The sequence below is a fragment of the Leuresthes tenuis genome, unplaced genomic scaffold, assembly GCF_036924035.1.
Source record: "Leuresthes tenuis unplaced genomic scaffold, fLeuTen1.0.hap1 SCAF_23, whole genome shotgun sequence".
In the NCBI taxonomy this organism is placed as follows: domain Eukaryota; kingdom Metazoa; phylum Chordata; class Actinopteri; order Atheriniformes; family Atherinopsidae; genus Leuresthes; species Leuresthes tenuis.
This window is the reverse complement of record NW_027325377.1, coordinates 20148572-21295475: the sequence shown is the minus strand read 5'-3', so window position 1 is coordinate 21295475 and position 1146904 is coordinate 20148572. Positions and strand designations below refer to the sequence as shown.

Below are 1146904 nucleotides of genomic sequence, written 5' to 3'. Positions count from 1 at the left end.
GTTGAAACTCTTGGGCAGTTGATTTCTACCATTAAATTATTCATGGCAAACAGTTTCTGTTTAATGTTAGAATGTGTTCACTAACCTTACAATTATTAAAAGTTATGATGCATTCCTCAGCAGCATTGATTGTTCAAGTTTTGTGTTGCAGATATTGCACAAAGAGGCCACCCAACCCAGAATCCACATAAACATTTTAGATAAGGCAAGTGGGATGGGTCAAAGATAACACAGCAGGCATAACTGGAACAGAACATGATTCAAAACTTGTTCCTAATAAAAAGATTCAGTTCTCTAACAGTTAAACCCTATAATCAGTTATTATACCTTATGGTATCTGGCTTCTTTTATCATTTAGTTTGGAACAAAACTTGTTCTCATATTTGAGATGTTCTGTGGCACCTTTGCTCTCTCAGCCTCATCAGTAAAGGGAGAAATGTTTGCAAGCTTCAGTGAATTTACTTTTCAAATCTGCACAGGAAGTTCAACACTGCCCTGTGAGGTAATGACTAATAGATATTTACAAGCACCCAAACCCTGTTTCTTTGGCTGTCGCATCATCTGGCAGAAAAATAGAGATAAACCATGGTGGTTATTATCAGGTCATTGTTATGGTTACGCCTTGACCATCACCACCCAGAAATCTCCAGCTTTAGTATGACTCCACTGGCAATTATAGCATGTACTTAAAATAGTACCTGAATGATAACAACAGTTGTACTGTAGCTGCTAACAAACAGAAAAAGAATCATGATTTCTTTTCACAACAGACTGATGTCAGCGGGATTGCAGGCCTGCAGTCCCCCCTCCATCCCTCTCTCCCACCCTCCCTCCCTTAGTCTGTTTGTATTCAGGTCACTGTTTCTTGCATAACGACTCATTCATAAAACAGCACCACACCTCTGGGAAGGAATGTGGAAAAAAGGTGTAGACGTATAGAAAACATCGACACAGGGAGATTTTTTTGCTGCAGTGTGAATATTTGTTATGTCATGCTATGATGTAATGTTCTCACTGTAACTGTCAGATGAACAAAACAAATTTGTATTTCTGGGCAAGTTCAAAGGAGTTTGGCACATCTTTTGGAACGTTTTTGCCCTACAGAGGCTGATGATATGGGATGCAGGAGAAATGTCTGGATTTTACTAGCATGGGTTCTATTAGTGCTACTCTTAAAAATCAACTATTAAAGATAAAGTAGTTGAGCCATTATGAATCATGTTGTGTATCTGTGCTTGGATTAACAATGCGTTGTAAAAGTCAAGAAAATCCTGAGATGACAAGGGCCAATGAATCATCACAGTCATAACAAATACTGAATACTGTATTTTTTTAAAATCATGTTCTATATATGCATGAGTATGTATTTCCACATAAACTCTTGAGAGAAAATATTTTCCTTGCTCATTTTTTAAAGAAAATTATCAAAATTACTCACAGTATCTGTGAGAAGGCAAAAATACGAGAACATGCCAGATTAGCATGTGTCATTGGTGCGGTTATAATTAGGTAGGTGTGCGTGGCCTGTTTTATTTAAAGAGCAGTGATCTATCAAAGTCTGATCCTCACTACAAATGTCTGTGGCAGTGTGTCAGTGATGTAACAACAACATCCAAGGACCTGTCAAAAAGAGTTCATCAGGCTTAAGCAAGTTACAAAGCCATGTTTAAGAGTTTTGACTCCACTAATCCATAGTCTATTGATACCCTCCCAGGAGTGGTCAACCAACTTTTTAAAATGCATTTTGAGTAATAATGTTTGAAGACGTACAGTTGAACTTTATCCCATCTGTGAAACATAGAGGTGATATCACGGTTTGCACTGGGTTGTTGACTGTTTACCAGGACAGCTGGCCACTACAGATGAAACAGTGAATTCTTACCAGTGACTTGTTCTAAAGTAAAACTAAATCTAAAGAGAGTGGGATATATTAAGCAAGACAACAACTCCAAGGACTCAAGTCCTTTACATAATTTTCATGGACCTTTGCAGCATATAAAGTTTTAAAGAAAATACTGTTTCAATAGGCTGCTGTGCATAATTGGTCGACAACTGAGGATGTACTGAGATGAGACGACCAGCCTGAATCAACATCCTGTTTTTTGATAGCACTTAGGTACCCATAACGCATGTTATGACAGACTCATTTGTTTTGCCCACATTAGGGAAGTGCAGGAAATAAAGCAGATGTTAATGTTTGAACTACAGTACAGTTCAGAGGGGGGTGGTCATGTAGTTCATCCAATGTCACCTGTTTTCCTTCCTGCCTTTGCAGTTGTGAGGGCAAAGCAAAACATGGCTTGTCACATGACTTGTTACTGAAAATCAAACTAGCTGGTTATTTGTTGGTCCATTGTGACTTATCAGGGGCTTTTCCTCTCTAATTTTGTGTGTCGCTACAATTCTTTGTGACATTCTTTCTTTACAATAAACACTGTGGCTTCAGTGAATGAAGCCTCAGCTTGACGCTTCAAAACCCAGATCCATCCAAACAAAGTCCACTGGACAACTTGGTAAAGCTCAACTGTTTAGTTCAGCAAAAAGCAACAACAGAAGAAATAAACTTGTCAGTCATCTGAGTCATACATTTTAAATTACTGACACACATATCTTCTTCAACACGCCATTAACAATCTTTTAAACACTTCTGATAATTGCCAAGTCACTGCAACTTTACCAGTGAAGTGTTTGATTAAGTGTTTGATTAAGCTGCATTTAGGCTCTGTCTCTGAAGAGGAATAATCTGAATGACCATGTGATTAGAAGCTGTTTGATTTCTCAACAGGTACCTCTGACTCACAGTGTGTCAGTAGCCTATCCTTAGGTTATGTGAGGAAGTTCAATTTCCTCATCTATTAGAGGCCCCGTCATCGTCAAATACCGATTCTGAGCCACTTATTTGGGTGGACTACCTCTTTTTCAGCCGGTGTCAGTCATCCCTGCGGTGGAGTTTTGTTTCAGACGACTTTCCCACACTCAATCACACTGTCTGGCTTTGTTTATGCTCCTTACAGCCTAATCTTCCCATGATTATAGACTGTCTGTGTTTTGGTTCCACCCCAGGGAGACAGAGGCATCCGTTTATCAGCAATAGCTAACAATAACGTTTTATTGTTTAAACTTCTATTGATATTTTAGAACTCCAAAAATCAACTTGAGATGTATTAATTTATGTTTTATGTATATTGCCATTTCTGTGGTAATCTGCTGTCAAGAACATAAGCCATAAACTTATCCTGTCTTTCTAAGAAAGCCATCCGAAGTGGTGTTTATTCACACTGACTCTACATTATCCACAGCTATCATAATGACAGGCTTTAATATGCATCAACAAGCACCCATTGTGTCCTTCACTCCCTACAAACATGTTTTTGACATGCTTCCATCTCTGACTTTGTGTCCTAAATACAAGAAAATGGCTGGTTTTGTCTTTTTTTCTTTTTGTCCAATCAGTAGCAGCTATATTCAGCTCTAACGTTATAGCTGTTAGAAAAGTTGTGTTAGTTGTTGACACTGCTAGCCTTTCGTGCTGCGATTCATCCTAATATAGAAAGTCAGCTTCATTGCTCTTTGGCAGCTGTCTTCACCAAAACAGTGACCGTACACTTTGTGCCCAGCATCAGGTGTTTGACAGATTAGCTGGTGAACCCAGGGGAATATGTCACTTCTGAGGGGTCAGGGATATCCCTCAGGAGATGCAGACCAAAAATTAGCTAAAAATAAAGAAAAGAAATGAATGAAATGAAATAAGATACGTGTCCAAATAACACTTTGCACTTTGTCCGATGTATCACTATTTTTCAATCTTTAACATGTTTTTACTACGTAGATTTAACACTGGAGGGTTTCTGAGATAAAGATAACACAACTTTGGTGATAAGTAACCATCAGCTATAGCCTTTGTCAGTCCCGATCCTGCCCAGCCATGATCCCTGACATTTATAGAGCAAAGTCTACATCAACATAGCCTAAACTGTGAAGTTTGGCTACAGCTAACATAAGTAAGGGTTCAATTCTCTGGGTTCTCTGTTGCAACCTTGGTGGAAAAGCATCTTTATGGAGGGCATAGATCCATTCGAAGAGGTGACACAGGCTCTATATTCAACTGCTGACAGCGGCTCACATCCATCTTGGCAGCCTTGGCCAGCTGTCAGGATCTCACTTCATCACAGGATGACTTCCATCCCATGAGGACATTCACCTCACCTTCAGAACCTGCAAACAACTCCCTCACCTTTGCTTATAATGATGAATTTATAAGGGATGGTTGAGTTCACTAAATATTGATTTTAAGCTGCAGTTTCTAACAGTGGAGTCCACAGAGGAAAGCAGATGTCCAGATCTAAAATTAACCGGATATTCAATACTTTCTGGTTATCCATGAACTATATTTAGGAGGGAATAAATTATGCCTCATTGTCCTTGTCTTGATATGAGCACTGACATCTTGTATGTTAGAAGTGTTTTTGGAATTACTATTGTGATATATATATATATATATATATATATATATATATATATATATATATATATATATATAAGCATGTAAAAAAAAATATATATATATATATATATATATACACATATATTTGCAGAGTTTTTCAAGGCAAGTAGTGTTTCCCTCACATTGCTCATCTCTAGAAGCTCAGAGCTGAGGTCAAAGAGGAGACTTATGGGCGAGCTAATCAGCTCAGGATTTTATACGCATAATCGCAGTTGGCTGCAAACTTTCAGCGGATCACAGGCAAAAGAACAAGGAGATTAGTCTCTATGAGGGATAGTTTAGAAGACTGTGTCCGTATACAGAAGTGTACATGTTCACACTAGATCTCCGCATTGTTTTAAATGTTAGCACATGTATATAATGTGTGTATTTTGGGTTTGTGCGGGGTATTATGTTTCTTGAGTCTAGTATGTTGTGAGAAAACAGATGTCCTCTGACGGTGGTGATAAAGAGAGGACAGTAACAGACAGACGTTCAGTTCTGGCCCTGTCGTCCCTCCATCTGTCTCAGTGAGAGCCAGAAGAAATCAGAGCCTTCTATTCCCCTCACACCTCAGCTAAAAGGGGACGTCTTAATAGGCTTCTTTGGCAATTTAAGATGATGATGATGATAAGCCACTTTAAGTATATAATGACAAACAGATGTATTTTTCTTTGAGGTGACTGATACTACTGAGATTGTTACATTTGTCAGTATATCTGGGTCTGAGTCCAGGAGTTTAGATACTAATTCTAATCAATTAGAAATCACTTATTGCTAATCATATACAATGTAAACTACATTAACATATAAAAGCACATTAATATTTCAGCTTGTCTCCCTGATAGTTCTGATGCCGGATGTGCTGAAGTTGTATAATTATTCAGTCCTATTTCTATTCTTCAAACAAAGCTTTCTATATAGCAATCCAAATGTGTACTTTCTCAGCTACGACAGGTGTCATATGAAAAAATGATCTATTGAATGTTTTATTTGTCACCTTACATCATATGATAAGTGAGTTGCTGTCATTACAGCAGGAATCACATCCGTGTGCTAAAACAAGTTAGTGATGCTGCTTGACTTTGAGTTTCCAGTTACACAAACTGCAGGATGGTCGTGTTAACATCGGAGTGATGTGATTTGTTTATCTGGATGGTAACTATGTCCATCTTGCAGTGGATCCCCAATACAGCCTAACATGTTTATGAATGTTTGTAGGAAATGCTCCAGTTGTTGGTGAGACATTTCTAATAAAACTTCAGTCTGCCTAAAGTAAACTCGGGGGATCATCAGAATCAAAGAGATTTATTCTGTTTAGATCAAATGCACATGTTTCAGATTTCATAGCTGTGGTTGTAATATTTCAATGTCAACAAAAGGACTTACTGACATGACATACAATGTGTTTCATTTTTACATTTATAATATACTTATATACTAATATACTACTACAGCTGACTAATCTACTAGTCAGCTGTGGCCTTTCTACATTCCCTCTGTGGGTTTTCTCCTGGTATTGTAGCTTCCTCCCTCAGTTCAAAGACATTCATATAAGTTTAATTGGTTTTATTCTATGTATGTTATCACAATTGAGAGTCCAATGGTATTGTTATGCTCCCTGTTTGCCACTATTCTGTTCAGTGAAGCCTGAAAGGCAATCAGAAAAAACAAAGAATCAATTATCTTCACAGACATGTTGACTGTGTCACTCTGTGACACACTTTGATCAACATTACGTCATTGATCTTTGCTTTCTGGAGGTCACCTAGCTTTTGATGTTGTCTTGAGAGTATCAGCGTGTGGGTTCTGCTCAGTCTGCAGGTCAAAGGTGAGCTATGTGGGAAGGAGCCTGCTGCAGAAGCTGTAAACCTGAAAGTGTCATCAACACATACACTCAAACTATAATTGGCTGATTAGTTTTTAATGACATCAGGGTTACAGTGTCTCACCTTTTTTCAGATAAGAAATCACAGCTGCTCATGGTCCACTCGCAGTTTCCAAAACAGTTGATATAGTGAAGGGATGGTGTATTTCATTCACTTGAAATGACACACGGTACCGTAAGACATGATCTGTTGTAGGTTTAACTCATTTTGCAGGCGCATCGGGAGTGATGCTTACTCAGGAATACAACAGAAAACTATATTGCAACACAGATCTCCGACTCTAAACCTTTGCAAATTTTTGAAGAAATACGTAACCCGCCATGTGCTTAAATGATTGTGTGAAGAAGCCATTCTCCCTTTCTGTCCTCCTTTGCGTTTGTCATATGACAACTTAACGCAGTTAAGAGGACAGAAAATGACCCCAGTGATGACCTAAAATCCAATGAAAGTAGGGAGTCTCTTCTTGATTTCCCAACAAATTGAACTGAGCATGCAGAATGTGGCGTCATGCACATTTCTACCAAAACTTCCAGCTAAGTAGTCTAGTAGGTGTGTGTAATAAGCAGCCAAAGCAGCCCCTTTGACCATACAGACAAACCTTAACCTGTTACATGTAAATAATCTTGAGCAAATAAAAGGAGCCAGAATGTAAGTTTATATGTACTTAAACAAAAGGTGGAACTTGAAAAAGGGAACTTCCCAAAGAAAACTCCCATAACAGTGCAATAAAGCATTTGTGGTGACTTGTATCGTGATAAATGAGTGAAGGTGGTTCTTATTTGTTGGCTTTCATTAGCAGTATATGGCCAAGCCTAACCTTAATACTATGAGTAGAGGTGGGGCCCCATGCTCGGTCAGTTATAATTAATGTGATTAACACTTATTTTGGGGATTTGAAAGATCTGATTTAAGAAGTGCTGTGTTTAACATGGAGATGATAGCGATAGTATGGGACTGAACTCAGAACATTGCACTTCCAGAATGCTTAGACCAAGTCTTTTGGCTGCTACTAGTTTGGATCAGAGAAGGGTTGAAGTGGGAGTAGCACTTCCCCTCAGTAGGTGCTTAGGGTTCGTGTGGGTTGGATGGGGTACCTGTGCATGAAACGACCACCAAAAATGGCCCTGACAAACGCTGATATACTGTAAATTACCTTTTGAAAATAAAATAAATCTATTTCCTCTGTTAAAAGAAACAAAAACACCCTTCAACCTCCTCCATGTGTTCTGTTCTTATCCTCCTCTACGCCTTTTGAGATCTGACTCGACCCTATAACGTCTACAGTGACTAACAATGTTTTTCATACAATTCATACATACAACAAACAACATAGCTTACTTTGATTATAAAGCTGTCGTTGACAGCATATATACTGCCACATTTTTTCTTTTACAGGTTATGCACCGTGCCAACATCAAGGCTGGAGGACAACGAGATCATGTGCGGTATTTTGGTGTAAAGGAGTTATCTTTTCAGCATAACAGCTCATTCCATTATTCTTATTTCTAATGACTTTGAGACAAAAAAATAAAAAAGCATTTCTCAATAGGTGTTAAAGCCCTTGTAAGCTGTGAAAACAGCACCGACAGCTACACTGCGGGACAAAACGGCCTTAATGAAAGTTTGGACCTCTTCATTCCCATTAGGTACTGCACACTTTGAACAAGCACAGCTCAACTTGTGAAATCCTCCAGCAGGGCTGCTGGAATATGTCCATCCACTGTTTATGAGCGTAGCCCCGCCCGTTGAGACAAGCTCAACCAATGAGCTCATCCCTGCCTCTGATCTGTACATGTAAAACTCTGATCTGCGTGTTCATTGAGTCAGCGGCCATGCGCAAATGGATCCAGAGGAGGGCTGTGAGATGTCGTCTTCATAAGATCTCTCCCCACGGGACCACGCACACTCGTTGCTGACTATAGATCACAAATAGCGTCTGGAGCCTTTCGTGTGTCTTCTACACGCACTGATTTTTACGAGGAAAGCTGAACCCCGCGATAGTGTGACGGGAACCTCTCCAGTCCGTGCAACCCTCGTCTCTCCGCTGATGACAGACCATCTCGGACCTTGGATGCAGAGACCAGCAACGATGCGGCGGCTCTGCTGTTAACTCTTTGAGGGAACAAAAACCAACAACTTAGTGTTTTGCCTGTTTTATATTGAAGGAGGGAGAATAAATTCGACCCATAATGAAGCTAAAACCGAACCAGACCAGGACGTACGATGGAGAGGGTTTTAAGAAAAGAGCAGCGTGTCTGTGCTTCAAGAATGAACGCGAGGAAGAGGTAGGAGTTCCCGCATAGTAATGTGTTAAACTGGGTTATATGTAGCGGTTCTGTTGTGACTTTGTGGCCTAGTCATGCCCAATCTATCTGTACCCTGTCATTCAGGGAACTCAGGGGTGATCATGAGTAAAACAGACTATACTCATCAATGATACATCTTGACTTTGATTTGTGGTATCGCCTTTTAGCTGTATCTGCATCCTGTTTGAGTTTCTTTAAAGACCACTGTTTTGGTTTCTGTCCGTGCTGTTGCTACTGTTGCTGATGAGCCCTGGGCCATCCAGTTTAGGCTAGTTTGAGGAGCACGTAGAGAATAGAGAAAAAGCGCCGTAGTTAAGGAAGCGTCACTTAGCAACAAATGACTAATGGAGCGGACTTTCAGTATAAAACGCACAGCCAGGAACCCTTCTTGAAATGGCCGTATATGTAAACTAGCGCTCTTATTTTGAAGGTAGATTCGCTACACATCCTGTTAGCTTCTCGCTAGCTTCCGTGGAGTAGCTAACAGAGGGGGCGAGGCGCTTTCCATTGCACGTTTCTTTCAATAGCTGGTTTAACAGCGGGCTATGTTGAGTGAGGAGTTAAGAATATAGTCCGAACATCTATTTCTAAATATGTCTACCAAACGTCGCGTCACTTCACCACATAAAACCTCAACAGTGTCAGCATCCATGACCATTCAAGTTCAGGCTGCTGCATCCCGCCGGCCTTGAGCTGGCGGCTGCGTAGCAATTATGTCGGGGAGTACTTAAAGGGACCTTTCGCATATAAATAATGAAGTGAGGTGGCAGGCACTATTGGCGTCTCTTAAAGACTTTACCCGGTGATATTCTATATTTATTACACACCTGAAAGTGGCTTTTTCTAGCATTAAATTGCAAACCAATAAGTATAACACAAAAATGAACCCAGTGACCCATGACAAAGCAAAGTAATTAAAAGCCAAATAAGATGAACTAGCTAATTAAAAAAGTAAAACTAAGAAAAAGGGTTGGTGTAATCTGACATGTTAACTCTCACCTACACTGAAAATACATAAATCATCCAATAAAGACAAACTTATTTGTATATATATTTAAAGGAAATCCTTGAGGGTTTTTTTGGAAAACCACAACTTTATATTTCACGTGTGAAATATATTATTAGTCCATAAGTCAGGGCTCTCTCCATTTTCTTGCCTGTCTAAATTTAGCCTTCTCTGAGTATGGCATAAACACAGTGTTACACAATATACAGTAAAAACAGCCCCGTCTGCTGTCACTACACAGGCACTGCTTTGACCCTCCAGTGTTTGGCTGCACAACACACTTACCTGGAAAAGGTATGTGCAGGATATCTGCCGTTACTGACGGTCATTGAACAGACATAGCTATTGCTGATTGTTGTAATTTTTGTTAATAGTTAATATTTTTGTCCCCACCTTACCTGGTTTTACCTGACCAGTTTATCATGAAAAAACATTCATTAAATACTGTGGCAAACAGAGGTGTTAGACCACAACCCTCAGGAATTTCAGTTTTTCACAGACATGTCTTCTCACGCAATCACAGAGGTGACTCCACTTAATGTAAGAGAACCGAGGGATACTTTGCTCGTTACAGGGGTTGTAAGCAGTAGCCATTTTAAAGACCTGGTGGGTTATGTGATACCTGCTTTTCTTATAACACATGGCTACACTCGACAAACTAAAATCACCTCTTCTCAGATACGGGACACCCAGCTGTTGTTAAACAGGATCTGTGTGTGTGGCTCACTTGTTTTTGTTTTGGAGAGGAAAAGGAGAAAGCAGAGCCCTCGGGGCATGACACCCCGTGACAGCAACTAAGCAAACCAACTGGAGAACCTGACAATGCAGAAGGGCAGCAATGATAGCTGAGTAGGCCACATGAGTATAGAAGCAAGTGAATTGCATGGATCATGTGTGACAGAGCCTCTTTCCTAGTTTTACACTGTTATTATGTGCGGTGAAGTTATAAAAACACCTTTTATGTTTTCCATAGACTCGCATCAAATTGAAACATTTTTAAAGAATACTCCAACAGGGACTTGTTAAAACAGCTCAGCAGTATTTTTATTGGATGTTGTTGAGCATGCAGCAAAGCCACAAATGAACGGGTGTGCAACTTTCTCATGTCGTTGCTGCTCCACAATATTCCAGTCAAATCATGGTGCCTATAATGGATCACGTGCTGTTGTGTAATGTGAGATAGGTTGTGTAAAGTGATATGTCCTCTGAGAAGTATCACTGCATTTCCTTTAAGATTTTTTGTGATTTACAGCTCTTTTGCCTCTCAGCTGAAGTGGGTATTGAAAATGAACGCCTGAATGTTTTTCTCAGGTGTCGGTGGAGACCAAAACGAAGCTAGCTTGGAGAGGAAAAAAACAAAAACGCTGTTAATACACTTGATTGGCAGCCCTTAAATTCCCCATGTTTTCTTGAGGGGCTGCATGTGTTCACACGAACGTGAGAACACAAATATCTGCTTCAGACTGACTTTTTGCAGAGTTTACGCAGCCGCTTTTGTCATATTAAGTAAAAAAAAACAGCAAATTAGCCCATGTTTCAGTAGGGCAGATCATTCTCTGGAGAATAGCAAGAAGGCAAGCAACATTTTCTGCTCATTCGCCGACGTTGCAGATAATTACACGTGTTCTGGTCGGTTCAATAACAGTCATTCCAAAGAAGTCAGGTGCCCCATCAACCATCCTCGACGGTGACGTGATTATCAGGTTACAGCCAGAGGCTGAACTCTGAAGGTTCTGCTGCAGGTTGTAAACAATGTCACATTGGAAATGGTGGGAGGAGCTTATCAGTGTGAGAGGATGCCTCATCATGATGTCAGAAACACGGGGATTCAGGGTGTTTAACTTAAATCTGCTGTGATTCAGCAACGATATCACTGTCTTAGCACAGCTGATTCTGCTCCTCAACCACTTCCCATCATTCTCTCCTCCCGGCCTGGCCTGGCATTTGGAGCTTTCTTTATTTGACAGCTACAGGCATTCCTCCTTGGGGAGGAGGAGGTGTTTATGTCCTTCAGAATATTCTTGCCCGTCGTCCCTCTTTAAGGCCATAACAGACGACTGTCATAGACTGTGTTTCAGTCCATGTATTTGACGATTTTTGTGCTTTTTAACTCTTTTGTGCTTTTTATTTTGGACGAGCACATGACTCTTACTCTTGTGTGACTTTGGCATTATTAAACTGATTAGTTTGGCATTTGTCCGTCACGTTTTTCGTGACGCGCTGTGGTGTTTGCCAGTGAAATGTCACTGTTAAACACCACAGTGCTTCCTCTGAGGTTTCTCCTTCATCTTGACCTTCTTTTCGTACACAAGTGGTTCAGAGTTTGGCTGTCAGCTGACTGTTGACCCAGCTCTCATGACGGTGTGAGTTATTTTGTTTTGGTTCGTGTACCCGCTTTAAATTGCTGTCTGTAGAGTGTAAGGAAGTGATGTTTGATCTGTATGTCAGTGGATTTGGTTTTGTTGTTGTCTTTTGCCTCTCAGATGCAGAACAATGGTGAAAAGTTAACATGAATTCAGGAAACAAGAGCACATGTGCAACCACTGGCATCAGTTATCATCACCACTCATAGACCTCAATTTTTAAAAAGTATTTATTTCTTTTTTTCCAACAGAGTTGGTGAGTTCATTCTGTATTCCAAAATTCATTCAAGCATGTGATGCTGTGAGTCTCTCTTTGGAAACAACCAAAAAATAAAAGTGGTGCAAGCAGAGCAGTCCTCGCTGCCCCCGGAAGCTGTGCAGCATTTGTTTTGTACACATCCCACCCTGTCAGCTTAGGATGTGTCCACATCAGTGATCTCCCTTAAAGCCCTGCTGGCTGCAGTTCAACTCACAGACACACTCTGCCGGGCAGTGAGGGCTGGAGGTCGGGGCACTCTGAAATCGCTTAACACACCCAGGGACAAAAGAAAAGAAGGAAATTTAATTTCATGCCACAGGAATAAGCCGTTTTACAAGTGAACTTCTCATCAGAGTAATGAAAACGGACTCCTGGTAGCTGACAATCACAGTTAAGAGGAGGAAATATAAGACTATTGTTGGGTTAGGGTTAGTTGAATGAGGCATAAATCTAATGAGGCCCACTGAACCTTCCAAACAAAAGCTTTACCTTTTTTTAGGGGGGATTGAATAGATAGTTAAAAGGCTGTTTGATCTTAAAGCTGTCTTGCCCATAGAAGAGCTCGCTTCAAGAGGTCCCGAGGTTCGACTTTGCACATTTCCTCCAGATTGCACTCTCCTGAGAACACGTCATGTTCTGCGGTTGTGCTGCCAGTGGAAAAGTCATCCTTTAACACGTATGCTTTGCTGCACCTTACAAACTCCTTACACCTGTCGCCTAGAATGAAGACCTGCTGTGCGGGGTTTTTCCTTGAACCTTCACAACTAAGCGGTGCATGCCCACGCTTAATAAACATCGCTATTCTCGACACCTTGCCCTCATTCTAACCAATATAGTCCGGGACTAAAGCAGGTGCCTAAATTCGGTGAGCATGGCACGTGAGGAACGGGGCAGCTGGGTTTGGCCTTCTGCTCTGATTTAACTCCTCAGAGGAGCCTCATCAGAAACCACAATCCCATTAGGGAATGTAAGAGAAGGTATGTGAAAGCTGAGTTTGGATTAAGTGACAGCATGACTCCTGTGACAGATTACAGTTATCAGCTGCATGGTGGAGGTGAATGTCACCATCTGTTGCACAGGCTGCCTGACACATGGCGCTCTCTGTATTATATGTTAACTTCTTGATGGGTGTTAGAGAATAATTCCTGAGTTAACTTGACCTTAAACGCTGCAGCTCCGAGGGACTATTCATGTCTCTTTGCCCTGACCTCCTTCATGCTGCACATTTGTCTTGGTGTTTCATTGCTTTTACTCATACTGGGAGTCGATATGCTACAACCTCTGCCCTGGCACAGGCCATTTGTCCTTATGATGATTAAACTGCTCCATGTTAATGCGATGATGTCCACAGCAGGTGCATTCATGTTTGTTTTGATTGCTAATATGGATGCATCCTTACAAAACGCATACACAGCTGCATCCGATCTGTGTATATCAGTGTACATTGCAACTTTAGTGTAATTCAAACTCTCGTAGGGAGATACCGGTACTGACAGAAGTTTTTTAGCACATGCTGGGTTTACATGCATTTTTTTCCATGGGGAATGTTGCCTTGGAACCTGCAGAATATTTTGTTGCTTTTTTTTAATGGTGACAGAAACACAAATGCCTTAAAAACATAGAGACACTTCATTATTACCCTGCAAATTTCTCCTTATGCAAATTGATTAGGTTTGATTCATATTTTGAATGTAGAATATTTAGTGAATCTGGTGTCAGTGTGCCTTCATCGTCCCTCATCATCACTGCACAGTGACACAAAAAAGATCAGCATTTTCTAAACTTGTTCTTTTTTCGAGCAGGTTCTGCTGGTCAGCAGCAGTCGGCACCCGGACCAGTGGATCGTGCCCGGAGGAGGGATGGAGCCAGAGGAGGAGCCCTGTGGTGCTGCCGTGCGAGAGGTCTTTGAAGAGGTGAAAATATCTGGGGATTTGATTTATTTTGATATCATGTCAACCGAAGGGAAATGCAAAGCAGTGCTCAAAGTGCTTGTTCCTGGCCATATATAGCAGCCTGTCTTGGTGTTATTCCTGGTGTTGTTTAAAGTGCTCTTTTCTTGCAAATATCTGTGTTCAAACTCCAGAAATGTTCATATAAAGCTAGAACTTTTAATGGGCAGTAAACAGGAGGCTACTTTTTTAAACTAGCTATTTTCTTTCAGATTAATATGTGTGCATCACCCTAAAACTCAAAATACTATTATAAAAACTCCAGTTGTACAATTGCTGAGGGCTACAGTGCCAGTAGGTGGGTAACTGAGGGACCCGATGGCATTTCAGAGATGCTACTGGTTGAGAACCACATGTTCCTGGCTGCGTCATTGATCTAAACTTGGCTCTTCCCTGGATTCCTGCACATTCACATACCCAGGAGCCTCTCTCGTTAGACACAGCACTGGACTGACTGACACTTGTGAAATATGCTGAGAAGGGGAAAGGACAAATGTCATATGTCTTGACAGTAATTCAAGTCCTGTGAAGTACATCTAAATCAGTAAAACAACCGTTATGAAAGAGACATAATTACCTTTGTGTAATAATACTCTTCGGGACCCACAAAAGGTTTTCTTCCAGGTGATTGTGATGATAAAGATGGTTGTTATTATATAATATACTGAATGTAAAGTCCATATTAGAGCTCGTAGGACAAACAATGGTTAAAGCTTGATGGGCAGTTTCTAGAAAAAGTAAAAAACTCCAAAAAATATCTCAATCTAGGTGCAGAGGTTTGTTCTGTAGCTCATTTAGATTTTTTTGTGTGTGTTTAGATGATTATAAACTCTCGGGAGGTTAGAGTTCAGCTCAGACTGTGGAGGCAGGCGGGAAGTTGTTGAACACGTTGAACAACAGAATTCCTGTTATTCTGACATATTCAGCTTTGAGCACTGCTTTTCTATTTCTTTTTTCATAAGGCTAAATTTGTTGAGAGGCTATTCAAAACACAAAATCTGTTAATTTGTTTGGTGGTTTCAGTTGAACTGAATCAGTCCCTCTTACTCATTCCCCAGGCCGGCGTGAAGGGGAAGCTCGGACGTTTGCTTGGTGTATTTGAGGTAGGTTTTCACATGTTTGAAAGTGCACCTAACGGATGTTTCAAATGCACAAAAACGTACAATTTGCACATTTTTAGACCTAAAGATTGCTAAAAAATGTCACAAATTTAGTGTTACTGTTTTTTTTATTATTAGTATTTAATTTTTCCTATTTTTTTCTTTTTCTGATCCTTGAAGCAAAACCAAGACCGAAAGCACCGAACGTATGTGTATGTGTTGACTGTAACTGAGACGCTGGAGGCCTGGGAAGACTCAGTGAACATAGGTACAGCTTTCCTCATTCATCTCGTGAATGTTTGCAGCCACTGTGTAACTGCTTGCTCTGCTGAGTGAAATACACTGTATCTGTTCTTATTTATGTGGTAGCTGCTTGGAGACTGTATGGGTATGCAGTGACAACAGGTGACTATAAATCTAGGGCACTGATCTTGGCTGCAGTGATACTTAGCTGCAGTATATTGCAACCTCCAGTACTGTAGATGCTAGTGCTCAGCCTTACTTTGTTATGATGTGCTCAGTGGAGAACATCCTCTGTTTGTATGATACAGAGTCTGATGCACCATTACAGCCTCTACTGCCCTGTTCTTGTATTTGTATCCATAATGCTCACCCTGCTGTAAGTCGGATGCAGATGAAATTTAAATGCACATTTCCTCTTGTGGTAAATTCCTGCAAAATATGCAGCTATTGGAGCACACAGTTATGTGTGTGTTGCACATATATTGTAGTAAAATGGCTTTTATACAATCCAAGCCAGAAAGAGTCCTTTAACTCATGTGTGTCCTCTGTCTCCATCTGCAGGTCGTAAGCGGGAGTGGTTCACGGTGGACGAGGCCATCAAAGTGCTGCAGAGCCACAAACCTGTACACGCAGAGTACCTGCGGAGGCTCCAGCTCAGCTGCTCTCCCACCAATGGAAACTCCATTCTCCCGAGCCCGCCGCCAAACGACAACTACCCACATTACAGTGCAACCAACACCGCACCCTCAACGGGCAGCGTGCTGGGCTCCTCCTGCAGATAGGAGGAGCCTCCTGTCCTGTCGAACTCGGAGAGTTTACTAAAAGTGTACAGTCTCATGCATGAATCTAATGACTTCGTTGAGCTGTGGCTCACTTGTATTTATAATCTCTAACCATAGCTGCAGGACTGACCAAAGCCATTGCCAGAACTGTGTTAAAGACTGAGCTGGAGAAGCTTGCTAAGCTCACATCTGGTTATGGCTGAGTTATGAACACTTTTCTTTTGCTGGCAAACACCAGACTGGAAAGATACAGTTTGGGAAGAGGAAGCTGCAGACTCTGCTGCCGCGAATGACCTACGGGGAAGGAATGCCTTACAGAAACTTTGTACGAATGTTATATTTGGGTTCTCTTTTTTCACCCCACTTTAGTCATTTTTACATTTCAGCAGTGCTGCGCAGCTGTCCCCAAAGCACACGAGAGTGCAGAATGTTTCCAGATGTAATAATGTCCTCAGCCCAAGATGGTGACATAAATATACAGTATAACATATAGACAATATTTAAAAAATATTGTTTGTTCCATTTTAAGGTCAATTTTGATATAATTTACATAAAAAAATTAATTTGCAACAGTTTTAGAAAAATAAACTTCATTGACCAAAATTATAATATTTCCTTTCAAACGTTAAATTACTAAGTTAATGTTATGAAAATATCATCTAGCGTACTGGGCCATTTTAAACATGTAATACTGACAGAAAATGACCCAATGATAACAGTTGTTAATAACTTTCTACCTCAGTGGACTGAAACTGGATATGATCTTGTGCTGAGACCTCCGTCAACACAGCACTGCTGTTTATAGTTAAACTTTCGCCTGTGGAGTAAAATGTCAGCCAACCTTTTTTGACTCACAAATATTTGCACACAACCTTTTATCAGTGCTCACCCTTCTAGACTATTCACTCATGCAAATTACATAAATGCCACAGGTATTATGCTAAAGAGCTCAACCGAGTTTCGGTTTATTATGAAAGGTGATTGTAAAGTTTACCTTGAATGAAAACGATAGTGACTGTCTGCTCTGTCTTTAAACTCCAAGGCAGTGTGTTAAAACTGTCCACCTAAACAAATCAATCTGACAATTATTGTATTTTCTAATCAGCCTGTTAATGTTGAGGTCGCGAGGTGTCGGGGGAGGGTGGGGAGTGAAAACTACTAAATTTAGTTTTATTGGACAAATTGATTCAGCGTTACAGCTCAAGGTTTGAAGAGTAGCTGGTTGGACAATAAAGTTTACACAAAAAAATGCACTATATATGGACATTTTTTTAAACAACCAAATTCCAAAGAAGATTGTCTCACATCAACGTTTAAATGACACACTCATCCTATCCTCACTGAAACCTGCGCCTCCCCTGCTTCGACAGCTGAATGACAACCAGTCGACCACAGAGATTTGTAAATAGCTTTGAGGAGGTTTTTAACCTGAAAGAACATGTACATTTTCTCTTAATATTTTCTATATTTTCTAACGATGTACACACAGCGGAAGAGGACAAACTCCACTGAGTATGTACAATGCTGAATGTTTGTATATAGACAATGTGTCACGGGACAGGATGTGAAGGTTTGCGTCGAGATTACAGAGAGAACACATCTGAAAATCAAGAAATCCATTCTGTTGTTCATGAGTGAAGGAGAGCTGCATTTCAGAGTGAGATGTCCCGTTAAATGTCGTCTTATTAAAATGCCTGACAACACAGAATGGGAAATCAGTTGGTTTGCAACCGGAGACCTTAAAGAAGCGGTTGACTTGTTGGCTGAAAATGTAGAGCTTTTTCTTTCTATCTATCTCTTTTTTTAAACACTATGAATAGCATTTTGCTAACAATGTTGTACCAACTGGACACTCAACATACAGTGGAGATATCAACATGTTTTTTTCTGTATATATACATATATTTATATATGTATACATACATATTTTGAGAATAACCTGCAGCTTTAGAAAGATCAGATTTTTTCTTTCTTTAATCTTTGGAAAATAAACTAGTTTGATTTGATGTCTTATACACTGTCAGGCGAAACAGTTTTGTAGTAGACACCTCCATATAAATTTTGTCTGGTGACTCAGACTTTTCTCTAACCGAAAAACTTTGACCTGTCCCTGTTGTTGCTGCTCTCAATCTCAATCTTAACTCCAGTCTCATTGACTTCTTCTCGCCAGTTCACCTGTCATCCAGTCACAGCCTTGCGTGGCTTCTGTCTGTCTGTGTGTGTAAATGTTTATTACAGGTTGATGAACTTGAAATGTGACGTGCCAATTTTGAAAATGTGGAAAAAATCTTGATCTATATGTGAGGGAAAAGAAGACCTTAAACTTAAGTCTGTTGACGTTATTACAGAAAAGTGTGACTGCATCCTCCATTTTTCAAACTATGACTAAGCCCTTGTTCTTTATCTCACACTGTTTTACAATCCACTTGTCATGTTACTGATCATATAACAGACAACAATCCAAGTTTTCATTTAATCTAAATCCGGTACGCTGATGTTCTGCAGCCTGAAACACATTCTCTCCACTTGCTGAACAGCCGTTGAATGTTTGAGTCTGTTGATTTTTGACTTGTCTTATAATCCTATCGAGAGCATCTTAATCAAAGCAAATGAGAGAGTTTTCACTGTTTATCATGATATTATGCAAAGCAAAGTTAAATGTGAACGTGATTTGGACTGGAAAGATTGTTTGAAAAGATTTCATTAAAGAGGAAAAATCTTACTGTAATCATCACTGAATGCTCATTTATTTGGATGCAACATAAACTCTGTACACTATGAGGCAAAACCGTATGATGACAAATAGGGAAGTTTGCTAAAAGTAGTGAAAGTATAAAACAATTAGCTATTACATTTGCTATTGAAGGTCTACCATATTAATAGATTTGGATTTGTGACCAGGTTAACCTGTTTAAGAGACCAAGGGTAAACAAAGATAATAAAAAGAAGGCCACCACCCATTCTTAGCAGGTTTTATAACATCTGTAATCCAACATGAATGCTCTGGGTATGAGCTTTTTTCACTATATAATGACAGGCCAGATAAAGCCTTTACTTTGGGATAAGAGGCATAGTACGGATCCCTCTGAAGACCCCTATTAGCTTCCTGGAACTCGCCAAACTATAGCTGCATATCATCAGAGTAACAGCAACCTTTCACATCATAATCCACAATAATGATCTTGAGAATCCAGTATTTACTTGGTCATACCTGGGATAAAAAAGACAGGCCAGGCAGACTTTCATCACTGATGTTCAATGGATAATGCATGTGAACAATAAATAAAAGGAGTAACTTTCATCAGACAGTCAAAGGCTCTGTTCTGGGAGACGCACATCTGTTTGGACTTCTGTACAGTATGTGTTTAATCTTACAACTCAAGCCAAAGAAAACAGTGCTGTGGCACAGTGTTGGATATCAAAGGCAACCTCTGCTCACTCCTAAAGTGATGCATTATTGCTGATCATCTCCAGCCATTTCAAACTATTTTGAACCGGGCTGTCTGTGTATTATCTGTTAGTGAGCACTAACTTTGACCTGACTTTAACTCGACTCCCAGTTTAAACCTTCTAAAACCGCAAATTGTTAGTCTTATTGTTAGGCTTTCCAACATCCATTCAGCTCAATCTCACTCAGGACAGGATGTTGTGTAGATGGCAGTGTTGTCCGCATGCTCAGCAACTTGTGCAGCATTCATCTTTGCACAATCCGCTCCAGGGGCTCCAGAGCAGGCGCCAGCACAGAACCAGCTTTTAATTATTCATTCAATTATTTATTATGAATGCATTAACTGAATGTGTTAAGGAAATGAAGTCTAGTTTAACGTAGCATTCTTTACAGATGCGGTTAACTTCCGCATTAAATTAAACTATCTAGCCGATACATTACAATATTTTATTTGATTTTGGGTGACGCTGTTTGATGTGTTTCAGACATCTGGTTAACCGATACCTGGCAGCGCTGACACCTGACACCTCAGGTGCGTCTTTAGCCCCGCCCTCTTCACCGCCTGGGGGCTGGTTGACCCACAAGCGTGCGGGCAACAAAGCGAGACGGACTTTTAATCCAGAAGTGGTGTTTGATACATTCAATGAGGAAAACGACGAACTCTCGGCGTGTGTGTGTTGGCTCACAATGGATGACACGTTTTCAAAGTCGTCTCTAGCCGCGCTGGGCTCCCTCAAGCTGAATGACACCAGTCTGGCTATTCCGACTCCGGGATCCTCAGCGACAACCGAGCAAGGCAGCCGGAGCCTCCGCGTTCAGCAGCAAGTTCATCTCACGCTATCACGGAAGTCAATGAAGAGACTTTCAAATGGTAATGTTTGTTTTTAAGTTTTTCTTCAACACTAATTTTGTTGTAAATGTTAGAATTTGTAACATCGTTGACCAAAACCAGACGCACGTTAGATCCGTCCTAATGTTACCATCTTTAAGGGATCAATTGTCTGAGTTGTCTGTACAGACGGATAATTCTGAGGGTGGTACACTGGAGATCATAGACATACAAACCTCATACCGGTTAGTTTCTGAACAGGTAAATTATCCGATGTTGCACTGGGAATAATAATAATACTATTTGAATATTTTCCATCCTCGTCATTATATTGTGCATTGGTCGGCAAATTGGAGCCACTTCTTCATATTTAGAGACCCTGTGAGTCCAGAGGATGGGTATGCTGGAGGTCTGCAACTGGACTTCTTTCAGTAAATACTGGCACTTTTGGCTTTTTTTTGTGCGTGGAATGTATGCACTACTATATATACATAGTAGTGCATAGTGCCAGCACTTGTCCAACAGGTTTCTGTGGTTTCATCCATTTGTATATAGGCAGATTAAAATGACTGAGGATTTAGGCATGGCAAATCTTCATGTTTAAGAAGCACATATTTGTTGCTTTTTGTTTGATATTGAGGAAAGAAACTGTTATATATAGAGAGATATACTTTATAACATATGTTACTTAAGTTTGATTAGTCTCTTATAAACAAACAAGGTTTAATATCTGTGTGATTTGTCCTTTTTCCCTGTTAGTCTCATACAAATGATTCATGTGACATTTGTTTAACGGTTACAAAGACTCTTGCAGTGCTGTGAGTGTGTGCTGTTCTCTCTCTCTGCGCTGAAGTCGCTGGGATGGGAAACAAACTCATGGCATGAGGAAGTGTTGTCTTGTGGTTGAACGGTGCAATTAAAGCAGGATTCCTTGGACTTTTTCCTTGTAAAGGTGGAGTCCATTTAAAGACATATACAATGAGGAGCTTGGATGATGGGGTTTCACCAGACACAAAGGTAAAGCACCCTTTTACAACTTAGTCTTTATTCATGCCTACACCAACACACACAAGAAATGAAGAGAAATTTGAAACCCCTTAAATATGCTGGCTGTAATTCATATTTTTACTAAAAGTGATCTGAGGTGTACATAGTACCTTTTCATTACAGGTATGAGCTACTTAGATTTGTAGCTTCATATTGTTCTAAACTTTACATGTTGTACTCAACAATTTGAATTTAGCCAAATGGGAGGATCTGAGGATCCTCCAAGTCGATCAGATTAATCACTACGTTTTTCTCTTTAGCTCCACATTAAACAGTCGATCTCTTGTGACTGTTTGAAAAGAGTGAAAGATGCGTGGAGTCTTGAAACTAACAAAATACAATTGACAAAGTCTGAATTTAGATACTATGGGATTATTCTTTTTTCATAACTAATAATCTTAGAGGTTAAAGGAAAAGAATGAAGCTCCACTGTTGTAACTTAATCAACATTACTAATCATCCTTCAGTTACCTTTTGTGTTAATTATATTCACATATACATGCACAGTCCGGTTTCCTGAGAAGTTCCTGGAATGCTGTGAACAAATGAAGGCGTAAAAGAACAAGTACATCATTTGATAAATGCATTTGATGCCAGCAACACATTAAAAAAATGTTTGGACCGAGTAAAACAGTAAAGACTGGAAATGAAAAAGAATCATAAAACAGTGTAGGTGCTTATTTTATCTGCTAAACACTTAATTAATGTGCAACACCTACTTAAAACTGTAATACTGCTTGAATTTGAAGTCCTACCATGAGGAGAAAGCAAAAAGCAGCTCACGGGTGCCGGTTAGCTCAACTGGTTGAGCAGGTGTCCTATATATACCGGCTGAAGCTCTTCAATGCAGCCGTCCCCAGTTCGAGTTCCAGCTCTGTGCCCTTAGCTCAGTGTCCTGCCCCTCTGCCCTCATTTCCTCTTGAGCAACTTTCCAATGAAATGAAACTCGTGCTGAAACAAATCTTTTAAAAAAAGCAGCACTGCTCATCGTGTAGTTTTTGTTTGTTTCTTCTCAGGTAATTGGATCACATTTCTCCAGACGCTCCTTCTCAGGTAGCCTTATGCAGAGACCATCCAGAAGGGACCAAGTGTCGCCACCACCAGTCCCAGAGTTGTCTCACAGTGGTTTTGATTACAGTATGTACCGTGGTATGATGCACGCCGTCCCACAAGCTGGCCATTCACATGCAGTCGGAACGCCGCAGGACTACTCACATGGATCTGACTTCTCAGAGTGGATGAACGCATCTTCATCCACGCCTGTGAACTTCACCCGCAATCCGTCATTCAGACCGATGCCAGGACCGCAGTCTGTGTTTGCAGCTGCAACGCTTCACCAAAACGCTGGTTATGGCTTCACTTCGCATTACAGGCAAAATAGTGTCTACCCGGGGAAACACACTGTACAGGGACACAATAATATGATGTTTAAGTCTACCCAGCCTGATGGAGCCTTGTCCTGGCTGGCTGCGGTAAGGAGGGACGGATACAAGTCCCAGAGACGTCCCCTAAAAAGGCCCCAGCGTTCATCCTCACACTCTATAAACAATGCAGAGGCTAAAATTGGGCAGCAGGCGAAGGCAGAAGTCGCCACGCAGAAGTCGCAGATCGTCAGAAAAGAGTAAGATCTATGTTTACTTTGTATATCTATTCAGAATATCCCGGCAATGTCCTTTTCCAGACCAGGAACTGCATAAGTAATTTGTGTCCTCAGACACAGGCCGTCAGGGAGCAAGATGACGCTGCAGAGGGCAGTGAGCCTTTTGAAGCAGAATGATGAAGAAATTCTGATCACTGCAGCCAAATACATACAAGGTCAATGTCTCCATAAAGCTGAGGACAAAAAGATGGTATGTTATTTGGAATCATTTTACAATGTTTTAAAAGGAGCTTGTTGACAATTAAAAGCTCTAACACTGAATTGTTACAGAGAAAATGAAAACAGTGTCAGTCAGTAATCCACTTTGGTTTTAGGTATACAATCTGCATGGGATTGAAAAACTCCTTGGACTCCTCGAGAATGAGAAAGAGGAGGTGCTGCGTGCGGCTGCTGGGGCCCTGCGTAATGTCGTCTACCAGAATGATGAAAATAAGGTGGAGGTGAAGGACTACGGCGGTTTGGCTCTCATTTCGAGTGCACTGGCATACAGTCGCGATAAGGAGACAAGACGCCAGCTTACAGGTCTGTTGTTTACTCGGATGTTTTAAGTCCCACGTGATTCTGGCTTTATTGGTTTTGTGTTGTTGCGTTTTGGTTTTAAAAGACATCCTTGAACTTTTTTGGGGAATGCATTTTTCTCCTGCATATTTATGGGTTTTCTGTGCAGCTTTTTGGAAGAAGGGTAAGAAATGCGATACCAAAAATTCAATGTGGAATCATATGAGAGTGAAATTTATTGTATTTTCTTTACCTTTACATGAGCTATTTATATAGATGATAACACCAGACCTCTTTCTTGGCTTGTGAACATGCTGCAACACTATATTACTACAATAGCCCAACAAGGACAAATCAAACACTGGCTCCAAAGCGGCATTTCTCATTTTTGGTGATGCACATTTCAAACCTTCATAAATACTGACTTCTTAAAGTTCCTCTAAGTTAGACTCCTCTAAGCACCTGCACAGCACACACTCTAAAAGTTGATATAACTGATAACCACAAGGCAGAAAGCTCCAGGAAGATAGCATTTTCAGACAGCCTTTTCCTCAGTTTGTGATGTAATCGGGAAGTTGGTGTTAATAGGAAATCTAAAGTTTAGGTTGTGAAGGACTGTTAGAAAAGCAAATATTTAGCTCAAACTGGTTCAAGGTGCCTTGCTGTATTGTGCAGCTACACTTGCACAGATATGACCACAGAGTGATCAGAGAAATCTATTTCTTCCTTCATCATCAGGGTCAGAAGTTTATAGATTAATATCTAAACCAGCATGATGCATTTTGGAAACAAGTACTGTGGACTAATGAAGTTAAATATACACCTTTAGCTACGAAGTTAGTTAACAGGAAACTGGGGAAGCAGACTTCATACATACTTACAGTCCCGCAACCTAAACCTCATTGAAAAGCTGAAGTTATCATTTGAAAGAGCAGAGCATCTCAGATAGGACAGGAATCTCACAGAACAATTAGCCTTTAACTGTATTTTCAAGCTGTCAGACATGCCAAGGGGTAAGTTGCTAAGTGAGCAATAATGAGGAGCGCTAAACCAGCGGAAACCAGTTGATCTTCTGATGTACTTGCTGATCTATTCAGAGTAACAGAAATTGAAACCAGGTGTATGCATTCCACTGTAGAGGACCAGGTTAGGCAAGATTGTGATTCATATGAATTATATTTCTACCTCAATCCCAGGTCTTTTGTGGAACCTCTCTTCACATGACGTTTTGAAGGAGCTTTTCTGCGAGACCTTAGGTGTGCTCACCAAGTCGGTGCTGGTGCCCAGCTCTGGCCTCTCAGAGGGCGAGAATCCGAAAGACGAGCTGCTTGCTGATGCTGATTCTTTCTATAATACTACAGGCTGCCTGAGGTAGAGATGTTTTTACTGTATTTTGTGCGCTTTTTGCAGCATATGTTATGCATTAGAGTAAATTTGATTGATGTCAGATAACGAGCTTCTGTTAATCTGAATAAAGATTTCAATAAATTTACATCTATTGTAATCAGGAAGGAAAACGGGATTTGCCTGATTTCTGTCATCTGCATCTGCCTCAAAAATCTCACTTTATGATGATCCCAGATCTGAGTTTTTTTATTGTTTGTAAGCTTGTTTTCTGTAAGGTTGGAAATTACTGCACATGGTATACTGATATAATCCTTCCACTTAAGCCTCCGGGTAAACGAAACAGAAAATACACACCTTACCTCCGTGGAAGGATAATCATTTGTGTGTTAAATTTCTGGAGAAGAATTTTATTGAGTTAGTTGTTTAGACACATCATGTCTGTGTTTAGAAAGCAGGAAATATTAGTTGTACTGCTCCCTTGGCAACTAAAGCCGGATGAGAAGAGTGAAAGACTGAATTATTCAACACGCTCTCTTGGCCCTCCACTCCACTGAGCTGCAGTCGTTATGTTCTCGCTGGCCCAGAGTTATCAAGTTCTCCTTATCATGTTCTGAAGCCTTTTGAGCCCCCTGCGGATGAAAAATTCCGGTTCCTCTTGTGTTTCATCACTGCACAAAGAGCCACTTGTGTGGATGTAGAATGGAGACTGTGTTTATTTTCCTGCAGAAGTCTTTAGAAGTCTGTGAAATAATTTTTCATTAAAAAAAAATTTAACATTTAAAAGTGTGCATTAATTTGTGCTGAAATGACAAATACTGTTAGTAGGCTTTACTGTTGGGTGTTGACCTGGAAAGTTCTAACATGACGATTGCACATGCACATGTCACATTACAATGATTCTTGTGACTGTTTGTTGGCAGGAATTTGAGCTCTGCTGGCTTAAACGTCAGGAGAGCGATGAGGGAGTGTGAGAATCTCATTGACTCTCTGGTTTACTACATACGCGGAACCATAGCCAACCACAAGACTGATGACAAGGTAAAGTGGAAGTGATAAAGTTTTAGAGAAAATGTTTGTCTTCAAGGGCTGTTGCACATCAGTTAAAATCCTCTTTGTGTTGCCACGAGTCACAAGTGGGAATTTCTGGTTCAGCTCCTTTTATTTATTTTCTTAATCAGATATTCTAAGAAAAAGATGCACACTCCATTTCAAAACAGATTACAAATGCTCAAATGTTTGTCTTTATTTCTTTTAAAGTCTACAGAGAACTGTGTCGGCATACTGCGCAACCTGGCTTTTGAGGTTGAGCCAGTATATCTGCAGCAGCACCGCCAGAGTCTCAGCGAATCTCAGCCAAACTTGGCTTCCGAGCCGTCGACTCTCGGCTGTTTTTCTTATCGCAGTGCCAAGATCAAAAAGGTAATCCCTTCGTCAAAGTAATCCACTTTGACAATGCAAAACATTTGGGAGGGATGTTCTTAGATCATCCATAAAAAAGCTTCCTCTTATATTACGTTGATGGAGTGAAAAATTCAAATAAGTGGTTATACTGCTGCTTATTGTGGTGCCTCTGTGTCTGCTGTTAATGTTATCAAGTCAACACAAGGAAGCACAGATACTTTGACAGCTCAAACACGAAACTTGAGTTGACAAAATGAGTTTTTTTTTTTTGTGAGATGTTAATCTCCTGTTGTTAGTGCCACATTTTTTCTGCTAATCACAAGAGTTATTTGTGCTGTGATTTGGTGCCATTTGGTCCCATAAACCCATAAAAATGCTCAGTAAAGCACAATTTGTTCAAAAATATGTCAACCCTATGTAAAGCAGACTGAGCCAGTCCACAGAGCTGCTTGGGTATGTTATGGCAAAAGGAGGTGAAGAATTTTACTCTATCATTATTATTCCATGAACATTTTAAAAAGTAAAAGAAATGCTTTAATCCTATTGAGGACATTCGAGGGTTAAACCCAAGGTCACGAGTGATGGTGTTTGATGAGGCATAGCTCACAGTTCAGATTCCTCAAAATGTTCTACTAAATTGAGGTATTCCCCACAATGTGAGAATGTTACCAGCCCAGTTACATTTACAATATTGTGACCCAGCAAAACACATGCTTGTCCTCCCCTAGTTAAGTGGATTGTAAATGCACTGGCTTTTTCTCAGGATCTGAATCATGAGCCCCACCTGTTGGAGGAGAAGTCTAACCCACGGGGGATAGAGTGGCTGTGGAGCCCCATCTCCATCAGGATGTTCCTGTCAGTGATGGCCCGCAGCGAGTGTCATTTAACCCAGGAGGCTGCCATCGAGGCGCTGCAGAACATCACAGCTGGAAACGGAGAAGTAAGAAATGGCATAGCACAGTTCTTTGGACCGTTTCATGAATTCAGAATGTGAGACATGAAGATGCAACTTAGCAGCACACTGTTGGGATTGTTTGTCAGATTTATCTACGCTTGAACAGACAACGGATATATCTTCGACTGTGCTGGTTACTGTGTGTCAGTGGCTGCTGTGGAAGAGCTTTTTAACTATCAGTTGCTTTGTAGTGAGAATGTTAAATCTGCAGTATGTTAATCAAGGCAAGTAAAGTCTAAGAAAAAATTAAGTACTAAAGAAGCCAGGGCTTTATCTACCATTTTTACAATCATACATTGATACAAAATGAAGAACTGGAAGCAAATACAGGCATTTTAAATAGCAACGAGCAAATATTCGATCATTTTTAACCTAAATTGTAGGCTGTTTATTTGCACTTTGGCATTTCTTTAGAATATTTTCATGCATTCAGTGCAATTTTCAAATGGCAAACAAGCACATTTTTTTTTAATGTGCTCGATCATTTCAGTCCCGTTATGCATCAGCATAACTAGTTGCTGTCATGTGTTTGTGTTTTATAAACGAAAATATGTCATTTTTCTCTGACATCATAGATGAGCAAAGCCGTCGCCCTCACCATTGTTCAGCGGGAAAATGGACTTGTGCATCTTAAGAAGGTTTTAGAGGAGGAAGGTGGTCAGGTGAAGAAAACGGCCATATGTCTGATAAGAAACCTCTCTCGCTACGAGGAACTACACCCTGCCATTGGTAACTTCACATTTAAAATGTTATCTTTTGTCTTCCATCTGACCACAGACTATACGTTTATAACTACACTCAGCCAACAGATCTTTTATGGCATTTCTTTCCTCCTGCAGGGAACCATGTGTTGTCAAATGTGGTGCAGATGCTGCCTGACGACAACACTGGCTCCAACCTGCACAATGAGGTGACATATTTGCTGTATATCCTGATCAACCTGAGTGCGACTGACGTGAATCACGTCAAAGCCATCATCAGTCACAAAGCTCTCCCAAAAATCGTCATGATCAGCGATGCAGACAAACGGTTGGTCAGCGCTCACCTGATCGCTCCTCATGCAAGGCTTTGTGATTTCACAGTATTCTTACTCATATTAGTAATATTCAGTCTGCATTTGTATTGACTCTTCAGTTTGAGGAGGATTCAGTTGAGCAGCATCTCAAACTTTTGATGTTATGTTACCTTTATCTTCTCCAAGTAAAAGTACTTCATTTAAGATCTGACCTGAGTAAAAACAGAACCATTATATGTAATCTTTACTTCAGGTAGTTGAGTTAAAATAAGAAGTCATGCTACGGAAAAAGGCAACAAGTGACCTAATTTCACCTTTTTTTATCTTCTAGTTTTGTACTAAACAGAACCAGTCAGGCAGCAAGTGTTCTGCTGCACACAATGTGGAAGTACAGTGATCTCCATCAGGCCTTCAAGACGGTGAGTCACTTCACACGTCACACTTTACCAAGTTACTTTTCTCTTAAAAGAATAGTGTATGTCTGGGTTTCCCCTGTCAACAAATGTGTGCCTCTGTTTTGCCTGCATACAGACAGCCTAGAAGACCTTTATGAGACTCTCTTCATGTCTTCTTTCACAATATTTGATAGTGAAAAACATTTCTCACTTGTTACAGATGTGATTTTGGGTATAGGGGAATAAAATGAAGCTGTTATATGAAGATGAAGCAATTAACAAACAATTCCCAAAATGTAGGGACACTGTAAAATGTAAATAAAAACAGACTGCAGGTCTCATAAACCAATACATTATTCACAAATAAACATATAGAATGTGAGACATTATTTTATAAAAAAATAAACCAATTATATTTTGTTATTTCAGTTTTATTGCAGATGTTATGTCATTTACGCAGCTGTTGCTATCATATGGTATTAGGTTATGTCATATTCATTTGTTTTGGAGCAGTTCCGTCTGTGAGCAGGACTGGCTCAGCAAGTTTTACATATTCAATTAACTAATGTGTTCATCTTTGACCTGCTTGAAATTTGCTTGCCACTAGGGGGCACTAAAATTTCAAGTCAAATAAAAATAGCCTTTTTGTGCTTCGAATAATAGTCTGTAATCAACACTTTTCTCTCTTCCAACAGTGTTCCTTCAAGAAATCCGATTTTATCAACGAAAGGACAACAATGGCTGTAAATGAGTTTAAGAAATACAGAAACCTTTTGACAGTATAACAGCAAAAAAAAAAAATGTATAAACTGTTTTCACAGCACATTCTTACTCCCAACTTGTTGCGTATTGATGCTTGGTCAAGAGCCCTTCGTGTCAGTTTTCAACACCCCTTTATCATCACTTTCCATTACACAGGGAGCTGATCTCCAGCTGCATATTGCTTGTTGTCCTTCTGCTGTGAAAAGGTGACACATCAGCTGCACCTAGCCTATGATATGAGTTGAGCGGAGACGGATAGCTACCCCACTCTTCAGCATACTTCAGATATTCGAGTTTGAATCAAGCCTTCTCTGTACAACTTTGTTACACATTAATAGCACTTGGTTGGAAGCTGAAATATATTTTGTTGGCATTTTCTACGTTGCCGTGGCAACACGCCCTTTAACTGATGTGTTACCAGCTCAGCAAACCCTGTAAATCTAAAAGTGACATTTTGGGGGCACCCTCTGTGCTTAAAACCACCACAATGAGCTCCTGACAAAGCATTCATGCGTGCCACCGGGTTGGTTTTCCTGTTATGGATCATCTTCATCAGCATAGTGACATATTTTTCTTTTTTCTAATAGTACACACAAAACATTGACAATCGGACTTCTTCTTCATTATGTTTAAGGACAATCGTTTAGTTTCAATTACATGAAATGGGTTGAAGTTTTTATTGAAACAGAAATGAACTGATGAGCCAACAAATATTTATGTTCATGCATTTAGCAGACGCTTTTATCCAAAGTGACTTACACTGGTATGGGGGTCTTGCCTGGGGACCCCTATTGGAGGTAGTACCTTTCATGAAGGGGATCTGAACCCAGGTCATCCATATGAAAGGTGGAAATGTTACCACTACACTATCCATATACATCAAATACCACATTGTCTTACGATCAAAGTAGCAGACAGTTGAACGTAGAAGTTTTAGAAAACTTAAAGTCCCAGTGGTAATTTCCCCACTCTGTAGTGGCAGTTCAGCAGTGGATGACATTGACGTGTTTTTAAGCACTTCAGGTGATGCAGTAATTGCTGCAGAGAACCACAGTGAATCTTAACTGAGAAAAAGTTGGCTTTGTCATCAAAATCGTAAACGGATAAAGTTAAAATGTTTAAAATTTGAAAACTTTTTTTGTATTTATTGGTCAAAACTTGCAGTGTGTACATTTTGATCAAAACCACATTTCTCAATCATTTGTAAATAAAGTGTGGACACAATGTCTGTGCTGATCCAAGATGTTTGGCTTCTATGTTTGTTTGTCAGGCCTCTGAGTGACTTTTAGTCCATGAAGGAGTGTTAACCTTGTTGGTCCTGGCAAGGCGAGCTGCACTGCGGTACAGCTAAAGTGGGGGAGGAGCTGTGAGGATGAGTGCCAATGAGCATCGCACCTCTAGGGCAAGAATTTAAGGTCAGGACAGTGAGGAAACAGCCAGTCACTGACTTTCTTTTTATCTTTACAGATATCAACATCTAATTCTCAATAGTTTTACTACTGAAAGAGAATTAGAAAATTAGAAAAAAGCTGATATGACATGAAATGCAAGCAAGCGATACAGAACTCAGATGAAAGAACCCTGTGCCAAACTCCGGCTCAATGCCCTTGCACAGACAGTTTTTCATTTAAACAGCCAAATTCCCCCAGAGATCTACTTCATCTAATGAAGCTGATCTCAACTGGGAAATTTAGAAAAGCCTCACTTGATTTCAGGCAGTAGTTAAATCTTCTTAATCAAATTAACAGTATCCCAGGAAGTAATTACAGCTTTATGTCAGTGATTCTCCCTGTATCTGCACATGGATCCTCTAAAAGACATGGGGAAAAAGTCTGCCTCTTCAAGCACAGATAAAAAGGATTTAAAAGGCGTTCCGTAATATTCTAGCTGATGTGTGTATGTTCTGAGACAAAACGTGTCACTGAATTACTTTAATCCACTCTTCAGATATAAAAAAGGCTTGCTTTAAAGAGGAACAACCCACTTTTCAGCTCAGTAAAATAAGGCAAATACAGGTTTCCTGTCAATATGTCCGGCAGAGGGCAGTAGTGTAGTGTCGCTACAGCATCACAGAGGCAACAGTTCATTAAAATAATGTGGAGAAAATACCCAGTTGGATGCATGAAACTCTTTTAAAGTGCCCTTTCTCCTCTAAAGATATTTTCAATATTAATAAATCCTTCATTTTACGTGTTCTAACATGCTTTGGCTCTTAGATGAAACTCTAAGCCTCTTTGGTTGAGAAACCTGACTGCCCTCTCCTCTTTGTTGCTAATCTCTAATTCACCCATTTTGTGAACTATTTTGGTGACAAAGGCCACAATTTTCAAGCCCTGGTTTTGGCTGAAGGAGGAGCAAGACTAAGTGCAGCCTTAATCTGTTTAAACAATAGCTTGCTTGTTTTTATGGAGCTTATGCTGCTCTGAATATTAGTCCCAATTTCTTATTTCACAAGACAAGCCTCATCTTGTCCAAACAAATACAGCCACCAACATCATGGGATAAAAAATGAACGGTCAGTCTTTTTTATCTCTGTTCAAAACTGATGAGTAGTTTTCCTTGTCATAGCCCAAAGAATATTTATAGAGCACCCCAGAAATAATATATGCACAAAATACTAAAATAGGCAGTGGTAACAGGTGTGGAGAAACACGAGAATAGGTTTGTTTGCTACTGGACCAGGGCCATGGATTGGGACGTGCTGGAGTTGTCACATTATATGGCTGCACATGTTCATTACAGAGAGAGAAAGGACTCATTCACAGATCTGCAGCAGTGCGAAACAGGCAATATGGAAGATAGTTTTTACTTTACAGTGAGGCCATTGTTGGCAGTGTCACCACTCAGGGCAGATTGCTCTCTGCTGACATGATTGTTCAAGAATATGGGAAATCCGAACTGAAGTTATTAAAGAAATTGCTTCCTGGGAATCCAAATGTCTTTACCCGGCAGACCTTTTAAGAATGTCTGGAATGAAGGTTCACTCTTTAGTGTCACAGAGTAGCACAGACGTTACCAGTGTGACCAGATTACTGAGGGACCCTATCAGACAAAGGCCTAGGGGCCCTGGGAGTTAGTTAGCCTTGATCTTATCCTAGAAATATAACATATGTTCTAGGAAGAGGCAGAGAACCAAAATTATATACAGTAAAGATGGAAATGAGGAGATAGAAAGTGACTGCAAAGAGACAAAGATTTGCAAAAAATATAAGAATTCAAAATAAAGTTTAAAAACTATGAATGGATCCTAAATGAACATTAAGAGGCAAAAGTGACAATATTGTAGCATATTCTGACACGAAGTAAGCAGAGATGTAAAATAATCAAAATTAGGCGTAAAATGACCACAAAGGCAGAAAAAGCTAAATGAGATGCAAAATATCCTCCAATGAGAAAGAGAGTAATGACAGAGAAGAAGACAACAATCACAATATGACCCTAAATGACCAGAATAAAGTAAAATACCACACAGCAATAAAAAAATATATACAAAATAAGATGCAAAACAACCAATGACATGCATATGTGGACAGACCTGTTACAGAAACCTATTCAGCCTCACACAGGAAGAGAGGAAACATTGAGGGATACGACAAAGAGGTACTGATATCATTGACCTGAGCGCTGTCATCATGAGTAGACCAAAGGTATGTTCAACTGTATTTGACATATACTGGATTTTTTTCTGAGTGTGAGCATTGTTAGTCTTGTTTGTCTCTATGACTCATCCAGGGTGTACTGCGTCTTGCATCCAGTGGCAGTTGGGATTGGCTCCAGCCCCCCTGCAACCCTGAATTGGATTAAGTGGGTATGGAAGATGTATTGCTGGATGGATTTTCCCCCATCATTTCTGACCAGACTGTGTCACTTTAACCCTGTCCAGTTAAAGTTTCTCTTCTTATTACTATATATATATATATTTACTATATTTATCCCTGGCGTTGTGTTTGTCACATTCCAAGGCACAAATCTTTTTCGTAGAAAACCCTAATGCTTGTACTGATTTGCTGCCCTTTTATCGTCCATTCTCTTTTATCATTCTGACTTAATTCCTCTTAAACATTTCTGCAGTCCTAGATATTTATTGGCTGCATTTATGTCATGATATATAATCAAAAGTAATGCATCCATTCCACCCTCCTACTCTAATTTCAAGGCTGGGAATTTAACCCAATTGCCATTGGGTGAGAGGCGGGGTACAAGTATTTAAAAATGAGAACTGAAATTTATCTGAAGTTGAATGATCGAGAGTGACTACTTTAAACATTATGGAAAAAGATTTATGGAACAATATTTTTTCTAAATTGGGTATTGGAAGTAGGATTGTGTAAAGCACAGCACACAGCAACTAAGATATTTAATGAAAAGTGTGCCTTTGACGTGGTTGCTAGACCAATCTAATGATTTATTATTTGTTTTCCTTAAATGCATACCAAAAGTGATTCAAATAAAGAGTCAGTTGTTTTCAAATGTTGAGTAATATCTGTCTAATTTACAGTAAGAAAATAAGACAAGATGCTCTATGAGACTTCAACATTGTGGTGCTTTAAACTTAACGGTACAGTAAGAATGTTAATATGCTGCCGCTCCGACACTTGCTAATTAGAGCTTAAAGCCAAGTACAATGGAAGCGTATTGGCAAATTTGTTAATAAATTGATCTACTGGACACTTTTAAAACTATCACTAAAATACTTCATTTCAAGGGAATTATTAGAGCACAAAGTAATTTTCTTCATGTTAAGTGTTGACTGAAAGACAAGAACATGAAGGGCACTGTTTATGAAATCATTCCTGCTTGCTGTGTGACAAATATATCATAGTAGTTTAAAAAGCAGCATTTCAAATTATTAAAAACTTCATGTTCATTTTAACCTTTGTTAACGAGCTCTGTTTCAGGCACTGGCTGCTCATTAGGAAGATTACCTCCAGCTGTGTGTAGGTTTTAAAAGCTCCTCTGCCCTCAGGAGCAAAAAGCCAAGTGATTGTGTGTTTTGTGCAGTCTCTTAGAAAGGGTGGAAAACTGAAAACCAGAAAGATGAAACAGAATAATACTGACCAGGCAGAGAGTAGCTAAATGTCAGCTTTTCCTGTGTTTGTTATGCTCATGGTAGAACTGGAAAGTTTTAAGCAGATCCAACAAAGAACTTCCGTTGAACCAATCACATGAAGTATAGACACCCGTGTGAACGTGGTGACATGCAGGCATTAATCTAATCTGGTCACAAGTAAAAAAAAAAGGCTGGGAACACTATTTTGTCCCTTTAATGTTGAATGACACTCCCAGTTAACGCTTCCTGTGGGAAAAAGGGGGAAAAGAAGTGCTGTTGTTAAGCACATTACAGAAAAGTCTAGACAGTCGAAATAAAACATGAAATCTGATTAGAATCACATTTTAAAAGTGGTGTGAAATGTGACTAAATGTGGCCTCTCTGGCTGTGAAAATCAGATTTTAAAGTGTCTTTTTGCAGCACTCTGGACAAACAAGTCCAGATCAGTGAGGAGATGAATCAATACAATGCTGCTACTCGCGAAGGGCTATGAAGGACAACATGAAGATCAATTCGTGAACACATGCCAAAATAAATTGTCTGTTAGTGCTGCAAAGGGAAAGACTCAATGCAGACACAGCTGGAGGGAATCCATGTTTGGAAAACCAAGTTCCAGTCATCGCTATGCTGTCACTTATACCTAATCTGTTAATTTAGAAATATCTACAGATGTGTTGATGATGTCTGCAAACACTAATCCACAAATCTGATCCAACACAAATACCAGTACAGACTCAACTGTCCTAAAGATTTGATTAGAGAAAGAAATCCTGTGTGAATGCAGACAAAGAGCTAAAGGGATACTCAGACAGCACTGATTTCTCCCAAAGCTAACTGTATGCTCTTGACATGACAAGTTCACATGTGTATGGCTTGGGACTTCCCACAGACCGACTAGACACAAGAATTCAATTAAATTAAATTCAATAATACTTTGATAATCCCTGCAAGGAAATTATATTTCCGTAGTATGAATCATTAGTAAAGATGCGCTATTGTTATAGTTACATAACAAAATGAATAAAATGAGACTCAGCTGACATACAATTAGTAATTTGAAGTGTAGCAGAGAGAGGTGTGGTTGAAATCTTCACAGATCACCATGAAAGGGTTGGGGTGTTGTTTTTGTAGCTTGGCAACAGCTAAACTGATGAGTACACATACAGTGTCGGCAGATAACACAGGTGAATTCTCTTAATAGACAACATGGACAAAAGCTCACAGCCAACAGTTAAACACCTGGGGTGTAGTAATGCTCCTTCTCAGTGACGTCTCCAGGATCAAACCATCTGTTAACAAGCACTGTAATCCCTCCTCCTTCACAGTTACCTCTGTCTGGAGGGTCTGTCTGCCCATATAGTTTTAAAACTGAGTAGAGAGGTGTTTGGGATATTCCTGCAGCCATGTTTCAGAGAAAAAAAGAAATTATACTGCCTTTCTGATCTTCCTGTGGCATCCCGATAAGGGCTCTAAGCTTGTCCCTTTCCAACAGTGATCTCACACTTCCCATGAGGATCACAAAAAGCAGTGGTTTAAACTTCCTCTTCCTTTCTCTCCTTTTAGTCCCTGCTCTGCATAATTGACATTTCCTCTTCAACTCATCTGAATTTAGGGTGTTATTCCCAGCATTACTTTGGCTTTGAGAAGCTAAATCAGATGCTCCCACATGCAAACATCTTGCAAAAGAGTCCTTTAGTCAACACGTTTATATAGGTCATCGGTTCATACCCATGATATAGACCATAATGATGTCCTGTAAAGTATCCATCATAGTCCAAGTCCTTAACCACAATAAGAACGAAAATGAAAGTTTCAGTGTGTAAAACTGTTTTTTTTTAATTGTCTAAAATTATGGGATTTAAAAAAAATCATATTAGCACAAGCAGCCTATATCCAAAGATGTTGCAGTTCCCCTTGCCCACCTCTTAGTCATGTTACAAAAGAATCCTGCAGGGGACAAACCAAACACTGGCCCTATTGTGGGTCTTTCAGGGTTTTTGTGGCCAAGGTTTGAGGAACAGAGAGGTGGGTGCTATTCAGTTGGTATGCAATTTATGTCAGTTGATGTCCCTGCAACTAACACAATGGACCTCTAAGGACTAAATGTTGACTTTATTGGTGTGTTAACAATTCCCATGTGTTTGAAGGGATGAAAAATCTTTTAGTGCTCCTTGAGTGTCTGGCTAGACAACAATCCAGCTAAATCCTCCAAGCTCCTTTCCCCTTTTGTTTCATATATTATCTCAGATATATCCTCAGGGTGACGCATACCAGTATGTTTACATGAGAGGACCAAGATTTGAATTTTGCAAAGGGAAGTCCAGTCTGTCTGTTTCATTATTTTCAGCCTGAGACACAAAGTAAACTTTTCCCAGTACTTTGAAAGCAGGGTCAGGGAGAAGTTGAGGACTGTGTGCTTGGATGACTCCAGCAGGAAGATGCAAAATTTCTTGTCTGCCAAGTGGAAAGAGACCATATTCTTTAAAATGTTCAAATCTTCAAGTCTGTAGTGAGGCATAAAACACTAGAACAGTGTTTCTCAATTCCGGTCCTCATGACCCACTGCCCTGCACGTTTTCAATGCTTCCCTCCTCCACCACACCTGATTCAAATGAATGGCTCCTTATCAGGCCACTGCAGAGCTTGATGATGAGTTGATTGAGAATTGAGAAACACTGCACTAGAACAAGGACAAGCTGGCTACTGGCTATGCTAAACACAGTAGACAAGTCAGCAAAAAGACTGTGAAAAGGGAGGTAGCATGAGAAGTGAGGAGCTTGAGTTTATTCTTCTTGTAGTCTCAAAGGACTAAATGGGGTCAAGGAGAATGTGTTGTGTTGTGACTGGTAAAGATAGAGCTGCTTTGACAAGAACTGCTGAAGAGCTTGGGTAAAGAGACGGATTCAAGGTCTGATTGGAAACACCTGGCAGCCCCACAAACCTAAGAAAGGAGCAGAAGGTCAACAGTAAAGGTCTGAAAGTAGGGGTGTTGACAGTAGGAAAACTATTTGGTCCTCACAGACTCAAACTTTAAGAATTTATCAGGGTGGTGAAGAGACATGAGGAAAGAAGAGCCTGTTTGGCACTTGAGGAAAACATCCAGACAAGCGAGACATGTCAAAGCATCACAAAATCTGAAAAAACATTTGATTGCAAAATAATAAATACTAGATATAAATATTAGGCTTGTTCTGGACTTAATTTTTTTAAGCCAACTCCAAATTCAAATGTGCAAAGTCATATTATATATAGATGCTTTGACACTCTGATTAACAAAGCTATGAGACGTGACACCATCAACAGCAGCATGACTATATCTTGGGCAATGTTGGAGCTTTAAATCCTGAGAGCATCTGTCAAAATCTTGGCACAACTGCCTGAAAGAAAACATCAATCACTTGTGATTTGATTGGCACTCCAGCTGAACCATGTGTTCGGCATTATTTACAGAATTTGGTTCTAAATGGATCCACAGCTCTACAGCGGTTAGATATTTAAACTGCAAGGAGAATAAACAGATAAAAAGAGATTTGTTCTTTTTTTATTTTCAGTTTGTGGCTACGGTAAAACTAACAGTGGCTCTATGAGAAGACCCTTAATCTTGTAAGAAAGAGCATTCTAGATAGACTGCAACTATTCCAGATAATTATTGAACTAGTTGAAAGACTAAGATTAAAACAGTTAGCACAGAGCAGCACTGAAATCACTGTACACTGAAAAACTGAGGGTCATGTCTGATTTTGCCTGATCAGCACAACAGGCAGATGTCATGATTAATGCAGAGAGACTTGAACACAGGAGCACTGACTGGAATTTTAAGGCAGGACAAATGCAGAATCTGAAATAAAAATATATTTCTAAAATTAGTAGCAATGCAATATAGATTAGAAATGTACTTCTCATTGATTTTACTTGACACATTTCTTATTTGATCCTCGTCATGGGCCAAAATGGTGATGCTTAGAGGGCTGGATTATAGTATCTCCACAGCTGCAGCTCTTGTGGGATGTTCCCAGATGTTTATGCATCATAGGCATGGTTGAGTTTGTGCTTGCCACTTAGCTGGGGAAGACATGGCACCAAAGTGTGCTGAGTTGAATGCAAGCAGGTGAGGACAGTGTGATACTTTGAGCAATAGTCTGCTGAAAACTGAAAAAATGACTGTGTTGACCTCCAGATCTCAGTCCAACTGAGCATCTAAGGGATGCACTGGACAAACAAGTCTGATCCATGCAGACTCCACCTTGCAACTTACAGGACTGCTTACAGCTTGGTGCCAGATGCCACAACACACAGCTGGAGCTTCAGAGGCCAGGGTTGTTTTGACAGCAAAACAACTACTGATGGTTATAGCATTATTGGTGAATTTTGTACACTTGGTTTTATTTTATGGACATGACTGAAAACTAATGACTGAGATATCTGAGTTATTTTCAGCTGGTGCGGTCATGATGTTTAACATTTCCTTCAGTTTAGGTAAGCCCATAATAAAAGCACAGAGCTATGAAGCATTTTCATCGTATGATGCATTCAGCTACAACATTAAAAACTCCAAAACCTGAATAATAACTGTCTTACTGAAATGCAATGCTCCCCGTGGATTCTTGCACTCATGTAACGCTCCAAACATTGTTTAGGCAACAGTGTTCCTTAGCAGCAGTGGTGTATTCCCAGCCAAGTTGAGCTTTTTGCAATGTGCTGGAACAAGCCGGAAAGCAGGAGATGCTTTAGGAGCTAGCTACCATGTGAGTGACTGGTTGTGACTGTATGAGTGTCCTCAGGTTCTCAGTCAGATCCACCCGTTGCTAAATATGGTCAGATCACAACGAAAATGTTGAACTTGAGGCTTCAAAACAGTAGTCCATAAACCAGGGTGACATCATGATGGCTATGTCACAATCTTTTATCAATGAAATCACCTTTTTACCCTATAGAATCTAGTTATACATCTACCATAATGAGATACAATAAGCAGGTTATGAGCAATATTTACCATACAGATATGCTGTTTCCCAATCTCATATTCCCGATCGTATCTGGGCTCAAATGTTTACTGATAGACTTGAGAAGATGCCATTTTCAATCATGAACAAAAACATGTTTTACCTTGTAGGTTCAATTCAGTATTTCCACAACACAGCAGAGAATGTAACACACAGAAAAGCAGGGTGCTGAACCTGGCAGGCCAGCTGAACTTAGCCAATTAGTGGGCTTGAAAGGAACTATATGTAAAAAAATTACAGTATTGAATTATTTAACAATTGTAATATTCCACCAGATATTAAAGACATGTTTAAGCTGGTCTATTGGCTTCTCCAGCAACGTTTAAACAAAAAAAAAAAATCTCATTCGAATTCTGACATGAAAGATCTGTTCATGTTTTGGAACGACTTTATCCCAGTTGCATCTACATACCCTGGGTTTCTGGATAAGACTTGGGCAAAGAGTCTTGGGCAAATATACAGCAAATAGGTGGGCAAGAGGTTATTTCTAACCAACCCAGATCAATATTGGAGACACATTAGGAGAGATGGTGATATCTTAGATGCAATTAGAATTCAAATCCTGCTTTAATGTACCACTGGCCTAGAAAAACTTTAATTCCCTCTGCTATGACCACCCTGAACAGTATCAGCTAGACTTACCATTATCTGTCGCTATTTCTGAGACGTGTATTAAATGTGAACTCTTTGAGCCTGTTGAATAAGAATTTCTGTCACCATTTGCGGCAGACAATACAGTTCTATCTATCAATCAAGTCGGAGTCAAAGCCTGGGGCTAAAATGCGCAATGTCATCTTGTCAGAATATTTGCGTGTGAAAATTTAGAATTTGTCAGTAATTCGACCCATTTTTTGTGGAAATAATTTAGGAGGTACTATTTATGGCATATTATATCTCATCTTCATAGGGCTGTTTCTGAAGGGGTTCTGCATTGGTTCTGCAGCAAACGTGTGCACCAATTTTCTGCACAAAATTGTGACGGTAAGCAGATGTGTAAATGTGTGTTTCCTGAGTAAATAAAAACACGTGTATCGCCACATGTCCTCCTGAGTGCGACTGCATTGGAGCTCAGTGGATCTCTGTCCACATGCGTTGTCAGTGCATTGCAGCTTTAACTGGTCCATCATGCCTTGCGGTGTCCCAGTTCTGTTCCGATGTGATTTACATGTGAGGTCCTTGCAACTGATGGGCAGAGCAGGGGGTTAACAGGCAGAGCAGCAGATGTGTACAACCCTTTGTCGGATGTCCGATGACCGGGTGGGCTCCTGTTTACATCCACACTGCTTCTAGAAGGCGGGGACGTGCGCACACCGTTAACTCCGCAGGCAAGAATCGGCACGGATTAACCTGGGTTGTCCAGCTAGAGGACCGTTTTACATGCCGTGGGAAGTTTAATCAAGCCAGACACACTGAGACAGCAAAAACGTCATCGGAGTTATAGATGTTCTGACATACAGGTATGTGTTTGAGATCTATGCCGAGCTGAAGGCTGTGTAACTTCAATGCGTCAAGCATTTGCGTCAAGCATTTAAAAGCAATTTAAACGTGGGTGTATGCTATGGAGATTACCTCAATTACATAATTGGCTATTTACAGTGAACTTAAGCCTTTTATATGTGTAGAGGATCTGATAACTGATCAGCAGTTGATTAACTTTGCTTGGCAGGTTTATTTATAGTAGCCCACAAATATGACAATTCTATAATGTTTCAGTTCTCATTCAGAGTGGGCTACAACCTCAGTTTCTGTTCTGGACAGAACATACCAGATCCATGAGCCAGCAGGAAGTGAGTGTACAATCTCTGTGCATGAGTAAGTGGGCAGTGTGTGAGAGGGTCCGCTGAGCCCCGCAATGATGAATATAAGCGCTCACTCAGCAGTGTCTTTAATCAAGAGTTCCTTCAACCGAGTCATACAGCTACAGCAGCGTAAAAAGTTCATGAAGCACATGTGTGATACGGAGGCAAGGACGAGCACATTCACAGCCAGTGTTTGTAAGAGGAATACAATGCTCTATAAAAGCACAACCAAAGGAATTATTTGAGCACAGGACATCTTTATTCGTGACTAATGAAACTGCTGATATTTTACCCAAATGAGCGCTTAAGTGGTTCATCTGCAGCTCTGTGTTTCTCATGATATGTAGTATTTCTTTCTTTCAGTCTTTAAAACCATATAATCATTTTTTAATTCTTTTTAATAGAGGCCTGATGTCCATTGTCTTTATGGTTCCTATGGATGTGCTTTATGTGGGCAGGTGTTCTGTGAAACTAAGCCAATCAGATTTAGGAATCTGCCAATGTTCCCTCCATTAATGTGATGGTCTTTTGGCCTATAAAATATAAGTGTCAAAACCCCAAAATAATCAGTTTACAGTTTGTTAGAAAAACATGCCATCATAAAGTTGTTTGTGAACCGTCTACTCATTTAGTTTCAGCTGTGATATGACCTTCCTAAACGTCTCATCCAGTTGGGTTCATTCACCCTCCAAATGATTGATCTCACAGATAGATTTTTTATGTAAACTAATTGACACATAATTCCATGTAGATATTTGCCTGTGAGAACAGGTCAGTGCTATCTCAGTGGAAAACACCTAACCGACTTAACAGAGTAAATCCGGTTGAGTTTATCGTTCAGTAGACTCTCCCTCCCACTACCATGTGGTCAGTTAAGCTGCCACTCTTGCAAGCTTATTGTCTCCACCAATCTGATTAGTTTTAACTTTTGAAGCTGCAAGATGGTGACTGTTCGCTGTGGCGGTGGAAAAATAGTAAATATGTATCTAAACTGGGTTTTTAATGAAAATACATTGTACTCTTACATGGTAAAGCAGTGGTGACCAGTACCTGCTTACTACGAAGTAAAATGTTTCCAGCAATCAGAATCTAAGAGCCTACCAAATGCTGCATGTGCATGCTTGTCTGTCCGCAGAGAAATTTTACATTGTGTCTTACAGAATAGGTGACTGACAGTGTCTGAATGCAATGCTTTCCAGTCTAATTACTTCCTGAAGCTTTTAACTCAGGCTTTTTTGTTTTTCCCAAACATGCAGCCACATCATAGTCTTCAAATGATAAAGCAGGTGTGGGAGTAGTGTAGAAAAGTCTATTCAGCAGCACAGAGCTGAAAGTCAGTGTTTTCTCATAAAATTTAGTAGCATGAGTATATTCGTGTTTACGGTATCAGAAGGGAGAAACAGGGCCGATGAATGATGATGAATCTGCTGTATAGAATCAAGGCTGTGAGCCAACTCCAAAGCACAAAGTCAGGAGTATATTACCGTATAAGTGAGGGCAGCTGAGTCTCCTGGACACTCCATCAAGGAAAGTGACATGTTGTCTAAGGACAAGGGTTGAAATCTAATTTAATTTGCTTCTTGTATTTGAAATTCCTGCTGACATCAGCATTTCTTGTTGCTATTTTTGTCATGTAGGAGCATGCCCCAAGAGATGAAAAATGTCAGTCACTTTGTAGTATCTCAACAACAGTGGGACAGGATATCATACTGTTTTGAACAGCCATGGTCCCCAGAGGATTCATCTTTGTAACTTCAGTAATCTTGACAATTTCCCTGTAATTTCACTGTTTGAGATACACTATCTTGACTGAGCGGCATTTCTCTGTTTTTAAAGATTTGTTTTGAATGTTAATCTTTGCAACCCCCATTTCCAAATAATCCTAACCCTGAGAAGAACATCCTACAGAGGCTGAGTTTGCCTGTAGGTGAGTCATATGAGTGTACTTGTACGACTTGCTAAACAAACTACCTTTGCTTTTAGGTCTATATAGCACTGATATTATAAAGGCCTTGTGGTACTTCTTTTGGGTATTTGGCCTTTACTGCTTGTTCAGAGTTAAGTGCACCTTCAGAGTTGGGGAAAAGAATAACCATGTTATATACAGAGTACTTTACTATAGATGCTGGTTTTTAGCTTTCTAGTCTGAGATTGATTTTTCCTTTAGGGATATCAGAACTTTCTCTTAACAGTTCTAGCTGAAACTTTCCAATCTACAGCTTGAGACCAAACCTAAAAAACTTTCCACCAGCACCCCACTTAATCCTAAAGTTGAGAAACCCCACTGCAGCACACCTCCATGTTTTTTCTTAGCCTAAATAGAAAGAAGACAAAGAGGAAGTGACAGGAGAGCACTGGTTGCTTCTTAATTGTAGCCGATTGTTTGGTCCTCTTTCCCAGACCGTGCTCTCCAATCAGTCCAGTCATCTGTGTATAAAGCTTGGACAAAGCCAGAGCTGGGTTGCCATGGTGAGGGATTGTTTGCATCCACTCATGCTGCTAGCCATGTGGGCTCTTGCACACATTACAGCGTGCTCTTTTGTTTGTGCACAACTTGTTTCAGTGGACCCCTCCTGTTGGCAAAACCCTCCTATAAAATTGGTGACATTGTGTTGAGCTGCTCACTTTGGCTACTACTTGGGAAAAATAACACCTACTCATTACAAAATCTGCACAAGTAAAAATATTTTTGGACTACACAACATTTTTAAAGTGTGTTTTGAGGCCGACATCAGTATTCTGTTTGTGGTTGGTGGTCAGACAAAGACGTGACAGAGGTCTGGAGTTCAAAATTAATCAAAGAGTTTGTTCAACATTAAATAAGCAAGGGACTAAGAGACCTGACATAACAGTAATTAACTCTTTTGTTAGTTTATTGCATTTAAAATCAGACTTGAACTTGGTTTGAAATGGAAAGCTTTTTGTTTTCGATTTGTTTGATACAATTACCTTTCTATCATTGCCTCTCTGTAGGATATTAAAGTAGCTTTTAGTGGCATTTTCTTTCTAATATTTCTCACAAGTTGCAGTCTATATTTGAAGACAGTCTAATAAGGAACCCTGACTTGACGCACTGCATCCCCTCCTTCCTTTGGAATCCAGAGAATGAAACTTCAGGGGAGGTGGACTGAAGTCACAACTAAGATTAGCTCAGTGGTTTACAGTCCAGACACCATGATGTTCCTCATGTCTGAAACAAAATGGCTGCAAAAGTAGTCTGACTGCAGGGATTTGAACTGATAGCAGCAACCTTTACCTCCCCACAGCACTTTTCCTTGCTGAATACATTACATCTTTGTATTCCTTTTTTATTTCTTCTGTCCTCCTCAGTTTTTTTCCCCTATTCTGGTGTTTAGCATTATTGATTAATAGGTATCTATATATTTTCAGTCCTTGCAGGAACAGTGCTTAAAAATGTGACTGAATACAATCCTTGATGTTTGAGTGGCACAAAACAATATCAGGTTTAATCTTTGTTATTTAAAATATGAGGGCATTAGCAGGTGTTTGCAAGTTAAGTGCAACTGTTAGTTTTGCTGGTGCTGGTTCATAAATATGACTAGTTGTCAAACACTAGACAAAAACTAAATTAAAAAAGGGAAGGATATTGCCAAAGTGTCACTAAAGTCTTTACAAGCTATCTTTAGTGGGACAAAACTATCTCCATAGAAATTCAAGTACTTTTAGCAAGCCAGCCACTATTGACAGAATTATCCATCCATCCAAGCATTCTGTGGTGCCTGTCTGGGATCTCAGGCAGGAGCCTAACCAGAGATCCCGAGACCTCTCACTTCCCAGTCACTTCCTCCAGCTCTTCAAGGCGTTTCCAAGCCAGCAGAGAGATTTAATCTCTCCTGTGGGTCATGGTTCTGCTCTCAGACCTAATGGTGCGACCTCCCTTGGGAAGTGCCCGGAAGGCATCTTGACCAGATCCCCAGCTGGGATGCACAAAAGCAGCGACTCCACTCTGAGCCTTTCCCAGGTGACAGAGCTCCTCAGCCTATCCCTAAGGGTGTGGGAGTCAAATCTACAAAAATCTCAATTTGGATTCAAACTTGAGATAAAAAAAAATAGCAAACTGAAAGTAATTCCATTTGGGACAGAAATGTTTAATGGTCACAGTTTCCACACATAAGTGTGTGTGTGATTTACAGAGCTGGATTTTCTGGGAATGGATTACTATGTGAAGTTGGAATGTGGAGAACTCAGTCTAGCAGTTTATTAAATGGTGACTAATGAAAAAGGAAATTCCAACAGTCACAGTACCTTTCCCACAGGGTCTGACTAAATGTGTGGACACAGTCACTGAGCTGGCCTAAAAATGGAGGGTATACATTTAAAATGAAGCAGTCCCAAAATAGAAACTCATGTAGCAGCATACTAATTTGTCTACACTCATCTGTATGTTTTATTTATTCCCACGCTGGCAGCAGCAGCATCAAAGTAACTGTAATTAAGACTGGAGAAATAATCAAAGTGAAAGAGGAAATGGAATGATGAAAATTCAGAGCAGAAGTGGTAATGGCTGCACAGAGCGAGGAGTAAAGGTAGCAGTTACAGTCTCCAAAATGATTGGAGCGCTGCAAATTACCATCAGGATAAAGAAAATCGAAGCTCATCTCCACAAGGAAACAGACTTCAGTGGTGTTGTTGTCAGAGTATTTGAACAAAAATTCAGATCATGGCATTAACACCCTGACCATAAGGTTTGCAGGTCAGATCTGTTTAAGCCGTATACTTCAGCTCACAGTTCCAAGAGTCACCCCCTGAGAGCAACTAAGTTGTTCTTAGAGTTCCGCCATTCAGGATCAAAGCTATGAGGCCTGTAGTCCTTCTCATTTAGATAAAATCTCTGAGCATCTGCTGCTGCACAGCTGTCCGCTCTGATGACACTAGGTGCAGCTTCTGATGAAAGCAAACATCTATTAGCATATGTCAGCCTGTGAGTGAAGGTGCACCGGTGAAAGAAATAAACTTTTATGTAAGTAAAAGTACCAATACAGGTAATGGAAAAACACCCCCCATATATTTTATATGTGTAATTAACAGTACTGGTTTAGCTCCTGTGATTCATTGCAGCTTATATTGAATTATAATTACTGAAAGCTGGATGTGGAAACAGCATGTTACTGTGGTTGCTGTGGGAGGTGGAGCTGATTTGAATTCCTTTGTTTTATATTCTGACCCCACATACCAGGAGTGCTATTTATGAGAAGTCACAAAGCAAAAAGATTGGAAACAACTGGTTTAATCTAAAGCAATCTAATGTCTTTAAAAACTTATAGTACAAATTGTTGTGTAAAATCTTCATGTTACCAGACATATCATGTGCAAAATTAGCCATGAATGCTATGGCCTGGGATTTCTGCTTCAAAGCACCACAAACAATCTCAGAAAGGTGTGGTCAGCTAGCCTGCATGTTCAATCTAGAGGATTGAAGGAACAAATCCTGACTACTTGCAGGATGGGGCTTGACAGCTACTTTGAAAAAAAGACACAGAGATCCAATGACACGAGGAGATGAGCAGGCAAGGAGAAGTTTGCTGGGAAGTTGAATTAAGTTATTAAAAGAAGCTAGCCAACTAGCATACGGGTGCAAGCTGCTGCTGGTAGGCAGAAATGTAGGCGGAACCAGAACATCCTATGAATAGATCACCATTCACTGCATGAGTCGAAAGATGTGTATTCCTATCCAAGCCATACTTTTTTCATTGCAAAAACTTATGCACAACAATGAGGAGCACAGATTCATTTTCAGGGGATTAACTAAGCTCCTCGAGAAACTGAATGATCTCACTTTTAACACTATACCGATAAGGACTTAAATTTCCTGTTGCTTATTTTGTTTGTATGGTAGATCGTATCACAGAGGGGTGAATTTCTTCAGGAGACATTCTCACACAGATGCCCTCGTAGATAATGTGCATGTACAAATGAGATTTCTTAACTGTGTGTGTGTGGGACAGAGAGCTAGAGATCACATGCACATGTTTGTGGCAGCTGGCTTGTACACAATTGGATTTGGATATCACTTGTCATAATAATCATTGAGCCGCAACATTTGACCCACAGTTGTGAACATTTCAAGGTGTCCTCCACATCTGTTTGGACACTGTAATAAAAACATTTTTGTGACTGTTTCACTCAGTTAACTCCTTTTCGGTTGCTGCTGTACTGATGAGAAAATACTTCAGCATTCACATGTTTCCTTGCCTGATTTTTATACACAGAGCACCTGCTTTGTTTTATTTGTCCATCTGTCCTTGTAAGCTTTCACCTTGGATGGCTGTGGCTCAGGTGGTGGAGCAGCTTGAGCACTAATTGCAGGGTTGGTGGATGGATCTCCCACCTCCTCCACATGCCAAAGTGTGCTTGGGAAAGCCACTGAACCCAAAGGTCTTTCCAATGGCAGAGCCAGTGTCTTTCATTCCAGTTCCAATACTGTTGGTGGGTGAGTCAGGGAACAATGATTTAAATTGTTCTGTTACCACAAAGGTATTCTCTCTATTCCAGATCCCACTGAGCTCCTTTTGTACAAATAATCTTTTTTGATTTAAATCACCCTGCCTTCCACCAGATGCGGGTCTTACCCCTACCAGATGCCTTCACCGCAGATGTGTGTCCAACTCAATGCAGCCACAGTAGAACCAAGTCTGGAGAGGTACAAGTAATTAAACAGCAGTAGGAATGGGAATCCCATTCCAGCTGTGAATAAGACAGAAGGTGTCATATCAAGCGATATGGAATTGAAAGATCAGAGCTGAGCTGATGGCCCACTCAGGAAAAAGGGAGCACTTCAGCCCTCTAGGGTTGCAAAACTGAGCATTAGGCACCTGCTCCTTCACTGCTCTGTTGCTCTGGCTGCTGTTGAGGCCTTGCCAGGTTCGTAATGACTGCCTCACTGCTGAGGCGCTTGTGTCAGCAGTTTGAAAATGGCTCTCATTCTGCGTGCACGTACGCTTTCCGGCACTGAACACCAGCAAATGAAAAATATATTAGAAGAGTTCTATTACATGGTCACAGTTGCTGCACCACGAGAATGCTCTTGCAGCAATTTGTCAGGAGCATTATATGAAACCGCTTCAAGAGAACAAGTGTTGACATCAAGCTTTAGTTGTTTCCATCCATGCTGTATTGTGCTACCTAGTGATTGTAAAGTCATGTAGGGAAATACCTGAAAGCAGATGAGGTAAGGTGGGATTGTGAGGATATTGTTTTACAATACTCTGCAGCCACCTTAATCAACTAGGGACAAAAATTTGAAGGGTCACATTTATAAAGCTTTTATGCTGATGTTCATTTTAAACAGGCAGGTTTTAATTTTCACTTCAAGTAGACACTGAGCAACACCAGCACTAACTCTGAGGCGTGTTTGCCCCCATCCAATGCAATGAGTGTCAGTCTCCACAAACTCTGACAGGAGCTGTCTGTTTCTTTAGCTGTTAAATTGTCCCCTGTGTGCAGCGGGCAGTGGACTTGTTAAAGCCATTTCACAGAAAACTGATCTGATTGCTTTATCTGAGAACTGGTTGATGAAGAAGGCTGGACCAAATTTAGCTTTTTACATAACACCTGAGAATCACAGGTTCTTCTGCTGCTTCTAGCACAGGAAAAATACATGTGATAGTTCTTGTGTCATTGTTGACGCTGAGGTTTACCACAGCTCTAATAAATGTACAAAATCGTGGCACTCTCAACCTCACTTAATGTTAGCAGTAGTAGCAGGTAAGCAGTGCTACAGCAATGTTGACCTCGTCTTTTGGCGACAGTGCATCGCTTACTGGTGGAGAAATACAGTTTGATTTACAGTTCATATCTCTTTTTACAGGAGGTTAGCACCCCCTGGATCCCACACTCTGAGTTGAATGGATTATACAAACGTTGGTCAGAGATTAATAACAGCCTTAAACCAGGTGATTCCTGTAGCTGTGGGTGCGTTCATATCTCTAATCCATTGTGAACAGAGCCTAATATGTTCTATCCTTCAGAAATACACTTTCAGAGGATTAGGGAATTTGGTGATTTTAGGTGAATGCAGTTTTGTTATATTCTCACCCTTTAATAGCCTTTTTTTAAATGAATAACAACAAGATTAGTAAAAGTCTCAATAACAGTAAAAGCAATGTTGAATTTTATCATCTAATAATATGTTGTTGGATCATTGGACCTTTTAAGATGATTACTTAACATTTAGTAAAAAACATTAAGACTGAACATTGTTTTTTTTTACTTTTGTCTTTAAGGATGGAATACAAAACATTGGTAGCTCCCCCTTCTGGTGTGGAAGAATGAGGGCCTCTGGATGAAGGCCATGGAGCTGAAAGTGTGGGTGGACGGAGTGCAGCGCATTGTGTGCGGAGTCACAGAGTTCACCACATGCCAGGAAGTGGTCATCGCTTTGGCACAAGCCATCGGTAAGTTTAAAAAAATACTGACTACAACATGGGAAAAAAAGTATTTTATTCTCGCTACACAAGTGGTAGATGTCTGTCTGTTTATAATGTTTTGTCTTAGAGAAATCCCCTTAGGGATATTCTGAGATTGTGTTCTGGGTTGTGTTCAGTATTGGCAGGGAGGGGATGTCAGACAGGCTCGAGGTGATAAGAGGTGATAAACTGCATTAAAATGAAAAGTGACTGGAGGGCACAAAGATTTCACCAATAAATGGGCCCCACATAATGAGATGAGTCATACTGCAGTATTTGGTTTATTGACATCTGCTGTGCAGTAGAAGATAAGTTCACACTCTGCCTCTACTGTTAGATATTGTGCGAACTGTGCATTGTGAATTCATTAATATGATTTCTTCAAATTGAGACATGAGTCCCATTAAAAAGGGCTGATTTATCAGTTGAGTTTCTGCTATCGCTGCAGATAGGTTAGAGTTAAAACATGTGTGTCCGTCAGAGTGACAGCGTTCCTTTGTGTCCACTGGGCCTTTTGTTCAGGCCAGGGCACTTTGATGTAAATCGCTGTAGTGATGAATGTGTTGCTTTTTTTTTTTTTTTACAAGAAACCGTACTGTGCAAGACAGGGTGAAATAGGCGGTGTTTTGCTCTTATCTATATGTGCACAGACACACAAAAAACCGAGAACCATTGAACCTTTGGACAACACAATCGCTGCTTGTTGAGTTGAATTTTCCCACCGTATAGCTCTTTCACCCAACATGTTGGGGAAGTTCTTTGAATCTGCCAGTGGTGCACAAGCGTGGGAGAATTGTAAAAGAATTTGCTGAATTTGTTTTATTCTTTTGACAGTGTTAAATCTGCCTCTGTTGTGCAGAATATCAATTTCTTTGTATCTTTTTTTATTTTTCTTGTATGTCACACCTGTTCTTCTCTGGTTCTGGTTTACACACATTAATAATGGACACTGCGTCAGTTTTAGGCTTTGAATGATTCATTTTATTTACACAATTATAAATATATGTATACACCCACTTAGATTATTAACTCAAGTGTTTCTCAAAGCTAAGAAATGCCCTTTGAACTTCCTATTAACATCCTATTAGTGGTCATGACTGACAGCAGCTGGTAGTTTCTCTGTAACAACATCAAAAAGGCCTTTTTGGCAGCACTCAGCGGATCAACTGGGGGATTGTAAATTTACTCAGCTCAGGAATGTGTCTTAGAGCATTTTTGATTCCTAAATCATCAGTTCAGTATACTTTATGTTGTGCAACTTGTTGGAAGTAAAGCCACTTTTCTGAGGTCTGGTTGAAGACACAAACTGTCACCCTCAGCTGAGAGGAAATTGGTTTATGTACTGGAATGCAGGAACCACTAAGGAACAAGTGTACCAGAACTAGAAGCTACTGCAACACTGTTGTGACTGTCTACAGTAACGTGAGCTCAGCTGATGATTGCAGCGGACCACATGGGCAAAGAAAAAGCCATTTGGGGCAAAGTTTTATGATCAGATGAGACAAAGATTTAGGTATGTATAGGTGAGGTATTCAACTTCAGGAACACTGTAATAACTGTTAATCATGGAGGCAGCCTTATGCTCTCGGGCTGCTTTGCTGCCAGTGGAACTGATAGATTGCAGTGGATAGAATGATATAGATGCAGAAGTTCAGAGTTCTTTGCCGTAACTTCATATCTTGACCAGACAGTTGAAACTTGGACACATAATTGGCCTGGTCGTGATGAAGGACTGTCATAAAGTTTTCTTGTGAAATCTAAGTTTTGTTGTGTTCCAGGACAGACTGGCAGATACACTTTGATTGAGAAATGGAGGGAGACGGAGCGTCACCTGGCTCCACATGAAAACCCTGTGGTGTCCCTCAACAAGTGGGGTCAGTATGCCAGCGATGTGCAGCTCATCCTCCAACGAACCGGTCCGTCTGTTAGCGAGCGGCCGATGTCTGAAGGGCTGCCTCGTGTCCCAGAACGGGGGCTCTACCGCCAGAGCCTTCCACCCCTGGCCAAGCTCCGGCCATCAGGGACAGATCGTTCGCTCAAGCGAAAGGAGCCCAAACGCAAATCTCTTACCTTCACTGGGGGGGCCAGAGGTCTGCGGGAAATATTTGGAAAAAGCAGAGAAACTGAAGGTAGTGTTAATTACTTGTACTTGCCTATTAACTCTTACATGGGTGTTTTTAAAAAAATTTTTTTTACCATCTTAACTTTTTTGATTGGGTAAAATTCCATTCTCCATTCTTTGATCTCTCCCCCATCCCTTCATCTCTTCTCTCAGCCAAACAATCCCAGCACCGTGGTGTGAGTCTGAACCTGAGCAGAGTTGGAGGGGGTGGAACAGCATCTGTACCTGGTAGTCCGGCTAGAGAGCTGAGTCGACTGGTGCAGCTGCAGAGAGACAAACTTCAGGCCCTGGAGAGTCGTCTGCTGGGCTGCGAGATGGAGCTGCGAGACTGGGAGGAGGCCAGTGGTGAGGCCAGTGAAGTGAGTGAAACACAGCTGTCAGGACTGCTACTCAGAAAAATCACAGATTAGCTACATTCCAAATGAATTCTTACTACCATACATTATTGTTACATCCAACAATTCCAGTTATTTCTCACTTAACAGAAAGGACATTTGGAGGATGAGCTGCTGCTTTTACAGAAGCAGATGAGGAGGAACGATGCTGAGATGGAGGAGCAAGAATTCTGGCAGAACGAGCTGCAGATCGAGCAGGAAAGTGAGCAGCATCTGCGGCAACAACTGGCAGAGCTGCAGGGCCATGTGCGAGACTGCGAGGCCAAGCTTCTAGAGTACTTAGCTCGCATTCAGGTGAGCTTGGCATCACAGAGATACTACATAATTCAATTGTTTTACTGAGTTTATGAACAGCAGTGATATTTGTTGCGTTGCTTAGAGCATGGAGACAGGCCTGGAGCAGGAGCGACTGCAGCAGGAGGCTGAGCTCAACCAAAAGGTCAAGGAGGAGGAGGTACTTTCCATTTTATCTTCATTTTCTAAACACACAACTGCCTGCAAGCAGAGTGGAATGTGTTAGGTTGAACAGTAGGGAACTGAAAAGTTTATCTAAAACAAGCCCTTACAGTCAAGGACCCTCACTGTAATGTTAAACATCAACCTATAGTCCTTTACCAAACATTTAAAGTGCAAAAACCTCATCTTGTTTTTATACAATAGTTCAATTGCTAGCTGTAAATATCTAGAATAACAGTATAATCAATGACTGCTCCACTCTAACAGGAGAGGATAGCATCTTTAATATGCAGGTGATAAAAATATTTGAATGCGCAATGGAAAAAAACAATCTTCCTAAAGCTCTCCTACAAATCTTTCTTACCTTTAAAATTCAGTCTCTGCACTTCCACTCTGGATTGCAGGTGCAGGCCCAGCTGGAAAAAGTGAGGGCAGAGTTGGAAATGCAAAGCCAACAAACAGCACGGCTGGAGAGCAGCTGCCGGGCATTGGAACGCTCGCTGTGCCAGTCAGGCAAGAGGCTACAGGTCAGCTCTCAGTCTAATATTTACAGTTTTAAGTGTTTAAAGCACCATCCTGACATTTGGCCAGGTGTGTGCAAAAGATCAGTCTTCTGCACACAGGGGTAGTGGATCCTTGCCTCGATGCATCCTTGCATGAACTAAAGTTCTTCGTATGGGCAGGATCCATCACAGTGCAGCAAGCATGAGGTAATGAAAAGGAGAAGGGAGGGTATTAACAACATTTTTGCTTGATTAGAGAGGGGCTTAATAAGTACGCAATCCATTCCCTGTAGTTGCGTAACCATCTTGGTGCTAACTCTTTCCCTTAGCTGCCTCAGCTTGGTTATGACTTCAGGGATCCTGAGCAGAGCATGATCCCTTTTGCATTTTTACTTATTAATTGACCTCAGTTAAAGTTGAGAGACTGAAGAAGTTGGGAATGAGAGTGCAGCAGCAAAAATAATTTATGTGATTGAAGCAGAGGACTTTCAGTGAGGTTGCTGTGCTAAATGTAACTCTGAGACTTTGAGAAGTGGCTGAGTGTATTCTTCAGTTCCCACTCCATATATCAGCCTCGGCACAGGCCTCATTTTGTTGTCACGGTGTATTTTCCGTCACAGGAGAAGGAGCAGGAGCTGGAGCAGCTGACAAAAGAGCTTCGACAGGTCAACCTGCAGCAGTTCATTCAGCAGACTGGTACCAAGGTCACTGTGCTGCCTGCTCAACCCACAGAAGAGAACAGCAACGGTATGCACACAATCAGTGTCAATTAAGAACACGTGCACAACAACAGTCTCTGACTAATACATATCATCAGCGTGTTGCAGAGATCAATTTCATAGCTCATTGCTTTGGCTGATGTATTGTCTATACAGTATTATTATTTGTGTATAGACACACTGCCACCTTGTGGTCATCATAAGAACAGGACATTGTTGTTAAGGCAAGATTGTTGACACTGTCCGTGACCCTATTGAATACATTACGAGCGGCTCTGCAATTCTGCAAGTTTCACTGGAAGACCAAAAAGTATTCCATGTCGTGGAAAAGATGGAACTTTGGGGCAGTTATACTGACCATTTACTGAATTTATAAAAAGCTGATGTTAAAACGTCTTTTTTTTCTCTACAGAGATGGACTGTGGCTCTCTGAAACGACTAGGCTCTTCCCGACTCTTACCCAGCAACCTTCGTGCTCTGCAGAGCTCTGTCTGCTCCAGTCTCAACCCAGATGGCATCTACGTTTGACCCCAAACTGTCCAGACAAACAACCGGGAGGGGGGGGGGCTGGCATTACTGGGCATAACTCTATACTTGGAAAGCCCTATAAATATGTTGAGATGGTTTTTAACTCTGCACTTCAAGTGTGCATCTTTCCTGCACTGTCTCCATCTCACTGGGAATGAAATTAAAACTGATGTCAATATCTGTTTGCAAACGAAAATTTAACATGCTGTCTAAACTCTTTTGAACCTCTGAGAAAAAGGAGCTGCTTCATACAAAGTTTAAAACCTATAAGCCGAGATCTGTTCCTTGGGCATATGGACGCTTGAGGCAACAGCTGCAAACGGACTTATTAATATAATGCATATTTTTGTGCTGTAAATCGTGAAAGTATTTCAGGAGTTATGTACTTGTATACATACACAAAAAATAATGATCGCATGAGCATGCACAAACAGACACCACACCTGTGCTATAACCATAGCCATATCTGATTGCCTTACTCTGGTGTTTTGAAACCAGACGTCAAAATATATAATGTAACAGAACTCAAGGTAGCTTCTGAGTACTATGCGCCATATGTATTTGATTAAATGCTTTGCACCAATTCAGGTGAATCTAAGTAATGATAATTGATGTCATAACTCAACTTTGGGTCAATTTTTTTATTTTATACATGATGAATGAGAAACAAATTAACCTCAGTATGTTTAGACAGCGATGGAAACCCCCTACCTGTCATACCTATGAGATAAGTGATATAAGAGTGTTTAAAGCAGATTTAATAAGCCAACAGAGACACTGAAATGTGAGTGGGTGTATGAACATCTGAACTGTAAATCAAGCATAAAACAAAATGCAGTGTGAACATTTTGACCACTAGGTAGCGACAAAACATATATTATTCAGGCAAGTGTGACAGTCACTCCTGGATCTTAGCTGATGTGACGACTCTATTCATATACATTGGTGGTCATATATGACTGTGTGTATTGTTTTGTAACAAAGCCTCAGCACTTTAGCTTTCAGTCTTTAAAGGTGCCACTAATGTTTTTTCATCTGATTTTTAACATTTTAACAAACTAAAGATGTCTCATATGAACCAAAGCTTGTGTAAAGAAACAAATACTGTAGTTAGATGAATGTACTTTTTTCCTTTTTAAAAAAAAATTATATACGGGCTCCAGCTTGGTTCAAATGGTGATTGTTTTTTTTTTGTGTGGCTTGTTGTCATCAAGTGCCAGATGAGGTGGATCAGAAGACGTACATTGTTTGCAAGGAAAAGAAAATATTTCTCTCTTTCAGGCCAATCTGACAAACCCCAACTGTGCAAAGCTACTGTTTATGTGCTTATGTGCTAAAAAACTGGCACAGAGATCAGTTAAATTTATTCTTTATTTCCCTTAAAGATGAAAGCAAACATTTCCCATTTGTCATAATTTGTCATTTCATATTGATATTCAAGTGATTAAATGACCTGCTTTCAATGACCTGCTTTATAGACCTACTGTGCGGTCACCTATAAACCAGTACCTGGCCCAACAAAGACAACAAGACCACATTGTAGGTATTCTTCATGCTATTTTAGTGTCTGCATTAACAAAGTTTTTAAAAATGCTGATGACTCATCCTACATCCTTGTGGATGTACGCTACTTTTGACTGCACTACTCAGGCCTTTGTAGGTGAGAAATTGAAAAAAACAATAGCCCCTATCACTTGGTTTGCCATTTCATGAGACCTTTAGATGTGCGGGGCTATGTGTAACTCCAGCGTTTTTTAAATTTTTCTGCTTTGAATCAGTATTAACAAGAGGCCACCCTCTAGTTTCAATGCTGTTTTAATTTGTGCAGCTATAAATCTTTTCTACTCAGTCACAAACTTCAATTTTCCTTGCAATTTTTTTCCCCCGGTGTGATAAACAACCACACTCTTTACAATTATTTAATTTGACAAGCTGGAAATGTTTTTAGAGCCCACGTGAAGACACTTGTGTTTGTGCTGTGAATACATAATAACAAAGTGAGCTCCATCCTCATCTTGCTTGGTAGCTTTGCTTAGCGCAGACACACACTGGAGACATTCACATCACAACTTTTGTAAGTCTTTTCTGTCACTGTTCAGTGACAGAGATTTGCAGTGCTATCGCCATGGTAACAATCTCAGCTGTTACACGGAGACTGTAACAAAGGAATCACAGCCCTCTCTGACAGAAAGTTCTGAATAATGGCATGCCTTACTGTGCAGAAAAAAATCAATGTCTACATATCACATCAGTGTATGGACTATTTTTACAGTAGATTGAAGTCTGATATATGCAGAGTGCCAGTTGATAGACACTTAGTGCATGCTAATATGTGCTCTGTCTATTTTGACTCTCAATTAGTAGCTATCGCAGATATGATTTTGTCCCCCTTTTGCCTTTTTGACTTGTAATGATGGATGAGCTTTGCAGAAAAATGGTAAAACCTCCTCATTATTTTCATGCCTTTTATTTCTTATTTTGCAGAAATATCATTTATGAATGCAAAAGACATTTGGGTTGCATTGAAACACGACAAGTTAACCATCACTACTGGTTGTATCATTCCCCTCCAGTTTCAAGTTTAAAGGCATTGCCTATAATTGGCTTCTGTTGAGCCATCAATGGCGCTTTTCAGTGTTGGTGCATAAACAAATGAGATGATGGAGCCATCATGGAAACAGCCATCCAGAGGTTTTAAAAGCTATTTGAAAAACGCTGCGGCTCAGGGACGTTTTAAGACACGGAATTATCCAGACAAAATAGACCGAAAGTAATTATGGATAAATGCTTTTCACAATGTTTCAAGCCATTTGTCAAGTTAAATCAAATGTTTCCTCTCACAGGGACTTAAACAGTTTGACAAGCTGTGGCTCCAAAACATAATGCAACAAAAACAAAAAAAAGTAATTATTCTGCACTAAAGAAAATTATGCTAAAAAGTAAAGTGTTTGTTTGTGAAAACTTATCCTCTTTGTTTCTCATGTATATTGCCCATGAGAGCAAAATCTGGGAATTTGTTGAGGTCATGGGTTTGTAGCGTAGTCCTGTTCTTGAAACAAGTGTTTACATCAACACTTCACTGTAAACGTTGTTCTTATTGGAGAAACTGTTCTCTTAACCCCAATAACTTGCATAAACTCTAAAGGAAAATGTGGTATATCCAAAATCTTATTAGAATTCTGTATTGTCTACCTACAAAGTCACCTACTGTATTTTTTTATCCGTCAAATCGTGTCCAGTTTTTCTCTTTGGGTTCAGGTACCAAATAGTAATGTTATAAAACAAATTGAAGAATAGTGTAAAATGTATGAATAAGTAATCAAAAGCATTAAAAAAAATGCCAGAAATCAATAAACTGCTCTGCAATACTGAATACTGTACTTATTCTTGTGGTATTATTTCTCAGTTTGGAGTTTTCTTTCGTGCCCGCACTTCATTTTGTGTCATCAGTGTAGTGAAACTCGCTGATACTTTCGTAGGTTCATTCCTGATTCATGGACTACCATGAGACAGGATTGGTTTTATAACAATATGCAGGATTAGCAAAGATGCTATCAGGGTAGCCCTTGGGTACAACATATTACTTTTTCGCCCCTTAATGACACACACTGACAACCAAACCTCTCAATATTATTGGTCCAAACAAATCCATTTTCAGTTAGCATATCACATACTATACCACTGGAATTATTCTCCTGCTCTCTCACAAGCTAGTTAGTTAACAAATGACAAAGTTTGATCTATTATTGACATGTTTGTTGTATTCTTAGTTTTGAAGAGGGTAAAACAAATAAACTATTTCATTGTATATTGTACCATACATAAAATCTAAGTATGAGAAAATGAAGATTGTTAGGGCTGCTGTGCTTATGGTACTGAGTGAACAATTGATGTTCAGGCCAGGGGAAGGGATTTAGCTGTCTGTCAATTACAAAACCCAGCTGACACACAGTAAACCTGGGGCTTAAGTGGCCCCTGCAGGTCAGGGGCCCTGAGGCTGTTGGCCACATTGTCTTGGTAGTAATGGATGGTCAAATGAAATGAAACAGATGAGAATCTATGTGGACTGTTCTACACTAGGTACACTGAAGTAAAATGAAGATTTGGTTCCCAGTCTTACAGTAGGAATAAAAGCCAGCGCTACCTCCTGACCCAGCTGGAGAAGTATGGAGGACTTTAGCTGTAAACAATATGAGACAAAAGCACGGATGACCCTCTCTCAATCTGTGAAGGGCAAAAACAATAAAATTTTTAATATGTTTCTGAATTGCAGGATGTGGAGTCACAGAAGCCTGCTTACATGCACTACAAAAGACGAGCAGCAGTCAGAATCTCGTCCCACTCTCTGGCCACGTAGCCAAGACAGACACGGCATTGCTGAGAGTGACTGGAATGAAAGTTTCTCAGAAAAGACCCAATTCTAGATTTATTTCAAGTTTGTATGAACTCTTGATTTTTTACAAAGTTGGAGAACTTTGGCCATCGCACCAGGTGTTCTTAGTAGGAAAAGTCATTTGTCCCTCAGTCTCCCCTGTGCATTCCAGCTTTGATGCTTTAAGTGAAGCTCAGCAGTTGGGTCAGGGAGGCTCTGATTACATCTATGACCCTCTCACATCACATGCTACTCAAAGATTTAAAGTAAAACAAAAAACTTTTGTTATGTATCACCTTTTAATTGTACCATTTATCTAATTTGGGAAAAACATCTATGTCAACTAATATACAATTATTCAAACCCAGTAATTTCTCTCAATGCCCTATTAAATGTCATATTACAAATATTATGTAGTTACAAACATAGAAATCAATAAGTTAAAAATGTATTTGATTTTTTTCTTCTTTTATATGCTAAAACAATGTCAGGCATGGATCTTTACTGGCTGCTTTAATTAGAAAATGTCTGTTGGGAAGCGATCATCCCTGATTCATGTCACAAATGCACTCCCAGCTTCAGCTTTCAGCGTCTGTCTCTATCCTGAGCTCCGCTGATTCAATCACAGAGCTACGCAGGACTTGTAATTACATCAAAGTAGTATGATTTTATCAGAAGAAGAGAAGAAAATCTGTATAATGCCAGAGTGCGATGAGACTTTTGTGAGAAACTGTCTGGGATGGGGATCAGAGATTTTATGTGAGAGTCCTCCAAAGGAACAGTACAATCAGGCTGACTACACACCTACGAAATCCAATTTGTTTACCTCAGTGTGTAAATTATGAAGCAAATATTGCATCATAGATGGATTAAACAATTGTGTTTAGAATGAATTATAGTTCAAGCCAGATGATTGATTAGACTTTGTTGTGTGTGCCTGGTGTATGTGTCCTCTACAGAGTGTGTAAGCCATGGCTGATGCTGTCATTAAATAGCCCCTTGGCCCCTCTCCTGAATTTGTTTATTCTGCACTGGGCATGGGAGTAGGTGGCAAACAGATGGGCATCCATGAATTATGGAAATTATGGGCTTTGATTAACCACCACACACTCTGCTGGATAAAAGTAACTCCAGGGTTGCCAAGTTATGTGGTGCAGTGGGCTGTGCCATCAGTCAGTCACCAGCGTGATGTTCCTGATGCTTGATTGATGTTGTTTACTGTTCAGTCTTTAAAAACATAGAATAAAACTGCTGCAATTTTCTTGCTGAATTTCCAACTAAGTTTGGTCAAGGGAAACGTGCATCTCAAAAAACCGATGGTTCCCATTATTCTGATTTTATTTGCACTTTCTTTCTCACTTTAAGAACTGTGGTGCACTACACTTTCTGAAATAAAGTTGAAGAAGAAGAAGGATTATCTGAATTTTTGGGAAACATAATTGCCACTGAAATAGTAAACATTTCAAGCCAACAACTGATTGATAAGTAACATTTGGGTTAGATAGGCAGAAATGAGCTTTTCATGGCTCTAATCAACCCAATATTATGACAGTCATTGTTTGTAAAATGCATAGTACATGCATTCAAAGTGATAGATATATGTAGAAATGGATGCAGAATTACTTGGGTTGATACTTCCCTCATTGCGTTCGGTAAAAATACTCCAAATCCTCACTCAAACATTAATAATGTTTTGTTTTTCTTAATACGTTTTTAATGAGTCCCTGCTGGTCAGAAATTGGTGAATTAGTCTGATGGAAGCTTCAAAGCCACATTGATGACAGCATTATTCCGATGCTTTTCACTCAAGTGGCTTTGGTTCAAGTCCACTATGAGACAATTTTTGCATGACTTGAGTCCCACATGTGACAGTTATTTATTTTTTTAATTTTTTTTATTTCAACCCTATGTGGGTGGGATACCTGTTACACTAAACAATCTAGTGAAACTGTCGGTGCAACTGTTTGGAAAAGGGCCGTTTTTAGAAATAGACTCGGTATGTGAACTTGAACAAAACATCTAACTATCACAAGCAATTTTCTACCAATCAGAACCCACAAAGTAGAATTGCTGATTATTATCACATCTAATACTGGTCCAAAGCTTCCAGTAATGGACACTGATTGGTCTTTACTTTTGTCTCTATAGTTAAAAACCTACAAACACATAGTTTGGTGTAATGGGCAAGAACATCACACCCACCCCACATAAAACCACATCTTGTCACCGTTACATTGTTAGAGGCTATTTAGTTGCTTCTGTTTTCTTCTGTTTCCAGTGTTTATTGTAACATAAGCTAGCTTCTAATCATACAGACACAAGAATAGTGTTCATTCACTCTTGGTAAGAGATTAAAAAAACAGAAAAAGTGTTATTTTAAATGTAAATACCAGACTCTTCAAAGGAAGTCTGGGGAAGTGTGTGAACGTTAAAAACATGGGCTTGTGACTCATTTTTAAATACACTGACCTTCTTCAAGCACATTCCTAGGTCTGAACCTGCTCTTGAGCACTTTGGGGTGGTGAAAACCCCAGATCACAAATTTGTTGTCCAGCCATTTTGCTTTACAGTACGACGTCATGTTTGTGTTGTGTGAAGCAAAGAGAACCAAGACAACTTTGTTGGAGGAAGTGAGGATGAGATTAAGCATATGACTACAAAACAGGACTAAAATAAACACTGGACTGGCTTTAAATGCTGGAGTGAGCACACAGAAGACAGATGACTTTGCTTAGTTTTTGCCATATGTAAGTATTAATAAACAGCTTGCTGTCTTGTGTTTGCTTTGTATGGCTCTGCCAATAAAGTTACCAGTGTGCAAATGAATCACTATAATTTATCTGCCTAAATTGTGAATAAGAAGGGATTGAAGCTGTGGTTGATTCATATATAAAACTATTGAAATATGTTTATATACTCCAGGCATTTAGTTTTGTGCTCTGGACCACAGCTAGCAGGGAATGCACAATACAACGACAGCAGCGTACTCATCCTTTATCCTCTGCCTCACAGATGAAGCCACAGTTGGACACCTCAGTCCTGTTGTACACTTGCAAGAAAACAGATTCTTCTCTTTCTTTGTAAAACTTTTTGGGTCAGATGGAGCAAATTTCACACCAAAGTCTTGAAATGTTGTAGATTCTCTGCTAACTTTCATACATGTAAATATGTATATATATATCAAATTCATGTGTATGGTTGTACATGTGCAGGGCTCAAACTGAGATTTGTTTTGTAACATCTCACAACTGTAGGGGGACCCAAAGTGTAAAAATACTCTGGCGGAGCTTTAAATGCTCTGGTCCAGTTATATTGATTTATTAATATTATCAGTAGTTCTAGTGACTCAGTTCAGTTCAAGTTTTTGTGGTGTCTTAGCTCTCATTAGTTCCATGATTCACCCTTAAGGATGAGTGTCTGAAATTCTGAACATGTTCATTCAGTAGCATGCTGCCAGATGATTAATCACGCAGTCTATATACTAATAATTTATTTCTTCAGTCATTTTCATCAAATTAAATCAGATTTGTAGTTTTAATCACACTTCTTAAAAAAAGTATTTGGATTTGTTTGAAGCAGCCAACAACTATATCCGCCTTTCTTGCAACACCCCCGCTTTAGTATCCGTTACCCATAACCCCTCATCCACTCACACCCACACACACATCAGCTGTCAGTTCACACACACATTCACTGTCCCCATCTCTCCATTTTCATAAATGAAGAAAGACAGCCTTATCCCGGAACCAACACGGAAAACCAATTAAAAAGGAATTAAGAGTGTGCAGGGAGAAATTGGATATGATACCCGACGCCTATTGTAAATGTCAACGTTATTACTGTGTTGTTGTTTCCCACTCCTTTGGCCGCCTTGCCCGTTTTCAGGAGTGACAGTCCATAGCCTGCTGGGCTTAATGAAGCCGTCTCAGCAGCCAAGGTCTTGGTATGTAAGGTGAAGAGTGCGGCTTATCCTCGTCGACATGCAGCTCTCATTAAGATCAGTTTTTCTGGATGAATACACCATCCCCTCTTCTTCTCTGTTTCTGTCCTCAAGTAAATGTCCGTTAAACTTATTTATCATCGTTGTCCTGCTGCTAGGCGAATGGCTATGGTACTGCAGGTTTATCTAATTGTGTTTACAGCTCAGATGACATCACAGGGGACTAGATATGATTTTAGCACATGGGCTAAACAAACAACCAGAAAACTGCCTTTTCGCACCTGTCTCTGAAAACATTTTGCTCCATTTTTCAAAGAATGCTGGTAGATGTGGGTACATCTCACAGGTTTATAAACGGTTATTAATAGGCTTCAGTATTCATATGCGAAAATAAAAAGAATTGAAAGAGATTAAAGGGGATTTCTTCCAGACAGTCCAGGTTACTGTTAGAGGTCTGCTGCCAAAACGGCTTCTTTTTTGTTCTTGTTTAGTTCATTTGGAAAACAAATAAAGAGAAAATAGCAAGAAGCTAAGACGTCACTCTGAGTTTTTGGCAACAGGTCCCATGTTAAAAGTCAAAGTCGAAGGTGTTCTGTGTGTTGACACTTCAGGATCAGAACCCACAACTACTCTATTTAGTCTATACACCCCCTTTGTCAAAAAAAAAATCTTTTGATACAGTTTTACCTAAATAAATTGCTGCAACCCATATTCTAGAAAACGCTTTTCGGCTGGAATGAAAACACCATTTACTCAATCAAAGAGAATTTTTTTCTGTTGCTCAGAGTGCGAAGACGGTGAAAAGCAGTTTCAGTTTCCAGTTAGTGCCTGCTAACTGCTGCCTACATCACTGAAAACGTGAAAACTATTTCTGATAGCAGAGAATGAAAGGCATTACACTGAGATCTGGTATATCCAAGGTGAATGTGGCTGTCTGTTTAGCTGTGATATACCAATGTCCTGTTTTTATCAAACTTTAATGTCCCCAAAGGACTTCTATTTTACACCTTGTAGCTTTGGATTGAGAGAACTGTCATTCTTTTGGGTTATGCCTGTCTTGAGATTTCTCTGAAAACATCCAAGAAGAGGTTTGTTGCTGTGTTTTCAGCCTTCTGCTTTAAATTCTTGCAGACATTCGCTTAGTGCAGCCACAGTCTGCTGCTGTTGGCCTCTGAGCTCCACTGGAGCGATTCGGGGTTTAAGTGGCTTCCTCAAGGGCACCACAGAGTTGTTTTTTCGAGAGAGCTGAGAATGCATCTTATTCATTTTTACCCCCTAGATATCCCCAGGATTATCTCTCCTGCAATCTCACAAAGGTGATTCATTTAAAAAAGACTAATTCCTTACCATATTTGTAATTATGACACATCTAACCTGACCAAGTAGGAGTGTGTGAGCTCGGGCACACACGTTTCTTAGCCTCCTTTGTTCTCACTCTTCTGTCTCACAGTCTGTCTTGTGTGTTCTACTTCATCCCACTGTATAATGGAAGTGGATGACAGCCTCATCTGAAGTCGAGAGATGAAAGACATAATTTACAAGTTGGTGTCTGCGCTCCCTCTGTGTGCTTTCTTCACAAACTTTTTCCCAGACACACACAAACACACACACACACACATTGCGTACAGCAGTGGACTACAGCGTCAGTCATATTACAAAGAAATTATATATACCTTATAGAATTGTATAAATTATACATATTACATATATAATTTAGTTTATTCCTGTTACATGTAGGATGATGTGTTACTAAGTACGTCTTAAACCAGTTTTCATGTGTCATTTTCAAGTCATTTTGAAATGGCCAAACTAACCAAATATACATGCTCTAGTTGTGCATCACCAGTTAACAGCCAAAGATGGTACATGCTGATTCCCTTTTTAAAGTCCATGCTTTCATAAGTATGCATTTCTAAATTTATAACACTGCTGCGTCCATTTACAGCACATTCACTCAGGGTTTTTTTACAGATGACATTTAGCTTTTTAGCTCACCAAGAAAGGTCTTAATTCTCTAAATAGCAAGGTAGTACATTAAAAAGTTAGATAAATCTATATACCATTACATTGAAATGGTTATATAATGCATAAGGTTTTTATGGGTCAGGAAATTCTATAATCGTCCATTAATTTTCAAGTTTCCTTCCCAGACAAACAGTATATTTGTGTTTAGCACTGACTGTAGGTAAATAGATACAGCGTGCTGTTAACACACAGGTTCTTAACTTTGACTTTTTTTGCGGTTAAATTAAAGCACAACTAGTCTTTGTGTTACAGTAGAGACCTAAAACTGAGATATAAACCTGTCCTGTTAAAAAGGAGAACTCTACTTATTTCGGACATCAAAGTCTGTTTGTAGGTCTTGAGGAGTACTGCTGAAAATAAAGCCTCTAGTTGTTCCAGTTGGAGCTTCCCTGGTTGAGTCAGAAAACTAAGTTTGTTTATCTGATGATCTACTCCTCACCTGCAGAGCCTAGACCTCGAGGCTGCATCAGCCTTCACTACCATAACCTCAATCCCAAACCAAAAAAAAGAAACCTGATGAAAATGCATTGTCGATTATCTAAGCACCATATTCTGAAAAAAATGTAGTTCTTTTTCCCATCTGTTTACATCCTTTCTTCAAAGAGAAAAACGGCTACTGCAGGGTCTAATGTTCTAAATGTGCAAACCTAAACCTAGTTGGGACTCATCAGATTTAAGTTTGTAAACAAAAAAGTGTCTGGCTCTTATCTTAAGTGTGAGATTTGCCAATGAACCAACACTTAATTCAACATCTGCATGTGTAAAGAAATACCAGTTCTCTACTCATCTGGACTTGAATGAATTTGTGAAGCGTTACAAATGTAACAAAATGCTAAACAAATCAGATCTACTTTGCAGCTCTTGTTATTGATACAAAGATAATAATTGGAAGAAGGAAATATTTTCTTTCAGGATTACATGGAGCAAACGTCACCTTTTGCTTTTTCCTTTGTTTCTGCAACTTGATATCGATTCTGTGAGACACTCTTTTTCTTCCAATTACGAGAGACATAACCTGCCAGGCCTCATTGTGTTGCCGTAATTTCTGCTCCTTTCCTCTGCATCCCACTGTACCCTCCGGCATGCACCAACACCATTACAGGTTAGAGTACAACCTGTGCTGGCGTCAACCCTCTGCACCTTGTCTTGATGCCCTTGAGCAGTAATTGGTCGAATCCCCCCAGAATCTGACTTGAGGGCACAGAAATCCTCGGCTCCCCAATCAGCCGACTGTCAATCACTCTGCCAACTAAACTAAAGCCAGGGATAACTAACAGGCTGAGATTGGAATTTAGAGTTAGTGAGACATAAATCTTTCTGGCAAGTTTGTGCTTGGCAAGGTAGCACCTTTACAGGCAGGGCTATCACCAAATTGGATGAGAGGAGTTCTTCCAACATGGTAGTTGGGAAGAGGCTCAACATCTAATCTATCTTTCACAGCAAGAAAGAATGGGAAATGTTCTTGTTTCAAATATGTAAAAGTGACAAAACCAAGAAAGCATTTATAAAAGCACTGAGTGAACACAAGCTCTGATTCACATACAAACATAAAGGATTTAGATGGTAATCCGTGTCTTACTATTGTTTTTGTAACTAAAAAAAAGCTCTTTCTTTTCTCTTGGACATTAAATTGGGGGTTTCCCTTGAGGACATCAATAGAGCCTTGTGGCAAAAAAAAAAGGCATCCTGTAAGCTCACACTGGATCCCTATAACCCTCAGAAGACTGCCTGTGGAAGTGCAATTATAATCATGACTCTAAATCTGCACTGGATCCATGAGCAACTGACCCTACCTCCTGACCTTCCTGTGGGTGGAGGAAGGCTGTAACAAAACAGCTCAAGGATCAATATGGAATTAGATGATTCACAAGTCATATACACTGCTCGTTGATCACACAGGAAGGATGGCAGCTGAAAGTAATCCCTTTCAATGGTGATTAATGCAGCAAAATGATAATCTGCAGCAACACAATCCCTCTTATTCCTCTTGGGGACACTCGCTGCTTATTATATGGTAAACAATTGTATCTTCAGTGTATGTTGGGGATTTGCTGTGTATTTATGTCCAGCAACAAGCATCATCACTGGGCAGACTCTGGACACAGGAAGCTGTACGAAATAATCTAAATTAAAAGATGTGTCTATGTTTTAATAGTATTATAAAATTCAATCAGGAACACAGCCATCACCCAGCATCAGTACTCTGAGCTTTTATCCGTAAGAACACACTTTAAGGCATACAAACAGCTGTTTGACTCTCTTTAATGTTCTTGTTTTTGTCTCTAAAAATAATAACCATAAATTACATAATTCGTATCACTGACTACCCACCTGCTTTGGATGTTATTAGTTCACTTAATGGCTTTTCCCAGTTGTAATCTTCCATAATTATCCATCTATGTAGAACGGAAGGTATCCATCATCCATTCTGATCATTGATCAGCAACCTCTTGCATTCTTGAGCTTGAATGTTTTCGTTTTGTCACATGAAAGCTTCAATTCGAACCCAAACTATGATTTTTCAAAGCTACATTGTTGCCTAAACCAAACAGTGCCTGAATGTGAAAGATCCAAAATAAAAGTGAGAGGTCTGATAATAATGGGCCCTCAGTGGGATAAAATCCTAAGTGAAAGACCGGCAGCTGAATTATACCAACCCTTCCACATGTGAATGTGGACTGCCTGGCTATGTTAATACTTGATAACACTGAACATACGTGGAAGTCCTCTGATTATCCATATCTATGGAAGTGATAGTAACTGATAACAGTCATTTAAAAAGCTTATAACATTTGAAGCAGCAAGTTCAGCCTAATTTAGACAAGTGCCTTTTCTACATTGAATATGTAGATGGATGGAAGACAAAATGTCATGACCACCTTCTGGTTGTGTATAGGTCATAAACCTTACTGTTTCCCCTTTAACGATTTGCATTTAATGTTGATATTTAAGCGTGCATTTGTGAGAGGAGTTAAATTTTAATTAGCTTTTTGTTGCTTCAAAATGTATGTGTGTAATTATGACCAACAGCTGTTTAGGAACACAATCAAGGGGAAAAACGTTGTTTAATAAGACTGGGATAGGTAAAGCTCAAGGGGCCCAAATATATTTGGCAAGAGGAAGGACCTAAATATCAGCTCTCCCCCGGATGATGTCAGTGAATCGTGTTGGTGCAGTACTTTGGCTTCAATTTTGTACAGAAGGAGGAAGTGGTGACTCAATGTGCATCTTTATGAACAGTAGATATTGAGGTATTTGTGCGTGATGTTGGGTAGAAGTTAGTCCTACACATTTAATGTCAATCACTCCAAATGATGCTTCCTTTGACAACCCAAATTGTTGTTACCATTCTAAAAGTTAGTGAATCACCAAAGTTGCTAAGATTAATGAGCCCAGGGACATTATTCTGTAAAGAATTTATTGGATATCCATCAAAAAGAACGATGGGCTTACTACCAGACAGGCCCACAATGCCAACCCAAGCTGGTGGCGTTGCAAAAATAAAAATATTAAAGCAGAACGTTTTTTAATGCCTGTAAAATGTCGTGCATAATGTTATTCCAGCATTCGAGGAGGTTTACACCATCTCTCCTGGCATCGTGCAGCAAACCCATGCTGAGCAACACTTGCATTAAAATTCAGATTGATCAACTCTCTCCCATAATTCATTTCAGCTCTGGTGGGAGCATTGTCACAAAAGACAAGTGGCCATCTAGTTGTTTGATGAGCATGATAATTATTTCAGCCATATGCCGAGGCTTTCCATTGCACCTGATCTGAGCAGAAATGGACTTGAGTCGAAGATGTTGTTTGCGGCTGACAAACCATTTTTATTGACACTTTTTTTGATTATTTGCTTCTTTATCTCTCACTATTTTCTGTCTTATCTTGGCTATTCCTTCAACGGCCCCCCCACTCTCAGTTCCCTTTCTCACCCCCAACCCCCAACCCGGTTCACTTGATTATGTCGAGCCAGAGTCGGGGAAAGTGTCACTATGGAAACAGGGGCAGAGGCAGCGGAGGGCTGTCTACGGAAGCGAGGGGAAAAGAGACGAAGACAGAAAAGCCTGAGAGCCGGCCAGTGCTGAGGAATCCAGGAGTGGTCATTTAAAGCAAATCTTATGATAAAAAGGGAGGCACCTTACTGTGCTTGCTATAAGTGCCTCCTTTTTTCAGTGTTTCTCGGATCACTGTCTGAGCAGTTTTACTTTCTCCTCACAATCAGCAAACTGCATTCTGAATTATTTCTTTTACATCTCCTCTATTTTTTTGGCACCTTTTGAATGGAAATTTATACTTACTTTACCTCAATTACACAGCCAAACTAAAAAAGTTCTAGTTGCTGCCTTTCAGATGTATTTAGGTTTTTACCTTTTCTTTTCTTTTGGTCCTCATAACATTAAATTAAACATCCTTGAGTTTTTGGTTTGTTGATTGCAATGAAAAAAAGCTTTTCGAATATCTCCAGCTGGGAATAGGTGAATTAGAGCTGCCTATAATAAGAACTGCATTTCATATACAGAACAATTAGCCACTTTAGCATGGTGTCTAACAGACTTTATGCTTTCTAAACAGTAAAGTACAAAAAGAAAAATAACCTTTGCTGATTAATTTTCCTTTCGTTCTAGAAGCACAGCCAATACTTAGCTGAAATAATGACAAAAAAGCCCTGATTTCTTTGTCACCCTTGAGTTTGAGGAGTAGGGTGGTGCAGAAGAGAGGAAAGACAGGACAGAGCAGGTTAAAAAGGGGAGGAGTAGAAAAGGAGGGGAAAAGAGGAGGAGGGATGCATGATAGTGAGAGGGGCTGAGACAGCAGAGCGCACCAGAGGCAGGGAGGAGGCAGCGAAGGAGCAGCTCTCCTCCTGAGTCTCCATCCTGAAGAAGACGGAAGACAGAGAGACGACAACAGTCCCGCCTCACCACTCCTGAAGCTGACCGTTGTGAGGTACGTTCCCTCTGCCTGTTGTCTTTTGTTCCTCGCTTTCTTTCATCTTCATCCAAACCGTGGGGCAGTTGCAGTCAAGCGCTGGGGTTCTTAAGTACTGTGTCTTTTTCAGCAGCAGGTTGCCCTGTTTGTGTGTGTGTGGGTAGGACATGTGTGTGAGACTAGACAGAGGAAAATGGGCTCCAATTCATCAAAATGTCAGGAGTAGTTCTGCTGAGGCGCTGTTTCTTTGACATTTGAGGACAGATAACATTCCCTACAATCATAGTCTCAACACTGTGACCTGATGTCAGGGAGCACAGTAACAAGAGTTAGTATGTTCACAAACTTGACATTCTGAAGGTGTAAGTATTTTTTTCCCGTGTTCATCCTCAAGCTGACAAATAAGTGATCGAAAATCACAAAAAGAGCATATTGAATTTATTTCTTCCCTGCATTTGTTCAAACTAAATTGATCTTATTCCAATCTGCTTGCTAATGCATCACCGCTTTGAAACAGCCACATTAATAATTTTCATTCCCAGAAGCAAAAGTGATAAATTAGAATGTGACTATAATTCCAAACCACATTTTATCTAATGAACTCTCTTTGCAGCTAACAGGCTGGTTCTCTGACCCGAGCTTCCCTGAGTATCTGTCAGCCACTCTCTTCATTAGTGCCATTAAGGGCGGTTTAATGTTATCACACACATTGCCGGTATTGATCGGCTAGCCTATTCCCACAGGGGTGATAGCTCAGACAAGCTCCTGGTCTTCATTTTTAACTGTGCTTTATGTGGAGCAGATCCCATTTCAGGGAAGACTCATTGAATGTGATATTGCCGGGACTGTCTTTCTGCAGATGTCATGATGTCATGCTACCCTCTCTTTTCTGGCTGCACTCGAGAAAGTGTTTAAAAATACAGAGTGGAAGTGTCCTGTAATAACAAAGTGGTGTTAATTTGGACCCTTTGTCTTTTAAGGCTTGTGGAGAAAAGAGAGTGTGATATGAGCCAGTGTCTTTGACTCGGTGATGAAGCAGGACATTTTCCAGATGTTTATGTAGTCTGATGTCATTTCATATTGGCTGCCCACAGAATGAGGAGGGACTACTCATTTTAACACATCAGTGTTTACCATTTGTGTTGTTTTAAACTAAATGTTACTGGTTTAGGCTACTAATTCTCTAATTATTAATATTCATACAGCCTTGAAGCAGCAAATAGCAGCTCTTTACCGAGCTTTTTCCAGCTTTATTCCAGCTTGCTGTAGAATGTAGTGGCTTAGAAAGCCTATCTTGTAAGAAAAAGAACCTTAGCATTAATTTTCACCTGGTAACATCATGTTCTCCATGTAATCTATGTTACGCTGGCGTTTATTTACTTACGTCCGGTCTGAAAAATGAAGAGATTAAATATTTTTCTTATAATACCTGTTGAAAAGACTGTAAAGCTTGAGATTATCCCCCAACATAAATTCTGTTTTCATGAGAGATTACCGTCATCATTGATTTATTAATCTGTTCGAATAAAAATGTAAGAAACTATTAAAAAGAAATAGGTGTCTGTTTAAGGTGTTAATCCCTGAAAATTAAAGAGGATCAGTTTATTATATCAACTGAGTGAATAAGTTATCAGAATTAAAGCTCTTTAGTTTTCTGTTGCTCGATTAATCTACACTTACTGTGAAATCTGTATGTATTACATTACATGCCATAAAGTGGTTATGAGAGTGACAGCCCAGGCTGCGCTGAGTGTTGTGTTACAGTAGATGCATGTATTCATGTGCCCGTGGGCTGCATCTGTGTATGTGTGGACATGCGTATGGATGGCATAAAAATATATTAATATATATATGGAGATCAATGCGAGCAGCTGTTCTCTCTACACTTCAAACGCTGCTCTGTTGTTGGCGCAGCAACGCACCGACAGGCCTCGCGCAACGGGATCAAAGGCTAATGAGACAGCCACTGCACAAACGCACCCGGCAGACCCATGAATATTGATACGACTCAGGAGAGAGATGGAGGCGAGAGGGTGTCTTCATTCACTCGACTGCAGATTAAGAAGGGGAGGGGGTGCCGCTGTGTGTCGGAGGGACTTTGGGGTTTAAAACAAGCCAGAATATGTGGTCAAGAGCTGAGCAGGTTCATGGCAGATCTCATTGAGACTAGTAGAAGGTGTTTAAAATGTCAGTGTAACTCTATCTGTATTTTATATTGGAGCTGCTGTCAGTGCTGTCGCTGCCACCTCGACTTATATCGGTGTTACACCACAGTAAAACGATGTGTCCAAACTCCTACAGTTGTTAGTTTCTGCCTTTTTGTCAAGCAATTATGATCTCCAGAAGAAAGTCTCTGAAGCACAGAACACGTTTACAGATGTAAGACAGATCAAACATTTCCTTTCTATCTTTACCTTACAATAGAAAAAAAGCTTCAGTGCTGCAGTGGATGTCCCAGATGTGCTGATTCTTTACCATGAACACGGGATCCTTGCTTTTGCCTCAAGACATACCACAGAGTTGAGTTATGTGCGTTCTCTTCAAGAAGAAATGTTCCCCACAAAATACCGCATTATCTCTCACTGCAGGGTTGTTGTTTTGTCTAGCAGTTAACCTCCTGAGTGTCCTCACTTAGTTTCTTTCAGTGAACTACAGCAACATGACATGTTAGAATTAGCTCCATCTCTTGCATTATCAAACTAAACATTCACAAGCATCCTCTGCCTCAGGCTATGTTTGCAAAAACTAAAAAATGTATACCTATAGCAAGCTAAAGGTGACATTTACGATCCAACCATCCACTGAACTGAAGGGAAAGAAATTTTTTCTCTGGGTGGTATGTCATTTCAGCCCTTCCTGCTGTCAGCAGGCAGGCAAAGAAACACTGGAAGGAGGACAAGTAGCGAAGCAGGCTGGCAGACAGTGTGAGAGAGACTGATGTTGCAGTAGAGCCGTCTGAGGCTCGTGGGCGACTTTGCTTCCATCTTGACTTGGGGTCGTAAATCAAGCCTCTCCTCCGGGGCCTATCTTCCATTCTCAGACCTTCACAACAGCTTGTTCTCCAGCCTGTGACGAGAAGGGCTGTTGTCACAGCAGCCATCGATCGAGTGGGATGAGTTTGTCGGTCCAGGGGATTCCACCCATCTGAGCTTGGTCACTGAAGTGTCCTGTCTTGTCTGTGTCTGTTTGTGGGCTATATGTTCTGTTGCATGCCAAGCCACTACAAGCTTCTGTCAGCTGGTCCTCACATAGCTTCAGTCTGAAAAAAGGATCTCTGCGATTCTCAAACTGTGACCTGTTTAAATCTCAGCACTTTAAAGACAGAATCCTTTAAGTTAATGACGTCACCGGTACACAGGCTATGGTTTCCTTTCATTTAGCGCCGGCTGGGCCAGCAGCCAGGCCAGGCTAGTTGGGAGATTTTGCTCATTTAAAGGCACTGTTGGACATTTTTTAAATGATTATCTTGATAGATTATCAGATTATCTTGTGCTGCGAAGTCAGAGCCACCAGCCAGTTACCTTCCCTCACCATTTCAAATGGGAAAGCCTGGTCTCAAAGAAATATGTGAGTTCTTAACAATGTGGTGGAGGCAGGTAATGTGTTGAAATTATTTGACAGCACCACACAAGGAAGCTTCTCCTCCACTGGTGACAGCACCACAGCTTCTGTAAAATTCTGTAAAGATTTTCTTTTTTCTAAAAATGTTTACTTTTTCAAAATAGGACCCCAATGGAGCATTTATTTTATTGTATGTATTTTAGTGTCTTGCACTGCCACTCAATTGAAGCAAACCAGCATTTCTACTTGAGTTCCTCTAAAACTCAAATTAATCTTATTTCTTAACTTAAAGTTAACCACAGTTTTTACAGTCTGCTTGTGACAGATTAATCATTGGTTTGGAGTATTGGCAACTTGTGAAAGTTTGTCTGTTTGGGGCTGTGCCTTTTCCAATCACAACCAGAACAACATAACTATTATCTAATGCATGATATCAAAGGCTAGTAAATAGACAAGCTCTGTTACCTATAGTTTCTTGTCTGTGAGCATCTTAAGGCTGCAGTTGGTTGTGATACAGCACTGACTGGATTATGTTTCTAAAGCATTTCTCTTCCCCAACAATAAGGATTTACATTTAATTTTCATTTAATTTTTAGTTAAGAATGTGTGTGTGAATTAAATGAATGCTCTAAAGCTCTCAATTGGCCAGCCAACTAGTTTAAACTCCAGGAATTCATTTCAATTCATTTCAACTAAAGGGAGTCAGAGACAACAAACCCATGAACCCAGTTGTGTAAAAGACCTTCTACCTCTGAATCATATTGTAGTTGTTGGGTGTCACTCTGTAATTGAGTCCCTTTGTGTTAATTTAGTCTGTATGGTGTTTTTTGTGTCAGTTTTCGTTCATTATGTATTCCTTCAGAGTATTTTTTTTCAAGTCCTTTTTCATCTCTTTGCAGTTATTTTGTCTCTTTTTGTGAGCACCATTGTTCTTACTTTTGTCTCTGCTTTCTTTTCTATTGCAGTCATGTTGAGTGTTTGACACGATCTTTGTGGTTGTTACTTCACTTTGCAGTTATTTTGTGTCTCTTGTGTTCATTTTCATTCTAAGTTTCATTTTAGCTCGTTTAGTCTTTCTGTGGTTATTTTGTCTCTTTGTTGTCATATCTTGTCTCCATTCAATTCTTTGCATCTCTTGAGGGGCAGTTTGCATCTGTCATTGTAAATCTTTCATAGGTTTCTTTCTCTTTGAGGTTTTAAGTCTTGGCTGTTTGAGTTTTTGAAGCAGTTTCCCTTCCTAACAACAAATGGCAAACATCGTTTGAGTCTGAGCCCAAGCCCAAGTTTCTGTCCAGTTTGGTAAACGCTGGTAGCTCTTTCCAGTTTCACTCCCAGCTTTTCCCATTTGTCAGGACTGCTAATGTAAAATGCAGAATACCCCTTGGTTTCCTTTCTCGGCATGCATGGTTAAAGTAGTCTTGATTTCTAAGCCAAAACAAACAGGGTTATACATGACTTAAGCTCAAATCTCAAAGGAAATTCAAATAATTTATTCATCCACCTCTCCTCAATCTTCATGTGCGCTCTGTTGCATATCAATAAGGCCAACAGTCCTGCATGTAGCCATAGCATTTGTCCTTGGCATCAAATACAGCATCAATACCTTGTGCATATTTGTCAGCACGCTACACGCTACACCAGGTGAATGACAACGCATTGTGTGAGCACTTTCTGTTGCACAAAGTCAAGCTGTCACCAGTGTTTCTGGTTTTTATGCCAAGCTTAGCAAACCCAGCTGTAGATAAATATGAGAGTGGCACTACATATAGACATATGAACATCAGTACTTGCAAACAGAAAAAAAATTCAACCCAATTAACCACTTTATTGAAACTGAGTATTTCTGAAATACAGATAAATGTATAGATGTCAATATAAATGAACAGCAACAATGTAAAATTGTAAAAACAACAATGTTCACACCTACAAATTGTTCGAATGAGCAAATCCATTAGTTTTTCAAAATTATTCACCTAGAGGGCTATTTGTAGTCAGGTCTACTGGTGGACCCAGTGTTTACTGTGCTACATACTGAAATCATCTCAGAGGATATTCAGATACCAGTGAATGAGTTTACACAGTGAACTCAAACAGTGTATCAAAGTAAACCCGATGCAGGGAGGGGAAACTGAATCCTTCTCATTACTTGCGATTATCTGACGTGTTTGTATAGCAAATGTTTAAAAAGCGGATGATTTGAAAGAAAACATATAATACAGTTTTACAGTGATGCCAAACTAAAAGTGTGCTGTTCCTCTGGTGTTGCTACACTAGCAACATCTGTGCGTCATAGTGCACTTTGTTGCTCCTGCTGGGTTTAAACATGAGTACACTGGCAATATATTTTAATGAGAACGGGGCTGAAGAAATGCAAATTCATATTTAATTTCCAGATAGCGCTTCTAAAAGAAGGGGGAAAAAAGTTTAACCCTGCGCAGTAATGGATTTCCTATGGTATTCTCACCAAAGTCAGACTACTTTAAAACCAAGAGTCTGAATTATTCAACTCTTTAAAAGCCAATTAGCTGAAGGCTTCATGGAAATCAGGGACAGGATTCGATCTCCTGATGTCATTTTGAATTCAAGAAGGAATAAATTAAACAAATTTGACAGTTCCAAAATTAAAAATCTCATCCCTCTGACACTTCTGTCAGGTGAATGTGTAACAAGCTGGAATTTGCAATTATGCTGTTTTATTTTTTCTATCCATCCATGCATATTTGACACACAAGTACACGAGCATGTTTCAGAAGATGCAACAGATACTTTGAATTCTTATCTGATGTGTGGCCACAGGTTGTCGTTTAATTATAGAGGGCAGTTCTGAAGAAAAGGTTCAAATGTCAAACTAAACCATAATTAACATGATAGTAAACTATTTTGAGAAGCTCTAAAAAGTCTAACTTTAGAAATGCTTTATTTCCTTAATCTCACTGGTCACAGACCTAGCATGTAAATTAAAATATATTGAAATTGATACGTGTGATATTGCACCACCATGTCACCAGTGCCGCCACAGTCTTTGTCCTCAGGCAGTTTCAAAGCATTTCTTCATCTTTTTTCTTCACCCTGAAAACCACAAGAGCACACCCACTCAACCTCCCAGCCTGCTGAGAGCACTTGAAAGCAATTTTCTTTTAATCAAGTTCGCTATAAAGGCCCCTCTGATGCCAGCCTCAGCAACACTTCCATTTGTTTCTTTTTTTCCAGCTCCATCTCTCTGCATTATATTGATTTCTTTATGAGCCGTATGAAATACTGTTTACTGACAGAGTGAGAATTTGCAGTGTTTATTGCTCTTTGACAACAGACGCAAATACTATAAGGGGAGGCCTCAATTTTCAAATATTTGCACACAGGATTCAACAAATTATTCTCTTTATCATTAAGTAATCCAATGTTGTCAATGAAAAATGAATGAAAACCTCTCACAGACCAAGAGGATTGGTGTAAATTTCTTTATTTTCCTAATTTTTCTATCCATCAGAAACTCAAAGATATTTCATTAACTGTCATATGACAAAAAACACTAAATGTTAAATGTTTGGCAGTGTTACTTGGAAATTACTTTAATGTTTGAACTATTATGAGAACAAGTACTAGTTTTGTCCGGCTTGCTTAGTCAATCAATTACCATTGGATATGTGTTCAGCTTTAGGTTTTAAGATCAATATTGAATATAGGCCTTAAACAGCAGTATAACTCAACCATCTGAGGGATTTTGAGGCAACGGCTCTTTGGTGAATTTGAAAACTACTCAGACACTTGGAAACTTGAAATGAAAAAGCAATGTTTCCTGCTGTATGTAAATTAAAAATACACCAAACTCCACTGGTTGTGAGCTCAGTAAGAACTCACCTCCTGCTCCTTCAGCACTGCCGTCCCCCTCTCAAATCCTCAGGGAAACAGGTTTCTGCTGTATCACATTATTGAGGAGCATGTTTTATAACCACTTAATAGTCACTGACCTTGAGTGAGAAGCACATAACATGAATACGTTGTCCTGCTGCATTGTTAATTTGGGTGAGTATTCATCGAAAAAAGCACTTTGTTTGAAACATTTTGAATGCAGATGTGTGTCTCACTGCTTCAACAAGAATATTAAATTAGGACAAAACAGCCATTGAACAGACATTATTGGAGAATGTTCATGCAGCTCTCAGGACAGTGATTGAGGAGATCTTCATGTTTCATCACAACAGGCCAGGACATTCCACTTTGATTTAAGCCTTCATCTATATTAAAGGTAGTAGTGTCTTTACACTGTCGCACAAATGGGAATTTTATTTCCTCATGGAAAAGAGAACAAAGAGTTTGAATTTCAACTTTAGCACAGTGTGACTCAATTACAGACCAAAATTTGCAATAACCGTTTTGAGTTTGTTTTGGCTGCTGGGGGACAGCAGAAACTAACTACAAGCTTATCACTGACATATGATGACATATGACAAAAATATTAACACATAGTTAGTAACATAATATAAAGCAACATTACTCATTCACCAGTCCAACAGTACATTTGAGCTCTAAACATTATTTTTGTTTTTCTTTTGTGGCATCAACCGACTTCTGGGTATTAGCGAGGTTCACTGCACCTGCTGTAAGTCATCTTGGCGGATTTTCAGCTTTATAATTCACTAAGAGTCACGCCCAGCGCATAAACCACAGTCATTAAATTATATATTGAATTATAAGTATTTATATCAGTCTTTGAAGTTGATTCTTCCTAAAATGTTAAATAGAACATTTACTTTACATGTACTTTACGCATGGCATCCAGCTGTGCTGCACTGGTAGACCTTTTAACATAGTTTTTAAAAATTCTTTTTTTAGTATACTTATTTTTACGATGCATGGTTGGGGTTGTGAAAGGTGCATTTTAGACCAAAACCTTACACTTTGCTGCCAAAATCTAACAGCTACCTGGAGGCAATGACTCTTTAGTTTAAAAGAAGCAAAACTAAATGATAGATTGCATCCGTCAGATGGGAGTTCAACAAAAATGAATCTCTAAAATGCAAATGACTTATTCCACTATCACCCCTCCTACTTTCTAACGTATCTTTTTTGTTGATGAAAATAAAGCATTAGAACCTGGCCTCATAGTGTATCACGACAATTTGTATCCTTACCCTAGAGACATCATTTGTCCCACTTTGCACCAAACTGCAGTTTCAGTTTTGTTTGGATGGTTGAAAGTATTTCATCAAAGCAAGACATGGTCATTGTTTGGGTTTTTTAAGAAAATTCTTGAAAACCTCTGGCTGAATTTTATTAAACTTGGAGAAGAAGTGGAGCACTGACATAGGCGTGCACTTTGTTCCCTCATTAGTTAGGGAGACTATGTATGACCTACCTCAATGTATGGACAGGACTTACTATTCTAAAAAGAAAGCATAACTCATAGTCTGCCAAAACATTTTGTGGCATGCAACAGAAGATTTCCATCTCTTAGCTGAAAACATGTCTAAAAAACAGTTTGATGAGACTGAGATGGGTTTCTCCGTGGTACTGAGTTTTCTTGTCATCTTGTGCTTCTTGCAGATCAGGGGAACATGATGTACTAAGAGTGTGAGCTGAGACTGAAACTGAAAAGACTGGCTGTCCTGAACACACAGGTGAGTGTCACTCCTCTAAGTCTCCTCTCAAAGATTAATAACAAAGGTCCTTAAAGTTATGGAGGGTAGCCAAAAAGATCAGAGATTATGTGCAAGAACTGTTTGACGTGTCAGGAAGACCCGTTAAGTGATCCCTCATTGTATTACACAGACTCAGCACCTGTTATACTATATGTAATGCACTGGCGCAAAAACACAAGGAAATATTCACATTAATGTATAAATGATGCATTTAGTACATAGTAAGCGGGTTGGTATGTCGACCAAGCAAAAAAGAAGAATCTTAAAGATCAGTTCTCCCAAACTGCATTATTCTTCCAGGAGATGGCTGTACTATTCTTTCTATGAATTTTAAAATAGTCTACATGCAACCATCCGAGAAACTGCACATTTTACTTGTGCTTTTCAGTCTCCTGCTGCTGCACTGACTCCCAAGAGAGAAACCTTTTGTGCCCAGACAGTACAGAAGTCATTTAGTCAGACTACAGAGAGCTTTAGAAAAGTTGAAGCAAAGTGACTTTAGCCTCCAGAGACACAAAGAGTGCAGAAACAATGACTATTTCCTGCATTATATCACTCTCACAAACTACATGGAATACATGATAATGGACATTGTTGCCCACAAAGAATCATTCAAATAATGCCTTGGCTTTTATATTGAAAATGAACTGTGATAAAAATGAAAAGTTACTTGTGGAAATGTATTGAAATAAATTGAACCACTTCATGAATACTACTGTGAGAATTGGAAAATATTGCAAAGAAACAACAGAGGCAATTTCCAAACAATATCTAAACTACTAATCAAGAGGAAACGGTATAAGCAGAATTATTGTTCTGTTGACTGAGTATGAAAATTACAACCTACAAAGCTTAATGAAAGTCCCCTTGAAAAAAACCCAGCCACTTTAAAGTTTTCACGGTACTTTAACCAGCAAAATGAAAAATGAGAAAAGCCCCGAAATGTTGGTTATTAAAGTGCATTGCCTGTGTAACAGAATGTTGCAAATGAGTGCAAAGTCGAATAAAAGCTCAAATGTTAATAGCTGCATTCTGTTGACTTTTCGTATTTTCAGCTCCTATCTTCTATTTCACTTTCCTATTTTCTGCAGCCTGGTTTATTTTCAAGGCAAAAGTGCACCTCTGCAAGAAGTCAGAGTATCTGTATCTAGCAGCAATAATGAGGATACCCTGAGCTTACTTCGCCCGGCTATAAAGCAGAGTTCACCTTCCAGTCTGTCTTAATGAGATGACTCCTGTCTACATGTTGCAATTTAAATTACAGAAACTTGCCAGCTGTGTGAAGACTATAAATGCGATAATTTTGTGCAACATGTAGCACGTAGAATATCAACACAGAGCTCAAGTAAATGTCCAGCTGTGTACTGAGCACATCTTCCCTGAGGTAGTTATCCAAGGAGAGGATGATGTGAGTGGAGGGAAATATCAGCATAACAGAGCATGGGCTTAAATCCTGTGTTTTGCCACAGTTTTAATGATGGTACCCTCACTAAGCTCAGGTTGCATCGTATCAGCGCTGACCCTTGCGGGCTGAGCTCTGGTGACACCCTCACATCTGTGTTAATGAGATGACTCCACTTCTTCTACGGGTCACGATGATATTTACCGAAAGCGTTGTAGCGGCAGAGATCCACGACTCCCTATGGCGCACCCTCGTCTCATTTGCATTGCAGTCAGACTTCTCTTCCTTGCTCTCTCTGTTTCATCGCTGTCGCTGAGCTTCTCCATGATCGACAGGCTCCTTCACACTTCTCTCAGTTTGTGTCGCACATGTTAATTAAAGCCTCTAATTAGCTTTCTCCACTAAAAGGCCGCATTAAATCAGAGTTGGAATGGCAAATGATTCCTGGCATTAGCATAATTGTGTTTTTGAAGTGTAAAGATTCAGGCATTAGGGATTTTTTGTTTCAGTGATTTGTTGTGTTTGTGGCTCTGGGCCCAAGGGGATATTGAAGGTTGGCTGGGTAGTTTGCAGGGCCCAGGGACCCTAAAGGGGCCCCACACGCTAATGGGCCCAGCTACTCTCTGATGCAGCTGATACAAGAAACACAAACCCATGATATCGTGCCATGTGGTGGTCCTGAAAGTACATCAAGGTGGAAAACGACACCTGTTGTGTGTGTGTGTCACATCATGACGGCTAGAAAAAGAAGAACAAAACATTTCATACTGTCATTATTAGAGCTAGTAGCTGACATTTTAGCCCCACTTCCTTTGTCATCTCTGACTACGAAGTTTGTTAGCTGAACACATCAAGTTTCATAAGGCCAGATGTTTAGCACTGAATCAAACCTCATTACAGTACAAAAGTAGCCTATAATTGACAATACTCCACAAAATATATAATTTATGAATGAGTCATCAGATTATGGTTGAGTCTTTAGCTTTTATTGTTGCTCTACATGCTTTGAATCATAGCTGAGCCGACAGGAGCCACCAAGGAGCGAATTTGTATTGCTAAAAGTATTTATTATGCAGTTCAGTTTTGTTTAGGCATGCATCGAACTTCTTTTATTTATAATGTAAAGTAATAAAATATCTAGCAGTTTGAAGCACTTTACAGTCAGACTTCCTATTCAGGGTAGTGTTAGACCTTCAAACTAAGTATTATATAGAGGTAATTTTTGCCACTTGAATGCTATCCCATGGAAACACTTCTGTGTAGTTATTTAGGCTAGCAAGACAAGGTCCTTTTCTCAGTGGCCCAACTGTCATCAGCTGGGATAAGCAGCATTACTGACCATTTTCAGTATCTCCTTCGTCATGGGAAACAATAACCTCTGAACAACAACCTACAGACTAAAAATGACAGGAATTGGACCGTGCTATAAGGTCTGCTTGGTTCTTTGTCTGAATGGCTGTGAAGATCTAAAAAGAGTTAGTTGACAACATCTGCAAAGATGCTCTTGTATGTTTGCCTACATGCATAACCTGACATACAAACAGTATGTTACACTGAGTGATGAAAAAGAGAAGCCACTTCAACCAAATAATTAACAGGTTATTGATTTATACATTTTGAGAGCATTACTAATTGTTATCACACTTAAAACCCATCTGTAGTTGCCAATTGGAGACACGGATTTGTCCAATTGTCCTGTTATAGCAACAAACAAATATTTTGAAGCCAAGATTAATTCTCAGAATCTTGATCTTCTAAATTGCTTCACAAGATAAACCAAAACCTGTTTCTACTCAATTTTAGTATTTACAGAAATTTGGCCCACGAAGGAATGCCCATTGTACCATTTTCCACTGAAGACGCTAGAGGACTTACTTGTGTGCACTTGCACAGTGAACTAAAATTCCACCTTAATGTTAGAAGATATGAGCGATTATACAAGCTATTCATCCATAAGCAATTCTGAGACAGTTCAGTCCAGCTAGGAATGATTTGAAAATCTTTCCTTATTAGTGTTGGCAAATACATAGACTATTTCCTCAGGTCATGTCTTCTACTGCATTGTGTCATATCTGGATTCACTGGTGATAACTGCTCTGCTCATCCTCACCTATCAAACATGACTGAAGCTGTCACCATCCCATGAATTGTGCCTCAGGGTAGACATGATGTACTTTTCAGGATCTTCCTTTGGGCGGATTTGGTCTCTGCTGCAGCGATGACATTAGTCACAGTGAACTTGCTTACCGAAAGGCAGAGTGGTGGAACCATGACAGTTTTGGGGGTTGTGTTATAGCCAGGAGTGTTGTCATATAAGTTATTATTGAGCCAGCAGATATACATACCACAATGAAACATTTTCTGGCCAAAGCCTTGAATCTGCCCCAGGCATGAAAACCCATTAAGATTCATTGCAAGAAGCAGAGAAAGAGTTGGAGAAATTATGTAAAAAGGAGGAAGCTACAGACAGAATAATCACCACTTTTTAACAAAGACCCCTTTAATTTAAATAATTCTAATTAAGTAATCTGTGTGTCAGTAGTCAAATTATTTCTGTTTCTTTGAAACACCACAGCTGATTGCATAAGAGCATACTGCCTGGTTCCTGGGGTGACTGACGAAATTATCTGGAATGATTTCTTAATTGTACAAAAATATCCTGTGCAGTAATCTGCATTTATACTTGGAAGAGGACAAAATGTGTACAGAAACGAAACACCAGAAATGGAAGATAATACAGAAAGCTGAGGAAAGAGAAGAGAAAGAAATATGGAGACCGCATATAGAGAGCCAGACGCTGGAAATCTAACATTCATTATGTCTTTTTCACTTGTGCTGGTAGTCAGAGCTCAGTCGGCGATCACAGCCAGGCAGCAGAGAAACCAAGGGCACTGCCAGAGGCTTGATTTACACAACAAAAAGACATTTCACCCTGGGTGAACTGATGGCACTTTATCGCTGTTTCTCAAAGTTTTGCCAAGTTTGTGTTGCTGTGATGGTTAAAAAGGAAATATTCCCTTTGTAAAATGTTTGAATGTTGGCTTCCCTCTATGTTTGTTGAATCTGTATTGGCTGTAGATCCAAACTATATAAATAGGTCTGAAGTTATTATTTTACTTTTTGGCCTGTATTGTTATTAAACTATCGTCAAAGAAGGTTGTATAGGTTTTAAAAAGGACAACAGTATATTGTGACAAACATTTGGATGCCGAATGACAGAGCTGAGATCCACTGCAAAGTTGTGAAATTTACCAACACAAATTAATAGCTAAGGTATTCCCCATGGCCTGTCATGGACTGGTGACCTGTCCAGGGTGTCCTCGCCAAATGACAGCTGGGATAGGCTCCAGCCCCTCGACGGCCCTGAATTAGATTAAGCGGGTATAGAAAATGGTGGATTTATGTGATCATCCATTTTGGATTCACAACAATATAGGATGGGAGCAGATAAATGTAATTAATTAATAATGCTGTAAACCTACAAAAAGCAGGTTTAGGTAAAAGGAAGAAGGTAAACAGCAAATCCTTCTGTATTCTTTTTTTGATACTTGTTTTTATAATATTTTCCACACTTTCATTACCCTTGGGTCCAATAGACCAAAAAGACAATTGATATACAGTATAAATGTGCTTGGGGGGACATAATGAGCATGCAATGAAAATATTTTCTTTTACATGTTATTCACAGAGTATATGTCAAGGCTAATGAGTCTCAGGTGGAAAATATAATTAATTCAATCACTTTTTATTTTTGAAACCGCTCAAAAGCAACTCCCATAGGCCTGAAAACACCATGCAAGGTTTGAGACTATCAAATATGCATTTCTTTCCTCAAAAAACATTAGTAAAGCTGTTTTTAGAGTGTATTGTATACATCTTTGTCTGCTCCTCTCATTCCATATGATTGCTGACAAAAGATTAGCATTAAAACCAGCAGAAGACATGAACGACAAGATTTTTTAATTACATTACCAAATAAATTGCTTGTCCCTTCCAAATAGGGGACATATGAACATCTGAAACAAATATTACTTGCCTTTCTACTTTCAAAGGTATGGGCAGAGTCTATGTAAAGAAGCAGGAAGGCTGATAAATGGATTAAGACCCAGGAGACCTGAATTTTAGACCACTGTGGGACCTTTGTTGCATTTATTTTTTTCACTTGCTACTTGGTGAGGTTTAGGAAATATAAACAATGAGGGGAGTTAAGAAAAGATCATGATTAGGGTTGACTATTTAACAACATTCACTGCCTTTTAAAAACTTTTAATTGAGTTGCCAGGATGATGAGTATACTGGAGGAATTCTATTCACTTTTACCACAAATCATGTAGAAGTCAATTCCTTCAATTGTACGATGCAGCAAGATTAGTAATAATCTGCTTGTTCTAAGAACACATTTTATGGAGAAGATGGTCCAATAACATGGCTGGAAAAAAATCTGAGGACCTGCTAACATCTGACTTTTTAGTGCTATGGGAAAGTGTTGAGTCAGCGTTCAGTCCTGCGTCAAATAACTCTGCAGAAGTCGCGTCTATCTGCTCCAGCTCTGATCAGCATTGATGCATTGATGGCAACACCGAGTTGCACATGCTATTTTCTATGACGACACTGCGCTCAGGGCAGCTTACTTTTTCTTCACAGTAACGCACTATGCCAACTGGGTCTGAAACTGAAAGCAACAACTCGCAAGAAATATAGCCTTTGGTCAGTCTGTTCTGTGGGTTAATATCCCCAGTCAAGTCTGAAATGAATAAACCCTTCTTATTATCTCAAAGTAGCGTTTATTGGAAACTGTGCATCACAGCCGACAGGAAACTAGTCCGTGTCTTCATTTTGTCATAGCCTACAGGCTATAAGGGTATAAGAGAGCCAACATGCTGATATATTAATATATCAACGTGCTGAGATAATTCAGACTGAACCAAAGTAGCAGATTTACTGATGCTGCCATAGAGCAGAGTGCTGTACAGTCACATTGCCTACTAAGTATTGTTTTACCCCTAAAGGAGAATTCACAGGACAGAAAAATAACATTACCCTGAGATGTTTTACTTGTTAAATGCTCTAAGAATCCTCTCATGTTCTGCTCCACATGTCTGACAGATGGGCAGCTGCTAAGCACAAGTGCTTCATGCTTACAGGTCGGTGTTTCAACATTAGATCGTTAGATTTGAAACGAACCGTGATGTGTTTACAGGTGTGTGTTTAATAGCCATTTTACAACAGCGCCAAAATGACTAAGCTGACCAAAATCAAGGACGAAAGCAATCTGTTAGGTCACAACAGGAAACAAAAAGTCTGAAAATGAGTCGAACCGAAAGGAAAACCTTTGCCAAAAACCAAATCAAGGGGCAATTTATTTTGCATTGCTAATTCTGTTTCAGAAAAGAAAGGTATATTTATCAGTTTACTGTGAGTGGAGATCATATACTTGTACCAGATTGGAATTTAATCTTCAAATATTCTAAGCTAAAATGTGTGTGTTGTATGTGTACATGTACACGTTCACCCTTATGGGGCAATGACAAGCAGACCAGCAACATAAAAATAAGCCAATGCCGAGATGACAGGAACAAAGATAAACTGATATTTTCATTATAAAAACTCCCCCGTCCCTCATTTGAGTTGGGCGGGGCTCCCAATATCACAATAGAAATATGGCAGGTAAACACACACACACACTCATACACACACAAAGGCCCTCAGCAGCTCTGATTGAGTGTAAGTGTCTACGTTGGCGGTCAAGGTCAGCTGATAATGGGAGAGATTGAGGACAGGATGAGGCGGCGGGGGGGGGTCGGCAGCAGTCTCAGGTAATGAGATTTACGACCCTGAGCTCTTGCTGCTCCCCTCTACCCCCCACACCCTTCAGCTAACATGATTTATAGATCTAATAGACGTCAGAGCTCCCGCCTAAGATAGAGGCCTCATATTATCACTGAGGGAAAGACATTCGTTTAACGGGGCAAAAATACTGAGACATCTCTACCAAGATGTCCCTGTGCATGTGATATTCTAATGTTTCTGTGCATGCCTGGAAGGCATCAGTATTGCCAAGTGCTGGTATTAAATATACACATGCTGCAGCTGTACTAACTGATACTTTATATTAAGAATCAATCAAATTTCTATGAAAAGGGCCATGTACAGTAATGAATACAGAGATAATTATTGCCAAATCTATCCTCCTCTCAGCTTTAAAGACTGTTTTTGTTTTGGCCTTTTGGCCCACTTAAAAAAAACTAACTCACTATCGCAACCAAGTCTCAGACTAAATTAAATACTAGTTAGGGAACACGTTAGCTCTCATTGCCAGTTGCAGCTAGTGATAGATGTTCCTTTCAGGAGTAAGTAGAGACCAAAAAGGATTCAAACAGAAGAAGGATAGCAAATATTGCTCTTATAATTTTTAACTCACATATAGGTATTTATCAAACCCTTAAAAACTTTTATGAGGATAATCCTTTTAGGGATAGGGAATGAAAATAGAGGGGTGTAACAATTGTTCAAAACTATTACTTTATTACTTTTTTGGAGGGTGGTATAAAAGGGTCAAAAACTTTACCACAGTCACAAGCACTGAATCATTAAAAAAAAAAGTAAACTCCATTTTTCCCATGTCATTCTGTTCTCTAATAATGTTCAAACATCAAAGCCTTCACAAAGACCAGAATGCGTAGAGCTCCATGTGGGTAATTAGCATATGCAACAGAGCACTATTTAACATTCATTTTACACAGTTTCTCAACCTGTGTTAACGTGCATTCAGGTGACATCAACACAAATTTGCTCTTCGTGAAAAATGACTTAAGAAACTCTACAGTTAAACTCTCTATTTTACCACAAAGCTTTGTTTACATGCACGGGGAAATTTTGTTAGCAACAGACAACAAACAATTCCTGCATGTCACTGCCGTGGCTGTCACATACTGTCTCTATGTTTCTGTTTTTAAGATCACACTCTGACACGCTGCACATCACTTGCCCTTTAAAGTTTTTCTAAAATATCCTTTTAGTAACTCTATTTATTTCAGAAGTCAGTTGGCAGTTTGAGTGGGTGGGAGGCCACAATGCAGAAGACTTAACAGCAGTACTATACAATGGATTTTTGTATCATAGACTAATGACAAATGATGGATCCAAATTCCATTGGTCCTACCCCTCCGTTTTGCTGCGGCAAGGTGCCTCTTTACTTTAAAGGATAAAGGAGCTGTGTTAATAAGAGTAACTTCATGGAGTTCCAGAGTGTCATAGCATTTAGTGAAATAATCCCTTTTAGAGTGTTGGATCCCATTTTATAGGCAACAAAGTCTACATTTTTGAAAGTTGGAGGGGTTGGAGGATGGCCCTACACACTTGACTGCAAAGTGGGTGAGTCAAAATTGAATAACTTTACATTGAAATGTCCTTTTTGCATCGAGTTGTTCTTTCACATTACAAACAAGCCTATTTGGTTAGGGTTAGACGTCAAGGACGAGATGGTCAAGGTTAGAAAAACATCACGGCTTCCATTAAAAATGACCCTATTATAACATCAGTATATTATTTTCCTGAATTACTGGCTGCTGAGTCCCGTTCCCTCAACTGAACAAACAAACCTGATGTCCTATTCAAATACATTACTTTTAAAGTTATGCTAAATGGCACAAAAAAATGACAGATTTTGTTTTCCTTTATCTGAGCATTCCATGTTTTTTTCCCATCAGACAGGGCTGCAAATTTAGTAAAATATGAGGTTCTGTAACCTTGTGCTATCCTGTGTTGAGGACTGCAACTGCGATTTTTGTAAAGTTCATAATGTGTGTCTTTATCTACCCACAATAACGCATTAAAAAAAAACTCACTCAATTTGACATTTTATTACTTTGTAGCTTTTAAAAAACATGATATTTGAATAGTATTTTACATTTAATTTAGTATGATCCAAAACAGTCCAATTCAATATGATGTTGTATTATGGATTTCATACTAGAAAGTTAATTGAATTTATTTTTAAAAGTATTAATATTTTATCTTGAAGCACTGCAAGAAGGTTATTTTTAGTGTTTTATTTCAGAAAACTAAAATACTGACATTGTAATCCAATTGTGAAGCGAGGCGCCCTTTATGACACTTTGTTTGCCAGATATAATAACTTAACAATGTTAAAATAACAGTGTAAGAAAATATCTAAAATGACCTTACAAGAATTAGAAAGGGAAGGTGATTACTTGCTTCAAAGAAGTGATGGGATTACACTGACATCGCATCCTTAGCACAGTTCTGCTTATGTGATCAGAATCCTAACAAAGTTATGTTTGACTGAAACATCACACGGCCAACGCCATTGTTCCAGTACGGTGCACAGGCAGCTCAGGCACAACTGCAGTGAGGATGGCAGCCTCTGAACTTAATGTTTATTGCCAATGCGACCTCTCCTGGAGCAGCAAAACAACAGAGGCAACATTCAGCTTCTGCTCAGCTCGGTTTACTGACGCTTGTGCTCAAAAAAAAAAACAATATGGTGACTGCCAGATTGCCTCGCAATAGAAGCCGTGTTAATATTTGCACTAAGCCTGCCGTACGTGTTGGAAAATGTGGTAGATTGGATTTTGAGCACACCCTCATGCACATAAACACCCCCTTTAGTTGTTTGTTCAAATGGAGTCTCCCATCTTGATGTATTTTGAGAATTAAACCAATAAGCCCCCCCACCCCACCCCGCTAGGCCAAGCCGAGCAGTTATTGATGTGCTGCTTTTTTATTGTCTGGAGTTTATTCTGTTCATATTCACTGTGTCTGCCTTTGTGCCAAGAAGCAGTTATTTGAACAGACTGACACCAAGGGGCTTGGAGACACATGAGCAGCTGTGGCGTTTCAGGCAAAAATATGTAGTAGAAACCATATTAATGCTCTGCTGTCTGTTAGGACAAGTGTATTATTAGATCTTTAAATTGTTTATGAAAAGTTGTCATTTTGTGGAACAAAATTGTCAAAAACACAAGCTTAAGGGGCAATCTGAAATTGAATAATTACAAAATTAACATTACAGTCAGTCTCTTGAAGTACTTCTGGTTGGAAGTGACTGAGAACCATGTTAAATGGCATTCATTCTGCATAGCCAGTTCTTTTTTCCTTAATAATGTGTGCAGAGAACTATCTTTGAGTTAATTTGGGTAAGGAGAAATGGCAGATTGCCCTATGAGAATAGACACAGCAGATTGTATGCAAACAATGTAGACATTATCATTTAATTAGGATAAACCTCAAACAGTATTGTATGAATACTAATACTTCAACAGTGCTGCAGCCATATCTCCCAAAAGTACAAAAATTTACGCCACACTGCATTACATTACAACACCAATGCAACTAATATACTTAACTATAAAGCAGCAAACAAGACAATTGTCGGATGTCAGAATAAGAGCAGTTGTATATATTGATATAACATAAGATAATCCATGTGAGGACAAAATCTTTTTTGCACTCACAAAAAGATTGCCTCTGCAATTATCCATTACTCCTCTGGCATATATAATTTATCTTGTCACTTGTGTGGGTGCATGTTAATGTAGATGTAGTTGGGCAAAACACTACACAGACTTTGTTCAAACAGTCATAGCTGAAACTCCAAAGTCCCCATGTCTGCAGAGATTTCATTCAAAGTGTTTCTTTAAAGCAGGCACACTTGAAGGGCTTCGGCGATCTTATTAATTCGACTTGTTTGTTGGCCACTCAGCTCTTTCACCTGAGGAAACATTCTCGGCTGTGAGGACAATAAATAGTGCTGTTTAAGTGCCTCTGCTGTTTTCAGCTCAGTGGAAAAAAAAAATGCACTGTTGATTTCTCAGTGGTGTCTCAGCTCCTTTATTAGTGCAGAACAAAAGGAGCACATTTTCCCTTATTATTATTCCTCTGTTGGTGGAATAAAGAGTCCCCTGAGCTCCAAGTGAGCTGTGGATATCCAGAGGTTGCAGAAGTAATCCACATGCAGTCCAAATAAGAAAACCTAAAGGTGATGCTGGGGATAGCTTTCTATTCTGGTTGATTATTAGACTATAATGCTGTTGTCTGCCTTGTGTGATATGTTCTCTCTCAGCTAAGCCAGTCTCAACATTCATATTTCTGTGAGGGAAATTCTTTGTAAATCAGATGTCAGATGTCAGATGTCAGGCAGTCTAAAAATAGTCACACTAAAAGTCACACAAGCACAAAAAAAATAGTTAAAGTAACAGCCACCCACTTTGTGCACATGCATTCAAACAAGTGCATTAGTAGCAGTTCTGTGCAGAAACATTACAGATTAATCTAAACACCGAAGGGGTTGAGTGTTGACAGAGAGAGCTTAAAATGGCTGCTGAAATTCTGAATAGTGGAGCTGAACCAAGCTCAGCAGACGGTGGACAGGCTTGCGGTTGGATGACTGGGTTCGAAGGCAGCAGCTTGTTAGGATGGAAATGGATTAGCGAGAGGCACAATGGGAGTCTTAGGCGTATCTGTGGTGTTGTGTTAAAACCCTGTCTATGTTGCCCGGGCTGCTAGACTCATTTATGCCCAGCGGTGCATGCAGCAGCCAACTCTCACACACAGAGCTTTTCTAATTGCTATGGTTTCTTCTGTGCTTGCAGCACAGCCTTGATTCAACATCCATCAAAGCCTTGATTTAACCTGCAGCGCAGCGCAATTGTTCTGTTTGTCATATGCAGCTGGAAGTGGAATTATTTCTCGAATACTTTTATGTTACATTGTGAAAAATGATGTAAAGTTTTTACTCAGAAACGGAAAAAGTCTGAACAATTTAGGTTTCCTATACCAAACCCAAGCAAGGCACAGAATAAGTGTTTTTTTTTTTTTGTTTTTTTTTATCTATTTGCAGTGTCTTTCAAACACTTGACAACAAATAAATTAGGTAACTAGGTTGTAAAAGTTATTTCAACCAGCAGCATTCCCATTAATGTATCTATGTAGTTTTATGGACTGCTCTCTCTACCTTCAGTATTAGAATATTGCTAGTAACATGCGAAAGTGCGATGTAGCTTTGAATATTTGCTTTGTGATGTATAAGTATTGCCAACATTTATTATAATATTATTGGTTATATCATATATAATGAAATATTGACATTATGTTGATAGTACGCATAAGGTGATCATAATGTGATTTCAGCGAATGAAATCCAAACATTCTTGAGTGCAGATTGTTTTCTGTATAACCTTTAATGTTCCTTACCTCTTATTTAGAATAATTCAGCTGCCACAAAAAGTAGACAAAAGAAATTCCTTTAGATATAACTTTTATTGTGAATGCTTTTGGTCCCAACAATCATGTTGTAAAAGTCAGATTCTGTGATATGCAAGCATTTAGCTGGCACCACTTTTCTGAACTACAACCCCAAAGAGTCAAAACAATGTTGATTAAACTCACAATCCCTTTGTTATAATGAAATGACACACTGTGCACGTGTCAGTTCCTTAGCAAAATATGTTTCGATCAAAAATAATTGCACTATATTTTCCTTCATTCCTTCAAATCCAATGATTTAGTGGGGAAATACTATGAAATGCTACAGTGAGAGATGAGGGATGAGTGGCAGGAAACAACGGGGGAAGGGGGGTGGAGAATGACATGCAATAAAATAATTTCTCTGAAATGAAAAACTCAGGGTTTGCAAGAGAAAACATGTCATATACACAAATACAGGCCTGACATTTAGATTATTATTACAAAAAGCACCAGTATGTATTGTTCACATCAGCTATTTAGACTTGGCAGAGGAGGAGAAGTACAGATGAGAACAATGAGTGACGGCTCAGTTCTTTTTAGATGCCTCAGTTTCTGTTATCATGTATTTTGAAACTAAAATCAAACTATTATTAATATTATTAGAAAAAACTGATTATCTTGTTTTTCACACTCAAAGCTACGTCCACAGGCTTTGAGTTCAATTAAACCGACCAGCATATCTTTAAGCTGTTAAACCCCACATGGAAGAAGAAGAAAAACCACAAACACAGTTGTGAAGGCGCCGTGTGACAAAAAAAATCACCACACCGTTTGGAACCGAGGATGTTACTACAAAGAAAAAACTCGTTATTGCTAATCCAGTGATCTCAAAGATAGATTACCCTTACTACAAATGTCAACAACTGGCCATATTTCTCTCCTAATAATCTATTGATCAGATTTCCCACCAATAAACTAAACAAACCAATGCAAAATTGATCATACTTGCGGTAAATCTTACCTCTTGGTCACACTAGTGTGCACAAACTAATAAAAGCCCATCAATAAGTCATGCAGGTGTGACACATGGTGATATGTTCCTCTATTATAATGAAAATGCATTACATTCAGTTGATGCAGATGCTGTAAATACTCTGTTGGGCCATAAATTTGTGGCTGAAAATATCCCCAATAAATGTAATCTTTTTCTCTTCAACTTGAGCCACATTTGTATAAGACTGTTTAAAGACATTGAAAATTATTGTCTTTTTTAAAAGACTTTCAGTGGGAAACAATGTGTTTGTCATTATACTGAGAGATGGGCAATTGCAACACATTGGATATTCACATTTTAACATTAGAAAAATATTAAATACCACCAGCTTCTTGGTTTAAATCACAGGCTATCCCTATGAAGAACTAAAATATAGTTTTGGTTGAAGAAGCCACACACGCTGTCACAGTTAAAACGTTGTTTCTAAAAAGAACTCCAAATGTGTTTATGGTCTTGCCTCGTGTCCCGGGCAAGTGCAGCCTGGGTAAATGAGGATTGACAGGCCCCTAATGCCCTCTGCAGTGAATAAATGGATAATCGAGAATCCTGTTGTGACGCCCCCATCACCCCTCCCTCGTCCCGTGTCTGAGATGAGACACATAGCCATCTGAGTACTCCAATGACACAGCCAGAGATTGATTTTGTGTGTGTATGTTTGCGTGCGTGGGTCTACGCATGTGAGTAAGAAAAAGAGAGAATGACAGAAAGATGAATTTACTCACTGAGTTTCACAGTATCGGCTTCAGTATTTACATATATATATCTGTCACATTAAAATGCAGGGACAGTGATGTTATTCTGCCGTGTCAGTTTGGTGTTTTCACATTTACTATGGAAGAAACAGGCATGAACGCACCTCGTGAGATTAAATCCAGCTGAAGTCATTCACATTTTCTTTATCTCTTAACCGCTCAGAAATAAACTGACATCTTGAGAAGGACGGACATGAATAGGCACGAAACCTCTATCAGGATTATCAGCTGGTGTTTTTGTCAGTGTGGTTCTAAGAAAAAAATTAAATTCATCCACATGCAATACATGTCTGATTCAATGTGCTGAAAAAGACATGATATTATCTTGATATTATCAAGAGCCAACCCAGTCACAGTGTATGAAATAGTGTCATGAAAATTAATCTATTATAGACACAAAAATGTACTTTATTTCTTCCTTTTATGGGAACACATAAAATGTAAACCAGCCCAAAACCCGACTTTTCAGGATGCCAGCATGTACTTCTTTCATGTCATATAGTTCCCAAAACACGAGCTGGCTCTTGTGGATAGGAAAGAAAATCGCTCATCTTACAGCTACGGGGTTGGCAACTAGAACCCCAGTTTTGGTCTCTGTACATGGAGGCACTTCTGCATAAAAATTATTTAGCAATTAAGCTTTTACTGGGTTTTTTTACATCAGCTTGCTGGTGCAAAACATGATGAAAGCCCAAAAGATCAACTTCCAGCTAAAAGTTCCAAGTTGCACTATGAGATGTGCAAAGCTGAAACAATGATGTCCAAACAAACTTGTTAATGAACTCCAATGTGAACGGGCTGTCAGAACTGCTACTGAACAGCCCTCAGGTGCGTTCAGACCAAACAGCTGTATGGGCTCTCTGAGGGTCATGGCAACTGGAAAGCTTCTTGAAATTACAACATACCTTTAAGGGCTTTTTCTCATGTTGCACTAGCACTACTGACAGAAAAGCTGTGAAATGAAAGCCAGCCAGTGGGTGGTAGACAAGCTAAGATCACATTGGAATTCCTTTGCTCTATATCAGCTCAGTAAATCATGTTAGCCTATTCCCATATGTTTGATTTATAGAGGCTAGATTCATAATTAGTGTTTTTTTAAGGCCCTGTGATGGACTGGGGACCTGTCCAGAGTGTACCGACCCTCTCGCCCAACGTTACCTAGGATAGGTCCCCCCCACCGCATATTGGAAAAAGCTGATACTCTGAGTGGGAAGTCGGGAAAAAAAGATGTTATTAAAGGAATTCTGTATGATCTGTCTCAGTTCCTGTGGTGTGAGCAAAAGAAATGGGAATTCCTTCAATAGTCATAAGAACTAAAAAAAATGTTCTTGCAGCTTGAAAGCACTATCTATGCTGAGATATATATAAATGCTAAAAAAGAAAAACGCAGGAGATGACATCTTCAAATTCTTTATATTTTCACATTTTGGCTCAGAAAATGATTGGTTCCATGATCAAAAATGTTAATCTCTGAGAAATGACATACATGATTACATTATTTTCAGTGGATAAATGAAAAAATGTTCAGTTTTAAACTTGCAAATGAAAATAAATGTTGCCCTAAATCCCATAAGTTTAATCTGTTTGAATGTCTTTGATATGAATTAATTTTATTTTATATTTAAGTATTTTGGGCATTTTAGATGTGTGAGGAAGTTAAAAGGATGAATAAGTAAATTACTACAGAAGAATGAAAAAAGACAGGCAGTCCTGCTAGATACAGAATCAAATAAAAGATGGAAGTGAGCCTGTCCTCAAAAATAAAAAAAAATTGTCCTCTGATGTTGATAAAAGCAGAAACCAGATGTACTGCTTTCCACAGATCCGACCTGTATCCCTTATTCCTATCAAGAAATCTGTCTTTAGACCCTTTCAGAATCCATGTAGTGCCCAAGATTTGTTAAAGTAAGGAAAGTTTGTCCTTTGGAGCTGAAGTGAAATCTTCAAATGAAAACTACTTGATATTCTAGAGAACACATGGACTAAAAGCAGGCTCTTTCTCTGTGAATCTGAGATTTTCAAGTATAATGCAACTGAATTTGCAACGAGGAGACACAACAGATTCCACTATTTGCACTTACTGTATGAACAACTGCTATTTTCAACAAAAAAAAATTGTCTTTTCACAATTGAAAAAGCGATGCTTTCTATCTCTGTAGCCTGTGATCAAGAACAATAGAGAAGAATGATAAAAAGAAAAAAAGAAGCGGGGCAGACGAGATAGACTAGTGGACAAGTCACGTCCATCTGCAATGCACTTATCAGGTGGGGATTTTCTGGAAGTGTCAGTAGGTATTGGAAGCCTTGAAGGCTCTCAGGGAAAGGGTATGCCGCAGTAGTGACAGGGCTATCTGCTTCTGACAGCCCAAAGACCTAAAACCGGATGGCTGGGTGAGATAACACTGTCGGCAGTGGACACACACAAATAGACAGAACACACACACACACACAGGACACAGGCCTGCACTCACACAAACACACAAGCACACAAAAACACATCCAAAGAGCTGGCATTCACTTTGCATGAACAAATTCCCCATTGCCTGACCACTCGCTCATTCATTCACTCATGTGCATTGACACACACAAATACACGCAAACACACACACAGTCTCCCTGTCTGCCAGCCAGCAAGGCTTCCCATTAGCTGTGGTGCAGTGTGCTGGGTGAGGAGCGCTGGGGCGAGAGACATCAATTTGCTTCCTCTAATGCGCTCGCTGCCCCCACAAGACATATTGATTATTTCTTCCCCGCAAAGCGACAAATAGCAATTTCGGGGGCATAATGGAGATAGATGGTTGGTTTATAAGAAGCCCCCAAAGAAAAGTTGTAAGGGGGTGGAGGGCCGAGGGGGGCCGGGGGAGGATGCTCGTCCTCCTCCCTCTTGTCATTCGCCTGTCTGTCTCTCTGTATCTCGGCTTTCAACTTGCCTCCACCTTTTCCATGTTTGTATGGCTGTCTACCAGAAAAAAAAGCAGTTACGAGCAAACAGAATGAAAACGCAACAAATCCAGAGGCAGGTTGTGTTTTTTTTTTTTTTTGTTTAAAAAAAAAGGAATTGTACTTAAAGGTGAGAAGGTGAGGGTATGTTGAGATTTCAGGGTGCGCAGATGTTGTGGCACGCCACCAGTGCACATTCATTACACGCCACCTCCTAGGAGCATCGCCTCTTCCCGCCTTAATGGCTGTACTGCAGAGAGCAGCTGCTGCCGCAGTGTTTGCTCTGCCTCGCCCTCCGTCTGTTCCATCCACTTCATATCCCCCTTGTTATCATCAGTGTAACTGATCCATAGGTTGCTCTTATGGTGAGATACTGAATATTTGATTCTCTATGCTGCAGTTTGACTCTACAAAGGTTTAAAATTCATCTTAAATTCTTTTTAATTTTCAAAGACTTATACGTGGGTTGTTCTTCACATCTGAAGGGGTTGATGCTTTATCATTGCTACTCTGAAGGCTGCTTTTCTCAAATCATTGGATTTTTTAAAAAGTCGCTCTGTTTTTCATTCTTAAATTCTAAAGTTCGCTTAAATAATTTGTTTCCTTATCTGCCTCAATTTATCAACAATAATGTTCTTAAATGTAATGCGACTGCGATTTTTACATGCTTACTGTAACCTCAAATATTTCTGCTCCTACAGGCACCTAATAGTGTTCATTTTTAACATGCTTCCAGATTTGAGGTAGCTGATAACTGCCAGCAGTGGAAATCTCAGTGCTGCAGACTCCAGGCAGTAAATGAGATGATAAATGTGTGCTGCTCATCACATGGTGTGCTGATGGGAAATGTCACTTGATAGTTCGGCTACAGAAAACTTTTTCCTCTCCAAAAAGATTTTGTCTGCTTGTGATAAGTATTGCTACTTCCTACAATCTTCATTGTAGGAATTTGTACAATTTTTAGACCATATTGGTGGTCTGACACGTGCACAGCGCTTGCTTTCTGACTAAATTTGGCCACAACACACGAAGAGCCAGCAAATGTGATGTCCTGAGCAGCTTGCAATGTGAGCAGATGGTTGAAGTTCAGGCATACACACTCAGAGGGAGTCAGTAAGTAAATATTTGACTTAGATAAAATGAGTTTAGATTAAAATGTCCACCCATTTTGTTGTTTTTTTTAACATGAGCATAATAAATCAGTCAGTTACAGACAGGTCCAGTCTGTAAAGAAAACAGGTCTAAACTATGTGATGGCAGCTGAATCAGGCTGTATGGTGATATAGTTCTGATAGCTACAGTATCTCCCAGCTGATGAAAACCTACTGAGGTGTCAGCAAACTTGTAACGAAATGGCCTCAAAACCACAGTAACGATTGCAGTTCTTTCTGAATAAACTGAAGTTGAACACATTCATGAAAATGTGGAAGAAGCCTTTTGATGTTATAAAACACTCTTTTCATCTACAGCACAAACTTTTCAGCTGAGTTAGTTGTAAAAACAAGCAAGCAAGCTTTACCTACTTCTCAGCAAACCTCAGACTCAGTTAGATATTGGCAGGTAGAGACCAAAAACAGGTAAAACCTCAACTTCTTCCATGAGCTGTGAAAAACCAAAATTAAAAAAAATGTAGATACTTTATTCCAGCTTTCTCTCCATCTAAGCAACTTTTTGCCAACAATCAGTCATTTCCAAATTCGAAAATTCCGAAAGGACATCAAATCCTTATAACCTTTTAGATGATTTGTTCATATCCTTAAATAAAACCCATAGAGTCTTAAAGACTAATTAAATTAATTAATGTTATCTGTAGTACCTTTGCATTTTTCTCATCTCCAAGGTGTTTTCCTTACACGGTAACTGATCACTTTAAAAGCCATTGTACAACAATTGCATATTTGTTATCTGACATTGTCACAATTTCTAAAAACAACAACATTTTTCAGTCCTATTGACACATATTTTTCTGCATCAGTCAAATGCCTTTTGAGAGTTTTTTAACTGCTCAAAGCCACCCTGCAAACAAAACATCAATATTCAAAATTCCATCTGACAAATTGATTAATTTTGTCTCCCCTTAGCAAAAACTTCATTACAAACAATGACAAGAATGAAGAGTTAGTTGAACTGCAGAAAATTTCTTTTTTTTCTTTTTTGTGTCTCAGCTTTTTCTACTGGTTCATCAAAGTGAGCTACTAATGAGCTAAAACACACTTTGATAACTCTGCAGCTCCTTCATCAGCATGTGAAACTCTCCTTGCTCTTGAAGCCATTTCAGTTGGACCCATTATGTATTTGCTTTTTCTTAAAATTACAGACGTTGAATGATCCCCACTCAATATTTTCTATACCTGCTTAATCCAACTCAGAGTCGCATCAATTTCAGAGTCATCAATTAACCTAACATGCATGCGGTGGAAGGAAGCCGGAGTAGATTCACGGGTGAACTTACACGGGAAGAACATGCAAACTCCCCACAGAAAGCCCCAGCTGGGATTCAAACCACAAACCCTCTTGTGAGGCGACGGTACTAACCAATCTGATCACCTTGTTTAAAACCTAAGTATAAGAAAAGATTAGAAACTCGAGTACACATATTTTCACTCAGTGGTTCAATGATGACATAATTATTTCTGAGCAAAAGTAAATAATAATGTAATGTGACATTTACTTAGTTTCCCAGACATTTGTCACTTTTTTCATTTAGCTGATCCGTCTGTTCTCTATTGTGTGGTGCACAGTGCACCAACACCAACTTCTGCAAATTCGGTACAGAGCGATTTTGATCCAGGCCACTGGAATGTTTTGCACTCTGAATGTGTAAAATATTGCAGGGGTGTTTCAGAGTCTTTGATCTCTGATTTTTCTCAGTGTGCTGTCTTCCTGCTATTGCTCCTGCCTCACTTTATCACAGTTCCCTTGAATTATTCATGCATTTTTTTTTCCTTTTCCTTCAAACCCCACTCATTGTTTAGTCACTGGAATATCTTGCAAATCACAACTTATGTCCTTGGTTCAAGTTTAATTATAAATTATTCAATATTTTTTGAGGATGCGGGATGACAAAAAAAAAGAAGTTGTTGCTTTCTCGCTCTGTCTGATGTAGGCATGAAGTGAGCACTTTTGTATTTGCTTATTAGTTTTTAATGCCTATATATAACACTGTTGTCAACTTAAAAACACACCTTGTTTTGCTTTAATACTTAATAATATGCTTTAATATAACATTTTTTAGTTAAAGTGCCATTCACTTAAACATAATTGCGCTGAAACCCTTGAAACTAAGTTAAAAAAATGTTTCCCAACTTCATGAATGTCATTAAAGTGGGTATGATAGGCTATTATTTCAGTTGTAACTGATCACATTTTTAATTGCATGCAGCAAGCCTACAGTGGGTCATTAACCACAATAAATCATTTCCAAAGCAAGTTTGAAAACTTGCAAAAACTTTGACCATTTCTGCAGCTATTATTCCTTTTTTTCCTGCAGCTCTTACAATTTGGTTTGTTAAATGAAGGTAATATAGCCATTACAAAGTGTAAAGGCAGCGACTTCTCTGCTTACATGTAAACTGACACCCTTAATGAAATGGAACTTTTAAACAACCCAGACAATCCTCAGCAGACTAATAACGTCGCCTTCCCCAGAGATGCAGCAGACCCAAATTATAGGAAGCAGGCGAGACAGATAGAAGTAACACAGGATCGCATGCAAAATGAGCTTATTATCCTTGTTACTGTCAACGCTGCGCGGCCAAGCTGTCAGTGATCACAACAGACATGTAATATACGACAGCGGCATTACAGACCGGGTGCCTGATAAGAGGAATGATCCACGGTAGCGATGAAAACAGACAGGTTAGATGGAGAGGAAAGAGGGGCTGGATAGATGGAGGGAAAAGAGGGGCAGAGCAATTGTTAGTGAGAGGATGGTGCGGCAACGATGGGTGGTGATGATCTGAGGGTATTAGGTTGGAGAGGGCAAGGGAGGAGAATGGGAAAGCAGCTAGATGAATGGATGGATGGTTATAGGGGAGGAAGGATGGAGGGACAGTTGGGTGAAGGAGGGGGGGATGGAGCAATGGAGGGGGTGATGGTGCCGGCTATTATTCTGCATCGATTTACTGCAGTCAGGGATGGAAGGACGCGTAATGAAGTGTGGGATCTAGGGGTTGCCGCATGCGCTTGTCTGCGCCTTATGGCTTTTTGGAGATATTGTGGGCTGACATCTCACCTGTGTGTGTGTGTGTGTGCGTGTGTGTGTGTGTGTGTGTGGGAGTGTGTGTGTGTTACACACAGACTGTAAGGCCTGATCTACTGTCATTAAAAAGAAAATTATATCCATGAAACTTGAAAGCTGACATAAAATGAATCAATGGATATTTCTGATAACTAACTATCTACTAATAACTAAAAATATTCATTCTTTGTTTATTTTGCCCAAAATAAGAAATCATCTATTGTTTTTTGCACACAGCAGAACAGAAAGAAACATATCTAGTTCACACAGGGTTAATGAAACAAACTAATGCAATAATTTTAGAATACTGTCAGAACACAGGCGATTTTGTTCATTCAGAGCAGGAGTTACATCAGCAAATAAAGAGGAAAGGTTGCAGGGGGAGAAACTGGCATCATAGCTCTGGAAAAAATAGCTGCACCTTTTGCCTGTTTACATTCTTTCTCTTCATTCCTTTGTTTAGTTTTACATCCCTCAAGTTTGTTCTCTTCCTGCATCCTGTTACCCCTGATTCCAACCCCCCAAAGTCCCACACTTCTCTAGCCTCTCTAATCCACTGCTCGGCATGCTTTTTCTTTGTTCCTCGACCCTGACAAGTTGTCTTGTTCCCCTTGCTCCGAGGACAGGCCCAGTGTGCTTGGGATAATGAAATGAAATGCCGGAGTGATAAACCCTCAAGGATGCAGGGAGAAAACACAGGAGTATGTCACCCAGGGTGATAACATTCCATAGCCCTGTGTGTCTGTCGGAGGAACGAGGATTATGGTTTTACGGGGAAGGCTTTGCCGATTTGCAGCCCCTTGCTGCAGGCTGGGATGTTTGCACAGTATCAAGGGTGTCACTGGGCACCAGAGGAACAGTCTCACATCTGTCTCTCACAAAAGTCTTCATTAGTTCTGAGCTTCGCTACACATTGTTCAATCATGGACAGGTAATTTAAAGTCACCTTATCAAAGTGTACTGCACTGCCAGAATATCATAATCCCTTGGAGACATTCCACCATACTCAAGGATATCGTTTGGTTGTCCAATTGTTCAGCGTCACACAGCTGCATTGTGGACAAAGTTAGACTCACTCTACTCGATAAATGTCAAACCTCTGCTGGAATTAGCCTCTGTAATCCTGGTGCTGTGACATTTAAAGTTTGGTGACATTCTTATTTTTTGTTTGGCAAGACCAAAATGACCAACAATGAACTGATCCAGCTAATCACAATTAGCTTGAAATTGCTTCATCATTCACGTCACGGCATGGGGTTGCATAAGAAAACTGGAACTAGATAGATGAAACAGTTACCTAAGTCAGAGGAAAACTGTTACAAACAGACTTTGAGGTGTGCATCAGTTGGTGCTGTAATCCACCACCTCAGCCGCTGCAGTACCAACTGATGCATACCGCCACCTACTGTACTGAAGGGCTCCGATTGTTAAAGGAGGAAACTCGCATTGGCCTTGATGTCATAAGCCAAAAACTCCAGTTCCTCTTAAAATCAGAAATAGAGATTTTGAAATCCAGCTTTACAAAAGGTCCATTCTTAGTGACATAACACTGTGTTTGCATGAAGATAAAAGCCATTTCTGTGTGAACAAGGCCAGGAACTTTGCTACGTTAAATATATCATTCAAATAGTCTTTTTTTGGGATCGTTTATGAAAATGACTGTGGACTTATAATAAAAAGGGTGACCCTAAAACTATACTGCACTAGTCAAACCTGGAACTCGTAGAAACGTAGAAACACAAAGTTAGTTGGGCTATCAGTTGGATTGTCAGTTTTGTCCGGACATCTTTTCAGTTGCAGGCTCACACGTTACAGTAACCAATTTCATACCTGAAATGTGTCCGTTGAAGCCTCTCTTAGCCTCTGAGCAGCTCGTCTGAACAGCCTTTCTGCTGATTGTTCGCAAAGAAAATGTAAGTGAGGAGCAATGCAATTTAAATACTCACTCTCCAAGCTCATCGTGATTGCGATAAAGAATATCTTATCTTTCAGACCCCAGTCACGCCTCTCAGAGAATATTGAAACTCTTAGCTGAAGCTGACAGTGGGGTCCAGTCGACCTATCTGTTGTAGACGTTAAATACGATTCTGAGGATTGACAAGATGTTGAGATGGTGACATGAGGAATCAATAAAAAGTGATTGGTAAAGCAGATTACTTGCTGCAGAACAGTTTCCAGAGTTCAAGGCTTTTGGTCAAGAGATGAAACTTAGCCATTTCTAGCATGTCTTGATCTTGTGCTATTACACTGCCATCCACCTATTGTTGACCCCAATCTCCCACATATCCACACAGGCAAGGGAGGCAGTTTCAGTCTAACCACCAAATAACACTCTGACGTAACTGACGTGTCTGACCTTGACCACACAAGAAAAGGGAGAAAAAAGTGTAGGTGGAGGCCTCATGAGAAAACCTCCCACCCTAAAAATAGAAAAGGTGGCAATTAAGTGCCAATCTAATCATCCCTCTGGTAAACGAGCCCTGCAGATTCCGCTCTCATATCCCCCAAGGCCTTTCTTTTTCACACCACTTCCTCATCATCGCTGGCTATCGGCTTAATTACGCCCCCACCTTCCCCAGATAAGAGAGTGATAGCCTTATCACCACGGCTCATTTCCAAATCCACGAAATTAATAAAGTCTACCTCCCATCTCATTGGGGCCAAACTTTTATTAGCTGTCACGAATGAGAACTCATGTAGTACTTTGCCTCTTCACACAATCGGCAAGTAACAGCTCCAGGAAATCATCCTCAACAGGAGGTTAAAGACAGCGAGGGAGAGGAGTTTTGGGGTTTTGGGCAAATGATCCCTCAGCTGTAGTTTTTCACTCTGATGAGGCTTATGTCTGTGTGTTAGTTTTATGATTCCTGTGGCTTCATTCATCGTTTGCACAGTGGTTGAATTGTCCATTTACTTTGGTTAATTTTCCTTAATCTCCATCTTGGGGAAACCACTTAATTGCACATTTTTGCTGTGGGCTTTGCAGCCATTACTTGTGCAAAATATCAATTAGAATGAATGCATTGAAATAAAAGGATAGACAGCCCGTAATACTCCCATCTTGTTATAACCGATAGTTTCTCTCTTTGTAGATCATCAATAAATATCTAATCAAATAAAGTGGAGCTTCAGAGGCTTTCCAGTCAGATCCACCTCAAGTATGAGCTCTCCAGTGCTCGATGTTGGCTGCTGTAATCAGTGGGGAGACAGCTGGCTTCACCATGCTGTTCCACCTGCCCGCTCCCCTGAGTAAAGGGCTGTGCTTCACCGACCAAATCCACTCTCTCTGAGTCAAACTCCAGCGTGACTGGCAGGGGTCCCACACATTGATTTCAGGGAGAAGGGAAGGTTGGGCGGACCCGTCACCGTTGCAGCTAGTCTGGCAGCGGAATGAGACGGGCTCCCACTAGGTTTGGGCCTGTCATTTATTTCTAAACGACGGCAGATGGCGGGTTTGGCACTCGCACCATCGTCTCAGTCTCCCAAGGTGCACTTCTGTGATGGATGTAGCGAATGGGAGCGCCGCAGAGAAGGCTGAGGCACATCTGCGCGGGCCGATAACAGGGGCAAAGCATGTCTGGGCTTTCTAGCCTGCGATTCACTTTCACATATTACTCATTCCCACAGATCTCTTGAGAACTCTCACCTTTTTGTGGGTTTAGTTGACTCACTTTCAAAGCTTTGCTTTTTATCCCGCTTATCAGCAGGACACCTTTCTGTTTGTGGTGGAGGTGCATTCTTAGGTTTGACATTGCTACCTGGCTGGAAAAATCTAAACAAACTGGTCTATCCTTTTATTAAGAGAGGAAGATAGTGAATCAACACAGAACTATTACAATCTCCCAAAGCCCAGAGTGATTCATTTTGTCCAAAGCCCACAAATAGTCAGTCGAGCTAAATTTAAAATAATGGGACCACTTTTTAGATAGAAATGTGTGGCTCTTGCAGCTAAATTTCATCATTTTCAGCAATGATTAAAGTGAAATTTGTGGTGAAGCTGTTATATCATATTGTGTTATATTTTAGAGGAGATCCTATAAAGGTGGTAGATGTTCAATTCTCCCACTGAGATAGAAATTATTTAACACTACATAGTATATATATGAAGCCAATAGTTAAGATGTAAATTATACTCAGGGTTTCTTCAAATTTTATCTCTATCAATTGAATGTGATATTCTTACAGTATGCTTACAAATACTCCCAAAAACTTAGCGCTTAAACCAAAGCTTTATGAAAATGTTTTCATATCTGATGAATAGTTTATTTATTTCCTATACGTCCAATAAAATATCTTAAACAAATGTTGTGACCAATTTTGACCTCTGTTTTTTTTTTTAAAGATCCACTGAATCGCCCCTTCATTGAAGCAGTTCACAGCACACACCCTTTGTCTACACACTACAGCTCCAAAGACACATTAAAGTGAGCAATCGCTGCCTAACAACACCCTTGCAAAGGTCACGTCAGCTTCATCATCCTAATCACTGAAAGCCATCACGCTCCATGATTTAAGATTGCAGTAAAAGCACCATAACCCGCCCAAACCCATCCCTGCCTGTAAACGTATCCACGGCAACAGAAGCATTGCGCTGGACCTACGACGATGCATCTTTGGGATTCTCTGTGCGTCGCTGCAGGGTGACAACTCAGGCGTAAAGAGTCGATTTAGCTACGGCACTAGGGAGGCTTGCACATTAGCAGGAAGGAAATAGGAGCCAGCAAATACTTAGTGGGTGATTGGCCCCGCAATAACAGAACACCCCCTTTGGCAGCTCGTCAAGCGCTGCTATACGGATGCCATTACAAACAGGGGGCCATTAGCAGGCACCAAGGCTTTGTGAGGCATGTTGCTGCTTTGCGCCTTTAACCCCCACGGGCTATTTTAAGATGTGTATGATTAGCTGTGTAATGCTGTGTGTTTGTTTTTCTTATCAGATAGATAGATGGATTGACAGACAGACTGATAGATTGATTTCATGTGATAACAAGATCTAGAATAACGTGTACATCCCACTGAAAGCCTTGTTCCATCGGTACCCTTGCAAAATGCAGCAATTTGGGTCAAAACATTGCACACTATTCTAGCAACACCTCGGAGGATCAGACCTAGATTTGAAGATAAACTTTGCTTTTGTAAAAGAAGAACATCAACTCACTCTTTCAGGCTCATACAGTTTAACAAAAATGTTCACACAACAGTTTAACATCACTTCACTGTTGCCATTTTGTACATATTTTTAGCCTCCCCTTGCTGTCAGCTACACTGGCATGTAGAGCTGTACAATAACAGCTTCCTCATAGTGGGAAAATGTTCTGTGTTTTGCATGGGTCATGCAGAGTTCAGGAACAGTACATGCTGTTTGTGAGTAGCTACATTAACACAGAGGTTCTATTAATATACTGTAAAAAGCTAACTTAACCTGTGGTAAGGCAAGTACTTCAGCATTGATGTTTGTTATAGAAATATTGTATTATACTTTGTATGGTGGAGTAGTGTGAAATATCACTTAGGTGTTACAATTTTAAAGCTTACAGTTCAAAGCTTAGAGGCTATAGATGTTTTACAAAGTGACCAAAGAAACTTATTCATACAGAGATTTCAACAAACTTTGATATTGTTTATTTTCACTTATCAGCTCAACTGCTTGCACTAAATTCTAATAAATTTTGTTTTGCCTTGATAAGTGAAGTAATTAGTTTTAATTAATGGTAGATAGCATAATTGTGAGTGAAACTGCTAATTAACCGATTTGTAGGCTACTAGAGTGGAAGCATATATATATGCTCATATTGTTCTTGTAAAGATTTAAAGACACCTACAGAATGATAAGAGATGAAGAATAAGTTCCCAATCAACTAATGTTCTTTGTGGCTAAAGCTCTTATAAAGCAAGGGAAATAAAAGTATTTGTTGCATATATCCTGAAAGCACATGTATTGGAATGGAAGCATACCACCAAATAGTGTGTGTCATGTAGAATTAGCTGCCTGAACTGCCCAGGCTGGCTGTGTATCACTTCAATCAGCTCCTCTGCCACCCATGAGATGGTGCAAATTCACCCCAAGAGGTCTTTTTCTTATTTTTTTTTACTTTCACAGCCCCACGGGCCTCCTCGCTGACTGGCATCTCATTAGGAGAGCAGAGCGCTGGCGTTCGTGTGTTCGCCTCCAGACAGGCCACGCCACAGGCTGCATGCTAATTGCGAAGGCGTAGCCAGCTTGAGACGACCTTGTGTGGTTAAAGAGGAAGTGCTTTTGTTTAGCGTCTGGTGGGCAGGGGGCTCTCTTCTCGTCCTGACCTTGGGTAGCAGAGTCAGCCAAGTCTGACCACTCACTAGAGGAAGAACATAAAGTGAAAGCCTCATTTAAATAATATGAAACAATGTGTTATACTTATCAGACACAAACCATGTAATGAGACGAAAGTATCTTAGTGAGTGACATTATTCTGACACTAATTTGCTGCTTATCATAACGTTGCAAAATCAAAGCTCTCACTTGTATTTCAGTTTGACAACTCATTATGTTCAAGGCTTCAAGTGAACTCCAAAATTAGAAACAGACAGTAATTTAACACTTTTTGGGACTAATATGTCTACTTTAATTCACAACATATCAGTTTTCATGTCCAGGTGATCTTCACAAAGGGCTTTAATGTCGATTTAACATGAAAAACAGCTTTATAATCCTTGAATATTAATGCATGTGGGAGGTTAATTCATCAAGTCAAAGTCCTCATCACTTGTGTTTTATTAACGATGAACGCTTTCTGGATCTGTCCATAGTTTCATCATTACCTCTCCAGTCCAATAACACGACCTTTCGTCGGCGCTATCAATCTCAGTGCTCACATCTGGCAGGTTCTCTTAGGCCGCTAAACTGTTAAGTCCTCAGATTAAATTCCAATCATTGACATAACACATATAAGCACTGGGATGAAAAAGTGAGATGGTGAGAGGACAGAGAATCTGGGGTGTGAGGGCAGCGTAGTGCAGACATCGTAACACAACATTTCTGCTACTGTTAAGTGACTGGTTAAGTGAGTAGAAGAATAAGGTAATATAGAATACTAACTATACAATATGAGAGGGCCAGAAAAACATTTTACTGCCATGTTTGATAGGATTGTTCATGGTCCTCACTGAAAGGTCATATGATGCAAATTTCAAAGCTTTGATTTTTGACTCCTCAAACCTCGTCCCTAAATCAACAGCCTTCTAAGAGGCTTTCTTGATCTCTGAAAATGTAAATAGACTATGGCCACAAATCAGGAAAAGACTATAAAATGTTCAAGATATCTTTACTCAGTTTATGGGGACATTGAGAAACTATATTTAGCTGAGATGAAAAAGACTTTCTGGAAGATTTAGCAGAATCTGGAGTGGTGGTGCACTGTGGTGCAGAATTTCATAAGAACCCGCTCTCATACTGTTTATACCTCTCCGAAGTGGTGGATGGTCTAAACGTCTGTTGCATAAACACTTTTAAGAAAGAAGGAGTGGATGGCAGGATGTGTTAAAGTGGATGAACGCACGCTGTCTGTGAAGGTGCTGAACATGGAAAGAGGATGGCCTCTACAACAACTTTAACAATTCTCACCACAAACTGATGAAAAGTCCTCGGAACTCAGCATAACTAAAAATCTGTGGATGAACTTGAACTAACGCAGCAGAACATACAAGAATTCACAAGAATCTCAAGATTAAGTTACCTTTTACAATAAAAGAAAGTTTAAGAAGGGGTATCCAAACTTTTCCAAACCACTGTAACAAGCAAAATAGTCAAATGCGGTCACATTTGACAATCTCTCACTGAAGGAACAATAGTCTTTTTTTATCACTCTAATATTTGAATCTTGGCTAAATTTGATTTATCCTCTACAAATAAAAAATATAATGTGTGCTGTGTTTTTGTGTGCGTGTTGTGTTGTGTGTATAGGAGATACATGAAGGCACGCAGAAAGAGGGAGAAAGAGACTGGGCGGTTTTAGAGCCATTATTAGTTCTTTCCTGCCACTCATTGATAAAGAGGTGCTGCCATCAGCCAAACCAGCCATCTCCTTCAGTCCTCATTAAAATGTCGTCATATTAAAAAATCATTTCAGGCCTTTGCTGATGAGCGTTTTATTGCCTTCATGAAAATGTTCTCACTTTGGAGTCAACGGGAGAGAGAAAACCTTCAGAGAGTAATGAAAACACAGAAAGGGACTGAGCACGACAGAGGAGATAAGGGTGATTTGTTGCACGCTACAAAGGGCGCTTTCAGTTTTTAGACTATTAATAATTTCTTAATTTAGCTGCCTTACATCAATATACTGTATGTTATTGTGTACAATCCTGAAAAAAAGAAGTGATTAGTAGCTGTAAAAGTGACCTGAGGAAGAGTTCGACCTGGTGTTGCAGAACTAATTAGATGTAAATTTAACTGGTTAAATCTCATGCTTTCACTTAAAGAAAATCTCAAAAGTTTCCTTTGCTGTCATTTCAGACAAATCATTCTGTGCACATTTTGCAGACAGGCTCGTGGTGAGGCTGTCATCACGGAGGCCTTGACATTTTGGATGTATCTGCTCGAATAAAGCAGCTGGTGTCATTTTTAATCCCCTGACAAGCATCTGCTGCTAGAATAAATGGCCGAGCATTAAGTGTGAGGGCTACCAGGTGAATCCTCACTTAGCTTTGACGAACTACGCTGCAGATTAAGTCCATGTAGAATACTTTATGCAACATCTTATGCTTATTTTGAAACTAAAATCTGAATTTATAAAAACAAGGACATTGCATGACTAAAGCTTCAGGTTTGGGCCATCATACATGCATGTGATGATAAGAAGAAATTATTATAGTTAACATGCACCCATTCAGTCTCATGTTCGCTAACCATTTCGACATCACTTCGTAACTTAAGCACCAACATTCAGAGCTAACATTTTATATCCTTGATATAATTTCGTTGTTACTTTCACATCATTTTTTTACCTTCTTTCTTTTGATCTTGTGGGAATTTATCCTCTTGAATCTCACAAAAGGATCTCTTACAAAGCGGTGAGACAAAAATCAGGGGGAAAAAAAATGGTATTACCACCTTTCAACTTCTCAGGTCAGTCCAGTACCAGGGAGTCTGGGACTAATCTTCTAACTCGTTTACAAAACGCTTTCACAAGCACTTTTTATTGTAGACACATGTGAAATAGAAAAAGCAATCTTCTGATACCCATGCAGTGGGAAAACAGCAGCAGCAGAGACTTAGAACTATTAGCTCAAGTATAAAGGTCACTAACGAGGGAATTTCACACATGCACACCTTTACAATAGCCTAATGAAAGTCCCGCTCTATTTATGACTTGGAGACCTGTCGTTGCTATATGTTGTGTGCAAAGCTCAATGAAGGTTGCCTGTTGCAGGGCCCGGTTCTCAAATGGAAGTCATTGTGACTGAACCTTCAAAGTCACAATAAGGGACTGGGTTTTAATGGCCACTATCTCGCAGCTATTCAACTTCATGAGTCTATTATCTGAGGTAGAACTTCTGCTACTATTGTTTTGGACTTATTTTACGGATTTTTTGTAATTGCCATTTTGCAGCTTTGTAGTCAGATAATGAAAAGCCGTGCAACAGCAGTCAGAGTACATACTGATATCTGTAAAGGCTCCATAGAAAACTGATGGGTTTGGGTATAGACAGTGCTGCTGCACACCACTCCAAGATTCAAATTTAATCCCACCATATGTTGATTAAATGAACTGCTTTCATATGATGAAGAAGTGGAAGATTTTGCACCATTTGCTATGCAGCAGCAGGCAATCTGTCTTTTCCTGATAATCAAATTTCCATTCAAAAGGGGAGCAAAAATAACAGTGCACAGCCGCAGACACTCTTTTCCTTAAGCTGTGTGTTTTGTTTATTAGGTACTTTAATTGTAAATAGAAACAACATTGCAGCACAATTTATTAATGCAGGAAACCATGAATTATGAGAGGAAATTAAACTAAATTCATGCAGAGAGAAACAACAAAGATGCCCACACACCAAGCACACAAGCACTCAGTTCATAGCACATTAGTGTACCAGCAGACTATGCACTTGATTGGCCTCGAGGGATGTAATATCTATGCTTTAATTTCAGATAGCATGTAAGCATATCCTATTACAAGCCATTACAAGGGTTTAATGCCAGGCACTGTGTTGGGGGGCATGTTTTTATTTTATATTCTTACTTCTCAGGATTTAAATGTGATGGAATGATTTCTGCTGATGAAGTTACAGCCAGAGTTTGTCTTGCTAGATTTACTCACAAATCTAGAATATTGACTTGAACATAACTTACTTTTCCTCTGTAAGGGCTGACTCAGAATAAGAGCTAAAATGTTACTGAGACATTAAAGCAGGGACAAAGCTCTGGCTGTTGAGTGCAATTTGCTATTTTTGACGATAATCTTTTTAGAATGCACCCTCTACTGTGGCTGCTGGACAGACATGTTAATTTTTTTCTGCTGGGTCTGGGATCATGTTTAAACTCTCCGAGCCAGATAGATGTTTGTGACTTCAGTTTTTTTGGTTGTAATACAAACGGATGGTGCCAAAGCAACATTAGGTCATTAATCAACCCACACCATACTGAGTTCTGGACAGAAATAGAAAGCGAGCTTAAATGTGCCAAATGACAGAAATAATTCAGTCGAGTGAAAATTTAAGTTCTAGTCAGAGTTATTGGTAGCCCTGAACTGTGATCTTACAATTAGAAGATCTTTAGGAAAAGAATTAAAGCTGTAATATTTTGAACAACAAACTTTCAAATGATAGAATAATAATAGGAAAGACATAGATATCGGATGCTTTCACTAATATGTGCTCAGAGCGTCAGCAGCAGGTGTCTTTAAAAAAACATGTCAAGCAATTTTGAAGCAAATTTTCAAATCAAGCTTGTGCTTTAGGCTACGTTTCAGCTAGATTTATCTGAACGTTTGAGTAAAATATGTCCATGTCTTTCTTTTCATCCAACCCCCTGTGGTGTTGCCTCAGGTCGCTGTCCTGCTGAAACCTTCTTTTCCAGCGCTGGCTGACACATTTTGCCCTAAAATGGTTTTCTAACCATCTGATTGTATGAATACTTTGATACATTTTCTGCCTCCAGTACCAGAGACAGTAAAGCAGTGCCACAGCACGATAGAGCCTCCACCATGTTTTACTGTAGGGAGCATGTTATTTTCCTTGTCAGCCTTATTTCATCGCTGAAATGTTAACCAATACACAACATTTTAATGAGCTCTACTTTGGTTGTCTTTGGTGCATAGAACAAAAGTGAATTTATGCAGGGATTTTCTAAGAAACAGCTCCTGCATTTAAGATGCTGGACACGTTTATCGTAATGTAATAATCTTGATCTCAAATTATATTGCCTTCTTAAGCATATATTAAGTGCTCCCCAGCCATTTTAAAGACATTTTGTTGACAAAGCATAGTTTTCCACTGCTAAAGCTGCCATTGTAAGAGTTACAACATTTCTCAGAGACCGCCAGTCCAACGGCAATACTCTGGAATGTTCTTCATGGCCTCTGCTTTAAGACCCTATTAACTCAGAGAGACTGCAGCTTATCTATAGAAGTTTTTGCAAACATTAGTCTTTTTCTCAATAGTGATGTCATCCCTGGTCTTCACTCATTCAGCCCCTCTGGGTTCAGTGTTCAATGGGTTGAAACCACCACTTCAGATTGCTCCAGGTCAGTCTGAAGCTCTTTAGATGGCTTATGTGATGATTTTATATGCACACACATATATATATATATATTATATATATATATGTATGTATATACAGTCAGACAACTTACATAGACTTCTCTGCTTTTATCCATTTTTTTTCCCCTCAGCACCATGTCCTTGAACTATCTTCACAATTTTTATAACTATTTAAATAGTCCCCTCCAGAATGGAAAAGGCTTTAGCTATAATGACACTGAGATACTGAATGTATCTTAAAACTGTACCACCACACAGTGCTGTTTATTGAGTTACAGTAAATGTCACTCAAGGTAGGCACAGAGTAGGAAAATTATCTATAAAAGCAGGTACAACGGGCAGTCACTTGCTGCAGTTAAACCATGTTTCTGGTTGCAAAATAAGCCGATAAATACAGTGATTGGGTGAAGGAGTGATGCCCATTTGCGCCATCCTCATTTCATATTCTCGCCAGTTGGGCCTTCCTGAGTTTTTGAGGTGTAATATACGCCTGCCAAATCAGCAGTAGCCCCATTACTCATCCCCCTCTGTGCTGTCTCCTGGCTTGTGCTCCAGCGCTAATGCAGATTACAGGGATATATGAGGGCTATTTTGTTCGCTGCAGGGTGGAAACGATCACAGGCAACCCCATCCCTCTCTGATGCACGACTCTACATCTGTTCCCCCCGCGAAAGCCTATCTGGATATCCATCAGAGCCAAGCCCTTATCAGATCTGAGGCTGCTACATTTATTGCACATCAATTATAGATGCTGTGTGTAAAGAATTGGGTCACTCTATGAACACTTGCTTTCAATCCTCAGAGACATTGTTTAGTTAAGTGATTAGTGGCTTGACTTTAGACATGGTGCAGTTTCTAAGTGTTAAATGGTCCATTTATGATGTATTATTATACATCCATAAGGGACTCCCGTGAAGGGAAGTCATGTTTAACTAAAACTGACTTTGCTGTGATGATAATGTGGCTCAAACTTTATTTTTGCACAAAGACATAAAAGTTAAAAGTAGAAGAAAAGAATCCCAATTATCCAAACTTTTCTGTGACCTTTTTAGCATCCTAAGTGGCCTTTCTTAGTGGGATTTGTGCTGATAGAAATCCACACAGGTGTGAAGTGCATGCGTCATAATCAATAAACCCATTTTCCCCTCCTCCTGCTCTCAGACAATCTGAGGTGATAAATGGGCCAAGCTGCACTTTTTGTAAAATCACTTGCAATTCAAATTCATTTCCAACTTGCTCCCTGACAGAGAACACAGACATATTATTCAAATTTCTATCTATTCTGTGAGGAGGACACATCCAAAACCTACACATTTAATCTCTATGCAAGTCTCTCCTCATCTGTTGGGTAAATAGACCATTCATCATATTATTTGGCTTTTACAGCTCGACTGTTTGAGTGATCTGTCTCTCAACAGGCCCTCTCCCTGGCAGCCCAATCAATCATTTTTCAATGAAGATGTCACAGCTCATTGTGTGGAGTATTATCCCAAACAATTCCAAGGGTCTTTTTGAAGATGAATTAAAAGCAAAACTTCCTCTTCTCTTTTTGCGCATAAGGATGGTCAGTCTGTCAAACTGTAAAATATACTTAAGAGTGAACTATATGGAAATTTTACTCTTACACTTCAAAGTTTTCATGTTGTGTCGTCAACAGTGAGGTGGAAGCAAGTGCTGCAATGTTTGAATGTCCTCACTATTAACTTTTCATTAGGCACAATAAGCTGTGCAAGTCATCAACAAGTAGTTACTGCTTGACATAACTGGTTTGTGGTTAATGTCTATTTTGAAGCTGTAAGTGTCAGTGTGCTGGTAAAATCACAGTGTGAGCTCTTTAAGACCTCAGACTTTCTTAGGGAGAAGCACTTTTTAAAGGCCAGAAGCTTTTTAAGACTGGAAAATTTCTTCCAGGGTGTGCATTGTTATTAAAGCTACTTATAATGATCCTTAATTCAATAATGAAGCCGTAAGATTGTCTCATTAAATAGCCAGCTGCAGTGCAGTAATGAAGATTTCTCTCTTCAAGCTAAATCTTTGTGTAAGCACATCTTACATATCCTCTTTTCTTCTCTCTATTTTTTTCTGTTTCCTTACAGGAGTTCAAGTGGACCTGCGACATCCGGAGCTGTGACAGTGACGTTCCTCAGACACGAGTGTTTCACCAAACACAGATAACTGATACAAGGAAACAACACACTAGCTTGAGCCCTCATTTATCATACTTTCCTCTATCTATTAGGCCCACGAATACCTTTTTTCACCACTGTCATCTGTGATAAAACTGCAATTAGTTCATATCTTAAGGAGAATTCTCTCCTACTCATATGCGGGTCAGATTAATAAAAAATTAACCATCTTGATGCCACTTTAGAATAAGGGGTGTAACATTTTTGATTAGTCGCCACAGAAAAAAAAGAGAAACAAATCAAGTAAATTCTTAGGGTTTGATTAAAAATAATTAATCAAGGAACAATTGAGAAATCAATCAGGAAAGACTTGATAATTGATTCATTCTAAATAAGTTCTTCAGTGCAGAAAACTGATTAACTGGCTACTGCTTACAATAGATCATCATGAATTACTAGTGCATAGAATGAATGTTTATCTATCAATTGATTATACTGATGGCTTTCTTCTTGGCTAATTCTTGCCTATTACCTACTTTGCGTTTGGACAGGAGAAATTGATTTACTAATAGTTAACAAGGAATTATTTCCTCGTTCATTCTTCTTTTGCACCCCAATCGCAACATAGAAACCTTGTGTCCATTGCTGTAAAGTGTTACCAAAATATCGTTGGTAAAGTAACTTAAAGCACCAGTGTCACAGTTATGCAACAAGTAGGGTTTTTCTTTTTTGATTGAGGTCAGGAGAAATGTATTAATTTTTTTCTTTTTTCATGTTAGATGCACTATATTTTATACACATTCATTTATTACTGAAAGGCAACCAATTGAAAAACAAAGTAGCATGCAATGGAAGAATTATCTGCAAGCATCTTAAAGACACAGACACCGCCCAAATACGACTTATTAGACCCCTGCCACATGTAGGGATGGTACTTTACAGGATGCCATTGGGAGGCATATATAAGGGCATGAAAAAACACTAGTTTGAAAATCCATCAGACTTGTGTTAGAGTTCAGAAAAATCCCTTCATGACACAGAATATCTAACACCTAATTTATGTCTAATCACATACATTATGGCCTTTATCACCAACTGCTGCCTTTGTTGTTTCCATGGAAAGCCCCTCTCTTTCTGCAGTCTGATTAATTAGATTAAATGTGTTATTTCATTGCCAGTGCTTCATCTCATGAGGTCGTTCATCGGTGTGTCAGCCCTCCTGCACCATCCCACCACCACCACCACCTCAGCGCACCTACATTGCATTATTAAACTTGAATGAGATCATTAGCATACAAAGCAGGAAACCTACTGCGGTGGAGTCATACATATTTATCTGGACGTGCCTGACTTGTGCATGCACACACTTGTACTGTAACCCCTTTGGCATGCAAGCGTGACTGGCTTTCTAGTACAGGAGAGCTGTGAACACAGACTACGTAGTGGATGTTAATATGGGCATGTCTGGCTTTAAGAAGTAGATATTTATCTGTGAACCATCTGAAGAAACACTAGCTTTCATTTAAATGACACATTAAAACATGAGCGGGCGCTTTTAGAAAATATGTGTATTTGGAAACAGAGCAGATGGAGTTTGGTTAGATTCATCGGAGCAGGTTGCTTCCAGCATATCAAATATAGCTTACACACAGAGGAATTTTCTGAATCTGGTAATGCCTGCAGTACAAATTCATCTGCTGCATAGAAACACACATCATCAAACACAGAGATAAAAAAAGACAGATTGTGGCCTTATGAACTTGTGGGTGGCATCTGTAGCATGAATGACTCTTTTTTTTTTTTTTACTTTTCTTTCCTTATATCCTTCCTCCTAAAAATCTACTTTTTCCTTCATCGTACTTTCTGCTTCCTGGGGATCATGTTCTACTCAACTTTTCCTTCCAGCTGAGAGAACTACCCCCTCCCTTTATGCCTACATGAAGTCCTCTTTTAGTACTACTCTTTCATCCTTCCCACTTTTTCCTTCCTCCTGTGAGATTGCTGTTGTGTCTTATGGCTTTTTATTCCTACGTGATGATAGATGGGTTCATGTAGGAGTAGAAGCCACTAAACACGCAGTGAGAGCTCAACACGCTGGCCAACACATGCAGAGAGCTTCCTGTGGATATGACAGCTGCCATGTTCACATCAATGTCCTGCCAATTATCCAGAATGTACACACTGTGCAAATATAGTACAGGGTGATCACTGAAGAAAGGGGTTATTTTATAGACCAGAATACATATGAAAAATGTAAACTTATGCTATTAATTTGGTAATATTCCTGACTAAATAACTGGTTTCAATACAGTAGGGCAGAGTACACATTAAGTTTGGGCTGACAAATCAATCTCACCAAACCTTCAGATGTGAACAGACCTACTTTTCCCACCTGCATGCTGGCTGTATGTGTCCTGAATTTCAAACTCATTCCTTCATTCCTCTACCCTTGGGTCACTGTACAAAACTGGAGCTGGAGAGTTCTCAAAATAGAGATAGAGAGGAAACAGAGGATACCACTATAAAAGATGAAACAACTTGCACAGGTAGGTCATCAGTGTTTGATAATGTAAAAAATCTGCTCTCTGTTGCCATCACCATAAGTCTACGCAGGATCTTGTTACAGTCTACTGTACAACACTTGTATTTATCAATGTAAAAGTAGACATAATATGCCCTTTCTTCACAAGTTCACCCAATTTATTGAGGTTTTAATGAAATATGTGTGACATGCTTTACTCCAAACTTTACACCTTCATTCACATCCGCCTGTTTTAGGGCATGGAGTGACCCACTTGACTCTCTCCACTCTCCACTTATGCAAGGCCTAACTCTTTTGAGATTGGTAGTACTCAATAACCCTCGAAGAACATTATTGCTGTATGACAGAGCACACAGTATACAGCCTGCAATCTCACACACAGCACACCCAGCTCAGGCTATCACACACCTAAATGGTAAAGAAAATACTTGACTGCCAATTTTATTCTCACTTATGTTTTCCTTGTCTGCAGTTGAGTCGCACAAAACTGGTTCTGATTTCTCAGTTCAGTGAACAGTCTTGTCTGGAGTCAAGCACTGAATTGGCCCTGGTTATTAAACCACCTAATATAACGGCCTCTTGGATAGTTGATAGACCACCCAGAAATCACGTCATTATTCCTCTGTTACACACAGGTTCAATAAACCCTGGGTTTAACTGTTGGCCCATTCCCTTGTGTTTTAAGTTTTTAAAAGGTAATGTTAAGAACTGTTCCTCATATGGACACGTTCTGTATTGACAGGTGCTAATGTAGTGCTGCGTTCATTGACAAATGGAAAATAGATTAATTGGGAAAAACTTTTATGAGGAAACAAGAAATTCAACACCAAAAAAATGTCCGATTTCCTAGTTAGGAGATTTTTAACTCATTCTCATTCAGAAATCTTCATCAATACCCTGAGTGACCACAGGGGTGTAATCAATAAAAGAAGAAAACAAATCCATGATCTAAAGATGAATTCATGCTCTCCGTGTCCATGTGTTAACAAGTGGATGTGTGGGACCATGAGATATATACATTTTGTTATCTGCCAAAGTCCTGGAGGGATGGTGCTGACATCCACATCAAGCTAAGAATTACAATTTCTACTGTCTGTACTTGAGATACATATATTTTAGTTGCTGAATTTGCTACCTTACTGAATTGTGATTTACTGCCATTAATTACTGTTTTTAGAGCCCAATATCTGCTTCACTGTGTTGGTTAGACCCTGCAGATGATAAAGACAAAGTTTAAGAAAGTTTAAAGACACAAATCCTAAAATTACAGTGTGACTAGTAGAATAGTAGTTCTTGTCAAGTACTTGAAGTGTCTTATTTCTGTCGATCAACTTCAGTTTCTACAGTCTCTACTGTAAAAAGAGATTTTTTTTCTGCATCAGCAAACTAATTTGAATGGTTAGTGTTGCTTCAGAACAAAATGGAAGCCAGAGGGTTCCATTTTGGTTCTTTGAAAATAACCCTGCCTCCAAAAATATGGGATATTTTTGGATGAAACGTGACTAAACCCTGGAGTCATCACACTCTAATGTGGAAACCTTGATTTGGACTATAGTTTTAGTTTGCACAAACAAAATAAAAGATAACCAAAGTATTGGAAGATTTAAAGTTTGGCTAACCAACAATTCAAAATAAATATCAGGGGATTATCAAAGTAATAAAAGCCTGGTTCTTGATGTAATCTGAAGGAGAGCCAGAAGACCATATCAAGAAATTTATTGAGTAGTTAAAACATTTCACTTAAAGCGACAAAAGTTGCCTTGCTTTTATAGGAAAATGGTCATGGGCTTTCCAAAGCAGCAGGAATCTTTGTCTGAGAACCCAAAAGAACCCCAAAAAACATTAAACTAATTTACTATCAGAATCTTTTTAGTGTTCATTCTGTATTTAGATAGCAATGCAAATTTTAATCAGTTATTCCTGTTACGTTAGCCAACAGCTGTAAATCTTCAAGCCTGGAAACTGTAACTCTACTGAGTGCAAAACCATTTCATTTTACTCCTAAATTATGTCCACACTTTGGCCAGCTAATAATGGTATTTATATGAGCAGTAACTTTCTGCCTGAGTTGAACTGAGTGTCAACTAATTAAGCAAGATATTCAAATTATGCTGCTGGTAGGTTCATTTGGGTGCTGTGGGGTTTGAGTTTAAATGTCAACTCTCTGTTTGTATTTGCTGTGAAATAAGCTGCTGGCCCTCTCATTTGAGCAGAATCTGAATGAAGCTTAAACAGGCTCAAATCAAAAACTGAATTATTAATCCCTAGATATTACAAGACTCTGACATGTGTGAGGGACATTGCTTCTGCTATGATAAGAGGGGGATAACGATTCAAGATGAAACAGAAATAGATTAGGTGTGTGTAGAGTGTAATGGTCTTATATTCAGTGGGAGGGTTGGGAAGTTTCTTTCGCTTGCAATTAACGTGCAGCTTGCAGTTATTAGTAATTTATTTTTCAGGTTCACACTCCTACGCAAGCTTTTTTTCCCTTTTCTATCAAGTCATGAGGGGGTCTGACAGAATAGTTGCACAGGTGAGACACATTAAAGGAGGCTGAGGCAGGACTCGATTTTAAACCAGTGGGGGTCCATGGGAATCCAAAGGTGGGAATCAACCTCCATAGCATCTATGGGAAAGAGCTTGCATTATTCAAAACATCACAGACATGTGATGGGGAAGTTGTGTTTGAATAGACTGCTCACATCCTCTATCTTGCTCAAGGGTGTGTTGCTTGGTTATGATCCGACTGTGCTGTAAACCTCACATTTCGAAAATGTCAAAATGATGAGTGAAATAAGACAGCACAGCCTCATTTTCATTTTGACAACAGTGCATTTTTTCAAATTATGGCTTTCATGACTCGCCGAGTTATGATCAAACTATACAAGGTCACACAATCTTCAAGTCCAGGTAAAAACATGAAAATCATCAACACTGGTGTAATAGGATTTTCCTCTGACAGCTGCAATATTGTAGCGTGTTAGTGTACAGTAGGTTTAATGTATGAGTGTTGTTCTACTTTATCTACACCCCCCTCAGGCTACACTTTGATTTTCTTGCAATAAATAATGCTCTTTTGTCTTCTGTGCTTCATTTGTTCCCTGTTGTAATCTCACTGCTGCTCAATAAATAATGAATCTCGCTAGTTCTACCTGCTGCATATCTCTTGTTTCATTTGTCTATCAAACAATTTTATCTTTTGTTTCAAAATAGCACACATGCACACCTGAAATCTACACTCAAAACACATCAGACTGAACGGGACTTTTCTTGCGATATGAGCAGTTTAACTCAGATCTCAATGGATTTGACAAAAAAGGCAAGGCAAAGTTGCCACCAGAGACAGAGTATGTGAACAGCATGGAAACAGCAAAGACAGAATACAGCAGTAAAGACCAAAAGTATTATTAATAATAGCACATTTAGCTGTATGTATGCTTTAGTAAGTGGTTTGGGGGTAAGCAAACAGACACGAGATGTTCAAACGCCTAAAAGCTATTTAATCTGCCTTTTGCTGTACAAATTCAAAAAGTTTTTTATTGTGTCAAGCCACAAATTTGCAATAAAAAAATAACACAAATACATTAAAAGATAAAGACAAAGACTCGATTCACATCAGGCAAACTGAAAGATTATTGAGGTTTAACTCTAATGCAGAGGATAACTTGCAGAGCCACTGTGAGATTCTTTAACTTTATTTTCTCAGTGATTTGGGGCAGCGAAGCTCGCCTACACACCTCAGCTGCCTGTTGTCTTGGGGAATCACGTCAGCCATCTTTTTCTGATGAAATCAGAGGAAATTCACAAGCTGCCTAAGGCAGACCACACACCCTTTCTTTCCTTCAGCTTCTCTGTTCACAAACTGTCAATGATAGGCCTCTCCTTTGAGCACTGGCACCACTCTTCATTCCAATTAGTGAAAGCTCCCCTTGTTTGTCGATGTGCAGGCGGTAATTAGATAATCCCTGAAATTTGGGAGAGTGCACAAAAGGGAATCTGCAATTAAAACACAAAGTCTGTCAAATATTGACACAGATGAGTCCTGCAGAGTACAGATATGGAACATGAGCCAACATTGTTGGGCAGGTTTTTAGAATTGCTTATATTTATGCACTAGGATAAAATATGACATTGCTGTCTTAAAGTTTAGCCTCAGGACTAAAATGAATGAAAAATCTAAATCTTCCTAATTTTAGCCTTTTGAGCCTTGGAGTTTACAACGAGTGCTGCTATAAGGCTGTACTACAATCTGCTAAATATGTCATTTTTCATCATTACACACACACAATCTACAGTCGTAGTCCCTCTGTCAAACACTCATGCACTTAAAAAACCAAAACCACTAAAACAAATACTACATCCTTTCTTTATTGGTTAGTAGTTGGTGGGAGAAGCACGGCTGATAGACCAAAATGTACAAGTGAGAGTTGCCTGGAATGTCCAGAGGACGTTAATCCTAGTGACTTAGGTAAAACCGATTCTAATTGCTTAAAATTACCAGCTACACTAAGTGTATCAAAGTTGGGCATGTCATCAGCTTTGAAGGTATTTAGACATTATCAAAAGTGTGGGAGAAATTTAATGTTGACTTTACCAGTTATCAACAGTACTATTCATCCTGAGGAGAGAATACCTATGTGCCCCAGGTTTTAATCTGTCTGATGCACCAAATGATGTCTTCCACAGTACCGTCAGAGAAGTTGTTATTGTGAACATAATGAAAGGACCAGAAACTTTCCAAAACTACTTGGCAGGCTATTGGCTGTACCATCTGCCTATTACCATCCTCAGAGGCAAGAGATCAAAGTGGGAAACTACTCACCGATTACCATTAACATGGTACTGCGCAGTGCCTTGTTGTTTCCGCCTGCTGGGGAGAAAAAGGCTTCAAAGCTACAGTGGGAAGAAACCAGAGCTAACTTATGATCAGAGCTGCTGAACTTAAAAACTGAGCCTTCATGGAGACATGAGAACAGACAGAGAATAAGATGTCAGGCACCGACAAGAGGACTGGCTTACCTGTGAGATCTTTACACAGGTAGAGTAAGCATTTTTGTCATTTTTCAAACTGTTAAAAATTGTCGGGTTCGATAATAATCATGATAGCACAATATGCAAGTATTTTTCTTCAGGGGATTCAGTTGGTACCTTTGGGAGATGGGCCAGAGAGATAACGGAAAGCACCCTTAATTGCATTGTGTAGCACTTGTTCTCCTCTCCAGTGGGCGGGTACATGAGAGTCTGACACACTTCAATCTGTCTCTATCACAGCAACACTTTAGCAGGTACATCAAACTCTTTCTAAAGCTTCAAGTAGAGGAAAAAGCTTTCCCATCCAGGAAAGCCTTCAGTGTGGATCTGCTCTTCTTTAAGTAAAGAAAATCTTGAAGGTTTGTGATTGTAATTTTGTAATATTCCAGCTGTTACGCAAGGCAACAATATTTCAACAATTTATCTAATTCTCTTGGAACTATTTCCACTCACATCTCCAAAGTTCGCCTCATGTTGACACTGCAGGAACAGACTGGAGAGGAAATGAAAATGAGTCGAGCAGCCACAATATTATGACCACTGTCAGGTAAAGTAAGTAACATTGCTCATCTTGTTACTACGCAATGTTCTGCTGGGAAAACTTGCTTCCTAGTATTCACATAGTTGATACTTTGCCACCTACCTGGTGGTGTTGCCTCCCGTTATGACAACAAAGCTCTCCTACAGTAGCAGCAGCAAGCACTGGGCCCCACAAAAACAGCTTAAAAAATACAATAAGGTGCAGGCCTACAAACTCAATAGATGCTAATTTGATAGAATCAGTGGGAAGCAAGCCCACTTCATCCCTCAACTCACAGGGTCCAAATTAACATTGCTATCATGCTGGTACCAGACAATCCATGACACCCTCAGAAGTTCCTCTTTGTCCACATCCTTACTGGTCACAGCTCTTATGGCGACATGAGAAGGAACTTCTCGCAGGTGGCTCTAATGACATGGATAATCAGTGTATGTCCAAAGTCCAGCTGTTCAGATAAATTCTTTAGTAACTTGAAACATCTGTTTCAATAAATGAAGAAGACAAATGTGGTCAGCTTACCAGTGAACAGCATGTTGTAAACCTTGTTTTGAAGCCCATAAATATAAAAAATATGTCAGTTTTCACAGGTGCACATGATCTTCCCACAATGTGACCTGTGGACATCTCATTGTGATAGCAGCATGCTCACTTCCAGTTAGTTCCAGTTTTTCTTTTAACATCTCAGTGAAACCCATCACATTGAGACGGCTCCTGTTAGGGTCCACTTAATGAGAATGTAGCGTCAGCGTGCTGCCTGCAATTACAGTGTTTAGGACTTTTTAATGGTATGTTAATGGCTTGGCTGTATTACCTCTCAGATGCCCAAACAACATCAAATACCATGTGGATGATTAATCCTGTATCCACGAAAAACAGCCAATTAGAAGCAAAATGTTTGAATCGAGATATTACAACAAATTTTGTGCAAAATGCACATGAGAAAATGTTCTGTAATCAATTTATCTGCATTTTATCTGATTATCTATTATATTTCAGATATAAGGACTGTACTGTAATTCAGTATAACTTCAAAACAGTTTTGTCACCCTACTCAAGGGTAAAATGCTACAACACACAGCTGTTCAGTCAGTGTGATGCCGGTCAAACATGTACCCTTTCAGTTACATGAAGCTCCTTCTAACCAGCAAGCCGCCCTGCCGACTCATTGCAGCTGCTGTTTGAATCTAACATCTCATGCAACTACCACTAATTATGTCTTCTCTGTTGCTGCTTTTCTACACATAACCACAAGAAAGATCTCAACATAATAAGTTATAGTCAAATTAAGATGGAGTATCGTTAAACCAACAACATCCTCTTCAGTTTCTGAATCGTAGTACTCTAAATCATATTTCTAAATATTCTTTCATAACCAAAACAGCTTTCAGTCCTGCACATTACCGGGGTGTCATTCACAATCTGTGATTCATTTCCAACAACTCCCAACACAACGTCGCTCTTGTCAGCACATGATTGCTGTTGATGCATAAGATCACAGGGTGATGGTTATTTTTAATGTGCAACATCTGAAATCCAATTCTGGAGGGGGGAATTTATTTTAAAGACAAAGTACCATCAAGTCCGTAGAGGAGGGTAGAAACTATTTACAAAAACACACACAGCACGCACACACAAGTTGTGTATGAGGAGAAACAACAGACAGGAGGTACATTTTCTCTTGCACTGTACTTAATCAGAGTTCTGAGTTGTTGACACGGGCATAGTTCTTGGTTAGTTTCTATTCCAGCAGAGGATGAAGTTAATTAAAAAATCTAAATGAAGTGCCTCCACTACAGTTCCAGTTCTCTTTGGTATGAAGTTTCTTAAACTTTACTGGAAGAAAACAATATGAATCTTCTAAAAGAATTTCCCAAGTCTGTGGCTTCGATGGAGGTGATAGAGGCTGTTGGTCCAAAATGTCTCAAATTCTGAGGCTGAGAATCAGTGGTTACAGAAGCCATGTGTCATACTGGGCCACGCGGGACTTTATAGTGCCTGTTGATGAGGATGGGTTTTTTTGTCTTTAGCCCATTTTACACGTCAGAAAACAAGTGTTTGTGTCTGTCTTCTGAGTGCAATGGAAAAGTGTAAAACATATTCAGTCCTGCAGTAGTTGCATGTATTCATCAACTCCCACTAATTTTAAAGGTACTGGGTTGCAGTGTGAGTGTGCAGAGCTAGCTTTTTCTTTACAGAAGCACATTTAACAATAGAAATGTCTCAGATGAAAGCTCTGAAAGTAATCTCGTGGACAGAGATGACATTAACTGACAGCTCACTCTCAGTCCTGCTTTGTGAGCAGATTTTCACAATCCAGTCAAAAATAATAAGCCACCTAAATTATCTCAGAAGGTTGGTATTATCAGAAATTGAGATCCATCGTAGCCTAAAGGATATAGTCCAATTCCATCCCTTCATGTTGTTGTAGCTTGCAAGCTTGTCTCGTGGGAGATTTTTGTGGACATAACTCCAGTTTAAGTATGCTGTAGCACTCGTGTACTTGCGTTTAAACACAGAAACAGTGTGATGGTCTGACTGTTTGTTTCCTGCTGCAACCAGCAAAAATCACCAACCAATAGTTGTGTTAAAAGCCATCTCTCCACCTACAGTAGACAGAAATTTCACAACCCTGTTTTAAAGCACACATTTCTGAATTACATGATTTTTCCAAATTCAGACAAAGTGTCTTCTGAGCCTCCAAACATTCCAAGGTCCTGGGAAAAGTTGCTGATGTGGTAATTTGGTTATATTATAGGAGGTGAAAACCTTGGAAAATTATTTGCATCGTACATTTATATAAATCCCTGATCTGTTTACATTGTGACCTCAGTTTTAAAAGAGGCACATTAAACCTACTTTAATTAGATGTTGTAAAACGATAAAAGTTTAACCTTTCCCCAGTTTTCATTCAAATACAGATATGTTATAGCTCCTGCACAATACTTTTAGACCCATATCTCCCACAATAGGTTTTCTATATATTGGTTAACTTAGCCTTTCTATATTAAACTGTAAACACCGTATATTTTAACATGTGTCATATTAATGAGCGCTGTGCAGTGAGGGCAGACTACTTATACAGCTTAATGTGTTATTAAACTCCTTGGAGATATATTATTATAGTCAAACTACCAACAATTTTAGAGTTGGTAAAGCAGTCTTTCCTACATGTCCATTCAGTGGCTGTTCTGGAGCTTGTTTTATTTTAGATAATCATCATAAGCCAAAAAATGCTCAGTTGCAGAAGAAGTTAACATTTTAAGAAAATGTTCCGATAAAAATATCCAATACAAGCTCATCCATGAGGAAAACATTTTATTTGTGTATCAATTGTGTGCAATATGTATGACATATAATTACAAAGATTTTTCCTTGGTCTAACAGCAACATCTTTTATGCATGAATTGCAAATATAATAGTGTTTCTGGTAAGTGTTGGAAATTAGTGGTAATCACAGCAGCTATTTGAATGCAGTCATGTGTTTGACTGTTATATTACAATGTGTATGACCACTAATACTTGTAGCTGCAATAATAATCATCATTCTGTCCACCATGAATGCCTTTCTGAGTGTCAGGCAAGTTTGTGTTTTAAGCTTTATTCCCGTCTGTCTTTTGTCAGCCCTCATCAGCAGGCGAGGAAAAAGGTGGGGGGTGGGCTAAGGAGGGCTCATCCAAGGCAAAGAGGGGAGCCAAAAGAAAGCAGCATCCTTATCAAAGGCCTGGGTGCTGAACCTCAGTTAAAAATAGAAACTGAGGGAGATTGGCATCGATTTCTGCAGGCGTTGCCTGCCCGATTGACAGCAGCACCGCAACATCAGGCTGTTGAGCCATCGAGGGAATCCGCCAGACTGCCTATGATGAGATGAGATGAGAAGATAACTTCTGACAAGCCCTCCACCCGCCACCCATCTCTAATCACCATCTCCACACACACACAAACATGCACACAAGGAGAGAAAAAGTAATTACACACACGCACACACACACGAGGAAATACACATTTGCTACCCCGTGAGCAAGTAATGGGACTTTGGCTGGCTGAGCATCCACCTGTCCGGTCTCTCCTGCCAAGTCAAAGCTCACGTGCTCACGTGCTCACGCACATACAAAATACCTCTGGAAGTCCCTCCACAACCGCCAGCCACCGTCCTTGAGGGTTATCTCACTAAATTATCTTCCACCAGTAAATACTGCCTAATATCCATGAGGCATCCCGAGTGGGGATGTCAGTGACCTTTGTTTTACTGCTGTAACTGAACCACACAAAGTGATTATTGTCATTACACTGTCTGGTTTAGTGCACCTAATTGTTATTCATTTCCTTGTGGTATTAACATTAATTCAGTCAAGCAAATGCACTCAGCAACCTTTTAGCAATAGTATAGAGATGATGAAAATCTTCTTCCAGACGTTATCTTCAAAGGACTAGTTTGTCATTTTAGGATTTCACCCTCATGATTGTTCATCGTGTGGCTGCAGCCAGCAGCCATTTAGTTTAGAGCACAGACCTGTGTCTATGTTGCATCTAATTTCCAAACAAAAACCTAATGAAAAGCTTAAAGCCATCAGTGTTCTATTTTCATACAATACTTAAAACTGTGCTAAACTATATTCACAGTCTGTATAAGCTAAGCTAAGCTAATTGACCTCAGGCAAAAGCTTTCTACTACTCCCTTCATGTATATGTTTCACAAAATCACAACCTTTTCCTTTGACATGTAGTCCATTCTTCAACATTCAAATGTTTCACAAAGGTTTGTTTGATTGTCTTCGCAGATTTTAATAGATTTTTTTCCCTTTTATTCTAAATTCCCCTAATTTAGTTTAGTAAATAATACAGTTTCTACCTCCCTTTACAATCAAATAACAATGTTCTTTGACAAGAATTGTCATGTCTTAACAAAAAAGGGTTGAAATTTACTAGATCCTTTTGGTTTAGGTGGTATAACAGTGATCACATTTCTATAAAATTAAACTAAAATCTGTTGACAAATCAATTAAATGAAAGTGGCAGCAGCTGAGGGTAACAGAGGGAACTATTTATGAACACTGAACCTACTTTGGATGGACTGTGCTCCAGGGGGCTAATTCCTAAACTACAAGAGCTAAAAATGGTTTGTATATTGACAAGAGGAACACAGAAATAAAGATTTGTCACCAGAAAACCAAACGTTTTCTTAAACTGAAAGACATATCAATGAACATATCTGAATGGAATTAAATTAAATTAGATTAATTAGCATAACCGTCACCTTAGAGAGGTAGAGTCTCTCAAACACAGGATTTCAGAGACTTTAAATTCCATACATACTTTCATTAAAGCATTTAAAGAATCTGGAGACATCTCTGTGCAAAAAGTGCATGGTCAACAATTTTGGAGGGCCATGATCTTCAAGACCTCAGGCAGCACTGCATGAAAAACAGACATGAAATCACTGCATGGGCTCAGGAATACTGGTTGTGAGCACAGTTCACTCTTCCATTTATTAATGCTGGGTAAAGCTCTTTCATGCGAAGAAGAAGCTATTTATGAGCATGATCCTCAACGGGCACCATCTTCTCTGGACTAAAGCTTGCGTAAAACGAGCTAAAGCAAAGTGGAAAAAGGTTCAGTGATCAGATCAATCCAAATTTAGAATTTTTTAAAATCAAAAATGCTGCTTCCTTCAGACTAAATAGGAGACGGACCATCCAGCTATTTATCAGGGCACAGTAAAAAAAAAGTCTGCATCTCTGATGGTATAGGACTGCATTAGTGTCTATGAAATTGGAAAAGCTTCATCAATACTGAAAGGCAAATAGGCCTTGTATACTTCATCAAGTCACTGGACTTCTTCCCATGATTAGGTGATTTTCAGTAATGTGTCAACCTGTCACCGCCCGCATGTTCAGTGCCAGTTAAAAATGCCTGAGAGACAAAAACTCTGGGCTCCTCCTAATTAGAAACTCATTGAAATTTATGAGAGCCATCAGGGATGTTTTTAACTGACTGAATTTCCTTCAAGGCCCTTTGTAAAATGAGTTTGCCCTTGTTTATAAGTAAAATAGCTCGGTGCATGTCTCCCTCTGGTGGTAAAAATTGTACATTTGAAAAAGGAATCAAAACGAGCAACTCTCCATCTGTGTGATTGGAAAATAGAAGGACAAAAACTTCTAAATATTATTTGTGAGTGTTAGGGGATGGTGAAGTCATTCTAATCTCAGATAATTCAATAAAATCCTATTCAGTCTGAGAAATGATACCAGATATTTTTTCTTTCTAAGGTCTAAAGGGAGACTTTCTAAAATGAATCTACAAAAAACTGACAGATGACTCAATAAGGTCAACGTCAATTGTGACTTATTTTGATGTAGCTTCATAGTGTAAGTGAAGAGGATCAGTGTGTCGCAATTTATTAAATGATTACCAGTTTCCCTGGTAAAATAGTTATTACATTAACATACAAATCGTAATTATGACTAAAAATACATACAGGCATGCATTTGTCACCTCACTAATTATTCTATTAACCATCTAGTTAATGGGAATGAAATACTTATGCAACACACACAGAGTAAAAGTCTGCCCCTCATGTGTTGTATAGGGTGTAAAGTGTCACATGGTGTCTACTGACACGGTTACAGTATGTTCTTACTTGTGTTTTGTAAATGTTCCATGTTCTAAAAAAGTTCAAATGAATAAAAATTGATAGTTCTAAAAAACCTTGCTTCATTTGTACATTTGTTGAATGTTTTCCACTTTTTCTTTTTTTTTATCACATTTTATTGAAAAAAAGAATAGCACTTTGTTACATAAATGTTATCTAACAAAGGTAATATTAATCATGTATGCTGTTTATATTGCTTATATTTATATTACAGCAAACATCTATAGAGTATTTTAACATAAAATTGTTTGATTGTGTTGAATTAAAAACCCCAAAATGCAGTGGGTCCACCAGACCCATAAACATTGCCAGAGTAACAAAAACATGAACAGAACACAAGCGTTATAAATGTTTTATTAAAACATATGCATCTGGTCCAGTCAAGCAGACTTCATTGATTTGCAAGTCCTTCACGAAGTGAAATGATTAATCCAACTTGGCTACAACTTTCTAAGCAGCTTTATTATTTTCATGAAATCATACCAACCATAACTGATTCGATTGTTTCGTGAAAACGTTTGTGGACGGTGTTGATATCATTAAGAACTGAGTCTGTGAATTTCTAAAGACAAATTCAAACATGTTTTTTAAAAAGGAAAAGGGTGTTCCCTTAATAATGACAGTGAGTTTTATTTTTACATTTTTAATGCAAAAGTGTGAATTTTCAGTGGTCAAATTGTTCAGATTTGTTATAGACTTTTTATACATGTGAAATAAATTGAGTCTGTGTGAACTGTGCATGATCTCTGTTGGGTGGTAAATGCATTTAGTTTTCTCAGACCTCTGGTCCACCTGTTTTTTATCAGAGCAAACCATTTGCAGGTCTTGCTGGGACTGGGGGATCCGCACTGAGAGACGCATGTGGCTTGAAATGGGTCTGTCTGATGGGTAGTAAACATGCATGCTGGATTGTCTTCCCAGGCCTCTGTGCTGCTGTGCTGCACTTGTTACTGAGCCAATTGATTCTGTTGGTTGTGGGGTCAGCGGTGTACGTGGTTTGAATCAGGTCTCTGTGAACTGTACCTTCTTTAGGATTGGCAGAAAGGGTACAGGCTCATTTGTTTTTTTGTTGAGTCTTACTGTGGATTGGTGGCAACCATATGTTTTCTGACAATTGCTTTGAACACCAGATGGCAGGCAGAGGTTGTGGTGGACACACTTTATGGATGATCCCTGCTATGGTCTGTGACAAGTGTTGGGCCTCACTGCAAGGGGTCTGGAGTCACTCTTCTCCATGCTTTTTCGCTTTATTGTCCTTTAGTTGTACAGTGCAGTTTTATATTCCTTTAAACATCAGACTTTGTATAAATTTACCTTCGGCCTCATATTTACTAATCTCTTGAACAATTTCATTCACTCTCCTAATTCCAGGCACATCATTATATGGGAGGGGCTCCATGGGTACAGTTGGTATTGTGTCTATGTAATGTTTTAAGCAAGGTAGTCTGAACAGACACCAATGAATAAGGAATATCAGTAGATGGTATTGGAAAGGTTTCGACTGAACTAGGACTTGAACCCAAATGCACGACTCAGAGGACAAAGTACAAGTAAACAATCTTTAATGATAAAGTATAAATGGAAAATCACTCTTTCTAGGAAAACAAAATAACATTAGGCAAGACTAGGGAAAGACTAGGCAAAGAATACAAAACCTGATTCGAGATTAAACGTGGCATGGACTGGCGTATTTTCTCTGACTAAATAAGTCAAGACAGACTGGCACAGGATATATACCCACACACAAGGACGTGGGAAACAGGTGGAAACCATCAGGGCGGGGCAGACAATCAGACCAAAGGGAAACACAAGGGGAAGGGGCAAGTTAGCTGAAACAAGAGTTAAATGCCAAAATAAAACAGGACGCCACGAAACAACAAAAACACAAGACAAAAACTAAACATAATTTAATGCGACTTCTTCGCAACACTGACCAACTCACAGTGGCAAGCCTGCCAAGACGCCATCAGAGGAGGTGACTGCAGTGACACGGCATGTTTTTACAGTTTCAAATGGCCCATTATCTGCTTCTGTTTTGAATCCAAAATCTTGAATATCCCACAAATAAATCCTTCCAGTACTGTCACCAGCCACTAGTGTCTGATTCATCAGTTATCATGTAGGTAATAACTGCATTACTTTCCACCGCCTTAAACTTTCCTTTTAGCCCTCCTTTAGCTTTAACTGACCAGGCACTGGTGTAACCATCTGCTGAGATTAGCAGTGTGGCCGTTTCAATAGCAACCTACCTGGTCTTCAAAGATATAACAAAGGGGCGTACATTCTCTTCATTCTTCTCCTCTGTAGGATTAGACCGATCCAGTCCTTTGACTTCCTTTTTAGTAGGGATCACACCTGAGTGACCTTGCTCCATCAACAATGCCAGGTGTGTTCGGGGTCTCTCTCTGATTTTTAGATAATAAAGACCATGAGAAGAAAGCGCATCCCAGATGACAACATTTCCCTCATTAGATGCAGTAATCAAAGTTTGTTTGTGGATGTCCATGGAGCCTATTCTTTCTCGATGTTTTCTTCTCCTTCAATGTCCAGCCTAAAGATGATGTTGCATTTCTTTTCTGAAACAAATATTCTGTTGTCTCTACAGAGACTCGAAGGCTAAGCTAAATTTGCTGACTTTCTTTCATGAAGCTGTGCCTAACGAGTGCTGTGCTTGACCATGAGCTGACCAGTGAGTTTCCATATTGTTATTCAGGCAATAAAAGTCCAGTTCTGAAGCTGGAAGAGTGTCAGTCCTTAAAAAGACAACACAATGGTTACACAAAGAGCCTTTACACTAGAATTCGTATTCACACATTCACTCTTACAGCATTGCTTTTTATTTATACAATGTTACAGGCAACTCAGGGCTTTTTTTCTGTCACACATTCACACACCGATGGACGCGTCAGAAGGGACTGACCCCAGTAAGAGACATCAGAGGAACTTGTCCTGACATTGAAATAAACACTTAAGATTAAGTGTTCACGCTCACCTCCCTATAAAGTCTCTATAAACTCACGCAATCGTGTGCCTGATGTTCTTATGGACTTTGACATGTATTTTCAGGTTGGCCTTTTGGGAAAACATCTTGTTACAAGTTATACACTTAAAAGGTTTTTCTCCTGTGTGCGTTCTTATGTGTTTCTTCAGTCCTGTACTACAGAAAAATGATTTGTCACAATATGTGCAGCGATACAGCTTCTCCCCTGTATGGTACCTACGATGTTGGACCAGCTGTGAAGACTGGACAAAACGTTTTTTGCATATATCGCACTGGTAAGGCCGCTCCCCTGTGTGTTTACGTGTATGAACCAACAAAGCCCCAGAGCTATGAAAAGCCATACCACATGTGCTGCACAGGTATGGCTTATCGTTCAAATGCATCCTTATGTGCACAGTGCGAAGGGATGCCTGTCTGAACTTCTTGTTACATACAGGACACTCATATGGACGCTCATCGGTGTGAATGCGGATGTGGGACTTCAGGACTGGCTTTGTTAGGAACCTCTTGTCACAGTACGTACAGGCATATGGCCTCTCTCCACTGTGATGTAGAAGATGAACTTTAAGCAAGTACTTACTGTTAAATGACTTATTGCAATGACTGCAGACAAGGGGTGGGACGAAGTGCATGCGGAAATGTCGTGTCAAGTCTCTGCGGTATTTGTATGTCAAGTGGCACTCGGTGCACCTGAACAGCCGTACTGACGAATCAACGCCGCGGCGAGTTGTCAAAGCCAAGCGAGATTTAGATGACTTGCCGAAGTCCTGGCAGGGTTTTTCACTGGCTCGTTCAGCATTTTCAATTATTGAATCTGAGACATTGGCTGTGCCTCCTGACGAGGGTTGAACTGCGCTCTCTTCTTCAGTCTGATCCAGTTTAACAGTCACCCTGGTCGGGAGGAAGGCCGCTTCACCTGCCGTCCCTGGCAACAGAAAACAAGGGATTTTGTGATTTTACCCACACAGAATCAAAACATCAAGAGAAGATTTAGTCCTGATATTAGTGAGAGTAAACGCTTCAACAACAGTGGGAATCCAAACAATGCTCACCACCATCACTGGACGCACCAACATCTTCAGAACACGGAGAACAAGGGAGTGGTGACAGTCCATCGTCCTGCTCCCGAGAGTTTGGACTAACTGAACTGCTGTCAGCATCGTCATCACAAGAGACTGCTTTACTGCAGCCGTTTTCTGGATCCTTCTCTCGATCAGTATGATCTCCAGACCACACTAAAGTTTGTTTAGATGCAAGCGTGGAGAGAATAGTGTCCGATGTGAAGGTGAATTCACCTGAGAAACAAAAACGTTTGTTAGTGAAATGGTGAAAATCATTTAAACGCTACCACAGGACAAAGAATGATTAATAATCAGCAAAACCATCAAATTTGAGTTTTTGTTGCCACTCGTTCCCATCTTATACAAATCCTTTTGTTGTAGTCAAGTCCCTCTCTGCTAGAAATCAACCTTTTCACTTTGCTAACATGCCAATATGATGTTCTTTTTTGCTTTACAAGACATAAGAAGCAAAATAAGCCATCTGGACTGAGCTCTAGAAAGTTATAGAAGAAGCCATCACAAGCGAGACAGAGAATTAATTTAGTGTGTTTTGTAATTCCTGTAGTATCTCAGGAGCATCACCTACTGTTCAGGAAGAAAACTGCAGTTAAAACTGGAGCGTGCCTGGTGTCCTGGTATAAACAGTTATCGACCTGTGTTGATTGACATCACAATTTTCTCGCCCAATGAATGCAACAAGCATAATCACAGCTTAAGCAATTCCAGGCTGTGTCCGCCATTTCTCTGGGGAAGCACATTGTGTCTGTAACGTGTGTCTGCACCCAAAACGGTGCCCGAGAGCAGCTCCTGAGTCGCTGGCCAGTCATCTGACTGTCTCTCTATTCAGGGCAGAGAGTTGATGAGACAAGTGTAGTGAGCCTGTGATTCTACCTCTCAGTAAGTGAGAGTTATCAGCCCTGATGTTTGTTCTTAACTATATGAGTGCAGCAGAGTGAGTGTTGCTTATATAGAGCAGACTTTGATTAGATGCTAAGAGATGGAGATGTGGGTCGAGAAAATTCACATATCCATAGATCCCCAGTATTCATGGCAAAAACTTCCAATTATACAATTTTTTTTTAGAAAAACAGATCAGCTGTTTGGGGTTTAGGAATCGCTGCAGCAGCTGTAAAAATGAATCTGTATGAACATATTTTTACTTTTGGGCAACTTCTGCTGGTGCTGCTGCTGATACTGCGAAATTCTCTTCAGGTGTTCTTGATGTGGAAGAAACTGCTCCAACTCGTAGTCGCAGGAGGCAAAATCAAACATTGTGAAAACCTGCAAAAGATTTTTAAACACAGCAACACTCTTTACACCTCCAAACATCTGTATTTTTCATCCCAGACCGTTCTTTGATTCCTCAATCTATATTGATATATTTTTACCATAAACAGCTAAATATACACTAAGTTGCTCAAATTCAAAAGCTTAGAGATGATTTAGAAGATACCTGTGAAAAACTTGGTACAGGGACAAACTCCTCCAGTTGGTAGAGGATCTCCCACACTAAGATCTGCAGTGCAGTATCAAAACAAGCTCCATACTGAGCTGGGAAGACCTCCTTTTGACAAAGAAAATGCATCATATTCATCAAACATTAGCATACTGCACACGAGAATGTTCATTTCACAAATGAACATCTCTGGGTGCGTGTTCTGGTGACTTCAACTTATGAAAACAATGAAAGTAACCTTGAAGAAAGTTTCCTTTTCTGCCTGGTCTCTCAGTAATGTTTGAACCAGCTCCACAAAAGAAGACTTGGAGATCTCCACCTCTTCATTTTGATCCTGTGATGAGGCCAAGGAGAAGTGTTTTGGTTTGTTGCATTTTCTTGCTTTTAGGGTTAATTATAGCTGGGGCACCGGTGCTTGTTAAAGCCACCTCTGCTGAGGTCAACACTGCTTACCTCCTCATGCGCACGGTTTGTGCCGGTCTCCTTGAAACTTTTGAGATGATCCTGAAAAGCTTTACTGTCCTCTCTGTCCCACTTTAAAAATTCAAGAATTAACTGAAAAACACAAATTTACACCTTTACACTAGAGTTTGACAATAGCATTGGACGTACAGAAAAATGATGCATTACTCATGGTTACCCTTGCTCTCAGTCCAAGGATGAGCTGAGTCCTCTGTTTGTAGTCGAGAAGCTCAGGAGCCGTCTCTGTCACGAATGTGATGAAATCTACCAGCTTCCCATACTGGTCGACCTTTCTGTTCTGTGCAATCTGCCACATACATGCTGACATCAGCCGTAGTGGAGGAACCAGGAGGCGCAGGCATGATGGAGGCAGATGAGAATCTGACGACCGATGAAAGCGACACCACAAACGAGCACCATATTATTAACATATGCTTTTTCAATTGAAATGACACTGACAAAGTTATTTTTTTGCTCTTGGGCTCCCTGTAAAAACAAATCTGTTTGCACATGTGCAGACATGCACTTATAGATAAAATATGAAGAGTATACTCATATGTATAAGCAAATGTTTGTGTAAAAAAGAGGAAAAACTTCCCCACATAAATTCTTAGAGTCTTCATTTGATAATAAATGTAAATTGCCTACATTAAAAATAGCTGATTTTTATTCAAGGTATAGACTAAATGCTGACACCACCTGTATTTCTTATACCTCGTTCTGGTCTGCTTGCAGTCCTTTCAGATGAAGTGTCTCCAAGGTGCGCAGAAAGAAAGTTGGGTTCTGTCTCCCGGTGCTTTACAAAGTCTGAGAGCCAGCTCAAGAGGGAATGTATGTGGGGAAGAGAAGTATTCCCATCTACTTGAGCATCTTTATCCTGCAGCTTCTTCCTTGCCCTCACAAATCTGTCTCTTAAGGCTTTCCACCTGTTTCGACAAAACCATTCCTCTTTTCCCAGAGTCTGGGCAATTTCCCTCCACGAACTTTTGCACTTCTCTTGGTCTTTATAAAAACAAGCTGAAGGGTTGTACAGATGTGGGTAGCCTCTGACCTCCTTACAGAGTCTTTCATCAAATTTCCTGTCCATGTTCGAGACCACCTGGATAAATGAGTAAAAAACACTTTCAGGAAGCAGCAGTGGCCCCTCCACCCGATGTGCTGACCCCTTCAACAGCTGTACAACACACAAATGCACAGGCATAGTAAAGATAAGAACAATTTGTATTGTATAAATAAGCCATAAAAAATAAACATTTAATTCAGAAAAATTACCACACAACAGTGTGAAAACATGAAAACTGTTGATTCTTGTGGAGATAAACCTTACACTTAGGCTCCATAACGGAGGCGGTAGGCCTATTTTGAACGTGAACTTAACCACTGCATTTGCAGAAATATTTTCTCAAAATATATTCTTTTAATTTGTCAAATAAAAATTAAATTCTAATTCTTTCCCGATATCAGTTCAACAGAAAACATGAAATATCACAATATGCTGCCAAGATGTTTATTTTCGCTTTTTTTTCATCGTTAATCGGGTAGACTATAGGTCAGACTATGAAAACAGCGTATTTTTTTGTTGTGGTCCAGTAAAATATGACGATATGCTGCTCTGGATTCTTTTAATTTTTTCTCCATTTGATTTAAGCTTTTGATTTAAGCTTTTCTTTTGGCGCGATTGACGCGGACAGGAAGCTGGACTTCTGAAACGCAAAAATATCCGGTTGGTTTTCAAAACAAAACTGCTTTCTGCGACGCCTCTGACTCGCTCTCGGTAGATCAAAATCACAGCAAAATCAAAATGAACACGGGCCCTTTGTATTTTGGTTATTAATAATTACGATGTAATGGTGAAAATATTCTAGGTGAGGGGGATAAATTTTGTCCCCACCGAGGAAGAAAATAATTCCGCAGAGAGTAGGACATCCCCACCATCAAATCGCACCCTGTATATATTTAATATAATATAATATGATATAATATGATATAATGTAATATAATGTAATTTTGTCTAAATATATGTGAATGTTACAGTAGAGTTTTGTATTGATATTAAGTTTGACTATTATACTTAACTCACTTAGTTATCCTTTCTATATGTTACATCCAATGCTAAAAAGCTTCATCCTGAGTATTAAAGTGAATAAAACTGATAGGGATTACTTACATTTGCAGCTTTCAGCGGCGTGCAGGAACAACTTGGTCCGCTAATTTTTTTTATTTTTTTTTAGGGGGGGGGGGGTTAGAGACCGCACCGGCGCAATGCGTTATGGGAGAAAGTGTGTTTTTCCAAATCGGAACACCATCTGGCTATTTTCTGTATACTGCAAACTTTGCAAAAGTTCGTAGACTGCATACTACAATTTGGCAAAATGAGGACGGTCTAATGGTTCAGTATGCGGTTTCGAAAAGAGGATCTATCATCAAATTCCACCGCCATGTTGGTTTTCTAGCGCATGCGCACTTGGTTCCATTGCAGCGTGTCGAGGCAACGCGGACCTGCGTAGAGGTTTACGTACACTGTGCGTAACCTGTACACAAAAGCTCGTTCTAGGTATATCACAGATAATTAAAGTGAACACTGGCATCAGTGTTGGCGCTGTTAACTGTTACAGACAGTATCGTTGAAAGCTTGTAAATTTGGATTATAGGGTAATATTTATTGTTTAAGGATGGCTCTTCAACTCAATGAGCTCAAACAGTAATAATTTGGTTGCCCTGAAGGAAGTTAAGTTAAGTTAAATTTAATGTATAACATAAAATATTCTACATAACTAATTCTACATTCTATATATTTTTAAAGCCTCATTACTTAGGCCTAACAAAACACCACTACAACTACATTGTCTTCAGTTAAAAAGAAGAATGATAAAATAGTAACTTCAGCTATAAAATACTGCAAGATAACATAAAGCTGTATGTATTTAAGCCTCCTGGAATTATCCCTGACCTCATAACATGGTGATGTCTAATGTCAAGGCTGTTTTCAATCAATCAATATTTCAGTATGTTTAGGAAATTTAACTTCTATTGCTCACATAAGACATTCATGAATTATATGTATGAAGAGTTGAGAATTCCTTGAAATAAAGGCACATCAGAACGACTGGATGGATTGTGCTCCCTTCTTTCTTGTTACTGCTCTGATCCAGTTTTTCAGTCATGGCTTCCTTTGAACTTTCTGTACACCTGGGCAGGTGGAAAGCTGCTTCACTAGCAGTCCCTAACAAATGAAAAACAATGGATTTAGTTATGAATTCACGCCACAGAAACAAACGACCACAAGAATATTGAAACATGATATGATTCAGAGTAAACCTTGTGGTGGGACTCTTTAAAGAAGAAAAACGAATGATCCAAGCAATGCTCGCTGCCATCATTGGACACAGCAACATATTCAGAACATGGAGAACAAGTGATTGGCGACAGTCCATACTGCTGCTCCTGAGAGTTTGGATTAACTTCAACAGGACTGCTTTCAGCCTCTCTATCATCGTCAAAGAAGACTTCTGCAGCCATTTAATTAATCCTTTCTTTTGATTAACATAATCCGCAAACCACACTAAAATTTGTTTAAATGCAAGCATGGAGAGGATGGTAAGTGGAGTGAAAGTGAATTCACCTGAAAAGTAGAACATTTTTATGTTAATGACATGCTAAAATTCCATTTAAAGATAAGATAAGGTGACAGCTTCCCTTTACAACATGTCGATATGTCTTTCAGCTAGACACTGAACCCTTACATGCTTCTGATGCACCCATTGGTGTGTGAATTAAATTAAATCAAATCAGCTCCGAAATGCTCCAGTAAGCATAATCATACTTAAAGCTGTGGTATGACATGATGAGGATCTGACAACAAATGAAAGCAACACAAGTAACATTGTTACAACACAAGCCGTCGCTGACTAAATCATATAGATAAAGTCAATATCACTGCTCGAGTGGCACCTTTCACAGCATCCTTAGACACATATATTCAACCTCACATTAAATGATTATGGCTACGTAGCAAACATAAATGATGTCTGCACAAATAGTACCCTAAATAGTAAGGTGTTGTAAAATAGTGAATTATTCCTTTTGCAGTTACTTGAAGCTGACATTTTATTTGTTCAATCACAGACATTTAAATGATTGTTTTGTGATCTTGAGAAGCAATATAACCTTAAATCCGAGACCCTAAAGCTACAATGTATGACAATGTTGTTGATCATCCTGGAAATCTCTACTGTAAAAAATTCACAAGCAGAAGGTGGCGCTGGTTTAACATAAAATATTCTACATGATAATATATTTTTAAAGCCTCATTACTTAGGCCTAACGAAACACCACTAGTTGGATTTAGATATATTAGTGATTTTCACTAACTATACTTTATTTCGAAAGACTATCTATTTATTACTGTCCAACGTATTTTAAGTTTGTGGATGTAAAATGACCTTTTTGTGTATCTCGGGTAAAGACGATGGACCGTTAACGCTTCCGGTTCCGTTTGATGGTTTTCAAAATAAGAAGCTAACTCGATTAGCATATCCAACAGCTCACATTTTGCAGCCTTGATAAGGACAAGTATGAGATTGCCTGTAAAGTTTACAGTCTCACACATAATAGCTTTTGTGTACACACATGAGCTCATTGGTGTGTGACAAGACAACTTTTTAAAAAATGTATTACCATATATCAAAGCGAACTCTGGCAAAGTTACCAAAATCAAAGCTTATAAACCGAATTAAACTTCTATTATTTCAGCAGAATTTATAGTTTATTTTCAGTCTAAATCAATCAAAAAGATGGCCAATTTAATTACAGAGACTATTAGCATGGTGCATTTGTATACTAATACACTGATACTGGTGTATTTAAAATATTCTGAATGCAAGACTTAATTCGTTTTTTTCTCTTTCATTATCAACAGCAGCAGCCATTATTTCCTACACAAAGGTCCATATAAAAAATAAGGGTAACAATAAACTACAAACACTCAAACCCAAAGAAAAACACAGTACTACATTCCATAAAATCTACGGTCATATAGTTCATACAAGCACTTGTTCATGTGCAGCCAGAATGAAGAAAAAGATCAGTTAAGGCCATTATAATTACATTTTTAGAATCAAGTAATTGACCCATAAATTGGTACATAAAGTTCCTCAGTACGGCATGAAAAGGAGGAACATTATTTGTAAGAAATATGTGACTTGCACTTGTCCATCTTGGAAGCCTAAGTAAGACATGTTGAAAGCCAATTTAGTATAACTGCTCCACAAATGGGAAGCATGCAAAAAAGCACAATGACATTCAAAAATGGCTATTTCAATATTGTCTGTGCACACATGAAATTTGTGTTCCATTATATTAGCTTTTGCATACAGTTTACAACACTGGCGGAGGGTATCATCGTGTCACATGAATAATTTCTGATTATATGATCTGGATATCTTACCTTGTTCACCCCTTTTTACACTTTGTCTGCTAAGTAAAACGTGGTAAATGTAAGTGTCTGGTCCCCTTGAGTTCTAGACTTCATCACAAGGCTTCTTCTCTTTTAACAACATAGGATGTCATACTGCTCACCATAACGGGAGATTGGACTGAAGACAAGTTTCGGTGCAATCTGTTGGTTTCCTTAGCAAGGATATTATTTTTTGAATTGGCCCTATATGAATTAATTGGATTATGATTACAATTAATTTAATTCCAGTTGGCTTGAATTGGACTATATTATTTAAGTGCCTTGAGATGACAATTGTTGTAATTTGGCGCTATATAAATAAAACTGAATTGAATTGAATTGAACTTGCACAGACTGTGAGGAATTGTTGTAAACCATCATTATAAGGAGACAGATGACCGAGTCACCAAATCAGATGATTAATAATCAAAAGTCTCCCATCATAGATCCAGTCCAACATTCATTCAGATTCTTGGAAAGATCATCCACGTACAAAATGGAAAGAGCAGGAGACAATATTCCACCTTCTTTCACCACACACAGTCTTGAGTGGAAAACAAATGATCGGACCTGACAGCCATACGGCGCCCTCCACTGTTGGGGCTTCCGAATTGCCTGGTCGATCCGGTCTTCGTCAACCAACCAGGAAAGAGGGCTTGCCATGATCTGGACTGAGGCGGATGAGACCAGAAACCTTTGTTCTATGTCTCCTCTCGATGCGAGAAGAAAAACCGAGACCCTCTCCATGCGTTCAGCAAAACCGCACTCCTATTTTGTGGGTTGGCAATCGCAGATGCTTGTTTTACTAATCAGAAATAAGGAGTTATAAATAAGGCTTTATATAGGTCTGGGTTTTTTTTTCTCTCTCTCTTCCTGGTAGCTTCCAGCCAAGGGCGACATCTGGTCGTGTATTTTTTTTTTCTGTCAGCTGCTAAATGGAAATAAAACGCGGAACTGAAAGTGGAAGCAACCGAGGTGCGTGTATCCTCATAAAAGCAATCACGATATATCAGTGTTTTATCAATCTTGATCTTTGTGACGGCAGCCGCGAACCACGGCGTTGATAACGGAAAATAACCGCTTTTGTTCTCTGTTAATGGTCCTGCAGAGGCTCTACTACTTGATTCTCAATGACCCAATCAGAAAGTGAAGGTTGTTTTCTATCACTCCTGCGGTCATTCAGCGGTTTGGTTAAATATATGCGCCTTATTCTTCCATAGCCGATCGGAGCCTTATTCAGTTATTTGTGCCTGTTACATCTGGCAGAAATCCCTGATCTTGTGCAGCGTATAGTATAAAGGTCAGCTATAACTCATGTTGTGAGTTTGATGGATGTTGCTGTCAGTACACCTGAGAGCTGCGCTGCCATGTCATTATTTTACGCAGCACTTCACCACTGCAAGTTCACTTATGCATACTGTGCTCATGGCCATCATTTGAGGTGTCAGGTGGATGTCGTTGACTCGGGATGCTTGTAGAAATGCAGTTAAATTCTATGTGCCTCAGTTTGACCATTGTGCCACTGTTGGTTTGTACGGGATGAGGTTTGTTTTGGATGTATTCATCTGTCTTTACAACCAAGTTAATGAACTCTTGTAAAAAGAAAAAAAAATTACACCAGCATGTGTCTAGTTTTGTGATGTGTGATTAGTAATTCCAGCTTTACCACACGCACACAGTCATAAAGACAACATTATCTGCCCACAAAAACAATAAACGAGACGCACTTTAAATCATTAGGGAGTGCAAGTAAGTGAAGCTGCATTGTGCAGCCATAACCTTCTATGCAAGGGCCAATCAAATTAATCATAGAGGCAGGGTTGCATAAAGTTGACACCGTATTTGAAACTTCATGTTGTAACTTTTGCTTGTAATGCAGGGAATTGCCAAAAAAATCAGCCTTCTATATAGCTGTTGCACGGGATGATCTGATTGAACAGGCATTTATGTTAGATTAGTAGCCAGATTATTTCTCTGCTCATATCCTTTGTGTTGTTAAAACAGCTCTGACCTGTCAGGGTTGAACATGGAATTTCTTGGAACGTCCTGAATGTGGACTTTGGTTGCAGATCCCTTGGGTTTTGTGGGTTGGCGTTGGTGCTTAAACTGACACATCACTGGATGTCTGTGTTGGTTGGAATTTGATGGCCAAGCAAGCCCAAAGAAGCTTTTTTGTTGTTTTTATTGTTTTAAGATGGTTATTTTGAGTTGCAATAAGCCAATATCCTAATTTATTCTTGCTTACTGTTGATTTGAAATCATAGTATTTTAAAATGCTTACACAAAACATTATCTTTTCTTCTTCTCCCCTGCTTCAGGTAATGATCTTCCAATCCGTTATCTGCGCCTCCTGGCCCCACCCTTACAGCTTCTGTCGGCTGCAGTGTGGCAAATTGTGCAGCAGGGACTTGTGGATCACTATGGGATGCTGGAAGAGTTTGTTACCATGGTGACAGAGCTTGTTCCTGAGCTGATGAGCTACAGTCAGAGGGCTCAGCTCATCCTGGGACTCAGGGCCAGGGTCAGTTGTATTTCGTCTGATAATTCTGAGGAGACAAGAGTCACAGTTTTCACAGGCGAATTTAAATACTTTCCAATGAATTAATATTGTTATTGTGAGGTGGAAATTCAGCATAAGTTGCCTCAGTAGTGTTTTAGGTTCATCAAATCATTTAATCACTTTTACATCTGTATTTATTTCCTTTCTTCCCCTGTAAGCATTTGGTCACAACAGTTAAACATTATTGATGGCCTGCCATTTCTAACATAAAATACAGGGAAAACATAAACCAAAGCCTCTGTACAGTGTAATCCAGAGTGTTTACAGACGTTACATGTGAAGTAGTTGATTTTTATGTGTAACTAGTTGGTTCTGGAGCTGTGTCGAGGGGAGCATCCAGTGGATATACAGACTATTCAGCCACATCTGGACAGAATAAAAGCTCCTGTCAGCACTGCCAAAGATCACCACGTGAGTAAACTGTAGCTGGAAAACACATTACTGTTTGTCTCTGCTTCGCTCAATAATTTGTGTGTTGAGTTGGGTTGGTGTGACCTGTTAAAGTCAGAATTCCTTACATATTTAACCTAGTTTTCTTTTTTTTATATCAGGTAACTATCAACCAGGTGGAGGAGTCTGAAGTGAACTTTGTGGAGTTGGTGCATTCATTACTGGAGGATCCCTCTGAGAGAAAATATTTTTTCCAGGTAAGACCACTTTGAGCTGACAGAAAGTCTGCAATTCACAATTCTCAACGCAGTTAACGTCGCCGTGCACTGGCTACGACAGCAGATGACCACTTTTGGTTCCTCTGCTGTCAGTAAAAAAAAGAAGCTGCAGTGGGCGTAGACTCAACAAACTGGACAGACTAGAGACTGGAAAAACACAGCTTGGTCTGAGGGGTCTCTGAGTTTCTGCTGAGGCATGCAGATGGCATGCTCAGAATTCGAATTGGACAACACATTAACTGTCAAGACTGCTGGTGTGGAGAATGCTCTCTTAACACATCAACTCATTAACAATTGAATTCCAAAGCCTATCTGAGTGTTGTTCCTGACCCTTTGAATCACTTTACGGCCCTAACTGACCTTTCATTTGGGTCAAAAAAAGTTGTAATTTGTTCCCTCATGAAGCAATACAAGTGTTGCAGCAGTTTTTTTTATGTTCACAGCAATCAGACTGATTGCTTCAGATGTGGAAATTGGCCTTGATAATTAGTGGTATACTCCACTATAAATCTGTCCTGCAAATTTTCTTTATTCTTTAGAATTTGTTTTGTTTTTTGGGGGTGTGTCACATAGGATTTCTTCAACCAGTTGTGTGGATAAAAGAAAACAGATTTTTTTGTTTTCCACAAATATTTCCTGTTACTTACTTACTTACTTACTTTATCTGAGGTCACACAGACCCAGAACTCTGGGTTACCATAAACCAGACCAAACAGAGTATGGTGTGAGCCAAAACAGGATATGACTTCGCTCACACCCTGTCAGCCAAGCTTTTGTGGTTGTAGAGCAAGGGACTAGATTGACATGATGTATTAGGGAAAGGCAAGTCTTTCCTGAATCCAGCACCAGTTAAACAACAGCTCCAGATTTGATCCCAGGCGTCAGTGGCTTCAGTCCGGTTGGTGCTGGAAAACCTTATGGCAAGTCAACTGGGTGAATTTAATTTAAGATCTTAAATACTTTATACTATTTAAAGATGAGTAAAATATGTTCATGTCTTTTTTGCCAATTTCCCTTTTCTCCAAAGTGTTTGTATGTAGGGGTTTTACCATTTACTTGGGCAATCTCCTTAATTCTGCTTAGAAACCTTTCAGTTGTCTACTAGGGAAGTAAACCAACCCTCAGCAGGAGCATGGTGCAGCAATGTAGTCATAATAGTCATGTAATTTCACACAGCCCTTCAGTGATGCAGTTCTCTGCTAACCCGCCTGTTTCTCCTTCTGTCTTGCAGGAAATCTTCCCTGCATATTTTGGCCCTAAGTATGATGCAGCACTCGAGATGCTGGTGTGGGAGTTCATATCAAGAATGGAGGAGCTTCTGCCCGTTCCAGACTTCACACAGGTGCCCTGTTGTTTGAACTCGAGCTTGGAATGGACTATCAACCAGCTGCATGCTAATATTGTGTTACACTGTGCTTAAACTAATATAGGCAAGTCAAAAAGAAAATTACCTCTATTTCAACGCTTAAGATTTTGCAGATCAGGACATGATGGAAAAAAATCATCTGGTCCTGAGGCAAACTGTCAGACAGCCAAAGCTTGGCTGAAATTGGGTCATGCAACAGGACAATGATTCCAAACACAGCAGCAAATCTACAGCAGAATGTCTGACAAAGAAAAGAATAAAGTTGGTGCAATGGTCCAATCAAAGTCCAGACCTCAAACTGATTGAAATGCAGTGGTGGCACCTCAAGCCAGCTGTGCAAAAACAGACGTCAATAAACCTCAATGAACTGAAGCAATGTTGTAAAAAATGGGCCAAAATTCCAACACAGTAATGTTAGAGATCGCTAACATCATCCAGGAAACTATTACTTCAAGTTACTGCAGCTGAATGTGGCTCTACAAGCTACTGAATCATGGGTTGTACTTAGTTTTTTGCCTTACTTTTTGTTGAAGAAGAACCTTTTGTTGTAGTAAGGTTTAGTTGCCTTATTGTAAGACCCAATAAAGACCAGATGATTTTTTTTAATTTGCTTTCTTTTTTAAATGACTATATTTTCTTCAGTACGTTAAATGTTCTATAACTTTATTTTAGGTAAACACACTTAATTTAGCACTACCTCCAAGCACTTCAGTTAAGCACATGACATTCAGACATACCCATTTCATAATACTTTGAATATTTCTCATGTGGATGATATGAACATTTAACAGAATTTATATTCATCTATTAGAATTGTATAATCTATTATAATTATTTCGTATAAAAGATAGATTAGCACAGTAAATGACTTATTAAAGACGGTAACTTGATCTCTCTTCTCAGCTGGCTGGTTTGATCAGAGACGCTCCGTCGTTCCTCGATGACTGTTTACAATCCTTTTTCCCACCAGAGGACATGAAAGTTATTCTTGAGCACCACAGAGACGTCGGCCATTTTGAAGAGAAAGGTACTTGAGGCTCGTCGTGTTGTCAGAAATGCTCAAAGAAATATAAAAAATGTTTTTTCTCCGATATGCAGCAAAAGTGCGTTTGCCATCTTTTAATGTTTTTAGCTTCTTTATATCCAAGATCTCTGAAATTATAGGTCTAATTCAGATGTTAAGGGCTGCTTTTTTTCTCAAAGATTAATGTTTTAACCAAGCCATTTTTATTCTCAACGATAGATCCGAGATTATTACCTATGGATGACTGCATCCTCTCCTCCCTCTCGTTGCCCCCTGGGACCAAATCCATCATGGACACAGCCTCCTGCTCACCTGCTCTCAAAGACACAACCCCTCCAGAACACAAAGTACCTCTCAGTACTCCAGTCAACATGAGCAGCCTGCAGCCAAACAAGAGGAGTTCTGATTCGATCAGGCAAAGACCGAGGGAGATGAGGGACTCTTGCAACTGGCAGATGCGTGTTATTGATGGAAACATTTCTCAGGAGCGGAAAAACTCATCACGGCCATGTGATGAAACCATAGACCTCACGATATCTAATGAGACTGCAGACACGGATTCAGAAGCCAGCGAGAGCAACCAAAGCTTGAGGGCAGCTTTGAGTCAAAGGAAGAGGAAACTGAGCGGAGGTGCTGACATTCCCTCAAAGCAGCCCGTGGAGGCCTCAGCTTTCTTGTAAGATGAACATGAATTATTTGTTTGACACAGAAACATCCCTTTTGTCTTCATGGTTTATTCATTTATCTCACTCATAGTTTAGTTTTGCAAGGGATTGCCATGAAACTGGGTGCAGACAGGTCCACACCTCACAAGAACCAGTTCAATGTTCAGTTCACGCAGATTAAAACCGAACAAGTTCATATTCATAGCTCTCAATTTGTAATTCTGAACTCTGGTGCCTGGTGTTATGGAGAGCTATAAAGCACTGGAATGTAGGCACCACAGCTGTCTGAGCAGAGATATTGAAGTATTACTAAAAAATAAATGTATTTTTAGTGCATACTGTACTTTATATTATATAAATACACACTAATGAAAGCATATTAGCCAACAGAACACCAGTGACAAATGCTTCAGTCTCACAATTAGCAGCAAACTATAGACTAATTCACTTCAGCAGCCAGTAAAACAAATGCAACTTCAATAACAATAACTAAAGGTTTGTAAAAGACGGACATGATATACATTTTTGTTTTCTTTAACTTTGCAGGGATTCCTCAGTGGATGGTGAGAATTCAGGTGAATCTCCTCTAATATCCATATGGGGAGAATATACAGGTTTGTTCAGTTTATGTACGATGCAGTCGATACTTAGTTCTGTTTCTCTAGTCACAGCATTAAATGAGTCAATTTCTAATTTCAGACTCTCAGGAACACTCTTTTCCAGTTGTGATAGACTCAAAGGTTCCCTGGTCCGATGAGGAGACCCTCCATCTCCTTGACATTTGGGGGAAGGACTCTGTACAGCGCGCTTTGAAGGGCTGCTTAAAAAACCGTCACATATTCAGTCAGATTGCACAGAAGATGGCGGAGAGGGGCTACATGAGAACAGCTGAGCAGTGCCAGACGAGGATCAAACGACTGAAGAAATGCTTCCGCCAGAGCAATAAGTAAAGTCCAGCAGTTCCCAAACCCCTAAAAACACCTTTGTTTTCCTGAAAATTATATAAATCCAAGTTTTGTTAGGAAAAGCTTCTGATGGCCTGATTGGGGCATGATTCTCCAACTTTGTCCTCACTCAGTGAGTGGGGATCTATAAATATGCTAATTACCTCCACCCACAGCTCAGCCTCTCAGCACTTTCCTCAACTTACTCTGCTACGCTGGTATTGTACAGTACAGTACTTAATTGATCAACAACAATAAAATAATGATCAGGGCTAATAACTCTCAGTGAGCACCAGAATTAGGGGCTTTTCACATAAGATGCAGCAACCGTTTGCACTTTTCAGAATTTTCAGAGGCACATCAGTACAGCTGCTCGGATCTGGATGACTTTCTGCCCTGGGAAGTGGGAAAGTCTGCCCAGGACTCATTTTGCTTGAGAGGCGGCTGCATCCCCAGAAAAAGCTGGCTGCCCCGTAGGCTTTTTCAGTGATATGCCACAGACACAGAATGTTTCCCCAGGGAAACAGCTGATTTAGCCTGGAAACGCAGCCTGTTTGTAAGTGGGCAGTTGGTAGTGCTGCTCGTGCTTGCTACCTGGCGGCATGAATTGTAAACAGCAGTGGGACACACAGAAAACACATTAGAAAAACTAAACTTACCAACGTGTCCTCGCATATTCATGATATCTATGATAAATGACTGGAACAGTCTACATTTGGGTCAAATTCAAGTGTGTGGGTGAGAGGTTCTATGTTAGGCTCTGGCTCTGAAAAATCCCCTGTGTTAAACATTCAGGCTGCCTGACCTCGCCTGTCTGAGGCTGAGGGTGGTGCTCTCCAGATTCAAAGCAGGAATCCTCAGCCGTAGATTCCTTATTAAAAGGCCTGCTTGTGATATGCACCTTAAAAAACATATAAACAAGCTGGAAAAGATTTTTTATTGGAGGGGGACTTGTCCAGTCATATATATAAATGCCACCTAACTTGCAAACGCAAGCTTTCATTTCTGAAATAGTAGACCAAAATGAAAATAAGTCGTCTTAAAATGCCTTTTTTTTTCTTCTCCCTGATCTTTCACAGAGGGAACTCAAAGCTAGAGCATAAATTTTATTCAAAGCTGGAGCAGATTCTCAACTCCTCAGCTCCCTCAGCTGTTACCGAGGTCACCTACGATGTTGAGGAAATCATCGATGAAGATGAGTCCCAAGACGGCGATGAGGACTTGCAGTTTCTGGGGCAAACTAGCCAAATGGAAATTGGTACACCATAACATTTTTCTTACGTTTTTACGTTAGTAAATAGGATTAGAAACTCAAAGTTTGCATCAGTTTAATACGATTCACACTGTGTATGAATCTGTGTATGTAAGTGGAAGAATACATTTATGAAATGACAGATCTGAATTAAAAATCTAACATAATGCATGTCTGCAGAGTTGTAATGAAAAGTGTCTTTCTTTCTGTTCAGTTGATCATACCATTGGGTTTCATGTTCTTATTATAAGGAACTAGAAGTGTGCCATGGACAGACTTGGAGACTTTGGCTCTCATCAACATATGGGGTGCCGACAAGATGCAACAGGAGCTGAGAGGAATGCACAGAACCGGACACATTTTTTCCGTCATATCCAACAAGTTGGCCGCTCAGGGCTTCTCCCGAACACCTGAGCAGTGCCAAACAAGGCTGAAAAGACTCAAATCAAACTTCAGGCAGTGCTACCAAAACAAGTGTGTAGATTTACATTTGAAAGGATTCAAACAAAATGTTGGATTTGCAAGATTATTTACAGGTCTGCTCTTCTTTATCCCTACATTGTAGCCTGAAGGGACACGAGCAAGTTAAGTGCAAGTTCTACAACGAGCTGGGAAGAATTTTAGTGAAGGACTTCGCATCAGTGCTGCAGCTGGATGAAGTATCGGAAGAGGCAGAAGACAGGGCCTTTTCCTCCTACAGTCACCGGGACACCGGTAAGGTCTCATTCTTTCTGAGATATTCTGTTCAAAACAAAATACGTGGGACTATAAACAGGGTTCTTACGCAGCCTTGGAAAGTATGGGAAGCATTTTCCCACTCCGTACAAGTGTGGGAAAAAATGAGAGACCATGAAAAAAAACCTGCTTTTTTTTCCAGAATAACTTTGGTATTTTATTTTCTAAAGGATTCAAATCTGAAATTCTTCACAGATTCTTCACAGGTCACACATAGATAAGAATACATCGATTATATAAAAGAAAAAAATATGTATGACTAATAAAATTATTTTATCTCTTGTTTAATATTCCTCAAATTCAACATTTCAGCCATTTTGGTTTATGAGACCCCACATTTTGATTTACAACTAAGAACCCACGGACACATACACGCCCATACAGCTGCATAAGTGCCATTGGTGAGCATGGCTCTGGTGGAGACCCTCACTAATTTCAAGGTTTACACTCTTTGTCCTGTCCACATGTTGAGGTGTCTTTGGAGAAGACACTGCCACCAAAAAGTGGTCAAATAGCTTGCATGGCAGATGTGTGGAAACTGGTAAATGTGGAACACTTTATGAAACACTCTGAGAACCCCACTGAGGTTTAAAGATGTTATATATTTATAGAACATTAACCATATGTTAGCCAATAGTCAGTCATAAAGCATCAAATCAAAATTTATTTATATGACACTTTTCACACTTTAAAAGCAACACAAAGTGCCTCACAGAGGCTAAAAACAACAACGATATACAACATAACAACCCTCCCACCCCCATAAATACCCAGAGAGACACGGAGACAAACAGACACACACGCACACACAAACACACAAGCTCAGACCCACTGCACCTATCAGACAGAGACATGGCCGGGCACCCAGACCTAAGGCAAGGAAAGAGCCACCTTGGGGGGGCCGACCACACTGAGACGGCTTCTGGCTCACGACCACAGGGAGCGCCGCCACAGAGACAGCCCCGACCCAGGCAGACAAGACGCCCCACACCAAGGTGCAGAGTCCTCCAGCCACCCAGGCCAGAGCAATCCACAGAACAGCACCCCCATCAGTGGACCAAAAGCAGCTCCCAGTGTGGTAGCCCCCCATGAGAAAACACTGGAGCTAAAACCTGAAAGACTGAAACATGCCATACTTCCTTCTCTATTTTACTTAAGATTATGATGTGTTGTATAACTATTTATTTAGACCATAAAACCCATTTGGAGAACAGGTAAAAAATAACATTCAAAGTACATTCGGCATAGTTTTTACAGCTAGAGGTGTTTAAAGATCAAAGTGCTAAAAGGTTGACATGGTGCTGCTTTTCGTCTGTCTAAGACACCTTGGTCATGAGGAGAGAGGGTTAGATAAATGTTATTGTACTCATCATATGTTAGTATTTATATATGACAATAAATCATATTGTGTTTGAACATGTAAACCACATGAGGAGTCACTTGTAGAATGTAGTGAAATGGAAGAACAATTCTTCAGTTACAGACCATGCAACATACAACATAGTGGTGCTTTTTGTCCCTTTGAAGAGGTGCTTCAAACATGTAAAGGCTGCAGCTCTAAAAATATGCACTGTTTGTTTACACTTCTTCTCAGAGTCTTCATCGGGAGTTCAGGAGGACCGGAAGAAAGTGCCATGGTCTGACAAAGAGACCATCATCCTACTGGAGATCTGGGGAGACCAACAGGTAGAGCACAATATCGTCTTGCTAATCCAGGCTTTCTTGTTTTTCTCATTTAGATGTGATTGAAAGCTATGGTTGTGATAAAGCCATTTTAAATAGTGCCTCTACATTCAGGTCCAGCAGTGCCTGAGACGCTACCCCCACAACGGTCACATCTTCACAGAAATTTCAGACAAACTCAGTGCAAACGGCTACTCTCGCAGCCCAGAGCAGTGCCACACCAGGATCAAACGACTGAAAGCTAACTATCGCCAGTGTAAAGAAAACATGAGGTACAAAAAAAACAAGAAATGCTCATATTATTGTGCACCTTTAACCTGTTGAACGCCTTCATACATATGGCTTTGATACCTGTAGCTCATCCGGGACGGATCGAGTGGACTTTAAATTCTATGATCTGCTGGAGCAAATCCTGGAAAAGCAGCCGTCAACATCGTCTACTGTGGTAACAGACTCCATCGAAATATCAGAAGACTCCAACAGTGAATCAGTTACAGAAAGAGGTAGATATCTCCTCTTCCTCCTCTCATATCAACTCAGCAACTCTTTCCAATTAATGGCACAATGTGTTTTAGTTGGAGTAAACTTTGCGATGGCGTCACTTTTAGCTGTGAGACTATTTTTGATTTACCAACTAAACAGTCAGTTAATTAACTAAGAAACAAATCAGATGAATTCCTAATGAAATACAAACAGAAGCCAAAGTCAGGTAAGAAATGCATAAAACAGTAACATACTGTTTTCATATTAATATATGAGTGATAGTAATATAATGAGAGCCACTTTTCCTGCACTTTTACTACACTTTGTAGTGCTGTAGGTTAAGTTTGTTAAGTACAATGAAATATACATTTGAGTATTTTACATTGTTTTATCAGTACTTTGACTGAGCAAAGCCCCTGCATTCAGTAAATTTGTGTAAATGTAATCAGGTGAAAGCTAAGTATTTGAAAGAATTTTCTGTACATTTTGCCAAAATGGACTGATTGATAGTCTATCAAGTGCGGTATTCACCAAGAAAATGATTTTTAATCACCTTTTAGCACTCTGTTCATGTGTAACATTTGTTCTCACAGCTTACACATGCTGATAATAAAATAGATGATCATTTATGGGTGTATAATGAGTATCAGACAACCTCCGATCCAAAAAAGCTGGGACGCTGTGTAACATGTAACTCAAAAAGAGTGATTTGCAAATGTCACAAACCAATATTCTATTAACTATGGAACAGAGAAAACCTATCAAATGAAGAAAGTGAGACATTTTGATACTTCATGAAAAATATAAGCTCAAAGTTGTCGGCTCAAAAAAATTGGGATGGGGGAAACAAAAAGCTGGGAAAGTAAAAGAAAAAGCTGAAGAAGCAAAAAAAGTCAGTGATACGATACGATTGAGTATAAAAGGAGCACATTAGAGGGGCAGAGTCTCTCAGAAGTGAAGATGATCAGAGGTTTGGCAATCTGCTAAAAAAAAACTACATCTACAAATTATGGAACACTTTTGGAATAATTCTCTTCAATGTGAGACTTTGAACACTCTATCATCAACAATACATGAAATGACAAGATTCTGAGAATTTGGAGACATTTCTATGTGCAAAGGAATCAATATTAGATGCTGTGATCTTTGGTTCCTCTACACACAGACATGATTCTGTCATTAAATCACTGCATGGGCTCAGGAACGATTCCAGAAATCATTGTCTGTGAACACAGTTCACCTTTCCATCCACAGATGCAGGTTAATGTGGAACACTTTATGAAACACTCTGAGAACAGGAAGCCATATGTGAACAGGTTCCAGAAACCTGCCATCTTTTCTGAGCCAAAGCTCATTTAACATGGACTGAGGCAAAGTGAAAAACTGTTCTGTGGTCAGATTAATCGAAATTTTAATTCTTTTTGGAAATCATGGACACCGCACCCTCTGGACTTAAGAGGAGAGGGACCATGCAGCTTGTTATCAGAGCTACGTTCAAAACCCTGCATCTCTGATGGTTTGGGGATCCTGAAGTGCTTATGAAATAATCTGTTTGAAAAACAGTGCTGACACTGAAGTGCTCTGTCTTTAATGTAAGATGGAGAAACCAGTGAGTCGACTGAAAAACCAGCAACCAGCTCGTGGTCAGACGAGGAGACCCTGGCACTCATCAACATCTGGGGAGAGGAAGAAGTTCAGAAGGCACTGAGGGGTTTCGTCCACAACGGACACGTTTATGCTGAGATCTCAGACAGAATGCACGACCTTGGCTTCTCAAAAACCTCCGAACAGTGCCGCTGGAAAGTCAAGTCACTGAGGATCAACTTTCGTCAGTGCTACGAAAAAAAGAAGTGAGATCAGTCTTTCTATTCCCTGTTGGTCTCTCTTTTTAATCCAATATGAACTTAAAGCAACACCCCATGCTGCATCTTTTCACTCTTTTCCAGAAGTGGAAGAAAAGTAGATTATAAGTTCTTCCACCAACTTGAGCAAATACTGGGACAGGAGGCAGCTTCTATTGATGTGTATGATGAGCAAGATGACCAAGAAGACCAGGATCCAGGTACAGCCAAAAGGTTTTCACACAGTCACAGCTATAGAAGACGCAGAAGGTTGAACTTTTGGTTTGTCTACCTGCAGGACTTGCAGATGGCGTGAACACACCCTGGACAGAGGAGGAGACAGTCGGCCTCATTGAGGTGTGGGCTGCTGATGACATTCAGCACAGCCTAAAGACCTGCGTTCGTAATGGGCACGTATTTGCAGAGATATCGGAGAAGATGGCCATTCTGGGCTACCTGAGGACAGCGGAGCAGTGCCAGACACGGATCAAAAGGTTGAAGAAGACGTACCGACGTCACTGCAACAACAGGAGGTAGAATAAAAGAGACGCGTTATTATAAGTTGAGTGATTTAAGTGTGATGTTTCCCAGCTGACTGTGGCTTAATGTTTTCCAGAAATGGAGGTCGGCCAGCGGTGTTCCGATATTTTAACCTTCTGGCCCCGGTGCTAGGTGATCGTTCAGTTGTTCAATCATTTGCCAATGTGGACAGTACCATGGCTGATGCCAACTTAGAACCTCTTATGGACAATGATCCTGTCTTGTGTAGGTTTAACTATAATGTAATCCATTTGAGCAGTAGGCAGCATTCTTGTACAAGTATTATGTAAAATTCATCAAATTAGATCCAGTAATTAAGCCCCTTGTTTCCTGTTTTAGACGAGCAGCCCTCGACCAGCCACCTCCTGGCCGACTTGAGCAGAAAAACGCCCTGGTCGGAACTGGAGACCCGCACCCTGCTGGAGATCTGGGGTGAAGACAACGTCCAGCTCACGCTAAGGGGCTGCCTGAAGAACCGACATGTGTTCGAGTACATCTCAGAGAAGATGAGTGGCCATGGATTTATAAGGACCACAGAGCAGTGCTACACCCGCATTAAGCGCCTTAAATATGGCTTCGTCCATGAAAAGTTAGTGCTGAATCAAATTTGATTCTTGTTTATTCTCAACAAGTTGATATTATTAGTTTTGCTGTTGGTGCCATCGAGAAATCATTTTGGTAGGTACACAATATTCTACTAACTGTTTCTGCTCTTTACTGAGCAACAAAACTCACTTTTTACTGCAACAAATGTTGACTATAAGTTTCTTTTGAATTCAATTTAGAGAGGAATTTAAATTCTTCGATGAGATGGACAAAATCTTCAGGAAGGAGCTGAAAGTGGACCACCCAGTCGAAGACACATCAGTCACAGAAGAAATCGATGACTGCACTCCTGACTTGGACCAAATGAAAGGTGGAACTGATAGAAAATGAGCAGTAAAATCCCAACAGACTGGAAGCCATTTTAAAGCTTTCTAATTTTTAAAGGGAGGCTCTTACTTTCAGCAAGATCTCTAAAGTCTGAATTGCATTTGTCATTCTTGCTTTACTTTGTTTGGAGGGTTTTAACCTGCAGACTTCTGTCTAAGTCGCCTCAGGTAACCAGTGGATTGGTGACAGCGCTAAATTGGCTTGGGGTGACGAAGAGACCGAGGCCCTCCTGGATATTTGGGGGAGCAATGACATCCAGGAGAACCTGAAGGGTGGCACTAAGAACAAACACCTCTACATCCAGATCTCTCAGGTCATGGGCAGCCAGGGCTACCTGCGCTCTCCTGAACAATGTCAGTCCAGGATAAAGAGGCTGAGGGCAAACTTCAGACACTTCCTCGAAGGCAGACAGTAAGTACACATGGGCACTGTTTGGTGGGTCATTATGTGTTATCCTGGTTTAACATGTTTAAACATCATTCTCAGAAATTCTCTTCTATTTTCAGGGGAGAGAAGCAGGAGTGCAAGTTTTTCGATCAGTTGATGCAGATTTTTGGCACGAAGTACATCATGAACTCTGATCCGCTGACTGATGACACGCCTGAGGTCATAGGTAAGACCGATGTCCGTCATGTTAGTGATTTTTCTGCGTTTTAACACCACAGAGCAGCTCTCACAGAGCCAGAATGGTTGTCGACGCCCTGTGTCCGCTGAAGTAAGATTGCTGTTTTGGGTGCAATTCACAAGTTTGACATCAAAAATGTTTATTTTTGATTCAGAGTCATGAAATCACCAGCTGTCAAGACATCACAGCAGCCGCAGATGAAAGAGGAACATCCAGAAGAACAAGGACATTAATGCCGTGATATTCACTGCTGAGGTGTTTGTTTACCTTTGACAGAGGGCCTGTCCGAACTCCATGTATATACGTTAAATACTTTTACATTCTCCAGACACAAAGACTTACTTCAGGCTGAACTCTAGTGTGTTTGTGTGTGTGTGTCTGTGTGTGTGTGTGAGCGTCCCTCAACAAGAGTGTCTTGTGATTCTTAGTAACAGAGCCATGATGCCGGATGCTCAGGGTTCGAGGGACAAAAATGAGTGAAGGTCACAAAATGCTGTGCTCCTCCACATCATGTTTTTTCTAGTGATTATTTTATACTTGAACTTAAAGTGGGTTTAATCAAAGCACACGCAAGTAGAAAAACAGGCAAAACCTCCTTTACTATGACCACAGCCTCGCTTTTTTTTGTTTCGATTCATGGCTCACTTGTTAAATCTTTTGTCTTTGCACTTGTCTGCAAAGTTGGAAATCTGCGTGTTGAAAGGTGAATTATTTAAGTTTATTCTCATCCTGTACCTAGTGTGAGTTAACCGTGTCTAGAAGTTTATTTATTTAAATTATCTGTGTCTGTATTCCAAAGTTTGGCTGTTTACTTTATACATATTGCACTTCAAATCTTATCGAAGTACATTTGTGCCACAAAAGTGTTTTTTTTTTAATATCTATTAAAATAAATCAGAAATGGATGACTGCAGATATACGTGTGATTTAGTGTGTGAAAAGTTCTCCCACAAATGCATTTAGTATTATATCATATTATAGTTAGTGCAGAGCAAGAAATATACAAAAAAAGTCGGAAATCTTGTTAACACATTGAATTTATAACCAGGAAAATGTGGGTTGAAATTACAAAGTAACACCAGATGTTCAGTCAGTGTTATTAATTCATCCTTTACAAAGCTGCACACTGCTTTAGTTTGAATTAAGATTAAAAAAAAGTGAAATCATCATGATGAAAACCAGATGATGTGTCCTACAGGAAGCCTGTAAAAGGAAAATAAAACCGGACCCTGAGGAACACTGCGTGTTACAGATGAAAAGCTTGACCTGTGGTTATTGTTCATTACACAGTAAGAAGAGAACCACCATAACACTGTGACAGATATCCTTACCCCAGAACTTCAGTCCCTCTGGGATGTTTTGATCGACTGTGGCAAAATTCACAAAGGTCCAACCAGGACTGAGCACAGTCCATCAGTCGCAGTAATTAAATGGTCATAAAACACTCGACACTCAAGAAAAAGGGAGACGTTTGACCATTCAAATGTTCATATTTTCTTCTTTATTAGTGCTTTGTCTGCTCAGCTCTCAGCTTGCTGTGTTCTTCCAGCAGCACCTGGCACACTTAACTGGGGCATTCTTGAGCTCAGGCAGTTTGCAGAAGCCTTTCAGTTCTGTTGCGGGCCATACGTTTTCACATGTGCGCCGCTGACCAGGTGTCGGATTGGGTTGTGTGTTGAAGAGGGAGCAGGCATACAGAAAGTCTAACGTGTCAGTCGACTCGTCTCTTCTTAATGCAGTCTTGCTGGTCTTGATACTGGTTATCAGCTGGTAATTTTCAGTCTTGTTGACAGCTCAGATGACAAGACACCAGGCGTTTCAGACTGATTAAACGGCTCCTCTAAACAGAACTCACCTGCAGGTAACATAGGCAGGTTCTTTAAGTCCTGCCAGTGCTGCTGTAGATACTGTGAGTACAACCTTGGGCTGTAGGTTGAGGACCATTTGACCAAAAATCTGGCATGCAGCTGGGCATCTGCCATCTGCTAGTAATGGTGGAAAATAAGTGGAGACCACCTCACCACCAACGTTCTGCTGATATTTTCATTGGTACAGAAGATTAACAGAAGAAGAGGCAGACAATTTGGGGAAAACTTGCAACTTTTGTACTATTATAAGTTATAACATGAGTCTTTAAAACTTAGATGCAGTGCAAACTACGGAGCAGTTTGTTAAGCAGACTTACTATTGTGTTGCCATTAATTTCTGGCAGGGTGCATTTACGAACAGCAGGGTTTGTCAAATGAGAAGCCAGGTGATCGTGAACCTGGGGTGAGTCACAAAGCGGAAACAATTCAGTGTGAGAGTTGAAGACACTCAAAATGATTAAATCAACAGCTTGTGTAAGCTGCTATATTGCTTTTTCCATCACACTTGTCCCCATTTAAACCAAACAAAGTCACAAAACTGGTGAGCAAAGAGAGCGGCTAAATAAAGTCGAGAAGGTAATCGGCCTCACGACATTTCCTCTGCTCTTCTCCCATTTGTCTTTAATCTCAGACCTGGTGGGAAAAAGTTCACAAAGATGAGCTGGTTTCACTGTAATACCAAAGAATTATCAATCATAGTAACATATAAAAAAGTTTCTTACCTTTGTGTCTTTTCAGTCATGTTACACTGAACTAAAGAGTTACAAATCTGTAAATACAGACTGTGAATCAGTCTAATACGTTTGCTGATGCAATGAGCTCAAATATGAAGCAATAGCCACTAAATATGAATAGTTCCACCTGTTCCACCTTTGATTCCACTTTGAAATCCCAAACATGTGAAAACAATAGTGACTGTAAATGCAAATCTTTTCTAATTTAGGTTTTTTCAGTTAATTTCTCAACAGAACTCTAAGTTTATCTATTTGTCTACTGGAGAAGATGTTGTGTTGCATCTCCTTTGTGTCTCAGAGACAATTTGCAATCATCTGCAAATGCAGCAAAAACTTATTTCAAGACAACACAACCAGACAGGAAGCCTTGAAAAAATGTATGAAACACCCAAATCAAATACAGGACTGACTCACAGCAACAAGGTTTCCCGCTTTAAATCTTGGTAGCTGTCTTTCCTGTGCATAAAACAAATTAAAATGCTCCGATTACTGTTGTCACGATGATCAGTTGCAGTCGTGGATTAAACCAGGCACAAACACTTGAAGCTGGAATTTCATCAGGTAAACATTTTTTTTAACAACTCAACAAAACTAAAATCAATCAGCGTCTCAGCGAATAAACACATGCCGGACATTGTTATAGGAAACTGGGTGAAGCTTTGACTATTTTCCATGTAGCAGTGGTAGGTAATGGTTCTTTTTTTATGATTCAGTCACATTGCCTTAATTTAACATTACAAGAAATAAATTTCCTTTTCTAAAAAATATCCTTTTTTGTTAACTTAGTCAGTGTTGATTTAAGCAAGTTTACAAGTCATAAGTTTGTCATAAGTTGTTTTTTGTGATAGGCATTTCTCCACCAAAGGCAAATGATTTAAGATGATTTATGATGATTTGATTTATACTATACTGCCTTATATATACTGTACTGCTGACTGATAAGTTGCCATAATTTGTGACATCACGGTTCTGTCACTAAAGAGCTGCAGAATGTATCTTTCAAATGTGTAAAAAGTTTAAATTTACTACACAGAATGTACCCTTTCTGTAAATTCAAAGTTTCGCATAAGTCAGAACATAAACTATCTGTTCCTGCTTGTAGAGGCCCAGCAACCTATACTTTGACCCATAAAAAGATGATTTCAGATTCAGCTCCATCCTATATGGCATCCGGGCGCAACGGGAGCTTTTTTAAAAACTGGAACAAGACTCTGGTGAATTTGACTGAGTGAAATAAAAATTAGACTCATCAGATGGAATAGAGCTAATCAATGGCCTGGAAGGAAAAAAAATCCATCACTATGCTACAATGAAACGGTTTGAAAAATCTGTACACGATCATTTTGGATAATTTTTTTCTGACCTCACAGAGAGATTGTAGAGTGATTGAAGTAAATTACCTCTCACTGGAGTGCTCTTTGGTTTGATCCCAATGTGCTTCCACAAAATTATTCCCCATTTTTTGATGCTCTACATAGAATTTATAAAACTAACTCATCCAGTGCACAATAAAAGACAGATTAACAAAGGGACAGTGATACATTTTGGTCACTAGGTGGTGCCAGTGGGCAGTTAAAGTTACCTCCCAGTACTAAGAGTTTTGTTCAGACGTTGTGTGCAATTGTCTGCATCAAATTATTGATTGACAGCATTTTGAATTGTATCTGGATATTAACTGTGCAGTTACTACTTATCTGCAGACTAATGGTCTCATAGAGAGTTGTCTGTTGCCTCTTTGGACTAAGTGTCTGTCTGTGGCCTTAAACCCACTCCGTGTTGTAACACAGGCAGTATATTTAGACAAGTTCACAAAGACACACACAAATACACAACTCCCAAAAGTTACGACAGTAATTACATGTCTAAATCTGACTGAGAGTCCAGCCACCAGTACCTGGCCGCCTGCCAGAGTATGTGCATGTTTGTGCGTATTCATGTTGTGAAGATCTCTTTTTTTCCCCTTTAAACTAAAAGCAACTCTCCATGAATGAAAAAGTCAATCTTAACATGAATGCTTGCCGTGAGATAATGATTACCGTGGTTGTGATTATCAAGGTAGTCAAATGCAAATCTTCTGAGGAAATGGAGACATTCCAGTGTGTTTATGTGTATGTGTCACTGGAGAGGGACGGGCTGGCTGGAATCTGTTGAGGGAAGCACCACACCGAGACTGTCGCTGCATTCGGGAGCACATTTACATACACAGACTGGAGTGCTGAGCAGGGCCACATCACCCACCACACCACTGTGTCCACTTTGCAGACACACACACATCTTAATAATAGTTTCACGTTAATTAATCTTGTGTGGTTCTTAATGAATAACCAGTGTTGACTACTGTTTTTCATTTTTGATCATTTTGATTTGACTAAAGGTGTCGATCAAGCACTTTGGTCCAGACTGATGTATCAATATTTGGTTCAGATACTTACAGTATGTTTTTCTCAATCTGAAGTAAAATACTTTTGATCCTATAAAATGTAATCTATTGTCCCTATCCTTAATATTTTGATTGATTCCATTCTTATGAGGAAGAATTTACATAAATAATATAATTAGTTGTGCATTTATTGCTAATTAGCTAATGCTTTCAAAGTCAGTCGCAAAAGTGCACCTGGATGTAGTTTTGTTCATACCATAATCACTACAGATCGTTAGTGCATTGTTTTTGGGGTTGTGGCTACACAAAGCTCAGCGGTCATCAATCACTAAGCCAAGTTAAAATGCTTCAAATACCTGATTTCTGAGGTTCATGTAGACAGTACCTGAGAGAATAGCTAGCATGTTTAATGTTATAAGGAATCAGTTGGTACGGAGTATATCATGAACAGTGCAATAATCAGACAACACTGAAAATCTTGTCGTGTGAGTATGACTTCAGATAGAATGCAGGTTTAAGGCACCTCTACTTACTTGCTGATATTGCCTTCATTTTTCGTACCATTTCTGATGACCCACCTTTTAAATACAGACAATGGGTGCATCCCTCCTCCATCGGTTGTCCTTGAGTTGCTTCTACAACCCGACTGAAGTGCGCTTGTGCCTTATTTCAGCTGACTGGGCACAATAAAGAAGGCATGCACCTGTCTACATATGGTCACATATATGGATTAATTGTGTCTCAAAGTGAAATTCAAGCCAAAAGACTGGATGCTGCTGGCCTTCCTCAGACTGGTCTGTAGGTACTCTTACTAACTTTGGGAAGATAACACTGACAATGAGCAGGCTTTAACTTAGTTTGAAGGTAAACAGATTCTTATTTTTTTCTGGAACAAGGTGAAAGAACTCAATGTTTTCCTACAGTATGTGTCATTAAGTGTTGTAGTCTAGCTGGACCAATGGCCTAAGTGGTCTCAATACTCAAGCACAGATTCATTCACACTGTGGAGTCCTAACACCATTATACTAAAAGAAATGTCCTTCTCAGGGTTTTTGATGATGGCGCTGGGGTGCTTCTTCTGATATTTTGATTTAAAGATGTTGAATTAGGTCTGGCAAAATAGCATGAATGTCTTAAGACATATGCTTGGAATTGTTTTCATGTCTTTTAATGAGCCCTCATAGCCTGAGGCTGTGACTCCTCATCTTGTACAGATCTCGCCACAGATAGTGATAATGATCACAATGCATCTTCATTGAAAATGTTTTTACTCAGGCTTTTCATTGAATTGATAACCACAGAATATGGAAGATTTTTTTAGGCTCCTACTGGAGGGGGGGCATGGTGTGATTGTGTAACCTGCCACTGAGTCATTCCTGTGCCCTGAGGGCAGACATTTTCACCCAACAACATTGCTGCAACAGGCAGGCTCACGTTCTATGTAGTGTGTGGGTACAGATCTGAAATTCTCATTCTGCCTTGCTCTCAAACATGCATCTTCATGCTCTCCCTCTGCTGCAAGAGTGAAAGACAGAACAAGAGGGAGTGGAAATAGGGAGTTTATCAGTGAGGAAAAGAGTCAACTACACGAAGAGATAGATTGGGTGTGCAGGGAACCTCCCTACTTACGGGTTATGTACAGGCTTGTTACAGCAACATTCCTGCACTCAGCTGCTTCTGAGCGGCACATTCCAGCTAGAAAGGAGGAGAAAGAAAAAAGAATCGTTAAAAGGTGGAGGAATGGAGGGAGACAGGACTGATAAAAGGAGTGCAAGTTTAAAATGAGGATAAAACAGTGGAAGACAGAGCAGAGGTGGACAGGCAGAGGATATTGTTTAAGGAGGGAGAGGGGAATGATAATATGATATGTAACTGAACCCTGTTGTGAAATTTTGAACCCCTGGCCCTCATCCCCCCATATGGAGGTCAGAGGTCAGGGTCAGATACAGTACAGAGTAACCAGAGCCAGGGCCTAGAAAAGGAAGTGACAGAGAGACAGACACAAGTTCTTTCCTAAAATGTTAATTTTCATACAGCCATTAGACTTGGACATACATTGCAGAAGACCACAGCAACATCGATGTCCTATAGCTGCCTCAAAAATACAATTAGAAATGAGATTTTTTCTATGCAAAAACACCTGGAAAAGAAGTTGCCAGTTCATCTAAAAGATGTTGCACAACCCTCATTAAGGTGTGTTAAAGGTTGGGATTTTCTGAGAGGCTGTGTATTCTGCACAGATGCTGTTTCCTGTTTTGTTTCTGTCATTTCTAAAAAAAAAATTGTCAAGAAATAAAACCAGAAATTATGACTTGCAGCACTAACGGTTTCACTAATGTGCCTTTCTATTCACAGAAGAGGAAAGTTCCCACCTTTGTTTTACGCTCCCATCATAAAGTTTCCCTTATTAATTCAATTCGATGGTGTCTCATTGGAGTGTGGTATTATTTGTGTGTAGTTTCATGTTTTCGGAACGTTCCGATAGCTTTCCTGACGCTTTTTCCCACAGTAGGCTGGAAAATTCAGCCATTTATCTTGATCAAAGTCTATTGTCAGGTCTCAGTGCCATAACAGTTTAGCAGTAGAGGAATAGTTTGTCAGTATATAAAACTGTGATGCTGTGAGTCATTCCTGTGACTTTAACACATATTTAAAAGTATTATTTTCCCTAGTCTCCATAAATGCAGATGTGATTTTTTTTTATTTTCACGATTAAGATTAAACTCTTTAAGACTAATTAGTTTATTAATTTTGTGTGATGAAATGTTGTGTTTTCTGTTAGTTGCTGTGTTTTGTGAAATGTTGCACCTCTCAGCTGTCATATTTAAAGGGAAAAACAACATTAATTGAGCAGTTAATTGACAGATAATGAAAATAATCAGTAGTTTTGAGGCATATAAATTAAATCCAATCAAATCAAATTTATTTACATAGCCCTTTACAATAGCCCAAAGGTACCCAAAGTGCTTTACAATAAAGCCAGAAAAAAACAATACATAAAAACACAATTTAAACAAGTGCTGAAGTGCCGCAACGCTGCAGGGTATTAAATTATAAATGCAAAAAAACATACAGATTATATTCAATACCTATCTGAGGCCACTTAAATTTGACTCGGATAAGAAAGGAGAACTTAAGTAAAACTCTCAACACCAGCAGGGCTGCAGATTCTGTCCCTCTTAATGCTGAAAGGAGGAAGAAAGGGAAAACCAGGCAAAGAAAACATTGATTATGCACTGGGATAACAAGCAAATAAGTTAGAAGACAAGAGCAACAACAAGCAGCTTGTGTGAGTAAAAAGCTTTTTGGCCCAGAGACAGCATCCCCTCTCCTTCTCGCTCTTACTCACCCTGAATAGATGGGTTTGTTTTCTGTCTCTGGTAGAACTAAAGGAAAACAAAGTAACTCGATTCTCTTTTTTCAAGTGTTTATTGGAGGACAGTTAATCATGAATAAGAGTCCACTGAGTTCTTGTCCCTCAACAGCTTCAACCCAAAAAGAAAAAGCAAAAAAACAAATATGCTTTTTCTGTTCTCCTTATTTTTGTCAGCTTTATCACACAAAATTTTCTTTTGCTACTGGTTTGCTATGCTGCTATTAATCAAACGTATGCCACTATAGCCTTTGCTATTACTTTTTTTTTTTACCACAATAGAAACAACAGGAATTTTACTCCATATTTATCTATATATAACGGTATTACCTGTGCAACAGCATGCTCTTGAAAAAGCATATTATTCAGATAGAAAAAAGAATTATATACCTGTCACTATATACTGTATGAAGGGACATTACATGATTGTTTTTGTCTATTTCTGGCTATATCTTAATCCAGATTATATAGGGAATCCATAATCTATCTATAACATGCTGTTAAAGTAATTAACTTCTTTACAACAATTAAAAGACAATTAGATTCTTCTTATTCTTATTTATCAATAAATTTACTGTTAACATTTTTATTATTGTCATGATTATTATTATCATTATTACACTGAGATTTTACGATTCCAATGACCGTGAGCGTCAAAACAACAGACACACCTTCTATCCAATCAGATCTGCCTTTTTTGGTAGAGCCACATCCATTTCAGCCAATAGTATTCTAGTATTGTCTGTCAGTTGACCAATCAGTGATAGGGATAAGATGTGGTGGGCGGGCCTACCTCTCGTTGGCTTTGCCCAGTCCGGATGTTCTCCAGTTAGCGAATAACGAGCAGCAGTGTGTGAATGTGGCAATCGAGGTAGACAGGGAGGGGTACATAGACTGTCCGGACCGGGCTTTTTTGGTCTTTTTTCTGTATTTTTCTGCTCACGCAGAACCAAGCATTTACAGTTTTTATTATGCTACGGTTGTAAACTTGTTTGGAGGGTAAGAAAGCCGGCCGCTGCTTCTCTTCTTTAGGACTAACCGCTGTCGTTGTGAAAACAGTCCAGAAGAAAGAAGGAAAGGGAGAAACAACATGGGGCTATAATAAAAAAATGTGTTGTGTTGTGGACCGACGATGACTCCCTGGGAGGACCCGTGAAGCCTATTTATTTTTATTTATTCCCCTTACCCCTTTCCCTCGTGTCCTCCTTTGTTTTATTTTTTTTCCATTTGTCCTCCCATTGCTTGTTTGGGAGATTTTTTTTAAGGAAAAGGCAACGTTACAAGAGGACTGAAGGATGGACCAAGCCGGCATCCTAAGAAAGTTTATCCAGGGGGTGAAGGCCATGAGCGAGGGGGACGAGGAGAGGGGAGAGGACAACTTCGGCAGCGACTTTATGGTGGGTCAAAATTAACATGAGCCCTCTTTATCTTATTTCTATCTCACTCGGACCCCTCTCTCCTTCACAATCTCCACCTTTTCCTTCATACTGACCCTCCATATCCTACCCCCCCTCCCCGTCTCCTGGTTCCCTGTATCCCCCAGGAGGTGAGGCAGGGGCGGCCACACTGCCCTCTTCCTTTTCCTCTAATTTCCAGGCTTTATATGGCGGCCTAGCATTGTCTCCCAGACCACAGAAACAGCACCGACTTATGTTTCTTTAAAGGAAAATAGGCAAACAACAACACAGGGACACATTCACGCCACTCTCCGGCCCTGGGCTAATTTTTAGGTGGCGTTGCTGTAGCAGCTTAGCTAAGGCTAAAGAGGAGTGTTATTGTGGCTTTCGCTTACTGTCTGATTGTTGGGATACAGTGCAGTGCTTCATTGTCCTCTCCTATACTTAATCTGCAGTCAATATCCACAAAAATTAGCTTAATTGCATGTATTATCCCTTATGGTTTCCTTGTGTTCTTTTAGATTTTTTTTAATTGAATATTGCTGGAAAGCTCAATTAAATATTTATAGACTAACTAAATTGGGCACTTGTGTACTCTAGGTAAGTAATACCTCAATTTGCATGTACAGTTAGTTAAATAGACATACAATTTAAGGTCTAAAATCTGAAATTACCAGTATGTTGAATTGAAACTGATATTTGCACTTAGTGAGTGTAAGTGTAAATCTTACTGAGTGTAAATCCAAAAAGATAAAAGTGCATTCCTCTTTTCTAGAAGCCATTTCATAAAGATCAGCTGCAGCATGTGTCCTGTTTGTGATTACAATCCAATCTTTCAGCGAGTGTCGGATGCATACAGCAGATTTAATTCTACAGTAGCTAATCTGTGTTAGATTAGGAAGAGTTATTGGTTGTTAGTTGCATTTTGTTTTCCCTTGTGATGACCGCACACTGGCAGTCATAAGTTTGTCCTCACCACATCTTTGGATGTTGCAATTCTCGACTCCACACAGGACCTCTCCCACTCCCAGGCTTTTGAAATAGCTGGAATAGCCACAGCAGGAATTGGCACTTCTATCATAATATTTGTGCTGTGGGGTGGCTATGATTTGATATGTTTTGAAATTTTGTTGTAAGAGCGGCGGTCATTTGAATGAAACTATTTAAATGACTGTTAAGGATTCAGGTAAACTGAGCATTAGTCATAAATTAGTTATTTTTCGTGCACTTTTTTTGTTCTTATGTATTAGGGTGTGATTGTATAGGAAAAGGGCTGATCGGTGTTGGTTAACTTTTCCTCCTTTTGCCTACATTTGCAAACAAACTCACACTCCTTACTTCCCCACTTCATGCAAGCTGCTTGCCGGAGCTTGCAACATTCTTTCTTGGCCTATTTCATAACATTTTGTCCTGGCTTTAAACTTGGTACTTTGTCAACTCTTTAGCACACTTTGGATCAATGCTTTAAGCACGTCTTTGGAAAAACAAGCGTTTTGTGCCCAATGATATATTATTCTGATCTGTGCTGTGAGTGTTTTGGTTTAGAAAACCAAAATGAAGAGAAGCTACGCAAAGCCAGACTTCTCATTGAGCTGTGTGAGAGGAATTCAGGGATGGACAAAAGCAGATGAACTGATGCTTGTTTGATGATTTGCTTATTTACATATCCATTTCACAGTACGTACCATCATCAGATACTGAACATTTTTCTGTGACCAGTGAAACTTCATGATTTAAAAATATCACTCTGTCTGTATTTTTCATGACTGCCGGTTCGGCTGGACTTTCAATTCATCATGTAAACTATTCAACCGCATAAATGTAGCTTCTCTTTTTAGAACAGACATACTTCACATTCACATCGTTACACACATCCACGCCTCGTCAAATTGCCTTTTGCAACCACAGTCCTCTAATAGCGCGCAAATGGAAGAATAATAGGAAGTGGTGGTGTGATCTTATTGCTTTCTGTTTAGGCAGTCATGAGTTCTTCCAGTAAAATATGCCTCTAGCCTTCGCTGCTATAGAACGTTGTATTATATCAATCCAAAGTCCCCCTTTTTTTGTAAACAAACAGTTTATTATATGTTTTCTTTCAGTTCGGTTCCATTGGCGTGATGTACAGTCGTTTGTTTCTACAGTAAAACATATCCCCTGCTAGCTTTTTAGGCTATCGTGCATCTCTTCAGGCGGTAGCTTGACAGTTTAATATTTCTTATAAAGGTGTGTCTTCAGGGCATGCAAATGATTTAGTATGAACTGTATCCTTTCCGTTAATTTTTCACAAATGAATTAAATCGCGGCTTTACGTTGTCAGTGTCAGTGCAGCCTCAAGCTCTTTTCTTGTTCCTGCTGACAGCATCAGCTTGGTGCGATCATTAAGGAAACACACCAGCCAGGAACCAAGAAAACCTGTCCCGGTAGCATGCAGGTGGGCTGTGTCAGCATACCGAGCACAGTTAAGATTCCCCAGCTGCGACCTATATGTTAGACAGCGCTTTAGCTCGCTGCTGCCAGACAGTTTGACCAGTGTCAAGCCTCATGTGAAGCTCTCAATTGCTGGAGTCAAACTCACAATACCACAGGGGCATGGGGTGTGCTCCTCTGTGCTGTGAGTCACCAGAACACCCTGACATAACTCCCACTGCAACTGCCTATTGTTGTTTATATATAGAATGTGTTTTATAGGCATAATTACAGGCTCTGGCGGGGCGAGGAGTCAAGAGATTATATGCTTTGTTCAGTAGTTTTCTTTTTTTTTTTTTTTTTTTCTGCATTTTGATGGAGCAGGATAACGGCGGATTTTTTCCACCTGGCACTTAAATCTCGGAAGTTTGTACTGTATTGTGTTCAGTTATTATTTTATCATGTCTGACCCCTATGAGAAACATCTGCGTAAGACATGCTAAATGTTCAGACTGTCTTTGTTTACTCGGAGAGTTCATTCCTGCTGCACTTGTGCAGAGGTAGATTACACCGGGCATATTACACTGTGCATATTTTCTGAAGGCCTCCGATGAAGCTCGAGACGAAAAGCACAGCATCATGAGGTGAAAGTTGAAAGTGGGGCACACTTTTGGGTCAAAATACTAAATCTAGTTCTTAATTGGCTGCTGTGATTTTACTGATCAGTAAGAAAATGAAAAGATTTAGATTTCGTGGGAAAGTTTTGTACTTTAATCAGAGTGGTGTGGTGATTATGAACTTATTTGAAAGGCAAACATGTGCACTGTTGAGTCCTGGGGTCTCCATCTTGACACATCTTCTCGAAAATTTGATCCATCCATGTTGTTGGTGGTTCCACAAAACCTAACGATGGCAAAGGGTGGTCACCAACTGGCTCAGTCAACCCACCACCTTCCAAAGCAGAGTCAACAACTAGCATGCTAGATAAGCAGGAGCAGGGGGCATATGCAAAGGAGGGGATTTAGAGTAAGTTACGATTTTCTTTACACGGGTAAAAGGTGAAACGATATGTAATAAGTCATATATTTCAGTTGGTAACAGCAGAACAAGTTTAAACCGACTGGTTATAAAAAGTGAAATAAAAAAGGCAGCAAAAGTAGAACGAAATTAAAATCTAAGGTTGTGTCAACAAAGTCCGTTATGTTGATAGATGTAAACTGTTGAAAGCATTTTATTTGTTGTTGGGATTCTGGAGATAATAAGATGCAAGATGCAGTTGGACTGACTATTACCCAGCTCTAAATATCACATGACTTCAGCAGGCGAGTCAGCTTTCGACCACCCGGTTACATGTCATGTTGGACCATAATCAGTTTTTTGCACCCTTTGTTTCATACGTACCGTACATTATTGGTCACTGAAGTGAAACTTGATGTGAAAACTCAGCATGAGCTCACTTCGCTTTGGTTACCTTTGATTTGGTGGCTAAATTCAGATGCATTTATGTGTGCTGCATTGCTGATGTACAAACCCGGTTTTGTGAAACAAGTTTCTCTCTGTGTCTGGAGTCTGAAAACACCCAAAACTAGAGAAAATCTATGCTTTTCCTAGCTTTGCAAAGCATTTTTTTTAATGACACACATTCACACATGCTGTCAGTGCAGTAAGAGGTGGTCGGAGTATAGAATGAAGCTCAAGGCCAGGCTGATTGAACTCACAGCTGTTTATAGTAGACATGCAATCTGCAGGGATTGAGCCGATGACCTCTGTGTTATGGGAAGCGCTCTGTAAGAGATGGACCCACCACGCTGCTTTAGAGAATTATTCAACTCTAAAAAGGTTTTGTGTGCATGGATTTTTTTGCAGGCTTTGTTGTGTCCCTGAATGCTTGCAGGCTGAAAATCTTAAATACAGAAAACGTTAAACCTGCTACATAAAACCACTGCTTACACTGCTGGAATATAATAGAAAATCTAACTGGCAGTTAAACTAAGGTTTTTATTTTTGCTAAACCGGAAAAAACAAAAGCATTTGGCAGTATTCTGCTTTTAAACCTAACCCAAGCTGAGGACACGATTCCACAAACACAATGTCCTCATGTCATACACGAACAGGAGCCTGAATATGAACAGTGTCTGTGTAGAGGCATTCAGATCCTCAGCGGGTGATTCTGTGAATCGTTTGAGGTGAGAAAAAGTAAAAGGAACTTTATGCAAAGAGAGGAAACAAGTTGCACAACGGAATTAAATTGAAACGCTAATCTGAGCCAGCTGTTATGTTTGTGATGTGTCCTCGCACCAAGTTTGATATTATCTCACCAGCGTCGGCACATGTTGATGCTTTTTGGTTCAGTATTGTACTCTAGACAGGTTTTAGAAGTTTAGCCTCTCTGTGCGTTGGTTGGTGTGTGTGTGTGTGTGTGTGTGTGTGTGTGTGTGTGCGCCGCAGCTTTGCATGTAGGTGACGACCAAGCAGCACATCAAAGAAAGCGAAAAGTGCAAGCACGCACACTTCTGTGAAGTGCCACGCTGGGCAGATGTTAAATGCTCAGAGGGGGACAAAAAAAAGAGAAATGTGACAAAGATGAGCGTCTGTGTGTGTGTTTGTATGTTCTTGTGGTTTTGTGTTTGTGTTAACAGGGGAATCTCCCCTCGTGTTCTTTTGAGTTGTATGTGTGAGTGCATCCATGTTCAGGTTGCACAAGTGCTACCTCTTGGTCAGGGTCCCCTTTTGTATGTAACAGCATAGCAGTGAAGTGCCCTTTCTCAGGGGAAGGATGACGTCATGTGATCTTAGAAAAACTTGTCAGCCACTGTTACCAAACTGTTGGGAAGCTTTGAGCAGGTTGTTGACATGAATATCTGCTCAATATGGCCGTATTTTTAAGATGAAAACAGATTTCTTTGGCATAATCCTTTACCACCTGGAGGATGCTCTGCATGTTGTACTCTTATTTCAGACTCGTCTTTGAGGCATGTTGAAAGTGAGCTCGAGGGGCTGCAGGAGTAGAGCCAGGCCGATTATTTGCATTCTTTTTTTAAAAAAAAAAGCTAAATGTTTATGTACTAACAAGTTTTCAGGCGACGCTAAGCTACACAAACTGTATAGCTGCTAAAGTCCACCATCTTCCATGAAAAAAGGGGATCCAACTGTGTTTGTCTGTGCTTTTATGAGCTTGTTGTGCGTGGGTGCAGCATGGGACTCATGGGATCTGCTGCTGTTTCTGTGAGCATGTGTGTGTGTGGCAACCCGTTTCATGTTACTACAACAAGAAACAAGACTTCCCAATTTCTTCTGGTGTCACAAGCCTCCGTCGTTCTCACTCACCGCTTCCCACAGCTTAACCCAGAAAGCAGCCTCTTTGCCCCCGAGCCCACCGTTTCTCAGAAGAGACGTAACACAATATTTCCACTCTGCAGTTATTGTGTGTGTTAGGCTTTATAGAATGAAAGCGAGCTGATCCACCAACATGGCAGAAGAACTTAATTGATCAAGATAAGGAGACCAAACACGCCAACACAGGAAATTTTTACTGCGAGCCCATGTGTGGGTAATGTGTTACGAGAAAGGAAGTAGATACATAAAGGGGTCGTCTGGCATCTTGCTGATGTTGACTTACGTACGCCTACACCTAACGTAAGTATTTAATGTGCCAAGCTGTTCCTGAGATGGACGGAGGCTCACACAGCAGCTAAGCACCCATTTAACACTAATATCAGTGAACAAAACACAAAAATGTCCAGACTGAAGGTTATTACATCACATGCAAACAGAACTTACAGAATCAGGCTTGTAAGCACAAAGTCATCAGTTTGACTCTTGATACAGACAGTAAATGTCTGAGCAGGAAAGCAATAAATACACACACACACACACACACACACACAGAGCACGCACAGTGACCCCATGTCCCAGATGACTGGGATTTTATGAGGTTTGTCCACATCTGCTTCCTGCTGCAGGCCTGGATCCAGAGTGGGAAATTACTACCATGCTAATACTAGTTAACCCCTTTTTGCTTTCGTATCACGGCAGAGATGGCACTGCAACGCCAGTCAAAATATGTCACAGTTAATGGTGAGTGCGTTTCCAAAAAGGTCCACTCGTGCTCAATTATTCAGACTTTCCCTGCTCATGATGACCACGTCTTTGGAATTATGCATGACATGTCGGGGCTATGTTTCAGTCATATTTTAGAGAAAGAAAAGGGAGTGAAGACAGAGGTGACGCCACGCTGTGATGTAATCCAGATCTCCGTGCAACACGTCACATGGTAGTCAGCTGCTGAAGCTGGTGGGAGTTTAAGGACTCTGTGAATGAATGAAAGTTCTGATTTACCACATTGTCCCTGATATGCTCATTAGCATGTGATTGTAGGGAAAGTCCAATAAAAAAGCTCTTTATATTTCTCAAAGTTTTATATCAATTGTTGAGCATACTTTTTTGATTCAGGGCATAGATAAATAATCTAAATGATAATGATAGAAGGTACGTGGGTATTTTTGACATCTTTAGACGTATTGATATTTTAGTTATGTGCTCATTTAGAAGGTGGATGGAAACAAAACGTGGCTGCCACAGCTGCCCTTTTACATCCTACCCTTTGCTTTATTTTTTATTTTTTGCTGACTTTGTTTTGTCTTTTGACAATATGAAAGAACAAACAGGGACTCGTTCGTCAGAGGAAGCGGTAGGAGTAGTTTTTCTGTTTGGCTGTCTGAGTTTACAGTATACTGCAGACTGTACATGCATGCTTCATGGGTCTCAAAGGAAGTAGGCACCAGAGGTGATGATGGTTTGTAATGGCTGGCTGAAGCGTGTGTGCTCAGTTTAGCACAGGTGCTTCCCGCGGTCAGTGTGAGTGTGTCACAGAGTGTGTGTGTGTGTGTGTAGCTATGGAGTAACCACTTATTGTATGTGGTTAATCTAAACTTGGCATGCCTGCGTGTTGCTGTGTCATGGCGGGTGTAACAGTGTGCGGGCAGCGATTCTGGCAGATGGGTTAGATTTGAAAATGAAAGAGCGACAAACGGAAAGAAAGGGTAGCCTGGTGGCTACTGAATTGCTGTGGATATCCTTATATGTTCCAGCCCACTCACACTGCCAGCGCTCCACTGACCTATATTGGCCAGTAGCCATTAAATTGAATCGACTGCACCGTGTAAAGTGTGTATAACTGTTTGGTAACTGATGCAGGCTGTTTGACACTAGCGTTGGAAACATCTTTAGCTTGGAAAGAGTCACACGAAGTCCAGGCCCCTGACTCACGGCAGCGGTAAGGGCGGGGTCTGGTGTTGCTTTCAGGTATTTTCCTCGTATATCAAGCCTCTGAGGAGCTTGATTTGTAAGCTCTGTCTGATATGTCACTGGACACAATGACATTTTCCCCTTATTTATTTATTTACTTTGCCAAATTAATTCAAAACTAGGAATTCCAGAAATTACTTAAAAAATGCAATCGAAGCATCTCTGTTTATTACCTAATAATCTTTTGCTTAATGTCTCCTTAATGTCGCCATTTCTTGGCGTCTGATGTGTCTCACAACCAAAGGTCGATGTCCAAAAGGAACTCCCACTGCGCACAGGTAGATTTTTCTGTCTGGCGAGTAAATCTCCAAAGGTTATCTGCCACATTAAAAACATGTTTGTAACAAATAATCATGTTAAAAACTATGATAATACTTTGTAAATATAACCAGTGGCGGTAAGTAGCTTTGGAATTAGTTCGTTTTGGCTTTTTTTTTTCCTGAGAAAATCTCACATTCCCTTTGGTTCAGCTTTATGTTTTGTAACTCCCATCAAACGTATTTCTCAAGAAGTCATGCAATCCATTTAAGGCTTCAAATCATTACGCTTGATTCATTCTGAGAGAATTAAACATTTATCACGGTCACATCTTGCTGCGTAACTAATTATGACTCTGCTCTTTGTGGCTTTTGTGCTATCAGAGACTTTGATACGGCGCAGACACAAAAGGCAGACGGAGCACCAATCATGATTATTGAGTTGTTGGAGGGAGGGAAGCAGAGCAGCATGAGAGCTATACAGACCCTTTTAATCTCTGTGCTGTTGCACTGCATCTTTTCCCCGCATGCTCGCAGCATGAGAGATGGATTTTTTCTGAGAGCATTGTAAAGGGTGACCTATTTTGGCTTGTGTGTGTGTGTTCGTCTGCATGGAAGGTGACCGTCAGTTAAGGCTCTCTGCCACTAACGCTCAGCAACCCCACTTCCTGGCCACACACTCTCACAAATCCTTACCCGACCGCCTCTGCAGGAAGAGCACATTTTCTGCCAATCGGTGCTTACTGTGGAGCCCAAGAAACCAAATGTGTTTCTGTCTGTGTCTGTGTGTGAATAATTTAGTGTGCGAGGGAAGCACAGAGATGCTGGCTTACTCAGCCAGGAGACAGAAAGTGGGTTAGATCCACTAACCAATCTTTAGGCGCTACAAGATTTTCTGCTCTGCCATTTTTAATCTCACGCCTCTGTTTTAACTCGTAATTTTCCCCGTTAACTGCCCTGGCATCCTCAAGTCATTTTAGGCCAAGTGAAGTCATTGTGAAGAAATGCGTCTATGAACAAGCATGACTCAGTCACACCCGGATGGGGGTCTGTGAAGTTGGCAATGGCCTATTGGGGGCTCCACCCTGAATGTGTGTGTGTGTGTGGCAGTGGAAGCCGAGCGTTCACAGGAAACTGGCCAACTCAGTCATGCTGGCTGCTAACTTCTCTGACTGATAGGAAGTGAGAAGTAGGAACAGCACTGTGAGACATAAGGACAGAGTACAGGCGAGGGAAGATATTTCTGCAGTGAGAGCCATCGGTGTTTGAAATCCTGATGATCAACTTCAAACATTTTGTAGGTGTAGCCACATCTGGGCAGTGTGGGAGGTTTGGGTGCATTCTGCTCTGAATTGTGTGAAAACCATAAAACGGATTAAAGAGTTTTCTATGTTTTATACATGATTTCCTGTGAGGATGAGTATCTGTTGTGTTGTTCTGAATCAGTGTTTTTACACCTATCTGCTCACAAGCAACAGGCTTAAAATATTGATATCCTGTTTCACGAGAAGCCTCTTTTCGGTTAAGTCTGCCGATCAGAGGAAAAAAGACGTTTTAATGGAAATTTATTTCGCTGTTTTACATCACTGATGTGACCAGGAGTGAGTTTTACCTCTCAAATCTGCATCAACATTTCCAACACTAAAACTTCTTGTTTTGTTTTTTTAAAATATAGACAAACATGGCAGTAAAGTCAGCGATTTGCAGTTAAGCCAGAAGGTTTAAGTTGTTAAGTGGTTTATATTCGGTGTTTGTAGTCTCGTCAGAGGTTTTCGTGGAACATTTTTAGTTTTCCAGAAAGCCTTCAGGCTTTTAAACAAATGGATTAAAAAAATAAACAAACTAATTGCCAACGACAAAGATTTTTTGAAAGTTATCAAAGTTATTTTTATTAGCTTCCAAAGAAACACTCGCAGAGAGGAAAAAAGGCTGTAATCACAGTCCACACAGGCTCTCTTCTTCTGCTTGTTGTCATTTTGCAGTAACTGATCCACTGCTGACTGTTGGATAACAAACACCAACTGAGTCGAGGAGAGCACTTGAGTCCCGATTGCAACAAGGATCTTTACTTTTCTTTGCCCGTTCTCTGCACTCACCTCCAGATGCCAGTGTGAAGCGACAGAGTGTGTAAAGAGAGCGTGTGAATGGAGGAAAGAGGCTCTGAATAAAAGAGACCATTGGCTCAGTTAACAAGAGCCCCTTAAAAGCCTTGACTCTCCCCATCTTTTCTCACAAACCCTCGTGTGCTTTTTCTGTCCCCCCCCCCCCCCAAAAATCATTCTTTACCTCCTTCCCTCTTTCTCCTAAATTTCTTTCCTCTTTTCTCTCGCCTCACTTGTTAGTTTTATTTGAAATGAAAGTACAGAAGAGGTCACCCCTCTGATATTGTGTGTGTGTGTGTGTGTGTGTGTGTGTGTGTGTGTGTGTGTGTGTGTGTGTGTGTGTGTGTGTGTGTGTGTGTGTGTGTGTGTGTGTGTGTGTGTGTGTGCGCGCGCGCGTGCGTGCGTGCGTGCGTGCGTGCGTGCGTGCGTGTGTGTGTGTATGGGTCGTTTTATGTAACAGAGGAAGTAAGTGTAATTAGAAAGAGGCTTTTCTGTCGGACAATGGCAGCAGAAAGGAAAGGAGCTCTTATAGATGTATTAAATGACACTGAGACAAGTTGATGATTATAAATTGAAAGACACAGATTTGATGTAGTCTGTTATCTGTTCACCAGAACCTTTCACCGTTGAGCTGTAAGTTAGCCATTTTTTTCTTAATGTATTTGGTGAAAATGAAGCAGCCAAATATGGGGACAGACTGATTTTTTTCAAGGACAACTGGCAGCAGACACAACCAACGCAGTGTAAGTTATTTAAACCATAAAGCGACTGATCCATTTGAGCTGTTTACACTGTGGCTGGCAGCTGCTTCTCAGTTCTGATGTGAACGGCTGTCCAGCCAAAACCCAACAGTTTTTCTTGAAAGTCATTCTTACCAGAAACTGTGGGAAGGTGGTCAGTTGTCTTGTTATAGTAAGTGTTTCTAAGCGTTAGTTTGGCCCAAGAATGCCAAATCTCTGTCAAAACGAGTGTGGAGGGAACCACAGTTGCAATTTAAATGGTCGATGGGACCAAGAAAGTTAGTGGGTTTTAAAAAGCTCAATGAGTTGTGCTCCCAGCGAGCATAAAAGCACCTTTATCACTGATCCGCTCAGAGTGCCGTGCTGTGACCCAACAACTAAATGCATCGTCTTCCATGGGAGAGCAGCGCATTCGCGAGAGAAATTCTCCTTTTTTTAGATGCATACTTAGAGCTATCTTGAGGGTCAATCTGTGCCACCAAAAAGCAGAAACTGAGAAAACTGAACTGTGCTTGAGTTACTGTAACGACAGAAAATAGCAAGACATTTTTCATGATTTAGTGGTTATTAAGCAACGGCTGGCTTTTCAAAGGAGGGGCAGAACATTTCCTACAACCACAATCTTTCGGTAGTCTTTCCATCTTTCCTAAATGGCTCATCTCTCTTTTAAAATGTTTGCAGCTCGACCACCGTAAATCGAATCATATTTTCTGTGACGATAACGATGTCATTTCCAACGACGTTTCTTTGGCTTGTCGTTTGCTACATATTCTAACCGTGACAAATCAATGACTTGCCACTGATATTGTCTGTCACGTCAGTTTAAAAACTTGTAATTCGGCGCCAAAGCAGACCCCTGATTGGTTGCTGCAGAATCTCACCAGTCCAAAGTTTTAATGGGAAAGACGATTTATTTTCCCCAGTTTGCCGTATATGAAATGAATTGTGCTACAAAGGGAAGCTACTCATCGTCATTAAAGCCCGACATTTCTGCTGTATTTGTGTTTCTGTGTGTTTCCCGGGCTGTGGCCCAGCACAGAAGCAGACCTCTGTTGCAAATGTAATTCACATGAGGCCAGAGGAGCTCTAATGCTATTACCACACACACACACACACACACTGACATAGATGATCACACACACACTCACACAGCTGTGAGGCCGCCCACGTTCTTTGTGTGTACGTCTCTTTCTAACTCCTTTCGTTCCCCGGCTTCCTCTCCCTCAGTGACTGATAGTCTCTTGTTGTGGTTTACGAAGATCATCGTGTTTTTAGGTCACCTCTGCGCTACTCGTGTAAACTCCAGTGTGTGATAGCAACGTAATGGGAGCACAGCAGCATCTGAGAGTTCAGAAATGTTCCGATCACAACTTTCAGATAGGAAGTTGGTGTTTTAAGGTTTTCTTCAGTTACCTGTGACATATCATCAAAAAGAAAATGACACACAAAAGGAGTCTGATGATGAGTTTGTGCATGTTCATCATATCTTTTATAAAAACCTAAATGAATAGTTTTAACACGATTTGTATTTGTTTTATTCTGCAGTGGCTCAGAATTATGTTAGAAAGGTGAAACAAGGACACGAAGAAGGTCTTTTGTGTCAGAAACTCAGGAAATCACGATGCGCAGTGCGTGTCCATGTTACATTAACAGGAGGAAAGCCTGCAGTCGGGCCAAAGAGAAGAGGGAGGGGGGCATTTTTTACAAGAGGCTCCAGAAGCCTGAACGCCCACGCTGACTTTCTCAGACTCTGAGAGCAAGAGAGGGGAGGAGTGAAAGAGGCAGAAAAAGTGAAGAGATGCCGAATAGCTCATCTCTGTCTCAGCAAGAAAGAGGAAAGTACTTAGAGAAACAAAAATGGACTCTTGAGAGTGATACCATGTCAATGCCATCAGAGTTTAGCAGCAGGAACCTTTCACGACTTCAAAAGTTTTACTGTCAAAGGTCTCAGTGAAACTGTTACTAAAGGAAAAGACATGCTGTAAAATTGTTGTGCAAGTTCAGAAAATGCTTGACATAGTTTCAAGGACTTTAGTAAACACAAAGTTCGTCTACAGAGGAGGTGGAGACTGAGCATCACACGAGCAGAGGGCAGGTTTGACCCAGTTTCTACCTGCGTTGGCTGACTCAACAAAACGTGATTACTTCCAGTCAGAGATAGAGGGTTATCAACCGTCTTTGTTTGCCTCACCATGTTCTGTGTTGTTCTGCTCTAACATGGGTTGTCTGACATGTCGTTTGTCTTCTCTGTTCCAAATAAACGCACCGAGTTCTTGTCACTTGTTTTTCAGGTGGAACAGATCATGTCTGAGAAACCTGTGAGGAGTTTAGACTGTTATGTTGCCAAATGCAATCCTGTCACGGCACATAATGTGAGAAATGAATGCTTGCGATAAACTGATAGTGTAGATCCTTAAGTTGGTATATTTTATTAGGCCTGTGTTTATGTCTAATGTCACAGCTGAGCAAAAGGGCCTCTGTGTCCCGGAATGATGCCTTCAAGAACAGTGCTGGGTGTAGGTCACTTGCATTTTTACAGCTCATAAATACAGTATCAATGTGTGTCAACGTCAGATCGTGTCCTGTGTAGATGGCTGGATGAATTGAAAGATAAGAGGGTTTTTTTCTGTCAAATGTGTGTGAATGGGACATGCAAAAGTCTCATCCTTGCCGTCTCCAAAAGTCTTCTATTCTTGGCCACTGCTAAGCTCTGGCCTGCTGTCAGAAGAGAGACAATTTAATTGTAAATTCCCATTAACCGAATGCGTCTTCATCAGTGTCAGCCACTATTGGATTTGGCTGCTCTAAACTTTATTGTGCGTTTCACGGAGAGGAAAAGTAATGTGTGTGTTTGTGTGAAATAAACTGTGATGCAGTGGTATTAATAGTAAAGTCTGTGCTCCAGAATGGGTTCTGTGTCTCTGTGTGTGGGTAGATTGTTACCACACTAATGTCTGTATGTAAACCAAAGCTTAAAACTCAGTCACAGTTATCCTAACCTATGTTCAAATGCTATTTGAGGTTTAACTCGTACTGAGTAGTTGACCCTGTTCTTCAATCAGGTTTTTCAGGTTTAGTCAGTATACCAATCATAGATGTATCTGAGTGTTTTTCCTCTGTTTGTTGACTAATTTGTACTTGCTAACTAACCATGTGTAATATCTGCCTTTTGAGTGAATTTGTTATCATCGATTAATATTCTTTTCTTTTTTTGTCTTTATAGCGGTTACGGCGGTTATCAACAAAGTACCGAACGGAGAAAATCTACCCCACCAATGTAGGAGAGAGGGAGGAGAACGTCAAGAAGAACAGATATAAAGATATACTGCCATGTAAGTTTTGGTTCACCCACAAATGGACAGTTGCATTGAACAGATGCATAAACTTTGACCACTTATGTGGCATAGTAGGTAGGGCTAAAATCATTGGGGAAAGTGAAAATGCTAACGGCTACAGGCCTGTTTTTGCTGCTAATAAAATGGAGGAATAGTCGAGGATGGCATGTCAATACTGAAGCTGTTCAATTTTTGCGGCTTTGGTCAGAATAATCTGCAAATATTTCAAATTTCACTGGGGGGATTAAGAGACTACAGATGGAAATATAACATAACAGAAATTTCCCCCTATGTGTAAAGAGCGATCTGGTCCTTACTAGGTCTTAAGTAAACGCAAGCTCACATTACCAACAGCACACCGCATATTACACTGTCATTATTAATGTAAGAATGTAAAAATTAGACAAAATCCTTTGTTCTTAGACGCTTGGGGCGTCAGCTGTAAACTCCATATTAACAGATGTCAGATCAGCTCAAATGAACCACATTAACAAGGCAAACGGAGCGGAGTTTCATTTCAACCAAAGCAGACGGCTTTGATGTGAAATCACAAACTGACACTGCAGATATTAAACATTTCTGTCACATTCCAGCTGCACACCAATTCAGCCGCATTCTGAGCACAGTATATCCTGGCTGCTGACATACACCGTGTCTGTTTATCCCATCTGTCTACGGTGAAAGTTTAGAAAAGTCAGGTGAATAATGAGGTGGGTTTTAATGGCGACTCTGAGCTCTCTGTCGCCACAGAACAGTTAACTAACTAGTTGCTGCTCTGAGGCTAATCCACCGTACTAGGCCTATATATAATGTTTGAGCATCAGGGGTGGGTTCAGCCTTTGCTCTCCTTGTACGCTCAATCCCTTTGTTTCATGCTGCTGTGATTTTTAAACATCCCGAGCAGAGCAAACTGTTCGATAATCCAACGTCACAGTTAAACAGCACGCAGATTTGTGCCTCTTAACATCTTTTAAGCGTCTGTTGTTGAACACATAGAGCACGTTACCATGCAAAGCTCTGAACTATGCTGTACTCTGACTTTAACATTTAGCGAGCTTAGAGAGCCCTGCAGAATCTGAGATGTGGCTCTTTGGTTTTGGCAGTTTCTCTGGACATTGTACGGTCTGATTTTGGAGTGAATTTCCTGGGCCGTCCACCCCTGGGAAGATTCACAGCTGACTTGAATGTTTCCCAGTTGTGAGTTATCTTCCTCACTGTGGACTAATGGACTTCAAATATTTTAGAGATGACCTTATAACTCATCCCAGATTGATGGACAGCAACAGTTGCTTCTATAAAAGTATTGCTGGTGCCTTTCCTTCTTGGCATTAACACACACATTTTTCAGATATTCCAAGCCATAGATTGTATCCACGGTCAGAGTGTAAGACTTGTCAGATGAGAGCTGTGGCACATGCACGCTGAATGTCCATATCTAAAGTTGTCCAGTTGCAACTGAACATCAGTCATGTTATCGCTGAAATGAAAAAAGAAAATCGGAACAGTTGGGCTGTGTTAATGTCCCCAATTCCCTGCTGACTGAAAGGTGAAAGGCGTATTCTTGCTGATATAAGATCGATATGATGGCCGACAAATGATTTGGCTTTCTATTTTCTGAGAACCGTTTCTCCAGTTCTTACCTCAGTTGTGAAAAATGGGCGCCATGCTGGAGCTGTCGATGACACGTGGCCGCAGCAGCGGAGATGTGCAACATGCAGCTGGTGTGCACGCTCTCATCTATGGACATGGGCCGCGAAATGAAAACTGTTGTGTGGAGCCCGGCCTTTAGCTGACGTACTTCACGCTGTAGGTTCCAAATAAAACTGGGCTTTTAGTATGTGCAGTTTATTTACACATGGTCACATGAAGACTGGTTCATAATCTACCCATTTAGCATGTGAGGGGTGCTCATTAAAACTCACAATATTACACTACAATACTGCTATAAACAAGATATGTTCCTCGACCTTAATGGAGCTTGATGCTCGATTGGTTGCGTTTGATAAATCTACAGTTGAGATCATCATGGCACTGCATTGTGGGGCATTGAAGACAAGTGTTTTCAGCTGTAGCTCTTTACGTCCTCCTCTGATGCTCTTCATAATTAAGCTTAGCTCCTATCATGGGTTTATAATGTTTATTTTCTACTGATTTCCCAAAAACGAGCGACTCCTGGACAAGTGACACACATTAGGATTGAGGCCAGATGTTATCACCCAGTAGTGGTTTTCTGCTAGTTCACACCGTGTGTATGCCACATGTGTGCAATAATAACCAACACGGTTGCCTTTAATGGCTACACGTTAATGTTGTGTATACAGTTTTTTTTTCTTTCCAAAGCATTGCCTCACAGTATTAATCTCTAAGCAACCTTGTGTCGTGCATCTCTGGCAGCTTAAAAATTGTGTGCGTTTATCTGCTCAGCTTTAAAGGTCAGCGCCTCTGCAGACTAATGCACATTTAATCTAAGGTGATATCAGCACCGTTAAAATGTTGCATCAGCTATCTCTGTGCAACAGAAAAAGAAAGTGAGGTGGAGGGAAGAATAAGGGGAAGTTACTGTAGGGGATCAGTAAAAGATTTACTTTAATGTATAATCATTTGATACATCTTGAACATATAATGGTATGTTGGAACAGGTCATGTTATCTGTCCTACTTTTTTTGTTTCATATCTGTTTATCCTCTTTTTCTCCCCTTCCCATCCATCCATTCATTTATTAAGGCTTTTTGTGAATGAGCTGAATGAGGAAGTAGGATGATGCAGCTCCTTTATAAACTCACCTTTGTCCTTTTTATCCACTTCTTGTTTTCCTTTCCTCTTCCTCTAAACCCATCATTATCTATTTTTTTTATTTTGGGGTTCTTTTCTCTCTCCCTTTGCCTCATTGTTGATCATTTTGTGAACAAAGTGTTTGAAGGTATTAAAGCATATTTCTATCTGTCTTTCACACCAGTTGACCACAGTAGAGTGAAGCTGACATTTAAAACAACAAATCAGGACACAGATTACGTCAATGCGAACTTCATCAAGGTAAAAAATCAAGTGACTTTCTCTGTTCTCTGACTTGTTGTAAAGTATGTGGTTGTATAAAGTGGTGTGTGAACATACTACATGATAGGATCTGATTTTTGATCATTGTCTCCTTGCTGTCCACCTTTCTGTTCAGGGTATAGATGGCCCAAAGGCCTACATTGCAACTCAGGGTCCACTGCCAAACACTGTCATTGACTTCTGGAGGATGAACTGGGAGTACAAAGTAGCTGTGAGTATTGCTGAATGGATGGCAGAAAAGTAGGAGGGAAGTACTGTAGGTCTGCAGCTTCTGGAGAGGTCTCAGAACTACGAAAACCTTTTTTTTTTTTTTTATATGAATATATATGAATATAAGCCTAAAGATACTCAGACTCTTAAACACTAAAAGAAGGTAATAACGCTGTTTCACTGTGAAGCAACTGAATTCATTAGTTTGAATTCCTATTCTTGTTTCCCTGTAAACTACTTTAAATGTTTTCTCAGTGTTAAAAGAACCATCTGTGTTGATGAAAGATTATATTTTCTATCTTTTTGTTGCCGTATTAAGCCTGCTGTTTTATAAAATGAAAGACTTGTTTTTAATGCCATTGTGGGCAACATAAAGTGATAATTATCAAAGTTTTTTTTAAATATTTGATATTGCTGTTAGTAGCAGATAGGAAGTGTTTTTGCTGGAAGCAGATGGACAAATAAGATAGAAGGGAGGAGGTTGTGATTGGGTTTAAACGGCACACTGAGAAGCTGTAGGACTAATGAGAATGAGCTGGTGCTGGTGTAAGGAAGGGTATGATTAAAAAATGCAGGGTCTGCTGTGTTGCTACGTGGTAAAACATATTAAAGGCCTTCATATTCTGAACCTCTAAGAACATGTAGAAGTGAACGGTCCAGGATTTTAGGAAATGCAGGATTCAGCTTTGAGCGAGCAACTGTTGATGGTGCTTCTTCCTGTTTGTGTCTCTGCAGGTTATTGTAATGGCTTGCCGGGAATTTGAGATGGGAAGGGTAAGTCAGTCCATGCACGTATCTCCGTTTTCTTATCTCATCCAAGGCTTCAGTACTCTTTCTTTGCCACTCCTTAGAATATCAAAAATGATTGTTTTCAAGGATTTACAGTTCCTCGTTTAAGTTGAGAGAGGTTTATCCTTGATTAAAGCCTTTCTGGTATTTTGTGCAGTGCGCTTCCATGTGTTGTGTTTGATAATGGAGAGGCAAAGCCATCACCATTTAACAAAGCCTATAGTCACTTTCCATTGATCCGCGCTTGGTAGTAGTTTAGTTCAATGTAATAAAAGTAAAGTGTGACGAATAGCTTTCACAGCTTGTACATTCCTGTGTAAATGGGACATTTTTGCTCCTCTCCGGTTAGAAAAAGTGCGAACGATACTTCCCGCCGCTCGAGGAGGAGCCCATGACTTTTGGCCCTTTCAGAATCTCCTGTGTAAGTTAAACAAATGAATAATATTACAGCTGTGTGTAGAGAGTGTTTTATTTTTGGACTCTTGCTTTTCTCCCATTTTGTTCTAATGGCTATTTCAGTCAGGTTTTGTTTAAATGTTCTCCTCCTGGTCTTTGTTTTCTAGGAATCAGAGCAGCGCAGAACAGACTATTTTGTCAGGACTTTGATGGTTCAGTATGAAAAGGTAAGTTCTGACTCTTCTCCTCATCAGTACATTGTTTCTTTTCTCCCAAACATGACCAGTCTTTAGCCCTTGAGTGTAAAGTAACTATTGTAATATGATTTATCACTGTGAGCTGTGATCAATTTCAGGTGTATAAAAAAGATTTGTTTCATTGTTTTTACATTTCATGATGCACAAAAATAGCTTATCTGGCAGTCTGCCTTGTTTTGTGTGTAAAACGTTTTCTCTAAAGCATTAATTCTGCAAAACAACACAATGGGTTTGTAAGATACCACTGAAAGGCATGAAATATGGAAATGTTCCACAGTCACTTTTAGTTTAACTGTGTCAGCATTGGTCATCTTCCAACGTTTATGTTGCACGGCAGGAAACTCGGAGGATAACTCAGTTCCATTATATGAACTGGCCCGATCATGACGTCCCCTCATCATTCGACTCCATACTGGATATGATCGGACTAATGAGAGAATACCAGGAGAATGACGACGTCCCCATATGCGTGCATTGCAGGTAGATACAAACTGTGCTGAAACTCCACCATTAAAAAGAGAAATTAAACGGACTGTGCACATACTATCACACTCTCAATGGAACGAATGATTCACGCTTGCATTCTTGTATTAAATTGACTGATTCATGAGATTGTCATTCTCAAAAATGTTGGATTATCAGCAAAAACAAATGAGCAACTACTTTTTGAATGTTTTAGATTTAAAGCACTCTGCTGCACGCACGCTCGTCTCCATGTGTGTGCAATAAGCAGTAATGAGCAGCCTGAGGACATTTCCGGGTTCCTCTGTTACACAGCTGGACTCAAAGCTGTGTCTCTGCGTCTGTGAAGATGCTTTGTGTGGGCTGATGTGGCGAAACCGTGTTCTTTAAAGAGAGCGGTGTGGCAGCATGAGATCAAGTTTTATGATTTTCATCCGTCAGGCCGGATCAGCCTCTCTGTAGCTCCCGTCTCCTTCCTGTCTGGACAAGGTGTTGTCACATGGAGCTTTTTTGTGGCTCACAGTGCATCACAGTAACAGAAATCCAGGGTTGATATTTGGGGAGTTGTCTTTGCAGTTGTATTATGAAAGTGTAACTGTAAATGTGAAACTGTGACTGTACAGTGCAGGCTGTGGGAGGACGGGTGCAATCTGTGCTATTGACTACACATGGAACCTCCTCAAAGCTGGGGTATGTAGTACTCGCATTCCTGCACTAACACACACCTTTCATATACTTTTTAATGCTTTGAAGTACTCTCAGCTCTAAATCCTTTAGTTGCTTTTTTAATTGAACTTGCAGTCCTGATTGCTAACCATTATATTTTGCTGCGCCATTTTTTTCTAGAAAATTCCAGAGGAATTTAACGTTTTCCGGTTGATCCAAGAGATGAGGATGCAGCGACACTCTGCTGTTCAAACAAAGGTTTGCTCTTCTAGCTTAACTTCATCTTTAGCTTGACTCTGCAGACGTGGAAAGCAGTTAATATTGATTAGTGTAGCTAAAGGAATGTTGGTGTGGTGAAACAGATTTTTCTGCAAACAGAGGTTGAAAACATTCTGTTTCAAGTGTTAACCCCTCAGTGATTGGAAAAGCACTTATTGTTGTTTATTAGAATCATTGCTTGATATCATTCAAAAGGTTTCAAAGTGTCAGTGATTGTCATTTTCCTGCCACACGTCTCCTCCCTCTTTCCTGTGTTAACACAGCTATTTGGAAATGGAAAATGAAAATGGATCTGTCCGCCTCACATATTTACATTGTTGATGTCTTGCTTTTTTTCTGTTTCTTACTGGTTAAGGCTGTTTTACCACAATTTTGACACGGGTGTGTTTTCAGGTTTACTTGTGGAGTTAGGCTTCACTTAATAGTGAATGTTTCTACTTGACAAAGCAGTCACCGTCCTTTTTATTATGGGGTTTACTCTTGGTCTTCTTCGAATACTATTTCAGAAATTGTGGTGAAGTATCTTCGCCATATTCCGTCTTCTTCATCGAGCCCCTCCTTTCCCTCTACCTCCCTTGCCTCATGATGTCTTTGTCTTTTTCTCCCCAGGAACAGTATGAGTTGGTTCATAAAGCAATCGCTCAGCTCTTTGAGAAACAACTGCTGCTACTGGAGAGCTCGGCCAACACGCAGATACATGATGGCATGGTATGACACACTCACATTGTGCTTTCTGTCTGGTGCTAAAGAAAGGCAGGATGTCGCTGAGTAACACACTAGAAGTAGGAAGAAAACAAATAATTAGTCACAAGGGGATAAAGGGTGGAGAAATAGAGGAGAGTCAGTCTTCAGAAAACTCAGAAGAAGAGTTGCAGCGGTTGTGCCTTAAAGCAACATATCTCCACAGGCGAGTCTCAGAGGACTGCTCAGTAGAACCTGTTTGAAGGAGCAAGAGTAAAAACTTTGCTCTGTCAGTCACAGAGCCTCATTCTGATTCTCTTTACACTGTCCTGTATTGCCCCAAAACACTCACACAAACCCCCAAAAATACATAAAAACCATGCCATGCAGTAGAAGTCCAGGTCATAAACAATAGGATCAGTAAATGATTCATCGTAGTTCATTAAGATTTAAGGTGCAATTTAAAGAAGCATTGTCAAATCTAAACATGAAACCATTTCTGAAATTTTGAGTACCTTCTTGTCTTTGAAATCACAGTGGTTCTCAGAATATACATGTACCTTGAAACAGTGAGCATCTCTACTATGACTTCATGTCTTCATGTTGTGTCTGATCTTAATGGGCTAAATGCACAAGCTTTGATTTATTATTTCTCAAAAAACTGACTTGTGACTTCTGATCCATCGGTCCAAGACACGCCCTCTCAGAGAAACGTCAGGCTGCTCTTCATCTGTGAAACACTTGTCTGTAAACTACTGGGCAAAGTAGCTTAGCACACCAAGGCTCTTACACGTTTCTGCTCCTTTTTAGAAACCAATTGACTGCTTGTGATGTCAGACCTGTCAAGTAAAATCGGATGATTCAGGCTTTATCTGCACAAGTGGTCTCTCATCTGAGCTTTGTACTTCTAAAGAAATTTACATTATTTAAAAAAATACAACTCTACCTCACTGCCAGTTCTCCCAACTCCTGGAAGGAAATGTGTGTAGATGTTAAAGACACAGAAAGAAGAAGACAGATGGATTAACAGAGTGTGGAAGATCAGCTTGTTTAAAGACGAGGATACAGACGAGATGAGATCGTGTCCTGGCAGTAGTCCAGCTGACTTCCTGCTTAGGAAGCTCTGATGACATCACCCCTCTCCCATAATGCACTTTGACTCTGAAAATAGATATGCATCCTTTGGGAAAGGGAGACTCTTGATAGACACAGTCAAACAAGCCTTTTACCACGAGAAAACACTCAGCTGACACACTCTCTAAACTGCGTGTCTGTATCTGTAAAACAGGCCCAAAAACAACTAACTTGTATAAAAGATTGTACCATTAATCATTTATTCACTTTGAGTTTGTTTCAGCTGATTTTTTTCCTTATCTAACAAATTTGCAAGTCCAAAAAGAACAGTGTACTCGCACTCAGCAAGTCATTATCTGTGAGCTGTACTGACTCAATCCATACACGCATTGACTCATGTCCAGTCAGCCATTGTAAGTCACTACAACACCCACATAGGTGCTCAATGGCAGTATGAACAATAAACCTACACATAGACACATCCTACACTTGTTTCTTTCTCGGTTGTAGTCGCCATTGTTCAGAGACACATTCCTACAAAACTGATTCTCACAACAGACACATACATGCATGTACAGCCCAACAAGTTTACTGTTTTAATGTCATTTACCCTGGCTGTTCTAAACTTGGTGCCTTTGCAGACTGTGCCGTCATTCTGGCCTCATTTGCCCCACTTTGAGGAGATTCTGATGACTGAGGGCAAGAGAGTCAACTTAACGAGTCACAGTGGAAGAGATGAGGGGAGGAGCAAGGAGAGAGCTGAGTGGAGGAGAGGGAACAGTAGTCGGAGGGAGGAGGGCGGCTTTCAGGACCATTTTTTACTCTGTCGTGAAGCAAATTTGCAGCAACTTGCAGACACAGCTAGAGTTGAGAATTAGATGTACGAGAGAATGCATCATTAAACTGTAGAACTGAAATATATATCTCGAGTAATGCACTTAACTAAACAAATCAAGTAGAGTAGAAGTTTTCACCACTGCCTGAAAGAAAGTCATGTTAGCACGATTCTTTCATTGGAAGCCCAAGAACAAGCCGGAGAAATCTTAAATCAAACAAAGTTTTTTTTATTATTGGTCACAGGTAAAGTATGGCAGCGCTGGACTCGTAGTGACAGAGCACTCGCAGGAAATCCGCCAGCCCGAGCCCCGATATCTGGAAATATTTCATATTTATCTTCTTCACGCGACCGAGTATAATTGGCCAGTTATTAGTGACATGAGCAGGCCAACCACTGTCCACGTCATGTTCTTTGGATGTGATAAACAACGTGTGTGTGTGTGTGAGTGTTGTTTTAGGTGTGTATCTAATGTAACAGACCTATCTCACAAGATGGAGAAGCTTCATCTGACCTGGTTATTTAGTCCAGTTATGCCATGTTAAAGTCTTGGACCATTCAATGACATTCATTACATTGTATGAGCAGAGTGGACAAGTCCAACATAGGAACATAGATTGTTTAGAAAAATACAGAATATGAATGTCTAAGAAACAAGCCAATTACGACAGTTACAGACATTTTTTTGACTACATGCAGAAAAACAATGTGTTTGGAAAAAGATTTGCATCTTGCTTGGAAGATTTTGGCTACTAACTTGGCTTTTAATACAGACAGTGATTGAGGAAAAAAAAGAAAACCTTGTTTTTTTGTTTTTCTTTAATGCGTCTGTCCAGGATGAAAGCAGTCCTGACAAAGCAAGCCATCATTCAGACGATGAGAGATGGGACACGCCACCTCCAAAACCTCCCCGCATACGAAGGTAGGACACACTCTGTTGATGTTTTCCAAGCCCTTTCTTTTTCTTCTCTTTTAAATTTGATCACGAAACACTCAAGGAATGTTGCCAAAGAATGAAGCGAGGCACGCTCATCCTCCACAAAGATGAATTACCAGGTTCACACAAGGTTGAGGAGGAGGTGTGAGGTGGCCTGTCACCGAGCACAGCGGGTGTTGTGTTGTGTTGGAAGAACAGACGCACGCACACACACAAAAAATTATCAAAGCACTGCAGTTTGTGTAAGAGCACACAATGAAAACACATTAAGTTAACCAAACAAAAGCAGCAGGAGCTGTTTTCGGAGTTTTTGCCACCTTAGCTCCCTGTCAGCCCACAGATGCAGCCGGCCTCCGCTTTAGGCTAACTTCTGTTTGGCTGTTAACGACGTTTTTAGTTAATTTTGCAATGCTTCGCAATACTCTGCAACACAACATAGTGTTGAATGCACCACAACCCATGACCAGTTAAAGTAGAACTGTTTTTCATCCTCTTCTCTTTGAGAAGAAATGGACTTTTAAGCACATGCAGGCACATCAGTTCCTCTCCCATCCTCCCTTTCCTTCTCTTCATTTTTTTAAAACTTGCTGTGCAGTATGTGCCAAGCAGGCAGCAAAGTCGTGCTCCACTTCTTACAGTATAGCCGCAGAAGGAGAAAACTACCCTGAGTAATGAAGCAATATGTACACTTGAGAACTTTTTAACGAAGTTGACGAATGCCTCAGAGTTGCCTCGACACTTGTTGCCAGGCGACACCGTCTAAGTTAATAAGCTGTTGTTGGAAGCATTGTCAAGATGCTGTGGCCATATGATGATCCATGTCATTAAAATGAATACAACCTTTCGGGCTGTAAAATGTATGTGAATCCCTACGTTGATATATCAGTGTTTCATCGAGCTCGTTGCTAAGTCAGTGAAATGTGGAGGTGTGTTCGAGCTACTTTGACTTTTTTAGAAACAGTATTCAGAGTTTGCTTTGCTTTGTATTTGGAAATGAAGGATGAAGTCAAAGTGCTGAAAATAAAGCTGAAATGCTTTATTAATGAGTAAACTCCACTGGATAATCAAAACATGGTGACTAAAACCATCAATACTGCCGGGGATGGCAGTGCCAGATGGCTTCAGGGACCTTTGTTGTGGTAATACATTTGTCTGAGACGCTGCACGCCCACCTGAGCTCCACATCTTCAGGATCAAACACTTTAATCAACTGCTCTACTTTATTTGGTGATGCAACTCTTTGCATTGCACGCAGGTGTAATCATTGACAGCCTGGCATCTGTCCATTAGCAGCTATTATAGCTTGCAGGAATGCAGCCACGTCTTCCAAATGTTGGCATTTTTTCCTCAAAGTATAAATACTTGATGCCACCTTCTGTTTATGTGCTGAAGCTGAGTGTCACCACTTCACAAGGCATTTTGTAGACTGATCATAGCTCTTTGAATATCAGTGATTTGACTTTTTGGCTTTGATATTTGAACTGTATACCAACTTTCTTGTTATTTTGTCTTTATTTTTTAATAGATTTTAAAACTCATTCCCAAAATCTTGTCTTTATTCGTGTCATTTTGATGGATTTTAGATTAACAGATGAATATTTCATCTTATTTTTTTCATCGTGTTCCCTGATAATGTTTACACACATTCAGTCCGCCCCAGAGTGAGAGCCAGAGCCAAAGAAGTTGTTATAGCTTTCTAACATCTAGGCATGGTGGAGGCAGCGTGGGCACAGCAGGACACAGTACCAGTTAAAAAGTTTGGGCACATCTCTGTTCATTTTAAAAAGCAGATCTTGTAAAAATCACCCTGAGCATGTGTAAGCAGTAAAATTGTTTGATGTTGCAGTATTTAACCGGCCAACATGTCCACTACTAAAAAAAAAGCATGCTCCTGGTTTCCTTAAGATGTCTTTTGTACCAGCTGGTTTGATGGGAAACATTTTCCAGGGGTCCTAATTTTAGGATGGAGCTGCAAGTGATCTGTTTACCGAATAGTTTCCCTCCTGTTCTTAGTAAAACATACAAATCTGAACTCTGAGATCCTGCCAAGATAGCAAACTTCCCTGGAAGTGGGACCGAGCAGACCGTCCAAAATGTCTGGTTTTCTCTTAATCCATTTTTCTTCCTCTCTTGGTGTCTCAGTATGGATCCTCCTTTCTCTGCGTCATCGTTCTGTCTCAAATGAAATAATGTGAGGGCCTAGTTTAAACCTGGGAGGATTCTATTTATGGTATGAGCTATTTTTGATAAAGTAAACCACTCTCTGCCGGCCACACTCCCTTTGGGTCACTTCACTGGTGTAATTGTGTGTGGGGAGGGAGTAAGTTCTGGCTGTTGGTGTGTAAGGGAGAGATGGAGGGAGATATAGGAAGTCCAGAGAGGCTGCATACTGAGTCATGGCTTTATCACATGCGTAGATACACCCTACCATCAAACATAAATACTTGTTGGGTTGTGACTGAAAACATGTTTGTAGCCTCTTGATTCTGAGTTTTTTTGTTCCGTTTGTCATCGGTGCCCCAGATGTGAGGCCGACACTCCTGTCATCCGTAGCCCCACAGACAGACACCTGTTTGCTCAAGCAGTGCTCTAAATCTGTGTGGTTTACACCAGAAGTTTGATACTTTCCTCGGGTGACTGTGTGAATTTATCCTCATGACAACCTGAAACCAGAAAGTGTCTCTTTAATCTTCCCCTCTGGAGCGTCCCGGCTTTCATGAAATCATGCGAATCCAACTGCGATGCCAGCTAAAAATGCAGCAGCTTCCCCAAGGAGTAGCACAGGCAGAGTGGGTGATCTTCTGACAAAATGCTTGTCATTGTGAGGAATATCCTCATTGTCTGAGACACGAGCTGTTGACAGCTTTTATTAATGACTTTCTTTGGACACCTGGGGAAGACGTACAGCCGATATGAAGCAAATAAGAAAGAGAAGTCATTATTTGGTGTGCTGGCTGTGTTGCAGGATAGGTTTTCCGCAAGAGCTGGAGAGCTAAATTTGTTTCTCATGCATGAAAATGGAACATTTTCTACCAGTAACCAGAATGGCTTGAACTTTTGGTTTAATAATGGCCTCGTAGCTTTGGCTGTTTGTGTGTTCCTCTCTCTTTCCTCCTACTGATGCCGCTTGTTTCTTGTGCGTTGACTTATTAGTGTTTGCTCAGCCACCGCAAGAATCTTTCATGTTTCTCAGTTGCACCTGAATATTCAAATCCCAGTGAAAGCAAATAGTTAATAAATGCATCTTTTGCTTGCTCAGGCAACAAAGATGAAGAGGAAATGCTCGAGGGTAATAAACATCTTCATTAAAGAAAACAAAGGGATAATGTTCAGCTTGGAGGCCTGAAATTGCCAATAAGTGACTTCTGGGAGGCAGCTGGATGTTTAGGAAAACACTGCTGCAGCTGGATTCAAGCCTAAGTTACACAGCAGTGCTCTTCTGCAGGAAGCCATGACCTGTAACCCCCACACTGGGAGCTAAAACAAAAGATACTTATATTCTAGTGTTTCTGTGCATGTCAGTTGAGGCAAACTACTACTCTGTGTTTTTGTCTTCAGCGTGCATTTTTGGCACATTTAATTAAAATCAGTTATTATCAAGAAAAACAAAAGTGCACACACACACACACACACACAGAGCGGATAACGGCTTCTGTCACACATGAGGAAGCCAGCGGTATCTGCAGTGAAAACAAAGTTTAATGACAGAGGAGGCCTTTACATTTTCACTGCATCTCCAAAGCAGAAGATAAGGAAATCCCCTGTGCTTCTGGCATGCCAGCTCCCTGAGTCGGACTTTCTGTGCGTCTGCCTTTGATCCACACAGCATCATGTGCAGTCCCTCCCATGTCAGCTCTTGCCTCAGTAATGTACTCTTGAATTAGCACACCACCACATCCTTTCTCTATTTTGCTGCATATCTGTCTTTGCATGCATGCATACGGCATGTAAAGGTATGTTTTGTGGGTGAGAAAATGTCTCAATGTATGGTTTTCCATCTTTTTGTGGCTCAGTGGTCATAACCTCAGTATCCTGTATGTAGTTCACACCCACACTACCTGCATCTATAGGTTTATTTAGTGCACATTTAACTGTTTGAATGCCACTTTGTATTACACTAAAAGCATTTCACCTGGCTAACTTTCTGTACATTTTAGCAGCTATAAAGAGAATAAAATTGTATGCTACTTTGCTGGATAAAAAGTTTAAAAATGAACTTTACTACTGTAATACCTCTTTGGAAAATGGACAATAACTTGAGGAGAAATTAAAGCTTGTAGAACTGATCCTGAGTCTGGTCTCAGTTTGAGTCACATCAACAGATTATGTCAACCTTAAATCCACAAACTGTGGGCTGAAGCTGTCTGACAGCAGAAACCTAAAATCTTGGAGCATGTAATTTGTCTCAGTGCGTCGCTTCTGTGAGTTTGCTGCAAGACTTTTTAAAGTTCTGCCATCTAGTGGTGAAAAAAGGTCACAGATGCCAGCTCTTGGTGTAGTTATTTAAAGAGAATCATTTATATGGGGGGATTTCTTCATTTCTTCACGGCAGCTGTCATGTATGATGAAATGTTTGCCTTTTTATCTGAATCCCCGGTTTTCTTTTAAAAGCTCAGTTTAAAACAGAGCCTCTATTCTCTCTATCTAAAGCTAATACTCTTTGTTTGCACTTAGCCTCTGAACAAAGTAAATACGAAGGTATATGACTTTATGTGGGACGTTTCATTGAGTGACATCAAAACCCTGTCACAGTTTGTTGTGTCATTCTTCTAAAAATTCTCATTTTAGTTTTGTTTGTGCGGTAATCTGAGCCGTCTGTCTTTCTCTTTCTCTGTCTAGTTCCCAGACGGAAGGTGACGTTAAGGAGGAGATTCTTCAGCCTCCCGAGGCTCACCCAGTTCCCCCCATTCTCACCCCATCTCCCCCCTCAGCCTTCCCCACTGTCACCAACGTACGGCAGGACAATGACCGCTACCACCCCAAACCCGTCATACATGTCCTGGCTACGTCGCAGCAAAACGTGACACAGGTGTGCTGGAGATCAGTTAAATCTAGATTTGATAAATATTCTGTTCTATTTAAAGAATATATTGTTGATGTACAGTTTTAAGGGAAAAGGTGTGATATGATTACATATGATCTGAGAGATAGATTAGTACAGTCGTCAATCAGTCAAACTTGATATGTCAGGCAGCACATTTTATTCAAACAGAAACGAGCACAAAGTGCTTTCCATGATAGAAAAAACAACTATATCCCTCAAGCGCCATCCGCTCAGCCATACATACACAAAGCAATAAATTACTTTGTTCGAAGACTCAATAAAGAAACAGGAAATGAGGGGAAAAATGCAATAAATAGATCTCATAAATCTCATATATTGAAAAAGTAAACACCAGAGGCAGGATAACAGAAAAGCAAAGATGAGACATTAATAGAAGACGTCCTGTGTGGAGGTCATGCTGTTCAGCTCTATAGTAACCAAGCATTTTTGCCCTTTTAAGGCTGTTAACAGTTGACCTCGGTCCTCTTGGAGTATTGCACGCTGTTTGCACAGTTGCCTCACTTTGGAGCCAGTGATTAGATATTTGATGTAATCATGGCTGCAGCTAATGATGATAATCATTACTGGGTGATCTGATACAGGAGCTTTGTTTGTTAAAGATTGCAATAAATGTGATTTATTTTAGTGTGTCACTTTCTTACCAATAGTTAGATCAGTTTACTTATTGGGGACTAGTTATGGAATTAAATGCACCAAACAGAGTTTACTATTTAAAAAGAAATGTGTTGATGCATGTAAGGCTGTAAATGTCAAAGAAATTCTATTAAACTATGACTGTCTCTTGAACTTGGCGATTTGATTTCAGAATAAAGATGTGGACGGGCAGCAGAACCAGTCTGAACCCAGTTCAATTAAAGAGACCAGTCCTTCCGAGCAGAAAGATCAGGACCAACTCAGCCGAAACCAGCAGACGCAGGTCTCAAATCTAGATCTCAACGACAACTACAACAACAAATTATCCTCAACGACGACAAAGTCGGAATCGGGCAAAAGCCAGACTCAGACGCCCTCCTCGCCCCTCTCCCCAGCCGTTGAATGTTTTGGTGCCTCTCGGATTGAGAGGAAGCTCAGCATTGAGATTAAAAAGGTGCCGCTGCAGGAAGGACCTCGTAGCTTCGACACTTCTTCCTCTATGGGAGTAGCGGGCGGACTAGGTGCCAGTCCGAGTAACAGCACCGGCATGCTGCAAAGAGGCCACGCCTTCAAAGCTCGTTCTGGTCAGTCCCTGCTGACGTCTAGCTCCTCGCTGTCGGAAGACTCGGGCACAGAGGGAGGAGCAGGTGGGTGTGGGGAGAGTCATGCAGATGGGGGTTCCCTAACCAGACCGAACCACCTTCCTGTGAAGAGCGGAGAGAAGGGGGGCTCACAGGAAGAGGACAGAGTGGACCTGAAAGCTGGCCACGCAGCGTGGACGCAGTCCTGCAACAGCCCGGAAAAACTATTCCCCAAGACCTCCTCCTCTTCTTCCTCCTCAGACAGAGTCGCTCCATCTTCATCCTCCTCCTCCCACCTGTCTTCTTCCTCCTCCTCGTCCTCCTCCTCCACGCCTGTTAGGACTGCCCTGAGTTTCACCAACCCCCTGCATTCTGATAACTCAGATGAGGAGGGGAATGGAGAGCTGTCTGGAGGAAAGGAGTGTTCTTTCACAAATGTGTCCACGGCATCAGCCATGGTAACTACATCCCCTCATCATGAAACCCAGCAGCCGGTCAGAAAGGTGTTGCCCATGTCTATTGCAGGCCAGACAACTACATCACCCTCTCCAACCACAGCAAGTATGTCAATCAGCTGCTTTAAGTGGATCTAAACTATTCTATTAATTACTGCTTTTCCTGATGCCATCTAAAGTAAACACTGAAGTTTAGCTCAACTTATTTCTCCACTGTGGCACATGTAAAGACATGCCTTTATTTTGTTGGAGTCAGTAAAATCATTACTGAGTCAGTAAGTCAGCTTCAGACATGCTAATGACAGGTTAAATCCGTCAACACACACTCGTTGTTAGCAAACGCAAAGGCAGGGAGAAACAAAATGTGTACATGTGTAGGAAAGGAAGAAGAAGAAGGAGCAAAAGAAACATAAAGCATGACTGTTGGAACTAATTGGTTGGTTTGTCAGGAATGCTGTGTGCAGAAAATCGTCTTTCAGCTCGAGTGTGTGTCGCTGTGAATGAGAGAAGTTCTGTTTTTGTTTCTGTGTGTGAACTGCGTGTGCATGTTGGATGGTGATGGATCGGCACTGCATGACACTTATAAATGCACTCATGCCTCTTTTGTGCACGTTGGGTTGAACAGAGCGCTGTGCCACGGTATGGCCTTGCTGTCATGAATGCAAAAATGAGATGAGGGTTAAATTGTCAGAGGTGTGAAGACTGACCTCCGCCCAACCCCCATCCCCTGGAATCAGTAGATTCTGAAATGGGATTCTTAATTTGATCGGAGCGGATGAAATGGAGTGATTTGAACTGGACTTTGCTCTGTGAAGTTTTAGGAATGAAGAAGTTCTTAGCTTGTCCACATTTGAACTAACAGCATTTGTAAACATTGGATTAATCTGAGGGGGTGCATGTTTTAAGTTATTTTTCTTTACTTCCAATGGGAAAAAAAACAGTGCTTATATACATAGAGAACCAATTGAATACCACGGTAAAAATGTTGGCTTATGTCAGTATTTTTATTATGCCAAACTAAAATCTTTACATGTACGTTAAGCACTGAGAACGTAGCCTGTTTTAGGTGTTTAATCAAAGAGAGACTCATCCCGCAATAACCTTTACTTAGTATTGTGTTTAAGGTTGGCACTTAGACAGTCCAGTCTGGCTGTTTCTCGTTTTCACAAGCAGCCACAATTTTTCAAGCTTCGTTGGACGGTTTGGATTCAGCATATTTTGGTCTGCTTTGCTTTTTGGCACCCTCCTTTGTTTTGGCTGCGGCAGCTTTATTTACGAAAGGCTGATGGCTGCTGGTTGATTGCAAGAATCTGATGGCTGCTTGTTGATGAGTTGCACCAAGCAAATTGCTGCTGTGTGGTTGGTCAAAAGAAAGCTGGTGGTGGCTGCTTGTTTTGCTGGTTGCATTGCTAAGAACCACTGAAATCCCATCACGCTGCTGCAGTCATCTTCAAAGATCAACAAAAATGGATCAAACTTGGCGATTATGTCCACAAACACCATTGAAAATTGTGACGCAATCACTGGAACAATGTACTAATAATGACAATAACAATTTTGATTAGCTATGTGCAATATTTTGTGAAATTAAGTTTATAAAGAGGAGATAACCAAGACAGAAAAACACTGCCATAAATAATTAAAAGGAAGGTTACAACATGGTGGTAAATACTGTTCTAATTCAGATGGATAATTCTACACCTCAGCAATAATCTCACAGCATGTTTGGGCTCACTTTTGGTTTAATTTAAGACGATAAAAGAATCGAAAGCTCAACGAAATGCACCCTTACTCAGTGGTGCTAGATGGAAAGTCCCATGACTGTTTGGCACAGTTTTCTTATTTTCGCTCATATAAATGATGACAAGAATATTAAAACCTAAATCTCGTACATCATTCATTTTCTGATTGTCATTTCTGACATTTTGTGAGCCTTGTCTTACATCCACATTGTGGACAGGGGTTCACTTTTAAATATCATATACTGTAGTTTTTATTTTTTCAATCATCATGTGGTTAAACAGCCTGCAGCTGAATCTAAAAGCTCATTCTTGCTCTTATCGTGCAACCCCGTGCCTTGCAGCAGACACTAATCCTATCGGTAATGGTCTAAGAGTAATTTTCCACAGTGACTTAGACAGTATTTCTCAAAGAGAGTTAAACATTGTGCAAGACTACATCATTAATTTCAGCTTCAACGCAACCGCTGCTATGCCAGAGCAGTTATTAACTAGTGAGATAAAAGACGAGAGAAATGCTCGAGATTTTTATTTATGACATTAGAGGAGGGAGATAAACCTGAGTTAACGTGACCCTCAAATCTCCTCAGACAGACACCACGTCAGCCATGACACTAGCCGAGGAAAACCGTTGATTTAGCCACTGAAACAGTCGTCGGCTCCAGACAGAAAATATCTCTGAGGTCTGCAGATTCTTAACTCTATAAAAAAGATCAAAGTGCAGAATGCAAGTGGTCGTTATACTGTTTTAAAGCCCTGCATGTATACTGACATTCACTCGAAACTAAAGCATGTAGGCGACATGTAACAACTTAATTAAATGAACATAATGGAGCATATTTTTGTGTGTCCAAACACTACTCCAGCAACAACTTCACGAATGATCTGAATCCGTATTTGCTGTTTTTAGCTAATCAAGCTAATTTAGCTAAACTTCCTCTGATTCTGCAAAAGCCAAAGAAATGAAGTAAATCTCACTGGATACACTCTGATATGAAGTAATTGTAAATAAAAGAAAACTAGTCAATAACCTTGCTTCTCATTTGACCTCTGACCTCTTAACCCAGACTGCTGGGACAGCGATGACTCCCCTCCCCCCCTCCCTGAGAGAACCCCTGAGTCCTTCATACTGGCCACAGGTGCGTTTGCATTGGTCACCATCCTCAGGTGTGTCTCCAGTGGATTCAGTGTGGGTCCGTGTCACGGATGGATCAGTGTTGATGAACTCACTGGAAGAGTTTAAGAAAAAACAAATATCCATGCAGTCTGATGTTGTTTTGTGTGTGTACAGTTGGTGGTAACTTGTTTTTTTGCTTTCAGAGCAGTAGCAACAAACCTAATTGTGTTTTTAAAACCATGCAGCAGAGTGTGTTTCATATCGTCGGTTTGGGCTGAAACGGGAGAAATATGGCTTCCCGTTTTCATTTTATTTCCTTCAGCAGTCTGTGCATCTACTTCAAACAGACTGGTTGACAGGTCGGATGCCTGCGGCCTCGAGTTCTACAGGATGGACTCTTTATTAACGCGACCACCCTGTAACCTCCTGCTGTTTCCTCGTTTCGTTTCGATCTATTTGAGGAAAATGTTAAATTATTCAACCACACTGGAGTAGATTAGATACAAGGGCGATGGTGGTGGAAAAAAGGACCGTTCTGCTTTTTCTTAGAGGCTTCATCAGTTTTACAACACTAGAGGTCAGCATTTCCCATCTCAGTTGTGTAAAACAAGTGTTTCTGTGAGGATCCTGTCTGAAATCAGGTTCAGTTGGTCATATTTATTGCTTACGGGGTGGTTTAGAACTCATCTTCTTAAGCTTTAGAATTATTCTCATGAGATTTGGTACGTTGGTCTGTATATCTCGACCAAGTGATCAATCTTTGAGTCCAAAAGTGGATGTTTTTCTCTTGTTTGGAGGATGACGTGTGATTTTTAGGCAACATGAAGTGTCTGAATGTGTGGGAATGTTTGTCTTTTTGTGTGTAATGTGTGCAAGTCTCAGTGTTGACTTAATTTGTCTTTGAGTGTTTTATTTTCTGTGTGAAATTGACTCTCTCTCAGACCCTCTGGAAGTGAGAACATCAGCCTCGGCTGAATGGAGCAGTTCACAGAAACGTAAGAACACACAAATAACTAGTCTAGTAAAACTGAGCCCTGTGCTGTGAGCATCATATAATGATTTTACTGCCAATTTATTGCTTCTGTGGTTTTGGTGTGGGTGTGGCAGCTGAATCAAAAGGGAATAAATATTTAACTTTTACTCTGTGGTGGCTCATTTTTGTTCTTTTTTTACTTGTAATGAACAGAATTCACATAACTCACAAATTCCTGCTGTAAGCCAAACTTTAAATGTATGAAAATGCTATTTTTGTTCAACCTTTGTGTAAAACTAATGCAGTTTAAACAGTTGTTGAACTGTGAGCCCTCCCTCTAATTTCATTCACATGCTCTCCATAAATTTGTGTGTTGCTGTTTAGATGAGTCAGATTGCGTAAAGACATCTCCAGCTGACCCTGCATCTGCTGGCAGCACAGCAACAGACAACCAGGCAGACCTTGGTGGGTAAGTCTACCATATTCCCTCTTTTGGGTGCTTATGTCTCTGTGCAGCAAACGCTGCTGACGGAGATGGTTTGACATGTTTTCTAATAGTCATCATATTTTGATGTGTGGTGCTGCTTTTGCAGATTGGAAAGCTAGCTTTGGAAAGCTGAATGTGCAGGAAATATTTGGCTCGATCCCAGGCAAAATGGAGGCGGAATTTGCAGATAAGATTTATGCTGTCAAGTAAAGCAAATCCCGCTAAGAGCTTCTCTCCTTTCAGGATTCGGTAATCGCTGCATTCAGCCCAAAGGCCCCCGAGAACCCCCTCTGGAGTGGACGTGATGGACCGATCTGTCTGCCCGTCCACCAACATGCTCCTCCCTTATCAGGAGCGAGACTGTACGGATCTGACCTGGCTGGTCCAAAAAAACAAGTTGCTAGATGACACACAGCACATTTTTACATAGAAGCTGCTTCTGTGTGACTCTGTTCCAGCATCCTCCTCCTCCTCTGTCCTACCTTCAAAGTGCCACCGTGCAACGCAAAAGAACAACTGCAGGTCGAGAGACTTGTCCATTTCACAACAAAGCTTTTCCTCCTCAGCTTGCTGTCTCTAGATGCTGACCTGGGATCAGTCTTTCCCTGCCACTTGTTTAAGGATTTTTTTTTTTTTGCAGTAGACAAAGAGAGGGCCTCGTTTTTATCTCCTTCACACGATTGTCCCTCTTTACACTAAATAAAAGAGGGATCTAAGAGTGACTCTTAAACTTTGTTTCAAGCCAAATGAGAAGAAAGTAATCAAAAAAAAAAAGCTACTGTGGGATCTCTGAGGTTTAGCAAAACTCCGAGAGGTTGTTTGCTGCCTCCCACTGAATGAACAACAATCTTCAAAGCGAACTTAGATAATCTGCTACTCATGATGCAGCCTTTTCAGTTGGGTATGTAGAGGTTGCCAGGGTGCTCTCTGTGTCTCCTTGTATTTCTGTCTCCGTTTGTCCCTCTTTCTATGTGCTGGTGCTACATTACAACAGATCAGCATAGAAATGGAAACACTAGAGCTGTCCGTTGCCAACAGTCACCTGTTTCTCACCTCCGTTAGGTTTTCCCTCCCATAGGATTTTAATCATGTGTTTGCACAAATAATACCAGCTCTAGTATTTTGTGTTTCTGTGCTCTTCTGTCAGAGTCATAAGCTAACAGGGTTTGGTCATTGCAGTGTTCAATAGATATAATAATTTCCTTTGTTGCTGAGAGTTAGATTTTGTTCTAATTACGCAGCTGAAACCAGCAGCTAGTTAGTTTACTTTGATTGAAGCAAAGTTAACTTGTTGCCGGTAGCAGCTTTGGGATTTGTGTGCAGACACGAGCATAAGCAGCCTTCTCATTTGAGTCTCTGAAAGAAAAGCCAACGAGTGCTTTAAAAAAAAAAAAAAAAAAAAAGAATCCTGGATGTTTGCTTTAAATATATCTGCTGATTCTGTGACATTTATAGTCCCACCGTGCTGTTTAGATGTGAAGCTGAAAGCAGAGATCTGGGTTAAAAGCACCTTATAGTATAGAGTTCCATTGTGTATTAAAATATGGCTGCTCATACTACTTCTTGTTAGGGAGGGCCGGGAGCTTCAAAGCTGAAGAATTTTGATATTTCTACTCCCTAGCCTAATCATGTCAAATGTAAAATGGCATTAAGTGCACCGGTAATGGCCAAACGGATCAGCTCTATGACTCTGGTTCTCACTGCTGGGACCATGAGCCTGCCTTAGTCCACCTCTCAGAGAAGACAGTCAGTTAAAGTCTTTAATTTGTCTGCTCCATTTTGCTTCTCTTGGTCTTCACGTCCCACCTAAGTTTGCTGATTATTCCTCCTTTTTCCAGTTACCCTCTCATCAGTCTGTTCTCACTCCCCCCTTCCTGTTATCGAGGCCCTCAGATGAACGACTATGAAAGTTTTCATTAGAGCTTCTCACGACAAACCTCAGTGTTTCGGAGTATGAATGTTACACCTGAAACACTTGAAATCTGGGACTTGACAGATAGATACTGAACCTCCGGCCCACCTCTTACAAATCAAACTAGTTTTGTTTCTTGTCTATCGGCTTCTTGTTCTTTACCTGCTTCTGTGTGTGTGAGGCATTGACTCAAAAAGACAACAGCAGCTAGGAACCCCAGGACTACTGTTTTCTACTTATTGTTAACATCTCCTGCATTAGCTAGCATAACTACACAGTATATGCATTGTTTTATAAAGATAAAGAACTGTACAGGGCAGTTTAGGCATATAATATTTAAAATTTCTTTTTGCTATCTCTTAAATATTCCTATTAACAGAAGATGTAAGAAAGTCAGTGCATGATGATGATGACGATGATGATTCCTCCCCTACACAATGTTTTCCTTCAAAGTGTAAATTATTCTGCTACCCTTTTGTTTTTTTGCTTCTGGCAAATATATTTCAGGGTTGTTTTTATTTTTATGTTAGAATTATATGCTTAACAGATTGATAAAGTGTTGTTTTAATCGGCTGTCAGTGGAAGAGCATTAAACTGTCAGCTGGCACCCTTCTGATGGGCTCAGAATAAGATTGTAATAATAATATTAATGATGATAATAATAATGGTCTTTTTCTCTCTTTTTTTTTGTAAATGGTATTTTAAAAGTTATTTTTGTATACACTGTTGTTTGTTGCGTCACAAGCCCACCGCCCCTCCCCACCCAAACCTCGACGTATCTCTTATCTCACATGCTCTTTCAACATCTTCATCTTTTGAAATCTCTCACACATTTTCTGTCTCACCTCTGCACTTTCAGTTGAAAACCTGCAACCGAGGTGGAGCAAATGCTCCATACAAGGAGGAGCGTTTATTTTTCTTTTCTTTTTTCCCCTGTTGTTTACACCTTTCATCTCTGCACTCTCCTTCTGTCTTTTTTCATTTTCAACATCTTAGACTCGTGGGCTGTTCAGAGCAACAGGTTGCACCCACGAAAGGAGAGACGGCCTTTAACTTTATAATCTCTCATCGGTTTTGTTTAACTCTTCCTCCACACGTCCACACACACACACACACACTCAAGCAAGCCTCGATCTCAGAAAAGAGCCCACCTGTGCCTTTAAGAGAGCCCGCCCTGCTCCCCTCACCTTTCCACTGTCCTCCAGTCACTATCGACATCAAGAGCGTAAGAGACGTGATTTGCTGCTGCTTGCTCCATCACCTCGTGTGGGACTCTCATTCAGCCGTGCCCCTGCCCTCGTCGTACTGTCACATAAACACACAAACACACACAAAAAAATGTTTGTATGTTGCAGAAATCAATCAGTAAAAATGAACATTAAGTAAAGATGTGGCTGCTTTTTTCTTTATTTGTGAAACAACAAAAAAGTATGTGTAGGCATGCGAGTTTAGCCGTGCGTGTCCAGAAGGCATTCATGTTGTAATACAGACCAGTTGTGCGATGAATAAATCCCTTTATTTCACAAGGGAAATAAAGTGGTAGCACTGCAACTCCTTCTGAATTACAATCTGATGATGGGCTCAGAAATGAACTGATGAACTTCTTGTCAGCGTGTGTTTTTATAAATAGGTGTGTGTGGGTGCTGGGACTGTCACAGCAGGAAGTCCTCTCTCACATGTGGGTGATCTGCCAAGACCGCTGCACGCGCACTAATACGACGATCGCAGCAGGTGGTATAAACACACACTGGCTCGCTGTCTTACATTCAGACCTTGAAGGCTGCACTTTTGAATTCACTTCACACATCGAGAGGCACAGCAGGAGGATGATCATGCTGTAATTAATTGCTGGTACTCACATGTAGTCAGTACTCCTGTCAGCTTAATTATACAAGCTTGAATATAAGTTTTGAGGTGTTACTATCACAGCAGTCTTTTTTTCTTTCTGCAGTTCCCTTAGATTACCTTTATCTACAACTATTTAAGCTAATCTGACTTTGCTAATAATCGTAAACACACTATTTGGTGGATTATCAGTTGTCTCAAGGAGAAAATCATCCCCAAAAGTTAGCGATATATGACCTAAAAGTTATACATAACTTTGCTGTAAAGAGAAGGTGGACACACAAAATAATAGAAACTGAACTTGCATTAATTAGGAGCCGCTAATATGAATATTTAGGAGACTGTAAGCGGTTCAGGGGTCAGGTTTGTTTAAAGCCATAATGTTGGATAAAATGCTTCTGTGATCTAAGATGATTTTTACAGCTAAGTGTAAGTTTAATACCTGCGTAAAAGGTCGAGCATGTATCAGATGTATGACACATTAAAAATGGCCTGTGAAGCTAATGGTCTTGTTACAGCAGCACAACCCAAATGTGAACCTTTCAAATGCTTTAAATGTTAAATTGGACCAAATATTGATTAAACGATGCCCATACCATAATGAAGCACTGAAACCTCTTGCCACCCCATCTGTTACTCTGTCATATTATTTTACCCACATGTAGTAATATATGCAGAGTTCTCTCAGCTGCACAGCCTGTCCCTTTCTCTCCATCTTTGAGTAGTGTAAATGAAGCCAGGTTGCTGTCTAAACTGGGTCGCCTCAGTTTTCCCAATGAGCACTTTTAACATGTTATGTAATGGCTTATAAATATAGCCAGTTAGTGTTGAGTGTGTGAACAGCAGCAGCAGTCTGGAGAAACTGAAAACTATGTCAGCTCCATTTGAAAACCTGTAGTATAAAACTGGCACATGTAGTAGATGCTGGATTTGCTCAATGCACGTTCTTACACACACACACACACACACAGAGGCATCAGTTTCCACTTCTGGCTTGCATCAGGTATTAATCCACTCACAGTGTTTATGGCCAGTTGTAGGTTTACAATCTGCACCTCTGGCTGCTGGGAATCAGGTTTAGTATTCATGATAGCTTGTCACACGCCGACAGGGCTTGTGCTAAAAGCTTTGCCAGTCTGAAGAAAATTGTTCTTATACCAATATGTCAAAGTATAAATGGCACTGTGTAACAATGACCCAGAGTGATGAGCTCATTGAGTTATAGAAATTAAACAGGACATGTTTGTCTTCTGTTCTTTCAACAGTCACACTGCAGCCCACCACTATGCTTACCTACATATTTAGATGAATGAATAGATAGATATTAAAATATGTTGTTCCTATTGACTGAAGTCTTCAGCTAAATTCCAATCAGAGAAAATGTGTTCAATATCTGATGAGGTGTCTGCATGTGTATAGAAATGTATGAGTTGAGTGCCACACCAAATTTTCAAAATAACCGAAAAACAGTGATTTGATGTTCTATGTTATTCACAAACAGGACAAAAATGTAAAGTATCTTACTTGGATAAATATATTTGCTAATAATTGCCATTCAAACATATACTATATACATATACTGAATTGTACTGAAATAATCACACACGTTCAGAAAATCTTTCAGAAAAATCCAAAAAAAACTCAAAGTTTTCTTGTGCGTATTTTGTCAAATGTTTTGTTTGTTTCATAAGCCCCGCCTTTAGTCTACTCTATGTGTCAATCACGGATTAACCCCGCCCCCCCGACTGCACCTGTCAATCAAATCACAGTCCCGCCCCTTCAGTGCCTGTTTGCACGTCGCGGAAAAAAAAATACAGCAGCAGCGGCGGCCGTTGGGGAAGAGAGTAAATAGAGACAGAAGCCTCAAGATGGCTGACTCACAGGGCTCTGCTCACCTCTCAGGAGCGACTACTGCTGCTGTTGCTGCTCCTCCTGCAGTAGCCTCCGTAAAAAGCGCGCTCAGCAAACCAGTCGAGGCGAAGGGAGATCCCGATAACCGCTCCCAGCCTTCCCGAGATTTCAACCAACCGCCGCCCAAGAAGGTGAGAGTAGAGGAGAGGAGCGTCAAACCGAAGAAACTCAGCAAGGACGGAGGTGTGGGCAGCAACGGTAGCGGGAAAGAGAAACTCCAGCAGCCCACGCAGCAGAGTTATGGCAGCAGCTCGGGTTCGTGGAGCTTTAGTCCGGTTAAGATGAGCAGCAGCGGCAACCCTGCGGTGCCTGCTACCGGTGGATCCCAGCCACCGATAAGCACACACAAAGTCTTCAAACAGAGCGATTTCTTCCTCCACAAGGCGCCTTCTTCTTCAAAACCCAAGTGCAAAGATAAACAAAAAGAGAAGGAGAGAGAGAAGGGGAAGGGAGGCGTGGAAGAGAAAAAGAAACATAAACTGTCGGTGACCTCCGGACCCGGGAGTAACGTTAGTAACAACAACGATGTCAGTAGGTTTAACAACATTTCTGCAGTGAAGAGAGAAAATGGAGAGATCACGTTACTACCTAAAGGTAGGCCATCATAATGTTTTTCCTTTCTTGTAATGCTAGTTTAATTCATAAACTTTGCGTTGTGTTTAGCTAAAGTAGGCTAGAGTTATGCCCTTTTATAGTTACTTGTCTCGTGGTAGATTCAGGCACTGGGGATACGAACATGTGGCCCGGAGAGTGCCTTCAAATTCGTCTGGACAGTCCCGACTAGCTACTGTTCAAAATTCTCTCCTTAACCTTGTGTAATATCTTGTAATAGACGCCGGTGTTATTGTTGTCGATGTTAGGTCACCAGGGAAAATGTTTACATCGTGTTTAGTGACTGTAAAGCTCATTTTAATCGATGAATCCGTGGACCATGGCTGGCAGCTTTCGTCGCTTGTTCACCAGCTTGTGAACCCTCGAGCTGTACAAGACCAACGTTCCAGGGCAGTAGTCGCGCGACCTGGCAGTTGTATTGTAACCAGCTGCTCTCGTGCTGCGGCGAACTTGTTACGTAACTACAATGTATTGACTGAATATAACTAGTTATATCGAAAAAGAAGCGTTGAACTCTAAGCCAGTATAGTCGAAATAGAAAAATTCCAATTGGCAAAATTGATGTGATATTTTATATAGGTCTAACAGTTAAGGTAAATTATTTTGTGACATGGCGTGTAATTGTTTTATTTCAATCTGTGCGTGTATCAGAGCCTCACGCTGCTGTCATAACAATATGACAGTCGCCCGCCATTATACGTTAGTGTTGTTATGGTGGAGCACCACGCCCCCCTCTGTAACCTCAGGCTGAAAGGACCGAAAACAGCGTCGTTGCTCGTTTTACACAGTGAAACACACTCAGAAAAATGTCGTCTTCGCTCAAACACTCCATCTTTTCATTTGTTTGACTGTCCCATATCGTATTTTTGTGACAACCTTTCGTCTCCATTGAGATTTTGTAGTTGTGCGTGTGTGTTGAACCAAAACGGATAAAAGTGAAAAGTATGGATGAATTTGTCCAAAAAAACGCTTTAGTTTTCCACAATACATCGTTCAATGACAGAAAAGACATTTAAACCTTTGACCGAGTGACTTTTTATATGAGGCCTAACTGTGTGTTTTAAAAAGTCACATTATTGATCAGTTTAATTATTTCCTTGGCAGGACTTTCCATATTTTATCGATTGAATGGATACCAAGACAAAAGCCTTTCATTTCCATTTGATTGACTCCTCCTCATTAGTGTACCATGTTCCTTTTCTTCTTTATTTTTTTCTTATTTCATCATTATCACACCAAGTCAGAGTCTCTAAATTTGATGCACACTTCTGTTATTTTATGTGTCAGTATTTAGACACTAAGCTGGGGGATCGGATGGGCACATGTAAGTGTACGCCAGTGCATGATGTCACCCTTTTCCAGTTGGATAGTTTAAAAGGTTATGACACACTCTGAACAGCTACTGCAGTCAAGCAGGATACTGGAATGGGAAGCGTTTGTTGGCTTGTTGCCCTGCAACATTATCTGGAACAGTCTTGGAAACAGATTGTGTCGAAAGTCGCATTAATTTCGTTCTAGTAAAAGGTGGCAGGCTTATAGGGATTTCAGAACAAATGTTTGCTGGTGTTACTTATTACACAACACTGTAGTTTGCTGTAAAAGTGTTATAAAAGTCTCCTTTATAAATTCAGTAATGCATGCATTTTCAGTCTTTAAACTCCCCTTTAGTGCTCTTGTTTAAGTTGCGACATGTTCATCTGTGGTAAATTGAAATGCAGCCCTGAATAATGCACTTAATGAAGCGCTGAAACCAACTGTTTCAATGAGCTGCTCTCAATGGCCAGCAGGTCTGCAAATGGACATAAGTTTGAGACTGAGAGAAGGCGTCCTTGAGCCTGGGGCTGACCGTTGGCTTCGGGAACACTTCTCTGAAGCCCAATTTTGCTCTGATCGTCTTGCAAGGAAAGAATTCTCATGTACAAGGATCCAAAGAGTATCGAATCCTCGCTGTAATATTATTAGTGGCAGCGTTGCTTGTTGGAGGGAGGCTGAGGGCAAGTGCAAGGGAGCAACTGGACACATTAGGTACTGAAACAGGAGACACAGATCTAACATGGTCGAATGAACAAGTGGAGCAATGGTATGGAAAACTTTCAGAAGAAAATTGAACTAAAAATATTACAAAAATAATGCTGACATAGAAAGTTACCAGTGGTCAAGATGTTATTTAATGACTTGTGAGACCCGCTGTTTACATGCAGCTTATTTATACGCGATGTGATCACCTAATTCAGGTTCCCGGTTCAGTTCAGTTTTATTTACTGTGTCAAATAACCGTCAAACCCCTCTCAGGGCACTTCATGTTGGAACGTCAAGTCAAGTTTTAAGTAACATAGCAGCAGTTCTTGTAAATGGCTTTTTTTTTTTATTTTAAAAGCATTAGCCTACAACTCGGGGTGTTTTATTTGGGACGTCTGGTGCGTAAATTACATATTAAAGATGATGCAACCAACTGTTTGGTCTTTCCTTCACTGATTGTAATCTCTAAGATGCTGTTGGCAATTGGTCAGTCTGTCAGGATTAGAATTTGCCCACTTTATCATTTTATTACAGTTCTTTCATACGTTTTTGTATCCCAGTGTGCTTTTGGCAAGAGGCAGGGAGCACCCTCCAGAGGTTGTCAGTGTCAAGTTGCAGACTCATTTGCAAAGCTGTGTGCCAATTTCACAGGTTTAAACTGACAAAACAAAGTAATTCCAAGCTCAGCAAGTGAGTGAGAGAAGCTGGTTGTCATTAGGAATTTACATTTACAAACAAACACTCGAGTGTGCTAAATTTATTCTCAGAGTTTTGGATTCTTCACCACCAGCTCTCAAAATTAAGATGCCAGCGAGCAGGGGTGTAGTTGAAGTTTACAAACCGACAGCCTCTGACATCTCTCCTGAGATCCTCCAAATGGTGAAAACCTCCTGCTGTGTTCCCACTAAAAACACTGCTGCAACAAAGTTGGATATGAGAAAAATCACAGATATGATACATTTTTTTGACTATTCAAGTTACTTTCCAGTCGTAACTTGTGACCCCTAAGCCTTAGGGTGGTCTCTCAGACTGCATAATCCTTGTGCAGCCATGTTTTAACCCTTTAAGAAACCTTCTCTCCACTTAAAGTGGAATACTTCTCTGTCAGGCTATTTTCCAGTGTCTTAAAGCCAGGTCAGCCACCTGTTCTAAGATCACCCACTGGCTGTAAATGTAATTCTTTATGAATGCTACAGATCTGGCATGCTCTGATGTTTTTAAAAATCTGGCAGTAGATCTAAGCCTGTCTTTGTAGGCTGCTTCCTGTGGAGCTAAATTGATGTTTTGAAGCGGGCCTTTTTCCGCTAGGCAGCTTACAGCATCGTGTAATTTTACAGCATTTATTTTGCATGGTTCTGGAAATAGTTTGCTAATGTTCACAGTGTTTCTCACATTAACCACAGGATATGAGAGCCATGGCTACCATATGTTAAGTAGCAAAGGGAAGCTACCTACTAAAGTTTATTTATTAAATTGTTATCCTTGCAAGAGTATATTGGTGGACCTCTAATTCTTCTGCTGCCCCTGTTAGGCTTTCTACTTTCAAAGGCTTTTCTCCTTTGATCTGGCAAACAGTGAGTCCACCACGCTGTGTTCGCTTTTCCCACTCTCTATGTCCACAGGAGAGTGAACAGTCTGAAAACACGGCTTCCTTTTACAGATAGATCTGACCGAGTTCAAAGAAAAAAAGTTCTCTGGAAAGAAAGGATCAGCAAGAAAGTACCGCGGAAGAAATGAAGAAGTTTCTTTAAAGGAAATTAAAGAAAATGAGGACTAAACAGAAGCAAGTATGAAAAGAATAGGGGGACAAATGAGTTATTTTAAGAAAGCTGAGGGGTTTGTAGCTCAAGGGTCAGGGTGTTTGTCAGTGTGCCACCATGTCTTGTAGAAAGCTCTCCAATAACTGGAGAGGTTTTTGGTGGTGTGATATTTACATTTTAAACCGATTCTCTCATCCAAAGTGATTTGCTGTGAGTGTTGCATTAGAAAGCACTCCAATTTCTGAATCTGTAATACTCCTTCACCACTCAGATGATTCTGGCAGGCAGAAAGTTGCAAGAAGTAGTATGTGTTGAAAAGCAAGAGGCTTCTCGGACATCTAAGAGGGAAGGAGTAAAGGAGGATATTGAGACTAGTAAATTTAATGGAAAAACATGAGTGAGTCTTGATGAGAGGACACTGAAGGTTATGAGTGAAACTGCAGTGACTGTTGCAGTCATAAAGGGATTTGTGAGCTGTTTTCTTTTCCAGCAACCGGCAAATAAAAATCCAAATATTTTGTAAAAGAAATATCGCTGAGATTAAAATTTTAGCCAAGGTGAGGAGCTCTGTTTAGAGAAGCAAATCAAAGCGAATGAGGTGCTGTCACACATTTAAGTGCATGTTTGTTGGGTCATCTGTCATGACAATGTAATTCTGCCGTGGAGAGCTGAGTCCTACCTCCATGTTTCCACAGAGCACTCCAGCAAGGACAAGGCAAAGGAGAGGGAGAAGAAGAAGGTTAAGGAACGAGAGAAAGAAAAGGAGAAGAAGAAGCACAAAGCGATGAACGAGATCAAGAGGGAAAACGGAGAAGTCAAGCAGCCGATTAAAGGTTGGTGGAAACACTCGAGGCTTGTGGGGGATGAAACAAATCTGGAAAAAGTTACATTACACAGTTTCAACAGGGTGTTGAAATGTCTTATAACATGGATAAGTCATAATGTAATAATTTGTTATATTAACAATCAGAAAGTGTAAAAAAAAAAAAATGAGAGTCATACCTGATGTTTTATTAGAAATAAGCTCCCGGTGGTGACACTACAAATCTGCTGCTAAGGTAACAAAACATGACCCACTTCCACAGGCTGCTGGCTGCACAGTTTATCATTATTACGTAACATTTGCAGCATACACAAAATGGCTAATCGTGTGCCATAAAAGGCCCGATGTAGCACAGTCAGTACACAGTGGCAGGAGACGGTGTGACAGTAGCATGACAGTAGCATGACAGCGTTTTCTCATTGTTTATTTTTTTCTCTAACAGCTTGATCCTTGACTTTTGTGCTATGCTTCTCGTCACATGTACAAGCGGTGTTTATGGTTTGCTTAGTCAGACCTTGTGACTTGTTTTGTGTTTGTGTGCACGCCGATTTTGAAGTCCATGGTGGCAATTGTAACAGGAGAAGTTGAGAGACAAGCCAGGGTACCAAAATATGTAGTACAAGCTTTTCTCTGTCACCGTCTTCCCACTCTTGGCCCCGTCTTGTTCACACTCAGTTTTGCTATGTTTCTGTCTCTACCAGCCACTCTCTGCTTTTCTCCACATGTATCTCTCCAACCTTTTGGTCTGCTGACTCTCTAAATTCACATCAGCATATGTAACATGATTATTAACATATAAGGATTTGGAAAATTTCATATCAGTTCATTTATATTTCACCAATTTGCAAGAGGAATCATCTCAGGGCACCTTGCAGAGAAATAAAACAAGAGCAGTAGAGGTCAAGGGAAAAGTAAGATGAAAGTAAAGAATAGTTAATACTAGTAGTTATTCTATTTGTTATTTTTACAGTACATGTTTTTCCTTCTCCTGCTGTCCTGTCTTGTAGCCAGATGTATGTAACTATGTAATTACCAACAAAAAAAAAAAAAACATATACCAGCAGCTGATCCTACAAAATCCTTTACCATGTAGAGTTTTCACAGAATTTTCTTCTTTGAGGTAATGTCAGATCGTGCATAACTACCAGCATTCACCATACTGAACACGAATAGATATATGAGAAGCTACTGCAAGCCCTGTTGCATATTAGTCAGGCTCTTTTGTGTTTGTAAATGCACGGGCGACTCTCATTGTGAACCATTTGACAGTAGTGAATGATTTGCAGAGAACTGTGACCGTAATATCCGCCACCATCTGTGTGGGTAATCTGAGTTCAGCCATGTGCTGGCAGTGTTTGTTTGTTTTTTTCTTAAGACTTTAAGGCTTTTTTTTCTTCTTGGACATGTGAACAATCATTGCATTGTCATATATCTATGTGAGTGCCAGTGTTATTTCCATTGATTTGATTTGTTCTGAGGCTCCTGTCAGACTGGCAGTCTTCCATGCAGGAATATCAAGACCACACTGTGACATTTCAAGGACTTAGTGGTACTTTAGCCACATACCATGACCAATAGCTGCAGATGAAAATTACAGAGAGATTATCTGTGATATGTCGCTCTTCCTGCTCTCTGTAGAAGCGACACGCACCCTCGTAATGTTGATTCATCTTCTCATTATATGTGGGGAGTGAGTTAGGAGACGACCGGTCTTACGGGAGACCGCGAGTAAGAGTGAGTGCGTGTTAATCCTGCAGTCATCCTGCGAGAGAGTCTGGTATTTAATCATGTGTGTTTACGATAATAGAGACGCAGTGAATTCCACAGTGAGATTTTGAGTCAGCTGAGAGGGCAGCGAGGAGGCCGCCCTCCCCACCAGAAGGAAGGTTTTCTGTAATGATCAGTGTGGCATTTAATCAGTATTAAATTCGCAAATGGAGAAGAGGGGTGACAGTGAGGGAAAAGTTAGGAATTTAATCAGTAGAAGAGTGTTAAGTTTACTGATGAAAAAGAACTGCACTGAGAGAGAAGCACGCAGTGGAGACATGTATTGGAAATCAATAAGCAGCAAACGACCATTGTGAACATACGGCTGCTTTAGTACCACTGAGATTGTCTGTGTGTGTGTTGATTTCACTGGGAGTTATCCAGCCTTAAACTGATTATGACTGTTTAGCAAAGTGGCCCACACAGAATTTTAGTTTTTCAGAACCAGGTGCCATTGGGAAAGAAAAAAAAAAAAGAAGTGGGTATTCACTATTTGGGATGCTTCCACGAAGGATTATGTTGGCTGACTCCAAAGAGGCTGTCGCAGACTTGTATGTAAAGGTTGGTGTGGATTAGGGCCGAAAATATTACGTTGTCATTGATAGCTTAGACCTCTTTTTGAGAAAATCTAACAATAAATTGGATATTTCTGTTAAATCCGAAACATAAATAAAGTTGAACTGAATTACAGTGAATAAATAAACAGTTAAGTGATTTATGATGAGCGATAAAGTGTTTAATTGGGGCAGTTAGCTGAATACTGTTAATATAATAACGTTAAATGAACGTATTGATTTACATCTTTAGCTTTAATTTCAGTGTCTGTAATTGGACACATACGACTTTAAACGTGCATGTTTCGCATCACTTGGTAGCGTTTCACATCACAACTGCGACATCCAGCTGTTTGATCATGCGCCACTTGTTTTGTCTATATCCTGCTGCTCTGCGGGTTGACGAAGGGTGAGATTGTGTGTGTACGTTCAGAGAGAATTTGGGGGGAGGGGTGACATAAGGGTAAAAGAGCTTTTGGATTAGCAGCTCCTGTATTGTACTGCAAATACCCTCCCTCTGCGTTGCTCTCTTTAATGCTCTCTGTCTCTCTGCTGTTTGTCATTCTGTGTCCCATTCCTCCCTCATCTGGCATCGGACATTTGTGGAGTGAAAGTGTGCGTGTGTGTGTGTAAAGTGATAGCTGATGTTTGAATTATGCTGACAGAGCAGCACCTCTGTCGGCCTGACTCACGGGTGTGTACGCACACACTCATAAACATAAATAAAACTGAGCAATATTGAATCAGTTTGCCAGCTGATCTAAGTTTCCATGTCCCATTTTGTTTAGCCTTTTAAGATGCACACTGTCGTGTACAGTATTGGCTATCTTCAGATAATGTTTCCTGGCTTAGTCATATCTGCTTCCATTTAAGGGCCCTCTTGTGTAAACACTGCAGGAGATTCCCATCATCTGAGAAAAGCTACGAGTTATCCGTCCACATTTGCCGAAGACCAGTTTGTGCTGATTACTTTCAGTTTTCTTAAATGAGGAAATGATCAGGTATCGGGTTGTTTTGAGTGTCACATGGGTGAGTTTCTTGTTAGTTCGGCCTGTTATGCCATACACATGCGACATGTGGGCCTTGGAAAATTATACCATCCTGGAAAAAGTGCATTTGGAATCCTTCAAGGATGTTTTAGAAGTCCAAATATTAACTTAAGGATAAGTTGTGAGATGTATGATGTTATATGCTGCCTATATGTTCACAGTTTAAGATGACTGTGGGTTTTCTTACGTCTGGCTCGAACAGAAACATGACGGTATTAACTGCTTAAAAGGGTTGTTGAGCAGAGAATTAAATACCTGTTAATAATAAAATGGAGCTGATGTCTTCTTGTGTCCTTTATGTTGAGCAAAGAAGAGCAATCTGTGATTTCAGGTTAGCTATCTATGTTGTTACAAACATTATTGGAGGTTAATGTGCACCAAGGTATTGTTTTAATTCTCCATCTGTGTTTAAGTTGGTTGTTTTATAGCAGTCTGAGAACACTAAAGTCACTGGAAAATTGTTTAAATTAATTGAATTTGATATCAAAGTGCCCAACTTATGTAATGTGGTTTATTTCTTACTATAAGGTAATGTGGAGAAGTATTTTGCACATAACAAATCAGAATAGATGCATTCTTTAAATGTATTTTACTCCAATGTTTATTCTGATGCGTTCAGAATTTCTCCTCCTGTAACCGAGTCCTTTCACTCTTTCTCTCTGTCCAGAAGAAAAAGAGAAAGCAAAGATCAACTCAGAGGAGCTTCAAATAAAAAAAGTGAAGAAGAAAAAGAAGAAGAAACACAAAGAAGGAGACAAGCACAAGCGAGTGAAGATGTTCCACCGCTCCTGCCAAACCATTTGTGCTGGCCTGCTCATCCTCCCTCCTTCGACAATCTCACCTTCGACAAACTCATCTTCCTCCACCGAGTTAACAAACAACTCCCCCCTGTCTCCGTTCAAATCCCCTCTACCTGTTTACCCTCCGCCCAACAACAAAAGCTCCCAGCTCACACCCTCGTCTCCTTCTTCTGCATCAAAGTCCCCCTGTAACTCCACTCTCCACAACTCTCCATCATCCTCCCCTAAGATCCATTTCCCAATCAAACTCCAGCCGGAGTGCTCATATCCTGGTCTGGTTGGTCTGGAGTTCGCCCCATACATTCACATAGAGAGCCAGCCTAATGGAGGAGCCCTGGTGGCTCATGCCTATACATCCCAACTCTCGTCTCTCTCGACAGATCAGAGGCAGAGATTTGCCCAGGAGTTCATCACTTTGACGTTCAGTGAGAACAAATCCCAGGTGCAGTATATATATCTATATATAGAGAGATTAAAATTGACTAATTCATGTTAAGTTTATTGTAATATTGTCCTACTGTGGTATGTTATTGACTGAGAAATGCTATGTTTCCCCACCCTGTTTTGTATGATGATTAGTTTGAAAGATACTGCTCACATTGAACCTGTAAAGTTGAGTTTTTTTTTCCATACTACTCATAAAAAACATTTGAAACATAGTCTGTCTTCTGCTGAGTTTTTCTTTCTTCTTTTTATGCAGGCAGCTCATTATGTCATGGGGATTGTTCACGGAGAAGCCAGCTACTCACCAGACTTCTTGGAATACTTCTCAGCAAAGTTCCCATCAGCTCCAGTCAAAATGGAAATACTGGGAAAGAAAGACATAGAAACCACCACAATGGCTAATTTCTACTCTCAGGTCAGTCAGACACAATCGGACAAAGTGGAGTGTACATTTGATAGAGACTGTACTATATGAGAGGTGGGTGGGACATAAGTGGAACAGTGAACACAGTTCTGCCTATTCAGTTCTTGAGCTGAAGACCCAGAGAGCTCGAAACAGATGGTGAGCTATCAGACCATCTGAAGTCCAAAATAGCATCAGCCACTTGCTTCCAAGTTACTTTCTGTCCTGGGTTTCATGCTGAGCATCAGAACTGTCTGTGATAAGCAAGAGGAGTTTGTCTGTATGGATCGAATTGAGGCCATGTAACGTTACAGGTGTTTTTTTTTTGTGTTTTTTGAAACTATAAGATGATGGGCATTTGCAGCAGTAAAATATGAGAGAGATATGCATGTAGCAATGTCTACACAACAGCTGCTTGTTTTTAAACCTTCTCACACATGCAGGCATGCAGACAGAGGAAGAGGTCATTAAAACTAGTCTTTTTTTCCTTTTTTCTTTTGTACACGTATACAGCTAATTCACACATCTTTTTTCTGCCTTGTGCTCAGAAACCCATCACATGACTGGGGTTTGGCTGGAAGATACCACAGGGGTGTGTCTGCTTAAGTCCTGTGTGTTTTCACAAAGATTTTTTGAAGACACACGAGGTGTATGTCTGAATGCGAAGACTACTGCTCAGTATTTTGGGCGTGGGAGCACAGGTCGAGATAGAAAGGAGTATGTTTGCAGCTTTAGTTCATGAAATACAGCAGAGTGCACTGGTTTATGTACCCAAAGTAACTTGACTTTGCTTTATTTTTTTATTACCCTAGTCTGATAAATTGAAAAATGAAATCATCAGGAACAGTTCTGCACAGTTTTGATGATTCGGTCTCTCTCATGTGGTGGCACACTGATGTCATTATCTGGATATTACGACTACGTAGGGGACACACTTTCTGCTGTAATGGTCCTTGTTCTTGAGGACTGGTGGCAGTTTGCGAATGCAGCAGATTGACTTTGAGACCAATTGTTGCTCTGGTGTTGCTTTGCGGATGTAGACTTTTTATGTAATGAAGAAAAGAAGTGAATGAATGAGTAAGTAAGTTAGATCTAATTATAGGAAAAGAGGATATAATGATACCAGAAATCTGGTAGTCTGAGCAAATACCACAGAACACATTCATTTTAGACTCCTATTTGAATCACATACACGCACATACATGATGTAAATACTTTGAAAGACTGAATATTATTAACAGCAGCTTCCTAACATTGCGAGGTAGTTCCAGATTAACCTACTTAGATAGTGTTAGCCTTCCTAAGCACTACTACAACAAATCCCAGTTGTGAGACCTGAAATCTGTGTACACCATTGTGCTGTTGCCGCTCCACGTGTTGCCGCTCACCAGCACATACAGCATCTACAATACCCCGGACAGAATTTTGATGTTGCCTTTTCTACCAAAATATTGCTTCTATGGCATTTCAGATTGTAATTCTAAGAAGAAATGAAGAAGATGAGTCAAGAATAGGGAATGTTTTTGATTGAAAACACTCTCTAACCTCTGTGTTGTTGTTTTAGTCATCTGGTTTAAGCATCTGCCCGCGTCTGTTCAGCATTAAAACAGCTTTTTGGCATTTATACTGATGTCTGACGTCTTAAGCTAAATGAAAACATTGTTAACAACAGCAGAGTCATGTGCCGGGCACGTTTTGGTGATTTCTCTCACTTCAGTAGCAGCAATCATTGGGTAGATTTCAGATGAGAGCAAGAAGGGAAATGGGGAAACAAGTGGATAATGTGAAAAGAAGACGCAAAACAAAAAAAGATAAAGAAATAAGATTGATAGAAGAAAGTCTCAGTGATGGAAGAGGGAGCGAGATAAAGAGAAAGCGGGGAGATGAGTTAACAGACTGAGAGATGGGAGCTGTCAGGCAGGGAGCAGGCTCAAAGTAAGTCAAGTTGAAGAGTCAAAATCACATAAAAAAAAAGGTGTTTTTTGTTGCAGCTGTAATCTGAAACCTTTCAGCCGCCCCTGAACTAAACTACACAACCTTTTGATGACAACTGGAAAAACAAGAAAGGAGCGTGTGTGTGTGTTTGTGTGTTGTTTGTCCCGGTGTTGGCTGTCCTGGATTGTCTCCTGAGTAGTGTCACAGCTAGACCTCCTCACATAAAGTCATCCTGTGTCTATAGTTCAATATTGAAAAGCCTTTTGTTGCCTCAAACCTCCTCAGTGGCTTTGTATTGAGAAACTGCCGGCTCTTTTTCACTTTAAACTACGTGTGAACTACAGGGGGTAGATCAGTTTGTGCCATCTATCCCTCTTCTCTTGCTTTTTATTGCCTCACAGAAATCCTACTGCTTCTTTTTGCCAGGTTTGCCTGCACAATGCATCCTTGAGTTGTGCATCTTTTTTTTAATAGATTGAATAAATCTCTAAATTGTCCATTGTCTGCATTTGATCTAATCTCCCTGCAAACCGTCTCTTGCGCAGTCCCTTGTAAGAGTAATGTTCCTTGCAGGGCTAACGTCATTGTCCACTGGCCTTGTTAATTTTTTCCTCCCTCGTAGCTCTCAGCAGTGACCTTGGGATGTAGATATACAGTCTACACATACGCACAGATGTGAGCATGCATACTGATAACGTTTACACAGGGACAGGTATACACGCAGAGATTAATGGCTTATCATCCACATTTTTTTCCACCTTTCTTTCTCTTTTGTGCTCCATGTTTTTTTTGTGTCCCTCTCTCTCTCTGTTGGTCTTTCACTGACTCTTTTTATCTCCACCCTGTGGTTCTGCTCTGCTGTGTAGTAGCTTTGTGTTCCAGCAATGAATGACTGCACTGCTGCCTTTTCTATAAGAGTGCAGAAAGGAGAAAGAAAAGCGAAGGAAAAGTACCGCAGCTTGTGTTTTTTTTTTTTTGCTTTGTTGTTATTGTTGTTGGAGTCTGAACCTCCAGCAGCCCACGGCGTATTTGTGATGTTCAGAAAGTGACTGCAGCCACCAAAGTCGGTGTGTTTTTTAAGGACCTGATTGAGACTATTTCCTGTGCTTGTAAGGATTATGTAAGATTACAGTGCTCCATTATCTCAGAGCATGGCCCAGCAGTCAATACATGCTGAGCTTGGACTGAGGTAATTTGCTCGTTCTTGTTTAGTGAACGAAGATTTGTTGTTACAACACCAAGAGATTAATACAAAGCCAACTAAAGTGCTAGCTTCTAAAGTTCTCATGCACATGTATTCACAGCTGTAAACAGTTTGTATCTAAACAAGCTAACAGCTGGCATTTTGACTGAATAAAATAACTTATTGCTTGAGCCTCCTCTTTGAATAGAACGGTATGTTAGACCAAATGCGATGAAGACGATTCAGCATAGTGTTGAGCCCAAACGATTCCTTTGTCAGGTGATTTATTTATTTTTTTTTTTAAGCGCCCGTTATCGGTCTAGCTCCAGTGTTTTATTTGGACTCTCACCACTGTAGCATCTAATTAAGGTGCGCTTGTGCATTCACGTGCTCACGAGCTTATCAAGCAAAAGTGTGTCCAGTTGTGTCATACGCACAAGTTAGCAGTCAGAAGCTTTGTTGTGACGCAGGACAGGCTAATGGACTAATAGACCTAATTGTCTGGAGTCTGACTGGGCATAATGGCTGAGAAAGAGAGACAGATTGTTTTGAAGGAGGGTGTTGCAGGCAGGCAGATAACACCAAGAAAGGTCGGATAGAGTAGCAAGATAATGGCATCACATGATCCTCGGCTAAGATGAACTGATGAAAGACACTGCAGGTTGTTACGGAATTAACAAGTTGGTAAACCAGGGACGGAAAGGAAGGCAGGAAAGGAGAAGAGTGATCTAATAGACTTTCCACTAGGGACCAGAGTACAATGAGGGAAATGGGCAGCGGAGGAGATGGTGTGGCTGGCATTGACAGTAGCAAAATAGATGATGTGAGTAAAACAGTTAGCAGAGAGCGTGTTAACGCTCACGTACACAGACGCGAGCATCTGGAGGAAAGCTGCTCTGAGGAAGTTTGTTACATTTCCCATTTCCTTCTGTCTGCCTTCACCTAATATAGACGAGCTGTGAGTGTGTATTCATCAGTGTGAGTGAACCACTAACTGTAAAACCTGTTTATCTGTTTAATGGAGACGTGGGTCATGTTTCCTAATACCCCTTCTGTGATAGTGAGACTGTTCTCTTTGCAAACAATGTGTGTGTGTGTGTGTGTGTGTGTGGAGGGGTGTTTATTCATCTGTTAAATTATGCACATGTAAACAGAAACAGACACTCGGAAGCACAGCTAATTAAAATCATGCGGACAGATTAGTGCGTGCACTCACAAATAAACACCTGCACTGTGGCTGTGACACTCAGTTAGTTGTAAGTTTGAGGTTGAATTTATGCGAACACACATTTTTCTCTCAGTACCTAGGTCATTGACTCAGTAAGACTATTTAAAGCTGCGTGATTATACGTGTGACCCGACTCTTCATCATCAGTATTAGGGCGGAGATGTACAGAAATAAGATGAAACTACACAGCAAACAGCCACGTGGGCCTGTCCTTTCATAAATCAACCGCATGTGTGATAAATTAGATATGTAGCTGTTTGATTTATGTATTTAGACCAGTTCAGGGATAAACACTCGAAGGCTAAGTGGTCTATTTAAAGAATAAAAGAAAAAATACTCCTGCGGCACAGAGTTCTTCTGGGTTGGGCTTTAAAGCAGTAAACCAGCACTTTGAGATGCACCTGGGATCTCTCATGCTTCTTCTCCCTCAGTCCAACTTATAGTTTACATCCTTATTACTTAGCCTCCACCCATCTGTCACAGTCTTTCACTCCATCGACTTTACTCTAAAATTTCTGCCATCTACTTATTTTATCTGATGTTTTATCCTTCTGTCAACCTCTCCCTCATCCCTGTTTCTTATGCTGTCTTCCTGGTTCCCCAGCCTCTCAGTTTTTTTCCTCTGTCCCGTCTCCCCTGTTTGAAATATATTTCTTTCACAGCTTGTCTTCCTAAACTGTCTCTCCTGTTTCTCACCACCTCTCTCCATCTGTTTCGCTTCCACACATTCTTCCTCTCCTGGGTGTCCTGAGTCTTCTTCCTCTGCTATGTCTCTCTTCCCTTCTCCCTCCCTTTATCTCTGCGTTGTCAAGTGGTGACTCACTCAAGGCGTGCGGCCAAAGATTTGGCGAGCGCACACGAATACACACTTCCCGATCAGCCAAGAGTACAGCATGCAGGCCACATGCTGCACGTACTGCATACACAGCAACGCTGTTGAGGGCCAAGGGTACGAAAGACGGGTAGACACACCGTCTCACAGACACACGACGCTCTGTCCGCCAAGTAAAAAGCAGCAACCACAAACAGAAACAGAACAGAACCACAAAAAAAACCAACGCACACAAACATTCATTTGCACTCTCTACCTGCATCTCTTTCTACTAAAGAAAAAGAACAAAAGCTAATGTGGTGATGTTGTGTATTCTTCCTCATTAGGTGAAGAGGACTTACAGTCACGGTACTTACCGAGCCGGAGCAATGAGACAGATCAGCCTGGTGGGAGCTGTGGACGAAGAGGTCGGGGACTATTTCCCAGAATTCCTCGGCATGCTGGAGGAGTCTCCCTTCCTGAAGGTGAGTCTGAAGTGTGTGGATATATTTTACAGTGATACATGAACATTGTTTGGTCCAACTCAGTCAGGATGCTGTCTCAATGTGAGGCTGAAAGTCATCAGGGAATGTATGAGGGGCTTGATTGTCACTTTGATGCACAGTTAAAGGTTTTCAGTGCAAAACAGGACTTAAAAAAATGGTCCAGATGCTTTCCTCTGAAATCTTAAGTTGGCTAACTACAGACAACGTTTCCTCGCTCACACCTCACAAATATCCTATTTCTTACACGTGTTGATTGCTGGAGCTATCCAAAATATTTAGATGCATTTACATTACCGATGGAGAATACTGCTAGACACAAACCTCATCAATGCACCTGATATTCTCAGTGGTGGATGGGAAACGAGGCGTTAAGTGGTGTGTGAATCGATTTGATGCAACTCCCAGTTTCTACTCTTTTTTTAAATTACTTTGCGGCAACAGACCTTAAAATTATTGTGTTTGCTGCTGTTCCCAAAAGGCAGGAGTGAGTAGCATGTCCTCTGTTTGCTGTTCTCTGTTGATGCTTTAAATCTCCTGCACGCAATGTGGAGGAGAGTCATGAAAAGACCAACCCCCATCCCGTCCTCTGACACTTCCAAAGCAGTGGCTTTGGATCTGATTCGACAGCCTCCGAGGCATCTTGAGTACCAGTGACACGCTTTGGGAGGCCAGCATTTTCTGCACGTGATTTCCTTTGTGCAGGACTGGATGAAAACGCAGGTTGCCTCCAGTTTCCCTCCTCATTATTGTCTTCTTGTCTGTCTGACTGCAGCGGACTCTTCCATGGGGAACACTCTCCAGTCTGAGGAGCATGAGTCCCACAGAGAGCGACGACGGTCCAATAATGTGGGTCAGACCAGGAGAACAGATGATACCTGTAGCTGATATACCAAAGTCTCCTTTTAAAAGAAAACGGTGAGTCTTGTGGTAAACTGTTGACATTACATGAATACTCTCAGAAGTAAATGCAATGAGATGAATGTTTTGGTTCTTCTGCTCACTCTTTATTCCCACTACGAGTGTCATGGTGTGCGTGTGCTTGTTTATTCCTGATTGAGCCAGCTTTCCTCTGTACTCTCCAGGGCTGCCCCTTTAGGACTGATTATTAAAGAGGAGTAACGCTCCTTGCCAATTTCAAGCAGCATCCGTTGTAACAGCGTGACGCTTTGTTGTAGTCAAGCGGCGCCGGATGAGGCAATTACCCATCTCTGTTTACCGGTGTCACAGTGTCAGCGTTGCTCGTACGAAGGCGCTGTCTCAAGCGCCCTTTTTCTGAGAGTGAGACAGTGAGTGAGAGCTGCCTTACGTTTGTGTGTGATATTAGCGGTGTGTGGCTCACCGCTCAGATGAGATCATCCTTACATCAGACACTGCTTCACATGGCTGTGAGCCAAACACAGGACAGTGCACACCACACACATTCTTCCTCTCCTTCATCTAGTTCTGCTCTTTAGCGTTCACATCAGCTATAATGTTTCTTTTGGAACGATTGATTTCTTTATTTCCTGAGCTGAGAATAAAAATGTTTCCTAAATAATAAAGATTTGCTTCTTTTCAGCCTGTAAGACTGCAAGTCTGACATCTTTGGTTTGTTGTTTGCACATGTTTAGATATTTTGGTAAGAAGACTTTTATTGTGATAGATCAACACTAAGGCTTTTTTAAACCTCTTCTTTCTTTTTGTTCTTCCCATCAGTTAAGTAATATCTATTATTAAAATTAATTATAAAAAGATCTTCTCCCAACTGGTCTTTGTCCTTTTCCTCGCGGTGCCTCTCTTCTCGTTTGATCTACAGTAGAGTTCATTCGCAGTTATTTTCAGGAACTATGAAAGTGAGTTTTGTCATAACTGCGCAAATGTAGAGACAGGAACGTACAAATCATGTGTCGGGGATTGAGAAAGAGATAAGGACGTGATCTTGGTTGCTGTGAGTCATCGGCTGCTGTTTGACAAAAAGTGAAGACAAAAAAATGAAAGGTTGCTTGAGGATAGGCAGCATCTCTTAATGACATTTCTTCTTTTTTTGACAGTGGTTTGAGTGAAAAGGTCAGGGCTAAGTCTCTGAGAGTCTGAGAATTCAACTTGATTATAGTGGTCAAGATAAACAACTGTATTTCAGCTTTTAGTTGAAGGATGTTTGGCTTCTTCAAGAGACCAAAGGCTCGATGAGCTGCCGTAATGTTCTTGGTCAGATTAAAGGTGAGCTGATTGAGTCTCGTAGTGGGGAAAAGGTGATAAATATAAATCATCAACAGTTTAAACAGTCAAATCATCTGTTAACACTCGTTCACACCCTTTGTGATATATTCTGCTATTAATGATGTTTGTTACATATCAATGTTTTCGAACTGGGTCTAATTACATCAGAATACTTAAATAATTTAGATGAAGAAAACTGAGTAAAGAAAGAAATCGCTGCATAACTCTTGAGAAAAAGTCATTCCACCCCCCCCCCCCCCCCCCCCGGTGCACTTGCTTTACTGCCTTATCTCACTGCGCCCCACCTCTCTCCTTCTTTTCCTTCATCTTTGCCAAGTATTTATTCTCCCCCCTTTATCTGGCCATTAATACACAGGATTTGATCCTGAGTCGAACACGCACCAAACAGGACCTCACTTATAGAGGATGTTTAAAGATCCATAGACGACGCCAGACTTCAAATAGTGTGAGCCGTTCAGCACTCCTCCCTTTATACTATCTTTCCTGGTTTTACATTTATTACTGTCAGCCTGCAGTCAGCCCAGTCCCAGCTGTGTGTGTGTGTGTGTGTGTGTGTGTGGTTTCATCCCTCCTCCACTCTGCACTGCTTTCCTCCATTTCTTTTTCCTCCTCCAGCAGCTCATACCTCGCTCTTCTTATCTGTGAATGAATGAGCGCACAGTTTGCCAGTGTTCAGCACGGGTAGTCTCGTTGCTATTCTGATGCATTTGTGCGTGTCTGGGTTACGCTCTCGAAGGAATCTCGCGGATTCTGTGTGTGTGTGTTTATGCTGGTGTTTGAATCTGACTGCAGCTCCAGTGTGAGTCACTGATCCAGCAGAGAGCTGACTGCAGTACTTCTATTGTTTGGCAGAACGGCTCATTTTTATGCTTTAACTCCTCGGCTCGTCGCTCCGTATGCACGAAGCCGAGTGTGAACTCACTGGATGTGTATGTGTTCTGGCGTGGCTGTGTGTCTGCTTCATTTTGAATTTTATTATTTAAAGTGCAGCTCTGACAAAAAGCTCAGAAGAGGATGTTACTGATTCCGTGTTCTTTATTCTAAATTTTGACGAGGTGAGGATGGTCCATGCATGGAAAATAATTTACATCTGACTATGAAGCTCAGATATGACACATGCATATACTTCATATTGTTTGACAGTATGCTGTAAAACATTGTGGGATGGAAGATGCTTCCACATACAGCAGTAGTCAACACGTGTGTGTTATTTCAACAACCAAGCCGTTGTTAATGACTAACAAGTCTGTAAATGATCTTCTTCGAAGAACTGGTAAAGAAAAGACCTGTTGTATTTTTCTGTTGAACCTACAGTTAACAACACAGCGGTTCATTTGTGCTTATCGTATATTTGCATCAAAAACAAATGTACAATGAACTAACTTCCCAAATAGATTTTCTGGCGTTCAGCTCGCTCATAACCTTTCAGCGTACTGCACCGTGATTCACATGGAGGCTCACTTTAGAAGCTGGATTTTATTGAGAGAAAAGACAGCCAAGATCATAACAGTAGCAGCAGGTAAAGTCTGCCTGGTGCTTTTAAATAGCAGACAGCAAACAAAAAGACTGGGAGAGTGAGCATCCCACTCACCTTTAGTCATTTTTTGTCTTGATTTAGACAGCAGGAAAGCAGACATGAACTGTGTGGGCACTTTTTTCTCTTAGCTCCACCAATGAGGTGAAGAACCTACTGCAGTCGCTGCCCAGGACAAGCGAGCCACGAGAGATGCTGTTTGAGGACCGGACTCGAGCCCACGCCGATCACATCGGACAGGGCTTCGAGCGTCAGACCACGGCGGCTGTTGGAGTGCTGAAGGCCGTCTGCGCCGTGGAAAAGTAGGCAATGAACACAAAAACAGCCGTGCAGACCCGCATACTTCTGATGTCGGTTTGATCAACAGCTGTTTGTCTAAAGGCGACACACATGTAGTATTTACACAGCTTACTCGAGAATAGATAGCATGTAATCCCTCTTTCCTCCTCCCCGCCTTGTTTTTTCAGCTCGGAGCCTCCTCGTGTAACCAAAGATGTTGTGTGTTTCCACGCTGGTGATTTCCCTTACGTTGTTGAGAGGCTGCAGTTGGACTTACATGAACCCCCGTTGTCTCAGGTGTTGCATTACACACACACACACACACACACACACACACACACACACACACACACACACACACACACACACACACACACGCAAAGCATGGCAGTAAGCACTGCTCCCATCTCAGGTTAGATACAGAAATAGCAGTGTCTAACTGATGGTGGGTGCTGCCACCTGCTGGAGAGAAAATGTTAGTTAGTGATTTGAGGGACTTTTCTGGAGGGGAGTGAGTTTAGTATTTGCAGTTTAATTAACTAATCAATTATATGTAAAATGTCTCTTCCTCTTGTAATAGTGTGTGCAGTGGGTGGATGATGCCAAACTAAACCAACTGCGACGGGAGGGCATTCGTTACGCTCGCATCCGCCTGTGCCACAATGACGTCTACTTCATCCCGCGCAACGTGGTCCACCAGTTCAAGACCGTGTCTGCTGTCTGCAGCCTTGCGTGGCACGTTCGCCTACAGCAGTACTACAGAGCCGAGGGAGAGCAGGAGGACGAGGAGGTGAAGAAAGAGGAGGAGGAGCGGCCCGAGTTGAAGCAGACAGAAACCGTGGATCTCGAGAAGAATGGTGACGAGGAGGGGAAGGGAGAAAAGAGGGATGAGAGTGGACTGAAAAAGAGAATAAAGGAAGAGAACGAGGAGGTAGATGTGGCAGAAAATAGGACGTTTCTCAGCGGTAAAAAGGAGGAACATGACGATCGACCGCAGCATCCATCTCTGTTGTCTCAGCCTGCTGTCGCCGTTATTTCAAACGTTAGCAGTGCGAGAGTCAAAGAGGAGGTGAGGGAGAACCCAAAAGAGAGAGTTCAAAAGTCTGAACAGCTGGATTCTCCTCCGGCCAAGGTGAAGGAAGAACCTCCAACTTCTCCCTGCAAAAATAAATCACCCTCACCTCTCACTCCGCCTCCTTCTGCTTCTTTTCCTCTTCATAAGGACACAAAACCCAGAGCCTCATCTAAGCCTCATCATCACCACCACCATCACCACTTGGACAGCAGGAAAATGTCTTCCAGTAGAAGTTCCTCCTCTTCAGCTCCCACATCATCCCTTTCTACAACTTTTTCGAAGTCTTCCACCTCTGCAACGTTGTCGCCTTTAACTGGATCTGCTGTCACTTCTTTGCACTCGTCTTTTTCATCTTCTACCTCTCCTTCTGCTACTGTCCTGTCCACACCTTCTTCCCTGTCTGCCGCCTTTTCACCCCTGACAAATCCCAAGCCTCCAGCGGAGTCTCGTGTCACGTTTCATGATTCCACTGTTTCTTCTTCTTCTTGTCAGCTGCCTCCCTCCTCTCAGTCAGAACACCCAAAGGACTCACTCCACCTGATGCCAGATGTCTTTTCAGACACACGGACACAGCCGGAGCTTAAGACATCACAGGGCTCACCTGCTGTGGATGTACAAACGCACGCCTCCCAAGCCGACGCATGGACACACACAGCAGCCGACATGCAAGACCGAACACTGGCAGACACCCGGGTGCAAACACTCCCAGAGGCATGGACTCAAAGTTCAGACTCGGATTCCAGGACACCTGCAGGTTTGCAGATGCTTCCACCGCAGGACGCCACCAGGCGAGGAATTTACATGCAGCACCTGCCGACTCCTCTACTCCCTCAGATGCTTCCTCCGTCTTTCCCCCCTCTCCTCCCACACTCCCATCTTCCTAACAGACCTCCAGTTTTCCCCCCAAATCCTCTCTCTAATCCTTCCCTCCCAGCTCAGCCGCAAACTCTAAACTCTTTCCTCGGTCAGACTGGGCCTCCACATTCAGTTCATATGAGCCACCTCCATCCTCCACACCAACCGAATCTCACCACACAGTCTCAGCCGTACTTCCAGCCTCCTTTAATGTCTCAGCCAAACACTCCCCTCACCTGCTCCCAGTCTCTCCCACCTCATCTATCTTATCAGCACCAGTTTGCCAAAACCTTCTTCCCCCCTCAGCACCCCACATTCCCCTCTCACCCCTTCCTCCCCCCGCGGTCTTTCCTCTCACAGCCACCCGGTTCTTACCCCCTACAACCACAGTACCAAACCTCAGCCCAGGTGCAGGTTCAGTACCCTCTGTCACAGTCGTTTCCTCATCCCCCGCCTCCTCCTTCCGCCTCGCCGCCTCTCCCTCCTCCCCCTCTTCCACCTCCTCCTCCCCCCCAACCTCCCTCCTCCATCTTTTCCCCTCCCCCACGGCATGAAGAGGAGCAGAAGCAGATTTTCTAGGAGTTTTTGTACATAGTGATGTTGCTTTAAATGACTGTATATGTACCAGCTTTTATTTGGGTTGTGTTTGTAAAACGGTGTAAAAAAAGGTGAGTGTACCTGTATGGGCACGATGTGTTGGACTAATAATATCCCTGACCGCTGGATTGAACTAGCTTAGACTCTACTGATACCATGAAGTACCAAACTATGAGTGTTGAAGGCTTTTAAATCAAGCTTGAGGTTCATGGTTCGAAGGAGCTCTCTGGTCTGCTGAACTGCTGTCTGGTTCTGGTTTGTTGAAGTGAGGAAACAGGAACATTTCTGCAGACGTTTGTCAGCTAAGGTCACGAGGATGACCTTTTTTTAAAACTTACAGCGAATGCTTCCATTTTTAAGGCTTCTTGTGTTGTTTTCTTTAACTGTTTCTGGAACAAAGACGGTCCAGGCCGTGATGTTGCGCAATACAGCCGCGTACTGATCCAATATTACATTTCCTCTACTGTATTTCGTCTACACACCTTGATCGATACAGAATATGTCAGGACTCTCCCTCATGATGTATTTAGAGCAATAATGCTCGGCAGTAATCTGCTGAATGTAAAACTTTGTTGCGTTTCAGTGTTTTTATTCAGATTTTAAAGCTATCAGTGGAGAACTGTAACAAGGAACGTTAATGAGGTAACTTTTCTGATCAGTTCCAGTTCAGTTACTAAACAAAAGGAGACCCCCACGTCAAATTGAATCACTAAAATAAGCTCCAGCGTAGAAAAATACAGTGTTCAGTCAGGCAGTTGAATGAATCAAAGCTCAGATTATTGAGGCTGCTGCCCCTCAGCCTCCAGAGTCTCAGGAAAACGCCTTCAGGACACATCCACAAATGTATTTGTCTCCTTAAAAAACCCTCAATCTGTTCATTTACTGGACAGCCTAAAGTTTCAGGTGGCTGTAAATTATCAACCCGTCTGCAGCTACTTTGGAGAGTCAACGGAATATTTGGAGAGAAGTAACGGAAATCGAAGAGCAATATAGATATGCTTTAGGTCAACACTTGCAAAATGTGACTCTTTATGGCACTTTTTAGCGTCTATATCAACATCTGTGTACATACTGTTGATGTTATTTAGAAACCTTGGATCATGGATTGTGTCAGATCATCAACAGGGTTATTTCAGGTTCTTCCAAGACTACAAATGAAGTCAGGCCTCTATAGTTCTGTGCTTTGTGTTTTAAATTCTGTTTCCACACTTTGAAAACAGATGGTACACTGTTGAGAGCTCATTTCCAAAGCACTATTTATCTATTTACCTGAAGTCCGGTTTCTCTTCGGTGTTCGGCATTCTGTCTATGAAATATTTATTTATCAGCCAGGGACTGAAGTGACCTCCTGTGTTTGAAAGTACAATAAATTATTAAAGGTCCATTGTAATTATGACAAGTATCTGATGTTAAGAGTCAGCCTGCATGTCCCACAGTTGTGGAACTTTTCGTCGTCAGTGTCTTGATTTTTTTTTTTTTTTACTTTCAATATTAGAGTACAGCCCACTTGCTAATGTAGCCCACGACATTTCCCCAGTGCCTGTCCTTAACTGTGAACTACTCGATGGTCCAGAGACACGCGGTGCACGAGTTCTGTCCTTTTAGGAGTCGCATGTTTGAGCTCTCTCTGGAAAAATGAGAGCAAAGCCTTAAATTGGTCTCTAAAACTGCTGAAAAGCCTCCAAATATCTGCGGTTTACACTAAGATGGCTTAGAGCAGGGTTGTATTTTCCTTGATTCGTCACACCACAAGCTTCCAAAACCCTGGAAAATGAAAGATAACGCCTTAGCTTTCTCTGCCTCAAAGGACTCCATTTCTGAGACAGAACCGTTCTCCACGTGGCTCTGGGGAGATGGAGGTGATAACTGAGCACTTAATACCGGTTGTTAGGGGCTCCGCAGCTCTTTTTATGCTTTTGGGTTTTCGATGTTACACAAACATGACAGAAACTTATCTATTTTTTGTACAAATGTGACAGAAGTTATGGTTGAAAAAAAGGACGTCCTCAGAGTTTATTTATCTCGAGTAGAAATTTGTTTCTCATTTGAGTTGTTACTTCTAACTGTCGGCACTGTAGTGTACATAAGAAGTTTTGTAAAGAGGAAAAAAACTTGTAGTGTGGTTTCTACTTTAAATATGAGCCTAGCTAATAAAAGGTTCAGAGTATAAAACGTCGGGCTCAGAGCTGATTGTTTCGGTGTCTTTTCTTGACGTCTGGTGAATTGCAAAGCATGACGAGTGTGATAAAACATCGGTTTCCCACTAATGGTGATCAGCTGTTGGTGGCTGTGATATACAAAGAAGCAGCAAAGCACCAGCAGGAAAACCATTTAAAATCATTTAGCTGTGATGTCAGGACCTGAAAACCTAAACACTGAAGAAGGTCCATTAATTATTCCCACATACGAGCAATCATACGGCCCTCTGTGATGATGTCGTAGCTGGTCCCACATCATGTCACTTACAAGCACTTTAATTAAAATGACGCACACAAGATCAGCAGTTTAAAAAGGCCTGATCTGAGCAGACACGTACACATTGATTCAGGGCAGGTGCTGGTCAGGTCCAATACACCTCAAAACAGCCTTTTCCCCCTCTTTCGTTTCGTTCTTTCATGCCAGAGGAGCTCGGCTGACCTTTATAGCATATTCTTTTCTTATTTTGGGCAGGAATGACTTCATAGAGAGTGTATGAGTGTTGACTGCACGCACAGATCAACCGCTCATCTGTGGCTCTACAAACTGGACACGTCACCGCGGCCCCTGAAAAACCAGGAGCAGCTGAAGAAGAAGAAGTATTCGGCTCCTATCCTGAGTTAAAAGTGGACGAATCCCCGTTAAAACGTCTACCAGTGTTGTGTAATCATGAGATAAACTTGTGTGTCTGCATGTCAGTGGAGCTGGTGTGTCCTTAAAAGGGCACACACACACACACACACACACACACAGTTTCTGGCTCTTTGGTGGCTCAGTTATTTTCAGGCCAGAACCCAGTGGGATTTTTTTCCCTGACCACCTCATTTTCCAACCAACTCATCACTGCGACTTAAACTGTTATTTTGAAGACATATTCCACACAGAGTGACTTACGCCAGTCTTTATTAGAACAACACATGCATACAGTTCCAGGACGTGTTGGTTTTGTTTCAATAAAGTGCAAAAAGAAAAGAGGATTCGCATCAACGATTGGCACAAAATATATTTATAGAGTCAGCCGTACCATAAAGTTTGAATATGACAATCAGTTTAACAAAACACGATCAAGACTGCAGGTACAAAGTATCCCGCTTGGCTCTGCATGGTTACTAGTACAACATGTTATGTATTTGTTTTTTGCTCTGAATGTTAAGTTATTTGTCTGACTGGCTCGTGCTCCGCGTGCAGAGACCAAATGAAAGTTCAAAATGGGTCACATGATGATTTACACAGTACAAAGGGGACCTTGTACAGGGCAGAGGGGGGCAGCCCGTGGAAATGAGAGTATGAAATGCTTCCTAATGCTGGGCTTACACCAAACGATTTTCACAGTCTGACTAAAAACCGACAGTCTTTAGGAGTCTAACTGGAGTCTCGGCGCACTCCCGTCATCTCGATCGTTATGTTTAAGGTGATAATCTGCAGTCTGCGACCGCGTTTCATACCAGTCTTTCCCTAGTCTTGGGCTTGGGATCATATCAAACGTGTTTAATATTATCGCAGGTCGCAGTGATGTAACACAATCAACAACCAATAGATGAGCGCTGACAAAATCGGAAACAGGAAAGCAGACAGTCAATAACAAACATGTCGGTGGACGTTGAAGAACGAGCGACAAGCAGGCGAAAATGGACTGTCCAAAATTCTGTCTCATATTCTGTGGCATTTTCGCTTCTTTTTGGGGGGTTTTTCACTACAAACCACTGCACAGACAAGAGCAGCTGTAGCTAAAAGCTGCTTCTCCTCCATATTTGTAAAACTTCTGCTGAGCATGATGTGAAAAAAAAATCTAGTTGTAACCTTAAAGTAAATAGTGACCCTACAAGATTCAGTCTTTTCAAAATCTTTAGTCTGAGGCTAGTCTGGGACTAAAAACCCTAAACACTAGTCTTTAGATGTGAGCTGATAGTCTTTCAGAGTCTTTTCTAAGTCTTCTGGTGTGTGGGTAGCATTAATGAGTAACTGATTTCTCTGCATGCTAGCAACTAAACTTGTTGTCGTCTAAAGTTAACTTGGAACCGGTGAACCAAAAACTCAATCAGCTCAGGAATGAAAGGAAAAAGTGTGCGAGACTGCAGCCACTCACGCTATAGTGCATTTTATAACAATACTTACACTCTGCATTAGAGTCTATTTTTTTAAGAAAAGCAGCTGTGGTTACTTATATCAATCACTAAAAAAAAAAAAACAATACTGCGCATCAAGTGTTCAAATCAAAACATACAAGACGCTTTCTCCCTGTGGAGGATTCAGAGTCATCTCACAGGTACAGTTACTCTTGTTTAAAGAAGGAAGAAAACAAAAAAGAGGTCCTCAGCAGAGTCCCAGCTCTGTTGAACGCCGTGAGTTGTCTCTTCTGGAAATATAAGGCTAAGCTCCAAAGTCACATGAACACAAATCTACTCCAGAAACACTCTCTCATACTTGTACGTGATTATAGCTCAAGCTGAGGTTTCATTACACTCTCAAGCCTCTCTCCTTTCAGGAAAAATATTCAGCCCCAGCTCCACCAGAGCCCCCAGCAACATGGTCCACAGCGGTATGCACACAAACGTCAGCTTGACGTCTGCCAGCTTTTCCAGCTTGGCGCACAGTGTCAGGCAGAAGCCCAGCTTGAGCAGCATGGCTGTCAGGTACCAGGTGCGCAGACGCAGGTCCGGTGAGCCGTTTCGTGGGTCGTACCCGGGCTTGCAGCGGCCAGCCATCTTGATGGCCAACATGAGGATGAGGATGCCATCAAAGACCCAGACTGGGAGGAAGATGAGGAACCAGTTCCACTGCACCTTGAGAGGAGAAATGGTGAAGAAGATCATAAAGGCAAGGCTTTTATCCACCACTTCTTTTACTGTTGTGAGTTAGTTAATTGCTAATTATTTGTTAAACATATTAAGAATCATGTGAGAGAATTGGGTCATTATGGCAGAGAGCCACTGCATGGAGATAACCAAAAAGAGAAAAAAAATAACAAGAGGAAGACAAAATACAGACAGCAGAATTGAATAAATTACATGGTGAACAGCAGGGTAACAATACCATACCTTCCCATCCAGTTTGAGCACCAGCATGATGAGGAAAACCAGGGTAAAGACCCAGGTCAACAAAACCCTCTGAGCCAGAGACATCTCACTGTCTGTAGGCACACATCATCAGAGGAGACTAACAGGCCATACACCCAGAAGACACACACAGAAAGACAAGAGAGAACAGAAAGAGGGTAAAAATAACGATGAATCCTGGGTATATCCTCATTTAAAAGAAAAAAACTGCACGTGAGGCCAATCACCAACGTTGGAATAGCTACCAACAACCATAATTTACGTGTCAGACATGGTAATAAAAGCTGTAACTGTTAAAAATGCTTTATTTTTCATTCATTGCTACTAAACGTCACACTGTCAGCTAACGCTTATAGCATTTTTGCTAATCAGTCAATTGACAGCCTCTGACTTACTTCAGTGTGTTTCCATCTCGGTGGCCAGCATTTCTGTCTCCCCGTGTGCCGCGCATTAATGTTTACACAATGTTTCTGACAATAATTAACATTTTTTATCTACAGACGCGCCCGTTAACAACAAGGCAGGGGGATTTCAGGTCCGTTATCTGTTCTGGCCCCGCCTCTCTAAGAAGCCGATTGGCTCCAGTGTTATCACGTCACGTTACATTTTTTTCATTTTACGTTCATCACGCCGGAGTCTTACCGTACAGTTGTTGTAAACGCGCAAAACAAGCCTGCTTCTCTTGTAATGAGTTTTAACGTCCATTAGAGGTGAGTAAAGTTCTTTAACCGTCGTCAAGGGGTTGAGTCTATATGCGATGTAACGTTCAACTACATAAGATTTTCTATTTCAAGTTTGTTTTTAATTGGACTTTTGTTGCTTTAAACATGAACATTAATGCGATATACGTTACGAGTCTGTTGTTTCCCCATTTTCGAGCCTTTGGTAATTGGCTTAAAATATAGCGGCACGTTTTTATAGCGTTTTACGGTAATGAGACGAAGTAGTATTTTAACCGTGAGCGACAGAAAGGAAAAAGCTAATGCTTCAAAAATCTCAGAGCTTACACGCAGCATCTCCTTCAGGCGATGGAAAAGGCTGGCAGGGTCTTTGCACTTTAAGTCACGTTTCGATAGCGCATTGTTGTACCGTGTGGAGTTGTCGTCGCAGTCAAAGAGGTAAGACCGAGCGGCTGTATGTTAATTCAATATTCAGGACAGCTGTGTGGGCTCTTTGTGGCTGCCGCCGGTGGCTTAGTTAGCTAACAGTGTAGCACCACTTGAGCTAGCAGCAGCAGAAGTAGGGGGGAAAGTGTGTATTTGTGTTTGTTAATCGTCTGAACCATGGAGACTGTCTGAAAACCCCACGACTGCATCCATTTACATGTCAGCTGGCTTCACAAAAACCTGTCTTCATGGCGATTTAGAGCTCTGCGAAGGACATGTTCCCACATCCCGTCCAACAATGCCACAATATTCAAAGCCTGTATTGCTGCGTTTGCACCTATTATTGTACTTTTCTGTTATTTTCCAATGCGTTTAAATCCCATTTAAATTTCGTTTAAGCTACAACTCGTAGCTTGTATTTTAGGGTATTTGTAAGGTGCAACTGGTTTAAAATTAAAACCATTTTTTTTGTAGAATATTTTTTAAAACAAAACATTCTTCACAGTATTCAAACTGCCATTTGACACAAAATTCTGCCTGTATTTTTTTACAGGATAAGATGGCAGTTTGTGGGTTAAAGCTGTCTATAAACGAGATGCTTTTTGCCTGAGCAGATAAAGTGATGTCCTACAGCAAACCTGGCTCATCTTCTTCGCAGTTTGACTTTTCCTCGATTAAAACCAACATTACTATTAATCTTTTTGCTGCTTATGTATTTGATTACATAAGGACAAGTAAAATGTTAGGTTATAAAGACAACTGATATTAAAATTCTTATTTTTGGTTGACCTCTGTTAATCAATCATTGCTGGTTGCCTCTACCGGCCACTTCAGCAGGAGGTCAGGTTCACAGATTGGCAGGCTTTATGATTATCCAACATGTTTTTTTCAGCGTGTGTGTTTAATGTCATCCTCTCTGGCTCACATTTACCTAATTCAAACCTCTTCACCACACCAGCAGTGCTGATTCAGAGCGAAACATTTGTTAAAGTTTGCTCGTCACTCTGCTGTGAGAGTAAATTTGAAGAGATTTTGTCTATTAACCCGCTTACAAAGAAGCAGCTCAGATCAGGTTGAAGTCCTGAATCCAGTTAGAAAACATTGAAGGTGGCAGAGTCGATCAGCTGCTGGATGAGCAACTATTTCAGCTGTTGCACTTGACTGTTTGAACTCCGGCCAAAAGCTGAACTTGTGTACTGTCAGGTATGCATTGAACTTGTTTGGCAGCACCGTGCTGTGAGGACATTTTCCTACAAATAAAACTCTTTAATAAATAAAAGTTCTGTCTTCATATGACAGCTGTAGGTCAATGCCCGAGGCAGAAAGGTGATGCTTTTATTTAAAGAAACTTGGAACATAACAGGGGATAACATCTTTGAACAACTTACCGGGTGACACGTGGCACCGTTGAACAGTTATGTCAGCCCCTCATTAACCAGAGGGTGCACTTCTTTTAGCACTTAACAAGTTTGCGGAGCAGTTGTTCGTTTATCACTTGTTGACAGAAGAGAGATGAGCAATGATATCACCTTGGTGGTGTGGTGCCGTTACACCCAGCTACACCCAGATGTGGGATTCCTGGCTCTCTCTTCGAAGCCTCACGAATGTACACAAAGTGGCTGGGACTACACAAAGCGCGAGCCTTTTGCGGACAGTAATCGATCACCTGCTAAGCTAGTACTACTTGTCAGTCAGCGTAGTTGCTCGGCAGAGTCCACCGAATGCATGTCAGTCTGTCCATTGTGGTGTTTTATGTTGAACAAAGACTGCCTGATTGAGTGACCTTGTGTGTATAAACGTGACATTACACATGTTGTTTTTATCCCGTCCTCCTTCTTCCTCTCTGCTTTTCCTCTTTCTGTCTCTTGGATGATGACAATGCATCACATATCTTTTTTGTCCACCTTTTTTTGGCCTGCAGAGCTTCTTACACCATCGGCTGCATTATAGTTACAGCTGCAGAGCAGTGGCCTGGAGAAAGCGACATGATTATTAGAAAATTTACAGCAAGTACCACGACATGTTCTGCATTAGCAGCACAGCCGTGCGCAGTAGAACTGCTGAGGTTCTGGTAGATTGTGTTGATGTGCAGCCTGGGAATCGGACAAAGCTGAGAACTCATGTTTCATTTGTTCTGGCACAGTTCATCAGGCCCTGCCCAGATCAGGCCATTTTTCTTTAAATGAGGGGAGGTTTGTGATGTAAGACTTACTGTGTTCGCAGCGTTCAGACACGTCGCTTGCGTCATCATTTAGTTGATTACTCAGATTGCTTAAACTCTAATTGGGTTGAGAGTTAGTCCAGGTCTGAACTTGTGACGATCCCGGACTGATTCACGTTTGTGCCTTTTGTGTAGTGAAGCAAACCTCTGAGTAGTTTATGTGGGTCAAACTTTCCTTTTTAGTCGACTTAAGCAAAACACAGAAGAGAGGTGACCAAACAGCTGGCAAAATGACCCGTTTGCAATAATCTTTACAGGAAGATACTTGCATCCTATTAGATCTGAACCTTCCCTAAGAAAATAAGAACAGGACAGGAAAGAACTTAAGTGATCCTGATGGGAGTGCTTGTAAGATAAACAGCCTCGGGGTAAGATTAATGAGAATTGCAGTGATAATACTAGTACAACGTGCACATAACTGTTTTAACTTGCAAATAGCAGATACAGCTATTTTCAGACAGCACGGTGTTTGTTTCCTGCTTGGTCACTGTTGTTTGTTTCATGCTGGTCTGACTGTGTGGAAATATAACCTCATAACCCAACTGCATCTGTGGCTCCATGTTGATGAATTTAGCTGTAAAGGTAAATGGGCTATAAGCTCGCATGTGACACAGCCACTGCATTGGTTTGCTAGTGCGTGTAAAACCGGTTGCCCAGACTTGAATTCCGGGCTTGTTTCCATGTCATCGAGGATTTCAGTTGATGGTGGAAAACGCACAATGAGGGAAGATCTCTGCATTCATAATTCATTAAGCTTTTAGATGCGTTGACTTTTCAAGGCTTAGAATCAGATATTGCTCTTTAGGTTTGATCAGCTTGTATTCAGATCTCTCACGGTCTTTAAGGAGTATTTGTTATGCTGGCAGAATTTATTTATTTAGTGGTTTCAGTGGAATTTCAAGCTTTTTATTCAGCATCTGAAACCAGTTAGCTCTTTGGTCTGAGATTCATGTTTTCATATCTTTTGGGACAATGCTGCTTTTCAGATAGATTCTTTGAGATCCACCTTAAAAGTCAAGATATGAGAATTAAGAATAGCACTAATGTGCTTACTAATAGTCTGTATTATACTACTGCTGGCAGCCACATGGGTGTTATTGATCATTCTTCACGATTAAAACTCTGCTCATGTTATATTGGCGTGTTGCTGCTTCAGAAACTATGAACATCATGTGCTTATATAACAATGATAATGTTATTTATTCTGCTCCAGCCACTGCAAATGAACAAAAGCATGACAGATGTGAAACAAAAGACGGTCTGTATGTACTGGGTCTTGGGAAGATTCATGCAAAACTCTGAAATGACCTGTGCAAAGCAGATGTACTTTGGTGAGTGTAGGGCCAGATTTAGTCCATCTGTCCATCAAATTTAACCTATAAACTGTTTGAGCAACCAGTTTAATGCCTTTATTTTCAGTTTGTCTTAAAGCGTTCTGTCGCAGGTTACCTGCAGCGTTGAGTGTCATTATCAAGAAAGCTGCACAGAGGGATAAATGATGGTAATAAAGATGGCATGCGGGAGATTTATGATGATGACAGAGGGAGACGATGATGGTCCGTCGTCTGCGTAGCTACACGGGATGCACGTTTATTTCAGGAGTCTTTGCTGCCTGTTGTTAATCATTATTGTTTCTAAGAATACATACTGTGAGTAAATGCTTCTTATCTGTATGTGTGTGATAGACACTCAGCAAATGACACGTGCTGCTCTTTCAGCTTATGTGAGATGGATGAAATTGAAGGGAGTTAAAATAAACGAAAACCTTTGCTGCCTTATTAACAAGCTCGGCATGTTCGCGCGTCACACACAAACACACACATGCTGTGTGTTGTGTTTCTGGTTTGAAATCTCAAATGTGATCATCCCTGACCAAACTGCATCTGAGCTGTGTCTCCTCTTTGTCTCCCGAACCCAGTTCCTGCCGTCATTTCGCTGTGAGGACGCAACACCAGTCGGCTACACGGCCGGACCAGAGGTGAGTTTTGTGCCTGTGTGTGTGTGTGTGTGAGAGAGAGAGCAGCTGACACCCTCGCAGCAGCAGAACGAGTGGTATTGAAGCATGCAACAAACAAAAACTGTCTGTGTGCAGTTTGGGTTATGGGGGCTGCAAACTAGTAAACGCACACACACAAAGCCTCTCTGCTCATGCAGAACCAGCAGTTCATGAGGACTTGTCACTATGAAAGAGAGACAGATGGAAAAATGAGACTGTATAAAAGCCATACTTCCCCTGAGAGGAGTGCACATAAGATGCAGACACGGTGCTTTTTGTGCATGTGTGTGCAGACGAGACTGTAAAATATAGATGGCAGCTATGTGTTTCTAAGTTTCGGTTCATCTGTGGTTACTGGTTTCCCGTCCAACAAATGGCCACAAGCATAGTTTCTGTGTCACGTCGCCTCACACAGATCAGTGTTCTTTTTTAAACTTGCGTTTGTTGCCTTTGTGAACAAATTTGACAAAATATTTAAGCGTCAAACTTTCATGAAAATCCCTGAGTGCTCAAACGGCTACATTATGTGTGACAAAGTGACTTTAATCACCTTTTCTGCCTATTCTGTGTCTGCTTTGAGCTCCTTTTAACCACAAGTAATACTAAGAATCCAGCTTGAGAGAATTTCCTCTGAACGCTCATATTTGAGTTACCTTTGATCAGGATGGGCTCATCTTGTTTGACTTGTTTTATTCCCAGTGGACAAAATCAATAGGTTATTCTTATACTCTGCCGGGCTTCAAATTCAGGGCAGGATTGCAGGTATCTCACATGGTTTCACATTCCCCTGCATATTTACAGGGATATTTAATGATAGTTGGCCAGTGCAGGCAGTAAGAAAGTAACAGATCCAACTGTAAGCGCTAACTGCTGAAAACAAGGACATCGTGTTGTTTTTGTTGCGAATGTTGTCTTAAATCCACCATTTCTTCCTTTTTTCCTTTACTTTTATGTCATATAGTGCAAAGTGTTTAAATTGAGTCTCCTCTACTTATTTTGTACGAGTGAAACGACAGTGTGATATATTTGTAGAAAATGCTGATCTATCTACCGCTGTGCTGTCTAAAAATACATTAATAGTTTAACCACATTACCCCGACCAGTTATATCGTCATAGTTTGGAAAATTCTTGTTGTACGTATGAACAGAAATGTAAACCATTAACCAGGTCAACTAAAAATAAGTTACGTGTGCAAAACCAGAGAAATAAGAGAACAATGAGCCACCAATTGAAACCCTCAAGTTGGAGCGCAGCAACAAAATGCAATCTGAGGTAAGAAGAAGACCTGCTTTTGGGGTAATTTGGAGTATCCTTTGTGAATAAATCCTCCTTATGGCCAACGAGTAAGGCAGGAATTACCCTGTGGGTCGGGCAGAAAGGGCTGATTGAAGCGAGCAGTGTGAGTTAACTCAAAGTTAAATGATGCCCGTTCTGCTTCAGAGACAGGGGCCGGTAAGGGTAGAGTAAGTCCCGTATGTGATGAAAAACATGATCCCAAACACCTTGTTTCTCACACAAACTCTTTCTCTGAGTCCCCGCCCTTTGACCTTTCATCGTCTGTTGAGCAGAATCATGTTTCCTGAGGGCTTGCTAACACGCTCAAACACTTAATGTAACGCACACGTGCCTCCTCGCCCAGAACACAGTAACCTGCTCCCATCATGAAATATAGATCACCCTGATAGAGGGAGGGCAGCTAGTGTTGCACATCACGAGTTACCAGGCTCGTGAAGGAGGTCTCCTCCTGCCCGCATGTTTTCACGAGACACTCCAAAGACGCGTGACATTGTTTTATGTCCAACAAAGTGGATGGAAAACCAAGCTTGGTTTCTCATGGTTAACTGAACAACTGCTCCTGTTTAGTTAATGTATAAAAACTGCTTCTTTTTTCTTTTTTTTTTCCTTTGCTCTCAGAGGTCGGCGCCTAACTATTACCAATATCATTGACCCACAAGAAAACAACCTTGGAACAATTAAAAGCTGACCACAGATCGTGAGACATCACAACCATCCACGTTTTCTTGGCTCCTATGAAGATATAGATGTCACTCAACCTCTCGTAAATAAATTTAGACTCTAATGCGACTCGTTTTAAAATCTAATCAGCTCGTAAAACCAAAGATGTTGGATGAGGGAATGTATACAGTTACACATCACAAGGTTTAGGAAACCTACACTACATCAGCTGACCTTAATTTGTTTTTCCTATGCTCTGCCCAGCTCAAGACGCTGTCTGAGAAACTCCTTTTGTACAGAGAAGACTGAGCTCTTGTGTTTGAATGCATTTAAAAGTGCCGTGAAGTCATAAAAAGTTCAGTTTTATGTAAATCCTTTTCAATCCCTTAATTTCAGCACAAATCAGATCTGCACTGAAGGCTAAAGAATGTATTTGCATTTATCAACTTTACCTCTGCTGCGTGATGTAGAATTATCACTTATTTTGGCTTAAGATTATAGATTTTAGAGTTTCTTTTGATTTTTGTGGCCTCGACTATACGTCACGGTAAAAGACACAAAAGTAAAAGTTTCGGTTGCACATTTAGCTCTGCAGCTGCCCAAATATCAGATTAGATATAGTAGATTTGGCTTTTATGATGAAGAAAAGGGAGGAGTGAGCCTGAGCTTCACAAACTAGAGGCTTTAACAACCTGGAGCTGAGTGAAAAAATGGAAGTGGTTGTCAGAAATCAACGGCCACATTTACACGCTCGACACTATTCTGATATTAACTTGGTTAAGACCTACTTGCGGTGAATTAGACACTGTTTAAACAGCACTTTTGGATCGCCTTCACCAGGCTAAGGTCATACAGGAGCTTTCCCAGCATTTTGCGGCACTCACTGCTGCTTTACTGCGTTGCCTTGGCTCCAGTGTTGCCAAGTCCACTTATTATGATCAACTTTTTTAATAGAACGCGGTCACTTGCTTCCAAAGCCAGCTGTAATGGGGGCCGGAGTCATCACTTATACACTGCTCTGTTACACATAAACGGGAATACGAATGGACTCTTCCATCTGGAAACATCATAATCGGAATAATGTCTTATTTAGATTGAGGCCAGCAGTCAGAATATTGCTGTCCATGTCAGCCAGGCCACTGCTAATTAGAATCAGAAGGTTAGCGGGTTGTATCACCAGTTATGTAATGTTTAAAGAACCATTCAAAACAATTCTCTGCATCACCGTCGCACAGCTTACACAAATGCACACCCTCTTTCTTGGCACCCATTTAGCTCTGGTTATATTTGGGTTCAGCAGCTGGAAAATGCCCCAGAAGTGAGAGTGCAGTAGTTTAGTTTTTAATTAGTTTACATGGTAGCAAACAGATGGGTGAGCAACCGTTTTAGAATGATGATGTCTGCACTGGATTCATCATTGGTGTGTGTTTTATGTCTTAAATCTGTCCTGGACTGTGGGGTGACCACTGCTTTTGTCCACAGTGGAAAAAGACTGATTACTCTTTGGGCACAAAGAGTAATATATGAGCACATCTGACATCCTCTGCAACAACATTCTGAATGAACAGGTTGGATTGATATTCATTTCTCAAGTTATGTTGATTTTCAGTCACTGCTTTGCCAAAAAGAGTCTACATCCATTAGTCTAACGGGATATTTCCTATAAAGATTTATCATGGGACACGGCACCAGTCAAAGCTTCAAAATAAAATCCCAGATTCCCAGATTTATGTTGGGTAGAAATGTGAATCTGTGTTGAGATGCACAAGAGAAAATCTAGTTGTTAGATTCTCCAGAAGCGTTTAAATGTTTTACAACCCTCAGTTTGGTGTCTGTCACTTAACCCAGCAACTGCTGCATGAGCACACACACACACACACACACACACACACGCACACACACGCACACACACACACACACACGCACACGGTCGGGCCATGAGCACTGTGGCCTACATAATGCACACTGTCTAACTTGACTGCTTTCTCTGTAAATGGGTCAGCTCAGTCAGACAACTGGTCAGACAGAAATGACAGGCAGACGGGGTCTGCTGGGGTGAATTAAACCTGTTGTCAGACGTAACGCTACAGTTTAATGAGGAAAGATGGAAACATCTTTCGCTCTTTTCTCTTCTTGTGACCATTCAAGTGTAATAACAGTTTACAAAAGGACCCTCCCAGAAACCACCGTGTATTTCAGGATCACGGCGAGTGTGTGATTTGCAAAAAAGCATGTTGGGAAATAACTATTTCTTGTGTTTTCCTGCATAAATGATAGCTTGTGGAGCACAGTAAAGCCTGCGGTTGAGGCTGGATAAGGCAGTAATGGGCATCTCTGATTGTTTTTCTCAGCTAATGTGTGTGCGAATCAGTGTTGGCATCGCACTGAGGTATGATGATGGGATTTCGAGGCTTTGAACAAAGAAGCTCAGCCTGCTTTTTCTGTTTATTGTGTAAGACTCCAGTAATGATGGGGTCTCTACATGGATTTACTTGATTACCATTTCAGTTCAAAATCTCTCAAACTTCTTTGTTGCATCACAAAATGTAGCAAAAAGTGACGATATTAAATGTGAAAAGCACCACAAAGATGTCTCCTGTCAGCCATCTGTCGATTAAACTCTAGTATGAACAATTAAGTTTGACTCTCTTTGTAATCTCTGGTTATTACTGTTGGATAGGTTGAGTTTTGGTCTGTTTGTTGGGTTTTAGTTGTTTACACCACTGAGAAGTATGTCCTCAACTACCCAGCCAAGTACATAAAAGGCTTTAAAGAGTGCTGTGCTGGCTCAAAGTCGGTCTCTTTTCACTCAAATTTAACCACAATACAGTATGTTGGTTTCAGTATTGAATCTATTGGATGTTTGATTCACTGTAGATGTTAATCTCAACTTTAAATCTTTTGACCAGAAGTCGTTATTAAAGGAACAAATCACCATGTAGATTCACAGCTGAGGGAATGATTAGAAAAGTCATTATTCCAGGTCTACATATGAGAGAATTTGCTTCGATTTAGTCACGAAAGTACTATTCTGCCATGCTTTTTACATAAGTTCAGAAATGCATCTGGTTCTCTGATACTTGAATCCTGTATTTTTCTCACCCCAGTTTGGGTTTATTTGTTTTATTTTCCCATACATCAGCCCTCCTGTCCATAAAAAAAATTAAGTGTAATTTAATATTTCTCATGCATTTTCATTGCATGAGTGTGTGACGGCAACACCCCTTTCCACACAAAAAACCAACACATTATGCCCATAAATGTGAGGGCTAAGAGATGGAGGGAGGAGTGAGCGAGAACAAGACTTACTTCCTGTTGCTAAAAATGTATTGTGCCGACTGAGGCAAAAGTACACACACACACACACACGCACACATAAACAATAAACCATGCAAAAACACCTTTGCAGCTTTATGAGCAGCATGCATGCAGCATTTAAGCTGTGTGTGTGTGTGTGTGTGTGTGCAGGGCTCAACACTGAAAACCGTTCACACTTGACTTGAGTGGAACATTTTCTCTCCCTCCTGCTTTTGAACTTGACATTCTCGATGCACTGAGCTTGGACGCGTTCTTCCTCAGCTTTGAATATTAGAGCTTTGATGCACAGTAACACTCCTCTGTTTGAAGTGCTGACTTTATCACTCAGTATAAACACTCTGTTGTGGTCTGGCAGTTGGTTAATAAACGGTGGAGCTATCGGACGATCATTTACTGTGATCTGACACATCTGCAGCCAGATGGTCACAGAGCTCACTTTTCAGATAATCCCAGGGATGTTTTTTTTTGTATAGCATATCTCAAAAGAGGGGAGCATGGCCAGAAGTAACCATACCAGGAGCGATGACAGAAACCTGCTCTGACATCAGGGGTTGACGGCTCCAACTGAGCTTTTACATGCAAAGCAGGATGTTTTCACTCGGCTACTGGAAAATGAAAAGTTCAGCGTTGGGCGGGGAGCTAAGAGCTGTTTCAGCACACATTTGCCGAATTAAGAAATATTTTCCCTGGACCTAAACGTGCTGCTGCCCTCAACGCCTCCGACTCGCTCAGCAGGACAACACCGCGCTTATGTAACAGAGAAATGGAAAAGACTTAAAGACCGATGAGGAAGGAAGAGGGCTTGAGACAGAGAGAGAGAAAAGGGAAGGAGAGCGGCTAACCGCAAAGCTTCCATGTTTTCCACCGAACTGCTTCTCATTAACCACATCTTCTACTTCTTCCACCTCCACTGACTTACAGCGGCATCTCTCTCCTCATTAACCTCACTCATGTGCCTGAAATGTCTTTTCGGCTTCAGAAGAAAAGCCGGAAATGTCAAGCTGATCTAAAAAAGAATAATCTTTGTGAACCTGGTAATGTTGTGCAACGGTTCAACAGCTCTCATGCTGCTGTCTTTTTACTTTCAGTGACAAATGGAGTTAAGATCAATCACTGGGTTGCTGACCGGCAGCTCCAAACAGTTCCAGAGACGACATACTGGAATAGCACACTGATACACTCATGATGCTGGTTCCCTTCAGTTATTGATCAGTATCTGGCTTCATTGTGGGGGTGGTCGACTGAGGATTATAGTGGAAGATCTTTGGTTTCCGTTGGGTGAAAAAAGCACATTTGAAGATGAGATATTTAATTTTGTTTTGGTAGTTCAGCATGAGAGGAAAGCACATACATCTTTTTAACTGATCTAATTGGCTTTTTTATCACTTTTCTTGAACAGGTTACATCTGTATTACATCAGCATCTGTTTCCATGCATTTAAAACATTCAGTTTGGCCTTTTGTGTGTGTGTGTGTAAAGAAAAGAAACATGACGTGAACTTCTGTTACTGTTGAACACGACCGGGCTAAATGTTCTCCTCCTCTTTCCAGCCTTTAAAATTGTGATGGGGGGGGCTCAGTATGTAAATGAAGTGTTCAGGAATGTTTGGCTAACTCAGAACACTGTGTTTAATCATTAAACCTTAAGAAAGACTGTTTGTTTACAACATGTAAAAGTGACAACACTTATTCTTAATAAAGTGAGGGAATTAGTCTGAGCTTGTTTTGGTGGTTTGAAATGACTTCAAACAAAGCTAATCGTGTGTTGAGACTTGGTTTTAGGTTTGAGTTCTGAGGAATCTTTTACCTAAATACTTGTGTGTGCGTTCTCCTCCCTCTCTCCTTCAACAGATGTGAAGACACACCTTTCCAACCAGGTGTAGGCTTCAGTCGTCCTGTTTCCTCGTCACTCACGGTGCTCTTCTTCTGTGTCTCGCTGTGTGTTTCAGTCTAAGATGCCCTAGGCGGGAGAAGGGAAATGTAAATGGCTTCCAAAGTAAAAGATGCTGTGGTGTGGTACCAGAAAAAGGTAAGACACTGAATATCTCTTGCATGTCTTTTTTTTTTTCCCTCTTTCCTTTCCCTTCACAATAAGTGAAGGTGAGTAATGGCCTTGCGTTTGTGTCGTGTGTTTTGCAGCATGCTGATTATAATTTTAGGGGGCTTAATGGAGCTTACGCTTGTGTTTAAACTGCTGCTGAGGGGAATAAATGAGCTGTGCCTCTTCATGAACAAGACACTTTAATTGTTTGATAAAGATATAAGATATTTTGTGATTGTGGACAATTGTCTTCTAAAGTGTTATGACCTTAATAATCATGTAGTAAATGTATAATATGCCAGCCTAAACTGTTTGTATGAGTGTTAAAGTGTAACTAGTTCAACACACGACACCAGAATGGTCAGATTTTGCTGGATTGTGTCTCTTGACCCTCTGCAGATAAGCAAAAGTGATTCTATTGTTACGTCTCTTTATCAGTCTGGGTAAAGAATAGCAGAAACATTGATTCATTTCTTTCCACGAACGGAACCTAAAGATGGTTTCAAAGCTCTTTCATATTGAGCGAGCGGAACTGTTTGATAGCTCAGCGCTTTGGCCTCCTCGCTGCTGTCAGCAGCGGCCGTTCGGCACAGGCTACACCGGGCCGGTGTTGTGTGTCCTCTTGTTCCATAGTCTCAGATATCAGATCCCCTGCTGGACTCCAGAGCTGCTCCACCTGCAGCGCTCGGCTTACAGTCTCATCCACCTTCACAAACCTGACCATGTCTGTCGTTACAGCCTCATCTGTCTCAGCCCTGCCTGGTACGACTCCCCCTGCAACCTCTGTCTGTCTCTCTGTCCTGTTTGCACCCGGTAGATGTAGATGTCGGTACAAGCTTCCTCTGGAGTCTGATCTCACTGAACAGGACTCATACGCAACAGAATAAATGAAGGTTACGTTTGATGACTTTCGCACCAGTATTGGGGTTTGCACGTGTTCTAACCAAGCCTGTCAGGACAGAAGCACAGCCACTGACGACAATTCCTGAGTCATCATGCATAAACCGTTTTCAGCAGTAGTTACACCTGTCCTTCGGGGGCAGCTTTATCCAGGATGTGTCACAAGTTAATAAAAATGTTTTCCACCCTGATCATCTGAATGTTGGCTAGATAAACCTGGCTGTCCTTGCTTGCACTTCATAACTCTGCATTGTTCCTGTGATCTATAAAAGTAGGATTAAGAACCCTACTCATGTCACGTTTTAGCAGGTTTGCATCAGTTGATTGGCCAGTGATGGACTGCTTTGCTCTTATAAAGTCCTGATCTTATAACAGCTGAACTGACACGTACGATGACCTCACGCAGAGAAAGCTAGAAGCAGCAGACTGTCGTGGTTGTTTTTCACACAGTGTCAGGTATATACTCTTCTGCTCCCACGCAGGTGCACTGAGAGAAGGAGGATGATGGTAAAATGAAAAGGTCAACTCAAGCTGGGTTTGTTGGCAACAACCTTAACATACCATGTTTTATTCCTCCGATTATCTGGTAAAAATCACAAATGCAACACCTCTCTGGTGGAGGTTTTGGACCTATAATCTGTTGTTAAATGATAATATGATCTGCGTTTTGTCACAGTTGAATGTTCGATGTAAAACAAATTCAGCGGGTCAAACTGTAAACCTCTATTTTTAATCTATATTGTTGATAGTATGACATTTCCAGTATCATTTCCATTGTAACAAGTGGTGCTGAATAGTTTTCATAGGGATGAATTCCATCTGAAGAAGAGCCCCACAGACCAGAGTAGCCTGCAGACAGTTTCTGTAGAGACATGTTGCTGCTGAATTATTTAAATGCGTTCCCTTTAAATGCCTTAAAGTCAAACTGCACTCACCCAAGTATTGAATTGAAGCCAGAAAAGTGTTTTCCACTACTTTCTTAAACTGCTACAGCTGCATGAGATGAACAGGAACGCTCCAGCTTGCAGTGTCCTGTCACTGTTAGCGTTAGCCTAACAAACCTGAGCCCTGCAGAAGATTGAATACATGAGTGGCAGATCTCAGTTCAAACTGATTCTGACATGTGCAGCTCTCCGTGCTCCCTCCACCCTTCAGGCAATGAGTCACAGTATATTTCTGACTGTGCCGTCTGGACTCGGGCTGCAAATAGACTCTGTGCAGTGTTTGTGTAAAGGCTGAGTTTTTCCTCACCACATAGCCATGCCAAGCCCATATTGCAGTCACTGCACACGCAGCCCAGTAGTCTATATCTGCCCGGCGCCAGACTGACTTACTTTTTATGTCTGACACAGCATTTGATGCTGCCAAAAACAAAGCTGTTGTCAGTTTCTTGTGGAGATGGTTCAGCTATTTGTGAGCATTTTGTTGTTAATTGTAGCCTAGATGAGTGACATGCTTACGGTCTATTTGTGTGGCGGCTGTAAGGGTATTTTAAGATGTGGCACTGTCCGTGTTGTTGGTATTTCGATGAGATCAGAAGGTCAGTCTTAATGTGAAGATTCCCTGTGGAGGCAGTGGGACAGTGGAGGATGTTTTCGTCTTTGGAGTCGAGGGGAACATTTACAGATCACAGTATTTATTTCCTTATATGCTGCTTCCAGATGTAATATTTTAAAGCGGTCTTGAGCAATAGTTCTCCAGGCTTTGTGAAGATCTTTGGAAGTTTTTCTTTGGACATTGGCTGCTTTTTCACTCATCCTCGGTCCAGTCCTTGTATTTTTGTGGGGTTTCTGTTTTCTTCTTTTAAGCCACTTACTCTGACTTATGAATCATTCAAGCATTTCAAAAGATGCTGAACTCAAGGGATGAACTTGGTCAAATCTGTGTTATTAAAAGCCTGTTTGTTCCCATTTCTTTGGCTGCATTTACAAATTAGCTGAAATTTGACATGTCTCAGCATGGTGTTTAAGGAAAGTGGAGGACAAAAGAAGAAGTAGCAGGCCTGAAAAACTATCTGCCATCAGCAAAGCCCTGAGAGATGCATCTGGACCTTCAGCTGATCCATCTGTTGACCCAAGCCTCATCAGAAATGGTCTCCATGGAAGGGTGGCTGTCAAGAAGCCGTTCTTAAGGAAGGGAAACAGGGAGAAAAGGCTGAGCTATGCCAAATGACACAAGAAGTGGACTGAAAATCAGTGGCAACAGGTCTTATGGAGGGATGAATCCTCCCCTCAACATTATTGAAGCAGTGTGGGATCATCTTGACAGAGAATAGAACAAAAGGCAGCTGACATCCAAAGAAGAGCTTTGGGATGTCCTTCAAGAAGCCTGGAGAACTATTCCTGAAGACTCCTTAAAGAAATGACAGAAAGCTGGTCTCAGAGGGTTCAGGCTGTGTTGGAGGATAAAGGAGCTCAGACCAAATGTTGACTTTCAGGCTTGTTAGAAGTGTACAAACTCTGTTTCTTGCCTTTTTTACCCATTTAATTTTAGGTTTGCATATGTCTTAATAAATCGCTGCACTCATTTCTCGTTTTATTAGCAATATATAATTGCACAGCACCGCATCTAACAGCTTATGTATAGTTGAGGGTTCAGACATGGGACACGCATACTTTATGGTGCTCTTTGTTTAGTTTCCTTCCATCCAATCTACATAAATATAATCTAAATCACCAGCAGCTGCCAGGCAAAAACAAACCTGGTGCTGTTTATAATTCTGCATCTTTTCTGTGTGACTTTGTACCGGTAAAACCTTACTGAATTCTTCTTTGGTTGGTATGAAGTAAAACATATTTTGTACTTGGTGAATGTCCTCAATGTGTCTGCCTGCTTAAAGGAGGTTTTCCCACCTGACACACACAGACACACACACACACACACACACACACACACACACACACACACCACACCACACACCACACACACCTGTCACAGATAAAAATGGCCCTCACACACTGTGCCACGGTGCCATGTCACCATGACAGTTGCAAACGCACCAGAGGGGTTAATGCTCTCGCCACAAGCAGCTTTTTGCTTCCGTTTTTTCTAACGTCTTCACACATTTTCAGACTTTCCTAACAGACTTACTTCTGATTAATGGCGACGAGAGAAATTAGGTCAGTAGAGATTGATATGGGACGGGATAATTAAATGGAAAAGCCTTTTTAAAAAGTCACTTTGATAATTATCTAAATGGAGAGTTTTTGACTTTTAGCCCAACAAAGTGTTAAATTTCAAGAAATGATTGATCAGTCTTGTAAAGCAGTGAATGTCGAGCTGTTTCAAGGTTTGTTCATCTTTTACATATGTGAGGTGTTCCACCTGTTGGCCGCACCACACTGAGCTGAAAGTATCTTGTGTATCTGTCAAAGCTCGCCACACCTTAACACACATGTGCAAATATGCGATTCCTGCCAACAGCTGAGGGATTTTCCATCCCAGCCCGGCTCACTGTTAGGAGCTTTCAGACCTGGAGGGCGTAGCAGGAAAAGTGAAGACTGGATTTAAAGTTGGTGCTTGTTTGGCATTTATTTGGCTGTAAAATGACAAGATGGATGCGAGGAAGTTGACTTTTATACTGACGGTAGCTTCACACAGTTTATATGAAGTTGAGTAATGTTTAAAGACTGTAGATGTAGGAGTTTATTTTTAGTCTTAGTTATTTTCCTCCCTATAATATGGGGGTCCCTGGCTGCTTAACATCGTAACACTGTTGCTATGCGAGTCGTTGGGGTCCAACAAAACATGAATGAAGCGCTGGAAGGTGTGCTGAGACGCATTTAGCTGTAAAACTGGAGATTTTTCTGTCTGTGCAGAGTGACGCCTCCTTAATTTGGGATTTCTTTAAGAGCCTTGATCAGAGCGGGAGGATGATGATGATGATGATGATGCTCTGATCCCCTTCAGCTTCCCTCCCTGATGATCCGTAGCAAGCTGTTAACCCACATCCTTGGTTGTCGACACACAAACGTCTCAAATTCTCTGTAAATTGTGTGTGTTGCAGTTATGTAACCTCCCCCCACCTCCTTCTGGATCTGCCCTCCATCTGTTGTCATGGTGACGCCAGCATTACTGCAGAGGCAGACTTGGCCTCGTCGTCGTCTCTGCTGGTTCATTCTCGGTACTTGATTTGCTTATCAAATCACCGAAGACGAGTTTTCTGAGCGAGAGCGACGCAGTTTCTAACGTCCTTTGAACAGGTCTGATAAAATGTCATCTCAGGCCTCTATGGAAGCTGACTTTGTGAAATTTAAGGCTGAATAACGGAGGCAAAACTCAGGGTTAAGCCATCTGAGAGTCAGTAATTACACTCTTTTGTTATCAAAGATCTTTTGAGAGGAGCAAATGACAAACAGAAAGTGATGTGTGTGTGTGAGGATAAGAGGATTTACAGCGCTGTTAATCCCACTCTGTCAGATCTCAGCTACTTTCTGACTCTGTGATGTAACGACAGGTCTCTTCTCCACACAGCCTAAAACCTCACCTCTCATACTCCTGCTCTGTAGTCTGGTCATGTTTGCCCTCCAGTTGTCCTCCTCGTTTCCCGGCAGTATTCTCTAATCTTTGTGTTTGTTCATTTTTTTTTTTTTTGATAGGAGGGTTGCTATGGAAATTGGCTCTCGGACCAAATGTCACATTGGATCTGTCAGTCGAAGGTTAGATTTAACGCTGTCCAGTGTGTGTCATTTATCCACGTTCGCACACCTGTCTCCAGTAAATAAGTTGCTTTTAAAATGATTCTTCTGTCATAGTGACGTTTCATCCACCAACTGGACACATTTAGCTTCTAGAGAGAAATCTGTGTTCTGAACTGGCTGACTCCAAACCCAGCACAAGATTAAGTGGCAGATGTTATATCACTCTGGATTTAGCGGCTTACGCTGCAGCTGTCGACTGAATTGTTCTTTTTTTCCCACTCGTACAAATCTGAAATATCACAAATATAATTGTGACTGTTTACTTGGATAGCACTGCTTAATTAAACTGGTTACAGTGGCTTGGCTCTAATAAGAGAAGAGTGGCAGATCTTCTGGATCTTTTAATTTAGCTGGACTTGCTTGCTTGTTTGGTGCCCTGCATGTAATCTGAGGTTTGATAGGTTCAACTAAGTTAAATAGATATTATTATCAGGCATGTTGTGACAGCATTGAAACAAAGGCTAAAGAATAGAGGGTGTAGGTCTTCTTATACTTTGAGTGTGAATTACGTCGCTGAGCTATAAAGCAATCCAACCGGTAGAAGCGTCCAGAATGTGGGCATGAAATGTTGCCTGGAGCAATGCATTAATGTTCCTTTAGCAGCTCTGATGAATCACTCGTGTTGTGCTGCAGAAAATGAACCGAACCACCTTTGTAACACAGCATTTTCCGTGTATATCCGGAGAGGTTTGGTGTGACCTGGGAGTGGAGCAGGTTACGTGACTGAGCGCATTAACCAGCACTGATTTAACGGAGCCCAGCTGCTGCACTGACATGTCATTCAAAAGTTTTCTGGTTGCTGCTGAGGATCTACAAATCAGAAAGCTGTTGACTGAAAGCTGCGGGAAAAGGGCCTGTGGTCTTTTATTAATAATGAAGCGTCTGTTTTTAACGTGTGCTGCTGTTGCTCTCAGGCAGGACGATTTGAACACTTTCAGATCACATGAGCAGCCTCACTGCACTCAGCTGCTTGCAGACAAAGAAAACCCATTCTGAATTTGAGCACGATGATGAAATCTTGTGAGAGCTCGAGACGCTTCAGTTGAATGAGATTTAATTCGATTTAACGTGAAGACAAACACAGTTAAACTATCATGGATACTTTCTGTTTTATATTAGGCCTTCTCTGCTCTCTGTTGCTGTCTTTTCATGCTCTCCTTTCCTTGTCTCCTCTTTCCATCCATCTTTAATGAAGTCTTATTAAAGATGCAGACTTTCCACTGGCGAGCTCGCTGGGTGACCCAGACTCAGTCGCTCACATGAATACTCAGATCTGCTGATGTCAGAATCGTCTGTGTACAACACACACACACACACACACACACACACTCACGTACTAAACTGTTTCTGCTGCCAGGGTTTAGTGTAGCAAGTGTGGATTAAAAGTCTGACTTGCTCTAACAGGAACAGCACTCTGTGTCTGTTATTACGCTTGTCTGGTATCTCGTGTTAAGCTCACACGGATATCATTTGTGCATATCATCCCCTTTCAACACACACGCACACACACAAAAGATCTTTGATGTATTGATCAATGTGACAGTTCCAGGCGGTGCTGCATTTCCTGCTGGTCTGCGTGGGACTGATAAACACTTGCTTCTGGACTGATTCATGTTGTCTGAGAGCTTTCTTGTACTCTTTACTCTTTAGATGAAGTTGACCTTTTGGGTTAGTGTCTCATGTTCTTAACTCTACTTTAGACTAAATAAAGCCAACAAACAGGAGCTGAGGGAGACATTTTCAGGCCCATGAACGAGTACTGTGCAACCAGACTGTAGAACTGTGTAGAAACTGGGTTTAATTACGAGGAGTGAACGTTTTTCGATCATTAAACCAAACTGTAACCATTCATGATGTGTCTCTGCTGTCATTACGTAATCAGGGTCATGCTGCTGGTTTTCATGGATGGAAAGTGGTGAAATGCTGTAATATGTGTGTGTTACTGTAGCTGCTGAGCAGCTCGCACCTGGTCTGTGTGCTGCAGCTCTCCTTTCCTCGTGTCATAATGACTACGTTATTTGTCTTTCCAGATTGGCGCCTATGACCAGCAGATATGGGAGAAATCAGTGGAGCAGAGAGAAATAAAGGTCTGTTGGTCCACAGTTTGTTTGCTTTACATCTCCATGTTTTTCATTGAGTTTGTCTGTTCTTTCATTAAGTTCCCTGCATTTTCCAAATGTCTCCTCATTCTCTCTACTTTTGCTTCCCTCTTGCAATTAACTATCTTTTTGTCCTTTCTGACTTCAACTCCTTGGTCTTCCTTTGACTCTTTTTGTTTTGGTGCCACCAGTATTTTCTTTTAACTCTTTCCTCTCTGCCCTCTGGGCTGGCTGTCACCTGCCCATCTCTCCTCTCTTCACCTCCATTTTCCTCCTCCTCTCTACAGTTTATTTCTCTGGTGAGTATGCAGCAGGGAGGATGATCCTCTTGTATCCCACAGTGCACGTCTGCTCACCCACGCTGTAGACTTCTAGACCGTGATTGGTTGGTTTGAGTTCAGCTGCCGTGTTGAATCCTGGTGTGTTTATTAACCCCAGCCTACAATGCTGCCTTGTTGAAAGTTAAACTGCAGTTAAAGTTAGAAATGAGATGGCTGAGTCGTGCGATTAGGCCGGTTGTGGCTGTGATGTTTTTTTTGTTTTTTTTTTTCCGTAAAAGATACAGATAACAAAAGCAGTCGGGGTCATTTTATCTTCAGTGCTGCGTCTTCCTCTAACATGCACAGAAATGTGCACGCACTCCTGAATTCAGCTCAAAATCCTGTTTTATTAGGATCAAACGAGAAACCAGGCAGAGTGATGTCAGTTGTCAGGTTCTTCTTCCTAAATGATGTGACACTACAGCAGATATCAATGATACATTTGACAAATGGAAGTAAAGGATGAGCATAAAAGGGCTGAAATGTTTCAATGTTTGTGACTAAAATGCCAAGCTTTAAGTTATTAGCTGATTATTTTGATGCTAATAGGCTCTAGTTTGGTTGTATTTCGGTGTAATAAATAAATTAGAAGCCGTCAAGAAAAACTTGACCCTTTTTATCTTATCGTATGAATCAGAATTGTATTTTCTCTACAGATGAAGACCAGCAGGACGACATAATCGGGAGTCAACAGTTGGCAGATGCCTAAATAATTAATTGAGCATTTCCTAACAAATTAAATGAGTAAAGATTGTGTTTTTAACACGAATGCCGCACCAATCTGAGGCGGCATGTACCTCACGAAGAGGCTACTAATAGCACAGAGATAACAGGCGATATCCTTGTGAAGGACTTTACTGCTGCAGTAAATCTGCTGCCAAGAGGAAGCTATTGATCTGCTGCTTTTAGCTTCTCACACACACACTTTCACCCTTTTACGCATACACTCTCACACATAGTGTATAAGATAAAGACCTCCGTATCACACTGCTGAATGATAACAGGACTTGATTGGCTCGTGTAAATATTAGCATGAACCAAGCAGATTCAGGTGCACAGCTTTGAGTGGCATTTCAGAGGACTTGAATGGTTATATTCTGTTTAAACTGTTTGCACATTGCTTTTAATATCTCCAGCTCTAGTGTGAATACAAAAACCTAATAATAATGATGCCAGTCATCGATATGACTCATTAATAGTCTCACCACTGGAAAACAGGGTTAAAAACAGGTTTATGCACAAAATCCACTCAAATTACATCGTTTACTGTAAGTCAAAGTTGCATTGCAGCTGATATCACACACACACACACACACACACACACACACACACACACACACCAAGTGTACGCATCATACGAGGAAGTGACAAGCAGGTAAAGGAAGTGTGCCACAGGGGGGACGTATTCTCAGGGTCGGAAACTGAACAAAGCCGCAGGCTCAGCCACAGCTGCCGGGATAGTGACACAGCTTGTTTCAGGATCTGAGAGACCTTTAGGGTTCATTAAAAAACAAACTGCTGAGTAGCTAAGGAATAGAAGCTGGATGTAGCAAAAAAACAAAAGCACAACAAGGGAGTAGATGAATATGCTTTTAAACCATGTAGAGCCTGTAGCTGAGTGAACGCATGGCGTGCCCCCCTCACACCATGACTGCACGTGTTTATGAAGGTGCAAAGTGCACCAGAGGGCTGCAGGCATGCGTGTGCTTGTTACTAAAGTCTTTGTGTGGCGTTGACTCTGTGACTCTGTCTCCCCCTGCAGGGCTTAAGGAACAAGCCAAAGAAGACGGGGCATGTCAAACCAGATCTTATAGATGTGGACTTGGTTAGAGGTGAGAAACGATTCTGTGTGTGTAGCTTTCTCTTTATTCCAACATGCGATGAGCTGCTCTGCTCACTTCAGAGTTTATCCTTCCAGGTTCGGCATTTGCCAAAGCCAAACCGGAGAGTCCGTGGACGTCACTGACCAGGAAGGGTATCGTCCGAGTCGTTTTCTTCCCATTCTTTTATCGATGGTGGATCCAGGTCACCTCCAGAGCCATTTTCCTCCTCCTGCTGGCTCTTTATCTGCTGCAAGGTACGCGTGTCTACAGTTCTGACCCCGGAGATATTGAACAGATGAGGCGTCTCATTGGAATATCAGTGTCAAAAACGAGAGATACACTTTACAGTTGCTAAATCAGGCTTAATTTCTTCCATATAGTTCATATTTAAAGTTGTGAAACCTTTTAAAATAGACCAGGTTCACAAGACAGTTCCATCTAATCTGTTTTCTTTACCATCCACATATGGTGCCAGCATAGAGCAAAGCGGGGCCACACACACACACACACACACACACACTCTGCAGTGTTTTCCACCACCTACATCATGTGGCCCTGTTTCATCTCTCCCTCCACCCTTCCTGTTCACTCACTTCCCCACGTACTGTCGCACACTAAACACACCATGTTGTTACTCTACAGTAAAAGCAGTTTCTTTTAACACTAGAGTCTACGTAGAAACTCTCCACTAACCTCTGAATCTCTCACAGTGGCAGCTGCAGTCCTGTACGTGATCATCCCTCAGCCTCATGGGATCCCGACCACAGAAGTGTTTGGAGCCATCTGGCTCATGTTGCTGCTGGGCACCGTCCACTGTCAGATCGTCTCCACCAGGACCCCGAAACCCGCCTCCAGCAGCGGGGGGAAGAGACGCAGGTAAGGACAAGTACACGCACAGTGAGGGGTGGTAACCAGATATGTGATGTAACCAGAAAATGAAACGCATGTGGACAAGGACACGTACAAACACTGAGGAAGAGGAGGCAGTTACAAAGATAGGGTGAAGGAATTGAAGCTAAAGAGTCCCAAGAAATGAAGTGCCTCTGCAAAAAGGGAGGAGATGGGAGGAAAGTCTGAGGCGACAAAGGGAGTATTCAGTGGAAATAGAAACCATGAGACAAAATGAATGAAATTATTAATGAATCATCTTCTGTTCTCGGTCAAAAACACCTCGTTTATCATGGAGAGTTCACCACAAGTTATTTAATCAATCATGACCAAACTCAAGAAATTCAAACAAAAGATGCAACTGAAATAAAATCTCTCCCTGATAAATTGTGTAACTGGTTGTAGATGACAGACTTCAGTGTGTGTGAGTTTTATTTGCTGTGTGTAGATATGGAGTTTGTCTTTCTTAGTTCAAAGCTTGTATCTGCTGTGTCTGCCTCACAAATATGTGAAGACAATTTTCAGACTCTGGAAGAAAATTGGATCATGCCCCAGTTTTGGAAGACTTTTAGGAGATCAAATAACTCTCATTCTTTAGCTGAATCAACAGTTGATCTCTTCCTCCTGAGAGATTAGAGAGAAAAATACAACTATTATTGAAGCTGATTTTTGATTCTGGGAAAGTCTTTAGTTTCCTAATCTGACCCTCAGACATTTCGTTTCACAGAAATGAAGTAAAATCAGCTCCGACTGCAGGATTTAATGCATCACTAGCACATTAAATGTGAGACCTTAAAGTATGAAAGCAAGTCACTAAACGGCTCTTGGTGTATTCATCTGAGCACAGACATCGCAGTAAATGCAAGGTCAAGTCAGCAATAATGAAGCTTTAAGATTTTGTGCCGCGGCTTTTCTGCCGCTTGATCGTTCTTCTCGAGCGATTAACCTTCGAGACCAAAAAAAGTCGCAGGAACAATTTTAATCACGGTGCAGTAGTACTTCAGCTGCAGACGGGAGGATAAACGCAGGTACTTTGTTGCCATGACAACATTCCCAATATCACGTCACGGTGAGTGTTGCGTCCACTGTGACACGTTGGCTGGCGTCACGGTGAGTCAACAAACCAGTTTCCTTCTTGTGAATTAATGCGCAGCTGCTTTGTTTGCACAAAATCTTAAGTAAAATTAGTCGGATGGAAATCGTATTTTGTCACGTTCCTCGTAGAAAATAAAACGCAGTGCAGCCCATGTGACTGAGGAGAACAGCTGGATAGACGGTGCTCAGTTTCTTACACTTTCCCTGTGTGCCTTTTGTTTTTTGTGAGCAGTTCTGCAGAAGTAGACCATATAAAATGTGTTTACACTCACATTTGTTTGAATCCTGTCACTGCATTTGCAACACAAACCAATACCGTCTAATAACGTCTTTAAATCAGCCACTCTGCCTTTTCAAATGCATGTTTTTGCAGAATTTATGAATTTGTCAACTTTTGCAGAATAACAACCAAAAAGTAAATCTGCTGTATCAGCCATTGTGTCCAGCGGGTGCCGGTTTTCATACTGCTCAACTTTTGAAGCTCCAAACCTGTGAATCATGACACTGAAGCTGCTGTCTAAGTTTGTAGTGCTAAACCTCACAATGGAACAGAGAAAACACAGCCAGGTTCCCAGTGGACACACTGCTGTAGTTAAGACTTCTTAGTCACCAGGTCCGCTATAAGTCTCTCTCCACCCTCCATTCTTTCCAAACTGAAGGAAGTTGAGGAAGGCCTCTCAGATGGAGGTGCATAGGGAAGGCGACGGGTCTAGCACTACCGATAACACACAGGAGGGGGCGCCACATTCCCATTCAGCCAGCACCACATACAGCCTGGGCGCTTTCTTCCAAGATTTCTGGCATGATATCTGTAAAGCTGGGTGTGTATTTTCATTTCCCCTCTTCCTACAATGAGATGATGTACAAAGACAAGGCTGCGCTTCAGGAAAACTGCCACACTAATCAAATTAATCATTTTATTCACACAAAAATCGGTCAATTTTAAAAGAAACGTGAATCTTTGAATCTGTATCTTAAACTGAAAGAGGGCCAGCCTTGCCTTCGACTTAAGCTGTGCTTCTTTAGCTGCAACATCCTCTCCTCTCTTATCCCAACACCTCCATGTTTATTATGTTTAAATCCCAAAAAGAAGAAATTCAGAGCAAAACTTTTCAGTCTGTGCAAATGCTGACCTGCAGCACTAAAACTGTCATTTACTTATGAGCTATGGAGGGATTTTGCAGCTGTTTTAATCTAAATATCCTGCTGAATAAGCTACATTCAAGAGAAGCATGGGGGGGAGGGGGCTCGGCTCTAGGCTGAAAACAAAAAAAAACTTCTGTTAAGTTTAATTTAAAAATGATAAAACGGGTTAATGTCTCGAGCCGCTGCCTCCGCCCGTGCTTCTCCTTCAATCGGCTTTCAGCAGACTGCAGCAGTGTTGAACATCTCTGATTAGTTACTTCAGCCATTGATTTTCCTGTCACACTCGTACCCCTGTCACTTAATGTTTTTAAGGAGATCTAATAATTATCTCTGATTTTAATAACAGATTTGATTATTTAGAATTCCTGACGTGACCCACATTGACTATAGGGTCTATCTGACTGCAGATGGTGCTGTGGTTGCACTCATTCAGTGTTCATGTCACATAAACATCTCATTTCTGTTATGGATGTTCCACAGTGTTGTGTTAAATGCATCTTGGTTTATTTTGTTGCTGCATGCTTGCTTTAGAGACTGAATTTGATAAGTGTAATAATTATACTCACTGCCCTGCTACCTGTCACTGTCTTTTTTTTTTTTCTATCCATCACTCGCCTTGCTTCCTCCTGCAGATCTAAGAAGTCCAAGCTTTCCATTGATAAATCCACAGAGACGGATAACGGCTATGTGTCGTTGGACGGCCGAGTGACCAATCGCAGCAGCGAGGAGGGGCTTCAGCTCCACGAACAGCGATGTGACGTATTAAACAGGGCCGACGAGGTGTGCTGGACCTCACAGGTCCAGCCAACACATGCTCACACAGCCCGCAGCTCAGGCCTGCTGATGGCCACTGGGAATAAGGTAATTATTGAACTTTTTATTCATTTACAGTTTCAGCATTAGACAACCAGAGAACAACTGTCTGGATTTCATGGATGTTTGCCTTATTTTATTTTTTTTTAAGGACCCAGCGTCAGATGAGGCGTCCAGTGAGGAGGACCCTGAGGCATCCTACAGCGCCCTCCGCAGGGGAGTAGAGAGAATGAATAGTGACTGTACGCTCCGAAACCGCAAGAATACACACCACTACAAGAAACACTATGCTGTGGAGGTAAAATGCACATTTTAATTCACATCAATTATACAGGAATGAGTCACAGCTATTTAAAACTGATAAACGTCTGTTGGTCAGGACGTCCCCAAATCTGGAACCAGCTGTAGCTCCAGATGTTCCAGTCTGAGGACACAGGACTCAGAGAGCACTCGACATGAGTCGGAAACTGAGGACCTGATGTGGGAGGACTTCCTGCACTGTGCAGAGTGCAGATCATCATGTACCTCAGAGACAGGTGCTGCTGAAGTGACTCCAATGGCCTGTCCTGGTTCACGTTAGCTCATGGAAACTAACCCTTTTTTCTTTTCTCCAGAGGGAGAAGGAGGAGGAACACCTGTATGTCCTCCTGCTAAGAAGGAATACAGAGACGACCCCTTCCATCAGGTCTGTAAGCGTACTTTTCAAAGAATGCAGATTGCAAAAAAAACGTGTGAGCCGTCTTCATATCAATTCATGAATATTGTTGCTGTGTGTTTTTCCTGCAGGGCCACGTTCCCTGGCTGCACAGCCCCAACCCCGGCCTGGAGAGAGTGAGCGCCATCGTGTGGGAGGGAAATGAGTGCAAGAAGGCCGACATGTCTGTCCTGGAGATCAGCGGCATGATCATGAACAGAGTGAGTGACACTTTCTGCCATCAGAGGAGGACTCCAGCACTAATGAGAAAATCAGAATGACGGTTTTGTCTCCATGTTCAGGTGAATCTTTACACTCCTGGTATTGGTTACCAGGTCTTTGGCAACCTGGTTTCAGTGACACTTGGACTCACGCCCTTTGCTTACAGGTACTACAGTTTGAATTACAGGAGAAAACGATCAAACCATCTAAAATGTAGCATCAACATGACGTTTCCTTTTTTAACCTTCTGCAGGCTGGCTCAGTACCGTGACCTGGATCAGCTGACGACTCTCTCGGCCAATGAGCTGCTGTCTGTAGCGTTGGGAGGCGGGTCTGGATCAGACGCCTTGGTGATCATCATGGTAACGCTGAGCTTCCTGGTGCGCGTTTGCCTTATATGGCTCTTCTTCTTCCTGCTCAGTGTAGCAGAGAGGACCTACAAACAGGTGCGAAAATTAAATCCTGATCAATTACTCTTAGTAGTCTGTTAGTGTATATTTACGGTTTGTCAAATTTGTGTTTCAGAGGCTGCTGTTTGCCAAGCTATTCGGTCACCTGACTTCAGCCCGCAGAGCCAGGAAGTCTGAAGTTCCACATTTTAGATTAAAGAAAGTTCAGAACATCAAAATGTGGCTGTTGCTACGCTCCTACCTCAAGGTACCGACCGTGTTCCATTTGTTACCTTAGTTTCCATCTTTACTGCAGTGGGTACTAATCTCCAATAATTTGCAGAGACGGGGTCCGCAGCGCTCGGTGGATGTCATTGTGTCGTCTGCTTTCCTACTCACTCTGTCGGTGGTCTTCATCTGCTGTGCCCAGGTAATTTCTGAGGGTGTCAAATCAGAGTGAGGCTTTTAGGATGGTGAGGTTACTTCTATGGGCTGATCTCATGCAGCATCTGTCAGTAGTTAAAGTGAGGTGTGTGTGTATCCATACATAGTCAAGAACTATAATGAATGAATAGTTCACTAACAAACATAAAAATCCATGAATTGAGAACATGTATTGCAACAATAAGACAGTCGTACGGTAATAATTCACTAAAATCATCTAAATAAACAATGTTTACGTGGGTAAAACTGACACCAGAGCACTTAAAGAACAAACACTGGCTGATCTAGATCAGTGTGTCCCAATCCTGGTCCTCAAGGCACGCCGCTCTGCATGTTTTCCATGTTTCCCTGCTCCAGCACACCTGATTCAAACGAATGGGTTGTCCTCAGCCTTCTGCAGAGCTTAAAAAACTGACCCATTCGTTTGAATCAGGTGTGCTGGAGCAGGGAAACATGCAGGGCGGTGTGCCATGAGGACCAGGGTTGGGAAACACTAAGAGTTACTTCTCAGTACAGTTTGAGAGATTAATTTAACCTATTTTGGAGTTAACCGGCTATAGTTATTACTGCAGTTCTATGCACATCTGTATTTGATCTAAACCCACGGATGCACAAACCTCTTTCCTCCAGCTGCTCCACGTCCACGAAACGTTCCTCGAGTGTCACTATAACTGGGAGCTGGTGATCTGGTGCTCCAGCCTGTCTCTGTTCCTGCTCAGGTTCGTCACTCTGGGCTCAGAAACCAGCAAGAAGTACAGCAACACCTCGATTCTGCTCACTGAACAGGTACACAGAAACCAACATGCATTACATCAAACATGCCTTCAGACTGTCACACTGATCCACTGTGTTTCACAGATCAACCTGTATCTGAAAATGGAGAAAAAGCCAAATAAAAAAGAGGAGCTGACTCTGGTCAACAATGTGTTAAAACTGGCTACCAAACTTCTCAAGGTACCTACTATTATTCTCATTACACACATCTTCATTGTAACTGTTAAGATTTCCTAAAACCCTGTTTTCCTCTCTGCAGGACTTGGATACTCCTTTCAGGCTGTATGGTTTGACGATGAACCCTCTGCTCTACAACATCACCCAGGTGGTCATCCTGTCTGCTGTGTCAGGAGTCATATCTGACTTATTAGGCTTTAATCTGAAGGTAAAACGATTATAATATTTAAATATCAGAACTGCTACTGCCTTTATCGTATCTAATGTATATATTTATCTTGTTCACAGCTCTGGAAGATCAAATCATGACAGTAACTTGAGAAACTGCACGTCTGTCTCAACATATCCGAGTGCTCTGACTTTCAATGTTACCACTTTGTGCAATTCAAAATCTATTTATTTACCCATTCAGTGTTTGTACATAAGGTTTATTTGAGTTCTAGTTTGTTCACATTTGTGCTCTGTGACACAGGACAGTTATATTTCACCTGAATAAGAAAAGTATTAGTAATAACTTATCAGTCTGTGACGGTTTGGGTTCTCAGATGCATTTTAGATTTTTTTTTTTTTTTTTACTCATTTACAAATTTAAAGCGTTGAGATGCTGATGGGCCAGCAATCATTTTATTGTAAATTGTTTTTATTTTTGCTTAAACAGAAAGCTATTTATGTTGAGTAATTTTTCTTTAAGTTTTAAACTCTTTAAGATGCGTGTCCATCTGTTTTCTTCCAACCTAAAAAAATTACTCTAAATATATGCAGTAAAGCGTAGTTAAAGTGTCATTATGTGCAGAAAACCCATCTAAATACATTTATATTTGGTAGATAAGAATTTAAAGACAATTCTTTAAGCAATTTACAGCTAATCTTCTATTTATATCAGCTCCCGTGTGTATACCTGCAATCATCCTGAAGTCAGCTGATTTACAGAAACATGGCCCCAGTAAAATGAGACGTGAATGCATACATGGTATGTAGAAACAAACACCCCCCAAATAGTGTATTCAGCAGTATTTCCAGCAATACATGTGTAGATGTAATAACTTTTCCTCAGATTACATCGTTTAAGAGGACAATTTCATAGCATGCTTATGACTATGTGCAGGTAAAACAAACTCCGAAGGTATCATAGAGCTTTTTGTTCAGTAAATCTCACCTTAAATTGCAGTTTTTCTTTAAACTGCTGTTTTTGACTCAGTTTGCCTCTGCGTAAAATATACAGGGTTTATTTTTCTGTGTATGTATGAGAGTGTCATTTTTAACCCATTAAGACGGAAAAGGCACATTCTTCTCCTTCTCAAACCTGTTACAAATTAGAGTGATATATTGTCAAGTTTCTCCAAAAACCTTCAGGACGTTGTATTCAAACACTCTTTAGGTCTTAATGGGTTAAATCTCTCATAGCAATAGCAATTAGATTAACAACCTGGTGTTTTCCTCCGTCTGTACGAGACTGTTCGATCAATTCAGCCTCACGTGTCACACTGCAGTTTAAACAAGTCTGTACGTGAATGAAAATATGCACTTTAAAGCAGACATGCGGTAGAAAAAGTTACACCTTATTTCAATGTCTGAGTTCTTTCTTTTTGTACCTCACTTGCGTGACAGTTTGTGTGTTTGGAATTGAAGTGGCTGTTAGCTCGGACTTCTATTGTATTGACAATTCACATCACTCGCTGAAGTTAAGTCCAACACGGTACATGAAGTTATGACGCCCTCAGAAAACGTGATTAAAATGCTGACATAAATGACGAGTTAGCATTCTGCTGACCAGCCTCATTTATATAAATGATAATCATCTTCAGAGTGTTTGGGGACGAAGACCAAAGTGCTTATTTAATTGTTTGTCTCTGCTGGGAAAAGAATGTACTTGTGGCATCGTGCTTTAAGAATATATTTGTTTCCCTTTGGAAATAGTTGTTTTTTTGGTCTTTTCATAAGTCATTTGTAAAAGCTGTTTGTTCCTCACGCTCACAAAAAAATAAGAGGCACGTTTTACTGTTTTTAAAGGAACAAAATAGTATAAAAGTAAATCTAGATAAAGGACTCTATGTTGTGATGCTGTTTTCAAAGGGTCTGAATATTTAGATTTAGTTGTTTTGTTTTTTGTGAACCGTCTGTCCACAACATCTACATTTCATAAGAAAAATAAAAAGTTAAATGACTGACTTATCTGTATTTCTTTTATGTGGAATAAAATAAAAAGACCAACCTTGATCCGTGCTAGGAGACGTGTGCTTCTCTGCCGCCAACCTGAGGGCAAATGTAACAGGACCTCAATTAGTTGTGTTGATAGAATTGAATGATTGCAGTCACATAACAAGAAATATCTGATTAGATACAACAAGAGACCAATGAGGGGAAAACTTTTGTATCGTGTGCACCGATCCTCCAAAAAGTTGTCATTAATTAAAAAAAGCTGTGTTTTGTTACTCAACCACTACTTTTATTAGGAATATTTAGAGATGCTGCTTTCTGCATATAACCATTTCAACGTCATCATAAACTTGAGTATTATTTACTCTGTAAAATCCTCCTTTACCTCACGGGAGACTGTGGCCGAGTAAAAGCTGCTGCACAGATACCGCTTTAAAATTAACATCAGTAACACTTATTTGAGATTGCAAAAACAGAACCAGCATGTGCAACAGATCCATCATGACGCCCGTCTTTCCCTTGTTCTCAAACAAGTACACAACAACCCTGATATGAGAAGTAAAATAACTGATGTGATTGAGTAAAGATACGCCAACTGAATCGGTCTATTAATAAAGCCTTAAAAACCTTCTCTGCTCACAATAAACAGCAACTTTCCCCCCTGTGAGACATCCACCTTATAGTGGATAACAACATATTTCCACCTCGCTCCACATCCAGTTCTGAGGAACAAATAATGCACAGGTCACGTAAACTGAATAATTGTAGGTGTCGTTTGATGCTTTCAGCACAAAACACACAGATCATGTGTCTCTTCGTAAGAGAAGTGTCACCTGCTGTTTGAATGCAAAACTTTAAAATCACGACAGCAAAAAGCTGCTACTTATGACAACTGATCAAATGAAAAGATCTTACAATCAAATCAGCATGAAGTCAGTTCTCTGATTTTGCTGTTTTGAGATATCAGGAAATAATCAGTGGGGCTGTACCTCTCAGTTTTAAAGGCAGGAAACATGCATGGCTTGGTATGAAACACTCGGGGCCTATTAAAGGGCAGCTCACAGAGGTGACAGAACAGATCCGGAGTTTTGGCACTTCATTAACAGCTGCTTCGTTCACTGTCACTGCAGAAATTAGAAATAACAAGCAGGAGGTTCTCTGTGATTCTAGATGCTGCTCTTACAGGATGTCGTTTTTTTTTCTGAAAGGAGGAGAAATAAAACTCTACAGCTTGCACAAAGTCACATTCGGGGTGTAGGAAGTCTTTGAATGTGTACCACATGATGAGTTTAAAGTCAGACTGTTGAACAGGTTTCTGTGCAAGCAACTGGGGCAAAAAGCAGCACTCTACCCAGTTCGTTTGGCCGAATCGAGCTCCTAAACAGAGATGACGAGCTGGTGAACTGTACCGATCACAGCCAGTTGCCTTAAACGGAGGAAGATTGTGATTCAGCCCAGTAAAGTAGCGGGCCGAGCTTGTGCTCATATTCGTGCTCGCTGTAGTTTTAAGACATAAGGATCCGCCTGCACACCAACTTCTTTTTGGCTGTAATGAATTATGTCGTTAGCTTGGCCTGTGGCGTTTTAAATCATTAAATCTGTCGCCATGGACTGCTTTGAAATGACACTATACATTGTAAAGCAACAATAAGGGGCTTGTGAATCAAATAGGCTGAGAAAGTGAGACCCAGACACCGTTCCTGGTGATCAGTGGTTAGTAAGTAATTTTGTTAAATGTGGCAAATTTTAAAGATTAACTCGTCATGAACATTATTACTGAGCCCAGTGAAACTTACATCACCACCAGAAATATTGTCTATATTAAATCTGCCTGTAAGAGTGTGGCCAACAGACTTCCAGACCTGAATGTGGCCCAAATGAACAGATACGAATGTGAGGATGTACAGTAGTCCAACCCATAATACAGCACTCCCAACTGACCTAACGGAAAGCCTACAAGCTCAGAAACATTTGAGAGAGGTTTAAAATATCAGAGCAAGCAAATACAGAAGTAGAAAAGCCTCTAACTAAGCCAGTTTGGTCAGGCAGTATCAGATCCAGCAAACTGAGTCTAGCAACAGTTAGCCATTTAATCAGACCACAGTCCCAGTATACATGCAAAGTATGTCTGATGCTGTGTGACTGTGTACTATGGTACATGCGAGTACAACTGAATTCACTGCACAGACGTCGCCTTTAAGGTTCTTAAATGGTGGTTTTGTCAGATGACGCAGTTACAAAAATTTATTAGAGCAGATCGACAGTATGGGTTAGGATTACCCATCATTTCATTAAGATTTTAAGCCATTTCAATAAAGAAACAGAAAAATATGTGAATGATTCTGAGATGAAATTGGTTATTCGAGTCATTCTATTCCCAGGATTGGAGAATTGAAAAATTAGATTAACTGGCATCACAATTACAAATACAAACCGATCTAGGGTGCCTTTTTCCTCTAATTTAAGAAAACATAAAGTAATAAGCTAACTAATAAAGTAATTTGGTTCATTTTAATTAAATGAAATGAAAGGCTTCAGTGTAAAAACTGATTGTGTTGCATTCTTAAAGTAATTATATATATATATATATATATATATAGATGCACTCTATAAAGAATTCAAGTCTAACAAGTTTCTATTACAATATTTCGTTTTTGTCCTGACTGTTTTGCCTAATTATTTTTACCTTGATGCAAAAAGCAGAGACATCAGTATACTTTAAGCTCAAATACCTCAAAAAGCTATGAAGATATGGTTTAACAAAAGTTTGTCTACTCCATGTTTGTTCGCAACCTGCAGCAAAGTCACTGACAAATAGCTACATCACATGTAGCCTGACACAGACTTAATAGCTTTTAAGCTGAATTTATTCGGAACACCCATCCAGTTGCACCGAATCAATTGTGATGAACCAGATACAGATTGTTGGGTAATAAAGCCCATTTTTATACATTATTAAAACACTTTATCGTAACACTTATGTTCATAGACATCATTTTAACAGCAATAGGTTTGTACGCAGCAATATGTTACAAGTTGCTAACATTTAGGAAACTCACCTGGACCATCAAGCCCGCCGCCATGTTGCCGAGTCACAAAATCAGCCGTTACACCACCTCTTTCGCTGTAGTATCCAATTATTTGAAATTTCCACCACATAAAAGTTTTTTTTTTCATCTCCTCTTCGCATGAATGTTTTACAAAATCATTCACTGGAGGAAAATCCGGCAAAATTCAGAAGTTTCGCCTGTTAAACGCCAGGCAGTTTGCGACGGTTAACTCGCAGCCGTTTTTTTCCTATTTCACTCAGCTGCACTAACATGCTAATTAGCCGATAACCTCTGACCTATCAAACCTAAACGCGCAAAAAGAAAATTTTCCATGCTTTCCATGTCTGGAGAAATACTGAAATGAAAACACTATCGAAGAAATAAAACGGGATTAAAGTTCAAAACAGCACATTCAAGCTTTAGCTGTTTATATCTTTTCTTGCCTATAAAATTACAAATACATGGATAAAGCCGTCACTTTCCAGAATATAGAATAAGGTGACCAGACGTCCCCGATTTCCGGGGACAGTCGCCGTTTAGAGTGACCTGTCCCCGAAAACGTCCCCAATTTTGACACTGAATGGGGGAAAATGCGTGCAGGCTCAAAGTAACACCAATTATTACGGTAACCATTTAAGGCATAGCCAGAGAAGACGTCATATGACGTACAGACGCAGCAGCGTCAATAACAACAATCCAGAGGTGGCAAAAAGGAGACCAGCGGCCAGGAGACCAGTTAGAGGTGCCTCTGCAGCTGTTCCAAACAGCAGCTCACTGTTTTATCAGTCTGAGCTATCTGCCCATACCTTTAGCACTTTGTTTTAAAGGGATTGTTGGTCTCTATCCCTGAAAGAAACGATGATTAGATTCCTTAAAGAATGAAAGCTGGAAGTCCACAGACCATCTGAGGGAATTGAACCCATAAGCAGTCCAACCCCAGGTAGCATCCCATCATCCTGAGCTACTCTTTCTGATCATCTTTGCTGAACTTTAAAAGACCGTGATCATAGTTTCCACGTTCTCAGAGGCACAAAGCTTTCACCCAACAGCCTGAGCTGTTCAACTGCATCCTGAAAGGTTGAATCCTAAAGTTTCTCTTGTTATTTTGGCTTCAAAAAGCCAAGCCGACTCTGAGCTGAACAACCTGCCCTTCCTTTTATAAAAGCCATCAGCATCCTCAGGAGTTGAACCCCCTCCCTCTGCTACCACAAGCTGCTCTGTATCTGCCTGAGCCACCGACTCACAGCTTCAGCCTCCTTTCTGAGCTGCTTCCATTCTTCTGTTGGGATGCTGAACTGCAGAGTTTATTCCTTTAAGAGCTTTGATCCCTCATCTTCATAAACTAAAAGCTGCTCAGTAACAGTTTCAGCCATTAAATCAAGAGACTCAAGCTTTCAACTTAAAGCACACTGTGGGATCAAATGAGGGTCAGAAAGATGTTGAAGTTGTAAAAATATTTTGTGCATGTGTAAAACTTAAACCTGACAGACACACAAATGTCCCACCTTCACGTGCGACCATGAAGTTACAAGTTTACAAAACTAAAGTTACAAGTACGAATTCTGACCCATTTTGACTCCTGAATAAGGTGACCTGTCCCCGAAAACGTCATCGATTTAGACACTGAATGGGGGGCAATGTGAGCAGACTCAAAGTAACACCAGTTACTATGGTAGCCATTTAACGCATCGCCAGAGAAGACGTTGTATGACGTATAAATGCAGCAGAGTCAACATCAACAATCAGAGGTGGCAAAAAGGAAATAAAAGGAAACCAGCGGCCGCCATAAATGCTATGTTGTGTATTAACTTATTTATTTTTGGCAGATTTTTCACCTCCGCATTGAAAATGTTCCGATTTTCCGATTCTCATTTGAGATACTTTTACATTCTTTAGATTTCTTTTTCTGTCCTGTTTTCATTGCTTCTCATTTCAAGACACTTGTCAAATACAAGCTAGACTTCCATTAAAACAGTAAGTCTGTATGCATTCGGCTACAAAAACACAATTTTGCCTTTAATAACATATCTTAAATAACCCAGAAGAAGAAGAAGCTCTGTTGGCGCGCTCACTAACCACATTAAGACTTGAGATGGCTTCAAAAAAAACATTTTATTAGAACAATACAGCAGATATAAAGGTCTATTGCAATCAAAAACACTCCCAACAGAATGAACCATGTGCTTCAAGACACTATGTACTCTGAAAGAGAAATAAATTAAAAGAAACTAGATAAAACAGAAACCAAAAGAGATAAAGAGAAGAAAAATCAAAGAAAATAATATATATTTATTTTTCTAAGAAATACATGATGCAAAGAAAAGATGCAGATCGATTGACTCGCCATTTAGGAAATTGCGAACCAAAACTCAAAACAATTGTAGAGAAAGGCGAATCATGATAAGCTCAGATTATGACATATTTAAGTGTTTTCACTGTGCAGGTGTAAGATTTTGGTATTGCCAGAAAAAGTCAATTAAAAAAGGTTCAGCTTGTATCGATCACCAAGTGACGTCTCAATTTCTGAGACAATTCACGAGCCCTTGAGGAAGAAGTTTGTAACTTTATAAAAAGGACATTGTCGGATATTTTGAAGAAATGTCATGTACTTTTTCTGTATGCGTTACAAGAGAGAAACCCTCTGCCTTCACCCCATCTCACCTGATGAAATCTTTGTAATAAGACCCAATAAAAAAAAAAAAAAAAATAGGGGAAAGAAGTGAAATTAAAGCTTGCAATACAATGATAATAGCAGTTGATAAATAATAACAAAAATCAATCAAAAAGAACAAAAAACATTTCATAGACTGATGATCCTTGTCCTGTGTGGAGGTGAATCTTATTCAGAGTCATACAGGAGGAGGCCTGAAATCAGCTGCATCTGTATTAAAGTATCGCTGCAGTTTTACCTAAATTATAGATAAATAATAGATATGACCGGGGCCTTGTTTATAAAAAAATATCTTAGCTATGCTAGATGTTTTAATAAATCATTTGAGGATGTGTCATAGAAAAAATAAACTTATACTGGTGGAATAGAAATAAGCTTTATCTAGATATAGACAATTTACAATAAGAGGACAAGGAAAACCGCTACATACCAAGATGACTCTTTTCAATCTCATATTTCCAATTCAGTTTTTTTTTTTTTTTGGTTCAGTAATTATCTGTGAAGTTCCAGGTTTTATTTAAGATCTGCGCAGACTGCGAAAGAGAAGGCAGGACAGTCTTTGTGTTGCCTCCGACTATATTTGATGGGGTTTTCTTTAAGACCAGAGAGGTGACCTTAATCTCCACTGAGGCTTCCCACCAACATGTGTTGTAAAATATCAGCAGGTTTTTAAAGTGGCTGCTGGATAAGATTCACGTGTTGTGCCCTATATTTCCACCTAAGATCAACCTTTTTCCTCCACTTTATCGCTGCTAGGATAATTATAGATATAACATCTCTCATCCTCTTCGAATGATTTATCATCAGTTTATTTATTCTTCTCATTATTTATCTTTTTTTGCATTTTTTTTTTAAAAGCCATTTAATACAAATCTATAACCCAAAATTTAGAAATCTTATTTACATGAAAAAGATTTTTTTTTTTCTTGGAACTTTTAAAAGTGACTATTACACCCCTCCCCGTTTCCCAGCATTTCCCATTGCAAACCATCACAATTGAGGAAGAACTCCAAAGACATTTTCCGCACATCTGAAAACAGCATTCTGAAAAAAAACCCAAAACGTTATTTTTTTTTCCTTTTTAAAAATCACAATTATGCTTCCGTTTGAAAGCAGATAGTTAATCCTAAAGAGTAGAGCGTAGATTTACCGAAGTTGAAAGTCACGTCCCCTCTCGGACAAAAGTAGAGTCTCAAAAACTGGTTTAGAAAACACGTTGCCTCGGAAATTCTTTTACAGCCCAAAGCAACGAAGCCAAAAAAGGTGACAGAGAGACACTCGGTTTTAATAGTAACCCCTGGAGGTCGTCCTGTGTGTGCACACACAAACACACAGCAGTACAAGCCACTTCGGTCTTCAGTTGTGAGGGTGTGAGCATGTGTGCATTTCTGTCTGAGGAGCGTGTGATTCTGTGCATATTCTCCAGCCAGGGCCTCCCTGTAAAGTGTGTCAGTAAATGGGTGAGTCGGTGTGTGCGTTAAAGAGTGCCGTCTTCAGCGCAGCCGGCTCCCGCCGTGTACCGAAACTCCTGCAGGTTGGAAACACCGTGAAAATGAACAAAAGCCCCGGCGACTACCAAGATGTGGAACAACTGGTGGGAGTGGAACTGAGGTACAAACAGAGAGGCAGAATATAAGCATTTCAGCTGTGTGTTGCAAAGAAAACACGCAACATGTGGATAAAAAGACAGCCATCTAATCCATGCACAGGCACTCACCCAGATGTCACACTTTCCAGGGAAGAACCTCTCGGGGATGCGAGCGGCGTACAGACAGGCGCCGGTGATGTAGAGTGTCGCCATGAGGAGCAGCCAGCCCATCTGTCCCATGGTGGTTGCTTTGATCAGACCCTCGCTGATGACAAAGTGCAAGGTGGGAACAACGCCGCTCAGACCCAGACCCACAAAAACACCTGAGCACAGAGAGAATATATACATCAATACAACTGCTTTATGGAGCCCAAATTATGCTCTTTTTCAAGTTCATAGGTGTATTTTGGAGGTCTTCGGGAATGTTTCAATGCCCAAAAAACACAATATTTCTCACCAAGTACCTTTCTACAGCACCTCTTCTCGCTTTCGGTCTCAAACATTTAGCTTTAGCTCCTTCCCCATTAAAACCCTGCTCACGTAAATGCCTTGTCGGCTCTGACTGGTCGGCTCGCTGTTAAAAAGTTGCAGTGGAACACATCTGATTATCCCTTGAGGCCTGTCAAGCTAGCCACCAGGCAGGCATTATGCAAATATGTTTCATGGAGCTCTTGACAAGTAATGGAGGAAAAGAGGCTGGACTGCCAACAAGGCCTTTCAGCCAGTAGAGCAGCAGTTTATTCAGTGGGAGAGAAAAACTCTCTTCCCACGTGATTAAAAGAGGAGAGGCTTCTCAGTAAACTAATTTATCACAGCATGATGTGTACAGCGTAAACATCTGCCTGTTGTGTTGGGAAATGATGCTGATGAGCAGTGAATGAGAGTAATCAGACTCCTTCACAGATTCAAATACCAATTACTACATGTAATTCAAAAAAGAAAGAAAAAAAGGTCACTTTTTCCCACTTTACCTGCTCTGACTCCTCTATACTGCGGAGTGGCAAAGAAGTCGCACTGGGAGACAGTGATGGCAGCCAGTCCCAGAACACACACCACTATAAGGTAGATGAAGCAGGGCTGAGGGGAGCAGTAGAAGGAGTAGTACAACCAGGGGACGAAGGAGCCCATGATCAGAAAGGCAATCCCGCTGTAGTCCAACCTGAACAGAACAGAACACAACACTGTTAACTTCTGACTTAAGACTCTCAGCGGGAATGACATTTCGTAATTCTTTTTCTACTTTAGAACCTTTAAAGCATGTGCCTCTTACTTGGAAAAGACTCTTGACACGCCCTCCGAGTGGCAGTAGACTGTGTGGAAGAGCCAGGAGAAAGAGAGGCAGAGGATGGCTCCGAGGAAAAACATCCCAATTACCACCTTCTCCTGGACAGGAGCCACGAAAGACATGTTGGGCCTGAACATGTACATGAGACCCAGACAGAGGAAAAACAAACAGCCTGTAGAGAGACGAAGAAGAGCGACAGAGGGAGAGACAAGACAGCAGAATGAGAGTGATGTGGGCGATATAAACACGTGCAGACATGTTGTCTATATGTTTTTCCCAAAGACTTGTGAGTTTGCCTCCACCTGTTGCTGTAGCACTCTAGTTTAAAAGAAAATCTAAAGTTATGTGGTACTGTAGTAGGATCCGTAAAGTTCTATGTTTTATAAATGTGGTATTCCAAATACCTCACACAAACCACAGTACATTCAAGTGCACCATCTGTGCCACACCACTAGGTGGGAGAAAGAGCTCATTTGGCTTCCAGAAGGTGTGCAAAACAAGAACTGATTTCTTTTTTAATGAGATGCAAGTCAAAGTTTGCAGAATCAACTTAAATTTCAGTCCTAACTAGTGTGTGACTGAGCGCTTGTACAATGCCATTTATTTCATGTGTTGTCCCCTCTTGCAGAGACTGGTTGTTTAAATGAGAGGTATGGACGTGTCGGTGACCGTGTTGGTGTCCTACCTAGCAGGTGTGTCCAAATGTTTCCTGTCTCTGTGTGGATTCTAAAGATGCTCTTGAAGCAGGCGCGAAACGAAGGCATTGGTGGCCTGTGGCCGTGAAGCAGGAAGTCGTTATCCTTCAGCCAATCCGGGAGCACGTCGTGAGGTATGACACGCCACCGACCTTCCCACATCTGATTGGTTAACGAAGGATATAGAACATCAATTAAGTTTGGCATAAGGACCCAAAGGCCAATGCAACGATGAAAACGTTCACGGGAAAATGACTTCTATGAAATTTAACGTTCTTTTATGAGAAGCCACTGGCTGTTTATTGAATGACCTAAATATAGTGTTTGTGTAGAGTACACTGCATGATCATGAGTGTGTGTAGGCGTCAGATGAACAGTATCGAGGTCAAGCGATGTAAATAAATTAAGTGAAGCTCGATATGGCAAACATGGATGACACAGAGGGGAGAGAAAACCCTCTGAGTTTCCATCCAGTGATTAATTCCACTAATTTACTACCTGCTGCTTGCAGCTTCAGAAGACTCTCGGTATGTGTATGTGTGTGTGTGTGTGTGTGTGTGTGTGTGTGTGAGAGCAGACACACCGACTCTTAATGTCTGCCAACTTGCTTGTTTTCATTCAAAATAACATCAAACCTTCCACAGTATATCAACTGTTGTGAGATTTATCTAAACCCTAACGATATGCAGTAGTAATCTGCAACCTTTATTCACCTTGCACTCTGGAGCTAGTTACACAGTAAACACATTGACTGGTTGAATTCTGCAACCCACCCTTCTCTTTTGGACATCTTCCAGTTTGCTCTTGTCCAGATTTATGTTAAAGCAATCAAGTACAACTTGAGTAATTGTGCACTGAAGATCATATTTGTTTCAGTGTTTTTATTGCTTTCTTTTACTACGTGGCTTTATTGAAAGTTATTATAAAAACACCTCTGTCCAAACTAATTCAGTGAGCTGTAAAGGTTAAGGAGATAAAGCCACCATAAACATTTACACAGATAGGAAGGACTGAGGGGAAACTTTGCTGTGTACCTTGTGTACAAACTCCTCCATTCTCTCCATGGCATGATGGGCTTGCAGCAGTGGAGTCATTCCCATGAAACCTTCATCGCTGCTTCTTTCATCCTGTTCATGCTCTTTCTCATCTCCTTCGCTTCCCCTGTTGTCCTCTTCATTTGTCCTTCTCTCCTTATCGCACTCTGGGACACTCTGAAAGGAGAAACAAGCACATTCAAATCTAATAGATGCCACAGCTGGTGACATAATCAAGACGGTTTACGCTTTACTCCAATCCCGACACCTCTCATCACCCCTAAAGGGACAGAGGTTCACCATCCAGCAGGACCGTGTCCATAAGCGTTCTGCCAAAAACAACGCTCAAGTGGTTTAAGGGGAAACATTTAAAGTGTTGGAATGACCCAGTCCAGAGAAGCCCAGACTTCAATCTTATTCAGAATCTGTGGCATGACTTAAGCCTTGTTGTACACCAGAGGAACCAATCCAACTTGAAGGAGCTAGGGCAGGTTTGCTTTGAAGAAAGGGCAAAAATCCCAGTGACTGGATGGGTCATAGTGACATATCCTAAGAGACTTTCAGCTTTAAGTGCAGCAAAAGGCAGCTAAACCAGATACTGACTTTGGGAGGGAAGAACAAGGAGGAATCATTCCTTGTTTGCTTGAAAATAACAAATATTTTGCATATTTTTTTGCTGGAACATTGTGCCTCCCTAATATCGATTTAATTTTAGATTGTACGGCAACAAAAGAGGAAAAAAGGTGGTGGTGGGGTACTTTTGCAATCCTGTATATATATATATACACACACACACACACACAGATATGCATGACTAACCCATTTGACAAAAGCAAAAAAAAAAAAAAAAAAAGGGCAAAAGCACGGTTCCCGTTTGTGTGAACCATGATGGGGAAATTCATCTTTCGGCTCTTCTGGTCTACGCTTGTTTTGCCCACTAAACCCAACTAATATCAGAGAGCTACGGTGTACGAAAGGGGACAAACACACACACACAGCTGAAGGCGAGTGACTGTAAAACCTCAGGTATTCCACATGAGAGACGTCTCCCTGGACTTTGGGAAGCAGAAAAACAAATGGAAACATAATGAAAATAATCTTAATCAGGGATGAAAAGAGCAGTTTAAAGGGGATATACAGCCACGTAGAAGCATGAAGTGTCCACAGAAGGGGACATCCAAATGTCAAATCCAGTTTGTGGAAAGTTTTGGAGAGTAACGTCTTTCAGGTGATATTAGACATGATAAAAACTGTTGGTTCACTTTGTCATAGTGCGATTTTCCTCTGTAATCTCTTACTCAATGATTGTGTTGCATTTTTGGTTCCGTTTATGCCAAAAGTGGCAACAAGGGTGGACTGAAAAGAGGAAGCCTGCGGAAAAATTGACATACTGAAAACAAAACGCTTGAGAAAAGAAACCCTGTCTCCTGTGAAACATCAGTTCAGTGGCACGAAACTAAATCCAGACTGTGAAAGCCACTGTGCTGATGTTTAGCAGCAGGTGATTCAGAGGATCTGTATGTTTTCTGCCCTGGTGAAGCTGCTGTAATCAGATCAAATTACTTGTAAAGAATATTTAGACAGGAGAAGAACTATTTGGGCTCTCCCTCAAACATTGTTGAGCTCACATATAGGCAGACAAACAGCGGTATGCCTGAAACACATGACTCAACCTCAGCCGTCCAGTCTCCAACAAGTCATTAGGGCAAAGGTAGTGGAGTCATATTTCGCCCTTTATGGAAGTGTGTCTGTGTGTGTGCAGCCAAAGATATGATCCCATCCCTCTTGGAAATGTCCATCCCTGGCTGAAAGGGCTCACTATATCATCATGTATGATTAAACCAGCCTGGGTCTCAGTGCAGGCAGGGTGGCTGCTCATCTGACACATCCAAAGAAAAATAGGAACAGTCTTATCTGGAAAATGATCAAAAACGTTGATGACTCATCCCGCTCTCCGGGGAAGTGTACTAACTTTGCATCCTGGAGTTTTTTTAATTATAAGGGGGGGAAGGAGGCGCCTGATCAGGCCAGCGAAGCTGACCAATGAGAGCAAGGAATTGCCAGCTGCCCTGACTTCAGGTTCGACAGGAAATATGTGAACACGCCGAGGCAAACGACATCAACCTCAAAAGACAAGTGATTCACAAACACGTTGTGCCTGTTAAAAGAGGGGGCACTTTAGAAAACATTTGGCTTCAGGGAACATTTGGAGGAATCTGATCACCGTAAAGGTCTTTATCGAAGACTAACGTCACTGATGAAGGTCAGAATAATAATTTTCTGTATCAGCTGAAAGGTTAGGCAATCATTGCAGCTCTGCTCTCCATAAGCGGTGTTTTTTGTGTATCTGTTGTTATGGCTGTGTGTGCGTACATGTGGCTCCAGTCTGATAAAGCAGCAGACACACCCAAACATTCAACAACATAGTTAGGCAACTCAGTAATTTGGCATTTTTAATCATCAGCCTCATCTTTTGGAGGCTGATAAAGCATCCATTTAAGGCAAATTTACAAAACTCTTAAGGTCGGATGTTTAATTTACTTAAATCTTGGCAAGAGTGCAAGAATGTCAAGTTTCACTCCTTTTGTTTAGTAGCTGACACGAAGGTTTGATTGTGCAAATTATTCTGGATTCAACAGTAGCTGGAATACGGTGCAGGATATTTGGATGATAAGTATGGCAGCTCGAGGCTTTCATGACTTTTCACAAAGGCATGAGTGAAGAAGCAAGTCCCGGATGATATACAGACATGTGCACGAGAGGAGATCTCTGGAGACCCCTCTCTACTCAAGATTAAATGAGGCAGTTTTTCTTAAAACTCCCTGAGGACAAGACTCCTCCTTGACCACAAAAAAAAAGAAAAAAACAAAAACATACATCTAGCTCCCTTCAGACTCATTAACTATTCTGAATGTAGTTTTAGCCGAGTACTTTTAAATGACTAATGGCTGGCCACATGCACACATACCGTCTCACATGTGTTCTATGAGGTTTCTACTCCCTTTTAAACCCGGGAAGGAAGCGAATGAGCGGGAATATTTCAGAATAAGCCTCAGAGAAGTTTCATTTCACGGTAAACAAAGTCAGCTGTGGGCGGGATCCAGGAAACAGTTGCCAGCCAACAGGAAGACAGCTCTGTGGACCTATGACAGGGGAATCTGAACGTGTAACGGGCCAAGAGAGGAAAGAGCTCACCCTTGTACACCATAACCTCTGCACATCATGTGATTCACACAAGTAGGATGCTTGTGAAACACAATCGAAATTTGGAAAATCAGAATTAACACGGGAACAAAGTGACTTTCATCATCTGATCACAGCTGGCGGGCTTAAATCAAAGGGTTTTATTTCTTAAAGGCACTTAAAAGTTGTTTTTTTTGTCTTGCCTCATCAGATGCAGAATGGATGTCAGACTGGGTACACTTTGTCACCTACAAAGCTGGGTGAAATATTTCTAAAAATAAAATGCATGACGTGATCTTAGTCACTTGTAAAGAGGTTTTTATCTTCCAGTGTCTTTCGTTTGTCTGGAGATTTGACTTTTTTCTACACACCTTGGAAATAAAGTTGGTAAAGTTGAGCCAAGAACTACCTTGCTGGCATCAATGAGGTATGAAGAAGTCAGCATGCTAAGGATTTAAACCCCTCAATGCTCAAGGATTTAATGCATAATGATTCAAAAGACTGTCGATGTCACATTGAATCAAGATGCATGAGAGAAATAAAAACCTTTATCTCAAAAACAGATAATGCAAAGGATGATTAGAACCAAATCCTGTGCACTGGTTATTGCTTCCTGTTTACTGCTGAAGCTGGTGTTGGAATCTACCTTGTTCGTGTGTGTGTCTGCATATGTTTTCGGTTGCGTTTACACTACTCGCAAAACTCTCCACAGAAGAAAGTTTTAACAGAACTTCACTCACCCTGGAGCTGACGACACCAAATCTCTGTTTAACCAGAATTTAATTAAATTACCTGTGAAAAAACTCTTTGATTATTGTTAAGATATTGGCCGTTTGGCTCTGTTGGATACAGCTTTTAGAATATTAATTGTCTTTGTGAAAAACCTACAATAAATACTTAATACTAAAAGGTAATGGGCTAATGCAACATACAATCATTCTCTGAAACTAATGAGGAAAGACCAGGAGGATGCATTCATAACAAATCTATACCTAAACAGACAAACTGGCAAAGTAAAAGATAGAAATAGAAATAGAAAAATACTTTATTCATCCCCCAGTGGGGGGAATTCAAAGTAGTAAAGAAGTAACCAATCAAATTTGATGGTAAACAGGACGTGTGATACCAACTCTATACCGCAAGCACACAAACGCCTACACAAATATTGAAGAAATTCAGACCACAAAATGTTGTAAGATTCAAACGGCAGCCTGTGGGGTGTTAACACAGCCTGCCCTTGCCGGCTGGGGCATTAGGCCTCGAACGCCTGCTCAGGTATCCGTGTTGTGTTACATCAGGTAAAAAATGCTGAAAGCAAACATACACACGTCACGTACACACACAAGCAGACAAAGAACCACTATTGTGTTTCAGCTCAACGGTTCTCTGCAGACTGCCTCTCACACCGAACAATAGGACGGCAGCTTTGACCGTATGCACACGTCTGAAAAAGAACACAAGCGATGCCTCGGAGGGAGAGTGTCTGGCACATTTGTTTGATCAATTCGACAGGCTGCGTTCATGAGACGCTATCAGAGATTTCTGGTAAAGTGTTTACTTTCCTTCCAGGAAAATGTCCCGTTTATCGACGTTACGTGCCTTTCTCTGGAATTGTGAACCTTAAATACATTTCAAAGCTACATAATTTTAGACTTGGAGTGGAACTACAACTGAGCCACATGCAGAAGAGGAGACAACTCCATCAAAATGCAGCGCTAATTACTATCGCACAGAGTGAGTCATCCTGAAGATGGTGAGGTTGTCAATAAGAGGAGGTGGACGAGGCTGAAATCCTTGGGAAACAGACTCGTGACCAAAGCTTGAGATAAAGCACCATGTATTAGGAACTCTACTGAAAGTTTTCATTTCAAATTGCTAAAGGATGAAACCATCTGAGAAATAACCATGCTGTACCAAAACTGACCATAAATCTGAAAGTTAAGTCATTAAGAGTTCCATATACAGCTCTTTAAAGGATGTCTGCATGAGGCAAGCCAATCCTTTGTGATGAAGTGATTAACAGGAAAAAGTAACGAGTGCTTTTAATGTATGCGTTTGTTTGTAAGTAGATGATCACTCACATCTACTTAGCTTATCTACACAAGAGCATAAGTGTGTCTGTGTGTGATGTTCAGCATAAGCAGCTCACTCACAGCTTTGATGAAAAATTTAAAAATGTACTGATACAGATTTCAGTTTTGGGTAAAGAAGTCCAGTCATCAAAGCCACCAGACTGGTCAGCATCAGTTACACCCCCGCGAGCAACACCTTTTACATTATTAACGTGAGAACGTGTGTTTTGGAGGGATACTTTTACTGTGTGGCCTACTAAGCCCACACTGCGCCACTTGGCTCTGAAGCAACCACACGACAGCGTGTGCGCGTCACTGTCAGGTACTCACCCCATTGTGTGAGGGGCACTCTGCGGTGCTGAGGTGACTGGTTGAGGAACCTGAGGTGGGTGTGTCTCCTTTATCCCGTGGACTCATGGGATCAGCAGGTGTGCAATTTGTGGCGTTTTCTATGAGATTCGACGTTCTGTGTCGCAGCACAAAGGCCGGGCCATCGGCCCCACTCGTCTCTCCTCCGTCCAGCTTGAAATGCTGGACTGTCCTCCACTGAAAACCGAAAGGAACTCCGCTGGGACCGGACAGAAGACTTGTGGCTGCAGACACCAACTATGACCACACCTGATCAGACAAAAATAACAGACATGGTTGGCAATTTAGCATTTTAAAAGGTATAATTGAATTATATAGCTGTGGAAGAAGGAAAATATAAAATGGAGGCCGAACCTGGATTCCAGTTGATGTGATTTACAGGACAGACAGTTTGACTCGGGATATTATGGGACCACGCTGGAGAGGGACTGCAATCCGGGGGGGAGATAACTGAGAAAGACAAGGAAAAGAAAGAAAGTTAGTCTCAGTTGTTTAATCATGAAGCTAAAATTGCTCAGTTGCTGTTTCCCAATGAATGAAAGATAAAACCAAAGATATCCACAATAAATGTTAATAAGCCTCGATAAGAGATAGATCCCAGCCTCATGGTGATTGACTTTAACCACCAAGACATGGAATATAGTCGATAGAAACACAGATCTCTCAGATACATCCCTGATGTCCATTCATTTGAAGTCGCTCTGCTTTGAATGCTAGAAACAAAAGACTCACTCCAAAAAGTCGCTGATGGTATCAAGGTCTTAAAATACTGCATCTAATACCAGTCGCAGCCAATTAGAAACTACCAACTTGCTGTCATGGTGAGTTGCTTAGCGACAGTATGTGTCAAGGACAGGAACAAGATATTCACACACAGGAAGTGAATTTCGCTGTTGAGAAATTGTTTTGACGCACAGTTTCAGTACAGTTTGGGCTGAAAGGTGGTGGTTTGAGACCAAAGTGCAAGAAGCTACCATCATTCCAAAATGTAATATCACCTTGTTAAAATCCAGAAATAAATACATCATACCTCAAAGCTAAATGTTGAAATATGACCACCACAAATAGGTCTACTAAAACAGAATGCCTGAGCAAACATTCAGCCTTTACACGTGCATGTTTGGTCCATGTTTCCAAAGCTAGGACAACACGGCACTCTTTATGTTCGCCTCTCCTCCTTCTCTTTTAAAAACAGACATACAAATGTGCTCCAGAGGGGGCGAGTCAATGTCATCCTGTCCCCAAGGCGAGCACTGAACTTTATTTAAACCTCTGTGTTCCACTACATATAACACAGAGGGGTTATAGACTCGAGGGGGAAAAGCAAACACAACAGTATATGTGAGCATAATCTCTAATTAAAATAAAATAAAATAAAATCTGCTCGTGTGCTCAGTCTTTCCCCCTTCTCCGCTCTTTCAGGCTTCTGACTACCTATGGAATAAACAACTTTTGATGGGTATTTTTGCAGCCACAGTGACTTCCCAAGATAATAGTCTCTTGTGACCTGATTGCTTCACGAGAACAAACAGCTCATCTGACAATTTAACAAAAGCTGAGGGGGGGGGGTTTCTGCATGCCTCTGCAAAAAGGGAGGCAGAGGGAACTTAAACACTAAAGTTGTACTTGTGAGAGCGGAACATCATTAGGGAGCTGAGAGCTGTAAACATTAAGAGAGTTCCAGACTATAGAGAGAAAACTCAACAGGATCATAAAAGCTACATATCTCTCTCTCTCCATATATATATATATATATATATATATATATATATATATATATATATATATATACATATACACACATACACACACACGTGAATTACAGAGCTGCATACAAGCCAAGTGGTAACATTAAAAAATAATTAACATCGATATGTGAAAGATACAGCAAAAGAGCCGTTTGGGCTAATAAAGGTTAATGTACTAGGAAAATCACTTTTATCGATTTATTTCGATTTATTCCCGTCTATTCCCATGGTTCAAACTGACTTGTTTCACTTGTGGGATAACAGCTGACGCATACCGTCCACAACAGGATGCACGATGACTCATTACGTTGTTTCATGCAGCGTAACCATGATCACAACAGCTCATAAACGAACTACATACATGCTGTCGTTTTTCCCCGTCGGGAGTCCCAGAGCGACTTCTGTTAAACAAACACGGTCGAGTTTATCATCCTGTCTGCTTTCATGGAACTTAAAGAAGCTCAGAAAACACCAAACTAAGAACGATGAGTGATTTGACCCACAGGTCAATATCTACTATATTCTAAGTGCACATTAGTGTGCAGGGCTGAAACTGAACCTTAATAATCCTCAATAAACTTTGATCCAAATGAACTTATTTGCTCAGATTAAAAGGATATAGATGGCTTTTTAAGAGTGATCGGTTTAAAATTACAAGGAAAGCTACCGGAGTTACATATATTGATCGGCCACGTCTGTATTTGTCTCAAAATTGCTGTAGAAGTGAAAATGGGGAAAAAGTCTCCAGCTTGGACTTTGAACTAACCGTGTTTATTTTCAGTGTATTGTCAATAAGCATATCTTCTCTGGGCTGCATGTCGCTGCTCATTTTCTGTCAGGAATACAAATAAAGCTGTTACCAAGAGGTGTTTATTAGTAGGTTAAGAGATAGAGGCTCTGCTCTTTGGAAGGAGGATCATGAACACCACTGATCACATTTGAAAGGCATCAAATCTGCGACTAACCACTCAAAAAAAATAAATAAAATCAATCTTTCTCATCACCAGATCACTGCCCTCTATGTTGCTCTCATATCTGCAGTCTCTTGTTGCTTTCTGTCATTCAATTTCTTTCTAAAGTGAATCCAAAGACCTGACTATGTGTGCAAATCCAACTAGATAAGAGAAAGGTGAAATCCTGTCAAAACAGTGTTGAGTAGAGAAGAACTGACTCCACAAATCAATCCTGGAAACCAACAGACAAACTCGGGCGAGTTCAGATGAAAGGAAGGGGGGGAGAAAGACACGGACAGAAAGAAAACAAGAACCACTGAAAGCTGAACAGAAGCATCAATGGGAATTGATTTGTTCTTACAGCTTTTTCTCCTCGAGGAAAAGAGCAAGTGGCGCACAGGCGGCAGCTGTGGAACATGGAAGTGGAATAAAAGAGGAAGTGGAAGTACCTATTTCTTGCTCTTAAGAACATGTAAGGAAGGCCCATTTTTTATCAAAGGTTTATGTACAAATCATGTGGAAAAGAGGCTGTTTGGTGCATTGGATAGATGAAGAGGCTTTGTATTTTAAGAGGAAGCTAAACGCTGATAAAGGCAATGGACAGAAAGTAGGTGAAAGCATAACTTCCGCAAAAAAAGGAGAAAAAGTACATTAAAGGAGGGCAGAAAACATGACTCATGGTTGTCGGATTGTGAACAATGTCAGAGAAGTGCAAGAATTTGTAGGTGTTGCGTAACAGGACTAATATGTAGGTCAGAAAGTGTTTGAAGGTAAGCAGCTTCTTCTTTGCTTTTATTTACGAGGAAGCAAATGTAGGTCAAAGGTCACACTCCACAACAAAAGCACCGCACGGTTGCTCTATCTACCCCAAATATGAAAGCTGTCCTCAAACACGCAGACGGAGCGGTTACTGTGTCAAACTACAGACACTTTTCCTCCAACTCAGGTCGAGAAAGATCTCAGAAGGCTTGAAAATGTTATACCACGTGGACTAGAATTACGAGTTAACCGTATTATTGTTGCATTGTCTTTTTAACAACACAAAAAAAAAAAAGGGGGCAAAATAACTTGAACTGAAGAAAGCTTTGACACATGTAGGAAGTCTATCCAGCACCCCAGCTCCATCTTTGTCAGCGTTTGCCACTGGCTTTTCAGTGGTGGCTGTCGAGCATGTGCGCTCGCTGTGTGAGTCACTTTGTCAGATATGGCCCGCAGCCTGTCAGCCTGCTATGTCGTTACTCTCTCCCTCTGATACAGAGTCACCAAAACAAACTGTTGCATCAGGAAGCAGCACATACATTTCACTGAATGTCCCTCTCGCACGGCGACTGCACTACACGTTTCTTCCCCCCCATTATATGGAAAGACAGGGCATACATCTCAGGTAGTTTCTGAAACAAAGTAATGGATCAAACGATGCATCCATGTTCGCTGTGTCAGCATGAAGCTCGGTTTTCAGGTGACATTCAACACAGTTGCAATCAAGGGCGTAAAAACAGGTTGCACAGGCCTTGCTTGTCAGAATTCACCTAAAAGTTTGGCTGTGCAGTACATATATATATATATATATATATATATATATATGTTAAGACATATGTATGCTGAGTACTACTTTTTACATGAGATTTATCTTTTCAAATTGGTGTGACATCAGTTTTCTGAGATCAATGTCCAACAGAAACGCAAACAGCACAGATACTTCAACCTTTGACAAAGAGTTAAATTTCCTGCTATCAGCCCAAACACCATAAACCCAGTGAGATAAAAACTTAAAGTGACAACACATTTTGAACGATCCCCTTTGAATAAAACGGTGAAACCCAGCCACTGTGCCATCTTGGTCTCTTTGCATGCTCTGCTTATACCAGACTGATCAAAAAATAAAGATGTATGCCTTGAAAGTCAAGGTCAAGAGTCAAGAGTCTTGCCTCATAAAATTTGTTCCATATTTAGCTCCTGACCTAACTTATGAAGGTGAACTTGTATTAACGTGACAAAGTGATTAAGCCTGTAAATTTGTCAGCCTCTACATTGAAGAGGAAGAGGGGAAAAGGAGGAAAATTGAAATCACTTTTCTAATTCTACTTACTACTATGCTTAGGTGCTCCACTGTATCTAAATGGACCTTTGCTCTGTCCCTTCAGACATTTTCCGTGTCTCTCTTCAGGTAGGGGGTTGGTGAAAGGCCTCCCTTTAAATGCGGGGGCAGCTGTACAGTAATTTAAACCTGCTGCTGGAGACCACATGATTGCTTTGACTGTTCATTAGGACTATGAGGCTGCACTAAGACCAGCACTTAAATACGTCTGACATATACACACACCCATCAAAGCAAAATGTCCCCCTGATCCCGTCTCTACAACGCAACAGCTAAGGACTAGTCAGCGCAAAGAGAGGCTAGTTTTTGCATTAACTCCCTTAGCTTCCTGCATACATTGACGTTTGACATTTAAGACAAGGTGCCGGCTGGTTTGGCTTCTACATCTAAACTAACATGTGATATCTAAAGTGTATGAGCAAAGTGGGTGTCTCTTGGTGTCCTGATACAACAGCGAGTTCCTGAGTCTTATGATTGAGAGCTGAACAAAGAGAGCCAGTGTGACGTGAGCCACATGCACACACTCACACTTGTTCTCTGCCTGGCAGTTTGTACACAACGCACTTGCTACCAAAAATACACACTTGACAGACATGGTGGATGGTGAAAAAAAGAAACTGGGTCATTCGCTAGGTGAGCGAACACCCAGAGAGTTGGGAAAGTTTGTCTTTGGCTTAATATGAAACAAACATTAGCTAACAACACTTTTTTTCCTTACACATGTTCTCTAAGATGCAACTCCGCAAATACAGCAAGTTTCTGAAAATAAATTGTAGTTTTGTGTAGGATAGCGTCAACCAACCAACAATGAAATGATCCGATTTAGAAAAACACAACTAGACACGACATAAAAAAATAAAGCATCGTTTAATCAATCAGGACAGCAAATTGTCCTGGAAATTTCAATAATCCTATCGGGCTCCAAGCACAAAAAACTGACACATAAGAGGACCGCAACAAGGTAAGCGCACCGTTGGCTCCACCGGTGAACACGGTGCAACCAAGTGAAGTGGCTCTCAAGCATTAGGTGGTGATTCAAAAGTAGGTCATATGAAAATGAAAATAAGTGGTTTCAGGAGATGAAAGACAAACCTAAAGTTATTGAAAATACATTTTGTTTTGAGTGTGCAATGTGAAACAGATGGATTAAAGCGAAGATGTGTCCTTAAAAGTGATCATTTTCAAAATCGCCAAATTGTACGTTTTAGTTACAAATCATTTAATAAGGTTAGCTTAGGTTGTTGTTAAGTGCTGCATGTTATTATATAAAGGTTACACTATGATGGGAAGACAAAAGTAGATGCTTTAAACTAAGATCTTTACATAATGAATCTATTAATGCTAATATATCAGAAAGAGAGGGCAGCTACTCTCCTTATGATCAATCAACCCAACTATGACAGATGTACTATTCTTATGAGCTAAGATTAGCTGCTCTCCTGTCTGGCACAAAGACTGACTTCATTATGCATTAAATTCTCCACAGAGCTGAACTTCCTGACATAATGCTCAATTACTATGTCTTGTTTGGTGATAGTTGGTGTACACATCAACTCAAGCAAGGGTTGCATTTTTTTTGGATGATTACAATATCTTTTAATGGCAATTTACATATTTCCTGTTAAGATTAACCTGAAATATATGTTCAATAAAACACATCTCAGATGACTAACGGAGATAAAACCTGAGACAGCTGCTTAAAGAAAAAAATAAAATAAAGAAAAATCAGGCACATATCTGTTATACAAGTACAAAGACATACACAGATGCCAGAAAAGGAGGTTTCTTTCAAGCGCTGTTAAAGAGCAAATAAGCATAAGTTGCACTTAGAACAAATAACTGGCAAAGTCCCAAAAGGCCAAACTGCACAGAAATATGATGATGATTAGAAATGGAAAACACAAATCTCCATTATACTAACTATCCACAGGCTTATCTCCTGTGAGATAATTGCTGGGCGTGTACAGTTAAAGTTTGGGTTCAAGACAAACAGGCTGTCAGCTACCAAGCCCATAAAATATTTATGAGATGACCTCATGCTTCTGCTGCAAACTAGAAAGTCACATGAACACTGACATAGGATAGACATACAGTACACACCTCAAAGTGAAAATTAGCTCACAGGTGACATTTCCCCTCAAAAGTCCGTACAAATACTTACCAGTTTATCGACTACTGCCTCTTTATTGTTATACAAGAAATAAACACTCACTTGTGACCAGTTATTTGCTGGTAAATGTGTAACTACAGCTGCCAGGTTTGTTAATGTTGCCTGCCGATGAGAACTTATGACTAACAAACCACTTTTGGCAGTTCTACCTTCAATATATGTCATCATTTTTGGCAAAGTAGTGAATCTTGCCTGATGCCTGGAAGCAACAGTTCAATGTATTAATAAGCCATTAGTCTTTACTGTGTGAAAATAGTACATTTAGCAAAGTCTTCCTTCAATCAAAGAAACAGAATCAGAAAATACTTCATTAATCCAATGAAGGGGAAATTATTTTTGCAACAATAGTCAACAAATGCTTACATGCTGTATTAAGTCTTGACAATATATACATAACCCTGCAAGTTTTTTTAACCTTTCAAATAATTCAAACAAGTAAATAAAATAGGAAGCACTGATCTGAGCTGAGCCCAAAGAGGACTATAAAATGGTTAAACTAGTAGGCTTCATAGCTGCTACTTACTTCTGTTTGATACACTATCCATCGGTTCACTTATCACATTTGAAAAGAACTTTTCTAACAAATGCTAATAATAACAATAAAACTAACAACTATACTAAAGGGAACATAAATAGCAGCAGAACAAACTGAGGCAAACAAATCAATGGTCTCAACAGAGTCCCCACGAGTCTACACTGGCGAGCAAGCCAGACAAAGAAAAGCAAAACTCCAGCCAGACTACGGTACCTTTATGTAATTGACAGCGGCAACTCGTGCACTTTTCACGCAGCACACCTGTAAAAGAGAGCCCTCCTTTGCGTAACATTCAACGATAGAAAAAATATCCTGAAATAATATCTGCCATGAGCTGTGACAGAGGATAGGAGCCCATCTGCAGCCCATCGACAGGCTGTGATGATGGTTTGTTTACACCGAGCTAGCGAACTGGCTAGTCCGCTAACAAGAGCTGCCACGTCCGAGAGAAACTAGAAAACTCTTCAAAGCAGTTTGTGTTCATTTTGACAGCTCCCCTCATCAACCTACCTGTCTTTAATTATGCCCAATATTGCCCTGAGGTGCGTAACAATGCCTCGGAAAGAGAAAACAAAGCAGTGCTCTGTCGCTGCTAGCAGATTATGCTCCTCTGTTGTTTTGACAGCTAGAATTAGCTGGATAGCAAAGCTGCTAGCTGGCAGGTTACATTCAGGAAGGCGCTAACATTACGCTGGGAAAGTACTTGGTGATATTCAACAGTCTGACAAAAGACAGGACAACAACAATAACAATTACAGGTGATAAAAGTGAGTTGTATTGCTCACCTGGTCCGGATGTCTGAGGGGGAATTGGTGTTCTGGGTAATGTGTTACAGTTGACACAGAGTTGTAGTGTCGACCCAGCTCCTCTCCTCGCCGAACGGTTACTGACTGTCTAGTTGCTGGACTGGACTGGTGGACCTAGGAAAGCATTCAGCGGGTGACGCTGGTCGCATGAGCGCCAGATATCCAATCAGATGGCTCAACGAAAAAATATGACCAATCACTGACTAGCAGGAACAGGAAGGGACACGCCGTCTATCGACTAATGTTTTTTTGTAGTTCTTATTCTTACAGTAGCGAAATGTATTCGGTTAAAAATCTTCATTTTGCTCAAGAACTGTTCTGAAAATAGTATATTTAGAATTTTTATGTGACATATGCTTACATATTTAAAAATGGACGTTTTAATAATATAGATGGCTTTTTTTCAACGTAAAAAACAGTATGTCAAGGAGCTGTTACGTGAATATTGAGCAACTTTATTCTGTGATTACTCAACCAGGATCTTCCATAGTTCAAACCTTAAATATACATAGATAAACAGAAATGCAGTGTAATCAATAAAATTTTATTTTTCGACTTTATTAACCCAATTATTACACATAGTTATTTTTGATTGTGTGTGCATGAGATGAGCAACTTTACTAAACTGGTCCTGTGTGTCTGTTTGTAGGTCCAAGTGGCGTGATAGTTGAGCTACACCTCGATTTGTGACAAGGGAGTGTGTGTTGTGATAGCCTGACTCTGAACAGTGAATTGAAAAACCAATCCATCATCTGCTCTCTGCTCCCTCTGCTCTCTCTGCTCCGCTGGTTTAACCCGTGTATACATACCCACAAAGTGTTTCATGGTAGAACACACATAAGGACGCACTCCCTGAAGCATACGCCCAAATGCACTACAATTACGGTTGGCTCTGATTGCATGATTGTGCAAATGAGACTGATTTATTGTGATGCAAAAGCTCTGGCAACTGGGTGTGATGGGAAACTCAGCCCAGCACAAGTCTGGTTAATCAGGCCCACAGTATCACCATCAAACACATTCATCAACATTTTCAACAAGTACTTTGTTATTTTCAGTGATTTGATTTATATTATTGTGTCTCTGGTTGGCAGCGTATTACATTACCAAATAATTTTGCGACATTATTGCCATGTGGGAATGTGTTAAACTGTGTCTCATCATTACATTTTTGTATTTTATCTAAATCTGTACATCTCACACTACTCTATATAACTGTGTAACTGTATAAACAAGTTATGTAAACACAGTTAAGTTAAGAACAGCATTCAGCTAACAAACAAAGAGGCATACAATAGTTTCTCTTTTTGAAAAACTATGCCATGTAACTTCAAAAATGATTTTTGCATTTGTTAGGTTTTGAGATTAGGTTTTAAGAAAGCTAATAAATTCAACTGAGTGACTGACGTGGAGTTCACCCCGTTCTTTTCTCTCTAACAAAGTCCATGTTCTTGGTTAAATAATTGATTTTTTTCTGAAAAATAAACTATAACCTTGGAGTGTTGATAGACTCAGATCTGACTTTCAGCAGCCACATCAAAACTGTCACCACGGCAGCTTTTTACCAACTCAGAAACATTTTCTCTCCCAAAAGACCAGGAGCAAACTGCCAGTGGAGATTAAACTGTCACCAAATGTAGACATTTTTAAATCCAGGTTAAAAACATTTCTTTTCTCATGTGTCTATGCATGCAATCTGCACGATATCTTTTAATTTATCTACACTGTTGCTTGTTTTTGATAATTTCATTTCTTTCTCTTCATATTCTTTTATGTATTTTTAATGTTTCTTCTACTCCCTGCTGTAATGCTTTTATTTTATATAAAGCACTTTGAATTGTTTTGTACATGAAATGTGCTGTACAAATAAACTTGACTTGACTTGACTACAGCGACTGTGTCTTCAGCACACCAGGCCAAGGCCAAGGAACAGCATGTCCTGTGTATGGACACATTAAGTGCCTGTAACTTTGTCAAGGTTTAGCCGAATGTTTTTCTGTAAGTGATAACGATATCTTTTGAAAAACAGGGTAGGTGTCCAAATGCTGGAGAAGTAATACAGACAAATGAATGTTTGACCAGATGCCGGAATATAATGTAATTTGTCTGTATTTTTCTAAATACATTCTGTCAAACTGAATCATCCATTTGTAAATTTTTCTTATGAAATTAGTTTTCTGTACTTGAGTTATTTAACTGTAAAAGTGTAACAATAGTTTCATTCACTGGTGCAAATACTCACATATGCCCTTTTTTTCAATGATGTGATTTAATCTGCTTTGAAACACAAGGAGATGAAAACTTAAAGGAAACCTTCAGAGCTCCACATCTCTACAGTGAACTTGTAGTGGTAGTATAACCAGCTCATTTGCATAATCTTCATTTCTTAATGCACCATGTCCACATTGGTAATCCAGCATTTAAATGTTTCCTTGCTGCTCTACTTGTGTGCATGTGGACACACTCTTGTGAGCCCCACCATTGGGTAATGTGGCAGTTTACTTGCTGCTGTATCAAATGGAGAAACACAGCAGACTTGGCTGGCTTTTGGTCATGGAAATCATTTAACTTGTACTTAATAGTATGTCAGAGATTTAATCAGAATTCCATGTGTCTAGAAACCATCTGTGAGTGTTTGCTTGGCATCTTCCAAAGAAATGATCCAAATGAGTAAAGATATGAAATGCTGGAATATCTGGATGTTGAAAACCTGCTTGTATCATTCAGAATTAGTGATTATCCATGCCATGTACAGGAATACACCCCTGTAGCATTAGTGATGCTTGTTTTTGATGATAACCTGGATGATGATTTCCATAATGAATTTCATACTTTGATCAGTCAAGCCAAAGGACATTTCCACTTCACCTCAGTCTAACTTTAAATAAGCTTGGATCGAGAGAAGGTTGCAGTGTTCCTGGACCGTGTTAATTAATGTTTTCCACATTACTGCTATTAACCAAATGAGTTCTGACATGTTCCATGAGTTGTTCAGGGTTAAGTTTTTTACGCCCTCTGCCTTTGCTTGAAATGAATATCTGCCATCAACTTAAAAACTTAGAGATGTTTAATAAAATAGTAATTTTTGTACCTATTAATCAGATGTAATGTTTAAATGTTTGCTAAATGGTTGTTTACTTCATAGTGTCCTAGGCTGAAAATAGGGCCATACAAGTCAACTGTCAGTCACGTGTGTAAGGAGTGTGTGCTGCAGAAACTGGGTTGCCAAGATTTGCTCTGTATCAACAGGTCACAGACAGGCAAACAACATGCCCCTCAACTTTAGTTTATCTATTTATCTATTGGCTGTTACATTAAGATGATACTATCAACTACTAATATACTGTTGTTATTCAATACATTACATTACAAATGATTCGACTGTTAATGGTAAATATGTCAATGTGGTCAAAAACCTTAAGATTGTCTTTAGGTTCACACAAGGCCTTGTAGAAACAGGGTGGGAACTACGGAGTAACATGCAAACTCCATGGTAAAACTGGCCTTACATGACCAAACATAAGGTCAGTGCCATGATCTAATATCACTCATACTCAAGACAGTCAAGCTACACACAAGATATTAACTGTACGACCTGCACAACATCTCAGTCATCAGACAGAGTGGTAAATTGAAGATTATTAAGATAAGATTATCAATCTCATGACATCTATGAAGCATCACTTGAAGGGTCCTGGATATGTCAAATACATCATTGTTTCTGTTGACAGACCTGCTGTGTGTAATTCTGGAGAAATATTCTCTTTATTTAAGAGAAGAAGCTTTAGTCAAGTTTTGCGCTCGAACAGAAACAAGTTTGAGTAGCAGGCCAATGCTATCAAGCAAACATTCAGTGGTCTTTTGTCTGTAGCTCTCTGGGATAAGTAAGAACTATATTCGGCCTATTGAAGCTATAGCTGAAAGAGGGAAGGGATCAATAAACTGAATAGGTTTGAAAGACATCAATTAAGATAAAAAGCAGCATTGACATTGCAACTGACCTTCCAGCTCGCAGTGCATTTACTACATCTGCAGTACCATCCCAAGAAAATTAGACAGTCAGGTTCCTCAGCGATCCATTCTGCAACAAATGAAGCTTGTAGGAAGCATATGGACGGATGAGCTTATAGATCAGAGGTTAAGCCTTAGTGTTTAACTTGGTCTTTGAGCTCTGTGTGTGTCAGATACCTTTAAAAGACAGAGAAGCCGAATCAAAGACTCTGAATGTGCCTTATGTTTGTATACTTTTTGCACGTGTGACAAAGAAAAATAGGTTCCTCTATTCAGCTAATCCAGATCAGAGACAACAGCTGTTTGCTAATCTATAAACACCACGTGCAAGATCCCACTGTACAGTTTTCCTCTGGCAATATGTGCTGAAATCCCGTAATAAATAGGGACCAACGGGTTGTGGATAAGTAAATGTATTTAGTTAAATTTGTGCTATTTAATATATATAATGTTACTTTATCCATAATGGTTCCTGGCCTCAGCAGTTTATCCCTGCTGGTCACAGAGAAGCAAAAACAAGATCTTCTGCTTCAGTATATTAAAAAAAAAGTCTTTCATCACTCTCTTTCAAAGACAGTTCAAAGAAAAGAAAGGAAATAGGAAAAAAATACGTGGTATGAGCCATTTTTACTAGCCTAACTACAAAAGGAGTAAAAAGAATGCAACTAAACTTGTAAGGCAACAGACCAAAAGAGTCTATCTGGAGCTGGGGTACTTCAATGCTTTCCTTAAACACTGAGATGGTGGTTTGGGACAGTTTGGAAAGCAGAGAAGTAAGAGACTGGTGTCCAGATGTTTTGTAGTGTTCCTGGCATAGATGTCAAAATCCAAGGTGCTAAAAGCGACTGAATAAAATAAAATCAAGAGCCATGGCTTAAAACTGGCTTTAACCACAAAGATAAAAACACAACAACTATTAACTTCTATAAAACTTCTATGATTTTTGTTTTTGATTAAACGATGCAAAATGTTATGGACTAAGATAAACTGAATAAAACAGCCTTAAGTCAGAAAATCCATGCTCTTCCTACAGCAAAGTCTATTGTAAAGATGAGAAGAAACTATAATCACTTACATGTCATGTAAAAGATGTTAAAAAGATGTCATTATTGATCGTTTATCTGTTTGCGAGGAGTCCAGCTGGCAGGATCACAACAGCACATGGCCGTCAGGTGAGAAAGATTAGGCGGACCATCAGGTTACACTTTCACTAGTCTAATCCTCATTAAACACTCACAAACACCACAACATGACATACAACAATTTTGGGGATAAACATTCAGATTGAATACATTGAGAGTTGTCTTTCTAGCTGTGATCAGCAGCAAAAGTTTGTCTACAACGAAAAACAAAACCAAACCCATGCAGTCTTCTATCAGGTGAGAAGGATTACACAGACAGGTCGGTCATGCTGCTCCGGTCAGTTGTCTAATCCCATTACTTGTGAGCAGCTAAAAGTAATGGGATTGTTCATTAGGTCAGGGTGCTGACCTGATTAGCCATCCCTGTTTGCTTGACATTCAGTGCAATAAGTAAAAGGCTGCTGCACACAGCTGCTGGATCATTTTATGACTTCTTGATATCAACCTGTTGGCACTGTAATGTAGCCCCAGGAAAATCCAGCTTCACAGATTTCAGATGTGTAAATATAGACTATAAGAGTGGTGTGAGACACAAATGCAGAGCAGAGGAGGAGTCCAGGGATGCACAAGCTGTTTCCCCATCTGTCAGGATCAGAGGTCTCCAGAGGGTGCAAGGATGGGCAGCAGAAATCAAAGGGACTATTAAGCAAAAGCAGGAATAAGTCCTGCATACAAAGTACGGTAAATAGCAGATAATTGCACATTAGCCATTTTTCTGAACATCTGAACATGTTGTTCTGACACTTGGTTGCACATTATGCTACAAATAACCCCACAGCATTATAGAACTTATCTCGTAAGGAACCTAATGGTGTGCTATGGTTTCAACAAATGCCAATTCATGTTGGATACTATCAGCTATTTATCAAGCACCATGCAAGATAATCTATACGATATATCATATTCAGAAGAGCTTGTTCATAATATTTGAAGTTTAGCCCTTCATATGAGTGCCCAGAACTTAAGGGTTAGGGTTGTTTTCTTGTTTGATCAATGGCAGCAGTGTCTTTGTGTATTTCATCAATTCCCGTCCCTATTACGCGACTGCAGCATCATTTTCCAAAACAGTCACTTGAAAACAAAGACCTATCTGTAGTTGTCATGTTGATGGAGGGCAGAGTGAACATGCTGTCCTAGATTAGACTTTTCCAAAAAACACAGCAGCAGACAGAGAGCGTCATTTTCAAAGACTAGTTTATCCAAAGAATACACAATAATACGCTTGTATAAAACATATAAAACAGGGAATTAAAAACGGTAATAAAATATACTTTCTTTTTTTGATCTACTATTTCTTAAAAGTAGCACGTAATAAATTGCAGTCCTTTCTGATTCTTCACGTGTTGGCTTTTCCACAGCATGATCAGTCCTCTTTCTGCCCACTTTGTCCTCTCCATGTTTGTCATTAACTGCAGCTATAATTTGTATCATAGCCAACACAAATTAGAAATCATGGCATGACAGAATAACAACATGCTAAAGTGGCAGAAGACCTGCCAAGTCGCCACAACGGGGCTCTTTCCTGACTTAACAAGTTGCATATCAACATGAGATGATGAGGTCCACTTGCACTGAGCGTGCCTCTTTGCACGGCTTCATTAAGGCAGATCCAGCACATTAATCAGACTAATGGACATTTTGTTCGCCACGCTGTCAGCTGAAGGTTACAGAGCTGGACTGCCAGCCTGAGCTGCTAGTTTAAACAGTTGCGGTGTCACAATGGCTGCAACCAGCAGGGCTCATTAACCCGCACACATGTACACTTGTCAGGTCACAGGCGCAGTAGTGTTTTGTGTTCATTTTGAATTGAGGATTATATCATTACATGCGCTACTGTATTTTCAAAAAAGACATTTACAGCTGGGTATTCCTGTCAGCCATTTGCCTTTCTGTAACTGTCTGCTGAAGGTTGATGCAAAATAACCACCCAAATTCCTCCTTTTACTTTTCTAATCATTTTCCTTCTTCATTACCACCTCGACTGACACCTAAAATGATTTCCTTCTCTTTTCTTTTCTCTTTAGCTTCTCACAGTGTCCTAAAAATTTGTGGTGTTGGGATGAGGGTGCATGTGGGGATGTCAGCACAGCTCCTGCATGCATGGTGACACCACAGAGGACTCAAATTGCTTCAAACTCCAAAGAACTGTAATGACTTCATCAGACTTGCATTTTTACTTATCATTTAATTATATATTTAATTTGCTTCTTCATCTAACATGAGTCCCATGTGTCTGCCTTTTAAAGGGTCCAGTTGGTCTGTCTGCCTCTGCTGGGTCCATTCATCCTTGATGTTTTTTTGTCCATCATATGCATTCTTTCTTCTGTCCCTCCTTCCTTCAGGATTGTGATCAGGATGTTAGACATGATTAAAGACGTCTTTTCAGCCGTATTTTCTTTTGCCTGGTGTATCCATCCACAATTGGCCACAGAGTGGTCACAAAGCTTTTTTGTTCATGTCAAAAGATAGGAAATTTATGGAGAAATTACTGTTGTGCATCACATCCTGAACAAAACCCTGAATAAGCATCTTCACATCCTCCTTTTCTGCTGTTTTCATCCCCTTCTGTCTGCCCAGCGTGCGCCACCGTGCTATTTACACACAAACTGGTCCACTAGTGTCGTGCAGCGCTTGCACTTGACATAGCAGCACCAGTGGAACTTGCAGTGGCAGCGCTCGTGCTTGTAGGTCTTAAACTGGTCGTAACCTCGGCCGCAGCACATCAACTCGCAGCCGTCCATGCCCTCCGAGGTTTTGTTGCAGAGGCGACCTTGTGTGCCCAGTGAGCCGGTGGTCTCATTGCGGAGGCAGTAATCCGGGCTGGTGTCAATGTAAACGACGTCCTCAGGGGTTGGCTTATTGAAGCGCTTGTCTACAAGCTCCAGCTTTCCCTGGTGGCACAAACAGAAAACGAGTTGGAGAAACATGTAAAATTGTTTTTCAGTATGTTTCTAGTCGGTGTCAAAAAATCAGTACCTTGCGTCCAATCCGCATGGCAGCAGCACTGTCGTATTTCTCTTTGAGGAACTCCCCTACACGTCTGAAGTCGGCTAGCTGAAGCCAGCAGGTTTTCAGGCTGCAGGATCCTGAAACGCCATGACACTTACAGGCCACACTAGCAAGGTTGTAGACCGCCTGGTGGAGTGACAAAAAAACAAAGAGATGTTTGCTACTACACTTGGTTTCTTTACTTCTCATTAGGATTTTTTTCATCTCATTCATATAGATACTAGAGAAAAAAAGTTTAAACATGTACTGCTCAAGATGAACAACTTATTTTCTCCATATCACCTGTCTAAAGATTATGCTCTGCATGTTTAGAAATGTTTGAATATTTTCTTTGAAAAACAAATTCTATGCAGGTCTGGTGTCAGCAACAGCTCTAAAAATAAAAGTGCAAGTCTAGAATAACAATATAAAAGATAACATTTCCTAACAGACTGGATTTAACCTTCAGAGCAGCAGTATATATATATATATATATATATATGTATATATATATATATGTATATATATATATATGTATATAGTTACAATGCTACCATCTAGTGGCCAAAATATGTAACTATTACTTTCTGAAATGTGAGAAAGAAAAGAGTGAAAAACTGTAATTTAGCTATTACCACTTGATATATATAGTAATGAATAGACAGAAAGGACTTAGGTCATTTAAGACCATCAACTCATTTCCCTGAGTCTGATGAGACAACAAATTCACATCACCAGCTGTGCCGATATCCACTTGCTATGGACGTGAAGGCGGAACATCTCCTCAAAAATTAACTTCATATGGCAACATATCTGTCCCAAGTTTTCCGTCACCATTGTGTTATTTATATGAAGTAAGCAAAAGAAATAATGAAAAACAAACAAGACTTTTTCTAAAAGTGAACTGGTCTTCCTCACTGATACTCCACCAAAGTAAAACAAACAACGGCCTCAGAATAGAAAGGCTACTGCTAATCAGAGAGAATGGTGCTCTACTGTAAACAAACATCCGCACCCAGCTTCAAACTGAGAAAACAGACTCTTTCAGGAAACTCAAATTTGACGGATTATTGTTTACAGTGACTCAACGATAAGATTTTGCTGAGAAAATGTCAACAATGACACTTTGACCTGGTAGAACATTTCACATTTAAATAGGTTAACTGGCAGAAGGTCAGTTACACAACTGAGTATAAAAACAGCATCATGGAGACGTTGAGTCTTTCTGATGCTGTTAAGGGGAAGATGTCACCATCTGATGAAAAATAGCTAATTGCGTGTTTCATCATCTACTTTACGTAATATCATCGAAAGATACAGATGGTCCAGTTATAATAATGCTGAACGTTACAGACAGGTTTCAGAGCAAAAAAGAGCTGCCATCCAAATGATTTATTTCTTCATGCAACGTCTTGCTTGTTTCAGTAAGACAATGCCAAATCTCATTCTGCACATATTAGAACAGCATGATTCTACAGTAAAAGGGTCCAGGTGGCCTGCCTTCTGCCAGGGCTTAGAAACACATGTGACTTTTCTAAATAAATAATAGAAAAGAGAAGTTAAAAATCCTTTTCTGAACCACAGCAGTGAGTCTCCTCTGATTCCAAACACTGAAACTTATAACACAACCCAACTTTTTTGACACATCAATCACATTTAAAATGAACAGATGAGATGCTTCTCAATAAATTTTCTCAGTTACAACATTTGATTTGGCCTGAGTGTTATTTTGGCAAATGATGTGTCAAATACTCACACCATTATGAAGCATTTAGAACATATGGCTTTGTTAAAAAAAAAAAAAACAGAACAGGAAATAGAAGATTTATGGTCTGTGGAGCAGTAAACCCCGCTGCTTAAACAGGTCACTTAAACAGCATTTAATAAACAAGTCACATAAAACACCCCCATCCCAAACACCAATGAATTATGTGCTGTCACTAATCAGATATCGTGTTGTTTGTTGTACAGCAATGATGCCAGTGACACATATTCCCACACATTCACTTGCCAAATCAATTATCCCTGATTCCTAATTTCTTCTGACTCCCCCTCACACAAATGAAACCCATCACTCTGTCTCCTTGCATTGCCTGATCTCAATTACCTTCTCACCTCGGTTAACCCCTGCGACCCGTACACCCCGACCCCCACCTTCCACCCCCTGCTCCCACTGCTCTTACTTTACTACCCAGCAGGCATAGCACTCGGCACCCTCCAATCCTGCGATCCGACCCCAGTGACCCCTTCAGACAGAAAACGAGGACTAGGAGACAATGACATTTTGTGGAAGAGTAAAAGTCTGTTTTTTAAGGGGTTTGTGGTCGTGTTTTTGACATTACACAACGGTTTCTGAGACAGTCATTCCTCTTTTGAACAGTCCTACAGAAACACTTTCATTTCAAGCTGGCAGCTGCTACAAACCTCATGCTGTCAAATTAAAGCATGCATGTGTGTGTCCAGCATCGTACTGAGCTATTTGGTCGGATATGCCTGCTGGGCACAGTGACACTGGACCTGATGAACACACTCAACCAGCCGCAGACACACACACGCTCAGTCATCCGTGGTGGACTCTCTGTGTCAGGAACAATAGGTTTTGCTCAAAAAGAGTTAGGAGTAAAGAGCCAAGTTTGTTGGGGTGTGTGTATGTGCGTGCACATGCTCATTTGTATGTGAAAGCAAAATAGGAGAGAAATAAAGCTCATAGGCTGCCCTATGTGGCGGGGTAAGCAGTGATTGAGAATGAACACTACTGAGGAAAAGGTGATGCATTTCCCTGCAATAACATTGTTGTTATTGTACTATATTTACTTACTGTATTTAGTTCATTTTGGCCTATAGTATATCGTTTGCTTTGCAGGTTTGGTTTTTAAATCTTTGCCAACACTACTGCCCCATAAAGTTACTTCAAATTCAGCTTAGATGTTTTTAACAAACAAAGAAAACAACCTAAAACACGTAACAAAGCTATACTCTAACTAGGTCTTACTTTGATGGATAAATATGAGCATAACCTAAAAAACAAACTGATAATTTGACACCTCTGTTAAAGGAACAGTTTGTTGTTTTTAGGGACATCACGTGGTGAAGTTGTAGATTGTAACCAAATGGATACCTTTCACATTATCCGTCCACCGAGATCTAAAAAAAATGTTTGAAATGAGCATGACTTCTACAAAACTGCAGTATATGGTGGAGACATATGATGTCTTAAAATTATGTGTTTGTTATCCATGAACACAGGGTGAGGAGTCCTGCCATAATCAGTAAAAACATTAAAGATTTTAAATGCACTATAATCAGCAGGGAATTACTCAAAACTCAACTCAACTCAAAACCAATACGTCTACAAGTTTACATCATATTAAGAGAGAAAAAAAGCATTATTATTGTGTGCTCTGTGCACGCTCTGAAGTTTCATCCTAAGCTTTGAAGTGGAAGTAATGGAAGAAGTTGGTGCACAGAAGACGCCAGGGACAACAAAATCCCAAGGATAGTGTGCATCTCATTTATAGATAAAGTGTTCAGCACATGTGTGATCTAGAGAGCTGTAAAGCTGTCCAGCTCACTATTCGACGTGGTGCAAATTTGCTCCCGCCTGAATTGCTTTTTAACTTGCTTGGGTCTGTTAAACAATAGGCCGACTTGAAGAAGCTCAAAATCAACAAGCTGAAAGGGGGCATGTCGCCACCTATTGTAGTAAGTCAGACAAACTGCGTTGAATAAATCATTTCCCCTCCCACGCTTGTATACTGGGACAACGGAAGTCGTCCAATTAAATGGCTTCATCAACCTACAACTGCAGCTGGACATTCATGGAAGTATCCATCTCTGTTGCTCTCAGCTGCCACAGACAGCCTTTTTTTTTCTATAGAGACAGACAGATGTGCAGTAATCTAACAACCCATGAGCTCTGAAGATGATGCTGCGTGTTTATCGAACGCTGATTGATCAAAATGCAGCTCAAGCCAGCAAGAACCGAGAGGGGCCAACAACACACGATTTCACAGCAAACAGGACAAAGCACCAAAAGCCACAAATGGCAAAGAAGCACAGGTGAAAAACAGAGGCAACAGCTGCAATGGACATTCTTCATTATCTCAACTCCTTGTTTCACTCAATCACAAAGCAGATCTTTGATCTCCATTTTGACTTCTCTCTTTTGTACAGCAGAGCAAAACTAAAGGACCAACAACATTGCCAACACAACTAAGAACAGCCTACAGCTCACCTTGCTCCACACATTTCACGAAACTGCCCTCAAAGGGCAGCAAAACGTTACAGCATGTAGACATACCTTTGCTCACCCCTTCAACTATGCATATAATAATGTATAATCTCTTGATAAACCATCATTTTAGTTCCTGACAAAAAAATGTGATGCACTTGCGGGGAAAAAGATCTCAAACTCTTCTCACACCAAAAGCAGCTTTTACATGGTCTTTACACTACTTTGACTAAAAGAGGAATTCATGTGTTCACAACAACCTGGGAAATGATGCATCCACCGCTACGAAGCTGCTTTTTCGTGGTGCTAGCATCACATGCCATCACCATGTAATGCTGGTTTAGAGGTTGAGCTCATTTCATGTATATGTGTGCGATCAAGCTGCCTCACCTTAAGTATGGAGGACAAACAACAGTAAAAACAAAAACCCTGCATCTGAAACAAGCGTCTGATTTATCCACACTACTCTAAAGGTAGCAAAAATAATCATTTTTAAAGCACAAATATAACCTTTGCGTCACTGGTTCAACTCCTCATACACATTATATATTTAGGTTTTATTTAACAACTTATACTGGAGAAAGCCTAAAATGTCATAAATGAGAAAAAATTAGACTGTGTTTTTCACTTTTTTGCATATTCTGCAGGTGTTAAGCATATCATCGAACACACATCAAGTGTTGTTTGTTGTTGTTGGGTCACTGTTGCAAAGAACCACAAAGTGGCTACAGGTTAAAAATTTTCTTCAGTGCAGAGGTGGCTTGAAAGCAGCGTACATACAGCCATTTTGGTGTTTGTGTGACGGATACTACCTCATTTATGTTGTTAAAGAGAGACGGTGGACCTAAGAGGGTGTATGTGTATAATTGTGTGCATATTTGTGAGTAAGCCTTTGTGAGTTGGGTGAGCGTAATGGAGGTCCATCCCTCACCCTGTGTCCAGACGCTTGTACACACAGTCCACCACGTTATCCATCGTTCACACAAATCAATGAAGGTGCGCACACACATAAACACAGCGGCACGCCCCTGTCACCTCAACAAAAGCCCGGCAGTTTGCCTTGTTCAGGCAAGCGAGACAAATCCTGCTTAGGACAAACCAGCGTGTCCTCGGAAGAAAGACGGAAAGGGGGGATAGAGAGGAGAGAAACTGTCTTCCTCTCTTGCTTTTCATCTCCCTCTTCTCCTCTCTTCCGTTTCAATGGTCAGACGACAATGGAAGCGAAGGATCAAACAAGGAGACAGGAGGAAAAGTCATTCCACAACCATGTGTATGTTACAGAAGTGTGTGTGTGAGTGTGTTCATACAAAGGTGCGGCAGTAGATCTTTCCTTCATACACTCATACAGCCCCAACGGGACCCTCAGCAGAAACACAACCTCCCCAGACCCTAACCTTTGACCTTTGACACACACATGCAAGCACAAACCTGGGTTCACTGTCTCTCACACAAATCAAACGGAGCGCACGCACACACACAGAGCGTCTCTGTCTTGTAAACAGCTTAAACAAAGCTGCTCTAGCTGAAGATAAGCACAGCCTCATGATCCAGTGTGTGCCAGAACAGGCAAATGGGCCTTTTATGAGAAAGGCACAGATTTCTTCAAGTGCTTCTATAACTGACAGCATCTTCAGATCATTGTAGGGAGACCAGGGTTGAAAGGAAATCTTAACAAAAAGCATCGTAACAATTGGACAAATCAAACTCGTCGTACAGTTAAGTGTTATCGTGTCCACTGTGCTACAGGATCTATATGCGTCTCTTTATGAGCATGTGTGTTTGTGAGTTACTACGATGGAATGTGCCTTGACCTACTGACCCAGCCAGGCTCCAAGGGCGTTAGCAGTTATACCATTTGTATCCTCCCAATAAATAACCGACACACACACACTAGCACAAATACAACCAGGTCAGTCAATCTGGGGCCACCTCGACTTTCACACACATTCCTAACAGACATATAGATATAGTATGGGGTTAAGATGAGGAAACACACACATTTCTCTCCTTCAAGTTTCACTTCCAGAGCAGAACTTGAGCTTCAGATGAATTTTCCTTTTTTTTTTTTAAAAACAAAAGAGAAAGAGGAAAAAAGTGTGTTTTGGTCTGCCGTACCTGTCTCCCGGCTTCATTATTGTGCAGGTTCATCAGTGTTCGGGCGTGCTCACGCGACCCACGTGGGTAATTCTTCTCCCTTTCCCTGGCGTCCACGAACTCCCGGGCGAATCTGTAGCCGTAATTCACGTTGTCGCCACAGCCGCCCCACAGCCAATCGCGCGGCAGATCACGGGGCCGATCGTGACGACTGCATCCACAGGTGGAGAGTTCGCCTTCGCGGCATGCCCGGCTGATGGCGTTAACCACGCCGGCAGCACTGATGGCGTAAGTAAACGCTGTTTCCCTGGAGCCTGATGGAGAGAGGAAACATAGGATGGACTTTTATAACCTCGTATAACATGGACCTCGTCTAACATCATATATTCTCCTCGTCACTTTCATATTAATTCAGACTTTTGGTAAAGGTGTGCATGTCTGTGCGTTCACTGACAGGAAACATGGGCTACAGCTGACAGCCCAACACCCCACTTCACCTAACAATGGACAATAGACCTGATTTGAGTCTAACCACATACCCGGCTTTAATGATGTAAACATATCAGTGATTATGGCATATCAGTTTTCCCTTGCAGGACTCCTCAGGGCATACCTGTCCAAGTCCAAGCTGGTCAATCTTCATCTTAAAGGGTCACTTCACCCACATTACAAAAGATAACTCACTCATCCCAAATCATCTCATTAGGGGTGGAGTAAAAGCAGATATCCTTTATCCTGACTAATTAAGCACGACTGTACAAAAGAGGGGATCAGTAAGAAAATGTCTTTATCTGTAATTTGGTGAATTTAAATATTTCACATACAGCAGTAAGAGGAGCAGAGCTGGAAGGGTGTGGGAAAACTGCCTGTCCCCCACTACTTCCATGCAGAGGGGGGAGTATTCAGATCTCTTACTAAAAAGTATTCTCTTACAAGTGGTTGGATTTGAAATATTTCTTAATTAAAAAGATGCAAATATAAAGAGGAATATGTATCAAAAGTAAAACTATTCGAAGCAAATGTAGTATAATAATTAAACTACTGTTAGTCATCCCTTTAGCTACTATTGTAGTTTACTAAGGTGAAGCGAAGGTGAACTTCTTTGTACAGAATATCAGTTAATAACTATATTGATTAAGAATGAATCTTCAATAAAGCAATTACAATTACTTGGAGCCTAAACTGACACCTTTACAACAAACGTGTTCATCCAACAGTCTGTTCAGCAAAACTATCAAAGACTTTGGAAATTAAAAAATATTCAAATAATAGGAAACTTATTTTCTGTCAACTAGCTGGGTAGCTTCATTAATGTATGCAGAAGTATTCATTTTTAAATTTCCAATAACCAGATAAATGTGGAGTAAAAAGGTTCAACATTTCCTCTGAGACGTACAGCCAGACAGGCAGAAACTGTCATGAAAAAAGACTGAAGACCTGAGAGCCACAGCGCAGGCGATAATTTAACCACACCGATTACCTGCCATTGGCTCACAGTGTCTCTTATAAGAATCTGACTACATGTGGTCACTTTCTAATAAACAACCACAGAAAGTAACCCAACTATTTTAATGATCTATCTGTTGTTACTCTTTGTAGGTGCCTGCTCACTAACCATTCAACAGACTCTGCCCATATTCATGGTTTTCATACATTTATAAGACTAACACCATTTTGCAATGAGGAATACACAACACAGCCTGCATGTCCCATTCTCTGTGTTGATACAGGAACCATTTCAAAGCACAAACAGAACAAAGACAGCAGCCTGACAGGTAAGATGTTAAGTGCTCTGAAACTCTGTCATTTGCACATGAACCAACAGCTATATGTTCTTTTCCTGGTTGAAGCTTTTAACGTCTGTGTTTCAGTAGATCAATGAACTGCCATATGACCATGGTTGGATTTACTGTGACAAGAGCTGTAGATATGAACAGGAACCTTAGCTATTTTAATCTTCAAATCAAACAGAAACAATATTACTGAGATCGGGTTTGTTATGGGTGCAACACACATAAAGAGAGCATCTGTATTATGCAACTCCAAATAATAATCTACCCACCCCTGACACGTTTTTTATGGTCTCTTTATGCACTTCTGTGGTGCAATATCCCAACAACATTCCCTTAACTGCTGAATTCGAACAGCTTCTGTTTCTGTTCAGACCCATTTATATTTTATTATCACACCCTGGCAATACTTATTATAATTGCTTCCATAGCAGATCAGAAACAATCCTATTTGAATGTTCTACGCTAGTCCTAAAAGTGTTTTTTCCTTCCCATGTTAAAGCCCTATAGTGTGGCTAAATAACAAAATGTAGGTTTACTATGGGCTGGAATCAACAACACTCAGACAGCCAGGCAGGAATTCATGCAAACCCGAGGCGCATGAGCCATTCATTGAGCTTTTAGAGACGGTTTCCCCCGGTCAGTTTTACGAGAGTGCGCAGTCTCGACTTCAAATAGCAGGTCCGGATCTGCCGGCTCGCTGCCAGCTCATCAGCGCATTTCAAAAGAAGAGCCGCGGGACAATGGACCGACTAACACCTCCATATAAACCTGCAGAAGGAGCCGACTGTCAATAGAGAGGATAGGCAGAAAGGACGGAGACAGAGAGGGGACAGCAAACACCTCGTCTGACTGCCTGCAGCGGATTTGACACTTACTTGTTGATGAGACGTTTCCCACGTCGCCTGCTGGGAATTATCCGCGGATGATACTGATCATGGATCTGTCCTCCCGGATGATTTTTATTAAAATACTGGACTTACATAATACGCGTTTTGTACCCTTTTTAGCTATTTGCCTAATGCGTTTTTACGCGTGCCATTCTTAAATAAAATATTCGTTTTAGTGCGCTTGCGCAAAGTGGGAAAACGAGCCTCTTAAATCTTCTGAACCTGTTCCTGAATCAACCCAACTTTTCTTGATAATATTCCACTAATATCTTATTTAGCATAGCTTTTTAAAAGAAAATTTCCCTGTCATCATGAAAGTGTGGGTCATTACAGGCTTTGAGATGTTATTCTGAGGCCCACGTCAAAAGGTCAAGAGAAATCCATTCAAAAATGTGTCACCCCCACCCACCCTCCACATTGTGACAGACACCCAGGTAACCGGCTCAATCGAGACAGCTGAGGATCAGCATTGACAGTGGGTAGCATTTCAGCTACCTGGGTTGGTACATCATGAGAAAATATACATAAATTATATAATCTGGATCAACATTTTCCTTATAGCTGTGCAGGCTGTTCATCTATTCTTAAGTGTCCTCAACTATATTAATTTTCAAGCCAGAGAATGGAGAATTCATGCAATCTGATTTACACAACCTGCCTAAAGCAGACACTGCGTATTTTATTGCGCTGATAAGCAACAGCCAATATAAACAATCGGTGCAGCTGCTGCCACCCTCTAATAAATGCTGCAGCTGATTTGGGAGACTTTAGGAAAAACCCCCATTCTGTTATTGCTTATTTTGTTTTATAAAATAAGCAATCTCATAATAAAACTCATAATAAATATATGTATATTCAGTTTGACCGACAACAACAATGTTCTCATGCTTTTTTAAAACAATTTAGCTGTAATCCAGCAATAAACTCACCAATCTGCATGACCCGTCCAAACACGGATGTGTTGTCCACAGTGCTGCAGTTCCACCTCCTCTGTCTGAACTGGTACTGGCACTCCTTGATGCCTGTCTTGGCTCCGTCACCAATGTAGGTCATGTGATCCTGGTACAGCTGGCACAACTTCCTCTGACCCTGCAGGTTGCACAGCAGCAGCGGAAAGGAAAGATTAGCAGAGATTAGTTGGTTAATAGTTTGGGACTTTGGTGGTCCCGCCAGGGAGATTCTCACTTTATATAACCAGGTCCGTCAGTCAGGGAAGATGAGGGTACAATGCAAGAACTCTTAACCAGTGGCGATGTTTTAGAGCCATAGCATGCAAAAGTTCTCCCTCGAGCAGATTTCAACTCTCATTTGAAACAGTATTTCAAAAGCAGCCTGTGTGATTCCGGCAGTAACGTACCTGAGAGAGTCCAGATAGTTGGCTGCAGAGAGGTTGAGCTCCGATAATGTACATCTCTGGGCGCTGGATTGGGGTCAGACCTAAAGACCTGAAAGACAGAGGTCATATTCAGCCCTCAAAGACAATGAACCATGCAGAGACAATGACTATCTGTGATCTAAGGTCAGCTCAGCACAGGGCAAAACTCAGACACAGGTTTTATTGGGACAAGTGGCCTATAAAATGCAGATAAATAGACTCCTGTGGTGCACATCACTGCAGCCACTATCTTTATGGCTTCTTTACTATCCTTCTTTAGATCACCCCCAAAACATACCCAACCCTCTGGAAATATGTCAGTTTGATATAAATTCATTTGGCAGATCCTGGCAGACAGATGAACTACTTGCAGCAGCATCATTCCACAGACCATTATGCACCCTCCACTGTGCCTCAACTGAGCTGCACACGGTCCTTTTTATAAGTCAAGAACAAGTGTGGCTAATTAAAGGCCCTACAGGCACAGCAGCAACCAGCCATGCAATGCCATTTGGGGCTCAGCCAGAATAAATATTGTGACAGGGGCTTCACATTTGTTTCATTCATTGCTAGTGCCCCACACACCCAAAACATCACCACGCAAAAGTAACCCCCAAAACACACACACACACACACTGAAGAAAGAAGCAACACAGACTGAAGGCACTTTTCAATTATTTCCCATTTGTCTTCTTGTCAGAGGAAAGAAAAAAGTTATGGGTTAGATGGATGAATTTAACATGCAAAATGTGCGCAAAGCAGCAACATTCGAACAAACGGTTCCTATTTACTGTCTTTGAAATCACCAAATTGGGGTTGTAATTCACCACATCTCTGAGCATATCTTTCAAATCTTGTGCACCTCAAGCGATCAGTCAGGCACTTACCACCATGAGTTTGCATCCACCTCCAGAAGCTGGGAGCTGCAAGCGAGGAAGGCGGCCGCCAGCAGCAGATGTCGGACGGCACCGGTTCGTCTTCTCGGGACGGGCCTGTTGTCCATGACTGTCCGCCGCGTCACCGCCACTCAGCCAGTGCTGGAGAAAGAGCTCTGCTGTTAAGATTTGGGGAAAAAAAAAAATCAGGAGGCGTCCTGACCCGTCTTTTTTTATTTTTTTTTTAGGGCCCGACTGTAAACCCTGAAAGTCCAGCAACTCGAGCCTTTAAAAAAAAAAAACTTCTTCTTATTAATTTAACACTACACTCTTCTCCTACTGAGCCCTCTTGTTTCTCCACGTTAAAAGTGATTTAAAAGTAAAATCACAAGATAAGAAAGAGAGTGTGTCCTTTTAGACGTTATCCATCTCCAATCTCACCAACATGCCCAGAAAAAGATGAGAAAATCCAGTTTATGCGCCAAAATTCCACCAAAAACTTGTGCGTAAAATGGTTTGGTTTAATTAGGATTTTACGCAAAAGCTACTTCTCCAACTTTTCCTGTCTCGTACACAAAATGTAAGGAAGCAACCATGTGAAAAGTACAGTCCAGCTACTGTGTTGAGGAGAGATTTATAAAGAGATGAAAACACTAATTAAGCAGCAGAGCGACTGTTCCATGCCCTTCCTGTCCCCTCACGGCAGCTCTAACACCACTATCTCTCCTCTCTGCCTTAAGTTTACACTCCTCCTCTTCTTCGCACCCCCACTTCACCTCGGAACCGCCCCTCAGTCTGTCCTTCTATAGGTTGTGCAAGCGTGTCTGCGCGCGAGCAGAACCAGACCGCAAGCACCTGTGATGCTCGCACCAGTTCACTCTCATGGCACTTTTAGGCGCTGCTTCTTAAAACCAAAAGTTAGTGTTCACAATCATTATAATAATAATTCCGATAGAGGAATAAAACACTCCTAATGACTGGATAAGGTGTTAAATGAATGAGTGATGGGGGTGGAACATTTCCAAAACCTCAATCAACCTTTAAAAAAAGTTCACGTAGGTCAGATTCCTTTTATTAGCTGAAGTGAATGATTTGTTTGGATAAAAGGAGAGTGCTTCGAAATCGCCTAATCCTCCCTTCTTTGGTGCGCGAAAATAAAAGGCAACCCACCACACACATATTTAGACACACATCCACACATAGTCCTAGACGTTCAGGAGTCCTGAAAAGTCCTGCGGTAAAGAAAAGGCGTGTTGAAGCGAGCTCTCCTCAATTCATAACCCGGTCTGAAAGACAAACTGCGGCCGGGTCTGTGGGCGGTGAACCTGCAGAGGAGCTCTTTGATCTGATTCAGTGCCTTTCTAAAGACTGCGTCCACAACCAAAGGTGGGCAACAGGAGGACTTGAGTGGGCCCCCCTAAATCTAGAGAATATTGTTAAAACACTTATAAAGCACCAGCAAAAGTGATGGGTTTCCGTGGGGAGTTTTCGCTCAATAACGAGGCAAGAAAAGAAAAGAAAAGAACCAAGGAAGTAGTTCAAGTCTGGATGCAGTAAGTGCGCGCTGGATGACACATAAGACGTTTACAGCTGATAAAACCCCCATCATTTAGCTTTTACTTATCCACCTCATTCATGCGTAAAAATTCAAAGTGGAATGAAGAGCGCCAGTTTTAACATGTTCAGTTACGGTTTTAATCTTTTCTCGAAGATTCGTGTATTCATCTCATATGATTTATATGGGTGTTCAACAGAGGGGCAGCAGCAGAAAGTCTGACGTCACTCGTGTCTGCATGATAATGGACCGGCACCTCTCACCTCTCTGGGGGCCCCCACCACAGACGCGTGTTTTGGTATTCTGCTGAGTTTTGTATTCGTAGGTCAAAGTCAGGCTGAGCCAGTGAACAAACAACGACATGTTAATACACATTTGTTTGGGGGGCGAGGGACGTGATTAGCTCCCAAACGTGTTCATGCGTTAAACTAATAACCATTTTCTTGCTGCTTGAGGTGGCCGGTTCTTTTTTTTTTCCACTTGACAAAGCAGTTTCGAGGAGAGAAGTTAGTTCAATGTATGTGGACACTGACGTGATCACTGGGACAACAGCGCCCCCTTCTGCATAAATACACACACATTGATCGAGTGCCTCACATCTCTCCCACACATTTTTAAAGAAAACATTAGGTTCCTGCAGGGATTGCTCTGATGTGACAGTTAGTTTAACATTAGGCCTCCATAGCTTTTTAAATACATGCTCATGGTTGTGACATAAAAGCAAAGCTGCCTAGACTGATTTAGAAAGCCCCTTTTTTAATTTTGTCATAATTTTAAAATAGATACAAAGATCCCAGTGTTGTGTTGACATTAGTTTTAATTTGATCCAATTTTATGGCTTAATTTGTTGTCTCTTTCAGCTAAATTGCAGGGAGCAACAGCGGGGTATGAGGGTTTTGGGATAGAGAGTATCTAAGAACACAAATGCAATTAATTAGTATATCTGACATCACATTGATAATAATATTGTACGCTGTCTTGAGAAAAACTCTTGTTAAGCTTTGAGTACCCTACAAATGTGCAGCTTCGTTTTTTTGATGAGCTCAGGCAATGTCACAAAAATGATTTTCCAAGCATTCATTTTTCACCAAGATCACGAAGAATCTCAGTGTGGTTAAGGTTGTGGCCAAACCATGTGTGAAAATTATGTCTCATGCTGCCTGAACCACTCTTTCACATTTAGAGCATGACGAAGTCTGCTGTTGTCATTATGGGAGATGCTTGTGCCATCAGGAATGTAAAACTCTTGGGCAAGAGGGCTGCAGCATGGGATCTTTAATGGCATCTACCCTGATGACTTTGTAACAGGGTAAATCTGGACTCATCAGGCCACATGACCTTTTTCCACAGCTCCAGAGACTGATCTTTGTGCTCCCTAAGAAACTGAAACAGGATTTTCTTAAGGCTACATGACTGCTTAGTCTCAATAGCTTGATTTCTCTTTTTTGTGTGTGTCTGAAAATGTTCATTGACATTGACATTGAGTTTTACTGTTGATTTTCTCCTATCTGGTTTCACTGATAATCTAATTCAACTCACTTCCAATCATTCAAGATCTACATTTAATCTAATTCATTCCTAAAATATGATCATTCATTGTTATCCTTCCAGGCTTTGATAAAGCCAATTTTAATATTTTCACTAGTTTAGTTGAACCTTCGTGAATTTGTTGTCACAATGCAACTATGCATCACAATGAGAGGCTGGTGAGCAGGACTGACTCAGGATGACAAACCAGTCAGCAGCAGCCCTGTTGTTCAATTCACAGTCTACAACTGACACTGCAGCTCCACCTACTGCCACTTGCTGCACGGCATTTGCTTCAAGAGATTCTACAGACTCCTAAAAGACAATTAAACCATGAGAAAACACCTGCATGTGTTCTGTTGATATCTGAAGTCTTGCTTATACTGTTAATGTTTGAACCTTTATCTAAAGAAAATTGTGTGAAATATATTAATTAGATTACTCTGGAACTTAAGAAAACAGGCCTACAACCTAATCTAGAGTTTCTAAAATACAAGAGATGCAAACTCCACACAGAGAGGCTCACAGCCGGGATTCGAACCAGGAACTATCTTCCTGTGAGATGACAGTGCTAACCTCCACACCCCCATGCGGCCCACTTTACTTAAAAACTATTTCATCAAATTCATGGAAAGAATAGAAAAATATCAAAATGAAAGAAAAAAAAAAAAATCATATATTAGAAAATACTTATGTCAAATTGTGATATCCCTATTGAGACACAAGGAGGAGCAGTTTAGCCACAGTACTCAGAGCAGCCAAAGGAAAGAGGGTAAAAAGAAGCAGGGTGGGGTGAGGGTAAAGAGGCACAAGTTGGACAGAGTGAGAGAGTGAGATGAAGAAATAAGTGGGAGGGGAAAAAAGGAGGGTGAAAGAGGAAGGGAGTGTCCAAGTAAAGGATACAGGGAGAGGCAGAGAGGGTTGGAGGGGAGGCACGTCCCTGGAGGATATGAGCAATAGCCATGCAACAGGGAGCAATGCCTGAGAAAGTCGGGAGCTCTTCTCTGGATTAACACCAGTCTCACTTTTATTGCCTCCAGTGCCAGACTTGAGCAAGTGAACCAGCCAGCTTCCTCCTGCAGAGAAACCAGCCGTGGTTGGCTGATGCAGTCTGAGCTGATCCCCTGGAAGCTGCTTGTGCTGTAATGTAAAAAATTAATTTTGGAAAATCACTGTCACCTGTGAATTGCTTTCTATCTAGTTAAAACGATGAAGGTTGAGCAGAATAAAACCCATATCACCCATATAAAATATTTGATTAGCTTATCTTAGTAAGAATGTTAGCTGTGGCACAATCAACAAAGGATGTGGTGTCTAAGTCCTTCGTCTAGAGCTGAAGGAGGGTGAATCTCAGCCACCTAAAGATGAGACAGCGTATCCTGTCGAGATAAGTAAAAACATCATCAATCTGACTCCTTCAGTACGTGAGAAAGTATTCAGATCTTTTTCTGAAACAAAAGTCTAAATGTTTTAAGATTTAATGCTCTGTCACACGCAAAAGTGATTACAAAGTCATTTAAATGTCACTGATGCGAAAGTATACTGACAAAACTAAAAAGTTAACTAGCCTATCTTGTTTCATGACTTTGTTTCCAAAAAGTTGGGCTGCTGTACTTCATAATATATTAAACTTTAGATTTGATTTTAAAAAATTGCCCCAAAAACAAATTTCAAGTGTTGATTAATTGGCTCACAGGACAGTCCACCACTTTCACATCAGAGGTATATCGGTTTTTAATGCAATCTTGCCTGAGGGCCATTAAATATAACTTTTCAACCAAGTATATTTAAAAGATTCCTCCATTTTTTTCTGAAATTTTTAACAGTATAAAGAAATCCAAAATTCTTTGCAATTTTACACCAAGAAATATTATTCTAAGATCGCAGAGTTGTTTTCTATCTTTTCCTCCTTCACTTCTGAAAAACTCAGCCTTTCTTTGATGCTCTTTTTATCCCAACCATGTTACTGAACTGTTGACAATTAATCTAATAAGCTGTGAGATGTTCCAATCAAGTGTTGTTTCAGCATGACACAACCTTTCCAGTCTTGCTTCTATCCCAACTTTTTTGGATTATTGTTCAATTATCATACAATTATGTTTCATAAGTGTTCTACTGATCCAATTCATCATGTGAACTGCAGAGCTGTCAAAACCTATATCATATCCTTTTGAGGATTTTAAAATATGACAGTATGCCACCCATCAAAGAGCTCATCAAGCACTTTTCATGAACCTGGACTAGCAAAAATTATACTGACATCAGCTTTCAGGAAAATATTTTACAATATTTGCTTTTGTAATGGTAAGCTGTAGAGGTACCATATATATAATTAAATATACCCACTCAAGTGCAAATATCTCAAATTTGATAATAATGAAAGAGCTTGAATAAGTAAACTTAGTTATACCCCAGCATAGATTATCTCTTTACCTCAGATCATGGCATTTAGGTGGATGTTTTCATTAATTAAATCTACTCTTTCATCTACCAAAACATAGCTAAAGACTGGGAACATGCCCCCCAGGCCAGTGATATTCCCCTTTGACTCAAGGAACATGATCAAGAGCCAGAGGCTTTGACCCCCAGATCCCAGTTCGAGGGGATGCAGAACAAGAAATCCCCAGAAACCAGCATCCTGGTGTCAGATAATGTAGGACACCCTCTGAGGTATTTATGTCACACTGGTTCACTGCTGGTGGAACAAGTGGAACTAACACAACATGGATACATTTGTAAATCTAAAGAAGTAAAAGCCTAAATTTAACCACAGATGTATGACATTTGGAGCCACCCACTTCACTTACAATCATCACACCACCATGTCTCTCTCTTTCTCCCTTTAACTCTGTATTCAATTCAATTCATTTTCAAAAACACGCACACATGCGCATCAACTAACTGCCAAATGCAGCTGGCTGCGGGGAAACTCGCTTCTTACATCGTCCTCTTTCCCTCACACACCCTAAGGGACGTGCAGTGGGAGTTGGAAGCAGTATTGGAGAGGCCTTGGGCTTTAAATCTGTCTCTTTGTTTTTTTTTCTGTATACATGTGTGGCTGCACGCACGATAGCTCATGGAAAACCATGCTCCATTATTCTGCTTTTCACCCTCCATCACTCCTTTCCACCCTCCGTCTCCCCTGTCCCCCTTCCTCACTTTCTGTCTCTTGACTTTGCCATGCCTGCCCTCCCTTCTCCTCCTTCTCCCTCTGCCTGACTCTGTCCATCTCCCCCTCCTTGTCTCCATCCATCCTTCTGTCAGCTGGCAGAAGATGAGTCATACCTCTAGCTGGAAGGCTAAAACTCTCTCCCTCTTTCCATCTAAATATATCTCTGCTATACTTCAGCTTTCTATGTCTCTTTTTCACTTGTTCTCACACTTCTCCCTGCTTTGTGTCACCATCTGTTTCTCTGCATCCTTCTGCTTTGTTCTGTCACTCCACTACAGAGCTATTTTTTTATTTCCTCTTTCAGTTTATCTTTTCCATATCTCTGTCAGTCTGATACTCATCATCTTTGCTCATATCTATATTGGTTATATATTTGCACCTATCTAATGCAGTCTTTTTCATCCTTTCTCCAACTCTTTATCCAGAACCCCATACAAAGTTGTTCTCATATTACCTTTATCAACCCACTTAGAACCATTTTCATTCTCTGCTTTTATTGCTTATACAAAAAATTTTTTTTTGGTATTGTCTGGTGTCCATTTGCAGCAACAAACCCAGTTTCAGGGCAAAAGATAAAACACTCCATAGATTTATGTCCACTGAACACAAAAATAACTCCATAGAGTAACACAGTGTTACAGCATTGTAGGATAGTCATGGACTGACCGTTGCTTCACATTTTGCAGGCGAAAAAGTCCATATTTGGTGGTTGGGAGGATTGGAGAATAGTACTATAAAACTTGACGGGCAAGTGGCAGAGCCAAGCTCAAGTTCTCTCTTTACCACGTCGCTGTTTGTGCTACAAAGTCTGTGAAAGGAGATTTGCCTTTTCTGACACCTTTAGTATAACTCAGAGTAGGTCTATAAGGACACATAGAAGATTACTTTAGTTTTGCTGTTGCTCTGCCTGCTTTTGAGCTCCACTTCTTGCTGAAGTTGCCATTTTTCATTTTACATGAAGTAAAATTCAAGAGAGAGAGCCCAAATACAGAGTGCCAGGCAGACACAAAGTATGAACAAGTTAAAACATATTGGGAAGGTGGTAAAAGAGGAACGAAAACGATAACTGAAAGTGGTTGGAGAACACAGTTAATAAAAGTCCAAGAAAATCGAACAAGTTCGACAGAAGACAAGGACTAGTCCAAAAAGGGGAACTGAAAATAATGCAGGGGAAACAAAGGAAAAGACAGGGCACAACAGGACCCACTTCTAGTGAACACAGCAAACAAACTGAGAAAACAGAGAGGTGAGAACTAATAGACCTTGTCACAGCAGACAGCAGTATACTGTAAGCACAGGTGGAACTAATAACATTAACGATGGCTCAATTCCCTTTAGTGTACCAGGAAAAAAGAGTAGCATGCCAGCATGAACAACAGCCGGGCCATCATTAATACGCTAGTGCATTTTCAGCAGTGAGTATCTCCCCTGAAAAAAGCGTGTTGGGGACCAATAGATGAGTAAAATTCAAGAGGGCAGAAGTGAAACCAACAGACACTCACAAGAGAAGTGTTTAACAAAATAAAACAGGAAGTAACTATAACACAAAGCGAACATGCAAAAATCAACAGCTCAGTCCAATGTGAGGAGTGACCTGTAAACACCTCAGCTCTGTTGAAGTATGCAGTTTATGACCCTTTGCTATGGGCCATATGGTCTCAGTACAACCAGGGCGAGAGCTTGGTTCACATTGGCGGCAGTAGGTTAGACTTGTTTCTTGTGCATGTTGGGGCCATGACTTTCATTTGTCACTGATTCTGTTCATAAGCTTTACGGACAGAATTTTTAGGTGCAGCCAAAAGAGAGTTTCCAGTTTAGTCAGTTTAGGATTGCATCTTTGCAGATTATGTGATTCTGGGTTCACTGAGCGGAGACCTCCAGCAGGCACTGAGACATTTTGCAGAAGAGCGTGAAGAGGCTAGGATGAGCACTAGCACTTCCAAGTCTGAGGCCATGGCCCTCAATTGGAAAAGGGTGGATGCCAACTCTGAGTGTAAGAGAGTCGCTGCCTCATGTGGAGTTTAAGCACCTCTTTTCTTTTATTACTGTGCCTCATTTCATCATAGATATACACGTAAACCTTGAAAATGTATCAAATGCAACCTTTGAGTCCCTTTTGAGTTTTTTGTTTTGTTAGCTGATATTTATCGAGTTTAACAACAAAGTTTTAATCTCAACTTTTGAAGCAACATGTTCAAAAAGCTGCTTTCATCTAATTGCAGTGAGCCATACCACAAGTTGTAAACTCATTTCTGTCGAAACAAAATGCATCAATTTTAAGATCCTGAAATAAACACTAATAAATCAATCCAGACTAGCAGTGTTTGATATCTCAGAGGAAGCAGCACAACTGAGAAAGTACTTGTTGGCCTTGTTTGGCATTGTACTGGAATCCTGTGAGATGCTAAATTCCTGATTGGGAAGCCCAGGGAGAAGCAACTGTGGCTAGGTCACATCCTCTGATTTCCCCATACCCTGAAATTCCAAACTACATTGGTCTCCTGGTCCCTTCCCGGGAGAAATGAGCACACACACCCACACAAACGTGTCTAAACAGCGTGCTCGCACATAAAAAAAGACATGTGTGTGGTCATGCAAAGACATACTTTTGCTCCCTGCCCCACTAACCACTCATCCTCTTACACATTCCTTCAGGATGCAAATAAATGTCAGAATCAACTCCTCCATCCTCTGGGGAAGTAGAAATGGCAAATAATCTAATATCAAAGCAGTCAAAAATCTGCACACACAAATTTATGAAAATAGACACACATGTTCATCTGGGGATGAAATGGTGCGAGTCTCGGCTGGTTTGGCCTGATTTATGGCTTATCACTGAACGGATTCGTGTGGCCTACAAATCTCTTTGAAGCTTTGCACAGTGTCATGTTGGAAAAGACACATACAGTCATGTGTCCAACCCTTTATAGGACACGGCATAAGCTAACATTCACCCTGAATCTGAACCTCATGGAGACTTGCTTGGTTTGTGCTGCAGAATACTTTCCAACATTGATGATTTTCAGTTCTGTTTTTCATCTGTATCAATATCACTTTGATATCTAACTTAACAGACTAACAATATGCTATATTCAACTATACTTCAACTATAAATTGTTGTGGATTGGTTATAAATAAACACACAATCTGGATGTTGTGGAAGAGATGGGACTTTTTTTTTTTTTTAAATCTCTGACGTTTAGTGTTGCTGGTGAGTGAAAAAATATGTTTGGCAACACATTCAGCCTCTGTTAGTGATTGACTTTTGTGCTTAATGTTTATATTTATGTTTTATTGGTTGAAAGCTCAGCCTGAAAGCTCAGAATGTATTTAGACTCAGATTTGTTTTGGTCTTAGCAACTTAGTTGTAGGTTTTTGGCTGAATCCAGTTAGGCCTTTTAGAGCATCAACTGCCTCTGTGGTATTTGCCAAAAGCACACAAAGCAGTACAGCCTTAAGACAATGTGTCTATCTATGTCATCTCCTGTGTAAGTCCTGGGGGTTTATGACACGAGCGAGCCTCAAAAGAGTGAAAATACACTGAACAGATGCCGGTAAATCCATGGATTACGATTTGTCTTGGAAGAAGTCTCAGTTGTTGTGTCACACCCACAAAAAACTCACTTACAAAGAGCTTCCCTACCACTCTGCTACTGACATGTTTAAGTCCGTATCATAGACCTGCCAAGCATGATTTCCTAAACTAAAAATTAGCTGTTTACCACCTTTCTGTCTCCACACACAAACAGGGAAATAGAGTAAATCCCAGCCAGACTAGCAAACACACAAATACACACAAACACACGCACACAACAATATGCAGCCTTTTCATGCCAACAGATGACAGAGTGCATTGAGAAAATGCCAAAATGCTGAGTACTGAGGGAGAGAGAGCACGGGGCTGAAAAATCTACTATGTCAGACTGCAGAGCTGGCAGAAATGGGAAGCATTGTTGAGGACACACACAAACACACACCTAAGCAGCTTGTGTGGTGCAAAAAATGGGAGGATGGCTGCAGCGCCTGACACACACATAGATGTACGCACAAACGCAGCCTTTGAGGCACTGTGGCGAGACGGGAGCACAGACGAGCTGTCAGAAAGAGAAAAGAAAAAGTGAACAAAAAAGAGCAAAAAGATAGATGAGGAGGGATGAAAGAGAGAGACGTGGATCTCCTGGCTGTGACCTCCTAGTGTCTCCTCTGTATTCAAGATCATCTCCTTTTCCCTCTCACTACTTTATTTTAATGACCAACTTTTTTCACGTGTCTACAACCTTTTGAGTCTTTTGTCCGATCAAATACTTTTGTTTGCCAACATCATGGTATTCCTACATATCCACGCTTGTCATTCCCATCAAAATAACTATATTGTTTTATTTCCGAATGCAACAGTATTTGTACGCTCCTGGTCTCCGCAGAAAGCAAACACTTGAAGGCTGGTGCTTGAAGCATTTTGTGTGCTAGTGGAGCTGTTTGGAACAAGCCAGGGAAACAAAAGCACAACATTAGCTAATCACAATATCCTGCTCAACTAGCTGGCTTGCTAACTACCAGCTGTTGTACCAACAATTTCTGTCCGATAACTTTTTACCGTAACCATCTCACAACAAAGAGATATGCATAAGGTGTTTTTCACCGTAACCCTGTGACACATTGGCCATTGCATGAGCTTGGATGTGTACTACATTGGCATAAATGCCCTCAGGCAGAGGACCCTTGGTTAGATTTCAGGCCAAGCTTGGACCTTTACCATCTGTCAAGTCTCTGCTCTCTTACCCCATATATCCTGTATTTTTCTAAGACCACACAATTTAAAAATTTAAATAAAAAAAGGCAACCCGGAGTGTTTCAGTCTGATGCTAATGGATACTGAGAAAGCAGAGCAGTGTTATGTGACATGGTGGACGCAGGCCTGGGATTCCAAATGTGTGATGGCTACATTGGTCAAAAACACAATATGCACAACATTGTTTTTATACTGTATGTTAATAATGCATTTTAATCTGCTGTTCTCTATTGGCCACATGACACTCAAGTTAAGAAGATAGGGCGTCGGGGTGGAAGATTAATGAAGGGACTTTCACCCTGGAGACAGAAGTTCATGTCCTTTCTGATATGATAATGTTTTAGAGAATTAGTTTTGCTTTCAATTTGCTTTTAATCTCCATTATCAGTTATCTGTATAAGCAAAAGGTGTAAAGATAGGAAGATGTTTTTTTTTTTTTTTAGCTTTTTTGGTTCCTTTTTGTAATCTGTTTAAAGTGAAACTATCATCAACTGATCACAGTGACTAGACTCTGTGATCACTAGAGTGTGATTGATGAAAAATAACGTCTAGATTTTGAAAACTTAGCTCTTAAGTACAGTAGCTTTTTTATATTTTTGCCTGTCTTCAAACAGTGACACACAGGATCTTGGCCTGAATCTCTCCTATTCAGTATCTTGACATCAGCTGGCTGCACTGGAAGCCAAGGAATTTTGGCCAATACTCATAGCAGCTTAAGACCAATTTATTGTTTCCATCTATGCATCCACAACCAAAGGATCGGTTTGTGCATGCAAACAAGAATGTGGTTCAATTTATAGTATCATTTAGATAATATTCTGTCCTCAAGACAGGAATGCAAATAGTATTAGAAAAAGAGTCACTACTTTCTGCTAAAACTATTGCTTTCAAACTTTCTCAAAGTCAATGTATCAAATTTTGGTGTTTTATCAAGGTCTCTGCCATCTCTAAGATGTCAAGATATCCTTTAACATACACCAGTCTCAGCAATATTGACAGCATAATGCATAAGAAAGGTGATTCCTTACAGTTTACTGATGGATGAATGACAAAGTGCTCATAAGGTGGCCAGATAAGAGGAGGGGAAAGTCAGGGTACTCACAAAAGTAAGGCTGGAGTTTAGATTGCCAGTGTAGAGCTATTTCTCACTACGCTGTTTCAGTCGCTGTTTAGTTACGTTATAGAACTGAAGTTACTTGATCAGGTATACAAAAATATTGCGGCTTGGTTTGAAATATGTCAGATACTGACACAAAAATGCACAATTTCAATATGTCTACCTGTCACATTACAGTCTGACTTTCAAATTTCCCTTCTTCACTGATTTGTGATATCAAGGGTTCTGATAAAATGACAAAATCAGCTGTCAGAGCTAGAAGATGCAGGCTGCTTTGTGTGCAAACTAGTACAATTCTCGTCATCTGTACAAACCAGAAATGCACATGCAGAAACCATGAGTTTGCTTTAAGTTAGCAGAGGAGGCCATAGCCAACTAATAAAGATTAATCATGAATATGTTTTCAATTAAATCAAATTAAATTGGAGAGAAGTTGAATTTCCAAATTATATTATGCTTCCTTCTCCCACAAAGCGTGCTTCTTGAATTTAATTTATCAGAAATTAATATTCTTATAAAGATTTTCAGACTTAAGTATGAGAAAAAGATCATGGTTTGGATTAAATGTACAATCTGACAATGTCCATAAGGTGTTATAAAGCTCCAATTTCAATTCATTAGCGTTGCCAGGGTAACTAGTTGAACCTCCAATAAACCCTTAAAAATGCAGCTGCAATTTACAGCCTTTATTGTAGAATTATTGCTTCCTGTGGACCGACATCACGCTGTTCCAGATACTGGGCTGTTTTTTTTACTACAGCAGAGCAGGATTACATAAAATGTGATATGGTGAAAGAGTTAATAATGAGAGAGGCTGATAAGCTTTGAGGGTAGGCTCATAGTATATGTCAACACACACACACATACAGACCCAAACACACACACAAAGACCATGTTTCAATTTGGTATAGGTGAAGCCCTGGTGAAGCAAGGAAACACCTGAGGGAGCATTAAAGATTCATTGTGTACAGTGAGCAGGCATGTGTGGTTGCAAACTCGGGGCACTCAGGTCACTGTTTCTGTCTGCTTTCTCTTTTACATGCTGTTGTCGGCATGCATACTTTATGTTTTGTGTGTTTGCAGTAGAGATAAAAAAGAATCTACAGAGTCCCGGTAATATCCATTCAGTAAGGTGTCGACCTTCGGGGGACGTGTTGACACATGCCCACGTAACCTTGGCAACCAGCAGTCGCTGCGGGTGCAGATGAAGCTCGCTGTCGAAGCGAGCAATTATCCAGTTAGAGCCCTCCAATGAATCATCAAATGCAGACACGTAAAGTTACATAAGCACATGCACAAAAAGACAACTGCACACACGTGTGGTCACATGACGAGTTGAAACTTAAGAGGTGGTGCACAAGACTTTAGAGAAATCTTATATACACACACCTGCCAAATTCTGGCATCATGCTCTCACCTTTACTCCAACATTCCTCTTCTTTTTTAACCCTACTAATTTCTTAAACCTTTGTTCAACACGGATGCTTTTTTTCACCTTCTCTGTTTTCTTCTGCCCACTCCCTCGCTTTTCCTCTCTCCTCCCTCATCCACCCATCCTTTTCCGTATCCTCTCTCTCACTCAGTGTGAGTGCTAGCTAGGGCCCAGCGGGTTTTCTGAGAGGGGCATGACACACCACAGCAGTGCACACACACACACACATCCACACACAGCTGTGATATGAGGCAGACATAGGGAGACAGAAAAACAGAAAGAAATGCATGCTGCGCAACCACACACACACACACACACACACACACACACAAACTGGTCATGCAGAGGGACTTAGCTACTGCTGCCGTGGCACAAACAGACACGCCTCGCTGTTCTTATTCTTTCTCCCAAATTTGTTATTTCAATTTGTGTTACCACATTCCTTCTTTTCTCCGTCTTGTTTGTAATAGTTGTAACAGCAAATGTTAAAGTTAGCTAACAGAAAGAGCAGACAAAGGCATTTTTAGAATTAAAAAGTTTGCTAATAGGTTTGAACACAAAACCCAGTGTGGCAGGTATATTTAAGGCCACACAGCGGTTGGGTTTTAATTTGCATTTTGAACCCAGCAAACATACATTTGAGAAGGCAACAGCTCGCAGAGTCAAGGAAGTACAGTTTGCTTTTACAGAACACGAACACCAAAACGCATTATAGTTTATGATCAAGTTAGTTTTTATCTGCACCTTTGTTAAATCTCATGAGACTTGTCCAGCAGACTAACCCTGACCACAATGTAGCCACATTTTACTGAGAGCAGGTATTAATCTCTCCCCTGTTATTACTCAAGATGTTTGCAGTATCATTATAAAGCTTGGTATTCATGTCAGGACTGCTATTTTGAAAATGCATGACACACTGCGCCTGAATACCAAGGACGTAGGTGTTGGCAGCCACAGGGGACAGTGCAGTTAACTGCTTTGTTTTTGCCCTTGATGAAGGTACAGGATATATGTATAAAGAAGACTGAGACATTATATTGTGGACACTTTATAAATAATCATACATATATTTGTCTCAAATCACTTATTCTTATCTGAACCAATATTGAAGAGCCTATTAATAGGCTAACTTCAAAATAACTTAAAAATAGGCTGCATGAGCTAAGCAACATATTGCAGCAATATTTCAGCCTTGTTTTTAAGCAAAAAAGCAGAGATCGACTGTGGTAAAATTGACTTGGAGAGCTGATGCAGAAATATGGAACAAAAATGGGCAATAACAAAAAGGGAATTTTGTGGTTGTAAAATATTGGTTTGAATTATCATTATTATTATTATTATTATTTCTAGTAGACTTAAACTGTCAGAGCCTTATACTAGTATTAGCTAAGCTTTGGGATAATTCCTAAATGAAAGATTGTTTTTTTGTCTTTTTTATTTCTCTGGAATTTAATTAAAATGGATACCTTAATTCAGAGTCTGGTCGCATGAACACATCACCAAAAGACAATGTCTCCTTCTGTCTGAGTGTTTTCAGTGTTTGACAGGTCAGGGCTGCGGGCTGACCAGTTTAGCGCTCTTTTATTACAGATCCGTGCTGTTTTAACACTTGTAAAAAAAAAGTTTGGCGTTGTCATGCTGAGATAATGAAGAGGCAATGGTTTCCACTTAACTAACAATTAAGTTAGAGAGCTGTCTGAATGCCCAAAGATTGCAGTCTTGTCCATTGCATTAGGAAGAAATGATGGATTATCTGAACCACAGATGATGAAATACCCAAATTCCTTAATATTACTCAGAAATATTACTTAAAGAAGTTTTATTCTAAAACTGTTTCACTACTTAATGATGCAGTTTTTCAGAATACTGAACTCCATCACACCATTATTTCTGATAAACAAGGCCTCTCCTTTTCTTATCATGTTGCTGACCTGTTGCCAGGTAGCCTAATTATTCAAGTTGTTTTGTGAAGCATTTCACAGCTTCTCCACTCTTGTTGCTGCTCTACCAATTTTTTTTCCAAAGATATTCATTTAAATGACTGAACTAATTTATTGTCATTTGACGATTTGCAAAACACTGAATTTTATTCCAGTTTATGTATGTTTATAGCTGCCTAGCATTTTTGGAAAATAGATTGCATTAAGACAATTAAGAAACCTTTTTAGCAAAGACACTGGCTTTGTAATAAGAGAACAGAGAGGATGGAAAAGCCGAAAAGAGGGGAGTCGCTGTCAGATGTGCTCGGCTGCCCTTTTCCACGTAAAGACGGCTGTTTCTGTAGCTCCTCTCACTCTCCTTTATCCTCACCTGATCGCTGTTGCCTCTCTCATATTTCTCATCAGCTCTTTTTCTCTCTTTCCCTGCTCTGAGCCACTCTGTTGCACTAAACAAGCCTCAGCAAAAGGCACTCCTGTCATGTCAAGTCTCTCCCACACACGCTAAGAAGAAATACATGAAAAATACATTGTTTACATGGGAAGACGTGCACAGACATACTTTCTTATGTACACCCATAGAAAGATGCACACATACAAATAAATGTTGATACTCGACACACTCATTTTCACATGCAGACAAACCAAAGAGGGGTAAGAGAGGCTTGCAGGGGATGGAAGTTAAAGACAAATATGGAGAAATTAAAAGCAAAAGAAAAAGCACCATTCTTTTTCTACCCGTTCTAGTATTTCTTGAGGTCTGATACATTGAATAAGATACTTAGTCTTAGTAATAATAAGTGTGTATGTATATATATATATTTATATTCTCACTAGCTGAGACCAAAGCCCGCTCGCCATATAATCTGAATCTGCCCCTCGCAATCTAACCTCTTTTTGTTTTCACAATGTCTGGAAGTTAAGCTATTATGAAAATGAGTATGAGTGTTTGTGTGGAAGGAAGAACACAGGCACTGACACAAACTGTGATCTGGTCTTGGCAACACTGTGCCAAATACCACACCAAAAAAGCACGTTGAAGTTAATTAAAGGAGTTAAGGCTACTCATTTGTTGTCATGTAACCCGTGTTTCTGTTCTATTCCAGAAATAAGGTCACGGCTATTCTTCAGTATTTGATGAAATGACAATTGATGGTCTCTGAAACAGTAAATATAATTTCTGGTTTTGAAATAAAGTGAAGAAATGGGACATCGAGCAGTGTAAGACTTAGACAAAGGCCACTCGTATCTGTTTCAGGGCCGTTTTGAGAGCGCTCTGTGTGCATTTCAAGCACAACAACAACAACAGCAATTTCACGGTAAAAAATTCTTCATGTTCACGTCAAGTATGCGGACCGAAGAAGGCTTCCCAACTTAGCTCCTCCGTGTTTCCTGTGTGGTCCGCTCAAAGGGTTAAAGCCCAAAGTGAACTGAATTGTAAGAAGTTGGTTTCCAAGGGAAACTGTTCGCACCGTTCCAGCTGAGGCGGGACAAACCAATTGCGTGACACAGAAGGGGTAGGGGTGGGCTGATAAAATTAGTAGTTCATATCTCGCTACGTCGCTTATTACATGTATTAGTTATTGTGTCAATGTAGTAATACATGAGTAAAACCCTCACGCTAAACTTATGTTTTATGCTTTACGTTTTGAACCTCACGAGTTTAATACTATTACTATTATCCACCCCTTCCGTGCTGCCAGAGTGCTGGAGCTCCTGCCAAGTCGGTTTGAAAAGAGCAGACAAAGGCTTTGAGCCCAGGACGCCCCTCTCTGCCTCTCACTCTGCTCACAAAGCCAGTCTAACTCTGTCTTTTCTGCTCTTCTGTCATGGAGCCGTTTTTAAATAGGCGGCGGTAAGAGTGTTGGTTTTGTTTTTACTTTGTCATCTGAAATGTACGACCGTCTGGATCCCCGCTCGGCCGCGAGAGGAAGGCTTTTTCTGGGTATAATACAAGGAAGCGTCGTCTGAGAGAGGGAGAGAGGGGGAAGGATTGACGCTTTTTCCTCCTCTCCTCCTCCTTCTTGCTTTTGCCCCCTCTCCTCCTCTTTTTGGCGGATAGAGGGGTTGAGGTAGGAATAAACGCTTTTTTGGTTTCTTTTTTAAAATACATCTGAATCCTGCGCAACCAGACCGGATCACGTGGCACTGGAGAGAGTTGGGTCGATTTTGCACAGTGTGAAAGAACAGAAAGAGAAACACACAACTCCTATTTCTTCTTTACTTCTGTGGATAACTGGGACAGTTGGTACTTTTGCGTAATTGGAAGAGTAGAGGGTGTTGGAGTGGACTCAGTTTTTTTTAGCCTTGGAGGTGAGGAGTATTGGTTCTTATATGCCTGGGTTTTGAAAAACAATGGAGACGCACATTTCGTGCCTCTTCCCGGAAATTTTGGCCATGATTTTCAGTTATCTGGACGTGAGGGACAAAGGCAGGGTGGCCCAAGTGTGTATAGCTTGGAGGGATGCATCCTACCACAAGTCAGTGTGGAGGGGGGTTGAGGCCAAGCTGCACCTCCGCCGGGCAAATCCCTCCTTGTTTCCCAGCCTCCAGGCCAGGGGCATCCGAAGGGTCCAGATTCTGTCTCTACGTCGCAGCCTCAGCTATGTCATCCAAGGAATGCCTAACATCGAGTCCCTCAATCTGTCCGGCTGCTACAACCTCACAGATAACGGGCTGGGCCATGCGTTTGTCCAGGAGATCCCGTCACTAAGGGTTTTGAACCTAAGTCTGTGCAAGCAGATCACAGACTCCAGCCTAGGCAGGATCGCCCAGTATCTGAAGAACCTGGAGGTGCTGGAGCTCGGTGGCTGCAGCAACATCACCAACACTGGTCTGCTTTTGATAGCGTGGGGCCTCCACAGACTCAAGAGCCTCAATCTGAGGTCCTGCAGGCATGTCTCAGATGTGGGGATTGGACATTTGGCAGGCATGACCCGAAGTGCGGCAGAGGGCTGCCTGAACCTGGAGTACCTGACTCTCCAAGACTGTCAGAAACTGACAGACCTGTCACTCAAACACATCTCCAAGGGGCTGACCAAGCTGCGGGTGCTGAACCTGAGCTTCTGTGGGGGGATCTCAGACGCCGGGATGATCCACCTCTCCCACATGGCCTCCCTGTGGAGTCTCAACCTGCGCTCCTGTGACAACATCAGCGACACGGGCACCATGCACCTTGCCATGGGCACCCTCAGGCTCTCTGGACTTGACGTTTCCTTCTGTGACAAGATCGGGGACCAGACTCTGGCATACATCGCTCAGGGGTTGTACCAGCTCAAGTCCCTGTCACTGTGCTCGTGTCACATCTCTGACGACGGGATAAACCGGATGGTGAGGCAGATGCACGAGCTGAGGACACTGAACATTGGACAGTGTGTGCGCATCACGGACAAAGGGCTGGAGCTCATAGCGGACCACCTGACCCAACTGGTGGGCATTGACCTGTATGGATGTACCAAGATCACCAAAAGGGGACTGGAGAGGATCACACAGCTCCCCTGCCTTAAAGTGTTGAACCTGGGACTCTGGCAGATGACAGAGAGTGAGAAAGTGAGGTGATTGGAAATGTTTGTTTTGTGTGTATGTGTGTGTGTTCATTTTCTTTTTTTGGATGGAGAGGGGAACATGAGGAGCAGGAGGAGTGGGGGTGAATGGGTGGGGAGTTTTCTTTTCTTATTTAAAAAGAGAAATCCTCGCTGCTCCCTCCTGTGTAAGGTGAGCCTCTTCCATGTGACCAGATTTTTCTGTTGAGATGTTTTATTTTAATTTTTTTTCTCTGTTGGCCTTGCAGGATTTAAATTAGTGTTAGGTATGACTTAATATTCGGCCTGCTAGAAATCACTTAAAACATACTTTTGTTATGAGCTCATAAAAATTCCTGTTAACAACTGTTTTCATCTCATTTTTGAGTTTTAATATTTCATGAAATTCGGCTCTGAACTGGAGTAACTTTAGAGAAAATCAGCTTGTTATTTTCTTTTAATCAAGAGTTGTTTTCTTAATCGTATACTTCATTCTAGACACTTCTCAAGTCAAACTTGCATCCATCCAAACTCCTTTTTTAAAATTTTATTGAAAGCAAAGAGAGGTTGTAAAACTTAAGTATGAGACTTTTATTTTTGCAATGAGTCTAGCTCTGACGACCGATCCGTTACAGCCATCACGCCTAAAAACATTTGGCTACCTCGTATGTGGTTATTTTCAAAGGGTGTATACTGTTAAAAAGAGAAGGAAAGCAGAGAATGAGAAACTGGGAGAAAATGTGCCTAAAGGGACTGTGTCTGCCCCCTCCCCCATCCCTCCATCACCTCCCTCCCTCCCTCTTCCATGAGCAGAGCAGGAGAAAGGAGACCAGTGCACAATCTAACTACCTTTGTTAATTTACCCCCATAAACAGCAACAATTTCTAAGAGAAAGCCGTGAAAGAGGACATCGCTTTATGCAAAATTCACAAGACCCGCCAGCGTGCAAGAGCCTTTTAATTATTTTTTTCCTTCATTCTTAAAGAGGTGAAGTCCAACTTTAAACGCTCTTTTGACCAATTAAAAGGAGACAAGCTTATGAGCTCAACCCTGGCAGAAATACCTATAGGGATTCTATAAAGACAGAGATATAGAGGAATGTTATAGCACACTAAAAAGGCATGAAGGCTCTGTTATTTAACACATAGTATGTCCTTATAGGATTATCAGGCTGTAGGTATTTTTGTAAGGGATGCTAATGGAGATAAATGTCAGTGAACGTTGTTCAGAGTACTTCAAATTGAAGTGATTTCTATGTCTTACCCTTTATTGATCGAAACGAATCAGGGTTTGTCTCATGGTTTTATTTTCCCACGTTAATACCAACACATTCATATTCATGTTTCTCTCACCGGTGCAGAGTGAGGAGGGCAGGGATATCTTTTTTCCTCCCCATCCTTCACCCCCTTCTTCTTCTCTGAATAAAATCCCCCCCGAATCCATTTTGAGACATGCTTAGAATAAGGAGCAATCGATTATTTGTCTTTCTCTCCTCCGTCTCGGGTTACAACAAGCGGAATGCGTCTCTTTTTTCGCTCTCTCCTCATCTCTCTGTCCTTTCACACACACACATTTAGGCTGTACACACATGCACACGCGCACACTGACGCCAGTGTGTGCGCATTTTAATGTAATGCAATGACCTGCTAGAAAATGAATATACGGATGTGCGTCCTGCTGAAAAAGCTGTGTGTGTTTGACAATAAAAAGATGTACTGTATATTATGTGTTTGTAAAGAAAAAAATGCAGAATCCCAAATTAAATTGTTTTATATTCTTACGGTCGAAACAATTAAAGATATTTATATAATGAATGAAAGAGAGCAGTGTGGATTACTTGTGTGTAGGTGTTGCACTTAATTCTGTCACTATGCGGTTTTTTTCTGAAACAGGATTGTAAGAAATATCAATCTCTACAAGACTGAACTGTCCCATAATGATCTAATACATATTGAAACTTATTTATTGCAGTATAGTCTATTATTTGAATGTATTACCCCTAATAGCCACCCACACATTTCTGACTATTGTCCCTGATCAGTCCAGACTTGCTTCTCAAAAGGGCTGGGAGAAAAAAAAATCCCTTTTGTTGTTTTATTATTTATGAGGAGACTCAAAATGGATGCTAGCTGTCTTGATTTGGCTGCAGTGCCTGTGTAATTAATTATCACCATGGCGTTTATTGTAGCAAACTGTTCTACCATGCTGATTATTTTAATTGTCAACGTCTCCTCTCTTTCCTCAAACAAAACCAAAAGGTGTTCAGCTCAAATAGAGACGCACGTTGGGTTTCACATTAAAGTCCTTGGGTTTTAAATGGAAAAACAGGTTCAGGTTGACCTCCGTAGATCTCGTAAAGGTTTGGGGTTTCAGATGTGGCAGTTTTTGTCACGCTTTACTTCACACGAGACAGGGCTGTGTATGTGCAGCTATGTGCAGAGTAATGAGATCTAAAAGTTAGTTAGGGTGCATTTCACTCTTTCTGCTTTCCATCAGGACGTGTCCTGTGTGTGAAGTGACACACACACACACACACACACACACACTGAAGGCTTGCCAGGCCAGTCAGTAGCCATTGTCAGTCTTAAGAAGTTAGGAAGGCAGGTTTTGGTGTTTTTTTTCTTCTCTACCCCTTTTTCTCCTCCTCTTGTTCAGTCACGCATACCAGATCCCAAGACCAGGCAGGAGACCCCCCCTCCTCCTCCTCTCCTTGCTGCCCCCCTACTGCAACACACACACATACACACACTCTTCCTTTTAGCATTCCACACCATCATCCAAAGCATTTAAGCATTCTGTCCCTCCTGACTCTCTGTCCATGGGGATTTGGGGATAAAGGCCAGCAAGAGGGATTGTTGACCACAGGGACAGAAGAAAAGACACACACACACACACACACGCACGCACACACATACTGAATGCAGTGTTTGCTGTTTCTTAAGTTTGCTTTAGTTGGCCTTTGGTCTTGTGCAACAGCACTGCAACGAGTGCACACAGAGGCGTAAAAGACTTATCACTGTGTTGTTCAAGAAACATCTAAAATCGGTTTTCAGCACTGGAGAAAAAAAACATTTAACATCATTACAGTTTGGAGATGAATGAACCACTTTTGAGTATGTATTTTGCCTTTAGAGTTGCAACAGTTCCCATTTTGTGCCTAACAATTACCAGAAAATTCCTCAATGCTTGAGTCTGGTGGCAGCCTGCTCGCTGTGACCAGCAACATGAGAAAAAGGACGAATTGGAGCTGCTTCAATACCGCTTGGATTAATCCATTAAATGAATAGCGAGGTGGGAGGCACACAACATAACTGATTGTTTCTTTATCATTTGACATTTGGTGTGCAGACCTTTTCCCAGAAAATACAGGAGGCAAGGTCATGTCGCGCATTGCTCCAGAACGTTCTGCGAGCTGAAATGTAGACTGACGAAGATACAATCAGCTGCATTCAAATGATAATGTGATACTTTATTCATCCCCACAGGGAGAATCTCTTTTTGTCTGCTACCCTCCTCAAAGAGGTCATAGGTCAGGCTCTTCTCCAGAGCACCACTGCTGGAGCAGTTGGGGAGTTTGTGTCTTGCTCAAGGACACATCAGCAGGGTGGAAGGTTGTCATGTTAGGTCACCTCGCCTCCCTTGCAGTTTGTTTGGGAGGTCTTAGGATGTGGTGCCGGCCTCCTGTGAAGCACTGTCTTGTCTCATTTCAAAATATTAGAAGTCTTTGTTTTGCTATGAAACAATTCTCTGAATAGTCTGTGTGGAGAATACAAACTCGTCCATTATTATATACGTTGCAGACTCAATTTGAAATTGAAACTGTAAGACAGAGAGTGAATTCAGCCTTGAAGTTTCGCTGCAGAGAGCTCAGCATGTTGTGGTCAGGTTTATTATTTTATTGCATGCAACATAAGTGCACTTTGCATTGTATGAAAAGAACATGGGTGCCACCAATCTTTTCATAGACAATGAGGTAACACCCAAGAAAAATATCACTGCAGGTCACCGAAAGCTAAGCTGTAGCTTAAAAAAATCCTGAACAATGTTGATAAGCTTGCTACTGCAGAACATTTCAAATTGAACACTTCCATATTTGCTTCCTTAGCTTCCCTTTTTTTCTTCAACATATTAACACATTAACAAAAATCACAAACACCCACTAACATCTGGCTTTTGTCTGCAGTGGGGAAGAGTACAATAAGTCTGCAGTAACACCTCAAACGACTCTTAAGTATTTATGGGCTTTTATCAGCTCCAGCACCGATCGGCAGTGATACTGCGCTCTGGGCAAGAAACGCGAGCACAGCTTGTTTTTTCTTTAATTCACAGAGGAGCACCAGCCTACAGATAAAAAGAGACAGGATGGTCTGCATGGCAGCTGGCTGTAAGTCCAGCTGTGTGGGGCTGACTCATGCGGTCATGTTAAAAATAATACACTTGGCTATTTTTCTCACAAAGTCATGTTTATCATAGCCGGTGGTCCACCACACTCTGTAGGGTATAACATAATGCTGTCCCACCCTGTTGTAGTCACTTACAGGGCTCTTCTGTATGTGTGGGGCCCTCAGATCTACGACGGTAAACACTCAGACACTTTCATTAGAAAAGAGGTTGACTGTCCTGTATTAGCAGTTGTATCCACATTTAAACAACATGATATTAAGCTGATTATATCTGTTTAAAATATATTGTAGGAAAATCTGCAAACCACCCCAATTAAGAACAATATCTTTGTAATTTAATCCAACTATTGTAGTGTGCTCATCTTGTCTAATGACATCACTGTCGAATGTAACAAATGGGGTCTGCCTGACAGATCTGCTCTGGATCTTGTATTTAAAAATGATGTGCCCTTTAACAGGCTTCACTATTGGTTATCTACAGATAAGAGGACCGTTAAAGAGCGCTGCATATACTCATAGAAATTAAGTTAGGTCTTGCAAAGACGACAGTTCATGTTAGCCAGTAAATAAAGCTTGTTGACATTACATAACCTCAATTGACACAACAAAATGATCCAACAGGGGTGTTTCCTGTTCATTCGATCTTAGAAGGTGACAGCTCTCACCAGAATAACAAGCTCCTGGAACGACACGGCTATTCAGGTATTCTGTTAAAGTTCCCATGAAATAGATAGTGAACTGCTGTTTGCCATATTTACAGACTTCCAGTAAAAACAGAAGCCAGACAGGCTGCCCCATCCCTAAAAGTTTGGTCTGCTCTGATTAGTCAGCTCTACTGGCCTGATGAGCCACTAACCACACTCCACATCTGCTAAGATGAAATTTAAAATTCAAGACAGTCTTTCAGTGGTGGCAGTTCACCCTAGAGGACTGCATTGGGATCAGGATCCTGTTGCTGTGGCAGGTCCCAGTGTGATACTGGCTCCAGTACTTAGGTGGCTTAAACCACAACAATGGAGTTGATGAATTAAGTTGAAAGGAAGATTAAATCGACTTTTCAGAAAAAATGTGAAACAGGATGAGGCTCACATTTTGTTTCTGTTGCAGACATGTTAAATACAATCAAACTGAGGAGAGGAGAAAATAAACTCAACTAAAGAGTGAAAAGTCTGAATGTGCAGGAGTGGGATTAAAAAAGCAGTCCCATGCAAGAGGAAATGACAGACTCTTAAAAACTGTGAGGAATTCTTAGAATCATTCCTTGTTTTATAATCATCACTTACACATTAACTTTGATTTCATGAGGACTTTCAGAGATGATATGAGATCTGAGGGCTGTAGACACATCCAAGTACAAACTACAGACTTATTACAGTTTTGTATTATTTTTGACTCAAGGAACTTCATTTGTGGGTTGTTAGTTGTCACACTTTTTTTCACAACCAGATAACAGAGAATCCTTTGTTCCAGATTGCAACAGAACATTTATGTCCAGCACAGCATTTAATACACAATAACTTAAAAACATATAAGTCTGTCTTGGCTCAAATGTACAGCAGAAATAGCTGGTTTAAATGACAATCTGTGCTCAGCCATTTAAATGTTATTTTCCATGCGGCTTATAACAGGAGACTGTCCATATGAGGTGCATTGTCATCAGAGGAAAAGTAGCGTTTTGTTGAAGTTGTGTAGTCAGTTTGTAAATGGAGAACTGAGTCCTTCCTTTTCTTTGAATTTGTCAAATAATTTCGGCATCAGCTGTTACTGGCAGGAGTTCTCGAATCGTATCTCTCCAGCTAGACATATCAATTTGTGCCTACATTGGGTGTTGGATGTTTGTATTTTTCACAGTGACACGATAGATATATCATGTGACTTTGTGCCCAGGATATGGCAGAGTGAAGCTCACACAATGTCCAGTCTGACGGATTTGCATTCCCACATATAGACGCCATCGGTAATTCCCAGAAACTTTCAGTGCTGCAGTGAATGTGTGAAAAGAGTTTTAATGAGCAGCTTTTCTACATTTAAACAGAGCCAAGCCTTATTAGCTGTTCCCTCTGCTTTGATTCTTTATGCTAAGCTAACAGCCTTTAGCTCCATACTGTGCAGAAACATCCACTTAAATCAGCTGCAGATAAACAAATCTGATAGAATCTTCTTGAATTATTTGTCAATATGGATCATTAAGAGAAAATTACAGCTTGACACTGAGCTGCTTCTTCTTCATAGCTCTTCTTTGCTGTGTTGCTGAAGCCTACAGCTAGTTGAGCAAAGCACCTTCATTGTTAAGTTTAGGAGCTCAATTGTGAACTTTTGTATCTCAGATATTCAAGAAATTTTCAAAAGTGTCACTGCACCATTCACAGCACAGATCAAAGTATGCATTGCAGTATGTGAAAATACATCTTTGTCTTGGTGCGATTCTCTATTCAGACCTGCAGATCCTGATGTTTGGATGGCTGACAGCACCAAGACAAGATAATTAAAAAACTTGAATCTTGCAGCCACCGAAATCCCACAGAGACCCACATCTCTCCTGCATATAGGTCGCTGACGAAGCCTTTTCAAATATAAGAGCCACATTTGTGTTTGAACTTTGGTTTGTGTGTGTATTCAGTTGTAAAGTTGTAAAAGTTGAACTGTGACTCGTCACGTTGTGCTCTAAACCACATTTCCTGTCAGGCAGAGAGGAACAGCGTTATATATGTGTGCGAGTGTGTTTTACTGCTATCATTAAAGGAATAGTTCACCATTAAAAGGGGAACTGGGTTCTTCACAACAAAGCAGCACTGGTATTAGCAGCAGAGTGTTACTGCCCTCCCCCACATGCCTCTGCCAACATCTCCCTGTCTGTTTCTCTTGTCTGCCGCTTTGTCTGTCTGTCTGGCCTGTTTCTCTCTTCCTCTGTCCGCCGGTCTGTTGGTCTTTTTTCTTCTCATCCAACACTGAAACATTTTTTATCTTATCCTTCCTGTCTTCGTCGCCACTTGTGTACTTCCTGCTTTGTTCTCTCTCTTTCAACTTCCCTTTTCTCCCATTTCTTTCCCCTTTCTCCACTATTAACTTTGTTTTTCTCCACTTTTTGAAAACTCTCTCTGTTCCTACGTATATATCTCCCCCTTCTCCCTCTCCCCCTTACTACTTTCCATTTCTCTATCACCAGCCCTCCAGCCTCTCCTGTTCTTTTCCCCATCTCTGCGGCACCTGGTGTTGAGATGTCGCTGAGGTACAGTAGACGGCTCTTTGAAGTCCCAGGGGCCCTCGGGGGCTGTGTGTCCATGTGCGTCAGGAAACTTTTTTTCTTTTCTTTTTTTCTTAAAATCAGCAGCTCCAGTCAAGAATATTTGGCACTGCTTTTGATTTGAGCTTCTCTAATGGAGAAACAACATTCCTTGCGTAGGTGTGTGTCTGCGTTTGTATAAAGCTTATTACCTTCGATGTTTTTCTCCTAATCTGCGCTGGTCAACAATGAGAGGTTTCTTAAATTAGATAACAGTAAGTGTGCTTTCATTTTATATTTATATTAAGAAAATTTAACTGAGAGCTTTGGGGTCTAAACCCTCATAAACACATATTTGTGAACTTGTCAACTTTTAAATTCAAATTCAAAATTCAATTATAAATGTATAATTTTTGCGATAAGCATCACTGATCGCATACTTTTCACTTGCTTTAAGGTCCCACTCCAGCAGTTATTAATCCCCTAAAAGCTAATATATATTCCTCAGAATTGTACATGTAGGACATTTTGATGTAAGAAAACCTCTGTGGGCTTTAATATCGCTTGGAGGGATGAGTCAACATTTTTCCCTCCTTTAGTGAATAGGGATCTATTGAAATGATGACTGGGCCCACCCACATCTCTGTCCTCCAGCAGACTCTGTCTTGTCTACTGCAACTCTGCTTATGCTACGCTCTGATTAGCGTATCTAATACTGGATCAGTCAGCCATTAATAGCATCTTCTCAAGAAAAGGTAGTTTAAATATATGAAAAGTATGATATATCCACTTGTCAGTCAGTGGGTCTATATGATGAGATTAACTCGATTATAGCTATAGTTGGGTTATGCTCCTTATCTGAGGGTAATTATCCTTTGTTACATGGCGGTGAATGTATCGAATCACTGGCACAAAGCATGCAATACCACAGTAGATCAGTGGCGCTGTACCCATTTCAACTATCGCTAATAGAGCCACTTCCAGTTGACGACTTCACCACCACCAACAAAACTAAGGCATTCGAGAAAGATGGCGAACGAAGAGAAAGATGAAGCTACATTTGTGATTAGCATGGGTATGGCACAAACACGATGTACAACGGCGCATTGTTCGTTTCTTTGTGATGGCGGCGACAACAACAGTAATATCATATCCTTCGACTTCCAGGTTACGATCGCAGGAAAAAATCTCAAGCATGCGGAGAACGCTTGATCCTATCCACTGTCGTCTCCAGGCACGTTAAGTGGGCAATCGGATCGAATTATCCCAGGGTCTTAATTCGATCGCAAGTAATTCGATAATCCGATCCGATTCGATTTCTTGTCGGATTAAGCTTGTTATATGAGCTGAATAACTAAATTTTATTGTAATTTAGCCATTAATCTAAGCCATTATTTTCTTCAAATTATCTTCTTGGGCTGGGTCTGCCCCGTAAAGAGATTGGATTTACATGCGGCCGAGTATAATTGGCCAGTTACCAGCGAGGTGGACAGGCCAACCACTGTACATGTCTTTGTTCTTGGAATGTGTGTGAGTGTTGTTTTGGGCGTGTATCTAATGCAACAGACCTAATCTGACAAGATAGAGAAGTTTCATCTGTTCCTGTCATACAAACCAGTTCTAATCGGTTATGTAATCTTACAGTTCTAAACCATAATGTCCTGTTCAGGGGAAAACTATGAATACATGATGTCTTAAAACATGAATTAAAAATGTGATAATTCAACTAAATGTTTATTGGTGAGGTTATAACCTGTACTGTTATTGTACCAGACTTTGTTATATTTAAAAGTGCTCCTGATACAGAATCCGACTTTTGTATGTCAATAAAATGGAGCACAATTTAACAGCACAAAAGCAGCATAATGGTGAAATATGAGGTTACTTACAGGGTTTAGAGCTAACACAGGCCAAGTCAAGGGGGGTAGGGTAAGATGAAAAGAATCACCTCTGTGCTGAAGTCTGCTATAGTCAGCACTCAACCTGCAGAGAGGAAAAGGGAGAGGGTGGTGTGCCAGAGAAAGAAGGACAGAAAACCAGGGAATGTGGTACAAAAAAGAGAGAAAAAAGAGAAAAGGAACAGTTGCTGAAAAAAAAGTGAAGTTGGTGAGAAAGAAGTAGAGGGAGAGAGGAATTTCTGAGTCACTGTTTAACTGTGGGCTGCAAGAAGTCAGCTAGCCATGTTCAAATACTGTCTGGGTACACACACCCACACACCAAACTGTTCCAAAATACAAAAAATTACCCAAAGTTCAACAATAGCTGTAACGACACACACATCCACACATTCTCAGGCACACAATCACATGCACACCACATTCCTCTGAGGGCAAGAACTCCAAAATGTCTAACTTTTAGAGCAAGAAAAGGAAAAATGGCATCATCAAACCCATAAATAACCACTTGTGATCTTTCTTTAAGTGGGAGCTAAAATTAGTTATCTATCTACAAGAACAATCCTGGACACATCTAACAGTAGAACAATAGTTCTCCAGACTACCTGAAGATATTTCAAAGTATTGCTACTTTTTTTGCTATTTTTTTGTTGTTGAGCCGTTTAACATGGATCTATGACTCATTCAAGCATGAAAAAAGCACCTGATTCAAAGGATGAACCACTTGTGTCAACACATATCAGGATTTGAGCAAAGAACCTATTCTTAATGGTATCTTTAGGCACTTTGTTACTAGCAGCCTGTCACATAGACACATCATTTCATCCCATTTCTTTAGTTTTATGTATGCGAAAAATGCCAAAGATAACACAGTTTGACAATCACAAAATAACCTTTTTAGCTCCAACAAGGTGATTTCCAAAGAGCAATTAGCTGAAAACTTATCTCAGCATGGTGTGTAGTCTGCTTTTAAAAAATTTGATAAACCTAAACATGCGGAGGACAAAATAAGAAGTGGCAGGCCCAAAGACACTATCTACAGGAGATGAACAGAATCTCAAAATGATGTCCTTTAGAAATGGGAATCAATCCAGCAAAGACCTGACACAGGACCTGATTGATGCATCTGGAACTTCAGCTGATCCATCTACCAAAGAGTTTCCAAGGAAGGGTGGCCGTCAAGAGGCCATTCTGAACCCCTTAAAATTCCTGCAATTTTAGCCTAAAACACCTAAAAAAGGCATGCCCAATGTAAATTTAAAGCTGTTGAACCATTTGGAGAAGAGGCATGATCTGATGGAAATGGTCTTTATGGATGTAAGACTTATTGTGCGCTAACCATTTTACTTAACAGAACAGAGTTATGTCTGTTCTTGGAATACTGTGAGGCTTCATGGGTGAGTTGCACAGTTTTTTGTATTAGCGACTGTGTGTACAGTTACGATTGTATCCTAATGATGTATATCATTGTGATCTCTGGAAGTTTATCTTTTAAAATGACACAAGAAGTGGACTTAAAATCAGAGGCAACAGATCTTATGGAGGGAATTCTCCCAAGAGCCCAAACCTCAACAATATTGAAGCAGTGTGGGATAATCTTGAATGGAACAAAAGGCAGCGCAAAGAAGAGCTTTGGAAAGTTTGGAACATTTTTGCCTCATGTACTGTGATCCCATTAACATCTGCACATTTTTCAATAAATTGCTGCATCTATTTTCCATTTACCCAGCAATAAAGAAATGCGGTATGTCAGCACACTGAGCATTTTTTTCACAGAAAAGCTAGATCTAACAGACTAAATGAGACATCAACACACTAAATCTTTCATTTGCAACCATAAGACATTACTTCATTTACAATCAAAACGTGGATGTCGTTCCTGAATCTTTTATACTAACTTGGGCAATCACAATGGGAGACTGAGAATTTTGTAGCAGGTGATGCTGACATCTGCTCCCGATTTCTGCTTCCTACAGTACCCAGCAGAGAACGGCAGAAGAGAGAAGACGGACAGAAAAGAGAGAAAGAGGAGAATGACACAAGCTTTCTTTGTCTCGATGTGAAATCACGTGCAGCCCTGACAGAAATGTGACAGATACCTGCGATGTCAAAAACCAACAGGCACGCACACACTCTAATTTGTCAGGTGAGACGATGTTTTGGTAGCGTGGGAGGTGCTGTGTGCTTGTGTGTGCTTGTCTTCCAGTGTACATGTGAGTGAAGGTGTATGTGCATAATGCATGTGCATGCCACCTGGTGTATGTGCCTGTGCCGGCTCTCTCTGCCTCACTGTCAGCTGAACTTGTCATTCAAGCATCAATAAACAGAAACTTTTCTCGCTTTATTTTGTTCAAAATTTGTCACACTCTTCTCAAACAAGGAAAAATGGGCAGAAAGGGAAGCATAAAAACTGCTGCAGCGGTCGGATGGGATTTAACATGTCTGACAGAAAACACAGAGCAACTGAGAAGATTTCACCTTGTTAACAAGAATGATATTTAGAGGGCTTCTTTTAGGTAGTCTGCAGATTGCATCAAAGAGGTGGAAAGAGAAAACAGGTGGAATGTTGAATCTACGTTGGACTAGTTTCACCCAAATAAAGAAAGAAACCTGTATTATGTTATTTCAAGCTTTTGAGGAGACAAACAAATTATGTTCTCATTATGTGTCATTTTGGGAGGACAGCCTGGTTCCCTCAGCCAATCATGAAATAGACGATAAAAGAGGATCTGTTGATGCAGACATGATTTTCAGTCTTTTCTCGTGCCACCCAGCACGTCTGTAATATAGTAATATATTCAGCAGGTTCTGGTTTGTGTGACCAGCACATTTTGTGTGTGCAGTTAAGGGGGTGGTATTTCTCAGCCAGTAATTTAGGAAGAGGATATTTTCGATTAACTAGTATCTAATCATTAACCTCAACCAAGAAGTCTTTAATGTGTTAATTAACAGTGGTTAATCAGTGGCGGGCTTAAAAACATAATATACTGGGACAGGAGTGGCGCACGGTTCTTCATTATGATTGGTGTGTGTGTAGCTCCATCAGCAAACTCTTTGACTTTCAAATGCTGACCTTGTCAGCTGAAAAAAATTAATTGTATCTTAAGACAAGTTGTGGACTACAGACACAAATAGTTAATCTAAACTGTAAATTTAAGCAATGCTTAGCACTAGGGGTGTAAAGATTAACTGATTGCTTTTAATATTAAAGATGTATTACATAAATACACTGACCCCTGGCCCAATAAACTGGTGAATGGCCCAATTTTTCTTTTTAAACCCAGCTGACTAAGGTTTTGCTGCGTATGCTATAAAGAGTCAATGCAAGATTTCTTCATTAACATCAGAACAAAATAGAGAGGAGTCGACACACTATTTAAACTGTATATCAGGAGGCCCGCCTGTCCCACTCTGATCTGTAGCTGTGAAAGCCTGTTGCTTGTGAGGCAAACACAAACACAACATGTCCGAAAACCAACCCCTTGCTGAACAAAGAATAGATGATCTCAGTTGGCAAAAGTCCTTGTTCGAGGTAAGACAATCTAGTAGTTTCAGCTGCACACCTGCACTAAAGCAGCTCCACCCTGACTGTGGAGAAGTAGTACCCCATTCTTCAGAGACATCTGTGCATCCCTCTGGAGACGGATTCATACCGCATCAGGATGTTCAGCCCAAACACACCTCAAAGCTTTGTGGAACTACTTGAAGGCCTCAGAAGATCAAGAAGTGCTGGCTGTCATGGAACATCATCCATAGTCACCTGACCTGAGCCTCATAGAACATTTATGGAAGCACGAGAATACAAAGAAAAACACTGACGGGCAATCCTGAAATCACAAGCAGCTTTTTAACACATTGTCAAATGTGTAGGATAACACGTGTTATTACATTTTACATAAATTAGTAGACTCCATACAGTTAAAAAGCTGCTTTTATTAAAGCCAAATGGGGGCATATAAAATATGCTGTAAGACATTAAGGTAATCTATAACTAAATGAAGAATAAGTGATCCAAACACAAGCAGCTTCTTAAAAACCATCCCGATCAGGTCTGAACTGCATTTAACTGAACAAAGAGAAAGGATCGCTTCCTGTTCAATCCCATTAACCCAGGAAGTGGACATTCAAACCACAAGAAAATCTACATCAAACAGTTATTCAATATTCAGAGTATAAAGGCATTATTGAGACAGAGTGGCACTCTTATCACCCAGTAAGTGAATTACAGTTAATTTGCATGTTGAGTGAATTTAACTCAAAGTGCCTCAGACCCAGAGCGTGGGGTGCCCGCTGATAACCAGTCTGTCTTTTCTGAATTTGGCAAAAGCCTTATTCACAAATTATTTTTTTAATGGTTCATATGTGTGCAGATCTGTTTATATCAGTACACCATTTCATTTAGGGATTGTTAGTATTGTTTTGTGTATGAAAGCATCAGAAGGCTGTTAGGTTTTCAAACTTTAAGAATCCAAGGACCCAACTGTGTATTTGATGTCATGTTATTAAACATGTTGGAATTCAAATTATGTATAGAATTAGAATATTTTACTTTGAAGATGCGTTATCTGAACTTTGAATGCCCATCTAATAAATCTCAATGATTTTGCATGTTGTGTAAGTTCCTAACTATTCTTTAATTTAATTTTCCAGCAGTTCTCATATACAAATAAAGAAATAAGTCAAAGGCAAGACAAAGTCAAGACAAATAAGTCAAATATATAACTACATAGCCTCAAAAATGCTTTGCTAAAGAGTAACCATATTTAAAACATTTGAAAGATGCATTTTCAAAAATTGAACTTACAAAGAAGTATTCAACAACATCTCTGCTTCGATACATAAAGGAATCCAAGAAAAGCATATGTATCAGTGATACATTTTGACTATAATATAGTGCACATTAAATGCTACACACTGCTGTAAAGACTGGACTCAGATGTGTCCACCATGGATTGGAGCAGATCTCAGCCCTCCACTGCTGCTTTGGCCGATGTGATCAGACTTAAAAAGACCTGCAGTGCCACATTTGTCAGCCACTGGAACAAAGCTCATACAGTCAAATGTGATTCCCTTTTGTCTCTCATTTCACAGAAATGGACTTGTTCTCATATGAAACCACCACTCACGTGTCTATATTCTTTGTGTCAATAAAGAAAATGAATTTCGTGTGCCAGGAAAGGAACTGTGACATATACTATACCAGCTTTAACAGTGCAAAAAAGAAAAGGATGGGATAATTACTGTGTTTGTGAAAGAAAAGAGGTTTAGAACAGACAAATAGAGAAACAGAGTAAGAAAAAGACACAGGAGCAGGAGACAGAGAAGATAAAGAGAGAAACTGAGTGTGGAATACAAAGAGGGGCTGTGAGTGTGTATGTGTGTATACCAGGTGTGTATCTGCCATCCCCAAGGTCCTTCTAGCTGTCTTCTCCCATTGATTAGTTCATATTGATCTGGCCTGGCACATACACTCTGACACACATACACACCCACACACACATCCACAGTGGTTCACTTGATTTAGCCAGGCTTTGACACATGGGACATGAGGGTACATTGTTAACACACGTGCAAGGATGCACACACACACACACACCCACACACCAATCCTATCATTTTGCCTCTTAAAAGGCCAACCATCTTCTCTCTGACACACACACATGCACATGCATGCTTGTCAAACAGCGAACAGTCACGCCGCCTGTTTGCTTGTGTGCACTGGCTGTCTGGCAGGAGAAACAGTGAGCGAGTATGAGACAGACTGTCAGTAAAACTCAAGTCTTGTGCAAACCTGATAAATCTTGTTTTCCTGGAAATTGTTTACTTCCTTAAAATGCCATATGGAGCATAAGATGTTTCAGATATTTCAGAGATTAGAAAGAAGTCTGTATGACGCAGCAGTCACATCTTAACTTACAGCTGATATAACCACTGTTTTTATATCAACAATGAGGGCACTGGGCACAGTGGCAGACAGACTGGCACAGAGATATCACAAGATTCAGTCCCCTTCTGCTCTGTGTAGCTTTATCATAAACTGTCACACAATGTTTATGTTCATATGGCTTCTGAACGAAAATTTACATTCAATTATTTAGCAGATGCTTTTACCAAAGTGACTTACAAAGGAGGAACAAAATTCAAGGTTTACTGTCGTAGGAAGTCCTGGTCTAAACTTTAGGATCTAAATCTACATGAACGACATTGCAAAAGTAAAACAGGTAAATAAGTGCGAGTTTGGGTGTAAGAGGTGTTGGGAGAGAAGATGTTCTCAGAAGAGATGAGTCTTCCTGAAATTCCTAAAGCTAGAAAGAGCCAGCCCTCCTTTTATTGCATTTGGCTACTTGTTCCATCATTTTGAAACCACAAGAGATACCCTTTGCAAAGGGGTGACAATACTAGATGATGTTCTTTACAGAAATTAAGTGGTTCAGTTGGAGAATAAGCCTGTATGATGGGTTGAAATAGCTGAATGCTTAGCTATTGCTTGCTTTTGTATGCAAGCATTATAATTGGTGATGAGCGGTCTCTTGCAGGCAGAGAAATTCATCAAGTTGGCTGGTCAAATACTAGAAAAACCACTGCATTCTATCTGTAAGGCTTTCAGTGGCTTTCTCAGAGGAGAGAGATACCATGGCATGTACAAAGACTTTTTTCTAAGTCAGATACAGACAAAAAAGAAGACAAACACGATGACAAAGAAGAAGAAAACACCGCCGGCTCTTCCCGGTCCTCTCAATTTCCAGCCAGTCCAGGCAGATGGCTGCCCTCCCGAGTCTGTTTCTGCCAGAGGTTTCTTCCTATTAAAAGGGACTTTTTTCTTTCCATCGTCGTCTCGTGCTTACTCAGGAGTGGATCAAATCGAAGTTTCAGTGCAGTATACTGGCTTCCTTAGCTAGGCAACTTTTCTTAAATGGGCTCTGCATGAATTGGACCAATCTGGAATCCAATGAAATTGATTTGATTGGATTATGATTTGTTACAATAAATTGGATTCTTATTGACTTGAATTAGACTATCTTTGAAGTGCCTTCAGAAGACATTTATTGTGATTTGGCGCTATATAAATAAAACTGAATTGACTAATTTAACACTAAATGAGCGCAGCTACTTAGCTACTTGTCTCACATCGTTGTAAGCTAAACTGATATAATATATCTGATTAGCATTAGTAATTAGTAAAGGAATTATGGCTTGGGACATAATAAGATTACTTTTAAAAAGTCTAATCCTGCAATAAGAGGAGGTACAGAGGATAACAGAAGACTGACAGACTTATAAATTATAGGAAAAGATAGGTCAAACATATGTCAAACATAATATGTATTTTACAACAAGGGTGTTGTGTTCCAGTGTCAATTGTTTGCTAACAAGCAAGCCATATTTATGACTGTGCTATGTCTGCAGTTTGTTTGTCCTTGTGTCAAATGGCCAAAAAATAATGTAGTTATGTAGTTATTCTCCATATTCATGAGGAGTTGTTTGTCACATGATATGCTGGAGGATTCGAGTCCCAGAATGAAGTTTCATCATGAGACAAACAGGCTATCGCTGTCAAACGCAGTCAACAGCTGCAGCAGTAGCCCAAAGGCAGCAGCTGATAGTAGCAGGTTTGGGACTGGGGGGGTCAACAGTGCTGCTCCTCAGGCTTACTGGGCAAGTGCAGGTGAGGTGAATTAGTAATGCTCTTCCATCTCTCAGATATAAGGAGAAGAAAATACAGTCAGGTCAAGGTGCCCTTGAGTAAAACATCTCACCTCCAACTGCTCCTGGGCAGCTGCAGAAGAGTGTTTGTTCACTGGGCCGCTCCCAGTGTGACTGTGAGGGAGTGTGTGAAGGTGAAGCAGGTCGAGGCTGCTTTTATAATGATGGCAGGTAGAGGAGAAAGGTGAAAATCTGATTTAAAAAACAAAAACAAAAACAAAAAACACCAGGACACCTCTTTACGCAGCTCTTTAATGAAAGGTTATTGACATGACATGAGAGGTGCATGCTGGGACTTAGAGCAGACACCCTTAATATAACAAAATGCAAATTCACATTCATATAAAACACAACAAAGATCTTTTATATTTGTCTTTCATACAAGGGTCCAAGCTATTTTTTAAATGAATCCTTAGGTCTGTTAATCAGAGGAAATACAGTCGTATGTGCACATGCAGACACACAAAAATACTCAAAATACAATACGTGTGCTGCTACACAAACACCTGCACCCACAGAGACAGACACACACACTGCCTTCTGCTGCTGTGATGGCTCCGAGCTGTCAAAACATCCTTGCTTTCTCTCCCTCTCTCTCACAAAAAGCTTGACTGAGCTTGTCTATGCAGGTTCACAGAGACTGCTGTCTGTCCAACCTCATTCTTCTCCTTTCTGCTCCCTCACTCTCAGTCTCAGACTCTGCTTTCACAAAACTGGCTTAAGCCCCTGACATGCAGCCGGGTGGATGGCAGATGTGCACTGACCTCTGTTGTTTTTAGGCAAGTATGATACAAGTATCAGAATTCTGTTTAGATGGAAAAGATTAAAATTCTCTGATTTGAAGCTCATGCTTCACCATGATTATTTGTTTCTTTGCTACATATTTTATGAGTTCAAGGATGAAATATTTAGGAGATTAGAATTTACATGTTCAACCATTTGTTAAAATTCTGCTTTGAGTCCATTCAAATAAGCACACTTTCCAGCAGATAAATTTACTCAAAAACAAAAGCATGAAGATAGGTTAATATAAACAGCTATGTCTTCCAGTCGGGCATGCTGCAGTTGGTTCAATTACCCAAAAAAACTACAACAAAGTGGGACAATATGGTCCCTGCCTCAGTGGCATCATTACAACACTTTTCACAGCGTCAAAACTTCTGGTTGCCAGAAAAAAAAAAGCTTGCATTTAACATTTAATTCAAACCACGGAGAAATGTGACCTCAAAATTTATGAACCAAAAACGTCTGTTCTTGCTCCCAACACATCACAAGCTGTCTGTCAGGAATGTGCAGGTTGTAAAAGGCTGTATTTCAACCCTAACTACTATGCTTTTGTAATCCCGTCTTTTTTTGGTGCCTAAATCCAACCAGTTTTAGTGGCTAAATCACGTGAAAATCCCATTTTGAGCCACTTTTGAACATTTGCAGTATAGAGAATAGGTCTGACACAGACGATCTCCTGCTGTTTAGTACACTTGTGAAGAGGCAAGTGCAGACAACTGGGTCCTCATTTTGCAGACCATCTCATCAGGTCACATGTAAAAACAGCTAAAATGAAGAAAACATTTATCTTAACCTGAAAACAAAACAGGGCATCTGGGACAAACATCCCACGATTTCTTCTACCATTATCCCTTCAACCTCTTGATGCAAACTTTGTTGCTGGGTATTAAGACACTCAGGCATTTGCAGAAATGTAAAATTTTAACCTTTTATAATACATGGAGCCAGAGTGTCTCATTTTTATTAAACCTGACTGTGTTATCTAAAATACAAAACAGGGTTAGTAACCCACAACTCCTTATGAATTTACCCAACAAGGACACATAACATTACATAATACACACAACACATCAAATATAAAAGTTCAAGAGAGAACACCCTGTAATATTTTCTCTATAACATGATTTGCCTGTTTCATTTTCACAGTCTCTTCTGCTTACAGGCACAATCAGACACACACACATACACAAGTGTTGCGTGTTTGGCCTGCAGGTTTTTAACAGCAGGGAGGAATCAACCGTATGGCAGACATGTGGATGGGGCCAAATCTGGCTTGTACACATGGTCTGTGGCCGTGTTGCCCTGTGTGCTTTGTGTGTGCATGTGTGTTTAGCTGAAGGCAACCTGCACTTAAATATACATCAGGGGCAGTGGTTGCCTAAAGGTGAAAGCTGTGTGTTTTTTACTGGAAGGTTGCTGAACAACTGAATGAAAAACCACTCTCCACTCTATTGCCTGCTGCTATAACTATAAGCAAGGCACATAAGCTGTTACTGCAACACAAGAGCACCACAGAGAATAGAGCGATAATAATAAATAATGACACCAGCAATGTCTTTCATATATAGTACTACTTAGATATGTATCTTTACATATCTAATACTTTAGCTGGCTTGTACTGCTAATCACTTTTCAATTACAGAAGTGAATACGTAGCTGTACATGGCTAAAATGAAGTCAAATAGAGCAAAAAGCAGAAGTATTCATGTAATCAGTGATTTCTCTCAGAGCAGCCATCAATGTACACAAAAATCAAATGTAGGAAGGTTAAAGGGTTACTCAGAACTGGCTCTGTGAACCGTCAAACCGTTGAAACTTCAACCACAGTCACTCCTCTAATTCTAAGCTCATAAAATACTTTTAAGTTATTTTTGCCATTGTTCGACATTCCCAAATATGCAGAGCCATATAAAAAATTTCCTTTCTCATCATTTGTAGAACCGCATGAGAAAACCCTGAAATTGATTACGTGAATAAAAGTAAAGAATAAGTTGCATTAGTGTTTGCGTTTAGAAGATTTTAAAAACCTCTAAATCTTTTATACTTCTGCTTTAATGTGAACAATATTAACAAGTATAAAAAGAGAGAGATGAGAGAAGTATTTGAACTCAGAGTGTTGTGATTATCTTGTGCTGCAATGACTGAAAATGTTTTTTTCCAGTAACTATTGATCAGTCCTGCACTTCTGATTGAAGGAATTTTAGCTTCTTTCTTCAACCCCAATACTAAAAAAGTTGAGACATTGAGTAAATATTTTTCCACAATAGGTCATAGTGAAGATATTTCAAATGTTGAAAGTGAGACATTTTACTATTTCATGAAAATATAAGCACATCTCAAATGTGAAGGCACTAACACATCTCAAATAGTTGAGACAGGGGCAACAAAAAAGACTGGAAAAGCAAGTAAAATAAAAGAGGAACAGGTGTAGGAACATTGTTCTACTAATTAGGTTAACTGTCAAGAGATCTGCAACACGATAGACCATAAAAAGAGCACCTTAGAGAGGCAGAGTCGCAGAACTCCGCAGTTTGCTGAACTACATCTACATATTGTAGTAGTAATTTTAGAAAACTGTAAAACTGCCAACACTTTCAAAATTCTATCAGCTACCGTACATAACACCACCAAAAGATTCAGAGAATCTGGAGATATCTCTGTGCGTAAAAGATACAGCCGAAAACCAACTGGAGTTCAGGGAAAGCAGAGTCCTCTGAACTAAAGACCAGAGGGACCATCCAGCTTGTTATTTGCGCTCATCTCAGACGGTACATTAGTGGCTTTGGAAATATCAACCTGCAGCTCTGGAAAGGCACCATCAATGCTGAGATGTAGATACAGTTTTTAGAGAGAACTTCCTTTTTAGAACAGTCTTACATATTTCAGCAAGACAATGCTAAATCACATCCTGCATCTATTACAACAGCATGGATTCATAGAAGAAGTGTTAAACATCTGGCACATAATGAAATGTGTTATACAACAATGAAGTCCCAGGAACATTAAAGAGCTAGAATCTTAAAGCAAACAAGAACGGGACATTTTTCTCCCAAATTTTTCACTTTCAACATTTGATTTGTTTTCAGGTTGTGAACTGAGATTCAGTTCAAAGAAAGATGACAAGACATTTTCAATTAGAGTTTTCTGGAATAATTCAGAACTCAGATGGTTGGTGTTTTACATATAGGATAAGGTTGTTATAATAGCATGCAATTTTTCTAATTTCTCTTGTTCATTTATGAAGGTGATGGGTTTCTCCTTGAAGCCCTGACATGCACAGTGCGTTCTTCTGATGATGGAGTGTCAAACATTAAATAAACTAAACTGAGTGAGACTTTTAGTTGCTTAGTGACCTGTTAGACACCCTTCTCTTGAAGTCATCTTTGGTCGACCACTCCTGGGGAGGGTAAGAATGCCTGGTTATTTCTTGTATTTCTGTGCAATCTGACTGTGGATTGGTGGAGTCATTTCTTTAGAAATGTTTTTGTAACCTTTTCCAGTCAGATGTGCATCACCAATTCTTCAGAAAACTCTTGTTAGTGCAGTGACACACTTACCCATAAAAGTGTTGTGGCTATCAGGCTTTGATAGATCCTTGTTCCTTAAATGAAACAGGACACCTGCTCAAAGCTTAAATGAAAACCCCTAGATGTTTATTTTTTTTATTTATTTATTAAATCACAGGCATGTAGTGTTTTAGTGTTTAGATAATTTTTCGCATTTTTTCTCTCTGTTTTACAGGATTTTTTAAAAACCTATTTGTAGGACTTAAAATCTGATGTTTTTGGTCGGTTTATTCAGAAATGTAGAAAATCCTGCCTTCACAAACTTTGACCACCACTACATTGTGTACACTGGCTAAAATGTGCAGTTTCATGTATTGTGGACGTGTGAAGAGTCAACACAATATACACATATTTGCATTGTATGTGGATGTGAGTGTGATGTATATGCGTGGGCTGCTAGCATGCATTGAGTGCATGTGTGTGGGAGCATCTTGGCTTGAGGTAGTTTTGTCAATGCATGCAAATCATTTATTCATATTTCACTTACTGTGTACGCATGTGTTTGCATACACAAATCATTTATGTCTTGCATGCATGCTCTGTTAGATACTCTCTGTTAACATGCACAGCTGAGGGTTAGGCTATACCAAATTCTCTGTTTATACCCTCCTTTCTTATCTCTTTCAAACTTTTTCCTTTTTACCTCTCCAGCCTCCTTTTTCACGCTCAGTTCTTTCGTCTCTGCTCGATCGCTTCTCTGACCTTCCTAAAAAGCTTTGAAAATCTTGTGTGCATGTGTGTGTGTGTGTGTGTGTAGAATGGCTTTAAAAATGCATATATTCTATAAGAGGGAGGAGGAAACAGAGCGTGGTGAAAAGAAAAATACAGTCTCTGTGTGTGTTGTGTCAGTTCACTTGACATCTGATCTTGCTGAGTATGGTAAAGAAGAAAGTGCTGAAAGTACGCTGTGTGTGTTAGTGTGTGTGTGTGGGGGGGGTCCTGTGTGTGTGAATAAAAGCGTGTGTGTGTATGTTTTGTGGCCTGTATGTGTCCTCGTTTCTATGTGGGTGGTGAGAGGAGGGAGTAGGGGAATAGGGTGTGTGAGTGCAGTTAGTCTAAGTGTCAGCATGCCAGCGAGTATATGTGTGTGGCGAGCAGGAAGAAAAGAGGGGGAGGCAGTCGGTGAAGAGATGCTGAGAGATGGATGGTAGGGAGGGTGATGAGGGGAAAAAAAGCAAGGCAGAGCAAAGGACGATGGAGAAATGTTTGAAAAGAAAGTGATAGCAAAGAAAAAGATTAAATGGAAGAATGTTTAAAGAGACACTTCCAAGCCAATGCTTGCTTTCTTCTCTTTCTTTGTTATTCCAGTTTATGTCCCAAAGCTCTTCTCTATGGCATAAATGTTATATGAACTGTGTAAGTTATGAATGAATGTCACATCAAAATCCTTTTCTTTCTTTCTGTCTTCATCACAAAAGCTATCTCTCCAGAGTCTTTCTGACAAAGAGGCCAGTTTGATCACCCTTAAGTATGCACATACACTCATATTACTGTATATTTGACAGAGAGGTTCTATAGATTTCATCTTCTACCACCAAAAGTCCTTTTACCTCTTTCTTCAGTCACTATGCCCTTGTGTATACGTGTATAAGTATGCATGTTACATTTCTCCTTGTTTGGGTAAATCAACAGGGAAGTGTCTCGCTGACGAAAATCTATCAATATTTCATTCCATAACTTCTGAAAACTAAAGATTGACAAGCAAGACAGATGGGAGAAGAACTTGGTGCTAACAACCAAGTTGTGACAGCAGAATACAGATCTGGTGCCTAAAAGCAATATTTGGAAACAATGGTAACAAGCCTTGCTTTGCTTTATCCAAAGGCAGGTTTATGGAGGGGTAAGGCACACAGTAGCCCTAACTGTAATTTTGGTTCCTGGGTTGGATGCGTCTGCATCCTAAGAAGCAACTTCTCTTTTTCTGTTTCTTGCAAAGAGTGGAGTTTGGAAATCACATATAAGACAACTCCACTCATTGAAGCTACATTTGTGCGAGTACGGTTCCATTTGAACTGAATCAAATGTAAGTGTTTAATCTAAAAACAATCACGTTTATCAGATGAATTTTAATCCTGCCAAGCATGCTGCCAAAGATAAGTTGCTCAGGACACCAAGAGCAGAGCTTGGCAGGTTACAACTAAGAACACAAGGCCTGCAGCAGTGGAGGGAGGTAACAAGGAGAGAGCAAATAGATGAAATCATCCATTTCTGCAGAAATTCTACTGGCTTGTACAACATTTTATAAACTGTGCTGAAATAGCAGCTTTATGTAGAAATAACATAGTATTTGAAGATAACGTGAAGCGTGAGCAGAGTCTACTCACTTATTTCTTATAAGAAAGAAACATTGGACGAAAGCGTTGAGCATTGATTACATCTGAACACTTACCCGGCGAGATGTCATGGTGAATCCCTGGATGCTAAAAAAGCTAAAGGTAATCACATTATCTTTTACCCAAATCATTTCAACGGATTTACAAAGTGTGTGACTGAGCAAAAGAGCTTTGTTGACAAGATACCGTACATAAGATTTGTGAAAGTAAAGAATGAAGTGAAACCTGTCCAATGAGTTAACAAAAATACTTTGATCGTCTGAACTTCTATTGAATAACTCAAGTTATCTAATAATTAATATTTGCCACATATATTGAAGATGATTTGTTCTCATTTATTAAAGAAAAATAGATATTTTTGTTAAAGAAATATTAAGAACTGCATCGGATGGTAACCAATCGAAGGACGTAGAATGAAACAAAATTTTTCTGTTTAAAAATGAACTGTCCCTTATTTTTCCCCATTTGGATATGGATTGAATAGTTTTTCAAGGGTGAGATACACACCCAGTTGGGGCAGATTATCCCTTCCTTCTGCTTTAATAAGAAACCCATATGTGTGTGGTAGCTACGACACTTCAAAGTCAGAAAGGCATCATCAGCTCAGTTTCTTTTAAAGAACATTTGAAAAAAAAAGGAGATTGCATTGAAGGGGCGGGACAGTGTGGCGTTAGTTGTTGACAGTTTGAGGTGAATAAGAACAAAATACTTACTTTATATGTATTGGGTGCTTTGGGTATTCTTTCGTCATTCACTCGTCTTCTCTCCTTCTCCTGAAAGAATTTATATAAAAAAAAGAAGTATGTAAGAAACAGGGCAAAGATCTCCGATGTATTAGACAGATGTTGGTATGTTAACACACTGAGCATCCTGTCGACCGTGTTATTGTGGCGCTGACACAGGACTTCAATTAAAGCCAAGACTCAATGGGCACACATACACACACGCAGACAGGCCTATTGATTTTTGTGGTAACACTGTCCTGTCACCACATACAGCGCCTCCTCTATCTCAGTGACCTCCCCCACCTCCTCTCTTCTCATGCATGTGTATATGTGACACTTGTCATCCCCCCTCCTTTCTTTCCTACTATCTCTCATTACTATCCTCCCTCCACTCCGTAATCCTGCTGCCTCCATCCCCTTCTTTTTTTTTCTGTCATCCATTCTGCTCCTTCTTCCCCTGTTGTCTTTCTCCTGCCTATTCCCTCCTCCTCTTCGAAGCTTCCCCCTTCCTCTTTTCTCCTTAAAAGAATTCTGGTGGGGATGAGCTGCGAGGAAACGTGAAGGTGGGAAATGCGGGCACCTGTTTTGACTTTTTACTGCACATGTAATGCACAGACGCATGCCAAAGCGGCTACAAATACAGATAAAACAGGACAAATAAGAGAGTGTCGCACCAATCCCCCAGAGAGCAAAAAAGGAAAAGAACATGTGATGTCCTGCTGTGATCAGAAGCTTTGGCAATACTGCTCATCAGTGGTGCCAATACATGAGCAGAAATAAACAAGAGATGCAGAAAATGAGAAAACACCGATAAGAAGTGGTACAAAGAGTAAAAGAAATGGTCAGAAAAACGTCCACATACTCAAATTCATTATAACTATAGGTTAAGCCTACTGCATTATGGCTCCTTACAGACAGTCTGATGTATTTATTTTAATACTCAAGCTGTTACCTTGATTAGAAAAAAACTAGACAGTGGTGATCACATGTTCAAATATTAACTGCTGTTGAACTGGAAAACAGAGAGGTGGGCCACATACACACGCGCACATATGTGTGTTTCCAATTTCCTGGCTATTCAACCCCTATCCAAACCTAACTAACTTTAACCTTAACCTAGACCTAACCTCAGCCTAACCTTTAACCACATATTCACCTCAAAACTGAATGGTTTATGTCACAGGGACTTGCTTTTTATCCCAAAAGGGAGCCAAATCTCACAGCGGGACTTTTTAAACAGATTCATGTCAGCTCAACATGAGATATAAGTAGTAAACATACAGACATATATTTATGCTGTTCATGCTTTTCATATTTAAAGAGCAAGTCTTCCAAGAGAACATAGTATGGAACAAAGGACACACAATGCACATACAAACACAGAGGAAGTCTGTGCAGGTAGATATCCACCCAAAAAAGCTTAACCTCATTCACGTCACGGCTTAATTATGAGGAACCAATTTGCTTTCTTCACTAAAAAAAGTATCCATGAAAATAACAACACTGGCTCTTTTCTGCTCTTGATCAGTGCTGCTAAATTGAGTCAAACCAGAAAGGCTGATAGATTTAGCATGAATCACTGGTTACATGATTAAAATGAACTGTGTGAGTGCAAAAACAAGCAGGCATAAAACAGCATTAATCCACGGTCTTCAGTAGTGACAGAATGAAGAAATAGACCTTATTTTCCTCATTGGGTTTAAATGTGACACAAAGAGAAGAAGAAACGGATCAGTCGGGTTAGAATGTGTAAAAGACTGAGTGGCTGGTTGAAAGTCACCAAACACATCTGGATCTAAAGAGTTTCTGCAAAGCAGGAGTGAAAGTGAAGTAAGAAGGGGATAAATTAGAGGAGTGTTTTGCAGAGTCTCGTGTCTCCAGGATCCCTCACCCTCCCACCTTTTCTGTCTCCAGCCAGAGGAGAACTCCTCCATTCCCTGCATTCCTCTCACATTCCAGCTCTGGGTTTACCTTCTCCACCTTTCTCTCTACATCAACATCACATATCCTCCTCCTCTGCAGCTCATGGCTGTTTGTCTGCTTCTACCTCTTTCCCTCCATCCTTTCTTTTCTCCCTGGGTCTCTTTCTCTTTTTCTCCACTTCACCCCCTCCCTCTCTGTTTCCCAGCATGCTCCAGTAGGCCGGTGGAGGCAGGGGGCTCGCCTGAACCCTCCACCCCCAGCAGGGCCCCTCCAGCTCAGCCTGGCGAGCTGGCAGGCATCATGGCACACCTCCAGCACACACACAAACACCTCCAACGCACACACACACAGAGCTTTTCTTTTCCATGCTGTCTTGTTTTAGCAGCTTATTTTGGTCTAAGCCTTCTTTTTTCCATCACTCCCCTTTTTACTATCTCGTTTACATCTTGTCCAAGCTGTTATTATTGCTGACATTATGCTGATTTATGCTTTATGCTTTATGTTTCTATATACACACACTAGATCATTATTCACAAATAATATTCTCTAATTATCACCTAGTCAACAACCAAAAAGAGTTGCACAGTTAAAACACTTTGGTGTTAAACTGATGCATTGCAGCAGATTTCCTGGGCAGTGATGAGATAACAACAGTTAGTTTTCCTTCTACTTGTAAGGTCAAAAAGCTTTGGAAGCCTCTCCCCTCCAACATTTCTATTCACTTTACACAACGATTGAGCAAAAGTGTGGATGTGACAGCCACACAACTAAGGATAGCATTTCTGAAAATGTCCACATATCTAACCTTCACATCTCCCTTCTACAAACCTGCCATGTGCTTAAAATGGTGTAGCATGGTAGAAAAGGTATAGAATTTTTACACATTCAACTCACTTTTGCAGCAAAGCTATCACCACTTTAGTCAGATTTATACCCTAGTTGTTCATATATGTCTGTTCACTGTCATTTCCACTTCACGACTGTCATTTCCTATTATGTATGAGCATTGTCACAAACTAAAACTGAAAACGTTAGCGCCCAACGTGGGGCTCGAACCCACGACCCTGAGATTAAGAGTCTCATGCTCTACCGACTGAGCTAGCCGGGCGGCGTGCAGCTCGGCCGTCAGGACTCAAAGAGTATTTTCAAAGGAGGCTTGAACATTTAATGTTTCAAAAAAGAGGAGAAGGAGGCCCAAGAGTCATGTGAAAGGAGGACACGTTGATCAAGAAAACTTTGGGATTTAGAGATCAAAGCTGACATGTGCTCTTGAATAATGAAAAGGCATGACATCAGAGAAAAACAACCAGGCAGCTTCAGTTTTAATCTGCTAAAAAACACAAAATAAAAATGTTTTTTAAACTATAAAAGACTAACTGACAGCATCAAGCGCAATAAAAAAAATTAAAAATAAGGAAAGAAAGAAGTCATCTTAATTTTTCTACAAAACTTGCAACAAAGAAAAGAATGAAACAATGATGAGAGAAAAAGAAAGAGGCCCTCAGTAATTTGGTATTTCCTTTTCAGACAGAGGAGGAAGGGCCAATGCCCTCGATTTCACTATGCGGTGCACACACACGCACATACATACACACAGCTTCTTTTTTAATGACCCTTACATCCGGCCTATGGTACTGGAGCCTGAGAGAGAAGAGAGACTATGATAGATAGCTAGATAGCTAGATAGCTATATATATATATATATATATATATATATATACATATATATATATATATATATATACATATATATGGTATGCATTGAAGGTAAGAGGTGAAAGTTCACAGCCCTAGGACACGCACACACATATACATAAACACAGCTATGGGAGTTCAGTTGGGGGTTAGACCTTCGGGCTCCACACCTCACAGACAGAAAGACATAGAGAGGGAATTCATAAGCAGCTGGTTCAGCATGGTACTGACTGGTGTGATTACTGCAGACACAGGGGAAAAACACCACAAGAGGAAATTTTCAGGTCCATGAATAATTTGTAGAATAACAAGAACAAAATGAAAATTCAAGCAAGATGAGGGCGTAATATTTTGGTGGTTTCACGAAGAAGGGTTTCTGACATGGTCGACAAAAAGAAAAAAATAGGGCAAAGACAGGGAGACAGGAAGAACTAAGTGGGTGATAACAACTCTTCTACAGTCTAAGCAACAGCTGAAGATGTCACTGTGTCTCCAGGTTGTCTCTCTTTCTCCCACTCAGGGCCCAGACCTCGAAGATCGCAGCTGTAGATGTCACTCTGAGCCCATAATCACATTTTCCTTCTCTCATATGCACACTCACATAAACACTCACACGTGTGACAAGTCCATTAATTTGTCCACGTCCCCCCCCCCAATGTGTAATGAAGCTGATATACATACTTTAAAAGGAGGCTTCAAAATGTAAAAAGAAAACACTAAAATAAATACTCTCAGGGAAACAAATTTGGGGAGAAAATGCAGAGAGGAAATATTACAGATATAAATGCATGAATTGACAAAAAAATGTAGAATGATAGATATCGAGATATGCCACCCAGATTCTCTTAATGTCAGTGAGCAGTCCTACTTATAACACAGGCAGCAGAGAACAAAATACTTCTTATATAGGAAACCTAAGAAACTTGCAGCCTTTTGATCAAAATTATTAGGTTGGTAGGTTTTAGAAGGTAAGATTAGTCTGTGAATGCAACTGGATATTGCCCTTTGCCACCTTTACCACCAGATGAAATAAGGTCCCAGCTCTGTATCACAGTTTCATCAAAGAACTGGAAGGAAATCTTATGATAAAACACTTGTCAGGAGTGGGATTTGAACCCACGCCTCCATAGGGAGACCAGAAGTCCCTTTGCTCAGGAAGGAGCTTATCCTTGAGTCTGGCGCCTTAGACCGCTCGGCCATCCTGACAACTGAGAGTGTGATTGATCTCAAATAAAAACATCTAATCACATTAACATGTTGTGCAGCCAAGCAGACCTGGTTACTGTAAGAAGAGTCAAGTGCTGTTCTTTGACAGAGCTGGTCGTATCTTTTCATTTGATAACAGGATGGATGGTCTGACAGATGGACTTGGGAACAGACAGATAGCTGAAGGATGGATGGATGGATGGCTGGAGGAGGTTGGGGCATCAGTGTCTTTGATCCTCCCAGCAGAAATAATCAACAAAGCCTTGGAGCCCTAACTTTGAGTGTGTGTGTGTGTCTGCTTGGCTCGTGTATGTGTGTGCGCTGTGGGGTTTTCTGGCTTCATGCCATGATCAGCTCTCACCAAGAGATAGATCAAAGACTGTTCTCTCTCTTCCTTTCCTTCTGTCTCTATCTACCTCTGTTGCTCATATTTCTCACACTCTTGCCTCCCTCGTTCTTGCTCTCTATCCTTAAAACAGTCATTGTTGCTCCACGTGGTTTCTTCAATGTTGTACCAAAGAGTGCAGAACAGGGTGAAGACTGCTTTCTGCATGTTGAAATGGAAAAATCTGCACAGATACAGACACAGAATGGGCTCCCAAACAAGAGTGCTTTCATGTGCCTCCATTACAGTATACTGTGGGGATATAAATCTACATGGAACCCCCCCCCCCAAAAAAAATACTTCAATAGGATGCCTTTTTACTGATGGTTTTGAAGTGAATATTCATGTTGCCATATGGTGGCAGTTTAAGCAACATTACTAAGCTCTAATTCAGTAGAAGAAGAAAATAAGTAGCTGTCCTAACCGGATGTTAGGGCTTGTGCTCCGTGGAAACTAAATAAATGGATAAATAAAAAATACTACGGTGAGCATCCATTATAGGATACTGGAGAGACCTCTTCAGAAAAGTATTTAATCTGTAGGAATAGCTTGGATATTAGATATTAGACTGATGTTTTTTATCTTTGATAGGTCAGATGTGATTGAAAAAGCTGTTTAAAAACATTTGAAACAGGCAAAATTACCTCAAGTAAGTAAAAACTTTTTCTACCAATTTCTACCATTTTCAATTATATTTTCTTAGTCGCATCTTCTACATACAAATAAAAAATGGAAACTCAGCTAATGTCCTTTTGCAGTCAGTATAATCAAACTGAAAAAGTATCTAAGAAACAAGTGTAAGTCAATGCAATGTGTTCTGGAAGTGATTAAAACTGTTCTCAGTACTTCACAGAAAGGGGGACTCATACTACTTGTGGCTTCAACTGCAGGTTTGATGCAATCAGTTCATATCAATCAAGTCTGTCTGTTACAGACAGATGCTGCAACAGTAGTGGGAGCTTGTAGGCTTGTACAGAGGGAGAGAACAAGAGTATGAAGTACACTCTCCGGGATGGAGGTCGATCCATCTTGCAAAGTGGATTTCTTCGTTCTGCCTAGCTTCCTTTGTTGGCTGAACATTTCAATAAATCATATATATCTGTAAAAATGTGTGAGACTTTCTTGCTTCAAAATAGAAAAATTGAAAGCATTAAGTGAAATGATCTGCGATACCTACAACCCTGCGCTGAAATTTAAAGCCTTGTTGCTGCGTGTGCAAGTTTGAAAAAGGTTTTTTATCGTTTTTAACAAGACAAATCTTCAGTTCAAATGGTTGAACCCCCTTGGCTTCACTGAACAAACAACGCACACAGACTGTTCTGTTCTGTGCAGATGCTTCCAGCGTAAATGATAAGAGTGGCAACACCAGGCGTAGGAGCGACTCATAGGTGGTGTTTTGTGCCTCAAAAATCCACTCTGCAAACGTCCAAACTGGCCACTCTTGTATTGATAGTTATTTTTTACATGAGGTAGTCATGAGACTTTTTTTCTATACATGGAATACAAAGTCTCTGTTTTTTTAAATTGCTTAAACCACTGGTATGCAGGAAGTGATTCCAGCTTGAGCATTGACTGTGCCTCCACCAGCTGGTAGTTGTTTATTAACGAACCAGTTATTCCACTTACTCTAGTCTGGGGATTCTAATTTATATCACATCATCCAAGTAAAAAAAAAAACCTCTTTAACCTTCACAGCATTGTTCTTTGTCTGAAAAACTGAAATCCACACAACCTCAATACAAAATCTCTCCAATTGCTTCTACCTATGACTCTCACGTCACTGCAGCAGAAAAGCAGCAATCATCCATGTGAGTTTATACGTTGCTACATTAGAACATGTTCAGATAAGGTTCTTCCATCTTTCATGATGCATGTTATAGTTTCAGTGCGCACCATAACAAATTGTTACGTTAGGAGCCCACCTTTCCTGTTTTCCTGTTCATTTCTCCCCCGTATAGTTTTGTCAGATATAATAATAATAATTAGCTAGTTGGATGGCAATGTTTAGCTGGATGGCATGATCAACCAATGTGATAGCCAATTTTATAACATTATGCTTTGCTCAGGCTCTGCTGTGTCACTTAGTAGAGACATTTGATCCATTCCTGAACACAAAAAGTAAGATAATTATCATGCTTTTAATTCTCTCTTTGGGGGTTTATGATGGCTTGTGTGCATCCTAGGAAGCGGACATTGCATATGCAAGTTGGAGGTGACAAATGTGACAAGACACTTAAGCTTTTTGTCTGCATCGATCCTAACTTCAACCACATACAAACCTAATTTATTGTTTCTATGTTAAATTTTTCCATCCTTTAAAGCTTTACAAATAAAAGCTAAAAGTTATTTCAAGGAGTTGAACAGGCACTGGAATGAGAACAGTCGCTGTGATTGTCTATATAGCATTATTCAGACAAAGCACCAAAGGGAAACATCAGATCTCCTGATTCAAAGCTCAGAGACGCTACCATCTTTTTAAGGTTGTCAGAGTTTACAGAGTTTAAGTTTTGTGAGTTATCACCACAATGTCCCTGATGGCCAAAGTCTCAGCTGCTGTATTAGTGGTGATGATTATGTGAGGCTTTGGTTGTGTTAGAGGTTACTTGGAACTCTGTCTAATGAGAGAAAAATGGGACGCAAATATGTGAATGATAACAGCCACAATTCTGCTTTAATATAGATATATGTCTAATAAAGGTGGCAGCAGACCTGTTGGGGTGAGGGACAGGTCACCGTGTGCAGGGCCACAAACAGCAGAGGACTGTTGGACCACACGACAAAGGGACTTCGCAACAAACTTGTCGACTTGTTTTAGACTGTAAAGTCTCTTATAGCATATGTTGTAATTAGCAGACAGGTCTATTTTCTTACAAATACATACAGACTTTATATACGTTGGGGCAGACTGCAAAGTGTATGACCTCTGAATTACAACTGTGTATAAAGACAGAAAACATGTATGATTTAGAGACAGTGTGGATTAGACGACTTTATACACTGTAGAATGAAAGAAAGTATACGTTTAAATAAAATTTTCTGTATAATGATTTCTACAGGATTATAATCAAGGCCTAAATGATATGAAGTGACAAATGGAGGCCAAGATAAAAGAAATCGAAGGAAAGTTGAGGACACAACCAAAACCTTGATCCTCAAAGAAATGACTTATTGGAAGAATGAAACACTCCAACTCATCGAGAAAAATAGAGGCCTGAAAAAGAAGCTGTCAGTCACTGAGCAGGAAAATAGAAACCTGAAGGCCAATCTTGACAAAGCCAGAAAAAAGCTCAATGTCAGAGACGAGAAGATCAGCTCTTTCAACCAACGTCTGTCTGCTCTGGAGGAAATCAGAGCCGAGGGGGTTGGATCTCCTCAGGAGAACATCCTCACCCAAAGTCAGCAGAGGGTGAAAACCAAAGTTACTAAACCTTAAGAGCTCCTTAGTGAAAAAAGAGCAACAGCTAAGCAGAGCTATCACAAAGAGAAGAAAACGAGTGCTCATCTTGACACCTTGGTCCAGTTCAACAAGGCAGAGGCAGCCGTGAAAGAGAATCAACGGGTCTGCAAAGCTCCGGAGGAAAGTTTCAACAAGAGACTGGCAGAGAGAAAGGAGCAGTATTGGACAGAGCTCAGGCAGAAAGAGGAGACCATCCAGATGGAGCTTTCGGCTGCCGTCCATAAAGTCAGGGAGGAGCTTTCCACAGTCTCAGATAGTTGGGAGTAGAGGGCCCAGCAGCTGGAGAAAGAAAAAGAAGAAGCAGAAGAAATGATGCTGGAGAAGGAGAAGCTCTGGCTGGACCTGGAAGCTGAGTAAAATGAGGAGATGCAGCATCTCATTAACCAAAACCTCCACCTACAGGTACCTTAGAAATCCATGCTACAAATTCAGTTTATTTCAGATTCCTTTAAATCTCAGGACGTGAAATTAAAACATGTTGTCTTTCTCTTTTTAGAAGCTAAAAAAAGAGAACCCAGAGAGGAACTTCTGGATCTGGAATTCATAAAACCGCAATGGCAGCTTAGGATGAACAACATGCCTTCTCTCTCCTCTCCTCTCCCACTACTTTAACCCTCTCTCACCTTTTACCTGGACCCCAACTACTTCCTGAAACTCTTACAGCCTACCCTACCTATATTATCCCAACCTCTCACACCTTTTCAAACCCTACCTTTACCCTCTTCATATCTCAGACTCTTATCCCTCCAAATACCTGCTACCTGAAACCCCTTTCACAGCCTACCATAACTCTTTCATCCTTCCCTTTTACCCCCCCAACCCTCTTTTTTTTCTCTCCACTGTCGCCTTGTGCATGCTCAGAATGGGGGATTGCATTAAAGAGAAGTTTCGACGAAATCTGTTGGTTTCCTTAAGCCAGGCAACATGTTTTGAAAGAAATCAGAAAATTCCACTTGAGTTGCACTTGATGTTCATGTGAAGAATAAAAACTCCCTTTGCAAAGGAAGACACCTTCAGCAGAACTACATTCAAGACGGGCAGCTATGTTCCTCGACCAGGGCAAGTGAACAGGAGGTGAGAACGGGACAGAATGAAAGACAGACAACAATACCAGTGAAGCAGTACATTTTGGGTAGGTTGGTCGGATCAGTAACTACAAACAAAAAGCAGGCAGTTCTGACACAAGACAGAGAGTGGAGGGGAGGTGTCAAGTGCATCACAGGAGGTTTCTCTGCAGAGTGGATCAAAAGCCGCAAGATAGTCCATGTCAAGCCAGCACAGTTAGTTTATTTTGAGAAGAAGAATTCAACCTCTTTTGTTAGTTCCAGTCAGAATTATCACTGCAGTATTTTGGATCAGCTGGAGGCCTTTTCAGAAAGTTATTGGGGGTGTCCTGATAAGGGTGCACAAGGTTGCTTTGCGAACAGAAGCTAAACTTTGAATGTTCCTGTTCACCCTTCTAAACATCATTTCATGCCAGTAGCAGCTTACATGTCAATCAATATGCAAATAAGAAGCTTGGTCTTCCTCCCGTAATCCTAATCAGTCCCCTTTCTGACCCCATGGCTTTCTTGTAAGTTCTCCTCCCTCTCACTCATGCTGTCCCCATCACTTCTATCCCGTCTTGTTCCATTTTGGCATTTTAGCTGTTGCTCAGCTTATCTCCTCTTTGCATCCGGTTTCCTCTTGTCGCCCCCATCTCTCCCTCACTCCCTGCACCATCATTCCTTTCCGACCTCCCTTTTTCCTCCACTCTCCGTCATGTTTTCCTCCAACACACACACGCACAAAAAACGTGTGCACGCTCATGCACATATACAACCCCCCCCCACACACACACACTCTGTAGCAGCAGTCATTCTACTTATAGCCTTGCCATAAATCAAGCTGTCATTCTCCGTCATGCTTGCCGGATCTCACTGGGGCTCATGGTTCACACACACACACGCACACACACGCACACACGCACACATGCACACAGCAAGCGATAGCAATTTGAGCCCACACATACACGAACTCACACACAGGCACAAACACACACAAGTATAAAGCAGATAACACGTGCACAGATGTATAAAACACTTTAATACGTATGTACAGTACAAGTGTTTAAAATGTATTGACGAAACACTTTCCACTGTCCTACGGTCGTGCAGTAGATGGTGTAAACTTAATGTTTAGAATAATGCAGGGAGGTTGACTCGTGAAGAGAAACACACACGACAGCTGAAACAATGTCCCCTGGCCCTCAAAGGGCCAGCTTGATCTATCAACCTCCTCTTGTTGTCGACATTTTCCCTCTCTTACTGTTCATCTGTCACCCTGGTTTAGCCCTTGCAGTTAAATGTATATACAAATGTTTTTATTGGCAATTTCCTTCTTCAACACAGTCACTAGAGTAAAATATTACTCAGCATGTTTCTCTTGTTTTCTTTAAATATTTGTTGCAAGCAATTCACCTGCATGCATAACCATGAGCTCGGTCAGCGTGTGGCTAAGATATGAAGCATTGATTCTTCATCTGGAAGTGCCTATTGTGTTTTCACTGTGTTTTACCTAGGACCAGTTTTGGTATATATCTGTTGCCAGCTATTTTTCAAACCCACAAACCAATTATTATTTTCCTCAGATAAGCAAGTAGTGACAAATCCAGCAGCCTTTAGGACAAACCAGAGCTATTTCATAGAAAACAAAGTTGCCAATATTGGTCTGCGACTACATATAGTTGTCTACTATGTGTGAGTCATGTGGTCTAGTGAGAGAAAAGCAGCAATGCTGGCTACAACAGAGCTGAGGAAGTGGAGCTGTCACATAGAGAAAATTACTTTAGGTCTTATTATCTGTTTGGCTGGGTTTAAGCAACAAAACGGTTTAGGTTATGACACCAAATATTTCCTTTGGTCAGAGGATTCCCTGAATGGTATTGGAATCCAATTCCAAAGGTCAGAAATTGGCGGATATATGACACAGTGTCAATATGTCAGCCTTTTGGAACAACCAGTGCTGAGTGTGGTTCTTTTATTTTTGATGCCTAGGTAGGGGGGTTGTGGGGTGTGCAGACAAAAAGATGGGAAACATTTTAGTTTTGATATTAAAATAACAACTGTGACATTTGGGTATACATGTATCCTAATATGGCATATTTCGTGGTTTCTAGAAACTTGAAATGGCAGCATTACAATACAACAATACAACAGAACCCTATTTACTGGTGTCACTCAAGGGTTCTTTCTAAATCATAAACCCAGAGCAATAATAGTATAAAGGTGTCACTCCTCCTGCACTGGGAAAAAATCCTTTTGTATTCAATGTAATTCAAGCAAATGCTTGATCTAATTCCACTAATTCTAATCCACCTACATGTTCTATAAAGAGTGTTGTAAGATTGATTTCTCTAAATTTGCCTTCTTACAAATTTTTCTTTCCTTCTTTTTCAAGCACTATTTATTCCCCTTCTTTTTCTACACTGACCAACATCTCCTCTGGTCTTTCTCCTCTCTTCTCCAAGTCGACCATGACCAATGCCAGAGCCTTAAAAAAGCCCCCCAGGATTTCATGGGGCTTTGTGTTTGATAGTGACTGTGTTTGTGAGAGAATGACAGCACATCTAGCATGCAAGGTCATGTAATCCTGTGGCCTCCAGATACTGTTATTGACACACACATCGCGTTGAATGACCCGCTCTGCCCTTGCATTCACAAGATGTGAATAAACTCGCACACACGGATGTCACAGTATAACCTACAATGCCTTCGGTGTTGTCAACAATGCAAGCAGTAAAACAGGTGCATGTTGGAGCATTTTGATGCTATAACAGAATTTTGCTAGATTTAAGTGTCCAAGATGTTTTAGCATTTAAGGATCCCTAAAACATAGAGCTTGTTTTAGTCCAATAACAGTCCATTAGCATTTTAGTCTAAATAAGCATAGATATTTGTAAAGCACCATATCATATGACCCTTTTATAAAAAAGACATCAATCCTGAATACTAGACAGGGATTTAAAATGGCAAATAAATCCAAAAAAACAGGTAACATTAATCTTGGAATTTCTGAGGCAGAAGACACATGATGCGTGAATTTGATGGAGAAAAAAATTGGGGAAACTGCACAGGTCCATTTAGCCACTGGATTTTCTGGTCAGGGAAAGTAGCCACATCTAATCAATTATGTATGACTTTAAGCCAAAACCGAATTTAAAAGGATTAGATATTTATTTTATTATCAACGGACTACAGTGAGTTTGACACTTTTTTGAAATATGCAAGCCCTTTCCTGAAAAAAATACATAGTATAGATGGGAGTATATGTTGCTCTAAAACCTGTGTACACCTTTAAAGATTGATGAGGTCTTTCCAGAAGTGAAAGCTGCCATGGTTTCTTCTTTGCATGATAAAGTTTTAACCTCCGTTTGTGGAGGTGATTTGTAAACTGTGGACACATGTTTTTAATGCAGTGCTGCCTGAGGGCCCAAAGAACCACGGACAACCAAATCCTCCAATTCTTTCATTCTCGGCCGTGTCTTCAGATTCTCTCAATCTTTTTACGATATCTTGTACCGTGGGCGATCAAATACTCAAAGTCCTCACAACTGTACGCTAAGTGACATTATTCTGAGATTGTCCCACAAATTTGTAGACAGTGCTTTTCAGATTACTGAGCCTCTGCTCGCATTTACTTCTGAGAGACTCTGCATCTCTGAGGTGCCCCCTTTTTTTTTTTTGAACATCCAATCAGGTTAGTGATCTGTTGCCAGTTCAGTTAAATAGTCACAACATGTTCCTTCAGCTATTCTTTTTAATATCACTTACTTTTCCAATATTTTCTTTCCCCTGTTCTCAATTTTAATGGAGAAGTGTTGCAGCCATCAAATTTAAGATGAGTTGATATTTGTCACAAAATAGTAAAATGTTTCACTTTCAACATTTAATATTTTCCATGTTCTATTGTGAATAAAGTGTTAATACACGAGATTGACAAATCATTGTATTTCGTTCTTATTTAAATTTAATAAAATTACTTTTTTGGAGTTGGGGTTGTTGCACAATTTGTACAACTTTTCCCCTCCTATTCTGATTGAGATTTAACTACTAAAACAAGTTTCCTATTTACATCACAATAATATAATTATTGTGAATGGTTTTGATCATGATGCTTGTGTTGTGAAGATCTAATATTGTGACAGGTCCAGCTGGCATTATACTGTAGGCAACTCAACTGTCTCACAGACTGTGTAAATGATGGATGAAGCCATCCTCTGTTGGACGTGAAGCAGATTTCTATGGACTGTCCACCGCATTGCCTGTTAAAATAGAAATCCTAAGTGCTTGAAAAGAAAGCAACCGGATTCTTTCAAGAAGGAAGACAAATCAATTCGAGCACTTAAGGCAACCATGACTGAAAATCCTCATGTTTGCAATGTGAAAAAACCAAAAGACAACAACAAAATGAACAATTTGGACAAAGAAATGACAAACAAAACTCTTGGTGTCCATATAGACAGAAAAATTGAGAGGTCTTCAGGAATTTGTTTCAGTTAACTTCATTGTGAGTATTCATCCATTTCACTGAGTTATGGACACGTAAACATTCATGTGAATAACAACTTAACATATTTGCAAAGACATTTCCATCCACCCAAAGGCCCTAAAAAGGTTTTTGTGTCTTCCATTTGACAAAATTTTCTGTTACTCTTGGATTTGTGTTTTTCATGGAATTCAAATTCTAAAAGAAAAATACTGACTAACACCAGCCTAATCCTTTAAATGTGTTGCATACTAAATGTACACACAGGCACAAATGCATGCATATAGATTTCCAAGGTCACATTTCAGTATGTATCTTACACAAATCCTCCACTTCTTCCTCTCTGCGCTCCACTGCTCTCCTCTTCCTCCTTCTTTGCATTCTTTTCTCCTCCCCTCTCCATCTCTTGCCACTGTCTTTCACACAGACCACACTCACAACAAACACACACACACACATACTGTCACGCTCTCCAGAGACATGTCCGTTGCTCTGACCTCTCTCTCGGGGGAGAGCTGGCTGTCTGCCCGGCTCTGTCTTTTTCTTTCTGCTTCACACAGTCTCCTTTTGCTCTGTATCCTTCTTCCTCTTATTCTATCTGTATCTCTCCATCTATTGATCTATCCATTTTTCTAATCTCCTTTTGCACCCCCTCTTTTATCCCCTTTTCTATTGCATGTCTCCCCTGATCTTGCATCTTCTTATCTCTTCATCCTCTTTCAACACAATTCCCCCCCACTTCTCTTCCTTTTTTAAAAGAAAATCTTTTTTAGTGCTTCTTTCTCAGCTTCCAGGTTGCTGGTGTGGCTGCAGGGTGCTGCCTGGGGCTTTTTGCCCAGCTCATGCTGCTTCTCTCTGGGCACAGTGCCCACAGAGGGTTGGGCAGGGCTGAAGATGAGCTGGAGGGGTGTTTGTGTGTGAGTGTGTTTGTCTCTATCCAGTGATGGGGAAAGGCGATGGGTGGGGGTGAAGAAAGAGGTGAAGGAAGGGAAGAGACTGAAAGAAAAGTAGGAGATTTGTTGACAGACATGGAAAAAAAAAAAAAAAAGAAGCAACGGCAGAGAGGGAGGCATGGATTTTTGATGAGTCATACTTTGCTGGCTAGACTGTTACTGTGGCTACAACAGCCTTTTTTGTTCTTTTTATAGAAAATTACAGCAAACTTCTAATATGTTCATTTCAGGATCAGTAGAGTTTATTACATCTCAAATTTTAGATATGAACATATGAATGGAAGCTCAGATACCTGGTCCACTATCATAGAAGACTAAAAAAAAATATGTAGATGAAGCAAAACAAATCTAGACTTATATGATAAAACTAACCTGCTCTTTAAACTTGTGAAACTGCAGTAAGAAGGATGAATCATGGGATGGATTATGGACTTATTCACATAGATTTTACAACACTATACACCACTGTAAATCCTTGAATGATTTATGTATTGCTTAAAGTGGCAATTTCTCTCCTTGCATTTCCAGGTAGTTATAGTTCTGCCTCAAAAACCCCATTTCATATCCATTTTCCACAGAGCCAAAGCACTTTCAACAAAACAGGACACGGAACAGTCAAAACTAGAACATTTGCACAAACAAGTAGTAAGTGGTACTGTGGCTGAAGGTGGAGCTGAGGAACAGTTAAAGAGAATTAGTCCATTTATTAAGCTAATCCTGAACTTCATCAGCTCCATCACCACAGCTGATAACATTCACCACAGTGCATCCACCACAGAGCCCTCGGACCCGTACAGTTCAGTACTTTAGCAGCCCGGAGTAAAGGGAAGGACCCTACGGGAGACGAGGCGAGGTGTCCAGAGCCAGAAGAGCCAGCTGATGGTGCAGAGGTGCTGACGAGGAGCGAGCAGCAGAGGAGCCGAGGCCAGGCGGAGGAGTCGAAGCCAGGAGAACAGACAGTCGCTGAGGCAGAGCACGTGGTTGGATACAGAATGCAGGTAGGCTCACTGGGAGGCAGGCAGGGTCGGTAATGAATGCTGGAAAGTCTTGCATTGATGCAGTAGAACAATCTGGCAAGGGTGAAAGTGCTGGAGGGGCTTATATGCAAGGCTGATTGGGAATGAGCTGCAGCTGAGCTTGCAGGTGAGTGTAGTTGGGCTGATTAGGGAGGAGTGGCTGACAGGTAGAGTGAAGCAGAGGCAAGGAGAGTGGAAAATTACTGAGGCAGAGGGATAGGAAGGGAGACAGGGAGGATGAAACTGTGACAAAAGTGGCTTTAGCAAATTCTCTTGAGCAAAAACAAAGAATAACCCTCCCCAAAGCATCCTCTTCTGCAAGAAAGAGTAGATGGTGGTGGACTGTTTTTTTGTTTTTTCATTCTCTCGCCTTATTCTTCAGTGTTTTTAGGTTATTGTCACATTTACTTTCAGTCTGTGTTTGGATAGATTTAGGCCCCACACCTGCTTTGTTAGGATTAGGAAAAATGTGTGATTTTTGCAGCATGAAGTTACCAGACAGACAGTAAAACAAAGTGTTTCTTCTGCACTGAATTAGGTTTATGTAAACTCTGTAAAATGTCCACAGAAGCAGTGGCAGTAATCGCCTTATGGTGTGGATGTAGTAGAAAATTAAAAACTTCATCCTTTTGTTTATGTGTGATAACAATAATCTTCTAAACTGTGAGATTATGTGTACTATGTACAGTAAGGAGGGATGTGGAGTAACTTAGGTAAACTATGATAAATCTCCAGTTGTGCTGCTCAGACCTGTCTGCTCCTGTTTCTTGCTCTGTCTGACTTGCGCATGTGTGACTCCACTGAAACTGACGCTAATAGCAGGCACATGTACACACAGATAAGCTGAATGGCAAGGAGAGCGCCAGCTCACCTGTCCCCAGCTGCAAGCAGAGAATTACAATTCCCCTGCCGGTGACTAATGGTAGCACCCTGTTGGAGAGGAAGCAAATGGCCTGAACCCAACCATGCATGATGGGAGGGGGAGAAGGGGGATGGGGGGGTGTCACATGTTGGACAGGATGAGAGAGACAGAGAGGCGGTGTCGTTTAATTTAATTTAATGAAAGTAACCAAAACAGAGGTCTACAAAGGAGAAGGGAAGAGCGAGTGGAGGAGAATTCACACCACTGTTTAAAATGTCTCCTTCAGCTGCTACTTCTTGATTAATCTCCTCACTCTCCTCTCCAGACATTCCTCCCTCCTCCTTACTCCTTTTCCTCTTTGCCCATTCATCTCCCCTCTAACCTCTCGGTCCCGACCTACCTTATGTTTTTCTGTCCTCCCCTTACATGTCCACTATTACACTCATGAGCTCCAGTGATGTAGCGCCCTCTGTCTGTTGCTATGGTGACTGCAGCATGTTGTTCTCCCTGACCCCAACAAAGTAGTTTGAAGACAAACATTTAGGGTGACACATGGAAAAAAATACTCAGCTTAAAAGGAGCGAGAGTGTAGAAACATTAGCTTCTTTCTTCCATAAATGTGCACATTTGGAAATAAACTGGAAAAAAAAGTATGATTTGTGACAAATAAAAATGTCCACACTTATTACAAAGATATAAATAACAAGTAACACACACACAAAATACGTGCTGAAATTGGTGATATAGGACATAAAAGAAAGACTAATCTGGACAATTTAATATGTCCTAAACACATCTTTCATGCAGCAAAACACTGCTAAGAGCTCAGATGACTTTGTAGAAAGATGTCCCTGCATATCTTTAGACGATGCTCTGCTGTCACTGTCACAAGCTTCAGTGTTTACAGGACGTCCTTGCACCTCTCCGAGCAAGACAGATCCCGGCACATTTATCGAATGTAATGAAAGACATTTCGCATCACAATTCAGGCACATATGACAGATGGCGCAGTGGCACGGCAACAGCAGATACTGGTGCTGCTGCATGTGCGAAAATATGCAGGATGAGATTCAGAAGCTGTGGTGCTGCAGTGCTAAGTCTTTGAACTCTTTTGCATTTTGTGAAAGCCACAGCCCAACCACAGTACAATGACAGTGGCAGAGGCCTTATCGATTCATGCACAGCTTGCTGAAATATCAGTGTAAGATAGATGGACTTTTAGTTTGCAATGTAGTATTGCACTCAGAAGCAGGAAGCATATTGTTTTAATCAACAATCTGATAAAGCAGAGATCATTTCTTACTAAGACAGTTCATCAATATTAGTGCACAATTTCTTTAATTAACTGCAGTCCAGGCTCACTATCAATGTTCAGTGCTCACTGCAACCCAGAGTCATAAAGCCATAAAGAAACTGGACAAACAGAGGTGAAACAGGCTCCTCGTTATCTAAAAAGCTCATTTGGCAATGAGTCAGTGTCTCAGGGTCCTCCTTGAAAGTGATGCAGAGGCCCACTCCTTTCTGTTGCCTCTCCAGGCATCCTCAGCTACCCTTCCCCATTAAATCACTTCGGCCAATCACTGATGGATACGTTTTGAAAAACAAACAAACAAAAAAGGGTATGTGTGCGCATGCATGTTTGTGTGTAAATCAATGTTGTCTGCTACCGCTGTGATTTTTCTGCCAGAAAAAGAGTAATGTTTTGTTGATCCGCACACACTGCTGACAACAAGGGAGGGCGATCAGAGGAGAGAAATTTGGGAGATGAAAACAGAAAAGAAAGGTCAAAATGCGAAAAAAATAAAAATAAAAAATTCACCCCAAAAGGTGGAAACAACAAGGTCTGACAAAGGCATGATTGAAAAAAAAAATCCAAGAATGAGAGTCTGAGAGTGTTTTTTAATTTTTTTTTTATTGCCATCAGTAACAAGATAGGGGGAATAAATTTTAATTTGATCCCTGTCCCTCTTTCCCTCACTGTGTGAGAGAAAGAGAGAGTGTGTGTGTGTTGACAGATTTGGTATTGCCTCAGCTCCAAGATTGGCTGCAGAAAAACACACTCAGTAATTATCTAGAAAGAGCACCTGGGTGCTGGGAATCTCATTATATTACCCCACCACCACCACCACCACCACCTTCCCCTCTGACTCACAAACACACGAGGCAGGAGAAAAGAAAAGATGAGAGTGAACTTAAATACAAAAGTAAGACTTCTGCAGGAAGAAGAGAAGCAAAGGACTAGAAAAAACCCCGTCACAATAATTTAAAAACACCAGAGCCTCTGAGACAAATTGGGAAGCCTTTCTAGGTGCTACCGTGTTTGCTTCAAACTTGCTGTTGTTAGGCTTTGTAGATCACAGGAAGACATTATATTCTGTGGTTTGACACAAAAACAGGGATGGCGAACACATGGTTTTCAATTCATCCTCTGCTCTCATGGTTTTTCCTTTCATGCACTTTGTTCTTAAGAGCTAAATCTTTAAATTTCTGCAAAGTACAAACACAGCCGCAGTGAATGCAAAGGACCATGAGAGGTTAAAGAGAATAAAGTGATATAAGAGTCACACTTAATTCACTCGTTCTTTCTTTGTCCATCTTGCTTTGATCTGTTGTAGTAGCAGACACTGACCAGTAAGAGGCAGCGTTTCCTCTCATCTGACTGACCCTATGTCTGGTATTATCCTCACTCTCCCTTTCTCTTCATCATGATTTTGACTTTTTTCTCTTCTCTCTGTCAGCAGAGCTCACCATAATATGTTTTTTACCAAATTGTTTGTCTCTGCATTGTTCACATTGAGCAAATATGAGTCACATAGATTTCTGTGCGTTTGTCTGCAAAGGCACACCCTTCTGATTTGAACAGATCCCTTCATCGCTGTGTTTTGACTGGCTGACAGTGACAGGGTGAGGTGATTTGTGATGGGTCAACAAAGCGGGTGGGTAAACGACAATGCCCAAAGTCTGTAAGGTCAACTAAGATCACTTGGCAAGTTGCAGATTACTGCCACATAACACAGGAGATGTCACATTCCTGATTCATCTTCATAGGTAAGTTTTCGACCCGGTTATAGACAGAGCAGATATTCATCAGATTATTCTGTAGGCATGGCAGCAGTCTAATGGTTGTGTTTGATTCTGAGTGTTGTAATCATATCCTCATCAACAATTGTACAAACACATATGTATGTGTAGTGCCTGAAGTGTGTATGGTTGTTTGTTAATGACAGATGTGATGGAAGGGATGTCGATAACACAAATTGTAGTGATTGTGCTGCAGATAGAAATAAGCACATGATGTCATCTGTAAGGTTAGCAGCCCGGATAAATCAGTCAGTAGAGCGTGAGCCTCTAAATCTCATGGTCATATGTGCAAGCTCACAAATCAATGAATAATCTGCTTGTCCTTGTGCAATGACAAAAGCTCAACTTGATCAGTGAAATAGATCACACAATATCAGAGCATTACTACCGTCTCTGTACAAGTAGCTGTGGTTGAAGGAGATGATTCCACTCTGGAAATATACAACTGTTACTGCTGAGCTCATGGGTGCATTTGAGAAGAGGGTAAGTATTTTTGAACTTTTAATGTGTTTGGGTTTAAATATGTAAAATAGTTCACCGACCAGAAAAAAAAATAGGTTCTGTGTTGGGGAAAAGGTTCCTATGTAGCCCTTTCATGTTGTTTTTTTTTTTGCAGGGTGTGGTGCAAATGTCGAACTGGACGTTGCCACAGATTGAAGCTAGAGAAGAGGATGGAACCTGGATGGAAGGAGAAGGTGTTATAGATGATCACATGATATATAAGCCAGCTCAAGCAGCCTGGTTAAGTCAGTAAGTAGCATATGAAACTGAACAGTCAGAAAATCTACAGCCTTTCCCCGTCACTATTCTGCATGAGCCTCAGCCAGATCATCACAAAGAGTGGCTATGTAGAGGATGTGGCTGGTCCCAAAGGGGAGCAATCATCAGCCACATCCTCTACATGGATGACATCAAGCTGTGTAACAGAACTGAGAGAGGCATGAGTTCACTAACTGCAAGCACATCAGAATGACACGTAAACTAGATGAAAGTAGCTGAATGGTATCAAAGAGACACAAGATTATCACGACTGAACAACAAGAAGCCAAAGTTGTTTAGGACAGCTACAAATGCCTTGGGATCCTACTGGCAAATGGCAATCATAAAGAAGCCACAAGGAAGTCGATCACAACCAAGTCCCCGTACAAAGAGGACCTGAAAAGTCAGCTGAATGGAAAGAACAAAGTCTAGGCCATCAACACATATGCCCTGCCAGTCATCAGATACCCTTCTGGTATAATAACCGGGCCGGGGGGGGGGGGTTAGAAGTCACTGATATCAAGACAAGGAAGGGCCTCACATTGCAAGTCCAGCACTCTGAGGCTATGCACTTAGCAGAAGGAGGGAGCCCGGGGGCTAGTGAGCATCAGTCACCATCCAGGATGAAAAAACAAAAACCCAGGAATACATCAGGAGGAGTGCCCCTGATGAGGAACAGCTAAGTGAGTGCCTGAGGCAGCTGAAACCTAGTGAAGAAGAAGATGAGGAGAAACCATCATGGAAGGATAAGCCCCTGTACGGCATCAACCAGGCTGAAGAGGTGGCTGATAGTGAGAAGTTCTATCAGCAAGGCTACTCTGAAAGACAGTATGGAGGCACCAAGCATAGCAGCTCAAGAACAGGCCCTGAGCACCAGAGCAAGAGAGGTCTACCACACCCGCAGGGTCACAGGTGCAGGCTGTGCAAAGAGCCCTTCAATGGAGGCAGAGTAGCAGGGTGTTAAGATGAGGCAGGTACTGCATACATGGAACTCCAAAAACAAGTAGCAGAAATGGTACACAACAACATCTGTACTTTGTTTTCTATGCTACAGATGATAATAAAGAGAGCACTGAAGCACCTTTCCTTTGCATTTAGAGACCAAAAGCAAAAAAGACTGAGCTTTTAGATCTGCCCATGTTTTATCACAGCAGCTAATACACGACATTAAAAAAATCATATTTGACTTATTAAAAACATGCATGTATTATACAAAATTGTGTTTTCTCACAAAGAGAAGCAGCAGCAACAAATGGGACCTTATATCTCCAAACCTGAATAAAAATGAAAGGAGACAACTACATTTGCAACATGTAAACCAGGAACTCTTCTGATCTCTTGCTTCAACACAGTGCCAACAAACTTAGTATTAACAAACCCACATATTCCACCAAATAATGAGTTGCTTTGTTTCAAAGTCCTCTGCATTACTGTTAGGTCTTTTACCAAAGTGTTTGTTTTTCTCTTTTGAGTCACGGCTATTCTTAACTTAATTCTGAAAGAATTCTATAATGGGAAATCAAATTTTGTAGAACCGCAAATACTGCATGCAAGCAAGACAGAGTTAAAAAATTCAGATTTGGGTTTTTGAAACAGATGGAGATTGTTCTGTTTTGTTGAAAAAACATTTTTAGAGCCGTTTCATGTTATCTTTGTAGGTCATGGAGCAAATGAAACAGCAGCAACAACTGTGACCATCTCTTACTGTAATCAGAGTGGAATATTTTGCTTTAACTGAGTGTTAACTGAAGTCAGTCATTCACAACAAATATTTACCATGAATCCAGTACAGACTTCCTCAAGTTTCCTTATGATAGAATTTAACCAAATTGATTGTCAAAAATTGTGGACAAAAGAAAAATGACTGAAATCCCCTTTTTTAACAAACTGAATCCAAAGTACACTTGGAGGCGGTTTGAAATGTGATTAACTTCTTATCTCTCTCATCCCAGGCACCCTGGCCACTCAATTCAAAGTCGCTTTTTCATGACACACAACAACATCATATGTGGACTGAAGGCTGTGCACAAGCTTTCTGTACAAGCAAAGCTGAGAAAGCTAATTCATAGACAGTTACCACACCAACAAATGTAGATAGTTGCACAATTTACTCTGACAAGCCTTTGATTTAGACAAACTATGGGGTGGCTTCATTCTGCTTTATCCAAAAACATTCACAATTATACTTTAGGACAACCTAACAATAACAATATGGTGTCACACTGATATTTATTTATGTACCCTCATAATGTAAAAAAAAAAAAAAAAAAAAAAAAAAAAAGGTAAAAATGAGTGGTGAAAACAGATAGACAGAGCTAAAAGCTGTTGAAAATGGACTTACTGTAGCAAGCATGTGCTAAATAAGGTTCTTGTTCCCATCTGTTTGGGTTTGTGTTCATCGATAGTCTGTACTCTATTCACGTGTGTGTGTGTGTGTTTGTGTTTGAGACTGGCTTCCAAGCCCAGTGCAGGTGTGCTGTTGATAGTTTTATCAGCGGTGGATCGGGGCAATGGGGAGGACAAGTGAGAGCGAAGGAAAGGGTTGAGGAGAGGGGAAGTAGGAACCTGTTGGAGGAGAGAAAAGCTGCCTCTGTCATGTGCTGTTTATAAGGTAGATTTACTGTAACTGGCCGAGTATGTGCTGTCAAACTGTTAGAATTCCACAAAGTTTCTCAGCCATGCAGATGCATCCCCATGTGGCACTTCATGTAAATGAATCAGCAGTCAGAGGAGGTATTTTTCCTCTTCCTTTCATTTGGGACACAACAGCGCTCAGTTCTTGCAGCTCCTCTGGTCTCATGCTGTGTGTCTTGTGGCTGTTTGGTCTGTGACCGTCCCCCTTGTACCAGCCACAGGATTTATAAAATGGTTTCAGGCGCCATAAAGTGTCCAATAAACCGCTTTTACTATTAACGTAGGACACTGCTAGCACACAACAGTTAACCGCTGCCATCATTGGACAAATGTGTGTGTGTGTACCCATTGACATGCGGGCTGACACACAAGTACAAACACGCTGTCAAGCAATCAAGTGACACATGGTCACGTTTTAAACACGCAGATACCAGCCAGACATACACACAGCACTTGACCATAATGATGACCGCATTGCCACAGAGCATTTTCAAGCACACACATTTAAAGCAGTTTAACTACAAACTGCTGCATCTGAATCAACTTCTATTAAATAATGAGTTCAAGCAGCTGAGGAGCAATGAAAAAAAAAAAATCATTATTACATTTTTTTTTTAAACAATTGATCAATAAGTATGCAAGTTGCCTCCAATGGACTCTGCTTTTTTTATTTTAAATCTAGTGCCAAGATCCTTAATTTGGATGTCTGGGGTTCCCGAGGAGAATTCGACCACAACTTCGACGTCACTGCTCTGGATCACACATGGACACAACATTGTGCCCTTCTGCTGCCTGTGTCAACATCCTGATACTGCTGCTGTTTTACCAACCAGGGAACAAGCTCGACTAGCTCAGCTTGCAGAGTACAAGACTCTTAATATCAGGGTTGTGGATTTGAGCCCCATGTTGGATGCTTGAGTAGGATGACTGGAAGGTTTACAGACTGAAGGTTGGACCGTGTGTGAAATTTGTCATTTGTCTATAAATATCTGGAGCTAAAAAGCTTCTTCATGCATCCACTACTGATGATCTTCCAGAGTATTTTACACGACATGATCAGCATTGTAAAGGTATAAATAGCACTCGCTTCCTACTGCGCTATTTTGACAACTTACATCTAAACCACACTAATTATGCTGTTTGTCAAGTATAAGATTATTTATTTAGAACTGCTTTGGTATTAGGGTTTGTTTTGCATCAGGCTTCTATTTCAGAAAGCTAACAAGAAAAGATGGTTCAAGTAAATTATGCACCAGCTATTCCAAGGGAGCTCACACTGCGCCAGACAAGAGTATACTCCAAATAAGCAGCACAAGCCCCCATTGAAGCTTTGCTACAGCAGTGTGGAAGCAGTACATTTAGAGATTCTGATAAGAAATGTACTGGTTTTTTTTCCAGCTGCATTTATAATGCCTTTAAATCTGAGAAATGAAAATCAGACAATGAGTAAAATGCCAAAGCTGTTAAATCAAAGCAGAGCAACACCAAAACCACAAAGTTCACACGGTTCTTCTCTGCAAAGTCAGCACCATCATCATCATCCTCGGTGGATAAGCTGGCTGCTGTCACACACTGCACTGGGAGGAATTCCCAGGATTCAGCTCAGCCAATCAGAGATCAGCGTTTTAAATACTGGCTCTTCAGCTGGAGAGCTGAAGAGGCCATCCTCTTCAAACGGACCACCGTCTGTGCATCCAACCTAGTCATTAGTGTCCCGAGTGAGCTAAAATACACACACTCACATCACACTTTCAGTCTTGAGGAGATCTATACGGTTTGCCCTTGAACCTGCTTTCATATAAATTCCTCATGTAAAAAAACAAAACAAAACAAAAAAACCTCAACAACTTCAAATCTCTAAATGCACTTTACTACAGGCTCTTGAGTGCCCTTGAGGACCCACTTGGGCTTTCAGACAACCCATCTTCTCAAATGTCTGGAGTAGACACACAAACAGCCTGACTTACTCACATTCCCTAATTACCGAGTCCCGAGGGACGAGGCGCTCAAGCAGTGCTTCAGTTAAGTAAAAGATCTCACCAGTTAATAGTCAGACAGCCAGACATAGACACATATTTCATGGCCTCTGCTGAACTTACTCTTACTGAGCTGGAGTTTTGTGAAAATCTGGTAAAGAAAGAGTAAATCTAAAATGGTGCAAAGGGGGGAAAAAGTGAGAGAAGGAACAGAAGTTGGCTTGGAGGGAGGTGGAGGAGAGATTATCTCTCTCTAATGGGTAACTTGTTGACAGATACACATTTCACCACCCCTATCTACACATCTAATGTTACTATCTACCCTGAGACACACACACACACACATACACAAACACACACTTCCTCTCCTCTTCCAGGGTTTATCAGCCCTGCTGTCAGTTCAGTCCACAATTTATGAGAGTATCAGACTTTAAAAGCATGAAAAACACAAAGTGAACCGGAGACGTCACTGCCAGAGACGACCTCAACTTCCTCGCAGTTCCTCTGCTGCCACTGAGCATTGAAAATGAATCTGATGATCTGCTTTTACATGTGGGGACAGATGGAAAAACTCAGCTTTTTTTATACATAGCCTCTAAAAATAGAAACTGTTCCAGTCATTTAGAGTGAACACTTATTTCATAAGTGTTGTTGGTGATCTGAACAAACATCTGAGCCGTTTCTACTGTGCTTCCAGCTAAACTGGGTAATTTTTTTGTTTTTGCCGAGCATGCCATTCTCTCCGATAATGTGGAAATAAACTACCATTGTTGAGCAGATTTAGGCTAAAAACGTGTAACAGTGAAGCAATCCGAGTGCCCCCAAACTTTAACAACAGCTTATATCTGACTCAATTCCTCAAGGTTACAAAGTTCCTGAAATCACGTGGCTCTTAGTGAGTAGCACTGGGGTCAAAGGTCACCATAAAACCTGAGCACACAGGTCAGTGAACGTCTCATCACCAAGAAAACAGATTTAAAATCAAACCAAGGGCACAGATGTGAAAAAGACTACACTAGTGTTCACAAAATGAAGGAGATAGAAAATAACCACAAACCTCACAGGTGAGATTTGAGCTTTTTGTGCCCAGCCGTCTCTCTTGAGGACGCACTCCTTCGTGTTCACTTTTGACCCCTTCATGGTTATCTGTCCTGATAATTTTCTTCCTCAGTTTGGTCATTTTACACCTATTCTGATGCATTTTGATCATTAAGTGTCAGTTCTGTTGATCTTAATGAGTTTACATATTTTTACATCTGCACGAATCTTAGGGTTGGCAATTTTGCATCAGTTTATTTTCTCATACGCTTTTGCGTCTTTCTCTCTCTGTAGTAAATTCACATCTTTTAACCAACGTCCCTTCAGCGCTTAATTTTGGTTGTCCTGTGTGCTCGTTCTGTTTTTTCATTATATACCTTTATAAGATCAGGCCATCACTAAGTTTTTCGGCTCCCAGGATGTCCCAAATAGGCCACTTTGGTCATCTGTCCATGATCAGTACAGGGATCTCATTAAAGCTATAAGTGTTAAGAGATTACAATCGATTTTCAGGGTTTTACTAAGCAAAAAGTCACACTACAAACACTAAAGATTAGTTTGTGTGCTTCCTTGAGAATGTTTGAAGTGACTGTAACTTGCATTCCTTTATATGTGTGTTTAATTAGAGACATCAAAACACTTCACTGTAGTTTCATGACAAATGTCGTTTTGCTGCTCAGTGCCTTTGTGGACCAACAGCAGTCACAGTGCATTCACATATTGCACTTCTGCTTTTATGATCGCTGTCAAAACAGTGAACTTCGTCCAGAATTTCATCGCAGCTTCAGTCAGAGTTGGATTTCAAAAAGCCTGTTGCCCATATGAAGGCAGAGCAATTTCTCTAGACTGAGAGAAACATTTGTGCAACATTTCGACCAAAAATAGTCCTGGTCTCCACCGCAAAACGAGAGAGCTGCCTTCATTTAGGCCGATGAGGTTGGCAGACACACACACGCACACACAGAGACAGATAGACTGCATTTCGCTGCTGACATGTGGAATCCAAAGTCATGGAGTGAACCCTTTCTGTAAGCAGACTGTGACAATGGAAACAATACGGGGACAGAACTTATTTACGTTCAAATAGAACGAAGTCCAAAACGTTTTTAACTTGAAGTTTACTTCAACTTCAGACGTGCGCGCGTGTGTGCGTGCCGCTCAGAAGGGCCCAAAGTAACACACAACAGTTAGTGTTCAAGTTCAAGCACATCATTTGCGTCCAATAACTATTGCAGAGTTAATTTTTTGAAGATACGACTTTCAGCCCAAAGACTGAGCAAATAAATTCAAACTCACAAAACAAACCGCCGTAAAGTTGAATAATAATAATAATAAAAAAATATTGTACATTTTGGTTAGATGGTTAATAAGACTTCTTCTATCAGCATTACAGACATCTGAGACATTTAAGTTCCTTTTGTAGGTGTGCTCACAAACTCACTGTGCTCTTAAACTGTAATTACCTTCTTGTACTCTGTTATATCACTTCAAAAAGTTTTCTTTGAAGATGACTTATCAGATTAATGTAGTTCCTACCTGGTCTGCTGTGCTTGAGTCAAATCGTTGCTCGGCTCTCCATGAAAACTTTCTCTTTCCACCATCAGAGTCGCTCAGTAAAAGTGTTACTCTCCGTCCGTCTGGAAAACTGCAGACTGAACGGTGTGTTTTTAATGGAGGGAGAACCCCCTTTAGACTGATCCTACACCAGAGCGCTCACTTTACGAGACACGTACAGATTCCTTCAAGTGTCACTTTATAGAAACGGGGAATGCTCTTCCTTCCTTCCGTCCCTTCGCTTCTCGATGCCGCACGGCAAGTTCTTGACTCGGTGACAAAAACGGACTTAAGGGTACGCACGGAGGTATCACGCAGCCCCCAGCGATCCGTGGACCTGTCACAGCCCCAAAGTCCCCAACTTGTAATGAAGGAATAGAGTCCGAAAAGAGCGGCGCACGCCCTCTGTTGTGTACGGCTGTATGGGCCGAGCTCTCAGCAACAGGTGTCAGAAATAAAGTGAGATTTCTTCACGGGCATCACAAGGGCATCCAAGCGCTTCCAACTATTTACGCCCGCACATAAAGGGAAGAGAAGGAGCTGAAGGGGGAGGGTGTTGTTCAAAGCTCTCCAAAGTTTTTACGCGTTCCCAATCTGAGCGAGAACTTTGAGGCACACACGCACAAAAAGAGGGAGTGGGGTGAAACAAAAGAGCTCGGCTTGTTCTCCTCGGCTGTCCTCCGCTCTGATCTGGCCCTGCCTGCCCATCATTCCTAAGGGACAGGGGCAAGGTCGTTTGAGCAGAAAGAAGCGTAGGAAAAGGTGTGCGTTTGGCAGAACCAGACAACGAAGATGAACCGCTGGGGGTTTAAAAAAGTTGTCAGGAACGGGATTTGAACTCACGCCTCCATTTGGAGAACAGGAGATTTCTTAACCGTGGAGGGAGCCTTTGAGTCTGACGTATTGAACAGCTCGACATACATCTTCATCAGTCATATCAAACAAAAGTCAAAGCAGATTAATGTCTTTGTTGACTGCAGGCCTCCATCTCTGCAAATGATTCAAATAGGTGGATTTAAACTCTAACAGAATATCTGACATTCCAGATACGGTCTACTAATTGACAATTAGCTCAATAATACCCACCTGTGCTACTGAGAAGTTTATCCAGTTCAAGCGAATGTTAGTAAGTTAACCCTTTCTTGTTGGGTTCTGCATATAGGCTTATGCACAGTAGTGGAGAATCTTGCCAAACAAGTCAGTCTGTATACATTCAAGGGACACTGACAAATAGATGTTAATGGTCGAAATGAGACAAAAATCAAGACACAAAAACAATTATGAGAGATATAGATACTACAAATTGGTTCAAAATTGTGGAAAACATCAGTGAGTTACACAGTTGGAGACGCAAAATGTACTAGAGAGGTTTGTTGTTTTGTGTATCTCTCAAGCTGTATGAGCTGAGTCCCTTGGACTTTTAGAGAGGGGGGTGCTCCGGGGCCACTGTTTCATAATTCGGCCATGTCCAAAGAGGGTAGCAGACCTGCTCATGACCATCCTCACAACCAAGGGTTTAAAGGTGGACTTTCAAAAGAGCATCTGGAATTCCTGCCAACCTTAGAGAGTCTGAATCCATCTGCCTCTGTCGGTTCATATTAAAGTAAGAGGGGAGGAAAAAAAGCCAATGTTGGAGGATGTGTGGACTGTCAGCGGCTAACAGCTTATTCTAGCAACTCGGCTATACTGACATTGTTTTTATTTCCTCTCAAAAGTGTTTCCGACTGCTCACTGTCTTCTCCCATCTTACCACTTCTCTCCATCTGCTCCAGCCTTCCTCAATCATTTCATTCATCCCACCAACAGTTCGTTCATTTACTTTATTGGAGGCATTTCAGTCCAAATCTGTAAGCAGAATAGACAAGAAACAAAGGTATGCCTTCAAACCACAATTGCATTCATTATTTATTTAGCATGAAACCAGTGAATAAGGTCTGAATGTGTACTTTAAGTCAAACTGATGTTTGCTTTGGTCTCAGTCGTCCCTCTCTGCTCCTCTCTCTGTTTTTCTTTCTCTCCATCACCCTCTCTTTCTTTTTCTTTTCAGTCATGTGTGATGATTGAAACCACACAATCTTAAAGCCAACATAAGCCCTCCCTACTTCCTCAACAGTCACTCAAGGGTTTATTCCTCCTTCATAAACATCTGATTACATATGGAAAGACAGGCCTTGAATGCGGGTTGTCTCAGGGACTTTTGTGATGTGAAGGATCGATATATAGCAAATCTAAATCACAACACCATTACAGTGTTTCATTGTTACTGCATGAAGACAATTAAGGGCCATTTTTCAGCTGCTTCAAAGTTTCCAACATGCTGTAACAGCGGGGTTGTGAGTCTCCTTCCCTTGGGTGCCCAGCAGAGTAAAGCAAACACAACATATTAGACATCCAACTATCAGTATCGTTGTTTTAAAATTTCAGTCACTTCTTTAATCTTTTAGATTATACATTCTCAGAGGAGTGTTTTTTGATTTTGTCTGGCCAGTTCTCCAAAAATTGGATTATATTAACTGACAAAATTGTTTTTTCTTTAACTGAGGCCTTTTCCTCCTCCTTTTCAAATTTATTTGACTTTCTTGAAGGCAGTGACAGATTCCTTCCTGGATTGCAGCACGGGACAACAGAGAATACCTCCAGGTTTATATTTGTTGCGTTAGGATAAATGTTGCATTTCTGGATTTGAAGACCTTTTCCTGTGTAATTTGTGCTTTTTAGGGCATGTGTGCTGAGGGACAAACATAGCTCTTCAGTCTGAATGCATGATCAAAACCTGAATAACATTACCACTCTTTGGTGCCATGTTGACCAATTTCCCATCTCAATATCTTTGATTTTGTTATTTTTCTCCGGTGGAAGTCAAATGGTTAATCTGTGTCATAAAAAAGGTAAAAATATAGAGATGAAAATACTGAGCAAGTTTAAGGCTAAACAGGCTTAACAGAGGTGCTTCATTCCTGTCATTTTACTTACAAGATATGTATTTGGCTGCAATGGCCTGATCAGTCTGACTTATTTCATGGGGGTTTGAGTCAAAACAGGCACAAAAACCAGCAAAAAAGAAAATCGACACGCTGTTGAAAGGCTTTTTTATTTCTGTTTTCTTCAAACATTAAAATGCAATCCAACCTGTGATGGACAGGTAACCTCTCCAGGGTGTACCCTGTGTTGCCTTGCAACAACTGGGATTTTCTTTACAACATACTGAAATACGCAGAAATACTCAAATACACAACTTTCATCTAAAAAGTGACACTTTTAATGTTTGGAACACTGAAAAACAGATAAAAATAGGAGACATTTCAGAGACTCTGGCGATATAACACAGAAACTTACCCAGCTGATCACTTATTCATTTGACTCCAACATTGTGGCTGAAAGGTGATCATTTAAGACTTTCGTATTTGGAATTTTTCTATCATAAAGATTCACCTTTCACCCTCCTCTTGGGAACTCTCGGCTGAGTTCACATGGAATATTCCATTAGTACGTGGTGCAGGACCGGAACACAAGTTTGGTCTAAATTTCATGCAAAGTTGCAGGTGAAATTTCATGCAAACTTGCAGGTGAAAGTTGCTGTAAATCTTCACTCAAGCTGCTGGTAAAGCAGGAGAAATGTCACGTAAAGGCCATTTTCAAATGATCTAAAAACCAAGAGCTTAAAAGTGAAAGATAAGAAGACTTGAGCACCTCCGACCTTTTTTTTTTAATGTAAATAAATGGTGCATAATTTTGATGTCTAAACATATAATTTTATGCACACTGCCATACAAAGTTAAAACAGATTCTGCTCTACTTCAGCAGAGATGAGATGATGAAATGATATTCGGTACTCAGTGGGCTGTGTCTCCACTCTTTTTTTTATCTACCTCTCCATCGCATAAATCAGGGACTCATGCGGGCGTATCTCTTCCTCCTGCTCCTCTTTCTTGTTCTGTCCATCTCTTCTGCTTCCCTCCACTGGCTTTTATTAGGACAGTAGATGTAGAAAACAGAAGCGATCCTCTACATAAACATGCACAGCACAAAGCGTTGCCATATGGGAAGGTAAACACCGGCACACATGTTACAGAGTGTCAGGAGCTGGTTCTCAGAGTGTTGTGTGAAAAATAGAATGACCACATTAACCTGATGATCCCTGCGTGGAAATTCTTAACAGGGGAGGTCAAGTGTCAGGTGAGGGTCAAAGTCAGTCAAGCTGGGTGGGTTTGTCGAGGCAGATTTTCTGGCTGAATGAGTCTAAAAACACTTTACTCTAAGCTTCTGCTGAATGGATACAATAAGAGAGTGTGTTCGTCCAAGTCTATTCTGTATCATTAATCTTCTGCACGTGTAAAAATCTGATACAGTCACCCTTATAACATGCAAAAATACACAAACTCCCACAGTTTCCATGCTGCTAGGGACAAAACTGCATCAGGATGAGGTCTTTCTGAAGGATAGAGGTCTAGATAGAGAGGAGTGGAGTATGGAGTAATGTCATTATTGTGGGCGGATAGGAAAATAAACCTCTTGCGACAAGATAACAGGCACCGTTTAGTCTGCACGGGAAAGAAGATACAGAGTTAGAAGGAGGCAAAGGGAAAAGAGAGGTCAGAAAAATGTGAGAAAAATGTTAAATTTTTGTCTTTTACTGTTAGTTGCTTTTTAGAAAATATCAACCGTGGGCTATCAAGCATTTTATAAAACACTTGGGTTCAGCAGATTATTAAAGTGATGAGAGAGAATATTTATTTTACTTAAAATTATGTTTTCTTTTTTTTTCTCTCTCTCTCTCTTCGCAAAATATGGCAAACTTTCATCCTTTAGCAAAAGTCATACTTTGGATGAAAACTGGTGATGAATCACATCCAAAAAGAGACACTGCATCATTGAACTGTTGGTGTAGACATGAAGCAAAATAAAAGACTAAACTAAATAAAGATAAATCCATACTTTATTCCATTCTCTCATTCCGATTTTTTTATTCACAAGTTCAAAGTGAGTGCCAGTCACCACCGTTCCCAGTGACATCAGTATAAGACAAACGACAGAAAGCTGAATTTACACACAGGCTGAAATCTGACGGAGCTTCTCCTTAAAATAAAACACCCACCATTTTTTAAACCTTCCATAAACTCTGTGGGATCATTAAATCTTCCATTTGAGGGCTCTGCACACAAAATCAGACTCCTCATTTAAACCCACGTGGCTTTGATCTGTTAAAAAAACTGCTCAAGGGCCAAAAGTCGATGCTTTTACAGCCGTATGAACGGGTCTAAGCATCCAATCAGATTTAAGAATGAAGTGTAAACTCGAGTCTTTAGGCTTTGTGTCCACCAGGTGACGTTTACGGGGATCAGTGTTAAGCAGTGCCTCTGGGCAACACCAGTCACAGCCTCAGCACTCACACAGAAAGGCTACAAAGGAGAGAAAAACAAAAAGAGAGAGGGAGAAAGTTTTGGTTTACGTTGAAACAATCTGAGCCTGAAGTGCTCGGCGTTCAAATCATGCAAAGGCTGTCAGTGCTGTGGGAAACACGCAGTGTCATTTCCACTGAAAGCAACAAGAGCGAGAACAGAAAAACTGATTCTAAGGGAGAGTTCCCAGTGGACACAAAGCCTTGTGTTGCTGCAACAGTGTCCTGCTCCCAGAACAAATCTGCTATCGTTCAAAAACCAGAAAAGAAAGATTTTGACGTGTCACGTAGCATACCAATCAAGAGATGACAACATTTTCAATTAAACAAGATTAGTGTTTTATATATACATATATTACCGAAGCAAAAAAAATATATGACATTTATTATATACCCTCACGTTCCCCCAAGAAAGTAAGAAAACAAAAGATGTTTTAACAAGGGGAAGTTCAGATCTAATCTAATTCTAACTGTGAAGAGACAGTCATTTAAGGGATTTTCTTTTAATCTGAACTCAACCTTATTTCAGCATGGACACCAAACCAAACCAAACATGTTTTCCCCAAAGTAAAAAAGAAACACAAACCATCTACAGTACACTGGTGTGTTTTAATAAAGGGTCTTTTGCAAGATTTATTAGAGTTTGTGCCTTTCATCGTCAATTATGGAAAAATGATTAATTAAAGTGTCATGTTCCTCCTTTACAATTTACACAACTATCTGGAGATAAAATATGAAAGAAACTACAAGTCGGGACGTTTCATCAGACACTTACAGAGAACGGAAGAAAAAAAGACTAAAAGTTAAAAAGATAGCAGCAAATAATGTAAAGAGCCAAAGGCAGCTGAAATAAACATACTTCAGTATCTGAACTAATCAAATAACAATGTGGCAACAACGTGCAAATCTGGCATCAGAAACAACCTGGCAAGCATAGCTCACTTTCACCCTTCTGCCAGGGTTTGGAAATATTTTCTCCAAGTGCGACTGCTGACTGCCAGGACACAAGATGGCCGATGTAAAGTGTCACAGACGGTGAGTGCAGCAGAGGCGCCTTCTTTTTCAGAGCGGTTAGGAAAATACAACTAGTCCTGTTGAAACTACATGCCAGTAAAGCACTTTGAACTGACAGATGAACACAGTTTGTTAAAAATTATAAACACTGTAGAGGAATTTGTCAGTAATTATATATATTTTTTCCCTTACACTCACTTTCCTGTTAAATTAAGATGACTGAGGAGCAGGTAACAGAATGGCAGGTGACATGTCCCACTCTGACTCCATTTGTGTAACAGGGGGATTGTGGCGACTCGCTGTTGACCTCTGATGGTTGTGAATGTGTGTGTGTGTGTGAGTGACTGAGAGTTAAATGTTTGATGCATATGTCTGACTTTGTATGTTTCTAAATGTGAGCTCATCAGTCAGAGTGTGTGCATTGGTCTGTCAGCAGCTGTCCTCCAAGGCATTGACAACTTGTTCCAAAATGTCGGGGCATCGGTCGGCGATCTGCTGCAGGACCTGATTGGCGTACTCCTGGAGCTCCGCCCCCTCCCTCTCACACAGCGCTAACTCCGCCTCCAACTAAAAGAAAAACAGAGAACAGGGGGAAGGAAGACAGGAGGGAGATTTTAGATATTTTGCTAACCAACCAACATCTAGTTATGTAACAAAGTAGCTAATTTAAAGGAAGGGACTGATACAATATTGTTATTCGCTTTCTTGCACATTCTTGTTTTTATACCTTTTTGACACTTCTACAGATATAATAAATGCAACAAGCTGGTAAATTGGTGAATCTTTGAGGCTGTAGTAGAACTTGTAACCTTTGGCCAGAACCAGGCCACCTGCTTCACCATATTAGCAGGTATGCTATGCTAACTGTATAAAGCTAACTGGAGCTTTCTCCTCCAAGTTGATTAAAAGAGTGTATGTGAAAGAAATGAAAAAAAGCTTATTCTCTTATATTAAACACAAACAAACTAGAACACAGGTTATTAGCACATGTATAAGACGGCATAACGGAAGCCCTTTTGTCAATCGCTGTGGCTATATTTTGATGCCATTGATAACACAAACAGAGCTATTCCTCGGATGTGGCAACACAGCAGCATGTTCTACTGAAACAAGACAAGTATGCAATGAATGTCACAGTAGAACAAATGTTGTTTAGTATCGTGTGCTTATTTCAAGGGTTATTTTTGTTTTTTTCATTTTGCTTTACCACTTGACCTACATAACTAACCCGAACCCTTTAATTTTTAAAGCCGCCATCTAAGTCCTCATCTTACTTTTATTCTTATTTATATTTCATAAAGTGTGCCTTATTTCACACCTTCTTTAGCTCTAAGCTGATCCCAATAACTAAGAACAGACTGGTTTTTAAAGACTGGTATGATACACATGTTGCTTCGTGATAAATTGGCTGCTGTCAAATAATGATGCCTCATTGTCCCTTAATTTCATACTCATCAAATCATGGTATCTAAAATTACATGATCTAATGCTAGTAAGTAATGTTTTATTATTCATCAAAATCTTCAAATAGATAATGTGATGTGGTGATTGATATCAGCTGTTCCTGCTCCCAGCATCCCAAAAATCCTGATCTGAGGATCCATGAGCAACTGATACAATAGTACAATAACAACCACTGTGATTAAAGTAATCCTCAGAGCTTATAGTCTGATGGCCCTTTCTGACATGAGTTGTCTGCGCTCTCTTCATAGTCACATGACTTCTTTTACATCACATATTACAGTTTCATCAGGATCCCTTAGAGACAATGCAAAGGGAAGATATTAGCATTAGTTTTCAACATGTTAAACTGCGTATTTGAAACCAAGCCACGACCCCTTCCTAAACTAACCACAAAATCTTAGTGCCTAAAGCAGAAGTGAAAAGGAAAAAAAAGGAAATAATAGCCCTGACCTTTTTTTAAACTTAGGAATCATGTGTGTCCAGTAACTTATCACCATCCTCATGGCAATCAGTCTCTGAGGAACGCCTTATCTTAGAGAAGCCAAGAGGTCCTGAAAAAACAGCAATATTTGCTAAGATAATTGCAATTTGAAATAAAAAAAATAACACAAATAAACTAACCAAGGCTGTGGGAGACTGGGAGCCTCCATGTTCTGTGAAGTAAAGTGATGTTTTCATCAAAGGCGTCTGGTGGATTTGAAAGTGATATAAAGACAGTGGTGTGAACCATTTAGAAGCATCTGCTGGTAATCAATTTTAACAAATGTCTACCACGTATACCTGCCACCATGTTGTACTGCCTTTTTACAACAGTAGAACAATAGAGACAAAGCTAATGCTGGCTATATTCCTGATTTCAAGTCCAGAGTAGCTTTTCCTTTATTCTAGGACAGTGAGGTAAGGAGAATTCAGTTGTCTGTCATCTGCAACTATACGTCAGCAACTGGACTGCTTGTCTCTCAACTTAACTTTGTTAAGAAAAAAAACAGAAACTGCTGTGGTCCAATAAGCTCAACTCCTCTCCTCCATGCTCAGAACCAGGGGCTCGGGGAGAGAGGTCTGGACCCTTCTCAGCATGTTTAAGGTGCATACTCATGTGCACACACATGCATATCAGACTGTAATCTGAAAACACCACAGTGTAGTTCTTTCTGTTCAAACAGAGTGGAACATTTCTGCAAGGGAGCGCTGATGCTATTTTCTTTGGCTGTGGCCGAGCTGAGACGTCAAATCTAACTGGCTTAATGACCAATACATCTGTATCAATAAGAGTGCCGCTAAAACAGTCATGTAACACAAGCCCACATTTATGTTGGTGTGTGTATGCAAGGATTGGGTCAGATATTGGCAAATATTCCCTCGTTAAATCTTAACCTCTTCCCTCTACTCTCATCTCTTTGCCAGCAAATCTCAGTGGTATTTTATATTACAGAGGCGTTATTCATGTGTAAAACTGCTCTAAAGTAATAACATTGTTAATGATTAATGAAACCTTCCCAATAAATCACAGGCATATAGAGCTGATTATGCATATATTAGATTGTTACATTATTTATTAAAGATGCAGTATGCACATTTTGGGTGGAGAATTTGAAAAACAAGGATATTAACCAGGCAGACTGGCTTTAATGCAAGACTGTCAAGATGTTTTTTGGGAAATGTTGTGTGTATTTTGGATCTTGGCCCATACCAGGGTGTAAAAGTCAGGATATCTCAAACCTGCTGGTTCAGTTTTAGACATCTCTATCAAATTCTGCTTCATGCAAGTACCTCAACTTCAGTAAGCGCAATTCTAAATAGCTTAAATGCTCCTTGCAGTTCAAATAAAAATGTACTATGGACATCCAGAAAGCCCTTTGAATACAAGGGTCATTTTGTGGGGATTATCATAGTAAAGCGAAAAGAGATGATGGCACACGCAACATTGTGCATATAAGAGGAATTATCTCTTGCTTATTAAATAGATACATTTTATTTATTAATTGACTTCCCCTAAATCACATTAGTTATGATTAAATTTGTTATTGGTAAGAATATCTAAGAATTGTGGGCCTCAAAACAATCACAACTACTAAGAGAAACCTAAGGTCAGTGGCTGTAGTATGTGGTAATGAGAAGGGAGCAGTTTGCGGAGCTGCAACGTTGCAGCATGCAGATGGTACAGATAGTGTGTTGTTTGGGGTTTTTAAGTGATTACGATCCATATGACCTAGAAGAAGAAGCTCCTTCTTGTCCTCTCAGTTGTAGCCAAAAAGGAGCGGATTTACTTACTGGAGGGCAGTGAAATAATTTGTGATTGGGGTGGTAAACGCCCATAACAGACCAGTTCACCCCAGAGCCAGAGCAGCGCTGTTGTGGTGATCTGTGCAGTGCACCAGATCACTGTTTAGAAAGACATGGTGAAAAAGAAGCAGATGTAGATGAGAGTGACGACAAAGAAATCTATGTAGAAGAGAATTGGGAAACATTTAGAGAGTGGGTTAGACAGGGAGAAGGTGAAGGCGAGTTTGATGCCATGTTTGGAAGCAAAGATGCTCGACTGCCACTACAATAACCTCAGTGTTTGTATGAGCAAAGGTTTGGCCCACTTTGGCCCATTCTGAAAGCTCTACTGACATCAGACAGCAGGGAACAATCCCCACAACATACACAGACTGACTCATTCACTCTTTCCAGGTGATGTAAATAGGAAACATATGCTTCACGTGTTGCTGTGTACCAACCAAACAAATCACTCTTCTATCGTAACACTATCAAGACTTCAAGACAAAATCAGATTTCAGGCAGGGAGTGAAGAGCTCTGAGCACGTAGGCCAACTTTTATCTCCTGGAGTTTTATCTGCCCTGATTGTCTTCACCTTGATTTTTATCATTCTGCTGCTCTGCTTTGCCCCATCCATAATGGCCAAACACTCTCAGGCCACAAAGACCTGTGTAAGTGTGTGTGTGCAAAAGAGTTAGAGGGCACTATTTTACTGTGAAGCTCAGAGATATCTCCAACATGTTAGCTTGATCGTGATTGCAGGTAATTCAACTTAATGGCTTTGCATTTTAGTTGCGATCTCTCAGAAAAACACGGCCGTAAAGATAAGGTTATAAGACGATTGGGAAAAGATAAACAGTTTGGTAGGAGGGTACTGCTGTCCTCTACAGCCTTGACCTACACTTGGAAAAAAAACAGTTAAAAAGATGTTTAAGAATCAAGATTAAATGGGTCAAGTGCAGTTCAAAGACCAGAGAAGGTTATGAAAAAGACCAACGCTGAACTTATATGATGTTGCAGCATCCACAGCTCATCTACCTCAAAGCTTTAAATTGTTGATCAGAAATTTCTTGAGGAAATCATTAAGGCATGATGGATATTACCTCAATCAACTAACCTAATGAAAGCTGAAGGGGCCCCTGATAATTTTCACATTTACAACTAAACTGAGAGCTGCTTGTCTCCACATAGGGCTTAATAAAGACATATAACATTGCGATACCCTGCTGATTCTGTGGCCACAGACTCCTTTTATGTAAAGCTACTGGCTTTTAGGTCTTAGGGAAACATTTCAGGTATTTATAACCCGGGCTTTGCTTTATGCATTTCAGCTATGCTGGTTATAATAAATCTTCATTCTGTGATTCCAGTTCTGACTACTCCTGACATTACATCGCTGGGCCAAGTCTTGGACAAAACTTTCCCTACTTTTATTGGTTAGTGGCTGCTTGAAATGAGCCTGCATTACTTGTGACCCCTAATCTGAGGCTGTGTATGTCTATGGGCCCTTCCCCTCATTTGGTTTTGTATTTTTCAGCTCGTTCCAAGAAAGAGTTACAGGTAAAATTGCCTGGACCAAACATCTTGTTTCTTGTTTAAAAAAGCCCTTTTTTGGAAGGTACAGACTTTTGTTTTGGCAGCGTATCGTATGAAGCCCAAAGGGAAATAAATTAAATGCATGGGGAGAAGAGGAGACCAAGTCTTTAAGTGAAATGTGGTCAGCTGACACCAACTTAAAAAAGCTCAAAATGCTGAAACTTTCCAGGCATTTTCGGAAAGAATAGGAAAGGACATTAGGGATGAGAGAGCAAGTCAGTACTATGCTTGAAACTGCTGCTACTGGTGGTAATCCCATTATCACGTTTGCAACGAGAAGAATCTGTTCATTCATTTTTCACTGTGACAATTGAACCCTGATTAAAAAACAAGATGACATTAGATACATGTGCATCTACGTATCGACCAGTGTAAAGTAAAATAAGGCACAACCTCTGTAGGCAATAAGGACCAAATTTAGATCAAGTTTATTAAAAACCAGTTCCATCATAACCACAGTTTATTTTGTTTGTAGTTTTCATTTTGTTTTCATATTGCAAGTCACTAAATGCTAATGCAAACAGCAGACAGTGCTTTTTAAATGCCATTTGCAATGCTGATTGACTGTTATCCATAAATGTAGATGCAAATGGGGCCCTTAAACTCCAGATGGCACCGGTGAGGAAACATATATGTGTGGGATTTATCATCAAATGTCAGCTGAAATTTCTGAACAAGATAAAGCAGGTGTAGGAATTAAATGAATAATTAACCATTGGTTCTCTATTTCATTTCTATTCTAAAGTTTTGGTCTAAAATTGGTCCTCATAGAGCAGAAAGGTTAGAAGTTACACTGAATAGGATTTTTGGTTATTAAAGTCAGACTCTTCTGGTTGGTCCAGCTTGTCGGCATAATTTCGAAAGTTGTTTTGGTCCTAAACCAGCAGAATGTGGATGCTACACCAGCACTAGATGACTGATTCTGAGCACAGGTGTAAATTAAACCAGAGCTTTTTCCACTACTCCTAATTAGTGCATCATTAATGGACTTGCCACCTTCAAGTTGTCTTTCTTCTTTTTCTTATAATTTAATATCTGACTGTTTGATTACTGATTAATATTGTATTTCCAGTATCAATGTATTAACTACATTTCCAACAGTATGTATTATAGTATTAATAATATGGTAAGGGAATCACTTACTTGGTCATGAAAACAGAGGATTCAAAGATCGAAATATGAGTCTGATTCTCTTTTGGTTCTTACTTTTTTTTCACATGACATAGTTAAACTGCAAACCTGTAACTGCATCATTAAAAAACTGAGTTCATCATCACATCATCACAGCTAATCTAGGGAGAAAAATATTCTCATATCTGTTATGATCATGGCCAAATCTGGTAAAATATGGCCCGGCTTTTCAACAAAAGTAGTCATAATTTAATCCTAAAAGTAAAAAAGTCCCCTTGTTTCTCAGCACTAAACCACTTCTTCTCTTGCTACATTCAATCAAAAGCTTAATTAAGGCCTGAGAAATGCTGAAACATAAACAGGCTCCAGTAATGCAGTTTAAGTTTGGATGCTGTACTTCTAAGCTCCCACGAGTCAAGTCTCATGCAATCACAGTGTGTGGTCAAGGAGATATGTGGACAAATTAATGTAAGTGGGCAGAGAGGTGGCGCTGCCAGATTCATGGTTCCTGTCTGTGTGTGTGCGCGCATTTAAAAGGTAGTGAGTGTGTGTAAATGATACAATGATTTGTTTTTTTTACATGACAGGTGTGCGTGAGTGCACAGCATGAGGCTAAAGCTCGAGTTCTGATTTATTGAGTGGCAGAAGGGACTGTGGGAAGAAGAGGGGAAGGAGAAGGTGAAGGGTAAGATGTGTGTTTGTGTCTCCAAGAGAGAGGGTTTGTTGAAGATAGTTTTTACTGCAGCCATTAAAGCTCCATTATCGTGATGGATCGTTATCTGCCTTACTGGGGGCCTGGAGACACACACATGAACACTGTCGAAACCGTTGAAACTTGTACATTCACACACAGGTTATCAGCTTTAGAATGAGGATGAGGGTGTGAGGTGTGTGTGCACTGACCTCCTGACACATGTTGCAGGGCTTGAACCTCTTTACAGAGGAATGCTAATGTTTTCTAAAGAAACCATAACTCAGAAGAGCGAGATCAAGACATTAACACACGCGCACACACACACACACACATGCACACACACACACACGCACAAACCAACACAAAGAGAAGAAATGACAAAGAGGTAGATGTAGAGATGAAGACCACATGTATTATTTAACCACAGAGCATTTGTAAATGTTTGCACAGGTCAACTGCCTGCTTCAGACATTTTACAACATTTCATGCCTAGAGATTTTAATTTACAATAATTTAAAATTCTGAGGCCAGAGGTCTGTTTTCACTTAGAAAACTGCCTCTGTCCACTTCATGGCTGTGCATTTTAAACACTTAAACTTCCCCCGGCTTTGACTGATTTAGGGGAAATTATGTTCTCTGAACTGTGAGCTCAAATCTCATGCCTCCACAGATCAGGGATGCTTACAGTGAGGCCCACTGACCCACTTTTACAAAAATGTTATAAAGTGCTGCACAAATAGTGTAGTAACTGCTAGGGCTGTTTTTTGAGAGAAACCTGACAAGGAGTTTGAGGAGTATAAAGAAAAATGGAAACTGGGGTGCACTTAAGTTACTGCATCACAATGCAAAGAAGCCAATTTTACTTCAATTCCACATAAAATCAATTACTGTTGCACTGTCATGCAAGAATTGAGTTATCTATCTAACTTCTAAGTCCCGGATTGTCTTATCCTATACAGTGAGCCCATTTTTTTTTAACCAAAATGTTAACCAAGTCTTTTCAGAGGGGTGCTCATTGTTGAAAGTGAAAAAGAGCAGCACTGTAAGATAAAACCTGTGCAAGGTGAGAGGTTACAGTAAGTACTAGAGCAAAATGTGTTTTAAAGGAGAAAGCACAGTCTAATGTAAAGAAGCAGAAAGGCACTGAGAGAACAAAGATCAGGACCCAGAAAAAAGCTGGAGAGCACCCCCCCCCCCCAACTCTACCCCACAACTGCAGCTGTAAAGACACAATCAAAGAGGCTCCAGACTTCAACAGCAGCCCCAAGTGACGCTATAGAAACACCATCATGAGACAGTGCAAAAGGATAAAGTATAATATAGACTCCGATATAGACCTCTATAATCCCCGTTTCTCTGCCTGTCTTTATTTAGTCCATTACTCTCTAACAGACTTACACTGTGTAAAACAGTTTTATAAGTTGGCTCCTTGTGCTGCGCCCAGCCCAAAAGCGCCCGAGTCGCGTCCAGTCAAAGGCAGCTCAACTAATAATGCAAGCTAACGAGCTGCAGTGGGAATTGGGCTTGAGGAGTTGTAGCTAAAACTTCTCCAGAAGGACTAAAACACTGTACTCTTAAAGATCTCTGAGGAAAAATTCAAGAGAAGTGTTTTGTGGGTAATTCAGCACCATTTTGTAATTTTATGTCAATGTATTATTTAATCTGTCAAATCTGATAATAGAAACATATACATATTTACAGGCAAATACTCTGAAGATCTCCACTATCCAACTGTTGTGCTTTTTTAATGTTCAGTATGTGTTGTAACCACATGGAGAGAACAGAACTTTCGAAGCTTATAAATAAGACTTGATCTTTAAACTCGGCCCTCCAGGAGTGATTACACAAGACTGGACTAACAACGCTGATGGCTGCAGAAATAAACAGCAGAAACATACTGCAGGTGTAACCTCCCCGTGGGCCAATCTGAAAAGATGGAAGCAATTTAGTTTGAACTGATTCACAGTTGTTGGGAATTCTTTGGGTTTTGTCCTCCAAATGAGAACAATGGCGTAAATACTGCAGGAAAACACAAGCTGCAGGTGCAACAAAAGTAACCATGGTTAGCTTTTAAAAAATGCCACACTTCTAAAAAAAATTAAGAAACTAACCAACAAATGAGGATCCAAATGTTTAACTAAAGTGAGGCAATTTATCTTAAGATACTTTGACATAGAATGTGAGGTTACCTCTGAAAAAGAGGCCCCTAAAGCCCAAACATGAATGAGAGAAAATAGAAATAGCAACATTTATTTGGTTAATTTTGCTTGCTCATCCCAATTATTGTCTTGATATTCGAGCACACTCTTATGGTAGAACCTGAAAGAGAGAGTATAAAACAGTATGCTATACAAGGGTTTTGATAAAATTTTTGAATAAGAAAGAAATGTGACTGAGGGCAGATAAACCTAATTTTAGACAATTTTAAAATCTTAACCTTTCGAACAACTTTGAAAACAATGAATGTACAATTGTGAGGGTCTGGTTGTATTATGCAGTGCCCACATGACATCTGAACCACTTACATCATCTCCACTTGTTCCTTTGAATTTTGTAAGGTGTTTTGCAGAGGTCACGCTAGTTTTACTGCTGTTCTGAAGAAAATTCTTCCAGCATGGCCATTAGGAGGCACTTGAAGGAAACGTCAGCAGCAACAAGCACGGGAGAAATGTGTGAAGCTGGGGCTCCTGTGATGGCTGCCATTGTGAAGACTTCAGTGCCTCAGATGGTGGAAAGTGGAAAAAGGGTGTGGAAAAGAGTGGAAAGCAGTTTGCTGTACGTTTCTTTATGTGAGTAAAATTAAGTCTTTGGCCTTCACCTGTCGCCATCACCAGCTTGTATTCGCATTACTGACGACAGAGGATAGAGAGGAAAAGATAGAGGTGGAAAAGGAAGGTAGCAGCTGAAGTTGGACCTGAAGCGAGATGGAGAGAATAGGGGGAGCAGAATGATCAAGGATGAGTGACAGTAAGAAGAAAGAAGAAAATGGAGAAATATGAATAAAAAGATTTACAAGCACAGAGAAAAGGAAAAGAGACTGAAGAGGAGGGGGAGGAGAGAGTCATAATCAGAGACAGGAAAGTTCAAGGGTGAAAGGAGAGAACGACATAAAAAAAGACATAGGCATGTAAAAAGAGGTTGCCTGGTGAAGCCATTAAGCCTGGATTCAATAAATCTGCATAAAAACCAGCAGACTCTCTGTAATGACCAGTGAAGGCCAAAGTGTGTATGTGTGTGTGTGTGTGTGTGTTTGTGTGTGTGTGTGTTTGAGGGACTATGACTGGGTACTGAGAGTTGTACTTGTGTGGGTGCATCTGACTGTCTCTTCTTCTTCTGAGTGTGTAGCTGTACTGTAGACATTATAAGGACAAAAATCCCCTTTTATAGACAAAATGTCACATTACGTGTGTGTCTATGTGTGTGTGGTGCTTGTTAAAGACGTCTGTGTCGTATTTAGAGAGAAAACAATCATCCTTGGAGCAGGAAGCAGAGCTGTAAAATGAAAGCACGGGGAGACCCCAGACCACAACGGAGGACAAATGGATGGGTCTGAATCTCTGCTCAACTCTCAATGCCACCTCCTCCTTTTCCCCTTCCTCTGCCTACTCCATTCCTGTCTTACCATTTCATCTGCGAACAGACAAAAGTAATTTTACTTTTAAAGACATTGAGGTAAAAGTGTTCTCTTTTCAGGCATCTTAGAAATCAACTGTTCTCACAAGCGAATTGCAGGTTGTCACTGACTGTTACAATGATGCAGCATTTGAGCTACAGACAAGAGGAAAAAGATGAACGTAGCTACATGAAGTCACTCGAGAATTCTTAAGTTTGGCATTGTGACAGTTGCCATCTGGATTTTTTTTATGTGGATGTCACAAGCAAGAACTTGTCAATCAAAACAAAGCGACAGTACACAGTAAGACTATTCTGCTTCAATGCTTATGTTACAAATAATGTCAGGTTAATTAGGCATGTGGCTTGTGTATTGTGTCCTTCTATGTATGTATGCTGCATATTGTGTGAAATGATTACTGTCAACTTTTTTCATAGGCTGTGTCAAAGTTAATTTGCCAAATATGTATATAACATTGTGACTGTCTTAATGGACCCATTCAATTAAGTGGATGAGGTCCTGACAGACTATGAGTAACTGTATAGTTCACCAACTGAAATTGTGGAACTCATTTCATTTTAATTTAGTTCAACTTTTTTGGACACATATAAAACACAACAGAATAATCCTTTATTAGTCCCTCAACAGGGGAGTTTGCATTACTGCAGCAGCAGAGTAATGGAGCATGGACACAAATAATAAAAAGAAATTAGGAAAATTAAAAGGTAGAGGTATTATACAATAAAACTAACAAAAACTAGAGAGAAAGGTATAGTATTTTCCAGTAACTACAACACTAAAAATACTATAAACATAACAGTGCTTTTCTGTAATGTTGGAGACTTACGTTATGGGGGTGATAATCAGTGCACATGTTTTCTGGTGAAGTTTTGGTTGCCACTCCCTTCTTACGTTGGCCTCTATTTGTCAAAAGCTTTTAATCTGATGAAGGTCTGTGGCATCACTTTTAAGACCCCTGACACGACATCCTGCTTTTATTTACAATATATAAGTCAAACACCATCTTTGCACAGCTGTCCTTTCACTGCCTGATAATTCAATTTTAAAGCTGTGTGACCATACAAGCCCTTTTCAAGGATATTATCAGGTCCAAAATGGAGACCCCTGAAATCTCACTTCAAGTCATATGAGTGACGGCTCATTTAACACAAATCTCAGTGTCACCTCTCAAATAGAAACAGGATAGAAACGACCCCTATAAAATGTTCTTCATAAAGAAACAAGTGTAATGAAAAATAATAGCGAGCAGCTTCACATTAAGCTGTTATGAAAAGAAAAGCCAGCAGAATAAAGCAACATCTAAACTAGGAAAATGTCCCTCAAGTCTAAACACACATAGGCCAAGTAATAAGTATGCTTATTTTAATCACAACGGATGCTTAAGCTCCACACTTCCACTCCCATTGTTACCTTGTATTTACAGTCCACATTATCAGTTGTGATGTTTAAGTTCCAGCTCTGCCCTGTCCGGTTTTTGTACATCCTGTCAGTCAAAATTCACCCAATCAGTGACCTTGAAACCTTAAGGGGTTCGCACACACGCACACACACACACACACATGCACACACACACACACATCAACGGACATGCATTTTTCCTGCCAGTTGTTGAAGAGGGCATTGTTTTGCCACAGGGCATCAGGGCGTAGAACTGGAAAAACAACGATAGTGTGAATTTGAAAGTAAACTATTGTTGTTTTATATCTAAGCCAAAGCTAAATTAATTTTTATTTTTGTGTGCAGACATCAGTGTTCGTCCTTTGCAGGCCAGAAGCCTAAAGTGTAGAGAATTGCATATTTGTGGGTGTATTTTGCAGCTTTTATTGTTCATCTTAGTTGCACATTTAAACATATTTTGATTCATTTTTAACAACAAATGAGGAGGGACACAAACAACTACCCAACTTGAAACTTCATTACGATTAATTCAAGTAGCCCCACTTTGTCTTTGACAAAATCTTTTTTGTGAAGATAAACCTGTAACAAAGACATTAAAGGTCTGTAATTGTATCCCTTTTTCTTTCATTACAAGGGCTTGTAGAGCTGTACAAACTGAATGTGTGTGGACTTTCTGAGGTTTCTGCAGTTTGAGTTGGCTCAGAAACAATCGCAGTCACTCGCTGGGAGCTGATAGAGAATCATGGGCTGACAATTCATCATGGATTCATAAGCCCCGCGATACAATGTCTAACTCAGCCAATAACACTTCATACAATTTTTACTGCACCAAACACACACAAATGTGTGCAGTATAGACTCAAACGGACTCAAAGTAACACACATTCTTGTAGGTTTATGCAGAGAAACTGACATTCTTGATAGCTCTTCCAAACTGTTCGTGAGATAGATACACACAGATATTCCCTTTTATCTTTCATACTTCAGACAGGAAAAAGGACAAAATGAGTGAGAAAGTGCGGGATTGTGTGTCGAAGAACACGATGCCAGTTCTCTTCAGTGCTCATTAGAGACGTCATTGAGCCATAAAGCTTGTTATTATGACCGTGGCACAGAGAAAAGCTCTCTGAGTAAAACCTCTCTATAGGAGACAGTGTTACTTTTTGTAGTTCAGCTGAGGTTAAACTAAGACATGAAAATAAACACACAGGAACCAAAGATGTAAGGAAAAAAACAAAAAAAAAACAAAGAAAAAAGCTAAACGTTAGAAGCCAGCTTAGCTTAGCTGAGAAACAGCAATTAAAGACTGACCTGGATAACATGTTATACCCTCAGTCTGACATTTTCATTGAGGTCCGTCCAGGAAAATGTCAACACAACAGATACAAGAAAGAGCAGTCATTCGAATATCAAAAAAATAAAAGAAGAAAAAAAACAAAAACCCTTATTTGCAATAAGAGTTCAGAACAATCTAACTTATGTAAAAAGATCTGCCTTGTTCTATTGTTCAGCAGCTGCGGTTTAACAAAATCCACAGCAAAAGCTTTTCTAGATGTATTTCTGACATCCATCATTCACATGTTCTTATAGAACAAATATGCTTCTGCTTTATCAGATGAATCAATCCACACTGACTCGCTGACACATGTGTGAGAAATGCATCACCCATGGTCTAATGCTACAAGTTTCCTACTGTTTATGTTTTCTGAGTTTATTACTGGTATCTGCATTGACTGATTATGGCTACAGTCACTCGGGGCTTCCAACATAAAATCAGTGACTCGATATATAAAAACAATGCTGATTTATTCCTGCTGAGAAAACATAAAAGGCGTTTCTGTCCAATGAGTTTTATGGTTAACTTAACTGATAGTAAATAGCTTTCCCATTGGTGTATTGAGTCATTTATTTGTAGTCGTTTCATGCATAAAATCATAAAACATAAAAGTTTTTTTTATTGTGTTAGTGTTTGTTCGAAACTTTGGATACTACATTTGTTTCCTGTGGAAACATAAATAAAAAGAGTTATTTTGGATTCACATTCAAACAATGTTGCTTTGTTGACAGGGAAAGAAATCTTTGTACATATGCTAATCATTTTACAAAAGGTAAATACGGAACATCGAATTTAAAACAGTCACAAGCGATAAAGGCAGTTATTCTCTTTTATTGGCCTAAGCATTTGAAACCAAAGTCAATGGATAATTTGTTAAACTGTTGGATAGCTGAACTAGGCCACGGGATTCATACCCTGCAGCTTTGCACCCCAGAGACAGTAGCACTTTTTCAGGTGGGACTGTTGCACTTCGCCATTCTGTTTGTAGGACACAGCGGTAGAATGAGGGGTAGATGCTGATCACTGAGGAAGGCACGCCATGCCACACATCTGTTCACAAGCTGAGACAATCGTGATGTGGAACATTTGATAAATAGAAAATTCTGCGCATGCAACATTCATTACAGTTACACAATGAATTCCTTGTGGAATACAAGTGCATTACTGGTGCATAAGATGAGAAAACACCCCAAACATGTGCTTGGGTTTCCTTTCTACATTTCAATGAGTGCATTAGCTGCTGAAAATATCAAAAATGTTAAAATGAATATTTCTAAAAACTGATTTGTGTTTAAACTGCAGAAGGACTGATACAATGCAACTCCTTGTCAGAGTAACATCAGTTAAGATGATGTCCTGATGCGTGTATGTAGAAAAATAAAGTAGAAGGCTGATTAAGAAAAGATGCAGATTTGCTTGGTGTCTCACTACTACAACAATGAACAGAAAAAAATTAAAACTGAGACAGTGTTTTGGATTGTTATACAACTCGAAAAAGTCTATTGATTCAGTCCAGATCTTTAAAACAACTAAGCATAAAACCTGACCAAATTCTGCTGATTAATTTGGTTTTCCCATAATTGAGTTAAGATTATTTTCTCTGCTTTGGCCACAAAGACTTGACTGTAGGTTACTGCTTGTGCTGTGTACTGCTTTGCACTGTGAAGCCATTATTTGGTTCTTTTACATCTGCGGAGGACAAAAAAACCCATAGCATGTCACAAAAAACTCCAAATTGAATTTAAAAATGAGAGGGATCCAGGCTCCTTTGTTGGCTTTCATTGCAGTGGCACGACACAGAGGAAGCTTACATCAGATGCCGTGTTAGTAATAAGCTTGTGACACATTACAGAAGCACACAGTCAGGTACGCAACCCTCCGGTGCTCTTTCACGATTGCTGTGCGTTCATGTCGAGACATATGTGAGTGTGCAATACATAGATTTCTGTATGAGTTTGTGCCTGCGTCCTTGTGTGTTTTACATGCTATTTTAGTGTGATCCTAATGGCTTTACAGAGTGCCAGGCATTTTAACAGAGCCAAGGAGAGGCTTGTAAAACACACACACACTCGCCACAAGACAGAGCAGCGAGGCTGGCACACTGGAACATGGTGGTCTGGAGGGAGGCTGTGTGTGTGTGTATTAAGAGGGTCAACCAAGGTGATGGTGACACATGATGAAGGAAAACGAGAAACACGGGTCTGAATGAAAGACTGGCAGTGTGTCTCTGTGATTGTGTGTAGGCAGGGTCGAGGCTTTAAAAAAACACATGGCGCCAAGTGGCACTGCCTGGCTCTGGGTGGGTTTGGACACAGAATGAGGGAGAAGCAGAAAGATGCAAATTGTGATGTTGTTAAGGGAAACATCCAACAAAAAAAAACATAGCCGGTGAGTATTTTAAAACCTCAGTAGCTCCTACACAAGTGCTGACATGGAGCAAGTGAGATGGTATGAGTGAAAGGTAAAGCTGATGAAGCCACTTTCTCAGAGGAAGGTAAAAATAAAGGCCCAGAGAAAGCGCTCAATTGAGAGAGAGAGGCTAAAATATAATCTGAGGAAGACTACAAAAGCAGAGTTTTCATTCAAAAGCCAAAGACTGTTAGTAAAAGATATATCCTCGTACTCTGGGAGGAATGGAAGTTAAGCGTTTTTCCAGCCAACACTGACCAAAACGAGCATTCTTTCAAATTACACCTTTTTTGGCCTTTTTCTCTAATTTTGAAACGGCTCTCAAATGTAAAAAGTAAGCAGGATAATTACTGAAACTAGATTTTTCTCTTAAAATAAAGCCAACTAAACTCGCCACTCAGGGAGCATACAGTGCTTTAAACCACTTACATGCTATCCTCAGCACTTTTGTTACTATTTGAAATTTGAAAATCATAAAATTGTGGTCTAGTTTTTATATTTTCCAGTCTTTTTATACTTTCACTGCTTATTCATCTCTATCTGAGCCCGGTCTCCCCATAAAACAGAAAATAGGTCCGTTTGTCCACTTCTCCAAAACACAATCCAAGGTTAGAAATTGTGAAATAGCAACCATCCATCGCCAGGTCTTTTTTGTACAGGGGTGTTATCCATATGATATGATGGAAGTTGCCACCAATGTAAGCCTAAACCATGTATTTTTAACTCCTTACTTGAACTATTTGAGAGTTAAAGAGGAAAAGTAAAAGGACAGTGGAAAACATTGCTTGGGATGGGTCCTGTACCCAGCTTATCAGCATGCCAGTGGTGTGACATCACTGATATTCCCTCATTGTTAAGCGGTTTGTAGCCAAACCAAAAGAGCAAAAAATGCACATTGTCATGTAGTTAGATGAATATGGCTGTTGCAAGGCACTGAGCATCAAGGTCATCGTGTAGCAAGATGTAAGCTGTGTCTCTGTAGAGTAATGAGTAATGAAAACCTAATAATTATACAACTTTTTATAGTTTAGCAATGTGGACAAATGTAGCTTTTACATATTTTGCTTTGATTTCGATTGGGATGTTTATAAAATTAAAAAATCAGTTGCACAAAGTCACAATAACAACTATTCTAGAAACTGAGCTGATCTAAAGTTTAAATGGCGAATTAGTAGCCCTCACATCTGCCACCACCTCTTCACATTGCACATACTGGGCTCTTTTTGAACAGATTGCGAAATGAAAATGATATGATGTTCATCACAATAAACTAAACTAAATCATGCGGTTAATAAGAAGACATAATTGTATGTCAAACTGAGCACCTCATCTGAACAAATACTTCAGTCCAATCCAAAAATGTCAATTTCAATTCAACTCAATCTTATTTATATAGCGCCAAATTACAACAATTGTCATCTCAAGGCACTTAAATAATTTCCTGTTGACACTGCAAAAAAGGGACAAAGAAAAGCTGACTCTAGCCAATAACAGAAGTAGACGTCCGCTCAACAGCACATTTCATCCCACCATACAGACGTATTCGATTCATGCAAACCCCAACTCTGGTGTTTGTTTGAGAGCTCAGAGAACCATGTGGAAAAACAGAGGTTCTTTCCTCAGTTTCTTTTATAAGTAATAGCAACTGAGCATCAATCATCCCAAAAAGGCTGGAAGGAGATGTTATTGTTATCCCAACAATAAGCCTCACATGACCAAAGATGTAAAGTCTCTATAAATAAAAAATAAACAGCATTTTTATGGGATAAAGACTGTTTGGGTATGCACTAAAATAGCTAAACCTTTAGGGAGAGCAGATAAACACGGAACCTCAAACTGAACAGCGTTGTAGCCCAGTGGACTTCTATGGCTGCAGAACTGCATGAAATTTAAAACAAACATGAACTTTTAACAGGAAACAGTTCACCAGTTGGAACGAACAAGGGAGAGCTCAAAACTTCAATCATTTTTCTCTGTAATATTTTCTCATATAGGACTGTTCTCTGGAGACAATAGATGCCTTGGATTCTATTCCATAAACTGAGGCTTCAAGCAGACTGGGAATGCTGTCCATCTTCAATAGCTGGAACAATGATAGGTTCACACGTTCTGCCAACCTTCCTTGTTGAAACATGCTCAGAGAAACTCAGCTGCTGTCAAAGAAGAGGTGTTCTCTTTTTAACATTCCCTGGATTGTCACACAGTCCAAGTTCTCTGGAAAAAAAGACATTTCTGTGCCTAAAATTGTATGTCCATCTGAAAACACTGATCTGAGACCTGCAGCTCTGATACAATATATAAGACACATAGAAAACATGTTTAAGACAGCTGCTGACGCACGCCAGTGTGCAGAGGACACTACTTTAATCACCGGTAATATCCTAAAGAGATTAACTTAGAGGATCCTAAACGTGCAGATACTGCAAGGACATTAACTGAGTAATATTCGTTTTGATGCCAAATAGAGCTAATGGTCAGCTGTCCCTGCTCTTATCATTAACTGATGCCATGGTATTAGCCCTACTGATTTCATAAGGAAATGATGACCCCATGACTCCACTTTACCACTAATCCTTGTTATGACACTGATTGCGATCCAGTGTTTGTGGAAAGTTCACCCCTGCTGAAGTTGGGACGAACAACTTTTATAGAGAAAAAAATATTTATTTTTCCTCTAGAAGCTATTTCGCCATTTGATTTTGATGAAGTGCAATCACTGCCACTTTACCATAAGTGTGTTTTAAGCTAATTCTGTGGAGTCAGGGAAGTTGGCAGGGCTTTTACATAACAAGGTTGTGAATTAAATTTTTTTGTTTGTAAATTATTGTCAATTTAACACTAACAACAGTAAAAACAGACATTTGTGTCGATTTTAACTCCGCAGTGAATTTTAAGTGCAGAAGAAAACAAGAAAAAGCAAGTCATGAAAGAATAATCACAGCGTAAGTAATTTGTGGTAAACTTGTTAGAAAGGTATTTAATTTTTTTTTTGTCCTAAATTCGACTTGTATGAGGCAATGGACACGGTTTGTTTCAAATAATTTTAAAAAATGTATTTCAGAAATATAAGGTAGGAATAAAATACTGCAGGCTACATTCAGCCTTGTTAGATGAGCTTTTAAAGCTGCCCACATAATCAGTTTTAATAGGGAATGTTTTTCTTTTGAAAACATAGAACTCTGGCCTCCAGACCACAGAATAAGGTCTACATTTTTTTTTAATGAAAACAGGCTGATGATGAAAAATATGTATCATAATTGTCTGTCCGTGAAAGTCACCCAGACCATTTTATGTGCACGGTGATTAGATGACAACTTAATTTTCTATTTTAAAGGTTTATTCAAAGTGACGGCGAACCATGCAGTGCCATATCTGAAGAGCTCATGCTAAACAGAGACATTTCCCAGCATTAAGACATACAATAGGGCTTTCATGAAGACTGTAGGAAACTAGTACCCTAACCGCACACTCTGTCACAGAGCACCGCGTGTGTATGTGTGTCTACGGTTACAATTTTCAATGCATACCACATGTAGCGACCATGTATTGCTTGATATGTTTTCAATATGGAGAAAGAGACAGAGGAAGCCATAGACAGCCACAATTTTTAAAAGTGAATAATGTTCTGTTTATATTGAATGTCTGAAAACACAAGTGGTTACTAAGATAATGCAGCTACATGTCGGCCTTCCCTAAGCCTACCTTGTCCTTCTCTGTCTTAATTTCCCTTCTCTTTTCTCTCTTCCAAAATGTCAAAAAATTATGCTTTTTATAGAAAAATAAAGACACTTCTTCTTGTTCTGAGCAGCATATGAACCAACTCTTCTTTTGCTGCCAAAAGCTTGAAGCAGAGTTTACTCGCTGTACGATAAAATAAAATATCTGAACAAGTATTTGTTCCGCAGCCAGGCCCCTGTCGTCAGGTGACCTGCTGGAGTAAATCTTTTCAGTAAAGTGAAAGGCAGTGCCAAAAACCTGCCAGGCCAGCCAGTGGATGCCCCACGCTCCTACACACATCCACACGGACACACAAACTCACACACGCCATCATATACAGCATGTAAAACAAGCACAGAAACACTCAATCAGGATAGTTTCAGAACCCAATGCACAAGGGATGACAAAATGCCCTCACTTCTTTCCACTTTTTCTTTTTTTTCTCCCTTCTTTTCTCTCACACACATTTGAAACAGAAGACATTTGATTTTATTTGTCGGACACACAAACGCACACCGGCTTCTCACCTGTTCATGCGTCATGCTGTGCAGCTGCGTATGCCAAGCGGCAGAGTCGGAGCGGTGATAAGCAGGGGGCGGGGCAAAGTCCTGCAATATGATTGGGTCTCGCTCTTGACACAGTGAAGTCAGGTGACTGATGTACAGCTTCAGTTTATTGCGATTTTGATTGAGATCCAGGAGAGGAGAGAGAATCTGAGGGATGGAAACAGAAACAGTTTAATAGAGCAAACAAAGAAAATAATTCTACACATGACTGTTTAAAGGTTTTTGATAGAATAGAAGAAGAAAAGCAAATGGACAAGAAGAGGTGAGTGGTATTAGGAAGGAGGCAGACTTTTGAAAGTTATTGATTTTGAAAAAGTGCTTCCACAAGGTACGATATAAACACACATTTTTTTTTTTTACCATTTTGTGTCATTATTGACAGATATGACCTCACACAACAGTATTCATAAACATCTGCAACATTTGACTCATTCTGGGCTGATTTTATGAAGGTGGTTTGCACATCAAAGCCATTCATTTAGTTTTATTAAAGACATTTCAGAATTTCAGACACTGAAGCCCAGCACCTGACAATGCTTCGTAGCCAGGCCAGAACACACATTTTGTCTCGATGCATAAACTGCATGCAAAGCACTATGAGTTAATAGAGACTTCGTAAAAAGATGATTGTAAAGGTATAAAGAAAAGTAACTAATTTCATTCTTTACGTGTGGTAGAAACCAGAGTACAGGGAGAACTTTGGATAATATAATTATACTGAACCCTTTCTAAGAGTATCTAATTCATTTTACCAATAAATATATTTTCCTTCAATACTTTTAGCACATTTTATTCAAGATTTTATTCAAGAAAGCACTATCAGCATATGATTAGGCTTCTATTTAGCCTGTCTAAAGACACTATATTCTCTATATTTTCTGACATAATAACGATTTTCAATATTCAAATTAGGAAGACAGAAGTACTCAAATTTCAGTGTTTGTTCAGCTAGCATCACAATAAAGATGTGTTTCGGCACAAAGACGTCATCAGAGTGTGTTAACATATACAAGATGCAATAAATATAAAGACCACAATTGCCTGCTATACAGGTGTCAGGTGCAATCATCCTCCAAACAATGTGTAATGTTATATATATTCCAGAGAGCTGCACACATGTGCAACACAACAAAGACTTACCAAAAGCCACACATAGGTTACTGAAAATGCCAATACAACAGAGGTGACTAAATGCTCAACATACACCACAAAATCCCAGACTGTCACCGAATTAGCTCACTGACAACATCCACTAACCCGAAAGAAAAACCTCAAGATCAGTCTCACCCACACGTTAAAAAAGTATCCCAGACAACTCCCTAATTATGGCCCTGCTCATCGGGCTGCAACATAAAACAGAGAATGACCACAAGGGCTTCGAAAATGATTTGGCTTATTAAAGAAAAAGAAAAAAAACAGCCAAAGTTAAAACTCTGAGCAACAAGCAGCAGGACTGGTGACCTGTCTGTAAGCTATGCCACAGCACACTTGATGCACAACTTCACAGCTACAGCCAGTGAAGCCAATTAGAACAATTACGCCCATGCACGACCCAAACATGCTTACGCTGACACTGAAGGTCAGTGAGAGTGCAGAGGCGTGTAACAGATAGCTTTTTTTCTACAGACACAATATACTGTACATAAAGACATGACATTCTCTCTGAACCTGTAAAAATGTTGCACTGTACACCACATCCATCAAAGCGACACAACTAACCCACAATGTACTAATAGAACTGAGAGGTATACATCCATCCATCTATTTTGAGTGGCGTCCCGATGAAAGACAAATAAAACTTCACTCTACATTGCTGCCATGCATCATGTCACTAAAATCAAATGGAACCCGCCAACTTTTTTTTACAGATTTTCATTGAATTTAGCTTGTTATAAACATGAGAAATTGGACATATTGCTGGAATTATTTTCAGTTACTGTTGATGCTACAGCTTCATATGGGCTGTTCAATTATGCTTCTATCACCTTTTGTTCCACCTGGTTGCTTGAAAATGTAACAATAAGCCAATTAAACTTTTGTAAGGAGAAAGTCACTCAATTACTCATTCATTGGTGTTCAACCACAAGAAACATAATAAGCCCACTTCTGCACACTGGAAATATTTTACAAACAATTTTGCCACTTCAAATGTTTTTTTAACAGCCTCAGTAACCAAATACATAACCAGGAACTAGGTTTTATGGATCTATGTCACACCACAGTGCTTGACCATGCATGTTTCATCAGGGAGCGACAGCCCCCGGACTTGTTTGTTTGAGGTGAGACAGTCTGTACAAAAACTTAATTTTTCTAACAAATACATCAAGCACGCTGCATTTTGTTTAGCACACATTTCTACAAATCAGTTTGCATTTCTTTAGATGCTGAACAGTTTGCCTATCTACATATAAGAAAAGGAAAACTATCTTCATCTAAGAAATTGAATAAAAATGCTTAATTAAAGGGAAACATGAAAAATAGTTGAGTAATTGTCTGGAATAGTTTTATGATTATATTGTTCAGTTAAAATGGGCCTCCGTTTCCAAAGAAAAAATATATATACACATATACGTATATCATAAAAATATATCAAAATCAACATTTTTAAAGGCCACTTTCACGAAAGCAGTTTTTTTTCCCTTCCATTCAGATTGATTCCCATCTATATTTAGTTTTTTTTAATGTATTTTTGAACATTTTAGTCCTAAAACATGGCAAAAAATGGTTCCTCTGACTGTTAACACTCCTTCTGGCTTTTGATGTCTGATATGAAGATTGGGACAAATATGAATCACATCTTCAAATACAGTTGTAATGTATAAAATAATATGTGTAAATGTAATTAACAAGGGATGTTTAATTGTGATGGAGTTAACATTAATAACATGGCATGGGTCTGTGTGCTTCTTTCTTTTTTTGGGTGTCTGAATAAGCGTGGGAACGAGGAGCAAAAAAAATGCAAAAAAAATACATGCATTTAGGGCTAAGAGACAGGACCTCCCCAAGAGATGTGCACACTTTCACAGATAAGACATATAGACAACACTATTCTTAATCCTTGGGGAAAACCAGGATTTAAGTGCAGAGGAAGCATGTTAAGAGGGCTGTTAGTGTGAGTCTGTGAGTGTGCGTTAGTGAGGTATACTTAGTCCCAGCAGCATCTGTCCACACCCCGCGTTCTGTGTTCATCGTCACTCAGCGCGCACATGCAGTTTAGATGTGTATGTGCTGTGTTTAGATTCTTTCACTCAGCACAGTAACATCATTCTGTCTCTCTGAACTCCACCTCTGCTCAATAACTTGTGGCTCAATTCCGTATTTACATATAAGAATTGCAACATTGTAATGCTGTCTATGATTGAGGTTTATAGCCGATGCATTTAAAGTTTACAGAATGTCGAGTCAGATGTCCATTCTTATTTTTACACTAACCTTAAACATGAAGTGTGACTATTGTAGGTCAATCCTGCACTTTTATAGAAAGCATTTGTTCCTTTTTTAGAGCAGCTGCTCTTTGAAACAATATCTAAGAAAAACTGAAGTGCTGAACTGTAGTGCTCTAAAGTATGGAGTAATGAAATAGGTTAAGCTGAGAGTAGACCTAACTAAAGCTAATGTTTTATTCCATTTTTACTAACTGATGGAACAAATGGAGATCTTTTTTTTCCTAAAACATAGCCGCAGTCATGAAATACAGTAAAATATTTAAGAAATTTAGAGATTTATTTAAAACATTTGTCTGAAGAAAGTCATGCAACACACAAATGAAAGGCCCACCTGTGCCAACATGGTTGGTGTTTAGAAGTTCTGTCACTTTTCCTCTTCACTGTCATTAACACTTTGTTAAGTTTAGAAAACATATGATTGGGTTTAGAAATTAAAAACCACATGGTTAAGGTTAAGCATAAAAAACACACAACGACGTTAATAAATTAAAAAACCCTGAGGACACGTTACACATTCTGAAGTGGGATTGGGCGGTAATATGGAAACACTAGTGTTGCTGGCTATTTTGCATGCTGCATTTTTGCTATTAGCAAAGCGACTGTGATGCTCTCTCCTTGGATGCTTGTTATATTTCTAACAAAAAACATATGAAGTATGCCTAAGTGGGGTGCACAGCTTTACGTATTTTCCAACAATTAAAACCAACCTCAGTTGGCACTTGAACAGATAATGATTGAGTTAAAATTAAGCCTGACGAGACTCTGCCTATACATATAAATATATACATATATATAACATTATTAGTTCAATAACTGCATGTGAATACTGACAAACTACTGAAAATAGGTGGATGTTGGTGGTGTTTGTGGAATACATTCTGTGCACACTTTTATTTTGCAGCACTGCTAAAGATGACAGCAAATCAAAGTAATTTGTGATTACTTTTGTGGTTCTGAGTTCTCACCTTATTTACTGCCAACACATTCGTATTCACAGACATTTGCACATACACGTGTACAAGGTGTAATTTTGTGTTGTTCCACACAATCTTGTGGGCTTCCTGGATCACAACTGCTTGTTCCTTATCCTCGTGTATGTGTGAACACAGTCTGTGTTTCAAAACCTCCCTGTTGTTGTAAGCTAGCAGCAGTGCAATGAGGACTGATGTGTAAACTCAGAATATATGAAGACTTTTCTCAAGATTTGGCTTTGCTGCCCTAAAAATAAACTCAACATATGCGCAACAGCTGTTCTTTCACACTTTCTAATTCATACTATTCTGTCAAACAGATAAAAAAAAATCCCTGTCCGCACTTTCCAGACCTGTGGCAAAGCTCTGAGGATCAAATATAAGACAAATGAGAAACAGGCAGAAAGAATGGAGGGAATGATTGGTGATATAAGGAAGACATCTGGACAGAGATAACGACAGCAGTGCTCTCTTTTCTTTTCCGAGATCTGTCTGTCTGAAAAATGAGATGGAGAAATAATAGCATGAAATATGAACTAAAACCTCTGAAAGTTTTTTCAACACTATGATTTTAGACATTTTTCTTCAGTATACACAGTATACATCTACAGGCTGCAATGGTCAACAAATGCAGTGTGTGTGGTTAATGAGCCTGCAGTGCTTTTCAGTTTCTTACTGTACTATGAAACAACCCCTGAGGAGACATCATTTTACACAGCACTGTGAGTCAGTGTGTGTTCATATGGGTTTATTAGTCTCTCATGTGTCTCTACCAGATTCTTGCTGTACTATGAAAGAACTCGCTGACTCAAATCCAGGTTAAAAAAAACTTCAACAGCACACTATATGGTCAAATCTGGACATTTCTTCCCACATAGAACCCTGTGAGACTCATGCAATAAGACAGAAATAAAGATATTTGTCCAGGAACAGAGCGGTAACAAGTCCAGTTACACCTACAGGCTTGATCCTCCTGCAGAATATGCTGAAACCACTAATGGAGGAATCAATGTGTCCTTCAACAGAAAAATAATTAACAGCCATTTTAGTAGTAGAACATTTCAAATATTAACTCTAACCCTCAGACCACTGAAAATTGACTTGTCCTCTCACTGCATTCTGACAACTAATGACCAATCTGTTACTTGGTTATGAAAACTAACTCTGATTACAGAAAAACACATTAAGACACTTTATTGTTTTAATCAAATGCTGTTTTTACACCAAAAGTAGTGGGTACACTTAATAAAACAAGCCAGTGAAACTGGTCTCATTGCCAGTAGTAGCATGTTTATCCTGATTGCACTGGGGGCTACAGTGTATTCAGAACCAGCCCAAAAACTACCCCCAACTCCCAGCGGACAAGTCTGTAAGTTCCACAACATGAAAGAAAAAGTGAAGTGTACCCAGCCTTGTTGCCCTGATTAGAGCTTCCTCCTTGGAAATGATGTGTGTATCAGGTTTATAAAGCTTCTCATCTATGCAGATTTGAGTCAGAGCTGATTAATACCTGCGACTACTGCAGAGTTTTTTGAATACCGATCAAACACTCAAAAGCCAGATGTTACCAGATATTAGATGGTTTACTGACCAGTGTAGAAAAGGGTAGAGCCACGATCGGATCTTTAAAGCATACACAGGAAAACTTGCAGAGCTTATAGCTTTGACCCCAAACCAGGTCACTGAACTACAGTGTTTTATAAAAATGCAAAATACCATAAAATGCTCTTAACAATGGTTGGTGTGTGTTAAAACGGCTCTCCTGTGTTTCTGTGCAGCAGTTGTCTCTGAAGCATTTCATTCTCCAACTGCAGTACAGAATCCCCTCATAGAAAGACACACAATCGCTCACTGTTTGGATGAAATGTACTATGGCAAATTACCCACCTTGCACACCAAGAGGAAGGTGTGTGCGCACATGTGACTACTTGTGGACACAGAATGGAAAAGAAATTACATATATGGATTATGTGCGTGCTGGCCGGTCTGCTTCTCTCAGCAAGGAGGTGCTAACTTTAATTAATAAGAAGGGTCAAACTTAGATCCGATGGTGAACCTTTGGGCTTTTAGCATCCCGATGGGAAATCCCTCCGGAGGAACTGAGCAGCACTAAAAGCAGCATGTGCAACTCATATGTGGTGCTGCCTGTGGACAACCCTCTCAGTAAACCAAAAGGTTCTGTTATAATATCAGCCTTGTAGCTTAGACACTGTGTTTCCCATTTGGGGGTATTGTTATTGAAATGCAGGTTCTGTGGAAAAACTTTCCCTCAATACCTTCAATGCAGAGCACACATTAAGTGGACTAAAATACATTCAGAATAGATATAAAGATGTTGTGATTGAGATGACAATTCAAAACATCAGACAAAGACAAGAAAGACTGACGGAGTCACAATTATTAATGAAGGATAGAACTATCAACACACCAAAAAAGAGTGAGAATGCGGACCAGAAGACATAACAATTATGAGAAAATGAAGAGACATTGAAATAATGAACAAATAAAGCACGTGATTCATAACTTGAAATTATAGCTACTCCAGAAATGATGAGGGGAAGAGGTAAACCAGAAAAAAGCATGGTTAAATAACAGAAACCATTAACAACGGGAAAAGACAGAAACCAGAGCGAGATCAGAAACTGATGGATGAAGCAAAAGTCAGAAAAGACAAATGACTTGACGAGGACATCCAAACATGACCGGGTCTAGATAAAGAATACGCTCACCCTTCTGTACAAAATGGCGGACTGAGGGTGAGAAAGAAGGCATGTGTTTGGCTAGGCCCAAATGCCCTCCTCATCATCCTAGCGGTTAGTTCAGTCCAGTTGCAGCGTGAGTTCAGAGAAAGCAGGAAGTTAGATTGAGACAGATATCGTGAGTAAAGTGCAAGCTGGAGTTGGTTAAAATACTGACTGATAATATAAATAAAGAAGAAAGAAATTATTAAAGAAATGAGCAAACACTATATTTTCACATGTAACTCAACATTGTTGACCACTGTCCGGGGCAGATACCTCACCTGATCTGGGGAGGGCTTGTGATTGTTGGGCTGCTCTGAGTTTGGCGACGCCACCTTCAGATGGTCGTCCTCGTAGTTGTCTGCCATCAGCTTCATCCTGTTCTGTGTCTACAGAGGTAAAAACAAACAATCAAACCGCTGATTTATTTTCTGATAGGGAAAAAAAATCCCTTCATATGTAACTCATCATCAACGTCATTTTGGCAGTATTTGAGAAAGCAACAGAAAGCGAGAACTGTGTGTGTGGTATGAGGAGGAGTTGAGTCTTGAACTGCTTCAGAAGTTATTTGCACAGAAGAGCGATTTGGATGGGTGCCCTGGGCTTTGTCTCCACAAACATACATTATGTGCAAACAGTGGACAGCAAGAAAAAAGACAAAGGCCTCTGAAGTATCCATCTGCTTTTGAGTTTAAAATACTAGATATTTGGATGTTGCACTTTTCGAACATCATAAACGTGTTTGTGCACAAACACACAAAACTGAAAATTACACATACACTCCGTAACTTGCCACCTGTTGTGTGGCTTGTTAACTTGTCACCTGGGGAGAGGTCCACAATGACTAATATTAGACTGTAGACACACTGTAAATCACCTCAAACACAGACACACTCACAATTACCGAAGCAGTTAAAAATGAATATATAAACTTTTTGCCCCTTTTTCTTCTCGTCTCTTCTCTTTCAACCTATCTTTTCATTGCCTTCATCGCTCATCTCTTATGATTACTTTCCTATTCTTGCCACTTTCTGTCTTCCATCCTTGTCTTGCCGCCCCATGTGTTTCACGCGTTTTAGCTGTTCTCCAGGCTTTACAGTAGGCCTATAAAGAGTGGGGGAGTTAGAGATAAAAAGGAAGGCGGAGCATGAATCTTAATCTGTGGGTCTTGTACAATCTAAATCCCCTTAGCCTCTTACTGAGCCCTGCAAGGAGCCTGGGCTTAAGAAGACCAGACCAGAGGTTTAGTGTGTATGTTCAACGCAAACTGAAAAAAAGGGAAATTGTACGAAAAGCTGTGGTTCTAAAAAAACATCTAAAAGCCAATGTGTTTGCGAGCCTGTGTGCATAAAACAAAAAAAAAGAGATTCTCCCCTGGCATGACCAAAACATACAAGGGCAGAGGGATGTTTAGTTGTCCTTGCCTGACACTTCCACACCTCCCTTCAACATCCCTCACCATTTAAACCACACCCAAAAGCAAGGTTGTCCACTGAACTCTATTACAATTTCAATTTCTAGATTTGATTTACTTTCACATTTATTCTTTTTATCAAGCTGTTGGTTGTTGGAACAAAGGGGGAAAAATCATTAGTAGAACAGACTTTAATAAATAATTCAAATGGTGGCTTTCAAAGTTCATATCTGAAACTCTGTTGGAGATTTTTGGGGGGGAATTGTTTTAGATAATGATTCATCATAAATGTTGAATATTGGATGATATATGGACTGAAAAAACTGAGGAAATATTTGTGGAAAACATTAATTAAATCAAATCAGCCTTGACTTCTTTTTATTGACTTGAATGTACCTGAAGTGAGTAGTCCCCACCAACGCCGGTCTGTTTAGTTGTTTTAATGCATGGCTGCTTTAGTTTAAATGTAAACTAAGGCTAAGGACAGGCAGAGCTGGGCTTTCTGGATCTTACTCTGCTCCCCCCATCCCATCCAGGCTTTAAATAAAATCTAATAAATAAAGACTGTTGGACATAAGACTGAACAACATGAGCACAAATAGTAAATCCTATTCATGCTATCCTAAAAAAGAAAGCATGTTCTGTGTAAAGGAAAAAAAGAACAACTGCAGATGACTTTGGATTTGAGTATAGTCCTGTCGTCCCTTTTTAAAAAAGCAAAGACTTAGTCTAATTATAAACTAATCACCATGATAATCCTAAGAGGAAAAAACTATTAATTCAACCAAAAGCTGGATCAGAACAAGATGTATATCAAATGACTGGACTACACTGTATGACAAAGTCAAAGGTAATAAAAAAAAGGAACAAACCCAACACTCCTCATGAGCACAAGCCCATGACCTTGAGATCACGAGCCTCATGCTTTACTGACCGAGTTTGATGGGCCACCTGGGAAACATGTGCAACACTGACTTGTTTCAATTCCATTTAGACTCTTCTCTGTCTTCTCTTTATTTCCTAAATGTTTTCTGAATCAGCAGTGTCTGCCTATTGTTGGAAATATATTACATGGTGGAAGAACAGAACAAATTTTCCTGCTCCAAAATTTCAAAGGGAAATGTCTCATGGAATTAGAAAGAAAGAAACCATAAAAGAGGAGAAGATAAGGAGAGGATTCTCTCTAAATCTTCTTATCTCTTTGCAAAAACCCTTCATCTGTCTTAGTCCCTATTCTCTTTTTCTCCTCATCTAAATAATCCCAAGTTCCTCCCTTTTCCCTCTTCTTGTCTTTAACCCACATCACTCTCATGTACAACACTTTCTATGACTAAGCCTCTACCTGCAGTAAGAACCAAACACCGCTCATTTGTCTCTGTTACTCCGTCTTTATTCAAACGTATTTTGCACTGGTTTTAAGTCTCTTTCTCTCTTCTGTGGGCTCAGTTTTACATTTTTCTTCAGTTCTACTGTCTCACGTGGCCTCTGGGCTACTTAACGTGCCCTTGTATCTGTAACAAATTCTCTCTGCTTAATCTACATTATACAACACATCCTAATTCATATACAGTCTTCCCTTTCCACCTCTCTTTACCTTCTTTTCTTGTCTGTCAAATTTAATGGTTTCTTTCGTCCACTGACTTTGCTTTGTCCAAAGCTTTGACCATGGTTTTCTGTCTTGATTGATCCTTCAGTTCTTCTTGCACACTCTATCAGATTAGAATCTCTACTAGGCAACATGTAAGAAAACTCTACATGAAAGCTGTGATGGGTGCCTATTATTTTCCATTAATGAGTGGGCTAATAATGTATAGGGTTAGTTGTAGCTTAGGGGGTTGGGTGGTCGTCTTTCAAGAGGAAGTCTGGTGGTTACTACCCTGTCTCCCTGTTGATGAATCCATGAGCAACATACTGAACACCACGCTACCTCCATTGCCTTACTTACGTACTCACTTACTAGTAAGTTGCTTAGCATTAAAGGGTGGGCTAAATTAATATTTTGTAATCGTATCAATAGATAAAAAGAAGCAATTGTTGTTTTTTTTACTTCATCATCATAAATTAAAGCCAAATGCCAGTCAGTCATTGGCAGAAAACTAAATTTTGCATTTCCTCTGCACAGAAAAGTGGTGAAAAATTGTCCCGTTTCCGTTTTTTCCATCACAGTCATGTGAAGCACGGCTGCACTTTATCACACAACGTTGTACCAGGGGAAATCAGCTGTGTGCCCATGACTTCTACAAAAGATGAAGAATTGGCTAAACAAAACAGTGAATTTCAACATGGCTTCAAACATGGTGCATTTCACAGAATACACTGAGGTATGACCCTTCTCTATACCAACATTTTGGACTTCTCGCATCAAAGACTCAGAGATCATAACAGAAGAATGGTTGAAATAAAGGAAAGGAATTAACTAAACAAAACGCACACACACACACACACAAAAGGTTCCTGTGGTCTGTAACACAGGTACTGTTATCATTTGTTACATGTGTGTCCCCTCCAATATCTCCTAGTTGGATAAACTGCTCCATAAAAAGGACACACATGTAACAGTTAATTAGAAGGAGTCAGTGCAACAAAGTAGTAATACGAGTACAGAACCTACTTTAAATAAACCAGACAACCTTATTGTTCTGTCACCAAACAAGCTAAAAAGCCTTATTTGGTGACTGTAAGGGAGCATTTAGCTCGCTTATTAGCTTGAGTAATTGTCCCCCCCTCTTCAGCAAAACTCTTTGTTAGATAAAATGATGGGCAATCCTGAGAACAAAATGCCAGAAAAACGCATAATAACTAATTTGAGACAAAAAGGAGGAGGTTGGGGAAAACAATAGGAAACAAAGAAAATGAAAGAGAGAAGAAGAGGCCTTTCTTTACATCTTCACTCTAATTATCAGGAATGCTGACCTCAGCTCCCTTGTTTCGGTGCCAACTCTCTTTCTCACTTAATCTAATCATCACACCATTATTTCACTCCACCTCCCTCATTGCCTCCCTTCTTCATTCCCCCCACTCCCTCCCAACCCCCAGCTTTGCTGTAACCTGCTGACAATGGACAGAATGAGAAACAAAAGAAGAGAGGGGAGTGGGTTGGATATGCTGAGTCATGCTGAGAAGAAAATTATTTCTTTGTGATAAGGCTCTAGGGAATATTAGATTAGATTATTACTTCATATTGTTGTGCAGCGATGAAAGAAGAACCTTTGTAGATATCAGTGCAATTATCAATAGTAGAACGTTGCTGAGTCATGATTGGGCAAGAATGATCCAGTCATGATAATGAATTTAATTATTTTCCTCATTTCTATATCAAGAAAAGACAACTGTCGATAAGTGAAAAATTACAAATGATAATGATGCGAGTCCAAGTTGAGTGCTGTGGGGAATTATTTAATCGAGACAAGTCTCTGTCATGCAATAAATTAGATTAGATCAATATTTTTCACTATCCAGAAACAAGAGAGGTAATTATATAAAAAAAGATGGACAGTTTTAGTGCAAAAAAGAAGATAAAAATGAATCTCAGTTTACAGTTCAGAGACTCTTGAAATCTTGTAGTTTTGTGTCTTCACACAGTAAAACTGTCTTCAAAAGTACGTATATTTCACACCTCGCAGGTGTGAAGCAAGACTACGGCCGCAGTACTTAGATGTTGAACATGTGCTTCTTGCTGGGACAGATGGTGGTATATTTCTCACGATCTCCTTACTCTTGTTCCGTTTAAAACTATATTACCATCACTCCTTTTTCCTTAAACTTGATCACACTTTTCACCACAACTTCACTCCCTTCCTTCTCCTTCTTTTTGTCTCTGTCTCTCCACAACACTGCTGAGGGAAATAAAACTTGGACTGGAGAGGAAGGAGACTGTGAGAATGACAGAGGAGAGGAGGGTGAAGAGAGCTGAGGTCAGCTTGATCTACAGCCTCCTGCAGTAGGGGGTTAAAGGCCAACACGCAGGCAATGTTCTCAGGGCCACAGATATTCTTCAATGCACACAGGTGTGTTTTTATGTGTGTGGTGCCACAAATACAAAACATTCTTTAGCTCGTATTCATAGAGTTGTTTTGTCTGTTCAGAAAAAATGTGTCTATCTTTGCACTGACAGTAACTCCTTCTTCATTGAATGCTTGCTTGAAATGTTTGTCGTATCTGAAAATTACATTTCCTTGGGTAAAATATCCCAGCATGGCTGTTCATACATCACCCTAAAAAACAATTTGTTGGATAAATTTGCAGCTGTTACTTCACTACATTTTGTTACCATGTTAAATTGTTTCTATTTCACCAGAGCCAATTTAATCATTTAGTTTTTGTTCTAAGTTTGATTTTTTCTGCACGCTGCTTAACAACTCAACAACTAATGAAGCGGAGTTGTCAATTATAAAGAACATGTGGACAGATTTCAGGACTAACGTTTAGCTATGCTGAAAAAAGAACCACAATGGATGAATCTACAAAATTCCACTGCCATTACCTAACCAGAAAACTAAACGAGATCCACATGAAAAGGTACTTTATATCAACCACAGCTCAAAACCTTTTACAGAGAATTCACATTAAGAACAACCTCAAATCCATCAGATGAGAAAAATATCAAAGCAAGATTAGATGGACGACATGAGTGGCCATTTCGGTATGAACAGACACTATCGGCAGCACTAACAGTATTTTTAGGTTTATGGATGGTGATCAGACCATAAAAATAACACATAAAGAGGCCAATATAGGAATTCATTATGCAGAGGACTGATATTATATCTAGGGATGATTTTTAATTAATCTTATCAGAATACAGATTTTGCTTATTTTTTTGTGAATGAGTTAACTTCTAAATCACATGGGTTTCCTTGGTACTACTATCCAGTTTGAATATGGTTTTAGAAGTGGTTTTAAAATGACTGTTATGTATAAAAGCTGTGCAATGCAATATTAGTAATCATGGAGTCTGATCCAAAATGTAGACCAGACGTGCAGCAGCATTTGAGCACCTCTTAAAAAAAAAAACACTGCGTCTGACCTCTGATCGACTGACAAATGGAGGTTGTCAAAAATACTCTAGAGAAACGTAAGAAAACCATCACGGAAACTGTAACCCATGCACAAAAGACCCACATCTGTGACGCTGCAAATAATGATCCAAAGCTGGCTTCCTAAATACTTCTTCTATTAAAACCTCTCATCACTGTAACTACAGTGACCTCTACTCAAACTGTGCATCTGTCAGGTGCATGAGCAGCTTATACGTAACTTTGAAGTAAAAACACATGCCTCAGCTCACTTGATGACAACACTGCAAACAAACACACACACACAAAGGAATAGTGAGGGGGTCTCAAATGTGTTTCGTCACTGAGGGACTGAAAATTACAACACTGCATGGGTGCATGGGTGTGAGCTAAGCTGCTAAACTGCTCACACCCTTGCACTAACCACCTTCGAGACCCTGAGGTGTCATAAATGACTTCAAACAGAAGAGAGATGAAACGGAGGGATGAGGAAGGAAGTGAGAGAGGAGTGGAGGATGTTATAGCAATTTTTGCTGGACACAGCTACCCTTTAATGCCCCCTCCTTCTCACTTTAATTCCACTTCAAACACCCTTTGCAACTGAATTCTTCAAGCCTCATCTGAAATGTCTTCTATTGACTGCCAATATTCAATAAGTGAAACTCTTTCTAAAAATCTATGATACATTGTGCCAACTGTAGTGATGTGATGATGAAAAAAATACACGATTATCACCAAACAGTGGTTTAGTTTGAATCAAGGGAAAATAATGCAAAAATAAAGATAAAAAGTTTAATAGATTGTCCCATTAGTTAAGGTGAAATATTCTATATGTGTTAGAAATAATGAAGTCAAGTCAGAATGAGAAAGAAAACAAAGATGAGTAAGGTAGAGGGGAACAGAAAGGGTTTGCCCTGTACAGATAACTCTCCCTTCTTTCTTATTTCCATGTTCTGTTTAGTATTTTAACAGTAACAGCCATCCACATCAAAGAAGGTGAAGCAGGGCACTGCACCAAATTAACACCTCTGTGAGGAAACGAGTAAATAAGCGCATTACCACACATGGACAGATGATGAAAAGGAGTACAGCAGGGACAGTAGTGAGGAAGAAATCAACCAAACTCCCAGCAGTCTCATTGAGTAAGCAGTTGGTTATTTCACTAGACCCATGAGAACCTTAACTGTGTGAGTGAGTGTGTTTCTCCGTGTGAGGGTGTGTGTGAATAGACCTCTGTGTGGAACCACAGAGGCATTTGGTCATGTTTATATCCTTGTTTTTGGCCGCGGTGAGTGTGTGCATAACAGTGTGTGTGCATGAACTATGTTTACACCTATCCACCCCCAGGGGAGCAACGTGGAAGGTCTTGTGTGTGTGTTAGTGTATATATCAGCTGAGAGAATATTCTCAGAACTACAAATTCATAGGAAAGTGTTGCCTGCAGAGATTTGTAAAATATCAGAGCTCTCTCTCTCCCTCCCTCTCCCTGTGTGTGTGTGTAGGAATGGAAGGTTAATCCTAAATTTACTCTTTGTGGTTGGAGGCCTGTGGTAACATCTGGACTTGGTCTCCCTTGTTTTCTTTGCTCCCCTCATCACTGCCACCTCACCTGTGCACCCCCTCCATTTTATTTACCCTTCTCCAATTTGGGCTCCTTCATTCCTCACCTCACCTCTGTCTTTATTCTGTGTGTACATCACTTTACCACCTCTTCTGTCACTCGTCATCTCCACTCCCCTTCGCTTATCTAAACACCAGATCAAAAACTTCTCCTGGTCTTCCAGTTGATTTCAGGTTTAGGTCATACCTGCTGTTTGAGCTGCTGAACCAAACTGTCCTTCTCCCGCTTCAGAGCTGCCACCTCATCCTGGGTTTTCTTCTTTTTGGACGAGGAGAGCTCCAGTAGGGCGATGTTGGCGTCTTTCTCGCTAATGGCAGCCAGTAGAGCCTCTTGCCTGTACAGAAAACAATGGCACATGTTATAGGTCTGATTGAGTGAGTTCTGTCTCCAGATCTACATGATGGAAGAGAACAGAATTATATAAATAAAAATACATACAAGATATTTGTGAATTATACAGAGTAAAGGGGGGACAAGGTGTTCTTGTAAATCTTTTAAACATCATCTTATAAATGGCTGCATGGTGGTGAGGTGGTTAGCACCGACGCCTCACAGCAAGCAGCCTTGCCCAGATTTCAAAGCCGCAGGTGATTTAATATTGCACAAACTCCAGAAACTAGCTCCAGAAACTCCAGAAACTTAAAATATCAAAATCTATGTATTTTTTCAAAGATGAAGAAAGTGAAATATGGGACAAATGGCAAAAACAAGCGTATAAACTCACACACAAATTCATTGATGCATGAATTTAATAATAAAAAAAAAAAATGAAATTAATTTGTTGATTTACTGAAGTTACTTAATGAAATCTTCTCTCCACATATATACAATCTAAAAGTGACCTTTCACCTTAATGAATAATTAATGGTAATATGGAGAGTAAATATTTATTACAGGGGTACCGCTACAGCTGAATACAGCAGTTTCATACATTAGGAGATAGAGACAGTTCACATCCTCATTATATGAATACATGGACATCGTAAACACCTAAACTTTGTTTCCATACTGCTCTCCAGTCTCTATTTCCAGCACTCTTGTCTCTATCTCTAGCGCTTACTGTCTCAATGGAGAATCTGAGTGAGGGCTGACATTCCTCGCGGTCAGGAAGCAACAAGCCACATCCAGTTCATACCATCATCCAAAGATTGAACTGAGCTGACACCCATGGATGGTAATTCTCTGAATCATGTCCACTTTTACTGGGAATCTAAATCACTACACATTTTCACAATCCTACAAGGGTAAAAGATTGGCCACACACACTCACATATGCATATAAACACAGGGAGAGTTGCAAAGCTGCATGAAAAACACCCAAATTCATATAAAAATAGCTTCTTTATGTGTTTTTGCAATTGGTGTGACTGAGACAAAACAAGCTGCCTTTTCTAGATTCTATCATCTAGACTACAGTCATTAAACTGAATAATTACTAAACTAAAAATGTTTGAGATGAGAACAATTTTTTTCCAGCTGTACCCACAGATTAGAATGCATGAAGATACAATGATGAACCCAAACGACAACTTATATGAAGGCAATAACATTGATTATTGTGTAACAACTACACGTGTCAAGTTCTGAAATACATATATGAGAGCATGAGTGAAGTTGATTCATATAGTCAACATGTCTGAGGGAGAAATAGAACAGGTGTAAAGACTGAGCAGCTTCGACAAGGGACAGATTGTTGTGGCAAGATTAGCAGTGTGCCTCCGGGCAGCAGTGGTGAGTGCCTACCAACTGAGGCCCCAGATGATACAAACCATAAACTGATGACTGAGTGTTGGAGGATATGCCAGCTCCAACTTGAGCTGGATATCACAGGGCACCTTCAGAGTCCATCCCTTGGAGGATGAGAGCTTTTTTTGGCTTCATGTGAAGGACCAACAGCATATTTGGCAGAAGTGGTCATAATGCTCTCACACATAAGTCCACACACATGCACACATCAATATACAATCCAGATGGACCCAGAAATCCACAATGACGGAGACAAACATACATTTTGAATTAAACTTTTTTCTTTCTGTTTTTGTTCCCTTTTCTTTCATTCCTCAACAGATAGTTAGATTCTTCTCTCTCTTCCTGGTACACAAACAACATACAGATACAGATGTCCTGCAAGGAATGCAGTGATGGAAACGTCTAAATGAAGACAGATTATGTGTTTGGACTTTGTGAAGACCCGCAGATTTTTTGGTGAACCTCACTGACCATACTGTCAGAGTGCAAATGTCCCTGTATGCATCTGAACTGCAGTAATCGTTCCAGGAGGAGGGCCTGAACGATCACCAGATCAATTTCAACATCCACTGTTAGACTCCTCAATGCTTGTTAGTGAAAGACATCACCATTTGGACATATAAGGGAACATTTTAAGACATAAACAATATCTTTCTGTAACAGAATATTAACTTTACAGAAAAAAATACATTTATAAATGAACAAAAAAGTAGAAATTGGTATAATTTAACAAGTATGTTGGAAGTATGATAATTTTGTTGCAATTCAAAATTAAAGCAATAAATATGAGTGGTAATTGCTGAATTCATAATCCTAAAAGATTTTTTCTTAACACAGAGCTGCTTAAGAAAGAACAATAAACAACTATTTAAATCAAGAAATACCCAAACAAAGACCTAAAACCCCAAGAATATGAAAGAAATGCTTTTTAAAAAAATATTTTTAGCCTGCAATACTCTGATTGAAATCGATTAAAGGTGGTACTTAAAGAGCAATCATTTGAAGAAAACTTAAGCTCTGTTATAAAATCAGAAGAATAAATGTTTCTTTTATACTTCATATGCAGATTTAAGGTTTGTGATTATCAACAAAAGAATCCTAAACACATAGACTTTTTATTTCATCCCTTTCCTCCAGACTGTAAGACATTGGAACAGTGTCGCAGTCTTTCCCTTCTCTTTCTGATACAAACACCAGTACACACACTCTGACTCACTTGCATGCTGAGAGGCTAATGGAACATTACTCTTGTTAAAGCTAACAGTGCGTCTAGTTTTATACCATATCTGAGAGTTACCTGCCAGCACACGCCGCTTATAAACTGCTGGTGATAAAATGATATTTATTCCAGATGCACTTGTCTCATTCTGGGCCTCTCTGTGACTCTGCCCTCATCACTGTCAGACACACACCAAAACACACACTTGAAACACTCTGCCCAACCTTCTCAGCTCGCAAAGCTAAACATATGCTTATGACAAGTGTTGGCTGTGGCTACTGCTGTTGCTATGTAATCAGCAAGAAACTGTTTCAAGTGCTGTTGCTCTTTTGCAAAATCTTTACATAATTCCACTGTCAGATAACACTTAAAACACAGTATGCTTCTCAGCACTGCTGGCAATCGGTCGTCATCATAGAAAATAACAAAGACAACGGAGCCAGCAATGCAAGGAAAAAAGGTCCCAGTGGGTATGCCGCCTTAGATCTGTAACTCTCCTTTTAAGTCTTTCTACAGTGAAATGTTGAACAAAGTGGAAAATAGGGAGGTCTACTAAAAGTAACTGAATAATAATGATTTGTTAAAAGAAGGTTAGCTTTCACATACTCTTTCTTCCCTTTTTGGCACTTATCTGTGTGTGTTTTGGCATATTTTACATGTTAGTCTCACTGTTATGTCTTCACACTGATTTTAGATGACACTGAGAGTTCAGGCTTGTCTTTTCCTATTAATTACACTTCATTTAACCAGGTAATTCACGTAGCCAGTGTGACAGAAACAGCTTATTAAATAGCAACATATACAACAAAACAACATAGAGATATGCAGGAATCCACAATCAAACATTCTCATTAAAACAACTACATGGCTCCCATACCACTTTCTACATGATGCCGTTAAATTATTCAGTGGATATCAAATTGTCAAATTTGTCTAGAATTTTCTGCATATTGTTCCATGTTCAAAGTAAGATATGCACTTTAGTTTAAGCTTAAGTAATAACTACAAGTGATGGTGATGCAGTCCACAGCATCTTTGACTGCTTCACTTGTTATGCCATGAAAACATAACTTACTGCTTTGCTCAGAGATAATGTAACTCTAACTGCATATGGCATGCTCATAAGGCTAACTCAACATTCAGTATTCTGCCTGTGTGGCTGCATTCCATTTTCATAGTTTGACCTGTTTTAATTACCTGCTATATTTTGCATTTGTGTTGTGTATATTTGAGCAAAGCAGTTTGCTGTGTAAATGCACACCAAGTTAAAGATGTGGTTATATTTCTGGGGGGTTTGACAACAGACTATAGGGAAGCTGTATGTTAGTCTGCCGCTGAAGCATAAATCCTGATTCTATTTCTTCAGCCGCCATACATCTTCCTATTTTTCCACGTTCGAGTTGTTCAGTATCTCTTAGCTCCAAATTGGGCCACCAACGTACTCATAACACTGGAGTTACTGCCAGTAACCTCTAATTTCAGTTGTCAATCTTTGCAGTACGAGAGGAAACTCAACATCACATTGTAGAAATCACAGCGTCTAATTGTAGAGTGATGTAAACACACCCAGCATAGGTTTAAATGCTCACAATGGCATACGTCACACTTTTGGTGCAAGTTTTGGGTTAGGCTACTTATTTATCTAAAGCTTCAGCTTATTTAATCAAGCTTCAGTAGTAGTCTGCTATCAGTTTATTTTCAGCTGCTGCTAAAAATCACTGAAAAATCCCTCTCTGTGCAGTATGAAACACTGACTTTTCTGAGTCTTAGAAAAAAAACAACAAGATTGTTGATAAAGAATTGGCAACAGGCATAAAAATGTGTCCAACAGGAAGTAACGGTAGTGCATGGTAAAGCTGATGTGTTCATACGAAACTTTCACAGGTTATTAACAGCTTTTTATTTACATTTTTATTCTCATCTGACTTCGCCCTCACTTTCAGCTTCTTTCCCACCTTTCTTCCAGAAGTATCGCTCCCCTACTCAGACTTTCTTCCCTTTTCTCTCGTCCTCTGTCACTCCTACTATCTCTCCACCTCTTCTTCCTCTCCTTTTCTGTAAAGAGGATGGGAGGAATTTTTTCCATTGTTCGGCAGTCGTGTGCCATGATGTCATCGCCGTGGCGACAAGCCAGACAGTAAGCAGATATACACAAAATCGCCAGGCACCTGACCCCAACCCCAACACACACGTATAAACACACACAAACACACATGTGGGAGCTCCATCCTTCCTTCAACCACTTTAGGCCCCTCACTTTATCAGAAACACTAATGCCTGGTTTTAGATCACTCACATATTTCTACACACACACTCACACACACACAGCAAAGCAACTACCCATGTATGCTGTGTTATCTCTGTTATGCTGTCGCTATTTACTGAAATCTGCTGCATGTGTGTGTATGTCTGTTTAAACTTTAAACTGCGTTTGCACTCATATGAATGCACTTATATGTGTATTGCATGTGTGTGCGTGTTCACAGGTTGTTTTCAAGGCTTTTTTCATTGAAGCATAGAAGTGAGTGTGTGTAAAGTAGATTCAGTCCAGTGTGACATTGGCCAGTCTCTGTCTAAGACAAACACAGAGCTATTTTAGAAATAATCCCCTTTCTCTGCTCTCTGTTTCCGACTGAACAAAACAGCTCTCCAATTGTTTTCTTTGACACTGTCTGCTCTGGTTATGAAGCAGGACGCCAGAGTTTACTCTTTAACCCCTGCAGTATGTGCGTGCCATGCTCAGCCCCATTTCTGCAAAGGGAGGTTTTCCTCTTCATGTTACACTTCAGAAAACAAAACTCAATCGTTTTTAAAGATAGATTTTTCTCCACCCTTCATGAACAGTTTCGACAACTGATTGAGTTTTCAGGTAAATAAAATGGCGACAGGGGGTTAAGAAAAATGTGATAATTATACGCTATAATCACTGCAACCAACAGTGCTATGTGCTTTGTTTTTTTTAAAACAAAAGCAGACAGAAAGGGTTTTAAAACTCTAAAACAATGTCAATCAAGCTCATTAAAACACCAACAAACTAAAACGATCCTCCTTAAAGTTTGTCTAAATTATCATCAGTGCAGAACAACTCTTGTGCTGATTGACCAAAAAAGCTAAACATTTCTGAGCAAAATGTCACATTAGATAGTTTAATTTTCCAGACGGAGAGCTGATTTTGTTGACTTGATCTGCTGAATTACACTAAAGCAAAATGGCCGTCTCTTCAACAACATACAAACATAATTTAGGAACTTTTTTCGGGGGGGGGGGGCATCTTAAACTATCCAACAAAAAAGCCCTTCTACAATAAAAGTACAAAGAAATCTAATCTTAACCTTGCCAATATGTTCATTTGAACCATCAACTGATGTTCTCAAAAAACCCAATTTCAGCCAGCTAATGTTTAATGGTATGACAGAAATTTATAATTCATAATGTTTTATTTTTCATTAATATAGATTAATATAAGGGGTTAAATAAATGCCAAGATGGAGAGTCTAAATGTGACTAGTCACAGAAAAACCCATAAATTATTGAATGGCCTCTGCTAAAGAGATTAAACATAGAGATCGATGTGGCAAAATAACATAATAATAGGGAATCACACAGATGTGGCTGAGTCCCTTAAAGGAAAATGACAATTTAATGAGCTAGAACACCTCTCGAGGAAAGATGTGCAATTTGAAAAAGCGCCTATCCATGGCATACCCAAAGTAAACGCAGAGCTATTCCAGAACCACATGGTATAAATGCTTGATTTAGCATGTTGTGACAGCTAACACTCCTTTTTTTCTGTCCAAGCAGTCAGAATCACTCTAGGTGAGTGAAAGATGTTTTAAGAAACAAAAGAACAAAAAGTCTGAATGCAAGAAAATTATTGTTGTGAGATACATCTGACTGGTTTAGTTTTGTGTTCGGTTTTGCCATATTCTAACTTCAGAAGCTCAAAAAAATGAAAACAAAACAGTGCCAAAGAAATCAGATACTTATGCAATGTTTTAATGTTTCAAAAGTAGGCATATGTCTCCATCTATCCAGGAGGCAGTTCATGCTTCTTAGCCATGAGAGCACATGCACATGCAAATGATAAATCCTCATTTTCAGAATTTCAGTGGCTATCTTATACGTCAGCTCTCAACAAGCTCATTTACAGCTGTCTCACTGTGCAGACAACATGGCAGACGAGGGCCATCCACTCTCGTCCTATGTTTTAGAGTGTGGACAGGACATGGAAGCTGTGGTTATAAGTGAGATATCAATCAAAATGTAAAGGGCCTGGCTATATTCTGGAATCACTGTATCACAGAGAATACATAGTAGTTCAGGCACAGCTGCTGGCTCATTGGAAATGGTGCATGAGTAATCTTTAGGGATGTGTTGAAATAAAAAAAAGTTTTGGGAGGGGGGCTTAAACTTCAATATGAGGAAATCTGCCATTAAATAAAATAAAAAAAGTCAATAAAACATTGTTCATATTGTCAGCAGGCTTTATAGATGAGTTCCCTCAATGCTGTAATCTAATTTTTGGTATTTTCAGGTGTTAAAAGTTCAAACTGAATAGAAAATAAAACAAAGAGGGAGAAATATTTTGGAATTCATGTGTATGTCTATCTCAATATAATGAATTGTGTCCACTGCTGTTGCTGCACCTTGAGTCAGAAAGAAAAAGAGGAGAGAACAGAAAAGATTAGTTAAAGTTAAATTGAGAGAAACGTGATATGAAAGGGAGGAGAGAGCAAAGGCGCGATGAGGTGAATACAGGAGCTTGCAGCTGATTCTCAAAAGAGGCTAAGAGAAGATCAGAAGATGCACTGAAACATGAAAATAAAATCTGAATCGAGAAAGAAGGAAATTAATTTTTTTCTCTTTATTTCCTTTCATTTATCCTTTTTTTCCATGCTTTTCTCTCCCTTTTTTTTGATTGGGACTTAACACACACTCATGACCGCTCATGCCTGTGCATAATGTATCTGCACAACGATACAACTCTAAATCCATTTCTGATTCCTCCTTCTATCTTTAAAATATTTCACTTATCAGTTGTGCCGTATAGTTCCCCGCATCGCTGGGTCTGTACACACATCAAGATGGCATTGCGGAGTCAGCTGAGTGACGATAGCACCGTTGGTTAATGTGGAAAATTCCACGATTCCGGCTTGATGTGTGTAAGGACAAGGGAGGCAGAACTGTTTTCCTTCTGTTACCACTGCCGGCTCAGCAGCAGATCAACTTTGACCCCCCTGTTCCATCTCTGCACTTTCGCACATGACACGATGTGCAACAAAAGCGCAGCAGTCCTGGCTTTAAAAAGGCATACGTGAAAGAGGCCACTGCCTCTCTTTATGCCATCTCCTGGCCTTCTTTGTCTCTCTCTGGCACGCACACACAAAGAGCTACTAGTTTCTGGGTCTCCAGAGTGGGATCCTGCAGTGAAGTATTTCTCACCTAGCTGACAGCTTCTGTCCTGCAGTAGACCCCCCCCCCATTCTTCTCTGCTCTGAGCCGACTCCCTCTGTCTCACACAGACACACACCCTCACACGCTGTACATCTAATTCATTCAACAAAATGTACATCTGACATGGAGTCAATAGTTCCTTTAAGGTCAGGCTTTGCATCACTTTGCCTCCTGTTCGTAGAGTCTGCTCCCTCTTACAGTGCCCCCCCCACACGTTCCTGTTTTATAACTCGATAAGAGAAAACACAGTGTAATGAATACACACATCAGAGCAGGTTTTATGGAACATTTGTTATTACTGGCCTGCCATGTGAGCAGCATCAAAGTGAAGACAGCCAATAAAGCTTTGGTTTATAGTAAACTATTTGCTGTGGCTCCCTCCTGCATCAGTGCCAATGGTAGGTTTCACTGCTCAAGATCATGACAGAGCTTATTAGAGAAAATGATTGACACCCACCACAAAAAAGTTACAATCGGAACTTTGAAACTCTTCCACATCAAACACATAAAAGGGATAATGGTAAACAGAAAATCAGAGTAATGACATGATTATTTTTTGAAATTATAGTTAAGAATTACTTTTATTTCAATGCCAAATTCACAATGTGTTTACTGATCTGCATCTACATATTGTCAGCACACAAGTTAGGTCTTGGTTTGGCAGAAACTTAGATTAAAGCAATCCAATTATGTAAAACATAACAGAAAAGAACAGCAGGACTTTCTGGTGAGATCTTTTCGAGAACCGTGTCTAACCCATCTGTGTGTTAAACTATAATGGAAGTGGATCAGAGACAGTGGAAATGAATGATTTAGTATGGAGCCAGAGGATGGGACCATCAGAGGGAAGTGTTAGGGAAATAGGTTAAAGCTGGTGCATAGGATATCTGTGTGTGTGTGTGTGTGTTTGTGTGACTGAGAGGAAGAGAAAAGCTCCCCTCAAGGAGCTGTTGTACATCAGAGAGGTTTAAAAAAAAGATGGCAAAAAGGCTTAGACACACACACACACACACATACATAGAAACAGCACTGACAGGGAAGGGAATAAAATAACTGGAGGATTTGGAGGGAAAACAAATCAAAGAGACATGAAGGGGGGGAGAGGGAGGGTAAGGAGAGACAGGAGAGGGAGGTGGAGAGACGAAGTTTGTAAGGAGGGAAGTGAAAGCGAGAAGGAGAAAAGGGCAGGTGGGACTACTGCATGACAGAATAAGGATCTGTTCTTGACACATTTCCCCCTTTTCTCACTCTCTTTCTTCTCCTAAAAAAAGCTCCTATGCTCCCTCACCTCTTTCTTTCGCCCGACTCACACATACATATATAAAACCCCACACTGTGACTAATAAGAAAAGTGTAAAAATGCTTTATGCATGGTCTGCGGGAGATTGCTCCCTACATGGGACCACACACAAACACACAAACTAAGAAGTGTGACTAAAGATGCAGCTTTGGCTTCACTGTGGTTCAACATAGTAAATCCATTTCTATGCTTTGCTACTGAGACCAAGACATCTGCTAACAATCTGTCAGCACTCATATAACACCAAACAGTGATGGAGGTGAACACCTGTGACTCTCAAATGTTCAGCAAAGCCTACAGCACATTTTAGAGGGCACCTGCTTCAACTCCTTGATTTCATTGTTAACTTTAAAGTGACAGTTTAAAAAGGATCAGTTTCAATGATATCCCGCTCATGCACACAGGATTTGGATCTAGGGAGTTTGGAGGTTGTTTCAATGCCTTGAGCTCTTTGAGTGGCACGGTACAATGTCCATCTGGGGGAGTGTCATGGTGTGTGGGAGCAGTGCTTTGTCTGCAAGTGCAACAATGTTTATGTTGGTGGTACATGAGAAAAGAACAAGAATTCCAGGACCCAAAGTCCTGGAACTCCCTTCAGAACATTTGCAAAATCTGAACCACTTCAGGTATATGATATAGATTCAACATTTTCTCAAACCAGGCTTCCAAAACGTCTTACACGTACGCGTACTTAAACGTCTTACAAACATTTTCCAAATGTGAGTCAGTCTGCAGACCCTCTGCAGTAACCTTGTCTGTTGATAATGAATTTATGTGGCTGTATTTATTGTGTTAAAGACAAAACATAACACTCATTAGAGAGAAAATGCTGTGCAAGATTTTCAGCATGCTTTAAGTAACGCAGACACAAACTTAAGCCTGGAAGTATTTGGTAAATTATAACATTTTTGTATTTTAGCCATTTAGCAAAACATATGGAAAACATTTGGGGAAGGCTGTGGTTCAGGAGCTGTCGGCGGTTGGATCTCTGGCGACTGTAAAAGACACTGAACCCCAAACTGTCCCCAATGCGCTCATCAATGTGTAAGTGTGTGTGTGCTAATCAAAGGCACTGCATTGGCTAGAAGACAGAACAGGCTAAGAAGTGCTATATGAATGTGTTTGTGAATGGGAATCTGTTTAAACAAAACTTTACATTCCTCTATGAATGAACCATCAGAATCAGAGGCAAAAACTGCTTTGCTAAATAATTCTTTTAGTAGAAATTAAATTAAGTAACAGCAGATTTTGGTTAGTTCTTACTTAGTTCTTACTCAGTTCTTAAAAAGGACTGAGTATCCATTAAACTAACTTTCCCTTAAACAGGAAAAAAAAATCCCATCTTTAAATTATGCATTAATTTACAACTGCGATTATATCTTTAATGCAAGAATAATCAGGTTAGTGGATATTCTTTACTGCTCAACATCTCTTTTTAATTTCAGAGCATGTTTAACTATTGATCGCTGGTCTGTGCTGCCTGCCTTAAGATGTAATCTTATTTCCAGAATGGAAATCTACTCCTGCGGTACTTCCAACATACAATCAGAGGCTTTGAAAAAAAGCATGTTTTGTTATCTGCTTTTTGTTATGTTTTCCTTTTTCATTGCTCTTTCTCCTTCTTTAATTGCAGTTTAATGATCTGTTTGATGGCCTGGCTTCTACAACCTGTAATCAACTGTGGAAAACAGGCAAGTTTTTGGTTTTGCTGCACCCTATTTTCCTTTATCTGTTTTTTCTCTCCACTTGTTACTTTTGGTTCTGATCTCTCTTCTCACTTTTGTTCTTGCCTCGAGCCCCATTTTTATGTTCCTAATTCCGCTCAGTTGAGAGGTGCCACGAATCTGCACTAAATGCAAAAACTACACATAAAATAATGCATTAACAATGCACACAGTCAAGAACCATATAAGGACACTTTCCCCATTTCTTTGCTGCATACTCAGCTGAAGATCAGTGGTTTGCATCGCTTCAGAGAGTTCCAGAAAACACAGTTTTTTAAATATAACTTCTAAATGCAGCAAATCTTTTATTGCTTCTGTTTTACTGATTCTGCTCTCTCTCTTTCTCTAAGTCTTGCATATGGAAGCAGAAAAAAAATCCAAAAGGAAAATGCAAGAGAACCAGAGCACAAGACAAAAGGGTAAGAGAGGAGAGCATGGAGTGCAGAGTAAAAAAGAGACAGAAAGCAAGGCGCCCTGATTTGAGCTTGTAAGGCTAAGTGTCAAAACGGCGTGCTATTTTTTTTGTCATACTAAGCTCTCAAAACGTCTGACATACACACATATAGACTGGCTTTGGCACACTGTGGATGTGGATTAAACTCATTGCTGTCTGAAGGGATCAAAGCGTGTGCCTCTTTGGTGTACTGCCATAAGCATGTGTACATGCATTTGTGTGGGAGGATGTATTTCTTTTTGCAAAAGTGCGGGTGTATATCTTCAAGCATTCCTACGGGAGTGAAAGCTTCTGAGCAACCATGCTGTCTCATCTGGTTTTGTATATGACTGTGTGTGTTTGTGTCTATTTAGGAGACATATTTCTGAATACAACATATACTTCTATTGTTAGTGGTGCTGGGATGGTATGTGTGTGTGTGTCGATGTGCGCCTTGCACACATCCAGTCATGTTGTTTGGAAAAAGCAGAGCTGTTGCTCCATTCACAGAGCCGTTGAAAGTAGCGTCTTTGACTGCACACTCAGAGACACGGTCACACACATCATCCATTAGTTTCAGCACATACTGAAAACTGTGACGACACAGACAAAAAGTAAGGCAGAAATACAGCCTGCCAGACAAGGATCAGGTCATAATGGCAATTCCACACAGCTGTAGGCTTAGACAGGAGGAGAGGAAACTTCTAAATGGATAGAAGAAAGGATGCAAGGAGGGTGTAAGAGATGAAAAAGGAGGATGGGATGGATAGAGGGAAAGAATTCTACAATGAAGGAGGGACAGATGGAATGAAGGGAGGGATAGCGGAGGGGGGGCAGGGAGAGGTTTGAGGGTTAGAAGAAGGGTGGGAGGGAGATAAAACAGAGAACAGAGCAGCTGAGGAGAGATAAAATGAATTTATAGCATTCACCTTGAGGCATCAGCCAAGCTTTCCACTGCAGGAAGCTGAAGACAGCGAAGCATCTTAGTTTGTCAGCAGACTCCAGTTCTACATGTGGCTCAGAATACAGTGTTTGTGTACACACCAGCATTGTGTCATTGAACTAAATGAAAACAACAGACTGGATAGTTTTTCTCCAGATGGACTGTGGCTCTACAAAAAACTGACAAGTGAAGTCGCACACTCATCGCCTCGTTACAATGCGATGATCTTCAGAGAAACCTTGACTCACTTTGACCCTTAAGTTATCTCTACTTTTATTTTCTGTTGCTAAATATCTTGACCTTCTCTACTACAAATGACACCTTATGTGATAACCTGGCAAATAAACTGAAATCAGTGCTTAGCTGTTTCACATAATTGATCAAAATAAAAAGCACAAAAATGTCAAATGCATCATTTTTCCAGTGAAACAAAAGGCCAATAAATTAGTTAACAATGTTGTGCATGAATATAAGGGAGGAGGATGTCGTGTAAGTGGCTTTACTTTCAGTATTTACTGTAATCTGAAAGACTGATGAATGTAAGGCGGAAGGGAGACAGGTAATATCATATTTTCAGTATATCATGCAGTTTGTTGGCTCAAGTAAGTTGTTGTTGGACAGCTGTCTTTCTCTGCTTCTCCTCTTTGCTTCCCCTCTATTCTCTGCCAAAACAACCCTCCTGCTTCTCTTTTTTTTGAAAATGTTATCAGCCTTCTACTGGCCAACTAAAAGAAAAAACAAAAGGATGGATATTTCTTACCCTGATCTCGATACTCTCCTTTAATTTTGTCCACGCCACACTCTTTTCCTCTACTTGTTCCCCTCTTTAGCAAACCTTCTCTCCTGCTACCACCTCTGCTCTTGTCCTCTCACAGCATGCTCTGATATCAAAATTAATGTATCCCTGTATTTCTCAAGCTCATTCAAATAATTTAGACAAATTACTTGAAGCATATTCAAATAATAGCTTTCAGTTTTTCTATCAGTGTAGCACAGCGCAAACTCAATCTAGTTGAAGTGACTATTGAAATTACAATTTATTTCAAATATTTGTTACATTGGCGTTCAAACTGCACATTTTCTTTAACTTTACACAAAGCCAGTAATAATAATGATATCAACAGAACCCCCGTAAATATGAAAATTGCTGAGTTTTTGTCTCATTTTTGTAGCTAGTAAACTCAAAAATAGGAGATAAATAATTCTAAAAAGTGTTTTTTAGCTGAAGTTATCATCATATATGTATTATAAACATTAATTCTTTTAACATCATGTTATCATCACAGTCTGCATATTGTGACACCCTACCCTGAAACACACGTTTGAGGATAGAATATATAACAAAAGACTGTTTTATGTGAACATTTTAAAAGAAATTTGCTCCCTACAGGTTGCAATATTTACAGAAACCATGTCAGATTTTATTACTTAAAAGGATTAATTGCAGCATACAGTAGGTGCTCTGGTATTATCAATACTGGCAAGATTACTGCAACCTCGCCTTAGAAGTTTTGCAGGGATAATCAATATTTTGAGCAACGCTATCAAACCCTCTATGGAAAATTTGGGCAAAAAAATAAAAATAGCTGGACTTGACCTCCTCATTGGCTTTTCTCTTTCCTCATTAATCAAATCCTCACTGGATGCTATAGCCTGTCCAAACATACGAAATGCCTATGCTGGAAGGATATGCATGCATGCGTGTGTCTGTAAGAAACTGACAGACGAAAAGAAACAAAAGGAAGCGAGAGCAGCAATACAGAAATGAAGAGGTTTGTGTAAAATGTCAGCAAAGCAGAACACTGGAGAGTGAAGCAGACTTTAATTCATTCAGATTGGGATTTCAGACCTGAGACCCTGCTGTTACACACACACACTGTCAGCACATTCCTCCAGATGGCTGCGACACACACACACACACACACACACCGGCTTTAATGCTCTATACTATACAAACACATCACAAAACATATGCACACATGGCGAGCGTGAGCATTTTTAATGTAAATCACAAAGAAAATGCGTAACATCTTAGAATGCTGAGGACGCTGTGTGTTTTTGTGTGTGTGGTGTGTGTTTAAGAATGAAGGACACAAGAAACGGTGACTATGTCAATGTGTGTGTCCTTCCAGCAGTATTTGGTCTATATATTTCTTCATGGGAGAGAGCATGTGTGCATGTGCATTGAGATATCTAATGCCTGTGAAACACTCCGTATCATATATCATGCCTTAGAGCAACATTAAACTTTACACCGATTTAAAACGAGGCAGGAAATCAGACATCAAACCCAAAGGAATTACGGCAGCCCGTGTGTGAAGAGACAGTTTCATGTGCATGACACTGAGATACTTGAGCACACAGGACACAGCCACATAAAAACATCTCATGTTGTACATGTGGGAGAAAACCAGAAACAAACGACGTAGGCGCTGACCGAACACTAATGTCTTGTGAAATATATGAGCAATGGTGTCATGTGCATAACTCAGAGTTAGACAACCAGCAGTTACCTGAAAAATCTTAATGTTTGACTAAAAGTCAGCACAATGGCACCAAGGCAATAAGAAAGGACTGTGAGCTGTCAAATATTCCCATTTTCCCTCTCTGTGAGCTTCTACAGGTAATTCCACAGATTCTTTCTCAAGTGTTTTAGGAAGGTTGCTTTTTCTCAGGTAAAGACCAGGACAAAGTGAAAAATAGCTGCTAACAGGCAAACAAACTGCTTACCAGCGAAGAGCGCTGTGCCAACTATAATCAGAATTTTGGGGTAGAAAAGTAGAAATGGAATTGGTCAAATATTTTACTATTTAAAAGGTTGTTTTCCACTTTTGCAGGCTTTTGAAGTATAAAGCATCTCAGTTTAGAAACATATCATATATGTCTAGATGGAAGTTGCAACAAAATGCTTTGACTGTAACTGGGGTTGGGGTCAAAACCTGTAGGGTTGTGTGCTAAATCAGCGTAACTCAACATGAAAAGAATTTTAAAATATACGACATGAAAGAGGAGTAAATCAGGTTTAGGAATAATTCTAAATCTGAAAAGTGGATCTACGAGAGAATAAACATTTAAGGGCAACAATCACTGCACAAGAGATAACAACATTAGATTTTTCTGTACTGTTTCACTTTCTGTAAACTTCCACAATACATTATGGTGTGGCCTACATTTTATAAAGCCGGTTAGTAACTATCACTGCCTATACATGCTATATAAATCTTCATACTGAGAATGATATATTCAGAAAATGAATGGTGGACATGTCTTTACATCAATAAATCAATCCTATTATGCTTTTACGTGGCCACACACAAATTCACATTCACAAAATAACACCCCACATTCTTGAGCTGTAATGCCTGTAATAATCACACGGGTCATTACTGCAGCAATAAAATGGCCAATAACTCCCCTCACCTGGACTCTGAATGGACACACACACACTGCATCTCTCTTGAAAACAAAGAAGTAGAACGTAAGTAGAAAAAGTCAAGGTCAGAGTGCAGGAAATCTAAATCACAGAGCATGCCCTCATTTCCCATGATGCCACATTAAAACACTGTCGCACAGCCTGTTTCAATGGACAGGACATGCTAACATGGACATTCTCCTTGGCTTCTATTTCACCCCGAAGTGTTGTTCCACTAAATCAAATGTCACTGTAAGGTCTCAGTGAGGATGTAAATTTACAGAAAATACATGACTGTTGAACTCATCTCGCAGCGCCTAAATTGCAAACCCATCTATTAAAACAACATTAAAATGTACACTGAGGTACAGCGTGTGCGTGTGCTGGTGTCTGCGTATGTAATCAATCAATGTGAGGAGTTGGATAGTAGTACATGGTTACTGCATTAACATCCTCTGTATGGCTTTAAAGTGCAGAGAGAAGGAAGATGAAAGAGGAGAGGAGAGTGAAGGAATGAGAGGAGAGTTAATGAGGTGTCGGGAGAAGATTATGTCAGTGAGTCCAGTCACAATCTTCCTGAAATACTGAGGCTAAAAGGGAACCAACAGCAGATATGGAGATATTAGGAGTTTATGTTAAAAACGTGATTGTAAATATCAGATATTTGACTGTAAACATACAACATACAGTTATTTAGGTACCAGTTAGTGAGCAAATCTTTCCAAAACATGACTCCATCAGCAGTTAGGTATGCTGTGTGAGACTTAAATAAAATCAGAATGCAAATATTTCCAAATCATTAAAAGCTTAAATTCAATTAAAAATGGCAAAACAGATACACATTTCCTTAAAAAAAAAAAAAAGATTTGGAAAATTTGTTTCGAGCAAAGCAGCAACTTGGTGGAACATCTGATAATTAATTACCTTCATTTTCAACCAGTTGGTAACATGAGAGCAGTTGATTTCATAACTACATGTTTGGATCAGAACTGCTGAAGTTATTTTCAAGCCAGAGCCATGCAAAAATCGAAATACATGCAGATTTGTGGGGTATTACTACAGGCCATTTATCTTCTTAACACTCCGTACACTAGCAGTTTGACTGACGGCTAATGAAGAAAACAAACATGGCCGTTTCAGAGCGTAATTTCAGGAGCAAAAACACCTCAGGTAATTCAGGATAGGGAGTGTATTTAGAACAATGCTAAAGTTCAGCTGAATTACACACCAACACACATAGAAGCACTAAAATATGCATGTTTTTATATTCTTACTTCATCTCCAGGACCTCCTCCAGGTGCTTCCGCCTCTCCGCTCTCAGGGCAGTCAGGTGACCTTCCTTCTCGGCCAGTGAGAGTTGAGTTGATGACAGCTTGGCTTTCATCACCTCCAGTTCCTGTTTCACCCTCTCCATGGCAACCAGGAGGTCTTCCACCTGATCCATGCAAATAAACAAGCATTTTACAGTTTCTTCCTTTCACTTGTTTTCTGCAGATATCTAGCATTGTGTTTGTGGGCATGCATTCTCCTTCAGCATGTGTCTGTGTGTTTTAGAGTGCAACCTTAAAATGTTCAAATAATCTCTCTGTTTTTATACGACATGCTCCATTGGAGAACATAAAGGGTTTCATTTTCCTTCTTCTTGTTTTCTTTGTCCTCTCTGTCTTGTTTCTCTTTCTCCCTCGCTTCTCTGATACATATTTTATCTCCGTCCCCTCCTCTCAGCGGCTGTATATCACTGTGTCAGTTTTATGTGTATGAGGTCAGTGTGTATTTCTCATAGCGTGACAACAATCTGGCCACCACCCAAGCATATGCAAGAAAAAGAAAAGAAAAAAGAAAGAAGATTAAACGGAATAGGTACACAATTAAAAAAAGATTTGTGGCTAATACAATGGATGCCAAACACACAAACTTTTTTTTTATTCCAAATAAAATAAATGAAAAATTAAGATTAAATTAAGATTCCTCTCTGTTCAAGAATACCCATTTCTTCTGCTCCCTCCCTCTCATTTACAGATTTTTATATAACATCATGATACTGTATATTTTTGTCCAGCCTTTCTCAAACCAGCCAGCTGTTGTGTGCCGCTCCTTCAATACTTCCTAAATCATGTCACTTTCTTGCTCAGACAGTTGTTTTTGCAGTTGGTAATGAACATTTCTCAAGTTTGATTTTCCAAACTTTTCACAGTCCATGCTACAGACATTAGTGTGAACTAAACTGTGGATTACTTCCCGTTGCTTTGAAACTAAATATTTGTTGAACTGTTGAAGTGGTTTCAATCTCACGGGCTGTTTTCTCACTCAAACGCAACCACTACCAAAACCTTTAGTATTTATAATTCATTTTGCACACATCGACATGCTCATGAAAAACCTGTTTGTGGCACTCTGATAGGCCTCTCTTGGACGTAATGAATACTTAATGCCTGAACTGAATGAATAACACGGCTTTGTGATCAACAAAGATTTCAAACCTGATAAGGTAAGCTTTAATTTATGGTTGAAGTTGCAGGCAAGTTAAGGCAGCTCCAGAGTGTTAAGGCAGCCTCTTAGTTCATGTGAAAGAATAAATCGTGAAAGAGTAAATATGGGTCTATTAAAAAAAGTCACAATGATGAAATGTATACATGATTAATTTCTGTAATTGATAGCAAAATAAATGCATCAAAGACAGCGGTACTGAGTACTTCTTTTTTAAATATGTTTACTTTCACAACTCCTATTTTGCTACTTAAAATTCCTCTGCGACAGACCGAGAAAAGTGAATCCATAAACTCCAAGGTCACTCCAAGGGACTGATTAAACTTCAAGTTCAAGAAATGTGACAGCTCCATTATGCAGAGTCACCTCTGTTTTCCATGCACATGTGCATATGAACAACCTGTGCAAGCATGAGCAGCTGGGTTAGTTGTATTATGAATTTTAAAGTTGGCAGCTGCAAAAGCCACTAGGCAGATGTTTGTTCACAGGATATTGTAAATGTTTTCTTCCTTCATTATTAGTCCATAGATCAGTAAATGCACCTTTTTGCTGCTCTGACAGAGGTTGTTCTGCGTTGAAATGATGGGAATAACATGTCAGTAAAACCTCATTTTTCTTGATGAAACACTGATGATGTTCTACAGGAACATGCACTGAAAACGTAATACACTCTATTTGAAGGCATTGTTCAAACTATACAGCATTAGAAGATTATTTCTTCACTCTATCTTACCATTTTGAAATTGTATCACAGCAACATTAACATCAGTTTTCACAGACTACATTTTTAGTGTTTCTGTCACTTGAGTATAATTCTAAATAAAAAAAATAAAAAAATCCTACCCTGGTGTTGACAGATGAATGATGTCAGCACCATTTTACAAGGGTAAAAGGTCTATCAAATATCCCGAAAGTCTAGAAAGTCAAATATCTAGGTTTGCAATCATGGTATCTGAAAGTTTGATTAACTTGGAAAAGAGAAAATCTTCAGCCCTCTCGTCTGTAATTCTTTCTAGTGTATACATGTCCAAAACGTAGTTGTGATATAAAACAGGCGCTGAATTTGTAATACGGTGAAATATGCTTTTGATTGCCTGGTGTTTTGTATAGGACAACATACAGGCAATGTGATGGTAAAATATCCATGTATTTAATAACATTCAAAGCTTAACAATGTGGTTTTTTGCCTATTCATAGCAAACAATGACTGCCTGCAGAGTCAGCACAGACAGCAGAAAACTCCGAGGCTTCGCAGGAAAATCATCATCATGCACACCTCTCAACATATGGGAAGCTTCGGCACGCCTAACCCAAAAGGTAGCATGTGCTGGACTTCAATCTGATTCGGGCTCTACAGATGTGCATGTTGAAACCAACCTTAAATCATTCTGCAGTGACACTGTGTTGCTTTGACAGTTCTGAAAAAGTGGAGAAATGTGTGTTGGTATTAATATTCATTCTTTGGGCTACCCAGAACCTCCCGCATCGCCACCCGTAATCTTCATGATGTTGACCTGAAAATTTCCATTTTATACCCTCTGGCTTCACTTCGACACTGCATGCACTGAGAATAGCAATTACCTCCTCTCCTTTTCAACCAGAGATCTTTACGGAAGAGGCTACACTTTCAACAGTTTTTCTCAGCTGCTGTCTCATAAATCCTGCCCGGCATAAACATAAAACACAAGGCTGATGAGAGATGTGAGAGAAATGTGACAAGAAAATGAAAAAGAAATGACACAACTTGTATCTGTGAGATTTTCTTCATAGTATAATCGATGTGAAGTCAACACATAAAGCTGTCAAGACTACCTGAGGGAGTCAAAAAAAAAGATTTTGTGTTCAAATCCCCATCCGGCTGCTCATTAAAATATATATATAAAAAAATAGGAAACTAAAATAAAAGCAGAACCTTAATATAAAGCAAATATAAGACAGAGAAATTAGGTATACAATGGTTCTTTGTTACCTTTGACCACCTAAATCCACTTGTGCTGAACTCATGCATTGGAATGTGAGACAGCTGCATACAAAATGACAGAGAAAAAGAGAGCTGTGAGAAGAGAGAGTGATTACAGTGAGGGAGGAGACAGACCTAAGAATGTAAAGAAGGATAAAAAAGCGTAAAAGTGGAAGGAGGAAGAGAATAAGAATACAGGTGCACAGGAGGATAAAGACTGAAGGAAGAAGTTAAAAGGAAGAAAAGAGCAGCAGAAAAAAAGGTGACTTGTGGCAAAGAGAAGTGTAACACAAAACAAAAACAAGAAAAGAGATACAATAAAAGATTAGAAATATAGAGCAAAAGAGAGACAAATGCTGAGCACATAAAAGAGATCTAACCAGATAGAAGCAAATGCAGCCAGAGTGCAAAATACTGAGCAGTCAGAAACACAAGCAGCAGTAAAATCCAATTCACACAAGACAAAAAGAGAGGAGGAAAGAAGATAAAGAGAGGTTAAAGAGGAAAAGATACGACACGTAAACCAAAAGAGTAAGGAAGAAACAGGAAGATTGGAGGGATGGAGAGATGCAGGGAGGTGTGACAAGGCCCAGCAGGGAATTGAGGTGCTGGAAGAGAGCGGGATGAATGTGTTTGTGTTTAAGAATAATTTCTACTTTATTTCAAGATTAAGAAAGGATGAAAGACGGAAGGAGGTGCATTGAGTTCAAGAATTTAAATTGTCTGGTTAATGAAAGATGGAAAGCTGGAGAAGGGAATGTCTGTCTTTAGTTTGAGACAGATGGAGTGTGTCATACAGTAGTGACTCACGTCTAGCAGAAAAGGTTTGGTTTATTTTCATGTGGTACTGGTCAAATGCTTTTGACGGACAAACCTATTCATGGGACAGTCCAAAAGCATGCACATGAGCTACACATACACACACGTGTTGTCAATATAGAGGTGAATATAAAAGCCGTAGTGTGTATGAAAATGCACCCAGTGTGCGTGTGCGTGCGCAAGTGTTTGGCTGCATTTGCATGTGTCTCTCTTTGAACAGACCGGCCTCATTAAGGGTGGAAATTGTCTCCCTCTGTCATCGTTTTATAAATCATTATGTGAAAGGTTAATTGCAGTGACGCAGTTGTAAAAAACTAACACAAAAATATTTATTTACAATTTACTTTTGGACACAGTTTCCAGGTCAAAAACCACGGCCGAGTCCATCTGGCTCCTGGTGAATATAATGTTGTGCAGCACCGACACGCAGTTTGAATCGTGGCTTGCAATTCTTTTTGCCATGTTTGCGTGTATGTTTGACAAAATGTGTGCATGTGGTCTGCTATTCTGTCTGCAAGTGGCACTCGCACATGTGTGTACGTGCCTGTGCTGAAAGGTTGAGTAAATGTTGTTGATGTTGGGAGAGGAGAGCATTGAGTGTTTGGCTGCCATCTCCACTCATTCACCACACACTGACATTTCTGCTCCTTCCTCCCTCACCGAAGCTTTTTAAGATGGGGACGCTCTCCAGGACCCTGCCCTGGCCTACATGGCCTCTGGTCTGTTTAATTAGAGCTGCCACTTGTAGCATTTTGTGTTTCAATGTTTTCTAAGTCAAATTAAATGTGACATTGGGGCACAATTACTGTAAACAAAGTAACCCACAATGAAGACATAAGGAGAGTGAATATAATGATTCTGACTTTTCACTTTCTGTACTTCTGCTTCTCTGGAACTCGTTTCCTCTGAACAAGGCCCTCAATTTTCATAATGACAGCCTTAGTTTTAGGGAATTGTGAAATTAAATCATAGGTTACAACTGTACAAGCCATTTTCAACTGGACTGATTGATTTTTGTTTGTTTGTTTGTGAAGCAACTTAACATGGAATCTTTCAAGCATTAAAAAGGTGCCTAACTCAAGGGATGAACCAGAACCGTGTCAACACATGACAGAGAAAAACTTTCAAAATGATATCTTCAGGCACTTTGTTAATAGCTGTCTGTCACAAAGACACATACTTTGTTCCCATTTCTTCAGTTGCATCTACAAAAACTGTCTAAGATGACAGAGTTTGACAGACATAAAACAGTATTTTTCCCCAACAAGGCTTGGTGTATCTCAGCATGGTGTTAAGTGTCTCCTCTGATAAACAATACAGCAGAAACCTGAAAAGAAACCTTTAGTTGAGCCACCTACCATTCATTAAAGCCTCATCAGAAATGGTCTCCATGGAAGGGTGGCTGTCAAGAAGCCATTCTTAAGGACGGGAAACAAGGAGAAAAGGCTGAGCTATGCCAAATGACACAACAAGTGGACTGAAAATCAGTGGCAACAGGTCTTATGGAGGGATGAATCCTCCCCAGAGCCCGGACCTCAACATTATTGAAGCAGTGTGGGATCATCTGACAGAGAACGGAACAAAAGGCAGCCCACATCCAAAGAAGAGCTTTGGGATGTCCTTCAAGAGGCCTGGAGAACTATTCCTGAAGACTACTTAAAGAAATAAAGTTTGTCTCAGAGGGTTCAGGCTGTGTTGGAGAACAAAGGAACTCAGACCAAATATTCACTTTCAGGCTTGTTAGAATTATCCGAAGTTTGTTTTTGTCTTATATGCTGTATTTCCATTTATGTTTGCACGTTTCAACAAATCACAGATCCTTAACCACATTAATCAATTTACTCTTAAGTTTAGGGGAGACATAGTTAAATAAGTGCTACAAAAGTCAAGCTTTCTGGCTCAGAGTACAGGAAAAAAACAATATTTCTGAAACAAAGAAAAAACTCATATGCACGTCAAAAATCCAATTTCTTTTCAGTTGCATCATCACATCAAAAAGGCAAGCCAAACTGCCATGTGCATCATGTTTTCTTGTTGTAGTTGATGCCTTTAAAAAGTGGTAATCATGCCCTTGAAAAAAAAAAGCCTCATTGAGTTTGATCTGTGTTTGTTTGCACATGGCGTCGAAGAAGCATTTGTATTGAAAGCCATATTTCATGTATGAGTGATGCACTGTTTCAGATAATAACCTAACAGGCATGTCACTGTCTTTGTCCACCAAGTCTTTCAGTTTCACTCCCTTTTTTACACTTCTTCTGCTGTGCTGCTCATTAACATTTACCATGGAGGAAGGTGTCAGCGGAACACCTCAGAAGTTAAACATCTGTTTGCATGCCTGTCTTTATCTCCCGTCCAGAAGCAATCTGGTAAGTAAAGGCCAGAACAGACAGCCAATGTTTAGAGGCAATAATAACAATGGAGTCCAGCCATTTTGCCAACAGCTGTAACAGACCGTATTTTCACAGCAAAGTATTCGCCCTTACCCCATGCTGTTTTTTTCCCCACTTGTCAAAACTCATCCAGACACTGAGGAACATTTCCCATCTCTATGGCCTCGTTAAGTCACTGGCACTCAGGGGAGCAACACACACAAACACTCCCAGTGGTCTGAGGTTCCATCCACCAAAACCCTTCCCTTCTGAGTCTCCCTTAACGCCGTTATGAGCTCTCCAACTGTCTCAATATAGATGAAACACATGATGAGTTGGAGTGGTTGGCACTCGATCCATTTCAAAAAAAGTTGCTTGCGTGTATCCGGCTGAAGCGGACAAAACGCAAGCTGTTCTTTAAATAGGTATGTATTTACCTCCCCTATAAATGAAGAGTGACTGGGCAAACACACACACAGAGCCACACCTGAATGAGCTCAGTAGGTAGGGGGCATGTGTGGTGCTGCTGCCGTTCGTTACTTTTGCTGTGGTGTTGTTTAGCTGTGTCAGAGAGTTTTTCATTGCCTTAAAGATGTTTGTCTTTATGTGTTTTCTGTATGAACCACAAAAGACAGCAAAATGAAAAAAGGGACTGAGTTTGAGGAGAAGTTTAGGATTGAACTTGGGTCACACATTCACCAGTGAGGGGAAATTATTCTCCATTCACATGCAGTGACACAATAAAGCACAAAGGTTTGTGTTTGAGCGACTGAAAACATTACCTGTTTCTCGGCTTGTGTGCGTGCCTGCTCCTCGCCGGCCAACACCACCTCCCTCTCTGTTGTGATCTGAACACTTTCCCTAAGCGCCTCCTCCAGCTCCTCAATCCTCTCCTCCTTCTGACGGAGGGAATCCTGCAGAGAGTGGATTGATGGATGAAGTATTAAGATGATAACTTTGTTAGTCCATTTATTAAGAAGCAACACAAAGAGTCTAAGAAGTTACCAGTGACACAATGAGATTATACTTAAGAGGCTGTGCATTGATAATGAGCTGAAGTTTAGTTTCCATAAACTAAAGGCAAAGTGCTGCACTGGTACAATTTTGCATTCAGTACCAGAACTTACCCTTTACCCACGATTAGCATCCAGAACCACCTCAATCTCGACCCAACCCATGACTAAACAAGTAGGCTATAGACTCACTCACTTTAAAGTGCTTTATTTTTACCAACAGCCTTATGCAAAATGAATGGCCAATGGCAGCTAAGGTTACTTCACCCTGCAGCAGGACTCAGCCAAACGAGTTTCTTTGCACTAGTTGGAGAAAAGGCAGTTGAGTAGGAGGTCTTTCAGTGAGGCAGTGAGGACATATTCAAGTGCACACTCCTAAAAGAGATTTGTCACATGCAGTCCAGACCACCTCTGAATGAGGTCTGAATGACTTTATTTCAAAATATCCTTAATGCGCCCTGTGTGCATTCACATCTGTACTTAGAGCTTTGAATGTCTGACCCAAGATGCATGTTAACGCCAAATGAGAACATGGCCAAAGTGTAGCTGAGGTGCTTGGGAATTAGTTGTAAAGAAGACGAATTATGGTTTTTGGGTTTTCTCTCTCCTTCTACAGATACTGAACTGTCTGAAGTACCTAGTTTGCAGCCCAGGATTCTCTTTCCTTAATAACAATCATAACATTAACATTTCCATGACATCTTCCAAGTGGCTGAACAGCTGACCAATTAGAGCAGACAGGGGAATTCTGGGGGGCAACTTTAAAGAGACAGGAGCTAAAGTGTAATGTTTCAGACAGCGAATGACCAGGTTTTTTTTTCTTTACATATATTAAAACAGATAAACCTATTCCCTTAGATCCACCACAGGAGAATCAGGATCCTGTAAATGAGCACGACATGAATCATAAAACAGAGTACTGGAGAAATGAATGTAATTGAGGTGTTACATGAGAGGTGCAGAGAATCTATATAAGCTATAACAATTCATTCTGAGGGGGTCAAGAATGCCTGAACTAAATGTTGTGTTGCCTTATCATTTATCGAGCATTAATGTTCTGTTACATACCTCTATTACAGAGGCCGAAGTTCATTTGGTATGTTCTGGTTGTGTTGCATCGACTTTGCCGTAAAACTGACAATAATTCATTATTTCAGTTTGTTAGGTATAAAAAATCTGTATGAAACACATAGTGCTCATTTAAAGACAGTTTGATGAAGGGCTTAAACACTCTACAACTGTTTGGTACATTTATTTTCACCATACATATGGAAAACAAAAGCAACTGGTAAGAGCTATAGGCCAGTTACATTTATCATCAATCTCGGCCTAGAATTTCACAATTGGTGCATGCCTTCTGCTTACACTAGTTTCTGACTGATTCCAAAGACCAGACATGCTAATCTTTGCATGATTGAGTCCAAAAAACTTATTTCAGAAATTCTTTTAATCTAAGTATTTTTCAAGCACAAGCCAAAAAATCAGTTGGCTTAATCAAATGCAGAACAAGATCTCTCTTGATCTGGCGTCAACCAGATCTGGCAGAGTGTGCTTTAAGTTAAAAAGCAGCTTTAACTGTCACATCCTGTTTCGCACGTCCCCTGACTAAACAGCCTGGACACTCCTCATTCACGTTTTCTGCCCCCGATAACCAGAATAAAAAGCAAAAAGACTCTCAAACTTCACAGACTGATCTCTCTATTCCTCAGAGGATTCCGATCACACATGACGCTCAGTGAAATGACTACATGAGCTTCCCATCAATTTCCCATAAAAAAATGTTATTTTTCTTCTTGCCAGGCAACTGACTTTGCTGGATAAATTAAAACAGAATGAATAACTGATGGGGACAGGGTGGGAGAGGAAGGATGAGGCATTACAGTGGCCATGAACAAACCTCAAGAACATCTCCAACACATGTGCAGAGAATATGAGTCCTCTATACGCCACTGTTACTTGGTGTCTAACTATGCAGACTGAGATGGAATTTAATTGGATTATAGCCTCTTACTGCACTGAATTAAATTTACGGTTTGAATTATTCTCATATTCCTTTTACAGTCTGGAGTGTTGTTTAGGCTATGCGTAATGGCTTTGAATTAACACACTAGTTATGGCTATAACCGCTGCGGTCTCAGATGTCTGAGTGACTCACATCAGCTCATCTTTTAACCACACATATAGATATAAATGACAGCTTCTTAACTGCTTAAACCAAAGATCAATCATAGCAAAAGGGCACATGAGCTTATTCACACAAACACACACTGTTTTCATCTGCCTGTAATCAGAAAAACCACCGAGGTAAACGATTACTGGAAGAGGAGAAAGGGAGGAGGAAAAGGGACAGAAAAAATGAATGAGGAAGTCAAGAAGCTGAAGTGAAATTTTGGTTGAAAGGGTGAAATTAAAAAACGGAGGGAAAAGGGGGATGTAGAGGAGATAGAAAACCTACAATCTGTAGAAAAATGAAGACAACCACACTCGTAATCACTGCACCACATGACTCTTCATCTGGTGGTCACTTGACGCACCCAGCGGACAATTAGGAAATGCTCTCACACCACAGGAAGCATCCGAAAACCATCAGCATTCATTTCATAGTTCTGTTTGTGGGTCTCTTCCTTCTCCTGTAATCACCTCTCTCCGTTTTCTGCTCATCTCTTCCCCCCTTTCCATTTTCTATGCGCTCTCCCTGCCTATTATCCACCTTGACATCCCCCTTCACACACTCCCAAATGAGAGCTGCTGCATTCGAGAGTGTGTTTGACATTGCCTCGGGCTTCTTCGTATCACGTTATGACAATGCAGTGTTGTGGTAGCAGATGTCATTCAAGGTGAGAAACTTTTCTCATTTCACTCCTGCAACTTCCTACAGCTTCCTGCGTCCTCCTCATCCTCCTTTCTCCATACCTTTATCTGCTGGGAGCTTTCGTTCAGATTGTCTTCTCTCTTCTTGGCTTCCTCCATCAGCTGCGCGTTTCTGTTTTTTTCAATCTGCTCCTTGTGCTTCAGGTTGGCCACTTTCTTTGACTGGTCCTTCATCTGTCTGCATAAGCACACGGGAGAGATGAAAAATAAGACAAAGCATCATTCATGTCATCCATGAGTGGCGTATTGTTTTAGAAGTCTCACTTGTAGTGGGAGGTAAAGAGAGCAAATGTAGACAGGATAATAGCACACAGCCCCAATAATTCTGTTACAGAACACACATTAAACTGAAAATACACTGTATTAGAAAGCTGGTTTATATCAGTTTATAATAGCACATGTCATTTTTTAACAGTCTCACCCAGAAAAAAATATTCTTAACACTTTCCTGGTTTAGAAAACAAACTTCTTAACTTAAAGAACTCAGGGCAGGATTATTGTTCAATGAAAAAAGGGAAAAGTACAAAACAAAGCTTCGGTGTGGATGAGAAATGAAAGCAACATTGCTTTGAAAGCCAAAGAAGCCATTTTTCATCCAATTTGCTCTGTTGTAACAGTGACAGTAACCGTTCATAAATGTCAGAACATAAAGCGGGATACTGGTATACCAACATGCTGAACCATACTGAGTGAAAACACTGAATGGAAGAGAAATGTGCTTAGCAAATTTGTCCATGGAAGAGACAAAGTCTCCCTGCTCTGTGGTCCTTGATTGTTCCAAATGAACAAGTCAAATACGAAAACCAAACGTTCAAACTACGATGTACTGATGCTGTTGTGCTCACTGGCCCATAAGAAGCAAATAAATTCCTAAATTTGCAAAAAATAAGAGTTTGAACTTCTCTTTTTCTTAGTTTACATTGGTTGGTGTCAGCATTTATTTCCTTTATCTAGCACCGGCCCAGAACTGGCACCTAATTTCTCTCAGTGGGGAAGGCATGGAAGGATGCATCCCAAAAATCTCTAAAAAATAAGAAAAAATATCTAACTGAATTAAGGGTGATCAGATAAGGACATGGCTTTCTATGGCGTTGCTGACCATGCAAACTGAACTTCAAATCATTGAACTTCTGTTTAAACTCTTGCTTTGTAATACCTGCAATAAATGTTGAATCCAAATAAAAATACTGGTTATGAGCACTGCATTACACACTATTTCTAAAGCCACTATAAAACATAATCATGATTGTGTTTCATACATTAAATGCCCCTTTTCCCTTGATTTCGAATCACAGTGAGAGGCGATTGAGAATGGAGCTATGTCACAAAAAATAAAAAGAAATCCCAGCTTCATGCCTTCACACTAAATAAATTCCACATCTGAAACTACAGACCTGCAGCCTTCCGTGCACACACAGAATATGTCAGTTGACATTCAACGTGCAGTTTAACAACCTTGCATGACATGAAATGAATGCATTATGATGATACAGCAAGACACTGAGCAATATGATGCTGCACTAAAACTCTCTTGGGCTGATGTATTATCAAGATCAGTAGAGGAATTCAGTGAAAAGCTATGAATCAATGACAACATGACATTTTCGATTTCTGCACAATGGGAAGTATGAGGATCTTTAGAGGGATTACTGGGTGTTGGGAAGGAGAGTTTAAATCATCATCTTGGGAATGAAGGAAACAGAGAGCAGGAGTAAAAGACGGAGTGAACAAGAGGGTGAATCCTCTTGGGAGAAGGAGGGTTGGCGAGATGGCGAGAGAGTTTAATCCCTGTTTAAGCTGTCTGGAAGCCATTGTGGCTCTGTCACAGAACTATCAGCTATCATACCAGCTTGACTTGATCAGGACCTTTCATACCTTTCATACTGTAGACATGTAGACATGCACAGATGTGGAATAACCCAAGCTAATGCCAGTAAGGCTTAACAATGTCAACTGAATCATGGTACTGATGAAAGATAAGTCACAACACAATGGCAGCATGTGTGTGCTTACATTCACACCGTCAGGAGCACACACCGGCACTTATCCAACAAAATCATGAGTAAGACTAAACTAAACTGCTGACTAACTTGATAAAAGTAGTTCTTCATTCCGCTCTGGGTATGTCCTTGAGTACAGTTAGTCTGTCTGCACTGTGCAAATGTTTATACATGTGTTATAACTTTTTACCGGCTCACAGATAAATCTCTTTTCTCCAGGTCTGTTGCAGCAGCAGCTGCTGGTAAGAATGCTGACCTCCATTGATGGGAATCCACAGCAAATTCTGTCACACCAGCAGCAAAGCATGTGCACGAGGAACGTCCTCTTTTAGAATCGTACATTTAGTCCCTGACGATGTGAACAAGTTCCAATTGTCACATGACCTTTGAACTGAAGATTTCCCACCTTTAATTGGAACATGTGCACTCCTATGATCTCACAGGATGCTTTTTCAGTGAATGCTTATAGTACAAAGCTTTAAAACACTAGTGTTCACGTGTACAACTGTTTAATTACAACCTTTCTCTTTCATCTTTCATGTCGCTCTAAGCCAAATACTACCCTCTAAATATACTAAAAAAAAAAAATCAGGGGTAATCCATCAAATGGCTTTTACATCAATAGTCCTGCCAGAAAAGTTGAGAAACGATATTGGCAGTAGATGGTAACATAAAATGTGTTTGCTAAAAGGTCCAAAGGGCCCAATTCCAAACTGTCCAGAGATATTTGGGAGGAGAAATTGAAATGTAACGATGCGGCCAATACCGCTCAGCAGCACCTGGATATTCAAAGCTCACAGAATAATCATCATTGTTAAGCTGTGTGTGTATGTGTGTGTATGTACGGTTCTTACTCACAGGTTTGGGTGTGCTTCTTGAAAAGCGAACGTGTGTGCCTCTTGCGCTTACTGCATCCAAATTGGGGTCAAATGTTAAACGAGAAGGCAGATGAAGTAAGCGTGCGGTCTCATGTGTTCCTTTTGTTTTTTGTTCCCTTCGTTCAGCCATGATTTCAGTTTGCACCGTGAATCTGGAATAGAGTTATTTGAATATTTGGGGTTCACATTTGTGCTATACGCCCTGTGTGTGTGTGTGTGTTAGTGTGCGTAACAGGTCATAAACAGGCTGGAATGTTCCTATTGGAGGATTTCCAGGAAGCTCCAACCATCTGGTTAGATCTCTGAGGTTTCCTAACTTCATGCTACATTGACTATATGTATGTGGAATACACTTTTAGCTTGCAATGTTTTCTTTTGACTCAACACCCTATTTCATATACTCAACCTGGTTTTACTAATTCTAAACAGTGCATTTTCTTACTTTTCACCATATTGCTAATTTGCCCAGGTAAGTGTCACACATTTGCATCAGACCACAGCAACTTCCTCCACTTCTTTTCTTATTTTGGAATTTTCTAGCTCACCAAAGCTTACCCAGCTCTCCTCCCCACTTATCTGTCCATTTTTGCTTGTTGCATTACAATTATTAGCATGAAAAGTAATCAGTTATGAGGAAATGTGAGAAGAAAACTGTACAGCTCGTCTTTCCTTTCAGTCTGCTTCTAATCCACACCCTTTCCAAATGCAACATTGCTCTTTCCTTTGGTTAAAACTATTCTCAACAGACCATGGACCATTTATTCACTCCTTCTCTCTCCAATTCCTGCATCTCCTTCTTATATTACCTCCATTTCCTTTCTCTCCCCTCATAACTCTGAATAAATAAAACACAAATAAAACATGACCTAAATAAAACCTGGATGATGGCAAACATTTTTTTTTGCTGTGATGGTTAATCTTTAGCATATAAATCTGATTTAAGATCTCAAATATGAGACATGTTCCGCCAAAAAACATTTGACTTTGGTGCTGCAACTAATTAATATTTTCTTTTATCATTAATCTACACATTAATTTGTTATAACACACTCCTTTAAGAGCTGCTAAAATCAGAAAAAAGAATTAAACTTGTTTATGAACAGTGAAAGTTTGTCAACTGCCAAATGTATTCATCCACTTTCAGATTAATAGAGCAGCTCAGGCCTGTTTTATTGTCAGTGACTGCAGTGCATCATTAGTCAGGTGAGTTACAGCAAAGGCCAGCCCTCAGAGAAATACACAAAGCCTCTACAACCTTTGTGATTTCTCAACCCGAACCCTACTTTCTCAGAAAAATCTCGACTGAACTCATAGTGACCGAGAACAACCACTGAACAGCTGCAGGTCAACTGGGGACAGATTTCTTCAGCAAATTAAAAGTTTTTGCACTGGCAACAGACGGGTTCAGACAACATCACGGGAAGGATCTCCTTTGTTGATGTTGTGCTTCTTCTTTAGTGTCAGTTGTATGATACTTCTCCGTTCCTGTGTTATTTCAGTGTGTGTGTGTGTGTGTGTGTGTGTGTGTGTGGGGGGGGGGGGGGGGGGGGGGGGGGGGGGGGGGGGCATGTTTTGTAATGTTTGCAAAAGGAGAAATGCCAAATTTAATCAGAGCTGACCATTTGTGTTAGTATTCATAGCCTCAGCCACAGAGGAACTGCTCATATCAATTTATTTCTATATTTTCAAGGTTGAATATTTAGCAGATTTTTTACTTTTTGGATGGGGTGTTTGGCTTTGACAGCCATGTCATTTTATTTGAGCCGAAGCACACAGAATAAGAGCTCCAACAGACTGGACAAAGAGAAGAGCATGAACTTAGACTGATGAAATCAGCTCCACTCCTTCTGTGAGAGCTTTGCCTACTGTTACGCAGTATTTTTCTCTGGAAATGATATCGTGGTTTTAGATTTCTTCTCTTATTCGAGTGACAGTTACCATCCAAGTCAAACTGTTGCCTGCAAACTCGCTGGTGGTGGCACATTTCAGGGACAGGGGTGTTATAATCCATTTGCAGAACATTTTTTTCGTCTGAGACTACCCCTGAAATTTTTGCTGCTTTGTTGCAAACAGCTTGAAAAAGAGCAAACACAATCCATCCTTCCACTTCCAATCTTCCAGATAATAGATAGTCCTGCCTTCTGTGCTCGAACTGACCACTTTTCCAAGGGAACCTCCCTCTGCTTTACTTTATTTGTAGAACCGTCGTCTTTACACAACAACTCACTTCCTATCTGAAGCATCCACAGAAGAGTTTGTTACATTAGCTGCATCAAATGCTTCCTGCATCGGTCTATTCATGTTTCCTCAGCTCATCGAGACATATCTTGTGAGATCCTCTTATCTTATCTTATCTTATCTTATCTGGATGCTGACTTTGAATTTAAAAGCTACATTGATTATGGCAGAGTTGAAGAGATCCATGTACTGACAGAAACATAACAGCGATTAATCGATGGTATTACTAGCATTTTAGCATTAAATAAATACATCTTGTGGCTCTTTTTCTCTCTGACCTTCCAATGAAATAAACTTGATTATAGAGTCTGATAGCATGTCTGTGTCAGATTAATATAATTTCAATGAGAAGCTGATATTTTATTGTCTCTATCTGCAGTACCAAACCAGACAGCATATAAAACTGTAAAAATACAGTTTTTTTTTTTAAATTTTCACTTTTGATTATACATGTTTCTAACTAAACTAAACTGTCATTAGGGCCTTTTTTTTAAACAACCACAAGTGGCTGGGTGAACCCAGTGGCTCTGCTCGGCTGAGGCTCAGTCCCATTTGAAGTTGTTTTAATATGTAAAATATTTCCTTCTCTTCCTGGGAAATCATTTTGAACAACTGTTGCAAACCGCCGGAGGAGCCGGAATCACAGGAGAGTTCACTAACCACAACGCTGTAAACACAACATACAAATGTGCAGCGAAACCACGTCCACACACACGAGCAGAGTACACAGTTAAACACTCCCTGACGCAGTGTTTTTGCGTTGGGAGTTTCTCTGAGTCGGACCACACACAAATACTGAGCAGCGGCATTTTCCAGCATACACGCATTCTATACAAATATGATGGCAAAGGGTGTAAACATGTATGATGTACTAACAGAAACACACACTGGTATACTACTTACACTGCTATATAATTTCCTAAACTCCTCACACTGACCATGCAAAGACACACTTTTCGATAACTTCTGATAATAAACACCAACAAACAGGAAATACAGATGTGCAACACAGAAGACGCTTCATTAAAATGTTCAAATAATTTTAAAAAAAACACTCACTTTTTCCTTATAATTAGCATAAAAAAAAAAAAAAACATAATCTTAAACAGTTAACTTCAGCAGTCTAAAAAAAAGGACACATTTTTACCCTCCCTCATTAGCATGCTGCAGATATTCAGGGACCCACATTAAGGTAATATTAATATTGCATTTGGAGCCCTGTATAAATATTTGATCAGAAATGCTCGTGGGCCGCTGTATGTTTACTGCTCCGAGTTCGCCCAACATTAACATCAAGGATTTCCTTTAAACCACGCGGAAGACAGTATTTCCTTTAAAAATACAGGAAAGCTCGGTTTGGTTTGCTGTGCCCATAATAACTATAAAACACAGAAAGAAAATTAATAATAATCCAAAACATAATAGACAGGTCTGGCTCAATGTTGGCGTGGAATAAAAAATTACAGCAAGAGGAGGATGTTTTCAAGAAATGAAGATATAAATGCTTATTTCAGCATGTGACGAATGAGTGTAGAAAATCCCTCAGTAAATAAATTAGGGAGTCAAATATGGCATGTCTGCCGACAAACTTCCTCTGAGCTGTTTACTGGGAACTAGCTGTGAAAATACAGTGAGATAAACAAAGTGAAACGCCTTTTGCAATCCCATCTATATGTAGAAAGATAAATAAAATCATAGAGTATCATTAAAACTAAGTTTGTAAAAATGTAACACAAGTTAATGTTGGCATTGTATTAGTTGAATATGAAAAAAGGAAAAAAAAGCAGTGCAGTTTTTTAATTATATGCTGACACTCTTGTTTCGGAGCCTCATATTTATCTTTTGACGGAATGATGTGAACTGAACTGTGATAAGACAGTTTTCTACTTAACTGCGTGCATGAAATGAATGCATGCAGGGAAACACAGTGGAGTCATATAGAACAACAGAGAGAGGATCCGATTCGGAGGGTTTGTGCATTTTGTTTCTGACATCTTAAGCCAGACAAAGCTTCTCGGTTCGTCTTAGAGATTGTGTTTGGGTATGTGCGGGAGCCTTTTAATGAGATAAATCTCAGCAGTTATCCCCTGTGCGGTGTTGTCGTCTATTAGCGAGGAACTTTCTTCCTGCATGTGTGTGCGCAGGACACAACCAAAACAACAAAAAATGATAAAATATGCTTAGTCTGTGATAGCGTGAGTGTGTCTGCTTGTTGTCACTCATTAGCTGACATATTCCTGCACCACCTCAATGCTCAGGACCTCAACCAGATCAAACATAATGTACACACCAACTGACACACACAAAAAGAAACAGTACATTCCTTTTTAAGCTCCAGAAACCTTGATGTCTGCCATTTTGCAGTGGATGAGGAGTTTCTTAGTACAAGATCAAAACAGCCCCAAAAGGACAGACAGAAGACAAAAAAGAAATCTTCTTTTTTTTACCCGTCACCAGAACAACAGCAACGAAACGCAGAAAAGGCAGCAAGGGAACAGTGACTCTAGAAGTTCAAGAAGAAAAAAAGAGCAAAGGAGGAGCTGGTACTGCAGAGATTTAACAGCCGAGCAGAGTGCACGAAACACTCAGACCACCAGATTTATGCAAGAAACAGAAGGAAGAGGTGGTTATTATGTGGTCGATCACAATGTGTCGGTCAGAGAAATCCCAATATGAGTTTGACATGTTCGTTAGAAAAGAGCAAATTCAGACGCTGGATTTTACATGCTGAGATCTCATTACATGGGGACCTTCTGACTGTAAGATAGGAGCATTTAAAAGTCAAAGAAAGAATTCTTACAGAATATTTCAATTTTAGCTGTATGAGATAATTGCTTGTAGTTTCACAGCAGTCATGATTGCATTCTTGTTTTCTTATTGTAAGCTAAGACAACTGTCCTCTAGTTTCAAAATTAAATGTCCTGAGCTGAGGGTGATTAATGTTTCCGTTAATCTTCTCTTGTAACTTTCAACAAAAAAGTACTTATTTTAATATGCTGAACCCTTTTTAACCCTTACACAACAGGTTGATGTCTGAGTGATTAATTCATGAGACTTTTAGAGCTAAAAATTAGTTCATAAGTCAGAAGAGATAATATCAGCCCTTTCAGAAGGAAAATAGTGAAAGAGGCACAATATTTCTTCATGCAGACACAAACTGTGTATTTATCCATTGATACTACAGTGTTTCAATGGGAGAGATCTTTTGTAACTACACCACGTCTGTTTAATTTTAAGCTGGGTTAAACTTGTCACTCCATAAACTACAAAAAGGAGATTTCCAACATGTGGTAGACACTGTAAGAGGTGTATTTCAGTGTAAGCCATGATGTTTTCCTCATCCTAAGCATATAGGGTTAAAGCTAACCCTTTTTAGACACATTTAAGTTTGAGGGCATACACAGGGCAGGAGAGAAAGCAGCCTTGCTGACAGTCATGTGTGCAGCTCTAACCCACATCCACCCGCCTCCAAATATTACATGTTTCTTCTCAAAGAAGGTTAACAACTCCCCCTGTAACAGATATGTACCATGCTTTCAGACTGTACTACTTTATGTGACCGTGGTCATGTGCACATGCATATTAAAAAGCAAAAGAGAAAAAGAGAAAGTTGTGTCCTAGAACACAAATCAGCAACTAAAATGTGGCTACTTTTCTCTGTATGAGACCATCTCACATGTAAGTGTAGCCAAATTCACTGCAGACACCTTTAAATGACTTGAATGGTGGTTTATCTGATGACGCTATGTTTATAAAATCAGGACTTTATTAGAGCAGAGTGACAGTCTGGAAATGCTTTAAGAGAGTTGACATGAAGTCGGTCAAAAATTCAGACGCGTTTAGCCATCTGACTGAAGAAAGAAAAATATATGAATGACAGCAGCTTTATTGGGAATTCAACTGTAATAATATACAAGATGCAAAAAGGTGGAACTTTGGAGATCATACAGAGTGCTTAGGCCCATTTGAGTCTAGCTGAGCATATACATGAACGGATAATTCAAATTAAAACAGCTTTATTTTTAGTGCGATGCAAGCATGCTTACTCTTGACTCTCTGACTTGACATCATTATCAAGCTGCTAACCTTAGCTAAAAAATGATTGATGGTTTTGGTTCGCTGGTTTGAGTTTGTGTTTTTGAGACTGTGAATGCTATGCTGTTATTGGAAGGTGGAAATGTTCACCCACAATCGTGACTGCTTAGAGTGAAAATTAATTATTCATAATGAAAAAAAAACTGTGCATTTGTTAACAAGGTTAGGGTGATGATTTCTCTTAAAGGGCCAAAGACGGTGCAACAGATGTAAAAAGGCAAAAGTTCACAGCTGTCCAAACTAATAATGGCGTAATCGACTATGACATTTTGACTTGTTTTCTGTGGCAGCCTTGAACTTGAAGTTATTAAACTAAATACTGGTATCAAAGTTCAATTGCTGGTATGGTGAAGAGAATAGCAGGGGGTTATATAATGGAGAAAAACAATAATGATTCCTCTTCAAAGAGGGAGCGATGTGACACAGAGAGTGAAGTAAAAGTCAAGGTGTCTCCTTCAAAGACAGACAGACATGATGAGAATTATTAGAAGCAGAGTTTATGACAGAGTGAAGGAGATGAGAGAGCATCTCGATGCAAGGACACGCAGTATGACAATGAAGGAGAGAGATGAGAAACGGGAAGAAAACAATGTTAGAAGAAAAATAGGCGTGCAGTACTAACCTTGAGGCAAAACTGAGTGGAGCAGCAGACAACGTTGCATCGTAAAGATAAAAGAAAGACAGGGAGAAAGGGAGGGAAAGGTGAGAGGGAAAGAGGAGTAGAGTGCTAGGTTAGCCAGCTTGATCAATCTTCAAAGAACAGGAAAGATATGAGAGACAGAAGAATTGACAGAGAAACATAATTAACAATTGAGAGACAGCAGGCAGACATTTAAACAGGGAAACAGGCAAACAGATAGACAAGCAGGCAGACAGTCACATAGACAGGTTTAAGGCAGGCATTTCATGTTTTCAGTAAACTATTGTGGCAATAAGGCCTTCTCACCTAAAATCACCCTATAAATACTTAGGGACACATAAACTCAAATTAAACTGTAATCATGAGGCACAGAAAGGAAGCAAATAGTCAACTAAGTATGAGTGCAAGCTCATTTCTTCAACGGTGTGGATTTTGGACATGAATTCTTAGCTTTCCACCGTAACAGCGCACATCCTGTGGATTTGAAGTCTCTATAAAATGGCATTTTGCATGCAACAATTATTATATAAAATTAGAGGGAAAATCATTTACTAAATTCTTAAACTTTCCCACACAATTTCTCATGTGCTTGAACTGGCAAAGCCCAAATTCCAGCTTGAGCTCATGCTTGAACACTCATTCGAATGAGTGCCAGAGAAAAATGGACCGTTACAGAACAAAGCAACAATAAATAATTCTAATTTCTAATTACTCAGGTTTATGGTCTACATCTCACCAATCCCTCACCTGTTTTCTCACATTCATCTAGTTTTTCCATTTACTACCTTTCCTATTAGTCGTTTTCTGTTTCCCTCTTCTCACCATTCTCTCAATGAATTTCCACCTGTTATTTAATGATTTTCTTGCCGCTTTTCTTCCTCGACCAGCACCTTCCTTTCTCTTTCTCTTCAGCTCTCCCTCTCACTGTTTTCCACTCTTCCATCCAAAGCCTTTATTTTGGCCATCAGGACAGATTTTCAGCTCCATTTCCCCTCAGTGTGAAGTCACTTAGTCTGCTCCAATTACCATCCCAGTTACTGAAATAAATAACCTGGTACCATTACAGCTGGATTTACACCAGAGGGGAAAGAGAGCGGCTTGCTTTTTACCCCTTGTTTAACCCAAATCTGATTTTTTCATTAGTAATGTTCCCACTGCTCACTTGTTGGCCAGGGTGAGTCCAGGTGCCAAGCAAAGAGTTGGCCACAGGCATTCTATTCTCTGACGAACGTGTTAGCTTCAGGCTAAGTCTCATAATTCAAAAGGAGGCTTGGGTAACATTGGGATGGAGTCTGTATTTATACGTGTAGTGTAAAATCAGTTCTATGTATGCATTTATATGTAAAAGCTATTCTACTCACCCTGCCAAATAGCTCATCTGACACAAATTCTTTGTAGATGAGCATCAGGGTTATAATACCTTGCTTTGATGCTGAGGGTCTGTTTACTCGCTTTCTGTTTCATTTTGATATCACTGATCTTCATGTAACACTATTTTCACATCAATTTTTTTTGTCAATGTTCAAACCATTTTGCCACCCACCTGTGTCTAATCAGCCAATCAGTCATCAGCACAAACAAAAAGCACACTTTCTGTTTATCTGATAGCCAGGGTGTCTTCATACTTGTGGAAACTCTTCATAGTTTTCCAGTCACACACAACTTTGCATTCCTCACGTTTTACAACACACAATGTAGTATTTGCACAAAAGGTTTTTTATTCCCGGATTGCATCAGGATTCAAGCTAACAAGCTAACTATTCTGTCTTTCTCTTAAATTTTGGAATATTAAGCCAATTTCCCCAAATTTATATTTGGGCCTCATGAAAAGCATTTACCTTGAGTCTCAACATATGTGACTAATATTAGTCACTGCAGAGAAAATCTACAGGAAACATTTGGCAAAAATCAATTCTCGTCAGCCAGAAAGGGGAAACTGCTTTCCAACCCAAACATGAAGTTTACTGGCAGTTTAACACTGTTTATTTTACAATCGGCATCCTATCAAAATCCCAAAAGAGTGGCCTGATACCACACAGAAATATCAATTCACTACACATTTGTTCCCAACTTAAGTCAATTTCATGAGAGGCGGTTGCTCAACTTTCCCTGACCAATCACAAGAGACCAACGTATCCATCTTAATTCATTGTCAGCACAGATGTGTGACTGTGCCAGCAATTGCTCAAGTGTTAGGATTGGAGTGATAAGTAGCAAAAAACAGTTCAGATGTTCAACTACTAATTTAGCTGCAATACCTGGTATTGTAAAAAAAAAGATGCTAGCACTGCATGTTAAAACATTCCTGCTGTGGTGATTTTTCTGCGGTGAATCATAAGTGTCGACTCAGGCTAAATTTAGTACATATTTAGAGCACACCACATCCTTTAAAGTGTCTCTAATCCTATTTGATATGAGAACAGAAGGTGAGAACAGGTGTAAGCAGCAGAAACTTAGGAGAGACTGTGGATAGGGATAGTTTCCCTCATCGTACATCTAACAGGAAAATGAAACTGTTACATAAAGATGTTAAAACTGCCACATGTTCTTGTGCTCTCTAATTCTGTATGACCTCTCCAAACCTTTAACTTCCTAGTAATGACTGTCAAAGGAAAGTTATATTTCCAGAGAATAAAAGAGGGCTGGAGCTCACTGATTTAATTCACAACTTTTAATTGGACAAACAGGCAAATGTTTCAAGACCACTGCGTCTTCGTCAGAGTCCTGATCTGTCTCTGACGAAGACGCAGCAGTGTTTGAACAATTAAAGGAATTAAATCAGTGTGCTCCAGCCCTCTTTTATTCTCTGGAAGTTTGCTGTCCTTGGACTGAGAGACACCTGGCTCAGCTGTGTTTTGCTGAAGGATCTACAAAGATTCCTTCTTTTACAAGAAAGTTGAACTTCCTCTTATAAATCTACTTAATTATACTAAAATTTAATGATCTTTGAATTTTCCAGTTTCATAGTGGCAGCCTGCAAAGTTCAGATATTGAATATCTTTTGCTTTTATTTTATTGTACTCCACTGAGCCAATTAAATATCTTTCAACAATGCATTTGATGAAAGTACACCACATGATTACCAATCTGCCATTGTAAATGCCAATCAAGTTGCATTACAGTGTAATCCACAACTTAGCGTTGCTGTAAATCAGCGTCTGTGGCTACTGGCGGACTAAATACCACATTTAAGTCGTCCGGTGCTAAACTATTGATTAACGGTCTAGTATTTCTACTGACCAGACGGAGACATGGTTAGGAAATACTCAATCTCCCTATTACACTTAAACTGCAAAATACAGAAAAAAAGAAGAGTTTAGGGCGGGAAAAGATGGAGATTGTGTCCACAGAAGAAACTTGAGAAAAAAGTCTCAAGAGACAGAAAGAGGAAAAGCACAATCAGGGCAGCATATGACATTATAGAGATTAAAGCCATAAAGAAGCATGCAGGCAGACAACCTGAAAGACCAAATTTCATGACCACGAACAGAATCTCACCTACTTTAAGAAAAACTTCTCTATCACACCGCTTCTTCGATAATTCAGTAAAACCAGCTAAACAAGCAAACAACACAACCTAAGATAAAGGCCCGTGACACATGAAGTGACGTTATCTTCTATGGCTTTTCTTCTCTGAAGTGCTCTCTATAAAGACAGACACTTTAGCAGACACAGACGCATGAAACAGATCATCAGGAAGACAGGTAAACATAGAGTTAGGGAAACATGCAGGCAGATAAAGGCTACAAGCACATAATAAGAAACAGAGAGAAGGAAAGGACAGATTAGAACCAGATAATGAGGCAGATATAGTGTTTACAGGAAGACATAAAGAGTGAGAAACAGACTGATCCAAAATTACACAGACAAGATTAGAAAGGTAGTTAGAAACAGCAACCTGTTACTACAAAAGAAACACAATTAGTGAACTATCCTGATTCCTAATGTAAAAACAAGAGTGTGTTAAACTCTGCAAGTCAAGCATCCGCGGCTGGAAGTAAAGCAAAAGTGAAGCGAGAAAACTGAGCCACAAAATGAAAGAGTTGCATCATTGACAGGAACAGAGGCTCAAAGAAATTCAGGCAGTTCAACAACGATGGTGCCAAACTGCACCTTATTTTACAAACTTTTGGGAACTGTTTGGCCTGTCATGCTGCAGTAAAAGATGACAAAAACTTCTGCTCATGCTTATTGTTTGCAAGCATTCGATTCGATTTCTGGACTTTAGAGACACAAAAACTGCCCAAATATGCCATAACAGAGAAGCTTGGTGAATAGCAAGCCAATGCTGCAACTCTTTGATGGTGATTGTTAGTGAGCAAAATGAGCTCTGTCCCATGTGGAAAAGGCTGGAAAACAAGACAAAAGCATGCCAAGTTGCATTTATTTTGTCCTTTTGTTTTTTTTTATATCATATGCTACCTTTGACAAATAACCTGCAGTCTAAACAGTGCATCCATACAATGACCACACATGTATTCCATCTAGGATGGATCAAAACTTGATCTCATGTGGATAATACCTTCAAAGAGTATAAAATTCTCAATCAAATCCACCTTTAATACAGCAACGGTTTAAGTCCATACACTTTTCCACATGGGGATTGCTATAATAGTGCTCTCATTTCCCGTCCTCCGACAAGCAAAGTGAGTTTTGTCGTGCAGTAGTGTGTTAGCCAACTGACTAACAGGAGCCACCAGCCACTCACGTGCCCAGATAGTCCCACACCATTCCCCCCATTGGCTGCTGAGAGGCAGCAGGGGGAGGGGCCTGTTTTCGCGACTGCTGAGAATGCCACAGGTGAGGGGTAGAGGGATTTCTAAGATGTGATGAGCGCATTTGCACAAAATCAAACATGAATGCACTCATACAAATTCGGAGCCACACGATTGTGACATATTAGTGTGAACACACATGAGAATAAAGTACGACAACAGAAGCAGAGATGAGTGATGGCATGAGAGGTAAAGCAGAAAATGGTTGGAGAAAAGGGAGAGAAAGGAAGATGTGAGTGACAACAATGAGTTAATGTTACCTGGAAAATTACCACACGTTCGGAAAGTATGTTGTCTGAAACTGAGCAGACAACCAAGGAATGGAAAGAGAAGTCTGTTCTTACATAAAAATGATCATTTCAAAAAGTCAAGACAGTTTTTTTTTGTTTTATGTTAATATAGGAAGGAAGGAGGTGCAGGATTATTTAATAAAAACAGCTTGTTTTATTTTTCTAACTAATCTAATTCTCCTCCTGTCTTACCTCTCCAACTCATGGATCTTTTTCTCCTTATCATTCTTTTCATTCTCCATCTCCCTAAGGATCTCCAGAAGTCGTTCCACCTCTGATTGGGCCTTCCCAGCATCCTCTTTGTACCGGGTCACTTCCTGCTCCAGGCAGGAGATGCGTTCGGAGAGTTCAGTGCTGGCCTGGGACTCTGCTGCTGCACTCTGAGCCTGGAACAGAAATTAATTATTAAAAATAAACCAAGCGTTAGCTTTCAAAATGAGGTGACCACCATCTGATCAAAACGATAAGTTCAGGCTAGAAAGGATGTGCCAGTAACAACATGTGTGCTGAGAAAGGACTGGATGGATCTGAAACTGACCCATGCTTAGGGGTTTCTAATAGTATAATGCGCCTATAAGTACTAACAATATAGAGTATTTATAGTCTTCAAGAGACCAGGTATAAGATGGTTTAGCATGTTAGCATGGTAAAATCTGTTGAGATGTCTGTTGTTTGTGCATTGTGATTAGTTTGGTATCTGTCCTTTACCACATCCAAATTCTGTTAACGACTGACACCCACGTATGTAAGCCGCTCACCTCTTTCAGTGTACAAACTACCAGTTTTACTTTATTCTTTGCCAGATCGTCGTTGCTGTTTTGTCACTGTGTGCTTATCGAGTCTCCCTGCCACATAAAGTTCAAGGTCTGCCAAACTGTACCTGTTTTTGGACAACCTATCTAAGGAGTGCTTTTCATATAGTCAATAAAGTTGTTTATTTCTCATCCCGCACCTTTTACTTGCATACTGTAATTACCCTGAAATGAGCATGCACTCTCAATACTACAGACTCATAATAATGTTTCCTTAAAGTCATGCATTTCTTTAGATCAATAAACAGTATGTCACTATAGCATTTGAGATCAACCCAGTTGCCCCAGAAAATAAACAAAGAAAGAACCAAGACATAAACTGCATCTGCAGAATCACCAGTCAAATCTGTTATAATGTGTTATGTTAAGAGGCCTTTTGTCCGTGGTACTTCTGTAGAAATGTGCTGCGTTATGCTTTCTGAAATTAGGTTATTAGTAAATTGAAGAATAAGCATTTCCCACACACTCACAGACACATCTAAAAAACACAAACCTGCATATATTTATATAAAATTGCTATGAATATGATCATTTTTATAAATTCAAAGGCAAATTAAACTAAGTTGAAGTGGTTTTCATCTCCTTCCTGCTCTGCTCGGCCACACTAAGAGAAAATGTGAAAAAGAAAGGAATGGAATAAAACAAAGAAAAATAAAACAGGTTATAACCAGCTCGGAGGTTAGAACAGCTGTGTGTGTTTCCCAGAAGCAAATGTTGCTCTTGGGACAGACTGACTCTGTATGTGTGTGCGTGCCACAATACATAAACCTTATTAGTTTTGGAAGGTGTTCGTCAGTTTTTTTTTTTTCAGGTCTTTATGTGGAGAGGAAATGTTTGGGTGTCTGACGATATAAGAAGACCAGGGTGGAGGACAGAGAGGAAGATAAATAAGAAACTAAGAGGGAAAGATTACACAAAACGTCACGCAGCCTTTTCCATCCATTGTGGGGTAACAGAAAGAGACTAAAAAATTAAGTCTCGTGAGAGAAGCACCACAGATGCATCAACACCTTCATACATATTTCCCCCTCTGTCTTTGTCACACACACACACACACATACACGCACACGCAGATTGTGCTGGTGCTGTCTTCTCGAGTCTGTGAAAATGACTGTAAGGCTGTCAGCAGGCTGTCACACGCGCACCATTTTATTGGCTGCTGTGTGGGAGAGAATATGTGATATGCAAGCACACACAGACACACACACACACAGAAATAAGCATCTTTCCCTCTCTCTCTCCCCATCTCTTGGAAAATAATTAAGGGAAAACAACAAGTTAGAGGAGAAAGAGATGTGTTGCCTAAATTGATTGCGCATAAGTGTTTTTCTCACTAATAAGTTTCATAGAATAGATAATATTATTTAAGTGGATCTTCTTAGTCTATCACGCACACCAACAAAACAAAATAAATCCACCTGATTTGGTCCACAGTCGCTGAAGGCAAATGCCAAAATGTTCTATCACGCTTTCTCAGCGAAGCTTTCGTGATTCCATGAATAATTCCTCACTTGAATTCCTCGTCTGTTCAGCTAACCTTCTTGAGTTGGTTCTCCAGTTTGATGCACTCCTCTCGCTTCTGTTCCAGGTGGATTTCCAGACTCTTCAGCCTATTGTCCTTCTTCAGAGTCGAGGAGGCCAGAGAAGAAGCCTTCTCTTTCAGATCCAACACCGACGTCTAGATTGGGTTAATAAAACAGTGTCACTGTCAACAACCTGGGTTGTTTTTTTGTTTGTTTTTTTAGATCTGGGCTCTACTTTTCTATCTTTTTGGGACTAAATCATGAAATCACACCAACAAAAATCTTTGGAATTGTTCAAAAATTCAGCAAAAATGCATTATTCAACAACCTTCGATTGGCTCATTTCCAAGACATCTTCCTCCATGTGCGCCAGTCTCCTTCTGTTTTGCATACATTTGTACTTGTAAGGTACACTAGACAAAATGGTGTGCCATTACCAGCTTGTAAGAATAAGATGATTAGCTACATGCCATTTACTTGCCATATGAAGAGCTGAATGAGGGAGCACGGTGGTTCAGTGACTAGAAACACCATCTCACAGAGCTTCTGGTTTGAACCTCTACTGGAGCCTATCTTTGGAAACCATTTAATCACTTTCACCTATTAAAAGATAACTCCATCCACAAAGTAAGTTTGTTTCTCAATAACTTTTGAACTTTGGACTATTTTTTCATTTTTATCAAAGCATTTATTTTACCATATTCGTTACTCCATGAACTGAAGCTAAAAAATACTTCATCTCATCTTTCTTACTGAGTTAGGGATTTATATCATACAGTTTTAGCACATCTTTAATTTGCTGAGTACAATCTATTCACTATTACAAATGGAGCTAACACAATAACAAAGAGAACACTACAAACATAATATCAGACAAACAAGGAATTATCCTTCATGTTCTTCTTCCACAGTTAGATGACTAACTATGTCCCTTATTGCTCGTGATATTTCCCACAATCTCACAGTCTTTTTTTCTCACTTTCAGGCTCTACCCCTCCATCCGTGAAGTTTCTCTCCCCCTTTCTTTTCTGTTTTTTTCCTCTTTTGGTAAAGGCAGTGAAACAGAAACCAACAGGACCAGAAGGAGAGACGCTCAGACGTGTAATTTTACCCTTGACTGACCATACCAACTTCAGGCAACAGATCATCATGTTTGACTGGGCTATGGTCAGAGAAACCTTGCTGCTTACTCTGAATATATTTAGGTTCACATGTATTTTGCCATAGTCAGACAAACCCCACATCTGTGTCTGGCTGTGAAGAGAGGAATGTTTTGTTTTCTCAAAGAATTTTCCCATGTATTTCTCAAATTATATCATGGAACCTTTACAGCTTTTGTGATATCACAAAAAATAGCTAAAGAGCTGAAGTCAGAGAGGTGCAAAAGGCTTTTAACTACCATTACTGAATCACTGCTCATTCAAATGCATAGTTTGACCTTAGTTACTTTGCCAAGTCTTTTTGTTGTAGAGAATTTTGAGAAGAATACTACACTGAAGAGAGTCCTGAGATGAAAAGAGTTGATGACGCTTCCTGAGGAACACTGTTTTATAATTGTTTCGCTTCATTTTTGCTTTGCTGTAATGCTCAGTTATTACTTTTCTCTTATGCTGGCCAACAGCTGCAGGGCAAACAGAGAGAAGATGGTGCCTAAAAATGCTTTGTCACTCTCTGTTTCTCTGCTGTGGTGTCACAACAAGAATACGTTCTCTCTGATCACAGCTTTTGTTGTTTGTGGGCCTTGGAGTTTGTTGTAGGAAACATGATTCTTTAGTCATAGTTGTCCTTCAGAGAAAGGATCGATCACATATTTTGGAAAGGGAGAAAACATTTTTTCTGAGTTAAAGCACTTAAAATGTGTTTGTGGATTCTTAAGTGTGTCCTCTACCTCACGATCAGCCAGATCAGCTTGTAGATGGGAGACTTTCTCCTTCAACTCTTTCAGCTCCTTCTTGCTGGATTCCATCTCGTCCCCCTTTTCTCTCTCCTCCTTCTCCCGGTGCTCCTTCAATCGCTCGATGATTCGCTCCTGGACATGGAGTTGGAGGGAGAGAGGACAGAGAGACACAAGTTACAAAAGGACAGAAAGGGACAGACTCAAGAGAGGGGAGACAGAGTGGAGAAAAAATGTAGTTTGTTTGAGGGCGTCATGGAAAAAGAGAAACAGACAATCAAAACACCTCATACTCTCCAACAGCCATTCACAGTCACTTAATATCAAGTTTCTGTACTAATAACCATCGCATTAAATTTTATGTACATGGCAGCTTTGACAGGATCTAACAGCCAAAAGTGATTTTACACACAAAATGCATTTTGGCACTAGATGTAAAATTCACAACCACTAAAACACTACAGCCGATCTCTAAAGCTATAGAACAAAACAGCAGCCAGTTAAAGTACAAAAGTTCACACACGCATAAGAAGTGCACAAGCACAGAGAGTGTAAACTGCTGGAGCTGTGTGTGTACTTGAAATCCTGTTTTCGTGAGATCTGACTTGAGTTCCCACTTCAAGAGCGATGACACAGGCGGGGTTCAGTTTTACAGTTAAACTTAAAGATTGGATTACAGAAAAGTCTGAACAGTTGTCTAAAATGAACCCTTTGGGGAATTGAAACAATTTTGGGTCTATAGACATGTAAAAGTAATGAAAATGATCTATGTTAGATGAACGGTACATTACATATTACACTGAGTCATTATCTATTTCACATAAAGGCAAAATACTGATGCATCGGTGACAAACTAAGTGCACCCTTACTGCTGTTGTGGAAATTGTTGTGGAGGTTAGGAGGCAGAGGTTTTAGCAGTTTGCTGATCTGCAGCATTCAGGTGTGTGTAAACACAATGCTATGGAAGACAGACATCAGCGATGATCTCAGAGGATCAAATGTTGCTGTCCAACCACATCATTCTACAGTGAGAAAGATTATTCACAAGTGGAAAACGTTCAGGACAGTTTTCTATCTTGCCAGAAGTGGAAAGTTCAGCAAGTTCACCCCCAGGTCAGATGAAGCAACGCACAGAGACTTTAAAGGCCTTATTTAGCGTGTTACATGTCAAAGTTAATGACAGTACTATTAGGAAAATTCTGAAAAGTGTGGCTCTTTTATAGGGGTTGCCAGGAAAAAGCGACTTCTCTCTAAAAAGAACAAGGCAGCACAGCTTGGATTTGTAAACTTGTAAACTTGTAAACTTGTATCTGAAATCTTGTCTGTCCAACCAAAGATATTTGGTAATAATGCACAGCACCATGTTTGGTAAAAACCAAACACAAACACCTCATGCCAACTGTCAAGCACGGCGGTGGAGGGCTGATGATTTGGGCTTGTTCTGCACCCACAGGACCTGGACACCTTGCATTCAGGCGACCACAAACTCCACTTTATACCAAAGTATTCTCGAGTCTAATGTGAGGCCATCTGTCTGACATTTAAAGCTTGGCTGACACTGGGTCATGAAACAGGACAATGACTCCAAACACAGCAGCAAATCTACAACAGACTAAAAAAGAAACAAGCCAAAATTCTGTGAGACTGATAATGCCAGTCTCTCAAATACTTAAAAGTTATTGTTGCAAAAAGTTGTTCTCAAAGCAACTGAATCATAAATAAGATATATAAGATAAGATAAGATAAAACTTTATTGATCCCACAGTGGGCAAAGTTCACCGTACATGGGGTGTACTTAGTTTTTATTTCATAAATAAAGACACAATGTAATATGTGATGTGATATTATTAATCTGAGATTGCATTTACCTGATTTAAGACCTGGTAAAGACCATTTTTAACATTTTATGGTCATAATTAAAATGTTATATTAATCATATTTCAAAAGAACATTAACATACTTTTAAACGTTGTGATTGAAATTAAATGAAATTACGCAGAGAATAAAGCCTAAAACTACACAATACATTATCCACAAACAAGACGTGTATAAGACTGAAGTATAATGAAGTAAAACACAAGGGTTAACACTACATGACATGATTATGTGGTTCAAGCAAAGAAAAAAAGATGTAAAAGAAGAAAAAGAAAACAGGAGAAAGAGGAGGAAGCTGAAAAGAAAAAAAGCTAAAAACAGAAGATGACAGAATGGACCAAAAGAATGAAAATGAATGGAAAACAGCTCATAAAGCGGACTCGTCCACTGCATCTTCCTGCCAACACTCACATTTCACCGACACCCTGCATATTAGTCACTGGACAATTAATAGCCCTGTTTCCTGTGCATGTGTAAGTCCAAAGGAGATTGAATTTGTAACATAATCATCTGAAACAGTACAAAAATATAGGCTGATATGTCACTGGTTAGTTTCCCAGAATCAGGGTCAAGTCCCCTCCTGAGCAGCCTGGAGTGTCATAAAACAGGCGATCTGGCTGGTTCATGGGTATCAAACCTGAAAATTCAGACCTTGAGAGCAAGCAATGAGTTAGTTTGAGCCATATGGTTGCATGTCGGTCAGCTCCTCTTGTTTTATAAACACAGGCGGCGAATAATTTAATGATGAAATAGTCAGTGTGATCATTGGTACGTTTCCATTTTTCCGGAGTCATTAGGTCAACTTGTGGGTGGTCGGAGGTTTGGCTCATTGAGATTTTATTAATGTAACCTTGCTCCAGTGCTGACCTGAGGTTGGCCAGCAGTGTGTGTGTGTGTGTGTGTGTGTCTACCTTCTCAGCCAGTGCCTCCTCCAGTGTTCCCAGTGCAGTGTCTGTGTTTGAGGTGTCTGTCTGCAAAGACTTGACTCTGTCTTTCAGGCCGCTCAGCTGTTTCTCTTTATCCCTCAGCTGATCCTGTAGATTCTCAATCTGGGGAGAGAAATACTCATCAGCTGGGTTGTTTTTGATGTGTAATTCACCTGTTGAGCACTGAATGATATTTTGTTGGCTGGTCTACAAGCTCCCAGAGTCAGCCAAAACAAAGCTCAGGAGCAGGTGCTGCTAAGTAACACCGACAACATACCGAGGCTTGCAGATGAACGGCAAATACAAGAGGACATTTTTAACACAGGGCTGGAAATCAAACAAGTTTTACTTACATCTAAAAACTTCAATAAGCCTCACAAAATCTGCTGTTTCTAAAAAAGACTGAAAACTGAAAACTGGAGCTGAAATAAGTAAAGAAACTATGGTTAGAAACATTCACTGAACTAAACCAAGCATTCATTTTGTAATGTGGACAAGCCTGCAGTCTAAACACACTGTATGTTTGTCACAGAATCTTCAGGTAATTTATAATGCTATATATGTAGTTGAACTGATAATACTGACCCAGTTGACACATCTTTCAGGCTCAACTTGTAATACTTACAAATTATGGTCTAGATAAGCTATTTGATGAGTCTCTGAACAGATCACAGCCACTACTTTACACTGAACTGAAAAAAAGAATCAATCAGCACCAAAAGAACTGCAAAATGTGAAGGAATCATTTGGATTATTCAATTAGCTAACTCTGTAACCCAACTCTTATCTGCTGTCCATTTGAGGATGACTCCTCAGAACACCCTGCAAGTGGTTCTGACAATTTTCACAACCTTTAGTTAAAGTGAGTCTGTATGGTTCAAACTGTGAGCCACATATTCAAAGATTACTGTGGATTACACCCGACGGTTTATTTGTATAATCATTTTCACCTCTTCCTCTCACATTCCATCTTTCTCTATCCTCTCAAATTCATTTAAAAGTGATGACTTTTCTCTTAGGAAAAACAAACACCAAAGTCCCTGCCTACTGCCATATTGTGAATACAAAAGTGATTCCATGTGAACATTTTAACACATAAAGACGGCTGAGAGGTGCTGTTTTACGTAAGATTTCAGAACTATGCTACCTTTAACCCTTCATTCAAATTCTGTCTCAGCCTTTTTCTCCGCTTTTATCTCTTTTCTCATTTGGAAGCATATTCATTTTCTGTTAAAATATACAACATTTTTAAGGGTTTAGTTTTGGCTGTAGAGTTAAGGTTAGAATGAGGTTTAGAATAAGAGGCACGACAAAGCAAAGAGGGTCCCCACAAAGACAGGAGCACAAATATACAGTATGGAGAGAGAAGGGGAGATATGTCAGCGTGGTGGTCTTCGCTAAGAAATGGTAGGTTCAAAAGATTCAACAGAACAAACATATGATGAAATATTTCAGACTCTCTCTTTCTTTCTTTTTCTCTATCATCTCTTTTGTCAGAAAAAAAAAAGAATTAGCTTGATTGACAACTTTGCGTGAAGAAAGAAAGGCAGGTTGGTATGTAACCTTTGACTCCACTGCACGTGAGAAATGCACATTTACAGTACCACAGAGACTGAGAGAATGTGTGTTCAAACAGTAAAACAATTCCAGCACCTCATTAATCAACGGCTGACCTGACAGCCTGACTGACACATCCTCCTCCTCCTCTATCATACACACATACACTTGACACTGAAGGCTAGTGAGACTCTTTGATCTTGTGTGCATTTCCTGAAACTGACAACTGCAGGTTGGATGGCTCACACTCACACACACACTCACACACACTCTTCGCCTCTGTCTTGTTCTATATTAGCCCAAAAGAGATGGAAGGTCAGATAAATATCTACAGCATTAATCAGCTATGCACTCAGGGTAATTCACTAACAGGAAAAGGTGGATAAAAACCTGATGAAGAGACAGAAAAAGGCTGAAAAGGGAAAGCAAGACTGGAAAATAATGTACAGAGATTTGATGACGAAGGAACCAGCAATGTCTCCATCTCAGACACTGGACTGTATTCTATTTGAAGACGGCAGAGGTCATCATTTATTAAACAAGAGGAACTCATTAGTATGCATCTGATTTTAAACGCCCTCTGTCTCTCTCCTCCCCCTCCCTGTCTTGCTTTATGTGTGTCTGCTTGATTGTCCCTATCAATTATCTGCACACAGCTGCCATTTTTTGATTTTTTTTTAGAAGATACAACTGGTTGGACAAGGAGAAGGGGAGCGATAGAGGGGGGAAATTAATATGTCAAACTGTTACAGCAGAAGACACAAAATGCTGGTAATAGGTTTGATGTTTGATGATACTGCTTAAATAAACTGTGTGAGATCTCTGAATAAAAACCATACAGGAAACACTTAGTGACTAGCTTTCTGCACATCTAAATGGACCTGTTTCTATGCTTATCTGTCTTTCTGTTCACCTATCTTCTGTGTGTTTGTCTGCTTTGGCCTCTAATCCACACACTGTCCAACAGCACCATCTAGTTGTTATGGCGTTCCACAACAACAGCCATTAAAACAATCACCACTTATAGGAGCTGAAATTTAGGAAGCTTACATGTGATGACACTGCAGTAATGTTGAAATTTTGGCTGTTACACTGGAAATGCTTCTCACCTTCTTCTGCAGCACATTAACTTTGCGTTCCTTGACATCCAGCATGTCTTTGAGGTCAGTGATCTCTCCCTGCTGAGTGCTTTTCTCCTCTGTCAGCTCGGATATCTGTTGACTCTTTTTAGAAAGAAGAGACTCCTTTTCTTCCAGACGGAGACGCAGGGCATCCACCTGAGAGCACACATACACACACATAAAAGTCAGCAAGGAAATGAAAATCAACCAAATATCAACCGAACCAGGCATTCCAAAGGTTTTACCTCGGTCTGTAGTATGGCAGCTCTCTGTTCCTTGGCGGTGAGTGACTCCTTGAGCACATCCACATGTTGCTTACTGTCAGAAAACTGATTGTTCAGAGTGTCCAGTTTGGTCCTGAAAGCCAGCAGCTCGCTGTCTTTACGACTCACCTCCTGCTTCGCCTGTTCCATCTGAATAACACACACGCACAGTATAAAGATAAGACTCATTTAGAGTGTGTGCCAGAGAAGATGAAATGCTTTCTTGTGTGAAAGATACATATTAAAATCCACTGCAAGCTTAATAAAGAGCCCTCCTGCTCCAGGGGGCATATTAAGATTTTAGTTTACCCAGAACTGTATTTTCAAAAAAAGACAAATCTTTATTCACTAGTTCGTTCTTCAAAGCTCCAAGCTGCTCCAACTCCAACACAAAAGGTGATTGGGCCTGAGCTGTTCCTGCCCAAACACACTGGAATAATTCCCACCAGTTTATCAAATCTTTGGAATGTTAAAAATAAAACTGCACATCTGCTATCTTTGATAGCTTTTATTTCTGCACATTTCAGCTGGGTCGCTCACTGTGCTGTTTCACATTACACATTAATTTTTTTTAATTAATTAATTAATTTCACATTATAATTTATTCTTATCTGCTGTATCATTTCACACTGTGGACTGTGAGAGGAAGACACCCTTCCCTGTACTTCTTCTCTATTTTGGCATGTTATTTTAACAATAACACACCAAAAGCTTAAAAGTGTGTATGAATGACACATGGAAAACCTAAAAAAATAAAAATAAAAATAGCATTGCCATGAGATCATGCTGATTCAGTTGCTGTTGAACACTTATCGATGACACTTGACCCCCGACTGGTACTCATTGCTTTACTCAAGGGCACATACTAATGGTTGATGATCATCTACTCCAGAAAAAGTGCTGCATGGCCTCACATTGTTATCATGTGGAGGCCTTTTACAAGGATTACTGTGTCAGTGTGAGTTTAACCAAATGTAGTTTAGATATGCTGATGACTTTGAAAAAAAAAAGGCACAAAGAGTCTGTTTTCCAGTTTCTCTTCTGAAAAGCAATTGACAGTTAGACAAACATGAAAATCAGTGCAATTTTAAACTTTGCTCTTCTGTATACACCTCAGCTACATATCTGTGCTACAGTGTAGGGTCTATTCTTTCATTTAGCCAAAGATTATAATAATATAATTATTTAATAACTGACACAACAAAATTTAAGGCCCGGTGAGTAGATTATAGCGACATCTGTTGGCAGAAATTGCAATTTGCAACCATCTGAAAACCACCCCCATTTCATTCTTTTTTAAAAAGCATATAGGAAAAACTACACTAAAAGTGCAAAAAGTATGAACCCACTCCAGAGCCTGTGATTTGTTTGTCATGTCAGAGCAACGTGGAGGAGGAGCAAGGAAGAGGCACCCAGCATCTCTAAATATAAAGAGCTGATTTTAAGGTAATGACAACACAGTAATTCTAATTTTCATGCAATTTCACACAAACTGAAACGGAGTTATAAATAATAAATTGCATCTCTGGCAGGAGATCGCCCCAAACTGTTCAGACTGAAACGTTAAGGTGAAATGGTATGTTTTGAATAGTGGCATCAAAAAAAGAATAGACCCAAACTATAAGGAATAAAAAAAACAAGTTCTATTAAAACCTAAGCAAACCCTCTACCAGACTCATCTACACCACTGGTTCACAGAAATCTCATGCAAGGAGAGAGAAGCAGGTTAGAGATCCAGAAAAACAGCAGCTCAGCACAGCTTGGATTCACTCAGACTGGGAAACAACTATTACTGTCAAAAGCCACAGATCTCACACACAGCACTGAAAGTTATGCCCTTCTGACTTCAGACATGAGCTAACACAGCAGGTGCACCATAAAGACAGAAAACACGTTCATTTTCCCAGTAATTATTTAGACTTTAAAAAACAGATTTGCTGCCACAGATTTTTGGAGAATCTAAACTCATAAGTTAAATTCATGTGTGAAGAGCAATGACCTCAGTCTCCTACTTTAGAGAAGTTACAGGGACTTTACCATATGACACTACTGACTCACAACATGTGGAAGATTAAGTGACAATTTCTTAGTTCAGAGGGAAAAAAATCAGCTTAATGCATTAAAATATTTTACACAAAGCTCTCAAATCTCAGACTAAATCGTTGCACGCTGTGGTGTGGACAGTGGGTATTTGAGTGTTATAGTTGTTTACTGCTGTCTGACCACTACTGGGATTCTACTGAGAGACTACTCAAGCAGCATCAGCCTGTCAGAGAGAGACAGGCAGAAAGGGAGTGAGGAAAAGGAATGAAAGAACACGCAAACAGACACAGAGGTGTGTCTCTTACTGCAGACACCTCCTGCTGAAGCTCATTGGCTCGTTGCTTTAGCTCCTCCTTCTCTGACTGGCTGTGAGTTAGCTCTTCCTTCAGCTGCTCAACCTGGCAGGAGAGGAGGGGTCATGGGTGCTTCTCATTAGGCTTGTGTATCCTTCATCAAGGATACACAAGGAATGCAAGGAAGCGACACAAGATCTAATCTTCAGGAACAGCATTTCAGCTGTCAATAATAAAAGTGGCAATAACACATGAAAAACAAAAATAACTGTTACATTTAGACAAACTTCAACTTTTTTGATTAAAAGGATCCCCAATGACGGCATAAAACACCGAAATCAGTTTGGACGTCACTTGTCTGACCACATATGAAACGATCTAATATAAAATAATACATACAATCCACCTATATGTTCTTAAAAGATATGAGAACCAGCAAATTGTCATCTTTCTCTTGACTAATAGACAACAGTCATTTACTATTGATAATTAAAGGCTGATTCAGGACAGCAATAAATGTGCTTCAGGCCTCATGTACACTGTAAGACTAAAGACTAAAACATGCAAATAATGCTTTTATGTCAGAGAGAAGAATTAAAGGCACATTTTACTTTACTACAAGAATTTAGAAAAAGCGAATATCTTCGAAATCAAACAGGCAAGCGTGTACGATACTTGCATATATGAGAGAAGCACTGAGTTTCCTGTTTTAAAAGGGAGGGCTTCCACGGGTAGTTTTTGTTCCTGAAAGTGAAGTTGCACCCTTCAAGGTAAGAGCAAAAAATCTTTTAAGGTTGTTCTCAATTAAGCAATAAAATTCCTTGTTTCTCTCAACCCCAGAAGCACATACAATCCAAACAGAAGAAGTGGAAACACAAACATATTTTTCTTCTTCAGCATGTTGAATTGAAGCTAAAACATCACATTAAAGGGCTGAGCCTCAGCCTTTGAGTGGGTTTTCATCGGCATAGGCAAATCAGTGGAGTGATTTTAGTGCATAAAGCTTCAAACTTGAGAGTTAAAAAACAATTAAGCGAACAGACATGGTGATCATATTTAGCAGGTTGTTGAAAATCATTAGCTGTCAATCACTGCCTTAAGTCTTTGGTACATGAACTTCATCTTACTCTTTACATCTTGTGCTCTTCAGCCACAGCCCTTTATGTACAATAGTGTCTCTCTGTCTTTTGTCTGGTCAGACTTATACCGAGAAGCTCTTTGGCTGCTTTGGACGCATGTTTAAGTTTGCGGTTCCACTGATTAATCACACATGTCCAAATGGTAACAAATCATACCTGTAGTCGAAAGAGGAGGGAGGGATACAGATTATGAGATGCTCAAGAGACGGTTGATTCTTGTGTCTTTACCGCTCAGATTTTTGTTAAAGAACAAAATTTATTGTGTAAATTTATTGAATTTAGAGATATGGCTCTGTACTCCAGTGCTGCGTCTGTTATTTAAGTTCAAATTAAATGCGCTGAAGCTCAAAGCCTCAAGATAAATATTTAGCGTGTGGCCTAGATGTTAGTGTGGTAATGTGTCTGTGTGACTGCTTTGATTACCTTGTTCTTCATGAACTTGGAGTGGGATCTGTAGACCTCCATCTGTTTGATCTCCTCCTCCCTCTCCTCACTGCTTAGAGCTCCGTTGGACTTGAGCATCATCACCTCCTCCTCCAGCTCTCTCAAGCCACGCTCCATAGAGCTGATCTTTGCATCCTGCCAGGAGAAACATGTTTAGAGATGAGGTCCGATTCACTCTACCAGGATCATAGATGTTATCAGCTATGAGAGTTCTTTTGAGGTTAATGATGAGCAGTGCTGGAAATGTGATAATAAAAAAAAGTTGGTGTTGGAAAGGTGATTTTGACTGAGAAATGCTGCTGAAGGGAGACGAGATTAATATTGAGTTACTAAGAGAATTTAGATGATTAATCATCCATTTATGATAGATACACACTACACCCTGTACCTTAATCAAGATAACATCTATTTTATATGAAGAACAATGTAGATATTAAATAATGACTCTAAATAACTCTTTTGACATGAACATATTGTGGAGCCTATAGATTTGAATTTGAAAGCATTTTATCATTTTATTTTTTCACTGACTTTTTGATGACAGGAAAGAAACATAACTTTAAGGCCCATTGCTTTTTTATTTGTTAAAACACCTTCACCAACAATGGCAGGCCTTGGGAAAACTACAAGCTTGGAACGCCATTCCTTTGGAAATTTCTCACACTGTAGCAGAATCATTTAAGCTCAACCAGACAGAAGCGAGAGCGTCAGCCTGAAGCCTTTTTCAGGACATTCCAGAGATGGTCCTCAGGGTACAAGTCCAAACTTTGGCTGTGTCTGGCAGAACCTGGCAGGTGTTTTCACAAACCCACTCCTGTGTTTTCTTGGTGGTATTCTTTGGAACCTGAGCTCTCTGGAAAAGGTTTTCCCTCAGAATCACTCTATGTTGCTCTACATCTGTTTTCCCACCATCCCGACCAGTCTTCCAGTTCTTGTTGTAGAAGGATGAAGCTATCTTCACCACGTTATGTCTACAGATGTTAATGAGGGGTGATGCTCAATGCCTGCTTTCCTCTACATGTGCACGGAAATAATTACCAAATACTTGTGTATGTTTTTAACATGCTTTAGCAGCCACTATGCAGTGGGTCTTCACAAATGTTAAGAGTTTTGCTGCTACTCGGACATCTGTGGAACAGTGTGATGTGTAGGCTGCTCTTGGTTGAATTGGTGCTGTTGTTGGCCGTTTAGCTTTGCCATGCTTTGGAAAAGACTGAAGTCTGCGTGGACACCTTTTTGGTGGACTCCACATCTGTCCACTGTTCACTTTCTAGGGGCTGAGAGCAACAGGCACATGCCTGGGTGCTGCCATGAAAGAACCCCATGGTTATCTCTTCTCCACAAAGGAACTGAGTTCTGTGTTTTGGGGTGTATGCAGATATTTTCTTCCTGCCTTTCCTCAAATCTGTGCCTTGAAACAAGCCACTCTCTTGGCCACTCTCATCCGCATGGCTTCATTTGAGCTTTAACATATAAGTTCAAGTCTTTATATACAGAAGTGTATGCCTTCTTAATCGTGTCAATGAATTCAATTAGTTAAAAAATTATTAGAAAAATGACAAAGACCACTGATGGAAGTAGCTTACACAGATCCCAGTCTGGAATATTGAGCGTAGACTAATAAGAACAACAATATTTTAAGTGACACATGCAGTATGAAGAACATCCAGTCTGTTATGTAGCTTATACTAAAATTTTAATTTACCGCATGCAGTTAATATTCTGCTTCATAGTCTGTTAAGCAGTAAAAAATATGTAGCATTTATTGTAAATACACGTTAAACAGAGTTTGCTTTGATAAATTCATACTGGGAAATAAAGACAGACTGTTCTATAAAACATGCTCAAATATTTTTGTAAAATGATCAACGGCATGCTTACTTTCATTTCGATGACTGTCTGCAGGGCCTTGGTCTTTGTTGACTCTGGAGCTGCTTCGTATCTCCTGTGCAGCTCCTGACAGAAACAGACACCATGATGGTCAGCCGTTGAGAAAGAAGAGGACATGGAGGAATGGATTGAGAGATGATGGGAGATGGGAAGAGATGGTCGTGGACCAGGAGAAGAGACAAGAGAAACTGATGGGAAGAGATGGTGGGAGGGCTGGATGGTGGGTGTAGGCCTGGGAGTGGAAGCAGGGTGTGATGGAGAGTGTTGGAGGGGAGGATGGTGAGAAGGATGGACCGAAGAAGCAACAACGAATGAAGGAACGTGGGGAGGACAGGATGATGGGGGGACAACAGGATGGATGGAGTGGTGTCTGGGAGGAGAAGAAGAGGCAGAGAAGCAGGGAGAAGAAGGGAGCAGGGGATAGCCTGGAGAGAAAGGAGGAGAAGGCAAGAAAGGGGGTGACACATGGAAAGGTGGTGGGATAGGGATGGTGGAAGAAACCGGAAAGGAAGGACAGGCAGGTAGGAGATGATTCCCTCTTGCAGAAGTGCAAGCTTTTAGCCGCCTTGGTTCGATCCGGCCATCCCACATTTTTTTAACTGTGAGGAATGAAGCTCACTGAGCTGACCTTGTTTCAGCCTTGTATGTGAGTGGATGATCAAATCTGACAGGCTGAAATGATGCTAATTCAATGAATTAGCTTACAAGCTTAAAAAGTCCGTGGGTTTAAACGAAATGTAAATTGGTTGAATTGCCCAAAATGGAGCAAAAGATTCAGTTTAAAAAAAGAAATCCAGTCTTCTTAATGCCACAATCTCAAACTCTATCGAAGCAAATAATAGCCTTTCATAAAATAACAAAACTAGTAGATCTATACTAGAGTTCTTTCCACGAGTTTTCAAAATTCTCTAAAAATTTGCTACCCTAATTTACCAAGAAACATGCAACAAATTCCAGAAGCTGTTACCACATCACCACTCACTAGTCAAATGAAGTATGAGCCAAGAGGGAGAGAAATAATGGAGAGTGTAGTGGTAGATGTAAGGGCACAAAAAGAAAGGACAGGGGGAGTACATGAGAGGGAGGGATTGAAAGCAGAGGGGAGGACATAGCAGTGTATGCATCACTGCTTTTCTCTGGAAACTTAGAGGCTAACAAAGACAGCTAATGCAAAAGCCAGGAAGCACAAATACCCACATATGTGAAAGGGATAGTAGTGTGCTAGCGGCGCTGGCAGAAGTGCGCACACAACCACGTATTGCCTTAAAAAAAGACTTTTTGTTGGGTATTATTGCATGCAAAATTAGAACTGATGCGGCCATAGTAAAAGTGTGTCAGTAAAGACCTTGTCTGGCTATCTCTTATTTGTTAACTCATCATAACCTGGAGTGACATGTGTGTCATTTTATACCTTTCAGGCCTTACGCACATATAGCCTCAACATTTTGAAGACACCAAAACTGCAACCCCAGTCACAAAAATTTGATCTTGGCTTCAGAATTTGATGGTTTCATGTTAGTTTTACTGGTTAAATCTTTTCAGTGACTGAAGCAGAAGAGACAAAAACAATAGTGTCTTATGGCTTGTCGTTGTACCTCTAATGCATGAAAGGACAATGCCTGAGAGAAAACGTTTCTTAATGATATCAATCACTGCAGCTTGAGCAGTTGTCACGGTTACTAGCCTTGGCACACAGCGAGGGAGGCAGAGTTGAATAACAGCAGAGAAAGAGGTGGGAGGAACCTGCTAGTTAAATTAGTCTCAAGTTTTCAAGCTCAAATTATCCCTGTGCTCAAGTATTCAAATTCTGTTTTAAGTCTTTATATTTTTGTTGCTACATTACTTTACATTGTTTGTGTTTTCTTTTTGATCCACAGACCCTCTGTTTGCTGAACAAAACCCCACATTCTCCCTGATATGTTCATGAGTATGATTATAAAGAAAAAGTGTTTGAGTGTATGTGTGACTGACACAAACTTTGTAAGGTGCTTTGTAGAACCTAGATGAGGTTAATAGGCACTTCATAAGCGTAGACCTTTAGTAGTTTATATCCAATCTTTAAAGGCTTTACAAGTTTCCAAACAGAAATCTCACTTTTAATTAGCTTCAGCAAGGAGTTTGCTTAAGAACAGAAAAAAACATTTAAGGTTAAGTTGCAGGAAGCAACTTGTTAATTAGTTAAATGAATAATGTCACAAAAAGTAGTGCCGGCAGTGTAGCAGGATATAAGCAAGACAAATTTGTAATTAAACTGGCTTTCAAATATCGCATAGTCTTTATCCAGTTTCCATATTATTATCCATATTCTACATTGTTGTCAAAGGCAGCTAAAACAGGGACTTCCAGCACACTGATGCAATGTAAAGAAACAACGAATATAACAGAGCAGTACTCATTTGTCAACTTTAACTCTTGAACCCTTTGTGAAAGTTTTCTTTTACACTTCATCCCTTTAACTTTCAGATCCACGTTAATAGGATGAAAATAAACAATGAAATGAAAACTGTGTCTGTGTATAAATACGTAATCCAAGGGAAAAAATCTGAGAACATCACTGGCATTTTGTGTACTATAGTAAACATTTTGCATGTTGAAAACAAATGTTTTGTTGTTCATTAATAACACCATGTGACCACTAGGTGGGAGTGTTGTATAAAAAAATTTAATGTAAAGTTAAAGTGGTTGATAGACCTTACAACTGATGCAAAAGTGAGCCCAAAGAGAAAACTGAGGGGACAAAATAGGATAAAGTGTACATTCCTGTTTGTCTGCGCGTGTGTGGATGTTTCTGTGTTGAATTAAAGAGAGGTGCAAGCCAAGAGGGGAAGCTGCCAAGGGCCTTGCTTGGATATGACACACTTTGATTTGAAGACATCTGGCTATACACAGAAACACACCCCTGCACACATGGAAATGCTTGCCTACACAATGTTTCTTCTTTGACAACCACACACACACCTCTCTCAGTTGAAGCATCTCCTTATCTTTCTGCTCCAGCAGGCCTTCCAACTGGTGGATGGTCATCTCTGCATCAGCGAGTCGCCTCGTTCTCTCATGGTCCTCCTCAGCTGCCCGTGACGACAGGCCTTTACTCTGCAACATTTCCAGCAACTTCTTTATTGATTCATCCCTGTTAGAAAACAAAACAGAGTTAATGGAGTACTTTAAAAGTTGGCAGCAAGATGAAGTTATGCAATGTTCATGCTGTTGTTTATCTTTACCTGGCAGTAAGTGTGTGTTTCTGTGTGTCTATCCTCAGCTCCATTTCTTCGACGGTCTTTCTCAGGAGGAAAAGCTCTTTGATTTGCCGCTCATACTCGCCATGGAGACGCAGAAAGTTCTCCTCTGTCATCTCTTGAGGGGAAATGGGCTGGTTTCCAAGGCGTCCAGACTCGGGGTAATCGGATTGGAAAAGCTGGTTGAGATCGCGCTGGATTCTGAGCTCATCTTGTAAAGCTTGGATGGTGCATTGAAGATGCTGGCGGCAGAGAAAGAAGATCAGTTAGAAACTACAAGCATGTTGATGTGGGGATGTTTTTGAACAGCTTAATAGAGTGTGAAATAAGATTTTTACTGTTCTTTTGTGAAACCAGACAATATGAAATTGCAGAGGTCTCGCATTAATGCTGATTAGTAGGTCTCTGCTTTGTGTTAAAGTAAAACTGATGGACTCTCTGGGGCACGTGCATCAGTGCCAAGGATGTCAGTTTCCCACCTCTTTTTTTAGGTGCTCTGGCCTCATTCCTGAACATGCTGGATGGAATTTATCTTTGGATAAAACAAAACAACTGATCAAAAGTCCAGGTCACTATCGTGCCCTTAAATCAGACTATGAAGGTTTGATTTTTGCAGCGATCCTTACTGCCTTTGCTGAGATCTGGCATTGTATGAAGAATGCACCCATGAAGCAATGTCCTTGTATTGCTAAATTAATTTAAAATCTTTAAAATCATCAAACCATCAAAGTATGACCATGTACCAGAAGAAGAACTGCTGGCTTATATTGTTGTGACTTTAGCAACTTTATTGCTGGATTTATTGAAATTTTGAATAGGGCTGCATAATGTTAGGAAAACATGCTTAATACAATATCGCTTACTGTTGCCTGATGATATGACATCCAACATATAAACAAGTATATGGAGTTAAGCTGTGGTGTAATAACAAAGGCTGCATTCCACTTCTGCACCTGTGCATGCTTGTTCGTTGTAAAGCATACATAGCAGCACTTCCTCTGTGGAATGCAGCCCATCACAATTTATCTGTCATTTGACAAAAGAATCAGAAAAATATGTGAATGATAACAGGTTTACTGGGGATTCAGTTGTATTAAGATACACTTTACATTTGCTACAAAAAGATGCACAAAGATGGAACTCTGAAGCACGTAGAGGATGCCTAAACCCTTATGAATCTATGAGTTTAAATGCAGGAGTGAGTCAACTTGTGACCGCATTATCTGGCTGCACTAGTCCAGTCTTGAGAAGCTTGATTCGTATGATTTCGCTCAGACTAACAGAATAACTGATGTTCTAAAAAAAGTATTTCCCATTTTTTTCATTTTTTTTCATCAACCATTGTTGTCTTTCCTATGTGCGTGGAAGGGGAAGGTTAGGCTCTTCACAACTTCACCACTAGGTGTCACCAAATCACACACACAAAGTTGTTTCAATTAGTTCAACTGCATAAAAAATCTGGCGAAAAGGCTGGATTGAAATGCATTCTCAGTGCTCACTGATCTGAACCTTTGCTGCTTAGAGCTCTTATCAAACACTGGATGATAAGAAAACTTTGTGGCCACAGCGCACAATAGATAAAAAAGTGTAAACAAAAATTCCAATCTTAAGACTCTCCACTTCAATTCAACACATGACATGGATCGAGAGTGATCTCAGTGACTTGTGACTGACTGAGACTGAGATAACTTTGTGGATGTGTTACAAAACTGTGCTGACAGGTAAGTATTGCGACCACAATAGCCAAGGAAGACACTGCCAGTAGTGACTCAAATAATTGCAGAGCCCTTTGTGTGTTTATGTGTGTGAGATGTCCCTATGATGCCCACAGACTCTTAAAATGCGTCACACATAACCCGAACAGCAGCCAGGTCATCACCTCAACAGTCATGCAGTATTTCCAAAGACAAAAATAAAAGAGGTACCAAAGAGCTGAAAGAGAGGCAGACCCATGATAGATTAGGTAAACAGGAGACTAAAAAGATAAACGAGGACAGCAAAAAAAAGAGTTAAAAGGTTAAAAAAGGCAGAGATGTTATCACTCCCCTGCAGCTATAGTTAATCAGCACTGATGAAGAAAAGAAGGAGATTAAAGGAAAGGGACTGACGAGCGGAGAGGCAAAGAAAAACAATTCTTGGATATGAATAGAGAAAAAGGTTAGGGCAAAAGCAGCAGATAGTGATCAGAGATGCATTGTATGCTTGCATAAACAGACACAGGGAAAGTAAAAAGATTAAAGGTAATGAGATAATTCTTCAGCAACTGTCTCTTTCAAAAGCTCTGCTTTATGTTGCGTGACAGTCAGGGCAGCAGGGACCCTACTTTGTCCAACCCTGTTCGTTTCTACAATGAAAGATGATTAACACTGTTATCATCTTAATAATTTCTGCCTTGGTTGCGTAAGTGTGTGTGTGAATATGGAATGTGGTTTGCTGACTCATACAATACACACACACATCCTCACATGGGCTGACAGCTGACACTGCTCGGAGTTTCCTGTAGTCTAACAACAGTAAGGGATGGAAAGTCTCCTTTTCTTGACATTAATATTCTCTTTCCTGTTCAATCTTCTCATCTTCATGCCAACTATGACTCCTCCCTTACACATGCAAACACTAACCCCCTTTAGACTTAAAGGGAAAGTTCCTCCTTTAAATTAAATATGGACATTTTCTTCTCTCCTGTATGACTATTTAGCCATCTCGATGTTGTGCGTGCTGATGGAGTTTGGAGATTTCAAGACATAGATAATATTTAGGCGGGTCACCCAAATACTAAAAGCCGTCCAAGTAAACTGAAAAAGTGGAGAAAAAAGAAACATTTCTTGGATTCAAATCCGTATACAATCCCTGAGTGCAGGATAAGGGATGAACATTTTTAAACTGATTTCCAGGAAATGACAAAGCAAAAGAAATATCTAACACCTACAAAAGGCCAAACATTGATGTACGATAAAACATGATCATTTGCAGAAGGGTGATCATGGGTTCCACTCTTTTTTTTATTGTCAGCTTTTAGCAACCTTTGAACAAATCTTCATCAGCCTTTTTCAGCTTAGCTAAGCGAACAAGAACTATTTGAAAACGTTCTTGGTCAATTGTACGTGTTTGAACATGATGAGGGATTGCAACAGATGCAAGCATTTCTCAAGCAACGGAACCTATGTCAGTGTTACAGAAATGAATGTATGTGCACTAAAACACACAAAAATGTAAAGAAGTCAAGCAAATACAGTATGAACCCTAACACACAACTTCAAAAGGCTACATATGAAGAATTCAGAACCAGAGCACACACACAAACATGCACTCTAACACAGCTGGAATGTAGGACTGAGAAATGCCAGACCACGAGAGAGGGAGAAGGGAGGGACACATCATAGGAAGCGAGAGGAAAATAACACAAACAGAGAGGAAAATAAGAACGATAGAGTGGAGAAAAGAGAGAAAATAGAGCGTTAACTGTGTTAGGCAGAATCAGAAGAAGTGGAGAGTAAGATAGGACGAGGCTCAGAATACAAGTTTTGTTTTTCTTCTCAGTTTCTGCTGAGTCGTCTTTGGCTCTATCACCTTTGATCCCGTCAGACACTTCCCAGTTCCACAGGGGACACCACACATATGAACTGGACACTTTTACATGTCCATAAAAACACACACAAAAAAGTCATGCATCAGCACATAAACACAAGTAAATGCAATGCATATCAAGCTGAAGTGAGTTTCTACAAGCGTCCTGCTGCAGCTTACGTTCAGTTTTCAGTTTATTTGTACATACAAATAATACCAACTATTGATTTTATCTTTCATATATATATTTTTTTCTGATTTTATCTATTGTTCTCATTTCTTTCTTTTGTTTAAATTTTAAATCATGCTTTTTATTTCTTCTGTTTTAATGTCTCTGTAAAGCACTTTGAATCACCTTGTCATTGAATTGTGCTATACAAATAAACTTGCCTTGTCTTGCCTTGCCTACAAGTTAGAGAACAAACAATTTCAAACATAAAGCTTTAAGGTGAAAGGAAATATTAACTAATAATAATAATAACTAATTCTGTGATGAAAAAAAGACTTATCTCACTTTTACATTAATGCTTTATCAATTAATTACTCTGAGATATCATTAGGTTAGATGACAATCAGTCACAGTTGAGCTTCAGCTTTGTTGAATGGTCTCTGCACGTTTTGGCAGAAACATTCTGTGGGACTATCAGTTACACACGAGGCTAAAATTGCTGATGAAATTTACTCATTTATGGAATAGAAAAAAGTGCATTTGTGTAAACATATGGGATGACTGGAATGGCAAAGTTTTGAAGTGTATGAACAGTCAGCTCCTCAAATTTCATACTGTGTGTAGAAGCCATCATGGCCACCTCTGCTATGTAGTTGTTGTAGATACCTCATGATATTTTCATGCCTTAGCACCATAAAATCAGCAGAGGTACGAAGCAGCCTGCAGAACTCAGGTGGTTTCCACCTGTTTTCCACCTGTGTGTTTTCAACCAAACTGAAAAGGCAGGTGAAGTTGGATGAAGTTATTGGTGAAACATACAGTCACTGATAGGAAAGGCCAGCTCATGCAGTGAGAAAAATTGTAAGTACTCTTACTCCTTAAACTTCAGCAATCTCTTTTCAGGGGCTTTCACAGGAAACAGCTTTCTTAGTAATGTTATGAAGAAATGGCAGCAAAGACGAATGATGTAAGTCGAAATGAGGTCCGCCAGATGAAAAACAAAACTGTCAATGAGAACTGTTTGTAGGATTACTGGAGAAGCAAATTATAACCCCTACTTTATCACGAAAGACCCTCAGTAAGTCTTATCTGTGGAGTGGTGGTACACTGTTCTAATGTGCAGCCAAACCTGCGTGAATCATGAAAGAGTCAAAGCAAAACACTTCCTGTGTCTATACCCCAAAGAGGGGGTTATTTCCCAGTTCTGAATGCCTATTTTCCTCAGACATTTTTTGTTGCTATTTTCAACTGTAATAAATGAAAAGAAATATCAATCTTGCTTAAAATATATGGAAATGTCATGCTGAACTGCAAAAAAATCAGGTCATCCTGTGATTGCTTCACTCCATAGTAACACATATTTCGATTAATGCGACATGCCACTCTGCATGTACTCTGTGGATATGACAGAGCACACAGAGTTAAGGTGAGACAAATATTGGACAGGTTTGAAAAGGTAAAGTTTAGTTTGGTCTCTTGTAACCAAATGAAAAGAAAAAGAGGGGACGAGACAGAATCAGTTAGTGAACATAATGACAATTTTTTCATTAGCTTGTCATCCCTCCCCCTGGCCACTGCTCATCTGTCTTTCAATATTAACCATCCCTTCGTTATTACTCCTCCATCTCATCCCTCTCTTATTCTACTTTCGCTGGATGAGTCATGCTTCCCCCCTCGCAAACAGACACACTGTGACAGAAAAACACATGTACACACATTCAGATGGATGCAAACACACGCGCAGATACACACATACGATGTTGGAGGCAGCGGTCATGCTGTGTGTGTGTGTGTGTGTCTGTGTAATGACCGTGAGGAGTTTGAAAGCTTCGCCCACTCAGGCATTAGACAACAGGCAGATTAAAACACTCCCTTGTCTTTCTCTGAGGATAAAGGTGGAGGATGAAGCACAAAATGTAGAGGAAGGAAAAAAATTAAAAAGATGAGTGGTTGGAAGAGGCACATGGGATATCTTATTCTCTATTCTCCACACACACACACACAGACACACACGCATATGCAAATATAAAGAAAATAGGAGGTCAAAATGTGTATGGACGAAGGTGAGAGTGAGAGACAAAGAAATGATGAACACAATAACATCCACTGAAGGAGCAACAGAGGGGAAAAGTAAGTTACCTATAGATTTCAGCAGCTGACAGAAAAGCAGCAGAAGAAAAGGGGAGTGACTGCACTGTAATTCTGTTCATTCCCCAACAACTCTTCCCAGACTCACTCCTTATAAGGAAAGACATGGCTACCGCAGGGACACACTCACACACACACACATGTGGAGAGAGAAGTGGACAGAGCGAGAGGGAAAACTCACAAAATCACAGCCTTGTGTTAAAAGAGAGAGAACAGACTTTCTTTTCTCATGGTTCTTGTCTCTGTTTCCTTCCATTTTTAAATGAACGCTGTGCCTTAAAGAGAGAGTCCTCCTTCACTGCCTCTCTGCATTCAGGTTAAAGTTTTATAAGACTCCTGAGTGTGGAAGTCTCCTCCCTTTTCCTTCTCTCTTTTCAGTGAATTTTTCTCCATGCATATCCTACTGGCCTTTTTAATCCATACAGCCACCCTCTCCTCTGTCCATCTGCTTTTTCTGTCCCCTGCCATCAGTATTTACCTTATTCCCCCCCTTCTCTGCATCCCTCTCCCTCACCTCTCTCTTCATCCTGGCTGAGTAAACACACAGGTTTGAGGACCATCTGTTACTGATGAGCATTCACGTGTATAAACCACACACACACACACACACACACACACACACACAGAAAATCTCCAAGCACATGGACACACACTCACTAGAATGCAGGGATAATAGCAGCAATAAATAAATCATTGTTTATATCTTTGTGTCGACCTCTGAATGCAGACACAAGCAACAGAATGTACACACAAAAGAAAGTATGGAAAAATGCTCCAACAAAGAGACTCACACAGGAGAGGAATAATGAGTCATACTTCCACAAGAAGAGGCTGGAAAATGGCACAGACCGGAGGCAACAGAAGGAGTGAAACAAGACAGAGATATGATTGTTTATGCATTAAAAAAAAAAAAAACTTTTTAAAACTTTGCTGAGTCTGCTTGCTGCCTTATCTGGCACTCTCCATGTAACACTGACTGTGACAAACAAATTCAGTCAGACCTTCACGGCCGAGCATCAGTTCTTCCACTGCTTGCAAGATATCAAAATTTCACATAGGCAAGATCTTATTTCTTCAGTTTTCACCGGCATTTTTGTCAGTAATAATATGTTTGTAGGCCTCTAATGAACTGCTCGAACAAAATCAGTCACACAAGCAACACATTCATCCAATCATAAGCAAGCACCAAAGCTTGTTGAAAATGATTTGTAGCAGAAAGCAAATTGTGAAATGATTATTGAAACTGTCTGGCATGTGCTGTACAAGTTTAACAAGTTTTATTTTGAATGATCAGGCTACATAGAAGGATTATCTATGCAGACATGTCTGTACAGCACTACACTAAGGTTAATGTTGGCGCTTCACTCCTATAGTCATTACAATATTAAAGTCAGAGGTGTCTGGATCGGTTCAGGAGGTTTATTGTTCTGAGGTAAAAAAGACACTAATGCACCTGTAGCTGAAACTGACTTTCATCACAGCTACCACAGCTCCTTCGCACTGACCTGCTGTAGCTACCATCAGGTTTGATTAATCAATGAGGGATTAGTGCCAAAGCTGCCCATTTTCATACATACATTTCACATACTGCTGCTTTGTCATGACTTCTTCACATCACAACTCAACATAGTGGGAAGGCTTATGCATCTGTCTTCAATGCTACAGGTAAATATGATTAAATTATCTGTAATTTACACTTATAAGCCATAACATTATGAACAGAATGTTATAATGTGAAAATAACATTTTCACATTATAACATGTGAAAAAAAATGTTATAATGTTATTTTGAAAATTATAACATGTGAAAAATAATTTTCAAATTTGAATCATTTTCAAATTAAGGTGAAAAGAGAGCTCTGAAAAATCATCTGAAAAGAGCTTCATGGAAGAACAAAAAACATCTGAGGGTGTTCTGGAGATTCTGGCACTGTGACGTTAGCAATAGGTCCTTTGAGTCTTTGGCTGGGATTTTTGTGGCTTGGGCTTGCTTCCCGTGAGATTTTATCAGCTTGGATGACGAGTGAACATCTCCCACTTCCTTCCTTCCTAAACCTAACCAAGTAGCTCTGGTTTATAAACCCAACAAAATCTAAAAGGAAATAAAAAATAGTGAACTAATAAAAATGACTGACGTTCATAAGTAAACACTCATAAGTACAGATTCCAGAGGATAAATTGTCTCACAGATGGCAAAAAATTAAAGCATTTGACTTCCTGGAAAGAGAACAGGCTGAACATTTAGGATTGCTTGTAGCACTTTACCCAGATAAACAATTTTTGTACTCTACGTAAATGGTTGGCTTCTTTATTTCTTTTAAAATGATCTGAATAATTGCGTCTTATATACACTGTTGCTGTTTTTCCAAACAAGAGCAATTCCTTTCCTAATGTGATGTTACCATAACCAAAACAACTATGATCAAAATAAAGTTTTAATGATTTGGAAGATCATGAACTTGGCCACTTATCAAAAATAATAAGAAACATCTCAGATAAAGTAGCTGAAGAGCTGCAGCTAAGAAGTGTGACTCTTCATGAATGTAAAAAATCTTGCAGAATCCCTTTTGTGTTTCTGCATGTTGAGCTTTTTCTCAAGGACTCGCTCTTCCAACCCTTCTACTTCTGTAAACCCCATGCGTGAAAGTTGTCTCTGATTTCTATCAAAACCTCTGTGACTGTTTGGCCTGCTTACCTGTTGTGGTTACAGCTGAAGTAAGTGGCTTGGAAAAAAGGAAATGACCAAATAGAAACTACTGACAATTAACTACACAAAAAGACAAGCAATGCTAATATTTCCAACCATTTTTTCTTGTATTTATCCATGATTTTATCTATATCTTTTCTTCCTCCTGTTTCCTCTTCCTCTACCACCAAAATCTACCCTTTAAATCAGTGTATCATGTCTATATTTCTATCCTTTCCACTCTCCTGTCCCACCCATCAATCTTTCTGTTACTCTACATGTTATCTCCATCCTCAGCTCAGTTTGTCTGTATCATCAGTTCATCTCTCCTCTTTTTCTCCTTCCTCTTGACACTTCTCCCCAACTTTCCAGCTTGATCCATCATCCATTCCCCAGATTTACTCCCTCTTCCTCTCAACACATCTTTGCATCTCAATCTATCTTCCTGATCCATTATTCACTACTAGTCACCCATGCTCTCTTTTTTTAAGGACTATGGCAGTATACAGAGTGCCAGGCAAAGCATATTTTGCAGCCAGCTGGCACAGAAACTCTTCCTGGGAAAATTTTTCTTTTCAATACAGTAAATACAAACTTAAAGCAGGAAGCTACTGGCACCACAAATTTCTATTGGATTTGAACTCATCTAAATCCATGGAGACAACCTCAAAGCTAGCATGAAGTAAATAAATTAGAATTGCTAGATGCTAACCTTTGCAGGTGTAATAACATTAAGTGCTGTGCAGTGATTATAACTCTTCACTCAGTCAGCAAAGAAACCGATCCAAAGTGCTTTTACTCTTTCTGTCAGCTGTTTAAGCTTGTGCTTTATTTGGTGTGTTCCTATAAAACAAGTAAATAGCCGTCGTTAGCTGTGATTATTTAATCTTATAAAAGCCCTTTAAACATAATATGTGTTCCAACTTAAACTGCATTAGTGTACTATACTTTTTTCTCACTATTCTGTTGGTCTGCCTGTTTAAGGCAGGCAAACACAAGTTTCTAAAGAGCCATCACAAGGTTAAAATTAGACTAATCGTTTTTAGTGACTTAAGTTTTTCAAGGCAGCTTGTTCACAGCACTTTTTACAAGTGAGATTTAACTTGTCAGATTTAACTTTCTTTTGTAAGGAGCCAATGACCCAGAGCTCTGGTGGCACCATCCATTTACACATACACTCGAGTGCCAGTTTGTGTTTCTCTCTTGCAGTCTCTCAGTGTTTGCCGCATTGAGCAAGAGGAGAAAAGAAGCATGACAGAAGAAGGAGAACCAAAAGACAAGCGCTCTTTTCCTGTCTCATCTCTATCTATCTCATTCAATCCTCCATCTGAAGGTAAAGAGCTGCCCAGGTGTAGCAGGCGCTGTGCTCAACTGTCCATTTAAATTAACCTCTCACAAGTGCACATACAATCTCACACACACACTTTGCTACTATAATTTTACAACAGATAAAACTGAACCTACTCGCTGAAGTCAGACAGTTAGGGAATTAAAAAAACTGAAACTGAAAATAATCTCAAAAGGGTGGAGGGAAAAGTCGCAGACACACACACAAACGCAACTTCTTTTTCCCACCAGCACCTTGACTATTAAGTTAAATAATTAAAGAGAAAGCACAACAGCCAATGGCAACCATGCTACTTTCAAAACACACAAACGACTTTTAACATCAAATCTTTGCAGAGTACCTTCCATTTCCATGAAATACACGTATTGTTACAGAAGACAAAACCCTCATGTACATCCATGTATATGTATGTTTGTGTCCATGTGTGCACACTTGCAACACACAACAGTCCAATTGTCCTGACAACCACATAGGCCTGCCAACAAGGACGAAGATTCCCTCCTGGTATATCTCGCTTACAGTATGCAAACACAAACGTAGAAACATGCGAGTACACACACAGACGCACACTGGCATACAATCTGAAACACACGACATGTATTGAGAGACAGATGAATAGAAATAAGCAAACAAACAACTCCCATATCAGACAAACACACCGCCCCCTGCTCCTCTAAATGTGTCACACACGCATTCACACTCGCGCTGCTTCTGACGTCACAGGACTCGCCTGGAGTACAGCGGATGACAGGTTGCATCTAGCAGTCGCAGAAACAGACAAAGTGGTTATTGTTCAGCTGGTCTGACTTAGTGTGGAACAGAGAGCAAGAATCACACCCTCAGAAAGCCAAACTTCATTTCTGAGAACATTATGTTGCTGTTGGGAGATTAAGGTGTCAAATAGACGCGGTGTCGCTGGTCAAACCCCACATGTGATGGTTACAATCATGAATCATTACTGCTGCTTGCCTTCTGATTGCGTGAATCGAAAGGTTTTGCTTTGCAAGGAGCAGGAGAAAAAAAAAAGAAACCTGTGCATGTTTTTTGTAAGAAATAAAATTAACAAAGAGAGGATGGAGGCAAAGTGTAGCGAGTGAGGTTTTCCTTTAGCATTCCAGACATTCCTCCAACTTTTTCTTTTTTTTCTGTGCTTCTCCTTCTTTCTGCACCGCAGATTGTTCTGACCTACTGTGATCAAAGAGGTGGAACAAATTGGGCAAACACATTTACAATCATGCACATGACAAATGACGGAAATTAACGAAAGGCAGTGCACTAAAAGCGACAGACAACACTGAACAGAAGGTACTTCTGTATATACATCAGTAGATTTTGTTGGATTTAGAAGTGTCTGTTCCATTGCAGGGAGTTCTGGGGCAAACCAGTTCCACAGGCCCAGATGGAGAGTAAGAGGGGGGGGGGGGGGGGGGGGGGGGGGGGGAGTCTGGTAGTGAGAGTGAAATGGTGAGACCAGTGAGAAAGGGATGGACGGTGTTATGACAAAGACAAAGTATGATAACAGAAAACTGGGTGTCAGTGAGCAGGGGAAAATGAAACAAAAGAAAGGAAATTGCAGGAGAGGCTGATTTAAAACTTAGCAGGGATGTAACACAAAGCTGCCTCCCATCTAATCTGACTGAAAGCCTGCACATTTCCTGTGTTTGCTTAAACATCACCAAATATACAACAGAATAGCTTAAAAATGATCACCATGTTTCTGCAACTGCTAGATGCAACCTGTCACATACATAAAACCTTAAACCAAACAAGAGTGTACTTTCTTCTTCAAATGACAGTATGTCTATTCATTTATACATCGGACAACAGAACTATCAAGATATACAAGTATAACAAAGTAGATAAATTAACTGGATGCTCTATCGATACACATGAGATAAGAAATTACTTTTAACTTGTTTTTTCTGCCTAATCTACAGTGATTTACTGAAATTGTAATTCAGAAACTGAAAAACACAAAGAAGTGCAGCTTGAAGAGCAAAAGATAAAAGCACAAGCTGGCGGAAGAGATATGAAGATAGTGAGCTAGGCATGAAGGAGGAGGTGAATAAGAGAGGAAGTGAGGAAGGACAAAGGGTGGAGGAGAGATGAGCAATCCTCAGGGAGGGGCGTTAGTCAATGTGTGTGCGTGCATGTGTTCGAATTCACATATCCTAAATGTGCTGGAAGGTACATAACTCAATTTCTAACATGAAGATGATGTCAAAGACAGGGGGGTGTAGGAGGGAGGAAAGAGAGCTGACTTAGCCTGTGATGACAAAAATAGAGGAGAATGACTAAGATGGGAGAAAATAAGAAGCCAGAGGAACCAAAACGCCAGCGGTGAATAAAAAAGTGAAAGTAGTGCAGAGAATATTTCCCAACATTAAAGATAAGAAATATGGTCTTATGTTGTGACGTGCGTGTGCTCACAAGCTGACATGGCACACACACACACAATGTGGTGAGTGAAAATGTTAAAGCAACTGAGGATCTGGCAGCAGGCCAGCTACAAGATAATCAACTTATCATCTGTTCTTTTGCTCATCAGATCAATTCTCACTCAAGGCATCATTTTGAATCTAAGTGCACACACAATGCAAACATAGAAACTCAAGAGATTTGTGTGTACATATCTACAGGCACATGCATATTGTCCTCTTCCCCACATATATTAAGTATATATAAAATGATTTCCCATATTTGGATCCACATCAAATAAGCCTTTGAGTTTTTGGGAGCAACGTTGAGTTTTCTGATAAATGTACACACATGCACACAAGAGCATGTGTTTATGGTGAAAATATAAATCTAATTTTCCTAAAATGCACTGGTCTGCACTGTTTCCACAATTACCGTCTGAGAAATGAGGCACTGTGAAGTCATGAGTGACTGCGAGTGTGTATGTGTGCATGTCATCTCTTGTATAATGTTTCAGCCTGCTGCCAGACTAACTGAGTCTCTGTATCATCCAGATGGCTGCAGCACCAACAGACAGCTGGGAGTCCCCAACCAGGCAGCCCTCTTCATCTGCATGTCTTAACTTACAGCAGGGAGACAAATCCGCCAAAACAGTCCATTAAATTATAAAGATACACTCCCCTTCATGCCATGAATTTTACAGACAAAGCTGAGAATAGAACATCTATATCGTAAGTAAGGATGGATGAAAACTGCCAATGGCTGCATTTCCCACATTCGCTAAGAAGCTCTAAGAGCTCTAAGAGCTTCTTAGCGAATCTTGGAAACACGGCCAATAACAATGGCTTAAATCTCACAGTTTCACATAAATCTTCAAACATTTCCTAAATTGAAAGAAAATCCAGGTACTGGATGAACTCTAGTAATATTACAGATGACACAATGCTCCCTCCATCTCTGTGGACCTACTAAACATCAATCAAAACTTGTATTACGTGGCTTTCTAAATGGTTTTGATATTATTGCATTTTCTTATCCTTTTTTTCTTATCTTCTTCTGGGTTTGTCTTAATGGAAGGGGTATGTTTAAATGTTCTTGTCTGTAAGTAATCTTTAAAGTTGAACACTGTCAGAAGATCAGTGCCTGAGTGTCAGTGCAGAGGTTGTTCTGAAAAACTGTTTCTTTTGAAACTGTCGAGCAATATACTTACTCAAGATGGCATTTCCTTGGCTTCTAGTACTACAGCAAGGAAGTTTGGAGCTGCTTTGGATCAGGATCTGTCCTTTAGCTGACATATAAAACAGGTTTCTAGGACTGCCTTATTTGCAGTGATGCAGAAAAACAAGTGCATGCATTTGTTATGTCAAGATTAGACCGCTGTATGTCTTTATTATTGTGCTGTCCCAATAATTCTCTAAAAAGCCTCCAGCTGATCCAAAATGCTGCTGCCAGAGTTCTGATGAGAACTAGCAGCAGAGATCATGTTTCTCCAGTTTTAGCTTCTCTTCATTGGCTCCCTGTTCATTTCAGAATAGAATTTAAAATGCTGCTCCTCACATATAAAGTTCTTAATGACCGAGCTCCATCACATCTTAAAGATCTCATCGTTAGATAGTTTCCCAACAGAGCACTTTGCTCTCAGACTGCAGGTTTACTTGCAGTTCCCAGTGTTTCAAAAAGTAGAACGGGAGGCAGAGCCTTCGGTTATCAGGCCCCTCTCTGTGGAACCAGCTGCCAGTTTGGGTTCAGGAAGCAGACATTCTCTCTTCCTTAGAGATTGAAACGTTCCTTTTTGATAAAGCTTATAGTTTGGGGCAGCTCAGGTGACCCTGAAACATCCCATAGCTTTGCTGCTATAGGCCTAGACTGCTGGGGTACTTCCCATAATGCACCTCTCCTCACTCTGCTCTCTTTTACTCTCCACGTACATAAGACATTATTGTTGGCATTAACTTGTGTTTCTCCTTCTCAGCGGGTAACCCTGGTCTGGTGTTATGGTGTTTGTTGTCCCCTCTTTCCTGTCCTCTCAACCCCCAACTGAACGAGGCGGATGGCCGCCCTTCCTGAGTCTGGTTCTGCCAGAGATTTGTTCCTGTTAAAAGGGACATTTTTCTTTCCACTGTCCCCTCTTGCAGGGGATTAGATCAAACAGAAGTTTCAGTGCATCTGTTGGGTTCTGTAGCGAAGCAACTTTTTTTTTTTTGGTATGAATTGGACTAATTTGAAATTTAACGAACTGGAATCAATTGGCTCATGATTATATCACATTGAACTGGATTATTATTATATATACTGTATTTCATAACAACAACATTTTCCTACCTGTGTTTCCTCCTGCACCACTCGGTACTGTTCCTTCCAGACAGTCATCTTTGTGGCTTCATCCTTTCTCAGTGCTCTCTCTTTCTTTAGCTCAGGACTCCAAAACGTCTTAATGGAGTTCATAGAGGAGCTCAGTTTGGACTCTTTACCCTCCAGCTATAAGAAACCAACATCAAACATTGTGACTTTATTTTACTAAATACCTATTTGTTTACAATGGAACTTGAAAATGGCTCCTGTCATTATTTGTGTAATACACTAGCTATTAGTCTAACCTTACTGCCATAATCTTTTTTTAGATTCATGACAATAGAATTCCCAGAGATAAACAAAGACAAGATAACAAATATTGTAAAACAAACAAGTGTATCATTAAAATGTGTGTGTGTGTGTGTGTGTGTATTCTTACTTCTCTACGGAGTAGTTCATTTTCTCTCAGTACTTCTCTTAACTGTGTCTGCAGGTCTGACATTGCTCCATCTCTCACCTGGTGACACACAGAAAGAGTGTGAAATGTTTGATATCAGCGCTATTATAACTTTTGCATGTTATGTCCATTATATGCTATCATTCTGCCACAGTTTTTTGGAATAGTTAAAAGGTCTCACATTTATTAACATTTTTAGGAGAAACTCAACTGATCTCAACACGACTCAGCTTACTTCAGAGTGTTATTTAAGCTATTTTTTAAGCTACCTCTGCAATCAATAGAACCTAGCATTTCTAGGTTTTTTTAATCACCTTCTCTGACTAAATCAGTGTAATTTCTGTCACTGATGCTAAGCATCAACAGTTGGGTAAAGTGGCAGATAGAATTATCTTTCTAAATCAAGTATGTTGCCTCGGGCTGCGTGGTGACAATCGCCAACGAGTTTCCTGGTTTGAATGTAAGCTGGGCGCCTTCTGTGCAGAGCTTTCACGTTCTTCGTGTGCCTGCATGGGTTCCCTTTGAGTACTCTGGTTTCCTCCATAGTCCAGAAAACAGTGTTTGTCTTGGCTCTGTGATGGACCGGTGATCTCCCCAGGGTGTACTCACTGCTCACCCCATGACTAAGATGGGCTTAAGCACCCCTGCAACCATCAACATGATGAGCGTATAAAAAATTTATTTTGGATGGTCCTAATTTAAATAATAAAAAGTGATAAGGGATCCCACACTGAAAATTATTCTTTCTAAAACCCACAGGCACCAACATTTGTGTATAGAAAAAAAAATGAAAGAAAACATAGAAAGATGAACTGTAGGTAAGACGTAGCTGTGATTTAAACTAATATTTATAATCAAGAGAAAACAGAATATTTTAGATATATTCTAGCCGTGCAGTTGAGCATTATACTCACAGTTCCTACATATACTGCATGAGATTATATTCCAGTTTGATGAGAGAATGTTCCTTACATAAGTGTTTGAACCATCTCGGCATGAGCAGCATATTAAAGTATTAAACATATCCTGAATGAATTTTTAATCAACAAACAGACTTTCTACTTTGGTTCTGCAAAACTTGTGTCAGGCATCCTGCCTGTGCACAGTGCAAATGGCAGAACCGCCATGTATCCTCACAATTAATGTAAAATACTTTACATTCATATGGTCAAGAAAAACCTGCAAATTGAAAAGAAGATAGGGTGAGATTATGGGTTTGCCTTTTGTTTAATAGGTAATTAGAAGCAAATGGAGGAGGAGAGTTACTTCTTAAGGAGATGAGCTCTCAGGTTATGACTCATGGAGCAGATGTAGCAGGAGGGCAGACATTAAAAATACTTTATGAATACCCACACTGTTTCTTTTATTTAGCTGAAGGGCGGCTCATGAAGAAAATAATACCCATTAAAGACCTGGCTAAATTCGGCTGAAACATCCCACATCCTGGACCCACACAGAGCAAGTGTAAAAATGAATCTGCATGACTAAATATCTTGTTTGCTAAGCACAACTGATTCTGTCTTTGGAGCTCATTTCAGGGCTGTACTGCTGTGCTTTAAGATGAGACAAACACTGTCTCAGTCTTAAACATTCCTTATCTGATCATACAAAATTTCAACTCAGAGAGGACATCTCTGTATTCGTGTGCAAATACAGACTGTCTGGACAAAATTAGAAATCACCACCTAGATTTAACTAAACAAACACGTAAGAGTAACCAATGAAAAATAACTGCAATGATTAATATATTTGAGCTGGGTACAAGTAACCGAGTTAACCTCAACTGTGCCTCCAGCAAATAAAACGTATATGGAGACTGTCGAAGCAGAAATTGGTTTAAGAAATGTCCAACACATTATTAAACCCTAAATCTTTAAGGAGGAAATGTGGTTAGAATTTTCTTTAAATGACCGTGATCAGAAATAACTCAAAACATTGCATGAAACTGATCCATCCATTTTCTATACCCACTTCATCCAGTTCCAGAGGGGCTGGAGTCTATGTTAGCTGCCATGGGGTACACCACACACAGTCCATCAGAGGGCCGACACAGAGACAAACAAGGCTACGGTAATAGCCTTGTATCCTAACAGCTACTCCTGGGGTCAATTTATAATCACCAATTAATCTGTTTTTGGGACGGTGAGAGGAAGCTGGGGGACTTCCCGTCTGCTGAAAAAGATAAAACATGCAAACTCCACAGAAAGAACTCAGCTGTGAGTCGAACCACGAAACCCCTTACTTACATTTACAGCCTGTGTACAACTGTGCAGCTCTTGGTGAAACCAATTAGAAGAAACTCAACAGTGGAACTCACAGCAAAGTTTAACTCAAATTTAGATAAATTATTAGCATTTTCACACAATAAGTGCAGAGACTTTAAGGTATTGGGACAAAACTTTTGTGCAGGCTCAATTTCCCCCCCATTTCTGAGTCAGAATAATAGAAAAAAAGACTTCTGTTTGCTAAGGGGCATAAATATTGGACTCTGGAGCAGTGGAAAAAGGTTGTGTGGTCTGATGAGTCCGGATTTATCCTGTTCCAGAGCAATGGTGTAGCAGGGGAAGAGGAGCAGTGGATGAAGTGCTTCTCTCATCAAGCCTAATTCCTACTAAGGGGGCAGCATTACAGGTTGCTTAAGTTGGTCAGGTCTAGGTTCAACAATGTTATGTGCTCAAGAAATGAGGTCAATGAGGATCAGGTTTTTCTATTAACAGATTGGATGGAGTGGTTCAATGAGCATGAGCCATCATTCTCACACGTGGACCGGCCACCACAGAGTCCTGACCTTAAACCCTTTTGGAATCTTTGAAATGTGCTGAAGAAGAATCTCCCACCATTAATACAAGATCTTGGCAAAAAAATGAATGTTACTTTGAACAGAAATATTTGATGTGACAATGCAAGAGCATCAAAACAATGCAAAGCTAAAGTTGGTCTGTTTGGTCTGAGTTCTGTTTTTGTGGTAACCTTTTCTAATGGGTTTTGCTCTGATTGCTTTATAGGATTTTCCTGCCTTCCCACTGGCGAGGTCAAGTTCAGGTTTATTTACATATTACACTTACAACAACCCTAGTTGCTCAAAGCGCTGTACAATCTGAAAACATAGCAGAGCAGCATTAAAACATACATGACAGGCACAAATTAAAACGCAGGAGCTGGAAAGCGGCTTGAGCAGGAAGCAGCCTCGGTATGCAGGCGAGAGCAGTTTAAATCGAGCGATTTGTATGCCATTTACCAATTGCATGCAAAGAAAGGAGACAGCTGACTGAACAGCTGATGTGGGCTGGTGCTCTGATCAGCTGATGTGCTAATATTTGGGCTGTGCTCGACTATAAGGCCTGGCTGAACAGCGTATATCTAAAATGTAAGATTGCTATTTTCTCCCATTTAAAACTATTTTCTTCCAGGATAATTTAAACGTGATAAGGATTCAAGATTTTTGAGCTTTAGGTCTCCTCAATAAAACAAAAGCACGTTAGAAATTGTTTGACTCTTTTTTAAAAGTCTTTTGCATATACTCCAGGATCTTCAGACATCATATTGTAGCAGCTTTTAAAAATGTTCTTTCTGTAGCATTTGCTTGTAACACATTGGCCACATCTGTGTAGCAACCTTAAGTTCACAAACTGCCAGCTGGTAGTCATAAAGAAAGAAAAATATCTCACCTGTCTCATGGAGTGGGGCACAGTAGCCGCCTGTGGAGACTGGTTTTGCACTTCTCCCCCAAATGCTATTGCATCACTGGGCATGATGGCTCCACCACTTCTCCCTCCTCCACCAATGTTTATATTAGGACTGCTCCCCATGATAGCCGCTCTGACTCCATAAGGGACCCTGGCCCCGGCCCTGCCCAGGGTCATGGTGCTTTTCGGCATCGTGGGATTCAGTCCACTGCCCAGACTCCCAATGCCGACCGGGTCTTCCGCTGTGTCAGTGAAGTACATTGGACCGCCAGTTGCGTAGGCAGCATTCAGAGACTGAATATTCTCCATGGACAGAGTTTTACCAGTGCCAGTGAGTCCACCAGTGGAGCTGCTGCTGCTGTTTCGCCGGTGTCCTAAACGAGGGGAGCGAGGGAGGCGTGGCGAGCGACCAGGACTCCCAGACACTGACCCGTTACCATTGGATCCAACAGCATCCAGCTTTGAGACGGATCGGGAACTACCGTACATGGTGACAGAATAAGAGGTGTGCACTGTATGGAGGAGTGTCTGAGTGTAATAAGCAGTTTATCAGAAAGAGATACTGAAACTTACACCAATTAATGAAAGGAATACATGTAACAGAACAATGCCCCAAAAATCTGAAAAATCTAACTCCTCTCAGTCTTTCACTCAAGCTCCTCTTTACTTGAGATATATCAGAGTATTAACATAGCTGTGATCAAGGCCTGTCCAACACCCGCTGTAATCCATGAGCTTTGTTACAGAGCAGCAGTGAACAGAGGAAGCAAGATGATCCACAAAGCCTTGGATGATTGGATCACCTGAAAAGAGAAGATGACAGAGACAGATTATTGATCAGCTGAACTCCAGATCTGTGCACTTAAGGTACAAAACAATACAATTCTTTAGCAGGTTGATGTTTTGATGACATTTCTTTTTGGCAATACGCTACTTGCTCCTTTGCAATATTTACATCAGTGCATAAATTACATCCTGTGGTCGCTCAATTTTAAGATCATTCAAGAGGAAATAAATCAAATGAAACTGGTGACCATATGTTCCTCAAATTCCTGAAAATCTTCCAGTGTTACTTGATGCTGCACGTTGAGTTTTCTGACAATCACTCAACATTTATGTCAAAATACAAACTAAATGCTCATCATCTAATCTGAAAATCAGGTGAGTAAATGAAACTAACTGCTGCAGCTTTGCAACAGTTCTTAAAAACTGTGAAGATGCAAAGACAGTCGGAGCACAGAACACTGTTTCTCTGCATCACCTGTTTCACCATTTTACCGCTTACACTGTCCAACACCTCTGGGCACAAACTCAAAGGCACTGTCCTGCAGCAGCTGGCACACACCGGGTGGCATCAGATAACATGCAGTTAATTAGATTTGTTTTGGCTGCTGGCATGCATACATAACATAAAAAAACATTATGTAAAGTAATCAGCAATATCTAATTATTTGTTCATTTTATTCTACAACAACAACAGAAGGAAAGCATCAAACTAAGAAAAAGGAACATTTTAATTTGTTGTACTTTCTGTTCATCAAAATATCAACGGTTATGCTAATGCACTGTGCATCCTTCGCCATTACAGCTTGGGTTAAACTGATTAAATCATTTATAATCCTCATAATTTTCAAAGCAGTGGAATAATGAAACAAATCATTCCTGGTGTGCCGCTCTGGGTACTCGGTTTAACATTTTGCTGCCTTTTGATCATAATCGAAATGCAGATTGTGATGATGTGTCTCTGAGGTTGTTGACATTTCAAGCTTTCTGTTGAGGATACTCTAATCTCCCAGGGCTCCTGAACTGTCCACCATACATGCACTGAGTTTTAATTTGTTCATATGAGTGAACGGTGCAGCTTTTTGAGGGTTTCGGGGTACCATTTATAAACTGTAGGTGGATATACTAAAAACCAGTCATAATTTAGCAGTTTATTTACTCGTGGAGACAATAATGTCATCTTCAGGTCAGACGGCTCAGACATGAGTCATTGGACACACAGTAAGTCATCTGACTCACACTCACTTTTATTAAAACATAGCAGCTTAAAGTACATTCAGCACACAAAAAGTTAAATGTATGTGACCCGACTCCTCCGCACTATAGAAATTGGTAAATTGTTAAAGAAAAAACAAAAGTTTTACTCTCTTGTACAAAGATACTGAGGTTTAGACTTAAACTGCTGCTTATCTGTAAGCTTAGTAAATCAGTAAACAGGGACACTCACTCAGTTCAGTGTCAGCAAGAGTGACACTGCTCACAAAAGTTAAACAAACATATAGATATTGGATAGGGATGGAAAAATACTCCAGTTTTTATAACTAATCCAGTATTCCTCAACCTAATCCAGCATTCCTCAACCCTCTTCTAAATTTCCAACTACAGTAGCAAACATTTCAGTTTTGAAATCAGCTGACTCCTTTGGCTTTTAACACTCATATGGTTTTTTTGGCTCGGTGCTGATCTCCGGCCACACTCACACTCTGAAACGTAAACAGGGACCATCTGCTCCATCTCCCCCTGGGCCAAAAACACACACCTGGAAAGAAACAGGCCAGGCCCCTGCCTCTAGCACACGTGCACGCCCACACTACGTACACAAAACACATTTACAGACGCATATAGAAGATCATAAATGTGTATTACCTCAGTGGACTTGAGTGATCATGTTGCCAACAACATGCACACATCTACCGCTTTATCGAGGCCAAAATGACTACAGAGAGACTGAGTACTCGAGTGGGTTGAGGTTTTCTTCTTCTTCCTCCCCATGTGACCTGCTCATGTCCAAATTGTCACCATCGTGCCATAATGTCCAGAATGTTTAGCTTTATTCCAGCATTTGTTGAACACACTGGTGTAGGTCACCACTGTAGCACATGGCTATACAAAGCAAACACACACTTCTTTATATTTTCATTGGCTTGAGGACCTCATGGAAAGCACAACACTGACCGTGTTGTGCTTTCTGAGGTTCAAGTCTAAGGGTCACATGAATAAACCACCAGTGCGTCCCACAGGTAGAAGATTTGCACGTGGGGTGGTTTTAGATGCTGACAGAGCTGTGGGGGGTTATCTGCACTTTTAGTCCAAAAATACAAGATAAAAAAAAAACACTGAGAATTCACAAGCACGCCTATGACGCAGCAGCTGCCCCGTGGTCCAACAAGCACTAGCAAAAGACTGTCAGAGTCATATGTCATCCGTCAGCAGCTCACCGTCCTTCTTGCCCTTTCACAAAAATGCATAAAACCAACGTGCTGTCACCCTAAGCAACATCTGTCACGCTGAAAGCTCACAAAAGTTCACTGTCGACCATGGAGACTGTAAATCTCCACCTGAGTTTCTGACCCCGACAGTCAGTCTTAAACTACAGATGGATTTTCTGCTCTTAAAAGCGCCGACAAAAACAAGTGAGCCTGAGTGAATATATGTTGTGTTATTTCCAGGTGAAGTTAGCTGTTCGTCTTTTAAGACAGCTCCGATCAGACGTAGGGATAAAAGCGATGATTATTTCACAGACAATTAGTAGACAGTCTACTTTATCCTTTAATCAGCAATTGATCTAATTTTCAGTCTTTGCAGCCTTGCTTTAACAGCGTTGTATCCATGGAAACAACAATGAACACAGCCTCAAATTCTTGCGATTGCGCCTAATTTTCTGTTGCACCAATACAAATCTCATAAATGTAAAGACATGCTTGATATTTGGTTATTCATCATGCTATTTTTATTCAAATTAAATGAGCTGCCTCATCATTCTCAGACCTGATTTTTTTTATTCATCACTTCAAGTGGCTTCTCTGTGTGGACATGTACTCAAATCAAAGCCTATATCAGACAGGAACCCTGAAATTAAATGTTTCAAATAACATTAAATATCTAATCATTCTGTGCTCGACGAAAATCATTATACCCTCTGGATCAAACTCTGAAACAGGCCCAACAATCAACCTGAGAACCAAAAAAACCCTCATCCTCTTTAAGTCCACAAACCACTCAGCATGAAACACCAGCTCATACAGCCTGCCCTGAATTTCAGCCTCTGCTTGCCTTTCTTTCACAAACACCCTTCCTTCACACACACACAATGCTGTCTGAGGCCTCACGAAGTCCTAGAGCATCACACCAAGCTACAAGGTTTTCAACAGATGTATACAGGCACTTGTGTCGACCTCCGGCATGTTCTGGCAAAGCAAAGTAAAGAAGTCAAAACCTAAACCTGAAATAACTTATTTTTGGCCACTTTTAGTACAAGGGAGCCGTAATAGGCTAAACATTTGCCTGCAGCAGCTGTACCGCTGACTTCTGTTGACTGCATTCAACAAACAGCCCTTAGAGTAACTAAGTAATGGCTGATGCTGGAGACTGCTCCACACTTGTGCTCCATGACCTTAGCTCTGCATTTTGGACTGAAAATCCTAATATTTGGATGGACAGGCTCAGGCAGCAGCTTGTTCTCATCGCATCTTTCTCAGCAAACGTTTGTGATTTTGTATCATCATACGAACAACATATGAAGAGTCGTCTGAAAAAGGCATCAAGAAGTTTATAAATCTTGTTCTGTTCTATTCTCTCATGTATGCAGATCTGTGTGTGGTCAGCTCTGCATTTCTGAAAGAGCTACTGAAGACTTCTGAGGTCCTTTGCTCAGGGTGTGGTTGTTGTACTTTTGAGACTTTTTTGAAGACACTGACACATTTACAAACAGTTCTATAGCCATTTGTTCAAACAGGCTTTTGTTAAACTGTGTGTCATTTATCCCCTTGTGACATGTTTGTATCTGGTTGATTTCTATGGTGTTTTCTTTTTTTTTTGTGAGGCACTTTTCCATGTCTGATCCTAAAACATACCATTTAAACAGCATCTACTTACTTACCAAGAGTTTGTCAGTACAAGTAGTCATGGTCATAAAACCAGGCAGACACGATTGATGGTCAAAAGATGGTTTTCAGATGACTACAATGAGAGATGGATGGTGTTGTGTTAAAATACCTACACATGTATGATGTACTTTTCTGCACATTTCAATTTATAATTCCTTGTTTCCCATTTCCGACTCTCACTTGTCCCCTTGATGCTTTCCCTTCCTCTTACCGCCTCTCCCTTTCACCATCAGCATTCCTGAAGGTGTTCAGCATGTTCTATTTATGTGACAACCACACATCCATCTGTCACACTACACAATGTGAAGCAAACACACACACACCACTCAGCCTATACTTAGCTGGCTGGTATTCCAGCAAATCCGACAAAGTTTGTGTCTCGCCTGAGGATTGAGGCCCATAAAAACACATTAAGTTCACGTTGACAATTTCGGTTCTCCACTCTTCTCTGTTCCTGTCAGGCTCCTGTGATGTGATGTGGCGGGAAAGGACTCGCCGGTGCTCTCTGGAGTTGAACATCTCACTGAAAGTCATCCCGACAGCCTTGCTGACAGGGATGGCTGTGCTTATTCGGGGCGTAATCTGTCTGATAATTTGAGGGGATTACCCGCTGCTCACCAGATCTGACTTTTTTAACATTCACTGTTCCTTTATATGCCACAACAACAGCGGTTATTCTTAGAGAATCTTGTTTATTTTGTCTGAAGAGTCAAACTGGGAAGCAAATTATCTCGAATATTACCAGACTGTTAGAAGCAAGGCAGTGTAGAAGTATACAACATTGAAAACAAATCAAATGCTGAAAGTGAGATATTTTAAAGCTTCCTAAAAAAAATACTGACAGCAGCAACATGTCCAAAAAAGTCTGGGATGGTTGCAAGAAAAAATGCTGAAAAAAGAAATATAGAAAAAGCTGGAGGAACAAGTTGCAGCTAATTGGGTTAACTGACAACAGGTCATTAACATGACTGGGCACAAATTAAACAGTTTACAGCTTACAGGGGCAGCCTGTTCGAAATAAAGATGAGTGTAGGCTCAGCAGTCTGCAAACAACTGCCTCGACAAATTCAGAATAATGTAACCCATAGATGATATAATATAGAAATATAGAGATTGTGAATATTCTATCATCTACAGTACATAATCTCATCAAAACATTCAGATAATCTAGAGACGTGTGACCTTCGGACCCTCAAGCAGCACTGCATTAAAAATAGACATGATTCTGTCATGAAAGTCACTGCATGGGCTCAGGAACACTTCCAGAAATCACTGTCTGTGAACACAGTTCCCCGTGACATCCACAGATGCAGGTTAAAGCTCTTTGATGTGAAGCCTTATGTGAACATGATCCAGAGACTCTCGTCGCCATCGTCTCTGGACCAAAGCTTATTTAAAATGGACTGAGGCAAAGTGAAAACTGTGCTCAAATCAATCACAAATTTTACTTTTTTTTGGGGGGGGGTGTTCACTGACACCATGTCCTCTGGACTAAAGAGGAGAGGAATCATCAGGCTTGTTCTCAGAAGCTGCATCTCTGATGGTAAGGGGGTGTATTAATGACTAAGGAGCTGGCAACTTGCACATCTGGAGAGATGCCATCAACAGTGAAAGGTATATACAGGGTTTAGAGCATGATGTTTCCATCCAGGTGACGTCTATTTCAGGGAAGCCTTGCAGATTTCAGCAAAAATGCAGCTAGAATCCTACATCAGAGAAGTAGGGGACAACATTCCCGTCCCAAAGATCCATCAACTGGTCTCCCCAGTTCACAGTTTACAGACTGATGTTGAAAGAAGAGAGGATGATACACAGTGGTGCAATTTTTTGAGAGGTCTTGCTGCCATCAAATTCAAGATTAGCCAGTTTTTTCATGAAATAATAGAAATTCTCACCTTTAACATTAAAATATGTTAACATCATATGTTTTCTATGTTTCATTGCATATGAATTATGCATATCGCTTCAGCTTTTTAATCATGTTTCTCTTTACAATCAGTCCAGAAAATGTTTCACATACCCCCTTTTTATCAACCGCATCTTGGTTCTTGAAACGCTTCCTTTCAGGATTCTTAGGACACTGGTGCTATTAATTTAGTATCCCATGCTGTCGTTTATACTATGGCTTATTGTTGCAATGTATGGGGTACATAGGGCTGCACATCTGGAAATTAGTCAAATGTCCAGTGGTAAAGTATGTGAAACAAGAGTTCTACTAAATCTGCAGGGAAAATTGTGATTCAGATTGAGATTTTCTACCTTTAAATATCTTCACATTATCTTTAGGATAGATCACCCCCCACTTTATCATGAGCTTGTCGTCACTGAAGGGCAACTTTTTGGGTTCCTCATTTTTTTTTTTTTAAGTTTTGTCCTCCATGTTGTCCTGAAATGGGTGCACAAACCAGATGGGGGTGGAGGAAAGAGGCTACTGGACATTCCCATAAAGGAAGACAGCAACACCTGAGACCCAAGGCATAAAACTGTGTGCAATTTCAAGACTAAAAGTGCGTGTATGCACATAGGCAGAAATGTGCTCATGCATACTTTCCGCAAGATTTATAAAGCAGTGTATAAGTATGGTTCTCTCTTATAAATCTCAATTGATGCAAAACTATAAGCAATGCAAAAAAGCTGATTTCTATTCCCTTTGTTGTTGGAATCCATTTTTTCAACTCCCCTTTCCATTCACCATCCACACAGCTCCCGAGAGGAAAGGTTCAGCTACACAAATTATGACATTACAGCACAATATGATGCATTCAGTGTCATTAAAAGGTAATTTGGATTCATTGTTATATGCTTATTTCAAGGTTATCTATTCATTTATGCCTACTCACTGCCAGAGTACTTGTGGACTGGTAACAAATACTTCACTGTCCAAGAGTAGTCTGGCAATGAATAATGAGTAATGAATAATGAATTTTGTTGTTACAAAATTCAAAGCCCTCAAAGACACAGCTCTGGAACGCATCGCTTGTGGTCCTGCCTTTACCTCCTTCGCTTAATGATGTCATTGAATGCTACATTTGCATAATTACAGCCTCCAACTAGATAGTTTAGATAGTTTTTCAAGATAATTTGATAGTCAATCTGATTATACAGTCTATCATGACTGCAAACATCTGGGATATTCATTTCACTGTCTCGGCCACAGTGAGGTTTCTTTTACTATTACTGACTGGGCTTGATTCCAGACCTGTCTCCATATCAGGGAACCATACTGAAGACGAATCATAATGACGGTTTGGTGCCGTCTTGTACAATTTAAGAATTCCAATATATAATATCTTCTAGTTGTATTTTATAACCTTACAGAAATTGATATTGGTTAATGTTTTAATTGAGCAAAAAGTCAAATTGATGAGCACTTTAGGGAAATATGAAAAGTCTGTAGTAGTGAGGGATAGAGAGACGATACCTGAGTCAGATACAGGTTAGGGCTCTGCAGTGCAGTCTGTGCCACTGGTCTTAGCTGAGATAACGCACATAAACACTCAAAGGCGCAGCACTGATATGAAATGGATAACATTGAGTCTATTGTGTGCCACAGGAAATTAATCCAAGATACAGGCCGGGCAGACAAAATGCACTTTCAAGAGTTCACACACATGCAGACAAACACACCGAGAAGTGCACGAGAAGTACACCTTTGTGGTGTCCGTGCACAAACACACATTACACATCCGATTTGGCTGATCCCTTTATAACAGAAACAGTAAGAGTACCGCTGAGATTTGGCATTTAACTCAAAGGCAGTGAGACACAAAACTAATTCAGGAGAAAAAGTGAGCGTGAGGCCCCCCCCAGGCTCATCCCCTGAAGAGGAATATGCCCTTACAGTCAACTTGACCACTAATAGATAGTAATATGGGGGAAGGAGGTGACATCCCTGTGTTTGTAGGAGCAGCGACCAGCACAGTAGGGTCATATACACATAGTCTTTGTCAGGGCCCTCACGTTGGTCCAAAGCTTTGAGCTCTTAAAATCTTTTTTTTTTTTTTTTGGACCTTTCATGTGGAAAGAGAGAAGGGGCAAAGGCAAACTGAGCCGCTCGCCCTGTGCATAGCGCGGACATTTAAAAATGTACTTTGTTTACAACAATTTCGGTGGAAGGAAACACCTCAGTTCCCCTGACTGAATGTTCCAGGAGGAGGGGCGGTGCCACGAATTGTAGCTGTGGGCGGAACAAGTAGGAAATCACGCTCCCCAAGCTTGCCCTGCTCTCATCAACACATTCTTCAAATTTACTTTACTGAAAGTAATTAAATCTATCGGGCTTATAAATTGCTTCATCTGAGTAGTTTTGCGTGAAGTCTGCCAGCTGACAAACTTGAGGGATCCTGTTGGAAACAACATAAGCAAAGACCCCATACTCTTATTATATGAGACTAAAGTCAATATTGAGGGATTCTGTTCATACCACAGCAGACAACCTTACTATAAAGTGCAAAACTGCTGCTGTTAAATGAATTTTACAGGAATGTGATAGCAAGTGTGGCTTTGAGAGAGTGTCAGCAGCTTCGCTGTTAATCGCATTTAGCTGTACAGAGACGAGACGCGGTGTTATTAGCCCGTTATTCCGGGGAAGATGTACGGTTACAACTGCATTACTGAACAAAAAAGGGAGGAAAACGTCGCGGAATGAGCTCACAGTGCACTGTACGTCTCCTCACAGCTGACCCGAAACTGCTGCGCCTCAAATCGGCCATCAAATTTTAATTATGTTTATGCCGACGTTCCTTATATTCCTCCAACGTGCCGGCAAAGACTCACGCGAGCGCAGGTATGCGAGTGTGACCGAGAAGTGGGCAGCATGATACACACAAACAAACACGCATGTCGGCTTGTGTAATGAAACATGCATGTGCACACGCACACTCTCTGGCTGCCAGCTAAGTTCCAGTACTCACTGCGGCTGTGTTGACGCTCGGTGGTGAAAGAAGCTCTGTGTGGCAAAAAAGAAAGGCCAGTCCACATATCCTCTTCAGTTATTCTGCAGCTGTCAGAGCTCAAAGTGACGCCTCGTAACGTTGCAGCCTGTCAAGCCGAGAGAAAGTGCAGCCTTTCGCGCAGTCTCCGCGTGTTTCGTGCCTATCTCTCCGTCTCCTGCTCTATCTCCTGTCTATCTTTCCCTCTTTTCCGTCTTTGCCAGCTCTTCCACTGGTGGCTTCCCCGGTGCTCTGCTGCTCGGGCGCTCCCGTGACGTCACTACGGAGAAGCGCGCGCCTCCGAGACGTAACCCCCACCCACCCCCAGTCTCCCAACAGTGTCGCGTGAACGCTGCCTCATTATCATTAAAGATAACAATGAAATTATAAATTCTTCATGTATTGACATCTAATGAGCTATATTAGCACCTTATTTTTTAAAATTTAAAGTAAGATTATTTATCAGCCACCAGTAGAAGTGAACTAACCTTCAAAATCATTTGATTAGGTTGAAGTAGCAGCACTATGAGATTAAAAAAAAAAAGAATAAGAATATACTAAATTTTAAGCAATAGCAGGCCTGCTACATTCAAAATTTCACATTAAGGTTTGTGTTGGAGACATAAAGGCCTGGATGACCTTTACTTTTCTACAACCAAGGTTGTTGTTTTTGGCCCTAAAAGCCTCAGAGATTCATTATCCAGTCATTACCTTGGCTTCTTGTGCTTCTTTGAGGAGCCTTGGGGTAATTTTTGATCAGGATTTGTCGTTAATTCATATATTAAAAAGGTATATATGGTGGTGTTCTTTCATGAGCAGAATAAAAACCAGAAGCATCCTAAGCAACGCTGAAAAACTGGTCTATGCTTTCATTCTATGTGGGCTGGACTACTGCAATGTTATTTTCACTGGGTGTCCAAACATTTCCCTGAAAATCTTTCACTTGATCCAAAACACTGTGGCCAGAAATGAGTGGTATTGCAAAAAAAGATTTTTTTTTTCCTGTAGGATTTAGAGGACAATTTAAAATACTTCTTACAAAAACCCTTTGTGGCCAGGCTCTGTCCTTTCTGCAGGATATTATAGTTGTCTATCACTCCGCAAGAACTCTTTGCTTTCAGATTGGAGGTTCCATTTGTGGTTACAAGGACTGCAAGGACTAGAATGAAAGGCTCTGTATAGCATTTAGGCGTAAACTTGTGTTTAAGAAGTGATATATTGTTATAGCTGTGATGAGCAGGCTAAATGTACAAAAGTATTATCTTCAAAGTATTCCTAAAGACCCCAAAGTGCATAATGACCCATCAGTATCAATCATTAAACCACTTTAAAATGCCACATGGTTACTTTCCTTATGTACTACTGGGTGACTTTATCTATAATATGATGACATAATTTCTTAGTACATTTAAACTTTATACAACTTGTCTGAATCTGCATAACAGCGAATACAAAGTACAGTAATTGCCTTCAAATTACTGTGGAGTAAAGACTTGGAAGTTACTTGGTACATAAGATTGCACAGTACTTTAGTAAATGTACTAAGTACTAAGTAGCAACTCATCACTGTTTAGCAGAATTTCATCATTGTAGCTGGTAGCCAAGGAAACATATCCTTAACTTACGATCAGATTTATTGTCATGTAGATACAGGGAATACACAAAATGACTCCTCTGCATTTAACCCATCCAGGTTGGCACCTGTTGAACACACACATGCACATGCATGGGGTCACACACTCATGGAGACAGATGCCATACACTAGAGCGGTGGGCAGCCATTCACCGCTCCTGGGGAACATGGAGGGATGGTGCCTCGATACCTTGAGGGGTGGAGGGTGGAGGACTGCAACTGGAGGGGTGGCAAAGAGGTGGACTGCCACCCCTCCAGTTGTCAGTTCACCAATCTTTGAGTGGTGAGAGTGGGAACCGAACTGCTAGCCTTCCAATTACTGGACAACCCACTCTAATCACTGAGTCCACTCGTCCACACTCAATAAGGTTTCATTTCTTTGGTTTACATGTTCTTTAAAACTGCATGATGATTTTTGGTGTATTTATGAAATTGCTTATACATTACACTTGTATGGATGTGTTTCCTCTGTACTGAAACTGAATTATATGTACAGAAAATACAAAGAGATCCATGTGCCAAATGTTCTACAGTGGCATAATAAGTCAAATTTGAAATACAGAACTGTGTTCTTATGGTCAGAGGAGAGAGAATTAATAGAATTCTGTGAAACACTACATAACATGTTCAAATCTGCAGAAAAAAGCATAATCGAGAAAATGTGCTTAAGTAGTATCAAAAGCAGTCTTGTAAAATGGCCTCTCTCAGAGTCTCTGTTCCATTATTTTTGGTAATCTGTAAAACAGAAGTATTTCTTTCAATGTAAATATATCTAATCTACACTTTTAGACAGATTTAGTGGCTGAGCAACAATAACTTAGATTTAGCCTCTTTAAGTCAAAGAGCATACCCAGGGCGGTGCATTCAGACTTCAAGCATTTGGTGGCTTCATTTTACATTCATAAGTAGTTTGTAAAAAAAACAAATAAATAAGGAGCTCAGTCAGAGAAGCCATACAGCACACACAGCAGGCTGACTTTCCAAACTCTCAATGCTACACTGCATTGTAATAATCGTTGGAACAAAGTCATCATCGACTTTATGAGTAACACCTGCGATTTTACTGCAGCAGGTTCAAATCGCAGCTGTGAAGAAGCCTTCTAATATAGAATAAACTGCATCTGGTCTTCCTCACCAGAGCCAGACTGTAAAAAGAAGACATTTCAGCTCATCTGTGACAATTATTATTTGTGACATTATGCCCAGAAAGCAATGCTAGCGGCATGAAAGATAACCTTCAGTTTCTGTTGAATTCTTTCTGTCACATAATTAGAAATGCATAGATTTCTGCTGAAAAACCTTGTAAATGCAAAAGTATTAACTAACTTTAGTCATCTAATTCTTCTAATTCAGAATAATTGATTCTTTAATGATTTTATCGTATGATGTATTGAATTTGCTTCTTGTTTTTCTTAAACTGCAGGATCGCCTGTAGGAGGAGATGACTAGTGGGGTTACACTCAAACCAAAGCCAAGTTCATTTCCTCACTTTTGCTGAATAGCTTTCATAGTGTGGTGCTTCAAAGATGTATATCAGACATCAAATCTATTCAACATTCACATCCCGGGGTCAGTCAGTTTGATGACTGAATGTCTGGCATACAATATCAAACTACATTATATGGCATATTTAATCTTAGGTCATTCTAATCTCTTGGGGTTTTTTCAACGTCTGTCTATCTCTCACACAATTTCCCATCATCCGAAAGAAATCTTTTTAACTAGGCACTGACCAACACAGGCACACGCACAGACATACACATTTACAGTGTCCCAGTTCCCTGGGCGCCAGTCAGTCAGACAGCTGAGGTATAAATAGTCTGCTGGCTTAAGTTCCCCTTGAGAGAAACACATCAGTAGAGGTGGACAAGCCAAACGCCATCTCCTGAACTGTGTCCACTAAGTCAACCTTCAGTAAGAATCTGTGCTGGTTATTTCAATATGTGTATGTGTTTTCTCATTGTATTGATATTACCGTAGTTTTCTAATGCACAAATACCAAATTCTTGTTATAGCTCAATGAAACTGAATCACCTATGTCATTCATAATAGAATACATTTCAAGCTACACATAAGAAAACAAACAAACAAATACTGCCTATGAGCAAGAATGAACAGAAATATAATAGAGAAATTTTCAAGAAATGCCCTTTAATTAAGCATTATAAAACACACTATATGCATAACCCATAAAGCTGCTTTTTCTGGGGCTCTCTTATCTGATATTATGTGCTCAGGCATACAGATGACATATATTCAAGAGTTACAAGTTCAATTAAGTGTGAACAATGGACCCTGAAGCTCTCCCTGTGAAGTAATCAAAGCATTTTTATGTCTGAAGCATGTCTTGGTTACCTTTTTAGGACATAGAGTATGTTATGTACATGCATAGATTAAAAGTCATAAAAAGTATACTTTTAGAGATGTAAAAATGCAAAACCATATACTGAAATCATTTCTGAAAGTGGCTAATGCATAAAGTTGGTTTCCCACTTTCTCCTAAACAGCCCAGAGCACTGGTTGAACAACAGTGTCATCTTCTGGTCATTGTACAGTATTCCAGCAGAAATATACATAAACATATGGTTGACCCACAGCGCAGGCCTGCTTAATACACTTCTCAACATGACAAGGATTTTGGGGGGAAAAAATAACTGATATTTTAGAAATAATAACATGTTATATAATACATTATCATGTATCATTAATACTTTTTGTGTAGCAGGTGTAGCTCAAGAGAAAGAACAGTTATCTTTCAAACAGGAGGTTGGTAGTTTGATTCCCTGATTCCACGTACCACATGTGCCGCTGATGTGTCAATCAGTGTGTGAATGTGTGTGATACAGAAAAAGCGAAGCATAGCCTGTAAAATTGGATATATGTGTGTGCGTAAGCGCTTTGAGTGGTCAACTAGTCTACAAAAGCACTATATAAGTACAGTCCATTTACCATATGATGGTATGATACAACTATTTCTACTGTTCCTGAATTGTCTCTGCAGAGTACATATGGTAAGATCTATTCAATGAAATAAATGACGGAGCATTAACCAACAAAGCTCTGATAGTGAAATTTCAAATAAAGAAACCTTTCAGTATGAATTACACAATTTCCTGATATTTGTGGCATCTTAAGTTGTGCCACCTACAGGAGTGATTACAAGTGTGTCGTCAGAATCCTCTCCAATCATTCCAAAGATAGGGAAGAGCTTGGCTCTGCTGCTACATGAAGTGCCTGCCATAGTATAAAGATAAGCTTTTAGTGCTGTTACACTCTCAGTGAAGGAGCATTCTGTGATGGAGTAGATCAGAGTTCTGGCATCCACGTCATAGAAGGAGATCTCACCCTTTTCGTAATCAACAGACACGCCAACTGTCTGCGGTCTCTGTTTTATGTATGGGAGAGGACCGTTGACCGTGTTAGCAAAGTATTCCCCCTGTCATTGGTTGTTAATTCCATGAAATACCCAAGCTCCATCATCAGTATTTGGACTTGAAAATGTTGCCCTATCAATCGACTCTTTGAACACTCCCAAGCTCCAGCCTTTGCTCCCGCTGACCTGAACCTCATAGTAGAACCTACCTGATGAATAACCCTCTGTGGGCAGTACGAAGGGACCACATTCAAATTTTCTGCTAAATAAAGTGGGGAAAAACTGTTGACTTTTACGCAGGGTCACTTGCTTGCCATCCTTAGACACTGGGAACCTGGAGTGGGCTGAAATGGGGTCCAGAGTCACGTTCACTGTGTCATACTGCTGGATCATCATCAGCTCGTCCTGAGGTGCAGTCCACACTTCTTTAACAACATCACCCATCATCAGTTGTTTATCATCAGACAACCTGACGCCTTCAATAAGCACCTCCATCTCTTTACTCAGGGTCTTCTCAATATGAGCAACATATTTTTTTTACTTTCCCTGCAGAAGACCTGATGACCAACATCAGAAAGGTCTTGTGTTAATCGAGAGGCAGAATCTGGCTGAGGCTTAAGTCGCTTGTTGTACAGGTACAGAGGGAGGTGAAAGGATGGGCAGTTCTCCAGGAGATGGAGTTGATCCTCACTTTGTAAAATCTGTTCCATTTCAGATCTTCTCCTCCGCAGCTCAGCAGCTTCTCTTTCCAGCTGTGCAACACGGCCTTCAGCTTGCTTCTCTGTTGCTTTCTGCTTCTGCAGGATCAACTAAATCAGCTCAGCCTGGCGTCCCTGCAAGGAGGCCACCAGAGCTGCGATAACTTCTTCAATCTCTGCTATATCTTTCTCTGATGTTTCCTTGCTCTGTTACTTTGAGCATTTGGTGTCAATAACACTCTTGGATTTAGAGATTTCCAACATTTTCATGTGAGATGTCATAGACTCAACCTTGGCTTTCGTCTCTTGAAAAGCCTGCTCCAGTGGAACAGCTACATGCGCCACATGTTCATCTTTCAGGCACATGGAACAAACACCCTTCTCGTCTGTGTGACAGAAGAAGTTTAGTAACTGGTCTTGCTTTTTGCAGACCCTGTCTTCTGGGTTTGACAAAGGGTCAGCCTTTTTTGACATTGTACCCAGCCAGTTCTGTCCCAGTTAGATGTGATATAAGTCTTACAGTAGTTGTGTCCACATGGAGTAGAGACGACTTTAGTAAAGGTACCAGAACAGATTGAACAATGAAATTGTTCCTCATGCGGGAGGCTGCTTGCTGAGGCCATGTCTAGAAGAAAGTAAAGGGTAGAATGACAAGGTTTATTTTCTTTCAAAACCAAGGTGGTTCGATTCTATTCACAAAACGACGGTGGTTTAGGCTTCTAAGAGGACTGCAATTTCAGGCAAAAAATGGTCAGCTCATTCCCATCTTGCCAGGCTCCAAGCTATCTGTATGTTGACAAAACAAGTAGGTAATGACCAGTCAGTAAAGCCTATACTGGCAGCTTTAAATGGGGGGTTAGGTGTGACAACTGTCAGGTCATGTTCACTGACTTATTGTGAAGCTTCACCTGTGATTTTTGTTCTCACCGTTATGTTGGCACAGTCCTTCTGTGTGGGTGTCATGATGTTATACACCCCCCCACACCTGTGTTTGCAGGCATATATAAGGCAGGAGGTCTATCCAGAAACAAAATCATCAGAAATGACTGAATTCTTAACTGATTGACATGGTTGTGAATTTACAAGACAGGATACTTGGTTACACCAAAATAATGATAATGGTCATGGTACTTGTAATGGTGACAGTAATATTGCTACATTAAATTGAGTCACATTGACTCACTGTATTTATTTCTCCTGTCTGTATGATGACAACTGTTTAATTTTGCAACTACACGTGCAAATTAAAGGAAATAAACAGTGTTTTGGTAGTTTATAGTTTAGTGGGATGCCTCGTGTCTCTTTCAGACATTGTACTTGAGATGTTTTCTGTTCCTTCTAAAAGAAACATTTTGATGTGGGTGGTTGAATTTAATAGGGTATTTTTGGTGTGAAAGCAAAGTATACCCACTAACTCCACAAGCGTTTGTCCATAGATAAACACTCCTTGTGGAAGAAAGTAACTTAGACAGACGTTGTTCTTTCTACATTGACATTTATACAGATGAACAGAAAAAAACAGTGGGGAAGGAACATGAACAAACAGAATGTAAAGAACAAACAGCTGAAGAACATTGCGTATAATACTTCTAGCAGGCTTTCTTGGCTGACCTACTTTAACATTGATAGAGGCATTGGAAACACTTTCTGCTATCTTCAACGAAGCTTGAAGAACACCATCAAAGTTCAGAAACAAAAAAAAATCAGACCGCTAAGTAAATACCAGAGGCAGCAGGCGCAACATAAAGCAGAGGCTAAAAATAGTTTATCTGGCACTGGGACCTGCAATTATTGCTGTTATCATCTTTAATATCTTTCATGACCATAGACTGCAAAATTAGTAGTTAAGCTCAATGTACTAAAGTATTTCTCTCGATAAAAACATACAAAACAGGAGGGAATATAGTGTCTTTGGAAAAATTTGAGGTAATAAAGGAAACAAGGAATGAACCTACCGAGAGGTTTGTGCTCAGAAATCAGTGATGTTTGTCTTCAGGCTTGTAGTTTCCTTTCTCTGGAATGATTACACAACCCATCAACTTCTCTTCCCGGAAAAATCCAATCTGATTTCTTCATGTGTTGAGTAGCGGTGCCTGAGTTCCAGTGACTTTGTCTGCAAGACTGCCCAAAAACTATGAGGCTGGATTTTATGAAGCGTGTTGGAGAGGTGGAGCATCACTAACAGGGAAATTTTGTTTGAGGGTGCACTTACAGTGTTAAAAAGCATTTATTCAAATAGGTAAAACCATGAGCGAGCTGAACAATTACCTGCATGCCCACAAAGCAGCGATTTGAAGTTTTGAACTAATCATTTTAAGTGTAAGGTTTATTTATTGCTTGCTCATTTTCACACCTCAACCCATCTACACAAACTGCATTTGAGATCTTTGATGTTTTAATCGGAGCAGGTTGATCTCATGTGGGAAATTATTCGTGGGGCAGAAGTTCAGTGCACTCCAGAAGCTTATAAAGCATTAATGGAGCAATTTGAGAAATAGAACACAGAGAAATAGTTTACAATAATTACATATTACATGCCAGATTGGTCTCTTTACATTTTAGTATTTGGGTGGTGATAAATGAAGAATGCTCCAGTTATACTGACTTTTCCCATGAGATGGCAACCTGAGCAAGAAAAATTGAGTAAGATAGAGTGTATATAGTGTTTTGGAGAGTTTACCCTGTTCAAATCAGTACTGTTTACATACATACCAGCTAACGTGTGACCTTTTGTTTAAAACATATAGAAACACAATGGTTTGACACATATTTATTTCACGTTAAGGGAATTGGGTTCAACACAGTGGACACCATACAATAGTACACACATTATGTTTTGAAGACAAGCAGATCTGTTATAATTAGCTTCATAAGCAAGAGTAAAAGTTCCTGCATGCACTAGAGCATTATTAACTATTGACAGACATATGGAAGTCAGTGAATACGCATCATAAGCCATGGAAAGTGTCCAGTCCGCTGCATGCCAAAAGTACTGATGAAGAAGTTGAGGACTGTAGTGATGAAAACTATTATGGTTGTTACATTGTTCAGGTAGTCCAGACGCTTTTGTAGAGTGGAGTTATTCAGGTTCCGGCGCCCTGTGTCACACACAAACACACATACAAGCACAATAGAGAAAGAAAAGGTTCACACTATACCAGGAGACCTGTAGTTTTGGGCAGTGTGAACTTCATTTGAATTCCCTTAAAATCAATGGACAAAATAAAGGACAGAAGCAGCTCTATTTCTCTCGTTCATTGTTATCTTTAGATGCAACGATGATTGGATTCACTGTTTTCACTTTGGCTGACCGGTTTCAGTAAAAGGGTTCAGGTTTCTGTTTAATCACTACATTTATTCGTCTTTCTGGACACACATAATTAACCTGCTGTCTCTCTAAAGCTGAACGCTTCTTTTACGTTTATATAAGGGAAGAACACATGGAAAGCATGTATGAAAGACTAGAAAAGATTTGCAATTTTGCACAAGCTTATTAGTGCAGCAAATTAAATTATGCATGTTTACAGCTGGTTAAAGTGAAAGGATTTTAGTTGGATTACAGTTTGAATCTCAATTTAAAATTCAAAGCTAATAATCAATATGTAGTGCTTGAGCAAACATGAATTGTCTGTACTTGGTCAAAATGACTTATTCAGGAAGTCCTTTCATGTGTCAGATCAGTGTGCGCACAATAGATATTGGTGCAAAGTGTGTACTGGTTGGTGTGGCATGTGTCAGTGTGATATATGAGTGCATTTGCATCTTGTGTGTATCAGAAGTGGAGTCGAGCCAGCAGCCAGCGAAAGAAGCCAGTCCTTTTGGATCCGAAGAAGCTAACGAAGAAGTTGACCACCGTGGTGACGAAGATGACACCTGTAGTGACGTTGTTCAGGTAGTCCAGTCGCTTCTGATTGGACACCACATTCAGGTCCCTGCGGGCTACAACATACATACACACACACACATGCGCACAGACAAACACACGCATTCAAACATTTTCGACATACGAAGACACACACACACACACACACATAGTTGATGCTTACATTCTCACGTAGAGGTACACTCACAATTACCCACACATACAATACAGTTCAGTCACATGACCCTTCAGCCTCTGTATAATCTATATGACATTTTGACAGAATAATCTAACAAAAATACAACTATTCCTTTCAAGTTGAAGATGTTTTAACTTGAGCTACTGCTTCTCTGCCTCTGACTGAGCAGAGTGGAAGCAGACGAAGGTGTTCCTGCAGCGGCAGAAAGACCTCACTTTTGCAGGGAGGGACTGGGATTGTTTGTCCTAAAAGTTGCTAGATTTGGCACTAGTTGCTCTTTTGAAGAGCATTTGCTGAAAGGGTTCAAGAAGTCTTTAAACTAGGCCTATGTGCTCTTGATGGCCACCTGGGATATCTTGTTTTTCCCTCAGAAATGAATGATAAATGTCCTCAAAATGAAATATGTGGAAGAACAGCAGGGGCACTGTAAAGGTATGAGGATGTGACAAAGACATCAACTTAGCCTGAAACTGCTGTAATCTGAACTACGGGTCATTTCCATTGTGGAATAAAACAGCCGTAGAGAACATTATTTTTCTAGAGGCTTAAATGGAAACTTTCAAAAATAAAATAAGCAGATCAGATTGCGTAACATCCGTACTGTACAGCGCCAGTGGCCTGTTTGTTCACTTGTGAGCAGATACTTGAAAGGGCAAAGTGATTTTGTCAGTTACACATCTACAAAGACCAATTTCCCCCCAAAAAATGTAAGCGTAAGCAATTTACTTTTAGCCCACTTTGAGTGTCACCATGTATATTGGTTTCATCATACATATCCATAAGATGGATATAGTTTTATTCTCTTGTGTGTCCTCTCATGGAATTGTTCACAAACATATGTTTCATAGACAAGCATGTGGACAATTTCACTCATGACACAGCTGATCTTGTGTATAAACATTTAGTTAAAGACCAAAGACCAAATATAATCAGCCTTTAGCAGCCACATGAAGAATTCTAAAAAACTGTATTTGGCGCTATCTCGTGTTAGAATGACGAATTACATTGTACCCAATTGCTTTTATCAATTTTCACAATGCAGCTTGAATTACATCCTAATCTTTATGAATGTACATACATTGCTGCTAAGGTGTCTCACAGAACAAAGCGCTGAAATAGCCATCGCAGGAGGCAACTGCGCTGTGTGCCAAAAGCAGCTTTAATGATGTTTGTAATGAGCGTGAGGAAGAATATGCCGGTGATCAGATTGTTCAGGAAGTTTAACCACCGTCGGCAAGAAACAAGGCGGGTATATTCAAAACGAGCTGTACACACACAGACACACACACACATTCGCATGCGCACACACATGGATGACACATACATACAGTACACAACACAAGCACACAGGGAGAAAAATAGAGACAGACACACACATCTAGTTGGTCCTCTGGCCCAGTCCATTCATACTTATCATCAGAGAGTTGTAGTGTGGTCTATTAGTAAGTGAGTAGAGCGACAAGTTACACTATTATGTGTTAAGTGTGTCAGTGTGACCGCAGTCTGGTCACATTAGTTAGAATCTGCATATTAGAGGCAATCCCTACAAGTCAGAAGTGCATCCTGGCAAAGAGGCCTGTGCGCTCCATCCCAAAGACAGAGATGAAGATGTTGGTAACAAAGATGAGGAAGATGATGATAGTTATGGTGTTGTTCAAACTGTCCCCTCTCTTCTGGTTGGCCTCTTCATTGATGTTCCGCCGAGCTGCAACACACATTTACAAAAACATTCCAAAAATAACAACAAAACATGCAGAAATATACCTTTTCTTGTCTTTTTACTTCCATCATCTCTCCTTATTTTGACGGAGAGCATATCTAGTAGCAAACTGATGAATAGCTCAACCGGCTCCAACAATGTTTGATCAACAAACCAATGTGTCAGTGAATTAGTGAGTTAATTTGACTGGTTACAAACATAAAGGATGGATTTCGGCAGCTGAAGGTCTTCAAGCAGAAAAGAATTTGCAATGCTCACCAATTATGATGATCAAGACTCCAGCCACAATCTGAAGTGCCAGGGATAAGGATATGAGCGTCAGGACCGCAGCATAATACCTGAGATTTAAAAGATGAAAAATTAAAAAAATGATACTTCCTACTATACAAATTATACAAACATTGTTGAAGGCAGCATAAAGCGGGGTCTTGCAGGGCCCAGCTGGTTTTAATTTCCCCTTTCATACTATTGTTATTGCTTAATTTCAATGGCTTTTAAATCATTTTTCTGCTGCCCACCACATTACCTGTATCCAGCTCCCTGTTCGATGACAGTTTTCATGTGTGTGATGTTGGCCAGGAACAGAGCAATGTCCAGCATGCCTTCAGCTGCTGTCTTCTTAGTGGCATACAGGTTCATGTTCAAATTAGAGGTTGAACCTCCCTGAAAAATAGCAAGAAACACATTTTAGGATTTCAAGTGATCCATTTTTACCCTCAGTTTTAAAGACAAGTGGGACCCACTAAAAGTGTCCAATGAAAGCACAGGAGGGATCACCCTATCCTGTGTTCCACTAACTTGATTTAGTCACTTTAGGACATGACATTTATAAGTCAAATGACAGTATGTTGAGGTTCTGGTTTTGATATCTGTCTGCTACATCTTTGCAGATAATGTAATGGAACACTAATGGTGTTGTGTTTATTTCCCTTCATGTTTGGTCTTTCAGTTATTCCTCTTAATACTTTTTAGTTTAGTTTCTTGAACATTTTATCAATTGATTTGATAGTTTTTGTAACACTGCTACCACACTATTATGAATATAAGATCAAAGACAGAGGGAAACGTGAAAAGGGAAGCGTAAGAACAATATGAGAGAGAAAATATGGGGGCAAACGTTGGAGATAAAGTTAAACTAACACAAAAAAATAGAGGTAATATCCTGGTAATAAATTGCACAAATCAAAACAAAACAGACACATGAAATGACAAAAAAAAAGAAAAAAAGAGAAAGAGATACAGAAAAAAAACGATGCTAGAGGGAAGCTAACCAGGAGAGGGCAGCAAAGACCCTAAATATAGGCTACAGGATACTGGCAGAAAAACCAACAATCCAAGTGACTAGAGAAGTTTTACTATATCAATTTGTCTTATATTTCTATTTCTAATATACATTTAAAACCACACTGATGCTTCAAATGTGAGGAATTAATTACTCAGGATATTTACTTATTTTAATTTTTTTGTGACCTTCCAAATAATAGGTACACCTCTGGCAAAAGTACTGTATGTCAAAGTATTAATTACAATTTGTATAAGTGCTCATGCATGTGGCTGTATATTGGTGTGTCAGTTCAAGTGTTCCAATCTCCCTAGAAAAAATGGCTTCATAAAGAAGCTGGAAGATAATGTGAGTGCAAATGACAGAAACTGCTCTTTTTTTGCAATTTGGCAATAAAAAAGGTGGGTTTATATGTGTGAGCCTGCATACATGTGGGCTTGTGTGTGCGTGAGTGCAGAGAGATTACAAAGAAAAGAAAATATTAAACATCATTACATAAGGCCACAATTTATGTCTCACATTTCATTTCAGGGAGTAAAACCCTCTAGATTTAATCATTGTCCTGTCACAGAACATGAACTGCAGATGTACATAATGGATTACTTAAGACTAAGCTATAGATTCAAGCCACAAATTGATTATTTTACTTATGGCGGTGTCAGTGTAGCATGAATCTGTTTTTCTTTTAGCTGCCGAAACAGAGATGTGTCAGTGGAAGACATAGATCTCATATGTACAGTCAATCATGTGTGGACTGAGGACAAACTGTACTTCGTGACTTCATTGTGCTGTAATGTAGTGTGCTGCTCCAAAATAAACAGAAGGTTGACATTGCTCATGTACTGCAATTGTTCAACACTTTTAGGTGCCTTTGTATTTGTGTCTTGCGGCTTCACAGAGGCTCAGCAGTCATTAAAACACAATTTCTGGGCTGCAGTTTTTGATATGAGCAACTAAATTACCTAAAACCACAAACAGTTTCTAAATCAATTGAGTTTTTTTTTTTTTTTTACTTTTTGGCCTTGTTGAGTCGTGATTTCTGGAGCCACAAACCAGCATGTTTTCAAGGGAGCCATAACTCAAATCTTCAGTGTGATGAGCCTCAATTATATATTTGTATGCAACAATAGCCTCAATAATGTTTTTTTGTCAGGTCAGCCAAAAGACATGAATGTGAAAGTGCCTTATTGTGATGGTAACAAATGGTGTTACTGTTACAGTACTTGTTATTCTGCTATTGGACCTGTGCACATTGGAGTTTGTACACAGGAGAAAACCCTTTTTACATTGTTGGCACAAATTTCTGCTCTCGTAATAACAAGCTATGCTTCTTTGAAAGCATGAATGGGGAACAAACCTATGTTCCTTGGGTTACAAGACCAAAGCCTTACCACTTGGACCATGACTTCTGTTTAGCATGGCCACTATACCATAGTTCTCACTGTGTTTCTACACTAGGACAAGATATAAATTGTAAAGCTGATGAAAAACAGGCAATTTTAATGGCAACGTTAAAATAGCAGCTGTTGACATGCCTTGGTTAACATTCACATGTGCAAACACCTGCTCTGTAATTTCAAATAAACTAATTTGGTTCCTTTAAAGGCTTGGATGGGGTTTGAATCCATTGAAAAATGGTTGAGCACTCAGCAACCATGCCATAAGAAGACAGGCATACGTCTTTGATAATGAAATGTATTAGACTCTATTTATGGTCAGCAACACATGCCTTTTTTCACATTCTCTCAGTGCACACAGGGATGGTTTCCATAACTCAAGGACAAGGGACTCATGCACATTGTGACATCATGCAGGATGTAAACACAACGTTTTTTCCAGCTGAAATCATGAGCTTTGGTGTCTTCCTCATGCTCTGACAACACTTTCACCTCAACAACTGATACTTCCTTCCCTTCACCCATGGCACACTCATCCTTCTGCAAAGATACAGCAGATACTGCGAAGATTTTCCAGGTGCACTTTTGTCAACAAATAGTTTGCTGACACATCATCTGAGATCTGTAGCTTATCATAACTGTCCTGCAACCACAGGGGGAAGCTGGAGGTTTTGGACTATTTGGGAGCAACAAACCAAAATGAACAAAGAGGTATGTATTCCAGATGTTAACTAGTCCCAGGGAATGATGTGAAATACAATTTCACATATAACACCTGTCGGTGGTTGACAGTTTGCCTGTCCCAATTCGGGTATTTCCATCAGATTTCGACTTTTGTGCTGGAAATTTTTATTTCCTCCCCCACACAGCCTGTGTTGTAATGCAGTTTGATCCAACCTGGGTAAATCTCCAAGAAACTGCTCCGCAGTTCCTAGAACCGAAAGTGTCAAAACATTATGAGCACATGTACCACTGCCTTTTGTATGTTTTTCTGTGAATGTGAATAAGACTGTGGATTAGCCAGAAAAGAGCGTGACAAAAGGGGGAAAGACAGAAAGAGTAGTGTTAGAAAGAGGGAGATGGAGGAAAGGCATGAATGCGTACTGGCTTGTATCCATCTTTTTCCCCTTTGGGGACGCGTGGTCACACTTTATCAACATCAGCCTTGGGAATGCTGCCAAAGCACACACACACACACACACCCCTACACACACACACACACACACACGCACACACACACACGCACACACACACACTTACACACATCAAAACCAAAACACTGGAAAGAGCTGCAGTTTTATAGTCCATGTGTGTTCACTTAGTGCAATGCCTCTCTAAATGTACTGACTGTGCTTTTATCATGCCTAATCTGCACTTATCCTGATTTATTAAATTATGCCCATAAATTGGAATTATGACCTTTGTTTCTGCGAACAGGTAAAAAGGGTATAGGCCGTTATTTATGGCAGCATTTTGAAGAAGTAGGTGAAGGAGGTCAGCAGGGTTACTCTCATTTACCCTGAAAGATGTAAATTACAATCAGTGTCATAAGGGTCCATGGCTGACTTGGCCAAGCTCTACATTGCCCTGGAATGGGAATGGGAAAAATGCTTCCTTTTCCCTCCCTATTGAGACAGTATTAAATCAGGAAAAACATCTCAAAAACAGTTTTTGTCATCTTCAAGGAAACCCTTTTGAGAATATATTGGAGATATTGGTTTACCATGTAAACTTTTAGAAAAAGAATCTTATGGCTGCTTGTAAAATACACTGATCTTTGGTGATAGACACGTATTTGTTTTTTTGTTTGACTTGATCATCTGCAGGATAGTTTGAGGAATTCCTCCTTCCTCCATAACCATTGTTCCAAGTGTGTACAAGTGCTGCCACCCCACTACATCAGAAATGCCAGCCAAAAACATTAAAATCAGCAGCTTGGGTTCCACTCTTTTGGTCAAAACAGCTTGAGCTATAGGGGCACGGCCAAGTGTGTTTCATTATTCGGTGCAAGTCACTGTCCTCTGTGAGTTTTACAAGCACTCTGAGTAGGGTCAGGGTAGTAAAGACTTTTATTCCCCAACAACAGTGCATGTTTCCCCTATTTCTATGCAGTATAAGGGATGAGTGCAGGGTTAATTCGCTGTAGTACCGTGCGCCTGACTGAAACCGAAGAGGCTCAGGTTTTGGGCTTTTGAGTCTGGAATTGCTTTTGATTTTTAGAAAACACTTTTTGTTGTCTGTTTGGTTAAACCTAGGCTCCAAACTTACTTGGTTTTATTCAGGTAAAGATTATTCTTTGGGTTAAAGTTGATCCTTTCATAGGTCTCCTACATAAAGTCAACTTATCTTGCAGGAATGATAGCAAATGATCAAACTATAATCAGGAAAATGTGTAGTTTACATGCTTAAGGTGAGTATGTGGGTCTTTTAAACACTTTGGGATGTTAGAACACATTAACTCTTTCGGTCTAAGAAATGTCAGTCCATTGCTCACTCACCTATAGTTTAAACCCATCTAAATAATACACTTAATGGTGACTATATAAGGCTATGCAGAGGCACAGCAGTGTTTTGAGATCAATGACCATAATTACAAGGTCAGTGTTGAACAGGTATAATGTTTCTGCTTCATTTCACAGTATTCAGGTGTTAGTATTGTCAAATTAGTGCTTAAATAAATCAAATGGGATGCAGGTGTCTTTGCAGCACAGATCATAAGCCAATGTTGAAAGATGGGGATAGTGTGTCTCATGCAATTCATGCACTGGATGTCAAATTACAGCATAAGTGAAAACTCTGCCCTGTTCAGGACACAATAGGAAAACTTTTGGGAACACCAAAGTCCTCACAATTCTTTCCTCAGATGACGAACAGAAACACAGACACCAGGAATTTTAAGTCAAAACCAACAGTTTTTACTACACGATGGTTCCCACAGACATAAAAAGTCAGTCACTAAAATCTTCAGGATATACTGATTTTGAGCAAATCATCCAATAAATTCCTATATGTATGTATGCACTGAAAAATAAACAAGACCAAAGTGGAAGGGTGACGTAGAGCTAAGTGCAAACTGCATGTCGGCACACAGCTCTTTTTTCTTCTGTTGGGTTTCATGGATAGTATTTATATATTTAAGTGTTTTTTTCCCCCCTAGAAATCCAAAGTTCTTGTAAAACTCTCATTCCTGAAATTAACTCATCCCTAACTGCTGGCACAGGGCCATATCACATAATGTACACAACTCACACTCAAACACTGTGACCCCAATATACACGTATACACATAAAGTTTGCTCACTGTGTACCTGAACGAGGCACATACAAAAATACTTCTAACTGCAAACATACACACACACATACACACACACACGCACACACGCACACACACACACTGCTATATACATATATAAGACCACATGGAAAGCCCCCCTGCTTGATTAGACAGGAAGTGCACCTCCCCTGGAATCCAATTGGTCACTGTAATGACCAATAGGAAGGGAAGCTCGACTAGGAGTGGAGCTCTGGTTTTCTTTTTGTACTGCATCTTATTTTTACTGTCTGTCTCGCTGTCTCACTGCATTTGACAGTTGTTTTTTTCTTTTTTTTCCATTTTTCCAAGGCTCTCTCTGCCTAAGGGCATCATCTTTCAGTTGGGTTTTTATGTAACTGCCATTTAGGGTCAGGGAGAAGAACGAAAACAAAAGCAGATGACAAGAAACAGACAAAGAAGAAGAGTCAGCATGAAGCGAGGCAGAACACCAGTGACAAAGACATAAGTTGTAATTTCTGGCTTACGGAAAGCAGAACAGTCTCTTGTTAGTAGTTACTGGAATGATTCTGCCTGTGTGCATGTCTATTTTTTCATAAACTTTAATCAGGCAGGAGTTATGATTTGTTTTCAAAAGGAATAAGAAAAGGGACAATTGACAAAGCCAGTGCTAAAGAGATAAACCAGGCACTCTCCTTTTCTGGTGGAATAGATACTTACACCTGCTTGCTGCCCTCAGTGATATCCAAATGGAAGTCTTTGCCTGCGTGTATCATTTATATACACCTGTTTTTAGCACCAGCAGTAACAGGTATCACCAGCACAAGCTGAAATCTCAAACATTACAACTTAAAAGCTACATTCATCAGTATTTTCAAATGAAGCATTAGTCAAAACAACTATGTGTGATATAAAATGTGCCAACAGTAGCAAACCCAGCCCAGTCTTTAAACTTTTAGTTTTGCTTTTACAGCCCGCTGCTTTACTGTCCTGTCTGCTCTTACTACTCTTACAGTGCTATTTCCAGCCACGACAGGGAACTTTTTCCAGGAAAACGAACCTCCACTAATAACCTACAGCACTTAACACGCTCTCTCTTCCTCTTGTACAAAAATACTTTAAAGAACACAGGAAATATATACATTTTATTATTCTAAATGCTTAAAGTTTATCACAAGTTTGAAACTACGTGGGGTGAAATGGCCTCATGTGTAAAATATGATCTGAGACCATTGCATCTTTAGTACTGAAATATTTTTAAGAATTTGACATTTCTGGGTGAAACAGGGAGAAACCTTATAAATTCAAAAGCTGAAAAGAAATCAGAAATGGGGAAGATGTCTAAAAAATGCCTGGGGTCTATTTCTTTGGGGTTCAGCACATGAAATGCTTCAATTCAAGTTGTCTGTTTGTCTGTATATAGGTGTGCTGGAAAGAGGGGGTCAGCGGACCTATCAATGCACAGACTTTTCCTTTAAGACAAACAAACAGAGGATAAAGATCTTTAAAATGTGCACACAAGTTGGTGAACTTTGACATTGAGAATACAAGACGGAAGCTGTCAGCCATAAACACACATGCACATTTACAGACCACTTACATCCATGCGGCAGGTTTGTAATTTAAGAGCTATTGACCCCTGACCTGTGCCCCATAGCCACCTATCACCTATTATCCTGCTGACTGACCTATAATTAGCAAAACAGGCAATAATTCTAAAATTGTGGATGTGTGTATTTTTTCCTTTGATTAAAAGACCTACGATTAAAACAAAAAATTCTAAATGCATACCCATTACTGAATACGGTCTTTTCCAAATGAACCTGTGAGATGCATTATATGTGCACAACAAAATCAACCCACACATAATTTTTTTAGACACTAAAGACAGCCTTTTGACCCCCCTCCTCTTACTCCTATATAACATCACATACATCATCTCCTGCTGCCCGGCTCTACTTCCTGTAGTTTGTTTTGATGATCAAACATTCTGAGAAAAAATACTCTTTTGACATAATTTCTATCAAACAAATTAGTAAAGATTTTGTCAGATTGACATGTTTTTTAACAAGAGGCCTTGGTGAAGTTGTTACTGGAGCTGATTGTTGTGTCTACCGTTTTTCAGGAATGATCTCTGCTATTATCCTACAGAAGGTTTGCTGTTGTGCAACAGGATGGGTGCCTCTGTAATTGCTCGACAGGATGTGCGCAGAAATCCATTAGTGTACATGGACATGCTTTTAAGTCAGTAAGAGCAAGGATCTTTTTTTTTCTTTTCTTTGTCTGTTTAAAAGACTTGAAGGGCTGAGGGTAAGAATGAGTAGAGTTATGGGCCAAGTTAAAGGCTGGAGTTAAGGCAGAGTTAATGCAATACGTCAGTGAGGGTCTTCACATATTTAGACACATAAACATACAGTGAGAGTATGTTTGTCTGAGCACATCCAGGTCAGATTTAGCTTCCTGTTTTGAAAAATGTTCTGGTTGAAATTATGACTATGATAAGGAGTTGGAAAAGGTTTATCCGTGGACTTGATTACCAAATACACACTGGTGTTTCCACAAAAAAATCAGGGAATCTAGACTAGTAGTATTGTCCTCAAATGAGCTAATCCCATATTACTGGGACAATTACTACAAGCACTCCATTTGTAGAATATCATGCTTTGGTACAACATATAAAGAGGTCTTTAAAAAAATGCAACATTTTCACCTTCACAAACTTTTTACTTCTGCTCCTGAAAACTGAAAGAACTCATTGTGGGTTAGTTTCACTGCTGTCCCCTGTGGCTCCGATAAAATGGCTAAATATGTTCCGACAAGATATAAAAATCTGTGTTCAAATTTCTATGAGGCTACAGACCAGCTTGAATTCTGAAAGCATCTACAGTATTTAGTCTCCTGAGAATAACTGTGACCTAGCACTCCCTCTATTGGATGAGTGACGAATGTGACTCTTAGCCTGGGTCCACCTGGACAGCTTCACACTTGTTGTTGTGCTCTTCCCTTGTGCTCTCAACTCCTCCTCCCTTTGCAGTCTATGGGAACAAACTTTATTGTGTCTTCCCCGCTGAAAATATTGTGCCACTCAGGAAGGACTTTGATTTGCACAGCCCTTCTAGAGTGACTTCAGTTCATCCTTTAGCTCTTCAAATGTAAGTCAGTCATTCAGATTGTAGCACAATAATGGTATCAACAGTTTTATAGAGCAACAGAACAATGGTATTTTTTTCATCATCTGTGAAACTGTTGTCTACATACCACATGCCAAACCACCACTTACTTTCTTTCCTCCAGATTATAGATTTAGTAAAGAAGCAACTTTTCAAATCTTATTGTTCAAAATTGAAGGAGTTTGAGGCGGCTGCTAATTTTATGTTTGAGGCATCCCAAACAATCCAGCTGGGCGGCATTATACAAATGCGTTACATGAAGATATCATTGTAAAATGCAGTGTACATACATAGTCATTACAACTGGTTTCTGGCGTCCTGGTTTAGGGTTAGAGCTACGGTGTTATTTGAGGTTATCACAAGTTATAGTTACCCAACAACTGTACTACCCAAGTCCTTGGAGTGTTTCAATAAGAATGGCATAGCAGGCTTGTGTGCATGTGTTTGTAGGAAAAAAAACAACAACTGTTAAACGAACTAGCAGACCCTCAGTGATCTTTGATTAGTGAGACAATTACCAACATACAGACTGACATACAATGCCACAGAAACTTCCACAAAAAGCTATGACCAGACAAGAACCTCTGGCCACCAGAGCACCAAAAGCCAACTTTGACTCCTTGAATGTGCACCTGTGCATCTGGGCCTCTATCTGCCATTTGGCAGAAGGGGAAAAGGGGAGGCAGTGATCTGATATCAGCTGACAGCATTCCTGACTTTAACCACATGGTGTAGCAGAGTTTCTCATGTCACTGCATCAGCCAGCTGGCTCCTTCTGCCCTGCAGGGGCATCTGTTAATTTCTTAAAAAGAAATTGAAATTGAAACATCAAATGTGTATTTTAGATATTACAACTGTAATGAAGACATGCAGCATCAGTGAGATGTTCACCAAAACCTTTTGTCTTGTAATATCTACTTGTAATCACTGCAGCACGGTTCTACACTTGGTTTGACACAAGAGTGTGAGTTGAAACACTTTAACAAAGTCACCGTGTTTCCTCACAGGTTACAGGAGCATCTGTCAAGATAGCTCGCTAAGCTAAACTGTTCTTAGCCACAGAAACACTGGGAACCACATCAAACAACCACAGGCAATCAAAGTCCAAACAAAACATAACTGCAGTAATAATTACCAGAAAACTGAACAACTTTGACAAAAAAACTGACAGTCCCGTGACCCTTTATGTTCTCCAACACGAAGGAGTCCACGGTGCAAGCAGCCACCCCTTTTTGTCACTACAATACATTTCTTGCCCAAGAAATGACAAAAGAGGAGTGCTACATGATTTGCATAGAGACAAAAAATGTACTTTGTGCTGAGAGTGCATCTATTCAGAAAATGGGGAAGTGGTTCCGTGTGTCTAGGCCTTTCACCATCCACTTGTCTTTAAATAAAGACTACATTCAAAGAATAAAGCAGTGAAAGTAGTTGAAATAAAAAGAAGGAACTTGAGATAAGAGTGAAAAAAATACAGTTTTTCTCAATTTTTTTACTGATAAGAAATTTGAAAAAAATCCTTATCCTTAAAAACCTTTTCATTCAACTGTCAAAAGAAGTCATTAAGATTGAGAAAGAGTGTTTGTCTCGTTTGCTTTCAGGGCTTCTTTAGCTTTCTAAAATGCTGTGCCAGCATGTTTCTGTGTTTTCTGAAATGTTGACTGTTTGGTTTTTATTCTTGTTTTTTTTTGCTAATGTTATACTTTTTATACGTTTTGTTGTTGTGTTTTTTTAATGAAATGTCTTGTTTCTGAATTTGGGATAGTTTCTCCAGGGTTTTGGGGACAGGAAAAGGAAGTTTTATAATGAGAGAATAACTAGTCAGATAGTTATTCATATTACACAATGAACCTACAGCTTTTGGAGGATAAAACCAAGGTAGCATGTTTCATCTGAACATCTGAACTTTAAAGTTGTTCATTAGAGTCATAAAGCTGATTATTAAAGCGCATTTAGATTAGAAAAAGTGGCACTGTCATGTCCACATGCATGTCTTGAGGTGCATTTTCACAATGACCTCAAGTGTAGGTCTGTGTGTGTGTGTGTGAAAAAGTGTCCATAAACACCTGGTTTTCCTCTGCTGTCAGTCATGCTTCAAGAGTCTGTTGCATAAGAGGCTGACGTATTTTGCGTACTGTTATGCGATCATGATAACTCTGAAAAAATGTGTGCCGCATGTGTGTGTGCGCGCTGACCCGTGCATGACATGCGAGTGAGTGCCAGGTGGATCTGGATATGTATCATATGCCAGCAGCGTGTGCACTTCCAGTGTGTTCTCAATCACACACCAAGCTGTCATGGCAACATTGCAAACACACAAGTAAACAGAGACATTATTACGGTCTTCAAACTGCTTTTTTCTGAGATGAAGTTTAGTGTTGATAAGTAGGAATGGCAAGAATGAAGAGCCAGAGTAGTTATCTCACTGCTTCGTAGCATAAAGTTAATCTGCAATGTTCAGATCACTAAGGCTTATATCAAGAGGGCTGGCCTATGGGTCTAATTATACATAATGAAAGAAGATTTACACAAATAGCTTCACTGGATGACCTTCTGCTGGACTGCTACACCTGACAAGGAGTTCTTACTGTTGCTCAATGCAGCTGACAAGCAGCTAGTGATTAGAACTTCCTTGAAAGGTAACATTTGGTTAGCTAAAAGTGAAATTGATGACATGATGTCATTCCATCATGTTTACTTGTAACATCCTTTATATTAAAGTCCTTAAAGAAGGATGGTTATACAGAGATGGCTGAGCCAATCAGTAACAGGTAAATCGCTACACTTCCTGTAATGTTGCGGTTTTAAATTAGGTCTAAAGTGATAGTGACGGCGTACTGAACCCGTCAGAGAGAGAACTGGGATAGTCAAGTCAAGCCATTAAAGACAAAACAAACAAACAAAAAAAAATTCTAGTTGAAATGAAAAGGAAATGTCCTCAGAGTGGCTTATAGAAAAAGCTTTAAATCTTGAGGAGAGCATCAGGAGACACTTATGCTCATCCTCATGAACAGAATGCCAGCCATACTGTTTTAAACCAGTAGCAGAGTTGGTTCAGGCTAAAGAGAACCATATTTCCTCATCATTTTATTTTATTCAATTTTTTGTCCCTTGAAAGGAAGGGAAGCCCCTAAAATATAAAGTGATTTGTGTCTCCACAACACGAGTTCTAAAAATGCACATACCCACAACATAATTTGCCAGCAATTACTAGAGAAAATACCCATGTACTTTACACAATAGGATGTAAAAACTCCCCCTCCCTCATGATTAGTCGAGCTGTAAAAATATACTGCTCATTGTTGAGGGTTATTATTATAGGGAGGGCTTGTTTGAAAAGTGTAGGGACTGACTCAAAGAGTCTTTGTGAAGACGAAGACAGCAGCAATAGCTGAAATTCCATGTCTATTGCTGTAATGTCAAACCTGTCATAAAGGGTGCAGTTCTGTCAAATGTTTGGACTCTGTGCAACAGAGTATGACAAATTGCTGGTAATAATTTGTATCTTTCTTAGAAATCAATGCTATTAATTTATCATTACCTTTAAGTAGGTCGGGGTCAACAGTTAGCTGTGCAAAGATCCCTGAGGATAAAGATCTTTCTTTTTGATGTTTCAGACTCGAAGAACGTGTTGCCACCCGACCACTGCACACCAGTCATTCTGAAACACACCATGAAATGCTGTGTGGACTGTGAGAGAGTTAAATGTTTTAATCAAGACAGTCCACATAACAGTATGTTACAGATGCAGTTTCAGGCTGCTTATAAGTAAGATCATTCTCTACTTAACATTCACTGCTAGACAAGTCTGTCTGATGCACTAATTTAAAAGCAGATTTGTCCGTTTTGGTGTCATGTTCAGCTGGCTCCATTAGATCCACTGGTCAGAGCTGACTCTTCTTCAGTATCTTACAGTCTGTGTTTCCTATGATCAATACGTATTTATACATTTATACAGTCTTTTGCTTGTACTTTACAAGAATGTTTCTCCAACAACTGGCAACCAGATGCAAAACCATTGACAACTAAAAGAAAATACACACACACAAAATACAAGGTGATTACTAGCACAGAAGTGAAGAAAATGCAAAAATATCTGTAAGTGCAACATTATTGCGGGTAGGTGCTGGCTTTAAAAAGATATCTGGCTCCTGTTGAAAATGCAAAGTAGATGTCACACGTTGGTTTTTTGGACACTGCATTGTAATCTATCACTATCTTTTTGGGTGCCTTTTACATCTGCAGACTCTCATAGTGTCTGTACGCTGCAACTGTAAGACCAGCCTCTAAAAGTCCTGTCCATTTCTGATCATCATTTCCAAAGGTTAAACATGTCCACAGCATGTGAAAAAACATGATTTTGAGCATCAGCATCAGTTTTTCTCAACACTTTCTAAAAAAAGTCTCATTATCAACATAGTCACTGATAAAATCAACACATTACTTAATGTATTGTGAGGTATTTTTAACAAATTGTCAAACAAATTAGCCGAAATAAAACGGGTTAAATTTGCATCAGATTCCTAACAATGCTGGCTTATGATTTGTAGATCTTGCATTTTGTAGTGCACCCGAGTTACTCCCAGTAAGGTCCATCTACTTTCTCAATTTTTATTTGTTCATCTCTTTTTAAGTTTTATGTTTTAAGTGGAAGAAACAGGGAAGCATTCCTTACAAGACAGCACTACTGTCACAGCATGCAACTCTGTAAGCTCACATTGATTTATTTATTTATTTTTTGCATGTCATCATAATGTCATTTGCCAAAGTTTTCTGTAGAACATGATCCCATAATTAAGTAGGAATTAGGCCTCAATTTAGAGGGATGTTTGGGGACATGACTGGTATGAGGAACTTGGAGAGTGTGACTGACTTGACAGTTTAAGGCGAAAAGCCAAGAGGTTCATTCATAACTTCAGTTGCTCAAGCACATTTAATATTTTGTTGTCATTCATCAGTGGAAAAGGCGATTCCATGGCATACTTGAAATAAAATCAAGTTAATTATTGCTAACCCAGCTAGTTGTTCCTGCTAGCTGATATCGTTTCCTTTGTCACCTAAATAAGTTCATTTCTGCACATGTAAAATACTTTTTTGGGCAACATAGAAAAGATTCTGACCACATTAAACAAGCATTTCTGAAATCCACGATGCACTTGCTCATGCATATGTGCATTTTTTACTCTCCGTGTGTGGCATAACGTGGGCATGAGTTCAGAAATCATTAAAGCAACAAACTTGTTTTATTGAACATTTGTGAGTCATCTAAGCCCTTAAGTAGAGTAACGACACAGTGATGATTACACACAAGTTCAAACAGTGTTTGTGGTTTGAGTAATTGTAATGAACTGAACCCTAAAAGCTAAATAACTACATTTTGATCTGGAATAAGAGTTACACTAGAGTGCCTGTATCCAAAGCAAACAAGACGAGAGAAGTGTGGGATAGGCGTACTAATGCAGGATGTGTGCATGTGAGTTTACATATTGTATGGTGTAAATAGCTCCACTGTACCGTGCATGTGGACATGTTTTGGAGATACGCCTAAGGGGTTAGGTTGTTGTGTGAACAGATGTTAGGAAAAAAAAAACAAAAGCTCCTGATATGGAAGAGTAGCACTTCAGAGAGCTTTCTTTTTTGTGTGTCACTCTTTCAAAATGGATGTGTTTTCCCACAGATGTTTAGAGTTTAAACCTCCCTCAGGCCTGCTAGCTTTCAGCCTTCTGCCATGTGTGACATTGCAGGACATTCTTCCCAGCAACTTCCTGGCTTTTATAGCACGGCCTTCATCACTGTCCGCAACACACATTTCCCGTGTGTGTTTGTGGGCATTCCAAATTCCCTAGTTCCACGAATGCTGCTGTTTTATGCCAATGCTTCATAAATAAATAGCACATTTAAAGAGACAGACAGTCTTCAAAAAAGGTCCCAAAAATACATTTGAGAACAGAACATTTTCTGTGCTTTATTTACACATTACTGACCAAACTGTGCACCACAAGATTGTGCAACTCTAAAGGCCTCTCACTGTTGATGAAGCCACAGCACCCTTTAACAGTAGGCCCCCTGCAAGGAACTGTGTGCCTCACTTGTTCGTACACTCCCTGCGACAGCTCCTATCATCAGTTCTCAGTCATCTCTTTTGTGCTTGGATTTTACTAAATTCTCTACATAATGCATGTCTATTTACGAGCAAGACGTCACAGATACAGCATCGTTGTTGACAGTTTTATTACCTTTCCTGACAACATTTTTTCTTTACTTGAGATATGACAGGTTGAAATCTACAGCTGCCAAAAAGTTTCACAGTTGTTACCTGTTCTTGAATGCCTGCACAACCAGTCAGACGTAACCAACCGCCTACAATAGCAAGGTCAAGGTCTTATTCTTTTTCTGTGTACACACATATGACACGTGATCCTGCGTTTGACTTATGAGTGTGTATGAGAAGAAAAGCAACAAAGTGTAAATATATATGTTTTGTTTCTCTTGCATCATCAGCAATGCATACACATATGGTAAATCCCTATTGGAAATGTAGAAATACAGGATATAAAAAGCACATTTAGTGGTATACATTTACCAAGAGCATAGCTTTACGTGAATATGTGTGACTATTTCGATGCAAATATGGGCAACCCTTCTCAGCTCTTATCATGAAGCCTGCACAAAGATGTTTTGGGTACTTTAGATGAACTTTTGCTCATGCACACATGTGACCATATGTTGCCTCATGTCAAAACATACATCATCTTTATATAATGTGCCCCTTTATTCATGTTGCAAAACGCTTGTCAAGGTAGCTCATACAACTGCCTGACAGTTAAACAAGCCATTTTACACATTAGGTGAAACATTCCACTAGGTCACATGGGTATATTTCAGTACTTTCCAAAAGAAGCTGTGATTACATTCGCTGTTATCAGCATATGTATAGTATGCTTAAAGAAACAAAGTAGAAAGCTCTGTGCGGCTTGCACAAGAGTTTGTATTACTGTGGTAAGGTAGGAATCAACATACTGTAGATCTAACCCTGAGCAAAGCTACCTGAACAAGCACTCATTTCATGGAACCACACGGCTATGATGCTCTACTGCTGCTTTTTTATATTGACAAAGCCTCTCAACATTCAGCACAACAAATTCTACATTTACAAACATATAGAAGATCTATATATTCAGTTATCAGTTTAAACTTTTACATATAACACAAAAAAACAGTAGGCAAATTTGTCAAATACTTTGCTCATGTCTAAATGAGCTTGATATGCATATAAAAACCACATGTGCACACTTTACAGAAACAGAATTGTGTGGGGTCGTAACAGACTTTTCTGAAAGAACGGAGAAACATGGAATGACACCACGAGTCTTGCAACTTTAAATTGTATCATGTGTGTTTTGGTTGCTGTCAATAAAATTACAAAAAGGTATATGACATCAATTGCCAATCAGTAACAGGTAAAATATTTAAATAATTAAAAGTAAAATATCATGTAACATTTTGAGCAAATCAGTTTCTAAATTCTGTGCATATCCACATGACCAACCTTAGTTACACAACAGTTTTTTTTCTTGTGCATTTTATTTAATTGATTATTTATCTGTCTATTCAGTTATATCCTTTAGGGATTAATGAAGTATCATTCAATCCAATTAATTTCCATTTTCTTTCATATGTTGAAACTGATGGAATTTTTTTTTTAACAGTCTTTTAAGTTCTGTCAAGCAACAAATCTTATTGAGGTCTACTGTCAAGTGGCACAATTTCCAGTATGTGCCAAAATCAACTCCTTTGCTATGCTGGGTTTATTTGCTTCCTATACATTTGGCTCAATGAAAATAATTGACGTCTATTTGTTCAAGAGAAGGCTTGGATGTTTATTTTTACTGTAAAGGTCAGAGTTTCATTTGTTGCTTTGGAAGGATATTCCTGAAAAAGCAACACACAGACACACAGCCACACACATAATTCTATAGAACAGTAAAGGTGCCTCCTCAGAGGCTCGTAAATATGATGTATATGTTTGCTCAGAGCAGGGTTATGTAGACACACTGACAGAGAAATCCTGTGAAACATTCAAAATGCATCTGCATCGCAGCGTGCAGGTACAAGCTTGTTCATACAGTTTACGACATAACTGCTAATTACTATCTAACTACATGGTTTTAGTAGCTTCGCAAACTAAATTCTTCAGGACTCTTGAAGCAATGTAATGTGATGCATTTTGGGAAAACATAGAAACAGCACGGTATGAAAAAAATGTTAAAGTCATTATTGATAATCTGTTCAATGTGTGTGGGTAGGCAAACAAAAAGGGGGTTATTTAGCACAAATTTGACCCCTTCCAACTTTTTCAGTGCCACTATGGTTTCAAAGAGCACAATTAATAATAGGGTGAATTGTTTCGCAGTTAGCATGATCTCATTGGGATAAAGTCAACAATAGTCCTATGAGCACTACGGGCACCGAGGGGCTTCAGGGACAGACGGGATGAGGTAAGACTGAAACCTCTGCCTTCCACACTTGCTCTTTCCTTGAATCACGCCTGTATTGCTGCCACTTTCTGCAATTACACATGAGCAAAATCTGACATTACCTCACACCATTCCATCATGTCAACTAAAATACGTTTGTTCTGAATGGGTCCTCACCTTCTCCGAATGAACAGGATTTGTGCAAAAAACAAATCAGTGCAGATAGAATTATTTCAACCTTTTAATCTGAGTCATTCGTTTCTCTTTACATCGCCTGTTTGACTGACAGTTTTAGAACATTTCAAGTTTGTATACATGAATACATGAATATACATTAAACACCATCAAAAAGCATGATGATATATCTTGTGTTTTCTTTTTTAGACAGAAAATGTTTATAGAATGATATATAGATTATACTGTTAATACTGTAAATATGGAGCAAAACAGCTTGTTACCATGTCATTGTTGATGCATTTGTATCACACAAATTAAAGAGGTTTTGTTTCTTGGTTGCATATATACGGTTTGGACGGCAAGTTTTTTTGGCCTCTGATATTTTTGGCATCTCTTAAGCAGATGAGCTGACTTCAAATCTCCAGTCCAGATATGCTGAAGCAGGCAAACATCTAAAACACGCAGGGCAGTGGCACCGGAGGACTGGAGCTGAGGTGTACCATCTTAGAAACTGTATAGACCTACCACTCAGTGGGATCTGCTTTTGTTCATTTACTTTAATTTGACTGAAAACAGCTACCTGCTGTAGCTGAAATTATAATGTGAATGTTTGGAGAGCATTATGATCATTTATAACCTAAATTGTGGAATTCATACAAACTTTTTAATGTCATCTGAAAAGCAAAGAGATTTCATCAAGTCTCATTTAAGACCTAAATTGTGGAATTCATGCAAACTTTTTAGTGTAATCTGAAAAGCAAGTCTAACCTCAAAATCCAACATGTTCACCTCATACATACCAAGAGGTGAAGCTCGTAATTTACTCCTTTATAAACCCTGCTTTCTAATTTATGACATAAGTGTCTCATGATATAATTTTCAACCTCTTATGTAATTAACAGCACTTAAATATAAAAATTAAATGGATGGAGATAAATGGACATCAATGGTTTGGGCCATAAAAGCTAAAAATTGGGCTACCCTTGAACTCGTGGAGCTGAAGGAAACTGCAAAGTTTGGTGATAATTATCAAATTGAATATTCACCGCAAGGGACTGTTATATCTGATATGTTACAAAGGAAATCTCCAGTCCTTTTGTTTGGCTTCATCTGAGTATCTCAGTCATTCAAAGGGAGAATAATACTCAGAATCAGTCCCACACATAGTAAATATTCACTTGTAGTTATCTTGCCATGGTTTTAGCTCATGAACTTCCCTCCATTCTGTCTTGGAGCAGCTTTTATCTCAGGAAAAGATGCTTTGCTGCTGGATATTTTTCCTCTATTTGACAATCAACAGTCATCATGGTCAGAATGGGCCACTGCACACATAATGGTAGCGTGCGGTCAGCAATGTTTTCATACATTTGCTGCACATCCACTCATAACCTCAGAGCGCTGAAGAATGCTGAAGTCACTGAAAATGGAGTATGTGAAAACTCGCCACAATCCGAAAATACAAACAACTGAGCTTGATTTTTACAAATCTTTTGAATAACTAACTTGGGCTTTGTTGCTATAGCATTCTCACATAATAAGATCCAATCCAAACATTTTTGTACCTATTTGTTATTTGAAGCTTGTAATGGAAAAACAGGACTGAAGTGTATTTATTTTTTAATACTGAGCTATACAGAGTGAATCAATAAGCTAACATCATACACATGATACCTGCATACAAAGACTGTTATCTCATGCTTAACCCCTTGCTCACCCACACACATGCATTTCTGTAAATACATGCACACACATCCTGGCAGCTACATACACACACAGCACTGATAGGAAACGTTCAGGTCTGGGTTCATTTCCACACACACCCGGTCTTATCTGGTGACCTAACAGTCATGCCGGAGGGCAGAGAAATACAGATAGAAAAAGATCTGTGTTTACATTTACATCACCCCACCATTAACGCAAACACACACGTGCACCACTCAGGCCGGTAGCCGGCACCCCCCCCCTTTAAAAACTCAAGGTCAAATTCTGCGTGTTTGTGTGTACACAATGTGTGCATGCTTCCAACGCAATTCCAATTTTTTTTGGATATTCCACATGCCAAACTACCTTTTCCTCCCCTCACAACCCAGTTTCTGTATTTTCTATCACTTCTGCCTCTCTTAAAGCAACAGCTCAAAAGTTTTGGCAGATATGTTTATTCACTTTCTTCTCCAGGATTAAGATGAGAGGGTCTGGGTCAGTCTTACTTCTATAAACACACAATATTGATACAGCATTTGAGCAAGTACTCTGCTTGTTCATGACATCATGCATCTTAATGTGTTTTCATATGCGTCTTTCCAAAGATGCGTCACTGTGCCTCTTTATGTATATGGATGCTTTCCAAGCACTGCACACAAAACACCTCTGTGAGATACAATTTTAAATGACGTTCGTGGGGAGAAGGGTGTGCACACAGAGCCACACGGGGTGCCTGTGAAAAGACTGACATATGGTGGCGTTGGATTTATGTACATCTGTGTGGGTGTGTGTGTATGTATGTGTGAATTATAGCGTTTTAGAGTCCCAGTGAGGGAGCCTCAGCAACAGCAAAAGAGGTTTCTTGTTGTTTCTTGGCAAGTAAGGTCATCCAAAGTGGACGAGGAACAACAATGTGTTACAACCCTATTGGCCTAAAAGCTGCTACCAGTGATTTATTCTCATGTTTTAAGGATGCTCTTAAGTTAATTTGACAAGACTGTCATCGTAAACTATGTCATGCAGAGAGGAGAATGAGGCTGTCACTAGTTGTAGACAGAGGGCAGATGACTAAAGACCATAAATCCTGGAGAATCATCTGTATATCTGCTCTTTTCACTGTGAGAATATAATTGTGAGATTAAGAAAAAGAGAGAACAGGAGAATTAAGTATCTGGAGATGGAGCCTGGAGCGCGCACGTGTGTGTGTGTAATAATTTGATTGTTTATATCTGAGAGGATCCAAGTTCCATCTGGTATCACTCATCGTGGCTTTTTTGCTCATACACACTCTAAACAATCTAAAAATATTTTCACGTTTTTAAACACGCACACACACACACGGATGAATTTACAACTCCTCTAAAACTGTTTTAGATTCAAACTCAGTCAGCTGTCATTTCCCCCCCAAAATGAAAAGAAAACATGCAATAACCCCTGGACAGAGAAAAGAGGAAGAGGTAGGATAGAGAGACATGGAAAAAAATAATACAGTAGAGTAATGAGAAACAAAAAGGGAGAAAGATGAGTAGGAAAGGGAGACACAATATGGGAAAACTGAGAAAAGTGAGAAGAAATAGTACGTAAAATAAGCCATTTTTATATCAGACCTGACCAAACAAAACAGCAATAACATTGACAGAAACCTATCATGATGGTCAATCTCTCATAAACAAGGAGACTTTTTCCTGAAGACGATTGTCGGTTTGTCATTAACAGGGTTGACGTACTTCTGCTTGGAGTCAAGTGTTGACAGTGACATAATTTTTGTTTCGTTTCTCAAATGACTTCGGGGAGAAAACGACGAGAGACTTGAGTGATGGGCCAATGATTCAAATATGTCATTGGGTGTGCTTTTCAAAACGCTTTACCCAAACAACCACACCTCTTCCCAAATGGTGGCATGTATCTTCAACTTTAGCCAGCTTTCAATAAGCTGGAGAGACTAGATAATATAAACACACTACGGAGCAGAGAAACAGGGTGGTGAGCAAAACAGTCAAGTATTAGACATTAAGATTAGCTTAGTTTTGGATTCAAACTTTTCTGCAAATTAATCCAAAATGTTTTGATTGCATCTAATAGGCTCTTATATATTCTTACACTTAAGTTCTTCCTTGTTGGCTCTGTAGTATAATTTTGGACGTCTGTGTGAGGTTTACAGCAGCTTTTGTTAGTTTTTGCTCAGTCTGTGTGAAGGGACACTGAAGCACATCGATTACAACTCTTCCTGCATCTTCACTGACCTTACAGTGATAAGACAAGAGCTTTTTAGTTTGTACATGAGCTTCACTGTCCTTTATGTCTTAAGCTGCACCTGTGAAGGTGTGGATAAGCGGATGCCTGTTGAAGCCAGCTGACTCTTGCTTTATGGAAGTTTTGCTTTCTCCTGCAATCATATAAGTTATGTTTGACTTTCTAAAACTCTAGTGAAAGCCACCAATTTCTGTAATTACGTAAGAATTTGCGAGTGGTGTACACACACATAATAATAATGGTACTTAATAGCATGGAGCATGACTGCATGGGGATATGGTGATTAGCATTGCTGCCTCACAACGAGAGAAGGTTTCTGGTTCAGATCTCAGCTGGAGTTAGCAGACTCTCTGTGTGCTGCTGTGGATTTTCCCTAGGTACTTCAGCTCTCTTCCATCTTCTAAAGACATGCATTTTAGGTTAACTGGTCAATTTACAGAGACCATATGATGAGTGTGTACAGTTGTGACCTGTCCAGTGCCCCACCTTTTGCCTGAAGGTAGCCAGGAAAGGCTCCGGACCCCTGCAACTCTGAACAGGATAAAGCAGGAATGCACAATGAATGAACAGCCCAAACCATATATATTAATTCTGACCCTACCCACGTACTTTTAAACTCTAATCATTTGTTAGTGGATATTTGTAGGTAATGGAAAAAAGAAAATATAGTTGCACAATGTTTAGTTTTTACTCTGAAACTGCAGCATTTTGCACCGTGGAACAATGCTATTAATGTAATACTATTACAGATGAGTTTTTGGGTAACTTCATCACAGAGGTGCATACAAAGTACAAGGGGACAGAACTTAATGCTCATCCTTGAAAGTCAAGCTCGGCAAGGCAGTAAGAGTAGCAGCTGCCAATTTCTTTGATATTAAGGGGGAACCATAACCAGTAAAAGGGTGGATTGTGGCCCTGGGAGTCCCAAATGCAGAAAAGCCTCTGCATTATCCACACTGAGTTTCAAGATTGTGATCTGTCATGAGGACTTTAACTCTTGTAACTGCACAGAGAACATAATCACATGCATGTACATTTGTGTATTGGGTCATGCAATCACACATTTGGAGGTGTCAAACCATTTGTTGTCAAGAACAATTTTGAGATCATGTAAATTCTCCAGATTTTTTCAGCTTATAGCAGGTTTGTGTTAAATGTGGCCGGTTGTAATGAGCATGGCCAGCTGTCATGAACATTTTTATTAACTGTGCTGACCCCAGTGAGACTGAAACTGCCACCAGGCAGCTGATGTTGTCAGATAAAGAGAACTGAAACACACAACCAACATCAGAAATGTCAAGATCCTTCAGAAATATTTTTAGCTGGTTCTTTTGCTTAAACTTCTACAAGTTTAAGCAAAAGTGGACTATGAAATAGCCTTTTATGATTGAGTTATTTCATTTTTGACTAAATAAGAATTTAGAATTGATGATGTTTATTGAATAAGCATATTACAATCTTGTGACTGCCAGCTGCAGTTTTGTCCTCAAGATACACACCCATCAAGTAATGTTTGTTAGCCAGAAACCAATCAACATGTTCTGTCATGAGATCAGGTTAGCCTTATGTTCTCAGTATTCTGTTTTGGAAGAATTTATACACATAGAACTGGAAAAACACACGCAACAGTTTGGAGATATAAAAACTCTTACGTTAAGTACCCGTTACATAATTTCAGTCATTGCACAACAACAGTCATTTAAACTTTCCATGTCATTTAAAGATGTGCTTGGTTGGGTCAGATAAAAGTTCCCAGAATCACACAGGCCAACACAAACACACACACTTTCTCGTACTTCACACCTACTCTCAGAATGTGGCATTTTCCACGTAAGGACCAAGAGGGGGTTACACACACAAGCACAAACACACACACAAAGCGCTGCAATGTGTTTTAGGGGGTGAGAGAAATAGGAGGAAGATGAAAGAGAAGATGGTCATTGAGGGACACATATAATAAAATTAATGGATAATAGACACTGGAGGAACAGCAATATCATTATGTTACTCTTAGGTATTAACATGAATATTATTGTTGTTGATATTACTTGTTTTGATCGACAAGGCACAGACCTGCCCTGCAGACTTGCCCCTGCCCACTTCTCAATGTCATTTAATATCCAGCTCAAACTCGTTTGCATTTAGGAAATGACTTTACACGTCTCTGAAGTATAACTGTCCTATTTTTAGGGTTGCTTTGATATCAACTGTCGTTCTTTGCTTTATGCCTTGAGAATAGCAAAGCAATGCTATCACCATTATGGAGTTCGCATTTGTCTCTTTCTTTGTTTTTTGTTTAATTTTCTAAGCTTAATTTAAAAAAATAAAAAAAATTGCTTTTTTCATTTAGATGACCATGTTTGTTTTTTTTGTTCTTATGTATCCAATTGATTGGTTTTCAATGAGGTACACTTCTACAGTATGGACTGCAGAATACCCTATCTACCAACTGAGATCATCTAGTTCCTCAAGTCTGGACACATATTAGACGGAGGACTTTCGTCCAATAATTAGATCTTCGCAAAAGTTCATGCAGATCAAAAGTGTCTGTAGTGGATGTTCTGAAATCAATCAAATATTTGAACGTGGTGGTAATCCTTGACAAAATATGTTGAGGATTTAATCTACAAGTGTACAAAAGCTGGCTTTTAACTACCAGTGATCTTTGAATACTTCTCATCGTCTTCCTACTTTGTAAATTAGATAATTGCTGAGTTGTAGGTGGTTCTGTGCCCCATTCCTAATTTAAACTGAGGTTAGGCTGTCATTTCAAAACCTAAAAGCCCAGGCATTCCCAGCATATTGTGACTGAAATGGTCTGACAACACAATATCATGACAGATAAAATACTTGTGTTGTGAAAAATTCGGATCAGCTTCACAAAACGGAAATTTTCCATCTGCTTTCTCTCTACTGTGATACTGCTCTCGTCACACTACTGATGACATCTGCACTCCTGTCACGACGCGTCAATTTTGACGCTCACGGCATAATGATATTGACAGCTGCCACTCTAGCATAAGAAAGTAATATTAGCAGAATGGAGGGGATAAGTGGTGGTGTTTAAGTTCCTACCTTCAGACAAGAGACGTGCAGTCTTTTGACTTTTTTATTTCCGCTGTAAGAATATTACTCCCGACCAATAATAAGTAACGTTACGAGTTAAGGAGTTAAGCTCATGGTTACCGTTACAAGTAATATAAATGTACAGATTTACATATCAAAAATACATAGCTGGCATTAGAAAACTATACAGTGTTACAGACTGCACAGTTTAAGACTATAAGTTTATTTTTGATCCAGGATGGTGAAACTACAACTGCTGGACATGCGTACGAATGTCATTAATTCACAATTTCTAGTGAGACTGAGTTTGAGAAGAAAGGAGGGTGCTAATCAGGCTGTGAATCAGAATCAGGCTTCTCCTTAACACTTTTCCTTGACCACAAAAAAAGCTTGATAATCAAAAAATATATGTTCAGAATTTTATTTAAAAATATGTCCTCATATTAAATTGTTGACAATGTGACTAAATTCCAGTTTGATTCCTGCTGCTCCAGTGGGACAGTTCAATCTCTTTTCCTTTGGTAGAGGATGATTCAGGAGGGTTCTGTCCAATTGAGATATATATTAAAAAAAAATCACTGAAGCACCTTTCCTTAAGCTTTTGAGTCATTTTATTCAGTTACGAATCCTCTTAATCCGAACAGATCGTTGAACTGTACCCTCAACCTCTAAATTACTTCTTGCTGCTGTTTTCAAGGATTAGAAAATGCTATTGTCATAAAAATGACAATAGACTGGCACAATCACCAAATTTTATCCTGATACTATGGAAAAGTGCAAGCAGCATACACGAAAAGTCAGATCCTTACATGTTCTCTTCGACTTGGTTTAATCCAAAACTCAGCAGATATGTTAAACTTTTTTTCCCTGAAAAAAGGGGTCTTAAAGAAAGAAAAGCAGTACGTGTCCATAAGGTTTTCAGTATTTGACAGATGGGCATGATATACATCCATCCTGGAGCTATCTTCCAAATTAAACTTTTACTTGGCTGCTCTAAACCGTTATGTGACTCTTTCAAGACCAAATACACTTTATGCAAATACTTTCCACATAAGCCCTAAGGTACTACTCTGCATGGGTGGACAGACTAGGTGAGTAGACCTCAATCGGCCATTTCATGAGTTCCATTTGGCAAAAAAGCAAAAAAACTAAATCAATCCTCTTGCCAGATGAGGATGAGATTAGTGCTGTAGAATCTGTTGGACACAGTGGATGTTAAACCAGTGGATAGATTCAAATGGTTTCTAGTGTGATAGATGTCTAAAAAAGAAATATTAAAGATAAAAGATGTGTTGTATAGCACAACTTACGGTAGCTACTAAACATAGTAACTGTTCTCTGAAAATATGTTCTTGCTCTTTCTTTGAAACATGACACTCATGCTTGGAGAGCCCGTGTGACTCCTACTAACTCTGTATCAGCGCTCCGCACCCTGTTGCTGTGCTCTATACATAGAGAGTGACTTGGAGGTGCAAAGCCTTCACACCATAGAAATACATTCATCATGATAGCTGCACTCAGACAACAAATGAAAACCTCATAAATCCACTTTCAGCAAATCAAACGCTCCGTTTTGAGCGTGTAAAAGTGTATCATAAGTTTTGATTCTGCAGAAGAATCATGAGCACAGAGATCCATTCAGATGCAATTGCATCATCGTTATCATCAAGACAGAGTAAATCAAGAGGTGTCGAACAAGATTTTAAGTCCGGTGCGATTGGTTGATACAAAAAGTTTTGTCTCACAGCAGCTTATATAAATTCAGTTTTCATCCAAATAAAATTTTCAGGGTAAATACAGACAGTCCCACTCAAGTTAATTTATGTCACTAAGAAACAACATATTTATACCAACAAGCTTACAGGCAAGCCTCAGAATATACCAGTAACTCATAAAGATATGTGTCAACTTTGTGATCATTGTACAGTACCAGCAGAGGTTTAAAGTTGTAGGTCAAACCACGTCTAATTACAGTATGTAGCTGAGTATAGCATACTCCATTTCTAAGTCTTTTCACATTGTCGCTGCATTTACTGTAACATACTGCACCACTACACCTACTGCATTCTAAAATATAAGCACAGTAGCTTCCATCTGGCTGCTAAAACAACACAGCGAAGACCTATGAGATGCTTAACACATATGCAACCACAAGACTGAGCTGGCATGACTTACAGGATGTATATTTTGCTGAGGCACACATGCCTGGTCACATATGTGCACATGCATCCTCATACTCATTTCCGTTTTGGTGGAGATCACATACTCTCCTCTTTACATCTGTTGACATATGATAAAGCCACGAGGACTGAAATTAATCTTTGTGGCGAGGACTTGGCTTCTGTGAGAAAACATCCCGAGTCATATGATGTGGTTATTACAGCCATAGCTAGTGTTAGATTGCAGCCAAAAGCTGCAATAGGCTCTTATCTTGTCTGGGATTGTAGTTGGTGGGGTCTTTGTTTTTTCTGTCAGTACTCATGGTGCATCATTCACAATCCTGGTCGGTCTCTAATTCCAAAATGGACGATGGTCTCTGAACAGTAATTGTATTCAATATCAAAGTCGTGCAGATACATTGTACAGTTCACAATAACTTCATGAATGCTTCATGGTCTAACTGACGTACAAGGGGGCTGATCCTAACACAAGAGGATGTTTTAGAGTGGAAGTAAATGTCTAAAACTGTGAGTGTTAACCCAGTTTATGTCAATAGAGAGAGAGAACAGAAACAGAGATCACATTCATGAGTGGTAGATTTAGAGGTGCTTTGCAGGTAACATGAATGAGTGCCATCAGGTTTTACAAATGTGAGATTGGTAGAAGTGCTTCCATGGGGCTGTAGTGAGTGTATAAAAATGTTGGACTTTCAGATCTCAATAAAAATACACAAATCATTACGTTGTCTGCTACAAACTTCTTTTTCTGTGAATCAGGACATTAAGAGAGGATTTAGGATCTGCCTAAAAACCATTAAAACTATGAACATTTGCAGGGTAGCGACATGTCACGAGATAGCTCTCCCCCAAACAATTTGTTTATTCTACTCCTAATAGCACTGTGATTCATTGAAAGGTTCTCATATGTGAATAACACTTGAAACTGTCTATATTTACTCAGTAAAAAGTTAACCAAAGTAAAGTATTGCTTATAAGAGCATCGGATCAAGAAAAAAAAAGGGTAATTTCCACCTCTGAATAGTTATCTTTCTTTTTGCAACCCCAGAAATCATCCCCTGCTGGCTGTAGACAGAATGCAGCTTTAAGGCACATGAGTATTTGCATTAATTTCCAAATGGCGTAAATGAGAAGACAGCAAGGATTAAAGGCATCTAAAAGAAACCAGAAGACAATCTGCAATATTAGTCACATAAAAAAAAATTAAATATAACTTAATAAAGCCCACAAATGATTCTAAGCATGAAAATACTGTAGGTCTCATGTCTAATGTATCAGGTTTCCAACCCAAAAATGACCCTTCTTTCTTTGGCATTAGAGAATGCCTGTTCCTATGACCCACAGCTACATTAGAGGACATTATTAGCCTTTTCACTCAGGTCCTAATTGATATTTGATGGATGTTTTGATGACATCTTAGTCTTGGAATAGAGTACAGAAGCTCATCCTAGCCCAGAGAGGCAAACAACAACCTTCTGATCCTCAGCTCTCACATAGGCAGGACATACCACAGTTCTGTGGTAAAGCCAAGACAGGAGCAGTGATTCAAGGTAACAGACCACGAGAGAAAGAAAGGAAGATAAAAGAGAGAAGGGAAGAGTAAACAGAAAGAACAGAGTCAGGAGAGGCCACTGCTGACCAATGAAAGAGATTCATCACTCTGCAAAATTCTACAGTTTCTTCTTTGTCTTTTTATGTCCCTCCTTTACCTCCTTTTGCTACACACCTACATTTTTCTGGATGCACTAACCTGCAGAGGCCCGCTGGCTGGCATGGTGGACCTCAGCGACGTCAGGTCAATGTCTCGGACCTGCTCTCCTCTCTCTGTCTTCCCCAGTCCCTGCATAATAAGGCCTGAAGCAAGCAGTCAAGCAGTAAAGCCCACACACACTTGAATGTTGCCCTCACTGCTGTGAAAATGCTAATACACGGACGGCAGCAGTCGTTATGAGAGGAAGTTACCCTGGACGCCAGGCACCAAGCACCAGGCAAGGCCAGGGAGGACAACAGAGGGACAAACAAATGGTTTATTCACTCACTATTGGTCTCCTCCTCTGCCTGACTCTAACTTTGCAACCTTTCAGCCTGTCTCTCCCTGTTTATCCCTATGCTAAATCTAGGTTGTAAGATTTCCAGAAATTTCAAATGAACCATCTTGTTAAAAAAACAGGCAAATATTGTCAGAAGGTTAGAATGTGTAACCATATTTATAGTTATTCTTGTGCTTATCCATGGCTGAATTTGGGTGACTGACCACTGCAAACCATTACCTGCCAAGACACACCAAGCTGTTTCTATTTGTGCCTGTTTGATCAACAAAAAGCATTTCACACTAATTCCATCAAGTCAGCTGAGGTCAGATGTGTTCTCAATGAACCACTGTGGCTCAGCTGTTTCTGAGTTTACAGCTCTGTAAACCAGAAGACACCATACCCTGTGCACAAGGGGTGCGCCAGGTATGGAACAATCACAAAAACTGTATAGATAAATAAAGGCTATCAGCATGACTACATACCATGAAGGCCAAGTAAAAGGTTATGTTGTTTGAATGAAAAAACTAATTTTCATCCATCATTAATAATCATGTAACAATGTACCAAATGACAACGTGAAAACAGTACAGTGAAAAGAGATGCGTCTTATTTCAGCCAAATGAGTAAAATGTTGCCATTTAATGGTTGTGCTTTTGAAGATTATGTATTTTGCAAAATATCATGATAAAGATGCTCAAACTGTTAGATGATGAACGTATGAATCAATCCACTTTTTATAGTAACTGTGGGAATTCACTGCTTTGATGACAAAGTCGATCACAAGTCCTACAATTGCTCTTCATGTTTGGGTCATATATGCTACATCAAAGTGATTAATGCTTGTATAAAGTTCTAACAATAATCCTTACATTTAAAAGTATGCCTTTTTAGCCCTATGATCTCATGTTAGCATTTCACTCTTTTTTAAAATATTTTTTTTAACTTACAGGTACCTAAACACACAAGTACAGACGTGACCATTGAAAGTAATTTCTTGCCACTTTCACAAACGGCCTTTTCTATCACACGATGTGGGATGACTCCACTCTGATCTTCCCAGAGTACCTTGTATCTGCTACCTGAATCAATAAGGAGAGATCAAATGAAAGGTTAACACAAATGTTTTGGTGTGGAGAGAATTAGAGCAAATTTTGACGGATAGACTCCGACGCTGCATCAAGGTGGACCATGACAGGATGGATGATCAGAGAGGCTGGCAGTCGAAATGCTGGTGGTTGACCTCTGTTGTGGCTTCATCTTGGGCAACTGGATAAGAGGGCGTGTGGGAGGACGTGGGGTGTGCAAGGAGAATGACAGTGGAAGAGAGATCTAAAAAGAATGGAAAAGTGAGGGATTGGCAGTGTGAGAAAGCAAGCAGGAAGACTACTTGTAGTAGTGATATCATAATCAGTGGAAGGCTTGAGAATGTGGGAAAGAGGGGAGTGACAGGGAAGAAGTGGAAAACCGGAATTGGCAAAAAAAAAGTGAACGACATGTAATATATCAACCTTACTGAACCTCTGCTAAAGCTTCATGTTTGGGGTAACGAGATTGAGGGCACAGACTCCAACAGGCTTAAATATTCAACAGCAGTTTTCCATAATCTTTAGCTCTGGCACCTCCAGTACATTGTTACCCTTAGGAGCTGACCATGTGCAATAATATGTATAATCTCAAGGTTTCTTAGCAAAGGCTCAAGCAAGGATGTGCTTTATTATCTTGTGAGCACGCCTACATTAGTAGCTTGGAAAGGTGGGGGTGAAATAATTCACAGGATCTTTATCAGGGTGGCCAAGACCATAGAGTCAGTATCTTGACAGTCCTATGTTTGTCACTCAGGAGCTTTTTCCCCCCGAGAAGAAATTAGTTGATCTGAATCCATAGTTCCAAATAAATTTGAAATGGAATTGTTTCAGTGGGGTAAATAGCCTTCATTCTTCATGTCAAAAGAGTACATAACATACAGTCTCTGGACATTTTATATAACTGTATAATTTTATATAACTGTCACAAAAGGAGTTTTTATGACTTTCAGCAGTTACAGAACATCTTCATTAAGGAGCTGGAGGATGTGGTGGGGGAAACATGACTGTCCAAAGGACCCGAGTACGTCTCCTATCCGCTTACCATAAAAAAGGCAGTTTGTGTCCATATGTTACTACAATGATTTTCATTTTGTGCCAGTTTCACCATGAGACCAGGTTATTATCACATAACATGGAACATTCTTTATCAGTTTGTTTGAGTCACTGGCTCTGATGCTGTTTCAACAGATGGCTGGAAAGCAGATTGCACTCGCTACCATAGACATTTAAAAGATATGCAACATCTTGCTGCTAACATTGAATTGATTAAATATCCTCAAGAAGTAAAGTATGACCCATCTCTTCTTGCAAACAGCCTCTTTGATGCATTTCCAGTTAATTCTGATGTCCATATGAACACCCAGGTATCTGTTGTCATCCCTACCTTCACCACTTCTTGCAATATTGGTGTGTTCCTGCTAAAATCCACTATCATCTCTTTGTTTTGTTTGGGTTCAAGAAGAGGTGATTGTTCTCACACCATGCCACAAAGAGCTCAACCAGTTCCCAGTACTCACCCTCTTGTCCGTCACTGATACATTTCACAGCTGCAGTATTCCTGGAGACGACAGGAATTAAAAAGTTGAACATTTTAATGTTTGCTGCGTTCTTGGCACACAAGATATTTGATAATACTGCATCCAAACCTGTAGACCACAAGCACCCATTAACTGGTGCCAAAAATGAAAAGCACTGTTATGAATAACCTGAGATAAATATTATAAAGCTCACTATTCATCAGCCTTGATGTTCTTATTGGTTACTCCCAACCTTAATATGCTCTGAAAGAGAAACACTGACATGGCTGATAAACCTTCTGACATTAGCTGTTAACAACTTTAAAACAATCTTGTCTTTGGAAAAACCATCAATGTTTGCTTTGGCATTCGATTCACGATCAGTCGTGTTTAATTCCAGCTGCTGTCAGCTTTCTCTCAAGTAATGAGGAATATGTTCATGTGAGTAAAATAAGAAACGTGTTTTTAGTTCTTGATGGATTTGCATCAACAATCTTCCAGGAGCCCTCCTACTCTCAGCTGACATTGTCCAAGAAATTATTTGTTTTTTTGTGGTTTCACAGAATTAGTCCTCTGCCATCTGTCAGGGATTTAGGGGTTTTATTTCTACCATTCATCAGCCCACGATAGTCTTTTCGACTGTTTTGTGTGAATGGATTCCAACTTAATCCCTAAATTAGAGGTTAAAGACAAACTTTCCTACCCGCAGGTATTTTTTTTTTCATAGCTGTTCTTAGAAACTAAAGTTTACAAGAGACGCCTCATTAGTCTGCAAAACCTTCACATTTCCTTTGAACAGAGAGCTTCCAGAGGATGCAGTTTAACAAATTTCATTTAATGTAGAATTCAATCACATTCTGTCATATATCTGATCAATTATAGTAGTATAATACCAGTTCATAAAAAGTCACCTAGCTGAGGACACCAGTGAATAACACTCAATCTTCTCCTTGATTCAAGCCCCAGTCTTGAGCATGTAGCAGGTGACAGTGAACTCCAGCAGAACCAGACACCAGAAGGACGGCCATCAGCCTTAACTGGATGGGCTCTTGGCTTACAGAAACCTAAAATGTGTTGCTTTTGACAGGTCAATAAACCCTATTTTGGAAAACAGCTTTTCTTTTTTAAACCTTTTGGTAAACACGGTAAAAGCAGTGGTTTGACAAAGAGTGCATCAGAGGTCTTCTGTTTCTGTGTGCATATGTACACGTGGAAGCTGATAAAACAGCTATTAAACCCATTAAGGAGTTTTTGGTTGAAAAGATGTCTAAGTAAACACATCTAAACTGGTCTGTAGAGGTCTCGGCAGAAGTTGGACTGAATTTGATTCAAACAGTAGACACCTATGTCTATTTGAAGATTAAATATTTGCATTTATCCCTGAATTTACTGGGAATAGCAATAAAAAAACAGCCTGAATAACTTGGAAAGACTTTGACCTTATAACCAGATTTTACAAGTCATTGAACCAAAAACAGTATCTTGAGCCATTGCACTGATATGTTACAGATTTTGGAGAACATACTGTGAAGCTGATTCTAAACCATGTCAATTGGCTTTTATTTTTCACATCTACATATTCAACTGATCTCTTCATGTTTTTATTTTTTATTTTTGCTGCCTGCAACAGCCTGTATATTTCCATCTTATATTAACAGTGAAATACCAGTTGTAGTTCTCTGGAATTTTAACAGGATTTACAGGCTTCATTTGTGTATATGTGATATATAAAACAGATATTAACTGCTTGGGCTTAAAGTGGTATAAATCTAGCTGGAGATGTTCACTGCTAAATGAGTGCTGTGACTAGATGTGTGGATTCTGATTCACATCTAGTGAATCAGAATTATGACACAGTGGTTGTGATTTATGTGTAATTATGGAGTCATTTAGCACTGTCAGTCGCAAGGTGCGACTGACAGTGCTAAATGCTAAGTGTGTAACATTTTATACAACCAATCCTGGTGAAATCTGGGTAGAATCCACATCTTCAACAAGGACAGGACACGTACTAAACTTTCACTTTAGAACCAACTTTAGCCGAAATAATGTTAATTCAATATGAAGGTTTAGGAGGGTTTGTATCCCATCCCTTTCACTGTTTCTTTTCATAATAAATCCAGACCAGGTTACATTTTCTGTTTTTAGAGGTATTTAAGTTGTTATTAGCTCTTCAGCTGCTCTTTTCATACGTTGCTTTTTGGAATAATTATTAGATTAGAACATTAAAACATTTTCGAATACTCATTTTAAGTATCTGTGGCGAAACAGTACAGGATGTTGCATTTTTCATGAGCTGTGAAGCTCAAGGCTTGAGGCAAATTTGTCATTAGAATTAGCGAGTTTGAATGAACCTGACTTGTCTTGACTTGTGAAAAACTAACAAAACCTGTGACGCCCTGATAGGGAATACCTTTCATTCGTCTAAAAGTTATTTATAGCACGTTCTCAGCGTAACAGATTACAGATGTAATTTGCCTGCAGCTATTTGAATCAGTTTTAAAAATGACTCATGCTCTTTCTGAATATGAAAGTAATACACATATTTAATCTTCATTTGATTTATTGTGGAAAGATCACAAAAAGTTTTAATTTAGTTTGCTACATGTGGAAACATGACACAAATAATGAGGATTTAAAAAAAATCAAACAAACAAAAACAAGTACTACTGACCTAATCTGTTTCTAAAAAAAGCACAAAGGTTTAGTGTATAAGTCCCAGCAGTATAAGGAAAGTATGATGAGCAACGAAAGTACTTCAAATAAAAACTTTAACAAAAGTAAGTGTTCTGAAGTGGCAGCATGGCCCATAATTGTTTCCGAAGCCTTGAAAATTAAGTCACCCAGTGGATTTTTTTGTGAAGTGTTCTTGAGCAGTTAACTATGAATGGGTCCCGGTTTGGTTTGTCTTGTGGACCTGTAAAAAGATCATATCATCAAATCATTATCTTACAGATCTTCTCTTAAAGATCTCAGGGTCAGATATTTTCCCAACAGAGTACTTTGCTCTCACACTGCAGGCAACCTGTGGTTCCCAGAATTTCTAAAAGTAGAACGGGAGGCAGAGCCTTCAGTTATCAGGCCCCTCTCTGTGAAACCAGTTGCCAGTATTCGTCTGGAAAGCAGACACCCTCGCTACCTTTAAGATTAGACTTAACTTTCCTTTTTGGCAAAGCTTATGGTTAGGAATGGCTCAGGTGACCCTGAAACATCACTTAGTTATGCTGCTATAGGCCTAGACTGCTGGGGGGCTCCCATGATGCACCTCTCTATACAAATCACATTATTGTTATTGTCATTAACTTGTGTTTCTCTTTCTCAGCAGGCATCCCTGGCCTGGTGTTATGGTGCTTGTTGTCCCCTCTTTCCTGTCCTCTCAAACACGTGCTGGTCACCCTCCCTGAGTCGGGTTCTGCCAGAGGTTTCTTCCTAACTAAATTTAAAAAATTTGAAATATAACTTATCTTAACTTATCTTAGTCAGTTTTGGTAGAGATCAAAAAGCATTATTGCATTAAAATGATGTTATAAAGCTTATTCATTAACATATAATTTGCTTCCGTTTGAATTACTGTAACGTTTATTGTTTGATAACTATCTCAGTTTGATTCAGTAGGAATATGACTGCATAGTACTTGGGGAAATGAACCCCTTGTAGTGTGAAATGGTGCTTTACTGTTAATGTTACTTCTTTAAAGTCATAAGTCCCAATAAATCCTTGCAATGCTAAGAATGCATTTTATACAGGCATACATAATCATATATGTTAATATTGAATACTGCTTCCACATTCAAATCACCTGCCAAATGTTGCATAAGTCTTGCCAGCAAAACAGCTCAGAGCTGTAGGAACATGAACAAAGAACCTCTGGGGTGTTCTGTGGTATCTGGCAGCAGATTGTTGAAGTCCTGAAGTTTGCAAGTCTCTATGTACTGAACCTTTTCTCACAAACACCCCGAAGACAAGACTAATAAAAAGGTAAAATTAATTCAAATCCAGATTGAATGAAAAAATACTTGATTTATTCCAAAAGGAAAGTATGTAGTTGCATTATTTAAAAAACTAAATATCATCTCATCATGGCATGAATCATGAATCAAAATTTAAATGTTAGATGATGATGAAGTCATCAGCGGGTTTTCGGGGAAACTTTAGCTGGCAACACTGACGAGTCCCAACAAGAAGTGAGTAGCTGATATTGTTATCTTCTTTCTGAAATCTATGAACTATTGTTGCATAAATTCCCCCAGAGTTTTGATGTTGTTCTTGCCAATGACTCACTCTGAATAGCTTTTGTGCTTTTTGATGACAAAAATCTTTGTCAGATATTGCAACAGGTGTTTCAGAGTGATTCTTATCAAACCTGCAGATCCTCAGCTTGTGACATACTGGCGCTTGGTCAGGAGCGTCTTGCCTAAATTTCCAATGCGCAGGGAACTGCTCTGCAGCTTCATATTACCAGTTATCTTTCTTCTGCAGTAAGTGAAGAACTGGCTGTGGAAACCATCAATCTGTAGAACTGGATTAAGAACAACTAACACTGACCGTGCAAGGAGGTTAGAAAGGACCTTCGTTCACTTTAATGTGCCACTTTGTAACGCATTAAAAGTGTTTGGTTACGATTTGGCTCAAAGTACCTTGTAAGATGCATTTTATTGGGGTAAACTATCCCATATTTTCTTTGTTGCCATGGCTAATTGTCCAATTAGTGTGTCTAAAACCTGCATGAGCTGTTTCTCAAATAACTTGAGACTTGATTTAGACTCTGTGGTGTGTTTGTTGCACACTGTGTCTTTATCAATCTGCCTCTGTTTCTGTGCAAGTCGTCTGTGTGTCACTTGCTCGTACTCTGTCTCTCTTTCTGACACACAAAGCCTGGGCTTCAGCAGCTGAGTACCAGGCAGCGCTGACCTCTCACTTTCTACCTCTTTGTCATACACACATGCACATACAAGCGCACTCTGACCAGACAGTGCCAGTCTCTCATCCTATGATAAAAGAGCCTTTATACTCCAAGAATTTTCATCGCATTGAGTCTGTGTTTTTATCATTGGATCTTACATGACTTTGCTTTAAAATGAATCCAACTTCATTATAGCATTTTACAAGTAGATTTAAGCACTTTTTACTGCCTTTTTTAAGACAAAAAACTGTTGGCAGGTTTCACACTCATATGCAAACACAGACACATACACAGGCTCTACAAGTAAGCCACTTCAAAGTTAACAGTGCAAATTTATACATCTAAGCTTCAGCTGATATCAGAGACCAGAACAAACACACACAATCATGCCCATTCATGTCCAGATATACACAGACATGCAGCAGTGTACCTTGGGATGAATGCATAGCAGATCAAAGCGATAACTGTGTCAGTGACAGATGAACAGGTGCACATTTGCTTTCATGTTCTACCTGCTCAGTGTGTGGCTGTTATTTCTTTCCCCTAAGAAAACCGAACATATACTGTCACAAATTCTGTTGCCAAAAAGTAGTGTTATGTTATTATGTTCCCTTTCTTATAGATAAGCATACAATACCGAAATATCCCTGCTAAGCAGACCTCACAAACATGCCACGCATTATATGTATATAACAAAGGTCAAAACAATCATTTGAATTTTGAACATGACAATGAAACTAAAGTTAAAGCCAGACAAATAAAAAAAACAATTCTAGTGATTATTTTTGACAATCTTTAGCACCCTTTTAAGAGCTGTCAGTATTTCCTAGGAAGCACAAAGTGTTGCTATTCTGTGCCTTTCTATTCTGTGCCTTGGCGCTATATGAATAAAACTGAATTGAATTGAATGTCTCTCGGCATCAGCTCCGTTTAATAAGTGTAAAAAGCCCGCTCAGTTTTACACACAACAGTAAGAACAGACGTGGATAGGAGTTCTAATGTTTTGTAGCACAGCTCTTGTACTTAAAAGATCCGATGTAAAGTATATAGTGGCATCTGGTGTTGAAGCTGCTGATTGCAGCAAACAGAATACTCCCCACTCTGCTCCTCCTTCCAAACAAAAAACTATGGAGGACAAAAAAAAACATGATCGGCCCGCTCTAGAGACAGTGTTTGGTTTGTCCCTACTTAGCTGCTACTGAAACCATAAGGAGAAGGGCCCCATGCTATTTGCATTCATAAAGGGTTCATAAAGGGATTTAAGACTAATGTAAACATTGTTGTGAATATTACTCTATTAATAATGTTACACCTTTAATTAGCCAACTATAATTATGGTTTTGGCAATACATTTTCAACAGACAGTTTGTCTTTGTTAGATTGTTTCAATTAGGTTTTGGTTCACTGTAATTATGGTTTTGTTCTTTTGTTAAGTGGACTATTAGACATTCAGAGTATTGTAATATGTAAATATTCAATTTCTTAATGGTTTCCAGTTTTGATATTTTTTACAGGCAATTTGAACATTTAGTAGAATGTGTTCAGTGCATCTAATATGTGTTTTGATGAGATGGAGAAGCAAGTAGAATCCCAGTTGATATCATGTTCGGCATGAAAGGAAGCATTGCTAAACAAACCAGCACTAGTGAGAATGAGCAACTCCCTCTAATCCAACAATGGTCACGTGTCCCTCCAAAAAGCCCAGGCTGGTGACAGTAAAACAGACTCAAGGCTACAAAATGGTTGATGTTGTGATGGCTATACCGATGTTTTACATACAGCAAATAGCTGACACTTGGCAGAATGAACGTGTGGGGCAATATGCTAATTAGCACATGGTGTCATCTAATAACATTCAGCGTCTTTTCAAGGAGACTAGAAACCTAAGGCAGCTGGCAAATCTGTTTCCAATAAATGGTTTAGAGCTTGGAAGCACTGGTGGAATTCCTTCTTAATTGATAATACAACTAATGTTTCTGTACTTTATTTGAGTACTTTTTATAAGGGGAAACTCAAATCTAATGTCAGTGATAAGAAGAGTCAGTAACTCGGGGCATGGAAGACAGAACCAGCAAAAACAAAACAGCAGACAGGCAAACTGTTTTCAGTTGTCAGGCTGTGTCTAAAAGGCTGATAAAATAGATACTTTTTCTCTTTTTTTTTAATAGCAATTTTGCAGTGGCAGTATAAGATGTATTTGTCTTCTGCATTTTTTTTGGCCCCCAAAACTTAAAACTTCTCTTAAAGAAAAGTACTGAACAGGTCCTGAAACATGTTGAGAAATCAGGGCACCCTCCAAAATGGGTCAACAACGTAACAGTGTATGTGCCTCTGGCTGAATCCTGGCTGCATCTGTTGTACCCTTTCAGATGACGACTGTAACCACTCCAATTTATGGAGAGTGAACATTTCCAAAGGTGCTCTAAAGCAAATGTGAGTGATTCACTCACAGCAGGGGGGGGGGGGGGGGCTTTGATAGGCCAGGATAACAAAACACCCAATGTGAGACTGTATGAATCACTTGCTCACACTATCACACATGTACGCACAATGCTGGACAAAGGCTTTGATATTCCAATTGTATGCATGATAAAAATAATTTTGCATGTACTCAGAATTACCTGTTTTTCCATTGTGAAATAAAAACTGACCTATTTTTGCAAAGATACAAGCACACACATTAGAGATGTAAGTCGATTCTTTTCCAGCTCGTGCTTTTTAGGTTTCTTTAGGAAATTAGGTTATAAATGCTGAGCCACCTTTTGTTTTACACTCACAGTTTCTGTGCCATCATCACACATTTATTGAAAGGATCTAGTAACACAGATTCATTGTAAGCAGACAGTTTAATAAGAGCAGCAAACACAAATGAAGTTTTTCCCACCACATTTGCGATACTTAAATTCTAATGAAAAGTGTACGATGAGCACACACACACACACACACACACACACAGAGGCAAATGAGAGTGCCGTGTTCCTGCAAAAGGGAGTTTGTATTGGATTTTGTTAGATTATCTCTGTAAATTATGGGATTCAAAGCTCTCAACCCTAAAGTAGTTTTTTATTCTTAAATCCGACATGATTAAATGATAGGTTTATAATACCACTAACTTCCTTCATGCAACTTCAGCTGTCCTTATACAGACATGCCCATGAGGAATATACAGGGGGTAAAAAAAACTCACTCAGTTAACTCGTTTATTTTTTGTCACAAAGGCAAGCAATTATATCAAAATGCTTTAAAACATTTTGGAAACATGACCAAACAAAGCCATCTCTAAACGGATGAGCTCAAAGGATGTAATTATCTCTTTTTGGGTTTTTTTGCACACATGGAATCGCTCAATTTCTAATCTTCTCTCCTTTTGCCACCCTTGTCTGACATTCCTTTTGTTTCTTACACAATTATAGTTCAGAACAAACCGCATGTCATATTCAATCTACTCCTCTGCCTACTGGGAGTGAGAACTCATTTGAGTTAATTGCCTCTCTAATTTGGACCATTTGAACGGTGAGTGAGCACATATGTAAATAACTTTTGTATGGCCAGAATGGAATAATGAGCCTCTAACTGCTCTATGAAAGAAACATACATAAGGAACCACAGTGAGGAGAGGAATTTAGAGAGTGAATATTTCTTGTAATATCAAGTATTAGCAGATGCAATCTGTCAAACTAGACTTTAATGGAAAATGACACACTGGACTCTTTAGTGTCACTGTCTGGTAGGAGATTGTACTGCACAGTGACCTTATGCTGATCTTCGTGTGACTGCAGAGCATGCCACTGTGTACAATAATTATTTAAAATACAGCATAAATTCCATGAGGATTCTTTCACTTACAGTGCACAGTAGACTCAAACAGGGGGACTGAATTCAGGATTTGATTTTCCTGGAATGCTTTCGCCCATCGTATGAACACAAAAGTACAGCAAGAGAATATAACATTTCAGAGCTGCAGAGAGCAAGCATGAACGCTGCACACACTATCGCTGTGAAGGGAAGTGACAGGTTCACTGTTGCAACATGAGCTCTTTTAACTGAGGCAAACCCACACACTCACATCTATGACTACAGTGAGTTACTGCCATACAAGTTATAATTTGAGAGGGTTCAGTGGAATCGCAAAGAAAGAAACTACCTTAAAAGAGAAGCATTAATCATGCTTTTCACTTCTTTACTAAATTCTGAACATTGCCCTTAAGAGGTGGCTGAGATGAGTTGTGTGAGGAAGCTCTTTATCGAGTTTATACATGTGTACAAAGCTGAGGAAGAATGTCCAGAAATAAGTCTCAGTTTCTTAACAGGTGCGGGGAAGTGTTTATTCAGTGCCCACCGCAGGAGTCTGAATCTTAAGTTACGTCTTTTGTTTTTAAAGAATGGAAACAGGATAATTCTCTCACACCCATATCCAGCGTCTGATTGGACACAGCTGTCACAATGTTGGATTTTAGTTTAAGAAGTAAATCCACCTCACCCATTAACCAAATTCATTTTCAGATGTCCTGGAAAGTTGATAGAACATATATATATGTTCCATGCAAGACAAACTGAAAACAGATAGAAAATACGAACATGTGTGTCTCAAGATCAGTTATATCCATGACAATGTAAGATTTCATTTTCAGGTTGAAAGCCGAGCAAATATACCTCAGACTTTGTCAATTACTGCCCGAGGAGGCTGAAGAAAAAAAAAAGGTGAAACTGAAGCACACAAAGAGAAGTGTCACTGTGCACATTTTAGAGAAAGATGAACACTCACACATACACATGTACCTACACAGAAACATACGTATGCACTTGGCAGCTAAACTTGAATATCTGAGCTGAGTTTTGACAAGTTCTCCAATCTGTTGTGACTTGTCAGGAAGAGCCAACTTAAATTAGGTCACAGAAATACTCATCAGTTATATGCAAATATGAAGGGGCCAAATAGGAATGTTTGACATACACTGATTTTTTAACAGACACAGACTGAGGGACATTAGGATCATACCATGGCCTTTAGCAAAATGCCAAATCTAATGATGAAGAGACTCATGGATCTCCAAAAATCTTTGGTTCTCTGACATACAAATTAAGCCGCCATTAACTGATTGATGGCAGCTGAGGGGCAGAAGAATAATTTGCATGATGGCTTGCTTTATTTGACATGCAGAGGAGCACACCTTGCTCATAAATAAAAACATACTCATCCATTTCCTGCAATGTCAGCAGCCTTTTTTTTGCATATTTCCCCTTGACATGTTCATGGTTTGGCTTCACTCATAAGCTTCCTCTTTTGCTTGCTCGTGTGTGTTGTTTGTAAGTGAGTTGCAGAGCCAGAACAAGAGGCGCATTTCCTCAACTTGCACTTATTCTTTTTAACACAGAAAACCTTCCACTTATCTTATGATGAGGTGTAAGGAGGCTATGAGCAAGATGTGGCGATGCACTTTGCTGCAACATGTTGAGCAGAATCTTTTGAAATGCAAATGAGTAAACTGTATCATGAACAGAAATCTAAGAAGTTTGATAGTGTGTCTTCCCAATTTGAAAAGAAATTATGGAGAAACTCTGAACCATTCAGCAGTATACAGTTGCTCATTATTCACTTATTTGCTGAATTTCCTCACAACTTTTATAGAAAATAATGCCATCTGTTTGGTGTTAAGAAAATAACCAAGGTAGCTAACTTAAGAGAAGAATCACATTCTGTTTTGTATTAAAATGACCAAATAATCCAGGAGTCATTGTAAGCATAACTGCTAAGGTCTGGTTGGAGTAATTTTGGCACAACTTCAGTTATTACTGAACAGAAGGCCTCAAGGTATTCAAACTCTTCGACTGAACAAGCCAAGGCCATCATCTTTCAGAATGAAAATCTCTGGTTCCTGCAAAGTCATTGGACAAGAACATATAGTCTATCGTTCACAGAATTCCTCTGAAGATGGGCAAACAAGTTGTATGAGGCACAAACTGATTGAAGTTTAGATAGCAGCATGTTTGATGAGAGATAGCTTATTGCTTTCCAAGTCAGTGACTGAAAGTGTATCTTGTGAGAATCTCCTATGAATGACAGCTATGAGAGCTGTCAGTAAAGTAAACACGACCTGCTTGAACATATGCATCCTTTGTCTGCATGAGTGATGAGCAGTCACATTGTTTTGCACATTGTTTGGATTTCAAGCATTACAAGGTCAACCCTACTGTGCAGTTCTTGGATAAGTTTCAAGGTTGCGCAAAATACAGCAAAGGGCATCGATAGGGTACCACTAAGTCAGCCAGAGAGTTGTTTAACAGCCGCTGTATGATTGACTCTGTGAGTTCTGCCCTGTTTTGCCCAAAGGGACCTTTCATAAAAACAAAAACTTATTTATAAAATAAGTTTTCAGTTTTTTGAAAGGCAAAAACAGCAGTCCTAGAAAAAGGACCTTGATATAGCTATAGGTAAAAAGACACAAAAAAAATTGCTATGCCACTTGTAAGTCTGTCTTGAGGGAGTGTAAAATACACCGAACAGCCACAGCAATAAAACCAGCTACAAGTCAGTTTAACAACTCTGTTGTCTCAATGCAATGCTCTAATATCAACTTCTCACCTAAATACTACCTGTTTTCAACATTTTACACACTGAAACACACATGTCCACAACATTTGCTTCAGACCTCTTGAGAAGATCATCCAGCGTCGTCTGGAAAATCCCAGATGAGATTGATGTCGGAATGCAGCAAACCATAAATTCTCAATCTTCTCGAGCACTCATGGTGAGTGATTTTCTGTTGACTTTCATGTTCTTTTCCACTAAGCCATTGATATTGTGGAAGTCAACACATTATGGATAGGCAGGGATCCTCCATCCTCTACACATTCTTGGCAGTAAATAAAGTAGTTTTTAAAGAGTTTTATTAGCAACATATCTTGCTCCCTGTATGCTCTACCTAGATGGCACTCTGGAGTAGTTACTCTTTAATGCATCTGCAGCAGAGAATCTGACTGTTTAAGGCAGGTGTAAGCAGTAAAGGTGGAGAAAGTCTGGACGTAATTCATTATGCATTCTTTTGAATTTTTAATATCTTGAATCGTCTTTTGAATACTGAAACCAGACATCATTATACTGCAGCAGGTATGAAGGCGTAGGACATCAACATGCTGACTAAGAACACGGACATGCTAACAAATTGAAAATGAATGGAATAAACGTGGCAATTGTACAAAGTTTTGCGTTGTGGGACATCGCTGCTGTTTTACTCGCTGTCATGAGATTGGGCTGTCTACAGACATCCCGCAGTGTGCATGCATGACCAGCCCAAGTGCACAACCCTGTCGGAACAGTACTCCCAGGTGGCAGCGGCCTCCCGACTCAACGCAAAAACTGCTTAGGACCCGCTCATGGAGCATAACAAACAGCCCAAAATATCCCCAGATCCCAGTTCAATGAGAAGCTGTGAGATGTGCCCGAACAAGCCTGATCCACAAAGGCCCCAACCTTCAACCCACAGGACCCAAAGGATCTGCTGCCAACTTCTTGATGCCAGACACTTCAAGACACTCTCAAAGTTGTGCCTGACCTGAGGTTAAGAACACGTTTTAACCACCACAATGAAAAATAGGAATGTTTCCTTGGAATGCACTGATTTGGGCAGAAAGGGTGTGCCACACAGAAAGCATGTCTTGTTGGATTCTCAGATTATCAGGAAATCTTCAGTCTAAGTATCCTTTGGCAACAAGTTGACTGAGCAAAACTTTCAGCCTTTTCAGCAAAACTTTTCAGCCTAGTGACATGTTCTTCTTAATACATGCCTGTTTATGTCCCTCCTGTCATTTTCCTATTTCCTTTCCTCTCTGTATGTGTATGTGGCAGTTTAAGAAATCACTCATGATTTTTGAAGTTTTCACTGAAACTAAAGCCCGCTGTCATTCAGACACAGCCTTGCACGAAATTGCACTTCCTCCATTTATGCATCATTAGTCAGGGAGGACTAACTGGCAATTTGACATTGATTTCTTATTAAAAGTTGCCTAATACCGGATCATCATGTGAAAGACCTTTGGTTTTTTGTTCTCTTTTCAACCAGCTAAATGTCAGTCTCATGATTAATCGTCAAATGAGACTGAACCAAAAGCCCTTGTATTTGTGAGGATAAACACATTTGGTGCTTTCAGAAAAAAGTCATGCAATCATTGAAAGCAGTGTGCTGCCAAAAACAAACCTGTCGAGGAGACAGTAATCTGAGAAGGTATGCATATAAATGTAAAATTAATTGCATTTGCAGTTGTAGCCTGTATGTACTTCAGGGTTATGACTTTGGCTACTGTGGAGGTATAATGTGTCCCTTGATTTTAGAATATCAGCAATATTACATGAACAATAAATACTTGGTGTCAAGTTTGAATACGTATTCACCACTCAGCATAATAGATAGGACAAAGGTTGCAGTGAAGGTTTGCAGGAACCATCTCTTTTTGGCCATTGTTTTTGCACCAATTCAGAACGTCTTCTCACACTTGACAGATGTTTGAGTTTTTTTGCTTTTTTTAATTTCTTAAAGAAAAAAGCATACATAAGCATAAATTTTATGTAAAATTTGTCTGAACAAAAATGAGCACAGTGAGCAGCAGGTCATAAGAAAGCAGAAAAGCAGGACTTTTTGTCATAGTAATTTAACAAACAGGTTATATGATGCAATTTTTGTGGTTTGGATTAAATCAGATTGATTGTTTATTCCTTGTTTCTAGATTTTATGTCAAGACGGTAACTCGCCGCTGTCTATTTTCGGGTTCAGGATGAGTACTATCCTGTATAAGAATGCAGCTTCAGTACAATGATGCTAATAGCCATAGGGTGGAACTGCTGTTTGTTCCTCTTCAACCTCTCATTCAGGGTACTTTGAGGGATGTGATGAGTTGCTGTAGTATGCAGACAAGTGTTGCCTTCAGGTTCAGGTCAGAGCAAGAGAGAGACAGAGTAGAATAAATCATTCATTCCAAAAGAGCCATTTTCAGACAGCCACACCATTGCAGTGTACTGAAAAAAAGACACAGAGGTGTGTTGAGTATACGTGCACTGAAGGAATGCTGAGGCCAGTATGTCAAGACGTTGAAGTTTCTCACTCGCACACATAAATATGTATTTATTTACACATATTGCATATTGTATGTGCATCCCCTGGATTTAATGATGTCTTTATTTACTTTCTAGTTTATAGTTTGTGTCAGTCCAACCTTGTATTCTTGTGCAACCTGAATACAAGTGTAGCTTGTACAGCGTGTGTGTGTGCCCCAACAAGGAACATCAAGCTGCCATCTCAACAGTGTGTGCACAGCACACTCGTTTTTTTAGGGCAGGAACTAAGAGCCATTTGAATAATTGGGTCTGTACTGAGTCACACTGACTCATTCATGCTGAGCTGGAATATTAAACCCCTAGTGGTCATGTGAGGACCAAAAACAACAAGTTTGAGAACCAGACAGCGTCTCTGCTTGTTCACCTTCCACTGCAGTGGAGTCGCAGATGTAAAAACATCATTTGCAACTCTTTATCAGTTCAGGAGCATTTCTGTTTGCGTTACGGCAATACCATGCAAATCCTACACCTATTAACAGTGGAAGAGGAGATGACAGCCATTTGTGATAAGATATAGTAATGACTGTATAACTGGGCCACATTTTATAGCTTATAGAGAAGTGCTGATGTATTATGTTGATTCTTTTTTCTTTTTTTTTTTTTGAGGCATTATCATGATGGGTTTCATATATATATATATATATATATATATATATATATATATATATATATATATATAACATTTGGATGACTAGAAGGAAATAGAAAAACACTTCCTACAGTTTTTAAGGAACATTTGGACAAATAAAAAAAAAATAATCTTGTCAAATGCACCCAAGAAGACACAGCATATCAGCATTTGTTGGCCAACAGATCAAAAGAAACCATCCCACCCTTTTCACTAAGTAGTCTGGTTAAACTTTTTTGGTCTTTTGATTGTATGTGCCAGAGGCACAGAAGTACAGTGACAGGTTTATTGATCTGATAGAGAGAGAGAAGCGTCAGATTATTATCTGCGGTTACATTCTGATGTGCTGTCTTGACAGGCAAATAAGAACAAAAAAAAAAGCCCATCAGACAAAAATAAAAGTCAATGTAAGTCATCGTCCGGATGAATATGTGTGAAACAGATTGAGTAAGTATCGGTCAGTCAAAATATATAAAGGTAAAGAAAAACATAGATCTGGCAGTGGATGAACTCAAAACATAAAAGCACGATACATGACATGTGTTGGTCCAAATTGCAGCTGTTCAGGAGCTCACGATCATTTAACGCATGATAAATTAAACAATTTCCGGTTTGACCTGTCAAAATAAGATAAATTTCTAATTTCACTCCTGTTGGGCTCCCAGTTTATTTACGTAAGAGAGGATTTATTCATGGCTGTCTAAGTATTTATTTTCAAGTTCAGCAATTCAAGTTGCAATTCATCTTATCAATGTCAATATTTATAAAAATATTTAATAAAAAATGAATGGATCTGAACTAAAATAATATATTATTAATGTTGTTCAAGGTTCAATAGATTAATTATCTATCTTAAAAACCAAGATCAATTCAGGAGTACTCTTCAGCTCAGTTCAATTCAGCATAATGCAAAACTTTTCTTTTTTTCTTTATTTTAAATCGATGATAGAAAATCTGGTGACTTCAAACAAATGACAGGTTCTCAGTTATCATCATTTGTGAAGTGGACCCATTCACTGACTAACCCTATACATTTTCACATTATTAATAATAAAAATACCACTTTTATTTACTTTTTGTCCCACAGCACTCTTTATTTAACCCTAGTGTTTGAAATAGAAGCCAAAAATAACTTGCCTTCCTTGAGAGCTTGAAATCTCCCAGCTGTTACCAAGCACAGCTGGATCTCTGTCTTCAAACAGTTACAGACTGCCGTTCTCTCTTTTAGAAACTCTATTGGAATGAGGATCCCTTTTGAGCTGAGAAGTTGGCGAGTGGCTAACCTCTGTTGTGCCAAACTCAAAACTCAAATACATATCTTAAATCTTAAGAAAAAGACAAATGGTGCACATGATAATGTGCAAAATGGATACAAACAGAGAGAAACTTGAATACACAAAATGATTAAAAAAAAGACAAGATGAAAACTGAAATTTAACAGTTAAAATGTGTCAAAAATTATTAAAAGTAACCACAGAAAGACACTGAATTATCTAAACTATACATAAATGACAAAGTGTGATCAGTCCATTTTAGTGGACCCTATTTTGCGTAGTAGTGTAAAATCCTGGTGTGAGTAAATACGTTCAAAACTACGTTGAGACTTTCAAATCAGTTTAAAAATCACCTTCCAAAATGGTAATACATCTCGCAAGCTGCCTTCAACTGGTTGTCATCACTCAGTTGAGCTATGAGGTAATTTTGAGTTCTCAACTGTTTTGGTTTTATTTTGAAAGACCGCCCCATTTCCGCCATTATTCGGGTTAATGGTGGGCGGTTGATGCGGCACTGCTGTGAAAGCACAGCCGTCGCCTCGACGAGTCATCGCTAGAGAAGACCCCAGCACAGACGGAGCCGCTGTCTGATGGGGAATAACAGTTGATCACAGTGGATTTATTGCATTGCACAAGCCTTAAGGAGTAAAGCGTTGGTGAAAAGGCGGACTGAATGCCGATGCGGATTATGATTTTGCATCTTTGAGTGAGGCTGTTGCATTTTGGTTGCGGACCCGGACACAGACAACACAGAGACAGACGGAAAGTAGTACCAGAGCCGCCGCAACACCAGCGAGCGAACTTGGCATCTCTGGGCTGTGGGAGGTGTCTGTCTGTCGGCTTGTTGCGCGTACAGTTCGCCGCGTCGCTTCCAGGCCCGTGTTTAAAGGGGTTGGAGCTCAGCTCTGTTGTCTGTCATTTGTAATATATATATTTTTTGTTGTTGTTGTTTTTTCGGAAACCAGCTGTGGCTTTAATGTGACGCACCATACTGACATTTGTGCTGAGTGTTGAAGAGGACCCCCACTGCAGAGGAGTTAAAGACTCGTTTATCAAGTTTTTTTTTTTTGTTTTTTTTTTCCCTTTCATTTTTCAACGGTATTGACACAGCCCACACCGATGTGAGAGGTAACTGTTTAATTTTTGTTGTGTCACGAAGCTTTATCGGAATTTTGACCGGCGGTTTCTCACGTCTCGTTTTCGCCTGTGAGCAAAGTTAGCAGCATAGCCTCGTTTCTGTGAGTTCCTCAACAGGCAGCAGTGAACCCCGCACTGCATGCATGGTTTGCTGCTCTGTCGGTTCAGGACATTGTCATCATTTAGCATCCTTTGCAGACCAGTTAGCAACTACTCCGACATAAGAGACATTTTTTCCACACTAGTTAAAATGCATGGTGTCAGAAATTGAGGTGCAACACCCCGAAATTGGTCCCAACCACTCTGCAACTTTGGGTTTGCTTACTTTGCTCCTTTTTTTTATACGAAACATCATATTTATAAAAGGCAGCACCTTAGCTAAGTTATTAACTCCACCTATGGTTTGGATGGTTGTGTCTTCATGCTGCAAATAAATAAATAAATAAAAATCCATCTTTTGACATTTCAATTTACGACAAGCTACTTTTACTTTTCTGCAAAACTTGACTTTAAATTTAAAGTCTCTAAATCAACATTTATACATTTCTGTTGTAATGTGTTTGACTATGAAATGCGTCTATTGCCAGTAAGGCTGATTTCTGGTTATTAAAGAGATTGTTTCTTAGCAGGACAGCAATCGTGATACAAATGTAATACTTGTGAACCAATATTCTAATTTGAATCGATTGTTATTGATTTGATATAAGACTATACAAGTGGAATGTGTTTACAGTGTTTGAGGATTTCACTGGCTGCCTTTAACACTTGGAAAAGTTCTTTTTATTTCCGCCCGTAAACACACAAGCCTCTGCTCCTCATTACACCTTACAGCACTCCCCAGCTCTTGTGAAATCACTGTAAAATATGATGGCCCCCGTCTTTTGTGGCTGCATGTCATCGTCTTAAAATGAATGTTTTTCAGCGCTTCTTGTGGATGATTCAGGTTCAGTGTTGGTCCAAATTACAGTGAACTGCATCCGTGCCCTGCTGTCTGGCCCTGATGCACGGATGAATCAGGCTCTGGGAAAGCAGCTGTCCTCTGAGAGTGCTAGATTGAGGTGTTTTTAAATTTTTTTATGACTTGGATGAAACTCGCAGTAGTGTGCACTCGCTCGCTCATTATTAAGTCACCAGTTGGTGTCATCTTATTCGGAGTCTTAATGGATTACCTCACTGATCAATACTGAGCCGTTCACTGCAGTACAGCGGACGCCTGACACTTGAGACATCTGGCTGAATAAATTAGCTCTCTTAACCTCAAGGGCAGCCTGTGAATGTGAAAACAGTGGCTGTATTTCTTGCTAGTTCTGAAACCTGTTCATGTGTAATGGAACAGCACGCATGTAATGAACAGGACAGATTTTCACATATAAAACGAGGCACAAGGAAGCTGTCAGACTGTAAATTCACTGACCCACTCTCCATTGCGCACATTCGCTCGCTGTAGGTTTAAACTCCCATTAAAACGCAACTGAACTGATTGAAGAGACTCCATAGATGCCTAATTAAAGATGTCGTAAATGCTCAGCGTTTTTCTTTGTGCGTCAGTGTTGACAAGACTTGCGTGAAAACACATGGGCTGTTTTAAAGATAAATGGCATTTATTGTGAATGATTTCTAGCATCACACATACCAAAGCAGCTGCTGCTCATCTGTGCCAGTGATGATAAACGGAGTCAAAGTTATCTGCGGGTTGTTATGTAAGGCTACTTGCAAATTCAGTAAGCATATTTCTTGCTGGCTGTGTTGCCTGTAATTCGATATGCTGAGTAATATATTGAGCGCTGTCCTCAGTTATACATTCAGTTTCTGTGCAGTCGTTCTATTTGTGTCGCTCTGCGTGCCTCTTCTCTCTCATGTTGAGCTGCTGCCACAGGGTAGCCTAACCTTCAGGTCAACGTGGAGCAATTAGGCACACGCTCCCCTCATTAGTCCACTGCACTAACTACACAAAGGTAGTTCAGGTAATTCTGAGATTGATACTGAATTGTGTTCTGGTGCAAAAACCTAGCTTTTTTGCTGACCGACATCCGAAAGAGAGACTGATGTTAGCCGAGTGGTCTCGGATGATGACAGATTTATCAATGCAACCAGTGCTGTTGCAGTATTTGGCCAGTATTCACCCCCACCCTGTTTGTGTCAGTCATAGCAGTGGGCAAATTCCAGTAAGCTGTTTGAGTATCTCACAGCTTGTACAGTATGTTCTAGCTTTCCCTTTGGCTAATAGTCAAGTATCTTGAGGTCTCCTTGAAGGTAGTTGGATCAGTTATGAAGTCAAGAGAAGGCGGATGGGGAATTTTATGATGTATGGGCATGTGTGTAAAGAAAACAAGATAATCTTACAGTTTTCCATCTCTTTTTTTCTTTTTTCCAGTGACAAGGATTTGAGCAGACCAAGCAGGCCTGGCTAGGCCCACCTAGCCTTTGTCTGGCCTAACCAGACAGGCCGGCAACCTCTCCAGAGAGTCCTGCACTCAACAGGCTGAGGAGGACTCATCCTCGTCTTACGGAAACTTCAGCAGACCTCTCAAACAGGCTGTAACGCAAGCTGAAATCATATCTTACTTTCTGTCCTGGAGGCCACACCGGTCCGATCAGCTTGCTATCCTTCCATGTCGTGGTCGTCCCTGTCTGGATGTTGGCAGCAGGATGGATTTGGGTGTTGATTTGACCGTTGACACCTCATTGCAGTGCTTGCAACCCTCCTCCTTTGACTGCCTGTCGTCTCTTCCCTCCCCAATCTTTAAGCCCCTTCCTTTCACCTGGGGCCTCCCTGAGCCCTGTATGGAAGGGCCTTATAGGAACTGCAGGTGGTTTTCTTAAAACGATTGACTTTTCAAGAGGAAGCAGACTTGATAAGTCCACAAAAAACTGCAAAACACAGAAAGGTTTGCGGCATTTAACTCGTTTATTCCCTGTCACCAATCACCTTTGTTTCATTTGAGGTTTGATCACAAGTTTGACTGCATTTCAGTTAAATAAAAAACAATTAAATTAAAAAAAGATTACAGGTGTACATGCAAATTGACAGTTTACACAAACGGTATTGTCCAATTTCTCACATAAAAAGAAATCCTTATTTATACCAGTCCAGTTTCTTCTTATGTGGTCTGAGCCTTGTGAAAGAATGTCTGAAAACAGCAGCAACAAAGCAGTGAAATTCATTGCTCCGCTCCCCCCTGCATCCTCAGCCTCCCCCTGTCCCTCACCTCAAACTCCCCACAAGAATGTGAACGGCTCTGCTAGTTCAGACTCGCATGTCGTGGAGAAGATCGTTGGACAGCCTGAGGTGCAACGCCGGCGCCACACAATGGATAGAGACTCCAAAACAGCCGAGCACCGTTTCTTCCGTCGGAGTGTCATTTGCGACTCAAATGCCACAGCTTTGGACCTGCCCAGCAAAGCAGCCGTGATCCTCACCTCACCTCCAGACTGTGAAGGGACTCCCACCTTCTTGTCTCCACAGCTTTCAGGGCCTGGGCCTGGAGAACAATGCTCTGAAGGCAAGGAGGACACAAGAGGCTCCTACCTGCAAAGCACCAGTCTTAAGCCTTACCTTGAGCTTGGTGGGGCAGTTGCCCCGGGGCACATACAAAATGCTGAGGGAGAGTCAGGTGTGAGCGTTGCATCAGTTGCTATCCCTAGCAGTAGCGCTGTTGACCCAAGTGCAGACGGGACAGTAAAAGAGCCCATCCCGACAGTATTGGATGTTAGAGATAAAACTACAGGCAAACAGCCTGAAGTTACGTTGCATCCCAGAGGGCTTCAGGACTCGCAGCAGGTGGCTAAAGGGGGTAAAGCGATTGATCATGTGGATGAGGGGAGCATTAGTAGTCCGACAGAAGAGAAAGACAGGGAGACGGAGGAGGAGAGGGGGATCGCAAAAGCACGGGCAGAGCAGAGAGAAGCTGAGAAACGTGTGCAAGAAGATATAGAGGAAGCTGAGACGAAAGCCGTGGGGACTTCACCAGATGGACGCTTCCTGAAATTTGACATTGAGATTGGCAGAGGGTCTTTTAAGACGGTGTACAAGGGACTGGATACGGAAACTACCGTGGAAGTGGCGTGGTGTGAGCTACAGGTAAGCCCAGACTCAGAAGACTGGCACCTCCTCAGTGCATGTGCTGTCTCTTCCCGTCTATCCGACTGAGTCTGTAACTGTCATTAACAAATGTGAACCTCTTCTCTCGTCTGTCTTATTGTTTAGTTTGATTTACTCATACAGGTCAAGAGAACGTCTTGCCCTCCCAGATCTTTTTCTGTATACAAACCAAGAGACTGAGATAGTGTTGCAGATTCCATCTTTGCTAAAGCTGCATGCATTAATGTTTGGATTTTGGCAGCCCATTAGATCAGGCATGGCAGATGGAGAGAGAACCTGCTGACAGGCAGCAAGTAAAGTGTTTCATTCAGATCTTTTCTTTCTTTAGAGCTCAGTTTCTCAAATTATTTATGCTGATTTTTAAAAAAAAAAATTTTTTGTCGCAGTTAGTGCAACCCATGGCTATCACTGCCTCTCAGACACGTCTTTTTCTGTTACTCATTGTTTTGTGCTGTCATTACGGATGCACTCTCTGGTGCTAACGGTTGATTTTTGAATGTGTGTGAACGGATGCTGAGGTGCATGAGATTACCACCACCACGAGTTGCATAAATGCCTATTGAAAGAGGAAGAGGATGCGAAGTGACTGCGGCTTCAATGTAAGCAGGTTTGATCTTCTGATGTTTGCTGTGCAGGTAATCAAACATCATAAACTTGCCTGCGTGACATCTGTAGAATGCAAGGTCAAGACACGTCTCTGTGCTGCTCCCAGCCTGCTTTCATCCTCAGTGTTGATGTGGGAAGGTCAACAGAAGTCACACTCTTCAACGCACGATGCTGTTGCTTCAGCACAGTGCACCGATGCAACTTCTGCCATCAGCGGTGTTCTTGTTGAAGGGAAAGTGGGACTTTAAGATTAAAGAACAGACATGAGCATGTGCAGGGTCAGTGTAAATCAGTGGCAAAGGTGAGGAAGTCAGAAGGGAAAGATCTTGTTGAAAAGTAGGCTGAAAGCCAGAGTTGCGTTGGAGATGTAGAAAAACAGTCTCAGCCGGTCATATGACATTCAGGGTAGTGACTGAGCTGAGGTTTTAGCAGCGGGAGAAAACACTGGCATGGACTCACGTGGAACTGCTTGCAATGATGAAATACTGTGCCAGAGACACAAACAGCTGATTTAGAGGGTATGTTAGGAAGTATGAACAGAACAGAAGAGCAAGTCGAACAGACATTTTCGTTTTCTTTATGCAGTTGTGGCTTCATTAGGATCAGAAACAGTTGGATGAGGTCAGACATCTGCAGATGTGTGGGGTTTTCTGAGTTTGTGATTACTTTTTGTGGCAGCATGTGGTCGCCTTCCTGTCATCTCCATCACACGGTGCTCCACGAGTCTTCCTGAGTCCCAGGGGCTAAAATCAGCTTTGCCACATGCTCCGCGTCTAGAAACGGCCGAGGCTGAGCTTTTCTGTCACACGTCTCTCATTTACTCTCCCATATCTCTCTGGCTTTTTGGCTGTGGTGACAGTGCAATGTTGCACAGATACAGAAATGATAGCTTGACTAAATAACGCTTTGTACATGTCCTCTAAGAATTGAACTCTTGATGAGCATCGAAATGTTTGCAGAGACAAATGCTCTTCTACAGCCTGGCTGTTTTTTCAATGTGTTCATCAAAGATGACGAAGCAACTGCTGATATGTGGCAGAATGCTGGGGGTAAAGTTACATTCATGCATGCAGAGACACACACACACACACACACGCACGTGCGTGCGTGCGCACAATTACAACCAATCACATTCACTTGCTGGGTGGGCATGGCAACTGGAGATCTGTGGGAGTCGGGATCATTTGAAACTTACTGGTTTACTGTAGGTACAAATATGCGCATTTTGGTGATGCAGCCCTTTGAGTCACCGCAGGATGCATATGTGAGAGAGCTGCAGTAGCTCCGTTTCTCACGTCTGTTGGTGTGCGATTGTTTGGGTCTTTGAGTCTTTACATTTCACGGCGTCTGATTCAAAACAGGTTAACTTCTGTCTCCAGGGAGGTTCTCGGATGAATGAAAACAAAGCAGGAGAGCGGAGGGGAGATGGAGCTGATAAGTTTGCTTAAGCTTTGAGCAAACTATAATGATGAATAGATAGTGGGAGTGGCGAGCAGGAGGAGGAGGGTCACCCAGTAGCTTATCTTAAGATGCCTCGTCAGACTGGATGGGGGATGATGGATGGCAGTGCTTCAGATGTGCAGGAATGAAAGGAATTCTGGAAATGATTATATCCTGGATACAGATACAGATCTTTATTTATTTTGTTTTAGTTTGTGACTTTTGTCAGCTAAAGGATTTCTTGGCCTCCATCAAGTGGGGAAGCACAGCGTGTCCTGCATGGACAGATTATGTTGAGTTTTGGTCATAAAAAAACAAATGCAGTCACGGAGCATATAAGTACCTTTATGACTTAGAATCTAAGAGGTAATGAGAGAAGTTAGTCTAATGAGAGGGCAGAGACTTCAGCTGGATGGAGGAGGGGTAGAGGGTCAGAGTTCAGCTTTTCTTTTCAGCGGAGATCAGTTGGAGTCTGCCCGGATATCGACCACCTATGGCTTCAACCGAGGGGGTAGAAGACACAATTTACAGTTTACATTGAATGAAATAAAACAAAATTTTGGAACACAGGTGGTTTGAAGATAAAGGGAATAGGGAAGAAAGAAGTAGAGGACGAGTAGAGTGAATATTCAGGGAGCAAATGAGAAAAGCGTTGGGAGGTGAAAGGAAAGAAAAGTGTGACAAACGCAAAGGGGTTGAAGTGAGAGGATGCTTGGAAAGATGCATACACAGGGTGGATTAGCCCCCACCTCACTCACACACACACACACGCACACACACACACTCACTCTAAAGTCTTTGAGGTGGGAAACTGCAGCCTTGTTGACATACTGTATGCAGGTATTGCAGCAATGCAGATTTATTTCTTTGTTGTAATGTGTAATATGGATTTTGTGTTACAAATTCATTCCAAAGAATTTCAGTAATAGAAGTACTGCAACACTGGCAGGAAGGCATCGCATCTAAAAATGCTGACAAAAATGGCTCATGGTGTCCAGAATTAGCATTGCTGAACATTGTTGCTGGTGATGACCCATTTTAAGCCGATACTGGCCTTAAAAGCTTTTCACGTGTTAAAGAGACAGAAGGAGGCAGAGAAGAAAGGACTATACTGAGAGTCTTGTCAGGGCTGTTTATCGGACTTTTAAAAAGCTTTTTAGCCCCAGAGTCACTTTAACTGAACAAAGAATTCTCTGTTGCACTTTATCTTTGGGCAGATTGCAAGACTTTGCTTAACAAGCATTCTTAAGGTCAAACAGTGCTGAGTTAGGGAACCGGATGTGATATATCCGAGTATATAAAAGAGTAGAAGTATTTTACTGAAAGGCAAATGACCTCGGATTACTACAGGGCTGCAGAGCTGAGGTGTAAAAGAGTTTCAAGAGGATCCAATTTCCCTGACAAAACGGCAAAGTGCAGTAGTGTCAAATCCTCGGCCAAGGCTTCTTCGCCCTGCTAAGTGATTCTGAAGTTGCTGTAAAGCACTACTGGCCACCCCCAAAATACACAGACATGCGTCATAAAGGAATGGAAACTGTGTTTGCACTTTAAACGTTTTCTTGTAAATGTTTTAAATGCCAGCTACAAATAATTTACTTAGTTCCTTTTCCTTATTACCAATTAGAGAAACACCATATATGTGCATGTAAAGGAAGGTTTGTGTGTGTGTGTGTGTGTGTGTGTAGTGGCTGTAATTGTGCGTACACATACTGCAGCTGGAGCTTTTGGGGATTGTAAAGTTATTTGTTTGGCTGGGCTTCATTGCAGATGAGCTCAAGTGTTTAATTACAAAAAGATTAGAGTGGAAACTTGCTGGATATGTCCCCTGTTTTCAATGTGTTACGTTCTGTGCAAAAAAAGTAACTTATAACCACCTGGAAACAGAATTTATAGCTCGAATGAGAGCTTTCTCTGCAGCAGTCGGGGTGGAAAATCACCAGCAGCCATAGCAGTTGTTGGTAAATTGCTTGTTGGTCCAACTAGACTAATGATCATGGTCATTCAATTACAGTTGATTTACTTGGCGGAAATAGAAGATCACAATATATGTTTAATTGGGGCAGTTTGCACAACAAGATCAAGACCTTACGTGAACAACCTCTCATAGAATGCTGTTGTTCTTTTGTAATAAATCCAGCTGTAAAACAAGTGAATCTTGTGCTTCAACTCGCCAAACAAGTTTGCTGCCTCATAAATTGCAGGAATGAAGGGCATTGTTGAGACTTTTGGACCTGATGTCAAAGTGAGAGTTCAGTAACCTGTAACAGCTCGATGTACATGAACGGCAGCAAACTTCGAAACATGCTTGAGCATTAAAACCCCCATGGTAAGATGTTGTGTTCTGATAAGGTCACAGACCTCAGCCAGTTGGATTTATAAGTGATGAAACAAGAGGATGCCGTGGACTAAAGTCACTCACTGTGCTGCTCTGATGTTGGATAATCTGGAGATGACGGAGGATAAGAGGGGGATGTAGCGGAAATCTCTTTCATTTATTGAGGGAATGTGACAGCAGTGATGCTATGCACACTTTGAGTTGCAGAGTGGCAAAAAAGATAGCTAGTACAATTACTGCAGACTGTTTGACCGGTTGGAAAACACAGAAACGCCTCCAAAGTGATGAAAAGCCGTTGTGCAATCATGTGTTCACCTGTAGGTTCATACAAAAGTCTAAAAAGTAAAGAGAAAAGAGCCAAATGGATCCCTGCCATTCACAGAGAAAACTGGAATCCAGGCTTGTAAAAGTGAATTTGCCATGAATACTTTGTTTTCGGGGTTAGATTACTGAGCACAGACTTTGATTGTACAATATTTTGAGAAACTGTTGAAGTGTTATATAGTTTCTCCCATTTATAGTCCATGAAACTGAATTTGATGGAGAAAAATATAATAACAGAGCTTGTTTTGGAATGAAGGTTGGAGCTAGTCATAATGACGTTTGAGGAAAGTAACAACAATAAATAATCTGTGCAGAAAGGGCCTTTCGTGTTTAAAGTTCGCTCCGGATCAGTTTAAATTATGTGTATTAGTTTTGATAAGATTGTTACATTGCAAATGTATCCTGCCTTTGTGATCCTGATGCCTTGGTTTTCAGGTCAAATGTGTTGCAAATGAGGGTTCTAAATTGAGGGTTAATGGGAGAGAGCTTATGAAAGACCAAAGTAAAGCAGCAGAAGATATTTAACTGTGTCACGACTCGCAGGTCTGCTCAGATATAACAATGGCTGCTGCAAAGTGAATTCTACACTATCATTTAACCCATGCTCACAGTTGTCATCGCAAAGGTTAATTTAACTGCCAAAACCCTTTTTGAATCACCGCATCTAGACTTTTATATGCTTTCAGGCTTTCCTTTCATGAATTTTCTCGGCATAGAAATGAGGTATGTGCAAAGATCAGGAAGCCTGATTTCTGTACAGATGTACAGATGTGTCTGTGGTCCACAGCTTCATTGGAAGAGTGCAAAGGTCCCAGCTGAGACCGGCAGCCGAAGATCTAAGACGATAGTCATTTGTAATACTTGCATACTCTGGGTTTTGTCGCTCTTTCTCTCAGCAGTGCTTTGTCTTTATCCCACCTCTGCTCTTACTAACATTAGGTTGCACTCTTTCCTTCTCTGTCCCGTGTCACTAACCAGCTGCGAGCTGCAAAGGAAGAGAGACGGAAAAGCTGGCACTTCCTCATATGTAAACCATCCCTGTTTCCGTTCACTCGCATTACTCTCTGGTTGAACGTGTGTGTGTGTGTGTGTGTGTGTGTGTGTGTGTATACCACCAGGGTTTCCCCTAATGTTGAACTGTTAGGTCAGGCCATCCTGCCTTTCAGATTTCATTAGCATCGGTTTCAGCAGACAGTTGAAGTGTCACATGGCCTAAGCTTCGGAGCATGTTGTGTTATTAGTGAAGAGTTAAAGTATAATCGTGTTAGTACAAAGTCACTCAAACATAGTTAAAAGTACTGCATATAGGGTAGGCTTTCCACCCATGGGAGTGAAGCCTTTTATCACACGTATGTAAATCAAGCTTCATAGCTGGAAAGCCTTGTATGTGTGTGTGTGTGTGTGTGTGTGTGTGTGTGTGTGTGTGTGTGTGCGCGCTTTAGAGTGGAAAAAAAAAACCATTGACTGACCTTTTTTCCTCCCTATCTGTGTTTGTTTAGAAATACGAGAATCAAACCTATTCCTCAGCCCAGTTTGACCGTGAAGGTGTGAGTTAGCGTGCGTTCATGCAGATCTGTGTGGGAAGGCGTTTCGGCACCTTCGTCAAAATAAAGTCACGCAGCGAATGAAAGATGCCGTCCAACGAGGCGCGGGTGTGTTTGTGGGGTTGCATCACTCTCAGGCTAACAAAATGCTTTATTGTGATTAAAGCTTGCTTTGATTGCAAACAGGGAGTGTGTGTGTGTGTGTGCGTGACGTTTACTCAGAGCAAACACAGCGTGTCCCACACTTGATGGAAGTATTGTGTGTATGTATTCTGGGGTTAGTCGGGGACAATGACTGCATCACACAGATGGTAGATGACTTGGTCAGTGAGACATTTTTTTTATTCTCTTTTTTTCCTTCCCATTCCAGCTTTGCTTTTTAGGATTAAATTCACTTCTTTCTCTCAACATCTATCAGTCTGTTTCTCTCATTATTCTCCTTTTGTCATCTGTTTCTTTCACCATCTTACTCCCGCTTTTTCCCTTCTTAGATTTCACATGTTGAGCTCAACCTTTTGCCTAATTTTGCCGTATATCGTAAATTTCCGATACCAGACCGGACTGGAAAAGAGACGACCAGAATACTACCACAGCAATAATTTAATATATTTTATTTTGTGCTAGCCCAAAAGAAAACAGGATTTCAACTGCAACCCAGGTTGAGCCTGACTACATGCAAGTGTGTGCCTCATTAGGGAAAATAGGGTTTTGTATTTCTCCCTTTTTCTATTTATTGCCAGGAAGCTGTTAAACAATACTGACATTGTGAGAGTAATCACTTCCTGGAAATCCAAAGCCACGATTGGCTGACAGCTGCAAATCAGAGGCAGGGGATTGGGTCATGTTGTTAGGAGTCTGAAATGACAAATCTTGGATCGGATTATGAATTCTCTGAAATTCTGTTGGGTGCTGACAGAGGAACCTTCGGCACTACTGGTCATCAACAATATTCTAGCATCTAGCTTCACAAGCCTCCCCTCCACCTGGTTAAACTCGGGTCACATTTTGCAGAGGCTGTTAGGGAATTTGATTAGATGGTAATTTAATTTAAACTGACTCCCCTTATTCAAAAGGAGCAAAGCAGAAAATGTGTGCCATTGCAGACCGCTGTCTGATTGCGGATGGGCTTGTGACGGCAGGGCTGAGTGCTTGTTTAATAGACCTGTGTGTCTCAGGAGAGGGGTATAGCTGGTGTGTGACCTCAGTCTAAAATAGATCACGCTCTCCACTGCCCGTTGTCTGCATCAGCGTAAAGTGACCTGGGCTGCACATCGAGGCTGCTTGCTCTACAACAATATGCTCGTGTGTAGGTGTGAGCGGCTGTTTATGTGTGTCATGTCCTTTTATTTGTGTTTAGTCTGCTTTTGCTTTTGTCTGTGCACAGACCATTCTGCTGTGTGTGCTCAGTCTGTCTATAGAATGTGTGTGTGTGTGTGTGTGTGTACACATACAAATGAACTCCTGTTTCTGTCTTTGTCCTCACCTCTTATTTAGTGTGTGTGTGTGTGTGTGTGTGTGTATTTGAGGAGGGGGCAGCTCCCTGGTTTCATTGTATCCCTCCCAGATTCCCCACATTCCACTGATAAGATGTAATTCCTCAGTGTGTGTCACCCACCCCAGACCCCCATTATACATGTGTATTTACAGGGTTGTGCCCTTAAGTCCGTGTGTTGGGAAAAAGTCTCAATCACTAATCATTCTCTCCCTGAACATGAATTTCTTTTTAAATGATGATGATTCGTGCGTGTGTTTGTGTGTGCGCACTAAAATCTGCCATATTTTGAGTATTGTATTTGCCAGAAATCATTGAGAGTTAACACACAGTCGAGAAGATAGACGAACAGTCTGATTATATTTATCCTTTGTTGTATAAAGTGAATGGTATGAAAGTGAAATTTAGTGATGCTTGAGAGAAGTGTGTTGAACAGAAATGGTTTTGGGTGAACAAGTTTATCTTATAGAGCTGAGGAACCACAAGACAGCAACAGATACAGTGTGAGAGCATCTGCATGATTTTTTTCTGTCGCTCGCTCGCTCTCTCTCTCTCTCTCTCCCGCATTTTGTTAGTCTCTCTGTCTTTGACATCCTCCGTGACCTCAGCTAAAGCCTGTTGGGAAGAGACGGAGACACAAAAGGAGAGAAGAGGTGGGATTTTTCCCTGTCATTTCCCCCCCTTTTTTCCTGTTCTATAAATAGCAGCAGAGTGTCATCTGCTGAGCCATAACTAGAGCAGAATGAGTGGGGACTGTGTGTGGCTACATGTGTCAGAGGACGTACGTGTGCCAGAGTCTGTTGTATCCAAGTATGCAGAGTCTACTTTCTGCTTTTTTCTTACCCACAGAGAAGGTGAAAGAAAGAGAAGATAAATGTTCAGATCTGTTTGAGCAGGCTGTGTTCCAGTTTGTCTTCCTGTGAAACGGTTTTCATAAGCTCTGATAATGTCTTTTAGGGGTAAAACACTGATTGGAAGTCGTAGCTTCCTTATCACGGAGCTGTATTTGCAGTATATTGAATCTCACTACTTCTTTGAACTGTGAGGTAGTGATGTACGTCGGCCTCTGCGGTGTGAGAATATTTAACTGTTGACCAAGTCTGACTTTGGTAGCTAAAAATGAGATTTTCACCCAGGACGCCATAGTTCCAGTCTTGTCAGAACCGTTCCATGTCACACTTTGGTTTTAGTTTCGTGTTCAGTTGGTCTTTGGTTAAAGCTAGCAGGGTTAGATCGAGGAAAACATAATGATTTCGATGAAGGGAAATACTTAACCATGTTCACAACAAGCTTGAAGAAGATGGAATCGGTCTTTAATCAACTAACTGATGTAACCAGTAGATTATGCAGTTTATAACTAGAGTGATTTGTTAGATAATTATGTCATCGTTAATAAAGGTGCGTATTCTGATTAAAATGTTTCTTAAGAAACCTTGGTTTGATCTGTACTTTATGGCAGATGAATGTGCAACTTCCTGCATGTTTTGTATGCCATTATTACCAGAAGTGAGCGTTATTCCAATAACTTATGAGTTTCTTATCCTAACCGTCACTTCCATTGTCGGTCTGCGAAAGAATGTCTACCAAACACAATGCTGAGTCACTGGGAAGTGTATAAAAACACTCAAAATCAGAGACGTTGTGGTCAGTGAGGCAGGAAGTTCTCCCTGCCAGATTAGGAGTCAATCCCTCATAAGCCACAGTTCATGATGTAATCAAGAGCTATATCACACTGGTGGTATGCAGAGCTCATTGCCATTGGAAGTGAATGGGAAAGCCCCTTCTGTCTTTTTAATGCCGAGGTCGACTGCAAGGTTGAACAGCTGCATGGTTTGTAATTGTCCTCGGCCACACAAATCATTCGAACCGTGACACGGGGAGACGGCACAGTCAGAAATACTACCCGCTATTAAATTTTGAGTCTTCACGATAAGGATGTTTTAGTTTGGAACATCCCTGTTGCTGATGTGGGTCAATCACAAGGTTTCTGTCCAGAGTTAACAACACGGCTGCTAATTCTAGGCTGAAGTCAACAAGTTTACTTGGATAATGAAGTTCCGGAAGAAGCGAGTTTTTCCTGATTCAGCTGATCGAGGTTTTACAGCATAAACCACTACACTGCAATAAAGACTAAAGATATTATGGTTAATTAAGAGACAATTACATTTACATTTTAACTAGACATGTCTTTTACTGTGGAGGAGTGTACATGCATGGAAGTCATTTCAAGGTGTTGCATTAGGAAAATCACTTATTTTAGTAAAATTCCGACGTAATTCATTTCATTCTGTTATGTATCGGCTGCATTTAGCTGCGTTAGTTAGAGGGTATTGGGATTGGTGACTCACTCTGAATAGAATGAAGCCATTGTTAGTGTTATTAGTAACTCTTGTTGTTCCCTCCATGTAAAAATTCTGAATCTTTGCAGTTTAAAAAAACCCAAAAACAACACATCACCCGTTCTTTTCTGCAGTTATTATGGAGTGACGAGGAGCAGGTGTGGAGAACCACTAAATCCAGATTCTTCCAAGGTTTTACAGGGATTTGATAGGGAAGCAGGAAGCCCAAAAGCAACTTGTGATGAACTTTAGCAGACTACACCAAGGCTAAATACAGATAAGTTTCTCTGTTTAATCTTTCTGAACATTAAATCACCATTTGTCATGGAACATATTGGATTTTGCTGCCTGCTGAGAAACGCTGAGCCAAGGAGAGCTTCATTTAACATCCAGGAAACACACACAGACAAACTGCAGTGTCCAGTCCAGCTACACAATGAATGTCATTCCACTTAGCAAAGCTTAATGCCATTAAAAGATGATGAATGACAGTAAGAAATATGTCGGATCCATATTTATTTTATAATAATCTAATCTGAAAATGGTAAGATATCAGCTAACTGTAGAGCTCTGTGCAGCTCATTGGCTGCATCCCTCAAATATACACATCGCCTCCCTATACGCACACGTGGATGGATGGAAGGCTCGTTGAATGACAACGTTTGGCTGGATTCGCCTAATTGAATTCTGGTTCTGTAGCTTTGCGAGAATAGTTCAACTTTTCCAAGCAGCAGCATAAGCGCCAGCCAATCAAATCCCCTGACTAATCGACTGCCGCGACAGTTTCAAACGTTAGCCTCACCCCCAGTTGAGCGTTAACGCAGCATGTCCACGTGAAACCTCCCTCACCAGCTGTTGTTGAATATGACCGCAGTTAAGAACGTTAAATGCTGAGATGGTTGAAAACATCTTCGACGCGTCTTTAGTTCACTGATAGGTCAGTTGGGCAGATGTTTTATTTGAAAAGTGGAGTTGTTACGTTTGCAGCATGTTGCAAAATAGAAACATTTCAGTGTCTGTACCTCTAACGTACATCAAAACCAGCCGGCCTACCTGTCCCTCTGCTCGTGTGTGGAAGGGCGCGCGCATGCACGAGTTCTAACAAAGCAGGGTTGAGTGAGAGGTCAGGACTGTTTGTTTACTATCCTTCTTTTGTGTTTCTGAAAGCGTATGGGTTGTGTTGCACTGTCTGTGCATTGTATTATGGTGATAAACAGCTCACCTCTCACACACCGTTGTTGACTCGGGCCTAATTACATTGCATAGAGGGCGGCTCTGAGCAAGCAAGAGGGACACGGATTAAGCAAATAAAGAGAATCCGCAAAAAAAATAGGGGGAAGAGTGACGAGCGTATATAGAGAGGGAGAGGCTGCCCTTTTTGTCTTAAGGGTGGTGGCGAGACATTTTTTATTTTATTTTTTGTTTGATTGATTGCTTGTTTGTGCAATGGATTTTCAGTGCATGTGTTTGTATGTGCACACATTTCCTGGCCTCATCTGAGAGCCTCTGTCCATTCCCACTACATTAATATTTGATTTCGAATATCCCTTGCCCTAGTGCCGACTTTGCATGTGCGCATACATGTTTGCAGCTTGATGTTAGCAAATGCATGTTATCATGCACGTTAATGTACATGATCTGTGATGGTGGCTGTCACTTAATTACAGCTCGACCGGGCCGTTCAATCCACCACTTTACTCGTACCTGTTTGCACATGTGCAGGAGTTTTTTCTTGTGTCACGTTAAATGCATTTAGTGCAACATGACTAAACGCTCTTTCTTTTCAACGTTTTATCTCTGGTAGGCAGAAAAAGGGGCATAAATCGTGAAATATCGGACAGAAAATGCCGGCGACTCACAGTACAGAGAGCAACAGATTTTAGATTTGCCTGAGAGATGAGTCACGAGCAAGCTATACACAGGAGAGCAGGAGGCAGAGATGAGAGCCGAAAGCCAGACAGAGAGACTGTAAGGGCTTATGACAAACAAAGTGGAATGAGTGTGTGATATTTGCAGAGATAAATAGATAACAAAGAGCGAGTGAGAGACCTAGATGAGGATGACACAGACGGGGAGAGTGAGACAGAAAGTTAATGGGCAGCTTTAGAAGGTAATGGACTGTGGTTCCCCTGTGATCTGACAGCAGTCCCATTGAACCTGTGTACTTTAGGCATTGTCTACTCCATTGAAAATTCAATATTCAGATGCTCCCTTACCCTGGGGCTTTTGCAAGAGAAAAGAGCAGCTTTCACAACCGCCAAAGATAGTGCTGCTGTTCCGTTTCTGCTTGGAGAAGAGTTATTTGACATGTTGGGCCACATTTGTTTGCTGGAGTTAGCCAGCTTACTTTCACGAGAAGAGCACGTTGAGCAATATTCAGTGTTTACTCATCTTATCCCTGAAGCGATTCTCATGTATTCTGCCGATGCTTCATAATGATAAAGCCTCACTTAGTTTCTGTGTGTGTTTAATGTGTGTTAGTCATGCATGCATGCACAGTAGGTTGAGATGTCAATGTATTTTTCCATGCTGACCAAGAATAGCTTCCACTTTTTGATGTGACATCTTGAATGTCTTTTTTTTTTTTTTTCTTTGACCAGTTTAACCGTAAGAAGACAATGACATTTTCAGAAGAGGGAGCAGCTCTGTATCACAAGGCCTTGACAGTGTTAGCCATTGAATGCTTTCTTCACATGACAAAGCGGGAGAACGCGCGCACGTACTACAGCGTGCTGAGCAAGAGAGGAAAACATTGTTGGCGCCCAGATGATGCAAACTTAAGTTGCAGGTGGCACTAAAACCTCACCACAGTCTACAGAACATCCGCAGTTTGTGGTGGCTGATTTGCACACAGACATTTTGCACAGCGCTATTTCTGTCTGTTTAAAAAAAAAAAACATATTTCAAACTGTAGTCAGCCACCAGCTATTTGTTACCTGTGTGTCCTCTTCCTGTAGTTTAGCCACACACTTATGCTACTTTTTTGTGACAGATTTGATGAGCATGTGACTGTAGCCGGGCTTCCATTGACATTTTTTAATTTGTATTTAAAGGAAAAAATGATTTTTTACAGGCTTGCTTGAGGAGATTTCTCTGTAAGGGTAAAATTGTTATGAGCTGATATTCAACTTGATCAATTTGAATAGTGGTGCCTCACAACGCTGATCAGAAAAATCGCTCGCTTGTGTTAAGTAATATTTGGCTTGTGTGATTCAAACTCAGTCTGAAAGGTTTTATACTATACGAGCAACAGAGCAGGACTTTGTTTTGGGATGGGTCACGTGCAAAGAAGGTAAAGAACAGCTGATATTTAGTAACCATCTTTCAGCACAGGAGCATTTAACTCTGAGCTCTTTAGAATACGTCCTTTCTTTGAAACAGCAGATCTGCCCCAGCTGAGCTGCAGTGGTGGGAAATCTGCTCACCTAGCCCAAACATTAGCTTTTTGTCAACATACAGGCATACAGTGTAAAAAAAAAGGGGGGGGTGCAGGAGGAGTGTGTGGAAGGCAGAGAGGAGGAAATATAGATAGCATTGAACTGCTTCTTATACCTTCTGGATGAAAGCTAGCACCTGCTAATGTGTCCTAAACACCGTTTTGCCTTCGTTTGTGTGATCAGTTGCACGTCGGCCACCGAGTTTCTCCAACAATTTAAGCAACAAACCAAATGACTGCATCAGGTGAAGCATGCTGTCCGAGGTAAACGGTACAGCAGGAAATGATGTTGTCACCCAAGCTGTCCCAACATGTCTCTGGTTATTTGAAATTTAAGGCGAACCAGTTGCTGTTACTCGATTATCTTGATAGTCTTCCTTGGTATTTGGGCAAAGGGTTTAGGTTTGCTTTCTGAATAATCTCCTCTCTCGATTGATATTTGGAGCTGCTCTCCCTGATCAGAGAGATCTTTTGTCATCAGGGGATTCTTTTTCAATTTTTCAAAGTCCTCCTAGCAATTTTTTTCTCTTGCACTAACAAAACATGTGCAGTTGCTGCTGGTTCTTTAAACCCATCTTTTATATGAGATGAATAAACAGAATCCCAACACACCTGCTTTTGTTAATGGGGTTTGGCAAGCTGTTTGTTTGCCATCAGGGAGCCAACTGTGAATTGTGTTGTTCCTTAAAAAGACAGATGCGGCACTTTTGATTGGTTGTGTGAAAATACCTTTTAGGGGCGCATGTTAGATAAATGATCCCATTGGGCTTATCCCGTATTAGTGTTTTTATAGCTGCCATCTAGCTGTGAATGTATAGACTGCAACCTCTACAGTGTTGAAATAGAATGACCTGAATAATGGTTCATATTCCCATGTGATTCTGCTCTATTTGTGATGTATAGTTTGTTTAATTTCTGATAATAGACAATGTCATTTTAACTCAATAACTATAATGAATAAATCAACTTATCTAATTAGTTAACAAATTGCCTAAGGATGTTCATTACATTTGAATTGCCTCGCTCAAAGTTTTTGTCAGATCATAAAAAACGTAAACCTATTCCTAGATTAAGAAAAGGAGCTTTTATCATTTCCACGCTCTTTGAAACGCAGGCGGATATTTTGACGGCTTCAACACTAATCTCTTGTCATGTTCTGTGCTGGCAGACAAACTTTTCCACAGACTCTTGGGTCAGGTACTGCTGTATAAGTGCTAGTTATATGCAATTCACAGGAACGGTATTCTGTCATCCCTTGTCCTTCTTTTGCACTCTGTTGTTTTTCCTTTTTTCCCCCGTTTGGTTTGTCATTCCATAACTCCAAAGGACCACAGTTTGACCCTGGTATTTCCTCAGTGTGGTGTCCCATCATTCATCCATTTCACTGTTTTTTTTCGGTCCAGTTCTTTTCCCTCCATCTGCCTCTCTTACCACCTCAACACATCTCTCTTTCTCCCTCCCTCTGTCCTTTTTTGTCTTTGTTTTTGCCCTCGGTCTCTCACTCCTCTTCCAGATGTCTGCCCTCAATGTTTTACTGGTTGTCTCTGTACTTGTCTTCCTCATTTTTATCTTTTTGCTCTCTACCTCTCTCCTCCTTTCCGTCTCTCAGTCTATAAATAGAGACTTCGTGGGTTGGAGGTGTTAACAGCAGCAATGGAAAATGATGATTCATTTTTTTCAGCTGTCTTTGTATTTACCTTTTCTCTTCTCTTCTCTTCTCTTCTCTTCTCTTCTCTTCTCTTCTCTTCTCTTCTCTTCTCTTCTCTTCTCTTCTCTTCTCTTCTCTTCTCTTCTCTTCTCTTCTCTTCTCTTCTCTTCTCTTCAAGGAGTCTGGATTATATTCAAATTTCTTTCACCCTAGTAAACTCTGTCTCTAAGTGTTTTTCTGAATAGAGGCTATGAACAATTATGGATTCCATTCATCAAACAGTCTCCCTTATAAACTCCAACTGCTCTGAAACAACTGTGTACTTTGCTTTGTGGTTAAATGTGGAAGCATTGTAGGAAAGTCGGAAAGCTGGATTTCTGAACGTGTCATTCTCTGCTAATTCTATATTACTGGCTTAATCGATCAGTTTGTAGTTCAGTTCTGCTTGAAGAACTTGGCATATGTACTGTGTGGCTGTTGGTTTAAGCATTCTCGTAAAAGATGTGGTTTTTAAAGTAAGAAAACATGACCGTTGAATAGCCCGAACAGCATGAGAAATGACGAGAAAAGAGGGAGGAAGAGCAGCTCTCTTAATGCTGGAGTGACGACACAGGCAGCTGTTCTGTTTAGAAGAGCAGTTGTGTTTGAAAGGTGAAGTTTTAGATATGTAAACCCAAGACCACGAGTGACTGCTGTGAAGACAATGGTTGCAGTTGGGTCTCATGGGTCCCCAGTTGGTAATTCTGTGCCGTAATGGTAATAAATATTTAACTCATAATACAGTTTTCCTCATACTGATGGAGAGCTTTGAACGTTATTAATACACAGAGAAACCCCCCTTTACTGTTTATAGGTATGTGTTTTCCTTATTGACAAAGTGAGGAGGTGATTTATGCAATTCCTTGCTGCCGATTTAGCTGTCGTTTCAGTTTACTCCTGCTGGTTTTCCTTTCCACTGTCTGACTCAGTTATTCACCTTTCTGCAGCTCTCTGAGTGACTGCAAACACGGAAGGAGAAACACAAACACGTTCCCAACTTTGGCGCAAACATTTGCTTAGACATGCTCAACTATGCCATTGAAAAATCTATCCAGAGTATGAGAGGTCACATTCATGCACACTGTGAACATGAGCATTCACATGCTGACATGCTTGCAAACACACACGTGCACTTACTCATAGACAAGCATGAGCCTGAGGTTATTCAGGATTCAATCCCTCCTCACACTTTCTATCACCATCTGACCCCAGCGTGTAGTGATGAGGCAAACACTTTGGTTTTCAGGAAGATAATATAAAAGCGTTGGTAAATTAAGTTTTATTTTTGCTCTGAATTAATCCAGCTTTCATCACGACTTAATCCACCATTATCTAGGTCTAGGTATCCATTCAAATAGCTGTCTCTCCTCCTGTTCTGACATGGAGATTTCATACTTTACACTCACAAAAATAAAACCAACCGGAGCCTGTTTGTTAATGTTTGCTACTCATTTTAAAGGTACATTCCGCCATTTGATTAGCACATTCTTCACAACAATCAGTTATTCAGTAGATAAACATACGACTGATGACACCTCACATTCTGCTGTTTTGTAATACTTGAAGCAACGTGTTTGACAATATTATCTGTTGATGTGAATCAAGATAATAATGTACAAAGTTGAGGTAACGTCTGTCATCACACAGTTTGCAGCAGTTTGACTGGTGCATGATGAAAGATTCCTGAAATTAATGAACACACCTGACTATCTGTTAGCAAGTCACAGCACTGGCATGTTTTGCCATGATCAGTGGTGAGTGCTTTATCGGGTGTGTTGCTATTCATAGCTTTCCTGGTAAATGAGCAAATCTAACTGTGTTTTTCTGACTTGCGGCTGGAACACGGTTGACTCCATCTCCGAGCTCTGACTTCCAAATCCAATGGAAGCATGGTTGTAATGTTTTCAGAGGGTGGGGGTTCAGACAGCAGTGTTGGCTTAGTTAGAATTTTAATTCCCTTCACCAATACCACAGTAAGTCTGTTTTGAAGAGACGCCCAGTTATGAGCTGAATTTTAAATGATGAACCTTTCTCCACTGATATATTTTCATGATTGCCAGAAAAGTCATTGCGTACAAATGTGTGTGTGTGTGTGTGTGTGTGTGTTTTTCAGGTTTTATCAGACAGATTAATGATTTACCTCAGACTTCCAGCCGCAGCATTTCATACACACGGGCGCTGCTGTGTGTGTTGGGACAGCGCAGTATGAGCAGGTGTTGGAAGCCTTTTGAAGCTGCCGTTCTGATGCATCATATCATAGTATTCTCGCCTCTCTCATCCCTCCAGGGATTTGCACCGGAATGAATATGAACCACTGCCAGTAATCACATCAAGTGTTAGGGGCCTCGAGAAGCCTTTTGAACAGACAGGGAGTTATTGTCATTCTATCTTATCAAAAACCAAATGAATTCTTCCGTACAAGCATCCAGCGTGAGCTGCGAGCTTCCATTGTGCGTTCACCACTTGCTCTGTTTTTGACCAACTCCTACCTACCTTTTTCTTCTTCATATTGACGAGAACCCTGTTCTTCTGACCTTTGTCAAACCACCAGCAGCTGATGTAACCTGGGTTTGTGTGTGCACCTGCACTTGATCTCAGCCAGTGTTGTAGAGGGATTTCTGTCCGTCCGTCCCCCCCCCCCCCCCCCCCCCTTTTCTGTTTGGGATTTTTGTCATATCTTTGCCATCCTTTTTTGTCTTAGGACTGCATGAATATTTTGAAGATACCTCTGCATACAGCAACAAATCAAACTGATGCATATATTCTATGATAAATGCACGAGTCTAATGTTACTCACTTAACTCATCTCATCTTCTCGAGAGTCACACAAGCAACATCCACCCGTAATCTGCCATTTTAGCTTTGGGTTATTTGTGCTTAATATAACCCTTGAAAACAATAGCGAAGAGCAGTGTCGGTGTCTTCTTCAGTTTCTTTGTCTTCTTTGGCCGTTCCATCATCACAGTGTGCTTACTTTAAGCAGCAACTGCGCAAGCTTAAAAAGTCCTTTTGTCATGACCCATTGTTGTCGTTATTCCACAGAAAAAGAAAGTCGGTCATGTTTCATACGGCACAATTTTCGGGTGTAAAGTAGGTTATAGGTTGCGGCGCTCTTTCCTCTGGTGCTGATAAGGACTCTGCTATTGTACAAGCTAATTGTAGCCAGGTGTACTTTGTGTTTAATTACAGAGTTTTCTTTCAGAGGCGACAGAGCTGTACATTATTGTAATTATCTCAGCCTCTCTTCACATAACAAAGTCTGTCAACCATTAAACCAACAGAGAGCCAGCTGAAATAATAAGCCCACCTCCTTCCTAATCTTTGGGTTCAGACCCAAAGTTATTCACAAGTTGGACTCGATTGGGACCTGAAATTCTGAAAGTAATTAGCAGTGTTTTTGTAGAGCTAAATTTAAACCATGGAGGGTACGACACATGCTCACTACTGGCTGTGGGTCTCTCATAAGGACGGTTATTCGTTTTATATGTTTGGTGACTAACTCTTAAATGTGTTTTTTAAAGATAGACTAATTAATCGGTTTGGGAGGCTGGTGGAAGAATACCAAACCATTTCAACCTTAAAAAAAGCTAGTGCTCGTCTCATTATTTTTACAGTGTTAGCCAGGCTTCAGACTGAACCGATTATGGCTGTCACTTTCTGAATAAACCTTTTACATTTCGGCTTCAGAGGAGTTTCTTTGTCAGAAATTTGAATCGGTTATCTTGGTGCGATAGTGGAAAAGTTCGTAACATTGTGTGTGAATCGGTTTAGTCGTCTCATTAGTGAGGTCTTGTTGTCGTTATTACACTTATCTTTCCTGAAAATGAGACTCATTATGAAGTTATACAATTCGGCTTTTGTCTCAATTGACAGCTCATTATCTGCGCTGTCTTCCCTTCCACCTCCTCCTGTCTCTCCCCTCTTTCAGCCCTTGGCTTCTCAAACCCAATCTCCCAAACCGTCCTCGCCTACCGCCTTACTTCAGCTCGCTTTCTCCCTCCTGTCAAGCTCCCACCCCCCGTCCTCGCCTCTTCTTCTGCTCATCAGCCCTCCTTTTATCGCCTCCTCTTTTTCTGCCCTTTATAGACATTCTCTTTTTCCCACATCATTTTTTTTTTTGCTCCTGTCAAATGGTACTTTTCTCCTCAACCTCAGTTTTAACACTCCTTCCCACGACTCGCTTGTCTCATATTTTTTGATATACCAAGACTGAGATGACTGGGTATTCACCCATCGGCTGCATCAGTCTTGATTTTTCTTTACAAAGGCAGTTTGTGTTGGTTGTTGATGTAACCATTAGACTGACTGAATCCTTGTGACATTGACATCTCTGCTCTTCGAGAGGCTTTGCTGAGACAGACAGGCACCTCTGTAGCAACCCTATACCCTGAGTGTGTGGATGTGTGTCTGCATACGAGGTTCTCACAGTTATTGCATCATTGTGTCATATAACCTAACCTCCATTTTCACTTTGCTAGTCTTTTCCACTCGCCTCCTTTCTTGTCTTTTCTCCCCTCCTTTTGTTCTCAGCTCCTCAGTAATTTCACAGTTGGCCACACCGAACTGTCAAGGAAACGGTTATTGTTATTGAAACCAGGCTCTTTGGCCTGTATTGTCTTGTTATTTTCTGGGAAGGTTTGTTACTTCAAAGATCTGGACTTTGCGTGTTTTTGCATGTATGCTGATGAGCGGAGAGAGCAGGTATTGTTTGGAATATTTTTGCGTTGTATTTCCTGCCAGGAAAAAACTTCAGAGGACAAATATGCCCATTTCCTCGTCTTGTAACCTCACTTCCGTCGTCAATGCTGCTCTCAGGCTTCCTCCTCCTTGCTTTCTGTTTTGTTGTTAAGACGTGAACATCTACCAGACATCTGAGAACATGACAAAAGGATTTTTACACTCATTGTGTCTGTGTTAACGTTGGAAAAGGCCACATGGATTGTCGGCAAATGTCAGGAAAGAGAATGTTAGCAAATATGCGGTCACAATCACAAGTTTTACAACCCTTTCCCAGTCTTTTGGAAACTTTTTTTTTGGTACTGTAGGTGCTTTTTTGGAAATGGTGACCCATATTTTGTTTTTGTGTGTGTCCTAGAGAGCAGCATAGAGCAAAAGGACAAGAAATCAAGGCTAATTTCTTGTAACACTGTGCACTCTGGCAGTAATGGACTCTCATCTGGAACGAATTAACCCCAAAACCTGCATGTAACATAACCACAGTCACTCATCAGACAGACCCGCAGTGAAACACACACAAACAGCGGGCTCCTCCATGCATGCGCGCACACACACGTTTGGCGGCGAGTCGCACTGGAGCTGCTCCAGTTGTCTCTTGAAAATTGCTTGAGTTTCTCTCGCATGACTCTATCAGTAGCTTGTATCTGTTTAACTTCTCTGGTTACTCTGTCAGAGCCGGAGCCTGAATCAGCCCCCCACCCACCAACACCACCTTGTTTCAAATGACCAGCTGCACAGGAAATATAGGCCACTGCGAGGGGAGGAAAAGGGCAGAGAGTCTGACGGAAAGACAGAAGGGAGCTGAGAGATGTGGAGGAGGAAAAGCAGGGAAAATGATTGATTACATTCAACTTTTACGTTTTGATGACTTTTTTTCATCGTTTCCTCTCATCTCTGTCCTTCCTCTCGCTCTGTGTTGACATGAGCTAATCCTCCTTTTATGTTTGTTGTATGGATGGGAGTTATGGAGTGGTGTGTGTTAGTCTATCTATGCACACACTCAGTGTTTCTGCTGGCAATTTTGCAGCATTGACAAAGTTTACTGTATTGAAGCCGGCGTGCGCTCGTGCCAAAACAACACTCTGTTCATGTTAACACACAGTTGGTTACTCTCACTAAAGTGGCGGTTAGATTGGCAGAACATAAATACTGAGGACTTTTTATTGCTTGCTGTTGATGTCTTCACTGAATGTGACGTGTTCAAGTGGAAGTGAGCAGAATGGAAACAATGGAAGAGACTGGAACATCCCACCGGTCTAGTGATGTACAGAACATTCAGTATTATAGCACTGGCCTCAATTTGATCTGGTTTGGTGATCTTTCTAGTCAGTCTTTATGACTATAGATATAATAACAGGAAACTTTAAGGACCAGAGTCCTAAAGAGACTTCTAAAGTAACAGAATTGGGAAATTACTAGATAAGCAACCTTAATTTAAAGTAGTGCAAGTTTTCATGTGACCGTGACTCTACTATTCCATCCACCACTTTACAACTTCATAGCATTTCTTTGAAATACTTCAAAGTACTGGTCATTGCATAGTAGCCAGTTTAAAATTCTGCTAATAACAATAATAGTGCCTCTTTTCCTATGTTTTTTTTGTGTTTTTAAAGCCAAAACTGAGGCAAATCAATCACATAGCAGTGAATAGTACGATCCATCCCATTGGACCATATTTATTAATTCCAGCGTTTTCTCATTTTTTTAAATGACAAAATAACAGAAACCAAGGTGGGTGCACCTTGTTCTTCCCCACACATTTCTTCTCTAAGCTGAAAGCAGCTGACTGCCATGTCAGAGCACCCTTATTGTTCACTGCAATATATTATATGTTCAAAGTGCTGCTACACGATAGGATACCGATGGCTGCTTATGCTCTTTGAAGTGAAACCCGAGAAGTGCTGAGGTTCAGCTTTGGTGTTCAAAGCAGAGGCCTAGATTTAATGGAATTTAAAAAGATAGCCTGCCCAGATTATGTAATAGCTTTTATCTGGGACAGCCCTCATGCTTTCTCTGGAAAAAAAAAAAAAGTCTTACCCCCTCCACCCCCCCAACCCCATCCCAAATCAGTTAGATCATCAGTTACTCTAAAAGTGTGAGGAGCTCAGTATAAGAAACCATTTACACCCTGTGGAATACAGGCATGCACATAAACACACATGAACACACACCAAATAAGGTTTCTTAGTAATGTACTCCTGCTGTTAGCATCTGTTCGCAGGCTTTAGGAGGGATTTTATCCGTGATCCATCGACAGTCTGTGGGATGTTTCTTCTTGTTTAAAAGCCATACAGACTTGGATCGCTCCCTTTTTTTCCCCTGACACTGGACTTGTAATTCATCCAGTTGAAGCGGCAGTGAACACGTAAACATGATTTAAAGGTCTGAGCATTAGACACTTTTGGAATGGGTATCCATCAGCGTATCAGCCTCTCTCATCCGTTTGTTTACGATGTGTTAACAGAGAGGCAGGTGGATGTGCACTATATTCAGACTGCAACCTTTTGCACGTTGAAACCCTCATACTTAAGCAACACAAAGTGAAAAAACAAAACATGTATGGATCCTTAGAAAGTCTGAGGCTCACAAAGAAACACAACCACTTTATGGGCACTTGGTCTGCGCTCTTTCACTGCAAATAGGGACAAGTCCCTAAAAGTTCAAAGCCTCTTTGGTCCCCTCAAGGCAGACAGGAATGCTGATATGTGACAACTATTACACTGCCTTTACCGTTACACTTCTCAGGTTTCAAATGAATCATTGTTGTAGGTAGAAAACATTTTACCGCCTACTCAAACAAACGGAAATCTTGAGAAATGTCCACAAAGAAATTTTCCAATTTGTCACTGCAGAAGAAAAGAAAATGAACAGATATGTTGTATGTTTGAAATGGATTCTATAGTTTGTCTCCCTACCTGCCTCGCTGTATAGAACATAATATTATTTCAGAACAGACTCTAACACATCCTCATGGTATTTACAGTAGAACAAATCGCAGTCTTTGCCTCCGTGCCCGTCGGTGGTAGTTTGCTTATGACAACATTCATTTCCCAAATTCAAACTAGCCTTGAGTGCTGCACTTGAAGTTGGTGTTGCGAGTTGTGTTTCCTTAAAAATGATAATTGCAGCAGCAACAAAAGGAACCCATTCATTCATTTTCTTTCCCATTCTCTCAAATGACAACAAGCTTCCCACCAACATGCTGAAAGAGACACACGATAGCCTCTAAAGCAATAAATGTCAAGTTTAGAGACATGCTGACCGGGTAGGTCATGACACCAGGACGTAAATATGTCATGTGAAGTTGTTGTGTGCTTGCATAAAGTGCAGTGTGAAGCCAAACTCATCTGAATCAGATGTCGATAAACCCCAACCAGAGTTTGGGCCAAGGTTTCTTTCAGGTTAGGTGTTCCAAATTCCTGTTTAGAATTAGTAGTTTTTTTTAATGCCTTAATTCTTCTGTAAAACTTTTGTTTAAGATTAGTCCTGGTAATCATCCTGGATTCCTAATGTGGTGATAAAGCTCTTCCAAATAATCGGAAGGGAAAAGTGGGCTGTTGTAACATTAAACTTTGGATCCCTGTTTTTGTCATGTGACTTTTATCAGACCTGCACTTCCTGTTCCAGTGACAAAGGACGCAATTGTTGGTTGTTAATCATTCCAATAAAAACTTAAATCAATGAATGGAGCTTTATCAGAATCCTGAATATTTGAATAGATTTGCTGAGCTGATTTCCTGCGGTTTTATTTTGTTTTAGATAGCTCCAGCGTGGGACGGTTTCCGCCCTGTAACTTCAGGGTCACCAGGTCGATGACATTTTGAACCACAGCGCTGAAATAAAAGGCAACTTAAATGTAGAAAATCATTGTTAAAAGCCTGTTTCATCCTCTTGAACTTTGGACACCTGGCATGTCAGCGTTTTAGTCATTAGCTCCTGGAACTGGGATTATTCCAGGTATAATCAGATTCTTTGTGCACGGCATGCTGTTAAGGATTAACACTTTACTCCAGAAGTTCCCCTCATTATCCTGCGATTTCCTCTTATTACAACTGGAACAAGATGTCTGGATGAAGCGGCCAAATCGTGGAGTGTGACACGGAAAAGAGGCCACGCTTGAAATCCAGCGTGAGCGAAAAATCGTCCGAAAGATAAAGGATTATGGGAGAGGAGTGGAAAAGAGGTGAGAATAGCATTGGGGAAGAAAGGGACGGTGGAAGAGATGAAGCGTAACCAGCAGATCAGAGGGGTAATGACTGCACAAGCACATGGTGGATGTGCGCTGGTGTGCATTGTGCAGCCAGGCACAGACAGCTGAGACAATCGAGCGCAGTCAGTGACAGGCTGAGATGGCAGCTATTGTTTACAGACAAGTATACAGCATGCGCGCAGACTCTCATAGGCCTTGTTATGGATCTGTCCTAATTGAATGGCTTGGTTTGTTGTGCCTGCCACAAATCGGACCACAAAAAAATCAAAAATAAAAAACTTTCTTGTCAAAAGTTAACAAAACACTTCATGAAGCATTTAAATAGCACAGCCTTGGTAACTATACATTCAAATAACAAACATTAGAGGAGCCATTCGGTATGTCACACCTCATTTGCTGCACTTTTTCAGCTACATCCAGGTCAGATTTCAGTACACACACATGCAACACACATGCATTCTGACACATGGCCTTGGTTACTGCAATATGTTGAGTGGTGATTGATGGGAAACCAAAAACCATCTAAATAGGAGGAATGAAGGAGGGTGGAAAGGAGGGGCACGACAGGGAAACAAAGGGGGAGTGAGGCGCTCACAAAGACGAGCAAGAATAAATCAAACATGGGGAATATAGAGAGGATTGTGTGACAGAAGAACCGTCATCTCGGTGTGTTCTTCCTATTTTGGCAGATGTTGCAAAAATGTTTTGAAATTATGACACCAGTCTCCATCACTATCACTCTCTTTCTCTCTCTCCTGACTTCTACTTGAACTTATTCTTCCTCTGTTCAGTAGTTCTTATTCACAACAGATGCTCTTTCTCAGTTTTTCTCTCTCTGGTTGGCTAACCATAACAAGCTGCGGTGAAGGTCTTGGTTTGTGCACAAGTAAAGCAATATGTGGGTCTTTTGTGAGCATGTTTAGTAGGTTTGTAGGTGTGTGTGCAGTAGGGGGGTTTGTGGTTCTTTGCTCGAGAGAGTGTGGGGGGTCTAAGAGGCACTGCAGCTATACACTAAGGGAATGACACCGGGCTTTTTTCACGCACAGCAGACATGCATACACACATCATGAGGCCTTTGAAATATATAGAAACAAACCAGCTCATTCATGTCGCCAAGATGTAATTAAGATTTACAGCTCCAGAATTTCTTCTTCTTCTTGAGTCACTTTCAGTGAAATTTGGGTCAGAGGAAAATCAAATTGGGTCAACAGCCATTCCGGAGAAGTTGGACAAAAAGTGTATAGTTCATTTAGGTTTCCCAGAAAGGGTTTCTTGATGCTACAGAAGTTGTTGTGCTAACGGTAGAAGAAGTTGCTTTTATACGATCTGGTTATTTCTGATTGTTGGTGGTTTATTCAGTGTTTGAAATCTATCCAAACTTTCCAATATCCAAACTTCCCAGTTCTAATTAATAGTTGATCTTTAATAATCCTTTTTATATCTGTTTTATGTCACGTCTTATGTAATATCCGCACTGTGAGATTGAGACATCAGTGAAAGATACGTCACAGAAGAGAGCCAATTAAAAACAAATAGAACTTTCAAAAATGTCATACTGTTGAAGCTTCCTGTTGAGGTTTGCTGGGGAGGCTGGGGCCTATCCCAGTTGTCATTGGCCTTCACCCTGGACAGGTCGCCAGTCATCAAGCTATTACAGTTCATCGCTTAACAGGGAAGGGCCCTAAAAGTGAAAGCAGAGAGGCCGCCCTTGGCTCACACACAGACATATTAAAAACTGTACATAGATTAAAGGAGTGGCCAGGGGATGATATTTAGCCACTGACCATCTAAAGGATTTCCTCTTTGATGTGCAAGGCTTTAGAGAGTCATGTTAATCCTTAAATACGCTTTGGCTCATTATGCAATTGTGTGGACAATAATAGTTTATTTATACTGCATATTAAAACTTTCCATCTCAGACACAGTAGTTACATAACCTTAGACAGAAGCAGTATGCTGCACGCACACACCAATTGTCTTAGGTGGACTCCTGTACTTTAACTAATAGCACTCTACCCCTGGAACTAGAAGCTGACCCCTGGGATGCACCCAAATGTCCGTCACCGGTCACCACTAACGGTACTCGACTTATAAAAGAAGATGTCTCTGCTCACTTGAGTTTGTTAAAGCATGTTTAAATACTAGTTCGCAATAAGAGATTTTTTTTAAAAGCTTTTTTTTTTTTTTTTTGGTAGCGACCGGTTATGGTTTCATTCCATCTGCTGTGATTGATGCATACTGGTTGGGATGCAACAAACCAGACAGCGCCAGAGCAGATGATCACAGGCCGTTAAAACTCAGCAGGATGTCCAGACCGACATGAGCTGATCAGAGAGTTCCAGCTTTCAGCCCTTCTGCAGGAAACGGCATCATATTGTATCACTGCAGACTGTCTTTCTCCCAGCTGATTACTTGTTTGTGGGCGTACGCATGTGCCTGTGTATGAGTGTTTTGTCCTCGGACGGGCTGTTACAGAACAGACAGAATTAGAGCTGTCACTTACGCAGAGATGCATACGAGGCTTCTTTCAAGCCCTCAGATAGGCTCAGGGAAACAGTGAGAATGAAATGCGGGGATTAGAGAGTGTGAAGTCCTTATGTCAAAAAGAAGTGTGTGTGTGAGTGTCGGATAAGAGACTGCAGATTTGAGCTTTTAGATGTGTGTGTGTGTGTGGGGAGGGGATGGACGGGAGTATGAGAGCGTCAAACAAAGGTACTTGCATGCAACTGAGGATATTTTTGAGTCTGACAAAATTCAAGTCTCATGATGTTTTGAAGCTCGGAAGGAAGAAGAAAGGATGATGAGAGTGAGGGAAGGAGAGAGAGAGAGGACAAGCGCTTTCAACAAGATGACTTATACACCATGGATCAAATTAATTCTTTAAATACTCACATACTGACATCAATTTTGCTCTTCTTTTCAGATATGCATCCACTGTGCTGACTGTTCAAGCCTCTCTTACTTGTGCCCATTCATATACTAGAGTGAGGAAGGAAACATTAATAATGGATTAGAAAGCCCCTTTAGACTTACTGTCTGCTCTATCTAATCAAGTCATGCATGCGAACAAGCCCATGCACATACGTGGTAATGTTTACACCACTTCAGAGGACATTTAGAGTCTTGCTTGAACCATAATCAAAGGCGCCACTTTCCTGATCTAAAACCTAACCAAAAGCAACTTCATTTTGGGTCCCTAAAGTGAAGTGGTGTCCCCATAATGTACCAGTGTCAACATATTTTTGCATGAGCAATTCAAGCAGAGAAGGAGAGCAATGGAGAAAGGAGAAGGAATCTTTCAGTGTCCAGAGGGAGGTGTTTTAACAGTGTTGTAGGTGGTCAGGGTCTTTCCTAAGTGCTGCCGGGAAAATGGAATTGTGGCTTCCTGTCAGTCAGGTGACTTACGACTATTGTCATGTGACTATGAGATCATGTGATCTTGAAGAAGAGGATTGGTGTACGCCTTGGTGAGCGCACACATGTATGATTTGTGAGTCAGTTGCTAATGGGCTATCATCAGGGAAGTGGTTGCTGCAGGATGGGGGGGATAAGCTGTTGTAGGCCATCACATGCACACGCGTGCACATTATTTCTGAAAGCTTCTATGTGTATTTGAAGTGTCTCATTGTGTGTGCGATGACTGAGTGTGTGTGCAGAAGTCATATGATATAGATGAGGTCCTGGGTTATACAATATGAAAATATGAGCTCATCACCTTAGAGATTCGCCTAATCTCTGAAGCAGCTCACAAGGTTTGCTAATAGCTTTATAACCTCTCAGAAGACTTGCGTGATTGGCTGTTTCAGTGAGTGTTTATTAAAGCTTTAAATGTTAAGGACAGTGTTGGTTGCACCTTCATCTATGAGAGGGCTGGGGTTCTGCAGTTCTGTTATAAAATCTGGGTATGTATTGTAGCTTTAAACCATTTAAATTATTGATGATATGCATCTTCTTCGTCTCTGATGATTTGCACTAACCTTTGAGATGCTTGGCTCGTTAGGGTTCAATTCACATTCAAATCAAGAGCCAAACTAAAATAACATGAGGCTATAAAAAGGTACAGATGCTCAGTATTTAATCAAAGAGGTCAAAATATTGCTGATGTTTCTGAACAAAACAACAGAACAGTTGAGCTGGAGTCGTGATGTCCTCGTTGGACCTCTTTCTTAAAAAGAATGAGTTGCTATGGAGATAATCCTCATAATATTGCTAGGGTAGGCGCACGAGCTCCAACGTCAGACGTAGCAGCATCTTGAAAATGCTGGTGCTTCTTTGAAATCAAGTTAGATATAAAACAGTGCCACTTCTTGTGTGTATTCTGCCATCTCGGCCTCAGTCAGTCCTGCTGCTCTTCCTGCCTTCTTCTGTACACCTGTCTTCTGTCTGCTCACTCCTGCAGTTTTAGCCTTTAAAAAGGTCACAGACATTATGAAACCTTATGGATAAGTGTCGTGATTTCCTCCCAAATTGTTCCAGGTTGATTCCAGCGCTTTCTTGTATTTTAAGATCTTTTTCCCTTTTCTACATCTGGAGCACTATATTTGGGCTTGAAATCCTCTAAGGATTGAGGATTTGTCACCTTGTTCTATCATTGTCAGCCAGCAACGCTTTTATTTATTTTTGGGGCAGTGATGAGCCGAATGTGTCATCTGCAATTAGACTAAGAAACGGAAGCGGAAAACCGTTCAAGCACACTCGGATAAGAGCAAACTCACAGACTCGGCTTACACGCATTCTCCTAAATTATTTTGATATTTGTTCCTTAAATTTGCACCTTTTGAGTGTTAAATGTTTAGGGTTTTCTTCCCGTGAAATGAAAGCTGACATGTAGACGACACACGTGCTGGTGTTGATGTGCCAGTGCACACACACGTGCCCCTCAAAGTTACTCAGTAATTTACAAGAGCTGACCCATCCTCACTACCCAGTGTGTCTGTTTATTAAGGTCTCAGTGGTAGAGACGGAATGCCCTTTAAACTGTTTGACTGTGTGTGTGTGTGTGTGTGTGTTAGTTAGACCATAACTTTCTTTTCTTAGCTTGTTTTGGTCAACCTCTCCCTGGGTGGTTACAACCATGAGAGATAAAGACTCAGTGGATAAGATAAAGATTGTTTTCCCCTTATTTTCTGCAAATATATGAATTGCGGTCTTATACCCACGTGTTTCATCCACAGCGAGCACACCGACAAATGATTTTGTAAATGAGAGATTTCTACCAAAAACAAGTCCGCTTGGCTTTTGCACAAAACTAATACCACAGAGGCCTATCCACTTTAGCTTCACATGTGAATTTAAATCCTTTTAATCTATAATCACTGCATAAATCATTTTTCACAAAGCATCTCAACAAAAGGTTGTGGCTGAATGTGTTTCCGGACTCACTTTTTATTTCTGCTTTGCTTTTAGATGCATGGATGCATCCATGGAAAACATTTTTATCACATTTCACAAACATGTGTTTTCTTATCTTCCAAACCTCTATTTTCTGCTGATTAGCTCCTCTGACTACCCCTCAAAAGCTCTTGCCTCTTGATTTGATTGTAATTGCAGTTGCTATCATAGTGTTTTGCTTCTGATTTGGGGAAAATGTTACTGCTCTCCAGATTTCAAATAGACTGTTTTGGTTATTTTGGACTAATGGTTCCTGTCTGTCCTGTGTGCAGGATCGTAAGCTGTCCAAGTCGGAGCGCCAGCGATTCAAAGAGGAGGCTGGGATGTTAAAGGGTCTCCAGCATCCCAACATTGTTCGCTTCTATGACTCCTGGGAGGGTCCCTGCAAAGGGAAGAAATGTATTGTTCTCGTCACTGAGCTCATGACATCGGGCACGTTAAAAACGTGAGTACACGAGATGTTTGAAATTAATTTATAATGAATGTTTTTTGTGTTCTACACCATGACTGCTTGAGCTCCTCTTCATCCTTTGACACCAGAATCAGATGTATGAGCAAAAAGATATACAGTTTACAAAATGAACCCAAAAAATTAGTGCAGATTAGTGCTTAGCTGCAGTTTTGCATTAGAATATAGAAATGACACTCACGCCTGTCATTTAGTATCCTGTCAAACCAATTAGCATCTATTCCCTGTTTTAAAATTCTCCAATGGCCTTTCTCTGTATTGTTCTTAGCACCTCTCATCCCAACAGGGTATAAGTGCTAATTACAGCTGTTAAGGGGCAGCCAGCACGCGCCTGTGTGACTCATTACATGTAGAGTATGTGTTGCAGGCCTGTTTATTGCACAGTATTTGTGAGTGACTGCCTGTCTTCGAGGTACACTACTCACATGACCTTAAACAATGATATGATGCATAATCAGAGTGCACTGCAACACCATTAAACTGCTTCTAATATAGGATGTGTTAAAGGGATTCTTATCCACTTTTAGACATTGATCCAATAAATAAACCCGTGAATCACGAGGAGACCTTGATGAAATTAGAAGGATTGTTTAGATAACAACACCACGGGCATCTGTCAGCCCCGCACCTCAGTCCCATCCTGCCCCTCCCCAAAATTTACTGTGGGGAATTGATGCGTCTCTGAACACGCCTCGAATCAGTGCCAGAGGCTCTGCTGTGTAGAATAGATGTGCATCTGTGAATGTCAGTGTGAATGTTGAGCTCCTGTTACAATAAAAGGTTGAATGTGGGGTGCGCTCCCCGCAGCCTGCACCACGCAGTGCATCGTGGGACAACGTCAGCCCACCTGCCAGCTGCTGCTTCTGCTGCGGATTCCTCTCATTCCTGACATCGTTCCTCGGTGCTTTGTGTAGCGGGAGGCAGACGGATGACCAAAGTGATAGTTACATACAGTAATCTGAGATCCAAGTGACAGAGCAAGAGAAAAGACTTGAGACTGAGAGATGCATGTAGAGATTGTCAGCTTAATAAACAAAAAATTTCATTTTGCAAGGTGTTGTGACAAAGCACCGACCCACCTGTAACCGCAGGGGGAGAAATAATTTAATAACAGAGTACAATTAAGGACACAACGCCCTCTACTGGAAGACTAAAAAAGCTTCATAGATTGTATTTCTAAACCACTGCAGAGGCTGCGTCTGCACTGTAGTCTGCACATACATCTATAAAGTTTAATCAAAAGCCTTTTTCTGTTTTCCAACACCGCTACCTAATGAGTAACTGAAGAAGAAAGCAGAGACTCCACCTTTAAGGAAGCTTATTTTGACCTTATTCTAGAGTTAACAGAATATGGAGCATCTGAATCTAAAGGGGAAACAAAGCTGTATGACAGTGTGGCTGTATTTCTTAATATATTTAATTTGGAGTGTGTATATTACATGCTGATTTTTAATATCTGTCTGGAATACAGAAATATCCAGTTCGGTTTCACAGAAGAAAACCAGCGAAAAACTTAGCTTTGAAAGAACTTTTTTTTTGCATGTTTGCTTTTTGAAATTGCTCTCTGATTAAGATCACCAATTTCCCTTTTATGACTGTCATATGCAGGAAATTCATCCTTTATATGCACAAGCCTGTTATGACAATACATACAGTGCATGTATGTGCGATTATGGACCGGATGTTGGCTGACGTCCAGGTGAATACCCAGAAAGGAGAGGCGCTGCTGTACACTGAGCGCTGAGGCGGTGGAAAAAAAGGGATGGGGGGGGGGGGCACTGATGGTGCAGATGGAAACACTGACGAGCAGGGGTTCAGTGTATGAAGGAGCCCTTATCTGTGTGTGTGTGTGTGTGTGTGGACGAGAGAAAAAGATGTGTTTGAGCTGCTGGGTTTGTTTTGTCTGTATAAATGTATTCATCTCTTATGTTTAGTAACGATTTCCTGCCAGTTCATACAATATGAGGTGTATTTACTGTTTTCTTATAGACCGTATCCACATGATGCACATGTGCATGCTTCTGTGACTGCACACGCATATCCGTGTGCTCAGGTTTGTGTGCCTAAACGAGAGCACCATCGAGTGGGTTTGAGAGACACTTTGTGCAGTGTCACTCCAGCACTGCATGCCACAGGGTTTAACGTGTCTGTCAGCACTGTTCTGACTTCATAAAGGGAGACAAAGAAAGCAGAGGAGAGGAGGGTGGGGAGGGACGATGAAGAGGATACGAGGTGCTCTTTTGGAAATATGTCAGAAAGGGAGTTTATGCAGATGTTCACTTTGTGGCATGTTCACTTTAAAATTTCCCAAAAGATTATTTTCCATCTGTTAACATGCCCTTTTATTGACACGCTGTAGAAAAACATTTAGAGAAAGCCAAAAGACTTGAAATCGGCCAGCATATTTTTCTGTAAAGAGGATGTGTTACATGATGGGACAGGATTGTAAGGACTGCTCTCCTCTCAGCTGTTACCTGGCGAGCTTTCGATTTGAGAGATGGAGCAAGGAAAAGGAGAAATAAGATGGACTTCACCGGGAGAAGGTGAATCGCGTGTATGGACACGGGGATGAGGACAGTGGTGCATTTTAATGGTCGGGTCAAACTCGTACCGTCGCTCAATTCGACTCAAGGCTCAGGGCTTTCATTTGTTACTCTGCAGCTCTGTAACTCAACAGTCTGAAGGGGCGTTGGAGCAGACTGGTCCATGATGCTCTCCAAAGTCTCCAAAGATTTGCCTTTGCTGGATTATTAGAGCAGCCGGTGAGAGTCCGAAGCTGCCGGTCGATGATGTTGGACTCAGAGGCGGAGGCACCGAGGGTTCGGTCAGGTGCTGAAGGGCAGATTTAGCCTGGGCTTGGAATTCGAATTAAATGCACAAAATAGATCTAGGAAAAGATTGGTTTAAATCCAACTGTTTTAAAAAATAAAATCTTTGTAAATCTATTCTACAAGCTTTGATGCTGTGACATAAAAGTCAATCATAAATGTGATGGTACCTTCCTTCAAATCCTCCTCATCATCTGGGAGATAAGAGAAACTCTGTTTCTGTCAAAAGTGACAGAAAAACAAGTGAGTTTTCAAATCTCTTCAACAAAAACCTTGGATGTTGCTTTCAAACAATTGCACCTAATATGACAAAAACAAAAAAAATGTGTATTTTAAGCAACTGTATTTGACTGACAGTAATGGCAGTGTTCAGTTTGGAGTCACAGTAGCGTCTTGTTATTCTGCTAAATAAGATCAACGCCTCTTACACTGACGTCTCTGTTCTGCTCTGCCGTTATTGCTGCGGTATTTCTTCCCACATTCCAAGGTCGTGCAAACCAGGTGGACTGACTCGTGATCACACACAGGTGTGGATCTATGCTAGCTTTAAGAAGGGCTGTCAGAGGGGGCTTTCCTGCTTTCCACACGGCGTATAATGGGAAAGGCACCAGACTCATAACTCTGAACAGGAATGAGTGGGAAGAGACAATAGACAACTGTTCTAAATTACTTTAAGATTAAAAATGGAACAACTGCACAATTGAATGATACCTTGTTGCTCTCAATCTGAGCAAAAGAAGTGTTTAAAATAAATTGCGTGGGAATGGCGAGGCTGCTTGATATAATGTTTACTGTAAGATTGCTGGCCAGCTGCTCCGCATTAAAGCATCTTATCAGATGTGTTTCTGTGTGCTTTCAATTTTTCATTGGGATTTTTTTTTTTTTCATTTTAAGAGGTGCGACTGTAACTACTATAAATGCTACCGCCTTCTATTCATGTTGTGCTGAATAAACACTGAGCGTATGAGTGTTTTCTGTTTACTGCTGCTCTTAAATTAAGCTCTTTTAAACATAGCAATAATTTTAATTTCCCTTTGACATAATTCCAAGTAACCGCTGGAAAAATGAGACAGTGTCTAACCTTCGCTGGCGCCTCTAATTTTCTATATTTGTGTGCACAGTGATGTCTTTGGCAGTATTCATGATGATGTTTTTGAGCTTGTCTAATCGCTGTGTATTACTGTCAGACAACTGACACGAGGGGTTGTCCGTGTCCCAAAGGACTGTGTTTGAAAAATATGTCTAAAAGATTGTGTGCACCACTCTCCTTTTAAGAACAGAGGTTTGCCAACCTAGGAGACAGACATGCTGTATTTTTGAATAAATTATGTATTTTGAAAGATAAATGCCATCTAATTTTCTTTCCCTCTGTCTTGGTTTGGCGAATAACTCACGTGTGGTTTCTTTGTCCTGCAGTTACCTGAAGCGCTTCAAGGTGATGAAAATCAAGGTTCTTCGTTCGTGGTGCCGACAGATCCTCAAAGGGCTTCACTTCCTGCACACCAGAGCTCCACCCATCATTCACAGAGACCTGAAATGCGACAACATATTCATCACGGGCCCCACGGGCTCGGTGAAGATAGGCGACCTCGGGTTGGCCACGCTAAAGAGAGCCTCTTTTGCCAAGAGTGTCATAGGTAAAAAAAATGCACGCACACATAGTAGCCACTGCAGATAGAAAGCATTGCATCCAGGCTGACCTCTGTGCACGGAAAGTTGTCAAGGTGGAGACAGCGAAACAGCCAGCATGATTCATTTTAATTTGCTGAAGCAGTAAGCAGTTTACGTGCACACGTCCATACTTGCAGAATGCAAACATATTCTTTGATTAGTGTTCACGCCTCCTGCACGTTACTTTTACCGCTTCTAACATGTCTGGTTGTTAAAGTTAACCACAGATATTTGAAAGGTGAGACAACCTCCTCCTTGGATTAAGCTGTCTAGAGATGTAATGCCCCCCCCAACACACGCACACACACACACACACACACACACACACACACACACACTTCCTCCATATTAAGAGACTGACGTTTTGCACTTAATATCAGTTGCAGTTACTGGCCACAACTATTTAGTTTTTTTACTACCACATATTTTCAGTGTACATTTTCAGAGTACATGAGTACACATACTTTTCACTCCCCTGAGGAAAGAACGATACGCTCAGTTGGTCTCTCAGCTGCTTTGTGGTAATTAGGGAGACCTCAATTATTTGGGCTCATGCAGGAATCCTCGCACAAAACAGATATGTGGCACCAGCTTGCGGTTTGACAGTTCCAAATGTGTGTGGGCGTTTTGTGAGTTCGAGCCCACCTTTACATTAAAGTATTTGCACCATGCATGCGTACACAGTGTGAACTTCAATGCGTGTTTTCCATGATATGCTTTAAAGAAATGTATTAGTGTAACAAACTGTTTGTAATAACTCCAGAAAGACTGAACAAGTATACTGATGAACTGAAAGAGATGAATTTTTTAAATTCCATTTGAAGGTTTCTTGCTTGTGAGTTTTGTTGTCTTTCTGAAGTGTGAAAGTCAGCGATTTCTCCTTTTTTTTTGTTTCTTAAAGGTACCCCAGAGTTTATGGCTCCAGAGATGTATGAAGAGAAGTACGATGAATCTGTAGACGTCTATGCCTTTGGGATGTGTATGCTGGAGATGGCTACCTCGGAGTATCCCTACTCTGAATGTCAAAATGCCGCCCAGATCTACAGACGAGTCACGAGTGTAAGTGTCTGTCGGCGTATCAGTGAAACTGTTTCCTCTGAGTGTCTCCACTGAGACTTTGTAACATTCATGGGTCGCAGCTAACGGCCTAGTTTGTGTTTTTCTCTCTGACCTCCATCCACTTTCTGAAACCCCCCACACAGTTGTTTACTGACTGTATTAATAAGTTTGGCATGAGCTGCAGGAGAGTCAGTCATATGATGCGGGTGTTTTTTGTTTTGTCTTTCACTTGAGCCCACTTGCTGCCTCTCAGACTTTGTTTCGGTCTGTCTTGCACAACAAGAGAAAAAAAAAAAAACAGACCACTCTGTGAAGACTTGTGTAGCCGGAATTTCTTTCTTCAGCTGTAGAGAGCATTACGGAGAAAGCCTGATCATGGCGGGTTTAAACAGCAGTGTTTTAAATTTGTACCATTTCTAGTCGTGTCAAGTCTCTACGACCGTTTGCTCTCACCTCGATGAGGCGAAAAAACACGAGATAGACATGGGAAAACAGGCAGACGGGAATGGATTCAATCAGACTTCGATCAGGGCTTTGAGCCTCTGAGTGCTGCTGAAGCCATCAAATATACATCCACAAGCAGACAGATGGGAGCTGCTTCTCTTATTTCATTTCAGACTGAGTCCAGCTCTGCGGAGGCCGTCAGCGATTGTTTAATGGACCAGAGGAATTTACTAGAAATCCCCTTTTTTCATTTGGTCTCTTTATCCTCCTCTGGTCCCTCCATTATCCCACACTCATCTTTGCTTCTTGCTCCCTTATCACATCTTTTATGCCAATTCTCTGTATCGCTTTCACTGAAATATTAAACTATTCTTATGCTGCCAAAGCATCAGTTGAAAAAACAAAAAGGCTATGCTCAGTTTGATTAGTTTCAAGCAAGCTCAGACTTAAAAAAAATGCAGTCTACTATTACAGTTTAATAGTTGCTTTAGACTCGTAATGGAAGTATTGCATTTCTTTCATCCATTTATTTTACACATTAAAATAAAAGTGAAGGTTCAGCTTAGATAGACCAGATTGTCACTTTTACAGGTTTTGCTCTTGCATTATAAACACATATGTGATTACTTTCCTTTGCTTTGTAATTGAATTGATATGTTCACTGGTCAATCTATACTATCTGACCGTCACTTTGAAACTGAAAGGATTTGGATTATGATTCCCTCCCTGCCTCTAACCGGCCCTTTCACAGAAAAGACTCAGTCCTCTGTTTTTCTTCTGTCTGCATTTTACTGTTTCAGAATTCAATTCAATTCAATTTAAGATGCTTCACAAACATAATACATTCAGACGATGTATTTCAACCCATCTCCCTCCATCTTTCTATTCCCTCATCTCACTCACACGAAACTGAAATCACTTCCTGAGTTTGATTAGACCATATTAGATTATTGGTGTGGTCCAAGCTCTTGGGTTCACTGTGCTGTTTGTGCGCACGTCTTATGTTATGTGTTATAACTTCTTAGCAAAGTGATCTCATGCACTGGAATCAGCAGAGCCTTTTGCAAAACATGCGTTTAGTTTTCCGTGTATTTGATCAGTCACAGACAGAACCTTGTCATGTGCTTCCTTTCATCTTGCAGCTAAATCCATGCAACCATGTTTCCCCTTTCATTTCTCCAGCTGTTGATGGATTTTTCTACTAATCACGACGGTTAACATTTATTCTCAGAGGTAATCAACTAAATTTACCCATAAAATGTGTCATTTAAGGAAGTTTGGTTTTAAACAAATGTTTTTCTTGTCTGATGTGTCACTTCTATTTCAGATATTTTCCTTTCATTTTGGTCATCTACCCTTAAATTAGGCATGCTAATTTCAACAGTTCGTTTGCAAGAAGTACCCTGAGCAGTTGGTTTTTATTGTCCCCTGTGACATGTTTCATCCAGGTTGGATGGGAGCGTCGGTGAACAGACTTTCAGTTTTCCTGGAGCCACACCTGTGTTTCTTGATGGTGTGCGTTTGGTAGTCTCATTGATTTGAAAACCTTCTCCCCCAGACTGAGCTCCTGATCCTGAACTGCTCTATATTCATTATGTTCTTCTTCCTCTCAATCCCGACCATTCTTCCAGCTTCACCACAGAATGATATCGCCATAACCGTGTTTGACTGCCGACATATTATTGAGACTGAGCTCATTGCCATTTTTCCTCCTTTTCTGCTTTTTGAGATTTCTTTGTTCCGTCCGAACAGAGGATTTCACCTGTCATGGTCTGAGAGTCATTTACAAGGATACCTCATTAAATGCTGTAAAGATTTCCCGGCATGCTTTGACAGATCTATACACTGGCACAATCCTGTCCTAAATTCCCATTAGAAACAGGAGAATGTCCCATATAAATGGGACGTGTCATAGAGGAGCTCATGTAAAAAGTTTCCACGATCAGTGTTTCAAATCCCTTTCTTTTATTCATTCATTTTTCTGGATAAATTTACCATGAAGACTCTTGATAAGTGATCAAACTGAAAACGCCCTTTGTTGAAAGGCACGTTTTGACTGAGAGACCAGGGAATGTGTTTTGACTTCCTTGTTGCTTTGTATTATCTTCTTATACCTTCACAAACAGAGTTGTTGACGTGATTCGTACTCCTCCATCTGGAACATTCCTTACCCCCAATTAGCCTCATTTAGCTAAAATCTAGCTTTCTCTCCATCCCTCCCTTCTTCTGTCAGACTTAATGCCATTACACCCTGCATCAGTCTTAACCTTGTTTGGCCCTGGAATCTGTGTGTATGCCACTGAGAGACGGGGGTTGTTTTATAACGGTGAACTGGTGGGACAGCAGGAGAGAAACATACCAGGAAAGAAAAGTATGAGGGAAAGGACGAGCGGAGGGAAGTGGTCCTTTGTTAGCTTTGCAAGTTGATATCAGTCAGTCAGTTTAGACCAAAAACATTTTTAGAAGCATTTTCTGCTGTCCGAATCCAATGAGTACTCTTTAGGTAAGTCACTTATTTGACAAAAAAATGACAAAAACTGTCAATTTCTAAAAGTAACTTGTGTTTTGGTTGTCTCATTTTTTAAGTGTTTGGGTTTCAATGCTTTATCATCACTTTATCTTAGTGAATTAGTGTGTGCTTTTGTGTGATTTGTCCAAACAGATTCATGTTTTTGCAGATAAAGTGTCACCTACTTTAATTGCTTGTTTATTAGTTTGTGAGCCAGGCCTAGGTTTTTAATAACTGAATGTCAGGGGGGCTCTGCTCAGTCATTTATGCTTGATTCCAACATTCCTTTTCTTTAAGATTTAGCATCAGCCTTTTGCTTCCACCTTTTAGTTGATTAGTATGAGCCCCGTCCTTCTTAGTTACTGGAAACATCGAGTGATCTACTGATACTGTACGACTCTTTCCCATTATTATCATTATGAACCATGGAGCTGCCTACTCTTCGTATGTTTTATCTGACATATCTGTTAGTATCGTATATTTTCCCTCTCGCCCTGTTTTCGTTTTCAGCTGTTGCTGCCTGTTCAGCAGGACATTTGCAGTGTTTATTATCATTTGGCCTCAGAAGCTGCAGTTAGTGCCAAGCTTCTCAGCGGGGTTCCTGCTGATTAATTCTATTAGCGTTATCCCTCAAAATGTGCTCTTGTGTTGTTAATTGGCTCTGAAAGGCTGTGCTTCATAATTTACTCCTTCAACAGGGTTTATGTGGAATTTAACCCCGGGTCAAACTATTACTGAACATTCTTTGACACCTTCTGAGTCCTCTGATGGTTGAAAGCTTAGTCCAAATGCAAAATTCAGTTTAAGTTAGTTTATCCTGCAGCTGCAACAATTGATCACAGTTAACACTTTGTAGCTTGTAGCTTGTGTCTGTTTTGGGCGTTTTTGTTCTCTCTGTTTGCCTTCAACAAAAGAGAAACTAATATTCATGGCATCCACCAAAAGGAACATTACAGAAAAGAACAAGTGGAATAACTGAACATCTGTTTTGTGAAACTTAACTATGTGCTTTAACTCAGACCACGTGCATATATGTGCATGAACTAGCTGTGAGTCACAGTAAATCTAACCTTTGCATGAGTGAGAAAGAACAGGTCTCCCTTTTTTGTTCTTGTCTACCTTTTCTTGATGTCTCTGAGAGCTTCTTTGCCTTCACTGCTTGTCTTATTCTGCTTGTGCAGGGAGTGAAGCCTGGCAGTTTTGACAAGGTAGCCATTCCTGAGGTGAAGGAAATTATAGAGGGCTGTATCAGAACAAACAAGGATGAGAGGTGAGTCACAAAAACAAAAGACAGCAACCCTAAATGGGACTTTGCTTTGTTGGTATATGACTCATATGTTCTCTCTAATGCTGATGCTGATAAAATGGACCATGAAATGACCACTAGATCCAGTTATGCCTGACAGTTACTCTGTGTTAAATACCTTTCTGCATGGGTTTAGACACTGAGCTGGTAAATCCTCCCGTCCAACTCGCAGCTTCTGTGGTTACAAATGAGAAGTGTTCTGTTCCTTCTGCTCATGCTTTGGTTCTGCCAACACATCCATCATGGCCGCATGTCTGCAGCTTTACAAACTTAACTAAAGTAGTTTGTGCTCTTCTCTCCTTTTCCCCTTCTCCAAATTTTGTTCTCAGCATATTTTCCCTTGATTTAACAAAATTCATCCTAGATGACACTTTTTGCAGCCGGCAACACTAATCGCAGTTGGACAGCTTGTTATCAACATGTTGTGATTCTCAGCACATTAATGACATGCCATGTCTGTTCTGTTAACTTCTGAGTTGGAGGTCAGTTCACAAAGCATTGATTGTTGTGAACAGATTGGACTCAAACAGTGTCAAGAAGTCATTCCAGGTCTCCGCATAGCCAAAATCTGTGAGATCTCTGTTAGAAAAACTGCACTGCTCTAAATCTGGCTGCTTAATTCTTTATCTCCAGGTATGCCATAAAGACCCTGCTGAACCATGCGTTCTTTCAGGAGGAGACAGGGGTCAGGGTTGAACTTGCAGAGGAGGATGATGGAGAAATGATTGCTATCAAACTGTGGCTCAGGATAGAAGACGTGAAGAAGCTCAAAGGCAAGGAATCAGTAACCCACAAAACAGGATTTGAATGCTCTCTGTCTCTATTTCATAGTGGTTAAAGAATGATTAACAGTGAAAAACCAAAGGACGATTCCACAAACATTCAATCCACACACCAAAACTGACTGACCAGCAGTTTTTTTTACTTGCTTGCAGGCAAATACAAAGACAACGAAGCCATCGAGTTCTCCTTTGACCTGAATAGCGACGTCCCTGAAGATGTGGCCCAGGAAATGGTATATTTTTTTTTTGAGGGGGGGGGTGACATTGCCTAATGGTTTCAAACGGGAGAGAAATGACAGAAGGCATTTACAGAAAATGAAACTGTTTGCTATTGTTGTCTGCTTTGCTTTTTCTTTCTCCCCAGGTTGAGTCTGGCTATGTTGCAGAGGCTGACCATAAGACCATGGCCAAGGCTATCAAGGACCGTGTGTCTCTGATTCGAAAGAAGAGAGAACAGAGGCAGCTGGTACGAGAAGAACAGGAGAAGAGAAAACTGGAGGCAGAACAAAAACAACAACAGCAGCAGCAGCAGCAAAAACAAGAGTCATTCAAAGCTTCACGCACACAGGTTTGTTAGACTGGTGCAATTGGATTACATGGTTTTATGTTGAAAAATGAAGCATTGGTTTATTGGGCTCCAGTATTAAATTAGGTCTAAATAGGATTTTTTTTTAAAATATTTTCATTGCACATGATTTGACTCTACACATTATTCACAGCAAATGTTTTTTGATTCATGGAATCCGCTTCTGCTAATGTAGTTCTGGCTGTCTGTATCAGGCATTCCGATACCACGTGGCCCATATTCCAGTTGTGGAATTTTGTATTTTAAATCCGAACCACGCAAATTCAATAGACAGTGGCAACTCTAACCTAAAAGTTTGAGTTTGCATTAGCTTTAGCATTAGTGTGTATGTGTGTGTGTGTGTCTGCAGGCGGAGACGGAGGAGACTGAAGTGGAGCAACACCAGCTTCACTATCAGCAGAGCGGCATCTTGCACATATGTAAGACAGAATTGTCAGAATTGTTTCTCCACAGTGTTTGTATCTTACCTTAGGTGGGATCATTTTGATTAATAAAAGCCCAGCCCTTGCTTCAGAGCTATTTTGAGATACTAACACTAATCTGTAATGTGTGAGTTTAGATTATGTTGTGGCATAATGATCTTCACTTTGTTCCAGGTCTAAAGAACATACAGCATAAAAGCATAATGTACACTGAACAAAGTATTTGCTGGCAATTGTCAGTGTTTTCCTGTGGACCAGGGCGAGCCATTGTTGACTAACTGTTCAAGTGTGCGCACAATTTCGAGTCATCCCATTGTAACCAGAAAGCTCCTTGGAGCCAACTCTATTCCTTCCTTTAATTGTATACCACAGTAGTTTGTGAGCTTCTGTTGAAGTCATTACTTTAAGGATTGAGAGGAAACATAACAAAATGTTACCTCTGTGTCTCTCCCAGCTGAAGGTGCTTTGGACAGCGGCCAGGGCTCCTCAGTTTTCTCCTCAGACTCCCCCCACCTGGGTCAGCTTACCATGTCGTACAGCTGCCCCCCCTCTTCCCAGCCCCCTTCCCAGCCCCAGACCCCATACCCCTCAACCCCTTCCGCTGCCCCACAGCAACACCCAGGCTACGCCCAGCCTCCGCAGCAGATGGTAAGTGGGGACTGCATTGACTTTGCTGGTGATAATCACGTGTGTGAGAATTAGCATCCTCCCAGATGTGACAGAAATGACTCATCAGTTTGAAGTGAGCACTGTGTGGTGTGTTGAAGTGAGTTGGAATGATGTTTGCAGTGTTTTCAGGTAGCCTTGGAACTGTAACTGCTCGAATTTGTTAAACTTAGTACTCAAGAGAATGCAGATTGTACTTTTTTAATTTGGCGCAAATAACATTTGATCTCAAAAACAGAAGTAGCAAGCTTCCTTCTTACCAAAGAAGGCATGCGGTGAACAACATTTGACCTAATTTAGCAGCTAGGTGCATTATTTCCAACAGTCAGGTAATACCCTGTCAGATGTTTCCGCTGTTAGTCAGCCACTTAGTTATCCAGCAGACCGGTTTCATTTGCCAACTTCTGTAGCTGTTCACTTTCTGTTGAATCACTCACCTTTTTTTCACCTTCCAAGGTTTCACGCATCCCTCTTTCCCACAGTCCTGCTACCTTATCAAGTTCTTACGTTTTTCTTTTCTATGTCCCTCAACATTTCTTTATATTTAGACAAAGATCCGTATATTTTGAAATTCTTCCATAATCTACTCTTTTAGTTGTCGCATTATTTCTTAATTCACATACTTGATTTCATTAAACTTAATTTTTTCATTTCCTTGTTCATGATTCCTTGAATCATATTCAGCAAAGTCAAGTGATGCTTGATACTCATGTGCCACAGATGCCATGAATAATTCAAAATGCATTACATGTGCGGTGTATTTTACATGTAAATGTCGATCTGTCTTTATGTAGACTCACTTACATACTCAGTGATTATTTTTTTTCCCTTCATACCTGCTGTTTTAGCCTTAATTTTAATTTGTTGGCCTCCGAACAGCAGTGCTGAAGCATAAGTGTCTGATTATTTTCTTAAGGCCACCTTAAAAGTAGTTGCTCATTGGCAGGTCCGTGGCCGCCTGACTATCTTTGGTTTTTGCCTGACGTTCAGAACAGCAGCACCCACAATGATTCGGTTGTTAAAACAGCTCAGTTTGTGAGCAGACTGATAGAATAACTCAATCACAGGTTTGGCTTTTTTTGGGGCTGTTTTTGAAGTAACAGAATTTCTCAGGCTTATTTCACCATCAAAAGGCTGTTCACGGAGTCAAGGAACTACATAAATTGACTTGGTTTATTTCATTAGATCACTTTCCAAAGGAATCATTTTGGATAATTGTTATTCATTCTTATATAATGTGTTTATCTTCTGTTCTTTTTGGATATTTTTTCAGTTTATTTTGTCAAATCTTTTCAGGTTGTTTTTTGTTTTCCTTTTCTCCTTTAGATCGTATGTTCATTTACGTGTTTTGTTTTTTTAAAAAGTTATTTGTAATAATATCCATTTATAAGAAGATGATGCAGAACATGTAAACAGTTTGCTCCAATGAGAAATTTGTTACCGGTGCAATCTGTCCCTGAATTGAACTGATTCGGTGGCAGATTGGGATGATGGTTTACTTAATTTTTTTCTGTTCATGTACCAGATTAAAAATACGAAACTGTTTTCTCATGTAATTGATTTTTCTTCTGTTGGAGTATCTCCCTGCCCCATGTTACTGTTATGTTCTCTATTTAAGAACTTTTTGTTGTTTTTAACTTCTTTGTTTTTCATGTTGGTCCCACCCTCTTCCACCACCTCTCCCTGGCCTGCAGCCTGTATCACACGGCCGTCGAAGTCGTAGCATGTCTATTTGCGTCCCCCCTTCCTCCTATTCCTTTTGTAATGCTCCTACGCCCCTGGTCGTTCCTCCAAAAAAGCCCGCCACACCTCCTCCAGATCTGTCCTCCTACACCTCCACCACCACCACCTCACCCTGCATACCTCTCGCAGCTGAGAGAGACACTTTTGCTGGGCGCCTCTCCAAGGCCCTGGAGACAGTCCTACCCCTTCACTCAGCCTCTTCTCAGCCCAGGGCCAGGCAGCGGAGGGCCAGCCTACCTGCCCTGTTTTCAACCCCTGTAGGTTGACAAACACACTCCCCAGTGGTGGTGTGAACCATAGATGGAAGAGAGAGAAAAAGACGAGCAACATTAGCCACACTGGAGATTTAAACTTAAGACAATAAGACTGCTTTATAGAAGATGATACAATTTCATTACATAAAGAAAACAAATGAAAAATACAAGAAATTGACTGTGTAATGTTGAAAAGTTTAACTGAATCAGAAATTAGCTCTTATATGCTACTTAAAATTCAAAAGTGCAAGATGAGATGCTCTCTGGAAACGATACAACTGAAAAAGTTCCCAGTTTCCTGTTCAGAACATTTACAGCTTAGATAATGCTTAAAGATTTTGACAAATAAGATGAAGATTTTGAGCGCTGAACAAGCGCCTTAGTTTGAAAGCTAATTTCATATTTGGTTCGCAGAAAAATCTCTTTGCTCAGCTCAGTGCATTTCATGTGCTACCTTTGCCCTGTTAAGTAGATTTTACATCATTATTCACTCCAGTGTCTTTCATTTCTGGTGCTGGGACCTGCTGCCCCGCATGTTCAAACCTCATACAAATGAGTTGGTCAACTAGGTATGAAGCTGTGCAGACGCTGTGCAGAAGCTTCATTAATGATCAACTGAATTGAATCAGGTTTGTTAAGGGAAAGAAACATCCAAAACATGCAAGGCAGGAAGCCCCCAGAACCAGGACCGGAAAAGTGGGAGTCTTAGTTCTAAATGTCTCTTTAACTCTCTCTACCTCTAGTCGGCCGTAATGTGTTCATAAAAAAAATACAGAGTGTCGTGAGCCATAACCATGCCCCATGGTACCAAAATCTAATATGACATGCATCTTCTATCAGGAAAAAAACTAGTTTTTCACATGTAAAGAAGTATCTGCTCAAGGTATGCAGATTTGACTTCATTCCACATTTGATCAAACCAATAGAGAAGTTCGGAATAGATATCCATGGGACAGCGGTTCCCTATCAAAGAGTCAGTTACACTGGGCTGGATTAATTCAGTTGGATCTCTTTCTTCATTTTCTAATATTCTTTACATCTTAATGTAAAGTTCCAGGCTCCAAGTCAGCATTTTGCTGTATTAAAGGACACTTTTTCCTGATTGAAGATGCATCTTGACGTTGGCGAGCTTTGGCGTTTCCTCTTTCCATTTTTCTCCACCTGTGAGCTTTTGTATCTCTTTTTCTTTCTTGTCTTTGTTTGGTCTTCCTGTCTTTGCCCTGCAGCTGAACCAGTGTGTCACGTGATCCATCTGTTGTAACCAGCTTTATATTTCCTCTTTACTTTTGTTGTTCATCACTTTGTTTTACAGCTTTTAAGTACAACTTTTGTGTTCCTTCCTAACTGCAATCTGCTTTTATTATGAAGGATGGATATACATCCTTTTTTCTTTTGGTTTTGAATTTCTACTTATTGGATTTATGTTTTGCTCCATTTCATGTGGGCCTTTGCTGTGGTTTTCTCTGTCATTCTCTTGAGTCTCATTCTTAAATCCATTATATCTCATTGTCGCAGCAGCATTCAATGCCCCATCCTTTCAGTGGAGGAACAAGCTCAGGTGGAGGAGGCCCAGCAGGGAACATCCCTCTACAAACTGTCCCAGACCCCCCAAGCATTTTCTTCCCCTCCATCCCTGAGCGCCCTATTTCCTTCTCACCTCCTCCCACTGGGCCTCCAAAGGGTTACAACAACCAGAGACGCAAGAGCACCTCCATTCTTGAGGCACATACCCGACACTTCCAACCTGCCTACACTCGCTACGGGAGCAGCCTCCACCCCTTTTCTGGGATGGAAGGTGTTGAGCCTCCTCCTCTGTTTATGGTCAATCCTGGTTTTGCAGCAGCTGCTCAGAGACTTGGTGTAGGGGAACCCCTACATCTCCCAGGACAGTCTGACCCAAGTGTGTATGGCTTTAAAGACATGAGAGCAGAACACGAGGAAACAGTGAGGAGATTAAGTCTGAATCAAGCTGCCTTGTTGGACCATTACGAAGCAATGGCATATGGAGGATACCCAATGACTGCACATCAGCTTGGCCACTTGAGTTTCCATCATCAGAGGCAGGCAGCAGCTGCAGCTGCTAGTTTGGGTTTTGATCCTGGTCCTCCATCTCAACCGGGGTTCTTGCACCCACACATCATGCAAAGAATGAGTGCACACAGTCCAATACCCCAACCCTTACCCCCCATGAGTGCTTCGACTGGTGGCTCTGTCTCTTCTGCATCATCTGAGGGATGCTTTCCTCCACAACATGCATCCTCGTCCTCCTTCCCTGTTTCTGCACCTGCCATCATGGCTGATGCTCCTCCACCCGCTGGAAGTGTTTTTGAGTTTCATCTAGCTGCAGCTGCTGCTGCAGCAGCTGCCGCTGGAGACCCAAGCCTCCTGGCATCCAGACTTTACAGAACCAGAAGGAGCTCCATGGACCTCCCTTTAGAAGACAGCTCTGGAACGGGATCCGGTAGCTCAGGAACATACAACCGTCTTCAGCCTGTGACAGAGGAGCTCTATGCATACGTCAGTCCGGAGCTTCCCTTACCCCCCGGAAGCCTTCTACTTCATCACATCGGTGTAAACACCAAGGACAGAAGTCCAGATCCGTCCAGTGACTCTCTTGCTTCCTCTGACGCAGGAGAGTTCCAGTCACCACCTCCCCCAGCTCTCCTTCCTCCCTTTGACTTCTCAGCGGCTCAGTCTATCCCTCGCTCATCCTCATCTGCACACTATGATTCATCTGGGGGAGTGCCTCATATGGATCCCCAAGGACATCCACCTTCTGTGCAGAACTTTTTTCCCCCAACCCCGTCATCTGACCTCCCACTTGGGGGAGCTCCATCAACTCAGCTGGAATCTCTGATGCAGAGTGCCTGGGCCCGGCATGGAGGAGTGATACCAGCCCAGCCGGATATGACATACCATGAGTCAATGCTGGCCATGCAGCCAGCTAACCCCCCTATGGTACAAAGTTTAGACCTTAGAAATACCCTCAGACCTCTGGGTCAGTTACTAAAGTTGCATTTTTTTGTAACTTAGGATCCACAGACTGCTGTTTATTGATGGATGTTGATGTTATTTTGAGCTCTTCAAATTGTTAATATCTCATAGATTGAAGATTTAACAAACATTGCTTTTGATTTATAAAAAGACAGTTGAATCATGAATTTCTCCCTGTCCAGTAAGACAATTAGCTAGCAGTTTAGCAGAGAGACATGGAGACATTGCCATCCATCAAGTAACATTAATCATTCCAAAAATAATTGAATAAAATTATATTAGTAATCTGATCCAGAGGCAGTGATACCAATCCCTGTTGTTTTTATACCCTGCTGACCCAGGTCCCCCAGCTGATAGTTATTTGTCATCTCGTAGTCTCATTGTGATTTTAACCCCCTCCAGTCATATCAACAGCACAGAGAAGGTCTCACAGTCTGCCATCAAAATGCGTCACATTATTCAGTCTCTCACAGGGTTTCCTAACAGAGGAATCGCGTGTAGAACAATGTTAATAAAGAACATGACTTTTTGTCACTGCTATTTCGGTTGAGACCTAAACAGATGAGTACGAAACAGATCACATCTGGGGAAAAAACCCAGAACATTTAATTCAAGTACAACATGAGAGTCGTTATTGTTGGCGGAGAGAATTCATTTAAAAGTAAAATACTGGTGGTCTTTGAGACACTCTCTAGTGCACAGGCTTTACAAACAAACAGTCTAAGCCCCCTCCTTTATGTGCTTATGTTGTGAACTACATTCATTTTGTGTATGAGTAAGTAGTATTTTGTCTGTATGTTCATATATGAATGTATATGAGAAATGTGTGTTTGTATGGGTATACTGTTTCTATGGTATACTTTGGTTTTGCTCATACAAATCCAAAGTCAAAGTGATCCTTAAAATCATCTAGATGTGCTCTTCAAATAAGTTACTATATAATATTCAATTTGTAAATGCAATGCATTAAATTGCAACCCAAGTATAGGCTTAGAATTGAATCTTTGAAGCATTAAAGCTGTGGGACTTTGTGGATTTGTGTGGACAAACACACAGAAACATACAACAAAACTGAGAGGGCTTAGACGAACCAAGCAGTGTAACCATCTAGAGAGCCATTCATGTGTATGTTCTATAGGTTATTTCTGTTGTTTTGTACATGCTAAGGAGCTTGGCTTTGAGCCAGTTCTTTATTTTTAGCATTATTTGTTTTCATTTCCTGCCCAGTCTGAAGATCAACTTCCTACACCGAGTTCAAAGATCCCAGCTGAAATTATATTAAACCCTTAGAACGCTGATGTTATCAGTGTCATCCATACTCTCAGCCTCTTACTGTCACCGGCTTCTCTTTTAATTCCTTCAGTCTTTACCTGTCATGAACTCTACTTTTGTTATTTATCTTCATTTCTTAATGTTTCTTTCAATTTTATACATTAAATTTGTGTTCTGCGAGGTTCTTTACTGTGTTTATATTGCAGCCTCTGTTGTTAGTTAAAGGTAGATGGTATCTGTCTGGTGCAACATGCTGTGCCTGCATAGGCTTTCTTCACACTTTGTGAGGGTGAGCCTCATGGCAGGAACTGAGTTGCACACAGCCTTCTAAGGGTTCAGTCACTTATTGGTTGGTCATAATTGTCCGTATACTGCCGTATGTTCGATTGTTTGAATGGTTCAGGAAGGGAAGGGACTTCCTTGGTCTCTGCAGTTATCATCAGAGACATTCATGGATTAAGAATCAAACATGAAGTCAATTACAAAGTTTAACTTGACTGGGAATATAAAGAGAAGATGTGATATTTCAGACCAGTCAGACTTTCTTAAAGGGATCTTTGGAAAATAATTGGCAGAGTCAGTAAAGGTGGGGCAGGACAGGCCATGTGGGAGGGACTGCTTTAAATTCTTCTACTTTTGTTGACTATTTTTGAGTGTCACTACTCCAGCCTCTACTCTGAGCTTTGTTGACTACAGTATGTAACATCCACTTATTATCACTGCCAATCACTAAGGGTCTTACCTGCATGCAATAAAATAAGAACAACCCTACTTACACCCTGCTTAACCCCAGTACCGTGTCTGTACTGTTGCTGTATATGCATACAGTAGATGTTAATGTGCATATATATGTTGCTGAATGGATTAGAGTGTACACATGTTGTCTTTGTGCATGGGTGCATACACAAGAAGACAGTTCACGTTAAATGCCGATCAGTAGAGAGCACAAGTACCTTGTGTTTGCACTCATGCATGGTTTTGCTCCGGATGCTAAAAACATGTTCTGATTGTTGCTTTTTTTTTTCTCTCTCCTTGTTCCCAATCTCTCAACTTTTCACTTCCATTCTCCATGGTTTTATGTCTTTCAACATCGGATCGTTTCCTCTGTCTGTTGTCTGTTTTTTTTCTGTCCGTCTTTCTATAAATCTGTTTCTAAGCAGCAGCCAACCCCTCAGCCAAGTTCAGGACCTCCTCTGGTCTCTGCTACCACCCAGCCAGCTCCTCCTGGGACATCCCAACAAGTAAGAAGAAAAAGAAAAAAAAACACACATCCTTTCATGCCTAAACCCAATATAGAGAGAATACAATTATTCTTCAATTATTAATACAGTTATTGTGCTCGTTAAATGTTTAATGTGCAAGGAATTTAATAATGCATCAAATGTTTGACTTAGCTGGAATGTATTTCGGTTAGCAGTTAACAGTGTAGTCACATCCTTCAAAACCTTTATGTTAGCACTAATTGTTCTCTCATTTCTTTACTAACCATGTTCCCTCCCACACTTTCCTCCAGGCTGTGTCAACTAGTCAGAGCAGTACATCTCTTCAGAGCCCAACACACACAACTCTGCAACAAGCACCTGCACAGGTACTGGAGGTTTAGTTTGAATATGTTGAGAGAAATCCACCCCAGTTGGCTCTGGTTCTTTGCAGAGAGGTGCTGGATTGAGTTCAGTGTTTTGTGTACACCCTTTAAGCACATTACTTGAAATACCAGCGTAATCTAGTACAACCCAATACAACAGATATGCCATGAATGAAACTTTTGCTCAGCTAATGTATTTTTTGTCCTTGTTAAATATGAGTGTATATGGGTATATTTGTTTGCACTTATACATATAACAGATACATAGAACTATTGTGTCCGTGTTGTAAACATGGACACACACACACACACGTTCAGTAAATCTGGTCATATGTATGTAATGGAAGGGCTCAAATCAAATGGCTGGAAGCTAGTGAACGTGTTTTGATAGACTGCTGACAGACATGAACTGATAAACGGAGACGCATGGAACATGTAAAAGAACAGATGAACTGGAGGCTCGGACAGCAGTAACATAACTGTACCTCTTACATGTCATGTGTTCTTATAGCATGTTCTGCTCTGTTCCACTTTAAACTCATCATCAGCTCAGTTTGTTTCTTCTGTTTTTCTTTCCATGCTCTGCCTTGCTCATGGGCATGTTGCGTGTGTTTACCACTTGGTTTGTTTCTTTGTGTTTTTCACTTTTTTGGTGTGTGTGTGTGTGTAGTTGTGTGATCTAAGTCCATCTCCCAGTATAGAGCACCTTTACTTTTTGTACCAAGCTGCCCAACTAGCTCTGGTTCAGGTACCATTGTGTTTTGTCCGGTGTGTTGATAAATTATTGTGTCTATCCATCCTTGTGTATTAGTGTTTGTGAATGTCTGCACCTTAGAAAGTAATCGTGCTTCAGTGTGATTTGTTGGTGAATCTGTTTGACATTGAACAGAACTCAGGCAGAATTTGTACCATTTGGAAAATACTAGCTGTGTCGTGTTGTTTGTAAGAATTTTCCTTTTGTTAACCTAAAACACTCCGACTAACCTCTTGATTAAAAGCATGGATAAGAAATACTCAGCAAATTTAAGGGAAATGCAGATGGGTAATATTTCCAGGATCAAGACTGATACACATCACGTGGTTAGTATAGCAAAGAGCAGGCAAAGGAGAGTCTTGAAATGTAATCTCCATCAGTGGTGCTTCTTGAAACCTTATTCATGTCAACCTAAAGATCAAAACACATTTTTATTCAAATAATTGAATTACTTATGTGTTGATATTTCAATTAGCGCAGTCAATAATGTCTACAAAGTGTGTGTATTTTTCCTTTGGAGTGTGGATTTGATGTAAGTTTAATTTCAGATGTGGGATTTTTGTCTGCAGACCCTTAGGGTGTGTAAGACAGATGAACACGGTCAACGTGACATTAGCCTTAGTTTAAAAGTGCAAAGATTTTCATTTTTGCAGTCGCCGTCTTTAAACCTGAGGTTATGAGCAAGCGGAGGACCTGTCTGAGAATCATAGAAACTATGGACTCTTGTTGGATAGCAGCTACTCCATCACATGGCAGTTTTGTCCTCAAACATACTCTTCTTTATCATCTATTTGACTCTGTCTGGGACCATAATTTAATAAGTGAAATGATACTGTAATAAAGAGGGCTTAAAACTAGGGATGCAGACATTAAACTCAATAGGAAAATGCTTTCTGAGGTCACTGATCAATTAAGAAGAAGGTCATTTTCTCATGAGGCTCCTCTCATTTGACTACTTCTCAGCCTCCTTGCCACCTCTAGCCTCTACTGTCCTTCCCGTGACCCTGGAAATTGTTCAAAGCTAAATGTTTTGAAGAATGTCCAGTGGAAGAGGCATAATCGAGTACGCTGATGATACTCGGTACAATGTTTCTTACGAAGGGGCCTTGGCACTTAAATCTTTGACTCTAAATAGCTTTTAAAGCCACTAACAAATTTAATGCTCATCTGACGGTGTGCTGCAACAGAGCAATTGTTGCAGCTGTATTACATGTCATATGTAATTTACTCCAGTTTAAAATTACGCTCTGAGATTCAGGAAACAGAGTCTCTTAATCAGAGATGCATTTGGGAAGCCCTTTATCTCCGTTTGAAGGAATGTTGCCCATCTACATTGTGAAAAGAATTTGCTCAGTCCGCCAATGTCTTGAAATCCTGACTGCACGTTGACAGAGTTTTGTTCTGTGGTTGCATGGCAGAGTAAAGTGTGTGTCACACAGCTCGTTTGCCACCGAATATGTTGTTTGGTGTCAGAGCTTGGGATGTTTTCACTAATAGACTTGATGTGCAGTATATGACGTCTGTCTTGCTCTGAGAGTTTTTCTCTGGGGCTTTTTCTGCAGCTATTTCACATCATATATCAGGGAAAGCATTTTCTCCCACTTATATATGATGTAAAGGCACGCTTTGGTTCACTGTTCACTGCCGAGGCAACTAAATGGAGTTTTCTCAGTCTGTCCACACTTCTGATCACTTGCTAGGTTTATTTACTTCCTCATCCACCCTGTGACGTCACTTCCGTCTTCTTCGCGTTCTCTCATCTCACTCATCCTCTGCCTTATCTACCCCCCTCTTTCTTTTCTCTTCCCTTCTCCTCCTATTCTTGGACTTTCTCTCTCAGCCCAGTCCAACTTTGCCTACCTCCACCGTTCCCTTGCCGACCCTCCCTTCACCGTTGCTGTCTATTCCTGTTGCCATACCGACAGCCGTCGTGACCGCCCCTCCCTCTCCTCTGCTAATCCCCGTTGGGGTGGTACCTACAATTGTTTCCCCTCCTCCTCCTCCTCTTCCTCCTGTTCCCACACCTGTGCCTCAGCCTTTGGCCACCGTGGTGCCAATCATCAGTGTAGTCGCCGCCCCTCCTGACACTCCCATGGAAGCCCCTCCTAAGGTACTGGTTCTGCTGGAACGGACCAAGTGGATGTCATGTCCCCGTTCAGTATCTGTAACAATAAAATGCTGTATGAAATCGCATTCAATGGAGGTTGTTCCCAAAGTGTTTAAAACCAGGGTAACCTCTGATTTCTATTTTTTTTGTTTTGTAAATTGCATCCCTTTTCCTAGAAAGTTAACTTCCTCAGAGTTACCTGTAGTAGTTGCTTATCTAATAAAATATTCACATTTATTCATAAACTTCTTAATACATTTATTTGATTGGTTGCTCAGTCTTAATCACTACCAAGACTGTTAGCTGCCTGTAATGTACCTTTATGTAATTCTGACGTATTTAGGTCATGCACATATGGAAAACTCTCCCACACACACACATAAATGCTGCTTTACCTGACAGCAACCAAGCTGACACTCATCTTAGTTATATGAAAGTTTTTAGCTACTTTGTGATTTGGGATTCATGAGACGAGCATTTCAGATGGCCGGAGTACTGTTCACGGTTGGTTTGTGAATGCGCAGCATTTATTGGTGTCTCTTGTTGAGTATCTTTTGTGTGTTGGTGTAAGAATACAAATTTAAGCAGTGGTCCTTGGAGAAATCTCGGTGGAACCAGAGAAAATGTAAAACTTCAGACACTTTCTTTTTCTGGAAAAAAAACGGTGTTTAATAGGACCAGTTTATAACTGTCCAGGGATTTGTTGAACTGTAGTTATTTCGTTCCATTTTTAGTTTTTACTTCCAAGTCATCATTTGTAGACGGAGTAGATTGCAGTGTCTGTTGTACCAGATTTGTTGAAATTTGACCCCACTTTAATGCATTTTATTCCACATGCATTTTTATTTTTTTGGTCTGAATTTACTGAGATCTTGTTTCTCAAAAATCATGAAAACTTTGCTTTTAATCAAATTGGTTTTGTTTGTTGTGTTTTTTTTGCAAGACTTTGCTTATTTTCAAGATTCCATGCTGCATTTTCCTTCCTCACAATGTGTTTGTGGCAATGGTCACTTTACTGTTCATGTGCATTTTCATGTCTTTCTGTACGATGTGTGTGTGTGTGTGTGTGTTTCAGTCAGCCTCACAGTCTTCAGAGCTGTCACAGTCCCAACTACAGCCACCTCAAGTTTTCTCATCGATAGAGAGGTAAACTATGCATGCACAAGCAGTTGCATAATACCGCGCTCCTTGAATAAAATCTCATTTTCCTGATCATATTTCACGTTTTCGATACTTTTGACATGCTTTTTGAATCTGTGCTCACCTGTGTCTGTCTCTCATACATTAGCGGCCACTCTGAGACCTCAGGCCTGAGTGACGGCAATGAAGGAGGAGGAGGGGGCGGTCGGCACGAAGGCCGCTCCACCAAGCGTCATCAGAGACGATCTGTACGAAGTCGATCGCGCAATGACAAGCTTTCTAAGGCGAAACTCAACGTTCTCAATGTAATAACACATCCAATCACCCCTCCAGTGGCATATATGAACAATAAGTCCCGTTCATATCTTAATAATAACTCTGTGTGCTGTACTTGTTTGTTTGGTGTGTGCGTGAATGCATGATCGCATGTAGATCTCCAACCGAGGAGACAGGGTAGCCGAGTGTCAGCTGGAGACTCACAACAGGAAGATGGTGACTTTTAGGTTCGACCTAGATGGAGACAACCCTGAGGAGATTGCCCAGATCATGGTACTCGCAGAGTCACACTGCTGTTTACACTTTTAAATGACTCTTTCTCTAAATGCATTAAAGGCATACAGTATTGTGCCTTTTTTCAGTTGACAGTTTCCTAAGGCTTTCCTTAGATTGCTGTGACACACTTTGGTCCAAATATCAAATCATAGAAAATGAGGAGATTAACATTATTTAATGTCATACATTGCTTTCTAGTACAAATGCTAAACTTCAATCACACTGGTTGCACTTTGAATGCATTAATAGCACATTTTATGACACTGAGCCATATTTAAGACCAATGGGAATTATGTCTGAAATGAAAAAGTAGGACAGTACAAATAGAAAAAGAGTGACTAACTTAACCTCATTAAATCCTCAGCCCATGAATACAATACAGAGTCTAAATGCCACAGTGTTTGTTAAAGAACTAAGCCAATTTACAGGTTGATGATTTTCTTTCGGCCACCCAGCACAACATGTTTACACATTTGTTCTTCTGGTACTGTATGTTGCTGCAGCAGCAACTCCTGTTATCTTCTATCTGAAGGGGAAAAGACACAAAAGCACAAATGTACAACTGCCCTGCTAGTAAGGATTGAGAAGTACAATGTCTGGCAGCTTGTATTTGTTACTGGCAGTGTGTCTGTTTCTGAGGCTGGAAAGTTGTCTGATGCTGACATCCAGAGTCAGATGGACCTTAAATCCTGATCGATACTTTTGTACTAAAGCTGGGCCATGTTTTACATGCCAGTACACATGCTATCTACTCTTTGTTCTCCAAAACCACTGACGTACATGTAATACCTGTGCTTGCACTTTAATGGAGAGTGTCTTTATCAGGCTCCATTACAAGACGTGTTTTCTGTCTTCTGCCATAAGAAGAACACAATATCTTTTTCTTTGTCCAGGTCCAAAGTGAGTTCATCCTGGAGAGTGAGCGGGAGTCATTTATTGAGCAAGTCAGAGAAGTAATTGAGAATGCCGATGAGAAGGGTCTGGAGAGAGACCCGAACAGCCAGGTAAAAGCAACACTTCTTTATATCATCTGTTTTTTGTCTATGCTCCTTTTCTGGATTTGGGAGTACACATGGAGCAATGTTTCCTTCAAATAGTATGATGATAATAAGTAAAATAGATCATTTTATATTTTTTCCCAGCTGATCCCTCTTAGTTAACATGTTCTCTTGTTGATCTACAGATGGTGGGTGACAAACAGGAGCAGACTCCTGTGATATCTGCCCCTATGCCAGGTAACAACAACAAAACAAACCCTCACAGTAACGTTGGGCACCGTGTGAAGACTTTGTACACTACACTTTTTATGCCTCTTTTTTATTTAAAGACCCTCATTTTGCCTGTTTGGAGGACAAGCTGCAGCATGCAAGTTTGCATGTAAGAATTGTTTTCCACTCAGACTAACAAGTAATGAGGCCATTAATTGTTTTTGTCTTTTGCCTTAGACATCCCATCAAGTGCAACAGCACAAGTGGTCCATTCAGCAGGTCGGAAATTCATCGTCAGCCCCGTACCTGAAGCCAGGCTGAAGGAACCAACGTATCCATCCTCTCCTTCTACTGCCCCTGCACTTTCTGTTGAAACGGGTAAGGACTCTGAGTCTGTAAATATCATCTGTATTGGTCAACTTGTAGTTCTCTGGTAGTATTGTACACTTGGGTGTTCAATATTATCCCGAGTCGATTCAACTCGGTAACGGTCCCTGGATATCGTTATCACTCCTTACTCGTAAGTTCATACATGCGTCTTTGGTTTCCTAGGTGATTAGACTTTTAAATGGGTCTGTTGAGTTATTCTGGGTATTATCATATTGGTGATTTCCTGAGTTGTGAGAATGGTGTTCCTTTTCCTTTCCAGCTCCTCCAGCTCCATCTCAGATGCCGGGCCAAGGTTTGGGGTTGTCCCAGTCTGCTGGAGTAATCAGCTTACAACAAGCCTTTTCTGAACTCAGACAGAACCAGAATCAGTTTGACATGGGACCCAGCACAGCTCCAGCATCCATCCACTCCACCCATCCTCCTCTGCACCCTGCTGCAGCTTCAGTCTCCTCATCACTCACAATCACTCCCACTGTGGACTCTAATGCTGGGCTTGTCCCTTTTAATTTAAAGGAGCAGGTCCTCGATCCCTCTCTACCTCCCCTCTCCTCAGCCTCCACTCCCTCCTCTGTGGCCCCTGTCCATCTCAGTCCCCCTTGTTCCTCACCTCCTCCTCCCACTTTGGTAAATCAGCCCATCCTTCAGTCACAGGCACATTCTCAGACTGTGCCCCAACCACAAACCCAGGGTCAAGCACAAATTCAGCCCCAGGCTTTCATCCAGTCCCAGACAGTTTCTGCTGTCACTGCTGCTTCAGTACCTTCTACTTTACCAACAGCCAGCATGTCTAGCATTCCCCCAGCAATGCTCACCTCCCCTCCTTCCACCCAGACTCTTCCCTTTGTATCTACGCCACCCTCTTCTGCTCCTACAGCTAGTGTAGTCTCATCTGATAATCCATCAGTCTCTCCCACATCCTCCCTTACTTCTTCCCTATCCTTGCCTGTCATCCCCACCACCGCCATCCCAGCTCCCCAGCTTGCTCCCTCTGCCCCCTCCAAACCTGCACCATCCTCTCCCGCCTCCTCCTCTATCGGACTCCAGCCAGTGACCACAAATGTTCCTATAGTCCAGCCAACTTTGGTCCACTCCCAGCCACAGACAGCAGCCCTGCCAGGACAGGCGCACACACACTGTGGGGAATGTGATACAAGGTGAGAAGTGGTTGATGCGTATCAAATCACAATATTTAAATTATGCAAACAAGCAAAAGTTGGCATCAACTAATTGTTCAGTTAGAATATAATTCGGCAAGTGGAGAGTATTCCCACTTTCTTAAGAAGCCCCTGCCATTATTTGAATCTATGTTTGTTGCTTTGTTTACATCCTGAAATCCTCATGAGGCAGATAAATTAAGTTTATGAACATAGGTAAACATATTTTGAGTTATGTAAGGCGGTTTTCTCTTTTTTGCCCTGTAAGTCATGAATGTCAAATGTTTTTGAGAAATCTGAAATTACCTTTCAAAGTCATCAGTCTTGTCTTGATTCTCAGGAGTGATGCCTCCTCTGAGTCCCAAGGCAAGCCAGACGATATCCAAGCTCTTGACAAGAAGCTGCGGTCTCTCTTCATGGACCTTGGTGGAGGGGTGGCATCTGCTCAGGGAGACATCCTGGCTGTTGACATAGCCTCTGGAGCCTCTGTGGCAGGTACCTCGTCTCCGGTAGGCCCTAGCTCTACCTCCACCACTGCTATCACAGCCCAGTCAGCCAATCCTCCTCAGCCCCCCTCCAGCCTGGCGCTGGGCTCGCTGGGGTCATCTGCACCAGTCCAGGGCCCTGGAACACCTGTCTCCACCCCTGCACAGACGGGTGGGTGTATGAATGGATGTGCTACAACTAATTACTCTGTTTTTAAAGCATTGATTTCTGACTTTCTAAATTGAATTTCCCATAGTTATCCCTGCCTCTTCCTTAAGCCAGACTACTCCATCCAAAACTCCCTTATCCAGGGTACCGGTAAGTTTCTACGGTTTGTCATACCACAGGAATGTTTGGAGAGGTTTAGATTCAGTTAAACCAAAGTTGGCAGTATTATTTATTTGAGTATGTGGTTAAAGAGCATGTGCATGTTTTTGGATGAAACTTCCAGGCTAATTTACACTGCTACACTTAAAAGTTAACTCACCACTTATGTTGTTGAGGAGCTATGCTCCACCATGTTTCTACCACTATTCTTACAACTCATCTAGCATGAAAATTCCTTTTGACATCCTCCACAATGTGCACTTTTCTTGTAATTTCCTCTACAATCTTTTCTATTGTCTCTCTTTCTCTCCTCTACCTTATCATCATATCTTTCTCTGGGATCAGGCTACTTCTCCTCCTTCAGAACTCATGACATCCTTCCCAGGACCTTGTCTAATACAGGTGTTTGTTTCCCTTTTTTTAGAGACTGCTGTCTCCACTGCAATGCAGCACTGTGATCATGCTTACTATTAAAGGCTTTGAATTTTTCTATCAGCTTTTATCTTTATGTGGTTGAGCTAATTTGGGCATCTGTTGTGTGTGAGTAGCGCTTCAGCTTCGTTCATCCCAGTCTGATTTACTGTGTTCTCTCTGAATAATTTAATACTTAGACAATGGATGTAACCCTATGTGACAAACCAATGAAGTGCAAAAACAAAAAAATACAAAAACTAAAAGACAACAGAGACATTACATTTCATTTCTATCAAAAACCTTTCTTACTTTATCCATGAAATGAATATATTAAAAAAATTGCAAGTACAGACAGACATTATCAGAACAGGGTAATGATGATGGAGAATAACAGAATGTCGGGCAGATATGTCTATGTGATGCAGATAAATAAAAACAGACAAAGAGATTAAAACTGACAGAAAAGAGACAGAGGCAGCAGTGAGATGGACTGAAGACCAATGATTCATGGCAGAGAGACAGAGCAGTGACTTTAATTTCCAGACTGTGTTGTTGTGGCTGTGGATGCTGCCACCTAAAAATAGACTGTCCTCTCCACCGGAACAGCACACTGAACAGCGAGACATGACTCGCAGCTCTTTCATGAAGAATCTGACCTGCCATGTTATAGCATTCACTTCCCATCCCTTATGGAGCTCTCCCAGGCGAGACTTGTCAAATTTGATCAAAATAATCCTGCTGTTGTTGAAGTTCGCAAAAGATCTGATTTTGATGATGTATTTTTTAATTGTGGTTAAATTGCTCCAGAGAATGAAAGGCTTTGCATGCCCTCTGTATTTTCATCTCTATACTGATGTGTATATGCATGAAGAAACTTTCCAATATCTTACAGTCAACTCTAAAACAGGGTGAGAACCAGGCTAAAATATGGCTTTAGGGATCTTGGCTTTTTAAATGCATCGATGCTTTGAGCTCATTCATGCTTATGTTGCTGAATAGTAACTATTTGTCCATCTAATTGCTGTGGCTTTCTTGTGTGTTTTTGCATTGCTTGTTTGTGTGTGTCTAACATTATATTTGCCAATACTTTCAGTCCCAGCAGCCTCTGGAGGATCTGGATGCCCAGTTGAGGAGAGCTCTGAGCCCAGAGACTGTTCCTGTGAGCTCACACACACAGGTAAACACACATTTGTTTGCATTTTATCACAGTAGCTTGGTCTGGAATTGTGTATTTTAAATTGATTGACTACTCAAGCTGTATTCTCCTCTTTCTGTGCAAACCTCAGGCCTCTCACAGTAATGTGCCTTCAGCAGGACAACCAAGTATGCACAATATATTTACTAAACATATTAAGCTGTCTGTCTGAGTGTTTTAGCTGTTGTCTAACATATTTCTGATGAATCCTTCAGTTCCCTTCTTTCTGGAGGAAGAAAGAGTGTCTTCTTCTGCTTCTCTTGCTCCTGCATATGGAATTAAATTAGGAAGATTTCAGGTGAAAGCTCTTCAACAGTACATACCATACATTAATACTGCATAGTTCTAAGGCTGACAGGCTATCTGTTTCATCTGCCTGCTCAGGTGTCATTGGCTGCAGAAGAGCCCACTGTTCAACGCCCAGCTTGCACTGAATCTTCCTCCACCACCTCGTCTACTTCGTCCTCCTCCTCGTCATCCTCCAGCCTCTCCAGCCCAGAGAACACTTTGCACAAAGACTCCATATCTCCTCTGAGAGGAGGAGGAGGACAAGGCGGGGATGTAGTGGATGGATTCTGCCAAAGGACTCCTGCAGGATCCCAACACACCTCTCCTTTCACTTCCCCCTCCCCCTCCCCCAAGCCCACCACTACTGTCGGACGCTTCCAGGTATTTACTGTCTCAGTTTCTCATTCTCTCGTCTAGCCTACTTTGTTTCCAATTCCAGTGTTTTTATCTTTCACTTCAGGTTACAACCAACACTGAGGCCCGTGTTGGTAGGTTCTCAGTCAGCCGTGCCCAGGAGCAGAGCCCCGAGTCCAGGCAGAGTCCCTCACGTGCTGCCCAGGCTGCTAATGGAACCAGTGATCCTGGCCAAGTTTTGACCCCAGACTCTACTCATAAAGCCTCCTTGCCGAGTCTAAACAGCAACTCCTTCAATAACTCCTACATCAGCAGTGACAACGACTCAGAATTTGAGGATGAAGACTTCAAACGGGAAGTAAACCGCCTCAGAGAAAAGTGAGTTAACCCTTGACTTGTGTGTTCAAAACCCTTTCTGCCTTTTTATGCCCCTCATATTCTTTAATACAGTTACTCTCCAGTTCTAAAGAATTATACTCCTACTTTTTCCTTTTCTTCCCTTCCTTGTCAAGAATGAGGTCAAACACCTATTATCCTTTACAGTTCTTTCAGTTGCCATCCCAGCTTTTCTTGAAAAAAGATTTTCATCAATTCCTAGAAACCTGAGCCCTTTTCCACACTGTCTTCTCATCATTGAACTCTTTTTTTGTCATTAAGTATTCTTTAAAGTATATATTTTATTCCCCCTTCCTTCCACCAGGCACATGCGTGAAATTCAGGCCCTCCACTTGCGCCAGAAGGAGGAAATAGATCGTCTGTTCACCAGGCTGGGAAAGGTAACTCATCCAAATTATGAAAACAAATGCTAATATTTCAACAGTATCACATACAGCTCAACACAACCTTTCTTCTTTGGTTTTGGTTTAGGTTCCTCCAACAGTGATCCCTCCCATTACTGCCGTGACTGGCAGAAGGCGTCGACTCACTAAAAGCAAGTCTTCAAAATCATCCAGAACCAGCTCCACGCACGGCAGTAAGAGTCCGTTACAGCCAGGTAGGCTTGTGTTTCAACGTAAAAGTAAAAGCTCAGTTCAGAATTTCTCACATGCCGCTAATAGAATCAAATCATTCAGACATTTAGAAAATTAAAAATCACAGAGACAGACTAAACTAAACATTTTTGGAAGAAATATGTTGGTTTTTTTTAAAGTGTGCTTAAATGAAACCTTTAATCCTGCATCTCTGAACAGAAACTCTGTGTGTAAGATTAATGTAAATTCGGAAGCTGTAACTCAAGTATAACCACAACTATCACAAACATTTACTTTATGCTACACCTTCTCTGTGTTCATGCATTTATGTGCACATGTATGTATGTGTGTGTTCATTTCTTTGGTCATATGTGCATGTGGGTGTATGCTGGATCAGGCTCGGAGCTTGAAAATTTCTGACTGCTTTTTCTGTCTGTTTCCTGTGTGCTTGTCTGTGTAAATGTCTCTGGTGGTGGATCTCTTGATGTTATCTATGTGTTTGTGCGTTTGCTTTCTGTCTTTCCCTGGCTTCTGCTCTCCTGCCGATGGCTTCTGCGAACTCCAGGCAGCACTTTATCCGCCCAGAGTGTCCCGACCGTCTACCCCGGCCAGCTGGCTCTGTTAGCCCCTGGAGGATTAGCCGATTCAGGCAGCAGCACAGTGCTCCAGCCACTCAAACCCTCTCCCTCCAGCGACAACCTGTGTTCAGCCTACACCAGCGAGGCAGCCCTTTCTGTGCCCAGCCTGTGTGCTCCGACCCCAGGTAAACATATCACTGTGAGCTCCAGGCTGCAGCAGGCCTCTTTGCATAATTTACACTCGTTGTATGCTTTGCATGCAGACACATACAAGTGCATGCAGGTTCTACTTCACAAGAAGAACTTCAATCTTCCTTGATCTGTTTTCTTCAGAGTGTAAAACAGTGTGATGGCTTACTCACTGTTAACATCCTTTCTGTGTATTCTTCAACTGTGCCTCTTTTTCCTACCTCTCATCTATTCCTTTTGTCTTCTTATCATGTCTTTCACTTCATTTCTCTTTTTTATTCTTTTTTCATCTCTCTGTTGCTCTCCTTATTCTCTCTTTTATGTTCTTCACATTTTTCTGCACCCATCTACACTTTTGTCCCCTCCCCTTCTCTCCTCATCCCCTCTCTCTTCCTTTCCCCTTCCCTCCATCTCTTCAGGCTGTGTAAAGTTCAGCTGGGGTTCGGAGCGTTTGGCCTTCAAGCCTGGCGGCAGGAGGACACGCTTTCTGAGTACGCCCTGCTTGGCTCTTTGTGTGTAACGCTTTATTTCTTTGCTCTTCTCTTTTATCCTTACTTACCCTTAGTTCCATAATTTCTCCAACTCTTGTGTATTACGGTCAAGTCACGGTCATTCTTTCTTCCTGTGGGTTTTCTTTTTTGAAGGCGGAAGGCCTTTTAGCTGCTCATATCACAAGTGACCTGCAGAAGTCTTATTTGACTTTCAGAAAATAGTAGAAGATATTTTTTTGTCCTAAAGAAACCACCAGAGAAGAGTGGAATTGCATTAGCTGCTTTTTGCTGTATAATCTCTTAAAATGAAATCCTCCTCATTGTGTGTGTTCCAGAAACATACACAATAACAAGAAATAATAGTTTGTTGTCTCTGAGGAAAAGGGGAAATTAGTTAGCAGAAGGTATATATTTACTTTGCAAATCAGAAAAGGTGCCAATAGGAGTGTGTGCAGTACCAGCTTCTTTCATATTGAGCAGGAGCGGCTCCGGATGGCTTAGACTCGCAAACGAGCAGATCTGCTGAAAATCAGGAGCCGGTAATTTACCAGCGACAAAGTCACCGCTTGTTTCTTGTAGCTACAAAAAAGGACCTATAATAATGAACCTGCTTGCCTCTTTAGTTCAAATAGTTTATTGAAAATGTACTTTTGAACTCAGATTGAAAAGATAAGAAAACAATGCTCTTTGGTCTGCTTTGATGAATGAGTGTCATAAGACTTCAGTTTTACTGCATTCAAATGTTTTTTTTGTTTTTCGTGGTTCAGGATCAGACAGCAGACATGAGTAGGAAGAGTCATTAAAGCCCGACATATAATAACAAGATTAAGGAAAACATTTTGGACTTACCTACAGCCATCTATTACTGCGGGCTACGGTCTGTCACTGGGATATTTGTGAAGGCATGTGAGGATAAATCTGCCGTGTGTCACCGTCTGCTGGCCTTGTCCCATTGCTTACATTCTTTTCTTCAGCACTCAGTGACAACGCTGGTGAAAATGTGAGTGATGACATTCCAGCTACACAAGTCACAGTGTGTCCAACAAAACAGAAAAAGAAAGAATGTAACGGAGGAAAAAAATAAAGAGCTATAACATGGGTATCGCATAACTCCTTCTGGGTGGACATTCCGGGTAGTCTTTGACTTCGTCCAGTAGATTTAGAACAACATGGATCGGCAGCATATCTGTTCTTCTATCGCCTGTCTGTTGCATTCCATGCAAATTACCACAAGTGTTGCATACGTGTTGTCCAACACATGTGCCTCCTCTTCACAGCGATTATCACAGCCAGCTCAGAATTTAAGCTTCCCTGTGGCCATAAAATAATGCTGCAGTCAATATTGAAGTGCACTGTACCTCCCCAGATTTTGCTCTGTGAAAGGAATTCTCCTATAAATACATGAGCAAAAGGAACGCTGCAGCTCATTCGTAATTAATACAAAAACAGAGCTTGCGCGAGTCATGACCCTGGGAAATATGCCCTTAGAGCTGGCTACAGGGCATTAAATGTTAAGACATGATAGTAATAGTTCTTACATGTCAGAGCTTCCCATCCTCAATCCATTTTCTTTCTTTCTTCCTAATTTTGTCTTCACAACAAATTTAACATTGTCCACTTTTGGCTGCAGGCATCACTATAAGAATTGTTCTAGATAAACGAATAGCACGAGAGTTAATAGAAGGAGTGTAGATAGTTGTGTGCTACTTCAAGTTAAATTTTCAAAGCCTGCAAGATGAAGGTTCAAAGAGATGCAACGCTGAAAAAAAACTGGAAAGCTTTTCTTACTCCACTTTTGGTGCCGAATCACAAATAAGCAGCTGGAATTCTTTGACCTAAAAATGCCGTGCATTTACAGGCAAGCTGTTTAAGGTTTCTTATTATCCTTATGATAGCAGTTACGGTTGATCTGGTGTCAAAACATGATTGCAGGCAGTTTGATACTGTAGAAACCAACGCCAGAGCAGCTGCTTTGTTAGAAAATAAACAGAAGAGCAGCTGGTGTATCTGTTGACTGTGGAACTAAACAAAGTCATGCTGTTGTAATAAAGTCAGCCAGTTTTTTTCCATCATGCCATTAGCAACCATGATCTGATTTTAAGCTGCGCTCGTGCTGTGTGCAGCTTCAGTTTACCACACAATGGAAGGATGGTGGAGCCATTCATCTAAAACCTCTCTGCTGCCGCTGCTGCTCTTTCTGATTATGCATTCCAGAAGCTCTATCATTTTTGGCTTAAATAAAAGTGACCTGTCCTCAATGTGCTGTGCATCTTCAGTTTAGCTATTTCACCAATGTTACCGAACACCTGAAACAGCTGAATAGATTAGCATTAGCAGACTAGGATTGTGAGTGGCCTGCAGCATTACAGAGATACTCCATAGGGTCCACTTCACCTTTGATCTTAATGAGAATTCTTTGTCAGCCTGAACTGAAAATTTCTAACCTTTTTGTCCGAAACGAGCAGGAAGTTGAGACCTGATGACTTGAATTTTCTGTCACACATTTTTTTCTTTAATATCAAATGTATTGTTTGGTTTTTAGCAATAAATGAGTCCTAGTTCTTTTCATTGAAATGTTTCCATAGTCAATAGAATATTTTTTAAAGCCTCTTTTATTTATAATCTGTAGTGTTGAAATGTTTTGTGCTTGATGAAGGTATGATTTTTACGAATGCTTCTGAAGCCTCTGCAGCTCAAACCCTTTCTCTCCCTTCCTTCTATCCTTTCGTCACTCTTAGTCCTCACCCCCTGAACCCTCCCACCCACCCATGACCCCATCACTGCACTGCCAGGAGGGGAGAGAGACAGACCTGGGTCTATGCAACTAGTCACTGCTCCTTACTAGTTAGCTTCATGAGAAAATCACATGAAATTGGCATGAAATCCTTGATTGAATAGCCATTTTGTTTTGTCTAAATCATTGAGAATATTGAGATAGTGGCAGCTATTGAGTGGTTTGAAATAACAGTACTTTGATATGTATGCAGGCTATGTTGGACCCAGTTCTGGTACGGCCCTATGAGCTGTAAAGAGGGCTCAGAACCACATCAGAAACTGCTGTTGTTGGTTCAAAAGCATCTTAAAGCCACAGTCACAAGCAAGACTTGTGTTGAAAATATGTTCTTAGACTAATTGAGCTGTTTTCACTGTCAACCAAGTTTGACACTTCCTCAAAGGCTGCTCGTGCATCTAGTTAAAACAAATCTGTACTCAACCTCAGTCAGTCAGTTATTTGAATAAAGATGGATGTTTTGGGACTTCTTTGGTCAGTGTTTCTCTCAGTGCAACGTGCAGCTGATAAATCAGATATGAAATTTGTTTATGTACATTGAATGTTGACAAAAAGCAGGTAATCTTCAGCTATTTATCCCTGGTTCAAGGGTCACGTTGCACCATGTGACAGGTTTTAAGATGTTATTGGTCAACCCAACTCGCAAAGCTGTCTTTATTGACTACTTCCAGTTCTAATAATCACACTCGGATGCACTGTGTTTGGTTGTCCAACTGTTGTCTTCCGGCCACACAGGGAAGATGGTGAAAAAAGTCTGCCCCTGCAACCAGCTCTGTAGTAACTATCACTCTTTTTGGTCTTTCCTCCCTTCATCCGCCCCCCTCGCTTGCTCTCCCACGCTTCCTCCTGCCCTGTGTAGTTACATTTGACCCTACGCCAGATTTGGGATCAGTTCAGTTATTTTCAGCTCCTGAGTCTTAGAGGAACTGTGAAGTTTTACTTTGACAATGTTGGGGATGTTTCTTTTTGTTTTTTAAGGACTGAAATGACTGAAATGACCCTGCATCACACATTCAAGCTGACACTGCATGCACATGCAGCTCTCCATCTGTTAATACACACCTCTGAAGTCATGGTCACACACCTGAACAGCTGTTTACCATGTTGCCTCCCCCCCTCCCTCCTTCTCTTTCCCACCCTTCCATTACGGCTTGTGGTCTGGACTACATTGACCAGAATGCCACGCTGCTGCAGTCAGTCATGACTCAGCGTCTCATTCTTTATTGCCTCCATTTTGTTTAGCATGAATGGACTGTTTTTTTCAGACCAACTGTATGATTTTTCTCTCCCTGGATAACCCTTGCATATCGTTTCTTTTCTCATGTTATGCTTGATATAAACAGATCATGCAAATATTGCTCGTTCTGTCCGCATGGCTCTGGGTTCATTTATCTTAAATGATGAGGCATCAGCTCCTTGTCTTATCTGTTTTGAGGTACTTTACTGACAGGGAAAACATGAAGAAGAATCTATGTACTCCAGGTTTTGTGAGGTCTTATACTCTTTATACTTTTCTCAGGGCCTCACCTGCAGAATTGGGGAATATTATCTGACTGAAGCCTTTGATACTGATAATCCCTAAACTAAGCTATAAAAAGCTGGGGTGATAGTCCTTCTTCTTTCACGTGTCATTGTGTAGTGATTTTCTTCTCGACTCTCACAAATATGGATTAGTAGTCTTATATCACGGTGAGAGGAAGACACTTGCATTGTGTAACATCATATCTATGAACCTTTATAGATCTGCAGGAAGCCTGGCCAGTTTGCAGTTTTTGCATTTTTGTGCTGAGTTTGCTGTGATAACTTAGATGCAGAGGGTTTGCAAAAAGCTTAGCAGCTGATGTTATAGAGCCTGAGTGCCCCCTACTGGAATGGAGAAGTGGTACACATGGCAACTGTAGCTGACTTCTGAGCTCACAGAAAGAAAATGATTGCCTCGACTAGAGTATTACTGATCAGGTTATTAGGTTCTATATTAAGATTTAAAAAAAAAAAAAAGTACACCCTTTTTTTTAACTCTTAGGTTTTACTTGTCAAGACCTCAGAAAAGAACATCTGGTCCTTACCAGGTCCAGAAGGGAGCTAAAGATGTGCGCTAACGTGAAAGGCAGCACATGACATTTGACACCATGTCATTATTTATTTGATAAAGACAAAGCCAAAATGCAGAAGCAGTGTGTGAAAATGGAAATCCCCCCTGGCGGTTTCCACAGGAATCCAGAGGACAAGTAGCAGCCAGGTGCTGCGAATCAAATGCTCTTGAATAGACTTGAAATATTGATCATCAACAAGTGTGACTACCTCTATAAAAGCAGAAGGTTTAACAGTTTGCTGCTCTGTAGCTTTCAGCTGTGTGTTAACAAAAAAAGTGATCAGCATTGATCTTCGACAAGTTGTTGAAAATCAATCGCTCAGTCTGAGATGGATTATAAGGTCATTTCTAAACCATTTGGAGTCCATTCTACAGTGAGAAGGTTTATTCACAAGTGGCAAACATTTAGGACCGTTATCAATCTTCCCAGGAGTAGGTGTCCCAGCAAGTTCACCCCAAGGTCAGACGGTATATCTGTTTGATGAAAACCAAGCACATTATATCAGCACAAACACCTCATACCAGCTGTGAAGCACGGTGGTGTGGGGGTGATGGTTTGGGCTGGTTTTGTAGCCGCTGGATCTCGACAGGACCATGAGCTCTTCTGTGTACCAAAGTATTCTAAAGCCAAAGTTTAGGCCATCTGTCTGACAGCTTAAGCTTGGCTGATACTGGGTCATGAAACAGGCCAATGATCCCAAACTCAGCAGCAAACCGCAGGATGTGAGAGACTTTTTATATAGTTTTCTAAGCTATTGAATCTTGGACTGTGCTCTTTGCACACACTGGTTCTGCATTTTGGTTTTTGGTAAAGACTTGGCTTTGACATTTCATATGTTTTTGTTCATTTGAAGTTGCATTTACCTCATCTTCAGACCTGGTAAGAACAGATCACCCCCCTTGATGTCCTGAAAAATAAAACCTTGGAACTGGAAAAAGGATGTACTCTCTTTTATACACGACTGTATGAGACGTGCACATGCTGATATACTGTAGCAAGTTCTGCATTTAGTGTAATTCATTGTTTGCAATAACTTTGCTCTAAAATCAGAAATGACCTCTTGTTGCTGTTAATCATCATTATTTCCATCATCAAAAACTAAACAGTTAAATCCTTTGATCATGTCTACATGCCGACCTGCTCTAAAACTCCAACTTGACCAACTCTGTTTGTCCTTTTCATGGTCAAGACAGAACCCGCATTCACCCTCATTCAGATAACATCTTTTTCAGCTTATGTCTGAAACTCTGTCTCACATCCTTTGCTCTTCTCTCCCCCCCTCCTCTTTGTATCGACCTCTCCACAGGGACTAATAGCACCAATGCAGTGAGCGGTTCAGGTGGTTTGGGTCAAAGCCAGGGGGGCTCTCAGTGTCTGGCCCCCAACATGTCAGCCCCGCACCAGAGGAAAGGAACTTTCACCGACGACCTCCATAAACTGGTGGATAACTGGGCCCGAGACGCCATGAACCTCTCACAGGTTTTACTACAGTTTTATCATTCATCACTCTCTGGCAGCAGATGTTAGGACACAAGCAATCTTGTTTCAACAATGACTCACCAGCTCCTGTAACTACTTTCCCAGAAATGAGGATAAACGGAGGAAAGAATCACAACTTTAAAACTTAGTTTGGTAAAAGCGCAAGTGATTGGTCGGGTAAACAAACTGCAGCCAAGACCCTCTTACATTTTGGATGTCTTAAAAACATTTGTCCATTTGTTATGTGGAGTAATGTGTCTAAAGGATCATTAGCAAATGTTGATCCCTGTTGGTTTTCTTTGCTGTCTGGAAAATACAGCAGCAATTGCTGCTGTTTGTGTTGTTTTTCAGACTTTCTTTTCAAAACCTCTACAGAAGCAGTTGAGCAAGCTCTTTAAAACAGTTTATTATTTTATCATTGAACTTTTTGTGCATGTAAAAGGCCGGCAAAGTTAACCTCCACAAGTCCACACAACAGTGTTTTTTTCCCCACAGAAGATGCATCTCCTGAAATGCCTTGTAGTTCATAGGTTTTATTTTTCTGTAAAGACTGTGACACACCAAGTTAACAGTCTGCTGTTATCTGCCGTAGACAGTGGTTGGAGCTCTCTCGGTTTGGAAAATTGGGAAGGAATTCCGATTCAGAACAAAACCATAGACAAAACAATATTTTTTCCACCTAAAACAAGTCAAACCTGAAAAATTCCACAGTAGTTCAAGTATTAGTCGCACGAGTAGCTCTTAGCGTAGCTCCCTGTAAGAATTCCTCCATGATTCTCCAAACTGTGAACACTTTAACCGCTAACAACTGCAGATATAAAGACTTCATCCCACTTAAAAACATTTTAATATGTAACTTTTTTTAGGGTAAGAGGAGTGCCAAACAACAGCAGCAGACCCCAGCACAGGGACACAGCTATGAGGTTGGTGGAAACACACGCCCCATCCCACCACTTCTGGAATAATAGATTGATTTTATGGTACAATTACTTTATGCCACAAACGACGCAGTGCTTTAATAAAGATATAGTATCTTGTAAACTTTTACATTTTGAGTTCACAAGAAAACTTGTTAATTACAACCCATCTGATCTGCTGTTAGATACTAAAGTTGCATACAACTGAATAAAGTTAAGCACCAACCAACTGAACTGAACGGCACTGTAGAAAAATGTTCCTGTGTGATAAGATTCATTACACTGACTGTAGACATGACTCAGCTTTCCTCTCTTTGAACCTAACCCCTGCAGATTATCCAGTCAGCCAGTCTGGGCAGGAAGTTCTCCGCTCCCAGCCAGTTATGTCCCAGCAGCATCGGAGGTTCCGTCCACCTCCCAGCAAACCCCACCACCGCTACCTCTTTGGCCGCCCGCAAGGGCTCCTTGTGCCACCCGCCTGCCTCCTCCACTCCACCCCAACTCCAGCCGCCCCAGTTCATCCACTACCCTCCTACTGCCGCCTTTAGTGCACAATGGTCTGGTCCGGCTCACACCCTGCCAAACCCACACCAGGCACCCACACAGCCTCTGCTGGTCAGCACCTCTCAGCCCCTGGGCCCATACCCCGCCCCACAGGGCCAGATTCCAGGGCAGGGCCCGCTGCAGGCTTTCCATCTGACCAACACTCTGCAAAAGTCGGTGAGCAACCCAGGAGGGCCCAACTTGAGGACCACATAGGACATGGGTGAGGGCTGGTTTGGATCTCAGCCCAACTGGTCAGGTTGGAACGTTTTGGGACTGGAGAGAACAGAGGGAAGTGAAGGGGTGTGTAGAGAAGGGATACAAAAGGTTTGGGAGCTGATATGTTCAAGAGGTAGAATGAAGAAGCAGTCTGGCCATTTTCACCCCCCTTCCATTGGTATGTGTGAAAAGCTGTCACAGGCACACATGCAGCCACACAATCTTCCTCTCTGCTGTGGGCTTGTGACAGCCAGCCCAATGATCAACATAAAGGAAAAGACTTGTGTGCAATGTTAAAAGGCCAAAGAGGTTCTGGCAGGGTGTGGGACTGGTGTCAATAACTCGTGATGTGTAGGGCTCTTACTGCTGGGTCGCACTTGTTCTGGGGTCATGTTCGAAATGACTTTTAACAGGTCTGCACACGACGAGGCAGTATGTGTCCTCGATGGATGTTGGTGGGTAAGCATTACGTCGGGCTGAGGAAGAGAAGTAAGACTCTCACCCTTAGAGCAAAAAATCTCAAGTTTTCCAGGAAGATAGAAAGATTCAACAATGCAGATCCTCATTAACTTTAACAAAGAAGCTTGTGGAGGCTGGGGATGACAGCACGGCTCTCGTTGCAGCTGCTTATTAGTGTTCTGTTTCCTTAAACAGAGACTGTGTGTTTTTTTTCTTTGACAGAAGTCCCTAAACCTAATGATGACAAGAAAACTCTTAATTTGCTGCAACTGAAAGGTGTGATGTCAGGTAAAAGCTGAAAAAGTGTCTGAGTTAAGTAACTTAAACATTAAAAGCACAAAGTACACCAAGATCAACTCAAACAAATGCATATCGAGAACATGTGGCCCAGCTCTCTGTGGGGTGGCGTTTCCCCTTCTTTTAATAAACTGTTCAGACCGGGAGAGGCGGAGAAAGAAAGTAGATGAAGAGGAGCAGGATTGCGTTTTGTGTTCGATTAAAACCTCGTCTGTTTACCGTTTCTCTGCTCACTTTTACGTTAAAAGGGCCGAACAGATGCTTCGGTGCACCAGACTCCTCTTCGACCATCCCTCTCTTCACCTCTTCGTTGCCATTTGAAGCAATAACAGTAGTAACCCTTTTGAGGAGGGGAAAAAACAAAAAAGCCCAAATGCGCGAGAACTCCGTGTGAAAACGTGGCCTTGTTATCAGAACAGTATGAGTCCTTGTACAGTTTGTGTAGTGTCAGCTATGATGATTCCATTTTGGTGTTTACTTTTGCTTTTGTTCTGCTCGCTGCCCCCCAGCTAGCAATCTGACACACACAAACGTAACATGCATGAGAGTCATATAAACGCACACACACGGAGTCACGCACAGACGTTTGGATACACTCACACATCGATGGAGGTGGAGCGGCAGTTTAACACACTTAACTTTGTCATGACTGGGTCGGTGTCAACATTGGGGTTGAAATAATTGCAATGTACATTACTATCATAATTGTTGTTGATGATTATTATTCTATTTAAAAAGAAACGAAAACAAAAAAATGTGTTTTCCGTCGATGGACCTGTTCTACGTGCACATCGCTGTACGATGTGGAGACACTGTGATTACTGTTGTTAATTATTAGCAAATGTTGTTGGACAACATTAGTTTTAGGGTGACATGTCACAAAAAAAAAAAGAAAAGAAGAAGAAAAAACAATGCATTCAGAGAGCAGCTTGGGGTCCTTTCACTTTCACTTCAATGGATTTTCATCAAAATGTGAAAACTGGTATCTCTCCCTTTCAGTAAGCGTCCTGCCATCCATTTACAGAGGACACACTTTGTAACCAATGCCTTACCAACAACCCATCAACTGACGTCAGCTCATCTTCATGACAGGTTGAACTGAAAGTGGGAACCGAGCCCCAAGCCTGAATTCAAAGACAAACCCGAGTGAACAGCAGGATAGTTGATATTTAGATAATAAAGTAAAGCTAGCTATTTTTTCTTAATACAGTACTTATATATCAGACACTTTAAAAAGCCCTCCTGTTCCCTTGCTCCCTTGGTTTTGTTAGAAGAATGTGAATGTATAAACCAATGGTGTCCATTTTAATGTACTTGAAAAAAACAAAAAAAACAACTTTTATTTTCACTGTCCTAGCTTCTCCCGACTCTCTCTTAGAGACTCCGGTGGAAACCGGAGGTACTTATAGTGCCTTTCATCCTTCCTGTTGCTTCTTCCTTGAGGGTTGAAGACTTGGGTTGAAGTTGGAGAATATTTTGGGGAGAGAGAGGGGGGGGAGGGGGTTGTATCGCTTTGAAGTTAGTGGTGATGGTTGGACGTGGTTAGTGGAGGAGGTGTGCATGTGTGTGTGTGTGTGTGTGTGGTTTGTGGTTAATTCTGATGAGTGTGTTTTCTGCAAAATGCAAAACATTCGAATGTTCCTCCTGGTGTTGGAGGAAAAACAGATTAACCACGGAATAACTGAGCTGACAGGAAGATAAATCCACCCCAAAGGCCACCGTTTGTCGTCAGTGTTGTTTGTACTGCTGCGTGTTTTTTCAATTATAAGGAGGGAGTTATTGAAGATTGTATTTGAAGCTTGGATCACTCTGTACTTAAGAGGCACCGACCCAGGTGCAGCATACAGTCCCTTTAAGTGACACAAGTCGTGCACCAAAACTTCACTCTAATATGTTTTGGACTTTGAGTAACTCTCAATCGACTCATTTTAGTTTTGTTTGTCAGAGATTCAAACTTCAGGACTCCCATCGTCCGTAATCACGGTGCCAGCTGTGATGTTCTGGCTTACTCCAGAGATCCAACGAGCCAGTGGAAAAGGATGAGAGGCTGATGCTTTGTTTCTTGCCCCGGTTTGATCCAGTAAAGGCAAGCAGAGTGTATGAAAGCATAAACTTTGTTCAGTCAAGTTAACACTCATTCAGCTAACCCATCCGAAACAGTCGTCACGTAAAATAACTGAAATAGTGTTTTCATGAACTAACCTGTCACTCGTAACTTAAGCTTTAACAGATGTGTGAATGTGAGAGCACGGTGGGGTTGGTGGTGGAAATAAGTGAAAGCACAACGGAGGTTAGGATGGTTTTGCTGGTTTCGATCCAAGGCCTTTGATGCCCTCTCCTTGTTTCCTTTTTTTTTTTTAGGTCTGAACAATATGTGGTACAAACTTCACCTAGAAGCTTTGCGTCGGTTTGTTGCTTTCCGCTGGGAATGGATGCCCTGAATTTACATAAAACTATGACGAAACATTTGCTTTTGTGGTATTTTTTCCATCTCCCATGAATCACAAGGTAACACTTTTACTACTTGGCAAGTTTGGTTGAAGCTGTGAATAATCATTGAGCCACTTTGCTTTAGTTCTGCGTGTGAGCGTTCCTTCAGACCTTTAATGATCCACAACACAGTGCCATTAGTCTTTTTGTCTGTGGAAAAATGTCGGAGGGCATCAAATAAAGATATTTACCTGCTTTTACTCACTGGAGCTGCTTTGGTTGCCAGGCAACATTGTCGATTTTTCACTGCAACTGCTCGAAGCCTCAAATGATTTCCATGGTTGAAGTTTGATCGTTTTTTTTGTTTTTTTGCTGTGTCTCTACAATTAAAAAATACAGCGAAAGAAGTATTTACAGTGCAATGGCTGCAATGCAGTGATATTAAAGTGACAGGGAACTGTCAGGCTCTGCGGAGACAGTTGGCTTTACATGTTTAAGCCTCAGCCGGAGAACCTTTTCCTTACAGACGTCAGTGGGAGCCGTTGAAGTTTTGGAGTTGCAGTCAAGGACTCTTTACTGTGAAAGGCTCGGGGCACTCTTTTTATGAAGTTTCCCGGAGAATTACGGTAGTTGCAATAACTCGCATGCATTAGCCTCAATTTCTGTATCTGTTTTACACTTTCAGGGCTCACTTACCCTTTATGCTTTTTGCTGTAAAAGTGCCCACATGATTAGAAAAAAGAGAAGCCTTTCAGCGCGCCAACACATGCATCTCCTTCCTGTTTTCTGTAACGTTCTTCTGTGAAACGACGTCTGTGCGCAGCAGGTTGCTGTGTTACTAAAAACCTTCTTCTTTCCGACACGATTAGATTTCTGCTCACACGTTTTATCATAATTATTTTTTTTTTTTAAGGTCTCACTTGTTTTATGTGTCGTTTTAAAGTCTCTAACAGCACCTAATTTAATTCATTTGTTTTCTTTTTCTGTATTGTGTTGAACTTTGTACAAAAGTGGTTGAATGAATGAGAGCCAACACATGAAAATACATGTAGGGAGTCATCGGCAGCCTTTAACTGTATGTTTTGCACTAAGTATAGAGTGTTCAAGCTTCATATTAAAAAACAAACAAAAAAAAACAACAAAAAGTTGCGCTTTGCGCTACAATACAATGAAATTTGTTACTTTATTTGTAAAACTTAATAAATAAAAGTTGTTTAAATGAAACCGAGAGATGAGTCTTATTCAGGCTTTGGGTTGCTATGAGAGAAATATTAAGCTAGAAGCTGAAGAAATCAGGTTTCTCTGCTGTTTTTAGGTGACTGTGAACAGGTAAGTGTCAGTTTTTTAGGTCTCATGTCTCATAAACTGATATTTTTGAATGTATGTCGATAGCCAGTTTAAACTGCTTTAAACGCTTTTAAAGCGCTCAGAACGTGGCAGATTATTCTTTTTGTGAACTTCAAACACAAGGAGATTTATGAGCAGACGCAACAACTTTTCGTGCTCTAAGGTTCATGTTTAATACTTTGGCTATTTTTTGGAACTTTTCAGACAAAATGAATGCATTTGTAAATGCAAAAACCAGTAAAAAAAAAAAACTAAATTAAATGTACGGTAGGCTTTAAAAAAAGCCAATTAAAGCCAGACTTGGAGTACGATAGAAACAAATGCTTATACAACAAAGTAAAAAACATGAAAGATTTATGGATAAACAAACACTTTTCCATTAAAAGCAAGACCAAAAAGGCAGCTCTTGAGTTTGCTTTTAAAGATAATGACTCTCTGCTGCCCTCAGGTCCTCAGAAAAAGGCCATTCCACACACCATCACCTGTTTGCAATATGTTGATTGCTTGTGAGAAGGTCAGCCCCAAACATGAAGCTGCAGGATTATTTAGCACTTGAGAGGCCTTGGACAAATCATCTCTTTTTTCAGCACTTTGTTGTATAGATGCAGTGTTTCGGAGAGTCAGCCAGACAGGTAAGCCTTCTGTGTGAGTCTCCTCTGTGTTCCTGCAGTGCTCGTCCTCGCCACATGGCCACACCACTTCACCTCATTTACTGTACAACCTGCAGGATTAACAGGAGACCTGCTTCCTGTTATCCAAACCATAAAACAGCTTCTTGCTTCAAATGTAATCAGGAAACGGCTCGTTGTGAGGTGTGAATCAGTGCTTATCATCTGTCACCATGGATACAATGAAAAGAACTTGGCCAGCCCAGAGAAACGGAGGCCCAAGGAAGGAAGGGAGGAAGGAAAATGAGACTTGCTGCTACATTATAACAATAAATATCCATCGAGCAGTTTTCCTGCTATGATATGAAACTGCACTGCATAAAATGTGACTCTTTACTCTGCATTTAGCCCTTTCAAACTTACTCACATTTTAGGCAATGAAAGTCTGATCTGTCCAGCCAATAAAAAGTGTAGGAGGACAATAAGTACATGCAAAGAGCTCAATGAGCCTGAAAGTAAAACAGTACAAGTATTTCCTGCACATTCACATTTTATGCACAATAAATTACAAGGTATTGTACTATTTCACCCTTCACATGCGAATACATTTGAATGGTTACTACTGTATGACCAGATGGAATTGAGCCACATTTAAGTTCTAATTCTGGAGTGGATATTTATTTTTCTTCTCTCTTTAAGTGTGGCAGGAACCCTCTGATACTTGATGGAAAAACATTTGAGTCAACTGTGGCCTGAGGACCAAAATGACGTCCGCCTGCAACTCAGGTAAATGATAACATCAATTCAAAAGTACACAGAGTGCTTCGACAATCGACCTTCGTGGTTAAGTTTTAAACTTCGAAATGAAAACTGAAATACACAGAATATAACTTGTAATGCTTGATTTGAAGGGGTGCGATACATCAAGGTTAATTAGGTTTATGTTGTCTGAGGTGCCTTGGTTAGGACATCTTGACATTAACCGGTAACCTGCCATTAACCCGTCATCACATAGCAGACCTGGTTGTTGGCTTGGACATACACTTTTCCATAATGTGGAAAAGGCTTTGGGCTTTGGTGCGATAAAGTTTAAATTGTGTTTGTTCATTAAGCACACAGTGTGTGTTTTCATTATAAAGGTAATGTACGGTTAATTTAGCAAATAACCAAAATGCATCATCAAATTGTATGTCAGCCAGGAACCTTCTGTTTGAGAACAATTCCAAAGGAAAAACTCTACCTTCGATTTTTTTTGCTCCTTTTATGAATCTTTTCGTTGATCGTGAGGTCAAAGAAAACCTTCATGACAAAATACAAAAGAAATTGTAAGCGTAATAACACCCAGTGACATTTTCAAGAGTCAATACATTTGTCATTACCCAATAATGGAATTAAAGAAGTCATCCCTCTCTCAGACAGAAACCATTTAAATCAAATAACATGAGGTAAGGAGGCTGGAAAACTAATCAAAAATAGGATGTAGAAGGGCTCTGCAGCTGCTAGGAATGTCCAGCGTACTTCTGCTGCAACACTGTCGTCTGCAGTCAATTCAGACACTACATCACCTTTTCCAAAGTTGAGTGTCTTTAATTGTAGAAATGAAGGTTTCCTTAAATAAAAAAGGAGCAAAAACTGAGGGAGCTAAAATGACTTTTTAATGACAAGACTCTTTTATTCTGCTTGAAGTTCTGTTGCTCTCTTTGCAGCCAATGTCAAAACCGAGCATGGATGACTTTAGATGATTTATGTATTTGCAGGTTTAAAAGTTCAGTCACAGCAAACATCTTAGACAACGTCAACTTTAAACGACTAATGACACAACTAACCAAAATAATGCTAGAACCTGCATTACTACATTGCTTTTTTAACAGAGATGCCCCCAGCCCAAGAGTAGAATGTAGTCTTTTTAATTTTTTCAAAGATAGCTCCATGAAAGGAAGGAGGTTCAAGGCCAACATCAGAATATCTGAAATGAAAGTGAAATGAAGCAAAGTGAAATATATACGCATAACGTGTTGCAAATTTGGCTGAATCTAAGCCAAAGAGATGCACTTAAACATGTAAACAGTCTTTTACAACATAATCACATGTAAATACAGGAAATGATCCCTTTCAGATACAGCACAGTCCAGTGAGTGACTGGAAAAATGTTCAGTTTCTCAAAGACGAGTGCAGAGATTAAATATGGAAGAGACGTTTAGGGACTCGCTGCGTTTCGCTACAACATGCGCCCCCTCGTCTGTTCATCTTTGTGTCCAATTAGACTTCATTTTTATTTACACTGGACCTACTATGGTAGGATGATGTTAAAATGAAGTGAAAAGACGGTCAGAGAGATGTAGGGGGTCTGTAGAAAACTGTAGTTGTATAAAATGAAGAAAAATCAATAAAATCAAGCTGATATAATGTAAGAAATGTAAAGACAATCTTTTCAGTGTTTAAGATATCTGATCTTGTTAATCTAAAAGATCCTCTCACTTGCAGCCTAACATAATGTGACCTAATTTAACCACAGGTGACCTGCAGAGACCACAGATAGCAACTCGTTACACTGTGAACTCTTAACCTGTGCAACCAGGTCAGACAAACAGGAAGAGCTCACTGCTTCTCCAGCTCAAACCAGAGACATAACACTTCGTCAAAAAGTCCCATGTAGAATCAAATGCAATATAAAGGCAAAGCAGTATGAGATAATAAATATACGAGGTGATATTTTCTGTATATATCAACATGGCTGTGTTAAATATTGTTTACCAATACAACACAAATGCATTTAAGAGGTCAAATAGTGCTCTGTTGCACATTTGTCAGATGAATTATCAGCCAAACGGAGACAAGAGACCAAATAAAAGTTTTATTATCATAACAGGGGAACGGTTCTTATACTTGAATCATACTGTGAGTGTAAAGTGATTGTGAGGCAGCGCCAACCACCTCTGAAGATAAATGCCCGTTGCATAACTTTTTCAGCTTACTGTTTGTGGTGGCTGCCTCTGTTTGTTTACTAAACAGCGGTCATGCCTGTATTATTTGTAATCCCTGTAGACGTGCTCTTATGTGTTATCTAAATGTGTTTCTTTTAGATTTATATCTGTGGCTGCAGAGCAAAAGCTGAGGGACAAATACGAGGAGAATACTCAGCACTTCTCCCTCACAATGAAGGGATCTTGATCTGTCTTTGGCGTGCTTTGGGTCGACACGTTAGACAGCACTCTGCACCGTGAAAACTGCCAGTAAGGAAATATATTTGTATACTGCGAAGAGAAATCCATGAGGTTTAACCGACAAAATGTCAGTGAATTCAGTTCAGAGATGAGCTTTGGTCCATCTCAAAATGCTTTGTTAAGGTGTTCAACCATTGGCCGTCTGATTTTCAACTGTGTTGCATAATCTATTTGAGAAAAGTCTGCTGTATTTCAAGTATAAACCTCATTGTAAGGCCACCTGTCTTTGTGGAATCTGGACAAATGATTACAAGTTTCAGTTTCTTGTGCCACTGTTGAGAGAAAAGGTCAGCAGAAAATAATGGAACATTCCTAAATGAAAGCTGGCAGGAATCGGCAAACCCCCCCATCCAAATCTAAATCCAAACTGGATTCAACAGTTTAGGGATCCTCACTCTTGTTTAGCAGAGAGCTTTACTTGGCTGTTTGAAGCCATTTTGTACCAAAGTTTAAATAAAGATCAATTGTGAGGGTCGGGGACTCATTGTGGTATATATGGCTATATACACACAAATGTGGAAAACTTATTTAGTTTTAGATAAGTGGGGGGGGAAATGGGGCATCTAGAGTAAGTTTTTCCTGCTCATTACTTTTATGAGTTGCTTCCAAGTTACCTTCAGCTGCCCTTGGATGAAGAGGTTAACCTCCAAACTCCGGCTGGATGTGAATGTGAAGAGCATAGGCCGGGATACTGCTGAGGTGGAACGCTCACGCTGACCTGCAATCAGGGAAAAACAGGTTAGTGCTGACTCTTACCCTGAGGTGGTGGATGCAGGTGGACGACATGTTCTTTTCCTATTAAACTGTTAAAAAACGTAGGATTTTTTTTTTTTTGAAGCAACTTAGATTGAGTTGAATCAGGAAAAGGTTTTATATTGAGGGCTTAGTGTATTTTACTGTGAAAAAGAATTTCGCAAATATTTCGATTTGGCATAAAGCAGATAAATCTTTCTCTCTGTGGTGGAAGTGATGTTGCAACCTTTCTTTGTTTAGTGTAACCATGTGGCTGTGTAAGCAGAGGCTGCAGAACTGAACTGGGTGATGTGGGCTCATAAGTGGAGTCACTACAAACCTCCTGCAGCGGTTTCCTTTGGCCTGAGAGCAGCTTTTCTCTCCTCATTTGTGCACACAGCCCACATCAACATGGCACAGTTTTAAATGATGCACCAGTTAGTCTGCATAAATAGTTAAGTACATTTCTGGGCAAAGTGCATATCTGCTCTGGCTTTTCTTAATATGTGTACAGTATGTGAGTCCTCTTTGTGTCAGTCAAAGTTTGTGTGTCGAAGAGATGGCGTGTGGCTGAACACTAACAGTAGATGAGTGACTTCTGAGGCAGAATCATACATACCATCTGTGTTGTGATGTTTGCATGAAACAGCCTGTAATTCTATTAATGTTCTCTGTTCACCTTTTCTAAGGCTTCTATGCAAGATAGTTGGACAAAACTAAAAGTGAGAACTTAAATGAAGATGACAAACAAAAAAAAAAAAAAACAGCAACAGGAGTTTAGTTGTTCTTTCCTCCTCCTGAAACATCAAACTTTCATGATTTCTCTATTTGCTGTGGTGACAACAACCAGGAAGCTCTTAGAGTGCACAGTCACCTGAGATTTTTTTCACTTTCAGTGAGGTGTGTGTGGCAGAGGAAATGGGGAGGGGGGGCAAAGGCAGCTCATCCTGGAACTCACAGGTCTCATAACTATGAGAAAGTATGCAAGAGTTAGACAAGTGAGAAGGCTGTTGGAAAATCTAGAAATGTAATAGTGCATCTCAGCAATCTAACAAACATGGTGGTGGTAGTATCATGGTTTGTCCTCGTTTTGCTACGTCAAGGCTAGCCGTCTTCAACAGAGCAACAAATTTATGAAGGCCTGAATTTAAACGGTCATGCAGCAAGGCAATAAGCTTAAACACGCGTAACTTGAACAAAGAATGATAAAAATTAAGGATTCAGAGAAACCGACTCAAAGTTCTGATTGTATTCCAAAAGAAATGTTGTGGAAGAACCCAAAATCAGCAGGAAAAAATGTGCAGAAATCCACCAGCATCCCAGAGTTGCAGCTGTTCTGTTCAGGCTGATGTGAAGGATGGCAGTTGTTGTTGTAAAAGAACATCGTACCAGATACTAAAATGCAAAGATTTGCATGGTTATAGCTACTCTCAGATCATTATAAATCAATCAATAAACATTTTCCACACAGCATCAAACGTATTACACTTTTCGTCTCCTTATTCACGTCTCATTTGTCATTTTGATTGGATTCTTTTGGTCTAAGACCTGATTGTTGGAAATAGTGTTCAAACTGTTCTTATTAAAATCGACCTCAAGGTGTGCTATGAAACTGTGGAACAGCCATAAACCATATCAGACAGAGATTGTGATAAACAGGACAGCAGTTTTACTGCCCCTGGAGTAAATGAACATCAGAGTGTAAGGTCTCTTTGACCTTTGGGTTCAACATTTACTTTGTTCTCTCTGACTTTGGTTATCCAGATAGTTCAGTCACAATAATCAGTTTAATAAAAAGGCAATATTCCATAATTCTTTAGTAAAAATGCCAACTAACTTCTAAACGACAGTTATGTGGATGCAGAGACACGGTTTTCAGGCACAGACATCCATTCTACATTTCCTGCAATCAAAAAGCACACTTCCATGTACAGATGCAAATGATGCAAAAACATGTTTGCACTACTTTTAATTTTTTTCCTCATGAGACACGACTGGTGGGAGAACATCATTAAACACTCCCTAACTGCACGGTAAATTGACATTGATCAATCAAAAACTAAGAATTGAAGTGGCAGCATTAAAAGTAGGTTTGTGAGCTTTTCTGATGCATCTGTGCCTTGATGTCTGTTCCTTATTGCATTCAGCAGGAGGGAGGGGTTAGGGATGTGACACTGAGCTCTGTGGTTAATGCAGCTATCTGAACATCAGATAGTGTGCTCTGCTAATGGGTGTAGACAGAGCTGATCACTTGTTCCTTCTAAGGTGGCTCTAAAGTAACAACGCACAAATGCTCACAGACCAGCTCACTGCAGACGCCGAGTAGCCTTCTCTAATGGCAGTTAAAAGCACTCAGTGTAATGTCCTGTGTTTTAGTGTGCTGTTATATTGGTTTGACGGGGAATAATTTCACTCTGACGTTACTGACAAAGCTGCCTCTAATCTGCAATAAAAGTCCTATTCAGGTCCGGCAAAGGGTGGTGCCACCAGCAGGTTTTTACCCCTGACCGCAGCATTTCAACTATTGAACGGATTACTGTCACATTTGACAGGAATTCTTGGCTTTTCTCAGATGAATGTAGTAATTTTGAAGAACTATGGTCAAGATTAATAGTTGCTTTTAAATAGCTTTAATTTCTAATGGAGACTGCCTCATTAGTGTCAACAAAATAATAATTAATCATTACCGTCTACTGACAAAAGTACAGCAAAATGCCAAAATTTGGGCCACATTTGCTGTTATTTTGAATAGCTATACAAGTAAAAGCTAATTTGATTTACAAGAGGGTATAAAGTTAACTTACAAGCAACTAACAAGCAATATTCCTTTGGGCTCTTTTGAGGCTTATCCCATATTTTCTGATGTTTAGGTTGGAGGACTGAGGGTGATGGCAACACCTTTTTAGCTAATGCTTCTTGAGGTTTTCCATTGTAGATTCTGAGGTATATATTGGGTTATTTTCTTATAAAAGATGCCACCCTCTTTGCAACTTCAGATTTTCAACAGATGGTGTAACATATGCTCATAGCAAAGTGCTGGATTTTAGCACTCAAATTGTTCACGTATCACTGTTGCTGCAGCACCAGCCACAACTGATCTATCCAAATCCTCCAACACTTGATGTGTTTTAATTTAGTTCTGCAACCTCTTAGAAACTTATCTTTATCTTATCACCTGCCATCTCTTACTTACTTAATATACTTTTATCCAAGTACACTGTTTCACTCTTAACGACATGCTTTTTGCAGATCAGTCCACTGCTACACTCGCCACTCAACCCCAACCGCGCTAAATCAAACCTTTTCCACAGGTTACATGTGCCACCCACCGGCCCCTGCGCACACAAAGCCTCTCCAACGCACGCACCTACATTCACACGCCTCCTCTCAGTTTCACGTTTCTCACTTCCTCCCTCTCTCCCTCGCTCGAGGACAGTCTCTGCACTGACAGCTCGCAGCTCACGCGGGCATCCACAAGTCTGGGCTTTTCAGGCGAACGTGCGCAGCTTTCACGCGCTCTCATCTGAGCCGAGGGGCAGAGGCGGTGGCCTCCAGCCCTCACAGAGATCCCGGAGTTATTTTTGGCTTTATTGCGCGATTTTAACTTTGGAGAATACTTGCTCTGAAAGGAAGCAAGGTAGACGCCTGATAAGTGAGTATAAAAACACTCAGTCTTAACTTGAGGAGAGATGTTAGTGCTATATGACAGCAAGAAATGGCTAAATAAGTTTTCTGAGCGTATTCTTGAGTTTATACCCTGTAGGCATTTGAATATCGGGGGAAATGTCCCCTCACATTTAGTTATACAGCATAGATAAGACTGTCGTATGGCGCACTGGCTTCCAGTCTTAAATAGTGTTTGTCAAAGCTGGAAAGTTCTTTAAAAATCACTCACACTCTTTCTCTCTCTCACACAGAGTTTTTTTTTTTTTTTTTTTTTTTAAGAGACGGGACCTCCAGCTTGTGGTTTCTGCTGGTGCAGCAGACGAACCTGCAGCAAGAAACAGACATTTTATTTTAGCACATGTCTGGTGCAGGGTTGTAATTTCCCTCTTGTGTTGCCAGTACGCAGAATGATGTGTGTGAGTGTGCGCTGTGTTTTCCAGTTGAAGCAGATTAAGGGTGTAAATTGTCAGCAGTGCAGTCACGGATATCTATTTACAACATAAACCGTCTGCTGGGGTGTCTCAGAGAGAGTCGGGAAGAAGAGGAGGATGAGGAGGCTTTGCAGGGAGGGAAATCTGGTTTCAAATACAAAGAAGATCACCGGTTTTATTCCCTGGAGTACACATGAAAATCTGGCAAGATGTCGGAACAGGAATGCTCTCAGGCTCCTATAACTACAATCCATGAACTCCCCTCCAGAAAAGTTGGGAAGTTTGTTTTAAAATGCAGCAAAAGTTTGAAACTGTCATTTCCCATGAGTTTGAACCCTTGTTTTGAGCTTATTGACCATCTTTATTGTGTTTTGGAAATGAAAACAAATCTTGAATTTGATGCAAGTAACGAAACTCAATAAAGAGTGATGGTCAAGACAAAGACAGACAAAAGTTTATAGAGCACACAAGTAACAGTGTTCTGGAAGATTGTACAATCAGCAGATTTACTGATGGAAGGTGAGGGTGTCAGGACTGGGTATTAAAGAAGCATCTGCCAAAGGTTTCCTCTTCCGATGTTGGGATAGGTTCAAGGGGTCTGGGAAAGTCCTGTGCATATACGAGAAAGACCATCCAGACTGTTGGCAGACAAAGGTGTAGAAGCCCATATCTGTGATGGTATAGGTGGCTTGCATATGCTTATGTGTGAGGGGACCAATCATGCAGAAGTTTATATTGAGGTGCACTTTGATCAACAGCACCCAGAACTTAAACTGCCCAGGGCTAACAGATTGTTTCAGCCTTGGATCCTCTGTATATCTATTGAAGTCTATGGTTCAGGGTGTCGCTCCACCCTGTTTGGAGCGACATGCTGAGTCTACAGTAAAACCAGTAAACTGTAATAACTCAAGGTGTTTTGAGGTCTTTTATTTGTGACTTAGAGCATTACTGCTGTGGAAAACATTGGAGATAAGCATTTTATTGCCCTGAACCACATGGTTATAATCGTGTCCGCTGCTGGTTTGGCTGTCCGGTGTAGAGTTCAGATTATCAGATCTATAAGCCCCGCCCCAAATGTTCAGAGTAATGTTAAATATACTACCTCCCCTAGCAGAGCTGTTCTTAGTGCTGAAATTTCCACCCCAGAACTCTTTTTAGACCCCAAGGAATGGACACCCTAAGAGACCCTGGAAAAGTTTCCCTCAGAAAAGTTCCAGCTTTGGACTATGGAGACATATTTAACCATTAAGGCGTTATCTCTTCCTGGGAGGTAAATGATTATTTCAGCAGGACTGTGCCAGACTTCATTCTGCACAACTTTCAATAGCATGCCTTCATAAACACGATGTGTGTTTGACTGACCTGCCTGCAATCCAGACCTGTCAGCTATTGAAAATGTTTGCAACAGTATGAGAAAGAGTGTCAGATTAAACGTCTTATTTAATTTAAATTATGTCCAACCTTTCTTAAAATGGGGTTAGCAACCACAGTCCTTGGGCTCTTGAGCAAGCCAGAAAACCACTCTGTAGTGGGGCTTTAGAAAGGGATATAAACAGGCAGCAGAACTTGGAGCACCAGGATTAAACCAGGGTGCGTGCATGGCATAAATTTCGGATACATTTCCCTCTGCGGACGCAAGTTTAATCGACCATGCCCACTATGAGTCAGAGACAAAGTTCTGGTTGTAATTTTCACTTTTTTGTAATCGCACACAAATGGATCTGACATCGAAAGAGGAGCCTCTCTGGCCACAAATCAGCTTCTCTAACTGAGATGACCATGGCTTCTTTCTCTGCAAAGGGATTTGCTTCAGATGGAAGTTATTTTTGTATTGTCAACTCAAGTAGACTTATGTGAAGAATTTGTTTACGCTGACCGAAGTGAGCTGCAGGTCATGGCCTATATTGCATAGTGGGGTTGTCATTGCTGCTCAACCGGACAAACGAGCAACAGTTCTCACTTAAACGCACTAAACAGACAACCTGATCAAAACATCCACAATACACTTGTCTTAACGTTTTGAATAATGGAAATTTGCAAGCATGCATGGTTTGAAGCTACAGCCGCTGTCACTGTGAGGCCTCGTGATAAAAGAGCAAAACAGTTGATTTACACTGATATAGGTCATGACAAAGCCTCAGCTTTACCTCATTTTATTTGCCTGATATGTGTGTCATTCTATCTGCGTGTCTGTGTATGTGTTGGAGTGAATGAGCTGGGGGCATCTGAGTTTGTGGTAGGATCAAATATCCGTCTCAACCACTTTACTGTAATTTGATTAGAACGCTGTGTCTTGTTAGCGAGACGTGAGTCTCTGTGAGGGTCAGTAATTTAACTTTATGCCTCAGGGTTCCTGGATGTTGCTGCAGCAGTTACAGTGTACCTTGTATCCTCTGATCTTTTTGTTTTTGTCATCATTATAAATTCAACTATGGCTATTCAGTCATGTTTGTGCATTCAAAGCCTCTTTAATGGGCGAACAGTTTTGTTTGCTCTTTCCTTTGACTGGTGACTGCATCTAGTTGTCTGCACATTTTATGTTTACGTCAGAATCGAGTATTAAGTATAGAAAATGATTATCGGTCTTTCCCTGCTGTGACATCAAGTCACGGAAGTACAGTCAGTTCTGGAGATGTTTTTTTTTAAGCCACCTGAGTTTCTCCTTTGCTAATCCTCCTTGTTTCCGTTTCAGATGCTGCTTCATTGATGGCAGTCGCATGGTGGTTATTAGCCATCTGTCAAGGCTAATATGGAGCGAGAGGGTTCATTTAGGAGGTAAGACCACACACATACAAACTCCTCAGACAAGCGGTCTAGTTCAGTTCAGTTTCACTGCAGTCTTGTGTTGCGTCAGTCCTCTGGCACAAACAAAGGTGAAGCAAATTGAAAACTTCACACACTCACCCACATGCATTCCTGAATGACCTCATTCATGCTTTCACTCATCCTCCTTTGTTCAGTAATTAGACTGCAGCTTCCCTGTTGATTCAAGGCCAGAAACAAGAAGTGTTACACTTCCTGGTTGCAACAAAACTCTTTTAAAAATGTGAAAATGGAAACTTTTATCCATCAGCAGAGGATTCTTGTCTCAATACTGCTGGCTGAGCTGTGTCTCTGGAGGTCCCGAGTCTTTTTTTTATGCTCTACATCATCCATTCTTCAGGAGCAAACTTTTGACCGAAGAGTGTGTGGCTTCATTTCCAAAATGACAATCTGAACCTTCTTTTCTGGGAGAAACTCACTGGGACATGAACTGTGTGTGTGTCTGTGCCAGGGCTCCTGTTTCTCACACTGACCTATTTTTGTGGTGCTGAACTAAGATCCAGGTTGACAGACTAGCTACACACAAACCCTCTCTCCTCTTCCCCATCATATTACGTACCATGCTTTTGATTTTTCACCCATTCTTATTCCCCTATTGGCCCTTTTTTCTCCTCTGTTTCTTGTTTCTACATAAATTTAACATTGAATAATTTAGTTTCACTCTATCATTGTCCAGCATTACAAACTGAACAGGGATCAGTTAATTGAGCAAACATGTTATAACAGCTTCAGTCTCTTCTGGGCCCCACACAGAGAGGAAGATGAAGTAAAATCCATGCCACTTTTAAATCTTTCCCCTCTCGCTTGGCAGTCCTTTTACCTCAAAGGGTCCTTTTGTTTGCCTGGCACAAAAGCTCAGTCACATGGTCACCGACTGGCACAGAATGGGAAGGGGAGAAAGAAACAGAGGAAGAGAAAAGTAAAGTTGGGAGAATTTAAAAGTGGATGGAAGCAAACAAGAGCCACACGGTCATGGAGTGGGGATATGTGGTACCCTTTCACATACTTGAGTGAGTAAATATTGTTCATGTGTGTGTGAGGAGAGAATAAATGTGCTAGTCTGAAATAGAAATGATAAAAATGAGTTTCCCAGAATGCACATGAGGTTTACTTACTGCTCTGCACCTAAATGGCATGCAAAGCAGCCCTATGCCTGTTTTTTTTTTTCTGGGCCATTGTCTTTATAAGTACCCCAAGTGCAGTGCTGGTCTAGTGATTAATGAAGGGCAGTCTGAGTGGTGCTGTCCTGCTCTGAGAAGGTTCAATATTATTTAGTTTACTAGTCTCTGTATGATTAAAATCCAAAGATGCATTTTTGCACTTACCTACGGTCTGGAATATTTGAGGCATCTTTTCCTCTTACTGTCCCACTTCATCCATCACTCTCCCCTCTCATTTATTCATCTTTTTTGTGCCTCTTTCCCTCTCCGTTGCACAGACTGCTCTTTATTTCTCTGGATCTAAGTAGGTGTGTTAAATGCCATCATCCTTCCTCTTTTTTTAGTCCCTTCATACTGTAGCTTCCTCCAATCTCCAATCTTTTTGTATTTAATGTTTCTTGATTTGTTTTTTCCATTTACTGAATAAAATGCCTATAAATACCCTTTTTTCTACATTGTCTTGAAAAGTGAAGATTATTTGAAGCTGAAAATAAGCTGTTAAAACTTTCTCATTGGGGGCATTGATTAACCCCCAAAAGCTAATATCTACTATGTTTCTTTCTGTCCGCTGTGAAATCCATTGTTTAACCGTAGCTTCTTCTGTATGCAAAGCTTTTTTTTTTAACTTTACAAAGTTTTGTTCAAAGCGTACAAGAACATTTTTACCAAAATTTGCAGAAACCAGCAGACTGATGTGATAAATTTTTCTGAATTTTATTGTAAAAATCTCTAACAATCACAAGCCTTTAAAAAGATGGAAAGTACAGTTTTGCACATGTGAAGTTACTGTGGAAAACGCTTGTGGAAACCAAGTTTGTTTGCATCCTGCCAACAGTGTAGCTGATTCCTTTATGTTTCAGGTTCTCGTTGAAGGCAGCAGATGTTGACAGTTCATTCAACACAGGTTTCTGCACGTTCTTTACTCTTTCTTCCTGTTGGATTTCAAGGAGCCTCCACAACAAACTGCGTCTGGGTACCGGCTCGTCTTCCAGCCTGACTGACCTCTCACAGGCAAAAACCTCTGCTGGAGGAGGGGAGAAGGGAGGAACAGCTGGGGGGCTGGCAGATGATTGCAGCAGGGACAAAGGGACACAGCAGAGGAGGGCCGGTGCCAACGCCACCTGGAACAGGTCAGTGTGTTGGAGATTTTCTCAATCACACTGAATATGAGCGAGAAATGTTTGTGTAGGTGTAAGTTCTAACACATTTTAATACAAAGCTGCTTGTGTGCAGTTTCTATGAGTATTGTGAGCAGAAAGCTCTGTTAGTGCTTTTATGTACACGCTGAACCGAAGCCTCGTCTGACTCGCAACAAACAAATATGCTCATAAGCACCAACTCTTTCCTCCTTCAGGGACCATCATGGTAACTCTTTATCATCATCCATCCCTCCTTCTTCTCATCTCATTCTGCCTCACAGATTTCTTTCTGCTTTGCTTGGCTTTCTTTTCTTTTCTTTCCCCTCTGTTTCCTCTTTATTTGACACTGGATCACATGGAGTGGAAGTAAGTGCTGTTAGCTTGACAGTTGGTTGGCGGGGAACACAGATAACATAAGCTGGACTGAAATTTACAAGTTCATGCATCTCCTGATGTTTTTGTGTCCTACTTTCATCTGAACCTCCCTTTCTACGGGGAGAAGCTTTGGTCAAATTTCAGTTAGAACCAGAGGTCAAGATGTTTTTGGATATTAGATGTTGGTGCTTCCATGTGCTGCAAGTGACATCTAATGTTTTTTTTTTAGTTTTTTTTATGAAGAATTAAGCCAAAATTCAGAAACAATGTGTGAAAAACTAAGTACACCCCATGATTTAGTAGCTTGTGAAACTAACTTTAGCGGCAATAACTTTGCCTCACTCCTCTTTAAAACATTACTCCAGTTTATGCTCTTAAGGTCCCATCATGGCATTAAATCTTCCATTCTTTTTATATATTTATATATAGTATATTGTCTGGCGTACTTTAGATCATTGTCCTTCTTCGTGACCCAATTTCAGCCAAGTTTTAGTTGTCGGACAGGTGGCCTCATATTTTACTTGAGAACACTTTTTTTATACAGAGGAGTTCATGGTTCACTCAGTGCAAGGTCTCCAGGTCCAGTGGCTGCAAAACGGCCACCATTTTTGACATTTGGTATGAGGTGTTTACACTGATATGCTGTGTTTGTTTTTTGTCAAATGTGGCGCTGCGCATTATGACTAAACGGCTCCACTTGTCTTGTGGTAAGTCTTACGGTTTGTTCAGATGATACCGTGTAACATTTGACGTGTTGTTCATCCGATGTTCTATTAACCTGTTTTTAAGACTCAGTGAGATCGGATGGTTTTGTTTTGTCCTGGTACACGAAACCTCAGAATTAATTTGAGGGTGTACTTGTTTTTCTCACAAAGCTGTAAGATGACCTGCAAAACTGACAAACTGGGAAATAGTTACATCCACGTCCTAGTAGTATATGACTTGTCTCGCTGTCTCCAGGTGGAGTGTTCAGTCTCAGATCATTAAGTCTTTTTTTTTGTTGTTTTTCTATGCCTAAATGCTTTTCTGTTTTTTTTTTTTCCAGCATCCATAATGCAGTGATCTCAGTATTCCAGAGGAAGGAATTAGGAGAAAATGAACTCTACACTCTGAATGAAGGTGTCAGGTTAGTGCTCTATCTGGTGAACTGTCTATTTGAGCCTGTTAATGTTGAAGGAACATTTGACTAAATGATGTTGTTCTCTTCTGACATTTTCTCTTCTACGATTAGTCTTCTAAATATTAGCACATGCCTGGTAATACTTACGCTTTATGATTATTTGATCAAAGGGGAAATGTCGGGGATGAGGTTAGAAAGGGGTCACCGCTATGTGTTTTGTGTTTACTTTCAGTGCAGCTGAGGGCAGTTTAGACAGGGCTGCCAAAACTGTATGGTGTAAATATTACAGCACACATACATGCATGCTCCAATAGCAAAGACCTACATCTGCACACATTATTTGGGGCAACAGCTGTTCTTTTTAGAGGAGACCAACCTAACTTGGCTGGAGGTTGTGAATGTGTTGACTTTAAAACAACAAAAGCTTCACATTATGTAAAGATGCAGAAGTGGTCATTAATCTGACAGACCAGTGTGCTTAGTGTGTACAACACATTCACTAATTTCCTGAGTCTACTGCTGTTTAAACATGGCATCTTTTTTATGAAGTGTCACCACTGATGTGTGTGTATCTTTAACACCGATGTGTTTCTGTAGGCAGCTGCTGAAGACTGAGCTGGGCTCCTTCTTTTCTGAGTACCTTCAGAACCAGCTGCTCACCAAAGGCATGGTCATACTGAGAGACAAGATTCGCTACCATGAAGGTACACACTCAATACGATGAAAAGAAATCCACGTACATAGTCAGTGAGGGGGATGCAGAGTGTATTTTTTCATTTCAAGTAACATGTTCAGTCTTGACAACATCGTGGGAATGACACCTACAGAGAAATGCATTTGTTAGTGTGACTTCCTTTATTGTCAGTGGTATCGTCTCTTTCAGTGCCTGTTTTTTTTTTTTTTGTTGCAGTTTTGTTCTGTGATATTTGCATATGGAGAAGTCACACCGACCCCCGTCCAGCCTGACTATTTATTTTAGTGGAGTTTACAGAAGAAAAGCTGCCAACATTATATTAGCAGAGCGGAGACAACAATCAGGATAGAGTGAACTTCAGTAGATGATGTCCCTTTTACATTGGTTAAAAAACACCCACTGACGTCTGGCTTTTGAGTTCAGTGGGTAAGTATTTAACTGGCATTCAGTCGCAGGTTAAATGACTGCAGTGAGTGCAGATATTAATTGTCCTTTCTTGCTCTGATTGGCTTTGATGAGAACACAACTCCTGAGTACTTGCTAACTTTGAGTGGTGCACTCAGGGCTAACAGAGTGGACTCACTTCAGTTTTTCTAGATTACCAACCACTATGTCTTAAATGGAGGCTCTGAAACTGATAGCAACAACTTGGGGACAAAAAGAGATGAGACCAATGAACTAGACTAATTATTTCAAAGTTTTGCTTATCATAAACTTTGTGCCAACACAGCCTATCTACCTTCTCCAGAGGAAGGTGGGGGGTAGTTTCTGGACGTAGTTATTTCTGAATATGTTGTAGTGAGAGTTGTTGTATGAATATGTTGTAATGAGAGTGCTGAGACTAAACTGGCAGTAGGAAAGGAATGTGTCGGCTTGTGTTAGTAAGTGCACCCCAGTTTCTCTTGGAATACAGAGAACTATCAAAGATTTAATTTCTCTGCCGTACCTAATTCACCTGTAAAATATCACATATCTCATGTTTAAAGGGTTGATTTACAAGGTTAAAAATTATAGTAAAGAAATGGCAAAGAGCAATATATATATATATATATATATATATATATAATTAGCTAATAAGTTTTAAAGTTTTTTGAAGCACCTTAAGCCATCTACATTCTAAAATTGGGTCATTTGCCTAATTTTCTGTAAAACCAGCTGCCACAGCAGCACTGTATCAAAGTCACATGTTAAGCTCTGACTTATGAATTTTTTTCTTCATCATCAGCTATCAGTGGCTCCTGCCTTTGATTAGGAGTGTTCTTAGGCACTGATTAATGTCAGGGGAACTCCGCGTCTTGCTTTTTATTTTTAATTTTTTTTATCTCTTCTAGTTTCAGATACAGTCCAGCAGAGACAAATAATAAGTGACTAAAATATCAGATGCAGAGTTAACCATTAGTTTTAACTGTGAGAACAAGGCTTTATCTCTTCACTGTGACCTCCAGTGAAAGACATTTCTGATACACACACACAGTGTGATGGAGGTTCTGTGGAGGTGAAAACAGGGCGTAAAGAAGGGAAATGATTCTGTTCTGTGTTGTGGTTAATGTGTGACCTTTGTCATGACAAAACGCTCACACATGCACACTCACGCATTTTGCGCACACACTGACTGCGACAGGTTCTCAGTGCTGTTGTCAAAGCAACCAGACAGGAAATGATCTTTTACGTCAGTATCATATCTAGACAGTAAGAAATGTAAAATAAGAGAGGCCACAGAAACTCGGAGAGCCATTGTTTTGACTTTTTACAAAGTGTCCAAAAATAAATGTATGTACAGTAGATGCAAGAGGTTTGTTTTGTGGTGTGTTTATTGATTTTATGCTCCCTATCACATTCTTTAAATTTGCATCCTAAATGCAAATGATGCCGGAATTCCTACTACAGAAAAAAAATATCACCAATAACCAACATAGTTGACCATTATATGGCCTAAATCAGTAAACGGCTCTCACTGTTCATTATCTTCCTGGTTGCATCATAGGTCAGAGGTTGTTGGACTCTCTGGCTGAGACGTGGGACTTCTTCTTCTGTGATGTTCTGTCCATGCTGCAGGCCATCTTCTATCCTGTACAGGTACGTCCACCCATGTTCCCACCCCCCTGCTAATAACAGATTTGCTGTGTTGACACACGTGTGTGCGTGTACATCTTCAGGGAAAGGAGCCGTCAGTGCGTCAGTTGGCTCTCCTCCACTTTAGGAACATCATCACCCTTAACCTGAAACTGGACGAGGCGCTGTCTCGACCCCGAGCCAGAGTTCCTCCTTCTATCATACAAATGCTGCTGATACTGCAGGTACACACACACGGATAGTATGACTTTGTATCTTTTTCTCTTCTTCGCCCTCCTAGCTCTGATGCTGTTATCCTCACCCAGCCTTTAACTAAAGGCTTGCACAAATATCCTTGACTGTTGTGGGCTGCATGTGGGGAGGTGGAGCAGAGAGTAGAAACAGAGGTTGAGATTTTTCTTGAATACAAATCCCACAGGAAGTAATTTCAGTATGAACACAAAGCACGGTTGTCTTCCCATGACCATTCAGTGCTCTCTGCACCCTCTCTGCGTCTCAGTTTGTCTTTGTGAATTATTCTTGTTTATACTGGCAGTTAAAGCAAACACAGCATCACAAGACAAGAAAAACTTGGCGAGACGGTTTTAACCATGAGCTTATTAGCTTCATGTGTAGACTTAAATATGAGGGAGGGTATAAAGAGCTGACGCTTGAATGCAGAGTAGAAAAAAAATCACAATTTTGTGCCAGGATTTGTGACATCTTTACAACAAAATTCATCCGTATGTTTCTGGGTTACAGTTTGTATGGAATGCTTCTACTGGACTGTCTCACATATGAGTAACTGTAACTTCTCTTTTACTTTCATTTGCGTGCGGTCTTGCTGTGTGGATACTAGTTCGGTGTTTTACAGTTGAGGTCAAGTTCCTCAACTGGAGATTGATCAGTATTAGGTAGTTGTTGCACCTCTTTCGTAAAGCACGGTTACACCATGTGGCTACAACATGTGGCTACAACATGGGGCGTTTTTCAGTGAAGTGCAAATGAAATCTTCTGGCCTCCCTGGTTAGCTTGGAGAATAGTTTGCACATTTATAGGATTACGGTCAAGGCAGTTTAGGTAACTATGTGATCTTTCCTGCATTAAGTAATCAGAATACTGCCAACATGATTTTTCTGTCTAATCCTTGGATTTCACACTGGTGTAGTTTTAAAAACTTTTTTAAAAAAGTCACTGAAAGTACAGTCTTAAAGGGGAAATCCCTCCTTGATTTAACTGGTCATTAACTTGCACACATTCGACTTGTGTTGCTTGTTAAAAGATTTGGAACAGCTGCATTAAGAGATCAGTGCTCTAAATCTCAGAAGCTGGCAGAAAGTCTTGTTTCTGAGCCGTACATGTGAGAAGACAAGCTTAAAAGTCTACAACAGCGTCATTCTCACTTGGTGTCATACTGAAGTAATAAATGCCTAAATGCAAACCACTTTCTCAGAATTTGCGGAACACAAAAGATGAAGAAAACGGATCCAACAAGAACACCATTTAGGTCATCTCTGAATACATTTTTTTTGTACAGGTTAAAAGAAAAGGATTGTGAATTGTAGAATTGTAGAATAAAAAAAAAAAAGCCTCATATTTCATCCATTAAAACAAAGCCAAACATGGAAAATCGGCTTCCTTTTAATGCCTCAGAACATATCCATCAGTTATGATAAACTCTGTTTAGTTTTGGAGACCTCTGGCTTTTGAGAAATTTCACTTAAGACTAACAAATCAAAGACTAAACATTAGACAGTTTCTGTAAAAGTAGTTGTTTATTGGACAGAGGTACTATGTTGGTCTGGTTGGGAATGAGCAAGTCTTACATGTGCCCTCAAGTGTGTCTGCTTGTACATTCTGAGAGTCTGTGAATGTGCGCCTGTTTCTCTTTGGATGTTGGTTAGTTTGAGGTGACTCATTGACCTAAATCTGCTCCTTCCAGATTCAGACAGAGGCGAAAAAGGCAACAAGACAGAGTGAGGTCCGCTTAAAAGAAGACGCAAGAAGAAAGTTCAATGTTTACCTGTAAAGAAAAGTATATACATGGAAGGAGAAAAAGAGAATTTATCGAGTCAACAGTACGAAAGGACATCCTAAAGTAGGGCAGCTAAGAGTGTAAAAAAAGTTACAATTATTTTCTGCTTATTTTCATCTGTTAGTAATTTCCCTTTTATTCTGTTAGGACACTGTGACGCCAGCTCACTGAAGTCTGTTCTATTTATGTGGTTTGGTTCTGTGCTGTGGTTTTTCTGCATTGGCTTGATGATTCAGAGTACTTCAACTTGATTGATCTTTTTTTGTTGTTTTTTCAAGACTCTGCAGTCAAGTCTGTGTGTCACCTCTTAGTGTGAACATTTATGTAGCAAATGTGTAATTTTGAGCTTGATGCAACTTTAACTAAACAGAGAGCCTGAATTTTCAGGGGTTTTTTTTCTTTTAAGATTGTTTCAACAATGAATGACACGAGAGGTTTTGCTTGTACTGATGAATCTACACCCTCGTCAGTGGCAGCTAATGTCAGAGATCAAAGCCCTTTTCAGTCTGCTGCTTGCTCAAATCTGCTTGTATGGCAAGCAAATGGCAGACAGACACAGTTACAGTTAATGACTGGCTGGTGTGCCTACTGTAGCATTTAGTGGCTGAAGAACCAGACCAGATATTTCCGTCAGAAGTTGGTAGAGGCAAAACCAAAAGCAGAAATGTCTTATTTTCATTAAGACTGGAAAAAGTTCAACTTCATCCAGGTTTTAAGATCAGTAAGACAGTTGTTATGCAGGTAACGCTTGCAGTGGATAGGCAAATAGACGTCAGTGAGACAGTTTCTTGAACGTAGATCCCAAAGGAAACCTTCTTGCCTAAAAGAACCAAAACAGCAGACTTCCATGTGTCAGCAAACAAAAGGAGATCATGACTGCAAGGTGTCCAGATCCTGTAGCTGCAAAACAAGCCCAAACCATTACCCGTCCACCACCGTGTTTGACAGTCGGTATGAGGTGTTTGTGCTGATATGCTGTGTTTGGTTTTCTCCAGACGTGCTGCTGTGCATTATGACCAAACATCTCCACTCTGGTCTGGTCTGTCCAAAGGACATTGTTCCAGAAGTCTTGTGGTTTGTTCAGATTCAACTTTGTAAACCTAAGCTGTGTTGCCATGTTCTTTTTTAGAGAAAAGTCTTTCTCTCATGACCCTTTCAAACAAGCCATACTTCTTAAGGTCAGCCAGTCTTCTCTAAGATCATTTCTGATGTCATCATTGTGTTCCACACAAAGTACAGTGTAATGTCCACCCCATGGATTACATCACACTGGTATGAATGCATAGTATTTGCTGTGGGTTACAGCATTGTGTTGATATCATTTGTTGCTATTCCTTGTGTACATTTAGCACTTTCTACTGCTATATAAACCAATGTCCCTTTTTTGTCTGTCTATCTATCTAAATGGAGCCATGTTGTTGACATTTTTCTTATCTGAACATGGTTATGTTTCTTTAAACAAGCCTAATATTGTGACTAAATTTCACTCAACACTTTACTGTCTTCTTCTCCAAGGTGCAAATAGAACATATCTACACCCTGTTATGTTATAAACTGAATTCAACAAGATCTTTCATTCTTTCCACAGTAGAGTTCTTGATAAAATCTCAGAAAGTCAAATTCTGTTTCCCCAGAAATTCTTTCTCAGCTTTGAAAGTTTCCATTACTATGAGCCAGCATGCCGCAATTAGCAGCCCACTCAAACCTGTGTTTGTGTGTATGTTTTTGTACTTGATCCAGGGCGTGCACGAGTCTAAAGGTGTAACAGACGATTACCTTCGTCTGGAGTCTCTCATCCAGAAAGTGGTGTCACCTTACCTCGGGACTCATGGTTTGTACTCCAGAGACGGATCCTCCAACTTGCACTGCTCCTCTTGCCTTTTAGGTATGTGTGGGTGTATTTAATCAAAATGCTTCTAAATTTTACAAGTTCTATGTTCTTGGTTTTGTAGTTCCTTGCACTTCAGGTCTTCTGTGTTGTTTTCTTACGTTTTAAATGATAGAAAAGCGGCTGCAGCGCCCCTTGGTCTCCAAACCAGGCAACTCTCCCACTGTGAAGAATCCAGTGGTCCGTTCTAAGAGCTACAACGTTCCTATGCTAACCCCAGTAGTAGAATATGACATAGACTCCTCCTCAGGAGGTGGCACAAACATCAGGCGTCACTCTGTGTGTGAGATGCCGTCTTGCGTGGAGGAGAGCAGCCCTATGGCTAAATCTGTGTTCAGGCCAATTGATAACTCCAGCACATCAAGCCTGGCCAACCAGTCCCCAGCTTCCACAACCTCTTCTGCACTTTCGGGTAGATTACCAAGAAATTATTCTTTTAGCCCACATGCCCAGATATACAATGCACTAATGCCACATAACCTCCCACGATCAGTTAATCAAAGAGATTTTCAAAAAGTCCTGATCGTGTGAATAAGCTCAAACACTGAAACTATTCTTTTGTGCAGACTCTTTAACCTCCAGACAGGACCCCAGATCCAGAGATGCAGACAGTCCTGCCGCATCCCACCCTCTCCAGCCACAGCACCCCTCCCCCTGCATCCTCCCCGAGACTTTCCCAGGCGAGGACCCTCATTGTGCCTGCTCGCCGGAGTTCGACTCCCCCTCGTCCTCCAAAGTTTTGGCACGAGACATGAGCCCTGGTACCAGTCTGGCGTCCAGCCCAGACATCATGATGGACATCATCACAGAGTCTTTGGACTCCGAGCAGGAGCACGACGGCATCTTTCTGAACTTTACACGGCACTGCTCTGGAGACTCCACCCACAGCAGAGACAGCAGCAGGCAGAGCGTAGCCTGACAAACGTGTAAACACTGCCAAGCCACGACGGAGATTCCTCACACCATGTCACACCTCATGTCGTTTTGAAGAGACACTAGATCATCAGGGACTCTTTCAAACTGGATTATTTTTCAAACTACATTGTTTCACTAAAACATTCAAGGGATTTGAACCTGTTGTCTCTTATGAGTCATGAAAGCTGAGAAAAGCTGAGCTGTCAGATAACTTTTTAAGACCGTGGATATTTAAAATCTTGGGTCAAGTTCAAACTTATAAACATATCATAGACATATTTTATTAATCATTAAAATATTGAATAGAATTTTGTGGTTTGCTCCAAATGAAGTAAAGTGTAAATCTGGTTTCTAGGGATTCTCATCATCTTCATGAAGTTTAAACTCCTGCACGAGTAAAGGACCTATCGCTGTGTTCATGGAACAGTTCTGTGGGAAAGGTTCTGCTTTTATGCTTAATCTGCAGATGATACCCGATTAAGTACTTTTCAGCAAAGCCCTTTTTGCATAATTGTAAGAGCTGCTCACAATTCTGATTCAATCAGTAAAATCAAACTTACTATACGTTTTAGTTAAATGTCCTAAGATAAAGGTTAATATTACTATTGTTATGAAAATATACAGCTGAAGCTTCAGCTGCTTTCTTGTTTGATTGGTTTGGAAACTGACAATCATTTATGTGTAGCTAATACATTAACCTTATATGTGATCAGTAAGTACATTTACACAACCCTGGTCAAAAAATTATTATTTTTGTACTCTGACCAAAATTGTACAGAAATGAGCTTCTCCACCAATGCACCCAGATAATGAGGCTGAGGAATGAATTACTCCTACAATGATACACTTAACCAGACTCAAATGGATCGAGGTGGTCTGTACATGCTAAAAAGTAATACATTTTTTGCATCTTTTTAAAAAAATAAACAGTGAAGTATAAGTGCGCGTTCATAACAGCTGAATTCCCAGTAAAGCTGCTCTCACTCACACACTTTTCTGGGCCTGCGTCCTATCACTTCAGAAACTGTGATTGAAAATCAGCCCTTTCAGACCACGTGTCAACTAGCGGTTGCTGAGTTAATTTCCAGACTGTCGCTCTGCTTTAAAGAAAGGCTGGTTTTATAAGCACGGCGTCATCTGACAAAGCCACAATTCGAGCAACTGAAAGACGACGTCTATGCAGTGAATTCAGCTACATTCACAGGTACGATGATGTAAATTTGGATGATTTTGGACATTTTCCCACACAGCTTACAGTACTGCTGCTTTGTTCAGACATACCTGGGTGGATAATTGACTTCTTTTCCCCTTTCTCATAAGACAATGTATTTTCGTCTGAAAATCCTATTAAACTCCTTGTTTTAAGTCTCTGTGACAACAGGAAGACGGTTTCTATTTGATTATTATGGTGCTAATAATATCTAAAGAATATTCTTAGACAGTAATCAAAGACGGTATGAGAACAGAAGCATACAGGGCTTGTTGAAGCCTTACATGTACCCAGGGTTTATCTTAGCTCTTCTTCCAGTGTCATCTTCATGTGTTTTTATCATCATAGCAGAGATTCAGATATAAAGGAGTAACAGATAACTTCTAAGGTGAGCGTTTTCTGTTCACACATATATATGTATGTGTACAGGAGAAATACCACTCAGGCATAAAACACTTCCTGTTTCTGTACGAATGCAGCCTTTACAGAATTCTCATGGACCCAAGTTCATGTTTGGGTCAACATGGTTTAGTAGATAAACAGATGTTGTTTCATCATTAAAATATTCTTACAGTTTTTTAAATAATTCCCTCTGACACAGACAGTGAATAACTGCATCCAAATAAATCCATCTCCAGCGAATGTTTGGGACCCCCCCCCCCCCCCCCCCCCCCCCCAAACTATAGTTGCATTTCTTATTAAAAAAAAAGAAGAAAAAACAAACTCCATAAATTTGGCCAAAGGGATGCTATGAGACTGTATTTTGGTGTTTGTCTTAAAATGCAAGGTGAGAAAAGATTGCAGACACTGCCACCCAGTGTCATTCTATTTAACGTACAAAGTACATCTGATATTTTTCTTAACAATGTGATGATAAGGTGCAAAAGAAAGGATAGGAAGGCCAGGGAAAATGCAGAATATTCCTTTATACCTTGGAGAGTGGGCGGGGATAGGTACGATGATGATTAGATACACCTGTGAGAAGGGGGGTGGGGATGACAAGCAGAAGCAGAAGCAGAAGCAGTGCAGCAGATGGTAGATATTTCAACTTTTATACAGATTTTGTCATCTATTTTTGCAATATTGAAACACTTATCTCTGGAAAAACAGACAAGTGATTACAAGGAAGTGGGACTGTTTTTCTAAGAACCTGGTGGACTTCCTGAGCAACCATGTGCTGCTGGCAGAGCTCCGATCACCGCAGCAGGTTTGTGTTCTTATTTGATTTACTCTTTTAGTCCTGCTTTAATTTAGCTCTTAAACTATCAAAGTTTATCAAGTTATCAATCTTTCCATAGGTCTTTGATACTGGTTGGTGGAGGGTTAATTGCTAATTACTTTTGTTAAAGCAGTTTTTTTGGAGTGAAACTGACTGATAAGATGGAAGGAAACATACATAAATTTGATAATTATATTACAGGTTTATCATTAAGAGTTTTACTAATATTTAATCACACTAGAATATCAGATATAGTCTTTGGGTCTGTGAAAAGTTCAACAGGTCAGATTTATTATTTTTTTTAATGCAAGCCATACTTATTGGAGTTGTCCAAACAAGGATGTTTTTTGTTGGCTACATATATGAACATTTGAATTTAAAAAAAATCCCACCATGCCTTAAAACTCATGCAGTTCATTCATCTTAAAATCAACTTATAGCCCATTTCAGTTGTTAGGTCTCACTAAGCAAAGTACTGGCATGTACTTTAAGGTAATTATTTACTAAACCTAATATTTTCTGCAGCCTCTCCTAACAGCAGGTCTTTTGTGGTAGAATGAGGGATAACCATGCTCAGGTGAAGGCTGGTCCATGTGGTCTTGCCCCTACATTTAGGTGTAGTACAAACTGTTGGCTAAGATGCACTGGGAAAAGGGTGCCAGCAGAGGCAGTGTGACACTGGGAAATGTTCTGCTAAGAAGTCTTGAGCAACATTGTGTGGATGTTAGGTTAACATGTAACACCCACCTGTGCCTAAATATTACCAGAGACCATTTAAACCTCTTTGATTGAATTCCTTGAGCGCAGCGGCCTCTTTCTTTGGGATAAAGTGTACTGCCACACTACAGAAAGAGTTCAGTCATGGTTTAACAAACATAAGGAGGTTAAGACTTTAACTGCTCCAAACTTCCCAGCTCTCAATCTGATTGCAAATCTGTGAGATGATCTTAAAGGCTGCAACATGGAGGTTTCATCTCAAAACATGGAGGACTTAAAAGCATTAGCTGCTAACAGCAGAGGTCTTGTGGATGAAAGCATGTGGGGGACCTATATAATATTACGTAGGTGGTTTTAATGTTGTGGCTGACTGGTTCATGTAGTGAGGAACAGTAGTTTTAGTTTGCTTGGCAACAGTAAATTATTACATATGATAAATTACTAATAAATGCAGTTAGATTTGTTTTCTCATGATATTGTAAAAATGTAGGTAAAAATCTATCAGTCTATGAATAAACTGAGTAAGACGTTTTCAAATAAAGTGAAGTAATATATCATTGAGTAAGAAAGCAAATGCCTGCCAATCTGTCATAAATCTTTTTTTAGAAACATGTCTTTGTGGTCATGCTACATGATTTTACTCTAACTTTTTAAACGGATATAAATATTTATAGCACGTAATTGATCAGCTGCTTGAACATGGGAACTTCCCACTATAGATGAAAATTCATAGTTAAAATACACATTTGTGGAATTAACTTGTATTCTGGTTTACAACCACATTTATAAAAAAAAAAAAAAAAAAAAAAAAATACAACTGGTTTTAATGGCACGAATGTTTAAATATTCACCAGTTTAAAAGGCAGAGTGCGTTTCCTGCTCCATTATGCTTTAAAAACAACTTGTTGCTGTGTGACCCTGTTTGGGCACAACTCAAAGTGAGAATGTTAGTTACACTCCATTTTATTTTATTTTTTTCAAAAGGAAGATACAGTTCAATGTGTTTAACGCTAAATATTTGGAGTTTTTAGGATATTTAATGTACAGAACAGAGAGGTTGATCCTTTTAGCAGCACAGTAATATTTTATTGTAGTTTGTGACTTCAAGACTTATTGATTTGTGAACACGAAGTAATGGGTTGAAGATCTGCTTTTAAATTACTGACACAAGGAAACAGACACTTGAATTTCAAGGTATATTTAATGATATTCATTTGTAACGATGAAGCATAAACCACAACATGGCAGCTTAGCTTAAACATATTACTGCAGTAAATGAGCTCAACATTGTGCTGTAATGGTTTTACATTCACAATCAAATGTCTGAAATGTTTTCAGTTGAACCCAGCTCAACTTCAGCATGTTTCTCACAACACTGCAGCTGCCTTTTTTTTCTATTGGCACACAGTGGTTGGGAGTTAACATGGCAGATAATATAAATAGTGTTGGTCTCTTGTAGTTTTGAATTGGCCATAGCACTTAAGACATATTCTTTGTACTATGACAGCACCAATCTTTAAGGAAGAGAAAAAAAAAAAGATGTGAGCTACAAAGTGTGCACCTTGCTTTCTGCAGTCTGGTGCTCAACCTCAGAACAATAACTCACTACAGCCACAGAACTGATAAACAATATTACTGTTCTGGTCTGTAAAACTATATTTACTCATGCCCCCCCCCCCCCCCCCCCCCCCCCCCCCCCTCAGTGTGCAAACACTTAAACTTCAACTGAAATGACTGCACACCAGAATGCTGCAGAAAATGTTTCTGTATTTTTCAAGGTGGCACCACAGTTAATGTCATCATTTGAATTCTAATCTAAAATCTAAAGGCTTTTCTATTAAATGGTGTATATCTCACAGTCCACAAAGTCTAATTAAAAAATGCTTTTTTTTTTTTCGGTAACTCAAACAAATCCAGCTCTCCATTAGTCTCAGCTCCCAGTGGCAGTATCACTAAAACAGCACGTGATGGCAGAGGAATCTGCGATAAGTCCAGCAGCACATTTTATTTCCATTTGGGATGAGCTGTATTCGTATAGAACGTGTTACAAACTTATCTGTCTGTCAATAAGTGATATAAACAATCTTGTGCACTTTGTTCACAGATGCAAACCCACAGCCTGCAGAATGCTGCAGAAACTTCACTCGAAGACATCTCCCCCCTGCGCAGCTATGAGGCGAGACTCCCCGTGATGCAAAGTGTAGAAAGAGTCTGGTTTCAGTCCTTTCTTTTCCAGAGCCTCTCTGAGACGAACTGGTGGCTCCAAGTAGTACTACAGGAAGGAAGTACAAAGTGAGTATCTCTTCCAACAACGTACCTGATTTTAAGATCAGGTCCAGCAGCTTATCAATGACACCTTTGTTGTATTGTGTTGCTAGAACATGTTTAAGGTTGAAAAAAAACATCAAACATTTATTAGCAACGAGAGATGCTTCGGTGTAACAGCGGAAAGTTGATGCAATTTTTAGCCTTGGCAGGTAAGATTCAATCAACAGTGACTTCATCCTCTATTTGTACAGGGGGCATTTTATGCCAAGTTCACAGAGGTTAGTTTCCTCCTCTACACCGTCAGGTCAGTTATGTGGAAAGTCACTTTCCAAAAACACACATTAGCAGCTGTATGACATCATGAGTTCTGTTCTCTCTAAGCTTTACTGTTCTTAAGAGTATACTGACTGTAGTCGTCACTCACTATATATGTAAAGCAATCCAGCCAAGCTAGATCATTTTTTTTTATGAACAAACTATGTGCTGGTTTGGTATTTGAGTTAAAATGTGTGTTTTGTGTTGCTCAGGGAGTCTGTACTATGGCAACAACAGGAGTCTTCAGTGAGTTGGTGAGTAGATTTTGCATTATTAGAATAAAGGAAAGGTGGCGTGTGTGTGCGTGCATACGTAGGTAGGTGTACGTAGGTGCGTGCGTGTGTAGGTAGGTGTGGGTGCGTAGGTAGGTGTGGGTGCGTAGGTAGGTGTGGGTGCGTAGGTAGGTGTGGGTGCGTAGGTAGGTGTGCGTGTACACGTAGGTGTGCGTGTACACGTAGGTGTGCGTGTACACGTAGGTGCGCGTGTACACGTAGGTGCGCGTGCGTGCGTAGGTGTGCGTGCGTGCGTAGGTGCGCAGGTGCGCGTGCGTACGTAGGTGTGCGTGCACACGTAGGTGCGCGTGCGTGCGTAGGTGTGCGTGCGTGCGTACGTAGGTGTGCGTGCGTACGTAGGTGCGCGTGCACACGTAGGTGCGCGTGCACACGTAGGTGCGCGTGCGTACGTAGGTGCGCGTGCGTACGTAGGTGCGCGTGCGTAGTTGTGTGCGTGCGTACGTAGGTGTGCGTGCGTACGTAGGTGTGCGTGCGTGCGTGCGTGCGTAGGTGTGCGTGCGTGCGTAGGTGTGCGTGCGTGCGTGCGTAGTTAGGTGTGCGTGTACACGTAGGTGCGTGTACGTACGTGCGTGCGTAGGTAGGTGGGTGTGCGTGCGTGCGTAGGTGTGCGTGCGTGCGTAGGTGTGCGTGCGTACGTAGGTGTGTGCGTGCGTAGGTGTGCGTGCGTGCGTAGGTGTGCGTGCGTAGGTGTGCGTGCGTACGTAGGTGTGTGCGTGCGTGCGTACGTAGGTGTGCGTGCGTGCGTGCGTAGGTGCGCGTGCGTGCGTACGTAGGTGTACGTACGTGCGTGCGTAGGTAGGTGGGTGTGCGTGCGTACGTGGGTGTGCGTGCGTACGTGGGTGTGCGTGCGTACGTAGGTGTGCGTGCGTACGTAGGTGTGCGTGCGTGCGTGCGTGCGTGCGTGCGTAGGTGTGCGTGCGTGCGTAGTTAGGTGTGCGTGTACACGTAGGTGCGCGTGCGTAGTTAGGTGTGCGTGTACACGTAGGTGCGCGTGCGTAGTTAGGTGTGCGTGTACACGTAGGTGCGCGTACGTAGGTGTACGTGCGTGCGTGCGTAGGTGTGTGCGTGCGTAGGTGTGCGTGCGTACGTAGGTGTGTGCGTGCGTGCGTAGGTGTGCGTGCGTGCGTAGGTGCGCGTGCGTGCGTACGTAGGTGTACGTACGTGCGTGCGTAGGTAGGTGGGTGTGCGTGCGTAGGTAGGTGTGCGTGCGTGCGTAGGTGTGCGTGCGTGCACGCGTAGGTGCGCGTGCGTGCACACGTAGGTGCGCGTGCGTGCACACGTAGGTGTGCGTGCGTGCACACGTAGGTGCGCGTGCGTGCACACGTAGGTGTGCGTGCGTGCGTAGGTAGGTGTGCGTGCGTGCGTAGGTGTAGGTGTGTGCGTGCGTACGTAGTTGTGTGCGTGCGTGCGTAGGTGTGCGTGCGTGCACACGTAGGTGCGCGTGCGTGCACACGTAGGTGCGCGTGCGTACGTAGGTGGGTGTGCGTGCGTAGGTAGGTGTGCGTGCGTGCGTAGGTTGGTGTGCGTAGGTGTACGTGCGTGCGTAGGTGTGCGTGCGTACGTAGGTGTGTGCGTGCGTACGTAGGTGTGCGTGCGTACGTAGGTGTGCGTGCGTGCGTAGGTTGGTGTGCGTGTACACGTAGGTGCGCGTGTACACGTAGGTGCGCGTGCGTACGTAGGTGTACGTACCTAGGTGTACGTACGTAGGTGGGTGTAGGTGTACGAGTACACGTAGGTGTAAGTAGGTGTGCGCACGTAGGTGCGTGCGTACGTAGGTGCGCGTTCGTGCGTAAGTAGGTGTGCGTGCGTACGTAGGTGCGTACGTAGGTGTGCGTGTACACGTAGGTGTACGTGCGTGCGTAGGTTGGTGTGCGTGTACACGTAGGTGCGCGTGCGTACGTAGGTGGGTGTGCGTGCGTACGTAGGTGGGCGTGCGTGCGTACGTAGGTGGGCGTGCGTGCGTACGTAGGTGGGTGTGCGAGTACACGTAGGTGTACGTAGGTGGGTGTGCGTGCGTGCGTAGGTAGGTGTGCGAGTACACGTGTGCGTGCGTAAGTAGGTGTGTGCGTGCGTACGACCGACCATTAAAATAGATGTGACGTATTCTAACTGTGCTGCATATCTCACCTCATAGGCGAGGGCGAAGGTCCCCCAGTGTATGGCGACAGACTGCTTGGCCTGAAGGTCCTGGTGAATTTGAACAGCCTCCTCTGGATCTACATGCTGCCCTTGCATCATATCCCTGAGGAGAACAGGACATTGTGAGGTGGGTTTGTTTGTAGTAGTTATTAATAGTCGGCAGCTTATAACACAGAAGAATCAGTTTTGTGCTCACATGACCAAACAAAAGCATTACCTAAGGAAAAAGTGATAAATTCACATCAATCTATCCTTTTGTTATCAGAACTTTGTTTCATTCTCGCCTATCAGACCACTGCAATAACTGTCATTTTTGTAGGCACATTGAGCGTTTATGATATAGATTTCTTAGACTCCTACAAATTTAAAATGTTTAATATTGATGGTACAATCTATCTGTACTTTGACAGTTTGATTTTAAGTAAAGTCAACATGAGATAACTTGCTAGCTTCCCTACCTGGGACTGCATTTATGTCAGGTTCTGCTAAGGTTTGTGCTCTTTCAATAATCCACCAGGAAAAGGAAAAAAGATTGGCTATGAATTGATACAGATAGCAAGTTATCTGGTAAATGCTAACTTGCATAAAATATCTCAAATTTACTATATTAAGTTCAAACCATCAAAGTACAGACACTCAGCATTGTGACCATGTCACTTAAAAACCTCAACCAATGCCTAAATTACAATTTTCCTTTTGTTAGATATAAGTTTTGTTTTAGTGGCACAAATCTGATTCATCAGTGACCCTGATCTACAATAATTTGAATGAACTATTGTACAGTCTGAAGTACCTGGGTGTGTATGCTCCTATAGGGATGGCTGCAAGGTCAAACGGTCCAAAGCGCCGTCCTATCTCCTGGAAGGATGAACAGTAGCCGGTGTCACCAGCAAAGAAGAATCTATGGCCTGGACCCAAAACAGACCAGCTGCCCCATAAAGTCTGAAAAAAGAAAAAGGGTCCAGATTTTATGACTGGAGCTACAGAAAACTTAGATCTAATAATTATTATCAATGGAGTTCACCAGACAAAAGCAATAAAAGTATGACTGCCATGGTTGATCTAATTTGTTTGTGGAAACAAATATTAAATACCTTGTTGTCATCCCAAGCTGTGCGTTTGCTCCAGTGCTGAGAAGGTGTGCAGACAAATGTGACATCATCATGACCAGGGACGCAGTTCTCCTCCCACCAGTCCAGCTCCATCACATTCTCACAGCCTGTCTTCGCCAGCCAGTCCATCAAACCCAGGGGCACGAACCTGTGAGACGATTATTAGCACCAAATATGAAAAGGTGCGTCATTGCGGACTAGGTGCCCCACACATACCAGCGTAGCTCCCCTCCAAAGCGCGCGTTGAGGCTGGCCACAGATCCAGCGTCCAGATGATCGTAATGAGAGTGACTGATGACGACCGCGTCGATCCTCGGCAGCTGTTGTCAGGAGGGGAAATGAAGAACGCAGGTGTGAAGAATCGAGTTCTGGATTAAACAGTGATATCGATCCGATCTCTTATACCCCACAATAAAGATTAAAAATTTTAAAAAAGGCACTGCACCTGTTCCACGGTGCAGGGGGGCCCTCTGTACCTTCTAGGCCCCATGAATTGGAACGGTGATGCTCTTTGGCTGAAGATGGGGTCTGTTAGAATATTTAACCCATCCATTTCAACCAAAACTGTAGCATGGCCAAGCCAGGTGACTCTCATACCCTGATGAGAATTCGAGAGGTCTGGATTCTGCACAAAGTACGGCTCAATCACTGGGAGCACGTTGTCCAGGGCCTGTGGAAAGGGAAGAGGATATGAAATTAGGCAGGAGCCACAGCAAAAGGAAACCTGTCACACACAATAATACACTATGTTCCTGTCTGGTCCAGTTCACCGCCTGCTGCATGGACATATTTTAGCCTCTGACATATTGAAAAACACATTTGTGTGATGAAGTTTTGTTTGAAGGCCCACTTTACCCATGGCTTTCCTCCTGTATTACTACAACAATTTGTGTAAATAAAGGGTTAAACGTTCTTGTAGTCTTGTGTGAAAGCAGCCTTGGAGGCCTATTTACCCTCAATGAGCACAGTTTTGTGAAAAGGGAGAACTGACAAAAGGCAATGTTTCCAACAGAACTACAAAACATGAGGTTGTGTCATCATTACTGCACTTAACTGACAGTCTGAGGGTCAAAACTCATAGTTCGGAGCTCCTCCACTAAAGGTCTTAAAGATCAACTATTAAACTGATCTTAAAAGTGCTCCGGAGATACTGTGAACATACTGATTTTAGATGACCAGTCTGACCCATCATTTAATGAAGCACGACAGACTTCTGCTTCCTTACTAAGACGAGTGTATTTGATAGTAATCATTTCCTACCTCTTCAGTTGTTGGCACATTGCTGTGATTTTTATCCAACAGCAGAAACCTGAGCAGCGTTGAGTATGAAGGAAACCGCCATGTTGGCCAGGGATTAGTCCAGCGACCGTGTTTGTCTCGACAAGACTTTGTCACTTCCTCCTGCAATCGAAGTAAACAAACACGTTTCAGCCACTGCTTCTGATGGCACTTGTTAAAGAAAACAAGAGAGCTGTGCAGATTGCATGAATGTGAAGAGGTCTGAAATATAGATAAATATAGTGAACGCACCCAGTTTAGCAGTTTGAAAAATAGGCTTCCTGCGCCACACTGAATGAACACCTACTGACGTAAACATAACGTCTTGCATGCAGTGGAGTTTTCAGGTAAAAAATACGCTCTAGAATCAAGATTAGGCACAGCTGCTGTCCACTGGTGAAATGACACAACAGCATGCTTGAATAAATAAAATAACTCATTTTTGTGGGCTAAAAGTTTTACAGAACTGGTTTGTCAGGCCTTTGTAAATGAAAAAAAGAGAAAATATTGAGTGTATTAACAGGAAGCTTTACAGACGAGTTCCCTCAATAGTTCCAATGTTGTTGGAATTGACTGGTCACCATATCGTAAAACACTTTGCACCAATCAAATAAGAATCTTTTACTTTGCATTTGTTACATAACTGAGCTAATTAAAACATTTGTAAATAATTCTGCAATAAATGGGACTCAGGTGAATCAGAAATGGCTTTTTGATGCAGATTCTTTGTAGAACCAACTAAAAAGTGACTCTAGCACCAGCTCAGGAGCCGCGATGCTCGCCGAGGGGTATGTGTGTCATAGGCTGGGTAACTAAGATCTGATCACAAGTGGTCATTCAGGACACATCTGGGGGTGCATTTTAAAGCCAGGTGTGAACACAAGTTCTCAGAGCTGTCCCTTTGTGATAAAACTCCCTATGCTTCATGACAACACCAAAAGGACTTCAGGTAAACAAGGTGTTATTGCAGCAGAGTAGGCTGGAATGACCCTTTACCTCTAGTCTGTAGTCCAGACGGAAGCTCTTTCGAGAGGAGCTTCTCTTCCTCTGGGTCTGAGAATCCATCTCTCCACCCTCTGCACCTTGAGGCATTTCATCATCCTATAGAGCGGGTGAAAATACAAAGAGTGACACAGTCATTTCACAATGTTTAAAAGGTGAATAACAATTCACTGCAAACTTCCCATAGGTTAGGGTTGTTGTTAGCATCTAAAACTGTTTGAGTCGGCTAGCTCAACATTTTCTGTCTTTAAGCAATTTGTTTAGAAATCAGTAAGTAACCTTCCCTGACAAATGCTCACATTAAACAGCATGTAAAAGGAGTTCCAGTGATCAGCCATAACATTAAAATCAATGACAGGTAAGCAGAGCTGCACTGCTTTCCTTAGAGTTTGGGTAATTAAGAATTTAGGGACATATTCAGTGAAGCCGGTGTGTTATATGATGTAGAGCAGGAAAGGAGTAGATGTTTAGGCCGACTATTTGTTCTCTTTACTCCCCTGAGATTACCAATCTTATTCTTGCTTTCGTCCAACAACAAAAATATTGGATCCAGCTCGCGTCTCGTTTTGCTTCTATAGTGTCTGAAGCTATGGTAACCGTGTTGTGCTAAACTTCGGCAGAACAATGTGAGAGGTGTGTGGTCGGGGTTGAAAAACATTTGGCTTTGAGGACCCGTTTCAAACACCTCCTACTGAATATAAACAGGACAAAGAAGACGACTGTGAAAGTTCATGAGGGAACAAGCCAAACACCATTTCTATCCTGGGACAAGAGTTGGAGAACTCCAGATACCCACCCGGGTATTCATGCTCAGACTGTGCTAGAAATACCACACTGAGACTGTTTACAAGAGGACACAGAGCAGACTGCCTCTTGAGGAGGTTTCAGCCCTTCAGTATTTGCAGCAAGACGTTGCGTATTTACAGGAAGTTTCTGGTGGAGAGTGCAATCTGCTTTGCAGCCTTCTATCAAAGCAGCAGCAGCAGCAGAGCCAGTGACTGAAACAAAGTGAAAAAACAAAAAAAAGGCCTTCTCTGGGCTGTGGACTGCTCTGGAGCCCGCTGGAGTTGATCATGCAAAGAGAATTGCTCAACAGAACAGACTGAACAATGCTGCACACCTTCTCCATAGCATGATCAAAAAATAAAACAAAGTGTGTTTATTAAGAGCTACAAAATACTTCTTTACTTTTAGATTAATAAAACATGACTCAATTCAACAGGGACTGCGTCCTTGGGCAGTAAAAACAAATGTTTATCTTTCTTAAGAGTTTCTCATTGTCAGGCCACGATGGGGTCGGAAAAGCTCCCTCATATGGTTTGCCTCATTTAAAGCACAAAAGTCTCACTCCTCTGACGAGTGTGATGCAATTGCCATGACATATATATACATAAACCATTTTTGACAACAGCAAAACCTTTTTTTTGCAGCAAATTTGAGAGCAACATGTTTCTTTAAAGCCCTCTCTCCTCTCCTACAAAAGTTTTAAAAATGTTGAGTCGAGTGCATTACCTTCACCAGGCCTTTTCTCTCCTCGAGTGCCGCTCTGTCTGAAGGGGATTGCTTCTCCATGAATTCACCACCACTATCACACCTAGCATGGATACACACACACACACACACAGAGTTATTTATGTAAACTGCTTCACACTCTGCGCAGCCACAGTTAAGACTGCCTTGGTTACAGGCCTGGCAGAAGCTGCTGAGGATGAGAACAGTGTCACATTCACACAAACAAGATAATCCACCTCTTCCGTAATGATAACAGGTGACGGTTAAACCGTAACGATTTGCATTCGAGCAAGAAAGATGATGATCAGAAGCATTTCATTGTATTCAAATCAAGCAGCTATCAAATTTGACATTTTAGTGCCATCACAGACAGTGGCAGAACCTTGTCCAAGACTCCATAAGCCAGCCAATATACGTTTCAGTTCTAAACACAAACGGAATCTTAACTACATGGAAGAACCAAGATTAAGCAGTGGGTTGCCTAATGGATTTGACACAGTTTTTCTTGTGTAATAAAGATTGCAAAACAGTGACTGTGCAGATGCATAAAAGACACGGTGTCCACCTGTGACCAAAAAGAACCAACCCTTTAGAGAGGACACAACATTCTGTGCCTGAAAGTGTACATCTGGGTGTCCGAAGGGGCTTCCAATTAAAAAACACCAGCAAAATTTACATATCAATGTGTTTGGGGCCACCGAGGTCTGAAAACATGTCATTCAATGAGCCGTTCAGATTTGCAACCCCCTCACCAATCTGTATCCCCTATTAAAAAAACAAAAATCAAGCCGCAGAACAGCTCAAACCAGCTGCGATGATCGGAGCTGTAAAGAGAGGGCCAAAAGAGAGCTGGTGCACCATAATCCTGTGGCTTTTCAAACAGTGCATGTGAAAAACAATTGTGTCTAGTTGTGAAACTGTTAATTATTCAGCTGACGTCAGCTGGAAAAAATACAAAATATGATAAGCTGAATCAACCAACACTTACAAATGCCCCAAATATACACTCCTGCAAACCTAACCACTGCCCTTCCTTATCCTCTTATTATCCACATTGAAGCACACACCCTCACAAACTATCCAGTCATGAAATATTTCCTCCACCCTTAAGAGGTTATTAGAAAACACCTAAGGATGCAATCTTCTATTGATTTTAAGAGACTAATGCAATTCCTTCAAGACAACAGATCATCAGATGGGTCTTATGTTATTCAAAGACACTCAAACATTAATGGAGTAAATGCAACAATAGCCTAACAATGCACTTCCCCATATTGGAGGACTCCATACATTAAAGTTATAGCATGCTGATGATGCACTCAGCTTCATGAATGGACTTAACACACAGACACTGGGATAACAATGGAGCTCTGTGGCGGACAAAGATGTATAAAGCCAAACAGCATAACCAATGTGGCCATATAAACAACAGACATACATCACACTTTCTCTCATGTTGGAAGTCTAGTTTAAAATCTTCTCACTGAATCTACAAGCCAAGTGAGTTCTTAGGAGGTTTAAAGAGGGGGAGAAGAAAAAAAGGACAGAACAGTGCTGTATTCATGTGAGAGAACAAACTAATTATATCACTGCAGTCACCAAATTAGTGTCCAAAACAGCCTAAGAGACACTCAGACAACAACACAACTGACGGACCAGCTGAAACACGGCTTGTGTCGTCATCTTTTCAAACATTTTAAGCAAACCTAATGCTTTACTGGGTAAAACAGCAGTGAAAGCATTACACACGGATTAAAATACCACCTTCACCACAGGGCCTCGTCACACGCTACAAACCATCACCTTTATTCAGTAACCTACCTGAATACTTGATCTCAACCGAACGCCAGTTGCTTTCTTAACGAGGAGACATGTTTTGGCGTATTAGCTTTACACTGTTTAAATGCGAGCTAGGTGTCTTCATCAGGAGCTACACGGTTCCCGCAGCATTTCCAACGCAATTTACATCGCTGCAGCGCGTCGTGACACTGACAGGCGACAGAAAAGTTCAAGGTGGCAGCGGTAAATGCAGCTGGCAGGATGTTATCTCTGGGTTAATGCGTGGAGTGCGAGCTTCACGACTCGGTACCAGCTCAATTTCTCTGACGTCGGCGTTAAAGCTTTGATCACGTGACCGCCCAGCAAACTCTGGTTATTGACTGCGGGCGGTCTCAAAGGCAGCTACAAACCGCTAAATCGGTGTGGGGAAATACAGAAAGAAATAAATCCAAATAAAAGGACTATTAGAATTTCTACCACTACTGTTAGTACATAGTGAAGAAAATTACCACAACAAATGAAAAAAAAAAGTAATTTAATAAGACACATCTGACAACACGTTAATATATTACGATTAAAAAGGCAAAAAAGGAAAGAAAAATGGATTTTAAATAAACACTATCCACTATCAGTCTTTTTTTGCGCACTGTGCTATATTTTGTGCAACGTTGTCAACTCTTTCATTGTTGTCTTCTCTAAATGTTGCATTTAGACAACAGAAGTTGCAGAAGGACAGATAAAACACATCTGTTGGCTTACCTCGAGTTCCTCCACCTTACGAAGGACAGCTGGAGGTAGTTGAGTCCGATGAGACTCGCTAAATTCAGTCGCGCGCTGCCCTGATTAAACTTACACCTATAAACAACTAACAGCCGAACAGGCTTGAACAACGCAGTTTCCATTTTAGTTCCTTGTATTTCACCATACTTTCTTTGCAGTTTTAATCAGGCATATGGACAAAAGTTACAAAGTTGTACATGTACAACAGTTACAAAACTCGGACACCAAATGCTGCTTGAGCTTCCTGTGAGATGCGTTCACGGACACGGGAATATCTGCTAACTTCCTTCTTTTTAGCGTTTTAATCAGGCTAAAGAACTTTTTTTTTTAAATGCATGTTTTCTGGTGGAAAATGCCTTTGAAGACAAACCAACGAAGAGCCAAACACGATCAATTCTAAAGTGCAATAGTATGCTTAATCAAGTTGTGTTTAGTTTTGTAGTAAATACGTCTGGCAAGCACTGCACTCTGAGTCTTAATCATGATCATCTTGAGGGGAAGATTGAATCTCACCAAATAAAAATCATAATGAGTAAGAATTTTTTTTTTTTTCAAATGTGATCAGAGATGTACCCAATCAGGGCAGAAACAAGAATCTTTTCTTTTCAGAGAATATAAAAGAAAGTAAGATTACTTAAATTCCTTTCTAAATAAAACTAAAGCCTAACACGATTTTCTTTTTTCGTGTTACATCGATCAGGTTACCCTTAAATGGCACAAGTGGATGGATGAGTAGTTCAAGCTCTTTAAAACGTCTTATGAATGTCATCCAACACGAATGTGTTCAACATAAGAAACCGACATGATCAATGTTGTTAACATGTTTGCTTTATACAAAAATGGTCATAAAAAACAAAACAATTCACAATGAAAACTCAGTAATTTAAGATGTTGCAACACAGCGTTTTCCCATAATGATTTCCCATTATTTCCTTAGAGACATGGTATTTCCAGTGCAGACCAAACAGAAGACTATTTATTAACACTTTGCTCCATAAATATCACTGGTGGGATCCATCAATATTTGGACAGGTTAACAAGAACACAAAATCCTTGACGCAGTTACGGGGCAAGACATCGACATTTCTAAGTGTGTTTTTGCCTCTTTCAGTGCTCCTTGTGGTCTCCATCCTCCTCCAGTTTCCTGATCTCTGCCTTTAGGTGGTTGATGTTTTCTCTGCTGGCTTTCAGTTTGTCTTTCAGCTCCATGATCTCTTGACTCGTTCTCTTCTTTGCGGCTTCCATTTTCTCCTTTGTCCTCTGCTCCAGCTCACCGACTGCAGACACAACCCAGAACACACCACAATGCATTAAGAGAAATCCTAAAACCCTAAGATTTTTACTTTATGTGGGTACACGTGGTTCAATAAAAATGCAATTAACCAATTCCTTTATAGTAGTACTTACACTCTGTCTCATGCTTGTATGCTCCCAGAGTGAGCTGTCTTGAAGTGGTGAGCAACTGCTGCATCATGGCTGTAGGATCCTGAAAGATCTGAAAAGTACCCACACAAAGAAGAAGAGAAAAAAAAAAAAAAAAAAAAGTTATCGCGTGATCTTATATGATCCATAAGTTTGATAAATTTGAGAAAAGCAGCCCCGCAAGTAACCAACCACCCTTTATCATCCGCATAACTTAAGGAACCCACAAACTGATGCAGTGATAACTGTGGTCACACACAGGAGCATTAAAGAACCTGTACCATTTCATCATAGAATTCAGAGACAACGGTCTTCTTCGGCATGGCACTGGAATCTGACTGGAACAGCTTCAACAGATGGTAAAGAGTCACCTTAGAAACACAGACGAGTAAAGATCAGATTAATCTCGAAGACCCCAATTCCTTTTTTTTTTACACTACAAATACCATTTAGTTTTGATAATGTGAAAACTATCATGCAAGGAAAGTTAAAATGAGTCACACAACTTCTTTTTTTATTTCTACCATCATTCAATGTGTTAAAACCGTTGACTACAAAGACCAGCACGCAGCACTGTTTGGAACTCTTTAGTATGAAGCGTCTACTTGACGCAGGTCTTACAGGCCTCTCATTAGGATCAATGAAGAAGATCTTGACGATGATCTCAAACTCCCCCCAGCCTGTCTCTGTAATCTCATATGGAGGCTTAGTGACCACTGTAAAAGAGAAAAATACATGACAGACTGATTAACGTCTGTTTCATTTGTCAGATCATTTTAAAAAGCTTAAAAACAACAACTGAACATTGCTTACTGGTTGCAGCTTTTTCCAAACACCACCCTTGCAACACAGAAATTAACTCACCTCTCAGGGGGTTTCCGTAGCTCTCATGTAGCTTGAACTGGATCTTCTTCACATAGGCAGACATATCCTGGAAAAACAATTGAATATGTTTAAACATAACAGAAAAATACCTTGAATTTAAGGTCGTCAGACACAAAAAGTGACAACATCTGCAACACCTGGCAAAGATTGGGGAGTCACAACACTTGAAGGCAGTTCATTCGTGTTTTTTTTTTTAATCTTTAAATAGCATGAGCCTGGCTAAAAACAATGGGGTTTATAGCCAGAAAACACAAACATAATCCATCACTGGCACATAAACAGAAGAAAACGAGGTTACATGACAAGAGAAAATGGTAGTTGATGCCTCTGAAGTAAATGTACAGGTGAAGATTGACATTTGAACATTGTTTTTAAAATGACATTAATGAAAAGGTTTGGTGATGTTCTGGTCATTTTTCAGGATGACAATACATCTTGCTATGAAGCAAAGGGTGAGACGTCAGCTCAATAACATGATATCAAACAGTTCTGACCTCAATTTGACAGAAAATTTATCGTGGGAATTTGGAAAAAGAAAGAAAGGAAATTTAAAAAAAAAAAAGGGTCCACGAAAAGGCTGATCTGACAGGAAATTTGAAACATGTTTAATCAAGAATATTGTTTTTCATTAAAAAAAAAAAGAAGCTGAACGAACATCCTCGTAAAGTGGATGATTGTGGCGGGGGTCGTGTTGGAGTTGGGAGTTTGATTCCGAGCGTCTTACCTCATTTCTGTAAGGCTTCACATAAACAGACCACTGGTGAGTGTGTCCATCCTCTTCTCTCTTCTTCCCAAAGTAACGGGCAACATTTCCAAACACAATAGGCTTCACTATAGTTACTCCCTACAGCAAAACAAGACACGTTACAAAAAAAGAAGCGTATTGTCAGTATGCCGCGAAATCACGATTAATATATAAGAACGACAAAAGGGCAACGCTATCGAGCCCATATCTACGTCCACAATAAATAGCTGTACGTCAGCAAACTGTTTTATCCCAATATTTTTCTAATAGATACTCCGGTCCGACGTTACTTTACCTTGACGCGCCCCCCGGAATCTGGACCAAATTCAGTCATCTTTTTGAACATAGTACACCAAAGAAACGTTGAAGTTGAACCAGTTGTGTACTCTACGACACTCGACTTGTTCCACTGTGTTTATTAATCTCTAATAGACCTGCCATTTAAGCGTTTTAAATGATTTCACAGTGCTCGTCTCAAACTATGCAAAACAAGCGCCGGAAGTCATGAGTGCAGCGTGTTGATTTGTCCGGTAAGAAAGAGTCCGGGACAGACAAAGGTTCCGCCCCGCGAGTTTTCCAATCATGTTTAACAAGTCATTTTAACAAATTACCTAAGATTAGTTATTTATCAAGCTTTCTCTTGTTATTGGCATGAGCTAATCATTTCCTCATTTTCACAAGCTCTACTTGAAACCTTAAAAGCTACAGCTTGTCAAATGCATTGTTTGTTTAAAGTACTTGGATGCATTATGTAAATATGAAATAAAAGAACAAATCTTATTTAGGATTTTATTTAAAACCAATGTCAACATGTAACTACCATGTCTATTTCCCTGAAAGCTTAAAGGTAATCAGAACATTTTTTCATCCAGTTTCTCAACAATCAGAAGTTACACCACTAACAGATTATTTAAAACTTTTGAACAATGCTCTTCAGTCTGTCTGTGGGGAACCACAGCATCACATGCCCAACTTATTTCTCCTTTCCACCCTGCAGCTGGGCTGAAAGTCAGAACAGCAAATCAATCCCTTTCTCTCTCATATATAAAGACAAAACTTGGATTGTAGGCTGGATGCCAAAGGAGAAATAATACAGTAGCCCATCAGTGAATTAAACCCAGCCTGAAGTAGAACTAAAATAACAATATATCTAGTCTCTTTCAATGTAATTGAGCGAGGCAGTGACAGAGACAGCATGCTTTCATTTTCAATCTAGTTCGCAACTGCGTGTACGACCAGATGCTGCCAGAATTGGTCAAAGGCCAAGCACCCGGTCAGACCGATAACAAAGAACAAGCTAATCAAACAGGCTAAAGTAAACTGAAAAATAAAAATGTTTAATTTACTTCTCACCATCTTCATGGCGTCTCTGGCTAATGTTCATTAGTGAACATATATGTTCATCTCCCCTCTTCTATTTATTCTTTTGTTGGGTTTTAGTTGTTTAAAATACATTGTTTACCACAACTTTTACTCTATTAAAATGTTTGTTAACAATAACTGTTTTAACATCAGAACTTAAAATGAAAGGGGATGAGTACGTTACATACAAATGAAACAAAAGAAAACCAATCTCAATTTACAAGTTTTATTTGAAACTGACAATGTGCACTGTTCATGTCCAGCTTCTAAAATATAGAAACTATATAACAGCCCAATTATCTAAAGCCCCAAGTTACATCATTGATACATAAGAAAAAGCTTTGTACAATGCTTTTTAACGTCATGCAGCCCTGAGAAAGTCCTGCTCGTCACTGGGCAACGCTGGGAAGCCATGGCACATTCATTTTAATGAAGAAAAACCTCAGCTTCATTACGTCACACCTCATAGTAAGTTTGAGACAACTCCAGCCTCTTAAATTATGAAAAATGTTTAGATGTTTGGAGATGATCATTTAACAATGTCACTCAAACATTAGAGAAATAAATACCTTCCAGACTGCATGCGTAGGGTAAAGGGCCAGGCTTGATCCAGCAGAACTATCCAGACTTCTCGTGCATTGGTTTGCAGTGGATATTGACCTGAAAACACTTACCTTCAGCACTGTAGAGAGAAGCAAGCTCAAACACAAGCGAAAACCCTGCAAACAGGTGTTCTTATTCGAGCTGTACACACTTCTGTACAATAAGAAAGGGGTGGGACAAACCACAGGTCTACAAAGCTTTCGCTGCACACATTCACCGTCTTAAGAGGTAGTCGATTTAAATTATTTTTTTTTAATTAATAAAACAAACAAAATAAATCAATAGCTCGATCTTTAAACATTTAACATTCGTTCTTGAAGGAATTGTACAAGAGAAGTAACATGTGTTCCACCCGTGGTAGCTTTAAATCTGGGAAACCCAATTTACAAACTGCTCAACAGGGTTTATGGCAGCAAATCCATTAACAAAATGTCTCTTTCTCTTAAGGTCACTCTGAAAAAGTCTGACAAACAGCTTTGTTCTCACAATCACCATTTCACATTTTCAATGGTACGATACTTCTGAATGAATTTCAATTTGGAACCTACAAGATGAATTAACCATAACCAGAATAAAAGCATGACGACAGCAACCAACATCCAGTCAGTCAGTTACACACAAGAGCAAAGATGTGCAAAAATTAATCAATAATTCACATTTTCTTTTCAACTCAAAGAAATTTTTTTTTTTTTAAGTCATCATGATTTAGAATTAAATGGAAGAACTTAAGATGAATATCTTATGACACAAGTTGCATCACTAATTCTCAAAATTTTTGTTAGAATTTTTCCATTTTTATTTACTCAAATAAAAAAAAAAACCTGGCAGATATTACAATTTCAGAGTATATCCGTATTAAAGCAGATTAACCAGATATAAATAGGATTTAAAAAATTTGGTCTCACAGTAAAAACATTGAAGTTGTCGTCATTGTCCAAACATTACCAACAACTTTGTGTTACAAAGAACTGACAATCACCCTGTTTGACAAACATGCAGGACATTAAAGGGATGCCTGGGGTTCTCCAGGTGGGGTTTTGTGAAGAGTAGTTTGTACCTTACCGGCGGTGGTCAGAGTGCTCTCCGTTTGGAGACGCAGGGAAACGTTCTCATTGGGGAGCAAAGCTAACGGCTACTGGCCCGGGACAAAAGAAGAGCGAATTTTTACCATCCAAAACAAGGCAAACCTGAAAAATGTTATTGCGGCTTAGCAAGCGCTACATGTTAGCAACACTATTGCATCAGACTGCTGTTTACTTTTACACGATGTTCTCAATTGAACGTGAGCTGCGACTCACAAGTAGGAGACAGAAGAGGTGAGTGAATACGAAAGCAAAGACAAAGACCTGGCTTCTTCTGGGGAGGATATTTCTAAGCCAGCTGAAGAACTGCTGATAAGAGATGGAACTGAGAAAGATCAAGAAACTTCCCAGGAAGAGGATATCCAGCAAGTCTGATACAACATTCGGCAAGATACATTAGGCAGCCGTAGTGGATGCAGCGAAGCGGGAAAACAGACACCGTTCGGCTGAGAAAAAAAGCTCTTTGATGCAATGGTGATAAGTTGTTTAAAAAAAAAAAAATTTTTTACATGTTCGGCCTGTTTCAGATGTTTAGCTGTTAGCTTGCCCTCCTCCAAACAGAGAGAACTCCGACTGCGGCCTTTCGCTGGTCAGGTCCAAACTACGTCACATGACCCCCACTTAAAAAAAAACCCAACAATCTCTTTAACATGTTGGATGGCAGAATAAAAGAGCTCTTGCACTGCCCGACTATAAATATTATAGCGCATTTCCCATTTTTTTACAAATAGCTAATTAAACTGTTGCTTGCGTTCATACCACAGAAGAGAAAACTGAAAGTTTTACCAACACTGATGCGCTGCTAGAGACATTTTAAACCTAACAATATTTTTTTTTCACAGTAGCAAAACATACCGCAATTACAGTTTTGTCCCAATTTTTGAGATTATTCAGTGTCGTTACACATAAGTCAACCCTGAGAAGCCACTTTGTGAACAGCAGCGTGAGGTTTTGAGTTACCAAAAGCTGCCCAAAATGTTCTTGAATGGACATTTTAACTAAGTCAGGATCAATTCGTCACCCCCTCATCTATCTATCCATCAGGGCACATTCATAACCTAACAAAAACTATTCATTCTATGAAAGAAAAAAAAAAAAAAGAAAATCCAACAAAACAAAAATGGCTACAGCCATGTGCTCATACAGCCAAAAACCTATAATCTAAAGTATGGAAATTCAACGTGAAAAACATTTCGCAGCCCAAAATATACATTTAATATAAATGAACAAAACATGTAGAGGAATTCACCAAATGCAAAGTATACCTCAGTAAACATTTTTTATTACAACACCATCTAGTTTTTAATCAAAAAGCAGACATTTACAAACATACTAACCATGAAACAAATATCGGAGGGGGAGGGTGGGAGAGAAAACAGCAAACATTTACCCTATAAAAACTGAATGTACACAGTACAGCTAGCCAAAGGGGAGAGACGAGACAAAAAAAAAAAACAAAAGAAGAAAAAAAAAAAAAAAAGAAGGTAGGATATGATGTTTGTGTTTTCTATTTGGGGATCACACTGCCATTTTAATGTTTCCTTGCAAAAAAGCGTCATACATACTCTTTGTTCAAATAAAACAAAAATAAAAAAGCTGTTTGGAAAGTTTCTTTTCTTTCATCTTTAGTTACCATGAGTATAGAAGTTTGGATAACAAAGCCTTACACAGGTCAGGGTCCTCCATCCACTGCTCAGGCAGACAACAGATAGAGAGAAGGATGGGTGGAGAAGGAGAGGAGAAATGGAAGGGGGTGGAGGAAGAGATGGTGGCTGTAGTCCTGTCTGGTCATGCAGGGTGAGCAGGGAGTGGTGCACTGATAGCGTCCCCCTTTTCCTTCCTTCCATCCTTGATCCTTGTTAGCTGAAACGTGTCAAAATGAAGGGTGGAGTTTGGTTTCGAGCCAGCCCAAGAGTGAACACTCCCCCCACTCACCACTCAATCTCTACACTAAACAAAGAGTACGCCAAGGCTGGGTTCAAGTCACCATCACTGTGAGCTGTAACAATGTGCATTTAGCAAGTCTGTGGCCAGAAAAGTGTGTGTGAAAATAACGGGTTTATTTGCTCGGCTGATTGTGTATTGGCCCCAACCCGAGCATAGACACAGCAACATGCACATTTCTACAGCAAATATCCAAAAAGCTAATCCAAAATCCATCAGCATGTACACACATTCAAGAAAAAGCAATATTATCTTGCGTATACCTTAAGTTTTTTTTTTTCAATCACTGCTATATGCATGCAAAGTCAATTCATGTACAGATAGATATCGTGTCACATACAAAAACTGATGTCCATATGTTTATATAATTTCCCTTTGGATAAATTGAGTCTTTTTTCATTTTATTTGATTTCCTCAGACATCCATTCTAAGACGTGGGACAATGACTTTCAGCATATTTGTAAAAGGATTGTTGACAGAGTTCAGAATTTGAAATTCAGGGATGGATACACGGTTAAATGTTGTTCAAACAAGCAAAGCTTTGCTATTTAGATTTTATAAAGACCCATCTAACAACTGGCTCTGCTAGTAATAACTTACAGAAATATCATGAATTCCAATGGAATAAGGCTACATCATTAATGGAACAAAAACACTGTACCTCCACCAACATTAGCAAACGGCAAATCTATGGCGTAACGATTGTCAGTGTGTAGTTTTCTAAGCTCCACCTCCTCATATTCACTGGGTCTGTGATGTTTAGAAAACGTCTTAATTCACTAACTTTATGTTGATGCCATTGGAAATTTTTACTCCATACGTCAGGCAAAAGCAAGTATTTTTGACTAAGTTTGTTTTCACAAATCCATAGCATATCCCCCTTCTTTCAGCCACCTTAACAGTAATATTTTCCTTACAGCTTACAAGTTAAGGTCGATACGAGATACAGAGCTAGTCTGAGTACTTTCACCATAGTGGGCAAATATCATACAAATAATGCTTGGACTGGATATAACAAGAGATTAGGATTCAAAGAGTGGGGCATTTATTGGACTCTGACAAATGGAGCTCCGTGAACTGATCATCAAAAGCAGTACCAAAATGTTTTTTTTTTTTTTTTCTGAACATAGGAACACAGGAAAAAGTTAAGTCACTGTGATTTCATGTGCAGTTCAAGAAGATGGAATATTCTGTGCTCACCCCAGAGTCAGAAAGTCCAGCATGCTAAATACAGAAAACTAGGGGGGCTACCAAGTACAAGAAATGTATCAGGAGCAAATTAACAGTCAGCAGTGGTCAACTGTCCAGATTATATTCCTACACAATCTGATGAACCCAACAGAAATTAGACTTTTCTCTCAGTTCTTTTTTTTTCACTTTGAATTTAAGATTAAGTTCCATTAAAAAGAGGTTCTCCTTCACATGGTGCAAAGATGCCAAATAGAGTTGGTAACTTAGTTCAGGTATTACATAGTTTAAAGCTTCTAAAGTATATGTATGAATTTATATATATATAAAAAGGAATAGAAGTGTTTACATGTCAGACTGCTACAGAAAAACACAGCTTCACTTACATTTGCCAGATTTCACAAAACAAGTGCAAGTAAACCTTTAACCAATTGTCAAATTTCATGTAAAATATAAGATTAATAAATCATCTGCAATATCAATGAAATTCAGATCATTGCAAGTTATTATAGAAAACATCAGATGTGCCAATGTCAGTTATTACAGCATGAAAATGAAACGCATCAGAGCCAAACCAGGGTCAGACAGTCCATGCAGTGATGAGGAGTCCAAATTCTCCTCCCACAAATCAGCCTGATACTGATACTGATACTTACCGTGTCCCAGTTTAGATTTGATACAAACATGAACGTGTACTAATAACAGATTTGTTGTAAACTGACATCAATGCTTGTTGCCAACCTGTAAGTGAAACTGTTTAACCCTGGTTTGACATTAACAAATGGCTTGTATTTCTCTGTATTTTTTTTCTTCTAAAGTATAACTGAGTAGTTTATGCCCTGCAAACACACACACCTGCAAAAAATATAGACAGCATAACAGTAATCCGAGCTCATGACGAACACTGAATTCTCCATGGTAATATGAACACACAAAACAATGTGAAGCATACCTGGACACAACAAATGGCCACACTACAACAGGAATAACTGCAACAACTTTCAGCCGTTTTCCACATTAACAAGCTCTGGCATATTAAATTCAAGGCATGGATCAATGGAAAATGGACATATTTGGACATGTAAATCTTTGCCCACTTCCACTCAGTCATTCCATTTATACTGTATAAGACATGTTTGCTTAAAATGACCCAACAGGTGGACTTTGGCATCCACACATTACCAAAGGTCATCAGGCCTTGTGCCCACTGGGGATCTCTTGTGTAGTAACAACAGATACCTGTTAGGAAACCGCTGTGACTGCCGTTTGCAACTTGAAAAAGGCTTTCCCACTGATGTCAGTGAAACTGTACAAATGCTGCGCTAAACGCCAGAGGAAACGTGATAAAATATTTAATATTTCGCTCAATTATATTTGGAAGAGGTTCCCAGTGGACACAAAGTCTCATTGTGAAGGAAAGTGTAAATTTAAATAGGACAAGAGAGAACAAATCAACTCGAGCACTGACAGCTAAAAATCAACAACTCTACACTATTCATAAAACAGAACATCACTGAAATAGTTACCAAGTTACATCATTTTAGATTTTGCCTGTTTTCAGAGGTCAGCAACTCCACAAGTTAAACCACCCCAGTTCATATTTTCCAGAGCAGGGAAAATGGGTATACTGATAATAAAGTCAAGTATTCACTTGCATGTCCAATATGTGAAGCATAATTTATGCTCTATGCCTGCAAATCCATGAATTGTACTTGAATGAAAGCCGTTTTACACCAGGAAGCTCGTTTCAAATCACGAGAAAAATTTGGGGGGTTGGCAAAACTGTACAGAGATGCTGAATGCTCCATAAAAACCCTTCGGACTCTGCTTTATAAAGACTGCTTTACACACACATCTGAATTCTTTGGCAGTAAAAACCATTTACACAATTCAAACATCATCTCAACTGCAGCTCCAAGAATGCCCTGAAGTTAGCATGTTTTTCAACGTGCAAGAGACGCAGTGGAAGGCAGCATCTTCCCACAAAGATTGAAAAAATCATTCATAGAACCCTAAGAATCCCAAACAAGCACCAGCACTCAAAATGACCCTCAAATCATTTCTAAGAAATTTGACATACGTCACAACATCGATGAGCTATAAATATAACTGATGTACAAGCTGGTAACAAGTAGCATTGTATGAACTCATCTAAAGCTCCATTGTGACACATCAAATGCCCAACAAAAAACTCTGATTACTGACAACATTAATCACTGGGATGATCTCTGAGCAACCTGGATTTATTTATCACATAAACTCAATACAGAAGCCTTAAATGTTCACTTTCACCTGAAAACTAATTCTCTTGATCCCAAAATGTAAATGTCTTTCAGGCCCATAGATTATTTACTCCTGTATGCATGTAACATGATGGATGTAACACTGTGAGCACCACAACTTGGGTATTATACTTACAAAAATGTTACAATATTTAAAAGGAAACACGTGTAAATATATCTCATGCTTTCATTCGACCTCAAAGGTTTACAATGAGGTGCAGAAGTGAGCGCTGCCACATAAAAACATTCAATATGACAATTTAAATGTCAAGCAACATGAATCACAGCAAACATATTGCACAGTCATATTGGGAAAAGTTTTGCGTCTGAAAAATGTTCAGATATTAACAAAATCTTAAAATCTTCCCTCATAATTACAACCCAATAAATTTAAATGAGCATGTTTACAGCATCACCGCAGATGGGACATTTACAGAATGTTGATTTGTCTGCGGTCGAACATTCACTCACGTTTTTTTTTTTAAAAAAGCCTAAAAATACAGTTTGATCAAACAGACCATCTCAAAAGCTGAATCCCTCCTAAACACTACTTGGGCAGTATTTTGACATCACACTCCGGTATCAGATCAAAGACACCAAAAACCAACAATGACAGAAAGATTTAAATTCACAATCTAATGAAATGGCAATTAACCAGTCAATCTGAATTTTAAAGCTTTTAAAGCATTTTTAAAAATGATCAACATTTGGTTATTGGTCAGAGCTACTGGTAAAACACAAAATTCTTATAGTTTCCTACTTTCAACCCAATAGACATATGTGTGGAAGCACTAGTGTTGCACTACTTTATTACGATAAATAAATGCAATAATGTTTTTTCTATTAAGAAATATACATGGTAGAAAAGAAAACAATAGGACCAGTGAACTTTGTAATTTACCAGCCTTTGAAGCTTGCATGTTGACCAAATTGTGACAAAAACATCCACAAAAGTAATTTCAAGTCACTATCAGTATTTCCTGAATTTCTGTTACAGTGACCCCAGAAGCTATAGGCAGCACAGTGATACATTGTGTTTTAGGTACAGTCACAACAACACCTGCAATGGTTCATTATGTAATGTAAAAGAAAGCATGACTTACCTCACACCTACCTGAAACCACAGGACTGAGTTTTCAAAGTCTTTTCTCGGCTTAACCCTGCTTCTCCTCATCCAATGATTTCTGGTTTTGATGATAATATCATCGACTATAAGAAGGTGACATATGTCATGGACACATGTAGGATTCAGTTTTGGGATTGGGGGCTTAACGGAAGCAATATCCAATTAAGAAGAGAGGCAAAGGGAACTAGGACAAGACTTCAAAATCTCATCTGTGTTTTCCTCTTCTTCCATGCTCATCAGGCTGACTGAGCCTTAACTAGTTTGGTTCAGCCCAGTTCTAACACAAATGGATCAATAAAAATTTTCAAAAAAGGAAGAAAAAACTAACGTTAAACCCACCTCCATTCTAAGCTAGCGGTGGCGATACTCCCTTTCCCTCTCTCTTTCCCGGTCTCTGTCCCGATCACGCTCACGATGGCGATCACGCTCACGGCTCCGCTCCCTGTAATAATCCTCGTGCCTGTCACGACTACGGGACTTGTGTCGCCGGCTCTTTTCTCGAGACCGGCTATGATCACGTTCCCTTGAGCGCTCTCGCCTAGTACACACAAAATAAGATAATCAAGTTTTAAACGCAAACTTTCAGAGTTTAAATCTCACAATCCTTCCCACTCTGGCTTGTAAACGCCTTAAGCGTCCCATCTAATGGCTTTACCTCGAAGCAGAGCCATAGCTCTTGGATTCAATACCATGAAGACAGTCCTGCAGGGAACTGATGAGGACTTTACAGCGGTCATCTGCTGAGACTTTGGACTGCTTTATCAGACTAATAGCGGTCACCAAAGTCTCTATAGCGCTGCCATAGTCAGCTAAAAAAAAAAAAGAAAAAAAAGAATGAGGTGGCATTAAAGTCTCTTCTTTAAAGTTTCTTGTATTTGTTCTACTTGTGTTATCGCTGGCATTTGTGTTACCTGCACTGGCGTCAGATACAGCCCGAGATATGGCGCTGGAGGAGATGGCTCTGTTCCTGTTCATGATCTCCTCAAACTCTGCCTCACTCAAAGGGGTCCTTGATGACTCCATCTCCCTACAAAGTCACAAAAGAATGATCAATGATCTAAGCTATGCTACAAATTCAAACTAGCTAAAACTGTCTTGACGTTATGACTCATCTTTATACAAGTAGGTTTTCTTGTTCCTTTGACCAAATATTCTTACCGGCCTCCGGGACCATAGTCTCCTCTTTCATATGGTGGCGGGCGTCCATATGGGTCATTTGGTCCTGGGGGGCCTCGGCTGTCGTTAGGTGGCAAGTTGTTGTTGCCAGGTGGGGGAAAGAAGGCAGGGTTCACATGAGGGGCTGGTGGTGGGCCACCTGGTGGGGGACCTGGCAAATGTGGAGGAGGAGCCAAAGCCATTGGGGGTCCAATAGGGCCTGGGGGGCGAGGAGGGAAGGGTCCTGGAGGAGGTGGGCCCTGTTGAGGAGGTGGGGGACCAGGGGGAGGACCATAACCTGGAGGAGGAGGGCCTGGAGGAAGAGGTCCCATTGGTGGCTGGCCAAACTGACCAGGGAAGAGAACAGGGGGAGGAGGTCTGTCACCGCGATTTGGAGGGCCTGGTAGAGGAGGGGGGAGACCCTGGCCTGGAGGTGGGGGTCCCGGAGGGCCAGGGGGACCAGGTGGACCAGGGGGAGGACGTGGAGGACCCTGCATTCCACCTAAGAACAAGGAGCAAGACAGAAACACACAAACATACTTACATTTGGTAACTTTTGTCAATTCTGTAACCACAGAACTCCAACCAGAATTTCAAGACTGAGAAATGAGCTTGCTGATAAAAATCCTCAAGACATAACTGTCAGATACACATCCCTGGTGGTCTGTATTTTCCATTCATCCATCAATCATTAAGGTGCTGATTGTGAGAGCCCAAAGAGGAGACACTGACAAGACAGATGAAAGCAAGCCAATGCCATAGAGAATTAAGAAAAGAGCCTACAAAAATAATGCTGAAAACTAAATCACAGGGCAACAGACCAGATGAGGTAATACAGTTGGAGCAAACAGTTTCTGGCATCACTTCCTTCCCCCCATCTTTACCAAGAGGCTTTGTGCTTTATCCTGGACTCTCAACACTTAATGACAATGGTCCAGTGCTTAACAACACAAAGTAACCCCCAAACAAACAAAAAAAATGTCAAAAATGTAGTTTGCCAATGTACTTAATCCTTATCAAAACTACTTTAAATGGACATGATTTCATTACCATGGGGACTTAAAGATTTTGTTATTGAATACAATTTTTAAAGTCTCTTGTGCAACTGCATGAAGGAACTGAATTTTAAGGGAAGAATTTTCTTGATATCTTCAGTCCATGACCACATCCATGTTTGATTTTCTATCCGTGGACTTTAAGCAACTTTAAAGTGGATCTTTAATGGTGTATTTCTCTAAAAATCTCAATTTGTGGAGGGACGATGATATTTGATGGATATCATGTCTGTTAGGAGTTGGTTAATGAACTGAACTGTAACTGGGACAGTAACACAACTCCTTCTCTGAACATCTGAGGCTTAAGATAAAAAGATAACTGATCAAATCAGTTGAGGTGTTTCACCTCTGCTATGCCAGCTCCCGTCCCTGCCCCCTGGCGGGAAGGGATTGAAACTCATATCCATCACAGGGCCATCTTGATGCCCAACCAGATCTGGTCTCATCCCCGGGCCTATTGGAGAAGAAAGCAAACCAATCACAACTCCTCCCTCCATAACTCCTAACTGAAGTTCCTGATGCAGCCCAGTGAGGTGGGACGCCAGCCATTAAGCAAAAGAAGAGACGTGAGAAGGGGGGGATAGAGGTCAACAAACGCAATCTGGGAAAAAAAAGTTGGCAACTCCATTTGCTCCTAAACTTTGTGTTAGGTGGTCAAACCGGAATCCGTAAGGAGTTGGTGGCTTGCCACATTAAGCTTTGAGCAAACTGCTCGTCAGGGAATGGTGTTGGATAAATGTCAGCAAGCAAAAGACTGCAGCCAGGGAAGGATAGTTTGTTCAACTAGAGGTGAAGTAAGACAGAGAAAGAACCAACCAAATAAGAAAGGAGCATGCAAAGATCTGTCAGGAGAGATTTAAGTACTTCCCAAGAAACGCATACTACAACAGACCAGCCTTGGTTCTGTGCAGGAATAAGTAGTAGCAATGCCTGAAGTGCTAACCGAGGAAGACTGCCAGACAAAAAGCACAATCTTAATTAAGCTAACTTTTCAAGGCACATGTCAAACTATGAGTTACTTTTAACTTTTGCAAATTCCACTGATGAACTGTTGTTTACACACACACATATGTGTGATATAAGAGTATATCACAAAACACATGGTCCACTGCTCCATATATCTACATACACTTAGCATTTTAGTGTGCTTACAACTTGAATATTTTTTTTTACTAAAATACTATTTTTCATCTGAAGAGGGGGCGCCAATCCCTCCTGATCGCCAATGAGTACAAAAGCTACTGCCAAACTAACCAGGAAAGTGTGGTGGTGGGCCTCCAGGCCCTACAGGACCAGGGAAGCGATCCCCTCCAGGACCGGGTGGTCCAGGGAACCTCCCTCTGCCTCGACCCATGGGGAAACCGCCACGGGGGCCTGCACCGGGAGGACCAGCTTTACCTTCTCCAGACATCTGGCCTGACTGGGTACCTGTGAAAAGAAAGAGACAGAAAAAAACTCAAGTTTCTACTGAAATAAAAACCTGTGCATTTAGACACAAGTCAGGGATCAATAACTATTGATTTTGAGTTAAGTTAATGTATGATATGCAGTCTTTTGTGAAGCAGTGTGTATTTATTTTCATAATATTTTTGATGAGATTGAAAAAATAACCTTGAAAACTTACACTTACTTTTACGTGACTGCATCTCAAACTGGCTGAGGGACTGCTTATTGCACGGTGTGACGATGGGATTTTGACCATGGAGCTCCCTCTTCGACAAGAGTTCCATTAACTTTCTCGATGATGCCTCTGAACCGACACACACAAGTGCAAACCTGGGGAACACAAACAGAAGGGAGCAAAAAAAAAAATAAATAAAAAATCAACTCAAAACTTGCACCACTACACAGAACATGATAGATAAAGGACATCTAGCAAAAGGGTTACTTTCAGGCATAAAATAAATACATTTAATCTGCGCTAAAGCCAAGCCACTTTTATCTGGGACCTAGTACTGCACCCTTAATACACAACAACAACTAAGTGATATAATCTCTGATTTCATTCAGTCACATCATATACAAATAACATGAACTCACCCTTTTGACTGGCCATTGGCCCTGTTTTCAAAGAACTTTATCTCTAGCACATCTGTGATACCTATTGACCGGATGGCTTCTGTCAGGTCCTCGTCTGTTGTCCACTGTAAAAGACAACACAACTTCATTGTATCGCAGCTGATTTGCTGAATTGAATACATATTTACAACTTTCAAACAAAAAAATTATTATGACTGTTTGATGTCTCTTATACCCACCCATGTAAGGTTTCCTATATACAGGGCAATCCTTTTGCCAGTATAAGTGTATACCACATTGGGCGGGGCACTTTTCCCTCCATCTGAGCCACCTGGTGGAGGCAGTGTATCCAGGTAGTCGCGGTCTTCTGGAGCATCTCCATTATTGGCTGATGGGGATATCACATCATCATACAAGTCGATCTGCTCGTGAACTGGGTACTCCGCTTCCTGTCATGAGAAGACAGCAGCCATTTTATCAAACACTTACAGGATTGTGAGCAGTTCAATGACATCGTTGTCATCCGTGAGAGTAGATCAGAGAAAAATGTGCAACATTTAGAAATCAAATGTGTTCAATGTCTTCAGCAATCAGGACACACTGCATGACACGGGCGCATTATCCTCGCCTTTTTCTTTCGATACAATGACCTCAATCAGTTCGAAAGTGCTGGTGACACAAAACTACTTTTTAAGAAAAAGTATTGGGAATTTAAAGGGAAGCTTACTGCTCACCCAGGAAATTATTAAATGAAACCCACCCCACAGTAATAACCAGGCCCTTCATTCGAATATAAAAAACTTAAATAAAATGGGTCATGAAAAAAAAGCTTTCCAAAACAAAAGTTTCCTGAAATATGTAAGAGGCATTACAAAATAAAAGTGTCATGAAATAAAGAAAAATACTGTTATATTTTTAATTAAATGGCTCTCCCTTAAGAATTGTTCAATGCCTTATTGAAACCTGCAAGGATAGCAGTAAATCATCCCAACTAAGAAATGTGGTTTAAAATATATCTCGAGGTGGGAAAATCACTGAAGCTCATCAGAAACTATAATTCAGTCTTAAGGTGTTTCTCTTTTGAAATTAGTGTGCAGGAGTTAGCTCTGCTCCCCAAGCTCACTTCAGTCACCACACAAAGAGAGGGAAGCGAACTAGAACGGTCAAAGTTATGCCATGATATCAAATTTCAAAACATATATCCCGTTTCATTCCAGTTAAGCAGACACAAACATTACAACTAATCAGGATCCAATTAAACAGACACAATCCATTAGTTTATCATGCATAAACTTTGTAAGCAGTGGATTCATTAGGTGAGACTTCCCGTCATGTCAAATGTTCACGCTTTAGTTTAAGCCAGCACGAAACAAGTATAGAAAATGTTTTCTTGACATTTCGGAGGAGACAACGCTGCGAGTGGATAAGCCTTATCTGCAAATAGTTAGTGGCCTAAGTAAAGCCATAATGAAGTTAAATTAGCACAACAGTCATAACAAAAGGGGCGTGTGTACAAGTAAAAACATCTACCGCGAACACACTTAATGCTCTACCAAGCTAGTTTCAACAGGCTAGCCATTGTCATTGAAATTATTCTGTCTTTGATACACCTAATAGCCCAGGAACTATATATCTGACACAATTTTAATTTCGGTTTCACCAAAAGCTTGCACGTATCAATTCACAAAACAATATATTTACTGAACAACATTAGCCTAAATACTACGAGGTTAGCGAAGACCAGCTAGCTGGAGAAACTGCGTTTGTTTAGTTTGCTAGCCCGCCACGGACAATATGCCGAGGCCTGTAGGTGTGCTGACGGTAAAAGCGGTAGCTATTGGTATCTACAAGGAGAGATACACATGTACATAAATATGTGTATACATTGTGCACCAATTACCACATATAGGACATGTCCTGTTCGAGGCTGTTAAGACCACAAATGCAACTTTGCCTGGTGATAGCTTAGCTGCAAGCTTGCAGCATGGTGATAAAGGCCTGTATGCGAAATAAGCTAATCTGACTGCCACAGCATGCTATTATAATTATAATCATAATATCACATAAATCCTACAGAAATGCACAAAACACAGTGAACTTTGGTTATAAGGGGTAAAAAAAATTACCTGGGTGAATTCCTCCTCTACGTCGGCGTAGATGTCGATGTGATCCACACCGTCCGCCATTTTCCTCTGGTCCGCAGCTCCGTCGGCCCGGCAGTGCAGAGCTCCAACAAACCCCAAACAATGAGCCAGAGAGCGAATACAAGAGCCCCTGCTGGCCGCTGGCAGTCATTACAACGCTTCAGGAGAACTCGGTTCTCTCTGTCACAATAGCAAATTGATACATAGTTTGCCAAAATTAAAAGAGGTGTTCCCATTTTGTCGTGGTTTTGAGGAGGACAAATAAAATGGGGATTACTACAGTCTTTGGAAGAATTGCTGGACGAGTAGTCACTCTAATGGGAATACATGCTGATAAATCATTTTTGTGCATATAGTCTCACAATTTTATTAAAATGACCAAAGTTGTGGAAATCCAAGATGTTTTCGTGTTGTAATATTTAGAATGCTGATATTTTTCTTTCATCATAGGGTATACCCAATTATTAATATCATCTTATTATGTGCATCACATTATCTAGTGTGTTGAAAGTCCATTTCAATTTTGCAAGGAAGGTAAAGACATTAACTGCACATGTGTGCCTTTCACTGGACAGTAGTAGTTTCCTTAATTGCATGGTTATTTTAAGTTCATGTAAGAGATTAAGGGCTTAAATTTCATACAGATGCTTACTTTGTAATGCTTAGCAACATAAAATATGCATCAATGAACATACCATTGGCAAATTTTTGAGTCAGCTATGTATGGCAAAGCATTCAGCGTATATCGCTGTTTACAACACAGGACATTTATCCTTTGCTGGATGGGCAACAAATAAAAACTGGTTAGAAATCAAAAGTATACCCACCTGTTGAGGTTTGTCTACACTTAAACAACATTCATAGAATCCCTGTTTCAACATCTTGTGTTATCAAAAAGTTTATTAAACTTTTAAGATGCTTCGTCTGTGGTGGTTCCAGCCTGGGCAAACCCAAGGAGAGCCCCTTCGGTGAAAAGGGGCACAAAAAGGCAAGACAAATGTTTTGCAAAATTCATTTTTAATTTAATGGACAACATTTCTTAAAGAATGTTCTGTACCAAGCTGTAAAGCTGTTTGTGAATGCAGTTAATCTACAGGTTTATAAGCAACACAATGACACCCATGAGGCAAAGTGTTAACTGTTCCTAACTTAAAAACTAGAATTTATGCATATTTTACTTACTGTCTCTAATTTCGATGTTCATCATTCTTTTAAAATGCTTTTTTAAAGTACTTTATGACAATAATACAATCAAATTCACCTGGATAATTCAATAAATGTGTATTTTATACATATTCTCCTGAAGCGCATGACAATTACATTTAAAAAGTCAGGCACTGTTTATTTTTTCATCAGAAAGAATCAAATTAGCCAGTCTTTAATTTTTTAAGTGTTACAGTAGAAAACTTAATGTTTGGGGGGAAAAAAACTTTAGTGATTTGGGAGAATCACATTCATTCATCACAATATTCCAAATTAAATTTTAGATATTTCTATGAAGATTTCCATCCACACATCCATTTTCTATACCCACTTAACCCGCCGGTCGAGTCACGGGGGGGCTGGAACCTATCCTAGTGGTCATCGAGCGAGAGGCGGGGTACACCCTGGACAGGTCGCCTGTCCATCACAGGGCCACACAGAGACCAACGAGACAAACAACCACACACGCTCACACTCACTCCTGTGGACAATTTTAGAGACACTAATTAACCTAACATGCATGTTTTATGACGGTGGGAGGAAACTGGAGTACCCGGAGAGAACCCACGCATACACGGGGACAACATGCAAACTCCACTCCATTTTGCATTACATTCATTTTATAATACAGCAGTTTATATTTTTCCATACCAGAAGCTTAACGACACAAAACTTTGTGTACATTTTTACAAAGAGCGTAAAAATGTGAGTATTTCTTTCAAATTTCGTTTGTGCAATTTCTGATGATGGATGAGAATATTGATAGACACAAGTGGCTGAATCTGAATTCAGTCATCATGGTAGACACTGAAAATATCTTGTTGTGTCTGTTTACGATGTAATATGATGTAATTCTATCTGATTATCACCAATCTTTTCTTTAAACTAGAATTATATATCGAATCCTTATATATGCACTGATATGAATCAGCGACAAGCTAAACAAAACCAAACTGAAAGCAAATAAAGTACAAAAAACATACGGATGATTTAATTTACTTGATATTGTACAAATCATGGCTTCAGTCAGTTTCAATACAATTTACAGACTGTTGTATTGTGGAAAGTGCAAACACAAACACATGAGTATCATAACCCCCACACACACACACCACACACACACACACACACAATATGTATCTTGGTGAAAAGCGTAAGCAGGCAAAATTTAAGGTGACTGAAAATATGATAAAAAAAAAAAAAACCTCTACATTGATACTCACAGGCCAAAACGCGATGAAATGATGAGAAAAAATGCTTAAAATATAAAACAAGCAAATCCGTACAAAAATACCCTTTGCAGTTTGATTTACACTGTTAATTTACATTAGTATTAACAAAAGACAGACCAGGTTTCTTCCACATATCTAAGAGTAATTACTTTCCTGGTTTTGTTGTTGTTGTCGTTTGTAATTGTTACATTTATTTTTTAGTAATATTTTTATTCACAGACAATCATGAATAACAAATTCAGCAACTGAAGGCCAATTAAGAAAAGAAAATCTGAAAGCCTTAAGCACATAAAACGCAAAACTTCTTTTGTTTTAATTCCCAGAACATTTGAAATTTTTTTGTATAAGTGCAAGCAAACTTATATGGCAAATTCAGACAAATTGCATGTTTATGCACTTTCCATTTCTTTCAGATGTGAATAGGGTTTGTTGGATTGCATCCTGTGAAAACCTACAGCACCATCTCTGTTTTATTCACATGCCCAGCCCAAAAGACTGACAAATATGTTTACATACAGCATGTTCAAACACACAGAAAGACACAGCTGAAAGACAAAAAGGCAAATAGACATTTGAAAAAAAAAAACTGTCAGAGGAAGAAACATTTTGGAGATTTAATCTTAAGAATAAACTGAAAAAAAAAACAGAGAGAGGCAGCTAATAAACAGTTCTTTAACTTTATTGCATATTAACATTTGTGTTATGCAGAGGTGTTCATCATTATAGCCTAAATGTGACTATTTTCTAGGCACTAAGCCATTATCCGCTGTCGCTGTAATGTTATTCATTATCAGTCCAAATGAACCACGAGCACAACAGTTTCTCCCTCTTGCACTGCTCTCCTCTCATTGGCTATTATTCAGAAAAGGAAAAGCCTGTCAGTAAATCATGTTTGATCATGAAGCACTACATGTATTTGTTTACTTGAGGTGTGCATGCTTGCAACCGCATATATAATATGCATGTGTGTCTGCAATATTCAGCTCAGTGGGGTATGAGGAATAGGAGACACGTTTCTGCCCCCTTTGCAATTTGTAATGTTACACCTTGTGGCTCATAACTCCTTTTATTAATTCACGCTACCAATTATATCTCTTTAGTCCATTTTCATTCTGAGATGCAAAGCAGTGAATAAGAAAATAGCAAAGTGACAAGTATCCATGGCAACAATGTCCCATTAACTTGCTTTCTTCTCTTTCAGTTTTCGGTTCAGACGTATTAAGTCCCAGGAGTTAACCAAGAAACGTCCTATATTCCACACCAAAGGGCTTTCAGGAGACTTGATTTGCAGCCATCACGAGCAATACGTGCAGAACCTGTTGTTTAAAAATCCGCTGAAGGTGAACAGTAGGCAAACCTGCCTCTTGAATCTATTTCTGACCTCCTCCTTCATATGAGATATGGTGAAACAGTGAAGCTGCTCATCATCAGGAAACAAGTGCAGCAAAGGAGAGACAGATGAGGAGGAGAAAGGCTGAAAGAGATATACACGACGCTCCTCCACAGTCATTAGCATTTTCCTACAGGGACAAAACAGACAATTACTTCACTTTGAGTTTCCAGAATTTGATGTAATCAAACAGTACACGACATGTGAATTGATAAGAGAATACATTTATGTCTATATGATTGTAAATGTGTCGAGTAGAGTAAACAAGAAGCTTACGTGTGGGTGATATGAGTGGCAAGACTCGGGGCGTCTGCGAATCTTCTGGGACCTCATTCGGTCACACTTCACTGATGCGTTATGTACAGTGTGGTCAAGGAGGAATAACAGAGCAGAGTCTAAGAATATAACACATTATATATAACACATTTCTACACCTTCGTACTAAGGTGACTCATTTCACTGTAGTACAAAAGTGTCGATCTGAATCAAATGCACATTTACTAAAATCTATTAAAACAATAAAAATTAGAAAGTGAGACGAGCAAACATAATAAATACTTCATAGGTCAGAGCAGGACTGGGAGTTCACAGCAACAAGGAGAAAGACAAAAGGAGCAGAAAACAAAGCATGTTTTAGATATATTTCAGTTTCCCGGGAAGCATGATATTAATGTACTTCTAATACTTTCTTGAGTTGAACCCATTTATTCCATGAACACGAAAGTCAGAGGATATATTTGACTTCCTTGGGCTCCAGAGTTATCGGTGGGTGCTGTCTGGAGCAGTCGCAGTCTGCCTGTACCACCAGCATCAACAGGTTGCTCTCAGGTATCTGTTGCACCACAAACATCCTGACAAAAAGTGTGAGATGTGCTTACAAACCAACACAACACCAAGAGAACTTCAGTATATATACACAACATCTTCACTTGATTTGACTTCACTTGACTGAAATAACCATATAATTGAAGAGGCTATAGGCAGTGAGTGTGCTGTGTTTTACCAACTTTGTCCTCATGAGGGTGTCCACACTCAACCTATCATTAGAGACTTCTTCCCCTTCCTCCCATCTTTGTTTCTGTCACTCTTTTTTTCATTACTGAGTTTCTCCTTCCCTTGCTCTCCATATGCCTATCAGTTTTTCAATAACCTTGTGCATCCCGATCTAATTCAGTTCCTCTCTGCTTAAGTCCCTCTTCCTGACACTCTGGTATAAGTGCATGCTGCTCTCAGTAAGCAAAATGGATTTTGCCGGGACAAATTAATACGACTGGTTTAGGGCTTAGAGAGGACTTCGCTCCTATCTGCATGTGCATAAGTGTGTGTGAGCGTGTGCACGAGTGTGTGCTTACTTCTGGCATCGTCCACACTTAATAATGCTGTTGGTCTCTTTGACTGATGGCTCGTAAACAAAGCTGGGGTACTCAGTGTCACATGGCTGTAGGATGTCCACTTTTTTCTTATGAGTGTAGGCTAAAAGAGATGCATAGATGGGGTCATGTCTTAGTTGAGTTATTACACGAGTATGTGGGACATTGTATTGGTGACTGACATTCTAACAGTTTGGGACAGGAGAATGAGGGCTATTGTCTAAATGTTCACCCTTTAGACCGCAACATGCTCCAAATGGAACAGGGAAATAAAACGATGACTCATAATGGCTTTTTGAAAATTCTGATTGTGCGTTCAGGTTTTTGTTGAACCGATTTCCAATAGATTAGAATTCCAATAGCTTCAATGAAATGTCTGAACTTGGGTGTCGTTTAAAATGCTTTAGCAGCTGTATCTGTTCCCACTGAAAGCCTCAGGTAATCTGACACAATAAATTTTATTCAGTCTATATGCTTACTTTCAACGCTACACCACACATAAAACACTAAATACAAAAGAGTAGTTTAACAGAAAACTGTACTTCTCCCAAAACACTACAGGACAGATACTTACACCCACTGTAGGACGGCTTGGCTGAATGGAGGGATGATGATGATGATGATGATGTGAAGTGGACGGAAAGGTGTAGTAATGAGGAGGATGAAAGTGTGATTCATGGACCCAAAGAGGCAGATGAGAGGTGAGAAGATTACACGACACAGTGTTGTGATTCGATGATGACTTCCAGTCTGATAATTAATGTCAAACCATTTTTACACAATTCTTGTTGTTTTTGAGTAATTTAATGTTTGTCTGTGGTAGCACAGTGTTATGATGTAGAATAAAATGGGTATTTTGTGTGAAATGCTTCTTATATTTCTTTTAATGTTTAAATGCAAATCTGGATCCCTTAAAAGTATGGTGAAAAACTGCATGTGGTTTCTTTTGATTAAAAATTGGTTATCATGAAGGTATGTTTGCAAGTCTTTTGTAATGTTAGCAGATGCTCTAAAAATACATCAGGATGCATAGAAACATTTTCTGTGTGAGCTTACCATCAGCTAAATGCTCTGTGTGCCAGAAGCCACAGAAATTAAACTCCAGTAGGAACCTTATGCAGGAGAGAAAGGAAGAGAGCACACAGAGAGGGATTCATCTCGGCAGCCATCATCCCAAACCAAAGCAGATTGCAAGTAGATTGCGTGCAGCATTAAAAATATCTGGGCCAGGACTCTTAGTTGTGTCATAGGAATAATAAAATGAATCCTCAATCTATTCAGAAGTAATTGGCAGCTTTGGTAGATGGGTTATTCTGCTTCAATTCAATAATTTTCTTAAAACTTCCACCTTTTTGGTGGAATACAAGTCAATATGGTGGATATTTTATAAAAATTTGAACAATATCTTTTTAGAGAAAGAATTCTCTGCCTTATCAAATGTTCTTGTGATTGTACATTAATTGTCACATTTTTCTTGAATATGATATTTTTGTGGCTAAATCAATTTGGCAAAAAAAGGCTGGATTCAATGTAAAACACTGTTAAATTAAATTAATCAACTGAAGAAGTACAAAGCTATGTTGAAATATGACAGAGGAGCTAATATTTTGTTAATTCAAGCAAAATCCAGATAAAAAATGTGACTGGATTTCTAAAAGTGCTTTTTTTTTTACCCTAAAACATGCTGAATAATTTATCTGTAAAAGCGACTGTAACGTGATAAATTGATAAGTGATTTCTTCATAGCTCTTTCACTTGGGATATCTGCATTATATATATGAGCTTAAATCAGGAATTCATGTATCTAATGAATCTAAATTAAATCAGTAATCAAATCAATAAGACACATTTCTTTGTATTTAATATAAAATGGTAGCTTGAGATTTGCTCTGTGTATATTATTATTGTTGCAAACCAATAAACTAGCTTTATATTGCTTTGCAGATACAGAACAGCCAATTCTAGTTGCCCCTGGCAACACTTACAGTAGGAAGTTAGAAAGGAACCACTTGAGGGTTGAAGCCAAACCATAGAAAGGCTGAAGAGACAGAGAGATAAATGTTATTGATTGCACATCTGTTCAGAGTTTTGTGGCAATACTATTATATATAAATGTATATCTATATATATAGATATATATTCTATTGTATAAAGGGGGAGCTCACTGAACGTACACTGAGAAGTGGACGGGCGCTGCTGACAGAGTGTAAGCTCATCTTACACATGGCCTGGTAATCGAACAGGGACACCCTAAGGAAACACAAGATAACACACAAAAGCACATGGTGTTGGTCTTCTGGCAGTAGGTCACTGACTTCTATTGATTGCTCGACTCGCTCTCGATACGATTCAGCGCTGTATGGCTAAGCTTAACATTTTTAAAGATCTGGATAACTATGACTGACCAATAATCACTGTGGTAAAAAGTACTTTTCAGACACTGGATTGACTCCATGTTCAGGTTTTCTGTTTTTTTATACGTCTCTATGCAGGTAGGAGCAAAAAGACAGAAATAATTGCACAAAGAACAGATGCTGTTTATGCAAATGTACAACATTGTTTGTGAAGTTCAAATAATGTTGAGAAACAGTTACGTTATACTCCGTGTCAAATGAAGCGAGACGGAGTCTTTTAGCGGCGTAAAAATAACACATCACTGATAAGATTTGAAGCAGAAACATGGGAAAAGCTAAGAGGGGAAAAATCCAGAGCCATCGAGCTCAGAGGGGAGCAAAAAGGAGGAGCTACTGTGTATCACAAACATCGGGGTGGGAGAATGAACTACTTTGAACAAAATAAAGAGAACAGGACTGGGAGGCGAGGATTTCATCAAACACATGTTTTATGTGCATGGAAACCTAAAACAAGGGGATCAAAGTTCATCCCCTGATTGGGAGCAGACATGGCTGATTGTAACACAGCATGTGAGTGACAAAATTATCTTCATGAGCTAGAACTAAATATGGAGTATTGTGACACCAGAACACATAAAATGGCACATCACAGAGCGAGAGCACTGCAGGCCCTGTCAGGATCAAGTAAGTAACCACCCCCCCCCCCAAATCTTTTCATGACAGACAGACACACAACTGTCTCATCAGTTCGTCAGTCAGGCGACGCTGGCCAGGCTGGCCAGGCTGTACCTTTTGAACATGCCCATTCTGATCAAAGTGGTCATCACTGAACCGTCAGTCTCACCAAAGAACCTTCCCATCTGGAAGGAAGGAAAGAAAGAAAAAGAAACCCTGTGTAAGATAATCAGTTTGGCTCAACATGTCACATTCTTGTTTTGATAATCTGGGAGATGGAATATCAACTCCCTTCTGTGATGTTCAGCCTCATAATTTCCACCTCAGTATGAACTGTATGATCTATTATTCATCCATGTTACATTGTGGGCTGCTTTTGTTATCACGCATGATTTTGTAGCATTGAAACTGAAAATAGCTTAGCCTGCCTCTGTCTAAAGATAACATAATCCAAGTGCTAACATCTCTGAAACCCACCTAATAACACATTACAACTGGGTTGTTGAATGAGCACATACTTAGTGAAGTGTTGCTATCACCGAGGTTGCGAAACAACGAGCAAAGACTTACAATAATAACAGAGAAAATGGTTCGTTTATTAATTTTTAAATCACGAAAGAGGTGTCTTTATCAGACTTTTCCAGTTCCAGAGCTTTAAAAAAAAAAAACTGGAAGACTACACTTAATATTACTGAGGAGAAATTGGAAAATATGGGAAATGTGAATGTGAAAATGTTTCAGCTACTTCACAGTGTGCCTTTTGCTGGGAAAGTGTTTCCAATAATGTCTTGAACTCCTGAATGGGCCCAAAATGCATAGAACTATCTCTAGGTGTTTCTTTTTATAGGCTGATCTGCCTGTTAACAGTGATTCACTGAAGGAAAGGAAGGAACTCTTACCAGGAAGAAAATTATAAGTGACTGAGATATATACTCTAAATACATTTCTAAATAATAGGCATGCAATTGTTTGGACCTTTTCTCCAGAGTGTGTTCTCTCTTGTAAAGTGACAAGTACTGACATGTGGAAGGGCTCTCAAACAATCAAGTCAAAGACTAAAAAGCACTCCAGCTACATTATCTCTGTGTGAGTATGGGCATGTGTGTGTGTGTGTGTGTGTGTGTGTGTGTGTGTGAGCTTACATCACCGCGCTGTTTAGAAACTAGAACAAAGCCATTATTGTCAATCACGTAGCACTCAAGATCCTGATACAAGAGAACGAAACAGAGAAACCAATTAGTTATGTAAGGAAAGATCTCTCTCAAACACCACTGACAAAGATGACACAGATGCATCAATAATTCATCTGAGTCAAACCGGGCATTATGAATGACAGCAAAACAAGTCGGTTTCCTGTTTTTGTGCTCTACACCGGAAGTACACAAGAAAGCAAGAACTTTTGAGCTTTTTAGTGCTCTATAAAAACACGGGGTCTATGGTAAAGTCAAGTGGTAATAAAACTATCAGGCAGCAATATATACTCACAAATCTATCACAGCGAAGAGGACACACCCCCTCAGCATTGGTACACTAAAGAAAACAGTGATGGAGAAGAGAATCGTTTTAGTTTACTTCACACAAAGGACAAATGCTCATGAACAAAAGTCAGGGTTGGGGCTGATTGTGAATGCGATCAGTGCATGTATCTGAGAATGGAGGTGTTGAGGAGTTGTGAGAGTATAATCTGAACATGTGCTCTGTGAAGGCCTCAAACGTGTGTCAGTGTCGACAAGCAACCGAGCATATGTAGGGGAAAAAAAAGCTGTCAGTGTTGATGAGAATTTGTCAATATGTGTGAAATGCGATGTGTTCATCTTCGATCGGCTCCTCAGCGTCTTGTTTGCAAGTTTGTGCCTGTTTTGTTTCAGCGTGCCTTTGACTGTGTGGATGTGTGTGTAATCTGTTTATCTGGGGTGTGAAGCCGACTTCACAGAGCTCAGCGGGAGCTGAGGGTGTTAACTCTGCTTCTGTAGAAATAGTAGGCTAATGCTGCGGAAAATGAGGATAGGGCAAAATTGTGCATACTTACATCTGTGTCATTTGGCTGGAAAGACAGAAAGGAGGCAATGAAGAGATAAAAATAGCGTTAAAAAAAAACAGGTGTATTATTCAGTTAATGATGTGTAATAGACTCTTTGCCGCTGTTTGCTACTGACAACTAAAACCATACATTTCTAAATTCACAAACCCTTTATTCTCTCACGGACAACAATTTCCAAAACATTTTGACATGCATTCAAGCAGATAATAATTGAATAAAAGCTCAAAGTGTGTTTAAATGAGACATGAAAGGTACTTGAAATGTTGGCGTGGGATAATTGAAAACAACAAAACTACAAGTGTTTGCTAATTATTATACCAAACCTACAGTATATCAGCTATTAGTACTATACTGTAAACCATTACCATATATATATAACTATGCAGGTGCACACAAACTCAAAAGTAGTCTATGAGGAACAAAATCCATCAGTATTTTTCATAATATAAATAATTTCTTTCTTGAAGTGCCATCTGTCAATTTCTTTAACAGTTGGTTCAGTTCCTTCATCTCTGAGCTGGTCATAAGTCCAAATTTTTCTGATGACTTTATGGTCACATTTTTTTTTGTTCCACAGCATAGTATGTGGATTGGTGTCTATGTACAATACACCATAGGAATCATGGGCAAGCTAAACAGAGCATGTCGAAGTGTGAATGAGACCATCTATCATTCTTTTCAATCCTATAATAACAAAGCGTCAGTCTTCCTCACCGCTTCCCATCGCTGCCTCCTGGAATTTACTACAATTCAGCAGACTGATGTAGATGAAGACAATTCCTTTGCATTCCACAGAGAAATAGCAAGGCTTTGAAGAGGGGGAAAGAATGAAGGAAACTGGACTGTCTCATTCAATTAATTAAATGTGATCATGAGGGCCCAAAGCCCCTTTATTTAATGAATTAAGTCTCAATATTATTTTAAATGTATAAAATAACACTGATCATTTTTGTAACTTTATCAAATACTTGGCAAAAAAATCCTAATCCGGTCCTAGTGATGCACTATAGGCACTAAGAACGTGCTGTCAATGAAATCATTAAGTGAATATCGTCTTGAAAGCATTCATTTACTGGAAAACTGACGATCAGATTAATGCGATTTGTGGGCATGACAGATACAGTATTTTGGTTGAACCATCCATTCTTTATTAATGGGCAATCTCAAACATTCTCTAAAAACCCTCCAGCTGATCCAAAATGCAGCAGTTCTGATGAGAACTAACACAAGCGATCACATTTCTTTATTTCTAGCTTCTCTTCATAGGCTCCCTGTTAAATCAGAATATAATGTATAATTCTTCCCCCTACATATAAAGCTCTTAATGACCAACCTCCATTATATCTTGAGGCACTTTGCTCGCAGACTGCGGGTTTACTTGTGGTTCTTAGAGCATCTAAAAGTAGAACGGGTAGCAGAGCCTGCAGCTATCAGACTCTTCTCAAGTGGAACCAGCTGCCAGAATGCATTTGGGAAGCAGACACTCTCTCTTTTGTTAATTGTTATAGTTATGACTGGCTCAGGTGACCCTGAAGCATCCCATAGTTATGCTGCTATAAGCTGTATACTGTGGCCCATGATGCACCTCTCCTCACTCTGCTCTCTTTACTCTACATGAACATATCACACTATTGTTGTCATTAACTTGTGTTTATCTTTCTCAGCAGGTATCCCTGGCCTGGTGTTGCAGTGCTTGTTGACCCCTCGTTCCTGTCCTCTCAGCCCCCAGCTGGTTGAGGCAGATGGCTGCCCTGCCTGAGTCTGGCTTTCCTGGAGATTTCTTCATGTTAAAAGGGAGTTTTCCCTTCCTCTTGATGCGATCTGTCGGTTTCCTTAGCGAGGCAACTTTTTTCTTTTTCAATTGGCATCATATAAAAAGGACAAGTTTAGATTTTGATTAACTTCTCTTGATTGGATTATTGTAGTACAATTAATTTGATTATCAATTTCTTGAATATGACTGTATTTTTAAGTGCATTGAGATGACATCTGCACATTTGACTAGTGAATGGAACTGAAACTGAATTTTAAGTCTGAGGTCCTCACCGCAATTATTACACACATCTGTAACATATGTTGTATTTGTCACAACATTAACAGAGATAAAACAACACCAGGTTCATTTGATAAGTTGTCTTAGTGCTACATTCACCAAAATATAGGGTTTGAATCATCCACGAATCAATGTGGTTTTCATCTACTTCTCACATCGTGTCATTTGTTGGTCTTAGAAAGAAAAATCATAAAGAAATAAAGATTTTTTCCTATTTCTATTAATGTAATTGCACAGATAGACTTTTATGTCAAATCACAACGGGTGATGCACAGTGCAATCACAAACGCAGCAGAGACTGAAAAGAAACGGCTTAACATAGAGGAAAAAAAATCACTGAGTGCCCTCTGTGTGATAAACAGCATGCCAGAGTGTGGATGGCATAAAACTCATCATCTTTTGATTCCTATCACTATCACCCCAGAACTCCTTACTGCGTCTACACTCACTGTCAGACACCAAAAAAAGCAGCATAGCACTGTGAGAGATGAAGGCCTTATATCACAGGATTCACTCTGTATATCTAAACAGTGTTCTTAACCATGGTGGAGGCATAAAGAATCAGCTTTCTATATGATTTTAACGCTTTCACAAGAAAAATGGGGGAACAACCATTAAAAAAAAATCTTTTTAAGTAGATGCTGTAGGTTTTGTCTATCTTGTACTTCATCCTGATCTTCCATTTCGAATTTACAGTTGGAGTGATAACTTTACCTCCCGGGGGAGTCGAACACTTAAAATAGACTGCAGAGAGGATTACGTGTGCAAACATATGCATGGATGGACACACATGTACATCTTAAGTCAAAACAGGCACACAGGGTGAGTGCATGCACACACAAACCCCATGAAATAAAGATCAAGTACACGACAGGGAGACAAGATGATTATGTAAACTACCATAGGAGAGGAGGAGAGAAGGATAGGAGGAGAGAGCATTGAAGACAAGGAAGGGGTCTAAGTGAGGAAGGAGGCGCTGATTAAAAGAAATTAAGTTGAGCAAATTGAGGAGGAGAAGAGATAAAGCAAAACAAGAATGACAATGGCTTTCTGTGTTGCAGAAATCTAATGGATAATAAGTCAATCTCAAATTATTCTAATGAGCTCTTAGTTGATGAATATGGACATAACAGCACACATAGACACAGATGGTCCCTGTCAAGCCACATATTAACACAAACAGATACAAATAAAACGCTCCCTTCTTCAGAATTCCACAAAAACAAATACATACATAAAGACATGCATGCATGCACTCACACACAAACACACACGAGCACACACTTGGGGGCTGCTGAGCCTAGCTGTGGTAGCTATCCATCACATAATGGATAGCCAGCAGCCTTAAATGGCCTTTTAACTGCTGTCATTTACAGCCGTGGAAGCAGAGGAGGAGAGGGACCACGCCAACAAACACCTGCTAGAGAAAAAGTGCTACGCCAAATTAAGCAAGTTCTCGCTGTTGGTGTGAAAGGTTACCACCATCCCTCTTCCAGTGGTGGTTCTGAATTTCTGTGCACAACATCCAAAATACACACTGAAGACAACCAATGATGACATTTAATCATTCAATATAATGTTTTGAGTGCGGTAAGCACTCCTTTAATGGCAGGAGCAGTGATATGGAAAACATTGCATTAAGTTTGAATTAAGTAAAGTCTACATGCTGCAATTATCAGCAAGTGGAGCAGAAAAAAATAGCCTATAATCATTTCTGCCTTGTCATCAGTAATATGTTATGTCAGAGTGGTGCAGTAGTCTATAGAAACATTCATTCAATATATATAAAACTCAGTCTTGAAGCACAGCATTTCCATCAAAAGCTATGTCTCTGTAGCTTCATATTCGCTCTCTGGACTTTTGTGAATTAGTTAAAGATCTGAATGTGAGGTCAAAGTGAAATTCAAAAATGAAAATGAAATTAAATCAAAGCACAACACACCAAAACAAAACAACACAAAACTATTTTAGACACACAAGAAATAAAGAATGGTCTGTTATTTTGGGTTGAGAAGATTAATTTAAATTGATTTTGGGGTTGTTTGTGTTTCACGAACATTCTGCACTGTTGCAGTTATCAATACATCAAGCATTTCTCATTAGTGCCGATACATTGAACCCCAAGTTCCATCTCTTATGTGGGGCAAAACAATATAAATCCAACAAGGAAAGTAATAACTTTAAATCCTGACATTTACAATTTATCAAATGTTTTAAAATACAAATGGTAGTATTCCACGATGAACACTGTTCTGAAAATATAAGATAATCTCTTTTTAGCAGGGAGGGACCCATCTCCTTGCTTGTTTCAGCAATGTTTCAGCACCAAAATCAGACTCTAGAGGATATGTATGTGTTTAACAGCTCTTTCTGTAGGACACCAAAACTAATCATGATGTTTGCCGAGTTCAATATCCACCATTCATTTTCTATACCAGCTTAATCTAATTCAGGGGCACGGGGAGCTGGAGCTCACCCCCACAGTCTTTGGGCGAGAGGCAGGGTACACTATAGAACAGTCGGCAGTCCATTACAAGGCCAGCACAGAGACAAAATGCCCAAAAGCACTCAAACTCACTCCAAGGGTCAATTTAGAATTACCAATCAACCAAACAAACATGTTTTTGGACAGTGGGAGGAAGTTGGAGGACCTGGAGAAAACCCACGCATACATGGGGAGAATGTGCAAACTCCACCTAGAAAGGTAATCAGTCTACGGTGGATCGTAACTGCAATAACTGCAAAGTTTCTCCTCAAAACAAGAATCCATGTTGTCCCTCTGCTCCTCATCTTCTTAGTCTGCTATGTATGTTCTTTTTTAAAACAGAGATTGATCCAAGCATGTGTGAAGCGGACACGCTCAATGAACAGGTTAACAAATATTTGGGCTGCATGCGATTGGCTGCAAACTTTTAGGGACCACAACATTTAAGTCACACAGGCCATGCAGCAGAACTTGACTTTGATAAGCACATTTGATAAGACATTTTGTCTAATTCTTGCAATACATCATGTTGACACTGTATGCGCTTACCTGAGCTGTAATGGCCCACAATTTGGATGCAAGCGCTTCCTGAGTCATCTGGACCCCAATGGCTATAGAGAAGAAGAAATAAGAAGAGCAATATCAGTTAAGTACAACAAAAAGACATTTAGAATAACACAGTATGGGGAATTTTCCTCTGTCCATTTTGGTCAAGTTTGGGAAAGGCTTAGAATTTAAAGCTTCAAAAAATGAACCTGTGCAGTGGTTACTGATGCAAACATACACAGATTCACAACATTTTTTGCGGTGCATTAAAAACTGATCCTCGCAATCGGTGTTGATTTGTGAAATCTAGGAGTCTTGATAATACAGCGGCATGTGATGCCTTGTGAGTGAGATCAGGGTCGTGGAGCATTACAAGGTGTAAGATGTGTGAAAGCAGTTTAGAGTTTGCTGTGGGAATGAAATACAAATAGCACAACTTGCTGCAAATAGATCACATGTATAAGGAACAGCAGTTATAATAACAATTTTAAAAGAAGTATGGATTTATCTGCCTGAAGTAAAAGCAAAGAGAAACATCAATTCTTGCACTTAAGAAAAAAAGAACACTAATAGGATGATTAATGCCCCAGAGTGAGACTTTATCTCTTGGCTCTCAGGCTGTAGGAGTAGAAGAAGACCTCCTGGACAGATCAGCTCTGCCTTCAGAAGTCAAGTTATGAAAATCCTTTTACATTAACTGGCCTTCTGAGCCTCGGCAGCTCTGTGTGAACTGTCTATTCTTAGACAGTGTGTGTCTGCATGTGTTTATCCAAGCTCTTCACAACACAGCACTCTTAGGCACATAACATTATGCCTGAAATTAGTGTGCGTTTGTACATGTCTAACGGTCGCATGTACACACAACACGCCGTGACAGAGTGACTGCTTGAGTCAGCTTAGGGCTGGATTTCAGTCAGCATTTTAGTCAAGAAGGGAATGTATAAAAAGGAGCCTTAATTGCATAAGTTCTCAGTGCAAACATACTGTATGCACCCACACACAAAACAAACACACACACACACTGTGAAGGAAGATATGACACTTCATATTAGCATCAAGAACTCAGCGTTTTCCTTCCAACCTGCCTTGTGCAACCATTCAGGGGAAGCCTTAGCAGTGTTCCCTATACACAGAATGCTCATAAAGAAACATAAGCTTACACCCATTTACAGTAAGTACACGAGCAAAGCATCATAACACAACTGATTTATCCATTCATTCATTTTTAGGCTAAAAAACAAATGTAGTGTAATAAGCAGACTGTGCACGCTCACACCTACAGCCTATTTATCACCAATTAGCCTAATATGGAGGTCTAAAACATGCAGAGTCGGTATCTTAGTAGTCCAAGAGCTTTTTGTTTCAGCAGTTGTTTCCAGTCATTTCTGTCTGACACTTTAGTCGTAAAAGAAATTTTCCTGAGTGGTGTAATCAGTCACATTGAACATAATGAATGGGCTAGTCTCTGTCCAAGTTGCTGCACTTGGACAGAGGGTAAAATAGATTATTTCTTCCCAAAGGCTCTGAGGGCCAGTTGTGGTCAAAGAACTGACCATCCCTTTCAATTATGCTTCTAAAATGCAATTAGGTGATAAATCATGGGTCATGGTTGTTACGAATAAACCCTGAACTGTAGTTCTTTAAGGGGTTCTGCTTACTTTAGGATAAAATAGCAACATACTCTGTGTTAAGGTGTGTGGTTTGGTGCATCTGGGATTGTGCTTGGGTCCTCCCTTGTGTGCCTTCGTTTTGTCCAATCTCTTGAAAATCAGTTCTGATGCTCAGTCCTGGCTGTAATCAGCCAGTAATCAGTCACTCAAACAGGAAAAGGTGTTTTGCTGATTGGGGAGTTGTTTATCTCTTCATACAGCTCCAGGGAGCTTGTTCAAAAACGTCATATGTGTTGAAATCTGCAGACTACTATTTACAGACCATTTTGTACAAAATGCTATCTACTGTAATTATAATAATCTCAGATTAAGTGTTAGAAGGCCATTACAGAGAGCAGCTTTAGTCTGCCTTCTTCCTGCCTCTGACTTTGAGGCTGATAGGCCAGATCTAATTAAAACTACCACACTGATCCCTCCATATATGTGTGTGTGTATGTGTCTCTGCAAGATGTTTCTTTTATAATGCGTGAGAGCAGCTCGAAAGCATTTAGCACTTAATGGACATTCAGTTTGCATTCAATTTCATACACAACAACATGCATGACCTTGCACAGATACAAGCTGAAAGGTATGTGTCCATGCATGTGTTGTGCTCGCGAGACAGCAGCTCTTGTATATTAACAGTCTGAGGTGCAATTAGCATGAGCTGCCAATCACAGCCGAGTTTACTTTCAACAGGAAATTAATAAATGAAGAAATGGATAAAAAAATCTGAGGAAGCATGAGTTGGAATTAATTGGTTATTACACAGGAGACAGAGGAATAAGAGATGGAAGGAGGTGAAATGTGAATACTGGCTTAAAAGACTGAAAGAACGAAACTGGAGCTTAACCAAAGGTAAACACATTTCAGACTCTGAGTCTCAATGTATTGTTCTGCAGTATGAGTTTGCACTATATAATGTGCATACTTGCACTGTGCATGCATTGTCATAGAGACAGAGATGAAGATGGACAAACAGGATGACAAAGAAAAATAACAGATGAACATTAACAGACAGAGTGCAAAGAAGGCCAAAAAGGAGCTGTCATTCCCCTGGGACTCGGACCTTTTGAGGGCACTAAACAGATCCAAAGCCTTATTTCAGTTACAGGGATTTTAACACCTAAAATTGTCCCTGCTCCTAAGGCTGTACTTTCTGAATGTTCAGGAAATTTTCAGATAGGACTGCTAGTACCTTTCTGATCGATTGTGCTTGCAGCATTTTATTTTAGACCATCTGTCTCAGTCATCTCATAGTGACTCTGCGGTTCCTCTTAAAATATCTCTTCTCCTCTTAAAATTTTGAATCTGCTTTACTTCCACCATTTCTCTCTTTTCCAGCATTGACTCAACTCAGTGTCACCATATGCCAATCATGATTAACAGCTATATGTGCAGTGTTGGCTCACCAGTGCTCTATGCTCGACTGGATTCATGCAGTTTGCCATCTAACTACGAACAAGCATGGCATGTGAAAATAACCATTCCATACACTAGTGTGATCAGTTGCTTGATAACCGAAAGGACAAATCTGCTCGGATCAGCCAGTTGATTGGTGAAACTTAATAAGTTCAAGGTAGCTGTAGTTCCTTGGACAAAGCCTTATTTGGTTACTACTCCCAGTTCTTTTAGTTAGTATCTGCTGGTCCATAATGTCAAAACTTTGAGAACTGTAGCTTGAGGGGACAACAAGGCAAATATGGTGTTTCAGTCTGCAACAGGCCACCAGTCTCTTAGACTAAACCCTATCATTTCACCTTAGCTTAACCAGCACTTTTGTTTAAATCTATAATAAACTTTGTTTAATGTCCCTTCTGAGGTTGTGTAACTGTACAAAAATACATAAATAAAAGTATTTGCCGCCTGCATAAGATAAGTCATACATATATATGCATATATAGCTTGATTATGTATATTAACATAATGAGACAAGCATCTTCCTCACAGGCTGCAAACACTGATAATGTATTTTTAGCAGCTGCAAGTGGAATCTGTTTCATGCTTGGCATGTGGAGGGTGTGGGTGAAGCAAGTGGTGGTGTTGTAATACTCCAGACTGGTTTGATCTCGAGACCCCGTTTTGGAGGAATTTTCTTGGAATTTACTGCAATTATACTTGCTAATGTTTTGGTCTTTGATACCTCCAAATTGCCTGTTAAACGACTGATTGGGATTTGAAATAAATCATCTTAAGTTTGGTGTATCTTACAGAAATGTTATGCACATTAAACTGTGATTAGTCCATCTTCTCTTCTCCACTCTATTCCCCTTTTACATCACGCAGGTTGCAGCTTTCCTTGTTGCTTACATTAATCCGCCACATCGAAATCCAAAGTAGCAGACTTTCTCAGATCTAAATCTTAGTGGGATTTTTTCATATTTGTCAAGTGGATCTCAAAGATGAGTTTGATGAGTACCTATGGTGCCTAAATGGAACATTTAAAGATTTTCGAGCTCCCAGTATTGGTATTTTCACCTTATCCCACTTGTTAATTAACACACACCTACAGTCCAAAAATCATGCAGTTCTATAAATGACCGTCAGTGCAGGTTAACATGTCTTTGCCTAATTTGACATGTTTGTGTGTATAAATGTGTGTTTCTGTGTGTCTGCTTGGATTAAATAACCAGTGAGTCGAGCCTTTGTTGATAGTTCCCTTAAACCCTGGAGTAAAGACTAAATGTATACGAACACACACAAAAAGAGTCAATAAATTAAACTGACACAGTGACTAAGTCTCAAAGCACAGAAGGGAAACTGAAAATAAGGCCACCAGTGGGAGGTCATTCTTTTCTGTTAGTAGTATGCCTTTGCAATAGATGTTCAAATCAGATATAATATACATAGTGGTGGAAAAACAAGTAAATAAGGCAAAAGAAATGCACAACAGCAAACACATACGAGCCTAGTATACAAAGGAAGCAAGCAGAGTGGGGAGCAGGAAGGACACATAAAGGTTGTGGACACAGCACAGACACTGCTATCACCTCAACAGATTAATGGATGTAATGGAGTCAGGAGGCACAGGTGGAGAGATAATGATGGAGGGATGAAGGGAGACAAAAAGGGAGGGCAGGAAAAGGATGAGACAAAAGGCAGAGTAGATGAAAGAGGATGAATTAATTTTTTACTGATGTTATGAGCTGGAAACTTTTTTTAAGCAAAGTGTGGCTATTAATAGCAAAGCTTTATTGAGATCAAATGTGAGTGTTTCTCATTCGGTGACACGTGTGTGTTTGTTGGTGGAAAGTGAAAACAAGAACGTCCCGTACAGTGATGAGGACAAGGAGGTCGGGGTGATGTGTGATAAACCAGATAAGTCTGATTTATAAAGCATGACCTTCCGACAGCACTGATAGGTGTCTGCCCTGTAAGCACATCCAGCAGTGCCTCGGTCTTCCTCATATACTTCTTGAAGCTGAATGAATGAATACTTCATGCAAACTTGTGGAATTTCACACCTCTGAGACTTTTTCTAAACCATTGAAGGTATGTTTTATCGTTAAAAACATTTATTTTGCTTATTTTTGATCATTTGATGGAAAAAGGAAGCTGTGCTGTAAAGCCTTTAGACCTTGTTTGAAGTCTTAAAAGTGAGCATGACTGAGGACAACACGATTACTTTTTATCTGACAAAACTGTCTTTTTCTTTAATCTCTCACTCTGTTTATTTGTACAGATACACCCAGTGTTGTACACACAGAAACATGTGCATCAAGAGACAGTCAGATCAACACAAACAGGCCTAGTGATTATAGCTGTCTCCATTTGAAATGACATTTGTCTTTTGTTTCCCTCCGCCTGCCTCACAAACACACAAACTCATAATTGCAGCTTGTAGCCACAAATGTCAAACATTTATCAGTAAGAAGGAAAAGAACGTGCGGCCCAGAAGAGTCTTTTTTCCTTCTCCTTTTTCTATCAAATGTCTTCTCTTTCATTGTATCTTCTTCAAAGGTTCAAAAGGGCATCTCTGTATTTATGACTAGAGCATATCACTACACTTAGTCTTATTCCACAGATTACTGCCGTTAACAGGAAAAGAGAAAAGTAATAAAACAGCCACACAGCTCAGCACTATAAAGGGAACGGAACATAGATCAAAAATACAAACATGACAGCTATGAAATTACCATAAAATGAGTTCTGTAAACTTGGAAATGGGACCGCTGTGAGGCTGGAAAAAGTCTTTGCAGGTAAAATGAATTGACATAACTCAAGTTCTATGGGTAGATCTGTATCCCATGCTGAAGAAAACATTGAACATGGTCACTTTTACTGAAATTTGTGCAACACAAAAGGAGGGAATGGGTTGGAGCATATAATAAATAAACTGATTAAGTCTAAAATCAGAGGCGCAGAGCTTTGAAATACTGTACTGGTAGAATTCTGCGCATTACATTTGCATTCGAAACTGGATAGAATGATAGAATATTAAATTTTTATTTCTCCAGAAGTATTATCTTTGAGTGTAGCAATGTGAACAAACCATAACTGAGCAAATCAGTCAAGGCCACTGCAATTTGGATTACTCTGATGTTAATCTGCGTATGCAGAACTACATTATCATTATTATTATTTAAAGATTTTACTGGAAATAGTTGTGTTTTTCTGGGTAGAATACAAAGAAGCCGCAAAAAAGAAGCTCCTCACATAATGAACTGAATTACCTTTTAAACTCAAATATAACAAAAGATAACTGTTGGTGTTTCCCAAAAACAGCAGCATTCACCAAGGCTTCAGCAGAAACTATGACACATATTTAATAAAACTAATGTTGCTAAGCAACAAACTTTCTTCATGCAATTAAAGTGAGTTTTCTAAATTCTGGTTGCTCAGTAAAGAAAAAAAAAAGAAAAGAAAGAAATCCTTGATGTCTGAACACACACAACAATCAAACATACCAACACACAAGCACACACAGAGCCAAGAAATACAGGAACAGTTAAATAGATGCACTCACTGAACCACGGAAACATGCACTCAAACACATGCTCACTGGTAGTTTGAATTCAAAGTAACACCAGTGCACATATATTCATAGTACACACATGCTGAAGACACACATGGATGCACAGTGTAACTATTTAACATATTCAACAATCTAACCTGACTTCCAACTCTAAAGTTATGCTCCAGTTGCAACTTCAAGAGGGCTGCACGTCACGACACACACCTCTGTGCTAAGGTTCGCTAACCTCAGAGGAGTTGACAGAAGCAGCACTGACATCACGTTTCCAAAGCAACAGGCAGAGTGTGGGGATTGGACAAAAGGAAGATGACTCAACCTCCCTTCTTTGTGCTCCTCTGTTTCGCCATAATCTCACTACTCCTCTGAAAAGAAGTGTCTCTCACGGTGTCGTGCGCAACTTTTTGAACGTCAAGGATGCAAACGGAGGCATGTGCCTAGGCAGAGGCACATGATATCTTTCAATTAAAAGTGTAGAGAGGTGGCACGTGTTGACATGGGCTAACCTGCTCTGAATTATACACACAGACCACATTTATGCCCACATACAAGCAAATAAAGCAGGGAATATCAGCTAAATCATCTGACAAGCAGGGACTGTGCACTCCAGTGAGAGAATCAAACTCTCAGACATGTCATCCATTTTAATTGTAAAACCCAGTTACACACATTGAGGACTGACAGTTTATCTGAAATTCAAAACGTAGACATCTCAAAGGTACAGAAGAGAGGTGATAGAGATTAAAAACAAGTCTTGCTTCTTAAAATGGGAATAAATGCTGCTGACATTGGCTATATGTGTAGACCTTTTAAGTCAGTGGAGCCTACCTTAAGTTAACCTAGTTTCCGAGCTCTCTTGAGCGGCCCTGTCGGAGGCACACACTAAATCATTCATAGCGGAGAGACATGGAAAAACATGTTCCTGTGTGTGTGAGAAAGAAAAAGAAAATGTGAACGCAAACTGCTGTGTTCTTGTGTTTAGTTCCAGTTGCTTTAGTTTGTGCTAGTAACAAGACCATTTTGCCACACAGCCAAAAGGAATGTGTGACATGATATTTTCAGGTGCAAATTTGGTGTGAATTTTGATGATCTACTCTATTTTTTTAATAATACGAAAGGAGAAAGATAGGCATCAAGCATTCGTTAAGGGGCTGTTAGCAAAATTCACAATCAGACTACCTCAGAAGGGAAACGCACTTTGATCATCAGTCGCTTTTAGGAGTTGTTGTTCTCTGTTGTTGCTCGTCTCCTCTCTCTTTCATCTCTCCATATCACCTTTTCTCTTCCTCCCACTTTCCCCTTGTTTTTCTACATCTCACGCTCATCCTTTGTCTGCCTTGCACTGGTTTCTCTTTCTCCTCCTCCCCTCTAGGAAATCCCTCTCTACCATCTGTCTGGCTATGATGAATTTGGCGTCTTTCAAAACAAATCAACTTGGCAAAATTAATGAGACTCTCTGAGGGGATAAACTTTAAGTAAGTTTGTGAGCAAGTGTGAACCTAAAATGCTTCATAATCCGTCGACAGAAACACTAAGTTTATTATGAAAGAGACAGATTGCATGTTACAGGGATATAAAACAAACAAGGCTGCTTTCACACATTACGTTTCTGAGGTATAGAGTTCAGGATCTCAGATGGGCCTCTTCATCGTGGCAGTAAAGCAGTTTGTCTATGTTCATCCACATATTCCAGACAATATTTGTAAAACAAAGAGTAAGTGTCATGCAGTATCAATTTAAAAATGAAAACACAGTCTGCATTCTGTATTCGACATACAAATACAGTAAAAGGTGCCTTTAAGGCTGTAAATATGGTTAAACCCGAAATATCATTTATTTGATCTCCATGACTAGAGGCTGGTGATGATGACTTTCATTATTACTTTTGTGGGTTATTGGAGCTCCCCCACAGATTTTTCTTATTACATTTGGATAACTAGTCAAAAGATGTTCTACTCAGTTTGTGAAAAGAGTCGTTTAATATTTTCTGTGGGTCTCAATGATGGGGTCAGCTCTGTGATGTTGCAAGGGAGTCTACAAACCTTTAACAGAGAGCAAGACATTTCATCCTGATACTTATCTACTGACCATAGAAGATGTATGATTGTCTGTCCCTTATGCAGTCACATGAAATGACATATTAGACAGTGATGAATCTTAAGGGTAAACCAATAGAATATAAGTTTTCAAGCCTTAGTTTGTGTAAAAAAAAAAAAGAAGAATTACATGAGCAGTATAAGTATTTTAAGATAAACTTTTTTTTCAAGAAGCATCATATTTCCAAGGAGTCCATTACCTTGAATAGCCGAATTAGCGAATTAAAAGCTCCTTAATAATACAATATGCATGCAACCTTTCCTAAACTTGTAACAGAGTAGGCCACATAACCTTTAACCTTGTTTATTGACACTTCAAATACATCTAAGGTAATTCTTTGTAAGCAACAAGTCCAGGTCCTACAGGTAGTTCGTTCAGATCATACTCAAAATACTCTCCAGGAGGAAGGAGGGTAGCGTGAGGTCGAGTCCAACATACTCCCCGTCATTAGGACAAAAACACTTTACTAAAACATTGTTGTCACTTCCTGGGTGGGTTTAGAGTATAAAACAATTCAATGACTATGGTTGAAATGTCTAAAACACATTCTTTTTACGAGGCAACGTTCTCCTTATGGACGCCGTTTTGCTGGTTGCCTCGTTTAAACGTAAACACAAGTTACACTACACTGTTCTCACTTTCTGTAGAAAATAGCATAATTTGGTTAGGGTTAGACATCAAAACTATTAAGGCTATAAATGACTTTCTTCTTACAATGGGACACAAACACCATTTTTACCCTTCACATGCAGTTGCAGTCTGGGCCACTAGAGGTCAAATATTCTTTCAATGCAATTATTCAGCGTGAACATACACCACAGGGGCATGTTTTGGAGAGGAGAAATCTTTGAAGGTATCTATCCATTAATTGTATATACCTGAAGGATCATGGATGGATGGAGCACTAGCCGAGCTTTCATTGTGTGAAAGCTATGGATACACCCAGTACAGATCACCAATGTGTCACAGGGACAACACAGAGATAAAGAACCATGCATGCTCACAGTCATTCCTATGGTCATCTTAGAATTAAAATTTAACCTAACATGCATGTTTTTTCAACAGTGGGAGTACCCAAAAGGAACTAAACAGAGAGGTCGCAAGCCTGGATTGAAACCAGGATTCTACTTGCTGCAAGGCGACAGTACTAACCACCACACCACCGTGTACCCTTCTTGTGAGGCAGGTAGAGTACTAAAAATAGCAATAAATATAATATAAATGTAATAATATAGAGTTAACGTTTAAAAGCTGTTGGAATAAAAGCTTGTCTGGAAAAATGTAGCTAAAACCTTGAATTAATACAGGACTGATTGTTAATGGAGGAATCCTCAATAACCATTTGAACTACAGGGCCATAAAACTGTCCGATCAATAGGAAGCTGATTTACGGGTGACAGAAAAAACGGACGAATAGGAAGAGAAGCACCACAGACTCATTTGGTGAAACGTGTACAATTCCTCTGTGTGCGTATAAAAAGACAGATAGTGCCTTGAAGTCACTCGCCCTATGCAGGAACTAGTGGTAGTATGGCCAAATGTGCCTGGCCAGACCTGGTGTTAAATACAAAGCCTTGGGTCAATTCATCTTCACTGACACACACCCAATAGAACAGTAAATTACAAAGCAAGGGAGGCAGTGGGGTTGAGTTCAAAGCGATAGAGAAAGAGCGAGACGAGAGAGGAGAAGGATGTGGTTAAAGAGAAAAAGAGAAGGGGTTGGGGGGAACAGTCATCCATATATGGCAACTAATAATGAATGCAGCAGACTGGGTTTAAATTCATACATCATCAGCACTGGAGGCAACAGACAGGAAAAACTGCAGGGATTTAATCATGCCTCCAAGACAATAAATAAACCAATATTCCTGTAACTGTGTAATGAATATATCTGACAGTGAAATGCTGGGTAACACCGTCAGAGCTATCAAGAAAAGTTAAAAATAAAATGTTGCTGTTTTAAAGCATTGCCACTAATCATTTTTCATAGCACGTCTTTCCTGCATCATTGATGGAATGGACCAGGCCATAAAAGCCACCTTGGCAGGAAAAGCTGGCGCTTCCTGTTGATGCCCACGCCAGTAGCCATCTTTGCCAAATGCACAAACTGCCATAAAAAAACAATTTTTTTTTTTCATTTTTAAAGAAAGGGGGTAAGAAAAAAAGCAGAAATATTGCTTAACGGACCAAATACATCAAATTCACCTTGCAATCTCATCTCAGTCTGAAAGGATGCCAGTCCAAGTTTCAACGGTGTTGTTAATAAATTAAATAAAGTAAACTGTGAACTCACTTTCTTAATCAGTAAGTGCATCATGTATTACCTCCTGTTTGAATATTTTTGTGCATACAAGATAACCAGAATAATCCCAGATTCCAGGCAGATTTAGCAAAGATGTGAGTGATTTACCTAATTCAGTTGGTCAAATAAAAGCAGAGGCCATCATGCTTCTTTGGAGAGAAAGTAAGAGCTTGATGATCAAGATGGGCTTGGCACATGAAAGATTTTCTTTTTGTTCTTCTTTTCATTCATCTTGGATTGCTTTTAGGTTACATCACAGACAGCTGTCACTACATTTACTGCAAACCAGAAGGTTACTGGAAAACATAGTAAAAGCTGAAACAGTAAAATATGACTGCTGGATGTGAAATTCATGCATGTTTGCAGAGCCTATGTAAGGTCCACGAGGGTGTTTTCTGTTTTTTAGAAGATTATATACCTAATGATTCCCTTACCTGCTGTTTAACACACATGCATCCCTTGACTTGTATAAAATGTCCAACATGGCAGAGTGTCATTGAGTTTGGCTCTAAATACTTAGCAGCTCCAAACTGCTAACCCTTGTCACTGACCCTTACTCCTTAGACTGAACAGGCAGGACTAATTAGAGGACTAATTACCCTTTTGGAATCAATATACATACATATACAGAAATACACACATATAAACAAATGTACACGCACGTACATGGAGAGCCATAGTTATTTCTGATACATAGGCAGATATTCTTTATTTATTTCATTCTTTATCTATTTAAAAATATCCTTTTAATAAAAAGGATTTCGAACCTACACTGTGTTCCAGCCATTCCAACCAATCATCTTCCACAGCTTTCACTGAAGAGTGTATCCTATCGCCAGTACTGGCAAGAGCTATTGGCAGCAAAAAACAGATTCCTGTTTGCCAAGAGCTATATTCATGACATTATGCCTCCACAGTTCCTGTACTTGGACAGGAAACCAGAGAACTCATATTTAGGTTGTGTGTGTGTGTGTGTGTGTGTGTGTGTGTGTGTGTGTGTGTTGGGCAGCTGACCAGTCTAGCGTTTTAACTGGCCTATGCAAATTCTTCATTGGTGTGTGCCAACTAAGTAAAGTGTACTGTTAGATGTAGCTGACTAGTAAGAAGAAGGGCTAACTGGGGTGAAATTCCGAAATTCCAGTCAGAGTGTTTTAAAACACATTATTGCATTACATTCCTGTTTTTTTCACTTTTACCAGTTTTCCTGCATGGCTATAAAAGGACCGTCTATTGCCTTTACTATTTATGTATTCATGGCAAACTTTACAAATATTAGCATGAGGTCATGATCCAGAAAAAGCAGAGACAGGTGTGGCCAGCTGGGCAGGTGATCTACAAGCTTTGCTCTGATCTAAGAGGTCAGATGCAGGTAACTCATTTTAATAACTATCAAAGCAGTGTATGAAAAGCAGTAAATCATTAGCTTGGAGTTGCAAACAAATAGACCAGTTGACCCAGTGTGGGGAATACAACTAACAGCACGGACACACCTTGTGTCTGCAAACTTCAAATGAGGGATCTCATCCTTGATGCATTTGCTTTTCTTCTTATGCGAAACCAATTTTCATGTAAAAAAGTACATTTTGGGGGATGAGAGTAAATGTACTCATGGTTAGGTGTACATGGCTAGGGTTAGAATATAGTTTTACATAGTCATGAACTGCAAGTGATGTGATGCTAAATGCCTAAAAAGACTCTGTCATCTTGCAAGTTTGAAGCATAGAAACCTGTGAAACGACTACTTATTGGACATATTAGACAAACATTCCTATTTTACAAGTTCTAATAAGGCTTGGCTAAAGAAGGGCTGTTTGATCCTGAGACTGACTAAACTTTCACATAGGTCAAAGACTTCAGTCTTCAGTTAGATAAATGTCATGGTTCAGGGCCATGGACAGTGCTCAATATTGCCACCCTTTGCCCTTACCGCTGAAGCTATAAGGGTTCTAGTTCGCCATAAAAAACCCAATGAAAGAAAACAAGAAAAAGACTGCAAGACTGTAGGATACAGTGTTAATAAATACTTTCTTGTTGGAAGTACTTACAAAGTTTCCCCCTTGGAGAAAATGGTAACTGTGGTACTACCTGCGATGGGAAAGATTGAATTGTCTTTGATTAGTGGGCACACCCTTAAAAAAAACATCCAACAGATGCTTGCTATATTTGGTGTAAAAAAAAAAACTTAACTAAGATGCCACAATAGGATGTTTCCCTTCCGTCTGTTACATTAAAACAAATCGGGACCAGCTCTGTAGTGTAAATGCTTATCAACAAGTGCACGAGTAGCTGCTTTCTGTTTTGGGTTTGGAGGGAAAAAAAAAAATTATTTGGTTTGGCATGGAATAAAATAACACTGCACCACTATGTGATGAGGTCTCTTTTAGCCGGAAAGGTTGAGATTCTACACATCCATGGCTTCAAGAAAGGAAATATCACTCTAATTCACAGCTTTAATGTTACCTCCCATCGATTCTCCTTTCATTCAACTTTTACCAGAAAGATCAGAGGTTACGGTTAATTAAAGGCATCGGATGTTGGTCGTCTGGTTGATAGACAGCCTCTTTTCCAATTATTCATGCAAAAGTATCACGATGAAAGTGAGACAGTTTTTACATGAGCAACAGCGGCTTGTAAGCTAAAGTAAACACCTGGATCGGAATTGCTTCTCTTCACAATACAGTGCTTGGCTGGTTCAATTCCTTATGGAAAATGCGAGTCTCTCTTTTAAACAGCGCCAACTGTGCCAAATGATTCACATGCTCATTAACAGCACAAAGTGTGTGTGTGTGTGTGCGTGTATATCAACTATGATTCACTCCATGTAAGGAAGCAGCCAAGTAATTATATGCTGTGTGCAAACAAACACAGAATCCCTCCACCAGTTTATACCTCCCCACACACACCCCTTTACAACTCACCTCCCATCTATGTGATATGAAAATTGATACTTGTGTCTTCCAAAGAACACAATCATCAACATTAAGTCCAACCACACTGAAATGTCTAACATCCATTTTTTGTTTTAGAGGATTTACCCTAATCCTAACCTATAATCCCTTTAGTCATAAAAAAACCTGCATTGTTTTTATCTCTTGAGTATCACATTTCTGTCCACACAATGAAAATGATACAAGCAGACGCACTCTAAAAGCTGCGTGGATATACGTTCATATGCACTCGCATTCTACACACACACAAAGACGCACAAAGCCAGCCGTTACGAGAGATGCCACGGGGAATAAATGAAAATGAAAGGCGAGTGAGGGAGATGAGAGGAGAAAAAAAAGGAAAAATAAATCGAGGGAGGAGAAAAGCCCATGTGGCAGAGGGAGATTCTCATCTTCACTGAAATCAGCTGATCTCTCCCTCACTTCCTTCCTCCTTCCATCTCTTTCTGCCCCCCTTCCATCAACCTCCTACCACCCTTTCCTCTGCCTTCCTCTTCTCCCTCCTACCTCTTTCCTTTTTGACCAACCTATTCTCCATTACTCTTGCTCCTTCCTACTTATCTCCACCCTCTCTGCTTCTCCCTCATCCCTCTCTCAGCTTTCACTCTTTCGTATTATCTCTCGCTCTGTATTCCACCTCCCTCGTCCTCTCTCTGTCACTGTAGCAGAGCTGCAGGCGGACAGAGGCAGCATACACTAATGTTACTATATTTGACAAGGCTCACACACACACATATTCTCCTGCCACATGCACGACTGAACACACATACGGAAAAGAAGTAGGGGAGGAGGGGGGCACCAACACTTAAAGACACACTGGAAATGCGCACACAAATGCTCCGACGCGTGCTGAGTGCTGGAATCACAAACATAGCGACACACAGAGCAGGTTAGTGTATGACGCCAGCAACCTAACGCTGTTTGTCGCTCTCTCTCCCTCACAGATACACTCCTCTTTTCACACACACACACACACGCGCCTCTCAGACATACGGCAGCGCACAAGCCAGAGAGCAGGACAGCGCTGGACATATCATTAATATAGGGAAAAGATCAGAAGAAAAGGATTAACTATCCCCATCCCTCTCCCTCTAAGGATCTTATCCTCTCTTCCCTGCGCGTGTCTCTAAGCCTCTCCTCACCTCGTTTTTTTTCTACAATCCCTCTTTTTTTTAACACAATCCCTTCTTTTTCACAATTCATTGGTGGGCTGAAGGGAAGCTGAGGGGGATTGTCTCTAAACAGAAAGAAGGATTATTCTCACATTATTCCTTCGACTGGGATCTTGAATGCATGGATTTCTTTAACTGAAGGGTGACAGTTTTTTCTTCACTGTTTGGTCCTGTAAGAGATTTTTGTCTTTTATCTTTTGTTTCCTGAACATTTTTTTCTGATGGATGGCTGATGGCAGAAAGCTGTATGACCGGTGCTGACTGATATAATATTTGGTCAAAAAGGTAAGTCTGTTGAATGTGTTAGTTTTTTTCCTCTTCACTCACACATACATATAATTTCACCAGCTGCTCATCTTAGTTTATGACAGGAATTTACAGGTCACATAAAGTGGGCTCCAGACAGCCAAAACTGACTTGTTTTTCTACGCATAAATTGTGATTTTTGATGTGGTCAAAGGTGTGCACCGTGAGGAGATAGGTGTGAAGAAAAAGCCCTTTGGCTATTTCCTGGACATACACAGCATACACAAAAGGCAAATTGTCGGTAATGTTTGGGCGGTGGTTTTGGGGCAAAGCTTTCAGTGGTAGGCAGTGGGAGAGGCATAAGACTTGACTATCTAGTTTAAACCTCCGACATTATATTTGTAGTAGTGTGGGCAGGGCAACATCAACATATAATTCAACAAGAAACAAGAAACTTGTTAACTAAGAAGTTGAAAGAACACTGATGCAGATTTACCTATGGCAAATGTGAATATCTCCAAGGTATTAAAATCAGTTATTATTCAGCCCAGCTATCAAAGTAAAACTTATCAAGTACCAATACCAAAAAGGTACCTGGAAATTCTACCTGGAAACAGTTTCCTGCAGTGTCAGAGGACTGAAAAGAAAATTTCTGCACGTCACAGGTCAACATTATAGTGCAACTGGTGCAAGAAACACCAACACACAGTATCCAATGTAAGCAAGGCCAGTGCTAGTACAGCACATGTAAACTCAGAAGTGATCTGTAATTGGCTGATACAGCTCCAACTCAACAGTTCATCCAGTATAATCTTCTGCAATCTGACTTCTCCTTAATTTTTTTTATTTTTTAAGGAAAACTTACTTTACTTTTTTTGTACTAACCCTAACACTATCACATCCATCTGAAACCCCAGACCAGGGCTACCTGGTGGATAACACTTTTGTCGGCTGCAATACTGTTTTGGAACGTGTGATGTAAGAGTGATTAACTTGCTCGAGCTGCAGTGTGATTACATGGTGATGCAGTGAGTGTGCGGCCTGTTCAGCCTATTGTCCCCGAGGCTTTTCTGCCTCTCTATATTGTCTGACAGTCCATCAAGTAGATACATTCTGACATCATTCCAGAGAAAACAATTATGATCACTAACTGATTATATGGTTGGAACAAAAATTTGGCATGTCGAATAAGAAACATGGCTGCCACCCCAGGCCAGCCTGACAGCTTTAGTGAAACCACCCATTAAATAATTTCAAACATTCCAGTTGAAGCTGATTTAATGATTTTGAGTGACAATGTAAATGTGCTCCGGCCTACCGCATTTTTGTTTGACTGACGTTCAAAAAAGTACACAAGATAAACACTAATATTAGTTATGATAATGAAAATAGCCTTGGATGAGAATCACAACGTTACGTATGACCATTATCTTTATATCTTTGGCATACTGTGTCTAACCAAGACTGAATGACACAGGTCTGACTTGCATTTTACCTGGGTCTAAATAGTTAACAATACTTCTCAATCTCATATTTTAAAATCATTAGAAACATTTGCTAATACAAGTTCTGATATGTTAGTATATGATGGGCACACCTACCAGATGACCAATCACAGTTGGTGGTAATATATGTGTAGACATTACTGCAGCATTTGCCTGTCAACACGTGTGGCTCAATTTGTCAAGCAACTGGCATGTGCTCAGGTCTCACAGAAACACAGTTTTTCTTCTCTCCTCGTGTAAGAAAGACATTAAAAATTGATTTTGGGAGCTTGGCTGCATCCCCCTGCCTTTGTTTGCAACCGACACGGTTATACAAAAACAAACACTGATGGACACACTTATCCTGAACCATCTCACCGACCATGAATTTGTATTTGTATATTCTGTTTCTGTCTATATGTGTTTTAAAAGTGTGTTTGAAAATGAAGATGTGGGCAGAGCTTAGAGCGAACGATTTGGTGCTCTCCTCTGGGATGTCACTCATCCAAGGGACCCACATTAAACATGTATATTCACTCACACACACACCTGCTTTCACACATGGATAGTCATCCTCTTTTATTGAGGTAGATTTCAGTTTGGAGGTATATTGTGTGGAATTTAGCCACAATGATGGAGAACCTTCAATTTAACCTTGTTGGCTTGTCAGAAGATAAAATACTGTGAAAAAATGGGCTTAAATTAGCAGACACATGAACAAATAAGCACAGAAACACATTCTCTGCAAAATAATTTTAGCCTTTTAGTTGAGGTGTCTGGCTGTTCTGTAGCAGAACAGATTAATTATTTACTGACTGTTGTAGCACCAGTACAACACTACAAGACTGTGCTGTACGGGGTCGAACTGTTGTGCATCTTTTGTATGCAATAAATATTTGTGATACTGAAACTCAGTGAAATTGTAATGGGGAGATGACAGTTTGAACTAAAGAATTAAATTAATAAAACAACTGTGAAATTATGTTTGGGTACCTTTGGTCTATGTTCGATAGTCTTGATAATGGCAAGTATGCAGATTCTGGAAATTTGTACACCACCACGGAATTTTTCAAACATGAATGAAAAAGAGAAGATTTCTGAGCCTTTCTTCTCTCAATCCTTCACTAATAATAAGAATCAAAGCTGATCAATCATATCTGGTTGCCTCTGTTTACCTCTGCCCCAAAGAGAGTGGTTAAATCTTTCAGTAAATTAATTTGGATGTTATGCACAAAGTCTCTGTAGCAACCTGAGGAAAATATAGCTGCATCTTTACTGAAAAGGGAAATAAATAGAATGAAAACTAAATGTAAAGAAGAGAGAAGAGGAGGAGCTGAGAAGAGGGTGTTACTTGATTCCTCAACACGCTGAGCCACTCTGGCACCCAAGTATTTACTCGTGTGTGTACACTAATGGGCCCATGTGTAGATTTTGGCTGCCCCCATGTCCAGGTCAAATTGGTAAAAAAAGCTTTCTGGGAATAGCCTGACAGGCAGGCTCGACACCACGTCAGTCATTTATCATAACGGGAGCTGATGGGAGCAGGAACACGTGGTTGCAGAGGTGACCTTCCACACAACCTGTTCTCACATTCAACTAGTCGCATATGGACAGTTGGTGAAGACCGCATGGCGTCTCTTCTCAATGTGCAAGAAACCCCTTATGCGTCATATGTCAACTTGCAGGAAAGTCCAACAGCCTTTAAAAGAAGTTCCTCAATATCTGCAACAATTAGCCAACAGTCACAGTCGAGAGACGCATCGCCATGGAACCCCAAAAATGAAGACAATCTTTTTGCAGAGGCCAGAAAATAACAATCAGTGTTTGGTTAGACTTTCCTATGGGTTGCTTTCACCTTTTTATATCAATACAACTATTTTGAAAAGTGAAGGGTTCCTTTTACATAATATGTGCATAGTGTGCAGTAAATTAAAAACAGTTCAACAATGTCAGGGCTGAATCACAATAAGGACAACTGTAAAGGAGTCCAGACCATCAAGGATTCCACAAGCCCCAAATCCACTAGTTTCTTAGAGGTAGCTTTACATTTTTCAGTTGGAATCGCTGGGAGTATTAAACACAATGCCTGACTGAATTATCATTCTCTGTGGCTTTTTCTATTAGGTTGTGCAAATTAGATTACCATGATAAGGCCCAACGGGAAGAAAAAAAACATTTCTAGAGGTCACTTACTGCAACTGTTCTGTCTTGTTAAGCACAGCGTTACCATATCAGGCTTGAAATTGAACCATACCACTATGCAAACTTAAGTAGACATGTTCGGCTTCAGATTTGCAGCCATGGAATTCCACCAGCTCCTTCCATTTCTCATCCACAGAATTCATCTCAGATTTTCTTTCTTTTCTTCACATTAACTCATGTACTCGTTTAAAAAGCCCCTTTAAAATGTTCTAGTGGAGCCTAATGTGACTTTAATCACAGGCAGGAAATCCATCTGCAGAATATCGTTGATCCACGCTTCTGTATTTGTCAAGGAGAGAAACTGAATGAATGTAGGAGATGAGAAGGACAAGACTGCTGAATAGTGGGAACAAAGTAGGAAAAGGTGGAAGGACAGATGAATGAATGTTGGAAAGGAGAGAATGGATTGACAAAGCCTAATGAGTGGAGAGAAAATAAATAAAGAGCCAAGATATTAGACAAGTGTTTTATATTTTGTTCAGTGTCTGGCAGAAAGTAATAAGAGTAATTTTAATATAAATATCACCAAAAAGGCACACAAACACTAATCCAAACACCTGAGCCAAAACACTTATGAGGTTCTAGAGAAGAGTATTAATGTCTTCCATGTTTATCCATTGCAATTATTTTTACTTCCCCTCCGCCTGTGGATTTCCCACCTTGTTTGTAATTTCCTTTTTATCCTGTCATCACGGTCTCTTTTTTTGCACCTTCTTTCTTGGTCACTTATCTTAACTCATTTACACCCTCTTATCCTCCTCTCTTCTTTCCTGCCCTACCCTCTCCCCTGATTTCCATATTTAACCAGCTGTAAATAACCTGCTGACACTCCCAACAGACTGGTGAGTGTTACTTTTGAAGTGACTGCAGTTACTGTCTGCATGTAGGCTCGACAGCTTGCATTGAAAGTTGAGCGTGTGCCAACCTCCTGTTTGCCCTCTTCTATCGTCCAACTGCGCATTCGCATTGCTTTTCCTTCTGCACGTTATCCCACTTTCGTGCCTGTTTAAAATGGTACAGGTGCAGATTTACATAATCACTGCACGTGCATCAACAAATGAACACAAACACATGCCTGAAGCCACCATCATCTGAGACTTTTCAGTGTATCTATCCCCTCTAGGTTTGTGGCATATAGAGCTATTGTGTGAAACCGGAAAACTCCAGCTGTGACGATAAAGAGATTGATAAAGTGATACTTAAATATTATACAAATAAAAATGATGGCTCAGTATCTGCAAAACTACTCATGATCATAACCACAGAAAACTTGAAATTCAGTGACAACACTTAAATCAGCTTTCCTGTGTATGCTTTGATGAATAGTAGATCATTTACTGGTAAACAAAGCCAACACTGGACAACAAGGGGGCTGGTTTTTATGTAGTCGACAGAGACTTGGTCCCTGTGGCCAAGGTTTTCCTGCCTTCATGTTCATCCTCAGAAAAACGTCACTGAGATTATGTTATATTAGTTTGTGCTTATTTCTTCATCTTGACCACCAGCACTGGGTATTTGATAGGAAAGTTACTGTACAAACATTTTGACTCAACTCTGTCGGGATAAAAAAAAAAAGAGTAAATGCTATTTGTTTCTTTCATTCCTGCATATCTAAACGATATTTTTTCGGGAATAAAATAGTCATTAAATTCATGGATTCTTGTGGGGATAGCCACTATATGTCACTGTTACAGCAGGAGTAATGAGCCCTCCTCAAAATGTTCTTGCTCTGCTCAAGAGTAGTTACACAAACACTTGTGTGTGTGCTTTAATATTCCTCTCTCTAATCCATTTTCTCCCTCTACACCTATCTTCCAGTTTCTCTGTTTATCGTTCTTTCTTTACCTTTTCTCTCCATTTTACTCCTTCTCCTCTCCCTCTGCTCTCCCTTTCCTCCATCAGTCTGTGCCTGCCAGACAGCAGCAGTAGGGGGTCTGTCTGTGTTAAAGGCAAACTGATTGCGTGAACGACCAAAGACACACGCATATATTATTCATGCCTGTGAAATACCGAAGGGGCCGTTTGTGATGCTTGCACACATCCACATAAATGCAAGCAAGGCAGGGTACAGACACATGCAAATCGAAATTCCCTTTTAATAAATGCAAGCGAGCGTTTTCGTATATATGAGCGTTTACACACACACAGTCCTGCTGGTTTAGCCTTCGGTGTTGCTGGCCTAAATGGCAGTGTGCATGCATGCTTAGAAGTGTGTGCAACCTTGAGCGATAAAAGCAGAGGTGATATGATAACAGAACGAGGAATTAGGTTTGGATCGGGACATGTTTGGCTCACTTGACTTTTCTCTCTCTGTTCAGGTGATTTGCTGTAGTTTTTCAGTTGCCACCCAAGTGGAAGCTACAGGCATGGCGGCTTGACACCATCTTAGCTCCGCCCCTCAGACAGAGGAAGGCTGCAGAAAACTGTGTCATGCCCCCTCACACTCACCCCCCAGGGGGCATGGGCCGGCCCCCGGTCAGGACAACCATCTCCTTGGTCAGACCCGGTGAGTGGACAAAATGAGAAAAAAAAGAGGAGAAAATGCAATCCTCTATTCTAACTTTACTTGACTCTGTTGTGATCCTAAGTATGCATGAGAGCAGGGACACTGTCTGTTTTGACAGCTGCTAATGTTAGCATGCCAGGCATGATTGAACACACACACACTCTCAGAAAAAGGCAAAAGATAAGAGTACTAATGTGCCATGTCATCTCATGAAATCCCACATTACTGTGTGCATTGAAGCTCTGGAACCAAAGGGGCAGATCAGCAGATTATCTGCTTTTTCTATCTGAACTTAACATCAACCTTGTTCTCTTTCTACAACCCCAATTCCAAAAAAGTTAGAGTGTTGTGTAACATGTTAATAAAAACAGAATGCATTGAGTTACAATTCTAAAAAGATAATAGGACATGCACATTTCACAATAGGACATAGAAAACAGAAAGGGAGACATTTTTCTATCTAATGAAAAATATCAACTCATCTTGAGTTTGAGAGCCGTAAAATGTTGGGACAGGGCCATGTTTGCAACTTTCTAGCACCCCTCTTCTTTAAACAACAGCCTGTGCCTTTCTAGATGTGGAAGTTTCTAGTTCCATAGGCACTAATGTGCCCCCGTACCATCAGAGATGCAGGCTTTTGAACCAAGCGCTGATAACAAGCTGGTGGATGGTCCTTCTCCAGTTTTCCACTTTGCCTCAGTCCATTTCAAATGAGCTATGGCCCAGAGAGGAAGGCTTCTTCTTTTCATGGCGGAGCTTCAACCTGCATTTGTGGATGTCACTGTGCTTTCTGTATGTGTACCTGCGCCCATGCAGTACTCTCCATGACAGAATCGTACTTGTTTTTCATGCAGCGCTGCTTGAGGGCCCAGATGATAATGCACATCTGATTCATCAGATTTTTGGCTGTGTCTCTTGCGCACAAAGATGTCCACAGATCATATGAATCCTTTAATGATATCTTGTTCTGTAGATATGTGTTCTGTAGAATATTCAAAGTCTTTGGCATTTTAAGTTAAGAACAGTATTCTGAAATTTCTCCAAATCTTTGTCAATAGTTGTGACATGTTCCTCCAGCTTTGAGCACCACTTACTTTTCTAGTTATTTATTGTGACATGTTTTGTTTTTATGTTCTGCTCTGAACAAAGTATTGGTTTGTGAGATTTATAAAAAAAAAATGCCTTCAGTTGTCATATACATTGTCAGATACATTCCCTCTTCTGTCCTTAACTTTGGAGGTTAACTGAAATAATCTATCAGTGATGAAACAATAAATGTTTCCCTGTCATGGCTGTCAAATAAACCTCCTCATGTGTAAATGTTAAAGGTTACACCCTTAGCTGTTGAACTTAATTTAACCTTTACAGCTTTTCTTCTTTAGAGCATCCCATCTGCACCTCTGTTATTAATGTTAGAACGTTTCCCCCCCAGTTCTCTTTCAGCTCATTATCCATCTCTCTTTTTCCATCTAATTTCGCTGGTACTCAAATTCCAAACAAAGATCAGAAGTCGCTTGGCATAGCAACAGACAGAACAGCTTTATGCATGTGTGTGTTCTGGATTAGACACTAAAGTGGATCAATTCTGCTCTTTGAAGAATTGCAGATGAGTCTTCGGTTACGAGGCAAACATTCCCTTTCTAATTCATTTTACATCTAATATGACACAATGTGACAGAAGCTGTGATCTCTGCTTGAAATGATTGTCTTTACCTGAGAAAAATAATAATAAAAATAAAAAAAATCAGGTATCTTCCTGTTGAAGAGGTATTATTGTTCCAGAGGTGTTTGGTGAAAAAAAACGCCCCCACAAACTATAGTGTAACACCAGGGACAGTTAATAACAGGGCAGCACTACCTGTCAGAACCTGCACACACCCACACAGAACCTCCAAGTCGATAGATAAACCTCCCGGTGGGGTGCTCTGCCTTCCTCCATCTAGATCTCAGCCCGTTCCTTCCTCTTTTCACCTGCCCTATTTGTTTTTTCAACTTTCTCTCCATCTCTGCATTAAATTCAAGTTAATTCCATTATCTGCATCAACTCTACCATATTTTCTTTTACGTGAAGATTGCTGAAGTCTCTCAGAAATAGCAATTCATCCAAGTCATTAAAAACACTTTCCTCAGTCTCAATGTCTCACCCTTGTGAATACATTGTATTGAATGTTGCACAATATGCCAAATCAGTCTTAGTTCAAATCTATATAATTGACACAGACTGTGCATTACAAATATTGACAAGTGCTGTTATTATTCCACACCTGGTGCCAAGCACACTTTGACTAATGAACATGCTGAGTTACTGAAAGGTAGCTAAATTAAATGGGAAGGCATCCCATCACATAAGTCATATAACTGGAACAGCTTCATCCTGCTGCTGGAATTAACTTAGAAATAAAATTAAATTAAAAAAGGATGAAAAAGATGTGTGGGCAGAGAGTATGGTGGTGATTCATGGGAGTTTCCATATGATTGTGTTCATTTTGATGTACTTAATGATCAATAAATGCACTTTTATTCATTGGGTAAGTTCTTTATCACCAATGGTTTTGGAAATATTCAGATTTGTCAAAGAACACTTTTTACTTTGATGATTTTACTCAATGACACCCGAAGAGACAAATTGAATGCACTTATCTGAGCATAAGGTGCAACAAATTACTTGAATTGTTTTTTAAGTTGATAATATACATCTTTAAAAAGCCTTTATCAATACCTTATAGTTTAGCTTTGGCCATTTATTAGAACAGTTTTGGTTGCTCTCTGGTTGACATCAAGTTAAAATGAGTTTTTATTCAAAGGTCCCCTCTGAATGACACAATGGGATTAAAAGTATTTAAAAAGGTAAACACTAACCAAGATTAATCTATTTTTATAGTCTAACAATACTAATGTACTTCCTTTGAATTGTTTTTAGTTAACAATCAAGCTAAAAGTGTGTGAAAGTGACAGCATACAACACGGAAAAAGCTCCAAAACGCTATAAAGGAGTGCAAACTGTGGAGAGCAGAAAGTGTGAGTGACAGACAGAATGAAACTGAGGAGGAAAGAAAAAAAAAAGGAAATTGTGGCAAGAAAAGCAAAGAAAAGGGGGAAGTGAGATGTAGGATCAAGGAGGTGTAGTTTAAGAGAGAGGACAGTGAAGACAGATAGGAAGAAGGAGATGTGAGAGGAGAACAGAGGGGCCTATAAACAACAACCATATGGTACCCCCAGGCCTTCATGATCCCAGTCAAACATATATACACAAATATTTTAACACTAATTCCTATTTACATACTTAAACATGCATGGCATAGAGGTATGTGTGTGTGTGTGTGTGTGTGTGTGTGTGTTTGTTCATCTTGTTGCAGTCCCAAACAAAACCCAGTAACTTAGAGAAAAGCTTCTAACAAAAAGGATGATGCAGAGAGTGACAGGCTTGGCTTGGCTTGGCTTGGCTTTTAACAAGGATATAGCACAGTCTGGGGTTTCATCATTTGGTTTGGAGTAGAGCCACATAGTGACTTAGCATTATGCTTGCAGTACTGCTATGACACGGCTCACTGAATATGAGTGTGGCATAATGCTGGCAGCAATGAAGAATGATTCCTTGTCCTTCTGCAGCAGCTATCAGGTTGTTGAACAAGGAAGTTTGATTTTGTGGCAGCCCAAAGGATAAGCATTTAGCATGCTTATCACAGGGGCTTACATGCCCATGACTGAGTATCCGGTTCAGCTTAAAGCCAAATTGACCTTTGCTGCAGCCACCATTCCCCTGCTCTATTTACCCTCATTTCCAGCAAAATCAAGGAAAAGGCTGAAAGTGATATTCAGTAAATGCTTGATTGTAATTCTTTTTGGGGTTGGTGGTCAGCTCTGAAGGTGGAATAACAAACAGCATTGTTAGTAGCTGGTGGCATTTTCAACTCTGCTGGGATGTTGGGTTTGGCATTAGTTTGCAGTGGTTTGATGCTATCTGTGTGCATCATTAGGTGTGGAGTGGAGCCTGATCCCTTCTCATAGAGTTATACGAGACGTGGTCTGAACAGAAATGACAGCTTGTTGGCAAACTAGCCAAAGCATCTGGCAAAGTCAAGCATGCAATCAATGGCTATTTTAATGTGACTGATACTTATTTCAAGAGACAGGGATCAAAAAGAATAAACAGACTAACTTTCCCATTCAGAGACAAAGAAAAATTGAATTTTGTCATTTTCTCTATACTTTTTCCTCTCCTCCCTCGTGAAATGATTTCATAACCAATTCTCAATTCTGCACAAACGCAGAACAATTCTGTCATGTAATATATGACTGTATGCTGACGGGGCTATATGCCTGGGGCTTTGGTTGTCAGTGAAATGTAATATAGTTTGTTTGTTGTGGTGATTTTATTAAGAGGTGACCTTAAACTAGGGAGTGTGGTCCATGAAAAAACCTAAATGCATGTCTAATGACTGCAAGCACAGTAAACATTTGCTTTCCCTTTTCTTTTTATTATATATTTGGATCAGGTATAGCAAGGATGTGCCTGATGAAACACATAAATGCATGGCACTGGCCCACTTTCAGAGGACATTGGCAGGGTTAAATCTGGATAATCCCCAACACCACAAACAGCACCGCTCCAGTTCACCTCTTGCCGACTGATGCTGATACGTATGCATAACACTCACAGCAAGTACAGTAAAGATCGCGCACTGGGCTGATAAGCTTTATCATATCAGAGAAAATAGTATTTAACCCACTATGTAATTACACATATTTGCTAAGTGCCCATCTATCCATCTATGTATGCATGAATAAATTAATCTATCCATTTATTCCACCCCATCCTCCATCGTCCTACAGCTTCTATCTATTCACCCATCTCTCCATTGCTCTGCAGCATCTATTCATCATCCACCTGTCATCCATTCATCCATTCTGACTTGCCTTCCAAAAGCAGTACGCTCTACAACAAAAGAACCAACTAAAAACCCAGAAAGCCCTGGCATAAAAACCACATTGTGATAAATGTGTTTGTGAACACTTTGGCTCAATAAAATTGGCCTACCCTTTCCGTTTGAAGAGTGAGTGGGCATACGTTCACCGATCACTAATCGAAGAAAAATGTATTCTATTCTAGTCACACACAAGTGGATATGACATTAAATACCAATAGTTCTCCATTTTCTTTCCATATACTGACTATGTTTAGCCTTGTATTGAGGCTCTGTGGAGTAGTCAGTACAAAGCAAAGAAATGGCGTGACAGTGAAACGCAGTTCCGGTGGAGGTGCTGAAACTGCCTTAAAATCATGAACTTACTGATAATTTGTGTCTCATCTTTGCATTCCTTTAACTGTAACTCTTGAAAATTAATAGTCACAGTCACAAAAAAAACTATGTCATGGCATGTCACTCACCCCCAACAGCCATACTGTTGAGTGAACAAGTGTGCATGTCACAATGAATTGATACAAACAGAATGAATTAGAGAGAGATATGAGCCTACATGTTGCCCATACTGTCTCACAGATGCAGGATTCATCACAGGAGTAATGGACAGCATAGAAAGAGGATTACAGAGGGGAGGATAAAAAAGGAGAATGATCGAAGGACAGAAGAAAATTGAGAGTGGAGAAGAAGCTAGAGGGGGAAACAGAAACACCTAATTGGACGTAATCTTGCTGGGTGAGGAGAAAGAAACTACAGAAAAAGCAGGCTTTTAGAGAAAAGTCTCTCCTCTCCTCATCATGCTGTCAGCAGGAGTACAGCCGAAACCCTGTCCCTGCTTATTGTTAAGTTCTGCACATTTGTCAGCGTGTGTTTGTGTGTGTATGTGACCTTCTGTGTGTGGGTTACAGCGATTATACACGTTTGTACTTTGAAAGTCAGGGGGAAAGGTTCGGTCTGTGGCAGAAAAGAGTTAGACTAATGTGGGTTAAATGACAGGATTTGACCACTAACTTCCTCCCTTATGCCTCCTCTTCTCCATCTAATATAATGGTTGCTATGGTAACATTATGTCAGCATTGACATAATGAGGTGGTACTGATGAGACCTTGACACTGAACAGTATGTTATGTTCTCTTTTAAATCCTTTATAATGAGATGGAAAGATATTTAGTGTGACAGAATACATGGATATTTGAGTCACGACACACACACACACACACACACACACACAAAAGACACACTGGCTGACTATTTTCTGTCTGCTAAGTAAATAAGGTCTTGAGTTAGAGTGGGGATTAAAAAGAAATGACACAGTCACTGCTCCTGTAGAAAAACAGGCGATGCGGTGTGTGTGTTGAGATGACACAAATGGAATTTACATCATCATAGTTTTAGGTTTTTAAGTTTTTAACCACCATCGCATTATATCTCTTCTGTTTACCAACACAAAGACTTGTAATTAAATTCATGAAGCCAAATTTGATCAATGTAGACAACTCAACATGTTGTGATTGTCTCCACGAGCAACTAGTCTGACATTTAGTTCTGTGATTTATCATTTTAAGAGGTGAGAAAACTGAGAAAAAGCTTGTCACTGTCTTAAACAGTAGTCCAGTTAAAATCATTTCGAATCCACTTATAAGCCTGCAACATAATGCATCAGGTAACGTCGCTAGCAGTCTCAAGGTTCAGTTCAAACTCAGGCGGGATTTGGGTTGCACTCAGAGCACAGTGTAAAATATTGAAGAGGGAAGAAACAGTCTTTTGGAGGACAGCTGGTTGTCCTTGTAACAAGATAGCAGTGAGTCTGTCCCTCACACGGAAAACAGCATGGGCCCTAGTAACATGCGACTGGGCTCAGTAATAGAAGCGCCTATGGTGATGACATCATGGCTGGGTCTAATGTCACCCAGGGGCCTCTGGGTATAAACTTACAGACGGATGAGGCCCTGAAGGTGTCAAAAGGCATTGCCTTTGAAACACTGTCAAACATCATATCACTGTCAAAAGTCGTAACTGGTTCTATTTTGGTTAGACTTTAGCAAGAATTACACAATTTAGCTAATAAGTATAACAGTGTAAACATAATATAGTGATAAGTTTAAAATAAGTGTATTGATCTGTGTCTACTTATGACACTCTAATACTGTATTCCTTTATTATGGACTTGGAAACTAAATGTGCAATTTGTACTACATAAAACAGCCAAGTGACTGCACACAGATACACACACAGACAGATGAATAATGCAGACACACTGTGACAGTTATTGTGCCTGCTCAAAAATGACCCGCTGTATAACTAATTGTCCATTTGCACAACAAAAGACTGGTCCACTTAGCATGCTAGTTAAAACAAACCTGGGCTGTTCAAAGTTTAGCGAGGTCCTCCTTGTCCTCCTAAACTGCTCTTGATCATGTCATTAATGTGTGATTAGAAAGTAGGACAACAGGTTGAAAAATATTTATCTCTTTTTTTCTAAAGAGCTGTTGTGCTTTTGATTAAACTTTCAATAATACAAAAAGACATTTATTTATATTTCAAAACAGTATGAAAAGATAACTTTTCTTGCAATATCTAAGCTAAGTAATTACTGCTCAAGCTTGAGCTGCTTCGACTGAATGGTTATCATGACAGTCAGTTCATGACATCAAGATGAAGTGCTGAGGAGCGTATGAACACCACTGCTCTGAGAGTTGCCTCAGAGGTCTTGATTTAATCAAACAGAAACATCTTATATCGCGTTTTAACTCTTTGTCTTAGTTTGTTTCCCATTGCTGAGAACCTGCAATGTCAGCACTTTTACACCATGTGTTTGGGAATTCCTATAAAAGATTCAGTCAGAAGTCTGTTTTGACCAAATAAAACTTCACGTAATCACTTAAACTTATTTGGACTCAATTCTCTTTTCCAGACTATAGTGGAATAATTTTCTTTTGATGTGACTGTGTGGAGCCATACATCAGAGATGATTTGAAGCAGCTAAAATAAGCCAAAAACAACAACCACCTCTACCACGAAAGCAGCTAAAACCACTCCTAAATGCTGGAAGATCTGCTATGGCAGAGCAAGGGAAGGGGTGAGGAAAGGTGAGGAGGAGATGAGAAGGCTGGTTGTTAGGAGTGACGAAAGGAAGAGAGAAGGAAGTAAATGTAAATCATTGCTAAATAAATCCCAGATTATGCCTGAGAGATGAAAAGTGAACAAGGTGACGGGATTTTTAAATTTATATGGGAAGAAAATTAGTAAAAAGTTTCCCTTTTAGTTGTTTAACAGTATTTCCTCCTTGTGGCTACACTGTCCTCCCAAATCTCCGTTACTACTGGACCTTTACAAACAGCGTCACAGCCACTGTGCAGCGAAACTCATCTTCAGAGTCTTGTGAGTTGTAGCAGTGAAAACAAGACAAGCACAGGATACGTTAGGATACTTTCAAATCTTTCCTTTCACCTACTAATGAAGTGTGGGTCCAATTTCCCCGGAGATTAGGATTATTCTGTGGGATGGAGCAGAGAGGCTAGAAAAAGGAAACAGGAGAGAGATCACACTGGCATTTCTTACAAGGCTAAAACCTTCACTTTCACCTTTTGGATCAGAATGCAAAATGGGGCAGTGTCCTGGATGGGGGAGGTCATGATCTGTCTGGCAGGAAACTGTCTGAGAAAAGAAGCTATTTCTAGACTACATCTATTATATATATTCAGAATTATACAGTGATCAGAGTTTTTAACACCATTAAGTAATAAAAGAATAAAATTCTCAAGAAAACGTCGGAGTGAAAAATAGAAAGCAGATAGATATGACTAAATTCGTCACCAAGTTTTTCTCTTTCAGTTCTGAGTGGCAATGGCTGTAATTCCACCTTATCAACTAAGTTAAATTCAGAAATTTGGGAACCATGCTCATTTGCTTTGTTTTTTATTTCTAGATGAGAAGCTGTATACCTTTCTCCCTCTGTGCTAACTGTGAAGATGTGGCCGGCAAGAAGTTAACTTAGCAACAAAATGCAGAAACAATTTCCTTTAAGCTAATCAAAAGAAGGCTCCAATCAGGTTTGCTTGTTTTTTTTTTTTAAAGCTGAATCTCAAGTGGGCTTGAGCAAAAGTCTACAGCATCGGTTTATTTGATGGGCTGCAGCTCGCATCTGACAACACAAATCACTGGCTCTTATGACTATCAATATATATATATATATATATATATATATATATATATATGTTATATTATATATAACATTTTTGACAGCGGCAGAACGACCCTCATAGTTGCTGGCTATCATATGGCTTTTTGACTTCACAGAGCCTAAACTTAGTGTAAAATTCTTACATTCTGTATCTTATTAACAAAAATATTATGCAGGTACCAAGTTACACCTGCAGTTGGCTCAGTTGTGTAATATCATATGAATATCAACTATATCTGCCATACATACTGTTACATTACTATTACTATTAATTACCATTACTCTTATTATATGGAAACTTCACCAATACATTTGATACAAGACAGAGCTGCCATAAAAACAAGGATGGAAGACCATAAAGGGCACGTGTACACTGTGAAAAAACTAGTGCACACGTGTCTTTTTCATGTCAAATCTAGGTATGCCAGTAAACACCCGTTACTAACATTACTTGTAATTATTCATTTTTCATGATAAATTAAGTGTGCAATACCATCTATCTGGTGGTGAAGCTGTTCTGCTTTCAGGCAAAGTTAAAAATATGAGCACGTTGCTCATATTTTTATATTTTACTGATAAAGGCTTTTTGAGAGTCATTAAAACACATAAAACCTTTGAATATGATCAAGCAATCTATGTAAGACAGGGCAGTATAAAAGAAGCCTTTAGATATACAGGCAATTTATAGACTTAATAAAAAGGAAACTAAGTTGTATCATAAAGATTACATGAGGTTCTTTTTTTTTTTAGAAAGCACATAATAATCCATTTATACTAAAAACTTGATAAACTGCATTTTCAAATGTAAGATTATTACAGTTGGTTATAGCTGTGGGTTTTTTTTAAATTAAAGTTCATCATTTATCAGTAATGAGATACAGAAGTCCTGATGAAAGTCCAGTCACTTTAAAAGAATGAGATCACATTCATTAAGCTATCACTCATTTCTTATGATCTGTGGAGTGTCCAGTAGATGGCTATTTCACGGAGTTTCATCACATCAGAGCCTGATGGCCATTTGGTGTGGTAAGAAGGTCTCAGTTGTGAGAGAGAGAAAATGAAAAAGACAGCAAAAGTAAAGAAAAACAGATGGACAGACATAAGGAGAAATACACAAAGCAGGGAGCACGTGAGACAGCGTGACATAAGGCGTTTGCACATTAAGAAATAGATGCTAATAATATGCAGATGATGTAATTAATCAAATCTGCCGGTGAGGACAAGAGTCTCTTTGGGAAGTTAAAACTCCTGTCAGTGTGTCTGGAGTTCAGACTGAGTGGTTATCTTAATATCACGCTTCGTTGTCTCTTAACATGCACAAATAGTCACACAAGCATATGCCCACAAACACACGTACACAAAAAGATAAAGCAGAAGCCGAACTAATAAGCCACTGGCTGGAAACAAAGTCAGCCAGTGTAACAAGACACTGAGGGAATACAGAGCAGTGCCGAGAGACACGGAGTGAGAAGAAATAGCAGAGATAAAGAGAGTCGAGTAGGAGAGAGAAAATTGTGATGAGAAGACAGAGACAGACATCATCGCTTCCAACTTGGATAGCTGAGATAAATTGGTGGATTGGGACACTATTTCACAGGCAGTTACACTTACTTTGTTTTTAATTTCACAATGTAATTTCCCCAGTCTCTGTTGTAAACTTTGTTGAGATAATATTTCACATGAAGAACCATATAACCATCTTTTCTGTCTTCCTCTCTCCTCCTCCAGTCTTCCTCTGTGTCTTCTGCCTCGTGGCTGCGCTGCCTCTGCCAGCCTCCCCCTGCCCTCCTCCTTGTCTCTGCTCCTCAGACAACCTTGTGGTGGACTGCGGGGGCCGTGGTCTCTCCTCGCTGCCTCCAATGCACCTTCTGCCTCAAGGGACCCGTTCCCTACAGCTAGCCAACAACAAGCTTGCCTCATTGGGAGCCTCAGCCTTTGCAAATCTATCTTCGTTGGAGGTCTGCATCCTATTTTCTATTGCTGTCAGAAAAAACATGTAGTGGTTTGCTGCCATGTTGTTGCTGTTTATCATTGCATGTGCAGCTGTTTCTGCATCACACACTCTTCTGCTCTCATTTAGAAAAGTTCAAAAAGTTTACATCATCGAGTCTCAGCGGTAGAACCACCATTTGCATTCTGTAGGCAGAGTCCAGGTGGTATTTGAAGCATTAGAAAAACACATTTTTAGGTCTGACTTAGCAAACCTAAAAACTACAGAGTTGATGAAATAATAATTCTGTAATAATGATAATTTGGGGAAATGTAAGAGCTGAACCTTTAAAGTTGTGTGTTTCAGGAGCTGGACCTCTCTAATAACTACCTGAATAATTTACCAGCTGGATTATTCAGAGACATGTCCAATTTGACAAGACTGACTCTACACAACAACTCCCTCACAGTAATGGACAGAGCGCTCTTCCAGGTAGGCACTGCAGATCACGCCAAACCTAAAACGTTGCTCCATAACAAAGGGAAAAAGGCCTCAATTCAGGTATGGGTCACACAGGATACTGGGCTTAGCTTCACTGGGCAATTTCTAAAATATTCCACTGAAAATGCAGACAAGACTCTTTGTTGTCTGCCTTGTACCGTGCAAGATGTATGTCAGATCAGCCAGACCCCTAAACTTTATGTGAGTAAGTAAAGAATCCATAGATAAATTTGTGATAAACATTTGATCAACACCTCTACCACAATCAACACAGACAGTAGGATTATCTTGTGTCATAGATTCACTATTCAGACAAGATCAGTCCCTGAAATGATGCTATAGTAGCTGTGCCTAATGGAAACAGTGAGAAAAACACTGAACTTTATGGAAGTTGTTCATAAAATAAAGACTGATGTTTCTACAGGGTTTGGACAGTCTTCAGAGTCTGGACCTGTCACTGAATGGTCTGTCCACAGTTCCTCTTGGACTACTGGATGAGCTGCAGAGGCTCAGGTAGCTTTCAGAATACACTCTGTCATGACGTGTTTTATCCAGTGCTCTTACACAGACTCCTACAGCAATGCCAGATAACTAGATAACATTCTTGAATTATGAACAAAATAGCATAAAAAACCCACAATAAAAGCCTCAAAGATACAAGATTTATAGTAATTACGAACAAAATGAAACTACGAAACTATAATATCGACTACAGAATGATTAAAATGACTAAATTCTATAACAATTGGTATTATTAAAAGTGATCATCTGTACCTTCATTGCAACAGGTGTCTGTACAAACCAAATGGCTGACATCAAAATACTTAAAGCTGATAAATACCACTTTCTTCCCATCTAGACAAGTATGTAGAAATACACTGGGTTACATTAGTGATGGGTTGATATCTTCCAGTACTCCGTCTGATAAAACTCCTCACACATCAAACAAAGCTCTTACTTTAAGTAGTTGTGTTTGAAATATATATTATATGGGAAAATATAGTTTGTATATCAGTTTATAAAGTGAAAACAGTGTGATCTCTAACCTTTCTAAAACAATTCTCCTGATCATCATTCTTAATCTTCTAAGGTGGCTATCACTAGCAGGTAACAGGCTTCACGGTTTGGAGAGGGCAGCATTTGAGCCGCTGGCCAACCTACAACACCTGGAACTGGGACACAACCCCTGGGAATGTGACTGCAACCTCCGTGATTTCAAACACTGGATGGAGTGGCTGCTGTACCGAGGTGGAAGTTTGATTCATGTTACAAGGACTTTCTGCTCAATTTGAATTAAAGGGTCAGAGTGGTTAAGGAGTAGGCAAAAACTAGAGAGCTATAGATGTGTCTAGGTGTTGTTCGTGCCTGTGCTTCTAGCCAAATAATGCGACTGCACCACTGTGTGAACGCATATTATTGCCCTTATTGTTTTTCTGCCTGATGCATCCACGTGTCTCTGCAGGCTGTTAGTACATCAGATAACCACAGCTGCTCTCCACCCTCTACCCATGTGTAAAAATCTACATTCACCTCAGCTGCCCGGGGCCTCAGCTGTCCCGCTAATGAAGCGCCTCCTCTCTTTTCGGCTCCATTCTGCTCTCTTCTGGCTTGCTGAGCTTTACTTCCGCTCAGTTCAGTTCTCTTTGGAACGGAGACTGACACATGGTAGACGTGATAATAGAATATTAATCAGAGCAGTAGAGAAAATTACAAGGAGGCACATCATACTTGAACATGAGCTTGGCGGTAGCTTTTCAAAAGGGCAGATAATGCATGATATGTGTAGCAGAAAGATGGACAAAGCAAGTGTGAACAACTGACAGCAATCTGTGTTGACTATCTGGTTCAAAGTATTCCAAGCACACACTGGTTTAACAATAGATATTTGGATGGAAATCTATTTGCAGGTTTTTTTTTTTTTTTTTTTTAACCACATGCCAAGATAAAAGCATCTCTAGGCTAAATACCACATTTCTATTTGTATCTCTCTGTTACCCTCCAGCCCTCAACCCTCAATGGTTTACTAGCATGAAACCCTGAGACGGACACTATGATTGGAGGCACATGCAGCACGTGATGAAAACAAAGCCCCCGGCCTCGTGAGGGAATTTGTGACTCAGATATATCTCCTTTTCATATACACTGAAGCTTGGCATGTCATGTTATGAATTATAGAAGGGCTTAGTTGAGGCTATCTTCAACTAGAGAGCACAGCAAATTGTGTGCGTGTGTGTGTGTTAAGTGATGTATGACTCATGCTACTGTTGGCACAACCACATCCTCTCCGTCTTTTCCTCTCTTTCAGTTAATTGGTGGTGCTTTACAGGCACAAGACACTTTATAAATTAACTCTCTCTCTCTCCTTTAGGGGGGAAGGTGGATGCTGTTGAGTGCACGCTACCGAAAGATCTGCGTGGGAGAGACATCCGTGGTGTTCCAGTGGAAATGTTCAACTACTGCCTCCAACTTGAAGATGAGAATGGAGGAGGAGGTGGTGAGGGCACTCGTTCTGGACAAGGAGTTGGTCCTCCATGCAGCAGGAGTGCTCTTAATCCCAGTGGGGCAACACCAGTTTCTGACAACAGTGGCAACACTGGTGCTGACTCATCTTCAAACAATGGAGGTGGTGGAGGGGAGGCTCCGCCGGATTGCATCCGAGCCCGCTACAGACCTGTGAGCGTGCGCCGTGCTATTGGCACGGTGGTGATTGCTGGCGTGGTGTGCGGCATCGTTTGCATTATGATGGTTGCTGCCGCTGCTTACGGCTGCATCTATGCCTCCCTGATGGCCAAATACCAGAGAGAGCTAAAGAAGAGGCAGCCGCTGATGGGGGACGGAGAGGCTGATGGGGAGGATAGGGAGGAGAAACAAATCTCCTCTGTGGCCTAATGGAAGATTGGGACAGGAGAGGGTTGGCATGTCAAAGGGTGAAGGTTGAAAGGGGTGAAAATTTAAAGGGCTCAAAGAGGAGAGAGAAGGAAGAGCTTCTGTTATACTCACAGACAGTTAAAGTATCTGTCCCTCTGACTCTCAAACTGACACCTCTCTCCAACTTTTTGTCTACCTTTCTTCATTCTTTTTCTATTTTTAACTTTCTTCCTCTGACTTTTCCTCACAAATACTCCCACACACGCATATCTTATCTGCTCCCTGATTTTCTCTTCAATTTGGACCCGTTCTCTTTGCAGTATTTGTTACCAGTCATCCCTCTAAGTCGCCTACTAACCACCTACTGCTGCTGAATTTATCATTATATTGGTTGGGAGAGAGGAAAATGATTTGGAACTCTCTATCATGAAACGTATCATTAAAGCTGTTACAGAACACTCACGGTCAGTCAGTAAACTGGACTTAAAATTCAGGGATCCGTAGCATGCATGGTGTTGATTGGACAAATGTTAACATTAACGGGTAAAAGTAGTGCTCTCTCTCTCTGTTTTCACATCTTTACAAAGTCAGTGGTTCCACCAAAAATCAAGGACCCCAGCCCTGAACTTTTCACCCTCTTCTGGCCGAATCCTCCTCTGAGTTTTCTCTTGAACCTCCAAGACCCTGGGAAATGACTGATAAATGTGTTGCAAATGGGGGAACAAATTTTGATGGAACATCTAAAAGAGATGCCATTCATACAGTCAAAGCCTTGCTGCTGCTTTGTCACAGAGACAATACCAAGGATAGATCAAATGTTGATGGGAAAATCAAACACAAAAGTCTCATAGGAAACCATTTAGATTGACGGAGTGATCATTCTTTGATCGGCGGGCAATGTAGGAGGGCATTCTCCTGTATTTGGACCAGATCTCACTTATTCTCTGAATCTCCTGTGGACAAAAAAAGATTGCCATCAGTCAGAACAGTGGGAAAAATAGCATTTAACTGCTATTTCACTTTGTTGTATTTGTCCTCTTGCTAAATGGTAATGATCAATGTCTGGACAGATCAGAGGCATTCTTCAACTCATTTCCTGGTGTTACTCGGATGATGCTTCCGGATCAGAAGCGGCTTTGACACAGTTATTTGGAATGAAAGGACCATGAACTTTAATTGAAAGCAGATATTCTTCGTTCTAAAAGTCATTATCTGACTGATTTCCCCCACCAGAGGTAAATGTTAATCGCCTCTGAGGGGTAAGATGTGGTTACGATGGTATGAAAAAACAATCTCAGAGAACTCTCTCTCTCGGCAAGGACCACAACAATTATTCAAAGAACTACATACAGTATGTCAGACTCCTGCACTTTATTCCCCTCAATCAGACCCCTTCTTTCTCCCTACTCCCCTCCTTCTCTTTCTGTCTAAGATGGACGAATTGCCCAGAGGGTTTACAAAGAGGGATTAGATTTTTTAAAAAGCTGCTATTTTTCCCCTCATCCTCTTCTCTCAATCCATCTTTCCATCCAGTGATATTTATTGAAGTTTTTCCCACTCCTTAAAGATTTCCACCTCCATCTTTTCCTTTGAGCCATCCTTACTCTAAAAGTCTGTTTCTGCAATATGCAATGGAAGTTCCGTTACCATCACATGGAAATGTGTCCTTCTGTTAAAAAAAGAAAGTAGCCATTGTTTTTATGTGAGGAACACAGTTGCACAGAAAAAGACAACTTTTTTTTCTATGCTTTGCTTTATGTTTGCATTAGCATTTCGATTCACATCAAGAAATATTAATTTGCACATTTTTTGGTGTTTGGAAATGGACAGTGTTCTCTTAAAGTGACTCAAGTAGCATTCATTGCATATTGCTCCCTGGAATAAAATTACTGTTCCCACAACTTTCCTCAATTCTTGATTGGCTTGAAATGAACTTATATCAACTGTGTGTTATCTTATACCCACGTATGATGCAGATAAATGTGATGATGCTAGTCTACTATATTGTGTTGGCCCAGCAATCCCAAAATGTTTATGATGTAACTATTTATGGTTTCCTGTATGACTTCACAATGTATGTCTTTTGTTAATGGCTTCTATTGTTTTGTTTTTAGCTTTATTATCTTTGTAATGTTTATCTGTTGTGTCTATTTATTTGTGACCAATTGTTGGTAACATTTCTGTAAGAAGCATAGACAGAGTTTAGCGTGTGTCAGCGGGCCCTGTACCACCCCACCTCTAAACTTTGGATGATGACCTCTAACGTGATTCTTATAGCAATGTCCTGGCCTGCTCCCATGAAACAGCCCTTTTTTATTAGTCTGTCACTAAATGTAAAGCTATATATGGGTAGAAATTACTTGCAGGAAGGAGCCTGAAGTGATGTGTAATTTATTCACAGTGCATTAAGATCATATTAAAATCTTCTTTGAATTATTTTTCATATTTCACCTTATCTAATATGAAAAACAGTATTAATATGGAAACACATGCAGCCCCTGTGGTCATGTTAGCCAGAATTTCTACATAAAAGATGTGGATTCTATATTTTCTCATCTATAATCTTTAGAATATACAATCTACAACTTGCAAGTCCGTCCCTCTCTGCTGTGCTCCCTCCCTTCAAATAAGCTGTCTTACCCGAACAGTCTCACTGAGCATGACAACTGTAAAAGTGGCAGCGGTTGATAGCAGTTATTCAGCAAATACAGTAAAAAAAATCAATTTATTTAAGTTAGCAAGTTCCTCTTTAATGTATGATATCTTAAGTAAGAGAGAATAGGCATAGGTCATGGTTAAAAAAAACTAAACTAAACTAACGTTGAAGATAAAGTTCTATTCATCGCTTTGGCCTTAAGACATTTAGATATAGTTTCACCAGCGTACTATCTGCATCAGCAGAGTAACTGCATACAAACATGTGGAGAGCAGGCTGAAAGGATTCATATGAAAAATCATGTTTCACAAATGTTGCATACTGGCTCACGAGGGCATCTTACCCTCCAATTCAGATCTGCTCAGGCCTCCATCATAACACGTGAAGCTGAGTCACACTTACACAGCTGTGTAGCTTGCAAGCAAAAAGAGATGTAGAAGCAAGTAAAAAGCAATTTTCATGCCTTCAAGGACTTCTTGAACATGTCTTGAATAAAAAAAAACAGGTATTACACAGTTTTGAACTTCATAGACTCAGAAGCATCGCCTGAACAAAAGCAACAACTAAACTCTGTCTATGAATCTAGAAATGTTGTCCTTTCACTCCCTGGTCTGAAGGTCTTGTGATTTCTGTAGCTAAGTATCTTAGCTAGCTAAATCCTCTTCATATAGCCTGTGTGTGTAAAGAAAAATAAACTATAGTTTGTTACGTAAAAACTGCAGCAGCAGCCATGATGACTGGGGACCTTTATGACTGCACAGCACAGAAATCTGTGGTATGTTGTGTTCTTCTGCTGATTGTGATTATGACGATGGTGATGATATGATGATATTGGTGATGAAGCATTTTCTGGTCAATATGCATTGATTTGAATAAAAACATATCACACCTGTGTCAACTTAAAACCAGACCTATGAGAGCACTTTAAAAAATATAATGAATTGTAATGTGAAAAAAGACTAAGTTTTCAGTTTTTTTATGTCAGAGTGTAATAAGAAACCATCTGATCCTTACAAGATCTTAAAATAAGGACAATGCAACACGTAATGAACAACGTGACATATTACACTGTGGTGTTATTGTGTGGAAAACTTGCTACACCCTTACTAAGATTTAAAATGCATCTGATTAATCAATAAGAGCAAGTGGAAAATCTGGAGCATTCAGGTGTGTGTTCACAAGATGATAAGAAGGGAAGACATGAGCAATGATCTTAGAGAAGCAATTGTTGCTGTCACTCAGTCTGGGGAAGGTTATAAGGCCATTTCCAAACAATTTGTCCATCATTCAACAGTGAGAATGAGTCACAGTGAGTCTTCTCGGGATGGACCTCCCAGCAAGTTGGCCGTGTAATGTTCATAGAAACTTCAACGATCTCAGACTATACAAGCCTCAGTTAGCACGTTAGATGTTTAAGTCCATGACAGTATGGAAAACAAGACTTTTGGATGTTTGGAAGGGTTGCAGGAGAAAGTCTCTTCTCTCTGAAAAGAACATGGCATCACAACTTTAGTTTGGAAAGTTGCATTTGAACTACAAGACTTCCACTACAATCTAATTTGAACAGAAGAGAACAAAGAAAAGATGTTTGGTCAAAATGCACAACAAGCATATCAGCACAAACACCTCATATCAACTGTAAAGCACGGTGGTGAAGGGGTGATGGTTTGGGATTGTTTTGCAGCAACAGAACCTGGACACCTCGCAGTCATTGAGTCCACCATTAACTTCTCTCCATACCATAGTATCCTAAAGTCAAACGTGAGGCCATCTATCCGACAGCTAAAGCTTGGCTGAAACTGGGTCATGCAACAGGAAAATGATCCCAAACACAGCTGAAATGCTGTGATAGGTCCTTAAGAGAACTGTGAATAAACAAATACCAGCAAACCTCAAAGAACTGAAGCAACGTTGTAAAGATGAGATGCCAAAATTCATCCACAACAATGTTAGAGACTGATAACGTCATACACAAAAAATTCCTTCAATCCATTGCTGCTAAACTTGGATCCACAAGCTACTGAATCATTGAGTGTACCTATTTTTCCCCACATACTACTTCTGCATTTTGGCCTAGTTTTTGTTAAATTAATGAGGTGTTTTATGCCATGTGTTATTGTTCACTTGAGTTTTTATTTACCTCATTTCAAGTCCTGGTATGGACCAAATACATCTTTCATTGGCATCATGTCTAAATAGATAAAACCTTACAACTGAAGCAACAGGCAGTTTGTTTTCCACACGACTTCAAAAATTCAGTATTATTCTATATTATAAAAATCGGTATTACATTATATCATATACTACTATATTAGATGCCCATTAAGCACTTGATGTTCTGTTTTGATAGGATTAAAAGAAGGATGGAGCACAAATGTGTTGACACTACAGTGTGTCTTAATCTGAGTCAAAGTACAATGATACGGAATGAAGGCAGGCAATCATAGTCAGTCTCACATAAGTCTCATACATGTTCTTACGTCCGCTGAAGAGTTGAACCTCATTAGAAGCCTCATTTGGACTAATTTCACCATGCTGTACACTATCTCCAGTGTACACTTTTTCTTGCCAGTGCAATAGATTTCTAATAACATTAAACTATTTGTCCAATGACCACCTGTGTGAGATTGACTATAATTCTGTGACTTCATTCTGTGTCCACTTAGACTCTGATGAAGACAGAAGTGTTGAAATGTTTAAAATTGCATTAGAATCAGTGAGCTCCAGCTATCTTTTATCCGTTAAAAGTTGATTGTCCTTCAGCTGAAAAGCACCTGATTCAAACGGCACTATGTTGGAAGATGTGCATGTCTATTTCAAACTGGGAAAAAGGAAATGACCGCCAATTCTAAAAGTTTGTTGAGTAGAAGGAGGTCAGAAAAAGTGACCGGCAAGATATACAAGTAGAAGGGGGAATAAATACCCAGAGTCAAATGACAGCATAAATCAGTCCTGATAAAAGCTCCCTTTTTCCTGTCTCTTGGTCTCCATCTCCTCTCCACCGCTCCTTATTTTTCATCTTCTCTCTGCTTCTCTTCCACTCTCACTTATCTTGTCTCAATTAATCGTCCTGTCAGCGCCTCATCTGTGATTTCTTTCAACTTTTCAAGCTTTTCTCTCTCATGCCCTCTTCATCCACTGCTCTTTTTCACCCCCCCTCATCTTTATTTAATTTCACTACTTCCTCTCCTCCTCCTCAGTGGGAAATGTCCTCTCTCTATCCTTCACTCCTTCTCTATGTCTTTTAATTTTACCCAGTTTTTGCTATTTTTTCGTTTTTCTTTCCATCTGCTTCCCCGTCTGGAGCGTGTTGGATTTTTCCACGTTGTATAGAGATATACTAATCCATAGCAGAGCTTTAGAGCTGTATACACAAAGGTTTTTACATTCGTTGTCGACTGATTCTGGATCAGCCTCTGACATATGAAATCCATGGCCTTGATGAAAGGAGGTGAAATTAAATCTGCCACCAAAATAGCATGAAGATTCAACATCCACAATGCTGAGTTTATGGTGGGGAACTGACCATAATGTGTTCAGCTAAACACTGACACTCTGTGTTCATAAAAAGAATTACAATCTTTTTAAGCAGTTATAACCTAGTGAATATCAAATGTTTTGTGCACATGGGGGAAATGCAACTTATGGCAATGTTTAGTTGTATTGTACAGGTGAAGGTATTCAGTAAGCTGAGTAACCTGCTGTATTGTTTTTTTAACAGTGTATTCAGATTTTTCAGTGCACACATACTGTACATTCATGGTTAGGACACACTGCAAAGTCATGCCAAATGTGGATAGAGTACAGCTTTTTGTGCGTATGTATGCATGTCTCTTAATCAGGCAGCTTTTGAATATTTGATAGCTTTATGTTCTGGAGGAGAACGTCACTCTCGACAAGAAAGCCTCCCTTGCTTCCAGCAGTAAGAAGCAAGGGCAGAGAAAAAGGTAGCGCTTGACATGTCAGGGAAAACAGAGAAACAGGAGGAAGAGACAGGCAGAGAGATGAAACGTTTGGGGAAGTAAGGGGAGACAGGTCTGACAGCTTTGTGGGGGAGAGGAAAGAAATGAGAGATGTAAATGTAGGTTTAACAGGGTAAAGAGGATTGTCAAAGAGTGTGCGTGTAAGAGAGCAAGTCCATGAAGCGTTGACTACTTAAGCTGGTGGAAAAGCTGCCCCACTTGACATTCACAGTCACCTTTGGCCTCCAGCCGGTGGTCACGATATGACAATCTACCACCAACATGCACAAAGATTATCTCAAAAACCCTGTTACATCAATGACCTCAACTTTTTTTTTTTATACGTCTCCTTAATACAACACTCACACTGAATAAAGATGAATATAAGCACTTATTTTACTCTAATCACGTGTGTAAGTTAACATACTGCACAAGCAGAGAGGAAAAAAAAAGAAGCACAGAGAAATAGCATGAAAAAGGCAATGAGAAAGAGAGATGCTGAAACACATCTATTCTGAACGGTCTCACTTCTTACTCCTGTTTTCCACCTCCAAACATAACATGATTTTCACACTTGAGTCAATTTCCAACGAAAGCTGTGAAATACAGATAAGTGTGTTTTTCAGTCTGTCTGTGGGCCTGATGGGAGACCAAATGCATAAAGGTAGACCCACATGTACACTCAAGCACACACACACTCAGCAACTCTAGGGAGTATTGTCTGGCTCAGATAATTATGACTGATAAATGCGTCGCTCACAGATGGGGTGACTGGAACACACTCACTCTCACACACGCTAACACACACTAACAATAATCCATAGTTAAGCAGCAGTGAAGCAAAGCAAGGAACTAAAACTATGAGACAAAAAGTTTGTGAGTAAAATACACAGTGAGGCACATCTTTTCTTATCTACTCATCTTAATCCTCCTTAAAAGCACTGTATACCATATTCATGAACACTGTCAGCACATCATACCAAAATAAATGGAAGCAGAACCAGAGCCAATTTAAAGTCCTTCAGCAGCTTGCATGGCTCTCCATCTCAGGGGAGCCAGAATAATGTTGACTGTGGGCTCATCCTTCTCATGTCTCTCTTTGTCTTTCTGAGTGCACAATGTGGTTTCTTCAGTGGAGAAAATTCTACCCATTGTACTCGGTAATGTCATTTTTACAAAGCATATGGGTGAGCTCTTTCAGAACCACTTCACACCAGGAGTAAACAACCATCTTCGGGGATCTGATAACAGATGCAAGTGCAGGTGTGAACACCCTCAAGGCCCTTTTAGATCTGATAGCAGAGAAAACATTTAAAGATGGTTTGAGACGCATGGCCACATTGTGCAAATGCCAATCCTTCTACGGTACATAACTGACAAGCTCTTTAGCGAGGCCCAGGGTATCTGCAAATAAACTTCAAAGAAACTGAAGAGCTATTTTGTAAGCTGCCTGTAAGAGAACACCCCCAGAATTACCAATAAGGAAATCCATTTTTTTGCAGTTGAATTACCATTGATTGGTTTACAGTGGTTATGTTCTAAAACCCAAATAAACACATTCACATCTCCACACAACCCAGTGGGAAGCAACTTTGCCAGTGTTTTTTTTGTGCAGATTCACCATTTGCAGGCAGAGCTTCAGTCTATATGTATGACAGCTACGAGAACTGATCTCTGATCTTTTAGTTCCTCAGACAACTGTGGTGCCATTGGCTGGTGTCAATATATCATCTAAACACATGCTATAGCCCAGAAATATCCCAAAGACAAAAAAAAAAACAAGAAGAAACAAGGAGATTACCAGCACAAGGATGAAAACTAGATGAATACTCACTACTAGGGGCCTTACGACATGACACAGAGATTATTCAATATGTTGTGGTGTTGTCTACATAGTCTGCCTTTAACATTCAATCACCTATTCAGATGCTACCAACAAGTCACCAGTACAGTAATTCAGCCAGTAAATAACCACAATAAAGAAAAGATAAAGGACAAAGAGAGAAGGAATGAAACAGAATAAAGAAGCAAAACGTGCTTTCAGTGTGCAGGGACCAGGCACACTGCATGAGAAAAGGAACTCTAAGATGTGGAGAGAACATTGCATGTGTGTGTGAGGATAAGAGAAGATCAAACGGTGGAGAAAAGTAGAAAGGGAATAAAAGAAGTGTTTCAATGAGAGGGAGTGAGCGCTTAACCAAAAACTGTCGTCCTACCTCCAGCTATGGCAGTTTTCTTGCCCACAGTCACAGTGACAGCAGTGGTGGAGATCACAATTCTTCCTGCTGGAAGAACAGCACACACACAGACTTAGGAGGACTTTACAACACCAAATGAACACATGCATAAATAAACTTGGAAATAAATGCATTTTCTCCAAAAAATGCTTTAGTACTGTATATACATGCAGACTAAATTATGAGAAAAATGTATATTCTCTCACATTCTTAATACATTTTTATCAGTCTCTGGAAAATCACAGTGATACTGACAGCCAAGGTACTGATACAGATATGATATGTCTGAAAATATGTGGTCGGACTTCATGCTTAAGACATTCATTAATTCTTCTTCTTTGCATCTATTCACAGCCTTCTTGCCAGCAGATGCCAACTGTCATCAAGCCACATGATCCAGCCAGATTAACATTTTAAGCATTACATAACACAGTTTATGTGAACTAATCAAATAATGCATTCATAACAGAAGGGCTATATGTGTATGTATTTAGTGCATCCATGTGCTCCATGCTATGAATTATTTACTCCTCCAGAAAAAGAGTCTATGCTTAAAAGACAATCATGCACTTAAAGAAAATGATATGATACTGCAGCATGATGTGGTAGATGTATAGTGGTGTAATGACATGGTAAAAAATATCACAAACATACTATGAAACTAAAATGGGTCAGATTGATCCAGAAAGTGAAAGATGAAAAAGAAGAAAGCCAGAGCCGAGCTCGTAAAAGGCAAAACATAAACAACCAGAGAGCAGGGACCACAGCGCTTATCATCTTAAAATCAAGCGGAGGAAAAAATCGTACGGATCATTTAAAAAGAGGAGGCATGCCAAGTATCAGTAGCAGTTCTCTACCCTCCTCCTCCTCCGTTTCCCTCCGTTTTCTCCCTCCCTCCTCTGCTTGCTGCTCCACCTCTTCTGCACTGAGGGTGGCACTATAGTCAGTCTCATAGTCCCTGAATATATCTGGAAACGACACACTACTTTTACCATAACCCTAACACATACAGAAGACTGTTTTCCGTTAAAAAGTCAAAAGTTAAGATGAAGGCAGTCAAACCATGTCCATATGAATAGACATGAAACATTGATCACCGTCTTGAAATACAAGTCAGAAAAATATCTTTTTTCTGACTCTTTCTGTGTGTAATTTCCAGCATTTAAAATCAACTTGTGAGAAATATTACAGGTTCTCACAAGTTTATCAGAGATAATAACAACCCTCAAATGTATTCTGTGCTCGTGGAACTCTACAAACTAGAGTACTTTGCATCTCAAAGTATAGCCCAGTCTCACAAGAAAACACGTGTCTTTGTTAACATGTCAAAAATGTTGTCGAGTCACAACAAAGGTACAAAAATGCCCAACCCCTGACCATCTGACAGCTAAATGGAGAAGCGAAAAGTTGTTCGACAATACTGGGTCAAGTGGGGCTTGAACTTGGCTCTGTTGCGCGATAGTCTGTAGTACAATAACACCGTCCACCACCGCCCACCTCTTTATGCGTTTGTGAACATGTAATATTATGCAATATCATATTCGTGTCAGTTTCAGGTAATACAAGACACATAGACATGTTAGAGCTGGCAAAGGAAAATATAGGCATGTTGTGTTTTTGGAGCCTTGAAAATGTAATAAATTTATAATATTTGACCTTATGAAACAGATTAATATCACATAAAATGCAGTCAAAACTATTTGGATAGGCGGATGTAGGATTTAAACAATTTTGTAGCCTAGAAAGTACAATTATTCTAAAACTGTTGAGGTTTTTGTTTGAAACTGCAACACGTGACCATGTGGATCATGACAACTCACACATTCAGGTGAGAGGAAGAAGATGCATATACACAAACTGTATATTGTGTACTCGGAAAGAGGAGACTTTCCAGTCTGATATTCAACAATTAGACTGTTTTCAACATATTAACAGTAATTACATTCAACTCTAACTACACTGTGAAGATTATATCATTTGAAGCAGTCTAAAGTTCTCTGGGGCAAAAATTAAATGAAGCCCGTGTGCTAAAAATCACACCTTTCACTTCTTCTGTTTCTCGAATACAATAAAAAAATGGAGTTAGTATGATGTGATGACAAATACGATGACAGTGGCTGTAAAGTGTCTCAATACAGATTATTTTCCTTCAAAACAGAATCAATTCATGAGCAAAGTAGAGGAAAAAACTTCCATAGAGTATTAACAAGTACTTTTACTCTCTTGCTGAATCATATCACATAACTATTTAGTGAGGTGTGCAGAAAAGAGCAGCTGTAGCATGCTCACTGTCTGTCTCTGAAACATTCTTGGCTCCACCTGCTCACAAAAAAAACCCCACAATATAGCACCATTTGTGCGTTTAGTGTCTGTGTTTTTTAACTAAGGGTATGTCCTCTACCTCTAGTGTCCTGTCTGGGCATGTAGTACAGAAACTGTCCAGCTGGGTTCTCAGCTGCTCTGCGGTACCACACTGGGAAATGGTCCAGTGTGAACATATTCTCCTTGTCTGCGGAGGTCAGGAAAGACCTGGGGAGAGACAAAAATAGCCATCAAGAACAACCTTCTTTAAAAGATGAGAGGAAAGACAGAAGAGGAAGATGAGTTGTATGAAGAAGACCTGCAGCAGTGAAATGAAGAATGACGAGCTCTATAAGCAATTTCTGAAAAATCTAATTCTGAGTTGAAAACAAAAATAAGACAAATCCTATATCAACAGCAAAGATTTTGGAAAAAAGGTTTTCTTTTATACAGTGTTTCATGGGTCAAATGTGTGCAAGACTAAACCTTGGAGGTGTCTGATCATTCTCCAAAGTTTCTGCATTGACCTCCAGAAGTAAAACCACCCTTACTGGTGTTCTTTTAAAAAATGCTCCTGACACAAATGTCTGATACCGAAACTTGTTACTATTAGCATTTGGAATTGAAACTCAATTCCAAACAGGAATACTCCCCCCTCAGGAATACTAAGCAATATATTTTCATTAGGACCATATACAGAATTACTTTGGACCTGCTTGCATGATTGCTTTTTGTATCATTTTGAGTTTGAATGTCAGAATAAAGTCGGTTTCGGATGTATTAGTGCAACTAAATCAATGTAACAATATTTTATATGAATTTTCTTTTCTTACTCACTTGCCAACTCTTTTCTCAATACCAGTGTACCTCTGGTATCTCAACAAGCCTGAACGGGTCCCCAAGAAAGCTGTTTCAATCCCCTCATCCACGCTGAGAGAGCATGGAAATATTCAAAAGTCAAGAAATAGAAAAAGTGTGGTGGAGCAGACAAAGCACAACAACAACTAAGATGAAATGGCTCATCAAGTAAAAAGCCAAATATTGAACTGAGAGACGGTGATGTGATTTTTTATTCACCCAGATGTGTTGAGCATAAGGGCGGTCCAGTAAGCTTCCATCGGCGCCGTAACCACAGCGTCAAACAGAGTTTGCTGCAACAACTGGGCATCACCTGATGAGAGAAGCCAGATGGAAGAGCATAGAATCTTGGACAGAAAATATGTTGAGATGAATTGAAGAGATTTTTCTAGTTTGCTTGAATGATTAATTTAACAGTAATATCCACATTTTATAGACAATGTGATGTTCAGTCTGAGCTTACACTCCAGATCTGGTTCTTTGCCAGTCAGGTATTGTGTCACAGCCTGCAGTTGGGTCAGTTTGCGATGAGCAGGGTCAATGTCTGTCTCACAGTAGGTCCTATAAGCACATACACATGTAGATCAATAGATAGATTAACTACAGCCACTACTAACATATTTGTAGGGGCTAAAACTGTTACTCTGAAACATCTACAGTATATAATCTGTAAGATAAACTCACCACTCATTTGCAATGGTCAGATCTGGAGTCAATAAGTCATGTAGACCTGGAGAAAAAAGGAGAAAGTGAGCAAAGTGTGAGCACGGAAGAGTATGAGAAGATAAAACCCATAACAAAAAGACAAACTTACCCTCCTCGACAGAGACGTTTCCTGTGAAGATATACTCTCCATATCCTCTACTCAACACTATACCTAGACTGTAATATGGAAAAAAACATCATTCTCATTCCATTTACAATGAAAAATGATACTGCATCTTTATTGTTATTGACAGAGTGAATCGAGCTCATACAGAGAGTTTAAGGCCTCATAAAGATTTCCAATGATACTCATTCAGAGAGATAAAACAGATATTGCTCACATAATTGTAATGCTTTTTACATTAATTATTCAATTCAAGTTGAGATGTTTCTTCAATGAATGTAATGAAACTTGGCAGAAGCAATCAGACGGACCTGAATGGTGTCTCATTGATGACAGTGTAGAAGTAATCATTCTTCAGGAACATTACTCTCCTCTGCAAGAGAAAGAAAGACAGACAGAGTTTATTAAAATGACAGGAGACAAAAATCACTGCTTTAATTGTGAAAATAAAAGAACTTACTCCTTTATCAACTGAACTTCTCACATCTAAAGACATTGTTCCAGTTTCCCCTTTGACCATGGCTGTCCTCAGCTATAAATACAGACAAAATATGTTCAGCGTACAGGGCTTCTTTACAATCTGGATCCTTAGCAGCATAAGACACAGCAAAAAGAAAAAAAGACAACTGAAAAGGACAAAAATGCATGCATGTGTGTTGCTTACTTTTTCCTCAGTGTCTTCCCATTCCACCTCTGACAGATCAACACTGTTGTAGTTAGGTTTGGGCTTCAGTTTTTTCCCCTCCTTATACTGTCATGCACAAAGAAGGGTTACTGTAACACATCTCTGAAGCAGGCTTATAAAATCTGAACACACTCTCAGCTGCACTCGCTAACTGTTTGATATAAGCAACAAAAACACATCTTTACCAGAGGTCGGAGTTCAGGATGAGACAGGATGTACCCATTATTGGTGATGAGGAAGGCATAACCTTGGATACCCAGCTAGAGGGACACAAAGTACAGTGAGCTGAAAAACTCAACATCTGTATAGTTCCATCTCATTATGGGAAAATGAAAGGAAGAACTTGTGGTATACCATGATGTCTTTTAATAGTACAGTATACTACAACTTTAAAACCACTGCAAACATAACACACATTCCCTGTAGCAAATCCGGACAATGTGCTACGCCGCTGTCACACTGTAAAACCAGCTCAGGAACAGCTTGAGAAACACAATCAAGAGCCCACAGTTGTCACCCAGCCCCTGAACTCTCCAGATCCCAATCCAATCAAGCACACACAGATGTGCCTGAGCAAAAGCCCATGTATGGAGGCCCCACCTCCCATCACCCAGACAATCCTCTATCATCCCAGAGGCAGATATCTCAGGACACCCCCAGAGGCTAAAGCTCTTTTTGATTTACATAATATTAGACAGGTAATTTTAATGTCATGGCTGATCGCTGTATGTCGTAGGTAATTTACCTTGTATCTTGGAGCTAATCTCATCAGTTCTCTCAAGGCCACATCAGTTCCTACCACTCCCAGCAAAATCCCATGTGATAACTAGTGACAAAAAAAAGTTCAAAGCAATGGATAATATAAATCAAATTCCAACATCTTTTTTTTAAAAGGTGCTTACGCATGCATCACTGGAGGATAAAAGCAATTCATGTACTATTTAGGACACAAACACACAAGTTCAGGCAGTGATAAAAAATTTAAACTTACAGTTTCCTCCTTCTTGCTGAACACAGGCATGGCTACAGAAGTCATCAGCAGCAGGCTTTGTGCCTGAGTGTTGAACAGCTGTAACACACACAAAATACTTTCATTTCTCACTCCTCTGTTAAAAAGGTAGCCTATGGGCGCATTAAGAAATACATTTAACTTAGAGTAGCAGCTGTTTTACCAGACTAAAAAGGAGTGGAGGTGAAGTGGAGGCAACTAAAAAAAAGCTAACATATCTAAGTAAATCAATGAAAATTAATCATAGTTTCAAAACAGCACATGAAACATCTGATTTTAAGATAAAAACTACGACCGACTATGCTTGACTAGCTCCATATAGCTATCTAAGGACGGTGCTAACTTTAGCATTAGACTAATGAGAAACTGCAGCAGACAACTAAAAAATGACGGTTCTTCTTTGCGAACTAAATGCCAAGCAACAGACTGTAGCTACTTAATGCATTGGACAACACACGGCTAACATCTGTAAAGTAGAGCTAAAGTTTAGTTTTTCATATGATTACCTCATCTTTATTGGGGAGCTGAAGGTGGAGGTGGAGGGGAGGAAAAACAACAAGAATGAAATGATATGCAACAAATGGAATGGATGAAAAAAGTAATAAATAAAGGAGGAAGAAATGGCAGGCAAATATGAAGCTGTAGCTGGATACAGAGATAGAGATTTAGACTTTTTGCTGGTGTTCTAGCTGATATTTTTTCCAAAGCACTGCTAATGATACTGGGATAGATTAGTGGTAAGTGGATGACATTTCATTACAATAATAAATCTGGTGATGTATTTTCATGTGTTAGAAGGATGTACCCATTGGGATGTCAGCTGTAAAAATGGCTGAACCCTGTTATAAGACTAGAAGCAGCAGCTATTGTAATGTCCTTTTCATTTTCATGAACTTTTGTCATTTAATCCTTGCCAAACCCAAATGCAAACAAATGAAATTGACTGTTGACCTGAAATCTGTGTGAGATTAAATGCTTGACGTGGAACAATGTCCCTCTCTGCTGACTGGGGCTAAGTAAACTTGCAAATGGGAGGTAGCCTATGTTACAGCCTATCTCCTTTTATTTTTTTTAATGGAGGTTGCAGCTTTTCTTTACCAACGACTGTTGCAGTACTTGGAGGAATGGGTGTGAATATTTGAAAACTGTGGAGAGAGGCAAAGAAAAGATGGATTGTTTTAAGGTTTTCATGGGGACACCAATGAGGGACACCGTGATAAGGCATTCCAGATGATACTGAAGCAAGAAGGCAATGTGTGTGGCCTAACATGCATGCTAAGAATAAGAGAAGTACACTAACCACACTGTCCATATAAGCCTCAGTCCATATTATGTCATGGTCGTGGTTGATAACCATTGGTCGGCTGAGAACATGGAGGTATTCCATAACATTTTCCTGAACATCAGCCAGTGTGGATACGTGTGTGTAGTAGCCTGCAGGAGACACGTGATTTAAAGTGTAGGACCCAAGCATTTTTTAAAATGCATATAGAACATAAAAATAAAAATAAATATATATAAAAATCAGACACCAGAATATCATTCATTAAAAATGATAACAACAGCCTGACTCTCTCATTGATGCAAATATATTTTGACATGCTTTAAAGCTTGGCTTAGGCTAGGGTTTATGTCATTCCTACAAGTGGGAAACAGTGACGTCAATGAGCTGCCTGCAGTGAAGCTGCTCAATAACAACAGGGTACTGAAGCCCTGCCAGATATGAATATAGGAAAATGTGCAACGTTTCTTCCTTTGTAACATTTACAAAGAGTGTCAGTGCTTAATTATTAGATAGGCCATTATCAACAAAAACAAGGCTTTTGCAAGAAATCAACTGGGGTTAGATCAAATACCAAAATAATCATTTCTGCTTTACACAGGCATTTTGTTACTGTCAGCTGTGTATACAACCGAAGGGTGTACACCTGTTACCCATAGCACACACTGACACACACAGATATGGCATTTATTTGGCCCGGGATGAATTTACAGTGTGGCTGTGCTGATAATCGGTTATGTAGTCATGACCTTTTACGTGCATAGAGCAGCAGAAAGAGATTATTTTCTGGTTCGAGTGGCTGCATAACTCCATGTAATTCACAAGAGGGCAGCAACTGATACCCAGTTCAAGACAGCATCAATTCATAGCACACCTCATCTCACTTTGAACATCATGAATATCAGACAATCTTTGTTGCTGTGCTTCTTACATCCATAAAATTGCTCAGATGACTCAAACCTTCTCATTAGATTATGAACTTTCATCATTTGAAGAATACAGATTTGCGTCTTTTCAAAGCATCCAAAATGAACACCATCTGGTTTTTACCCTTGTTGTTGCAGGCAATCCATTTGACATTATCTGCAAACGTCATTTCACGTCCAATTAGATAGGTGAAGACTCGAACCTGGAGAGACAAGCAGGTTTAGTTCATGATGATGTGTTATGATCCACACGCATTTATTACTCCAAACACATTGATGAAAATACAAGTTATTGGCATTATTGGTATTATTCCATGTTTGTGTTTCTGTGTCATACCCGTCGGTCTGGCCAGTTAAACTTTTCAAAAACATCCTGGAAGTCCTCCATGGCGCCGTCTGTGATCAGCATGATGGCCTGGTTACACAGGCTGCCCTGCCCCAAGGCAGCAGCCTGAACACACACACACAGGCAAATACAATTTATTCAGTCTTGACAATTGGTACTGAAGAAATCAACTGATGGAGATCTGTGAATTGTGTATATAGAATTTCCTCACAAGGAAACCCATTTCACAGTTTGGTGCGATCGAAATGCGAGACATGTTAAGACCTACTGTACACTAATGAAGGACACACCTCATTAAGGATCTTGAAGGATTCCTTCATTGCATTTTTTACTTTGCCTTCTCCTTTTACATGAAGTCCTTCCACCAAAAGCTTGAAATGCTAAGAAGAAACACAAAAATGAGTAAACATCTTTCGTCTTTTTGGTCAAATGCAGATGAATTGGTCAGCAGAAAAGGAGGGGGTTGGAGGCGTAATGGAGAGAATGTAGTGGAGGGATTATCCCTGGTCCCCTGGCACACTAACCAATAATAGCAAAGTTACAACAACGCCAGGAGGTAATCAGGATTAATTAACACATGCACAAAGAGTCCCACACACACAATGAGCTACTATGTTGTATGTTCTACCACTGTGTAGGAAAGAGTCTAACTTTGTGGTCATGGGGGTCTTACTTTAATAAAAAATTTTTAAAAATGTACAAAACATCTTTGAACTATCATTTTATTTAAACGATTTGTTGGTTTTTGCACAGTAAGGTATTCTGTAATAATTATGGAGTGACCAAGAGTGAGATTTTGTGCTTAAGCGTTTTTTCTTCACTACATTGTGACATTTGCACCCCTGGTCAAGAACTATCCTCCACTGTATCTGTCCAAAGTGAACTGAAATAGCTGAGAAATACACACACACAATACACAAATTGGTATCTATCATAGTTTGGGCAAACTTGTCCCGACTAAACTGACTGGCCCTTATTACTTTGTGTCGCTGCTTGAATTTATGCAAGTGTGCCAGCCAACATCTGTAAGCCCGTTCTCTTACAGCCTGCCCCTCTATGCATTCAACTAATCAAATGTAGCGCTTACAGGTCACATGATGTGCTTAAAATTGTTGGCGGTTGGTGACCTTACCTGATCTGCCATTAAGAGTGAAAGTAGGGCATACATCCAACAAACAGACACACACACACACACACACAGACATGCTAAGATTGAGCAGACTGAGCAGGTGTTGGGAAATGAAAAACAGGAGAACAGATGAAGAGGAGAAAAAAAGAAAGCAGCAATGAAGCAATTAGATATAATCAAAAATAGCGAGATGCTGAGAGATGAAAAGAGGAGAAAGAATATAGATTCATGGACAGATTGGATGCAGAGAAGTGGAGAAGAAATAAAAAGAAAATATTTGTATACATGTTCAAACACCAGTTGCAGCAGAACACAACAAGCTATTTTTACTGCAAATGCTTTGAAGTGTTCTATTTGATTAATCGTTTCAACGAAAAGTTGAGACTATGGAAGTGATTTAAATTAAATACTGGCAATTATAGGATGATATAATGTAAAATTAGATGATAGCCTCGTATTAACACGGGATATATTAGATAAAAATGTACGCAATAGTGTAAATATGGGCCTAGTGAAAAGGGTAATGATAAATAGTTATAGGACAAAACCATTTTGGACCAGTTACAGCAATTTAGTAGCAATGTGGAAATGGGATGGTAACTGGGAAATATTGAGTTTATGTGGATTGATAATATTTTGGCTAACATCTGCAGCTTTCTAAAAGAACAAAAATTCTTGGAGTTTAAAACGGATAATTAAAGATAAAATCAAAATCGATAGTGTCAACATACCTATTACAATACATTACATATTATTTACAATACATATAATTCCAATAATAGAATACCACCTTTACCAAATTATCCAGCCGATTCAATTTAAGATACGATTTAAAAATGATCAGTTAGTGTATGCTTTTACACAGAAGAAGTAATCTGCACTAATCGGTGTATGCTTTAAGACGCATATACTCGATTTTAAAAGCACAGAAACACGAGAGAGAACAAACAACGTCATTCTTTTTATTTTTGGAACACAAAAGAGGATGAGTTTTTACATTTTAATGGTAATTACCAACTTCAACCTCTCTCCCACCTTTCACCTGACCATTTTAATCTGAATATGACAGATCATTTAGTGGTGTGATTTTAAACAATAAATAGTATTCCCTATCTGTGTGCAGTTACATAAATGTCAGTGTGCCATTCACCAGCTAATCATCTGCTATAACCTGGTCTTTGCATGGATAAATTGTGGTGTTATTTAATTATTAGCCCTTTCAACTGCTGCCAGACTATAACCAGAGACCGTGACAGCACACTCTCATTGTGATGTTTTAACTCTGACGCGAGTCTTTTCGAGTACGGGATTAGCAAGAATGGGTCAGCAGAGGGTAATTGTATTAATTAGCAGTGAGCCCATTTGCGTCTGCATTTTGTGTGCGTGTTACCTCTCTGTTATCAAGATCAGCTTGTACCAGAATGCCCTTGAAGCAGGGCTCCACGTAACGAACATAGTCACTGTACTGTGGAGAAAAAAAAACAAAGCATGTGAGCCAATTTAGCAAATGATCGACAGAATGAAGTGTCAATAGGATTAAGAGGTTGCAAATAATTGCTATTGAAGTTTTACTCTCTGCAATCGATTACCTAGAATATCACACATTTAATTACATTGCTAATTCACTCCAGCCATTGTCTAATTCTGCAGCACAAAGTAGTTAACTGTAATGATCTGATCTAAAGTTATTAAAATCAATATCATAAGTACAGCACATGTTACCATACTGGATGTTATTTTGAACATTTCAGCGTTCAAGTAAGACATTTATACCATATTCTTAGAAAAAGTTAGAATAATCTTTTTAAACGCTGTTCCTCCCCCTAAAAATGTGATATGAACCTTTTTGCCATCTCAAAATATGTCATTTCAAAATTTTTTTTTTTGCTTTTCTGCATGGACTCTGTGCCGAAAGGAGTGTAGCTGTAAAAACAGCTTAAGGGCAGAGGATTTGCAGGAAGCATATGATTACACATACGCTAATACCAGGATAGAGCATGCTTATTACATAGCTTTATAGTTATGGAGCCAAAAGCCTGAAAAATCTTAACACAAATTGATGTGTTTAAGCTTTGATATCACTGAATATCAGTGATGTGATCAAAACGTTCCATTTAAGCATGTTTGTCTATGTTCTGTACATCTGTACATGTGTATCAGTTCAGACTGTTTGTGTTAGGGTGTTAATGTCTAAGTCACATTCATCAGGTCTCAGAATGTTCATTGGCCTGTGCGTTTTGTGTAATTGTGTGTATACTCACGGCTATGATGTTAACAAAGTCATTTTCTCCCAGTGTGTCCAGGATAGTATTAATTGTATGTTTGGCTATTGTCAGTCTGAGTCCCTTCATACTGCCACTGACATCCACAACAATGATCAGGTCTTTAGGAGAAGTGGCTGCTTGGATATACCTAAAACAGACAAAGGTGAACATGGTGTTATTCACTAGGAGTAGAGGGAAAGGCAAAGCAGACAGACTTCATTCTTTATCCTTTTATTTGTTCCTCTCTTCTTCCGTTCGCGCTTCTCATCATCTCCTTATCATCGTCCCCTGATTTTCTAAGCCAATTAACATAAATGAGATTTCCCCGACAGCAGCTGTGAACGTAAGCTTTCCTGTCCTACGCTGTCAGGCTCCTTGATTTCTGCTTTCCAAGACAGCAGTACAAACCAGAGTTTCTTTCACCTAATTTACTGGCACTGAAATCTCTTCTTGATAGACCTTGTATAGTACAGTGAATGACATGCGACTTTTTTTTTAGGCATTTACTGATCAACATAAACAACAGGGACATTGTTAAAATACGCTGAGCATGCATACGTGCCTTATTTTGAATTGGGTAGATATGAGTGAGTGAGATGATTTTATGCTGAACTGCAGGAATAGAGACTGGGGGCCAGAAGAATAAATCTCTGTAATTTCAAGACTTAAACTGTGTCTGTGCTTAAAGGCATGAATAAATGACTGTATTCATTCTTCTCTATTACACATGTTAGTCATCATAAAACTATAGCCTACACAGACCTAAATTTCATTCCCATTTTTAGTCACTGATGGATGAGGACACACTTCTAATTATTAATTTGCACGTAAAACATAATTTGCTAAATAGGCATGATGGCCTCATTAAAGCAACATTAAAGACGAGCTTAGTTTTATTGTCTGTGAAACTGAGACACTCATCAGTGAAGTGCAGAACACTAAATACATTTTCCATTGGGATCTTGTAGCAGCACATTAGCCAGACTTATGCCATAAAACCAGAACGACCTCCAAAATTCCCAATTGTACCATTTCAGGAAAAAAGATTCTGTTTTATGCTAAGTTGAGTTAGTTGTCTCTTGTTTCAGTTCCACTTAACTATTTCAGAGTTCTATTGCTCTAAAAACATATGTACGTGTGGCCTGTGTGAAGGACAAATTATGTGGGGGAGATGGAGGTATAGAAGGATAGTTATTACTGCTTTTCATAATCCTTTCAAGCATCTCTACCAATAAAGCGTTAACATTGGTTTGGCCTTTCAGTCAGTGGGTCTACAAGATGAGATTAACTCGATTATAGCTATAGTTGGGTTATGCTCCTTATCTGAGCAAGGGTAATTATTCTTTGTTACATGGCGGTGAATGTATCGAATCACTGGCACAAAGCATGCAATACCACAGCAGATAAGTGGCGCTGTACCCATTTCAACTATCGCTAATAGAGCCACTTCCAGTTGACGACTTCACCACCACCAACAAAACTAAGGCATTCGAGAAAGATGGCGAACGAAGAGCAAGATGAAGCTACGTCCCTCTACATTTGTGGTGAGCTGGTTATGGCACAAACGCGATGCCCAACGGCACATTCTCCATCGCAAGGTTTGTTTCTTTCTAACGGCAGCAACAACAACAGTAATATCGTCTCCTTTGACTTCCGAGTGACGATAGCGGGAAAAAAATATTGAGCATGCGCAGAACGCTTGATCCGATCCACTGTCGTCTCCAGGCGCGTTAAGTGGGCAATCGGATCAAGTTATCCCAGGGTCTTAATTCCATCGCAAGGAACCCGATCCGATTCGATTTCTTGTTGGATGAAGCTTGTTACATGAGCTGAATAACTCAATTTTATTGTAATTTAGCCATTAATCCGATTGCCCGCATGTAACCGCACTGACTTGTGGATCTTTTATTCTGATTTGACTGTTCTTCTTTTAAATGGTCAATTAACGGTTAAGACAGTTTTTAGACCAAATTGACATTAACTGATGCCTGCAAATTCAGACTGATCAATGCCATGTTGTGGCACAGGATTTCTGGCAAGAATTGCATGTATAAGCAACTAAACAGTCTGATTCAGGAGCTGAACTGCAGTCAGAGACTTTCCGTCCCTGAATGCTCTGCTGCTGATTCAACATAATCAATTTGTCAAACGATTGCTAATTAGGGCAGACTGGTGTCTACTTGAAAAACAATGAGATAAGCTGAAAAAGAATGTCTTCATCCATAGCAACTCAGTGGCGCTTTGTGACATGCAATGTAAGGGGAGCATAGCTGGATTCAAGGCTCATAAGTTGAGCTGGCACATTTTACTTATGAGTGTGGAACATCTTGATGATGGGATTCTTGGAAGCACCGTCTTAAATATGCAAACTCTTTAGAGAGCTACAATTATTCAAACAATAAGAAAGTAGAACTGATTTTAGCAGGAGTGTAGCCTTACCAGTTTCTGTTTCTGCTGTCAAAGGTGACCACGCCATTTTCATCTGGAATCCACTGGATCCCTGTTAGGGGCGAAAAAAGGAAGTCATTTTAAGAGACGTGTGGACTATTTGGACTAAAATCAGGTTGTGCTAGTTGGGTGGCAATTCAGCAAACAAGTTGTGTCGAAAAACTCTCTGCTAATTACTCTGCACTCTTACATGCACGCACACTCACAGGGATAAACCTGAACAGACTGAATCATCACATTGGAAAGACAGCTTCTTGCATCGTCAGTTGCTGTGTAGGTATACTGTCTGACTTGTGTAGCTGACTGTTTATCTGCACCGCTGCAGTACAGTACAGTTAAAGATACCTTCTGCTGAAATAAGGCAAAACTGTGTGACATACACAAACTGTTTCAAGCGTAAGCGATTAAGTGTACCTGGGTACAGCCTGAAGAAGCCCGTGGCGCTGCCGAAGTACTGCCAGGTGAGAGTTGGATCTTTCTGGAAGTTATCGATGAAAATATCATTCAGAGCCTCAGACATGTAGACTCCATTCAGAATATCTGGATCTGCAAAAACAGAAAAAAGGAAGAGAATAGATACTCTCGTGGAAGTACATCATGTGGGCCTATATTCAGGCATTTTATTTGTTACCTTGATTGTAGACATTTGTAGGAACTTGTATGTTACTCTGCTGTGTGTTGACTGGTAGTTTATTGAAATGTTCATTTTTCTCCAAGGCGAATTCTCCGCCGAGTGGTATTGGATTACCATCTTCATCCACCGTGTTGATCAACAGGGAGTTAAAATAGTCAAACTAGAAAGGAAAATGAAAGAACAGAATATCACCGAATACCACAAAAGAAGAATATCTAGCATAGAGCTGTGCAATGCAGGCAAAAAGCACAAACCTCAAGTGTTTCATTGTACTCGTGGTGAAGATCAGCGTCCTCTGCTACTTCTGCTAACCTCTGTGATAAAACACACAAAGAATTGGTTGTTGCTTCCACCGGCATCAAAGTCCATGCAGCGAACTGGTGTTTGCTCCTCCAGAATGTGCCAGTATTACCTTCACAGATTTCATCTTCCTCCCAAGCATTTCTTCCATTTCCTCAGCAAACTTCTTCACCAGCTCTTCACCATCCACCTCCTCCATCTTCACCACACCCTCAATGTCTTTGAATTTCTTTGAAACAGAGACGAATTTTCTTTCATTTGCCGCTTTTTACTAAAACTTACCTGTCATGGTTTGGGCTTTGTCATATCAAAACATTTGTTTTTGTCTCATTTCAGTCGTGTTTCAACCTTTTTTTCATCTTTATTTGAGCCTACTCATTTTTCTTGCTTTTGCACCCAGTGTTTACCTCACACCTATGTAGTGTTTAGCTGATGAACCCACTGTTCTGTTCCTGCCACCCACACCTGGTAGTAATCAGTCATCTCTCACTCTGTATATACTCCCAGCTTTCTGTTGTTCTCTGGCAGATTGTCTATGTTCTTTATGACTGACTTTCCAACACTGATACTTCACGTTAACCATAATATGTGTATGACTTAAAGCTTGTTCTTGGGTTTTGACACTCGCCCAGTTTTAGGATCCTGTGTTTAGCCTCTTAGCCATCTGTAAACTTGCCTTGTGGACTGACTATCTGTTTTGTTTAAAAAAAATCTTGTGTGTTTCGGTTTTTACATGATTATGTCCTGATTTTGAGTCATCTAAAACATGCAAACATAACATGTAAGTTGCACCTAAAATTAATATTGGCTTTAAGTGCTTAAAATGTTTAGGAATTACATGGATAGGTGGGGCTATTCTTTCATTATTCCTTTGTCAGTTAAGTGAAAAAAACCCACAAACATCTGGAGTTGTGTCTACCATGAAGATAAAACTATAATAATAAAAGAGAACTCTTCACTACAAAGGAACAATCAAGTCATAAGGCAAAGGAAGGAAGAGAAAGACCAGCTTAGCTGTAACATTTAAAAAGCCAGAACAGTTCTGGAATAGCACTTTTTGGACATGTGAAATAAAACCTGAACATGACTGATTTGAAAAAAAAACACAGAAGGCTTGGAACAGCTGATGATTCATTATACGCATTATGTGAATTTCAATGTGAATACCCTCAAGTAAAAGGTTAAAATTCATGTTATAACTGTGACTTGAACAGGGTTTAAGTGACCTAAAATGACCTGGGGTCTCAGCGAGTGCTTTTCCATGTTTTCTGGCTTATCAGCAGCATTAAAACAATGTGTCACCTTAAACATCACCCGAGGCTAGAAAAAACAAAACAAACAATGCATGTTTTAGTGTTTTTATGCAGAAGGAGCCCATTTTTCCCACAACCTTTTTTACTAAAATATCACAATGAAAGAAAGACAGTATTAGTGGAATCTTCTTGGCAGTGTGTTCCCGTGGGAGCTAAAGTGCACCTTATCCCCCACAAGCATTTTAAAAAGGGAAGTTATAAGGCGGGAGGAAGAAGTTATCCACTTGTACTCTGTTATTACTTCAGAGATAGCTTCAAGAAAATCTGTTTTTGGTTGTGAGGTCAAGTTGACCCTTTTTTAACTTCCCTGAAGCCCAGCAATCTTGCATCAGTGGATGCAGTTTGTTCTCCTTCCTGCCCAGCATCACAGTCAGAAAAAAGTTCGGATTTATTCCCTGCTCTTCATGGATGACAGCTTTATGAAGAAGAACCAGAAAACGGCAACTGCAGTAGTATATATATATATATATATATATATATATATTTAACTGCATTTTTCTAGGCCTGTCTGATAGTGAAAAATAATTCAAGCAAATCTGTCAAAAATAACTGATCACAGATTTCACATGATCACTTTCACAGATGATGTTTTTCATTTTTCTCCTCCAGGGCTTTTAAGCTAAGTCAGGCTCACACAGGAGTCAACAGATATAAATGAGGGACAGGATTATAAAGAGCTCTTTGTAGCCTACAGCAAATAACAATAAAGCCCCATTTGCAGCAAAAGCAAAGCAGTAATATATTTTTTTATGATCTTCAAACAGGAAATCAAACACTAAATATCGTACCCGGACTGCTCAGACAAGACTACGGAGTCATAAAATGTTCCATAGATAACTAGAAAACCATTGATTCGACAGAGGTGGGTGATTAATGGCTTTCTGTCACAAGGATTAAACATGCGCTGGATGCTGTTTACTGTGCTGTTCGTGAAACTAAAACAACCTAAATTAATGTATATATAAAGTATATTTCTTCCTTATATCTTGCAAATCTCATAGCAGTCAGACCTTTGTAAAGCCAGTTTAGTTAATATTCTGTAGTACAACAGAACAATGTGATATGTGCCTGTGAAGACCCAGATTGAGTGTGGCAGATGGTGAATGGGCCTGCTAGGGATTCCACAGGGTGGCATGCAGAGGAAGATTGCACGTACTAATTACTAAAAGACATATCTGAATGGTATTTGGGTTAAGTGTATCACCAGATTGGGCTCTGGGCTTCGTACAGATGTTGTACAGAAAATGTATGCCAGTCAGCAGTACTGCTATTGGTTAATGGAACAAAGCGGAGGAGGGGAAAAAAATCCAGATTCAGAGCATTTCAGTTTGACATTACAGAGTCATATGTTCTAAATCCAACTGGGATTGTAAGGTAGATGTGTCTGTCCGCATGCGATTGCCAGCAGCCAGGTTGTACACTGGTGAAGTTGGTGATTTTAAAAACTTACACAGCAAGCAAAATAGTGCGTGGAGGATGGAGACTGGGAGCAGAACCCTGACTATCCTCTTCTCCACCTCTGTGTTTATATGTAGTATAATATTAATGTTACTTCTCATTTCTAAAGCATATCAGTCCCCATCCCAACCATCATCCACTCTTATTTTGCACATTCTGTCTGAAATAGAACTTCTGGAAGTCTGAATCCCTGGAAGGAATATGAATTAGTGTGGAAATGTATGTGGGCATGCATCTGTTTTGCTCAAATGTGCATCCCTGTGCCTGCCTGCCTGCCTTCCTTCCTTCCTTCTTCCCCCTACTTCCTCTGTTTTGTTGTACTCACCTACAATGACAAATAAAGAAACCTCAATCTTTCTAACAACATCTGTGTGTAAGTGTATGTTTTTTTTTTTACAACATGAATGTGTTTGGTGTCTTACCTTCTGTAGAAGTTTAGCTCCAGAGTATCTGGTGGACACAGAAGCTAACTCTTTTCCAAAGGATATGGCCCACTGCTGCACACTGGAAAAAGAGAAAACCTCATTAGTGACTCACCCAAATCTATTGATGTTGTATGAAAGAAATGGCAATAGGCTACAGGACAACCACCCTTAAGAAATGGTATAGTTTTGGTGCTACCTTTCAGTATCTAGCATGGTTTCTTTGTTCTACTTTCTAACCTCAAACTAAATAAACATTTTTCACTGACATATGAAACACAGTAAAGTACCAAACTCCCATTACTTACAATTAAGAGCTGCTGAATTTTTTATCAAAAGTCAACAAATCATGCTCTGACCTCAAGATTTTCACCACAAATGAAAAATATGCATGACTGTGTATCGAAAGCGACTGTGAATGTACACAGTCAATCATGATAAGAGGTCCGTCTGCATTCACCAATAACAGATTAAAACAGATTACTTTGAAGGTGACAGTGGAAGCAGACTGTCTGCCAGGTCAAAGGGTTACTCTGCTCAGAAACATGCAGTAATTCTACAAATCCTCCATGTGAATACAGTTGAGGTAAGATAATAGGGTACAGGATGTGACAGATGGCTCAACCTATGGGGAGTCAGCTTACTGTTAGACAGCAGGCAAGGATGCAGCAGCCAGCCTGCCAGCCTCAGATCTCTGGGCAGGATAAACTGATCATTTGTAGACTTGTTGATATATTCATTGCAAAATAATGGTGCTCTCTTTTCAAAATGTGAGTGCTGATGGTATAAATTTAATGACAGAGATCTTGGCTTTGACAGTGAACTTGCTTAATGTCATGAAGACCCTTGGCCAATCACTGTACAGTGTTTTAAGACATTATCTATCATTTTCTTTTATCTAAGTCATTCAATAAAATGACCACAAATAACCACAGACAGTCATGTGAAAAACAAACTAAAGCCTCTTTCAACTATGAAAAAAAAATCTATGTCCACCCTCATTGCTTGTATAGAAAGGCTGCCGTTAGAAAACTTCTTCTTCTCTCTACAAAGAGCATGGCAGCACAGCTTAGGTTTAGAAAGTTGCATCTCAACAAACCACAAGACTTCTGGAAAAAATATCCATCGGTCAGATGAAACCAAGGTAGAGATACTTAACCAAAATGCAGTGTCCCATTTGGAGAAAACCAAAAACAGCATATCAGCACCAAAACCTCATAACAACTGTCAACCACGCTGGTGGAGGAATGATGACTTTCAGCACAATGATGGAGTTAACAAAACAAGTTGAGGAGACCATTAAAATAAGATGAGTGGACAATTTTCTTGTCAGTTTCTTAGAAAGATTACACAAAAACTGCAAAGCTGATTTACTTGAGTGCTGGTGTGGAGATATGGCATGAGGCAAAAAAGACACCCATTAAATTCTGGTGTCCACACCTAGAGCACTGTGATATTGCCAATGGGTCAGAGTCATAAGTGCTCTCATGCACGTCATTTAAAAGAATATGTGGAATTTTCAAAGTTGATACACATAAGTCAAATATGTGTATAGCATACCAAGGATCGAAAATGGCACGAGCCCATAGTTTGTTCCCTTTTTCCCATTCCAAAGCCTGCTCCTCACAAAGTGTCACTATGTATGGAGGTGACACTGGCCTCTTGGTTTAGAAATGTTGAGGTGATACAGGTGATAAATGTGGTTAATAGTAGTCTAAAATGGCAATTCCTTGCTGCTATGACGGCGCTGAGTTCAAAACACTTCGTAACATACCAGTTTTGATGTAAATGTTTAGGTAATATTTCACAGACCACGTTTTTTAAGAGCATTCATCCGTCATCACCAGTCAAAAATTGTGCTGAAGCTGCCAAACAGGAAGGAATATCTTATCGTGATCAAAACAGAACATTCTACTGGACTATTTTGCAGCAATCGGCCAACAAAGGACACCACAGGGAGCAAAACTGTGTTTCTTCCAACTAGATGTTGATGTTTATGACTTAAAAGAAGACTTAGTTTTAAGTTCTGTAGGAGTCCCCAAGGCTGAGACTCCTCCACTTGTCATATCAAGAGTGGGTAATCAGCCTTGGTGGAGACCTTTGCAGTACTTGTTAAGAAAGCTACATAATGTTATATGTTATATGGGATACCTGAGGATATATTTGCAATCCAAACCCTAATATGAGCTGTGGCTGTGACATATTTTGGATGTAAGCCCTAGAGGTCTGAAAAAATTAAACCAAAGCGTAAAAACTGCCAGCAGGAAGCAAACTCCTTTCACTCCATATGCATAGAAGTGCATCAGAAATTACCCTATTTCGTATTTGAATTGTTACCTCAGAAATATTGTTCTAATGACTCTCTCTGTTTTCACGTTTATCACAGCAGGATTTTAAATTGATGAATTTACTGTGAAACAAATGACAAGCAGGGTTTACATTAGAACAAGCCCTCTTTTGATTGACATGTGAGTACTTCATGGATGAGTGCGGGTTCCAGTCCTTAATCAGATTTGTCCCTCTCTGTAAACATTCAATTGAAAATAATATGGAGATGATGGAAATAAGTAGTCCAAAAAAAAATTTAAAAAGGTGCCATCGCTTTGGCTACAGTAAATGCTCAAAGCATTTGGCATGACAGGGAGGAAGCTTGAGTACGTAGGGAAAACCCAGTTGGGCTAAGTAAGTACAGACAAATTCAACACAGAGATAAACCAGCTGAGATGTGGACTGGGAACCATCTTGCTATAAGGTGACAGAGCTAACCTCCACACCACTGTGCCAAGTGTGGATTATCGCTGATCCGTTTTTCTCATGGCAGCATATGACGTTGTCACAGAGACTAAAGACTTGACCTTCCTGATTGAAATGTTCCAGTCATGCCATTGTTAACTTCCAGGGCCACAGTGGCCTTACTGCAAAATCTTCCACAGGCAGAGTAATGCATGTGCTCAGTGATCCGCGTTGGCCTGCTTAACTTTGGTGTGTCAGTCACACCAGCCAACTGACAGCACACACACACGCACACTTACATATGTACAGTGCTGCTTGAAAGTTTGTGAACCTAAAATGTGCACTCAGGTTGGGCTGACTAATCTATTCTGTACATCTATGTCACATTAATTCTCTGTCTCTCTCTCACTCGATAACACACACACGCTGACACGTGTTAATAGACTATTGTTGACAGTATTGTATTGATATGTTGGTGTTTTTTGGCAGCAGGACATTCGGAAGTCGTTCAAGCGTTCAAGCTTCCTCTGGCTCTTGGAGTGTGAACAAACACAGCTTCTCATTCCCAAAACAAGTCAATATCAGAAAAACTGACCACTTATCTTAGACGGAAACACTACAGCGCCAATACAGCATGAGTTATCGACCCTCCTCTGAAAGCCATTCTTTTATTTGCATATTGTCGAGGCAAAACTAGTGTTGATTGAACTGTTATATGTGAAGAATGTGGCTAAAACAAGACTTTCCTCCAAAGGAGGAGGCAACAGCATTTGTGCATCTTGTTTACATGTAAATTTACATATGTAATTCTAACCTGCACTTCACCAGCAGCTGTTTTCGGAAGTGTTTCTGAAGCCCTGACAGTGGTATCCGCTGCAGAGTCGAGTCTGTTTTACATGCAGCGCTGTCTGAGGGCTAGAAGACCAAGGTCATTCCGTTACTGGTTTTCGGCCTTGTCCCATCGGAAAAGCAACTTGCCAGAATTGTCTGAATCTTTTAATGAGATCATGCGTCACAGATGACAAAATCCCCAAATTATTAAATTAATGTCATTATTGAACAGTTGAATGACAAACCAACGTTGTGATCCACAAAGTGAATCTTTTCTTCTTCATAACCAGTAACGTCACTGACCTTTAGACAGTAGATCTATTATCTTTTTTTGTTGTTTGGCTGCCCCCATTTTTTGGAACGATATTACCGACATCAGAGATATTAAAAGAAAATTCTCAATTTCATATGCTGTCAATGTATTTTTTTCAATTTGGGGGTTATTGTTTCAGTGTCCAAAAGTGCAGACTTTCTGTCACAAAACAGAAGGGAAACAAGAATATCTGCTCCCAATTTCATTTCAGCTTCAATGTGGGACAACACATATTAACCTTGCAGAGGAGAAATCACTCAAATCAGTAGACCTCATTGTCTGGGAACCGTGACAGTCTGTACAAAGCAACACACTGACAAATTCTTAAATTCATTGCTATGAATTGCTTAGATTCATTTTCTCACTTTCTAAGTACAAAGGTTGTTAAAAGGCTCACTGACCAGTACTGTAATTCAAATTCCCAGTTGATTTATTATGATAGTCTTTAAAAAAATATATATTTAAAGTGTTTCTATGTCACATGTCAGCTACCTATCTGTGTTCGTCCGTAGCAGCAGAAATGAGAGTTTGGCAGCCGTCTGGACCCCACAGGTGACCAGATGGCCCATATGTATCTTGAGTAATCAGCCAAAGTAGAAAGAACATTCACTCATATTGAGTCAACCATCTGATGTATGGCTTAAAGAAGGATGAAACAGCTTGTAAAGTTACAGGGGTGCACGAATATAAATGACCAAATAAGACTGTAATTGTGATGAAGCAATAGGTCTGTGGTTATCGTGTGTCTTTATTTGCTGCCACATGGCAGCACAATGGGTCTCAATGGGAGAACATGGTCATGTGAAGGGAGGTAAAAGCTAATAAGATACAATGGATTTTAGCGGTTAAAGTCAAAGCATGAACAAATCAAGGTTCATGTGAACTTTTAAAAAGTTTAGACAAGTCTTGTGGCTCCCAGGAAAAAGAGGATTATTTTCTATCAATGCTACATACACCTTTACAGTGACATTAGATCCTGATCTTTCACTATCTGTTCTGAAAAGTCAAGGTTTTCCACTGCAGCTGTACTCACATTTCTGGTGAAATCTTCATCTGGGCATCGACCATCAGGCACAGCGAGCTGGAGAGGATAATCCACATCAGCATCATCTGCCTCCTTCTGTGTGGCCCACTTCTTTCTGATTTAATGGCATTCCCAACGATTCCCGCACCCCAGCGGCTCATCCCTGCAGCTGCTGCGATCTGCATCAGCCCATCAATTGCTGCAAAATGTTAAAATTAGGATAACTTGAAGTGAAACTTAGAAGTTGTCAGGTCGCAGAGCAAGTTGACAGAATGGGGAAATTTAGAAACTGTAACAAGTGTAAGCAACGCGGTGTAGAAACACGTCAGCACGAGAGAAATGTCACGACAGAATAGCAACCGATGGGTCCAGAGGCACAAGCCAGGAACCGTTTTTACTCATGACAATGGTCACAAGATTATTCATGGCAGCTCTCACTTGCAAACAATCTTTTTACCTTATTCGTTCAATTTAAATGTGGAAAAACAGTTCTATTTTTTGCATACTGGCTTCCTTGCAGTAGCTAAACTTTGCTGAAAATTTCTACTTACCCAAACAACAGATAGACAGAGACATTAGAATTTTTCTATTTTACTTCTCTATTACCAACAAAAGGAAACATCAGGCCCTTTAGCTGTAAAACGCTTCTGTATGTTCACCAGCGAGCAACTAACTTTGACTGTCTTCTGATTGGTCCAGAGTTTTTAGAGCATATGTCGTCAGTATTGACTACTAGGTAAAGCTAACACACCTGCAAATACTGAACTTACCAAAACCTCATGAGAAAAAGAACAAGACATTGTGGCAACTTGCCTGGAGCAGTAAATGTTGCAAAAAAGTCAAATCCATAGTGTTCTTATCCCTGAATCAGCTAAACTCTTCAAGGGCCTATCGTGAGATAAGGAGAATCTGTGACTGTCTAAACGCAGCTGGGGGATAACAAAAGATCCTGAAAGCTGCAGAGAAGCAAGTAACAACAGATGTCAGCGGAAAACAGGTCACTAAATCAAGATTGTAATTGGATTTCAAGAATGATACTGAGTAGATACAGTCTTTCAGTGGAAGTACTTAAGAGATTTCTTCATCGCGGAGCAAAGAGTAAAACAATACGATGCACAAAAATGCGGGATGCTATACTAAAAGATGCAGGATTATTTAAGTGCTTTATAATTCCCAACAGAACAGCACAGGACAGTACTCACATTATCATGTTGTCGAAGCTTTAAAGTGGCATGTCGGACTGGTACAAATGTTCAAATTCAACAAATGCAGAGCAAAAATATCAGAGCGAGTGACTTGATGTCAGCTGAGCTGGTTACCCCGGCAAACAAAAGAGTCAAGAAAGCTTTTGTCTCCAGTGTCAAAGGTCACTTCAGTGCTCAAGAGGCCACAGCGGAGTCTCGCCATCCTCCTACGCCTCCCTCTCCAAGACTCTTAACCTGATTTCTAGTGCTCCCATCATCCACCTCTGCCTTCCATGCCTCCTCTCTTGGAACCAGGAAGAAAAGTGGACTCGGACGTCCTGACAAACTTCAGTCCTCACACAAATTCTCAGACATGTTCGCAGACCTTAAAACTCATTGAATGTCTTCTTTCAGGTTTTTCCTCTGGTCCTTCGGCTGACCTCACGTCTTCACGGGTTCAAAGGCAGAATCCCACAGCACAAGGAGATGAATATGCAGAGTAAGATGGACGGACTGATGTAAGGAGGGGTCGACGGATAGTGGGACTTCCTTTCTCTCCAGACTATCTCTTCTTCCTCTCCAGCACCAGTTTATACCATAATCCAGGCGGGATTAAACCCCTCCTCCCTCCATCTCCCTCTCGTACTCCACACACATTTACACAGCCTCTCTCCCTTGCCTTTATCTTCTCTCAATCGCTCTTTGACCCACTGTCTTTCACTCCTTGCTTTTCTTTCTAGTTGTGTTTCTGCACCCATTTTTGTTGTCTGTTAATCTCTCTCATCAGATTTTCACCTGTTATTTCGCCATTCTTCTCTCAAATACACTTCCATCTGCCCAATTTTTCACTGTTGCTTTTTTTTACGATAAACAAAAATGGAAGAATAAGTGACAGTGGTGTTGATGGAACGGCACCATGTTTGTAAAAGAAAAGGAAAGAGAAAAAAGAGCAAGAATGAGAGAGTCTTGTGGGATGGCTGTCGCATTTGTAGTGAGTTATGGTTTGGTTGACTACAAACATACTGAGACACCTAGTGGACTCTCAGTGACACACACACACACACACACACATCCGTATATGCAGAGCGCTGCGTGCAGGTTTTTGCTGTGATCTAAAAAACTGCTTAGTTTTTATTTTTCAATCCTCTTCTGTGCTGCCGATTGAGGTCATCTGCTGTCTCACCTCATCTTGTGATCCAGTTTTATTTTTATTTTACTTTTGATCTGGCTTTGTCAGATTTGACAGATAATTAAGCAATATTGTAGTAAAGAATAACTGTTTAGAAGACATGTGTGCATGTGTTCACTCTGATAACGTCCAGGACTCGCTGGCCTCACTTACCAACACAGACAGCAGCCTTTTTAATGTTGGGTTTCATTTCATTTCATTTATCAGGTCAAATGACACGGAATTTTGCACACACCTGCGCATTCAGGCGTATGCTTTCTCACAGCTGGACAGTTGTAGTGTTCACATGTTCCGATTGTGATATATGCTGGCTATGATTTATTTTTTGGTTTTGTTTTCTCTGTCGTGTTTTCTTAAAGTTTTGATGCGATTTGATCCCTCATGGCCACATAAAGTAAAGCCATATTAGACTAAATACCAGGGTAAACACAGTCAGACACACTGTACACCACACACAACAGTACACTGGGAGATGAATACAGCTAAAAGGTTGAAATGCAAGTTGCTATGTCTGTGGGTTATGCAAGCACACATACACATGCAGAGTAAAACATCTGCTCATGCTGTTACGGAAATGAAAACGCACCGAAACAATCTGGCAATCCATATAGAGCGATAACGCTGCAGTGAATGCACAGAAGGATCAGTTTTATGACACAGTGACATGCAGTCACACACAGATGGACACAAACAGACAAGAAAACAACTAATATAAATCCATGTTGACACACTAACGGTGGAGCTCACCTACTGACCCTTATCACGAGAGACATGGGTAAGGTCTTAGCCCCTCTTTCACCAACGTGGTAAAACTTTTGCTTAATTTAATAAGAGACTTCTGTTGGAATGCTGTCATTACATATAAAAAGATTTCTAATCCTTCAGACAAACTGAACCAAGTATGGTCAATGAGTAATTCAACATGCAAGGCTTTTAAGTGCATGCAGCTTTGAATATGATCCTAGTAAAAGATCAGAGGTACAAGTTGCCACTTAATCTTATTTATGTGAGTTAGGTGATGCTTTTCTGTTTTCAAGTATTTTTCAAGAAAATAGTGACCAACACCAACTAGCTTAACAAAAAATTTACAGGGGAAATGAGTGTGCAGTATTACTCACCTGTGTGTCCCTGCAGAGCTTAATTATATTTCCAACTTCTGTTTGACATGGGCAGCTCCGCTGTCTGATACCGATCCGAAGGTTAAACTCATTTCTTAAAGGCTGGGATGGATATATAAAACCGGTTCATGTGGACGACTGCACGTCATCTTCCATCCGAGAATACAGTAGTAGCAAATGTGGGCTGGAGCCCGCCTCTTTGGTCATGGGCACACACACACGCACAAACACACAAAACAGAGGTCATTGATTACTGTAAGCCTGAGCTAATAGGCAGCCTTTACTTTTAGCTCCATCAGCTAAACCAATGATCTGGAACCTCCTAGTCTCAGAGCAAAGAATGCTTGCGTGTGTGTAGGTCCCAAAAACAAAAGATTTCGAAGGGCTTTGCAATATTAGGCACGAGCTTTAGCGCTGGCACAGGAGCTCTGTAAACTTAATGTTTCCCATCGTTTTTGTGTCGAAGAATTAATCTGCTCTGGTTTTGAACTCGCTCCGGGTGTTGCCACTGTTAATGTTAATCACAGTGTGATACCGTGGTGCTGGTTGAGGAGAGGAAGTAGGAAGGAAGGGAGAGAAAGAGAGGCTGCCCAGTTCCCCCAATGTGTTGAAAAAGTAACAAAGCAAAGGACTGGATCGCCTGTCACGTGTTTCCTGTGTGTTTGGGTTCGGAGCTGCTTTAAGTGCCCATTAAGAGCCCTGATTATTAGTATAAATGGAGTAATATAAGGATTTTTTGACGTAAAGACAGCTGCCAACACAAATGATGAAAATGATGAAGCTGGAAATTAGTAGAAATATAACTCAAGTTTACTGTAAAAAGATCAATGTTGGATAATATGGGAGGGGGAGGCACAGAAGGCCTGAACTGGACATGCACAGAAAACAAAGTTGTTGCACTTTCAGAGCCCCGTTTTCTTTTTCTGTCCTTCATGGGGGGCTTACATGGTCCACACCAAAGAGAGGACTTCTCTTACACAGGAGACAGCTTCCCAGCAGCTTGTTTGGCGTGCCTCAGAAACAGAACAGCACATTTGACTTGCAGTGCTGCGCGACGTTGCTCTAATTAAGCTGAGCGACGACAAACCATCTCGTTGACAAAATACGGCTGAAACCTTAGCTTCAAACTTTCCCGATGTGTGAGCTATCGATCTTGGGCTCTTTAAACAGTCATCAAGGAAATTAACTGAGTACAAAGTCCTGTGATATCATTGCAGGTCACACAACTAGTCAAATAAACACTTTTATGTCAACAAACCTCTCATATTTACTTGTACTGTGTGCTGACCGTGAAAAACAAAGAAAGCAATTTCATGCAGGAAAAGCAAACAATGCATTAAGAATTAATTGTCCGAGGCATTTAGTTCTGCTGGGTTCGTAAAGAGTGCCGATTAATTCCTGTGGACATTATGTGTCCTTATTGATGGCAGCAACAGAAGCGATAAAGTGGCATTAAAGTGGCATTAAAGCAACAACGACAGCACTTTAGCCTGAAAAATAATAATCATGACATCACTCATTTGAAGACAGTCAGCAACAACAGTGGTGGTTTTACAATATTTAATAGCCAATTAAAATATATATTCCAGACAAAAGGAAACAAAACGTGGGTAGAAATGCTGAATAGAACATCACAGTTTCAAAACATCTCGAATGTTAACATGAAAAATGTTTCGATGGAATTTTCTGAAACTAAATAAAAAACCACAAATAACTTAAAAATGATGACATTTGCTTAAATTGTGGATGTGTCTTTAATCGTAACATGCTGGTTATTTGTATTATCAGCACCAAGCATTGTTCTCCTTTTTTTTTTTTTCGAGTACAAAAATAGGAAAAAGAGTTCTTTTGTTCATTTAACAAATTCTCTGCCTTTGTTGCCGATGCCGACCGGGTTTAAGTTCACGGGCTGAAGGCAAAGCACACATCCGAACACGGGCTAAATGAGTTCGTACCAAAACAAATGATCTGCTTTCTTTTAAACTAAAAGAGTAAATTACATTTCATACAGTGGAGTTACAGTTGTTTAACAGTGCTCTGAAAATGCTTTTCATTAAAAAAATGTCTGCCTCACTTTGATAATGTTTTCTCTCTCTTTTTTTTTTATTTTAAACTAGCCTGAGAACTCTAAACGGTTATTACAGGATATGTGAAATACCTTGTCGGCTGTTGTCTTTTTGACAACCGTTAATTTACCTGATTTTTCTGTATGCTGGAAACAATGAAAACCTTTTTGGATAAGCTGAAACAAAAATCCCTTTTAGACTATCCGACTTTGAGGTGTGAGGTAGTAGTGCTGGTTGACATTTTCTCGTATCATCAAGCTGGACCAATCCCAAGTTATTTCCTTTCTTCGTCAAAACTGAATGAGTAAAACTAACAAAGCACTGGTTATGTTACAAAGTGCAGTAAAAGTCAACAAACCCCTCTCCTATACAACTGTAAAGTACACATTAAAAACATAAGAGGATAACATGTTGCTGCAGCATCACTCATCCTCTTAAATAACATGCACCATCTGCACTCATAAACAACATTCTGCCTCTTGAAAAATTGTTGCACAATAAAAAGCAACAGAGAAAACACATATAAGACACATAAGTATGATTCAAAAGATCATTTCAAAGCATGGTGGGCAAGACCTTAAAATGCTTAAAACCGAGTTTGAGCATGTCCTATAGAGAGGTGTCGGACCTTTTTAAGGGCCAGGATGCTGGCTGTTGGCTGGAAGGGGAGCAGAAATAAAATATGATAAAACAAAAGGTTGCTGCACTTAAACTGAAAAAAAACTGCGACGGTTACCATTACAATTTTGCCGGTTACCATCACAAACATCTTGGAAAAACTGACGGCGGAGCACGTTTTGTCTTCTCTGAAAATAGATGGGCTACATTTCTAAACTACATCAGGGCAACATTTACGCAACTTTTGATTTGAGCCAGGATGAAAAGCAGGAATAAAAAAAGTTGGGTTTGGTGCTGGGGGAAAATACATGGAGAAATTAGTTTTTGTCCTCCCTTTTTTTTTTTGGCATCAACAAAGTTGATTAAGAGTGAAGTTAAGGTTGATGGTGCACAGGAGGTGCACTGAGGTTCATTTTGGAGGAAGAAGCAGTTCGTCCATATTTGTTGTTGGAATATGCCTTTGGACAGAGTGTGCAGAAACAGAGTCATCAGTACTTGCTGTTGTTAGTCTTTAGCAAAGCGGCTGACGTACGCATCATAGATGGAGTCCAGGAATGAGCTGTCAGTCTGAAATACACAAGTAAGCAACTTAGGACCGGAAGCTTTTGTTCACACATCTTTGTGGATCATCACATCCACTGAACTTTTCCCATAACTGAAAACTGAAGCCCTCATTAGATCACAACGTAAAATCAACTAATGTCAAGTGTGAGGTGGTAGACCAAAAATGGACGAGATACATTCAGCAGTTTTACCTGGATCAGATGCAGAAGCGTGGCTTGAAGCTGGTTTCTAGAAAGGACTCCGACCTCCTTCTGCAGCGATGGCCGGGACAGGGTTGATGGGGCAGGGCAGCTGTTCTGAGCAACCGCTGGCAGCCCACAACTAGGCTTCGTCTGTATGAACACATTTGGAGAAAGGAGCAGAGTGGGGGCCACAGTAGCTGGTATCCGCTGGGGGGAAATGACCTGCACAGACAGGGAAACTTATCAGAACTGTATATCCACCGGTGCTGACTTCTAAAGTTAATGCACTGTGCTTTACCTGAAATTGAAGTGCAGCTTTTTGACCTGCGGTGGCTGTGGTCAGGGTTGAGACTGTGCCTAGAGATGTGCTTGCATCCTGATTTTGGGTGGGCCCCAGGAATCGAGGGGCCAGACCTGGATGAGGTCTAGGTGGATCGTGAGAAGTCAGGCTTTGTTCCTGCTGGACCAGCCGAAGCTTTTGTAGCAGCTCGTGAGGCGACACCACACCTTGTATCTGGGGAGAAAGACCTGACAACAAGGGAGAGGAAAGGATCAAATTATTAGATTCATTTATAGAGCGCACAAAGACAAAAAAGGAATCTTTAGGATTTACAGAAAGAAAGAGGGAGAAAGAGATACACGCTTACGTCAAATACCCGTAAGAGTACTGAATTAATCGTTGACCCACAGATGCAATCTGACATTTTTGAGTGCAGCAAAAATAACAAAATTCAGACAATTGAGCAGTCAGCAGAAACTGCAGTTGGAGCCTAAATGTAGCTGTATATTTTCCTGGGATTGCACTGCATTAAATGCTGAGTAGTCTACAATTTATCATGATCAAAAAACAAAGGTTTCATATGCTGACCTGTCGGAATTAAAGAAGAAAAATGGGCTTCACTTGTACCCTGTTTTTTCTGCTTTTGGCTTTTACAAAAGACAACAGCCAAGCAAACATTCAATGCATTTAGTTCCTCTGTGATTGTTAATTCATTGTGACTGGAAGTCCAATTGAACTAAATATGTCTTTCATAAGTGAGACCTTGCAGCCGTCAATTAAGTTTCTTATAGTGGCCACAAACTACTGTAACAGCCAAATTAACTGTTGGTAGCAGCAGCATAGAAGACGAGCCAAATCAGCAACTAATGCAGCTGGCTGTGGCATGTTAGTAATCAAAGCAGTAGATATTTTAGAAGATTTTAAGCCTCAGACAGAATGAGAAGCTGTGTTGTATGAGTTTAATTGTTGCAAAATGGAAGCTGTGTCACTAAAATTTGTACATACCATGTATAGGCAGAATGCCTGGGTCCTGAGCCAGCTGAGATGGCAGAAAACCTGATAAAGCATCAAAGATATCATAAAAATGTTACAGAAATCTTTCATTTCTTGAAATTATCTTTTAATAGTATTTACATATATTCTAATATTTCCATCTATTTTTGGACAAAAAGTGGTAGAAATGTGTATGTTCTACAGTTATTAACTATTTAGTTATTTTGCTTTTTCGAGAATAGCGAAACCAAAATACACATCCCACCTGATCCCAGTGTAGCTGAAGCTGTCTGGCTGTGGCGCAGAGCTTCTGCCTGAGACTTAAAAAGGCTGAAGAGCACCTGCTGGTTTTGCTGTGCTTGAAGGTGGGAACATGACATGGAATCTGCTATTACAGACTTGGAGGGGAAGTGAGGGTTCTGCTGCAGAGGTGGAGGGTTGGAGCAACAGGGAGGAGCAGAGAAGGACGTGGCGAGTGGAGGAGGTGCATGGATCTGCAAAAGTCTCTTTATTGGGTCAGGTTGAAGCTGCTGCTGCTGGTGATGATGATGGTGGTGCTGCTGCTGATGCTGATGATGGTACAGATGATGATGGTGGTGGTGATGTTCAAGTGGCAGCCCGTTGTCACACAGCCGGTTCTCAGGGGACTCTGACACCGTCTGAAGAGTTCCCCCTACACCCTTCTGTCCCTGCATGAGCTTTGCGATGGCCGGGCAGTGCTGTGGTTGGCTGGCCACCTCCTGGTGGGCAGGGTTGGGACTCTGCAGTATGGCCACAACATTTTTACCCTCTTCCCCAGCTACAGGTCTGACATCTCTATCTGAGCTCCCAGTGAGAGAGATGCTCCCACCAGTGGGGGGGACACTTCTGCCAGAGTTTACGGCATCGTCGTAGGTCAGTGTGCGGGCGACAGGAGGGCGAGCAACTTTCCCTGTTGTCACAGGAGGGAGCGGGTCAAATTTAGAGGGGTGGTGATGCTGGTGTTGAGAACCAAACAGAGAGGCCAAAGAGAGAGGCTTGGGCTCTATGCCTTCACTGTCCTGGATGACACAAAAGAAAAGGAGCACAAACAAAGGGGCAGCCATGAGATGACAACCAGAAGAACTTTGGTCAAAATGTTTTCACACAATAATAAAACATAAAAGTTAAGAAATGGCACTATCATTTTTTCTTTATCTTTAATCACTTTATAATATAAGACATATATATATATTAAAATATATAAATAAAACACGTGCAAATAGATAAAACACAATGTTTGATTTATATCTGTGCTCTGTCCTACTGCGGACTGACATCGGAGGTAGATGTTATACCTGAGAGTTTGGTTTAACTGGTATTGGTTTGATCAGGTTTGGGTTTCCACATAAAACACTGCTGCCACCAATCTCCTTTGGCTCCGAGGTAGACTTTTCCTGAGAGGGACATAAAGGAAGATAATAAAACTGAGACACATATACTGAGGCATAATTACAAAATAAGAGATTTATGGAGACATCCCAGACAGGAAAATACAATATTATACGTAACTTATGGAAGAGCTGAGGTAATTCTTGGTATCTTACTACTCAGACTGAAGAAACATCAATCTAAAATCTCGAAAAATGTTCTGTTGGTTTCATTTTCACTAAACAGGACTCTTTAGTGTTCCTATACCTTGTCATACTCTGTACGCGCTTTGGTCAACATCTGGAGAATGTCCACTGCCTTTGCCTCACTATTTCCTCGTCCTCTTCCTCCTCCTCCTCCTCCTCCTCCTTTTCCTTCTCCTTCTCCAACAGCTTCTACTCCTCCTCTCCTTGGGGACAACCAGCCACCCTGGGACTGAGCAAAGATCTGCTCCTGCTGTGTCAGACTGCACAAAAAAAACCAGTAACACATTCAAATCACAGATATATAAAGGGATACGGGCTATGCGACTCTCAGCTTGAGTTGAAGGTATCCACATCTAAATTGGTTGAATGAATTAGGAATAATAGCTCTTATATATGCAAGTCAATCTTTATATATGTAACTTGAATATGGTTTTGGTAAATAACTAAAATAATCAAATAGTACAATTCTTTCTGGCCTTTTCATCTACGGTATGTTTTTGCCACATTAAGATAAAAATATGTCACCACCAGTGAGGCGTAATGCATTTTAAATTTAAATTTCTTTCTTTGAAAATATTATCCTACCATTATTTATTTACTTACGTCCTCATCCTCTGGGCAATGCGTTGACAGTCCTGTTGATCATAGAACCAAATCCCATGGATAACCACTGGAAGAGGAAGACAGAGAGGACTTGAGGCAGTGAACTTTTGAACACATTACGTAATAAAAAACCAACGTAATGCTGTGGTGTGCAGTGATGATGTTGTAGAAAATAAATTAATAAATCAGGTTACTGAAACTGCGTGTTCTGGTCTGAGATGTGCTCCCTGGTAAGGTCACCAGACAACAAAATGAGGATACCGACCTACCATACGCTCACAATCAAATAAATGCACAGACATGCAGTAGCTCAATTTTGCTGCTATGACATCAGAGCAGACAACTGATATGTAATTATTAGCCTTGCTGGGTCAAAACCCCGGGTTTGAAATGAGTCATTTCCCAACCGAGCCATTGGGAACAGAAGCCAGGAACATTATGCAGTGAAACATGGGCCCCAGGAGTCTGCTGAAGTGCAGAAATATGATTAGAAAGGGAGGAAAAGACACTTAAATGTTCAGCCACAGTGTTACACAGCAGCTTGTAAGTGGGTTCCACTACATTACACAGTGACTTTTACTTTTCCATGCATGCGGTTTATCATCTGCATGCTCAAAGAGCATCGCCTCATATTTACATAATTCCAGTCAGTGGAGAGAGATGCGATATTTTACGTATCCGCATGATAAACTAATAAAATATTAAAAGAGACATATCATAGCCTTTTTATCACAAGCTGTCACAGTTTCCTGAGGTTTTAATGAAATGTCAGCGACGTGCTTCAGTTAAAATATCACAGAAGTAACAGTACATCAGCTCCTTTTTTAAAACACAAATTTATTCAGATCAGCATATTTTGGGGCTTAGAGTGATCTATTCATCTTGTGTGGTCTGCCTATTTTGAGATCATAAGTACTCAATAACCCAATGAGAGAGCGCATGGAAAATAAAGCCAGGGAGCTAAAACTGGTAAACATGGTTAACTGACAGTCATCAAACTGGCCAAACCAAAGGCCGAGTAACCTAACAGCAGGCCAGCCAGTTAAAATATGCCAATTAAAAACCATGTAGAGACTTATCCATTGCATAAGGGCGACAAAAGCTCTGAGCTTAAATTACGCTCCATTCCTTTGTGCTCGAACCAACATTAAAACCTTTTCTTATAAGGACAACTTCTTCATGAAATAACAAATTAGTTCTAGTATTGGCTGCTTACTGTAATGCTGTGTCTGTGACAAACAGGAAATCAGAATTTCCAACTTCCAATTGGAGGAAGAAAAAAAATAAAATAAAAAAAATCAAGCACACCAACAGGAAGTCAGATTTCCTGGTGAGGAAAAAAAGCTGCAATAAAATGTAGTACTGATAGAGCATTATAAGCTAATTTCTTTCCTCAGTCAAGTACATTATAAGACTACTGATAAGAATGTTATAGCAAAGCAACAAGCAAGAGCGAAAGAATTCCAACTTCCCATTTCCAAGGTAGAGCAAATGAATGCAGCCTGATTTGAAGCTGAAGGCTGGATAATTTTCTTCTGAGCTGATATTTTCAAACCATGGGAGTCCTCAACAAAGTGCGTTTTGTGTTTTATGCAAGATTTTGAGCTAGTACATTTACTCTAATAACGTGCTCTTTATTTTTAATATGTCCCCTTTAATACCTGTCTAAATATAAGCATGTGAGCCTTGAGTAAAATATAGACACCAAGGGAAAAAAATAGAAACTAGAGACTAAAAGTATTAGATGAAAAGAGTGTAAATATGAGCAAGCACTGATTTCTAGCAGCACTAAAGAATTACTGAAATGTAATGTTGACACTCAGACCTCAACAAGGCAGCTGTCATCTGAAAGGACGACGTGAATCCCAAAAAGAACAAAAAGGCAAGGTGTTGAAGAATGGAGATATAAAAAAAGACTTATTAATCAAGACAAATCTAAGTGAGGACTACACTTAAGTGGTGGATACAACAAACATTCCCACACAGACGGACAGACCACGGAGGTCAATGTGGATGAGGGGAACAGACAGGGAGGGGGAGGCAGAGACACAGAGTTAAGTTGAGCCTGGGAAAATCTGCCCTGTACCAAATAAGTAACTATAGTGCAAGACTGACTGGTGGAGCCAGAGCCACTTAGTGCCCAGAGGAGATGACACTGTTTGACAGAAACAGAGCGACACAAACAGTTCAAGCCAAACAGCAGGAAAATTGAGGAAAATAGATAGAAAGAAGTGAGGTGTGTCGGAGAGGAGATTATGAAGTCCATCAAAATAGGAACATGTAGTTCTAGGAGCTCTTGAGCTTGAAAAAATGCTGAGCTGAAAAAGAAAAAAGACAGCTAGACGAGAATCTGTGACATTTTAGACAAATTCCCTGATCTGCTCCATCTCAGCCACACAGGGTGAAAGTAAAGTGGACAAGACAAAAGGTGGGAAAGGTGCGTCTAATAGATCTCCACAGTTCCAGCAGCAAACAATCATGTGTCAGTTATCCTGACTTCTGACCTGTAGGAAATCTAGAGTCTCCTTTCCATCCAGACAGAGGGGAAAAGAAAGAGTGAGACTGACAGAGGGAAGGCGGGAGGAGGACTACAACCAGTAGCACCACCAAAAACAGCACAGAACAGAAAAGAGGGGGAGCTCCAGTGTGGCCACTTGTCATTGAAGGAGAGGGGCAGGGAGACAGAGGGACATTTGAAATGTGTGCCTCAAGCCAAGATCCAAATCATCTCGGCTGGGAACTCAACTAATTGGTCGTGTGGGAAGATAACTTCATCAGGATCATCAGAAGTTAAGTTCAGGACAGCGACAGAGACGGCTGATGACTTCAAAACCACAGAAGACTCCCAAAACAGAGGCTTTTCTATCTAGTTTAAACAAGCCATAACGGAAACCCTGTAATAACCTACCCAGTGACATCAGCAAGTGACTCACAACTTAAACATTCTGGGACTAGGACAAACCAGGCAAAAGCGTGAGCACGTGGGATGACTGCTTAACAATAATTTCTAACCGTCCACCATTGGAAATAGTGTGTTTAACTAGATTTACAGCTGATGTAGAACATTCTGCTACATTTACAATACTGACGTTTTAATGTGCTTTGACAAAACAGTACCTGTGCTGTGCCGTTAGCCAAACTGTACCACAGAGACTACTCTGAGGATACTTTTCATATTTTGCCATTTAGTTAGAAATGCAGACATTTTTTAAAGAGCAGTGCTGACCAAGCTGGATTATGAGCGGTTTTCCTTCTGTATGAGATCACATTTGGGAAGAAAACTCACAGCATCAGTCATGACAACCAGCTTTGCGACTCTTATATCCTGTGTGCAGTTTCTGGAAGTTTATCAGGGGTGAGTGCTCTTGGACTGAAAAACATCCTTGCTTGGAATTACTGTCGTAAGAGAAGAGCCTTCAATTACTTTGTTTGTAGGAATGGAATTCATGACATTGGAGGAGGAGTAAATTCTGAGATTTACAGCCTTATGAAACATTCAGCAAAGAAGACGATATTGTAACAACTTCACAACTTAACTGCAGGTATCTTTTGCCACTGAGACCCAGATCTGAAGAGGCAGCACCACAACAGCTGTGAAAGCTGTGTGTGCACCATTTGAGTCAACTCAAAGGACATTTATACAGTGCCACCCGTGCATATTCATCTTCAAGGAAGAAACAACTTATAGGACGGATTGTCACATCATCTTTGGCATCTTTTTTATTGAGCTTTTTCCCAGAGGCAAAATAACTGGAGCAGCGATTCAAGATCAATCTAAGCAAGTTGTGGATAGACTGAAAGAGGCGAACAGCTCCAGACTGTGAAGCCATGCTGAGAAGTCTGTTTCACCGGAAACCTAAACATGAGAGGCTGGAGGAGGAACCTGAAGTCAGATTTAAGGGCTTGCTGGTGTCAGAGAAAGACCTGGGATACACATATGTCCGACCAGGAGGTAGGATTGTCTCTACATTGATATCTAGAAGATTAAAGTTAAGAGAGACCTACTGTTGACTACATCAAGGGTATCTAAGAAGTGAGCTGCAAATATCAGTTAAGCTTACATCTTCACAAGTGTTGATGTAAGGGCAGATCATGATGAACATCTGAAAGGGTTAAATGGCACAGAAAACCAGCTATATTGCATATAAATTGCAAACCAAACTGTGTTTACCATATCCTAAAGATAAATCTAGAGTGCAGGATTTAATCTGGTCAAAAATATTCTTCAGCAACAGACACAAATCAAGGCAGTACGACTGAGGTAGGGGAAACTGATAGAAAACTGCAATCGCTTAAAGACAGGAATGTCAAAAGCCTCCTTCAGGCTCCCGCGGACAGGGATATCACGTCTTGCTCAGACTAAACTTCTCTTCCCTGAATCTTGCTCTGTTCTGTGGTATATCTTCACCATTTATTTTTAGCCCAGCGTGCCACTTTGTGCCAACTGCCATTCCAGGAAGTTACAGCAGCACAGAGGGCTCCATGTTTGTCTAATGATAAGACTCCACGACCCCTCCACCAAGAGGTCACAATGCACTGAGATTGGCAGCCATGCTAACAACTTACAAATCTGATGTTAGCCAATGAAAACACATTTTCTGTGACCTGTAATGCCTCCCTGCGCACATCATCCTGTAAATGCTGAGTAAATGTTAGTTTACTGGTGCTCTCATTGGTGGATGGGTTGGTTGGGGTGTATGTGTGCTTTGGATGCATCTTAGATAATCTGAGGTGATGTTTTTCTGTTAATGTGCATGACTCATGCCTTTTTTTTTTTTTAATCCAAAAGGCTCAACTTTGTCATGGATGTGCATGCTTAGAATCAAATTTCGGCATAGCAATCAAACTAAATCAAAGCAAGTATGGTGATAAAAATCACTCTAATTACAACCATTATTCATATTTCCTTTTTTGGGTGTTTTATCATCCTTCTTTAATCAGAGCAATCAGTTGGAGCTACCATTAGGTTTGGCCATTATGTTTGCCATGTATCCACCCCCTCTTTAACTCAAAACTTCAGTTTTAACAGAGGAAACAGTCATCAACTGTGTTGTGATTACTGGTTTTGTGACTTTAAGGTTTCGTTCCTTCCCACGAAAAATGAGTCAGCCTCACACTTAAAATTCATTACCATTACGGATGCTCTGACCAGAGGCAAGCACTATCACATATCATCTTTAATGAGCCATTTGCACCTTCAAAGCAGGTGCAAAAGGTCTAAAGAGGACACTGAGGAACGTCTGCCTTACACGTTATTCCACCGAGCCTCAAGGATGTTTATTAATGACTATGTGTCATTAAAGAAAAATAGCTCAAGCATCAAAGCAGGCATAAGGAATCCATTGATCCCACGTGGCTTTTACCCAGCCTGATGGAGAGTCCAATATAGAGAGGCGGGCAGAGGGAGTCTCTATGTGTGTCAGCAGCTTCTGAGTGAGTGTGTGTTTAGGTTATCAGTGACTGATGCGGTGTATCTAATCTGTACAGGCTGCTTTTGTAGTGCTGTCAGACTCTTGTCCCACAGGCACACTTAGCAATGTGATTGTGTGTGAGAGAGCCATATGTAGGTCTCAGGGAGAGTCTGGGCTGATAAAATTCACTAAAATACCTTTTGCTTAGCTCCATAAATGGAACTACTGGTCCCCACTCAAAATGATCTACATATTGCCCTTTCATAATCTTTTATCTAACTTCCTCCCTATGGCCATAAATGAACCTGTTTTTTTAGACGTGATCACAAATCAGAGTCACAAGAATATGATCTTATTTGGCTTCTACAGAGCCAGCGGAGTAGCCAAAAGCAATAACCAAAAAAAAGAAAATCCTTTCAGACAGATCTGCACAACAAATACAACCACAATTCAAGCCATTTTGGACTAATATTGAAACTGATTATAGAAAATGATGAAGCTGGAGAGAAATTAAAGTAAAAACTATGATGTGGGATTCAGGTGCTGACGTCTGCGACTCAGTTCACAGAATATCTAACAGAAAAATTCTAAAAGTACAATAAATATGTGATTACAGTGTTGAGAACAAATGACATTAGCAGCAGGCAAACATACTAAGTTTGAGGGCGTGTTCGTATCTGTGTTGCTGTTTGCCTTACGTCGTGCATTGCGGTACAGCAGGAAGGGGTCCTGGAGCTGAAAGTCCAGGTCCTTTGTGATCGGCTCGGTCAGATTCTCCATGTTGAGTCGGTTCATAATTGTGAATCCATGCCTGGGAGATGCCTGCCTGAAATTCAAAGAGGGTTCAGCACATTGCAAAAAAAAAGAAAATTGAGAATCCACAACAGACTGCAAACAAAACTCACTTTAACAGTTTTTACATTGCATTAAATACCAGTTGTGGATGGTGGTGTCAATACTTAAAAAAGCCTTGTTTTACAAAAATCAAGACTCCCAAGCACAAAATAATGCAAAACAAAAACTAATCCAAATGGGACAACAGTATAACTGAGAAAAAGCAAATGATTCTAACAACAAATGTATCCGACTGTGAATATTGACGGCAAAGTAACCATTAGGGCCGACTTCTCCGTAAGAATGTGCTACAAATCACAGACTTTATCGGGTAAAACAATATTGATGGTGGGATATTAAGCTCATCCAAAAATTGCATTACCTTGTGTAGATAAAAAGGGTGCCTTCAACTTCTGTCTTCTCCTGAAAAACAGACGAGAAACCAACCATGTCAAAAATCAAGTGTACTAACCTCATTCCTCTCATTTATTTGAGCTGCACCGTGTTTATAAAACCATAATATAAGATATCACTTTATCAGTAAAGCACTTTAAAAACAGCAGCAAGGCTGACCCAAGTGAAGACAAACGTCTTGACCCAAAGACACACAGGCCAAGGATAAAATTTACAGAAATACACGAGAACTGAACTATGTAGTATATAATATAATATAAGGTCACAGTCAACATCTCACAGGCCAGGGAGTAAAAGTGTGTTTTTAAAACGAGTAAAAGCCTGCCTAACGTGCACTGGCAAATCGTCCCGCAGTTTTCGGAGCAACAACCGCAAAACCTCCATCACCTCTGAGTTTGCATCGCGTTTTTGGGAACAATTAAAAGCCTCTCGTGTGCTCACCTGAGAGGGCGAGGCGGGACATATGCATGCAGCAGTACAGGTAGATACAATGGGACAGGTCCATTAAAATACTTCAAAAGTGTTTGAAGTGAACCCGAAAGCCAATGCTAAAACTGGCCTCAAAGTTATGTTAACAAGAAGGTTCTTCCTGAAGTGCATAACGTTACCAACTGAGTAAATAAAATGAGTCAAACTTTTTTTTTTTTTTTTTTAAGAGTAAGGGGACAGCGGTTGTCTCTGGGATTGTGTGGCGTTATACTACAGCGAATTAAAATAAAACATTTTGAACACTTAATTTTCTTATAAAAAATACGTACTCAAATCCCCGATTATGACAGTGTTCAGGATTCTGCTAAAGTAAATCTGCGGTGATAAAGCGCGCCCATCAGAGTGAAAGACGAAGCTAAGCTAAGTTAGCACACGGCATCTTTCACCAAACTTCAGACTTACCCATTCATTTGCCCTGTTATTATAAGTGTACAGGGCAACTTGGCTGGCCACGTCCACAATGTTATTTATGTAAGGGTCCTGTCGCTGCAGGGCAGCCAAACTTATGTCCAGTCCTTTAGCGGTAAGGCAGCTACCTACAGAAGTCGCTGTCATTGTTAACTACAGAGAAGTGAGCTAGCTAGCTAGCACGACTAGCTTCTGCGTCAAGAGACAGGAAGATTTATGAACAAACTAAAACCACCGGCGGTGGGGAAGAGACACTTATATCGGTAGATGGACAGTAGCCCGTTTGGTAATTTAGGATTTGCAAATGTAAGAATTTCAACAGTTACGGAGCGCTAACTTCTATGAGTGAGTTTAAAAACAGCCATGTTTAGCCGGGGAGATTGTAAACAACTTAGACATGAGTAGTCGCACTACGAGCTCAGAGATACGGTCGATGCAAAGAAAAATCGATAAAAATGCCTTGTAGACATGCCTGGGCATTTTTGGTTATAATTTATTTTCTTTTTTAAACACTATGGCAACAAAAACCAAAACATGAAACAAACTGTATTATATATATATATATATATATATATATATATATATATATATATACATTCTTGTCTGTAGATTACGTATTTGTGTGAGTATGCCCGCATTCTTCATCGATAATAGTTCAATGAGCAAAACACGCTAAATTTATTTTTGTACTTCTGTTTCTGTAACTCTAATCTGATGCTGACAATGGCTATATTTAGCTTGTAAGAACATTTCACTCTTTTATACTTTTATTTAAGAATTACCATTAAATTTTTTGGGTTCTTGTTGTGTCGCTAAAGCAGCTGATGCATCTCTTTTCTGTCATCTGTGGAAAAACAGTATGACTTGCCATGCACTGAGGCTGACTGTTGGGTCCAACTCCACAGTCACAGTTCTCATTCAATCCACTGGGGGGCATTAAAAGGATGAATAAAACACTCCTCATCCCTCTTGGTCTAATTCACTTCATGAGCAGGAGATGATCTAAATGTATAGCAATACTACATAAGGGTGCATTTTAAACGAACAGCTAAACAAATTAACATATACAGAATAATAGTGATTGCCAATGACAGTTAAAAATATTGCTCAGGCATTTTAGATTATTCCACATTTGCTTAAATCATTTTTGCTCTGTTGGTCCTCATTCAGACAGCTTTATGTCAACATCATCTACAGTACGCAAAGCTGATGCTGTAGGCTTTGGAAATGTGATGCATCATTCCTGAAATTAATTCTCAAGGACAAAGCAGTACTCTATACAGGTACAGGACTGAAATCAGTACCGTTAATATCCATATCAGACAGTGGCAAATGCGGCACCTGATGATGAGTCGTCATACTAGTTCAACATGTTTTGCTCTGTGGGAAGGACACTTAAGTTTACTAATTGGTGCTTGAAAGTTTGCGAAGTTTGTCAGATGAAAATATTGTACTCATTTATTTACAGAGAAAAAGGATAAATTGACACATCACTTCTAGTAGCAAAAGCATGAGATCCACTTGAATTAGTGGTTAACTCAGATTTGAGTTAGTTCTTCTGGATTACAGATGATTCAGATGATTTCAGGGACACGAGAACAGATAAGAATGAAGGTTGGGAAAGGTTACAAAGCCAACTTTAGGAGTTTGGACTGCACCAATCCACTGTCAGACTGCTACATCTCAAGCTCAGCAACAGTCAGTTTTAACAAAAATATGAGAATGACATTGCATCTGCAGTTCAAGAAGCCAGATGTCTGCTGAATGAATGTTTTGTGAACAAATCAAACCCAAATTAAACTACTTTGTCCTACGTGGGAATTCAGAGAAAGTAGTAAAAACTGTATCACACCTGTGAAACGGAGTGGAAGTTGTACATCTTAAGGAAAAGAGGGTCATAACTTGTTCCATTAAAGTAGTTCTGCAAAAATTGGTTCAAGAATATTGAAATAGAAAAAAGTCTAGAAGATGTTATTGTGTGCCCTTTATCACTAAATTACTAAATTTCAGTATGATATAAGACGTCCACTCCCCCCAGTTAGCGCTACAGTTAGTATAGTCGTTTCAGTAATATGATTAAGCCTGTCAAACGTTTGAAATGCACAACAGTTGATCTGCATTCATCAAAGTTCTTGACAATAATAACATCAACAATCACTTCTAACGCTTCACCTTGTTTAAGCTGGTTTGGACAAAGAAGTATTCCTGAAATGCTTCTCAGTGAAAGTGCCACTATTCAGCTTCTGTCAGCATATTCACCTCTTGAAAATGAATGAAACTCTTCAGACTCCAGCGTGTCTGCCTCTTCATCAACATGAAAAACACTTTTTTATGATTCAATATCAGCCCGTTTGTCTATTACCATGTCAGGGGTTATCCTGAGTGTGTCTCTGCGTTTCAGGGTTTATCTGTCTATTTGTCAGCATGGTTTTTATTTGAGGGAGGGAGGTTGGGGGTGGGTTGTAAATGATGGAACTAATGAGTTACCCATCAGCAGATCAATACTGTCAATAAGCATTCAGTGAAGATTGAGTGTTCTTTATCGGCCTCACAGGCTCAAAGGTAGGATTTAGTCTGTGGGCAGCTTTTTGTACTTTAACAAAGGGAGAGTAGGCATTGCTCTTAACAATAATATGCTGTAATTTCAGTTTACACATAAAAAAAACAAACATACTTTTACAATACACATGTTGTAAGTAGAGAGGCTATGTCAATTTTTCTTGATCATATTACGGATGGCTTAGGGGAAATGTATTATTCTATGACTGTAAGCCTTTCTGAAGCAAAAGCAATATTATAATGAGCAATATTAATACAGTACGTGTACAGAATAAGGTCCTCCTTCTGAGTGTGTATATAGAGAGCACAAGAAAATATAATAAGTAATACATACATGCATAAACATACATGCATATTCTGGATGATCTATAGACAGGGATAGCCATTGCACCTGAAAGGAGAGAGGCACGGTAAGTGAGTGATAGATAGCTTGCCTGAGGTGCTTCATCTGGGTTTTTAACGTCAGGCAGAGCCCCAGATGATGGAGACATTAAGTCCCATCTGATTTCGAATCCAGGAACTTCACACATACTGTATAATGCCTTCAATCTAATATAATTAATATGTTACTTTATAGTATGCATTATATACAGCAACACAGTCAATAGTGAAAGAAGTATTCAGATTGTCAATCTGTCAACATGTCAATCAAAAGTAAAAAGTAAACTACTTGTGCCCCTAAACAGGAAAATGAGAATATTACCACCATGAAGGGCAAGAAAAGGAAAAATGTTAAAAGAAAATGGATTATTTCACTTCTTTTAGATAATGTTTTGTGGGAAATCTGATGGCGCAAGTGTTAGAAATGGAAGATGATTCCAATTATGTAACTCTAGAACAAGTAGTAGCACTTAAATCTCTTAGATATCTTAAACATGACCCCACTCATTTTTGGGAGAAGTCAGAAACCAAGATGGAAGGAAGTCACAAATGAAATCTTTAACAATTTGTAGAGACATTATCCGTAGTGTAAAATCTTCATCTCAGTTATAGGTGGTTACAAAAAGTAATTTAGGCATATTTCTCTTTGGGATGTGGTAAAGTCATCATTAAGGTAGTCTGAAGACAACATATTGAAAAAAAATACAAAAGTACCTCAAACATGCACATACGTATCATGCTGGTCTAGTTGTACCTCATTTTTTACCTAAAGTACAATATATACTTTTTATGCATTCTCAACAAGGTAAAAAGTGAGCATACTGACATTTTAAGTCAGATCAATATATCAAACGGAATTGGCAATGAACTGACAAATGCCTAAAATACAAATTTATGCAGCTGAATAAAGAAGCTATCTACTTCCATGTGGAAATTTTCTTTGGGCTGACCATCAGGCTGCTGGTTTCCCACATGGGACTCCAGCATTTGAATGTTTGTCTGATTCCCAGAGACCAACTGGGCTTCAGAGTCACACACACTCACGCACATACAAAGGGGTTTGGAACTGCAAATATAGATGAGACCGAAATAGAACTGATACTCCATGTGCAGGCGGGATTATAGAGGACATTTGTGCATGTGTGTCTGCGTGTTTGTGTGTCCCCTGGGTAGAAGTATCTGTTCCCACGACCTGCCCTCTGTCCATTCTTCCGTCTCTCAGTCTTTCCTGTCCGTCTATCTCCCATTCACTGGCTAGCGTAACCAAACAGAGGCGAGTCTGGGGAGATTCGGTCTCTCATTGCCTATGTGTCTCATGACTACCACACTGGCGATAAGACAATGATCTGCAGCAGTGGAAATAAGTTAAGGAGTAAAAGTACAAATTTGAAGACATTTTACTCCAGTATGATTAATCTAACAGAATCTGTTACATTTTACATTTGTCACATTTATCAAATGCATGAGTTATGAACTTTCCCATTTAACCAACTGATTTTGTATACGCAACTGCCTGAGGCCCCCAAACTGTCAAATTAGTTAATTAGTTAAATTGATAGAGATTAGAGTCACAGATTTATCTTGTGACTCCCTGAGAGGAGTTTATCTTGTGACTGTTTGGAGACCTCGTCTTCATATTGGGAACATTAGATAGGACAGATACAACTGGCTCCACCTTGATAAGCTTTAATAATAAAATTATACTTATGCACTGATGTATCAGAATTATGTATGCATGATACAGTAATATGTCAGTCAAAGGAATCATTGTCTCTGAGGACAAAGTACTTACACACAACTGAAAGGTTGTCTTTTCTTAGCAATTAGCTACTGTTGCCTTTAGAGACAAAACTTAACTATATATCATAATTATAACACAATAATATTTGGTAAAAAAGAAGAACAGTAGCTCAGAAAACACAACAACACTGGACACGATTTGACAAGAAAAACTTGTTTGGATCTTTTTGTTGTTTTCAGTGTTTGTTGTGAATCAGTTTCAGTGTTGCTGCAGTGTTTTCTGGATCATTGCTGCTTTCTTAAGCTTTTATGCATTCTTTTTCATTGCTGCGTTTTGTTGAATGTTATTGTGTTTTCTGTTTTGTTGCATTTTGTATTCTTCTTTGTTAATTCATTAATTTAGTTTGGATTGTGTTGTGTCATTTTGCCCAACGGTGTCACGTTTCGCATCTCAGGGCTAGCATCCCTAACTGTTGGAACAAAGGGCTTGCTTTAAAGAAACTGTTGCTTCTTTGATATATCACTGTATCATTAGACTGTTAGTTCTGATACATCAGTGTATAAGTAGAATTTTAATATTAAAGCTGCTCAAAATTGATTCAGTTTTATCTGTTTCCTAAACAGTCCAATGTTCCCAGTCTTGACATTAAGCAGCATGCAATATAATACTCTGGGAGTGTTTCCATTCATTCATCAGTGCCAGTAACAATCCTTTCCCCTTCAAATACAATATATTAATATAACATCTGCATCACAAAACACTATAGATACTTTTGAAAAAGGCAATTCAATTGTCAGATGTCTTCAATAGAATCATTTCTGTGTTGTCTCCCTGTCTTTACTATGTCTACAGTGACACATTTGGACAAAAAGCTTTAAACTATTACTGAATGGTGGGTGGTGATTTTGCACTGCACTGAATAAATGAATACAGGCTGGGTTGAGTCATCTGATTCACCTCCTGATTATAGCCTGCAGTGAGATTGACATGAGGCCTGCACATTGTGAACTTCGTATTCAGTGTCAAAGACAATTACATGGGAAGGCCAGTGCCATGATTAGAAACTGGAAATGCTGTTACTGTCCATAGTACATCCTGATGCATTACTGAGCCCATTTATTCTGTTAAGTTAGGCCTTGCTATGCATTTTACAGATAAATTTCACCGTTGAATATAAAATATTAAAGCAAAACTTGTGTTTTCAAAGTATGTACGTCAAAATATTTGAATTTAAATCTAAATGAAAAGGTCCTTGGAGTAGATTATTTTCTTTATTGTATCAAACAGAAAGGTGAAAGGAAAACAGGAGAACTGCTTGCAGCTCAGTTTGTGCAAGCAGCTCTTTCCCCTGTGAAAGACGGAGCCAAGCCGACTCAATGTCATCAAAGCCTGGTGGAAAGCTATTTAGTTAAGAGCTGATGTTGTTGACTTTGTTTGACATTTTACTCCAAAATGAGTTTCAGTTCATTGTTGTGTTACCTAAGAAAAGTGCCCATGTCTCCAGAAAATGACCTAGCTTGCCTCAAGGGCCAAGAAAGATTTGTTTCTGATCATGGAGAGCAATGTTGAAATATGCTTCACTCTCCTGCGAGGCAAAAGGAGAGAGAAAAACCATAATCAAATTCTGATAATCTTTTTTGTTGTTGTTGTACTGTAGATAAAAGGGGTCACATACGGTCTTTGAGCACTGACCTTCCTGAGGCAGTCTTCTCTGTGAGCTTTGAGCCCGCCTATAGAGTACATAATCAGCATCCTTGTGGTTTCTTCCTGTTTGAGGGAGCCATGAAATGATAAGAGCTTGAGTCATGAAAGAGTTGAAAAACCAGTTATTTGGTGACCGTGTAAACACAGACTGGGCCAAGGAAAAGAATGAAGCTGAAAGAGTCCAGATGTGAAGGGACTATGGACCAATGAGATGTACAGGTCTCCGATCTGTTTGTTCCTGTGCAAATTAGAGTCTTTGCGGGGTTTGGGGCTGCTATGGATCATTATCCCCCTTTATTTCCCTCACACACACACACACACACACACACACACACACACACACACACACACACACACACACACACACACACACACACACACACACACACACAGGCACACTTTCTTCCTCGTCTGTGTAACGCCTTTTATGAAGCTCTGTTTCAAAATGTTTTTTTTATTATTATTCCGTGGGCCCCCTTTCTTCTGACCACACACTTCATAATATCATCATCCTCATCATCATCGTCATCGTCCTCATCTGGATCCCAGCCGCCGGTTCCCCACTATTGCCTTCACAGTTTCCCTTCTTCCCTCCCTTCTTTCTCTCTGGCACACAGGCGCGCACACACACACATCTGGAAACAGTCAAAGCGTCTACATGCACTGGGAGGGGGGCTACCTCTCGCTCTCGTTCTCTCTCTCTCGGTATCACTGCAGAGCTGAGCTGCAGGGGCAGCAGAGGCAGAGAGAAGAGAGAGCTCCAACTCCCGATCAGTAAGACAGACTGGCAGATAGACAGACAGACTGACTCACAGACACACACAGCCGGACCATCATGGACCGGATCAGGGCAGAGAAACCAATCTCCGGATGAGACAGGACGGGCTGGCTTCTGTTATTTAGGGGGAGTCTGCCTTAGATACGTGGAATAACCGACAACCTTTTGGGAGATTTAACCCCGTGCTACCCGTGATGGAATATTTACACTCTTCTCGTTTCCTAATGTTTCTCCTCTTCTCCTCCTCCTTCTTTTCTTCCTCCATCACCTCCACCTCCTCTTCTTCTTCATCCTCTCACATTTTGACACGCTGCTGAAGATGCGCACGAATGCGTCTTTTGCGCACTTCCATTGAGACCGTCACTGACAGCGCCCGTGCTTGTAACATTTTGAAACCTTTTTTTATTTCCTTTCCAACGACAAGGGAGTGAGAAGGAAGAAAGAGAAAAGGCGAAAGGTGTGAATTGAATTGAACGCGGTGCTGGTCTCATGTTTCCCTCCTAGGGCCCGGATGTACCGAGGGATGCACCGGTGCGTTTTCCCAACCGGTTCCGCCGAAAGCTCCCTCTTTTTTCTCGCCTTCACCTCCATCATGGGGATTAGGTAATATTCACTCCATCCGAAGAGACCCTCCCCATAAACAGAAATAACGGAATACCCAAAAACTGTCCGTGTCAGACAGTTATTTCTTCTCCCCCCCTCTTTGATTTCTTTATTTTTGGGGAGCTTTTTTTCCTCTAGTTATTTTCCTCCTCCTCTCCAGCTTTTGCCTCTCTTTCCATTCACCTATAGGGATAACGCCAGACTACATATATGGTAAATGAAAGCAAAAACATGTACATCCCGGAGGACACCCTTGAGAACCATCAAGGTATGTGGTGTCTTTTTCCCTCCTCTTAAATAACTAACAAACATCTAAGTGTGCAAGAAAAAGAGAAGGGAGGGTGGGAGGGAGAGAGGGAGAGGAATATGATGGTCTCGAAATGGAGATGGGATGGGGAAAGAGGAGGAGGGAGGGAGAGGGGAAAGCAGAGGGGTGTTAGCTCTTTCCTCATTTCAACAGATGGACACATGCAGTTCTCACTTTTCCTCTGTGTGCAGTTTGTTGTCAGCAAGTGAACTTGTGCCGTCACAAGGCTGCAGGTAGCCTCGTCCACATCGGATGAGGCCTTGTTATTGCTTGCTTCAGTCCACACTTTGGGTTTGACAGGCCTGTCCATCGGAGAACTGTGGCATAACGGATAGGCAGTGGTCATGTTTAGCCAACAGGCAGTCGTAGGCGGGATCATTATTGTTAGAGACACATTTCCATTGGGAAATGACAGCATGTGGCGTGTGTGCACAAATTATTTTGACAGATCTTGGATCCCTTAAGCTTTTCGATTTGAGAATAAACTAAAAAGCAGTTGTGATATTGTTTGTGTTGAATAAATTAACACATAATGGTTACCAAGGAGTTTTTATATCCGCAGGGCTGTTTAATTGCAGCGCGCGAGAGAAACTGCATAGATGACAAGTGGCAGTAGGGGGGCCTGCAGGACTTATTTGTCTGTTGAGAATTGGGTTGATGATGAGCTATTTCTGGGATGGCAGTGAGGACAGCAGGTTGTTTCGCACAAGATAAGACCCAACTTCAACATAACGACTTTCGAAGTGTTTAGAAAGCAACACCAACAAAGGGTGAATCGAAATTCAGCGCTGTGGTATATTTTTCAGCGTGGAAAGGATCTGTTTGCATTCCGCAGTATTACGCGTCGCTCCTTCCACCCACGTTGCAGAGAGCAAAGCCCAGCAATGCATTCGTGTACGTCTAGTCCAGCCATTCAGCTCGGAAAGCGGTTATTCGCTCAGTCACTATCATCCTCATAAACATCATCATCGTCGGCGTAGTCGTCCTCATCAACCACCTCCACAACCACAGACCTCTGCCTTGGCGACAGGTTCCATAGCAACAGGGGATAGGAGAGGGGTGGCGGTGTATGTGTGTGTGGGTGTGCGTGTATGTTCGTGCATCTGTGTCGCAGCGTGGCACCTTTACCAACAGTTTGTACCGAAGAGCAACTCACCACAGGCTGTTGGGTGCTTTGGATATTACCTGCAGAAGCAGCTGGGTTTTCATCAAGCTATAAAATGCAGCTTAAACAGAGTTACTTCTTCATGTGTGGCCTAAAACTAATGATGATTTAGATACCTATCACTATTAAGAGAAAAGATTATTTTTTTCTTTTTCTTTGTTCTTTTAGAGTTATGGATGTCTTCAGGCAGGGATTGTTAAACAGCACCCCTAGGTCAACACGTTGTTGGCCAGGTACAGACATGCACAGGGGCCCTACAGAAGAGCACCAAGAGTCAATGGTTGTTTTTTGTCTCTTTTCCAGTTACTTATTTTTCTTTTTATGGTTTCTTGTAATTTCTTATTCTTATTTAACATGGTCTAGTCCCTTTGTTCTTATTTTCTATTTGTGGTTAGTTGTTGTTTTTCTGTTGTCTATTTTGTATTTGCAGTCATTTTAGTTTTTTGTTGCTGTTTCTTGAAGCCATTTTACAGAAATTTGTCTACATTTGTATATTGTGGTTCACCATCTGTTTATTATCACTTTTTTGTTTCTTAAGTTCTTTTGTCTGTTTGTATTAATTTGGGTAGTTCTCGTGGCTGGTTTTCCAAATTCGTTGTGGCTTTATGTCTCTGTAGTCAGTAAGCATATTTTTCAGTGATATTTCACTGGTGAAGCTGAGGGGGACCTCTGACCCTTTAGGGCCTTATGTATGAGCCTGCTATATGGCCATTTGGTAATCTACAAATGGATGTCATCTTCATTATCACCACCACCATCATTAATACTATTTCTGAATGTTAACAAAAGTAACCGTTGACTCAGAACCAGATCAAAAATATTGCTTGAAGTAAGGAGACACACCCAGATCTCAATGGTAATCAGGTTGATGTAAAACTTCCTTTTCAAGACCAGAACGTCTTAGCTCAGCATGAGATGATCAATGCCACTCTGAACTTATTATTGCCTTCTATATCACTGTGCTTGATGCCGTTTAAAAAACCCTTCAAATGAATACAAAGGTCACAAAGGAAAGTAAGTAATAAATTCAAGGCTTTTCCCAGATGATTACTTTAAAACAAGTAAAAAAACAAATCCTAATATGCCTTCAGACTGTAGTTTTATTTAAAAAAAAAAATAGATCCAGTCACTGGGAGCTTTTAACAAATTTGTCAGCTAAGCTGCATGTTTGGGTGGTGGTTTCAGCACCAAGGACAGTTCAGTCTTTATTGGTCTATTGACAGCTGGTGACAAATGCTGATGCTTGTGAAGACTAGCATTGGCTCTAAGATGTTGTTTATTACGGTGCTTTTCTCCTGTCATTGTTTCTTTCTTACATTTCAGTAATCTAACCAGTGCAAAGGGAGAGCATTTGCGCGTTATGGACTCATAGCAACCATACCCATTTATATTTGTTATTTATGTGCATGTGCATTTTCTGATGTTTAGGGTTATAGGTAAGTGGATGAAAGTGGGTATATATTGTCAGAGGCACATAAAGAGTTTCCTGCAAATAAAAAATGACTAAATTTTTTATATCGTACAGGAAGCACAAGATATCCCATATCCTGAAGCTTTGTGGGACACTTCCTGAAAGCAAACCACTCTCTACATTCTCTCCTTTATCAGTTAGATCATATCCTTACATCTGCTCTGTAATTCAATAAGAGTTTATGATCCACACAATTGAACTGAATGCTCATGCTCTCTGAATAAACCAGCTGTCCTACATCTGCACAATCCTTTTTTTCAGAGTTCTTGTGAGGCTGTCAAGCATGCATGAGCGGTAACACAACCCAACAAACAGACACATGTAAACTTGCTATCATTTGCTGCACATGATGTGGTTTTAGAACAAATACACACACCTGTGGATTTGCATGTTATTGTACTCAGAGCAGGAACAATTACACATGTGCTTACGCACAAACACACACACACTTTCCAGCAACAATGCAATCAGTGAGTAATTTTCCCCGTGGGCACTGTGCCACAGGCATGATAATACCTCTGTTAGGTATGGTAATTGATTTCTGATGGTCACCTGGGGTGTTTGACACCTGCCAGTTCACCTCATGCAAATGCACTATTTCTGCAATGAAGACAACTTAAAAGTTATATTGCAACAACCATTCATATGTTTACTTTTTAGTTTAGCTTTGTTTGTTGAAAAATCTCTAACATGAAGTTGCTATCACTGGCAGTTTAAATAATACAGTAGAATCAGTTGGAGCAACAAAATTGAATAAGATGTATTTAATTAGACTCTTCATGAAGCATGCCAGAACATCCATCAGCATGCTTGATGTAGATAGAAATGGCCAATTAAGCAACAATCTACTGTTGGTCAATCCAGTGTTCCCTACATCAGCTTGAATTTAAGTCTTAGCATGGTGAAATGGGCAGAAACACTGTAAAGATACAGTCTTAAGGGCCTTCTCCAGATTCATTAACATGTTTTTTTTTTTTTTTTTACAATTGACACCTTCAGTAGGGAACACAAATCCAGTCGACTTTTTATATCCAGCAAGGAAGAGATGCACATTTTACGTTTGATCCTTTTTGAGAACATATTCCTTTCCCTTTACCCATTGTCTTCCAAACTAAAAATAAATCAAATTAGCATGTTTTCGCACAGGAGTTAGGTGCATTTGTGGTTATCCGGTTCAGTTGGTTTGTTCATATTGTATTAAGAGGAAGAAAGAAGTGAAGATAGAAGCCTATTTTCATTGTTCATGTTTTTTAATAATTCAGCACTTAAACTTAGAAGCTTAAGTTGGATCCTTGTTGCGTGTGTGTTTGAACCTTCACTTTGGCCCACAAGGGTTAGATGTCAACATTACTTTACTGTCATGCCTGGGGAGGTTGGGATTAGTAGTTGTTAATTCACTGTGTGTTTTGGAGAAAGAAGAGCAGCATTTTTTTTCTTTAGCAGTTTAACTGGCAACTCTATGCTCTGAATTTGTTATGCTAGCCTTGAGACACACATTTGTGGAATCCAAGCTCAGGCAAAGATAATTCTCTGACATCGTTGCTGTTCTGTTTTTCATACTTTAGACTTCAGAAACATTATTCAGTTGTTCTTGTAGGCTGTGTAAAACTTGAGATTCATGTAATAAGCCTCCTCGATGTTGTACTGCACCTCGGAAGCCCATAACCTCCTGACTACCACTTTTAAGTGTCAGTGATAGGAAACTTGAAGGACGTAATATACTGATCACAATACAAAATAGTGAAAAAATAACTTTTAAAATAAATATGCCACAACTGTTTTCCATTTTCTCTGATCTTTGTGCTTTTTCTCAAGAGATTCTCCATGGTTTGACCCTTTTTGGCCTATGAAAATAATTCAAAAGAACAATCTGTGCAGGAGATATAACTCTTAGGTTGAACCTACCATAACTCATGCACCCAAAAGGAGGAACTGCATGTAGATATTGTTTTCTATTAAGGAGTCACAATGTCTTTCCCTCTTTGGAAATTATTTTGCTCTCTTTTTATTTTATCATTCCACTCAACATCCAAACTTTTTGGGTTGTAGCTTCAGCTTGCAGTAGTTATAGTATGAGTCTGTAAGGATGTGTGAGTCAAAGTAGGGTTATAGCAGCTGTAGTAAAGGATGTAATTAGATATTAAAGGCCAATCAGCATAAAATAAGTTTATATTAATATTATTAATACTATTCATTTGAGGATGTGATTCAACAACAGCAGCTTGCATCATAAAAAATCATCTGAGAGCTCAAAGGGAAAAGTTGTAAGAAAAAGATGGGGAAGAGTAGAGTTGGAGAAAATGCAACCTGGTAGAAAGAGAGGGATGGGTGGTGGGAAACAGAGGCAAGCAGTTGAGAGAAAAATGGGAACTGCAGGGGAGAGGAGGCAGGAAAGAAAAGGGGAGCAACAGAGCGCAGGAAGAGGAGAATAAAGAGGGAGGATTATTCCTGACTCTTTTTGTGCTTAAGATTCTGGTTGGGTATTGGAAATCTATCCAGAGACTGTCCTTTGCTGTTAGTGCTATCGGGCCCCAGTCTTCATTTCAGGTGGGATGATGAGCCAACAGAGGCAGGACTGTGTGTGTATGTGTGGATGTACATGAGTGTGAGTGTTGTCTTGAAATCAGAGAGAGTTGCAGAGAGTTGCAGTTGGCTGCCTGCCTACATGCATTGTCGCTGCCTGGCTGCCTCATTCTGTGTATGCACATAGGTGTGTGTTTGGACATCTGTCCTATCTCTAAAACACACACATACACGCAGACACACAGGCTCCTTTTCTATTGATCTGCCTGAAGCCACCAGTGGAAGTAATGACCGTAGACCTGTAGCATCCTCTCTTATATTCCCATCAGATGCTCTCATTTCTGCTTTTTACTTAATTTTCCGCATCTCTGATTGTTCATCTTATCTAAAACTCAAAATATGGGCTGCTGTCTGAATATCAAACCTATATTTCATTGCTAAAGGGGCCTTTGAATAGCTTAAAAAAATAGTACTGAAGCTAGCTTGATCAACATATGCACAAGGGAACAACCACTTCGTTGCATCACATTCAATTTATTCCATACAATTTTTCTTAAATATCCTCCTAATGTCCAAAAGTCTTGAGACACACATTTGTGGAATCCAAGCTCAGGCAAAGATAATTCTCTGACATCGTTGCTGTTCTGTTTTTCATACTTTAGACTAAAGTCATACAATGAGAATTGTTTAAAGATGCTAAAATTGGATTCTCCCGATTGCAGATTTCCCCTATGACCTCACAAAATGGGCTACATACAGCTCTAACCACTTGATTTCTGGCACAAGTTTGGGGTTAGCATGTAATTTACAGCTCAGTTTATAGTCTCTGTTTTCAATGCAATTTGGTGTCATTTAGCTGATTATGCACCGAGCACTCAAAAATCAATTATTGTATCAGTGCCATGCAGCTTTTGTCACCTGTATTTTATGTTTTTTTGCACCTTAAAGAACTAACGACAGGTACTGAGCCTATTCATCCCACCTATTTTACAAAGCAACCCCTTTTTCTGAGCATCTTCACACTAAAAAATTGGGTTTAAGCTCTATCTGTGTCTGATCAGCACAAACTCAAAGAGAAAAATATACATATTTGATGCAAATGTTAACTGCATCATGTTTTTTATAAATACAAACGTTAAAAGCATGACTACACAGCTAAAGAACAGTGTGCAAGTGTGTTTAAGCATGTGCATGCTTCTTCTGAGCTAAAGGACTAGCTGAGGAATGAAGAGAGACAAGAGTTGAAAGGATTTTATATTATTCATGCCCACGATGCATTTCTCCACTTTCCCATCTCACCTGCCCTCTTTTATATCCATCTTTTATACCCATAATTTTCTTTGTTATCTCTAAATGACCTTCTATATCTAACCATCCATTTAGTGATCATTCATACATTTCCTTTCCTGCAAGAATAAATCAATCCATCTGTCCACTTTTACTGTAATAGTCTTTAGCATTTGCAATAGGTCTAACCGCAGAAATGCTAGATACCAAACACTGTCCCAATGGGGAATTTGGACTATAAAATGAACAGATAAAACACTGTACAACACAAAGTGGAAAAACCACAAGTCCGAGCACAACAAATTGCTTGTTGTTCTATTGTACACTGTACAAACTGAAATGAACATGCTCCAAAGTTTTTAGCTAATGTTTTTACCAACTCCTGAGCTGCGCTTCACTGTTAGAAAAGCACCATATCTAATTCATAAGTTGTCAACAACAGATCACGAGCTATATCATGAATTAAAGACAATATAGTTCTGTCAGGTTAAATTGGGTTAACATGAATAAAACAAGTTACTTTATTATCTAAGATGAGTAGAATTCAAATAGAAAACATGAAGAAAAAATAACCCTAAAGTAAATTACTCAGCACTCCCGATGACACTTAATATATTTGCATGCACCATTAAGCCAGCTATGGTTACAGTTCAACTGGGCAGTTTTATTGGACTACTGTCTTTGCTCCAGTACAAATGTATGTCCAACTCTGCTACAGCAGATGGCAATTTGCTTCCTTTCAGCTTCTTCGAATTGCTGAAACGTCACACAATTGTCAAGCAGTTTAGCTGGCAGCAAATGGCACCACGTCAAGTGTTGAATTGCACAGCTTTACAGCTCTGCATATTTCACACATGCTGAACATTTCACCCTTTTACAGATGAATTCACATTATTCCTTTTGGTCATTGTCTGTAATTTCCAGCTTCTTCTGTTATTTTTGGGTCAAAGCTTAGAGTTTGGAGTTTGGGTCCAATTGAACCTACACATGCAGGCGTAAACACACCCTTCCTGGTGGGTGTGTTCGTCTGACTTTTAGAAATTTGATTAAGTACAATTTCAGCCAGACTAACTTGTTTACATGTATTATAAAAGCACAATTTTATTTGGTCTAACACATTAATCAGATTTATTTCTAAAGTCATGTGAATGTACTGTGTGAGTGTGTGTGTGGGAGAAGAATTCCTTAATGTCTGACAGAAATACATTCTAATGCTGGTAAATTATCATAATTGCTTGTCACTTGTTAAACTGCTAATATACAAGCAAAGGATGTACATTAAACTTTGACTCCATGCTGAATGCGGGGGTTATCACATTAGGAAAGACAAATCCACGGATCAGACAGATATCAAACAAAGAACACTATAAAACACCAAAAGAATGTGCATTTGAGGATGCTTAGTATTGTGTGCAGTCTAAATGTAATGTGAAAAACTTTCGCATTATATAATGTTATAATTGTAGTATAAAGTATAAAGTTCTGTTTACCACTGTCCAGGAGGGTGATCACATCTGGAACGTGATAAAAGGTTATGGATCTTATCTCAGCTTATCCTGTTCACTGTGGTCTTGGATGTGCTTGTGTGTGTGTGTGTGTGCGTGTGTGTGTGAGAGAGAGGAGGGTTCGGTCTCACAGAAAGTTTGGCTCTTTGACATCAGTTATGCAACAAGAAATTTCAGCTTTTAAAAAAAATAAGAATAAGATACATATACATACTGGAAAAACAGACTTTTTTCAACAGAGATGATGGAAATGATTTAAAGTTGCAGCACCATACACTTGCACTTTCTGCTAGAGATTCATCCATTTAGTGCCAGTGGCACTCAACAAGCTCGACACATGTCGATTTGTCAAAAGGATGTCTTCCATTCATCAAACAAAAGTACTCTCTTCAAAGAAGCACTCTAACCCGATAGGTGTTTTATCACTGAAAATGGCAACACTTTGAAGTAAAGATGATCTTTTCTGTTTTTCTAGTCAGTTTAGGACTCGGTACAATTTTTTTAAGTATGTTCTCCTTAACTGCGAAACTGCAAGAACTGAGCAGCTTACTGTTGTCTCAGCAGCTGAACTATGATTTAGGTCCAGCATTGAGGTTTGAAACACAACAGCATGATTTGCCAAATGGTTGGCCTAAAAGCCTCTAAAAACTTTTCTTTAACATTAAATATTCATGACTATGAATGGAACACAACTCTCAACTAATCCACTCCATTAGGACTGAGTTTCACCTGCCTACATGAGCAAAAAAAAACCCAACCTAAACTTTCCACAGTCTTTGATTCAGTTATTGCCTCATCTCGCCTGGATGTACATTACATCACTCTCTCAACAGAGCTCCCCCCAAATTAAAATAGTGGTAGAGGCAACTACTGCTTACCAGATCACACCCAACTGTGACAAAATGGCAGAAGACAATTTAAAGGAAAACTTTATCAAATGGGAAGAAAGACACAACAAATCCAAATGCACTCACACGCATTCTGCCATACAAATTCAACGTTTCTGTCTGATTATTTGGGAGTAAACATCCACTCATGCTCTCCTGCATGTGTAGATATGTTGAACAGGCCATGTTTGCCTTCTCAATCTATATCAAGGTGGCAAGAGGAAAAGATCAATGGGGACTTGAAAGAAGGTCAAGGTTTGAGGCAGAAACAGCAGGAGTTTCAGTCACAAAGACAACTTATCTGGCTAGATAATTTTTGAATCAGTCCTAGTTTCACCAACACAGAGATGCCAAAGGAGAAAATCTTGATAGTGACAGCATGATGACTGGAAACATTAATTTTCATGAAAGAAGTTTATGCTTTTTGGGTCTATCCAAACTTGAGGTGTTTTAGAGCCAGTGGCCCTCAAACGTCACTGTTATTGTACTGTCACGCCTTTTTATCCCATTATCTTCATAAATTGTGGTATGTGTACTTATGTGCATTTGTACAAATCCTGGTAGTGTCACAATCCATGACAAATTTTGCAGTGCTAACACATCCCTAAGCTGTTGTTTTCAATAAGAAAAGATTCACAACGCTTGAACAGAATGTGTGAACCATAACCATACAGATATTTGTAACTGTCCAACCATGTCTTAAGTAGAATTATCAATATGTAATATGCAGACCTAACCATGTACATTAATGCTAACTCTAACTATGCACTCTTAACACATTCATGGGTGAAAGGACAGATGAAAAGTAAGAAATTGCAAGTGGAAGGGAAGTAGAAAAGTACAAAGTCTACAAAGGTCCATCAATTATCACCTTTTACGATCCCCTCTGACATCCGGACAAGTCTTTATGGTCTACTAAACACAACTAAACACATCCTTTTGCAATGAGAACAACGCCTTTTTTATATAGATATACATATGGAGACGTAGGATTTTGATATGAGGACAAACTGAAACATAAGCTGGTTGCCGAGAAAAGAGTGTCCAAGATGGAGTAGTTTCACAATCAAGGACAGGAACAGTGACAAATGAGCAATAAACTGTGTGATCTGTGACAATATGTAATTTTCTTTTGCACGTATCTTTAAAAATCTAAACTGAACCCTGAACATTAATTCTAACCGTCTACTTTTAACTCCTAACTATAAGCATTAGCAGGTGGTACGGAAGTTAAAAAGTGAGTAATTGCAGAAGCTGAAAAAAAGGAAATCTCATGTCTGAAGGGCAGGGGTTTAATATCACCAACCACACCCTTACCGACCATCCTCCTGAAGGAGCTGACTGCATATGTTGTTCCAACACCTTACCCAAGACTTTTAAATTGAGCTTTATGGTAATATGTCACTTGTCTCTGTGTTACCTTGGAGCAAAAAGGCACGAAGAAACCACAGTTCACATACAGAGAAAGTATGCCTGAGTAAATCTGCAGTACAAAGATCAGCCGTGCCCTTCGTTCCAGTTTTCCATTCAGGCTTCTGGGGCTAAAGATCTGCCGGGACAATGAAACCCCTGCTCTCATTACTGGTTTTAATCCCACACTTTCACACACACACACACACACTGATCACATACCGCAGATTACATGCACCTACATGGTCCAAACACATTCTTCTGCAGACACACACTCTAAATTCACCCACCATGAGACATACCATTTCATCGTAATTTATTTTTCATGAGGCTAATTTCTGAGGATGAAGAGAAGGTAGAGAGAAAAAGAGAAGCAGAGTGACAGAGGGAACAAATGTAAAGAGGGGGAGGAACGTTAGTCACCCTCAGGCTCTCTGCAGGGATGATACCAACTTTTCCACGACTGGCAGATGCATACTTTTCTATGCATACATATTTGTACTTCTGTGTCTAACACTGACCTGGTTGTTCCCAACGTAGAATAAACGGTTTTGTTAAGTTGAAGGTATGAACTTAGGTCTGTTACTCCCAAGAAGCTCCTGCTGATTGTACAAAGTGGTTTGAAATTTCTGGTATAAGATTAGCAGCTTGTATTGATGTGAAATGTTCTTTCTCTGTGGGTGAGAACATCACTTAGAACTCCCTTAACAAGCCATGACATGAAGGTCTCCTTGCTCACTAGTGAGAGTATGTATCTTGCGGAAGCTTGCTTTTTTCTTTTTTCTTTTATGGCACAGTTGTCTCTCAGGAAGTGAGGCTTAAAGCACAGAGGACTTAGACTTGTGCTTTTTGCAGGTTTTCAGTTCCGGCAGTCTCGTTAGTCAGGCCTGTGGTGGGCTTGTCTTGGATGAATAGTTGCACTACAGAGAAGCGGATGTACACACATAAGTACACAAACACACACATAATCACTTACACTCCACGCTGTGATGTCACCCTGCTGGGTGACAGCACCCAGGCAAGACAGATTAAACGAAGAGCTGAGTGATGCGTCTCTGTGTTTGTTTGTATGAGTTTGTGTTTTGCTGCCTCTGGGTGTGTGTAGACATGTATATTGTGGGGGCATTTTCTTCTGTGTGTATCTTGGGCCAAAAGCTGTCAGATCACCTCTTGCAGCTAAGAATCATGAGTTACAAAAGCCTGTTGTTTAGCCTAAGGCATGATGCGCTGTCTGTTACTTTTCCCATTATGCAGCTGCACAGACAGACTGAAAAGGTTAAGTAACACTTCAGCATGAGCGAGCAAAGGGCAGCTGGTCTAAAGATGCCATCTTGTTTTGTATAATGGCGTTGCCAAAAAAGACGTCTGGATTATGTTCAGCAGAACTATTTTTTTTTTCTAGAAATATTTTAAATGTTTGCTTCCTGCATATCTCCCCAAAGAAAAGTTTAGAGAAATCTCATTTTGTGACAAGCAGTTCATTATATCTATATGTTTAAGAAACCCATGTCTTCCACATCGTTTTTTACAAGCAGGTCATACAAACACCTGCATCTGCCCCCCCATGGGGAATGAGGTAAATATATCCAAGGATACTCCTTAATGTGTCTTTTCGTTTGATGTTGACTGATCCATTCATATGGCTGGTCACTGTAACAAACTCAAGTCTCAATATCCCATTTTTTCTGCTAATTGACTTGTGGGTGTGGCAAAAATATTAGGTCAATGATTCATTATTGCATGTTTAAGAAGCGAGTAACGAGAGAAAGATTAAAAGAGAATTTACCAATTAAAGCAGCAGATGCTCTGGAATATTGGCTTATAATCTTCATTAACACACATTCTTATGGTTCCTACAAAGTAGCTCATTAGCATTACACCATCATCTCCCAAGAAACAGTTTAGAATACTAACATTTTTTAAGAAATTCCATCTAGAGGAAAAATCAATTAGAACTGGTCTCACAGGATGATAGTATTACTTTTGAGCTGTGATCTTCATGTGTTAAATTGATGGAATGACCTTTTAAAATCAGGACTGACAACATCAAATTAAATGTAGCAACACAGATATGACCTGTATTAATCAGCTAATGCACTGGTTACTGTGTTTAGTTGTATCTATGATAATCAGCCCTTGTCAAGTAAACTATTGGACAAGAAGACAGGATGTTTACAGTATAATCTATGTTGGATTTTACATCTTTATTTCAGATGAGTTTATCCTATTTTCCCTGTCTGGTCTATGCTTCATCATCAGTCTTTTTCTGAGGAAAAACTGGAGATGTTTGATGGAGCCACCACCTCTGGGAAATGTGCCTTGAAATGTAGTACCACTGAAAGTCTCTAGGTGCTAGCTTCAAAACAATTTAGGCTCCAACAAACTCCCATTTAAAAAGCATTAACTTCTCTTCCAGCTGCCACTGGGGAAGAGGAAGGATACAGCCTGGACAGTCTATCGCGGGGCCAACACAGAGACAGACAAAACAAACAACCTATCTATTTTCACCTGTTTTTCACCCATTACTCTAAAATGCATGTTTTTGGACTGAGGGAGTAAGCCCGAGAACCAGGAGAGAACCTGCTCATGCACAGGGAGAACACACAAACTCAACACAGGAATCCCAAGATTCAAACCAGGAACCTTCTTGCTGTAAGACAACAGTGCGAGTCACCACAGCACTATGTACTTTCTCTGTCTCTGATTAGTGTACAGTGTGGTCCCTTTTCATAATTACTTAGCAATCAAGTAGATATTAAGCTTTTTATTAAAATATGACCCATATTAGCACCAGATAAGGACGAATGTTGATGGCCAAATGCTTCAAAATTGTATCAGAAACAAGTGGTTGATTAGATATGCCAGCTTCTGATATACATTTGATGATTCAGATTTGAGAAGATGAACTACGGTACTTTTGTACTTTTGTATGGTACTTTTTGCTTGATGGTTTAATTTCCGGCTCCCCTTTTCTTCAAATGTTCCAGTTGCATGTAAGTTTGCTGTTTCTACTCCTTCTTTTAGTGCCTTATCCTCATTCTCACCCCTTTTAATATTAGACAAGAGTAAGGTGCTCTGGTATGCAATGACCCAACTATATAGGCCATGAGAGTGTCCTTGACCGTCTATCTGTGTAAAGGAGAAGAGGCTGGTATGTGTGTGTGTCCCCTGCCATTCTGTCTATCTAGGCCAGTCTTGATGTGTGTGCTCCATGGACCACTTCCCCACAGACCACACTGTATATGTGTGTGTGTGTGTGTGTGTGTGTGTGTGTGAAAGAGAGAGAGAGAGAGAGAGAGAGAGAGAGAGAGAGAGAGTATGTCTGTAAAGAGCAGTCCACTTCCCAAAAGACCAGACTCACTTTCACACTCTGAAGCTATAATGGCTAAAACAGGCTTGTTACAGGACCCCTTTTATAGTGAGTATGTGTGTTTCCATTTGCAGAGCTGCATTTATAACCAGGTCCAGAAACAGGAGAGAATTTAACTGTTTAGGGTATGTTGGTACAACCTGGTCTCTCACAAAAATGTGAAATTTGGAATGACACCACAGAGAGTGACAAGCTTCTCCTTCACTGACTTAGTTACCAGGGTGATGAGTCCTGCCCCACGTGGTTGTGAGACAGTTGATCAGTTAGCTACTTTTGTACAATGCAAAATCATCGGTGAGCACATCTTTAAGCTCCATCACAGTTTGGTCTTGGTTGTATGTGTGCGTTAATGGAGAGTTAAAAGAGGTTTCCATGGTAATGTCCTATAACCTCCACCTCCATCTCCACCACCTTGCATTGCAGGCATTGTTGCTGATATGTATTTCTTGTGCGTGTTGAATATTTTTGTAGCCAACGCAACACTGCTTTTCACAGCATGCTCTTATTTTGAGTTTTTTGTATATGTATGGTGCTGTTCCACAATCCCATAAATGTTTTTTGTTGTTTTTGTATCACACATTAGAAAATAAATTCCCAATACAGCAATGACACTTTTGCTAATGCAGAACAGTTTCAGGTGAGCCTTTCACTTTGCCCAAAATTAATTATGCACGTGTACAGCTGTGGTTTGTACCAAAATCCCTGAGTAGAAATACAAGAGGACACACACTCCATTTCAGACAACGGAGGGGTGATAGTGGGTGTGGCAGTAGATCAGATATCTTTTCCCCATCATTTCTTTCCTCTCCTCTTCAGCTCTACAATTTCTTTTTCACCACCCCTCTCCACCTCTTTCACCAGCATTTCTCATTATTGCATCTGTGATTTGTATTCCAGATCAATATGTCCCGAAGAAGAGAAAGAGGGAGAGAGAGAGGAGACGATAAAAAGGTTTTTTGGGGATTGGCTCGGCGCCTGTAGTGATGTCACCAGAACAGGAGGCGCGACATCGCCTGTCTGTTGTCATGTCAACCAAAAGAGATTCAGCAAGCTCATAAAGAGGGAGAGATAGAAGGATAAATGGAGGAATAAGGAGAGCACTTACGAGACATAGACATAGATATGTTTTTACGTTGCAATACAGCCTTACTTAATGATAAATCCACTCCAAAGCCTTTTTTTCTGCAAATATTTAACATCTCTCGTGTACCTCCCTTTACTGTTTTCAGTAGTGTAAAATGTCATAGTTGGTTCTCCGAGTGTATGCGTCCAGGTCGCAGCGTGATAAAGTTGATGATTAACGACATTACCTCAACGTGGCAGACGGGTAACCATGGTGACACCACATTAAACAAACGCTCTGTTCCAACAGAGAGAGGGAAAGAAGCAAGGGGAGAGGGTACAGCCAGGACACAGATGAGATGAGAAAGGACAGAAAAGAGAGAAGAGCAGCAAGATGTATATTCATCATGGATTGTTCTTGTAGGTTGTTTTTACAGCAGAGAAGGTGGGCATATTGCTCAGCCTGAAAAGGGTCACCTTATACAACAAATTACCACTGTGTGAGGAAAGGATGACATAACTGTTTTTCTATTAGTTTCAGGAACATTTTCATGGTCAGTTATGTTCTGAGTGATTCAATATCTTTTGGTTTTTGAAAGCTCTTACAATCCACAAATGATTGGAAACGATTTCCTCTAATCTTTATCCATTACACATCCTTCCAACCACCTTGTTCTTCCTTTTACTTCTGTCTGCTCATCTTTGATTAGCATACACTTTCTTTCCTTTTACTTTTCACTTTTGATTCACTTTTCTTCCAGCTCACTAAAACTGGTCACGTAACAGTACTTGATTTGAAATCCTTGGTGTCACACAGCCCACTGTACTTCATTGATAATTGTTTTTCAGCATACAGGGTAATAATTCACAGTATCTTGGGGATAAAGCTTACAGTCTATCATCAGGGTTGAAGGGATAAAGGAACAAAACATGAGGCTTTAAGGCAAAAGACAAGAATCTGACACTTTTTTTAACATTTATTGTTTCTTTTGTACTTTCTTCTACAATTTTCTGTTCTTAGTTACCTAAAAGTTGTATGTTAGCATCAAAATTACTTGTTTAGTTACAGGAAGACATTATAATTTGACTTGTTATAACTGTTTTTTAAGGCACAACTCTTCCTTTTGCAGTGAGCTTCTCCTCAACTGTTTGTATGTGATTATATGTGTACTGCCCTTCCTACCCCAACAAAAACATTTGCTAGTTGTGAACCTTAGTACATGTACAGTCTATATTTGTGGTGAAAAAATGTTTGGTTTTTTTACACCTTGTTTTAGGGCAATATCCCCACATTGTTTCCTATAAATAAATTCTCTATTCATTTATAAAGTAGCCTGGACTTGTTAACTTGATATAGCTACTCTGGGTCATTTCTAAAATGGTATCCCAATAGGAAAAATTTGTCTTTACTGGACTTTAACACCAGCAAACAACATTTGGCTACAGTCTTTTTCCTAACCAGGAGTCCATATGAAAAGATCTTCTATCTCTCTCTGAACCACCATCACCACCCACCTGTCATCCCTTTTCCCTCTTATGTCCCTCCTCTAACTGCCATTAGCTCTTCTGTTTCCATCTCTTTAGTCTTCACTAATGAAGCAGATATCTGCTTGGGGCCATTTTCCTCTCTATCAATATCCAGTTACAAGGGTAGGGTTATAAACCCCGACACAAGGAACCATGTCACTCTGCTCAGCCCTCACACACATTTGTGCTCTCAGTAATACGTTGATATGAACAACAACACGCATATGAATACACAATGTCAAAGTTTTTACTTTGGGATTATATGATAGATCTAGGAATTTATATGTGAAAATGTGTTTCTGCAGAGAGAGTCTCAAGAGAATGCAACGACATCCAGTCTCGTGACCCGCTGATTAGGCAGAATCAGCTCTAGTTAGCTGCAGTTTGCCCATTGTTTTTCTATATGGCAAGATTTGGATATGAAAGGATCACAAAGCATGAAGTTTGTTGCATTTTACTTATAGTAGTGTTATGGGCTCTGTTTTTCTCATTATCATTCCTTGAGTTGTTAGAGGTGTTGGAAGCCTTCCTGTGCCGTTCCTGTTGTAAAATTTGATTTTCAACTTCCTGACAGTGCCTGTTAACCGAACAGTAAGCTACATGTTGCCCTCTAACAAGGCAACCAACACTTTTAGCTCCTTCTGTCACTCACATGACTAACATGAGTGTTTTCTCTTCCAAACCTCCCAAATCTAATAGAGAAAAAGACAGCTTAAGACAAGACTCCTCAGTTGTTTGCAAAACTGTTTGCTGTCAGTCATTTGTAAGTTTACTTCAAATAAACATTCACTAACACTATACCTTTTAAAATAGCTAATATGTGCACGTTCCTGATCAATAGCATTGTATAAACCATTGATCTGTTTTTAGCTGTCTTGGAACTTTCTCATATTCAATTATTACAAAAACACTGTGCAGCAGTGCAATACAGTATTCCCACATTTAACAATTAGGGAATAGTTTAAAAAAGATCTGCCTGTTTTTGGGAAAGCCTGAATTAGAAAATGTCTGACTGATACATGTGGTGTAGCTGCGGATAATTTCTCAATCAGCGGAAGTCTGAGAGTTTGATAAGTTTAGCCTAGACATAAAGTGTGCACTGATGGTTTCAGTTCACGTTTTTCTTGTCTTAACACAATACTGTACAATGACAGACCAGAAGCTTTTCTTTGAATTTAAATAAAGTGACAGTCCCCTTTACAACTAATGTCTGATGCATCCCACTTCTGTTGGCCCTTGTAAGGGTTCAACAAATGAGTCTAATTCATTTAATTAGACATGATTAATAATGTCCACACCTGTCTATGAAGTTTCATAGCCAATGGTGTATGTTTGAATGAAAACCAAGCCAAGAGGAATAAAAACAGTATAAGAAAAGAAGGATGTAGAAAGATAAGGTTAGAATAACAGACAGTGGGGAAGGTTTACAATTTTTGTAAGAAAATCAAGGAAGAAAAAAATATGGCTATAATAATGGCATTGGGAAAACTTAAGAGCCTTGTTGAGCTTGACCATTTGTGCCAAAGGAAAAGCTTCCCAGCTTAAATCCTTCCCAGGAACAATTGAGGTTACTCTTACTGCTCGAAGTACTTAAAACAATCAGTGAAGAGTCCAAATACTTATGTTCATATTAAATTCCTGCTGTTAATTTCCAGTGAATTTGCAAAAAAACCTGATTTTGCTTTGTCAGTATGGAGCCAATTTTGATGGAATGCATTCCAACATTCAGCCAGGGATCAAATGACATCCAACAAGCAGACATTTCTCTAAAATACTTCAGTCCTTTAACTGAATATATCACACTTTTACTTAAATATATGTTTTTCAGACTGTATTGTGGCCGTCATTACATGCATTCTCTGCAGAATATGATAATGTAGTAAAAAAGGAATATATAGGCATTTTGTTTTCAAGAGCTTTTACTGCTGTACGTGAACCCATGGTTTTAATGTTCAGAGAAGCTACACCAGCCAGTCTCACAGTCAAAGCCAGCTGCTCTCTGGCTGCCCAATCTGATAGGCTTGACTGATAGTGAGTTTCCAATGAACACATGCATCCAAATGCCCATGAGAGTACACACACATACAGATATAAAGTCAGATAATCAGTGCAATCAGACCAGTGAAACGAACATCAGCATATGCAGAACCCCCCCCCCACCACCATGCCCTCAACTTCCTCCTCACACACACACACACACACACACACACACACACACAAACAAATACCACAGAGCAAACAACATCTGCAGCATTTGGCCAATCAACGCTTTGATCAGAGGTCACATCCCAGCCATTTTGAAGAAATGTGACAGTCATCTGCCTTCACTCATGTGTTGTTTGTTCTCCAAAAAAACAAGTTCAGAAGGAACAAAGTCAGCGCTCACTGCACACTGTGTACCAAATTCATAGTGTACACACTTTCGGACCTATTTTCTTCTCTCCTCACTCCGTAGCCTCTTTATGTGTCACTCGCTTTTATTTTCTATCTCCTTTCCTTTAATTCAGGCCTTGTCACACACTAAGTCCATGTGCGTCATGGCTGTCTGTCTTTTATGTTAAAGTTTGTGTGTGATTTCAAAGTGTGTGTGGCTCCACCTCCATGTCAGGCATCTGGTGGCTATCAGAGTTAATCACCCAAGCTTCCTATGACTGCCAGTGTCACACAAACTAAATCCCACAAATACACACTAAGATACGCAAAGCAGTTATTGGAACATGACAGTACGTTAGAGAGTGTTGAAAAGAAACTTGGACAGAGTAAAAATGGGCAAAGTGACAAGATGAAGACACAGAGGGCAGGGCAAGAATGAGAGAACAAAACTGGATCAGTGGTGGAAAAGTGGCGGGATGTGTGAAATAGGCTATGACACATTTGAGCTTTAAAGAATGGAGGAACTTGATAATAACGCAGGTCTACTGCTTAAATCAATGCAAAAGAGAGGTGTGAATGCTCTAAAAGCAAAAGCAGTGCTTATATCGTGTGCTGAAAGTGGGTGAGTGAGTCAGACTAAAAAACATTTGAAAACCACACGGCTACAAGGACAAAGCATTCTCCATCATTGCCAATGCAACATTTCAAACCTTGACCAAAGTATAACAGAATGCTGCCTTGTAGTTTCGTCAAAAGCTTTCTCACAGAAACAGGCAACTAAGGTAGCTCACGAGTGAGTCAGTGTTCCACTTCATATGAATTATTGTCCTTTTGAAGAGAAGGAAACAATCTGTCAAAATATACATGATTATCAGTTCTGTGTTTGCATTGTGGTTAAAAACAAGACGTAGAAATAACTTTGCACTGTTGAGTTTAGCAGCTTTACTATACTATAAAATCACAGGCTCTGTGATTTGGACCAAGACTTTTAATGGTCAGGGTTAGCAGTAATTTGCAGGGCTGAGCCGTTCTGTTGGGGAGGACAGGTCAGGGCCTGGAAATGATAAATCCACTTATGAATGTAAGACAGGGAGAGCAGGACAGACAGCTGTTCTTTTTTTTTTGTTTCACCAACACTTTTTCCCGCCTTCGGTAGTTTCTGAGCCCAGCTTTAAGATAATCTGCATTTTGAGGTTAGATGCTTTCCAGCAGAATGCTGTGCTAAATGCACTTCTTCTTTTCATTTGTTTACTTTTTTTTTGCTTTCACTTTGTGGATGTCATGGATACCTTCGAGTGACACTGTCATTATTGATTACCTGACTCACACCATTAACTCCAGTGTGAGTTTGTTCAGACTGAGCGGTGCCAAACTGTGGCATGCTCCTCTATGCAGTGGAGTTGTCACCCTCAGTAACACAGCTTTATTCTACCTGAACTGTGTACTGTCAAATGGAGAAGTTCCGACCACCTGGTACACTTTTTATTCCTTCATTTCTCTTTCTGGCTCTCTGAGGTTCCCCGAGGCAATCTTCCCTCATTGTTTTCTTCTTCAGCCTTCTCACTGTCCTGTTTTTCCTCCCCTCATTTTAAGATTTACAGCAAAGTGTTTGAATGCCACCAAGTTTACGGCTACAGGATGAGCGATGTCATGTGTTTTTTCAGTTATATGGCTAATATAAACTGTCTGCATGTGTCCAGATCCGGCCAAGTTTGAAAACTAGCCACTTTTATGAAGGTGACCATAAAAGCAGAATTTGCAAGACATACAATGAGTGTGAGCCCGTTTATCATGTCACATACAAAGTTGTATTCTGAGCTTCAAAATGAGGCCAAAATGTCATTTGACTCTAATGATTCCTCCACGTTCATCTAATAGGGTTAGAGTGAAAGCTTTCACTGGTTGATTACCACAGATGTTGTCTCGTTCTCTGGTGTGTGTTTACGTATATGTGACCAGTAAGAACTCTATGTTCTTTGTAGCATTAACTTCAGGATTGTCAGTGGCATCACTGTTTAGTAGCAAGCATGTATTTCCAGATTTTGCTATTTGAGATAAACAGTAGAATTATGTCTTCCTCCATAGACTGACAATTCTTGAGCTAAAAAATAATGAATAGAACCATCAAAAATCAATTATCTGATAAATGTATTTCAGCCATGCTTAAAATACTGATATTCTCTAGAGTAAATGAAAAGTTTACTCTGATGAAAATTGTTCTTTTTCAAAATCACCGTAGCATCTTTATATATAAATTAGCTTTGGCAGCAGCATCGTTTTCTCATTAAGTATACAGCTATCAGTTTTAGAGTTGGATTTGCATTTAGTTTTAAAAGCTTATGTTATTTCAGAAATAAACAGACAAAAAGTCAATGTTGAACATGCTGACTTTTCTGGGAAGACTCCAAAAGGGTACAGAGTGCAGGAAACAGTGAAGAAACACTGGTCTCATCACTTATTGTTCATTGTCTTTTTCTTCTTACAAAATTTCTGTCAAGGCACTCCTTCCTGGAATCATTATGAGCAGCTGTGTGAGCAATGCCTCCTTAAGTAATCTAAAAATGAAAAATACAAAACAAAAACGGAGAGTAAAAAAGCACAACCACAGTAGAGCATTAAGTGTTCAATGCAATTAAGACAGGATATTTAATGTATAGAGTGAAGTAATAACTGGATTAATTCTTAGTTCGTGGACATAGTTTCTTTGAGAAATTTAAGTCCTCGATTACAATAACACACACAAAGTATCATGATTTCATTTATATAAACTGAGAGTGTTAAATTTGCTATTTATATCTATGAGCATACAAAGCTCCAGTCATGATTGGATTAAAAAAAAAAAATGACTGTCTTAGAAGGAACCTGATTCCTGGATTAAGCATCTGATGGCTTTACAATTGAACCAAAAGTGGAAAAATGTACTTGTACAAGTAACAACAGACTGGAGTGTTGATGTGGTGCTGTGGATCACAAAGATGCCTGGTTCTTAGGTTCCAGAATAGTTAAATATTTTCCTTTTTATAGATTAGATGTCAGATTTTTTTGATTGCCGCTTCCATCATCTTTTTGTTCATCGTATCAAAGACCTGTTGCAGCTGTTCTGTGATTCCTGTCTCTGAGCGTGCTCACCAGGATGACTTTGATTGGGTGGAAGGAGAAACACCATAGCAACAACCAGTTGATGGATTAAAGCCATAATTGGGAAGAGAAAGTGATTACACGCACACACAAATACACATATAAGCAGTGTCACTTGATTAAAAGAAAGAATAAACCTGAGAGAAAAATGTACATCCTCTTTCTGTGTGACAACACACATGTATTCAAACACTGTGGATAACTTACCTGTACTGTAGGAAAAATACATGGAGGTCTCATTTTTGGCTATCAGTCTTGTATTAACGAAAGATAGATGCAGCATTTTCCCCATGTCCCTCCATCATCTTTGCTAATCAGCACCATGTGGAGCCACTCCACATTCATTACTCCTTGATTAATCCAGTAATTATAAGAAGACTCGTTGATTGTCCAGTAACAATATCAATGTGTCTGTGTAAATGTGTGTGGATGTATGTGCGAATGTGAGAACACTGGCTTTTCTAATGTGTCACTGTGTTCAGTTACATAGAACTGCGTGTGCAGAATACATTATTGAGGTGGAGTGTGGATGTAATATCTGGCGGGCTAATACAAAGTGGTCATGTGGGCAGAATCAGTTATGCATTGTAAATCACCATAGCAGCCTTGTTCATTCTTCAAGGTGACATTCGGGCACACCTGAAAAGGTAGGTGTGATGGTGTTCTGCTGTTCCTACTTTGTCTTTGAGGCCGCCTTCAAATGAAAAAACCTGTGGCGCTATGATTAGTGAGGGCTGTTGGAGCTTACTTGGGATGACATTTTGTTTTTTCTCTTACAATGTAAGAGGAATTGTTGAGAGTAGCAATATCTGATTAAGTTTCTGGTTTTTGGTCCAGTTAAAATCTTGATTTAAAATCAGACAAGATATGATATAGTTACCAGGTGTTTTTTAAAAAAATGTTAAGAATCGTACCACAATTTGTTTGCGTTTCATGGATGTATCTCCAATTTTGATGGATCCTCGTGTCTTTCCCATATTTTCTTAGCAATTTCTTGAAGTTGGCTAAATGTCACCATCTCCTTCTGAAAGTTTTCAGTTCCCCATATTACCTTTTGCCTAAGAGTGCAGGATCTAAATTCATTATAATTAATTGAATCAGGATATTAAAAACCTCTTTCCCATTTCTGCTATTTGCAGTAAATGGGTAGCAACAGCAGGAGCAACAACGTCTTCTCAACAGCCATGTCCTCCAGCTATTCCCGGAGGCCTTACCAACTGAGATATGCAATGATTGAAGTATGATCTTGGTCCACCCTACGGGGTCTTTCTTTGAGAGACCTCACATTCCACCTTTTTACTTAGACTTCTGGCATTGTATATTACTGGACCTTTTTAGTGTCACATCTCAACATGTTGGGCAAATATCATCAGACTGGGTATTTTTGCCTAATTATCCCATGTGTAATGCTCTGAGGTAAGGTATCTTACATTATCTAAACATTATCTTTTCCCAACGCTAACCAAGTGATTTTAGTTCTTAAGCATGACCAACTAATTGCAACAGCTTAACTTAACCAAACACGTAAAAAAGAGTAAACAGTGGCGGCATTTCTATGCACAGAAACATTCTGATATTAGACCAATTCAAAATTATTAGCCAACAGCTTTCTCTGACTACTTAACCTGAATAAGGTCATATTTGGAGTAAGCGAGAATTGAATTACACAACGTGGAGTATGCCAGTTTTTCTTGCACTATGTTGACATGTATAGACCTTGATCACAACATTGTGTCCTACCAGAGTTTTCAGATATCTGGCAACACATAATGCTTCATTATGTCCTTGTCTCCACAGCTTCCAAGTCTGCTAACAACAAGCGACTTCTGTCTTCTTTTCTAAGAACACAGAAGATAATTTCTACCTTGTCTTTGTGTTATTTCTGTGACAAGATCTGACAACAGCGCACTCCGTAAAATGGGAATATGAAATGAATATTCTATCTGCAGCTCTTGCAAAACATTTTAATATGGAGAAATCTAATGAAAACTTGTAACAAAATCAATTGATACATAAGAGTTGAAGTTTTAGCTTTTTTGTTTGGCAATGAAACCTTAGATGCATCATCTTGGTGGAATGGTGACCCGAACCAAAGAAGAAGATACGAAAGAAGGGCTGCAGAGTCTGGACACTGGTGGGGGAAGAGCAAATATAGGAAAGAGATTATGACTCTGATTAGGCTCCTGTGGTATCAAGAATAGGTGGAGATCAGGAGGAGGAGGGTTTCTGGAGAGTAAACGACAGTAAAAGAGAGTTTTGAAGAATGGGGATCAGACTGATTGGCTCAAGAAGAAAACCAATTTCAACTGCTTGTATCAGATTACCATCACAGCCTAAGTAAGATTTACCGTAAACTCAAGATCTAAGACAGGGGTTTGAATGTGGACCACATAATGAGAAAAGACTTCTTGCCACTATTTTCCAACCAAGCACTACAGCCTCTGAGTTAGTCTTGCTAACCCAACCGACATCAACTGCTAAACACTGCTTGGGAGTATCTCTAAAAGAAGCAATACCTAATTTGGAAAAAGTATTTGACTGTGTCTTGTCTGAGTGTGCATTGTTAAAGATGTATTAGTCGTCGGACTCGAAGGTGAGGCAACTGGAAACAGGAATGCCAATAAATTTACACTTAGGACAGACTCTGCAAGTGCTGCATATCTTTACCTTTCTTTCTATCTTCTGCTTCTTTCTGCAAATGTACATCATTCCTTTCTTCCATTTTATTTCTCCATCCATCATTTCACATTTTGCTTTACACTTGTCTCCTCTTCATCTCTCCTTTTTTACCAGCCTGTTTTCTCTCACTTCCCTCTCTATCTCTTGTCCATCCGCCGTTTCTGCCTCTCTCTAGCGATGGATTATTTTTGGTCTGCCTGGTTAATTTCAGTAGGAAGTCAAGCTCAGTGCCAGGGAAAGTGGAGCGCATATAAAAAAAGCCAAATGACAAACAGAGACATCAAAAAGCTTCTCATCTTTTTTCAGCACCTCAGCAAGACACTGCAGGGAAGCTTTATCTCCAATAACTGTGATTGTGCGTGCCTGTGTGCCTTTTTTTTTGTTTTTTTGAAAATGATTAGTTAAAGCATACACAGTTGAAAACTTACCCCTGAATATTCCATGAATATTATTCTCTTTTTGAGCAACAATACCTTAAATGACCTCCTTATCACATATAATCATGGTTTTATTAGTATTTAGGGGATATTTTGATTCTAGAAATTTGAAGTCAGTTCAAAATAAGGGCCTGCATTATGTGACTGAGTAAAGAAGCAACAAAGTAGCCCATTGTGTTTATCCTGTGCAAACTAACAGCCTCACTTCACAATCTGTTGCTCTTTCCATTTGCTGCTTTGCAAAAGGTGTCTTTGAGCAAAGTACGGAAACCACACTAAACCCCTGTAATCTTTTTTAAGGCCTTAAATGAACATCAGCAATCCCCCACCCCCATTTTTGCTTAGTGTTCCACACTATGAGGATGTGAGAAATGTGTGTGCTTAATCATTCAGCTAGCAGCAGGCTCTGTTGCCGCTGAATTTTGATGATCCAGTCAACAGTTAGAGATGTCTGAGAGTTGACGGGAGATGGTAGATTATACCGCATTACAGGCAAAGAGGATGATGGCAGTTATTGATTTAATAACAGCTAATGGAAAGATGGCGTGTACAATGTTTGAGAACCTGAGTGAAATTTTTGTGTGTGCTTGTTTTGTGTGTTTGTTCCCCTGCTGGTTAATGCTAACTCTGCTTACGGCTGTGGCTCAGCGTGAGTAAGATTTACGCTGTGTGCTGCGCTGACCTAGCTTATTACTGATTCTGTGAATGTGCGTGTGTGCATGTGTGAGTGACAGCCACCGGTTGCACTTTAGATTGTCTCCGTATGTAGGCGGCACATGATCGGCTTAGGGGACAATACGCTTCAGGACACATACAGACGCACACACATAGGTGTTAATATCCTCTTGGGCAGCTCTGACTCACACGGTCTACTCTCTATCTCTTTAACGTGGTGACTCACAGAGAGGTAGATTGCCCTCAGGTGTCATGGTGTAAGATGAATAATTCACCCCAAGGACCACTTCCCTCTCTCTCCTCCTTTCTCTTCCTCTTCTCTTCTCTTTCCTTGCCCTTTCTCTCACCCTGAGTTGCTCTGTTATTTTTCTTCCTCCTTTCTCCACCTCCCATAATTAGCCTCTGTATGTGAAGGAAGTAGCTGCATGCATTACAGTGAATGAGACAGGCAGAGAGAGAAAGACATTGTGTTTTTAATAATAGCGGGAAAAAAGTCAAAATGACAGACTGGTCAGAAAGAAAGATTTGAGAGAAAAGAGAGTAACAAAATGACTGACAAGAATGGAGAATGACCCTGTGGCTGTGTAGCGTAGTGTGATGTGTGAGCAGAGCAGGTGAAAGCATGCAGGCAAAGTTTTCAGTGAGTATTGCACGGCAAGAGAATTCCCTCAGTTCACCCCCTTCATATCTTCAGTGTCAAGGTAGAGGATAAGCACGATTGGAGAATTTTAACAACTCAGCCTGTAAACTTGGACAATTGCAGAATACATTGAGAGTGGAGGTGTTCAACGCCATCATTGACGCAAATGCAATACACATCTCAGTCCCCTGCCAATGATGCCATATGTTAACAACACACATGGAACTGTAATTGCAATGCAGTATGAGTCACACAGATTGCCACCAGTGTGATTCCACATAATTTAATTCAACTCAATGCAATCTAATGGAGTGAAGTGGAGTAACAAATTAAAAAAAAGAAATACTATGTAGTTCAATCTAGTTAGTTGCAATATGAAACTTTCTCACTAGATGCCACTAAATTCAATCATTGGACATTTAAGCAATAAGTTTTTTAAAAAGTCTCGAGGATGCCTCAAAGCAGGCCTACTGAGCACATGTGGACACATAAGACCAACAGATTTAGATCAGGCTCATTTTGGGCTTGCCAAAGCTCAGAAAATGGGGAGGCAGTGATACACATATACCATGTATTTACTTCAGTTGAAGTTAGCTCACTTAGTGAAGTGGCATGACTTGTATGATGCATGTCAAATTGTCTCTCACTCTTTCTTTATATGTGTTAGCTTTTTTAACTTCCTTCTTTATATACTGCTAGTGTAGATATGTGCAATGGTGAAATGCTAAAAAAATCAATAACCACAGAAAGGTGTGATACTAAACAGTAAAAACATATTTTATTTATGCTCATAGCAGAAAGTTCATACCTTCACCATTCACAAACATTATTTTCATGCTTCTTGATTGGACTGCATAGATATTAGGGATGATCTGCTGCACTTGTGTTCACAAATGTGTTCCCATTTTGTGTCCTTTTTGCGTCAGTAAAATGTCGAATATGAAAGGCAAACAGGATAAAAATATCTATTTGGACATCTTAGGATGCTATTTCAGTGAGTTCACATTTCACCTTCACTTTTAAGCTTCTTTGAAAGCCTTATCTATCATTTTCTCTTCCTTATTCACTCGAGTCATCTAAAATCTGAAGTCCTTTATCTCAGTATCAGATCAAGGATACTCAAAGATATGCACTTTAAGACAAATCCATGGCATTTCAATGCGCTGTAAAGATAAAAATACCATCTAGCACAGGTCAGAAACACTGAAAAAACACAAAAAAGAATCAGACATTGTAGAAATGGATTTACTGTAAATAAGAGAAACTTTTACTTCAGGATTTATTTTTTGTCAGCATCTCGCTATCCTACTTCTCAGTATCTCCTCTCTGTAAATTCCTTAAGTTCACTTCCAGCCCAGCAAGGTCATGTCCTCCCCGCCCGACATGGACGAACAGGTGCCATCCTCCCCCACCACATCCCACACGCATACACACACCCACTTTTATTCACCTCACCCTTTTTACTTTCCAAAAATATCTTTAAAACCAATTAGGGGAATTAATTTCACTTATAGCAAGTTAATTATTTTGTGATGGATTGTCGAAGGGAAGAGGCCAGGAAGAAAGAGAGAAGAGGAGGAACCTGAGAAGAGTCCTCAGGGGAGAGCTAAACTTAGTCTCTCTTTTTAGTCTTTCTGTCTCTCTGTCACTCCTCTGCTTGTTCTTCATCCAAACTGTCTGCTTGAGTCGTTTCCTATGGTCTGTCATCCAATTTTTTTCTTACTTTTGTCTGTCTTCTGCTCCTCTATCATTGTTTGTTGTTACAGTCAAACTAGCGAGTCACCCCGAAAAGAAACAAAAAATACTGATAGGTTACAACAGCAAATCACATTTTTCATAATGTGCATGTGATATATTAACAGTAATTTTGTTTAACTCTATTTTTCGACAACATTTTTAATATGCAGTGGTGATTCAGTCTCTTTTTGTCACACCTATCTGCCACTTTGCAAAACGGTTTGTGTGTGTGATCTTGTTTGATTGAAAGGGTTTTTCGAAAGGTACTTACATAGTGTGAAGAGCAAATGTTAAGGTTAAAAGATGTGAAGATGATAGAGCAATTTTCAAGGAGATCTTTAGATGAATAACATTCTTCCAGAAGACCCAGCTCATCAATTCATGGTAATTATTTTTTGACATTGAATCCTCTTAGATTAAAAATTATTTCTCTTGTGGGTGTTGATTAGCGATAAACAAAACCAGTGAAAATGCTTCCAATTGACTGAGTGTGTGGCACGCTTTCCTATGAGTCATAGTCAAGACAACAGTGTTAATGAGAATAAAAGATGAGGTTTAGAGGAAAGAGGCCACACTAGGATTTGTGGGTTAGTGTTGTTTGTTGTTGCATGATTATGGGAATCAAACATATGCAGTTTGATGAATGAGGTCACTTTTGTGCTGTGTCAGACTGGACAAAGTTAGGCCTGTGTGTCCAGCACCCACTGCTTAACGCTACTGTTAAGACGGTACTGTCCAAGCTTATGTCCCCCTCTAAAGCACACATGATGTACTCAAGCCTTTCACAAGCGAAGACAGAACAGATAAATGTTTTACACACACAGAGGCCAAACTGCTACAAATCTCTGTGAGTATTTTCTTCAATGAAGCGCAAAAAATGTTGACTAGAAAGGCAATTTAGTCATAAAACTGACTTATTGTATGTTGCCTCTCAGTTTGGGCTGTAGGATATAGCAAGAATAACTTTTATTCTCTCCTTAGTTTTAATAGGTTCTACTGGGCGGATCTTGTCTGAAGTAACTTAAGTTGCTACCTATCCTCTTCCCCTCTATTCAGTTGTATCTGTGGTAGTCTGTGTGTGCAGTTTTCCTTCATTCTCCTCCTCCCACACTTCTCACTCTGGGAAGACTTCCAGTTCCAACTGCCACATTGCTTCCCAGAATTCCTGATAATTTTGCCTGGAAGACTCAAAGGACTGCCTCTGGGAACTTTTCAGTGTGTGTGTGTCTGCGTATGTGTTTCGTCATTAATCCCCTTGCTTTAACAGGACAAACTCATGACAAGTTGAAAGGTAGAAAGAATGCAAAAGTAAAGAATGGTATAAACGTTACACACATTCATAGACCTTCCTGTGTGAGATGGTGGATCTGATGGCACTTCAGTGTAAATGTTTACAGTGTTACTTGCTGGTTATGAAAGGAGGAATGTGGCAGTGAAAGAGGTCTGTTCGTGGCTAGCTACCTAATAGCTTTATGACTCAGATGCACTGGCAGCCATGAGGCCCAATGGTTCTGTGTGTATGTGTGTGTTCCAGCCAAGCCTTTTACATGAGCGGTAAATGAGAGGTCACTTGTTTATTTAAAACATCAAAACGCCTAACCACTCAGCTTCATACACAACTCATACTGACACATTGTGGTTTTCTTCTCTTGTCCCAGAATACCATGAAAATGTGAACACACATGCACACACATGTCTTCTGGCAGGGGGTAGTTTGCCTGAGCCCAAGACTCACTGTGTGATGAATGTGATCCAAAGAGGCTCCTTTCATACCAAGATGATCGGCTCACTCTATTGTGACATGCGATTGCACAAGTCTACACATACTGAATGTGTAATGGACAAGGAACAGGCGCATGACCCAGGCACAGAACGTTATGTGTACAAGAGACGATGTGGGTGTTTTCACAGTCATATTGAAGCTACCTGACGCCAAGTACCAACAATGTAAATCAATACATTTTATTACCAAAGCTGGGTAAGATCTTGGGTAAAGGCTAAGTTAGATGTTAGGGCTAGGTTAATAGAAGTTATAGTTAACACAGGTCCTCAGAATATTAATATTAATATTATAATATGATATAAGTTACGGCTAATGTGAATGTGTTCAATTAATTTATTCACTGCAACCTTATTTATTTATTATTTATTATTATTTATAGCCTTTATTTTCTTTCCACACCATGAAATAATTTTCCAAGAAGAATAACAAATTCTGGTATAAACAAAAAGATACGTTCTACACATGCACACACTTACCAGTGTCCATCCACCCATCCATTTTCTATACCCGCTCGTCCGTCGGTCGGGTCGCGGGGGGGGGGCTGGAATCTATCCCAGTGGTCAAAAGGGCGAGAGGCGGGGTACACCCTGGCCAGGTCGCCAGTCCATCACAGGGCACATACCAGTGTCATCTATGCATAATAAAAAATCATTTATACATCAGGTAGAAAGTTAGTCTAAAATAAAGACAGGAAACAAGAGAGGAATGTTGACATCTTCCCAGCATCCTATGTTCCTAGAGTGCTATGTTCTCTTTATCTTTCTCCAAAGGTTCCACTGTAAATATCCAAGGTCCTACGTTCCAAGGTTCCAGATTTATAAGGGTCCTAAGCCCCTTTGGTAGTTCAGTTGTCAGCTTCCCAATGCCTTGGCCTCCCACTACAAGGATTATATTCTTAGGGTTCCAAGCTTCCAGGGTCCCATATTCCCGGGGTCCACAATTATGTCCTTAACACAAATTAAACTTTTTCTTTAAGGAAAACATTATAGTTTGGGTTTAAACACTTTAAACCTGTTGCATATTTTCTATCCTAAATATAAGTTGTAATAACTGCTTAAATAAATTATCCACAGTGTAATTTTTTTGTTGGACAGTGTTAAACCAGCAGGCTGAAATTTTACTCTCTAACAGAACAAGGCCAGCTGCATTTTCTCCGTACTAAACTTAGATTGTTATCTATCTTCTCAAGCGCCTCAGTTAGAATGAAGAAGTACAATTTCATTCATGTAGGCTATTTCTATCTCCTTACATGTGTATTTAAAAAGAAGGTTAGTATCACATAAATTGCAAAAACAAAAAAGACACCAGCAAACACTTGATCTCAACCTAACACTTTTCACACAATGGGAGTGGCCACTTTGGTGTTACTGCTTTAACGGTGTTAAAACTGAAAACAGAGTATGTCACGAAGGAGAGGAAGGTAGTGAAGAGAGGGAGAGTTAAAGAGAGCAAGCAGAGAAAGTTGGATGTGCAAAGGGAGAGATGATGTTACTGAGGATGACTCATCCGTAAGCAAGTGATGCCTCAAAGACACACACACTCACATAAGTACACGGATTACACACAGAATCGTGAATCCTCAGACTCTCTCACACATGGCACACAAATATTTAGTTACACGCATGGTCACATTCTCAAACACACATTCACAGGCGCACCAATGTACACCAGTCATCCATTAGTATGATACTGATGCAGTAAGACGTGCGTGTTGGTTCAGCAGCTTGTTTCTAATGAGCCAAAATGGCCGCTGCCGCAACAGAGTTTCCAGGGCAGAGCAGGGAATGGCCCCTAGGGCAGAGAAACTGGGCGAGAAGTAGGATCAGAGGGTCTGGATTTAAATGGAGCTCATTAGCTCATGGTAGCCGTGAGAGTTCCCCGCACACAAAGGAGAAACACACACACACACTCGGCCATGAATGCACAAAAGTTTTTCTACCTTTTCAACAGAAAAGACAAGAAGCGGTTCAAAGAGCAAAATAGGAGAGTAAAAGAGTATGGGACAGAAAGAAATGGGAAACAAGTGAAAGGGGAGAAGCAGTGATTTTGGGTTGGAGAGGACAACTGGCAGGGTAGAGTCCTGCAGATGGCAGAGACTTGCATGTGTGTATGATTTTTGCCAGGCATACCCCCTTCCCAGCCTTCTCTGCTTGTCCACCCACTCAACATATGTCCTCCTCTCCTCTCTTTCCTCCATTCCTCTCCTCATTCCTAATCCCTCCGTAATCTTGATATACATTTCGGTGTATCATTTTTCTGAGTAAAAATGTGGGTGGTACGTGTGGTTTTCTTTTCTGTTTTTACTGTTACAAAAAGTGTCCTTTGTGCTCCACTTCAGCTTTCTGATGTATTTATATCCATAAAATCTCACACACGCACACGCACTGTGCCTTTTTCAGGCAGCAGCCAAACTCTCATCAAAGGGATGTTTGATTTCTTCTTCTGTTGCCCAGGCCCCACATGTCTCTGTAGGCTGGGGGTAAAGAGCAGGGAGGGGCTGAGCCTCAAGCCCAGCATCCACTAAGCTTCAGAACTATAAATCTGGGAAAAATATAAAAACTATTAGAGGCTTTGTAGTTGTCATTTTGCTATTCTTTGTTGATAAATTCAACATGAGATTTATCATGCTAGCGCTGTGCTATTTTTTCATTGTCATCAAAAAGTATAACATTTTTCAAAGAATGTAAAGTAACTTCTCATCGTTTTTTTCGTGTGTTTTGCCTGAAGGCTAAACACGTTTTTAGTGTTTTACATACATTTCATTGCAACTACCTCATCTCTCTTGTAAAAGGTAGTGTTTGAGGGTCTATGTCAAGATTTAAGATTGGCTGGAAAGAACTTGCATCTGTGCAACTGTACCTGCTGGTCACATCATGCAGCATAGTGACACATGGTGAATATTGTGTAATAATGTACAAATTTGTCATTTTGGCATCTGATAGTCTTTTCTCCCTGTTAATAGAAACATATTAGAGAAAATAAATGAAGATGTATGGAGCATTTTGATGTTAAGACACTCAAACTGACAGATGATATTAAGACTAATAATACTCTTACCTTTCATTTCCCTTTTCTTCAGTTTTATTTCCATTTATATCAGTTCTGTTCAGTTCCACAGAAAACACTGCTTTCCAAAATGGCTTATTTGGAGTACAGGCTATGCTAACTCAATGACATCACCCCGTAACACATTTACATAATGCCTCTGGCATGCCTCGAACAAATGGTGAGAGAAATTAACCAAAGGCACACTACATATAGTAAAAAAAAAAGTTGTTTTTTCTTGTCTCAGTATTAGACCATTTATTCTTTCATTGTTTCCTCTCCTTATGCCTTTAGTGACTTGTCTAGTCAAGGCACAATATGTAAAAAAAAAAAAGAACTATGAAGAAAGGAAATAAAGGAAACTTTAGATAGTATACACTAATAATCTGTGAGCATTGCGTTCTTTTTCAGGACAGATATGACTGTTCCATAACTTGAATTGGAAAGGTGCTCTGCTCATACCTCTGTTCCCATGGCCTCACATCTCATGTGCAGGATGGGTAGAGCCTGAGTCATAAACTTAACACTCCCTCTGAGACTGTGTCGATGCCAGACTGTCGAAGCTAAACTATGAGCACACATTCATTAGCGTTTTATTGCTGTGTAGGCGCGTCAGTTAATGACAAGCGTGCACTGATACAAGCACACATGCCTTTTTTGGTTCTGAACGCAGATACACACAAAGACATCATGACACATGCGCTGCACTTGATAGCTCCCTGGCGTGTTGTACTGGACCTAAGCCCACAGTTTCTCTCTGGGTTCTTATATCTGCTCCCCTTGAGATCACATACTTACATGCAAACATGCACGCACTCACAAAATGTATCCGTACCATGTATCCTCTTGTGAGAATACTTATTGGCTTAACAGTAAAATGGCCTCACCTCGACGCCCCACTACTCTGGTGATAAAGGTTTTATTAACAGAATCTTAATCATAATCTAATTTATAGTTCCGTGGCCATTTGTGTTTGCAGCACATCAGCTTATAACACTAAGTACTGAGGATTTTTACAACATGTTCGTAATGACCGTTTTATGACCATTTTGATCTGCAATATCCTGCCATTATCTTTTTTCCTTAGTGAATTTCACATTTCAAATTGCCCAAGTATATTTAACAAATTTATTTCTCAATTTTTGTATCATTAATCATAATCATTTATTTTAAAACCTGAGAAATGCTGGAAGCAAAATAGCCCATTTTGCCCTTGTTTCTCCTGGTTGCACAGTTATTTTGTCTCACCTCAGAGTAAGGTGTCTGGAACAGACAAGACCTACTTTGATGGGGAAAAAAAGGAGCTGAATGAATTGGTTAACAAGAATAAAATATACTACAAGGCTAGATATTTGTGTTTTCATGAGAGCAAGGCAGATTTAGAAAGATCATTTGGAAAACAGGCACTGAGTAGAAGCTTTAAAGAAGACTTTCTAACAAACTGAAACAAATCACCGGAACTAGAAAATTTCACTTACAAAACTGTTTACAGAAGAGTGAGTGAGGCAGAGCAAACAGTAGATCGTATTGTAACTTTCAGTCCATGTGACACTTTCAATCAAATTAATCTGGCAGAATTGGTTGTGGTTGTTGTACTGAAATGTATCAACAGCCACCTACGAACACTGAGCATTATGGAACATGGTCTTGAGGCTCCACACAATATCATAGTTTGTGCACGATTATGACAGGAGGTTTTTATGAAAATATCACACAGCAAACTCATTTGTGTGATGTTAAGAGAGAACAGCCAGGAGCTAACAGCTGCAATCATGTGATCCAACTTCACTGCCGACTTTCTTGTCAATTCAGGCATGAATAAAAGGCATCCCGATGATGAGTATCTAAACTGGAGCTTGGAAACTGCAAGGAGAATATAATACAAGGAGTTTGTTCATTTTTATTTTCCAGATAATTACTTCAAAGTGCTGGTTTAATTGATGATCTCAAAGCATGACCTGGATGAAGGTTTTGGTCAGATGAGCACCATATTAATGATGACTCCTGTTCGACGGGGTTGTGTGAGTGTGCTGTTTTGGGCCTTGACAGAGAGATGCAACTTATTCAAAGTACAGTATAATCTGACATAATAAGAAAAACTTTTTTTCCTTTGGCTTTTATGATGCTAACTGTTTAAAACACAGTTCTAAATGATATGAATGAATGTTTGTTGTAACATCCATTACTTATGTTTGCCTGCATCTGTTGTACCAGTTGGAAAGGTGTGGAGAGCAGCTGTGGGCAGCATGGTTGCGTTAGCAGAGCTTACTGACTCATTTAAAAGACAAACACAAAATAACTAGGTTTTTCTAAATAATAATAATAATGCACGAATGGTGCTATGTTAAGGAAGTGACAGTGTTATGCAAACATAGACTCATCCAACTGTACCTGTTAACGCTCAGGAGCCAGCTGTCAAAGGGACTTTGACCCCCTGAGAATAAATCCAAACTGGCTCAGTGAAGTCAAACACACACTATGTGCAAATGTATTTCTCAGAATAAACTCTATGTAGAACATAACAAACAGCCAAATCTTTTTGAAATATTTATTTGTTTCTGTAAAACACTATTATGAGCACATAGATCATCATCATCATCATCATAGAAAAATCAAGATATGTTACATGAAATTCAGAGTACAGAATCAATATGAAGGAAAACAACACAAACCTATCAGTCAAGTGTGCTTCTCAGCTGTAGCTGCATCATGTTAATTAATTTCACCATGACAAGTATCACAAAACACTTTGTTCAGACCTAATTAACTTATAGTCATTATTTTGTGAATGTTACACTCTCTCAACATATGAAGCTTTGACATATTTTGGTTAACTTGTAGCAGGGGCAGGGCTTTTGAGAATGTTAACTACATTTCCATCAATGCTCTGGTTCACATTAATACAGCTCTGCACACTACCTTCTGGCAGCTGCCCAGTGAAACCACAGTCTCCTACTGCTGGCTGCTGGAGCAAATGAGGGTTACATTCCTTGCTCAAGGGCATAAGGGGAGTGTTAGTCAAAAGCTGTGTCCAGTGGTTTTCCTAGTCTTTAACTATAGCGTTCAAAATTGTTCCAAATCCTGTTCTTTGGGCTCCACTTCAACAGCTTGTTGAACTTGTAGCATCTGTAACAGTTGGTAGCAACAAGCTTTGTTCGCAGCTGCACATTCCTTGAAAGAGTGAGTCTGGTGAGTCCTGCTGGCACACTTGGTATATAGACTTGCAGCCAACAGCGCAGGGAAGAGTAAAAAAAGAAGAACAACTCTAAAAGTGGGGTTTTGATGTTGGTGCTGATGTAAACATACATAGTGCATTTTTCTTGTTTCGTTTGACACAAAGAAAATTGCAAGCTGGCTGCTTGACAGGCTTGGAAATAGGGTTCCACAGATAGATAGTACATACTGTACTCAGCAAATGAAAGGTAAGGTCACGATGTTGAGCCTGATGTAGAGAGTGGGTTAGATGCTCGAACTCATACTTATATTTTAGGTAATTTTTTGTCAAACAAATGCTTTTGATATAACTGGCTCTTTAAAGGACAAATTGTACCCAAGACATTGCGTATTCAGAACAAACTGTTTTTCAAGATGTCGGCCATTAGAATTGTTCCTCCATCAAGACTAGAGCAGAGGCAGAGGTATGTTTTCAATGCTGTTTGTTTTTCTGTCTGTCAGCAGGAGTCATTATGTAAAACTGTGAGACAGGGCAATAGCCTTGGCACAGAAGATACACTCTGAGTACCTTTCCAGTCGCTTATACAGACATTAGACGAGTAACATTTTTTTCTAAACAACTCACTGGTGGCTATGCTGATTATTTATTTAAAGAGCAACATGCATGTTAGAACCCAAGTGGTTTGACATGAAGGAATATATAGCTGACATGGGGATTTGAATAAAAAAATGTTTGTATATGTGCTACACTAACAATTACAGCTGTTTCAGAGAAAAATGTTTTCCACTGAAATTTCACTTGCAGTAAGAGACATTCTGCATTATACCTGAAGTTTTGCTCCCATGCACGAAAAGTTAGGGTCAGAAGTTAAACACATGGTTAAAGTAAGAAAAATATACATAGTTATGACATTTTACTCTTTTATGCCACATGGATGCTGCCCAGCACAGCTATCAGAGAAAACTATTTTGTTTTGGTGTTAGGAGATCCAGTGGATATGCAGGGTTTCCTACTAGAGTATTAATACCCAATAAAAAGTACCCAATGCTCAGGATAATCGAATAGGTCACTAAACATACACATACTGCCTAACATTAATCGCATATTGGTACCAGAACCAGGGTATCCATCAAAGTTGGTCCCTGCCACTTGGGAACCAAATAATACCACGAACAACATTTGTCTAAAATAGCGCCACACATAGTTGCATTTTTTCATTACATGACCATTCATTAACTTTTCAAACATACATTTCCACAAAATATTATGTATGTACAGTATTTGTCCAAAATACAAACAACAAATCTGCTTTTTAAAGTAAACTGATGTTTTCCATGGATGTCCATTTCAACAGGAATATGTAAGCAGCCAAGATAAATTGGGAACTTTTGGATATGCTACCATAGCAGTGTGTATGTTTACAAGATGACTCAGTGAAGTGAACGATTAATCAGGCAAATAAAGATTTGATTTGCTGCCAAATATCAGCAGCCTTAGCATGCAACCATCATTCTCTGGATTCTGTTGATACAGTCAAAGTTAGGCTGTATAATCAATACAACAAATGTAAAGATCAAGCCAGATAGAAATTGTTGGGTTTAATAGTTGTATTTGTATGCTTTGGATTGCTTGTTAACAGTATTTTCATGTGTGCAAATATCTTTTTATTCCATTGAGTTGTTCTACTTATTCTAAAGAGAATGCTAGGTCAGAAATAATAAACAATTTTATGCTGTATTCTTCAAATGAACACATACTGGTAGTGCCCTAAGGTTCTAATCTACTATATATTGTAATGTACAGTACAGACAGTCTGTCTGTCCATTGTACAATAAATGTGCAATGCTGTTTTTGCTGTTTTACTACTGCATTGGCTCATCCTATGACTAAACCAAATAGCTGTGGTTGCTACTCTTTTCACAGTGCTTGTTGACAGCAAAATGTTAAGTGTTCCAGGCAGGGCTTGATTCCACACCGCACAGCTGGTCATGTGTGCCTCAGTTGCATTTGCATCATATGACCTTGCCAAAGTGCAGAACATCAATCAGTGGGACTACAATATGCAATTACTTCATGGCAAACCACTTTTGATGAGTGTATGATCTAAATGACAAATGCTATACATGAGAGCCTATCTATGCCTTTATTAATATAATTATGTGTAGAGAGTGAGCACCACAAGATGAAAAGATGGACAAAGGAAACAGAATGAAACAATAAACAATTACAACTGGATTAACATATACAAGCCATGGGAAAGAAACTTTATATGTTAACTTAATTAAATTGTGTCACAAAAATCACAGTATGCACAGAAAGTGTGGATGTCACAAGGTCCTTAAGGTACAAAGAAAGAAAAAGCTGTTTAAATCCTGTTAGCCACATAGAAATGGATTAAAGTGTCACCTAAATGGTTAATATGTACATTACTAATAAGGCAATGAACATTGAAATTAGTAGCAAAGTACAGATAGACTCCTGCAGAGAGACAGTTCGTATCTGGGTTACTCCAGCCTCACATCTCTCCACTGCAGATGAATATTAATAAGGAGTTATTAATATCTGCTGCCTGCACTGTGTGCGCGAATATATGTGTATGTGAGGTAGGCATGGAGGAGCAACACGAACAAGCCTTCCTACTGTTGCCTCTCTTCCTTGTCCTCTTCCCTATCCCTTTTTCCTCTCCTTTCCTCCTCCCCTTCCTCACTTTAACTTCCTCTTTCTTTGCTTTCTTGTCTCGCTCTCCATCAGTCTCTCTCATGTCCTTCGCCCCATAATCATCCTTCGTGGCTATCACAGCTCCTTCAGTTTCAGGGAGGCTGATGCTGGCACTCAGATCAAAGAAGGTTGACTTAATTTTCTAGCATTTGTCTGCGATTAAATTACATTTCCCACATTTTAATTTTTTTAAAGGACAGACAGTGTATCATGACTGTCATTTTTATGCGCCCACTATGAAATACTGAAATTTGCTTAAGTCTTAAACTTTTAAGACTTAAATGTGAGTCTCAAAATTTGTCAGATGTGAAGTTTGACTACTAAACTGTTGCATTCATGTTACTTTAATGGGTTCTTCCCATGGCTGTTAGCAGTTGAAACTGGCCAATCAGAACCAGACATACAGTCACACTTTGCTTACTCTTCAGATTTGAAGAAGTAACCCTGTCATCTTCATATCATTTACATGCATAAAACTGTTAAACAGTTTGGTACTGTTAGAGATGCTTGTGGGCAGAGTTTTGTCCTAACCAGACGTGTCCAGGGTGCACCCCTTGAACTAATGAATAGGGTATAGAGAATGGCTGGATAGATGAAAATCCTATATTAAGTAAAAAAAAACTTCACTATCTTAATTTTCTAGATTAAAAATCTATAGTTTTGAGACCCATTGTTACCCAGTACTTTGAACATGCTTGCAGTTGCTGACCTCCTAGGAGCACAAAGATGAAAACCAATTGGTGTTTCAGAAGCATGACTGACAGTTTGAGGACTGCACAATATACTAAAAAAAAGTCCAGACAGTGAATGATGTGTTGTTGAAAATAGATGGCGCATGGGTGCATATTTCATCCATGCATACTCCCATGGCATCTTATTGTCAAATGTATATCATATGTGGAGAGTGTACAAGCACACAGACTTCCTCATTTCTCCCTAGCTTCACTTTTAAGACCTGATATTATGCTACAGTTCAATTAATACATTCACATATAAGGTGTTTATAGCCAGTCCTCACTGCAAGAAAAAGGGCAAGAGGACAAGTGGGTGGTCTCACAAAATGTGATTTTTTTGTTGCTTTAAGGGGATATACAACCGCAGTTACAACAAACAAATCTGTGTTTACAGCTCCATAGTATACAGTACAGTGAATGAGCAAGTTGCCTTTTTTGTCTCATAATTGTCTTTATTCTTTATTCTTTATTGTCTCTTTCAAGCCTCTTTAGTCTGATCAAAAGCATAAAATATGTATCTTCCTATTTTTGCCTTGTAAAACTACATGTATGTCTTGCTCATACTGCGTTGGTCAGCATATACTGTGATCTTCTGTTAGGGGGAGGCGGCATAGATTAACGAAAAGCAGGTGTGTAAATCTTGTCTTTCAAGGGGAGCAGGTGTATGTGTGTAATGTGCTTACTTGGTCAGATAATGGGCACATATGGACAAAACAAATGAGAGTCACTTGCACATATGTAGATGCACACATAAGGCCGATGAATCCTGCAAATTTGTGAACGTGAGCAAAACACACACACTTTGCTTTGGGGTCTATATTCTTTGCATGGGTGCGTCAGAATGGATGGATGACACATAAATTGGATAAAAATAGTGTTAAGACTACAACTGATAATTAGCTGATAATCAGAGGGAAGGGGTGGGGGAAGATAATATGTCATACAAGCCCTGAAAGGATGGAACACTGTCTTTATGAGAAAAATAAAACACTTCACCTCTTGTACTTCCTGTAGTTAATGTTTGATTGTGAATCTGAATTTCAAAGTGGCAGTAAAGAAGAGAGTGTCTTGGAAATCTGAATGCTGAAAGACTAGCTGCTCTTTCAGCTATAAAAATGGATGAGAGCTGGGGAGAAGGAGTAGTTGCCACCTATTTGAAAATGACATAGAAAGAAGTGATGTGAGAAAGAGTGAAAAGCAGATAGAGAAGAAAATGAAGAGATGAGAGGGGGTGGATTAATGACGGAAAGGTCCGTAACTGAAAATTAACTTGTCTGCTGGTGGAGGGTCAGTGGAGGGAGTGACAGCTGTATAGATTAGGGAGAAAATAGGGTGAAGAAGGAGGAGAGGAGAAACTTTTAAGGAAGATGGATAAATTGGTAAAACATGGAGAAGGGTGCAAGATTAAGCGATGTAGATGGAGAATGAATTATTTGGCAAAGATGACAAGTAAAAAAAGGGAAAGCGGCAGAAAAAGAAGGTGGTGAAGTAGAGTGGATGAGGAGGAGAAGAAAGAGGTACAGTAGAAAAAGGAGGTCATCTTTTATAAGTAATGACATTTTAGCTGGGCTGGCAGCTGACTGTACTGAACTGGAAAAAAGACCTGTGGTCAGGCCCAGTTTTCTGGGCCTCTGTGAGCCCTCTTCCTTTTCATTATCAGAGCTGCTGTAAAGTATATTAATTTGTATCTGCGTGTGTGCGTCCACTATTAATTAGTGTCTGATCAGGTGTTCTCATCACTTTTTTACTAATAATTACATCTTCACTGTCCACCCAAATAGATTGTGTTTTGGGAAAGAAACGCAGATGGAAGCAGTGTGAAAAAGAAACAGACGAATGGGGAGAATAAGTAAATAATGAAGGGCACACAGAGGAGATGACGAGAGAGGCTTATTAAGAGTGACTGGTCCTCCTCTTTGTATGTATCTGGTTCAGGCAATTAAAGGAGCAGAGCAATGTAAGACTTTTTAAACCTTTTTCTACCACGAATGCTGTGATTTGAAGTGGAACTGCACTTGTACTGGTGACCAACATTAGACTGAACAATCTGTCGAACACTGTTGTGTCCATGCATAGCAGGCAATGACATTTTGAGGCAGGGTGCTTTGCGTTGCAGTGATCGTATCTGTCTCTGGTCTTTATCATTTAATAGATAACAGCTCCACTGACTTTAGCTCGTATCTCAGCTCATTACAGTCCACAGTTCAGCTCTCCCTGAAGTTTGGTTCAGTAGTCTTCACTTATAGTTCAGTTACAGTGATTGCTGACTCCACAGTGTCTGATGAAACATCTTGCTATGGTGAATCCTGTTTAGTAATTGTACAAACACTAGCTGTAGCCTGTACACATTCAGTATAGTTGGTTATCATACAACAAATGCAACATCAAAAGCTCAGCAGTGGAAGTGAATGACAATGACCTTCTCATTACAATGACACCTTTTAAATTTCCGGAGGTAATAAACTGCAAGAAAGAAACATAACGGATCTGAGTGTCTGTGACCTTAGGACCAAAATTGCGAAGGCAAGGTGACTGGGCAAAGCATCACAAAAAAACAGGAATTGTGGGATGTTCCAACTATGCTGTGCTTGGTACAGCAGCTACCAAAAGTGGAATGATAACTGGTAGACTGGTGATGGCTCACGAGTGCTCAAAACTCACTGATGCATATGGAGAGTTAAAGTTAGCCTGTTTGGTCTGATTCCGCAGAAGAGCCACTTCAACCGTAGATGTTGAAAATCCCTGTCTCATGCATCATGTTTTCTTTTACATTCTGTCACATGTGCATTGGTGGTGGGAAGAAGACATGTAGGCCAAGAAGGTCTGATGCTTTTGGTAATGTTCTACTTACTGTTTGACTGTGAGGCCATTTGAGTGATGGACGAAGCATTAGATCAAGTCCTGTCACTCCTATCTAGGCACTCATGCCCTCAAGATACTTTTATCTCTCTAATTCCATATTTACAGTTATTCCTAAATGTCATTCTCTTTGACCCATTTTGACGTCCTTAATCTGTATTTGTTACCACATTCATTTATCCCGCCTCCCCCTTGTGGATCCATCCCACTCCACCTCCCTCACTGCTGCTTCAGACTTCATCCTCTGCCCCTCTCATCCTCCATCCTTTCAGCTTCTCCTTCTCAAGTCAGAATCACATATCAGTGGAAGGCTGAATGTCTCCCAACATAATAGAGAGCTGTTAATGGAATTATTGTCAGTCACATGAGTACTCAATCCGTGGTGCAACACACACAAATAAGCACACGCAACATGACTGTGCTTACGCATGTGAAACCACAGAAACACACAGAGACATGCGGTCCGACAGATTAGTGAGCTCTGTATTATTAAAGTTTTACTGTCCTCTAATCCTCTCACACTCGCTCACACACACACTCATACACTTGTATAGAGATGAACACTCTCTCAGTGGGGTGTTCCCTGCGAGAGGGGCAGGCAGGGTGAGATAAACTGATCACACAGAAGTACAATATGCTGAAAGTGATTATGTGAAAGTGTGTGTTTGTCTATTTTGTGTTTGTGTTTATTGGAAATAGTGAGGGGAAGAGAAACGATGATGTGCAGCAGCAGCAGCAGCCGGGAAGCAGACATTAATGCAAACTTTAATGGAGGTTAGAGAGAAGTAAGATGCCATATTTAATAAACTGAGGCAAATGTAGGCTAAAAATATAGACCTAAATGTATGTTTTCGTGCCATCTGGACAAATTAAACTTTGCTATCAGCATCTAGGTTTTCGGCTTTAGCCATCCACAGACACCTTGAATTTTTTTTAAGCCAAGAAAGTATATTTTTAGCCCATAAAAAGAGAAAGATTTGTACTGAAATGTTTTTTCTATAAGGCACAGCTGCATTACTGCTCTTTTCAAAGCACAGCGCTCCTCCATATTTTTGGGCAGTTTTTGTGTTGTTGTGCACTTACTTTAGGATACCTTTAGGCCATTCCAGTCGCTGTAATCAAAACAATATAAAGTATTTATTTAGCACTTATCCAGACAAATATTACATCAGACTTGATGTAAACAAAGCAATAAAAATGAGAAAAATAATAGATGAAAAAAAGAAAAACCCGGAATAAAACGTCATAGCCTAAGGGTAGGCAAAAAAAATTAGATGAACGAATCAGTCAATCAATCAATGTGGGTAGGTCGTTGTGCCCTTAAGTAATCAGCATGCTCTAGGCTGATAGCTCAGTTAGGCACAAGCCAAGCCATGAAGGACCTTCAAATCCCTTAGTATTATGAGTAAAATATAGTTATTTTCTTTAGAAAAAAAAAGCGGTGCAAAAGATTGCAATATAGATTTACACTGTACTAAAATCACTAATCCCAGTAAATGACAGTGAGTTGACCTGGTTGCTTAGTGCACAGTGTGAAGCTAGTGTGAACCTTACTAGCCACCAGAAATAGAGGAAGTTCACTTCAATGCATCTTGTTTTCTCCAGGTAGATAAAAATGACCGTGCAAGTAGTTGTTATAGTTTTGCCACTTCATTTCTGGAGTGCTATGTGCGGTGTCAGTGGCTAAGCTACACAGCTGATAAAAACTAAAACAATGTCTGCTTTTTGGATTATTTGAAGCCTTTTGTAGGCAGTCATATACATAGTTTACATAGTTTACAATAATGTACTTAAGTGTACTATTGACCTATTTCCATGTCATGCTTCCTATAACTGTACAGCTTTTTCAGTTCTGTCCACATACTGGTTGTAGTTTAAGTCCTGACTGTTGAAATGTTACTTAGTAATAATGTGTTGCTACGTCTTACAGAAAACTCGCACAGGTGTAAATAATTAAATTAATTGAGTCTCAGTTGGCATTTGCTGCATTGGTTTCACCAAAGCTGTTTGCATGCTGGCTCTCTGTCACATTTTAACAGCATCGTTAAAGTTAGTAGAAACACCTGTACTCATCCTGAAAGTCAAACTTCTTGTTTGAACAAGGTCTCTGAGTATCTTTTTTGAGAGTAGTATCCCCACAGTTTTAAATGCGTTGTTTTTTAGCAGCTCTTGTGACAGTTTATTTTCAACAATGGCCGTGAAGTAGTTGAAAGCAAAGTATTCTTCCATGTAAGTCATTTGAATTGTTCTTTTAAGTTAACAAAATATGTTGAGTGTGTGTAGTGGCTTAAACAACAACAAAAAAAATGTGGATGCTAATTAGTTTGATCTCAGTGTTATTTATTGATGGATAAATGATTGAAAAAGTAATAAGTAAGGGGGGATTTATTCCTTTTCCCTATCCTATCTAAATTTACCAGCACATTTTTAAGGTTTCTGCTGCCTTTGGTCAGTATTATAAGTAGTGAATAGATAAAACCTTGGCATTGCCAAAATTATGCTGCAAATTATTTAGTTATGTGTGTTTCTGGCTTGAATTGCATTTCACTTTGATACATTACTTTTGAAATTATTCAAACTGTAGTATCCTGTATCAAGATAAATTAATAGTCAAAACCCTTCAGTAATGCTGTTGTCACAATACCAACATTTTTATTCTCGATAACTTGTTTGAATATTTGATACCAATATTGAAGCAATACCACATGTAACACCAAACATATCAGGAAAAGTAATAGGCAAACTAGACTTAAGAGTATGGGATTTCTATTTTCATATATGATTTAAATGTAAACAACTGTTTAGAAACCTTGTTCTCATTAGTTGCCATTTTAAAATTGAATTTCACTAAACAGATGACAGACTACCTAGGAGGTGTGTATAGCCATTTCAATGTGTCTTCTTTTTAAAACTACTGTGGCGTTCAGGTTGAGTTTTTGCCTCTTCATTATAAGGTGTAAAATTTACAGGAAGCATTTCTGTCATTTTATAGTCAACATGTGGTTTGTGCGTGGATGTATTCCCATCTTGATGACAACTGGATTAACGGTTTTACAAGAGATGGACTGATTTAATGACCCTAATAGCTGAGTTTATGTCATAAAAGTTAAAAGGGTGCTACATAAGTGCAGACCATTTACCATTCACTTGAGAGGATTCAATATACCTTCTTCTGGGTGTCTGCATCCTACTGAACACATTTTCTAATAAGAAAGACAGTTTAAAAGATGAAGCCAAAAAAAAAAAAATGGTTATCATAGCTTGTGGCCCAGTTTGATTTTGTTTGAAATCAGCATAGTGATATCTAGGTCTGATTGTTTATAAAACACATAAGCACCACTGATGCCAATAAATGTTTTATTTTCATCTAACTGAGCTGGAAACATTAATTCACGGCTCTGTACATCCAGCTAAAACTGTTTTATCCCGTTTAGTCAAATATTTTTAATTTATTTGGTCTTTGCTGAAAGGTGTTGCATTGGTTTTTGTTGAAATTGATTTATATATTCAGAGGGTTCTTGTTTTAGAAATACAGTTGTTTCCTTTAACAAAAACTATCCTTTTTCTTCCATAGTAAAATTTCCCAAGAGCTTGCGTGATTTGCCTTTGTGTTAGTAATAAATCCTGAAAATGACATGATTTGTGAGTAATCTATTACAGGGTGTGAACATTTGCAGAATCCATGTAAAGATGTCAGAAGGAAGGGGGGCTGAAAGGATATAAGTGTCTTTAATCTGGCAAAGCGTACAGTATGGATAATCCGCTCTTGCTGACTCTTACTCAGTCTTATTTCTTTTATTTGTATGGGTGAAACTATGTAATCTTCCTGAGATTACTGTAATTCTGCCTCTCATTTCTCTTTAACGTTCTTTTTAACATTTAGTCCTACACATGCATTTGTTTTTTTGGCAGTCTTGTATTGTTTTGTCAGACCTGAGTCCGCTGCATTTCTTACAATACAGAAAAAAAAAATTTAAAGTGAGATTTTCTTATTAATTTGTTCTTCAGAAAAGTTTTTCCACACTCTCGACTCCAGTGCAGCAGAATGAAGTTTCACTCTCCTGATCCTAAGTCTCACATGGAGGCACCATTACAAGAATGTGTGGGCCTCTGAAATTAAGACAAAGATAGCTTGTTGAAAACACAGAGCAAGACTGGATTTTCAGAGCTAAAAATGATAAAAGATGCAATAGGAGCATATTAGGGATTGGCTTACTCTGCATGGGAGTATTTTACAAATATTTGCAGATCTCGGTGTCTGTTATTTCATCGGTCTCCAAATTAAGCTACCAAAGAAAATTAAAATTGTGTCTACCTCAAGGAACCATGCGTTATGTATTTAATCAACAAGTGAATCACTTGCTCACTGAGGGAAGTGATTAATTGATTTGACTGATAATTAATGTGTTTGGTTTGCTAACTTTCTGTTTCCTCCCTTCTTTCCCATCCCATTTGTCTCCTCTCCAGGCTCCGACTACTCTCCCCCGCCTCTTCCTCGCCCTCCTCCCCCTGGCCTGACAAATGAGCACAGTAGTGGCGATGACCATGGCGACCACAGCGGTGGAGGGGGTGGGGTTAACCACGGTGTTGGAGTGGTTGGCCTGGCTCCGGAGCATATTCCCACACCGGGGGCAGCGCTGAGCTGGCAGGCGGCCATAGATGCAGCAAGGCAGGCGAAGATGATGGGCAATGCTGCATCAGGTGGAGGGGCTGGACTTGGGTCAGGAGGGGGCGGGCCCATCTCTACAGCCAGCTCAACGCAAAGAAAGAGACAGCACTATAGCTCTAAACCCAAGAAACAGACCACAACGACAGCCACAAGGCCGCCACGGGCCCTACTCTGCCTCACACTCAAGAACCCCATTCGCAGGGCCTGTATCAGCATCGTTGAGTGGAAGTATCCTTTAAACAACCATGATCGAAGGATTGTTTTGTACTGTTTTCTGTCCATTGTTCTTTCACAACCTTTTTTTTAAAATAATGAAGGTGCCCTTAAGTCTTATTGGTCCATGACTAATTTTGGCGAGTTGAATAGCCTGAGGAAAACCAGTTCAAAATCTGCTCTCTGCTCATCTTAGTGTTTTAAAACTTGTTTGAGAACTTTTTCCCCCTTCATGTTCTGTAAAGCTGCAACCAATTTTAATAACCAAAACAATCCCGACACAATTCACTTCTCTAATCTGGTCCACAATGAGCCTTATATGATTTGTTTAGGTTACCGTATCAATGTTTCAAACTCTCTTTTTAAAGAGTTAAAGTCTTTGACTTGAAAAAACAGTATGTTGTAAGGCTGGAATCAGATGATGTGCTGATGTCACTGAGTCAACATTGTTAATCTGTCAAATCAAGATAGAATATTGAAGAAAAAGTTAACAAAATAAATTGAACAAAACCATTAAAATGTCAATTTCGCTATAAGTAGTTCAAAGAGATGCACAGACAACAACAACACTTAATAAACAAATATGATTATCAAAAAATAGTTTTAAACATGAGTCTGAAGGTTACAGTGAGGACTTAAGTTGTCAGAAAGCAGAGGGAATATTTCCCTTCTCACCTTTCCCTGTAATGTGAAGCTCATCTGTAATGGATCTTAATCAGTCTCCCTTCTGTCCTTTAGCTCTCAGTAAGTGTGATTTTCTTCATTCAGTAGTTTTAATACCCTCTACTTCTTCCATCTGTCTTAATGTAGTTATTTTTTTGTTTTCACATGAGAGGATAAAACAAATTGTGTAATTTTCCTATTTCCTTCACCTCCTCAATAGAGCTTTGTCCCCCAACACTTTCTGATAGCACACTCTCCCCCAGGTCCATCTATGCACCCATTCCTCCTTGGAGTTTCACACAACATTTACAATCCATTTCTTTCTATCCATCCAAATCCTTAATCCTTGATGTCGTTCTATCTTTTCTTTGTAACGACCCTTTCTCTCCTCTAAAGAACAGGATAAGTGATGAAAGTCAGAAATGCTCAGTGTCGCAGTCAACGTGATCAATACCAGGTGCATGTCACCATCAACATCACCTCTTGAAGAGTGCAGTCAAACCTCATCCTAAGAGGTACAAAAAGAGAAGAACAGCAGGCGTCAGGGAAATGAGAAGGGCAGGATTGTGGGCAGGACATGGATGTCGACGGGAGAGATAATGGAGCAGCGAAACTGGGGAGGGAGGGAGGAAGAGAATGAAGGATTGAGGGGAAGATGGGGAAGATAAACATGAAAAATTACTTGGCAGCTGGAGGGCAAATAATGAGTGAGGCGACTAAGTAGTGTTGTAGGTGGGATCGAGATGGATGAAGGTCGTGAAGGGGAGAGCTGAGTGAACTGGTGCAGAGAGACTTGAGTTTGTAGATTTGGGAAATCTTTGATCACAATAAATTCATAAAATTTAAATTCTTTAATAAACAAACAACATTATCATGGAAAAATACAATAAGCTCCATGACTATTCTTTCTTATCCCTATGTATTTTTAATTATAGACTGGGACTTTTTACCTTTTACTCAATCAAAAGTTAAATTTTCAGCAGTTGATAGGACAGCTACAGTTTGATTTGTTCCCAGAGCCAGTTCCACCTTTAAGCAGAGATAAATTATCTGTAACAAGTTTGTTTTGAGCATCCAACGATAAAAGATTGTTTATTCTTGAAATCTTTACAAACTGCGACAGTACTGCAAAAATGTTTGATCCAATTGAGTTGTATGGTTTTGCTTTATATAAAAAAATTCTCTGTTGGATCCTCACCATGGTTTTTATTATATCATGGATGTTACTCACAGATTGAACATAATAAATATTGGTAAAAGGTGGGATATTCTATTTTGAAATGTTTATATATAGAGTATTTCCAATAGGATAAAAACACTAAACTTAAGTGCATAACCTCGACGAGCACTCTAAAACAGCGAATATATTTGCGTTGTGTTGGCCATTTCTATTATTATTATCAGCAGTCAAGTAGTCAATGATCACCTTAAATTTTATGTTGCAGTTGTGCTGAAGTTGAAGAAAAAAAAAAAAGTAAAGAATTAATGGGAAGATGCAAGAAATAAACCCTGAGCATCCCTATGAACGTCGAGTTTTCAGATCATTACCCACAATTCCCCAAATCATTTATTCGAACCGATCCAAAGGGAGGCAGGCAAGAAAGAGACAAGGAAAGTGAGGAATATAGATAAGACATAAGAGTAAAAGACAATAACATAAACATGGTCTGTTACTGAAAATTGCACTTAAGACAAGAAAAGTAGACTGAGCCAGAAAGAAAGATGGTAAAAGTAAATTGAAATGAACACCACTGACCATCAGCTGGAACATGATGGAATGTCCCTTTATAATTACAAGGGTCATATGTTTGAACACTAGTCTGTGGTGGAATTAATACTCTGAATGCATTCATTGGGAGATAATAATAATACAGGAGATTGGACTGAAGACAAGTTTCGGTGCAATCTGTTGGTTTCCTTAGCTAGGATATTGATTCTGAATTGGCTCTACATGAATGAATTGGATTATTTTGAAATTAATTGGATTTCATTGGATTATGACTATAATGAATTGAATTCCAATTGGCTTGAATTGGACTATATTATTTAAGTGCCTTGAAATGACAATGTTGTAATTTGGCACTATATAAATAAAACTTAATTGAAATTTATTTGTATCAATTTGCCTTCATATTGTGTTTTTTCTTTAAAGGTTACTAGTTAGTATGAGCATATTTGTATGTCCTGGGTTTGGAGAGATCCTCTCTCTAGAGATAGCGGATCCAAAATCTTCCTCTTTTTCTCCTCTGTTACCATGACAACAGCTACTGCTCTCAACAGGTCGATGGGGCCTGTCTGAGCATACGCACACGCAGAAACACACACTCAGAGGATGCACATTAACACTTTTGAAGAACACAAACATACTTGCATGCAGATGATAAAGCAGTGAGACACACATGCTGTGTAATTATAGCATTTAAACATTTTGTGAACTCTGCAAGGTCAGTGTGACAGAGCAGAGCCACATTTAAGCCTTCCAACCATATCATCTAATAACCAATCACAATACGTGGTAGTTTCGTTAAGGTACCCTTGAGTGCATATAAAAACCACACTTTTACTTCCTAACAGTTTATACTTTGTATTACTTTTCACGTCATTCTAGGAAATCGACTAATTTTCTCAGCAGAGTGCTGACTTTGCTCTCCCAGACACTGATATCAGACAACTAAAAGTTTCTATCTTTGTCAAGATTACCGATAATCTGTGTTATCGTGAGCAGCATATTGTGTTTATGTGATCCACTTGCTGTATCTCAGAAAATAATTGCTTCCTCGTGTGTGTGTGTGGATACAATCTCAGTATGGTAATAAGTCCAAACAATATATCGTTAGGTTGTTTAAATGATAGATTCTCAAATAAATCCTAGCCCACTTGGATGCTAATTTAGTTGAATCAATTTTGTTTTATGGAACTGCTATAATTAACTCTACCAGTTTAGCAAAACCCTTACAAATCCTTAATTCAGCCTGACATTTCTTTTCTCCAGTGCTCTTAAATAGGGATTTTGCTGTTGTTGTTATGCCGGTTATTGTTCATTACTAATAGACTTTGTGCTTGATTTGATTCCTTTCTCAGACCTCCAATTGTTGTTTAGCTCTCAGCAGCACGGCAGACAGAAGATTTATTATCATGGTGATGGAAGCAGACCTCAAGGGTTTTTTTTAAATTATGGGTCAGGAACCCAGAGTGAGTCACAAGCCTGTGTTTCAGTGGGTCTCCACATGTCTTAAGTGAGTTTAATGAGCCCTTGGTACAAGGGTGAGTGATTAATTTTGATGCGCTTTGGTCCCAGGCTGAATGTGATCTTGTGGCTGACACTGTTTAAGGGTCAGTACTTAATCCAAACATAAACAACATATTAAAAGATTTTTTTTCTCCGTCTTGCTCTCTCTCTAACTGCAGAGCAACTAAAACAATAGTGAGGTTTCTAAACTTGATAGGTCTTTTTCCAGTGAGACCCCACGCATCAAGGGACTGTAGTACAAGATTGTTGAAGGTGTGGGGTTCACTTTTTATTTTCTAAAACTTAATTTTCTTCAAAACGTTTTAATCCCTCTTTTACCCCCTCAAACCTATAAGCACACCATGATTAGTTACTTTTGAATTTGTAAAAATGCATTGTGAGATTATAAGATTAAGAAAAAAAATTAAGATCTTTTTGAACTGATTCATTTGATTTAAAGTAATTCCTAAACCAAGCTGAAAGAACATGAGTAAACCTAAATTAGGTAGATAGCACAGCATAGAGGCTACCAAACGCAAATTATAAAACTGCTTCGCTACATTTTCTTTTATTTTCAGCATTTGGAAAAATATGTTTTTGTATACTGAGAAATAAACGTTTTTTTTGTTTGTTTGTTTTTTGGGGGGTGGGGGTGGGCTTCTGTAAGTTAAACAAACGTTGTTAGGCAAAGCACAGCAGAACAGGACGGGATGGTCGTATGTATTTTAATTTCAAGTCAGTTTCCTTATGTTTTTTCCTCTGTATCTGAGGCTCAAGGTTTACATAATACTTTGAGGTCTGACATCTAAATAATTTGACGAGGAGCGAAATGAGAGAAATAAGACAAGAGGGAGAAAAGTACGGAAGGAAGAAACAAAAAGAAAAGGAGTGCAGAGGCAGGGTAAAAGGAGAAGGAGGGAGGTGACAGCAGTGGCAGTTTGTAACTGTGTTGATGAAAAGCAGACCTCCTGTCTCTCCTGCTTTCTTGCTCTCCCTTCCTTTGCCTCTTTCTCTCCACTCTCCGTTCTCCCTTTCTCTCAAAGGCCCAAAATAATGAGGTCAGTCCCCTCTCAAGGACCGTTCCAAATAAAACCCCTCTGTCGCTCGTCTCATTCCATCTTGCTCTCTCTTTCTCTGTCCACATCCAGTCTTCCACGCGACAGGCCTGCTCCTTAACACACCCATATTAGGAGATGTGCTGTCTCTCTACCCCCCTCAGCACACACTAAGAGGATCCTAAGTTACTCATTGTGTCTTATTGTTAACGGAAAGGCAAATTCAGGAGCTTTGATCTCTCTCCATGTGTACACTGCTTGTGCACTTAACTGTGTGTGTACATACCTCTGTTTATGAAAGGATGTATTAGCTTGTTTAAAAATATGTCCTTGTTCAAATAACTTGCCTGATTTAAACTATATCTATTTGAGATTGTCAGAAGCCAGAGTCTATTTCATTGTATATTTTTAGAGGTTTGTTCTAAAACTGGATTTGTATTGGAGGATATTTTAAAAGTGACAAACCACCTGTAATAAAATTACATATCCAGTCCAGTTTGAGGACTGTCATTTGAGGAGATGTAGTGTATGTTTTGTAAGCCACTGTTTATTTGTTCTTTACTCTTCCTTAACCCTCCACTCAGACCATTTGAGATCATCATCCTGATGACCATCTTTGCGAACTGTGTGGCCTTAGCTGTCTACATCCCCTTTCCTGAGGATGACTCAAATGCTACCAACTCCAACCTGGTGAGTAGTGCACATTATTTCAACAGTTTTTCTGCTAAACCCCTATCTGGTATAATAGTTGCTGATTTAAATGGCTGCTTGATTTATAGGCAATGGTGTGTTTTTGCAGTCCTAGAGAGAAGGTTTCTTTTTCACTGTGCTCATCACAGCAGTGTGCGTTGTCAATGACTTTCAACATGGGAAAGAAAGTGATTAAGGGGTTTTATGAAGCATGACATTAGCAGCATGTATCTGCTCATTTTAGCATTTGTTCCATGTAATTTGCACATTGCCAGCTCTCTGGGTGGTTTGCTGCATCTATCCATATGAGGCTTATACAGGAAGGTGAAATACAGATGTCATGTGAAAAGATTCAAGACAAAGATCGTGGAGGGAAATAACATAGAAGCAGAAGTAAGGAATATTAAATAAGATGTACTTTTTTCTTTTAGCATTGTTTATTCCTTATGAATGAGCTTTTGATTTTAACATTTAACTGTGAAGTCTTAAGTAAATTGTGGGGTAAATATTCATCAAGATCTCTTGAGTGAGTTAATTTGATCAAAGGTAAAGCATTATTCTTTGTGAGCAAAATAATGTGCGGTCAACCATGAGCTTGTTGTGGAATGATTTGACGTATTTTCATTGGATTATTTTCAGTTCCCAAAATGTCAATGTTCGTCTAATGGGCTGAATTACAAATGTGCTGTATACATCTGAGAAAAACAAAAACGTCTTGCTACACAATGATAACTGTTATTTCATAACTGTTTCACAACTTATATACTGCTACAAATTCACATGTCCACCGAAGTGCTTTATCAGCTTTGTGGTCTACTTTTTGGCCTCCTCTGCTTCTCAATATCTTCTAGTGTGTATGGCAATGCACAAAGTTTTGATGACAGAGTGTCTTTTATGGGAGCCAGCACATTATTCAGAGCCATAAACGCACTCAAACAGCCTACACGATCCATTTCCTAATGGCTAGCTGCTGTTACCAGCTGTGATTTTTAAAATGAAGGTTGTGCGCTTTGCTTTCAGTCGGACTTATTGTTCACATGTCGGTGGTTAAGAATGAATTCTTTCAGTAGAATTTTTACCTGTTTGCAGATAAGTCTTGTCATCTTATCTGTTCTAGGTGGTCCACATCTCTTTGAGTTGATCAGTTTTATTTTCTTAAATTTCTTTGATAACCAGATATTATTTGGTGGTCTCTCCGACTCATCTAAAGATGAAACAATCTGACTCACTGATGTCAGACTATAATTCCAGCATCACATTTTTGTGACATCTGTAATAAATGAATTCACTCATGGCCACATGTTACTGGCTCTCTACAAATTATCGTTTTAAACATGACACATGGCTGTTGGGAGTTGCAGTTTGATGCAGTATTTTAATGTATCAAATGTAGGATTGCGCACTTGCCTGAGAGTTGTTACTAGCGAGTATTCAGTCAGTAATTTCTTTAGTTTGCTGGTTTATGTTTCATGTTGCTTCTAGTGTTTAGAATTTGGCTGTTCAGGCATTTGTGGCTTATGCCTTTACTTTTGTCCAGGGCTGTATTTTTTATTTTTTATTTTTTTTAAAGAATTACTTACTTATTACTTGTCAATCACAATTGTAAAAAAAAAAAAAAATACTGTATCTCAACTGGGTTATGCATATGTTTTCCTTTTTAAAATATTGATTTTACTAGGAAAATGTTGATCTAGTCTTGGTCTTTTATCCTAGAATGATATGAAGTATGGGTGATTTTGATCCCGGAGTTTGTCTTTAACCCCAGATTGCAATAAAGGCTGTGGGCTACAAATGGCCCACAGCTTTCACTTTGAAAATGTATCATTTAATCAATTTATGTGGTATAATCAGCCCAGCGTCGTAGTTGATATAAACATTTGGATTAATTTCTTAGCATATCTTGCTGTGTTAAATAGTAGCAAGTGGTCAGTCTAATAGTAATACAGCTGTGCAATTGACAATTAGCTATACCAGTTGTTTTATAACCCACATTTCAAAGGCTTAATGTTTGAGACCAGGGCGGCCACTTTGTGAAAAGCTCTCACACTCAGCACTCCTTGGTCTTCAAGTCATTTTTGCAACTTTGAGGTGTGTTTGGGGTCATTATTATGCTCCTATCCATAATGGATTAAACCAGAAGGGCTAGCATATCTGCTGTAGCATGAAGAGTGATGTGGAACTCCAAGACTGGATTATCCCCCTTCTGAGTTTCATTTTGATTATTTTCCCTACACTTGTAAACTTCTGTTACTGCCATCTGTCTCATGTGCATCAGTAGATAGGAGTGTACTTTAATCAGCTTCTGTGACTGTTATAGACAGTTTGTCCTTCACTAAGACCAATGGTTGACAGCCTTCCTTTGACAGGACTTTTGCTGATTGCAGTATTTGTTTAGCAAATTCTGTTACTGTGATGAAGTCACCTGTCTATCTTTCAGTGGAAAAAATCTTCATGCACTGATTCTTTGATAATGTGCTTACTTTTTGTCTGCCTTATCATGCTGTGGAAAGAACTGAACCATTTATCACAAGCATTTATATTGTTATGCACTGCTCCTGAAGTGACCCTCAGTCTGAGAAAGCCTTCTGACACGGAGACTTGGCTCTGATGCCATGCTTTCTGTTAGTCACAGACATGATTGTAAAGTGAGCAAAGGCGGGAAGTTGATTTTAATTGAACAAATATTTGAGTTGACCAAATCATCACTTCTTAATTAGAAGTGAAGTACCTTTGTGCAAACAAGGTAAAAAAACTGCCCTAGCAATGGTAAATAATGATTATTTTACATGTCGTAATTTTAGTTTTTTAAAGGCTTCTTCAACTATTCAACATTTTTATAAAGAAATATGTCAACTCAAACTTTTGGACCCCACTGTGTGATTAATGTGTATGTGTGTGTCAGCGTGGTGACATACACCAGAGGATGTTATTAAGAGGCGAACAGTAATCCATCTGAGACCAAGTAACATCTGTCACTCTGTCTGACATTTTCTTTCTTTTCCGTCTTTCTAAGGATTATTTTGCCACACTTATTCTTCAGAGCTCATCCTGCACTGCAGTGTATCTGACGCTATTCACATGTCAACATGCCCATGAATGCTCTATTACTGCTTTAGAGAAATGACTGGTATGACAGTTTTACCGTCGCATGTCCTGGATAAGAAATCATCAAAAAGACCCAGACAACCAGAGCTCTAGCTTGAACATTGCTATATTTCATTTTTACTATCCACACAGTTTTGTTGGGCTTAAGGCACACAAATGAATGGATAAATAATAACACTTATTTTCATTTGTTTTACTGCGTGTCTAGTCCCCGATTTGTCTCATAATGATACAGTGTGAAAGCAGGTATGAGTCAGTAGACGAGTAAATACAACTGAGGAAGGACAGCTGTTTTCATCCTCTTAATCAGTCACTCTCCCTGCATATCTTAATCTATCTCAGAATCCTGTAAAAGGCATGTATACACATTTCTTACACTACTTAGAAGCAATAGCTTTACATTATAGCTATTGCAGTGAATTTAAAGTTGCTTTATTTGTTCAATATATTTGAAAATGTTTCCCTTCACTTTATGCAGCCTTTGACACGTATAGGAAATTTAGACATGATCATGCTGTTCGTTTGTTAAGCCTTTTTAAACAAACCTACTTTCATGTTTTATAATCTTTCTCAGTTATTCTGGGCCCTATAAATGGCTTCTTTTCAACCACCCAAGTTAATGAACAGATACAGCAAACACATCGACACCACCACACACAAGTTACTCACCAGCACCACAGCTGTGGTCAATTAGTTTTATTACCTTCTGACAGACAGGAAGCAGTGTGCAGATGAACCAGTGTCTTAAACAGATAGTTGAACTATGTATCTGGGTTTTGGTAAGTGACTAGGACAAGTTTAAGCAAGAAGTCCTTGCATAACTGTCACAATCAACAGCTTTTTAAAGTATTTGTACAAGATGACTTTAGTGAAACACAGTAGCTAAAAGGGATATTACTCACAGTAAAAGAAGACAAAATATTGCAATGGTGCAAAAAAAGGTGTGCATTTTATAATGCTCCTGCACAGTGTTGTCCATAAATAAACATTATGTTCCTTACAGGTCATAATTCTTGCATTGTGCATGGATTTGGTCCCTCCTTAGATGTTCCTTACCTCATGAGGTAGAAACATATAGATGGAATGATGACGGAAGACATTAAGTAAGGAAAACAGTTTTGTAAACAGTCGTACAATCTTGAGCTCTTATTGCACTTTAGACCTGCGTAGTCACTTCTTTTACTTCTCTTCAATATATTAACATCTCTGTTTTTCATGATGGGTTTATCCAGCGCTGCCTCTTGTAACATCTCTGCTTAAGGACACCCTGACAGATCAAATTATTCTTATGGCACATTTAGAAGAAAAGACCTATGACCTTATTGTTTTACAGCAGGGATCTCCATAGTCAGATAGTTTCCCTTAAACTAGGGTATAGCTTTTCTCACTTTGTCACTTTTGCATCTCAGGGCAATACATTATGAGGCAAGCCTCTAATTGCACATAACTTAATTCTGAGCTACTGGTGGCTGGTGAATACTCCTATCATCAGGACTCACTCGTCACTTGCGTGTTTTTGTCAAGGATCAGAACAGCCGCACCGTGTTGTGGTTCAGCGGGCTATTGATTCTTGTGTTTACCTCTGACCCTGCTTTATCTAACAGAGTTTCAGAACAAATATGGCACCCTTTCTTAGATTTGCACAAGCTTCTTATGTAATACCAGAGATCTGTTGAATTGCTTCCTGTACATGTTTGCTATTTCTGTCTGCATCCCATAATGGGCTGCTCTGTCTCCTTGACGACATGCCCAATAATAGCACCAAGAGAGGTTGTCATGGATATGGTAACCGTAGTGATGCTCCTCATCTGTTTCTTGGTTACAGACGAAAAGCAGATAGGAACCAAAGTGTGAGAGCCTCCTCTCTCAGGAGGGAAACACATGCTGCACTTTGGCTCGTTCACTTTAAAGATTTTAGTTTTAAAAATGTCTTGAAGTATAATGTGATGCTTATTTTCCCACTGCTTCTCTTTTTCTTTTGCCCCCTTTTTTATGTTTGATCCCTTTCTCCCACTTGTTCCTTCTTCATCACTCCATCTTCATGAGATCAATATGGATACTTTCAAATTGACAGAATAATGATACCATAACCAAACCATTAGCTAATCGATACGCCTGATTAGACACTGACTGATGAAGAGGAAATATATGAACACACATTTACACACAAACACAAATTCCCCATAGTGGTGAAAGTCTGGAATAATGCTAGTGTGACAATGTGTGTGCAGTCAGGTGTATTTGATTTCTGTCTTGTGTGTACACATGTTTGTAGCATCTGCTTGCTCATCATTCATGAAAAGATATTAACTTGAGTTCATGGTTTTTCACAATCATGATTTGCATGGTGTGTGTGCACCAGCAGGCAATGTTTTGGTGACAGATGAATTGGGTTCTGGCTCTGCAGAAGACATGTGAAACAACACCTTTATATCAATACATCACCACTTAGAGGGTAATGGACCCTACCACAACACAAGCAAACACCTAACCGCTCACTCCCTGTTAGGGTTGTGTTTGAACGATATTGGTCACTGGCTCAGAGGCCTACTGGAAATAACCTGTTTGTTTTTCTTAAATGCAACCTCTTATAAATGAGTATTTTTGAGTATATACTAGTGTGTGAACGTGTGTGTTTATATTTGTGTGTATATATATATATATATATATATATATATATATACATATTGCACTTTCTTCTTGGGTTTCTTTGTAATTTTGGTAGAGTTTTTGGAGTAAAACACAAAGTAGGTTGGACTTCTACACATATGTAGCTATATTGCAGCAGGGATGGATGGCTATCAGATTGGCCACCTCCATACTTGAGTACAGTCAACTGAAACCCTTCACTATACAAGTGATACAGTATTGTGTGCATTGATTTATTGTAATTTTTAAAATAGGTTAACTACAATAATACTCTTTCAAAATAACTTAACTTTTGAATTAACTTAAACTTTCTTGAGCTCTGTGTTCACTTTGAAGTGAATTATTTCATCAGTTAAAACTGATTCAGTATTGTAAAATAAAGAGTAAGACGTGAACTTCAAAGAATCGTGCTGCTTTGTAGCAGTTGTGTATTTTGTTGATGAGATAAATTGAATCATTGTTACAAAAGAAGCTTGTTTGTCTTCTTTGTATTTTATACGTTACCTTTTGCCTCCCTTTAGCTCAATTATATTGAATTAGTTTAAACTGATTAAATAACTTTGAGTTTGCTTTTTAAGTTTGCTTATAACAACTCCACTAGCCATATCCTCTTCAATAATTATCTGTTTAGCACTGGAAACTATTGTCTCTCTCTTCATTTCTGCCATGGAGGATCAAGTTAACATGCTGTTCCCATGGGTTCTGCTCAGCTGCTTACAAGGAATATCTATTTATAGATGGAGAGACATGATCTGTATGGTCACTTATCTAAACAACTGCATTCTGTAGTTCCTTTTGGTGATGGGTAAATGTCAATGGTCGAGGTTGAATTCAAAGACTCATCACATCTGGATAAGGATACAGATATACGGGATGTCTGGTGGTGTATGTGGGTGTATGAAGGATATATTCATTAGTGTTGGTCCCAAATAGGCTGATCAAGAGGGACAGTATGCAATTGTTAAATACGTAAACAAACTAATGTGATTTACAACTGCAAGTCTCACTCACATCAGTGGGTTCTCAATACTAAATAATCTGTCATATTTGATACTTTACAACAAGTTGATACTATGTTGTAGCTCGGGGAGACATGATTTGTAAATGCATAATTGCTATTCCATATTTAGCTCCCATAAGAAACAGCTAAACCAGCTTCCATTTGCATTCATGACATGAGTGGTTCCAAAAGTTACATCTTCAAAATGCTTTTTACTTAGTTTCTGCTCCAAAGATCTTTAAAACAGTAAAGTAACTTTAAAACATTTTACAACTCATGGCTTTGTTGCATTTTTGTTTAAAAAAGCAGCAGAGTTTCTGTTTTCATCCGCAAGTGAAAAAGCCATTTGCAGTATTCTGCTTTATGATCTATGAACCATACTTTATAGCAACATGAAAGAGTTTATGAACTGTAGTTAGACTGTTGAAGGGCACATACTACAAAGCTCCCTTTTTCATTTCTCTTTGTTTGTGTTTATTTCAGATTTTTGCAGTGCCAGTCTTTAGTCATTTCTTTAAACTGAACACATAATTTCCAACAAAAAGTAAATAAATTTAATTAATTACTTTTTTTCATCCTCCTTTGCTCATTGGCTATTTGAGTGAAATTGATGTTCTATTACCCACCTTGGGTAATATATCACTTTATAACTATATCACTGTCTAACAAAAACCTTTTCTACCTCTTTCTTCAAGTGCAGTGTTCTGACTTTTTCCGAATAAAATTGTCAAATCAGAATATTTTTTATAAAATAGCCATAGTATCAAGAAACAGGCTTTCAAACAGGCAAGTAGAAGTAAACAAAACACAAAATGTACCCCATCCTCAGGAGATTTAATGTAACTGTGCATTAGCTTTTTCTAGTTGTTTTACCACGGCAGGGTTCAGCTATTCCATCTGTAGCCTAAATACCTTGGGCAGTTTAAGATTCTCTATGCTTTCTTTGTTAATATTGTTTTTGTACTTTGCTTCAGGTTTTTGTTTTCATGAAAGAGCTGAGACCTTCATCTCAGGCTTTGTTTCGACACTGGGTGACACCTTTCCCTCTGAAATGCCATGGTAATCATCTGTCATAATTTCTGCAACACTAGAGGCAGCAAAGCAGCATCCTCATATGAAGAACCTAGAAACCTTGCTAGTTCATATCAGCTGGCTGGGGTGAACTCCGGCCTCTTGTCTCTTTACATTATGAGTATAAATAATGGATGGATGTTGATTTGCCTGTATTTCTGTACTTACAGTTCAGGAGTGCAAATCATTCTGAGCTCGACTGTGTAATTTCCACTAAAACTTGAAGCATACAAATGCAACCAGAATCAATATTTTTAAGTTTTGATAGTATGGTGAGGACAATGTCCCAGGTATGTGTCCTGTTAGATGACACTCTGATAGAAGCAAGTAGTGAGGCGATGCATTTCTTGCAGTTTGTATGAGGCTCCAGATGTCCTAGCAGTAAGGAAAGAAGGATGAGAATTCAGAGCAGGATATTTTTACTGAGCTAAAAGTGTCCACCTCTGTCTCAGATCGACCCACATTACAGTTCACACAGAGCACACAGGGAGATTAGAGTCTCTTAATGTCTCTGTCCATCACTGAAACTCATGATTTTCTCTGTAAACCTACCACGGGGAGAGATGTCTGTCTTAATGTCCCCATTTCTGTCAGAGACGTTCTTGTCAATATTTGCTTTAATGACAAATACAGTGGACTTATGTCTTAAAATCTAAGAGTCAGGCAATCAATGCTTTTGCTTTTTCAAGTGGCTTTTTTTTAACTAAGCTGAGATCTTAAAGGGTAATAACTATAACTAAGCTTTTGACAAAAACGGAGTAGAACAGCAGTTATAGCAACAGAGAATTTCACTCTGGATGTGTTTGAAATATTATAGAGAACCATAATTTAGTTGAGTGCAACAGAACCAAAAAAACCTCAAACATTATTCTTTTCATGGATTTCATTAGTCTCAAAGCAGAAAGGGGCAAAAGATTGTTCTTCCTTATTTAATATCACCCCAGTGTGTTTTATCTTATTCTATTGTTGTGCCATCTGCTCAGTCTTTGTTATATCCTATTTCAATCATTACAAGTCCATTATCTGTCATGTAAAACCATCAAGTTAACTGCTTCCTCCTTGCTCATGCACAGGTGTTGTGTGTACATAATTCAAGTTAAAATTGTCAAGCTAAATTGACTCCCTCTCCATAACCAACACTGACTGTAATTTCAGTATGCCAGTTACCTGATCATTACCTTCCTTTCCTTTCATCTGCTCTTGGCAACAACATAGGGCTTACCTCAAACCATCTCCGGCATCTCAGTGTTATACACATCTGTAGATTATGAATAGTATATACAGCAAACATTACCCTTGTGCATTGCCCTTACATAAGGGTAATGGCAATGAACAATGGATTTCCAGACAATTTAGAATAGCAAACAGGTATAATATGTAGTGTGTGTTTAGTGCAAACTAATATTTGATCTGTTGTGAAAATATGGTTTGACATCACCAAAGTAGTTGTTCAAACTTCACACCAACTCCTTTTAGCTAAAAGATGAGAAAAAATTAAACTATTCATGCAAAAATAAACACCAACCCTTACTTTATAAGACCCCACATGCCCTAACACCACCAAATTTATCAGTGATGTACACTTTAAAAGTAGTGATCCTTTAATGGCCTGTAGTCAAGCTCCTACTTTGGATGCTTTGATCAAAGATGATAAGCACGATAGCTGAATTCACATTTAGTGCAGATGCCTAAGCTCACTTGCTCACTGAATTAATAGGTGATGCTGTGTTTCTCAGAGTTTCTCTGAGTGCCTCTGTCAGGGAGAGCTAGCAGTCATGTTGGTGTGGTATTCACTGACATTTAGCCATCTGGTCTTGGATCTGCCAGCTATACACTTTTTCTCCCTCCCTCTCTTTCTCATTGAATTTTAAGATACACAGACACAAAGGTAATGATGTACATAGATGTATCCACCTTGGTTGAAACTGTTGGTAAGGCGAATCATGATGCAGAACACTGATGTGTGTGTCTGTGTCTGTGTGTGTATATCTGCTCAATTGCAAGTGTGGGTTACGTGTTTTGTTTCTTTTTTCTGCACCATCAAAGAACTGGGTTCCCATAGAAACAGATGTTTCCATTTTCCTCCTTGGTGGCAACATATAACTGACTTTTTTTACTGTGTGTATATTTGTGTGTATGTGAAATACACAAGAGGTGTTAACGCAGGGACACATGCTTTTGAACAAAAACAATGATGCAAGTGAAGGCAAATGCCCCTCTCTTACTGATCAGCTGCATTAAATCTATACTAACTTTAAATGACATGTTCCTCAAGTCAAGTACATCAATGACTTTGAAGCTTTGAGATAACCTGAATGGTTATTGTGGAAAAAGGGGCTTTTTCGTTTCATCATTTTTATGATGACTCACCTTTAGTTTATTAGTGCATTCACATCAAAAGAGGTTAGTTTTTTCCTCCAGGTTTGTATAATTCATTGTTCAGAGGCTAGTGGGGGTCATAATTAATACTGAAGTAAATTGTAACTTCAATGCACATTTCCTCACTGAAATCTGTTTAGAGTTGAATCATTCAGCATGAGAAAAGAAGGTACTGTCTTCGAACGCACTGAAGTGTTTGTGATTAATTACATAAAACCTTTTTATTAGCAGCTTCAGGCACTTTTCCACTGTAGGAGCTCTGGGCAGGTGCTGCAACAGTTTACAGAAACAACCAACACACAAATATGCAGATCGACCTATTATACCCAGCTGGTTCCTGCAGTGGAAGATGTCTGAATAGTTTGATGAAAACTGTGGACTTTTTTTCCTTATTCTCTATACATTACTACTGTCTGAAATTCGACTATACTGTTGCAAATACTACAGTTAAACCTAACTGATCTTTAGGAGAATGTTTTCGGAACAAGCTACTTAAAACAAAAAGAAAAAAAACCTTTTAGATAATGCTCTCTTGTCTCTAGTCTCAAGTTAAATGTTGGACAGCCAAAGTAAGTTAACATTACATGACCATGAAGCTCATACACATAGTTTTTAACTGGTTACTGCGATTGGATTATTGATCGGACCCAAGATTTTCTCCTTCTCGATATTCCTGCTTTGGAGGACAACTATCAGGTGTGTCCATGTGTGTTTGGGCATACATGTGTGTATGTGTGTGACAGCAACCTTCCTCTGCTGCACCCCCTGCACCCTCCCGCTCCTGGGAGGTGACCCAGTTTCCCATGATCCAGTGCGGCTGCTTCTGCTGCATTGTTGCCGTAGCAATATTGCAAGGTCCTTTAATGCCGACTGTGACGGTGCCATGAATAATGGATAGAAAGAGTGACAGAGTATTATACAGAGGGTGAGGGGCGAGACTAAAAGATGGGTTGAGAGACTAAGAAAGGCCCAGAGGTAATAGTAATAATAATAAAAAAAATAGCTGGGATGTTAGAAAAGTATGGAGTTTGTAGTCAGAGAAATGGATGAGTGACCGAGACGTGAGAGCAGAAGAAGGAAGTAAAGAGTTGAGTAATTACCAAAGTGTAGTTGTCAGAGTGGACTCCTTTGATTAAACACTATTGTGTAGTTTTAAATGTAGAGTGCCAACATCTTATCCTGGTAACTGAACTAAACTAGCTGATTCAGTTAAACTTTTATCCTCCCAGTCTATTGTGGAAGTAACTATGGCTGCATTCACAATACAGGTATTAAGGTTTAATTTAGATTATTTTGCAGAAATCTTTCACATTTTTGGGGGGGGGGGGGGGGGGGGTGGTTGTTCATATTACAATTTAAATGTGACCGCCATTAAACTCTGTAATAAGTCAACGGCCTACAGAAGAAGCGATGTCACACGCAGCATGATGCGTTTACGTTTAAGTAAATATGGACACATGACAGCGTCTGTGTATCAATTCTGAAGATTTTTTATTTTTATTATATTTTTTATTAACCTTTATTTATATAGGTAAAATCTCATTGAGACCCAGGGTCTCATTTGCAAGAGAGACCTGATTTAGGTAGGCAGCAGCAAAACACAAAGTTACAGACTAACTGAACATACAAGAGACAAAAACAGGAACATGTGATAATTAATAATAATAGTTAAGTACAGTACATGTGCAGACCCCCACTGACTGTCTCACCAGCCTTCCTATAAGTAATTTGAAGTCCTCTAATGAAATAAAACTGGACAGCTTCAGCTTCTGTTGGAGCCTGTTCCATGTTATAGGCGCAGCATAGGAGAACGCCTTTTTTCCAAGTTCAGTACGAACTGAGGGGATGGCAGATGTGATGTAATCCAAGGACTGGAGGCTATGATCAGACTGTTTCCCTGTCAAGTATGTGGATGTTGTGCAATCGTAGCCGACAGAATTCTGACAAAGTGAGAAACGGTAGAAGGTTGAGGGGGTAAAAAAAAGGAGTCCCGCCTCCCCGGTGTAGAATTGTGAAGTCTGTCCCACATCAATGACGTAAAAGTCGAATGAAATACAACATGACCGTTCAGACGGAGGTTGCTTTGAAAGACATCTGATACGCATCTGATTCAGGACCACATACAAAAAAGTGGCCTTAGTCTGATTTGATTTGAAAAAAAGTCTGATTTGTCATAAAAACTGTAAAAACAGTCACAAATGGACAAAAAAGTCAGATTTGGGACACTTTTGCCTGCGGTGTGAACGCACATGTGAACACACTTGAAAGTTTTGTCAAGACAATGCTGAAGTGCTGTAAAGAATCCAGTTCTTGCAGAATATAGACCAACTTTGCTGTTCGAACAAAAGCGTCCCAGCATGTGGCCTTCATCAAGCACGGGGAGTTCTTTTGAAGTGGATGAACTTGTGCCAGAAATCTGTACTCCTCAAATGCTGTTGCATAGAGTCATTTCACCTACCAATTCCAGGTAGATGCATGTAAGTCTGGCTGCACGGCGAATAAAAACTGTAGTTAAATGTATTCATTTTTTAACAGTCACATTTGGTTATTTGCTTTTGTGAGCATTTATGTACCGTGTTTGCTCTCACTTACTGCTCAGTGCAGCAGGCACCTGTTGAATAGCAGTTTCACACACACAGAGACAAACACACAAATACAGTTTTAATTTGGAGAAGACAAACATACAGACAGGGCATGAAGAGATGGCTGACTATTACCTCTCTGTTAGAGCTGTCAGTCCTTGTGCTTGCTTTTAGTTTGCACAACAGTGTGTACAAATACACTTCAAAGATGGATGTAGCTTTGGCATGCATACATTTACTCAGGAACAAAAAAGAACTGCTCTATACAAGCAACCAGCCTTACTCACTTAACAGATGTTGGGGGGCTTAAAATATGTCTAGTCTCCCAGTTTTCCTGTTGTAAATTTTTTATTGTGTTAAATGCATGAGGAGCCAGCTGTAGGTCCACGGGGACCTTATTCTAAACTAAGACCTCTGTGAAGAAAAGAGGCCACTCAGAGAGTGAGTGTCGCTCAGAGAGTCAAGTTTACAAGAAAGTTAAGAATTGTTTAAAGTCCTCAATGCAGTTCTGTTTCACACAGGCCCCAGCAGCCATAGATTGAAGATCTCTCAGTTGAAGGAATTGTCATCAGTCACTTTTCACTTTCGCACTTGAATAAAGCAATTTTTGTCATAGCAGAAAATTATTGCCTACTCTATGCCCATTAAGGAAGATTTAAGGCTATACCTAAAACACTCTTCTATTTTCTATCTGGTCATTTATTTGTTCAGCTGTTTGTCACATGAATAGGTTTTTCCATAATCAAAGGCCCTCAGAATTATGTTGTCTGACGTAGGATGTAAAACCCTTTTTATAAGTTACTGTGGTTTTGATAAAGATGGCAGAAACATCTGAAGCATAGACAAGCGTATTCTACATACTGTAGCATTTACATACACATTCACGGCCCATCGTACAGAAGGTTAAACAGCACATGGCTCCACATGTTAGCTATTAACCGTAATATCACCAACTCTGCCTGCCAACGACTTTGATGTGTGTGGGGGAGTTCAAGAATGAGATGCAGACAGTATGTAGCTGAATACTGCGGGGTAGAAGAAAGGGATGACAAAAGGGGGGAACTCAAGGGCTGAGGTTAATTACTTTAGACTTCTATATATTATCAAGCAAGCTTCAAAAAGTTCGTAAATTCTTCTTTGTTATATGACTTGAAACAGTTCACTGATTATTTCACGAGAAGCTGGATCAGAAATCGCGTTTGAACTTCTGACTTTAAACATTGTATATTCCTAATAAAACTTTAACCTATGATTACTAAATAATAATTCCCTGAAACTGCAACAGGTTACAAGACTTTTTCTGACTCAAAAAAATCTTGAAATTTTAGGTAAAGCGTTGCGGTTCTGGGAAGTTTGAATCTGGAAATACCCTGAAAGAGGTGCAGTGCACTTCATGCTCCTGAGAGAAAGTCTGTTCTGTTAGGCTGGTTTATCTCAGAGGTGAAGCGCCAGAGCAAATTGCAACTTATTTCCAGGATGAATACGTATAAGTGTGTGACTGTGTCACTATGTACATGGTGTTCTCCATTATGCAGCTCTTGTGAATAAATCTGACCATCACATATCAAAAACATATTGCCAGGCACCTGCCATGCCATGAAAACTGACACTCATCACTGGCTGAACAATCAGTCAATCTGTTTGAATCTGTCATAAGGATTATTATGTAGCTATTAAAAACTTTTTAGAATAGTCCCTCACAGAAAGGGAAGGACAACGGAATCTTATTTGGTACAGTGGTACCACGCTATGTATGCACAGTGCAAATGTTGTCTGGCATGCAGACACTGTCCAAAGTCTCCATGTTCTGTACTGTGGTCGTTTTAATGAGCTGCTGCTTCCTGTCCTTGAAGCTGTCTGAGTCTTTCACCGTGTGGAGTTGCTTTGTGGTAAATCTTCATCCTTCTTCTGACTCCACTGCAGTTATAAAAGGCTACAGTTAGTTTCACAGCAATAATGACTTGACAGTGAGAGTCAAGCCAAACTTGTAGGTTGCCAGGCAACGGAAGCTACACCGAGGACTGTGTATGGACATTTCTGTTTTTGTCTTTGTTCAAGACTTCCTGTTAATGTGATGCGTTCTTTGTTAACACACTTAGATGTTCTCTTGTCTTTAACTACTGTCAGGTGTTTTCTGTTGATCATGAAATCATTTACTTTTGTTTTTGAATAAAAAGTCACCTTTTTAAATGATGGCAGATGGCCTTGTTGTGCTATGACATCTAACGTAATATAAAGATTAAATGGAGCAATGTTATTTGGTTTTAAGTGACGAACATCCACCCCTGACAAAGGTTTTGAATTTGTTCTAAAAGATTTGCTCAGTCTTATTCAATATGACGATTTAAAGTCAACTGTATTTCTTCTTTCAACATCTTAAATGATGAAGTTTTTCTGCAGTTTCTCATAGAGCTCAATTGAAGCAGAATTTCCAAAGCATTTTTTAAAGGTATCCTTTATGCACATGTCTCAGCCCAGTAAGCCAAAATTTCGACCAATGTGAATGTTTAAGCTTTACCACGAGCCATGCTGTAATGTAAAGTAGGCAACCTGTTTGGTTCAATACAGTATTACAACTGGTAATTGCACAGCTCTGAAAGGAGATAATTTCCCCACTGATTATATAGCCAAAGGCTAACAGGGTAATATGAACTTGAAAAGCATGCTCCTTCTCATCTCTCTCCTCCAGCTTCTGTCTTTTCCTCTCTTTGCTTTTTATCTGCTTGCTTCTTTCTGCGTCTGTTCCCTGATCTAATTAAAATACCATCTTCAATTCACTGGTGAGCCCCCTCCCTTCTTCACTCTGTGCTCTGCTGCATTGTAAACATGCTGTGTCATATTAAAAGTCTGAATCTGCTGTGCCATGATTTGGAAGCTCAATGGCTGATCAACCATATATGGCAGTTTGTTTGTGCTTTGTTAGATGGGACATTATTGCCACCTTTGTAATGACATATAGTTATCAGACTGAAAGGTGCAGGTATTGATTAAACTGCGATTAAAAATGAATTCTAGTATGTATTACTATTATTTCAGAAATAAATGTGGATTTCAGTAATGGAGTAGCACAAACCTACAATGTGAATGTTTCCGCTCCAATCCATTGGTCTTGTGTTTTAATATAACTTTCTTTTTCTCTTCCGATCATTTTTACTACCGACCCCAGTCTGTGCTGCTCAATTTAAATACCAGTTAAGTAAACATGCACATTGAAAGCTCAACTAAGTTTAAAAGGATGCTGTAAGAATAATTCATACACACACGCACAGTAGTGCTAACATTGTCACTGTGTTCATCTGCTGATATCTCATCAGCTCCTAATGAAAGCTGACAGACTGAAAGTGTGAAGCAACGTTTCTACTGGTCAAGATCAGTAATGTAACCTTGTCTACCTCGACTGCATTGTTGAATGAGTGTTAAATTCTAATCTAATTCTAATTCTTCATGACTTAGAAGTCAGACTTAGTCTTTAACTCAAATGATTACAAATGGATATATTGAAAATGCACACAGCTACCAACAGCAAAACACAGGAACATATTGGACAAGACCTCACAACCTGTGGCCACAGATCAAGCGGCTGGTAGGTCATTGCATATGGTTGCTCAATGCAGTTTTCTTCAGTAAAACCTGTATTGTGCAAGCAGGATACTCACTTTTTTTGTAAACCGTTAACTCCACCGTACCCAAGACCCAGACAATAAGCAAAGTTTAGAAGTCGATATAGAGAAATTTTCCCAAAATGTGTCAAATCTAAAATAAGGAAGAAAAACATTAAAACAGAATGTTCCAAGTAGAAATGTTTCTATAAATAAAGCAGATATTCTTCATGTTCTGACACAATGTCTTTCACTACTGTCTAATTTAGTCTTTTTTGTCTCTAATTTTTTTTGTTCCTTCTCTTCTCTGTCTCTCTCTCTCTCTCTCTCTTTGTGTGTGTTGCTACCTGGCAACAAGCTGGTTTCCTTGGTGATGGAGCTTAGTAGCTTACATTTGCAGAGATGGGATTGTGTATGGGACAGCTGATACACACATAGAACATGGAGCAAACACATGCTGATACTCATGCATGTATACACCATAAAACGTGCAACAGTGCTCTTATTGAATGTGTTAGACAATGTGTCACCAGTATTGATAGAATATAGATAATTGAATATCAAGTTAAAAAAAAGGCTTTTTTAAAAATTATTAAGATTAAAAAAGTACACTGTGGCCAAAAGTCTCTGGACCCCTCTCCTGTTTCCTCAAATCATGGTTATGAGATTGACCTAAGACATCTTGGAATATTTTGATACATACTCCTATTTAAGGCAGTAGTTTAACCTTTCTGCAACAATTTGAGAAAAAAACACTTTCAATTGATCTGGTGGCCCCAAGCTCAACCATATCCAACACAGCCATATCAATCTGCATGGATATCTCCTGATATTCACCTCAGTACACTTTTATTAGCACCAAGTCATGTCACACATCGTTTTCAGTCCTTTTCTATTTCATATATGAAATCCCCAAATTTGCTCTTTTACATTGCAAAAAGCTAAGCCTGAAATGTTAAGATTTAGCCTCTTTGAGAAGTGGTCAGTGTCTGATAGCAATTCTTTCCCTGTGTGTCTTATACACTGTTTTAGGTTGCAGTCCCAAATGGGAAACAGGGGGGCTATGAAGATGATGTGTTTAGTTGAAGTGTGTTCGAGGGAGACAGATGTTTATCTACTGCTCAGCAGTTTGACACACACAGGAACACACACGCACACAGATGCACACGTATAGATTCTCAACTGTGGCAGTGCAGCTGTTCTGTTTACCATGTTTGGAGAAGGAAGGTGTACGAATGACATAAAGACAGAGGGTGGGCAAGAAAGGGAGAGTCTCTTCAGTGTTAGGTTTGAGATGAGTCAAAAAAACAAGCCAAGAGAGATGGAGGAGATTGTCTTCTTGAAAGTTCACTACCACAGTTTGCTTTTACATATATCTGTATTAAGTCCAAAGGCTTCATTGATTTGTTAGGCAGACCCAAGTTTTGAGATGTCCAGATTTCCATATTTTATTATCTTCTGTTATTGCAAACAAAAACGTCACAGTTTAGCATTGTTAGCCATACAAAAAATATAACATTTTATCAGTTCCTCCTTTTTTTGGAAATGCTAATGTTTTACATTCCAATTGATTAATTGAGAAATAATCAGGAGATTAAACAGTGATCAAAAGTAATTGTCAGTTAGAGACCTGAAGTATTTAATCAATACAAATTCAATTAACTAATACAAATTAGTTTGTTGCAATTTTATTAAATTAGTTAAATGGTAATACCAACATCAAGAGCTTTCTGTTATTGTCATTGAGTATAGATGAATTAGATGTCTATTTGTTTGAATCTCAAAGAGAAACATTACTGTAGTTTTCGTAGTGTTCTGTAGTATGTAGTAGTATTAAGAACAGTAATGATAATACCATGTAATCAGCTGAGATATGCGTGCATCATGGCTTCAGTTCTGAGTGGTCCAGTGTTCTGTTTGCTCTTTAACTGGTCCTCATATCAGAGAGACTAATTGGAGAGGAATTACCTCAACAGCTCTTAATGACATGCTAGTGAGGGACACAGAGGGCCCTCCTAACACTGTAATGAGTCAAACTCGCATCAAATCTCAATGGCTTGTTCGGATTTACCTGATTCGTAACTAAATGAGGTTTGTGTTAATACTGTAGCTCTGAAGAAAAACAGAATACAGCAGCTAGTAGAAAACATCTGGACAGAGATGTAGGTTAAAAAGGATGGAAACATTTTCTCATGATGACTATATAAAAAGGACTTTAATACTCTCATGTGATACAATGATTTAGCCAGAGCATACAATTCTGTTTTGGTTTTGAGATTTACAGTACAATGAAGCACAGTTAAATCAAAGAAATCTAGCAAAACGTAAGTACACACATAAAAAAAACCACACAGCTATATACAAAGCCTGTGTCTCTCTCTATCTCAACTGGTCACTGACCTTGGCAGAGATGCTGGTATGATTGGCCATCTCCCTGTGGTTTGTGTGTTGTGTATGTGGTATATGTCTGTGCTTCGCCTGAATGGTCCTGAATGCCTGTTGTTGTCCTAGCCTGGTGTTGTAGTCCATCTGTCTCGGCTGTTAGCCAAATAGACCTCTCTGGGCGCTCTGTGGTGATTTCATCATGATGGTTGTTGGATGTGGAATGGAAGTGTGGCCCTCTGATGAAAATCCACTCCTGACCTGGGACATGTTCATTATATCCAGAAGGATTTTTCTAAAAGGACAAAAAAGATAAGCTGTTATCCTCTGAACAGCAGTTATGGCAAGTAAATTCAAAGCATTTCTCTCTAAGTTTTACCCCATTCTCTGAGTCACATGATAAAAAAATGACTCACTTTGTCTTTATTTACAGTGTTCCTAAAATCAGATTTCTGATTCAGGCTTCTCTGTGGGGTATTTGGAATAACTTTAAACTAAACATATGGTACTGAAGTTCTGATTACAGTATAAGATGACTGCTGACTGTAAATACTGTATTTATGTCAGTGACTAAAATCAGTCCTTGTATTGCTACATATTTTGTTATACATAAAACAAAGTGCGCCATCATTCTCACAATCACAAATGCTGATGTGTTTGCCAAAAATTTCTAAAAAGAAATCTATTCTAGATGCTTATTTCTTTCTTCCAAATGCAACTCTAAAAATGTAGTATTCAATGAAAACAAAATCCAGCAGCTACGCAGTTGTTGAACTGTACAGACTGAAAATTTACATTTTGAATTAAACAGTGGCTTGTTAGTACTTGCAGAAAACTGTGTGGAGTGTGTGGTGTTTGTGCTTAGAGGCTACATGTGAATTTCCCACGAACCCTATTACAAAAAACATACAAACACATCTGTTGATAAGTATACACAGATGCACATCACTTTAAAGGAAACGGTTACAACAGTCGCACATACTAAGAATATACAAAAAAGATGTAGGCCACAGACAGACACATGCTTACATATCAATACACATTCACATCCCACATCGCATCGACAAGTTTTTAAAAACCAGTCATTTAGGTGTTTCATTTATGTGTCTGTGTGTGCGAGTCTTTTATGTGCATTGACCTGTGTGAACAGTGACCCTGTGTGGAACAAGTTGTTCTATCAGCTCTGATTCACTGTCACTCGCCCTGACTTCTCTCTGTTTTGCCCACAGGGAATAAAAAAACTTTTTCAGCTGACTTTACGTCATGTCTTGTCACATGAAAGTAGCCTCCAATAACTTTTTGACAAAACAGGCTTATTTTGTTGCATTTGTTGTGCAGACATCTTATGTCAGTAAAACTTTGTAGAAGCATAGAGGATGACTTGTAAGCCAACCAGTAGCCTACAACGAAGGTCATTTTCATGCATTTGAACATCTATCAGTTTTGTTTTGAAACAGAAGTCCTCTTAGAGCAGGAATCTAAAGCTCATTTGTGGCTCACAACAAGAGTTATGACCCTTTTAGTGTGATTTGTTGTTATATAGAACATTGAGATCAGGAAAAAAAAAGGTGCCTTTTTCTACTACGTTATTTTTCCTTCCCTAAAAGTGCAACCTTATCCTTGAGCAAGAGGATAAATGGAACTGTTCAAACTTTTGGCTGCCTTTCTCAGACACACTCATAGCACACAAAAACACAGAAAGGAAAAAGAGGGAATTGGAAGAAGTAGAAGTAGGAAAGAATGAAGCCAGAAGTTGAGACACAAGAGAGAGAAGAAAAAGAAAAGAGATGGAGAGGGAGGTATACAGGGTTTTATATGAGGCTGACCTAGATAGACAGAGGATTGGACACACTTTGTCTCTAGAGGGACACTGTCACCACTGCAGTGGACTGTGTGTATATGTTGTGCAGTATGTACACGTTTATGTTTGTTTACAGATTATATGATATACTTAACCCAAATTACAGCCCAAATATAATTTTAATTGTAGTGCATTTCCTACAGTGTAAATCATTACAGTCTTAAAGCTATTTGTGTATGTGTTTGTGTGTGTGCGTATGTGCTTGTCCCTGTTGTGATATTTTTTCATGCTGTCCTTCTGTCAACTGGTGGTTGTAAGTGTGTGTGAGTATTTGTATTTCATGTCTCTTCAGTGACAATCAATACTGCACCACAGCAATTTTCGGTCACCACAAAATTTGTGGGTGAAAGACTTCTGACAAGATGACTCCAAAGCATGACACACTTGAGTACACAGGTAAAACAACTCAGGTAAAAGCAGAAGCTTTACTGGGCAGAGACTTACAAGGTCTGAAAAGAAAAAGACAGCAGTATGAACTGCAGGCAAACCAGACCGCTGGAAAGCTAAAGCTGGGAGCTTAAGCAATCACAATCTGGCATGGCTTGACTGGTGAACACAGAGTACTAATCTGTGTTCACCCGAACGGTGAACGGGCTAATCAGGGAAGTGGTTACAGGTTAAAAGGGGAAAGTGTTAGGTCAGGTGTTTTTTATTTCTGGCAAGAAAATAGGTCGATGTTTTGAATGTAGTGGAAAACGTAGTTTTCCAATTATGTAGTTGTCCACTGCACTTCAAAGCTCAAATCAACTTTGCTGGCTGTTTTTGTTTTTATGGTTTTCCATATTATGTACTTTCTTTAGTATCAACTCAAAGTTACAAGCAAGCTTTGCTAATATTTGAATCTAACATAAAACCATTGCAGACCAATGATTGGTAAAAGAACTGCTATCCTTCAGTTAATCAACGATATTTCTGCAGCTGTCCTGAACTTTTAAACACAGTAACACCTTTTTTTTTTTTTTTTTTTTTTTTTTTTTTTTTTGTCTTAGAAGAAGCACAATGGGCCTCATGCAAGAACCATTCGTACGGACAGATTTGTTCTTAAGTCGTGCGCACGAGTTATTTAAGAGAATTTGCTCATTCACCAACGTTATCGCATTTTAAGTTTTCTTTCAGGTACGAACAGAATTTACGAGTGATCCAGACCTGTCGTAGGAGTCACGAAAAATAGTCGCTGTTATTTGAATTAAGTTTGCTTGACTAACAGATTGTATGCTCTGTAGAAGGCATGCTGCGTTTTGCACAATATTGCCATGAACGGGGGTCTCCCACTACCTGAACCAGCCCACGCAGACCACAAGGTGTGGTGCCAGAAGACCCCCGTGGACCGCCCCATCAAAGTGCCATCATGATGAGGCAACAACTGATTGCAACTGAAGCGCCTGAGACGTTTTTGTTTTTTAAGCCATTTTCATATCAAACCATTTCTTCTTTATTTCGGTGACATTATAAACTACAGGTGACACGGAATTAACAGCATTTGTAATTGCTTTCTTTGTTTTAGCAGGTCCTGTATTTCCACTGCTGACACTGCTAAAAATGACAGATTTTCCTTTTCAGATCTCTAAAAGCAGAACTTCAGTCTCAGAGCCCGTAAAGTTGTTCTTTTTGCGTCTTGATGCCATTTTCATTACTCAACACTTCCTGGCACAGGAAAGAGGAAGCATAGCCTTATATGGTATTATTTTGGGCGTGAAGTATGCAAATTTACTATCTTCGTGCACATGCACTTAAATACGTACGGGTGGCATTTATGCAGGTCGTTTACGCACTTTTTCCGACATTAAGAGCGTTTGTTGAATCTGACGTGGCATGTTCATACGAGACCTTCTTACGAACTTTGTCATAGCCAAAGATTTTGTATAAAAATGCGAAAATGTTCTTGCATGAGGCCTATTGTTTGCAAATCAGTGCACATTGTTTTCATATCTGTTGGCACAGATATTCCACAGATGGCATGCCCCTGGAATCATGGAATATTACTGGGCATGATTTGAGTTTCGCAGTTTTATTTCAACAAGTAAGTAACCCATATTTGACTCAAGTTTGGTAGAGCTGAGGTGTGACAAATGTGATTGTTGTAATGGTTTTCATTGGATGAAATAACTTGTGTTTTAGTTTTCGTATATACCCTAAACAAATTATATTAATCATGATTACCAAAAGACACAATAGTTTACGATCCAATTTTCCCTGTTGTGATAACATCCTGGGAAAAGAATACAATTTCAATTGGACTTTGTTAAGCCATCGTCTTGTTGCATTTAAGAAAATGCATGAGGAGGCACTGCATTAGCATATTCAGCCATGGTTTGTTGTTTGAACTAAGCACACAGAGCACATCTGAGCATTGTACTCACCAAATTACACATGTTCCTGTCAAGGCTTTATCAGTCAGAGGCTGACTGACTGATGATTCCCCCCTCTTTTCCGCTCCCTTCCTTCTCTCTGCTTGACCCACAGACTTGAGCTAACAAACACAATATTGAGTTGTTACAAGAGCTATTTATTTTGAACCTTTTGTCTTTGCTGCTATGTCGTGGGTATTTCTGCTTACAGTAGATTCTGCCAGTGTCTGCCTAAATATGTGTTGCTCTTGATTCTGAAATTTTTCTGTAACTTTTTTATATTTCTTTCCTCCTTCACTGACCTGGTAAAAAGTCTTTGAACAATGTTGTGCTCTCTAAGAAGGAAGATTGGCGTAGAGCTGATCCATTGACACAAATTGGTCTCCTCAACAGTATGGAATGTGCCCCCTCTGCTGTACTCACTGAATCTCCTTTCTCATTCCTTTTTCTTAAATTATTAACTGATCATGAGTCAGCAAAGCGAATGAACAGGAAGTTCAGAATGGTTAAATATGGCTACCGGCTCCTGCCTGTTCCTCTGTGGGGAACTCCAAGTTAAAGGGGCAAGGAATTGCTCTTGGCTTTGTGTGTACATGTGAGAGTGTGTAAGTGTATGTGTGGGACATGGTGACGCATTATGCGGCAGTAATCAGAATATTTTAGCAGGAAGCATCAGTGATGCTTTCTCCTTTCTTTTTTCATTCTCTTTTCCCCATCTTTTTTACCACTTGGTGTGATGAGAAAAAAAAACAGACTTTGCTTTGAGTACAAACATGGTTTTCTTGTAGCCTGTACATGCAAATGAAATCAGAGGGTGGACAGCTGGGCAGGGCAGGACATGTGTATACACTCTAACATACTTGTGCACTCACTTGCAGACTCACCCAAGTGTGCAGAAAGAGGTTGTCTCTTGGATTTCTGGAAGATTGATAGAGAGCAACTCCAGTTCGAGTTCCAACACAGAGGTTTCTACAGGGGATGACGACTTGCTTTTTATGCAATAATTTCACACCCCATCCATATCTAGTGTAAATGATTCTGTACGCAACTGTGCAAGCTCTGTGCATGCGTGTCAGAAGGATTTTCATATGCACTATGCACATTGTGAAGTGTTTGCTTTTTGACTTAGTATTCAGCATAAGAGTCTGCAGCATCTTTGTGTCAGAGCCTCTCAAGGAAGATAAGTCAAGTTTTGTTCCAGCTGTGTGTGTTTGTGTTTCACTCTGTGTGAGAGAGAGATGGCAGACAAAAGAGCAAGAGACAGAAGGGAGATTCCCATTTTGAGGTTTCATACATCCTGGTTTAAGCTCAAGGTTTAAACCAGACCGCACTTTAAACACACACACAAGTGAAGACTGTGCTTCTCTTGGCTGATCATACTGTAAACTTGGCTCTTCTCTAATCTTATAAACACAATCTGACCCTTGTACATTTTGCACACACAACCTCACTGACCAGGGAAGCTGGATATGTTCAAGTTAAATTGGATCTAACTTAATTTCTTGCATTTATAAAAACAAACTTACTGTTAAATATATCTAAAACATGGTAAGCTATTGTTCTGTAGCATTGTTGTCCTCTTTAAACATATCAGCGATCTACACTTTTTTCGTGTGCTAAATAGTGACACATTCTTTTTAGATCTGTTTTTGGGTAGAACTATCACATGATTACAGTATTGCCTGAATGCAGTTTTTTTGAGCTAACCATGATCATGTTGGATAATTGTATCATAGAAGCAAAAATGTCTTGTTTCCATGATTATTTTAACATTTTGCAATTCCCTCTTCTGCTATGGTTTAATAGCATCAACAGTTTATCTTGTGGAGCCTATTTTCTGACTGTATGACTGTATTACCAAGAGTTTCTGTTGACATTGGGTTTAGTTGCAAAGCTGAACAACACAACATCCTTGTGGACAAATTTTGGTTTTAAGCCAAATAAAAAAGGAGAGCTCAGTTACTTCGAGGAACCAACTTATTTTATTTGTATGAAAGGATTGATGGTCAGAGGCACAATTGCACTAGATTGCAATAGAAAAAAAACATAATTTGAATCATTAGTGGCAGTTATGTTTAACAATGGATAATCAATACAATTCATTGACTTTTTGGAGGGGTTTTACTTGCTTTGGCTGAGATTGGTTGTGTCATTGTTAGTTTCAGTCATATCACATGATGATGAAAACCTGCTGAAATTCATTACCAAACAGTAAATGTTTGTATTTATAGCGTCTAACTGGACATAGACACTGAGCTTAAAGTAATCTCTAAGAAAAAAAAGACTACTTCAACCACACATTAATCGTATATATATATGTATGAATTCTTGTTTACAGAAGGGTGACCGATAGTTTGTGAAAGCTATAGAAGTTATGGTTTCCCTCAGCTGCCGAACTGTGAGGAGAGAGCAATTGTTTCACACATATTTGGGTCTTTTACATTTCCAACATTGTTTTCAGAAAATTGATGCTCTCACACTTGCACACTCACAATGTGCACAACATTATGTCTAAATTTACAAACTTGTTGCCTTGGAAACACCAAAGTGGGCTTTCTTCCAACTAGTTAACACAATGGAATTATAGACACGTGTGTGTGTGTGTTTGTGTGTCATTGTATGTGTTGGATGCAGCAGTGGAATTGTGGGTATGCTCTCTCCACGTGCTGTGTTGCCTCTGTTGTCTCGCAGCCAGTATACTGATAGCTTCAAGATGTAGAAGAGAGTGAGACTAAAAGGAGACTATCGAAAGGGAGGATGACACAAAGTGTACAAAATGTGAAATAAAACGAGGCAGAGACATCTTGCTACTGCTTGCTTGACTGAAACCAAGCCCTAACAATTCACAAGAGAGTCACAAATCACCAGCACTGGTTTTAAAAGACGAAGTTAACTTTCTCCAGGGAGACCATTTAAAAAGAGCTAGAGTGAGCTCAGACTATTACACAAGCAACATGTTCTTATAATGTATTTCTCAGCAAAAAAGTTTGATACTCAGCATCTATGAAAATTATTTTCAAATCTAATTGGCAGTTGTATGCTACTATAATGGTCTTCCCTATCTTGTGTTCACTGTGTATTAATGAGTGCAGGTGGTTTTAACACCTGGCAAGCAGTCCATAATCAAGTTTGATTAAAATAATGTAAAAGCAGAGGTACACAAAAGTTTGTTCTAGCTTCTAATGCAGTATACAAAGTCAGACCTAGCGCATTGTGGTAGGACCCTCAAAGCTTCCCAAAAGATTAAATCTCTGTTTGGCTTATTTCTAGAGCTGATATCCTGCTCCAAAATCCAAAACCTGCTAAGATATATATTTGAAAAAGTGGCAAGATCATGCTGCTAATCCTGCCAAGCTTTGAACAAGAGCCCAGAATGTACTTTGAGTCCCAACCCACAGGGGGAAAGAGAAAGCCAGAGAGTCTATTTTTGTGCGTGCAACTGTGTGTCCCTCAGGTCTTGCTGCCCATTGTTAGCCCATTGTTAGCCCAATCCACTGGTTTGAAGCAGACCCCAGTTTCATTGCTCACTTGTATGTATGTGTGTTGTAACTGTGAACTCATGCATATATATGTGTATGTGCTTGCTTACGTGCATTTTGTTTGTCTTTTTTGGCAGATGACAAAAATGAGTATTCACATACACAAATCCCAAATAACTCGCACATTTACTACGGGGGGTAGAAGATTAAACAATATTTAGTGTTTATGTGCTTCAGTGACTCATCAATGCAGTGGCACACAACACAATCTTACAGAATTGTAAGACAGAAAATTGTGGGTGCATTTTAGTAATTGTATGAGCTGTGGTAATGCATGCTGACCATTATAAAGTGCTTTTAATAGTCTGAGTTGCAGAAAATTGGATATGTTCCCACTGATTTTAACAAACGTATTGGCAGTTTCAGCCTTATTTGCATTGAAATGTAACTAAGTTTGTTTTCACCATATTTGTCGTCAACATAAAGTTGTCTGCATAATGTGTTCCATCAAAGGACAGTAGTCTATTCCCATTATAAACAGCTGCTATGCTATGTAGCAGCTAACAGCTGTTTGAGAGCCATGCCAGTTTTTCAGCTGTGTGTAGGGTGTAACTGGGACCGCTGGCATCCCATTTACCCACTTGTTAGGTTTGTTGAAATTAGTTTTTTTCAATACAACAAAATATTCTTTTCCAGCCTAAGAAGACTTTGAGAAACGCGCTGTGGTTGTTGTTGGATGTAGTAACACCGCTTCCTCTTTTATCTTCCTGATATTTTCCTCAACGCCTTTCTATTGTCTATTTCTATGTTGCGGACATTTGAGTGTTTTTTTATTTATTTATTTTTTTGGTGATAGTGTGCACCTGGCTTGTGTGTATGCTTGTTGTTGTGTGTGTTTATTGGTATGTTGGAGGATTACATGAAGCCCAATAAATCAATTTGTTGAATTCTTGTTAACCTTGGTGCCCTATGCTGTGCTTTCATTGTATCAGCAGTACCATGAAGTCTCTTTCTCTTTCATGCTTGCTTCGTACTTTCTCTGACACATACACAAACACACCAGAGAGATGGCCCTATGATAAAATAGCACTGCTGCACTGTTTGAGTTGAAAATAAGTGAAGGAAAACAGGTGCTCTCCATTGCATTTAAGGCGTAGTACTACACAGAGATCCACTCGTACAGTTTCACAAGCACCTGCTCTTCCATTGTGCAGCTCTTTGCATAAATTATTTTCTTTTTGATTGTTAACATCCTTATCTGCCGCCTGCCTGTCCTCTCCTTGTCTCTCCTGCCCTGACAGTCATATTGGCTCCAGGTGGCCAGCAGAGACCTTGCCCTTTGGGTCAGTTATTCCTGCCAGCAGCAGGGAGATTGATGAATCAGAGGTTCCATGGCGGCTTCAGTAGCGTCTCTGAAGGGGCCGGCGTGGCGGATAGGCTCCATCGAGCATCAAGCAAGCAGAACTAATGGGCATGCTCTGGAGTAAAAGAGGAATGGAGAAGTGGGCAATTATATAGGTGAATATGTTTGGCTGATAAACTGAAAGAAATGGACACAATGGGAAAATAAAGAGGCTTTTAAAAGGAAAATTCAAATAGGCAAGTTGTAAATGGAATGAACAAGAAAGGTTGTCAGTGTGCTAAGCAAAAAAAACGGCCACTTGGGATACACTACAAGGGCATGTAGAAGGATAAAAACAAGATTTATGATGAAGAGGTGTTACACTGAAGGACAGATAGGGGTACAGTGAGAAACAGCAGGAGGTGATGATTAAAAACACTACTTTGAATGCTAATGACTCTGAGAGCCTGCTGATTTGCTCATGCTAAATTCAGCTATATGCCAATATCTAAGCTAGGGTTAATGTCTCTTGCAAACTTTATAGTCCACTATAAGAAGTACCGCTGCACGATTATGACCCAAATCATAATCACAATTATTTTTTATCAATATTGTAATCACGATTATTAATCACGATCATTCATCATGTCTGGAAAAACATGTATTTTAATTGCACCATTTATAAACAAACAATGTGCCAACAGTTTCTAGTGAAAAATTAAACTTTAAATTAGAATAAATTATAAATAATGCAAAATAAAAACAAAAACCCGATAATCAAAAATTTTACTACTAAGTACTAACTGAATTGATCGGACACGTCTTTGGCCAAATAAAAATATATCGCATCTGTTATTTCTGTGTGTCTTTGGGAGGTAGATGGATAGGGTTCTGCTCGGTACAGGGGTGCTGTAATGGTTGTCTGGGTTGGCGCTGGACACGGACGGGGATTTTGTGAATTAACATAAGCTTTGGCCTTCATGCATTCCTCGTATATAGGTTTGATGTATTTTCAGGTGATTTCAGATGAATCTGAAACAAGTCCAAACTTGAACTTGAATTTTTGGGAGGTGCACGTCAGGCTCGTTGACGTTGACCCCTCTGCTGTTTTACGTAAACATGACGTTAAAGCATAAAGTACAATTTACACTCCGCGCTTGTTATTTAGGCAGCTTAATGAAGTCTTTACCATGCTTTCATCCTCTGGTGGTTGGTAGACTACTGTTTGAGAACGTGTGTAGTTAGATATGCAGGCAGCAGAGCTCACATTTTGAATGTAAATATCGTTGGCGATCAGGTTCATTTGATTGTGGCCACCAAAATCGTGATCACGATCAAAATACGATTAATTGTGCAGCCCTAATAAGAAGGCAGATAATGGAACCGTTAGTTTGTCATAGACCCTCTCAGCCTTTGTCTCTGTCCTCCCTGGATGTTTCCTTCCTTTTCTTGTCTCATTTCATACATCCTGTTTTCATTTTAAGCTCTCTGTTCCTCTTATTGTTTATTTCATTTGCTCCAGTGTTCTGTCATTGGTTTGTCTATTTGGACTGAATGGTAGGTGTGTTTGTTATCTTTACAATTTGCTCTACATGTGTCCATGTTGGGGCATGTCCGCAGCAGTCTACAGCAGTGTGTTTGTACGACCTAGCATCTGTATATCTGTATGTCATTGTGTCCAGACGGGTACATTGTGTCCTCTTGCGGGAGGAGTGTCTCTGTGTCTGGACAACCTTGTGACATCATCCTCTAACAAACCATTAAGACTTTGTCCTACAGATGTTCTTCCTATGGAGAAAGGAGGTTCAGGTTGCTATGGTGACTAGCAGAACTCCAAAATGTTACGTGGGAAGCAGGCAAGCCAGTTAATTGGCAAGGCTTACATACACACCAATAGCCTAATCATAAGCAGTAAAGCAGGATTTTTGCTAATTGGTGTCATTTGCATTAATGGTGTAATTTCATTCTCAGTAAGAGTATGAAAATAGTTTAGATTAAAGCATACAAACAGCATTTATGTCCTCTGATACTTTAAAACAACCGTGTCAGCATATTATATCGCTGGAATATATTCTTGCACACATCTTAATAGGAATCCATTATTTTCTAAAACAGTACATGTAGTCTTGGTGTGAAATGCCTTCTTTTTTGATATTTGCACTACTAAGCTGCACTAACCCAGCTGCTGCCTCAAGGCTACATGCAGATATGTCAGATATTGGAATTTATGTTGATGCTAAGTTCTTATCTGTTTATTGTTGGTGACATTTATCCACTGTGTGGCAGACACACAGTTGAAGGTTAAACTAGGTCTCACTTACCGTCACACTGCTGAATCCTCTCATCAACAAGTGTGCTTGTGTTGACTCTGGCATTTTTCTGTCATGATCTTAACCTCAACTAAATACTAACCAACTTCACTGTCACCATCTTCATCATTTACAATCAGCAGATCTGTAAGCTTTTAGTTCACTAGTGAGCCCCTCTTGTAGAATCTCTAGTAACAGACATTGTACATCAGCAAGCATGTGAACAAATATGCTGACAACAAGCCAGCTGCCAACATGAGCGCAAGGTTAAAAAATCAGATATGTTCTTTGCCTAACCTAAATGCTTTGAGGCTGGACAAAGATATTTGAATTATCCCTTTTATGTACATATAGATACCACAAAAATCCCAATCAGGTAAAATATGAACAAGTTAACATTGTCATGCGTCAGCACATACCATTATTAATAGCACCAACATTGAAGGTGGAGTGGTCTGGACAAACAAAAAAAATTGCAAAGATGACCCGCAAAAGGCTTAATGTCAGATAACACAAGTCTATGAATTTAATAAATTACTTGAAAACTTAGCAAAATACAACTAGAATGAATATTACTTTATTTGATATAATGCTCTACAGTAATCTCTCTTGGCATCTGATGCCACCATGTTATGGTAAAGCTTTTGTATATTTTAAGATGTTTTTAACCAAAACTTCAAAGCCCTGGGAAATGGTATCTAAGACAGCCCGAGTCTGCATAGTCTGTGGCTCACTAACGCTATTGCTGTCATGGTGAAGGTAAAACAAGGACATTTTACATATATATCCTCCATGCAAAATCCAAGTTATTGTTAGTGCCCTCAGTTAGAAGTTTATTTGCTCATAGAGATTTTAACAACTGCAACATATACTGAAAAAAAGTATACAAGAGACTCCCCATTTAGGGCTTGTATGGCAACAGTCCAGATCAGTGACTTACAATCATAGTCACAAACTCAGGATCGTTGGCTTTATGAGTGCCTGTAACATGAGACCATCTTAAATCTGGCTATGATGTAAGTGCTGAATTTGTCTGCAGTTTAGAACAAAACAAACATAAAGCTGACAGAATGTGCTGATGTTTAATTTTCAGTGTCATGCTCATTTATTGTTTCCTCCCATAAGGATCATTGTCATCTCTTCAGTGCCAAGATTTTTTGAATACTAACTAGATGTAAAATAATCTAAAACGTGAGAGTTAAGCTAAATGATCTTAAACATTTTTTGGTGAAGGCGAATGGAAGATAGTTAATCTTTTCATTAGCAAACTATCCCTCAAACAGGCAACTAGTCGCTGAAAAAAGTTAAGCAGGTGATACAAAGTCTAATGATGGAAAGATGGAATGTGAGATCTGGTCAACATGCCAGACTCAGCAGGTGTTTTACATCACAAAGCTGGGTGGATGGTTAATGAGAGGCCAACTCTGCACACGCACACAGAAACACACACATTCTAACAGTGACGCACAAAACTAAAGGCATTAAAAGTTTCTAAAGAGTATCTAAAGTTTTAATGGATACTGCTAAACCAAAGAAACAGTATTATCTGTAAGTTAGACAGAAGAGGTTGTACATCCATGTGATCAGAAATAAGCAACATAGGAAAAACAGAGCTCAGTAACCGTATGTTTCTAACTGTATCCAGACTGGATCTGTGTTATACCGTTGTCCCTGTGTGTTTTTATAAGTCTCACAGCCTAATATTCAGCATTATTCATAGCTCATTCCTTCCTGCCACTGACTCTAATATGAATGCATATACTGTAGTACAAACATACATTAGCTCCATTTCCATTTCATTCTGCCTCACCCAAATCTAAGTATTTTTCCTAGTACTGTCTTATTGTACTGATAGTACTTTTTTTAGTAATAAAAAGGTTGTATTTAAAAAAGACAGTCACAAATCAATTTTGTTTCTGCATTAGTTAGTCATCCTCTCTTCTGACTTTCATTACTGTTTTGGCTTTCTTGCTGTATTCTGTCTGTCTTTCTTTTGTATAAACCAATGGTTTAGATATGAATATAAATATTTTATAGATGTACCAAAAAATACTTTCCAAATAGATGCTCCAACAAACAGTCGGACATTGTTAATGTAATTTAAAGAATCGCTAGTGAATCTGTCAAGTTTTTTTGCCCTTTAGCTCCCTCTAGAGTTGCTAGATGTTACGCTGTAGCCTTAAAAGATTCGCACTGTGCTCTTAACATGCACAGCTATACACATGAATTTATTGCCAGATGCTGACAGACACTAAAAACTTCAAGCGTCAATATACAGAAATGTTACAGGACCAAGCAAAAATAAGTCTGCAAGTTTTTCATTTCTATGATATATGTGATGAGCAAAAAGACAAAACAAGCAGAAACAAATGTTTACGGTTATCTGTAATGTTTTTTTTTTCTTTTCTGATTTTAATTTTTGAAGAATTTGCATGTGCCGTATGTATTAAATCAATTCATACAAAGAAGAAAATCACATTGAATACATTACAATGTCGTGTATTGATATAGAATAGATGAGAATATTTTGAAAGCCTACAAACTCTGTGTTTTGGCTTATAACCTTATAAGCAAGCAAGTCTGAACTTCATCTGTAAGGCAAAAACAATATTGTTAAGGTAATATCTTATGTTTAAATCTGATGAATATCTGATTTAAACAGAGATGAAGTTGTTGCTGTTGTTATGTGTATTTCCTGTTAGCCATGAGAGAGCATTGAATCAAATATGTAGAGTATTAAATAACACATTTCATTTGTTTTATTACATCTATAAATCACTGCTCCAGTTCCCTCTAATTTATAATCGGAGCAAAGGAAGAACTGTATTCTGTTCAGAATTATGAATGCACACTTAAGCGACTATACAGACAGAGCCAAGCAAATCAAACAACACAGCACTAACGAGAGCTTGTCAGTTAATACTTATAGACAGCTACAACAAAGCTAATTCAGCATCTATCAGTCATCGTGTCTTTTCTCTTACCTCACATGAGCAATAAAATCCAATGTGATGTGTATTCTTGTCCACTGTCTTGATCTCTTTTTTTCATACTTCCTCTGATAGCATTGTCTTGGGTTCCTTGGCTGCCTCTGACATGGTGTTTTTGCTTCTTGTGTCCTAAACTTTATTTCCTTTTGTAAACAACATGTGGACTAAGTAAGGCTGGAATTATTTTACATGTGTTCAAACATGCACCTCTGTTGCAAAGTCAGTGCACAGGCACTTTAAAATGTGCACGCACAACTTATAAAAGTGGTGTTGCACGAGCTGAATCACTAAAAGCATTGACCAGCTTAACGTTTTCCTATAAACACCTGAGTCATCACGAAACTCTGCTCTCAACTACAATACAGTCAACAACAAAAAAAATCCCATCCAAGCTGTGTCACCAAAGGACAACAGTGTACCACATCTGTTCTTGTCTTTGTGGTTTTGCTGTTTCAACAAAATGAACTTTTAGGTCAGTACAAGCACAGTTCAAACATCCTCCAATTGATTAAAAACAAAACCAGAAAATGATTTATACTTCTTCTATCCCTGGTGCAGCCTTCTTTCTGCTCACTTCTTTTCCATTTCCACCCAGGCATTCAGGAATTTCACACTCACATGCACACACATGAAATGATGTGTCCCCTAACTATTCTGCTTTGACTGTTGAATGTGGTGAATTAATTTCTGTGAGGTTTGAGATTGGGGGCATATGTGATGTCCATGTGTATGCCTATATTTGATGTTGCTTATTATGACCATGTCTGTACTGGCCTACAAGGCACATCCATAGTGTTCCCCACTGAGCTGAAAGGAAAAGCGTAGGTGGTGTGTGTATGCTTCGTTTTGTCTTTGGACTAAGAAATGAACGCAGCACACACAAACACCTCAGAACAGAACATATTCTCCATCTTCGTTTGCTGTCAGCAGTAAATACCTTTCTGTAATTTATGGAGGAAGGATGACAGGATGACACAGCTTGTATGGTGATTGTATAGGATGGTGAAAAGTGATAATTTAGATTTTAAGTTACATTTTTATCCCTAAAGGGAATAGAAAGCAAAAGAAAACACCATGCACAGAGCAAAGCCAGCAAACTCATACAGTATCATTGAAATTAAAATATACAAAATGCACATGGCAAGGAACACTATCACAAGCTAAGTGTATAAAATCCCAACAGGATGATGCTGAAGCGTTGTCACAAATAAGCATACCCAGTCAGCAGGAGCAGTACGAACGATCAGTGGAGAGAAAGAAGCGATCATGTCAGTTTGTATAAAATGAGTCGGCTGATACTGATCAGCTGAGGGTGCATGCAGCTTCAGAGCTTATAAACTAGTGTCATGTGCTGCGGGTTCGCTCGTCTCCTCCTTTCACTCTTTCCTCTGACACCTCTCCACATCTTGCTGTCATATCACAAAACTCTACTGCACTCTCCAGCATCAGTCTGTCTCAGACATTTTTGCCACAGCCCTTACTGTGCTTTTGGCACCGAATTCCTCACTTATGGGGACAAAATGACCTCATCTTAGAAGACGAGTGAAGAGCTTTACCGTCAGTTTAATTAAATGTCCGCTTTCCTGCAAATATCCAAACTGCTTTCACTGCTTTACCTGCAACTTTGTTGAACGTCACCTCCCGCAGTATATATTCTCCATGTTTTTCTTTGTTCAGTGCAAGATCATCATCATCATAGCTCTACCGTGTCAGTTGGTCTGTCCTACTTTCCGTTGTTAGAATTAAGTTTTGTTCTTTATGCCCTGCAACATTTTTCTTTAGTCTCCTGTCAGTAGTTGTGTGTGGGACCTTTCCCTCATATTGCTCCAACCATGAATTAGGACATTTGCTTAGTCAGTTAAAATAAGTTTAAAGCTTTTGTGTAAAATATTATTGTTGGTTATACTGTTCTTTCACCAGAAATCAGGCATATCTCAAAGTCTTCTGCAGATTTAGCATGTTTTTAAAAAGAGTTATTATTTATCAATAATGAAAACTATTAGTTGCAGACCTGAAGTCACACAATAGAGTGCATAATAGCGAATAATCCAAATATAGAGACAAAGGGGTGGTGGACAACAGAAATGGTGGAAACTGAAACAGAAGCAGCACCCAAACCCAGGTATTTCTCCTGGTGTGATTTATTTATTTATTTAATTTTTTTAAAAAGGGATAAAAGTTGAATTTGCTGGTATGAAAGAGGAGCTGAAAGAAAGAAAGTACGGAGAATGAAAGAAGGTGGTGTGAGAAAAGATCTGCTGAGGCTTCAAGACTGAAAGAAGAACGAGATCCATCCTGATTAATCTTCTCAGTAGTCTTCCTCAACTTTTTACAGGAGTCTCTTCTGTCCAGCTCTGTATTTTTTTTTACCTATCAGCTGAAATATACTTTAGTCAAAGTAAATATGTTAAATACTAACAGAAGATGAGTTGATAATGACCCCTCCTTGATCTTGATTACATTAATTTTTTGCTTCACTTTTCTCTTTCTTGAAGTTTAGTTTGTCTTTTTATAGCTTGTGGGTCGCAGTTTCAACAGTGCTACTATGGTAACAGCAGGGGAGTGGGTGTTAGCAGCTAATCCTGTTAGGGTGTCATGGTGACATTGCTATGGCACCCAGCAGAAGAGCTACACAAGCTTCCTTCCCTTTAATCATATTTCATCAGTAAGAATTTGGTAGGTCAGGGAGTAAGATGCAGGGTTTCCTAACAAATTGGATTTCACTTGAAGTTGTAGTAGTTCCATATTACAGTACACAGCGTTTCTCAGTTTGACCTGTAAAACATGGGCTCTTAAATATATATATTTTAAAGCATAGTGTTATGGCTGTCAGTTTCTCCCTTTTCCTACTTAATCTTTAAAGACTATTTCAGGAGTGCTATCTGCAGCATTTCCACACTAACATCAGTGAAGACTGTTTCTTTAGATGTCATTCAAGTGGCTACATGCATACACAATGTTTCTGTATTTGATCCATAATATAACTCTTTCAATTGAAATTTGATGAATTTGGTTTAAGCCTGTATAACAATACTTGAAGCAGGTTTTTAGCACCTTTCACATCACTGTCTGGGTTTTACACACTGTAACTTACTGTTTTGGTTCCCTCATCAGCATTTGAGTTATGGAGACAAAATGGAGTTAAAATGAGAGTAAACTCGTTTTTGCCATTTTTTTCTCGGCAGTGGTCAGCATTGTAGTATGGCTGTTGTGACTTATTTTCACATGTATGTTAGATTAAATTTCTTTTCTGAATTGGATGTGGGTGTGTGTATTTGTTTCGTGTGACCCGAAACATTTGTGATCATTTTAAAGGAATACAGACATATTTGAACGTTTTCTTGCCCAGAATGTTAAGGTGGTGCAACCAGGCCATTTTCCTGTGCTTTTGCAGCACTTTCAGTATAGATGTGGCTTACAAAAAAAAAAACCATGTTGATCTACCTTAAATTATATAACTTCCTTAAGTGGATTTTATTACCTGTTGTCTTTCCCATTGATATGGATAGGAGCTGCTCTTTTCCATCTACTGTATACTGCAGTGTCATCATCCAGATAGTCAGGGCACCCCCTGAATAAGTGCACACAAAATGTCATGCTGTTTTCATCATGTGAAAGGTTCAGTCTTAACCCAAACTAAGGTATTTTTTAAACCCTATCCAAGGGGTATTGTTTTCTAAGCCTTACAAACTACTTGTGTTACTGAAGCCACTTGAGATTGAACTTGATCTTATAGTTTGCTTAGATCAACAAGGGGTTCTTCACCATGTAATGTGGATTTCTTTCTTTCTGTCTTTCTTTCTATACTCAGGAGTTGTAACAGAGTGATAACAGACTAATAAGCCTCCCTGTAGGTGGAGAAAAGCAGTGCCTCGGTGATATTAACTGATAATGGTTATTTAATGGGCTTGGAGCATTTCAGTCATGTGGCCTATTTTAAAATGCACATTTAAGTTCACATAATGACCTTTTCTTGATGAAGCTACATGTTGTATACTGAGGGGACAGTTACTGATTACATCTACCATTAGAGATAAATTAGGCCTCTTTCAAACATGCAATGTTTTCCATTAATCTGAATATGTCAGTATCACGTGTGAAGTACCCTCTTGGTGCTTTTCCGTAACATTTTGCAGCAGCGAGTGGACTAGGTCAGAGGTAATAACACATAAGTATCACTTTTTAACACTGCACAAGTGTGAACTGCTGCAGTCACATTAACAGGAGGACATGCACAAGTAGGCTTAATTTGAAGTACAATCAGCTGTTCAGAGGAATCCGACAGATCGTGTTATTAAGTAAATGAATAACGGCCAAACTATCTAGATAACTAGTTGTAGTGCCTGAGCTTAATGAACATGAGAAAACTTTGATTAAAAGCATCTGTACTGCAGCTAAAGCTTATCCCAGTCTGACTACATGTCAGTATTTTCAACTTGTTTAACCAATGTTACGTGTTTATTAGTTTGATATCAATTGTTATGAGATAATGTAACTTCAGACGGAGTTCTGTGTTCTCGTGCGACTTGTCATCTGACAAACGGTAGCGACCATGTGGAGATGGTGCTCTTAGGTGAAATAGCGGGACATCATGTCTTTCTTAAGTTGATATCAGCTATGCTGTTAGTGCATTCTGTTATGTAAATGTGGTAGTATGGCCCTGACTGTTCAGTGAGCTTAAACAAGTAGAAAAGTTCTGTTGCTTTCATATCTGTTGCTGCTGTGGTTGCTGAACCACTTGGTGAACTACTGTGAACTGTTACAATATGACATGTTGTGAGGAAAAAAGTGACTCCTCAAGACTTTCATATTATAATTCTACTTATGTAATGTATTTGTATGTATGCTGTCTTTTCAATCAAGGCCTCCTACATCACTTTTACTGGCATGTCTGTATGAAGTGTGAGAATGACTGAAGCCATCTCTTTAACAGACTGATGAAGGCATTATTGTTATGTGACTTATGTCTTAAAAGGGTTTACATGTTATTTACAAGGGTCTTTAAGTAACAAATGTTACTACGTTTATACTTTTGTTAAATTTTTTCCAATTTTCTCATTTTCACGAGAAAGAGAGGCTGAGGGTTTCTTTGATTTGTTGTCGAGCAGAAACTTGCTTTCAACAAGCAGAATGTGTGAGTAATTCTGTTTCACAAGTTGGGAACCAATACTTCGTGGTAGTTCAAGCAAATCAGTGCTGCTGTATTTCTTATGGTTTAACCATGCTATGGATGATATCAGGTTCTGGTCTAATTTTTAATTTGATTCGCTGGCTCGCCACACTCTATTTTCTTTTATATAAGAGTAAGTAATGAATTTGCTTCATTTTGAATCTATCTCCCATCACCCATTTCTACCCTTCTTCCTTAAACGATCTTATTTAGCTAAATATTCACACAACATGCACATTAAGCCACATAAACTACAAACTAAACTAACACACATATTTGACACTGAGTTCATGTACTGTATGTTTTCCAGGTGGTTGTCTGGATTTCTATTCATTCTTTGTCATTTACAGAGTTTTGTACCCCCTGGTCAAAGAAAAGCACTTTTTTTTATTTTTAAAAAAGGGACATTGTACTCTACATTAATCATCATTCTTGTAGAATTAATTCATTAAACTACACTTCCCATGTTTGTTTGTTTGCTCATCCTGCATCATATCTGTGATAGACTCATATCAACTTTAGACTCCTTTAGATTTTAGGGGTTAGGGTTGTTACTGTAAAATAGTGTCTGAGGTTTGTAGGTACCCATTGTGGTCAAAATTCATGCTTATTAAACAAAAAATTAAATGGAAAAATTAAAAGAAATGAATAAAAAATGTAAGGAAATACTTGATTAATCCCTAAAGGAAATTATAAAACGATAAAACTGATCAATTGTAAAGCTTTGATCACTTTTGCAGTATAGACGTTGGTTTAGTCGCCTCACTACATTGTTTTCATTGTTTATCTTAGATGTTGGTCTTACAGTACATGTTTATCAGTGTTAATTGGACATGTATGTGTAGACTAATGTATAAATAACAACCACCATGTGTAGCAGACATCCTGTCATTTACTTTAACCTTTTTAGACGAGGCCTATAGTGTTATAAAACAGAAGTTTTGTCCGTTTATTGTGTGTTGATTGTGCTAATAATGTTTTATTGGATTTCTTCTTAATTTGAGACAGTTGCTGCATGAGTAGACAATTAAACAGTGAAACTATGGCTTATAAAGCAGATTAGATATGAGAACTACGTTTTGTTTAAAGTGAGAACAGCAAGTCTTATAAATGTTATAACTGAGCTTTTGTACTCTCAAGTTGGATAGTTCTTCTCTAATTGGATGATTCACACCGACATCACTAATGCTGTCCTTACTTGTTTGTTTCAGTATTTTTTTTTATCAGTGTCATCTTCCTGCTACACAGTCAGGGGCAACTGATTTGGAGCATGCAGAGAGATATGAAGAAATATAAGAGCTGAAAAATAATTGTACGAAAAGGGAAACAAGAAAGAGAAAGAGAGCAAGGAGAGAGATGGATGTAATAGAAAAGGGGATAAACTCTAAGATAAGCAGAGGTGCATAGCTTTTCTTATCTCATAAGATGCGTAGGAATGTTTTACACATTCTAATACGAATGAAATAGTTAGTTTAATGGAAAAAATTAAAAACAGAGGTTTATTTTTTTAATGATGTCTGGACAATATTCCAGAAGTTTACCAAACAAAAGTGATACAGTCACATTGCAGATGTAGTGTTTGCAAACGATGCAAATGATGAATAGATTTTTTTAAAATGATAATATATCTTACTAGAACTGATTTTCTTTCTATGCTATCACAACTGTATGATCAGCCTAAGAGGCATATTAGATGACACACAAACACGCGCACACACAAACGCATGCATCACAAGTCATGCAATAACTTACAGAGCATAGTAATCTATCTAGTCCTGTCAGTCTAGCTATCAGCACTGTGATCTTGATGCTCTAGAGTGATTTGTGTGTTCCCCTGCCACTCCACTTTTTCTTCATTTGTACCCTTGCAAGTGTGTCCCCTGTATGTATGTATGTATGTATGTATATATGTATGTATGTAGATATGAGTTTGTGTGAGGGTGTGTGAATACAGATGAATTCTTTATTCCAGTTTGTGAAGTTGCGTGTGTGACATCTGTCTCCCTGCGTGGATAGGCAGGAAAGTCGTGATAAGTCAGACAACACACACAGCAGATTGCAGAGCTGCAGAGGCTGTGTGTCATGACTGAAAAGAGGAAACGAAGTATGTTAGCTGAAATGACGAATGACTCAAAGAAGAGGAGGAAATGGGTGTTTTTCTATTCTGTCATTGTGACTTTGTCATCTTCCTTCTTCTTAAAAACGTTTTCTTTCACTCTGCTTTCTTTTCCTCCTTCTCTTCTCTTCAGGGTACCAGTTCCCTGTCCTCATACATTTAAGAATATGCTCACATGTATGCACACACATGCTGGCTGTCTATAATAGATGGTTTATGCTCATATGTACTTTTATTTTGAGGCCAATCCCTCTGAATCCCAATTGTCTATATATTCTTTTGTTCTTAGTTCACTTCTTTTTTCTCTCTATTCCACTTTCCTCTAGACAGAGTTTTGTGTTTTTGACTTTTTTTTTTTAAGTCTGTTTCACTTTAATGTATAGAAGAATCAGTTTTCTGTTGTGTTAGCTTGAACACAAAGGTTAACTGCTCGAGGCATTCTCCATCTTCTCCCTAGTGCATGTTGGGATATGCTTCAAACCTCATGACACAGAGCTGGAGAATCAGCTCAGTGACTAAAAAAGTGTCTTTATGACTGACAAAGAAAAGTTTGGTTGACCTTGCTTTGTAAGTTTATCTCCTTGAATGTGAAAGGGAGATGTATTTATAAAACAAGACCTAAAATCTTGTGTGTGAGAGACGAACAGAAATAAATCATTCTTGTACATACAGGTATCAGTCTTGAAATTGGTTAATTTGCATTGAGTCAGTTTAATTTACCGTAATTGAAAGTTCCTGGACTAGCATTAGAGGACGCAGAACTGTTATGGAAATGTAAATGTGAATATATATGTGTTTTCACACAACACACTGGAATCATATTAGTCGGCAATTGCATTTTGTCACATGCACACAAATACTGTAGTTTATTTTTCTTCCTTCCTTCATCTGGTTACATAGTTGCAGAGCCAGTTGCCTGGAAACTAGAGTTTCTGCCTCTCTGTAAACTTTGATATTCAGTGAGAGCTACAAGAGAATATAAGCAGCAAAGAAAATTAATTCAACATGAATCCACATCAGTGCAGGTTGTGTGTGTGTATATGTGTGTGTATAACAGTATTTCAGTCTTAAGTTGTGTTTTCCAATTACATTTTTGACTAAAGTTAATTAGCCACATTACTGTAAGCCATTGGAGATGGTTGCGGATTTGTTGGTCGCCACAGTATTAACCATTACTTTGTCAGTGGTTTGTCCATGTTTCTGTGTATGCATGGCAGTTCTGTTTAAGGTGCCGTAATCTTACTTTAGTGTCTCTGGTAACAACCCCAAAACACATGCCAAAGGCCCGCAGATTGGAGTTGAAGTCTGTGTTCATACATGGAGCCTTTTTAACAACATTATTCAGAAACAAAGTGGAAGAAAGCCAAGACACCAGGAAAAGTCAGATTAAATTATACTGTTTTCTGCCTGAGCACACAGATTGATATGTACTGAATAGTTATGTGTGCAGACCGGAGTATGTCATGTTTTGCCCTCTTCCCTTGTGTCATTCTTTATTGATGTAGGAAATGTTAAATGAGCATTCATGCTCTATTTCAGCATTACATAAAACTAGGTAGTTTTGTGAACTTATGGTAGAACCCTCTGGTTTTAACCCAGGTGTTGTTTTCCCTTAAAAACAATAGAACACTCCACAATGCTCTTTTTCTTCCTGTTTATTTATGCTTCATTTACGTTTTTAGAACTGTTTTACCAGGCACTGAGAGTGAATGGAAAAAAAGAAACACTTTTACTTTTCCTGCTCACAGTGAAGAGCAGCTAACAACACAGACTGACAATATATCCGACTTTACAACCTAGGATGCCATCAGAATGAAGCATTACTTTAAGAGCCTTTCTCAACACACCCTCAGTAGCAGGTTTTATATAGAGAAGAGTGTCCTCCTCTTGAGTGACTTTGAACAGCTGATAGCTCGATGTCCTTAGTGAAGGGCATAGAATGAAGAATTGAGTTTTCTTCTTTATGGCTATAAGCTGTGGTGAATTCTCAAGAGGATATTTAAGTGCTGAGACTGTCACAGAGGATAGGATGTCATTTTCTGCTGTTCTGATGTGTTTATTTGAATGTTGTTGTTTTTTCAAAGATAATAGCAGGATAATACAAAAATGTTCAAATTAAGCCCCTTTCTTATGAAAGCAGTTAAACCAAACACACCTTTCATTCTTTGAGGATTGTTAGGTTGATAATAAACATTGTGGTATAGCATGAGTAAGATGTCATTTTAATTTACATATCTGAAGGCTTCATTGCAGACCATCCATCCATCTATTTTTCCATACCCTCTTAATCCAAATAAGGATGGTGGTGGTAGGGAGGCTGGAGCCTATCCCAGGTGTCATTGGAGGAGAAGCAAAGTACACCCTGAACAGGTCACCAGCCCATCACAGGGTCTCGCAGAGAAAGACGAGATAAACAACCTGCACACCCACACTCACTGCAAGGGTCAATTTAGAGACACCAATTAACCTAACATACATGTTTTTCGACGATGGGAGGAAGCTGGAGATTCATCGTAGACCAAAGGCCTCTAATTCAAGATTAATTCAGTTGTCATCATTCAACCACAAGCTGTAAAACATAATTCAAGAAATAAGTCTTTCTTTCTCTCTGTGGCTGATGAGGTTCTTTGGTACCCTTGGGTCCTGCACATAGATGAGATTAGATAGATCTTTATTGATCCCTTTGGGAGGTTCCCTCAGGGAAATTAAGATTCCAGCAGTAGCCTACCATTACAAAAAAAAAAGACACAATACACTTCACCAAGAATTTTTGGGTGAAGGAATTTTCTTTGTGGTTTGAATCACCTGCCACAGAGCTGTCCCATTTTGGGCCATGAGCATCCTATACTTGTCTGGGATGTTTCCAGACGGAAACAGAATGCAAGATGTACATAATGAAAGATTGAGACTAAGCATACAACACTAAAGTGCTCTGATACACTGTAGTTGAGAAGGTGGGACTGCCTATATAAACTACTTAAGGTCCTTTTTGTGAGAAAGTCTAGAATCCATTGAAAGGTCCAGTTGCTGGGTGTGGTACTCAAGATCAGAGATGTCAGCTTGCCTGTGTTTTTGATGTGATAGATAGCATTCAATCCTTACCCGAAGTCACCAAATTGACAGTGGAGAACAGTGAAGATGAAGATGACATCCTCCGTGGATCTGTTAGCCCTTGTGAGGGTCCAAGTTGTTTAGGATACTACCTTAGTAGCTCAAGGTTGTGCTTCTCAAGCAATTTATCACAGTAGTAGTAGACTTAAATGTGTTCTTGACTAAACTTAATAGAATCAACTGGTGGCAAGTGGGAAGCCAATGTATGATTAGGATCACTGGAGCAGGCACATATACACAATTTCACACATGTCTAAGAGCCCATTGTTATTTGTATATACACATATGGACAGTTATATACACAATGGGAAGTCTAGATGCTGACAGAAGAGTAGTAATTAGAACTGTGTGCTGTGGATATTCTTGGTACAGTACTGATCAGTGTCATCTGTGTTTGAGGAAAAAAGTCTGCTGCTGCTGCTGTACCCCACAGTTTCCATGGTAACGTCAGAACCCATCCTGGTCTCTATGGTAACTTCTGGTTGGCACCCTCAAAGACTGAAAGACAGATGAGAGTAAGAAAGTGAGAGAAGGTGAAGTCTGAAAAGAGGGATGATAGAGAAAATAACTGGGAGACCAGGAGTAATCAGAGGAAGAAGATGACAAAGCATCAGGATTCTGCACATAACTTTAGTTACTGTCAAGAGAGTTGACTGTGAATTTAACAAATCTGTCTCCATCTTCAGTTTTTTCCCTTCAAGTATTGTTAAGTTGCAGGCTCGCATGAGTTGATGGGGGAAGCACAGTGGTGTGATGGCGAGCAAAGGAGGAGGGTTTTAAACCTGCTGGTTTCAGACCTGCTTGTTGATTGAAGCCTTTCTGTGTTCGTTTGGCATGTTTTTTTGTTTTAATTTTCAGGGAGTGCAGCAGTGTCATCCAACTTTCCAAAGTTATGCATGTTGATTTAACCAGCGGTCTTGAATTAGTGAGTGGGTTTCTGCCTCTTTGTGTTACCCTGTGGTGGAATGATGACCTGTCCAGTAAGTAGCCCACCTCTCACTCATTGCCAACTGGATCAACCTCTGGCACAACATTCAAAAGGACAAAGCAGTTTAAAAAGTAGAATGAGCTGGTGGTTGGTTACATCTCAAGAAGAGTTGATTGCTTTTTCAAATCCCAGAGTCTGTCAGAGCATGTATATTAAAGAATGATGAGCAGCACTCAACTAAGTTTACTCCTGGGGTCAAATTACTTATATTATCACTTCAAAATGTTTCTCATTTTCTAATGTAAGATATCAGTCTGTAGTGCATTTATGCTACATGAATTTGTCAATACAGAAAAAAAATCTCCCATTTGGACACTATGTGTAAGCTCTCATGTACTGCAGCCCTGTACAACACGCAAACAGCGAAAGTTCAAAGTTCAAGTTCATAGGCAGTAATGGCAGAGACGGTTACATGTTCAGAAGTCACCTTAGATTACAACAGAATTAATGCTTATGGTATTCGTTGCCAAAAATGTAACAGGTGTTTTACATACCAGGGCACAAGCTCAAGCAGTTTATTTGAAAAATTTGGCAAAAGTTCAACACATACCAATGTGGAAATGGGGATAGTTTTTATTGATCAGGCACCAATCATTATCAGCCAGTACTCATCGAGACAGTTCAGCTTGTAGTTCATCTCTTGTTGCCCCAGGTTTATTATGTATGGAAACAGAATAGAGCATGCCCATTGAATTGACAATTATACAGACATCACTTAATGATTAAAACCACTTTTCCAATTTATTTTTTTTTCTTTAGCAGTGGATGCATTTGAGAAAATTGACTCCAACATTGTCAGAGTATCATATGAACTGTCGTTCAGAAAATTACAGTTTCTGTGCTTAGAGCAAGGGGAAGTGTGGAGGTTTGGGACCCAATCATAGGACTACCAGGAAGGGAGGCTTTATTGAACTAAATCATAGGTGCTGCTGAAGCAGGAAATGAATAGTACAAACTAAACTGAAACAGAACAAAGGAAAGACTGACTGGGAAAAACAAACCATGAAGGAAAATCACAAGGAGATTGAACAAACAGAGACAGCAAACACAACTTATATACAATGATCTGGCATTGAACAAAGGAAAACCTGGAGGACTTGTTCTGAGGGAAGGTGATAACAAATAAGTAAAAGGTGTGGCAATCAGAAACTGAAGGCCAGGAGTGAAACAAGAGCGGAAGTAAACTCAACAGAAAGCACAAGGGGGAAAGCTCAACAAAAAATAAAACAGGAAGTAAGGAAACTGATATACAAGATGAAGCTGAGTAGACATAAAGTAAACATAAATGGTATTTTTGCCAATTTACTTGGGCAGCCCACCCAAATATCAACATTATCTATGGCAATCCATTGTCAGGCAGTGTAACTTTACTTTCCAAAATGGTAACAAACGTTGTATATGATCATGGATGGGAGTGAGGCTCAGTACTGTAATTTTGCTAACAGAACATTTCTTAGCAATATTTATACAATTTTCAGACCATTTTAGCAACTTTTTTAAAATAAAGATATAAACCCCTTACCAATATATTACCATGATAATCATAATAATTGTTCACCAAAGTGAATCTAGTAAAAGTACTGGATCAGTAAGCAGCTGGCATCTTAAAAACACCCATTCCAACTGACATACAGACCTCATCTATTTTAAAGGATAATTCCCAATCATTATGGTCTCATCCTTTAGTAATAATTGCTTTTATTGGTTTGGATGTTATGTGCACACAAGAATAGTTCTAATTTACATGAATTTTGTTGTATTTTCTGTGATGTTAGATAGTTCTGCTGTACCTGCTCTCGTCTGCACATGGATGTGCTGTGGACTGTTAGAAAAGCCAGTTCTGAAATAAAAATGGTTGTCTTTGATGTACTCCTGCTGCTTTGTGTTCTCATGATTGAGTAGCTGGTAGAGTGTGTTTAAGGTACATGGAAGTTACACACAACACACAAGAACTACGATGTGTCTGTAGAATCTTTCAAAAGCAGCTTATTGGTTAATCCTGTCTTGCAGCACACACACACACACATAGAAGGTCATCGCAGATGGAAACATTGCCCGCTGTATGGTAGAATGTCGATACTATAATCTGATTGGCCTAGTTGATGGATAGGTGGTTTAGTTGACCTATCACAGTTAACTGAATTATTGCTCCCACATACTCACCTTTCGGTCATTCTGTCTGCCTTCTTTTCCCTCTCTGCCTCTTTAGTCTGTCTCTCTTCCTCGCACTCACTCCTCTCCTCTCGCAGTCTCTCATCTTTTATCTCTCATTTCATTCCCGTCACTAACCAAATTAGTTGTGCCCCTTATGGATTTTGCCCTTTATGGGTCTGTATGAATGGAATGAAAAGAGGAAGGGAAGTGTGTGGTTGTGTGTGTCAGGCTAAGCTGTTCCTACCAGATGTTTTTCTTTGTTTTATTCTTCTGAGCGCCGCACTGTCTGCCTGTCACCGGCAGATACACAGTTTGGGTATGTGTGTCTTTGTGTGTTTGATCGAGAGAGTAATGGAGAGCTTTTGTGAGAGGGAGGACATGCGTGTGTGTGTGCGTTTGTGAAATTAATTACTTTCGCATAGACGACTAATATACAAGGTGTGGTGGATGGTCTGTGGAGCAAATGATGAACGTTAAAAAGAAAAAAGACATGCTACAGATGTCATAAAAAAGAAACCACAGTAAACACACACAGATGGAAAATTAAGCCAGGCGTTAACTGTCTTGCTCTATATAAATTAACTGGATTCTTTTGTGCCAATGGTTGAATGGACTTGCATTGAAATGAGGAGGATAGTCGGAAAAATACTAAAAAAAATAGTTTTAGACAGTTTTCTGACCCACTCAAAAAAAGAAAAATAGTTACCTTAACACTTCTAAGTTTGAGAAAACACTTAAAAATCACACTGTTAAATCTTTAAAAAAGAAGAATCTAAGCCTGAGTTGTCCTTCAATATCTCACACACATGTTGCTTTGATTCGTGAGACATTTTTAATGTGGTGCTTATATAATGTTCTGAAAATCAAAGCTTAAACTTAAACACAACTTGAATACTGAAAAGACAACAGTGGAGGTCTGCGGTTATGTCACATCTGTGATTACAAGAATGATTGACTTCAGTGATCCCAAATAAATCCGTTGTGTGTGTAACTGGCCCAATGGTAGCCCACTCCGCACTGAGAGATTGTTTGTTCAGCTGGTTCCGCTTTAGACATCAGCTTTAACATCTTAAAAGAGCAACTATACATGAGCTTTTACACTTTATCTGTTAAACACTGATTTTCTGATTAAAACACATTTTGATAAAGTAAATTCAGCATTTTAAGAATATAGACTATTTATCTGTTTAGTCTATATGAATGCTTTCATTGCACACAATAATTATACATGCCAGTGCCACCTTTCATTTAAAGCTGTATTTTTTATCTCAAATGATGCATGTCATGTGTGCTGAAAAAAATACTTTTGTACCCCATACGTACTGTACTCTATATTTTATGATTGGCATTTTGACATGCTACCTAAATTTCATCTCCTTTGATCTGTTTGTCAGCTAGTGCAGCTATTTTGGTAAACATGGACACATACAGAGACTGTGTCTCTCAAGTTTCAGGTTCAGCTAATTCTTCCCAGGGGATGAGACTGGAGCCTGGAGAGACCTGGCTGGCTTCTTGTCTCAAACCTCTGGCCTTTTATACATGTGTATCCATGGGAAAACAGTGGGAACAAGAGAAGGATCAGGGACTGAGATGGATGGACAGATTGATAGATGCGACTAAATACAGTATATTTATGCTTCTAAGGTCATGAAATGCTTCTGAATATAGAGGATAATGTGTACGAAGCAATATAACATAAACATTCAGCTCATTTCCTCTATTTAGTTCTAAACTCACTGTAAAAAAAGTAGATATGACATGATTCGGTGGATGATTAATTGTTTACAATTTTACCAAAAGGCCACAATGTCATACGATCCGGCTCTTTCAAAGTCATTTTAGGACATTTCCCAGGACCCTTGGCAGTAGGTCGTCACTATGACAACAATCTCTTCGGAAATCTGTTATAGAAATGCTGCCTGTGTATGTTTGTATGTGCTCATACGTGCATCAGACAGTTGGACAGGAAGAGAGCTGCTCTGATAAATAATCAAAATGCTTTGATTGTGTACATGATTGCAATTAGACAAAAACATGTTCACACAGAAATAATTAGACACACACACATACATATTCACACACAAAACAAAAGCTTCAGAAACCGTAACAGATTATTTTGTTCAGACTGCTAAACTCAGCAGCAGAGCAGCAAGCAGCCACTTTGCTGGTCCTGTGTATTTAATAACTTTGTGATTGTGAAAGCTTTTGTGCATATTGTTTTAGTGTGTTTATTTAACCTTCCTCTAAAGAGGGAACCTTTTTCAAGTTTTGAAACTGTGAATAGGTTAAATAGTTTGTCCACACATGTGAAACTTAGTTATAATACTAAGCAGCAACAATCTCACTTTTTCATTTACTTTGGTTTGTATCTTTCTCTAATGTTGTTTTTTTCCCTTCATACTGTCAAGCAATCTCTCTGCTCTGAAGAATAAACTGACCTGTAATTTTTGTTTCTCTGCAGGAGCGTGTGGAGTATCTGTTCCTCATCATTTTCACGGTGGAGGCGTTTCTGAAGGTAATAGCTTATGGCCTGCTCTTCCATCCCAACGCCTACCTGAGGAATGGCTGGAATCTGCTTGACTTCATCATTGTAGTTGTGGGGTGAGTTAACAGAAACACACATGAGGAATGAAAGTTTGAAACCTCAAATGTTATTTGATGATGCCATGTTATTCTAGTAGAATCTGTTTAGCTTGATAGATTAAACAAAAAATAGCAAGTCCTGCCTAACTGTATGCCTGATTTCAAGTGTGACCTTACACACTTTTAAACATCAACACATCATGGAGCAATATATTTATAGTGACGTGGTCTTATAGCTGTCAACATATGAAAGGACTGCCAAGATAACTGGGAAGGAAGGCTCCTGGGAGCATACCAAAAGGTAGTCGTATTTCATAGAAAATTACAGTTGGATCCCATTTCACATGAACGCCTATATTTTGTGGAGCAAAGGCAGGCTAGCTGTTATGTTTTGTTTTCTACTTGGAAATAGTTTCAGAAATGATGTGAACAAAATTACATTTCATTTAATGTATGTGACCTTACAGTCATGCCTTTATTTACCACTTCCAACATACTGTGAAACTAAGACATCACTTATTCAAGGTCAATAATTTTCAGAGAGAAAATGCTTCTATACAACTATAGAATGCGCTATTTGAAAGAATTGAATTAATAAGTGAAGCGTCCTTTAGTTATTTGTGAATCAGTGTTAAATGCTTCTTTTTTAGGTGGGCTTGTGTGAAGTTGTCAGCATCTTACCTACAGTAGTTTAAAGAATGAACTGCAGAATATGTTGGGTAGCCACCAAGCATGCAGTGAGGCAGACCCACATGGACATTCAAAAAGTGCGACCTAATAGATAACTTTCTGATGCAAATGTGATAAAGTGTAACATCAACTACTTTCGAACATTTGATTGAACCACTGAGAGATTCTTAGGTTTTAGTAGTTTGAGATGTGGCCCTTTTCTAGCTCCCCATTAGAATTCCTTCATGATTCTCCAGACTTAAAGTGCTCCGACTACTGTCTGCTGCAGGTAAGACACTGACTGTTCACAGAAACATCGCACGACCCGGCTTCTAGAAAAACTAAATATCTTTTTAAACCCTCAGTACACTTTGGCCTATGGAGTATGGGTAAAGCTTAAACTGATTAGTTTGTAAGATGCTCATGACAAAGCCCTCCACTGTTTGTCTTTATCTGCAACTCAGCAACATGGCCCATCTGCTAAGCCCTCTCTGCCTTTGGATGTGTGCGTGTATGTGTGTGTGTCTGCATGCCTGCCAGCTGTGCTTTATGTACAGTGTTGTACGGGTAATAGCTCTACAGCCAGTGGACCTGACAGTTACATTAATGCCATAAAAATGGTCTAATTGACCGTGTGTGTGTGCATGTTTGTAAGAAAGAGACAGCAAGAAAGCAGCCATCAGCCTGAAGGAAGTCTCCACCAGCAAACACACGAACACCCTGTGAGAGTCTTGTTCATTGCCAGTCAAGTGTTCACTCACATTAGCCATCACTAACTGAGCATATTTGGATTCACCCCATAAAAACACACAAACACACATCACTGGCTGACAACATGGTGCCAGTGCCCCTGGCATAAACACAACCTTTACCACTCCTATCTATCCTCTCCTTCTTTCTCCATTTCTGTCTCTATCTCTCTGTATTTCAATTGTCACTTTTATTTGGATGCAGCATGATTTAATGTGCAGTATTATCTTTTTGATCGCTGAGAAGAATTGTCTTTTCCTCACAACCCTGCCAAATGGGGGTCTTGGAGGTCAGATAAATGCTGTGGCTTAAAATTCATCAGGTAGACTTGTATTGTTCAGGGACAGTTTGGACGGGTTGCTGCTTGCTGGGCTTGGGCAATTGAACCAGTGGCAATATAATAATTCATGCTTTTTAGGTATCAAAACCCTTTTTTCACAGTTTTTGCCATGTCCTGGTGTGTTCACCAACATAAAAAGGGATCATGAAGAACAAATTTATCTCAATCTTTTTCCTCAAAAGTTTTTCTTGTCCTAGCTCAACTCATCTTTACATAACTTAAGGGGTAACAGATTAGAAAAAGTAAATGCAAGAAAGTTGCCCTTTGAACTTTTTGTCACTTAAATGTTCTCAGAGCTGAAGTGAAAACTGACAGAATTAGTCATTGATAAAGTCATAAAACACAAACTCAGACACTGCTTCCAAGTATCACGCTCAGAGGAAATGTTCTTCATTGACATCATTTTCATCTCTGTTTATGCGTGACTGTGTGCTTATCTTCTGTGTATGTGTGCATCTAACTGCCAGTGCTCCTGTGTGTGTGTATATGCACGTATAGATGAGAAGTGACAAGAGTTCGCTCCCTCAGGAATACTCACCATATGGGTGAAAGACCTTGTACCTGGTGCTGAGCAGCCTCAGAGACACATGCAATCTCAAACACATGTGATCACACAGGTACACATACACATAATACAGGCCATAATGTTGCTGTATATTCAGTATATACTTCTTGATTAATCATGCAAATATTTATGCCTGTCACACAAACACAAACTTAAGAATAAATGCTCCAAAGCGTTAAGAATTTGTTTAGTCATATAGACAATGTAAAATGTCAGTTGATCTGTCATGCTTGGTTTATTCAATCGTCTAACTTTTTTTCTTTTTGTAAAAAGCAGAGATTGGATTTTGAATTTGTCTTGTTGATAACTTAGAATGAACAGTTTTACTGCTGCATTATGTTGAGTAGATTAAACAACATATTGTTTATTATAATCAAAAGTTTGATTTATAGTGAACATCAATTGCTGTGGTATTACCAGTTTATAATAATTCAAAGACAAACTTTTTCACAAGCATCGTGGTGTTGACATTTTGAGTACTAGAGCACCTCACGGCCTCTCTTTTCTTTTTGAACGTGAACAATTAGTACTATCTTTAGCTGTGGATGTACACAGACCACTATGTGGTGCTACACAAAGGATGTAATTATCACTTAAATAAAATGCTGTTGGTGCAGAATTGTAGCTCCTTGACGTGCTCATCATACATATAAAGGCTTGATTCCCACCCAGACACAGAGAGTTAATCAAATCGAGAGGGAGGTAGTGCGAAATGGAGAGGCTGAGAGAGACTGAGCGGGAGAGAGGGCGATATGTTTTGAGAGGCCTTTTCAAGTGGCCATTTCATCTGTGCTAATTGATAATTCTCCATGACTAATGCACCACTGACTGGCCTTTGAGCCACGCTAGCTGGTGATTTCCAAAGGAGCCAGAAAGAAGAAGGACAGGGTGATAAGCTCAGCTGGATGTACATTAATTCTAGTTTGTCAGCCACTTGCTCCGAAGAGATCTCTGTAAATACTAACAAAGGGGACCATAGCTGGCAAAAGGCAACTTATATAAGGGGCAACATTTTATTTTAAATGATATCCCCTTTTTTATGTATTTCAGCTTACTTTGCACAATTGCCCTTCATTAATAAATCTGTGTGGACACATGACAATTACAGATTTATTTGTTGATGATGTGATTTCTATATAAATAGTCATTATATTGCTTTTCTTAAATTACACTGCCTCATATTTAGAAACAGGCCTAATGTTCTCTCAAGTGTTTGTACAACTGCCACATATGTGTGAGATTTTAGAGCTGAACTGCCTGGCTGCAAAAGTAGTCACCTCAAAGTATTTAGTTCCTGTCTCCGTAAAATTCAACTAAACTGTTGTTTTTTTTTAATTATTTGAGCTGCAGTGTTGCTGTAGTCCTGCTCAATTTTTTGTCTTGTATTGTATTTGTATTGTACAAAAATGACAGTTTTTGACAAGTGTATGTTGTAGTGACTCAGTTGATCATTTAGAGAGAAGTAAAGGTGTACTTGGAAAGTCAAAACTTTACAATACCAAAAAAAAAAAAAAATTATTTAAACAATGCTACTAAATTTTAGCAATTGTGTTGCAATGTGATCCATCTTTTGTCTTTTGTGTAGAGTTTTTTGCAGTCAGTACAAACTCTATTGATTAAAGAATCCTTTTTTTTTCCAAAGCTGATGCAGATATTGTGAAAATGTTGAGGTTTTATGCACGTTTCAAATGCAAGAAATTTGTTCATATTCATATTTCTCAGAAACAAACCAATTGTTCAGAGATTGGACCTGATTATTTATTTTTTATTTTTTTTATTTATTATCTTTTAAGATTTTAATCGGCGTAAATTAGACAAACTATAAGATCAAGAAATATAGAAGGCTGAAACTCACTGATTCTAATGAAATTCTGGTGGTGCAAACTAACATTTCAATAATACTGTGTTTTCATTAGTGTCAAAGTACACACAGAATGAAGGCAATTATAGTCAATCTCACAGATGTGTGCATAAGTCATTTCACAAAGGGTTGAACCTCATTACAAGCCTATTGGACAGCCAAAAAAAGGGTGGAGATTTGCATAACATGTATCCACATAACATACTTTTAGTGCCATCAGAGACAAAGAAAAGTTTAAAAAAAAATTTTTTTAAAAAGATCCTAAAATGTGGTACTTCATGAGGATATGACTGACCATGCCATATATTAATAAAAATGATCATTAATAAGTGGAAGGTCAACAGCATAAGATAAAAAAAAAATCCATCCACTCTCAGACTAGCAGAATGTAGAGTTAAAAAAGTGTAACATAAGCATCACAGCGAAGCAGTGATGATGGCACTACATCTGGAGGAAGGTGTGATTTTAATTTTTTTTCTTTTTTTTTTTTTTTCCATTCCCCAAGACCACAAGCACATTTCAACAAACACACAACATGTGTGCCACTGCAGTTAATGAGGGCTTTGATAAAGTACTTTCTACCAGAACGTGGATGTATAAAGAACTTGGTGTCTGATGAGTTAGAGCAATGCGCACAGTTGACACAGTGGGGGAAAAAAACAGAAGGTTAGTTTCTATTGAGTTTTCTATCAAGTCATGTTGTGAGTAGGAATTTGATTTGTTATACTCAGATTAATAGAGAAACAATTTCCTTAAAATTACATCTGTTTTTGTCACAATCTAGTTTGAACCCCAATATACTCACCTACAGCAAACTACTCATTCCTGTAAGCGAAACATAAAAAAATGTGAATTAAAAGCCATGATGAAGAGACAGCAGTGTCGAAACGTTAGTCTGTTATTGAAAATAGCACAATAATCAGTAACTGCTGGTAGAAATGTACATATATCTGATTCTAAAAACGATAAGATTTTACTGTAACCATTTTCCACAACCAGTTTCCACAAGATTTGAGAGCCTTGTGAATGAAATTTACTCCCATTTAGACATCCATCGCAGATGCCTGACTCATAGCGAGTGCTCTGAATCATGCCGTTTTTTAACATCTAACTGAGAAAATATTATAGACCTCCCTTTATGCTTGTGGGCACTTTCATGCTGACACAGAAAGGGCATTCCCCTTTAACAGCTCTTCCCTTTGACAGATTTCAGAACGGTCATTCCCAACCTTACTGCTACATTATTGGATAACATACAATGTACATACTAAATGTACCAGAAATAATACAGCAGAAACAGAATATTTGATTAGACTTTACTTCATATTAGATGTTTGTTAAATTTAATCTGTTGTTAGCACACACACATACACTTACAAAAACAAGTTAACACATGCATTGTTAAAAACTCATTTTAGATGGTTCTGCTCACAACAAACATTGTAGTCTTCTGGTTAGCTATTTGTCAAATCATTAAAACCAGATGTGTGTCTTTATCGATGAAAGATAGAGTGGACAGATAAAACACTGTTCCGGGGCGAACTAATGAAACTGCTTTATTTTCTACTTTTGAGTTCTCAAACACATTTTGAAACAGGGCAGATGTCTTCAACACTCCCTTTTAAAATTGTGGTCTAGAAATAAATCTGCAACCTGGTTGTGTTTTAAAGACTGTGATGAAGATAATGTAAAAGGCTCAGTTTAATGCTGACAAAACATACAAATTCTCTCCGATTTTCTCTTGCATGTGGAAATTTGAGGTCATTGTGATAGTGATGCTTATTGAGGTAAGCTCTTTCTGTCTGACAGGTTATTCAGTGCGATTTTGGAGCAGGCCACAAAGGGGGACGGGGCCACTCCTATCGGAGGTAAGGCGGCGGGCTTCGATGTCAAGGCTCTGAGGGCATTCAGAGTACTCAGACCCCTAAGACTGGTCTCTGGAGTACCAAGTAAGTACTGCGAGGTGTTTAAAAAAAAACATAAAAGATGCTCTTGGGATCAGGTGCGAATGGTTATTGGGTGTGGTGGGAGAGGAAATGAACCACATATTGGACCTGATATTAGTGCTTGATGCCAAACACCATGCTCTGTGGCACAAATTGTACACCCACTCAGTCCTCGTCTTGTTTTCAAAATTCAGACAGTATGTGCGGTGGATGAGTTGTCTGTCAGTTTGTCGGTCCCTGACCACAGAAATCAATAATCCAAACTGCCAGATGACACAAAGGGAACAGTTATTATGGATGAAAGAGGTGCAAGTGTTTATCTGTGTGCTGGGTGTTGTGTGTATGTGCACAACCAGAACTCTGTCATTTGATATGCAATGAGTATGTGCTGCAGTACACAGTTTGAGGTCCTGAGTCCTCTTCAACATCCCATGGCTGTGTATTCAATTTGTGTCATGGCAGCTCATCAGTAGCGTACTTGCTGACTGCTTTCAGAGATGCTTATGTAAAACTTATAAAAATAATTGTGTGTATAAAAACTGTAATGAACCTTTTTCGTCAAGGTATGCAGTTTGGGGGGGTGGTGTTATTACGTGTTACTTCATTATATTTAAAGGTTTAATGGTCAAACACAGCACAAATAGCATTACATACATATTATATATACAGTATATTTGTTACAGCTCCATAAATAGCATTCAACAAAAGGATGATGCCTTAGTTCTTCACACTCTGATTCCGCATTTTGTCTTAGATTTTGTTCTATTATTAATTAGACAGTATATGATGTCATGAGCTGTTGTTCATCTAATGTTGCATTTACCTTATTTAAAACTTGCTGAAGACCAATTTATCTTTTGCTGTGCTGATATGCAAAAACCTTAGAATTTAAAGGGTGATCACTGTCTTTTCACATGTCTGTAAGTATGTAACATCATTATAATCTTAGAAATTTTATGTGTGCCTCAGGTTTACAGGTTGTGTTGAACTCTATAATCAAAGCCATGGTTCCTCTCCTCCATATTGCCCTGCTGGTCCTCTTCGTCATCATCATCTATGCCATCATCGGACTGGAACTCTTCATGGGCAAGATGCACAAGACCTGTGTTTACAACCATACACGTACGTACACGCCTCGAAACAGAGTAGGAAAGACATAGACACTGACATTTTCCATCGATGCATGGATTTAAAAACCAACATGCATGACCAGACACATACAGTGGCATACTTCAGTTCACTGCTCAAAAAGCAAGCTTCAGTAAGCAGAAGCATCAAGTCTACAAATAGACAAAGAGAATATTACAGCCTTTTCAGTTCAACTATCAAGGTGAGCATCGCTGTACTGCCACTGTGCTTTTGTTGTTAGGATAGCACCAAAAGTTTCACTGAGTTATGCATGACTTTTAAATCTGCAGTAAGACCTCATCCATCAGAAAAAACAAGGCAGGAAGAAAACAGATACTGTAAACTTTAAATAGTTAAATGATTAATTATTTACACCATTATGTGTTGTTTGTAGGTATAAGTGATTTTAACAATTATGGAAACAGCAGCTGCCATAAATGATTAAATAATTGAAACAGTTTTCAGGAAGAGCATCAGGTACAAATGGACTTGATTATGTTGGTGTTATTGGTCCCATGAGAGGCATTAACTGTGCAGAGTCTAAGTGGTAGTAGAATAATATCCTATACATCACCCTAGAAAGCTTATTTTGTATAATTAGTTTAACACTTTTTCACCCAGATTTCCTTATAGCTGCTTGTTCAGTGTATCCATTTAACCTGGTCCAGAGATAGTTTTTGTCTTTCATATAAATTGCTCCTCAGACTCTCTCCTTCTCTGTCGCAGCAATGGCTGAAATGTTTCAAAATTGTAGTTTAGTTTAACCACAACAAAAATATTCAAAAAGTTGTCAGAAAACTGACAAAAGTTCAAGCACAGACAAAGGCCATTTTCATATTTCTGCGCTGATGAACAATACGATGTATATATTCGTTATGTCCCAGGCCACAATGCAGAGGAAAAACCAGCGCCGTGTGCACCTGATGGTGCTTATGGTCGACACTGTACACAGAATGGAACACTGTGTCAGATGGGGTGGGAGGGCCCAAATGACGGCATCACCAACTTTGACAACTTTGCCTTTGCCATGTTAACGGTGTTCCAGTGTATAACCATGGAGGGCTGGACAGACGTGCTGTACTGGGTGAGTCGGACACCACAACTGTGTTTTTTTGTTTGTTTTTTTTGTTTGTTTTTTTTGTTTGTTTTTTGTGTGTGTGTGTGACTACAGGACAGCTTTATATTCCACTCTATTGTATCTGTGACAGTAAGTTCTTTTTAGAAAAGTGCAATAAAGCAAAAATGCAGAAGACCTCTCGCAGAAAGAAAGGGATGCACACAGAGATGATTTAGAAGTTGAAACAAACACTTGCATGCACACACATAAAAGCTGGATTATGAATATGTCAAAGTTGGGTCTATGTGGCTGCATGGGGCTTGCTTTAACTCGGCCAGACTTTAGCATGACTGTTACAAATTATAATAGTCACAGGAAGCTGCCGGATAGACCATCACCATTTGGAAGCACTCGTATGGTACAAATAAGTGCTCTTGCCTTAAATTTAAAAATTAGGTATATTTTTCTTTTATGTGAGATCTAACATTAAAATGTTCATATTGCACAGTATGTGAATGTATGAGTGTGCGGTTATTTGTGTCTGTGCACATGTATACACATGGAGCAGATAGCTTGCTAGCTCTACACCCCTTCTGCTGCTTTTCTGTCATCTTTAATCTCAGTTACACACACACAAACACTTCTTTTTGTTAATAGGACATAATGTATCTCAGAAGTTTGACACGTACGTTTCCATTGCTTTTGTTGTCACAAATTTTCATGATCTAAAGACAAATATCCAATATTCAAACATAGCAAATGACAACATTATGTCTTGCTTTGCTATTTCAGTGTACGATAACACCCCTTTTCATTTAACTGACAGAACTGAAAATGTTCTGCTTTATGTTCATTCTTTATTCTTTCTTTAAAGATTGAACATTTGAATTTACATAGAGGCTAACAATAGAGCATTTCTGTTATGAATAAATACATCAGCCCCCTGATCTGTTCCTAATAAGTCAGTATCAATTATGTATCTAAATGCATGTGAAGAGGTTTTAACTGCAAGGAGAAGTCCAGAAGGAAATCATCTGTCTAAATATGCTTTCAACCATTTCAAGAGAAGTCTTCTTTAAGGCACTGTATGCCTATTTAAACACAGAAGAAAGAGCTAAACTTATCATTACACCAAGCTCAAGCAGCAAATTACCGTAGTAGTGTTTTAACTGTAGAGGGCCTGTTCTACAAAGTCGGAAAAAAGGGGTTACTCACATAGTTAATCCATACAGTGCTGCCGTTCTTGCTATGCCAGGTTTATCTACTGCTTTTCTTAACATGCACACTCTTTTCTTATTTTCTGTCTTTCAACTTCTTTTTTTCCCTTCTCACTTCTCCCTCTATCTTTTTTTAACATTTTCATCTAATTTCTTCTACATTTCCACCACCTTACCCTTTACCTGGCCTGTTAATCCCCTAATTTTCTCCGTCCCATCTTTCCTCTGCCTCTTCTCTCTCGCAGATGCAGGATGCTATGGGCTATGAGCTGCCATGGGTCTATTTTGTCTCTCTTGTCATCTTCGGCTCTTTTTTCGTTCTCAACCTCGTTCTGGGAGTGTTGAGCGGGTAAGAGCTAATGCTGTTGTCATGTGTACATATGTGTGTTATGTGTGATGGGGCTGTACCTACTGTTTGTGTGATTGTGTGATGTGAAAGTGACTGTGTATCAAGACTCTCCCTTCCCTTGAACAACAGCAAAGTGCAAATTATAGAAATAATCCACTTTTACAATGAATGTGATGATGTTATTATTATTAGCATTATTATTATTGTTGTTGTTCTTTGTTTAACTTTGAAGTTTAATGCAAATGCATTGATAAAATGCATAAATATCTTTTCCTGAACATAACTAACTCTGTATCAAATGATGGTCTAAGGAAGTTCAACCACAGTTTACTATCAAGATTCAGCCAAGCCAACCATACCAACCTTCCCAGTCCATTGTCCTCTCAGGAAAGGCAAACTGACAATCACTGAACTGAACAAAATCTTCTGGTCTCTCTCCTTTCCCTTTCCCTCAATCAGTCCTTTGTCACAAGCCTGGAGACACAAACATGCACTCACAATCCCATTCACACTCATACACCCAGACATAGCAATGATAGACCCTGTGTCTATCTGTTATTTTCATGTCAGGTTGCCACATGGGGCCACGTCCTGTCATAACCTGTATGTGATGGACATGTGGACACACACATGTCCCTGAGGCTTGCTTGAGTCTCTTCTTTCCAGGAAGTTTAATTACAAACACAGTGAACTTTTTTATGATCTCAGCTTTAAGTAACAGCGTTATTCACCAACCTGAACATAGAGGTCATTATATGTCTATTTTGCCTACTTTTTTGTCTCTTAATAGTTCGAATTCACTCATTGATGTTTGTGTATGTTAGTGTTAAGGCTTGCGGTTTGTGTGTCTTAGTGTTTTTTGTTTCAGTAAGTGCCAGCTGGGTCCTTTTTTATCCAGCTCAGCCAAGTCGCATTGTTTTAGTACATGCACCTCCCGGTCTGTAGGTACACACAGGGGTATAAATAATTCACCCCTCAGGCCAGCCGTTGAGGTGGAACGCTAAAAATCTTGCACAACAGGGAAAACAAAGTAAGTAGAAAAATAATTCCTTTGACACCAGAGTGGAGTCTGGAGGAAACGTGGCATTAAAGAAATGGAAATTATGGGATGAAAGACTGTACTAAGTTTGGCACTGTATTTATTTATTTTTATCCATAAAACCATTAAGAGTTTCCAGGTGTCCCACATAAAAATAAAAATAGTCTTCATCATTAAAAATAGCATGATAATCATAACAACTAAGATGATGATACTAATAATAATATGATAATAAGTTACAAAAAGATTTATCTAAGATTAAAATTTCTGAATCAAATTAAGTATGACATTGACACTAATTTGATTAAATATAAACTAAGCCATTCATGTTTTTATCCCTAAATGAAATTACTTTGAAAGCATAAAGTCATGGAGAGATAACTTTTTGTCATGAGGGCTATAATTATTTCCAGTCCTTGGGAGTCTTGCTGCACAGTCTGTTCCTGTGTATAACTAAAATGCTTTTTTCCCCCCACAGTGCTTAATCCTGAAAAATGATTATGTGAGTGCCAGTAAAGGGAATCACAGTGCTTTTAAACTTATAACTCTCTTTTTACAGAGACACACTTGCTCAGTTTTGCAACCTTAATGATAAACTCTGAGGGGCTGTTTTGAATATCATGTGGGCCTTTCCTATTCTTATCACATTTTTTTTAAATAAAGCTTGTCATCTAAATCAACCAATACAGCTTTTTCTTATCTTCCATATCTATTTTGAGTTCTTCTGTGTCACATACTATGAAGGGACTACATGAAGACATATGAAGCCATCTTTTTGGAATATTCACAGGATCTAATTCCCTCCATCGCTCCCTTCCTCCCTCCCATTTCTCCTTCATTCACTATTTACTCCATCCTCACTTTTACCATCTCTACTTGCTGCACCTTTTTTCCATGATCTTTACCACCTTTTATCCTTTCTTTTTTTTCCTCCCGTGGTCCCTCTCTTCTATTCCTCCATCTCATAGGTGAATGATGCAGTAGGTTACAGTTGGCCCTGGGTGTATTTTGTCACCTTAATCATCATCGGATCCTTCTTTGTGCTTAACTTGGTTCTGGGGGTGTTGAGCGGGTAAGGGCAGGGTCAAAAATAATTTCAGACTAATTTTTCTTTCTTGCCTTGCTATTGTTCTTGGAAGGTCATGCTCCTGGTTTCCTTTTCTTTCCTCTTTCTTGCTTGTGCTGCTGAAAGAAAGATAAAAAAAAAATGTGTTGCTGTGCAGAACAATTTGGTGATATCTTTTTTGCCTTACATCTTGGAGGTCTTTCAAGTGAGCAATGTAAACTTCCTATAGATTTTAGCTGACTGTAGTGGAATCACTAGAGCATCTGGCTCCCAGACCATTGAGACCTTTGTGGCATTGTCACTCTCTAGCTACACCATGAACTTGAAAAGCTCTGATTTTAGCAATGATATCATGGCACAAAATTCTTGTCATCCAACTTAATTCAAAGGAATTGGTATGTACATTTGGAAAATAAGGAAACAACTCAAATCTGCTTGCAGACTGCTGAAAAGGACTCTGACAAATCATTACCACATAAAAACATTAAGAAATGTCCTGAATCTAAACAGTATAGAAATTGTTACTTTTTTTCTTTTTATATAAAGTTCAGTGAAAAAGCACAACTGTTTCTTTCGCTCCAGTGTATCTTCTTCTGGCTCTTATGGTTCCATCCCATGCTGTGATGTCCTTTTCAGGGCACAGGTATAGGTCAGAGAAATATCTCACCCCTGACTGACTGACTGACCCAAATCTGACTTGATACACTTGAAGATGTGGCAGCATCATTGTGGGAGAAAGTAATGGAGGTCTATCTGGTCCAAACAGCTTGGGGGAGTTTGGCTGACTGACTCTTTGTCTGACTTCTGACTAATGATGCTGTCAGCACACTACACAGCCTGACCTTTTACCAACTGGTTTCTCCTCGGTGTGTATGTGGGTCTCAGACTGGCATAATAACTAATGGCTAAACAGGAACAGGGAGAGCAATAGATGTGGGGACACAAACACAGGGAGTGATTCTGTTTGTCAGAACTTGATGTAATATGTAAATAGAAAGAATAGAGAGGAGCTGGCTTGCAGAGAGATGCAAGAGACAGAATAAGATGATTTAGAACATAAAGGTGAGGCACTGAGAATGAGAAAAATGAAAGCGAAGCCTCAGAGGGTGGCACTCACAGCTGCAGTCACACACACATGCATTGTATAGACACACTTAAGTACACAGCCACAGATCAATAGGACCAAGGTATCCTGATAATGTTCTGACAAGCGAGACAATAGCAGTTTGTCCTAATGCTCATTGATCAGTCTTGGGTGTGCAGCCTGTTGCTCCAGCTGTATTTCCATCATTCTTCTAAATTTCACACAGAGACATGCACTTAAATTCGGTTCCAACATATACCCATACAGAAAGTAATTTCATGACGTTACAGCTCTCGTTTGGGCTTTATTAGAATCTTGCTGATTGCATAATACCTGATTAAGAATATTCAGACTATGTTACTCTTTCCGGCTTCTATTGCTTTAGAGAGTTCTATGTGAATGGTTAAATCCAAGATGACTGGGAGCTGAAAAGTGGACTACCAGAGAAGTTTATAGGACAGTGAATTTTTGTTGTGGTTTTATTTTAATGTATATCAAAATGTGGATTTGGAGCAAAATATTCTCCACCTTTCCAGATCTTGTCAGGTATCATCCAATTGTACTTATTGTAATGTAGTTCACCACATTCTGCACCCAATGTTAATTATTGTTTTCAATTGTCTGAGATAATTTGATGTCTTCTTTGTCCACATCATGTCAAAAATGCCCCAAATCTTGAAAAAGTGGGCACTTAAATTTTAGTAAAAGACTAATGAAAAATAAAAGGGGGCCTTTAGACATAGTTAAAGGTTTAACAGATTATCTTTGTCTGATCTTCTTAAATAAAAAAATCCAGTCACAGCAAAATGTGAAATAGTCCCAAAAACGTACTTTGATTCTTGTAGCCACTGCATAGAGAAATTCATTCTCACTACATTTCATAAAATACACACAAAATGGCTGATGCGTAACATTAAAGGGCCAACAAAGTTCATATTTGGAAAACAGTTGAAGGATGGAGTTAGACACAACTGTCGAGTTGTACAACCTAGTTAAAATCCTGTCTTAACCCCGGGGGTTTTAAACTATCTTTACATAGACATTTCATTCCAGGACACTGGCTGTTTCATTTCACTTTCAGTAACTCTTTCATCATTTTACACATTACAAACTAACTGTTTAAGGTTACACGTTAAAAACTATTAATAATATATTACATCAAATTAACCTTTTCCTGGAATACTGCCTTAAAGTCCAGGCAGCTTGGTTAAATACTAAATGTGTTGAACACAGGAAAAAGACCTAATGGAAAACATTACTTTGACTTTGTTTTGTAACGTTTTCCTGCCTGAACAAAAGTATTTTAACATGAAGAATTGTATACGTTATCTCAGAGAAAAGACCTGCTATCATTCAACTTGTAACGAAGATCATGACAGAAAGACTGAGCTAGAGACAAAAGACTAGGAGGTCAGTGATGAGGGATGACCTTGTTGTCGAGCCACATCTCAGGTTTGTGAAGAACAAGCCCGTGCTATAACCAGAACACACTTTCATCCTCCCAGCAAGCATAAGAGCACTTGAGTGCTTCACTGCCAACACAGAGACTGATAAACTGATTTAAAAGTTACAGGAACAAAAGTATTTAGTGTGTTGTTGCACACTTTGGGAGGTTTTGCAATAAGTGACCTTTTCTTGAAGCTTTAATCCATATACATGTCCTCAACATGATTTTTCTGGACAAATTCTCAGTAACAATATCATTGCAGTGTCTGTAGGCAAATGACTTGACTAATAAAGCAGAAATGTGTGTAACTGTAGGTTTATATGCAAAAGGTCAACCAGACAAAATTATTGACCTAATAACTGCCATCAATTAAAGTCCACTGAAAAAAAGATAATTTACAATATTTTCCTTTGTTTTTTTTAAAGATAATGGTATTTGTTTTTATTATTTGAGTGGCTGAGATCTTACCAATACTCAGCAATATAAAGAAAAAAATATAAAGCATAAAGTAAAACTAGAATTAAATATGCTTTATCTTATCACTTTAAACTGTCACTGTGCCCTGACAGCAGTATGTGAGACAGAAATCGATGAAAAGTGTCAGGATTCTCTGACTCCTTTTGTTTCTAATGTGATTTCCAAGAGGCCACCGTGCCAAAGTGAAAAACAATCACAGCCTGAGTCTTTAACTGTTGTCAATCACTACCACTTCTACAGTTGTTGGGGTTACCAGTATGTGAATGTATGACAGCCTTCTCCACAGGGAGTGATCTTGGGGGCAGAGCGGAAGCTGAGATGGTGGGAGATGAACATTGTAATAGTTCAAATATTCAAGCCAAGTTCTCCTTCTTCTCAGTGTTCTGCTTGAAGCCTGACATTTTGGGGAACTAAAAGCTCCAGGTTTTCATCTGCGTTTGCCTACTAACATCTTTTCTCCTTGGCAAAACTTTTCTCTTCTTACTTTTTTTGCATTAGCAGGTTTTCCCTCTTTCTTGCGTGTTTATTATCACAATATTGGGACATTTGGCACAATCCTCTGTGTAGATTTTCAGATTCTTTTTCTTGTCTCTTGTTCTCGCTTTATGTCCAATTCTCTACCGCCATCCTTCTACTCTACTCCCTGCTCCCAGAGAGTTTTCTAAGGAGAGAGAGAAAGCCAAGGCACGTGGTGACTTTCAGAAACTCAGAGAAAAACAGCAACTGGAGGAAGACCTCAAGGTATGTTACTGCACTACGTGTGTGCAAGTATTTATGTGACTAAGGTCTCTTCTGAATGAGGATGTAACAGTCTTTACCAACACTAAAGTTCACTGTATATCATAACCAAGCTTTCAAAAGGGAGATTGAAATTTTAAAGTTAAATTTTTTTTTATCTAATTACATAGTATTTTAAATTATTCTGAATCCATGATAGTAAAGCACTGCTATTCTTTAAGCACTTAACTGTGACAAACTAAATCCTCAAACATTTTAAACGTGAATGTAGTTTGGCTGTTCTTTTGTTGTGAAGTCTGATAGCTTTCACCAGCGTTAACTAATCAGTATAACCACCTGTCTGTGTTCACATATGTACTACTACAGGGCTATTTAGACTGGATCACACAGGCTGAAGACATTGACCCAGAGAATGAAGAGGAGGGCTTAGACGATGACAAACCTAGAAACCGTGAGTACTACAGGACATTGCGTGTTTGTTTTTAACTATAAAAGAACACCCGTTATGATCTAGTTGTTCACCACAGTTTGGTGCATATGTGTGCGATTTATGATTTGCTGGTGGTGATATTGGCATTGGTAAGGAAATTCTGCCGTTTTGGGAATGATACGATTTTGAAAACGCTGAATGGTTGCATGTGAAATTACATTGCGCTAAGTGTCAATATTTGCGAGGATAGCTGTGCAAGTTTGTGGATATGGTTAGGTTTGTGCCACATCAGGTGTTTGATCTCGCTGCAGTCTTCCTCACAGGATAGAGGCACAGATGGTAAATGAGCAGCTTATTTACTGGCAGAACGACTAACAGACAGTGAAGATATTAATACTATCTGCACACTTTAGTTGAGCTTCCTCCTGAGATTTAAAACCTGTTTAGATATTAGTGGAATGTGTCAGAGTATAGCTAATAGCCTCTGGGTAGACACTCACACACAATCCTGCACCTATGCAAACGTGCACATACACACTGTAGGTATACACCCTTAGGAATTTGTGTACTTGTGTTTTGACAGAAACATACACACACAAATTAACACCCTATCCTCTCCACAACACCTCTAGTGGGAGGCAGCTGCACAAGGAGCCTGTCTCCCCAGGACTGAGGTGTATGTCCTGGGGACGGTAGAGCATCTCTACATGGAAGTGTGATATCAAAATGCTAAATACAGCTTGAGAGACAGTGAATAATTGTGTGTCTGTACTACTGTGATGGCTGAATGAGTAATGAAGACTAAATAGGCAGAGAAAACATGCTTTATGCATATATTCTGTGCATCAGTCTGCTCACCTCCAGTAGTGGTTCTTTCACTTTGGTGGTTCCTTCAACACTGAAAGAAAGGGGATCTAATGATGATCTTATCTTTCACAGATTTGCAATTAATTAATATGGTCGAATGGGCAATGACCCAGTTTACATGAAAATAAAGCGTAGCACAAAACTATAACAAATCTGCTTGTCTTCACCCGTTTCTATTGTGTTCCTGTGCCTGAAAAAACACATTAACTGTGTCGACGATCGAGGCACAAACAAACAAATACAGTATGCAAATAATTAAGAATTGTCACATTATGATATTGAGATGTTTTTCTTTCCAGTTTTACAAATTCAGCTTCAGGGATATTATATTCAGTGTCCAGATAAACCACACTTATGTGCAAGTGGAAACAAAACAGAAAAGATTTAAGCACATATGTTTTTCTTAAGAAAAAAACAATAATTCTGCCATAAATATAATAATGGAAAAATAGCCAAACTCTGGAGATCAGACAATTGTGATATTATTTTTTTGTTCATCACTGACATTGCTAAGGCCATTAAGTGTACATTATGTAACAAAATGATGACTACATATGATCCAGAGTTCTCCCTGAGATAGATCAATCATTTCTCTGTTTGTGAAGGAGAAAATTCAAGTCACTCGCTCTTTCAATTGTTCAGCCTGTCTCTCCTCAATGGATGGATCCTCTGGTGGGATAATGAATGAGAGCAGTTTGTCCCTGCTGTCTGGGACATTTTGCATAGGCTCTTGCATGCACAGACCACCTGTCCTTGGAAGCAATAGGAGACTCTGAGAATAAAAGAAAACATGCAGAGATATGGAAAAAAGGAAAAAAAGGATAGAAATATAAGGGCTGACGTGAAGAACCAGCATCTGAACAAATAACATAGCAATTAGCAGAGTGAAAAGGACAACTTCCTAATGTCGCCCAGGTTGCAAAATCTACACCATTACAAGAAGACATAGCTTTGCTGTTAGCTGTATGTGTTTACTTCCGTATACCTTCTCATGCACTCATTTGCTACTCTGAACAGTCAGAATGAGCTCACTTCCCGACAGATGGAACGCCATTTCGACAAGTTTAATTGTCCAAAAAAGATGTCTGATAACAAGCACACACCAAAAATACAAGAGAGACAGGCGTCCACCAACACTACAGAGATGCCCAATCTCATGTTTCATCTGAGGAAACGAACAGCCCAGTCCTCACTGTCCTGCAAGCAAACCTTGCTGCATACTCCTGCTCACAACATCCCATCATTGTTGTCAACTTAATGACTTTGTTACATGCAAAGACTAAATAATTCAGCGACTTTTGTGACGACCCCTTCTTACTCTATGTTGAAGATCATTCTACCTTGCTCAGTCAGTAGCAGCATTACATACAGTGTACTACATGGCAGTGAACTGTGCTTATGAATTTTTCAGCCCCCTTCAGTTCCACTGGTAGAACCAGGGACTAAGTAGATTTGTGGAAGAGAGCAATCTCCCCCACAAACTCTCCTGACAGGGTGATGGTACTTGGTACTCGATGGTACTGAAATGCCCCAGAACCTTTGGAGTGGGGTTTGCATTTACAAGTGTGTGTCATGTGTGTGTCTTTTCTGGAGCGGAGAGAGCCCTGATCTGAACAAGAAAGGATTGATTTTGAGCATATTACTCTCTAATTGTTTCACAGTGTTTATCTACATAGGTACAATTTAAAACACCCTCAACCCATAGTTAAGTCTAGCATTAACAGATTTTGGGTTGATAAGGCTGAAATGCATGTCTGGTTTGACCGCTTTGTCAGCTCTTTTGTGACCAGAACAGCAGCTCCAACACTCCTGCCAGGACTGTCGGGGAGGAGCAACACACTTTAATGAACGTGAATCTAATTTACCTTATCTGCCCTGTACCTTAAAACTCAGTGGACATGGAAAAGACTCAGTGCTGATTTACTTTACAGCATAAACAGGACCCACAGCAGTCAGTTCATGTCAAATCTTTGATTTATTTACTCTCACTATTTCATATGTCCATTTTTATTTTTAGACCAACAGACTCAATCCTCTTCAGACTGGAAGATGCAAGATTTGCACACATTTCTGAAGATGCATTCTTCCACTTCTTTAGCGACAATTGTTTTCAGCTGCTCTTTGCTGGAGGGTTGTGTTGATTCACCATTTTCTTTATAATATCCCAGCAGTGTTAAATTAGATTCAGCTATGTCATGATCACATGTGAAATTCTACCTTGGATGCATATGTTCATTGCAGCACAGAAATACCACAGTCATCAACTTCACAATTCAGTTATTTTATTTTAAATGGTATGCTTATATGTTTCATATGTGCATGTGTCCACTCTCATCTTAGAGACATGCTGTATGAATGTGTGTCCGTGTTTCTTGCATGCGCTCACCTTCCGCCATCTGGTTCTTGCATGCTGTCATCTTGTGCTGGCATCCTCCCATTGCTCACTGTGGAGTTTCTCCAGTCCACCTTGGTAAGAAGACCAGAAAGCTTGTTCGGTTCATTCGCTCTGTTGATTCTCAGGATGTGTTTGCCTCTGCGTGGTTGTGACATTTATTTTACATGTATTCAGTTGTGATGAGGCATGCATTAAGGTCTATTCAATCTCAATGACGAAGACATTAGGAAAAAACTGCTAGTCAGTTTAACAATACATTGAACATTTTGTACGATTTTTCTTTCTTTGGAAGACATCAGTGCCCTAATGGAGTATCTGGTGGCTTATTATCACTTTTATGGTTGTAGACACAGAGGTGTGCATTAGTATGTGGTAAATGTGTTGTTCTCTGTCCATTTGGATGCAACTCTTAAAATGTTTTTGATAGATTTAATATTTTACTTAATTTAAATCATTGTTTCAGCACTTTTTCTTGGATTTGAAAAATTAAACCTTGTGACGCGATAATCATCAAACGCAGAAAGTGACCTTTAAGAAAAGTGTTTTATTAGCAGTTTGAGGATTTACAAGAGCTGCATCTTGTGGTTGGAGTCAGTTAAGTGATAATGGTGGTTATTAAAAGAGAACTCATACTCCTTCATTTCCTGTTCATTCTCCTGCGACCTGTTCTTCAGAGAATGTGAAAGCCTGTTTATAAGACTTATGTATGTGCACATGCCATGTATATTCTGAATATAGGGTACACAACATAGTGTCTCGTTCATTATTTTGAGTCCATGTCTGTTGTTGCACATATGTTTAAATACTTAAATGTTTCCTAGACTTCATATTTCAGCTGTTTCATATGTAATTGATCTCTGTAACTGTATAAAGGAGCATTATGCAGTATAATTCCTTTTGACACTTGCATTTGAATCCCCTAAGAAGAAAAAAATCTGTAAAATAGAACAACACAAGGACTCTAGTATGGAGCAGCATGTAATACAAAGCGTGAAAGAAAATGGAGTGAAGTGGAAAAAAATCCCAGCATGTTTATTGAATAAGGCAAAACAAAATAGCTCTTTCAATTCTTCTTTTTCTTTCTACCCCACACAGTAGAACTTGAAAGTTCTTAATCAGATTTAAAAGGTTTGGATTTCTAAACTTGCACATCAAAAAAGCTGATCAAAAGTCGAAATGGTAAAGAAACAGACAGTAATGTTGTTGTGCCAGTAAGGCCTGTAATACGTTTTAAATTACATTTGTAATTCAAATAATAAAGTGAGGTGTGATTGCATAGTAATTTTTTGCTGAGAATTTCTTGTTTCTTTTCTGCAGGTTCTTGAGCCAGTATGAATACTGTAATTTCAATTATTTGTGTGTGCATTTCTCTATCTTTAATTACTGTTGTTTTGTGATCAGAGTTTCCTTAATATACCCTCCTACATAAAAAGTGTGTGTACTTGTTTGTCTTGCTGAGCAGCCCTCTCTGTCCACAGGTAAAAGCCATCATTTTCTGTCTCTGCGTGGAGCCGTGAAGAAAAACGCGGCTTTCCTTCGTAAGGCGTGTGCGTCTGTCTGCATGGTCCAGTTCTAGTTAAAGATTTTCTGGATTCTAGAATTGCAAGCAGACTGCAACCTCTCTGTTGCCTTCTATGCTTATACTTTTATTTTAAAATCCTTTCTTCCTCTCCTCTCTATCCACTCCCCCTCCAATGGAGCGAGTATCTTTTTCTGCACCTTCTTGAGCTTCAATCCCTTAGTGGGTCAACGGCCTCTCAACACTGTAAAGTTGTTTGTTCTCTTTGGCTTCTGACATCTTTTGAATACCTACTATTTTATGATAACTGCACATTAAATGATAGTCTCAAAGCCATGTATGATAATATTCTCTCATAGTGGCGACGTGGAATTTTTCCCCTTATTACTACCCCTGCTGCAGGCAAAGTTATGCCTTCATTACATTAAAACATCTGCAATACGTCATGATCTTTAACTTTCAACCATGTTTGGAAAAATTGGAAATGATCAGGAAATGGAATAAGTGGACAAAAAGAGGAAACAACTTTACCATATTGAGATGAAAACATTTTTTTAGGAAAGGAAAAAAATTGCAACTGCCTGACTTGTCTGAAAAAATAACAAGAAGGTAATGTCATCACAGAAAACAACTAAATGCTCACTTACTGCACATTACTAGAAAATACATTATTTGTATTTGTGATGACACTTTCTTCTTCTTGTTGCTTCAGATTCCTTTCCATAGAATACCCCTGCATCTTTGCTAGTTCTAATAATGAAATATATTGGAGAAATAAGCCTAAAATGGGAATTTTAGCCTGTTAACAACTTTACCGAGGTGCTTGCCACATTGTAGACTGTAAGGTATAAATCTCTGCTTGGGTAGCATGTGCTGGAAATTCAGTGTAATATTTTGATAGCTAATAAACTGTTCCAGGGTCATTTTAATGAGTGTTCAATGCTGCTAAAGAGACGTATCATGCAACATGGATGCAAAGTTTATGTCATAGTATTTTTTTTAGTCGGTTTTTAAGTTTTGGATGGAATTTGTCTTTAACTGTTACTGTTGAGATAAATTAAATAAAGTTCAGAGCTTAGAATATTGTTAATCCATCAGTTTTATTAGTAAATTCACACAAACCTAAAGATCTGCACACTGGCAGAAATAAAAAAAAATTATTCAGTTAATTCCTCGTCAGAATCATCAACATCCCCTCCTATTTGTAAGTCCATAATTTGAAATATTCTCAAAAATAAGCACCAATGAACCAATTTTTGTAGGATCAAAGGATAAAGTTTGATAAGAAAAAATTAGATGAATAAAACAAAGGTTACAGTAAAAGTTATAAATCAAACTGACAACTAAGTCTTAAGATATAATTGGGAAGATTTGCAGGAGTCCTGCAGTGAAGACAAAGAAACTGTTAGAAAGCATCTGAAATGCTGATATTGCTAATTAAAAAATCCCAAATTCTTGTTTAGAAAGTTTTCACAGTCAGTCTGTTTACACATTTTCTGTGAGTAGTGCTAAGAAGATGCTCAAAAACAGAAGTCATTGTAGGTTGGTGAGAAATAAACGTGGCATGTAAAAAGTTGTGGGCTGACCTAGAGCAATCTGGAGTGTTGGTTTTAGCCCATACCACAAAAATGCAAGACTAAGGTTTGCAATAACTTTCACAGCTAATCTTTTCTTTCAAGTTACATTCTATATACAAACAAAAGCAAAGTAAGTCGTTTGAAAATGCAGCACATGAGTTTGTATACAGGGGATGAAAGTTAAGCCATGAGCCACTGAACTCCCTGCTCACAGTTTAACATAGTGGAGGTACTATCATCCTGTAGGGCTGCTTTGCTTCCTCTGGTGCTGGGAACATTTAATTTATCAAAGGAATTAGTAAATGACATGATTATTGTGGCATTAAAGAGCAAAGGTGTCACTCATTGTCAGAAAGGAAGGCTTGAGGGAAACATCTTGGGTTTGCAGCAGGAAAACAATTTGATTTGCACATCTAACAGACAAAAGAAAATCATTGACCATTGTCCAGGAATGAGTCCTTATCTAAATCTGTGAAAACATCCAGAGGCTGTCATTGCGGCTGAATGTTCTACTAGCAGCTAGCAACTAAATTTTAGAAAAGGGTGACAATGATTTGATTAGAGTTTGTATTTGTCAGCTTAAATATTCTGTTTACAAAATTGGTTCATTTGCACTTATTTTTACGCTTTCAGTACAAAACTGTTAGTAATTTTAACAAGAGCTGTACATAATAGTGTGGGTAGCTAATTAATCAGAAACTGCACTATTGTTAAATGTCAGCTTCCTGACATGCGCTAACACTGAATCTCTCTTTCAATTGAAAAAATATACCATTGTTTCTATCATGTCATTTACGTTCTATCCAGTAATTTCTCTTCCTCCCATACTGTTTCTTTTCCTTCTTCATCCCATTCCTTGTCTCTGTGTCTCAGGTCTTTGGGGTTTACTCTAACAATAGGTATTAAACTAGTTCAGAGCTCCATTGAGAGGAAAGCACCAGGCTGCTTTTATACAATATTTGAAAGGCTTTAGCCTCAGGAGAGGCTGTAGGTCCTAGAGTGCTTTTATCTAAGTAACATAGCAGCAGGTGGCACGTGTTGAGGTGGGGAAACATACAGCATGTTCACAGTTGAGGCTTCAATGTTCTGAGAGACTGTCCAGATCTTTATAACAATGAAGTCGCTCAGGACCAATTCATGTGTCAAAGTACACTAGTACAAAATGGACTGTCCACTCACTGTAGCTTCCTTTAAGATATTATGGTGGCCAAACACAACAAAAGTTATCACATAGTATAAGAAGCAAGAGCAAGAAGAATGTTAGCAGAACAAACACAGCATATAAAAATCAGTCATTGTGATTAAAATAGAGCACAGCTGCATGACAAGTTCAATGTTTCTAATTTCATGTTTTGGAGATGTGTGTTATTTTAACACAGAATCCAGTAATATTTATGCCATGTCTGGTTCTGGTACCCAGATGGTGTTATAATAAGTATCTGAGGTGACAGTAAGAGGAATGCAGCTCATTCCCACCAGCAAGTAAAGACTGACAGAAGCAATAAAAAGCTATGGATCATTTTATATCAGTCATCCAACTTGCCATCCCCACATTCTTCCCTTCCTTCATATCTCTCGCCATCTATGCCTCCCTCAGTGCGGACATTATTTTCTACACCAACCCCACTTCCCTAATTTCCAGTCTGCCTTCCATTTTCCCACGTTTACCAACCAATTCATATTACTGATATTAAAATTTCTTCTTCTATCCTGTGTTCATCCTTCCCTCTGTCTTTGCATATTATCATTCACACGTCTTCAGGTGACACATTGGCACTCTATTTGTGGTTTTAGAATCTGAGGAAAAATTGAAGCGAGAAAATTCTCCGCCCCAGATCTGCAAAAAGAAACCTGTGCCTACAATGACGATCCAATATCCCCCATTGTGTTTGTAGTCCAAAGACTAATCATGTTTTCATGTTTGGATCCTGTTTTTTTTTTTTTTTTTTTTTTTTCTTTAAGGGCTGTAACATTACAAATGAGTTTTGATAAACAATTCCAGAGAAATCTCTCTGCTTAGAAAGGTGAAGCCCTTTCAAATAGCTGTTAAAGAGGTTGTGTCTCTGGATCCGGAACAGATAAATGCTCCTAATGTGTTATAAGCTAAGCAATCAGTGCAATATTAGGGAAATGGTTTTATTGACTCAAGGGTATGCGTGTATCAATGTGTCGATTAATGGGGTTGGACAGTGCTGACTGTTTAGTCCCTGTACATTAACAACGTTTTTAAAATGTGGGAAAGAAAACAGTTTTCAAGTGTGTTTGGCCTAGCGTTCAGTGCAGCACCTCAGTATATCTGCAAAGGACTTGATACACATTGTAGCTTTCGTTATTTTCAGTAGCACACTTGGAATCTACAATTTCCTGGTAAAGAGTAATTGCATAAAGGAAAACCCATTTTCCTTTTTTTTACTAATTAATCTTCCTCTTTTTTTCCCCTCTTATCTCCACACATGTCTCTCAGTGAGTATGCCAGCCAGTGAGAATGAATCTGTTAACACAGACAACGCCCCCGGTGGAGACGTGGAGGGGGAAACCTGCTGTACCCGGCTAGCGTGAGTACCTCACCTAATCTCACTAGCACATCGATTCTGCACCTTCCGTCACCCTCTCTCATTGTCATGGATGAGATCTATACCTTGCATTTTTTTCTTCTGTTCAAACAAGTGGCTCAGCTTGCCTCTATTCTTCATTGATCTAACTAAGCCAGCCACCATCTCAACAGACTCATCGAGGTTTGTAGGCATTCATGGAATAACGGCTGTTAGAATAGAGTAGCAGTAGGTTGTCAATAGACTCCACACTGATAAAATTAAGGTTAACTTGGATGAATCTGAAGAGACAACTGAGCACATATGTTATTCCCAGAGGTGGTTCTTTTCTTTTCCAAAGCAAAATAAATTAGGAAATCATAAGGAATAATTTCTAAGCTCATACTACTCCAACTGTAAAAGCATATTAATGGCTAAAGATAGATCTAAGAGTCATTGCAAGATCCCATTTTTAATTTCTTTCAGTTCTTCAAAAGTTAATGAATACAAGTTTGCCATCACAAGACCAAAGTGGCTGTCTTGTATGAAAAGATGCACAAAGACACTTTAGTGGAGTGTTTCCCAATCCTGGTCCTAAAGGCACACAGCCCTGCATGTTTTCTGCTCTTGCTCCACCACACCTGATTCAAATAAATGGGTCAGCTCTTTAAGCTCTGCAGAAGGCTAATGAAGACTTATTTATTTGAATCAGGTGTGCTATAGCAGGAAACATGGAAAATATGAAGAGCAGTGTGGCTTGAGGACCATGGTTGGGAAATACTGTTGAAATATCACCCATTAGTTTGTAATTAATTGTTAAAATCTATATTTGGGACCTTATTTGGAAAGAGTGGTATATCTACATCTAACAGAACTGCATCCATCTTTCTTCCACTTTCATTTCTCTCCCTGTGATTCTGCTTTCCGTGTCTCTCTCTCCCCTCTGTGTGTTAGCTGGTAAAATGCTTTCTTCCTCCCCTGTGGGAGCACACAACAGCTGACTCACTCACTTCTGCTCTCCCTTCTGCTTTAATTTTTTACATTATTCAAACAAGTGAGTTGCTTTCTTTCTTAGACACAAGGCCTCAAAGGAGTCGTGACCCCAACGGGCCTCTACTTCAGTACACACAAGCAAACACGCCCACATGCAAAACTGTTCATCACTCTGAATGTAGCAGAACAGTGGAAAGTTACAGTTTCTAATTCAAACTGTATCTGAAACACTCTTGACCAGAGGGACTGTAAAGCCAGGAGGAACACATGGATGGCACACTGTTGTTTATCTGTACTCTTGCTGTCCATCTGTTAGTTTGTCTTTGTTATGTTGTTTGTATTGATTTATACGCTGTCAAGCTAAAACAGCTCAATAAAAAGCATATGTCATATTTTAGACTTAGAGTAGCGCCACAGATTCAACAGAATGCTAGATATCAGTAAACTTTGAGCACATCTCAATACTTGTGCAGTTGTGTTTTTGTCAGCTGGGAAATATTTTGAAACATCTATTCTATTTTTTTAAGTCAAAGATGCCATTTTACACACATACAACACTTCAACAATTGCAGCATTCTATGCAATCTTCTAAACAAAAAAAAATCTATTAATCTGCTTCAGACTGGACAGAACTCAGATGCCAGAGTTTTAAAAAGAACCAACAGAAGCGAGCACATCACACCTGTTTGTAGCCTCCTGGCTGACAGTATGTTTTAGAATTGATTTTATTCTTGACTCTTCTTGATTCTTCTTGGCTTCTCACCGAGTTATCTGTTTGACCTTTTAGTATCATAATAGCTTGAAAGATCCTCTGGCTGTGGACTGATTTTGTTCTGGAGGCTTTGCTGAAGACTAGGGGTGACAGAGCACCTCTAAGCAAAACCCCTCATCTGTGAAAGAAATTTGGTCAGCAGTTGGTGACCTCTTTAAAATCTCCTCTTAAAACATATTCCAGGTTTTGAATGACTTTTTTTATTTTCATTTTTGTTGGTTGATTAGAAAACTGCGCTTCTATTTTATATTTCATATCATATCATTGTGTTGTTTTCGTTTTTAAAAAGTTATCGTTCTTGATTTTCTAATATTTTAATCCACTGCTTGTGTGAAAAGAATATAACCAGCCAATGCATCATTGTTATTATCATTAAAAAATAGTAATGATATTCCATTGTTATACATTATACTCAAGTATCTTGTTACAATCCACATCCAGTACCTGCAGCTGCAGGCAGATTTTAGATGTTTCAAGTCAGCAAGACTTGTTTCTGTTTACTGACTTTCCTTCGCTAACCTGGTTATTTTTGACAAACCATGTGACATGCCTGTTAAAATATATTCAAGCACTGTCTAGATGTGCGCTGTCCTGTTGTGATTGGTTAGCGAATGTTAACTATCCAACACTACGGAAATTGGTTTACGGTAAAGGCAATGAAAGAAAGTTGAACAAGTTTTTAATTGTGCCTGATATCCATCATGATGCAACAGGTAGATTTTGCTTAAGTGTGCTTACCTAATCATTGAGTGTCTTAAATGTTATATTTGGCAAAGCAAACAGGTAATAAAAGTTCTGTCACTTCATGGTCCTAAACTGTATAACATGTTCACTAACCGTTTTTTTGTGACAGAAGGTATTTTTTTCACATTATTAACATTTATTCTGCCTTTATCTGAAACTCTCCAAAAATGTCCAGGACCTAATTAACAGTAAATCTTTCCAGGATAGGGAGGCCTTTGTTCGATCTGTCTGCAAACATTTTCACCCACTGTTGGAGAAATGAGACTTTCAGTGTGTGTCAGTTCTTCTTTACATCACTGTGGAGGCACACCCTAGGATCCCAGCTACTTCAACACCTTCTGTTCCTTTAACTGAGATGGACACGTGAGGAGAAGACATGTATGCACTGTCAGGACCAATATCAAGCCAGTCAGTTACTTTTTTTCTTTAGTTCAGGCAGTTAGTGAGACATTTCATTGCTTCAGTCAGTTGCTCAGTTAGCCAGTCAGTCAGGTGGTCAGTCAGTATATCTGCTATTACCTACAAAATCAGAACACAGATGGTTACTATAAAACCCAAAAAGATTCAGTGAGCCTTTCAGTGAGAACATTATAGAACAACAATATTTTCCTTTATTTGCTTCTAGTCAAGTAAATCTTGGCAGTTCAACGTCTAAACCTCCCTGCCAGTGGTTATTTATTAAATTGAATTATTCATTTAAGTTAGGCTTCAAGCTAAATGTCAAATCAATCTATTTTTATACAACAGATCCTTTTTTATTTTTTTTTATTTCTGGATTTGAATTTCCACCAAGGAAACTTCTGTTCTCTTCACTTCTCTTCTTCTCTTTACTTTACTTTTCTCTCAAAACGTCTTCCATAATCCCTTGTCCTCAGTTCTCTGTGTTGTACATTTTGCTGTCACAGTGGTGAACAATCAAAAGGCCTTTTTTCATTTATAAATTGTTTTTTCACACCTGTATTGATTGGAGAAAACCAAGCTAAGCGAGTTTTCTTTTGACTGGATGCCACTGTATATGTGTATTAAGGGGTGATTTGTTCACAAGAAAAATGGGTGACAATAATAATATTAATTTTGTTATTTTGTACCCAAAACTGTTATCAGTTGGTGCATAAAAAACAGACAAACACATTCTTTGATTACCTGCAGTTTTGGGAGCAAAACTTTTTGTTTTTTTCACTTAAAAGTCTGAAGCAGGAAAACAAACTGTAACTGAAAAGTACATAAAATGTCGAATGCAGGTTGGTAAAGAAACATATTTGCCCATGCATTTGTGATAATGAGGGAAGTTATCACATTCAAATCACTCCTGTCATGTGTACCTGTCTATGTGTGTTATGTGTTTATGTATAATCCATTTTGTTTTCTGTGTTCCAGAATTAGGATCTCCAAATCCAAGTTCAGGTTAGTACATGTTTACCATAGTCTTTCAATTCACCTGCTCTAATGTCTCTAATCCAGTGGTATATGTATATGGTTGCTGTGTATGTGTTTGTGTCCAAGAGTATATGAGAAATTCAGACGGATGTTGCCTTGCTCTTATTAAACTAACAGAATTTGTCTAACTACTCCTCTAAAGTTAATCAATTACCCTAACCAATGACCTTTCACATAATTTGGAAAAATGACTTGTGGTTGTAGTGCAGCTGATGTGCCATATATCATGGAGTCTCTTATGGTAATTATCTCAGAAGCTAGCTGTTTCCCCCCTCTGTCAAGTCATTTAGCTTAATTAACCTTATGTATGGATGTAGCTATATAACCACATATAAACATAAGTACACTGTCAGTCCTCTAGTCTCACTTATGGTAGGATAATTAATGTGTATTCTACTACATATAGTAATTTTCTATAGTTCCTTTAGATATGTATATATTCTCTATAAAAAAGACAAAAATTGCATGTTTTTTTTATTATTAGGAAAGATGACTAAAAAAGTTCTCTCAAATTGTAGTCACAGATAGTAAATAATGTAATTTCCTGGATTTGTTCTGTTGTGAGCTGTGACTTGTGTGCCATGCGTGCCACTGTAAACCGCTCTCACACACTCAAATGGAAGATGAAGTGAATTTTGTACTGGCAGATAAAGTGGATGAGGAACCCCTTTGCATGACTGTGTTGGACAGAGGATCAAGTACAGAGTGATACAAAGTGTGATGCAGTGTTAACTCAGCAATTAGAGAATGCACATTCAGGGTTATCCACTGTTCTTGTCTTTTTTTAATTAATGTAGTCTATTATTATTAAAGATTTCCTTTTCTTTAACTTTTCAACATTTTTGAATATCTTACATTTTTTTCCAATCATTTTTGTTGCCAAGTTTACATCACACTTATAGCTGGGATGTTTAATAGCTACGAGTTTACCCATGGAAACTTTTATCAGGAGCATCGGCTTCCTGAAACGGTCTAGAATGACCCTTTGAGTGTTGAGTTTCACATACATTTATATGTGGGGTGTGAAGCTGACAATTAACAAAAACGGTAATCTAAATTTCAACAGTAAAGGTCAAGAGAAGTGTTGAAGAGTTTCATAGCACAACATGGAACAACATATTGAATTCTACCTGATGTCAGTCATCCAGTTTGTCACCTATAGATGAACCAGATTTACTTTTCATGCATGAAAAAAGAAGTTGGTATCACATATAACACACATTATCTTTAAATTTCTGCCTTAATGTTTTTCTATAAGAGCAAGCGTTAGTTTTTTCTTAGATTTTTAAAAAAATGATACTCTGCAACGATTCGCTTCATGTTTGCTTCTTTGTGGTATTAAACGACTTTGAGGATGACTAACTCTGTTCCACAGCCCTGCTCTAAATGAACAAACAAGGACTAAAGTGTGATGTCATCACAATTCTGTCAACTAATTGACTCTTTCCTCTTCTTCAAATGTTGGCCTTTCACGCTGTTTGTATCTTCAGTTGAATTTTTCTTTAATTTATCTTTTTCTTTTGTCGGCGCTCACTCTTCCTCCTCCAACCATCTTTTCTCCCTCATTCAGCTCCATGTTTTACTCTTTACCTTTGTCTTCTCTCTCTTTCTGTCGTTCCATCCCAAACCCCCCATGTGTTTTTTCTTATTCTTTACGCCCTCTCTACTTTCTTTCCTCACCTCTCAATCTGTTATTTGTTAATCTCAATGTGTCATTCTTTGTTCTCAGTCGCTACTCTCGGAGGTGGAACAGGCTATTCAGAAGGAAGTGTCGTGCAGCAGTCAAATCCCAGGTTTTCTACTGGCTGGTTATCTTCCTGGTTTTCCTCAACACTCTGACCATTGCCTCTGAACATCACCGGCAGCCTCAGTGGCTTACTGATGTACAAGGTAGATCTAAAAAAAAAAAAAAAGCATGTACATACAGGCAGTGAAATATGCCTGATCTGGGTTAAATTATTCACAGTACAATTTATCTATCTTTGTCTGTATTGATCATTTGTTTATATTCTTTCTTTCCTTCTCCCAGATATAGCCAACAAAGTTTTACTAGCTCTTTTCACTGGTGAGATGCTGCTGAAGATGTACAGTCTTGGTCTACAGGTGGGAGGCTGACAAGTTTGTTATATGTCAAAATTCCAATGCAATTGGTAGTTTGTAAATTCTTTGATTATTAGAAGAAATGCAGTACTGTGTAAAATTTTACATTTAAAAGCCAGACTTTAAAAAAAAATGTTTTTGAGTTGTCTCGATCAAAAATGAATTTAGACGTAGTGAATAATCAGTTGATTTCTAATCAATGTATATATTTCTAAGCAGACAATTCAGCAGAAAGCCAATTTCATAGAGTATCTATAGACACTTTGTTACTAGCAGCCTGTCATGCAGGCATAATTTGTTTCCATTTCATTAACTATCTCCAAAGAAGGTAACAGTAAACGATTTACAGAATTTATATTGTATTTTTGGACTAAAAAGAGGAATTAGCTGAAATCTTGGCATATCTCAGCATAATGTACAATGTGTCCTTGAAAGATATGAGGGAACTGGATAGATGGAGGACAAAAGAACTGGCAGGCCTTAAAAAAGTATAAACTAGCAGATGAATAGTATCTGAAATTGATGTCCTTAAGAAATCGGCAAAGATCTGACACAGGACCTGAGAGATGCGTCTGGACCTTCAATTGATCCATCTACTGTTCAATGAAGCCTCATTAGAAATGGTTGAAGAATGAAAATAATCACACTAAATATTGACTTTCAAGCTAATTAGAATTGTACAAATTATTTGTTTAGCCTTGTATACTGTTTTCCATTTAAGAGTGCACACATTTCAATAAATCATTGCATCTGTTTCCCATTTTCCGGGCAAAGTAGCGCTTTAACTGCTCTTTGCTCTCCACAGGCATACTTTGTATCCCTCTTCAATCGGTTTGACAGCTTCGTTGTGTGTGGAGGAATTCTTGAAACAATTCTGGTTGAAACAAAGATCATGTCTCCTCTTGGCATCTCTGTGTTACGTTGTGTACGCTTGCTCAGAATCTTCAAAATAACCAGGTTGTTATTGATTTTACATGATTTTCAGCATCGATATGTAATAACAATCTATGAGAGGTCAATCATTTTCAGTGACAAACATAGTCAACTTGAACGTATATTTTGAAAACATAAATGTATCCATTTGTGATTTTGTTTTAGCACATTCACACATGTTGCCGTGCTAGATTTTAACTTGATTTCCCTGTCATAGATATTGGAACTCTCTGTCCAACCTGGTGGCCTCTCTGCTCAACTCTGTTCGTTCCATTGCATCCCTGCTGCTCCTGCTCTTCCTCTTCATCATTATCTTCTCCCTGCTGGGCATGCAGCTCTTTGGGGGGAAATTCAATTTCGACGAGACCAGACGCAGCACCTTTGACAACTTTCCCCAGTCTCTGCTCACTGTGTTCCAGGTGAAGATACTGCAACAGCATCTGCTCATGTTTATGTCTTCCATTCTCAGCTTATGTCCAACAATCTTAATATTTGTGGCCTTGCTCAATTCTTGAGTCTTATGATGAAATCTGTGGCATGAAGGTTAGATTTACTGCCTACACAAACCTCTTTTTCTTCCTTAAGATGAAGTTATGCTTATTCTTTTTCCCACAGATTCTAACAGGAGAGGACTGGAATTCTGTGATGTATGACGGTATCATGGCATATGGTGGTCCATCTTTTCCTGGCATGCTGGTCTGCATCTACTTCATCATCCTTTTCATCTGCGGAAACTGTATCCTACCACAGCAAAAGGCTATGTGAGATAGCTACAGCAGCTTGTATGCTCTTGTATGTACAGCAGCAGGGTATGATCTGGTGGGTCTGCAACGTCCTTAACCTCACCCCTCTGAACAGATATCCTACTGAATGTCTTCTTGGCTATCGCTGTAGACAATCTGGCAGATGCAGAGAGTCTAACATCTGCCCAGAAAGAAGAAGAAGAGGCAAAGGAGAGGAAAAAACTTGCCAGGTAAAGTAGAAAAAAGAAACTGAGGGAGGCAGACAGTGAGGTTAAAAAAGCAAGAGAGGAGAAAACATTTTTATGCCTTGCCAACAAAAAAAGAGGTTGCAGAAAGCTCCATCTCTCCCTCTACAAGCTTGGCCAATATCAGAACCACCAAGGTAGAGATCAAGCTTCTAGCGTCCTAATAATTTGTACTGACCATAAGTAATTTATGGTAGTTGATGATAGTACCTTGAAATAAAACCCCTAAAAGTGCTTATAAATTATAAGAATGCTCTTTAGGGTTTTAAGACAAGAAGACATTTTTCAGCTTTGATTTTTCTCTAAAACAAATTTAATGGGTATTCTTAGAGTGTATAGAAGTGATCTGTCTGCAATAATTATTTGAGATTTTAGTACAGCTGGGGAAGATAGTGTTCCCATCAGTGGAACGAATCATTGTGTTTCCCTCTTGTATTGATTTGAGGACATAGTGTAATGGAAAACATTAATTTTCCTGCCTGTGGTCCTTTGGGTTTGATACTGAAATCCACTCATTCATTGTACATCTTTATTCTAGCCCTTTAATGTCAACTGATGTGCAATTCAGTATGTATCAGTGGTTTAATGGGGGCTAATAGTGCAAGAGTTAAGAGAAGGGAAAAGATGCTTAAGGTTAAGACCTTGCTCTCTCATCAGGCTTGCCAGTCCAGAAAAGCGTCATGACAACGAGAAGCCACCCATAGAGGAAAAGAAAAGTGAGAAGATAGAGCTGAAGTCTATTACTTCTGATGGAGAGACCAACACTGCTACTAAGGTACTCATAGAAATCAAAGCGTAAGCCTAAATCGGTAATATTAGCACATCTGAGTCTGAATTAGCATATGAGATATAGACAACAGTATGTATATGTATTAAAAGGAGGTAGCTGATTAATGAATGACTAAATCTTTGCAGATCACCATGGATGACTGCTGTGGTGATGAGAATGAAGAGAAGAACCCTTATCCTGCAAATGATTACATAGGTAACACAAAGCACAGACTCATGAAGAGGTGTATTAATGTAAAAATGAGAACTTGTCAGTAGCTATGCAAAGATGTTCATCACCTGTGTTTCAGAGAGTTTAATTTTTTTCCAAATGTTTCTCATTACTCTCCTTCCTTCTACTTTCTTTATCTCTTTGTTCTCATTCACTTCTTCATGTTCCCCATCAGGAGATGAGGATGAAGATGAGCCAGAGATGCCAGTGGGCCCGAGGCCGAGGCCTCTCTCTGACATTCAGCTAAAGGAAAAGGCCATTCCCATGCCTGAGGCCCGCGCCTTCTTCATCTTCAGTCACACCAACAAGTAAATACACTATAGTTCTGCTTCTCATGCCTTTCTACATCCGCCACCCCTTTTTCTGCCTGCATTTTTCCACTGTATGCACCCTAACATCGTGATCGTTTAAGATTTCCCGTATTTCAAGAGATTTACACTTGCTTCTCTTACTCTTTCTCTTGTATCATAGATTCAGGGTTCTGTGCCATAAGATCGTCAACCACAACGTCTTTACAAACCTCATCCTCTTCTTCATCCTGCTCAGCAGCATCAGTCTGGCAGCAGAGGACCCAGTCAAGAATGACTCCTTCAGAAACCAGGTAACGCACACAATTGAGCTTGTGTTATAGTATAAATGCAGTACAAATGGACATTTACATTGGCCCTTACGTGCAGAACACAACAACAAAGGGAAATATAAGATATTTCAGGAAACAATAGCAAAGCTAAAACATAACATTTTCATCATCCTAATGGATGTTTTGTGAAATGTTTTATTTGGTTTTAGTTTTTTTTGGGGGGGTATCTTTTTTAACAGTGCTATATTTCATTTATTTATTTATTCATCCATTTTTTTTTTTGGTTTGGTTCTGGAAATTTCAGTTTTGTTGTCTGGAGCACACGTCCACCGTACATGTTAAGCCAAATAGGCATATTAAAGTGCAAAATGAAGACTTTGTGTCCATCATTAGCTGCCCACAGACATTTATTCTTAACTAAGTGGATTATAGCTGACAGCAACATTTAGAGGAACCACGGCTTATTGTGACTGGCCTGTTACAGTTAATATGATTTCCTCCAGCAACCTTTATTAACTTCATATTATTATTATGTTAAGCATAATGTTATGCTTTTGTGTCTTTTTAACTCTTTTGCTTTTTTTGACAAAAAATACTTTCATATTTGTAGCGTACAGATAAAAATGCTCTATCTCTCTTTTTGCTTACCTACATTTAACCAAGAAAAACGTATTTGTGTGAGACGGCAGCAGAGAGACTCTGCCTCAAGCACAAGCTCTAAAAGCACAAAAGATTTACTGTTTGTACTCAGGAAGGATATATCTGCAGATGTATACACTAATAGGGCACCATACTGTTCATCTATTATTCATTAAGTGTTTATAGCTCTAATTGAATGGTAGTATAATGGAAAGACTATACATAATGTGTATAGTTTTCTCTCTTAGTTAGCTAGATAAGTCAGCTGGGGCCAATGAAGATTTGTTTTTATTGTATTGCCACACTTTAGTATGAGATAGTGTATATTAGCTTAACCAGTTAACCTTAGACTCAAACCTTAATGAAATACATCCTCCTGTTTCTGATATGTTGGTTGGATTTCAAAGTGTATTTAGTGTATTTTTATTTTATTCTTTCATCTCAATCTCAGCATTAATTCAGTTTGCTGTGGAAGTTGGGACTATTCTACATTTTAGCTTTGACCACATCCATGTTTTTTTTTCTCTTTATTTCATCTGTGTAAACAGTTCAGTTTAAGTTCAGTCCTAGAAGGTGTCAGAACTTACAATAAACGGTAACATGTCTGTTTTATGTTCAGTCACAAAGACTCTGCCCGTGTTTAGAAATACCAGGAATTGCAGTGTGCATGACAGTGGTATCTCTCAACTAAAACCAATAATGTTCCGTGTTGCATTTTTAGATCCTGGGCTACGCAGATCATGTCTTTACTGGACTCTTCACCATAGAGATCATTCTCAAGGTAGTCCTTAAGTAATGTGATGTGGACAAATATGAGGTTATATAATCTGCTCTCACGATTGTATAATTTATTTTCTAGGACAAATAAGAGCCTGACTTATGTCAATGCTTCTATATGCAGTGTATAGTAGTATAATGTAACCATGTCTCTAGCAGAAGGTGGACATTGTTAGACCCTTCAAAGGTTAAGAGGTTGGAGATAGATGTACAAATAAAAATATTAAATTGAACATTTTAATTATTACAAATACATTAATTAGTTAAAAACCCATCTTTTTATGCATTTAGACAATATTTAAAACAAAGAACAATTTAATGGGACTATCTAATTCATATATTTCTGTTTGCGGTAAAAGGTAAGATGGTAAGTATCACTTTTGTCTAAAGGGTTCATCTTATATCATCTGCATGTACAGTACTAAATGGTGTGTTTATTTGCAGATGACAGCCTATGGAGCTTTCCTCCATAAAGGTTCTTTCTGTAGAAACTATTTCAACATTCTGGACTTAGTGGTGGTCAGTGTATCCCTCATCTCCTCTGGAATACAGTGAGTGCAATACCGTGTTTGCTGGTGCATGTTTCACAGTCTTGTGATTCACTCTATTTTTATCAGAATTTTATGTGCAGATACTAACAGCATTAATCCAAATATCATTAAACATGTGCTTGTGTTATATGTTAAAGCACCAAATAGTTTATCCAGATAGAGGCTACAGCATGAGCTGAAATTCACGTACACACTAGTTCTAACAGTTTGAAAAATGTCTCTGTTTGGAAACAGTCCTGTGCTTCAGCCTTCTCTGTACTCTGAACAACTTCAAATCACATTACAGCAAAACCTTCCCCTCTCTGTGATGTTTAATAGAAATATTTTCTGCTTTATGTGGCAAATAACTCCTTGAGCTGTTGTGATGTTTGTGATGTTTAACCCGCTATACTACGCTCTCTGTCTCTAACGCTTAATAGACTAGACTTCTCGACGTAAGTCCATATTGGTCCATATCAATAATCCCTTTAACAAACTTTCACCTTGACCGTGTAAAGATGTCACTGTTTTGATTTGATATTTCTATGGTCTTGGAGAGTTTTGTTGAAGCCTCAACCAGAACAAGATTAAAGAAAATCAAATCTGTAATGTGTCAACAGGCCCAGCCCTGTAGAATATTACTGTATTAAGATGAAATGTATGATTTCTTATTAGCATCAGCATAGTTCAAATAGTTTCCTTCCGTGCTAGATCATTGCCAAAATGTCACTTTATAGACAACAACAAAATTAATTTTGACTACTGAACATATTTCATTGGGAAAATGATCTCGTGTCTTTGATAAATGGACCTGCAGTTCTCCAATTACCTTTCATATCATGTTAATTGGTCAAATTCATTGCTCATATTTCTTGGTAAACAAAACTCTCCTGGGCTATAGAAATAACACGTGAATGCTAAAACTCAGTAGTTTTTGCCTCTTAAAGGTAGCGAGTGAGTGTGTGGGATTGTTCTTGAATGTATCACAGTTAAATTGATTGTGATGGTGTTGCTGCATTTAATTGTGCCTGTACTTTAATAATACTGTGGCACACTTTTCCTGTCAGGTACTTTTTACATTTTTATTTTTTTTTATGACTACCTGATAATTGCACATTTTAAGTAAATACATCTCCACTAATCTCTTGTCATGATATAGTAAAATTGTTGGGAGTAAATCACACGTTGAAAAGCTGACAAAGAATAAAACATGTTTGTTGTTTTTTTTTTAAATGTAGAAAACTAAGACAAATTGCCCTTTTGATTTGTCTCCTTGAAAAGTCTTGTAGGGTGACAGAATGAAAAATGGCTAATATTACCAGCTATGAAAGAGCAATAGCAACTTGGCCAATATAAGAATCAATATCTTATGACCTCGTATCTATTTTTGCTTTCTTATAGATGGATAGAGTACTTCTTGTCATCAGGTGGTTGGTAAATAGTGCTCTTTGTCCCTGTCAGCCCACTCAACTGAGGCACCATTTAAAACGTTATGATTAAAATGCATTTGACTTTTGGATGGACTGTATTATACCCAGCACATATCCTCACAGCTGGTTTGACTGTGATATGTGGCTGATAACATCCCATTTCACGAAAACTACCTTTAACTGCCTTCAAACTTTTCCTTCCTCTGTAAAAAGTTGCACAAAGGATGTTTTCCCTTTTTTCTCTTTCAAAATGTTTCCCTTTAAATCACTCCTTTAACCACCTAAAACGTCACCCCCCTAAAAACATGCGTTGACATTTTGAATAGACTTGTTTTCCTCTGACTTTTTTCACACAATGGGAAAAAGTTTTCGTACTCATTCTTGTCTGAGCAATTATCTGAGCAATAGGCTTATTTCGTTTCCACCTTGAAATCAAAAATCAGTAATGGTGACCAGAATTTTTTTAATATAGCATGTTTTAATATGTGTAATAGTCACACTCCGAGGCCTAGTTCAGATCAGAGAAGAACTGATGTTACACCTTTTTCCAATCAGTTATTGTATGATTCAGAATGTCAACGTATCAGATTGTTTTTGTAAGTACATAAAAAGTATTCTTTTTGAACCACTTCTTTTCAAGGGTGCCACTGTTTGACCGTTGGCTTTTACTGACACTCTCTTACAGCATAGTAATTCTCTGTTTGCCTGTAGATGTCTATTCGTGTCTTCATTTTGGTCTCTCTGTGTTGTATTTATGTGTACTCATCCATGTGTTGTATGTATTTGTGTGTGTTGAGTGTTCTACTATGTCTCATATAGATCGCCACTAAAAACTGCTTTAAAGCATATATGTTAACTCAATTTAGAAAATGACCCATGATGACATATGCTTTAAGTAGGAATTTCTTTTTCTTAACATTAACAAAGGGTTTGCATATGAGTCTCATATTATACTTTTTGATAGACGTATGGATTGATGATTATTTCAGTTGCTGCTTCTATAATTGACAGCATAAAGTTGTATATATCTGCAAGTGATAAGATAACAACAGAACCTATTGGATTTGTTGTTAGTAATCTAAATCTCCCCATTTAAAACTGAAAGAAACTATTCAAAATAGTAAAAGTAGCATGAAGTATATTTAATGTTTTTCAAACTACTATCAGTAAAGTCTTAGTCTGGACAACATTGTGTAATATCTTAAGTTCTTTCTTGAGTGTTTTTTTCATTTGTGTCGTTTACTCCTAATTTTGACAAGGTCAGTCATACATTTTGTTCGTATCATCATTTTAATTTCCTTTCCTTTTGTGTTTTCTCAAACTTCAGTTTTAGGTGGAAGCACAGATGCTACTAACAATAATAATAAGAATAATAATAATGAAGTGTATTGTTCCAAATATTGAAGTAAGATGTGTTCAGTCAGTTTGACTGGTCAGTAGTTCATTCTCTGATGTTTTTCAGGTCCAGTGCAATTAATGTAGTAAAGATCCTGAGAGTTCTGAGAGTGCTTAGACCACTGAGAGCCATCAACAGAGCCAAGGGACTTAAGGTATGAACACTCACATGTATAATAAAAACATGAACTCAGCTCCTTTTGACAAAGAGACACACTCATACTCTCACTATTATTTTTCATGTGTTTTTCAGCATGTAGTACAGTGCGTGTTTGTGGCCATCAGAACCATCGGCAACATTGTCATCGTCACCACGTTGCTCCAGTTCATGTTCGCCTGTATTGGAGTTCAGCTCTTTAAGGTAAAAAGACACAGAAGTAGGGTCTTTTTGACAGCTGTCTGCAGGCTCTGGGAAATCTCATTAGAGATGTTTCATGTCTGTTTATCAGGGCAAGTTCTTCTACTGTACTGACAGCTCTAAACAGACTCAGGCAGAGTGCAGGTAAGAAATCCCTCCTGCACACCACTTGTTATTTTTTCTCTTACTTGTGATATGAACATTTGTGTTTGCTTTTGTGTTTGAAGGGGTTCCTACATTATGTATAAGGATGGTGATGTGGGAAAGCCTGAAAGAGCTCTGAGAGTGTGGGAGAACAGTGACTTCAACTTTGACGATGTGCTGCAAGGAATGATGGCTCTGTTTGCGGTGTCCACCTTTGAGGGCTGGCCAGAGTAGGTGTACATACAAATACAATGAACATGCAGATGTGTTTTACTTTGTGTTGTACACTTTTGGGCTTCTATCCTTCCATCTTTGATAACGTAAAAAAACAAAAAAATTTCCCTCTCTTACTATCCCAACTACCCTGCTCCCAGGTTACTGTACCGAGCTATAGACTCTCACACTGAGGATGTTGGGCCCATCTACAACTACCGCGTGGTCATCTCCATCTTCTTTATCATCTATATTATCATTATTGCCTTCTTCATGATGAATATCTTTGTCGGTTTCGTCATCGTCACGTTTCAGGAGCAAGGAGAGCAAGAATATAAAAACTGTGAGCTGGACAAGAATCAGGTAGTGTTTAAGTGTGTTTTTTTAATTCTACTTGCCTTCTATAAGCCCTTTTAGCAGCACTGTAGACACAAATATGACTTTCCAGATTACAGCAGTTAAATGAGAGTTACTCTGCTTTTCTGACTGAGTTGGATTTCATTCAGCATGCACAAGGGGTTGGTGGAGATCATGCGTGAGACATGGATGATTCAAGAGAGAATAAACATGACTTTTAGGGGCATAACTATTTTAGGAGCTCAGGAAGGAGGGAGCTGCAGCTGGTCAGACAGAGGATGAGACTAAAGCTTGAGAAGGAGCTGGTCCCTGCTTTTTTAGTTGTCAAGACTGTTCGACATTACTTTAGCTTTCCCTACATGACAGTGTATATACACAGGGGCAGACAAATGGAGTTTAGAGATTAGCAGACAAATGTGAAAGGCAAAAGCCAGTGTTTGTGCGTGCTCACTTGTCTGGATGTATCACAGCGTCAATGTGTGGAGTATGCCCTGAAAGCTCGCCCTCTGCGTCGCTACATCCCCAAGAACCCTTACCAGTACAAGGTCTGGTATGTGGTCAACTCCACCTACTTTGAGTACCTGATGTTCACACTCATCCTTCTCAACACCATCTGTCTGGCCATGCAGGTGAGTTCAGCATGTGCTTGCATTCATAACTAATGCAGGTGCGAAACACACTTGAAAAGAGGGAATATTCCACAAACAACAACAGCCCACACAACTAGAACTCTTTGTGGGAATTATTGATTTATTTGTGTGTTTTTGCAGCATCATGGGCAGACCAAAAATTTCAATGATGCAATGAACATCCTCAACATGCTCTTCACTGGACTGTTCACTGTAGAGATGATCCTTAAACTGATCGCCTTCAAACCCAGGGTAGGTACAGTATGTCATTGTAGACTGGAGAAACATTGCAGATTTGGATATGATATCAAATCGAATGAGACAGTTTAGGCATTAAATTGCACTAATTACAAAAAACTAATTGCTGATGTATTGTTGTGTTTTAATTTCTTCCATGATAATTGAACATGATTAGTGCCCTGTATCGTGTGGTTTTTAATCCTACTGTCTCTCTGTTACCCTGCTGTTATTGCCATGTAGTTGGATGGGGTTTATTGGTCTAATCTCATACTGTAACATCCTGGTGTGTCAGCTATTTAAACAGTAACAGATGGGAATGTTTCACTTTTTCACTTTATTACAGCAATGTGAGTCAGTAGCATAAATATAGCTTCATATAATATTTTACTCTTACCTCCGTTGTTGCACAGCAGAGGTTGTAAAAAATCTTGAGGTACATGCAAGAACATTTCCCAGTTATTGGCGGTCTTGCATTGACAAATTACACAAAGTCTAAACTTCCGCTCACTGTGTGACTTCTTTAATATACTCAAGTGAGTAGGAGAAATATGAAGGTGAAGTCAAACTGCCTGGTAAGAGTAATCTTTCTCTTTTATAGCCTTCCCTGCAGGATCCATAGCAACAGCACCAATGTCATGTTTAGACATATAATCCAATTCTAAGCTTACAATTAAACTTACTTCAGATTTTAGAAATACCATTACTTTTAGCATTTGAAAGATTTGCTTTTAAAAATTAATCTAAGTATTCATGAAGACCTATTTTTTTGATTGATTTTCATTATAATATGTTATTTTAATTATTGATCTATCTAAACCCTTTGGTCTGGGTAGCGTAATTCAAGCTCCTCCCCGTTTATTAGACACCAGTGTTCAGGGTTAGAGGGAATAACTTTGAAGACTGGGGAGTGTGCATCATGCTGCACTTTACTGCATATGCAGTGATGTGTAATGTTTACCTCAAGACTGTTGAAGGCATTTTTTCTCATAATTGAAAGGTGAGGGTGTCAAGAACTCTCTAGTAAATCATATATAATCAGATATCAACAAACAGGCAAACTTTTTTCTTTCTAATGTCTAAAGTGCAGCATGACAACCCATTCCTAAGCCTTCCTAAACAATTGTTAAGATGTTCTTTGTTTTGTATGACTTCACTTATCGTAATAAACTTAACTTTTGTCTCAAACAGCGCTTTATAACGCTTTAATTTGCAGGTATTAAAGACACTCCTGGGATTGCCTGCAGTATCAGTTGCTCTATAATCTATTTGATTTTTAACAGGTTGCAATGGATCAATTACAGGGATGTCTTACTGTTTGTTCTTTTTAGGGGTTGTACAGCTCTGAACATTTGAGAACATTTGTGTTGGATTTTCATGGGGTTTTTTTTCTTTCTTGACGCCCACTACTTACATTTCTCCTCACTGTTTTGAAAGTCATGTGTGCCTATGGTATATTTAGTTTGTCAGATATAATCGATCCACACATAAGCATTTGGATACTAATGCAAAGCTCTCTTTTACTAATTTTTAACTCTGAAATTACATCAATATTCCTGAGACTAAAATCAACTTCAATGAAATTACAGTGTCCAAGAATGACTTGAAATATTTGCAACCTGTCATTATGTTGATTAATTATGGCAAGAGCTGTTTGTCATTCTCCTGATGATACGTGAGCTGCTAGTGACACATTATACAGCTTAAAATAGATCCACACAATTGATCTCCTCACAGACTGAACAATTTACAAGTAGATCCATACAAATTATTCAGATTTGTTGTGTATGTAATAGTACTTTCTGTTTTATAAAAGTTGTACATCTGTACTGCAGGTTCATTATAGTAGACGGCAACTGCACAGACCGAGAAAAAGTCAGAAACCTTACATATCACTAAACAATTATCCATCTGACTTCCCTGCTCCAGCAAACACCCTGATATACAAGTTATACAAGAGCTAAGATGTTTCAAAGCATTGGAGCTATCTTCATTTTCTTTAACATCATAGTGAGGTTTTGGAATTGTTTTGGAAGGACACAGTCTGAGGCCAGTGTTTAAAACCTTGGCAATCACTTCACTGTGTCCGTGAAGCAGGAAATAAAATGACAGCTTTGTGATAAATTACAAGGATGCAGTTCTCTGTATTTACAGTTTAATACAATTTTGTTTTCCCAGCTCAAATAATACTATTCTTGCCTGAAGAAACTGGTATGTTTTGTATAAATACTCACTGCCACGGGACTGCAGAAAAGCCCTAAATGCAAGTGGAAAGCAGTCAAACACAAACATCCTAAACAAAGGCAGAAATTCAACTGCACTTGATGAACAGATATCACAGTGGAAACTTCTTATCCTTTCATGTGTCGGCTCATCAAGTATAGCTGTTTTTGTTTTTTTGTTTTTTTTCAGTTTCCTCAGAGCACTGTACGATCTCATACCACCGTAATGGGGGCTGCGAAGTGGCAGCAGATGTTGTTTTCCTTCTAACCTACCTTTCTCACCCTCCTCCTCCTCTTGCTCACCTCATCCTGTGTAGGGGTACTTTAGTGATCCCTGGAATGTGTTTGATTTCCTCATCGTAATTGGCAGCATAATAGACGTCATTCTCAGTGAAATCAACGTAAGTATGATGCCCCCTTTCACTCTCCTTGTCTCTTCCTCTCTGTCTCTGTCTTGTGTTTCCTCTCACTTCTATATCTTCTCTTCACTTTCCTTCCCTTTTTGGCACCTCTGTGTTGTGCTGTTGTTTCTCCTCATCTTTCTGTCTTCTTTGTCAGCTTCCTCTTTCTTCTCTATCTCCTCCTTCTCCTTCTCCTTCATTCTTTAATCCAAGATGGCCACTGCCACTCAGGGGGACACCCCTACCTCGCCTGCCCCCATCCTCAAGGGTTCCTGAACAAGATTGCGCTACTGACTTGGTTTCACAAAAAGTGGAGACTACACAGGCAGGGTTTAGCTTTGAAGGGTTTCTATGTTGCATCCTTCTTTCTTGCTCTTTACAGTATCTGAAATGTTGTTGGATTCTTGATTTATTTAATTTAATTTTGTGGCCGCACTGTCACAGATTCAATCCCCTAACTAACTGAACTAACTCACTGACCAATCACAAACAGCCTTACACAGCTTTTTAACTCCAGCAATGGGCACTTTTTTGTTGTTGTTGTGATTTTGTTGCAATTTGTTCTTTACTGTTGTTGTTGTTGACATTTCCTCTCATGGACAAGCATGACCGGTCGCTGCTGCTCCTCCTCTGCTGTCCATCTCTTTTAGACTGCCCCTTCTTTTCTTTTTTTGCCATTTAATTTTGTTGATTATTTCCCTCTTTCCTCCTACTAAAAACTCCAGTGCTCATGTATGTAATGTTTTTATCTTATTTTTCTCCTCTCTCCTTTGATTTATGTTGTTTCCATTATTTAAATGTCTTATGTTCTGTCCTTTTCTTTTTTTTCTGTTGTTTTTCTTTTCTTTCCATCCCTACGCAGCATTATTTTGTTGATGCATGGAACACATTTGATGCCTTGATAGTTGTGGGTAGCATTGTTGACATAGCGATCACTGAGGTTAACGTAAGTAGTCCAACTCCCTCCCTCCCTTCCTGCCTGTCTGATTTGCCATTCCCACACACACAAACAGACCGAGCGTTGATACCCATCTCGCATGCTTTCAAATGATTGATAAGACAACCAGATGTAGCACAATCAAACCAGAAAACAGTTCCTTCTGTAATTTCACATGTGTAAAAGAGTCGTGCTTCCCTCCCAACATCTGAGTAACTCCTGTCATGGAGAGTTGCCATAACTTGTTATTTTTCAGTTATTATGACAGAGTTTTCAATATAACCTATTCCTCAAACAATTGTTTCCCAATATTCTCCCTTTCTCATGTGTGCACTTTCTTACTCAGTTTTCACACAACACCATAAATAAAACCTTTTTTACTTACACATGTTTATTTGAATGTCTAGATATTTGAAGCTGCTTCAGATAGGTATATATGCCTCGGTCTGCTGAGCATCAGTAGCATCAGAGACTACTGCATTTGTCAATAGAACCTATTGCATCTACTCAGCACCCGGTTTGGTTACACATTATTTGATCTTTCATCAGTGCCGCAGGGAATACAAAACATTCCTCTGGCATGATGGACACTGTATAGCATGGCAGATACAAAGGTGGTATATCCAGGCCCTTTTACTGTAACTAATGTTTTCAGAAAAGATCAACACATATGCAAATGGATGACTTTCTGGTGCAGATTCTAAATTTTGAACAATAGTGTTTAAACCCAAGGGTCAAAAACACTCTTAAGTTTTAAGTTCCAATAAGAATAATACAATATGCTTTTATCACAATGTGCATACATCGGGAACAATTGGATGCATAAATGGATTTACTCAGTACCCGTGAAATTTATGTAAATTTATGTATGAATTCATTTAATATCGACATAGACGCCCTATGGTCAGCTGTGGGCCTGAATAAGAATGAATATCCCAAACACAAGTCAAATGTTGAGTGTCTTTTGTATTTACACTTTGGGGACAATTGGTTGTTTTATTCATGTGGTATAGAAAGTGCTCTTTGGCATTGGAATAGTTTGAGAACCAGGCAAAATGACGAAGTGTCAAGAATAGAAGTCCAGTTCATGAGGCCTACTCAAATTGATAGCATCACGTTATAGCATTCTGTCTGCTGTCCATGAATGAAATTTTTGTTTTTCTAGTGAAGACTATAATTAACTTCTGTTTGATGGATTGGCTCCTTTCTTAAAAATATTGTCTCTCTAGTAGCAAACAGCCAATGAAAAGTCCTGAAGGGCTTCACTGTAACTAAAGTGACAGCTTGACAGCTTTTTTCATTTTGATCCTGATACTTTTTATATATGACAGCTTAATGGCACACATATTTGTCTTGCTTGGTTATTTTAATGAAGCAATTAAAATATGTACTATCTAATCTCTCTGCAGATAGATGTAGTACTTTTATGTTGTATGGTATGAAAATAGTTTTCAGGAATAATTTGCCTTTTTAATAAATATGCTCAGTAAATGAGAGCCCTACACCAGAATAAGAAAGACAAAAAGTGCTTTTTTTTTTTTATACCTGTTCACTAAATATGACACAGCTTAGTGTGTTGACTGACCAGTCTTCCAATCAATGCCACCAAATAGGTAGTTTATTTACACCTTAAATAAGACTCAAAATCTTCATAAGGAGGAAGGAGAGATGGTGAATGGTACAATTATGTGCAGTGCTTTCAACCATAAGGTGCAGGTTTGACTCCCAGAAGCGACAACTGTTTTTTCACTTCTTGGCTACCCTCAATCAATCAGTAACACTGCATCACTTAAAACTTTCAAATATTTCTAGAACTTCTATATATAAATATTTCTAGAAATTCTAGAACATGAGGAGTAGTAGAGGAGACTGTGATATATTCCCCTATGGTGGAATGCGGTATGTTTCACCTCAGTCATCACTGGTCAGGCATGCAAATAAGGCTGATGTTTCCCAGGGGGTGTTTGAGCTTGGCACTTGTTCTCACGCCTTTAGAAAGGGAATCCATTTGTGCCCATGAGAGGCTGACAAAGCTTCTTCTAAAAGCTATTGGGTCATTTCTAAACTGTACCCGGATATTAAATGTTTTATTCAGTTTTTCTAAGTACTTATTACAGAAAAAATGTCACCACAGAACGATGTAAACTGTCATTTAGGGCGCTGTTCGGTCAGCTTTAAACAGACCAGAGTTCGTTTGCTCGGATAGTCCACTTTGTTTGGGAAGGTGTGAAAGCTCATCTGAACTCTGGAACAAACCAGACAAGCAAACCCCGGTCAGTCTTAAAACTTGGGTCTCAGTTCGCTTACAAGTGAACCCTGGTGCGGTTCCCTTACAGTGGAAAATGCAAACGGACTGTTCAGTGACCCAAAGACAGGAAGTGACATACCTTGCTCAGCGTCTGTGTAACCAAGCGGCACGTCGTAGTCTTTCGTAGAAAACCATCTTTTTTGATAATGCTGCATTTGTCTCGTGTACAGAGCAACTTGCTGGATAACTCGCTGCCTCGCCTGCTTCTCATACTAGCAGCTTCTTAAGAAAAAGCAATTTGGTTTGGACGCCAAAGTAAAAACAGAAAATCCAGAACTGCACACATTTGTTGCTCCATTGTTTGTTTATCCTGGTCAATCAATCAGCCAGGTTTTCTTCTTCCTCATACTTTTTCCTCATGTTGTAACTGCGTGACGTTTTCCAGGCAGTTTGGTCTTCTTTCTTTGCAGTGTGAAAGTGAACCAAACCAAATGAAGGCGTGATATTTTTCGGCATTCCCCGCCCAATCAAACCAAATCCCCCGGACCACTCTGGTGTGAAAGCACTCTTAGTGCCATTGTCATGTCTCTGGCAAAATACACAAATGAATAAATAAAAATAAGAAAACACATTTATAAATGTATCTATAAACAGTTAAAATTGCCGTTGGAGGGGGAAATTTTGGCAATGATTGATTAGCTCCCTTTATAATGAGGCTCTTTGGGCCAGTGATATACACCTTTGTCATCTATACGATTCACTGATGTTGCACTGCACACTTTGGTTTTGAGTTTGCTTTTGATTTGATTGATTTGGTCAATTGAGACATTGATGGATTTCGTTAATTGAATGATTCCTTATTTTACCTTTATCACCTCTAACCTAAAGGCATGCCCCAAGTCCTTTTTTCCTCTTTTTCTCCTCTGGTAGTTTTTAATGATTTGGGTGATGAGATGCCTAAGCTACCTTTTTCTTTTTCTTGTTGTTTTTTTCTTTTTTTTAAGAAACCCTCCGCACTTCAATCCCGAAAGAACTCTTGACTGTTTTTATACTGGGACCCTGTGACGTAGGCATTTTAGATTTTAGCCTATCATTGCATTTCATTCGTCACACAGGTCCAGATAAATGTTTGTAACTGCTAAGCAAGAGAATTAACAGCAGCTTGTGCACACTCTCTCGTTTATTGATTTTTGTACAGTGAAGTGCAGTGACAGGCTAGCTTTTAAAATGTTATGACTCACTCTTTAGTAAACGTTAAATGGCCGAAACATCCCACCTGAATGCACCCACTTTACTGCTCTGATGGGTGCATGTTGACTGACAAAAGCTGAATAATTTTTTTGTGGTTACAGCAAGGGAAATTCTGGGTTTCTATTTGTCCCAGCAACTTGCGGGTGCTTCTTAAACCTTGTATGGTTTCTTTTACATTTTAGTTTGGTTTGAGTAGATCTAGTGTGAACAGATTGGTAGTGGTTTGCTCTGAGCGGTGTCTTGCAGAGGATGCCAGTATGGATTGCATCTATTTCTCTTCCTCTCTGTTTGGAATGCCTCCTCCTCTTCTCCTCTTCTCCTTCTTTTCTGAACTTTTTCAGTTTGCTTTACTCTTCTTTTATGGATGTTTATATCTCTCTCTCTCTGTCTCTTTTCTCGTTGGTTTGCGGTGCTGCTTGCTCACCTGAAATGCAAGCTGGGTAACATGGATCTCTCATGCTTTTCATTTGCCCTGAGACAACGAACAATTACTATATATTCTTATATAGTCTTTAATAGTTCTGTGGTTTAAATTGTTGCATATTAGAAATGTTGTAGTTTTTACCATTTCACAGTAAACGACTTCCAACATACGGATCAAAAATGAGAAATACAAAGGTCCTGAATAATAGGGCATGAATGTCGTCATGACGCTCCTGTTACCCATCAAACTGACTGAACTGTTAAAATTTTTGCTTGAAAAAAAGCTCAATGAGCAGCAAATAGTGACTTACATCTGCACTTTGGTTCAGCCTGAAAGGACTACTGTATATTTGATTGATTAGTTTTCCATTTTATTTGTTTTTGTTAGAATTACACCTCATGTCTGAATCCTCCAGGGACACATTCTTACTGTAGTCTCTGTCACTGGTGTTTTTGTCACTTTTTGATATAGACCATACTGATGAATTTATCCATGTTTAAAATGATACAGTGTTGCACGCATATTTGGATTTTAGTTCAAATTAAACAAATTCAGAGTGAAATCATGCTTATATTGAACCGGTTGAGTCTTAATCATCACACTCAGTCAGACACACATTCACGTATCTTAAAGTTGCTAAATGGACCACACACTATAATTCAGGGAATCCTTGCACATCCTTCCTTCTGTCTTCCCCGTATCCACCACACTTCCCTCCTTCCCCTCCTTCCTTCCTGTCTTCCAACTTTCCTTCCTGTCACCATTATAAACAGTTTTACTTATCAGTACATACAATACACATCCCTTCACATGCCTACAAACAAACCATATTGTCCATTCAGGCTCTATTGTCACATAACACATTTTTTTTTAGATTTCTGGTTGCTGACTATTTAGTAAAATAGTAGTTTAGATGTTTTGTTCAAGCATGTTTAGGTATGCATATGGCCCTGTTAAAAACCCTTTAAATGCATCATTCCTTCCCTCTTTCCTTCTATTTTTCATTTTCCTCCTTCTTTTTTCAATATTTCTTATCCCTCATTCCCTCTCTTGCATTCCCTTTTCTACCCTTACTCCCCATCTTTTTTTCTGTTCTTCAAAGTTAATCTGAACTGCTCATGCTCTTTTCACTCCAGGAGAAGACAGGGAGCAATAATGCATTTACTATGTGGTAAGGTATTTCAACAAGGCCAATGCAGAGTGAGCACCTCCTAAATCATAGATTGAACTTCCAGTTCATCTATCGCTCAGCATTTTATAGAACTGCAATGCCATTGATGACCAGTGGGTGCCTTCTTACAGAAGATGGTTTATGTGCTACTTACTGTTTTGTAAACATATGTTGGCTCCTATTTCTAAAAGTATCTTGTGTCATTGTTTTTATAAACAATACTCAGTCAGGTTTATATCCTATTGTAGTGGTCTGACGCTACTTTGACCTGAAAATAGATGAAATAGGTATGGCCACAACTGTTGACACAAGAACAACTTAAACAAAACTGTACTTATTTTGTTTAAGAGGGTTCAGGTCATTCCTATTTCACTTTGATTTGAACTGTTCTCAGGTCAAGAATCCCTTGAGTAATATAAGATGCATTTGGTAAATGGAGCCTGTGTCTCTGTATCATAGTTTCAACTGGCAGAAAAAACAGATAGCTGCAGAGGCGCCCCATAATTTACACAGACCCATGTGCTCTCTTAAAATTCACCCACAAAGACACAGACAGTTCTTTCCATCACTCAGTATTTTGGAGTTCAAGGTGTTGGACAGATATTTGCCACACATCACCTTATTGTGGCCCTCACAGAGGATGGGGGGCAATAACATCCCACAAAGATCTCTGAGGTGTTCAGATAAAATCACATTTATAGTCACATTAGGAGGACTGATCAAAGCCTGAACTTTCACACACAAACGCACAGGCTATACCTGCACAGTGACTCAAACACACACAAAAAGGCGCTACTCTGGTGCTGATCTTTGTTGCCTTTCCTTAAAGCCAGCTGACTCCTCCTCGTCCTCGTCCTCCTCCTCTTCGTCCTCCTCTTCCTCCTCTTCCTCCTCTCACCCCCCTGTGGTAAGGCCAATGGTACGCCCCGACGGTAACCTCGTCCGCCTCCCTACCTCCTCCACCATCCTTCCATCCCTCCATCCTTCCATCCCTCCTTCTGCTATGCCATCCACGGTATGATCTGAAACTTTTGGCTTTTCATTCAACTTGTCATCCTGCTGTGATCTTCTGCAGCATGCCCAGAGTTCTATTTATGTTGCTGACGTTTGTACATTTACATGTTTATATTGTACATGGACTCTATATATGTATATAAGTGTGTGTCTGTATAGTGAGTGACACGGCACTTTGTAGGCATAGTATGTAAATTAGTTTTGACTTTCTTTTAGCGTCTATTGTTGTTGCCATGGCACCCGCTGCCCCCCCCATCCCCCTTGGCTTGCCCCCTTTCCTTACAGATGTGATATCTTTCGTGCTTTGACATTGGTACAAGCCATCATGGTCACACTATCACACCAACTCTCTTTCTTTAATTCCACTAGCTTCTTTCTATCTGTCTGTCTGTCTTTCTGTCTTTTTTTCTTTCTTTCTTTCTTTCTTTCTTTCTTTCTTTCTGTCTTTCTGTCTTTCTGTCTTTCTTTCTTTCTTTCTGTCTGTCTGTTATAAATCGGTGTATATAATGTCTGATCATTTCAAACTACTCCTCATCATCAGCCTGTCTCTCTCGCTTTCTTCCTCTCTCCGTTAAACTCTGTCACTGTACTCCTGCTCACTGCACCCACTCTCTTACTGGTACAGTGGTGCCCACTGTGGTCGAGTTGTGGTATTTCTTGCAGTACAGAACTGTACTCCATTCCTCAGAAGGACATGCCATTTTTAGCATATCTGTCAGTGGAGTTTGGGACAACTCATGTCTGTTATTTAAGAAAAAAAAGTATGACCTCTACCGTTTGAAAGAACCTTTTTTTTTCTTTACATCTCATTATAGAATATTAGTATTGTTTTTGGGACTTTTCCCAACCTTGATTCGTTTTAGATTTCATTTAGATCAGTGTTGTATTTAAATTATATGTATGATATCTGTTATCCCAAACTGCATTAAGATGTGTGGAGAATGACAAGTTCTCTGTAAGAGCACACTGTGTGTTCTTTGTGGGATAATCTTAAAGAATTGATGGCTTCTTGGAAAAACACAAATGGCTGAACAGACTCAGAGGTCAGGCAGGCTGATAGTGTATTTCTTCAGTCGCATGTAATTATTACAGTGAAAAGAGATTTTAGGGTGGTTCAGATCTGGGTACATTGCTGAAATGCTAGCATTAAATGTGTTTATTCTGTGTCTGTTGTGAGGTACTTTGTAGATAGATTTTTATTGCTTAACGCAGTCTTGTAATTTTTGCACAGTTTTGAAGGTTAATCTTTATGCCTGATGCTTAGTCTTTACTGGATATAGCTGCCACTTGTGATATGAATTTTGAATATCATTCCAAGCTGCTGCTTTTCTGCTGTAGTAACAACATCATGTTGTACACAACGGATGTTCCCTTTGTTATTTCGCCTTTTTCTGTCCCTGAGAGTAAGTAGGAGGAGCATTAATAAATAAATATGTATTAGTATAGCACTCAGCTGAATATTTCATTGTGAAGTTACTCCCTGTCTGTAACTGCTGGCAATAGGACGTTAGAAAGCAGTGTTACCCCAGCTTTGCACTTAAAAAATGCAATTTGTAAATGTATTTTCGGTGTAAAGTAGAATTTTCAAAACGGTTATTGCTTAAAGGCAAATTATTGCACAATATTGATTTGTCTGGAATTAAAAAGACTGCTTCACTTTTTCAAATATTATCAGATGGGAATAATAAAGATTAAATTAGAAGATGAGGTAAAAGGAACCGCAGAGGGCTGTGATTTTAAGGACCATAATGTTGTCAAAGACAAAACAGTAAAAGGCCTTTAATGTTGCATTAGAGTTATACTGGGATATTTGTATGATTCTTAGGTGTAAAAAGGAAGCCAGTGGATAGGTTGCTGAATTTATTGTTGCCAAGTATTTTTCCATGAAGTCACAAAAATGAGCATGACTGCCCGATTCTCTCCCAGATCTCTTTTATCAGTTGATTTTGATGGGATTTTGTAGGACGCTGATTTTCCATTTATTAACTCAGTATGTGTGTGTGTGTATGTGTGTGTGTTGGTGTGCGTGGGTATGTTTGTGTGTGCGCTTGTGTGTTCTGCATATTCATATACATATCTATATATGAATGGGAATATGCATACAAATTACTTGTACATCTTATTTCTGCATATGTCTTTTCGTGCATATGCATGTGTGTATGGTCATCATCTGTACCTGTGTGTGTGTGTGCTCTGTGTGTATGCTTCCTTCCCTTACCTGTTTGCATGTGTTCCCATGCGTCCTGTGTTTTTTTTTTTTTTTCAAAAAAAAAAAAAAACACCAAACCCCACCAAAAGGGACTGCAGAACTCTGAAGAGAACGCCAGGATCTCCATCACCTTCTTCCGGCTGTTCCGCGTGATGAGGCTGGTCAAGCTGCTGTCTCGCGGGGAAGGGATTCGGACCCTGCTGTGGACCTTCATCAAATCCTTCCAAGTGAGGGGAGAACCGGACACTACATGCTAGAGCAGATGGGTTGCTTTTACACTGGACAGAAGCAAAAGTGCAGATTTAGCTCTAAAGTTACTGAGATTTCTTTCTCCTTAGAAGCCATAGTTCTATTTTTTTTTAAAGACTATCTGACTTGGATTTGAAAAATGTATTTTAGAATTAGTTTTACTAGTATAAGTATTTAACACTTTAACCCAATAAATCCTAATTTAATTATTATAATTTCAGTTTATTCTTTAGGATGTGAGACATATAAGGCTAAGAATTCCCTTTTCTGGTGTGAATCCACCTTTCCTTTCTTTGCCACGTCCCTCCTTATGTCCACATCCACCTAGCACAGAAAGTTAGGGAGATGGGGAGGGCCAGAGAGAGAAATGGTTGTTATTGATAGGTTTAGGAGTCTCACTGCAGAGTTAGGGAGGAAATTAGGAGAAACTTAAATGCCTTCACTCTTTCTTCCTCTCCCCTTCTTTTCACTCTCATTTCTTCTTCCCCTATTCTTTTAACTCTCACACACCCTACCACTAACCCTTAGAGCTCACCATTCCCTGTAGGCAAGTTAAGCAGTAGATACAAAGCACTCCACCAAAAAATTAAATCATTTGATGGAGAGTTGTGGGGATATGAAAATGATCCGTTCTCCCTCTCCTGTGTTAGCTGAGATGGGCCTCTTTACATTACTGTACAGTCATTTGAATTAAAAAGTAATTCAGCTAAAATCAGACTTCTGGTAACTTTTAAATAACCAGGGGTCATGAATATATTCGTGTTTACAGTCTCTCTATAACCAGACTTTTAATTTGTCATATGTATACCATGATTTGGCCCGACTCTCTCAGGCACAGGGGTGATATTAGCCAGAAGCTCAGCTCTACACAGCTGCCCAGTTTGGGATTGGTCTCCTGGCTAAAATAAGAGAACGATTAGTACAACTCCTTTTCCAAAAAAAAAAAGGCAGAATGCTGTATAAAATGGAAATATAATCAAAATGCAAAGATTTACAAATCTCATAAACCAGCATTTTATTCACAGTAGAGCATAGAAAGCATATTAACTGCTGAAAGTGAGACATTTTTCTATTTCATGAAAAATATTAGCTATTCGATAATTTGATAGCAGCAATACATCTCAAAAACCTTGGCTGGACAATTAAGTTATACTTAAAAGAAACAGCTGGAGTTACATGTTGCAACTTATTAGAGTAATTGCCAACAGGTCAGTGCATTATTTAGGATCAAAAGAACAATTTAGAGAAGCAGAGTCTCTCATAAAGAAAGATTGCCAGTGGTACAACAATCTTCAAAAGTGCATCTAGAAATTGTGGAACAGTTTCAGATGAATGCGTTTTCATATAGAATGTGAATGAAAAGATTCACAGAATCTGGAGACATCTCTATGCATGAGGAACATGGCTCAGTAACACTTCCAGAAATCATTGCCTGTTAACACAGTTCACAGTGCGATCCACAAATGCAGGTTAAAGCTCTTTGCATGCAAAGAAGAAGCCATATGTGAACCCGAGCCCGACACACTGCTGTCTTCTCTGGATCAAAGCTAATTAAAAATGGACCGAGCCAAAGAAACTTGTAAACCTGGTAAAAGTATGCTGAAAGGTATATACAGGATTCAGAGCAGTGTTTGCTCCAAACCAGATGTTATCTGTTTCAGGGAAGACCTTGCATATCTTGGCAAGAAATTTCTAAACTGCGCACTGCATCTTTAACAAAAGCATGGATTGATAGTTGAAGAGCCTTGGTGCTGAACTGCCCTGCTTGCACTCCAGACTGTTCACCACTTGGAAACATATTTTGCAAAATGAAACTTAAAATATGACAAAGAGGACCCAGGACTGTTGAGCAGCTTGAATCCTATATCAGAATAGAATGAGGCAATATTCCTCTCCCAAGGCTCACTGACAACATTTAATATACTTTCTGTGTTATGAGTTAAATGGTTCATGAGATTAGCAAATCACTGCAATCATTTCTTACTTACATTTTAACACAGCGTGCCAACATTTTTTTAATGGGGGTTGTATTTCACTGAAGCTTTTCACTCTAAAGTCAGATGATTTGTGCTGGGTTGTTTTTGGTGTTGTGCCACACAGGACTGTAGATCCATTCACCTTCACTGCCAGAAGCACCGATTATTCAAATCAGCATCTGTGTTGTTGAAAGAAAGACGAACAAAAAATATCCACGTGTGAGATTGATTGCTCATTTCACAAGAAACAGTTTGTAGTCTAATTGGATGTAACTGAAAGTGAATGGACTCCAGGCTTTGTGCTGAAAAATACTCCAGATGACTTGTCACTGATGTGTCTCTCTTTTCTTCAGGCTCTGCCCTACGTAGCACTACTTATAGTGATGCTATTCTTCATATACGCTGTCATCGGCATGCAGGTAAGCTGGTGTCATGTGCCCTTATTTCATCCTCTCTGTCTCCTTCTCTCTCCTATAGCAAGCCTTCGTCCCGTGTCTGTCTCCTTGGAGTTCTGTCATCCAGAGTTCCTGTTTGGTCCCGTTGTCATTCTCTTTTCCTCCTAACTTTGTTGTTTTCTAGTTATTGTTTGACTTTGACTCGATGTCTGTCTCTTGTCTCTTCTACAAACTCTTGTATGTTTTTTTCACTGATGATGAGTAGGAAATGCTTTGATTTGATTTGCCGGGGCCAGCTTGCCTGTAATTCTGACTGACCTCCTCTTGCCATTGCTGACATCATATGCTGTGTGCTGTGACTACTTCCCCCACCCTACTGTGCAGATGTTTGGTAAGATAGCTCTGCGGGACCATACGCAAATCAACAGGAACAACAATTTCCAGACATTCCCTCAGGCAGTGCTGCTACTCTTCAGGTGAGGAAGATTATACACTCATTAACCATAATTAGTTCAGACTTCTGCCCCTCTTTTTCTACATATCTTTAAAATTCACTTTTCACCTGATATCTTCTGATCTTCAACATCAGTCTCTTTAACATTATGACATCTGTAATTCCACATACAACTTCTCTTTTTTTCCCTTTTTGATTTCCATTTGCAAGAAAATTTGAGCATATTTTCATTATTACTGACAGTTTATGACAGCAGTGGGTTACGTAAATGCTAGGATATCTGTAAATGTCACACTATAAATTTATTTGACTCTATGACTTGACTCTGCAAAGGAGCTGATGTTTTAGCAGCTTTCAGAGACCATGTTACTGCCACTGATTAAAAAGTTAAAGCTGTAAATTCTTACCTCTGATCTCCAGAATGTCATGCTTTGAGGATGACACGTTCTGCATAGTTGTCTGGGGAGATAGCTGATACTAAATTTCACTGCCCGGATCCATGCCCAGAATATTTTCTGTCCTATGTGGTTGGTTTGATGATAAGATTCCATGCAGGGGACAAAAGAAAACAAGTAAACAGAAGGGATAAACAAAAGGTGGATTTATATATATTCAGTAGTGTGCATTTTGAAATCATAAGGCTGTCAGTCCTTAACTTATGTGGTTTGATTTTTTTATCTATTTATTTTTATTTTTTATTTTTTATAGCAGGATTAGTATGTATGTACTCTTAAGTAAGAAATTCACCTTTCAATCCCTCACATTTAGTTAGTAGTTTGTGAGATAGTAACAAACAGTACAAACTTGACTGATAAATAATTGCAAGCCCCAAGAAAATTCTATCATGAAAATCTGTCGTTGAAAAGCAGTGAAGTATTCAGAACAGAGGACAGATATAGCTTGAGCAAATATTCATTTTTCTGTGACATCAAACACAAAGTTCAGAATTTCTTTATTGTTGCTCTCTAAATTCAATATATGAGTATATGTATGTTTTATTGCAACTGTAACTGTTCACACTTTTGTTTACATGTGTTTGTGTCTCCCTCTTTTCATCTTTGTAACTATGCATGTGTGTCACTGCATGCATGCATGCTTTTACGCATACATACACACATTTGTGTTTCTTTTTATTTTTTTCTGTATGTGTTTCTTTTATGTAACTGTATCTGCATGCATCTGCCTCGATGTGCGTTGGGATGCATGCATGCTTTTTGTATCAGATGTGCAACAGGCGAGGCCTGGCAGGAGATCATGCTGGCGTGTTCACCCAATCGACCATGTGAGAAAGGGTCGACCAATGAAAACAGCTCGTCGTATGAGGACTGTGGCAGCCAGTTTGCTATCATTTATTTTGTCAGCTTCTACATGCTTTGTGCCTTTCTGGTGAGTACAGAAGACAAATCAAGTAAGATTTACATTTTAACGTCAATTAAAGTATTTCATATGATTATAGTATTCACTAATTTCCTAATCACAGTTTTCTTTGATAAATAATATTTAAAATAGCAGTTTACTTTAAATTGTACATCAATAAGTTTAAGAGGAACTGTGTAGGAGATGACAACTAGAATCAATGGCAGATTTAAAATACAGCAACTGACTGATGCCTACTGTTGCCCAGATCATCAACCTGTTCGTGGCTGTTATCATGGACAACTTTGATTACCTGACACGTGACTGGTCAATCCTGGGACCGCATCATCTCGACGAATTTAAGAGAATCTGGGCTGAATATGACCCAGAAGCTAAGTAAGTTTACAGAGTACTGACAAGATGTTTAATTAGAATGACCATCCTGATACTGAGATTCCACCATGACCTCTTTGCTTCTTTTCAGGGGGAGGATAAAACATCTTGATGTGGTCACTCTGCTCCGGAGAATTCAGCCTCCTCTCGGTTTCGGGAAGCTCTGTCCACACAGGGTTGCATGCAAGGTAAACATAAATATACAGTACCACAAATTCCTAAACTTGGTCCCCTGGCTGCAAAGCTATAGAAAAATCTCAAGAGGAATTTCAGACTATAATTTCCTACAATAATGTCTCATAGCCAGAAATAAAACTTTTGTGAACTTTTTTTTTTCAAATGTTAGATAAAATTTAAAAAATTAGTGTTTTAAAGTGATGACGTATGAACAGCTGGTAAAAGCCTCTACTGTGACTCAAATATATGTGGCACAATATATGCATTTTCTTACAATTGAAGAAAAAACATCTCCGAAGGGATGCGTGTCCAGCTACTGTCTGCTTTTTTTCCAATAACCTGCTCGTGCCAGCCTACTCTGGCATCTGTAGGAAGATGCCTTTGTTGGAATTAATACATTTATACATTTTTGTGATCCAGAATGATTCCATGTGTTTCATCTCATTTAGCGTCTGGTGTCGATGAACATGCCTCTGAACAGCGATGGAACAGTGATGTTCAACGCTACACTGTTCGCCTTGGTCAGAACTGCACTCAGGATCAAGACAGAGGGTAACACACACACACGCACAAACATTTGAGACAGCTGTACAAGCACAGGGGGAAAACATACAAAGTAGCAGCTCATCATCATATGAACAAAACAGGTTTGATTACTAAGTGAAATAATTAGGATATGTGGGTATTTTGGTAGAGGGAGCAAAGAGAAGCAAATGTTGCATTATCTACTTTATGTACACTTTGTGTTGCATCTGCAGGCAACTTGGAGCAGGCTAATGAGGAACTGAGGGCAATTGTGAAAAAGATCTGGAAACGAACTAGTATGAAACTCTTGGATCAAGTAGTGCCCCCTGCTGGTGGTATGTATACAACACAGCTTCAAATTAAACAAACCTGCAAACCTCAACCCTCTTTGAGTAACCAAACCCTTCACAGCACTGACTGCGTTAACTTTTTAAAAATATATATATATCTTGTGATACATTTTCCATGTATTTTGATATAACTTTATTTTTTTACCAGATGATGAGGTAACAGTCGGGAAGTTCTACGCTACCTTCCTCATCCAGGAATATTTCCGCAAGTTTAAGAAGAGGAAAGAACAAGGGCTTGTGGGCAAAGTGGCCCCCAAAACAGCCCTCTCTCTGCAGGTACAGGCAGTAGTTTTGTTTACACTTAATCAGAAAGTTGTACCATATTATTTTTAGTGTTAGGGCTTTAAAAAAAAACAAAGGTAATTTTATGTAGTTATGTAGTTTTTCTTTTATAAATAATTATAAACAGAAAGCAAGCAACCCTTTTACGGTGTTTGGTCTGTGTGTAGGCGGGCCTGCGGACATTACATGACATCGGTCCAGAGATTAGGAGGGCGATTTCTGGAGACCTGAACGTGGAGGAGGAGCTAGATAAAGGCCTGAAGGAGTCCCAGTCAGCTGCATCTGAGGATGATATCTTCAGGGTAAAGGTCGGATACACACACCCTCAGTCACTCTCCAAAGAGAGAAACAGAGAGATGCCAGATCAGCACCAGCTTGACGCTCCATGCCACTACATGAACATGCCTGCATGTGCTCAGGATCTAGAAGACATTTATTTGACCGAGCCGCATGTTCCACTCCAAAGCTTGGCTACATATTACTGCAGATACTGAGCAACAATTTTACCATTTGGGTTTTAACAACACTTCAGTAACGACAAAATACAGATGTATAGTCAAAAGAATAGAACTCAGTGACTTTGCATCAATTAATTGGGCACTGGCTCTGCAAGTCTTTTTGTGCATATGAAAACACACAAAGCTTCTTCCACAATATTGGAAACAGGGTGAGTTGATCAGCCTTCCATTTTCACTATCATTGCAATTTTCATATGCTCATTTTTATTTGCTGCAGTAGTTTTTCCCGTTGACTTAGAGTACTTAACACAGACAAGAGCAACTGTTTCTATAAATCCTTTTACAACAGTGGCTAACAGGATAGGAAATGTGTCACGTTCTAATAGCTTCCTGATATCAGGATTTAGCACCTCATACATTATAGCTCAGCATTCTGCTTCCTTATCAGAGATTTCTTCCGTTAATACCTAGGCTTTGTTAGTGTTAAAGGCCTTTTTTTTGCATTCTTCTGGCTGAATAAGGTTGCATTGTTGATAGCCATTAATGTGACTGGTGTAATTCTGATGTTTTGACACAATAAAGATATCATTTAAAAATAATTTCAACTTCCTGTGTTGCTCTACTGCTCTCCTCTTCTCATCACCATTTTCTGACTCTCCATCTTTCTCCCTTTTTCCTTCTCTTCTCTTTCTCTTTTCAACCCACAGCGTTCTGGTGGCTTGTTCGGCAACCATGTTAACTACTACAACCAGAGCGACGGCCGTGGGTCATTTCCACAGTCCTTCACCACCCAGCGTCCACTGCATATCAGCCAGAAAAGCTCCCCTTGTGAAGGCGAGAGCCCTTCTCATGAGAAGCTCATGGACTCGACCACCTTTACCCCTTCCTCTTACTCCTCATCAGGCTCCAATGCCAACATCAACAATGCCAACAACACTGGCATGACTGGGGTGACAACCCAGGGCATCAGTCGATTCCCGAGTCCATCTATTAGCACTGTGGATGGGCACACAGGGCAGCCTCTCACCCCCATACTGCTGCCATGGTGCTTCCCTCCAAAAAGGTGAGTAAAGACTGGATAGCCTTTTTTATATTGGGCAGTTTTTTTTTACTTTATGGTCTTTTATTTCTTTCTTACTTTAAGCACTGCAACAGCAGGGTTGTATTGTCCTTCCTTCATTAGAAAAAAATAATTAATTACCAACTTCACAATTCCTTATGGACATAAATGACTACACTATTTCCTTCCCTTTCTTTTTATTACCTGCTTTCTCTCCTTGTCTCTTGTTTCTGGTTGCAAGCAGGATGTTTTATGACACCCTCATGCGGTATGTTGTCAGGGATCAGAGAGAGAATGTGTGTGTGTGCTGACTTAGTCTACAAACGTGTGCAAAAATATATCATGATGCTGTATAAAATTGCATAGCTGTCAAGGTGCAACTGTGGCACTTGTTGCAATGCACATATTGCTTTAGTTGCTATAGCAAAAGCCAGGCTTCATGCTGCTACTATAAAATCAGCTATCAAAGCCATAGATGGACTGTTTGGTGCAGAGTGGCCAAACCTCTCCTATCAAGGGCTTCTGTTGCTGCTCTTTTATTGTGTTTTAATGTTCTTGCAGGTCTGGGTTAGACACAATGTCATCCGCTTGTCCCTAATCCACACAGAATTTCAGCCTGTGCAAACATCTGAAAGCTCATACTTTTCTGCAGTTCACATAGCACAGTTCCTTTGTTGTGTAACTGGAAAATTCAGATACAGAACTTACAGTAACTAATGTGTTGTCATGTTAAGATGCAAGGACCTAAAACTGATCTATCTATATCTGGTTTGTCTAATACTTGGTCCAGAGCAACATCTTGTCACCTACAGTCTTAGTTTCTGTGAAACGTGCTTGTGTGTTTTCAAATTTGTCCATTATTTGTGATTGCATGAAAGATGCTCATGATGATCTACAGTAAATGACAAACTTTAAAGCAAAAAAATGTTAAGAATAGCAAAGTCATTCATACATTTATTCATTCCTTTTGTGTCCTTTTTTTCTGTTACAGGGTTTAATAAATATTGCACCCTCTTTGGGTCTCAGCCAAGCTTTAAACTTTAGATAGTAGTTTGCTAGCTTGTAATACTACGTGTCCATGATGCCTTGATTGTAGTTAGATATATTTTTTCTCATTCATTTTCTCTAATTAAAGGCAGTAAATAATCAAGAATTAAGTTTTTCATTACATGCAAATTAAAGTATAAGCTTTCTGATGCTCTTTGTATGGATGGATTAAGCAACAGGTTAACTTGCACACAGGTACGATAAGTCATCAAAAACAGTCCTAGTCAATATTAACTGAATACTGCTCTAACCCAGAGTTTCTTATGGAGCCCTTAAAAAGCGGATTAAAGGGACATCGTGGCATTTTGATATTTTATCCGTTTTCTCTTCACCAGGCTGTTCTCAGGAACCATTTATATTTTGATGTCCTAAAATTGATTTAAAAATCATTTGTTTTTTAAATTTGCCTTTAAAAATGTCAGCTTCTGCAGACTACACTATTTGTTTTTATCTAAAACCTGGTTTGTGGAAATTGTTGCTTTTTATCAATCTGGTGAAGAAGGAAAGGATTAAAATTCAAATGTCGGAATGCCTCCTTAAAGCTTAAGTCTGGAGTATGAGACAGATGTGACTGCTGAGAGGACATCTTTGAGATGCAAAGTGGCAGAGTTTTCCTGGCTTTTCTGTTATAAGAACAAAAAAAAGCCTCTCATTCCCTGACTTTGTCAGCCACCAGTAGAAATTAAAGTTCCTATTCATTTTTACCTGTAAGGTTACTGCTTTCTGAGGGTTAGCTAGCAACATTGGTACAAACAGTGTCATTATTGTGTCCTCTTCTTTGTTTTTTTAAAGATGTCTGAACTTCAGTCTTGTTATCATTTGTCATATTCCAGTTGTTGCCTTTAAAGCTCTTCATCGTTTTTGCTTCAACAAAACAGCTACAATCCCCACTTGCTTCTCCTCAGACTCTTTCTTCTTCTATTCCCTGTTTCCTACATGCAATAGTTACGCCTCCATGGGTTTCTCAATCTCCTCCTCTTAAGCTCCTCACTGACTTTTTTGCTAATCAGCTGCTTTTTTCTGTTTACATCTGTTTGACTATTTGTCTACGTGTTTCTCCATCTGTGGTGTGTGTTTGTTAATTTTGTGTTTTTGTTTGTTTGCTCGTATGTTCGTTTGCTTGCCTGCTTATCTGTAGCTCGGATTCGAGTGACAGTCATCTGCCAATCATCCGAAGAGGGGAGGGGTCAACAGAGGAGACATACGATGAGAGTTATGGTGACGACAGGGAGTACCACGAAGATGACCACTCGCTTTCCTCTGACATGTACTGCTGAAAAATACTCACAGTTTAGTCTTCATCTCAAAGTTTTACTTGTTCAAGTGGTTTGTCTGACTTTTCTCTGTGCGTTTGTGTGCTCATTAGGTTGGTGTATCAGGATGACACATGTAAGCAGCTGACTCCCATGGAGGAAGCAGAAGAAGTCGAGGACACAAGAGGAGGTAGAGGGTGGCAGTCTCCACGAAGAGTCTTCCTCTGCCCAACCTCTCTGGGTGAGTGGACACAAAGCAACAGATGGAAATATTTCCTTGCAGTGGTCCTTGTTCATACAGTGTTCATAATAAACAAATTTGCACTTTTTGTGTTGTGTAGTTCGGAGATCGTCCTTCCATTTGGAGTGTCTCCGGAGACAGTCAAGGCCCGACGTCTCCCAGAAGACAACTGTACCCTTACATCTTGTACATCACCAGGTAGGAAATATACATTCTAGATACTACACGTGTTTAAACTCTGAGCTTTCTTCAGCAGGTATAAGGTAACCCTGTCTCCTTCTCAGGCTCTGGCAGTGGCAGGGTTGAGTCCTTCACTGCTGGGAAGAAGTCACTCACCTACGCTCTTTAGCCGGCTGTGCTCCACACCTCCTGCCAGTCCCACAGGTAGAATTTGTCCTTTGCATATATCAAAGACCAAGAATCTGAAAAAAAAAATAGGTTCACATCTTGTCAGCACACACAATTACACCTACGTGTTATGAGGGAAAAAACAGACCACTGAAACTAGAACAGGGAAATTTGAAGCATGTAGTGTGAAAGCTTTGTCATTGTTCTTGCTGAGGTAGGTTTGTCATCCTTTCTTTGCCCTTCTAGCCCATTGCAGTGATGCCTCCTATCAGCAAGTTCCCTCACTGAGGTTAGAGGGCTCTAACTCCCATGAAAAGCTTAATACCAGCTTGCCCTCTGTCAACTGTGGGCCTTGGTGAGACTAAAGACAATGGAAATATGTAGCTGTTACATTTAAGTCAACGTGACAGTTTGAATGATAGTTTATAGAACAACAATGCCTTTTATTTAACAAATGCCTTTCTCCCAGGTACAACGACAGTAATGGGAACAGCCGGGCGCCCAGCCCTAGCATGAGAGTGTCCAGTCAAAGAGCACCACGACCGGTATCACTCACAGTGCCCTCACTTTTGGGGAAAGACCCTAGCTCACTGTCTCATGGCAGTGCAGGCAGTCTTGTGGAAGCGGTGAGTCTTTACTGTGGAGATTATCCTTGGATGAATATTCAACCTGTTCTCAACAACATACAGCAACCAGAAAAACATTAAAAGATTAACATTAAAGCTCTTCTCTCCAACTCCTCCATTCTTCTTTTTCCCCAAACCTCTCTTAAGGTCCTTATATCGGAAGGTTTGGGTCGTTTCGCCCAGGACCCATCATTCATTGAGGCGACCAAAGCCGAGTTGGCGGATGTCTGTGACATGACCATTGAGGAGATGGAACAGGCCGCCAACAACATTCTCAATGGAAACACCCCCACAAACACCACATCCAGCACCTCTTCCACCTCTCAGCACAGCCCGAACGGCAACCTCCTGCCCTTCCACACGGCTGCAGCAGTAACACACAGGGACCGAGTTGTCGGCTTGAGTCCTGGCGAAAGTGGGGCAGAGGCTGGAGGGAGCCGTGGCTCCATCCACGGCCCATCCTCTATAGAGGAGCGGCAGGAGCTGCTAGCCAGGGGAAGAGGGAGGGAAGAAGAGGAGGAAGAAGAGGCAGGAGGGGGGGAAGAGGAGCACCACAGAAGCTCAGTTGTGATTGCAGGAGCACGGCAGAGGAACAGCAGGCTGTTGGATGATGAGGATATGGAGTGTGTGACGAGCTTGTAGATGTCGCCTCAACTGGTTCAACCAACGAACTGGCCCCCCCGACATCAGAGACTGACGTTTGTCAGTGCTGGTTAACAGCGCCGCGGCTGGCTCTGTCTGTCCCCACAGTTCACACACGCTCACTTACACACACTGTCGCTCTGGACAATGGCGGCCAGTGATGCAACCTTCAACACATGGTTATGACTTTGTGGGTTTACGTAAGTTAGGATGTGTGTGAATGTTTGTAGTAAAGTATACCAGACTATATACTATTTGAGTGTGTGCGTGCGTGTGTTTTTCTATGATTTTCTCTATTTGTACGTGTATGTGTGTTCTCCACACGTGTCTGAGTGTGGCTCTAAAGTGCCTCACAGTTTTATCATGTCCTCAAATTGTGAAGAGCAGAAAAGTAGAGACAAGCAAAAAAAAAAAAAAAAAAAATACAGAATGAAGAAAAGGTAGACGGGAAACAACAAAGGCAGGAAGTCCTTTGATGGATTTGCTGCAAATGACATATGTTAATGTTTTCATGTCCAATGCCTACTGTGGTGGTGTGTTATTGTTGTTTGTCTGGCCGCCATGATGCCAGATAGGGGACAGCAGACCAGCTTGTGGAGGGGTCAGTTAAGGATTACAATCTGACCACGTCCACTCGAGGTCACAGGTCAACTACTCCTTCTTGGTTTATTAAAGACGAAGCGCTGTATTGAGTAAAACGGGGGTGAGATAAACCCTGTTTGAAATCTTATTTCTCCTCCTCTTCCAAAGCTATGGAACCTAGGAGCACAGCCCTGCCAGTCCGGAGGTGGGATTAGGGTGACACACCACCCCTGGCCAAGGGGGGAAGGATTTGAGGGATGGTCCAACAGCCACACTGCTGCAGGGGGGCCACAGGCAGATAGACACTCTCTAGCCAGCAGGATGCTAGCCAGCTTTTTTCCAGTTGGTCAGTGAGACTCCAGCAAGAGACAAACTCACCTTGTCTGTCACCTTGATCTGGCTTCACCTCCACCACCTCTTTTCCTTGTTTGACCACACCCACTTGCTGCCCCAAACAGGAAATAAGAGAAGCATTTGGTGGCTTAGAGACAGCGAGCCTCATTCTCTGCCTCATACCTCACTGTTCTACACTCCTTATTCTATCCTTGCTCCCTTCTATTTGGCTATTTTGCCATCCCTCTTTCTTCATTGCGGAGTGTTGTTGATTTTTCAGCCCTCGGAGAGGTGTGTGTTTGTCGTGCAGGGCGACTTAGATGGAAGGCGGAGGAGAAAATGGGAGTGACGATTAGAAAGAAAACAGACTCCGGGAACAGGTCTACACTGGGTCTGCCGTCAGTCAACCTCACTTCCTTCTCCAAGACCCTCCTCTTCCTCACAGCTTGGAATCCTGTTGGATTTGCTGCCACATACTCTTTCTACAGACCACGCCCACTATGTATTTAACAGTTCAATATTGTGCAAAACTGGCTAGCCATGACAATTTTGTTTTATATCCATGACGTTATTTGTTTAATTTATCCTTGATTTGTTTGCACAATCGGGGTGCTGGTCTTATAAATGTATTTTTGCTCAGTTTATTATAGAAGAATTTTAAGAGGTTTTAAGTATTGAAGCAGGGCGTAGTGTCTGTGTGCGAGTGTATAACTATATTTGTGCGTTCGGATGCGTGTCTGCATTTTAGTACAGGATGTATGAGTGTACAAGTGTGTGACAATAGTGTGTGTATCTAAGGGGAGGGGAGGGGGGGGTCTTTCTCTCTATCAGTATGCACCTTTTACAGATTGTATCTATTTATTTATTTATTTTTCCCAGAAGAGAAAAAAATGTGAGAGAATGTGTATGTGTGTGTTCAAGTGGTTTTCTTGTGTATTCTAAAAAGCTGATTTTAAGCCTAGACAGTAAATTAAGGTAGCATTACAAGTATGGCGTTGTGTGTGAGTGAAGAAGGGCGTGTGTGTGTGTATGTGTGTGTGTGTGTAATAATGGGCCTCCTCAACACAGGGTTACCATGGACAGGCATGCTTCCAAAGCTTTGCGGTTTTTACTTTTCAGCCAAGCTGCAGAGTGAGAAGTCGCTCTGTTCTGAACACTAGCCACTGCAAAACTTTTCTTTATCATCCTGTTGAGACGTAGTTAGGTGTGAGGTCTCCAGTGAGGTCAGAGTCAGGGGCACATTTGCATTGAGGAGTAGTTTCAGTATTGCAGTTTGGCCAGAGAGTGAGAAGCCTTTCGGCAGCTGCTGCTTTTCTGATTCATGGTGGACGGTTGCTCTAAATGACAGAAGCACTAAAATTCATACTGCCACAGTGCCACCTTGTGAAAAAACTGTGGGGTGGCACTCTGATCACTTTGCTTTAACACATCCATACAACATAGTGTCATCTTTTAATGGAAGTTTAACTTTAAAATTAATTGTTAGGGCTGGTCTAGAGATGCTGCAAGACTTCTCATTATATCACTTCATCTGAGGCTATATCAAAAAACATTTAATGAAAAATTATTATTTATTTCCAGCTGGAGAATAATTGATTTCATATGTGATTTAATTTACTTATCAAACTGGTTACCAATCACTGATTGATTATGATAATTGTGATAAAGTGAGGACAATTGGATTTGATAAAGATTACAAAATTGTTAGTTGTGTTGGGGTTTTTTCTAAATATAGGTAGCGTTCTGAGATCTTTTTTTATGATTGAGATTTGTTCCTTAATCCTTGTGTGGATCTAAGATCATAGCCAGGTATGGTGTCCAAGCCTCATTACATTATACACAGCACAGGTCTTGCTTTGAAATTGTATATTTTCTCCTAAAAGTGTTCCTGGTTCACTTTTTCGGATCATGTCAAAAACTTCAAATTATTTAAAACTCAAATATTCTGCTCAGCTTTATAAACGGTACAGAAAATTTTAAATGTAACAACCATAATCCCAATGCAAAGACAGCTAGATGAAATATGAAAGAACATCTCAGTTTATTCATTTAAATCAGCAGAAGTGATAATAAAATCATCATATTTTGGTTAGTGCAGTAATATTTCTTTGTGTTTTCTCTTATAGGCTCTTAGAAAAATCAAAGGTCTTGCAAGAGCCGTTTGTACTTTAAAGAAACAGGTTTTAAAGACATATTTTGTAAAGAAACAAACTTGTGTGAAAAGGAACACTTTTTATTTGATTTACCATTACTGTTGAGCTCTAATTCCTACATTTACAGCAGAGCAGGTTTGTGGCAAGGAAGAGTATGCATAAACACACTGCCATACACTGCATCCTGTGCCAGTGATAGACTTCTGTCATTAATATGCAATCTAAATGTGAATGTTGAGTATGTTTTGTGGCGGTGCTGTTGTTGTTTTGTGGTTATGATCGTACTGCAACTCTGAGGAAGTCTGTGTTGTCACCCTCCCATACATATCCATAAATAGATTACCGTTTCTTTCAGTTATTTTAAAAGCACCTATTCCCCATGAAAACAAATTGGTAATATTAGCTCTCAGGGCTTTTTGTGGTAGGTAGCCCACATAGTCTATGTTCGAGGACACTTTAGCCAAAAATGTAAAAATTCGAGAGGCTGATTTGTATGTTGTCAGTTTTTGTGCAGGGCCTGATCTGGCTTTTGTTAAAAGTAGCACAGTCTATCGTTGTGCTTTTGTTTTTGTCTCCACATTTAAGACAATAGGATTTCTTCTCAGACTTATTTATTATGATTTATTTTTAGATCTAAAAAACTATTAGTGGAAATTTTCATCCGTAGATACAGCAGACATTTGAACTTTAGTTTTTATATCCAAACCGTTTCATATTATCTGCAAGTCTATCAACAACAGTGAATGGTAATCTCTCAAAGCAGATTAGAAACCATGAATTGATTGACAGTAGTCACCTGCACAGAACACAGTTGATTAAAGTAGAATTGGAAAGTCCCCACAAGTTGCCACTTTATAGCATCATCTCTCAAACTTCAATCAGTTTGAATTCTTCACTTCTTTCATCCTGAAATTCATTTACATATGACAGACATTCACTAAAGTGTCAGAGGGGCCACACCAGACTTGATGCGTGTCTCTCAAGGCTCTTCACTCTTTCACTGGTGAGAGATTCAGAAACCTGTGGTGCCCGCGTGTGAAGTGGAGCAGCATTGCAGTTTTTATGTGATTTGTGGGTCAGCATGAGCTATGAGCTGTTTTGTTGCAGTGTAATGATATGAGTGGGTGTAATCCTGCAACCCACAAGATATGCAAAAACAATGCAATAACTATGACTGTGTAGGTTCCTGAAGTAAAAATACTTGTGAGTGTGAAAAAAAAAATGTAATTAAATCAGCATCATTAAGATGTAGTATTTTCTGTTAGTCACATTTTTAAGTAAACTCAGTGGTTTCCACACCAGAAAAACCTAACATACTTGAAATCAGGTACATAACAGTGCAGTATAGTAAAGATGTATTTATTTATCTTACTTGTGCCAGGGTGATGGTCAAACACGTTTATTAAGACAGTGATCTGAAGCCAGCGTTTTGCTTGTTGATAACCTTGCAAGCTGTGGAGGCACAGTGAGAAAATCTTATTTATCTTATTTTATTTAATCAGCAGCAAAACAAATTATCTTCTTCTTCCTGTCTCAATACTTTTGACTGCCTCCTTTTATCTTGTCGGGGTTTTTTTTTGTTTGTTTGTTTTCCAGATATAGTTTTTGGGTTGAGTTTTGTGGGTGTACCATCAGTATTGCATGAGGTTCACATGTTGATTGAGCGCTCCAGGTTTTCTGATCAGGTTAAGTATCATATCACATTAGTACAGAGTAGCTTTTTCTATTTAGTGTACATATAGTGGTTAAAGTCAGTATTTCTTCTTTTGATAAATAATTAACTTTACAGCAGCAGAGGGGTATTTGGAAGATGATTTTGCATATCTTGTGTCTTCTGGGCTCTTATTTATTTTTTGATTCCTAACCCTTGGAAGTACAGAGATATAATTATCAAATCATCAGACACATCGTAAGCTAAAATATGTTTACTCCCAAGTTCAGACAGGTGCCTGTGTGTTGCCGTGTAGTCTCCCCACTTTTTCTTCATGCTTTCCTCTGCTGTCAAGTGAGAAATGAACCAGTTGGAATTGTTTCTATGAAAAGGACCAAATACTTAATAAATACCTAATATTTTATTCATGAAACACAGTATTTGTTTTGTCCATCCTGCAAGTTATAGTTAATCTGAACAGATATCTGAACCAACTAGCAGGATAACCACAGGTGTTATTAACAACTTAAATCTTGAGTCATTTACTTTTAGTGTGTCAGTTAACCAGCATGCACCAAACTGAGGCTGTGGAGCTGTTACGTTATTAATACATTACTCGTACCTGTGTTCTACGAGTCACTACTGTATGTCTTTGCGTGCCTGTGGGGTAGCCACTGTCTCGGGCTGATAAGCTGCAGCTGTGTTTGCTGCCTGTCTGCATCTTCTCCTACAGCTAATTAAACTAAAACATTCCCCTCTGCACCAAAGAGAGCAGATCAAAGACAGTTAATTTCTTGAAATGGAGAGCAAAAAATCAATGGGGAAAAGGCTTGTGTGTTGACAGAAGGATGACAATCTATGTGGCAGTTGATGACAATAGGAAGATTGGGCTTTTGGTTGAGTAAGACAGTTTGATGAGTGTTTGAGAGGATTTTAGATGGTTTTATTTCATCATTGATAGCAGGGTGGTTTAAGTTCTGACATGGTGAATTATATTCAAGTAATGTTTCTTGTGCATGGGTTTCTCTTAGAGATATAAAGTATTGGTCCTATGTAACTGATATCTTTTGTCTCACCACTAGCTAATGATTGTATATTTTTATATACTATATAGCAAGATATATCTGAATATATAATATTTAATCACCAGAATGTTAGGGTGGAACAGGCTGGAAACTTATACGAGAATGTCTTTAGTGAATTATTGGACTTGTTTTATTTAGACCTGTCGATAGGTTAGTATGAAGTCCCACTTTGACTGTATTTTTAACCCAAAGGAGCCAGTTGGAGTCATGTAACTGTACTGAAAGGAAAAAAAAATAAGACTTTCTTAGCATATCAAATGTACACGATTGGCTTTAGGACATTTCATATCAGGTTATGTTTAACAATCATAACTACTGAGAGGGAGACTGCTGGAAATCAGTCCCTCACCAGTGCTCTGCCACCAGAGATAAGACGTCTTTGTTCAGATTTTAAAGATGATGCAGCAGTAAGATCTGAAGTCCAACATGCTTTTGCTTGTGTTTGTTTATGTTATATGAAGAGGTCTGAAACATGTCAACCTACCAGCAACCTGTCAGCGCAGGTCAGAGTCTGGTTATACTCCTACTGTAGCACTGGGAGACACGTCTCTCTAGAACTAGTCCTACATCAGCAAAACACACTGTACACTTTTAAATACACATTATCTTAGCAACAAACCAAAAATTCCACCCGTAAAGGACTAGATTTCTTTTTGCTTTTGGTCATTGAAATTGTGTAGCTTCTAATTTTTCTTCCAAAATAGAATTTGGAAGACTTGAACTACATCTGTAGAGAAAATAATTCATCATATGCGGAATAGGAAGTAAAGAAATAGTCTAGCATCTGGCTTTTTAATTTGAGTCTCGCTGAGATCTGATGTTGATTGTTTTCTACACTAAAAGCTTCACATGTGTAGGCAGCAAAGTGGCTGTTTATTGAGTGTTAAAAGGTATCCTGTGTGTTTTTCATGTTTATGCAAAGACACATGGGATTTAGCCTGAAAATAACCTTTTAGCAGCATTCCTTGCAGCAAAGTTGACTTCAAAATATCTTATTTTGTATCATATACTGGCAGTGGGGTGCAACAAAATCTTGCAATGATGCTTTTGAGATGCTGTACATTATTATGATTTGAACTGTTCAGTGTAGAATACACACATACCATTTGAAAATAATAGGGTTGTGCGTTTATCCTAAACAAAACAGATTTATGTTACTGTGCCCTTTTACAGAGCATTTTTCCTCAGATCTCCTCATGTGAATCTATCATTGTTGCATTAAAAAAAGCGCTTTATATTTTCTTGGAAATCAAAGTGTTTGTTGATCATGACAAAATATTTTAAGATGACTATTTTGAATATAGATTTTATTATCTTTTCTAGGTAAAATTAGGATAGCCGGTTGAAGAAGTCTAATTAAAGCATTGATTCTCTTTTTCCAGAGAAACAAGAGAATCACCTCTTTGTTTTTCAGTTGTACAGATGTTATTTTGACGTCGATACTGATGAAAGATTTTGGTAAGAAGACAGAAAGTAAAAGGCTGAATATATTATTATATACAAGGTTATTATGCAAGTATATTCTATTTTAGATATTGAATAATAGATATATATCTAAATAAGATGCTGAATGACAGTTTGGTGCAGGATATTGCAGTCTGTAGGAGGATTATAGGAACTGTTGGTTATTTAAATTTAAAAAAACATGCCCAGATCAGTTTTTCAGGTGCCATGCTCAGTTTTATGAAACTTGACGCAGGCTGGCAAAGAGTACAAATATGTTACTAGTTTAAAAAAAAAAAGAGGCTTCCATGATGTTTAGCGGATAACTGATAAGTTTCCTTTGTCTAAAGATTTGCCTTTGCTGATTGCTGCATGTGCAAAGGTGTCATTTTAAGAAAATACATAAATCCAAAAGATGTACAGAGCATGATGAAGGTGACAGCGTTGCGTTGAAAGGATTCATTATGATCAGGGGAGCGGGAACCAGACTGTCGAGATGGTTGACGTATTTGTGAGCGTAATCAGTATTGGCATTACCACATAATACTCACATTTATATTTACAACCTAGGAATTGGATTAAATTATTTTATCAATCAGTAGACTGTGACTCTGACAGCTGCGCTTTTTTCTTTAGTTTTAATGGGGAAACTGATTCTCCTAGCAGCATGTTGGGTCTTGACAGAGCTGATCAGAGGTTGGCAGTGAGGAGCAGCCCTCTTCATTTTGTCCAGGGCTAATAGATGAGATTTGCTTGCCCAATAGGCGTAGAACTAATGTATAGAATAGCTATATATAATGTTCTCATTGTGTAGCAGCACACACAGCAGCACCTTTATGTGAATACTTAGAACGACTGTTTTGATAGGTCCTTGAAAGCCTCGTGTTCATCCCTCATTCTTTATAGTTATGCAAACATTATAATCAACCCTAAATCAGAAAACCCACAAGGCTGGTACCAAACTTGCTTTTTGGGAGAGGAAAGCCACACCCACGGCCTCTTTTTATAACTGCTCATCACAATTATCTAGGGTTTCTAACTGTTACTTTCTTTGGGATTTAATTCAGCAAATGGCTTTGAAGGTTTGGCAGCAGCTTTATGATGATGCGGTGATGGTTCTGGTCTTGAAGCAGCTCGTCCTCACTAGAACCATGAATGTCTTTGCCTGCATCTGCCTCACCTCTCTGTATTTCACATTGCACCAAGTGTCATAGCTATTTCTATAAAGTCATCCCTTGAATGTAGGTCGCAGTGATGCTTGTACTGATGTCTGAAAAAGTTTAGAACTGGGTTTATGTTTGGAAATTTTCCTTTTGATCAGCTGTTAATGGAAGAGAAATGTTTTAGGTAGTCATCTTGTTCACTATAGACACCACAGGATTTAACTCTTAACTGTCAATTTATCTTGATCCTAGAATCGGTTTGTTCCATTTCAGAGCACAGGGTTGGAAATGTCAGTCTTTTGTGTCTGTAGGAGCAAATGCAGCTTTAAAGAAAAAAGAGCATTATCAGTGTTTTCTTTTGTGAGTTACATCTTGTATTCAGCAGCAGGACATCCACAGCTCCATAAAAAGAAGTGTTTGACGAAAGTGTCTCAGTTCCTTCATTGCTGGGGAAAAGGCCAGAGCTGTGTGGCTCTGCTCTCCATTCGTCTTACGATATCGTTTGTCGTCCTCAGTCACAACTCATTCAAAGTGTTCAAGGGCCTTTGGCAGGACTGAGCAGTTTGTTTTAGTTCTTCCGTGTCAGGGAGAAGTCCGTCATTTATCTTGTTATTTGTAGGGAGGTGTTCACACAGAGACCAATTTGTTGTATTATTAGTAGTGGCACTACTGTTAAATGTAGTATTTAATAACAGCACTATTTATGGTCAAAATAATGAATTAGTGTGTTATTGTGCTTGCGGTTGCTTCGGAGACAGGTGGCCATTTTGTAACTGAGTTCTTAAACATAAGCCACTCCCCCTCCAATGCAGGAGGAATTTCATTGGTAGTGAGGTTGCTCAGTGACACTGGCCCAAAATCATTTGGTTACCTCAGTTGTCATTTGTCTCCTTGGTGAGAACTGCATGGCCTCACAGTTGACGCACCCTTATTTTCTTCTTCTTCAGTTTCTTTTTTCTAAAGGAGAATTATTGATTTTTCTTATTTGTTCATTCATTTCATTTTAGATTTTAGAAAGGGAAAGAATACGAATTAAATAAATCCGAATATTAATTCAATCACTTTTTCTACTCCTATTTTCAATAAAAAGTGAAACGAAAAAAAACAAACAAAAAGTTGATTTGTAAATAAGTCATGTACAGTTTGTATCTGTAACTTGTCAGTCTGTCATTGGTGACAGAGTCTGTCTTGCTTATAACGCACGCTACCAGTAAATAAAAAAGGAAAAAGTATATTTAGACTGTATGGTCCCTTGAAAGCAAGTTTTAAATTAATATCTGATGTATATTCCTGTAACATTGCATTTTTATCTGAGGAATGTTATTAAAAAATTGCAAATAAATTGCATTTCCTACAGCTGTGTTTTTCTTTGCATTAGTATTAGACCAAAGTCGTCCCAGTGCAGTTTCCCACACCCCTACTGACGCCTGCCGGTCGGAAGATGTAGGATTAGGAAACTTGTATGTTTATAATCTAATTCAAGTAATGAAAACCACAAAAATCTTTGTATACAGTATATCATTGACAATTTTAATACGTCAATGATATGAGTATCGGAGCTTTCCACAAGTTGAATTGTAAAAGGTGCAGCTGAGAGTGCAGAAAACAGCAGATGAGACAGATCTGATGTGGTTAAAAACTAAGCAACACGATTGCTCATTCTCACGTGAAGTGTGTTCAGAAACCGCACTGCTAAGTGTGAAGTAAATTAATGAAACGGAACACTTCTACTCATATTTGCACCCCAGGGTATCTAAATTGTCCCTAAGAGTGAGTGGGAGCGCGGATGGTTGTTTGTCTCTGTGTGGCCCTGTAATGGACCACGGACTGGCAACCTGTCCAGGGTTTACCCCGCCTCTCGCCTAATGACAGCTGGGATAGCTCCACTTAGCAAATTATGGATTTATCAGATCAATCTGACTTTAGACAAAACCAACAGGTTTTTGATAAAAGTTCAGGTTCAGGACCATTGAATAAGTTTAGTACATTTTATATCAGATAAAATGTGTGAATATCAGATGATAGACTTAGTCAAGTTATGTTCACATGGACAAATATTTCCTAAAACTGACTGAAATCATTCTGCTCAGAGAGCCAAACTCACTGCATACATGGACACTGAACAAATATATGAGAAGTTGAATTTCCATGCTCCAAAGCATTTAATCAGAATGAAACTTGACTCAACTCATCGTGTAAAAAGTAGGCCCTGCTGCTAATCTCAGGAAAATATTATTTTTCTGAATTTATTCCTGAGTGGAGCTTTAGCAGCTCAGTTCACTCTGTGTCCCATCCAGGAATATGTCGACTAAACTCAGTTTTCCTCACTGAATTTACTGCTCAGACATGGAGCCCTGGAAATATGTTTACTCAAGATGCCCAACAAAAACAATGTGCACCACCAAAATTTAGTTTAACACTTTAACACTTTATTTTTCAACACCTCAGAGTCATTGACTCCCATTACTTCCATCTGGTTTGAACATGTGCAGAAAGAACACATTAATTCCAATCAGAATATATCAATCCATCCAATTATTCAAGTGTACCCTGATCGGATCGGTCTGATCTTACTGATACTAATCTGATTAAAAGTGGTCCATGTCATCTCAGCTGGAGTTATTAGTCACCCAACATGAACCGTTCATTTGTTTTCTTATTTAACACTGAAATTATACCAAAGACTTAAATGCGAAGCGGATTTTCTTAATTATGAGAAGCCTCTTCTTTTCAACTTCAAAAAGAAAGGGCATCTACAGATGAAAGGACTACATTTTTCTCTCTGAGACAGATTTATTTCTGAGACCGGACCAGACAAGGTAAGATGAGTCTTCATGTGCAACTCAAAAGTGAGGCTGCAGTTAGGATTCTAAGGCCAATTTAAAATGCATCACTTTAGGAAACACAATGAAAAGACATAAAACAATAGCCTAAAAAAAGAATTGTTAAATACTGCTGAGCTGTACAAGAGAGGCTAAAATGAAGAAACCCAAGCACTCACTGCTATTAGCGACGCAATCACAAGCTCCACTCTACATAGAGAAAGTTTACAAAAACTTCAAAAGCATTTCAGAGTTTTAAATCAACCAGATTCTTCTCCGAAGATTCCCAGCGATGAAAATAACACATTATGTGATGGGTTTGTGAATTGTCATGTGTCTTTTCAGATTCCCCTGCTGGGAAAATTCTCTCTCACAGTTGGGACACTTAAAAGGTTTCACTCCGTTGTGGCTGAGCGTGTGCCTCTTCAGGCAGTTCAGGGTGAGGAAACGTTTGGGGCATTCTGAGCAGAGATAGGGACGCTCTCCTGTGTGCGAGCGCGTGTGCACGTTCAGGTGACTCTTGCTGGAGAAACCCTTCCCGCAGTGGACGCAGGTGTACGGCATCTCGCCTGTGTGAGACCTATTGTGCAGCAGCAGCTCCCCCGAGGATAAAAACGACTTCCCGCAGGTGGTGCACAGGTAATTCCTCTCGCCACTGTGCATCTGCATGTGTCTTATAATCCCATTCTTGCTGAAGTTTTTCCCACATATGTTGCACAAGTTGGTAGGGCCGTCGTGCAAGCGTTCATGCTGCTTGAGCGAATAACTGCAAAGGAATCCTTTGTTGCACTGTTTGCAGATGAACCTTCGACCTCTTTTGTGAATTCTCAGGTGCTGATAATATCCCGACTGGCTGGTGAATCCCTTCTCACACTGGCTGCAGCGGTATGGAAAGCTGTGGAGCTTAATGTGGGTCTTCAGCTGATTGGGATGTTCAAAGACTTTCTCACAAGTCGGGCATTTTGTTTCTTCTTCGTTGAAGTTTTTGCTCACAGGTCGTGTGGTCAGAAACCGTTTGTCTTCTCCCGTTGGCTCTTTACGTCTCCGTCGTTTTGTCTTTTCCTTCTGCTTGCTGTCCGACTTTTTTTCAGTGCCAACCTTCACTTTGCATCTCCTCGGCCTCTCTGAGTTGAATTTATGTTTAATTTTTTCAGCCTTCAAGTCTTGACTTTTTTGCTGAGTCTTCCTTTTCGCCTTTATCACGGATTTCCTTTTCTGAATGGGAGCTCTCATGCGGTGCTCACTCTGAATGTGTTCTCGGACCTTTGTCTTTATACGATGTGTGAATGAACACTGAGGACAGACGAATAAGTGAGGCAGAGGACCTGAAAACAGCATAAAGTAAATAAGTGAGGTAAGACTTACAGTTTAAAGTCAAATGTTTGGGCCTCATGTATAAAATACTGCACTGCTCATCCAGCACACATTTCCTTTATAAATCCCAATGAATAGTGATAGTGCACAGTGTGGCTGATGCAGGTTGACATGTAGGAATGAACAGGTGTAGAAAAGCGGCATAAGAAGAGGAGTGGCTGCTATTTTACCAATAAAAAATCTAATTTAGACAATAAGCAGAGTGAATGCAGTAGCATGTCAATTCTTGTCATACATTATGAGGCAGAAACTAGAAAGCCTAGTACCAGGGAGATGCTACCACAAGTCCATCTGAGTCAAGCAGATTCTGACAAAACAGGGGAGGGGGACAATCAGTGTGCCTGCGCAGCAGCTGACTGAGCAGCCACGGAACCCGATGTGACCCAAGCCCCGTCTGTAAAGGACTGGAATGCTGGTCGGGTGCTCACAGGACAAAATTGTACTTTAAGAAGTGATATACTTGGAGACAAATGTTGATCAGTGAGGTAAGTGGTTAAAAAAACATGGCAAGTTCTACCACTTCTTCCTAATCATCATTACTGTATGATCTGTATCATGTCTGAACAAGGACAGCAGATGTATTTGTCAGTGGGTTGTCCTCCACGGACAGATGGATCTGTGCGCCTGCTGTCATCGTCAGTCCCTGACATTATATGTCCATGTCACATGAACGGAGAAGACTGTCCACTTTACAGGTGCTTGTGAAAAAGTGGGAAGACATGTCAGCTGTGGAAAATTACATTTAGCAGGTTTTCAATGTGCTCAACATGACAAATTATGGATACTGACAATTAAATATTTAGGGTAACAGTAATTTGGAAAAGGTGATGGCAGATGGGTTTTTGGCTGCCTGATATTAAAATTCTCATAGATTATCAGAGTAAATGTGCTTAAAATGTTTCTTTTTTTTCTTTTAGCGATTCAACTGGAGTTAAAACATATTTTTGATGATTTCTGTTCAGGGACAGCGCTTTGTAATTTGCTGCTGACAGAATTTGTTGCATGCCTCATTCAATTTCATATCTGTTTTACACGGGCCGCGTCTGTGACTGACCTGATTTCTTTTTCAGCACCCAGTCATCCGAGGCATCATCCAAGCTTTGACTTGAATCTTCTTCCAAGTCCTCCGGTGACAGTTTCCCTTCATCTCGGTCAAATTCTTCATCATCCTCATCATCAGTGTTGGAGAAGAGCTCGGTGTATCTCTCAGCTCCAGTTTGAGTGGGGAGGGCCAGTGTGGACAAAATGATGTCCTCCTCACTGTTCAACTGAACTGTAATAGAGGAAAGTTTAATATTTTGCCCACTGTGGTAAATTTGTGACACATACTTAGTCCACTTAGTAAGAAAAGAGAAAATGGATCCCTGTACAAACCTGAGCTGAGAGTCTTCAACTCTCTGTGATGATGCAGGAGAGTCTTCAGGGCAAATGGGTTAGACAGGTATTGTCCAAACTCTTCTGACGCAGATGTTTCAGTGAGCCAAGCTGTCGTCTGAGGCAGAAAGAACAGACCATGAGCATGCAGGCTGGTCATCTAGTTCTCCCCTCAGATGTCTCACATTAAACAGCAGAAAAAAGGGAAGCAGCCGCTTAGTTCAACATGGAAAACAACCGACTCTGCAAAACTCACTCTGCTATGCTCATATTGTATAGAACAAAAGGCAATAAACTAATGATCCTGGCAGCCAACTCTCACTCACTGAGCACCAGAATCATGGGCTTTTCACATAAGATGCAGTATCCGCTTGCACTTAGCTCCTTTTTAAAGAGACACCTTAGTATCACTAACTTTCTCCCCCGTGAAGAGAGACCCAGGCTGTGTGAGGAGACCGAGATGGTGTACTGCCACCTCCCAAAGAAAAGCCTGCTTCCCTGTAGGGTTTTTGAATCATGTACCACAAACAGTGTGTTTTCCTGAGGAAATACAGCCAGCGAAAAGTGGATAAAGAAAAAAAAAGATTAGTCTTTTTAGTAGGTCCAGAGGCAAACTCAGCAGTTTTTTTAGGCCAAATTCGAGAGCAACAGATTGAGGAGCCACTGTCTGTGCTACAGTTGTCTCACCCAGGGGAAGACACTGCTCTGGCTAACTTTGCCCCAGTCAGCCTGAACCAACGGCCACAGTGAGGGATCTCAGCCAGCAGAGGGCTCTCTCCCTCAGCGTCTTGAGAAAAAAACACATGAAAAGAGACAGACTTATCTGACATGCCTGCGCATACTTGTGATGTCTCTCAAGTAAATGGAACAGCGTCACACTTTATAAATAGTTTAGTTCCAAAATCAAGCTGTTGATGGGACTCTCTGAAAAATGAAGACTGCAGACATGTCCTGTCTGGACACTGCAATGTCTCAAAGTAAGCTAAAACCACTTCTGCTGTAGTTGAACATCTTTGGATAAGACATGAAGGATCTGATTTCATGCCAGAACATGTCATAGAACATGTCATACCTGCCATCAAAGCACACCCTTAGCTTCTCCTACAACTTTCTTGAGCCCCGTCCAGCTTGCAGTGAGGATTGGTTGGCGCAGGTTCCTCCAAATAATCGTATAATAATCAGGCTATCTGCCTTTTTGAGGCTAAGTGCACAGCTCTGTAGAGTCAGAGCAGAAATCCTAACCCAGTGCTGATGGCTCATTTGGTTTGTGATACACATACAAAACATCTTAGAAACACACTAATGAGGATAAAAAGTTTGCCTTTAGCAGAGGGGGACTTTATCTGTTCAACAGCAACTTCTGTACACATAACAGTACATGTGGAGAACAGTACTGGTTCTCATCAAGCAATTAGGTTCTCATATGTGTGACCACCTGGATTACCTGTTGCAGGTCCGGTACAGGCAGCAGCTGTTCCAGTCTGGACAGGAACAGAGACACAAGCTGCTGGATCCTTTGGTTGTAGGCAGAGCCGTAGTTCTCCGGGAAAACTTCCTACAGACGAAGTTTAATGTTACACGGTTGGTAAACCGTCAGAATTTTCAACCACTCTTCACTCTGCCCAGACAACACCTAAATTCCTTCATCAAGGAAGAGCAGGCAAAAAGCACAACCTAATTTTATTAATGCCGGTGGCCAAAAGAGGAAGTTGGCAGACGATGTGTACTCTACCCTTCTACTTCCTTCATGAAGTAAACTGAATCATTATCTTTTCTTCTTAGCTATGAAGACATTTGTTTACTGGTCTATATGACATTTCAGCAAAGAAGACTCACTTGGAAGAAGAGCTCCTTCTCAAAAGGAATATTCAGAATGTTCTGCACCAGGTTGGCAAAGTTGACGTAAGAGGCCTTCAGTACGTCAGCACTGTCCTGTCAAACAGTCGACACAGTAGTTTAGGAGCTTTAAGTATTTTGCATTTCAGTTTTATAGATTACAAATGGTTCTGTACTGATTCATATCAGTTGTGTTGTGGATTTTTTGTATTTTTTTAATATCCCACCATCTGGTCACTGGCACTTAGTTCAGCGCTGCAGGTGTGGAATTTATCCAGGTGGCTCTGGATGGTCTTCAGGTTTGAGATACCATCGCCACGACACAGCTCCAGAACCAGCTGCGAGACAGCAAAGATGCGACGTGGGGGAGTCAAAAGAACACGAAACACAACAGAGAACAGTAGAGACTGAACAAAACAACTGCTATTAAGTCACCTGTGCAAAGAAAGTGAGAAGAAAAATGAGGAACAAATGTACTCATGCTTCACCAAGGAAATTCTGACATAATGTAAATCTTCCAGATAATAATTTGGTTTTTTTTTGTGGAAATTTTAAAGATTCCCATCAATGCTGGCATAAAATATGTGAACGAAACTTCACCCAGAACTCATTCAAAAAGCTCATTCAATAAAAAGTGTCAATCCTGGAAAGATTCTTATCGAGGACTATAGTAATGTTTAAGATATAGTTCAATTCCAATTCCAGCGTTGAAGAGAAACAATGTGGCAAACTTAACATGCAGCTCTAGGGGAACATTTATCACTCTTTCAAAGCTCTTAATATTGTAAGACTACATCTGACTTTTCTTTCTTTTCTTTTTTTTTTTTTAGAAGTGTCAATACTGTCTGTGAGTGTAGTTTCTCAGTCTTCCAGGTCATGGTAATCCATAGGTGTGTGTTACTCCTCACCCTTGCTCTCAGACCCAGAATGAGCTGAGCCTTCTGACAGGGGCTCAGAAGCTCAGGAACGATCTCCGTTACCAAACTGACGAAGTCCAGCAGCTTGTCATACTGCCTCACACTGTGCCGCTGCACCACTTGCCACATGAAGGCAGACATGAGCCTCACTGGAGGGACGAGCAGTTGTAAAGAGGCTGGAGGAAGAAGGGAGCCTGAGGACGATACGAGAGACTAGTATTTTACTATAAATGAATGCAGCAGATTTATTACTGCAGACAACCATGTGCAGGAGACCTGTTAACAAGCCCAGTTCCCCACTCAACACAGATTTTAGCTAACGTGAGCATTTCACTTCATTTGAGTCGTTAAGAGTTGTTATTGTTCATTTAAAAAAAGCCAACTGTTGATTATATAAAATAACAATCGCACAAACCCTTGCTACTCCACGCCATATTCGTTGTTAGTAGGACTCCACAAGGAACTAATTCCCAAATTTACATTTTCTCATCGAACCCTTAAAGTACTTCCGGTAAATCCGGATGTTATGAAAGAGCCGCGCCACTTGCGCTTTCCTTCAAAATAAAGTTGGACCTTTATTTTAAGGTCTGACAAAGATATTAGTCGAATGAGAAAAGGAGAAAGGCAAACGATGTATCCACACGTAAATAGTTTGGTGTGGATACTGGAAAATAGGCATTTCTGGCAGGTCAGAAAATTACGAACACGTGTCACTCTTTTTGCAGCATTCTATTCGAAGGCTTTTTACCCTTAAGCCAATTAATTTGTACCTATTGCATATTTGGAACCAGATAGTGTATTAAACTTGTCTTTGGTCATTTTCTAAACAGCTTATCTGTAATTTGGTACTTATTTTTTTATTGACGGTATAACCTGATTGCTGTGAGAAATTGTCTGGCCATATACATGTTTAAATAAATGTACACGTATTTGTTTTTGTAATTGGTTGGTTTTCTTTGCTGATTTCTCACACTATTATTTGGTAAATACATATTTGCTTTTTACACGGGTACAAAATAATGAGAAAAAAGAACCAATACCTCTCGTGGAAGTAAAACTAAAAATTAAAGCTTACTTTAATTATATTAGGATCTTTGACAAACATACTGATTTCTGACTAAATGAAGCAGCAAACTGTTTGGGCACAAACAGTTAGTAAATCATGAGACCGTGTTGGAGTGAGGGGCCTCTGCTGCAGGTTGTATCATATGATCATCTGTGAGGACCGGAGACTAAAAGCTAACACCTTTCTTTTTTTTTCTTTTTTACACACCCAGTCGGTGTTCACTGTGGCAGCAGATAATGCCCTGGCTAATAAAATAAATCGGCTTCTCATCGTGAGGATGCTGATGACTCTGACTTGTGGGAACACGTATTTTCAGCTTTCGGTTCATTTTGTGCGTAAACTTAGATAAGGTACTGTAGGTCTTTGTCGCCATGGGAGGAAGACGGAGACTCGCACCTGGACATGACCACGATTTCACATTTGTTAGTCCAGTTGTGAAGTACCTGCTGTTCATTTTTAATTTTTTATTCTGGGTGAGTGGTCTTGAGCTGCTAAATTTAACAGCTGAAATTAATCTACGCGTTTTCTTTTCTAACCTCTGTATGTAAGTGAATCAAATGTTTCATGGCGGAGGGAGTCACCTTGTTTTAAGTGCACTTTCACAGTAGTTTTAAAAGAAGCATTCTTCAGTTTCAGTTATTCCAACCATGTCAGGCATAACTTCCTCTTATTGTGACTATTTACAGCAAGCACCCACTTCTTTGTTTGTTTTAGTTGCTTTCTAACGTTAGTGTTGTCAGAGGGCAATGAAACAGGAGAGGGAAATGTCTGCATATGTTCAGAAAAACAGACAGTGTGGCAGATTTCATTATAACTGATACATTTAAGCTCAAACAAATAATTGCACTGTTACCTAGCCTCACCATTACCATTGATCGTTCTCCATAACTCGTTAATCATTCTTTTAAAAAAACAAACAGCTGAAAGTAAGAAAGGCTCAGCAGTGAGCTGACAACAGAGCATAGTTCTAATAAGTGGGTTTCAGGGTCGGGTGACCAACAAAAGGAGATTTCTTTCAACATTCTCAGAGCTGATTTGTTGTTGCAGATTAGACATGCTGAGATTTAACTATTTTATGGGTCTAGTTGAGCAAAAAATGCTCCTTGAATATTGTAAAGCTATTCTGTTTTCTGAATTTTTGTCCAGCGGCGTCTGAAAGCATACCTGTATTTGTGACTTGCGGCCATGTACAAACAGGATAAGGCTGTGTAAAAACTTGAAGCTCTGCCTTGTGGAATGTGTTATTGTCATTTCAACTGCCTCTGGCAACAATGGGCTGTGTATATCTCTCTAATGTTTATTACGGCATCCTTGGATTTCTTTTCTAGTTAAGATTGCTCATTGTTTCATTATAATCCTGGTGACTAAGTTCTGGTGATTATTAACCACTCAGTTTAGGCTCTAACATAACATTTCACAAGATTGTCACATTTCATGAGACTTACTGACTCCTGTGAACAAAAAAAAAGAAAATACTGATAAATGAAAGCCACCTGTTTGCTTCAGGTGTCACATCTAGTTTATTCATTGTAAAACTTATCTTTACAAAAGAAGGGAGACAAATCTAGCTTTTCCCTTCCAAATCACGAGGTCTTTGGTAACTGGATCCACTTCATTCAGGATGGGTAGTGTGTTTCTGTGGCCTCCCTATTATTCTATTGAGACTCTGGGAGAGGAGAGCTGGGTGAAAGAGTCTTTATTTTTAAAGGGAAAGGTACAGATTGCAGTCAGGTTAATGTAGTTGAATCGAAGCAGAGCACACAAAAGACCTCATTCAACAGCTTCTTCATGGCGGTGAATCTTGTGGTCCTGTAGTTTGACACTGGACGCAGGGTGCATTTTCACAATATTTTACCCTTTTCCGTCTGTAAAGCAGTGCCTATGACTCATGAATCTTTTATGCACATCTCTCTTGTTATCTTGATGAAGTGTTTTGGTGAATAATGCCACTCCCTAGACAAGTAGGAACATAGAAAAAATAAAAAGGTTCTTCAGCTCCTCTGAAGTGCATCATACCCACTTAATTTGTCTCATTTGCAACATTCATGAAGTATTTTTTCCCCATGTTCTGCTCAGATAATCTCCATGGTGTTTGTAGCAGTCGGCGTGTACGCCCGCATGACGAAGCATGCAGGTAAATGATTTTTCTAAAAGACACTGGGAGGCAGACTGATTGCTTTTGTAAGGATTCACTACTAATGCTGTCCTACCAAACACAATAAAAAGCAAAGGACTGTCCTGTGTCTTTTATTGTTATTATCATACTTGAGAAATGAAAAATTGTAAGGTGTGAAGATTAATTTCATGACTTGTTAAAACAGTTTTTTTAGATTATATTTAGTTCCCTTCTTTGTTTATTTATCTCTCCGTGTCGAAAGATATTTGAAGGTAAACTGATTTACATGTATTTGGTTGATAAGCATTCTGATAACCAAAATAGTTTTATTCATGACTCCACCGGGCACACAGTATATGATTTATGAAGCTAAAGCAAAATCTTGGTGTGAGCTGATTGACAGGGTAGTTGGCAGTTATCTAGCTACCAGTCGATTTACTTTTTCTCAATAGCTGCCACTCAAATGAAAGGAAGTTGCTGTCCTGTCTCTGTTTGCGAGGAATAAAACGGACAAGTCTTTCCACGCTGGTATTTGAACATGTTCTTTCTTCTCTGCTTCAGAGACGGCTCTGGCATATCTGTCAGTGGACCCTGCCATGATTCTGATGGCTGTGGGGGTCCTTATGTTCATCATAACCTTCTGTGGCTGCGTGGGTTCCCTACGAGAGAACATCTGCCTCCTTCAGACGGTAAGTTTTATTTTCAACAGCCAAATTAAAGTATTGTAATTAGTCTTTTCCTACAACAGTGCAAGAAATTGTGGAGCTAGTTCATATTTACCCTCTGAAGTACAAGATTATGGAAACAGTGCTTAGATTGTGTTTTGTGTTGTCTCTGCATTGTAGAGCTTTGCCATGTTCTTAGGTTTTCTTCAGTGATGGAGCTAATTAGCACCAGTATAGCCTCTGCTCTGTAAAACAGGCTAATGATGCTGCTACATTGAACCTTCTCTCCTCCCTGCCCAGTTTTGTATCTCTCTGACAGGGATCTTCATACTGCAGCTTGCTGCTGGTATCCTTGGATTCGTATTTTCAGATAAGGTAATCAAATAATATAATCACCAGCATATTGTAAGCATGAATTTATGTGAGAACTGGTTTAAAATGTGTTTTTATAGATCAAACAGTGGCAGTGATGTGATTTTTGCTTTCTTCTGCTGGTTTCCTTTCTTGTTTTTTTCACATTTTTAACTTGGTGTTGTTGTTTTTTCAAAATTATTAATTAAATGTTTGTCTTTAAAATTATATCAATATGATTTTAAATAGATTACTAAAGTTGGCCTTTGACTCTCTCTTTCTGGTTAACTTTAGCTGGATTTGTCCTCATCGACTTTTTCAATCCTTCCCAGTTTATCATATGGATTTTCTTGAGGTGGATCAATATAAAAGAGTCCTTCTAAGTTCATGGAACCTTCAAAAATGTTTGGGTTAAAATTTTCAGTGAACGTCCATGATATCCTAAAGATGTTCACAAACACGAGGGGGACTAACTTACAGAACTAATATATTATCTCTCAGTTATATATCGGCAATAAGTTATACTGCATATGTTTCAAGGAATTTAAAGTACTCGTTTTGGGAAAAACTTTCAGTCAAAATGCTTTTGAAAAGTTTATTTTTCAATTTGAGGCCATGTCATTATTTAATGTAGGACCAAATTAATTCCAGATATGATAAAACATTCAGTGACGGCTGTTTAATTGCATATTGTGTTTTGAATTCCATGGATGTTCAGAATATTCAAGTGAGAAATAAGCAATTGCTGAGTCTTAGATGGAGACACGAAGATGATTAAATTCCTTTCTTGTGAAAGCTTGGGAACCATCTCTTAAACAAATCTGTTATAAAACAAAATGCCTTTTGTTTAGAAGATTTTGAATTTGTCAATTTAGAAATATTATTATTATTATTATTGTTTCTACTCTTTAAAGGCAAGACATAAAGTAACAGAGATCATCAATGATGCCATCGTCCACTACAGAGATGATATTGATCTGCAGAATCTTATTGACTTTGGCCAGAAAGATGTAAGTTTCATCCAAATGCAGATCATCATTCCACACAGATCATCATTTTCTTCCCAAGTGCCAGAATGATAGTCGCATTAACAACATGTTTTTTATCACACATGTATTCTAATCTTCCTAGTTTGACTGCTGTGGTGCTGTGACGTACACCGACTGGTCCCAGAACATATACTTCAACTGCAGCACGACCAACCCGAGCAGAGAACGCTGCTCTGTTCCCTTCTCCTGTTGCCTTATATCCAAAGACCAGGTCGACTTCCTGCGAAACTGATAAAGTTGTGGTTTGTTTTTGCTGTTTATCAGTGTGATTTACTTTTACTGTTTTTTTTTTTTTGTGTGCAGAAGGTGATCAACACCATGTGTGGTCATGGCATGCAAGAATTAGAGTACCTCGAAGCTGGGAACCATATCCACACCAATGGCTGCATAGACAAACTGGCTGATTGGATCCACAGCAATCTGTTCCTACTGGGTGGCTTTGCACTGGGACTGGCAATACCACAGGTACCGCGTGGTGCAAACCAAGCATTACCACTCAAACTCATATTATGCCATATCTGGTGAAAAGAGGCCAACTGTTGCAGCCAGATGTTCATTCCTCTTTTGTGTTTCTCTTTTGCAGCTGGTTGGTATGCTTTTATCCCAGATTTTAATCAATCAGATCAAAGACCAGATTGAGCTGCAGAACTACAACCTTAAGCACCGCACGGACCCGTGGAGATGATCCAAGACCAGATTCTGATTAACAGCAGCATTTCAACAGACTTCAATGCATTTGGTATTAAGACTGTTGATGAAGGCACATGGACAGAACAGACAAAGTGTTCTGATGGGGATATAAAAGTCTGCTGCCACCTTCTGGACAATTGTTTTCCTTTTTTATTTTTTTATCATTAATTTGCTGTCATAGATGCCACAAATAAATTCTGCACTGTATTTTATAATGAAATGTTACTAACTGAAAAGGGAACTGTATTTTGAACATACATTTTGTTTAAACTTCTATCTCATGAAAGCATTTTTTAAAACTTGTAAGTCATGTTTCAGCACTTTCATATTTTGGTGTTTGCTCTGGGCCCCAACTCTGCCTTTATCTCTGTTACAAAATGAATTGAACATTATGCAGTTTGATCAGCTTTGTTGACCCTGGGGTGCTAAACAAGCAACAGCGCTGGACACAATCCAAACACCACAACACTTAAGGAAATATAACAAAGTAACAGAAAACTCAGGGGCATTTCGTGACATGTCCTGCCACGACCTCCTACTACACATGATGTCATTACCCCCTACACTGCAGCAACAGACCGCTGGATTTTGTGGGGTGTGTGTTTTAATAGGCTGCCATTACAAATAAATGTTTGCCAGACCACTGAGGTCACACACACTGTTCTGTACATACGTTTGTCAGGAGCAACATCTTGTTGCGTCATTTAAATCCACACTGCTTTTACCTCTTACATTCTTCTTTTTTTTTCTTGTGTAACACACGAAAACAGTTGTGCGAATGTCTAGTGTTGTAGAATAGACTTGCCGATGTGGCTGAGTTCTCTGTCGGCGGGAAAAAGGACGAGACGCATACCTCATTCACAGCTGGAAGTGTCAGAATCAAAGTTTTTTATTAAACTGAAAGAGTTATCATTTTACTTATTACGAATGGACGCTTTGACCAAATCTCTGTAACTGTGAAGAAGTACAACCCTAACCCAAGTAACACAGCTTCTCATCGCCACTCCGTTTCTTTGCCTGGCGAGTGAAAAGCCTCTCAGCCTGAAACCTGATGCTTGTAATCTTTGGTAGCAGAAACAGTCCTGTATGTGTGACGCAAGTCCTTAATCTAAACATGACATTTGTGTGCTAGTTTACAGCTGTAGTGCTACTCCTCCTCCACACTGCACCAGAACAAGCACAAACCAGAATCTACTAGATTACCAAAATGATGGGACAAACAAGTGGTATGTTGTCGTTTAAAAAGAGAAAGTCATGAAAAAGTGTCAGAATGCGTCTCTGTGGGACTCTTTCATTGTGGTGAATGAGATTTAACATGTTTTAATGACTTTGTGTGTGTGTGAGTGTAGGTCTGGGCTCTAGCCCCTCTGTGTGTGGTCCCTGTTTTTTTTTAGCTTCTGACTCACTCAGGCAGCCATGTTGCTGTGAGTTTTAAGGAGGCCCAGACACACGCACACACGCTCGCACACTAACAGGTCAGAGCAGATTTATCCTAGATTTACTCTCGGAACACCAGGCAAGAAGCAAAGAATCAGCAGGAGCACAAAAACTAGAAGCGCACCCTCCAAAACATGCAGTGACACCACAGTGGAAATTTGTCCTGTTAGAACTGTGTTTTTACTGGTCATCCATGTTTATTCAATGTCCCATAAAGAAGCTGAATTGAGTCACTTTTGTTTGTTGACATTTGCCTTTTATCTTAGCTGTAGATTTTTGCAGCCACCTTAACCAGGAGAGAGGAAACTCAGGCTATTATGAGGGTCCCAAAGGAAACTAATTTCATGTGGTTTTGAGTTATTAACTGTAACCCTCACCCCTTGCTTCCCACACAGATATTCATGCAATGTACTGACATTTTCTCACTCACCCCAAATAAAAAAATACAAATGCGTATTAATAATGGCTGAGACATTCCAACTTCCCCTATCCTCAGCAAAGGACCAATAATACAACATTTCTGAAAGATGGATTTTACATCTACATTTGTTTGACTGTATCTCTGATGTATAGTTTGCTCACTATTAAGTCTTATGTAATGCCTAACAGATGGTTACATTCCAGTGCAGAGAGGAGGTAAAGTGGGTTTATCCTCCACCGCATACCTATAAACACCATCAGTGTAGATGAGGCCACCTGAACATTGTGCACAGAGTTCTAACACTGATTGGCTACATTGTGGTCTTTTGTAAATTCAACCACCCCCGTGCCTTTTCAGGAGAGGCATGTTTTAGATGTTGTCGTTGAAGGTGGTGTCATCGCTTCAAGGACTGATTCAGCTATGAATTCTGCATCTTATCAAAGCCAACTTGCCCAATATCAAGCCATGTAAACGAAAGTTGAGGTTCAATTAGAGGTGGCCCCACAACAGGATAAAAATTGCCTGGACATTAGCAAATTCCCAAATTCCCAAATTGTTCAATGCTTTAATTTTTGGTTTATATATAGCCCATCATTATTTCTTTAATTAAAAATCTTTACTAGCAGATAATGAAAAACTTATAATCGACTAAATGAAGGTTGCAGCACAGCTACATCTTTAGACACAAGTTTAGGGTCTTGATGCGGTCATGCTATTTATACGCCTTTTACAGCCCCTTCTGGGAATTTCTTCTGTAGACCAGTGGTTCTCAGAAAGTCTAAGGGCCACCTGAGTTTCTTATGGGTCCATAAAAATACAAACATTTAATCTTAACATTCTTCTACTGCAGAGCAAGATCATTCAGGTGCACCATTCAGCGCAAACTAGATATAAAAACCTTCCCACACCAGAGTAAACCTGTCAGATGGAGCTCTGTGTTGTTTTTGGGGGGTCTTGAGATGAGAAACTTTGAGAAGCTCTGCCATAAGGCACATTCTTCCACTTGCAGAGGGGGGATGGGAAGGGAGGTTTTGTTGCTCTGGCTCTCCCCCACCATGTGCATACCAAAGACAAAAAACAATCCGACATCCAGCAGCAACTCACATGAACACAAAAACACTCAGAGACCATCCACCAGGAAGAAAATCACGACATGGGACATGTACACAGATAGAGGATCGTCTCTCTTCTTATTTCCCTGCTTGTATAAAAAATGTGAAGAAGGGGTGGTGCATGTGAGCCAGAGATCCTATTACAGAGATCCAGACTTTTTCAAGTTTTTTTGGAAGTGGGGGGAGGGCGAAGCGAGCTGCAACTTTCTCCCTGCCTAAACTCTTCAAATGAGTACTTTATATGGTTTTACGTTTATCTTCCGCCTTTTCTCTACCTGAGGACACTTTTCGAGAGTTTTGCTGTGTGGATAATGAAGGATTTCAGAACGATCATGCAGGGATCGGTCGTGAAGTGCAGAATGAAAATAAGTTTGGGCGCACTGCGAGAAAACTTCTAATCGTCCTGCAACTTTACCTAAACATGCCGCGCTTGGAAACTTATTCTGAATCCAATGAAGAAAACACCCATTCCTGGATTAGTGAGAAATTTAATCACTGAGGCTTCAAGAACACAGTAATCTTCTTTTACACAGCTGAATCTCCCCCTCAAGATGTCTTCCGAGGGTTGGAGCCCCATTGTTGGATTTTACGGGATGCTTTGCGTCTGGGCTGCCTGGCTCTCGGACAGCGGGGCGATGTTTCCTCCAAACGGGACGATATTTGATGATAACTGCAAGAAAACCACAACTTGCGAAGCACTTAAATACAACACATGTTTGGGATCGCCGTTGCCGTATACACACACTTCTCTCATTCTGGCCGAGGACTCCAGCACCCAAGAAGAGGCTTTTGAGAAGCTGGCCATGTGGTCTGGTAAGATTTGATGGGATAAGGGAAAGATCTGAGGATGCTGTGTCACATTTCATACCCTGTACCTCTGGGAACGAAGGGGTTATGATGAAAATAAGAAAACAGAAGCAAGGCCCTGTTCTGTAAACCCACGCTCAATTATTATAAACATGAACACGATTTATTTGCAGGTTAAAGGGGGTAATGATTTAGTAATAAATACATATTTCTTTATTTCATAGAGTAATCGCACTAGAGAACTGGTATAAGAAAAAACTTTTGTTTTAGAATACAAGAATGCAAAATGGTTCAAAGTGTTCAACAAATAAAGAAAACAATATGAACAGATTCATCAAACTTACATATTATCGTGTTTAATTGTGCACCGTTCTAGTGTAATAAGGGGATAATTGGTGTGATAATGGCCTGTGATGTGATCTCAAGTACTCAGGGGAGCAGATATTTGAAGAGAGCCTCAGGAAGTGAAGGGTTAAAAGCCAATAAATGTAACAAAAGGGATCATTTAAAGGTGTAAGAGAGGAAACAATACAGGTCTCCATTGATAGAAGGTTTTTAGATATTCTGCAAGAAGACACTCACATTGGTTAGACCTCATTATTAACCTGTCTGACGCAGGCTACAGCCTCACAGATGCTCACAGGAGTCTCATGTCATGTATTTCGAGTGATCAACATCTAAGAGGGGAAAATAGCAACTCTTGAATTAGATTTTTTCATTTATGTTTTTCTCTTATGTCACTTTCTTCTTCTGTTTCACTAAGAAGGGGGCTATATTAGTCCTTTGTTGCTTCTAAATGAAAATTTTAGGCCACAAAACACAACAAATTTGGATATGAATTTAAACCTTTACTAAAATCATCCAACATCCACGTGATTATCTGATGGATCTTTTAACCATTTCTGTTCATTGTTGTGTTCAATGTTAAGAGCACTCAACAGTGCATTTGTCACTGTTTTTCCAAATCTTAAAAAGTTAGTCATTTAAATTAATAATTAATCTATTTATTTAATGACAAAGTTATTGGTGTCATGTGGATACAAAATTGTTCTAAATGAGCCCACCTCAGCCTGTAAGTGGAAAACCCTGCTTTTACTGGCTGATTATAATGTAAGGACTTGGTATATAATGGGATCTTTTTCTGTATCTTGTACTTTTAAGTTTCATGACCATTCTTCATACTTTTTAAAGTACAGATAAGTTACTTCCTCAATGCAGAACTTCTAATAATATTGTGTACTTTAACATGAATGAAGGATATGAGCAGTTTCTCCATCACTGTGACCTGTCTTTGAGTGAATCAGATCCTGATGTATCACAACAGGGATCTTCATGAATCCACAAAAAAATTAAGCGAAATGGATAAAATGATCTTAAAATGAAAATGGCAGCGGGCCAGAAATATGGAAGTCACTAAAAGTTGTTCTTATCGTCAGTTAATATGCAGATCGCTTTTGCAACAGTAGTAAGTCATCAGTAGTCATAGTAACATCAGTTACTATGAAGCAACTAGATAATTTATTATTAAACAGGTGTGTCCATTTTCTCTTCTTACATATTTTCCCTTTATATGTATTTGTGCCCTCTAGGTTTTTTTAATTGATACCTCTACCTGATAAAAATTATTTTGATTGATCTTGTTATGTATTTATTTAAAGTCTGTAAAGTTAAAACCATTATGTTAACATGTGTTTTAATACCGTTTTAATGTCTAAGGTTTGCGGAATGCTCCTCGCTGTTGGTCTGTCATCCAGCCGTTACTCTGCGCCATCTACATGCCCAAATGTGAGAATGGCCGAGTTGAGCTGCCCAGCCAGAGCTTGTGTCAGGCGACACGTCGGCCATGTAGCATCGTGGATCAGGAGAGAGGCTGGCCCAACTTCCTCAAATGTGAAAAATTCCCTGTGGGCTGTTCGGTATGCTTCACTGTTTGTTTACGTCTGAGGAGAATCTTGTCTTTACTTTGTCTGTTTCCAACAAGATCTCGGACAAATCTTAGCCCGTTAGGTTGAGGTGGGCTTTCCAAACATTTTCTATGTAAATGATGCATTACTGTCCACAAGCTTAGAATTCTCTTACATTGTGTCTTTTGTGTGCAGAATGAGGTGCAGAAGTTAAAGTTCAACACGTCGGGCCAATGTGAAGCACCCCTGGTGAAGACGGACATTCAGTCCAGTTGGTACAAGGATGTGGAGGGTTGTGGTATCCAGTGTGACAACCCTTTATTTACTGAAGAGGAGCACGGTGACATGCACGCCTACATCGCTTACTTTGGCACCATTACCCTCCTCTGCACCTTCTTCACCCTGGTGAGATATACAGAACACCCAAAATACCTCCACTAAGATAAGAGCCAAGGACAAACTGTGTATTTGATATCGTTTGTCATTCTGCCATTCATACTAAGCAAAAACTACTGAGACAGTCTTTCTAAAACTTGATTGGTACATGAAGCATAGGCACTGGAACGAAAATGTTGAACTGATATGTGTCAGTTAAAAAAATAAGTGAAAGGGCGTTGGCCTTTACAGACAATTCACCCTTTTCTAGATTGATATGATCATGCTCATGCACAGTAATAACATTCACGTCACTTTTTTTAAGGCCACATTCCTTGCTGACTGGAAAAACTCCAACCGGTACCCGGCTGTCATTCTCTTCTATATCAATGCCTGCTTCTTTGTGGGCAGTATCGGCTGGCTGGCACAGTTCCTGGACGGAGCGCGCAAAGAGATTGTGTGCAAGAGTGACAACACTATGCGACTCGGGGAGCCCTCGTAAGTGTAAAGCCTCAGTCTTGTGTTTGGTAACATCAACAGAGGGAGAGCATGAAACCATAACCAGTCGCCTCTTTTGTTGCTTTGTTCTCTGCAGGTCCTCAGAAACGCTGTCATGTGTCACGATCTTCATTATTGTCTACTACTCTCTGATGTCAGGTGTGATTTGGTTTGTCATGCTGACTTATGCCTGGCACACGTCCTTCAAAGCCCTGGGTACTACTCAACAACCTCTGTCCGGTCGAACCTCCTACTTCCACATGGTTACCTGGTCCATCCCCTTTGTCCTTACTGTGGCTATCTTAGCTATTGCTGAGGTGTGAATGATGCTTTTGAAATATCCCATACTTTGAGAATGAAAGAATATGCCCCACCCACTGAAGCTAATCACTTTGCCTCTTCTCTGGTGTCTCTTATATCTGGTGCTCCAAAGGTGGATGGGGACTCAGTAAGTGGAATTTGTTTTGTCGGCTACAAGAACTACAGGTACCGCGCTGGGTTTGTGCTGGCACCTATTGGAGTGGTGCTCGTTGTAGGTGGCTACTTCCTCATTCGGGGTGAGTTCACACTTCTATCAGCAACACAGTTCACTGAGCTCAAATTGCTCAAATTTAAACTTGTATCAAAATATAACTTTTTTAATATAATGCCAGATAAGTTTCCTGTCAAAGTGTGAACTGAACTTAGTACATTTTGTCTTTTCTTTAAGGTGTTATGACATTATTTTCCATCAAGAGCAACCACCCAGGACTGTTGAGTGAAAAAGCAGCCAGCAAGATCAACGAGACAATGCTGAGACTTGGTAAGATTTTTCACCTGTTTTCCAGTTCCCTTTCTTGCTATATCTTACCTGAGTCAGAGTTGAAACGTGGGCTTAACTGTTTGTCATTTAAATCAACTTGTTTTGCCTGTAGCTGTTGGCAAAATGAACAAAGAATGTAAACATCACTAATGGCACCATATGATATGACCACCCATGAGTTTCCTGTTTATTAAGGCAAATGCACAGAATGTGTTCTGTCTCCTTGAGTTCATATATCTTGGTTATTCCTATGAAAGAAAATTAGGAAGAAAAATAATGCCTCTATTTATTACAAGCTTTACTCTTCTACTCTTATAATCTTTCACAGCCCTGCATTAATTTTGGAGGAAGCGTCTAATTTCTCAAATGCAATGTGTTGTTTTGCCTCCTGATATTAGGTATATTCGGATTCCTCGCCTTTGGCTTTGTTTTCATCACCTTTGGCTGCCACTTTTATGACTTCTTTAACCAGGCCGAGTGGGAGAGGAGCTTCAGAGAATATGTGCTGTAAGTTTCCATGATCTTATCTGAGCTCTTAGATAGATTTAGGCTTAACGTTTGTGTACAGAAAAACAAGCCCACTCTTCAGACTATTATTCTGTATTTTCTTTCTGCTATATAGCAGAGTAAGGTTATTTACACCTGCTTGCTCCAAAACAACTTTAGAATTCAGTGCTCTTCAGGTTCACCACTTTCATCCAGCACTTTTCAAACTGATGCTTCTGAGACACCAAACCGCTGCCTAACAGCTCAGCATACATCAAGTGAATGAGGCCCTGTTTCTCCACACTGTTGACTCTGGCTGGATTGGAATTAATTGAACCTCAAAAATGTAAACCACCTTCTCCCACCCTAACGTCTAAATGACTTTCCTATACTACAGGCCAAGCAGTTGAATGCCTCTTAGTCATGTGGCACGTGCAGTCTGTTAAAATTATGGACTGATCATCTCTGTGATATTTCCAACAGGTGTGAAGCCAACGTGACAATTGCCTCCCAGACCAACAAGCCTATCCCAGAATGCACCATTAAGAACCGTCCCAGCCTGATGGTAGAGAAGATTAACCTTTTCTCCATGTTTGGGACTGGAATCGCGATGAGCACCTGGGTCTGGACCAAAGCCACCATTCTTATCTGGAAACGCACATGGTGCAAGTAAGCAGGCATCAAGTAAAACTGATACATTCTTCAAAGTAAAATGTACAGGTTTTTTTTTTTGCTTTGTGTGACTTCTGCTTGTACATTTTAGTTTCAAAGTCTAGCCGCTGGAGGTAAATGTGTGATTATGCAGGTGTTGCACAGGGTTATTTAACCTATCTTTGTTATTGGTGGATGTATGCTGATCACCATCATAAAACGCTTCAAGTTTTGGCGTATCCCTGAACATTCAGCATATCTGCAGCTGTTAGCAGTGGTGTCTCTCCCTTTGTCCCTTTCCCCAGGATCATTGGCCGCAGTGACAATGAACCCAAAAGGATAAAGAAGAGCAAGATGATTGCAAAGGCATTTGCGCTGAGGAAGGAGCTCCACAAGGATCCGGAGAAGGAGCTGTCCTTTAGCATGCACACTGTATCCCATGATGGACCAGTGGGTGAGTATTAAAAAGAAAAATCACAAGAAATAATTGTGGTCACTACTTCTAAGTGGGGTTGAACGGATAATGTATCATGAGGTAAGAAAGTTAGCCTGAATGTTGACATGGAACAGTGATAGCCTTTTCTGCTTTGGACACCCCCATCTTGTGGCAAATGAGTGCAACTGTAAACGTTTTATTGGCACATTTGTTTAGTGGCGATCATACCTCATGTTGATCTGATCACTGTTTGCATAATAGCTTTATGAAGGTACCTATTCAGCCCCATAGCCATAGAAACATATTTTGTATGTTTTTTTTTTTAGTTTTGTTAGAGGAAGCAGTGACTTTGATACAAAGCTGTTCTGACTGAGATTTTTTCAGTTTAGTCTTTCAGAGTATTCATGTAACCTGTGATGTTGCTGTGGCTACCATGCTTATTTAGGCCATTGTGTCTTCGTATCATTGAGGCACTCAGAGAAAGCAATCAAAAGTACTTTGTGAACTTTGTGAACTGTCTTCTCTCTGTCATAGCCGGAATCAATTTTGACCTAAACGAGCCATCCAATGACATGTCATCAGCATGGGCTCAGCATGTGACCAAGATGGTGGCCAGACGAGGTGCCATCCTGCCTCAGGACATTTCTGTCACTCCCACTGGTACACCAGGTGAGATCTTGTGGCCATATGAGCCCCATTAACATGGAAGTCATGTTTAAAATACTGCTTTTGCTTGCCTCCATTGATGTACAATAAACCAATGTACAAAAAAATACAATTAAAGTGTAATGTCACGCTGTTGTGTGCCTTCAGATGAAATGAAAAGTGACTCTGACTTAAACTCACTGCAATGACTGTGCAGAAAATTTAAAGTCGCCTGTTCTGTCATCACTCATTTCCTTCATGTCATTTTAGCTCATTTCATGGAGTCTTTATTTCACATTTAATCTTTTCACTCGTCTGGTTAATTGTTAAATGGTTTTTCTCAACAGTGCCACCTCCAGAGGAGAGAAACAGGCTGTGGATGGTGGAGGCTGAAATTTCACCTGAGATGCTAAAGAGGAAAAAGAAGAAGAAGAAGAGGAGAAAGGAGGTGCGTCCAGTCGAGGAGGTGGTGGATCACCAGATGTATCGCCAGCGTGAGTTTGGCCGCAGCTCAGTCCCCCGGCTACCCAAACTTCCTTGCCACCCAAGCCTGGTTGCTAATCTGCGTGAACAGCAGAGGCAGCCGCAAAATATTGAGGAGGAAGTCCTGCCAGGGTCTTGCCCAGACTTCCCACCCTCCCACCGTCTGTCCTGCGAAGAGAAGTGTCCCTACATTCATTACAATGGCAGCCAGAACAGGTATAGCAATAGCCTGCACTCTAACCTCCTGACCCAAGTTGATCACCCAGAGAATCTGGGTCTCGGGCCACGCTGCCGCCCCTCAGCCTCCAGCTGGCAGCCCCCTGGGTCTTCACTCTACCCTGGAGAGATGGCTCTCGCTGACGGGCTGTCAGAGAGAATGGCTCACGTGGCACGGGTACCAGCAGGACGAAGGACCAGCTATGGACCTATCCACTCCAGGACCAATTTAATGGAGGCGGAGCTTATGGATGCAGATTCAGACTTCTAAAACAATCACTCCAACATACTGTTTATGGTGCACACAGTAAGCTAGTAGAAGTGCTGGATACTTTCACGGATTTTTACTAAAGTGCATCGAATTCCTTATGGCGTTAAGATGAGACGAAGTTGGTCAGTTTTTCACTTCTTGTCATTTTCATTGTGTTCTTATTTTTAAGAAAAATGTAAGGGATGAAATGGAAAAAAAAAATGTTGTGAATAAGTTAATGAAAAAATATTTTTTTATACCTGTTGTACTTTTACCACAATTGTGTATCCAGTAAAATTTCAAAGGCAACTCCATGATGACAAAACAGATGAGGCAGCTAAACTGTGCATGGCTTGAAACAACACAGATATCTTTATCCTGGAAGCTCAACACATTTAACAAGTGGCGTCAGCTGAAACCTGCTGCTCGCAGTATATTGACACAACGGGCTCAGACTTGACCCTGTGCTTTTGAACCCAATCAACTGGCTCCTGATGTTTACAGAGAGGACATATGGGGATTTTGGTCCTTTTAGAAAGTCATTTTAAAATCAGTCATATTCTTCACATTCACATTTGTATTTCAACTTTCCAAAGAGAAAGCTGTCTCTTAACAAATGACTGCGCAGCCAGAGGCTTCTCTTGTATTATAATCTAGTTAATGTAAAACTTTATCTTTCTCCTGTCCCACTAAAAATGTGTCACTAATTATCAACAGTTAACTTTAGGTACTAACCATTAGTACCTTTATATATTAAAATCACAGAAATAATCACTAAGTAGTTGGACTGACAGACAGATGTGAGAAGGATATAGTTCACATCTTCACACTGTGTTTATTTACTTCAGTTTTAAACTGAAGTACCCAAATTTACTGAAATTGTCCTTACTTTCCTTACTTTTTCAAATAAATACTAACTCAATTTTACTGATCTGCTCCTGTATACCTTAGCAGTTATTGTGCTAAAGTACATGCTAACCATTTCTATTCTCTCTGTTGCCTGGTGCAATAAATCAGCTCTTTTTATTTTTTGCTTAGCAGTGATGTTGCATCAAACTGAAATGTTCTTCTTTTCCTCCTTGTACATTTAAAAAAAGGGCTATTTCTTTAGCTGTCCTATCTCTGATCTTGTTGTAAATACTCAGACTAAACTGGGCTTCATGTGTGTCTTTCTTCTTCAGTCCAGTTAAAAAAAAGAAGCTTTTGGATCATGTATTTTTCTGTATCACAATAGGCTTAGGAGTCATACTTACCCCAAAATCTATCACTTTTATGTCTAAAAGTGAGTGCTGTATATAACTGTTTAACTGTAACTGTATACAAATTTAACAATATGGTTATTGTTTTTAGAAATTTACAAATTGTGTCATTTCTTTGCAGAGTTGGTAAATAAAAAGGGAAGAGTCAACTGTTTTGTTCAAATAAATCTGTCACTGTATTTGTCCTGTAATCCTGATGTCATTGTAGTGTTTTCATATCAATTTACACTCACTGCAGAGACATAATGCTGAAGTAAACCGTGTTATATTGCTTTCTTGTTAAATAAGTCTAGCTAATTTGTGTCGGATGTGTACGAGATGATTATTTATGTTATTTGCTTCCACGCTCTGGAAAGTTTGATCACAAAAATATTGCATAGCTTATGTCCACCGTAAAACCATATGTTTAAGGACTATTAAGATATTAAATGAAGATTACTTTTTATGCCTTAATAAAGTAACTATTTCTGTTTTCTTGTGTGCTGTCAGAAGATCTACGATGTTGCTTGTCTCCCAATTGTCGAAAAAAATACTGTCACTTTTATTGTGCAGCTGTGCTCTTTTTTTGTTGGTTTTCTTCTCATGTAAATAAAAGTAATCCCACATTTTTGTGTTGTTCAGCCGTAATGTCACAAGGTTACGGCAACACTTCCTGTTGGATTGGATTGCAGTACCACCATTTACCCACTAGGGGCAAAGCTACCGTTTTTCCAAATTGTTCATGTTTTATTAAAAAAAAAAAGCAAATATATTCATAATGCAAACAAAACATTGTTTTTTTTTTACACTGTATATTGATTATATTATATGAAATAAACGTATCAAAATTCTTTTCAGACGTAAAGAAGTTGAATTGAATTGATTTAACCTCCGGCCCTCGCTACTCCACCCCTCTCAGTTGTCTTTCTCTTGTGAGACAAATAAAGACGGAGGTGAAGCCTCGGCGAGCTCATGATGCTGTAGGAGCAGAACCTGTGGGGGGAATCAGAAAATGTCCCATACACTGGCAGCGGGAGATGCCGACAGTTTGCGCAAAAGATCAGTGGTTGAGTCAACAGGTGAGACCAAGTTACCGAGTTTTATCTCATTCAGTAACTCTTGGAACGCTTAGCTTAGTTTGGACCAACTCTGGAAATGTGTATTTTACTTTTGCTTTTATGTATTGTTTTGTCGTCAGCGCGCTCATTAATACCACCTGCGCTGCCATGGTTTTATCCTCTCAGAGCTAAAATGTAAAATTTTCTGGGGTTAACATTTTTCAGGACTTTTAGCCTGCTTTCTAATGTCACCAGAAGTCTTTTAAATCACAACGGAGCTATTTTAAAGTCCGTGTTTACATAATTACACCATTTTTAAGGCGATGCTTTTGTTCAAGTTCGACCAGATTAGCACTGTTCCCATATTTAAATGCCGCCTGTTTAATACGTGTTTATCCTTTTTTTTCTCACATAATGCTACTTGGGTGCTGAGAGAGAAAAGTTTGAATCAAGTAATGGACTGTATCAGTTCCTTACTTTAATTTAATCTGAATTGTATTTTGTCATTTGATAGCAATACATGGTTGTGGGTCATATTTCTGACAGTAGTTATGGGGTATCAGGCAACTATATTCATGTGCTTTCTATTTAGAATGAATGTCTGAGTTATTGGCTTACACTTATTTCTAAATGTACATACTTTACTATATCATGAGCTTTGACTGGATATCTTAAGCATGAATATAAAAGAAGTTCATGAGCACATTCAGTATAACCAGCATGCTTCTGTTTTTAGTTTCGGACCAGTGTATAGAATTCTTATCTGTGTTGCAATGCATTGATAATGTGATCGGTCCTGGCAGACCGTAGTTGACAGCATGCAGGGGACACTGCGTGACTCTCATGAGGGTTTTGTTAGTCACACACATTTCCACAGGGCATTAGTCCTGGGTGTCAGTCACCCTCCACATGCCAGATGTACTTTTCTTCTTTTGAACCCTCAACTCTTCGCATTTCTTCATTCAGAGAACTGTTTTGATCCTGAGCAGCATCACCAATTTCTAAGGCAACAGAGCCAGTCTGAAAGGCTGTGTGCCGGGCCCCAGCATCCAGAGCTAGGCGCAGTGACGCCACCCGCTTCGGATTCCTCTGCACACCATTTCTGCCACTACACCCCAAAATGTTTCCTCGCTGTCCACAGAGGTGATGAAGGTTATATAAGCCTATCTTGATTTAAAAGTTTTGTTCTGACCCTGGTATGTCTATAAGTGAACAAGTGTTTAAGAATCTGAAATATAGACAGAAGCGAACTGAAAATAGTCTTTCCTGGAATAATTTTTCTCACACCTGTGATCCGCACAGGAGCACATGGCCTTTCATCCCGGTCCACTCCATCGAGGTGTGGAGAGGAGGGATGGCACGAGGGCACCTCAAAGACCACAATCAGAGTTGAGAACGAGGTGGAAGCACACAGGGAGGCCAACAACTACAAGGTGTGCCAATTTATGTGTTTTTAGTGTCCACTATTTCCAGTTTAATTAGATAAAAAAGGGCCTATGCGGCAGGTGTGTGTATAAAAAGTAGCACCCCTTTTTGTAAACTTGACGTTTGTCAAAATGCGTGGCTCTATTCATCAACTATTCATAGGGAAAAACACAAAAGTGCCTCCAAGTCAGCTGCCCTTTTAATGTAGGCAAGCAGGAAAGATCCGCTCATTTGGATTTGACTGAGAAGAGACGTCTCAGCAACGAAAATATAAAGATAGAATTTATATGTGGTTAAAATGGAGGACACTGAAGTCTATCTGCTTTTGACCCTTATCTGACTCTCCCTGGATGTTTACTACTTACTTTACATATGTATTGTTGTTGTGGTAAAAGATGTGTAAAATCCTGTTGTCACACTTTTATGTTCCAGTTTGGCTTCAGAAAGTGGAAGGGCAACGTAACCGAGAGGCCAATTGAAGACAGATCAGAGATCATCAAAGAACTGTACACTGACCTTAGTGTCGTTAAGCCTCAAGAAGGTTTTTTTTTACCCATTCTTCTCCCCTTTTCTCCTCTTTAATTCTGCTTGATAGGACCTTGATTCTTATGTAAATATCGGGTTATTGCATGAAGCAGTAACTTGTATTGATGATGTGTCCGTTCCACCAGGTTCAGTGGTCACCATCGGGAACATTGCTTACGTATTATTATTTGGATGGTGGATCTCATTGATCTACATCCTTATTTGTCCCCTGATGTTTCTAACCATCCTCGGGGCCCCTTATGGTACGTATGAACGACTCGCTGCACCTTTCAGATTATGTTGTTTTCCCGAACATGTTGAAGATCATGCCATTTGTTTGTTGCATCTTTCAGGAAAGATTTGTATAAAGCTGGCTTGGTACTTTATCTGGCCATTTGGGAAGTCAATAGGGAAGGTAATGTGATGCAAGGGTCCAGTCTTTACAGTTAATATATTCCAATGATGAGGAATTGTTAGCCACCTTCATGGGAAACCGGTATAAAGAGTAACATATCTTATGCTCATTCAAATTTTTAGGCTCGGGATGTCATCGGTAGATCTGCCATGAAGCCGACAAACTGTGACATCATACCTCAAGAGAGGGACAGTGAGGATCCTGTAGGGGATAAGGACTGTGCGCCCCTCCTGTCGTCTTCCTCTCTCCCCACTGAGTTACCCGTCCCAACTCTACCACCCAGAAAAACCTCAAATCACTGGGTAAGAAATTTGAAGTGATTTGAATCACTTGGTGCGTGATTGAAACCTATTCATGATTCCTGGTGTGTGTCTGCAGTGTCGTTTTAGCACTTACATTTGGCTGGTTCTGGGTTTTCCTGTCCTGGCTGTGGTCCACTCCCTTGCATGCATGCTCTCATGGCTGCCAGTCTTCACCATCCCGGTGGCAAAAATGAACGGCCGCATCCTCACTACTGTCCTCCTCATGGCACCAGAGGACGTTCAGATGCACAAACTGGAAAAAGTAAAGAAGAAGTTTAGTTTTTCTTGGAGGAGGAATTTGCCCATGCTTTTTCTTTTTTTAGCACCATAAATGAAATCACTTTCACCAATATCAAACTACCGATATTGGCTTCATATCACCAGAACTAATCACACGTTTATTTTATTTTTTACCTGGGTGTTTGCTAAATCTTAAAAACTTTAATTCACCACATGCTCTCTTTTGCAGACTCAAGTGTGTGAGAGCAGAGTCATCTTATGCTGTTACCAAGCTTTCAATGTGTATTACTACAAATTCACTGTCCAAGGAATCAACATCTTTGCTCTCAGTATCCTTTGAGGTTGTTTTGAGTGAAGCTGTGGGGATTAAATTCCTTTAACTTTTCTGTCTTTTTGTTTTCCTTAAGTCTGTTCCCTGCAGACCTGCTGCCTTTGGTATTTGTCACTTTGATTATAGGTTATACTGACCGTGAGCATAATCACTTCAGTGCAGAGACCATGTTTGCCATTGCGCTCACTTCCATCATTCCCCTGTCCTACTACATAGGCATGGGAATAGCCAGGTAAAGCGTTTGCATTTTGTACGTTTTAAAGAATGCTCAATGCACACGACTCCTAAGCACTGCACTGAACGTTTGTTTCCAAAACTTTCCACAATATTGCACATCCTCCCGACAGTATTTCAGCACAGAGTAACTTTGCAGTGGGTGCGGTGGTCAATGCGACCTTTGGCTCCATCACAGAGATGACATTCTACATCACGGCGCTGCTGCGGGGGCATCGCGCTGCCACCAAATGTTACGAAGAGATTGTCAAAGCTGCTCTCACTGGGACCCTGCTGGGGTGTATACTGTTCATACCTGTGAGTTTAACAGGGGGCCACATGAAAGTTTTACAGATGTCCAGTCTTCTTCAAAAACCTCTTTGCTTTGTTTGTCTGCTGCCCAGGGTATTTGTATGACGATTGGGGGTATTAAACACAGCGAGCAGCATTTTAACAGTCGCTCAGCTGGAGTGAGCTCGTCTTTGCTTTTCATCTCTATTGGAGGTAATGATGGCAGCTGCAACCGTAATCTTACAACAGGTTTTATTTTCTCAATTCTAAAAATGACCCTTGTGGTGCATCTTGTCCTTAGGCGTGTTTGCACCCACCCTCTTCTCAAAGACGTTTGGTAATCTGGTGTGTGAAAGCTGCTCTAATATTCCCGGCAATGCCAGTGTGCCCTTCATCTGCAGGGACTGTCACTACGACACGGTGGGTGTCTCTAACTGTTAAACTATGAATTAATTACACTATTTCTAGTTTCAGTCATTGCTTCAATGGAAACACGTTTAATTCGCTGCTCCCATACATTTTATGGAAGTTCCTAATCTTAGGTTCTGTATAGTTTTCAGTCTTATTTGGCACGATCTCATCATGTGTTTTGGTTTTGATTTTCAACACAAATCATCACCCATCTTTTCTTCCCAGCAGACTCAAACTGACCCACATCTGATTCTGTCCCGTATTGAGTAAGTCGAGATGCTACAAATATTTATTTGAATTCTGCCCTTCCTTTTCCAAATCATTAGTGTTTTGATTAATTGTGAATTTAAAATGTTTTCTAGGCCTTTAGTGTACACTATTTCCGTCCTGCTGCCTGCTTCGTACCTGATCGGCCTCATCTTCACCCTGAAGACCCATTCCCACATCTATGATATCCATATCAGTGATTGCCACAGAGGCCATGTGTACGGGCAGCACGCACACGAGGGTACCAGCACCTGCAACCCCACTGGTGAGGTCACCACTGACCGTCTACCACGCACCAACGTGTGTATTAATGCCAGCATTATTGCCCCAAGCCACGTTGCAGCAGGTGTGTGGTGTGCATGCAGTTCTTCGGTCTTTTGGGTTGAGGAGCATGCCACATTAACAACTATGTGCATGTGACTAACGCAAATTAGGTAAAGTTGCAGCTGTGCATGTCGAAACTGTAAAAGAAGCGAGCGTGAAGGTCTTAAGTGCCAGAGACGATGAGCATTTCGATTGTAAATGGACAGAATTTTGTGTAAGTTTTGGCAACTGAGGAAAAACATGAACTGTGATTATCTTTATCTTTTTAAAAGAAGTAAATATAAATTGTGCTGCAAATATATATATATTGAAAATCACCTTTTGTTTTTTAAAGTCAAGGCATCATTACTTTATATTTTAATAAGACAAAAATCAACTGCCCATATGAATGTTTTAGTTGATAAAAGAAAGGAGCTTGCACAACATATTTTAAATTTTTTAAAGAATGCATAAGCTTTTGCTACCCTCCATGGTGAGATGGGTCCTAAATATCTAACTGCCGTGAGCTGACAGGATGCCTGTAACCAACAGGTCATCATGTTGTGCACTGGTCCCGCTGGAGGGCTCTTGGAGTGCTGATTGTAGCCACAGTGCTGATGGCTTGCTGTGCTGACCTTTGCACTGAGAACATCGAGCCCATACTGACCCATTCCTCCATTTCTCAGGTACTCGAAATGCATGCATTTAACATCTGATTCAAAGTTGAATGAAAGATTGTCACAAAACGATTAAAACCGTTGAGTTTTTGTTGAAATGTCTTGCAGTACTTCATAGGGGTCACAGTGTTGGCCATGGTGCCAGAGATTCCTGAGATCGTTAATGGGATCCAGTTTGCACTGCAAAATAATATCAGCCTGAGGTTTGACTGCTTTCCATTACTGTTGCTTAACATTACAGAACCCCTTTTGTTATGCTGAATAGTAGAAGAAAGCACAAAAATGCAGTGTATTTAAACAGAATAAAAATGTTAAAGAAGTGTGGCCTGCTGTTTTTAACTTGGATGCATTTCCTGTTTCAGCCTTGAAGTGGGCAGCTGCATTGCTGTGCAGGTCTGCATGATTCAGATTCCTCTGCTCATCCTCTTCAATGCGTTCTATGTAAGTCATTTTGCTCAGTTTTTATTAGTGTTGCATTTTTTATTTTTTTATATTATTTTCTAAACAGATGGGGGCGTTTGAGTGAGAAAGATTTCCACTTGTTTGTGGGATCATATATTCATATTTAGCAGCTTGGATATGTCTATTTACAGTGCTTTGAGCTGTGCACACCTGCCCTGAGACTTGAGTTTGTAGCTCAGTCTAATACAGTGCATCTTCTTTGCTATGAGGTGGTTTTTCTGCATGGTCCCTGGCAAATGAATAAAGTGGCCATGTTTTCCACAGTGACCTAACAATCTTTTTATGTTTTCAGGATGTTGGTTTCGTACTTGTGTTCAGTGATATTCATCTCTGGGCCAGCATCTTTAGTGTCATTCTGGTCAACTACATCTTCATGGATGGAAAGTGTGACTACTTTCAGGGTACGTTTCTTCACATTAGAAATGGACACGCTCACTTTTCTGCAGTGTCCATGTAGACCATGTTTGTGCTCCCAAAAAATCGAGTAGAATTAAAATGTTCTGGCAGATGACGCTCCGTTTCAATGAATGATGTTGAAATATAATCTAGATTATAATCCAGTCTGTTTTCTCTGCAGGCACAGCCCTCGTGGTGGTTTACCTTATCCTTTTGGCTCTTTACTTCTTTGCTCCCTCTCCACGCTCATGTTAATCTGTTTGCCTAGAAAATATGGAATTTCCTAAATTTTTCCACCACCTACTGTATGCTTTAAGGTTTTGGTGGTAGATGCTGTGTAGTGTTTTGTATGACAAATTATTGCAGTTGAATTTAAAAAAAAAAAACAAGTGATTTTGTTAATTATGTTATTGATGTGAAGAATAAATGTACAAACTCATAAAACAGCCTTTTCTTTGTCATTTTGGCAGGTTTAGCACAGAACAGGAACAATATGCACAGGTTGATCTTTTGCACGTTCTTCTTCTGCAGAAGAGCTTAAATGAAATGTCACATCAAGACAAACTGGGTTTTGATTCTTTCACTAATAAATCTGATTAATTAAGCAAAGGAAATTAGGGACATGGCTATTTATTCAACACTTTTATTGACAGAACTCTTAACACATTTTATACAAGCCTACTGTACAGCATTTCAGAGGTTACCTGTAGAATCATGTCACAAAGTAAAGATTGTGATGTTGATATAAAAAAAAAAATCTGGTTATGCATGCACAACGTGATTTACTGCAAAGCAGAATTAAAGGTGAGAAGAAAAGAGGTTTGGGGTCATTTATGCATTTGGAGACTACTCAACCTTACCAAAAATCAACTTTTTTTCCTCCTCAAAATCATTCTAACAAGGTGCAACATTATTTGGCATCAATTAAACATTAAGAATGCAAACTGAGTGCTTTCAGGACCCAATGTTATAAATTGCTCCCCTGGTTATTAATCGAAAGAGAACACAACGCCTGACACGCCACATTTAGTCATCATTCAAAATGACTTTTCTCATTAAAATGTAATTTCATGTCAAACTAAAGAAATTTGTCTGTACATGCAAAGATCTTATGCTGCTTATACTGGCGCAATCTCTTTACAAATTTGAAAAAGGCACTGCAGTACAAACAAATGTTAGGATGAGCATGCTACTGAAGCAACTTCCAGCATAAAACCACTACATCAACAGAGAAGGAGTAAAAGAGGTCTTTATTCAAATAAAAAGCAGTCAAAGTGAAAGTTAAAGAGCACCAGAATCACAGTGATGTGTAGCGTGGCTTGGTTTAGAAATGAAGACTATAAGCGTACACAGTGAGGAAATAAATAGTCTTTTATGCCGATGGTTCTCCAGACTAAGCTGTAATAAAATGGAGAATACAGACAACAGCAGGATCCAGACATGTAGTAGCCTAAACCAGCATTTCAACTGGATGTTTGAGTGAAGGGAACGCTGCATGTTTTAGCCAGTTTAACACAAATTACACAACACGCTCTTTTTAAAGCTTGTATTTTAGTTGAAGCTTTTAGCTTTTTTTCCCATCCATGCAGACAGACAGCATCTGTGTTTGATTATAAGAATAATTTCCATACATGGCCATCACTGTGACTAACTACTTAATTTGCGCATCTTTCAAGTCTCTAGCGTTTATTTTCATACCATTCCGATGAAGCTGCAAGGAAAGTGTCTTCTGGAGAGCAAAAAAAACATGTCAGTGTCGGTACAACTGTGATAAATTGCTTAAAATGTGAAAAAAAAAAAAAAACATTGGCACCCTTTTTAGACAGAAAAATAATTGCTGTGGTCACTCCTGCGTGTAGAATCTATTAACATGTAAATGTCTACAAACATGGGAGACAAAATGTGCAAACAGCAATTTCAGTTCATGAGAACATCCCTCCAGAAAGAGAGATTCAGCTCTTTAAATAAATATACATGCATTCTCCCTTCGCACTGAATTCATAAAATTACCAGAGGATGCAGATTTCCCAAAAGAAAAGAGACCATGTCAGACTTCTTGACATGGCAAAATAAGCACTTCCCAGCTGTCACAGTTTAGAGGAAGACGACCAGAAATCCGAACGCTGCCGGCTCGAGTAAAATCCATAAAACATTCCACGTGTATTCATGGTAATCACCGTGGCTACAAATCAATTTTCACAGAACATAAAAAAAGGCATCCCATTGTTTTTGGTTTTAAGGCGGGGCTACGTCAGGCAGGGGGAGCGATGGGTGTTATCCCAAAACCTGCCGTGAATTTCATACTGTGCCGTGTTTGACCTCATCTCCTCGCTGTCCTGTCCGGCCCGGCCCGGCCCGGCCCAGCCCGTCAGTTCGTCTGTCCGTGCCGTCTGTGCTTATTTCAGTCGTTCAATGAGCTCCTGCGTGAGCCCCATGTTTAGCAGCTGCATGTTGGGGAGAGAAGTCAGGTGTGGAAAAGCCTTGAGGAGCTTCTCCCAGCATAGCTCCAACAGGCTGGGCACAATAAGCCAAATCTTGAACAATGAGCCAGTTCTCTTGTTCTCATGAATGTTCACTACTCCACCGTGGATGTACATGCAGCCAGCCTGGAGACAATGTGAAAGAAAAGGAAGACGTTCATTTCCAATACTGCTTAGAGTTCTGGCAAACATTAACAAAGCCTGAGCTTCCCCACAGTCATCATCACTGATGATGACAGAGGAGGACTTTCCCTGGCTGGAGACAGCCCTTTTTCTTCATAAGTGATAAAACAGGAGTTTGCAGGCTTCCCGTTGAGCACATTGTGTTGGTAGAAATTAAGGAAATTGCTCAGCATGCTGTTCATTTTAGTCTTCTCTCTCACAGCAGCACTGATGAACACATATGTTGTGAAAGATGTTCAAACTGTCATTTCTCCAACCTACTGTTGATCATCATTACGTAAATGCACAACAACGAGCACAGTTCATATAGTGTGTTTAAAAAAAAATAGGGCAGAAAGTTAAATGACCAGTCACAAAAACAAATTAAACCAACTGATATCTATTGAGCTATTAAGGAGAGCACTGGGGTATATTCGGCCTACTATGTCTATTTGGAAAGACTGTACCTTAACCTTTGATGGAAAGGGATGAGGAAAGGAAAGATGGTCAGAGGAACTCATAAAGTCATGGGGAAAACACAGTTGCACTACAATGATAATCAGACCACACTCCAACTAGGCTGTGATGTAGGTTTAGCAGCAGTAAAACTACAACTGTTCCGGCTACAGAAAGCGTTTTAAACATGTCGCCCTGTGCGCTCTTACCATGTTGTTTCATGCGGGTCGCACAAATGTGGACAACCCAGGGATCGTTGAATGTTTAAAAACATAAAAAAAGAAAGAAAAGGCCATTGAGGTCATATTCTTGCCTCTAGTCCCTTACATCACCCCCCCGGCCTCATTTTTACCTCCCTAAATCCAAATTTGTGAGACTGTATACAAATAATGGAGCATCACTTTGAATATTGTGAGCTCCCCTTCATTGTGTTTCCTATGCTAAAGGAGATAATGCGGGGAGCACTGAAGCTCCTTTCCTCAGCATTTTCAGAATACAGTACGACCTAATTTTGTCGTGCCGGCAAATTTCAGCGCTACTTCATGTCAACTCACAAGCAGCTTGTGCCCGTACACATAGTTATTTTACACTTAACGTCAGCAGCTCTGTGTGTTTTGTACTAACTGGGGTAACAGCAGCACAGTGAAAGTAGGCTGGCTCAGGCATCACTGCTGGTAGTCTGCTCCACTGGAAAGTGTTCAAGTTGATCTTCCACAAATCCGCCAGTATCAGTTCGCCGTTGTAGCCTCCGCAGATAAATACATCTAAAACAGAGAAAAATTTACTTCAGTGCCTAGATATCGGACTGAATTAGAAATTTCCATGTAGTGATAATGAGCACGTAGCGGTGTCCTCTCACCGTTATGTATTTGCACACAGCTATGGCACCGTCGAGGAGCAGGATACCCTGTCGAAAGCAGGAATGTTAGAACGGCGTGCAAGAGGACGAAGCAGGTTTACATGATGATGAAGCAGAGGATACAGACCTATTTTTTCATGAGGTTTTGTTGTAATCTCCTCCCAAGAATTGGTTTCCAGATTGTAGGCGTGTATCTATTAAAAGATTTTTAACAAAGTGTCAAAATAGCAGCTTTTAATGTCGATTAAGATGTTTTTTGACTTGTGAAGAAACATTTGCTTTTGCCAAAGCATGTTTAAAACACTGCACCTGAGACTGTACAACAATTCTTACACATTAGCTTTTCATTTTAGCATTGACAGCACAGTAGTCAAGCTCTTCATGTGTAGAACTACAGAACAGATGTATTTAATTCTGGCCACTTGGGTAGAGAGAATATTTGCTGTATATGGATTATCAGCAGGGTAGAACTGCTTTGTTCCCATTGAAATGTTAAGCTCCCGTAGTATGTATTAAAAAAAAACAGACTCAATAGAGGTGTAGTACCTTATCCAGAGGATAAGAAGTCCAGGACGTTCCTCCTCCCAGAATGTAGATCCTCTGTCCGTCATGTGCTATTTCATGCCTATATCTGTGACACACATGAAAAGCAAGCCATGTCAAGGTGAGTTAAGACACAGAAAAGACACCCAGCATATTTAGCTCCAGTAGCCCATTCCTGGGTCGCAATACTGTACCGTTCCTCAGGAAGGTCGTCAGGGGGGTTGTTGGGCTTAAGGTGAATCCACTCCCTGGAGGTCAGGTCCAGCCTGTGCAAGTCTGTGCTGTAGATGTAACCTGTTGTCCCTCCAAAAACATACAGGAAGCCGTTTATAATGACCATCGCCTGGAAGAGGAAAGACAGCAAAGTTTGAACCTCTGTAGAATTTGTTGCAGTGAATGTGAATCTCAGTATTACATCTTTCATTAGAACAGGGATTAGAGAGGAGATATGAAACCAGACAACCGACATTTACTAGATTTTTCTTTTTTTTTTAATGCAAAGAAGTCCAAAGGATGGATTTCCATGGCTACCTGGCCATAGATTCTGTTTGGCTTCTTCCCACGACAGTTGAGCAGTGACCATCGCTTGTACTTCACATTACAAACGTGAACATCGTTGCCATTATTTTCACCGAAAGGGATCCCGGTGCCACCAAACACCAGGAGGTTGTTTCCGTGTAAAACAGCTGAAAAAAAAAAAAAAAAGGCATTCATTTTTTAAATGGATTTTTTTTTTTTTGCATGAAATACAAATGAAGTGCAGGAATAAGTATTAAATCTTTCAAGACAGACTGTCCTAACCTGACATCGATGCCAGCTCCGTTGGCATGTACCCTTCAGTTTGAATCTGCTGCCAGCAGCCTGTGGCGAAGTGGTACCTCCAAAGCTCCCTGAACAGAGGATAGTCTTCATTCTCTGAGCCTCCTGACTCATCATAGTCAGGGTTGTAACCTCCAAACACATAAAGGTTAGTGTTGTCAGCGACACAGCGATGCCCACTGCGGGCGGGGGGAAATCGATGACCTGGAAAAGCAGGAACAAAGCTTGAGAAGGAACATACTGACAGAAATACGACACAGATATTAAAAGTGGGACTGATGAGATGGACAAAAACCATTTGGCACGCATAAAAGACTAACAAGTAAGCAAGAATGCTATATAAGATCAGAAAAACATTATATAATTAATATATCTTGCTAAAATCCTGTCTTGGTTGTAGCTCTTAATGCATAACACCCATCTTATCACAATGAACCTGGTTCAAGACAATAAGCTGAAAAGACCCTGTAGTAAGTTGATCCTCTAAATTATACTGCATGTGGTACCATCAATGTGATGCAATTTTTGGGGGGTTTAATAATTCTCCTTATCACTTAGACCACAGTTACAAAAACATAAGACAAGAGGGAGACCTGTAAGACCCAACAATGCCCTTCAGTTCAATGAGCTAAAATGGCTGTGCTAGCTCAGCCATGGAGCATACAGGGACAGGGAAGTGTAGGAAAGCAACAAAATCAAACATCCACTCTGATAAAAAAAAAATCAATCTCTGTGACAACACATAACATTTAATATGTGTGGAGTCATTATTTGCAACAGTCCTCTTGACATGACCGGACAGCAATGCAGGGGCCCCTCTTCGCCTTTGTTGTTTAATCAAGGCCAGATGTTTCAAGCTTATATAATACTTCTCCAAATTACTACTCTTCACACAAGTGAGACATGAATTTGTTTAAAAAAAAAAAAAGAAAAAAAAAGAGACAAATCAGATTATCAGACCAGTGGCAAGCAAGAATAAATGCATTTTCCATAGGTAAGATTGTGGTACCTGCTGGGTTAAAGAATATGTTCTATAGATATCCAAGATGACTGTCAGCGATTTAGGTCATATTTTTGTTGCAGTGTGTCAACATCAGCCAGACAGAGCAGAGTTGGACTGTGTTCTATAGGCTACTTGGTTACATGGGATGACTGACCTTGCCATCTGTAAGTCCATATCTGTGACACACCGAAAAAGACCTAGGGTCTGGACTAATGACTCACCAGAACACAATCATCTAAGAAACAAGTAGTTGTGTAAAATTGGCAAGTAGGCCCACATTTTCTTGAGAACTTCAAGTGACTGCACTCAAAGTAGTTAGATATTGGAGAAGCAGCACAAAAAGTGCAAATAAAGAGCCGTATTTTGCGGATTTGAACCTAACAAAGCCATCAATTACATATGGGAAGGACTAATATGAAATAATGACTTTGTCATGAATCGGTCTTCATTTAATCAGGATGCAAGACTTCAGAGACGAGCAGCAGCCCAGATCAGCAATAGCTACATTATAATATTGACACATTTACAAAATGTTGACTAGTATGAAGTATGTTTCTCTTCTCAGCTTAGTATCCAATGTGATATCAGCTCATATAGCTGTACAGCTGCACAGCCCAAAAAGAGTTTTTTTTCTAAGTATAACCGGCGTTTGCCATCATGAGCTCATAACATATGTTAGCATACATGATTGTTAACAAAATTTCAACAGAGAGCTACGGGTTGTTTGTTAGCCTGAATGTATAGCAGCGTTAGAACGTTTAAACTCCAAACATGCAAAAGTGACATCCCGAGTGAAGCAGCTGGTATGATAAAGAAAACTAGGATATCTGAACGTAGTAACTGATAAAGTTAAAACAGAGCGTTGCTAGCTTGACTTGCTAATGTTGTTGACCAACCTGCTAACGTCACTCCGTGCGGCGGCCTGCCTGTCAGTCTCTCGAATGTATTCAGCTGGTCTGAAATGTGAACACCGTCCGCCTCCGACATCTTTTCCCCTTTTACAATCCAGCCCTGTTGATGTCACGTCGAAAGAAAACAACAACTGTTAAAGCTCCGATTAACCATTTCACATTTCAGGCAGGTTTGAAGCCATTCACAAATTTTAGCCCCCCTCGAAACACATTTGGCCAATCACGAGGCTTATTACTAGGACGTTGCGTCATCACAGTTGGGCGGAACACGATGGATTTGTCTCCACAGCATATGTTTGTTTGTATGTATGTATGTATGTATTAATTTATTGAGTTATTTTTACCTTAGTTCAACTGCATTGGGACCTCTGAGGACCAGAATAATTGTGAACCGCAGTGTGGGCTGTGTTAAAATTCTCAAAAATGAACAGATTTAATGAATTAAGGACATATGCACTTTTCAGTAACATTTCTAGTCATTTTTGACTGTTATGCTCTCAGTTTTGGATCATTTGACTGATGACTGGTAATGCTCGCTTTGACATAAATGTGTCTGAAGCAAAGGAAATTAAATAAAAAAATACAATATTTATCATCTAAAATGAAAATGACTTTGGAAAAGGAACAAAAATCATCCAAATGTACAGGAAAAAAATAGAAACTACTTTTAAAGAGCTCTTTAAACTACAAAGTCAGCTCAAACGGAGGGTCCGAACAATCCCTGCTGACCATTGTCTCCCCCTATTCACTGACATTTTATTGCAAAAACAACAGATTTAAGAACACATCTGTTGCAACTTTAGCATTGTTGAAAGATCCTGGAAAAAAATTGACCTTAGTTTAGTCCTTTTTTTTTCTTTCAAGAATTGCTATTGATTTTGATCATCTGCCTTAGAGCATTACATTGGTGTACTTTATCAGTGAGATTGAATTAGCCTTGAAAAACAATATGTACGATTTCTTCATGCACTGCATGTGGGCACATTAGTAACCCATGTCTTCTATGTTTTGAAAGTCTTAGAGAAAATGCTTTTCTTTTCTGAACTGACCTTTTGTTATTAGATTGAGAGTTGTTGGAGCAGCTGCAAAAACCTGATCGCACCATATGAAACATCCACAGCTGAGCCAAAGACTGGAAACTTTATTTCAACTTTATTTCATTAGAACTATTTTTAATGTTATATAAAACATATTTTACTCTTAACTTCTCACTTTCATTTGAGTTTGGTTAAACAGTTGGTTTTAGGGTGCTTCAGTTTGATTGTAACTATGGGACTGTCCCCAGGATGCCAACTGTTGTGTCATGAAGGCATCACTGCTTTTAAAAGAACAGCTTGAAGGATTTTTTCCTCTGTTGGACCCCAGCTGGTCAGGTGACTGAAATGCAACATGGCATTTAGGTTGCCACTAATCACACTATAATGGATACTTGCATAATTACTCAATCCTAGCCATAGATACTTTAAGTTTTTTTACTATTACACAACACTTAGATAATGGGGTTTAACTAAATCATCACAGATTAATTATGAATTACAAATGGATACATAATCCAATAAAGATTTGTGAAAAAAAAAGAGAAGCATATGGTTAATTTCTATCATGAAGGCATTGTACATTAAATGTGGGTTTTATTGTATTCAGCTGGAAATAGTTTTCTTTTGTCTCCTCTACACACATTTGAAAATGACATTCTTATATGGTCACATTGTAAAATATGGAGTTATTTTAAATCATGCTGGATCAACTTAATTCAGCCAGATGCTTAAACACCATACATATGTATTACAACAATTTGACAAACTTGCCCAAACTTGCACAAACTTGCCCAAAATAATAAAAAGGCTAAATCAGTGCCACGGTATTTTTTATTTTTTATTTTTTTGCATAATGTTGTCTTTTACCTTACACTTTAAACTACCAATAATTGATGACAATACTAAGTGTCCTGGAGAATTTTACATCTCATATTCCTGACAAGAAAACTAAAGATGCAATGATTTTGTCATTTTGGAAAACTCAATCAAGTTGAAGTGTTATCATACCTTCAAGAATTTCAGTGGCTCTTGTGCTGTGTTATCGTGGTCTTTGCAAAGCGGAACAAGTTTTTCAGGGTGCATTTTCCGGGGGACCACAGCGCCGACCATGGCGACTCTCGGCGGTACTCCCGGGCATCGCCTTGGCAATTCTAATCAACATAAGTCTTCTCTTGTTTCTCCAGACAAAGTTCGTGAACTTCTGAATGAGGGCGTATCATCACCAGACACCGGTTCTAACAGGTGCTTTTTTGGAAGAAACGCGCGCGTTTTCTATTAAATTTAAGATGGTGTTAGCTGGTTGGCTTAGCCACTTAGCCTAGCAGCATTAGCCGCCTTCACTTAGCTTTGCTGGAGGAGGGTCAAGTCTAGTGATCGGAGCTTGTAAGACAGAACTGCGAGTATGCACATGCATACCATTGCCATATTGTGCTTACAATACGTTTTTATCTACAGAACAGTCGTGTCACGGTAGCCGCTATACTGCCGCTACGGTGTTACTACAGATAAAGAGAGTGGGGACTTTAAGTTTGCAGTTTAAAGTGTGTTACAAAATGTAGCAGGCTTGGGCCAAGCATTTTTTTTGTCACGCAGTTTAAACGTTCAAAGAAAACAGTATGTTACATGTACTTTACAAAGAACTTCTCTCACTTGATTTTTGCTTGTTTTGTTTGTTTGATTAAACGCTTGTCAAATATGCAGAAAGTGAAGATGTGTTTTTTTCCCCCATTATGTGGATTTCAGTGGACAAGGAGACTTGAATGTCCTGGGAGTAAAAAGCAACACTCAAGCTCCTTGTGAGGCAACGAACAAAGAGGCTTTTTTCTCGAGAGTGGAATCATATTCAATATCCTTTTCTCGTTTCATTCCAAAATAAGCCATCTGGTTTTTAATCTCATATTACAACCGTCAGACCAGTAATAAATCCACTACTTGAAGATCCATCATTTGGACATTTTGTACTTCATGCATGCTGATAATGCTTAAATATCAACTTTGTTCAAGGTCACTTGTATGTCTATGTGCAATTTTCCTTAGCATACTACTGTTTGAAATGGGCAGGCAAACCCCGCACACTGTCCCCTCTGAAGTGTGCCAGATATGGTTGGATCAATGTTGGCTGTGATATGCTCAAGTGCTCAAGCTGCCAGGCTTTCCTCTGTGCATCACTACAACCAACTTTAGACTTTGAAAAATGTAAGTGAAACCGTAAGCCGTAAGAAAAAGCCTGTGTCAGAGCTGGGCATGGTAAGGGTGATGTTGCAGTCCTGCCAAAAATAAAGCAGCTCAAGCCGTTCTCTTCTTGTGAATAGATGAAACCCGCATTGCAGAGATATCAAAGCAGCTGAAGACGCAGCATGAGAAGTTTTGTCCCTGGCCTTACTTTCCATGTCCAGGTAGGAGGAACCAAGGACGGACACAGCAAAAATAATCTTTAACACAACCATGCCAGTGCAGTTGAAATATTGGTGATTTATATGGAGGTTATAACAAAAAATGACTTTTTCCAGATAGGTTCTGGCTAGTTCCAGCCTCTGAACCATCAATGCTTCTTTCTGCTTTTTTGGAGCGCTTCCAGAGCGCCTGTCTCCTCTCACAGCAGCTGCCAGCTTTGAGGCCTGAGCAGCTTAAATCCATGGTAAGTCATTTTATATATTAATACCAGTGCCATTGTTTAATGGATTTCGGAGAGTATATGACTGATCTTATGGAAAACATGATGGGAACTTTATGATCAGATGTATAGTTGTTGTTTTTAAAGTGATCGAAAAGCGTTGTTATTAGTTTGCATGGGATTCATGTTCACTGTTTTCTTGTAGTCTTTGACAGAGGATGTTATCAGTGTTCTGCTGCAGTTGATTGAGGAAGAACAAAAAAGAAAGGGGGAGACTCTATGTTCTGAACCCTTGGCTGTCCAGGTGGCTGCATGCATCGTTTCTCTCTGTGGCTGGGCAGCAAGGTGAGATGAAGCCCTTTTTACTGCACAGAAATGTGTATTGAAAAAAGACTGTTTATAGCTACACAAGTCCAAAAAAACCCACCCATCGTTTTTCCTCCATCTTAGCCCAGCTCTTCACGCTATGAACCTCCCTATCCTCACCTGCTCCTACTGTATGCGTAAGGTGGGTTTGTGGAACTTCCATCAGATGGAAGTGATTGCAGGTGATGCAGAGACCTCACCAAATTCTACAGGACCCTCTTCTCATGTGGCAGTACCAGCATCAGCAGCCACCAGTGATGGCCAGGGAGAACCTTCTACGTCAGCCTCACCCACTCCTCCAACAACTCCATGTCGCATGAAGTTGAGGAGCCAGGACTCCACCCGCTCTGACCAGGCAAGACAAGCTTGATTGGCCAATGGCGTTTTTCCTTTGCATGGTGCAGGTCAACTGGGCACGGTCCAACTTAACGGGGCTCTTTCCTTCTTAATTTTCCTTTGGAAACTGTCTCCCGAAGACAGGGGTGGGATTGCCTGGATATCACTGCTTTTATTACAGGACGATTTGAACTGCATCTTTAGGGAGTGATCAAAAGGACTGAACGACAGAGCGTACCTGGTCTGGTACTCATCGGTCCTGCACAGACTTTATCTATTTTCAAAGATGAGATATCCCTGATTTATAAACAATAAATTAATGCTTATAGGGTGGTGCTAAGTCGACCCATACCATGCAATGAAAAGCTTCATAACCTTTCATGCACTTCGTGATTTTAATTCCAACCTCCAGACTGCTTCTTCAGTATGTTTTGGTGTATGCCACAGGTCGAGGGCACCACCTCCCCCGTTGCCATGCGTGCTCGAAGCAGAGACTCCCCCAGCCCCAGCGAAGAGCTGTCGAGTCCTTTGACCCGGGGTAAGAGGCCTGCAACTCGAAGTCGAGGACAGGGAGACGGCTCCGGGACTGATGGCGCTGCCAGCCTGCACCCTCCCAAACGCTTGTGCCTGTCATCATTTAGTGGTCCTGTAAGAAATAACATTTCTCCTGAATTCATAACTTGTTGTTTTCATTATGCCTCTTTTGCTCAAGTCCACAATATTATAATATTGTGCTGCATGGTGCTTTTAGCATCATTTTTATGTGTTGCTTGTGCTTAAGATGGGGCTTCCCCGTCCATGATGTGTAAAACCTGTCATGCATTTCAAAATATGACAAACGGAGATCTTTTTTTTTTTTGTATCGTGGAATAATACAATGTTGTCAACAAAACTGTATGACCTAGATCCTAAAACTGGTGAAATTTGAAAGAGAGTAGTACATTAGTTTTGAATTTGCTGCTAAAACAGCTGCTTCTTTACTATTTCAGGATGGTCCTCTGCACAAGAATGCATTTGACCCTCTCGCTCAGCACAGGGATTGGTGTCCCTGGATCTCTGTGGGCAAGGAGAACGAGGATCCAGGGGCTATCCCCTCCTCAGATGGAAACTCTACACTTAATCAGCAGGGCTGGAAAGCTGCGCTCGACCTCCTAATGCCCACAAAGAAGAACTTCAGTGCACAGGGAGGCAGTCCAGCACAGGTAAGTCAACATTTCTGATCTTCATGTGTCGTAAAAAGTCAGAAAACATAAATCTGATTTCTTCATAATTTCTCCTCTCATAGAGCCCTCGTGACAAGTCTAAAAGGGTGTTTGCTATATTCCGTCAGTGGCAGGTATCCTCCTCTCCATCTCAGTAGACTGTTTAGTTACGAGCAGCATTGCCGCACTGAACTGATGAACTGACCTGCCCTCCCTATCTGGTACAGAATCCATCTTACCAATAACAGGAATGTCATATCTCATTTATATATGCCATCCCTTGAAGTTGTGTTTACTGTCAAAGTGTTTCTTGAGGAAAATTGATGAGTGTCCTCTCTGTGAACGGTCAAATGTGAAGAACCCCTGAGGGCTTTTAAAACATTTGAATTCTGTTACTTGGAAATTGTGACTGGCAGCTGCTGGGGCCTACAGAGGCCTTGCATCGTGTGTATGCATATGCAGTCAACAGGTAATGGATCTCATCTCTATAAATAACCAGAAAGGAATGTTCTGTCAACTTCACACGAAGACAGCCATCATTACTGACATCGTGATGGTTTGCGTTTTTGTGGAAAACAGGAGACAAGGAATCTCTGATCGTGAGAAAGGGCCAAATGGCTCAACACTGGAAACACAATGTTTACTTTCACATTGACTCGTATGCAGGAGTGGTAACCATTAACTTCAGATTAGCAAAAAAAAACTGTGAGAAAGTCCTTTATATGTGTGTAACATTTAGCTTAAAAGCAAGATGGATGAGTTCTTGTTTTTTTCTCATTTGTCCTTATTGTTGCAGGCTGGTAGAACCGTGTGCCACACATTTGAGACTTGTTTTAGGCTTATTTTTTGCTTTTCTTTGACATTTGATTGATAATGCAGTTCTCACTATCTTGCATGTGCTTTTATCTTAATAAACTTTCCTGAAATGGTTTGATAAAATGCCCTTCTGGATGTTTGTTTTACTTTGCATGTCATTCCTGACATTTTAACCACAAAAGAAGAAAAAAAATTGGTTTGATACACAGCATCACTTCGATTTTCTGCCTCTAAACAGACAAACCAGGCATACAAGGAGGAACATGACTAAACGCAGCATCTATGTTAATCTGTTTTATATACACGAGCAGAACATGTTTATTGAAAAGTTACCTGAAGATGATTTGTGAGAACATTGGAGGTGCTCAGCCATGACTATGCTCTTCACCACATTCACTTGATTACAGGTAAGACAGGTGTGAAGTGAAATGTGCTGGATATATGCCGGGGCATGTGTCATGGCTGCCAACATGTGGGAGGTGATGCCCGTCTAATCAAGAACGCGGAAGATGGATGATATGGATTCAGAATCGCAATAATGACAATCGAATTGCAAAATCCTGACAAAGGTTTTCATAGTAATTTGTCTTGAAATAAAGCAACAACTGAGGTGTTCAAAACTTTATGAAAGGACTATACAGAAGGAAAAAAGCTCACATCTATGTAGAAGTAAGAGACAAAGACGAGGCGAGGTTGTGTGCCTCGATGGTCATTTTGAATCTTTATCTATTTGCATTCACTCTCAGTCTTATGTCAATCATTTTTGTTTTTACTTGTCAGTTTGCATTTGTGTTTTATGAGTTGTTTCTCTTTGTGTGATTTGCTTAAGTAATTTAAATGTTTGCCTTTATTGATTGACTAGACTGATATTTTTTTTGTTTTCGGAAATGGTGCCGGGTCTCTTTGTAGCTGGTTTAAGTTATTTTGGTACCGTTTTCTCTTTCTCTTTTTGGACTTTTGTCATCATTACATAGGAGTGTAAGTGAGGATCTGTTTTCAGTTGTTTAGTGTCTGTGTTTGCTTAAGTCAGTTTGACTTTCTCTCTGCAAAAACTTATTTCACATAAGACAGCTCAGTAACGTTTAAAATACTCAAATGTGAATTTAAACAGTTGGCTAATTAACGTTGTAACTGAGGTAAAATTGTTTAATTTGAAACTACAAACATGGCCATTTATGGTGACGTTTCGGCGCACATATATGTCGTAATTCGCGGAGGGATCCTTGCTTGTCAGAACCATGATGAAAACGCAGAGAGGCAGTGAACAGGAGAGATCTAACGTTTAGCTCAGTCACTCATTAGGATACTCACACGTTGAACTGCGAAGACGCTCTGCTGTGGACACATCTGAAAGCCAATGTTAACTTTTGGATAGTACCGTTTGCTAGACTGTCTAGCGTTTTGGGGGGTTGGCTTTCAGCTTACTTGCTGGTGTTCTCCGGTGGAAATAGCAAAAATGTCGTCTCCAAGTCCGGGTAAAAGGCGAATGGATACCGATGTGGTGAAACTGTATCCTTTCTGAACATAAACAACAGTCTATCAGCCGCTGTTTCGTCTGATATATCCTGATGTAGGTGGACATATTGTACGAGCTATTTAATGATGCTGCTTGTGTGTCTTTGTAACCCAAAACCATAATCGCGTTCACTGTGAATTACTGGTGTTTTGTGTAAACAACCTTTTTTTTTTTTTTTTTTTTTTTTTTTTTTGCTAGCAAAGCCAAGTGTTAGCTATTTCTGTCCAGCGAACCTTCTGTCGCTTATCGGGACAACCGTATCAGCCAATCAACTCGTACACAGTTCCCTTTAGCATTTTTCCAGCACAATATGTAACAAACGTTAGCTGTGTTGTTTGTTGTCTATATTCGAAAACAGACGCTGACGTTATTTTCCTTTTATAGCAGTGTCTTTCATCTTGTTTCACCACCAGTGGATGTAGACTATAGGAATCACCTTGTGGCAGTTTGGTTTCTTTGTCCACCTTGCTGTTTTTGGGGGGAGTTAAGTCAAACTGCCCCCTCACACATTTACACAAGAGCTTGTTTACATAACGTCAGGCTAACTGAAAAAGCTGCTTTCTTTTGTTCCACTCAGAAAAACGTTGGCGTTGTGGCAGCATGGACGACATTCTAGGTCTCAGAACGTTGCTTTGTCACCAATCTGAGCTTTTTTTGTCATTGCCTTTTTGGATCTGCCACTAGAAATATTTCTTTGAAACGCTGCTGAGCTAGCTTGGTTAATTTCAACATCAAAATGGCCACCTGATCTGTGTTTCTCACTGTACTTCAGTGTCTGCTGGCAAAAAAAAATAGGAAAGGCCAACTTGTGTGATTTTTGCAGTGGTGTTGAATTGTAGTTTGAACATACTGGACCTGGAAGCCAGTGTTGCAACCGTTGTTTTAAGTATTACCGCAGGTGTCATGTGGCTGCATTCATTTTCACTGTGCAATGCCTGAACTGTTGGGCAGCATCCAGTGTGTTCTGTTTTTCAAGTCCTTGTTACCTTGTTTGCTTTTGTGCTGCTGATTTGATTGTTTGTTTCACTTGGGGCTGGCAGAGTGAGTTGTGAAACTGGGCTAACAGAACACATTTCCAAACTATACATGTTCATGAAGAACAGCATGAAGAAGTAGTTTTGTTTTTGTTCCACTACAGTGGAAACCAGCTTAATGATTGGGTAGTCTGTTACTAGCCGGAAACTGCAAGAAGGAGGGACTTAGAACAGCTGATGGGATGGCAGCAAAGCTTAGTCAAATATGGGATTATAGGTGGGCTGGTCAAATTAAACCAAAAACAAGAGGAAGTTGCCCAAACAGGTTCAACGGATTTGTTGAAAAGAGTACAATTTGGTTGTTAATTTTAATTGGTCAAGTTTTTCAATTAAACTGAAAAATACTGTGTTTGCTTTGCTGAAGCAGGCTTTTTAGATCTTTCTTGTGGTCTTGTGCAATATCGATTCTGCCTTTCATAATACATCCTGTCCTATAGCGTCACATTACAGTACGACTTAACTTCTCTGTAGCTTTTAATCAGCATGTGGCTCAAGTATATCCACAAATTTCTTTTCAAACTACATTTCTCTTGTTGTTTTGGCCCACAGCCAGAAGCAGTTTGCTAGGTAGAGACTATGCTTGTTTGAGCAAGTTTATGCTTCCCCCACTCGACACTGGCTATGACAGTAGTGAAACAAAACAGGAGTGTTTCGGGATTGCAGCAGACACAAAAACCCACACAAAGCCTTGTAGTAGTAGTAGTGCACTCACTCTCGATCTTTAGCTGCTTGACAGACAGGCAAGAGCAGATTTACTGTATGCCACCTGCTCAGTTCTGCACAATGAACCGTGTGTTTTAACATACCATTCAGGACTACTGGTCAGCAAGTGTTAAAGAAGACAGCTATTTGTGTTTTTAAGTGTGGGTCTGCAGTGTTGGGTTTCATGGCACACAAGTTCATTGCTCACTAGGTTGTTTAATTTATTTCTCTTTTTATGTATTTTGCAGCTGATGTAAGGGGGTCTCCCTCCCCTTGTTTGGGTTTTCAGAGAAACCTTGCCGTGAAACCCTACTGTTCTCCCTATCCACGAGTCTGCTCCAGCTGTAACCAAAACCCGAAAGTCACACCACCTTTTAGACAGGAGCAGCTTGAGAGAGGCCTCACGTTTTAGTTTGCTGTGGCCACCAGAGAGTTGAGAATCTGGAGCGGAGGCCATGAGGGAATTTATAAAAATGAGCGACAAAATGACCTCAACATGTGGCATCGCTGGTTTTAAGCTTTGTCCTAAACCAGCTGACGTATTGAGACCCTGCTTTTAGCACAGTCTTAGTGTTCATAAGCCTTTAGCATGAAGTTAAATTTTTTTTCACATAGCCCAGAGCTGCAAGACGTGGCTCGACTGAAGTCCTAAACTTTAAGCTATCATTATTTGATCAGCTTAACTTTTTGGCTGTTTGGTGCTCTATCTTGCTCTTGGACCGCTTTGGAACACGGTGTTCTTGAAAAACGATCCTTGCAAAGTGTACCAGTTCAAAGCACTTTACCTTCAGCTTGTTGTGTGGGGTTGACTGCACATACTGCATAGGAAGTTGCATTATTTGCATATATTCATCATGGGTCTACTCACTTTACAGATGCTTTAAAGCATTAAACTACTAGACTTTGAGCGCAGGTCAATAACAAATCACTGAGGCTATTGTGAATGCACAAGCTCTTGTGGTGTCTGGCTTCTGGTTTTATATGCAGAAAATGGGGGGAGAAAAGCAGTCCTGTTGACTGATCTGTATACCAGTTTAGACGTGTTCTCACTGTTTTTGTGTCTTTACAAAGTGATACACGTTTAGAGGTTTTCTTTTCCCTTGAAATGTCAACAAGTGGCCATTTTAAACGCCCCCTCTGAATCCCTTTGTCTATTATCTACTTTGCATGGCATTTCTTTAAAATATTGTGCATTTTGTGTTTATTGAATACATTTGCTTTCATTGTGAAACTTCTCCTCAGTCAAAGGGATGTCACTATTTTCCTGAGGCTTTACTTTGTAATCATATGAGCATGAAGACATTAGGTGTGCGTATATGTTCATTTATGAAATCTCATTGCACCAGAGGTTAGACTGGGACATTTGATGTTACTCAAATTGCCTCTCAGCTGTTCGTTTCATCCTTGTAGTTGCTGCTGTGATTGGATAAGAGTTCCATGAAGCATGGCTACTGGTAATTTATATTCAAGACTGTTGGGAGTTGCCAGGAGGGGGATTGCATGCTTAATCTATCCCAGGATCGATCATATTAACACTAACAAAGACTATACTTGTACTTAAAGGATTTTCATGCTTGTGCTTCATATTTCACTTTTCACTGTGACTTTGTGTACACGTATAAATCTAAGTGTCGTATCAAGGTTACACGGCCTTTCGCATTTCTCTGTTATTCAATTGTCTTGTAAAAGTGGGCGGGCTTATAGGTGCAGGGTTCACCTCCTCCCTGCCCTTTTTTTGACTGTCCCCCGCCCTCCCTAAGTTGAATACCAATCCTCAGATTTATCTGCTCTCCGCTTAGCGCTTCGGCCCCATTGTGCCCTTGTAACATGACATCCGGACAGCATCAGCAGTGGAGTCTTTTGTGTTTGGCGTTTACTGGAGCCCCCCGTGACCTGCACCTCCCGCTGCTGTGTCAGAACATGTCACACAGCCATGGGCATCCAATCTGCTCTCAGCGTCATTATTGTGGGACGGAACAAACTAGATGCAGTTTATTGTGAGGAAGGAGCCAGCAGTTTTCTGCCCTTTCCTGACTGTGAGATTGATTAGATAGATACATAAGTCTGATGACTCAAATGGGGAAAACTCTGGTCTGGTGATGAACTTGCATAAACAACCTTTGTTATTTACAGAGTGATAACGCTGCAGTCCAGCATGGAAAACAAAAGTTAAGAGATATAATGGTATGTTTGGCATTTGGCTATGAAAGTTCCTTTCAGCCATTTTTATTTTTTTTTTTAGCTCCCCTCGCCTCAGACATTGAGCACACTTTTAACCCTAAAGCTCAGTTATCATTTCTAGTTCATATGGCTCGAGGTTAATGTTTAATCTGGATGAAGAAACTGAAGCGCGGCTCGTTGTTGTGTGGAAAAGGAAAGGTCAAGACCAGAGAGAGCTAAAAACATCCCATCAGCATGCAGCTGACATTGTGTCTAGTCAAATACAGCATAGTGCATGTGTTAAGATATATATGTTGTGGATTTTGGGATGTGAAGATTTTCTGAAATGAAAATGAAAACATTTTTCTTCTCCAACCAGTCTATATTCTTTAGAAAAAGTAAAGCTGGGCCTACACTTCCACTCTCTCTTTACTATATCTTGATGTAAACAGAGGACCCCCTAACACCACTCCCTGATTGACAGTCCTATTTTAGGGGTCCAGGAGCAGGGCATATCTGACAGTAGGAGATTTGAGGCCCTCGGTCCTAATCCCACCGTGCAAACGCTGAAGCTTCCAGCACGCATGGCTGAGCTCCTGTTGAAAAACAGATGGACTCAAGTTCCTCTCATTGTTTCAGATTATTTTTTTCTTTCTGGCGCAGAGGACCTTAGTCGGCCTTTTCCACTAATGTATGCTTTCAGAATCAAAGGAGCAACCATAGGCTAAGTATATAGTAAAAGGGCCTTATCAAAAAGTCCAACTCACTCTATCCCCACCCTGTAATTGACTCCGTCTGCTAATCTGTCGCTGTGCATTTCTTGTCTGTGTTAGGTTGATAAAATTAGCCGTGTGGTGCTCTCGGACTACACAGAATTTCAGATTAGCAGTTCTTTTCAGCATTATTTTTGCTGTTGTTGTCCATAGAAAAGACAGCAGATCTTGTCTGTGAGGTCTGCTCATTAAGCACTCGCCTCAGATTTAGCCCATTGTGTCTTCGGTCCTGGCTTAGGTTTGTGTTCATTAATGATCATATCATTTGTGTGTACGCGCACGCGACTCAAACGCACACGCATACACACTGTTCCGCTGCTGTAAATAGACTGTTGATTTAGTGAAGAGCTGGGAGGAGGAGCAGCTGAAGGATTCGCATTTGATTGCAGTGGGTGGGCTCTCATCTCTCACCAGCGAAGACAAAGAAGTTGGCCTGTTCATTTCTGTGCTGCTTCAGCTCTCTCTCTGGGAGGTAGCCAGCAAGATATTGAGGCTTTCATCTAATGGAAACCAAATCTGCATTGCAAAGTGAAATGTTGGGTTAAGTATTGAGTACTGAGCAGACTGTTACGCTGGATTTTTGTAGTGTTTCTGAAACATTTGCCAGATATGTTGTTCCCTCAGGGATGGAGCTTAATAACTTTCACAATCACAATCTAGACCACATATTTTTATTACTTCGAGAAGCAGAAATGATCAACTTATTAACTTCCCTTCCATCTCCAATCAAGTGCAGCTCTTTACAGCTACCAGCCATTTATTTGCATGTGGATTTCAGAGAGTCAGGCCTTTGGAGCCATATGTCCATTGATATGTAAAACCTCCTGCGAGGTTTTCTTCTGTGCAGCCCGCACACGCTGCTCTCCATCAGTATGCAGACTCTGAAAGTGTCAGAATGAGCTGGAATGCTTTCGGGCAGAAGGCTTAAGGCCGGTTTTGCTCAGTAACGCCACAGTTGGGATGTTAAAAGGACAGTAAATTTCGACTCAGCAGTCATATTGAGCATTAGCTGCTTTTCTGTGTAGTAGAGCAGAATGGTGACAGAATGTACAACCTGTTGACTTTGAGCTCAAATGCAATTTTCTGCTTTTCAGACCAAACTATTTGGGGTTGTTGGGAATGCACCAGATTAGGAGATAAAATGGAAGCAAGGGGCTAACTTTATTTCTTATGTTGTTTGTAAGTGGTACCATAACCTAAACAAAGAAAAACACACGTACTCGGGTGTGGCTGGTTACCACGGTTACCCAGAGCCTAAGCTCTTTTCCCCACAGAACAGACTTTTATCACCTGTCGGTTTAGGCATAACTGACATCAGAATGAGTTTCGATGCAAATCAGGTTCTTATTATTACCCCAGGCCGTATGACTGTGGCAACAACAAGAAGAAGAAGAGAAAAGGAATGTTTAGCAGTGATAATGTTACCTTGCTTCCAGTGAGGTGGAAGGTGCCATAGTTTTAAATATAAGCCAACATCTTACCGCTGTGTGCCTCGACCAATTTTCACTTTTGTAAAACTGTATTAAGCCGAGTATATTCTGGATGTATCCGAACTGCTCTTTAGCTTTCCGTGTTTTCGCATGATTATTCAGTGTACTCAGAAAGTTGTGGGGGGTGTAGTGTTTCTTCGAAGTTAGAAATGCTTGAGTCTAGTTCTGCGTTACTATCAATATGAGTCCGCCCCCCCCCCCCCGAGAGATGAGTTAAAGTTAGATGGGTGCAACGATAAGCTCAGTATGAGAGTAAGAATAGAAGAGTAGGTCAGTGATGTTGTGCTGTTGGCGACTGCAGGGGTAACGGTGTTTGTTTGTGTGCTGTCGAGCTGATCGAATCACACTCTCACAGCGGCCTATCGCTGGCTCTGCCTGCTGTGGCAGGACGGTTGCTGTGTTGCACCTCTGTTTTCAAGCAGCAGTGCATTGTGGAGGTCAAGCAGTAATCCCGCTTGGCTCGGTGCGGCACACAAATGCATACAAAGTTGAATGCACAAACAGCCACATTCAAATACAGGATTGGACTTTAGAAGGAACGGTGGAGGTGGAAGCTGGCAGTGATTTCAAACAAGTAAATTCACACAATTAAACACGCAAAATGAATTTTCCTCAGGCTGTCTTCCAGCGTAAGGTCCTATATCTCTAGTCCAGATTGAGAGACAGAATAGCTTTATTATTGCCGTGTTGCTGACTTGTCTGTTTCTTCGCTGTTAATCAGCTTCACGTTACTGCTTTATTTTCCTTTTGCAAAATGTTGTACATAGTTTTAGAAAAAAAGGGCCTTCTTTTCATCTTATGTAGGTGCATATAAGCTTGTGCATTTCTGCTTTTGGTGGAGGAAGCCTTCTAGTAGCTTACACCCTGAGGACAGCTGCTATATTTCCTGCCTTTCATCTGCAAGGCCTTTCATACATTCTTGCTACAATTCGTGGGTGAGGTGGGGAAAGTGAAACAGAGGCTCCTCATCTCAATACGAAAATGCGTCCTCTCGGTGGAAGTTGGGTTGTTTCTTCTTCCTTTTAGAAAAAATGAAAATAATAAGACAAAGTAAGTCAATCAAACCCTCTCAAGTTTGAGGGTATACAACTTGTCTTTGATTCTTTTGGTGCTCTTAAAAGTTAGTAAGAGTCTGTGGACTGTTTTGAGAAAACACTCAAGACATTCTGCTGCCTCTAACTTCCTTTGTGGGGGATCATTGTACGTGTAAGTAGAGCTGAAATCTTTATTAGTTACTTGAATGGTGTTTTTAGTCTGGTGACATAGCGGTTTTAGCGGTTATATAGCTGCAGGATTTTACTAGAGCAGAGCAGCAGTCTGGAGATGCTTTGACACAGTTTTGATGGGTTGCTTTGCAGTCAGTTTCTGGTGTTTTCAGCCATCTGACAAAATAAACAAATGAACTCTCACTTCCACTGCATCGCTATTGTTGGGGGGGTTTCTTTCACTTTTCGACATGTCTCTTGGTCATCTTCTCATGCTCTTTTGTGCCCTGTTTCAGCCCTCTGCTCTGTTGAGTGGCCTTAATCTTTTCATGTTTGACTTTTGGGTGTTTTGGGATATTGGTGCTCTCTCTTCCGTTTTCCTTTTTGTTTTTTCGCTGGACAGTGACATTGAAAAACGGAAATGCCTCATGGTGTGCCCTCTGTTACTCTGTAACCCAGTGCTCTCCCCACATCTTAACAGGATTACTCAAAGCTGGGGGTGTCAGCAGGTGGTCGGTTTGAAGTGATTCTGTCCACCAGATTCTATCTGAAACTGAGTCGACACTTTTTGATAATTTTTCAGACATTTGACATAAAAACACTTAAGAAAATCATTTTTTCTTCATGCATTATATCATGCTGTGATGTCATGAGTGAAAGAGTAAGGCGTGGGGGTTTTCTGTGCCTCCTGTTTCTCAAAAATAAAGCTGAGAAAGTCAGGAAAGTGCTTTGAAACCAGCCAACGCTTTTCTTTCTCCAGATCAACAAACGCCGTCTCCGAGAGGGAAACGTTTGCGTGTATTTGACACCGTATTGTTTGACACAGAGCAGTTCATTATTCCTCATGATGTTTGTTTTCCATACTTGGAAAGGGGGCAGTCAGGATGAGATATTTTGATCCTGGGTCACATAGGGATAGTGGCCTGACTGGACCAGAACGAAAACAAGACATGTCTAGACCGCAACTGTAAATGCTGTTTACTGCATATTTTTGCACTTTGGCATATGACATGCTTCAGAAGTTAAAAGAAAATCAGCATAGCATTAACCTTAGTCCCGCACTAAACTTGGAGGATAATTAGTGGTCTGAAATTAGCTTTTTTAGACTTTTCTCTTTCTATATAATCTTCTATCCAAGTGTTTTTAAGTCATTATGTTACAGTTCAGTACAGTTCTGCAGGATTGATTGGGCTCTGTGTATCAGATTATGAGTGTGTGTGTGTGTGAGGTGCATGCAAAAGGATACTGACCCAGTGCTGTCAACAGATTATGACTTATCTATACTAATCCAAGGTGGGGGGTTGGACAGATAGTCATTGTACTAATAACGGGGAACTTGAAATGGCATAACCTTCATTAAAATGCAGTGATTTCCCTTTAAATCTTCTGAGATGCGTGTCACTCAGCCAGTGTTTTGAATGTTTGAAGTCCCATTTTAAATTTCAGTTCAACCACAAGGGAAAATAATTTTTCACATTTGTAGTTTTAAACAAAGATGACACGACACCTTGCAAGGGAAAGAGAAGTGAGGCTTATTGCATGTCCCACCTGTACAGTTTTTCTTTCTTAAAGAACCCTTCTCCGGCTTTATGTATGGCAGTCAGGCACTCTCTGTAGCCACCCCCCCTCTGCAGTAAGCAGCTCTACCAGCAGCTCACAAGGAGCTTCATTTTCTTCTAACAGACCCGCTGAATTCCTTTTTGTAATGTGAGGGCATTTTTGTTGACAGTTACTTGTTGGGAGGAATGAGTTCTCGGCTCCTCGGGCCACTGAGTCTGAGAGAAAAGGCCAGTCAGTTGGACCATTATACCACGGGACATGCAAGAAAGGCATTGCTATCAACATGACATTTGTAGTTCTGTAGTTTCATACTTAAGACACAAATGTGAGAGTATTTAGTAACCCATGCTGTTGTTTTCAACCTGGGAAGTCAATGAAGACTAAACTGGTCGAACAGTGGATATTATGCTCTGAAAATAGCAGGGTTGGCAGGTGACTCGGTTTGTGAGAGTATAGATTGAGCGAGTATAATCCTAGGTGTCTTGCAAAGTGAACTCGCACTATCCCAACTTCTTCTAGACCTCTCATCAGAAGTGTCAACTGAAAGCCTGGATGTTCCACTTTCCATTGTGGGATTGGGTCTTCTCTTCCTCCTCAGTCACTTTGGTGAGCTTCAGTTCACCTGCAGCCCTAATCGGTGTCGCTTCAACCCCGTTAATAGATTATCCCTCACCACGCCTCGCTGCCGTCTTCCATAATATAACGCATGTAGTCCGTACCATCCCCCTCCACAGCACTGCTGCCCTTTCATTAGCTTTACACTCCACCCATTTTACAATTTATTAAATGTGTCCATGTGCTTGCAAACGGAGCAGAACTGACCTACAGAGTGTATTCCTGTTGTCAGTGATCATTTATTCCTCTTTTGACTTTTTTTTTCTTCTCAAAAACCTTCTGAATGTCTCCTTGACACCAACACAAGTCAGAGCAGACAAAGTTCCTCTTTTTTTTTATTTTTTTTTTTTATGACGCATTTCCTTGCTGAAGCCAGAAATTCAGTCTGTTCTTAGCCAGCACAACCAGACCTTTAAATAACCTGCAGTTGTATTTAACCCTTTGGCGTGAGTGCTGCTGTTAATGGGACTTAATGGCTGTATACTTTCTGTTAGAATTCCTCCACTGACATTATCTTCTCCTGTGGGAGACGATTTGAGTAAATATAGGTTTAAATATAGGTATCGAACATGAATTGAGTTGCTTTTTGAACTCCACCATTGAAAACTTTAGAGGAGACTCGCAGGAGACGATTTTCAATGACTTAAGTGAGTCAAAGTGTGTAGATCAACACAGAATCGGCATGGAATATTCCTACAGACGTCCTTTGCTGTTTCTGTGTTCCTTATGTTGTCTGCACAACATCGTACATGACATGAAGGGATGCTGGGGGGGTAAAAAAGGTCAGACTCTTGTTGTGTTTTTTTAATTTCCTTGCAGCAAAGCATGTGATCATACACTGGAAGCAATCATAGTGATTAGCATTTAATTGAGAAGCTTAATTATCAGTAACTCAATATGTTTCTAAATAAATCTGGTGTTATTGGATTTGTTTCTGTTTGTGTGCAGTCATGAAACATTTTCCTCAACATTCTTTCAGCATTGAGAGCAAACACGAGGTCACCATCCTCAGTGGACTCAATGAATTTGTAGTGAAGTTTTTCGGACCACAAGGAAGTAAGTATTTCTATTCTCTGATTTAATTAAGAGTATTTTCTGCTAAATCACGTTTTCTATGTGGTAGCTATAGTATTTAGTTGTTTTTTTTCAGCCAGGTTTAAAGGGAAATAAGGCAAATAATCTTTTTCACATGTTCTTCAACAAGGAATTGGGAGTTTGGTCCCATTAAACCTCCTTTTTTTTTTTTTTCTTTCCGGTTAAGCATCAAACTGTTTTTTAGGAAAAAAAGAATTTGCTGTAATGAGGTGATAGATATTATGTCTTAAATGATTTTAGATGACTTAAACGTCAAATGAGGTCATGAAGTGTTAGTCAAGGCTGCCCTTAAGGCAGGAATATGAGTCATTCTGTTGTTTGAGCTTCCTCACAGTAGAACAGGAATGGAAAAAGGACTGAAACCCGGTCTGAAGCCACAAAGTGTGAAACAGAGGAGCCCTGCTTGCACAGTTTGGATAAATGGCCTCATCAGCAGGAAATACTTTTCTCGTATGCTGTTTGCAACGTCTTTCACACTAAAACCACTGACTATCGGTAAAGGGAGGAAGCGGGCGTCTGAAGGTTTTTCACGATGCCTCCAAACTGTGTCGAAATGAAAAGTTTCACAGTGTTGTGCGTACGTGTGTGTTAACGTACACGCTCGCCTCCATTCGTCTGTGTGCCGCTCACTTTCAGTGCATGTGGCTCCTGTTACACACTGCTATTCTGGGAGAGCAGCACTCTCCCTCAGAGCTTCAGTCTCTTCCTCTTTGATGTCGGTAAATTATTAGAAGGGATTTAAAGATAAAGAGTGATCTGGGTTTCAAATGCGTTACCACATACAATGACAGTGACGTGCAAGCTTCAAACGTAATGGAGAAAATTGACATAACTGCAGTCATGAAGTGAACCGGAGTGCATGAAGGATGGAATATGATGTCCCGTGGAATAAATGTCTATTCGCTGTGCTCAGCAGAGTCACTTTTAATATTTCTTGTCCACTCCCTTTGTGCAGCGCCGTACGAGGGAGGTGTGTGGAAAGTACGAGTAGATCTTCCTGATAAATACCCTTTCAAATCGCCATCAATAGGTAGGAGTCCCATCTTCACGTGTTGGGTTGTTTTTGTTGGTTTTTGTTTGGTTTTGTTGTTTCTTTTGCTTTTCATGTACACTGTGCTCATTTTTACTTTGCTTTTTCAGGATTCATGAACAAGATTTTTCATCCCAACATTGATGAAGCGTAAGTTTAAGTTGATTTCAGTCATCTATTTTTTGCAGTATCAATGTTTTTGATGAGTGTCATTCACTTATGGACTATAACTGCATTTTATTTGACTATTATAATTGGTTCTTGGCACTGAAATGAACACTATGCATTGAAACTCTTCAAAAGATATTTGCATGTTGATATGCCTCCATATTGTGTATTACAAACATTAGTTGAAGTCATCTTTTTTGCTTCCTTAGCAAACTTGGCAGGAGACTTTGACCCACGTGTATGTACATTTTGGAGGCACGGCACATTGGTGACATGGATAGAGAAGTTCTTAACTGAAGCCAGACTGTGGAAATGAAATATGAAAAGCCTAATCTCACATATTTAATGCTGTCATATCACATTACTTCTACCTCCACCTAATAATAAAGGTTCAAAGCAGTCCATGGCTATTCCATAAGTACTTCTCAATTATACAAGATGTAGAAAATCTACTGAAAATGTCCCCAGACCTGCTTCAGCATTACATTCTCCGCCCTCAAAGTGCAGTTGGAGGCTGAACTTTAGCTTACCATAACTTTAGTTGTGGTAATCCTGCTGTAAATGTTTTGGTTTTTTTCAACCATCAAGATCCCATTTTTCACACAAGGGACTTCAAACATTTCCTGGCCTATAAGCAGCTGGATTTCTGTGTCACTAAATGTGCTTTTTAAGGGGGGGTTTACTCTCATTTCTCACTATGTCTCACTGTAAAAAGCCACTAATCTGCAGTCTCACTTATATGCAACCTTCTTGTGTTAACCATTTGGCATGCAGAAGGTGGGATGAGCCTGATCCACATGCACACACATCCAGGTGACCTGGGATTTGGAAAAAGGATGTGCAGCTGTACCGTTTCATAAATCTGATTTCCCATGTTTGGCTTTTGTGTGCCGTTATTCTAAACAAGGCCTTCAGATCTTCTGAAGCACAAAGCTGTTCCTCACAAAATCATCAAAAATCCGACACCGAGGTCAAAAAAACATTGTGCATTTTGGCAGTTCTTATCAGAAAGATTTACATAAATCATCAAGGGACTCAACAGTAAACAGCTGCAAGTTTTTACATTCAAACCACGATGGAGAATCCCCAGTAGTGGAGGGTCTGAAGCAATTAAACTGCTAAAAATTGAATTTCTCCATAACTTGAGATTGACAAGTTAACAATAAGTGTTAGGCTTAAATAGCTCAAGCTTGCCAGGAGGTTATTCAGTGGCCTACTTTACAGTCATATATTTGTCACTGACAGACCGATCTGGTCACATCATCCACGTTTCCAAGTTGACAAGAATTTAATAACCAACTACCCACAATTTATTCCGACAGCAAAGATGTGTGCACATCATGTCTGTGGTTTGGAATTGCTCTGCCTCTTATTTTCATTTGATTTAATTCATTTATTTTCGGGACAAGCCCTCGTTGAGCTGTTGATTCAGTTTAGAAAACTGCTTTTGGGTGTGCAGCGATGCGCAGACTCGCTCTGACCTGCTAACTCAGTTTTTCTTCTCTTCCCAGGTCAGGGACAGTGTGTTTAGATGTCATCAACCAGACGTGGACGGCCCTTTACGGTGAGTCGCTGCGCTGCACTGGGAGTGTGGCACATTAGACACTGGTGCACTGTTGATCTTCTTACTGAGGGGAAACACTAACAAGGTAATAGTCTCTCCGACCAAGGTCAGAAAAAAAATCACCGTCTCAGCTGTGTGAGACACGCTCACATGCTCTAAGTGGCAATTACACGTTCCCACTATCACTATCTCTCTCTGCCACAGTTTGACAGTAATATACTCAGCAGATGTCTCAGCATGTCTGGCATGATGTGATGGGATTTTTAAGATGAACTCCGTGTTTCAGAGTTGAAGACGGTACACATGCTTTTGCTTCGTCTTCTTTTATCGTTGTGATACCCGTGTAAGATGCCCGCTGGATTTGTCGAGTGTTTAAAGTAACGGCTCTGATTGGCTGATCGTGGAAAGAACAGGCCAATCAACCGGGCATTGTGCGTGATGATTCTCTGCAAAAGCGAGATTGAACGGATTTAATCTTCAAAACGTCATAATCCTACCCAATAGACAATGAAAACTTTTGCCTTTCCGCTTGATCAGACCCAACAGCGACACCTAGGAGATGAGAGAGGAATTGCAGCTTTCCTACTGTGGCCTCAGCTGAAATGTGTGGGTCAAGCCCCGAGTCCATCATGCTTAGGATTTTAAATGTGTGGTCTGCTGACTAGTATATGCAGCATAGATCTTTTTGTAAGATCCCTGACTTGCATCATTCTCTCTTCTTCTCTGTCCAATTCTTTCACCTGTATCCATATTTTTGGAGAAGCCTGAAAGTGACTTTTATTCACTGCTTACATTAATGTCTGATTACTTCATTCTCTCAGCTGGTAAATTCAGAATGTGTTGTCTTCTGTCCCAGATCTGACCAACATATTTGAGTCGTTCCTGCCCCAACTACTGGCTTACCCAAACCCCATTGATCCCCTGAATGGAGATGCAGCTGCTATGTACCTTCATCGGCCGGAGGAGTACAAGCAGAAAATCAAAGGTTCGTCCTCGTGGAAATCCATTTGGTGTAAACCCTAAGAAAAGTTATTGACTTATTTAAGTCCTTTGTTCTGTGTTTTGTCTCGCAGAGTACATTCAGAAATATGCAACAGAGGAGGCCCTGAAGGAGCAGGAAGAAGGGGCAGGCGACTCTTCATCTGAAAGCTCCATGTCTGATTTCTCAGAAGACGAGGCCCAGGACATGGAGTTGTAGTAATAGGAGGGCTCCCCCATCCTGATCCCTACTTTAACCCCCACAGAGACTATATTTGATTTCCTAACCATGAGAAAGCAGACTTATAATATTCATATTTAAACAAGTTGATTTTTTTTTTTATTATTATTATTATTACTACTAAACAAGGATTTTTATGGATATATAGCCTTTGGTGTGTTTGACAGACACCCCTCCTGCTCTGTAGCTGTTTATTCCCACAGATGTCGTAGCAACAGTGTTCACATTCTCTGCCTGCCATCCCTGCGTTTGTTTGATGTCTGCAATATCCAAAAGCATCTCATTTCTTGCCTCAGATTCATTTTGTAAAATAGAACTCCGCAGTGTGACACGAGTCATTATTTTCTTTTCTTTTTTCTCAGTGCTAATTGACTCTGACCAACATTTTGGTAGTTGCTCCGCCACAGAGCTGCTGAGGGCTCTTGCCCTCGTCTAAATCACCACATCGCCGTCCTCTAGTCAAGACAGTGTTTTGAAAGCAGGACTTTGTAATCCGAGGGAGGAAAAAGATAAAGAAGGCATTGGCTTGTAAATCTGAACAAATCCACCTTCCAGATCCCACTATATCCCGCTCCCTCTCTGCTGTGCTTCAGCACCCTCCCCAAAGCTCCTCCCCGCGCAGGAGGCTGTCGGCATGTGTTGCTACTGTAAAGAAAATGACACTGGTTAGAAACTGGTGATTTACACTCGGGCATAGTGGATTTTTGCAGATTCCATTAGAAGCACCACAAGGAGCCGGGGGGGGGGGGGTCACTTTATTTATTTATTTATTTTTTCACAACTTGTCTGTCTCGTGTAGTACTGCCAGGACACAGTGGCATTACCATCTAATGACAAAGCGAGTTGTTTTTATGCAGGTTACTACGTTTTGATTGATGCCCCATGCTCTCCCGCTTAGCTCACTGAGGTAAATTACAGCGACAGTAGATTTTATTTTCCTTCCGTTTGGTGCTACCATTGGCTGTTACGTGGCTCTTCGTCAGTTGTCTGTGAAGACGGGCTCTCGCTCCTGAGGTTTTTGGTCAGACTCATTTGGTATTCTGGGAACTGAGAAACGAAGCTCCCTTTAACCATTTGAACACGTGAAATTCAGTTTAGGACAGGAAGAACCAAACGCTCTCAGTGTGCACATTGCCAGCGTATTCATAGTCACCTGTTGCCCTGTTTTCAAACAAATTTGCATTAGCATTATATGTAAAAAAAAAAAAAACCTTTTTCTTGTGTTTGTAGGAACCAAGCATCAAAATTTATCTCGGTGCAGAGCAACCAATCTGGTCGTATGGTTATTACGGGGGTCAGAGTGACTGATATTTGTTTTTACACGCAGGCAAGTGTCACGTTGGTCCTCCTGACATTCCACTACAATTAGGAACTTGCTCCAGTGCATGTGGCTTCTATTGGTTTGACCTGTGGTGTGTAAGCAGACTGTGGACTCTTCACGCCGTCTGCTTGCCCACGTCGCAAAAATAAGAGCCCGTCCTGTGACATTTTGGCCTGTCGCCTTCTTTTTCCCTTTGGATTTGATATCTCGTGTTCAAATTAGACCCGTGGACTAAATGAAAACCTCCAGCGTTGCCATTGGTTGGTTCAGTGTGGCAAGTGAAGATGTAAATGGAAAGACACTGCAGTTGCAGATTTCAGTTCTTTGTCTTTTTATTTCCTGTACTCTTAAACAGTTTTCCCAATAAGGGGGGGGGGGGGGGTCAAGACATTCGGATTTACTTTCATTCTTTTTGTGTACAGCATTTACTTTGTACAGTGACAAGACACCTCTCTGTAGCCTCGTGAAAATCAGTGTTGAACCAAAGCGCTGACTTGCATCAAGGAGAAAGTGGCAGTGAAACTACCTATAAAAAAAACAAAAAAACCTTGAGATGTATTCACTTCATACATTGCAGTAAGAATCACTTGGTGTTTTGTGACAGATTGTAGATCCCAAGTGGAACATGCATACTTGGGAGGTTACCTCCCATCTTATCTCTGTTCTGTGCCTCATCACCAGAAGGAGGATGATCCTTCAAGGATTCCACTAAACCATGATTCTAAGGAGCCATGGAGGTCAAAGATAACTTCTATCGAGTAGAGAAGCACATTATTTTTTAACCCTTATCCTTCTTTTACCCCTTCTCCTGCAATTTGATCCTGTACAATTTGTGATTTTCCACATCAGAACTTTGACTCCGATGAAGAATCGGGGGAGCTGTCCTCGGGCTGTGTGGCATTAGGTTTATTTGAGCTAATGTAGGATTGTTAGACTTTTTATGGCTCAGGTTTGAAATGCTTGTATCTTGCATAGCAATTAACATTTTCACCTAGAAGGTATTAATAAGGTGGGAAATCATGCTAACATTTGTGAAGCTGTGTTTTTTGACATGTCAGGATAGTTTTGCTGGGTGGTGACTTCAACTAAACATGTGCTATATGGCTGTATTACAGATAGAGTTCCGTAGTTTTGGTATACCTTCACGATGATAAAGCATTCAGTGCTCATCTGACTTTTAGTCTGTTTTGTGGTTATGTAAGATACCCCATAGGCATGCCTGCTTGTCCTCCTCTTTCAGAACCTGTACAGATGATTTCAAACTGGGAATGATGCTTGATCTGTAGTGAGCCTGATGGATCTAACTGTACAGAAGTCAATCTCTGGCTCAGCCCTTTTCATAAGATAGGATCCTCCAAAGGCATGATTCATAACAGGTCTGTGGTGATAAATATCATCACGTTTGAGCCCGGAGAACCTTCCTTTGTTTGTTTTTAATTTCCAATATTTCAATAATTGAAGTATTTGACTCTTTTAAGATGCTAGATAGTAAATTCTTTTGCAGAGGTGACTTTTTCCCCCCCTGTCTTGAATATTGCAAACCTCCCACATCCTCACACTTGGCTCGTTTTCTTTTCACTCTTAGCTGGCCATAAAAATGTGACGTAAAAGATGCCCCCCCCCCCCCTTTTGTTTTTCTTTTTAATCCTGGTGAAGCAACCCAGTCATAACCGATAGTTCATATAAAGTGTTCACTGTTTGCATGTGAACTCTATTTTCACACTTGTTCATTTTTTTCCCCCCCTTTCACTTTAGAGTTGTGCAGTATTGTACCTTAATGCTGAAAATATTGTACATCCATGGTGTTTTTGTGTTTTTATCCCAAAAACAGAGAAAGATGACTCTTGTTTCTGGGCACAATCATTGTTTTTTGTTTTCTCCCTTTTTTTAAAAATTTTGTTGCATCGACTGAGCAATAAATTGATGATTCTAAGCTTTGGCCTGGTGTTGCTCTGGTTGGAATAAAAAAGAACAAAAGATATTTTAAGGTTTTTTTTTTTTTTTGTTAACTCTCTTTTGCTTCTTTAGCATCAGTAAAACTCATTACTGCCTCTCGATTCGGTTTATGTTCATTTCAAGAACTAAAGATGTCCTCAAATTAGTTAATGACTGTTCTGCCTATTGCAGCTTATTTTATGAATTATGCAAATAAAAGGAATAGTGATGATTACTTTTTTTTTTAATTTCTTTTTATCTTTCTCCCCTCCACCTTGTCTGCTTTAAGATCACTGACTTGCAGATAATGACAGTTTGAGTGCAAACAACTGGATTTCTCTTTGCCTCATTGCTCTGACGGCAGATAAAGCCCAGCACAGAGCCGTAAGCGTACAGACGTAAGGATGCACTCTCCTGCACAGGCTGCTGGATATAAGGATGAAGGGCTTGAGCTAAATGAAAAGTCTGGACTATCATTAATCATATATGGATGAGAAGCTCAAAGCCCATTCAGTGTTTATATCTGCACAGGTGAGAGTCGGCACCCTGAAAAAAAACAAATCGCCCTTCCCCCACGTGTTGACTGTGTCTCCTCGGGCAGTTGCATGCTTCTGGTTTGGAGTCGACACTCGCTCGGTGCACACCTCCCATTCTGTTTCGTGCTTGTGTGGATTTTGTTGCCCTTTGTTTGCAGGCTGCTGCTAACAGGGCATTTAGCAAGCAGCACACAGCGTGAAACACGGCAGTTTTTCAAAGAAACTATGTATTTGGTACCTATTGTGTGACTTTTTTTTTTCTTCTTCCTTTAATTATTTTTGAGGGTTTAAAAAAGAATTCAAAAGTTTATTTTTGGGTTTAAAAGTCCTTTCTTGGTCTTATTTTTATCACCCTTCCCTCCTTTTTTTTTTTCTTTCCATTGTGAAGTGGGCATGCTTGTCAAAAAGACAAATGCTCTCTATTAATAGGCTTATAATCTCATAAATAGTTGTGTATAAAAATAAACTGTTATAACTTCTTTTTTAATAAAATATTCAATGTGTATACATTGTATTTGTCTGAGAATGATTATTCCTGTATGGTTGAACTGTAAGCTTTACTTCACTTTTCCTAATTATTTTACACAGGTTAATTGTTGTATAAATAGAAAGTTTTATAGAAGGTTTTAGAACATGAAACTCACTGTAAATTCGGCATTTAAAGTCTCTCAATTCGGGAGGGGCCAAGAGCATTAATTAATTGTTCTGCTGGTTCGGGGTCTGTGGTGGCTGGGGGGCTGCTGGCCCCCTGGTGTGCCCGCTGCACTACACCCCAGCGGAGTCGAGGGAGGGAGTACGTGTGGATGTATGGGACGTGAAAGTGTGTGTGGTAATGATTGGGCCTGGATCTGGGACTTGCTGTCGCCTGGCCTGCTTGTGCTTCTCCCGATGGGGGGGTGGCGTTGCCTCTCCCCGCTGCTCGCGACTTCACCCACCTGTGGGCACGTCTTGACTCCCAGGGCACTTGGCCAGGGGCGCTGGGGCAGGCGCTGACCCACTGTGTGGCTGTCTGGGGCGCTTGGCCCTCCTGGGTATTGGGTGGGGCCTCTGCCGGGGGGTTTGGGGGCGCTCGGGCTCCTGGGGCCCGGGTCCAGTGCACGGCCCATGTCTGGGCGGCTGGGACCTGGCGGGGTCGGTGGGCTGTTGCCCCTGGCTCTCGGAGGGCCTCTGCCCTATGCTTATGGGGGCTCTGTCCGGGGGCTTCCTCTGCAGTCTTCTGGGTGGATGCGTGGTTGCCCCTGCGGTGGGCTTCCTGGGTTCTGTGCTCCGTGGGGGGTGCTGGTGGCCTGGGTCTTGTGGCCCTCTCTGCCTGCTTCTGATTGCTGGGGGGGGGGGCTGTGGATTGTGGCTCTGTACACTTATACACTCATAACTAAGCACGGTTACCATGTAGATCCTGTGCCATGGGTGTTGCATGTTCTCACACACACACACACACACACACTCATTAGCCCAGTAGCATGCTCGCTAAGCAGTTGATGTATTATCATGTCGTCTCAGGTCATCTATATTCACAGCTGTGTTGTATGCGATTACCACTTCTTGTGCTTGTTTTTGTTTGTTTGTGTGTTTGTTTTTTCTCTGCTTCTCTGCTTTCAGGTGCTCCTGGTGGCGCTAAGGCTGGATTCCCCTCAGAGGCCATGGATTGTTGTCTGTTTTGTTTTTTACAGGTGTAGCAGCTGGTTGTCTGGTTTTTGTTTCTATTTTTGTTCTGTTTCCTCTTCTTTCCTCTTCTTCTTTCCTTGTCCCCCGGTCCGGTTCAGTTCTATTACATGTCATATATTGTCAGCAGAAATAAATAAATGGGCATCAAGGGGAGCTTTACATTTATAAAACTTCCCTTGGCAAAGCAAATCTGTTTGGCATCAAAGGTATTCAGACTACAATTCTGCTGCCATAATGCTGAACAGGACAAGGGGGAGAAAAAAAAAAAAGTCTCTCAATTCTACCATTTTACCCGAAATCATGAAGCAGCCTAATATCCTAGCACACCTTCAAAATGTGGTGTTAAGCTCAGTATTTTTGAATTGGAGCTGTCTTGATGCAGGAGCTACCTTCTCTGCAGAACAGCAGCAAATGTTTTGGAGAGCAGGAGTCTGTCTTACTGGGGATTAAGGGCTCTAAACTCTTGAAAGATAGTTTGGTAACCTCTTTCAGCCCAACTCCTCAGAAATCTCCTTTGTTTGTACCATGATCCATGGACATGTAAGGCTAAGATTTCTTTATCTCAAAGCAGTTTGTTCTTTTTATCAAATGTACAAATGTCAGTGGAGGACTTCTTAAAGAATTTAAAAGAATACATTTGCCTCATGTTTAGTATGTGTTGCGTTGAGTAGTTGGCTTTGAATCATTGCTCCAAATGACAAGAGTCTTTTGACTCATACTCTGTTTTTGCTGTACTTTAAAGGGAAATATCAGCCACCAGCCATATTCCACAAGGTGTCAGTGTGGCATCACTCTTTCCACCTCAGAAGCCTGTAGGCAACAATATGGGCCAGTGTGTGATGTGAGCACTGTGATACTTGAGAACCACAATAGTACCCGAGTCGTCCAACCTGAAATGGAGGCGGTTAATGACCATCTAAATACGCATCTACTGAGTTTCCTCCTAAACAGAAAGGTTTTTTTTTTAAGAATTATATTCTAGTTGTTCTAAGGCTGTCTGTCTAATGCTGAATTTAATCATTCTAAAATTTCTGTTTGGTTATGGGTTGTAAAGCATTGTGAGTGCCTTTCTATACAGTAGACCTGTACACAATCTGCTCAGCATCTATGAACTGGAGTTTTATTGTACAGTAGATATAAGGCTGTTTGTGTTTAACCTTGCCAAAGCTCGATGCTGTCCAACCAATGGACCAGAAGAGGGCGCCACCTCCTTTATCGTCTGTCCTCAGCCGAAACCCCACTCTGTATAATCACAGCAGGGGGAAATAAATGCTGTGACATAAGGCTGCTTAATCCCCTCTCCTCTGAAAAATGTATTCTGTCACGCAGCAATCTGCCCCCTCTTCCTGTTTCTCTTCATCGCTGCTGCAATGCTGTGACATGAAATTACTTTTTGTGCAATATTTCCCTGCACTGTATATTCTGTGCCAGGACACAAGCCCCTGCCTGTCCATAGCAGGGCCCTTCGGGGTCTTCATTGCTTCACTGGAATGCCATTCAGGTGATCGACAAATCTGTGCCAACAGATGCTCTGCAAAGACAAAAAAAAACGGTTATGCGGGAGACATGTTCAGAGCGACTGGAATCTTCATATAGAGTCATTGCACAGTACTGTGCAAATGTCTTGAGCCACACCGCGTTTCTTCATCTGCTTACATGGAGCCTGACTTTCTTGTCAGCTTTCAAAGTGGTCTTGAGACATAATTCTCCAAGCATTGAAGGTCTTTCAAAGTTTTTCTGTGGACTTTTGCTACTTTTTCATAAAATTATGTTTATAGTCCTTGTACCTAACCATTTTCGGAGGTATGTCATTTTTGTGTGCAAAGCAACTTAACACCAATTTATGGATCCTTTATGCATAAAAAAGGCACCTAACTCAAGGGAAGCAGTGTTGCGTCTACCCATAATAGAAAAACTTTATGAAATTAAAAATGGTATCTTTAGGCTCTTTGTTACTGGCACCCTTTTGCAAACACATATCATTTCTTCCAATTTCTTTAGTTGCTGCTATGGAAAGGCGAAAGATAATAGTTTGACAGACTTCTTTTGTGTGCGGTGTGTTCATAAATGTTTGGAGGAAAGTGGACAAGTGTTGGACAATAGAAGAAGTGAAACTATCTACAACAGTTGAACAGCATCTGAAAGTGATGTCCTTGAGGAAGAGGGGGGCAGAGTGACCTGAAAGAGGAGCTGAGAGATGCACCTTCTGTTGATAGATCTACTGTTCAATAAAGTTTCATCAGAAATGGTCTCCATGGTAGGGGGACCTGGCAAGAAGTTATTCTTAAGGAAGGTAAACGGAGACAAAAAAAGCTGAGGTGTGCCAAATGACAAAAGAACTGCAGTGAAAATCAGTGACAACAGGTCTTATGGAGGGATGAATCTTCTCTAAGGCACAGATCTCAGCATTACTGATCCAGACAGGGAATGGAACAAAAGGCACCCAACATCAAAAGAAGAGCTATGAAACCCTTAATAAGCCTGGAGAACTATTCCTTAAGACTACTCAAAGAAATTAAGTGGCTCATCAGGTACAAATCATAACAGTGAATGAAGATATCCTGACTTATAGCTGGTAGTACGAGTCCATTTTCATGGATCTAAAGTTTCCACTCTGCAACTCAGCTGTGTCTGTGATGGATGAGCTCATCTGTATGTGCAACATTGCATAAACATAAAATTAGTTGAGCTCTATAGCTGTGGTGTGGAGGTGTAAGATGCTCCCTGACAATATGGGTTTCTATCATCTTAGGAGATACAAATCAGGGCAGCAATTAGGAATATGCAACTGTCCCTCCCAACAAACTTAATTTCAGTCATCTTTGTGGAAAACTATGTTCATACCCAATTTTTTCCAAAGCCCAACCCTTCGTTTTTCCCTTTCTCCTGCATCAAGAGAGGTGGATGCAGGGTGGAGACGATGAGGCTGTCTCTTCACAGTCCTGACCTCCAGCAGTCCAGCAACCTGAGATCCTCAATGAAATATTTAAAGCTTCGGTTTTATCCGCAGTGCGTTGGTCGAGACAAACTGCGGCTCTCCATGATGTAATGCCAAAGCCATACAGCAGCTGTGTGATTGGTCTACACTGAACAGGGTGGTCAGGTGTCCTGTGCCGCTGTGGCCTTTTAAGGCATTATGAAGCCCTGAGGCTCCACATTAGGCTCATGAGCTGTCTGCTGTGAGGTATGATCAATCACTGGTGAGTTTCCTAGAGCAATGCTTTTAGCAGTAAATGTGCCTTGTGTAGATTTTCTTTATTAGCTAATGTTACAACCTCATCATCAACGTTCATTAAAGAGTTCTCCACAGATCCAGTGTACGGCTTCATAAAGTCACAGTCATTTTTAAATAAAATTCTGATCGCTTATCTATGTGAAATTAGTTTAAATGGGTTTAATATATAATCAGAAATACTCCACTCAAATACCTGGTTGCTGGGAAGCTGAGAGCCCATCACCCCATCAGGGTTAACCATCACCAACATTCAGGATGAGTGTTGGGTTCCTTAGGCTTTGGGTGGCAGGCTATGGGCTCTCTCAGGTTACAAGCTCTGTTTCAGAGACACAGTTGGGGGTGCATGAGTTTGGGGAGGTGGGTTGGGGGTGTGCAGCAGCAGTAAGCGAGGTCTTTACTAATAGATGAACCACTGATTAACATGCCCCCGCCTGCCACCACCTCCAACCATTACCTTTGCTGCAACAGGGGGCCCGTAGTTGGAAAGGATAAGCAGAGAGAGTGGCAGAAAAAGACTTAAAATTTGACCTGTTTTGTTTTTTTAATCAAATGTTTCTTCTGTAGCACTGTCCATCCTTCCACAAAGATGCTGTCAGTTCAGTTTTTTTGATGGATTTATTTCACCATGCCTCTAAATTTTGCTGCCATGTTCATGTTATTTTATTTTTCGGAGACACATTGTGGTGAACCGGCACCTGCTGAAGTACCCCAATGTGCATGGCACAATCCCACAGAAGAATTCACACCAATAAGACTTCAGACAAACACTTCCCTGGAAATTTAATGGCATGCAAGAGAACGACACGACAACAAAACCAAAAACACAGGGACACTCACAGGACAACTCATTTAAGATACATTCTATTCTGTCTTTTGCATTATACCAAATGTTTCTGGGCCATTATACAAATTAATCACTTTTTTGCTGCTAGGGTTACGATTTCGCATTTTCCTCCATAGAAACCAGACATCATTTCTGTTGATTTCATTCTGTTTGATTAAACGCGAATAAAACGTCATTTTGGGACATTGTTTCAAAAATTTCAAATGGGCTCAATGATTTCAGTTTGTGCGATGACATGTGAATGCGTCCGGAGATCTTTATTGCACCTGATCTTCTGTAGCATGTCTGACCTTTGGAGTACACGAAGAATCGTGTTTTTGATTATCTTTAGTGGATATATGGTCTGCCCTTTTAGTTTTATCTGAGGCACATCGTCGGTTCATTTTTAGATATCTTTCTCAAGCTAAACACTAAACCCTGCCGCATTATTATTTCATCCAGCATCCCAAGGCCTGAGTCCCTTCAGTGAAGGCAACACAAACGCTCAACGCACATCTGATCCATCTGCTGGCACCTGGCTCATTTGGCTACGGCACAACAGGACCAAATGAGTTTTTTAAAATATTCATCGAGGGCTACTCATCTCCCATACACGCCCGTCTCTCACACAGACGATCCGCGGCTCTGGTTTCAGCAGGTGGAAACCACGTCAAGGCTTTGAGGGGCTCCGGGCTCCTGCTCTCCAGAGTTGAGCAGCAGCGACGAGGATTAATTTCATCGTCGCTATTCACTCTGAAAGGACTGTAACAAAAGCCAGCTCCATCACCTCTAAATATTAGACGAGTTTTGTCCACCAAGTTATCTGCGTAATTATCAACAGCAGGTAAATGGACTCTGACAGGCCATTGCAGAGAAGCGTGGGTAGAACTCGCCCGCATATATTAGGCATCCTAAAGCGAACAGAGGCATGATTCGGGCACACTTCTTCGAGGTCCCCTTTGGTGACGCACTGCTATGCGTAAAACCAAGGAAGAGGATGAGGAGCAGAGGCCCACACGAAGGCCCAGAGAAGCCGTTGCATCCTGTCAGGACACCAGGCTTCCATCAGGTCCACGGCAGGTTGTATAATTTTCAATGGTTCACGAGGGTTCAGGTGACAGGTTATTTAGCTTAATATGTCTATATGTGATAACCAAATGACAAAACCTGTTATGTGACATATAACAAAAAAATTCCCACGTGTTACAGCAAAGGCATTTTTGTCGCAGACCTGAGACAGGAAATGTTACGCAATCTGCAGAGAGTAACTGCTAGTGCAGGCTTCAAATGCAGTGCTTGATAATCATTAGCCATCTGGACGTGGTCATTTGATCTTGCAGCATCTCGACCAAAGAACTGCAGCCTCAACAGCATCAGCCGACCAAACTAATCCTGCGTGGATGAGGGGAGGGGGCTGGGACGAAGTACCATTTTCTATCTGATGCACGCTTGGTTTGTTGTCTGAAAATGCCAGTGTCAGTGCAGAACCTGCTGTGCTGATTATAGATGAGTTATTTTGAACTGTTTGCCTTTTTTGTCTTCTTCTCACAGCAAGCATACAGAAGTCTGCTAAGTGGTGCAGTCTTGTTTTTTTTTTGTCTTGATTTGTAAGAGAAAATAACTGAAGAGGAAAAAAGTAGAGCAATTCCTCTGCAGACTGTATTTTGTCGGCATAGAAATAAAACTGAGCTGCACAACACATTACATGAAGCACAGGCCGATGGGCCTCGCATCAGCCATCAGGCCTGTGAGAGATTCATGCCAGAGTATGCTAATTATCAGATATAGAATAAGAGTAACATTACTGTGTATATTTAGAAAAGCACAAGAGAACTAAATGCAATCCAGTGATATCTGAATTTTAATAATTGCAGGAATAACAGGCTGGTCCAAACCTGTTGAAATTAATCTTTTTTTGTCTAATTTCAATGTACAATACCTCGTTAATCGTTTAAGTAATAATTGGCTTGATGTCGCTACTTTAATATTTTAAACACATGCATGATGTGGTTACTTAGTTAAACATTTAAAATAAAAATAAAAGCTGAATAAAAATACCCTAATCTTGATTTATCAGTTGGAGGAAAAAAAGTCTGTCCTTTCTCATTCTGGGTGGATCAGAGTAGGGGGTTGTTCCAAATTATTTGTCAGGAAAGCGATTTAATCCGGTAAAACAAAACCAATCCTCATCCGCTCAGGCTGCGACAGTTCCCGGGTGGAAAACGGGCACCACTTTCAAGGTCTCCTTGCTGCCGAGAGATCCACTTTAAAGAGACTTTGGAGGCCGACTCGGAGCTACAAACAAAGTATAAATGGGAAGGAGGATCTTGGGGAGAGATGCTTCAAAATTGTTCCTTTTTTTTCTACATCGGGCGAGTAAATCCCTGAAATCCAGTAGGCGGAGGGAGACAGGATGGAAGCTTTTAACTACTCCACTGTTATGAATTCGGGTACAATCGTGCGTTTATCATCCTTAAGGTTTTTATCCCGTTTTCCACTTAGAGCAGAACATTTAAAGGCTGCTAATGCGGTACATGTCGATCATTTCACTTACAGACATAGAGATACACAGACAACAATTTAAAATGTCACAAAAGTGAACGGTATTTACGCTTTGGCTGCAGCGCACTGCTTCTTTCTGTGCCTGCGCCTTTAAAAAGGTGCACCGGGCACCTTTCTTTCTGTGAGTGTGCAGTTCGGGACGCGCAGGTAAAAAGGGAGGAGGCTGTTCTGGAGGGAGAGGGAAGCGGCATCAGAGGAGAGAGGAGAATAGAGGAGAGGAGAGCAGGGCTGAAGTTGACATTTGATACTCAGGAAGTTCAGGACTACGCTTGGATTTCTTTTGTTTCATTGTATTTCTGCAGTGCTGCTGCGGGCAACGCGGACCAGAGGCTTGTGTCACTGCTACACAACATTATAAAGGGGAAAAAAACCTTTAAATGATAATAATAGGTTCCGGACTAAAATGAATGTTGGGGTCCGACTTCAGAGCAGATTGCGGTCTCCGATGTGACGCACGACGGCAGACTCCGAGAAAGGTATGAAGGACAGGTTTTTTTTTTTAGTTTTTTTTTTAGAATTGACCCTTTATCAAGAGTTGGACGCTGATTTAAAGTAGGCAGGCCTTTGACTATTTAACGGTCACTTACTGAAAAAGAGAAAAAGTTAAGTCTACGCATCAAAATGGGTGAAGCCGTGCGACGAAATGATTTTTTTTAAAAAGAAAGGCCATTTACATAACTGATTTTTGCTGTGATTTATATATGTATATTTATACATACACACACCTATTTAGGAAAGCTATCAGACGTATCAGTAGTTTTTTTAACCATTAACTGAATGTATTTGAAAGTGGGACTATTTAAAAAATAAATCCTCTGACATTAGCCCTAAAATATACCGAACCTAATAAAAAATAAAAATAAAAATCAGAAGTACGAATTTCACTGGTCAGCCCTCACGTTTTTTTTTAAAAAAATTGATAACACTGTGTTAGTTTTCATGTTTTATTTGGCGTTATCTTCGGTGATGCTTGCGGTTGGCGGTGCGCGCGCGCGCGTGTTCTTAATCACGTTGCACCTGCTTTTATGTGCGTTCAATGCCGAGGGAATAGAGGACCAGTCCGAGTCCCAAGGTTTTAGCAACGTAATCCTGCGGATTAATTCTCAATTTGATTTTCTTGTTCATTTATACCCACGCCGAGGGAGTTTGTTCAGTTTTTTTTTTCTATCGTCTGTGGGCTCTTAAAAGAGAATATTTTCACATTTACAAGTGTCATAAACTCTCTACAGATAGTATAGGAATGAATTGTGAATATAAATGTGCACGTCTTCTTCTTCCTCCTTCCGTTTTGTGTGTTGTATTCCATGTTGTGTTGAGATATTGAGGCCTCTTTCTTTCTGAACAGGACACGAGGCTAAATACTGGCGAATGTGATAAATCCTCCTGAAATAACCGTGAAGTTGAGGACTCGTAGAATCTCTATTCTGACAAATGCGATTAACCGCAGGGGCTTTGGAGCGTGCAGCTCTGAGGTCAGTTCTCGGCGGCCTGGGACAAAAGGAAACATTTCGGTGTTAGAAGTCTTCTTGGTAAAGTCGCAGGGCTTCCTAAACGCCCCTTTTTTCGGTGTTTTGGGATGCGTTCACCAAAGTGACGGTGGTCAATTCAAAATGTTCTTTAATTTCAGGGGAGTATTCTGATGTAGACACACAGTGTTGGTCAGCATGCACCGGGATGGGTGTCCACAAAATGTATCTCAACCTTACAGGTTTACAGGTTTTGTGGAAAAACAGTTTTTCACATTGAAAACAAAACCCTGTCCAGTTTATATTGAATTTTGCCTGTTGGTCTTGATGATTTTTCAGCGCATGGTTTGGCTGTATATGCCCTGACTATATATATATAATATTTACAGGACTTAAATAATAATACTTGTATAGTCTCTTCACGTTGGTTGATAACTAAAATCAGTAAATCTACAGATCTTTCTTGCACGTTTTTTTCCAGAAATGTCCTCTTTTTTTTTTTTCTCCCCCCCACTCTATTCTAATATCACGAGTCATAAAGACTCCTAAGAAATAACTAATTGCAAAGATCTAATTCAGAAAAGCAAGAGAAGAGCAGTGCATTAAGGGATGTATGTTTTTTTTTGTTTGTTTTTTGTTGTTTTATTTACTTTTAACTTCTTTTTTTTTTTTTTCTTGGCTTGGCTTTTTAGTGGTATTGATTTCTCCAGGAAATGGCAATGGGAGTCTTGCTCAGGGAGCCATTTGGGGCGTCTGTGGAATCACTTAGTACAGGGCTTGATCGCTGAAATCAATGGGAGCTCCGTGCACTGCAGGGTCCACGGTGAGGACGCTAATGGCTGATCCGAGGGTGGGGCGTCAGGCTCCGGCAGCACAGAACTGAGGACAGTTAACCGCTCTGATTTGGATTATCTGCAGTGCAGAGATGCTTTCGACAACACAATCAAGGTCAGGAAACGGATTTAAGGTTACCACTTGACTAGGGCATCATATCCTACTGGCCTTTTAATATTGTTTTTGACCTAAACGTGGCAGAATCTTATTTTATTTATTTTATAACGTTCTCAGTAATAGCCATTAAGTCCGCATCAGGCTCTGACTATAATGGATGTCGGCCTTTTGTGGTTTACATAGATGAGAAGGCATTACCTTTGAGTTGATGTCTGTAATAGTCAATTCTGTTGTATTTTTTTCCCACCTTACTTCATCTCTGACCTCACAGATTAAATTAGGATGCTCTTGTCTCCTTTACATTTGAAATATACTTAAAAGTGGTTTGCGGAGGAGCGTCGGTGGGGACGTTACAACACTAATCTGTTGAGTGAATGAAGAGGTCACGTTAAAGGTGACAGCCCTTGCATACGGTGTGGGTGTAGTGGGAAGTCGGAGCCAGGATGTTAAGAGATTACCTAAAGGGCCCTCTTTGTGCTGGCCTCCTGTCTAACATGCCGGCACGATAAATTAGTGTGGAAATTTAGCAATTCTTGTTTCAGTAGCTGTATTTAAAGTAGATTTGTCCACGCATACTTGCTGCATTCTGTGAAGCCAAGTGGTATCCAGTTAGAGTTGAAGGTTAATGAAGAATGGCATTTATTTGTGTACTTATTTATTTATTATGACTGTTGCTGGGCTTAAAGTCCCAAACAGCAACACAAAGAGGAAAATGGCTTTAAAAGTTGGCAAAATGTACCATTATTTGAGTGTTTGTTTGATGAAGCATCAGCTAGAATTTGGGGCTTCAGGTTTCACATTGCATAATAACGTAAAATTCACTGCAGCTTTCTGCTTATTTACATAAAAGTGTCAGAGTAGTCACCTGCTTTACAGGCACGCTCGCTGTCAAATGAACTCTTTCCAAGAAATCTAAAGATGGCAAAACGGGTGATTAGCAGTGAACAGTTAGTCGAGGATGTTTTCCTCTCTCAGGATTGACAGGACTTATATTTAGTCGACAACCAGTAGTCTCTGACCTGTTACTCAATGTGTGGATCAGTCCACTGCAGTGCAGCGCATCCTGAGTTAAGCTGTGTCACTGCGACATTGTGGATATTCCTCTTCCTGTTTGACATCATTTCTTCACTTGCTCTCTTTACCCTCTCTGTCCTCTCTCTTTCTCTCTCCAGGCGGTTGTCTCGTCTCTGCTCATGTGGGTCGGTGGTCTAGTTTGCATAGTTTTGCTTCGCTGGGCTGGCTGGCCTAGGTGTTGGGGTGATAATGACTCCTGTTCTGTGTATGGCACTGGTAGAATTCACTGTGAGAGCTCGCTATCAGTGAATTACCATAGGGCCATAAACAGAGCAGAGAAAGAACCACTTGATGATGCCCGTCGGTTGCAGCTTACTTCTGTCACTGTCCTCTCTTGTGCTTGTGCTTGTGGGTGGGGTGAATGTGATATAACAACCCTGGCACTGTTGCGTGGGCTGTGCTGCGACATCTTGCTGGGTGCTTCAACGTCTCTTCATCCTTGTGTCTCTATGGCATCAGCTGCTTGCATTTGGATACGTGAGCCAGTCCTCTTCTTTGCCCATTTTGGCACTAGCACATTTTTGCTTCTGTATAAATACTTTGAGCAATTATGTGTAGTGCCAATATAGGACAAGACAGACTTCCGTCGCTTTTGCTCAATTGTGGATTATAATCATTTGGTGCTGTGGCATCTCTTATTTAAATGTTCACTTGATCAAACGTTGATTTCTGACTGTCCCATAATTTTCCTGTAATTTTGTATTTTATTATTTTTTTTGACACTTCTCAGTGGATATGGACACACTTATTTTTAGGACCCGTGGTTTAACACATTACAGTACATGAGGGAGCTACTGGCACGACACACCTATTAAATTAAAGTAACTTCTCTCGCTGATCATTTCAGATCCATACATGCCATGCTTTTTTTGTGGTTTCATGTGTGTGTTGCTCATGTGGGCCTAAAGAGGCCCAGCTGCTCTCTGGTGGTGTTTGGCAATGGTAGAACTCACACTGGTGAGGTAGATGGATCCGGTGGTTCTAGACTTGCCAACTACTGCCTGAGAGCGTCCACCAGCTGAAAGTGGCTTAGAAACAAAATGGACACTTCGGTTCCGGCTGCAAGAACATTTCAAGTCCGTGAGTGAGTGGCTGATGGTGGTGAAGGGTGGGGTGAAACTCTTTTCCTCCCCTGCACACCCTAGCTTCAGAGCTCCAGTGACTCTTTAAAGGGTAGCCTGTATATTCTACATATGGGTCAAACACTGCTTTAACATTTAAGGAACAATCCTGATTAACTGAACTGGGTGAAAAAAAAAAAAGAGTAGTTTGTATAATTTAAATTAGAAGATATGCAGGAGCTAATTGAAACTAAAATGTAGGTTACACTACTGCATAATCTGTAATGTTTAAGTAATTCAGTATAAATCCTGTTTATTGCCCCTGTGTATATAGGACATTTGGAAATCACTTGTACACACAGACTATAGAGCATGGATAATGGCTCCAAAAAAGCAGAAAGACAATAAGACCCGGAGTCAAAAATCAATCTAAGTGCTTCTTGAAAGAAGATATTTCAGTCAAATCAATGTAAAATCAGATATCGGCACATCAAAAGAACCTGTCAATCTTCTTCTTCAAACCAAGACATCATTATGTGTCACTGTGAGCGCTTTTAATGGAATAAAGTACTCTGATTAAATTAGACCCAGATTCAACAGAATATTGCTTGTTGAGTAGTTTGCTGTGATGATTCGCTGCTGTTTTCCACTTTAATACCACATTACTGTGCTATAGAAATCTGAGAAGTGCAAATTTTTCCTGATCTGGACTAGAATAACTAATGTATTATTTTTCTTTTTTGTGGGGGGGGGGGCATCAGCAGCGTTTTCAATAATGAAGACAATCATTCACTGCCTCCCTGTTTAATGGAAGAAAATGATGGCTTGCTCCGTGCTGATAATACGGTAACAGTAATGGATTCCTCTGCTCATCAGTCAGTCTTGCCTTTGGGTCTGACAAGCAGAGTTAGATCAAGTGATTTCAGCTCTGCAGTACAAGGGATGCTGTGGTGGACTTCATGCACAGATGTCCAGCTATTCCGCCAGCAGCCAGCCATCACGGGGCTCCTCTCTTAGCTCCATGGCATAATTGGCAAATCGTGTGGTATCATCTTACCCTTTTCTCTTTTTTGCCTCCCAAATGCAAATGAAGAAAGGGTGGAGAGCAATGGAGTCTCTCAGATGCTGGTTTGCTTTAAACGGTGAATCGACAGTTTGGCTCAAAAAGCTGCTCCTCTCTGAGCTTCTTATATCTGGGTCAGGGTCTGCTAATGTAGGTGACAGGGGGATCTGTGGATTAAAACCTCTTTATCTGCCTTTGCATAAATCCTGCATTATGGCCTACACTTCAGCTTTAGCTAATATGATTTGTATTGTCAACTGTTTGCCTGCATACTACATACTAGCTATACTTGACCTATGTGAACGTCATCATTGGACTTTTGCAAAGTCTGTTATTTTTGTGCATGTCAGCCAGTAAAATAGACAAAATTGGGTAAGATTTTGCTGCTGCACATTGTCGTTTATCTAAAAGATGTTACGTATTGGATGACTGATTTGACTTAACTGCTCCAGAGCATATTAAGCAGCGTGACATGTGTAGAGCGTATATATACCCACAGCCTCATGAATGTAACATGTTTTCAGTGTTTGTGTGCACCTGCTGACTCATCTCTGAAATGACTTATTGTTTTTAACACACAAAGTCTCTTGTCTGTGATGCAAATAAATACTTTCAAAAAGAAAACATCTATTGTGTCGGACTCCCTCTAACGATCTTCTCTGCAGCAAAGTGCATTGTGGGATAACCCTTGTCAATGCGAGGCCTTCTCCAGATGGGCCAAGCAGCTCAGGTTACACTGCATTTTTGAGTGCACCCTCTATCCCACAGACCCCCCCACCACCACCACCTAACCGGCCCCTTTCTCCCGTGGTCTCTCACTCACTCGCACAGTTTCCTGGATGGGTAGAGTTGAGCTGAGACAGTGCTTTGCCTGTGTTCTAATGCAGGCTGCAGAGCATTAGTGAAATGAGATTATCATCGTTCTTACGCAGCGTCTGGGTCGGAGGTGGACAGAGGTGCGAGTTGGGAAGGTGAAGAGGCCATTATTAGACTATTAGAAGGCGCTGAAAGGCGGAAATGCGTAATCAGCAATGTGTCTGTGTGTTATTGCATTATTTCCATTGCGTTTCTACAGATCATTAAACAGTTTCTGTCTCGCACAGCTGAGGCAAACGGATCTAAAAATGCAAGAGGACCTAAAAATTTTCAGGTTACGGAGTTCATCTCCTTGTCCAAGAAGGATGCTTTCTCAGCTTGTGGCCCAAGCCTATGCTCAAAGGAGGGGTAGGAGATTATGTCTTGTCAGAGCAAGCGGGGGCTTGGACTACAAGCACTTTGCCCATATGTGTAGAGTGTGTGGGTGAGCATGCGTGCAGGGATGGAGGGCCTGGGATGCACGTATTAAGAAACGATTAGTGGAGATTAAAGCTCTGCCCTTAGAGTGTGCTTGCACGACTCCGGGCAACAAGAATGACCAGCCCCTCCCTTCTCACGCTGCAGTTCCCCCTGTGGAGCTGTGCCACTGAAGCCGTGGCTGGAGCCTCTGTTGGCAGGGGAGGATCAATGGCGCTTCCTTCCCTCTTTCTCTTCCCAGATATTTTCTTGTTCTAAACATATTACCTAGATTGGAAGGTTTTATTGACATCCAAATATTTTCAAAGTCAGTTGAGTGATAGGGTGATTGAATGTGTGCTTTGCTGTGTGGTGCACTTTAATGTAATCTGTAACTATGTAACACAGCAGCACTGGCTCTTGATAAAGCAGGGCTGTTGTTAAAATTTTAAATGCACTAAATCAACTGCAGAACCAACATGGAAATGGATGAAACCAATATTATATTACCATTTATTAACTAATGGTTTCAGTTTCTATCTTCCAGTTGAAATGTGTTATGGAGTGGTTGGATGGTGCAGAGAGGAAGGAGGGAGAAACTTGGATAGTATGAAGTAAAGGCATTTTTCCAAGAGAGAATGCTAATAAGGCCTGTAATCTGCAGAGGCAGTTTGCATGTGTGCTGCACATTTACAAAGGTTTAGACTCTATAAAGACAGGCAGCAAGTACAGGTTATTCAGAACCACATCATGAACTTGATCTTTCCAACTGTTCCAATCTAAAATTATAAGAGCGTATAAAACAAACAAGGGAAAAAGGTTCTTTTCATCTGTTTGAATGCAGTCTGGTTCAGCTTTAATCTGGAGGAAGAGTGGGATATACACTATGACGCCTGATAGATTAAGGCCTGAACGCTTCTCTCTCTGTTCTGCTCCGCAACAGAAGGGCCCTGCTAGCAAATCCCAGGCTTTAAAGCAGAGGAGGTTCAGGCAGCTTATGATGTAATCAAGGCCCTGTCTGTCACTGCAGCAAAGGTGGGGGTGGAGTGGAGTGGAGCTGAGTGTGGGGGTTATTAGGTTTTGTGGCAAGTATACCATTATGGGTAAAATAGAGAATGCGTGTGAGAACGTGGAACGAGGAAAAGCAGAATAAAGCTGTTACTTTGTCAGATTTGAATATCAAATGATCGTCAATAAAGCTCGTTTGTAGTCTTGCAGAGGGGGAGCTAAAACATTAAGGGAATTATCATGCCATGAAACAATAAGGCCGGTAAGGAAGAGGCAGCGTTTGAGGTGGAGTTGGAAAAAGAGGCATTCAACACGGCTTCAACCAGCAGGCTTCAGAAGGTGGTGCTGACAGAAGATGCAAGGTCCAGAAACAGAGACCCATAACGTTGCATTTATCCATTTATGTGCACTTTTGACCAGAAACAACATAGCAGAGGTTGTATTGTTGGCTTTTATTTCAGGAGGTAATGCAGCAGCCAGTGTAGTGTAATATGTATCTAATGTGGAAGGTGTATACTTGTCTATATTTCTACTAATATTAGCATAATCAACTCAGTCATTAATGTCAACATCGTCAGATTTGCACAGAAGTAGTAGGAAAAAAATCTGCATAAATAGCTTAAATATACTTTTTAGTATAATTTCGTACTATACAACTGGCAAAGGTGTGTGAACCTGACAGTTGTTTTGAAGCTAAAATTAGAGTCAGGTGTTTTCAACCAATGAGATGAGAATGGTGTGTGTGATCGATTCTATTGAAAGAAAATGATGTATCAGCGTGTGAGCCACAGACCTCAGGAACAAAGTCGCTGATGCCCGTCAGGTTACAAAACCATCTTTAAATGTGGACACCATCGATCCACAATCGGACCGTTGCAATTCAACTCTACCAACACAGATCATTTTAAGAGCAACGTGTGTAGTTAGCCAGGAAAGCGACTGGTAAACCTCTAACTAACTAAATGGCTCATTACATCTGCCAAACACAGAAGTGATATTATCATGGTTTGGTCCTGTTTTTTTGCTAAATCTGGGCATGGACAACTTGTGATCACTGACTGAACAACAAATTCTGTATTGTACCAGTGAATTCTGAAGAATAATAAGGGCTGATCAAGTTAATGAAAACCTTCAGTTGCAAGTATTACTGCCCGAAGGAGTCACATCAGATCTGATTAAATATTGCATTTTCTTAAATTATATCAAGTATACATTTGTCTCATTTGTATTCTCTTAATGTACTGTTAAGGCTGAACCACAGTGAGCATAAAGAAGACAGCATGTATACCTTAAAGAAACCAGTTTTTATAGAGCTGCCTCATCATATGCAGACATATGATATCCATATTTCATATGAACATTAAATCAAAATCGCTTCAGCAAAACAGTGCGCTAAAACAGATGCTGTGGTTGAATGGCAAACAGCAGCCATTTCACTTGACTTTATTTTTTCAAATACACAAGTCTGCCGAGAGTTAAACTGACTGTTACAGCTGCATCAATCTAAGCTGATTCTCATCAAGCAATCTTCTGCTGGAAAACGCTCGGTAGCATCACAAATATTGCTACCCCCGTCCACGTTTGACTTCCTGTGACGTACAAAGGGATGTGAAACACCGAGTCCTAAGTGACATACAAAGGAGTTCCTGTTAAAAAAATAACATACTGCAGGGCACTCCTCCAATCCATGCACTATAAATAAAGAAATGCGGTAGACAAAAAGAACTCCAATCTGCAATCCGACAGTAAACAACACATTGATGTATATCCTGAGTCTTTGCAAATTTTGGCATGTGCATGGACTACAGTAGAAAAGAGAGAAGCACACGACTAGATGATATTGAAACATAATGTTTCCTCAGCTAATGTGAGAAAAAGTCTGGGAGTGTCGACAGCACAGGCGCTGCTCCATACAGAAAGAGAAAGTGGCTTTTAGAATCGTGATGGAGGCTATTGAAAACAGAATGATTTCTTACTATGGCACTGTATTTCATTGATGCAGCGGTGCACCCCCCCATCTGATTTTTTTTGGTTAATCTTTGTTTTCAGCGGGGGCTAGGTGTAAAGAAATAAATACTAAATAGTCAACATCACAGAGCTTTTAAAAAAAAAAAAAATCTTGAAGCGAAATTGTGGGGTAGGATGGGGTGTGACACCAACAAAAACAATATCTTTACATGGTAAACACAATGCATTGATCACTCACTTTTACTTCCCCTACAGATGCACATTTAAAAATATATTCAACAATTTACACAATGTGATGTCTTGGAAAACAGAGAGAAACAAATCTCCAATGTGGCTATTCAGTGTTTTCTACTCTTTCCAAGGTCCATAGCGTCATTGCTCCAGAGTCACAACCTCCACCGCCTGGCCGTCCAGTGTGACTGTGTTGTCTATTCGTGTGGCGACAGGTGCCATGGCAACCTGGACGGGCCGGTTCCCCTGGGCGAGGCTGGTCACTACTGTCTGGTACATGCTGACTGGGATCTGGACCAGACCTGGTAAAAAGACACAGCACCAGTATCATCAAACTGAACTTTCATGGTTTCTCTCCATGTTATCATGTAGTTCACAGCAGCACCAAAACGGCTTTAGCCGGTTCTCAGGAGGCGGTCAAGTTCTTGTAGTTGCAAGGCAGGAGGCAGCCATGTTACAGGGAAGGCATTTCTGAACAATGGTCCGATTGAAGGTCCTCAGCTCGCTTCCCCCATTCCCAGCTGTGTGTGTGTGTGTGTGAGAGAGTCTTTGCCTGTGGGGATTACTACTGCAGTCACGTGGGCCTCTGCCCCACCCTGCAAGCTGTCACTGTGTCACAGGCAGGCAAGAAGGTCAGTGTAGGAGATGGCTCCTGTTACTGTGAGCTCAGATGCCAGACATTAAACGCAAAAAGTTCACATTACACATGAATAATTTCAAACTCTTAGCTGAGATCATGGAGATATTCGAAGCTACTTGAAGACTGTGAATCACATCTTCTCACATCTCAGTTGTAAATTTAGCTTTTAATTCTTAAACGTCTTTGGGAGCTCCTGCTGAGCCCACTTGCAAGTGATTTTGTGACTGTTAACTTGCGCTATTGAAGGTAATTTGTCTGGAAGTGATTACGGTGGAAGGCTTAGGGAGCAGGGCTTTGGCCTGACCGAGTGACGTACAGATACAGCAGTAGTACCTAACCTGAGACACTATGACATTAAGGGTCACGTTTGTGTATGTGCTGCTTTGCGTGTCTTCGCCTGAAGTGTCAGGACAAGCCAATCAGCAGCGTGTCTGGGCCAGTGCACTTCAAATGGTTCTCTTCTCTCATATATGGCTCTAGAGTGATTAGCTGAGGTCAATAGTTGGGGGAAAGACTGGCTTAGGAGCTCCAGAAGTTGTTAAAGAGAGCTACTGCAGCCAAGCGGTCCCTAAACACGCAAAATGTGTAAGGCTGCAGATGATAAATGTGATTAACTGTCATTTAAATTGGTGGAGGAATATACACACACAAACTGAAACACAGTACATATTTTGCATTTGCACATCAATTTAGCATGTTATACAAACATTTTTTTGCTTAATTTGGCCACTGAGAGCCTAAAATAGTTGTCTGGTAATGTTATGGAGTCTTGGTTTAAAGTTAAAGTGCTCTGAAATCTTGGGAGAAATGAGATTTTGTAGGAAAACAAAAGTGTCCTAATTCAGGAGTACACACGTTAGTTTTGTTCCACAAAAGCCAAGTTATAGTGAGAAGTCATTCATACCGTGTTGCTTGGATGACAGTAAATGCTGGATGTTCATAAAATGTTCTTTGTCTCAACAACTCCAAAGCAGGAATCATCGTAATCACTCAACATAAGCCTGGTTCAGACAATCCATCATCTGTGCCACCCTTATTATTCCAATATCAGTAAGGATACCATTCACAGGTTCAGCTAATTCAAAATGTAGCTTCTTGGCTTTTATATTATTTATGGTTTGGTGGTTTTATCCTCTTGCTTCATGCAGCACCTCCTTGCTTTGTCTGTCTGTGAACATTGACAGATACCATTAAACTAGGCGAAGAACTCATTCAACCTTTTCCTGAAGAAAAATGCTGCTAAGAGAGTGGAGAGACCTGCTGCTAACAGAGTGGAGGTAATCTTATTAGCTATGGTTGTTTTTTTGACCTTGCCTCAGTGTGCTCAAAGGGCATGGGCGCCTAACTGCAAGAACAAGAAATTTTTACTTTTCTTAAAAAAAAAGCTTCTAAGATTTCATTTCGGAGCTTTTCAACGTATGTTTTTATAAGGAAACAATTCCAAGCATTCTTGCATCGATTAATCATTCAGACCCTAAAAGATGGGCAAATATGACCAATGTTTTAAATGTGTGTTTCCTTTAGTTCAAGTTGCTCCCTTAAAAGAAAGAAATAAAACCAAAAACATTTATGTCTTTAGGGTAAAAAATTAGCATTACCTGCGTGTAAAATAAAATAAATAAGAGCTGCACATCCATCCATTTTCTATACCCATTTTGTCCTGTTCAGGGTTGTGGGGAGGGGGCGGAAGTTTATCCCAGCTGTCATAGGTGGGAGGCTGGTTGCATCCCAGACATGCTGCTAATCCATCACAGGGCAGAGATGCACATATTGTCCCAATTTAAAGGGGCAAATATTCATGTGAAGAGTGACAATGTGTGCCTGCACACACTGTACATTGACAGAGAACCTGGGTGTGTATGTGTGTTGACAGCTGGCCCAGTGATTAGACCATGGACTGATAATGGAGTGGATCAAGCTGTTTAGGAGGGCCCCCGAGGGACCTGCCTATGCCCCTGGACTAGTGTACTTCACATATAGTACTGATTAGTTGACACTGCAAATAAGGAAAAGATTGACAGCCTGGCAGATAAGTCTGTAGAGGGGTCTATACGTGCTATCCTGCTGTGGTTATTAGTGACCGACTTCGCCATTAAGACTCAGTGTCGTGGATTTCATACGCAGCATCACCTGTATATTTGTTTTAATAGCTAAACGACATTATAATTCCCATCTACATAGTTCTTTTGGTGTTTTTCATGAACAAGCAGCAGCTTCGATTATGAGGATCCAAACTGAACGTGTGCTTTTTAAAGCAATTCATCAAGCTGCCCCAGAAGACTCACCCCCGTAGCAGTGCATGCAGAATGGATCAACCTTTAAAAAGTTATCATCAAAAGAAGGGAGTGTGGCTACAAAGAGCACACTGACAAAAGCAATCCATCTGTCACAAATGCACAGAGTAGATTACACAGGAGGGGCTCAGAAGCCTCACCACACTGTTACTGGTAAGGAAGCTTACACTTGGTAAGGCTAATTGGAAGTGCCATTGGCTGATGAACACATAAAAACCAATTAGCTTGGATATGATGGCAAACAAGCAAAGACATTTAAAGTTCTATGTTAAACTGTGGTTGATTTATTCAGCAATGATGCTGAAAGATAATCCCCTTTCAGTTCTTATTATATTATATATTCTTATGTAAATGATGCTATTTAATGTGCACTTACACGTTGCCTTGGTGTTTGCTGTTCTGATGAAAACATGCAAACAGTATAAAATGTGGCATGAATAGTTACCTGTGGCATCTTGAACCCCTGCAAGAGCCCCAACAGCAGCTGCCGTCTCTGCCAGGACAATCTGCCCCCCGCCTTGAAGAGTGGCCTCTGCCAACGTTGCTACAGCATGAGCGGCCGCCTCACTGCAACACAGCACTTTGGAATTAAAATACATGCAAAAAAGTCGGACGGAGATAGTAGGCCTCCAGATACAATTTTCTGGCACAAAGCCCAAAAGCTCTCTCACACATAAACAGTCTGTTCACCAAGGCGAGGGTTATTAGAGAGATGTGGGGTGAAGAGGCAGGAGTGTATGAGCTGTAAGAAGCTTTTCTTGTCTGGACTTATAGAGAATCTGTCACATCTCTCCAAAGGCCAGGTGCTATGGATCTAACAAAGCAGTTTTATCAACCAGATCTACCCAGTGGAATTACCGCGAGCTTATTACCACTGCAGCTTCATTATGAACTCATGGAGGTGTTCACAGATTAGTTGATAATCACATCTGAGAAGGAACTACAGAGGGGACTGCAAGATTTTTACAGTTCATTTTGAATTAGTAAGACAGGCTGACATGGTAAGGCGTCACATTATTACAGCAGAAGTGATAGTAAGAGGCACAAGTCCCCTCTGAGGCTGGAAAACAGACTAAATGTTCCAGAGCCGGAGGAGGAGAGTAGCTCAGCAGAAGTAAACAGCAGCAGGGGAGGTTAGAGGAAGCCAGACTCAGGTGGGTGCAGGTAACAAGCCCCGATGGGACATACCCATACACATATGATATGATTGCCATGACAGTATTGCAGTGAAAAACCAGCAAACATCTTTGTGCCTTGATGAGTCTAGCTGATGAATTCAGCAGTTTAAATACCCTCAAGGAATACCTGACAAGGTTGAAAGAAAAAAAACAAGAAAACAAACATGCATATCAGCGAGTGGCTTTCCAAACGTGAGCACATCTGAAATGCATCTACGCGTTGCAGCGCATGATTTTCAGCTTTATTTCTGCAGTTTAATCCCACCCCGAAGACAACCGGCCCTCCTGGAGTCTAAATGCACAACATGTGCTGCATTCTTCACAAAATTCTAATTGGAGGTTATTTTGCTGATTGCATTTCAGACATTTGCTGATTTTGTCACACTGATAATAATCACACCTTCATCATGTCACTGAGTCATTAACACAGAAAACATGCAAACAGACAGTTGAACTGTTTGGCACCGAGCAGCTGTGAAGCCTATGAGCTAATTAATTGGCTGTTGTAGTGGATTGAGAGGTAGCTGACTCATCACTGGGGGGGTGTCGGTGACCACCCAGAACAGTTGTCCTTTTCCTCCCCCTCTTTACAGTTGTCAGGGCTGCCACAGTTACACTTTGGAGATTTTCTAATGCTCTCTAATGTGTTTGATAGCTCAACGATCAAATATTTTGGACCCTATTTTCAAAGCACCGGGCTTAGTTTGCTTTGAGAACTTACTTTAATAAACCCAAGATACTTACAGTCAGTACAAGTAAGATCTAAACAGCAAGAATAACTTCCTGATGAAAGAAAACATGCTTTTCTCATCTCATTTTATTAGCCCAGAACTCTCCAGCAGTCTCTTCTGATGTGAAGGTGTCAATATGAACTAAAATGTGATTTTCTTGTGAATTTAGAGGCGCAGTTAACTCAATAAAGCGCACGATAACATATCAAATTCTATGAGATTCACCTGTTTAAAGCCATAGTGACGGTGGTTCCGGGCTGGATCTCGTGACTGGCAGCGACTGCCGCTTCAGCCAGGGATGCGACTGCCTGTGTGGCCTCCGATGCTTGAGTTGTTTGGATTGTCATCTCTCCGCCCTGGAGTGTGGCCCAGTTCTGCTCCACCTGGGAAAAAAAGAAGTAAATAGTTTTAGAACAGAAAGTATTTTGGCTGTTCCTCGGGCAGATTTTGTGTCACTGAAAAGATGGCTCCTATCAAATCCACCCATGCAACTACTGTATATGTGAGAGAATCTGTGTTGCTTGTGGTACAAGTTATGTGGGTCGCTTGTTTAACAGCATGAAACAGTTACCTCTCCATCAGTTACCGTTGAATAGTTGACTTGTGCCACTGTCACACCGGGAAGCTCTGACGCATCAGCCAGAGTTGCAACGGTGTGTCCTGTGCCAACCTGAGAGAATTGTGAAGGTTGAGTGTGCTGTACTCAGTAAAACTTACCCACTTAAGTGTGTGACAGGTGCCACCCACCTGGATGAGCGAGACGGTTCCATCGGGGTTGTTGATGGTTTGTACGACGGTCTGTGAGGGAACAAGGTGAGCTATGCTCTGTGCGGCGGTCAGGTGGTGCTGGGCGGTGGTTGCCGTGGTTACCTGCTGGTCCTCAAAAGCATACAACAAATCTTCACGGCCGTGCTGCTTATAGCAGTTTTTCACAATTGTCCGCAACGCCTGTGTCCAAGACACCTGAGGAATCAACAGACAAGTCGTTTTAATTATCTACCTGAGGCATTAAAGGCCCTTCACAAGTATGAATGATGGAAAAATAGGATGGTAAAGTTTTATTTCAGAGGTTAACACTGAGTTTTTATCACTAAACCTGGATGAGAGGATAAATACTAAGACAGTTTGATACAATTAAACACACTCAACATGCATGAATGAACATCATTTGCTTTTTGTTCCTGAACCTGGAAAAATCTGGTCCGACTGCAGCATATCCACTTTAAAATCTAAAATGATCATCAAGCCTTACTCTCTGTTTCTGCTCCTCTGTGCGGACATCACTGCGGACGTTGGCCCACGGGATGTCCTCAGGCCACCACACCGGCTTGCAGCTCTCCTTTCCCCAGCCAGGCTTCCCCCTGCCTGTGGAGTACTTCAACATCTCTGGGATGAACGCCCGCAGTTGGGCCTAAAGTGAAACATGGATGCAAGGAAGAAAGAAAAAGGAGATGTTACAGAAATCAGATCTTTTAAGTGGGGAGCTGCTGTGTCTGTCTGACACATGTGAGCACACACGCCCTTGAGCAGGCAGCTGGAGACTAGTATTGATTCGGCGTATTCTGCAGGGTGCTGAGGTGGTCAAGACCTGCAAATAGAAACGAGCTTTCTAAAAGGAGTATGTGTTTATAAAGAGGCCAATCTATGGCTGTGGCTCCAGCCTGATGTGCCAGACTGCCACCATGAGAACCTCAGGGGTGAGTACTCAGCATGGACATCCTAAGGGCGAGCGGGTCGTATTGTTAAAACGCAAATCAGAAAAAAACAAAAACAGATTCATTTTGATGACTTGGGATGTCCAGCATTATATGGACTTGTACAGATACAGTGGACTGAGCGTGTCACCAGATGTTTGTCCACAGCATTTGAGCGTACCATTCTGACAAAGGAAGGTAACCAAGCAGTTCAAACTAAGAAATGAACTGTAACTGAAGGATGCTTGTGGAGAGATGGACATGTAACAAACAGGAAACTGGTTTGGTAATACCCCCCCCTGTCATAACAGCAAATCATCTTCTGCAGATAATCTCCAAATCATCTTCACATATATTTATCTCGCCATCACATCAGCGTTTCCAGAACAGACATACACTCCCACTCGCTAACATGCTGTAGTGGGGTTTAGTGCCAATGTCCTCAGTGTCCTGGTAATATGCAAGCATCGCCGGGGGATTATATTGCACAATGAAGCACTGCAGCGTCTGCCTACCTTGACATCATGGGCTAAATTTGGTTCCGGGAGAAATAAATCCCTTCCTCCTCCCCATTAGACCCCTTTGCTATTCACAGTCACAAGCCACCTATGCGCAGGTTCTCAGCGCATCACACAGAGCGATATGATCAAATGGATCTTGCTAGAAAATGGAGGGTCAAGGCATAATTACAATGGCTTTTGAAAAACAGAAGCTGCATCTGGTGGCTACAGAAGTGGAGCTCTGCAAACAGCAGGAGGGCAACATGGCGTACTCAAGGAAAAGGACCTAGTACAAGGGGATTCCTGCATTTCCACCTGTGGGTGATATGTATGCAAGCCCAGATGGCCTAATTACGGTGGCTAGTTAGTTAAGTGGCATGTTGCCCTCATGCCGACCACCCCACCCCCAGACCTAATCCTCAAAGCAGTGGTCCAATCAGAGTTTAGAAAGGCAGCTATGTTGCTGGGTCCCTGAATCTAACAAAGGTAGAGGATAATTATGGGCTCGGGCTAGACTGGGGATCACCTGCTACAGATGCTCCAAATATCTGACAGGCAGGGGTTTCTGTCTGTGTGCTGCAGATGTCTTAGGAGGGACGTTAAGTCCATCCTGATATGAATCAGGAGGACTAAGTTTGAATTAGCTCCCTTGCATATCATATACATGTGTTCCATTTCCAGGGTACATCAATCTTTCCAAGAAGGATGAGGCGACATCATGTTTGCAACACATGACACACACACATATCTCTAAAAACAGCCACACTGTTCCATCTGGCTTTGCCTTGCTGAGTGAGGCAACAGGTTACTCATGATAATCTCAGCCTACAACCTCCAGAAAAACAAGCATCAACTAACACCTGCCCTCCAAGGATTTATCTGGCCCTGGGATTGGCTCCCGTGCTCCCTGGGCTGTGGAGCCGTCTCTGAGGGCCACTGTCATGCTGGCTTCTCTGACGATGATCCACAGAGTGCGTCAGCAGCGCAGGGACGGCAGAGTAAACAAGCCAGGTTCCCTTGGGTGAACAGAGGACTCAGGCCGCCAGTGGTGCTAAAGCTTCAGTGAAATGCCAGCTAAGAGCAGTCTACTCCCCTCTCACTATGGAGCTTGTTTCCAAGTGCAATTAGCACCTTTATATCAGGGAGAAATGTTTACTGTTCTTTAGGATGACAATATATTTAGGAACATTACGTGATTCTATGCAGATTAATTAAATCTATTACGTGATACAGAAGGACATAAAGATACTGCACTTGACCTTGATACATATAGCTGGCTAAGCTGGTGCTCATACGGGTTATTAAAACAATTTAATTTTTCTTGTTTGTTGGCAGCTGGTGCCCTCTGCTGGGAGCATCACCTTTGTGTTTTCTGTTTGTGCTATGAAGTAGTCAAGTCTTTAGTATAGAAAAAAAAAAAAGTCTCACCTGGGTCATCTTGTCCACAGAGACAGGGATGCCATCAATTGTGAGAGGAGGTAGCTCTGAGGCCAGCTCTCCTCCAGGAGGGGCGTGCTCAGCCAGGGCGTTCTCCACGTCCTCCAACATCATGCTCTTATATTTTCGAACCTGGTTTCCAGGAGAGAAACATCAAACACTGAGCTTGAAAAGAAAATTGACTCCTCTTGCTGATCGCTTATGTCCCATGAACATACAAACATTTGATAAAATCAAGTTTGCAAAGAAAAAAAATAAATAAATAAATAAAAATAAATTAGGGTTGTACTATTAAGCAAGTTCAGCAAAACCAGGCTATGTTTAAGAAATCAGCTGCTCAACAAAACCTGAAACATGAATCACAGACAATGGCCACCATGACAGGGGTTACCAACTTCATTTATTAAGGCGGGCTGTTGTGTTCAGGCTCTGTGAGCGTTAACACAAAAGTGGCTGTCTGAAGCATCATTTGACGCTCTGTATGCACAAAACGCATCAACTACCAGAGCAGTGGCCACCACACCACTGCAGTCAAGAGGAATGGGTTGTTCATATAAAAAACCATGACAGGATAAGCTCTTGCTGCAATAATAAGACAAGAAAGGAAAGAAAACTGCTAATTCTGTAAAATTATAAGATAATATGAACTAATTAATCCACTCTCCCCAAGACAATCGAAACGACCTCTCATTAGAGCCCATGAACATCAGAATACGTATAAATGTCCACTTTCAAGGCTCAGGTGTCTACCAACTGCAGGATTAACGTGGTAGAAGTATAATAAACAATAAGGGGGACAGCTGTTTTTTGTGAATAAAGGTTAAATATTTTCATTCAAAGTAGGAAATCATTTGGAATGAATGGAAGAAAATATTGGCAGGGGTAGAAGGTAGAAGTGGAGGTTTCAGTGTGAAGAAAAAACAAAAGCGTACAACCAGTTCTAAGAAAAACAAAAACACTCACCACATTCTCCAGTGGAGCAGCTCCGAACACCTTAAACACGGGGTTGGGTTTGGAAGGCGAGATACACAGCACTATGGCCTGCTGGCCCACTCTGGTGGTATACTCATCCAGCGTGGCCCGCAGTTTCCTGTAAACACATGTCATCATTTACTCCCTCTTTTGGATAAATTGCTGCAAAGCTGTCATCTCAGCATTTTATTTGGACCCTGAAGGGAAAACCACGGGGAAAATGTTCAGAAAAACTCACCTGAGCAGACGGGTCTGCTGCCGCTTGCGGATGGAGGGATTAGATTCAAAGATGTGAGGCCTTTTTCTTTTCTTCCCAGTTGCTACGGCAGCCGCTGCCGCCATGCCTACTGGCCCTGAGGAAAAAAGAAAAACAGAGCAGGTTAAAAATGACAGGAAAAGGAAGTATCGGTCTGTTTCCCCCCTCCTGATTTGTCCTTTTTATAAGCTGAATATACAGCACATGTCGCTATTATTTCATTGTACCCTTTAACTAATATTTAATTCTAACAACACTTGAGCTTGGAGATCACTGGCTCTATTTTATTTTACAGAAGAAATGACTGAAGCCAGCCAGGAGGAAACACATGGGAGCTTTACTGGCCCAATATAAAGCCCGCTGGCACCACCTGCTGTCCACTTGAGTGCATTGCGGATTTCAAGTGCTGTGGATGCTTTAACAGATAAGTATGATTAGTCAGAGAAGTAACATTAGATCCATAAACAACCTAACAAAATGTTGTTTTTTTCTCTCTTGTCCCCAAAAGGTTGTTTGAAAAACCCTGTAGGTGTTCTTATCAAATATGTCACACTGAAAACCAGCAAATGTCAAGTTTTCTCATGCATAGCAGCGCAAAACAAGTTTGGTGTCACCTGCAGCTGCCAGGTGAGCAGTGACCTCATCAGTGCCAGCTGAGTTGAGGATGTCGGTGTCATCATAAGGGTCATCATCAGGCGAAGACGTCGAGTCTTCCTCAGCACTCATCATGGATGTCTCTGTAAAAGTGGTGACGTGTACCTGTACACAAAGAATCAATCACGTAAAATAAGTTGACATTTCTAAACTAAATATCAACTTAAAGCATATTAGTGAGGTGTTAGGTTGCTAATCTGGTCTAATAATCTAACCATCTGGTGAAACACAGAGTTACTGGCACAAGGAAGTAATACTATCTGTTCATAAATCATAATTTCCTAAATTTAATCATGACGCTCATAAGTGCACCTGCTGTACCTGTTGGCTGACGGCGCTGGCCTCGATGGTGGTCATGTGCTCCGTCTGGTGAATGGTGTGCTCGTCCATTATCATCCACCTGGTCTAAACAGCTATGTCCACGGTAGAACTGCTGAGCAAAGTGAAGCAGCATGACATAATCTATACATAATGGGGGCACGTCCTGAATTCTTTCTAATCATTAAAACGGTAATGAACACATACTAAAGTAACGGCGTGGTATGCAGCTTAACAGAAGCATAAACACTGCTGTGTATATATAAAATGTAGCATCCCAGGGCTGAAGCTCCAATAAAGACGCTGGAGTCACCATTGCAGCTTTGGGATGTGTTTCAGACTGCAGGTCTTATTGGAAACTCCCAAAAATCCTGGGCTTTATGTTCAAAGCGAGAAGGGCAACTTAAAGTCTGGGTTGTTACCATAGTAACTGGTGTGGTTTATAGAGTCGGTTACTGAACAAACCTGCTCAGTGGCAGGTTTTCTTCAACAAGCTGAGTTTCTATCTTACTGCTCCCCTCCTGCCAAGCATCAGCTTTTTACAGACTTTTACGCATTTAGATATATAAAAATCCGAGTTGGACTTTTTCGTCTTTTAAGCATCTTTCGATTAAAACAATGAAGTATCTTAATACAGCCAAATTTCCCAATAATACCGTTTTTATTACCATATTTTTTCCATTTGTCAGATGGCTAAAAGCATCACAAATGATGATCAAAAACGGACGAGATTCATTCCGAGTTCACAGGCAGGAGGATGGAGAACACACGAAAGGACAAATTAAGGAAATATGAAGAGCCAACGGTCTCAGTGGACCTTAAGCACTGATGCTCGCCTATTTTCATTTAATCACTGGGGACTTTCATTTAGAAAATAAAGGGTCTGAATTCATTTTTCCCCTTTTCCATGATGCTTAACTTGTGCATGTCTTTATGAAGTGATTGCACCGCTGCGCTCTGCCTGTAGAGGGCACCCTTGTGTCAAATTCTACATTTTACATGTATAAACTTGTACATTAGCATTCCATACACAGCGATGTCTCAAAGTATTATTAGTCATATAAAGTGTCAAGTCTATCTAGATGTCCCACCCCCTCCGTCTTCTTCTTTGAGGTGTTATTACTGCGATAGTCGGGGGACAATAAGTGAATTTGGTTTATGTGAATTAGAGGTTTACATTTCATTTCGTCTGAGAGGGACCAAAAAACTAAGCAAAACATAATAATATCGATACCACACGGTCCATGAAACATTCAAGACCCACACAAATATGATTTACTTATCTCAATTTTCAGCCAATGCCAATAGCTTCTGCAGCCTTTAAAGACAAATTAATTTGGCAATTTAATGAGAATGCCAGTTAACACGTTGGAAAGATGGCTTATTCAACTAATTATGTTTAAGCGCTTCTTCATAGTTCAAGCTCTTTTACGGCGATTAAAAAAATAATAATAATTAAGAGGGAAATTTGATATCAGTTGCTTGTGTTCATCGAATCCCAATTATTATGTACAGTATCAATGAGAAGATGCACCATGAGGCAATAATGTACATGTTGGGTCATTCACATAGTCTGCAACAATGGGTAATTCTTGAGAGTTGAGAAAGAAACAATGCTCATGTTAAACAGGCAACGTTATTTCTTAATCGTTACAGTGGTGTAATGTTAGCCGACCTGCCGGCTGGATATCAACGACTCTTCAACAGAGCTCGGCTAGCAATGCCCTACATTCGGCTAATTAGCTTTCCTAGCTAACCATTTGTTCGTGTACAGTCGATCATCTAAATGGGTAGTCACTGTGTTTGAAAAGAACAGCCATTTCTCCGCTTCGGATAACAAACTTATGATTTCTATGTGCTGTACAAGGTAGACCAGAGTAACACGACAGCTAGCATAAAACCCGCGCAATATGAAACAAAACAGAACACTACGGCAGGCCGAGAGGCCTGCAGCTCATCCACAGCTATTCCACTCTCTGAGCTTATTGTCGATAGGCGCCAACAACACGATTCACCACAAAAAGCTACATGTGTGGAATAAAGGCGCTCCAGTCAACATCTAAACAAACTGCATCTTTCGCCCGAACGCTGCCGGGTTCGATGATGCGGCTGCGCCGGGGTTGAAATAGATGGAGAATGCGCGGTAGGGCACTAACCTCAGAGCGGCTGCGCTACTTCGGGCCTGCGCCGTACAGCGGGGATGGATCCGAGCTTTAATGGAGGACAGAGGGGAGCCAGCACTAAACACAACGCGCAGAGCGCACACAACACTGATCTGCACTAGTGATGCCTTCAGGTGCTCCTCCCGAGTTCTAAATCCAAGGGTCACTGTAATTTCTATGCCAAAACCATAAAAGTCGACACCTACCAGTGCAAACAGGGCACAAAAGTACCTGGTGGATATTGTTTCGTTCCTGTTCCTTTAAAAAGTAACAACTGTCTGTAGAAAAATGGTCAGTGCCGATGTGTACACAACTATTGACAAATTACTGATCCTCATTTTATTTTCGTTATTGGAGACCTAAATCCCTTAAGTTGAAAATGGGTGTTAAAAATGTGCGGATTTATTCATAGTTTATTTGCCTTTTTTAAATAATTCAGTTTAATAAGTTATGGGCCGTAAATGATGGTCCATATCACCTACAGCAAGTGAATGCCACATTAAAACCTTAGAAACCACGCCCCTTTCTTCCTGCGCTAGGGATTCAACTTCTGCAGGCGTGTGAGACTGTCTATATTGTTATACGACCAAATAGTCGTTGAGCTATGTTTCAAAATGTCAACAAAAGGTTATCATGATTGTGTGAGGTGCCGATGCAAATAAAGCAACAAAAAACAACTGACTCTTGGCCGAAAAAGTTTTTCAACTTTTTTCAAGGTACTCTAATAAGCAACAGCTGTGTTATTCAGGCAATCAGGACATCATTCCACATGAACGTGTTGATGCTTTTGCAGGTTAGTGAAACTGTTTTGCTATTTTTTTTTCTTTTTGAATGTTCCCTAATATCACGCCAGCGTTTAAGGACTACTGTGCTTATTGGGCAAGACTAGACTTTTAAAGCTAGGTCTGTGTTTTTTTGTTGCGGCAACAACAAGATGGAACTTTACCGACATTTCTTCACAATGGTTTAAATTAAATTACACTTAATGCTTATTTGCATTTCACAACTTTCTTACATTTGCCCATTGCTGTTAATATTGGTGAGTCACAATGATCTAGCTTTATATCCAGCCTAAGTTGTTGACACTGAACCATTGTCTGGCCCCAATTCTGGTCATCACTCACAGTCCATTATTGGACCAAATGGTGTTAATTGCACACTTTTCCAATTTCAAAACTGTCCCAAGTCCAAGTATTCGAAATCAGATTGTGTTGGACAGCCATCACTGCACCAGAGCTAACCAGCCACATGTGAGTCAGTTTCAAAATGCAGCTGTGTGGGCCAACATTTGTCCTTATTTGGCCCAAGTTACCTGGCTATCAATATATTTCAGAATAAATTAGCTGTGTTAATGCTGTAAGCCTGACCTAGTTGTTATCCTTATCAGGTTTGAAGAACATAATATGGGATGTGCAACTTCAGCTGATCTGATAAGCCACAAGCTTGGTGGAGAAGTGCACTGAAAGAATAATGAGGTAAGTGTGTGCTTTTATATATTTTTAAAAGGGAAAAAAAGCACAATGTATCTCTCCCATTCCATTAGCTTTACTTTAAATCCTCAAGGGGGCAGCCTTGCATTATAAATCGTATTTGGAGCTTGGTTCTACAAGTTAGTTATGACAGGAGGTGGTGGTAGGGCAACACTAATGTGGCTCACTGCAGGTGCCCTGGCATGTATTCAAGATGATGGATGCTTTACATTAGTGTGTGATGACAGCAGCTTATGTTTGAGTCTCACTAAATGTCACCAAGTATCATATTCAAAAATGTGGCAGGAGAGTGTTGAGAAGTGCGATTACACATTTAACAGCTTCCAAACTGCGTAACTGACCTTCCTTCCACTCTGTCTCACTGCCATTCGTCTGTCTGGCGTTCTACATGAACAGACAGGTGGAACTGTTGTAATTGCTTTGCCTACGACAGTCAGGCGGAGATATTTCTACTTTACATAGTTGCTACAGAACTGTGTTGACCAGTTAGAATTAATTTGTTAAATTATTCTTAGCCAAAAAATCTAGATTTTGTATATATTCAGTGTAGCATTTCAATCAGCTTCCTGACCCTGGAGGCTATTGTTTAGGGGTTATAGTTTGTTGTTGAATAGATCAGACTCTATTCTATAGATCAGCAGAGCCTTAATAGCTCCTGTTCTTTCATTCATTCACTTTGTTTCTCAAGGGCACTGCAGTGTGAAGCAGTTTCGGTTTATTCGGCGATGATGTGACATAGATGGAGTGAAAAGCTGGAGAGTCTAGATGAACCAAGCTCCTATTATTTGATCCTATTCTGCTTTCAGTTCCATGGGCTATGGCTGGGTATAGATAAGACTTGCAGCCTTGGGGTCTGGAATCAATAATGGATGTAATTGGTGAGGTGGAAGTGAGGATAATTGTAGGTAATTGTGTGGACTGTCACAAGCATTGGAGAGAGGTCAAGACAATGAAAAAGAAGTAGGAGATCGAGATGGATACACTAATGTATGCACCATGACATAGTTACAACCTCTGACCTGATGTGTTCTAAAGCCAAAACTGGAAGATATTTTGAGCAGACTTTCTAGATAGAGTTTCCCATACAAGGATTAATCAGCCTATACCACAAAATTCAGCTTAATCAATTAAGTCTTCTTTCAATTGATCCCATGAAGGTAGTAGGCATGTATGGAGCTGCTGTGTTTGCCTTCCCTGCAGCTTTTTAGCACCACTTGTACAAAAAAGCGTAAGCGTTTTTTTCATATGTTATCTCAGAAAGTGTTTGAATATTAAAGTGGAAGAGCATTAAACTAGTTGCCAATATTTGGAGCTGCAGATATTTTAAAATACATTTGTGGTTTGCAGTTCAATTGGGATGAGGCCCTTATGGTTTCCTAGTTACCGGTAATCTCCTGTCAACTCCCTAATATTTTTCTTATCACTGTAAGTCACTTTGTAAAGAGGTTTTACTTGGTAGGAAATCACCTGGACACTGCATTTATGCCTGCTGCTTCTCTTTCTGTACTGCTGACTGCCAAGCAGTTGCCTTAGTGAAGGTGTTGGATACCTGCCTTGCTTAAGGGTGCCTCAGCACTTGTTTGTATGTGTAGGGAATAGTTATCTTGAATTGTTCCATCTAACAGTGTTGAGTCAGACAACTGTTAAGATTGAAAGCTACTGGGATGTAACATCTTAAACATCACTATATTTGTAGTGGTCAGTGGTAACTTGCATTCTCAGTATTCCTTCTGTAATGTATATTTGCCTGAAATCAATTTTCTGAGTGCATTTGAAAGAAGACCTAGACAACAAGTAGTGCACCAGTACCTGCCTCTGTCTTGGTTGAATATCGAAATGGAAATGCTTCCCATGGCCACCAGGGAGTACTGGAGTACCACGGATTAACCTTAAAATTCTGATAGTGTAGAAACGTAGTGGTGCACAGCAGAATTATGAACACATTCATTCATATTTCACTCTGAAAACATTTGCAGTTTACTTGTCTAAGATCTCTACTGTGTTCTCTTATTAGATTAGATCTAATTTAGCTGTAGATTTTGTTCTGCAGTTTGTCTTACTTAAATGTAGGTTACATGAGGATATTTGACAAAAGAGTAGAGGATTTTCTTTTTTTTGTGCTGCTACTAAATGTTTTAGAGCCTTTAGTATTGGTGCTTTATGAAAACTCTCCAATTATGAGCTGAGATTAATTACCGGTGTTGTTGTGGAGGTAAAACATTTTAAGGTTGAGTAGTAAAATTCTTATTTGTTCACATAATCTGTGTTTTGAACTTACTTGTGTTAAACTGCATAAAGAAAATGTGCTGCAAAAGCTACTATGTGAAGTGATTAAACTGTTGCTTAGTTACTATAAGTACTTGTGTTATCAAGTAAACTAGTTTTACTAAAGGGGTGGATTATATATAGACTATTGTATTTAAGTTGGAACATGGATCAGTTTATAGTTGCTGATAGTATTTGTACCTCAATGTACTGCTATCTTATTTTTTAGTTGAGGATTTAGTCATGTGATATGTAATAGCCCAAAAAGAGCATGTTTACATGACACAACAACAATAACAAGTTATTGCATCGATCAGGCCAAAAGTTGACTTCTAAATGCATGTAAACACGTTAGTGACCAAAGTTGTAAATGGAATGGTCTGTACGCTTTTCTAGTCTAGTTGACCACTCAAATCGCTTTAACACCACATGCCACATTCACTGATATACTCGATATTCTACACATTCATTCACATTCATTCACCAATGTGCCCTACAGCTGGTTTTGTACAGAATCCTTCTTCTTAAAACCATTGCTACCTGCAATAGTCTAGCTCAAGGGTCAAGAAAGATGGAAGGTAGGCAGACTCACCAGACTTTTAAACTTCTTTGAGGTGAGCAATTTATTTCCAGTTCTCTCCAGTACACACTTAGGAAAATCTCCTAGCATAGAAAAGACTACATGTAGCGGCCAAACGCATTCAAATCTATCACCTCTTATATCTCCAGAGCCAAGACTCTAACGTCCCGTATACAATTAAATGCACACCTGTTCTGCTTTAGACTATTCCATTCCTCAAAGGTCAGTTTACCCACTAACCTCATTTCAAACAAATTCAACAACTTTGATAAACTAAATCAAAACTCACACATTAACCAAACATACAAAATAAAGAATACTTGGTTTTGCCCATGGTTGTAATCTATGATGTCACCATCACCTGAAATCAGGAAGTGCGGGGCTGGCTACTCCCAAACACCACTCCTTAAAAGAGAACTCTGGTATTTTTAAACCTCGACCTTATTTCTGGCATGAAATACGTTTATCAACTCACTGAGAACAGTTTGGCGGAAGTCGGCATCCTTCGGAAGCTATTTAGAAAACTCGGGATCCATATAACGAAGTGAACGGGCAAAGAAGATGCAGACTCTAGATAAGGCATTATCTGTTTTTATTTCACCAATACTTTAAGACGAATGAATGAACGAATGCGTACAATTGCTCTGTTAGCACATAGCTACTGTTATGTGGCTACTTGTAGCCATAGGAAAGCTAACGGAGGGAACTCTACACACACCTCTACTGGGACCACTTCATCGACACGCATGGCAGCAGCACAGCTCAAATTAAATCATTAAAATTAATATAAACAAGCAACAGTCTCGATAAGTTAAAATTTAACGTGCAGATTTCATGCATAGACACATGAAAAAAGGAATGTTTTTAACCTGGATTTACGTTTGGTGACAGTTTAATCTCCACTGGCAGTTTGTTCCACTTGTTTGCAGCATAACAGCTAAATGCTGCTTCTACATGTTTAGTCTGGACTTTGGACTGGACCTGCTGACCTGAGTCCTTGGATCGAAGAGCTCTGATAGATTTATATTCTCTGAACATATCACAGATGTATTTTGGGCCTAAACTGTTCTGGGATTTGTAAACCATCAGTAGGTTTATACAAATCTATTCTGTGATTAACTGGAAGCCAGTGTAAAGATTTTAAAACTGGTGTGATGTGTTCAGATCTCATAGTCCTGGTTAAAACTCTAGCAGCAGCGTTCAGGATGAGCTGCAGATGTTTAATGCTCTTTTTGGGAAGTCAATTACAATGCCAGCACAAACGAACCCGGGATAGTAAGTTTAACAATGTTACAATGGTAATGGGAAACTAAAGCAAAATTAACAAATGTAGAATAAGGATTAATGGAAAAGGTAGATGTATAAGGGACAAGTGGTGAACAGATGAAATCTCACTCACTTTGTCACACCACCCAGAAAATGCAGTCAAGAATTCAATCACTCTGTTTGTATACTCCACTCAATGGGCCTGGGTGCTTTGTGCATGCTCCAAAGTTCCATATTTTTGTGTTAAAGTATAAATTATTACTGCTGAATTCCCAACAAAGCTGCTCTCATTAACATATTTTCTGTTTCATTTGTTAGACAGCTTGACAAGTAAAAAGTTATTACTGAAAATCAGTCAGTTAAGACAGTGTGTCCATTTGCAATCACTTAAAGCCTTTCCCGACTGTTTCTCTGCCCCAATATTATCCTGATTTTGCAATTTCAGCATTATCAAACAAAATCACCATTCAAACAACTTAAACAGTTGCTTGAATGTTTTCGCAGTGCAGTGATTTCTCTGTACCCTTAGAAAGTAAAAGTGACAGAATTTCTTGAACATTCGTCCTCAGCATTGGGAGTATCAGACATACTTGGGTAAATAACTCGATTCCCTTCTTGGGACAAGGATGGCGGTCCAGTTAAATGGCCACTTTAACTGTAGCTCGACTCAACTGTGCATGTAACCAGGCTGAGTTCAAAGAAAACAAAAGAGCTAGGCTGTAGCTACATATAACTTTACTTAAACTTAACTTAAATAGAAGAGAAGAAAGAGAATGGTATATTAAGAACAATGATTAAATCAGGAGTGTACCTTTATTTTCCAATCGCAGCCTGTTGTCTGTAAAAACAGGAGAGGATTGAGCAAGAAAAACAGGTGAAATGGGGAAAAATAAGGAGAAAATGGAAACACGATGGTGACACTTATTTCACTGAGTTGTTTTTCCTGTTTCTTATTTCCTTCCCAATGTGTCTCCCAGCCTTATTACACATGTAATGTGACAATGAACTTGTACAGAGACTCATTTCAATATTTCGCACTGGCAAAAGGTATTTTGCTGACATCTTGGACAAAATCTGTTGAGAGGAGATTAGAATAAAAAAGAATGAATGCATGAAGAGAGTTAATTTTTGTTTCAGGAAATATCTTTGTGACCATTCTGCATATTCTGACATAAATATGTATGAGTATACTGCTACAGAAATATAGTGCCTTCGACTAAATTACTAACGCCATACATATACTCACACTAATAACTGGGAGCTGACATGCATAGTGCTCACCGTCTTTTGGAAGCATTGTGGAGTTCAGTATGTTGCCAAGTGCCCTTTGACATATGGAGTGGCTGTCACCCTTGAGATTAATGGACAAATTGCTCCACATCGCCACATTTTAGTGATGATGAAACAGCAGAGCTATATAAGGAAAGCTAAACTTTTGGGATGATGTTGTTAGACAAAGAAAAGCAGAACTCCTCTATCAATTACCTACATTTTAAAAAAGTGAAATTGGTCAAGAACAAGAAAAGAAATCTTTATGACAATATATATTGCGCCTGCCCGCCATCTCCTGTGCTGAGCTTATCATCTTGGTGACATTTTATCATTATTACTCTGGCTCCAGAGGTGATTAAACTTTTACTGGGCAAAACCTCTTTATCACAAAGGAAGAGGTACAGAAACTTCTATCTCCTCAAGTTTTGGAAGTTAGTGTTTTGTAATATCTGTATTTGTTTTGCCTTGCATCTAAATCGTCACAGTCAATCTTGACTAAGTTAACCCACCGAGACCAAAGGCTTTGCCTGAAAAGCATTTTAAAACCTGAGGGTTTTTCTGGAAAAATTTTAACTAATAAAAGCCTTTAATTTCTCTGTCTCTGAAGAAAGTAGACACATTAAATCAAAACATTTGAAAAATGGGTTTTATTGACGCTATCTCACATTAGTGTGTTATAGTATGGTTGGTCCACCACACAAAGACACATGTTTTGCAAAAAAAAAGGATGACATTTTTTATTTAAAAAAAATTTTTTAGGCCATGTTTGCTTTGATGTCCAATGTGCAAGTCACTGGACTGAGTAAAACCCTCTGCTAAAAATGAATGTTGAAAGGATTATTTCATATAAATATATAACTTTAATCATCAAACAAGTGTACTTTGCCCTGCGGATCAATGCAACTACTACATGTTTTATAGATTATCTATCTCCTGCACTGATAAATCCAATAGGAATTTGATATAACCAATACTTTTGAAATGAAATTATGTACAAACTGTCTGCTAACACTACAGCACAGATTTTTGATTGTAATTCCCTGTTTTATCTGAAATATAGTCCATGGTTTAATGCTGGGGAGAATTTCATGATGCATATGACTCATTGTCATACTTAATGGCACAGTTTTTTCTCTCTCTGACTTAATGAGTTTCATTAGGCTCCGACTGAATGACTGAGGTTTTTTTTTTTTATCCCCGTAATGATTATTCAGTTACACTGACAGCTGAATACTTATGGAATAAGTAGAAAACACATTATATTTAAGTCTGTATGAAGGTATGTGGTTGATAGTAAAAGGCTGGTTATCTTGTCATTATAGTTATCTTATCATTTATAGATTTGTCACAGTGCAATTCAGCATGGTAGTGCTCTTTTACCTGACAGAGCAACTTTTGCTATTAAGCTAGTCTTTCTTGTGCATGTCACATCTTCACAGTCATTACTTTGTACAGTCAAGTTTGCTTCACACCAGAACCAATAGCATTATCTCAGCCAAGATTCCCTGGTGCTGATTCACTTGAAGCTGGAGAAAAAGAGCTGACGAGGGTTGAAAAGTAACTCTGTTTTTAAAGGCCAACCACTCTGGCTGTTTGTATACATGTGTGTACTTGTGCTGTCCTTGCTCTAATTGACCAGCTGTGGCTACGTGTCCAGACTCCGTAAAGCCCCCATTGATCCCGTGGCCATTTCGCAACAGGCCTTATAGCTTTGCTTGTAACCTCTGTTCCAGCTGACTGTAACAGTTCAGAAGGGGAAGGGAAGGCAGCGGTAAGAATTGTGATTGCAGAGCCAGCGAGAATAGCGGAATAAAAACCCTAGATTGAAGTGTGGGGGGTTGTTATGTGACCCCACATACAGTGGGGATGATGATGAAGATTAGTTTGTTTGGTCAGATGGATTACAAACACCATTCATTGAGTCAATGAAAATAATTTATATTAAGAATTAAATGTGACATTATAAAGACCAAATCCTGCTTCAGGAACCTACTTGATACAGCGCAAGATTCAATCAATTGATAGCAGCACAAATTAATTTTTACAATTTCCAATGATAAAAGAAGCATGCAGAAAATGTCCCAGAGTTAGCGGTTATTAAAATGTTAATTTTCTCAGATTTCTTGAATGTCATTCAGTGATAATGATTTGTCAAAGTGGAGCACATTGTGTTCTCATTTAAGACGTATGATTGTGCAGAAAGATGGGTGTAAATATTCTGAAGTGCATCCAGTATAACTTGAAGGTCTGGATTTGGTTTGGCCAAGAACCATTTTTCCCACCCTTTGCTCTCTTCTCCTTTGTACCTTTATAAACTCAAAAACCTTTAAAAACAATTACGACTGCCTTTTAGCTGTGGGCCTAGATCACTGAATATAGTGCTGTCAAACTTGGCTGGCTCCAAATGCAAGCTCAAGCATATTTTCAGAGAAGACCTTTTGAAGTCTTGGTTAACAGATTTCTGCCTATTTCATAGTCGATGCAAAGATGGAGTTCTGCCAAAATCTCTCTTCTTCTGTAATTTTATACGAACTTTGACCTTTCTTTCTGCAGGACTCTGCTGCGAGGCTGTGGGCCAGGGTCAAGGCCATTAAAGTTGGCTTAATAAGCTGCTGAGCCCCCTTTAAAAACCCCCCCACAGGTCCATATGAGACCTCAACGTTAAGAGTCAGCAAAGTCCGAATCTGGTCCTGTCAGCAATCTTTAGAGATGGTTTGAACAATGTTTCTCTGGCGCCTTTGTCTTCATCATTAGTGATACTTGCTGATACATGCTTATCCCTTTAATACAGTCACACTTAAGAACACTTTTTACATTCTTATGCGAATCCGAAGATCGTGCATATTTCCTTTTAAATATTACCAAATTAAGTACTTTTTAAAAATGATTTTGGTTGCAACTGCTTTTGATATAGTGCTTTAATATTTATTTATTTTTTAACTTTGTTTGTTCATTCTTTTCTTGTCCATGTCAGTGAGATCATAGCTTGTGCCAGCTTAATGGCTTAATAATTCGAACCAGCCTTGTAATATGCAATGCAAACCTCAAACCGTTATTAAACTGAGAAATGTTTTCATAGATGTGTGATTAGGATAATGTTTTATGTTCCAGTTTAACCTGTTTTATTCTGACCGGAATGTGGAGGATTCAAAATCGCTTTGGTGAATACTTTGAGTGTTTTCTTTGGTGGCAAGTGTGTTTGTTGCATATATGACAATGTTTCATGTTGAAATAAGTGGCCTAAATTCTACGGCTTAAAAACCTGTTCTGTTTTTAATTTTTTTTTCATCAGAGCCCTTTCCTGTTGTATGCAGCAGAGACTATTCTAGATGCATAAAATTTTCTTTAGCTCATGTTTGTAGACGTGGCTGTCTTTTATCTCGTCTACAGACTGACCTACATAACGTGGCCTTTCTGAACATGCTTGTATTTGTGGAGCAGTACCTTAAACTTACATTTATCACACAAATATTGTGTGGTTTAACACCTTTAGTCATTCATGGTGATTCAAATTCATAGTGTGCAATAAATTATGCACTGTTAATATTAATGTCACCTGTGTTCTGAAAGCACTTGATCCAAATTAGCAATGCAAATGACAGAGAACTCATCTGCATTGATCCCTTTCTTACATGTTTAGTACTGCAGTTTGTTCTATGGTGTCTTATTCTTGAGAGTCAATGCATTTTTAATGTGGACTTATTTTCAAGTGAATAATTTAGTGCATGGTCAGCAGCAGGGGTGATTCAGAATCCAACTGATGGGAAGGAGAAGCACAAGGGTTATATCCAACTCAGGAAAATTTAATTGCCCTGGAATTGCTTATTGCACCGCTCTTGTCTCCTATGGGTAGAGTTGATAGTGTTTTTAGACCTAACATGTCGCAAAATATTTAACAGTAATGTCATTATGCCATATACCAGATGTCAGTTTATTGAATTGCTGGTGCATGATACTTTTTTGTCTAACAAAGCCTGTTACTTACGTCTTATTGTTACTTACGTCTAAGTGTTGTCAATTAAGCAGTTAAACTTTATTTGAATGATATGCAAATGGAGTCTTCTGGAGTTTGACCATATTCTGGTATTTAACACCCTAATGTTGAGATACCTAGGCTGAAGATAATGACTGATCGCTCAGATGTTTTGAACATTCTGTGATGACGACATCTAAGGTTGTTTTCATGAAAATAATATCTCTTTAACATCCTCGGGGGATTTCTTCAAATTTGGAACAAATTCAAGGATGAACTGATTAACATTAGTTGGTCAAAAGTCAAGGTCATTGACCTTCAAGTGCGTCTTACTCTTGTGAATGCAATACAACAGGAATGCCTGAAGGAACTAATTAGATTTTGTTGGTCAAAGGTCACTTTGAGCTCTCAGAAACATATTTTGGTAATAACTCATACGCTAATTAGGACCAGATTTTACACAAATGTCTAATAGGAAAAAATGATGAATGATGAAGTTGACAATTTTATATCAAAAAGGTCACAGGTCACGTTTGGACAGAACTGGATGTAAAGTGCAACTTGAGTGGTTGATGGAGCCTTACAGAAGGAGGTGGTAATTTCCCTTTGTCTGTGAATGGATGCAGTGCTATGATTGTTCTGTTCTTATTCCTTCAAAGTGATGACCTAACAATAACAGGATTTATATGTACTGGGGTTGTTTTTACTGTAGTGGCCATATTTTCATGGAAATTTATGAAGAAATGCAGCTGTTTGGCTAAATAATGCATTAGTTTGTAGACAGCAATGGAACTCTGTGGAACAGAGATGTTATAGATGTACAACACTTTTATAGGTCCTCTTATAGGATTCCCTATCTGTAAGAAGAGTATGTTTAAAAAAAAACAAAAAAACACAGAAGCTGAAGAGTTCAACTCTTGGTTCTGTGTGACGCTTCACAGATTCAGAACCAATAATGTTTGCATTATGTAGTATTAACTCAAGTATTCAATATGCAGCTACCGTGTACAAATAAGGCCTATTTATTTTCTGTGACTTAGACCCCCTGCCAGCACACAGACAGGACTGTATTCATTTGTTTTATTATATCAGAGCATTATGTTAATATGTGTATTGGCAGTCTCTAGAGGGTGACTGGGCCGATTGGGCTGAATAGAGCATCAGAAGAGGGCAATTTAACAGCCAGTGATGAATGCCCTGTAACATATGTCAGCTTGTCACACACACAAGTGGACATCAACATCATCTTGCAGCAGAGATGGTAGACCCATCTGCGGCAGGGGTAGACCTGGGCATCTGGGGGGCTCCATCTCTTTCATTTACCACGGCTGGGTGCCGAGTATGAGCGCAAGGTTCGTGAATGGCCTGTTGTTAATGAGGCCTCATTTGATGCAAGCAGACACCCAGGGCTGCTGCTCAGTGGCATGCCCTCAGCTGACGTGAATAACAAAAGGCATAGTGGGATCATTAGACCCCTGGACGCCCGAGGGGTCCGCCACTTTAATCACGTTTGTATAATGGATGCAGCTGCTGTGAATCACTGCTTATTCATAATGTTGCCAAAATGCAGTTGTAATGTGGTATTAATGTTGCTGCTGCCTTGCCAGAGGTGGTGTGTGTGTGAGCATGTGTGATTTAAGGAACTCATAGACAGTGGCCCCTATGCTCTAATATTGTGACAATGTTATGACAAGGCCTAGGGCCATGTTAGATTGATCATCACCCTGGGATTTTGTCATTCTGTTCTCTTTGTATTTTAGGAATTTTTTTAAGGTCCTGTGCTCCAGTGATTGTACAATGGAGTTTTAATTGGAATAAGCAGTAACATGTGACACACTGCCATCTTGCCACTTTCTAGGAGGTGTGTTATTAAAACAATTTTAAACCAGGTTGGTTTTTAAGCTGTTCTCAATGAGTTACTGCCAGTATTTTACACTGCAGTTTTTTTTGTATTTTTGTATAATTAAAAAAGCATATTCTTGGTTCGGGACTGTGATATATTTGCTGCGGATCAGTGTCTTACATGAAAGTACAGAGGCAGCATGGGAGTTGGAAGTTGATCCACAGCTGATACCCCTGTGGAGCCAGCATTGTAGGTAAAAAACAATGATAAAATGGGCTACACGTGTAATACAAGCTAGCATTGCGGAGTTTGCCACTTTAACTAAAAACACTGTCGGCTATTCTTTCTGTCTGGCACGTGTGAATTACAAAAGAGGAACAGCAGTGAGTAAATGAGGATGTCTTTATTTCTCTGATAACTTGCAACCAATTGGTGACAAAGCTTTTAGCTTCTCCTTTCTTTCTTTTTTACAGCTCTTTATGGCAATTTGTGGAGCAAAATTGTTTAAACAGATTTGATGTAATTTTGTACAAGCCCTGTGTGTATGTATATATATATATATATATATATATATATAATGTGCGATTATTTTGGGAGTAAAGTTGGAGTTGGAATACAGTTGGTCACTGTCTCATTTTGTCTGTCTGGTGTCTATCTGCGCCAAGACATCTGTCATCTTCTTAACTATCCCCAAAAGGAGGCCTTGTCCTAGATAAGTCTGAAGTCTTGGTTTGGGTTCTAAAGTACATCCGGACTCTTTAAATGAAAGGAAGCAAAGGCAACTGTCTTAAATCCTATCTTTTGTAAAGTGAACTGCAGATCTGTGCCTTGCAGACACAATATGCAAGTGCAAAGATTTTTGCTGCATTTTGATCTAGATTTGCCTATTTGCATATGCATAAGGTGAATCGTTGTTGTCATTTTAAGAACGAGAGAAAACTCCCTCACAGGCAAATACCACAAAAAGACCATCTTAATGTCTTCACTATCAGCTTTAATAGGCTATTCTACTTTGGAGTAGCATTGAAGTGGGGAACATTAAGAGACAGCTTAAAGTGGTTGTTAGAATCATGCTACGTTGACTGTCATCATCATCCCAGACAGCCAACAGATTCCAGTTTCAGCCCCCCCCCAAAGTGTTTCCTGAGTGATGCTTATGTATTTAGAGTTTTAACAAATAGTGGTTGTATTCTGCCATGGAGGACTAGATACAGTAGAACAGAATTGTTCTCAATATGAATATTTTGTAGATTTAATATTTCTACCTGTAAAATGATTGTTTTCTACAGATTACATTTTAACAGCCTGTAGATAAATACTGGAACAAGTTTTACAGCAACAACAAATACAGCACCTTTTTATGCCAACATACTTGATAATTTACTGCCTACAAGGGAATGTCTTTGTCTTCAGTCTATTTAGAACCACTACGATACTATAAACAAATTATATAGAATTTTTATCTTCACCTAAAGTTGGGAAACGCAGGGACACGGTTGTGCCAGGGGAAGATGCTTAGTTTTAATTCTCATGGGATGAGAAAGGCTTCCACTGTGGACAATAAAGCAACATGGTACCATGGACAGTGCCTTGCTAGCCATGAAGCATCCTGCAAACGTATTGAAAGCAGCTGAGGAGTGAATGCAGTGCAATGTTTAATTAACGAAATCATAAACACTGACAAGAAATAAAATTCAGAAATACAAAATGCTATGATGGACTACCATACCCATATACTTTAATTGTTGCACACCGCAAACTGGTCCCTTCGGGTTACACTCGTGAACGGCTGCCCAGGACAAAATGATATTGAATATTGAATCAATAAGAAAAGTGTGTACTGATTTGGTTTGCAAGTTAATCATTTGATATTATCATCAGAAAAGGTAATCTGCTCATGAATGGCAAGTAATTCACAGGTGCACATATGGCATGTCGTTTCCTTGCATGTTATTTGTCCAATTTGATAAGATCTATTTATTTATTTTCTGCATGAATATGAATCAAACTGGATGATTTTCACAAACACTGTGACTATTAAATGTCTTGTGTTAAATCCAGTAAAGGTCAGTCTCACGTGTGCCTATTCTGCTATGCCTATAATAAGCATGTTATAGCCTTGTTGCAAATGGGCTGTTTGTCTGAAGCTTTAAAACCAACTAAGCTGCTGCTTCCCACTCCTCTTTCAGAAGATAGTCTGGGCCTTTCCTGTTTTTGCTGTGCATACTCTAACTAAATCAATACAAGAGAACCAATATGGCAACTCATTCAATATACCATCTAAAACATGACATAAGTGAATTATTGAGTATTAGAAGAAGAAAGTCTTTCTTTCTCCTCTTTAAGAAGTCATTTTACATAGAAGGAGAGACAAAATCACTGTAGAGCTTTTGTTTTCAATTTGTGTGTAAGGTGATTTTATCAGAGATGATCATTTTTGCAAAAATCCATTTTAGCAGTGCTGAGCAGCTTGGTAATTGCTTGGGAGTGATGGCAGATTGTGAGAACATTGCCAGAATAAAATGCAAAAGTAATGGATCCTCTGTTCCACTGATTCTGCAAGTGGATGAAGACTCTTGTGTTTGCCCTTGCTCTCAATAATAGAATATGTTGCATGAAGCTAAGACATTTTGACAGATGTGGCTCAATTGAGGTTATATTAACCTCTGACTGTGAGGCAGCTGTTCAAGGTTGGACAGTGGGTCCAACAAAAAAAACTGCCTGAGTTTCATTAAACTTGGTGGAGTAGTGGAGCATGGACAAAGGAGGAACCCAGTTAATGTGGGTGCACATTTGGATAGCTTTGTTTTAATGTGTGAAATAAGGCACAGGACTTGGAAAAGTATCCACTCTCCTGGAGATGTTGTAATCTGTGGTTGTTGACCTCCCCACTTACATTCACATTTAAGAGAATAAAGCAGAAGACATACTGTCAACATGTGGAAAGATAAAGTTTATGTAAGGAGACTCATATTTGAGAATGTTCCATATCTGTTGCATGGTTTTGCTGCAGTGTTTAATTAATTACCATGTCGTTTTCAATACTAGATTAGAAATGTAAAAGTTTTTCTTTTTTATGTGGGTCAGTCGTGTTTCAGTAGGTATTCCAAAGGTTTCTTGCTTGACACCCTGCCCCTCCACTTTTCAGTGTCCATGGGCAAGATGCTGAACCTGACATTGGATCTGAAGGGCTCATGGGTGTCTGACTGTAGAGAAAAAGCCCTGCATGTGTAGTGAGTAAGACTGCTGTATGAGTGGGAATTATAAACTGTAAACGCTGTAAAGTACAATATCTTAGTTATGTGCTTTACAAGAGTGGACCATTGACTATATATGCATTTTGTTTTATTTAAGAATACTATATTGCTGAACTATATACAGAATGTTTTAATTTTGGCCTGGTTGCACCTGGTTTGTTCTGTATTTAGAGCACTATGAAAATACAAAGGGAAGTGTGCATAACTAAGTGTCCAGAAATTTTAGTTTAAATCAGTTTCACTTTTCCATGTTCATGTAACATTTTTGTTGTTAGATAAGTCTATGGTCTATTTTTTATTTATTTTTTTAGTGGAACTGACATACAAGAATGGTTTTCTCTGATTTGAGAAAAAAGTGGTTTGTTTCAAATAATTTAATGTATAATTGTTGCATTCCACCAAACGTTTAAGGACTTTAAAGACTCTTTATTACAGATATTAGCTGAAAGTCTTTACCTGTTTAGATTATGAATTATTGTAGCTGATATATACTTCCTTATACTTCCCTCTTCATTCCCATCTTCTCTGTTATTTGTATGTCAGTGAGCTGCAGAAGTCTTACAACTTCCATCATATTTACATTTATACATTTGGCTTTACAAGTTATTCTTCCAAGGTTGGAATAATAGACATGGCTTCAGAAATTGCATTATGCAGGTTTTGCTTCGTGAGTGAGACGAGTGCAAAGATTGTTGAACATCTCAAAACATAATGATGTGTCAGGTTAAACAAGCATTTTAAATGCTGAAGGATGCTCGAGCAGGGGCTGTTTTAATTTGGTCATCAACAGAAATGTTCGTCTTTGTCAGGTATGCTTTTTACACAAATAGATACGCAGCATGTGCAGAGGATATGATGCATAGAGCAAACTACATGTCATTCAGTGTTTAACTCAGAATAGACTGTACCATCTGTTGTCCCTTTGGAATGAATCCCTTTGTATTTTAATTTTTACTGATGAGTTATAAACTGGTAAACAAAAAGGTCAAGCCTTTCACTTGGTGAAAGGCTTTTTTAAACCCATAATTTAGGAGAGAAACTTCATGCCGAAAATGTGTTGGGATGATAATAAGTCAGGACAAAACAAATGATTCCAACTTACAGAACAGGCTAAGATGAGGACAGATAGAGGGAAGGGGCAACTTTCCACTTGGCCTTCATCCATCCCACATATCAGCTGTGCATTGAGCTTTTTCAAAGGCAATTTATTTTTAGATATTTCAAAAACTCATTTGAAAGCAGTTTTCACTCTATGGATGTGGCCATTGCCTTCAGCCTCCTCCCTCTTCACTAGTCTTACCCCTTCTCTCATGTGGCACCCGATGTATCGCGGAGCCCATTCCTTGGCAGTCAGCACAGTTTTGATTTAATTCTGAGGGCCATCTGTAATCCCCTGCAGGACACAGAGGCCTATAGCCCCACACAGCACACTTCTATATCTGACTCTATCTGCTTTTCTCTTCCAATGCTCTCCCAGGACCCTATCCTTTTCTTCCTCACTATCAGCAGCCCCCTACCTCAATCCACCTACCTTCCCCCCAGCTCTTTCACCCCTCTCTGGGACTGTCAACACATCTCATGCATGCAGGGATAATGGAATTGCATAGTGCTAAAGACTTACCACAGGTATTAACAGATATAAAAGAAGCTGACGGCAACAAACTACTGCATTTAAAGCTCAGCATTGTTGTTTGAATTTAAGTTACAAGTCATGTTTCGTAGACCTATTCAAAGGAGACATAATTGTCTAATATACCAAAGCATGCTATTGTGTAGTTTTATAATAACTGAATAGTATATTCAGGTACCGTTTCTGATATATAGCATTTATTTGAATGGTCTGTCCAGCTTATTTCTTCAATGGAAAAGTCTGGTTTGTATGTGTGGACAGGCTACAGAAACTTCCCTGAGTATATTCATGAGACAAAATAGCATTTAAAACAAAAAGAAAAAGACATGGGAAATTTAAAGTTTTAGATGTTTTTAGAGGCTTGATAACTAAAAGTTTAGATTCAGCGAAAAGCGTTTCTTGTCATCATTATTGATCTGTTTTCATCTGACTGAAGAAAATGTTGTTGGGGGGGACTACCTAGAATATGAGACTTGCAATATACTTGACACAGAAAATGTCTTTGCTCAGTGAAGATGGGATTCTTAAAGTGCTGTCCCATTTGCTTTATGGTGTTTGAAGTCCTTGCAGTGATCACATAAATAGATTTTCAGCAGTTCAGTGCATAGAGCAGAAAACTGGACTGTGCCACTACTTCCTGTTTGCTATAGCACTGAAGATTGCAGTGCTATTGATGAAATGAAGATCCCATGTCCCTTCAGAGGCTTTTCTTGGAGCTACATTTATCCAATCACCCAGCTGTGATGACTGACAACCTATGTTTCATCTTTCTGCCTCCCAGCACCACTGGTACTGAGAAGTAGTTGAAAGAGAAACTGGTGCTTCAGACATGAATAGCAGTATTCTTAATTCAAATGGAAGTCTCATAGAAGTTTAGAAAGTACATATTTACTTGTGAAAAATACACTGGGTTGGTTAAAATGTCCATTCTGGACCTGCTCTCTACAGGCTGATTTGAAGCTACTCTGACAGTCTGGCTGTCAAGGTAAAGCAGTTTGGCGGTCGGTTAACTTTGTAAGCTCTGGTCAAAGATAAGCACCTGGCTGGAGAGCTTTTCCATTTCCTCCTAAAGCACCCAATCAAGACATGGCTGCAACTCAGCACTAAAGAGACCTAAATACTCGCTCCTCCTGTCTCCCTCTCTCCCGTGGATGCTTTCTTGACTTGCTTTTTATCTGTCTTTCTGTACTTAAAACACTCTTTTGAACCTCTGAACAGCTTTTGCTCTGTCCCGACCCAGCACTAAAGAGCTACAGTTGGCTTATATCTTTGATTGCCCTTTAGTGAACACATTGTCATTGTAGAATGTTTTAGCATTCTCCTGTACTTTCCTGTACGTCTCAGTGGTCTGGAAGTACTGAGTTTACAACAAGGTAGGCAAATTTAATCCTGTTTGGGGAAACTGGATATGCTTTGGCTGACCCTCAGAGTTGTAGCTGTGGGGGTTGTGACACTGCTGTGTGTGTTAATTAGAATGGTTAAGGGGCCAAAGATCTTGTAATCCTTCGTACCCTGGTGCAGGTTGTAATATCTTTCTATTTTTTGAGTCTGAGCACCTAGAGTGGCAGAGTAGACATGGTGAAAGAAAAATCTGTCACTTGGAAGTTCACCAGTAATAATCCAGTAGGCTGAGAGTAATCGATTGTAATCGTCACATAAAACAGCCTATTAATTAAAGCATTTTGAAGCTTTCAGATAATTAAGATATGGATCATGCAGAATCTTCTCTGGCTCAATATCTGTCTGATGGCTTGTCTTTGTAAATTGAGTGTGAAATACCATCTGAGTGTTTTAAAGATATGTTTGGCCTTTACAGGTAAGTGCTTTGAATGAACCAATGAATAGAAATCCATGGGGAAAATTTGCTCCGGGGTTTTTATTTTTCACTAGTTATATGTAGGATCAGACATTTTAGTCTTTACCTTCATTTATTGAATTAGCAGTTATATAAAAAGCATACGCTTTAAGTGTAGGTTCACAGCTTTAAGGATGTTCACATCTAAACTGGTTTTCTAATTATTCAAATAATGCTTTAAAAGCTCTCGCATTTTGAAATCAGTTCCTCTTAATGTACCAACGTGTTTATTTTGACATTTAAAGTGTTCCCTCATCTCTTAGGAGGATTTGTTTTGTTTTGCATCTAATGATGGTCTGATAGACTAGCATTAAGAACTCCTGTGACTCCTTAGTAATCCTGGTCATGGTGATCTGAAGTGCCTGAATAGAAGGCAATTGGACTTCTTTTCCTAGTACTTGCCTGGGAAAAGGGCAGTGTAAAATATGAGTTAATGTAGGAAACATGTTACTCATGACTGGTCATGTGAACAAACAGCTGTTCCTGCCTCTAGAAAATATACATGGTCAAAACTTGCTGATAAATTAGCACAATATACTCCTAGTATAATTCCTATAATTCCTGCAGACCTCTCTCCATTTTTCTCTCATCACTTTTGTTTTTATCATTCTCTTCCAAGTATTGTTTCTGAGATTCTGTTAGTAGCAGCCATGTGTAACAGCCACCTGCTGATGACATATGCGCACCAAGCCAGGCAGTGGAGACGACACACAAATGCACAAATGCACATACACGATACCATTACAATCAAAGCTGAATGTCTAACCTCTCAAATAATTTTCTAAGTCTATAGTTTTTTATGTGGAGAAATAAAGGTTTCAGTGCACACTGACAAGTCTGTCAGGTTTTACATTTTGAAGACAGTTTCAAACAGATTTTAGGATTTCAACACTTTTCAAAGGTTTCATTTGGATTGAATAAGTTAAATGCCTGGAATTTGCCATTACTCAGAAACCTCTTCAAGACCAGAACTAAATATTAAAGAGTGAGAATATGGTCTCTTTTACCATATTAAAGGTGAATGCTCTCAAATGAAGTCTGAGAGCTGGTGTTGTCCTGTTAGAATTCTCTTGTTTATTGGCTTGTTGTTGGCGTAATCCTTGATCCTCTGAAAGACGAGTCTAGTTTTAATTTAAGATGGTTTGTTTTTATTTTTAAACCCTGTCCTATCCAGGATCATGGCAAGCAGAATTATGCTCTGAATGCCGTGTTGTGCCAAAGACATTTGCTTTGCCAAGGGAAGCTATATGAATATAAAGCTGCCTTTGAAGCTTACACACTTAATATTTATTTATTTGTTCTTGTTGAAATGACATATTATTGCTGAACATGACAGGGGGAACAAAAAAGAGAATAGAGAAAGGAGACAAAGATACAAAAAAGAAAACAACAACAATGATAAATGTATAAGAAAAACAAGAAGAAGCTCGACAACCAGCTGCTCCATTTGTGGAGACTTCATAGAAAACACCCCACGACCTCTGTTAGAAAACCAGGTGGAGAACTATCAGGAACTCAAGATGTTACTATCAGATTTCTATATTAAGTACTTGTTTAAAAACACTTTTACTACATAACTTTAATATGTAATGTTGAACACCTGATAACAGCCTAGCAACCTCTACTTGCCATCAGTTTCCCAAACCATTGCTCTATTTTATATTCTTTTCCTGCACATACTTGTCGTCTTTCTTTCGGTCTTTTATTTCCCACCCTCAGCAGGTGATGTCTTTGAAAGTGCTGAATCAGTTGTGGTTATGATGTGGTAACTTTGTCTTGCTTCTGACCTTTGTTGCGCCTCAGATATCCATAAGAGATTGCCAGGGTACAGACATGATCATGCAGTGGCAACACAGTGCAGGAGTAACAAGCTTAACCCAGCTGCATTTGATCGTGTGTGTGCATGTGTGTGTGTGTGAGAACATGCACGTGTTTGGTGTTACTGCAGTGAAATACTTTAATTTACAGAGTCTTTTCTTTTCAGGTAAATTGACTTTGACCTGCATATTTCCAGCCTGTGAGACCCAATAAACTGATTCAGAACACCATGCTCACATGAAAACATCAGTGTGTCAAATAACAGTGTAACAGTCTTTAATTACTGAAAATCCTTCAGTTGCTCAACTTTTTGGCTGTAGGTGCAATTTTTTAAATTTGAGGTGAACACATTCTTGATTCTCTGTGTGCCGACTGATTTCCTGGCTTTGGTTTTTTAAATTTTCTGTTTATTTTTGTACCCCCTTGGTTCATGGTCCATAGTCATTAATACGTTTAAATTTGTGAATCATAGTTTGGAAATGGCCTGTTGCTGAAGCTGTTAATGGCCGTGTCATCCACCAGAGCTGCAGGGGTTGTAAAGTCCGCTCTGCTCAATACTCACTCTCTATCCTTGATGAATAAGCTGGTCTCAGTTATTGGCTGCAGAAGCAAGTTTTTATAGTTTGTGTGTGTACTATATGTGCAAGTACCTAGACATTTTAGTAGTTAACATAACCTATCCATATAAAAACAAAGAAAGTCAGTGAATTTGATTTTGAATCACTAGCCCACATTTTAAATGACACACATTAGTGAGGAGCTCAGTTACTGTTAATCTCTTTATCGAGACTTGATAGGCTTTTCATAGTCAGGGTCTCTCCCATAGGACCTTTCCGGCCTCATCATACTAAGTTCAGCATGATAGATTAGGGCTCTTAAATTGAACCAAGCTTATACTGTCTGCAACCTCTGAGAATCCGGGCCGCATCTACACTCTGCTGCTGTCGCAGCATTGCATTGGCACGCACTCTCATAAAGTTCCAAGGGCATCGATTCAACTCTGCTTCATTAATATGTATTGGAAATTATTTTCCACTTTGTTAAGGGAGGTCCTGCTCCCCTGAAGGTTAGATCCAGTGGGAGTGTGTGCATTCACATGAGATTTTTGTTTAGGTTGTGCCACATATGGTAGATTTGTAGTAGCTTCTCATAGGTAAGATCTTGAGTTTTGGTCCTTCATGGTTCATGTTGTGTCCTCTGTATGAAGTTGTGTTGCTCAGTATTTACTTTAGCATTTCCTGTAGAGATGATGCTATGAGAGAGTGACACTCTCCTATAGACTTAAAGATGACACATCAAACATATCAAGAACATTCCAAAAAAGTATTAAAAACTTCTACGGATGTTCTCGTCACATTATGTAAAGTTTAGTCCCACTTTGAGTCCCTTAACTTGAGTCTTTGCTGATGTGTGGCACGTACTTATTGAAAGTCAAGGCTGCTTTGTGTCATGTAGCACATCTGGTCACAGTATTGTGCGTCAGGACACCTTAGAATAATTTAACAGTGCTCAGTCTTTTGTTACAGCCAGTGCATTTGGGCGAAATAAAAAGACTATTTTTAATTTTTTAATTTTATTTTTTTAAATTTTTTTTTTTTTTAAAGATTTCTTAAAAGTTTGACCCTCCATTTCTGATCTGCTCATTATAAGACAACTATAATTAAACATGAATCAACTACACAAAGTGCTCTGGGTTACAGGAGAAAATTGTTTTGTATTAATTAACTCCAAATGAAAATACTTCAAGAGCATTACCATTTTGTTTTGTTTTGTTCTGTTCCATTGTGTTTAACACTTTTTAACCTGCTGGTAAAATGTGTGATGTCTGCACTTTGTAGAAGGTCCCTGAGTGATCTCCCCCAAGGTGGCTGCACACTGAGTCTAATCTTTTTTGTCATGCAGGTAAGTTACCTAATTTTCATTCAAATTGGCTTGTTGTTGTCTGCTACAAAATATAAAGAGGAGCTGTCATTTACGTTTTAACAATGTCCCATTTACAATATTTATCTGCCATGTTGGAATATGTGTGTTGACTCGGGTTTGTCTCTTGTTGCAATTTTGGCGCAAATTGCGAGCTTTATGTTTTTGACAATCGCAATGAAAAAATTCTGCACTGAAAACATATAGGTGTGTGCTGCCGTGATATGTCCATGCTGCTGTACCAATGATGCGAACCACTGTGTGACTTCAGACTCAAAAGGGTCTCAAATGTTTTTAATAGAAAAAAATGACTTGAGTTAAATATTTTTAATCTTTTGCTGCACATGTTGTTGTAGTGTTTCCACAGTTCTAAAGATTTGTTAAACTACTCTTTAGTCGGTAGATTTTGAATTACTTTTCACAAAACCTCTATTGATCCTTTTTCATTTAAATGAAATGTATGTAATGTGTCATTTTGCCTTTGTTGTAATAATACTTCCAAACTTTTTCTCTCATCAGCACCAATCTGTGTGTGTGTGTGTGTGTGTGTCTTGCCATTGTTTCTTAATGGGGCATAATATTGGCAGACCTGGTACAAAGTTGGCCTCATTGGGGAGCTTGTGACACCTGGGGCTGATTTGATTAAAGTTAGCAGGTTGTGTATTACAATAGTCAGCCAGGGACCCAGTGACAAAACTGCTTGGATTATATAATAGCAAGGTAGAGGGAGATTTAGGTAATGATTAATGTGAGGAGGAGGAGGGGACAAGAAAACACTGAAAAGATGGAGAGATGAAAACTTTGTTAGAAAAGATTCCATGAGCAGACTGACCTCCTGCTTAAGATTTGGCAACTATTAATTTAATTTTTCATCTTTACATATAGTTTGCCTTAAAGGTCATATAGACCTCTTGTTGATTAAATGTCAAGTGTAATTTTAATGTGCCCTATGTTAGAAAAATATAGGCCTTGGATAGATTAATAGAGCTCCACCCCCAAATCACAGTTTCACTCCCTAGAGCAAATGAAAACACAGAAACCCGCATTAGCATAGTGAATATATCCTCATATGTCTAAAATGAATCCATAGAAATATCATTTTAATTTTTCAAAAGAGCAGGGAATGTTGTAACTCTTTTTAAATAGAAAATATTGTGACAGATTTTTACTTCAGAAGCCATCATGCACATTTACTCACCTCCTGTACGCGGGCTGATTCATAGTGAAGACGATTCTGCCTCTGCATCATTTAAAAATAAGAGATTTAAATGAAGGTGTCAGCACTGAGAAGATGGATAGGTCTCAGTTAATGTGTTTTTTCTCTTTCACACTTGGTAGGAATGAAGTCTTCTTCTCAACTCTGGCTCACTCGGGATTGTCAGAGTAATGAACCCTAAAAGGAAAGCACTGAGCATGTATTTCTTTTTTTTTTTTTTTCTTCAAGCATCTTTGCTGCCACAAACCCAAATTCCTTGGCTCAACCCTTGACTTATTTAGGGGCTCAAAGCTCAAAGCCAATTTCACAAACATGTCCTCCATCTCCTATTTGCTCATAGGTGTGTGCATTGAAGGGAGAAAGAGTGTATATAGCTTAAGATTTGTGTATAGCGTGTGCTTGATTGTTCACCTGTGCTGCTGGGATGTGTGTGTACTGTATGTGTATAAAACGTAGGAAAAAATCAAGTACGTTTTGTTTCTATTCCATCTTGTATCTGATTTTCTGCTGCATAGGAGTGCCCCCCCCCCCCCTATAGTTGTGAAAACCAATGAGAAAATCTCTTGCAGAATATGGAGTGTATCAAACTATTGCACCTACTTTCAGTAGTCAGACATTTTCACGATGGGATTTCCTGTGATATCTAGAAACAATCTATTCACATTTCAGAAATATGGAGATAATTGTTAAGTTTTTGTTAGTCCTTCCCAAAAGGTGTTATGCCAGTTGTAACTTAGTTGTTTGTAACTTATGAAGTGCAGTTTTACAGTATTCCATGAAACCGTGACAACGGCTGTGGTTGTGCAGGAGACATTTTTGGAACACCTTCATTACTGTGACTTGGGACTGAAATGCTTTCAGTCTGTCACAGAAGAATTGTGAATGTTGAGGTTTGCGTCTGAAAAGTTTCTTTTTTTCCAAGACATTTAGCTCTTGAAACTGCACCTGCATTAATGAATGTGATACAAATATACCTTAGAGCAAAACATGTAAAAAAAAAAAAAATAGATAAATAAATGAGAGAGAGAGAGAAAAGTATATATTAGAAATATTCCCAAATTCATTTTTACAGTTAACAAAAAACATTGGACCAGGTCCTTGAGCTGTTTAATAGTTTAAGAATTACTATAAGTATTCTAACTATGAAACATTACTATCTGCCTCTTTTGTGTTGCTGTTTGGTTTAATTAGGGTACCTGAACCACTTCATGGTTGGAATTAAGCATAATAAATGATTTGGTCAGGAAAACAATAATGACTTGTCTTAAAATGGACCTTCTAACAGCTCCTGCCACATGTTAGGAACATGCTTTTTTTTTTTTTAAAGAATTGAGCTTGCTGGATGAGTACTGCTGCCTCTGCAAATGACATGACATTGTATCAGTAGAACATTACGAAATCTGCTGCATGTCGCTTTTAAAAAAGCACAATTCATCTTCATTTGCTCAAATAAAAAGTTTTTAATGAATATTTCACCTTTTATCATGAGACCAAGTGATGATAGCAATCTGTGTTAGTTTATGAGTCTACCTTGACAAAAGTTGATATAGCCGACTAATATTTGTGCTAATTTTCTTGGCCAAGTTGAATTTATATATTTCATAATAGAATGCATTCAAATTCATGTTTTACATCTCGCTTAAAAGTTTAGATGGATTTATTGCCAGATTTTATATAGACCGTATATTCACCTCTGGAGCTTTCTCTCCTAATTTCCAGCCACACACATTCAGCCTCGTTTCTATATGAAACACAGAGGCCCACGAGACCTGCCCTTTAAAAACTAGTGTGAAAAGTCTTGTTATAGCTTACATAGTCCAACGAGGCAGTGTCTGACTGAGCTTTTGTCCTCTGTGTCCTGCTTGCTCATGGTCCTTTGTTACTCTGACATTTTTTTCATCTTGACATTGGTGACAATTGCTTCCGGCCTCAAAGAGAGGATGCAAAGGACATCTGCAAGGGCACTAATGAAGCACAGTGTATGTGCTCAGCATTTATACATAAGGGCACAGATTGTACATGCAGGAGGTCCACACAGAAATCCTAAGCAATGACTGCTGCTGTTGCTGATTCATCATTTAACTCAAAACTAAGTTTTTTTTTTTTCTTTAAGTCAAATACTTTCATTTTTTCTGGCACTGATTACAGTCTTTCATGTTTTTGTTTGGTATTGATTCTTACATAAAATCCTGTCTCACAAAATTATTTGCCAGTAAATTTGACGTAGCTCTTCAACCTAGACTGCAAACCATTCCGGCATCCTCCCAGAGTGCACCACCCCAAACCTTTCCTTTGTTTAAGTCCACATCAGACATGGATTGATGTTAATTAGGGAGATTCTAGCTTGCAAGTCAAGTGCTCAGCATTATCTAACCATCCATTAAAATTGTGTAATGTGCCCATTGAATAATTTTTCTTCCCTAACAAGATAACTATCCATCAGTTTGTCGGTTATTGAAAGGTGTTAATGGATGGCTTCTACAGATGACCATAAATAATACAACACACCTTATCAAGTTGTTGAACTCAAGCTACCTGGTGTGTAACTGTTGAGTGAGCCACTGCCGAGACACACTGCACATTTATCCAATGTGTGACTAAAGCATTTCACTGAACTCTGAACTCTCATTATTAGTAGACTATATTAGTGTGTTTGTGTGTGTGTGTGTGTGTGTGTGTGTGTGTGTGTGTGTGTGTGTTGTATTAATATCACTGGAACTTGGAATCCCCAGATGTTCTCTAATTCCTTCGGAGGAGAGAATTAGGAAATAACACACAAAAGCAGTCATAAAAAGTGAAAAAAAAAGAAGAAAAATCCACCAAAACCCTTTTCATATCAGTGCTTTTCCTTCATTACACTCCTGCGGTCTGTGGATATGCCACATCTAATTCCACAGGATGATAGCCAGACTGTGAGCTTATATTTGATTATAATCCCTCTCCCTCATCGAAGATCAGCCATTCTGATTGCTTTGTGCCATGTTTGACAAGATTAAGCCCTCTTTTCCTTTTGTTAGACATGAAGATTGTGTTAGATATCGTACTTTCCCTGTGGAGGTTTTTTTTTTTTTAACTGCTCCTCTACTTGAGACACGGATACAAATGGTCATGTCAGGCCAAATACATTTATATTTCATACTCTGTGATTCTATTTAAGGACAATGGCTAGTTTTCCTGTTAAAGTAAGAGTGCTTAATCTAAACTAGATTTCTTTATGTACTGCTTCATTTGTAGTGAGTTTGTCTCCCTTTGATAGTAAAGTGTTAGTCTGTTGCACATCACATAACATTTTGTTTGTAGATAGAAGTTGAGAATGTTTATTATAGCAGCAAGTAACCTTCCATTAAAAGTTTGCATTTGTCCTGTGCAAAACAACTGTTAGCCCCTCTGACTCCATATGTTCACTGTTAAATGAAGTTGCATTACTAGATTATGGCCCCATAACAGCTGTAGCACGACACACTGCCAAGTCATTACAGCATTTTAATCTAAAAACTCTATTAGAATAAAACTGGTGAGTCAGCTTACTCAGTTTGGACATTCACTGCGAGTTGTTTGAGCACAGCCAGATATTTCCAACACCTGCCAGAAAACTAAAGATGGTTATCATGACTCAGTATGAAACATTTAAAATACTTTTTATTATTAGATGATTTAAAGTAAATCATACTGTTGGTGTACCCCTCAAAAACTTAAGTTTGGGAGAAATCCCATATTTGCTGTTTTTGTTTTGTTTTGTTTTCTTGCTTAGAAAACCATTGATAGCCCTACAGTGATACATTCTTACAGTCAGGTGTTGGATGATAAATGAGTGAAGGTGAAAGATGTCAGGTTTTATTCTACAACTAGCATAAAATGTCTGCCTCTAACCAGATCCATCTATGGCCTTTGGCTGCTTTTGAATCTGTACTTGAGTTGTACAGTGTTAAAACACTGCCAGTAATGCTATGATAGTTTTTTGTTAAGGAGCTTTTAGTACAGTATATATATATATTGTCTTATCAACTGCTAATTATAGATTAATTAGAACATCTCCAACACAGACATCCTTGATGAATTAATAGAGAAGGAAATACAGGGCATGTTGGAGATATAAATGGTGTTGGCTGATTACATGCAAATTATCTAAAAAACTACACAAACAAAAGTTTTGTCTTTTTTAGACTTTTGGAGGAAATATGAGATTGTGTCGTCTGTGAGCACAGTGGCTTCTGTTGACATATCTCCTAAATAACACCACATAAATTTGACCAAGTCTGGGTGTGACATGGCATTTTCAGTGCCACCCAACTAGAAAATGAACATAATTAGCACTGTCACCATCCATTCAAAAGGCAGTAGATTGTTAAAGATTTCTGTGTTATATGTATATTATGGAGACCATTATATAGTTTTGAACTTTGGAGATAAATCTCAGAACTGTCCTATAATGTGACTGTTGGAAGCATTGGTTGGTAAATTATAAAAGTTGTAAATTATAAAATGTAAATGTGAAAAAAATGTAGATACTTGTATCTGCAATCTCATTCTTTTGATTACTACCCAGTCTCATGGCCATCGTTGAATTGGAGCAAAGATGGACCAGTAAGTTTCAAGCTTTGCCTTTCAGCTCAGCTCCCTCTGTATAACAACGGACTGGCACAGCACCCTCATTACTGCTTACAAAGCCCCAAGTATCACTTGACATTTAGTAAATAATTTTTTGATAAAGTAACTCATTCAGAGTCATGTTAATGACATACGCTTTAGGTTGTTTTGGTACCCTGCCCTTTGCAACAACCCCCATTTTATATTTCACTGTTATAAACTGTATAAAGCTAAACATGCAAAAGTAGAACAATGTGACATAAACATTAGAATGTCTTTAGTTGTTGCTCTAAATGAAGGTACTGACTGCATTGTATTCTGTGGAAGGTTCAAAGAGTACAATTTTGTGACCAAATTTATATTTCGGTTTAAATTAATAATTTGCTCACTTCATTGTTTTAAAGAAAATGCCAATTTAGAAATGGATTGAGTCAAAGTAAATTGTACTTCCCCATATTTGTTGTCATTCTTGTTCTATTCCTCTTACCTCTCGTGTCCTCTCACTCCCGTCTCTTGTGTTCTCAATGACTGTAGTTCTTCTTTTACAGCACAGTCAACAATTGCTTCTCTGCCAACTCTTCCAACATATCAGGCATACTAGATAATTGGTCAGAGATTAGGACATGTCCACAAACCTCACCACTTGTTTAAGATGTGCACACAGAGCTATTTTTGATCAAACTTCCAATATACCAAAAATCTGGGCCATTGGTTTGTAATGTGAAATTTAGGCTTACAACGCTGTAGTGAGAACCTGGTTTAAGGGAATGAATGCAAGATGAATATAAGTTTCCTCCGTGAAAACCTTACTTCACATCTGCAGACATGATGGTTAAAATATGCATTACTTTTCGCTGTTCCGGTTGCTTATAATTAATTCCCAAATGTAGGATGTCTTCAAATGAAAATTTAAACAAAAGTTCAGATTAATTTACTTTATGAGATGTTTTGGAAAGATTTTCTGTGTTACTATCAGGTAAAGCTTTGAAGTAAACAGAAACCAGAGTTTTGGGGGATTTACTGCATATTTGTAGCCACAGGCTATGACCGCAGTTGCCGAGCACATTGCTCCTCATACCACTCGCCTCGTCACTGACCCAGAAGCCCCAGCAGCCACAGAAACGGATTGGCTTAGATTACTGTGCTCCCCTGCATCAAAAACGACCTGCCCACGGGCAAATTTGATTGGTTAAAACACAGCATCCATGGCTGAGGAAGAATAGAAGCCCACAGCAATGCACCAGCGGAGCAGGGTTCATAATACATATTTATACCTGCAGTCTGTGGACCATTTACACCTTCACACTTTTCATTTATTTGCTGCTTCTTATCTACTCACCCCTGGCTGTGTTCCTCATTTATGTGGGTAGATTTGCCTTTTGTGTACTTTTACTATTATCATATTTATATTTTTGCTGCACACCTTGAGGAGAAAAGCTCCAGGGAATTAATGATACATGCAGGTGGAAAAGAAAAAGTGACTGCTTTAATAACAAACTTTTGAAAGACTTCCTTCGGCTTTTTTTTCTTCGTACATGTATTGTGCCGCAGCCCCCGTAGCATATCAATCTTCTGCAAAGATTAGATATTGTTAATATTACTCTGTTTATGGACAACTTTAGTTCAGCTCAGTCATCATCTTCATTATTGTGTTTGGCAGGAAATACACTGGTCATATGAAAAAGCACCATAAGTACTATACTCCTTGATGATTTTTATAAGCTTGATGGTGACTTTAAGTTGATTTGGATCCTCATTATGATGCACAGCTCAACACCAGTTTCAGGCTAACTTTTTCTCCCTTTCTTGTATAAAGCTCCTATCAGAGCCAAGGGTCATTATTGTCCCTTTTTCCATGATTTGTAATCACAAACAGAAAGGATAGCTGCAATTTCCTGTTGGATCACAACCTTTGAAATCTCTCTCAGGAAATCTAATTGGCAAGAGATGAAGAATTATAAGCAGTGCAGTCATTGATTAAATAGGATCTACATATACTGTAAAGCAATAATCCTTCTCTACTGTTGCCAAGAGATGTTGCCAAGAGAACCTCGAAAGCACAGACAGTAATTTGCAATGCTATAGCTTTTTGACTGACACAAATCCTACATCGGTGAACAATGCTATAATGGCAATAGAAATCTTTGTAGATACAATTGCTTGCTGCCATTATGCACCCGGGCCTCTTAGGCTTTTGTGGAGAAGACACAAAATTGCTATGCTATTATCGAACCATTTCCCTCCTCCGCTCATCATCTCTTCTTGAATAAAGTTGCCCCGAGAGTGAGATAAGCAAGGAGTGGAAAATATGGTGCTTTTTAAGAAAAAAAAAAAAGATTTCTAGATAAAACTACATTGTTTTTTTTATGGAAAAACGATGACTGAAGTATGCATGGGTGAGATTGTGTGTTTCTGTTTAGTCTAACTGCAGAGGATAGATGCATTTATTTGGTTTGGTTCTTGAGCCAGTGATCCAAGGGATTTCCATTAACCCCTCCTATCGTCTCTCCTGTCAATTATCTTTGTATTTAACCCTTAGCCTATCCATATAATTTCCAGCCTCTTTTTTTAAAAGTTGCTTTCCCTCCCACACTTCCATTTTTGAAATCCATTATTCCATCCGATCATTATTTGTCTGTCTGCTTTTTGGACTTTTTGGATGTTCTTCTTCTCACCCTCTCTTTTTCGTCCCTCTGTCCTCTGCCCAAGGGAGAAGTATGGGTCTGATGAACATGGAGAGCCCGGAACAAATCAGTCTATCGATCCCTCAAGTATCCCTCACCCCGCCCCTCTGATCGTCAGCAGAAAACAAAGTGTTTATTAAGCGAAACCTTCCTAGTCTCCCACTTCCCCCATCCGATCCCTCTCTGCTTCACTATCCTCCTTACTTGCTAATGGAGAGGCTGTGCCTGAGACCTGTCCACCCAACTGAGACTTGTTGTATCTTCCAATTACATTTCTTTAAATGTTCTACCTGTCAGAGTTCCTCTTTCTGAACCTGTACCGTCAGCCAATTTAAAGTTTGCCTCTTCTTCACCCAGAAAGAGAGCTTATTTATGATGATGCACTGCAGTGAAGTAAAGCTACAAGGAAGAGAGTGACGTGGAGTGTTTATCAGTCATCTCCAGTCTGTAGGGCTTAAATTGGGCCTAAATTTTGTAGGGAGCGATTGCATTATGGGTTCTTTTGAAAGGACTGAATTTGATTGAAATGGAAAGCAGTGCCTTCTTGCTCTGAAAATACATCATTGCTGATTAGATTATGAAGAACTGCAGGGTCGGAGGGGAGGGTGTTTGCAGTGGTAGCAGATATGAGGGTGAAATGCAAGCAAAACATTCTGTGCAAACATTCAAATGGGCAGAGGAGAGAATAAGTAACAACAGCCTGAGAACAACCAACAACTCGCAAACAAAAGAAATTCCTGCTTCTCGAGATCTTGCTTGCTCTGGTTGAGTTAACCTCATATCGATAAGGTATTAGTTGGAGTCAGAGGTTCTACAACAGAGCAGCCAGCCTTTACTTTGACAGACAGACAGAATAGATCCATGCCATTCCCAGCCGCAGGGCTCCCAGGCCTTGCATAATCAATCAACCATTAATGAAGTAAGTGGCTGTGGAAGGATATTAAATGTTAATTGCTGTAAGGTATTGATAACATCCATTGATTTCCTTGATAATTGCAATCACTGAAAACAAAGATATATTATATGAGACTAAGCCCACCTTACCAGAAGCCAACTCTAATGATGATAAATGAACATATGGATGCGATGTTCTTCTGTTATATACTCATCTGCTAGTTGTGTTCACCAGGGGAAGATTTAGATTGAACACAAATGTTCAAGCTTTCACCCACAAGGACGAGCTGATAAGTCTATCTCAGACTACACTCTAATAAAAGGAAAAGGGAAATGAACATATTTCAGTCGTCATATATGTAAAATGTCAAATACAGGCACAAAGTAGGATCTGCTACTGCAAGTTTTTTTGTGTGTGGGGTAAACGTGAACTAAATAACTTTCGTGTTGTTTAGTTTGTTTTGTCTCAAAGATGATTTCTTTTTTGAATTCATGTTGATTTTTAAAGCTGAGGAGTAGCTTTTTTGCCTCATCTTTGTCTTATTTTTTTTCTCCTTTCCTTATGCATTCCTTAGAGATCTCTACTCTCAGCTTGTGTCTTCAGTGTCTTTTCTAGGAAATGGTGATGTACGTAAATGACTTGTTGGGAATAAAAGGAGACAAGGGTATCACTCAGTTCATTAAAGATTAACCCCTCTGTGGAGTATAAGATCAATCAGAGAGCAATACAAAAATCAGCTGCCTGTTATCTAGGTGAAAATAGTGAAGACCTTTTTCTTTTTCTGTTTGTGTGTGCACACACTCGTGCACATGTCAGGTAATATTAATACTCTCACAAGAGGAATTTGTATGCTTGTGTGTATGATGAGGCAGAGTAGGGTGTGTGGAGAGTTACAGCAACTCCCAGGCCACCTGAGAGGAATTGGCAGGCCCTGGCGAGGCTTCGTCTCAGAATGCCTGTTGAATAATACATGGCCTCAGAGCAGTTGGGCCCTCTAATGCCACAAAGCTCTGAGACACTCCTCCTAAGATCAATAACACTTAGAAACTGCTTTATAATGAAGGAGACACTAAAATTCCATCATCAGGTAATTAGTTGAACTCTGCCTTCCATTCCTCACCCCTCCTTTACAATTTTTCTCTGGCCATGGTGCAATCCCAGACACATCATTTGTTAATACTGAGTAATGTGGAGACAGGATTTCCTTTGATGGAGTGTTTCTTGAGGTTTGATGAGGAAATTTGTCAAGGCAGTTTGCCATGCTTTAACACCAGAATTTAAGAGCGAGAGTTGGATTCCTCTCTGGAGTATTTTGGAAGTGAGAAAAAGAAAGAAAGAAATGGATATAGACAGTGTGAGAAAAGCAGTGAGTACCCGCTCCCTGACGTTTGCTCTCTTATTTGACATATCCTTTCCCTTCCTCCCTGCTATTCCAAGGCCCGGGGGCACATCTATTACCACTTTCCACTAAACTCTGGCAGCATATCAAAAATGTTTCATTCAGCTATGAATGGGATCCTTATAGAGGCTGCTAAGTCAATTTTGAGGGTAAGCCCAGAAGTCAAAGGCAGGGGTTGGAGGATGTATTGGTCATTCACACCCAGTCCATTATGTACATACTATCCACTTCTCTGGTGCCATGCTGGGGTATCTTTGTGAATGCATATAATAACTGATCTCTGTGGACAGGAGCACTTTCTGCTCTACTCCACAGGGAGGTCATAGGTCAGGAAGCAATAACGCAGTGTAAATGTACTGGCATGGGATATGGAGTTCATTAGAAGTCCATTACAGCCTTTGATTGACGCCAATCTCTCTGGGATAAGGAAGATGGGAGACGATGTGCGATTCATCCTAAATTGCCCGTGGTGTCTTTGCTGTAGTGTGTAGTGATTTTTATTCATATTATTATTTCCTTAATGTTTTGGTCATGGAGGTTTTGAGATTGTATTTAAATTGATAAGCTCTAAATACATCCAGTAGACAAACAGTTGATCACTCCTTTTCATGAATAACATGCATCTGCTTATGATGAATGATGACGTGTCAGACTTATTGTATAGTTCCACTACAGAGCCAGCACTTAGCTTACATAAAAAAACCTTTCCCTATCCTTTCAGCAATCTGCCCAGCTCCATTCATATTCACAATCCGCATCTGCTGTCATCTGCAAGTAACTAAAATTATTAGGCAAGAGCAAGGAGGGTAGATTACAGTAGACAGCATACTTGCTTAATTTGGACCAGGGTCAGCATCTCATTAATCAATTTCCTCACTGTTTATTGGTAAGAGCCTGGGTTGGAGTCACCCAGGGCTGCATGGTTCTACAGAGTATCTCTCCTTTTCACTCCCTGAGTTCCTTGAGGTCAAGTTAGCTTCAAGCCCCTTCTGTCACTGAAGAATAATAGAATAATGGCATAATTAACTGGCAAGAAGATTTTGCCCTGGGGATGTGCTCTGCTGCTCCATAAGAAAAAGCTGAAGTCTTGGTCCTGGCTGTAATTAGGTCTCCATGGGTTCTAATTGTCCTGCAGTTTGAGTTTAAATGGTGGCAGTATGGTGGACGAGGATGTGCTCTAAGGCAGTTCCAATGCAGAATTTTTAGAGCTGGAACCTCAAAGTTCCTCTTCCGAACATTTGTAGATTTGTTTCTAAATGCAATTCAGTGTTCTGATATCAGCAGATGGCTTTTATTTACTCCATTTGTTCTTTTAAAAATGACAGTCTAGTGTGCAAAGGCCGTTAGAAAGTACTGACAGACTAACTTTCTGCTTGCACTGTGGTCCCTGCCAGAAGTTTAGAATAGACTAACCCTAATCCAGTTCAAGCAAAAAAAATAAAACCTTGCGTTGGCGTGGTTGCATGCATTGACTTAATAAATTAGTCCTGTGGTGTGGTCCGCCGGTGCAAAGTCCTTGTTTGTAGAGAACTTTGTGGTTTTTCTACGTGCCCTAAGTGTCAGTTTTTACTTTGAACTGTTGGTATATGAATAAAACTGTTATTCCCCCGAGTTGATGTAGTTTCTCTCTGGCCCATGGAAACAAACTTATTCTCTGAAGGTTTGCAAGTTGAGCCACCTCTACTCAGCTCTGGCACAACACTAACAAGATGGTCAAAAAGTGCATCAGAACCAAAGTCTTTTTTTAGATGATAGTGTTTCCTCAAGGCTGACAGCTTTTCGGACTGAATTATTTTTATTTTTTGTCTGTGTGTTCATAACCTGTCATCACTTAGAATGGGTACATAGATGAGATGATTAATCGATTAACTGAACAACAGATGACTAACAAATTCATGACTAGAATTAAGCTTTAAATTGGCAACATCTGTGCATGGAGACATATATTTATTCAGTCATCCCCCATTTATTACTGTGCCTTCAAAGCAACAGTGCTGACAGAATTTGTTTGCAAAAAAAGTTGCACCAGGCTCAACTTAAGTTCACCCCAGTTGTAATGACAGGAAGTGACATTATTGCCTCTGTCAAAACTTTACAGATATTCTGTTTTATAATATAATTTTCACACTGTGTGCCATGGTAAAAAGATGAGCTTTTGCACTTTTTATCAGTTTGCACCTGTCAGTTGCTCAGCAGTTCCATAGTAGCCTCACCATCATCTTGCACCACATTTGGTCACACTATCTAGTTCCTGCAGCATCATGTTCTTAACACAGAAAAATGTGTGTCTGTAATAGTCTGTTACAGCACTGGAGAGTAAACAGTGTCATAGCTAGCAAGTTGCAACTCCTCCACACACAGCTCTAACTGAGCTCACATTGAAAAAGATGGGAGTACATATTGGTTTTCCACACAGCAGCTTGCGCTGAGTTATGCTAGATACGGCAGAGAGCTCTGCTTCATTCCTGTTTTCTGATTTATTTGAATTTTCATCACCTCAATTGATCGAGACCCTTTACTCAAGGGACAAAAAATACTAAATGACTATTGACTGCCAAGTGTTTGAAAAATGCATTTGTCAGACCACCAGCGCTATTGATGAGGCTGTATTTAAAAAAAAAAAATTTATCTGTAGACTCAATGAAGAGGAAGGAGAAAGTCCATAGCGATAGACTACGAGCGAATGTTTTGCTCTCTAATATGTGCTGTCTCCCCCTGTAGCTTTGATGATATTCCTTTTTTCGCTGTCTTTCCTTTGTCTCTTGCTGCCTGTGTGCTAGACACTGCTGGCGCAATGCAGTAAACTAAGGGAGGCAGAGTATCAGGGTGTGTGTGTGTGTGTGTGTGTGTGTGTGTGCGCGCGCGTGGGTGTGTGCGTGCGTGGGTGTGTGCGTGTGTGTGTGTGGTTGTGGCAGAGCCATCGGCAAGCATCTGTGGGTTTACAGTCTCCATAAATCCCTCTGACCCACCGAACATATGCAGATGCACCATAGACACATATCACAACACTGACTTTTTTTCTTACAACTTTCTTTAAGCGTCAAAATTGCAAAGATGAATCACATTTGGAGTGTTAGAATGAGATTACTCATTCAGGTTATTGATTTAATTTTTGACACTTTAAAGTTGTGCATACCCACAGAATTGCTTGAATTAACCTTTTTTTTAAAAAAAATGATTATACCTTCTTTTTGTGTTTACTTTTGCTTTTTGGAAAGATGTGCTTCTTATGACACCACTTTTTCCATGATGAAGCAAGGATAAATACTTTAGATAAGAAAATATGCGGATTGGTTTGTCTTAAACAAACTTGACGACATTTTTAAAGAGACAAGTCAAACATTTTGCTGCAGATACCAAAATGTAGATAAAAAAAAGATTGCAAATACAACCTAAATTGGACTGGGTGATCATTCTTTTCTGATGCTCCTCTTTTTTCTAATAACCTTTTCGTTGTCTTCCTTTAATGCACATTTGAATTTGCAACTTGTATGAGTTGACGACCAAACAGAATTGCAGTCATCCCCAGCTGTCTGGCAGCTAGCTGTACAGTTTGATGGTTGTGTTTGCTGTAGGATTTTAACATCCTCATTTCATGACTGGGTAGACTTTATGGCAGAGATGATGAAAGGTGCAACACTCCACGCCATCTCATATATCATGTTCTCTTTACACACTCACTAAGTCTCTGACTATCTCTCCCACTCTGTCTCTGTTTTATCTCTCCCCATAAGATGACATACCTTCCAACTAATGCTCCATCATGATCATTAGTGAGTGATGGACAGCTTTTGATCCATGTCATCATTCACAGGCAGAATGTGTGTATGTTTCTGGACTGAAGCACACTGTCCCCGTCAAATTGGAGGACCTCTGTAAAGGTGCAAAGTAAATTTCTGTGTTTGAAAGCAGAAAACACTGGCTGGAATGATGATGGGCCCTGATGACAGGAAATAACTTTTGGATGGGCTTTATTTTTGTTTGGTCTTTATTGGCAAAGAAGAAAGTGGTGGAAAAGAAATGGTGTTGCGAGTTTGTTTGAAGTACTTTGAAGTGATATTGATAGTATTTGGAAGTCAAAGCCTGACGAGATGAAATGACCAATTATGATGCCAGAATTGAGGAGGATGAACCTATTCGTGTCCCATTTATACATTAGGGATATATGCCTGTTTGATTATTGTTGTAATTCTGGAGGCCTAAAGCTCTCTGATTTAAAAATCAATATTGTTATACAGCTTTAAAAATTAGTTTCTCTTGGGATGTGAGACTGTCTAAACAGGCTGCTGCTTTAATTTGTTGGAAGAGCATGTTGAAAGGTGTCAAGTGTAAAATCTAGGTCGGGGAGACTTTGGAGAGTCAATTAGGGGACAAAAGGAAGACTTGAATGCAAGCATGCTTATCTTAAAAATGAGTAGACGCAAGACGAAAGGATCAAAGGTCAAGATGCATCAGCTTCGAACAAGGGAATTTATCACTTGTGCACAAATGTACTGTATGTGCACGCACACCTGCTTATATGCATATAACTGCTTGTGACACCCAGTCAGCAACTGAACTTGTCTCAGTGATGAATGGCATTGTAAACATTGAACCAGGCCAAAATAACCCCCTAAGGACTAACTATGTTTATATGAGATCAGCAGAAAAAGCCCTTATCGGCCTATTACGGGCCTCCCCTCAGCGTGGGGATGGTATGTGCTTTGCATTCTAATGTCATAATCTATTCTTCATTAAGGCTTAACACAGCAGTTAACACGCCCTTTGATAGCATCACAATGTGCCCTCACAGCACAGACGAAGCCTGCGTGTCACTGATAAAGCTTCAAAATGCAATAGAGATGGTAAAAAAAATATGCAACAATAACATCTCAGAATGTCAGTGGCATTGACGACCACAGCCTCCACAGACGTTCTATCTCATTAAGAACAGTGAAGTGTTAATTTAAAAAGGGAGCTCTCCATATTTCACGTGACTCCATAGTTCAGAGAGAATGCTGACATTTGGAGGGCCCTGTCATGAGGTGCCATGTGTTCCCTCGTGGATGATGCCATCTGGCCTGGTTTACAGTGGGCTGGTATGGCCGCAGTGAGGGCTCAGGCAGCTGATGTTTAACTGGTACTGGCTTGAACCCTAAAGCGGGACAAGTGTGTGGGAAGCAGCACTCCCACACCTACAGTCTGTTAAGTTGCACTGTTTCTTTATGGCAGATGTGGCAATGTGAGTGCCAGCCAATTATAGAAAATACATGACTTCTATAGTAGACGTCTATAGTGTGCCAACATGAAATTTCAAGACTGTGGTAGAAATAAATACATAAATTCATTAGAGGAGCATTTAATTTGAACTGCTCATCAATCTGTCACCCATCCCAAGTTACAGAGGCTTTTAGTAAAAAGGTAGGACCACAAATATGAGAACAGTCAAAGTCCTAGACAGAATGAATTATGGATCATGGAGTAGAAAGAAAAGATAATGGAAGAAAAATGGAGAGAAAAGGAAAGAGATGATTGACAGTGAAGTGTAGGATAATGGCGTGTTGATCGAATTTCACCAATTCACACCTGCATCCAAGCCAATAATGCAGCAAGCCTATCATGCACAACCTGCAGTAGTTCTATCAGCACAACAACTCAAGATGCTTGGTGGACATTTTCACTTGAAATTTTTATTCATTTATTTTTTTTATCTGTTATAATTTTCAATTTTACATACTACTGCTAAATTTAGTTCTTTTTTTTGCAAATTTGCCCACCTTTCAGAAATATGCTGTTGCCAGGACCAATACATCTCTGAAGTCTGATTCTTCTGCTGCTGTGATCTCTGTGAGATCTCTTCTGATTTTTGCTTCTCAAAACATTTAGTCATGATTGTTGTGTTATTGATGCGCTCTTCAAGATGATAAGCAGGGGGAGAGCATTATTCTCAAAATCACTTTTCCCCAAATTGCATCTGTGACTCAGCTCAGTCTCACAAGAAACAGTGGAATGGCCACCTTTATCCACATGTAGTGTCACTGAAAATCATGACCCGCCAAGGCATTTGCAGGCTGTTGTTTTCTGTGGGGAGCTTCTATGTGATGAGTGTAATTGCAGTCTATGAATATGAAACATGTCAGCACTCGCCATATACTGTATATTTTGGCAACCCTAACTATATCATTTATTATATCTGTATCTAACATTTTATAAATGTAGGCACTCACAAGTGACAAAAGTAGGAAAATGAGGAGTGGAGAATTGGAAAGTAGAGAACCGAGTGTTGTGGACTGTTGCACCAGATGGGTCTCGATCGCTGTGGTTTCTTGCTCGAGAGTAAGTAGATTAATGCTTACTCATTATCCCTCCACCTACTTAGAAGTTTAGTGTGTAACATTTTTATAATATCATGTAGTAATATCTGCAGGTGGACATCATCAAAAGGTGACAATATGGGCACATGTTGTATGTACCCAAAAGGAAGACCAAGGAACTGTTGTCATGGAATACATTTTAAGCCTTTACTGTGCAGGGCACACTGTTACAGTTAGAGGGAATAATGCATGTTAGTTTAATTTTGAATGAGGCAACAGTGACTGGATTATGTATTTAATACATTTAAAATTCATTAAAACAACTATGAAAATCATGTCTATAATTCATAATAAGCAAAGCCATGACATTATAAGGCATTTATTAAGATATAAAATGCATAGATTTTACATAATTCATTCATGACATTGTATAACAGGGTTTAAAAGTAGTCGACAGAATGGTTTATAACTTTAGAATTTATAATGCTTTATATCCTCACACTACACAGACAATATCGTAAAGAATAAAAAAACGGCACAGACAATTCCTCTAACATACCATAATAAAATATTTTAAACAGATTGTTCATATTTTATATAAATTCACAATAAAATGGTATCGGAAGACCTTTAAGCCATTTAAGTAGAAAAAGGGCTCTGTATGTGAGAGAAGTGAGGTGTCGACTCTGTGAAGATGACAAGTGTATAAAAGGTAAGTTCAAAAGTTCATCATATCCAAGATGGTGAATAAATTAACTCAAACTGATCCAATTTTCACCCAGATGAATGACTTTTAATTACCCTGCTCCCAGTAAACTAAGCACGACAGAGCTACATGCAGCACTGCAGCTATTGTGCCACACAGAAATTCTCTGAAGTTCTGTATTTTATAGCTATTGTAAATACATGTAAAGGTTGATTGAGTGGGAATATTTGATGGACAGTAATCAAAAATTCTTTGCTTACAGTTGGATAAAAGCTTTAAGCTATTTAGATTAATGGGTTTAATCTTGAAAACAAAGAGTGTTTTTCTGCCTGTTAAGAATTAGCTGTGTGGGATAATTTGGTACTGAATTCCTCTGCAGCTGGACATCTTAGTTACTTCTTTCAACCTTGGATGCTGGCTGAAGATGTGAATCAAGACATTTGTGGTGTACTCAAAGTGCTTGAGTTTCATTTTGCAAACCTCTCAAATTGAACAAATCATTTTTGGCTCCCTTGCTGGAACATTGTAGAATCCAAAGCACATTGAAACACTCACTGCAGTGAAGATGAAAATGCCTGTACTTCCTGATAAATTTCTTGCTACTCCAAATTGTTTACAAAGCAATCAAAGATTATTTATACTCCCAAAACCCTTGAATACCAACAGTTTCTCAACTCTCTTAAGCTAACATTTGCATCTTCACCCTTTTATTTCTCAGCCTATGAAAAAAATAAAAATAAAAACAGTTATATAAAAATGTATTAGTTGTTAAAATGATGACATGACGCTAATTCTCATGACGCTCATACACCCGACCTAGGAGATATGCACCACAAAAAACGTCAGCACATTGGTGTTTAATGGACATTTTTCTGCAGAAAAGACTTTGATAATTTATCATGAAAGATAAATGTAAAATCTGTGGTGTCAACATTTTTAAAACTGTATAAAAATTGTTATACAGCATCATGAATTAGATTTATACTTTTAAAAAGCTCCATTAAAATCATCATAAGCTTGTAAATTAATTAGATTATTTAGGTTTTGAGTGTTTAATTTGGGTTTCATATTTTGCTGAGCACTTTAGTTGGAGCTTTTTTTCAATGACTTGCTCAAGTCTGAACCAAGTCTGAACCTTGATATGGGTTAAGATCGATCCATCTATTTTCTTTACCCACTTAATCCAATTCTTGGTTGCGTAGGGACTGGGGTCTATCCCAGGAGCCATTGGGCGAGAGGCAGGGTACACCCTGGATGGGTCGCCAGTCCATCACAGAGAGCAAAGTACTATATTAATCACTCTTTACCTGATCCCATTTACTCCATCACAACCACGTCTAACTTCATCAGATCGGAGGGAGAACCCATCACCTTGTCATGTTTCTATCCAGGCTCGGTACCATTGATTAACGTGATCACACATTCAGCATCTCGCCCGTAAATGAGTTTGAGATTGACACTACAGTTTATTAGGCTTCATGCTGCAAACTGTCTGAACTGGTGAAGTTTAATTAAAGCTCTCACCCCAGCAAGCAATGGCATGCAAGCAGGCACCCTGTTGCGCTGAGCATAGCATTATGTGTCATGTGTTTTAGTCATTATTAGTTAGGGGTGGCTAAGACTTTACCTCTTGAATTACATAATGCTCAACTGCATATTTCTCTTGAGGGCCAAACTTCTTTTTTTCCCTCTTGTTTTTAAATATTTTAAAATCTTTTTTAGTTTTAGCAGCTATTATCCAGAAATGGTGCTTATAAGGCTAATAAGCCTTTAACATAGGCCTGTTGTGCTCATGGTGAGGGGCAGTGCATTCAGTGACAGATTGCAAGTCAGAGTTTCCAGCTTCTAACTGAGAAGAAAATTAAAGAACTCCATTTTGAAGTCAAATTTCCTAGTCTGGATATAAAACATTAAACAAGTTATTGGTAGAGCAATATTAGGTAATTTCTTTAATAATGTAAATGATCTATTGGCTTTAGATTAGATTGAACTGTTAAACACAAGCAATGGCAAGATTTGAACTTCTCATTTCTGAGCTACTGTGGGAGCAGGGTTATTTGAAAATGGGTGGAGAAGAGGAAGCTGGAATTTTATATTCAGAGTTTGGAGTTTTGACATAGTGTTCTCCTGCATATTTGATTGGCTGAGGACTTTAAGAAATGGCGATAATGACTTCAGATACCCAGACATATGCTGTAAATCATGTAAGAATATATTTTATTATCCCCTGAGTTTGAACCAGAAGGTTTTAGTAGTAAAAACTGTCAAAAATCCTCCAAACAGTCTGATAGACTATAGCTGGCTGTAAAAAGTTTTAACATGCTGAGGAATTATTAAATCTGACCCTTCAGATTTTCCATTTTCTGCTTCAAGCCCTTCTTCTTATATGTTGCTTTGAAATTATCAGGTTTTTTTCTTTGATTTTGGAAATCATGCCATTTTAATAAGTCCCACCTGTTCATAGTATCAACAGTCATGGTAATGTCAGACCGTTAACGGTAATACAAATTTGTGCTCAGTGTTTGAATTTATGGATAAACAAATGTTTTTGTGTAGTTCAAAGTTTCCTTGGTTTTTGTTTGTCTGTGTTAACAGAGATTTAATTGTATTCCTTCTGTCTTTAGACTGAGCTACAGGTAACACCTGTTGCTGCCTTGTTAATAATCATCATTTTGCTCTGTGTGTCCCTGGCTACGTTCCAAAACTTTTGTTACTTATAACAACTGAACACTGAGCTTGACTAAAGCAAAGTGAGTCAACAATTTAGTCTTATTATACTTCTTACAAAACTCATCTCTGCACGAATGAGCTCTGAACCATGATTTTACGTTCAATTATGCCATCCTTAAGTGGCTTTTATGACATGCTGTTGAGCACCTGTTGATTTCCTTCCTTTCAACTTTGAAGTTTTGAGCCAAATCAGACTTGTGTAAATGTTAGCAGTTCAGAGCGGTTGTTAAAGGAAAATGCCCATAACTTTAAGAGACCTTGTTATTCAGGTTGAACTTTTTTGAGGGGTAAACAGTCTCTGTCATTCAACCCATGCTGATAAAAACCTAAAGCATTTTACACAAGAGATTACCTTTCAGGAAATGATTTGTGAAGTGTTGGAGAGAAATTAAATGAAAAAAAAAAACAAAAAATAAACAATTTTAGGTGTGGTATATGAAGAAAGGGGGACCTAAAAAAAAATGCTTCAAGGCTCAATGCGTCTGAAAGTTGATTTCCCAGTTAGTTGTTATATTGCGTCATGGCACAACTAGCTGACAGTGGAAACAGGGGGGTAAATGCACTTATCTCCCAGCTTGAAAAAACATCCCATCTTCCAGTTCTGAGGTGTTGCTTTCTTTCCAACTTTGTGCAGAATGCAGGCGTCTCACCCTTGTTTTGTCTGAGATGTGATAAATTAATGATGCTCTGTCTTGAGATTTATGACCCGCTGTCTTTCCGTGTGGCAAAATGAAGTTGGGACGAGTGACAGATTCTAATATTCTATACTTAATGGTGAATAATGTGACACAGCACCCACACTCAGCCCATAGGTATCAGAGCAGTGGAATATAAAGCGTGCCAAAACCCAATTTGAAATGCACAGGTGGGAAAATGGCATTTCTAATGGAGGAGGGAGGTCATCTGATTTGAGGTTGAGAGCGGCCTGATCTGAGATATTTTTCTGTGGCACTGCTGGCGCTATCAATTTGAGATTGTGATTTGGATGGCTATAGGCTGGCTTCGACAGGTAATCTGGTATAACCATTAGAGTCTGTTAAATGGCTGGGCCTCAGTGTCACACCTTGTCCATCAGTCTCTATTTGGTCATACATGGACTTTTTTCCCCCTTTTAGATCCCTTCTTTAGTGCCGGTAACAACATGGTGATAGTGTGGCAGAGGTGCTGACACCCCAAATCAACAACAGAGACTAATGTGGTTTAAATGAATGAACTGACCTGCCACATCAACCGCCCCCAACCCCCAGCTGACAAGCCATTTCCCTTTAATCCCATCATCTAACCACTCAACCTCCACTGTAAGGGGCTGCAGCTGTGGAGGGGCACCTAATTGCAAAGGCTAATTAAAGTCAACAGGTTTAGAAAATGGGTGGAAATATCAAAGTGTTCCAATATCCTCATCTGATAGGAAGAGATTAATGTCTGCTTGGAGAGCATGAAGCTTTCCATGGCTACCTTCTAGTAAATTGATGCATATAGTATAGTTATTAACAGCAAAATGTGAAATTATTTAGCAAAACTGATAGTTAAGTACTTTTTGTCAGGCAGTCTACATTTTACAGTTTTATTTATATTTTTCCAAGCAAAACGAAAGACTTAATTTAAAAAATAAAAATCTAAAATACCTTAAAAAGATGGTGTATATAAGAATTGTTTGCTTGTCCATCATTGTGGACGACAAACTGATGGTCATAGAATATTACCAGACCATAAACATTTTATTATGCAAGTCTTATTTTCTTAGCCTGTTCAGTAGGTCTTGTGGTATCTGGTACTCCAAGCTTTTATTTCTCCTTTTAATGAAGGTAACAAATGCAATCGACATTTCTATGATTCTGAGGTGCTGTCGTAAATCGCAGACATATGACAGACTTTTAAGCTGCAGTGTGAAAACCTCTTTCTTGCATTCCCTTAAAGGTCACATGGTAAACAAAAGCAGCATGATTCTCAGCTAATTAAAATGCAACCTAAAGCAAGGCTTTATTAAAAAAGCACAATGTACTCGTAGGAAATATCCCAACAGATGAAAATCAAAGTACTTGTGCATCATGATGTTTGCGCATTGCTCTAATAAGGAAACTCTTCCATCACTCTGGAAATGACCTTTAAAGGCCAGAGTATGAGATGTTCATACATTGACTTTATGCTGCTTTTTATTTAAACTGCACCACAAAAGATTTACATTCAGGCTGAGAGCAACACAGTCAATCAGTGGCCATGAAGTATATTTTTCCCCAAGTACAATTTGGCAAACTCAACCTGTGCAGACACCATCCAACTATCCACTATCCACACAGCACAAAACTGTCTCAATCATTTTGCCGTGATTACACTTGTACAGTTTTAGAAGCATAAGGCATTTGCTTTATATATAAGTGTAGACTTTGTTTAAACATTTGGAGAGACTAATTTAGCTGAGGGGTCTGCCCAGCATAATTGGTGTTTTTTTTATATATATATATATATATATATATATATATATATATTACAGTGTCATGTATCAAAGATACCGGAGAACCTTTTGGAAAGGCTACAATCTTCTAAAACTTTGGTTTGAAACTTGCAAAAACTGACCAAACATTTTTATGTGAGCAGAACGTATTTGCATAAAAGTCTAAAACAGGACTGAGGTGACTGAGGCTTCAGAGATGGTAATGATAAGGACATAACTTACATATGAATCTCTGTTGAATGATATAATGGGGATGAATATGTTGCTGTTGTAATGTTGGGGTTTTCCATGTTACAGAGCACTTGTGTAAATGTGTGGGGAAATATAAAGCGGCTTGATTAGTTTTATTATAGGAATTAACCATTGCCTTAACCCCCTCCTACTTACAACCTACACAGAGTCAAGGAAGAAATTATTGTATTCTTTTCATGAGAATAACCCGACATATCAATAACTTTACTGACCAAGCCAACTAAAGCAACATGACTAAACAATAGAGTTAACTATTTATTACTTACCTGTTCAGTAGCAGCACAACTTACTCTGCATCTGTTTGTCAGCATCTTTTTTTCTCTTCAGCAGTAAAAGTCAATCAGATTTTTATGAGTTTTGCTTTTACACTGACGTCCTCCAATCGTGTCTTTTTTTTTTCTCCCCACCTTTTGTTACATCTTTTTAAAAAACTTTATTTATGATGTAAAGCAAAAAAGCGTTGTCTGTCTGGAAGCTAAATATGTTGGCTTTAATATGTCAGCCCCCAGGCACTCCATAGCAGTTTTAGGCCTAAAAATGTACATAAGAAAAAGTCGGTGTTCTTCACTAGTGTTGCTTTAACGTGTTAAGTTTGTACGTATACGTATTGACCATCACCGATTGAAATATTGACCAATAATCATAGTATAAAATGAGACCTACATTGTTTTTAAACAGACACCTAATAAAATGTTATGCAAAACAGAAATGGTCTACTGCAGCATCATAACTGCTATGGTCAACTGCTATGGTCATGCATGAACATCTAATAAAATCTTAGAGCTCTCCAACCTTTAAATTAGAAGACTTGGATGTTAGCATTTATTACAGTGAGTTATGTCCCATAGTTGGTTGGAACTTTGCCTTAATATCAACATTTTGTCATTATCTTAAGAGTGATCCTGTGTTAACTCAACTAAGACTCATATAGGCAAGCAAATGCAAATGGATTATTTAGCAAAGCTTCCTCTTTTGATCACATTAACAAGTTGTAGACAGCTTGATTATGCATAGGTCTCAGCGGTTAATTGAATTTGAATTTTCGCTTGCAATTCAGTGCCTTTAACGATAATAAAGACAAGATAATCCGCATAAAACAATTATTGTGCTGCATTCCATCTCACAGCAATACTCCTGTTTTTTTCCTCTGGCAGTGACACACTTTATGCTACTAAATCCCAAACTAACTTTGCTCAGTTGTTTGAGTTTTTAGTTCAGCTCGAGTCAACATGATGGACAGAGAAAGTTTGTCAGCAAGCTGTTTATAGGAAATAACAGTCATAATAAATTATGGAAACTTATATAAAAGCGTATCCTTGGTCCCAGGATTGCAAAGGGTATTTCCCCATAGCTCCAGTCCAGGCCTCCCGTCTGCACCAAAAGTTTGAAAAACAGGCTTTATGATCACAAACACTCCATAGTCCCCTTTATAGAACTCCTGAAAACAGCTGTTACCCACAATCTCCACCAAAGCAGTGCTGCATTACTTTTTTTTTTTTCACCTGTTTTTGTTGGTCCTTTACTGTTGAGTTTTATCCTTTTTTTAATGTAAAAAAAGACTAAATTAGTTTAAAAAACAAGTTATTGTTCTGAAAGTAATCGTGTTACATAAAAATGAACATATTATTGACCAATAGTTACCGTTATGATTTTTAGCAATAATCAAGTAGGCCCAGTATATGTTGTAGGATTGCTGGAAGACATGATAATAATTTGTTAGTAAATTAAGCAGTTTTTAATCAGCTAAACATTTTTTCCCCTAAAAACATCATCCAACTTGAAATTTAAGTGATCATTTGCTGAAATCGCTGTGTTGGATTCTTGAGATGCAGCAAATATGCCAAACACTGACCGAGTTTGACTACCTCCATAAATCCTCTGGGAATGTTTCACAAGCAGGATAAAAGTTTGGGATATAGTCAGTCAGACTTCCAACTAAGTCAAATGAATGACAGGTGGTTCATATACTTTGGTCATAGGAAGAAAGGGAGGCATTGGTAATCACACGTTTGATGAAACAATCATCCCTTCTCTCAGTCTGCTGCCACAGCTGACACTGAGGCCAAAATGGGAGCCTGCGATCAACACTCGCCACCTACATTTTTCTTCAGTCCTCCCTTCTTTACCTATTTCTTTGTCCTCTTCTTCACCCAACCATCACTGTGATTATTTTTCTGTCATTTGCCCTGACATGGATGTGCACACATTACTCTGTGCATGTTTTTGTTACAAATGAGATAATCAAACAAAATTTGTGTGTTGGCCACTGAGAGTGTGCACTTGTTAGATGGGGGATGAAACTAAGTAGCAATAGGTTGACTCCCAGAGCGATCGATTGTCAATCGCTGTAGAAGCGCTTTCTTCCTTTTTTTTTTGCCAATTCAACACATGATTAAAGGCGTCGAGGCAATTACCATTCATCTGGAAGAAGACAGGAAGAACAAGCCCTAAAAGAAATGTGAGAATCAATCCATTATAAGGAGCTCCCTTCTCCCTATTTCTTGTTTTTCCCCTCGGCTTCCCTCCTTCACTTTATGCCTCTTCTTTTTCTTCTCATCTTCTGTCTCTGCTCATTTTCTTCACCTGCTCACTCCTCTATTTCTTCCCCCCCGTGAAGTCTCATATCTTTTTCTCACCGGTTTTATAGCTATTCTTGCCTATTTTATCCTGTGCTGCTACTGTTAGCTCAACTGATCACATCCAGACATTTCTTCTGTCATATTCACTACAATATCAACATCTAGAAGATAGTTCTGGATATGGAATTGTCACTGTTTTCTTTTGAGGATTGACTTCCAATTTACAATAAGATAATCTTGTGCCTTACTATAACGAATAAAGCCCCACAGAAACAACTCAGTTAAATTAGGAAGAAAAGGTCTAATAATTCTCTATTTGTGGAGTAATTTTTAACTATTTTAAGCAGTTTGACAAATGTTCCAAACTTTTGTTTGTAATCCCATGTGCACATGAATAGTGTGATACTCATTCTAGTCAATGTTGTTTGAGGTAAAACTCCAAATAAATGGAGTAACTCACCATGAAAGTAAAGTAGAAAACTTGCTCAAGATTTACAAGCTTTGGAAGCACATGGTGTGCAGTGTAGACAGAAAGATTTCATAACTCTTTAAAGCTTTAACATCTTGTTTTGTTTATGAATAATTTGAAATGGATTCAGTCATTTTGCACAAAATATGCCACCAAATATGACTACAAAAGCAAGTTATCGGAATTTTGACATGATCAAATTCACACCCTCTGTTAGCACTCACTGTGGCACCTGCAATACTAGCATATATAATACCTAATATACAATACCTCATTGTTCTTGAAATGCTCCTGCAACTTGCACATTTTGCCTAATCTAATGGATTGGACACAATTAACCTATAGTCTTCCTGGATCTGGCATCTAAGCCAAACTCTATAATCCGGGATGGAGTACCTTGACCAGACAGTGGTCACTATGAGCAAGATTGAGACTTCATTTGTGGCGATGAGGAAAAGGAAAATCATTGGTGCACAGTTCTATCAAGCAGGGCTTCATGGTAGAGTGGCCACATGAAAGGGTGTTCACAGCTCCACTGTGAACAATTAAACTGTGTCCAAAAGTAGTTCTTACAAGTTGTTGCATGGCATTTTTCTGTGTGGATGCTTATTACTTGTGTAGCCTGTCAGTATGGTAGACTTCATCCATCCATGGTGATGTTTAAAGAAAGGAGGATATAGAAAATGAGGTACATCCACTCTTTGTAATTGCTTTTCTAAGTGGGACGGTCCCAGGTCTTGCTCATGGAGGTGCTTCAGTTCCAGATCATTAAACCCAGTAAATTATGTGGGTGAATTCATTAAGATCTGGTGGTTGTTGACTGTTCATGTGTGTTAAGAACATAATGGGATAAGGAAAGGTTTGATAAACAAGGCCTCAACTGTAATTGCAGCAAATAGAATGTAACATTTTCTACATCTTAAACTCATACAAATGCTTCACGCAAACCTAGCTTACAGTGACGTACAAAAGATGCGCTATATTAAAAAATTAAAAATTAAGCTTAAGAAATGTTGTGAGGGCAACAGCATGAAATATCAGCTAATTTATGATTATAAGAAAAAAATCCAATTTGATCATTATATTCCTTTATGAATGATGATAAACTTGTTCTGGTATGCGTTCATATTTGATGGAAATGTGACAGCGCCGCACATTACAAGGCCCCAGAACTCGACTTTTTACTCCAAAATCACGCAGCTGTGTCGCCGCTCATCAAAACTGAGAAGTGTAGACTGTCTTCCTCAGTGCAGCAGAAAAATGTGACTGATTGAAGTTGATTTCCTTCTGTAGAGCTTTGCATTGTGGCATAATGGAGAAACACCCATGGTCGAGTAAGCGGACATGGATGGGCTGAGAACCCCACCATCCACTGCTGGATACAGTCCATAAAAACTCTAGAACTATGATTATTCTTTATTATATCGCACAGACAATAAAGTGGTCCTCTAGGGAATATAGACATCAGATTTTGGCGTCATGACATTTTAAGATACAGGATAATCTTTATTGGGTACTAATGGGTCACCTTCATGATGGCAGAACTGTTTAACTATCTTTAGCAAGCTGTAGTTAATAAACAGGATCTGTTTGACATTGCACTTCGCTCCTTTCTGCACTGGCAAGTTAAGTCTTTTTGTGTAGGTGCAGATTGTGCATCCTGACTGTAAGTTAGAAGTCGTCTTTTTTTTCTTTTTTTTTTTTCCTTAAGATAGTTGGAACGTGAGGAGATCGGATTTGCATAGGATTTTTTTTTATTAGAGTCCGAACATCATACATATGTCCTTGGTATTGTAGTAACACATACCTGAATGCTCCAGAGCAGGAAACTATCAGCATTTCTACTTTTACAGAGGTGCTCATGCTCTGATGATTAGAAAAATAGGTGTTTGATTTGCAGCATTAAATGACCAAGCAATAAAGTCAATGTCTCTGGAAAAAAGTTTTATCATTGAGCCTTCATTATGACAGGACTTTCATGTTTTGCTAACTGTATGTCTTTCTTTCAACCAAAGTTGGTTAATTTCTCAGTTTCTAAACTAATTTATAATATTTGTTTCATTTCAATGTTATCAATAAGAACAGCTTACAGTGAACAGTCATACTCTTTCCACCCATTATAGAGAGACGAAGGATGAAACCGTGTTTGCCCCTCTTATGACACCCATTAACATTTTCTACTGTACCCCGTCCCTTTAATTTCCCTTAAAACACCATTCCACATTGCTTTATGAACTTAATGGCAGCCCCAAGTGATTCCTTCTGACCACTGACAGGATTGCAAACAAACACACATCACCATAAAACAGTACATTGCTTCCATGCCTTGAAGGTGAGATAGCAATGAAATTGATTGATAATAAGTGAAAAGGATCAGAGCAATTATGGTTTCTGGAAATTAATGAGGCTATAGTACAACACATGGTCTTTTCATTATAGTTATAGTAACTCTATACTGATGAAGTACCAAGAGTAAAGAGTGTTTTTAGGTGGCAGACCCTGGTTGGTTGTTAATCATATAAATGGCACAGAACCAATTAAGGCTCACAGTGCTGGACGTTAAGGCTTTTAAATGGCCCCAGATTACCCTGAACCACTCCTCTAAGAGCCTTTAATTACCATCTTTAGTAGAAGAAGGCCAGAGTTGATGAATATATCAATGTGTGGATAAATTTGTAGAAGGGGGCTACTTGTCTTTGATTGCAGGGACTTTTAGGATTTTCATTTCTTTATGAAATGTATTGAGATTGTGTTTGAGATGGAATATTAACTTTTAGGTACTGAGACTAAGCAGGCAAGGGTTAAACAATCAACGCAGGAATGAAGGTCAAGAAACATGCTAGTCTTTTCAGCGGGTCCTGTGTTGCATTAAAGACTGGCATCAGAAGTTTCGGCTCAACTCAGTGTGAGCAATTAGATGAGATGTTTTGAATTCATAAGCTGTGGAGGTTGTACAGCAGGCGATTCTAATCGCTCTTTGTGTACATCTCATTAGACTAGATGGAACCAAAGCAAACTACCATCCAGAAACAATTAAATTATAGGCATGCAAAGTGAAATCAGTTGTCAATTATGTTATCGTGTCATTTCATCCGGTGAGGTTTTGCTGTTAGTGTGTCTGCCAGGCTTGTCGTAACTGTGACGGTTACTTGACATCAGAAGAAGCCTCTGTTCTCATGGAGCCTGAGATATGTCATTAATTAAAGAGAAGAACAAGAGCCTAACAGGATAATGGAATTAATTATATGTTTATGATCTTTAAAAGTAAGAGAAAGTGGCAAATTTCTCTTGAGAATGTAGATATGGTGAGCTATCATAAATGAGAATTTAATTCAGCATTAGAGGCTGCTATAAAACCACATGATGTATTGTCATGAAATATGAAGACAGACCATGGGGAAAATTCTAACTGTTAATAGACTATGCTGGTGAAATTTATTTTTGATTAAATAATTTGTTGATGAACTTGCCTGGCTTTCCCCTGGACATGTGCTGATTTGAATGTGTTATTTTAATTAGGTTTCATGACCTGATAAAGCCTTTTGTCATATAAAAAAACCCCAACAAGTTGGGGATAAGGTCATTCTGGCAAATAGGCATGGATTTGCCAGTTGCATTTATCAGTAAATTCAAGCTGCAATATCTACTCTGTAGGTTAATGAAATGTGTTATGGAAAGTTACAAAGTTACAATATAAATCGTCAGCCCATGCTGAGTAAATCAGAATATAGGAATACATTTGACATCAATACACTGGGGGAAGAAAAGTGGAAAAACTGAACAAAAGTAGAGGCTTAAGCCACTGCAGTGTATGCATAATCACTATTCTTTTTGCTCATGTTTATGTAAACTGTACTTAACACCTGCTCTGACTTCAGAGGTGCATCTAGACTTTCACAAATGTGGCATAAAAAGACTGCATCTTGTGAAGTGTGCTTGTTTTTAATGGACTGTCAAACGTTTCCTCTCATTGATTGTTGCAAGCAAACCATTTAATGCTATTATTCAGCTTTTGCACTTTCAGCCTTCCTTCCATTGTGCTTTATTCTCTCCATGAGCTCACCTTCAAGCAGGATCATTTTTACTATCTGTAGAGTTTGTTTTTAACTGGCATACTGCTCTGGTCCCTATGTTACTTTTTTCCAGAATTTGAAAAAGTATCTTGAGGGGTAATAATGAGTTATTTCTCAGTCCATTTCTTAACTTCTTCAGTACATTCAGCTATGGGCTCCGCCACTCAGCTCGCTTTTTTTCTGCTCACTGCACCTATATCTTCAGTTCTCCGCCCTGCAGTACACACACACCCACAGAGGAGGACGTAGGCACACAAGTTGTCATTAACACTTGCATATGTAGACACTTCTGGTTTAAATGTCCAAAGGCCAGATACCTTTTAATATTTGAACAGCTGGAATAAACATGGAAAAACCAGGATGCTAAGAGGTTCCAATCAAATTCTGAGCACCACCGACACAATTGAGCAAAGGATCTGAGGAACAGGTGGAGAGTCTTGCAGCTCTGACGAAGTGTTTCTTTGAATGAGCCAGACTTCAGGCACCCCGATTCTATGATATGGAATTAGTCCCTTGAGAAGTTGTCATGAATGTTGAATAGTCTGTGTTGAAATGTTGAATTGTCACGTTCATTATTTGTAACAAAACATGTTTATGCAAGTTTCAACAAAATCACATAAAAGTAATTTCCTGAGATGATGAAAACATCGAGAGAAAATGAGCTGGCTG

General features: G+C 39.9%; 31 protein-coding genes, 2 non-coding genes and 1 pseudogene across 74 annotated transcripts; 17 read left to right on the top strand and 17 right to left on the bottom strand.

Moving 5' to 3' along the window:
- The first annotated feature begins 8203 nt into the window (after positions 1-8203).
- On the top strand, positions 8204-19108 carry nudt4b (nudix (nucleoside diphosphate linked moiety X)-type motif 4b). The gene is made up of 5 exons (XM_072377521.1): positions 8204-8657; positions 14109-14219; positions 15314-15358; positions 15536-15623; positions 16160-19108. Exons 1-5 carry the CDS (start codon positions 8562-8564, stop codon positions 16378-16380), a joined length of 561 nt encoding a protein of 186 aa, XP_072233622.1. The 5' UTR covers positions 8204-8561; the 3' UTR covers positions 16381-19108.
- A 1293-nt stretch (positions 19109-20401) lies between these two features.
- On the top strand, positions 20402-30053 carry pkp2 (plakophilin 2). Of its 2 annotated transcripts, XM_072377620.1 has the most exons (13): positions 20402-20699; positions 21610-21674; positions 22721-23325; positions 23425-23554; positions 23679-23886; positions 25059-25233; positions 26130-26247; positions 26467-26628; positions 27374-27550; positions 28141-28294; positions 28405-28594; positions 28912-28999; positions 29671-30053. In XM_072377620.1, the coding sequence occupies exons 1-13, from the start codon at positions 20516-20518 to the stop codon at positions 29758-29760; spliced, it is 2346 nt and encodes a 781-aa protein (XP_072233721.1). In that variant the 5' UTR covers positions 20402-20515; the 3' UTR covers positions 29761-30053. The 2 variants fall into 2 exon arrangements, with proteins under 2 accessions (XP_072233721.1, XP_072233722.1); XM_072377621.1 differs by lacking the exon at positions 21610-21674 and having other exon boundaries at positions 20657-20699.
- A 10844-nt stretch (positions 30054-40897) lies between these two features.
- rassf8b (Ras association domain family member 8b) lies at positions 40898-58095 on the top strand. Its single transcript, XM_072377447.1, has 9 exons — positions 40898-41247; positions 49833-50003; positions 51794-52144; positions 52291-52496; positions 52623-52826; positions 52912-52986; positions 53393-53515; positions 54112-54238; positions 54623-58095. The coding sequence occupies exons 2-9, from the start codon at positions 49892-49894 to the stop codon at positions 54736-54738; spliced, it is 1314 nt and encodes a 437-aa protein (XP_072233548.1). The 5' UTR covers positions 40898-41247; positions 49833-49891; the 3' UTR covers positions 54739-58095.
- A 72933-nt stretch (positions 58096-131028) lies between these two features.
- On the bottom strand, positions 131029-137849 carry LOC140282782 (uncharacterized). The gene is made up of 9 exons (XM_072377344.1): positions 137576-137849; positions 136123-136582; positions 135587-135789; positions 135400-135501; positions 135185-135280; positions 134944-135054; positions 134601-134771; positions 133482-133773; positions 131029-133354 (listed from the first exon to the last, which is right to left on the bottom strand). The coding sequence occupies exons 2-9, from the start codon at positions 136493-136495 to the stop codon at positions 132444-132446; spliced, it is 2259 nt and encodes a 752-aa protein (XP_072233445.1). The 5' UTR covers positions 136496-136582; positions 137576-137849; the 3' UTR covers positions 131029-132443.
- A 3637-nt stretch (positions 137850-141486) lies between these two features.
- LOC140282656 (uncharacterized) lies at positions 141487-157221 on the top strand. 4 transcript variants are annotated; one of them, XM_072377174.1, is made up of 25 exons: positions 141487-141638; positions 141744-141838; positions 143182-143384; positions 143730-143834; positions 143975-144070; positions 145323-145433; positions 146361-146484; positions 146701-147157; positions 147693-147760; positions 147846-148092; positions 149170-149348; positions 149594-149816; positions 149908-150056; positions 151672-151763; positions 151860-152032; positions 152118-152263; positions 153841-154093; positions 154190-154305; positions 154383-154617; positions 154701-154849; positions 154964-155213; positions 155410-155540; positions 155716-155968; positions 156064-156170; positions 156337-157220. In XM_072377174.1, the coding sequence occupies exons 2-25, from the start codon at positions 141799-141801 to the stop codon at positions 156342-156344; spliced, it is 3915 nt and encodes a 1304-aa protein (XP_072233275.1). In that variant the 5' UTR covers positions 141487-141638; positions 141744-141798; the 3' UTR covers positions 156345-157220. The 4 variants fall into 4 exon arrangements, with proteins under 4 accessions (XP_072233275.1, XP_072233276.1, XP_072233274.1 ...); XM_072377175.1 differs by having other exon boundaries at positions 141487-141838; positions 155725-155968; positions 156337-157221; XM_072377173.1 differs by having other exon boundaries at positions 141487-141838.
- Positions 157222-165366: 8145 nt separating this feature from the next.
- Positions 165367-204070, top strand: ptpn12 (protein tyrosine phosphatase non-receptor type 12). 3 transcript variants are annotated; one of them, XM_072377048.1, is made up of 18 exons: positions 165367-165934; positions 179970-180078; positions 183038-183114; positions 183251-183346; positions 184081-184119; positions 184484-184555; positions 184698-184757; positions 185125-185267; positions 185873-185939; positions 186096-186173; positions 186804-186902; positions 189621-189706; positions 194561-194750; positions 195592-196561; positions 199262-199333; positions 200253-200306; positions 200669-200749; positions 201015-204070. In XM_072377048.1, exons 1-18 carry the CDS (start codon positions 165833-165835, stop codon positions 201074-201076), a joined length of 2457 nt encoding a protein of 818 aa, XP_072233149.1. In that variant the 5' UTR covers positions 165367-165832; the 3' UTR covers positions 201077-204070. The 3 variants fall into 3 exon arrangements, with proteins under 3 accessions (XP_072233149.1, XP_072233150.1, XP_072233151.1); XM_072377049.1 differs by having other exon boundaries at positions 200669-200753; XM_072377050.1 differs by lacking the exon at positions 199262-199333.
- Positions 204071-206335: 2265 nt separating this feature from the next.
- On the top strand, positions 206336-231065 carry LOC140282586 (uncharacterized). Its single transcript, XM_072377066.1, has 9 exons — positions 206336-207033; positions 211526-211663; positions 215691-216265; positions 216524-216682; positions 222175-222312; positions 223106-223248; positions 226219-226389; positions 226555-226663; positions 226947-231065. Exons 1-9 carry the CDS (start codon positions 206397-206399, stop codon positions 228873-228875), a joined length of 3999 nt encoding a protein of 1332 aa, XP_072233167.1. The 5' UTR covers positions 206336-206396; the 3' UTR covers positions 228876-231065.
- Positions 231066-231988: 923 nt separating this feature from the next.
- On the bottom strand, positions 231989-234882 carry LOC140282597 (transmembrane protein 60-like). Its single transcript, XM_072377083.1, has 3 exons — positions 234541-234882; positions 234128-234245; positions 231989-233872 (listed from the first exon to the last, which is right to left on the bottom strand). The coding sequence occupies exons 2-3, from the start codon at positions 234209-234211 to the stop codon at positions 233555-233557; spliced, it is 402 nt and encodes a 133-aa protein (XP_072233184.1). The 5' UTR covers positions 234212-234245; positions 234541-234882; the 3' UTR covers positions 231989-233554.
- On the top strand, positions 234834-265422 carry LOC140282595 (protein PHTF2-like). Of its 5 annotated transcripts, none has more exons than XM_072377081.1 (21): positions 234834-234855; positions 239391-239450; positions 246692-246771; positions 254414-254470; positions 256565-256634; positions 256721-256879; positions 257336-257501; positions 259268-259429; positions 260387-260615; positions 260719-260865; positions 260947-261103; positions 261182-261252; positions 261354-261482; positions 261564-261649; positions 261737-261929; positions 262009-262140; positions 262216-262302; positions 262947-263102; positions 263175-263270; positions 263350-263475; positions 263556-265422. In XM_072377081.1, the coding sequence occupies exons 3-21, from the start codon at positions 246727-246729 to the stop codon at positions 263574-263576; spliced, it is 2289 nt and encodes a 762-aa protein (XP_072233182.1). In that variant the 5' UTR covers positions 234834-234855; positions 239391-239450; positions 246692-246726; the 3' UTR covers positions 263577-265422. The 5 variants fall into 5 exon arrangements, with proteins under 5 accessions (XP_072233182.1, XP_072233179.1, XP_072233183.1 ...); XM_072377078.1 differs by lacking the exon at positions 234834-234855 and adding an exon at positions 235096-235263; XM_072377079.1 differs by lacking the exon at positions 234834-234855 and adding an exon at positions 235100-235182.
- Positions 265423-270575: 5153 nt separating this feature from the next.
- Positions 270576-289806, bottom strand: adipor2 (adiponectin receptor 2). The gene is made up of 9 exons (XM_072377930.1): positions 289661-289806; positions 281726-281821; positions 281333-281620; positions 275748-275924; positions 274704-274875; positions 274004-274190; positions 273705-273892; positions 272863-273056; positions 270576-272751 (listed from the first exon to the last, which is right to left on the bottom strand). The coding sequence occupies exons 3-9, from the start codon at positions 281417-281419 to the stop codon at positions 272623-272625; spliced, it is 1134 nt and encodes a 377-aa protein (XP_072234031.1). The 5' UTR covers positions 281420-281620; positions 281726-281821; positions 289661-289806; the 3' UTR covers positions 270576-272622.
- A 6205-nt stretch (positions 289807-296011) lies between these two features.
- wnt5b (wingless-type MMTV integration site family, member 5b) lies at positions 296012-381292 on the bottom strand. The gene is made up of 8 exons (XM_072377614.1): positions 380810-381292; positions 352751-352810; positions 309090-309256; positions 308185-308272; positions 307757-307916; positions 304169-304461; positions 297811-297969; positions 296012-297725 (listed from the first exon to the last, which is right to left on the bottom strand). The coding sequence occupies exons 3-8, from the start codon at positions 309203-309205 to the stop codon at positions 297426-297428; spliced, it is 1116 nt and encodes a 371-aa protein (XP_072233715.1). The 5' UTR covers positions 309206-309256; positions 352751-352810; positions 380810-381292; the 3' UTR covers positions 296012-297425.
- On the top strand, positions 326328-329946 carry fbxl14b (F-box and leucine-rich repeat protein 14b). The gene has a single exon (XM_072377302.1). It carries the CDS (start codon positions 326962-326964, stop codon positions 328162-328164), a length of 1203 nt encoding a protein of 400 aa, XP_072233403.1. The 5' UTR covers positions 326328-326961; the 3' UTR covers positions 328165-329946.
- trnak-cuu (transfer RNA lysine (anticodon CUU)) lies at positions 355721-355793 on the bottom strand. The gene has a single exon. It is a non-coding gene; the product is annotated as a tRNA-Lys (tRNA).
- Positions 357476-357586, bottom strand: trnal-caa (transfer RNA leucine (anticodon CAA)). The gene is made up of 2 exons: positions 357549-357586; positions 357476-357521 (listed from the first exon to the last, which is right to left on the bottom strand). It is a non-coding gene; the product is annotated as a tRNA-Leu (tRNA).
- Positions 381293-386498: 5206 nt separating the features above from the next.
- LOC140283255 (ELKS/Rab6-interacting/CAST family member 1-like) lies at positions 386499-513204 on the bottom strand. 3 transcript variants are annotated; one of them, XM_072377985.1, is made up of 22 exons: positions 512914-513204; positions 503094-503914; positions 499408-499485; positions 498999-499154; positions 484326-484582; positions 484063-484234; positions 481096-481170; positions 479194-479349; positions 477644-477736; positions 475278-475445; positions 475021-475188; positions 472340-472477; positions 469548-469688; positions 467674-467814; positions 465517-465710; positions 450451-450586; positions 447307-447438; positions 440164-440324; positions 422842-422989; positions 414887-414994; positions 407409-407594; positions 386499-387806 (listed from the first exon to the last, which is right to left on the bottom strand). In XM_072377985.1, the coding sequence occupies exons 2-22, from the start codon at positions 503598-503600 to the stop codon at positions 387669-387671; spliced, it is 3453 nt and encodes a 1150-aa protein (XP_072234086.1). In that variant the 5' UTR covers positions 503601-503914; positions 512914-513204; the 3' UTR covers positions 386499-387668. The 3 variants fall into 3 exon arrangements, 2 of the variants coding, with proteins under 2 accessions (XP_072234086.1, XP_072234087.1); XR_011909982.1 differs by lacking the exon at positions 386499-387806 and adding an exon at positions 414594-414671 and having other exon boundaries at positions 407505-407594; XM_072377986.1 differs by lacking the exon at positions 477644-477736.
- Positions 513205-517510: 4306 nt separating this feature from the next.
- On the bottom strand, positions 517511-519098 carry LOC140282771 (E3 ubiquitin-protein ligase TRIM39-like). Its single transcript, XM_072377325.1, is given in 1 exon segment — positions 517511-519098. A coding segment is annotated over 1 exon segment (738 nt). The 5' UTR covers positions 518433-519098; the 3' UTR covers positions 517511-517694.
- A 2300-nt stretch (positions 519099-521398) lies between these two features.
- LOC140282775 (ninjurin-2-like) lies at positions 521399-553380 on the bottom strand. Of its 6 annotated transcripts, none has more exons than XM_072377336.1 (5): positions 553137-553380; positions 524943-525079; positions 524675-524754; positions 524244-524401; positions 521399-521733 (listed from the first exon to the last, which is right to left on the bottom strand). In XM_072377336.1, the coding sequence occupies exons 1-4, from the start codon at positions 553230-553232 to the stop codon at positions 524247-524249; spliced, it is 468 nt and encodes a 155-aa protein (XP_072233437.1). In that variant the 5' UTR covers positions 553233-553380; the 3' UTR covers positions 521399-521733; positions 524244-524246. The 6 variants fall into 6 exon arrangements, with proteins under 6 accessions (XP_072233437.1, XP_072233435.1, XP_072233436.1 ...); XM_072377337.1 differs by lacking the exon at positions 521399-521733 and adding an exon at positions 522482-522574; XM_072377333.1 differs by lacking the exons at positions 521399-521733; positions 524244-524401 and adding exons at positions 522487-522574; positions 523775-523961.
- Positions 553381-572481: 19101 nt separating this feature from the next.
- wnk1b (WNK lysine deficient protein kinase 1b) lies at positions 572482-652355 on the top strand. 9 transcript variants are annotated; one of them, XM_072377688.1, is made up of 38 exons: positions 572482-573063; positions 575447-577153; positions 606988-607160; positions 611429-611649; positions 612585-612742; positions 616877-616965; positions 617635-617774; positions 617937-618016; positions 618148-618351; positions 618719-618788; positions 619246-619439; positions 622973-624412; positions 626881-626961; positions 627234-627308; positions 629900-630169; positions 631242-631312; positions 631455-631611; positions 631739-631855; positions 632752-632862; positions 633042-633093; positions 633304-633444; positions 633716-634610; positions 634951-635267; positions 635353-635414; positions 635769-635825; positions 636931-637014; positions 637124-637160; positions 637248-637330; positions 637417-637701; positions 637781-638052; positions 638375-638450; positions 638542-638668; positions 639211-639408; positions 639832-639924; positions 643430-643471; positions 646094-646266; positions 647133-647189; positions 647517-652355. In XM_072377688.1, the coding sequence occupies exons 2-38, from the start codon at positions 576176-576178 to the stop codon at positions 647940-647942; spliced, it is 8106 nt and encodes a 2701-aa protein (XP_072233789.1). In that variant the 5' UTR covers positions 572482-573063; positions 575447-576175; the 3' UTR covers positions 647943-652355. The 9 variants fall into 9 exon arrangements, with proteins under 9 accessions (XP_072233789.1, XP_072233790.1, XP_072233788.1 ...); XM_072377689.1 differs by having other exon boundaries at positions 622970-624412; positions 639832-639903; XM_072377687.1 differs by having other exon boundaries at positions 622970-624412.
- An 8094-nt stretch (positions 652356-660449) lies between these two features.
- Positions 660450-676283, top strand: LOC140282865 (proline-rich protein 5-like; annotated as a pseudogene).
- A 3385-nt stretch (positions 676284-679668) lies between these two features.
- On the bottom strand, positions 679669-691200 carry napepld (N-acyl phosphatidylethanolamine phospholipase D). 2 transcript variants are annotated; one of them, XM_072377504.1, is made up of 10 exons: positions 690944-691200; positions 688406-688487; positions 686888-686992; positions 685874-686014; positions 685059-685283; positions 684830-684933; positions 684596-684761; positions 684295-684443; positions 683490-683604; positions 679669-680758 (listed from the first exon to the last, which is right to left on the bottom strand). In XM_072377504.1, the coding sequence occupies exons 1-10, from the start codon at positions 691084-691086 to the stop codon at positions 680627-680629; spliced, it is 1362 nt and encodes a 453-aa protein (XP_072233605.1). In that variant the 5' UTR covers positions 691087-691200; the 3' UTR covers positions 679669-680626. The 2 variants fall into 2 exon arrangements, with proteins under 2 accessions (XP_072233605.1, XP_072233606.1); XM_072377505.1 differs by lacking the exon at positions 690944-691200 and adding an exon at positions 690227-690510.
- Positions 691201-691774: 574 nt separating this feature from the next.
- yeats4 (YEATS domain containing 4) lies at positions 691775-694550 on the bottom strand. Its single transcript, XM_072377182.1, has 7 exons — positions 694312-694550; positions 693996-694115; positions 693251-693317; positions 693008-693102; positions 692668-692757; positions 692372-692459; positions 691775-692241 (listed from the first exon to the last, which is right to left on the bottom strand). The coding sequence occupies exons 1-7, from the start codon at positions 694360-694362 to the stop codon at positions 692072-692074; spliced, it is 681 nt and encodes a 226-aa protein (XP_072233283.1). The 5' UTR covers positions 694363-694550; the 3' UTR covers positions 691775-692071.
- Positions 694551-695592: 1042 nt separating this feature from the next.
- On the bottom strand, positions 695593-710066 carry cpsf6 (cleavage and polyadenylation specific factor 6). Of its 4 annotated transcripts, none has more exons than XM_072377898.1 (11): positions 709959-710066; positions 708072-708281; positions 707854-707957; positions 707438-707589; positions 707068-707241; positions 706160-706267; positions 704762-705260; positions 704515-704630; positions 704259-704412; positions 703943-704141; positions 695593-698926 (listed from the first exon to the last, which is right to left on the bottom strand). In XM_072377898.1, exons 1-10 carry the CDS (start codon positions 710016-710018, stop codon positions 703955-703957), a joined length of 1764 nt encoding a protein of 587 aa, XP_072233999.1. In that variant the 5' UTR covers positions 710019-710066; the 3' UTR covers positions 695593-698926; positions 703943-703954. The 4 variants fall into 4 exon arrangements, with proteins under 4 accessions (XP_072233999.1, XP_072234000.1, XP_072234001.1 ...); XM_072377899.1 differs by having other exon boundaries at positions 707444-707589; XM_072377900.1 differs by lacking the exon at positions 706160-706267.
- A 2066-nt stretch (positions 710067-712132) lies between these two features.
- cacna2d4a (calcium channel, voltage-dependent, alpha 2/delta subunit 4a) lies at positions 712133-795232 on the bottom strand. The gene is made up of 39 exons (XM_072377416.1): positions 794470-795232; positions 793277-793466; positions 788367-788448; positions 785286-785402; positions 785128-785187; positions 784871-785033; positions 784654-784785; positions 784231-784291; positions 781789-781939; positions 780918-780992; positions 778689-778778; positions 778390-778503; positions 778177-778255; positions 777145-777278; positions 775827-775904; positions 775581-775661; positions 775021-775095; positions 774815-774901; positions 774611-774682; positions 774462-774523; positions 774136-774203; positions 774006-774051; positions 773785-773882; positions 773541-773634; positions 773301-773393; positions 772564-772691; positions 770142-770210; positions 725329-725390; positions 720230-720244; positions 719686-719730; positions 719343-719405; positions 718315-718385; positions 717346-717421; positions 717157-717209; positions 716228-716283; positions 715154-715274; positions 714532-714652; positions 714078-714155; positions 712133-713931 (listed from the first exon to the last, which is right to left on the bottom strand). The coding sequence occupies exons 2-39, from the start codon at positions 793450-793452 to the stop codon at positions 713839-713841; spliced, it is 3339 nt and encodes a 1112-aa protein (XP_072233517.1). The 5' UTR covers positions 793453-793466; positions 794470-795232; the 3' UTR covers positions 712133-713838.
- lrtm2a (leucine-rich repeats and transmembrane domains 2a) lies at positions 740181-764855 on the top strand. Its single transcript, XM_072377417.1, has 7 exons — positions 740181-740750; positions 746716-746903; positions 757737-757966; positions 758305-758430; positions 758864-758952; positions 759530-759687; positions 760808-764855. The coding sequence occupies exons 2-7, from the start codon at positions 746828-746830 to the stop codon at positions 761326-761328; spliced, it is 1200 nt and encodes a 399-aa protein (XP_072233518.1). The 5' UTR covers positions 740181-740750; positions 746716-746827; the 3' UTR covers positions 761329-764855.
- Positions 795233-798605: 3373 nt separating the features above from the next.
- dcp1b (decapping mRNA 1B) lies at positions 798606-811594 on the bottom strand. The gene is made up of 11 exons (XM_072377675.1): positions 811210-811594; positions 810287-810327; positions 809769-809896; positions 803660-803726; positions 803118-803316; positions 802778-802876; positions 801727-802501; positions 801474-801524; positions 800487-800716; positions 800198-800410; positions 798606-800009 (listed from the first exon to the last, which is right to left on the bottom strand). The coding sequence occupies exons 1-11, from the start codon at positions 811360-811362 to the stop codon at positions 799947-799949; spliced, it is 2019 nt and encodes a 672-aa protein (XP_072233776.1). The 5' UTR covers positions 811363-811594; the 3' UTR covers positions 798606-799946.
- A 6733-nt stretch (positions 811595-818327) lies between these two features.
- On the top strand, positions 818328-993858 carry cacna1c (calcium channel, voltage-dependent, L type, alpha 1C subunit). Of its 10 annotated transcripts, none has more exons than XM_072377667.1 (53): positions 818328-819249; positions 865956-866385; positions 871902-872007; positions 921104-921243; positions 927220-927359; positions 928326-928478; positions 929369-929568; positions 931004-931107; positions 936874-936961; positions 937325-937409; positions 942129-942188; positions 946211-946301; positions 950164-950190; positions 951953-952113; positions 952253-952326; positions 953129-953280; positions 953474-953675; positions 953872-953992; positions 954115-954229; positions 954902-955019; positions 955160-955229; positions 955420-955552; positions 955716-955845; positions 957185-957244; positions 957685-957791; positions 960663-960750; positions 960849-960956; positions 961045-961097; positions 961181-961327; positions 961472-961673; positions 962138-962296; positions 962438-962548; positions 965073-965156; positions 972017-972106; positions 974500-974637; positions 976989-977054; positions 977415-977506; positions 978708-978870; positions 979109-979236; positions 979325-979421; positions 979860-979962; positions 980169-980270; positions 980434-980561; positions 980735-980875; positions 981733-982088; positions 982330-982353; positions 984271-984399; positions 984499-984626; positions 984727-984824; positions 984911-985010; positions 985221-985329; positions 985444-985600; positions 985748-993858. In XM_072377667.1, exons 1-53 carry the CDS (start codon positions 819192-819194, stop codon positions 986240-986242), a joined length of 6921 nt encoding a protein of 2306 aa, XP_072233768.1. In that variant the 5' UTR covers positions 818328-819191; the 3' UTR covers positions 986243-993858. The 10 variants fall into 10 exon arrangements, with proteins under 10 accessions (XP_072233768.1, XP_072233767.1, XP_072233766.1 ...); XM_072377666.1 differs by having other exon boundaries at positions 942129-942197; positions 980735-980869; XM_072377665.1 differs by having other exon boundaries at positions 942129-942197.
- A 3231-nt stretch (positions 993859-997089) lies between these two features.
- LOC140283004 (uncharacterized) lies at positions 997090-1003466 on the bottom strand. Its single transcript, XM_072377622.1, has 8 exons — positions 1003391-1003466; positions 1002967-1003169; positions 1002286-1002396; positions 1002059-1002154; positions 1001667-1001777; positions 1000223-1000340; positions 999903-1000121; positions 997090-998799 (listed from the first exon to the last, which is right to left on the bottom strand). Exons 1-8 carry the CDS (start codon positions 1003407-1003409, stop codon positions 997781-997783), a joined length of 1896 nt encoding a protein of 631 aa, XP_072233723.1. The 5' UTR covers positions 1003410-1003466; the 3' UTR covers positions 997090-997780.
- A 689-nt stretch (positions 1003467-1004155) lies between these two features.
- Positions 1004156-1009572, top strand: tspan33a (tetraspanin 33a). Its single transcript, XM_072377664.1, has 8 exons — positions 1004156-1004514; positions 1006118-1006175; positions 1006719-1006846; positions 1007123-1007197; positions 1008088-1008183; positions 1008305-1008433; positions 1008526-1008687; positions 1008806-1009572. Exons 1-8 carry the CDS (start codon positions 1004413-1004415, stop codon positions 1008905-1008907), a joined length of 852 nt encoding a protein of 283 aa, XP_072233765.1. The 5' UTR covers positions 1004156-1004412; the 3' UTR covers positions 1008908-1009572.
- A 2357-nt stretch (positions 1009573-1011929) lies between these two features.
- Positions 1011930-1021397, top strand: smo (smoothened, frizzled class receptor). 2 transcript variants are annotated; one of them, XR_011909958.1, is made up of 13 exons: positions 1011930-1012695; positions 1014406-1014605; positions 1014789-1014998; positions 1015294-1015466; positions 1015564-1015783; positions 1015900-1016023; positions 1016176-1016268; positions 1016667-1016775; positions 1017238-1017423; positions 1017711-1017859; positions 1018376-1018510; positions 1018834-1019578; positions 1019728-1021397. XR_011909958.1 is itself a non-coding variant. In XM_072377483.1 (12 exons), exons 1-12 carry the CDS (start codon positions 1012434-1012436, stop codon positions 1019454-1019456), a joined length of 2484 nt encoding a protein of 827 aa, XP_072233584.1. In that variant the 5' UTR covers positions 1011930-1012433; the 3' UTR covers positions 1019457-1021397. The 2 variants fall into 2 exon arrangements, 1 of the variants encoding a protein (XP_072233584.1); XM_072377483.1 differs by having other exon boundaries at positions 1018834-1021397.
- Positions 1021398-1021685: 288 nt separating this feature from the next.
- Positions 1021686-1028251, top strand: cax1 (cation/H+ exchanger protein 1). Its single transcript, XM_072377343.1, has 20 exons — positions 1021686-1021752; positions 1022698-1022874; positions 1023034-1023164; positions 1023589-1023697; positions 1023828-1023944; positions 1024035-1024096; positions 1024219-1024398; positions 1024475-1024660; positions 1024868-1024967; positions 1025060-1025201; positions 1025317-1025500; positions 1025587-1025686; positions 1025775-1025893; positions 1026113-1026150; positions 1026247-1026497; positions 1027007-1027140; positions 1027240-1027334; positions 1027494-1027572; positions 1027886-1027994; positions 1028171-1028251. Exons 1-20 carry the CDS (start codon positions 1021686-1021688, stop codon positions 1028242-1028244), a joined length of 2454 nt encoding a protein of 817 aa, XP_072233444.1. The 3' UTR covers positions 1028245-1028251.
- A 365-nt stretch (positions 1028252-1028616) lies between these two features.
- Positions 1028617-1035423, bottom strand: klhdc10 (kelch domain containing 10). Its single transcript, XM_072377592.1, has 9 exons — positions 1035208-1035423; positions 1033291-1033512; positions 1033021-1033175; positions 1032684-1032832; positions 1032493-1032577; positions 1032074-1032140; positions 1031947-1031994; positions 1031712-1031851; positions 1028617-1030595 (listed from the first exon to the last, which is right to left on the bottom strand). The coding sequence occupies exons 1-9, from the start codon at positions 1035296-1035298 to the stop codon at positions 1030386-1030388; spliced, it is 1167 nt and encodes a 388-aa protein (XP_072233693.1). The 5' UTR covers positions 1035299-1035423; the 3' UTR covers positions 1028617-1030385.
- A 1921-nt stretch (positions 1035424-1037344) lies between these two features.
- zc3hc1 (zinc finger, C3HC-type containing 1) lies at positions 1037345-1041716 on the top strand. The gene is made up of 10 exons (XM_072377598.1): positions 1037345-1037501; positions 1038003-1038105; positions 1038305-1038455; positions 1038572-1038655; positions 1038770-1038897; positions 1039079-1039218; positions 1039324-1039594; positions 1040023-1040223; positions 1040565-1040777; positions 1040861-1041716. The coding sequence occupies exons 1-10, from the start codon at positions 1037368-1037370 to the stop codon at positions 1040933-1040935; spliced, it is 1500 nt and encodes a 499-aa protein (XP_072233699.1). The 5' UTR covers positions 1037345-1037367; the 3' UTR covers positions 1040936-1041716.
- Positions 1041717-1042820: 1104 nt separating this feature from the next.
- On the top strand, positions 1042821-1062023 carry ube2h (ubiquitin-conjugating enzyme E2H (UBC8 homolog, yeast)). Its single transcript, XM_072377147.1, has 7 exons — positions 1042821-1043102; positions 1053628-1053704; positions 1054699-1054773; positions 1054884-1054923; positions 1056453-1056505; positions 1057362-1057490; positions 1057579-1062023. The coding sequence occupies exons 1-7, from the start codon at positions 1043050-1043052 to the stop codon at positions 1057701-1057703; spliced, it is 552 nt and encodes a 183-aa protein (XP_072233248.1). The 5' UTR covers positions 1042821-1043049; the 3' UTR covers positions 1057704-1062023.
- Positions 1062024-1079103: 17080 nt separating this feature from the next.
- nrf1 (nuclear respiratory factor 1) lies at positions 1079104-1092818 on the bottom strand. Of its 3 annotated transcripts, none has more exons than XM_072377267.1 (12): positions 1092726-1092818; positions 1090573-1090684; positions 1090212-1090356; positions 1089580-1089694; positions 1089333-1089459; positions 1088361-1088501; positions 1085991-1086149; positions 1085486-1085701; positions 1085310-1085408; positions 1084964-1085121; positions 1083275-1083396; positions 1079104-1080197 (listed from the first exon to the last, which is right to left on the bottom strand). In XM_072377267.1, the coding sequence occupies exons 2-12, from the start codon at positions 1090645-1090647 to the stop codon at positions 1080037-1080039; spliced, it is 1518 nt and encodes a 505-aa protein (XP_072233368.1). In that variant the 5' UTR covers positions 1090648-1090684; positions 1092726-1092818; the 3' UTR covers positions 1079104-1080036. The 3 variants fall into 3 exon arrangements, with proteins under 3 accessions (XP_072233368.1, XP_072233370.1, XP_072233369.1); XM_072377269.1 differs by having other exon boundaries at positions 1085325-1085408; XM_072377268.1 differs by having other exon boundaries at positions 1090573-1090681.
- Between the last annotated feature and the right edge of the window lie 54086 nt (positions 1092819-1146904).

Excerpts from the sequence above, each read along its gene's own strand:
- LOC140282597 (XM_072377083.1), bottom strand. The coding sequence starts at position 234,211 with ATGTCTCTGGCTCAGAGGGTTTTGTTGACCTGGGTCTTTACCCTGGTT. Across the intron at positions 233,873-234,127 it reads TGCTCAAACTGGATGGGAAG|GTGCAGTGGAACTGGTTCCT; the intron begins GTATGGTATTGT and ends TCTCCTCTCAAG.
- cax1 (XM_072377343.1), top strand. The coding sequence starts at position 1,021,686 with ATGTCCCATACACTGGCAGCGGGAGATGCCGACAGTTTGCGCAAAAGA. Across the intron at positions 1,024,661-1,024,867 it reads AGATGCACAAACTGGAAAAA|ACTCAAGTGTGTGAGAGCAG; the intron begins GTAAAGAAGAAG and ends TCTCTTTTGCAG. Across the intron at positions 1,027,995-1,028,170 it reads AAAGTGTGACTACTTTCAGG|GCACAGCCCTCGTGGTGGTT; the intron begins GTACGTTTCTTC and ends TTTTCTCTGCAG.
- napepld (XM_072377504.1), bottom strand. The coding sequence starts at position 691,086 with ATGGAAACTGCGTTGTTCAAGCCTGTTCGGCTGTTAGTTGTTTATAGG. Across the intron at positions 688,488-690,943 it reads GTAAGGTGGAGGAACTCGAG|GTGTGATAGTGGTGGTGAAT; the intron begins GTAAGCCAACAG and ends TATCCATGCTAG. Across the intron at positions 684,762-684,829 it reads TTTGGAGGGGAGCTACGCTG|GTTCGTGCCCCTGGGTTTGA; the intron begins GTATGTGTGGGG and ends ATCGTCTCACAG.
- fbxl14b (XM_072377302.1), top strand. The coding sequence starts at position 326,962 with ATGGAGACGCACATTTCGTGCCTCTTCCCGGAAATTTTGGCCATGATT.
- pkp2 (XM_072377620.1), top strand. The coding sequence starts at position 20,516 with ATGGATGACACGTTTTCAAAGTCGTCTCTAGCCGCGCTGGGCTCCCTC. Across the intron at positions 21,675-22,720 it reads GGGTTTCACCAGACACAAAG|GTAATTGGATCACATTTCTC; the intron begins GTAAAGCACCCT and ends GTTTCTTCTCAG. Across the intron at positions 23,326-23,424 it reads TCGCAGATCGTCAGAAAAGA|GCCGTCAGGGAGCAAGATGA; the intron begins GTAAGATCTATG and ends CCTCAGACACAG.
- cacna1c (XM_072377665.1), top strand. The coding sequence starts at position 819,192 with ATGGTAAATGAAAGCAAAAACATGTACATCCCGGAGGACACCCTTGAG. Across the intron at positions 937,410-942,128 it reads CGATGACAAACCTAGAAACC|GTAAAAGCCATCATTTTCTG; the intron begins GTGAGTACTACA and ends CTCTGTCCACAG. Across the intron at positions 955,230-955,419 it reads TCCTGCAAATGATTACATAG|GAGATGAGGATGAAGATGAG; the intron begins GTAACACAAAGC and ends GTTCCCCATCAG.
- zc3hc1 (XM_072377598.1), top strand. The coding sequence starts at position 1,037,368 with ATGGCGACTCTCGGCGGTACTCCCGGGCATCGCCTTGGCAATTCTAAT. Across the intron at positions 1,038,898-1,039,078 it reads CTGAGCAGCTTAAATCCATG|TCTTTGACAGAGGATGTTAT; the intron begins GTAAGTCATTTT and ends GTTTTCTTGTAG. Across the intron at positions 1,040,224-1,040,564 it reads TGTCATCATTTAGTGGTCCT|GATGGTCCTCTGCACAAGAA; the intron begins GTAAGAAATAAC and ends TTACTATTTCAG.
- ptpn12 (XM_072377048.1), top strand. The coding sequence starts at position 165,833 with ATGGACCAAGCCGGCATCCTAAGAAAGTTTATCCAGGGGGTGAAGGCC. Across the intron at positions 180,079-183,037 it reads ATATAAAGATATACTGCCAT|TTGACCACAGTAGAGTGAAG; the intron begins GTAAGTTTTGGT and ends CTTTCACACCAG. Across the intron at positions 183,347-184,080 it reads ACTGGGAGTACAAAGTAGCT|GTTATTGTAATGGCTTGCCG; the intron begins GTGAGTATTGCT and ends GTGTCTCTGCAG.
- LOC140283255 (XM_072377985.1), bottom strand. The coding sequence starts at position 503,600 with ATGTACGGTAGTTCCCGATCCGTCTCAAAGCTGGATGCTGTTGGATCC. Across the intron at positions 467,815-469,547 it reads CTGATCTGGCTGATCGTGAG|ACGTCGGTGTTGGATCTGAA; the intron begins GTAGAGGACACA and ends AACCCAATCTAG. Across the intron at positions 422,990-440,163 it reads GAGGAGGTCCTGGAGATGAA|GCAAGAGGCTCTACTGGCTG; the intron begins GTAAGAATATAA and ends TTTTCTGTACAG.
- nudt4b (XM_072377521.1), top strand. The coding sequence starts at position 8,562 with ATGAAGCTAAAACCGAACCAGACCAGGACGTACGATGGAGAGGGTTTT. Across the intron at positions 8,658-14,108 it reads AGAATGAACGCGAGGAAGAG|GTTCTGCTGGTCAGCAGCAG; the intron begins GTAGGAGTTCCC and ends TTTTTCGAGCAG. Across the intron at positions 15,359-15,535 it reads GTTTGCTTGGTGTATTTGAG|CAAAACCAAGACCGAAAGCA; the intron begins GTAGGTTTTCAC and ends TGATCCTTGAAG.
- LOC140282586 (XM_072377066.1), top strand. The coding sequence starts at position 206,397 with ATGGCTGACTCACAGGGCTCTGCTCACCTCTCAGGAGCGACTACTGCT. Across the intron at positions 207,034-211,525 it reads GATCACGTTACTACCTAAAG|AGCACTCCAGCAAGGACAAG; the intron begins GTAGGCCATCAT and ends ATGTTTCCACAG. Across the intron at positions 216,683-222,174 it reads TGGCTAATTTCTACTCTCAG|GTGAAGAGGACTTACAGTCA; the intron begins GTCAGTCAGACA and ends CTTCCTCATTAG.
- nrf1 (XM_072377267.1), bottom strand. The coding sequence starts at position 1,090,647 with ATGATAATGGACGAGCACACCATTCACCAGACGGAGCACATGACCACC. Across the intron at positions 1,085,409-1,085,485 it reads GAACCGTCTCGCTCATCCAG|GTTGGCACAGGACACACCGT; the intron begins GTGGGTGGCACC and ends CAATTCTCTCAG. Across the intron at positions 1,080,198-1,083,274 it reads AGGGGTTCAAGATGCCACAG|GTCTGGTCCAGATCCCAGTC; the intron begins GTAACTATTCAT and ends TCTTTTTACCAG.
- wnk1b (XM_072377687.1), top strand. The coding sequence starts at position 576,176 with ATGTGGTCTGAGCCTTGTGAAAGAATGTCTGAAAACAGCAGCAACAAA. Across the intron at positions 635,826-636,930 it reads CAGGACCTTGTCTAATACAG|TCCCAGCAGCCTCTGGAGGA; the intron begins GTGTTTGTTTCC and ends CAATACTTTCAG. Across the intron at positions 639,409-639,831 it reads CCTGTGTGCTCCGACCCCAG|GCTGTGTAAAGTTCAGCTGG; the intron begins GTAAACATATCA and ends CCATCTCTTCAG.
- rassf8b (XM_072377447.1), top strand. The coding sequence starts at position 49,892 with ATGAAGGCCATGGAGCTGAAAGTGTGGGTGGACGGAGTGCAGCGCATT. Across the intron at positions 52,497-52,622 it reads CCAGTGGTGAGGCCAGTGAA|AAAGGACATTTGGAGGATGA; the intron begins GTGAGTGAAACA and ends CTCACTTAACAG. Across the intron at positions 52,987-53,392 it reads AAAAGGTCAAGGAGGAGGAG|GTGCAGGCCCAGCTGGAAAA; the intron begins GTACTTTCCATT and ends TCTGGATTGCAG.
- ube2h (XM_072377147.1), top strand. The coding sequence starts at position 1,043,050 with ATGTCGTCTCCAAGTCCGGGTAAAAGGCGAATGGATACCGATGTGGTG. Across the intron at positions 1,043,103-1,053,627 it reads GATACCGATGTGGTGAAACT|CATTGAGAGCAAACACGAGG; the intron begins GTATCCTTTCTG and ends ACATTCTTTCAG. Across the intron at positions 1,053,705-1,054,698 it reads GTTTTTCGGACCACAAGGAA|CGCCGTACGAGGGAGGTGTG; the intron begins GTAAGTATTTCT and ends CCCTTTGTGCAG.
- dcp1b (XM_072377675.1), bottom strand. The coding sequence starts at position 811,362 with ATGACAGCGACTTCTGTAGGTAGCTGCCTTACCGCTAAAGGACTGGAC. Across the intron at positions 802,502-802,777 it reads CAGTTAAACCAAACTCTCAG|GACAGTGAAGGCATAGAGCC; the intron begins GTATAACATCTA and ends TGTGTCATCCAG. Across the intron at positions 801,525-801,726 it reads TTCAGCTACACTGGGATCAG|GTTTTCTGCCATCTCAGCTG; the intron begins GTGGGATGTGTA and ends ATGCTTTATCAG.
- lrtm2a (XM_072377417.1), top strand. The coding sequence starts at position 746,828 with ATGCCCCCTCACACTCACCCCCCAGGGGGCATGGGCCGGCCCCCGGTC. Across the intron at positions 746,904-757,736 it reads CATCTCCTTGGTCAGACCCG|TCTTCCTCTGTGTCTTCTGC; the intron begins GTGAGTGGACAA and ends CTCCTCCTCCAG. Across the intron at positions 757,967-758,304 it reads CAAATCTATCTTCGTTGGAG|GAGCTGGACCTCTCTAATAA; the intron begins GTCTGCATCCTA and ends TGTGTGTTTCAG.
- cpsf6 (XM_072377898.1), bottom strand. The coding sequence starts at position 710,018 with ATGGCGGACGGTGTGGATCACATCGACATCTACGCCGACGTAGAGGAG. Across the intron at positions 707,958-708,071 it reads ATATAGGAAACCTTACATGG|TGGACAACAGACGAGGACCT; the intron begins GTGGGTATAAGA and ends TGTCTTTTACAG. Across the intron at positions 704,413-704,514 it reads TGTATCTGACGCCAGTGCAG|CTGACTATGGCAGCGCTATA; the intron begins GTAACACAAATG and ends TTTTTTTTTTAG.
- tspan33a (XM_072377664.1), top strand. The coding sequence starts at position 1,004,413 with ATGGGAGGAAGACGGAGACTCGCACCTGGACATGACCACGATTTCACA. Across the intron at positions 1,006,176-1,006,718 it reads CCGCATGACGAAGCATGCAG|AGACGGCTCTGGCATATCTG; the intron begins GTAAATGATTTT and ends TCTCTGCTTCAG. Across the intron at positions 1,006,847-1,007,122 it reads ACATCTGCCTCCTTCAGACG|TTTTGTATCTCTCTGACAGG; the intron begins GTAAGTTTTATT and ends CTCCCTGCCCAG.
- LOC140282656 (XM_072377174.1), top strand. The coding sequence starts at position 141,799 with ATGGAAATAAAACGCGGAACTGAAAGTGGAAGCAACCGAG. Across the intron at positions 143,385-143,729 it reads TCCTGGGACTCAGGGCCAGG|TTGGTTCTGGAGCTGTGTCG; the intron begins GTCAGTTGTATT and ends ATGTGTAACTAG. Across the intron at positions 154,094-154,189 it reads CAGTGCTACGAAAAAAAGAA|AAGTGGAAGAAAAGTAGATT; the intron begins GTGAGATCAGTC and ends ACTCTTTTCCAG.
- LOC140282595 (XM_072377081.1), top strand. The coding sequence starts at position 246,727 with ATGGCTTCCAAAGTAAAAGATGCTGTGGTGTGGTACCAGAAAAAG. Across the intron at positions 261,104-261,181 it reads ATCATGTACCTCAGAGACAG|AGGGAGAAGGAGGAGGAACA; the intron begins GTGCTGCTGAAG and ends TCTTTTCTCCAG. Across the intron at positions 261,253-261,353 it reads GAGACGACCCCTTCCATCAG|GGCCACGTTCCCTGGCTGCA; the intron begins GTCTGTAAGCGT and ends TTTTTCCTGCAG.
- yeats4 (XM_072377182.1), bottom strand. The coding sequence starts at position 694,362 with ATGTTCAAAAAGATGACTGAATTTGGTCCAGATTCCGGGGGGCGCGTC. Across the intron at positions 692,460-692,667 it reads CTGAATTCTATGATGAAATG|ATCTTTCAGGATCCTACAGC; the intron begins GTACAGGTTCTT and ends GGTACTTTTCAG. Across the intron at positions 692,242-692,371 it reads ATACAAGCATGAGACAGAGT|TCGGTGAGCTGGAGCAGAGG; the intron begins GTAAGTACTACT and ends TTGTGTCTGCAG.
- wnt5b (XM_072377614.1), bottom strand. The coding sequence starts at position 309,205 with ATGGACAACAGGCCCGTCCCGAGAAGACGAACCGGTGCCGTCCGACAT. Across the intron at positions 307,917-308,184 it reads AACTATCTGGACTCTCTCAG|GGTCAGAGGAAGTTGTGCCA; the intron begins GTACGTTACTGC and ends TGCAACCTGCAG. Across the intron at positions 297,970-304,168 it reads ATAATGAAGCCGGGAGACAG|GCGGTCTACAACCTTGCTAG; the intron begins GTACGGCAGACC and ends TCACTCCACCAG.
- klhdc10 (XM_072377592.1), bottom strand. The coding sequence starts at position 1,035,298 with ATGTCGGAGGCGGACGGTGTTCACATTTCAGACCAGCTGAATACATTC. Across the intron at positions 1,032,141-1,032,492 it reads CTTCTTATCCTCTGGATAAG|ATACACGCCTACAATCTGGA; the intron begins GTACTACACCTC and ends ATCTTTTAATAG. Across the intron at positions 1,031,852-1,031,946 it reads CTGTGTGCAAATACATAACG|ATGTATTTATCTGCGGAGGC; the intron begins GTGAGAGGACAC and ends TCTCTGTTTTAG.
- LOC140282782 (XM_072377344.1), bottom strand. The coding sequence starts at position 136,495 with ATGGACAGGAAATTTGATGAAAGACTCTGTAAGGAGGTCAGAGGCTAC. Across the intron at positions 135,281-135,399 it reads CAAACCGTGCGCATGAGGAG|GATCAAAATGAAGAGGTGGA; the intron begins GTAAGCAGTGTT and ends GCCTCATCACAG. Across the intron at positions 133,774-134,600 it reads ACAGCTGCTGCAGCGATTCC|CGTTTAAATGATTTTCACCA; the intron begins TAAACCCCAAAC and ends GTCCTGTGGTAG.
- adipor2 (XM_072377930.1), bottom strand. The coding sequence starts at position 281,419 with ATGAGTCCACGGGATAAAGGAGACACACCCACCTCAGGTTCCTCAACC. Across the intron at positions 274,191-274,703 it reads CATTTGGACACACCTGCTAG|GCTGTTTGTTTTTCCTCTGT; the intron begins GTAGGACACCAA and ends GTCTCTCTACAG. Across the intron at positions 273,893-274,003 it reads GTGTCAAGAGTCTTTTCCAA|GTTGGACTACAGCGGGATTG; the intron begins GTAAGAGGCACA and ends TGTTCTGTTCAG.
- cacna2d4a (XM_072377416.1), bottom strand. The coding sequence starts at position 793,452 with ATGCAGATCGCAGCAGCTGCAGGGATGAGCCGCTGGGGTGCGGGAATC. Across the intron at positions 785,403-788,366 it reads GAGCTAAACTTCTACAGAAG|AAATTCAAAGACATTGAGGG; the intron begins GTAAGACACCAA and ends TCTGTTTCAAAG. Across the intron at positions 784,292-784,653 it reads CTTCTTCAGGCTGTACCCAG|GGATCCAGTGGATTCCAGAT; the intron begins GTACACTTAATC and ends CGCCCCTAACAG.
- LOC140283004 (XM_072377622.1), bottom strand. Across the intron at positions 1,002,397-1,002,966 it reads TTCTGGGTCTGAGAGCAAGG|CTGGTTCTGGAGCTGTGTCG; the intron begins GTGAGGAGTAAC and ends GCTGTCTCGCAG. Across the intron at positions 1,000,122-1,000,222 it reads GTTGAAGACTCTCAGCTCAG|TTCAGTTGAACAGTGAGGAG; the intron begins GTTTGTACAGGG and ends CCTCTATTACAG.
- LOC140282775 (XM_072377333.1), bottom strand. The coding sequence starts at position 553,232 with ATGCAGGGACTGGGGAAGACAGAGAGAGGAGAGCAGGTCCGAGACATT. Across the intron at positions 525,080-553,136 it reads CAGCCAGCGGGCCTCTGCAG|GGAGGTTCAACCTCTAATTT; the intron begins GTTAGTGCATCC and ends GCTATTTTTCAG. Across the intron at positions 524,755-524,942 it reads GAACAGGGAGCTGGATACAG|GTATTATGCTGCGGTCCTGA; the intron begins GTAATGTGGTGG and ends TTTAAATCTCAG.
- smo (XM_072377483.1), top strand. The coding sequence starts at position 1,012,434 with ATGTCTTCCGAGGGTTGGAGCCCCATTGTTGGATTTTACGGGATGCTT. Across the intron at positions 1,016,024-1,016,175 it reads TGGCTACTTCCTCATTCGGG|GTGTTATGACATTATTTTCC; the intron begins GTGAGTTCACAC and ends CTTTTCTTTAAG. Across the intron at positions 1,017,860-1,018,375 it reads ATCCCATGATGGACCAGTGG|CCGGAATCAATTTTGACCTA; the intron begins GTGAGTATTAAA and ends TCTCTGTCATAG.